This window comes from Cataglyphis hispanica, chromosome 1 (assembly GCF_021464435.1).
Source record: "Cataglyphis hispanica isolate Lineage 1 chromosome 1, ULB_Chis1_1.0, whole genome shotgun sequence".
Classification (NCBI taxonomy): domain Eukaryota; kingdom Metazoa; phylum Arthropoda; class Insecta; order Hymenoptera; family Formicidae; genus Cataglyphis; species Cataglyphis hispanica.
In genome coordinates this window covers 3,240,302-4,242,419 of record NC_065954.1, presented here as the reverse complement: position 1 = coordinate 4,242,419, position 1,002,118 = coordinate 3,240,302, and the positions used below count along the sequence as shown (strand labels likewise).

Genomic DNA, 1,002,118 nt, shown 5'->3' with positions numbered 1-1,002,118 from the left:
CTACTCTCGTCCGTCGCACATATCGACGGCGATGGAGTGTATCTCTGGGTACATGTATGTTACATTCACTCCCACTGTTCGCTAGCAATCACGGTATTGGAAGCTTCTCGTGCCGGGACACGTTGTCGTTACACTCGCAAAAATGTTACGCCGGTCGTACGTTGCAGTCCCATTTTCAAAATTGTCAGATCTGTTCGATTTCCACGACTATATGACATGAGGGAAATAAATACTGTTCTTTTACGGAAATATTCCATACGAAAAACAATGCGCATTGTAAATATAATTATGCGTGTTTTATAATTTTAAGTTTAATTATCGAAAGAAATATTTTTTTTTTTTGTGTTTTTCAGTTTTATGTTTTTCATCAAATATAGAATAATGGCGATTGCAAAGTATTGCGGTATCGTAAATGGTCCGTCGTAAATATTAAGGATGACATTTCACGCTCTCAAATATAGGATGTCATGCGGAAATCGTGGCCGAGTAAGATTCGGTACTCCATCGAATTCCCACGGGACGAATTAAGGCACGCGGCTCTCTCGCGCGTATTAACGGCGAAACTATGGCGTGCGCGTTAATGGACACTTAAATTATGCATTCGCGCTCTCTCGGCTCGCGTCAGCCGTCTAATTAGTTATTTATACATTCCAAGCGGGCGTGAGTTAGTGTCAATGATTAAGAAGGTACCGGGTGGAAGGCGGAAGTTTCGCGTCGAGTATTTAACTTTGAGCGGGAGTGAATTGTGTCGGGAGAGCGAACGACGAGGTGGAGGGAACAAGGAAGAAATCGGGAGTGCGCTAGAGCAACAAAAGAAGCAAAGTCCCGTCGCGATGTTGTACACGGGTATTCAGCGGGGGATAGTTTCCTCGCGTTTATGCGAATTTAAAGGATCCTCCCTTAAGACTGGCCTCCCGCGAGGATGGAAGTACGCAGTCTGGAAAATTCAACTCGGTCTCCCCCCGTCTCCGACGTCGACTCGAGACTTTATAATGTCGGTTTAATTGTATCTCGCTGACAGATTGTTGGATAATTAGTGTTCGTCGTTCGGCGACGGTGGACTCGTTAAAATGCGATTATCGCGCTTGCGTGACGCCGTGAAAGAAAGATTCGATCTTCGTACTTCGCGATGCTTCCAAGTGGTCGCGATGGATGTATGAAAAAATCGAAGGTACATAGAGTACTCCCCGTATCAGATGCGCAGCTGCAAAAGTGGAATTAAAGTTGCACGAATATCGAGCGTGTATGATCCCCCGCGTTACAAAAGTTCGTCAAACTAAAATTACATTTTACGACATATCGATATTGAGTTTCCCCCTCGCTGTAAACGATGACATTACAAGATTGATAAGGGCAACCATAAATAGAATGTACTATAGCAGAATAAGCGAATATTAAGATTTAAAGTTTGTATAATTCTACATAATGATTTCCTCAGAATGAAGACAAAGTGGAGGTATATGCTTTCATTTTTTTTCTCTTGATTCTGTATATTTTTCTTTTCTCGTGGAAGACGAAAGTGAAATATATGGCCAGACGTTGCCGATGTGACTCTTTTCAATGGAATAAGAAGTACATTTCAAGTGTGAGACAGATATCACCTGGCGCTGTTAAAAACTAAAGCGCATTCTTGGAGCGACCATCTATCATGGAAAAAAATTCTAAGAGAAGGATTCACAATGTTATTTTATAGTTGTATACACAGCAAAATATAATATATAAAATTAAATCATTTTATATAAAGCGTTTTTAATTTTCTCTTCGTATTTTTAAATTGCAAGATTATTAATCTTTTTCTTTAATATCTCTCCTTCACAATACAATTTTAAAATCGAATAATCCTCTAGAAAAGTTTATGTTAATGAATCCTCTTCAGCTGCTATATATGAAGTATCTGATCTATTGCTGCAATTCCATTTTACCAAAGGAAGAAAAAATACAACAAAAAAATAGGTACATGCATTACATGCGTAACCACAGTTCCGCCGAGATCATGGACGGCGAGCAGTGAGTCAGCATCATCATTAAAAGGCAAGATAACCGAAAAGGGGCCGAAGAAAAATAGAAGAGCGATACACCCTTTCGAGCACCTGTTTGGCATGCCTCTCGCGCTCTCGTCTACCCTACCTTATTTTTTTCCTATCCCTATTTTTTCTTTTCGTCTATCCTCGTATCCACTGTCAGAGCTCTCTCTCTTTCTCTCTTTATCGCCCCGCTTCGCCCCTTGCCTATCGTTCTACCTCGTTTTTCTCGTCGGATTCGCAAAGTGCGGTGTTCCGTCCTCGTAGTGGTTCTATCGCTCTTTCACATCCGGTCCGAGGGGTTGAAACCGACGAAATTAAGAAACCGCGTCACGCAGTAGCGCCCATTACCACGAGGTAAACATACGACTCACGTACACGCGCGGAATATCACACAGACGATTTAAAAAAAAAAATGGCAGTTATCGAAGGTGCCCGAAGGATAGGAACGGCTTTAATCTTCTGAACAGATTCTCTCGTTAATCGCATCTTTTTTTTCCACGTTCTTTAAGCATCGTGTCTTGATCAAATCCTTGAGTACAGTCAATAGGTTTTATAGTTGCATTTTCCAGCAAAAAAAAAAAAAAAAAAAAAAAAAAAAAAAAATAAAAAATGCAAAAAAAAAGAAAGAAGAAAATTATAAAATTAAAAAATAATATTTCCTTAATTTATATGTATTGTATATGGATGTATATGGGTGCGTATATAATTCTAAAAAATATTTAATTTTTTTGAAATTATATTAGAAATATATGTGAGTGAATGCAATGTGTTTAGCCTTGTATCAAAAATAAAAAAAAAAAGATAAAATATGTTTTTTCTAATATTTAATAATTGATAAAGCGATATTAATAAATGTTATTGCCTAATTAGAATATTAGTCATGTCTATTCAATCATTGTTGTATACTTTGCATAAACATGAAGCCGGACATTATGTGTACTCTATAATCTAAAATCTGAATAATGGATAGGTGCGTTAGTAATCTGATATTAATTAATTAATTAAGAGCTTATGTATTAGCAGCTTAAAATACAAGCTTTCAAATAGAAATGATTTATTCGTCTATATTTGAAAATTCGCAATAGTATTCTCTCAGCTAATTTGTTTCTTATAGACTTCTTATGCTAATAATAAACGATAAATATTAATTAAAGAGAAATGTTACTAAACAGAATTTTGCGTATTTAATCATGTGACTTTGAACAATAGTTGCAATATTCTTTATTATGACACATTAATAGTTTTTATAGATCAAACTTCTTCATTTCTTTACGAACAAGTATAAGTAGAATATCATCTCTGTAAAATGAGGTTTTCGAAAAGTTAAAATTCGTAGTATATATATAAATACTTATCTAATTTCTGCGCGCGCTCATTGCAAGCTGATCGTTAAATTCTTGTCGTAGAACTTTGTAATTACTTTAGAAAACTTTTTATCTGGATCGAGCATACTTTCCCCGAGATTCGCTGTTTTTAAAGACTTGCATTTTCAAAATCCTGGCTTCTTATAAAACTATATATATCCTCACAATATTATCTTTCTATCTTATCCTTTTTAAATCCTTTTGATAAATATTTTTTTTACGTAGAATTCTCATTGGTATCATTCTTTAGAACAATTACACACTTATGTGTTTATCAAAGCGTCGCTAACTTTTTATTTCATCCTTGCACATATTTCTCTTTTCATTCCCAAGTTGCCCACTTAAATATTCCGCTTCCGATATTACCGTCGCCGACCGAAAATGTCATCACTCTTGAGCGAAAGATTAACTGTAGCTCGTGTACCCGTGCTACTCATCTCATCTTTCCTCTCTCTTTCTCCCTTTCCCTGCTCCTCTCGCTCTTTATGTCATCAAATCTCAGAACGGTTGCATTAGTTTCACAAACATTTGCCGGCTGCGCCTCCCCCAAGAGGGTAGAAGAACGGAGCTCCGGACTGCGCGGGAAAGAGGAGTGAGGGGGGACGGAGACACGGGAAAGTGCAATATTGAATTCCCGCAAGGCCCGCGGGGTCACCGTTCTCCCTCCCGACAAATCTACGTCGCCAGGATCAGAGAGAGGTCCGTATCGTCTATATAAATTTAATAATACAAAATGCCGTGACCTTCGAGAGACCTCGACCCCTTCTTCGGCGCGTACCCAAGAACGCATCAATACTGCAAAGCGCTTGCATTCGCACCCTCGTCCGCGTGTCATTCGCGTAGCTCCCGCGAGCCCAAGATGCTGCTCGTAAAGCTGATTTTAAGATTCCACGATCGTCGAAAAAGATGAGAAAAAATTGACTCTCCGCGTGTTAATGGAAATAAATCACGCATCATAGTTTTAAAGAGATATCCGAATGTGCCTGATATGTGGGATGTACGGATCTTTTTTTTTTTTTTTGTTATGGAAAAGAAAGTTAATAAATGTTGTACGCTGTCGGCCTTTTTGCTAAAACGACGCATGCAAATGCTACACGTCTAAAAGGCGAGCCCTTCTCTCTCTCTCTCTCTCTCTCTCTTTTTTTCTCTCTCGATGGTGTTCGCGTGCGATGGCTAAAATCTGCCGCATGATATCATTTCGCACGCTCCGCGCCGATTGCTGGCTTTTAGCGTGACGGTTACGTATTTTTTTGTTAAAAGCTCGCACACATCTACAAAACTCGAGGCTTTCAAAAATGGTGCTTTTCCAACACGCGGTACTTTACAACACTATGTGTCGCGCGTTAAAGCTTCTCAGACCAGCAAACTGTACTTTGTTCTCTTTTTCTTTCTCTCTTTCTCTCTCTCTCTCTCTCTCTCTCCCCCTTCCCTTCCTCTTTCTTTTTCCGATCCTTTTAATAATTAGAAGAGTTATGGGTCGATTCCGCGACGACAATAGCGCGCAAAATAAGAAGTCGGCTCTGATTTCTTACCACCTGAATTCCGAGCGCGTTCCTTCGTTTGAAATCGATTTCCTATAATAAATACCTCCATTCGACCGACGCCCCCGGCTGAGTACTCGAGATCGTCCACGGTGCGGTGTAATTTCTCACTGGAGTCCGGTCGCTATGGATTATTTTATGCAAATGCGAAATTGCAAGTGGTGCTCTCGTGGTACTCCCCGTCCCTTCATGCCTTTCAGTCGAGTCCGGCCTTTATTAATTCTTCAGATAACGCGACCGAGCAGAAGAGAAGGAATTGATGAGTAAGTAGTAATCTAATTTAGCACGGTGGAATGTCCCGCGGTGCAATTGTATTCCAACACCGACATCTTTTTAATAAATTTACATATAAACAGCCAATATTATATAAAACGAATCCCTAAAGATTTCAATCACGATAACGCAGGTTACACATGCTGTTCCAAAATCATCTGTCGGTCGTAGATTCATTGATCAATTTGAAATAAATTTAATAAAGGACCATTGTTTGAGAGAAATTTTTAATATTATATGTACGGTACGTAACATATATCCCTCCATCGCGTCCCTTTGGCCCCATTATATTTATGATCCCGCCGAGATATACATTGCCATATGCGCATCGCAGCAGCATATTGAATTTGAGAGTGCGCGTCGTCGGATTGGATTCCGAAGTTCTAAAAGAGCGGCGCGGAAAAAGGGCGTGATGCAAATTTTATTTTCCTTTGCGATTTGCATACGCGCGAGCGACGATAAAATTTCATCCGTTTACATAATAGCGTGTCGTGTGGCCGCGTAAATATTGAAGCGACCCGTTCATCCGTGACTTATTCTCGAGATCGTTATTTCGTTGACCTTTTTTCTCTATGACGGTTACATTTTGATTGACGTGTAAAAAAAAGCAAACATATAAATTCTGAATGATCTCAAGATTCTATAATTCAAGCAGATAATTCGGTATCAGCTCATTGCAATATCACTTGATATTGATTCGTCATTCTTATGATTTACAAAAATAAGTAGCAACTGCTCTTTATAGTCAGACTGTTTTATCACATATTTAGTTTTTCTGCAAATCCTCAGGAGTATTCCCTCGTGAACAAATCTCGCCGTTAAGATTTCTTTCTCTCGTACTCTGTGACAGAGACATTGTCGTTTGCAGAAACAACAGGCGCCCGGTGACTTTACGCACGTGCGACGGTGTGGCTCTGGACAGGTTCTCTTCCGGAGCGCCGCGAGCAACGTAAGCGCAACGACTCCGACTGTCGGAGAACGAGAAGGGTGCAAAAGCAGGGAGGGAAGCAAAATAAGAAGAGCTAACGGAGTGGCACGTGGTTGCGTTCTTTTTCGAAACACGAGAACAAGCGGATGTAACATCGCGATAACATCGCACGTACACGAAACGACCGAGCGACATCACGCAGACGCGTCATCTAGGGAGATTGCCGGGCCAATAATGCATTTCTCGCCCGGAAAAATTCAGCAAAGAGTACGTACGGCCCAGAGATTTAGTCATTTAAAATGCATAGAGTTCATAACTTATTCCCGGCCGACTCTGCCGCACCGGCTCCTCCCCATCCTCCCTCCCTCTCATCGACGTGTTTACACGTGCTCGTGATTTTCGCGTTTCCTTCGTCATCGCGCGACTCCACTATACGCCGATCCGGCATCAGCGTGGCGAAAAATAAAATCGTGATGGAAAAATTCTGAAACGTTTTTGTAATCCCGACGACGTTTATAGTCGACGGAAAATCTCGTCAACAATACATCGCTCGTATCTTTGCTTACGAATTTTGAAAGTAATAGCGATTAACCGTTTTCATCGCGTCGAGTCGTCCCAAATTTTGCAGGATGAGTCGCGCAGCCGAGAGTATAGAATATTCCTTTTGTTCCCCGTTCTTTTTCCCCGTACCCTTCTCGCGCGAATCCCGAGGTCGCGTTGGTTGGTGTTTAACGACCGTGTTACAGCCAGTAAGGCAGTAACGACGAATGCAAAATCCCGAGCTGTAACGAGCCGCACGAGAGACGCGAGAAACTATAAAAACCAGTTAAAATGCCGAGGTAAACGAAACTCGACGCGAAAACGCCAGTGAATTATTGCACTCCGCTGAGATTTTATATTTCTGTTACTCTCCCGCGTTTCACGTCCCTCGCGCATAATGGTTTAATTGGACCTGCGCACACACGCCTAACAATTAACCACGTACTTGGGATGGGACGGAAGCTGCACGTTGTACGCTTATGTTCCCTTGTGGCCGCTGCCGCGCGGTTAAATGTCACCATAAAGTCGAATTATATTCAGATTAAACCGTTGTAAAAAATATATTTTTCCCCGCGAGAATAGTCTGTGTCTTTGCAACGCTCTCGTTCCACTGTGATTCGCCGTGATCGATGCGCTTTCGCGATGCATCCTCGCGATCGAAACGACATTTGACGCGTTTCGAGGAATCGATTTTGAATATCCGCGATACAAGTATGATTTTGGTCGTTCAAAATTTTCACATCGAGGCGACACGTTTCTATCTGCTGAAAAATTCTATGTAAATGTTTGCGTACGCTGCGTGAATGTACTTGCAACCACGATGCAGCTACAGTCAAATAATTTAATAAGTTAAGTTGGTCGTAACTCATATTTGCTCGCGTGTTGTAATTACAGCAATCTAAAACGTCAATTGGAAGGACCTTGTTGATTGATACATCGACATTTAATTAATCATCAACTTTTAATTACAGCGCGCAATGCATGATTCATTCTTTCGATCCTACTTTCAACAGCTATCGTAAAATAATGTTATATTAGTTGCAAAAGTTGTTAACTTTTAATAACGTTTTGGAGCAATTACTTTGCTTGGAACTTGTCAATGTTTTCGATCGAACTATGTACATAGCAGAAATGAAGCTTTCCAAAACACAATGTTGAATTAAAATTTTTCTCATATATATATATATATATATATAGATAAATTATATTTTAAAATTCTATCTCTTGCGATTTTTTCGCGTTTATTCAACACCAACATTTTTTTTATTGTAACATCAATCTTTTTTCTTTATTCATGATTATTTCATTATAATATTTATCAAATATTTTTCAATAATAATTAATCATTTTTAATGCAAATATACACAAAGAGAAATGTTTATTATTCTTGAAAAATAATTATTCGCATTCTATTTTCTGAAAATGTTTTATCACACAAAGATGAAATTTTCATCAAGACAAAGTCCATGATTATGCGAATTATTTCTTGGAGTCTCAATCCAATCTTCGGGAGACTATTACTACGTTATTCCGTTCTGCTTTTGCTCGCAATTGTTCCTATCCTTGTCCTTCAATCTTTTATATTAACGCGTCTCATTCTTCAATATACTTGTTTCATACAATGACATACAGCTGATCAATTGCTGATCGGCTGACAATCTACGACAACTAAACTACCTCAACTTTTTGCGCGTTTCAGCGCACCGTGCGATGAAATACAGAGAAAAAAAGAGAAAAAAAGAAAGAGAGAAGAGAGAGGATACAGATAGAATCAACGACTGCTTCGTGAACGTGTCACACTTAAGTGGTAAAGCCCGAAGCAAACGTGGACACGATGGCTACGCTCATAAACTCGAAGGGCGTAAAAGGATTGGATGAGGGTACTGCAAACAGGTGCATCTTCCAACCGGGCTGCTACAGGCGCATCCGAACGACAAATGAACGACCCTACCTGCGGAACGACTTCGTTGTTCGCTTCATCTTTACGCGGACAGTTCTGGGAGGATTTCAGTGTCCATAACTTTAAATAGAAAGCTATTCGACCGGCGCTTGTCCGAGAAAGAAAGTGGAAGAAGACGAGGAGGACGAGGCGGGGGAAAAGAAGAAGGGAAAAAGATGAAGAGAGTAAGACGGGAAAGAAACTACGGCAGCTGCGCTACTGAACGCTACACGCTTCAAACTGAGTTTCTTGGGCGCGTCGTGGCGATGCAGTTGGTAGCGTTCGAATCCGCTCGGATTAAGGAACTTTCACTATGGTAAGCAGTCGTGTAACCTCGGCGATGCTCGTGTGAATTATGGTAGATTTGCGTAATCGCGAGTTCTTCGGTCCCATTTGGCGCGGAGAAAGTTTATTGTTTATTCAGAGACTGTACCGCTAAAGTGAAAACTTTTGCAGTTACTTTTAAGTTTGACTTTATCTTTCGCGTATCTATCTTCCAAAGACCTGTTTATGATTCAATTTATGAAAACTTAATCAGGTCTTGTATGAAAAAATAGAATCTAATTTTTTTTTTTGCGTAAAAATAGACAATAATATCCTTCTGTATAAAAAAAGAAAAAAAAAAAAAACTGGTTTGTATAAATCATTCTAATTCCAGTCAAATCAAAGTAAATTTTGAAAATAATTTTAAAATCTGTTAAACAATAAATATTGAGAAAACTTTACGGAATATGTTGACACTTGTGGAACTTCCATGCACCAGCGCTCTTTAGCAAAGGCAACTTCTTTGAACTTGAGATCAAGTACCAGGGGAGGTATAGCGTGGCAGTGGTGGGATAGGAATTCTGTTGAAGGACCCTCTAAGAGAGGTGACTCCGTGTTTTCGCGGTGGTTACTCGCCGACGGGGATATCCAGGACGAGAACAGGACTCATGTCTTACAGCATCCAGTAGCGGCCTGTGTTTCATGGCGATTCCAGGAATGATTTAATAATACGCGGCGCATTAGCCCGGCCCGAGTAACGTAAGCACGGATAATCCTTTTAACCAGTTGTCTAGCAACCCCTTTAACCCCGGAACCCGGGCGACAACTAATTCCGTCAGATATTGCGGGGTGGCAGCTTACTCCGGTAGCGGAGAACCATCGTCGGTGGCTCTCTGCGCTGGGCACTCTCGCATACATACAAATCGCGCGAGCACGTCATACATACAACAAACGCGACAGATCTCTTTCTCTCTCTTTTTCTCCTCGGAAGGGGCGGCTTATTGCAAGACTTTCGAGTTTATTGCAGGGGGTAAGAGGACGACACGAGCGCGTAATTTTGGACTCTTTTGCTCCTTCGGGGAAGATGGAGAGTCGCCCCGCCAACCTCTTAATGGTAATTGGCCCATTTCTAACGAGCCTCTCGAGGACCGGCAGCGTGACATTGATTTAAATAATCCATAGGGTCGAACGGGAACGCCTTAATTAGCTGGGCTCGTTCGGTATGGCCGCGTACCCGCTGTCGTAATCCGGAAATACGACGTGGGGGAGAGGTTTCTAAGCCCGAGATGAAACAAATTGCGTTAATGCTTACTATTCGAAGTAATGCATTGCATTTGGATTTTGGCCATTTAGTTTATAGCCTTTATTCAAAATACTATTATAAAGACTACGAATAATATTGATGAGACATCAGTTGCTCTCAATTTTAATGCAATTTGTTAAATTTGCAGTTATATTGCGAACAGATGCAGCGAGTAATATTTGTTGGGATTTACGAGTGATATTCACGTTATAAACAATCATCTTTAGCGTAAATAGTCGATTTTAAGCCGTGCCAGAATGGTCGAAATCCTCTTAACAAACTTATCTACCATGCCGTCACGCGAAAATATTTAACTACAGATCCAATAATCCCGCATTGAGTTCAAAAACTTCTAACTGCTTTGCATCGAATGCGAATTCGCGCAAGTTCGATGAGACTGCTGATATACAACTGAATAAACGCCAAGGAATGATGACACTTTAGTGTTAGTGTTGATTTAGTGTTTGTCAATAGTATATATGACGCTGTCTATTTTTATTGAAATATTTTTAATAAAAATTTAATTTGCGAGAAACATTTAATAATTTTGAGAAGAGTCATCAGATATTTCGTTTAAGAAAAATAGTTCAAAGAATACTTCAATTCAGATTGTTCAAAGATTATAGCGTTAAAATTCGCGTTAGAAATTAAATACACAGAAATCATAATAGTTAAATAGTTTTGAAGAGAAAATTTAAAAATTAATTGTTTTATGTACTTTGCCTTTCAGAATCAACGTATCTCTCGTGTTTCATTCGATGGCACGGTGATGACACGAGCGCGTCTCAGCGAAGCACCGAAAGGACCGAAAATGTGCTGAATCGTCGAAGTCATCCCCTTTCGTCTCCCGTTGCGAATGTCGTTTGCTGTTTCACGACCATAAACCCCCGAAGCGGTATACGTAGCTCGGTGGAAAGTAATTTTCTTGCCGGTCGTAGAAGTTTCTCTCTCGCGAGGAAAAGTCACCAGTGAGGTGATTTCTTCCTTCGTCAAAGTCGTGATCGTCGATGTCGCTCAAAAGGAAGTTACGATTACTGATATCGTGTCCCGGATGACTATTTCAGGTCGCAAGCTCTGTAGAAAGGAGAGAATAATATCGTTAAACGCTTAAATAATCCTCACGAAACTGAGCTGCTGTATGACGTGTGTATGTGTGCGTATAAATTAGTACATATCTTACTGAATATAGAATCGTATCAATCTCTGTGTTTTAGATGTGTTATTTTTTAAAACATTCATCTTCAAGAGAATAACTGATCAATTTACTTCATCATCAATCATTTCTTTATCGTATCTATCGATAAAATGTTGAACGATAATAAAATCATATTTGCACATTCGTATCGGGCGTAAATAAAGTACGCGACGCGATGAATCGGAAAAGTGCTGCGATGCGGTGTTACTCTGTAAAATTTATGAAAACCAAAGTATAACATTCTTATATTAAGGTTTATCTCGGTTTATGGGCTCGTAAACTCGCCATACACCGTGCCGGATGCATAATACGTGCGCGCTTTGCTTCATCCGATATTGTACTGTCTTAAGTAACAACCGGAAATGCTCGGGTAACGTTGTCCTGTCGTAAGGATGACCGAGAATACCATCTTTTCAAGATTCTATAAAATCTGAAAACAAGAAGCAGTGGGAAGAAGAATTTTCGCGAAAAATCAGTACACAAATAATTGAACGAATGAATAAAAAAATAGAAACATATCGCATCTCTATCATATATTGTATAAAAATTGTATTGATACTTAAAAATTTAATGCTCTGTATGCAATATGTGATTTAATATTTCAACGTCACAAAAATCGACAAAAATCATAATAGTGAAAATATTTCGCGTTGAATTTATAATAACAGTAAAGCGCCATTGGGACACGATCTTTATCGGAATTTACTTGTTTCCGCCGGTCAAAATAATCAACAATAATTTAGCGAAAGGAGATCTCGCATCCGCTTCGGCGACTACGAACAAACCTCGCTCTCGTAATCACCGATACCAAGAGAGTTTACGGTCCACATGAACGTAAACGCGATCCAGCGCAATCTACCCGGAGGGATTATTTGCGTTGACAAATATTTATGGAGATATTCGTAAGATTAAACGAAATAATAGAGGATTTCTTGATCCGTTTCCATTACAACCGCTATAATCGTTGTCGCTGTAATCGTTGCCTATGCTTTATGATACGACTACTTCATCTAAGCTGCCGTGATAAGGCACTTTTTTATCCAACGCCATAAGCCAAACTCCCGGCTTTCATTTGCATTGAGTCATTCGTCGCGCCTTTTTTGAGATCAGCATGACTCCGTCACGCTCGTCTCAAGTGAAAAGAGATTGCGACCTATTCTAATTCGATATATATTCTAAAGCGTAATATATAAAAAATGTCAAAAATGAAAAAGATGTGTAATTTTACAATTATTCAAGTCGCTGTTGAAAGTTATAACCGTAAATTTTGCAAATGTGCAGTATTTTTAATATAACACAGACATCTGTGCTTGCCGATTTATTCAGTTTAAATATCTTTGTTTATTATTAGATTCTTCTAATAAGTAAAAACCAATCTTAATTAATTTTATTTATAAATATTTATATAAATTTTTTATCCTAATAATATTCTCGAATTATCAGTTTGTTATTTATAAAAAGAAATAAATATCCCCATTTTATCAAGAATTGTGCGATCAGAAGATTTATATATAAATTCATTAAAAATTTTATATATAAAATAATTAAATATTGATCAGAGAAATATTGTCATCACCAATTGCGCGATCTTTAAGTAAAATAATTAAATTTAAACTCGATACAAGAACGTTGCTTCTATGTTGGGAAAATGTAAATTGGAGCGTGCGCCGAACATTAAACCACATCTCTCGTGAAATATTAAAATGCATTAATATCATTACAAATTAATATGATTACATTTGGCACTGTATATCTGCTCTAGAGAGATTCTACCTCATTCTTGTTTAATTATTAATTGTCGGTAAATGTATATAATTATACATATAAATACAATTAAACACATAAATGCAATTCTAACTTGAAATATAAATTTAGAACTTTATAATAATTAAACGGCTTCTGTAAATATAGAGATTTTATAAAAAGAATATTTTTATTCAATTATTAAATTATCGATACATATGTATATAATATTGTAGTATCGGATATAACGGGAATTATTGTTATAAAATATTGATATAACGTATTATTTATTTAAATAAATAATAATAAATTTTAAGTTTTTGTGAAACTCTGTTAGAAGAAAAAAGAAAATCTATTATAAAATACAAATTAAAATCTATTCCGAATTTTCGTAGTTTGCGATATTCTCGGGATCAACTTGACGATTCGTGAGAAATTCTATATTTGTACATGTTAAACGGCTGCTCAGCGATGGCTGTTGATGACGACTCTATTTTAATTATGGAAGTATTGATTTTCTTTGTCTTTCATCTAGCCGATGCGATTATTATATGGTACGAGCAATCTATTGCAAGTTGCCTATAATAAGCTTAAAGCGAACTAAGCATAATGTTGCCGAAATCATATGTTTCCGCAAACAATGTTTTCTAAAAATTTTATAAAATTAATCTTATCGAGATATTTTATTCTCTTACGATCACATGCTCTTTCTCTTTTGTAAATATTGCGCGGCAGAATATAGGGCAGCATTATAAGTCTTTTACTTTCATAAAAAAGAATCGACTGATATTTGAAAGTCAAAAACTTAAGCAGAAATAAAATTGTGCGGGAAAGCGGAAACGGGATATGATGATGCGACCATGTGTAATACGCGTAATAATGGCGATGAAGGATGCAATAAAAAGAAGAGCTTCAATATTCACAACCACAGATACCTTTCGTTACTTCGAAAAGTTCGGTTGAACTGGCGGATCGCAGGCAAGCTCCATTAAATGGCAATCTTCCGAGCGTTTTAACGTATTACGGAATATAAAGGAATGACCGGCGCTTAATCTCCTTTTTTAATCTTTCACTCAGGAGACGCTGACCCACTTAACGCGAATAGCCTTATGAATCACTGCCGGATTACAGTGTCCTTTTACGAAGGTCTGCAGTGAATGCTTTTCAAACCATTGGCGAGATATTTTAACTAAAGGAGGTTAAAACGGATAATGAATCTTTTACAAAGATCAGAAGGTTTCTAAGACATTACGGAATAATAACTAAAATTTTCTTGTCCTTTCTAATTTATAATTAAATTATTTCTCATTCAACGTCTTGCTGGATATTACTAAGAAAATAATCATTTGTTACGAGACAGCTTAGACGCTATTAAACAAGAACAACGACTAGACAAATTCGAATTCGATGCAACCGGCGAATGTGAGATAGTCTCGTGACCACGACACCGTGAAGAGCAGGTTTTGATCATGGCATAGCAGAATTTGAGGTAATCGGTTCTCACTCACAGCCACGCAATACCCTACAGCCACATGGTCGAGTGCAGGGCGTTATTACCTCGGTGTCCTGACACCGCGTATCTATAGGCGATGCACTTAACGTTAACAGTGGCCCAAGTAATGGCTTGACGGCGCATCGATAAAGTGGGAAGGGTGGGAGGGAGGGGGCTAGTAAAGGTCCCTCTCGCCTCTCCTATGTCGTCCGTCATTTCCAACAAAGCGTCCCGTACGTCGCTGATTGGAATCAATCGCTAGCAGGAACGACCCGCGAGAGTGGCTACGGTCGAAATATCGAACCGTCACACTTTTACGACGTGGAGGCTGCTGTCGTTCGTTCCGCAGACAACACGAATCGCGGTCCACGATCTCTACGTTCGTATGGAAAATGGGGGTTTCCCTAAAGCACCCTTGCGGTCGCGTCTGTCGACGATCGCTTTGAATTTCCGTCAATGATTTTTTTCTCCTCCTCCCCCTCCCCTTCAAAGATCCTATATTTTTTGTATTCCAATTTCGCTCCGTTTCATATCCCTTTCATACGAGTGACACATTTGATGCAACCGAATTTCTATATCTCTATAGATTATTTTCTATACGCACGTGTGTATGTATGAAGTACCAGGAAGAAGTGCGGCGCAAGTAGTTATTAGCACTCGTAGCATTCTCTGACACCAGGGTGTGACAGGGAAATAATAGCGGCAAAAAAAGAATTTAAAAAATGGGATACACAGAAATCTCGCGAACAAACTCTACTGTATTATATGTATTATCAATTGTATGCAATTTTTATTGTTTTAATTGCATATATAATTTTACAAAATATACTTTTAATTTGTTTCATGAACACTTTGAAATTCGCATTACACATACAAAGTTACACTAAGCAAGTACCTTAGTATTCTTCAAGGCTGTAAATCTTTTGGCTAATTAGCACCAAGAAGCTTCTTTTTTTTACGTTTGAATAAAATCACGACGGCACAGAGTAAGAACGAATCATCCCATACATCTCCGAGAGTTGGTCTGAGAAGGAAGAAAGGTGGGGAAGCGGGATATGCGTTTAATAAACGTACAATGGCCTTCGGTACGGCGAGGCGCGCAAGTTCGGGCGTTAGCGTGCGTCTCTTATGACGGCGTGAAAATTCACGAGATTAAAAATTCAGAAATATACCGACTCGCGAGATATACGAGCGGAGGGCGAGAAGACTCTTTCCGTTCCCCGTTCTGCGGCGGGCGTAGCCGCCCCGCGATTTTTCTCCATCTCCGGGCTAACAATTACGCCTCTCGCGAATTACTGCACGGTCGCGAGAGAGAAAGGGAGAGAAATGCGTATCCTTCCACAGAGGGAAATTAAGGGGGAGGCTAAAGGTCGTATCGGGTTGGACCCGAATGTAATGAGGATTTACGAACACGATTTCACCCGCCTTTTGTCGCGTTATAAACAAATCTGTTAGCGCAGTGAATTATATGAGGTGGCTGTATCCCTGGTAAAGTTTGACTTTTAAGTATCGTCCATACAAGAATCAATATCGTTGTCGTGATATGTTTGACATTCAACAAAAAGTCTTTAGCACAATAATAATAAACCTTTACATAAATTATTCATATATAATAAAATCCAGAACCGCATTGAAATATAAATACAGCACAACATTATAATACAATGGCAGTTTTATGTGAACGGGACTTTATGTTTGGTGAACGTATTATGAAAATGAAAAATCTTTGCCACGTTAGACACATCCTAATGAACAGTAACTCCACCTACGACATATATCTCAGATCCCTTCGCAAAACTCGCATCCTACGCATCAGCAAACTCGCTATACTGTGATGGTCGACGCAATTAAACAAAAGCTTCGTTCTCGCAGAGGAAACTCGACGGCGCGACGATACCGAAATGACTGCGTCTACCCCTCTTGGTCAACCCTTTCCCCTCCCCCCATAATTCGCTCCCTTCTGTCGGTTTATTAATGCGCATTGTCGGCGTGCCAGCGTAACCAAAAATTTTCCATACCATTTAACGGATTTGTATTTCCGGAAATGAACAATAGAGGATATATAGACGGTGTTCACCGATAATTTATGGTCCTGGCTGTATGTAAGGTATGTAATTTTTTTAATTATATATTTTAATTGCTGATTACTTTTGTCTTTTTAATTATTTAAATATTACAAGTTATTTGAAATATACCTATGACAAGGGAAACAATAATGAAATTATATGCTTGCAATAAAACTCAAACATAGCAACTTTTCTACACATCGCTCAATAAGGATTAATTTTGTATAATATGTAGCGCGCGACGCGGACTCGAAGGAGCTGTTTGGCAGATTTACTAGATTGTACTTGGGTAATATCACTCTGGATACTCATTCGTTTAGATGAACTTAGTACGTTCCTCAAACTCGAATGAAACTTGGGAACGAGGTCAACTCGCTCTCTTAAACATGAAATATTGAAAATGAAGAATTATTATAAAAAACTTAACACATACCGTACGGAAGAGAAGTTCAGTCAAAATGTATACACATCGCGCGTTTCCAATTTTTGCCCGATGATTTGCACGCTATCGCGATTAGTTCACATTCGTCGAGGAGATCGTAAAGAAAGAAATAATTGTAAAACTTGAAAAGTTGTTTCTTTTCTAACGACTACGGAGTAACGACTACGTTTCCAAGAGAAAATTGCCTGTAACAATATTTATGATAAAATCGAGCGCGGATAACGGGGAAAGTTTCGCGAGTAATTAGCGATTGCGAAATAGCAGGAACGCGTAATTGACGATTTTCATCGAGTACTTTGCCAGCCGCGAGGTTTTAATGTTATTCTTGGCAATCGGTGGGAGTATGAACGACGATCGCATCATCGCTGAAATTCAATCATGAAGTGTATACTATATATCTGATTTGTCTAAAAAAATTAAAACTCTTATCTATTTCATCTGCAGCATATCAATGTTATGTAACAATAAATTATCTTCTCAAATAATATAAAATATATATTATAATTATATATATTATTATATTATATAATTATCTTATTCATATATGTTTTTCATATATATCATATATATGTACATATATATGATGGGGAAAGTATATTTATGAGAATTTTTGAAACGATATTAGGTAATGCGCGTTTTTATATCTCGCTCTCGTGCACACAGGCCTTAACACTTTCCCGGACGTGCTTGTACATATGTATATCTAGGAGAATGCAATTATCGTCGTGCCCCTACGAGACATGGAACCAGGTAGGCGCGGCATTTATCGTGGCAGTCCTGATGCACGCGTCCCCGATCTACGGGGATTCGAAGCGACAATAATGGCGAGAAATCGATGCCCCCTCGCGTGCTCGGGCGTTCGCGTCCGCGGTACGCGCGTAATAACGCGTAATAATGCGCGGCTACATACGTAGGAATATTATCCGGCACGTATTATCCGTGAGCGCGCACTCGCGGACGATGACTATAGGGGTCGGCCTCGAGTATGTGCGGGTTGCATGCGCTCTCTCTCGTCCGGTTCCCCTCCGCCACTGTGTATCGCCGTTCCCATTCCGCGATTAGCGCAATTATCGGCGCATCGATCAGCCTCCTGCAGCACCAGTTGGAGCACTAGAGGACGCGAGGGTTTAATCAATCGCTCTGTTAAGAATAGACGCGATTATTCGCGGACGAAGGGAGATTTACGAAAGATACAGAGATAGCAGCCGCTTTGATCAAGATAATATTTGGGGAACGCTTTGATTTTTAATCAAATCACATCGACCCATCGTTGACGCGACGACTTTCATTGCTTTTCCAATATGAATACAAGCAACAATCGACTAAACGACTGTCTGCAAAAAAAAAAAACCGATTTCCAAAGCCATTCGTTGCGCCGTTTCATTAATCAACAAATCGTGTAGGGTCGCTGAATCTCTCAATACGTCTGAAAAAAAAAAAGAATAATCACCAGTTTGCGACTGTATTTCTGTTGACGAAGTTTGCGAGGCATCTCGACTGCGAATTCCTCGATGTTACATCACGGCACCGGAGACCGGAATGAGATTACGACAGCAGTTAACGATATTCGGTACGGACGGTGGGACCGAACTAATCTGATAACTAGTAGGTCGCATCGGTCGTCCTTCCACCTGCCGGTTCTAGTCGCTCTCTTCGTCTCGCTCGATGGATGCGACGTCCGATCGTGGATGGTGCCGGATGACGTAGGATTACGGGCAGACCGAACGGTGCGATGTTCTGGTTTTCCATAATTAACGTCCGCATGAAGGATCCGCTCCTAAAATAACCGAACTAATGCGTATGCGGACTCGTGGCAGAAACGTGAAATAGCCGATTCCGCGCGAGTAATACGCCCTGGCTCCGCGCAATTCAATTTGAATAAACGAGTAGACGAGCACAAATTCAAGAGCTTATGAATAATTATCGTTATCAGTATCGATTTTTGCGAATGTCCAATTTCTATGTTCAAATCTCTCATTATATATTTAAGCGTATTATAATCTATTTTAACTTCTTTTGAAGAAACTTACTTAATCATTTTAAATGATTGTTAAATTGATTAGATATTATTTTTGAGATTAATTAACGGTCTATAAGTAACTGTACCAAAATATATTTTAAAATAATTAGCAAAACAAGAATAACATTGTTATTTTGGTTATTACGAAATCTCGGTCGATTGCATCAACCTTAATCCGACCCTCTGAAGCGATCCGACCAAAAGTCATCCGTAGTAGCTGGCTTTACTCTCGGCTCGATAAGTTAATCTCGGCTGTCTGCTCCTCCGCATGCTCGTGACACTCGTGACATTGCTCTTTGATTTATTAGAACGTCGGTCAAGCCCGCGCAATGGATCGTATCGAATTTCGAATGTCACTGTTTGCCTGCCTTTCAATGTTCCTGAAGTTTACCTACACAACGGCGATAGAAGAATAAAAAAAGACAAAACATATTCGACCACATTAGATTTATGTGTTTACCGAATAAATCGCTAACTTTTGTCACATCCTCGATATTTTCTGCTCCTCTGTTTAAATAGTTGTAGCAGAATGACGAAATTATAAATGGTTCCGGAAAATGGATTTAATAAATTAAATTGCAATCTTTTATTTATTGTTTTAATATTTCAACTTTTATATTTAAATCTTTAAATGTTTAATGTGGTTTTTTTTTTTGTAATTTTTCAGTTCTATAATATTCAGCTACATATGATATATATGCTATCTAATTTTTTATTGAAATAACAATTGCATAAAATGCAGAATCGGCAACCGAGTTTTCAAATTTTGTATACATATAAACTCTGCTGTCATTTATCAAAAAAAGCTGCATACAAAGATAATAAATGTTACAATATTTGAGAAGCGAGTAGACGAATCGGGATCGTAAATTAATATTTATATTAATAAGATTCTTTTCGCGGAATAAATATTTATGTGTTTATATTACATCCCTGTTATTACCCTCTCACAAAACTTTACAATTCAATAATTTGAATAATTTAATTGGTAATGTTTATAATATGTTTGTATAATATGTGCTTATAATTAAATTGAATATACTATTTATCCAAATTAAGCTCAATTTCAATGTACAATGTACGATTAAATGTGTATACACATTTTATCGAATAATGTATAACATTGTAATGATTTCGTGTTACTTTGTGTATAAAAATTTATTATATTTAATTTTTTAAGTTTTGCAAACGTGTTTCGTTCAGTCCAACAAATATACTGGATTTAGAATAATTTGCATATCCGCCGTATTCGAAATTAGTACGCATGCGCTGAAACGGTCCTTATGATAAATCTCGTTATCCGGGATCTATGCGATCTGTGCGTTAAGTTAACACGAGGTAGGAATAATTGCGCCCATGCCATCGATGAAGTTCCGACCGGGAATCCTCGAGGCGCAGCCATTCGAGAGGCAATAGGCGCCTCGAAAACTCATCGGGTATGTAGATATCAATAAAGGGGGTCTTTCTCTCTCTCTCTCTCTCTCTCTCTCTCTCTCTCTCTCTCTCTCTTGCCAAGCTGGATCGTAAGCATCCGACGTGCGCGATTCGATCGGCTCGTTCTCAGCAATTCGCGGCATGCTCAGAACCGAGCAGCAATACCAGCCGCACCGAAACCCGTAAGGGTTGGCGCTATGCCGACCCCACGGTTGAAGGGGGCAATAACATACCGTGAGTTGCCCCTGCAGCACTAGGAATAATGGAGCCTCTCGACTATCCATGATTAACGCGGCAATAACGATTATTTATAGTCCTAAAACAATGTTTCACGCTGTCCACCCTTGCTCGCACGTTGCCCTCTCTTTCATCCCCCACTTGTCTCTCTCTCTATCGCCACCTGAATCAAAACTCAGTACGTAGTTTCCCCCCCTAGTGTCCGTCCCTGAAACGGATTTATGCAAAAAATTTCGAAACTCGTCACCGTAGGGTCTCACTCCGCGCCTAATTAATCGAGCGGGACGGGGCGCAAAAGGGGTGCGCAGCTGCGATTGGAAAAGTGACGGCTTTAGCGCGAAAGGGGCTTTTATGAAAGTCGCGAAACAGATCCCTTTGTCCACACCGCGATCGTAGATCACCGCTGTCCTCGAGTACAGTAATGGAGGGATATACGGCAACGTAACCCGCGGCGGATGTAATATGGATGTTGATCAACGAGAAAAAAAACACACGAGAAAAAGAGAGAGAAGTAGCAGGGATTTACGTTTTTATCTGAAATTTCGATCAAAGTAGTGATTTTGCTATTAAGCGAGAGAAAAAGTATAATAGAATACACCTCGTGTTTAGTGAATTATGACCTGGATTATACTTATGGTCAACGGAGCGATTTTTCTCCATGTTAACTTTTTTGTTACATCCAGAATAATCCTCAAAGCAGAAATGTACTCACAAATGGAATTTGTTTTTTATAAATGGACAATATGAACAAGCTTCTCTTAATTACTTTCAAGCAGCTGAATATTTATCCAGTTAACCAACCCCGTTTGACACAAAATAATTTTTCAAACGTTTCCACTTATTATCCGTCTATTTAGTGGCATCTTAATGAAAAGTATATTACAAAGTATATTATAATTTTTACGAGTCCTTTAGCAAAAAATTCTTTCTATCGTAATAGTGCGTCATTCAACCAACGAGCTGCGCATGTCTCGCTTGAAATTCCACCGGCTCGACCAATCGACTTATGGCAGAATAGCAGACAGATAAAAAACCAGGCCAAATATTTTTCATCCTGTTTATCGTATAGGGATACTTTTCACGACGTCATTGTTTGCAAGGGTCAGCGGCGGCATAGTAATGTCTCATTCGCTCGATCTGAGGGCGGAATACGAGAACGAGGCGTTTGGTCAGAAGAAAACATCCATTTCCGCGGAGAAAAAGACGGAGGGGTCGGAGGGGTGAAAGGCTGTGGAAATAAGCAGCCGATGGAGAAAAGAGAGGACGCAAGTAAGGGTGAGAACTGGCTAGCCATCGACATCTCGCGTTCCCGTAATGACCGAACTACCGAAAAATTCCACATCACTTTTTCCTTCTTTTCCCGCATTCATCTCCTTCTCGCTTCCAAGGTCGATGCTCGATTGACGAATATTATTTGCGATAAGAATTTTTCGTATTTCGGTGCGGAGCAGACGGATCCAACTGGCCATTTCTATGCGACCGCCGCGCCGATTCTCGCCAATGGAGTTGGAAACGGCGAGCAATTTCGCGAAGAATCCGCAGAATTCAATGCATATCTATGATGGGCTTCCACGCGAGGGAATGAATTAGAGATCCGTGGCTGTACATTTTGCGTACAGATGTATTCGGACGTTAGCGATGATCGATCAAGACAAGATCCGAGCGCATTTCAACCAGAATCTTGTAATTTGAATAACATGCATATGATTTATCCTTCAATCTCAATATTCGAACAAAAGAATATAAAATTAATTTTATTTCATTAAAGAAAAAAACATTTGGTGAAAATTCGTAAATCTTATTGTTAGTTTAGAATAAATTAGTAGATAATGTTTTGTTTGGTCATTCCGATTTCCGTTTATTTTCGAGAAACACTAGATTAAAAGTTTCATCAGTGTAGCTACGTGTCATCGGATAAAGTAAGGAAAGACAAGCAACGGCATGGATGTGTGCAACGTCGGCGACAAACGAATGTAAACGAGACAGGGTGTGAAAACTCGACGTGCAACGAGAGTTTGATACTTGTTTACAGGCGTCTCTACAATTCCTGCTTGACTCGTTACTTAAGCACTTGTTCCTTTAGCATGCGAAGTATCTATTGTTATCTTGTCGCTATTCCGTCGCTATAAACGTTTCTCTTTGAACATTAGCTAACAACGCACAATTAAGAATACAAATGAAATTATAAGACCGGTACTTTTCTCAATGCTCTCTTCTCGAGATTCTTTGCGTTTTGTGTGATCTTTCAACATTAAATAATCAAGCTTCAAACAGTTCGGGGAATACTTTGTATAATGTTTACACTCCATAGGATATAAATGTTACAAATGGCTTTGTACTAATTTTCACATACATACACACACACACATTCATATTCCATTATTACGTTCGTTACTCGGATTGGGTAAAAATATCTTTGACATATTTCAAACCTGCTTTCAAAAATAATAAACGTTTTCATTGATTCGCGGGCAAACATGTGGAATGACTTTTGATATTTCAATAATGTGAAAAATTCCGTGAAATAGCGTGAGGGCGTGAGTATTTTCGGCCATGCGTGTTCTCATGCGTCGTGTACAAATCGATTGTCAGGAAGGCGGCATTTAGTCGGGGATACCCCGACTATTTTCCACGATTGCGTAAATTATTTCCATAATTTCTCTGGCCGTCCCGCGCGGAGATACTATATTTTTACGATAATGGCCTCCCATTATTCTTTGTCTGGGCAATGACACGCGGCCGCGTGTATAATAATCGATTTTAACGCACGCAGCATCACCGCCACGCGATCAATGCAAATATCTCGGCGCATCTGGCCAACCCTTTATGTGGTGTTTACGCATTATTTATATCGCAATTAAAGTCGTGTCTATCACCGCCCCATGTAAGGATATATTCGGGATACGCACGAGAACGTGTTTTCCTCTCCTCCGTACGCGACGTATCATTTTCAATGCAAACTAGTTTCAAGCGCAATCGATTTTTCGTTTTTTTTTTTATAAAGCTATTCTTGTAAATGTGTCAAACTTTTAAGAGAGAACCGAACAAAACGAATGTAATGAATGAAACGGTGTGTGGATTACGAAATTTGAAATAATTTACACGGAATTCGTCGAAAACAGAGTTCCGAGTATGACACACGGCCATTAACAAGATTCCGATGGCTGTCGATTCGCATCTCGCGCCTCACAAATGGCGGGATGTTAATTCGTTTTCACGGTAGACAGAGCGGTCGGGGTACAACAACGAGAAAATCGATAAAACCAATAAGCCCTGGCAATAACGTGCTAATATCCTGAAGACCATTCTCGCCTGCAGCGCATAACCCTCCCCCTTTGCTGCTCGTAAAGTGTGTGAACGAACGCGTTCAGATTCCTTCGTAATTGTTCCTGCATGACTTGCTCCTGTCAATAGACCAAACTGCGGCGCGTAATAGACGGCTGATATCGCGACACTCACTTGTTACATCGTGATTCTTACACAAAATAAAAATGCGATTATTATAATTATTTAGGATGCTTAATAGATAACTATCATTGCAATTATTGAACAAATATATTAATATTACTAGCATTTCAGCAAATGAAATCCAAGAATCTAAATTTTTTTTTGAAAAAAAAAGAAAAAAAATATTTAATATCATATAAGTTTATGAGAAATTTTAGTTTTTGACGCAGCTGCGTCAAAAACTAAATTTAAAAATTATTTCTGCCTATGTTTTTTTGGCTAGGTATTTCACTTTTAAACATTTATAACGGCTTACGATTCGTTGGATACGCGACGATACCCGGCGAGACTTTCATGGAACATAAAAATTTGCTGGATAGTCTATATATCATTCTAATGTCGACGACCAGCGCTGTCGTCATATGTAAGTTTTACTGAAGATACGTGTAAATTTCTCGCGACATATCTACTTTAACTATCTAAACGTGAAAGTTTCGCCTGTTAAATCGTGTATGAGTATACACGATATATTGTATTTTTTGCCTCGCAGAGTTATATATGGCATCGCTAGTCGATTGCTTTAAAAAAAAATTTATTACCTTATAAATTATTTTATTACCTTAAATTATTATCTTATATAGGTAATTATATATAAAAAAATAAAAAGTAAAAAAAAAAACATATATTACCTTATATAAGCCAAAACATTTATATATACAAATTTATAAAATAAAAACGCAAATTGTCCAAACACAATAATATTTTCATCAAAATTATCTTAAATCTGCAACATGATTACGATATATAGTTTACTGTCAAATTCTTCACTTGAAAGTAAAAGAAATTATACAACATATACTTTTGCTAAATTTATTGTAAAAAGCGTGAAAAATAGGAAAAACAATAATATGTATATAAAAATTTTAATAAAATCAAAGAAACATGAGTTAGTGTTTAAAGCAAGTACTTTTAAGTATCTTGCAAAATCAAGTTGTGTGTGTCGGAACATTTGCCTTTCTCGTATTTCCAATCTTTTTGCAAAGCAACCACGCGTTTCGTGTGTATCTTACCGCGTGTCTCTTTCTCTCTTTCTTATAAAAGTTTAAAAATTATTTTCTATCAGTATGCGGAATCTGGTGAGACGGCGCATTGCGAATTCAGGACGCGACGAGCGTTGCTTCCTCAGTCTCGGCGGCCTAACAAAGTTACATACTCGACCTGCACCCCTGTCAATAATGCCGCCGACCCGAAGGAACAACTACGCACTCCTCTTAGCGGGGGATCGAGCTGTATGTGTTCGCAAACTTCCCCCGGTTCGGATCCCCTCCCGCGTTCTCGAAGCGCCCGTATTTGAAATACGTCAGGTGCAAGAACGGGTCGATTTAATCCCCTAATTCCCTAGATCGACAATAATCTTGTACAAAACGGCATATCCCATTTATCTTTAATTGGTCCTTTGTGCTGGTTTCGCTGATAAGTCTAATTATTACGCGTCGTAGCATATAATATAATTCGTATTTTATTATTTTTGAAAGAGTTTTTAAAAGAGGCTTTTAAACTAAATTATTATTGGGATTTCAAGATTCGTTAGCTTTTTACCAATAAAAATTATTACATCAATATTTCATATCCATAAAACAGTAAATATGTGGATGGTTTTTGGCAATAACGAAAAAAGAACAAATGCAGGGATGACGACGGGAACGGAAATATCTCCGTACACGACAATGTCATTGTATACGGACGATTTTGAGTTAAATCGTCCCCTGTCACGCTTGCCGAATATTAGTCTGCATAAAAACCAACTGTTGCTCCTTGCGGTGGCACGGCCCAGATCGATTCGATGAATGTCGTCCACTTTCTAGCGAGACTTCTAGTCTGGACTAGGAAAAGAGGATATTCCGCGATAACTATTGATATTCTACGAGAATACGACATACTACAATTCTCACCATGTTCTGATATCGCGGGGATTTCCATTGCCGTTGTGATCTATACGCGATATTATCCTGCATCGCAAAATCTCTTCTTCTTCCCGATTGGCTTTATCCGTCGGTTACGTTTAAATGTATTCTCAAAATCTCTCGTGTAATTCCGAATGCAATTCGAATGACATCCATGTCCAACTTGGAAAGACTCTGCACGAGCAATTCAATAGGACGTGTGCCCTGTTTTCTCTTCAATAAGAATGTTCCAATACGAGACACGGCTTTATGTCTTGTTTCCTCGTCGAATATTTGCTCTAGATACGAGAAATCTTCGAATACGATAATTCCATGATAGTTTTATAATAGTTTCAATATTTATTCGATTGATCCTTATTGAAAAAAGCGTGTGATTCAAATAATGTCTAATTCATATTTTGCTGCTATGTAAACTGTTTTTTTTTTTTTTAAGAGGACTCATTTAATTTTGCTTTTATTGATATCGATAGGTCGCCTTAGTTCTTAATACAAATGCCGATATTCCTATATTTTATATGAGATAACGACAATTGCAATCTACATTGGAATATGTAGTTTCAACTTTTGAAGATAGTACTAGTTCACAATTTTATCGCCGCGGGATTAAGTCACATTGATTTCCAATAATCGCGGATACGAAAATTCGCATACCTTATATGAAGAAAGAAAGAAATGTGTATGCACACATACATGTACATATACAATGTATATATGTATGTATGTACATGTATTTATAATATAAAATGCATATGTGAATATGCAGAATACATATAGCTGACAATAAAAACAAATAATAGAAATAATAGTATAATATTAATAAAGAAATAACAGTATAAAATCGACCTCAATTTATTTCTTAAGAGCAATATATTGCAATTGCATCTCTTTTTTTAACGAATGTATATAATCAGACTGTAATATTTTAGCTTATTTTAATTCTCCGCAACTCTCGGTAAACTGTCGAGTCACGCATGATTTGTATTTTAAAATTAAATTATTTTACAAAATTCATAGTCGAGGCAAATATTCATGTGTGTATGTACGGAATTAATGAATATCATTGATTTAAATTTTTATTTTAAAAATATTTTTTAATTGTTTGTAAGTAAATAACGTTTAGAAAATATTCAAAAATTTGTAAGCAGTATTCAAAAATATTTAAAAATATAAATTTATTTAAGATTAGAGTTTAATTTATTCAATTTATTTTAGAATGTAAACGAAATAATTTTTACCATGACCCGAAGTCTGGTGTGCATCTCTACCCTTCGAGAATTAAGACAACTATGATGTATATTACATATCTTCATAATATTTTTTAATAATTATGTATATATATATATATATATATATATATATATATATATCGCATAAATCTAATCGCACTTTGTGATATCGACGGGGCGATAATGTCGCGTGGAATAAAGGCGACGGCGGTCATTTGTTTCGCGCTTCCGAGGACGATATACGCTTCGCGCTATCCGGACCACGAAAGGGACTCGATACAATTTTATGGGGACAATCTATTTCGTAGGACATTACTTTTATCGCGATAAGTGAAATGGACAAAATTGCGAACGAGTTTACGGTACGGTTCTCCTCGCGCCTCGCGTTTTCAAGAAATGTTCCGGACGCGAGAACGGATGAAATTTCCTCGAGATGGCCGGAAAGAGAGCGCGACCGGAATTCGAAAAATGAAAGACTTCTCGCTTCGTCGGACCACCGTCGTCGTCGCCGCGGATCGATTTTATCTCGCCTGACCTCTCATAAGTTATCAAACCTCCAGCACGCACGATGAATCAATGCTTGAATTCTTTTCAGAATCGCAATTGTTTTTTCTCTCTTTTTCCCTCCCTCTCATCTTTTCTCGAGAAAAAAATTTTATTCGTTTAACGAATAAAATTTAAAGAAATACAATGCACGTTTAGGAAGAGTAATCAATTTATAATGTTATTGACAAACTCCTTTGTTAACAGCAAATGATACGAATGACGTGTTTTGCAATTACAATGCTAAATAAAAGGGCTAACGTATTGTTCTAATAAAATTTTAATAAAAAATTTATTAATAAAGAATAATTAAATAGATCTACTGTTAAAAAAAAATTATTATATTTCTATAATTAAACGACATATCTCTTGAAAAGTCATTTAAATAATTCAGTCCTGCATTGTGGCGATACAAAAAGACCTTTAGCAACCTAATCTTTTTATTAGAAAGTTTCTATTAAAGAGTTTTGATTCTTATTCTTTTTTTATTGGAAAATCAAAGTTCTGATCTTTTTATTAGAAAGAGAGAAAGAGAGAAAAATAGTGGTGGCCGCGGATCGCTTTCGTGTCGCCTGGCCAGCCGCGCGTTATCAAGCGTCGGGCACGCGCAATGGATAAAGTGGCTGAACCCACCCTTACCACTTTCCCCCACCCCCGTTGCTCTCCTCGCCTGAGGAGCAATTTCGCGGTGAAATTTGAGCGAATGCCGTGTAAGTCTCGGAACCGCGGACAATTTCGTGGTAACGTTAACAAATACCGTTGCACGCTCGTGTCCCGTGCCACGGTTCCAGGATACGAGCTGGTGGTGAGCCTCGCGCAGTCGCCCTGTCCCGTTTTCGCGACCCCACTATCCCCTCTCCCTTTCCTCTTCTTCAGCCTCCCTCACGGCCGGAAATTAATATGAAATTGGTCTGTAATCCGGATAGTCTGCGCGCCGTAGACGCAAGAAAATGATCTTCGGGCACGTGGCATTGCGTGCCCGGACCACTCGTTTAAATACGACCGCGTGGATTATTCTCCCCCGTCACCCTCACTACCCCACCCCCTCCCCTTTCCCTCTCAACCTCACTCTCGTCTCCGCCCGATCGTGATCCCAATCCCGCTGGGTTGCCGTGCCACCATTCTCTTTCAGTCTATCCTATTCTTCGGTATAAACGTTTCTCTCTCTTCTACCCTTCCTTTCTCTCTCATCCTCTTTCGTGATTTAGAATTGCGGCGACTCGTGAAGCAAGGAAACGAATTTTGCTAATTCCTTTCCCCCCTCGTTTTCCTTCCACTATGTGTAATATGATTGTCGGGGGAAGAGAATTTGAATGAACATCGCTAGGTGATTATGCGCTTCCGTATAGAATATATTTTGCCGAACTTGTGGGAATTTTGCATTTGCGTGCAAAAAGTACAGTAAAGAGAAATACAATAAGTTAAATACGAAGAAATATTAAGCACAACACGTAAGACGAATACACACAAATCAGAATTGAAAAATTACAATGTAAAAAAGAAATAAAAGTTGCAATAAATCTTAATGATGAAATTTATTTTATTTCAAACATTCCTATCAATAACGTATTGTGCTGATAAAGGGACGCGTTTGCTATTAAAGCGAAATTCCAGTAATCAGATTTGACTTTATTATGAATTAATGCAATTGTACGCGTGAAACTACACGATATTAGATCGAGTCGTTTGCTAATATTTTACGGGGACAGTATTAGAGCTATTTTATGGTAATGTACCACTAATTTGCATGTTCATCTAATCCACAACGTATCAAACATTCAATGGTTCATTATCACCGCGAGAGCACAGCATTAAATAAATACCGCGATGCGCTTAACGCAAAATGATACGTCTCGCGTTCAAAAGAAAATTTGTCGCTTAGAAAAGCGACTCGTAATTTTTTCTGATTCTTTTAACTCATGCTTGGCGAATCTGCATTTTACGAAGGCGAAGAAAGTCTTAATAGAGACAGTTTTTACAGTTCTCGTAGAAACCCAATTTGTTCTTAATCAATTCCACCTGTTTCGCCGCAGTCTCGAGAAAGAATTACAAGCACTTTTACAGACTGAATCTTCCTTCATTTATTAAAAGAACTAACTTCTCAAGAGTCAAACAAAAATTCTGCCAAGAAAGAAAAACTTTTTCATTAAGGCCGTCAGATTATTGAGCAACGCAAACTTCCATCTTTTCGTACTTGTGAATTCTTTATCGTGAACAAAATATACTAAACATAACTAAAAAAGCTATTGATATATTTATCTTATCTCTCTCTCTCTCTCTCTCTCTCTCTCTCTCTCTTTCTTTTTTCGCGTGCGTATTTCTTCATATATTTTCACATAAATATTAATATTTCTTAATAACGACCAAACTCGATTCCATCGCCCTTCCATTTTACCTTTTGCTGTTGAATGTACTAAATCCGAACGGTAGGTTGGTCCGCGACGTGTCTAATCCAGTGGGAAAGTGCCGCGTCGGCATTTAATCCCGCCGATCCCACGGATAATCGAGGCGATGGTGTATACACGGAAGAAACATTCCGTTAATCTTGAAATATATCAGCGCAAAATGGATAAAAGAACGTGAACGCTTTGTCTGGAGCCAATTTCGATGGTCGAGTAATCTCGAAATTTCGCCGGTGAAATAAACGCGCGCGCTCGACACCTCAACTAAGACTTTTCGATCGTGAAACGACGAGCGTGAAATCACTAGATGTTCGGCGCATCATCTCGGAAACAGATTTCTATCCATCTTCATCCGGCTGACGTTGCATCATCTGTTGTATATACGGGGGTTGAGAACGGCGGAAGGCAAAAACACGAGATAATCGCGCGCATTGAGAATAGTGTGAGATATCGCGGAAACACCGTCTTACGTTCATTTCTTCCGGGAGCTAGAAATAATACGGAATGTATTTTAAAAATGCGCTACCGTAAAGAGAAAGAGAGAAATAACGACTACCTCTATCTACGCCATAATCGCGTTATCCGCCGGGGCTGTTGTTTCTCGCCTCACTATCGTGCCTGCAGTATGTGTACCTTATCGAAATGTGATGCTGCGTAAAATACAGGTATAGAATATTGTTACTGGAATGCACATACGCGCGCTTATATACGAGGTAAACACGACAACGTCTACGTAGACAGGTGGCACGCTCTTCTTAAGTAGAAAATGTTTGAAATTTCATTTCCTAGATGAAAAAGTTTGCTTATTCGAGGAACGATATATACAATGCAAATACGACGCTATTTTTTTCTCTCTCTCTCTCTCTCTCTCTTTCTGTGTGTGTGTGTTGCAAGACGCGATATTTTATTCTTCCTTATAAATTTTATTCCGTAACCTCTGCGATTCATGTTTGAGATAACGAAACGTTGAGTGTCAAAGTGAACAAAGTTTCAATCGAATACACATTCCATTGTCGACAGAGGACAAATATTTATCGTTACGGAAATCATGCGCGAGGAGACATGATTTATCGTCTGGCAGACGATGCCGTGGTGTGAGCGAAATGCTCCCAACATTCAACAATGATTTAAATATTTCGAAGCTAGGGGGCAAAACGTCACCCTCCTTTACATCACTGTCATTTTTTTTCTCTTCCTCTCTTTTCATAGAAGAATAAGATTTTCCGGCAGCCCGCGCCCTGTCACTCAACCCCTCCCCTTCACTACGACGTTTCGCGCTCGTTTTAAGGGGATATTATCTCCGAGACATCGAGGTCCTAATACCGCATTATGACAATAAATCATTGAAATCTTTCTGGTCCTCTTCACTCTCAGAAATTTCTTTAAATATCCCGTGACGTTAATTAAGCGCGAGCGGAACATCATTGTTTCTCATATCTGGTAATTGGACCTCGGCCATGACGTCATAAGAGAAAGAGAGAAAAATCATTGATCATTTGAGAACTTTTATTGCAAAAGAAACACAAAAGTATGAAAATATGAAAAATATTTACATGTATATTACATTTCCGATTTGCAATTCATCCAATTTAATGCAATTTATTATTATAACTTTTCACAATATTGTTACAAAGGAAATATGAAAATTACCATTTTTGAAAGAATAAAAACATCGATTTAAAATAAATCGGAAATAAATCGAAGAGATATAAAAGAGAAAAGAGGTCATGTTGCGACGGCTTCGAGTATTTGTATTCATATTCGATCGTCATACTATTCTTTTTCGAACCATAGAAAATATCCTTCTGCTTCGCTTTCAAGTCGAGAACATCGTTTAAATTGAAACAGCATCGCAACGAACGTGACGAGGTCGCGAAAAAAATACGCAATCCATGAAATGCACTGCAAAAACTGTCGGACGGTAACCGGGACGGGACACATTTTAACGCCGCCAATCCGTTATCGATAATCGATTGTCGGATGGCAAAAATCAACTTAGCCCGCGCATTGTCCGAATGACGAAAGAAAGAGAGAGAGAGAGAGAGACAGAAGGCGAGTTTTTCTCCATTTACGTCTGGTACAAGCCAACGGTACCTCGTGCGCGCCTCGACCCTTTTGATTCCCGAGGGGATCAGTGGCGGACAAAGGTCACTCATATGCAGGCTGCTCATAGATCATGGTTAGTCTCCGACCCCCACGGTTGTCTGCCGACTACCCATAAGACTCAGCCTTAGCGTCCTCAATTATCCATGGGGATAGCTACCGTCGTTTCCCCAAGGAGTGCACCCGCGATAGCGGTCGGCCGCAAAAGTTTCCCTTATAATTAAATCATTAATTTGACGATGGAGTTTCTTTGTTTCGTAGGCCTTGAGCCTCCCCCAACACAACGAATTATCTTTGTCGTTCTCTTCCGCGAATCGTAATATTTCCCTCATGTCTTTGTGAGAGAGATATCTTTGGAGTATTTTTATTCTACCTAAGCGCAGTATCCGTCGTCGATTTACTTAAGAGATTTGCATTGAACACTTTATGCTAAACTTGATACTAATCTTAAATCGTTAAACTGAAAACTTTGATTGTTTCGAAAAATGTATCTTTATTCGTTTCTTGTCGCAAGTATGTTTCTTTGCGCGTAAGTAAAAAAGTTGTATCTCTCTGAAAAAGCTAACAGCGGTTCCGTAGAACGAAAATTAGTTCTAGTCGAAAGCCCGAAGCAGATATAATCCGAAAGTTGCCAAACTTTTGTAAAAGGCATTTTAGGTAGCCTAGAACTCTAGTCCCAAACTCATTTTCAACTTTGTCCGGTACCGGCAACATAACTTAAATCTTGCTCATAATCTTGGATTTTTCAGTTCATTATAAATGTGATTTCTAGCGCTAGTTTTAATGGCAATCAAAAAGTTGAACAAAACGTTGAATATTTTGGTAATAGTTAAAAATTGATTAATTGCTCTATATTGATTGATATTAAAAAAAAAGGTAAAGCTAAAATAAATGCTCTTTGTTTTAATGTCGAAGTGTCAATCGCATCAGAAATATAACTGCAAAATTGAAATTATATCGCAACGAAATGAAGGATTTAAAGTCGAATTTTTATGACGATATTCTTAGAATTTATGATACTTTCATGATTTGGTACTCATATACGATTATGAAACATACATCAATGAGCTCTTGAAGGATTTAAACGTCGATCTATATATTTAATACATGTATGAATATACGTGTTACTTTTAGCAGTTATTCTTGAAAATAAATAACACACAGAATAGATCATACATGGTACAGAAATATATTTGAAAAGTTTGATAAGCTAAATTAATAAATGTTTTTCTTGTTCCTATGTACTATATGTTTTTCTATCATATATAATTATTGCTAAACCACAAATAAATTCTAAAAATTACGTATTAATTTTTCAAATAAATTATAAAAATTACGTATTAATTTTTCAAATAAATTATAAAAATTCCGTATTTTTTGTTTGGTTTTTAATTACTTTAGTAAAAGTATTTTTAATAAAAGTACAAAACATTTAATACAATTTTTAAGATGCTTTTTTGTGCTATAAAATTAATGTTCTTATGTCACAAAAATAAAAAGACGTAAAAAGAAATTTTCTCCAGCAAAAAGATCGTGTATCGAAATAATATAATAAACTTTCATGGCAATGTTCAATCTTGTGACCTAATAATAAGAGTAAACATACATACACACACACACACACGCACTCATATACACAACATGTACGGATCATAAATCGAACGTTTGCAAAGTCTCGAAAGCCCGAGGTAAACACAACGCACAAGTTTTTGATATTTCTACGCCTCGATAATCTTAACTTCGAAAACGGGTCACGAGAGCCGCGAACGAAGAATTATCCGTCGTTCCATATTTCGTCGTATTTATAGCTGCGAGTCTAATTCCACCGTCTCTTGACGGTGTTGTTTCTCGATTTCTCTCCTCCTTCCCTTCCTCCTTCCTTTTTTGCCGCGCTTTTTCATCGCGATACCTCTCCGCTCAAGTTTCTACCGGCACTTTGTGAGAGTTTGCTCGCAGATGTATACGTCGGCCATCCAGTTAGAATTCAGATTATAGAAGCGCACACGTTCGCGGCACGGATTAATTTGTGAAAGATACACCAACGGGATTTAAATCGAACAACTATGATCGACGATGTGTGTATCCCAGATTTCTTTTCCTCTCGCAATCTATCGTTCGATGAGAGCAACGATGAAAAATCCGAGTTACTCGGCATCTACTGAGTATATGAACTAGTCGATGTGAAATTTTTTCTCAGTTTTGCCAATGCTGAGCGGGAATGAAATATGTATCGATGAGTATAACGAATCTGTGATGTCGATTTTTGCAATCGAAATGTAGTAAAAGACATTCATGTCCGAATAATTGCAAAATTTTCTGTTCATCGATGTACACGTCAAATATTTCAGAAATATTTAACTATTTTGGAAATTATCGCTCTCTATAGTCATCACAAATTATTGTAATTGACGTAATTGACGTAATGTGTCATATGGATTTACTACGAGAATGACAGCAATAGTGTTACTTCTAATAGTATAATATGATCTATTCTTAGTATATGAATTCGCAAACTCGTCTGCAATTTGCGTTTAGATTTGGCGAAATACCTCTCGAGCTTGTCTGTTAACTTTCGCGATCATTTAATATTAACCCTCTCTGCAAATCGCTCCAAAGCCATTCTTCCTTCAGTTGACAGTTGATATTTAATATTATCCGAACAGAATTACAGACAGATAATTGGTAATTCGACAGTTTTCATGTAATAAATGCGTATTCGAGCGCGCAAGCTATTTATTCTAATTTACGTGAATGAATCTCGAAGATCGTTTAACGTTCGCTTTCTTATCAGATCGAGGACATAAGCGAGCGTTTTATTAGCAAAATGAGATCGGATGTTGCTCCGCATTACCGTTCCCGCATTAAAAGCGTCTCTCAAAACAAATTACAAAACTTTTAATTGGGGGAAAGCAATTAATTATTCCGCCAAATTAATTAAAATAAAATTCCAGCTAACGGATAAGCCGGTTCAAGGTAGCTAAGCAGTGTCTTCCTCTTCGATATTAATATCTCCCTTTGATATAACCACTGTCTTCTTTCACCGGCTTGCCTCGCAATTTATTATTGCTTCATGGAAAGCTGTAACGGTATCAGTTGGAGAGAATACTATGGTGATGATTTACTACGAGATTTATGATTGATTGTCTGATGCATCTACATCGTATACCGATTGTTCGTTGTAGCGTTTCGTCATTCTTTTTATTATGAATATTTCCCTGTACTTTATGGGTTTGATGCGGCAATTTATTGGAGCGCTCGTGGAAACGCTTGCTTACGCATAAACTCAGAGTAAGCATCGCATTTCGCGCACCTTTACAAATCGAAATCCGCTTAAAGCACCGTTTTAAGCCGTTTAATTCGCTCGTGACTGACATTTCTATGTACAAATATACGCTGCAATTTTACAACTGCCAACACGTTTTGCGTATCTCCGCGCGATTATGTTAATAAATAAAAGATGTTAAATATACATGCGCGTTTGCTTGCGCAGTCAAAAAGTATTAACGTCACGCATTTCTCCAATACAGCTGATTCACATTCCGCGTATAGATCAGCCGTATCCACAAATATTATAATTTTGTAAAGAGTTGTAATGGGCATATTTTTCATAGGAATGTTTATTGTGTTTTTATTTTTTTCTATTTTTCTGAGGTTTGTTTATAATAATTATTTTTTATAAATATATACATACAAAATTTATCTTACATCATACATTTATCGAACAATCTCTCTACCATCCGCGGCAATCCCGGAAGTATTGATAAAAGTGATCGATAGGATATCACGAAAGATCAAACAGTCCCAACATTTTCTACCCTAATTGCGACATTCGTGTTGTTAAAGTTTAACGCTGGCGGCAGCGCGGAGCAAACTTCCATGCGGTTTCCAGGGAGAGATTCCGCACGTCCCCGGCGGACGCGTTGCACCAAGCGCGCCGAGCGTTTTCGAGTACAGCGGCTCTAATTAAGTGTCAGACGCACCGGGTGGAGATGACACACAACCACGCGGACGATAAGGCGGTTAAGGGGTTAAGGCTGCGGTCGGCGGTCGTCGTGAAAAGAAGCCGGAAGAAAGAAGCTCGAGCGAAACACGCGCCACGGCGGAATTAAAAGCCCGGAGGGCAAGCCCCTCTTATCCACTCGACGAAACGCGATAATGGCTCAGCCACGCTGTAAATCTTACGGATTAATCCTCCGCACCTTCACCGCAAATCTTCCTTTCCAGCCGCTACGCGTACCACTTTACCATATTTCTTTATTTCGTTCCGCCCGCGTATCTCGCGTACTCTTAAACATCGTTTCGCGAGAATTCCAGAATTCTTTCCGCGAAAAGAAAAAAAAAAAGATTAAGTTACAAGCTTTCAATGATTGATTCTTTGATTAAAAAAATGGCCCGATTGTAATCATTACTTAATGTCAAAGGAGAATAATGTCCATTTTTTTTCTTCCGTGTTCTATCATTTGCATTATCTGAAATAATTCTCTTTATTTTTTGATTACAACATTCAGAAAACTGACTTTCATAAAATATGACTTTATTTTCTATCGAAGACGCATTTATTTACAGTTGACACGGAAAATCGCGCTTCAATCTTCGTTTGATCGAGACAGACGAGACAGACGAGGCCTTCTTTCGATTCTCCACTGAGTCGTCTATACGAATTTTCTTTATCTATCTCCCAAGACAATCCCGAAAGACGAGCTACGTCCGCGACAGGATGGAGTGAGTTCGCGTTAACCGGTAATTACCGCTAATGTCCTGCCTCATCGCCGTTCAAAGCTCACGTAGGTTCTTCCCACCATTCTGCGTCGGGTCGCTCAAACGGGGAGACTACTTAGCAGAATTGCCACCTCGAATGTCGCGGACGCTTCCATACAAGCGAAAGGCACAGTTCAATAGCAAGGTTGAAATAGCGCGTAAATAAAGATGCTTTAAAATAGCTTTTTTATTGTACTTCTCTTTTCATTAACAAGTAAGCGATTTATATGGACAAAAATTTTAATTAAAGTAAAATTGGATTTTAAAAAGTTTTAAATTATTATAAATGTAAGAAACTTTGAAAGTTATATATAACACGGAAGAAAAAAGAATTACTATACAAAATATATTTTATATAAATCTACTAAATCTACTTAAAGATTGCAATCAAGAAGCCTTTTGAATCAATGTGAAACAATACGATTCAATTTACTCAATGAAATATGAAAGAACTTTTAGTATAAGCGAATAAGAAGTATTTCAATGAGAAGATAAAATTTATGGCAGCAACGATGAAATTCATTTCTAATAGCACAAGCGTAGAGAGGCGGAATAGCGAAGAGGGACGCGAAGGAAAACCATGTTAAAATACAGTTAAAGTCAGAGCAGATACCACGGAGTGCTGTTTTTGATGAAATTCAGCTGCACCAGCAATTTACTGAGTACTTCCATAATGAATACCGCTGTAGTGATTGCAAGGACGCGGTGGACATGCGGAAGCAACCCTACACATACGTAAAAGCCGTTACTTTATTACATTTCTAGGCTCTCTTTTACGCTCCACGTAGTAAGAATTTACACAGCAAGATGAAAATTGTAAATTAGACATCCGCGTAACATAATTAACGCAGAATAAACAGTGCGGAACTAAGTCGCAAAGTTTGCCTTATCTCTCGCAGCTGCAACATTCTAGGATGTTCCGAGCTTCCGCGAGCGTTACCGCTGATCGTTTCGAAGGACACTTTGATATCGCGAGGATAACGATTGCGATTCGCAGGTGCGACTGCTGCTTGAGGAGCGACAAAGCAGGCTGTGTCCCTTAGAACGCGGCCGTGCGAGGAACGATGAGTCAATAATGCCGCTTTAAAATGGCTTAAAAGTTGCGAAACAATTCTCGAAGCCTCGGGAAACTGACAAATGCCATCAAAGTTTTAATACCAAAGTCATTTAAAACTTCAGCCGTCCCGTGGCCCGCGAATGGAACTTGTCGCTTTACCGTTCACCATCCTCCGCTCGATCTGTTCCTCCTTTCTATATTCTCCCTTACTCTTCTTTCTATTTGGTACAGTGTATTACAATATTATCAGTCTCGCGAATCATCTTTTTAATTATTATTATACACTGCATAATATTTATGACAGAACATATCAGATATTTCCTTTATTAAAAAGAATCTATATAATTTGATTAAAAAATATTTTTGTATTTTGTAAAATCTTTACTATAAATTATAAATAAATAAAAATTCTCATAAAAATATATTACATTTTCTAAACTTTTTGGATGTGAAAATTAATGTGTTGATCATACCGTCGATGCAGATTTTTATGCTACGAAAGGCAAAATCGAAACGGAATCACTGAATCAAACTAAGAATCACTTGTCGGAGGTCATTATTGTCGCGCACTGTACAAACTGCCTTGTCCTCTAATCCCGTTCCTATTCCTCCGCGTACATCCCGACCCCTCATCCCACGGGCTCGTGGAAACGCAATCTCGCAAATTTGCTTTGTCCCGGCGAAGCAGGCACGGAGGCGAAACGTAAACTTGCGAAGCGCGACGACGTCGGATCGAATCGGATTATTATTTAAATCACCCGACGGTGTTATATAGATCGCTGGCAAAATAAATTCTGCGCGATAAAGATACTCTCCCGGCCGTTTCCTCGCTCGTAGACAAATGAAAATGGATTAATGCGCGCGAGTAAATTGGCAGCGCCATGGACTGCGTAATACTGGGCTTGATCAAATTTATCGAGCCGGGGAGTAAAAGTGTTTCCATTCATAAAAAAGGGCACTTTATCGCTGCGCCTTTATAGCTCAATGCCGATTGACTTTCGTTGCAGATAGGCGGACTCTTACTCTTTTGAGAAAATACACGGGGATAACTGTTACAAAAGTGCAATTCACGTTGAATGGGAAAAGCGTCGCAAGATATATCGTTAGACAATGATGGCGCATCTATTTTCACGGTTACATCAGAGAAGTAAATTAAAGACGATTTCGTTCCCTGTCTGCCATTTACATTTAGCCGCGCGAACATTAATTCCGCCCCAATTAAACCACGGTACGCAGCGCTCTCAGTTGCTGCTTGCATTTTGTTGCGACGCGAGAACCGTGTCCTCCTTTACTCGAGAAAAAGTACCCCCTCGCTTCGAAGTCTCTAATTAAGTTCTACTTAAGCCACCATATATTCTGCAACGTAGCGGCAACTTATTCGCGAGTGAGGTCGTGCTAATTTCTCGTCTCGTATATATCCTTTCATAAGACCTAGCGTTTAACATCTTTTCGAGTTGCACGGTTCCAATGAGCGTACCTAATAGGAATCTTAATTATAAACTTGTTAATCGCCATGTTGATTAACGTATATTCGCCTTATGTAATTACATTGCAACAATACAATAAATCCTTAAGCTTTTCTAAAAAAATATTTCAATAATAAGATTATATCAAGTAATAAATATTCATAATTAATATGCCTTCTCCAATTTTATTGAAACTAATGTTATGGGCGATATAAAAAAATGATTCAAATGATTTCAAATTTTTAGGCAATCAACACACCAAAGCTTCTTTAATTAAAAAAATTGTTTATATATTTAATGAAATATTTCTCACATAAGAAATGATAAATTCGTGGTTGAGTTATTCCACAAAGGGAGGTTTATTATATTGCGATGCGACGACATGGTCGGAAGATACGTGAAGGAGCAGCGCGAGAGAATCACTTAAAGTCCCGCGGGTCCTTGAAATTGCTCGAGGATGTGAGCGTGCCGATGAAATCTCTGAATCGCGGGAAATCGGAGCAAAATCCCGGATTTTACGAAGCATACTGACAAAACTCGCTAAAAGACCCTACGTCCAGTATCTCCTCGATCCTAGGCGCCCCAGAGTCTTGCCCTTCACGTACTTTGGTTAAAGAACCCTATTGGAAAAGTTTTTACGATTGGATCGCTCGCAAGAGGTTGAGTTCGCATCGCCCTACCTAAATCTCTCCGAATAAAATGTACTCGATAGCGCGTCAACTATTTGATTCCTGCTGATATTTATACAAGTGTGTGAGAGAAAAAACATTCGCTATTATCATGTAACTAAAATTTGTGATTCTTAACAAATATATCACTTAAACGAATATTTTAAAAAGTATAATATTACATTAATATTATTAATGTATTTTATATATATATATATATATATATATATATATATATATAAAATATATATGTGTATTATATATATACACACACACATGTATAGACATACATACTGGATACATAAAATATGTTTTAAATTTTGTAATTTAAAATACTTACTCTATATATACATATATATATATATAGTAAGTTTGTCGGTTCGTCAGTTTAAGTCTTACCTTGACACAATGTCGAGTAAATAATAGCGCGGTGCTCCGTCTCACATTCTTTCGTGAGCCACAATCATATACTAATATAAGAAATATCTTTCTCTCTCTCCTTCTCCTCTCTCTTCCTACCTCTGAATTATCCCAGTAACGTGGCATTATTAACATATGTATAATAACATATATATTCGATCTTGGCGATGTAAACATTGACGCGCTATTATTTACGTACCTCAACTTTGACTTTGTTATCATTCGCGCGACGACACTCGAATAGGAAAGTTGTACATCTGACGCTCCGTCGAATTCCTTCTCTAAACGCGATCGCGATCAGTATCAAAAAATTATTAGCTATTATAATATAATTAATAATACAATTATATAATATAATTAATAATAATAATTAATAATAATAATATAATTAATAATAATAATTAATAATAATAATATAATTAATATAATTAATATTTAATTCACATTTGTGAATAATATATAACTATATATATATATATATATATATATATATATATATATATATATATATCGCGACGATAGATTTCATGTTATCGCATTCGCACGGCAATAATCGAGCAGTAAAGTAGTGGTGCGAGACTTTCAATCAAATTCCTTTTCTAAACGCGATCGCGCTAAGCATCGGGAAATAATTTGATATAATGAATATTAATTATCGTTTACATATCTTAAATAATATAATACATAATTATTTAAATACATAATTATTTAAATTATATCGTAACGATAAATTTTAAGACGTGTATTTCGCGTGATGTATGTACATAATAATTAAAAATCAAAATTATAAATTATTATTCTATCGCGATCTTTCTCTCTTTTTATAATCAATAATTATTTCTTAAAAAGTACTCAAACTTCAATTATATTTCGTCTAATGCTTTATTATTTGACTTTTCAACGATTTAAATATGATTTGAATTGAGAACGCGCAATAAAATAATCGAATCGAATGTTCGAGTAATTAACATAACGATAAGCTCCGTGATATATTAGTTTATTGAATAAATAATTTAAAACTTCAAATACTTGTATAATTTAATATTCCGTTTGTCCATAGTATATACGTCATATATTACGGCAGCAATTATCAATAACATGGTGTACGGCCTTGTCGACGTAAACATTAGCGCGCTATTGTTTATGTATTACGAATTGTTATCATTCGCACGGTAACATCCGAACAGTAAGGTAGTAAAGCGCGATACATTCCATATATACTCCATAAAATAAAGCATCAATTCCATCAATTAATTTCGTCTTCTTCCTTTGCTCGAAGTAATCGATGAATGATTTCCGACTTGTCGACTCGCAATATGATTCTCGTGAAACGGAGTTCGATCGTGCCGAAATTCGAAAGTGCGGGAGTGTCGTTCAAAGTATCGCGCGTACAAGTGCGGGAGTGCCGTTCAAAGTATCGCGCGTGCGAATCAACCTGAGAGGAGGAGGAGGCGGCCTAGGAGAGGCATCGGGCACCGGTGGAGCAACCTTATGGTAAGGAAATTGTCATTTGTATATTAATTGCATACGTGCAATTTAACGTAATTTAATTTTTTATTTATATGATTAAAATATAGAATTAGATGGAAAAAGATTTTTATATAAAAGCTATAATCTTGTAAAAGTTTCCATTTTTAAATTATAGCTTTTATATAAAATTATTAGTGTCCTTTTGTAAAATTTATAAAATTATTTTATTAATCTGTTTATTATTATATGCATGAAATATATAATTTAATGCGTACAATAAATTTTTTGAAATATTAATTATTTTAAGCTCTACTACAATTTGATTCTATTTGTGTTATAGATCAACCTAGCGCCTCTAATATCCTGAGAGGAGGAGGAGGCCTAGGAGAGGCATCCTGCATCAGCGGAGCAACCCAAGGGTGAGTATTATTATTTGTATATTAATTATTAAATCCCGCATTAATTCATACATGCATTAATTCGATTAGATCATTATTTGAATAGTTTAAACAAAAGAGACTTATAAGATACAAGCTTTTATTTAAAAAAATATAATCTTTTTTTAGAATCTATAAAATTATTCCATATTCATATACCTTATTATTATACGCATCAGATATAAAATTCGGTGCGTACAATAAGAATTTCTTGAAATGTTAATTATTTTAAGCGTTACTATAATTTGGATTTTATATTTGTGTGTTGCAGACAACGTAGCCTCAAGACCAACAACTCCGCTGTTGCGCATCAGTGCCGGTGAGTAACAAATTTTTATTTAATTTTAAGGTAACGGATTTATATATTGATGTAGATCATAGTTTGTAGATTGTAGATGAATCCATTACCTTAAAATTGATGGACTACAATAAATGATATAATGAATAAACAAGATCATAATTTTTGACATATTTTTTTAATACAAGCAATTTGCATTAAAAAATATTACAAATACAAATTAAAAGAAAGGAAGAAATATAGAAATAATAAATAAAAAATATAGAAAAAGATTTCAATTCTTTATCAATTCATTTTTTATCATTTTACAATCAATTATCTATCAATTATTTTATTTAATAAAGAACGTGCCACTAATTTTATTAATATTGGATATAATAATTTATTTTTAACGCACGCTGATTTTGTTTTAATATTTTGTAGTCCATTCATTTATGTAGTATAGCATATTGTAAAACTTTGTTTTGACTGATATAAAATTAAGTTATTGATTGATCAAATCACATAATGTTTAAAGAGATAAGTGAATAATATTATAAAATAAAAATATAAAGAGAAAAATGTATAAGTAAATGTTCAACTTATTTTATTATAAAAAAATTATAAATTTTATTATTAATAATATTATGTATTACAAAAATTTCAATCAATCACAATGTTTAGTTATTTTTCTTTAAATTTGACATTGTGTATCAGTTAAAGCAAAGTTATATGAACACAACGTTCAACGAACGGTCCTAACGACCGTCAACGAGCACAAAATTATATTCGTGCATCGGCGAAATTAATAAGAGCCGACAATGAAAGGAGTTTTTCTCCTTCTTCGATCTCTGATAAAGATCGAGAACTTACTCTATTTCTGGCTAAAAGTCAGATTGAAGTGACAAGGATCAACGAAAGGTAAGTCCAAACTTGTCTGAAGAAAGGATTACTAACTTACTACTCTAAGTAATCATTATTAGTCAAAAGATGTAAATAATACACATAAAAAATTAATGTGTTTTCGCGTTTTGGCATGGTACCAAAAAAAAAATCTATATAAAATAACAATTAAATCGTCATTTAACACATTTAAAGATATGTAGCTATTTCTGCAAGTATTTAATATTAGAAAATATTTGATATTTTTTCTCAATGAATGTGCCAAATTACAATTCGAGATCGGAATGTATGTTTCTTTTTTTACTCTGCATCGTTGGCATTCTCTGCATCTGCCAGTCCTTCTTACTTCTGCTACAGTTAGAATCCCGCGTAGTTCGCTATAATCTACTATAGCGTTCATTTAGTTTGACAGGTAGTCTACTAGACTGACACAAAGCTCGCCACCAAACATACCTGCCTGCTACATATATACGAAATGCCGCAGACTATTCGCGTGTAGAGAATCACGGCGAACTCCAGCGAAATCCGCGAGCACATTCACATTTGAATAATCTCCATTCAAAATTACGTCACGCGCGGCGAAATTGCCACGGTTATGCAACTTGAGAATTTCAGGGGGATTCACATCTCGCCGGACGCGCCGCGCCGATGCCGATTACTTCGGCAACCGCGACACCGATGGTTGTGCGTCGCGCCGCTCGCTATTTTTTTGACGAGAAACGTACCGTGAAATTGAGCTACGAAATTCAATGTCGAGCGGAACGAAGCGTTTTAACTGAATGTGTTGCCGCATCGGTTACCAATGCGGCAGCATTACTAATTTTACCATTTTTTATTGCACTTACGATTAAAATAAATAATTTTTGTCATTATCTCTCTTTTAGACAAGATTAAAAAAAAATAAAGAAAAAAAGAGATATAATATAGTGCTAAAAATAAATATGTTTAGTATATTTATACAATTTTATACAATATAATTTTTAAATCTTATTTGGTTGTTTTAATCGATTTATCAAATAATTAAAGTTAAAATATTTGAATAAAGTTAGAAAAATTAATGACGAAATTATGAGCATATATAGGATGAAAAAGTCTGTTTTCGAATTATTTGTTTCTACTACATAGCGGATATAGTTTAAGAGCCAAGTATTATATATATATATATATATCGGATTTTTTATTTATTAGCGCAGTTATGTTTCCGTGCAGCAAACACGCGATATTTTTACGGATCTCTTCTGGCATCACTTTGTCTTTAATAATACGAATTTTTTACAATAAACGCGGCACGATCATTGGTATAATTATCGGAGTAATCGCATCTATCAAAAGCCATTATCGCGAAATTATGTGCGGTGCAGCTCGCTTTCGAAAGTTGCTTCCTCAACGTTTCGCGTAGACAGAATTCGAAGGACAGGAAATCGACAGTTTCTTTCCAACGATTGTCTCCACCTTATACTACACTCTCTGTCTTCCCGTCCGTTTGCCATTCTTTTCGCAGAGAAGTTTCGAATCGCTCGTTTTTCTTCGATGAATAAAGGAATGTCGTCGGCAAGAGCAAAAGGGGAGATAAAAAAATAACAGCGTATCAAGTAGCGGAAGTAGCGATTTTGACAATTTTACGAACTGCTGCTTTGACTTGGTAGGCTTCGTTCTCAGGCTTCGTTCCCAATACGAACAACCGCTCCGCGATAAACGCCGCTTCATGAAACTTTTTCGTTTTATCTTCCTCTATCTACCGCCCGCGTATCCGTCTGTCGCGCATGCGGCACGGATTGATGGCGGATATCAATTTTACGTCCGAAGTTATTGCTAGACTGTGTTTGCGCTCATTCGAATATATCCGCGCGTAAATCGACGGTTGAATTCTACGAGAGAAGCTTTTATCTCATCTCTCCCGTAAGCATAGAAGATTTCCCAGCATCGTCTCCCACTCCTTGTCGCTCAAAAGGATTTATCGCACGTATTCTGCAATTGGTTGCCTTTATTGACAATGATGCGGTAGTTTTATCTCCGTCCATCAAAACAGTTCACTTTATTAAATCTCCGATAATTCGAATATTTCGATAAATTTTGTATTAATTAACTTGGATTATAAAGCTTTCATCATTTGCATTAATTTTTGAATAATAAATTGGTTAGTAAATTATCATGGCACAATGAGAGGGAGGTGGAAAAAGAAGGATAGCAAATAAATTAAAACTGAATATATTTCAATATCAATCTCTTTGGATGAAGCACGTTTTGCAATAAGAGAAACGAATGCTGGTTCGTACGGGATTTTTGCAACGAGGGGCCACGACTTGTCGTGCTAGAAATCTTCCAGTCGGCCGCGTTTACAGCAGCGCTCCTTAAATCGAGAGAGCCGTGTACTCGCTCCACTCGTGACTCGATTTCAGTCGTGACGGGACTGCGAGAAACTGGTTAAAGAGACGAGCGAGAGCAATTCGTTTCGTCAGCGAATATCAGGCGACCGATTCGCGAGCGTCGCCGCGGGCAAGGCGCCCGTATTGCCAGCAAAATCGAGCACGCGAAACCAACGCGACGCTGAGGTGCTTGTTGTATATTCGTTATTTGCGATGCTGCTTAAGCGGGCATTACCTGTATATACGTCTCATAATCCATTTCGAGAAATTGCTCGATATATTCCTCGATAATCCCCGATCGAGCCGTGTGTGTTTACACATTACGATCCCAAATTTTACAGTGGTATCTCTTTTAAAGCACGAAGCAACTTCTTTACAAAATCTCTCTCTTAGAAATATTACAGAGTCCAAATATTCCGTCCAGACTTTGAGATTTTATAGAGAATTTAATTCTGAATAAAAAATTTCCAATAAACATTAATCGAAAAAGGCTTCCTTAAAAAGTTAACGCCCATCTTGTTAAATATTCTTAAAATAATGTAAAATTTATTAAATAAAATATAACGTAAAACCATTCCTTAAAAATAAATCTAGAATATCCAAGAAAAAAGAATAAAGATTTTCAAGAAAGCTTCTAAGACGTGACTACTTTTATCTCCGTCTAAATATGAATATGAAAATTGTTTTTCTCATGATTCTATGTCTTTTTATAATTTGTGCCAATAATATTACTATGAAAATACTTTTGATTATTGCTACCAGAGATTTTAAATCGCGTCAGCGTCTTTACGTAATAATGGAGATTATAGTCGCTCGAGTCGCTTAATCTATTCTAGAGCTAATAGCTCGCGTCACCCTCAATGTCTCGCCGATGACTCAAAGGAAACTTTCTGCATCGTCTTTGGAGCACACACTGTGCGGGTAAGCAGAGCTCGGAGATGGCAGGGCGCTATTGGTAGCGATATATACTGAAGAGAAAATCGAGAGGGTGAGAAAGACGACTAAGAGGGGACGAGGGGGGAAAGGTCGGGGGAACCGGTATAACTTCAAACTTGGTTATGGAGTTGGTTGAATTATGTGTCACGTACCTAGTCTCAACGCGAATGCACGCCCGCCGTCTAAATAGGCCGATGCAACGGGATCGTGCGTATGTATGTGTGCGTGTGTGTATGTATCTATGTGTGTGTATAGCAGTGCCTGTATATCATCCATGCGCGTGCAATCGCTACTTTCACGCTTGTATCCAGGTTAAAGGACAGCCTGTGATGCGCACATCTTCTCATATGTGTATGTACGCCTTCCATGCAGATATCTCATATCAGTATGAGACGAACCGTGCGTGCATATATATTCGTGTCGTATATACTTACACCATATACTTACGAAGCACGTCCGAGGCGAACTATTGGTACGCGCGAACGGCTGAGGAAGTTGGCGAGCAATGCTTCTCTCCCGTGCACGGCATTATATGGGAATTGATAACTCGCCGAACTTGTGTGTTAATGCATTCTCGGATCAATGCGCCATTTATGGACCGTACGGGGAGCTAAGACCTCTAGCGCGTTCCTATCGCCATCCTTTCTTCGTTGGCGTACGAAATTGGAAGCGCGAGGCTGATCTCGTGCTACGGCGGAAGCGCGTAAGATGATTAATTCGTTCGAAAGTTCGTAAAGCCGAAGACACGACGCGCTCTTCGCGTCGTGTATGAATATAATAACGCGCCGCGAGACGGGAAAGAAGATGGGAGCGGATCGCAGAAGTTAGATGCGATCGTGAAAGGAACGCGATACTTGAATTGGAAATGCGTTCGACTCGAGACGAAGAACGCTATATCGCGTCCCGGCTCCGCGTTATTGATGCCATATATTGCTGAAGAAGGCATTGGCACGAGAGTTCCTTTAATTTTCACGACATGAGAATCTTGAGACTCGCGACTTATAAAGCACGCGTTCGCATGAAGTATCCGTTTCAATCAATGTCCGTTCTACGTAAGATATTCTAGCATCGATGTACGCGCGATAAATAACGATAGCGCTCGATGAATTTTATATGTATCCAAGTTGAGAAAATTATTTCGCGCATGATTTCACGCACCATCTTTCACGTAGCACGTGTGGAAATCCATCATTCCTTGTGCGCACAGCGAAAATGCGCGTTTGTTCCGAGAAACCGTTAAAGGGAATGCTTTTACCGGAGTTAATCTCGCACAAACTCCTCGAACGAGGAGCTTCTCGCGTCCTAATTATCACGGAGAAGGGAGTCGTCGAATTCGAATACGATCGGTGTAATCAACGCGCTGCGGATTAGAAATGCCAGGCCTTCCGGCACCGAAGAGTTCTCGATAGAGGCCGTTGAAAGGTGAGAATATCAGCACCGACCGACGACGACGATGAATTATACGCAGTCTGTCGACGTTTGCATTAGGAATTGTCGGTCTTAGCTGGCGATCGCGCGCGCTCCAACGATCCTCAATGCGATCTCATCGTCGCGTCCTAATTATTCTGGTAATTATTCTAGCCATTATCACGCCGGCGGCGGCCGATCGATAAGAGTCGCCCAGGATCGTGCACCCCCTCTTCGAACCCGAAAGGAGTGAGGAGGGGGTTTCGGGTGGTTGGGATGCGTCTTACAAAGTTACCCCTCTTCAACCGCCGCCCACCAATAAACCACCCTCTCCCTCCCCTACCTTCGTGATTCTCGAGGCCCCCTCGTAACGTCGTGAAGAGCCGCTCTTGGATTTCGGTGAGACGCGCGCTAGCCACTCTAACGAGAATCCAATAATCCCCAATTCTCCGGAACGATGCTCGGCAAATAGAAGTTTATTTGAAAGATACGCCGTTTCGTGTATATACACGTCCTTGCGCGCTAGTGTCTTATCTTCTCCCTCTCTGTATTTCTAACGCGAGAAGTAAGCCGTTTTCAAAATATTGTCGCAGATTAGGAGCAACTCTCATTTATGTAACATATACTTCCGTGCAGTTAATACATTAGGAATTAAATGACGTACGCTGCGTCATATCGTTGCAGCATAATATTTAAGAAATTAAATTTTTTTTATAAAAAGCTCTCGCGCTGATATTGACCCGGCCCGACTTGCCGCATGTTCGGTAGCGATATTATTCGTGACCCAAGCTCGGATTACAAAATTCAAGGCGTGCATCTTGTTTCTCCAATTCTGTTATATACGACAAAGGCATTTCGTGCTACGAACCATTGAATAAATATTATACTATACAATATTTCGTGCTCTACGATAAACGTCGTGTATTTTGTGCACCGACTTGGCGTAGTATAAATTTGCTAGTAAATTTTAGATTTGACCGCACGAATATTAATCGAGACTTTGGAATAAACTGAGCTACATGGCTTATTCATCGCGACCTAATTAACATTTGAGGAACGCTTCTAGTCCGACTATCCGACGGTACGTGTGCTTGATATCATTTCCGTATAATATAGAGCGTGCAAGTTTATCCATCGTGTTTTCCGACAAAATGTCGTCGCATCAGCGCGAAAGCGCGACGATGCTATAAGCGTTATTCGTATCGTCGCTGTTTGCGGATCACAAAACAAAAAAAGAAAAAAAAAAAAAACTGAACGAGGGCGAAAACAGTACAAACCCGAATCGATAACCGCGATAAATATCCGCGGAATCCGACGCGGCAAGCTCGCCTGGCAAATTACACAATTTATGATCTAACGATAACGTAGGGCGGTCGCAAATATGCGACGGAAAGTTTCCGCACCGAAATAAATTGCCGGGTTGCCGAAGTCGCAATTTCTCTTTGTCGCGTATGCCGTAATTGCTTATTGGTCCGCGTGCGAGATGGCCGTTCATTTCGTTTTCTTATTTAAGCCTCACTGCGTTTTCACTTCTAATACAATGTACATCCTGTCTTTCTCTCTCGTTCACCCTTCTTGGAACGCGATGCGATTTTACGATTAACTTTCAATGCCAGACGATGTTAGCTAGACTGTCAAATTCGGAGGATCATTTTATATTATGTCAACGACGAGGAAAATAAGGTAGAGATAGAGCCGGAAGCGAAGCGAGAAGGACAGAGGAGGATAAAGCGGTGCCCATCCAGCTTCACGGCGTCACTTCTTTCATCTTCGGATATTAATTTTACGGTAGAAGTAGACGAGCGGACGGAGGGAGAACGATCTTAAGTGAGGTCCGGAGGGGATGGAAACAGAGAAGGCCGTAATCCAATTTACCGGTGTCTCTCTCGAGCAAGGACCTCGTCTGGATATCTCCGTTCGTCCGTCTGTCCGCCTGCCTCTCGCTAACCATCTTGCTCTTCGACGAACCACTCCTGCCGTTGAATTCTTCTCGTGCACTCGAGAATTCGAAAAGGTATGACTCGAGATCGAGGCAACGCCGACGGTATGCGGCGTATCTTTGTGGCGGTTCAAGCAGGCGGCTCCCTGCTCTTTACCACGTTCTTAACTCTGTGATTTCTGCTCTTCGCTCGAGGATGATTCTCGATAACGTGTGTCTAAATATTATGACGCAAAATGTATAGACACGTCGAAAGTGTGAATAGTCATAAACGCCTTTCGGTAATGCCATGTTATTCAAATGGCACATGTTAATTGTACATGGAACACTTTTCGTTTCCGGTTAGTATTAGTGTTTCCACAACGTTTCTTCATACGACTCTATCACGTGACTCATAGGAGATGATAATAAGGCTTAGCCACGTCTAAGAAAATATTGTCTCTGACAGCCGGGGTCGCGCGTTTGAGGGACGGCGAAGCTTCTCCCTTACCGCCGATAATCAAATCGAATCGTCGCATGCGCCGGCATTTTCCCGGCAACGTTTACGCGCGAGATCCAGTTATCCTTACGACAGGCGGGGTCTTTCGCCTCCGCCAAAAAGTAACACCGTCAGAAATACTTTCCTAAAGAGATACCGGGAGCGTTCGGAAGAGTCGGAGACGACGAGGGAGTCTCTAAGTGCATACCGGCTAAGGTTACCACTATAGCCTGTAATATAACCCGCGCCTCCTCGTCGGAGGCCGAAGGAGAAACAGAGCGGGCGACGCGAGGGGGTTGCGAAAGACGCGGGGTTGGTTCTGGGTTCGGGTCGTAATGGTATTTCCAACACAAAGAGCTGTTACTACGGCTGCTTACCGTCAGTTGGGAGCTCTTGGCGATATCTGTAATATCGTAGGAATACGAAATGAAGAGAATGAAGCGAAAACCTCCGTTGTGTGAGATTACATTCTATACGTGCATTGAAATTCATAGACATTCGAAAAATAAAATACTCCGTTCATGATTTTCGGAGCATGACTTTTATTATATTGCAACTGCCGGGAGAGAGAGTACTGTTAAGTAATATTATTTTTTATCTAATGTAATTTTTAATTGTAATTATTTCTGTGCATTTATTTTGATCATAAATATTTATATGGAAGATCAGAATATTAGCGTTATTAATAAATAAAATCGGAGAGATAAAAATTATTTTGGAGCATGTTCCATATGTACCGTCGAGACAAATTAAAATAGCTGCTAAAAATAATTAATTCTCTGATAGAAAGCTGGAAATAGTGCGAGTTGTCGTTCGCGAAATGCCAAATTGAGGCTGCGCGTCGTCGTTTAAAGATATGACTTTGTTCGTAATAACGCAGAGGAGGCAGACAGAAAGAGGGGGAGGGATACGTCACTGACTAATTTAGTAGCGCGGGTAAATATTCATCGTAGATTAGAGACGCTATGCCAAGGAGGGCGGTGCGCCGCAAGGGATGATGAAGCGAGATCGCGGGTCAGATGAGATGGAAGAGGAGATGGAGGGAGCGGGAGAGAAAAGGGGCGGCGAGTAATTAAAAAGTTTACCAAGAGGGTTGTTAAGTGTAGGTCAGAAAGAGTATCTGCCGGATAATTAGATGGTTACGATGGCCGGGCGAGACCTCATCTCGCTGCGACTCCGCGCGCCTTCTTCAAATGAACGCCTTTCTTACGAAAACGCGCGTCCGCTTTTCTTCCCCCTCGCTTTATTTCGCCGGCGCTTTCTCTCTACCTCGGTTGGTTGACTATTATATAGCAGCATCGTGTCCCAGACATACGTAAATTACACCCCGCTAAAATACACATCACCCTCTTGTTCGTCGTCTTTTTCACCTCATTCTTTTCGACCGCATCGCTTCGTCTCCTCGCGCGTCTTCCCATGGATTTTTTCTCTCCCGAAATCTCTTCTTCTTTGTCCTGCGATTTTACTTTCATTCATTTCGATTCGCCGGATGCAGATTACCGTCATTAATGCGAGAACCACGAGGCGATCTCATGTACTGCCTTTTCTACATTTTTCCCCTTTCCCTGTATGATCGCCTTCAAAAAATCTGCTTTCAAGGTGATAACCTGCTGTTTGCGGGTGATAAATTTTCATCCCGCTGTAGCTTCCCTTTTTCGTACATTGTACACTAACGGGCGCGCGAGCGAGGGAAAGAACGGACGAAAACAAGGAGCACGAGAACCGGTAACGAGAACGACGAGTCGCAAATAATGGGGGTAAATAACGCGACGAGAGCTTGCATTGTACACGCCACGGTGGAGGTCGCTTCGCGCTCACAAATGGCGAACCATAGCAAAATCTAACGGCTACCAAATCACTTATAAAGTGGTTTGCGCGCGACCCGACATATTGACGTAAACGGTATGCGTCATATGTATGTATAGCGGCCAAAATTCGAGTAGAGTAATTATTACCCGCAGGCCTACGCGATATTAATTGCAAATTATCTATCTACCCGTTTCGCGTGTCTTTTCACCGTTCAACTTACAGTTAATTTCGATATAATATCGATATTAAATGATATTAATTATAAATTATGCTGCCCTGCTATTAATCTTACCACTCACTGATTGATATACAAATGGTTCTCTATCGAAATCAAGCTTGTATTGAGAACAAAACTGCATCCAACAAACTGAAACAATTATCTCTTACCAACGTATTAAATATAGCTAAAAAACGACATTTGCTTCTTAGCTTTAATTTTTAAGAATAAATAAACACTCAGATATAAAAAATTTATATCATATATTGTATTACATTATTACGTATGTATTATTATATATTTAAAAAAAAAATATATATATATATAAATTATATTTTATTAATTATATATTAGAGCTTGATTAAATATTGCGTTTCCTGACGCTGTCTCTGATTAACAGTAAGTGTGTGAAGCGGGAGATGAAGGAGATTTGGCTTAGAGCTAAGACGCGCAAACCGCGGTTTCTGGTGTGCGTGAGTACAACGCAATCCCGGCGCATCTTCTGAAACCACACATATGGGTGTGCATTCTCGCGTAATCGTTGAACATACACAGAATTGTTGCTTCTTGCGCCGAGAAGATATAATTTACGGTCGCGCGCACACAGTACTCGTAGAGAGAAACCGATTATATCAATTTTTGCGTACAAGTTACGCTCAGTATTTACATAGAAATTACGTCGTATGAAATAACAAGAAAAGAAGAAAGTATTGTGCGTCAGAAATTAATATCGTACAATTTTGTATAAGCCAAAAGAAAAAATTGGGTTAATTGGTTTATTTTCCGCACGCTTCGCAAATGACAGATCGGTGATCAGCTGTACGTGTAAGTATACGGACCACGATCGTGCATCATGTTTCCGAAACATTCTGCGTGCGGGGCACGCTCGACTGCACATCCGCGTTGCATATGTATTCGCGATGTACTGGGAAATGTAGCTGAATGGTGAGTGTTTCGGTAGGTGCCTTTGCCATCTCGCGCGTCAAATCTAACTCGCTATGTTCAAACATATACCGTGCCCTGGTCGAGAACGCGAGCGCGGATCGCTTCCTTTAACGGTACTGCAACTTATGAATAAAGGATACGTCCGCCAACAAATTATATTTCCATAAACGCCCGCATGGGACACATAGTCGGCGCCCCCGATATACCCCAGTGTATCTCTCGTTTGTAAGGACAGCGAAACTCGCGGGAAGATTTTCCCCCACCCTTCAACTGCGTTACCGTCTCTAGTTTATTTCTTCCGTTTCGAGAAATTGAAATCCTTGCTAGACGTACAAACAGGATGTTCTCCGTGAATTATACTCCTTTTTCTTTGTATGGCAATATATCTCTTATACAAAAGTTATACAATTAAGTTACACAAATTTCGTAATTTTTATATGTTATCGATTCTTCTTTTTCATACAAGTTGAAACGTCGCGACCACGTGGAAAGCAACAATTCTTCCATTAAACTTTTTATCGATCAATTTGTACGTAATAAGGTGGTAAACGCGTTTAATTAGCAGACTCTTTCCACGGAAGAAACTGAAAAGCGTTTCAGTGCACAAAGAGCACCGGTCGTCGCGCGCCAACGGAAGCAACCTCTCTTCCGTATCTCTCAAAAGCATTGTTCGCTTTGTACCGTAAAGTTCGTTCTGGTAAATTGCCTTAAACGTAGCGGTCTCGGCAAGTAAACGATCCATTGCGGCGTTAACCTTTCCTTGACCAAGCTATAACCTTTATCTGGCAACAAGCTCGATAATAATCTTGGACACAGAACTTTCGACTGCAACCTCTTTCACGTGTTTTAACATAAATACGTTACTCGTGAAGTGAGATTAAATTTACGCGCAATTCCCGCCAGTTGGTCATTAATTGGATCAATGAATCCAATTAATCGCGTCAGTGACTATTAATAGCTTCGTGTCAGTTAAGTAAGAGAATGGCTTTTTCTTTAGAGGAATAGTAGTTTTCTTCTCGAGAGGTGCTGTAAATATCAATTTGTTTTGAGCAGACACCGATGCGATCGTTACGGTAGATTTACGATCCACTTCAACGACCAAACTGGCGTGACATAACGTAAACATTAATGTTCATCAGGCGATTTCTCGACATGTAGGTCAGTGTGCCTTTATCCGAACGTGACTACTGAATTAAAAGTGATTTGAAAGTTTTATTTGCGATCTTAAATACAAAAGAAAAAGAGAGAGGAAAAGAATATATAAAGAACATATAAATTTGTAATAAATACTTTTTAATACTTAATAAATATATATACTTTTATTTAAATTTTTTGTTTAAAAATGGAAATTTAAATACTGCAAATTTAAAATAGCTGGTAATTATAGATGTAAGTTATAATTTTTTAACCGTTATTGAAATAACTGTTACTGAATATTTGTGTAATAAAAGTTATCTTTTAAATTTAAAATTAATCTTTCCTCTCAGGTCAATAAAAAAAAAAACCCACTTTCAAAATTATAATCCTATATTATACAGCTCTGTCTTGTTTCATCAACGTAGTGAATCTTTCATTTTTCTGAAAAAGCTATTTCACCGAGCATACGGAAATAATTTCTCATCCAATATCCGCGAGGCTTTCAAACCACAAAGAAGTTACAAAATCGAAGCCAATTGCGACTTTCAATCGTTTAAATCCACCATAAAATCGATTTCTCTGCCTCCACCTTTACCTTTAGAAAGCAACATTCAGAAGACTATTCGAACACTCGCAAACAATTGTGAAAAAAAAGTTAGCTTGAGCCGATACCGCCGATATTGCTTGACTCGTGTCGCGTATATAGTTACGAACGCCGATCGTCGCTGATCACGAGTGGTTCGACAACAGTTAGAGGGTGCTCGAAAAATAGCAACAGCGGCCGCTTTTCAACCCTCTTCCCCTCTCCATAGCTGAGCAATAATATTTTGTCTATCGTTCCTGTTTCGCGAGACTCTCGACGCCGTTCTCGCATCGCGATCGCATTATATTCTCGCGCCGTTGTCGCGTGCGCGCGCCTGTGTACTCACCTAAATATACTTTATGCACGCCGGCAATATGCTTGAGCATACACAGGCATTCCCGGGGGCGGTGAAAGAGGGTGGTATCTTGCGCGACAGTAGAGTTAGTGCGCCTCTTGTCTTCGATTTTCTCGAGGAGTGACTCGTAACACCTTGCAAGTGCAACATCACGTGTATAAACTTATATAAACTTGCATCACTATCGAATTACTAGGCCTAAAATACATGAGCTTTAATGAAAATGCATTTTTTTCTTTTTTACGTTAAGTTATTTTTTGTACATTTAAAACTGATTATCTCAATTTAATGTAGGAAATAAAGTATTTCGCGTAAAAATATAAATAATTCATAAAAAATTAAATATTTGTGTGGAAATAAAATAGTGTTGTAGAACGACAATATATCAATTAGTATACGATCTAAATGTTTGATTACGTTGATTGAGATGCTACTGTGTGGTATTGCTCGCAGTCATTATTTATGAACAATTAGCAAACAGCCCAAACAATTAATTAACTTCATGATTAAAGATTTATAAATGTATCAAGGCGATAGCTATATTTACTGAACTAAATATTTCGCTCTATTTATTCGTTTGATATAGAAATCGAAACAATAGAGGTTGAAAATTATTAATTACCATTTCATTGCAATATATTATAAACAATTATTTTTTTAACGATTCTCATGTACATTTCCTTTATTTCCTTTATGTAATATCGCATCGCGAGTAATAATTGATCAAGTGATTAATAATTAATTTGTAATGCATTGATCATTTCAAGAATTTGACATTGATATAATTTTGCAATGTATATTTTCTACAATTTATTTTTTAATTAAAAATTTTTTATTAAAAAGGTAAATTCGATACTTGATGCTTGTTTTTTTAGAAACATATTATATTTACATCTCATCTTTTTTAATTGAGGAAAAAGAGGGATATATGCTATATATATCTATATATATATAATTTTTGAATTATAATTACATTTTCTCTCTCTTTTTCCCAAGTAGTATATATTTTAAGCATTACAAAATATTATGCTGTAAAAATTATAAAAATTATAACAAAATAATGTAAAAAATATTTTGAGTGGAACATTTGTAAAAGCATAAAAGTGTGAGGATAAAAGATAGGCTCTGGGACGAACACGTGTTATCACGCATAATTGAGTATGTATAGTACGACGCCAATTAATTCATAAAAGCATAAAATGCGATGTACACTGTTCTAACTCGATCCTGTTGTACGCGAAGCTCGTGCTAAAAAAATATGTGTTCGGCCGAGTAAAAGTAACGACTATTCTGTTGTTTCTGCCAACGTTACGTCTGTCTATGCACGGACCGACACTACTGCGCGGTTACCGCGAGCGCGTGTAGATCGTAGAATCAGAGATAGTAAAAATGGGCGAAGGTATGTGCCAAGTTTTACGTCGAAGCATAAGTGAAATGTACATCCGCGGGCGAGCTCTCTGTTACATATGTAACGTGCAACGGGCTTGCGGCGCATCGTCGTGCGCCATCGAGTTGGGATTTACATGCTGCGGTAAAATCGGTAACTCTCGTTTGGGCATGTCAGTTCGATATCTCGCTGAAAGGCCGAAGATAGGTAGGTGGATGAGTACAATGTACGAGTGGCCCAGTTTGTGCAAGAAAAACTTTCCACATCTCGTCTCCTATTTTAGGAACGATGTTAAGGTGTTTTGTGGTCTCTTAAGTTTAAATATCTCGTGACAGATTACCGGATGTTTTTAATAAATCCACGAAGTCACTTATTTTATATATTCAGCAATGTAATATTAAACATATAGATTGCACAGATCCATTTAAAATCATTTTCTATTTCATATTTTTATTCACAGAATACAAATTAAAAAATAAAATCCCGAGATTTTGCTATCCGATTTCCGCGTACGTGCAAATCTTTGTTTGCTCGCTTGGCTGGGATAATATGGATTGCAGCATTGAAGAATATGCAGGCAGGTAATCGAGAGATAAATAGGCAAAGTGAAAGAAAGAGAAATGAAGAGGAAGAGAAAAAAGAAAGACAGAGAGAGAGAAACGTTTTTGCCGGTTGAAAAAAGTCGCTTTACTTCATAATCGCCCAGTTACACGGGGAATTACCGTCGTCGTGGGGCTTGCAACGTCGAGTACTGTGAACGTGGCATTAATCCAAGGAGAGAGGCGGACTGGCTGACGAGTGCCGAGAGTGCAAGATAGAGTGCGGGTGAGAGTGAGAAGCCAGGGAATAGAGAAGCTTAGAAAGACACGGGGAGACGAGACGGGGCGGGGCAGAGCGAGGCGAAAGCGTCGGGCGAGAGCCTTTCGTTCCTTCGACGTGCCGTCTCGGCATTAAATATGCATACCACCCGACTTGACTACGTCCTGCGGGAAATGGAGATTTTATTACTCCGGTACAACCTAATGTCTCGTGCAAGTTTGAATTACCGCCGCAGAGGACGACGACGGTTTGCGCGCTTAAGCGCATCGTAAGCGTTATAGCGCAAACTAGCGGCTAGATTTTCATAATGTAAAACACAAACCGGATCTCGGGCATTTGCGAAAAGGTTAAGAGAAAATTGCAAAAAAAAACAAAACAATCAGATATTATAAAATCTGTTCATTTAGAAAATTTACGTATTTACGACGATTTGCGCCCATAAAAGGGCCTGCGGAATATAATTTAAAGCATTGTATGCCATGTAAATGCGTACAATATCAACCTTGTTAATAATAATGGAAAATTGTGCACGCAACACTAGATATTGGCAGCCATTAAGTCATAATTGTTTTAAATTACATTGTTGTTTCGTAAATACAGAAAAATTAAAATCAGAATATTATATAATTTACGCCGCAATGCTATTTCAATTGAAATACACGTGACCCTATTACAGTTAATTGCAGCCGAGCAAACAAATTTGATCGTGATTAATTTTGCCAAAAATAATCTGCATCGTAGAAGTTTCCGCTTTTGGACGCGGACTAATATTTCCAAGCGCATTATTTAATGCAAATTTCAAGCGCAAATATTATATATGATTTTGTAAATTAATAGCAATATTATTTAAAAACATTGTTACAATATTATTTGTATGATAATATTATCGTAAAAATATAGAAAATTATGCTAAAATTAAATTGGTTTGTGTACAAAAATATGTATAATTAATTATTTTCGTGGAATTTTTTCAGTACATTTTTGGCATATTATCTCTATTTTGTAAAAACTTCAATAAAATTGTCGTTGTTTTGACAAATTGTAATCCGTCAAATTGCTCTTGCGCATCAAAAATTCTGGTTAACTTTCGCGTCTTTGAACATCGTGAATTCATTACTCTACGGTATACAATATCGCTGTTACCTCTATGTGTTATCGTTTGCGCGCATCGATAATGAGATCGCCGATCATTCAACCATTGCGTTATTAAGAGTTAGATTGCATAAAATTCGTGACAATGACATTGATTGTGATGATGCGTTCGTTATCCGTGATTCGAACGGATCGATAGCTTCTATCAGCGGTGCGCAGTGATAAATGTGGAGTCGAGATAGAGTTAATTCTGTGTTGTTGTCAAAATGCAATTTATGCGTGCGACGTTGGAAAGGATGGTGGATACGAATCACACACGACAAAGCGATATCATTTGATATCGACAATGAAAACGAAATATTGTTTTGCGAACCCTCTTTCCCATTATCGGTTTTTTAAATATCGTTAATGAAGTGGCAGTTTGATAAATGATAAATTAAAAAATTATCTCTATGTGGACAGTTATCGGACTGATAATATATCTTTATATCGTTATGTCGATTGCGCACAAAACAAATCATTATGCAACATAATTATTCGCTTTATAAAGTTTCTGTTACAATTCATATAAAGATGCCACGGAAATGTTGGTACACATATCAACAATATTAATAATATATTATTTTATAATTAATTAAAAATAAATATGTACAAAATAAACGAATTTGTAAAACATAATTAATAAATTATATCCAATATATTCATATTTGAACACATGCGTCGCCGTAAGGCTTGTCAGAGAGAAAATTCATGATATTTGGACTGTATTTTTTTTCTCTTTCTCTGATAATACAGCATTGTTGCATTTAATTTTTGTTCGTGCAGTCACAAATATTCGGTAGATTATTCCAATTCCCTCTTGCTCATGTCATTCCAAACGTCGGGTCCATTACACGCAAGGCCGCTTCAGTTTTATGGGAAACCCGTGGAATTTTCGTGATGGGGGGCTTCACGCAACTCGCTCGCGCGGTGTTACTTCTCGTCCCAGGGGAGGGACCCGACCCTCCCTGCCTGGGTTGACTTTAGCGCGAAGCGTCTGAAATATACACGAGCCGGCAAGTGCCATCGCTTTTTCATTTAATGAATGAATAATGACACGCGGCGGCAATCATCCATCGCGCAGAGACGGATACATCCCGAGCCGAGTCGCGCGTCCCAGCCTCCCTCCCCTCCTTTATTTCAAAACAGCTCGGGGGTAAAGCCCTCTCGTACGAATATTATATGAAAATCTTTCCGTCCTTAGCCATGGTCATGCGGAAATGAGACAGGTGACGTGACAGTGGCCGGGCGAGTGAACATTGCTCGGTGACATATTCAAATCCCGATAAGGTAGTCATATCGCGGTCGAAGCCAGAAACTCGTTTATCACGAACCCACAGCGATTGCGAGGGAGATACATATTTCCAAAACGTATCAGTCATTTGATAAAAAATGTGCTGATAATACGACTGGATAATTTCTATGAATATATGTATATGCAATATTTTTAGAATAGATCGTTCTGTTTCCGGTTAGCAAATAGTAGAAGAGTAACACGCAATCCGCTTGTACGCCTGTCTTCTCGGCCGAACAAAGGCTTTGATTTTCGATACATATCTTTTAAACAATTTATACAATTTTAGCGCATAACATGGAATAGCGGTAACGAAAATACACGCATAAAACGCGTGCGTTCGGGCGCAAAACGTAGGGTCTTGTCGTCATTAAATATTTTATGATCGATTTTACGGGCCTTCGGGACGGCCGTTTTTTTTTTTTTTTACAGGACGGTCAGTATATTCCGCACGAATAATACAAAATTCTTGTCACGATAGAGAAACGAAACCGCGCATAGCGAAAAAAAAACCTATGTTAACGTTATATGCAAACTTGAAAGTATAGAACTCATATAAAAAACGTCACGAAATTACGGGTTATTATCCTAGCTACTTCCAATAATCTTATTTGTTTCGCGATGATAAACTTCATTGAAGAAGACCAGGTTGTCACGCTACAATTATAATTGTAATGCTTCAGGGCAGCCTTGCGTTTTGCATTTTTGATAAGTTCAATTAGAGCTACTTTCGAACGCGAGTATACAGGTAATAATAGCAATAATAGTTTATTTTATTCTGGGAGAATACGCTCCCTTTTGTGTGTATGAGCGCAAAAGTACACACATAAAAAATGCACAAAGAAATCTGACAAAATAAAGATGTAACGTAAAAATATTTAAATGAGAAGATGTTGACCGTGTCAGAGATAGTGCCCTGTGATTTCGGGATGAGACAATGCAATTGCTCGAAAAGATTTCACGAGCGAATCGCAGCGCATCGAGAACTACGCGATTCGCTAGACGAAGTTGACTTCTTGTCGAAGCTCAAACGCATTGAAACTTCGCACGAGTCAGGACCGTTCCGTAAATGTCCTCTCGTATAACGGTCTCTTATTGTCGTATGCGATTTACGTCGTCAACATGACTTTCCGTCTCCTTTTCCAGTCTTTCGTCCACACGCTGCCTGCCGACGAGAGAAACTCTCTCCGACCGTAGTCTGGCCCGGCATCGACCTTTTCCCCTTCGATCCCGGAAAACGTCTCTTGTAAAGTTGCTCCGCGGGAGAGCGGGATATTGATTGCCAACCGCGGCACAATCGCGCGCGAACATAATGCCCGAATTTGTCGAACCATTCAGCGAGAAAGTTCGTTACACTAACGAGCGACGAATTATGTGCATTTGTCGCGAATGCGACTGGTGTTGTACACCGGGTGCGGTGCGGCGCATCACGTTGCCTGGTAACCGCCAACTCTGGACACAGAAATATTAATTGTGTCGCGCAAATACACGATGCCGCTTTCTGAATTACACGCATAAACTGGATATACAAGGAAAATTTGTCACATGCAGTTTATATGAACGTACGAAATGAAATATTTCTCGTAGCACGCTTCGCGTATCTCGATCTCGCCGCGTCCGATTTTTATCTCGCGGATTCTGTTCGAAAAATGTCATATAATTTCCCGAATATTTACGAAACTTATTAAGAGAACGAGACACACGGCGAAATATAAAAATAAAGAGAAAAGGACAATTGCAGCGAGTTAGCATCGGTAATAAGAGTGTAATGGGAAAAGAGGAACGACTTCACAGAACAAGTTGTGCAGTCGTGGAGGAAACGTGAGGTACGTACGTTGCGTGCTTCTTAGTTGTCGGTGTCAGCGTTTTTTAGCATACTGCCATTTCGGCGTTTTCCGAGCTGCGTGCGCGTTAAAGCCATATGCGTATAGGGCCGTCTGGTGCCATGGAACATACAACGTATGCAAAGTTTGATTTACTTTCAAAGAAACGAACGTAAACAAAATTGCACACTGTTATCACTATCTTGTACAATTATTTGCAAATAATTTTTGTATTACTAACAAGAGATGCACAAACATTAAGATAGAATTAGCTATTACATTTATTTTCCAACTGAAAATAATGCGAAAATATTTGCCAAACGGAGACTAATACACGTATATATGGACGTTATATACGGAACAGTCATGTAAATTTGGAGCTTATCGCCCACGAGACAAAGAGAAATAATATATATACCAGGCGCTCGTTCCTTCCTGTCGTAGTTCCTGTCGCGACGATTTAACGGCAGTGACATTATGAGCCTCAATGAGAATTTAAACACCTCCCGACCGAAACACACATCCGCGAGTTAGCGCGGCGCGCCGCGTCGGCTCCTGTCGCACCCCCGACGCGCCGCTCATGTGTGTGTGTGTGTGGGTGTGTGTGTGTGTGTGGTATATTGCGATATATATTTCAATAAAATATTGAGACAGGCAGGCACACCCCGTGGCGGCGCGGCGCCTGGCAATAATATATTGAATATTCCCCGTCGGATTTCGTGGGATATAAAAACGGGGCACACACAAAATAACCGTTAGAACCGTCCTGAATATTAATGCGTTTGCCCGGGGCGCGAAGGTACACCCCGTAAATATACATATATGCGTGCGCGCATTCTTGATTTCTCGTTGAATTATATACGTTAGAGATACGCGCTCTAATTAATAAAAAGATTATTTTATAGCTGACTGCCATCCATCATTCGTGGCTTTTCGCGCCGAAGCGATATTCAAGGTGCGCTCGTTCCACTCGATAAGAGAGAAATACACACATATATATATATATATATAGATTTATGGATTTATTTCAATGATATTTTTCTCTTTTTCTCGCCATCTACTACTCGCGGACTGATTGATTGATTGGTCGCAAGGAAAATTATGTGCATCTACTGCACGTGACTGGTAAGTTGCTTTACGAGTTTTTCACAGACGTATTAAACAGCTTTGAATGAATGAGATCGAGTAATTCCACGAGAGATGAGTTCGACGCTGTAACGATATATTCTTATCGTCGTAGTATTTTTATTTTTATCCTATCCGACAGAATGATAATCAAAAAAAACATTATAAATGATATTAATAATGTCAGTAATATAATGGATTTCGTCGTGAAAGTTTCGAAAGAGAAAGACAAACTGTATCGCCAATACGATTTGAGAATTAAGACTCCCATAGACGACTATAATACCACGGCTAAATTTGTGTCCATCAAGTGGGTTTAATGGGACAGGAAAAAAAAAATTGGATAATATTTTCCATTTCTCGCACACTTCTCCATCTATACTCACTTTGGCTTATCGCTTCTCGTTTTTGCTAAAATGGCATTAATACTCGGTAAAACCTTCAGGTTATGCAAACTCTTGGTTTCTTTAATAGTCTCCTCTCCCCGTCTAGGCTCCTTGTACATGGTTGATTAGCGCAGTATTAAAATTGAAAAAGAAACTGCTAATTATTGCTCTTATAATGTATATCGTAGGCTGGATCTGTCGGCATATAAACTGTCGCTCGGCACGCAGCGTGCGATAACGTAATAAAGATGGCATACTTCAGATAGAAAACGCAATAAACTATGGAAGCACGCTCGCCCGTTGGACCGAAAATAACCATATTTCTCTCGTCATTATCCGGTATAATGCGGCGTATCGTTCGGGGCGACGGTATACGTACGAACAATGGCCTTAGCATTATGGCGTGCATTAACCTGGAATTACTGGTTGAATTTAGCAAGATACTTAATTAATCAATTTTCGTTACAGACGAGTTTATGCAACCGTGGCAACTCTATATATGATCCAGCAAAGTTAAATTAAAATCAGATGCATTCATAAATCCATAATCATTCTTGACTTATACACATCAGCGAAAAGTGTATGATTAATTTTGAATGTGAAAAAATTACAATTTTTTGATTATAAATGAACGGAGAAATGAGAGTCAATTTGAAATCATTACGTAAATCTTTTTTGGGATACGTAAAAATAAATTAAATGACAGGATAAAATCATAGTATCAAATTCGCATGGAAGGAAGATTGAGGTCATTAGACGAGCTCTCGTTCCACGACGATCTTCATACTCTCGTCTAGTAGTCTTAGTCTTGCGCTCTCGTGAATATTCATACGCGGAAGGCAACTCGCCTTTCTTACATTATGATGGATGGTTCACGGAACGGGGAGTGAAGCAAATGAGACCTACTTCTTCGTTCCGCTGTCGGACAGACGAAGGCATCGTCATCTATCACATTTTCAGTTTTTAGCAACCGGCTATCCAAGGTCTCGTTTCGATCTGTATTCTAGCGGTTTTTTTCGCGAGGAAAAAATTGCGCTCGCTCTTTGGGAATAATTAGTGCTCGGTATCGCCGATTATCATCGACGTAATGTCGAGGAAGACACTCCTGCCTTTCAACAGATCACATTTAGATGCATCGAGGAGATTGTTGGGGAACTCAGCGCGCGGCCATAAGTTTAGCAGTTGACGGATCATTCAATTTGGTCCCCGCCGAGAGTTTGATAGTATGCAAATTAGTATGCAACAGTTCGAAATGTGTGCATTCGACTGTGCGCAGCGACGCGTGGCCATTTAATCCTTTCCCCTGGAAAGTTACGACGTAACGCGTAATATGCAGATTCGAGCGTTGTCGAAACTTTACATGTGCCACATTAATCAGCGCGGATGCGGATGCAGATCCGCCCTACGAGATATGCGCGTTATCTCGTGTTACAGCGCATATTTTAAACAACTCTTAATGTAAACATTCATGAACGGTGACCGCAAACTTTGCTTTTGCACACAGTATTAATCCGAGCTTATAATAGCGTCTGTTTGAAGTACGTAATAAATTTACATAATAAGCTAATAAAATTACTTTGTGTTTCATCATGCAAAACAAGAAAGTTTGAAAATTTACGCATGCGCGCGGATACGACATAATATAATAATTTAAAAGATCTATCAGCAAAAAGTGCGATGTGTCTAAAAAGCAAGCCCGCTAGCCGCACGGAAAAAGATACAAGTTACAGATTTAAAACAATCGCTTATATCAGCGCGAATATCACGTCCAAAAGCTACCACCGCGCTCGAGCTTTCCTCTTTCCGCCACGGTCGATTGTTATCGCGTTGCCGGTCACGTATCGCCTCATTAAAAAACAGAGAGGGAAAGAGAGAAACTAGGAGAGAAGAGTGGGCGAGCACTCGCGATGCTCGCGGGATCGCTCACGCGATTGTTTCGAACGAACGTTGTCGGTCGCGTCGGTTGATCGAAAGTGTTCATAAGTACGGCAATCTTGGCCGGCGTAATTTTGTGCAAATAGTAATATCGTGCAGACCGAGAGTGGCTGCTAAAAGCTCTTACTGCTACTGCTGCTGCGCGAGTGTATCGCGCGTTTGCGTGTCGACCTATCATTCTCATTATGCCCACCCAGTGACCCAACCACCCATAGTCAGATAAAACCAATTATAATCTATCCACTGCCTGTGTCCGACGTCGAGGTAAATGTTGTCAGAGCGTTTCTAAGACGGGACCGTTGGCCGAATGCAATTTTACTTGCAAACCAGTCATTTTACGTCATAAATATCTGCCGTCCGAGTGGTAGCGAGTCGCTTATATTGGCTGGAGCGATCGTTTTCCATGTGCGTGTTTGAGAAATCATTTTGGCGCCAACCATCCTGTCATATTTACCTGTAAAATATGAATTTTGCTATATGTTTGCGAGAAAAAGTATTTTAAAGTTTATTAGTTTCTCTATAATACTCAGAGAGCGCGATAATATCCTCGAGCGGATAGAAGCAATTTTAAAGCAAACAACTGAGCCAACTCCCGCGAACATGTCAATTCTAATGAAGGATCTAATTCGCCAAACCTATAGATAGAGATCTAAGCTCGTGTCGTGCCGAGGTCTGTATTTTCCCCGTCGGAAAAAAGGGGAGAAAGTGGCAGCGTGCGTTCGCGCATACGAGAGCACACAGATGCGCGTATCGCGCATCGGTCCGGGCAAAGGAAACACGGCTTTCGAACAACGGGGAGAATCGATCGCGATGTCTAAACGCTTCTAGGAACAGCCAAGTGTCGTGCCGAATGGAATTAAGTAACGGGGGAGTCGATATCACGCGGTCGGAAAGCTCTGTATTGTTATATAGCTGAGGGAAAAAAACTACGGTCGCACGAAAGAATTGCGCTGCGTGTTTCCGTCGCGCGGGAGCACGAGAAAATGAAAAGGGAGAAAATGAGGGAATATGCCGAAACGACGCGCTTCTGCGTCGCGTGTAACACGAGGGCGGTTTCGACGTTCTCGCATAAAGCATAAAACAATTCAGGCTCGCGGTATGCACGTGCGTTTAAACGAGCACATTTCTGTAATATTATCGCAATATAATTTCATCTCATTTGTCAAATACTAACGGCGGCCGCTAATTGTGATTTAGTTTTATGCGAAATTTACAATATCTAGCTGTTTAAGCAAAATGTCTCATATTTCACACGTGCAATATTACTGTCTCTTTTTAACGAGAGAGCGACATATACATTTATTGTGATCGATATGGATTGCCATTATTCCATAATTGTTTGCGATCGCGCGAATAACTGCCGTCTGTCTTAATGTCCATCTCCATTTCTCGGACGTGGAGGCCGAAACTTTGTCTTGCCGTACACGGACGAGACAAATCGTCTATGGCAATAACTGTCGGGGATCGCGCGCCATTCGAGGGAGACTAAAAGTAGCTGGACATTGACGGTGGAGCGGGGAAGGTGAAGGGATATAGTATATCTCGACGCGATAGGTCGGCACTCGGCGGCGAAAAAGAGCAACAAAATCAAAAGGAGAGCCAAAGATCGTCCGTTATATAGCCGCCATCTCCCCCGTGCCGCTCGTAATCCACTTGTCTTCCCGGCTCGCACAAACTCAGAGACCGGCCTCGACTGACCTATCACGTCAGACGACCGGCTTGCTTTCCGTCAGATTGCATTACAGGGCTAAGCTTTCATTAGCCTCGTACGTCAAGCGACAGCTTAACCTTTCTCCGCGCCATTCCCCGTCTCATCACAATCTAGTCGGGGGCTCAGTAGTAACTGATAATTCATTTCGAGCCCGCGCCGTCTCGGCGCGGTTTATGTCTCGCAAAAAGCCAGTACACATACGCACGCGCTCTACGCGGATAACACTTTTGTGATCTCTTCCTCGCTTCCCGCTAAATCCTATCCTCGTGTCGCCGTAATTGCGGGCCACGAGATTTTCCACATTTTACACGGAATCAAGAAAATTGCAGTTAATCGAATCGATTAACTGCGCTTTCTCCGTATTCTCCGCACTCATTCCGTAGTTATTCGCATAGAGAGGTAAATCGACCCGTAAGTATCTTACGTGCAAGTTTACGGTTAATTGATTTCGAAGAGAATAAATCAAGGCAATGCGGGAATACGCGCAATGCTTTTTGCACAGTTTGGCTCGTTATTAATGGCATCGATCACGGAAGCGGAGCGCGACATTTTTTCCCGCGTGCGAATCGCGTTTAACTTTTAAGCGCGGTTACGCTCAAAGGTTCTGCCCTCTGACACAGTGATATATATCTCTTGATTAATTGAAATAGGATATATCACTGTGATATATCAAGTTATCATATGAATTCATAAAAGATGCGCAGATAACTCGGTACACCGAGTTGCGATGTGTGATAAATATATATTTTCGTCACAATATTTCACCATTTTATAAATATAAATATTAATTAAATATTTCTGCAAGAGAAAAGCCTCAGATAAATTTGCTATCAGAATATATTTGCCCGTTTACAACGTCAACTTTCTTAATTAAATATTTATATTCGTGAATAAAAAGCCTTTAAAGCGCGGAGCGGTCAAACATGATTTACCTTGCCATTCAATCATCGTGGCACATTACAGGCATTAATATTCGAGTGCATTGCATACATTACATACGTGTAGAATGACGTATAACGCGTCAGGTGCATGCGACTTGTAGTTGTAAAATGCAGTTTCATAGCAGGAATTGAAATGTATATATTTGACAGGACGCCCGCGGCGTCGGATATACTTTGCGTAGACTTTGAAGCAAGCCTTGTACTCTGTAGATGTATTGCCACGAAATCCTTGAATATTGTCTATATCAAAGAATCTTTCCCCTTTAGAAAACTCGCTTCGATATACAATTCTCTCTTATGTAGCCCTTTAAAGGTACGATAGGAATGTTCTGGTTTCCTTTTCTTGTTTTTAAAATTGGTTAAATCGTATAAATGTATCGGAAAATATCATTTCTCTGAATGTGTAGATATTTCTGCAATTGTTATCGTTTAATTTTTTTTAATCAACATGTTTACTAGCACGAGATATAAAATAACCAGAGATGCTCTCGACGAAAGTGTTATTATATGTGCTGCAATAACTTGTAATATACTGTAAAAATATGAGGATATTGCCGCGAGAAAAGTTAAAGAAAATAGATTTCTACTGTTTATATCGGAGATGAGAATTTAATATATTTCTCGGAGTGAACACACGAGCAGGACACGGTATAGCTATGGGAGGCGCATCTCCGTAACTGAAATTGAAGCGTATATGTTTTTGGAACACGGCCCGCAGCGATGCGTTACATACGCGTAACCATTATCTGACAAAAGAATATTTCTATATCAGCAAAGCAGCTTGTACTTTCATTGCGCTTCGAATATATATCTGTATACACGCATATATATATATATATATATATATGCCTATATGTAATCTTGAATAATTTATTTTGCGCATAAAATCAAAAAATAAAATTGAATTGCAAATGCCAAAATAAATTCTTGCAATTTATTTTGTTTAAAGTAAGAATCAAAAAAAACAAAATAAGATTTTACTGTACTATACTATACTTTGCCACTACTTTACTCTTATTAATAATTTCTTATAAAAATTTGTGTCACTCAGTTACGTGAGAAATATTCATGTATGAAACGATCGCAATTTAGATTGTAAAATAAACAGTCGTTTGACGTGCTAGATTATTCGTTCGTTAAATTGATATGTAGGCATGTATATTCCTCGAGAACACTCGTATTCCATCAATTCAATAGCCCGAATACATGACTATCATCCTAACAAAGGAATATTTCTCCGCCAGAGCTTACCAGCTACATTCACTTTGAGGTAAATGCAGCTGAATATTCAAGGGAATTCAGTGGTTTGACGCGTTTCTCGGATTCCCATCTCGTCAAAAAGGATTACTATTACGGAAATTAAATTAAATTTCCGTTTTATCATAGTCGCGATTGAATAAATTCGCGCAAAAGAGATTAGTCATTCTATTCTCTCATAGCTAATCGATTAAGTTCTTCTTTAATCGGCAAATATTTATAAAACGACAGTTGAAGAATACAAATCACATCGCAGGTAATCATTAAGGTTTACATGTAACATATATATATAAGTTAAAAATATGATTAATTTTTAAAACGATCCTTGATATAGCCGATATTTTGCGATTCGTTGATGAAATTCCTGCCGCGTTTCGGGAGAAAGAAATCGCATCGCGCGCTTCTCGAAGCGATTACACTTTTTCAATCACGAGTACAGCGATACGCGCAATAGATTCTTGTCCTAGACAATCCGACAGTCCCGACGCACAAAGGAATACTTCTCCGGGACTGGAGATATTCCGCTCCGGCTGCATCCCACCCGTGGGAAATGCACCTGAACATCCGCGCGTATTCAGCCGCTTGATTTGTTTCGTAGCCCTCGGGGTAATCGAAAGAGGCGTTGCCCGATCTTGGCCCGTCTGTATATGTACGTGCCGTGCTTTTCGGAGCCAAACCTCGTTTGGAGGCCGTTTAAAACGTCGTGGCCGAGTGGCTATTTCACGAATGAGAAGGAGGGTCCATGTATTTGCCTGTGGGCGCGTCGACTCCGCGCACAAACGCACACACACACACACACACACATGCCGCAGAGATGGTAGAAATCCTAACAAATTCTTCGCCGGGATGCTTCCATGTGGTGTACCCTCCCAATAAAATTCTCTTTTCGTTTTCCGGCTCCCGTCGATCGAAGCCCCCTTGCCACGCCTTGGCCGAACACCCCTCGTTCGGAGAATTAAATCGTGGCACTTTGTTTCTGTTAGATACTTGGTATCTCGCTTGTTCGCTCTTCATCGATGTTTCCCAGAGTGGGAAAACTTTTGATGTGTCGACGATTAAGATCCGTGGCTGCGGAGTAGACTTGAACTCTTCGAACTCTCGTTGTTTAACGGAAGGATCTCGCATAACGATTGAGAAAGAATCGCGCGACTAAAAGATTAATCTCTCTTTCGGAGTAAATCAAGAGAGCACATCGATTCTTTCCCTTTACCTCTTCTCTCGTTCTCGCTCGTTCGTGATCCTACAAGGACTAGGATATCTCGACAATCACACTATTCTATTAAGGCAGTCTCGAAGACGACTCGTCGATATCTGAAAGGGAAAACTGGACCACTTCACTTTGTCAAGCTCGAAACATTTTCTGTCACACAGTTTGCCACTAAAGTACGGAAATGTAGATTAGTTTCCTTTGACAGTGTTACCGGGAACAGCCACGATTCAATCAATCGGCCGCTTTTCCAATTTAGCTCCCACAGGGGGCAGATCTTTCGAACAATGTTTCATCGAGTTAACGTCGATGCTCGTATTTTCAACAGTGCCTGAAACGGAATTTATGTGAAAGCCAGTACGTGGGAACATTAAAATTTCATTATGACTTTTTTCCCGTGCAAAACTTCTCAAAAATATAAATTGCAATTGAGGCGCGCAATCACCTCGGGCGTAACAATGTCATTCAAGAAACTATAAGAAATTTTGTAATTGGATCCAGAGATATCGAGTCGGAAAAAAAAACGAAAGCGCGTTGTATGTCACGAAAGCTTTTGTCAGAGACTAGAAGCGCGCTTCCAGACAATCATTGTCGTTTATTAGCACGATACCGATAGCGTTAAATCGAGCGCGGAACGATCCGTGAATGTCCCAATACGAGAACGCTCGAATGTCTCCTTGACTTTTTTTCCTCTTTTTTTTTCTGGAAGGCTAAGTGAAACCTCTCAAGCGACATCCAGCGTCTCGCGCCAATATTGCCTGGCATGTTTCCACCCCCGGCCCTTTGCACTTTCCATGAGAAAATATCGACACATCTGTCGAATAAATACCCGTAACATCTGCCGTAATATCTCCATCCGGTCAGGATTGTCTGACTGGCCTTTTATATAATTCGCGGAGAGAACTCTCTCATATTCAATAAGCTACGGTCTATATATATATATAAATCTAATGGGCGCAATTCGCTCCCGGTGCAATTGCGGCTAATGTATCGACTAATGATCTAGGGACATACGATTACACATTTTAGTACGGCCGCGTTCGTTTACACACGGGAACAATTTGGACAATACCCAGTACATTGCTGCTATTATACGCGTATTAGGCGACAAAATTACAGCAGGTTGCAAAATGATTTCCGTGCAACATACAATACATATACTCCCTTCTGCATATTTGTATAAATGCATATGAGACGTAAATCGCGCACATATATATTAATTAATTCATTTTATGTTAATATATATAGATTCATATTATAATGTTATAGATTTAACGTAATACATTACATTTAACGTAAAACAGATTCGATAGAATGTAAACTATTGATCTTTTCAGTTTAAACACGCGAATCTTTCTTCGTCTTTGTTAACAAAAACTAAATGTCAAAAAAATTATAAAAAGAGCTATATTTGATGCAATTAATTTTAAAAGGATAGACTAATGTCGAAAAAAAAGACAGACTCTTTCTGTGAGGAGAAGACTTTGTGATATGTATAATAAATGCAATAAAATTTGTATCGACTTTAGCTCTGTTGTTCTCTCGACGACGAGTATAAAATCTTACAATATGTAGAGGGAATTGCTAGCAGTCAACATTCTCACATCGTGAGCAGGTCAGGAGCGCACCGTGCAACATTTTTCCAAGATGGGAAATATTTTCGCAGAGGGGGGAAGATTGTCGGAGAACTGTGAGAAGCTTGAGAACGTAAGCTCGCTGTCTTCAGGAATTACTCCTTCCGTCGTGAACCATCCCATTTGCCGTTCTTCTCGCGCGCGTGGTGCCCATGATTTTCGTCCAACTTACATTCTCGACGCGGAACTCTCGTTTCGATCAATGATGCTATTCGGGACTTGTTTTAGTAGAAACTCCCACATGGCGCAGACGACTATACTATCTTCTTTTCCTTTTTCGTCGAAGTGATATCGAGGGTAAATTTGAAGGAAGATTCTTTTTTTTTTTTTTTATAAATGTACTATCACACCAACTCATCATTTTCCGAAGAGACTAAATTATTCGTGAACACAATATCATCATCAAAATTATCGCCGTTTGTCGATCAATTTTCATCGGTATTGTCTGGCGCGATGAAATACGCACGATTGATCGAGGAAAAATCATAGAATTACACAGCGCACACCCATAGGTGGACGCTTTCGCTTACATAGAATGTCAGGCACGCGACATCATCGCCACTACCCCTGTAAATCCACGAGGGCGGCAAATGAGTTTAATTTTAGTTGTATTTCAATGAAAAGGGCAATTCTCCGGTGGCCGTGCATCCATCATGGAAAATAACGCTAGCCGGCCGGTGGGATTAGCATGGATATGACTGAATTATACAGACTATGCGCCAGACTGTATGTACCATACGCCAGAGCGCATGGTCTCTCTTTCCACTGTCTCTGTCTTTCCGACTCTCGCGTCCAGGGGCCTCCGGAGAACCGTCATCTCTCGTAACCGACTGCTCGCGCGATGTTTAATACACCAGTAATGGAGTAGTTTTGGAAATGGAATAGTTTTATAGCATACATACGGGGCGAATCGGACGGGAATCCGGAGAACGTGTGGCCTTTGTGATTGAATTTACCTGTGCCAGCGCCTGATCTCGATCCGGCGAAAATCCGTAGCGCATGAAGATTTTGTTTGCAACGAACAAAGATGGTTATCATTGCTTCGCATAGCGATTGATGATAAATAATAAATGATATGAATGATTTTATGAGTTATCTGTGTGTAATTATCAAGCGCGTCAATTGTAATTTCATGATTCTTGAATTTCTTTCTTTCGAATGAAAACTGGAGAACCGGAGAAATGGAGAATTGCCTATTAAATTTTGCATTCAAAAACTTTGAATAAAATTTATTCATTTATTTATTTGTATCAAGCGATAACTTTCGTAAAGTACTTTTTCCATTAAAATTTATTTATCGTGAATATCACGATTTTATTTAAAATTTGTGATACTTTTTGAACAAAAGCGAGCGATGTGTTTTTTGTGTCCTGGAATTTTTGCGGTCCATTCGCGGCTTTATTTGTGTCGGGATAGAGGGATAGTGCTTTAAAAACTTTTGTCGATAGCGTTCTGCGCAACGAAAAGTTGTCTGTTCGGGTCAAGAGGATTCAGCATCAATGAATGGAGGTCACCCGTTGCGAGGGTGCTCCCGGAGCTGGGGTTTAGCCCTTATCGTAAAGCGAGTTTAGACGCAGACAAGCAGCACGGCTCTGTATTTCGCCGAAGCTCCGCAAAGTCCGTATAGGAAATCAAGTTAAATTTGTTGAGCCGATAAGGGCGCCAGGCAGCGGCGGCAGTGGCGAGGGTTGAAGGATGGGTGAAGTCGGCATAGGGCTACGAGGTCGGGCTCGATAACGGGCTCTCTTTATGTACCGCTATAGGTGGCACATAGCCACGTGTGCGCGTGTTTGCACCAGTAATATGAACGAATTTGCCGCGGAAAATCGCGGTCAAAGCGTGGAAAGCTTGATCTACGAACGATCGATTGAAATTTCATTGCGATGTTTAGCTTGCAAGAGAGAAGCGAAAGACTCGGCTATCATAAATATTGTTTAAAAATTTCGACATTGTATTTCTTTGTTCTTTGTCGATTGTTTTATTTCGATGCATTTTTTGACGTTAAAGCCAATTTATTCGTGACGATCGTGCACGATGGCGTGTCGGTAATTTCTCCGTGGTTAGAAGAGATTTTAAAATTGATGCGATAAAAGAATCGTATCGATCGTGTTCGCTCTTACATCGGCTCGCGTGTGTAATTTAATAATGCGATATGGTAATCGGCCATGCCGACGGCCACGTAATTCGCGACGATTACAGTATGTTTGCTTACGATAAAAATTTTTTATCTCGCCCGTGTACCTGCCTGCTTACCTATTCAACACGACTGCTTCTCTCGTGTATTATTATTTAACGAGGCGGACCTGTATTTAGTCGGCGGAGTTCTAATTTAAATTTCATTGGGTAATTTTAGTATTTGAAATTGTAAAGCGAATACACATAAAATCAATCTATACGTGCTGTTTATTGCATCGGCGTGAGTATATTTTCTGATACGACACACTCGAGATAATTGGGGAGAATATTAAATTAATTTTCATTTTACTTGGATAAAATAGCGATATAATGGGATATGAAAATTGAATTTTATATTAAAATGGGGTCAATTGCTCTGCAGCAATTGATCGAGCAGCGAACAGTTTCTGGCGTACGTTGAGCTATTTTCGCCGAGTGCATCGATATCTTTCGCAGCTTATTACAGTCCCGATTACCATAATGCTCTCGTAATGAACTCCACCGCGCTTCGATAAAAAGAGTATTCGCGAATTCTCAAGAGAGCAACCGACTCGTGGCCTACTTTCCGAGAATTATCATCGCTTGCGAATATTCAGTGATCAGTTAATTAAAAAACGCGATATATACATCGCGTGAGCAGGTGCTCGTAGTTATTGAAACATTGCCAAAAATTATATCTCGTAAAATCTATTGAGTTTACCATCGATACTACGTGTGTGTGTGTGTGTGTGTGTGTCAGAAGCATCATTTAAAGCGTGTGAATTTTCATTCGGAGTTTATGAGTTAAACACTGAAAGCAATCAGAATACGCAGTGCGCAGATGTTCGCATGGCTTAATAATAGGCGACAAGGCGAGTTGAGCGATATCGAGATATTCGAACTCCGTCATATTGACGTTTCCTCATATTCATTGAACGACAGATTTTGTAGCGCAAATAACAGGACCCAAACGTTCCGGCCAGACTTTGAGGTTTTATAGAAAATTTAATTATGAACAAAAAGTTGGTAATCCTGTTAGCTGCATGGTAATCATTTTGCATTGTTAATTATACTGGAACATAAATTCTGAAAATATCATATTAAGAGCAAATTCGACGATCTTTTCTCCACCTTATTTTTTCGAGCTTAACGATCCAATCGGCATAGTACGTAACGTACAGTAAAACAAAAATGCGAAAAAAAAAGTATCGTCGTTATACTGAAAGGGCTAGCCTAAGATTGCCGTATGCGGCAACTAGCCAGCAAAGCGGCGAAAAGGAACGTGAAAAATGGTCGGGGAGCTAAACCGACGGGGTAAACCGGCCACGCTCGCCAGGATATTTGCCCAACTTTAATTAGCATAATGAACTATGGACCAAAGTGCGGTTGCTAATTTCCCTTCGCCGTTTCACACACGGGTTACGCGCAATCCACAGACGTTTCGAGATGAAGCATCAAAACTCGGAATTACAAAATATATCTATAATCGCCCTGAAAAATCTGTAGACACATACACGCAGAACGTCCTGAAATCGCCGTAATATTTTATATCGCTCTATGCCAACAATTTTATTAATAATTTTAGGAATGCGCGCTCCGAGCGCGCTATCACGAGTACGCTACGTTACATTAATTTTTAATTAATTTGAAATAATCCTATTCACGCACACATACGATGATTATTGCATATAAAATTCTATTTGATGGCGAAAACTATGCGAAAAATTTTACTTACTTCGCGTTCTTCCGCTGCTATTTTTTTTTCCCACGATTCAATTAACGGAGTATATTACAATTATATGATTATATTTCACGATGAGCTTATGAAAAAGGAGCGCATCATCAATATGATTGACTCAAACGCGCGCCTCGAAAAACAGCCGCTCGGAGAATTGCCTTTCTCTCCTCTCCTGCGAGGCGGAAGCCGTCGCTGTCTGCTGCCGTGTACATTCGTCATACTTCAGAATCGCTTAGCTCCGCTTTCTTCGCCCCGTTACGTTCGAACTTTACGCTTTCATCGCGGATACTCTCCTCTTTATATCCTTGCGCTTCTTCCCCCGATCTTTTTGCCCATCGCTGCCTGGCTTGAAGCTCCTGAAAATCCGACGCATACATTATCGGTCCTAACTTTAGCGAGAGATCGGATCCTAGGGGTAATGCCGATCGAGAAAACGAAGGAAATCTCTTCCTGAAACTCGAATGACGAATATAGAGATTGTAACTTTCTCCTTATAATATATGACATGGTTTCGAGTTAATAATATAATACTTTTTTTCAATGATAACCACGGTCACATTGATGCATAATTAAGTCAAGGGGATGATACTCTTATACTTTAGAAATTTTCTAAACTCATTCTCTTGGACAGATATAATTTTTGGCGTTATTCTTTGCTTTACTGCAAAAGATAATATAAGAATAATTTATAAACCACATTTATTTAGAGTTACGTATTATAGATTTGCTTTTATTCATCGATCATATTACGACGCAGATAATCGTCTTTTCCTCCGTCGCGTTGTATAAATCGTAATATTCTCGATCAAAAGATATGACCAAACACGGAAACAAGTGTATCGCGGTGCCATATCTTCCGTCGTATCTATTGTTCTCCCGTCGTGGTTCGTGCACGCGTTACTGCCGGCTGGTCCTAAGTTACTGCCGCGACCACAGGCTATGGTCTATGGGCCGTGAAGCTGGAAACGCGGCAATACTGTAACCTTCTTACCGATCCCGGCCGTCCTTCCCATCGTCGTCGTCTATACAAGAATCACGGTCTCTCTGTGAGTACGCGTGAATCTACGAGGGGTGGTTTTACCGGTGCTAACGCCAGAACGGCGGCGGTTCGTGTCGGCGGTCGCGGCGGTTACGGCGGGTATCTGTCTGGTTAGTTTTGGTTCTTCTCCTCGGGTAGTTTAATAGCTAAATTGGCCCTGGTAGATTCAGTGAACTCATTCGATGTACGCATCTTGCGCGCGCGATTCACATCTCCAGGCGAGCTAGCTGACGAATGGTATTGCCGGTGCACGATCGACGAGGGTGCGCGAGAACGAGGTGATTTTACCGTAAGTCCTCGGAGACTTGTTAGAAATCTCGAGCCGAATACGTTACGAGTCATTTAACCTTTGGAATTTTCTTTTATGTTTAAAGAGGCGCGAAACGAGTAAAAAATTTTACAAAATGACGCGAAAAATTGAAAAGAGAGAGGAAAACGATACGAGATTCGGTTTATTTTGTGTTTGGGCATGCGTAAATTTAGCATGCGATAAATCGCGGACTAGCGAAACGTAGAGCTTCCTTTATCATCCGCGACTTATTCGTTATGGGTAATACACGAAATCCTCGAGTAATGGGAACCGGATCTTAGATCTCGCGACATATGAGATTTGTGTCTTCTCGGTCGATTGGGTAAAGGCGATTTTCCTACTCCTAACGTTGCCATTGGAATTCTTCCCGTTCCGCGTTGTTCGTGATAAGCACTGATTCCTGTAATGGGGCATGCGTCGCCATTCGTTCTAAAGCGAGATATGAGATTTACATTATAGCGCCTACGCTCTGCTGAGATTATTATTGTATCGATCTCAATGATGTTACAGAAGACACGAGTTTGATATTCTCTCCCTTTCTCTCTGTCCAAATAATTATATATACATATATAATTGCAAAGCGTGTAATAATAAGACAATGTATGCATTTCACCAACAAATTTACATGTATCCGCATTTTGTGTCATTTATATCGATAATTTAAACAATATTAAATTTCCGTATTGCTTTAAACGTTCTATAACTAAAAATGCTTGCGCTCGTAATTATCCGAAAATTAATTTTGCACACGCAAATTAATTAATTAACATTGCCCCTCTCGCCTTAATAACATGTCTGTACAACGCGGAATTTCCGAAGCAACTTGTACGCTGCGTTTTATTAACAGATATATTATCGCGTGCATATTTCATTTGCGTAACGCGGTTATATAATATATGTATCTTGCGCTTAATCCTTTCAGCTACCCGCGCTTCCTATAGTCTGCGGAAGTGGCGCAATCAATTTCTAAAGACATCCGGTAACATATTCGAGCGCTTGTCGGCGCGAGTGAAATATACATTTCGCAAAAGACTCATTTATTTATAACCGTCCAGACCAGAACGGTGAAATATCGCCGTTAAAAACTTATTCACCTTCTTTTATGAACAAACTGATCGCAGACGCCGCCGACGATGGGATGAGCCACGAGCTTCTTGAGAGAGGCTCAGCCGTGCGGCATAATTTTCAATTACAACAGATTATATCTCGGCGAGAGAGTTTAAAAGGGGAATGGAATTGCAACGCGCTCTCTTGCTTTGACAATCCTACCCCATCGGGCTGTTGATGATATTACGAGAAAACATGAGAATCCAGTGGCGCAACAAGACGCGCGACTCGACCTCGCTTTACAGACAACAAATAAATTCTAACGGAGGCTTCGAAATACCCGTCCGCGGTACGGAATTAGCATAAATGTAAGTCCGATTATCATATTCCTCCGCGAATCATTGTTAACTCCATTTATAACCACACTGGGGAGGATAAAATTATGTTGAGGAGTCGCGTTAGCATAAATGCGAGTATTATTACCATTGCCATGCGACTCGTTATTAAACTACGTGTAAAATAAATTAAAAAGAGAGAGAGAGGGGGGGATCGCATTTTCTCGCGAAAACGATCCGCGCGCGGCAACCAGCATCATTTTTCGAAGCACCGCACCGATGAGAATCGGCTTGCGTACGGAAATTGAGAGCGTGACCGGGTTTTAAACGGTCGGTTTATATAAACGCACAAAAATCACCGAAACTGCGCGCTATCTCGTTACATGCGGAATATTAATTAAACCGTCGGTATGAGCGGCAAAAACCGCTGCGCACCGAGAGGAGAGCAGCGCGTGCGTGAGAGCGCCGGGTCTTCATTACGAATGACGGCACGTTTTCCGCGCCCGCTTTGAATTACGAGCGCAAAGTGTGGAGCGATCGTAAAGTGCAAGCCAGCACGGGAGAATACAGTTAAATGAACCTCTCCGACACGACGAGGTTGTAGACGACGTCGTGGTCAATAAGAAAGTAAGAGTCGCCAAAGTGGAATTTTAATGGGATCGTTTTAGAGCAAACAGTCTCTCGCGCATCACGAACGATAGTTTGAATTATCGAATAATTGCAGTTTTGTGCCCCATTCTATAAGCTCAATTGGATTATATTTTTTTCAACATAAATTCTATAATATTAAATTTCTCGTTTATTCACTTAATTAATGATTGACTGTATACGAATATCATCGTCGGAGGAAAACAAACGGAAATGATACCATTAAACGTGCCATCGTGATGCATCTCCTACATACAGGACAACACGCGCTAATATCTCCCGCTAAGATCAATTTTGTATTCCGCACGTCACCTCGTAGACTAGAGTTAAGTACCAGCTTTTCGAAATTCCGGCCATTAACGCTCTCAAGCTTCCACTGCTTCCGTTGACGGTGTGCCCTGTTTTGCGTTTGCACTTACAGGCATTTTGTTCGACGTGCTCGAGAATTATCTTCGAGCAAACATAATACAGATTTGCGCATATTCAACACAGGGGGATCACGGAATTTTCAGGCATCCGCGATGTAGCGAACTCTTTATGTGACGATGAAAAGATGATCCTTGCATTGCCAATGAAATAATATTCAACGTATGCTCAACATATAGTCAGAATTCTAAGAGAGTTTCTAAGCTTCTGACGATTTCTTGATACGGGCGACGTGCCCGCACGAAGCCCGCAGCTTGCACTGTATGAAGTCCCATATTTTCATGCTAAGATGATATTTACTGTGATTCATGAAACGAAGATTTCGCGATGTCTGTAACGTGAATATCTTCTTATAATTTCATCGACGACTGTAAACAATAAATTATCATTCAAGTTCAAAAACACTAAAATATCACAACCAAAATATTATGGAATTTTAAGAGGCTTATATTGAAAATAATATTACTTATGTTTGTGGAAAGAAAAACATTGATTTTCAAATTTGAACCGAGAGAAAGTCATGTGCAAATTCATCAGAGAAGCAAAATCGCTGGAGTTTGGCGCAAACCTCGTGGAATAAGTTGCAGTTTGTAACGCCACGCATTCCGCAGCGTGAAATCGTGGCTGCGTTTCTCAGTCAGGGAGCGTACAGAACCGACTCGTTACGTTCGCTTAGAAATTCACGTGAAATTTCCGTGAAAGGAGCCATGCGCGTCGAGCAATTCCGGCGGTTTATCCGCGGCTGCAACGATACAAACGTCACGCGACGCGGGTTGAAGCGGGGTGACGAGATGAGACGCGAGAGCGAGAGAGAAGCCAGTTCCCCTTTCTCGGAAACTTCGGGCTGGCTTTGGCAGTTTAAAAGTTGCGAGAGAGGCGGAGGCGTCGTGACGCTGGGAGACTTTATCGCGCCGCGACGAGTTTGCTCGCGCGCCGGTATTATTTCCGCTAAATTTTAGACCGGAAGCGCATTTTGATCCGACGTAGGCGACAGGAAGTGCATAAATGTTAACGGCTGCCTTGGAAAAGATTCTGACTCGCTGGAGATGGAGCTTCCGCGAGCAAAATTGGCTCCCAGTCATTCCAGACTAATCTCAAACAGAGAGATATTATCGGAAGTCTCTATCTCTCGAAAGAAATTTACTGCATTTCCGCTCTTTGGCGCCGCGAATAGTCCATGGAGTTCTTTCTTATTCAGACTCAGCGAACGATTTCTATCAAATTTGCATACAGTGTCAGCTTGTATTCCGAACAGCTGCTTCTTTTCCGAGTATAGAAAATATCTTCATTTTGAAGATTTGAAATTTAGTTTATATACATTTTGTGATATTTTTGGAATAAGTTGATTCCGTGGTGTATTTTATAAAAAATTCGGAGCCGACCAATTTTTCTAACTATTATTCTATAAATAATCATGTAAACATGCATATAAGAAAAGATAAAAAAATTTACCATATTGCTTTTTATTCAGCTTCGAAAGAATTATAGAAAATACATTTATTTCATCAAATTAAATACAAATCTGCTTAAATAGCAGCTGATATACATATTTTAATAAAGATAAACCTTTTGGTTTTGAAAAAAAAATAATCTTGCGATATATTACTTTAATACAATATTAAATTATTTAAGTAACATATATGTTAAGTTTATTCTGACGTATAGAATCGCTGATAATTATGATACAAAAATACTCATTGTTTAATTAAGAGCTCGTAAGGCACAGACTGTTTAGTATAGCTACTTTACGAGTAGCAATCCGTATTAATAAAAGAACTTTTAACGGCGTAGTGCGTTTACGGACCGCATAAAAATAATAATTAATATACATGAGACCGTTCCGCTCTTAATCAACTTCTTTTAGACTACCCACAGGAAATTAAAATTGTTTATAGTTGATAATTAGCGTCAGTTAAATGGCGAAAAAAGCGCAGTTAATGGGCCAAGTCCGCATTTCCTAGTTTAATCAACTATTCTACGATATGCTTAAGCCAACTTTTGTTACATTTCCAAATACCATCGATACTGACATAACTTTCGTAATGTTTCTGTTCTGTTTATTGTGACATAAAATTTTTTGAGATATAAAATACGTTGATAATTGATATCGAGTTTCATTCAAAAGAATAAACTTTTTGTCTCCCTTTTTTGTAATAAAAAATGCAATAAAAAAAATTATTGCAAGATATTCCATACAAACGCGGATTATATAAAACAGAGAAAAGCTTTTAATATCAAGCCACAATGAATGACATCATTCATTTTTGTTATTTTCGTTTGATTAAATATTGATGATGTCGCTATCGAAAGATATCATAAATCTTGTTAATAAATTCAAACAAATATATCTGTAAATCTCAAATTTATTATTAGATAGGGATAAAGTTTATCAGGCGGGAAGAAATATAATTTCTACTTCTTACTTTATGTCATTTTATTTTATGGATAAGATCTGTACACACAGCTGTGGCAAATATTTTTTATATTTTTTTATTTTAAATTGTACATTCTGGAAATTGTAACAGCATGCGTGTAAGAACATACATTATTGCAACGCGAAAATATTCGATTTAAATAATTTATGTAAAGCGCTTTATTTTCCTTCATATTTAATTCTTCAACTTGCACACTGTATGTTATCGAATTGTCGGGAATCTAATCGATTTATACGGGCGACGAGAGTGCTGTTGAAAGTTTAATTGAAAAGTTGATCTTCCGAGACAAGTTAAAGCGAAACAAAGACGAAACAAAGTGACGCTTTCCGCACAACGTAATCTCCAGCGCTCAAATTATTTTTATCTCCGGGATTCAGGAGTTGCTTCGAAATTCATGAGAACAACAGCACGAATTCGCGGGCTTGTTTCGAAAGACATTCGGTCCTCGTTCCACGCTTCTCACGGCGACGGAAGGTTAACTCAATATTACGAATCCGGCAATCTGCTTGAGTAAATCCGTCTACTAGTAAGTTTTTGGGTGACTTGGCAAAGAGAGCGGCGTAATAAACGTATGGAGAACCATATCATCAATCCTAGCAAGTAGTTAAGAGAATAATTTTTGTTTACTTTGACTTCACTCAGCGAATCTTATATAATGTAGGTTGTTTGTTGATATTTCGCATGTTGGATCATAGCAGTATATAAAGTCGCAGATTTTACCAATGTGCGGTTTCGGACAGAATCCTTTTACAAATCATCGCGCCACCCAATCCGGGAAAATTTTGGCATTGTAAAATTTATTTTCCACATACACGTTCGCACGGAGAACTCGAGGCAATATTGCTGTATATGTCGACGATATTACTTTACGCGCATTTGAAAAATATTGCATTGAAAATATCACACAGAGATATTTGCAAGGAACATTCTCGGGATATTTCTCTGCCGTGCTATATAGTCGCGAATACTTTACGTACACTTGTAAAGGATATGATCTCGAACATGAGATATTTTTGACGCGGAAAATTCTATCTCTTCCACGCTGAATGTGTTGTGTATCCGGCAGAAAATCAACTTCAATTTTATCAGCGTCCACACGCTCGTTCAACAACATATCTTGACACAAGTTTGCCACTTGAAAAAAGAAACCAAGAAAACGAATTGATTTGGAATAGTGTCCTAGAATGTGACATTAACATTTAGATCATTTTTTTTTAAAAGATCGATCGTCGTGGAGACAGCCATAACAAAAATTGCGATCTTGCCGTTTCGACTTTTTGTTATCGGTACGGTACGTGATATCGTTCCGCGGAGGAAAGGCGAAAAGAGTACGTAAGGTACGAGCAGTATCGTGTTCACTTTTGCCGAGAGACAGCAGCGGAGAGCGCGCGGGTAGGGGGATGGTATTTCAGCCCTCTTGTAGAGAAGGCGCCGCGCTGATGCCGCGCCAAAAGGGAAGCCGAGCGTACATTGCGCCACGCGGTGTCGGATTGCAGGTCGCCCTTCTCGCTTTCGTCGAACGAATAACGTGGTGGAGCGCGACGTGGACGAGATGGCTCCAGAGCCCGCGGAAAGAAGGAAGGAAGGAAGGAAGGAAGGAAGGAAGGAAGGAAGGAAGGAAGAACGATGGGTAAGAGAGGAAGGGTGAGAAGGATAGGATTCGGAAAGAATTTGCAAGGCGCGCGTTACTCGAATACCGCGCGCGCTATACCTATACACACCCGGTGTTTACTCCTCGCCCATCCTGAAGGATCTCTCAGGAGCTTTCGAAACGCGAGCTCGCAGCGTCGAGAATCCGCCCAAGTATTTCGAGTCTGCCACGTAAAGGGTTGCGCAATGTGGGCTCCGCGACGTCGGATATACCGGCTATCGGTGAGAAAAGCGGATGTAACGGGTTATGTCTGCTGGACGATAGCGTGATCTATGCTCGTTTCGTTGTATTCTTATTGTTAGTCAAAAGATACGCCATTTTCATTTTTTTACTGTCTTATCGATTTTCTTTCACGACCACTTTCGCGGTAAGTTCCCGTTTTAGATAGCCGTCTCGACCACCTGGAAAAACCAATCCCACTGTGCCAAAAGGTTTGTCTTGCAAAAAGCGACCTGACTGCAGAACGGCAAAAAGCGGTTTGATTGCTCTCCGTGTCCATTTCGGGCATCCTGCAGGAAAACAGAATTTTGCGGTCAAGAAGATTGTTCATTTACACCGCAACCACGCGAGCTACGATGTAAACCGATTGCAGAAAAGAAAATTGGCAATATATCGTATATACATGTATATAATCACTTTCTTAAAGAAAGTAATAAAACTTTTTAGTTGCGCCATTATTATCAGCGTCTATATCGTACATAAAACGTTGTTATTTAACGATGCAAACCAAAGCTCAACCAGACAAGTAGTTTAGTCATTTGATGAGCCAGACAGTGTACGATATCCACATGTATAATGCAATATGCTTAATAATGCTATAAGCAATTAAATTAGAGGAGAAAGGTAAAACTGACATATATACATCTTCTAAATAAATATAGTTCTAAACAAAATATTTTACATATGTATGTATTAAAAAATTTCAATTTTAACAGATTAAAAATTATTTATTTTTATAAATATGTAAGAAAAAGTATAACTCTTCAATGCAAATGTCGGTTTTGTGAATTAATCTTTCTCAGATCTTAATTTTTGTGTTTGATTTTTTAAAGAAGACTACTTGCTCTAAACTTTAAAAATTATTAAAAAATTCGATACAATGTGGTTGAAAATTAATCTAATAAATATCTATAAATTTAAATCTTTATTTTGAATTTTTTAAATTTAAAGCATAAAATAATCTATTGGTTTTGGTACACCTATTTTCTACACTTACCTCTCAATATAGCGCCCTTTAAAAAAAATAGGTAAAGAGAAGAAAGAATTTCGAGTAGTAAAGAAATAATCGCATAATAGCGATATCTCAAACTACTGCGCGAACAATAAATAGCCAACAGTAATAAGGGATGACAATCGTGCTATCGTCAGACATAAAATTTCAATTTTATTACCCGACAGTAGTAAGACAATCGCGCATGTCGGACGAGTAATAAAATGACGCTTTGGATCAGGCAGTTTAGAATATTTGACGTATCGCGCAAATCGCGGCTGACATGAGTTTGCGTGAAAGCAACGACCGTAAACGTAACGGTAAACGGTGGACGGGACTGTGGAGGATAGCTGTGAAGCCAGAAGATAGTTTTCACGAAAAGGGACGGCGGGATATAGGTAGCGGGTGAACGGATAGGGCGGTTGTTCGGCAGAGTTATTTAGCCGAGGCGTTGTTCTGGCTCGCATGCTATGTAGGTCGCCGCCAGCTTAGTACCAGCGGGTAAGTCTCATGAAACATGAGTACCCACCGGGATGACACTACTAACTCCTTTATGGAGATGGAAGCTTATGCATGAATTGCGAGGATGCTTTCTTGGACAACGGGGCCCTTCGCTAGGTGGCCTCTCTTAAGTAACAGTCTGCCAGATGAAGGTGATTCCTGCCAGGAAAGCGATGGTCGGGGAAACCTGCCAACGGAGCGATACGTACACTGCATGCACGGGATGATATATGGACCGCTCGCTCGCCAAAGTGCGAAATGCGGCATCTTATCGTTTCACATACTGAAACTTTGTAATTCGTGGTAATTCGTTCTCCAAATTTTACAATACACGCTCGTTATACTGCTTTAAGAGACCGTATTCCATCAGTTCTTGTCGCAAAGAGACAATCTCTTAGAACGTATATCGATAAGAAAAACACTGATGTAGAATAGAGAGATAATTTAGGTAAAAGATTTTATATTTTCCCAAAACGTTTTTATTTAACTTGCATTTGCACCGCGAGAAAATAAATTCACCCGGTTGATAATGCATTGTTGTTAATGTAACGCGTTGTAAAGAAATTCCGACTGCTATTAAGTTTCATGAAGCACAAAGGAAGAGGGGGACAGAAAAGCCGAGCTCTCTTGTGGTCTAAAGCGAATTTCGTAAATGAGGGTTACTTTTAAACCCATTTAATATGCATTAAAACGCGTGAGTGGGTTAATCTCTTAGAGTCTCAGCGTCGTCTCATAATTTAACAGAGAGGTATGCACATCTCCGCAATCACTATGCGAATATTAAATTATTAAGACGCAGATATGAATTTTCCATTGACATTTTCAGATTTGTCGCATTTGACATTTTAATTGAATAATGACAAAAAAAAAATATAGTTAAAATAAGAATATTATCTTTGGCATTTTAAACTAATCACGCGAAAACGTGTAAAGATAAAAACGCAATTGCAAAAATACCTCGATCTGTAGAAAAGCAAAACAAAATAAAGATCTGCCGAAGCTATAAGTACCTTTGAAGTGGAAGAAGCAAGAACAGCGCCGTCTTAGCTTTCTCTTTGACGCTGCGCCGTCTAGTTTCAGCTTGTCTTTTCTTGTGTGCAACCGTTAATATGCTCCACACACAGCTCTATACAAATACTCGTCTCGTTACTCCGCCGTATCCAGCATCACGAAGAATCTGCTGTAGCTCACGGTCGTACTGACGCGAAACGCTCGGTTAGAATGTAATACGTAGAAGGAAGTAAGTCCCGTCGTACATTTCGCGATATCTGATGTCCCCATCTCGAGCCTTGGGGGTCGTTGAAAACTTAACTCCGCGCCTAAACCCTCTCCAAAGCCGTATGCTCGGAATCTACCCCGATATTTATACGACTTTTCGCTTAATTGCCCGCGCCAACTCACCCAACCATCTCCTTTTCCTTCTTGCGAAAGAAGTTAACGCCGTAATTATCACTATCATCTGCGGAAGATCGTCGCAGCTTCCAGCATGGCGTAATTTCGCTAAATAGTCACATTGATTTAAAGTTCGCGTTTTAATTACTGCAATAAATATGCGTGCTTTTTCGACGACTCATACCTTGAATTTTGAATAAATAGTATTAACTATTACAATATTATTTTACAAAGTAGAATTTCATAATTATTTTTGTATTTATCTTCTAAAATCTGATATGAAATTAACAATACATATAATTTCGATCTTAGCTTGCATTATTTGTTGCATTATATATGAAAAATTTCGATAGAAAAACGACACATTATTTCGTGCAAGAAACGAGATTTTAATATGCGAATCGGCTGTTAAAAATGGACCGAGCTAATCGGCAGTTTAAATCGAAATGCGTAATCCTCCGCGATCCTGTTCTTTCGCTCCAGAGCGGAAGGAGGATTTTCACATCGTCCTCTCGTAACACTACTCTTTCGTCTAAATAAAAATAAGCCATTACAAACACGTGTCCTTACCGATTAGCATAATGTCCGGACTTTTTGTACATGCGCGGGAGGACGCTGTCGCACAAAAAATGTTAATACAGGATACCGTCGCACACAGATTTAAAGCAAGTAGTTCCAGGTGCCGCGCATGTGCTCACGAAAGTCATTATACTTCTTCGTCACTAGTCGTCGAGAGACATTTTTTTTCTCCGCCTCTCGAACTCAGGCGCTCTGCATTCGCGATGTCGTGTAAAAATCGATAGGTCATTGTCGTTGCCCTACATTCGACGTTCCAACGCTTCTCATAATTAAAATTTCTTTCGACAAACCGATGTATAGAGCGCAGTTTTATCACGCGACTAAAGTTCGACATGAATAGGCGTTTCGGATGTTTTTATCATAATTAACATTCAGGCTAATATATAATCTGCTCTCTTGTCATCGACATTTTTTACAATTTTTACAACAGCAAGAATAGATAATTTTAGTAAGTAATTAAAGATATATATCCTTTATCATATATATCTTTTATCTTTATATGACGTTATTAATTTTTTTTTTTTTATATAATTATTATCTTTTATGTATATATACTGTACGTGCTAGTAGCGAATAAATTTTGAAATATAGAATGCGATATATTATTCAATTATCTTCTTTGTGAAAGAATTTCTAAGAGAAAGCGACATGAAACGGGAGAATTCTCGATATTCTTGATATGTCTCATGAAACGACGTAGATTAATAACACAATTCTCGCGGCAGATTTGAGGTCTCTTAGTTAGTTCATCCTTAGCAACCTAATGTTTTCTTAATTGTGCGGCATGCAGCAACGACCTAATTAAACATTAAACGTTGCATCCGTGCCGTTAGTAAACATCGCGCCGCTTACAACTACTTGGATGCTACTTCATCTAAATCAACTTTCGGCTAATATTACAGTCATAAAGGCATCTCGCGACGGCTTCAAATCAGACAAAATTGCACGAAAAACGAAGCCTCTGGCAAACAAGAGATGAAAATCTAATTTTAAACATACTTTGCGTAATTAACTCAATCACGAAATATAGAATAGAAATTCTGTTCTTGCCGAGCAGATAATTACCACACGAATTAATATTTGATAAAATATACATCTCCTATATTATTAAAATAATATAATATTTATTTTTCCGATAATTAAGGAAACGAGCGAGAGATTTCTATTATTTCCCTTCTGCAAACGGGACACGTATAAATAACATAGTTCTATTTGTTTATAATTAAAGCGATTTGGCGTTTGCGGGAAGACCGAAGGAGCAGCAGAGAGCAGAGTATGCATGTGATAAGAGAGAGGTGGAAAGAGAGGAAGGGAGGGGGGGGGGAGAAGCGAGAATAGGCAAATTTGGGCGGAAACAACGTTTAAAGTGGGGAACGCGGCAGTCGGTGTGACATCGTTAACAACTTTCCGGCATTGTTTTCCGTGCGAGCGACAAACTGGGCTAATTGCTTCAACTTCTGACCTATTCCGGTTAGCGGTGTGTAACTGGCTGCTTCTGCGGACGATTGTCCCCGGCCTTGCCCCGCAGCCGCTCGTGGTCGACAGCGTAGCTTCACGTAAAACTACCCGCCGCACGCTTTTCCCCCATGCGATTGTCGCCGCGGCTTATTAACCCAACGATAATTAGCCGTAATCGCAACGTCGCCGGCACCCGACATCGCTTTCGTCCGATCGACTTATCTCCTCCGGAAAGAGGTCTGGTCCGCCTCGCTGATTACGAAGGCTTAATCATTGGAAGTGTCGCGCGTCGCTCGCTGTTCTAACATGACTAAATGCTTCAGCGTAATCTCGAATAAGACGAACAGATATTAAGAATTGACGCAAGAAAAGTAAGAAAATCGCAAAAATAAATCGATCCATTCGTGCGAGTTGTATTTACGCTGCGATCTAATTATTAATGTAATTGCGATTTATTCTTATTTAAACGATTAAGCTCATAAAAGGATTGTATACAAAGAGAAGATTTTCTTATATAAATGCATCTTTTTATCCTTCCGACAATATAATATCTCGAGTTATTTTTATTTTTTATCTTACTGTTTATCATTATAATTTTAATTAAATGCAGGTTGTTTCGTTCCGCGCATATCACTCGGTGTATCGCAAGTTACGACGGCATTGTAAAGCTTCGCCTCTTTTTACAACGCCGACGTAAACTATAAACTATGCCGAATTAGCCTCGTTGCGGTATTCTTTGCGTCCGACCCCGGAAGATATCGCTTTACTTCTGGACGGAATAAAACTTGAGCAATTCTTCTTTTGTTCCGTGCACTCGTTTTTCTTATCCGCTCGCGAAATGAATATCCGGTTGTGGGTAGGTTGGTTTTATTGCTACACGGACGAGAAATCGCGTGCACGCGGGGGTGGACAGGGGATATCGACGACGTAGCTGTGTCACCTACATTCCCTTTAAAGGAGATCGTTCTCGAGGTAAGTGAACGATATCAGAGGCTGCAGGGAATTGTATTAAGTCCCGCGACCGGATATAAACGTTCGTCTGGAACGAACAGTTACGAAGGCCAGAGGAAGGAAGACGTGAATTACCGACATTACTTTCCGGTTACTGCGTAAAACCGTAGGACGCGATAGTATTTTATCATCTCAGACCCCGGGGTCGGCTTATCCTGTCCTTTGTTCTGAATTTCTTCGTTACTAGTTCATGCTACTTCCGTAAATATCCGTAACGCGAAATACTTGTGGATGTAAATTCGTGAAACTAGACGTAACGGTCGCGCGCAGCAGCTCGTACCTAATGCATGCATTTTACCTAATGTAAGCTTAAATAAAAAATTGCGCGGTCTACCATTTTTCTGCACGTTATTCTACAATTCTTACAAGGTTTGTCGTTTATACCTTTCGCAAAATGCGATATCTCATCTTAAGAGAAATTCTCTTGACACTGGAAATGTATGGTTTGTAAGCAAATTTTAAACAGAAAAACATTACATGAGAAAATTTCATTTGAGATGATTATGTACGATTATGAGATATAAAACTTGTACAAGAAAAATTGTAACGCATATTTTATAAATTATTTTGTCGATATTGCTGCATCGATGAAATTGCTGTCGTAAAAAAAAATTCTGACACGTAACAGATAACACGTCTCTCTAAGAGAGATTTGTGTTTTGACACACGTTCTCTGTGGGATAAGCGCGTTGAAGAGCGTTGCCGGGCTATCAATGCAGGCGTGCACTCGACGAGAGAGAACCTCGCGGGCACCTCATTTACGCGTATTTTGCATCCACTCAAGTTTCGTTTGAGCGCGGAAGATTACGCGAAATATTATTTCGCCGGTGGGCCGCAGGCGTGCGTGAACGGCGGAAGTATAAGTGACGTTTACGCGAGGTAGGGGGTCGCGGGGAGCTACTAACCCGCTTTGATATACGCGACGGTCGGTGAAGGGCACTTGGCTGAACCCTAGCAAAACTTGGAGCAGGGTGGAGATGGTAAAAGCGCGCATGCATCCACCTGCACGCGCTCCGTCGCGCACACCACTGTCGACTTTCCAACGCGTGTCTATAAGGTTTAGCACATGCACACTCTCACCTAACGTGACAGAGTGTTGAGAAGCAATGAGGAGGAGGGATAGAGAGGAAGGAGAAGAAAGAAGGAGAGAGTGAAAGGGTAGGAAACGATGCCTCGATAATGGCAGCTCGCTTCGCGCACGACACCCTCTCCGTGCCCTCCCTTATCATTCTATCCACCAGCCTTTATCTTCCCCGCACTTCGTCGACCGCCCTTGGATTTAATTAACTCGCTCTGAGCTTCATTGAGTTATGTTAAGTCACGTCCTTCGAGTAATCTTTGTATTATGCCACTCGAAACGTATTTCTGCGTAGACACTGTATGCGATAAGACCGCGGGACTCTCTTCTTTCTCTTTCCCTTACATCTCTTCATTCTCGTGAAAACCGTTGCTTCCTCTCTGCGTTGCTTTCGAGAAGGAAGGAGCTGAACTATTCCGGTAAGCGGTACTTGGCCTCGTACTACTACCACCTCAATCCTCCGGGGCATCGAAGATTTAAGTGGTTCTGGAGAAAGAGAATATCGAAGGCCGAATGGGATCACACAAAGGGATTTATGTTCACATGGAAAAGACTAACCACATATAGATTTAATAATTTAATGCATGTAATGATTTATTAATTTCTAATGGATAAAAAGATCAAAGACTCCCAAACAATATGACTGAAGCAATCGTTTATAAAATTAGATTTCTTTTTGTAATATTAGTTCGTGATGTAAATTATAAAACTGACAAGATATTAAATACACATCTCAGTTGAGCAAGAATATGGGAAATAAAAGAACGTTTCCGTTATTACTGTTTCACAGTTTACTCGTCCGCGGCATCTTACGTCCGCATTTCAACATCTTGGAGGATGCTCCGATTTTGAAAAACTTTCCTCTGTACCTTTAAAAGAGAGAGGTAAAACTTTGGAACACCTGCCGAGACTTGCTTATGGAGTCTATTACCGCTTCGATGGAGCTATCGAGAATCTTTATATCCTTCGACCTGGCAGTCGCGAATTAGCATTCGCCGCGAGTGTCCTTAAACTTTCTAATAATTTGACGGCGGAAGCGAGCGGACAGTATGTAAATTAAGAGTTTCAATATTCGAAGCCCATTTCCGCGTCCATTCCGCTAACCCATTTCGCGAAGTTCTCGCTCGCTTCGTGCCCGCAGCGTAGATCATACGTGTCGCTATTGGTACAACACAACGTTGCAGTGGCGTACGTAAATTTCGCGTCGAATGCGCGCTTTACACGTTAGTTAAATGTAGCATCTCTAGGGATGAATATGCGAAACATGAGTCGCCATGAAATGCACCAAGTAAATGTTAAAGTAGAAACATCATCGCGTAGCGCGGATCCTCTCTTCAATGCGGTCTCTCGTAAAAGCGACAATTTTTCTATTATTATTTTTATGATGAATCTTTGCTGAGATTTATCGCATTCTACTCTCACGCCATACCGAGTTATATAGTTATCGCAATGTTGTTCCGAACGATTAGCCACGCTCAGTTAAAAGCTTGGACAGTAATCGGAAAATTCCTCTGTGTCTGCTAGACAAGGGTGATAAACGAGATACGCGTGATAAACGAGAAGGGGGTTGAACGATGAGATAGAAAAATGCTCATCAGGTACGAAAAGTCAGTATGTAGTACTGAAAATTGGCCGACATTTTTCAAGTTTCAACAGTTTGGCGACCCTACCGGAAATTTGCAATTTGTCCGAATCCCTCATCAAACCCGAGCGAATAGCTAGACATGTCAAAGGTTTCAGCGAACATTAATGCGTTATCCTACGCTATGGTATTTTCAATTTCGTATAACTGTCATGTCATTCGTTTTGCTGATACAGAAGACAAAGAGAGAGAGAGAGAGAGAAAGAGAAGTTTAGATAAATTAAATAATTATACGACTGAAAAGATATAAATAAGCGCCATTCTAGCGCTCTTTCATCGCAAATTATGAGATATTAACGAATGCTGAGAAAGAAGGAACTCACTTTCAATGGCACGATATTTCGATGGAAACATATATTAATACTCCTTTTGGGCTTCTTTCAAACTAGTATCATATGAACAACGCTTTCAATTTAAGCGCCGCCGAAGTAATAGGATCTCATTCAAAATCCCTTCTTTCACGATGGCATTAACATCCTCAGCGCCATGCATCGCGCTACTCGCATTACAAGAGACATCAGGAATTTTGTGAAAGACTCTGCTTAGCGTTCCAGTTAACTAGCGCGTACTCCAGAAGCGAATGTAATACGGCCATAAACCGAGGTGTTCGTTTAAAAGCTTGTCGAAATTTTACGAATTTCGTCGATTTAGCAAGCGAGAAGCAACGTAATGCTGTCGGAATCATTACGGCATCTACTACCGTGTGCAATCGAATGGATTACAACGGAAAAGGAAAAAGTAGAGAGAGAAAGAAAAAGGACGAGACATCAACGATAAAGCGTAGAGAGAAGAGAAGATCGAGAATTTTGTTCGGCGTCACTGCCGTATTAATCGGATAAAGGAATCGAAACACGCTACCGTCATAGCTTTCCGATAATTCGGATTCAGTCCAAAACAAGTAAAGACAAAAGAGAACAGAGCGTCGTTGGTTCATGGAAGCACCTTTCGTCGCTAATTCGCTGCACGTGAAAGGAATTCTTCCGAGGCTGACATCGGAGATCAGTTTACACTGCCTTCTCAACATAAAATTCCAAATATATTTCACAAAATAAATTAGGGTAATATATTGTATTTAATATTTTTTTAAGAAACTATTTATTAGTATAGATATATCAATTTATCAATGATCTATGATTATATTCAAATCAATAATTACATGATGCACGGTAAAATAGGAGATTTTGGATGAAAACGAGAGTGCGCTTGATGTGAGATCGTCTATCAACGTTCCAAGATAATGTTATTATGAGCTCATCGATTGCCCATTTATTTGACCTGCATGGTTTCAAATGGCTCACACGTTCATAAATCATTTTCTCGAGCATAATTAAGTATGACGGACAATCGATTTTCATGTAACTCCGGAGCATAAATAAGCCAAATGCGTAACTACAAGTTACGTTCGCATGAATTGAAAATTTATTTCACTAGAAAAACATCCGTTATTGATTCCTAATAATTTCCGCTTTAATGTGAAAGCATTACAGAAAAATTTGTAACGGTAAATTTTCATCTATCATATTTTATCGTGAGTTACGAATATTAAAAGAATGCAAAACAGCTTTTAACAAAGTTGATTATTTGTATAAGAATGAAAATGCGTGTAGAGGGGAAAGAAAAATTCCTTGGAAGTATTTATAAGTTATTAGACAACTTGAATTATCAAAGTTGTAAAAACATAAATATTCCTCTGTTCATTTTAATACGCTCGTTTTTGATTACTTTTTATCGTTTTTTAAAAATATACTGATCAATATTTTACCGTATTAGCTGCGCTTCATATTTCATTGTTTTCGCAAAGACCGTATTTTAATTGTATCAGACGTTAAAGACGTTATAATCAAGTTTTCTGTCATATCGATTATATGGAGCTGCAAAGTTGGATCGCTAGTTTCATCGCTTGCGTGGCTTATCGTTAGAGAGTGACACGAATAGAATACATTAAATTGCAAATGGATCTTTTCCCGTAAGAACAAAAAAAATCTTTAACGTCCAATAATAATCACATGTCAATCTTTTTCAATTCAATTTTCTTACGGTTTCTTACTCTTGATATTCCTCCAAATGAATTTTCTCTGACAATGAAACGGTCTGGAAATTTAGGGGGATTCATTTATTTGTAGTTCAAATATACACGGTTAATCTCGTATACGCGGTGATGGCAAATTCGCTATTACCGGCTTCGTATGGGCTACTTCTGTGCCGGCGCGCCGAAACCAATTATCCTTCCGCATTCAATTCCGAGGCTTTGCTTGGGAGTACGGCGCGAGCTCTCGAATCGCCGTGTCAATCACTCGCCAATTAATCCCGGGAAATTATTGCTAGGATTGATTTACGCAGTCGGCGCGCACCTGACAAGCGGATCAAGCGCACGTAAAGTGCACTCGCCTCCGACTTCGAGTAGTGTACGACGACTATGGAATCCATTGATCTCTCATAATACAGAGCTAGTCGTATTCACGCGCTATTGCTTTGAAAATTCCTTTCAATATGTCTTCTCAAGAAAAACACACACACATACAGAGGAATAAAAAGAGAGATACTTGTAAAATATAATATATTCTTATAAAAATATTTTTATTATTTCTAAGAAAAAAGTTCTACTTATTTTATGAATGTTTGCTGTTATAAAATAAAATAATAATCATATTTGTATTATTAGAAGAGAGCAATATATACATATATATGCGTAATGAAATATGGTTGAGATAAATATATTGATAAAAGAATTCAACAATGATTAAATTGCATCAATAATTTGCTGATCTGAAAGTACAATCTATCAAAGTATAATCAAGAAATATTATATATTTACCTTTAATAGCTTTCCAGTTATAATCTAGAATATTACATCTCCCCTTGTATAAATATTTAACAGCCTACAACATATCTATTTGCATGCATATCGGATTAATAGTAGATTGTCTAGACAATATATATATATATATATATATATGCCATGTCGAGCAGTTATACGTATATAAACATTTCTCCATCTTTCACATATCTCGATAAAATCAATTATTGAATATTTCGATGTAAAATCCTTAATTATAAACAATTATAAATTCTTGGTGCTTCCATGAATCTATTCCTTATGTTATTTCTTTAAAAATATTAAAAATAAATAAATATATATATTGAATATATATAATATATACAAAACATATATATATATATATATATATATATATATATATATATATATATAATCTATTATATTCAAAGATATTCAAATATTTTTCCTAAGATGTATTATTCAGATTATGTTATACATAGTACTGCAAACTCTAAAAAAAATACACAAAGAAAACTGTCTTAATTTACTTGAGTCTTAATCGTATAAATGCCTTATTTCAAAAAAATAGTTCATAACATTTTACAATCTTATAATGATGTAGGACGTATAAAAAGCAAACAACACGCGAATATAGCTGAATAGAGTTTAATTTTTCGTTATAAATCCTTGCAGTAAATTGCATCTTATTTATCGCTTTAATTGGAACAAATCAGTCGCTCGAATAAATATGATATACGGTCTGCGCAGGGCGAAATTCCTATAGGAAAAGTATCCTCTCGCATAAACAATTAAAATCGTTAAACGCATCTGCTTTTCCGCGCGGGAATGCAATTATAACTGCGAAATAAAATTTTTTCTTTCCCGATGTTTGACGGGATCCGTCCGCGCTCGCCCGCGGCCGTAATTATCCGGAGTTCCCGTTGCGCGGTTCCGAAAATCGAGCGATTCGCGAAGCGTGGTCAAAGTTGATAACGATCTGCGGAAAGTTGAGAAGTCAAAAAAGTCGGGTACACGGACGTGCGAGTGTACGCAGCGTAGAACGAGCTGAACGGAGCGAGCGCGGCCGCGATAAAGTTTGCGCGATATTTCGCCCCCCGGGGTCGTCCAAGTGAAGTCGAAGGAGAAGAGAGGTCGAAGGTGGTGCAGGAATCGTGGCGTTCGCGGGATGAGTACGGCGTTGATGGGGGAGCGCGCGGCGATTGCTCCACCGTGCGCTGGGTTTTCTCGTGCCGGTTAAGTCGAATCAATTGGAAAAGTTCGATTTCCCCCTCGTTTAAAGGCGCCGCGGAATCGCTGCCGCGCACGGCTTTCCCTTTGGCTTAAAGTAGCGATAGATCAGAGACTGTGTTTCCGCACGGAAACCCGCGAAAGTTCGAAACTTTTGGCTGCGCGCAGCCTTCCGCTCTCCGTTCGCTTATCCGCGCTCTGATTTTCTTCCTGTATAATGCCTCGCGAAGAAAAAAGTCGCCGAGCGAAATTGACGTAACGTGTCTTGGCATACGCTCAAGATGTTAATAATTTTACAACGGTACTTTAACACTGCAAGATAAGAATATAATATTTACACTTTAAACTTGCTTAAAACATTCCTAAATTATGCAAACATTTGTTTGGCAAAATTTTTATTCAATTAAATTTCTTTCCGACGTAGCACAAGACGAGGAACGTTGACTTGTAGCTATGATTGAGACCAAACTATTCACTTGAAAGTGCAAAACTCGGGAAAAAAAAATTCTTTTATATCGCACTTTGTTTTATATCGCGGCGAGAGCAATTTCGTTATTACATTTTACCGCAATTGGTTAAAATTCGTTTACCGCTTCGCGCGAAATCGGCTTAAAACGGCTCGACCGATCGCACAGTATAGGACTGTAGCTGCGTGTTATTCCAGTGTAACGAGGTTCAGAATTGCTTTTAAATTTCAATGCAATTTGCTTTCAATTTTCTTGGTAAGTACTTCACGGTTTAAACGACATACCACTGTCATTCGGTTGGCCGCGTATTTAACTTTATCAAAGTAAAAACTTTTACTTAGATATCTATGCGATTGCTATTCAACCGAATAATAATTCGCTAATTAATCAGAAATGTATTCTGCAGTTATTGTTAGAAACAATATTTTTCTTTCTTGCATTATTGTATTGTTAACCGTGAATGGCATAACAAAAGTAGTTTGTTTAAAATTAAGCAACAATTTCCCTAGATATTATTTCTGTTAATGTTTGTGCTGAAATATTTCTTTGAAACAACGAGATTACGTCGCGTGCGTGTTTTCCAGCGAGCTTTTTATTACACGGGCGAGCGAGTAATATGCCGTTAATATGATTAAGTGGATATACGCGATATCCCTTTTAACAACGCGGCTCAGTGCAACGAATGCGTGAGAATTTCAATTTTCTATATCGATGCGGCATAATTTCATTATCCCGTATTATGAACGGCGAAATTTCAATTATCCACCGTGTGAGAGGATCTCGTTTAAAATGGTTTTATCCGTGCGGCTATGACAAAATGCTCGGATGCGACGTTGGATAGAGATTTGCTATCTACATTGATTAACGCCAAAACAATCATCGCTCGCGACCTTCTAATAATAAGAGGCGCCTATACAGTTTGACAGAAAAATACAAAACTCCGTATATATATAAGGCCGATGCAAGAATATGCAATGTTGTTTACAGAGATAATGTCGAAGAAAATATAAAAGAAAATAACGATGAAACGAGGAAAATAGTCAGTTGCGAATCAGCGAGTCGTACGAGTAATTTTTCGCTACATTTGGCTGCAACACTTTTATTAGGTCAAATGTGTTAATATTATACGATATTTACAGATAACATTTGCACTGATGTAGCGTGCTGCGAATTAATTCGCGTAACTAGGTACGTATTATCGCAAGCACAACACGCTGCTGCAGCAATCGCTATTATCATTGTGCGTTAGTTGCGAGAGGGAACTGTAATTTTCGCCCATTGATATCTGACGGTCTCCGCACCTCCGTTTCCGTATTTTCCCCGACCGCAACAACCTCTGCATCCGTTCGTCATCCCCTTCCTTCTCCCTCCCCCACCCTACACGAATAGCGGGAAAGTCCTCGAGAATGCCGTTCGCAGCGATTTCTGCGAAGCACATGGCGCGATCGTTCCACCCTCTTCTTCTACCATGCCTTCCCTGTCGCTGAGTGATTTGTGCCGTTCGATCCGCCATTTGACAAAACAAGTCGTTACTACGGGAACGGCTGACCCATGCATGTCACTATCTACTGGTCGCTCCGTCGTGGCTCGTAAAAGAGAGAGACGTTTATCTCGCCGGCACGGGATCGTGGTCGTCAAAAAGTTCCACTTGCATTTCTCTCTTATCCCGTGCACCACCCATCCAGTCGTTAAAACATTTTCTCGTGCGCACGCAAATACACACATAGCTCGACTTGTTCAGAAATCTCTCTTGTGTTTTCGTTCTAGTGCAAGAATTTTAGTTAAAAGTTTGGCTAAAACTGAATAAAAATTTGTACAAGCACGTAAACAAATAGAATTGTACTAACTAATATTTTTGTTGAATGTAATAAGAATCTTTAAAATTAAAGAGAGAGAGAGAGAAAGTATACCAGTTTATTAAAGAATTGCTAATAAATTTTCCTTATTAATTACACTTATTAATATTTTATGTAAATTTTCAAAAGAAAAATTGTATTTTTTCTCTTTTTTCTTAAAGCTTTATTGAGTAAAATAAAGATAAATTATCTATACATTGAATAAAAAGTTCTATCAACAACCAAAATGGTGCGAATTTAAGTTTTTTTCGAGTCTGATTCGAGTTGTTATAATGAAAATTATTTGACGCTACATATTACGTGATTAAATGATTCCTGCATTTAATCAAAAAATTTGAAGCATTGCTAAAAGACCTGATTTTCACAAACCATCTGCTCCGAGGTTTTTCTATAATGGATGGTATTATCGCTTCGTAGGGTATCGAAACATGTCTGTTGGTGACAGGATTAAATAGCGGTAACAAGTCCGAAATACAACAAGGGGTTTTGTTTGTAGTGTGTATCACTCGTGCGATGCTGCCGGAGCGTTAGTTCAAAATTTAAATATTCACAAAATAATGTAATGTGTACCTGACAGTTTTTGCACTGCTTAATTTGAAAATATAATAGTAGCGGGATTAATCATTCGGGTCTACCGATACGGAATCTCTCGCAATACTCTCAAACACGTTCGTTAATTAAGAGACAACCAAAAATGAAGCAATTTTACCCAGTAACTGGGCTCTCAAATGGAATTCGCGATGAGCGCTCCGAAGCGATTTTCCTCTGTTCGGTGAAAAATTCTCGGGTGTCGGTTCACGGTTCGTTTAACAGATTCCATGCCTATTTCGCGGCTCTCGATAAATTCAGAAATCAGTCGGAGGATTTTGATGCCAGACCCCTTGCAAACAGACGGAATCGCGGTGGATGACTGCGAGTATTCTTCTTTCATTAAATCCCGAACAATTCACGGCGATCGCTTTGTTTAAAGCACAATGAGACCATAGATGCGGCGCAGTCAGTGGGCGTGGTAACACGACACGGTCGAAGATCGAGTTGGCTTCGATCTTAAGAACTGGGAGATTCCTTTCGTCGCGCGTTGAAATCTTGGAAGCTACCGGAGAACAGCGATAAGGACGGAAGTCGGAGACAATGCCACCTTAAATCGAAAATCCGATCTCAAGAGCCACAAGAAACGTAGTCGCTGCCAGAAACTATGCTATAATTATCTTGCCACATCAATTTTTAATATGTATCGCGCTTTAGCAGCATCAATTAGCCATTATAGAAAAATATGATATCTTTTATTTAAGAAATAATTATGAATAAATAAAAATTAAATTTTTCTTTAACTCTCTACATTTCACTTAAACATTTTTTATGAGAAAAAAATTTTAATTTTACTAATTTTAAAATTATAATTTTGTGAGAGAATTATTCGATTCGTGTATAATCAGCTATTATTATTATATTAGTTGCTATTGAATATACCTCCTTGCTCACCTGCCTCGCATCAAAGGGATCTGCAAAGGATACTAAGGAGGTATTGTCCGCAGTAGGTCACAGTCCATGCTCTTGATAACTATATCATTCGCCATTGCTACCCTTGACGTCGCCAAGGTCTCCCTTTGAACCCTCCAAGTTTCCTCATGAATTCTCGAAGTAGTCTTGCTATGGCGAAGACCATCGAGAAGCGATATATCGTAACGTAGCAGTTCGCAGCACGCAGCTGAGCCTCTGGCCGCCACCGCCGCTCCGCAGAGCGGATAATACGCTTTTAACGAACTGTTTTCCATAATGCAAGTAAAGCATTATCAGGCCGTTGTGCAGTAGAGTCATATACCGTTGGATAGTGGAAGTTGTTAACCTTAACGCTCAGAGATCCTTGTATCCCGAGGGCGACTTTATAAATTTCGCTCTCCTATCTAACATAATAAAAAAAGACAAAAATAAATCAAAAAATGTGTGCGAAAAGTATGTCTGATGTAGTAAAAATTCAAAGAGAATAACGAAAAGGATGGCTAGCCTCATGAGTAGAGAATAATAAGTATAGAAAGTTGAAGATCAAAGTTAAACCAATCAACCTATTAATACATATAACATAAAAATGACCTATATTCTCTAAGATGCGCATTAAGTAGATATAAAGAATTAAAGTTTAATTTAGAAAAATGAAGAGCAAAAACGTGACGCTTGTGACTCTGCAACCACCCGATATTATTATTATTCCTTCATTTTTTATTCTTATTATTTCTCCGATATTGTATATATTCGTAGAATTTTAACAAGCAAGTAAAATGGTACGTGTAAATTTAAACAGCAGTTGCAGGCTTAAAATAGGAGGTTCCGATTTGGGAAAGCTAGTTGGAAAAATGGAAACAAACTCGATTGCTCTGAATACCAGATAAACGACGGTTAATACGGGAATGGCGATTAAATAAAATCGATAAGCGGCTATCGGTTTCGAATAGTGATTTTTTAATGTTATGCGCGCTGAAAATACGTATCGCTGCAAGTCGATATTTCGATAATGCATCAGCGGGACTAATCGATTTTCGTTAGTTACTTTGTCTGTCGATGGAAGAAGGTATGAAACATTGAGCACGATTAAAACGGCGGCGATTAATCATGAGTGGAACATGTCGGGAGATATGAGATGGCGCGGATTAATTGATCGCGGGTCGGATCATCGACTTTTGCTATTTCAATGCATCTTTAAAGTTAATTTAATTAAATATAAATTGATACCTTGATGTAGCATCAGCTACGCGAAAAAAGATACACTTTCGTTTCTAACATCTGAAATTGATCTATTATCTGCTTTATGGAAATAGCAAGAGCAAAAATATTTATTTCCAATATAAGTCAGTTTTTTTTCAAATGATGTACAGAAATAGATAAAAAATTTTTACATTCTTTAATAGTGCATTTGAATTGTTAAATGTAATATTATTAGCATATGAATACATAACAATATTTCTTGAACTAAATTACGATTTTTCTTCAGTATGTTATTATTCACAAATTTTTAATACAGAAATTAATAAATTATATATAATCATGTTGCATTGAAATGTTTTAATCTATTTACAAATTTGAATTAATCAAAAGCACTAATGCGTTCCATAATGTGAATGTTTCTCTAACAAAACGATATCGAATTTTACTTTCATATAAAATGTGTATATGCACCAAAAAGAATAAAGTGAATTAAATGATGTGTTCAGCTTTGCGGATAAACTCGATGCTCCCGGGTGCATCCAAAGCACAGATATGAAACAAATATAAACTAACGTATATATTATACGTGCGGATATTCGCGCCATGCACACAAAAGAATAAACTACTTGCCGCTCAATAATCCGAGACGCTCAAATAATTCATAATAATTAAATCGCATCAAGCAATTTCATTAAAACTTGAATAATTTCGTCAATTTTATACTATAGATAAACAGAAATATTCACAAAGGAGAATTCACGCGCGTAGAAACAGGACGATAAAGACGACTATAAATGCGCTATCCTGATGGCACTCGCGTTTTGCAGTTTACTTGCACGCTCAGATATCGCGCGTTATCATCGATACTGGCATCCTGCCAGTATCCCTTGCCCCTTCCAATCCTGTTCATCTCTCTCCAAATGTATTTATTCAATGGCGACAGCAAAGCACCGTTGATTGTAACCACTTATGGAACACGGGCAAGACATCATGCGATAGATCAAACTCTCCGAATCGACCCGATATGTATCTTTTATCGACGTTTGACATGGCTAGCAGAATTAAGATCAATGGGTCTCGCGTCGACTTAATACGATCTTACTGGAGAGCAGAAATTTCAAATTTCAAATTGCAACGTCTCGATATATCGGGTCTTATCAAGATTAAATTTTTAAATTGAATTTCGCGTGAGTGTTGGAATCTCGACCGAATCTAGGATACGAATCTAAGTCGAATCGATTTTTCCCACCACGCGTGTGCTTTCACAGTATATACTTTTTCCATTTGTAAGGATGTCGACGGAAACTAAACTTTTTTCCTACGCTGCACTATTGAATCTAACTCGACTTTCGCTGCAAGAAATATAACTAGCGCGCGCGTCTTACAGCCGATAGATTGCGTCAATCTCTCTGACGACACGACAATACTATCGTCATCGCGACTATACGTGATCTTTAAACGTGATCTTTAAATATTACGGACACCGTACACCGATGAGGCGTGTCAATTTCAGGGCAGCTTTACATCCAACCCTGTTTGAAAGAATATGCACATTCCCACGACCTTTCTAACAGCGGCCGACCGCGTAAAGTGCGGTAACATTACAAAGCGTACCTTTAAAGTCGAGCGATCCGCGTCACGGAGTTTCGAAGAAGCGTTCATCCAAGATCGAAAGAGAGAGAGAGAGAGAGAGAGAGAGAGAGAGAGAGAGAGAAAGCAATAGTATAGTTCCAATGACGTCACATTAGATCAAGAAACCCCTCGCAAGACAGCGCGTGACGTAAACGTTTATCCCTCCTCACGTCAAACACCTATGACGTCTGTCAGTCAGAGGTCTATAACCTGCCGCGGCTGCACATGAACTATAGAATCTGTAATAGCGCGTAATTATTCAAACGGAAGGTACACTGACATTAAGATTGCTGTATCGATCGCGTGATACTCGAACGAAATGGCTGAAGATTGCGATAACATCACTCCGGACGATGTACGATCCTTTTTCTCGTTATCCACTGATTAAGCATCACGAGTCGCGAATTTCGTGCCTCTCTCCGAAAATATCCGAAATAAATCGTTGTTTATCAGTTCGCGACATCGTTACTGAAATTTTGCACATCGATATTGGACTTACCTGGTTTTTGGAATCCTTTCCCCGTTCTATCAAACGCCACATCATTTGAAAAATTGATCAAACGAGGCCATTGATAATATATTTTTTGATGGAAAGAACTTTATCATCTCTCTTTGTATCTGAAAAGTTTTATACGTATTTGTGGGACTTGGAGGTTGTGGATTCAAATTAATAATATACGAATCAATCATTTATTAAAGCAAAACTTTATTATAGCAATAGTGAACAATGGATAACTATTAAAGATTTTTAACATGTTTTTTTTTGATAAAAATAGCGATTGGATGTTTAGGTAATAGGTGAATATCTAAAAGGGTCTCTTATATCGTACGAAATTCTTTGAACTAAAAATTATCTACGGTCGTGTTATTAACGATGATAATCGCACATACGTGTCGATAAGTCTGAATTTTTAGGCGGTGCGTACCGTGAATCGATCGATCGTATAATCGCGGAGTATATCTGTATGCAGATTAAAATTCGTTTCATTCTGAGATCCAATTATTACAAATATTTTCTTACAATAAACAATAAAACTAGATTTTTTTATATAAAAGTGAGAATAATTTCTCATGTATAAATCGCAGCTTTTCGAAAAATCACGCTTCGCGCATATAGCATAGAGAGAGAGAGAGAGAGAACTGTACCTTCGTTCGACAGGCGCAAGGTGTGGCGTATGCGTGGCCGAATTAATTTAATCGATAAACATATCGCCTGGCGCGAACAAACACAACGTTTGGCGGGGCGCTTTGAGGAAGATCGATATTCACGAGTACGTTCCATAAACAAAACTGCCGATGCGCCGATGCACGCCCCTGCGGGCGGCATTACCTCGAGCGATGCGGAGGGATCCGTTCCTTACCGCGCGGTACTTAAATTGAATTCCCGTAAGCGGCATATATCGGCTTCTACGAGCTTGAAAACGACTCACGGCGCGCTACCGCCCATCCCTAATTTCCACCCTTGATCGCTCTGCTGTCGACAGGAACGAGCAGAATGCAAAAAAGAAGCGAACCGAAAAGACGGAGAAAAATACGGCGATGATGAAGGATGAGTTTTCCACGATACGAATGGACTATTAACCTCGCGTGCGCGCGAGTTTGCTCCAATTTTCTGCTTTAAGGCAAGATATATCGTAAAAAAGGAGAGAGCAAAAAAAAAATATGGAAGAAAAACGACGCCGATGACACAAGAGCGGAAAGAAAGACCGGCGAAATTAAGAGGAAATCGATCAAACGGATCACATTTTCTCTCTTCCGCTAATCTTCGCGATAAAAAAAAAAAAAGTTAAGAGTACACAGCGAATCCTTCTCCATTCCATATTTCACTCCCTTCCGAGAAATAAGTCTACGTTTCCGAAATCATTCGCGAAACCTAAGACAGTCGTCGGCTAGTCCTAGTGATATATCTTAATAAATCGTTATCGGCTACCCTTCACTTCTTTCCTTCCCTCTGTATCGTAGTAGTATGTATCATCGTAACTAATTATTCACTTAGGGCGTCTCCTTTCCCGCCCCCAACACCTTCTTTTCCGTTCCCTTATACGAGTAACTATTATGTTGTGTTACTCAAAATCGTCTCGCATCGCATACATTAAACCGAGCTATAATCTATCTCGCCTTCGCGGTCGACGTTGCGGGATAATCGACTGGAATTTCGCAGACGCGATGTATCCGATATTCTCTTCTTTCTTTTTTTTCATTAAGATGCGTTTCAAGCTCGTGTCTCCACAAATTGTCTCCGACAAAATCCGCTCGCGATATCCCGCCGCATCAATCGCATCCACGCGCAACATACAGTAATCTTACAAATAATATATCTAACAACTTTAGATTCAACTTAGATTGCTTTCCGTGATCACTCCAACCCGAAGTGCGCCCTCGTGCACTCGCCCTCGGACACTTAGCTCTCTCGCGAGACGTAAAGGAGACTATTCCCATTCGAGGATCGATACGATTTCTCTCCTCGTGTTACCATAACACGCGGTTGACATGACGTGGCCAGTAAGGACTGCACGAGGGCGTTCTTAGCCAAAGTTCGTGTACTTTACTATTCTATCGTAATATTAAGTTTGCTTTTACTCTTTTTTTTATAACTTTCTTTAGATACACGATAGGTAAGTTACTATTCTTTACGTATCAATCCGTGACACATCGCGCAATCACATACGCATACATACACGCACACACTCACATACGTATCTAGCACTCTTTCGATCGCTCCTTTTCTCTATATCCAGGCGCGCTTATGATCCGGTACGATCCGGGACGTCGATTGATGGCTGGAGAAATTTGAGGATGATTTGTAGGTACGAGTAGACCGAGCGGATCGACGAGGAGCATTTCCCGTTAAAAACGCGGAGACCGCGCGCAAAAATTCGCGAGTGAGCCCCCCATCCATCCGCGCGACGTCGCGCGGTCGGCCGGTCTCTCGATTTTATCCTTAACGTGCGTTTAGCCTTAATTCTTACGTCGTAATACTAATCAATACTTGTTGAAGCTCATAATAAGTACATACTCGAGGATTAGATTACCGATTATTGTGTTACTCTTACATCTTTCCCAAGGTCTCGTTTAGGTGTGTACTCCGTTATTCTAATCTACGTTTCCTCTACGAGGATTTATCATTCGATCGGAGTCCCTCGCCGCGTATTTTCTCGCGTATATAGGTTGAGCCTTATAGGTACAAAAAGTATGTAAATCGTCGACTGCGACAATTTCTGTACACAAGTTAATAACAGTCTCTCGCGCGCATCCAGGCTCGATCGGGCATTTTCGCGCTACTGCATTATATATCGAGGATACGTAATTATTACGATAAAAAATATCTATATGTACAAACGCAAAGATAAGAGCAAAACTATCACCGGATGTCTCAAAGAACCGAAAATCTGTGTACAGAGAGAGGTGTCATGACCTCTCCTACAATTCTTTATATAGCCTACGTGTGTATGTATGATGATTATGGCTGGCTGGCTGGCTGGCTGGCTGGCTGGCTGGCTGAGTGCTCTCTCGATACGCCGATCGTTCGACAAATCGCGCCAAATGAGCACCGATAGATGTTTGTTGTCGCGTTGATTACAAAATGTATGTCGATCTCCGAGGAAAAGTCGGACGGACGCTAACACGAACGCTAATTCCACTACAATGTGTGTGTGAGTCTGCGTCATATTTTCATGGACGATTTACTAAACGAGGACGTATGCATATACGGTATTGAAATTAGCGGTGAAACGCGACAAAATTGAATTACTCTTCGGTTTCCCGCGTGTATCGAGATTCGAAAAATATTCGTTTGCCCGGAAACGGTTTTTTTGATGTTCGCGGTCACTCCAATTGATTGAGCGTGAATACTAATTAAAAACATGTTGTCACTTTTCACAATGAATCTTTCTCGACAAGATCTTTTTTTTTTTATAAAAATATAACATTATTATATCTATATACAGAGAATTACAAAGTCAAAAACACTCCCGGATCCGTATCCATTCGAAAAGTAACGCGAAAATCAACGATGATAAAAATGAGGTAAATCGAATAATATAATCGTATTAAAATCCCAAAACGAATCAAGTATAACGATAGACGTTAAAATTCCAGATTGATTTCGGGAAGCAAATTCGGACGCCACGCCACGAGTTCGATTCAATCGCAATCTATCTGTGTAGTGTTAAAGACACGTTAGAAATACAATGACGGATTGACAGCTCGCTCGTAATGTCGAGTCCGGAAGTCGCGTCGAAACGATCGCTCGCCTCAATGTGTGCCCCAGCATCGCGTTTACTTTTTGGGTGACGGTTGTTATGCCGCCGATATCGTTGCAGGATGCAACGAGAGATCCGTGGCCGTGTTGATCGAAAACTAATAAGCAAACATGTATATACTACGCTAATATTAGACTTACCTAAGGAAAGTGTGTACACGTGACTTTTGGAATTCGATATATTATGTACAGTGTACCGGCGCGTACACAACGATCGCTCGTTAAGTGCGTAACGCGTTTTTCGTACGCGCGCGCGTGTCGATCGGGGAAAAAGAATCGGATGAAAGAAAATGGGAGATGTATGAGTCCGGGACCCAGAGGACTTCCTGCAAAAAAGTTAGATCCGCGTAGCACCTTAGTTGAAGGAAAGGATTCTCGACGATGACGACGCGTGAGAGATACTCGAAACAATTCCTCGCAAACTGGAGCGCGACGATTTTGACGTTTCTGTCCGATATGATGACACGTGTGCCTTCATCGACACAATGTACGCGGGCGCGTATAAAAATGCGATGTCATCGCGCGGTCGTTTCGCCGTGTCTCTCAAGTGGATATGCGAAGAATAATGATGATGATCAGAATGGCGCACGAAAGTTCCGGCAAACAATAGATAATCAAAGGCCGGAACTCGCGCGATCGTCGAGATGCGATAGGAGGGGGAACCGAAGGATATGTAAGGAGAGGGTTGGTATATTGAGGGGTAGGTGTGCAAGAGTAGAAAATAGGCGTGTGCGCGCCGCAAAAGTGGCGAACGTGATATGGAAAGCTGACCAGCGTCGCGCGAGTACAGCGCAGCTCGCACGAAGGTCTCTAAAGTCGATAATAATCTCATATGTAACCTGCGTGACGTCGTAAACGTGCCGTTGGCCACGTTTCGTTTTTCCCTCTTGACGCGACGTTTCACCACCTTTCCTCGAACCATAACGACTGTTGTCCTATCGATATTCTCTCGTCGTCAGAGAACTATACCTTCCGTTTCTCTTTTCTATCACAGATGTGAAAAACCGCAGGAGAAAACGCACCTTTCATTCTTCGACACATCGCTTCCTTATAATCTCGACAGTTCCATTGACAATCGATATCTCATTACGGCGATATCGCGATCTACATGGCGTCTTTCGAGGCTCCGATATCATATGTACATAATTCCTCGTCGTCTCGCAAATCAATTAAAAATCTGAGGAAATGAAAGTGCGCGTTTTTCCGTACAGTTTCCACAGTCTATTGGGTTTTATCCGCGATGCACATCCGTTTACTCCGACAAAAACCATTTTTCCGCGCATGCAACATTCATATCAGAATTTACGAGATGAAAATCGCCTCACTTTTTAACGGCATTTCGTAGCATTACCGTCGTCATCGCCAAGAACACACTCGCTGCATTAATGTCGGATCTCTCTTTCGCGCGACTCGTGCGCAACACGTCTATTTACAGCATTAAGCGAGTACAAAAAAAACATACGTAAGAAAAAACGCGCGACCAGAACGAAACTGGAATATATGTGATATTTTCTACCGCCAATGAAATCATCGACGATCACTCGCGATCGGTAGCGCGACGAGAAGCAATCTCGGGCACAGTGGCACGTAAATAGTATCAACATGCACGATCGATCGCGCGTACGTTTTCGCACTCACCAGATTTCAAGTCCTTTTTACCACACAGTTCACGAAGCCGCGTATCGGTCTCAGTCGCTTTAGAGACCTCGGGTGACCAACGGGCCGAGCGCGGTGACGTGACCGGCCAGTAGGAAGGTCAGGCTCGTCCAGCCGGTCGTGGTCCAGCCGCGATTCTTCGGCGGGACGCTTATGCGTATCATGGCGTCATCGTGATCTCGGCTCGACGAGGGACCCAACGATCGGCTCCATCAGACGAGGGGCGTGCCGTACACCTCGTTCGTGTGTACATTCTGATTGCTGTCATTTTGCCTCGAGGCGCATTGCTGTAACAAAAAGCGCGCGCGATACTGTCAAGGGAAATGTTCGAATCTTCAGCGTGTGTAGTGAAAGTATCGCTTTGCTGAATATGCCACGTGTTCAAAATTACACGTCGACAATCTACACGCTAATCAGAGGATCGTAAAATAATTCTGATAAAAAAATTATTATTATGATGGATAAAATAAAAATGATCGTCTTAATATAAGAGTGCGCAGATATTTACAGAACAGATATAAAACGAGTTAGACAGGCTGATAATTTCGCTGTGAAAATTAAATTGATTTCGATAATGCGTAAAAGTTTTCATTGCATAATGCGTAAAACAGTATAAACGATTACAGAATAATTCCCATTTGCAGCTATCAACCGTGCAATTAAATTTATCGATTTATCGATATATACATTATCGATTTATGGATATACGCCCGTAGGGGTATTTTCCCACAATAAACTCTCTCTACCTTGCATCGCGCAATTTTGGTAATAAATATTTAATTTTCGCTCTCCCGTACTGATATAAAGATTACATATATATATATATATAGGAAGAGAGGGGAGATTCTCTGAATTGTCGTTTTGCAATGCAAATTTTGAATGGTCAAAAATGATTTGTGATAATTCTATATGAGACGGACAGTGATGGTCCGAGATATTTCGCTCGCAGTTAAAAATGTTTCCGGTTTCCAAAAAAACATATCGACATTATCCGAGACTAAGAAAAAAAAATGTGAATCGACTTACCGCCTGCTTTCTCTCCCAACTCTTCATCGCCGACTTGTACTTTTCGAATTCGTGACACCAGTCCGAATATATCTTCTGATAGTCGTTGGACTTGGCGGGGGCGGAACATCTGTGCGCGTCCACGGTGATGTTGTAGGAGCACAGGAGAGCACCGCCAAGCCAGCAATCGTATCTACCGGCATCCTGCTCGTTGACGCCGACAATCACCAGACCTTTCTCCGAGGTCTCGATGAACTTGTCGCCGCCGGCGCCGTACTTGTACGCGATCTGATATCTACCCTTCTCTTTACTATAATGGTACCACCGTACCTCTTGATTCGCCAGTACTTCCGGCATTTTTACGAAACATCCCAGATGCACCGACTGGCCCCACGTGACAACCAGCTTCCGTTTGCCGACGCTGCTGTCGCAAACATCGGCTGTGCTGTTCGATACATCCTGAAGAAGCCTACGCGAGAAAAGTCAAAAGTCACGTCACGCATGGCAATTTTGTCGCAAACATGTAATCTCAAATATTCATTTATACGGTTTTCCCGTAATTTTATTTTGAAATATTTCGCAAAATTGAATTTTGATTCGCCGGCTGCACAATTTCTTTTTTTTATTTTTATTTTTTTTCCGTAAAAGTATTTCGTTTCACCGAGGGAAATGAATTTGCGGTAACCGAAATACACGATGCGTATAAAACCGGCGCGAATATTTCTATTTCAAAGCTCGTATATCGTAAATTATAATTAAACGATTAAATTATCACGGAAATTAATATTCCATTCTTTATATTTTCATAATATGCATTATGCGTAAAATTATTAAGACAATAAATCGCTCTCGTGTGTTCACAATTTCCAAGTCAAGTCACGCTTACAGAAGAGTACAATCACACTTACCCAGGTTCGTAGGGTTTGCACGTATTTGTATCCTTATCCCATCCGCAGTACGGATCGTGGACGCATCGCAGGCAATTGTCGTATCGTCGGGTGCACATTACCAGATCGATCTGCTTTATCCGGTGATCCGATGCTACGTAGAGAGCCTTATGCTCCTTTGAAATCTCCATCGCTTGTATCGGTTCGCCCGGTGTGACATCGAAAACGTCCAGCAAGATCGACTGGGATTCACCGTTATTGTCGATCCATTGTACAACCTTGTGAACGCGACCGTCGCCTATAATACGCAACGAAGAACACGTGCATTTATACATTTTTATGTCGGTGGATAAAATAGATATATCAAATTGCGATATGTATTCACAACGAAACGTAATACGATGAATGCTTACTGGAACCAGCGTAGTAGACGGTGTAATCCAGATCGATGCCGACAAAATCGATGCGCAGCTTATCGACGACCAATCGCGTGAGCATGACGTCTCGCTTGTAGAAGACCGGCTTCTCGTTCTCGTGCGAGATCGCGGAATCCATCAGAGGATGGGACCTTATGAAATTCAAAACTGTGTCCGGCAACGTCTCTGTGTCGTTGACGCATTGGCCCGGACGCGGTTCTGGAACTTTGTTGGACAAGACTGGTAACCACGCGCTACTACTAGTTGCCTGCTCTTTGAACTTTCCGCGGAAAGCCTCCTGAATAGCGTCGATGTGAAAGGAACATATCGCGGATCCCATTAACCCGTTCGTCGATGTGGTGAAGGTCCCGTAGAAATGCGTGTCGTCACCTGGCACCTTGTAAATGCTCTCTGAATAGCGAAAATGTAGTATTGTTAAATTATAAACGCTATAACAGTCACAGATGTGTGTGTGTGTGTAAATATTAAATTAATTAAAAGTAACGTTTATTGATTTATTGATTAATTAAAAGTAATATTTATTGTACAATAAATTGTAATAATAACAGCTTTAAAAACAATATTAAATTCTAAACATGTGGCAAGAATATAAAAGTAAACATAAGTCATGTTCTATAATGGAAAATATTATACAAATATATAATACACACACAGCTGTGCAAAAATATGTTTCATGCAACGCACAATATATTCTGATACTCACGTATCTCGTTGAAGTAAAATGGAAACTCGCCAGGTATCGAGCAATTTAACCTGGCCTTGAGATACGTGGCCCAATTTTGGGCAAGTATATTTTTACCACCAGTATCCCTCTTGCAGACTCTCGCCACGCGGGAGTACACACTTTTACCGCAGTTGATGTATTCGACCGCGGTCTCGCGGAAAAAGAAGAACACGTGGCTGCCGATGTCGTACGAGCCTACGAAATTCGGTTCTGAAAAGATAAACGGAAAATATTACGCTTTATCTGCACTAAATTTTTAATTTTCTTTTTAAAAACATCGGGACTCGTTTCTCGACATGTATATTTTTTTTTTCCTCGCCGAGCAGCGATATTTCTTGATCGCGTATTCAACGGAATGTTCCAACGAGCTTATATACACTCGTGTATAATCTAGCATCCACTTCAGTCTCCACGCCAAAATAACTAAATCTAGAGCAGATAGTTCCCATGTAGGTAGATATCTATTCCGCAATAATCGCGCACAATAATAATCGCGAATCGAGTATTCGCCGCGGGCGGGGCGCGACGATATCCTTGCTCGTTCTATGCGTAAAAACTTTCATCGCCAGAACTGTGTTTAAACTCCGCTCCAGACGTGGGCAACAATCTCCCCGAATTCCGTTTAACCGCAGGCATTTCGTAGCGCAATGATATTATTTTGCAACTGCTTTAGCAGCAAATGGAAGTGCAAAAACGGGAAACACGTAGCCAGGATTAGATTGGAAACAATGCGCTTTAATTGTGTTCCTTGATAAAGACGATTTCAAGCAGAATTGGATTCAATGAAAGAATAACTTTGTTGCAAAATTATCTTATAATGAATCTCATACAAAATTCGTCTCGTTAAATGCGTATATACACAATACCGAAATTAAATCGCAATTTACCAATGACGTGCTGGGCGAGATAAAAAAAACTATACAGAGAGAAAAGAAAGCGAACAACATCGAGTCGGCTTTATCATTGCGTCTCGCGTAGTTGAGTTATAAGTTCGGTATCATCTTCAAATGAGATAAGTTGCGCGAGAAAGAGTCCGAAATAACTTTGCAACGATTTCTGAGTTCTTTCCCAACAGACGGCGAGAGACTCGAGCGGATTCGGGAAATATCACGCTGTTCACCTAGATCGAATTCGTTAGAAATAATTCATTACAAATTAATTAATTCAATTTGTCAACGAGCGAAATCTTAATTAATCGCATGCTAAATCGGCACAATATCGTATTTATTCGCGTTAGCCGCACCAAAAAATACAGCTCGATGCGGAAAATCACGAAACTTCCAATCCCAGCTCAGCACATTCGCGCCTCGTCTTTTAATCTTGGCATAATTATTTGTTGTGTTCGAGGAAACTGGTTTATCTCGCATCACAGTCACAGTTGGGGTTCGGTGACGCGAAAAAATGACGCAGGAAATCGAATTTTTCCGCGTTCGAATCTGCCACCAGTGTCGGGCTCTCTTGTCAATTTTACATTATGCAGCGGCGTTCGACTGGAGACCGTCGCAATATCTCTCACGGTTCAACGATTAAATCGATTGTCTGACGCTTTCGACAGCGGCAGTTTGATATATCGAGATGGTAATATAGACATGTGTAGAGAGACGAAGACAGGCTAAGAGATCGGCTGCAAAGCAGAAGAGGGGACGAACGAGGGGACAAGGAAAATCAGAATAGTCTAGAAACGATAAGCTTTGATCGTGCATATCATCATTGAAAAAAGTAACGTGTGATATATATTTGAGCTTTGAAAATACACTCCGTAGTATTTTAAGAAAAAGAGTGCTTCGTTGCAGAATATGCGGAAAATAAGAAATTTAAAGAGATTTAAAGTTAAATGTAGCAAGTTTGAGAAGATGGGTGCGTGATAATATTGATAATGACAAAGTGCCATCTCGCGCGCGCAGAATCCGCGAAAGTAGACGTTCGTCAGCTAGTTATTCAGAGCTTGTTAAGAAGTCCATTGCGTTCTACTCTCCATTTTTCTTCGTCTTCCTTTCCATTCGCGATTCACCTTCCCGAGCCGAGTTTTCCTTATCATTGCCACGAACCGCATCAGTCTTCATTGCGTTCGTTTTGTCGCCGAGCAGGGACACAAGAAAGAGAAACTGCGAGCGAAGAAGAAAGACGAAGAGTACGAAGGGTCGACGAGTCTCGAAAACTACGAGAAGCGTGCGCGGAGTTCATCCGTCTCTTCCGAGACTCTCGCCTCGAATTTAATCAACGCCTTTGTTAATAGACAAACTCGATGCGGAGAATGGTCCTTGATGGTGACGCGCTCGCGCTTGGTAGGGTCTGAACGAAGGTTCCGTTCCGGAGGCGGAGGAAGAGTAGGCAGCTAAGAGCAAAGATGAGAGAGAGAGAGAGAGAGAGAGAGAGAGAGAGAGAAAATGTGTAACGAAAGGGCTGCGCTCCGAGTTGAAATTAAACGACGAAACAAATGGCTAATCATGCATCCCGTGGGAGGGCGCGAGGGATACAAAGTAGGACAAAGTTATTCGTCTGCCCTACAGTTTTCGCCGCTCCGGTATCACGACCCTATTCGACGACGACGAAGAAGACGGTGAAAGAGCGAACTCGAGTGGCGGCACGCTTCGCTGGAGTGAGGAAAAGCGGAAGCGGCCCCTCTTGAGAAATACAAAGCAGCAGCCCACCGTCCCGCACCATTATTTCGCGTGTCGTGCGTAAATACTCGTCATGGAAAAGGATTGCGATGCGGCAAAGAAGGAGTTAAAATTAACTCTTTTAAAATCTGGGTAAGCTGCTTTCCTCCCTCGAGACAAAAAAAAAAATACGATTTTCGTTGAGATAATTAATAAATTAAAAGTTTTATGATTTAGAGAAATTTAAATATTTTTGATGTACAATAAATTAATAAATGATTAATGTTCAATACATAAATTATTGAATTAATATTCAATACAAAATACGTAAATTATTCGTGGAACCAAATTTTTTTCAACTGCGTCATTTTAAAATACAGTCGGTAGAAGGTTCCGAATAGAGCAGAATTTCGATATTAAACGGCCGTGTAACTAAATTTTCGACGTATTGCTCGTGTCCTGTCACGACTGACGAACCTAACGAATCGGATTCTATTTACACTTGATCATCGCAAATCAGTGCGCTCTGTCCCTACCGCCCGCGAGTTACGCTATTAAATTCCATGTCGGATTGTATGTCTATATTCGACGCACGTCCTAATCTACATTTTCCAATTTCCTTGCCAAGTCTCTCCCGCCTGCCGCGCCCCTCACGTTCGCGCGTTCCGATAACGAAAAATCGAGAGAATCGCAATAATCTCGGTCGACGAATCAGGGAGCCGGTAAAACTGATTAAAGCTCGGCCTGCGCGGAACTGGCGGCGAGAAGGAGAAAGGGGAGAAGGAGTTTCCGGCGGATGACGAGGAAACTTTAACTTCTTCGGTCGGCTCGCTTTCTCCCTCCTCGAAGAAGAGAAGGAGGGTACTTCTCGTCGAGAGCGCAGCATTTAGGACGAGGCAAGTCGCGTCAGGATGTTATTTTATTACCACTCTCGTGAAGCAAGGAGATAGAGAAAGAGAGAATCGGGCACCCTCTAGTCTGCTTCGGTACTTTCATCCCACCACGCGAATCCTTCGCGTCGTCGACGAGGCACAGGCAACGGTATCGTTGGAAAATAGGCGGGACAGTTTATTCGCATCCATTTGAACCCAAAGTGTGTTCCCCGGCTGATGTCCGGGGTCCTACTTCAAAGCCCTCTCCCTATTTCTATTTCCCAAACAGCATCCCCATCCCGCTCGGTTTCTTCGCGGAAAATCTATTTCGCTTTTTAGCCGATCTAAGCGCCTATCCCCTCTTCCCATTAATACTACACTCTCTAAGCCTAATGGAAATTTTATTGTTGATCTGACACGCCGTAATTATTGGGTTTTGAGTAAGGAGTCCTTTATGATGATGTGCGGAGATCTTAAGTATCTTTAATAGTAGACGTAGCGATCAATACCAGTGGGATGAAGATAAATTATGGAATATAATTTACAAATTTAAAAGATACTATTATAGATTAAATATTAAATAAAAAAATATGCCAAAATATTATATATTATCAAAAATCAAACATTATTATTAAACATTATTATTGTTTATAATAATTCGATGTAAAAGAGAGTATCGATATATAATAAGTTGAAGTACTTCTAGTAATGACATTGTTTAAAAAAGAATACTCACTATCGAGCCACTTGGAGTCGTACTTGAGCGTTCTTTTGAAACTGAACGCCTTGCGACCGGTAGTCAGATTGTAGAGATCCGTGCGGAAGATTACGGTATCGGCTTTGGTGAACTCGGCGTTCGTGCCGGAATAAAGAGCTGGCAAGTCCCCAGGATTGCCCTTCTCGACCCAAACCGCCGTAGAGTTGTCCGCAGGATCGTAAGGGCACTTCGCGATACCCATTCCCACTCCCGGAACAAACTCGTGACGCGGTAAGTGAGTCAGATTACTCTGGAAAAACATCATTTAGAAAACGAGGTCAGATTGGTCATTAGCAATAAAACATTACAAAGGCTAAAAAAAAGCGAATTATAGCGCAAAAGAATTTTTCTAATCTAAAATTATTAATCTAATTATTGTGAATTCGATCATTTCCATCCAAACTATCGAAGAATAATAAAGTTATATAATGAGAAAAAGTGTTGAAAAAAATTAATAAAAATAATATAGAAATATACATTAAAATCAATTAAAGTAGATAAGAAACTAGCGATAAGTAAATTTAAAGCGCAATTACACGTATACACAAATCCGATATATTGAAAAATATCATTAACAAATCTAATCAAATTTAATTAAAATATCAAGCGATGAAAATGTTTAAAACTTCAAGCCATTTCAACCAACTGTCCATTTTTATCAGATTTAATCCTTTATTATATTAAATTTACAACCATCTCATTCTCAATTTCGAATATCTTGAAATAGTCAATTTTATTTAGTAGCCATAATCTCGAGCAACAGCTTACATAAGCGGCTGGATATTATTATTATTATTATTATGTGAGATGTTACGATACACTCGAGGCTCATAACGATGAAGCGAAACTCGTGTATCGTTTCGTGTCATTTTATACGGGTATTTAAACGTAAGATTCTGTCATTTACTTTAATTATTTTGACATGCTCTGATACGCAAAATTTTGCAAATCATATCATGCGGATTTCTATTATTTTGTGATAATGCATTATAAATTTCTTTCTATTAATAATAGCATTATTCATTATAGCTTTAAATATTTCAACAGGAATTAAATTGGGAATGTATTATAGAGGAATGCGTGAGTGGCGGTAAAATTTATTCGTAACGCGAAAATTAATTAACGATATTATTTTCAGATGCCTTGTCGTGTTCTGTTATTAATTAATTAAATTAAGCGTAAAGTAGCATAAATCGGCATGCGTTGCGCACATCGCGCTGAATTCATAATACGTTTCAAGAGAAGTTGTGCATGCATTTAACATCGTTTTACATTTTCAATTTTCGATAAACAAATGACAGCGCATGTTTAAACGCATGTACGTATATTTTTTTCTGCCCTTTCCAATCCAGTCACAAACCATTGCGAATTACAAAATCAAATTTAACGAATTTGTTTAGTATGCATCGGAATTTATAAGACATAAAAGAATGGAATAATATGTATGAGAAACAATGCAATATTTGTTTCGATAGCCTGTCATTGGAAAGATAAAAATAATTGTTCATATATCAATTGAAAATTTTAATGACATATGTATATAACACATATTCGATGAAAAATCAAATAGAGTTATTCCTTATAAAAATATGTATTGTAATTTTTCGATAAAAAATAACATAAAAAACTTACATAAATCACCCAATCCTTGGGCGCGTGCGCGTTCGTGCCGCACATGTAGAGCCGATTTCCATCTCCCATTGGTTGTATCACTCTTATATGGTTCCGGCAGTCGAAATGCTGGAGGAAAAAAAAGATAGAGAGAAGAAAATTAAATTCGGCGATACGACGTACGTTTTGACGACGAGAAGATAGTCGTCGAGAGTAGGGATGACAATAAGGCTTCAATATGTCGCTCTGTCTGTCTTGTCTGTCTCTCTCTTCGGACTTTTCGGGAAAGCGGAAAAAGCGAAAGAGCGCGTCGCGATTCCGTCGCGGTCGATCACGTCGAGCGCGTATTTCGCAACGAATCGGGAAATGAATTGGCTTTGTCGTCACGTAGGGAATATTTGCGTGGACCTTACACCTCAACGACGACGCATACACGATGCATACGAATGAAGCCGTGATAAGCGTACGCGCGTCTATGAGGCGGAACGCAATCGTGCCCGCGTTTTATCACCGTAACCGCGCGGTGCGGGATTTCGAAGTACGAATAAAAATGAACACAGATTAAACGTTTTACAGTTAGTAGGCATTTTTGATCGAGATACAGCGCAAATGCAATAGCTGTGATTTGAAAAAATAATAAATCGTAAATTTTTTATCGTTGTTACGATATTTATGCCGCAATAATATTTATCTCTGATTAGACGATGATAATGAAACTTTTGGGAATATTTGTATGTTAATTCGGAAAGTATAACGTGGCGCTAAAAGCCATTGCAATTTATTCGCGAGAAATGAGAGATGTGGTAATATCTTTTTGCAATAAAGATACGAGTTCTTTCTCAGATTCGCGAATGTCACCGCAATGTCTATTAAAGAGCTTGCGCCTTTCGTTTCGTCTTTGCGCGCCGTCAAAGAAACTAGTGCTTTTATTTCAACACGTCAGCTCTGCTTGCGATTCTTTCTCTCCTCGACATTATGTTCGATGTCTTTTTCTGTAATCACAATTCTTTCTCGTTTCCTGACGCGCTCGGGCCAGTTTTGCCCTCCCGCCCCTCCTCCTAGTACTGGAATTAAAATTCTTTTCAAAGGCAGAGCGCAAAGTGTGAAACCAAACCGCATGAAAAAAAAAAAAATTTACCTCCGATTTGCCTTTGGACACGCAATTTGCCACGTTGCTGGGTTCCAGATTCAGGGCATCTCTCTGCAACAAAGAAAAAAACATGAAATTAGATTGTGTGAATAGATCCATTTGCAAATTCAGTGTTAAAAAAAAAATATTCACATATATATATATATATGATATTTTCCGCGATATGCTTCGAATATTTCACATTAAGAGAGAATAACGTTTCGAGGAGTACGTCATAATTATACGTCTTTCGGGGAAAGTGTGCCTCCTCTTGGCAAGTGCCCACTTCGCACTGCAGGCCGCTCGACCTTACGAGAGGCGTCAGAAGTGCACACTTTACATTTTGCAAGCTCAAATATGTTGCGCCGCGGCAGCTCCTCGTAACGCAGTCAGAAAAGCGCTACAAATGCGCCAAAATAAGGTCAACATTCAGATTTTGGAGAAAAGGGTATTCACGCGAGGGAAAATAACGAAACTCCTGTCTTTGCTTTAAAATGCGCTCACGGTTATTTCACGTATTACATCCGGCACGATATTTCCTACGTCAATCGTATATGAATGCAACGCGACACTCTTGCGTTGAGGAGAGAAACATTTAGCGAAAATTAGTTTCGCAAACGTGAACGTTCCCACGCGCGTGGATCATGTTATTGATCGTCCGCCTCGTTCAGTGCACTTTGTGCGTATGTTGATAGATACGGTCCGGTATGTTTGTATAGTCAATCGTCCGAAACGCGTCGAACTTAACGATCGATCTCCTGCGGATGAGTCGCGTGTCGCATCCCCGCGGATGTCACTGCCAGAAACGACGTCGATCTCCGACATTGTCCTGGGTTGGAATGTAAGGGCGAGCCGAAACAGCGTTCTCTCCGACGTTGATCTACGACCAATAAATTATCGAAAGAATCGCGGCGCGTTCTCTCTCTCTCTTTCTCTCTCTCTCTCTCTTTGAACGAGCCGTATCGAGAGCAGATTAAAAAGAGGACGTTAAATCATAGCGATTCCCGCGTGGTACAAACGCATTATATCTGGCGCGTTTTCAAAGCACTAATTCGAGAAATACTCTCGCGCGTGCAATCGTTCTAGCGAATCGTACGAACGTATCGATCGATGTGTGTAGCATCGTTTGTAAATTTACATTCCAAAGCGAATGAACCTGGCATACTCCGCGCTAACCGGTAAACTCCCCCGCATTGCGGAGCAGATAAATATACAATATTGTTTCTACGTACGATTCTAACCCGAGGTCGGAAAGTCACATCCCGTGCACAATTTGTCGGATGGAGAATGTAGATTGGCGGGAATCCAGGGGACGCGATTGAAGTGGATACGACGAACGAGCATGATTTGCCTCGGCGCATACACGGTATAACTACACACGCCCGCAATATTCAGAACACGGGTCTGGAGTGGCCCCCATTATAAACATAATCCACTTACAAACAGTGTACCGTCTACTTTACGCAAGTAGCGCGCTCGCAACTGCGATCGGTAACTTCGGCTCGGAGTTTTCCACGAGTGCGTATTATATGAGACATAACAATAGCAGACTATTCGCTTGTCCCGTCTGACTCGCGCCTGCATTATTCTCTTTAATTTAGCGAGCTACTGATCTGACTATTCGACAATTACCTTGTCGTCTGTCTACGATTATTATTCGCCAAATAAGGCGCGATTGATCCGCCGAAATTCCATCCTAAGAAAATTGTTAAAATTTAAGAATCCATTCCCCCTTGTTGTCCGCGCAGACATTATTGATAATAATGTATAACTCGTTAAGCACCGCAGTGCATTAAGAGCTCGGTGTACACAGCCGGCAGCTTGGTGGTAATTAAAAGCGAAGCAATTCCCGGTATCTGCGCTTACCGTAAGCTCCGGCGCGAATCTTCTCGTTATACTAATCATTACAATCCGGCCGTGAACCCGGAACGGAGATAGGAGGTCGAAGACGGTGAGAAAATAGTGAAAAGGGGGTGGTGGATAGAGAATCTTTGCGGAAGAGATGAAAGCAAGGAGAGACAGAGAGAGCTTTTCTACGCGAATCGCGCCGCTAATACGCGTTCCTCCTACATACACAAATACACCGATATTCAAACGTGTAATATCGTTTGCGCAAAACTGACGACAGAGACTGTAAAAGATTATGATTTGGATTTTAAGCGCTTTTAATTAAGTACAATTAATATACTCGCTCACATATTACTCGCTCACGTTCGGCAACGCGTGTCGTTAGCAAAATCGTAAAACATGATCCGAGCTATTAATTCTTATCCGGAGTTTCGACTAGATTTTGATTAAATTAATCGGTGATTAATTCAATTAGATGGCCTACAGTAAAATTTCTAATTATATCATTCATACCTTCTCTAATCTAATCTTTTTGTCTCAAATAATAAAAAGTTAATAATTCTATCCACACACAAATACTATAGATATTATTCAAAAGTTAATTGTAATTAACTCGAAGCGGTTCTCAATTAAATAAGCATTCACCGAGAAATTGTTCGGAAGAAGGAAAAAAAACATGTGTATGTTTTTCCGGGAGTCGAAGCGGATAGGTGCAGCTGTCGGCATAATATTATCATCGCCAAGCCGCGATGCATCATTTTATTGCGTTGCCTACGATGCCATTAACTTTATAGTACTAGCGTGTCTCACAGCATGCAAACGCGACTTCCATTACCGGCGTGATACGCCGACTATTAAATAAAAGTATCTCCCACATTTTCTTTCCTCATATTTTCGTTTATTATCTTAATCGGAGTTTATAAAAGGGTATAAATTTTCATATTTCTTCGATCAGAAAATTCATAAATTAGACAAAGTTTTAAAAACAATGTTTCAAGCAGATACGCTATCTAAATCATCTCTGCGTTCCATTTTAGCACTCAATTCTTCATGCTCGTCGCGCAGATCAATGGAAAAACATGTGTTTCTTTCATTCAAAAACTTACGAGTCGCACGTTCTGATTTGCACGTCGTTACGAGTCGTGTATGTACAGTTGATAGTTTGAAACTTTTAGTATTCGGACCCCGAGTTGATTAAGTTCGTGATCATAGTGATGATGCCACAAGAGGAAATGTTCAAAAGTTGTCATTGCTCGCGCGCAAACTCGCTCCTTCCCGCCCGTCCTTTTTCTTTATTCCGCTCCGGGTTTAATCATCACGACTTGTGCGCATTGAAAATTCCTGTGTACGAGTGTATGCATTTCTGCAGCACGCCAAAAGCGGCTTGCGGATGATTAGTTTCCTCAAAACGAAGATACACTGTACCATTCACGTCTCAGTCTTTGTCGTTGTCGTCACTGATTTATACTTTTTCAGCTTGCTGCTTTCAGTGATAGTTCGGCTGAATGATCATGAATGTAGCATTGCAGATGTGCAAGCGGATTGCAATATAAAAATGACCTATTTCGAGATTTGATGTGAATCATTAAACTAATCTCTTAACTTACTTTAACGAAAAAAAGAGTGCGTTTTTCGCTCTATAATGTATGAAAACGTGTGATTCTAAGGAAACTGCTTTCGCTATTTTAAATAATAAAAGAAAACACACCCCCGGTACATACATATTTAGAAATACCCTCTTTCCAAGAGCAAATAGAAAAACATTGACGCGGATCAACGTTCTTGCGAACGTCAGCGTGGTCTGAGGAAGGACAAGATGGAGAAAGTGGAAGATCAGTGTGTATGCAAGGAAAAGGTATAATTTACCGTGCTAAAATATTAAAGGTAGAAGACTACTGTGGCGTCCCCCTAGGGTATCGACACCCCCTAACCTCGGGAACTCGGGAAACGTAACGATACCTGCGAGGATCCTTTAAAAATTCACGAATCGAGGCCACCGCGGCGCTTTTTATCTCATCAAATAGTAATGCCGGGCATTGGACCGTTAAGAGACGAGATCCCCTCAGACTCTCCTGATCACGTGCCGTGTATACCGTCGTAGTGCCGGAGAAAAAGAAGCTAATATCTCCTATTACATTTCCAAATCAAATAATAAAAAAGAAAAAAAAAGAAAAAAAGAATCTTTGTTTTTTTTATATAAAATTTTTTGTTTTATCTAATCTTTTTTCTCCATTTAACTAATATGTTTCATGGAAAGATGGTAAAAAAAAAAATTTCTACAATACAATCACAACTTGAGTGAAATATATCAAGAGTGAATACTCTCGTGATAAATTCATGAGAAAAATGACATACGATATACAAATAATATCAACCAAACACACTGTCTCTTTTATCGCCGACCGATGCCTACATCCTTGATTCGCAGTCATGTCAGGTGGTAACCTTTGTTACGCATAAAATTTTCGCGAACTGGCTTGACATTTCAGCAGGACGAAAAGTGCCTTTCGTTGTCGATCGGCACCGTAAGTCACTTTTTCCTAATGGAAGCCGTCACTCGGCACCTTCTCGCTCTCTCGCGGCCTCGCACGACTGGAGACGTGCGGCTGGGGGAAGAGGGAAGGAGTGAGAGAGCCTGGGATTCAATCTGCATTCAATATTGATTCCAATCCGATATCGTGGATTTCCATTTTTGTGATTTACTTCTTACGCCGGCAGCACTGGCTGGTACTATCTGTACTACGAAAGAGGGTGTTTTTCGAGGGTCAACCCCAATGCATACCGATGTCGCGTCGTTATCGATCAAATTTCTCGAACGATAAATAACCTCGTCTCGGTGATGATACTCTCTCCGTGATTCTCGCAATGCGCATCGACGGTTGAGCGATCGATTTTCAACAGAAAGCTTTTCGGTTATTCGTATCAATTACAATAAGTCAATGAACTAGAAGGAATTTCTTAACGATCAAAGTTCGAACGCGACGAGAAGTTGGCGGAAGACGTAACTTCCATCCGGAGATAAGAAATTATCGATTTGTGATTTTCATCGCAAACCTTGGCGTAACATAATTTGTTAAATCGTTCAGAAGATAGCACAGTAACATAGATATAATCCGCTCTTTTATATTTTATCATTTTAGTACCTATTTATATCGCTGCACCACAAACAATTTCTGCGAGACCTCATTTACAACCTCGCGAGTAACATCCTCATTAGCTTAAAAGAGCATTCATCGTGAGAGCCGAGTCCAACGCAAAAACTCCTTTGAGCAATTTAGAATCGTTCGCGCGGTTCTCGTCGTTGTGCCGTAGAGTATATTTGAACACCGAGGTATTCGCGTCCTTTTTTTTTTATTTTCTACAGGCGTTTTAATGGCAGTCTGGGACTAAGTATTTTACACGACGACGACGATGACGACGGCGGACGGTCTGTATGGCTATTTAAACACTTTCACCATAAATTCGCAAAAGAGGATACTCCAGTCTCGCTCGCACCGCGCAACGCCTTTTCTCTCTCCTGTTCGCACGATTGTTCTCCTGTTCTACCTCTTTTTATTGCTAACCATGTGCGCATATCATACCTTTTCTTGCGCGGCTCGTGATTTGCGCAACAAAAAGAAATGATACGAATAAGTACACAAGGAATAGCAAGAGAAACAAAGCGATTAACATGGCAATTAAAAGCGATTAATTTCTAATATTTCATGATGAATAAAATACGATGAAAAAGTTGCGTTCAAATATACACAGGGAGATCGATGAAACGAGATTTTATTGATATAATTTTTATTTAATTCACTAAAATAAATTTCCGAAACATATCATACAAACAAATAAATTTTTAAGAAAAAATCCAATGATTAAACAAGAATAGATGGATTCTAAATAACAGAAAAAACGTAGATTGAACTTTGTGGGACAGTGGTAGTCGCGAAAATGGGCGACGAAGATCGAAAAGGAAATACTGTTGACAATTACTTTGTCGGGTAATAGGGCAGTTTCCTAGTCCGCAATTAACCAGCGTCGTCGAGGCGACACCATCTAGAGCGAGTTTGCTACTGAGCTCTCTTCGTCGAGAATCCCCTGTTTACAATTTCGATGTTCACTCGTCGACTAAAGAAGAAATTTTTCACCTCAGACGTAGACTATAAACAGAAACTTCCGGCATGTTTAATTCACGGAACGGAGTTACTCTAATTCCTTCATTTGTCTCGTTTCAGATCATGCGATCTTTGTCTCTGTGTAAAGATTTTTCTCGCAATTTTGGCAAATGTATCGATAAAAGATAGATGTATAAAAAAGAAATCGCAGACTTAAGGAACTATACGCTTTTGTGGTTTCTGTCTTTTTTTAATATACCAAAAATAGGCATTAGAAATAAAAGAGCCAATCGCACTCTAATGTATTGAACACGAAAAAACGCGAATTATTTGCGAAAGTTTCTCGCAACTTATATCTGATGAAAGGGTATTACAGAGAAGGAAGCTCCACCGCTGTGGCCCGAGGGCAAATTCATTTCTGTTACGCGCGAAGTCGGTGGTGTTGCAAGGCGGGTTGCAAGAAGAAAAATAGAAAAAGAAGAATCAAGAAAATAGGAAATGTGTATACGACGACGAGTTGGAAAATCGAGAAACAAGAGGTTCGAGTAAAGTTTGAAAATTTTTCATTTCATGCTCGCCATTGTCCTTCATTTCCACGAAGTAAGAGTGTACTTCCGCTTGATTACAGGAGAAACTGATTTATAAAGGGTTTGCGAGGCTCTCTCCGAGGAAACTGCGACGATTCGGTAACCCGTTTGCGAGTTTGCGAGCGAATAATATAACGACGGAGGGACATGTTGCACGCCTTGCAAGAAAGCCTTGTAATTAATTTCTCGTCGAAGCGATGCGAGAGCTTGGAAGACGATACTCGATAGTCGCGCGCTTAACACCACTTTCAATATAGCCTGTAAATATACCGGCGCATAATGCAATTTACCGGCTTGTCGATAATGTTACGATGTGTATACGCGCGCGCGCTATTTATATACTTTACAGGCACTGTTCGCGTACGTGATAATCGGGCTTTAGATGGCCCTAAAAGGTATGAAATATGACGCAATTCTCGCGTGTCTAGAGAGCATATAAAAATAATATAGGAATAATAAAAATACCGCGCAGAGAAAGAAAAAGAAAGAAAAATATATTTATATTAAATAAAATTGAAGATTCTCTCCAGGCATTTACGAGAATGTCACGAATAAAATTTTCTGTCTTGTCCCATATGCTGTCGTCGGTTTGTAATATTGGAAATTTCATTTTACAAATATCTTGCCCCACAGTTTTTTAATATCGTATTCGTATCATGACGTATCCGTATCGTGATAAGAAAAAAAGAGACTTTTACTTGTTTTTTATACTTTTAAACTTCACAAAGGCATTATCGATAATGTTATGCTCAAGACCTTGCGGACTTTAACAACTACATATTTGTTACAAGATGAAAAAAACTTATCATACTGAAATTTCGCTAGTCTTATATCGAATTCATTGTCGCAATAAATTCACCCGTGTCGTGGAAAATGCTAGTCCGTCCCTTGTTGAGAGAATGGATAAGAAAAGGCAGACGCGCGCGATAAGGGGAGTATTGAGGGAGTAGAAATTTTCCCTGTAAAAGACGAGGCTGAAAGTTACATGATACTGTGGCCCGGTGCTAAATGTATATTTAATATTATCATTCTAGGAAATAACGCAGGAGTGGCCGTTTATTTCAGATGTCGGTGGAATTGTTTGTTACCTTACGTGGGCCTTTCGCGCCCTTATATCCATCATATATTTACGTGTACGTGTGTGCGCATCGAAATGTCAAATGTCCCTTCGTCTCCACGCTCCCGGGTTTTTTCGATAGGAATCGTGCCGTATCTCGTCCGCGATTTTACAGTCGTATAAATCCAGCGGAAAATTTCTTAATACTTCAATGACGTGGAGTAAACGTAAAACCGCTCGACGTCCTGGACCAAACTGCCGAACGATTTTTAGTGCAACAGCTCTATAAATATTGAATATCGTTGCGTGTATATAGACGAAATCGTCGTAGGAACATCGGACGTCGAATCCCCGCTCCGTCTCAGATTGGACGTTGCTTTATTGGACGTAGCGATAGTTTATAGATTCCGATTTTCTCGACGAGATCCGCGCGCGTTTGGGTTTCGCTTCTTTTACCGTTCTTATTCGCGCGCCTTCCTCTCGCTTTCGCCTTCCATTCTATCGCTTCCTGCTCCCCGGCTGCCGCATGCTTTATTCACGGCGCGGCCGAGCTCGTCTCGGCTTGAGCATCCAACGTCGGAATTCGTTACGCCATCAACGATAGACGACTTCTTTTACGCGCACGCCGGCTCGATCGCTCGTCCTACTCCGGGATCGATCGCACGATTTCGTTTTATCGTATAACGCCGCTTTGCCGCGAGAAAGATTTGCCGCTGCTCTTCTCCTCCTTCGTATCGCGCAAACCCGAGTGCCTTGGCGAAGATGTAACGCGCAAAAAAATAGCCAAGTTGGAGCGAGTCTGATATTATCGTTCGATGCACGTTCTCGAAGACGATGATAAAGATCCTAAGATTGCACGAGCGCGTGTCCAAGTAAAATTACTTAGTTTCTCGGTTATAATTCGAAATCGCTGAGCAATCGGTGTTGCTGTACTTGTTTTTATCGAATATTACAATTTACTCGATTTAAAAAAGTTATTCTTTCATAATTGTTTTGCTCTAAAAAAATATTCATGCAATAATTAATATTTTTTTTTTATTTTCCAAATTTGTGTATCTGGATCATAGTCGAATAATCATCGGGTGCTTGATATTTTTCTATCACAAAATCTATAATACTAAACATTGATTGAATCCAATCCCAAATAAATTCAAAATAATAAATTTTATTTTTAGAAAACACGCTAACTATATCGATCCGTTTTGCTTGTTGCTTTTAAAATGCGTCAGGGGAAAGAACGTGCAACTCCCGTTTCGCGTGTATTCTTTGGCCATCACGCAGCAGCCGTCTCTTTGTAGGATACGCGGAGCTTAAAACCTCCCGGCCGTCTATTCTAGCCACGTACTATAACTCGCCTGGAACGCGTGCGGTCCCTCAGGGCGAACGCACGAACTCGTTTCTTCCCCTTATGAAATTGTAACGGAGGCAGGATTAGCATGGAACATTGTCTCCATGGCGAAGGGTAGACTTCACGTTGTAGCGAGATGCTATCGAAATTGACCCGACCGTCCAAACGTACCCGAATTTCCATTCTCACTTTCCTTCCCAAAAATACGTCATTTTAAATGTACATCTTTAATCTTGAGGAATGTGACTGTTGTGTCCGTATGTTTCTTATTCGTATATATCTATCTTCGAGTTATCGTCAAAATGGAAATTTATCAGCCAGAAATGAATAAAAATTTTCCGTTATCCTATTGTTTTCAAAATTTCCCAATCTTTATTCTACGATATATACATGTGTAATAAAAAACAAAAGTATAAACAAGAAACTAGAAAAATTTTCTAAAAAATCCAATCAATTTTCAATGGTACCAGAACTAATCATTACGACTATTGAAAAATTTTATATAAAAGTAGTAGTTATTTAAAATATTAATTATATAATCGCCACATTATCTTCCGTTCAAGATCTAAATAATCACTTGAACGTATTTTTCATTTTTATCACTTGGCTATGTTACCCGACTTACGGTATATATAACTAAGCTTTCCAGTCGATCCGGTCTCATTCGATATTGTATCCCTCCTCGCATCCACAACGATCCTTCCTACAGCCAGACGATCATCATGCATATATGTAAAATGCAAAATTGTATCATCCCACGTGTGGTATTCTTTCTTGCATCTCCTTCACATCTCGCGTCCACATATCTCGCTTTCCAGTTTACCCTACATCAGCATCCCCGGCAGCTCGAAATGCTCTAGGGACTTAGAGAGGGAACAAAAGAAGGGGAGAACGATTTCTGCGGCCTCGCGTTAACGTTTTACGGCCACATATCCGACTATGAGGAAAATCGAAATTCCATGCTCGTTCATTCTCAATGAAATCGAATTCTGCGGTGATGGTAACACAGCGATCTCGTAATGCGATTGTAATCGTAACTGAAGCATCCCGTTCGCATCCCGAAATAACGAAATCAGATAGCGAATGAAATTTGCTGAAAATAACACACTGACTCGTAATAATCAACCGCACGTGATTGTTTAACGTAATCGCACGAAGCAAGTTGTCTATTGTTGGTGAAACCAGCAGCTATTAAAATTATTTCATGTTGTTTTGCCAAACTTTGCAGCGGAAACGCTATCCTTGGCACATTTTCGAACAAGTTGTGCGCGCGGAAACCCAGCATGCGGAAGCTAAGTTACGTTCGTGCAAACTTTATATCACCGATGTGCGGTGAACTCGCCTAGAACGGTCCCCGTCCGTGCCGAATATAACTCGCGCGTGTACATCAATTCGCTCTGTGTACCTATTTAATGATCACGTGTAGCCTGCAGGCAAAGAGTAACTATCCACCGTACTTCGACGTTTTCGCGTCTCCGGTTTCTCTGTGTGACCGCGTTGTCGTCCACGTTAAAATTAGTTTCAGCGCCGTCACAATCGTCGCATCTGGCATAAAAGCCGAACGAGAAACGACGGGGTGACAGAACGAGGGCGAGCCCCGTTTCCTCTCCTCTGTTCGGGGCAGTTTTTCGTTCTCGCGACAGGTGGTGAACCCAACGATACGAATATAATTGCATTTTCGAATCGACGTTTCTCCCTATAGTGCAGCATCGGTTGGCCGTTTTTTATCGCCTACCGATTTGTACGAGAAATAATTTCTTTTTTCGTTAAATCTTTTTCCACGGAAATATAAACAGACATAATAATTTAATAAAAAAATTAATGCATTAAGAAAAGAGAGAGAGAGAGAGAGAGAGAGAGAAAATTGTACATACATACGATTATTTTTTTTTGCCATTATTATCTGTTTTAAGAAGAAATGTACTTGCCGTATAAAAGTACTCGAAATTAGAACGGTTTCTCTCTCGGAATAAAACGCTGTGTGTATATATTCGTTCTTGGATGTTTCGTTATATCATTCGAGCATTCTTCACCTCTTTCGCGAGAAAAGTCTATAGATAACGGTCTATTTTCTCAAACAGTAGAAACCGACTGCAAAATCGTGCCGCGCGATAACGCGTAGAAACTCCGAAGCTACTGTCGAAGTACTAGATACGAACTCTACTTGCCGGAAGCTGTAGGTCGAGAGCGGAGGTCGAGGCAGGTGGAAGAGCTCGTTGGGAAGAGCTGGGCGATTTTCCAATCGGGGCCGCGGGGCGTTGTCAGAACGTTCGTTGTTCTCTCGGAAAGGAACAAATCGACGAACAACGCCGACAATTGGATTTCATTCCGCTCGAAGTCGGTCGAACGAGACTACTGGTCTGTAGGTAGCCACCACCAGGTGGATGCGACTCCGGCGCACCTTGTCGCAACCGGAGAGGGTTAAAAAGCAATTTTCCTTCTCCGTTCAAGCTGAACGAGCGTCTACTGGCAACCGACTATCGTTCCTGATGTAGAAGGACATCAGGAAGGCGAGATAGCAATTTTGATTCAATTTCCGATTCACCGAGCACGTCGCGCCTTTACCAAAACTCTCTCCAAAAAATGTGTATTTGTGCGCGCAAAAAAAATGTTAAATATCACGATTCGAATGGAAATGTCAAGTTACGGATCATCGAAATTTGAGATGAATGATAAAAGACGCAAAAACATTTTATAATACAACTCGATAGCTTCGTAATCAAAAACCATCCGCGATTGTTTGTATCTCGGCTCGAATGCCACTCGGACGAGAATGCATATACGCGGATGCACTTTGCGAGTTTTTAAATGGAACGCATCACATGCATTTAAGCCGGACGAGGGAGCGCGTGGAAAAATCATCGTGCGACTCGTTCATCCACAATGGATCGCTTAGCCAATAGATACACGTCAGCTGTTCCAATGACGTCGGTGTCGTTTCGCTCGACTATGCATGATTGACACTTTTATGGGGACGAGCTTTCCAAGTTACGACCTGGACCTGGTTTCATCGCCCCCTAAAACGGTAGCCAAACATCACGTGACGTATTTGATGCTAATCAATACGAAAATAGTCGTAAAGAAAAAGAGCGTTGTTACAGTGAATTAAGTCCTTTCTGAGGTTTATTGGCAAATGAATATGAGAAATCTTACAATCCCAAGATAATACAAGTATCATTAAAGTTTCTTAAAATTCCAAGATGTAATTATACTAAATTATAATATTATCTCTACATTTCGCCCAACGTTTTAAAAAATATATTTAATATATTAAAAATAAACGTGTATATTATATCACATGTTATATAATTAAAAGTTACAAACTTTATTAAAAATTTTTCACAGTATTTCTAAAAGCCATATGATATTAAAATACATCAAGATCCACGTTTTCACTTTTAAAACTCAATGCGATTGTTTAATTTCGCCTATTAAATATTGAATTCAAAATTAACTTAGAATGACGCACGCCACCATGTTTAATACTAAACGTGCCAAAATGCAGATTTCAACAAAATAGCATAAGAGCCTGAAACTCACCTCGCAGTTGGAATGACTGATGTTGCTCAGATTTAGCCTGAAGATCTTGTCCCTGAAAGCAGAAGAGGAAAGTTTCGTGTTAGCGTAACGGCCGAATTAAGCGTGGTCGCGAGATAGACGAAAGGGTCGAGGGGTAAATTTTCATTCCCAACGTCTGCGAGATGCATTACTCTCCGTGACTCGACCCTACCTTATCTCGCCGCCGTTATATATGGTTGTGTAGCGCCGCGGCACTTTGCTTACGGCTTTCCTGCCACAGCGAACGCTCACAAACGGCACGGAATTTCTATGAGGGTAGAAAAGGAGAGACCGGAGGCTAAAATGCGATGTGAGTTGAACTCGCTCTCTGACCGAGTTTCGCGTTGTCTTTTCTTTGTTCGACGGTGATCCGAAGTCACGTCGTTTTCATATTGTCGTTCGCTTTTATTAGAATCTTATTTCTTGAGAGACCGTCTATTCGCGTTTGAGATTTACGGAGGATTATAATATCAAAGTTGAGATAATCGAAATAAACTATATAGATCGTGCAATGCTTTCCAAAAGTTTTTCTATTAAAGTTAATATAAGTACGCGAATAATAATTATTTCACATAAATTATTCGTGCAGTATTAATATGCAGCAAATTTTGAATTATATATTTCATACGTTTTGCTTAATGTATCAGATACTCGCTATCAGTTTGAAAACTGCGAAACAGTCCTATGTGTGAAAATACACAAGATTTTCATATAAATTTCCCCACGATCACCGCGCAGGCAATCTGAGATGCCGCGCGTTCGATCATACGTGAAAGGTATACGCGCCGCTGAGCGCCGCCGATCGTAAATCGAATTTACCCAGTTTTCAAATGTTTCGCAACATTAACGCCGGCGCGCCGCATAACTTTATCCCAATAGCCATTCATCATCGCCTTTCAATAGAAATACGCAGTCAGACGGAATGCGCGCGCGAAACGCGCTAAAAAAAGAAAGAGAAAGAACGAGGAAAAGGAAGACCTATCCCTCAGCGGCTCTCCTCTTTTTCATTCATTCTGTGCATTGCGCCGTGAAAAAGTAAATACCAACGTAGAAAAACAAATCCGTACTTTGGAATCTACCCGCGTCGAACTTTCGTCTCGGTGAACTTTTAGAGGGTTCGGCAGGTGGAAAGGAAATGTGAAGAAGGGGAGAAGGGGGAGAAGCGCGAAACGACGAAGATCGTCTACGTGCTGGCACGTCGCTCATGCTATCGAAAGAAAAAATTCGTAGAAAAGTAATTTGTAGGGGAAACCTGGCGTAAAAGGTGGGGTTGGGCTGCAAAGTCATCGCTCAGCCGCATTGAAATTCGATTGGTAAAGCGTGCGTAATCAAACTGAAAAATCACTTTGCCATTGAAAATCGCAGAAAAAAAATTTCATTAAGATGTCATTGACACGATTCCGTGACAAATTTTTTTTTTTTTCTTCTTCTTCTTCTTCTTAAATAAAAAAAAGTGTTACTCGCGAAAATCGGGAAAGAATTTGGTTCAATTTAACATTTTAACATCGCCTAAGGAGCTTCCGCGGGAAAGTTTAATTAAAATCTGTGGAGCAGTTTGCGCAGGTCGTACTGCAATTTCTTAAACTGAAGACGGCTGCGTATCGCGGAGGGGAAAATTTCAACAAATTTTATTGCTAATTCGCAAATAAGAACGAAAATTTAATTAAAGATCGATAGCGCGTTTGCAAAAGTCAGAGTAACGAGTATGGTCGCGCATATATCGCCCATGCGTTCAAAATGGATCGCAGCTTGAAATAACACTATAATACATACATACACCGCGCTTTTCTATTTAGTATATACACGTATGTAGAACTCTATATTGGAGCGCGCGTAATACGGACACTTTCACCGCGCGCGAAAAGGAGCCTGACGAATGCCGGGCGAAATCCGAAAAGCATCGTTGTCTGAATTTGTGGCTGAGCGTGACGGACAGCTCTGACCCGGGATACATTATCCAACGCGTCGAGATCTACTCTCCCTTCTTCACATCCGTCCTCCTTCGGAGATTCCGGTCTGGGGAAATACATGACAAGGGCCGGGAAAGTGGCGTTTGCAACAGCGCTATTTATCCCAACGCCTTCGGCAAAGAGATGTACATTCGTGGCAAGATGGGTTTAACATAATAGAAGGATTTTAATAATTCCCGGTATAAATCAGCGAGCACACACATACATGACAGAATATCGTTACGTCGGCATTTCAATAAACCGCAATGCAGCCCCGGACGTTATAAGACATTACTTTTCATAAAATAAATAGTGGAAAGTATGGAGTGACATAAAAGCGCGGATAAAATGCACGGATTTAGCACGATTTATAATCTAATTCCTCGATACAATTTCAACGGACTATGCCCGACGAGTAATCCACCGCTAAATCGATATACGACATACGAAGTGCTAACATCGACGAAAACGTCCGGAAGAGAAAGCTCAATTGCCACGGTTGGTTCTACAACGCCACAAGCCCGTGGCACCGTTTTCACCTAGCAAGCGTTCGCGACCGTAACTCACTTCTCTACGTTATCACACGTGTTTCTGCCGGTTGTTTCAACGCGCGTTAACGGAGGTGAAATCTCTCGCCGTAGCGTTTCCAGCAACGGTTACCGAGGACAATTAGGAGGAAAACCGATCGGCGACTGGATGCGACGTGTTAATCCCGTCGCAGTCGCTTTTTCGACCGGATTGTCGCGCGAGCACAATAGAAGCCTGGCGAGGAAAAGGACGAGGCACCGAACGAGATGAAAATATGATCGACGAATTTTTATCCCTTTTCGCTAGACGCACGGCAGACGAGTCGACGGATATAAGCGAGCTGTATTTTTTTAGTGTATAGCTTGCCCCTGCGCCGCCGGGTCTCCGGCTTGATAATTGGAAGCGTTCAATTAGCGTGCCTTAATTGCAGAGCGAACCGCAACGCGGGTACCGATTCTCAAACTACAATTAATGGCTATCACCTTTCTAATTAACGAGGAACGATGTTCGCGCGTGTATCGATCGTCGTGCGCGATAACAGAGGAAAAAAAAAGGAACTCGTGAAGAACGAGTACGGAAAGGATACAAGAAAAGAATCGCGATTTAGCACGAGATCACGCGAGACAATCTATATGCAAAAAAATCGAAACCCATAAAATCATTTAAAAATGACGTTTTGCGAGATTGTGAAGCTTAATCGGTTCTTACCATTCGAGATGTCGAAATGATTTCCTTTTACGAAATTCTTATCGGAATTCTATTCGATATTGTAGTTTTGTGAATAGATACGCGTGTATATATGTATATAACACGGAGCAAAACGATGCCAGTACATGGAACCAAGCCAGGAAACAGGAAACGTTAAAGTCGAAGTAGCCGCTTTCCTTGGGAAATGCAATTTATTGTAACTTTTCTTTTTGTCGTCCCATATGGTGAGCTCATCTCGTCGTAGAAACGTAAGAAAGAAAGAGAGAGAGAGAGAGAGAGAGAGAGAGAGAGAGAGAGAGAGAAAAGGATGAAAAGGTCGAGTTATCTCAAAAGCGGAAACTTTTATGCGCTTGTCATTTTTTACTTCCGTTGTGCAAAGTGATTTATATCTTATTTAATTTTTTTCTACTGTATTCAAATTACATTATTACCAATTTATCTTTTATCAATAGTAAAAAAAATTATATATTTTGGCGTATATATATGAAAATTATGGTTATTTATTAAGAAATATTATACATAGTATCTGTTCAAAGAAAATAAAAAGATATAACTACTATCGCTTGTATATATTGTAAATTATACTGTTAAGAATTTATCAAATCGCTCCGAAGCAACAAAGTCAATTGAATCTGGTCTCGTTGACGAAAGCCTACTTGTACGAATCAGAAATTGTGAGAGAACCTCGTAAGACGATCCGTCTCATCTCACAAAGGGATTAAACAAACGTTATTCCTCGTCTGCCTCGGGATTTCTCTGTATCCGCAAGCATTGGAGAACCATCCCCACTCCATTACCGGGGCTTCGTAGCATTTTGCTGGCATTTACCAAATTAAGAGAGGGAGGGAGGGAGGGATACGCACAAAAGAGAACGGAGAAGCTAGGAGGGCTAGGAACGTTAGCGGATGGTCCGCCAAGGGTGGCGGCGAGCAGGAGCGAGGCTGGAACCGAATCAAGAAATAATACTCCGCCTGGTAATGATGCGACGTCTCCCTCCCGCAATCTGTACCGACTCCAGGGAACAGCCGGCCCTTTAGCCTTTGCTCTCCCGCCGAGTCACCATCGAAGAAATAATAACCCGATATACTCGTACGAACGCAACGAAGAGCAGCCCCGATCGATTTAACGGGTTATTACGGCTACCTAGGGAACGGCAAGAAACTCTCTTCGTGCAACTTTTAATTACGGCTAAGTTCCATGAGAGAACTGAATAGAAGGAGAATTGGAGGAAATATTGAGAAATAGAGAGAGTTTGGCACAGTATATATATATATATATATAAAACAATCATAGAGCATTCGTAAATAAGAACTTTGATAGCAACGCCATTAATTTAAAACCAAGTATTTTCATTACCGTTTACGATACGTATATTAAATTGTGCGCTTTCGCTTACAATGCTTAAAATGTTTCAAGGATGAAATAGCAAATTCATTAATTTTGATCTCTGTTGACATGACGTTTTTCTCATTTCGTCGACAACCATAATTGCCGAGATCGTCAGTTTCGATTTATATTATATGTTTGCTCTCCTTGCCGTTTTCCTGCGTAACTCAAAGATCTCGAGTAAATTGCCTTTCTGTTAAGTGAAACATTTAGAGCGAGAAAATTCTGATCATCTTCTGTAAAATGAAACAAACGAATAAATAAGATAAAATAAATAAAAAATGTGCATATAATTTTTGCGAGTTAAAATAGTCGATGGTATATCGAATTAAAACATTTTAAATAACGTTTTCAATCTGCTTTCTTTGCAAAAAAATGATATCGACGCGCCGTTTCATATCGCCTATTCAATGATAATTATTATCCCGAAAAAGCCAATATCATATGTAACGAGTAATCCGTCAAAGTTCGGATTATATCCGATTATCCGGCGACATCGGAAAATTCGATCAAATAGCACGATCCCGCGCTTCATCACATACATTGTAAAATTTTAATCACAGCAATCGTAAAAATCCGCAGTGTAGCACGTACACAATACATACACAATCGCGCGACGCTGACGTAATACATCTGTCCTCAGGCTTTGACGAGGGAACGTGGCAACTTTTCCCGGGGATTTTCATGGCGTGACATTTTATTACGCAACTGAAAAAAAGTTCTACTTACATAGCTCCGACGTATAGGGCGTCTCTCTTACTGTCCAGATAGAGCGTCCTGTAGTACAGCATGCCGCAGCTGAATTCCCGCACGTGTTCTGAAAGCAAAAGTAAACAAGGGGATTAAACGCGACGTCGTGGCACGGCGAAATTCATTTTCCGCGGCGCGGAAACGCGGCGAAGCCGCCGCGTCGCGGCCATGCCGCGCGCTCGCTTCCCGGGATCGTTAGATTTTCATTATGACTTTTATAATAACGCTCGGATAGTAAGGGGCGCCAACTCCCCTCTCCCCCTCCCCCTCCTCCTCCTCCTCCTGTCGACCCCGCGCCGGGGTAATCCGGCTAAAGTCAACTCTGACTTATCTCTACCGTAAACTCGTCGAAATTACACAGCACGTAATGCGCGCTCGACATTTTCGTTCCATCGGCCGCGGCGCGGATTCCGGATGAAATCCGCGCCGCGGAAACATCAAAGATCAACGCGTGAATTGATATTAGCGACCTAACGAATCAAGCCGCGGGAAGAATTTTTACTATTGTCTCTGATGTAAATGTGAATTTATGATTCGGGACAAATACTCGAACGATAACATAAGCATTTATTTTTTTACAATTCTCGCAAAATTTTATTAGAAAATTTGAGATTATATTACATATGTATATTTTTGTCCACTTATCATTTTTCAAAGAAAGAAAAGACATATTGCGATAGCTACCCCGGTATTTAAGGGTATTGAGTCAAATCGATTATCATTTGCACGTCGAGAGTTAGACTGCATAAAATTCACGGACCAGCCGCTGGAACGTCAACGAGAAAGTACGGTCGCTGCGGTAGTAGCTCTTGCCATCCTCACTCCTCTTCTTCTCCTTTTATCTCATCGACACTGATCTGCTTAACATATGAAAGAAAGCCGCCCCTTTCTAAATATACTCGTTCCACTCTGAACTAACAGAGCGCGAACAATACTATATTTTATACGGTATCAAGAGGGGCTCTGACGTCGAATGAAAGGGGTTCCTATTCTAGAACAGAGCTACTCTTCCTCCGCATCTATCCCTTATTTCGCCCTTCTTTCCTCTCGCTTCTTCTCTGGCGTGTCTCTTTTCCACGCACGCTAACCAACGGTTTTCTCTCTCTCTCTCTCCGCCGCGAGAGCGGGGGATGCAAAAACGCGATCTCGTTTTATCTCTCATGGCGAAACGACCCACATTACGCCGTGCTCCCTCTAATGTCGGACTTATTCAAAACCAATGTGAGCCATAGCTCGTTAGATCGGCCCAGATAAACCACGCATCTAGACTGTGTGTCTCGAGAGATTTCAAAATTTATATTCACTCGCAAACACACGCGCGATCCCATCCACGTTTCTCTCCTTTTTCCATTGATTCTGCCTGAATGCGCTCGCAACTCGTTCGCCTCGAAACGTGTTTCAAGATCACGAGAATTATTTTGATCTTATAGTCGTAATAAAATTGTATCGCCCATGTAAGACGACACAGCCGCACCTGCCGCTCGTTGTATCTGAGTTAATATAACTGTTGCGACTCGTGTCGTTTGCGCGGGCGCTTCTATTTTTGACCCGCGATAAAACTGGCCGTGCCGCGGCGTAGCAATTGTTAATGAAATAAACGTCGTCAGGCGACGTAGATTCTATTTATACAGACAGAGAGCGAGGCTCGAGAGCCCCTTTGGTGCGCACGTTATTTATGTCATACGGCGAATACACTCCGCGTTGTAGTAATAATTTGTCTCATGTACTCACTTTTGTATGTTCATTCAGCAAAATCGCTTTGTAAGATCTACGTATCTAATGCTATCTGTCAACGGGGGGTGTAAGTAATATATATATGTACAAATATAACGAAGTATATATTTTGTTAACACACGACGTGACAATACAATTAAAACTTTTTACGGTTTTTTAATTTCCGTTTCATAATTATACGATAATTGTTACATTGTTTCCGACTGCATTGCATGCCAATATTTGCTTAATTAATTGTACGATACGCGCATAATATAAATAATTAATCGTTCAATATTGATGCGTTGGAGAAACATATGGCGCCACCGCGCTGGGTTCTCTGACAAATATTTACCTTCGTGTAATTTACCGCCATTAAAAGACGTCCATGCCATGTATGTATATTCGAGTGCGCACAAACACATCTACTTATCGTAAATTACTTGTAACGCACTCCCATAAGAACGCGCTCCAAACTTGGAGGGACGATACAATCGCTAATCGACATTGTTAACGGTGCGTGATAATGCCCTAACGACCCTAGTTGCGGAAACCATTCATTTGGATTCGATGATTCCGAGCACAACGGCTTAATACCTTTACAGTATTTCTTAATTAAACGCCCGCCGAGAGAGTATTAGCGATATCTAGAATCGTTACGAATCTTGCGGCCGTTATATCTCATAAAAAAAAAGAGAAGGGCTGCAAAAACGGAGGGTCGTGGAAGCGTAGAAACCATCGTCGTCACAAATATATATCGGCGCATAAACGTATAAATTGTACTTTATTTTGTTGATTCGAGAACCTAATGGTTATCCGGGTTATTATTTATAATTATACGGGCAATATTATATATATACATACATACATATATATTTGTAGGAAATGCGCTCGCGCGCATGTGGTTGCCTTCCGAAAATAAAAGTCGTTAATTAATAATTTGTTTATCAAAATAAATAAGATGGTATAAATTATTTTGAGAATTTAAGGATATAAATATTGTTTTAGATTCTTCTGTTAATCCCGTACATTTGAAATAGAGCTCATTTTTTGAGTCAAACGATCGTTAATATCGTATTTAAATCCCACGGATTTTAGAATCTCAATATGTAACGAGAGACGATTTCGCTCTTCAAATCTCCTCTCTCTGTGTACGTTCACGTCATGCTCCAATTCTTGCGTGCACGTTTTTGCATCTAAATGCATTTCCGCAAAAGCTTTTAATCGCCGTTTGCAGAGCAACCGATTTTGGTTTGAGCAATAAATATATAATCCGATTTTCTGAAAAACTTATTTGATATATCCTACAATGTTATTTTATCTCATCCATGGGCTTTAATTTTCTGCCAAGATATGATCAGAGAACAAATTCTATTAAATTTAATCAATTCTTTTCACATGTAAAATAAAATGGTTGTAATTATAATTTGGCATAAAACTGAAAGAAAACTTAATAATATTTCCGAAAAAACTTAATAATATTTTCGAAAATTTGTCTTTGACACTTTTTGCCAATCCAACATGTATAATTCATTTTCTTTTATCTAAAATTCGCTGCGTTCGGTGGGAACAAAAACTCGCATAAAGAAATGCGCTACATCGATAGTTGTATGTAGATGAAGCAGGCAATATAAAAGAGCGAGATTATTAATCGTGAAATAATATCGCATTAAATTGAATCGCCACGAAAAGGTGAACGAGAACGATGAGAATCAACGTAGTCGATGAGGAATTTTTAGGAAATTTATTGCTCTTACCGTGATGGCGTTTTAGAGATCGCGATCGAATCGATTTAAAATCGACTTTAGTCGAAAACCCAGCTTCGTGTTGGCACAATAAAACCGACCCATACCCGCGGATTATGCGATCGCGATGATATAAAATCGATAAGACAATGTTTTCTAGGACGATATCGTAAGATCGGTGGTTATTTTTGAAGAATTTGCGCCGCATACACACACACGTACAGAGATTTGAATTTCCATGCACGATTTCCGATGATAACGAGGTTGAATATGAAGTCGACACAATCATTTTTCATGTTCGCAACTGATCTTTATGGCAGATTTATGCAGAGCATCTTATTGGCAATCGAACGAATCTTGCGGCACGTGCAGAACGAATATTTGCGGTCTTTCTCTCTCTTTGTCGCGCGAATGCAAATGCGACATCATAAAGAGAGCCACGGTTGCAATTGAATAAAGTTAGGCCGGCCGGTGTACGGGGCCCCAACTCAGCCCGCACAATGGCAGATTAGGCGCGCGAGCATTTTTTACATTCGTCTGGCTTCGTTCCAGCTGACACTGGCATATGGCCGCCAAAGATTACGAGGGTACCACCGCCGCCGCTCTGCCGCCGCGACCGTGTCCAATTTCCAACGTTATTATTATTTTAATCCCTTGAGCCCGAGGCAAGGTGCCATGCCGTACTCGCGGCGGAAAGCGAAAATATTCTCCATCGCGGTAATTTCAATTGCAAAAGCACTCTTTTTAACTTTTCACAATCCATCTCGCTATGCGTACTGACTTTGAAAAATGAGATACGTTCCGCATGCAGTGCGTAACGGCGCAAGCGATCAAATGGATTTCACGATTAATGTGCAAAAAAATGTATTGTGTCAAGAACTCTTCTATTTGAGATCAACAAATTATCCAACAGTAAGACCACCATCGTGTGATATTCTCGCAATTCACATAAATCGTCATAAATCAAAACGTGTTATTTTTAACAAATATCTTTTTCGAATTATATAGAAGATATTTTTGTGCTGCGCAAAATATTATATTCACTTTTTGATCGCGTACGCAAACTAAATCGAACCTGTTTGTAATCGAAGGTGCAGATGATCCAGAACGAAATTCAGGACAAGGTAATACGATACAGGCGAGGAGAGAGAAAAGGGGAGGGGGATCGAATGTCTCTGGGGTCTCGATTCTCTATCGCTCCTCGGTCAAGGTACGATCATCGCGTGGGATAGAACCTGCTGACGCGTTTCGAGGACCTTTTATCCGGTGTGTGAAACGCGTCTTCTATCCTTGGTGTCTGTCAGGAGTTGGTTGAGTCGTGAGAAGGTATGGGGAGGGGTCAAGCGTATGTATGCGCACATACTCGACTACCTCGGTCGCGGCTCTTGACAGAATTGACATGTTTGAAACTCGTCTACCCCCGCTTGCGGATTCGCTGGACCTCGACACGACAATACACTCTTCTCGAAACCGAAAGTCCCGGCGCGAACGCCGTTGGGCATTGTGCAAACTTTCTATGGAGTATCGATCATAGCACGCGGCCAATACTTGCCGTTAATCGAATTCGACACGGAAACAGTGACGGATTTAGAGCTCGGGAACTTTAAATGGAATGACGTTTAAAGGGAACATCATGGCAGGCGAAACGGCCCTTTCGATCGGCATTCTCTGCAATATCGCCGACAAGTATTAAGAGTATCGAGGGTGCTGGGCTCCATTTTTCGAAGCACGCGTAGGAATCACAAGCCGCTTTGGCGTAACTATGACGACGATCGGAACGTTACGATTTCGTTTCACCCTCGCGATACCGAGTTCCGATCGAAGGTTGCCAGGTGCGTGCGAGTCCCTATTTTACCTCGGTTATAGATTCGACTGGTGCGGGAGAGAAGAGGGTGCGGGGATTAAATGTGGGAGGAGAGACGGAGGTAGTCAACCGGAGAAACAGTTCTCAGAACGGTTACCGCCGCCGTATCGCAAATGCAGGGGCGAGGGTTTCACGGCGTCGGTCTTGATAATAACCCGCCGCTCTTTCCGACCCGTTTGTCTAATAAACCGACAAACATGAATGAACGACTCGTGGAGAAGGTATTGGAAGGGAATCGTTTGCAACCGCGGAATCATAGGGAGAGAATGTCTGGGGGGGAAAGAAGCAGCGTTGCGGAACGTAATTGCGGAAAAGCGCGGTAATGTGAAAATTCGAGACAGAATAACGAAGGTTGAAATAGAAATATCAGCCGATCTAAGCGGAAGAGGAGCGAGGAGAACGGTTTCGTTGACAAAGTAAGTGTAACATAGGTATGACGAGGCAGAAGAGCGTGAGAGAAAAAAGAAGGGGAACAAAAAGAGAGTCAAAAAGAACGACGTAAGAGAGGGTGAAAGCGGAGATGAAATGGGGCAAAGCGTGGCTGGTGCGCGGCGCACCGCCACGTCACGCCCTTCTCATTAATCAACCCTCTTCCCAAGACACTTCTGTCTCTATTTCTCTCCTTTTCTATCCGTCTATTATCCTGTACGCTCTCACTGTCACACTTACACGATCCTTTACTTCGCGGAATTTGATTATCGCATATTTTAATCTAGATAATAGGCTTAAGCTTAAAAAAGCGTTTAGGATAATGGCTGTCATTTTGATCGGTCGATATACGCACATTTATCAATTTAAAATTATTTTCGAACATGCCTTTGCTAGTTTTTCACGTACGAGTTAAATATTGATGAAAATGTTGAAAATTCATCAATGAAAATACAAAATTTGACGGTTACAACGAGATAAAATAACTAAATTTCGTATACAATTCTATTAGCATTAGACAGTTCAATTTAGTTAAAGGCTCATTAGGTTAATGCATCGCCACCATATAGTTGTACCAGATTTGAATCAGGCTTACTGCGTGGGTCACGTATCAGAAGCACGAAGTGGAAACATCATTCTGACCTCCCTTCCATCGCCCTTCCATCATTCTTAGTTGGTATGAACATGAGCTCCTTGATAGTTTCTCACAGTAAACTATGAACTTGCTTAATTGGTAGCACGATATCCTCTTGCTATAATTGATCAAGTTGCACGGAGTCATAACGTGTTACTGAGAAAATCATTTCGAAAAAGAGATCAGATATCTAATACGCGGCTATTTTAATGAAGAAGTTAAAGACCCAATCATCTTTTTATGTTAAATACGAAAGATCGAGTACATATATCCTATTTTCAATCAATATCGGAAGACGTGTCATATTTTTTATATATAATAAATTAAAATTGAGAAATAATTCACAAAAGAGGTCAATGTATAAAACTGCACGTTCCACCACGAAATTTAAATATCATGTTTAAATATGCCATTGGAAATTGCTTGCAATAGCGAGGTAAAATACGATTAAAAATATTCTAACTCATCGGAGGAAAATATTGCAAAATATTTGCAGCGACGTTTGTTACAAGTAATATCAAAGTCAAGTTGCACAAAATGTTTGGCATTCGTAATGCCGGCATAGCGACAAATATAGCGGTACAAAATAGAGATCGGTCGAAAAGCGAATTACAGCGCGACCGCCGCCGCACGGGTTGACAGCTCTCAGTTCGATACTGCAACAGTCACAGTCGAACCTCGATAATAATAAGCGTCTCGATTGGTCCATTGCGTTAATGCTCGATTCGATTGTTTATTCGGGCATTTTCACGCACGAGAACTCCTCTGCATTTGACATATCGTATCGACGTTACCGATGCGATATAATAGAAGAGAAGCGTATATAGTTTACATCGATTTTTACTTAACATTAATTATACGAAAGAAAAAAAGAAAAGAGAGAGAGAGAGAGAGACAGAAGAAAAGATTATCTATTCCGTATTAATTCTGTAAAGACAATTTATTTCATATTCTTATGCAAAAAGATTATCGAAAAGAGATTATCCGCGATCGATTATGCCCGGTCACTCAAAGTGACTTCCAAGTCTATCGTCCGCGATAAAGTCTCATAAACAGCGTGCTGAACGCATATTAAAATATTCTCGTCGACAAGCGTATCGGCGTTAGAGACGGCGGCAGCGGTGCGGATAAAGAGCGAAGCGGGCGGTGGAAAAAAAGAGAAGGAGAGAGAGAGAGAGGGAGAAAAAAAAAGAAAACGCGGAGAATTTTTTCGCTGCTTTGCTCCGCGGCCGGACCCCGTACGGTTCGGCGCGGAACGAAAGAAGGGAATGAAAGAAGATGAATAAAGCCTGAAATAAATTGCGTTATCTTTTCGTTCCACGCGTACGGCTACCGTCACTACACTCAGCGCAACGTGCAGTACCACCGCCCCCCCTCCCTTCCAACGTCGACTCCCCTAATACCTTTTCCTTTTCTGCGCGCGCGAGGAAAGGGACGCAGTCATTTTTAGAGGGCTCTTCAGGGCTTTTCTATGGCGCATTCTCGACTTAGACTTGGACGGTATATAAAAGAATCCGCTTGAGAGAATATATATATATATATATATATATGCGTGTATGTATGTATATATGTATCTTTCCGCGACTAGTCCTCGAGGATTCTCCTTTCTTATTGACTCCTCCCGCTTGGCAACTCTTCTTTCGCCTGCGAATCCGCAATTCATTCCACTCCCGGATTTCCCTTCTTTTGCACTAGTCTCGTATATGCTCGGGGATCAAAATCTTTCATCGTTATTACTAAATCTCTTAAGGAGCGTGAGATCGAAGTATGAATCTCATTCAGATTTAGGCGTGTAACTCTCGCAAGCTAATATTATTTCAAAATAAAAGCTTCTCTCTCTCTCTCTCTTCGCTTCCATGAACTAAAATTGCGGTTTAATATTTCGAAGTAAAATTCAAGCGGGACAGAAATGTCACATTTTATCGCACACAATCATTTACGCAATATCCTCTATCGATGTCTCATAAATTCATAATAAATTCTTCACGTAAGTTTGACGCTATTGCGCTCTCGTTACAAATTTAATGCCAAATGTTGCATCGAATTTAGATTATCTCTCTTCACAATCTAATCGAATCATTTCGCCTCTTTTGCGCAATTCTATTGCAACGCAGATATTTATCAGAAAAAATTTTAGTAGAAAAAAACGTGAAAACAGAAATAGGCTAATCTATTATTTTTAGAATTTTTTAGATCGCTAACCACGTCGAAAAGTAAAAGAAGAAACTAGCGCGGGAGCATGTCAAAAGAGTCGGTTTACGGAGAATGATAGAGAAGAAACAAAGAGAGAGAGAGAGAGAGAGAACAAGCGCGGGAGAAGAGAGAGAAAAGAGTGAACGGGTTGGGCCCGCGATCGGATCTGCAGACTCGCGTTTATCATCGTCGGCGAATCTACTTCGGGGGCTGTAATCACCTCTCCCTCCACTGCTGCCGCTCCTCGCTAATAACGAGTTACAGCCCTTCCGCCGTCGGGGCAAGACCGACGGGGTGAAGGCAAAGAGGAGGCGAGTACGGCCGCCTCGATCTGAGTCTCGGGGGTGGGAGTAATTGCCAACGTAATCACACACGTTGCACAAACCGACCTCCCTCCCCGCCATCCTCCGTCTCAGCTCCCTCTCTTGCTCGATGTACTCCCTCACATAGAACTGACCCTCGCGGCGCACAAGCAAGAACGCGCATCCCCATGGCGGAGAGATCCGTTTTTGAGATCAGATAGATGACCTCCGTAAAATGTCCCGCGGCTACTAATCCTACGCCCCTTTTCGGCGACGCCGAGATGGAGGATGAGTAGATTTTTCGCACCACAGTGGCACAAAAAATATTCCTAACGCGGTAAATTTTCACTTATCTCGAAGGAAACAACGATAGGGCAAAATATATACCCTCATATAAAAAAAATATTGGATATGAAAAGTTAATATCGTTCCCTTTAGCTCACTTCCTGCAGCTTTAGGTTGATAAATTAATGGATGACGATGCGATAGTAATAATTATAGGAATTAAGAACGTAATTAATTTTCTTTCATAAAAATATATATCTATATAAATTATAACAGCAATTTTGATTTACATATCATTAGCGTATTAATAGATGCGGCTGACAATGAGAAAAATGATACCTTATTTATTGCTATGCGCAAAACGTTTCATGATATAATCAGCTGCAAAAGATCAATAAAGTCAATTCAACTATATTGATGCTATATATAATAGTTTACGTAATGTAGTCAGTTAACTAACTTGTGCCATTCACACAAAGGCAAATATGGTACAATTGTTATCTCTTTATAAAATGATTTCCGATCAGAAAATAAATGATTTCGTTTAATCGAATAAAAGTTGTTCGATCAAAAGAGTTGATCACACACAATATATACACATATACACACAAAATAATTAAATATACGAAAAATCAAATAAAATGCGACAAAATATATAATAAATAAAATAAAGAATATAAATAATTATCATACATAAACGGAATATTGATTGTTTATTTTTTTTGGTGATTTGAAAACTTTGCCCCCAAGTTTAGCCAGCGTAAACACGCGATTGTGCATGTAATTAAAGCGAGTCATGTTGTAAGCACAAAATCAATCGGCGAATAATGTTAATTCTCTTATGTAATTGCGGAGTGAACAAAGCGATAACGATCTTTCGAATGCAACGGAACCACCGATCCGTGGGGGAGCCGCAGGCGAAGAACTCAATTGCGAAGTTCAATAAAAGCAATCGAGAGTTGATGATATTCCAACAATCACTATCGAGCTAGATCAAAAACAAATATTGTGCTACTATGTCTTATTACCTGATACGCTAATTTATATTAAATTGGACGCATTATCGCAACTGCGATCAAATATTAACATGCACGATAGTGATATTTATTCAAATCAAACGAATTTCAGTTAACAGAAGCTGATTCGTACTCTGGATAGATACGGAAAAAAAATATATATATATGACAAAACAATGTTAATTTTTGCAAACGACATATACGAAATAATTATTTCAAGTATTTTTATTGCGACGCGCAATAAAATACATGGATCGCGTTAAATCGCTTTTTTTAACGCAGCTCTACGTTTTATTCTGCAAATTTGAAATCGTACATGGAAAGCCCGTGTTGTCGATGTAACAAATTTCACTTTTCTATATAAATAGTGAAAATGTACCCGAGCAATGGATTCTCTGACAATAAATGTGCCTATTAATTACTTTTTATCATGAAATTGCAAAGACAGATGTAAATTTCAAATAGATATTCTACGAAATAATTATGTGCTGATTATTTTAGTTTATATGAAAACTTATGATTTTACATTGTTTAGGTCTATGTCTTATAAACCATAAAACCATAAAAAATAAGATTACTATTTGAGAATGAGTACTTTGGATAATTGTAAAGTATGATAAATGTAATATAATGGGAGATATTATGTTATTATAATATCACTCGTGAGTTTCTGTTGTATATATCACTTGAATATGTAACGCAAGCAGATAGTAAGCTCGAAAAGATAATCAAACATCGAATAATATAATTGTAATCCCTTTATAAAACGATTCCAATAGTCGATTATTATTGCAGCAAACCCACTCTGTGCGCTATTTCAAAGAGCCACAATTCAAAGAGCTTTATTTAAATTTCAAAGTGTCGTGAAATATAAATATAGTAGATAGAGCAATCGGCCGGTTAACGTCGCCGCGCGCGCGCTCAGACGTAACACGATTGACATTTGCGGAAATGTGTACGGGATTTAGCCATTACAAGCGGAACAGAATCATGTCGGTGTCCATTCGCGACAACCGCAGCGTTCGACAATCGCCATGCCGATTGGCCAAACGTTTAAACCAGCTGTTCATCTCCGCGCGATCTCTCCGTTCGCCGACAGATATATCGATCTTAACGATACTCGCTAATCAACTCTTGCCGAAGGGTAATCAAACATTGCGTGATTTTAATCCCTTTGTAAAGCCAATGCGATTTGCGCCGCTTGACGAGCAGCACAGGCCCGATCGGTTTCTGCGCGCGGCAGCTGCGTCAAACACACACCTTGAAAATCCATCGGCGCTGCCGCGGATTAGGTAGATTCCAATTTCGGGGGCCGATGAGCCCGTGGCAAATTGCATCGCAACGAATTATACCACGGATCGCGCCGCAACTGGCGGCACGGCAACGGCGTTCGCGATCGTCCGGAATGGAAAGGCGAGCGGGATGTAACGCGCCCTAAGCAGATTGCAGTATCGCGGCTTAGGGAAGGGAGAGTTAATCAAACATCGGATAATTGTAATCCCCTTATAAAGCGATCCTAACGGCGACGCTAAGAGAGAGAGAGAGAGCCCGTTGCCGGCTTCTCCAACTGAGGAGCAGCCGCAGGGCGGAGCACTTGATTGACAGTACGAGAACGGCACATGAACAGTGGGCTAATGAAACATCAGTATGCACACACAATACCAACCTAGCCGGGGACCGCATGCTGCTCGCTATTACATCGACGTGTTTACACGTCGCCATCCAAGAACAGACCGGCTCCACGTGAGCGGGAGAGGCGGTGACAAATGTTGCGGGTGCAATCTGCATCGGACAGGTTGTCGGCCTTTACATGACCACGAGGGGGAGTTTGCTGGAAGGAACGAAAGATGTTGCCTCCCGTCTCTTTCGTGCGCGTCGCGCCGTTTCGTGGTGCTTCGTGCGCTTTACGCATTTTGCATACAAAACGCATACGGACGTTAAACCGGCGACTATCCGCTGACGCTGGATTATGTCTTGTGAGAGCGGTCGAGTCGGCGAACAACATTTCCAACAACGCAACGCGCGCACGACCATCGGACGAAGCACGGAGATTGCCTTTTGTTCGCGTGAGCGGAAGTGGTTTCGCTCGCTCGAAGGAATGCCTTTGCTTTCGCGGTTTGCTACGATGCGGCTTCGTACAATTACAGCTTCGCTAAAACTCAGAACTCACGATGATATTAACGGTGTACCGGTGTACTTTACGTCAATATTGGAATTGCTAGATTTTGATCCGATAGAGATAGAGATAGAATGACGTGGTAACTATCGTATAATCAACGGTAATGGAGCGAATTCTCATTATTGCTCAGGCCATCATCAATTATTGTTCGATGCTGACGCACGCGCCTCCTCCTTCCTCTCCCATCTCCGTTTCCAAATTATTTCTTCATTCTAAATATTAATCGCGTACTAATAACCTCAGATTGATAAATGATCTCGTAATTTACATTTTTCGAATAATCAATATTTTCTATTTTCTCTATGAATTTAAAAATCGTCAAACTTGTCCAACATTGACTCGTTTCGTGGCCAACACTTTTTTTTCCACCTTTCAAAACCGTTGCGATGGAATTTGAAGAATGGTCGATCGCGCAAAGCGCTCACTTCCGAAATTATTATCACCATTATCATATATATTGGCTCCGCGCCGTACAACCGCGCGCGGCGCTAACGCATTTGATTTAGCGCTAATAAATAACCATTATTGTACCGAGAGAACGCGGCGACCCACCACCGTGGTCCCGTATGCCGGTGGTACCGGGGATGGAGGAGGCAGTCGCCGGCGGCTCCCGAGGGAGAGAAAATAGAATCGACGACGTAGTTTCCATTATTGCGCCCGATAAGGGGACGGGCGCGGGCTGCATGGAAACGTGCGCACGTACGCGCGGATAGGGTTGATTGCGCCGCGATAATAACCCGCCAGGAGAGCGCACCAGATGGCCCGAGCCGCTCAAATCGTCTACAAAAGTTACCCCGATCGTGTTTGAATCGACGCGAGTATGAAATCACGCGCGAAAATGTAACGCGACTCTGCCTGTCGCTCGTGACGATAAAATCTTCGCGGCAGGCAATTTCGACTTTCGTAGCTAGCGCGAATCCATACAAATCAGTATGAGACAGAGAGAGAGAGAAAGAGAGAGAGAGAGAGAGAGAGAGAGAGAGAGCCAAAATTTGTTTCCACGAATTACGATTGGTACTCGGGATGATGGGCGATGATGATCGATAATTGGCGATTTAAATGTGCCTCATATCGTTTCGTAGCAATATGCGCGCGCGAATTATCAGTAAATTATTCGTCGACGATATTGCGCTTACGCTATTAAAATACTCATGATTTATTCATCCCTAGATTATCGTACAAACCACCAAAAATTTTGAAATCGCGCCCATAATCCTCCTCTATATATATTGTGCAGATAATATTTCAATCAACAGCGAAATAATTCCATTTGTTTCCCGCTTCGCCGTAAATGATCTGTTGTATTTCGTTTAAAATAGCCGTCTGAAATACGCAAATTATTATCGGAATAGAATGGCCAAGTGTGAAAACGCTTAACACATCGCGCGCGCTAATATTAGCACGAGTATCGCTCTTCGCATTTACGACGATATCCTGCTAATTTCGTCAACGGCACACGGAGAGCTGCACGATGGATGGCACGTCGACGGGATTTACAGATAGAATCGGAGATGCTCTACGATGACGGTGTACAGTCAATTATATTTAAGCAACCCGTAGCGTAGGTTGGTTTACGGACGATCAACGGCCGCAAACGTTGATAATCCTTGACCGAGAATTCCGATGTCCGTGGCAGCCCATCTCAAGCTTGTGTTAACCACGAACGTCAAGCGCGGCGATTCGTGTCGCTACGACGTCGCATGCGCGCGCGCGTCAGATCGTCAGATCGGTATGCGGTTTCCGACACACATTTCCAGTAATTCTACGACCGGGGAGAATCCGCCGATGAACGTTGCTGCGGCGATATATGGCGCATCTGTTACCTCGGCCGAATGTTTGCGGCGGGTACGAACGTCCGAGCCCGACCGAGACTTTGAATCCCGCCGCGTGCTTCGTCTCATCGTCCAACGAGGCCAGCCGCAAGATACAATTCACGTGCAGAGGATCGTTCGCTAGAATTAAATAGCAATCGCGAGATTGCATTAACAGACCGCGATAGAACCATCGATATGTATCTGCAGCTAGAAATTAGAACCGCAAAATACATCGTACAAAAAAAAAAACGGAAACATGACGTCTATCTCTTTCTACTTTCAAATCAAATATTGATTTTTGTTGCTTTAGTTTTGTAAGTAGCTCGAATAAAATGTATTCTCTTAATCCAATTAATATCCAACAAATAAATTTTTTTTTAAATAAATTGATGTTAAGTAAATATAACATATACGCGATATTGGATAAAATGACTCTCGTATAAAACTTGTAACTTGCGGTGAGAAAAAAAAAAACATATTTTCTCTTGGCTGGATCCACCGGTTTCTTCTCCCACAAGATCTCGGGAGCATTCGTAGTGGATGGGCAAAGATAGTAGTTCTTCCAGACACAGACGGTTGGCAATACCATCCATGGAAGCAATGGAGATGATTTAAGACAACGCCGGCCGCCGTTCGGCGGGCGACCGCGCGCGACGACGGTTGTTTTCTTCTTCCTGGCAATATCCTGGATCTTGTCCTACCCGAGTTTTCGACCTCATCCCTCGGGTATATGATTAGTGGCCAGTCTCTCTCTCTCTCTCTCTCTCTCTCTCTTTCCCTTCCCCCTTTCGAACTTTCCACCGACGCGATAGCCGAGGTCAAAACCCCTCCTGATGGCGGATAATTCAATCTCGGGTCGTTCCTGCGGGTCGAGAGACTCCGACGATGGCTAGCCCCATAATCCTGGTGTTCCTGTCGACGTGTCCCGACTTCCGTTCCCTCTCGTCCCTTTGTCTCTCTTTCCTCGTCTGTTATCCGAGAGACGACGCGCATACATACAGGACACAGGATGAGGTTATCGACAGTAACCAGGATCGTCGGATTTTACATCAGATATAATACCGTATAGGGTTATACTGTATGTGGTCGTACAATGTGAGCAGGTAATGGAGAGTACCCCCGCCCCGACACGAGTTTGTCTCCCGGGATACTGTTAGATAGAAGCTGTCGAGAGCACACGCGTTCGCGATGAGCGTGTGTTCGTGCACGCGGAAGATGTTAGGTCGAATCCGCCGATAGCCGTTCAAACAAACGCCGATTAATCGACTGGAGGTCAGAGATGCGAGTAAATCCACCGTCGAGTACACGAGGCTTTGATAAACCATCTATATTCGCTCAAGGCTATCGACAAATCTTAACTAGCGACGGACTAGCCTCAAGGCATGCCTCCGGTACTTTTGTCTCACGCCTTTCAAAACTCATCGTTAAGTACGCGCGCCGGTCTATTTGATCAATTGCGGTATCTCTTCCAAGCAATTAATTGGTAGCTTCCATGGATATATTGATATCAGCAAACATCAGCAAATATCGTCAATTTATATGTGTAAATATTGTACAATTTCGCCGTGCTTCTATAGCGTATCTTCATTTCATGTCTCAGTGTACTTTAATCAGACATGCGAATAACATGCAGGATGTGATTACATATTGCATGTTATACAAAATTACTGTCTTGCACGAAACGCCAGCAAACGCACGCACAGCGGCCAAAATTCCTTTGAATTAAACATGACTCCTAAGTAGTGATTCGAATTAGGATAGTCCCTGGCGAATCGTATCCATAACCATTCGGCATACTGGGTATGAACAGGAGGATCTTTGTGGCTCACGTAAAATAGGTATCGCGACTGAATTAAACATGACCGACAAGTTCGAATTAGAGTTCGGTCCCTCGCAAAATCAACTGCGCTTCCGGTTGGTCGGCGCCGCCCGGATCGATTATTAGCGAGCTAGCAGCAGCAACAGCGAAACCTGTCGATTCCAAATTCTATCGGATGTCCATTTGACGGCAGCCGCGAATATTCAATGCGAGGCGCGGTCGGATGCAAGGAATCGCGATTCGTTGGCAGGCGCGCCCGCTTTAGTTTACGTACAATTGGATTTACGGCGTCTGTGTCTCGCTTTCTCGATTCGGCGATCGTTTGATGCACCCAATCTGCGCACCCACGCGTGGAAAATAAATTGCGGAACGCGATCGCCAAAACGACAGAGTTTCTGTGGCGTGGCGTGGCGTGGCGCGGCGCGGCGCGGCGCGGTACCGACAAATTCAACGGGAAAAAGAGACGCTGTGGAGAATGCCGGTATAGAATGGAGGGTCGCGCAAAGGTTACTCGAGCCGTTACAAATGTGCAGAGAACGTTTTGGCCCGAACGAAAGTTTCCACGCATCCGTGGACGGAATTCGTGGCAGGTTACCAACGTGGTGCGCGCGGTTTCCCGTGTGAGCGCGCGCGGATTGCGTGACTGTGTACGAAAGAAACATACGCACGCACCATCCACCGTTCGAGCTTTTCGAATGATATATCGCGTCCTGAATTGAAATAAAAATCCACCGGTTGCTCTCTCGCTTTCTCAAAAGATTCGCGATATTCGCCGTGCTGGGTTTTTGATACGCCGCCGCACTCCGCTCTTTCACGCTTTCCCGCATCTTTTGCCATTTCCGTTTCGCGAGGAAAATACGACGCGCAGACCTACGAAAGACAAGACACAATTCAAGAAAATTCGGTATGCATTACCTCGGTCAACTTTATTTCCTTAGGAGACCCACCCACTCGCGTGCCACCCCTTCCTCCTCGCTCCACTTTCCGTTTGCTCACCTCGACATGCAGATATGTCGTGTACACGAGAGAATATGCACGCCGCGCCAGGATTCCAATGCATTTTTATAGGATTAGAGGTTCAAATTTATTAGAGTAGCGGATCCGCTGCTGCTGCTGCTGCCCCATGCGAGCTCGTCATCGCGCTGCAAGTTATCTGCGCGACGTTGCTGACGCCACTACCACCCGGTAATGTATTCGCGATACGAGACCGAAAAAAAGTGCGGACGAGAATATCAAAACGCGCATAAATTGCCGGCCTTAGCCACGGCTGTCCGGAACATATGATGAATGCGCGTGTATATGCGGGCTCGTCTCGTTGCCAACTCGGCGCGCATCCCGCAAACCACGGACAAATTCACGTACGAGTCGCGAATCGCTCGATATGAAATTCTCCCCGTCTCGCTCGCGCCAATCGACCACCTCTCATTTTTCCATGTTTCACTCGCGGAATACAAATATCGTTTCGAAGAGCAATATTTTTGAAAATTAAAAATTATTTATATAAAAATGCATGTGTTGATTTACGCGCGTTGCAAAATCTATATGTTTAGGTTTCGCGAATCCTATCGGTTATATGAGCGCCAGTTACGTAAGCCGGTTTAAATAATCCGAATTTTCTAACAATGTATTTCTCATGCATTCTCCTTTTTTTCGTATTGTTTTTCGTTTCATTGTGTACTCTCGTCTTGCTAATTATTTCTTATGCATTTTACATCATTTATATCAATTTTACTCCATGCTATTTTTTTATCGTTAATTGTTATATTATTTTGCTGTCTTCTTTGTGTGCTATATCTAACACACAGTATTATTTCTAACATTGAATTCGAGAATTGTCAAGTAACGAAAATTGCAGGAAAGAAAAGCGCATACGTTACACAACGGAACGAGAACGGACTCGCTCGCGAGAAAGAAGCATTATTCTTTTGAGAGCTTCTCATTCTTCAGATTGAAGGCTCTATACAGTGTAGCCGGATAACCCCCATTAAAGCGAATCGCGTTGAAAAAGACCGCCGTAAATATGGTGGAAACCGATTTATCCCTTGGGGCGCTTCTAACTCAGAATTGACCTCGTCCCTGGATTTTTGCAGAAAATGTCACTGCTTTACTAAAATAGCTCTCTTTCATTTTCCACAAATTTTTATTATTGTTTATGTTTGTAATGTATACCTTTTCAACATACTGGATTTTTTTATAGCGCTATATAATCCTTGAAACTTTTACTTTACACTTAACAGTCTACTTTTATTGTAGTCTAGACTTGGTTTCTATAATTTCTCTTTTTTCGTATTCCTGCTTCGTTATATATATTCTTGTCCTATTTAATTATGTATCCTTTTGCATTATTAATTTAACGTACTCTATGTTATCTTTCTATTATTTATTGTTACATTAATTATCCGTATTATTCTTTATGTATTAAATCTATATTTTTTAAAAAGAATTATATTTCCAGACTAAAATAAGCTATTATTATATTAAACTTTATCTTTTGTAAAAATCAACTTTTCAGCTTTCGTAAAAATATTTAAAAAAACAATGTTATCCGCCTTTAGCCAAACGGCTCGATATAACTTAAATCCGATCACGATTCATATCCGATGTAAATCGAGGGATGTTCCTCGAAAGACCACGTTCGCGTATCGATATTCGCGAGCGTGCCGCGTACGCGTTAGTTACGTCGACAATATCGATTTACATAAATCGCAAGAGCTTGTTCTGCTCCTCTTGTAGCGGAATATCGAAAAATAAATGGCGCCTTGTTCGAAGGCAAGTCTCGAAAACGATCCCGAATATTCGCCGTCTGGAGACGCTAATAAATCTATGTGGGAAAAAGAAGAGCAGACGACGATGGGCGGACGATTAATTAAGTACAGGCCCGTGCGCGGGTTATAGTATGCCGTCCCACTTTTCGTAATGCCGAGAATAATTCACGGGAACGGTTTGGGATTTAGCCGCGGCGCTTTGCGAATGGACGAGCGACCGGTCGCATCTCTCGCTCCATCTCTACCTGCCTCTATTTATTTACTCTTCAGTCCGCCGTGGATTGCCGCGATTGCGCGGATGCAGTCGTGCGACGGTATATATTTCAGCACAAGTCTCGAGCGGAAATAGGCACAGAGTCTCGTTGCCGTGCCACATCGTTGCCTGAGACACAAAGCGCGCGACCGAAATTGCATGCTAATATTTTGCGTCCCGTTTTCGCTTCTGTTTCCTCGCCCTTTTATTCGCTTGAATTCCCTAGTTCAAGTCAAAGTTTTTGAGAATTACTGTAAACGTGATGGAAATTGAAGAAAAGAACCAAAGAGATATTTATACGAAACAACATTGAAAATTGTCGGACTTAACTCGGCAAATTATTATTACTTATATAATTAAACATAAAATTATTTTTAAAAATAAAACGATGTGCGATATTTACTACTCAATAAAATTATGTAAAAGATTTGCAGAAAGAAATATATATCGCAAAAAGCATGGAAAAGCGTAACGATTTTCCGTATTGTAAGGAAAAGATATGTGTAAGAATCGACCCATGCGATTCGTAACGGGCTCCGTATCCTTGCCGGAATTTGTAACCGTACAATGGTTCCGATTCTACTTCCGACCCGAACTATTTTACCCTTGTTTAGATCGTGCTAGGAGTCGAAAGTTATCGTATAGCTTCGTAAAAGAAGCCATTGCATGTTCTGCGGGAGATCAGAACTAGAAAACCTTTCGAAACTTGGTGTTTGGTAACTGCGGCCTTCCAAGTCTTTTCCTCTATCGATAACTAAGCGAAATACGAACGCGAAGCGATTGTTTCGTTCTAAAAAAAAAAAAGTATCCAACTGTACAGAGCAGAGTCCGAAAGCCTAACTTGTTACATAATCATAAACCCTGTTGCTTTTAATGCGATCGCGCGCGAGATTGCCCGATTTTTTGCAACGCGCGTCCTTTACCGTCGTCTTGTAAGTGTGAAACGAATAAACAGTAATTTAACCCCCTATTAAATTCAAATCAGTCCCGCGCGCCAGTGGATCGGAAGACGGTGGAAAAGGTACGGTCGCCATGTAACCTCTTTTCCAGCACCGACGTGATCCATCAAACTCTGACAGGTTTACATCGCGCGTCAAGATTCCCCGCCGGCGCCTGCCAGCACCAATCTGATAATACGTAAGCGGCGCCCTGAATATGCATGTCTTTTTCGGCTTTTAATATCGCTAACCGATATATCACGAGATTACCCGTTACGTTATCTAACTCGGCCTCGAAATTTCCTATCGGCTCGTCGCGGCGTCCTGTCGAAAGATCATCGATCATCCACTCAATTCGCTCAATTCGCTCGATTCTATATTATGCGACTTTGAAATTATTGATGCTAATAACGCGAATAGGAATAGTGCATTTTATTTTGCTTCAATTAATTATTAGAGAGAAAAAACAAATAAATAAGATTTTTTTCTCTTTGCGCCATAATTTGCAGAATAAAGTTGCTTGATTAATTATATCACGTGACATGCAATTCTTATGATGAATGCATCGTAAACTGGAAATACAATGATTCGCGAGAATATGATATAATAATAATGGTGATCGTTAAGGATTTATTATGAAATAATTATCTTGATTTATTGCGAGCAAGGCAGGAAAGTATGATGTTAAATTTTTAGCAGTTTTCCCAAGCGTGTTATCGAATAAAGATAAAGTATTCACGATTGCGCATGTATTGAAGAATTGATTCTACAGTTAAGCCATCGCGACATTATAATCATTTGTGCTATTTTTATAAAAATGATGTACATCTATCTGTTTTTCAATAATATGTTATTGAGATGTAAAAGAAGTGTGTGTGTGTCACACGAGATTGGCATTGCGTTAGCGAAGGTCCGCGCGCTTGATGGATTATAGCTGACGGGGCACGCTAATTCCGCGCGATAAATCTGACATTAACTAGAGTAAGTATCGCGTTCTCGACGCGATGCAACAATAATAATTACAATCAACGAATAATAACGAAATTAATATCTCCACTTCAACATGCGCGAAAGTATCGGACTCTAACGAGATGCGTACTTGCAATAAACCAGAATAAATTTTCGTATGTCAAGCTTAATTGTAATATATAAATTAATAAATACATACCAAGAAAATATTATAATAAAATTACAATCGTATATATTCCAAAAAGAAGATGTAATTATTATTCAAATATTTTTTCATGTACGAAGAAATGCATAATCGTTAACAAACAATAAATCAAATTCATAATTAATAATTTTTATAATAATGTCTTAACATTGTTGTATAAATTTCAGCTTTATAATAAATATTGTAAAAAAAATGTATTTTTTTTCCATACAAAATTTTCTCCGTCCATTACAAATATTTCTATACATGCACACATACCAAGATATACACATATTACATGATATAAAAGTGGCAATAACGGAAAAATGATAGAAAAGAAAATTAGCCGCGAAGCAACAAAAATTTTCCAATCGCAATTTCGTGCGAGAACGAGCGAAGAACGCGCCCATAAAAAGGATAGATTACGAACACGTTTCGTCCATATCTTACAGATCGTATCAAATTATTTTCTTCCACCGCGCGATTTACATCTCATCGAGTCCGACGATGGAGAAGGCGGGTACAACACACCCTTACAGATCGTGCTTGTCTCTGTGCACGCGCGTTACCAGTGTATACATACCCTTTTCGAGCCCCACGAGAATACCTCCGCGGATGCTCTGCTGCAACCCCCTCGGCCATCTTTATTCCGGGACGGACAGGTCGAGAGGGTAGGCATCGGACCGTGGTAACTGGCAGCCCAAGAGGGAGCCGTTAAAGCTCGTCCCAGACCGGCGCATCTACCCCCATCTCTACCCACGTTCTCCATCTGATATACGGTCCTGCGCGGCTCGACTCGACCGGTCCGCTGATTTCGACGCGAACTTCGGCGTGGAGCAGCATGTTTCCCCCCTCCCCGTAAACGGGTGCAAAGTCCAATGAGAGACAAAGGTCGATGGTGAGCAGGAAGATCCGACGGCAGCGAGTATATGGCCATCGAGTGAAATACGTTCGGGAGGGTGCGAACAGCAGTTATGCCGGTACTTTACGTGTAAAAGAACCCGTTAGTATATCAGCGGAAAGAGAGGGATACGCGACGAGTTTTCGTAACAACATGAACTGAATTATGAATATCGATGATATTTTTAAAATGCTATAAAATGAGAAATAACGCGGCAAAAACAAAAAGGCGGTTGCGCGACAGTCTTATCGGTCAAGTCGAAACAATCTCGAATGTTGTTCGTAAGATGAAGAACTTTCTTCCTCTATCCACTTCGTCGATAACACCTCTCTCCCTCCTATTCTCTTCATCGTAGATACACTCTCGACTCACAATCGAGAAAATCGGACCCCTCGCGCGCGCGCGCGCGCAATATATCAAGACAGTTATCACTGGAATGAGATCATTTATTGCATTAAGACGGCGGAAACACCGTGGCCCTCCCCGAACCGGGAAACTGGGGTTGCTCTCTCGGTATATTGGAACTCGCAGATAAGAGGACCGCGTTTGTGTGTAGCTCCTCTCTCGTCCGATTCCCTCGCCCACTTTCTACGATTTTCTCCTCGTCGCTCCTTCTCGCTTTCGAGTGTCCCGCGAACGTTCGGCGCGAGCATAGACGCTCTTTGACGTTCTTTGCTTTCTTTGCTTTCTTGCTCATCCTCTCTACTCCATCTTACACCCCTCCCCCCATCCCCCGCCCTTCCCCCGCGCCTCTCCCATGTACTCTAAGCTTAATTGCCGGTATTTATCAAACGTCGAAATAAATAAGCCGCTTACGTTTCTTTGACGTTGAGGAGCGCGTTCGCCGCGCTTATTCAGCGAGGGTGATAAGTACATTAGACTTCCGTCATTAAATTAAAGGGAGCGATGGTAACCGACACGAGACGGCGAAAAGTGCTTTGATCCGGCACAGCATCCATCATCAAACGACGGCGACGCGACGCTTCCGATCGCTGGGCATTTGTCATTTGAATTCGTTCCCTGTCGCGGTTGCGATTATTGGTTCCTGGTGTAGCGCGTGAAAATTTATCGCTTAACTGTTCACGCGAACCGAAAATTTATTAAATTATATTAAAACCTCCACTGAAGGATATTTATTGACTCGTTTTATCTCTCATCGCTTATTTAACATCTTCGAAAGAGTAGGAATAGTCTGACAAGTCTGCCTCAATTTTATTCTCAATTCTTCACAATTTCCTGCGCAATTTCGTCAAGATTCGCTCCCATTCGATTTGTGGCTACTCTCTATCATCTGATGCCGTTTTAAATATATCGACGACTGTAATACGGTGGCAAATCGCATTAAGAGGACGTTAAGAATGAAACCGGCTATGGTCGTAAGAGTCGGCGTAAAATGGAAACGAAGCGATAATAAAAATTTCCAATTTTCCTGTCCCGTTTCCCCCGCGTTACAGTTTCTCTCTCCTCAATGCCTCTTTTTCTCGATCTCTTTCGCGCACCTCCGTCACTCCTCCTCCACCCGCAACAACATCGAAGAACATCGTTGGGACGCGACACGCCTCCGGGGGCAAACGGCATTGAATAGAACGGAGGCAAGGGAGCAAAAGCTGGCTGTTTCGGTCCAAGAGAGCAGACAGTTTAGCCAACTTTCAGATTTACACCCTTGCAGTTCGTTCACGGGCCGCCTGTTTCGCGGAGACCTCCACTACGTTTGGCTCTCACAGACGGAACGGAGGGGTGGGTGGGTAAGTCCGGGTGTTCTTGCACCGTACAATGTCCCGGCTCTCTATTCCGCATTGGGATGTAACGTAAGGATGTGTGAGCGCGTCCGTGAGAACAAACACCGGCTTGGACAGACCTGTTTTCATGCACGAACAGTTCGAAAATTCGATCGCGAGATTTGTCGTTCGTGTTGCCTTCTGCGGACACGGACAACTATCTCTATCTCTGGCTGCGCTCTGCATTTAAAAGAATGTATAATGAATATCATTTAGCATTAATTTCAGATTTCTAATTCCAATGAAAAGCTCTTGTGCTTTTTCTCTTTTTAAGAATGATACATTACAGATTATGTTATAATATTTCTCACGCTAAAAGCACGCTAGATAAAAATTAATATCCTCTCTCTCTCTCTCTCTCTCTCTCTCTCTCTTTCTCTCTCTGCCGTGCTCATCTGCAAAAAAAAAACGACAGGAAAATATTTTCTGCAAACGCGTTAATTCCCGAGGTAAATACCAACAGTTAAATCCGTGCGATTTGTCATCGCTGGAAGTCAGCGAGACAAGCTATAGCGTGCATCTCGATAATCTTTATTTCCAGCAAAATGTTAACAACGTTATCGATAGTGACCGAAAACGCGATCGGTTAAACGCGGTTTCTTAGAAACGCGCGCCCGGAAGTTCGAATTATCACGCCGCCGGCAGGTCTGCGAAGTTTAATTGTTCCTGCGACTCGAGACGCGAGAGTCACGTTACGTTCTGGTAATTATACTTTCGAGTGTGCACGTGCGCGTGGATCTAATACACGTGCCGAGAGCAACCGCGATCCCTTCGGATCCCCCTCCGATTAATTCGCTTGAATTTTGATTTTCAATAAGAGAGGATCGTGCGACGAAGGGACGAAGGAAGGTGAGAGCATTCTCGAACCAGATAGGAAGATAGGGAGAGTAAAAGAGAAAGGGGAGACGGGAACCATCCGGAGACGCACGTTGGGATTTAGCTTCCGCGGACAGCTGTACCATGCCGGAGCCTTGAATATGCATGATGCATGGGCATTAAAGCCCTCCGTCGCCTTCCACCGCGCCGCCTCCATTCTCCTATGCAAATAGCCGCCCACGACCAGTCCACCTATAGCGGGACTAGTTACGCAAGTCGGGGACTGATACCTGACTGGACGCGCTGGCTAAATTTCGCCACGGGACGTGTAAAATTTTTCGATGATAACGAGGCGCGTGCGCACTTTGCGAGGGTTGGTCACGAACGGATGCGAGAACGGCTGCGTCGTTCTTGCACGAGGATATTTTTTGCGCGCGAATATTCGCCCGTAAAATTTCGCCGTCCGAAATTTGCCTCGGCGAAGTGAAAGGGGGAATATAAAACGACGCCGCCGGTGACTATGTAAATTGCGTCGTGGCCCGGAGACTCGACGGATAAACGAGAAAACGCAAGAGTGGGGAATGGAGAGATCGTGGCTCGGTAACGATGCTCGATATTGCTTGTTTGCATTACGAAAATGTATAATTTCATGGATGTGTCCCATCGCTTATGCATAAAATATATTGAAAACGCGTTATCTGCAAAGATTAAACTTCTTATTAAAATATTTTACGCAGCATTTAATTATAGCGTCCCTCTGCGCATCATTGTAGCTTCAGTCCTTTCTCCCGCCATTTAATCTAAACTATATCGTAAATAGGTAATGTGTTTGAGCAAAAATCGTGTTAGCCGTCTACTAGGCAATACATTTTCCAGCGTTTCGCAACAAACGTTCGATTACAATCCAAACACGTCGCCGCGATTCAGAGTGGTTTTATCGCAATCTCGATGCACCACGCGTTAAGTCGAACAACACCGAGGCGAAGCCAATAATGGCCGCGCGCTACCTGTTCCCGTCTGGTTTAACGAATGGCGTGCGAAACGAGGCTGTTGGCCGATATAGACGATAAACCACGAACCCGTAGCCGGTAGCCGGGCCATAGCCGTAAATAATAGTCCGACTTGGAAGAAAACGAGGGAGACGCGATGGGTGTCGGCGCAGTCCGTGTCTGCCGAAACCGGCTCGCGATTTAAAGTTCATTTCGGCGAGGAAATAATTGGACGGAGAGGGAAGAGGGTCGCGTATTATAAAGGAACGATGCCGCGTAATTGTCGCCAATCACGCCAGCTCACGGAACTGAGAATCGCGAACGGCCGTTAGACGCAGGATACGAAAGGTACGGTCGTCGCGATTTACCGCCGTCGCCGGAAATCGGCGGCGCAGGAAGGGACGAACAGTCCCGGCCCGTCCCCTCGTGCAATTATCTCATTCCATCACGAGTATAATTGAATGGAAAAAAGAAACAGTACACGCTTCCGGAAATTAACTGTCGGGCATGTTTCTCGATGCATCATATCGTAATTAAACGCCGATTGTAATAACAAAGTATAACATATATGTTGTTAATTAGGGGATGAATTCACCGAAGCATTTCGCATTTCTCCTTTACGTCGTCCGCAGCGAAGGAATAGAATGCAAACACGCATTTGAACGATGATGGCCATCATTACATTAAAATGCGACTACAGCACTCACATAAATGTCTTTTAACTGATGCGATTTGCAGATTACGTTGCGCGTTATATCGTTAAACAATGACAATAAGTTAATTGGCTCGTTATCGATGCGAAACTATAGGAACCGCGGTACATTACCCAGTAATATGCGCGCCACGAAGTAATTTATTCCAAATATATGATGCGATACCATGTCGATAATCCGGGTGCAATTATTTTCGGCATCTGAAAATATGCGCGCGTAAAAATCAAAGTGTCGTTATCGAGAGACAATGATTTAAACAAGTTTTCGTAATAAAAGTCGATCCATTAAATAATTCATACGATTAATTTGAAGTAACGATGCTATACCATTAACAAAACGATGTCGCGGCGATCGATATCCGGCCATGGTGGCCGTAAAACGATTATCTAAATGTTGCCAGGGACTACCACGCGCGCGGGGAAAAGAAATCGGGGGCTGCGTTTAATGAAACGTAACCCCGGCTAGGATTTCAAAAACAAAGGCGGCTCGCGAACCACGCGCCTAAACGGAGGATATGAGTAATAGGAGAGGTGGGCGATTTTGTATTAGGATTTATTAGAGCCACTCACCCTCGCGCACAACACCGCGACATTACGAAGGGCGAGGGTAAAGGCCTTATGATTTCTCTTGGGGACTCGCATGTACGACTTGAACTAATGCACCTGCTATCTATTGTTGTCGGCGGTGCCTCCTTTTGCAAGCACACGGCCAAAAAAGAAGCGCGCAACGTCCTATACATTTATTATAGCGAGAATATACCGTTGATATATTTTTGGCGACGCGTCTTGATACTCGCAACACGATGATAACATGTATATTATTGTCACGTAAATGCGTCGTCACGCGTTCCTTTGTCATATCAGTCGCTTCATCTTCATGGTCTCAAGATGGCAATGTGTGAGAAACATAAAATAAAACACATATACAATAATAATGTGATGCAATGTATTTTCGTATCCAATAAATCACGCAAATTATTAATACGACCAATAACGATTTCGTTATATGTAGATGAAACGATGATTGAAAAGAGAGATATACAACTTAAAATTACCGGTGAAATCACAGTCTATTTCGAGATGACATGTTTATTTTTTGATATAAATGAGAAACATTAATTTAATAATTAAGTAAAATTAATTGACAATTGTCTTTACCGTCGATTATTAATTAAACATGACGGACAAACATACATTATACGTACGATATGACCGCATGAGCGAACTGGATCATCTGGTTTTGAGAGCTTACCTAAAACAAAGAAAAAAAAAATATTTACTAATCACTATAAAACATTCGATGTAAGGAGAGGGGCCGTTAACGTGAACGTGGATAAGGGCTTTCGTTTGCATTAGGATATAATATCGTAAACAGGCGCGTTTACATAGGGTTCGCTGGAAAGTGATACGTGACACGCATGCCAGTGAGGAGCCGCCGTTGAATTCACAAGCGGATTTAAATTTCCATTAGTTACGCGACAATGGCGCGTCGACTACTCGAGATGCATAATTCGGCCCGTTAACGTGCTCACTAGGATCCCTAAAATACGATAGTAATATCTCACGTACATGTATTCGCGTGTGTAACGCGCGTTAATCCTCTATCAATATTTCTTAATAGTTCGCGCGTAGAGTCGAGTCTCGTAGGTAGTTGAATTAAAAGAGATACTGTTTCGCCAAGTGTTGCAAAGTATTTTCAACGATTATTGTCGGCCTCTTCCAATTTCGCGCTCGCTCGCATGACTACGCGACAATCGCGAAAGAGTACGAAATCTAAAATTAAATCAAAAGTTCAATTATCGCGTTGCCTGTTCCGACGCTTCGCGATAAAAATAAAAAAGAGGGAAAAAAAGAATCGGCCATTCTCTCCCTTTCCCTGTCGGTACACATAAACGCGTTTTACATCTCGAGTCATATTGATGCATACCTCGGCGTGGATTCTAGCGAAAAAAAAAAAAAAGAGAACGATCTCGAAACGAGAGAGAGACTTGGATAGGCGCGAATAACGCGGCATTAATTTTAATTAAAAAGAGTGATGGCGATTAAAGTACGCGATGCAGGAACGTCGCGGCGTGTTTACGACGTGCTTACGACTTTCAGGTTTTATCGGCTAGAGCCGGGTCGAGCTTACCGAGAAGAGAGGATCAGCAACGTCGACGGTGTCGTCAACGATGCCGTGGCTGACGTTGACGACACCGTCGACACGTTGCTGACGTTTCGTTCTCGCGCAGATAGCAGTAATCTGCGATACAACGCTGCTACAGCCGCTCTTGTATATCGCGGTCCCGCGTTCGTATCGACCGAATAAACAGCGTGCACGAGGGCGCGAATGGATTTAGTTATCCACGCGAGCGTTAAACGTAATTAATCGTCAAAGAGTGTACCTGGAGGGATTAATTGGCTGAGGTAAATGGCGCGTGCAGAATGCTCGTTGACTCGTGGACGGGCCAAAGAGAGAAAATGGGCGAAATTACTATCGCTATCTATCCGGCAAATGATATTCATTTCGTATGTCCTAGTATGTATTTCGCGAAAATATAGTGCGCTTAAATCGACCATTCGGATACATCGGCTTAAACGTGACGCATGCATCGCAAGTCCGTGTAACAGCACGCACCAATTCTACAAAAGAAAGAGAGAGGAGAGAGAAAGAGAAATCTTCGTTCCAATATTCTGGCAAACAGAAAATCGGACTCGACACGTGCCGGGGCACGCAACGTTCAACGTAGGCCCGAAAGCACGTATCCCTCAGCACGAAGCTCGCTTTCGAGTGTGTACTCGCCCTCTTATGGTGCCACCACTCCCTCAACAAATCACCCCTCGTCGTCTATCTTCTACGCAGCAGGACAAAAAACGCAATAAAATAGAACTCGCTCCGCATGGTGACATAAGTACCTCGTACTCATCGTTTAGGCACGCGCGGCCGTTTAGCTATGCTGGAGATATGCTGAAAAAGAAACAGCGCGCTTTACATAACTTACGAATTGTAGAAATTACTCTGCATTAATCTTACAATGGCAAAGAAAACGGCATCAACCCAGATCTGTCGGAATAATTTTGCATAATAGAAGATCGAGAGGTTTTATTGCGTGTCGGGTAACATGAGAATTCAACTCTAACGATAGCGATGCGCATTGAAAAACGTAGAAAACAACAATACCGGAGTACAACGCGAAGCAATAATAAATAAATCCGTGCTACGATTTATACGATGTTGCGAGCAAAAGGAGGCTCTCTCGGCATTTGCCGCGGTAGAAATTATTTATCGATTTACGGACGAACGTGCCCCATTAGGAACGTATTACCGGCTAGAATCGCAATCGGAGAACGATCAGCTGACAGTTTCTTTTTAAATGTAGGTCGAGGAGGCTAGCAATAACCTTCGCAAATCGTATCGTGCAAAACTTTTACGCTCGCAACAATACCCGCCACGTGCTCGTACAAGCTTAATAAGAATTAGGATCGCGCTTTCTACAAGATTAATGAATATTCAATCGTTGCTTTCTACATTAGCGACAAAACCCCGACAAGCCGCGAGGAAATGTAAAATATGAAGAAAAAGATTTATGCCAAGTGCGAATATTATATATTGTATCAACGACGAAAACTGCATTTATGATAAACACAAAATTGCCAATCAAGAAACTTGCCAGAGAGCCGCAAGACTCTAGCGTGAGCGTATTCTCATATTTTCGTGCCTGGTTATGTGGAACTATTACGTGGGGCGTTGACAAGGGTCAAATGTGCGACACGGTTGTTTGCGTGGTGTCACTCTTATCTTGGTCGTTGCCCTAATTTTCACGGGTTTAAATAAAGGGACTGGATTGCATATATACACCCAGACCGTGTATCGCCCACGTGCTTCTTTCCCTGAATGCCCTCGCGTCACGTGATAGAACGTCAAATGTGCCGTACAAAGGAAAATGTCGATATCAACGTATGCGACTTTGACGTTAAACATTACGTGAATAACGCCAATTTGGTTTAATTCTATGGAGCTGGGCTCGATCGGATGTTGGAAACGACCGGATCGTGCGCGGCCATATATTTGAGAGTATATAATAAAACACGCGACTTGCGCGATTTGCCATATAACGATCAAATATAATAAATCGAAATATTATGAAAAATGTGTTTGCTCGCGTATCCCTCAATGGATTCGTTTAAGCGTGAGCAAATAATGAAACGCGCCGTATGTATATAAAATTCGCGATAACGATATACTTGAAAATTAATTGCAAAACGTTACTAGCATAGAAAATTATAATACAAAAATTAATACGTGCATAAAAAAAAAAAAATTTGTTTAACTTTGGTCAAAAATCATTTGAACGTTTTATTTATTTGTCACATATATGATTCAATGAAACTTTCGAGAGATTTTAGAGATCAGGATTTTTCGCCGTATTTCCGTTTTCCCTACGACGTTTCATGACGAGACGATTGAATCACGCATCACGATGAGCTGCCTTAAGTTGATAAAGAAACTTTAATAAGGGAACTTCTCTCTCGCATATAAGAGCTCGATCCAAGGAGGAAGCCACAGATCACGCAACATTACGGACGACTCGTCTACTGGATGGCCGACAGAATGGCGGCATCGCAAGTTTTATCGGAAAGTCAGCACGCAAGAAGCATCATCCAACCCCGCCTTCCTATCCAGTTATCACGTTGTAACCTTATCTGCAGTGAAGCATAATGCGTACATGTATGCGAGATACATCGCTATTTGAAACATCGTTATGCGAACAAAGAAGTTTTCGAATGACAAAGCTCATTTCGCATGTGTAAACAAAATTGCGTGCCTTGCGCAATCACGCGTTATATAGAGACACGCGGTTTCGCGAATAAAAATCGTTCGCTTTAATTGTATCGGCTCGATTCCAAAGAAATCCTATATAATCGGATCTTTTCTGTGAAAATCACAGATTCATATATGACACGCCCGCGCATAATTAAGAAACGCGTTCACAGATTACGGAAGCGTCGCGGATCGCATCATAATAAAGTACTTTTTTTGTTTAGACATAATTTAAGCGAAAAATGCGACCGGCTTTCACCGACCCGCGTGTTTCGCTCGCGCGTTTTCGCCGGATTTGCGTTTCTCGTTACGCGCCGTTTATACAAATGTCCGCGCCGAATCGACCGCAGTGTCGCAAAAATATTTTACCGTGATGAATGTAAACAACGCGGCTGATCGGCGCTGATGGGTCGTGCAAATTTTTTTTCAATACCCAACGTCGACGTCGAAATGTTCAATATCGTTCAGATGTAAATTTCATACTGACACGACCGTAATTTCCAACGGCGCCGAACGCGAGAAACGATGGCGACACGGCCGTTTACACGGACTCTGTAATTTCAGCGCGCCGCAGGTTTTTTTCGCACGTATATACGCTACTGCTTCGTGTATAAACTCGAAAAAAGTGACGGAACACTCCGACGATCGAAGGCAGCGCAAATATGACACACCGCCTGTGGTCGGCAAAACAAATAGAGAGACCGATAAATTCTTCGGTATAAAAAATGATACGCTGTTCTCGTCTCTGAAAAGAAAGAAATGCTTAATCAAAGAATTATCTCCGTTTGATAATAATTTAATACTCTTGGCGATTGATTATATCGAAGAATCTCGTTATACGGATGGCAGTCTATTTGCTATAACTGTGCAATTTTTTCAAGCGATAGATTAACGCAATCCTTATCGCTACGAGCTGCGGTAACCTTCAGAATTGATGGTGGTGATCGGTTGAGTTGATCGATGACCGCAAAAAATCGTATCGATTTGCAAACAGAGTACGGCCTGCCAAGAGCCGCGTAATTATCTGCCGCAGTTATGGACGTTGATGCTGCCAACAGTTTGGCGTACTTTGCTAACATTATATGTGAAGAAAATTGGCTCTTTTGTTAATTGCGTATATGTTGATCACGTACACGCAGTTTCAAATAATTAGGTCGTCTAATTGATATTGCCACTGATTCGATGGATATAATTATCTTTTATTTTCCGACAATAGATAAAAAGCCTGCGCCAAAATATTTCTCGAGCCCTCTCGCCGGCAGAACCGATATATAAACTCGCTCGTGTGAAAATTACACGCCTGCAATTTCCCAAACGACCGGGCTGGAAAATCGCGCAGTGAAAACTTCGAGAGTCAGGGCGGCCGGCGTCGCCGAGTCTCGCATTCAGGTCGCAACATCAGCGATCCTGTTTAAGAACAAGGGACGCAGCCCTCTCGAGCACGCAAATTCCGTCGGAAGTTATGCTAAGAGAGATGCCCCCTTTCCTCTTTCTTTTTTCTTTGCGAGCGAGGACTTCCTTCGGCGGCGCATTAGCATAAATCGACGAATATGAATCGGTCGTTTATGCGCCCGTCGCCTTGCGCCGGTCGAGAGAGTGTCTTTACGAAACGTTTAATTAAACGTCTCATAAATCACCGCCGACCGCGGAAGCGTGGGCGCGACGCAGGCGCGGGGACAAATTAATAAGATTAATTGGTGACAGTTTGGGAAACACTTTCGACCAAGCCGCTCTAGTCGTTCTCTCGTTCGCTTTGACGTTGGATGAATCGTTCCGTTGAGGGGAGCACGACACGGGAAAGAATATTAATTTTTCGCCCGAGGCGCCCTTGGAAAATATGTTTTCTTTGAACCTGGCTTCGATGGCTTATCTCGAACCCTCGAACCAAGGGATGAATGTTACCCGCAGGAGATATACCGTTAGATCGATGGTTTTTAATGACAACTGATGCGCTTTCCTTCGGATTTTATGACTCTATCCCTCTTAAGTATTTTTTAATAAATGAAGTTGAATAACTGAAAGAATACTCTCAAGTTTCGTGACCACGTGAGTGCCTTCCATAAATTTTGCATCTAATTGTTAAATGTATGTAAAGACTACCATAAATTTCTAACCAGATGCTCCATTATAACTTTATTCATCTCGATATTGATTCTATTACCTATCGTGTATTATGTTACACAGATCATATCGCGCAAGGGAATCAACGAAGTCTTATCGATCGACGACCTAAGTCTGACAAACAGCTGGGACTGTATTATCGCATATCCCCTCTTCGAGTAAAGCTGAATATTATGACGGCTGTCATTCTGAGCGTTAAATGAGTGGAACGATTAGTAATGCGAGATACGTTATAAGTCGATTCGCGTATATAAGGGCGGCATAATCGACAATATCGAGCAATCTATATTCTTTGCTAGACAATTCTATCGAATGTAACACACATGCGCCCACAATCGACGTTATCTGACGTGATATCCGACTAAATAAACTCTCTTACTCATCGATATTTTCATAGTGCACACACAAGATGCACATTCGATAGGCATACAAGGATCGCAAAATCGTACGAGTGTACACTTGTGATCGCGGTAAAAAGATATCCTTTTCGCCGGTGTGTACAAGCGTAGTCTGCCTTCGTATTTCCATTGTTTCGTGCGGTGCCCGCACGTTTTTGCCGTCCGTTGTACCTTTCTGACCTCGCAATGCTCAACGATGCAATTCGTTGAAACCGATACGATTCAAACAATCTATTTGCCAAGCATTGTAACCCAAGCCTCATTGTCTCTCGTGCACGCTGCCTTTCGCGCGTACAAACGTTCGTCATCAGAGAAAGGCTGGAAACGATACGGGTCATACGTTCGCATGGTGTCCGTTATGTATCGCGTGGAAAAAGCGCGATATTTCAAGTTTATTTTCCGTTTTAGTTCACGCCACTGTAAATCGCAACCATTCTCAGCTATAAAATATGATAAAACACACAAATCTCCGTTTCATATCGCGCATAATCCGCGTGTACATTCTGAATACGATTACAAAATCGTATATTTTTTTTTATACAGATCAATGATCTCGTAAAAAGAAAAAACTTTTGCAAAAGTGTTTCTTCTCTCTCTCTCTCTCTCTGTTGTTTTTGTTTAAACGTTAAGGATTATATGATAAAATGTGAATTTACATTACGCATAAATTTATATTATGTATTTTAAATCTCATGTAACATTTTATTCGTAGTGTCCAATGCTCCGGTTATCATCAAGTGCAGTGTAAAAAGTCTGACAAAAGTTCAATTAAATATAATATGCGTAAAGCTGTAGAGTTATTATTTGTTCGCATATAGCGTAGTTACTGTTTTTACATGAATTACATTAGCATTCGTGAAATAAAATTCATTTGAATATTATTTGTTTCGAAAAGCTTGAGTAGTACTAAAATGTTAAATTGTAAATTACATGTAAATGCCCATATATAAAAAAAGAAAAAAAAATATCAAAGAAATAATACTCTCTGTACTATTCAATTAGATGGAAAAAAAATATATGCGAAAAGGGATACTGTGATACTGTAAAAAGAAACGGATTTTATCGATAATGTATTATTAGAACCTTCCACAAACTTTTAATATGAAAATAATGAATACATCGGCAAATGAACGTCAAAAGATCGGTTAAAACAAGCATATAGAAATCTGATTTAATGTCATTTCAAAGAATTAAATCCATTACACTACCTTCCATCATATACATACAATAGCCGTCCGTTGATTTTATAACTAGCATGACACCTGACATCTAGAAATAAAGAGCAGCCATCTGTTTAATTTAGGTATCGTCGGGCTTTCGAATAATGCGAAAACGTTCCGATGATGGACAGCATGATACTACTTTAATATGCGCCTCCGATTTTCCTGTCAATTTCGTGACATCTGATATGCAACGAACGACCAGGTTGACGCGAAATTCGATCGGTAATTCGATTGCGGATACAATTAATCGTACCCCCGCTGGTTACTTGGTTCGCTTCATTAATATAATCGATAAACACAGTTTGACGGGTACGAGTATCATTCTCGACATTTTGCTCGAAACTTTCCAGGTTAAAGCTTTTATTTCTAGACGCGACTTCGATCGAGCGTATATCAGCGAATGTTCGCTGAGGTAGACCGCAAGTTCTAACAGACGTCATTCCCCGACGTACTGCAAGTTTCATCGGATCGATTGCCAAGTGACGTCATATAGGGTATTAACCATAGTTGAAGTAAATTATTAATATAGGTAACCACATACGCGCGACATAGCTGTCGCTAGTACGCAATTCTAATAGGATTTCCGTGCTTTGACCTATCGAGGTCTATTCAGTTGTGTTGTACATATATATATATATCTATTGATGTTTCGCCATCATCCGCGGAACCGACAGAAATAGGTGTTATATACGCACGTTTCGCAACGTCATCTTACATTCACTACGCCTTGATTCAAATTTTTTCTTATACGCAATAAACTTCTTCATATATATATATATATATTAAACGTGATCAAATCGCATGAATGACACATAATGACAGACGTACGATAATGTTAAATATTTTTTAAAATATCTTGGCCTCGTTTAAAATAAAATATCTTTGATCGAGAGCGTCTATAAAAAAGACTGGATCGATCAAATTCTAGAATTAAACGCGAAGCTGAGCGTTCCCGAGGATCGCCCAAGTCTAATTTGTTGTAAGCGATACACGAGATCTTGCTAACGACGCGATCGAGATCGTGGCACGATACCTATCCGTCGTGATATGACGTCGTCTATCTGCCTTTTATAGCGCATAAAACTTGGAATTGTTCCATCAAAGTTGTACGTCGCGGCGTCGAGGAAGCTCAAACTTTCCGACGCCGCGAGGATGTTCTTTAATGCAACGCATCAAATGACAAGACGTTCCGAAAGCGACATAAATGGCCCAAGGGATGCTACTCCAGCAAGAGATTAATTAATATGCGCAGTGTAATACAATATTGTGTTTCATTTGCATTGTCGACACATTATTTTCGTATTAGAATAAACTGCCGAATTTTATAAGCTGTATTACAAGTCGATGGATTATCGAGAGACTAATCGATATTAATAAAATAATTTATAAAGATTGATTATAAAAAGCATAACTATTCAAACAGAATGCGAATCAAAATGAAATAATTTCAATGAATAAAATACCTTCAATGCATGATGTATGCATGGACGAGCGGATGTAGTCGCGTTTAATATATCGCCTCGATATTGTTATCTCGTGGCAAAATGTATCGCAATTACATCTCACGAGTGTTTAATTATGAGCATAATTTGAATGCGCTTGTGTTTATGAATCTACTTTAACTCATTGATATATCTGCGTCCTGCTGTGTGCACGCGCATAAACCCATATTTTAAAACAAGAGAGAGCGTCATATCTTTACTTTATCGATTACGAATATTAATAAATAAAACTGAGAAACATGGATATTAATCAAACTGTCGTTAAACAGAAATTAAGATGTGAATAAACATTTCACATATATCAAATATTTCATTAATTTTATAGAGTAATTTTAATAGAATTAAATTGGTCCAATTATATTTATATATTTTTTAAATTTACGAAAAGTACTGAGATTAATGAAACTTATTCTTTTTTGTCAATCGTTCATCACAATATCTTTTTATATTTTCAGAATTTTTATCAAAATATGAAAGACTTTTTATATTTATCACATTCTCTCTTTCTGATGCTTTTAATGATAGTCCTTGAGAACGCAAAAAGGGGACGAAACTTTTTGGGATCGTGCTAGGACTAGCATAGATCATTAAGCTTTTATGAGATGATAAATATACGTCATAAACATCGACCGTAAAGACCGAGTAGTTACCGAAATAATCTGCGTTACGTATCGCTAGATATAATTTATTGTTAATGAATAACGTAAATATGTTAAGACTTTTTCTTCGTAAATCGCGTATATAAATTCAGAGTTACTGAAATGCAATTTCTGAGTTTAAATTTCAATGCTACAAACTGTAAAAATAACTTTTATTTTGATTTCGTAATAACTCAAACAAAAAAAATTTACAATTTTTTACATATTCGCAGTGTTGCATACGAAATTGGATACATCAAATTTTGTATTGTTGTACATTTAGAAAAAACAAATATAATTTATCGACATATAATATATTGTATATATATGTCATGCGATAGCGCATTAAATAATCTGTCGATGATATGAATATTAGTAATTTTCAAGGTGTAAGCACGATGCAAGTATTATTATACTAAATTTGCACGCGGTATTGCCTGCAAAATGTAAATATGATCTTTCACGCTGCGCAGTGAAATTGGAACATTCATTTTCCGCGCGTAATGATCCGCGTTTATTTACATTCCTTGTATATTCATAAACATGTCTACAAATACCTCGCAATGCATGTATACCGATCGGTACGTTTCGTCTCCCGTGTCAATTAGAAATAACGAGCGCATCGTTGACGAGATTGTTATTAAATATCCGCAGTTACAGCACTCGAGAAAATTTTAAGATCTCGCTTTATCGGCTTACGTGGAAAATCAGAATATTGTATCCGCGCGCGCATTTAAAAGTCAAATCTTAATCCCGCGCGCCGCATCGCGTGATCCCCAAATGCAAATTAGTTTATAGTCTATATATATATTAGCACAGTCCATCGAAGCGGTTGGAACAAATTAGCCCAAATTCGAGCTCGATCTAATCGACTCTAGCATGTCATAAAGCTGCGACGTCGTATTCGATATCAAAATTCATTACCGTTATTAGAATATCGTATCCGGTTAAATTTATTCCAAATGAAGATAAATGCGTCGCTCGATTTATATTAGTATCCATGAACATTGGTGATTGCGTTTAGAAATATCTATAATATATTTTGAAGAATGAGAGATATGAAACTTAACTGACATGAGAACATCGTGATTGATTTACAAAAAATTTGACGACCGAAAGTAGACTAGATTAGCGTAAAAGTGCATTTTCTCTTTTCAGCGACACAGAGCGATCTTTCTTTATCCGGCGCGCGGGTGCTTCACTCAAACGAAACAGAGAAAATCGGAATGAGCTGGCATTATTACGTCGCGTTATATAGACATGACTGGCTGCGTTCCTGTAACATTAAAATGCAGAAAAAAGATTCATTCCCTCCTCCGGCCACATGATTGGAAAACTCCCGAATCGTCGGGAGTGACTCTGAAGGGACTCGAGTAGCGTGGATGGAAAGATGGTTTGATATTTTCCACGTGTGTGCGGCGAAATATTTGAGCGGATATGCGAATTTCATCCTCTAGCTATCATTCTCCATCTCCCCCTCCCTCCCTCAATACTGCCGTTCACGTAGATCCACAGATTATATCTCGCTCTCTCTTTCCGCTGCGTCGTTGTGTTTTGTTGTCCTCGGATTAGCGTCGGTGTAGACCGAAATAATATCGCGACATACGGTATTAACATTCACGTGATCGCAAACAATGGAAAAAAAAAATTCACGAGGCGAAAGTAACGTGCGGGGCTACGCATCTCGAATGCGCGAGAAAGAAATTATTATTGAAATTCCACCGTAGAACCGATATTTCGCGTCCATTATTTCCCGCACGAATCGGCTCTGTCTGGCGTACTCTTTCGGAGTCTGCAATCGGGGGATGGGCGGGAGGGAGTCTCAAATTTCCCCGCGAGGATTAAATTTGAGCCCCATATATATACCAACGGAGTCGTACGATAAAAACTTTTTAATCTTATCGAATGCGAATCGCGCAAGCATCTTACGCGATGAATCTCAAATGGCTAAATTAGAAATTCATTAAATTTCATTACATCTGTCTATGTTATTACATTTATTGCCTTTACACTCTATGTGGACTAAAGTCCACAAAGTAGGAGTTTCACGGATCAGGTAATGTAAAAATAATTGTCTCCATTATGAATTCGTCGTACCGAGACGTACCGAGCTCCCATTCTTTCTCGCTTTGTTGGATTGATCGTCACGATATTATCGAATATCCGTTATAATACGCTTAAATGAGAAAATAATGGCTACCGTAAAACTGAGATATTTCAGCGGTGATTTTCGTGAAACTATGTGTTGAGAGAGCGTTAATATCGAACAGAGAAAATATGAAGAGCAGCATGAACAAAAAAAAAAAAGCAAGGGAACGCCATGTATTTTGTGTCTACAGTTATCCGACACGCGATACGCGCGAAACGCGCGTATATAGCGATTGGAATAAAAAAAAAATAAATAAAAAAATAAAAAAAAGATGTCATCATTGACCACTGTAAAAAAAAAAAAAAAACAAGCTAGTATGCATGTCGGAGCTGTTCATTGATCCATCCCCGGAATCCCACGAACGAAAAAACAGGCATCGATATACTTTTTGTCTCATTTCTTTTTTAAAGCGTGACACGTTTGTTCGGCCCTGGTGTAATTTTACGTAATTGTACGAAAAAGTCACAGCGAACCGCTATGCCGGAGATGATGCTCCGGCATAATTTCGATAACTGACAACCGAATCGCGATACCGCGTTGCGCATTTAGAGCGTGACGATTAACATAACATTTAAACGTAATACAGCGCTACATTAGCTCCGCGTCACATGTATACGTATATATATATCGAACAAACAAACGTAGAACGTGGAATAATATCCGCCGTACATATACGTATCTCTCCGCGAATGTGCATAACCAACGGCAACTGCATCTCGTCGCGCTGTAACAGTTGCGCACGTGGCGGATTCTAACGATTTTCCGAGATACCCGTGGAATTGGGTTAGGGGACAAGCTCGGTTTTATCGGCGTAATTGCACATATTAATGTCCAGGATGTAGTGGTTTCGGGGCATAAAGCAGTAAGCACTTTAGAAAGGCCAGGAGGGAGGGAGAAAAGCTGCATTATTCTCGAAGATAAGGGATACATAATAATATTTTGCAAAGCTGCAGGATTTAGGCCAACAGAAGTCATTGTATGCGTGTATACGCGATTATATTTTTATGTGATATCTGATGTAATATTTGTAAAATTTAATTTAGTAAATATCAATTTTATCGTTGGTATTTTTTAATGAGAGCTGCAGTTATGCAAATATGTATGTAGCGAAAAACATCTATTTTCAGAAAGAGACATTAAACATTATACTATCCTTGAGGATATAGACTGCGTGTGACGTAAGAGGCCTGCCGCGGATAATACCACTATTGTAAACTAGATCTATCCATCATTTTTATGACATCGCTTATTCTTTGGTCTGTAAAAAGAGTCAAGACCGGTTCACAAACGTGACGACGACTTTGCAGTATACGTATATAGAGGAAAGCTCTCCAACATAGTTAATGACACCCATGAAAGTCATGCGGAGATGTCATTTAACTCTGTTATGTACAGAGAAAAATACAACAAAAGGATAGAAGTTATAAAGCAGGAAAAATTTATATTTCAATACTTTGAAAGTGGATGATCAATCTCACTTTATAATTTAAAAGTAGAAAAAAAGGGACATGTTATACGTTAAAATACTGCAATGAGCGTCCATTAAATTTCCTCTCAAAATCTCAAAGTCTAATCAAAACGGTTTAGGCGCATCCTGTATAATAGATATACATATAATGCATGCATAAATATAATGTACAGGGCGAATAAAAAACGCGGCATATGCATTGAAAATATTACGGATTTCAAGATCAGAAAATGAAAATGAAGAAAAAAATTGCCACAGCGACTGTGTATGTTGTATATGCGAAAGTGTTATTTTGTTGTATTCAAACTTGCGTTTGTCAGGTAGATTGTATTAGTAAAGAGAGAAAGAGGGATAGAAAGAGAAAGAGGCATCTCATAATGTCGAGCATCGATGTTAACTTCGAAACTATGCGTATCGCTTGAAAAATTTGCAAATACTTATACGCGTTATTATCTCGAAAAAGAGCGTCATTCTTCGCACAGTCCTGTCATTTCTCTCGTTCACATTCTTCCGAAATCAAACATTGTGATACGCCTGCTTGTTTCGAAATTGGCATTGTTTCCTTTCTCGCAGGTATTTTCTCGAATTATTTTGCATACATTGAACAAGCCACTTGCATCTCAATTGAAGAATATTGATCGATCGATGAATGAAATTCTCGTCGTAGATACTTTATCGAACAATATGCGAAACAAATTATTCGACACGAAAGTTTTGTGTGTGATCATAATTGTAAAAAAACATTTAATCAAAACACAGATAAATTTTCTATTCTATTAAATTATTATAAATTACTATAAATTACTTTCTATTTTATTCTTAAATTATTATAAATTATTATTCTATGAAAATTCTCTTTTCACCACTTGAGTAGTTAATCGTGATATCTCTTTTATCGAGAAATGTATTAAGCTTAGAAAACGCTGCATGCGAGTACGAGATTGTATGTACGCGTAGACAAAGATATATATAATGTTGCATTTGTATGGATGCTTTAATTTCCGATATATCCACTAATGAAATGGACCGCATAGTGTCGATAGTTGAATTGTGTGTGGATTAAATAGCCGTACAATTGTACCTTTCGCCGCGAATGATTCGTTTACACTGCGCGGAATAGGTGCACGATATGCTAAGTGGGTTAAAGCTATAGAGACAGGCACATTGGGATTGCAGTCGATCGCTGTGTGAGTAGCGATGCGCCGCCGCAAATTCCACGCTTCTAGAATCATTATTCGATAATATCATTATTTCGATATGCGTATATAATACAGCGCTGATAAATGTATCAAAATGATATTCATTATCCACGATTCCGTAAAGTCTAATATTACATTGAATTATACGTTGTACGTTAAACTATTTTTACACAACTTTGTATATTGCTTTTTTAATAATTGCTGCAATTAATTTAAATTTTATCCAAAAATCAAAGTAAGGTATAAAAGCAAAACTTTTAGTCAAGTAATTGATTACTCTACATTTATGACTCTAAATAAATGTGAGTCTATGTGACATCTAATATTTTCTCGTACTTTCACTTAAGAAAAATATTCGAGTGAATAATATCAATGAAGATGCAGCTCGTAACGATACATAAAAGTAAGGTAATAGTAATTTATTGTCAGCCATGGTGTACGCTATTTTATCGATGTCTATGATACGCCATTTACTGACGATCCTGCCACACGGTTATATAGGTGTTCACAGGTGCCGGAAAATATGATACTAATAAAAATAATGGGAGACGATATTACGGTGAAGCGCGAAATAGTGAAATGGCTCTTCCAAGTCGCACGGATGCTTGCTACGTGAAACTAAACCGAGATAACGTACCGAGAAATTTTTATCGGACTAGCGTTTATTAAGATTAAAGAAAAACATATGAGTATCGCAATGCATCTCCCTCTTCCAATATTTTATTGACCTGATTCTTTAATATTAGAAACGTTAAATCATATCTAAAGATTCTCTCGACATACACAATTATCGATTTATAAATTTTTATATCGAGGTCCCTCATCAATCTTTCTATACTTATTTTCCGCTTTAAAAATAGTAACGTCAATACGGATTAAAAAATAACGTTGAAACGGAAGTCGGTATTATTTTAACGTTTTCAGATCTTGGAAATAAAAATTGATGTCTTTTTAAAGGCTTCCAAGAAGCGACCTTCATTCAATATCCAGCGTGACTTCGCAAGCAAACTTGTAATTTATGAATCATATCAGAATGAGATTCACGACACCTATTCACAGAATCTACGTGGGTTGTACTCTCTTCCTGTGTTATATTAATTATTATAGAGTTTCTAGTAACGCGAAATAGTTTTATAATTAGTTTAACGGATCTGAGTTAAGTCATCATATCTCGTTGACACCGTTGCAATATTCTTACAGCATGTCAGAAAAACGTGGGTTTTAATATTAAATTAAACTCGTCTGCTTCGGTTAATCCGAGAGATTGTAAATTTTGCGCAGATGCAAAATTGAGAAGATTTCCATATAAATGAACATCTCGCATTGAAATAGTACACATGCTGTTGTGCAAAGTAGCGAAAACTATAACCTCGCGTAAATCAAATTTCCTTTATCTGATTAAAATGCACACAAGAGAAGCGCATTCTCGACTCTGATTTTCTACACAATTGTGTCATTTTATAGCGCGATTTGTCGCACAAGAATACACGTACAACAGTCAAGTCAAGTACGAGATTCTCTCTTGTATAATGTGTAATCTATTTTCATCATTATCATAAAATATGTCGGATGAAAGCGCTTGCTGTCTTCCCTTTCTCACGACTATCACGCGGGATAGATAAACGACAAATAAACGATAACTTGAAAAAAATCGAATCTGCCAACGTAGTCATGGAGGAGGCGAGGCGCGCGGTTGCATCCGAGATTTCCGTGGATAGCCACGTTCGCCACGCAGCGGATACGATTACGCAACGCTCTAGGCGGCGCTTATGCGGATCCATCCGCGCATATATCAGGCATTGTGCATAGCTGCCCTCACCTCGGTTATCTTAATTACATCTGTAATGCATACCGCGGTGCCGTCGGCACGGAATACGTAGGCGCCTCCCCGCACATGCGCCGCGACGTATGCGTCGTATGTGTTAACTCACCGGCGAACGCTCACGCGTTCAGCGAACATACGACGCAGCCTATCCACCTATGCTATTTTACGTGTGCGTGTTTGCAGTCACAGAAGCGCGTCGACGCTCCCTACGCGCTGTTACCTATGTGTATCGGATCGAGTTTCGCGTGTGCAGGCACAATACAAAGACGCGCGACACGCATACAAGCATGCGAGATTGTCATAACATACGCTGCATCTCGTAATCGCATTGCATACAAGCGTCGTATCTCTGTGCTATCTCCTCCTTTCGATATAAATCACTAGGGCTATGGCTACAGTAACCCACATTGATGACGCGTAAGAATCTCGTGAAAGGATGCGCGTATTGATGAATGCATCGACGCGACGCGATGTCGATCAACAAAATGAAAAGAGACGAGTGTAGTGCCAAACGATTTTACGTCGCCTGTTGCAAATATCGGACGCGCGCTGTTTCTTTTTTCGTTTCCCTTTTTGTGACGTACGTTTTTTTTTTCCAACAGGCGCATATAACACGAGCAACATGCGTGACGTGACACATGAAATAGAGGAAACGAGAAAATCTCACTCGTTACTATTGTACTTTTGCCACGCACCTCGCGCGTTCCCTTGATTAAATTTGAAAAAAATTTCTCTCCGTCAAAAATGCGTCGATTCCACGATCGAATTGCAATCTCTGATAGTGGATGGAGCTTGGTTTTCCGTGATCTATAACATACTACGTGCTCGTTATTCTTACGACTGCAATATTTTCGAAGGATCAGATCGAGCAGAGACTCTTCTTCGAACAGTTGTTCGAAGCAAGCGAGCGATAATACGAGCACGATAATGCGCTTAATCACGATCAGGCGAATCACGTGGTTACCGCAGACATATTTTAGTAACATAAAGAGGGCTGTTATCCAAGAAATTGGATATTGCGCGATACGCGATACGCCTGGTAGACGGCAACATTAATAAACTAGTAAGGCAAAATATTCTCGCTTGCCTCAGAAAATGATATTTCGTATTACGTGGAGAGAACTAGCAGCAGAGCAACATAAAAAACAGTAGATCGAAATTTCTATATTTTAAACTAGACACAAAATTATTGAAATACAAGGGATGATCGACAATCGCGGTACGCGAAATTTCTCTTGGGGTGGCAGACACTTGGTACTTTTATCTACTAGATAATTTATACTTTCCAAAAGATAACAAAACTAATTATATGCGCAACAAGTATATTATTGCAGTGAGTTATATGATTGTTGAATAAAACGCAGATTTCCATGCCCGGCTGCAGGCGCTTTTTAACAATTTAAATGTGTTAAAAGAGCGAAACGAACTGAAAATTTTAATCAAAAGAAAGGCAGGTTATTATTTCCGCCGCAGCGTTTCTGTCGATCCTGCGAAAATTAACGTGAACACACATTTGGATAATTTGACGTCAATTTTATCCTGTTCTGTGTTTCGAAGAAAGGTATAATTGTTGCACGAGTTCAACCGCATGGAAAAAAGATATCCTCTGAACCCGCTTTTAGTCTTTTTTTTATTCATGTTATATTTCTCAGTTTTTTCCAGGTTTTTCACCAGCAGCTCATATAAAATATAATTACCGTAACTAGGTCAGCAATGCGAATATCATAGTCAATTATATGTATAATAGACTACGCGTGTTATATATTCATAAGCCATTTCATTGTTTTTTATGGAATTATGAAAAATTTTGTATTATCCTTTCCGCTTTTTCTCAACATAATTTATCTTCATAGAATGACATTTAAATTTCTTATCTTTTTATCCAATGCTGAATTGTTATCAATAATCCTCTCTGTAATTAGACATCCGTTTTCAACGTTTATAGCTAATATGCTCGTTATTTATTATCAGTATAAATGGTGAACTTTTAATATAATAAAGACTTTACAATGAATGAAATCCGCCATCAAATGGCGCATTAAGAAGAGATCAACGAATCGCTCCGGGCATGTGCCGAGATAATTAGCAATAGGGCCTCGTGTTTCTTATGCGGAGGGAGTCCACGCATCATGCGAGGGACACCCCTATATTTAAGGTACGATTAATTATTTACGTGGACGTCCCACAGTGGCGCAACAAATACGGATAATTCTCCCCTGCAAGCGCCTATGTATATGTTTATAATTACTTTCGTTTCCATCGGAGGGGCAGTTACAAAGCGAAAGCGAAAACAAAGTCTGCGCAATAAATATGTACGTAATCAGTTCGGTCATATTTTTATTTATGTCGCGCGATGCAAACGATCCACGCTTCACTTATTGAGGATAACACCAGCTACGGATTGTTAAACGCGAATTACGTTATCTGCCTGAAATTTTTCGTCATTAACTACTTGCGGTAATTCATTGTTATATTCAATATCGAGTATGCAAACGCGATCGCAATCGGGGGAAAAAAGTCCAAAGCGTGGAATTAAAAGATAATACAATCTCGTTTCGAGTTGCGAGACAAACGAAAAGCCGAAAATCATCATGGTCCGATGGGAAACGAAACTTCGAAATAGCCATCAAAAGTAAAATTTCATTGCAAATACAATTTTTATTTTTAATTTTGAATACATTGCGTTATGAAATTGCCATGAATCTATCCATCGTGAATAAATTAAAATAAATGTGAACAATATATGTGTGCGTATATGAATGCATGACGTGTACATTTACAACTCGTCGAGTCTTGCCTAAATCCCGTTAAAAACTTGTCTCGTGCAAACCTCAAAATAAACCGGCTCATATTTCATCGTAAGGTATTCAGCTCAATTCCATTCGCCCTTTCGTACTTTTCTTTGTGCCCGCTTCATTGTCTCACGGCGGTGAGCGAGGGGACGATCCAACATACGTAAAGTCGATTATAAATATCGCGTGACGCCTGTGTTTCAGGCGTGGTTAACTGAATACATAAATCATTTTGTAGCCGAATGCAAAGCACCCTATTGTAGTGGACGGTACGACGGAAGTAACAAAACTAATTCATCCGAAATTATCCGAAATATTGCGCGCCGACTGCCCTTGGAAAAGACGCGTGTCCTATGGAAAATTCACGCGGCATCGCAGTGATAGGTATAAGCCGTGTGCTCGCGTGACAGTCGGCGATGAGCAAATATAGCCACGTGAAGGACGCGCGCCTTTAATTATTCGGGAAATATTAATGTCGCGGCCAATATGTTCGGATATAACGGATAATACCCAAGACACGGATCGTTTATCGCACGTCAGAATTGTTAACTCGGCCGGGAAGGTCGATAGCCGCGCGAAACTCCGTTAGATAGTAAAAGCGCGGTGATGTTTGTCAAATCGATATAAAGACTTGTGTCTCGAAAGCTCTTCTATCTTTATAATTCATCATTTCTTCGCAAAACGTTAATCAACCTGACTTGTTACAACGGAAAAAACAAAGATAAGTCAGCCTTCTCCGAAAACGCACAATCAATCCCGGATCTTCGCGAATCATGCGAGCTTAATTTCCAATAAATCAAATAGCCGCTCGAGCACGTTCCTGAGAGCCGGTGCGCGCTCCGAGAGTCCTTTCTCCTCCTCGCTTAGTGAAGGAAGTTGGCGTGGCGCAAGCGGCTTCCTTTCACGCTCCCGAACAATATGTAGGCAAAGTTGGCGCAAACTTTCGCCGGTCCGTGGCGCAAGGTCGGGCTGTTCCGGCAGGCGAGCGGGCTGAAAGAGGACGGTTCTGTTCGGCCCGAGTTTCGGGTTCTTGCGGGTCCTGAGCCGAGGCGGTTTAAGCAAGGCGTTAAATAGCTCGCAAGTTTCTCCTCCCTCTTCTTCCCCTCCTCCCCCGTGCAACAATGTGGTTCGAGTGTGAACCTACCAGGCGCGCACCGTTGAAAGTCGTCTTTAAAGCCGAGGCCCGGAGACTCGGCGCACACAAGCGTTACCGTCTACACTATGCCTATCACGATCGTCTATGTCGGATCAGCGCGAACTATACACACTAACATGTACGTACGTACACGACATGCATACGGCGATACCGCCGGAGTTCGTCCCCCTCGAGGCTAGATCTCGCGTGTCTGTCGCTCTTTCTAACGTGACGTGCGCGCTGTGGCTGACGATCGATCGTCGCGGAAGATTTCTCGTGGAACATGAACACACGACAAAGAAAAACGATCCTCTCAAAGACTATTTTTCCCATCTTGGAAAAAAAAAACAGTTGAGTATGCATCGCGAAAATTGATATTATTCCGAATGACGTTTCGAAGATCAGCAAGCTGGCAAAAATGTTACACGCGCGTAGTAAACGAGAATATCCAGCGTTTCGTGTTTGAAATGCGTACGGAAATGCGGACCTCGATTTACAGTTACATGCTTCCGACCAAATATTCGACAGAAACGTGAAATGGATGCGTCGTATCAGCGTCGCCCTACGGGGGACATTCCTGCTAGCGACGTTACCCTCGTTAACCGGCACGACACCAAAGACGCAGAGGATTTACACGCACTCGGGCCGACGCGACTCGCGAATTAATTTGCATTCGCGTAACACCGATGGGATAGAGGACGCGGGATATCTCACGAGCGGTGGGGGGAGGGGCAAGCCGCACGATATTCGTGATCCGACAGGTATAAACGCATACGTTACGGACGCGTCGTCAAAGGGACATGAAAAGGGCGCGCACTTGGCGCATCCTTTACCGCGGGGCGCGAGCACTCTCCGCGGACGAAATTATGATCCCGTTCGGTTTGCGCTGTCGGCTGGCCGTGATTGCATAACAATGAGGGGGATTCCGGGAATTGCTTTTACGTGTCTGGAATTGCTCAGAGAGCCACAATAGGTTCGCGGTGCTGCATACCTGCAGCTAGCCGACGGGAGGAGCCGGAGGAAAGGGAGGGCAGAGGAGCAGAGGAGGGAAAGCAGGGGGCTCGGTGCGGCTTGGAGGGTTTGGAGTGAGCGCGGGCCGAGCATTATGCGTCATTGGGTAATCTGGCGAACGATTCAATCGAAGCGGCTGGCATGTCGAGCATGTGGACATAATGGAGCATCCGTCTCTGCACGATAAGCGTGTGTAACCAACGCGCTCGTAGAACCCTCCGGGATCCAAACCGCCACGTCCTCACACCGGGGCGCATATATCGCGAAACTGACAATGATTCCCCGGCCCCCTCGTCTCAGCCGAAACAGCAGTTAAGCAGCGACCGCCGAATCTCTATATCCCTCCGCGTTATATCCTTCGAGTTAGTGATCCCTCATGAACTCAAATACAATCTCAGGGCTGCTTAACCGAGCTGATCGATCGCATAGCTTGTGGTATTTAACAGTCAAATCGGAGTAAGCTTTACGTGCAGACGGGGCAAGTACGTGGTTTATACAACGAAAACAATGTTCCATTCCCTCGATCTCTCCGCCTTTAATTATTTCCCGACAGAATTTTATTTCGGTGTTTCAATCGCGACAATTTTTCGCGCGCAAGCCACGCTGAGGGGTTTTGAAAAATTTATCTCACCATGACAAGCCGTGGACGCGTAGTACTTAACGTAGAAAAAATTAAAGCGCGTGTATAAAAAAACGGGAGAGAAACGCAGTTTTTCAACTCTCACGAAATTAGCGGTGTAGCTCGTGTGTGCATAGAAAAAGCGAGTGCAGGAAATTGCATCGTCGCGGCAACGTAGCGGAAATACCGTTGAATACGAGCAGTGTCGGCTGGCGGAGATAAATATGACTGGCGGCGTTAGGACGAGTAATTGCCATTTTCTCTTGCAAAACTTTGCTTCCGACACCGTTAATTATTTCGATACACAATAACCGCATAATCGATATCCAATTTCATAACCGCCGATACGCAAGTAACAATCCCGTTACCTTATCATCGTCGTTATATCATATTTGTAACAGAGAGAGAGAGAGAGAGAGAGAGAGAGAGAGAGAGAGAGAGACAGCCCCGCGACTCGATATTCTCATTCTCGTCGGCGCGGCCTTTATGATGGTGAAAAACTTCATTTACCTTACGATTGATTTATCGAGGGATTTTGATTAATCGGGTCTCCACCAACCTGGACAATCTCTAGAATTGGGTTTTCGGACACCGGCCGAGGTAGTCGACGGACCGAAAGTTAAGGGTGGCAAGTTGCCCATGATTTTCTACGTGTGCGTGGGCTTGTGTATACGCGCCTGACTGCCGGTATGCGTGTTCAATTTCCGATAGTTACGACAGTAGCGCCAAAGGGTCGGTAAAGTTCAATTTCGACGGTGTAACTTCAGGCCACCTCGATTCGGCGAGGAAGTCGTCTCTTTGTCGGCAGTGGTGCGGTGAATTTCGTCAAGTTTTCCCAAAACGGAAACGTACGCGCGCGCGCGCGATACGTGTTCCAGACTGGAGGAAACGAATGAAACGTTACTGAAAAATCCTGTCGCCGCGTTGCGTGACAGCTCGAGTAACGCGCGAACGGAAGGGAAAATCTCATTTTCCTATTCCGACCCGGTGCGAACAAACGCCGCCAGTCTCGAATCCCGCTGACTGACTTTGTTTCATATTCACTCGCGAAATCTTCCATCGATCGAGTCGCAATCGCGCGTCTTGCGACGTTGACGGAACGTACATCAACCTCGTGCTTTCAACGATCCGAGAAAACGCGGAAAATAACTTTTCGCATCGACGTATTCGCCGAAAATAGATCGACTCGAAGTTATTTCGTCCTCGTAAATCCGTGAATCTTATTTCGCCGCATATTTATCACATATATAGCAAATCGTTTTTATTGCCCGAACAGCGTATACTTATTTTTATATATTCGTGAAAGTCAAAATAGATAGCTTCGAAAAAAATATGAATGTACCAATAACAAATCTTACTTTCTGCTGCGATCGTCGGAGAAGGAAGCTCAGAAATCACCGAGATTTCAATCAGAGGCCATTACGAAAGCCAGTTATGCCGTTGCGTCCGAGGGTTTCAGCTTTCCTCATGTTGGTTTACGTAAAGCATGGCTCGTGTCGTCGACAGTAACGGATAGGGAAAGGGTCGCGCGCCATATTGCCGTTGTTAATCATTGTACGGATATCTTGACGATCTCACAGCGCGAATATACTGCATTGTAATCCATAAAAGCAACTATTTTACCATGAAACGCTCGCAAACGTTTTACGAGACTATTAAAAAATGATACGACCTATAATCTGCTTTCTTATTCTCTGAAAAAAAAAAAATAATAATTTAAATGCCACGAGATTCATTACATATCCAGTCAATTCAATGGTAGAATAGTCAACTATAATAATGCATTGAAAGCCAGGCGATCTACGACAGCTGCTCAAGTGGTTCTAGGAATTTCCCTATAGAATACATCTTGAGACTCGTCGTAGACGGCTCTGAAGTATATACTTCGTGAAGCACAAATTGCTTGAGAAACACACGAGAAGCATGAATATATATTCTCAAAGCGTCGTAGATCTATTCGATATCGCATTATGCGTATATAAAGAGTGATATGTGTGTAAGAAAGATATAATAATTTTTTTTTTCAACTAAATCTCTTGTCGATTAAAGGAACGGATGTCGACACTTTGGCAATTTATAAAAGACGGACTATTGATCAATTAGCGCGAGAAAAGAAGGGGGCATTCTAGTAATCCCGATATGGATCCTTTCAAGAGCACGAAGGACAAAAATTCAAAGGGCAAGATTTCAAAAGGAAGGGATGTCTTTGTTAACGCGAATTCGGTTGACGTTTACAACGGTGTACCAACGTTCCAAGGCAATGAGCCACTGGCAGCAACGAAAGAATTCAATATGGCCTATGTCTGCGAACTCTCCTTCGCGAGGAATGGAATTACATTTCCATTGTGTCTCAGGCATTCGTATTCGAATCACACGGACAACTCCGCACCGTCATGTCGCGACCCTAAAGGTCCCTTCGCGTGTGGGTGCGTCGATGCTCACCCCTTGTCGTACGAACGGCCCATAAGAGAGCGCGCGGTCAAGAGGTTCCGCGAAGCGAAGAGAGAGTCCAGCTATAAGTCATCCGCCTTCGATATTAGCGATCGGACGCCCGACGACGACCCTTCGCCAACACACATCTTTTTCGCTCCCTTTTGATCCCCGTAGTCCAGTTTCCCATATTGATATCGACTAACCTTACGCGCGTATATAAAGTCGCATATGCGGGCTGTGTACGAATGCGTGAATGACCGATACGAACCGGGTATTAGTTGGTGTCTCGTCGGGATCCTCCCCCCTGGAGAGCCATTTGTTTAGCATTTACGAGAGACAACGTGAGAAAAGAACACACATGCAATTGACTTTTATGGATAAACTTGGTATTTGCGGCGTATAGAGAGAAAATTTTGCAGTACAAATTATATAAAAAATATATTTTCTTTTACATTTTATGTAATATGTAATGATAATAAGATATTTATTATAAAAATTGTAAATTTAATGATTATGCATAAAAAAAAAAAATTATAATGTCCTTTTGTAAAATTTAAAACGTGTATCATATAATATTATTAAATATAAAAAATGTGACTTCACTTATAAATTAATACAATCCACATTTATAAAAATTATTTTGTAATTTTTCCTATAATATGCTCTATACAGCGTTATATAGCGCGTGCATGCACACAGTCATTATATCTGACAAAAAAAGGATAGAAAAATATGTATTTTTCTTTGTTTACCGCCACGAGGTTTTCGGCTTCTGTTTCCATCCAGGCCAGAAAAGAAATGCGCAACAACCGTTCACTGGGGAACAATTCTTCCATTTGCAACCGACGCCCCGCGGTAATACGTACGACTACACCGCCATCCGCCGCGGCATTTACACGTCCCACTAGTAATATTGTCGCGAACTTTATTTTTATAAATGTCCCAGTTACACGGCGGAGCTCCTGTAAATATTCCAAATGAATCTAGCGCAAAGTTTGTATTTGCCGAGTGATAGACTAATGGAAAATAATGCATTTGTAACGGGAGAATTACCTTTAGGCATTTGTAAATGGAATATACGGATATATATATATTCTGCTTATTTTTATATATGACTAAATATGACAAAAGAACACTAGATTGCATTATGACGACCTATATTCCGCTCGCGAAAAATTGCTATCTTCCTTGAGAAAAGCGCCCAGAGGCGTGTTCTATATTTGCTAAAATCGTTCATTGTGTTACTTCTTTCTCTCATTCTCTCTTTCTTAATTTGAAACGATCGGTGAGTTACATTTATTCTTGGAATCGCATCGAAAAAGAGAGAAAGCCTCGAGTGTCCCAGCTAAACGCTATAATTAAAAGAGTAATTACGGGAATTTGTGTTAATGACTTTTCCAGCAGCTGGACGACGATACTGTTCGTCTTCGATGCTTTACGACGCGATTAAAAACTTCTTGTCCCGATAGCCCCCCTTCGCTCCAATTATCGGAGCATCGTCCGCGATTTTACAGTGGACTGATTCAATAATAAAAAGAGAGACGCGACATATTTCTAGAGAATTCAACGTAAAAGTTTCTATAAATGTAGACCGTTAGATAAATAGTTTGTGTCAACGAGATTTGAAAAACGTTGCAACTATAGACAAAGATCGATAGATTCCTGCAGATCTCCGTCGCGAAAATTGTGCGCTTCAGCGTAGTTCGCGTACGAACAACGCATCAAAGCCGAATTCCAGAGGAAAACTAGAGTATGCGCGACAGCATCCTTCCCTCCTACGCTCCGGGCTGCCGCAGAATGACGCGACTTCGCGTCGTTCTCACGATAGCGTAATAAACTGATGGATTAGGACGAGGCTTGGTTGGTACGTCGCGTCGCCGTGACAGCACTCGAACCCATTAATTCCACTTTACCTTAACTCCGAGACGTAACGTTCGATCCATATCGTCAGACAGCAATTATGGTATTCTCATAATAGCGCGGAATTACCGGTGATTACCCTCGACGCTGCTGACGGTGCTGACTAATCGATGTGGCGATTAATTGCAATCACAGTGAGATATGATTGTTTTTTGAAAACAAATGAAATTTGCGAAAAAAGTGCCGGATTATAAATTGCTAGATTTTACAAACATGCACAAAGAGTGAGAGTGAAAAAAGCTCGCGATATCGATGAATTTCGTGAACCTGCATTGAATTGTACAGAACTGTCCGGCGCGACCTTTAAAGGTTAATTAGATTGTTCGATTGCGATAATGGTGCTGCGGCCATTAACATTTCGTGCACCATTACTGGCATGATAGAAATGCATTCGAAATCCCGGAAACGATGCGACGAACGAATTAAAGCACATACTTGGTAACGCGCGAATAACGCGTACATAAATTAAACTACGAGATGGAAAATGAATAGATATGAGTTACGATTACTCTTCATCTTATCAAAATTTTATATCGTTAAAAAAAGTAGCTTTGATAATTTGAAAAGTTCGTGTATAAATTCGTCAAGTAGTCAATTTAGAAAGATTAACTCTTCCTACATTTCGATATTAATCCATCTTCGCTCGTGTATCATTCCTTCCGCTTCGACTGTTGGATGTCCACCTTAATTATCGCATCAGTTTGCCCGTATCCGTGGTAAAGCTCGTTCATCTCGCTCTTTTGTGGCCTCCTCCTAACTTCGCGCACTGAGACGAGTAGATGAAAACGGATTGCCTTTCGTCCGACTGTATTTCCACCTTACCAAAGTGATATTAATGGACCGCAAACGACGAGCGTCTCTGCGTGCCTCCTCCAATCGGCCGTTTCTACCGAAGCGAGACAAAGGTAATCGCGTAATCAACTGAGAGCGGACGGTGTTACATCGTTTACATTTGAAAGAAACGAACGCGAACACACAAATATAATATACTAGGAATGTGATTTGTCACTTCTCTTAATCCACGATCCTAGAATATCATGAAGCTTTCTATTTGTCTCTCGATGTTATTGTTCTATCAAAATGGCAAAATATAAGACTCGTGGCTAAGTAGCTTAACGCCGTAGCTGTGATTCAAATTAGCATGCGCCACTGCTTCTGTCGCGCAATGTCTCGAGCATAGTAAGTGGGACAAATTCTCGGAGGAGGTATTTCGCGAAGTAACGCGAGACTTGCCCCGTGTTGTGTTATTACGTTCGATAAACCTCGACTCCCACAAGGTGAAATATATTATATTATCTGTTTAAGCGAAAGTTAATCGGTTTCTCGACTGCATTTACATTGCAGTAGTTTACATCATATATTATTTATATATAGAATATTATTATATTTGTATTGTATATAACAAAAATATATTTTTACAAAGATGATATAATGCAGAAAAAAAATGAGATGAGATGAGCGCGAGTTTAATAAATAGCCGGTAAAAGTTAGTTAATCCAAGCGCTTATTTTTCATTAATTTGAGAAAAAAGAAAATGTTGCGCGATTATATATTGTTCATCATAATTAAATCTTTTTCTTTGCATTAGGTTTGCTAAAGTTATTATTTATGACACAATTAGTAATATTGTATTTCTCTCTGATCAAATAATTGAATCTTTCGTTGTAATTATTATTAGTCCACGCAAAAAAAAAAAAAAAAAATTAATTAAAATCAATATATTTATTCTCCGCTCGGCTCGCTTCGCACAATCTAACTATTGTAATGCTTCGACAGTCACGATAGAAAAGTCATCATCGATCCGCGTCAAAAGCCAGCCCGTCGTGCGTCGGCCGGACAGGCGAACGACAGACGGAGACAGACACAAAAGTGGGACAATATTGGCAAATGAGATGGTACATTTGCCGGGTATTGTCGAGAGGCGACGGGGGTTGACCGGGAGAGAGCGGACGGACGGCTGGAATGCATCGTAATTGCGCGCATTGTTTGATGCATGCCAGACGACTCGAATCGGCGGCCGCTCCAGCTCCGTGCCTTAATTCCGTTTCGAGCGCTTCGACGCGCCAGGAAGCGAGAGCGCGTCGATGATTTACCGGCTCTTCTCTCGTGATGCGCGTGCACAGTGTCCGCCGTTTCATCTCCCGCGACGGATGAGTCATTCGTCGTAATGGACCGTGAATGATTATTAGTAAGAGGCTATCCCTCTTTTCGGCATTCGCTTTCTCCTCATTCTCCTCTCGCCTTTCGCTCCTTTTTCTTACGTTTTTATCCCCTTGGTCGTCATACAATGCCGCTCGAGTAATAGTGATTCCCGAGGAGTCGAGAGAGAGACGGAGAGGATTAATCTCACTAGGATAAGGTCTGTCTTGGTCGAGAAAATCTTTCGTTTGCGAGAGAAAAGGTGGGAGGTGGCTGAAGATGTGGTTGAAGAAGTTTTTGAAAACTAAGATTGTCTAAACGTTGATTTAACGACGTTTGAAGAAGATAAACACTTTGACATTAAGGAGAAATTTTTTAGAGCGTTACTCTAATTCCTATTTCAAAGTAAAATCTATATTAAGCCACTCAAAAGTTTGTTAAATTTGACCGTCGAGCATTTTTTGATCGCGTGTTATCTTAATAAAATGTAAAAAAAATAATTGTTTCTTTAGATATCTTAAATTCCATTGAATTTTTTTTTTTTCTTTTGTAAAGTTTTTATTACATATCCAATGAGATATTTTTTCCAACGATGCATCCCGTTGACCATGAGTAATCCGCACTATTTCCACAGAAACCATCGAATCATTCCAATTATTCGCCATAATAAATGTCAATGGCATATAATGAAAATATTATCTCTAGAAATGGAATTCTACGATAATTTGCATAATTAAATCAAACGGATTTCAAAATTATAAGTCCTCTTGAGTTATATCCGCACGCTATTATCTACTTTGATTCATCAACTCTCTTATCTGTATCCATTTCCGTCTTAGCTAAATTTACATGAAAATTTTTATTCTCGACTTATATTATACTCTTGCATTTCGCCGATCACAGTGAAAATTTCAGCGTACATCCGACAAATAATTTTTAGTGAGAAATCATTATGTTCCAAGTGTGATATGTATATCAAAGAAGTTACAATCTATTTCTTACCGGATTTCATTTGTAGTTATCCGCAACTACAAAAATTCATTTAGAATGCAAAAGCAGCGAGTATCCCTTATACGGTAAACTAAAGTCAAACTTCTCTAAAGTCAGTGGCACGATCTTATCGACCTGGTCCATCTGTATTCACAGCATTTCTGACTTTATCTCGCAAATATCCTTTTCGCCTATACTACTCTCTCTCTCTCTCTCTCTCTCTCTCTGTCTTTCTCGTAGCCTCATCATTATCTTTAGCTTGTCTCCGTTGTACACGAGCAACTTATATCTTGTATGTTTGTCCTTAACTTGCCTTTCTACGTTTCTTCCACTCGTTTTCTCGAATGATGACTTGCCAGCTCGCCCAGTCGCTCGCTCACTCGTCCTGCCACTCCATCGCATCAGCATCTCTGTTTTCCACTCTATCGCCTCGGTTACATCTCCACTCTCTCGACGCGGCGTCTCTCCATCTCTTTCTCATGGTGTGCCATCGTGGCCTTTCTCCCGCTCCCGCATTCATCCGCTTCTACTCCGTTATCCCGGCCGCTCTCCAACGCGTACACGGGAAAAAGAATGGAGAGAAATGACCGTGGCTCGAGATGGAAAGTCCCGCTACCCATCCACGGCTAATCCCTCTTTTCTCTCGCAAGTCATCGGTTGCGCCGCGCAGTGAATCTCCCTTGGCGCACGTTACTCGGAGCGAACGCGGCTGGATTAAGCTCCGAGTTTCAACGAATGATCGGACAATCTCTCACTCGCTTATGTCTTTTTTCCACGGCTCTCCCGTTGTAGCACACGCCCGTGAAAGTACTCACAGCGGACGACGGTTTGACAAATATCACGGTACCACGGCGCATTTCTAATGCCGTGCATTCTCGTTCCCAGAGGTGTGACACCGTAACCGGAAGACAGATGATCCGGCACATAAGAGCGACCGCTGGAGTTTGTTTGTATTTATTGTCGGCTCCTTGAAACCGCGCGCGCGCGCGAAAAGATCAGCATATGTACACTCTGCGATATGGCAAAGTTTGTGCTAGCTACATGGGACGAACGCCACGCTGTCTCTCCGGGGACTTTCGGTCGAATCGCCGAGATCGTGAAACGATCCAAAGTGGATAGAATGGCGTTGCGAGTTATCGCGGCGGAAACTATTGCGGCAATTTCATACTCCACGAACTCTTTGTCAAGCCATCCACGGTGCTTCGAAACGGCTAGCACACTCCGGAGAATGTTCATCCCGGTAATTTCAGCGTCGTTCTTCTAGTTCCTATCCTACGGCGGTTTATATCGTGGAACTGGAGCATTGTCCTACTTTTTGATGAAAAGAGCTCTTAGAAGGTCACATTAAAACTTCTTCGTCAGAGAAATTTCGCTATTAGATCGTCGCGCTCTTAACCATAGATCAATCTCTCGGTGATGAATTTCGAATGCTCAAAGGAAATTCAACGAATGCAGAGAAAAATCGGCTGATTGTTCGCTTAACGCACGAATTTTCCCTGGATCTAATATAGACGCACAAGTTTGTTGACTTTTCGACGACGCTCGAGGCGCGAATCAGAGTTGAGAGCGTTCATCAAGAAAGATAGAACACCGATTTCTTTGTAAGTTACAGCGAGCGTTTACGAGAAAGAAAAAGAACAGAGGGAATAAAGGAGAGAGAGAGAGAGAGAAAATTTCTCGTATGTCGAGACCTCCCGTAAGCTGTATCTCAAGCCGGTCAAACCGGTATTCGATGATCGTTACCTGACGTACCTGCGAGCGATTCTCTCACGCATTCTCCGGTTCATTCGTGAGTTCACTCTCTAGGCAGCTTTCTTTGAGCGTGAGTCACGTAAAGTACCTTTCGAATATAAATAATATAAGCATGCGGTTTGATTTGTGTTTTTTGTTAAGAATATGCAATCAACACTTTCAAAATACGTGCAATAATTTTATTTGCTTTTATATTATTCGAAATGTGACGTACATAAAATATGTTTATCTCATGAATATAAACCACCGAATTATTATTTTATACTTGTATATTAATATATTTATGTTATGTAATTTTGTTATTTTATTTTATAGTTTCGCGCTCAATTTATTTTATACAGATTGATTATTTTATAATTTCCAATTTAATTTACGGTATCATACAAAGCGTGCTACGGACGTTATGCGCGTCGAGATATGAAACTGCAAAGTATTATATTAATTTAATAGATTCTTCGTGATACATCATCATAACGGCACGTGGAAACGCAAAGGATAAATTATTGCCGTCATAATAGTTCACGTATTACAATCTGAAACTGCAATTTTGCAAGATATGAAAAAAGCGTTACTTTGTCACTCTACGCTATGCTCGCACTCCGTACTTCATACGCCCATTTCACGCGATTGCAACCCGTGCGTACAAATCGCTGTCCATTCCGAAAACGGATTTAAGCGGGATTGAGTTATTAATTTAAAGTCGGCCACCAATTGCCGCCCATTCATAGAACGTGCAAGCGGGATAACCAGTTTTGTCTCAACCGATATATATGTTGTCTTGCCCGATCAGGCGACGCACCATTACCTTCGGGCTTCGATGAGAAGCCGGTCAATCCACATTTTGATGTCTTTATCCTGTCATTCACGTAATAATAACGGCGGCGCGTTAGGCTATAATCTACGACCATCACGGAATAAAAGTTAAGTCTATGCAGCTGTGCCTTGAACGGTTAATTATAAAATCATCATACTCGGCAGAGAGAGAAAAAAGAGAGAGAGAGAGAGAGAGAGAGAGAAAGCGTTCTCTTTCCCGCACATGTATAATATTTTAAAATAATTTCATAACTAAACTTGTAAAAACTTATAAATTAGTTTATAAACGTAAATAGCTACGTTAGTTTACTTAATAAGACAACACGATGAAGATATATTCAACAAACTAGTCATTGATGGATTAATCGATGACATTATGACGCAATGTATGTATATTGGTTAAAAACACATGTAATTACTCATACATATCATCCGCTTAGCAACATTAGATTAATTAATGAAATGCGCAGAATTTCAAATATCGTAAAATTAAATTCTCATGCTGCCGCATAGATTACTGTGTGTGTATATAAAATGCATTTATTAATATTAATGGATATTCTAATATATTCGCAAATATTATCTCGATATAACTTTCAATTATATAACTTATAGTTTAATAAATATCAACGTTCTGAAAATTCGACGAAAGCTGCATCAAAATAATAACAAATAGGTTGTCATCGTCGTATTAAGTAGCGAAGTGAATGACCCACTTTCGTGGTATTTAAATATAAAGTACGTTGCATATTCAGGTGCCAGACATAGACGGGTGCCGCGCTCGAAATATCGATTGACATAGTCCTCGTTTAGCGACGTCAATTCCATGGCATTCCATATAATGTATTTTCCAGGAAAAATCCGCGCTATTCGAAGTTAGCAAGAATGCATGCAGCGTTATAGAGGAGATTCGCTCCACGAAATAATTTCGCTAAATTCAAACTCTGACGAGAGAAGGCGGCACACTTCGCACGCAGCAATCTAGCAATTTCACCGCATATTCGTCGAATGAAGAAAGAAAAAAGATTGAATACGTACGTAATCTTTGCGATGCATCAATGAATCTCGTCGACGCCCGCGTGAATGGAACGGATTCTGCACGAACGATCGAAAATCCGCGAAAATTGCGATTCACTTCGAATGCGTAATAATACCACGGTAATATTACCTCCTCGAAGAGTGCACAGTCAGTCCTCTGTCAGTAGGTCAATCGCATGAAAGAACTTCGTTTCGTAGAGTGCGCGCATCCCTCCCTATTGGCCATATAAAGCGATTAACTCTTTATTCATTTTTTCGATTGTCAAATAATAAAACAGCTACAGATCATTTATCCTAATTATAATAATATAAATAGCGCGAGATAGCGGTCAATATTTCTGTAAACGCGCATTGCGAAAAATGTAGCAATTATGGCAAGTTCGATGGCTTCTTCTCCTCGTGCATAATACAGCTCATCATAATCGCTTATTTTGTCTCTCATTGCCGAGCCGACAGAATAGATTCGCACGATGAGAATCGGCAAAATAGAAGACACTGTCAGTTACATGAATCTATTATTCAAGAACTTCGTCGTCGATTCGTCGTCAGATCGGACTGCTTTTCAGGTTGCATAGGTTTCTGCACTGGTTTCAGGCTACTCGCGGATAAGCGGATAACCTGGTGGTTCTCGGGCGAGACGAAGGTTATACCTCGGAAGTGTGTGTGTGTGTGTGGAGGGGGAGGGGGGCAAGTGGTGAGAGCTCTCTCTCTCTCTCTCTCTCGTTTACTGACAACTGCGACAACGACAACATCGTCCTTCTTCGTTGACTCGATCGATAGTCGGAGAAAACGGTGGATACCGATAGTTTAGATCACGGTATCGCGCGTCCGAACGCGCATTGAAAATTCATGGCTCCCGATGGTAAACCCACCGAAGAGTAGAATCGATAGCCGCGAAACGAGTTGACGACAATTTCTCCGATCTAGCGTCGATCGATGTCAAAATCAATTTTAACGATAACGCTACCCCCGAGTGCTGCTCCGAATGCAACTCCGGCAACGGTCCTTTATCTACCGTGAGATTTTATAGCGACAAACTGCCGATATATCCCGCCGTTAACCGTACATGCATTCGGCACCAATATATATATATATATATATATATACGTCTACATTGTTCTATACAGTTTGATTCAACAACTCTCGTCAATAACTTATTCGATTTTATTCATAGAATTCGCATTACTATTTTAAGAAACAAAAAAGATGATCGATAACAGATACTATATTTTTAGAGTTTGTCGTTAGCCATTTTATCCTTATTGCGGGGTATAAAAATATCATCTCTAGCGCATACACCGTAGCGAAGATTGGTGTTCATCGAATCCAATAAGCATCGCGAAATGCTGCATGCATAACTAAGTGAGATTTGCGCGGATTGATATCCATTTGCGTTAGAGATCGTAGTGAGACTATGGGAAAGCTGTCGGTGCGCTAATGACCTCATTGATCCTTCCAACTGCGACGGAAACACGCGAGGAACGACGCGAACGAAATTACGACGGTAAAGCGGGTGAGGTAGGAACGTTGACGCGTATGGCAAGGCAGGCAATTTCGCCACGTAAGAACGCAATTACGAATTAGGTGGGAAACGAGGACGAAACGAGGGCGGCGTATTTCTCGCCCGATGCAGTCGCCACCATAAGCTGCTAGCTGACTGCTGTTGCTTGCCACTGCTATTCGCCGTTCCGCGTCGTTTCTCGTCGACGCGACGCGCGCTCGCGACCGACTGTCGTCGTTGCCGGCAACGGGAGGATTTAATTAAGGCGTTAATTGGAAAATGGCGAGGCTTAATCGCGGTCCCATTTCCTCCCCGTGAAAAGCTGCGACGATAACGACTAACTTTCCGCCGACGCCGACGACCCCTGACCTATGAGCGCGCGCGCTCGTTCGTTTCTGTCCGGACCGCCGTCGCTGCGATTACGGCTTTCCGTATGGCGCGGAATGAAGAGGAGTTGCATTCCCCGACGCCGGGCCAACGTTCCTCTCCAATGGTCCCTCGTTGGCTTTCTCTCGTCGGATTCTCGGTCGAAGCGCCCTTTAATCCCCCGACCCGACTCGCTTCCGCCTCCCCTCTTTCCTTGGCAGAATCGTAACCCTGCACGCGGCCCTTATCTATGTCGCCCCTTCGTTTCCGCCGTTCGCCGCATCGCCACCACCATTTTTCCGTACCTTCTTTTACGCGTCGATGCCTTCCACCCCCGTCGCTTGCAGATTTTTTTATCTCATTTCCCGCCACCGTATATAATCTCGTATACGATACGCCTAATATATATTCGCATGTACGCTCGTTGACGATTTGACTTTACCGCGTCAACATTTAGCCGTCCTTTTATCAGCACATGCGCGGGCTTTTAAAACGGAAGAAGAATATGAAAAATTTCTCCTACATTGCAGACGTGGCGAAAAAGTAATTTCCGGTTTCAAATGTCATAGTCGCCGCGCGCTATCAACGATTTAGACGTCCTTCCAAAACATGTCGCATTTGACAATTTTTTCCTTGATAATGTTTCTTGATAATTAATAAATAGACATCTATATGATGAGCATAATTTGATTGAAAAAAGTTATGGCAAATATATTGTTTCGATCCATTAAATTTCGCCGATAAAAGTCAGAGCCTCCATCGAACGGGAGTTAAGTTTTCTATAAACACGATATAAGGGGCACTTCACTTGCATAACGAGATAAAAACTGCGAGGGGAATCTTTGCAGACTACGGGGATGTCGTAGAGCACGTGACAACATTTTTTTTCCCCGCTATCGCGATTAGCGAGAGCGAGCCGGAGCGTATTCTATTTTGTCGTCCATAGGGGCGAGAGATCACCCTTTCTTATCACTAATCGACACAGATTTCGTCGACAAAAAGGTCGCGCGATACCGATATACTCTTCGCCGGAGGCTGTGCGGACATCGTAACGTCCGATAACGTCATGCTGTGATTGATACACGTGTGTTGAACACGTGGCGTGATTGATGTTACCAATCGACGTCAATATGCTGCGGAGTTATCTCTCTTTGGCATCTCGCGCCTGGGCGCTTACTTAGCTTTAAGCGATGCACCGTAATAATATCGCAATATCGGTTACATATCGAACGCGAAGAATAATGCAGCTTCATACCAAATGGATGTTATATATAATCAGCTAGCACGTTGCGAATATATAAAACTGTACAGAATTACCATCATATGTTTCTTTAATATTAGCATTTATATCTCCAAAAATATTGCACAAATTATATATTTAAATTTATGCAATAATAATGTTATGTATATCGAAAGAGAATTGTGCAATGACCTGAATTTAAGTAATGTTTCAGCAAGTTGTAAGAATATACACAGATTTGTATTTTTGTAAAGATAAATAGACTTAATATAGAGGCGAAAAAAACATATGTCAGTAAACTGAGTCATCACTTGTGAATAAAATATTATGCAGCAAAATCAGCTGTGCGTTACACATTTTATTCTACAATATCACGGATTAAAGAAATGTCCCTTGTATAGAGTTTTGAAATATGATGCAGATATGATGTAAATGTAAAATATGCAAGTAATATATATTATATTTGCTACATCAATTGTACGCAAATGTGCTTTTTCTCGTATATATTTTTATCACATATGTATAAATAAATGCGCGTGTTCCATTAAATATCAAATATCAAAATATTTGAAAATATGATTTCAACATCATCAAATGCGTGTTTGTTGATCAATGGTTTAATCAAAATTATTCCCGTTTTTATCTTATTTCTTTCATTAGTTTATAATTTATCCGTTAAAATTAAAGAAATCCCATCATTGCAAATATTTAATAAATAAATAATTGTTCCAGAAACCTGTAAGATTATTAAATATGTATACGTATATTTTTTTAATCACGGACATGCAATCATTTAATAATAATTCTTCCCTGGAAGCAATATAGATTTTTTCAAAATAGGAAAACCATGTAGCGCGTCGTTAATCTACTGCCATAAAATTATGCGATATGCCATTCTCGGCGCTGTGAGAGTGACCCAGGCGATATGCTCGCGTCCCGTCATACCTAATTGCCAATTATAATCCCTATTAATTAGAACAATCCCGAAATGGAAGTGCATGCCTATTAACGAGATCCTACGCACGATACCGCCGGTCTCTTGACCGTTTACGCGGATGGCTTACGTAATAAATCGAGCTTTCTTGTACCTGGATTATGGCGATGGTACGGCTATTTTCGCGATAAAGCTCATTTCGTTTGTAATTATTTCGATGCGAAAAACATCTGCGCTTTCCAATGAATAGTCGTCGTCTTTCGGCTCGAGCTTGCCATAAGCCAAGTACTTTTGACGAATGCTGCTTTAGAATTTTATTGTATTACAGAAACTTTGCGAGATTATTTCGCGAGAGCATTTTGCGGTGAAACATGATGCAGGCACGCTTACGAGATCGCGTTAATGCTCACATTTTTCGCGATCACTCGCGTAACTGTCCCATTAAAGTAATGAACGGGGAGAGAAAAGGCGCGTGCTTTATTAAACGCGGCGGGAGTGCGAATACGAGGACGCCGCAATGGATCGACACGCTGGCGTACAATCGACTGCATCGATGTACTTAGCTCATAGCAAATTGAATTTTCCGATAATGAAGTTCAAAGTTAGCAAGCCCGCGTATAAATTTTGCGCTTCTGCGTCTATTGTAGATATAATAAGAGTATTGTTATTCGCTCGCACGACGAATGGCCTACTTCCGTTCGACCTGCACCGATCGATCGATCGTCTTCCAATAAAGCGAATTAATCGTGAACGTTAATCATTCTGTTCGTTTGTCGGGACGAGTGAGCGATCAAAGGAATGGCGGCTTGAAAAAGAGCGGTCCTTCGCATTCTACATCCCCCCTCCTCGCTCCTCGCCACTCCGCCTCCCGCTTAAATCCTCTTAATATCGCTCTAAATTCCACTCAACAGTTCCGAACACGAGAGCCAATATAATATCCCTTTGATTCACCCTGCGCGTCGGAGAAGCGGAAGAATCTTTGCGCAATTTTTCACGAACGATTGGCTACGTGGATTTTTTATTACCTGATTTTCTCTTGTACACATCTTATCAAACAATCTACGGACATAAGACCATATTTTACGCTTTTATAATCTATTTATTTTCAAAGAACTTTGACGAAAGTGTATACTTCGTACATATATCGAGAGTTCGTCCATCGATAAATGTCACGATTTTCTCTCTCGTGTATTTCGGATAGACGAAGGATGCTTCTTCCCTTCAGCGGAAAAAGCATGCGAGGCAAGACGCATGCGGGTGCAGCCGATTTCTCTCTCAGAGTTACCATCGTGGCGGTTCCAAGTCGAGAGAGGAAGGATCGATACGTATACAAAGCGCGACTCGATGTGGAGGCCGCCAGCCGCGGCAAAAGAAAACCGAAAACACGATCGCGGACATGGAATATCGTATAACAGCCCGATCGCGCGTGCTTTTTCCACCACTTGGTTCGCCGAGTTTCGGTCCCACGAACGGCGGCAGGCGTCAAACGAGAACGAAAAGGAGCTTTTCTACTCCGTTAAATATAGACGCCGCAATCGAGCCGCCGCTTTTTTCCGCCGTTATGGAAGAAGCTTCGGGGAAAGGAGGTTAACAGACGACGTCGGAGCTGCGTTTTCGACAAACTTGTCTGTAAATAAATCTATGCGATGAAGACGCATAGAGCTTTCCTAAAGTTTTTCAAAAACGAATGCTGAGGTTTTTCGATACAATAATTCAATCCGAGTTTCGTGATAAAAGTCTATATTAAGATTAAGTGCTAGACAAAAAGATTAAATGAGAGAATGACGAACTCTAAAACAATAATTAATTTTATTTTAATCTCATAAACTAATTGAATAAACACAGATACGTAAGCAATTAGCTGTCGACAGTGCATTATAATACTTTTAATGAATTTAATTACGCTCGGAGAAATTGCTTCTTGACAAAATGAAAGTGCCAATTGATATTATTAATTTCGGATTAGATGGATAAAGCGCATTTTCGGTCTTCATTAACTCGTGAATTCCGGTGTGAAAAAAAAACTGTCAAGTATTCTTTATAAAGAGACGTTCAAATCAGCGTGAAAAACGGATCAATATATATCCATCACCGTATTTCGTAATAGGACAAAAAAGTCATTTTATCGGATAAAAGACAAAAAATAGCGCGATCTAAAAATATGCATAGATCTTCGACAACGAAACATATTCAGCGATACAAAATCGAACGTTATCAATTCATTTTTAGATGACACATGTGTGATTGCCGATACAATGATGATATAAATATTTAATTTCAACGATGTGTTATAACATATCATCATTTCATCAGTGGATCTTTCGCAGCATTTTCCCATCGGACATTTGCTCTCTCGCATCTTAAATCATGCTGATTATTATATTTTAAATATGTATTTTTCGTTTAAAGTATGGCATATTATTAAAGCCGCGATAACGACAATTATCGAAAAATTAAAACACTCAACTATTATCTCCGCATATACTTTCCTATCATCGATATCGTAGATTATCATAGATATCAAATAAATTTTTGCATACGATAATACATGTAACATGTCAATATACATTATTCATCTCAAATATGCCAAGCAATTTTGGTCAATTCCAAATGCAAACAAACTCTATTAAATTTTATAACATGAGATTATAAATTCGTCCTCTAAAATAGACGCGAGATAATTATCTGAATTTTGACAGATTTAATAAAATAAGAGCTACTTTTTGATTAAATTAGTAGAGGTTCTAAAATTATGCCTCTACTACTCGCATTTGCACCGAAAACGCGTTCAGAGATTATAATGAATTATCAGGATTTGATATATTGGTGAGAATCTTCCGCAAGTGGTAACTAATAGGTTGTTGCTCGCGTCGCGCTGAACGGAATCGGAATTAATGATTTAATAATGCCGTCCGATGTAATTATTTATATGAATGCACTTTGATGGAGTGCTTGTCAACCGAGGCTGAATAATTCGCGATTGAAATGTGGTCGAGCTGCATGGTCGCATAAATTGTCACGGAATCAACAATATATTCATCGCATTCTGTACAGCCGTACTGTTTGCACAATAACGTCAATATGTGCATGCCGGCGAGAGCCGCGTGCTTGCACGATGAAAAAAAAAAAAAAAAATCTATAAGTGGACGCGTTAAAATTTTACACACGAATGCTCGCCGGATATATATTACACGATGGTTAAATATTTAACCGGACGCTTCCCGCCGTTGCTCACTTCACTTTTTTTTTTTTGTCGCTTGCCGTCAAATTTGCGTAATATTCGCGTTCTCAATTATATAAAGAATCATTGGCTGCCCGCATTTCCCGAGAATCACGCGTATTGCCTAACTACTCTGATTAGGTCGAGCATTTTTCGCAATTAAGCGACGAGCGCGTTAATTTTTTGTCGGAGGACATTCTTATTACGAAGGAAGCTTTAACAAATCTACGGGTATTAAGCCCGTCATTGCAAACCGGAGACGAAGGAGTCTCGCCATTATTAATGGAATTAATGGCCGCAGCGTCGGCTGGGGGCGTATACAAGCACAGACACGGACTAATCTACTGTCGGATGCGAGGTGCGCTAATCTAGTACGTACCGGCACTTTCCAAAGTGCGGCGATAAGACGCACGACAAATAGTCTATCGATATTCTATTACTGAACACGGACCAATTGCATAGCGTCTTGCCTTCTCACTGCTACAGTCCCTCGAGATAATTATCGGCTAATCTCATTCGTTGGCGATATGTGAAAAGATGCAAATTTCTTATTCATCTTCTTATATTGCTCACTCCCGTCCAAGTGAAATACCGGTTTGACAAAGACCAAGCAAGCAGCGGACGGGCATCGGATAGACGAAGCCACGAGCCCGTAGTTCCGCAGTAACCTGGATTTGCGAAAAGATTGCACAGCCCAGTGGCCTGGAAAGAACAAACGGCGTTTGCTGAACCGTGTCTCATCCAGTTTTCCCCTTCCCCTTCCCCTACGTATCTTTTTTTCTCTCTCTATCTTTCTGTCGCATCGTATGCGCTGACTCTTCTCTCTGACTTTCCTTTAGACACTCTGATTTTCGCCTCACCTGCATCCTTCCGGATCGCAGAACCGTCCCCCCCTCCTTCGAGACTTTAACGCGAAACTGATTCACTTTCCTCGATTTTGAACTCCTGGCGAAGGAAGCAAGGCGATTATGATTGAAATATCGTTCGAAACCAAAGAATCTTCCCGTCCTGTAAATTTCAATTACATTTCTTTCTCGCAACGATCATCCCACCAAACTAGTCTCTTGTAAAATACAAGATAAATTGTTTCGATGCTAATTACATACTTCAATGTATGCTAATTATACAAAATACGTCTGTGAAATATTACACAAGGAAAAACTCCGGACATCCTATAAATCATATCGTGAGAATTCCGGCGAATTCATATCGCTACAATCACTCTTTCCGTTGGCAATCCATTACATTGCATTATACACGATAATACAAATCACTTTGTAAAATCCTTTTAACAAGCTCCGCGCTAATTTAACATATAACCTTTATGAACAATCTAACAATATAAATAACAAATTATATAATCCAACTATTAATTAAGTGTAGAAAGAATAATATATAAATTTAACGCACATGGCTTCGGCCGCCCATATAGTTTCAATTTATTCATCAAATGCGGCTGATATTAAACATTATATCTCCGATGCATAATTTATAGATGGCTATGCAATGCTAATGACTCGATCCAAAATTCGAGAGCGCGATTTCGATCGAAAGCGACAAAAAAATACGAAAACACACCAGAGACGGTAAGTCGCTTTTTTTTTCGAAGTGTAGCTCGGAGGTGAGAGGCAAAGTCATTGACGCTTTTTGTTTTGCTTCGAGGAACACGGAACATGGAAAGAATCTACGCGCGCGCGCGCGCGATCAGGATAGAGCCACCGCGGGTATCCTGTAATCGCGGCAAAGCGAACGAACATTCCCCTTGGGAGTCCTTCGTCAGGACTTTCCTCTTTCGTTGCTGAACTGAAGGAGTCTCCGCGCTCGATTCCCAGATCGCATTTCAGGGAGATTCGAACGGGCTAAGCGTAATCGATCGCCGTGCGAACCGACGGCCGCCCGTTCAGCTTCGTTCAGGAGCGAGAGAGGATCAGCTTACCGAGAAAGAATTAAAGGCCGCCGTGATGCTGCGGCGATCATTATAAAGAGACCGTGCTGCTGTCGACCTGTGATTAATCGGCACATCGTATTTTGTATGTATATATTGGATCACACTGCACGGTTAATAATTTGAATTTTAAATTTTATATTATCCAGCGAAGCTAAACGCAAATGTTTTTAAAATACATGAGATTATTAAACAGTCGCACGGGAGTTCTCTCTCTCTCTTGTTCCGTTTACATACAAAACTCTTCATTTAATATATTAATTATGTAATGTGTAATAATTATATGTATAATGATGTATCATTACGCTTTTTAATGTCATATAAATAATGCATCGGCTTGTTGATAAAATGTCTTATTATTATGCTTTTCTACTTGACACATTGAGTAAATGTTCGATGGCATATATATGATTATATTACTCAAGTCATGTTCCGAGACATGCTTGCAATGTTATTTACATATATCGATCACACAAAATGGCGTCATTCCCTACATACCATAACGTATTAAAATCATTACTTTTGCATAAAAATCTGTTTGCCTATTTTATAACATATGTAGGATCACATTTCTCGGCTTGGAAAATTTTTTTTAATTGAATACCATTTATATACACACACGTATGTGTGTGTGTGCGTATGAGCGCGCAAAAAAAAAGACTATATCATGAATAAACCAGAAATATAATATTTATAACAAAACCAATATAAAATAAAGCTGATATCATGGCCCGATTAATTTTAATTTAAACTGAATGTGGCCCAGTTTAATATCCAAGCTGTACACATCTCTGTTCTACATCAATTTTCAACGACATTGATAAATAGCGTGTAAAAATTTATAAAAAATTCTTTATACTAAATGGAGAGACTATAAAATACACATATCACAAATACATGTTATAAATATGTTGGTCATAATTGAATCAATTCATGGATTTACTGATATGACCAGAGGGCTCTCATCGGAAATAGATTAACCTTTATTTGACGTTCTTATACATTTTTTATAGATAGAAGCCGCAGCACGCGAACCATGTCTCTTCCGGTCGATTTTATCAGAATAATATTACAATGTGCCAGGTCACGAATTCTTATATAATTCATGTAACTTAAAAAGACGAGACTTGAAAAACAAAGATCAAAATACGAATACGATAATCTCGAAAACTGAGATGTAAAAACTTGCACATTTTTACTATCCTATTTAAAGCTACACGGTACTATCCCCGCCAAAAACTGCATACGATGAATATTAATTCGCGACGACGTTAGTAATTGGAAGTGCGCATAATATTTTACATGTGCGTATCTTCCGCCCTGAAAACGCAAAACACAACGGTAGAAGTTTATTCAAATCGAATGTATTCAAATCGGCGGCAGATCTGATCAGAGGGATCGGTGTACGCGCTCAGTCAATCCGAATATGAAATCGTTTTTATGCGCACGTTATATGCACGACTGGGCACTATATATTTATCAAGCTACAGATCGCGCGTGCTGGCTTTCCGGGATTTTTGGAAAATTCGCGGCAAAAACTATCGCTTGCGGATGGCACCGAGGATTGTTCAAACGCCCGCTGGCAATCTCGATAAATGGCGCTCGAACGATTCTCGACCTGCCGATTTGCTGCCGAGCACGATCGCGCCCTCCTATTCGCCGTGATAAAAAAGTTTTGCGATCAAACAAACAAACGTGGCGCGATTGACATGCATTTTACTACAAACTAAAATTTTTTTTATTCTAAACGATACTTCGCTCCGCTGACTGTAACCTCAATAAGCGACACGTAATCCCGCAAATCGCAAATGGCCATCCTACGCTAATATTTTTAATTTTTACGTGCAATTTCTCGGGAATAATAAAATAATAATTTAATATCGCATATTCCCTTACTTCATGGATGTTGTAATTCAAAATAAAAAAGATTTTTCACTGTATAAAATTCTAAATAAAAATAAAATTTGAAAGAGAAAGAAACAAAAACTAATCGATTAAATTTAAATCGTGATACTAAAAGTACAATATGAGTGCGCGTACGCGTATAGTGCAACAGAAAAAAAATATCTATATCGTTGTAAAGCAAGTAGACACAAGTAAGATATGTTACTTTTTAATCGATTAAAATTCTCCATTTTTTGCGATTTGTACAACAAGCGTTTTCTGGCAACGAATAAAAAAAAAGGTCACCGCGCACGCTCTGAGATCAATAGCACACTACTATCTTTACTCTGGTCAAGCTTCCTTTGAAAAGCAGAGGGAAGAGAGAAAATCGAATCCGAGATGCGTTCAACCGCGTGAATTCATCTTGTTGATTTAAAGAGAAATTCTTCGCGTCATCTGATTCAAAGCCAAAGCATTTCTAATCAATACTCGATGAGTCATTGCCTTTTATTTGAATCAAGATCAGTAGAAAAATATATTACAGAGATATATATATCTTGTTACATTTTAGCATTTTTAAACAGCTATAATAAAACATAATTCTTTTTTTATGTGCAAATTGGCAGAAGGATAATACATAGAGGCAATATTGTTAAATGTTGTTTAATAATTTGTGTTAAAACATAGAAAAATAATATTCTGTTTTTAAATTACTTTCTTTGCTCTCTTTCACATTATTTATCAGTTATTATTTAGAGATATATAGTAGAAAAACGTATACAATACTTGTTCGAATTAATGCATAATTAAAATAAAACAGAACATTCGCAAAAATTAATAAACATGGAATTGTAACTACATGTCTATTCTTTGTAAAAGTAATATGCTACAACGTTCCATATATGCTTGAAAATATCTCTTTTATGTGACACATTTTTTGCGCTCCTCTAAGTTTGATTACAGTTTGAACTAAATAAAACTGTAGTTTGGTTTCATGGAAAAGTTGCTTTCGCTAATAGACTTATTCTATACAGTTAATATTTTTCTTGTTAGCCTTTAAATTAAGTTAAACGTGAGCTAAGTTATTTAAACTTTCAGTCGATATGGACAACACGATTTTAAGACTGAGAGAATGTTGTTTTCGATACCGATAAAGCCGCTTCCAATTCGAAAAGAAGAGCTGGAAATCCTATTATCGCGTAGAGAGAACCCATCGTTAGCGGAACTCGTTAACGAGTTAAGGTAAATGGTATCTGAAAGCGAGTATCTGCGCGCACCCGGAAGCGTCGCGGGCTCGCGATATAGAAAGAATGAGCAAGATAGAAGCGCAGCGAATGTATCAAGAGAAAGAGACGAAGGCAAAGTAACGCCAGACAGGAACACTCACTTACACGGCAGGAGATTGCTGTAATCTACATCCATTATGATATCTAACACGAGCGGCCAGTAATCGTCAATGATATCTCGTTTCCCGGTCGAAATGAGTGTATTTGTTAATGCGCTCATACGCAATAGATGCCGACGTCAAAAGGACAAACTATATCAAAGATTCTTTTCGCACGCGGTATAAACATTTCAGTTAACATAACATCGATTACGCGAGTGGATCGTTTTAACATCTCTCTTTTTCCATCCACCATGATACGCAACCGGAAGAATCTGCGAGAATAGGCCAAAGCCATCGCGCAGTGACAGCAAATTCATAAATTTTCTCTTTCCCCTGCTTCCCCCTTCCTCGCTTTCCCCCTTGCATACTCGAGATTCTCCATCCTTCCTATTTACTCTTTCATCCGCTATTTCTGCTCATGGCAAAAACGAGTTTCTTCGAGGAGGGCGTTCGCGCAGGAGAACCGAGCGAGGTGAGGGAAGGAAAGGGAGGAAGGATGAACGGCGGGGTAGGAAGGCGAAAAGGAGAAAATGAGAAACCCGTAGAGACATGGGGCTGAAGCCGCGCTCTCCCGACCGACCGGGGCGGACGAGAGAGAGAGAGGGGACAAAGATAGGCAGCTTTTTATATAAACGCTCATCCGTTATTACGTCGCGAAGGTCTCCGTCCGACTTTGTTCCTCGCAATATACAATTATACAATAATTTAAAAGCAAAGGCCGGGCCCGAACCGTATTTCATTCTTACCTCTCGCCTCATCCCCCGCCATTTCTTCTACCCGCAGTTTTATCTCTTTCCTCGCGCTTCTTCTATACAAGGATCTATCCAGACCGGCGCCTTCCTATCCTCAAGTTGTACGGAATATTAGCTAACGAATCGCGAATCGCAGGACATATATCAAAAAGTATTCACTTATTATAATCGCGAGATACTGAGAGATATTTCCTTCTCTTTGAACATTCATTTATCCTAATCAAGAGATCTGTAATTTGCTTAAAAACTAATCATACACATTCTCGTGCGTATTATTTCATTGAACGTGATGTCAAGCTTGACAGTCTCGACATCGCTCCTCGAATCAATCCCTCCTGTATCGTTTATATCCTACTCAATGGGTTCCTTCGTTTGATGAAACCATCCCCGTTATCTGTCCCCATAGAAACAAATTAAGTATTTTCGATAAGAAGATATCAAGGGTAAAATATGAACGGGCACACGCAAACATCTACGATTTAACAGACTATGCAAGGCCTCAAGCATTAAAAGATAATAATCGGTAACCATGGTTTCTTCAAACGACATATACATAACATATGTATATACTTATACATAATTTATATTGCTTTCTATAAAATGAGTATATATGTAATAAACTCATACAATTATTCTTTTTAGGAAAGAAAGAAAAGTTCATTACTTTGAAGAATAACCATTTTCTTCGTCGACCACGGCAGGCACTGGCCATTAATCCGTACATTAGCAGAGCACACTCGAATTAAGTGTATATTTCTTAGCTACCGCAAGCTTTTCGAAAAACGAAGGAAGGATACCGCTGGGACTGATTTTAGCACGGCATATATGTACATATACATACACATATACACGATAACTGATAGGTTCCCCCAATCAAAGAAAAAATGCCTCATAGCTCGTCCTTTTATGCCGAAATGCGTGCAGCTTGAGAAATGACAGTAACCAGCTGACAATTAACGTTATTATTGTGTATCGTTCGGATAAAATGCACGATTCACTTTATCTAAATTCTACCATGGTAGAATTGATCAAATTGAATAAAGTATAATCTCCAGCAATCTTTTTGTCTATACAAAGAAAAAAAAATATGTATATAAAAATATGATTTATTTCAAGATTACTAAAATATGTGTGTTTCAAAGTAATCTTTTTATTTATTTAACCAACAATTTTAGGAATCCATTAGAAAGATAATTTCGTGATCCCTTGGTTCCTTTTGAGGAAACCGGCGAATTCATCGGTCGAGATTTCGAACCATTAGATCACGACGCGTTCGTGGCAGAATAGATGACTCTATCTGTCGCGCATTAATCTTCCCAATTGATCCACAGTATAGTCAAAGTTTCTCCTCGTAAATGTCGATTCAATAATGTGTCATCCGTGGTGACGAAGAATTTAAGTCGTTATTTCAATGAATCTCGCGTGGCGACTGAATATCATCCGAAAATATCCCGGGCTTACTTATGTCAGTTAAAAAAGAATAAGGACGTCGAATAGATTGAAACACGTGTTCGCATGTCAGATGAAGATACTCAGGCATTTTGAAGCGTACTCAAAGATATTCAAGATAGTCGAGAGCTAAATGAATTTAACGCGGAAAACGAACGGCATATGTACGAGAAGTCCTCAATAATTTAGAGCCTGCAAAGTTTTGTCGGTAAATTCTCTCATAAAAGACTGCATTACGACGAGTTGGTACGTAATTAAGAATTAATTGAAGTTTTCCGACGTGCAGCCCTCGTACGATGATCGTCGTCATATACGGAGAACGCTGGTAGTAATTGCAATGCTGATTGGTCGAAAAACTTCTAGCAAGTCCGTAATTATTCACGGGAATTGTTCGAGTCGTCATGTAGACGTTGGTGTGCAATCTCCTAACACATTTAGCCCGTAAATCAATCCAATGCGCTTTGCATATCTTCTTTCATCTTAGAAAATCGAGAAAGATATGAATTTATAATTTCAAGATGTTATCACTATCTCGCAAGAAAAAAAATAAAATAAAATAAAATAAACAACGAAGTAATTAAGCGTGCAATTCAAGACTACACAAACTCGTATTATCCACTTTCTTTCTCCGTAACCGACGCGAGAACGTTCCAAGACAGCGTATTCGTCTCTCCCGATCGCAATCAGCGTTTAATACATCTGTCGGGCGCGGTGCCGCCCGATGGAACATTATCGTATTTTGTTCGCGCAAATCGAAAGGAACGATTTTCTCCGTGCCGACCTTTAGTAGCCGAGCCGGTTACCGGGGAGGAGAGGGACGCCGATAAATAAGCGCTGCCTCCGATAAATTAACCACCGTCGGCGAATTGGCTGCCTCCGAGAGGCCGGATCGGCGGAAAACTCGGCAACAGGACGAAAATTTCGCCGCCGAGCCCGCCCTTCTCACTTTCTCGCGCCCCCTTTCACGTCCCGATTGCACGCAATATTTATAGCACGCGCGTAATCGAGCGTTCTCGCAGCACAGAACTATCCGGCTCCGCACGTGGGCTTATATTGCCGCCCGCTGATTTGTGACAGCGACGATTCTTTCCGGCCAATCTGAGGGACGCGGCTATATTGCACCATAACTCTTAAATCAGAGAAACTTTGAAAGTATTTCAAGCGCCCTTACTAATTATTTCGCTTCCGTCGCGGCTGTTCTAAACGATGTGTCCGCCATGATATTAAACGTTCGGAGTGTCGTGCCCTACGAGCCATTTCCTACCAACGAGGTCGTTCCGGTAATGCTTGTTATCGTTGTACACAAGAATTTAGTCGCAATAAGCAAGTTCAGAGTCTATGTATCCCTCTCCTATTTATGTTAACAGTCAAGCGTTAACAAAGCGTTTTAATTAATTATGAAAATTAATTGTAAATACTGATTGCAATAAAATGTACTAGTTTAATTATTTATGTGCATTCTCCGGTTGGGGAAGAAAATGTAATTAAATAGTCCTCCGTTTGAATTAAAGTCACTCGCAAATATTTCTGGAAGGTCTTCAAATACGCGGGACTAATTAAAAGACACGTATATCTCAACAATGAGCTGTCCGCTCTCTAAATTTGCAGCGTATTTAGAAGGGTCTTTCGCAAAAAATGCCGAATGACTTGTTTTTTTTCTCAAGCCGATTCATTTGCAGGCCGATCTCGTCGCACTTTGATTCCCCTCTCCTCTCTCATCTTACCCTTATACACAGCAGTTATCGTCAAGAATACCAAGGTCCTCTCCTTAATACTCTTTTAAGAGACGGCGCCGTGAAAAATGGAAATTGCCCGTCTGCCGGACGACGTGCATCTGTCCGCATACATTTATTCCACAAACCTTCTAAGAAATTCGAATTACCACCAAGTAGATTGTAGTCATTTGTTATTAATAGCAAACTAGCAACTATCATTTCTTCATTAAAATTGCATGACTCATACAAAAATTTCGCCAAATATGCGCATTTTGTATCGCGACGTGATTTTTATTGCGAAACCGAGTTTTATTGTCAGCTCTTGTTATTAATCTCTCGATCGAGGACGACTTTCTTAGCAATTTTAGAAACTTCAAAAGAATTTCATATCGAATAGTGAATCTAGGAGAAGCAACCCTTTATTTTTGTCGTATCACGATTCGAGAGACTCACACAAACGGTGACTTAAAAACGGTTCATTGATTTTTATAGAGTCATAGAAAGATCGCAGATCTGCTTCGCTTGACTCTTTGAATGACGTTCCTCGTCTCACTAGAAAATTTAGATTTAACGATTTTCTAAAAATTACTTTTTATATAAAACAGATCTTAAAGATTTCTAAATAATTCTATGACATAAAATGTCATTAATTATTTAAAATATGAACAATTATTTAAAAAATATACACATACGATATATGAAACGCAGCAGCACGTGCCGGCAGTTGAGGGGAAAACTTGCAAGTGTTAATTATTAATAAAAAAGAAGGACTGTGAAACGCGAGAGGAACACGAGATGCGCATGTTGAGCTCCGTAATCGTTCCTTTTCCTTTTTTTCTCTTTCTCTCGTAAAAATGCGAGAGAGGAACCATGCAGGAACTAAAGAAACCATGGTGAATAAGCTATGTACACAAGGCACGTAGGTGTACATATGTACATCGTTGCCTACGTGAGATCGATGGGATGTGGGATGAAAGGGTATCCTCTCGTTACAGAAAAAAACCCTCGTATATACCCTTTGCCGGAAAATTCGGCGAGCCTGCAGGGGTGTTGGCTACTAATTATGCGCGCGTTGGATATGCTCTGTTTACTCACCGTGAATACGAGAATGCGCAGTACAGGCGTGTAAGATACTTTTAAGAGTGTATGAAGCTTACCTGGAACAAAAAAAAACACTATTATCAAAATTGCTCAATTAGTGGCATTCACGATATGTGACAATCATTTTCAACAGACGGAACTGTTTAATTTATAAACTTTTCTAACGCGCTATTTATATATAATCTATTATTTTTATAATAAAAAATATATATATATATAATTATTAACAGTATAAAATGCATCCCGACATATAATTGTGTAAATCCACTCGTCATCAATATTACTGATCCGCTGCTTAACGCGCGCACTTGATTATCGTGATGTAAATTTTCAATCGACGATACTACATCGAATCAATGGTCCGCATCGGTTAACAGGAATAAATTTTGGGAAACGCAGAAATAAAACGCGTAAATTGCGTAACGAGGAAATATTCGAAATTAGTAAATGGAATGTTATATCGATCTTTCAGTTTTCGAAATAGCTCTTGTATCTTTCTTGCGTTCATTCCTATCTCTTTGTTTCCCTTTGCCTTTCCAAAGTAATTGCGATCCTATATATATACCATATATGTAAAACGTTCAATCCCGCTGCATTGAATACAAACGACATTAAGTCATATTCCATTGTGGATATGAAGGAGCGACGGCAAAAAAAATGGTTAAATAATTTCTTACATTTCTTTTAAAATGGAAAAAAATCGAATTTGAAAGTGAAGCGAATGAGAACAGCAGAGATATATTAGGTCAAACGATCGAACCGCAGCAAAATCGGACAATTTTTTTTTTTGTTCACCTCTTCGTCAGGTATTAGTTAGTTCTGTAAAAAGAGACACACAGGCCTGCATCTGCTTTCGACAGAATGCATTCATTTTAATTTCTTTTTCTCGAGCGCCCGAATCGTCCCGACACGAGTCGTTTAATCGTAAAATCCTATTTAGATCTCGTCTTACATTTGTTAGCGATAAAATATCTTAAGTTCTTATAACTGTGTGATTTTCATAATGTAATTAATCGTTTAATTAGCGTGTCGTTTAGTTTTGCTAGACTCGTTCGCTTGTAATAGTTTCAAAATTTGTTGTTTGAATGCCTTGGCTTGGATGGTTTCTATGTATCCTGTGTTAAATATAACAAAGATTATTGTTATTATTATCATCCCCGCTCGGGTTACCAAGCAAGAGCAACTAACGATGTTATAATACTATCTAATTATATCGATGTCTAAATAGAAACATAACGAGGCAGCGAAAGTTATCATTATTATCCTAACGTAATGCATCGTTGAATGCGGTCATTTCACATTTTGCGCCGACTAGTTTCAAAAACAGCTTCGTTTTCGTTAATAATTGCAGTCAAAGTTTGATGCGCATACACAATCAGATATAATTACTTTTGAACTAAGGAACATGTATACGCCTTGTTACTTGTATCCGTAAACAATGGGAAGCTGGCTGCTGGTAGCGCAGCAAACTTTGACAACGAATAATAAAATAAACATAGCGCTTGTCGAGAAAAAGCTATTCTTGTGCATCAACTTATTCCGAGGGATCGTCCGTTTGCAGCCGCCAATTATCAAGTGCCCCGCGTAAACAAAATATTTCCACAATGTTGTAGCAGAGCACAGTTAATTCACTTCATCAAACTCGGCTGATCCATTTTCATTTTACTGCGAATGCACCGGCAGCTATGAATGTGCAAGAATTATGGCTACGTACAAGCCGAATAATTGCGAGAGAGTGATCCAAAGTGCTAATTGGCAGTCCCTATCTATCGTACATCTTTGTATGAACTATCGGGTGAACTCTCGCATTCACGGTAGCTCACGCTGAAAGCACGACCGGGGAAACGAGGGCGGAATATTAAAGCGCGCAACGCCGGATTATACTGATCATGAATAAATGAGGTGGACGAAATATGCGACCGAGTTTTACATCCGGAGGCAACCACTAATCCACCATCGAGTTTTCTACGATGGGATATTAATTTAAGATGCTAGGCGTGAGCAAGCGGAATTTACTATGCTCAGAGCGTGTAACGATACTACAATGTAGATTGAAAGTTAATAAACTAAAATGAGAAAATAATTACATTCTTGATAATTTTAACAATATATATTTTAAAAATAATAAATATGCTAATCAAAATTCATCTAATTGTCAAAATTGGGAATATCATTCCTAATAAAATAAATGATGAAATATAAAGATTAAGAGGAATCCTTATTGATTATCGATTCGAGAATGTCAAACTCGGAATAATCGAAAATAGAGTTCTATTATGGAGTTAATGCTCTCATAAGCTACCTCTCATGTGCATAACTATCTAACCTAACGTACATCAATTTTACTCCTCAGTCTATCTCAGAATTCTCAGCATCCGCTACAGCAACGTACGATCGATACGTGTTGCTTATAAGCTGCGGCCTACAATCTATGTCACTGTTTCGAAACTGGTAGAGAACTAGTTAGCGCACGGCAAGCCCGCGTTGCGCATAAACATAAACCCTAGTTAGCGCCCGAGTATAAGCTCTAGTTAAGCCACGAGTTAATCGTTTGTTTAGCCGTGAGCGCTCTATATTTAACGCTTCACTCTCTCACCGCACCATCCTTGCATAAACAGCATGACATAATCAAAATGTGTGGAGATCTTCCTACATCTCTCTTTCATGCACCCACACCTCCTCCCACCCTCTATAAAGTCAATTTAACCGAACATTCAAGAAATAGGCCACAGATGCAAATACAATAGTACATACATGTAATAATATATATATAGGTGACAATATCGCACGCTCCTCCAAGTTCATTTCCTTTCTCGTCGACGCGCACGGCACCCACATGCTTAGACTGCTTGCGAGAGCCAAGTGGTTACCGGCATTAGGAGAATGACGACACTCTGACCGCAAGGGACCAAAGTTAGCCACGTTGCCGCTAATGAACTTCCTTGAGCACAAAGAAAACACCATGCTATACTAACGAAGGAAACTCAACAAAGTATCCGGCATCACCCGAAGAAAAGAAGAAGTTTCGCAAGACATAACAACGACGAGGTCTTTAACGCCCGCGTTTAGCGCCAGAAGGTTCGGCCAACTTTGCACTGCCGCCGACAATTCGCGCGGCATAAGAAATGATTAATAGCCCCGTAAAGCCGCCCGCCCGCCGGGAAATATTATCAATGCGTGCTGATACCGGTAAAAAACATCATCGCCGTCGGGCCGGCTTTTATTACGACCTCTCGGACGTGATTAAGTGCCGCTATTAGACGGCACAGAGTAATGTTTCCGTACGGAACCGCAGTTCAACACGCCTTAATTTTCAGGCTGCTGAAGGCACAAATAATTCTTCGGGACAGGGCGAGCGTTACGTAACGTCGCGCGGCTGTTGTTATCGATGCGCATAATTTAATGATTTACAAACAAATTGGATTTCGCAAGAAAATCGTAAACTGGGCCAAAAACTGCTAATTGAATCAGCATCGTGGAGAAAATCAATTAGAAGAAAGTTTCGTCGCTCTTTCCTCTAATAAAATTATACAGAATAGTTGCTCGAAGAATACAGGCTTGAAAATTACCATTCGTTCTCGCCACGAAATTCGTACAAAAGAACGTTGTTTTATTCCGAGTACCGAAGACTTATCGATCTCCACGCGTGGTTCAACGGAAACGTGGCATCGCAAATCGACACTCGATATTGCTAGATGGCCCGTGAGACATCATCGTATATACATATCTACGCATATACGTGCAAGTGTCTACTATCGCTTTGCTCCAGCTACTCTCCTCCTCCCCCCCCCTCCCTCCCTCGCTCTCTCTCTTCCGACGCTGCACGAGACTCCACCATAAATATCGTGTTAAACGGTCTCGGTTTACTATCCAATAATGGTCGAATATCGGCGTCTGCGTGCCGGTTGATAGTCACGTTATTATACAAGCCTGAAGTGGACCAGGCGCAACCGTGGCATAAGAAGGGCCTCATTGTATCACGTAGATAGCGCATCGACGTCGCGCACATATTTTACGAGCGCGTAGATACGCGCGGCAGGAGAGACAGGAAATGCGAAGCGTCTATCGTTTCGTACCGGAAATTGATCGTGCATTTGTGACAGGCGTCAATACTTGCGAATAATAATTGTCCTTCCGATACGCGCGACGTTTTCTCTTTACAACTCGTCATTTTTGCAGGCTCTCAGCTCAAAAAAAAAAAGAAAAAGAAAAAAAGTAGAATTATATATTTCGTGTTTCGCTCAAAATTTAGTTAATTTCTGGAAATATTTAGGCAACGTGTGTACGCCGAGAATCTCATAAATAAAATTTTTACAAAGATGCGTGATAAACTTGATAAGCAGCGTAGAGTCCTCAATTTAATCGTAAATACGAATATATTATACGAGTTTTCGTAAAAATCTTACATCTCGACGTCAGACCATCAACCAAATAATAACGTTGCTGTTTCATTGCCCATATGGCTTCCAAAATCCTATTCAGACCGCACGAATCACCTGGTTGTGTGTGAGTCAGGTAGCGCGCAACATCCGCTTAACGACCAGCGGTTGGAGATATATTATAGTTGTCGGCCTCTCTTTGAGATCGCCGACGGCCGCAAATAAACCCGCGTGACGCATCCCAGACGACGAAGGCTCGCGGAGGGATCCAAGCAAATAAGACATCAAATAATTTAGAGCGGATCTAAGGTGCGGATAGCCGACGACAACGGGCTGCAAGGAGAGACCGCAGCGCGGTTGACAAAGTTGACAAGGTTGACGAGGTTGTGGACCGAAGGTGGATGAGAAGGCGAGAGGTTCGAGAAAGGGTAAGATGAAAGCTACGAGGAGAGAAGTGGGAAGAGAGGAGAATATATACGAAGGAGAAAGGGAGTCCCCCTCCCCCTCCCCCAAAGCCACCGCGGCTCGCCCTGTTTTCCAAGAAGACAACAACTTCATTAGGCCGATCCTCTCTGCCCGTTTCGACTCTATCTAGCTTCATGAATATGTATGCCGGGCCGCTATGTCTCGATATATGGCGGTCTTACGTTGTGCGAAAAGCCCGTGGATACCGGTTGCGAGATGATCGCCGATTTAAAGTCGTGAATCATACGGTATTAAGAAGAGGCGGGTGTGTGGGTTGAACACAGAGAAACCAACTCCGCGAACAACGGCGAGATCATAGGAAACGAGAAACGATTGCGTATTTAGCAGTACACTCTATTATACTATTGTAATAAATATCAATAGTTTTAATATTATAATTATCGATTCTTACTAATCGCGTTCTCTTCAATGCGCAATAATAATCGCACATCATAAAATATAAAATCATCCATTAATATTTTGCGATAATTAATAATTAAACTGGAAAAGCTTCACACATTCTCGTAACACGGGTAGATCTCTGCGTGAAATTCCAGTATTCAAAATGAATAACATGATTCACATATGCGCTTCTGCCTATTACTAGTTAATGTTTCGTTATTGGATTTTCATAACCGTTAGATTTGATCATATCATTCGAAATCACTAGTAATCCTCTTTTTCCATCTCGAATACGATTAGGTTTATTTGCGCCGAAATTTATTCAATACTCCGCATAGCCAACGATTCTCGCGAAGCGATGTGTAATATCACGCGATATCCTCGCATGTCTCACGTTAAATTCCCGTGTAGCTTCTTCACGCGGAACGATTCCTTCCTTCTGATTGTTCTCGCGATACCGCATCAACGAGTGCGATTAATGGGATTTATGAGCGGCCGCAAATGACGCGTAAGAAGCGAGCGAAGCGTAGAAAGCTGATTTCCTCGCCATAAATAACGGATAAAGAGTTTTTTCTCGCGCGACTTGCCACATAAAAATTCCATGCTTCATAGACGCGCGTGTTCTAAATTCAAGAGTACGATTCTTGTTCTAAGCGAGTTCACCACGGATTTATAATTCGCGGATAGATCCGAGCAAGTCCGAAATGTAATTCGCCTCGCAATCAGCATCCCACGGGAGACGGTCAAAGTTCCGCTCGACTCGCTTCAATAGAGTCCACGCCTAATCACGCCTCGATCCATTCGTATCGCTCCGCTCGCCGTGTAATCTCCTCAGAGTGATAAGACATTCCGATAAGGAGTTCGAAACGAAATCTATCACGGCTGTCGACACAGCTTTCGATCGACCTACATTAAGCGTGAGGAACGGAAGCGTAATAAATTCTAGATTGTTATCATTTCCTCAGGATACATGCAAATATTGTATGGACATTTTGACGTGGCCTCCGATCGCGCGACCCTAAAATTATTTCATTTTCACGCGCAAAAATATCATACTCATTCACGATATTTTAGCGGGATGAAATCGATATAAATTTTCATCGTGTTACATCTGAGAATTATAAACTGTGTCCATTACAAACTAGGCTATAAAGTTTGAAACGGTGTATGTACGCCCAATATTTATTCTCGCAATGCCGTGCTGCGACATCTAACCTAACACACACATATATATATATATATATATATATCTTTCTCTTTCTTTTTTCTATGTTGAATATCGAATTTTTTCGACTGACCGCGGTCAGCGGTTTTGTATCCGGCTGCTCCGTGAACGCTCGTACCAGAAATCCATAATTCAGAACCGAGCCGGGGCGGGAAACCGGCAGTTTATCTTGTCCGCGGAGAAGATTGTACATTCTCGGGCGCGATGCATTACAATATTAGCCGGTAAATATACATACCGCGACACGCGCTAAATAAACGTGACAATGGGAATTCATTTGCGGTAGAATTTAACGGGTCATCATCTTTTTCAAAACTATGTGTTTAATATGCTTAATTTTACTGCAGTCAAATTATTTTGCAAGACTTGTGGTTTCCTTATTTTTGCACAAACAATTGATGCTTCAATCGATGCGATCAATAATTTATACCAATCTCGATTTACGGACTGTTGACAAAAATCACCTCGTCGCCAAAGAGTGGATTTATTAAAAGATCTCTACTACTATCTCGTCTTCGCACTCGATTATTTCTGTAGGTAGGGAGTATATCCCATCCATTCCCTTTCCATTATCCTTCTCAACACGCACGACGTGCGGGAGCAACATATGGCGTTAGATATCACCTTAGAACCAGATGGAACACGCGTCACATTTAGACTTAACATGCGGAGAGATCAAACGAACGAACGGTAAAGATATACGTATTACGAATAACGTCATCAATTTCAGAAATCCATTATTTCGATTTAATACTTACTTGATCTAATAATTTTATGCATTGATCAAAAATTGTTTCAATTATATTATGCGTGATTCTAGCTGCTAGCCAGTCTCATATCCTTTATTTCATCTTGCAAATTAAAAAAAAAAGTTTACAATAATTTAAACGATTCCCGTAAGAAATGAATAGAATTATTTTGAAGAAAACAATAAATAGCGATGCAAACCACGAGCGAAGTGGTTAAAATAATGAGAACAGACGAAAATTTCTGTCGCGCGAGCAGAGAGAAAAAAATAAGAAAGAAGGAGAGAGAAAACTTTTGTGGTACAGAGGTGCACGCTGTGACGCGCACAAATATCTCCCCCTGCATCCCGTTTGCGATAGCAGTGGCAGTGTTAAGTACGTCTATTTAATGGAATTTTAATGTCGGTTTTTAAAGAGCCGACGACGCACAAAACACCGGCCCTCGACGTTACGCACGTACGACGGCCGAGTGGTCGACGCGCGTGTTACGCGCCCAGCATCCGGGCTGAAGCTCGCGGCGACGCTGCTCCAAAAAACATTTTAATTGCTGCTGGCGCGGAGCGGCAAATTCCTGTACATACATTTCCCACATCCGGCCAGAGAGTACCATTGTTATTTTTAATTAATGCGCGCTATCGGTCCTGTATTTTCGTGGCTCGTCCGTAAAAATAATGTCGCCAACGAGCGCGACAGGAAATGTATTCATTCACATGTCTTCATTAATTCGCATCAGCATTTCCGCGTCTTCATCGTATTTTAAATATGCTGAAAGCTTACTGGAATGTAAACAAGACAACGTGATTCAGATTTAGCTTTGCTTAAGCTCTCCGATCCGCTTTGCTTTTATATATATAAGAGAAAAAAAATAAATTTTTTGTTTAAACTATCATATCTCTCTCTCTCTCTCTCTCTCTCTCTGTATCTCAAATTATTTTTAATCACCATCTCTTGTGTGGTGTATAAATTTTTGTTGTAAAACTGATATTACACAATAGTATCCTTTATAAAGATTGCATAATTTATATTTTCACAAGATAACTTTAATCCAAGAGGAAATAAACCCAAATATAAAATATAATAAAACATAAATATAAAAATTTTCTGTTGCAACTTTTCGTTATAAACTTTTTATATTCTAATAAAATCCAGGTAACTATATATTTATTGCTTCATTATACCATTATTTTAATACCAAATTATATGTATATATAAAGTTCGAATAGAAATATAAAAACAATAAAAGTAATGAAAATAGTTTCATTATGTGACACGCCAGTTAGAATATATGACTATATTTATCTCTTTCCAAAAAATAGTATTTAAATATCCCACATTTTTCCAATTTTATATTATTTAAAATTAAAATTTATTATTTAAAGTATAGAGAGACTAATATTTGGATAAAAATATTTATAAACGTATATTTAGCGTAAATTTTTATAAGCGTATATTTATAAGTTTTTATTTTAATAAAAGCTTTGCTGTTTCTCTGTGGATCGTTTTTAATCCATTTCGCCATCCTGCGTCGAATTGTCAATGTGATGTGAAACCGTAGAGATCCACGGAATCACATTGAATTACCAGTATCAACGACGCCATTTATTCCGTTACTTTTTGCGGGGATTCCTCGTCTCGCGCGCTCGTAAATCCGACATCGTGGCGCACGTCGACGATTTCGCACTTCGTACGACACGGCGCGCCCCCGTTACAACTGCGCGTCTACGCGAACGACGTAACCATCGTGCCTAGACGAGATAGCGAGTTTATGTGCCGGCGAAATGTTCGCCGTGGGATCGTGCGTAATTCACCGGTCGCGGAGGAGCGAGCCCGAAACAGAGCGTGAGATCGTTCGTCATGTTGAAGTCTACGGGTCGTTCTACCCGCTCGCCTTCTCGGATGCGCCGCCGTTAGCCGTTCGAATGTAACTGTCAAATTCATACGTTTCGGTGACATACTTTTAGATATTCGCGCAGCGTCGATTTACTTGAATTTGTGATGCTCGAATACCACAATTTTGGCGAGAAATATTTACTTCCTTCGATAACAAATTTATAATTTCCATTTTTTCCCTCTTAGACATTCGTGTGTTTCCTCGACATTTTGCAATATACATAGTTTATGTGACACTTGCTAGTTTAATTAAAACATTTTCTTTAAATGTAAATAAATGTATAAATTTGAGAAACTGAAATAATTAAACAGATTAAGAATCTCGAATATAATTAATTAAAAATATTGCTATTATTGAAATATATTTATTCATAGTATTTTAGGTATAATTCGCATAAGTTTTCATAAAAAATCGTTTAAAAAAAGTATTTTGTCGAGTTATTTAAACTCGGTGAATTGTCCGGTAACACGCAATATTAAGCTATTAAAAAACCGTTAGCGATTTGATACTGAATGAAATTACATCACGCCGAAATCGATTAAGACGAGGAGCAGTAGTATTGGAAGTATTGGAAAAGAGAGCATCGAAGGTAATCGTTAAAATAATCGAATAACTCGATACTCGCCTTTAGTGGAGCTCGATAATCATCGACGTTCAAAGAAAGTTAGGTATTCGGGTAGTAAGGTGAAAGTTTAACGAGCACCTGCTCGTTCCGTGTTCACGCCCAAGGATCAGAAAGATTATTCCAAAGTTTCACATACCAATAAAATAATTCCAACGCCTCTACCGATAATTATTTCTTATATTTTAACAGCGTGTGTAATCAGTAATGCATATACATATAAATGCATTACAGACTTCCTATCATCCAATATTCAAATATTATTTTAGCGAGTGTAATGATTGAAAATTCACCGCACGGATTTTCCATCGGCATTCTCTATCGTTCCGGATACACTCGCGCGACATGAAAGTCTGTAGGAAAACTTCCGACGGTGTCCTAATCAATTTTTAATTTCAACTGCCCGTCATTTTGTACGGCACTTCCGTCACATTCTCAACTTTGAACGAACAAATAGTGCGAAATATGACAATCGCTTAAATGCTCCCGATTAAATTGTTCAGGACTTGTTTTTAACGAGAAAAACCTGCGCACACAAAATACAAACGATCCGAACGTTGGAAAAAACTGCTGCGGTACTGATAGTTCATAACATGACTTTGAATCAAAACAAAAACAAGCCGTACCTCGTCAGCAACAATTGGGCATAAAAACACAATTGTTGACACGTTTTTTAATTCGAAAATAAACTTCTTTTAGCAATCAAGAATAAAATAATATAAATCTTACACTTTTGTGTATTGTAAATAAAATGATGGAGAATTTTTCTTTTTTAGACACGCGAGACTATCTTTATACTTTAGATTCTTTAGAACTTAAACAAAAGTTCTAAAAAAATACAATAAATGTTAAACGTCTGATTTTTGAACAAATGTAATAAATTGCATTTAAAAATTGCAATAAAATGCCATTAGCTAAGTCATTTGATTTCTCCTGTAATAAGTTTCTGTCTTTTTCGGGACTCGATATAATTATTTTGTTTTAATTTTTACAGAAGCTGCTGTGTTCGATGTATGTATATTCACTTGCACATTTCATATGTATGTTTCTCAATAATGTTCAATTAATATTATATTGTAAATTACATATACAGTTATAATCATATTGAAATATACTGTAATCTTTGTGTCCTTCGCGCAAAAAGATAAACATTTATTATAAGATAAAAAAAAAACGTCCAACCAGTCAATCTCTTCAACGTAATGAGATGAGATTTTGAGAAATAATTTAAAATTTAATTAAAACTGCTATTTATCCGGCGGATCAACCAAGGTAGACAGTACGAATGATGGGAATGGGAAATAATACGAGGGAAAAACTTTTTTGCCTCGCCAAGAGTCTCCAAGAAAAATAGGCTGTATGATAACTGGTAAACAACCTGGAAAGAATTATTAAGTAATTTGCCAGCAAGGAAAGCCAGTGAACGACTCGATTTGCCAGTTATTCCAATTTATCATTCGTAATTTTTGATGTCCTCTATTCCAAAAAATGTACATTTGGTTTCTTCCAGAATTATGTGCTGCAATTTATTAAACTTAATGTAATCCCTAAAAGATTTTAATGACTTTTCCGTAAAGTGCGGCACTGTTACTAAAATAATATACGAGTTCTAAATAACGACCGAATGAGCATTAATAGGTACTCGTGCGAGAAAGAGGGAGAAAGAGAAAGAGAAACACGATGTTCCATTAGCGTTTCACGCGCCTTTTCCGAAGATTTACCGAACTTGCGCCAGCTAGACTGCGTTTTCCCGGCACGATGCAAGAGTTCTCGGAGCGCGGCGTCGCCGCGTAAGAGTTGAACGACGTGCACACGAGAAGGAGCGAAACGGTTGGAACGGCTACGATTCTCATAGATATCCCGACGGCTTACAATTAAACGCCGACTTCACGGTTGCTTACGGCCAAAATTTATTTCCATCGCGAGACACGGCCGACGGTTGCCTGCTAATTATCCGCATCGCTGTTTAACCGTCTAGTGGCACGTAAGGAAGCGAGATAGACGAGCGCCAAAAGACGAGAGTTGGAGAGAGAGAGACGTCGGCATCGCCGGGAAAACTTATTAGCAACGGCATTTATAATTTTCGCCTCTATATTCTTAACAATGTCTTCTCTCCCCTCCCCCTCCCCCTCCCCCTCACCGTTGCAGCGCGGCACGATCCTTACAGTCAATGGGTTGGTTCTAATTCAGCTTCCGTGCAACCTTTGTCTCTGCCGTGCAATTTCGTTAATACGCAGTTACGATATCGCGATTCCGCAATTGCATGCCAAATGTGTAATTCTCATGATTTTCACGTCGAGATTATTACGAGAACAAACACTGAGCTACGTATTCGCAGCGCGAAATTTCGATAATTCGAGTTTTATCCTGCGAGATCATCTTTCCGAAAATGCTGTCGCGTTAGATTACAAGTCACCTGGCAGCCAGCGCGTTATAAATAATTATTGCCATCAATGTACGGAGGGCTTATCATAATTTCGCTATCTGTATTCCAGTTGATGGTAATCAACACGTGTCCCTGTGCCGTGTCCCCGGCATGTATCGTCTTAATACTTGAGCTCGTTTCACGCTCGCCGGAACACCACCCGCGAATTTATAAGGGCGGCCGATCGAAATAACCGCTTTAGCGTCGTTGCGAGGAACGTACGCCGTCGGCTGCACGGGGTCGGAATCATTCCCACGAGCATCCTCCGCATCGACGATAATGGATAATCAAGCACGTTGGAGGGGAAGGAGGGATGGCGCACTCCCACCGATGAAACGAGAAACGTGTCGCTTTCGACCACGAAAGCTCTGCTAGCAGCGTATAAGAGAATGTAAGCGGATGCGCGCGCGCCAAAAAGGACTCGTGCACGCGTGTATAATCTCCGAGAGCGCCTCGCAAGGAATATTCCTGTGATGGGCTTTCGAGAGGTCGGGGATGCGTGATACCGTTACCGGCGACGTATTGCGTGCTTTTAATGCTACATTATTATACATCGCTTAAAGATAAAGCTGCACGTAAACTATACTCGATATACGAGTAAACTAAGAGATTACATAATAATAAGATACATAATATGCCACGAATAATTTATGTTTGGAGAAAAGCGCTCCAAAAAGATTCAATAATTAAACAATTTATATCTGTAGTTTTTTTTTTTCACAATCAAAAGTTTTAAATAAACTTTACAAAGAGATTATAATTACTTTCTACCAAAATTATATCGATATATCGAAATATATCGTAAGACGATATTTTAACAATTATCACGAAAGAGCCCCTGCAGCGATCGATCGCGCTTCAAAGTTCCGAAGAAGAGGATTGGGAAGCTGCGAAATGCAGCTGCAGCTGCAAGCCCAGTGCCACATTAAGGACATACCGCAGCGAGAGAGAGAGCCCGGCGGTATTACTCGACTAATCACTTTGTAACATGGTCGAGCTTGGCTCCTTCGAGGTTGAGCAAGACGAACAAGAAGAACGGGGCGTGGTGATGGTGGCTGTTTCTTGGGAGTGGGTCGAGAACGCTGGAAAGAGGTGAGACGGGCCAACAAATCGTGCCAAGTGCCAACTTCTCTTGTTAGAGAACAATTAAGAAATGCAGTGTTGCAAGTACGAGTCTCAAAAAGATAAGAGAAAGAAGCTCGGATATTTTCACACGTGTAGCACGTATAATATGCTAGCTAGCAACTTTGCAAAACACAAAACCGGTCTTCTCTTGTTTTCTCTTTCCATCTTTACGTTTCATAAATAAATTAAAATCTTTATATCATCTTCAAAAAAAAAAAAAAAATTAAAGCAAAATATAAATAATAAAAAAATGAGGATGTTAGCAAGAAATAAGCAATTAGTTGCCAATTATATAATGTGGCTGATGATATTAATGTTATAGAAGTTGCATGCATGGACGCATCGCAATGTCCATATTATGTAATTTGCAGGAGTTTATTGTTTTCATTAAACTTACTAATTTCTGCCAATTTTAAACCCGCTTATATATACATGCAGATTTATATATCTACTTTAATTATAACACTGTCATCGTAGGCGTTTCTGCTATATTTCAACTACGCGCAAATGATCAGAATTTTAATTAGAATAATTTATTAATAATCATTTATCCGTACATTGCGAAACAATTAATTTGCATCAAAATGGATCATCTCTAATTCGGTTACGTTGCGTTTTAATTAAGCGCGCAAAATATTCTCGATTCTATATTTGCCACGTCAATAATTGCGATCGTATCGTTTTCCACTGCCGTACACTCTCTATTAATAATCATACACACTTCTTTCTTTCATATGAGAATTGAATACCGGGCCGACATTAATTTGCAAACAACAATGTGAATCTCTCTACCAATTTTATTTAAACCACACGAGACTGCCAGAGTGACCAAACGATTTAAACGTTCGATTTATGCAATACTCATTTAACCACATAAACTGCATTGTAACTTTAAGATAGAAGAAGAATCACAGCGTTATAAAGCTCAATCAGAAAAATCATATTGCGTTTGCCGATTACGTTTAACCTTGAACTGGAAATGATTCTCACCGTTGCGAGATTCGCGCAAAATCCAGAAGAAATTGTCACAAAATCGTACGTAATTTTTACATCGTGCTTATACGAAGAGGATCTCTCTGGCGCGACAACGCGTTTCTGGTATTGCACACACCGGTATCAGATTTGATGGTGCGGTCGTGTTACGCGCCCCCGTACAGGTCGTTAGGAGAGGCGATTCTCGGACCTTTCGGTCAGCCATTACGGAGTATTAACTGATCCTGTCGACTATTACCCTCGCGGCAACACAGTTGTAATACTTTTTTCGTTGTACAAAGCCAGTCCAATTTCCCTTTGTTGCTGACTGTGAATTTCATCACTCTCGCCCACGGGATCGCATGTTTCCGAAACTTCGCCCCGTCTTCGATCGACACGTGGTAACGACGAGGCACGAGAAACTGCGTAAAAAATGCCGCGTATCGTTAAAAAAACACGGAAAGACCTAATAATTATCACGAAACTTTTACAAACAGAATGTACGTGTGTATTAGTTTATATATAATTTCCCACACATCTCCGGTCCCCGGTTTGGAAATTGCAAACTCGCGCAATGCACGAGCCACTATTGTTGACAAAGACAGAACGCGCTGCTAGCGCAAACATTTGGCACATTTGGTTGGAGATCGTAATGCGTACCTGCGAACGCGCCTGTAAAGTAATTAGCTCGGCTGGACGGACATTCGTGCCTTGAAGGCCAGACTGGTGGTGCCTCCTACGATTTTATGCCGTCTGGTCGTCTCGAAGTAATAATAAACTTTGAAGTAATTAAGATATATCGGGCTCCAATTAAACGGCCAGCTCCAAGAGAGGGGCGCGATATCCCTTTTCGCACTTTTCGTAAGATATATACTTTACGATTGTCGGCGCCGACTTTTCAACGACTTCGATCAAAGTCGCTACGATTAATTTCGCGCTGAATAAATTAGCGAGCTCGGGCTGTTAAGTAATCTGAAATCGAGCAATGTCAATATTCATTAAATGAAATAAATGGCATTTTTCAATTCCGTAAAAGGAAAAAAGTAGAGAGTTAGCATGATAATATATTAAAATATCCAAAAGATTAAAAAAATTAAAGTAAATATAACTTATATATGTATACTAGAGTGTATATATATATATATAAAGCTCATTACGGTCAAAAGCTTCTAAATTTATGCAGCATGGTATAATTATTGCTTTTTCGTTCGTATTCTTGAATGCAATCTCTTAGATCTAATACAAGATTAAAATGAATACATAATCGATGCACTAAATGCGTGATAAATGGGAGAAATACGCGGACCATTATATTCACAATGGTTTATGCGTACATTACATCATCTATGAGGATAAACTTTCGCTTGCAAAAGACCAAAGTACCTTACAGTATACGTACCTGACCTGATCGAGATCGCGGTAATTGCGTGCGAATTCCGCGACGTCGGCGCGTCGGTTGCTTTTTATTGCCGGTCGTTAGTGTAATTAGTTCCTTGCTGTTCACGAACGAGAGCCGCGGACTGGATGTAATCGTGAATTTACACGTGCAACGAAAAAAGACGGCCAGACACGCGGCGCGAATCAAAACGGCTGTCTTTATATCTGTCTTATTTTCTCCCGCGGGGAAAAAAGTTCATATCTTTCTTAAAAAAGACATCTTAAAAACTCATTAATGCACACATATATATCCTTAAAAAAAGCAAAAGTTTAATAAACTCTATTTCCTGAGATAATGATTGTTACGTGTAATAATAGAGAGAAACATTATAAAGATTTACTTTGTCGATACAATAAATATGTTCCTGCATCAATTCGCAGATTAGAGAAAAATAAGAGCCTTTTCCTCAAGGGGAGAAAAAAGTAGCCTAACGTGTCGATCCGAGAATGACACAAGAGGTGGCAACAACTATTACAAGAGTTTTTTATATTGCGGATATGTTGATATCGATCGTAACAATTTATGCGGTCGACGGAGAACACGAGGGTGCGCGCGGTTGCTGTCGATGCGGAGTCTTGTCATCTTTTTTTCTTTTCTTTTTTTTCTTCTTTTCAATATCGCCGTTCGAGATAAAGCGAGATTCAATTTCCTGTTCCTCTCTTTCTTTCATATTCTCTTCGTCTCTCTTTCTCAAGCTACGATCTGCGAACGATGAAGAGAGCGTAGTCTGAAATTCCTGTGACGAACAGATATCGTTCCCGGGAGAGGGTGGAGTTGAGATAACTTCGAACACGTGGAAAGATGAGGGTTCATGGAATACTGCGCGACTTATATCAGGGATTTGGTATGTACGTGCGTGCATGTGCGCGCATCGCGAGAGGAAGGGAGGAGCCGGACGATTAGGTGACTAACCCTCTGTTTGCACGGCCAAGTATTCCGATAACAGGGGGCTCTCCCTGTCAACGATATCTCTGCGCTTCGTTTATTGATACAGGACAATTAGCCGTCTGCCATCGATGCGTAATGGACGTCTTATTGAAGCTCGCTTGGGATTATTGTAGCGCAGCAAAGTTATGATAACTTCGGCTTTCTCATTCAATTATCAAAGAGTATACGTTAGGCAAACAGTTTCACAACATATTCCACTCCATTTCGCTATCCATTTTATAGAACGCTTTTAAAATTGTTTATTTTAATCACATTTCTATTCATCCGTAAGTAAAATACATATATAGTACATACATATATACATATAAAGTAAAATATAAATATTTTATTTTTATTTTCAAGCAAATTATTAAAACATTTGGAAATTCGTTAATATAGACTCTATAACGTATAATATTTCAGATTAATAATATTTCTACTACAAGGATAAAGTTGATATGTCACGCTACTTTTCTCTTTTCAGATTTGATTTTTGAAAAATTGTGAAATATTTAAGGTAAAGTGATTTTAAAATAATAATATATTATAATATATTTTAATTTATTATTTAGCATTTATTCTTTTGTATCAAGATCTCATTTTTAAAAATGCGTCCCCAATAGAATAAAGAGAGGTCGATAGCTAGTCTACTAGTCTACGACGACGAAAAGAAATGATAGCTGAAAGTTATTATTTCCATTGTTATCGTAAGATTGCGCATTTTCCCAAAGTTTTTTCCTTCTTACATTTGCATCTGTAACTTTCCCAAAGTACCTGTCGTTAAGAGCCGTGTACCACGGTGGCCAGACCATCGTATTCAACTCAAAAAGCTGTGTAAATGTATTTGATTGCGCGTGCACAAGTTCCGATTGGATGGCAACACAACTACGTATATGGGTGTGTCTCGGCCGAAGGTAGTCTCGATGTAGAATCTCGTTAAGCCACGCAAAAAAACTTACAAGCGCCATTCAAATTCGCGAGCCTCGTAATACTCGAGAACACAATATCTCCGTGTGTAGTTTAACGCGCGACGCGTTCAAAATGACCGGCTAGTAAACCTTAAAATAAGAGATGGGATGTGCAAGACTTGTGTGCTGCCTTAGGCAGTAAAATAATATATCTCGTCACAAGTAATATTATTTTTACTAGAGGTAGCAGGATGTCCTCCGCGTGCAATAAACTTACTGGATGGTTATTATCGGCTCTAATCATACACACTTCGACGGACGTAATTATCAGTACGTCATCGTGTCCGGTAATCCTTCCCGAATCACATAAATGATGAGGGAAGTCTCATTTCTCGTCTAACGTCCGCCTAAACGACTTAAGTATGTATTGCACGGAAAACGAGCATTTCGCGACTTTTTTATCTTTTAATCAATATACATAAAGATAGGAAAACGATAGAGATAGTTTTTAGCGCGATCATGCAATCTTTTTTTTATTTTCTCACAGTTCGCATCATTGCAAAGTTTTATAAATGTCCACATAAAGCAACGTTTAAATGTCCGAGGCCGCATTATATCCTCATTATTCCCTTTTATCCGCGAAAAGATATTCGTAGCGACGAAATCGTCTCATCTCACGAGCACGGATATTTTCGCGCGTTTACACCGCCGAGTACAAAGTGTTTTCTGTAGATAAGAGAGTGAGAAAGAAGAATAAGTAAGGAAAAAGGCGAGAGATTTACTCTTTCTCTTGTCTCTCTTCTTGCTATTTCCTTCTTCACAGTGCACGTAATCCTGTCGTTGGAATATCCAACCATCCCTCGACGCGCTCGCCGTCTTTCTCGCGCTTCGCGTATCTTTTGTTTCGCGTTTCGTGAAAGTCCTTGTGTAGGGCGCCCCGTTCTAGCCAGAGCTTACATCGCGGACGGATTTCGACCGAAATAAAGAAAAGATGAAAGCTAATGCCGCTAAAGCTGCTCCTTTCGGACGACAACGTGTAAGCCGTCAAACGTACACGTGTGCGGGCGCGAAAAAAAAAACGAAAGAGAATGTCTATTTAATTTAATTCGCGTCTGTGTGTAAAATTCTTTGTACACGGATTGGGAATTAAAGTTTGCACGAGTTCCTCAAATCCGATTAAAGCGACGATTAAAGAGTAAAGCTCACACGCGACGGGTTTAGGTTAAACGACCGAAAACTCATTCGCTCTTCGTTTTCTACCCATCCGTAATACCCGGTCAAGCCGTTATGTGTTCGAAAACGCTACGCGATTACATGAAAAAGCGATGAAGAAGTTACAAACTATCCCATCGCAAACGTTGTCCGCGTGTCTCGCGATTCGATAGAAGGCAGTTGTCTTTCTCGTTTGGCCACCGATTTGCGCTAACACTTCGCTCGTGGTTCTTGGAATTTCGCAACAAAGTTCTCACTTTTGTGCGCGCGTCTACAACGCGATTACGTGACAAACTTGGATCGTGTCTTTGCGCGCCACGCATCTTCTCAAACCCTTCGCCGCGCCCTTTATCCCGTCGTTCTCCATCCCCAAGTCCCGCGAACGAGTTGATGCGAGTCTCGCGCGCGCTTTTTACCCCCCAGACGAGAGAACTTCCCAGAGCATCGACTGGCGCAAGAAAGAAAAAAAAAAGTAACTGGAAGAGCAGCGTGAGTAACGCAGAGTGGAAATTAATCGATTCTTCCCTCGGCGCTTTTTTGCCGCAACGTCGCGTCGCCGGGTGTCGCCTTCGCGAGTACCACTCGTCAAAAGTCACCCCTTTTATCTCTGTATGCGCCGGCAAATGAGAAGGAAAAGTTCGGAAATAATTTCCAAGAGTCCAGCGAAAGGGTTATACGCCCGCTCTTTCGCTCGGGATGTACGCGCGAGCCTTTTCAAAGGGAAATAATTCAACCGCCGCGTACGAAAGCTCCCGCTGATTCCGATGGTCTAACTTCGCAAGGCTCCCCAAAGGCAATGTCTCGGCATTCATGCTGACCCCCGGGACCGCAGGAATGCGCGGCCTCGAATACCGTGCGCTGGATGAGTCTTAGCTGCGGTCGCTCATTACATAGCCTTAGCGGAAGCGATAGCGGTCGCAAAAGACAGAGAAACCGAGAGAGAGAGAGAGAGAGAGAGAAAGAGGCTGCGAGGCCATAACGCGGAATCGGACGACCGGTAGTAGACGATGTAGTCGACTCTCTCGTGAAGCTTTTAATCTCGAAAATCTTTGAGACCTTGGTGCGACCAAAGGAAAACTTTCGTAATCCTTCCGGCATTCATGACTGACCGAACTATCGCGCTTCGTCCTACCTACCGTGCTTTTCCCTTTTCTCTTTATCTAGCTACTTCTGCAAATATATACACACACACACACACACATATACATACACATCACTGATAAATCTCTATGTAGTGCAAAGAGAGTAATGCTCAAACTCCTCGAATTTAGTGGCGAATTAAGAATCTATATGAATAGTCTGTCGAGAAAAAGTCGGTTGTGCGCGGATGACGAAGAAAAACAAATCGGAAGAAAGAATAAAGTACCGTTATGTTAAAAAAAATATACTTAATTTCATCCGTGTTATTTCAGAAAATAGTTTAAATACAGCCATCGATACCATCATGATTGAAAACACTTGCTTATCTTGTTAGATAAAGACTATCTTGAGACGCATTAATCTTTAATATAACAGGACATAGTCGTACATAATTTCACGCAACTTCATTACATGCGAATGTATATGGAGAATTACACGTCAAATGCGCGTGTAAATTGGATCAACAGATCGGTTTGAGAAGCCTGTCGAAATTAATATCCGTTCCGTTAGTTAACAGAGATCCGATACGAAGGGCTTAGAATTCATGATCGCTTGGTAGCGTAGATACCTGCCCGCAAGTACAGATTAGATCAATGCGGTATGATGTTCTCGAATATAGTAGGCACTGGATATATGCATAGAGGCTTCTCCTTTTTAGACAAGAGAGCATATTATGAAGAGTATACTGGATTTGCGTTAATCAATCAAGACACTGCTCACTGCATCTTAAATAAGATTCAATGTCTCTCATATATCGGTCATTGATATTTCTATAACAAAGATCGTTTGAGAAATCCGAGTATTTTATCGTGAGTCTCAAATAACGATTACGCGTCAGAGATGGGAAGTCTTATCTATACAATGTCCGCTTGCATACCGGAAATCATGTCACACGCTCCAAGTACATCGTCGCGCAAAGTAAGATTAGACGTTTGCCCAGCAACTCGCAACAACAGTCAGTTGGTCCTTCAGCGTTCACGGAATGCTACACGACGAAATTAGTCGGCGATAACTTCGGAAACAAGTATCGCGCACATAGTGTTATCCGGTGGCGAGACGTTCCTTCGAAACTTTCTCGCCGAATATTCGCGCGAAAACCGACATTCCGCGGAAGCAAAACATGCGCGCACGCATTCCGCGTTGAAAGAATGGGGAGCATTAGAAGGATAATAATCGCACCGTCGTAATGAAAATTCCGCCAATGGTGCGACAGGAAAACAGACCGGCCGCAAATCCCCCAAAAAGTTTTCCCTTCCGGAAAATGCTACGCTCGTAGAAAACGCTCCGGAACGCGTAAGTTCTTCGAGTGTGTACGCGTACGTGTATGAGCGTACGGCGCGTTCGCAAGCATCGCGTCTCCCCAGCATGCGGTCTCTTGCTTTATACACGCGAGAGAGAACCGCCACGCACCGGCGATGCTCTCTCCACACTCCTGACTTCCACACACGAACCGAGAGCCAACCAACCGACCATTCCACATTCCATTCGACTCCGGTTCTCTCTCTCCCTCGGTAGTACCATAATGAAGTCAGCCCGGCGTTCTAAGCCCCGGTAATATCGCGTGGCAAGGCCTTCCCCGAGATAATATTGGTGATGTATGCTAACGGGCATTTCGTTGCCCGGGATACGTTCGTTTTTACATTCTGCACTCGTTCGTTCTTTTAAACGATTTACCGGAAAGAAAGAAGGAGGTCAGCATCCCGTGAGAAAAATTCCGCCAAGATTTCCTGAAAAATTCCCAGTGTATATCCCAGTGTATGATGAGTATTTTTTCGTATAACAAACGACAACCACAAATTATTAACAGTTTTGTCGATTCTTATCCAACGAGAATTACGTCTTAAATTAATTATATAGCTTAAATTAATATATAATCATTGCTTGATGTTAATGCCAAACTGATGATTTTTAATAAAAAAAGAATGCCTCTCCTGTGACTAATTTCGCATTAAATTCGTGTACCAGCATCCAATGTTAATTGCGATTGAGTTTACTTGTCTGTATAATTTGTATTGTAAATGGCCTCGTTGGTCCAACGAAACGATCCCGAAAGTCACATTATTTAATTTGAACGATATACTTGGAAATTAATAACGATCGATATCCTGATATAAAATTTGCGCCGCCATCGCCCATCGATCATCGATGAACCACATTATATTATCGTTATTATGAAGAAAAAAGTAGACAGCAGAAGCACGAAAAAATGACGTTGTATGCTTCGTCGTTAGATAATTTTTAATATCATATAATAGCGAGACATTTATTATTATCTTGTATATTAAAATATAGCAGCATGTAAAACTGCTTTTATTTTCTCTATGTATCTCTCGCAGCTAGATATCGATAATATTACGTAATTTATCTCAGCGCGAATTACGAATTTCGTATCGTACAGAATTTCCTGTATATGATTGATTATCCACGAACATGTGTAAACATAAATAGGGTGCGAAACGTATATGCGTAGCCTTTGTCATCATCGCGAACAATGACATTCGACGAATGAGAATGAAAAACCACGATACCACGTGGCTTCGCTATCGCCTCGCTCGTCCGTTTCCGCTTCCGCTCGCGTGTCACGAGCCTGCCCTACCGCAATCAAGATAGACTGAGCTTGGTTGAAATATTCCCATGGAAATATCGCCATAAAATGCTCATACTTTATTGACAGTAGATATCTGTCAATAATCATACCAATAAAATAATCCCCGCGATCATCGAGACGTCCCGATATTTTCAACGTGCATATTTCGTTTTCGCCAATCGTCTCACGAATAGCATTCGTTAGAAGTAACTGACCTTTGTGATGCCTGAGATGGGAACGTCCACAGCACGGTTGCTCGAAGTAAGCGTGTCCCGGGTGAGCGCCGGCGGGTCTGCTGGCCGTGCTGGGGCCCACGAGTTGTCCCAGGACAGCTGCGAGAACAGCTGCTCTAACTATAGTCATGGCGTCTGGTAATAGCCTCTGCCTCAACATGATCACGAGGAAATCAAACACAATCTCACTTTCTCTCTCTCTCTCTCTCTCGATATTCGCCGTGAAACGATTCTCGCGATTCTATCTCTCCTAATCCCCGAGCATTACGCGCACAAACGATTTTACTTTACTTCACTCGCGATAGTCCAATTACAAAGAATCGCGACGTGGGTCTCGATGCTCTGACCTTGAACAGGAAAAGGAGAGTTTCTGCCGTAGCGCGTGGTTTGTTGCCCTTTGCTGCTGGCAACGACAACGAGACGGCCGTTCACCGGCGTATAAAGCGTCTCTCACTCTCTCTCGTTTAATCGCGCCGTCCTTGTCGCGCTCACGCGGCAGGTATACTCTGAGAAACTCGACCGCGTGCTGCTTCGTTTGGCTGCCTCTTTCCCCCTCTCCACGGTTCGTCGTCCACCTCCTTCCGCGCCGTCTCGGAGGACAAAGGAATTCTCTTCCTCTTTTACTTCTCGTGCACGGCCCGGTGCCCTTAAGCCGTAGATAAGTTCTTAGAACGGCGGACGACGAGCAGCAATTCACGTCGATCGTGGACGCAGATTCTAAGAACTTCTTATTTCCTTCTCAACGTCTCCACGATGTTATCTTTCACTTGATCGCTGGTACGATTACTTAAACGTTTCTTATCTGCCGTCAGTAGAATTAGAAGCACACATTTATCGTTGTTATTCGTTACGACGCTTTTCGAGGAGCGTGGAAACAACGTGGAGATTAGAATCGAAGTATTTTACCAACTGAGAAAATCTTGATTAACTAAATATAAAGAACGAGACGCGCACGATGGTCACATCTGTTGCTCGAGTCGAGATGGACGCGATTACGGAGTCGACGAGCTGCTTGTTTTCCTATCGCGCGTGCATCATTGCGATAACGGGGTGATCGCAAGCGCGACGTATCGGCGGCACACGAGGAGCGCATCTGTCACAACATGATCGAATCGCGGTGAAGGATCGTCGTTGTATTTATCGACGTTTAAGTCACGATGCTACGGACCGAACCGAACTTGCAGTGACTGCTAACACGGACGACAAACCTCTCTCGTCGGAGGCCGCGGCACGACTGTTACCCTCTGACGCGCGTTGCCGCGTTCAGTCGCGCTCGGCGCCGCTCGGCCGTTCTCGGCTCCACTCGGCCGCGACCGCCACGGAGAGCGCACGACTCTACTATAGTATACGACGGACGGTCCCCAGTCGCTGCGGCTGTTCTCGCAATCCGAGATACTCGTTCTGATCGCCACGAAAAGGCGAATATAAGCGTCAGCCCTCGATATTTCTCGTAACCCTAGCGCGCGCTTTTTTATGGAGGTTATGAAAAATTTTAGGCAGCGCGATAGCACAAAGGGGAGGAAATCGAATAGATGCTTCAAATCGGACTTTCACGGTATTGTCAAAGACGTTTGAATTATGAACAAGTTCCGCGTTTTTTTCAGAACGTCGTATGAAATGCATCTTTACTCTTATCATCTCTGGCAAAGCCGATAAAGCTTCCTCGAGCAAATCTTTCGACGGATTTCTCTTTCATGCGATTATCGAGATCCTCGTTCTATTGATACTTATTGAAGAGCATTCGCGAAATGCTGATGAAAAATATGTCAGATTTGTAACATTCGAATACAAAGAGATTTAATATTTAAATTGATATAATATATATATTAAAAAAAAAATTGCTATATTATATGTATAATAAAATCTCAAGATAAGTCCTTTTTTTAAATTAATTCTCGATATTTTCTACTACTTATTGAAATATTTTTTTATATATATTTTTAACTTTTCTCAATCCTGTATAAATCATATTATAGTCGAATCTAATTTTCTATGAAATTATTGAATTCTAAAGAAATTAGGAAAGATTAGATGTGAAATCAATTTATGTAACGAGAAGAAATTCCACAGAGTGAGTTGAATTATTTGAAAGGGAAGAAGGCTAATAATTGTGAGCCTTTATATATAAGCATAATGCAACGTTTCAATTTGATAGTTGACGCAAACGAACGCTAATTGAAGTAAAACGGTTAACACAATTATTCCGACTAAATCATTCAGTTAGCGAAAATTCAGTTAGTGGTCTAGTGAGTGCGTGTAAATGTAATTACAATACAAGCGAAATCTTGTTATTCTAGATGACTATTCATATTATTTATATATGAATTAATCAGGACAAAGAACAATAGACACGATTATGCAAAACAAAAATTATTTTTTTTATCGCGTACTATTCATGTTCAATATCGAGTTTTCCTTGTGAAATGTATACCAGACGATTAACAAATAATTGATTATATAATTGTTCTTTGTCAATGTCTCTCAACATAAATTAACAAAATTGAATAATACAACCGCATTATCAAAATTCTCTTTACGAATTGCATCATTGCGGCGTCCGTCTTTCAGAAGGTAAATTCATGCTGACGTATATATGTATAATGAAATAAATTTTATAGGATTGAGATATATACGTTCGACACTGCAGCATCCGCTACATCATGCGATACAGCCCGAAGGATACCGCGAGAACGAAGTCAAGCGAGGTGTATGAATAAGTCGATATGCTAATACGAAAATCCTCCAAGTTAGCTGAACCAGCCAGAGGCTGGTTGAGAAAGTTGCGCGGCATCCAGGCCACGGTACAAAGTGTCTCTCTTGGTAACGCGGAAGGGGAGACAATTCTGTACCCCGATAGAGACTGTAGCGCGGTAGTACATACCGGGTATTACGACCGTAGCGAGGCTACAAACCACTTCCTTTGTTGCTCGCGGTGAAGATGCAGTCGACAGGGGTAAGGGAAGTCGTAAGAATTTTAGAACAAAGGGAAAACTAGTGGAGAAGCCGGTGTAAAAGCGTGGCTTTTCTTAGCTCTCTCTCTCTCTCTCTCTCTCTCTCTCTCTCTCTCTCTCTCTTCAATCTCTTTCTCTCGTGCTGTGCTCGCGCTCGCGCAGAAAGACGATGGGTGCTACGACCAACAAATCCACTGGTCGCTCTATCCCATTTCATTGAAATAGTTTAGAATTGCATGAGGCCATTCGGTCGGGCCTTCTCCCGTCGTCGCGACGCTTCTTACGACTGCCCCTATACCTCGGCGCGGTCCGAGGTGCCGTCTTTTTGGGAGAGCGCGTACAGCAAGAGCGGGGCAAATCACCGGAAAAACCGTAAACTGCATCCCACCGGTATCGTCGCGTTCAACATTTGAAATATAAAGCGTCGGTGTGCACGACACGAGCGGGATGTGTCTGCAAAAATCGTGCCTGTTGTGGAACACTCGAAGGTAAGAACTCCTCTCCACGATAAATGCGTTGAAGAAATTGCAAAATGTCTGATGCATTTCTATAGAAAATTTTATAAAGTCGTGTCTATTTATTTATTATATAGAGATTGTACATTTTTTTATTCGTTTCTGTCATATATCTAATATAGAAAGAAGAAGAGTAATAAGAATACAAGTAAAAGACATTTCATAGAAAATGATGTTTTCTATATCGGAAAGCGATCAGTTATATGCAACATGATGTTCGCTTCGCGAAGCATGATTCTTCTAGTTAGTTCCATTTCAATACTAGCAAGCGTCTGAATCATCGCGCGTGATAAAGTGCGAGTGAGAGAGAGAAAGAGATGAGACGCTTCGTGCGATATTAAATATTCAAAGACGTCAAATCGAGTCTACATTATCCTCTTATTCCGCGGAAGTGCTTCGCGCGCCTTTGAAGCTTCCACACCTCGTTGCATCTGAGTCGCGAATCGACGGATCTTTTTTTCGTACGAACGAATCGAAAATATTTGTCGTCGCGCGGATCAACAAAATCCGTGTCCTCGTATAGTGGAGCGTTATCCGCGTGTTTCGCAATTTTATACAGACTTCTGCCTTTTCATAGTCATCCCTTTATCCTCACTCGTTTTCACAACACGGCACAATATATAAACTGAAAGTATTGTCGCGATACATAAAATAATAAACAAAAGTATGAAAAATTGATAAATTACGTTGAACTCAAAAAAGATGCAATCTTATGTACGGTAAATTTAAAATATTTTGATGGAAAGAGATAAAATATAATATATTATAATTATAATTTCACGCTTACGGAATATTCGCCACAATTACCGTTTAATATACGTTGGCGAAAGGCATTGTCCATCCATATTACACGCAAAGCCCTAAACAGCGTTATAATTGCCTAGCTGTCTCGTTGTTTATTATTTAGTATTTCCTTGCGTTGAGAGACACGACAGAGTGGTTGTGTAGCCACTCGTGGTATAATCGAAACTCGCACACACCTGTGCGTGTTTCTTATAACGCAATATCGTTTTTTCCTTCTTCGGGATCTTCTTCTTCCTCCTTTTTCGTCCGGTCAATCCACTAAATTATACTTAATATCTATGCGATACGGCTCTCACTTATCTCTCATCCGAAACACATGGTAAGCATCGAGATCTCATTATCTCTTAAGAAGGGGAAACGAAACGTGTAGCCTTCTCCATATGGGATCGAGCAACATCTCACTTAGCCGTAAGAATTCGCGTGCACGCGTATATTCTTTTGTTCCGTTAAATCCGCTTAACTGCGGCTTTATATCCCATATAAAACAGCAAGGGAAAACGTTGAATTTTTTTTTTACAAAAACTACGCTACGCATGCACGGTTTCGCTGATTCCGATCCGAAAGGAGGCATTAAACTTCGATGTAACATAAATGGGTTTTCAAGCCGTATATATATATATATATATATATATGATTTAAAAGAGTATTGAATAAAGGTTAATGTGAATAGAAGTTTCAAGCTGATTTAAGAAACAAGAATAGATTTCACAGAGAGAGAGAGATGCGAAAAATATTTTTCTATAGCGGGAATAGAATTTAATAATCGTTTCTAAATTATTTAAAAGCGATGCTGTAAAATAGCACTATGCTTGATAATATTTTTTAAGATTTGTTATTTGATTAAATAATTCGACTTTGAATCTTGTATTCAATCTTGTGTTCAATTTTAGCCGATTCCTTAATCAATTATAAAGCTCGATGCAGTTCTCGCATTCTCGCTCAATTATTCGCGCATCTTAGATTGTCATGTTTGATTCTAATTCATGGAATATTTAATCGATTAAAATGTTTTAATTTAAATAAACGGTTACAGTGCAATAACATTCATTGCGCAAGAAGCAAAACTCAGAAATATGTATAAATAGCACGATGTCGACATCGTATAAACAAATTTTTTTTCAGCACCGTTACTGCATATTGCAATTAATTTAAAATTCGTAATTTTGAAATGGGCGTAATATTATATCGCTCTCTCTCTCTCTCTCTCTCTCTCTCTCTCTCTCTCTCTCTCTCCTAGCTTTCTCAAAAACTAATATTTCGACGAGATAATATTTGAAGAATTAATAAAACAGAAAAAAATATTGCGCAATTTATTTAGTATGCATCATCATGGGCTCGAATTAATTGATATACGCGTAACTTGTCGATAGTGGATCCACTGTGTTTCCAGCAGATTCTTTGCTAATGGCGCTGCAGGAAACAAGGCATCGTTCATGCCCGCTAATTTTAGTACGGAGCGTACTAATGTCCGTCTGCGGTCGATTAGAACGCACTGCTGCGTCGGCCAGCTGAAGCCCGAGTAAAACGCGTCTCGCACAATCCGCATTCCGTTCTGATTCACAGAATATACTCTAGTGAGGTAAAGCGTCTTTGATAAAGTACCTCCCTGGTACGATGGATGTTGTGTGGAAGGTGAAGAAGAGCGAAGGAGTAGAAGAGATTACGTGAATGCGCGAGAGAAAGAGAAGGTAGACGAAGAACGGGATTCTGTATGGGGTATGATCATCAAAGTGACCCGTACCCCGTTAAACGGCTCATGTCTCGATCACAGACAAGCCCGAGCAATACCGCCGAGTGATACCAAGGGCTGCGTCGGCCGAGGGTGTCACGGTGGATTTAATTAATGCAATTTAGCATCCATCCATCATCTCTCGCGTTTTTGCCTTAACGAGGGCTGCCACCGTCGGCGTTGCTGTTGCTGTTGTGCCACCGTCGCCTCGGTGCTATACGCCGGAGGTCTACGTGGCACTTTGATGACGAGCAAGCCTCTCGATTATATCGACACCTGGACCGCTACCCATCCCCTCACGGAACCCTTCTTCCCGACCTCCGTCTCGCATCGTGGAACCGGGGCTTTACGGTCACCCAGCCGTATTAAACTACGCCGTACAAGCATCGCGTTAAGCTCGGCGCGTCTGTATATGGTACGTTCATTAGTATGTGGTTATGCATGGTAGTGTGCGAGTCAGCTGCGACCGATACATCGATATCGGGGCAATAGACACCGGCGCGGTGGGTAATAATAGTGCAAAAAGAGTAGAACGTGGGGCGCACAAAGGCGTTGGCGCCTTTGGTTTTCGTATAGTCCACTCTCACGTCTTGTTAGCAACCGCTGCAACAAACAGGCGCCTGTCGTGTCCCGCTATCCGAGCGACATCGTGCGCCGCATTTAAGTGAGATGTATCACGCGTCCACGGCACAAAGCCGTTCATTTTATAGCTGCTCTTGTGTCCGCCCTTCGTGGCCTCAGCTTAACTAATTTGCTTGACATCCGTAAAAAGAATTGAATCGCATGAAGAGCGAGACAAATTAATATCAACTTTTCGTCACTTGAATTATAAATATTGTTACATCCAGCGATCGATGTCTTTGTTAAATCTTTGCGGTACTTTGGACTGTTTCGTATCATTGTAACAATCTACGAATAAATTACAATTATCGACAAAGTCGCAATATACGTTTAATAAGTTGAGATGGTTTTGTCACGATATCGAAGGCATGAACACGTAGCGAAGACCGATCAAACCAGGTTTGAAAATGCCAGAAACAGATTCTATAACGTGCCGCTCGTTCCTACAGAATTGGAAGAGAGAAATAGAAGCACGGACGCGCGAGCGTCGTATCTGCTCGACTAAAATAGCTTTCGATAAGAACATTCGAGAAAATCTTCTCTCGCGATTTCAGGTGGTGATCTCAGCGTTAAGCGACTGCTCAAATATCGCTGCAAGAAACCGCGATACGCCTGGAGCTCTACGGCGAACCCGTTTTGCGGTTGCCAGCGCGAGAAATAATATTGAGAATATAGAGAGAACACATGATACATATATGATAACATTAATAAAACTTTTCGTGTAATGGATGACGCTCGTCCATAGACTCCTCCGGGTCTCATCATTCACCATAAATTCTTAATCGGAAACATTATCCATGATATTTTATCAATATTATCCTTCTCATTCTTATATAATGCATTATGTAATGAATGTTATATTAAAATGATAATATAATACGAATTTAATAATATTTTAAATAATTGATATATTACATAATATTAATTAATTTGTAATAGATAGTAAATAGATAATAGTTTATTTAATAATATGCTTACAATAGATTAAATATCGTAAATGTTGCAAAAATATAATAGAAATTGCAGAGAGCAAGATCATAATGATCAAAAACTTTAGATAGAATCGAACTTAGCGACTGCGCGTATAAGATTACATAGCACAAAATGGTTTTAGTTCTGAAATGGCAGCAGTAACGTTATTTCGAATTTAATGATGGCATACGAAACAAAACTTTTACACGACCAAGCAGATTATTATATCCGTATAGAGCGCAAAGATATACATCCGGTATCCGTATTTGTATCGTTTAAGATTGCTCTTCTCGGAAGATACTTAAGAGATACAAGTCATGATCGTTCCAAGGTAATTCTCACGTATCGATTTTAATTCACAGAATCCGTTCGATCGCGACCAATCGTGTCGTAATAGATCCGCCAAGTCTTCGGCACATACATGAGATTCGTCGATGCGATTGTGCGACAGTTAAACGATTCTGTGTATCTAGGCGTATCGGGAAAAAAAAAAAAAAACCCGAAAACGCCTCGTATTTCGCGAGCGAATTGTTACGCGGGTCACGCGCGTGATAGTAACTTCGATCGACATTGAAATATTAGCCGCGTTAGTTCTATATAAATGCATCTCGCCCAGGAAGCGCCTGTCACGACAATATGTCGCGGCGATGTGAAATCCTCATATCGACGTTTATCTTCTGCCAGGTGAGAATAATGCATATGTAGAGCAGCGAGAGTTTCGAATTAACCGTATGGCTACGAGCGATATTCGATAGCGCGTCCGATCCGCCCGCATTTAGGTATTAATAATGATTATCGTGGTGAATGCACGGTCTGTCGCTCATGATCGACGTATACGTACTGTGCGCGATATGCGAAACGTTTTTTTTTTTTCCCCACAGGGTTGCAACACAGATTCTGATGATCAGCGAAATAGTCGAACGCATAATTACGTTAACGAGCGTCGCTTGCGCCGCACATTAACTCGCGCTTACCATTCGCAGACTTTTCGCAGGAGCAGACGCTCGCGCAACCCGGCAGTCGCGTCCGATGAATGCGGCTTAATTGGTGGGCGAGGCCTCTAATTATATAGCTGATTGTCAATGCCGTCCATCGGCGAGCCGCCATCTGCATTACCAGTGATTACCGCGGTGTGACGTTCGCTCGAAACGATCGTACATCCCCGCCGTCAGCTCTCTGCTCGCACTCTCCTGCTCCCGATCTCTCTCTCTCTCTCTTTCGCCCCGACCAATTCGGCCTGATTATACATTCCGTTTTCGGGGTATTCGGGCAGTAGTGCATTTTTCACGAGCAGTTAACTGAAGTAATTAGTCATTGGACAGCAAGCAGCCGGAATAAACGGTCCATCCTGGAGAGCATTTTGCGGCGCGCGGACGCGATCGATATGTGTCCCGCCGGTGCGGAACTTTGGGGCTTTAGAACTGTCAATTGAATGCCGGAATACAGGCCGGAGTATCGAATAGTCGACAAGAAAGATCGATGCGTCTGTAATCCCAGTAAGCTTAAAACATATCAATAAAATAGTGATTGCTCTTATTGGGAGACTCGTGAGAAAACTTTCGAAAAGCGCGTCGCGCTTTTAAACTTGGCAATAATACTTTGCGCTTTCTATTCTTGCGCTCCTGTCGATCAGTCACCGAGTTTTACATCCACAAGATGGTTCAAAGCGTATTTCTTAGTATTCGATATATTGAATCTTTAACGACATAGGGGCGTGGAAATAAAATAAAATGTTTATGGCCGGACGCTTTCGACCGCACACACTATGTGCGCAGTAATATCGTCCCTATTGGCATTTAGACCGCGGCGTTGCGAACGGTTACCAAAAGCCGCGAACCAGCAGGCACATTCGATATCGTGTACTAGTAGCGTTATTAATTCCCAGTGGTTCCATCGTATATGGTGCTCGGCACGATTGCCGTTAATCGTGTCTGCGGGCCGGTTAATCGCTCAGATCGAGATGCTTGATTAAAGTGAAGGGGCGAATAGGCGGTGATAATTATCAAGTGTTCAGTGGAACGTTTCTTGTAAATCATCGTTCTAACGATTTACACACGACATATTGTCTTATCAAATATATTCTTCCTTATAAATACCTGTGTGAATGAACGCATGCCTTATAATCGCGAGAATTGAAAGATAATTTTGCTTCGAATATCTCTTCGCTCGCCAAATCTCTCGCTGATCTCTCGAACTGGAATAATGCGCTCCCTTTCCGATGTTTCGATTCCGGAACAATAACTCGACATTATACAAATCAAACGAGCGTTGATATTCATGAACCCGAAACCGGAGGGTGAAGGTATAATTGCATTACGCGTACACCCTAAAATACGACAGCGGGGAGATCCATTCCGTGTCCCTACATTGGTAGAGCTTAGCTCCCATCGAATTTTCTCTCGTATAATCATTCGTGTTTCACGCATTTCCACCTCAAACTAGATAGAAGTGTGTTAACTGAAAAACGACAATACGAAAATTTGCCGCGCGTCTCTCGAGCTTCGGCTGACTTTTTAAAAATATATATATTGTTTTGTTATTCCCGAGATATTTAGCTGCCGTGCATCGCAAAAATATATACATTATCGAAATTTTTGCAAAATTTACATGTAAATTCTCAAATATTATTACTGTTTAATTTCAACGTTTCCTCCGTTATTCGCGGTTGACCGTAGCGTTCTCAAACGCACATGCGATTACTCAACCACAGGCTCGATTGCATTCCACATGATTATGGTCAACAATAATGTTGTGGATGTCCGTAATAACGATATGCGTCATGTGTAGGTGGACGATGCGTTTACGCGAAATGGCAGAAACACGCGAGCGATAGCGATAACGAATTTGGAGAAGGAAGAAACGAACGGCGAGTAAAACAAGAAGATCCATGAGCGAACAGAATAGATGACAGGTACGTACGCCTTTCAGTTTTGTGCGGCGAGGGGAAATTGAAACAGCTAACCGCGTTGGCGTTGACGAGGGTGAAGGGAGAGAAGAGGCCGTGCGCACATAGCGAAAAGAGGCGACTATCGGGGTAGTGCGAATGGTAGGGAGGGTGCGAACGAGAGAGAAGAAGAGCGAGTGGAGGGAGAGATGAAGAGAACGAGAGAGAGCGCTCGTACCACGCGGGAGAGATTCAATCAAACGAACGCATATAAATGAGTCGTTTCAGGGTAAAACTGAATTATACGCCGGCGCGCTTCTATATCCACACGCGTGCGTCGCGCATGTACGTATACGATGCACACGCGCGGATCACAGTTCGCTGTCGCGAACGAACCATGGAGAGCAGTTGTATATACTGGCGAATATCCGGGAATGTACTCTCGCCGGCGGACCCTTATTCGAAAAGATTCGTTTGGATAACGCAACGATTCAACGGCTCAATCGGCAAAGGTCGAAGCGATCGTAAAGTTGAATAAAAACAAGCAATGTGTGGGTCGATGATGAGAAAAACTGGCATCAGTTGGTTGAAAAAAATTTGAATATATGTATGATATTAACGCTACCTGATCTCTATATACATGCTGAGTGTATATTATAGTTATATGTATGTACACTCTGAGATTTTTCTAAACGGATTTCCTACCCGCTGTTCTACTCAATCATTGTAACGTTGAAAAGAAGACCAAGCTATTCAACTGCAGGAACAAAGAATTACATACGCAGGAATATTTTCAGAGCTAGAGATGAATACGTAGTATAGCGGAGTCTGCTGTATCTGTCTTTCGCAAAAATCACGCGCGACAAATCTTTTCTTTTGAAAAGTTATTTCGCAATAAAGAGCTCGACAAGAAATAACGGTCGTCCGTCGTGGAGAAGTGGATGGTTTCGTATAGCATGAGTGACAGCAAAACGAGAGGGATGTGGAGAGAATAACGGAGAGTGAGAGCAGCCCTGAGAGATATAAAAGAAGGAAGGAAGGAAGAGGGAGAGAGAACTCTGGCGGACCGCGGTAGGAAATTAAATAACCAAACTTTTCCACAAGGATCCCGGGGGTTACTTTGGAAGCCAACGCCGGGCAGAGCAATGGCAATGGCGGTGAAGTGACTGGAAAGAATCAAAAGAACAAACGGTAGCTAGGAGGTGAGCAGGAGAAGCGGAAAAAGGGGGGAGGTGGCGGTCGCAGTGGGATACAGGGTGGTAGGGAACGAGCGAGCGGCGAAGGCCGCAAGAAGTGCAAGATAAACGTGCCTCGGTCCGCCATTCCGTGTCCCCCTCTTTGTCCTATCGTCAACCCTGGCGTCGCTTCAACGAATTCTCCAACTTTTCGTCGTCCTCGTCCGTCGTCGTCGTCCCGTTATTCTTGTCGGTCTTACTGGCCTGCATCGCGCGCGTCGTCACGCGACGAGGAAAACTTCACCCGAAACTTCTTTCTCCACGTTCCTCTTTCCGTCAAAGACCCCGCGCCAAGTTTCTTCATTATGCCAATGTGTACCCGTTGTGTCGCATCACGTAGAAAAGTACGGCACAAAACGCAGACTATATCCCGTTGGCCCGTTGACCCGTTCACTATAACGATTATTATAAATTCGCTCGCTGGTTAACCATTTAACTCTGCTCGCGTATCGATTTTTTTCTTTATCTTTGAATGGGTACGGATAAACGAAAGTTTTAATATAATTCCATTAATAATTAAAAAATTATGTTTGACATATATTTCGATATACATTTGATTACAATGAACTTACCACGTAACGATAATTTTATACATTATGCTGTATTTATCATTATATGATTGCAAAAGATTAAATGCTTTTCGTTTATTGATTTCCTAAGATCGATACACTTATATGGACAATGTGATGATGACAATTCTTTTATGATATATCGAGAGAAAAGAGGTTATTATTTTAAGGATAAATAAATCGTATTTAAACATTCGACATAATCGAAAATATGATTACTGAGACAAATCCAGCCACCAACCTTAATAGCGTATCGTCGATGATCGGTTAACATAATAAAGGTACACGAGCTGCTTTGCAATCTCATAGACACTGATAATTGGATCAGGCTTTCACAACACGAATTTTAGTTCAATCCTCTATCTCTCCTACCTTTTCTAATCTGGAGACCGGGGTGTCGAGAATAGTTCGAAGTAATGAGACAATCTATAAGAAACGCAATTTTGCTTAACGATGAGAATGACTTCCAATCACTTGTCTTATATATAACAACAAAATTAGATGATTAAATCTCATCGGAAAGTTCTAGTTATGTTTTAGGAAATCACAATAATTAATTTGTCCTCGTTACAAAATTGTAATTTCATGTCACTGCGAAATACTGAACCTTAACATGTTAAGAATAAAATATTATTTTAAATTTCTTATTATATCAATATAAAATGCAATTATCAATCGCAATATTATGGCATATAATTCGAATCATTCATATCGATCATATTTCTTTCTTAAATCAATGGAATTTCACGAGCACGTTATCTTTTTTTAGATATAAATATACTTTTATACACAAAAGCACTTATATCATTTGAGAGCAAGCAAACAAAATGTGGATCGCAAATAACATGAAATTGAGTCGTCGACATGTGAAAATGTACATGGTAAAACGGTATCGGACTAGACCCGTCTCACCGACGACGTCACCCCTTCATCGATGCTGAAAGGAGCCGCCGTGACCGTGTGAAGTCAGAGGATGAAGACCTCAACAAATGCCGAGATTTGGTTGCCTCGGATGATGGATGTGATCTGGCCCAAAGGGGAAAACAGCTTCAGCGAGCGAAAAGAACGAAGCGACGGTATAAGAAAAAGAGAGGAAGAGAGAGTGAAGAGAGTAACGAGAAGACGACACAGACGATAGGAATCGACATAGAAAGTACATGCACAGAAGATTGATAAAAAATAAGAGAAAAAGATTGACGCTCTGTCGCTAGAGATTGCACGAAATTGCGAAAGACGGAGAATCTCTGCGAAAAAAGACATTCCGTCGCGTCTCACGTCATCAGAAAGAGGTGCACGCTACGCTGTCGACGGATGAATGCAATTTTTCAAAGGATGCTATGGATGCCGGAAGACTGCCGGAAGCCGGAAGCAGGATCGGCGAAACGCGCGCGAGAAGAACAAAGCTTCGGCCGGACGTGCGTGTATTCGCGCGAGCGAAAAAAGCGCGGCCTTATCTCGCTCACGACGGGAAAGATTAATGCCGTTTGATGTATCGCGATGTCACTTCTCGCTGTCGCATATAATCGTGGCTATTCTTCATTCTTCATACGAGTAATATTTCTGCTATTTCTGCTATTTCTGCACACATAAAACGTATTAAATAGTCCGATTTTGTCACGATGATCAAACCGATAATGCATCGATCATTCGATGCAATTGTGTTATCGATTTATCTATCTAAAAAATAAGACAGCAAGAAATTCATCTTTAAATATAATATTTATCTCTTCTCTCGCGTCTATTTCTTCTTGTGACACAAATAAAATTTTAACAAGATTTAAACCTTCTCAAAAGAAAGCGTGTTACTAGAGAGAAAAAAAGAGAAGAAAAAAAAATATATATCACATAGAAGAAATATATAGTAATATATACGATGACACGGTCAGCAGGAAGACGACAGATAAATACACCGGACCGACAAAGAAAATATAGAAGTAGAATAGGGAAAGAATAGGCGCAGTGACGTAGGTATTACATCAAAGGCTACATCGTCGGAAGCGGAAGTGAGGTGGTGATGCTTATTCAGTCGGAAGTTGCAATGCGCCTTACTGAATCTCACAGAGAGTAAAAAGATGGAGAAAGAGAAATGAAAGAACGAGGTAGTCCGCTATGTTCGTGAGCAGAAAATAAGAGAAAGAAGGAGAAGAAGAGGATCTATCGGCCGGAAGGCGTAGATACACTATCTATGCTACCTACTGTGACCGCGATAGATAACTCTCTAGAAAACTCGGTAAAACTGCTTTAGAGCTTGCGCGTTGGTCACTTATAATGCGAGAACCCGCAATTTATCTCTTCGATCGATTTCACCGAAAGCCCTTAATTATCATCGTTGCATCGGTGCGGATAAACTCTTTAAAAGCTATGCAATTGATTACTTTAACGTGCTATTTCCTATGCAAGAATAAAATGTAGAAATTGATATTGATATCTAATGTCTAATACTGTTATATCAAAAATTGCTTTTCATCCAAAATTTATATAGTTTTAACACAAGTTGAAAAGAGGTCGAAAAAAGCGCAAATGAAATGTTGCTGTAAAAATACTAAATGAATAAACAAAAGAAAGTCGCGAATACAGTTGCATTAAACGCGGTATGAATCATTATTGTGTCGCGCGAGCATCCGCAAACACAATAGATGCAATTAAATATTGAAGAAAGCGTTGCTCGAACAAATTAAAAAATCGGAATTTCCAATAGCTCGTTTAACCGCCAATAATCGACATCCGAGAGATGAAAGACGAGGGCGGACTGACTTGGTTGTTCGCTCGCGATGTGGCGAGGCGTGATTAATACCGAAATACCAATGACTTTATTCATGAGGGATCCACGCCTTGTTATGCAGATCGAATTTACGGCTAAATCATACGCGGTGCTCTCGCGGTGTCCCGCGATCGTCAACGTTACTCTCCTCTCGCATCTCGCTCGCGGCAATGGCGCGAAATCGGGATAACGAGGCGGACGTGGAGGCGAAAGAGAACAACGCACAGACAGGTGGCTATGAATACGCCTTAAAGTAGCTTTTCGCTCTGCAACCAGCTCATTCTCCACGCCTCATTCTCCGCTGCTGTTCTCTTCCGTCTCTGTGTTTCATTGTTTTTCTCTCTTCGCCCCTTTCCCGTTTGTTCCCTCGATCCCTATCTCTTTTGTCACTCCGTCTCTCTCCGATACTCTTCTATCCTCGTTTTCGTCTCTGCCGAGGCGGCACCGTCCTCTATCCACCTCACCCCGTCACGACTGCCCATTCTCGGACCAGTAGTGAGATAGACGTTTATCTCTCGTTTCTACAAACTGTGCTCGCTCGTGTTGCGAGGCAGGAAATTCAAGCGATCGATAGGATACCGCATCAGAATCACTCACAGACGAGCGCTCATTTCTCTTGCATTCTTGCCGCTGACTGTAATGTTGCAGCAAGACGATTGCCGTTTCTCACATGTTGCGTTATGTATTTTGCTATGTTTTTTTTTTGACTAATACTATTTGTGAATGTCATTCATTCTTACGTATCACAGTTTCTTAGCTTTATAGAGAGAGTTTATAAGTTTATAGTTTATAAAGTTCTAAATAATATAAAGTTTTAAATATATATTACATATTAAAATTATCTACACATATTATCTACATGAATAAATTATCTAATAAATTGGAATTTTTATCTATCGATAATATTGTGCAATTATTTCGTTTAAAATTATTCTCTCTTTTTCTCTATTGCTAAAATATTCAATAATTAATATTCTTTTCACTTTTTAAATCATATTAAGCGTTAATAAATACCAATCATTTATCAAGAAGCTCAGTATGCCCTGTCGGGAAATATATAATTACGAAAAACCAGTCACGCCCCTTCAACTGGTTATTAAACGCTAACGAGCCTTCAAAGGTGGAATATCCAATACATTAAATTGAAATTTATCATCAACAGTACCGCGCTGTCAGTATCGTCGCATTAAACGAGCGTGGCGATATAACGACGTTTTTCATTATATTCGCGATATACCCAATTGAAGGGACAATAATCTTTACGATGCTAAATGATCGAATTTCTTTAGGTCCCATTTTTCTTTTAATACAGGATGAAATTAAAGGAGAAGAATATTTATTTATAGAAATTAAGAGTGTTGCCGCAGAAAATTTTAGCGAGTACTCACCTTCGTGTAGCTTCTCCAGGGTTCCCTCGGCCAAGACTCCAGCAAGAAAGAAGACGAACCAAAGCAAGCTCACCATTCTTTTAACTCTTGATATATCCATTCTGTTAGCACTTAGATACTGCAACAAAAACATAAGACATTAATACAAGTTGCACGGCATTTCAATTGATTAATTAAAAAATTTTTATCATTTGTAATTTAGAATCACAAATTTATCATTTGTATTATGGAATACACATGCGCGAAAGTTTCGACATTTCGCAAAAAAAGAACAGCTTCCTAAATCTTGTTGCGAAGATTAAACTTTCGGGCGAAGGCAAAGCTCGGTCGTGTCTTAAAATACAGAGCAACGATTAACTGGATTATAAATATATACCGACGTCTGCCTAGCGAGAGAAACGGTTGAGAGAAAGATGGTTGGCGACTGGCCAAGATTCTTCGCAAAGTACTGGCGCGTACGAGCAATTATGGGAACATTTCATGAATCGCGTGTGTCCGATTCGTACGTAACACGTCGGGTTTTCGAACGTTGCGCGTAATGACACACGTGGCAATAATGATAAACGTGGAGAAGAAGGGCGGCGGAGGTTGTTAACATCGAAAGCTCGGGCAAATATGTTTTTATCGCCATGCTTCTCTCGAGCACGACGAGCACTCCGGCGGGGCGGGGCGGGCGGAGGAAAGTTCCGGGAAAGTTCGTGCACTGCAGTATCAATAACCAGTTTTCTGAGACGAAAAACTATCCGAGTCTCTTGGAACCGCCGGCGGATATCCTTCCAGAGGGTACTCCGCCTCCTTCTGGCGCGAGAGCTGCGCGGAGCTTTCTCCTCCTCTCACAACCTTTTTCTTATACGGCCGCCCGCACACACGAAGACCGGAGAGGAAACAAAATAACGAATGGTACTAATAGAGCGCGTTCTTGGTCTCCAGAAAACTTTTCTACTGTGCCGTTGCAGCAACGCGATCCGGGTATTGGTCGGGCAGTGCATCGTAAATCAAAAGTTTCTCACCTAGAGAGAAGGCGAATATGTATATAACTGCGCGCAATATCTGTATTTTCCGAGCACTTTTTTGCTAGCTTGCAACAAAGATTCAAGCAAACCGTATTAAATTAAAAAGTTTCCTATGACTGATGACAATGCCATATAATTACTGTAAAATAACTGACATAATTATTGCAAACAAAACGTCGTATAATAAAATTATAAATTTTTGATATGCACATAAATATGTGTCATGTCAACGATACTGTAAATACCGATTATGTGACAACAGATCGGCGATCACCAATAATGCAGAAGCTTCTCGTGAGTCCGCTTATCTTCTCGAGCTGTCCCATAAATCACGCTGACGAGAGCGAGACCGAATAGAAAGCAAGAGAGATAAATTATCATCAAAGAATTTGGAAGTCTCTTATGTAGACTCCTTCCTTCTATAGTAATTCGCAAATGTGTCTTCTCATCTTATAATAAAAACTTATATTTATATATTTATTTTATTTTTTAAAAGTAACTTTAATGAATTAATGAAATTTTTGTAGTTAAAATGACATCAAACACGACATTCAAATAATTTTTAATTTTATATATATATTATATACATAATCGAAAATTATCCATTATGAAAATAATATAACATGTTTAATCGTAATAACATATTTAATGATTTTAACCGTAAAACATTAATAATTAAAATTACTTTCACAAAAAAAATAAAAATATTTTTATTTTTGTTATATATAACACATATAACTCATTTATGAATTACTGAATTACTCTATATCGCTGTATGCAGATAAATGAACTCTATCAAATAAATATAACAATAAACAGCGGACCTTGATGTTTCCATGTTTGTTCGAAAAACAGAAAAATCATATGGGAACATTTTTGTTATGTAAAAGATAAAAACTTTTTCATATCAATAATAGATAATATACAAATATAAAATCAATTCAAGTAAATGATCTTTGTAACAGTATTTTATAATAAATAACCCTACTTGTTGCTTAAAATTCAATATGCGCGAAAGGTAAAATAATAAAATGTAAAAATTAAAGCGACGGTGAATTTACTCTATAATTATAATGCATCTGCTTATATAACGAGACGATAAAGACGGAATCGAACGGAATCAAATGAAGAGAAAATCGAAGTACCATCTTCAGGATTTCCCACCGGTATCTCCGCGATTCAACGTTCTCGGTTCCTCGGGTCTTGAGTGCGCTTTCGAGAAGCGATGCACTCATGGCATACTAAAACGCTTCACTTAATCAGACTTCGACTGTACGCAAAGCGGCATTTCTAGGACGCTCGTCCTTGGATCTGTAATTTGTGCGATACCCTTCAAAGCCACCGAGCTCAGCTGTCTCTGTCTACTTTAACGACTACAAGTAACTGGGCATTCCTTTGGTCGCTTACGGCCTGTGTGAGACATCGACGAACGCGTTACGCTCGAGTACACGCACAGTATAGAACACGTGTAACTATGTATACGCTGTATCGGAAAACAATTTCTAAGAGCGATCCTTTATATTATCCGTGATATAGACAAGCACGTGGATTACCTACTAATAGATATTTAAAATTAATGGCATTGTTATGATTGCTAATTAATATTTAAATATCTAAAAATATAATTTTATCGTGTAAAATTCGCGGAAAAATATTTAGTAAGAGATCGTAAGAGTAATTATAAATTATATTTAAAAATTGTGAGATTTTCTGAAACGGTGAAAAGTCATTTTCAAGTTACATATTTAATTATTTTCGGGTACCTTAGCGATTTTGCTGATAAATTTATAACTCGTGTTAATTGATTAATGGAATCGCGACTTTGACGGTAGTAAAGTAATTGGGAAAGGATCGCAGGCCTCAGGGCCAAAACGCCCAAAGCAGCAATAGCCACTTAGCCACATTGCAACAGGCATTAGCGGTAACGAAGTTAACGAGAGCTCGGTTAAACCGGTTTAGAAGCCACGAAGACGTGCCAGGAGGACGGAAAGCCTAAAACCCGACGGCGGTCTTCGGCTAAGTCCTTCGACCTTGTTGGAATTAGCAACTTCTAGGGCGACCTTCGTCTTTATTTTCTTTTCGTATTCAGCGTTTTCCAATTAAAAAAACTTTACATTTCCCTGTAATATTTAAATCTATTAAAGATATCATATCATCCTGATCATCTGACTATATCATATGATTCTAAGAAAAATACATTATATAAAATTCATATTTTTAATTACCTTTAATATTTTATAAAATTACATAATCTAATATTGTTCGTACATGTTTCGATTTAACAGTTAGTCTCCTACTTTGACTGTGTATTTGTTATTGATCACAATTCTCGTTGAATTTCTGTATTCATGTAGACACACGATTCGTTGAAACTAGAGAGCCCAAGTTTTTAATTTGCTCGTGCGACTCTGATTCTTCTTCTAGTGGAATGTATACGAGGAACCTCTCCGATTTCAATTTCGCTATGAAGAATCCCCCTCAACTCAACCTCGGTATGCCGGACAAGAGGGAATTCTCGAGTGCACTCGAGACTGAAGGACGCTCAGGATCAATATTTATAATCTAGATTCTAGACGGTCAGGTCCATGTCTAAAAGCGCCAAACAAAATCTATGCCACGTTCAATTTTCTAGATTATTCCACAAATACAAGTATATTTATATGTGCGATAACACTCAAAAAAGTGACATGAAATTTTTGGATATCTTTATAAGTATCAAATTTATCTATTCATTTATCCAACTATATACATTCATATTCGTTTAATTTCCTTCAAGAGAGATGCTATTTCTGTCGTTAGATTTAACCATTTAAAACAGTCGTCGACGGCGAATGATCAGCTGTGTTCTGAGAATACGCAGGTCCCATTAATGGGACCTCACAGAGGCATCGGCCCAGAATGGCTTGCACGCCGCGCACTCGCGATCACTGTGCTGCTAGCATGCCTTCAAACGAGCTTGCTCGAGATCTTTTTATTTCATAGGAAACGGAGGAAGAAAAGGGGGCTCTAGCTCGTTAGCGCGATTACAGTGGGAACTACGGCGGGAACATCACACAGCTATCTGCCGTCTGTGGATAGACATGATGGCAGCCTTTGTGGAGTTCACGAGTGGCCGATAGTTGACTAAGACATTCCACCTACCGACAATTTCATCCGGACGCGATCAGACACTCGGTGGTTCGACGATCTCGCCGGTGATCGTGTACGTTTATCAGAAGACGGCGAACGGGCGGCTCGAATCCTTTGAAGTTTCTAAAAGCTATCTCGTCACACCCGATGTAATAACCTTCGTGGTTCAAGTAGTGAAGTAGATATAAAAGTCGATATAAAAGAAGACTGCTTAAAACGTGTAAGGCGAGATGAAAGGTTGTAAATACAATTACATCGATCTGTGTATATTATAACTGCTTTCCATTGAATTTCATTAAGATTGAGTAATTTGCAGATAAGAGAGATAGTATCCTTTCATTCGGATATATAACAATGTAATTTTACCTCTTGTATTTATAATGCTTTTCAAGATTATTAATAAAATTTTATCGAATGTGCCATCGCGGAATGTATATACGAGTAAAGTATTTCAAATCTTATACAATTTGATTATGATAATGAAGACGGATTAAATATATAAGATATTCAAATATTCGCAAAATTTTTATTTCAGAAGCAATTATTTTCTCGATACTTTTTTCATTTATTTTTCACATGATTTAACCTCTTGTATAAGATATATTACAGGATAGGTCAACATAAGGTTCTGTGATTTAAGCAAACAGAAACTTTATTGTGGGGATTTTGAAGCATACGACATCGTTATACGGTCCTGCGTCCCCAACAGAGGGTTGTCTTCCTTCAAATCAGGGTAGACTGGCTTTTTCACTAATGAATCGGGAGTGTGAGAAATGTTTCGAAAGGGCAAGTCTTCTTTTTTTGAACTTATTTAAAGAACGAACGTGACTTAGATTCCGATTTTTTCACAAAAACATCTTATTGAATGGTACAAAAAAAAAAAACAATATGACAAATATAAATTTTTTTTCTCCTAAGAATTATTTATTACAAAATAAATATTTAAAAATAATAATTGTAATTGATATAATATTTGTTAGCAAAATAAACAGAAACATTGTCATTTAAATCAATTAAAAGCTATAATATTTCCAATCATAGCGTCATAGGCGTGCTTTCGTGAACCTTAGTTCATTCCCGAGTGTTGACTTTATTCATTCTTCGCGTTGGAACTTTTTTAATTTCCGCTCGCGAAGGCTGAAAAAATGTTCGTGCAAAAATCCCTGCAATATTTACTCACATTTCCCTCTTTCTCGTTTTGTTCGCAAATTTCGTAACTCAATCTGCCGCATACGTTCGAATTTCTCCTTCCCCTCTTCTTCCTACAGGCCAACTGTGAAAGCCTAAATCAATACCGATAATCCTTCCGGGCTGCACTCTTTCCATTTTCTTCGCTTGCAGCGATTATTTCGATCTAAATGACACGGACGCGCGAGCATTTTGATTTTTCGGCATGGCGTTCACTGCTATTTTAGTAAGTCGCGCTTAAAACCGACGGGCTCTTAACGCTGTCAAAGGTCCGTAACGTTGCCAGTTTTAAGCCACCCACGACGACGTGATAATCGAGTGTGCTACGCTTTTAGCTATAATGGGCAAGTACACGCGTCGCTAGGAGTACGCCAAAGAGAAGCAAGCGGAAAGGGAGTAGCGCAGGGCGCAACGCAAAAGGGGGCGGCGAACGAGAGGCAGAGCGCGCGTACCACGATGAACAACTGCGTGGTAACTGAATTACTTGGTACATCGCGCTTACTGGTTCGATGATGCGATTTTACGACAATCCAGCGCGGCGAACGACAATGACGACGGCGGCAACGACGGGAACGAAGCGAAGCAGTGAATTTTCATCGCTGTTAAAAGCGAAGACACTTAATTAATGCATCGAACATCTATAATATTAAAGTAATTATATTATGCGTTTGTCCCTTTTAAATAAATGAAAATTCATGATTATACGAATATTGAACAGTTCAGGGCGCACTATTCGTTCATTTATTATAAATTTGAAAATTTTAATTCTAAATTAATCCAAATTTAAACTGAATAACAAATTTTAACTTTATCTTTTATCTGTAATGATTCCGCCGGTTTCGAATCCTCGCGTAATTTTGTATGTAATATTTAATTTCGCTCTGATGGGTTGTTAATTTTCGCTCACTCTAGAAGAGAGAGAAATTTTGTTCGAAGCGCCATTTGTCTCGGAACATCTGTTGTACTTTTCGAGAGAAAAGTTACTCTCTCGATCAAACATTTACACGAAACAACCGCGATGCGCATAACGCGCGTCGGTTAGAGTTTCTGTCCTGAAAATAAATTTACAATTTAAGCTATTAATCTTCCTGACTCGTACGCTATTTATCTTGATCATTACACACATGTTGCTGTTGACATGTGTATTACATGTGTATATGTTTTATGTTATTTTTCTTTCGATGACTTTTATTTATCCGTCCATGCATCTTTCGTTAGGCGCGAATGATAAAAAGCGACGGCGAGTAGAGATAAACCGATACTACATCTTTTTGCCGGATAGTTTAAACGGAGAAAAATTCAAGAGTGTATCGCGAAAGAAAAATAATTACAGTTTCAATCTTCCAGCTCTCCGGAGAATTATTACGCGCGGTCGGCGGAACGAATTGACCGCGGGTAGAATAGCGCGGGAGTGAAAACTGGAAGTGAAATTTATTTGCGACCATGTGGTAAACTTTAATTGTAAATTCGTTCTGCTACTAACAGATAGAACTGAAGAATGTATAAGAAAATTAATCGATCGGAAGAACCAAACCAAAACATGAATGTATCTGGAGATTCTAATTTATTATACAATACTATAAGAACAAATAAACAAAAATTAATTATTATTGGATTAACAGTAAAAATATTGAGAAATAAAAGGTACAATAAAAATCTATAGCATTTAAAATACAGAACTTGCACCGTTCGCGAAAGCTACGACGATATTGCGAGTTCGACGGATTTATAAATGTCGCATATCATATATAGTTGACTTGTTTGTGCCTTTTCGTTTCTCGCTTCTATATGTTGACGCCTCTTTCTCTCTTTTTCGAAAGCTGATTGCGCTGGAAATATAATTTGATTGCTTCGGTGCCCGGTCTCAATAGACGCGGTAATCCTAGCTCGCGGCTTAATGAAAAAGTATTATTGGCTATTCTTCTTCTAGCGACTCCGTTAATCCCGCGAAGTCCGAAATTGTACTTCCACGTTATACGACACGAAAAAAAGACATTAAAGATACGATGAGGAATAGCGCACTCACTGAATACAGTGGTCCCATTGCGTATTGCTTCGCCTATTTTGAAAGAGCCTGTATATAACGCTATCAAGCTTCTCTTGGCGTTATATAAAAAACAATAAAGTATGAATTGAATTTTCAGAATAGTGGCAATATTACTCTTCTTGCGTTTATAATTATTCTAAATGAAGATTGGTGGCAGATGGTTGATTAATCTTCCTACGTTATTTATCATCTTGTCAGATGGTCATTAAGTAAATGAATAATTCTGTTCATTATATATTTCTTTATGCTATTTTCACGCTCAATGTAATTACGTCGCTAATCTTAAAACATTTTCACAATGATTATCGTATTAAGTGTTTATCGTACATTTTTATATCGGTATCTAATATTTTACAATCTTAAAGCAAATTTGCGAGATGAAAAATTGAAAAAAATTACAAAATTCGAAGAATATTTTTGAATGATTATATAAAAAATTAAGACCTCTCTGAAAGCAATCTGTGGAACAATAGGCTAACACAATAAAAGAGGAAGCTGATCATTGTTGAAACAATGAGTTTGTATCAGCCAAATACATCTCATTAGACTGTAAATTAATCCAATTAATTTATGCCATATATAAATCTGCCTTTGTTTCTGCTCCTCGACTCAATAGCCTCAACTTTCGTTAGTCTGCGCGCACTTCGTTTCTTTTCTTCTTCAAATTTTTGTCGATCTTTGTTGAGACTTTCTCCGCTGGAGCATCTTATTTCGCTTCTCGATCTATCGCTCTGCGATGCCACTTCGTTAGTGAAAAGATTCTTTTACCAAAGGATTTCAATGTACTTTAAAGATATTAAAACGTACACTCCCTCTCCAAGCGATATATATTTGTCCTTTGTTACGTTCCGGTAAGCAGCTCTCAAGAGCTACCTTCTTGAAAACAAGATGTGGATGAATATTTTTCATCGGATTCATGAGATGAAAAAAAAATTGTTATTGTGCGCTCGACCGTTCATAATTATATAAAACATAAATAAGTACGCGTGATATATGCTTTCCGTACTACTTTTCTAAAAAAAGATAAAATAATAGAAGCGCGAAGATATTTACATGAAAGTAAAGTTATAATAAATTATATAAATTTGATTCCCAAAGGTAATTTAAATCTACACAAATATTTTCCCTGATTATATGACTTCAACTCGGATCACGACAACCTCTCTTGTTGCTGCTATCGTCTGTTGAAAAATAACCATTTCTTCGAATACATAAAAAACGCAATATCACACATGAGAGAAACGAGAATACGGTTGGAATTGTCAGTCTAATATCTTATATAGCGATCAAGCGCTGAAAAGGCCGTCGAAATAGCCATGAAAAATTACGGTCACTTTGCGCGATAGCAAAAGTAGTAGCTCGCAGATTTGCCCGCAGAGCTGGGAACAAGAAAATGGAATATCTGACCTGACGAGCTCAACCAATATATCATCGTCAAGTATTGCTGCAATGGCGTCTTCGGCGTCGTTACAGAAAGAACCTCGAAATTCCTCGCAATCTTAAACGGCGAGATAACAGCCCAAGCACCGTGAAAGAAGCAGCGAGGCATTTACGTCTCGTTCGTCTCTCGTGGCGTCTCTATTGCGGAAGTGAGTCGGAAAAGAGCGCGCAGTCAACAGGACCATAAACTTATCGGTGACGCGTCGAACTACAAGAAGCAGTCGTCTTGTATATTTCTCAGTGTCGTGTTTCGCTCATACCGTGCTGAATATCATAAATCTCTTTATAACAGCCCGGTTTATCTCGACTTTATCGTTGTCTCGTATAATTCGTTAATGATGCTGTAAACGTGGCCTGTATAATAGGCGTCCGCTCATAATAGGCACTCGCTCCTGTTTATCACTGACAATGAACAGAAAAGCTCGATACGATTGCGGCTTATATACTGTGTCACAGATTGACTGATATCTCATTTTTGACTCGTTCCCGAATGAGAGATTCATTGTGAATCTTTGCAATGTCGAACTAGTTTTTTTTTTCGATCTCGACGACATCGATATCGATAATCGGGCCAGCTAATATTTATTTAACTTACCTTCAACTTCTTGGCCAAAATAACGCGATATGCAAGCACACTTATTCGTTAATAATCTTTTTCTTATATGAAAAATATTTAATTAATGTGTAATCATGTAAATGTGTAAGTTTTATAATTTTAAGATGATGGTTTTCTCGTATATTAAAACTGTGTATAAAAATTTAGAATATAAAAAATTTAAAATATATGTGCTTATTATTTCGTTTGAATGATAGCCAAGTAACACTGTATTTTTCGAGAAAGCCATTTAGGTAGGAATCGTAACACAAGCGGAACGCCTCTCATGGGTCCGAAATATCCCGACTACCCTCCTCACGTGCCCAAGGGCAGTCAGCTCGAGTATGATTCATCCCCCGATTTGTTATTTTCGCATTAACCAACTTCCTCTCCTCACCCTCGTGGGGATTCTTTTCTGACTCGCGCCGATACGACGAATGTGGTCGATAGATGGAACGCCATTATCCAGCTGTTGGCGCGCTAACGTCTTATTTATGAAGGAGCTAGTCATTGGCGCGCATCTATCAATTTACTCCTAACAGAAATGTAATACGTCGTGGTGTATTCTTGACTTTTGCTACATCTATGTATACTTTGAGAGATATCATGTGGCTCGCACGAAGATTGATCATTTTCTCGAATGGCATCATAATTGAATTCTTTCTTGATTTTAATGCTTTGCTCCTTATTAACGCGATATGAAGCAACGAACTACGATTAAGGCAGAAAAAATTTCTAAATCACATAGCGCACTTACTCTCTCTACATTTGCCTGATAGCATACGATATTCACTAATGGATTCTCTTCGTTCTTCAGCTAACGTAAATGTAATTAATCGTTACATTTCTACCGTACGGAAAAAGCTGCAGTCAAATCATTTCCACTGCATAATCGCTAATAGCCTACCTGCTTGACAGCATCCAAGTCGTAAAATAAGAGGAATGAGATAACATTCCTCGTCTGCCATGAAATTCAAAGAGAACGAAACGCCACGCGCACGTTTAATATGCGTAATCTTATTCGCAATAAGCATCCCCTTCGTTCGCATAAGTAGTTCAAAAGATAAGTATAATTGTGACTTTTGTTTCCTTTTACTTTCAAGAACTCATTTAATATTCTCATTTGTATATTCAATGAAACGCGTTTTCGTATTAACAATTAAACAGCCGTTTGGTATTTTCTTTAGCCACATACTATCAGTGATCAGAGACAATTTTACGTTGTTCGTCGTTTTATATTATTTCCAAAGTCTTTGAAAAGTTTAAAAAAAAATACTCCACGACAGCTTCTTCTTCAGGATAATTTATCACGCGTATGAGCGCTTTGTTCCGGATATCCCTTAAGGTTACGATGCCCTACGGTGCATGCACCAACATTTAATGCTCGACGTTGCTATAAAAGCGAAGGTTGCACGTCAAGTCGGCTGACGACCAGCATGTTAAATCGTAATGGGCGTAAAATTGTAAGTCTCATTGCAAAACAAAGGCAAAAAACAAACGAGTCAGCATTTTCTCCTAGTAATGTAAGGACACTGGTTCCTAGAGGATAAGAAATTCATTGACCGTAGGAATAAATTTTCCGCTCGGTAAAAATACCATATGAAAAAAATATATGGCAGAAATATATCGCAAATATTCCGAGCTAGTCTCATACGCGTATGATTTCGCGATAAATGTGCAATAAATATGATTACAGCGCTTGGCGTATAATCTTAATGAGATCCTCGTGTCGCATATCGCGCGACGATGCTTATAACGGCGCATGTATTGAGTTCAGAATCAACGAATCCAGTATCCTTATTGTCAGTCACGTGACTATATGAGATTCCTCGGATCGCAATCTCGCCTTATTTCCGTGGGAGAGAGGCGCGGGATAGTAGATGGAATGTACATACATACATACATACATACATACATATATATATATATATATATATATATATATACATACATACACACACACACACACACACACACACACACACACACACACACACACACACACACACACACACACACACACAACACGTAAGGCGGATCGCGCCGAATACATAGAGGGAAAAGCTCACGAGCGTACTATGATCGCGTGTGACGCAATAAAGTTGCACATATATCTTCCGCGCATATGTATGTCTTACGGCGTGTAATTTAAAATAATTGAAATACACGCGCGTAATTTGGATTAGCTCGGATCCGATTCAACAATTGTTTCAAAGCAATGATCGCTTTGCGATCGAAGCAACAATTGCTTCAAAGCAATTCGATCGCTTTGCGCGATCGAAGTATCCAAGTATCGCTTTTATCGATGCACCTTTGGAAAACAACCAGTTAACGTGGATGCTGTTAATCAAACAACGCTACTACTCCGATTTGCGATGCCTCTCTTGCGTGTACTTACGCTTGTAATTTCTCATTAACTCGCGGAATCTCACGCGTCGTATGTTTTATCGCCCGCGTAATCGCTATCGATATAAAGTGAGACGAAATCACTCGCGTAACATTGCGTATCGCAAAATTTATCGATACGATATTACACGAGTCATAACCCATGCATTTCGATAACTATGCTATATAAACGATACATTACAAATCGAACAGGATGAAGGTAATTAGATCGCGATTCTGCCATAATTACCAAATATTAACTACAAAGTAAAGACTCCAGAAACATAGCAATTTCCAGTGAGAATAATGCGATTTATCACACCGATCTCTATACTATATAACACCAAGGTTACGTAATTCTCCTCGCAATCACGGTCGAGATTGTAATCGTGTCGTTACACGCGGTAAGGCCATCCTTTTCACGGTACCGAGCTCCGAGAAAAAGTCTTCGGGCGATAGCGCGGCTAATCAGAATCCGGAGACGCGGTAAGTGAAGAGAACCGGCCGCTTAGACACGCTTCTGAAGTCCCAGCGAAGCGTAAAGTAATCCAGCGCTGTACGCGGGTTCCCAAGGTATCACCTCGAATCGTTTCTACGACGCCGAGGCGGCAGATTATTAATTGTAATTAAATTCAGAGAGCCGGATAAGAGAAGACCGGTGCGGTTTAAGCGGCTAATATTCGCAGCCCATCGCGCTGCTATACTCTTAGAGACCCTCGTATTTTACGCCTCTAAAAAAATTATCCTTAGCCACGGTGCTACAGTGTAACGGATTTAGCGAACCGCCGCGGGTCTTTGAAACTTTTAACAAAACGAGACTTAATAAGGTGCGGTTTAACAACTATTTTATCAAAGGTTACATGTGTGCTGTGCGAGAGCTTTTCTCTCGGCTTTTCTAGCAGCTGCGCCTTGAAGCAGAGAAGAAAACTGTTCTGCCCGTTTAAAAGAACGCGCAACATCGTGTAAATTCGTTTACCGTTTACCTCTTGAACAAATTTCATTCAAGATGCATTCATGATGGCAGAATTTTAAAAATTTCAATTGCGATAAAGAAATTTAACCAAGCCAGTCATCCGCGCTTCCTCGTAACGTGAAATTTTTCTCTCGATCCTCTGTCTGCCGCAATTTTATTATAACCATGTGATACATGGGTGAGGTAGGCCCATCAAAAACAAGCGACAATCACGACTGCGGTTAATAATTCGGTGCCGCAAAACCATGTGCGAGAGGACGCGATAGGCGAAACATCGAGGTACTGCGGTCACGACGTAAAACCACGGGTCCGATAAAATCCGACGCCGCCGCCGCAGCCGAAATATCGTTCGGGTTCTCCGCGCTGTGTCGTTGACGTGAAAGTAAGTTCCGACGAATTAATCCTATACCGACCGTATATTGGACACAAATATACATATAGCCATAACGGAGAAAGTTATTCAATTCAAATGTTGCAATACGCGTAAATATTAAAAGCTACTAATGCATTAGAATATTCAATTAAACACAAAGTTGACTCTTTCTGATAAATATAAATTATCAAATTGGTAAAGAAGAAAGATACAAAATACAAATGTATAATAATATATACATATGATTTGAATTGGATTAAATATGTTTCGAGTAAAACAAATATTTTCCAAGCGATTCTAAAACCTAAAAACTTTATATCACTTTGGTAAATCTTTCAAAATCATTATATCCATAATAGTAACCGCATATTATCGTGTCACAACACGTTATGCCGTGGAAATTCAATATTTATATATTGTGATTCAGAATCGCGGAACGTACGCTTGAAGAAAGTTCGACGACTCTCTCGACGGTGGTGGAACAATCTCGAATTTTCATAAAGCGTCCGTGTGCATCCAGTGCATTACTTACGATAATCCCGAGCCACGGTTGCTCGAGCTGTAGAGAATGAAACCGCAGACCGAGACGAGAGTAAGTGCAGCGGATGTGCTCCGCGTTGGTTGCGCAAACTTATCGTTCAAGTTTTAATTCGAGCTGTTATTAATAAGCGTCAGGTGTATGTGTGCATTATCGTGTGCCAACTCATAGCTGCTAACGCCGAAAAGCGACTGCATTTTCCCGACATCCACGCTTCGAACCGCTTCGTTGAATCCCCATTCAACGTTGCATTTTAGTCTGATTTTACCTATATGATGAATTATGCATAACTCGCGATGGTAGGTTCACGCAATGAATGAACTCATTTGTAACAACACTTTCGAAAAATGATTTGTTTATTTTCCGTTGCGTGCTGCATTCCGATCTTTTGAATCTTTCGTAATCATTAAATATTATCGCATTTTTAGTGACATATATAATACGGAAACATTGCAATAAATAATCTTTACGTGCGAACGAGAGTTTGAAGTACACGGAAAGCAATACTAATAATTATTCTTTCGACGCATTCATTCAAAAAATATAACCTAGTTTTTATGATTAATAGAATAAGTACCCGCTTGTTCTCGCGCATAATAATAATTTTAATAAATCTTTATTTAGTTTTATAAAGTTATATCGTATATTTTCTCTTTGTCTCACGCATTCTCCCTCTCTTTCTATCACATCTACTCTTCGACTCTCGCTGCCTCTCTGTGGGGTGGTAGAAAGGTTAATGCAGTTACTCGGTTCCCCCTCGACCCCACACCTCACGCCCCTTGCTTTCGCACGGAGAGAGTGTTAGGGCGGCTCTTCCCCGTCGTCGAGACAGGCGTTGGAGACGAGCATTTTAGTAAAATGGCCTGAAAATGCAATTATCGGCTATAGGTGCGCAGTAATGAATTGACGTTATCTATATAGATAATGTCGCTTTTGAGCGACATCACGCCGGCCAGCGGTACAGATTCGTCAATTTTACGTCAAAATGTCCGTCTTTATTCGTCTTGAAAGCGAAGCTCGAAAAATCAAAAGATGATAAAACGTGGCTGATACTAGCGACAATTCGACTTACCGAGTGAGATTACGAGGGTCCCGGCCAAGGCCTCGGGCAAACACTAAGGACGCCATCGTTCAAGGGAATTAAATTATGGATTAATAAGGAACCCCTCTCGGGACCTAATATATTTATGCTGGTAATTCGCGTACCACCTGGTTCGCAGGCTCGTAAGGCTCGCAAACTCTCCGCTCTGGTTACATATGTAGAGCCTCGTAAAGCTGCATCTACACTAACGAATAATTTAAACTTACTGTAGCTACGCGAAATATACATTTAACGTAATTCGTACTAATAAATCAACATGCAAATGGCAATTTAGAGCTAGCGCTGATTGTGAAACACTTAATTTTACATTACTTGGGGATTTGTCATCAATCGAAACTCGCGCTAATCGCTCGCGATTTAGTTTCGATTATGACATATGCCTAAGTAATTTAAAATAAAATATGCCTCATAACCAGAGTTGGCTCTAAACTGCCATTTGCATGTTGATTTATTAGTATTGATCTTGACAATTCAATTTTGATTATGACAAATGTCTAAGTAATTTAAAATAAAGTATGCGCCTCGTAACCAGCGCTACCTCTAAATTGCCATTCGTTGTTGATTTATTAATAGCGATCTTGAGAGTCTGTACTTCTCATAAATAATAATTCGTAATAAATATCGATAATGTGAGTAAATTCTGAATACGTGTACAACAAATCAGGCATTGTAAAGACAAACCATTTTCAATTTTCGATAAACTGTAATTAATCTCGCATGCTAGGAAAGCATAGAGTGCTTACGGCGAGTTATCTGAGAGCTTTGATTGTATCCGAGCTAACCGGTACGGTGGCAATGTTTGGCGGACAATAGTGCACGGAAGTGACGGTAAGTAACACTGGAACGACGTTAACGGAATCAGGTCAACGGTACTCGAGATCGTCCGATTCTCAATAGCTGCGGCGGCAGAGTTAGCGGGGGTGGCTGATACCGAGAGATGTAGAGGAGGAGAAGGAGAAGGTGGCAATGGCGGAGTACTCGAAGGTAGATTCGCATAGTGCTTACCGGTTTAGTTCACAGCCCGTGGTTTCCATCAGAGAGGATCTCGGGTATCGGCGGAGTGAGCCCGTCGAAAGCGCATCCGCTCTCGTTGACTGAGCGTGTAAATAGGGCGCCTTGTGTATAGTTTGACATTGAATAATCATTCATCAAGCGAAGCCTTAACGAACCAAACGGACAAAGGATAGCGGATCGGGACGAGAAGTCGACCTCGTTTTCCTGAACTCTCGACACTCCACTCGAACATCTCATATGTAAATTATGCCTCGGTATAAAAAAAAACCACGAGTGGCCAAGGAATGATCAAGAAAGATTAAATGTCGCTCGTGATATGTTGCAGATTTCATAATCCAAGCAAATATAAACATGTATTTCCTCTCACTAAACTAATAAGAATAATAAATGATAAATAAATAAATTTTTCATTGATAATAATAATATTAATATATATAATTCTGCGTTTAACAGTATATTATTATCACTCAAAAAGCACAAGCAAAAATTAAATTGTGCTTGTATCAAGAAGCATATCAGAGAAAACGAAAAATTCAACATCAATTTTCCAAACATACGTTCCCGCAATAGAAGTTAATATCTTTGAAGTTTAGTTAAGCTATATCACGCGTAAAAATACAGAAAAGAATGGAAAGACGAGGACCTCCTCAGCCTCTTCGCAACATACTTGTCTTTTTCGCATCATCATCTTTTCAACCTCCCGCAGCTTAATCTATGTAATTTCGGGGATAGAGACATGTCGTTACGGGAAATTGCGTATGACCAAAGTATCATCTTATCTCATTTACTCTTACTACCGATAATGTCACCATAAGTTCTTGAAGCATTTCGTCACTCTCTTGACTCATAACCTGTCCATGAGATCAATATTGACAGAAGGCGTCCCTTAATTAAACGTGTATAAAAATTTCATCGATTTCATTTCGTCATCTCTCAGTTTTTTTCTTGTAACGCAAACAACTTTTTTCATCGACTTATTATTACTACGATAAACTTTTTTGGTGATCTTTATATGACGAAGAAAATTCCAGATGACTCACATATATGACTCGTAGCTTTAGATATAAAAATTAATAAACGATACCATGTATGTCAAGATATTTTATTCGCAAGCTAAAGACTAACGAATCATTGCAAATTAATCATGCAAGAAATTCATTGCTATTATTCATAATGATCCTTCTTTAATTGGTAAAATAGATAGATAAGATGTATTAATATTTTATTCAACTTATATATAGCAGATGAAAATGCAGTTGCAATTTCAAGCAAAATTTCTATATAAAGCGGGCTGCGTATACGCAATAACGTAATTAGATCGCTCGTAATATTGATAGATTTACAAGATAAACTAAATAGAGCAATTAGTCTTTATTAGCATCGATGACAATTTCAATGTCAGTCATTTCGTAATCGACATTCCATCTGCCTCGCTGTGTTTTATGTTATTCGTGACTACTATCGATGAAGCTATCAAAATTCCGTTTTAATTCGATAAAGATGTAAAAAAAAAACAAGAAACTTTAGAATACGAAAATATATAGAGGAAATATTTAAATATAAATTCAGATGGATTTACTATAACTATTTGATTTTCATGAAGCAAAATATTTTGAATATTTACGTGCGACCCTAATAATATATAATATGTATATTATAATGTAAATTGAAATATGCTTTTACGTCATATAGAGGCTACTACATGACCGAGTTACGACAAATAAGCTGAGATTAAAATAGAGTAATGTGTCCACCGAAAACCGTCACTATGACCCACCTGTATATGTCGTTCGTTGCTGGAAAATGTAATAAAAGTGGAAATACGTAGAAGATATCACCGATGCACGAGGACGCTGCGGAAATCGTGCTTTCCGCTGCAGCGAACAGGTTACAATTCCGCATAAATGCCACCGCAAACGTTTTTCAGTGCGTCGATAAAATGATGTGCACTGTACAATAACACGCGTGCGTTCGCAGACTCATAATCCTTTCTATCGGAACAATATTTGTAATATATACAGTAACATTGATTATTTCATGGTGCAACGATTAATACTGTAATTGAATTCAACAAACATTAAAAAAAAAAAAAATTCAACAAATTTATCAATGGAACTTCTGCGATGATGGAAAAAAATTCCACCGTGAAAAACTAATTTTCTTGTACGTCAATAAGTAAAGTCAATTGCGAATCTGGCTCGATACCGCAGACGTTGTGACCGAATGGTGGACTTCCCTTCGAGTTGCGGTGAGGCAAAGACCGACACCAGAAACGGCTCCGGACAGCCGTAGAGAGGTGCTTGATTCATGGCCGCAAAGGCCTCCATCTCTGTCCACGCCGACATCTCTCTCTCTCTCTCTCTCTCTCTCTCTCTCTCTCTTGCACGCGCGTATAAATACGTTTTCTTTGTCCCTCTCCTTCACATTCGCGCGGTCGAAGCCGGCCTACGGTGGTGAAGGCGTGCAGACCGTTCTCGGGGTCCGGGTTCAGCCCCGTATCTGTAGATGGCTCGATACGAGTCGGAGGATGGTAGGAGGTCCGGCAGTACATTTTGCTGCGGTCAAGCCGGTCGTCCACTCATTTGCACCCCCTTGTTCTCCCTCACCCCGGCCCTTTCTCTTTCCCCTATCTCTGTTTCTCTCGTCCTAATCCGATGCTCTGTCTGCCTCGTCCTCTGCACCGGTCGGACGTGAGTGGCTATAGGCAGCGTTTCCGTTCTCCTTTTTCGACCGTCCCGCGGTCGCGCAAACCACGCTCACTGATGATGTCGGCGGACGGCGGCGTGTGGTGCCGCTGCCTGGTACTGAAGTGACATAACGAAGTACCGTAATAAAATAGGTATTATATGAGGTATTATATAGGGCCCAGCGCGGACGAAGCGCCAATGCCGGACCTCCATGCTATCGGTGCACGAAAATATCTCGGCAATCCTATTTATGGTGCGTCTATTCTGGTATTACCGATGATGATAGCGCGCGCGATATTATTATATGCTGATCGTGATACTTTGACAAAGCTCGAAAATATGATGATGTGCTATTCTTATCGCTGTATTAAATTTCTAGTTCTCTTAATTTTTTATTACAAATCCGCAAAATAAATAATATTCACTCGCATTATAAAGCGCATCATTATTGTAGGATTAAATAATATATTTCAATTTGCAATATACCGTTGCAATCTGCGTAGTTTTATATTTAGATGGCAATATTTGCCTTTCTCATTGAGAGAGAATAAAAATGCGTAATCTCGTGGGATGTATGCGGAATGACGATTGCGGAACGCTGCGTTCGCGCTTACTCGATTTTCTCTTTCGCCATAAAGTTAGTGCGAGATCTCGCCGTTGCAGAACTCCTCGAGATTCCTTCGAGATCTCTTTACCCATCTCTTTCACCTTTTGTCTTAAACGGAAGTCCGCGCAAGACGCCCGCCACGTTTGTCCTTTTGGAAAATTCTCCCTGATGGGAGAGAACATTTCACTGTCGGGAATTGTTAGAGAGAACGAGCGCTCCCTCCGATGCACTTCCCTCGAATACAAAAGCGCGCTCGTTACCCAGTTCTAGGATCGCGCAAAAGTGGGGTTAATAGGATTTCGCTATTTCACTATTACCAAAATTGATCGCGATCGTTGTCAGTTTGAATCGCGCAGAAGCTCATTCGCGTTTCGTCAGTTGTTAGATGCATAGATGCGACCAATTTCAAAGCCGGAACAACGAGCAAACTTTTTCCATTTCGCTTCGTCCACACATTTACAAAGCAGCAACAAATTATTTAACTTAACCAACATTGTAGCGCGAATAAAAAAAGTATTATAAAGGCAATATATTCCCAATATTGTACCACCATTCATCTAACGGAAATGCACGTTATGAATTTTGTGTGAGAAACAATTCGCTTATGTAACAAGTTCATCGTTGCGCATATTAATTGGCAACATCTACACATTACATCACGACCGCCACAGCTCGATGTTAATGTTGCGAGTTCTCAAACGGGAATATTCACGTTGAATAACATGCTCCAGTTACTATGTACGAACGACAGCAGCGAGATAAAAATAAAATCGTGGAAGCGCCGATGTAATACCAATTTTCAAATACAGGGAAATATTTGCAACACAAAAAACAATGGCTTAAAATTTCGCTTAACCGTCGATTTTAGTCAATCAAGAGCTGTAATTTTCCACTAAATTGTTAAAAATTGATTTCGCTCAGCAAATTCCAACAAGGAAAAACGTACAATATATTTTTAAATGTTCTTTTAACATTAAAAAAAATATATATGTTACAAATTAAAAATTTTATATATCTTATAAATTGAATAAAAAGTGATCGGTGCGTGGGTCGAATGTAATCGGCGTAAAGACGAATATAAATGTTGTATATATTATTATTCGTATCTTGAGCGTGTACAAAAGTAACTTGATATTGAATTCCACGACGATGACTTACGCGAGAGTTGCCTCCTAGTGTACAACCATAACCGAGTTACGAGACGCGCCGGAATAAAGTGCCTTCGCGAAGTTAGTAATACTAGTTATAGAGGGAATTGTCTCGAGAGAAGAGTATGTTACCGCCAAGTATGGCGGTGTAATGGGCGGCACGTGGGAAATGCCGGCGCACTATGGCATTAACATAAGTGCCGTAACGCCTAACATGCGGCAAAGAGAAATTCCAATGATCTAGCATCACTGTGGCGTCAAATGCAATAAACAGTTTACGAGAAAGGGAGAGACAGTTTATAATTTAACAGAAACTCCCCGTATGTAGAGTGACTAGTCCGAGTAGATTTAATCGTTCGTTGCATACATTAAGGATGACCTGATGCGCAATCGTTTGAGTGCGGGACCGTTACATTTCTCGTTGAGCACGCGAAACGGTATTATCTTGATACGCATTATCCGGCTAAATCCTCGACCCATTATTGGACGTATTTATCTGCTTTCCAGCTTTGCTGAAACGTGCAGAATGATAAATCAACCGCTCACCTTTTCCAGCATTCCGCCGCTCATTCTCAATATTGCATAAAGGTGAGTTTGCATCAAGTAGCGCGATGATAAGAGATTTATTCACGGATTTATTCGGAGTGGTATTAAATAAATTATTACATACAGGAAAATGTCGTTATTAACCCGCCATCGCAGTCGTTTGCTTCATTTATTCGTTTCGCAAATATATATAAAATAATTTTCTTTAGCGAGATAACATTTTTTTGAATGTACACAGCATCAAAATATTATTTTGATAATAAAAAAATTTTCAAGATGGGTTTGTCATGAATAGTATGTAATGCGTAAATAAAAATATTAACGAGTAAATTTTGAGATAGTATGTGTACTGGGTATATAGTGACTGCCAAATGAAGGCAAGGCAAATGGCGAATGCATTTTCACACGGAAATGTCGAACGAGAAAAATTCGGGCAAACTCATCGAATCAAGAGAGCTGTGCAGCGAGAGATGCGCCATGTACACGTCCGTAGTTCGTCGTCGTTTTCTCGTTTAATGCTACAACGTTCCCTTGGGAGCGAGACAACTCAGGCGTGTTTACCTTCCTCCGTACTTGACTCGGCGATGTCCTGTTCAGGCCGGTGGAAAACTGGGGCAATAACGGGTGATTGGCAACTTTCAAAATAGCAGCCCGCGGAAACGCTGCCGGGATGACGCGCCTGCATCGGAAAGTCGATGAAGAGTTCAAGCAACGCGTCAAGGTGTATGTCACCGGGGACGAAAGCGCGCGTGGATGCGCCGGAAGTTTCAGAAAGTCAATATGTTGTCGTCGGTGTAACGGCACTCGGAGAGTTTTTCCTCACGAAAGCGAACAGGTATTTCTCCGATCCAGCGGAATTATTTCGAAGAAGTCGACCGCGATAAAAATGAAGCACAAGCTGCAACTTTCGCCGGCGAAACCGATATTCGTTTACGCGCAACTACTCGCAATTTTAATAAAACTTTGGAGAACCGGACCACAACCATTCCACGCGAGGACGCAATAAAAATATCCCGCGGCAGAATTTTGACAGTTTTCGACCTGTACGCTCTAATATTGCGTCACTTTCGTAACACCGTGTCTCTATCGCAATGTTTACAGAATAATTTTCAGAATTTTTCTCAAAATATGTCCGCGTTTGTTAGTTTTTGTATTTCCGCGAGAAAAAATAGAAGATTAATTGTAAACTCTGATAGAAATCAACATCTTTCGTAAACAAACGAGACTTGCAAACGGTGCGTTAATCTCGGTTTTGATTTCTGCTACTCCGCTGAAGCGAAGCAAGAATCGCGTAGATGTGTACGAATGTGCCGAAATTCACTTGGAGGCCATAATACCCAGAATTTCGGAATTAGCACGGCTGCCGGCGCTGCCACTACCGCACAATGGAATACATTAAACGGCCCGCACATTCCGAAAGCTAATAAAGTCTGTTACCGCTTATTACACCTCCGTGGATATGCAAGTGGATCAATACACGCGCTATACGTGTCACTTGCCATACGTCGAAAACATCTATGTGCTTATATATATATATATATATATATATCAGAGAAAGAGTTTTTTATTTTTAAATTATTCCGATAAAACGCTTTATGTGAAATAGATCTTTGATATCTCCAAAATCTTGAAAATAATACCGTCTCAAAGAAAGTCTTTCGAAAAATAGAATTTGGAAAAAAATTTTGGAATATCATACAAAAAGAATGTGAAAGCATTGTGTTCAGCACATTATTAAGTGCAGGTGCGGCAACAAAATGCATTCGTATAACTTTATCGCGATGGCAGGATGCCGGACGATACGATTTACTGTAACCACTTGGTTGATAATCAGTGCCCTAATGCGATATTGAGAACCTTTTGCTTGCATCGACATCTTACACATCGTGCTCATGCTACACCACGAAAAAGTTCCCGATAAAGCTTTTCCCCTCTTTCCGTTCCCTTAACTCTCATCGTGTATACGTACGCGTGTCTCGAGTCTCGAGTGCAAGAAGAAAAAGATAGATAGGTGCAGATAAGGAGGATACGACGACGAGAGCGGCGTCGTCGCGCTAGAAGAAAACGGCGACGGCCCGGAGGGGTCGCCGGGATGAAAGTGGATAGTGGAGGGAGAAGGATCCGTGTGAGAGCAAATCTTTGTCGTAGGAAATCGACCGTCACGCTCGACTGGAAGCTTTCGAGAGCCGAGCACGTCCCGGTGTCGATTCTCGACCGATCGTGTCAAACAATAAACGCGAGTTTATTCCGTGCGATTCAAAAATAGGAACTCGTGGATTTGCCGTCGACGTAGCAGCGTAAATAGCACAATGATTTTATCACACGCGTATATTTGTTTTTCAATTTACAAATAGCATCTATTTCGTCGTTCATTTGTTAAAGAGAGAGAGAGAGAGAGAGGAAAAGTGAAAAAAAGTGTTTAAAGAAAGAAAGTAGATTGAGTTAACCACAATTAAGTGAAATTATTCTGAGTGTGCATCGCGACGCGAATGCGACACACCGTTTACGTACGACGATGCGCAGCATCCGCCATCCAGGAATTAACGCAACGAGTGCTTTTCCAAATCCCGACAAAGAGAGGGCTGTGGTAACAATAAGCCGCGGGGTAAGTGCTTACAAACACCGAAGGGAGTCGAGCACGCGCGCCTGCTGCCTGTCCTCCTCAACGTCTCCACCATTCCCGTAACTCCCCGTCTACCTCTAAACGGACGAAATCTCCTTGTCAGCATTTAACAGTGCATTCGCGCACGCCCTTATACTGCTTATACCGCTATGCGAACCTTTCACGTGTGACGCGAGTGCGCTCTGCGCGTGTCATGCGAAACTATGCAGCATTAATATGTAAAAAAGAAAATATTGTTGCACAATTTTTTCGGCAGAAATATTGTTATATAAATGGATAGTTACTTTATATGTAATTTGAAATATAATAATCAAAAAAATTCACTGCGTACTGTGTGTGAAAAATAAATTACAAGACACGTGTATTGACAATTACGATATCAATTGCCGTACATTTACCTATAGCACTTAATGTCACCTTACATCTGTCTGACATGTACTGACGGTATTCTATCAATTGACAGAAATGTCAACCCGACATATGTTAAAGCCACTAGTACCGCATTTTTTATTCCCACGAATGTCTCCCGCGTATAGATGATTGTCGTTAAATTTTAATATACCATGAACCGTACATTTTCTTGCGAGAAAATGATTTCTCATTCGTTATATTTTAATATCGGAGAATGATCAATGTCATTCTCTGATCTCGTGCGATGTGCCGCTATTGTATCATGCGTGAACGCATATAATATTCGCTTATAGGACCTAGTTGCATCGATATCCGGTGGACGAGATGCGTTATCCCCGGGGAAACAATATAGGGGCCTAAAACAAAAGGATACGGTGTATTCGTCCGCGAGAGAATGCGGTCTCGGCAGATAAGTAGTATCTAATGCAGAAACGTTTAACGGAGGCACCGACACATTGACAGGTAGAGATCGCCGAAAGGAAATTTATGCTTCGCCACGCCGGTAAATAAGAGATTTACACGAGAGAGCATCCTCTTCTCTCTTCTTTCGAGTCTCCCTCTTCCGGTATATAACCTACGCCGTATTCTCCTTCTTGTCTCGTCTCTTTCGTCTTTTATCGTCCCTTCTCCCTGCCCCTTCTCACTCGCCATGCGCCGTCAGCGTGGTGCTGAGTTACATGGTGATTTGTACTTTTGATTACAAAACTTCGGGGGAGACACAGCACAATAGTTATGTCGAGTCGACGAGAAGAGAGAGTGGAATGAACGTCGGCAACTCCGGATATCGCGGAAAATAAAGGGACAGTATCTTCACGCGGCAAACACGCGTGAGTGTCTGCGTCGAACTTCGATCTTTTCTCGCCTGCTACGCGACATACAACTTTATTTTTCCTCGCTTCGCGGCAAAATGTCAGTCGACAGGAGTCGATTTTCTCCTCACCATCGCGTCGCACGATTTACTGCCGTATTTCTCTCTCTGACGTCCATGAGTTGTTATTGTCGTCATCAATGTCGCACGAGCGTCGCATTTCTAATGCAAGAGAAATATAGCATGTACATTGTACGTGTTATACAAAACGTACTCATCGTTTTCTCCCGCGTGTATATAAAGGGGGGTTGACAGGGATTCCAGTCCACTTTCCACGATTCTCGCCTCTCACGGGAGCGATTCAACGCGAAATTAATTTAGCGCGAATTAACAGGGCAAAAAGGTGTGCCTGCCCCGGCGTAGTTTGAGTAACGCGAGCAACTTGGAAGAGACGAGACAGGAATATGCACTCCGTACGAGCACTCTGCCGGGTGGCCGCCATCCGCATTATGAATTCCCGTATGCATTACAGAGTAACCCAATTTCTCGGAATTATCGCTGTGTATGTCGTTCTCAGACGGTCGCTTGACATTCAAATGCATGGAGAAGAATAGTCAAAGTTGTGTAAAAACGACAACAAAATTTTTCAAAAAAAAATAATTAAATTCAAAATTCATAAAATAAAATTGCTCAGTTTTTTTGTTATACTTACAAATATATATATATATATATAAAATTTCTATTTCAATCAAATGCATTAATCATTGCGCGTTATATTTTCATTAATTTTTTGTCAGTTATTAATATCTTAGAACTTTTAAAAATTGTTATTAATTATTAATTATTGTCATATATATATATATATATATATATATATATATAATAGGATTAGTACAATGTAAAATTTTTATTTCGATTAGCTTCCTTGCACCTCAAATGCATAATTCTCAAGTTTTTTTTTCCTTTCTTTGATCACGTCTGAACTGAAAAACAACTCTTTGGCAATTGTATGATCTTCATTTTTTCTTCGTTAAAGATGCGTCAAGCTTGTTTCTCGCCGCATTCCACACTCTCGTTTCGATTAATGATCATCATTATTATTATAGTTACACTGCAGAATAATTAACCGCCGATATAACTCAGCTAAGTGTCAAAATCCTAGTGGCAATTGCCTTTCCAGCACGATCGGATGTGACTATAGTTCATCAGTGATGGTTAGTCCAGCGAGGGACCGGAAACGAAATGACGCCGCCAAATTGCTCGCACTTAACACCGATCGTCAATTTTTTTTTTTTTTGCGGAAGAGATCGGACACAATGCATTGCACCTGTTGGTTAACTTGACTGTGAATTTCGACGATCAAGTTAATTAGTCGGCGTGTCAGTCGAGTGTATTCAAGCACGAGAATACTCTCGATTATCCCCATTAAATTAAACAAATTCTGCGAGTAGTCATTTTTCTGGGGCGGATGGAAAAAGAATAATCGTGCATGTTCGCGTGAATGAATGCTGTACTATTTTAAAAGTTACTCTGAAAAATTATGTAGCAATAAAAATTAAATAAATAGTATTTTCATATTACCTACGTTCTTTTTTTGTCGGCGCGTGTTAAAACTGTCTCTTTGAATGATAAAAACGTCTCGAACGGATAGAAAAATTAATTTTATAATGAAACGTATATATTCTATTTATGTTGTAAGCGTCGTATCCATTCACTTATCAAATAATGCTTAGCAAAAAAAGAAGTATTCACATAAAGTGCTGTCTTATCGCGATGCTATCTGCTCGTGCGGATTAGCACGTTAAAAGCGTGTGTATTATTACAATGATCTTTCGTGACAAATTTTATGGTTGATAATATTGGCAAGTGCAGTCTTTGAAAATAGGTTAAAACGAAAATAGTTATACTACATTTCGTTGCACGAATATTTTATTATTTGAACATACATTGTAAAAAAATATGTTCTGCTCATATTCGATTTGAAAAAAAGTCGACGAAAAAATTTGATAGATGTTGCCGGTGAGAATATGTTGCAAGATGTTGCAGATATAAATATCCGTGGAATTAAGAAAATTCAACCGAAAAAGCTCTGCAATAAAAATCTGTATTTATCCCATTCAGCGCTTTTAACGATATCATCTTCGCAAAAATGTTTTAGAAGAAAAATGTTTTTGAATAAAATATGAACTGTAAATTGATAAATCCACATATTGTAAGATATAAGATCTAAAATTTTGTCCTGAAAACTAATACATCTTGTATACACGCGATCGATTTGCCGTACTGTAAAGTTTGCCTTCTACGAGTGAATTACCGTACGACCGTTATCGTCATTCCCGTCTGCTATTCGGTTAATTAGACGGCAGTCGGCGACGCACCTAAACTAGAAAAGAGTAAAGTCAATTGTGAACGATGGATCGATTTCCAGGAAGCGTCGTGTCCACACGCAAACTCAGCTATACGTCGCGTGACGACGACAGGGAGGGAGGGAGGGAGGGTACCGGGAGATGATCGAGCCTCGTACGGCACTGCCGACAATCAGACGGGGTTAAAGTAACACAGGCAGAAATGTACGTCTTTCCCCCGTCATTTGGCCGGGGACTTCGATCAAAAATTCCAGGCTCGTAACGGCTTTTATGGATAATAAAAACTGAATAGTCGGCGAATAAAGTCACGCGATTGTTTGATTATTCCGCAGGCTGTTTCTGTCTCTGACTGTCTAGCGATGAAAGAACGAAGAGTATGCGAGCAAAGTGAATGAAAATTTATTGCCTGCGCTTGACGGAAAATTTTTCACTAGGTGTAAATATTACATTCTCGAGAAAACTGCGTATAAAAAAAAAAAAAAAATGCGGGAAAATGCGTTAAACGTACGTGTTTGAAATTTAATGCAAACTTTACAAGGTACATTGTATAATTTCTCTAGCGTGCAAATTTTCAACACGAGTCTCATATCTTAAATTCCAACGACCTTTCAAAACGCGACGTTTTAAAAATTATTAGCTCCGCACAACTTGTGTTTCTCTTATCCAATATAAGTTTTCTGCATTTATCGCTATATATAGTCAGAGCAGCATTCGCTACACACATATTTCTATGCGTGTTCCTAAGTCGCTTTTATCTTTGGTATAAAAATACTCAAGCCCCTATCTATATATTGTGATATACTAAAATGTAGACAGATTTATGCACATCGATTGGCACGAGCACTCCACGACGGGACAATACAAAGTAGCAATAAATTATGAGACACGAGCAAGAAGTAGAGCTTGTGGCAAATCGACTGCATATTATCGTTTGTGATTCTATGGAAAAAATCATTTATTGCAGATTCAATGAATGCGTGCAAATAATAGTAAAAAGCGCTATTTGTGACAAAACCTAAAGTTAATTGAAAATTGTAGCACAAAATAATTATATGACGAACAATATAAATCTATTCATAACTCCATCGCTAAAGAAATTATTCAAATTCCAGTCATAATCAAGCTCTGTAACGTCAAGACTAATATTCAATTATTTGGAATTACCTACTGAAGCAATGCGCAAAAGCCTTCCCATAGGACCGGCAAAGCAACGTCATAACAGAGGTACACGACACAAGCGCGCTTCTATCGAGGCTCAGATAGCGGTTGGATATCCTAGATCGATATGAATCGGAGCCCACCCGGGACGTAAGGACGCCATTTAATTTCCGAGGGCGCGCATGCACCGCCGGGAATTAATATAGATGGATATGAGTTATCTGCGATGCGCGTGCAGTGCCGCGCCAGGCATGCCGCTGACATGTATGACTCTTCCGTGATGGGCATCACAAAGTCCTGGCAGGACATTCGACCATGTAGAGCGATAGATATCAACCTGTTTTAACGTAACTGTCGAGCGAACGCTTTCAGATCTCTGAAACTGACACTGATGGCTTATCTCTCTCGTCGAAGCGCTGTGACGCGTCACCGCTGAAATTCGTGGCCGATAAAGTCGACAGGTCCTCGACTAAGAGATCACGAGACAGCAGCCAATTTGCTTGCGATTATCGATATTTTTTTCTTCAGCGGTTTTTCGACACGTCAGCTTAAAGTATTCAATAATTTCTATAGGTAAAACGACAGATCGATAGTGATTTCCGCTTGCCAGTTTTTTCAAAAATAATCTCGATAAATAGTGGAAAGAATTTAAAAATTATGAGAGAGATTCCAATAGAATTCGAGTAAATTGAATCCAAAATATTCGTGTTTGAGTAATAAATATTCATTCTGTTGTTTAGAGCACTCCGTTGAAATTTCAATTATTACTCCCGCCAAATAAAAATTCGAAACTGTTTACAAATAGTCATAATCAATTTCTCTTTTACGATCAACTAACTAAAGTAACTAAAATAATATTTGCAAAAAAAAACAAAAACGATACGTATAACTTTTTTCATTAAAATATTTAATCTCTTGTAAATATATTTGACCATGTTCATATTCATTCACCAGTATGTTGATGTTGTCGATAACTCGGGCAAAACTGAATAGTATGTATCTCAAACTGCAATAATCTCATATATAGATATTCGTACGATCGTCTACCGACTTAGATTTGCTTGCTTCGCATCTTCTTTGAGCCCGTCGAAGTACACAGATCGCAATATTGCCGAGGTCAATCTGCGGATCGCCGGCAAACGGAAAGCAAATCAAATTCCCGGCAAAGCATGCGCGTGCCAATTAGAGTATCTTGATGTGTGTGAATCCCGCTTTGATCAATGCACCGGGCACCTGAGTAATCTGGACCGTAATCGATCGCACTCTGAGAGATTATTATCGAGAAATACGCGCCGCGCATGTGCCGCCGTGCTCGCGAAGTAATAAATCTCTTATTGGACATAAATTATTACACCCGGAAGCGATACATTTGAGATTTTATAAAACAAAGTTACGGTAGTAAATTTCGTGCAAACTGTAAAAAAAATCGTAAACTTTCCACGATTTGTCAAATGTTCATTTTCGCGAGCTTAATTCAGTTAGAAAATATTGCTCGACTCTAATTGAATACGCCGGAAGATATAGGGGCGAAAAGTTCACAAGAAATTGTCGTTATTGACGACGCAAAGATCAATTCTCTCCACATGTCGACCTCGTTTCCCGGGGGAAAGACGAAATGAAAATTTCTCTTGCTTAATTTAGTTCTTGATTAACCGACCAATTTACCTTCGGCACTGATTTCCGAGCATAAAGCTGCGAGCGCAGCTCTAATTTATCTCGCGGAATGTCTATACTCACCGAACATCGCGTCGGGATGTTATCGAGAGCATATACCATTCTTGTCTACTCACCACCTGCAACAAAGGAAATGCAAACATGAATAAATAGCAGCAGGGACAAAGAGATATCAGATTCGCTGTGAGTATATAACATGTTGCATATTACATGCTATACAATCGCGTGCTCGATGATACGCAACAGTGCCTCTCAGAGAGAAATGGCGTTCACACTATTGGACGGATCACTTGTCTGGAAGACTATGCGTGCGCTCTGCTAGTCACGATCTCCGCCAATCGATCGTCAAATGGACAAAGCAAGCAGGGATTATCGTGTATCGTTCGTGTACCCCGATTCAATCTCCAGGTGTGCTCAAAAGAGAGAGTACCAGGCCAGACTCAGTTTCGTTCATCCGAAGAGGAGAGCACACGAAGCTCTTCCGCTATTGCTTGCACTCGAGGAGAGTCGAAAGTACCATGGCGATGAATCGCACGAAGCTACGTGGGACGAGAAAAAGATACGATCCCCTCCAGGGTCGAAATACTCATACCGTAGGCTGTCTACTCTACAGGAGAATCCTTTCAGGTTTTAGGGTAGCAGAGCGCAAACATTTCTCCTCATTACCGCCGCCACCGTCTCGCCGTCGTGCTTCTCGCTTGATCTCGCGCCGAAAAGCTCCTTGTTTCCAAAATTAAACCGCGACGATGGCGGTACGTGGGCTCTTAGCCGACGGACGTTTCGCCGACACTTTAGCTTACATAGTAAACTTTTGTCGTTCAAAGCAATGTCACACCGGTCTTACCGTAATGACAAAGACGGATTAACTTGATCGTTCGCTAACTTACGCTGTTATATAACGTGCGATGTACTCAACCATCTTGCGAAAACCGATGGAATGCATGCATATATTAACATATGGATCGAGTACTTTCTAATGTACGATACGTTATGCAAGTCATGGAAATAATATGAAATATTTATGTATTGTAGCCAGGAAAATAAATTGCTTCTCGACCTTTTATTCTTTAAAGATTTTCTTTCGACAAACTCTTTCAATCTCATCGAAGAACAGTGCAATAATTTTTTTTTAAGTCCAAATGCTTTTATCGTTATTACGCTGCTCTATGGCCACAATGTCGTGAGAATATTGACTGTTAAGAGGGAAAAAGCAACGCCGGGCCAAGTAGTAGGAGCAGGAAGCAGAATGGGGAAGAGACGAGTGCATTCAGGTTGAATATGGAGTATAGCCGGATATGTGTGTGCGTGTACGTATATATATATATATATATATATATATGTAAGTTCGAGAAAGATGGAGTCCTTTTCGCAGTTTATTCTTCGCGAGGGCCGAGAAGAAGAACGGCAGGGTCGCGAGTCAATAGAAAACCCCGTCATTATTCCTCGTCCAGAGTATGCCCTGGGAAGGAGGGCGCGGCATAAAGGCAACGATGAATAATCATCGCGAGTGCTTGAAAGTAAAACAAACAGTTAACCGCGCTTGACTTGACGGCTAAGTGGCGTATTTAACAAACAAACAAAGCGAACGGTCGGGTACAGTGACTGCGTGTAGATTGACGATTCGGCCTCGCGACGAGGGAAAACTCTCGCGTGTACTCACCTGATTAAGGTTGCGGTCCGTAGGGACCGCGGGGCAATACAGTTCACTGTGGTTTTATAAGTCAAGCATTATTCACGAAACGAATATGGCAAACAAAGAGTGATCGCACGACGGTTGAATATCTCCGCGCGGAAACTTTTTAAATAACTCAATAGTGAGAGGCAATTAAATTAAATCGTGCGCGAAATCGTTTGAACGTACATATTTGATAATTTAATTCGCGCCTGTTAACTGTGTCATTTTATAAAAACAAGTATTAATTAAAATATTTCATAAAATTAAATCGCAAGTGTAGTCTTTATGATAATCTAGTTATATTCTCTTCATTAATTTTTCGCAGTTAAATTAAACGGAGAAAATGGAAATATAGGGAAAGTACAGGTAGAGTCGACGCTGGCAAACGGAAGAAGAAACGAAAGGGGGCCAGAGAGAGAAGAGATGTGGAATGGTTTTATAGTTATAAAATTTTACGGGACACCTACATCGCACCTCCATTAGCGCGATGCCGTCTCGACTCACACATCTTGCCGCCCTCCTCCTAATGCACACGAGTACCGAGACGCCACACATTTCCTCCTTCGACTCCTGTAATCGACAGAGCACAACGAGAGAGGACAAAAGGTCGAGGCGAAGAGAAACGGAGAATTTATGTAGAAAAGAGAGCTAGTGGAGAAACAAGACCGTATCGACGTTCTCACCCTTAAATGTAAGGGCATCGCGGTGGGGCATTAGAGCGGCAGAAGAAGCGCGGATAGAGTGCGGAATAATACTCGCAGAGGGACCTATCCGCGAGTTTGAAGCGCTGCTCCTCTTCGCCTCGTACCGTTCGATAGAGCGAGAGGGAAAAGGCAAAGGTCGCGTGGAATGGGAGAGGGGCAGACGGAATAAAGAGCGAAGCGAAAGGAGATAGAAAGAGGCTGGTGGATGCTACGGGCTACGACCCGATCCGACTCCAAATGCGGCGCGGTTCCCCTTTGACATCATTTAGATAAAATACGGAGTCTCTTCTCGGTCCCCGATTACCCTCCCTCCCCTTTACACTGCGAACATCCCCCGTCTGTCTGGCGCTTCCCTCTGTAAAATGTCACATAAGCCGCGTCAGAATATCTTCACTTGAACTCTTATCCCGGATATATTTACGAAGTTTTTTTATGGTTGAGTGATCTCTATGTGCGTAGAGTGATCGTAAATAAATCTTGTCGAACGGACAAACGCGATCCATGTCTAATAATACTGCGAGATACGAGATACTCTATGTGACGGAGGATAAGTTTTTAAAATGCGTATAGTTTTTTTCTGTAAAATGAAAATCGAATGCACTCAAATCTGACACTCGCAAATGAGGTTTCAATTTTCAAACAAACTCGAATGCGGATCGTATATTCTTCGAACAGAGCGATTGTAAAATTAATTTCTGCTGACGGGAGCAAATCCCAGCCAGACAGCACGGCGCTGCCGCACGGAACCACCGAAAAGCAGTACCCGAGATTTCACGTGAAAGCGTTAGCGGATTGTAAGGGCAGGGGCGCAAGAAGGACGACGCGATACCGGAGGAGGGTTCGAGAGAAGTAAAGTTAGCGACACGTCCAAACTTATCTCCCCCTCTGTTTAATTTAACGTAGCTTCGAGTTAGCCGTTAACGCGCCGGCGACGAAACTCGGCCGACAAGCGTTCGTAATTCTACGATCCTGGATTTCCACCACCCTTTTCATTCTGATGTGCTTCTTCTCCTTTTTTTTCTTCTTCTTCTTCTGTGCCCTCGAGACGGCGATGATGGCGATGGCAGCGGCCATGCCAACGATACGACCGTGCCCGGAGTAGAATCGCGTCGCCGGTAATGCGATACATCGCTTGCAATATCCTCCCAAGTACTGCAACGAACCGTTTCGCGCCATTTAGCACCTAATTTGTAGCTCGAGAGACGTTCACGCCGTCGCCACCGCGATCCCGCTCGTAGTTTCGCATAAAGGAGGATCGCGTTTCGGATTCGAAATACAAATGGGTGCAAATGGACGTCACGTCGTGCGACTATCGTTTCTCGTGAGTGAAATTTTAATAAGTTATAATGAGATCAAGAAAATATATATACGGATTTACTATGGCTAATGGGAGAAGAAATATAACTCTATGAAATAACGCGAATATAATATCAACGGCAGTATTGAACTAAAAAATAATTTAAAAACTGACAGTAAAACAGATTATAAAATTGAAATCTCTGAACTAAATATAATAATAAAAACAAAATATAATACTGTAACCGATATCGCACGGGAGGGGAGGGGGAGAGATCTATATCTGTAAACATTTTTTTTTTCGTATAAACCGTTGACCGAGTATGAACACGGGAAAATGCAAACGGCTAAAGCGTATCCGCCATTCCATTGGTTTCATCGCGGTGTACGGAAACGTGCCTACTCGATGTGCTACAACTGTTTCCACTTCAACGACATTGAAGTATCGCATCTATAGATTGTTTCATCGACGATTTTACGAAAAACATGTAAGCCAAAATCGTTCGATTAAAAAAAAAAGTACCCGTGCCTAGTCCGCGATATTGCACAATACCGAGAGTAGGCTCGATAAATGTGTTCTCCCTTTTATTTTCGGTTCGAACGAATGTCAAACTACTAGATTTGGAACGTGTACGGTGACTTTTGTTTCGATATCGTGAAACATTTCACGATTTGTTTCGTGAGAGAGAATTTCATTGACATTATTGATTTATTTACTGAATTCTTTGAAATAAATCTTGAAACTGTAACCGGTGTGCATGCGGATATCTAAATTAAATTTATGATATCTAAAATTTAAAAAAAAAATCTTTTAATCGCGTTAAAATAAGCTTTTCACAAATATTTGCAAACAATTGAATATTTGATTTATTTCAACTATAGAAATATCAATTTTTATAATATGCTGAATGATAATAATCTTAAATTGTATTAGAAACTTTATAAATAAATTATAAGAGGACATAGTTAGAAGAAATATTGTAAACCGTTATGTTGAATTTTGAGATTTTCTCGCTAGACTCTACAGCAAGAATACACTCTTCTTCGTAAAAGCTGATGCCAAGGGTGAGTGAATCGGGCTGAGCAAAAAGGAGCGGAGACGAACAGAAGTACGGTCTTAAGAAAACTCGCAATATTTACCCAACAGAGAAATCAGGCACGATGTAAAAATACAAATCGTCCTAATCATTATTTACTTTACTTTAGCGAGCGTCGCGCGTCCCTCCAACGTCTGAAAAGACTCCCCCGACGTGTACCGGAAAGCGGGAAAGAACTTTTCGGCTTCGGTGCACTCCAAACGTCGATCCGCCGGAAAACCGACGAGAGTCGAAGAGGATGGGCCGAAGGGATTACTGATTAAAGGCCTGTATCGATCGCGGCCAGGTAGACGAGCGTTAATTTCATTAGTGCATCCGGCTCCCTATCCGGTCTCCGCGAAGAAATCTTAATCAATTAGCGTTTCACAGTGAGAGTAATCCATTTGAGACGAAAATACCGATGATGGCTGTGTATGTAAAACTAGCATATCATTTCATAAAAACCCATAAATATAATTAAGAGTTCTAGCTTTATTTTCAATAATTTAAACAAATAGTTTGGGCCGTTAAATTAAAGAGAATGACAAAGTGAGATAATACGTGAATTTTGCATCTCAGTTGTCCTTGTACAGTTTTCTTTGATGTAACGGCCAGAATTATTTGTTTAAATTATCAAAAACTAGAACTATTAAAAATAAAGTCAGAATTCTTAATTATTTATGAATTTCCACAAAATTACATGTCAGCATCACACACATATAGTGGTTCGCCATTTTAAAACTATATTCTACATGCATAAATCATGAATAGAAATTTTCTTTTTAGCGATATAAATATGTATTCTTAAACTGACGTCGGACGTGTATATGCGATCTGTTTATTATTTAAAATAGTATGGATGGAAGAATAGTCACATTCGACGAAACAGATTTCTTTATACTTATTCACAAATCGTGAATAAATACAGCCTGCACTTTATCACGTGACTTTTTCTATTTCAACACGAAATACTTTATAGTCATGAAAAATAAATATTTTTATAAAAGAAAAAAGATTTATTTAAGATTATAGTCAGTATATCTGACAACTCTCCATCGACCAGGGATTTCGAAAGCTCTCTACTTTAAGAAAATCGTAGAGAGGGAAATCACGTCGGTAATCGGGCCCGAGTATTAAGGCAGAAAGTTCGATAAAGACGAGAAACAGCGGCCGTAAGAAGGGGATCGCAGAAACGAAAGGAGAAACAAAGACGGTGGGGAAAAACGAAGGGTACTGTTCGTCCGGAGAAAGAATGAAAAATAAGCTGCCAGGGGTTGGGGACAAAACGGCTCATTGGCCACGCATTCGCCTAACTACGTTACTCGTGGCGAGACCATTTCTTCTCGCTTCGGGCCAGCCCGGCCACTTGTGTTTCGAGAGAGAGAGAAAGATAAAGAAAGAAAGAGAGAAGGAGAAAGATTGCGAGCAGCAATCACAAGGCTATGGAGAGAAGAACGAGGATGGCGAAACAGAAAAAAGGAAAAAAATATCCAAACGTTTCTTAACCACGGGCCCGGGAAATTGAATAGTACCTGCGAAATTGAAAGAGGAAATTCGACGCGTTTCGAGTCGCCGCTTTGCCGCTTCGCGGCGCCGAATTTTCTCTCAACCCCTCCAGCATCATGCTCTAGCGACGTCGACGTCGCCTTTGTACGACGTGAAGCCGACATTCGACAAAAAAAATCGACCGCGATCCGGTAAATAATGGCGGCACTTGGAATGACGTATCGTCGCGTTATTGGCTTGCCTCGCGAAAAAAAAAGAATCGTGAAATAAATCGCGCAGCGATTGAAACGTATAAAAGCTGTCACTATAGCAATGACATCATGATTGTATATCTCTTAGATGGGCGATTCAAGACTCATTTCTAAATTATTATTTTTTATTATCTTTGACTTTATTTAATAAAATAAAATTAAGGCACTTGGGTGAAATTCGTTTGTGATAAAATTATAATATCTTATCTTATAATCACGCATCTATAAATATTGATGAATCCGTCGAATAAAGAGCAGTTTACGTTAATTTTCTGAAAAAGTTTATACGATCGACCGATTGAGAAAAATTCGTATTACTCGGTGAATCTATGTACTTTCAACTCATATATATATATATATATATGTATATATATACATTGTCCGCAATGGATCGAGATAATCTAACGGGGAAACGGTCCCGTTACCGATCTTTATCGGACATTAAGCAGAAATCCACCCGGGGAAATATACGCGGCTGACTTGAGAAACACGCAAACGCAGCCCGGTAAGGAGGACAACGGTCATTTCGACTGGAAAATGACAATAAAAAAAGATATATCGTTCACGTAATCGTAAGAAACGGAGGTAATTAACCATGGACCTGCTGAGGCAGCGTGGCTCGTACCCGGACGATGGTCCCCGACCACCGAAGGAAGCTGCGGCTTCCATTCTGAATAAGATCATTCCGTAGTTCTGATTACGTAGCTTCGAAATCTCCTTCGGGAAGCTTCACTCTCTTGACCTAATCGCAATTACCTGTAGCCCGCGAGAATTATCGTGCATGATGTTGGCGAGATACCTCCAGGCGAAACCTTCGCTTACCGAATTCCGTAACAATGCAATTTATACAATCGCCTCGAAATTCACTTCGCCGCGCATATAACTCTCGTATCGATCCGCCGACGTTCCAATTCGCGAGAAAAATGATTAATCTCGCGAGCCGCGTACTTAAATGGCCGATACGGCAGATTGATTTATCTCTCCAATGATATTATGAATGCTCACGTTATCGGGACAAAATGATATTAAAAACAAATAAAAAATCAAATTGTCCCGCATATTTTTATATATTTTATTATATGTAATATAATAATATATATTGTATTATGTTTCGCCGTTCCATATTCCGTGTATAGCATAATAATGATCCTAATTACCGGTAAATAAATTGTCGATGTCTAGCGTTATGGAGAATTGATTGGTAACCGAATATCTATCTTAACTGCACGTAGAAACGTTCAAATGTCCGGCACTCGTATTTTATCCGAATGGGAGTATAATTAGTTGGAATAACGGAAAATGTAGCGGCGCCATTACGTAAACGGTGCAATAAATGTAAATCAGGCGGCCACGAGAGCGGCAATAACTCGCGCCTAAAAACACTGGCGCGTCATCCGACTACATTATCATCCGTTGAGGTCGATGAGAGAACAAGCGGGAAAAGAAACGGCTCGAAGGAGAAACAAATTCATTTAAAAGAGTTCGCGGCCGTGGTTTGGAGAGAAAGAGAGAAAGAGCGCTCGTTTAAAATCTGTTTTCCCAAAGGGATCGAGCGAAAAAAAATTTATGAGGCTTTTGCTTCATTATCGTTTTATGTGTTGGATGGCCATAATTAAGTTGCAAGAGATCTTCGATCCAAATATTTTTGCAACACTACTACTTTGAGTAGGAAGATAATTAGCGAATCACGAGGAGAAAATTTGAAAGCGTGTTCACAAAAAACCTTTAATAGAGATGAAGCTTGTAACAGAGACACAGAGACGCTTGTAGACGGATACTACCGTAGGAAACGGATGACACTCAGCAGGCAGCAGCTCATTCGACTAGAAGAGGGGCGTGCCACCGTGTCGCAATCATAACTATCAAAACCAGAACGTGCTCCTATCCTCTGCCCCTAACCGGATGTCCTTCGACCTATTTCCGTTATCCCGCTCATTTCGTCGTTTCAAAGCGGTAGCAAGTTCTGGAGCACCAATCTATCGGGTATAGAAAGGCCGAAAGTAATAACGCTCGCTTCCGTAACGTTGTCGCGTTTGCATTCTTCATCGAAAAACTTTTTCAACGTTGAATTCAATTATTATCCGTTTTCACAAAGTTTTCACATTTATTAAAGAAAAAAGAGGGAAGAAAGATTTGCAACTAAGTATTCGAAACGAAAGTCACGAAACGAATAAATGTCTTAAATTTGTCATATAATCTTTAAAAAGACATTTAACGTATTTAGGTACTTTTTGTATCGCTAATCATATTCTGCGATAAGACCTCTTGACGTTTCCCATCGTTATCCGCTTGCCGTGATACTTTTTTTTCTACCAATATCGTCGACATAGATATCGTCTGATCTCATAAAGAAAACGACTAGCGATGCGTATTTCTATGAAGAAATTGTACGCGATCGATTTAATACTGGATTACGCGCGCAAAATCTAGGAACAGAAGATGGATGAATACATTCCGAGAACATACTTCACATAAGATGATATAATTTTAAAATCGTAGTTTTTTACAATATGTTTCGAGCCAAGCATTGCGAATCAGAATTATATAGCAAACGTCAATTAAATCAATTTACAGAGACAATCGCCTTTCGTCTGATTTTGAAGCTCAGCGTCCAGCAGCTTTAAATTTAAAGAGATCACTGTGTTATAAAATAATTATCACAATAAGAATTGCTCAATTTCCTTCCACAAACACATCCCAGATTTTCTTCATACCGGAGAAGAATGGACGTATTCGCATCGACGTATTTAAAAAGCTAGCGGTTACATTCGTTTCTTTTATCGCGCAGTGCATTATGAAGCGAAGAAAGAAAGAAAGCCGCGAGGCAGAAAAACATATGAGAAGATGTAAAAAAGAGCGTCTAAAAGGGAAAAAAGATGAGAGGCGAAACGCTCGCGAGTTTCTGGCCTCTGCGCCAAGACCGATTTCCGAGAGTTCAGTCCGAGTCTACTACCCAGGGTGCGCTTTACATGAAGCACAATGCAATGGGCGTCGTTATGGCCGAGTAGCGTCATAAAGACTGGCGTCTCACTCGCCACACAAAGCGCGCTATTTTGCCACCCTTGCCAACCTCCTGGCAGGCACCCCCTGGCTACCTCCTATCCACTTTTTCCGCCCGTCCCTTCGTATGTTCCGTTCGCGGATCCTCTCAGTTTGTGCCGCGGTAACGGCGTCCTTTACACGCTCGCTCTCTTTCTCCTCTTCCTTTGCTTTGTCGGCAGCGTCGCTTGCGCCGTCGCCAACGCACTTCTTCGGGGTCTAGATTTCCCCTTTTTCTGGTTTACTTCGAATTGCTTTCATGCTTCGTTTTACCGTCTCATTCTATCTCTTCTCACATAAACAAAAGTGCGAAATTTATTTAAACCTTTTTCCATCGTCTTTCCTATTTAGTTGTCGACTTTACATATTCAGTTTTAAATCCTCACTGCAGATCATTCTTTGCATCTCGATAGAATATAACGAACAATTCTGTGTTAAATGAAAATATTTCATTTATTTTATTTTTTTTTTTTTTACTTTATTAAGTTTTTAGCTTTTTTTCCTGCAGAGAGAATCGACAAGAAAATTGTAATATCAAATTTAAAAATAATTTAAGAAAATATAAATTATTTTATCGATTTAGATTGAAGAAGAATGCATTTTTTTCTTTTATTCGCGATAAATATCTGACAGTAAATGAATCAGAGTCTCGTAAAAACGATGTCGTGAATGCTTGGAACGATCGATCTTCTGTAAATCTTCCGCACGCGACAAATCACTACTCCGTTAGCAAGTGGAGATCCATTAATCGCATTCCCGTTTGCTCTACTGCCGGTAAAAGCTTCGCTTCGCCGACTACTGGAAGCACAGGACGAGAGGGAAAGCAAGAGATGGGAGAGATGCGGCAATCGCCGCCATATACACTCTCCGGCTCGCTGCTTTTATGAGTCTAATATGAAGAAAGAACCACGCTCAACTATCCACCAACACAGCTAGACAACGTTTCATGAACTTGTCGTGCGTATAACATGACATAATCTCTTTTCGTATAATCTTCGTATAATATTTTCCTTGAAGATATTCGCCAATCTTGTCTCAATCGTTTCTCTCTCTCTCTCTCTCTCACACATTGTCGAATCGTTACATTCTCTCTTACGATCCCTTTCGCGATTCATTCTATTTCCGATTATTTCAGCTCTCGTTACATTCTCATCTCGTTGTACATCCAAAAATTAATTTAACGTTGCAAATTAACCCAATATTATTATTCACGCAAAAATAGAAACGGATCTTGCATTTCTCACATTTACATCCATATTATTTACTGTTGCTGAATTTATCACGCACGTGCCAGATCTGCGTTTTTCGCATCACGCTATCGTACCATGTACTTCGTGTACCGTTCTTACGCCTCTCTTTTACAAGACTTCCTTTCACGTTTATTTCGTGCGAATGAGGCCAATTCTATTATGCATGATACTCGCAGCATGGAACATCTTGCTTGCGTTGTTTTTTCTTGAAGGTGCGCATACAATGTGAAATTTATGAGAGAGATTTTTTTTCATCATCGCCATACTCTTATTTTCCATTTTCATATTTAAAACATTTTCTCCGCAAGATTAAACATTACACATAGTAAATTACGAGTAATACAATTACATTGTAATTATGATAATTGCGAACCGTCGCGTCGACTAATTGCGTAATTCTCGCCCGATGCGACGCGCGAATGACAGAGCGAGCAATTTTCCATCTTCTCGCACCCTCATTTTACCTTCGAAACTCTTTGGTGTTGCGAGCGCGAAATTCAGAATATAGCGCTTCTGACAAACGAGAGCATTGCAGGTGCGCCACGTTCCAATCAACACCCTTTCACGCACGAGACAGCAGCCGCGCGAACTTGTGAAATATGATATTCGAGTTTCTATATATAAAGCCCTGCCGCGATATAAAATTTTGTCTAAAAGTAGACAAATATAAATCTTAATCGCTTTCCTTTATAAATATCCTAGTCCTCCAATTCTCCGTTTAATCGATTCGATGATATCATCGGCGGACTAAGTGAATGAAGAGAAGCTATTTTTATTCATTCAGTAAAGAGTATTTAAAATTGTCAGCCTTGAAGGAAGAAAATAACGCTAAGAAACCGTCGAGTGACGTCTAAGGCGTCGTCTGGCGCGCCGCACAATGCATAGAGATCCTAACGCATGCAATCGCGGGTACATATGCATGCATTTATGCCGACAGGGTTGGAAGTTTTTGAGCGTTGCGGATGCAGACACCCTTACTAGACAGAAGAACGTCTAGTGTCAAGTGGCAACGTGGAATGAAGGGATTCGGCGGGGAATGCGACGGCGACGAGAAGAAGAAGAGTGGGCCGAGCAGAGGACCGAGGGTGGTGATTGTCGTCGGAAGGATGGCAGAGCCCTGCGAAAGGGTAGCTTAGGTGACGAAGGTGAGAGAGGAGTAAGAGGAGGAGGAGGGAAGAGTAGGACGGAAGTGCCGAAGGGAGGAGTAACGACGCCTTGTCGCATGCAAAATCGCGGCTCGATAATCGTGATAGAACGGCGCCATTATCACGGCGTGCAAAATGTCGTCGTCGTCATTCGAATATTTCCTTCCGCGTTCACCTCTTCGCTTTCGCGTCTCTCTTTCTCTCCCATTTCTTTTCTCCTCTTTTAACGACACATTGAAATCACTTTGAGACGTCGACCGACTTCGCGACGTGTTCCGCGAGCGCCCTTCCCTGCCCTTTTAACGCCACTCCCGGGCCGGAAGTGACAACCTCGATGACGGGTTTATGGCAACGCTCGACTCGACCGAGAGAGCCCCGGCCACGGACCGCTTTTAAAGCGTCGATCTTAATAAATGACAGAGGCGCGCGAGGAAAATCAAAGTGGAAGTTACGGGACGACCCGTGGACTTTTACCGGCGATTTTTCTTCGTTGCGGCGGATTGACGTACCAGGTGATGCGCCAACTTGGACAGTCTCTATAGTCTTTCTATAATCATTACGATATTGATGAGCAATAAAATTGCTGACTCGTCGGGACATCGTTCCGATGTTTTGCGGTGAAAATAAGTATGGACAAAATTATACAAACGGTCACGTAAGAGAGCTGACTTATTCTCAATTTTCATTCGTCTCACCATGAACATACAATTATCGATGAATATCGAGACCAGTGAGAGAAATCCCTTTTCCGACGATCTGCTAAAGAGATTGAGGTGAAGGGACACATGACTCTCTCAACGTAAAAGCGTAGCCCCCCTCCGCGCATTTGCCAACGTCTCTCCTTCACGTTAATAGTATGCATTTATTCGGAGACGCGGAATTAGAGCAGGGATTGCGTTCGCAGGCGGAAGTGGGCGCGCTCGCCGTTTGAAAATCGCTGGGCAAGACGCTTTTGAATTATTCAATTTCGCGGCGATGGAAAAGCGTCACCTTCCGTCCCGGTCCTCTCCTACGGTTGTGCCGCCTCAACGGTTCTCCTCTCGTGGAAACGATAAACCTAATATTCCCGAGCCTAGGCTTCGCCACAGCTGGCACTCCTTTAACCTTCAATCTCCTTCTACGATCACTTCATGGTGAACCAAAATTTGCCGACATTATTTCCACTTTCTTTGTGTTCCAAATATCGCTGAGATTATCAGTAGTTACGAGTGCACAATTTAACAATGAGATGGTAATGTATGCGATAAATGATATACATTCCGTAGCTTATAATTTCGGCTGATCGAAAAAACACAATGTATATATATATATATATGCATGATATATATGTATGCATGATAATTGTACATCAAGAGATATAATCGGTTCCTTAAAATTAAAAAAAAAATTTTAATTTGTAAAATATAAATATTAAACATAAAATTATATGCCGAGAAACCGCTTAAACGTGTATTATATTACATTCCCAAGCGATATCGCGATTGTGAATTTATATATTGACGCTGCGTCACCCTTCGTGCGAGAATAATCGACGCGATATCGCGTAGCGCGGCAAATGGAACTCCTCCCGGATTCTCTCCATAATTTCCGCGCTAATGCTTCCACATGTGGGAACGGAACTGCAGCACGCAAGTAACCACGAACTGCAGCGTGCATCTACATGGTCAAAAGCCGGTCAGATTCAATTACGAGGCAGTTTAATAATTCGCCGCAAGCCGAGTCACGTACCGTGCCGAGACAAGAGAGTGTCGCCCCTACCTCCGATTCGCCAAAGTTGCGAACTTGTTTTTGAGCTTGCCACTCGCATCGCTGCTACGATTTCGTGTCCCCCTTTCTCCGTTCACGTTGCGGCCGATGCGCCGCGGCGTTTGCAGAAATTCAAGGCGAAATCTCCTGTTTTTACAGACTCTACAGACCCCGTATGATTGCTGAGCCAAAAGTGTGCGTAAAAAAGTTTATTTCTCCCTGCAGTTTAAACTCGCATTTTTAAGCTATCTAAAAATAAAAAATTAAACCACGTATAATATTACTATATTTTAATCTTCTTTTATTACTACTTTTCTTCTTCTTTTATATGCTATATTCTGACAAGTATGCTAATAAACTCTCTACTCAGTTTAATTCGATTCAGTTGAACTCGACTCTGATATCGACAATAGATTAACTGTCGCGTGCTTCAATTATTCGGACGGAACGCGAATGCAGTTTGAACATGTATTTCCAGCGTCGATAGAAATTTCGTACGAAAATGGATCGTTTTCAGAAGCCTGTCGAATTGAATGCGCTCGCGACGATGATAACGTCGCGAGTACATCACGTACGTATCCTTTGCATGTCGCTCGCGCGTGGATCCTGCAAAACTCGCGAGCACCATCGTCCTTATCCGGACGAATATCTCGTCGTTGAAATCGGTGTATTTACGTACTTCCCCCTCGGCCAGCGAATGAACGAATTCAACTCCAATGGAATATCGAACGTAAATCCTCGGCCATTGCGAGATGCGCGATGAAAAGTTGCGAGTCGGCAAGCCGATAACATTGATACGTTAGCGAGTCGGCGCTTACGATTTTTTGCGGATCACCAAAGCGCGTATCTGTAACGGCAGATTTTCATTCCCCCTTTCTCTCTGTGTTTTTCTCTTTATCCCTCTCACCGTTCCCTTCTCATCGTATAATAATGCAGTTGTCGAGTTTTTTGCTGCGCCGGTCGTCTCCGGAAAATGCACGACGCCCGTGTCGCTGTGTGAGTACGTCGTGCACGGCAAAGGGAATATCAACGGATCCCATCTATGCGTGAAAAATGACAGCGATATATCAAAGGCGCGGTCATTAATCATCGGCTTCGCATTCGCGAGCCGTCGATGTCGTCGCGACGCCGAGGAGGTCTTTCGTCGACTGCCTAACCGGGCGAAATCCGTTTCAACGGGCGCGCCAGGGGTTTCGAAACCTATCGTTCCGCAACACTTGACGGAATAGAGAGAGAGAGAGAGAGAGAGGGGGGGGAGAGGAGGGCACGATTGAAGCACTACTTTAACTTCTCTGGAAGCGCTGATGGCGAGCGAAATAGAGAGATAGCCATACAAATAGATGGAGACGTTTATTTAGAGCTTCGAGATTTATGATGATTTTATTCAGTTTCTGATGTAATAAATTGCTAAACAATGCACTTTGCGCGCGCGGTATCATCCAATAATCTATCCGGTTTTTCAATGCAATTTGGACTCTCATCGCAATAATATTATAATAGTTAATTGGCGTATTTCATCGCAGAAATTTAAATACACAGCGATTAAAATAATGCTTTAAATACTGGTCACTTCATCGATACAGAAGTGAAATCTCTCGCCGTGATAAATTAAATAAAATACCATAAACAGCGCGCGCCGTTTAGCGCGAGTTTGTTCAGTTTAATTAATCCCGAAGGTACGCGAAACAGTCCCGCCACAATACCGGCAGTACTTTATTGCCATCGCTGTTTACAGTTGTGTCAACAGGATTCATATCTGAGCACATTACGATTCATCGTACGTCGGATTATGGACGTTGTCTTTTTTTTATATCGAATAACGATGCAAACGCGACTGAAAGAGAACAATACGCGATACATTGCAACATTGCAGCGATGATACATTTAGATATCCGTGCGAAAAAAAAAAGGATATATGTGCGAGAATGACAGAAGAAGAGAGAGAGAGAGAGAGAGAGAGCGAGAGAGAGCATATGACAACGAAGCGGGAGAAAAAAATGGAGGATTGCATCGGTGGCTTTGTTCTATTGTGTCGTTACCTCGTTAATGACATCGTTTTTGTACGCCATGTCGACGTTCGAGATCTCTCTCCTTCTCTCTCCTCTTTCTCGCACGCGCGCACGTGTACGTACTACGCTTGAAAATCGCGGCGGTTCCACGCACCGCACGCACGCGAGTACATACACGCGCATCGATGACATTGCGCATTCACGCGTGCGCGCGTTGATATCATTATAAACGAGCGAGCGAGCGAGTGGATCTGCACTCAATTTGTTTGATATCCTCGCCACGTATAATCGACGAACTCTTCCGTATACCGTCCCTCGCCCGTTTCACCTATATTCACCAGCACGACACGCCACTTTGTCATCGTAATACGTCCTACTGGGACCCTCCGAGTGCCTCCGAGAAAAGCGGTTCTGTAAAAAGTGCGCGTCCTCGGCGTGGGAGTTTGTCGACGGGGGATCTATCGAGGATGTACTCGGCACGGGAATCTCGCTTCGTGTGAACGAGGCTTAAGCGCCCATCAGAGGGTAACGATCGTCACTTAAATATCATGATTTGCCGTTTTTTCACCCTACCCGTATGTAAGTGTGATCTCTTCCTCATTTCTGTGTCATCATTTAACAACATTATTGCAAATAATGCTTGAAACTGCATATAAGTACCTGGATATTCATTGAAAAGTGAGATTGAGTCGCGCTTGATTTTCCAAAAGTTGTTTAATCGGCGAAAAAGGATTTCGCACATACACTTTGTAATTTTTCCATATTTAGGCGTATAATTATTTTAAAATATTAATAATATGTTTAATATTATTATAAAAAAAAGTTACTGTGCTATATATTTTTTCAAAACGTTGCAACTTTTATTGCACTCTGATTAATTATTACACGATTGCGTGTATATAAAGATTACGATAACAAAGTATATGATGGATACATAAGAACTCATAAAATTCCAAAATATAGTCTCGAACATCTTGGAATTTCGAGGAGATAGCGGCGATAACAGTCCTCCGAGTGACATTGTGTCTCGCGCAATCCCGCTTCAATGTCCTGACAAACATACAGAAGGTATATGGTGGGGACGCGAGGGGACATGCGGAGTCGTAAAGGGAGTAAATAAGGGGTATCCCACTGTGCCCGGGGCTCGACTTATCAGATGCCGGTCATGTAAACCGATTCTGGTGAGATAAAAGCCCGGCGTCCACCAGCCCGGCGTCGTTGCGGCGCTCGCGTGGACTCACGCACACCCGCGTGCGCGGGCCTGCAGGTGCACAACACCGAAACAGCACGTCGACGTCGCTTGTAACACGAAATGAATGATGATTCATGCCGCACGCGAGCGATTTCACGTCGTGTTCCCGTATTCTTTACCGACGTAACGGGGGGTAAGTGGGGAATAATATGCCGTCATTTGGTCTTCGTGCAACAGGGAGCTAACTCCGCGGTTCCAATCGATACAGGTCGTCGTACGTCGCGTGTTTTGCAAGTTTTTTCTCCTTTTTCCACAAAGCCTGCCGCTTGCGCTTCTTCAATATGCGTGCCTCTTCATTTCCCGAGCAACATATCGATTGCTTGGAGAAACAATGACATTATTGTATGACAAAAAGATTTCATTGTTTTTCGCAGTGAGTCAAGATTACTTATGAATTATGCGAGGGAAAATTATCTCACTTCCGACGTTATAATCCAATAAAGCCGCCACATAGTCCGCTACAGCCCTTAATAAATAATTGCCCGCGAAAATGCATGCCAGTTAACGTTCGCATTTAAATTTGGCTGGCATTTTAATGCACATAGAGCACAGCGTCTGCCGTCGCGGCGACCGTCGCGACAATGCGTCATTAAGTACTGGCAAATTAGCATGCCAAGAGAATAACGTTTCCGCAGCGCACTTTTAAAAACTATCGCATCGTAGTGCACGTCGCATTAACATAGCTGTCAAACGTAATGTAAACAAAATTATTAGATTACGATGCACCATCCGAGCGCTTTCCGCTTCTAACGCACGCGTCCGTGCAATGCTCTAGGCAAAATATTATGCTACAACTGATTATATAATTGTCGAGAAATATAACACTTTGAAATATCGATCTTAATTTTTACGTGCATGTAAAGTGCACAACTAACATGACATTGAGAAGAAGGTAAGATATTTGCGTTTACCCTCGACTAACCTAATGCTACGATCCCAAGAGCTTCATTACAAATAGACGATGCACTCCTCGCGATTACAAAGGCAGACAAAGTGTGTGTGTGTGTGTGTGTGTGTGTGTGAGAGGGAGGGGGCGGAAGGGAGGATGAATGTACCGCAGGAGAAGAGATCGCAGAGCAAGGGATCAGATGATTCTACTTACTTGATCTTCATCTCTTAGAGAGATTCTGTTCCGAGAGATTAGGCAGACCCGCAATTTTGCGAGCAAAAAGCCGTAAATATTTAATGTCATTCGCGAAACCACAAACCGACGACCGCGTTTTTAACGGAGCCTTTTATTTCATCGCACATACGAGTGTGTCCTCATTCGTGTATATACTCAAGGACGCGACAATTAATCGCTAGTGTATCACGACCACAAGCCAATTAACATAAGCACGAGAAGGATTAAAATGCGACGATGGATATCGTGAAAAATCTGTGCGTCATAAAACCCAAGTAAGATGGGTTGAAGGATACTCTAAAATTAAAAATGATGAAAATCATTTTAAATAGTTGAATAAAGTCTTCGCATCTGTATAATTATGCAATTATTTTAATTTTCAAAAGTTTAATACTTAAAAAATAATCGCAATTTCTTTTTCTCATGATGTGTATTTTTCTTTTATGTAGATTATTTCTCCTAGAATATGTCATGTATGTGACAAAATGCGATTATAATGAGAAAATCGATTAAATTAAAGGTAAGTGACTATTATAAAAGTGAAGATTAAAAACGCACCTGACTTTTTGCTGCTATTACCAGAAAGATGATCAAAAGAATACTCCGCCAACGTATGAGCTATCCTTAACAAACTTTCAAAATAATTACCTGCCGAGGATTAATTATGTTCATTTTAATGAAGAGTATATCAATTTTATCTGAGAATTCTTCATGCCAAAGGCCCGCGAAAAGTTTCAGCATCAAATAAAATTACGCTTTAATTGCATCAAGAAGACCGGTCTGTCTTTTCCGGAACTCGTCGCCAGATATTCCGTTCCGACGGCAAAGATTTCCATCTCGACAGCCGAAAGATATAAATCGGGACTGTTGAAAGTACTTTCTTTCGCGGCACGTCCCAGAAGATCTCCGCGAACACCCAAAGTGTCCTCTCCAACTTCGGGCGTAAGGGTGGAGCACAAGGTGCGCCGGTTAAATAATAATTGGCCCGCTGTCAGTCGGCTCACGTGCAAAACTTTATTGGAATTGGATCCGTAATCTCGGCACATTTCCCCAGATGCAGAGACTCACGAGTCCCAGCCGCTATCCCTTCGCCCGCCGTCAAGCTCTGCGATCTTCTTCGCGCTGAACTACACGCTTCTCACCGAGGGACAAATGGGAATTGGGGAATGGATCGTAATCTGACGGCCTACCTAACTCCGATACCTTCGCGTTTCTGAGGAGCAGTTACTATCCCAGCACCGTAAGAGATATACGGCCCGCACGATTTCGACTTAGCGTCACGTTACCTATCGTATTAGTCTCCTGTGCAAAAGTATTTCGTGGAAACTCAACCCCCTCCTTTCTCCCATCTTCGTTCAATAAACCAGCTGCTGCTCGATTGGATAGAAGGATAATGTACATTTCCCACCAAGAATTTCTGACACTTGATGTATTACATTAACAAAAAATTATATTGTAAAAAAGCAATTTTTAAATATAAAAATTTTCCCATATTAACCGGAATTATTCATAGTCGAATGTTGATTATAATTGTGAGCAAATTTCCCGATTTTCAAATTATATTCTCTCATATCTTTTTCTCGCTTTTATAAAAATGTTTACTTTTTATTTCCGAGAGAGAATATTATATAATCGATCTTTAAAAATATCACATTTTACAATGCAACTTTTTATCAACAAATCGAAAATAAAACCTGCACGTGATATAGTGTCAATAATACGATCAAGTTCTTCTCATGGTTTGGCCGAAATAACGCTCGCATCGATTTCGTGCAGGCAAATTCATCTTACGCACGGAGACGTGTCTCATGCAGGCTGCGCGAAGGAACACATTTATCCACTTGGTTCGTCGGCGCGGTTAATGCGGATTCGTCCCGGTAAATTGCTAGTAGCAATTACCGAATGCTCGCTCGGATAATCCCTTCTTAGTGCGCCTCAAGCTGACCCCTCGTACGATTTGGACGGTGCTACTTAGTTTACGAGGAAAATCACCCTCCTTGATCGCGCCCCTTACGTGTCACGTGCACGGAGCTGAGTGACGCGCGTGTTGGTTCGCGCAGATTCCTATTGTTAAAAAATCTTCCCCGAACGACTGAGAACTGGAGACGGTTGAGAGCCGAATAAAAAACCGTGTGGTAATGAAAAAATATATAATAGAATTGGAAAGAGAACAAAGAACCGTGAGAGGACAAAGAAATGTAGTAGAATGTAGACACACGTGACATTCGCCGCGAATATTCTTTTAGAGGAAGCATCGAATAAATCGTATCGCGGGAACAACGCAACTATTAAATATTATTTCGGCATGCTCGAAAAAGTTACCGCAATATATGACTGTTAAAAGGATTGAGCGATGAAATTACATGATACGATACTTAGTCGAGACAGATTAAGCAAAATGACAAAAACACACGAAAAGCACGGCGGAGAAACGGCAGAGAGGTAAGAGAGGGGAACTTGACATCTCCGGAAATAAGGCCTCAAAATTCGCCCCAGGGCGAATTCGCTATCTGTCTAAACAGTAAACCGGGGTTCTTTCCCGCCCCGATATTTTGTAAATGCTTGATCGCGCCGGGGCAATGACTTTCGATTTTCGGAAAGACTGCCGACGCGTACATAAGTAGACGCAGACACGGGTGGCAACATACGCGGCGAAATCATCGCGGGGACCTACTCGCGCAAGCAAGCTCAAAGCAAACGACCGTCATCCCGTACCCGATGTATTTTCCGAGCTGTGCAAAGCCCCCACGGAGAAGCAGGTAATAAACGATGCGCTGTGCACAGCTTAAGCGGAGCTTTATGAAATCCCAGCCATGATTAATAATTTCCCCTCCCCGCTCTCGACTGCGGCCCTCCCATCCACGTGCTCATCCTCCCGGTTCTGTAGCTCGTTAGGCACACATACCCTCCCTACCCTCCCCCCGCCGCCTCTCATCATCTCCTTTAGAATCCGCGAACTAGTTAGATAACGCTCTGAAGACTTTCACATAATAATGTTCTTTCGCCGCAAGGTCTCTTTGCCAATCTGCATATTTGTCTTATGTTATATATCGCCCGTGTCTTCGCTTATCCTTTGCTCTTACTTCGACATACGTTTATTGTTTCGCGATATTCATGCATTTCAGTAAGGTTTCTCTTTGAATAAAGGAAAGCATAATAACGGAGAAACGGTATTATCTACGCAAGAAATTATGCAATACACATAGATAATGCAATAAAACATATTTTATGCATAGCAATGCGCAATTTGTATTACAACTAAAGCATTCCACGATATTGTTGTAAATAGATCTTGTAAATATTTCCATTGTGCGTAGAGAAAATTCTTTACAAGTCACAAAAAAAACCCGTCAATAAAATTCACATTTCTAGAAGCAGGAATAATCCTATTGTAACTCGAGTACTGCTTTAAAAACATACACGCGGGAGATAGGAAGATGTGCAAGAGTGCCTGATTAGTATGACAAAGGACGGTACCCCTCATTAGTGAGGTCCTCCGTGCGTAAAACGAGATTATCTTCGTTTGTTCGCGCATAAAGAGCGTGTTCGACGACTATCGTGCATTAGAAAGACGATACGAGCCGCGCATGTATTGGTGCAGCAATAATACAGCAAAGAGTATCGACACACTCACACACACACAGGCGTGCAGGTCACTGCATATGCGTGTGAGTGTACGCCGCCTTTCAAACCGTGGACGGGGCTTTACTATGGTCGCACAGGGCAATATTTCCTTCCACAGTCCATTATAATCCAAATCGATAACGCTAACTATTATAAAAACGAACGTGTCTATCCATTCGAGTTTCAACGTGTTCGTTGTATTAACGTACGTGTTATGTCAGCTGTCGCTCGCAATGTCGCCGTCAATTAACATCTTTTTCACAGTCATAAATTGTACTTATTTCAATAATGTATCCACGTGATGTAGTACAAGCCATTTTTTATCGTTTTAATAATTTAAATATTCCAAGCATATCTGTCTAATACTTTAATCTGGCTTGTTTAGTGAAAAAATTCATTATTTACAGAAACCACTTGTATTATACGTGTAACGTTACATAAAGTAACACTCAATATTTACATTGCTTTCCATAAAATACGTTGTTACTTTGGGTTTTAAGAAGATTAAAAAAATTTATTGGCTGTGCTCGATATATACATACATACATACATACATACATACATACATACATACATACATACATACATACATATATATATATATATATACATGAGATTCAAAAACTCCTGCACTCCTTTAGGAGGCATCGAAACTTTCCCCATATCCCTCGGTTCCCGCCTACTAATTTTCAACTCACTCGGACGCGTGCAACAAAACATCGGCCGACTCGTATCGGAGGCTGATCCACATCTGCATCTGACTGCTACAAAAAAAAAAAAGAGACTCTACCAACTGACGCTCGCATGGCAGGTCTGACACCGAACTTTTGGGCGAATGCGACACGACCACCTCGTTGTTTCTCTCTTCCCGTTCTGTTTGTTGTTGAGGTCAACGTTACGCGTGAGCTTGTGTGGCATGAGTCTGTCCGTGACGGCAGACGGCGGTGTCGCAGCATTGATGATGACAGCGACAACAACAAGCGCTAGTGTTTAGTCGATTATATTATGTGTTATTAAGCGAGATATACGCTCTTGCAATATGGCAGGTTAATATTTTAAAATAACTATGCGCGACCGCTCAAGCATCATGTAGTTATTGTCATATTGTAATTCTAAAAGATATTTTATATACACAATAATAATTCTAAAAATATGTTACATATTTATTTACTTTATATTAATTATGATACATCCATTTTAAAGAACCTTCGGATAATCTCGAAAAGATATTTCATTGCATATATTTTTTACAAATTTTTAAAGTTTTAATAGGTTTTTTTTTTTTTTTTTAATAGGTTTATATTTTTCGGATTTTTCATGATTGTTGTCAAATTCGAGATCGAACCACGTGGGTAAGAATGTTAAGAGGTCTCTTATTATCAACATAATTTCTCGAAACAGTCTTACATTAGTTTGAAAGCTTCCGACTTCAAGATGTGAAACGCGAAAATTGAAACAGAATTCGTAGGGCGACGATGAAATATGCGAATCCTCGCGGCTTCTGCCAAATGGAACCTCGTAACTTTCTCGACTGCCAGCTGAAATCGGAGCGAGGAGTAACTGGCAATAAGGATCGGTCCCGAAGACCAGCGTAGCGTCGTCGGGAACATCGTTCTTCCTTATCCCCGATGTCGCTGCGCTGGAAGAGACGCAATCGCCGAAGATATATAGACGAGGAAATGGGAAACACAGAGGAAAAGGAGCGCGAGGAAGCGCGGCGGGATCTCGTAAAGAAGACGCACAGTGGATGAAACTGATTTCAAAGGACGAAGTGATTTCAACGTAGTTTAAACTCGAGTTTTTTTTTGCTGCATTCGCTACATTGTAAGACGCAAGAATTTTAATTTTATAAAGACAGACTGCGTAGGAGGGAAGAGAAAAAAGCCAGAATATCGAGATAAATTACTTGACAAGATGGATCGTGAAAAATCTCGCTAGAGATATCAGACGCATGATTGCATTTTAATTAAAACAAGGATCATGATGGTGGGCGCAAGATATTTATTTCACACTTCATTGCTTCTCTGCGCTTAAATCCAATGAAACGTGTCGGTGATTTCTGCCTAGAGGTAACCCCTCCCCCCTCTGTTTCTCTCTCTTCCCTTTATCCGCTCGTTTTTTTCGCTCTTTCGTCTTTCCATCTTGTCTTTCATACCATTTCCGGCCTTCATCCGCGAGGATTCAGTCCTTTACAACCTGATTCTTCAATCTCGCGCGGTAGTAAAAGCTACAGATTTTACGAGCCGCCCCGAGACGGGCATATATACGTTGCACGTGCACACATAGAGACACGAGCAAACGAAAGTATGTCGACTCCGCGATCACCGTTACTCCTCTGACGGCGCTTTATCCGAACGGAAAATTTCCCTTTCGTGCAAAGAAGCCGACGAGAAGTCGCGCGGCAAGATTGCTCCCACTTCTTGTATGCGCACATTGGAAGACGCCGTGGCAGTTGAGCGCATATCTTGAACGTATACAAATTCAAGCGAATTCACAGAGTAACAATCTTGCAAAATTCCTAGAGCCAGATAGAAAGATAGAGACTTGAGATGGAAAATATATTCTCTTTTTTTTCTCTTTCTTTCTTTCTTTAGTAGCAACATATAAGCTCGACAACATCCGTCGGACTACGTAGAAAGTTTCGAGTATCGGTCCAATGAAGCAAAGACTTCTTTCAACAGGTATCCCCGACATCGCACGATCTTGCAAAGTTAGCTGGCCGGCGATGTAGAGAACCGCGCGATACGGTGTATATCCCAGTCTCCTACTGAATTCTCGACGGAGCACACTTTCCAATCTGGCGTGACGTACGGAGGAAGTACGGAATATCAGAGGCAGAGAAAGACGGCCGTGAAGGAGTCCCTGTATAACCCGGCCAGATTGAAGGAAACGGCGGTATGGGTGGACGAGAGCGCAATGCGGGGGAATACGATTGTCGGGGCCAGCGTTCCGGAAGAAAAGTACCTTACAAAAGAAGAGCGCCGGAAGAGAGGTGGGAGGGCCCTAGCTTCCGAGCCCGTAAGCCGCGCTAGCGTGACCGTCTCGAGAAGAGAAGGAGAGTGTGTTCTCTCGTCTCAAACGGGATATAGCCGATGCGACGCCGAAGAAAAGGCCTCATCGATGATCGAGGGAGTAAAGAAGAGTCCTGACTCTCGAGCGGCGAGTGGACCGAGAGGATCGCGAACGAATGGAAAACACATGTAGATACCTCGCACTGATCACACCCTCGTACCGATACTCCCTCGGCGAACAAATACGTTTTTCTCTCTCGCTTTCTCTCTCTCTATCCTACACTCTGTCGTTCTCCCTCGGGCTCCTCTATTCCGTCCACCTACGGCTCTCGACCCTCTCGAACGGGTGCGTCGGCCCCTTTTGTATTCGCGACACATATCACTTAAGGGTCAGGCGCCCCCCTAAAATAGATCCGTTTCACGAAATAACACACGCTGCCACGGACATCCGTCAACGGGTGCGCATACCAACGTGATGGGCACGCTTAAACGATCAGAAGCCGTCAATACAAGCGGGAAACTTGGCTAATACTTTTTTTTTTCTTTGGGATCCGACGAATTGAGAACTCGACAAAATTCGGCGCAGATAAAGGCTTTATTTCTTTTTTCTAACTTTACGACAAATCGAGATCGAAAGCAATACCTTTTTTTTATTGAAATCTTTTCAATTTATCCTGTTCCCAATAATCAATGACTTAAAACTTTATAAAATTTAATAGAGAGAGATAATTATGACAATGATGCAAATTCGCTAAAACAAGTCCGTGGAAAGAACAGAACAAACTACAACGAGACTATATAGATACTCCGCAACATAAAGTCGGTTAAAACCGCATACCATAATTAATTAAAACAAATATTTACGGCATACAAGAATAACGCATAAAGAATGCAGTGAGAAATAATAAACGAGCGCAATTTGGCGACATAAATAGAGATACAACTGACGTGGCAAACGCGGGTAGCGAAAACTCTTCGAGTGGCGTTGATAGAGACAGACGACAGTAGATATAGTCAGCGACGAGTCAGGCCGGCGGAGCGCTAATCCGACGCAAAGTCCGCGGGGGATAAAAAGGCGGACGGGGCGCGCGCTCATGACAAATAAGCTCTGATTTAATTTTCACTCGACCAGGTTTCGCGCGAGCGAGCGAGCGAGCGGATGGCGCCCGGTGTGCTTGGGACCGTCGGTGCAGATTAGCCTTAATGTCGCTGCGGTGACTGCGGCGGAGGAAAAGAGAAGGTGAGAGATAACAGAGGGAATGGGCGGGCGAGAGAAAGAGAGAAAGAGGGAGACAATAAGACGAAGGAAATGGAGGAGTAGGGTGGGGAAGAGACGGGAAGGGTATAGTTATTAATTAATCCCAACCCTCCTCCTTCGCCTCCTCTGGTCGCCGACAGAAGAGGCAGCCGCAAAATAAAGCTCCCAGCATAAAGAGCTTTACTTCCTGCGGGCATGAAACAATTATCGCCATCCACCCGCGGGCACAAAGAAGAGGCAGAAGAAGAGGAAGGGACGAAGCTGGGAGGAAAGAGTGAGAGGCGGCCGTGATTATACGCGGGGTCCAGTTTCGCGACGATCAAAGGGATCTGTCAGTGTGATCGTCGCTAATCGCGAGCCTTTATGTAATGGCTGTTACACCATCACAGACAAGCGACCCTCCTCGATCGGTTTCAACCTCCATTCTCGAGGAAGATGAGTTTGAGCAAAATTAAAAACGAACTATAGTAATCGTGTAATGGACGAACTGTGTATTAATTTAAGGAGCATATATTACGGATACGATCTATACAAACGCGCGATGCACATGCAAATCGTATGAGTTGGCAAAGTTAATGTTACTCGAGATTCGCGCGTAATGCAGTTACAGAACTTCCGCGTGTCTTGATCGTAACTTGAGTCCGCCTTGGCGTCCCGACTAAGCGTCGTAAATTATTGCAATTATATCTGATAATAAGATGTTGGACTAATATATATTTTGATATCACGATATGGATCATACATTATATTATTTTGTTTTGGCAGAAATTATTTTCCCCCAAAGATGGTATTCCAATCATTAATATGTTTAATATTTTTAATAGTTTTAATATTTTTAAAGTGTCAAGAAAAAGCGTTTAATTTAGAAAATATTTTTAAAAATATAAAATCATTTATATGAATCTATGATATAAAAAAATCGCTGGGCATATCTTGGCGCCATCTAAACTGAGAGAGTTGTATTCTTCTGTGCAACCCCTTAATCGATTAAACCACCCCGCTGTAGATGGCGCTGTTAAAATACACGTTGATGGCGCCGGTTTGCAGGGTAAACTGCTGTGAAAAGTAACCGACGGAAAACCATGTTACCGACAAACTACGATTTTGCGAAACGCATGACAATCTTTCTGATTTTCTATTTTAATATTTTTCATAAAATTTCAATCGCAGAAAAGTTAATTATATTATTTTCCTAACTATATTTTCAATATCTTATACTTTATATTTATATATGTATATACTGTTTATTTTCCAAAGATTTATCTGGATTCTTTTAATCTTTTGTTTTACAATATATATATATATATATATATATATATATATATATATATATATATATGTTAAAAAACTTATCAATATAATTTCTACATATATTCTATTAAAATATTCTGATAAATCTCCATTTAAAATAATGATAACGAAAATTCTCTCTTAAACAAAATCAAAATGCGATAAATCCGCTCATAAATCCTAGAAAGCCAGTCATCAAATAAATCCAATATATAGCCAGCCATACCTTAGCGTGATAGCAGTAGCACGGGAACAACGTTAATCAGACCGGGTAAACACCTGCCGCTGATTGTGCTACGTACATGAGAAATACATACACATAGCGTGCAACGCATCAGAAATCCACGATGGCGAGGGCATCGATCGTCGCAAAACTGGCATTATCCAATGAAAATGAGCGCGCGCAAAACCGCAAATGAGAGAGATCTCGAAAACATCATTTATCATTTGTCATAGTGCAAAGAAGCATTCAAAATTCGTCAAAATTTTAAACAGCTGTTTTCATTTTTTCTTATCAACTCGCATTTATAAATTCGTCGATTTCAAAATGGTTTGATTCGAAAAGTAACTTCGCGCTTATAATCCATTTGTGCCATCTGCGAAAAATCTCGTCGTGTCTATCGAACATTTCAGTTTCCGCGGTAGCACATGGCAGACGCATCGGCGGAACTAGAGGAAAGCGGCACGTCCAGATTCGGTTGTTTTTCAGTTTCGCATTTCCATATTGTCTGCAGGAAACCTCTATGGAAATTCGTCGCGACGGGCACGCCTTCCGCGTACCAATATTGAGTTCGAACGAATACTGATGGGCGCATGCATTATCCTTCCCGCGTGCAGACAGACGGGCTACGAGCAGCGGGAATGCGTCAACTTTAAGCGACGTGTACTATGTGTCCATATGTCTATCGCGAGAATTCGTTGCGAATCTATTATTGCGGTCGTTCGTTGCGCGAAATAATCTTATATTTTAGAGAGATTCAATGATGATTAATTGGATCAAACTATTAGAAACTTGTTATCGCGATAAGCGCTTGAAATATTTCTTTTTCGAAATAATTCCGAAACGTATTAAATTAATATATATTAAAATTAATATATATTAAATTAATGTAATATTATTTTTTTCAAATCGTCATTCAAACTATTATTGATTTCAATAATTTGTTAAGATGTGAATAAACATATATGTATACTAGCGCATTACATCATCAACTGATAATGAGTAACTATTTTCCTTTATTATTTGACGTATACTGTGCTACGATTCATAGATCATGACTTCGGTTACCAATAAAATATGACCTAGCACATTTGTGAACTTGCTGCTCTCCTCGTTGGTTGCACTAAACTGTGGGTAATAGATAGATGTGTGTATGTGTGTACGGCACTGTACATGAATAGAACGAATGTAATATACTCGGCAGGTATTTTCCTTCTACGGTCGCCTCAGTAAATCATGATGTAAACCGTTCATAAATTCACAAAGTTTACGTGCCGGACGTACATAAACCAACGTTCGTTAATCGAGATCCTGCATAACTGTCATCGAAGTAGAAGGTGATTCGCAGCGCTGAATTTCAATTACTTTAGCGAGGAACCGCGACGTTTAATGAGAGTTCGTTGTTAGAAAATCGCGCCAAAAGTAACGTTATATATTAAATGACGTAACTGTTCTATATATTTACTATTCGTCAAATCGATAATCAAGTTGCACCATCAAATCGTAATTCAGGTCAAAAGCGAAGATTGTTAAAAAAATTATATTTCCCGCAGCTCAACGGAATTTACGCATAAATTTTTAATAAATGCGAAACTCTATACAAATCTAAGTATAACATATATAAGCAATCGACAAACTCTCATGAAATGGACAATTTCAATACTGCTATTTATAAATTAAATGTATTTTCGCACGTTTCGTAAAATGAGCAAAAAAACAGATTAGAGCATGAAATAAGTTTGTCCGGAAATGGATAGTTTCGGGAGAGGTAATAAACACGGTGTAAACAACAAAACATGTTGGAAAACTGACGATATTACGTTTCGAGAATGTTTTAGAAATATCTCTAAATTACAGTACAGAATATTAACTTCCAATTAGACGACGAGAAAACATCGCACGATTCATCGAATACTCTGCGCACTCCTCAATGTTCTGAGCTTTCTATCGAGAGGAAGAGAGACAATGACGGTGTTTAGTAACAAGATCTCCATAATACCCGTACACGAGAGAAAATGTAATAACCAATGTATCGTATATCGCGCGCTAACAATAAGCACCGCTGGCATCCGTACTCTCTCGTCGTGTCCCTAATCCTCCAGGGATGCCTGCGGTCCATGAAATTAAAGCGATTCGTTAGTGCGCGTCACGGCAAAAGGACGAGGATTTCGCACAATGATGGCGAAACTGCGCAGTACGCCGATACACAGAGAAAGATGCATCACGATTCGGATGGACCGATTTGAACTGTCCATTCAAGAGAATTCGACAAAACGCTCGAACAAAATTGAAAAAAAACACGAAAAAACAAAATAAAGTATGACCACTTCATTCGTTCGCTACTTTCATTTAGCCCTTTCTACGACTCTCCTTTATACACAGCAATGTTACGCGCGAAAAGCCATTTCGCACGAGGGTTTATTTGAAAACGATGAAAATGCTACGTAAATGCGGAAAAAAATTGAAAAGGCAACGCGCGGGATGAAGGAGCGAGAAGGCTGAATGGATATCTTTCGCGTGTGCAAGAGACGATCACTACAACTAGCTTTTCGAAGGCAAACATGACAGGGACGTAAATGCAAATGGGCGCATTTCCTGTTAGGCTTTTAATTAACTTCTTTGCAATTATTATAATGGCGCGTTCTTACGAATGCCTAAGACTCATTTCTTGTGAAAAAGCGCTGATCAAGAATTCAGCACAAAATCAGTTTTCTCCTTTCCGAGCAATCTCTTTACAACACACATGTACATTTCATATAAATATATCCATTAATCATGAGAATATTATCCAAGTTAACGTTGGATTTTACGCAAATGTATCTATTATGTATATACATAATAATATATATAATATATACATAATGTTTCTGTGAGCTTAACATAATTAGTATGCACTACTGCGCCCATCATTATTAGCATATTACTTATTATTTAAATGATGTAAACAATCTGCAAAAGCATGTGTTTCGATAAATGCTTATTCGATAAATACTGAAGTTTTCGAAATCCCGCATATGTGTAGATTGAATTGAGGTACATAAACCATGTTTATTCATTCAATAGTGGCAATGTGTAGTATGTATTGTATTAACGCAGATGCATCAAGGCCTTGACATGTTGATTTGGGTTCGCGATATACATATGCATACACATGCATCTATAATGACGAGGATTTCGCTTACATGTATATATGCAAGTGTAAATTTAGCTCATTACTACCCGGCGTGTCACTAATTCCGATTAATGTTAACGCCGCACAATTATCATCTCGCCGTTTTAACTAAAACCATACATACATTGATGAAGGGAAGGGCATTCAAATTCGCCATTTTCAATCGCCAAATTCCATTGTCTTTCACATCCGTATCATAATACATGATCTTTGTAAATCAGATGATTTTATTAATCATCGTTAGTAAAAAGAGCCTTCTAAATAAAGAAATATTTCATGTATAATATATATGAGATTGTACATTTGTTACCGTCTCTTGATGCATATTTCTTTATTCGCAATGTTACATTATTTCCAATTCTATGTATATACACATTTCGTTGCGCTCGATAAAATTATTATTATTATTTTGCACTGATAATTCTCTCTAACCCCTCTCTAATCCCGGAATTTAAGATCTAATTTAGAACGATGCAAAATGTACCGTCGGTCATCTATCAAAAGAGCGGATAGCACGTCACGAGCATAAATCCCGCAGAATCAGAACGCGGTCTACGGATCTACGGGCAAGATCCCGCTCGCGTGCGCGTACATAAACGCTGACCGGTGTCAGGTTGCATGCGTGCCCAGGTGCAGCATCGGCGCGACGACGTACGTCGACACACGGCCGTGGCTGCAACGCACGGCTCGCACGCAATACAAGCGGGCAGATTAATGGATCACACACATACCGGCGTCCAATTGGTTACAATGCGTGTCGGGCGGTCGTGTTCCTGCGAGAATAACGACGCGTAACATAATATCGATGGATTGGCATCTCGCGTTCGCCTCATTAACCACGACGGCCACGAATTTCAAATTCCATGACTTGTGTCGTAAAGCTCTTTGAAAGGACACGTGTCACGAGGCGACCTGCGAGGCTTCCGCTTTTGTGTCATATAGAGATTCTACTCTCCACCTACATATTATACTTAATTTACCGAAACACGATTCGTTCTATATATCAACCGCGTTCTTCGCCGCGTCGTAAATTTAATTCAACGAGAATAAAATTATATACCGACGCTTGTCAATTTTTGTCATTTCATAAACAATAAAAGTTTGTATTTCAAGCATTTTATAATTGTTAACGCTTCAATATTTGTTCTGCCAATCTGCTTTACATTCGCATTCTCAAGTACATCGGATTCGGTCATTCGCGTGCCGTCGTATGTGTTTTTGCAAGCAACGAATGTAATAAAATGCGCTTGCATTTCAAAAGAAGATGGAATATGAACGTCTGTATCCGCGTACTCGCGTGTCTGCACCTATATATATACGTCTTGTTCCAGAGGAATTTATAAAGTATGAAATATGTGAGGGAAAACACGGCAATGCATGCAATATACGATGCGAAATTTACATCCCGAACGTCTGTTTACTGTGCGCCTTTTAAAGGTTTTCGCATACAACATTCCTACGGCGTTCAACACGGCAACTTTGTGCGTCGTCGTTTAAATTGCATCGATATTACATTTCCGACGCGTCCGTTGCTTGCAATATTCGGCAATAGTCTACTTACAAGTACAAAACAGAGAGTCGCGTCTATTGATTATCGTTTCCTCTCACATCTAGTTTGAATGCAACGCGCGAATCGTACCTGCAAACCCGATGCAACGACCATAGTTGCAGGCTAACTCAACGGATATTCTCATACACAAACATGATACCATCACGTATTTCAATTTTACGCGAGCGGTACGTATAAACGCACAGTTATATTAAATTATAAAGGCTCCCTGATAGGAATGTTCGCGCAATAACGTGGACATTTATGGCGGTATAACCAATTCTCGTTATCGTATCGCTCCTCTAAATGCATAGCTCGATGGAGAAAAATACCAATAATATATCAAAATCATGCACATAACTCTCCTCAATTATCAATCTTCATGTAAGAGAGAGAGAGAGAGGCAAGTTCGCGAAAAATCTTTCAAAAATGCGACACCTATGCGATTCGCTAGAAACGCTTCCAGTAACTTCTTCTTGTCTCTTTGCACAGGGGTTCACTCAACCGCGATAATAATTCAAAGCGAAAACTCTAAAGTTCTTGCGCGAAAATTCGATATTCGGGCCGCGATTCTACGAAAAGTTTGTAAAACTTTTCAGGTATTATCGTCGGAATAACGCAGGGTCTTTTCCCTAGAATCTTAGAGTAGGCAAAGTCGTGCTGCGCTAAAATAATAATTCGGCCAGCGTCCTCGAATAATAAAGCCTCATTAATACCGCGACGATAATGAAGAAGCACGATAGTAGACAATGTCCTCATCGTGAGATTGTCAGAGTCAAAAAATATACATTCAAAGTATGAATATTTATATTTTTTCAATTGACATTAATATATTTCGCGCAAGATATAATAAAAAAACTTAAATAAACCGATGCAATTATTTAATTGTTTTATTTAGTTGGTAATATTATGATCATATACTGGATAAATATATTTGTAGAGCAGTTTACATCCAAGATTAATTCGGCTGTTAAATCTAGCTGCACTAAATCAATTACATTGTGCACTTGGCCAGGGCGACTGGTTTACAACGCGCATTAACTAAATGAAAACTCAAAGCCAGGCTACATGAAATTTAATTCTTCCCGTTCTTTATTCCGTCCAACTGTAATAATACGAACAAACGATGCTCTATCGATGTTCGAAGGGGAAAGACTCGTAAATCGTTAAATAATTGATCATTCGCGTTTTAATATCGACGTGATTTAATGGCTCGTGATGTGCTCTCACGACAAAGCCATAGATATATGTTAAAACAACTAATTGAATTAAATGACAAAAAATGGCCGATACTGTCGCTAATATTGTTCGCAAAGGGATTTCTATTATTAATTTATGATTCGAGGTCTCGCGAGATTATCCAGTATATTCCTTCGTGAAAGCCATCGACATCGAAACAAATGGGAAAAAATGTGCGATGCGTTTTATTACTAATAATGATTATTTTATTGATATATCACTAGTATCATAATAAAAATATACTAACGGACTTTGTGATAAAACAACTTCTATATACTCTGCAAAAATAATAAAACAGATTTTTCCTATAATAAATAATGATACATTATTAAAATTCTAGACAATAAGCAAAATTCTTGACAGTATATATGACTCGATCTCCGTTTTCTTATGAGCGAGTCACATCGAGCGGAAAATGTAAGAAAGACGGTGGAATCAGGCCTGACAACGACAAATATTTGAATTAATTTGTATGACAATCTCGAATGCGGTCGACCCTCGCAAAACCTTACGTACCCATCAGCCCTAGTATTCAGTCACGTCGGAAGTTTATGGCGGAGTTCACCGTCGAGCATACAGAGTTCATTTGCAAAAGCAGATAGCGCTTTTCTGTCGAACGTCTACTGATACGGACAATTTCTACGGCGGCATGTTTATAATCCTGCGCAGTCTCGCGCTACGAGCTCGTAAAATATTGATCGTCTTCCTAGCAAAAACGAGATATATAACTTTAGCTGTTATTTAGTCGTAAAAAGGAAAAAAAAAAAGAACAATTTATGTGTGGACACGCGCGCGAGCAATTTTATTACGTTAGACTATAAATTAGCGGACTTGAGCCCGCTGAAATCAGAACGAATGCGTATAATATATACAAACATCGCTCTACAGAAATGCCTTAATTAATTTACAGCTTCTCTCCGCGCTCCAAAAATAACCATGAGCGTGCAACATGCGACATTCTTATGCAAACATTGGAAACACCAATGCACCGAACGTTATTGCACGTCAAATATTTCCCGAGTTGTGAAAATATTCGGCCAAATGCGTCACGCAGTTTGAAAAAATAAAAGAGCATTCTCGCGCGCGCACGTTTACATCCCGGCGTAAAATTGCGCAAAGCGATGCTCACTTGAATTCAAGCGGTACGCGGCGAGTGCGACTCATGTCGCCGACACGACGATTTCGACGTGGATTGTATTGACGCGTGATGTGCCTTTAGGAAAAGCATTTTATCGCTCAAATGCGACTCGGCGCTCTATGGAGAAAAAAATGCGGCACAAAAGCCGCGAGCCGTTTAGCCCGTCGAAACTGTTGTTGTACGCGAGTTCGTCGTGATGCCATTCGTAAAAAAATCTGACATTAGTCGACGAAAAAAGGGAGAAGCACAGAGTGGAAGATAATAACTCCGAGCACGATCGTCTCGTTCTCGCGCGGATTTTCCTCACGCGTTTCCCTCGCGAAAAAAAAAAAAGTAATGCTCATGTTAATCGTCGTTCCTTCTTATTGAAATAGATCTCCGGATCTCTCTTATTAAAAGATAATCCTCCAGAAGCTTAATTCATGCGGACGTGAATTACCGCAGTTCCTTTGTTAAATACACGTGCAAAGAATTCGGTAATTAATATGACCGCGAGCCACAGGATAATCTCAAAGACATGGGCAAATTATATCAAGCGAAAAATATTGTGCTCGTGGGAACACAGACACATAATTTATACGAGTGTGACAAAAGGATTTAGCGTACGTTTTAAGTACTTTTTCCATAAAATAAAAATATTCGTTATTCTTATAGTATCCCTGGTAATCGCTAATATTGCTTTATTCGCCGTATCATTCATGACGATGTATCATTCTCGATTTTTCTACATTTATCGCAATGTATTTCGACACACAGTGTGAATATAAACGATTGTATTTATCACGAAAATTACGGTAGAAATGAACTACGAGACAAAAAAGAATTTAGAAAAATAAAAATAAGTTTAATTAAAAATTCTAAAAAAGATTATACATATATTTTCTACATATTACATATATATATATATATATATATATATATATATATATATATGTATATATATACAGCGCATTTCATTTATTTAATAGTCTTTGAAGTAAATATAAAATATAAAATAAATTTTCCTGAAGCATACATGTCTATATATGTACTTATGTCACACGAAGAGCTGTATAACTTGACAGAATTTCATGACGATTTAAAGTGTCGATAAAAGGGAATGCAAATGTATGTGGACACATAAAAAAACGATTTGAAATAGCAAAGGCAGAGTAGTGTAAGCCACAAATGTTCCTTTGATGTGCACACCTCGTGTAAACTATGATTGAAATTTAAATAACAAATTCAAATATTAAAGCATTGCTATTACATATATAAAATAATTCAAGTACGTTTCTTGTAAAGCTATTTATATTAGTGATATGTAATATTTTATAAAAGCTCGTTATATGCATCTATATAAATCGTTGATAAGTATACGATATATAATATTTATAAAGGATTAGTAAACAGAATCTTTCATAAAACAATAAAATTATTGCGAATTTTCTGATTTATTGTGAATCCACATCACATCGCAAACAAAATTTAGATCGTATAAGAGATTTGTCAGAAATTCTCTGCACGTCGCAATATACCGGCGTATTTGCTCCGATCGTGGACTAATAAGCCCAGTTTCATAAAGAGAACCCTTAGCTAAATACTCGGCAGGTCCCTTCATCCTGTCGCAACTTGGTGGCTTCCTCCGAGAGAGTTTAATCATCGTCGACCTTGACATAAAAGCTCTTGGCTTGTAATCATCGATCATATAATGCGAATCGTCTATTGTATCGTAAGCTCTTCTAAAAGCGAATAAAGATATATTAAGATGTTCGATCGTTTTTAACACGTAAATAATATGTTCTACACAAAATGATAATATTAAAAATGCAAATTTAAGATATTCTCTCTTCAGGAAAATTTCATAAAAATATTCTTGCCAAACAATATTTTCTATATCCCTCATACATTACGCAGCAATCTACTATAGCATGAGTCACTACAGCTTCCAATCTCTTGGTCAGAACACATCAATGCACTTTCACGCAGCCGGTTTCATGTTTCCCTCTCCCCTCATCCAGATAAAATCCCCTAAAATTCGTCACGCCGCCAGACGAACGCGCTCGCCCATAGAATGCACACCTCATAATGTTCATCATGGATTACGCGAATAACCATCACGGTGGTGGGAATTCCTAAACGTATATTAAGCGCGTTCGCGGCGCACGTAAAAGATTAACTCATTAAAGTTTTACGAGGGCGTTAAGGCGTAACGGAGATCATCCTCCTCGCGAGCATCTCGCGGGAGAATCTACGGAGGTCGATGAAAACCGTTCTAACCGATCCCTTATGCAATATGCAACCTGGACCACCTGCCGCGGGTTTTGCATGCTCCCTCGTTAATCGATCTCTTCATGGACGAGAGAAGGAAAGCGCACGGAGCGAGCGAGATAGACGAGAGGTGAATCAACAAACAAGAGAGTCCGTAACGAGATAGCGCCAATTTTGACGCAAACTTTCTCCTCTACTATGTTAATCCTGTTAATCCTGTTAATCCGGCCCAATCTGGAATGGGTATTGCTTCGATAAGGAACTCAGAGTTTCCTTAGCATGCCATATTGGATGCAATCGCGTCAGATCAATTGTTTGGCGGCGAGTTTCAACGCTAACTTCAATCAGTGGTACTTTATTGATCTATCTACAACGAGTTTGACTTTTCATACTATGTGTGCGTGTGTGTGTGTTTATTTAAAAGTAGATTTTTATTTTTATTAAAATATTGGAATATATTAAACATCAAAAAATCTTGTCTCATTAAAAAAAAAAAATAAGATTAAAAGAATTTATAATTGTTGATTTTCTAAAAAAAAAAAAAAAAAAACAAAAACTAAGATTACTTTTCAAATATATGTCTGTTCGCATTTTTCTATAAATTTTCTAAAAATCCTTAAAAATGCTGTTTTTATTTTCATACATATATATTTAGTAGAACTTAACACACATACACACAGAGAAACAGCTGTTTTTCAAAACTAAATATTTTAAATTTTATCTACGAAATCAAATCCACGCACATATAAGCACACCTTTTTCGCCTTACGTCGACACCCTTTAAAATCGATCGCCTGAAAAACTCTTCTCTTCCTCCGGTTGCAACCCGCTTTCTGTAGACCGCTGTGCTCGGTTTTCCAATGGTATTCGCGTATCGGGAATCAGAGATTCCCGCGAAAATTAAACGGCGGAGCGCGGCGGGGTGCGAGGAACGAGCGTCTGGCTCTGGCTGGATATTCGTAATCGAAGATTATTTTTCCGAGCCGATAATAAGGGAACGGGCGGACAAGGGTGGCTGGGAAGGGATTTAAGCGTAGGTGGCAGTGAGGCGTGATATTGATACTCCTCCATCTCTCGAAGGGTGACGATTCTTCCGTTCTTCCCCATCATACTTCTATCCCACACCGAACAGCTCGCTTCCACCCTCTATTCCTGCTGCTTGCCAACCACGCATTTCTCTCTCTCTCTTTTTCTCTTTTAAAGCTGGCAGCACAACAGTGAGCGAGCAGGATTTTTGCGATAACCGATTAAAGGATTTCAATTCGACTGGCGCGCGAAGAACAAATCCAAAAACGTATTTTCCAAAGTTGCTTCATAGTATATTTTATTTCCTTCGTAACAACGTCATTTCCGAAAAACTCTTGACTCACAGTACGAGCAATCTTTCACTCGAGTTATCGATCGTAAAATATTATGCGAGAGTTCTATACGTGTCTTGAAAAATACTTGCATATAAATTTCTTCAATATCATAAATGACGAAGATAACGAAAATATTATGCAATATTCAGAATATAAGCAAGTTCTTTGTTTTCTAACATTTCAAGACATCATCATCAAGCTGCTCTTTATAATTAAATCATATCAAAATTTGATTATCTTCTATGGTCTTAAATGTAATGGAAGCATGAAATACATTTATACATATAACGTAAAAGTAAAAGTTCGTACAACTAAAATTGCATATAATAACCTGCGCTTATCTTACAAACCATTTATTTAACTCCATTCACAGGTAGAAGCAAACGATCGATCCTACGGATAATTACGGCCTTCATCAAAAGTTTCAGTTGATGAACAAGGGAAAAGGACACGTGGCGCGGCAGCTTTTAAGAGAAAACTTCACTAATCGCCGATGTGATCGCGTACCTATTTCATCATGCCAAAAGTTTTCAACATACTTCCGGGGTTACGTGGAGGTCGGTCGACTGGAAAGAGTAGAATGGGTCGTTCGATAACGCGGCTATAGAGACCAGTAGATTTTCGGTTACGTACCAATGTAGGTCGACGACCGCGACCGCTGAATGCACCGCGGAAGCATCTCTCGTACCTACATACATATATATATATTTTTTTTTCACCGCCGAATCGCGCGCTTCGACAGTCGATGCATCGGAATGCAATTCTATTTCACGCGATAGTCTATCGCGCGAACAGAGAGCGCGTTTACGTATGCAGCACCGCAGTAACGCGAGCATCGTATGCACACACCTTGCACTGATATACGACGGGAAAACATAGCTCTGAAAGTTATTTACGACTTCCTCTCCACCCGCGTAACCCGCGGGTCCGCCGTGTATGTACACACACGGCCGTGCGTACACGCGTACGTGCATGTACATACATAAAAGCCATCTGCGATAAGTTAATTTAAAAGAGCTCGTTACCGGGACTTGATTGCGCGTACGTTTAAAGTGCGCCATTTCATTTCCACGAGAAAAGAAACAGAACGCACCGGCTATTGTTGCGTCTGACATTTTATTGCCGAAAGTACGCGAGAAGAAGAAAAAGAAGCATAAAATGATTGTATCTTTAATTTTAACAATGCAATATAATGCGCAATTGTTCGTACTATCAGAGAACTGATTTTTTTAAATACACAATATTCTAACGTGAAATTTAATATGCGTTTAATGAATATACGCATACGTCGAAAAGATGCACTCACCGCACTGTACATTTCTCGAATATTTCGCGGAAGATTCGAATTTCCGAAAAGTCTCGTATTGCTGCCGGTACGATCCCTTTCCTCTCTTTATCTCATTCTCGTTCGCTTCCCTGCGGTAACATTTCGAAATTCTCGGATTTTCAAAGGTGCCAGATATGAGTTTCCGGGAAATCGGCATGACATCAAAGCCGGCGCACTGCCGTTTCTGTAATTTCGACCAATCCTTTTTGCTACCTCAGATAATTTTGCACGGAATATCGGATGAAGAGACAAGCATCTCTCTCTCTCCATCGCGTATCCGAATCGACTAATGTCGCGCGCGTGATTCAAACGAAAATAGTAGATAATTCAATATGTAACGAATACTCGTAAGTATATTATCGGGCGCATTACGATAACGAGGTGCGAATCTAAAATCGCGACTCGGTGCGCTGGCAGCGCGAGCATTTTCTCGTTGGTCGACTCAGTAAACCGGCTTTGGAAATACGCGCGAACCGGGGGTTTGGGGTTGTATTGATCGGGGGGTTGCTGGCTGCGCGGCGTGTTGGTGACTGAGGCACACAGCGGGTGCCTCTAGTCGCCTCATGTAACAAACGAAATTCGAACGAAAAGCGGCCTTGACCAACTGACGGTTTCACACCGACCATACTTTTCTCTATCTGTTGTAAATGATAAAAAAAAAAACTGATGTACGTGAGGCGCTCACGCAAGCGCGCAAAAGCTGCGTAATCTCTTCGCGAATCGTGCCCGCGGCCACGTACACGTTGCTATTATTAACGATAAACCGACCAGCGTTAACATAGAGCACCGCTAAGAATTTAAGCGAACGATTTAAGCCGCGGTAAAGCCAGAAAAAGCGGCGCCCGGCACGTAAACGATACGCACACCTGCGTAACGATTAAACTACCTGATTAACTAGTTTACGAATAATTTCAGTTTATGACCGTTATCTCTGTGGATCTATATGAGCGCGTATGTAAGAAAATTAAAAAATGAAACATATATGCGGGAGACACATGAACGATCGATCGTGCGACGAAAGATTACGTATCCCCCCGAATGACGAAGGGTGGAAATACGTCAGTGGTGGTGTGATAACCTTCGATTACCGGACACGAAAGAAAACAGAAGAGTAGGGTCGATAGCCATGGTTTTGCCCAATTAATTCCCGGATTTCGTGCAAGAATCTTCTCATTAGTTAAGTAATACCAAAAGAAAAAAAAAAAGAAAAAAAAAAAAAAACGGTTTCGTCTAATTCGATTTCTGAAATTGAGAGAATGACAAAAATATTAATCTCGTTCGATTGTATACGATAAAAGAGGGGACTCGAAATACTCTCATGCAACTATATAAAAATCAGAGAATTCTGAGCCGGAAATTACAAATGAATCTGAAACCCATTTCCGTGGATTCGCGAGGATTTTGCATATCGTCGATCGACACCCGGTGAAAGAGACAAATCAAGACAGATGGAAAACGAGATAGTACAAAAAGTGTGAGAAAGAAGTGCGAGAGCGTATCCAGCGGAGAAGGGAGTCGGTTCGGCAAGCTTCCGGCAAGCTTGCAGCATCGTCTGCACTGCAGATAGCGAGTTTCCCTTCCCGCGGGAGCGCCGCGTCGATGTTACTTCGCGTCTTCTCGTGGCCATGTAACTGTTGCGAAGTAACACAAACCGAGGAACAACACGAAATAAGAATGATAATTTGGCGCAACTCGAGATCGCTCCGCCCGCTAATCCTAAAGCGCGCGAATTCATAGTTTGGATTCACGCAATCTCCAAAACTATCTTAATAACTTAACACCTTTTGTCTTACCTTCTCTTTACGTTCTTTTGTTCTCTTTAGACTTAACGTACTTCTCCATGCAATTACCGGTATCGTAACTATCGTGACAATATATTCGATCATCGCGTTAATAATTAAAAGAGTGAAGGCGAATTAATTTTCATAACTGAAAGAATCGATAGTCAGTAATAATATATACTTTTCCTTCCAGTCAAACTATAAAGTTGAAATACGCGTGCTTATGAAATGAGAAATTTATGTACACCAATAAGTACGCTTTCTTTAATTAATTAATTAATTTCGCATCAATATCAAGATCCCGAGTTTAAATTTGACGTAAATTCCGGGCGCTTTAATATATTTCAGTAGCATATTTAACACAATGCTCTCTCGCTTATCGATGAAGGATTCGAATTACAAACGCCCGAAGCGAACGCTTACAATGTAGCAGTTATTTTTATAGCCACGGGCAATGCACGGTTGATCGCAGTGAAAGGGGAAAGGGAAAATAGGGAGGAGTACACGAGCGATATAAAAGAACCTAGATATGGTACGGTGGTGTATATTTCGATTCGACGAAAGAGGAAACGATCGGCGCGAACTATCGGCTCGGCAATGTTATCGGCTCCTCATACAACCACATCGAAATAATGGTTTGTTTGAAACGCGGTTTTTCGCTCCCGTTAACAGACGCTACGTGTCAATGGATCGTCGCGCGCGCGCCTTTCCATCGCACTGTACGCTTGAAACCTGCTCGCTGTGAACCATGGAGTCGTTCGCGACAACTTGCAGTATGTGTACGATCGTAATGTCCGACGTTATCAAAAGGTCGTAAAGACGAGACAGATTCGATATTCTATAACTCGAACTGTAGCGGGAAGAAATCGAAAACCTAGTCTCTTTTACACACATTTGTTTCTAAGATATTTGTAAAGATTATGGAGACGGGTTACTCATAAACAAAGAGAATGGAGGTTAAAAACGCAACAGTTTTTGGAGCAATGAGAATTACACGATAAATCAAACTGACTCATTGTTAAATCAATAAATGCTGCTGAATATTACGTTATATGATGTTTCTTTCGACATTTAATATTATATTTTGCGAGCAATTATAGTTATCGGTCGCAATTAACACGGTATTAACTATCCTCATTTACAGTACGCAAATTCTATTTAACAAGTTAGTGTCAATGAAATTAATTATGTATTAATTTGATCAATACATGCATCCGACATTACGCTAATACGTTAGCTATGCAAACGCCATGATTATCAAATATTGATTATCTAAAACAATACTTGTACGAGAAAAAGATTCGTATAAACGGTCAGGAAATATTTCTATAGTAGCTAAGAAAGAGAACATTCAACGCCATTAAAAAAAAATTAGAGTTTGTTTTTCATTTAAAAAAATATAAATGCTTTCGTCTTATACCAGATGTTTCTTCTCGCGCACGAATAAATATTAAATCTGGAGAGAGTGTTTACATCGAGTTAATATTCGTTTTCCACTTCTGCAGTTCTGAGGCAATCAAGAAAAACGTTTCTGAAAAAGCAGGACACTGTTTAGAACAATGTAGAACATTAAGCTCGGCAAGCAGAGAAGACCTTTTACATGGGTGGAATATTTAAAGCAAAATCTTCAGTTACGCGACTCGCAAAGAAAGCACGTCGCAAAAATACACGGGATTCTGGGGCCACTGTCATGTGCGCGACGCTCATCCTAAATGGATACACGTGCGTCGTTCGAGGACCATTCACGTACTTTCGCTTTCGCCTAATCGACTAAGTTCCAAGTCTAGAAAAACTTGCACGCGTTGGCGAAGTTCGCATAGTGTAACACACGCGGCATTATCGTCTCAGGTTGCGATCGACAGCGTTTCACTCCCCTTCCGAGTTCGAATTTCCAACGATTGATATACGTAAGGCCATTTTCCAACATGTGCAAAACTTGTGCGAGGGGCGCGACAAAAATTATCGTAAGCCCTCACACGGATATTTTCACATTTTTCTTCATCTCGCCATACTTTTTTTTTCTTATCTCCCAGAAAATTCTCGCGCGCCTACGCGAAAGAAGAAATATCAGCAAAAAAGATATGAGAAAGCTTTGTATGATTTAACGCGTACGTTTTGCTCTTCTTGTTACAGAAAAACGGAATATACGATTTTCAATTGACGTTATCTCGACGAAGCTGCTGGTGCGACAAATGTCGGAAGCACGGGAATAAATTGTCTTCTCGTACGTACAAAGATAAAATTAATTGTTACGATTTAATTTCTACTCTCTTTTCTCTTCGGATACCTCTATCGCCGACAATACATTCGCCGCATTGTACGCGAACATAGATCGAATGTGTGTTAACCAAACGGCAATTTCAACGGACGCCAATTCGTCATTATGCAAAGCTATATACATAGAAAGCACTTGGAAAGAGTCGTTTTAATTAATTAAAACAACGCAACGAATTCACATGTCTGCCGCTGACAGTTTCAATTTAAAATCGGATTATTCGAAATGTAGATATCGACAGCCGGAGATTTGCATCTCAAATTCGAATACTTTAAATGTTACCCCATTAAGTTAGCCTCCGCCAATGTCAAATTAATTCTAACTTATTTTAAAATTAAGTATTGAAGGTACAAATTAAGTTTTTAAGTCCGAAATTAAATACTCAAATCGTTTAGCAGAAAATTAAATTTATATTAAATTTTTTTTTTAATTTATTTTTTTATTAAAATATAATTTTTTAATACCACTTTATTTATGTCACGTGGTCCACGCTGACAACTGACGTTTAAGCATAAAATCCTAAACGCAAATGTATACTTAATTCAAGGACAAGATATCTTAATATAATATTAATACACGAGTATTTTAGAATCAATAACTTTCGAGTATCTAATTTTTTAATAACACTTTACGCTTGTACGGCGATTGTATAACAACATCATACAAGAGTATATCAAAATTTAGATGCTCGAAAAATTATAAATGTCAAAATTTTTCGCTTGAAAAAGTTTTTTATTCAAATATGTTTTTTATTGATTTTCCTCGTCGTTGGAAAGGCTATATAGATAAAAGATGCTTGTTGTGCGCTATCGGAGTTAAACTTGAGGAATTCGCATCAGACGGCGGCTCCGCCGGCCTGACATTACCGATCATTTCGCTGGAATTAATGCAAGGCTGTCGTTTCCCGTAATAACGGTAATAAGAGCGTTTTACATCCCTGATGCGGTATTCACGGAAGCATGGAAAAGCTAGACGGCAATTGCGCTTCGCCAAACGTAAAACGGTATGCCGATTACATTAGAAATACGTTCCATTTTCTGAACACGCGTTTACAGACTACCGGAAGGTCGCGCATGTGCGTTCGTTGCTCCACAAGGAAATTGCACATGCAAATCGGGCTTTTTTCTTGCGCGATGTCGTAACTATCCCGTCTCCGAAGCAAACCTCACTCATAATATATGACAGCGTTTCAGCATTTGAATAGAAGCGCAATGTGCTACCAAATAGGCGATTTAATCTGCGATTAAGACCACGAAGAAATTGCGTCAAACTGTGAGTAAAATCGGTCATTTATATCTGTATTCACGCGTATTTCCGCACGAAAGAAAAAATACAAGGGACGATAATTATATATAGCTAAAATATATGCTTGCGAGAAAGTAACGTCAAACGCTGTTAAAACATTTTCTGCCGTTTACAAATGGAACCGTGCGACTTTCAGGAAAGAAGGAGAGATAACATTTTTCTGACCGAGATCTTCGCAGCGGAATTCAAAGAGATACGAAACGAAACAGTGAATCGAGAAAGTGAATAAGCAAGTCGAGGAAAAATAAAGAAGCAAGTGCTCCATGCATGGTTGCAAATGAGGCCACAGATGTGCCAGGCGATAAGAGATGATGGAAAGTGGCTCGTGAAAAGAGCCATCGCGGTAGCTCTTCGTGGAGACAAGTGAGAGGAACCGTTGCAGCTGCAACGCGCGGTACAGCTGCGAGACGTTTCTGCCACACGACCGCTGTGAATAAACATCTCGTTCGTGTAACGAGAAAGTGCGGCGCGTGTACGATGCGGAAGCACCGTGAGCACTCTGCTTTATGCGATCGCGCGCTCAAATCGTCCTAACGAAGTGGCCGACTTCCGCAATTTACTGTCAAACGATCCTCGCTTCAACTGCTCGACCATACTGAATGTAAATCGCGGCAAGAATGGCACTGCGAATGAGAGAAATTGGAACGAACGCCAGCAAGAGAGTCGAGAGAGAATCTCCGTTGAGGAAAGAAATCTCGCTTTTTTTATCATCTCTTTTTTTACCTAGTACCGAAATTTATACAAACGATCATTGTATTTAATGTCTATGAGATAGATAAAACATCGCGCGGTTAAGATAAAAAAAAAAAGATTTCACAACTGCGTATATATAGGGATAGATTCACCTTGAAACCCGATAGGCATTTAATCGACAGTCTTGAAAAGACGAAGAGGGGGAACCTTCAAGATTTGCCATTCTGGTAATTGAAACCTGGCGTGAGCCTCGAGGCGGGGAACATTTAATAGCCAAAGTTAGTCGCGTTTCTATGCAAATTAAATGCTTACAGCCATCGAGAGGTGAGCTACGTGGGGTGGCAATGGCGGTGGTCCTTTTCCCCTCGCTGTTTATCTACCGGGAGGTTCTTGGACGACTCGCAACGTAAATAGTTAGTGCCTGTGGGCTGCGACGAACGGCCAACGTGTGCGGAATAACGATAAGCCTGAAACACTGCTGAACAAGAGGCTATATTTATGTGTCTCGCATGTTCCACGTTTTTCTTCGTTCACCAACCGCTGCTAAAAGCGTTCCAAAGTTTCGGCGCGTACCCAGCACGCGCATTAACGTCGCAAAACATCGCGTAAACTCGCTCGGGAAAGCGAAACAACTAGGACTGAGTACTTGGTTACGTTACTATACATTTTCTTTCTCTTCGCAAGCGTAGAAAAAAATTCATGCAGGTGCTCGCGATATTCTAATCGATATTTCACATAGTAACAAATTTCTAGGAGATAACGGTAATCTTACGTCTCGAGAGAAAAATCTTTCATCCGCACATATAATCTTGCACTCAACGCTACACATGTAGCGCTTTGGATGAAAGAAACGAAAGAAATGTGTGATCTCATCCTCGACTTGGAGAAAAAAAGAGAGAAAGAGAGAAAGACTCCTATTTACACTTAGCTTTATTGCTTTCCGGACAAATGCGTGCGGGCTGAGTCAGCCTGACATTAAAAGCCCTTTCGTGAGGCGTGGTTATCAGTTGGCGTCGATCAATCTGGTTACGAATGAGGCAAATGAGAACGTGAAAAAAAGGATACCGGCAACGGAAGACAGCCGATTACCTCATCAACAATGTTTTAATATTCTCTTTGCCTCTCCCTCACTCTCTCTCTCTCTCTCTCTCTCTCCCCCTAGAAGTCTCCTATTTTGAATGCAGTCTGAGCCTCACGCGACATATGTTTAGCTTGCGTTTAAGAATCAAACCTTTAAACTTTATAAACTGCGCGAACACATGCGGACGAGTAGTATTCGTCACTCTACAGGCAGGGTCGAGTAGGAAGGGACAACGATAAGTATCTCTAGTCGGCAGAGGTGCCGTTCTCACCCATTCGATCGATATTATACGGCCGACCGCCGTCCGACATCAGCGGGGTAATAACGAAAGTACGGTAACGGGGGCAACGCGGCCCTTTCTGGTGTATCTCACGTACCAACAGCACGAGAGAGTCGGGCATTTCGGGAATCGCATAAATTTTGCAAACCAGAGGGTGTACCGTTTCCACGAGGGGGTTAATAGATATTCGTCTTTGAATCGCGGGGGCTATCGCTAAAGCAATATTTTACGTATTTCTCTGAGCTAAACATACGACATTATTCGAATCATAAAGTATCATAAGAATCATAATGTGCTCTTTTCAAGAGACAAATCATTAAAAATGCTCTGTATATAGATTTAAAAAGATATCTTTTTATGAAAAGAGAATGAATGTGGCTGGAACAAATAATACGATAATTTTCTTTGTTAAATTTCAAGCAGATTTTTCTTTGTGTGCAATAACGACTAGTTAGTTATAAGGAAGATAATTGATTCTATAAAAAGATCGTTGATTGATATCTTTTGCAGGCCAATTAAATTCTGATCTCAAATTGAAAGCTTGTTATAATTATTTTTCTTTTTTTCGATCTCGCGTTTGATTTATCAAACAATTAACCGATTGTATGTACCTTATAAAAATAAAACCCAAAGCACATTAATATATTTTTTAATATTTTCATATTCATTATTAATTTTCATTTGTATTGTTACTGCTTTTTTACTGCTTTTTCACTGAAACATATGATATAAGTGCGGAAATATTGTATTATAATCGCAGCGGATATAATCAATAAATGGATTTTCCATAATCGCATAAACATAATGCAAGCAGAGAAACTAAAGATAATCCAAAGATTTATATTAGCACAATTGCGTGCTCCATCAATCCAATGATTTGAGTTCGCCCATTCATTATTACAAACGTGCGAATACGCCGCTGTAAATGACTCCATAGTAGCCATAGATGCACGAGGGCAAATCTCGCGTTCGATATACGGTTCCATTATTATGATTATTAACATTGCAAAAAGATGTTATGATAATTTTGCATACTATCATACTATTTTTCGTACGTTTCTATCGATTCTCCTTTTCTTCCTCATGTTATCGTAATCTGCTCGCGATAACATAATTTCCAGTATAACAATGATAACTCGAAGATGCTTTCCGATTAAGATTTTCGAAATATAAAAAAAAAAAAAAAATGTATACGCGATTCTCAATAAATCTTTCGATATTATACCACCGCTTTAAATGTCTATCAATTAATTCGATAAAATAAATCACGTTTCGAGCAAAATCCATTGGCAATCACTCGACTTTGTGTAAGGCATAATGAAAAATTCTTTAACGATAGGGGAAAAAAAAGAGACCCCCGTGTCGTGTCGAACTACAATCTCTTGTTCTCGCAACGCGAATTTCCCGGAAAATTTAGATGTTTCCTTTACCTTCGTGTCTTTACTTTGCTCGCGCTCCTTTTTTCCCGCCTTCATTTCCTCCTATCATTTGCAGTCCCAGTATTTGAAGTATAGCTAAGTACACTTTAGTTTGACCAGCATTTTCCATTCTTAATTTCTCCGCTCCCTCCGTATTCGCGCCTTACGGCAACTTATTAGTATGCAGACCTCCCTCGCGATTCCGCGCGGGCTTGCGCATGCAAATTTTTTATAACGTGGCTACGCGATACAACCCGTCGTAGTCGAATAAATACCCTTCCTTCTCCGCATCGTCCCAAGCGAACAGGCGATTTTACAAAACCATGAATTGCTTCTTCTGTGAAACACGACCGTGTTATAACCGTTGATTTTGTACATCATCACTCGTCATCATGCTCATTTCCTACAACAATCGCAAAAAACCGAGTACGGCTGTTGTTGCATTAAATATTTCAAATATAAAAAAAATTGCTTTATTCTAATGTTTTTATGCGATTGTAAAAAAAAAAAACTTATTTCAGAATCTAATTTAAAATATATTCTATTTATGAAGTGTGAAAATTATACTGCAGGGAGGGCTAGTCGATCATCGAATAAATGGCAGTTTAATCGATAAAATTTTGCTCTACAGTGTGAATAACACTGTTGTCACATATACAATATGTAACTCGGTGAATATATTTAGCAAGGAAACTTTGCCAATATCGATAAGTGAGTTGGTAACGAAACTCATACAAATAATCGTGACGCTTTTCATTATTTCAGAAGAAATAAAATAAATCAGCAAAAATTTTCGTAATTATAATAGGGGAGGCAAAAAGAGGGACGGGATCAAAAAAAAGGAGTGTATACAAGATATTTTTAAAACTGAAAAACGAAAGGTTAAAGAGAGGATAAAGTAGAAACTCATTTAAACTTTTTTTTTTAACGACGTTCGGTTAAACGGCGCGATCGTTTCGGATCGTTCGACCGAACGAAATCGGGTATTTCGTTGAAACTTTCAACAGCATTGGTTGCACCAAATATCTCCCATCCCGCTATCTTTTATTTTTCAATCTCCACCATCAGACGATTGAATTCGAATCAATCCTGTTACGTAATTCAAACGATCGCTGCATTGTAATCTCATCGCCATGATGGATATATTTAACGTTGATTGATTAAACACAACTATTGACCGAGTCAGTTTTAACGATTGTTCTTTGTAAGAGATAAAAAGAAGTCATTTGTTGCAACATGTTGGACTCACACAATAATAGATTTAATCAATCCTACGCATGTATTCGTTCGTATTACATAGAATGTCATTATAACGATTCTGCTCATAATATTGCAAAAGAATGCAAGGATAAATAATAAAAGACTCTCGCAATGGCATTACCGGCTTTCCATCGTTCGCGCAAAGAACAGCGTAATATTACGCTCGCGAATTCGTTCTGCCATTAAGACATTATCTTAAAACTCGTTTTTCCGAGAGAGTCTCAGTTCTTAGTTTAACGCTACGGTGCGCAGGTGAAAGGGACTATAACATCTTATTCTATTTAAGCATTCGTAATAAAAGAAACGGCGCGGGCTCTTCAACGGGAAAACTCTTCAAACAATCGTTGCGACGGATTTAATAACAAACAGTACTACAATTCAAAGAAATGCCTTTTACATAGTCAACACACATATAGTTAATGCTTGCGAAAAATATATACAATGTCCAATCCGATTGCGAATCCTTTTCTTTCTCTCTTGTTTCTTGATTCATTTTCTAAGCACAGCATTTCTTTTTAAGTACATCATTGAAAATCTGAATTTAATTTAGTATACGATAAAATCATTATTTTTTTTTTTTTTTAATAACTGGTTCAAGTTAATGTTAGCAGCAGACTTTCTTTTTCTGTTCAAAATCCCAGAAAAGAAGAGACTCTAAAACTCGCGATTATATTAATATTTAACTACGGAAATCCAATATATTTTTTTGTTGCTTTAAAAGATTTATAATTTATTTTCTAAACATAAAACACATTCGCCCAAACAAGATATCAAATAGTTATTTGCTATCATAATAATGATAAAAATGTTAACTTTATTTCATATAGTTTCATTTAACTCTTTCGCGTCTTAATTCTCAATCCTTATCGGTATATAAGATTTACGTACAAATAGAATCACAAATTCCTGAACATTCATTTAAGAGAACAGTCTTATAAATACAAGTCATTTTCTCGAAATGTACAAACCAACGGGAGTCCAAGGCACTTAAATAAGATTGGATTCAGCTTATCTGCTTTACGAGCGACATAAAACTGCGGGTATTCGCGTCGACGCATTTAGGATTGCGAAGACTGATATCAATTAAGATCGATTACGTTCCATCCTAAAAATCATGATGCGGACCCTGTTCTCGTGGTTGCCATTGATAGGCCGAAACGGTCGTAAAATAGAAGATTTGGCCAAAAGAGAGTGCCATGAATGCCATGGCATCTCCTTCGAGGGTTACTTCGTTCCATCGTAACCGCCCGGTAGGATCCACTACCAGGATGATGGGCACACACTCGAGTTGTGATACCGCAGGGGCGGATCGGCCCAACGCTCAACTTGAATACTGATTCTCGACCGACGCATATATTACCACCGTGAATAAAAGACATTTGCATTTTGATGGACTGCGCCGAGTGCATTTGACGTTTCGTATGCATTTCGCTGGGCGCACACATCTTAGCGCACTGCCGCGCGCGCGCGCGCGCGCGCGCGTGTGTGTGTGTGTGTGTGTGTGTGTGTGAAAAATTCAGTCTTACCTATATTTATCACCCAATGTTGCACGCCCATGCATACAGCACGTTTGTATTTATCTCGCGCCGCGCGAACTCTGAAGATATTTTGACGATCAACTTGTCATTATGAATCGCGTATAAAATCGAGCGTTGCAGATACATCGTCGAACATTGCATCTCACGATTTTATGCATGTGCATACATAGGTAAAAAAAAAATTTGAAATAAAAAAGTTTTAAAAAATTGCTGAAAACTCAGAGAGAAAGAAAAGCGAAAAATAGAAAATATTTTGTATATGTTCCCGAATACAACTTATAGCAACGTGAAATAATAAACTAGAAAGTGTACTTATACAAATAGTTTTTCATCTACCATGGATATTTTATATTCCGCTGGCTTGGCTATCGATATCAGAAGCGCGATACTAGTCATGTATCACTAATTCATGCTTGAATATTTTGGGTGTAAATTCGCATTCACCGCGCTGCGCCAAAAGCCTCCCGAACAGCTCGGAAAAATCAATTGCCGAAACTTCGATATCGGGTTCGAGCGCGAAAGCGCGGTACGACCAGCCGGGGGATTGCACGGACAATAGTGCGAAAGAAGTGGCAAATTGAAAAACCGCCCCACAACCGAGAACAAAATCTGGGAGAACGGGAGAGAGAGTTGTACGGGTCCGCGCGAGGGACAGGGTCCGTACAAAAGCCATAATATCTGCGGAATATCCTTCGGTTCGACCGTCGACGATCCCGTCCATGGCGGAAAACCCGCCAGGTAATAACCGGTAATTCACATTTAAACGCGTTCGACCGCCGAGTTCGCTCAACGGAAAATAATAACTCGTCGGCAAAACGTCGGTCGAAATAACACAGAAACTCGTTGAAACGACAAACTCACCATTATCCTCGAGCGCTTCTCCCTCTCGCCGGCAATGTGTAACGCACGATCCCTCGCGCTTGCACTGTCACAGCTGCACACGTTCTTCTTTAAAACAATCGTTCCATCGTATGTAATCCGATGGTCGTCACACTGCGCACTTGCGCCGACATAGCGGCATTCTTATTCCAGCAAACCAGCAACGTTCGAATGTGTGCAACATGTCTGAAAAACAGAATTGTTATGATTGAAAATGCAATATGAACTCATGAATTAATCAAATTAAATAACTCCTTATTGTTTTAAATTAAATAATTTTTTTTAATAATCTATATTATTAAATAATTACATTATTCAATAATTACATTAAATTTAAATAATTTCTCATTTAAGCGTAATCATATTTTTTATATTTTTTTAAATATAAATAAACATGATTTTTAATAAATTGTAAAATGTATTTTTTTAAATCAATTTTTCAAGTGTTTCAAAAATTGCAAAATAAAAATATTCAAAACTTTCCAAGACTAGATTTATTATCACGACTCTGTATGTAGGTACGACCATAGCTTTATAGCAAATGTATAAGAATTTGTTCAAAACTCAAAACTTCCCTTCAAACCATCTAAATATGGCATACACGATCCATCAAGTAGAAGGTATGTCGAAATATACGCGCGGTATGTAGAGGGTTTACGAGAGCGCGTGGGGTTCTTCCCCAATACCAATTCATATCCCATAGCTATAACGTGCAACCTTAGGTTCTCCCATGGTGGAGCTAGAGTGAGCATTATCTCCTGGTTACAGGTAAATAACCAAGAGAAACTTGAAGCACGAAATAGGAAAATTACTCCTTTGACACGTTGCAGGTTATCGTAGAGAAAAAAATGCTGCGTGGCGGAAGTGCGGTGAGGGACGAAGGAAACGGGTAAGACTTCCCGGAGAACGGAGGACTTCCCGGAAAACTTGCGAACCCGAGGGAACGCTTGAGAAGCTTTATAACTTCGACAACCTTAAATCGGCAAAACTGCCGTGTCTCTGGTAATCGTAGAAGACGCGTCTAAGACGGAATGAGGAAAGCAGGAGTAAGGAAGATAAAATTGACGGGAAGGATGGCGGGGATAGTCGAGCCAGTCCAGGGAATGAAGGGAATAAAGAGCGCGAGAAGAAAATAGTTGCACGTACTTCACTTTGAACGAGGATAGCGGAATGACTATGATTCTCCGCCATTGTCCGTTTTCTTTGATGAGACGGCTTGCTCTGCAGAACTCGCTCGTCCGAGTTCTTCGGCTACGACGAATTGCTATATCGAATGACACAGTAGCCACATTTTCAAATTATATCTTTTACTTTTTATAAAATAGCACAATTAAATACATTTGTTGATAAGCTTAAAAATCTTAATAAATAGAATCGTTTTACAACTTTATATACAAGAAATATATTTTATTAATAAAATATTTTTTATTGATCATATCTATATATAAAATTATTGCATTCGTATAATTACGGAATAATCAAGGAACTGTGTGATTCAACGAAAAAAAAATTAACGTGCTCTTTTTTTCGAAATACGACTACACTAATTTGCCTCTCTTGCATACGGTACAACGGACTGTGTGTAATGTAAGTTAATTACATGTTATGATGATGCATAGCGCCGCTAGAATAAAACAAATAAAAGCTGCGCAGCATGTAAAGTAAACAATATCTCTCTTCGTAATTCCTTGCGCTATGCATATGCAATAAATCATATTTTAATCACAGTTTTCTAACAATGATTCATGTCAAGAATTACATCGTCGAAAGATCTGTCTTATTAAAAAGTAATTCCGAAAATATCATCTATTATATTTTTGCTTTTAATACAAATAAGAAAAAACAGACTGTTACTCTTTGTGTTACTCTCTGTATCTCGAACAACATTCGCGACCCCATACGACAATTAAAAGTAGAAAGACACCGTAACGCTGGTAGAACGATGCAAGTTCGCGGTCTGTCGGGGGTGTCGGAAAGTACCTGCGCACCCCTTGTAGTCTACGCGACCAAGAGTCGCGTCGGGGGTCGGCATCGTCGGCCGAGTCACCCCCAGGCGACTCACCTCTTCTTCCTCCCCTCTGTTCCGTCATCCCACGGAAAAAAAACTCAGGCTTGCATTTCAGTAAAGAGCCAACCCATCCGCGTGCACGGACAATGGGACCAGACGCCAAGCCAGACGCTCTCTCCTCTCTCCCCCCCCCCCCTCTCATCGTCGACAACGCCCTTTCTTTCGCAGCCACGCGTATCTGCCTGTCTGCATGCGTGCGTGCACGTCACTGCCGGCGAACTTCCCCGCGTCTCATCCTCCTTCTCGACGACGACGACGAAGATGGTGTCTGGCTGCTTTTTCCGCGACGATGCTCGTTCGCCCTTCGCGTCAGACATATATACATCCCCGGTACAACGACGCGGAAAACAATTATCTTTCCCACCGGATGCAAGGTTGCACTTCCCTGTAGACTTTCGACGCCCCGCTCGTAAATCCGGATTAAAAGCGACGTAAATCGTCGCGCGATCGAACGTCTCCCATGTAGACACGCGTAACGTAATTAACTTTTTCCACCTTTTTCAGAAAAGCCGAATTTCATTAAAGATTCTGAGCTCTTGATTAAAAAATAAGTGATTTATTTTATTCTACGCAAACATTGCCTCGAATGCATTAAATGAAAACATGAAAAGATCAAATTTCAATATATATTATTTGTCCCTAAATGTTCCATGTATATCGAGAATGTGAGACGAAATATATCGCAACGATCGAAGATATTTCGCTTCGAGATCGCGTGGGTAACTCTATTCATACACGTACATGGCTGCAACTCCATCAGAGAGCATTTATCGAAGAACCGGTATTTTCACACCCTCGGCAAACGACGTACGGAAAGTACGAAACTAGAAGCCGACGGATCTCTTTGTCTTCGGCAGCGTTCTCTCTCTCTCTCTCCCTCTTCCTTCCTTCGATAGCTATGGTTATTGTCATAGTCGATGACTATGTGCACTCGTTCAGACCGAAATGGTTCCCTCGTTTTGTATTTTATTCTTGTATCTTCATAGCGCTTGTCATCACACATGTCGTTCAAAAGTAACATGTGACATCGTTTAATAATAATATTATATCTACATATGTACAGCCGCGGATTTCCGTCATTCGTAAACGAGCCTAGACCACGAGGGTGGCTGCCAGCCAAATATCGTATCAACCATGAAGAGTTTCGCGCCGGGTTGTGCATGTTTTTCTCCTGTCGCGAAACAAAAATCCGCTTTACCGCGGTTCATCTCCGCCATCGCGTTTCTGTCAACGTCGTCGTTTTTTCCGACTCGTTGATAAGAACTCGCAGTCTCGATGTATGTAGTTAAAATAATTACTTTCTTTTTTCTCCAGCCAGATATCTCATATATCTCAGATATTTGATTTAATTATAGTAATTCGAAAATAAAAAGATATTCAAACATTTCGTAAAAGTACAATATTTTACTTCATCGATCAGATATAATTCTGATATTTTGTTATGTAAATGATTTTATTGATATAATTGCGTCAGACGACGCAATTAAATCAATAAAATTATTTACATTAAAAAGGAAGAGCAAACATTATAATTATGCATATATAAACTTAAAAATTTGTATTTCAAAGCTTGAACATGATCGGATCTGTATTAATGTGAAAGTATTCAATGCTTCTCTTTATCGTCTCTCGTGAATTTATCGAATGTAATAATGATTCCGCAGCATCACGTCCCATCATGTCGCGGGATCTATCACCGGGGATTTGGCGGTACGCTGTCAGAGAATCTCTATAATACCCAAGTTACAGCACCCTTGCGCTTACCTCTGACTGTCTCCCCTTAACAACAGTTCAATTAGTTCCGGCTTAACGGCTCTCAGTTCCGGTGACTCGTGACCGGAATCTCGGACAATTATTCCGTAGACAGAAATGGAGCAGTGCAAATTTCTGCTTCTCTCCCTTCCTCCTTCTGTCGCCGGCGTCGTAAGTTGTGCAAATCTTTTGATTGAACAAATTTGATTGAACAAATCTTTTTATGCACGAAAGTGAGAACAGTTGTTTATTAGAGTATGTGACGTAAATTATTCCAATCTCTTTTTAAAAAATTGTTTTTCGTGGAAACAGATCGTAATAAGTTTTCGATAATTAAATTTATATTTTTTGACTCAAAGACATCAAAGAATATATTTTTACGATTTGTTTACGATGTATGTATAAGTGGTGCTTATCACTTATAGATCTTCTGTGTATCGATATTTAAAAATTGAAATTTACAGAATCGCTAAATTATACACTTAATATATGTCAAAAAATTAATTAATTTTTTTTCTTTTCTAGGAATAAAAATTAAAAAATATGTTTGAAAAATTGATTCAACTTTAAACGCTGATTTATAAAGCAAATTATTAAGTCACCCGAAAGATAATGTGTTTGCAAAAGGTTCAATCAAGCAAAGTTAAATTCGAAGAAGAAAAGTGGATCGAAGATCAGAAGGAAAGGAAGAAAAGGAACATGGAGATGGTAAAATCAAGTATCCTGAAAGAACTACTCAGGAGAACTGGAGCAATATAATCAAACGTGCCTTAATGTGTTTGCCCGCGAAAGTGCCTATCCGGAAACGTCTAGGAAATGAAATAGCGTTGCGTACGTAAACGAGCTGTCAGAGCACTGGCGAGTAAATAACTAACTTTCTTCGCCGAGCCGTCGTACCGCCTTAAGCCGTTACGGAGAGCTCATTACGAGCACGACATGCCCCGCGTTTTCGTGAAGTTTCTACGATAAGAAAGACAGCGTCGTAATTACGCTACGTCTGCGCTTCGCAGATCGCTGAATAAACCGAAATCTTTGCGAAATATTTACGGCGATAAATCCAGTAAGTGCTAATTTCTGAGAATCATATGATTGAATTAAAAGTATCAGTATTTTATCCAATGGATGCCGTTGAATTATTACGCGTAAATATTAGAGCAAATTATTTCGATGATATTTTATTCGTATAATACGATTTTGCACAACCAAAGAAAAAAAATCATATGATGACGGAAAGGAAAGATGAAAGAAGTCGGAGGAAATTGCCGCCAATCAGATTTTCTCAGGCTCAAGAAAGACAAAGATTTATGAAAGGAGCGTGAACTCATTCTACTCAAATCCAGCGAAATTGTCCTCAACTTAGGAAAAGTATAGAGATAAATACCTTATACAGAAATATAATCAGACGAAATTAGATATTATGTCAGACTAAAATTAATTATCTTATAAAAATAAAATGTGTGTAAAAAAACAAATTTTTTATAATTTGATAAGATTGATGCAATTTTCAAAAATATTCTAGAAATTGTCAAACATACACACACACACACACACACACGCGCATACAGATATTCTGGAAATCTTTATTCTGCAGATATATGTATAAAAAAATAACTAATTTAATAAAACAAACTCGCTGGATATGAATCGATTTTGCGATAACACTGGAAAGCTATTATTTTTAAACAGGAATAAAATCCATGTGCATGTATATGTGTGCGAATATAAAATTTTTACGCAGTGACTGTGCATACTAACATTGAGAAAAATAATCTTTTACTATGTAAATGCATATTTTCGGATGATATTTTTTCATACGTTGATGCATATTCATTAAAGCATTGACTTCGTCGTTAGATTCAATATCCTATTTCCATAGAATATGCTATCGATAAAAAGTGTAGATACTCTACATGTTTTTCCATCAGAAACAAAGTGCATTAATGAACTCCATCTGTAAATACATTCGATCGAGCCTGAAAAAATTCGATAACAGTGCAGCATCAATACGAAAAATAAATGCTATATCCTGAGAAAAAATGAGAGAAATAGCGGTTATTGATTAATACGTATAAAAATAAAAGAGAGTAATTATTAAAAGTTTAATTCGACATTCTGAATTGGAAAATAATGATCGTCATTCGATAATTGCTAAGAGATACGAGTAATAGCGAGTGATTACGTGTGTTTCCGTCTCGTTTTTAATTAATTAACAAAAACTTATATTCACTTCATATTCAACATTTCATATGACGAATAATTAATTAATTAAGAGAAACACGAAGGTACATTACCTAATGATACCCGTGATAACGTCAAAATTCGTAAAAATGCATTTCCAATTTATATATACATGTGACGAATATATGACATATTATATCAAAAGAGACATATTTGTTTCGATGTAAACGGCGGATGTGTGATATCAGATGAAATGAAACGTGCCCGATGTGCGAGTTTTCTCAGCTGGGAAGCTGGAGACAGAATTCAAAATAGTCAACTCTGTGCAGGCGCCGGTCCGAAGAGAGGGTGAAAGACGAAGATGGTATTATGGATGGATCAAAACGGGGGAGGATGGCTTATGGATTCCCTCTTTCCCCTCTCTCAAACTTTCGCACGGGTAACCCTTCGTATAAAAGGTTGGGTTAGTGTCAGGACAGTTAGGTCGTCGACGTGACCCGAGAGTTCGCCTGGAACAACCTCCATTTGTACGGGGAATTACGTTCGCGAAGGAAGAAAAAATATTTCAATGCCCGCCGTCCCCACTCGTCAAAAGCGGAAGCTTCAACATTCGAAAATAACAAAAATCGTAATGTTTACGTGATATTGCAAAAAATGAACAATAATGTCAAATGTTTCTATAATGTTTGCTTATATCCATTATTAATGTTGTAATTGAACGACTACAGATTGGACAGGTATTTGCTGCAACTTTCTCTCTTTATCGGCCGTAAAAGTATTGTGAAATAAAACGTTAAGGATGATTGATCGCAGTCAATAGTGATATTAAAAGTCATGTGTACGGTAAAAATAAACGCGCATCAAGAGAAATAAGAGCGATATCCTGATATGAGCCATCTTATTGTCGTTAACTGCAACACATGTCTCGCGGCAACGCGGTGAAAAATGATTACAATATCGAAGTGAAGAGTCATAGAAACGACTGTCACGGACAATCAGTCGTCACCGATGCATATCGCCGACCATAATAGCATAATGTATTGGCCGAGAAGAAAACGATTTCCCATTTCTCCATCGGTGGCGAGCAAAAATGTAGTTCTATTGCATACGTTGAATGATGACGCGCGTTTGTCGGCAAAGAAGATAATGCAATTCTAGTTGTCGTGTACATGCATCGATTCTTCATTTGCATGTAATCTACTTCCTTCATATTATACTCCGTTTTCACGGTACTGATCACATCCGTTACATCGTTATTCAACAAGATTTATTTTATAAATAACTGTTTTCGTTTTCCTCTCTTTAATAAAAACTATTAATCACACGTGCATTGATCCGCAAGTAAAATGATATGATTGGACTAGTTCAAGAAAAAAATTGTTCCATAATTTCTTATTGCCTAATATAAATTTTTATTTTATTTTTTTTTTTTTCATATCTAATTTTAATGATTTCCTTATCAGAGAGATACGCGCATTCATAATAATATATTTGTCGAAAAAAATCTAAGAAAGTAACTGTTTAAAGATCAAGCCTGAAAAGTATTGATCGTCAATCGTCTCCATCTGGCAAACGCCGCCTCGCAATATATTTGGATTACCCGCATATTGCATCGACGTAACAGCCTGCATTCGTAGAAGGCATTACGTCCTTTTATCCACAATGTCCCATAACCACGCGATGTGCGGGAATTAAGGCTGATCGACGACTGCAGGGATTTCAAGGTATTCGTACACGCGTGCGATCGAAAGACCGATTTAAGCCGTCGGGACACCGCTGTATCTTCTGTCGCGCCGTAACCCTCTTGGGGGTCCTCACAACCCCTGTCTCACGGCACCCCCGGCGCGATTTTTAATGACCGATGTGAAGATCATATTGTTCGCGGTGAAAGTAGGTTCAAGGTAAATGTCCACGTGGAATATGATTTATGAATGAGAGAGAAAAGTACGACGGCACGCTAGCTATTGCAAGCAAAAAAGAGCGCACGATTTATCACATTACGCCAAATGTAAGCTTTATGTATATTTATTCGCGGACAATACGCGCTAAACACAAACGAAGGCTTGAGCACGCACGTTATCGCACGAAATAACTGTCTGTCATACTTGACAACATTATTAAGTTATTCGCCCTTTTCGGCAGTTTCTTTCTCCTATATCAAAGAAAAATAAGTTCCAATAAAAAGAAAAAAATAATATCCTATCACAGCGGTAATCGACCGGAACAACTTTGCATATTTCAAGTTATAAATAAAAAAAAACACATACACGTGTGTGTGTGTGTGTGTGTGTGCGCGCGCGCATGTACACACTACACAGAAATTTTCCGAAAGTGATAAAGAATAAGACTGATTCGCAACCGTATCGTGATCCCTCATTTGTCTTGAAATTCTGATAATTAGATCATTTCCCGACTGACCGGACCTCGAAGTTATACGCGTATATGATGTATGAACTCTATGTCACCGACATCGATATTAATCGCCCGTCCCTTCTTATATCACGGTGGTCAAAAGAAATATCGCCAAGCATGCGGATAAATGGCGTGTTTCGGCTGGTGTACATATACCGGCGGCTGCTTTTTTCCCGCACCCTTACATCTGTAAATCCTTGTTCGAAGGTGAAGGAGCGCGCGATCGAGATTAACCCCAACGCGGCCGTCAGGTCAAAAGAACGCCAACAACGCCCTGCATCTCGTCGCTCGTGGGACACGCCATATTTTATAGTATCAATCATAGCGCGCAATAAACGAACCCGCGTGGGCGGCGGGGGGAAGGGGGAGGGGGAGAAAGATTGGGTTGCTAAGATACAGAACCGGCTAATGGGACTATTACGTCTAGACCGACTATCGTGGGGGGCCAAGGAAGCCGGCAGGGGTAGAGCAAGCAAGATGAAATACACTCTCTCTGATGTAGGTAGGTAGGGGATGATGTCGTCGCAACGTGCTACCAGCTGTGACTTATGACGTATCACGGCGCACGAGCAACGCCGACGTGGCCCCGTGGGTGAGCTTCAAAACTGAGCAACGCGTTCAATAAGTCATGATTTATCGGAAAGCACGCCAGTGCCAGGCCTTAAATTGTTTTTGTCGTCATAATAACGTCAGTTTATCGGCGTATAGTGTAAAGAAACGTGTGACATTTTAAGAGAGTTCGCTCATACAGCGATGACTATTAACTTTCCGATATCAATTGATAAGTACATGTAAATTTTAACGCGCTCGAAGAAATATACGAGTAATCAGGAATATATTAAATTAAATACGGCCACTATTTTAATTTACGCAGTAAAAAAAAAAAAGTTTACGGTTACTCTTTAATTCATCAAAAGTCACATGTGCGTATGACACGAGTCATAAAAGATAACAATTGTTTTCGAAATTTTAGTTTTAACCGGGGATAGGTCGCGTGTCGAAAACCACGACCGAAAAACAAAAAGAAAAATTTAATCCACCAACGGTAAAAAATCTATTTCGTTTTACTCGTATATACGGTGATCTTTGTGAGCGGATTAAATCTGCTCGGAAAATCTGTACACGCGCGGTTGGCAATCGCTACCGCTGCCGTTGAAACGCAGAGAGATGAGAAATAAAAACGGTAACGATGCCAGGAATATTATCGACAGATTAAACCGCCGTTCATTTGCACGTCTGCTGTTTGAAAAGTAATTACCTTGTTGTCATCGACAGACCGCCATCGAACCACGCGGTGACTCAACAGCTGCGAGGGCGAACCTCTTCATTATTTTCCAATACCTCTGCACTCGGTACGATATCTATGGGAATAGCAGTGCCGGTTTCATATGTATGAGCGAGTTTACGAGTGGAATGCAACGACAATCCGGAAACTGGTGCGACAATTGTACTTTGTACTACTATTAAATAAACTTTCTCGTCGATTCTCTCTCTCTCTCTCTCTCTCTCTCTCTCTCTCTCTCTCTCTCTCTCTCTCTCTCTCTCTTTGTTTCACCTATTCTAGCCAAACTTTTCGTATTAGTATTTAAAGACACCGATGGGAGAAGCACAAATGTATGTATAATTCAGATTTTATTTGTTTATTCCAAAATTTAATATAATTGTCCAAAATAACACATTCTAATTCGAGAATTGCAGTTAGAAAAAAAATTAAAGAAATTATTTACAGCTAAATTAATTAACGAATAATATTTAACAAAATAAACAACATTACAAGCAAGATTTTTAAGATGTAAATAATAGACGAAACGCGCAAATATAGTTTTATAATACTAATCTTTGTGATATTGTTCTATCTAAAATTGTAAAGTCCGGATATGTGTGTATATAATGCATTAAACTATTAAATGTTTAAACATACACTTTCTATATGCTAGTAATAAAATATATCAAGATTACGATTATACCTAAATCTTTTTTACGTTCATTAAAAAGAAGCTGCATGAATCAGCTACGTCGAAAGTTAATAAATCTAATATATATTGAGATTCATGAATTGCGCGCACACACAAAGCATTTTTAGCCTTTAATAATATAAAAATAATAACTTATTTATAAATTAAAATAAAAATCTGCGTTGCTGAATTAAAATTTGTATTTTTATGAATTTGTATGTATAATTAGTATGAAATTTTCCTGGTACAGCTACTATAAAAAAATATAATTTAATATAAAATAATATTTACGATTTTGAGATTAAATTATATTCTACAGAGCAAATATTTACTTTAAAATTAATTATTAATTTTATATTTCAAAAGACTAAAAGTGCTTTTTGCGCAATGCCAAATTCATGCTAATTTCGAAATGTAGATTAGATTTATTAACTTTTAACATAGCTGATCTCCCCGCGCAATTCCTTCTTAAATACTTTTTCGTCCTCATATTTTTTTCTACATTTCTCCTGCTCTTTCTTTCTCTTCTCGTCTGTCCCCCTCTCCCTTCCTTGTCACCCTCTCGCTTTCACGCTCGTGAGTAAACATTTCAAGCGACTTTGAAGTCGTTCACTGGTTAAATAGCCCCGCAACCAAAGCAATTCCGTGTTGGAGTGTTTCGAATCAAAATACCCTCGAACTGTATTTAGAAGTGATTGTCTGTTTGAGCTTTGGAGATTGCCGGCTTTCCGATTGTTATTGACGCACAAAAACACGCTAGTCAAAAACGTTATTGATTATGAAACACGTACTTTGATCGGAATGCTATCATACCAATGAATACAAAACGTGTGTGTGTGTGTGTGTGTGTGTGTGTGTATGTATGTATAACAATACTGAGATACTAAATTTTTCTCTTTCTGTATATTCTGAATATATTTTTAACGCATGAATATATTCTCTCTGCAATTTTATCAATAAGGTGTTTTGATCGATCTAATAATTAAGTTAATGGGCTACTTCACCGCAATTTCTATACAAGATATGAAAATAAAGTCGATATCATTGAGTGCAAGGAATCACGATTTGATCCTTGAGAAAAGATGCTTAACGAGCTTGCGACTGGAATTCGTAATTGTGGCACGAGTTTACAATTCGCGACCGAATGTCGCATCAAATTCCCGATAAGACTTCAAGATGCGTTAATTCCAAAAGAGTAAAACACATTCGTGGATAGAATTTTGCGACCCGATTTGTCTTTCAAAAAAAAACCAAAAGCAATTCGAACAGAAATCGAAGCCCAGCCTTGATTACCAGCGTGACTAACGAGACTTCGTTCTTCCTCGGGAACGAGAAGAGCCGTTCATTCGGACCTATCTACCGAGAATCGATTTAGCAACAGTGGCGTGGTCATCGCCGATTCCCCAACAATGAAAGATCGATTTAACATTTATAATCAGGCGAGCGCGCCGCCGTGTCAACCTCTATTCCCTCTAGTCCTCCCTATTAGCTCTTTAAAAAAAGGTCGCTAAAATAGCGATACGGAGACTGAAACGGAGAATCAAGACCATTGTATCTCGCACATAATTGCTGAAGTGGGAAGTCTGGTCGGAAAGCGAATTGAAAGAAAGAGACGAAGGAAAAAGAGATCGACGAGTGCACGTGCAATAAAATTTATTGCGAGTATTAAAAAAAAAAATCAAGTGCGAGAATAAATGCACTTATGAACTTAATTGCTATAATTGAGTTTAATTGATGTAATGAATGTAATTTTGAAAATATTTATGAAAACCCAAATATACCGAGTCATCATGTTTCAAAAATGATAAAAATATTCTCATAATAATAATTATTCTCCAAATTATTTTGTCTGTATTTTAATTGTTTTTTATTATTCGCTATAAGAAAAAAAAAATACGCGTTTATACGTTGAGGGAGAGAATACTTATTGAAGTAAGATTATATGCATTTTCCAGGATATATAGAACATGATATTGCATATAACGCGGCATAACTATATGTTCTTCATTGATTCAAAATATAGTTAGTTATATGCGTGCACACAGATTACGCATGCGAGAATGTTGGGAAGGATAAGCATGGGCAGGGAACACGAGAACAAATATTTGTCGTGATATATTAGATCGCTATATATCGCTATATATCGTGAGTAGGTCATTTCGCTACGATACAGCGTCGCGCACATACACATACGCTGGTGTATAAACGCACACTGTTATTGAAGAATAGAAGCTTCATATGTAACTTGATACTCTCCGTACACGCTGTCTCTTGCACGTGTAAGATAACGTCGTGAGATGCGCTGTTAAAAGTCAATGTTCACGTCTCACATTCCGTAAAACTTCTCCGGCATACACTAAATCCGGTATATGCAAGAAAAGTTTCAATGCAACGCTAAAGATGGACTATTTAATACGTATACTATGTGTGCAACCAATAGAATAAATATATAAAAAACAAAAAAAAAAAAAAATATCACATGTTTCTCTCGTATTCGAAATACATTTTCTCGCATCATGTGAGTCGAAAATATTATTTGAAGAGACACGATATATGAACGATAGATCAACAACGGAAATTTATATTGTATTTATACATATATATTGTGAAATATCATCACAACAGCTTTCATGTAAACATTTAATCAGAATCGGCTATTGGCGCAACGGGAAAATAAATTAATAGAAATTATTTAAAACCATGTAGCGATTGTTTTACTTCGCTCTCTCTGTCTCTCTCTCTCTCTGTTTGTGGTATATATTCGTAGGTGTAAAATAATAAATACCAATAAACATGCATACATATATGTATACAAAAGATAATATAAACATTGGTCAAAATATCATTGTATTAAAGTATGAATATCAATCTATACCCGTAAACGTAATGCGACATTTCGTAAATAAAGTTAACAAGAAATCATCAGAAATTCGATTGTTAAATAAGAAGATAACGCGCATATTAGGATAATTCTTTTCATTTTTTTATGGAATTGCAATTCCATTATGGAAAATATCTAAATTGCTATGCAAAGATTGCAAAAATATTCTCACGTATTGATATTTTATTTTATTATTCACAATTTTGCAGCATCGTGTCGAATAAAAATTAAATTTTGCCGACTATATAGTATAACAATTTTCAATTTCATTATAACTTTGCATCATAAAAAAAGTAATTTATTATATTAAGAACGTTCAACTTTAAAACAAAAAGACATAGAACTACCTCATTGATCGCAAAAGTGGCAGTAATTGCTATCATTTAATTTTTACTCGATAAAAACAATTTTCATCCATCAAATATCACATGAATAAATGATTTTTGATGATTTTTATTATATAAATAAGGTCCTGTGTCGACCTTGAAGTACTCACTTCGATCAATCTCGCGTTCCCGCGTCCCAGGCCGCTGTCCTGAGTCCTGACGTCGGCCTGACGAGCTGTCAAGTGTTCCTACTTGCCTTGCCGTTCAATCGCGCACTCACTGGCAATGTGACGAATTAATCGCGCGAGAGTAGAAGCACGGCAATGCTGACACACGGAAAATGCTGACGCGATCGGCTCGCGTTTCTTCGAATCTGCCGCCACTCGCGGACGCGTGCGAATCGCTTAATTCTGGGAATCTTTATACCGTCACGTGAACACAACCGCGCGCGAGAACGTGTCGGTAATCGGCCGATATCTTCTCGCGAAAGATATTTCGACGGAATCGAGGCACGCGTGTCTCGCGAAAAATTGTTAGCTGCTTTACGCCGACTGACAATCGTCATCGATCGTGCATTGCCGGCTTCGTCTCGTCTCTGATGCACTCCGTATTTTCTTCATTAGGCTCTCGTCGCACAACTCGATGCAATATCTACACGCACAAGTTTACTCGAATCGCGAATTGCGGAGCGATGACGCCGGCACGACGAGAGCGATCAACTTCAGTGCGTCTCTCTCCCGCGGCGCTTACGCCGCTCCACGTTCACATGTGACCGCACGAAACTGGGGCATATTCGCGCGCACGTCTCTACCCCTTCTCCCGCTGTCTTTCTTTCACCTCGAAAAACGGAACGATAGCATGACGCGACGCACAGCGACGTTTACACCCAGCGATACAACGAAACAACTGTAAATGACGCCGCAAAGCTCTCACGACGACCGAGAGCGTCGTGGAGCGAAAAAGCGCGAAGTCACTACACTCGCGAATCGGCCCGGTAACTGAGTCGAGCGGCGTACACGGGTAGTAGTGCGGGTGGGGGGGCATACGAGGCCGACCGCGAGAAGGGGAAAGCCGAAGATACACCCATGCCAGGCGCATGCGTCGTTCCGTCTCGTTGCTCTCCGTCACTCTCTCCATCTGTGTCTCTTTCTTTCTCTTTCTCTCTCTCTCTCTCTCTCTCTCTCTCTCGCATTCTTTTCTTATCTATCATTTTTCGCATCTGTCTGCTTCTGACTAAATCCATTCGCGCTACTTTCCCTCTCCTTCGCATTCTTTCATTTACCGTAGCTTTTCCCGTTGCTTCGCGTTTCTCTTGAGTTTTTTTCCATACCAAGTTTTCTCATTTCTTTTTTACGTCGTGTCGGTCTCTTCGTTATTTTTTTCTCTCGTCTTCTTTGCCTTCTCTATTTTCTTCTCTCTTTCTTTTATTCTCTTATTTTATATATACACTTGGTGCTACTCACATGTCACGCTTGAAGATAGTTACTTCCAGGTCAAATACATTGCGTTTAAAAGAAAAAGACAGAGCATACGAACATATTAACTATCTTCATGAGTATATTCGTTACGCGCCGAGTGTGTGTATCTTTCGTATCTATTTTTCTTTCCTTCAAAAAATCACTGTACTATCTTTCCATCTCCTAACATTTGTTCTCAATATTCTTTTTCCATCCTGTTTCTATTATATCCTTGCTCAACGGATTTCCTCGCACAGCGGCTTCCTTAAGGTACTTTTTATGATAGGTTATTTCCTCGAAATAATGTTAACCGTAATAACGTAAAATAATAAATTAATTTATTCGTATAGCAGCTGTAGCAAGCAATTCCATGGTTCATGGCGTTTCTGTTATGAGTTTGCTGTTACGGCGAAAAGCATATTGAGATATTCATTATAGTGCATTGGAGTGAAGCAGAAAGGGTAAGTGAATCAACTTGTTATATCGTTACCGGGGAAAGATTGCTACAAACATGTTTTCCTATTTTTGTGTTTTTCAGAATAAATAAATAATTGATTGCCGATAAATAATTGATTGCCGATATTATATAATATTGCCGATATATATAGCGCACTTAAAATATATATTATTATATATTATACTATAAATATATAATTATAAATATCAATAGATAGATTTACTATAAATATTATACAGTTATAAAAGGTCTTTGACACACTTATATGAACGTAAAATTAAAAACTTGGCATAATATTGTATGCAGTAATATATAAGTGTTGATATCATGTAATAATAGTACGTGTTACTCAAATACATAACTACTTTTCATTCGTGTAAACATAGGAGCAGTCCAATGAATACTTTTTACAATATTCATTGGAATATTTTATGAGAACGATATTAAAAATATTTCAATTCCGTGTATAAAATCTAATTTATATTTTATGTACTGTGTTAAATAATATCTGAGGGAGGGAGAAATGTATCTACACGCGCAGAGACGTGGAGAAAAACATTTTGTAGCTTTGATCTCGGTTACAAACGACGACTTTCGTAAATGGAATTTTAATACGCTCTCTGTACGTTGAAGATAAAACGTTTACGTGACTATATGAGACCTTCGGTGATGCTCCAGCACAACGTTCTCATGTTACATCATATCGTTATATTTATATTTTATAGCATGTATCTTACACAACAGAGTAGTAATATATATCTGAAGAAGCAAAGTATTACTGGACCGGCATTGAAAGAAATGTTCTATCGCTTTGATCTCACGGTTATGGACAACACAGATGGAATTGTAATATCTGTTAAAATATATACAACATTTAGTTACTTGTTATTCATATTCTCACGTCCTCGGGCAATAATTGCACTGAACCCATCGGTTCTAATTTACTAAACATTTACAGAATTCGTTTAGTTTCTAGTTTCTCTCAAGTTTATTTCAATTTTGCAACTTATTTCATTATTGACTTGCGATTAATTATTCAGTCTATTCTTATCGTTAACCTTTAATATTATTCTTCGAGAAATATACGGAAGTTTCTCTGGTTCCTTCATGTATATTGCACCAAATTGAAATAGGGATTCTAACGTTATATAATGTCCTGAGCATGGAATCGATTAACGCCACTCTCTAGTATATTCCAGCAAAACTGTGTTCCCGACATTTATTACAAAAAAAATCGATGCATTGAGCATTTCGAATGGGAGAACATGCATTTGCATTTTCTTCGACAACGAGATATCGCTGAATATAAGCTCGAAGTAACGAAATATTAAGAAAACACATCTTTTTTTCTTTATTATTTTTTAACAATTAATTCTTTTTTAATATAATTTTTTTTAATAATAATTTAATTGATTCACATCAAATCTCAGTATCAAAAATGTATCAATGATTTTCTCAAAAGTTTTTTTATATAAACAAAGATGATAATATCATAATATTGATAATTCAATAAATGAAAGATAGAATGATAATTGTAATATTTACTTTCACTTGTTAATAAAAGAAATTAATTACGTTTCCGCGTGAATCTTTATTTCGACATCTAACTAAACGCGAAATTCGTTCGGACTGATTGATTTTCCATAGACATTCAAGTGAATGGAGAACAAAGTTAGTTTGATCGTATCGCTTGATCCGTTCTCTCCAACTGTATGGGCAAACTCGTATCTTAACTAAACGCGACGACCGAATGCGACGCATGTATACGATATATATGTATGCACCAGAACATATATATATATATATATATATATATATATATATATATGTACGCGACAACATGAGTTATAACAATGATCAGCTCGTTACCAACATGTCGGACCAAGAACCACAATAGGGCCCCGACTGGTATCGGCAACGGCGCGTTGTCGCGTGGCTGTTGTATATATCGTGTATATGAGCACGATAATCACGATACAAGCGCTGGAACACTGAACGTATAACAGCGACAGGTTCGAGCGTTAGTCGCGGGCGGGGGGATATCGTACATTCACATTGACAATGACCTGTGATCAATAATACGTCGCGATGTGGCGGGACCAAATTTTTGACCGCGCTCGATCGCGGCTCGTTAATTCCCTATAATGAGAATCGCTATTTGGCCCGCTAATATTTTTTGTGCTCTCTTCTTGTTGTTGTTGTGTCAACGCTGATGCTGTAATAGCGGCAAATATATGACGGGCTCTTTATTCACCGTAAAACTCTTATCGCTATTGGCGCTCTGACGCATTTTAATCTAATAAAAAAAAAAGAGAAAGAGAAATTCAATACGATGCGTTTTAACGTCATGATCTACGTGACATTAAAATGCCGCTTAAGTATTAAAATTTTCGCCGCAGCCGCAGTTTGATATCGAAAAAATTCCGACGAGACCTCCCGATAACGATGGTGCCGTATCTCACCGCGGAAGAAGGGGAGAATCCGTGAGTAAAGTTATAACGAAATCGTATACCTCGTGTGAGAAGCGTAATTTGAAGTTACTCTCCTTCGGATGCCATAAAATATCCACCAGGCTATCGAGGCCCTATGGGAATCGAGCGGCCGGTCGATCCAATCGCGTAATCTTCACAGAAATGGAAGAAATTTCCGTCGTTGTCAATCCGTGGCGCGAAATGCCGCTGTCACCGTCGTGCGACAGTGACATTTCCCGCTCTTGCCTCGTCATTCAATATTTTTCTCTCCATTATGCGCTATCGTTACATTCCCGACTATTTCTCCCCGACAGAAACGATCAGTATACCACTTACTCACGCTGCCGTCTGTCACGAATAAAAGTGTCTCACGATTCCTCAATGAAGGACATCACACGTATAACGCGTTACATGTACATGTGGGGCTAACGCGAGAACGCTTAGAGAAATTCGACTTTTAATTAAAAGCAATTCAATTATAGTATTCTGCCGTCTGTACATCCTGTTGCCGGTTTATGTTTTATAACACGGGGCATCATCCATCGTTCCACTGCGAAATAATGCAGCTTCCATTTCCGCTCTATGTATTTTAGAAGTGCACGGGAATATATAGAGAAGTGTAAAAGAGTGAGATCGTGCTGATCACTCTGTAAACACGATAAAATTCAAAGGACAAAATTATACGATAATCTGCCGATTAGATATTTCATCCTCGACACAGAATCATCGGCAAACATTTTGCGTTTTAAAGTTTAAGACAAATTTATTTCTTAATAGAAAGATCGTATCTCTGTGCATACTCTTACTCGTTACCATCGCGAAAACGGTAAGTAATTTAAATGAGACAAGATCAAGCGAACATAATTAGCTGGTCGTATTCGTATATGTCCATGTATGCATGTATATATGTATATGTGTGTGTATGTGCGTGTGTGTCGACAACGTTTCTCATGAAACTCCATTTTTCGTACAAAAAGCACTCGGATGGAGAAAGAATTGCGCGCTCGACCTCACTCTTCTCCTCGACCGCCTTCAACATCTTTCTTCCTCGTCTCGACCCTTGCACGTCCGGCTATTTCTTTCGCGCACATCTCCTTCTCGCACTCTCTCCGTGCTCTCTTTCTTGTGTAGCGTTATTCCCATTTCTTTTTCGTTTCCACCTTCTCTCTGGCTGGTCTTCGGTGTCGGTATTTATAGCATAGAGAAACCGCAGAGTCCCGGGGAAAACTGCTCAGCAGGATGGAAACTAGCGACCGAACCCATGAACCGTTTCTTCCAACGGCGTTTAGAGGGGAAGCTTTTCCTACACGCATTGCGGAGAAGAAGCACGTGAAACCGGCATTCCAGCTAAAAGCCTTAATCGCCGTTTTTACTGCTTTTCTTTTTTTGAAGAAAGGAATTACTGCTCCTGCGCTCCGTTACTTCATGGGCCACGCTTGCGGTTTCAACGCGGCAACTTCTTACTTCATCGTGCTCTTTAACTGCCTCGCTTCTTTACCGCGAGTAGATTCCGGCATCGTGCTTTGCGTTGTTCTCGCTCCGTGTTCTTCGTGAAGATTTCTCGTGGTAGTTTCTCAGCACCTCAACCATGTTGAAAGTTTTATCAGTGGCGATCGATGGATTTTGTAGTGAGCAAGGAATATGTCCTGCCAGCTATTTAGCGGACCGTACTTATACAAAGAGGTATCCTCAGACGTGTACCTTACCTGAGATTTTTGAGATTGTTCAAATGAACGATATCTCTTGCGCGTTTCGAAACTCGTCGGACGTGGTTTACTCGAGCCGGAATTACTTTACCTCCCGGAACGAGTTGTGAAATTCTTGTTTCCTTTTTTATTTGCGCAAAATGGAATTTTATCGATACTTGGATATGTGGTCCCCGGTTGCCCGTTCGCGGAAAAATCGTTTTCTCTATCGTCAGCACCGCGACCATTTCCTTTCCATTATTTCCAGCAGCATTCCAACAGTTAATATTGGAATCTCTCCAAGTATTTCACAATTCAGATGGCATCTTTGCTTCGTGTCATTCACTTTCCATGGCTGATGGAAACGGTATTTTGCATATCTCTAATTGCGATTTCATTATACGCGGAAATTGCGGAATGCTTTAATGAATTGGGCCATTATAACACGGCGTTATAGTTCAAGTATCAATGATACAGAGAAATTGAAAACAAGGACTCTTTCATTTTCAAACATGCCATTTTAATATAGCCAAGAATTTTTTAATCTCCAAATTTCTTCTTGTGAAAGTAAGCATGATAAAAAAAAAAAAAAAATACGAAACATCTGATACATTTTGCACTATTAGATAATTTCAAAAATATATTAAAGATTTGAAATTTTTGATATTTTATAAGCATACGGTATTCTTTAATAGCTAACAATAAGATACGACGATGCGATACGCGACGGATTATTGTGCCTTAATAAACATTCTACGGACGGACACGCATGTATATATATACACATGACTGTAATACTGTAGTATTCTTGTACATATCTTGTACGTATCTGGTATATACATGACCGTGTACCGGTATTATATAGACTGACAGACCCTCGGCTATTATTCGAGCCACTCGAGACGACCGTTAGCATGTTGACCCAAGTACCTACAAGAATTAACAAGCCGACCGCTTTTTGTCTGACTTATCTTTTACATTATTGCGAACTGAATGAAAAAAGAAACGTTTACGCGCGAATTCTTTCTTTCCGATTTTGATTAAATGTAGCAGGTTGAGCTAACATTAATAATTTTAGTCTCGTAAAGAGTGTATCTCTTTGAAATATTTTTACATCGCGATTGTTTGACAATATTGCGTCGCGCAAGAACTGTTTTCTTGGGGATTTTCAGGCTCGATGCACAAAAACGCAACTCGAGCATACGGCGCCTACGCGCCGGAGACATAAAAGATAGAAGTAGATGGCCTGTCAGTTTACCGATGTTCCCTCTGGGACACGTCAAACGTACGAAACGATGGCAAACCTGCTTTTCTACAGCCTCGGATGCCTCTACGTATCCTGGCCCCTAGGGCCAGTGATAAAAACCAGGACCAGTCAGCATTCGACAATGAAGGCGCCTTTACCTTTCTTCCTTTTCGACAAAAGGTCCCCGTTCGCCTAAGGTGACATTCCGACTAGGCGACAACTCGTAAACTTCAGTCAATCGTTATCGATTTGTAAAACAAGGAAAATCGAAAGTGGAAAACTGGTCATTTGTGCAAAAATTGCTGATACTAAACTTAAGAAAGTAAACTAGTAGCGTGTAAAAAAGTGGCTATTTCGTTGGTTTTTTTTAAATTTCAGAATAAACATTTATTTTGCGGTCTGCTTAATTTTAATTAATTAAACAATATCGTATATTTTTATTTAATTAATATATAATTTTGTTGAGAGCATCAAAAAACTTTTATGTGTCTTTTAATTTCTTTTTGAATTAATATGTTAATCTTTCCTTAATATAATTTTTTTTCTTTATTCAGAGTTGTTTAAAACTTTCACAGAAATATTTCTCCTTTCCTTAATCTGTATCTCATTGAGATAATTAAACACAAATCACGATCCTGGCTTTGGCGGAATCTAATGAAGAGGAGCATTAAATCGTTCGTAAGTTATTGTTACTCGAGGTGACATTCTCAATTCTCAAGTAACGTAACTTTCCCATTAAGGTCTATTTAATTAAGTTTGCATCAACATATTAACCGTCCTTGTTTCGCGGAAACTAAAGGATATTATAGCACAACACAAGCATAAAATATTAATTAACGATACATTGATATTTCGTTGATTTTGTCATTATCTTGGTATTGTTAAATTTTCGTCGACAAAGCTAACGAGCACTTTTTTAATATCCAATATCATCTTTTCCACACCGACCCTCCTCAACGTACGTTACATCAATATGTAATAGCTTGTAACTACAAAAAAATTGCTTCCAACTCAATTCCAGCAGCTCTACTAGTATAGAAATCCACCTGCCTGGTTTGCTTGGCAATCTTGTTATCTGAGTTTGTCCGCGCAGGCTATTAATATTGCGAAACTTCTCAATTTAGCGACGAACGAGCGAGGAAAAGAATAAAATATATGTAGATAAATGGATGAGGAAGAGACTGGTTAGAGATGGATGAATACACGAAAGAAAATCGATAAAAAAAAAAGTAGCACGAGGCGAGTGTAATTTAAACGTGGTGAAGTCAAATATTAATAAGTATTGCCATATAACTATATACTGAATTAATATTTGAACATGATAAATTGGACGTATTACGCGTTATGAACACACCGCATACTAGTGAGCGGAAAATTTTGTATTTATATCATGTGCGGTCAACCATGTCACGAATCGAATAAACTTGTTTGGCAACGCTTATTCGGAGTGATGGTCGAAAATTTACATTATCATAAGATGTCATGACATATTTTACTGACAATGATATTTTCTCAGATATTTTCTGATAAAATACTATCAATTTGATTTATAGTTATAAATTAATAGAACACTATATTATGTAAAAGTATTTAAAAATATAACAATCATCATTGTTTCGAATAATTTTGTTAGAAAGTAAATGAATTGAAGAATTTATATTTGTTAAATTAAACGTTAGTCTAAAGAAAAACGTTAGTGAAAACTAACAATAGTACTTTCCAGATTATAAGGATGACAAGAACGATCTATTAGGTTACATCGACATCAAGATTCATGAGTGCCTTCATCATTCCGCTCAATGATGCGTCAAACGCAATCAGAGTCGAGATTACCTCGACGAAGCCAGGAGCCTCTCGCACTTCCCATAACCATATCCTACCGATAATCTAACCAATTATTGTAGTTCTCGTACTGGGACGAACGCAAATGATGTAGGATAGGCGATGTCTAAAACATTATTTCTGCTTTGTTGACCGCATCTCTCGCGTACTGTTCTTATTTACTATATTTAATACAGAATTGCATTACTTATACACATACATACACAACACACACGCAAATATTATATTCTATAGAAAAAAAAAAACTGTTGACTCTTGTTTCCTTGTTTGTTAAAACAACTTTTTTTTTTAAGGATGATCTTTTTTAATTTTCGAATTTATAAACTCGTTCGTAATTATCGTCAAAACGTTCTCCGAAAATCAATCACAGAAGCAAAAAAAAACAAACAGAAAGGATCATTTGCAATTGTTCTTCGTTTTCCAGTCGCCGATACGTATCGCAAATTAGGTTTGTTCATGCGGTTGCCTGAGTGTTTTGTCGGAACGTTTTCAATCCCGTAAAAGCGACGTAACTAAGTTAGCCAAACTGATTTCTCTTACTCTAGCCTAATTGGCCAAGCCTCCGGTTGGATGTCCGTTTCTCTCTCGTATATATACACACATACGTACATATATATATATATATATACACACACACAGACATACACATTACGCGTGTATTGCTACACACTCTTCTCTCGTACTAGCTGGTTTCTAACTTGCCGGTACATCCACCTCTAATTAAATCTTTACTCGGAACATCTGATTCCGTGGAAAAGCAAATATTTTCTCTGTCTATTTAAGAAAAGATTAAAATTATAGTGTTGCGTACACTATTTCTTCTTTCACCTAAATCTTAATCTTGTCTTGGAATATCAATCTATTTATATTATATTTTCAAGTAACATCTGAGTATGTCTTTATAAATGTATATTAAAAATTAACGGGAATCCTTCTGTAAGCTATCGCAAGGATATACATTGATAAACAGAACGAATCGCGGTATTTCGAGATATTCGACGATTTGTGTAAAAGAAGTTTTAAAGTTCACTCGCTGTAACATCCAGTCCGACTTCCAGTTGAGAAATTCGATTCAATCTAACGCTAGATTCAAACGAGTAATAACGTTACGGAGTTGAAATTGCGTTAACGATCGAGCTCGTTGTCCTTGTCAGCAGGGGGGAAAGGAGTAACGGCCGGATTGGGTAGACCGAGTCGAATCGATCGACAAGATCTTCTAATTAAATTGGACTTTCCTCCGCCGGATCTCCTTCGTCCACGCTCGTCCTCTATTCCCGTAATTAAAAGGAACCTTCTATAAGACCGCTCCTCCACTATTGTTATTCACGTCCTATCATCATTTCGCAGCTGGGCTGAAACAGTTTTGTTTGCCCGACGTATTTGTAAGCGGAATGCTACGAAACTATCGGGCAGCTTCGATGAGCAGTAGTTGTGTGTCAGAGACGCACCGCGCGTAGAATATCGTATTTACATACTACAGTTTCGTTCGAGTGCGCGCATCGGTGCACCGCAAAACCCTGTGCATAACGGCGTAGAGTCTGCGGAGCGTCTTCAGCTTCAAGGCGTATCTTCCTCCGACGCTCGCGAAAGCTGATTACGCCACGTGAATATATCGGATAAAATTTCAACGTCGTCGTAGAATTTAACTACCTCGTATTATATGCATTTCCTGGCTGGTTTCTTTTAAGAGAATCTTCAAACGCACAATTGTGAGAAATGATTTTGCAAACTGTACGAAAAATTTATAATACTGATATCATGTAAAGCAGTAATTTATTGGAAAATTCAATATCAGAAAATATACTCAATCTTGAACGCGCGTTGCGTGTTTAATTTTTCGATGCGAGTTTAATGTTAACTTTACGATATTAAAGACATAATAATGGGTCTTCGGCAAATATTCGACATAGACTAATATTATCCCCCGCACCGTCTGTTCATCCGACCCCATTTGCTCAGCGGTGCGGGTCTGAAAAATCGATATATCGGCGTATATTCGCGTAAACCCGTTATAATATCGCTGCTGCCGAACCGTCAGCGCATCTCGCTCGCTAAGCAGATTTTCCCGTCTGATCCGCGGGCGCACGTTGTCGCGTTATGGAAGCCATAGTCATCTCTATCCTTACGAATACGACTGGACATTCGATATTGCCGCAACTTAAAGCATACCTATATAAGTGATCTTATGCGATTTAACATATTTCGTGATTCCGATAACTTTTTGTTTTGTTGAAAAACATCGACTGTTCAAAAAAATTTAAACGCCGAGAAAAAGTTTGATTTCGTTCTGTTCTTTTGTTCGCTTTTCTTTCTCATGCGAGATATTTTCCATCACAAATACGATCGTACCATCGCATAATCATGAGCAATCGTTCGACTGTGAAGTCTGTGCACAAGCCACCGCCCTTGCGGTGTACGTCGCTCGTCACATGGAAATCCCGATAGGCATAAACTCCGAGACGGCGCTACCGCGAGAGCGCAGCTTAATTTCCGAGCTACTCTCGTGCGATATTAAATTATCAATCGGGCACGTTCCGGCTTGCTCCCAGAACGCAAACCCAGAATACGAACACACGCAGTTCAGACAGACACATCGAAATGCAAAGTCTTCTCCATGCACTTTCTCCCCCACGCGGGTTTTATCCGACGACTGAATTTATTTGACTGAATCTCTCCATGATTTTAAAGTACAATACGGAGAGAATTGTACGAGTCGGATTAAAGAGTTGCAGATAGAGAGCGAGAGAGAGAGAAAGAGGATGGTAGATGCCTCGCGAATGCTTTCAGGAAGAAGTGCACGAAAGTATGGAACGTGCAACGTTACGATAAGTTGAATCTCGTTAAAAGTTTTCTTTTAACGCTCGCAGTAGAAGATCTTATCTACCACAGCGACGCAACGCGCCGCGCCAAAAATAAGTTGCTCTACTTGCGCAGGATCTCGTTTTCATGATACCGTAATATTTTCCGTTCCGGACATTTCGCGATAATCAGATTGCCGACCGGCTAATCCGTGTTTTCAACCGAGAATAGGAGAATTTACGTTTGCCATATCTGCCGAACTAACCGACTTCCGAAGCAGCCATTATTGCTATCCCGAGCATAATCGCGCAGTCAAACCGCCGAAGCGCAAACTCCCGATGACTTTGATTGTGCGCCTGTATGCATTTCCGCGCGTGCACGTACATACACACGGATTACATTTTACACCTGACGTATAGCAACCGCGGGATTAACTTCGTGCAGGATACGTATCGCTACCCGCGCGGCTTTGCGGGATTGGACTTAACCAATTTTGCGTCTAATTAGCGCGGTGATACATCATGCGCGGATAACAGCAACACCATAATGCCGTTAAGCATATACTTGTAGCATCAATTAAGATGACGGAAATTTAATCTCGTTCACAATGGTGGAGCCGTTACTTACGCGTGCATTTCTAAACCGAATGATTATGCCGAGTAAATGGTTTGCGAGTAATTTATTTAAACTCTCGATGAAACATTGTGTTTAATTGTTAACGAAGGCAGTTATTCAAACATTAATATTATATAATTTTTTCTATATTGTTTCTATATAGATACGTTATTATTGAAATTACATGTCACTATATTGATCGGATAATAAGTTGCCAGATAGATATACTTTGCGAGGCGAATTAATTACCTGGCTACGCACTACTGATTCTGCTAAGGAAATTTAACTACTATGAAATGGTAAGCGAATATATATATATATATAGGAGGAGACTCCGACAAGCAACTAGGGATTCCAAATCTAGTTATGTCCATACGTGTACCTATGTCGGTAAGCTTCCATTTCTCTCTCTCTCTCTCTCTCTCTCTCTCTCTCTATTCCATGTTGTGTTTCCGCGATTCCTAATTCTATTTACTACAGTTGCTAACTAAAATATTACGTGCAAATAGCTCGATGCATTTATATTTCCCAACATGTTCAAAATTCTGTCAAATTTAATTAGTTATATACATTTACGTTATATATTCGTTAAATAAATTAAAACTTATATATATAAGATCGTGTAAAAAAAAAAATCGTATTAAATATTAAATCCCTTTTTGTCATAGTAGCATCAATTTTCATTATAAATTTAATGTAATAATATCGCATAAAACTTATTGCAGAAACAATAGTAATAATATTAAATTGAAACATTCAGATCTTATATTTTAATGCGAAATATTTAACGGATATATATGTACAAGCGATTAAGATAAGCGAAGCGAAGATAGTATGTTTTCGACATTATATATAGCGACTTCATCCCAATTGCGATGAAATTACAATAATTCCAACATAATTTCGTTCTCGCAAGTAAACGCCGACAAGAGCGCTGGTGATTTAAGCAGCACTCGGAAGGATACGAGATCGTTCTATCTGCGGAGTGCATCGTTGAAACGTGCAGGTACGTACGAATAATCTGGGCGGGAGAAGATATTCGATGGATGTCGAGCCCAGTCCAAATAACATAGCAATGGAAAACGTAGACCACTTAACAGACTGGCGCAAGGCCAGCTGCAATCCCTACACAGGCACGTTAAGCTGCCCGCATTCTCAGTATACCTGGACGGTTTTTCCGACGATTAATATATTATTCAACGAGCGTACGCGTCTTAGTTTCTGCGGAGTCACATTATCCCTAACGTTTTTTTCATAATTCGTTCGGAATGGTTTTGTAAATTTAAGATTTCGCTTTCTTGCGAAATCAAGTATCTCGAAATATTCGGCGTTTCATGCATTCTGTATATATGATTTTGTATTTTCAAAAGATTCATTCCTACGTCGGCTTTACGTCCATTATAAAGGCTGTGTAAAGAGGAGAGAGCTTTTTTAAATTCTTAGCGAGCCAGAACACACAACGCTTAAATTTGTGGTCTCGTAACGTGTATATATATACAGCTTTCCTACTGGGTTTTCAGTGATGTCCATTAAAAAATTGTGTGGCACCTCACCTGTTGCATCAGAACAGGAACCGTCCAACATTTTACTTAATCCAATGGGCTAAAGTGCCCGATGGAAGACCTTGATGTTGAGGCACGCGAATCGTTTAATAACATGCCGTCATCGCGACGCGATATTTCATGCAGGCGAATCTCGCCAATCTCATTTATAGAATTTATTGTCTCCGTCCGAAGCGCAAAGAGACGTTATCTTAATGACGTGCATCTACGCGGCTTATTATTTAATGCCATCTATCATTCGCATCGACGCGGGAGATCATTAACTTATGCCGGTCTCGTGTACCGGGCGGCGATAAATTTCTCCGACATTTCGCCTTCATAATTTTCCCTTTATAGGCGCCGTACTTAATCTCGGAGTTTAATCCAGCATCAACGGAATTTTAGTACTTCACTTTCGAGTAATTGATGAGAAGCTTTAACGACGCTCAGTCGAAACGAAATTCAATCCGCGCGCTAATTTGGAACTTTGTATAATCTTACTTACGCATTAAAGAATTTAATGTCGTAGATTATTATAATATTTTATTATAAAATAATATATAAAATTAATTTTGTTATTTTTTAAAATTATATTTTATTAAATGTGCGCAAAAGAAAAAGTTTAGCCGAGTTTAAATCACGTTTTTACTTTATTTATGTCTATTTTCACTCATAATCTTTCGTTTTATCGAAACGTAAAATCAAAGGCGAAAATGTTTTGCTATAGGTTTGCTCTTGCTGTATTTCTCATTCTATACGGCCTTACGCTTCTCTTTCGAGTTAACTAAGGTCTAGGCGGATTCAGTCTCCCTTCAATCAGCCTCTTCCATATTTATATGCAGAGAGGGAGGGGGGAAGGGGGTACGACCCTCGGAAAATTTTCCGCGAAGTTCAGGACGGACTACATTATCATAATCTGCCGGAAGGTACGACATACCGCTTCAAAGGAGAAAGGCGCGGCGAGGCTTTAATATAATTATATATTAATCATAATTCGCGAAGGAGAGAGCGAAATTTGACAGACTGTTCCGGTGGTTTTGTGCAAAGAATTTTTTTTTTTTGTGTTATCACGTTTGTAATTAATATAACGCTAATATAAAACGCGATATATAAGACGCATACGATTAATAAAACTGCTCTATTCTGTTTCTTCTTGACTCCATTGCTTATCTCTCCCCTTAAATCATTATTTAGCTTGTTATGCTATTTTCTTTAGATGTTTTTCAATTTCTTTTGAAAAAAATGTCGGTAACTATAGCGCACATTTAAAACAAGTACTAACCGAAATAGTTTCTACTACAGGAAAATGCACATTCTCGCTTTACGGTTATATCGTACCACATAACGGTGCGTGAATAAACATGCAAGGAGCTTGCGATGAACAATTTTGTTTGTTGGAAAACATGCCCTACGAAATTGCATGCGATTGTAAAGTCTGCTAATGTTGCAATGATGGCGTAATCCATAACTTCTACTAGGTAATTTGAACAAATGGTTTGATCTATTCTCAAGAGGCAAAATATATGTCTTTTTCACATAGAAAGAAAAAGAATATATTACTTTCGCACATTCAAAAAATAGGCGGTTTGATATAAGAAAGAATGAGACAGCGCTCTTCATAGCAACGAGAAACGCTCGTCTTATGCAATTAATATTTCGATTAAAACACGCGCGACGGAAACGCGATGACGACTTCGCCAGCAATTTTGCCGCAAATCCGCAGACGTAAAGTTCGTCAAATGAATTATTATCGGATCCGCGCGAAATTCCGGGTGGAAGGGAGATGAGTACTCATGTACCTATCTAGTAAGCACTGAGAGAAGATTACGCTGGTGCTCTGCCGTTGAGCTAATAATGCAACGGCGCCGGCGCGGCGGCAACCGATGTGCCTCGTCGCGGCGCAAGCAACCCTTTCTCATTGTTATTATCTTAATACGATAGTGTAAGGTCTAGTACCGTCTGACCCGCTCTCAGTTTAACGAGATTAGCATAATACCACGAAGCCCTTCTCAGAAGTCTGGCCTCATACCTGTTACCCCTCGACCACCTTCCCGCCTACACCTCGCATCTGACAGGGACTCATCGTTGGAGTTGCGCATCTATTCACCTGTCGGCGAGGGTTACGTGGCTGGCTGGTTCAAGTGAAAAGCGGATGTGTTTGATGCGGGAAATAACGTATTTTGTAAATTAAAATAGGATATTAACGTTAGTAATTAAAATCGTCATTAAATGAGCATTAATTTTATATCTGTGTGTATATATGTGTCTCTCTTTCTCTCTCTCTCTCTCTCTCTCTCTGTCTCATTATATTAATGATGATTTATCACGGAAGAGCACGTGACAAAAATATTATTATCCTTCCGTTGTTGTTATTTGCAAATGCTGGCCGCAGTTTAATATGAAAAAAGTTCTGTGTATTAACGGCGGAACGGTGGCTGCAAGATGAATGAGTCTGCTGCTGCATTGCCCGCATGAAATATATCCTCGGAGTACTGGGTCGTAGCATTGCTTAAATTATTCATGGGTTGCGGGACACTTTGCTGAAATTAGCAGGCCGGTCATAATGTTAATGAATTTTTCAGAGCGAAGCGAAAGACAGCTTCAAAGTATACGCAAAATATGATCACGGACACGTAATTGGATCTCTTCGGTACTCAGAAACTGGTACTGACAAACTTTTTTGTATCAAAAATCATTTTCCTTTTTTTTTTTACCTGTCAAAGAAACTCATACATTGATAAAGATGATACTTTGTGTCGCTTTAATTTTTGAAATTTTCCAACTTTTTTTTATATCTTTTTTTATTTAAAAATTATAGAGGGAGAGAGAGAGAAAGAAGATCAGATATCCATTTGAATATAAATGCTTTTTCAAAGTAAACAGAAAATAAAAGGAAAACTTTATACTTGTTACTTTCATTTAACAGATGTCAGACTAACGATACACAGTAGATATCTCATTTATACTGGCGACCAAAATAAAACCACTTTTTCTTTTTTTACGAAAAGTATATTTAAGCAGAATATATGATAATTTCTAGCTAGTAATAAACATTGCGTTACGAAAACTCATTAAAACGTGACGATAGCTAAGTCCGTCGTATTAAAAGTAAAGTTCGCAAGCATTATTCGCTACAGAAATGATATTTTGCTAAAAACATTACAGAATAAGCTCGTGTGAAAAATATTGTAATATATTTTGCAATTAATCTGTTTATTCATATAAATGCATAAATGCAAGATACATATTATCATGTATTTACGAATAATGAATTTATTGCACGCGAAGCTTGTCAAGCATTTTAAGATAAAAAAAAAAGCAACAATGTTTTTCCTTCCCGTAATCTACTCAACCGAATTTGCGTAACCACGTAAATGCTGTCCATCGCGTGGAGAATCAAATGCCAATTTATTACGACGTGCTTGCGCCAACGTCCCTTAACGCAAGGAGGTTGTTGCAATTTTAATAAGTTCATAATAACGGTTTTAATAATGACACGGTAAATGTGCGAACCTCAGGGCAACTTGTTACAAGAAAGGAGCGTAGTTTTCAAAGTTATAATGACGGTGATTTAAAAATGCATTTATAAAAGCACTGTCGCGCATTGAAGTTTCCTTGTGCAACAAATAATGTAAAACGATATATGTGTTGAATAATTTTTGCGCATTTCTCTAAATATATAAATTTCCTGTCAATTTATACTTTTTGCCGTATTGTCTCTATTTTCTATTTCTGTCTTGGATTACATAATTTTTTTCAGCTCAATCGATTAACAAAATTCTTACGTTGGTTCATTAGAGTGTTAAATAGGATAGCTGCATTCACTTCTTTTCACAGGAACTATTAAAGAAGCCGTTCCGAAATCGTCTCTCGTTTTCAGCGAGATTAAATTTCCGGAGTTAATCGTTTCGACGGAATCTTAATTTGCCGACTTGGTTCGCAAGCTTCTTGAGAACATGAAAAGTATCTCTCGGTTCTTGAATCGTACTGGCGCGTAAATAATTATGTACATATAAATCTTGCTATGGTGAATCGCCATAGTCGAACTGTAAGGATGAAACAGGATATTCAGAAATTGTTATCCTCCGGAAATTCTTTGGCTACATCGTGCGATTTAATTTCGACATTTTATATTTTATTAAACTCATACTTTGAAGTATCCTCTATCATAATTCTCCTTTTTTGGCATTATTACATTTTGTCTATTTTAATAAAAAGGAGAAACGCGATCATTGATTTTTATCTCCTCGTCAATCAATAATTGAAAACTTCATTTCCTTATATTGTTAACATTTTATGTTCAGGAAGTAGAAAATTGATGGGATATGCTTTGTGTAAATGGACGATGACGATGATTTTTATCTACATTTGGGAGACTTCTTGAAGATAAGAAGCTTGAATGTACATTTACAATCTTATCTTTCCCTTTCAAATTTAACACATCATTTCGCACACGATTCCCGCGAATAAAGATTGGCGAGGGCCCTCCTTTTCTTTGACAGTGACAGTCGATTTAAGGATTTGCCCCGACTAGATGTCGGGAATAAAGGAAAAAAGTTATCGGAGGAGAAACAGATACTTTGAAGAGCGAAGGAGACCGGGGTGAAAAAGAGAGAAAGAGAGAGAGAAGAGCTTTTCTTCCCGCCTATAGGAGGAAAAGAGTATACTCGACTTCAAGTACTTTTCAGACCTACGAAAAGCTGCTTAACACAAAGTTGTCTAAACAAAACTCCGTGGAACGTACTCGTAGGACATAATATATGATGAGGTTTCGACTGATAAATAAAAAATTTTAATAAAAAAACGTGCATAACATAGCAACGTTGATGTTTGACGATCATCTATTTTTCGCAAATCGTTTTGTGGAACATGTAACTTGCAATGTGCATCGAACACATTAGTGCAATCAAATTCTACAATGGAGTGGCTGTACACTGCAGTTTCGAGTAGCGTACAATATTGTACGGCATCGCAACTAGATGATCAGCGACAATACTTGGTCAAGGAAGAGTACCATCGAATGTTCAGCGTCACGCGACATCGACTCCTACTTCCGTTCATCGATTATTTACCATCCCAGGACGGTTCTCGTATGAAAAGTTTATAAATACCGCGTATAATCGTCATACATCTGGCAAGCATTTCATTATGTGTCAAAGTATTGCGTTATATAGTATGAAAATATTGTTATAATGCTCGATATTATCTTTCTTATTTTTTATTTTATTCATATTTAATTATGAAAAAACTAGAACATAAGTTCTTATATTATGCAGAAGTCACACATTGGGATACGTAGGTATATGTTCTAATTTTTGAAATATTAAAAATATAAGAAATTTTGAAATATTAAGATTTTGAAATATAAATATTAAAAATTAAAATATAATCACATGATTATAAAAGAATTTTTATCAATGATTTTAAAACACTACTTTATGCAAACTCGTGTTGTACGCTTAATAAATTTTTATATTCTTTATTTTTATATTTATTATTTTTATATTTTTTATATATTTATTCATTGATCTATACATCTATATGCTCTCAATCACAGATTCAGAGATCTTTATAAAGTACGCGCGATAATTATCCGTCTGGTGAAATCACCTTTTTTTTAGGAAAGAGATATTATTCCCTCTTAATTCTCCGGCAAGCGAAAGTGAAAATCGATCCGGCGGACGCGTCTGCGTGTTCATTGGCCCACTTTTCTTTTTCCCCTTCAAAGTGTTTTTCCAGACCTCGGAGAAAGGCGGTCGCCGTGGGCAAAGTGGTTGATGTATTGCGTATCCTTGATGATCGACAAGGTGCCACTCGAGGCGAGAAGCTGCGGGTATCCCGCGGCGAACTGTCTCGGGGACTGTAAACGGTAGAGATCTCGGTACGAAAACAGGCGACTGATTTCCGCGGCACTTTGCGAGGCCTCCGTCGGCCTCGAGAGAGATAGGCAAACGAGATTTAGCCCCGAGGTGGTTCCTCTTTATAACGAAGACCGATGATAGTTGGGGCTTGGCCCGGAACCTGGGCGAAATGGCAAGGGCGTCGAGAAGGAGAGAAAGAGAGATAGAGGGAAGTGGAAAATGAAGGGGGATGGGTGGGAATGGCCGTAAGTTGTCGGTTAGGATACCCGGCGCGGCTACTGGGTGAGGCCATTCATTCTGATTAGATGCGGTCTCCCGTGGGGACAGGCAGGGAATCTCTCGCTCGACATACCGGAGTTACTCTCAGAATGCTGAAAAAAGGCACGAGTCGCTCGCAAGCTGCTCTCGATTGTCATAAACATGAACACGGGCAAGCGATCCCCACTGATTTGCTCGTCATGATTCGCGGACGCAAACTTTGTACTAACATGTGTTGTATAAGTGCAATTACGCGAATAGTACAGTTAATCGCACGCGGATGCTAACATTTTAGTAAATTATTTATGTAATTAATTTTACCGAATTATTCAAGCAAAATATTTTCTGCAATTTTAAGCGACGCATTTATTCATTAAGTTTCATTTCAAATTGTCACGAAAATTAAAAAAAACTCGGATTTCTTTTCTAATATCTTAAATATTCTTTATAATAATTACATAACAATGCAAGGTCATATTTGAAGATCGAAGACGCTCATCCTAGCTCCTCAAAAACGACGGCGTCGTTGAACTTCGGAACAGGTGCGCAAGTGAGATGTCACCGTCGTCTGCATATCTTGAGACTTCCTCCTCACCATTCCCACTTTCGCGGTTGTGCGCTTAGCACGGCGCGATGGTAGCTCTTGAAAAACAATAACGTATCGTTGACTTTGAATTTTCCACGATAAAGCGGCTCGACGTTATTTCGCTCCCGCGAGTGTTATGGGGCTGAGTTTTCGAGCGTATTATTTCCCCTGCGGCACGTTGCGCCGTTCCTCCCCCTTTCATCCCCACGTGGCAAGTGAGAGAAAGGGACGGAAAAGAAAAGGAGCGAAGGCTGTTGCCAGGGTGAAGTTCCAGCCGCGACTTTCTTGCCTGTTTCCCGGGATACGAGCGAGACGAAGCGATTGGAGCGAAAATACAAGAACCAAACCGAGCGGGAGACGTTAACTTTTTGGCACTTTCAAGTTTGATGGGATTTTCCTCTCTCTTTTCCTTCTTCAGGGGTGAAGTTTTTCCGTATTCTTTAGCTTCTTAAGATGCCTATCTTTCATCGCGATATAGAACGAAGCATCGCAGTCATATTTGCGAACTTGCAAGTTTACAATTCGAAATGATATACTTTGATAAGGTCGTTATTCTGTTTACGGAATCCTATAATTATCGAGTAGTGCAATCTCCATTTTGTAATCAACACGTTACAAAGAGAGAGAGACAGAGAGAGAGAGAGAGAGAGAGAGAGAGAAAGGGATGTTTTATGTAATATAAACGTGATGATACTAATTTATCGTATCTCCTGATATGTACTCATTAGCACATAGCTCGTGGAAATCTCTCTCATGAATTCTAATGAAAAATGCACGCGATATATACGTTGCATAAGCGCGTCCTATGCGCTTAATCCGGCATAAACGAATTGCGACAGCGCTCGTGCAAGCCGATACAGTGCTGATTTGCATAGAGAAATTTGTTATGCTGATTACCGCGGAGCGATCGTTTTAACCGAAGAATTGCCATGCTGAAACACCGTTTGTTTAATCGCCAATGAATTATCACGATTTTTTGCGCATGTTGCATACAGATGATATCCCAAAAATATCAAATTTCTGGCGTCCTTACGCGGGCGTAATCGGCATATCGATTAATATATGTGTATATAAATTAATTGGATCATATCAGTAACATTTATTATAAAATTTATTATAAAAATATAACAGTATAGTAATAAGTTCATCATTACTCGCGCCTTAACTTTTATATTTACTAGTCTTCTCATTTAATTAATTGGACAATCCAAATCGTAGTAATAAATTACTTTATTATTATATCACTCAAATATTACCACCAAAAAAAAATGGTATTTTTTTTTGAAAATTTATAAATATATTTTCCAAAAATTTCTTATTAAAAATGTTCTATAAAAAACATAATGTATATAATATTTACGAATACTTTTTTAACTTTCATCTTTTTATTATAAAAACAATTTAATATTTTATCTGAGTTTTTAATTTGAACAGATATACGCATACACACAATTATATATTGTGTATAAGCTTAGCAATATGCCATTAATTAATCTAATTAAAAATAATTAAAACACATACGAATAATGCCTTATGTCTCATAGTTTAAAAGTTTAAGCTCTAATTTCACATAACCAGCGGTCCATTTTTCCCGAAATTTTAATTTTAATGTATGTCAACTTTTTCAACGTCAATATAAATTCTTTTATGAAAATCGTGCTCTCTCGATGATACAGTTATTTAATTCGAGAACAGTATCTATACACCAGCAAAAATATATGGAGAAATTACGAAATCGCTCTTTTTCTCTTCTTTTCTTTCTTTTGTATATCATTGTGCGTTGAAAAACTTGCGTGAACTACCGGTTCAGCATATACAGAAACCGTAAAAATTCCATTGCACCGTTATCGCAATTTTCATTTATATCGTCCATCTCTTGCGCATAACGTTCGGAAAATGGCGTATACAATGGTGCGAAAACACGTTAGCAAAAAATGCCACAAAACACAGTGAAAATCGCGCAGGCGTGGTCGTACGATAAACAATACACGTTTTTAGATAAATCCTCACACCCACGCGTACACTTTTATGTTTTATTCTGGACCCGCGTTCCGACAGAAAATTTAATATCCTGGCTGCTGCAAACGATGTGCATCGCTATTTCGATTATTTGCACGAAATCCTTCCGGACTGCATATCATTGGTAGATCAACCGCAGCGCGATCAGATTGCAACTGCAAAATCGTCGCGAACGGCAATTACGTTTTCTTTCTCATCTTCCACGTGTTTGTTCATCTCGTGTCAGCAACTTCTCGTCCACCCTAAATCCGATTTAGAAACTTGCCGCGTTTGATCGTCGAAGCGACTTTCATTATTAAATAAAAGCTTGCAGGATCTTTCGCGACTCATTTTATCTTTCATCTATTTTTTTCAGTAAGCATAATTTTATAAATATATGCTTTTTTTTAAATATTGAAGATTTTTTACTTATAAATATCACAAAATGAAACAAACTCTCTAACACATTTATCTAATGGACGAAACATGATTTGTTCATTATATGTTTGTGAATTATTATCTTAGAAAACGGACATGTTGGTTCAGTCTAAAGTTACTTAAACGTTTGCTTTTGTTGTCGTTTAGAACGATCAAAGGGCTAAAAGAAAATTACTCACAATACATACTAAATGCATATTTTTATATTGAAAAAACTTGTCGGTAGAGATCTAGAGAAACAATAATCTATTGCGCAAATATGTAGTTTTAAATATCGCTTACGTATGAAATGAGCTATCGAATTCTCTCTGCAATAAAAGCTGTTTTATTTCAGTAAAGAGTGAAAATAATTTCGGACAATTTCAATCCCGGATTTAAATTCCATAGTCACTTTCGTTACGCGCATTATAACTGTTGACACCAGCGCTTCGCGTCATCATCCCCCTTGTATCCTCGAAACGAATTTTGTCGCCATTAGGGCAACATTTCGCGTCGCGCAACGTAACTTCGTTTTTACGGAATAATGAGATTCGGTTGAAATTCAACGTATGCTGATCGTCAATTTGCCGACGCGTAACCGTCGCACCGTCCCTAGTCGCACTCAGCGACTGCCCCGCCGCATTTTATCCCGAGATTCAATGTTTCCCTCTCTCGATTTATATTTCTTTTTTTTTCCTTTTCAGCATTTTTTCACACAAACGCACGCATAATACGTGTGCGCGAGCGATGAACAAAAGCGCTTTTTAAAAAAAAATTTATTGCTACGCGTCAGGGACCGCGAACACGTCGCTTACTGACATGCAGTCGCCCCCATCCCCATGTCTCTGCATAGAAATTCTGCCAGACCCCTCGTTGCCTTGTCTAAATGCATCATAGCACCCTTTCAGTCTAGCCTGTGAACATTTATGTGTATTTCGTTGCATTTTTAAACTTGTTTCTCCCGCATCATAGGAACCTTAAATCTATGACGATCAATATACGAGTATAATTAAAAAAAAATATATTCGTATATATATATATATATATATATATATATATATATATATATATATATTACTTTGATTGCCTTTTTTTCGATGAATAATATATACAAATTTTTAGCAAGATTTTTCTTTTTTAATGAGCATAAATAACTTCTCTTGTGGAAACACCATATTCATTATATATCACAGTAATGCTTGTTACGCTTAACAAAATATTCAATTGATAGATATCATTAATTAGCTTCTATAATAATACGCGATTGTGCTTACGATAAAATATATAATAAATTTATGGATTATTTGGTGTTAAATGTGATTACCGTTATTATCCTCTGCCTCTCCTTCCGCGGACGCGAAATACAGATGTAAATTACAATAGTTGAAACTAGATATAATTATTGTCACTATTAACATTACAAACATATACAAAGATTTAAGATTACAAATCATTGATGATTGAGGATTCGGTCTTTTCACGAATTAAAGAATAATATAGAAAAAAAAAGATTAATATAGATAGATTTAAATTTGACTTTGTAATTAACGAAGTGGATAATCGAGTATGCTTCGGATTTTAAACGAATATTTTCCGTCGGATTTTTATTCCCAGTTTTTTACCGACCAACGTGAATATTCGCCTCATAGTTGACAGAGAGCGATTATAATCCACATGATGCTCCACCACATGTTTGACGTGTGGATAAAATCCTGTTGTTAAAAAATACGTAAAATCGCTCACCAGGAATGCTCTAACCGTATATATATTTCAGAGAGTATTTGCGATAACCAACATTTCTCTACATGTTTCAAAATATTATGTATATTTTATTATATCGATAAAGTTTTAATAATAATATTTTTTTTTCCTTTTTTGGAGATTGCCCTTTTCCATTATTATTTTTATTTTGCTCAATTTTTTTTTTCATTCTATGCTATGCCAATAATATCTTTTAAAAATACAGATTCGCAATAATTCAATTATTTTGGTGAATATAAAAGATTTATATACTCTTGGTTGTTTTATATTCAATAACATGCTACTGTTATTAATCAACTAATGAACAATGAACCAGTTTGTTGAATTTGATATCATCTTATATGAATTTTCATTACCCGATTATTTAATTAAATATATAAAAATAGCCAGCGGAATTGTAAATCCATTTGTGTGCAGGTTTATGCATTTAATATTTTATTACAGCATTATTAAATAAAAAATGATATAAAATACTTTATAATGCTATGATATCTGACGATTATCTATAATTTTTAGGATTTATAAATTTTAAGAGAAAATTTTCTTAACCCAGCATTAGAAATTAAAGCTTTGATACAGATTGTCAATATTAAATATCCAAAAAGATGATGAAAAGATGATGCTGTATAGGAGCGATGTAATGCAATGAATCTTCATGAATTACTGGCACTATGTATTTTATGAATAATTTGAACTAAAATCTCTCTTTAGACTATATTTGTCAAGGAAATGAAAGATGAAGATAAATAGAAAAATGTTTGACCTATTTTGTATATAGCGAATGAAATTCGCTAGAAAATGACAGATATGTAAGATTTTTTTTTTTATTTTTTAATTTTAATTATTTTGTGTGTATAACGACATTCCTTTGTACGTATATTCACACACATAAATAATTAAACTAAATAAATGTCTAAATTTGTATTAAAAAGGATAAATATGATTATATTATAATAAAGTATATGATGTAATATTAATGGCGGGTGGGCTGCCTATAAACTGTCAACGAGGCGAGATATATGAAATGTAGAATAAAGTTACAGGGTTCTCTGTATAATATCTTGAAGGCACCTGCTACATTACAATTCAACAACCGCTGACCCGCAAAGCTAATTTTCTCAAATTCATCAACGCATTATATTATTTTTTTATTTTATCCTCGCCGGGTGAAAAAAGCGGATTACACATCTCTCACACAGGATATTTTCCTTTTTCTGTCTGTACCGTGTCGGGAACGTGAGAATTAGAACGTGCACGTACCGCGGGTGGAAAAGCTGATGAGTGGAATAAAACGTAAGTAGCGGGTGAAGAATCGCGCGGAAGGTAGAATTTCTTTCTTCCTTGTCATGTACGTGGCATGAATATACCATTGCAAACTCTTCATTACTCGCCTTCCGGAGAAATCGCGTAAATTTTAAAAAGGAAGACGTTCGCGTTCATTCGGCAACGTTAATCAGAGTTGCGCATTTTAAGCATTACATCTGGATTATGACAGCTGTATATGCAGCGGTATTTTATAAAGAACAAATTGTATCATTGCGTCAAATATTAATAAATAATAATAAATATATTTTTGATAGAAAAACGATTGTTGTAATTAGATAATATAATTAAAAGGGAAGAGAGAAAATATGCGTGAAAACGCCGGGTGTATTTTATCACGGAAATAAGTTTTAATCCCTTTTCTATCTATCTCGTTTTGCTCATCTGGAATCCTGGAGGACGAAAGAATTGGGGCGTGAAGATGCCGCGTGCCTTGAAGGGTGCAGAAACGTGTACGTCCTGTGACAACTTTGTAAGAGAACATCTCGGACGGCGAGGTAATCCATGTAGTTCCGGCACGTCCAATAAGAAGTATCGGAATTCCAAGAGACTGTTTAATCAAAAGGAACGTTTCGCAAATTGCACGTTTCTGCACGTAATCGTGATCATCGGATCTACATGCGATGAATACGCGGCGAGTTATTTTCAGTTAGTTCGAGCTGTAGATATACGTTGAAACGCGAAAATAGCGCTGTCAAGAGTGATATCCCGATCCTCTATCGAGGATCGTGGAACCCAATCGCGGAGCTCAGAAAAGGAATATCGGTCGTGGACATATCGAGCGAACGAAGGCGGAAAATGCGCGACGGAAAATAAGGCGGAGTTCACACGAAATGAAAAAGAAGGAAGACGAATTCTCGCCGGGTACGTGCTCCGCGTCCATCCATCACAAGCTGACAACTGGTGTAGCCCAGGCTGCCGCCACTCCATCGTCCCGCGTTTAGATTATCTGTACGTCGTTGTTCCTCGCTCGTTGTGCACGAACGACCGCCGCCGTCGCTGCTTCATCTCGTTATATTTTCCGTCTTAATTCCAGGCCGAGCGACGAGAGATACGCGAGATAACGCGTAGGCGGACTATCCGCGGCTTGGAAATTATTACGTAGGATAATCTGCGGCATAAGAGGAAGAGAGAGAGAGAGAGAGAATGAAAATTCTTTTTTACTATATACATTGAAATAAACCTGAGCTTTCATCAAGTGGCCAAAACGATCTCGCGATAAAGTTTGGTCAAGTGTTTCTATTCAAACTCCATTTTCAGATGTATTACTTATTCGTGCGCGAAACTCGCGTTCTGATTTTCTTCTTGAAAATATTTGCCGTGTTGTCCAGTGAGATTTTCCGAATGCGCGCTTATGGTGAAGTGCTTGGCACGAATGAATTTTTGTAAAATTTTTACATGAATAAACGTTAAATTTTATGAATTCACAAATTGTGAATTTCGGATATATCATTGATATATATTTATAGCTGATGATATAGCAATTGTGTGATTTATTAGCGCTTCGCTGAAGCGTTCCAATGATAAATTGTTAGCAGAAACAAAATATTTCTGGGATGCGATTTATCTCTTTTGTAAATTATTCTCGGTAGATGAACGCGTGCGCGCGCGCGCGCGCATTTTATTTCATTTAAATTATATTAATAATGAACGCGTATTTATAAAATGTCTACTGCAGAGATATTTATGTTTAACAAATGAAAACGTTCGGTCTATCCGCAATGATACGTGTATATGACAAAACGCTCTCACGCACTTTGCGTTTATGTCCCCTATCACGTTTATTTATTTATATTAACATGCAAAAACCTTTTCCGGCTTAAAAGCAACGGTGAAAGCCATCAGCCGCGGGTAATAGCTTTGCACGCTGGGTTTTCGAGAAGGCCTGTCGATTACAGTATATCTGCGCTTACAGTGTATCTGATAACCCCTCCCCCCCGCCTTCCCCTTCTCTGGTTATTTTATCTATAATAAATTGAATTTGTAATGTATTGACATTTCATGTAAATAGCTTTATTATACATGATGCAGAATTTATATAAAGAAGTCTGATTACTATTTCGATGATTGCGTTACACTTTTACGTTTTTATTTTGCGCGAGAAATTAAAGATTATAAGAGGGCCGAGTCAACAAGTCCATCAGCAAATCGCGCGTATGCTTTCATATTGCAAAGAAACAACCGTCGAGGATTTTTCCGCATTCTGATTTAGTCCGGCCGCGGAGCGTAATGAGCGTTGCTTCAATTCATTTGCCGAGTAAAGCGGGTGCATTCTGGGTAAATGAATTACATTACCCCGGGATTATGTAGTGAAATATACCGCGTAAGAAAATTATGAAAAGACGCCCAGGGCACCGGCGCAGATGCGCAAGTAAATCGGAATACGCCGCCGTTGCGGGATAAAATTGTGTGTTAAATTTATAGTCTTGAATTGATAGCGAAACAAAGGCGTCCCTTCGAAGGATTCGCCGCGATATGCACGGCCGCGCTTGGCCAGGATCTCTATGCTTAAAACTGGGAAGGAACATCGCCCGTAAATATGGCTTACGGGCTCAAAATGTGAAATAATGAAATGTTCTTGTTAATATTTATAAGAGAACATATGCGGCCCCCCGATTTTTGCGAGTAAATAAGCGTAAAACTACACGCTCGCTTGATTTTAAAAAGTTACGTATCAAAAAAAAAAAGAAGGTCTCGTCCGCAAAAAACGATGAACAAGATCCATTATGAAATTTTTTATATAATTCTGTGCACATCTACCTGTTTAGCTTTATTTATTAAAATGATTTCATTCAATCTTGTTATGTCGAAATACTGTCCAGCGACGCTAAGTTTTGCTTTTATATATAAATTCATTTATACGAGCAACGTCATATCAGTGCAGCAAGTGAATTTTTCAAAATTAGGTTACCACAGATGCTTTCTTCGTTGATTTAATTAAAAAGCACCGTTATTATTTACGAAGCTTTCCGTAATCGTACTCCCTCCAGCTATATACATTTATCATGTGCGCTCGCATGTGAGGCTCGACTTGAATTTAATCCCAAAGTGACTTACTAGTAGTCTCCAGACTACATTATTTTAACATCCTTCGAAAATAATCATTTTCTGGATTCGCCAATTTTATAGTGTGCAGTTCTATATATAATATTTTTTTCATAATATTTTTAATCATTTAAATACTCTGTTAAATGAGTATTATTTAATCAATTTTGTTGTTTGAATTCACAAAACAATACTATTTCAATCTGAAATCCACATACAGAAAAAAATAATAGGCGAATCGCAAATCCATCGCGCTTGAGCGATTCCGCATGAGCGAGGCGTGTCCGCCGTACAAATAGGGCGGAATGATGGATATGATAAGCTGTCCAGATAGCGGACGAAGGTTATTTTCAATACATCAACCCTGGTTAACCTCGGGCAGGTGCATAGGCGTGTGTTCCGCACCCGAGCGCAAACGGAGAGCGTACGTGGCCGGATGACAAAGGATGCGCCCGCCTTTCGCAGGTCACCTGGCGAATAGCTCGATTAATTAACGCTCGTTGATTGGAGAACTCTGCGGCGAACACGACACGAGAGTTGGTCGTAATTACGAGAACATGGCCGTCCGCCTTTATTTGTCGCATTTTCTGTTTGAATAGAGTCGGTTGTATCTTTTTTTATTCCTTTTTATGCCGGCGAGAGCGCGTAACCCGATACGCATACAATCGGAAAATAAAATTTGCGGACGCAATATCGCGGACAAGTTACTAGGACGCGACACTTGTGCACCAATCCACAGAAAGTAGGTACATGGCGCAGGAACGTGATCGAAATTCGATAATTCTCGCGCTTCTTTGCCATCCGCCGCGTCATGCTTACAACAGAATACAGTTAGAAAGAGAGATATCCACAAACGCGCGAATCACGTTACTTTAATCCGCTTTTTCGTGATTTAATATTTATTTGCAATTTTTTTTTTAATTTTCCTAATTATAATTTTTTTTTTTTTTGAGCGATGAGCAAAAAAAATTTCTAAATAATTTATTTTGTAAATATGGCACGCTGAACAAAAAATCTAATGGACGTGCATCAAGAATGTCTCTATTGAGCAATCGGTCACTGTCCTCTATTGTAGATTATTAATTACAGTAGTGTCGATTCTCTCGCCTCGCATCTGATTCGTATGATCGATCGGTCGGCTGCGTCGCGAGAATGCGTCTAACTACTGGAATATTGTAACCATAACATCGCCATCGGCGCATATATCGTATACTGAGTTCTTGGAGAACTCTTCAGACACGTAATGCATATGTTGATTCGAGCCGGTGGTCGTGGACGTGTATGCGCGCGTGTGTGTGTGTACACCGCAAGAGATAAGCAAAGACAATGTATCGCATCAGCCGTCCGTAAGATATTTCCAGCAGTCGCTCCTTTTTCACATTCTCCACTACTGCTACCTGCTATTCCAGCATCCCGGAAGATCCGCCGGAGAAAGACGGATACGTCAAGAAGTAAAGTCAGAATCTTATTTCCCGGGACGCTTCTTTCTCGTGTCTTTTCTTCTCGATCCCCCGCCGTCTAGGCCATCCTCTATTTTTTCCCTTTCTTTTGCTTTTTCCCTTCGCTGTCTCCCCCGCTCTACCCTCCCTATCCGCGAAGAGACGGAATCACGCGTCAAAACTGTAGGATGCAGACGTGCAAATCCCAGAGTTGACAGTCTCCGCGAGTATAGCATCACGGCACACACTAAAATGTCTGTCAAGTCGGACGCGAGCTCATTTCCAAAACGGAAACATGATATTTTTCTCGCACAAAGATATTTATCTTTTCCCGCAGAACCCATTACGATGATTAAAATAAAATTCTGAAAGCAGGTTGAGAACTTTCGCTACGCGAATTTAGCTTTTTATTTCAATCATTCTATATTTCTATATTTCAGTGATGATCTTGAGAAATTATAATTAATGTCTCGATCCTTAACAGCGTTATGACAATTATTTAGTCACGATAACTTTACTTAAGATGAGATGGTCCCTTGGTGCTCGTGAATTAATATTCGAAGATGCGGTAGCGAGATATTCTTGGTCGACTGTGCGATATACCGCTACTATTTTCGGTGAACGTAAATACGTAGTATTTGCCCGCAGTATCGATTCGCGCGCGATGGTAATTTTAGTCATCCGGTGGATGTATAAAAACGACAATTAAGCGGCCTTTGCGTTGCGAATAATAGCCCGGTCCTTGCGAGAGCGGACGCGTCCTCTCCGCGAGAGAAAGGGTCCCCCATGGGCGTTTTTTCAGAAACCCTTTTACCCTCTCGCTTTAAGGTTTTAATGTCTCCTGCCGAGCAGGAAGGGCTAATGGGGGGTTTAATGAAAAACGAGGTCATTCTTTACAATTACGTCTCTCCAGGAGCGACGTGCGATAATTTCGAGCGCGTCCGATACGCGCGTCGACGACGGACGTGTTGCCCCGAAAGAATGTCTACCGTGGAGTGGAAAGGGTTCCCATGTCATTCGTCAACGTGATTAGCGCGCATTAATAAAAGTCTTGTAACTTTTACGCAATGCTTTCGCAAAATCGAAATCCATTTGCGCATCCGCGTCCACGGCAGCGTCCAGTCTCGGGATCTGATATAATGGAATGCCATTTTCCGCAAATAGAATGGCGCTCGATCACTCAAATAAATCGCCGGCTTGTAATCGATGCGGCTACCGATCCACCGTACACCGATGATAGCTCAAACGTTCCCGGTCCCGATGGCAAACAGGTGCGTCGTATCTGATCGCGCATTAATCCGGCGAGAATCCGTGAGCGTGGGAGCAATTCGGTGACTTAATTAAACCAATTAATTCTGTGTGGTGTAACGACCACCGTGAAACTTCCAATATCTGAGAACGAGCGGCGGTAACCCGGATCCACGGCGGTCGTAGTCGATTTCCAGGCGGTTCCGGAATCGCTTTGACCTCGTTACTATTACCAGATAAAGAGTAAGAGAGAGAGAGAGAGAGAGAGAGAGAGAGAGAATGAGAGAGAACTCATAGAAACGAGGAAAGTATCGATTTCGAAAGTGTCGAACTTTTGTACAAGCAAATTGCAAGCTCATGCCGGCAATTTTACCATAGATTCTTTATTGTAAAGGAATTAAAAGCATGTTTGTCTGGATTGAAAAATCTATTTTTGTCGCGCAATATAGGAACATGGAGCAATAACACGATTAAAGAACGAGAATCAAGTTACGGAGATAAATTAAAGCGCGAATAAGCGCTTAATACGCATAGCGAATTAATTGCCGACACCGCGAGCAACTTTGAAAACAATCGATTAACAAATATCCCCGTGTAATTAATTCAATCGCAATCAGAGCTCGTTCACGTACGTTAATAAATTTTCGTTGCTGCTCGCGCGCATGTCGATTTTGAATCGCGGATATCGCTCCGCCATTGCAATTCCATCTCCGCCTTACACGATTTACAACTTACAACCTTCGATGGCATATTAATGTATTTCTTTATCTGGATAGAGGTAAAATTATATAAGCTTGGCCAGAGGGGCGAAATTACTTTATAGAGCAGCCACACGGGTAATCGCGCCAACATATAACTTAGGGAAGGTGCTTCGCGTGGAGAAACGCCGCGACCGGGGCCCAGATAGGTGAGGGTCTATGACCCACCCTTATAATTTGATGTTGCGTGTTATTAAAGGGCCATTAAAACTCTCCGTGCATCTACTAATTGCGGTGCACGTAGACTCTGCGCGCGCCACCGTTTAATCGATATTCGGCTTTGTTGTTTCCACTACGCAACTCGCCTGCCATTCAAAGCGCTGACATAGTACCTATCAATAGCAACATTCAATCGAGTGTAAATGATATTTGTCGATATCTGTGGTTATCAGAAAATCTCAGTCAGATAATGTCGATAGCAAATCCATTAGATCTATACGTTTCGGATAATCAATTTTTTTTTTTTTAATATATAAATAATTTTAAATCTGATAATTATTATTACAGACATTTATTTATTTATTTTATTTACAGTGTAGAAATATATAGAAACATTCGAAGAAATGTTTGGTACCAAAAGTTTTCACGTATAAATCGTAAATTATTATTATGTCCTCTCTGTAATTTTTGCTTAAAAATTGCGCGCCTGCAATTTTTAAACAAAATTTCTCTCTCTTCGTTTGATTTTGTTTCACAAAGGCATTGCATCACAGTCGATAGCGACCCAGTTTTATACAATATAGCAGCTTCTCGTTACTTTCACGCTAGCAACACGATCACGGCGGGACTTAACTCATTTTCACGCCATTATTTGACGCGTTCGTCGTGCACGCTAAAGTTTTATGAATCCAGCGACGTAAGCGATAATGTCGCGCAGAAATTACCAAGTCGTTACTACGCGAATCGAAGCTGCCGACGAGTTAGGAACTTTAAGTGTCGTTAAACGGTGAAAAAGGAAGTAGAACGTCGCAATCGGAGATGTAATGAATCGAGAGACGGAAAAGGGGCATGAAACGGTAGCACGGTAGCATCGAGATAAATTAATTCGGAAGTAGTGAGTGTTCTCGCGATCAAAATCGATGAGACTTAAGGGTCTTGAGTATTTCCACGAGTAACAAATCGCTTAGCGGACATTGCTGTTCTCCGTCGTTCTTCACTGTGTTTATTTTTTTTATAATTTTTATTTATTTTAAAGTGTGTTATTATGTTTATTTTATGCGAACGGTGGTCTCTCTTTCCCTTAAATATGGAAATTTCGTTGCTCATGATATTATAACGAATGCAAATGCGATGCGCATATATTATTTTTTGTTAATAAGAATTGGAGTATATGCATAAAACCGTAAAAGTAATAAACATCGCGTAGTATATTTTCCATTTATTGCTCGGCATGTGTGCATAAAAATTTCAGAAGCTACTGAAAGTTATCGAAGTAAATTCCAATTACGTTTTTAGAAAGCGCTGTTTGTACTGTGCGAAATTTTTTTATACAATATTAAAATTAAAAGTGCAAATTGTAAGACGTATACGTTTCTGCAATCTATTGCGAAGCGTTAAAATTTGAATGCGTGAAGGCATGTTGTTTTTCGTTGATGCCTGAAGTACTATTTGCTCTACAGAATATTGAAACAGTCAGTACTTCGTGCCGAATAAAATTTCGCGTAAATCTATTTTATACACACGGACAGCAATATTGATTGTGCTTAATGAACATTTTACTTCAGAGCTACCAGCACGATGCAATAAAAATATCTCTCACCATAGAGGCAATTGAAGCGGTAACATGCATAGCAATATTCTCATTTAGTCGTATAAACGACTGTTGAAAGTTATACAGAATGATGCGTAAATAAACTCGACAAACGCGCAGAGCTGTTTTCATTCAATCGCGCTCGACCTAACAGATCGGAATCTGAAGCGTGAGAGAGAGAGAGAGAGAAAGTAAGAGAGAGAGAAAGAAAGAGGCTAACCGGGAATGCTAAATTACTCCGAGTAAAGAAAATTTAAATAAATTCACTACCAAGAACTCGCGAAAACTTTCCGAACCGGTGGACGTAATTGCAACGGCTCGCATCAAACGAACGAAAATATCGCTTGGCCTATATACGCGGAATCCTCATTAATCGCCAGATACGTCAAGATATCTACGATCTCCCGAAGATCTCGCCGGCTCGTTAGGGGCCAGCACTTCTAGAGGAAGAGAAAAGAGAATCGTTATCTTTGCGCGCAATTTCCATATATCTCGGCGCGATAAATGCGGTGCTTTCTCGGAAGAAACGATTCGCCGACAAATAAGCTTCGAGCTTTTTTTATCTGGGCCAATGAAAGCGAGGGCGAATGCTTCGGAAGCGAGTCGATAGTTCGATAAGTTCCACGACAACGAGCGCACCTTACGGAACCTCAGCACGCAATCGCGAGATTCTGCACGGAATGGAACTTTTACGAGGTAAAACCTCGGTCGAATCCTGCATCACGTTGTTCTTAAGCTAGTATCTCTCGCGGAAGGATATCGATACTCTGTTAAGGAAATATATTCATAAAATACATGATTCAGAGTACTCTCAATCAAATCAGCCATTATTGATAATAACATTATTCCGCATCTTCCGCTTCGCTCTATTATTTGCTGAAAAAGAACGCATTAAATGTTCATCGGCATAAATCGTTCATCGAGCTCTTAAAAATACGAGTTGTTTCGCACCAAAGACACATCTCTTCTGGGAATACATTTGAATGTGCTCAAAGAGGAAAAAGCCAAGCATCTATTTCATTCAAACGCGTTTATGCTAATACATTTCGGCCAGTTATCGTCAAAACGAAATCAGATGAGAAAAAGAGCCGGGCAAAATGCGATCGTAATTTTAAAAAATTGCGTCGTACAAAAAATCCATTGTACACCGTATCACTAAACTGTTTGCGTGTAAAGCACGAGCGTAGTAAATCGATTCCGAGACCTGCGCGCCCGAGTTATATATTTTGCGATGATGATAAAACTGTCTTGACCCAAGTTACAGATAAGTTTTATACATATTCGGAAAGTCTGTCATAAAAATATTTTCAATTAAAAAATTTTTTTTTGTATTTTACGGAAGAATAATATGCAGATTCATTATTATGCCGAGAATTTATTATGGTGCGTAATTAAGACTCACGGCTGCGTCTTAAAGTACGCATTTTAATTTTAACCGGAAGAAATAAAAACTTGCAAAAATTATTTATTTATGTTTGTTAGGAATTACACGAGGAAGAAAGCAAGTCGTATGACAAATATATTTTATGCTAAATATATGTGTGTAACTCGGCAGAGCGTCAATAAATTATTTGTAAATCAACGCTTACGCCATCACGTGAATACCGCGCGTATGCAATAACGAGGAGAAATAACCGGCAGTTTGCGCTCCGCGAAATGGATTGCCGCTTCGGGACGAGATATGAATATTTAAAGTTGCTGCCCGGTTTAAAAAATTCACGTTGCAATTAAAAAAAAGTTATATCTCCCGATATAACCCGTAGAGATAAAAGAAACGTTCGCTTTATTACGTGTACATTTGTTTGCGATAGATTGTGGCGCGTTTAACCACGAGAGAACACTAAGATTGAACACGCGTGATTGAACTAAAAATAGCATGCGCGACGCATGAAACAAATAGATTTGTTGCTCACCGATCACGACAACCGCGAATGAATTATATCGCCGTCCGAAACGAACGAGCTATCTAGATCCAAAGAGAAGAGAGAAGAAAAAGTGAAACGGCAAAAAACGCTAAAGATCAGCTGTTAATTCCCATTTTTTTTTATCGGATTTTTTGACGTGTGTTTCTCTTAAGTGAATTTTTCAAATTTTTTTTTTTTTTTTTTAATAAATTATGCTCTTTAATTGATCGTTCAAATTTCTATAAGATATTCTTACTAGCATAAGTACCTCTATATAAATTTAACTTTTAGAGAAAATTGTGACGATGAGACAAGTCACCGAAGCTCTTTCTAGCAAGTCGGACATAAATTATCGCATCGGTGTAGGTATGTTCTCTGATTAACATCTTTTTAAAGATCATTGAAAGCCATCGCGTGCGCCGTGCTATCCCGAAAGTCAAAAGAACCTGAAATTTTTATCGGCGAGAAATGAAGGTAATGTTAGTGGTTGATATCATTCGGCGGTGGTCGCATTGATGGTACCAACCAGTGTCGGAATTTTCCTGGCGCCCACCATCGTAGCTGGAAAGCGAATAGCAAAAGCAAACAGAGGTAGAACGCCGGCGAACCCTATCGCACGACCACCACCACCACCATCACTCTGCGCGTTTTAACCTCCGGCTTGAACGAGAAGAGAGAGCTTCGGTGGTTCCCTGGCTTGCCTCCGCCATTTTCCATCCCCGGCAGATCGGAATCTGTGCCAATGGATGCTGCCACCTCTCGCTGATCTTATTCGCCGGGAGCTGGCGGAAAATGTGAAAAATTCCTATTAAGGGATTCCAATAAGGCTCTCCGCGCGCGGGTGTCGGGGACATAAAACATAATATTATTTCCGGAAAGCGGCGGCGCGAGAATTCAATTTAGCCCTCGTGGCACATAATATAATGCCTCTTCCAACCGCTTCCGTTCTTCTCTGTCACCTTTGGCCGAGCGACTTCCTATCTGCGGCCCTCTAGCGCTTTCACTAGTTTTGCCGAGTTCATTTCAGAATAAAATTACCAACACGACAAAATACGCTAATTTTTGAGAACGTTCGCGATTAAGCTCGCAAAGATTTAAAATAAACAATTGATCTGTGGCATTTTGACCATGCTATGCTCGCACCTAAAATTGCCGAAGAATATAACGAATTCTCTCATTCTTATAAATTGTTAAATCCATATACATATATTCAATGATATAATCCGTTTACGTTTAACAATTAACGCAATGGAAAAAAAATGTATTTGTTAAAACGACGAAATGTAACTGCAATTCATCGAGGCTTTACGGAGTTTTATCAACTCGCATTGTTCAATTTTATCTCGAAATAACAATTCCACTGGAATACAATACAGAATATGAGTAGCAGTTTATTTCGAATCGCAAATATGTTGTACTCCGGCCGAGCAAAAGCGGGATTAATTCTTCCAGGATTCAGTTGGCTGGAAGGCAAATGCGATCAATAAATAAACGTAATGCCGGCTCGAGCTTCTGTCGATTCCTCTCCTTTTTACGCAGTTCGCTTACAGTACCCTTTCCCTTCCTTCCGATATCGAAAATTTTGCGCTCTTGACTGTCAGGCGATTTTGAGCCGGAAAAGCAAATTCAATGCAGGAAAATTGCACTACCCGAAAATTTCATATCCATTGCAGAGCTTCTTGGCGCGATGGAACCTCATATATAATATAACTAACATGTTGTTACCGATACTCGCTGAGTATCAAACAACTATTCGTCGTTATGGCGCCATGTAAAACATAGAATTTGAGCGTACGATTTTTTGATAACGCGCGCGATCCTATATTTTCTCTGCATTGAAATCTTTTGCGTTTATAACGATTTCCTTTAAATGAAAAACAAAACAAAACTGCATATATATATATATATATATATATATATATATATATATATACACAACATATATTGGTTCATAGTTCGATTCTATAATTATATACTCAGAGTTAACAGTCGATAAGATATCGTTAACTCTAAGGATTTGGCGGGCATACAACTGGGAATCGAAGCCATTAACCTCAGTCTGGAGGCAACCCTGGAGCGGCTTACGCATCACTAAATAATTCCAGGACGCTTCTAAGAAGCTCGAAGATCGGTGCGGGGCTTATCGAGACGAGAATCCTTGAAATGTTCCTTAACAGTCGATCTTCCTTAACGGGATATCTCTACCACTCTCCCTGCTAATCTTTAATTCCACAATTCCATTTATTCACTCCATTTGCACCGGTGTTGGGGAATGAGTGTTAAGCCACCGAGGCTTTAAGGAATATAGATAACTTATACATTAGATCATATGAAACAAAATTTGTATTATCAATCTCTTCTCGCGATTTGTTTTTTTTTATTAATTAATTTCTTTGTGTATAAGATTTTAAAAAATATATTATATTCTGGAGCATAAATTGCGCTATTTTATATATGTATATATGAGAATGAAAAGTAATCAGTAACTATAACGACAAATTTCAATTATCGACTTCATAACGCAGACTTCAGCGCGCCAATAAAATCATAGTGATTTTCGGATACGTGTTCTCACAAAAGCGTAATGAATTTTGTTAACTATGTGTGTAGCAGCTAGTTAATCTAGCTTTAATGAATTGCGAACACATGGAAAAGTATCGAACGTTATTGCTCGAAGCAAATATAATAGAACTATAAAAACATTTTCAACACGATGTATTTATTTCCAGTATACAATAAAAAGAAGGCATAAATTGTAATACACATTTTTCGATTTTTTGCAACATTTTGTATCGTAGGTATTACGATATAAAGTGTATCATTAGTGTGTTGATAGATATTCAGATACTCATCGATATTGAAATGTTTATTTATGCATAATGGTAACTTTATATTGTGAACATAGATAATTAAAGAGAGAGAGTACCGTTCGACATCACGATAAGTTCAGCGACTGGAAGAAATTTTCTGGAAATAATGTAGCTTATGAGAAAAGCTTTGAGAGAACTCCGCGGTTTCTCGTAGATGAAAGCTGATGGTTTCCATTTTTCGCGATATTTATGGATACTTTTAACAACATACATATATCGGGGATAAGTAAACGATTTCCGGATAACGGCACTTCAAAGAAACCGCAGAGCGAGTCGGTATTAGCAGCAACAACGAGCAAGGAATATGATATTTTCCCCGAAGGTCATCCGGTAGCGCGTCTATCTAACCTACCCCGGAGCCAGATTTTACCGAAGAAAGAAGATCCACGAGAGCCATCAAAGTAGCCTTTCCCAGGACGAAAGCGAATATCGAATTCCGATAAAAGGAAGTAACGCTTTGAGAATCTTTCGCTTTAACGTAAGCAATTCGAAGCTGAAATGGTGACTCTTTCGGAAAAACACCGTATTTATTGAAGTTTCCGGGTCATCTGCTGTGTTTTTGTTATTTCGTAATTTCTCTTTTTCTCATAGATGTACAAAAACAAGTAACGAGAAAAATATTTAGAAGAGACTGTAGAAAAATAATGATTTTAACAAGTGAAATATAATTCATATCGTGAAGCATACTCTAGTCAATCTTACAATATTCTGGCCCCGCCTATGCTCTTTCGTGTTTTACAATTATGGCAGTTTTATGAGTTTCAGACTCACGAGCTCGCGGCGGACTTCTGCCGACTTGTGATTGCGCAAGTTTCTGGTTTACGAGTGCGGACTGCCGGGACTATCTGTCTACTATACTTCTTTCTTTACTGCCATGCTACCGTATTTACGCGAACATTAACGCGCGGATCGCGCGAGCGAATATGCTAATTTGACTCTATAGATTGCTTTTTCTTCGCAACACACGTACATCTTTTTTCACCTTCTTTTTCGATATCAACCATCATCAATCGCACGCTAATGCAAACAGGCATTGTATAATTAAGTTTTAAATTAGTCGACGCGACGCGCCATTCGCGAATGCCGATCGTCGCGGATTCGCCCTTTGTTCGTTGACGCTAACGAAGCGCTGGCATAATGAGGTGCGATACGAAGGTGACTGGTGGTCGTTTGGGAGGGCCTGAAGGACTGCTTCAGACACCCCTGCACGTTGCATAAGCGTCTGGTATCAGGGCTCACAGATTCTCTCCCTACGGTACGAGGCGCGAACGACTCCGAAAATACTCGCGCGCGGTAAATATACGTCCGTGTGTGCGTATACGTGATCGCGCACACGTGTGCGACACACGTGATGTAGACTGTCGCAGGGAGAAGCCTCGAGGGTGTCGAACAAGCATGGACTCAATACAAGCCGGCTGGATTACAGACTCGCTGTGCGTAGCGATACCTTTCGATAGCATCGATTCGCCACTAGAGGTTGTGACAAGCAGCACTCGCCTCGCCCCTTTCGCAAGGGATGGTGGATTGTTCTCGTTGATAAAAGCGCCGTAACCCGATCGATCGATCGATCGTTCACGATCGTGAAAATCATCAGAATGCCTTTGTAGAGAACACGAACGTTCGCCCAATGTTTTCGATAGTGTTATATTATGTCATGTTAGATATATCACATAAATCTCTGCATTAATATATTTACTCTCGTACTAATGGCTTAAAAATGCAAGTAATTTACGCGATTATAAATGCAAGGAAAGAACAGTTCTGAGAGGTTGCTATAGCGATTGCCATCCGACAAATTGAGTCGAACAAGGAACTCAACCTTCTACTGTCCTAGGACTACGAACGTTTTCTCACCGTGCGAAATTATCGTGCCTCTCTGCAACTCTTCGATTTGCGTTTCTCGGCGAAGCTCCAAGCACCTGAGACAAGAGGCGAGACGAGAAAATGCAAAATCGCCCCTCGACCTGCTCGCCGTGCTTGTGCGACGACCTTAGCAAAACCCGATTTTAATGTTTGTCTGCTCTACCTCGCGATATGAACGAATAGCGGGGACAAAAGCGCCGTGCATTTCAAGAATATTGGATGGATCCGGAAAATCTAAGAAAAGGAATCATGCCATTCATATAAACAATGTGCAAATATCTTCAATCTGCACGATATTAAAAAACATTATATTTTTGACATAGGAAAATAGCAAATTCTTCGCAAACCTATTCATCTCTGATAATAACGTTCGTCCTGAGAATTTTTTTCCACTATCTATATCATTACTTTGTTATAAACTTTAATTAATTTATAAATTCCGATCGCTCCAATAATTCGTAATATTATATTTGCCGCCAAAAAATTTAACGTGTATTTTAATTAGGGGCATATGCTAACTACGAAGCATATCGATTTCATTGTTATCCGATTGCCATTGTTACCGTTCCGAGTTCTGGCGAGACATTTGTAGGTCGTTGATTTATTTCATCATGATTTGTTACGTTAAATAGAGGAGTAAGGCTGACGGAGATTGCGAAAGGCAAGACCGTTAATGAGAAGCTTTAATTAACACACCTTTATTCATCGAAGCGGGCATTCGTATCCCCCTCTTTCACTAAAAAAGTCGATAACTTTTGATCTTTGGGTCTGTGTGTGAACGTCGACTTCTCACTTCTTCATTTTATTTCATCTGGGATTGGAATTATTTTTTATCGAATAATCCATCATAAAAACCGCACATATTATCTTGCGTCAAATTATTTCGAGATTATAATATAAAAAATAGTTTAACACTCACCGATGCGATGTTCAACAGAGATGTTGTAGGATACAATATGTTGTGACCTGTAAAATACAAACAATTCCTAATTGTATTAATTGTATCTATATAAAGCAGAGTATGCACATAATTAAAATTTTAAAAAAGATTTGACATAATCAAATCTTTTAAACATTTTTCTTTGTCACAATAAATTTAGAGCATCTTTTTTATTAGCATTGTGTTATATGTATAATAAAGTAAAACGGATTTCATTACCGAAAAGATGAACAAAAGCACTTAATTTTACAAATAATAAAATAAAATTATAAATTGTTTTCTGCATGATTATTCCGTTGTCATTCGATGCTTTTTTTGAGCTTCCTTTTTTCTCTTATTTACACTTTGCTACTTTTTCAAGGCGTCCACTTGCGGAAATACAGTTAATTACGATTGCGCACATTGATTAGTAAAATATATATAACGATGCGCGACGCGCACTTCATTATATTATAATGAAGGAACAACGTAAAAATTATACGTTTGCTACGATCTGCTCAGAATCGCAGATCAAATTTGTGCGCTATTCGCCGCGATAATATTATTTCCCTATCGCTAACAAATAATATATAGGATTGCGGTATGATATAAATGAATAATTATACATGTTAAAATTAAATTAGATAAATATTTGTAAAATATATCCATCAATTTGTCGATTAAAACTCGCGCAATAAAGAGAGAGAGAGAGAGAGAGAGAGAGAGAGAGAACAAATAAATTATATATAATAGATTATCTGTTTTAATATATATTACCGATACGGGATAATATACGTAGCAAAATCATGCCGCTGTCTACCAGTTCAAGTTCTGCTGCGTGAATGACAAGGCTATGCTGTCATATGTAAACAAGACATGTGATGATACACAGTGTCTTACGACGCATAACATACCATTGATGTGTGTGTGTGTGTGTGTGTTTACATACTGTGGCCTTATTATTAGTCGTAGACTTGAACGGGCAGAGAGAAGACTCGATATCTGAATATCATCACATTATCCTATTACAATCGTGATAAGTGAAAGTAAATGCAATTACATTCTCTACTATTACTTGTTTACAATTAGTGATTTTTTTAGTACCGAGCATTTGCAGTGAATATAATTTTCATATTGTTTTTCCGTCACAATAAAATATCATATGATTAATGTCAGGAATATCGTGCAAAGTATCGGGCAATCATAATTAATCATAATTATTGCGAGTGAGTGTTGCGAATGAGTGCTATAAAGGAACAGGAAGGAATATGAGAAGGTTAAGAAAATATCGAACGAAGGCGAAGCAACCATAAAGTGAGCATAATTTATAATTTATTTAATTTATCATTTGTTATTTATAAAATTAGTTTATCTTTGCAGTGATAATTTATTTTACATCACATATTATTATGTAATGTCATAATTAATATTATATAGATTAATTAATGTATTATATACATATATTAATATTATAAATATATATGTATATATACTATTAATTTGTCCAGGCAATCTCAGGAAATCCGATAATTTAAATATTTTAATTAGATGAATTATATAGAGGTACATGATCCGTCTTATTGTTTGCTCTAATATATATATATATATATATATATATATATATATATATATACATACATTTATTAATTAGTATTTATATTAGTAAATATTTTATTATATTACGTTAGTAAATATTTCAATATTTGTATTTAATGTACAAAATTGTATCACAATATTATCATAATGACATAATAACACGTATGTATCGATTAAACAATGATAACATTTTAACGTATGATTGCTACTGATGATTGGACGGTCGATTTTCCGTGAATTATGTTCCAAAGTTGCTCATAAAGCGTACAAATTGGAAACGCCAACGTATCTCTCCATCCTCGCAGATTCTCGTTATCCAGCAACCGATGAAAACAGCTGATTCCGATAACACTATCTAATGCTTCGTCCCTAACTTCAAATTAGTAGGACATAATTAGCAGTTGCATCATGCAGTAGTTATGTTAGGAGCATATTAAATTACAAACTACTTACGAAGTAAATTTAATGTATTCTGTTTGATGATTATCAACTAAATACCATATCAACTAAAAATTGAAATGGAATCTGCAATCTGGAATCTGCTTTTTTATCTCATCTCGCCGCTGATTGGCGAGATACCTAAATTTATTATTAGGATGCTAATAATCACATTAAAGTTGAAAAGTGATAATTGTATTATCATTTTTATAACAATATTAAAAATTATTATGACACGCATATCTTTACTATAAATTATGAGGAAGAAGATTATACTTGTATCTGCCGGATGTAAAATGTATTTATTCAAAAATGTTTGCAAAATCGATCTTTAAGAAATTTCTAAGTTTTTATCAACATTTATCAACATGCTTTAGATGAAAGTTTAAAACCGAGAGATTGTTCCGCTCACTGATATAAGTATCGAAAAAAAAGTCCATTGCAATTATTTCGAGTCATCATGCTTGTAGAGAAATTTTTTCGCCCCCACGGTGATGACATATTCTTGATTATAATAACATTTATTTAAAACTAGAGTTTAGGATGCAAGGGTAGAATATTATCAAAGTGCAGATGGAATAATTTGCCAATTACAGAAGAATCGATAAGATCCCGTGGCTGCAATCCAAAAATTTCATTTTCGCTGTCAACGAATTGTATTAAACAGCACAGTTCTCAGTGAAAGAAAATAGAGATAATATTCTCTCGTGTCCGCTGATAATCTTACATCGTAGATCATTAAACTTTGTTGATTCTCGATAAGTTCATGAAGCAGTTCTGTTCAAAGTATAGTTAGTTATACACAGTACGCATATCAAACTTTACTGCTACATTATCATCACACATATAGATCACATACATATATCTATTTCTACCGTATAAATGATGAAAAGACGCGGCTCGGTATAATGGCGAAATATACGTGCTGTGTACATTAAATATATATATATATATATATATATATATATATATATATATATATATATATAGTGAAATTAAGAGCAGCCATTTATGCCTAAGTACATTGTACGGATATATAAATTGTGATCTAGTCAGAAAGCAATGCAATATCCGTAACGATAAAGACGATATTGATGCGATGTATCCACAAAATGTCTTCGAGGTTTATCGAAGCTACGTTTCGATCTCCCGCGGAGTTAGTTACAACGATCGAACGATCAGTTCACCTTTAACGACCTCTTTTATTCTTTCTGCTATTCCACTCCCGATTCTCTTCCTTCGCCGTTTCACGCCGCGCCTTCCTAGACGAGCCCTCTTTCTCTCTCTCTCTCTCTCTCTCTCTCTCTCTCCGCCTTCTCCTCCCTCGCTGCAGGCAGGAATGATAGCCACGGCGGATCCAGGTCGCGCGTAAATTTCCGGAATCTTAGCTGATTTATCACCGCTTGAAATATAGGTTGCTCCGCCGGAAGGATGAAAGACTGGCGCGTTCACAGGTCATGGCACAGTTTGCCTTCTACCTCATTCCAGTGACTGCGCTCGCCGTTTACCATCGTGGCTCAAATGTTGCTGCCGACATTTTCGTTGCTGGTATTACTCGACGTTGGCCCGTACAGATACGCATGTAGACGCGATTCCGACCCAAGGTGAACTCGTGTTTTTACAAGGGGTTGATTCAGGTTGAGCGAGGGTCGGCCGCGACCTGGCGGATTGGATGAGATGCGGCGGGCAGACGTGGCTAAGGATTTGCTAGGCAAACACCATCGCGGTGTTACGATAACAAATCACTGCGAGCCGGCTTTCGCCACCGACGAGGCGCCGAATCCGCCACCCAAGTCTCGTGTTCCATCGCGCTGCGTCGGTGGCGATGGAGAATATCCGGTTTCCGAACAGTACGCGTGTAAGAGCGCTGGTTAACCATTCTCTGCTTTTGTGTGTCTATTACAATGGATGTATCCCGATACATTTTTTGTTTAAACCTGCGTTAATGTAAACGCGTTAGTTAAGTATCAAGCAATTTCATATTTTTTTTACATTTAACGTAAAATTAAAACGAAACATGTTAATAGCTTTTTTGATTAAATTATCTATATTAAATCTAATATTGCGAGCAAAAATATTTTCGAATTTCTTTGAATTAAATAAATATTGAACAGGTTTATTCTTCCGAAAGAATTCCGAAAGAATTTACCGAAATTGCCGAGTGTTCGTAAAAACGCGAATTCCACGGAAGCGAAGGCATGGGCGCAGTCCATGCACGTATTCCATCAAGAGTATAGCCCGGAAGCTGGCGGAAGGGTCGAAAGAGGGTCGTCGAACCATACTTTACAACGGCGTGCCACGGTGGGGCCAAGATAAATGTACTCCGAATCGAATGCGTTTTCGTTCGAGATTGGCGTTCGAGGAGAAGGCCAATGTTATTAAGGCCGCCTTTATCGGTCACATTTGGTGCGATTTAGATCGACGTTTCGCGATAAGTTTCAGAGGGCTTTATACGAGGCGTATTGCACAAAACGATTGTGGAAGTAGTTAAGAAGGGGAAGAATGATGCAAATATATCGAAGCGGGATTTTATTTCTTTACGGTAACATATCGGTACTCAGAATGCCATAAAACGCATGATATTATATGTATAAATAAATACGAGCTCAATCAATCATTTATTAATTTAAATTCTTTTTGCCTCAATATTTTGTATTGCCCATCTTTCGAGATAGAAATTGAGTTTAAAGATTTATCGCAAAATCGCTTTTGTACATAAAGAAAGCAGTTTACACAAGAAGCTCCGATAGCGACGTAAAGACAGGACGTTGATCGTGACATATTTAACCACTTTTCCATATCAGCGAGAACAAATAAAACGCCGCTAGTCTCGAGGTAAAGAGACCTTCCAATTGACCTTTGACTTTGATCGATCATCTTTCGTCAACGTCATTATCAACGTATCTATCATATACAAGTCATCGTGCTAATTGAGAGTTGTATTTTTAATAAGAATAACCCACGTGTGTAATTAAACGGTTGATTATCGACATCAAAATATTACATTAATTTAAATAAATTTATTTTATTTCTGCTTTATCTCTCTCTAATTTTCTTTATTTCTTCTAACTAATAAAATCAACTCAAAAGAAAGAAAAGAGATACTGCTTTATACACGATAGCAACTCGTAATCTCGAATTATAACGCGCTGCGCATATAAAATACTGCTCACGGACTGCGATGACAAATCATAGCCATCTTCCACCCCGATCGAGTGCACCGATTCTCCGCATATTTTCTTCGTCACGCTGGCAATGCCACATTGTTCTCCACGACGGGAAAGAAATCGCCGTTGCTACAGTTGCCCATTTCCGTTATTCACCCGGCAACACGACATTTCTCACGCGATACTGCATGCGAGTGTATGACTTCTGCCATCAGATAGTCAATGGAGAATAATATGTCGCTTTTTGGGAATATCCTATGAAAATATCTACCTTATATAATCTCTATAATATTAAAATGATCCTTCATCAAATTGATATTATAAGCTTAAGTTTACGATGAAGATAATATTATTTGCAATGCAAAAATCGATTGCAAATATCGAAAAAAAAAAAAAACGACACGGGCCCCTCCCGAGAATTTCGCCGAACGTAGCTGAAGGATTCATACGCTGTCGTCGCCGGCGTCATTCCTGTCATTCCGATTAAGATTGAGGCGTTTGTCTTGCATCTGACGTTGCGCCTTACCCGCAATGAGATAGGGGGAGAAGCTGGCGAGTAGCTCTCGAGTGCGGAGGTTTGCCGGGTCGACGCTGCATGTGACGTCTAACGTAACGCCAATAACTCACCTACTACACGGAAGCCCTTTCCGGAAGGGGAAAAAGGGGAGGGGGGAGGGAAAGGAGGCGCAGGAGAGGGCGCGCAAGCCTGCTCCTTCGCACCGAATAAGACCATCCACCCTCTCCGTTACATCCCTTTCTACGCATCTCTCTTTATACTTCACCTTCGTCTCCTCCACATCCTCCCCGCCATCACCTTGAGACTCTCTTGGAATAACCCTAGGCACCGCCAAGTTTGCGAAGGGATGAACGAGAAATTACAGGGAGGTTTGGCTAAATTCCTTCTTCGCCTGCCACGCCCGACACCACCCTCTCGTAGGATCCGCTCCCGACGGGATCGGTAATTACTCGCCGAACACGAGGCCCAAACTGATCATTAATTTACCTCTAATTTCAAACGGTTATGCTTTACCGCAGTAGCTACGGTCGATGCACAGGTATTATTTTGGCGAGAATCGACAATGATTATCACTCGTCGTGAGGAAATAAAGAGTTAAATGTGGGTCAATCTCGAAGCGAGTTCTTCGTACGTGTTTGTCCGGACGCGTCTCTTTTTTTACAACGCACATGCACCACGACCGTTCCATTTCTTTATTCAAACGGTGAATCGCGTATGCAACGATGCGACCCGGCTTTAACCGGTATTCGCCATTGTCGGCGAGATATACCACGGCGAAGTCTCGCGAATGAAAAATTCAAACTAGGTGGATAGTTATATCGGTGCCCTCTCTCTTGGTATATGGAAAAAAATTTTTTTTTTTTCGTAATGCATTTATATACATATTGCGATTATCTATTCTCGCGGCGAACTACTCAATATACTATATATATAGTATATACTTGTATATACTATATATATATATATATATATATATATATATATATATTCACTGTATTACACATCACGGTATATTGCACATATCAACGTTGAAATTGACAATATATAGAGAAATAAGAAAGTTATATCTTTTATAAAAGAGAATGCGTTTTTCCCCGAAAATTATCAATTTTATTTAAAATATGAATGATAAAAAAGTTCTCTGTATTTTCATCTATAATTTTATTTAAACTGTATCCGCAAAGTAGGAAACGTTACCCGAATATGCATCTCTCCCTTTATAATACATGGCATTTAAACTGAGTAGAATAAATGACTTGTTTAACAGCAGAGGAATATGATTTGTTACGAGATTGAAAATCTAAATTACGGTTGGCGGAATTTTTCCTTTGATATTGCGCCGTTACCGCGCATGAATGTGTATTCCTCGGCAAGAAAAATCGCCTCAATGCGGCGGACAACGTCTACAAAATTACCCATGGAATATCCGATAACAAGTGTTGCATGGCAGCGCCTCTATTCTTTACACTGTATACAAATTGACTCTTTACGATACAACAATAATTTATTGAGCCACCGTTTGATCGCTTGTTATTTCACGAGCTTTTATTTGACTACAGTCGACATGGATGGGAAAATGACAGAGACTATACATTTGAGAGAGAACGAGACTTTCTGTATAAAATAATACTTTAAGAATTTCTGTTGTGCGAATTTTTCCTTTAGATAGAGATTGCTGGCAACTGTTGATTATATGTTAAATAATTTATAAGATTCTATACACGTATAAACTCTCTTTCTCTCTCACCGCATGATTACGCAGTTCAGGAAATTTAATGATGCCAAAAGTTATACGATTTCGAGCAGCCTCGGCAAACATGACATTAATGCACTGATGAAAATTATATATTTATACTCGCGGATTACCTTGTTTTCACGAGCCCACGCGATTAGTCGCACGCAAGCGTGAAGCATCGCGGCCGAAAATACTGCGGGCTCGCTTTATTTTAACCATGACTGTGTCGCGTATCGAGCTAATCTCATCACTCTGAAATCGCCTCTGCGAAGAACAAAAGGAGAGGTAAAATAGATGCGCACAATGCAGCAATGCGAATGGACGCCGGACGTGGAGATAGTCGCTACCATTTTACGACGTTGAATGTAATTCAGCGCGAGCGTACAGAACCGTAAATTTGAGAATTCTATGCAAGATTGACGCCACGAGGTACTTTGACAGTACGAGCAACGTGAGTAGCGAGAACCAGACGGAAAAAAGGTTGGTCGATAAAACGGACAGGAGAGGGTGCGAAGCTTTAAATTCTTCTTTTCATTGTCAATCAAATCGTTTTTTGCATTTAAATAGAATTTTAAGGACGAAAAATCACATTAATTCCTAAATTATAGATAGATATTTATTACAACAGAAAAATTTTGCATAAATATAATTATATACATATAGATATATTATATATATATGATGTATCTGTATGTGTAAAAAAATATCTAAAAATAATAGAAAAAAATCGGAATATATATTGCGTCTTTGCAAGGATTTTTTGTGTCGAGCAAAGAATTTATTTCTTATATTTTGTGCGTCTCACGAACAATGAGCGAGAAGCCCTTCGTCATAAAGGATTTGTTCCTGGATATTTTGACGAGCTAGTCGCGCAAACTCAAGAGCTGAGACCAATTATCTCGAAACAAGATCTGCCTCTTTCTTTTTATCTTCTCGATTGATTCCCCGTATCAGAACGCTAATTGTTGCGCTTTTTTCTCCTCGTTTTGCTCGCCGGTTATATCGATTTAGCGAACTAACTGCGAGTTGTTAACGACAAGAGAATCATGTTCTAGAGATCTGGCACGATGCCTGCATCAAATTATGCATTAATTTCGATTTTACGAAGCATCGAAGCGCGTCCGTTCTTTTATAACAATCTTAAATAAATTCTGAGCTATTCCATGTTTCTAGTGAAATGTCACTTGTTTTTCCAATTTAAAAATTGGAAAAAAAATTATTTGATAAAAGCGTGCGTATAAATTAATTTTATTTTTTTCATTTCTGAGTACTTCTAAACATTTTTAATATTTATTTTAACGATGTCCAATTTAGTACAGTAAAATATTATTAAAAGGAAATATTAATAAAAACAAAATATTACCAAAAGGGAAAATATGTTTGATCCATTTTTCGCTCATGCAATTCAGCTTCAAAAATGTCGTGCTTTTTGAAGACAAATTTGTTACAGACTATCCGACTCCCTTTTATGTTATTCGATAGCCCTAATTTTTTCCCGATAAAGAATTGAAATTTGCCCCATAAAGTCGGATTTATGGTCACCTTCAAAGTCAGTAGTGCCCTTTGATCAGACCTATGGACCATTGACCGCTGTCCCTTGCAGCGCTATCTATCACGTCCGGAAGGCAGGCGGAGTCCGCGTAACAGCAGTTAGAGGATTACAGATAAGAAGAATCTTGATATAAAAAATAGGGGAATTCTGTCGACCAAGGGGACGTTCCATCGACTTTATTCCATTTTAATCCATAGTTACGTCGCTCTGAACAATTCAAGTGTCCATTCAAAACGATGGAAACGAGAGGAAAAACTTGTACACGAAGATACAGATTGAAAGGACGGTGATCGATAAAAATCGAAGTCGAGTCACGGAAGGGATCATGGCTGAGTGGAAGAAGAGCGGGGCAATGGACGGATAGATGAAGGGAAGCAGACGGGAAGAGACAGATCAGTGGAGATATACCCGCAGGCTGACCATGGGGATTCCTCCGTAATTCACCATGGTGAGATACGATAACATCTTAACTACGGTGACTGTACTACATTCGAGCCCCTTGAATCCCACCTGTGGGTCGGTCGAGCCTGTCAAGAGGGGTTTAGCGCGTCGTCCTTGACGTAAGGCAACCCTATCTCGTTAGGACTTCCGGTGGCAGTTTCGCGAAATAAGGAAGGTATATATAAGGAAGCACGTTTGAAAACGGACAAGACTATCACATCTTGCAGCGGCACGCTATCCAACGGAAATGACAAGAGAGGAGATACGAAGCGAAAGAGAAAAATATACAAGAAAATACACGCACACATTTTGCACGCAATGTTTCTACTATCGTTCCTTCAATCATTCTTTGCGCGACAAGGCGCCGCCGCGAGAAACTCGGCTCATTCGTTTCTGTATTGGTAGCCACGTTTTTGTCGGTAATATTCAGGAAAAGAACAACATAGATGTACCATATGACGCATTATTTTCGGAAGTGATATTGTAAAGAAACCTGTCAGATTGAACACGATAGTTGGCGGCGCAGTTGACTTTCTTGGCAACGATTCTAAAACAACTGTTTCTTATCTTAGAATAGACTGTTAATCTAAAAATTTATTCAGGCCTTTCACATTGAAAGAATTAAGCAAAACAATCTAGACATTTATTTAAGCAGTAGCATTTTTAATAATAGCAGAGTCTTGGCAAATATTTAAGTTGTTTAATTAAAGAAATTAACATCTATAATTCAAAGTGATAATTCTAATAAAATAATAAAGAGAAAAATTTTTACTATAAAAAAAATTACATTTATCATGCCCGACGAATAATAAACGCGTTTATACAGAAACGAAGTAGAATCGGAAAGAAATAAGATTGACATCAAAGAAAAACGATGGCTTGATGGTGTATGTTTCATTATACCTCATTAAACGAGAAAAAGTTCTCACTTATCCCTTTGCTTTCTCACAGAGCAGAATTCAGAACTTCTTAGGAGTTTGTCGAACGAAGAAAAATTCTGGACAAGATTCATCGAACGGAAGTGTACGAGGCTGATGAGACGTTCGCTTCCATTAAATGTCAGGAAAGAAAATGGAATTAGCGAACGTCTCTTATGAACAAAGTGCAAAGGGAAGTATTCCGTCGTCGCGGTTGTTTCTTTCTCGGGGAAAAAGTTCCAGCCTCGCTTCCTTGCTTAGAAGTTATCGCGCGGAGCTGTGACAACTTCTCGAGACTTCTGCTAAGAATTTCGCAAAATAAAGGAGAGCTGCTCTTGGTCGGAACGGTTACTTGAGGAAAAAAAAAAAAAAAGAAAAAAGTACAAACGACTTGACGTTATACGGTACAGCGAGAGAGACTGTGCCTTGTGAATATAAGCGAGAAAGTAAAAAGGGAAAAATCGAGCTAAGATTCGAGCGCGTATTGTACCAAATACAAAGAAGTTTTAAAATCTACAGATGTCAAAAAAAATATCATTTCGTAAAAATATACGATAAATCTTCTTGTCTGCATAAAGAACGCTTATTATAAAATCACCCATGCAAACGCCACAACAATGTGTTATTGATTGTTTATTCAAAGCTTTACATTTTCAGTGTGAAATTTCTGAATGAAATGAATGAAGAGAGATTCGTTGAACCAAAGAGATGAAAACATCGTGTCGCGTAATTGGTTGCTATAAATGCGCGTGCTTCTTTTTCAAGGGATCGAGATTGAGGAAAGAAACGAGCAAGGAAACTAGAGCTATATACGTGTTTCGTAAGTCGTTACCGCAGTAAGCATCACTTGTGACTTTTGCCCAAAGAAGAATTACTCGATGGTTATCATCGCGGTAAGAAATGTTAGCGTTGAGAAGAAAAGAAAAATAAATAATGATCGTAAAAAAGAACGTTGACGTGCGTAAACCATATTCACCGAGGCAGAAGTTTTCCGACGTCTCGGCACTAACCATTGAAAATAAAAAAGATCTACGTTGCAAAATTGTCGCTAAAAAAATCTTCAGGATGTCACGTAGCTTGCCACAGCGGAAGTTCAAATGGAATTACATGGCAAGCCCGAGCAAGTAATAATGACGTTCGAAAATAAAAAGGAATCACCGCGAGCTTGGATCGATAAAGTCGAAACTGCAACGAAAAAAAAAAGACAAAGTAGAGAAATAGTAAAGCGAGGAAAAGCTGCGAAAGAGGCATTGCACGAGTAAGAATAACGTTCGAAATGAATCGTCAATCATAAATAAAAAAAATTAAATTTACATGTAAATCTAACAACAATGACTAACAATTCTTTGTCTCGAAAGAGACATCGAGAAAGGAAAGAACAGAAAGTAGAGATAAAAAAAGAGAACAAGTAACTAAATAATTCAAGCAAAGACAAACACCGGAGAAAAATCGAAAGAGAAACGAATGGCGCGACCCGCGTAGAAAATCAAATAAAAGGCAGGAGATGGGAAAGTGGAAAGCCGTGAAAATCGGATATTCGCACGTTCTCTATCTCTGTGAAGTCGCGAGTGATTGTAGGACTTTTGGAACTTGCCCGGAGGACACATCGCAGGTGAAAGGAAGGGCACGTGGGTAATACCTCGATCACGGGGATGGCACCGCCAGCATCATCACGTTGAGCTCCACATCGCGGAAACGCACACACGAGCGCCGTTTCCGCCGGAAGCGAGACGAGGAGGAGGAAAAAAAATTGATACGGCGAGTGGAAGAAGAAAGAGGAGGGATGAACGCATTCCGCACGCAACATCCCTCCATCGCCGCCATCGTCGCCGCCACCGCCGTAGTCGCAGCTTCTGAAAATTTCATGAGCCTCTCGCCTCTCGATCGGGGGAAGCTTTTTATTCGCACGGGACGCTTTGCATTTTTACGACGAAACTAAGGCGGCGGGGCCGTTCGACCAGACCTTTGAGATCTTCGCACGTGGTATACGGATCCGAATGAGAGGATCCGTCGCAAGCTCGAGGTCGACATCCTTCGGATATGGTAGCCAGTGAACATATTTGATATAATCGGGGAACGTCGATCCCATAAACGACTGTTCATCTGCATCGGAATGATTGCTGATCGCACGTGTTCCGATATAATAAGGTTTATGTGTCATTTCATTACTCTCAGCTTTTACAATTGCATTAAATATTAACTATTTCTTAATCGCTTACATTTTGATAATGAACTTATTTCATCTGATTGAATTATGTACTTTTGCGTAAGATCTTGCACAAAATCATACGCGCATATCTCGTCGCGTCTTGAAACTTCATTCCTTTTCGCCGCAAACTTGTCGATCTTCCTCGTAACATCGAGATAAGTCTATTTCTCATCCTTAAAAGCGAGCGTGCCTTTGAGAATCGCCGAACTCATTCTTATTCAGGAAATCCGTATTCTATGAGACTCGCTGTTTTCTTCGCCCAACTCGTTCGTTCCTTTCTATGCGTTCCGCCGTCCATTTTCAGCCTTTCCGGTGTGGGAAGGTTGAAACTTACAATAAGTCGATCGGTCAGGTACGATCCGAAAAGAAAGCTTTCAATGGGTACATCTCGCTCTCGAGAACTAGCAGATTCAATGACGATACCGAATCGGCAAAGTTTCGCATTACCCAACCATCTCTCTCTTCCCTTTCACACTTCGACTCTGTCAAATTTATTTTCTCCATTACAAGCATACGGAACGCGTAAAAATGTAAAAAATAGTGTAAAGTTGAACGTCATTTTTGTGAAAAAAAAAAAAAATGATTAGCGATGCTGCTTGGACATGCTGCGCGTCATAGAAATGAGATTTCTAATCAGGATTTTCACTAAACGTATTAAATTTACGGTAATTAGAACTCTTTTTTAAAATAATCTTTAATGCGTGGCCAACAATGTAACACGTCGAGCGATATGCGGCACATTATTATTAAAAGCGTCGACGCAGGCGTTAAAAGGACGAAAGTACTGTGAGAACTGCATTTATTTTACATTTATACCCGGAAGCCGAGCGTTTTCTAATGAGGATGCAGTATACCTGAAATATTATGCCGCATCGCTTAGGACGCAGCTGGAACGCGGCGAGGCGCAGGGCGACTTTAAAAAATCGCCGACCGTGCATTTTAATGTCGACTCGCAAACAGGAAGTGATGCAGCCTCTTACATTATGATGTTTATCCCGCTACACGCTAAGCAACTCCGCTAGTATATCACGTTACATAAAAATGTGTTTCAACTACGGCTAACGCTCGCCGCCCTGCTCGGAATATACAAATATTGTCTTTAACAAGCGACGGCGAAAAAACGATCGCAACGTCCTAGATATTGCGACACCGAATATAAACGTCAGTTTATAATTGTCTACACGCTACCGCAAGTTATATTCGTTTTTTTAATTAACAAAAAATGCGCATCTTTTTCTCTATATTAATTACCAGCTTAAAATCCGACAGATTACTACAAATATATCGATTGGAATAACAGTCGACGATTTCATCGGACACGCAGATTTTTATTTACCAAATATGACAATTACACGCATCTATGTGTTTATTTCTTTCTAGAATTCCTCGATGAGGAATTTATTTTCTCCAAATGTGTACCGAGCCGTAAAAAATCCATCTCGCCATAATCTCTCACGCCCGAATTCTCCGTTCGTATTTACCTTCCTCATATCCGCTGACAAATTTCTACATCGGTGACCGTATAAGAATCCATCGCTAACATTTGGGAGCGCGGTGTATCGAGGATCCGGATAACGCGACGGTGCTTGAAGCTAGAAAAATCACAGGCACAGCTGTTTCCGGTAGTGACCGTAAAAAAAGAAGGAAGAGAACAAACCGAGCGCGAACGAAGGAGCTGCTCAATAAAACATAAGAGGGCGATCAAATAAAACCGCTGGCGTATTGGGGAGTGCGAACGGCGAAAGATCGACGCGGGAAAAAAACGCTCCGCGCGACAGAGACGGACGGGGTTGAAAAGCGTCGGGGAGAAAGAGGAGCTACAGAAGTAGGAGAGACAATGCATATCGATTCGCAGTCGCGGGAGCACCGCACATTCGTTCGTCGTTCTCCTCGCCGCGAGCGAACGAACGAACGAACGGACGAGAGAACGAGCGAACGAACGACTATTCTTCCTTTTTCGCAACGAATCGCGCATACCGTTGGCGCGAAGAATCGTAAAATTCTGAAAAATTTATCGCTCGCTGCCTCACCGCGCAACACGATATCGTCAATGATGATATCTTCCACCCTGCGGAATTCCGGACGGAGTTTCGGGCGCGAAAAACGAGGAACGGTGAGAAGCGAGGGTGCGAGACGGTCGATGCTACATATTTAAGCGCTCGATCATCTCGCCGGTCCGATGAATTCTGACAGACTGATCCCGAAAAAAAAAAGAAAAAAGAAAGATGAGAAAAGAGAGAGCGGGGAAAAAAACAGGAAGAAAAAAAGAGGTAAAGAGAGAGAGAGAGAGAGGGGTGGGGCGGAGAGAGAGAGAGAGACACTCATGGTGAATTTTTGAATGGCTGGAAAAAGGGCTTCGCGCGTAGTCTGTAAAAATGATAAATGAACAGCGCTACGTGCGAAGCGATCGATTGGCGTATAAGCGGGGTAATTTTCGAATACGTTGTTAATCTAAAACGATTGCATGAAACGCGGATATGTAGCACGCAATGGTTCGAGTATCCCAGTTGATGTTTTACGAATGTGTAATTACAGGTTTCGATGAAACTGGAATTTTTTTTAGTAAAGCAAAATGGAATACTCAGTGTCGGCGCGCATATCAGCGTACGCGGACATATTGTCGGGCTCAACGCGGAATCATTTTTTCGAATAATTGAAACTTCGGGAATGATGCATAGTTATCGATTGCAATCGGTTATACAATCAAATTGTGCGCAATTGTTGAAATAATGCCTTATAATATTGATATATTATTTATTCACTTCTTTATCGTTTATAAATGTCGAGTTCCTCTTTTACGAACTAAATCGTGTCGTGAACAGACTGACTAACTTTAATTTATTTCGCAAATCGAGAAACCGATTGCCGATTTGTAAGTCTCGTCAGATATGTTGGTCGGAATTTAATCGTGTCTTCTATCTTTCAGACTCATCATATCGTTCCGCCGGAAAATATGAGAAAATAAACTAACAATATTCTTTTTCGTGCTTTATCGATGCAGATATTCGACGATTTGGACTTTATCAAGATCAGCATTTATATAAGAAGAGAGAGAACCAAAAAAGAAAAAAAGATAGAGAAGTAGCTTTATACATGTATATACAATATTCAATATACATACGTACATTCAAATTTCTTCATGCAGCAAGTCAAATAGTCTTTCTTTTAATTAATGTCAGAAACATATAAATCCACATTGAACATACATATTGACATAATTTAGGAAGATAAATATTATTCTCATTTTTATTATCCCATTGATTAAAATATCTCGATCTCTGATATTTCGCTTCGAGCGGCTAAGCTATTCCTCTCGCATTTGAACACGACTCACGCACGGAGGGATGATATCACAGCAACGTGGTAAACAATAAAGACGTCACGTAGAGTGTGTGCAATGAGACCGCCGCTTGTAATTCCGATAACGCGATAATGTTGATCACCGTATCAACCGAAACGATTTATAAATCCCTATCTCTGACGGGTCATTTTAAATTATGTAGCTCTTTATTACGGTGAAAGACGATCGTCCGGCTGAAAGCACGCTTGCGACCACCTATGGTGTTCTAGTTCCGCTTACGTACACAAGAACAAAATAACGTAAACCCGTAAGCGTACACGCGCTCGCACAGCTATTAATAATGTGGTCATCATTAAACGCAAACGCGAGTCGCTGAGCGAACCTAAATATATTATATTAGATAAAAGCGCGCACGGTCGAGTGATTCTGACTTTCAATGACTAAAGGATGAGATATAATAAAGTCTAAGAATAAAAGGAGCAGAAAAACTTATATATTTATATGATGTTATATTTTTTCCTTCTCAGCGTCTTTCCCGGCCAAAACGTTGCGACTGCGAGACAAGATTATATGTATAACGCGAATCTCGGATGTACAGCATCGCCATTAATGCGATCTTACGCTCCATATATTTCCTCTGTCTTGTCGTTATCATACACTATATACATATACGACAAGATATAAATTTTGTTATCTATTAATGTTTGCGCGCACACGCCTAGGGTAGATAGTATATTAACGACGATGTGCTAACGAGGCTTGCAAGACCTTCGCGATATCGAGCCCTCAAGGAAAGACCTTGTTCGTCTAATGGTCAATTAGTCCCGTCTAACCGGCGTCCAATCAATGTCAATGAATATCCATTACCGCTAAAACCAATTGCTAACGATATTCGCAGGGTGACGCAGCGTCGCCCAGTTGGATTATCGTTGCCCGCCAGCCGATATTTGATAAAGATATCACGATGCCCGGCATTTGTTGAGATAATCGTAACGAATCGTGTGAAAATGAATTTCCACCAAGTGATTCCGACAAAAACATATTTTTCGCTTCGGGAAGCGATAAATGGTGCCGTTTATCGCCACACCCATTATCTGAATTTCAATTAATCTATACTATTGCGATATGCAGAATGGATACAAGATATATGCGGTGTATGCGTTGAAATACGGCAGAAGATAACGCATCCTACGTTCAAGATTGTAAAAAAAAAAAAAAAATTTCACTACAAAAATGTTGTCGTTATTTTACGGATTATTACGAGAAAACGGATTATGTCGAGACGCGAGCACCAAGTTTTTTCTCACTTTCATACACGATAAATGCGATTTGTTCGCTAAGGATGTTATTAAGGACCAGATTATCCTGGTAAAGAGCTCGCGGTAAGATTTTAACGCGAGTTTTTTTTTTTTTTTTAAGGTCATATGTAATAGAGGAAGATAAGTCGCTAAGTACTTGTATTACATCTACCAACTTTATCTACCCGACGTTTACATACGTTAAGCCGTTGAGTAAAATCAATTATATAGTGCTACTGCCATAATTTAATACGATCACATATCGTCGATATCTCTGTGAAACTTACAAAGTATCTTATGCGTGAAATATATACAAGCATTCGTGGTATTTTCTGATAACAAAATTAAATGATTTGAACGTATTTAACATGCGGTGCAAAACACACGATATTTTAGATATGCTTACGATGCGCAGAGTTGTCGCCAATCCGCGTAATCCTTGTTTCACGGCTGAAACTTTGGTTGCTCATTCACGATAGTTTCATAAATACACCGTACTATAACATGTATACAAGTTAAAGTCTTGATAGCTCGGAAATTCTTGTCACACTTGCAATTAGTATGTATAATCTGCTCAAATAAAAAAAGATGAATGTTTTTCTTGTAATATTTTTTCACGGGTTTCACACCAATATATATTTCAGTATCTTATTACTAATTAATTTTAGATAAACATAGATACATTATCTACAGCGAGTAATTGCATCTTCTCTTACATTTTGATCATTCGATATCGATTTGTTCTCAAAATGAAGACTCGCTTCTACTTATGATCAATTCTTTCGGATTTGTCACGTTTCGCGCAAAAGACGGCGAGAATGAGAATTTTTTAAGAACACTATTACAAAACACGTAAACAAACCTGCGTACTCAATATTACAAGTCACTGACGCTAATTTTGAATTGCATTCGATTGTCCGAGGCCGCTGCATCAACTTCGAAATTCCGTACAACAGTCACATTATTTTATCGTTATGCAGTTATATCTCGAAGTTTGGAAAAACTCGGTAAGCAAATTTAATCAATTTTTCTAAGCGCGAATGACAGAAACGAAAAATCTTCACCTCCACTGATAAGAAAACCCGGCGACCGAGCGACAAGCGATGCAAAACATCCGCACGCTTCCCGGCGACTGGAAGGGTGGACGAGAGTCCGCTCTCGGGGGCGGATTGTGCGCATGCGACATAAACAAACCGTAAAGAAAAACCCGGTATACCGGGTGGGAGACTCTGGTAGTCTCTGGCGTATTCAAGTAGACGATATTATAATACACAATAGCGTAGTCCCTTGCTCCTGTAAGTGCAACGTACTTTGACACTCCGGATATCCGGGATATCGCGCGAAACCGATAAAGGAAACTCGAAAACCAGAATGAGATATCGGGATTTCCGCGAGATGCAAATCAATTCAACAAATTGAAAAATTCGTATTATGCGGCAAATTTGTCCTCTTCGATGCATTTTTTTAGTTTCTTTTTCTATTATCACTCACAATTTAATTTATCGAATTGCTTAATAAAAATTACTATAATTGTTATTATTATTGAAAGCAAGGCCATTAAATTGACGCTACGATTTGATTCATTGTCAGCGAAATAAAAAAAAAGTGCACGAGTAGCACTTTGTTTTATTTGTTTAAAAGTAATTAATCGCTAAATTACAATCGCTTTTCTATAATGTGATAAATCGTTACACAATAGCATATACATGATTTCAATGTCACTTAGCGGTAAAGCGATATGTACATGATGTTCCGCTCTCTTCTGACATATTACCTGTTCTATCACTGACAAGCCCATAGTCGACACTACTTGCGATCCGAGTACAACGCATTCCGCATTACTTCGTAGGCTTACCGTCCGTTTAATTGAAATCTAATGAACTATACATTCTCACTTTCTCCGTGAATTGCGGTCTTATTGTTAGACTAGATATCTTAAACGATGACATTTGTAACACAACATAAATACATTAATCTTTTTGCAGTTACATATAACGTTTCATTAACAATTACCACACATGATATCAATATCAGAATTGAAATTTATCAAAATTATTAATTTTTGAATAATAAAAAAATATAATGAGAAAATCTAATAATATTGTAATGTATTTATAAATTATATAAAATATTTTTTTATAACGTATTATTATTATTTATCATAATTTAATATAGTATTTATATTATTTAAAAAATTTTAATTTATTTTTCTAAGATCTATCACATATAGAATTGATAAAATTAAAACAAAAATTTAAAAAAATTAAAAATGCTTGATAAATGTTAATCATATACATATATTTTTAAAAGTATTACAATACACACATTATAAATTGAACAAATATGGAGGATTATATATATCTAATTTTATTTTATATTATATTGATAATATTATATATGTACGTATATTATCATTTAAAAAAAAAAATAACGCTTACACAATATAAATACACTTTAAATTATCTGTTGCTAAAACGAAATCATCGATATACATTTACAAACAAGATACATTTTTACTATATTTTCTTTGCGCAACGCTGAAAACAGTATTCATTACAAATGCTTTTTATTATTAGATATATTGAAAAATATGATATTATTAATTAAGAAAATTATTTTCTCTTCCTGAATATCGCGCGAAAACAAGCATTTTAAAAGTTATTATACAACAATTTATATTTTTTATGAAAATATGTATAAAGAGATAAGATCATATCGTGCCAAATTTCGGATTTAATTATGATTATATATAATAGCAAAAGTTAAGTTTTCTTAGATAAATTTGATACATCTAACATATTTTTAAATATTTTTAACTTTAAAAAAAAATTAATTGCTAAAAACTTAAGAATATTTAATATGCAAAATTATTTGACATTGATTTTATATAATCTGGATTTGGATAATCTTCAACTTTAAAAGACACTTTTTGGCAATTCAAATTTTCATTCTTGATCTTATATAATAACTTGGGATATTTTATCACTAGATCTTGAAAAGGTATTATTTTTGCGAAATCATCTATGTGTAATTTGATAAATCTTATGGCATATTTCTCTAGAAATTGTGCATTGTTTAAATACGCAATCTCTAAATCATCAATAGCGTTTAATTTATACATGGTTTTTATTAAAAACTTTTCACATAATAATAAAAGATCTTGTACGTTATATTTATTAGCTACCACAATGAGATCATGTAACATTTGTCGAAATTTTACGTAATTGGAATCAAGTCTTGAGCGATAATATTCTAGCTTAGTATAAAGTGTTATATCATTTAGCCCTAAGCTACCTAGACTATCTTTTAAACTACCAGTTTCTAAATAGGATATAAAATGTTTGAAAACATCATATGTTACGTCGTATATTTCTATTTTCTTGACCTTTTTTTCATTGTCAAGTAAAAAGTTTTCAAAGAATTTGCTTTTTGAACATAATATATCTCTGTCTATAGATAAAGATTTCTTGTCTATTACAAATGAAACTTTTAATCCCGATTTTTGTTCTAAAATAGAATTATTTATCGTATATTCTTCTGATTCGTTTATGGTTTCCTGCATAATATGATGCAATATATTTTCGATTATTTCAAAATAAAAGTGTACTCTAAGTATATTATTGTCTAAACAATTCTGTCTCTTAAGTTCATCAACAGATAATTTATATATCATCTTGTTATGTGTTAAATAAGTGTCATATACCCGATAATCTTTATACAGTGCACCTAGACTATGTTCTACATAACACAAATAGTTAACTTTAATTTTTTGATGGTTAGCCATAAGCAAAGAATAAAAGGACATTGTAAAATTTTCTTTTCTGTCAAAAGTCGCACAGAGAGAAAAATTTTGACTATCAGTAATTCCACTAGCTAAAATAGTACTGAATGCTGTGGATAACTTTGAAAAGTTAAGAAAAGTCCATTGAAATATGAATTCGTTAAAATTCATATTTGTTCGACAATGACAAATGGTTGTTTTTTTTATTACGCTTTTTGATTTTTCTGAGGATGGTTTCTCCACTATTGAAGTCATTATTAATTCTGCAAACAAATGATGTGCAATAATATTTTTAATAATATATTTTTCCTTCCAAGAATTAGATACAATAATTATATTTATCTAGAAATATTTTATACATATAATATTTAATATATATATATACATATATAAACATTATTAAATATATATTTTATATGTATATACTATTTCAAAAATATATATTTAATAATGTTTATATAAAATTATATTTTTCCAGTCTAGCACTATTGCGAAAAAATAATATACATTTTTATTCAATTTTATATTGCATATGTTGTTTTACTACGATATATTTTTATTATTATATTATATTTTATTTATTTCTTAATATAAAATTATAATCATATTTTTAAAAGATCCTTACAGATAAGATTAATTACACTTTTTGCAAAAGAATAGATTTTAGATTATAGTAATATTTATATGCAATATTCTTATTAAATATAATAAATAAAAAAAATATAATATATAATCTTATTTTTTAATTGCAAATACAATTGGACACAGTGAAAGACGTATTTTATATATGTGTCTCCACATATTGTCATATGCTAAAGTAATTAAATTTTGCTTTCCATTATATTTTACCTGTATATCTTCACACACTCACGCGTATTCTATTTTCTTTGTTGTAATTTTATATTGCGATCTTGATTATTAATGTCAAGGAGTTAATCTGTAATATATTTGTAATTAAATTTTAACTGATAAAGATATCAGCTTTACACAATTGTCTTCTGTTAATATATAACATCTAATATTTAATAGTATAACGCTTTTCTTAAAATGAGTGTTGAACTGTGACTGTTTCGGTTCGACAACATCGACAATCGACTTTCTAGATAAGCATCTTATTTATGTTCTGTGTGTACTGTGTTACATGTATTTATATTGTATACATTTCTTATATTGTGTACCTCGAATGTTTATTATCCTTAGGCGAAATCAAATTTAAATTAAAATTTTAAAATAGTAATATAGTTTTAAAATAATCTTAAAATAGGGAGAGTATTAAGATCGCTATCATAAAGTAATGAAACATAACTAAACAAAACATTCGACAATTTTTTTATAATCAATGAAATAATAAGATAGCGATAAAGAGCATCGCTCCTTCTTGATTGTAAAAACTGGCTTTAATGGATCTTTCCCATTTCGCATCATATCTTGCTCAAATTACACGCGGTGCTAAATGGCATGTACACAAAAAACATAGAATCAGTTCTAACGGTGACTTTTTTGCTGAAAAAATCGAAGATCAAAGATTGTGGAAATCACGTTGGAACCACAAGAACGCGCTTGTCTTCATTCGTAAACCGCCAATGAGAGCGCATCTCCTGGTTTTTATTTGAAAAACATTTTTGTTTTATTATCATTCTCTATCGAATTTATTGAAGTGAGTTGCGTGAGGCTGATACAAATCAGGCTGGTTCTCAGGCGTGAACAAATGTCACTTTTGCGGAGATTTCTATATCCGAATGATAATGGTACGAAAAATTCAACTCATGCAATAAACATAAAACAAAATTGGGATGAAATTTTTATTGACAATACAAAAGTGACAACAATGTTATCAAAGTCAGTTAAAATTTACGTTTAAAATTAAAAGAATATACTCTAAACATATTTACATCTAAATTCAATTTTATAAAATGTAGAAGAATAATTTATTTTTGCAGTTTCTTTATTCATAAATTCAAGTTAATAGTCTTATAATTATAATTATTATTTGATGCAAATTTATAATAATGAGTTTATATAGTACTTGCGTAGACATTCTGGACATCCGGGATATCGCGTGAAATCAATTCTATGCTTACAATGTAATATACTAAATTACTAAAATAAAAATTACTATTATTATTATGATTATTGAGAGCAAGGCCGTTATGGAAATGTGATTGGACTCAGTGAAATGAAAAACCCACATGCCAAAAGCATTTTACTTGGTTTAAAAAATAATTAATCGTTAAATTATAATCGCTTCTTCATACAATGAATCATCATTAGACAACAGCGTATACATGATTTTAACGTCACTTAACGCGGTGGAGCGATATATACATGGTGTTCCGCGCTCTTCTGACATATTACCTGCTTTATCACTGACAAGCCCATAGTCGACACTGCTCGCGATCTGACAATGAGTACAACGCTCACTCCGTAGGCTTACAATTTGTTTAACTACTGCAGCCTGATGTGTTATACATTTTAACTTTCTCCGTGAATTGCGATCTTAGATGTCTCCAATGATGACATTTGCAATACAGCATAAACTTGCATCTCGCATTAATTCTTTTGCAGTTACAGGTTAGCATTAATATTTGATTAATGATTTACCTCGTGTGATAACGATGGTTGAAAAAATAATTATTAAAATTTTAATATAAATTAATATAATAAAAAATATAATGAGAAAATCTGACAATATTATGATTTACTTATGAATTATATAAAATATTTCTTTAAAATATTTACGTTATATAAAAATTTATAATTTATTTTTCTTAGATTTATCACATTTAGAATTGAAAAAATTAAAACAAAAATTTAAAAAGATTAAAAATAGTTGATAAATGGTAATCACACATATATTTTTAAGTATTACATACGCAGATTAAATTGAACAAATATGGAGAAATACATAATTAATTTTATTTTATATGATATTGATAATATTATATATGCACGTACATTGTCATTTTTAGAGAAAAAAGTAACGTTTACATAATATAGATATACTTTAAATTATCTGTTGTAATAGAATGAACGAAACAAATAAAATCATTGATACAAAATACATTTTTACTAAATCTTTTTTGCGCAAAGTTAAAAACAGTATTCACTACAGAAAACTTTTATTATTATTAACTTTTATTATGTATATTGAGAAATATGATATGATTAAATAAAAAAGTTATATAGTTTTCTCTTTCTATATCTTTCTATATCGCGCAAAAACAGGCGTTTTAAAAGCTATTAAATATACAGTTTATATTTTTTATGAAAATATGTAAAAAAAAATGTAAAATTATGTAAAATTATATAGTGTCAAATTGAAGATTTTAATATGATTATATATAATAACAAAAGTTTATTTTTTTGGATAAATTCGAAACATTTAACATATATTTTAATATTTTTAACTTGTTTTATTAAAAATAATCTAATTGCTAAAAACTTGAGATTGTTCAACTTTTAACATTGAATGTATCTGGATCATATTCTTCAGTTATAAAAGACATTTTGTGGCAGTTGAAATTTTCTTTAACGAGTTTTCTATATAATTCCTTATTTTGATCTGCAAAGTAGCTCATATTATAGCAGTGTAATTTTAGTAATTTTATGGTATATTTTTCTACTGTTTCTGAATCGAGATTTTGCCCAAATGACAGATCTGATAGCACGTCCACTCTGTGCATGGTTTTTATTAAAAAATTTTCACATAATAATACAAGACCTTTTAGATCATTAGCCTTAGCTAGCTTAAGAAGATTGCATAATGTTTCGCGGATTTTGTCATACTTCCCAGGAAAGAATAATCGGATTTCCATACGCTCATATACATCACATATATTAGCATTCTCTCTTACAATTAGTTTATCTAAACTGCTAGTTTCTAAGTAATATACAAAATATTCAAAAACATCTGGTAAGCGATATATTCTAATTGTATCGATGCTCCTTCCTGACGGATCATAAAAAATATTTTTAAAGTTATCGCTTTTTGAATATAATAAACCTTTATCTATAGAATAACATTTCTTGTTTGCCAAAAAATTAACTTTTACTCCCGATCTCTTATCTAAAGCAAATTTATCTATTGCAGATTCTTCTGATTCGTCTATAATTGTTTGAAAAAAATGGTTTGATACACTTTCGATTATATCGAAACAGACGTATACTGTAAGACTATCACATGTAGGATCAACTGATACATCTTCTTCAATTTTGTTAAGAGATATTTCATATACGCGCATGTTTTGCGTTAAATAAATGCCATTTACCTCACACGGATACAATATTTTCCCTTTAATAACTGTATAAATATAATAGTTAACTCTAAACTTTTTCTTTTCAGCCATAAACCAAGTATGAAAATATATCATATTCTTGGCCACATTAAAAGACATATTAACAGTAAGAGCCTGGTAATAATGAGTAATTCCAGTTGCTTTGAAAGTAATGGAAGATTTAGATGGTTTCGAAAAATTTTCAAGAGTCCATTCAAATTTTAATTCGGTACTAACCATTGTTGTTCGACAATGACAAATGGTTGTCTTTTTCATTTTTTCTAATTTTTTTGAGAATAGGTTCTCTATTTCTAAAGCCATTATAAATCCTGCAAACAAATAATGTACTTATAAATATTTAAATCCTTCATACAAATAATGCATTTAAAAATACATTTTCCTTCATAAAAATTAGATAAAATAGTTATATTTTCTGGAAATATTTTATATATGTATGGAGAATTTTATTTATGTGTATGTTATTATAAAATTGTACTCAAATATAATATATTAAAATATATATTATATAAAGCGTATATATTATGAAACATATATATATATATATATATATATATATATATATATATATATATATACATATTTATACTATCTCAAAAATGTATATTTAATAATCTTTACATAAAAATTATTTTTTTTTAATTAAACCAATATAAATTGATAAATAAGTTCCAAAATAACAATTAAAAGTGCAATTAGAATAGACAATTAGGAACCAGTGTAATAATATTTACATGGTGTTAAACAAAAATCAATAATAAAATTGGAAATAAACTTAATAAATAAAAAATAATAAAACTATTATCATTATAAAGACAAAAACAGCCATTTAATACCATGATATTTATTAATTTTGTTTGCATTGAGAATAGTCTAAAAGGAAAAAAAATGAAACGTTTGCGATTATTACTATATGTATTTTACTATATATTTTATATTCTCTAATAAAATTTATTATGCTCTACATACTGTGCTGATTCTTAATTGACTATTATAATTGCGACTACTTAATTGTTATATTAAAGCTTAGCACAATTACGAAAAAAATATACATTTTTTATTCAATTTTTAAGATATGTTGCACATGTTGTTTTATGATATATTTTTATTATTATACTATATTTAATTAATTATTTTTTGACTAATATAAAATGACATGGAAAATTATAACCATGTTTTTAAAAGATACTTTACAGATAAGATTAAGTACATTTTTTGCAAAAAAGTATAGATTTTATATTGTAGTAATATTTATATGCGACACTTTTATTATGCACTAAATAAAAAATATAATATATAATCTCATTTTAAGATTTATTTTATATATGTCTCTATATCTCTTATCTATGTATGTATTAGTTAAAGTTATTCAATTTTGCTTTTCATTATTTTACCTGTATATCTCCACACACTCGTGCGTATATTATTTTCTTTGTTATTTTATATTGCAATCTTAATCACCAATTTTATGAGAATGTTATGAGTATCAAATATAATTATATTTAAATTCTAACTGATAAAGATACACACAATTGTCTTCGATGTCTAATATATAACGTCTGATATTTTATAACGCTTATCTTAAAATGAGTGTTAAACTATGACTGTTTCGAGTCGACAACATCGCGACAATCGACTTTCTCGATAAACATCATTTCTTATGTATACATTCTGTATGTATTTTTATTGTATACCTTTCTTATATTGTATACATTTTTTATATTGTGTGTTTATTATTCTTGGGCAAAATCATCAAATTTAAATTTTGAAATAGTAGTATGTGTAATGAAGATTGCTATCATAAAATAATGAAGCGTAGCTAAACAAAGTATTCGAAAAGTTTTTTGTCGTCAATGAAATAATGAGATCACGGATCGATAAAGGACTTTCTTAAAATCATAAAAACTAACTTCAATGAATCTTTCCCATTTCGCGAAGCATATCTTGCTCGGCCGACACTGACTATAATAGATTGAACACGCGATTGAAATTATACGCGGTGCTAGATGTATGTATGCACAAAAGGCAAGTCAATTCTCGCGTGGTGACTTTCTTGTTGGAAGAATCGAAGATCAAAGCTTGTGAAAATTACATTGACGGAACGACAAAAACAAAGCATTTCTACAAGGACACGCTCGTCTTCTTAACCATCATCGAGCGTGTATTTTCTAGCTTTTTTAAAAACATTTTCGTTTTACTATCATCCTATCTTGAATTTATCGAAGTGAGTTGCACGGGGCTGATAGAGATCAGACTGATTCTCGTGCGGACAAATATCGCCTTTGCGGAGATTTTTATCCGAATGATAAAGATACGAAGAATTCAACTTGTTCAATAGATACAAAACGATGTTGGGATGAAATTTTTATTGACAATTGAAAAGTGACAATAATATTATCAAAATCAGCTAAAAATTACGGTTAAAATTGAAAGGATATACTTTAAATATATTTACATTTAAATTCAATTTTATAATTTTGCAAAAAGCAGAAAAATAATTTATTTTCGCAATTTTTTTATTGATATAACCAAGTTAATAGTCGAAACTACAATTAATATTTGGTGCAAATTTAAATAACAATAAAGTATACTTTGAATTTATAATCTTTTATCAATTGAGTTATTAGAAGCATTTTTTAAAAATAGAAAGTACTGAAATATAATTTCAGTGCACGGAATTAATTTACAAGAAAAAACTTATTTTTTGGCCGCGTGTTGCGCGACGATATCGCCTCTGAAATATCGCAACGCGCGAGAATTCATTTATAACTTCTGAGCTTGCGAAAGGAAAAATACGCGGGGCATTCATTTCTCGAAGATAGCCGATGGAGCCATCGGCCGCGTATGCGCGGCGAAGTATCACGCGTTATCTAAATTTATTTATTAGGTGCTATTATAATTCTTGCAATTGCTTATCGCTCGCGGAGCTTCTGTTACCGATGGTGGAAGACATAATTCAATTCGACTATCTCGCTTCTCCGTGCGCGCCGTACGGCAATGTTTTCCCTCCGCCAACCGTTTAACATTAAATGGAATTCCGTCGGTACGCCATAGCGAGACTATGCCAAGTGAACTAGCGAGAAATGAGCTTTATCGTGCCGTAGAGAAGTTATAATACGAGCATAGCGTGATAGATGAATCATCACAATCGTTACCTTGTTTTTAGAGCGCTGGTAGGCGAGCGCGCGATACGAGGCGTGGGAAATTCGACTTGGACGCGTCGATGAGACTATCGATCAAGCGTTTTGAGGGGGTGCAAACTGAAAACTTTGCTTACGACTATGATAACTATATCGTGCATTACATAAATTTACATTTAAATATAAAATTGCAGAAAGAAACATTAAATTATTTATTTATTTATTTATTCAATTTTTTAATGTTTAATTTTCTTCATTTCTGTTCTGTCGTCCAACGATTTAATCATTCGCAGAGATTCATCAACAATTGTTTCTCTTCAAACACGATTTTACAAATTACAACAATAATTTCGTATATAAATAATCGTTTCAACCTCATGGATCGTTACGTTCGCAATTTACAGCGTTGAAAATGTACGTTGTTCTTCGAGGCCATTAGACAAGGAGATTCGCGTTCATCCGAGCGGCAATGCCGTGGCAGCAGAACAATTTCCAGCATAGTTTCCAAGTGCCTAACATTACTAGCTGAAAATTTTCGTCACGCACGGAAGGTGCACACGCACACGCGCCCGCGCTCGCGCCGGAGATTGATCGTGTGTGCGTTGTTAAAGTCGTTAGCAGCGCGAGTTAACCGAGTCACAGCGTTACAACCGGCGGCGCTCTCCTGTCTTTATTGAATTACAACTTAGACACAACCGGGCGCAAAGTACACGGTACATGCCGGGTTTACGCCGCGCGGATTAGCATGCAAATTCGCCGCATTGAATTTCATAGTTTCGACAGCTGTAACAACCGAATAGATTCGTCGTGACGCGGCGCGGACCGGCACCGACGACGTCTATCAAACCCCCTCCACCCCCAATTGCCATCTACTGATAAGCGAATTGTTTCGGGAATATAACTGAGCGCGATATAACTCGATCCATCGGCTGCGTCACTATCAGCGAAATTAATACGCGCGACTTAAATTCTAATAAAAACGGGAATTAAGTCAAGATAAGGACGCGACAGCAAATGGCATATTCCAATTGCAATTTCAAAGCGAAACAGTATATTAAATGTAAATTGAAGAAGAATTGAATTTCCCATGTACGTTAATCATTTATTCACGCAAAATATTGCCGAGTAATGAACAAGCGAAATAATATTTATTGCTTTGGACGTAGATTCAATATCAAAAGTCGTTAAAATGCATATTCTCCCTCCCTCGATCGAAACTCATTTCGATGACAATATTGTCGGAAACTGGCGGTTGTACTCCCGTCACTCGACTCATAGTCGAACAGCGACAAATGTCATGGAAAATATTAATTCAAATGTATCATAAAGTTCAATTTATCGTTTTTACAATGTAATAACTGGTTTGTCAGAGGACGCAAATAATATAATACTTTTTTTTTTTGTAATTTATCATGAAAATTTATTTTGCTATTGAATTAAATAATTCAAATTCCAATTTAATTATTTGACAAACTTGGGACAGAAATCCTCCTGCAAAAGCAAAAATTAATTTAAATTTAAATTTTTCACATATTTAATATCAAACATTTTTTAATTAAATTTAAAAAATTTTATTAAGATATTCTTTATTTTTATATCTGGAGTCCGCGTTCCAGTTTTTATGACACTTGTTTAACTATGCCAAATTTTTTTATTATCATATATATTTAATTTAAGCATTTTTTTATCGTTCGATTACAGTGCCATACACATTCTCGTATCGGTCTCCCAAGTCGTTGGCATAATCGTTTCTGAGCGGGCATTATCGCGGCTATGACGGCGTTAGTATGTCGTATTTTTTTCTTTCTCAGCGGCTTAACGTTCCTGCTTTACACGCGCGGGGTCTTTTATCGCTTTCATGGATCTTCACCTCATTCTAGTTACATAGTTGCAATAAGACTTATCCTATCGTCGAGGAATAGAACGCTGCTAATCGATAGAACTCCATCAGAGAAATTAGATCCGATTTTAGGCGAATTGTTTGTCATTACCGACTGCTGCGAAATCGAGGAAATGATGCGCGCGACGCAACGAGGTAAATTAATATTTTAACGATCAACTTACAATATTTCGCGCAGTACGCAGATTTAATTACGCAAACATGAGAGGGCTGACTAGCTGAGCGCGATATCCCCCGCGTATTCCAATAACTCGTCATTGGCCCGATCAAATTTACTGCCACGCGTGTTTATCGATACCGCCGCGAAACCGCGAACGTATGTTGCTACGAGCAAAATTCAATAGACCGAATCTGGCTGGGAGAGCCGCTTGGCGAACTTGTATTTATCGTGTCGTCCTGAACCGTCTTGTGCTTTGCTTTGCTTTGCCTCGCAGATGCAACGTGGTAAGCGGCTTGCTAACGCGATTCTCGCTCGCATACGGGTTAAGGCATGCGGATACGCGGCTCGACTTTCCCGTAAAAGCAAAACGCCCTTACGGGCTTGCGGCACGAGCGCGCGGCTCCGCTTCATAGTATATGCTCTTAGCATGCAAGCGCGAATATGGGCGAGATCATGCACGAGTCGCTCGTACATTTCGCTTCTCCTGCTACATTATCGTATTCGTGTACGTTTCTGGCCGCTAAAGTATGTCGAAGTAATAATGTATAGGCTATGAGGAAAAGATATCTTTGCTATCACTCTTTCGAATATCTCTTCTTCTGCTGTAATTTCCCTTCGCTCTGTATAATTCTTTCGATATAGTTACTGTAAAGATGCCTTCTAATCGCGATTTACTAGAATTGTTACAGATCGCAGGTGACAATTCATTTTTACAATTTATGTATTATAATTTTTACGATTAAAAATAGATAGTATTGAAGAATAAAATAAATTCTATAATTAATATGTGAAAAATATTGAATTTGTTGTTGCAATTTTCGCGTGTTAAACTCTTTTCTGTGCAACAATGAAAGTCGATACAAATACAAACAAGTTTTATGTAATAAAAATTCGTGCTTTCTATATTATTTAATTTCCAGTTGTCTTTTATTCTTTTCATCCGACGCATTTTTGCAAATTTTTTTTTTTTGACAATCTTATTCATGTCACAGCAGCCTCTTTTTCCGTTTCATTATTCTTACACGTGTAACGCTATCGGAATTTTAACAAAGTGATACATGCTGCAACGAGAACCTTTGTAGGACAAGTAAATAAAAGAAGCTTTCACGAACGTCTGCACATCGATCTTGAAGCATTTAAAGCAGCAGCGATATAGGAAGACGGTAAAAATACGTCCATTGCGTTACTGTGAAAAATTCAATGGTGTTGGATTGCAAGCGACGTATAATAAAAATATTGAATCGCAAATATTTGCAAACATCAAATAATGATATATTGACTTTAAAATCTCACAATGATTAAGTAACGAATACAGGAGAACAGAATCGCTTTAGAGAGAGGATATATTTACTTCGACTAATATTTCCCTTAGAATTTGTTGCAAAATAACATATCATGTTGGTTTTGGGAATTTTTATACATGGACTGTGGTAATGATTAAGCAAAATCTATCTGCACGATAGGAGTCAGATTTCATTAAAAATTGTAACAAAAAAGATATATTTTTTATTTCCACGGAACATCGCTTTTAATCGTCGAACCATCGAAAAAAACCGATACGACGAGAACTATCATTTGATATCGAGCAATCGAAGAGAAACTCCGGATATAACACAAGAGTAGAAAATAGACCGAGTAATTTTGTTCGAGATATTGCGATCAGAGAGATTGCATCGGGAATAATACTGCTCGCAACGTCGATTGTGTGATTGCTAAACGCAAGCTTGTACGACCATCGGATAGATAAGCCGCGAGTCGCGTCGAAGGCATACGGAATATCAATGTGAAGAGAATCTGCTTGCGATTTTCCTGACCCGCCAATATCTCGAATAAGAACGTCGAACGTCGCGTCAGGAAACGTTCTTCATCGCCGTTGAAACTGAAAGTTTCTAAGGAGATCGCAGAGATGAGAGGAGGACGATCAAAGTCACGTCTGTTAAGTTTCGAAAAGGAGTCAATTAAAAGTTCTAGGAACTTGGCTGCTCTGTGCCGTGCATACGAATCTTCCTCGACGGCGTAGCATTCTGGAATTTTTCACTTTACCTGGTTATTACGGTGCGGCGAATTCTTGATTCCTCGAATCCGCTGGCGAATCGAATATAATGCACCATAGTCGGCTTTTCACTCCCTCGGGATGCGCCTTGCTTTCAACGTTTCTACAGAATCGAATTTTGCGGAAAGAAAGTGACTAAACTCAAGCAAAAAAATATGAGCGGAATTTGAATCTCTTTGCACTATCTTGTCGCAGATTATTCGAAAAAGTATCCTGATTTTCCAAATTCAGCGTGAATTTTATATTATGATATAGAGGACGATGGTATCTAAAAAAACGATATAAAGAAGCATTTTTACTCATGTGTCTTCACTTAGTCTTTAGATAACCGCCGACATCCTCGAAGAACTTTTAAATAGCTCGTGACTTTATTTTTGAACTATTTCTCCAATATTGGATTTAAAACTGCTTCGAGAAAAAGTATCTGGTAAATATCTTTTCTCTGAAAAAAAGCACGGTTGCGGAAAACAAAAATAGGCAAAGAGGAACATAGGTATCCAACTTATTATTATAGTCAAGGTCGATGTTAAAAAGATATTGCCTGAAAGATATTTTTTAATTGTATAAAATTAAAAATCTTTATCGATCATATAAACATTTATTTCTTATATAATAAAAGAGAGAAAATATATAAAAATATATAAAAAAATAACACACACGCAATTAGAAAACTCTTTTTTATTTTTACGATGTCTTCCAAACATTTATGCTGACTTGAGAAAAAACACTTTGTTCATCATCCATCTTCGACTCTCGGTGGAGGGGTGCGAAAATGAGAGATATTCGTAGGAATTCAATATTTTTCGTATTTGCGATACCGATATTAGCCACGTAGCGACGACATTCGTCACCGCGCACAATTCTCTCGTCGCACGGCAGCGAAACGAGCGTCATACGTGCAAATTGGAACGCGCCCCGCCAGTCTTCATTAAGTCGCTCGCAATCAGGCAATGCGAGCGCGGGACAGCCACTGTTGCGGCAAACACGCCCGACGTGCATTTGTCACCGCATTCCAATGTGCACGCACTTTTTAAGGCTGAATAACGCGCAGATACGCACTTTCGCGTGTATGTACTCTCGCGACGCTTTTACACAGTTTGGTCGTTTCGCGACTCGGTAGCGACACGAGTAGCCTTTTTTTTTTTTTTACACGAGAAAGACCGACTTTGATACCGAGAACACGTGCGACGGAATCACCGGATGTATCAAGGGCAGCGATCTCATTATTCGCTTCTCGTATCCGCGCCCTCGCATCATACGGGACATAATTAAGCGAAGAGTCGACTCATTAAAATTGTCGCTATATGATTAACATTGCTCAGTTCTCGGCGAGTGCCCGGCTCGTGGTTCTCGAAGGTAAAAAGAGGCGTTGCTTTTTCATCTCTAATAAACATAATGGCCCAATTACACTCTTATTTTTATCCACATCTAAGCGCGAGTCGTGATATTAGTACTTTATTCAAATTAGATTTTTCTCCGAATATGAAATGTTAATATTTGAGAAAGTTATAATAAATGTTCCGTAAACATCGCATCAGGATATACGAAATCTCGAATTTGTATCAAACGCTGAACTGTATAGGGGGCAAATATTGCGTTCCGCCTTCATTTAATCAACTCGTTTTCGAGAATCCGCAACCAGGGCAAGAGTCCCCTCGACCACGCGATCCAAATGACTCATCACGCACATAGAGAAAACCTTTAATTAGTCCCTTTCCCAGTTTGCAAAATCACTCAAGAACCAAATTAGTTCCGCGACACACCCGCCAACCTTAAAATGAGTCTCCACGACGGGCGTGCCGGTTGTTTTTGCGTGTGCCTTCTAAGCAGAAGCCCTAAATAAAACCGTAGATATCTGTATGCGGGGTGCATTTCTGTCGCGGGTCGTGCTGATTGCCGTGTCCTGCTGGCCTCCAGATTGCGAGGGCGGAAAACGAGAGAAAGAGTATGGTGCTGCAGGGTCGTAGTCGGTCGGAGCAAGCGAGCGTGAGGGAGAGAATTGCTCGTATTCGTATCCGGGGGATGGTTTGTATGTTTCTCCTCGGCCGTTCGCGGGGGGTGGCTTGCAAACAAACCGCGTTCCGTTATTTGATTTTGTCCGTTCGCGCAGCGCGTCGTTCGGTGCGCCGATCCCACGCGTACCTTTTCAAGCCGGATATATCGGTCGCGACTAACACGCCGATATTCGCAATTGCGGAATATTCTGTATTAAACTTTAACTGTCACTGCGTAAATAAAACGAGAAATGTAAATTTGGCTCGATCATATTTTTTTTTTTTTCTTTATAACCTACGGATTATGAAATGCATTATGATTATTTTTTCAGAATATTAAGGAAAGCTTGGGATTGCGAGAATGTTAAATCGAGATAAAAACGTATGCGGAATCTGCATCAGCAAAGCAACCTTTTGTAATTTAGTTCAAGCCAGTGCGATACGTATATTTAATTACAAAAGTTCTTTTTTTTAATTACGAAGCTATGCTGTTTAATTATAAAAGTTTATTGTTTCTTTGAACGCGCGTAGAGCTTCGTCCATGAATTGACGAGCTATATAGAAACTATCGTAACACAGTTTCTGCATTCTGCAATCAACAATCAATGTCTATAGACATGAAGTGTAAACAGTTACACTGATGGAGATACATTTATAGATGTGTGATCAGCGCAAACCAGCCTGATTAATTAAGGTACAAGTATAGTGCATAGTATACCGGTGCAACCGTTTCGTAACGTTAATTACATCATTTATTTGCTTAATTTGTTGTCATTAATTAGATGGAAGCCCGACAAGCTATATTCTATTCATAAAACATGTGTGACAAGCCTCATCCAGCGAATTTGATCGAAACTATTGAATATATAATGCATCTATACATGTGTATGACAATAACAATATGCAAACAATCAATCAAATAATAAAGGCATCGAAATAAAATGTCTCATCCAATGTATAAACCTAATGTAAATATATATGAGTGACACAATTACGTAGCCTATGAAATAATAATTAATTTTTCATTAGGTTCTGCCCGGCGCGTGAATTACCAACGACATAATTAACGAGAATCGATCAGTGAATGTTAATTTGAAATAATATCAATGTGTTCTCAAAGCCATAATACATGCCTGTATGCTATATCGCTTTACGGAAAATTTACGTCGAGAATCCACGCGCATGAAAAGCACAGAATCTGATCTCCTCGCGGCCGTCACAATGGAATCCACGGTTTTGCTCTCGATAACACTGCGAGCTCTGTACCTGGTGGCAAGTCAGCCGCGATCTCATTTATCTTCAGACGGTGTGCGGATGCGCCTAAGGCTAATAAGGTGTTATTAATGTCGTCACGCCATAGCTATCTAACTGCATCCTAACTTTGCAAACTATTCACCGCCGGTGGCTCACTGTCATTCCCGCGCATCCCTGCTTCATTAGCTGACAGTCTCCGGGCGCAACCCCGTCTGTCTATCTGTCTCTTTGAGTCTGATAGGCGCTGTCATTCCCATCGAAATATATACTTTTGAAAAACGACATTGCGTAATTATTGCGATTACACAACGCACCATTAAGAGAGATGTCTAAAGTGTCACGCGAGAGAGAGAGACATTGTTTCATTTGCCAGAGAACGTTTAGCAAAATCATTTAACGTGTGTATCTGATGCATTCAGATTTACATAATCTTCTGCATTTAGCGAGGGATTATATCTTCTAACTGTTATTTAATAGACATTAGCCGCGTGTACGTCTGACACATCCGCGAAAGTATCCTTTCTCAATACAGATTTAATTAAGATCCCGGAGAAGTTTTCCGCGCCAAGAATTGTAACACAAGGATGCGCGGATGAATGAAGGGGAAATCGACGTCTGAAGTAAACCGAAGGTTTCTTCCCCGATCTTCGCGTATAGGCGCGCACCTGAGAACGCAAACGAAGTAAGTATATACGCGAAACTTTGCGCTTCTCAAGCGCCATACCTCACTTTGACGTAACTGCGCGGAGCTTATCGCGGTACGTTTACCAGACGGGAGCCGCTTTAAGTAACTCGATAACAGGTTGCACTTGACAGGTGAGGAGACTCCCTCGACGCGCCCGCCCGCTCCCGCTTCATTACACCCTCAAAGGCAAACTTCGACTTCAAGAATGAGAAACTTTCGAAATGCCACTTTGGCTCGTTTTTCTCTTTTTCCCTTGTGCTCCGTACCCCTTTCGGATCACTCTGACGATGTAAATATTCTGTTCACCGAGTATCGCTGAAGAAGAATCCTACCAACTAAATTACATCCGATTCTTCCGTTATTGTCATTGGCCGCGTTCAACAAAGAAAACGATCGAGATCGAAACTTGAACAATTAATGAAAATTAGATATCTGATTGCGTAAAATCAGATTTATTTGCTAAAATCTCTTACTATAAAAATCAAAGTCGTTAATTCCGAAAAATATAGTTATCTTAGCTTACAAACACATACATCGCTCGCGCGCGCCGATGCGAAGGAGTCTGCGGTAGAAGAGCGCCGACCTGTTTTGCGACGCGAAACTTTTTTAATTAGAAAAGTATCACATACACTTTCCTAATTAGAAAAGCTGCATTGCAAAATTTAAGGCGAGGCTGTGCCACGAATGTTCTTTTAATTAAAGACTTTGAGTAGCGACATACTAACCGCACATCTTCGAGATGTTACTTACCATCGTTTTTATTGATCATGACGTACGTCGATACATTTCTTTTTACGACATCGCCATCGATCTTGCTGGATTATCAAAGAAGACGTTCTATTCGCGAGCTCGATAATTTGCACAGTTTTTTTCAGCTTTGTTCAAAATACTATTTCGTTGACAGATGGATTTCTATCCTCGAGAGGAAAAGATTTCTATCAAATAAGAATAATCTTTTGATTCTTTTTGAATTAATTTTTTTATTAAATAAAATTTAAAATTTTGTCAGGTGTGTTAATTAGCAAGTACGATTAACATGAAATTTAAATAAAATGCACAAATATTTTCTCTCAATGTCGCGATGTATCACTCTCGCAAACATTATGGAAGCAATTGTCACTTTGCAATGGTACGTCTCGGCGCATGTACTAATAGACTTGCTAATTCCCGCAGACGGTTGCGCTTATGGTGATTACCGCCCTTGCTGCAGCCCCATAATTTCAATCGACAGTCAGATGCCATGCGCGTTGTCGGCAACCGACAACCCTTGCAATCGGAAGTTGCTATCACTGTCTTCGCTTGTCGTCGCGCATCGCTGTACTCGCAGAGTCTATTGCGAGGGTTCGGTCGCATTGATTAAAGGACAAGCCAATAAAGCTTCGGATTCAAGCGACACCCTCCACGAGAGCACTGAATTCAAGTAATTATAGCAGGGACGCAGTCGAATGCACCGGCTGCATCGTAACACGACTCACGAAACCAAGTTACCTCGGTTTTATGGTGACGATAACCTTTTCACTTCGACGCCATATATATATATATATATATATATGCTGTCGTTGCGACGAGTAACTATAACTTTTTAGCGAGAGAAACCCGAGGACAGGACAATAAGCAGCTAATTACGCGGTCCACGAAGAATAGCGAGCGCAAAAGCAAGGAGCGAGAAAAAATCTTGACGGCTGACAAAACGCGATTAACTGTAATTTGACAGTATATGTTTGCAGCGATAAGATTCATATATTTCCCAGATTCAAATAACAAAATGTTGTTGGAATAATACCGGATATATATCGAGATATCACCGCGGGCAGTACGTATGTCTCGCACAACATTCCTTCCACAAAAGAGAAGAGGCTCTTTGAGTCGACATGACCGAAATCCCGTGCGTAATCCTCCGGTGACCGAAAAGCGACAACCAATTAAATATACGGGATGCCGAAAGGACCAAGCACCTCTATCCAACTGAAAATGGACTTCGAGAGAAACATGAGTGTATATAGAGTGTCCCACAACTAACAGCATCTCGATTATAAATTATTAGAGGACAAGCTAAAGAAAATTGATGATTGTTTCGATGAAGAGATATCAATGATTATTGACGATAATCAATTAAGTACGCGAAAAATCTTGATTTAATCTTATCTAATCAAAACTTAAATTTGAAATTTATTTGAGATATTTAGCTTCGTGCGATATTTATGTTACATTTTGTTAACTATATGCAAAACTTGTGAAAAAAAATTTATTTTATTATTTAAATCTTCGGATTTTCCGAAATTAATTAAATTTTTAATAATACAATTTTAATTATAATTTGACACAACATTTATCCGTGCACAATAATCAATATTTTTCAAGTTCTACATTTATGGATTACATCGTTTGTCGATTTTAATTTTTCTCATAATAATCGTGCCGGACTGTGATCGTTAATTAGAGTTAACGCATATTTGCAATTTTTATCAAGGAAAAATCGATTGCAAGCTTATCTTATCTCAATCTCCGTCTCAGGGATTTTACATCGCTCTGGTAATACCGACGCACCCTATATATACAGTATAACCGACCATAAAATACATCTCTCTTGCGTGCGCGTTCGTCGGTGGGAATCCAAATGGCGCATTTGCGCAATGGGACGTGCAACCAATGCACGAGAGGAGTCGTACCCGCCGTATACCATACCCAGCCGGCGCTGGGTCACGCTGGTCGCGATCAGAATCCTGGGCAGAACTGCGCGAGCCCGGAATCCACCGGAGGTGATATGGACCCGGCTGGATGGCCGCGGTGCGCCGCGCTCTCCGCTCTCCATTTATAGGATTGCATGAAAAATTCCGCACGCATATCCCGCGATGTTCCGTTTCCTTTGCCGCCGCGGCCTCGTTATCGTCGGCCGACCGTCTCTAAAGCGATTGGTCGTGCGCGCTCGTCCGTGTACGCACGTGTATCCGGGCGTGTGCATCCCTCGTATGTACCCCCTTCCCCCCCCCTTCCCCCTCTCGTACATAGGTACACCGCGTACATATATGGGAGGGAGCGGCGCGATCGCTATATTAAACGAGATTCGAGAGACGACGGCGCTTCCGCTTCGTGGGACGAAGAGTTTTAGCCCGAATGTCCTCGTTTCTCTTATCCTATCGCCTCGGTCGTTCGCGCGAATGAGTTTGGTCGCGCGATGCCGGATTAAGGGCTTTTTAGCTCGACCGTAATTAATGTTCGCTGTCGGATTTAACTGCGTGCAGAATGTAGCCCGCGCCGGGAAATTAATATTGGTTGGACGATATATAAAATGCTTTCTTCTTTTCTTTTCGTTTCTTTTTCAATTCTCTTCGCGTAGAAAAGACTTAGCTAGAAACGCTGTATGCTTAAAAAGGTTTGCTTTATTAATTATAATTCCAAGATCCAACATCTTATATGAATCTTTAAAAGCGGAGGAAAGATATTAAGAGAAAGACCTTTAAATAGACAAAAGATAATTGTATCGGAATATTTGTCGAGCGGGGCTAAGATACGTCTTCAGCCATGTCGGGGCGCGCTGCGCAAGTCAATTATTAATATCTTTATGAATGCCTCAATCTTCGTGCGAAGTTTCCTTGAGGGTAACGTGCAATTTCATAGATGCACGACGGTAATAACAGAAAACTCAACTTCTACGAGCGCCCAACTCCACAGGAGAATTTCCCTCTTCTCTCTCACTGAGGGTGGCTTGTACGAACGAGCACCTCGCTCCTCTCGACATCCCTTTTAGCAACGCCCAACCAATTTAGTCATACAAATAGTGCTCGTTCGCGGAGTGACGACGTCGCGAGCCTTTGATATTAAAGGCGTCATTAAATTAGATAATGAAGCTAACTCTGTATCTCTCAAAAATGATAATTTCGTCCGTATAAACTGTATTAAGTCTAAAATATACGTCTAAAAATATGTGTATAATTTTCTCTTTGCGTTTTCATTCTGCTTTTGAAAGAATATTAATTGTGGCACATATATATTTTAATATAAGAGGTATTAATTTTTCTATACGAGAGATATTAATTATACAAAAGAAGGAATATATTTTGCAGATGACAAATTTTTTATATAGTAGCTTGTAAGTGTGTGTGCGTGATCGCATAAATAAATTTATTCCAACCTAATAACCATTTTCAACGATAAATTCTGAGGCAAATTCTTCGTGATATATCGTGGGCTTACTTTATAACCTGAGGACGCTGGCCGTATTAAAAAACCCAGCAGTATTATCGTGGCTTATAATTAAGATTTAAGAGGATCTTTTAGCAACGTAAGCCCAAGACGAAATTGGCTCGCGAGGAATATTACAGCCGAAAATACTGTTTCAGGTGCCTAAAATGCCTTATTACGTCGCAGACGCCGTTATTAAAAGGAACACACCCTCGTATATACAAGTATACGCTTTTATATATACATATATATATATATATATATATATATATATATATATATATTCTCGGCCGCACTTGAGTACATTCTTCCCCCTTTTAATTTTTGCCCCCGCGAAAGTAAAATATATCGGCTAAAGCAGAAAGGAACGCGGGTCAGTCATAATGGTCGCCGCAGGAAGCGGCATTAAAATTTCTCGCAAAGAACACTTTTTTATCATATATCCGCGGTCAACCCGTAAATCACTAGCCGGATGAATATTTATAGCGATTATTAATGGGGTTACGCTGTTGCGAGGATTATTTGTAAGGCACAGTGGAAGGGAGAGAGCCAAGGGTACAATAAGGGCGCATAATGCACTATGCAATCCCTCTTCTTCCCTCCGCTTTCACCCTTTACCGACATACATATGTATACATATGTATATACGTCGGTGCCATTAAAGGGAAACACGAGAGAGAGAAAGTGAGAGAGAGAGAGAGAGAGAGAGAGAGACAGGGAGATCTCCTTTTCACTATTTACAACCTTGTTACTGATTACTGCTCGCGGATTATCACGTTGTTTCTGTCGTGTACGGATTACAGTGACATCCTGCAACGAGCACTCAAGCGTATTGTCGGGAATTTAATTCGCTGAATTTCTCTAGTAAAACATTACTCGATCGTTCCAAGAGAAATGTAATCGTATCTGTGTAATTTACAGAGAACGTTAGAAAGCAAAAAAAAAATTCGAAAAACATTTGATACTGGCTGGAGATTGTGATACTGCGGAGAAAGAATTGTGGTTGTCGCGCAGAACGCTAGATTTTTTTTTTTTTCCATTGGCGATTCGCGTCGTTTTTCAAATTCGTTAGCCGAACAAAACCGAGTTGACGAGTTTCCCCAGCCCTTCACAAATGCTATCTATCCGCTCTTATACGAACGTCGGTAAACAGTGAACTGGGCACATTGTAACGCGAGCACGGTCTAGCGATCGTTTCGCCAGTCGAAATCGACGGTGTGAAATCGAAATGACGCTTTTGAACGTGCTGTCGCACTACATCGCGCGCAGAATAGCGCGATAGGAACGACCCCATTTGTACCCGACCCATCGATAAATCGTGGACAAAGCGAGTCGCGGTTTGTCCGATCTGCGAAGGGCTTGTGCAAAACTGATTCCCCTGACCTTTTTCCCTTTCCCCCTTTTCCCCGTTTTTCGCCATTTCCCCCATGCACCCTTAGAGCAATCAAGAATGTTGTTATTGATGTTATTCAAATTAACATATTCGTTAGTGATGTAAATAACCATAATTAGTGTTCGCTAAATTGGACACAAGGTAGCAAGTCATAGGGCTATCAACTATACAGATTTGATGAAAATTTGCTCGATTTCCCGAGAAAAATTAGCGTTTAAATAATTAATATTAAAAATAAAGCCGTTGTTTCTAACAATATTAAATATTTTTACACATTACTTATATTGATTACAGGTCATTATCAATCAGCTTCAATTTCTATCATGCGAATTGTTGCGTCTAACTTTGATCGTTAATTAGGGCTAGCGCATATTTGCAAAACGGGACGAAGCATTTTGTTTATTCCGGGATTAATTAGAAATGTTGTCCGATCAACGATGTGTCTGTCTGTGATAGTAATGAATTCGACACTAAATCAATTCAGACGATATTCACGCATGACACTCGAACGCACAAACATTCGCATATACAGAATGTTCAAAGTGATCATTTATTGTAATTATCTCAAAGAATTGCTCTGGATCACTCGGTAATTATATATATTATTAATTAATAAATTTAAAAATTTTTACAGCTTAATAAAATTATATTTTAGAATAGTTAAAATTATTTCATCTCTTGATCGCCAATTTTCTCTTAACTTGTTAAAATTTATTAATAATTTTAGATGATAAAAAATAATTAAAATATTAGCATAACAATAATGCAAATACAACACATCACACATACATATTCCTGCACACACAAAGGAGAAATTATATGTTATCATAAAACTATGAAAATAATTTTCTAAATGTCTTTTGAATGTCTGAAAATTCTGTATTCTGTTTTAAATATTGAACGGAACAAAATGATAATCAAAAGATATTACATTCGAGCAATAGAAATTATCCGATTTAATATCAGCGATAAAGCGCATATTAACGAGTTTTGCCGGTACAAATTTAATTGCAGATCGAACCTCTGGATTCGTCATGGGATTGCTCTGATTTATATTTAGCCAGATATGTGCGCTTATACCTTCAATTGAAAGTAAAGCTGTCGCTTATTCAATATGCTGTGAAACTAAATTGATATTCACCGAATATCGGAATTAATTAAATTAAATACTCTTTCCCTCTCTCCGTCGTATATTAACAAATGGCTAACATTTCAAATTGCCTACACACGAGAATAACATCATTTTTTTTTTAATATTAACAAAACAGACAACTCACTGTGTAATGATGTGATCCAAAATTATAATTTATTTTCTATGATAAATGAACTAAACTTTGTTAATAAATGCTGTAAACGTTTACAATTTACACGAAACTGATATATTATCGTTATCTTATCGCGCGTAACATTATGCTTACGCATGAACGTATATATATTAAAAGAGCATTGCACTCTCCGTTCGGAAGGGATGATGAAGGCGAGTTAAAAATGATGGGTATAAGGCGGATCAGAAAGGAGTCCATAACTCGAAATATCTGGATAGGCGCATAACGGAAATTTAAAGCCACTTCGCAGCGGCGGCGCGCAATGGTGTCGTCGTATATTTTAAATTTTATCGCGGCCGCACTCGGAATATACGAGCTCCTCGCGTCGGACCGAGAAAAATTGTTCCGGCTTTGACAGCGGCTCGACGTCGCGCGTGGGCTGGCGGTAAAAAATTCAGCGAAACTAGCAGTTAATTTTTAGAGTTGCCGATTTACGAATTTATTATATAAAACTGATATATATATATATATATATATTTTTTTTCAGATTATATATATCCGTACTTTGACACATACATCCATATTCACACTTATATTTTCATATATATATATTAGTACACGTTGAAATGTTTATTGGACAAAAACACGTGATCTCATATAAGAGAGAAATAGGACTAGGATTTACGCATTTTCAGAAATAATGCTAATATCTAGAACATATAACAACAACGTGATGTTAACGTAATGGAAGATAGATAATCTGTGGCGCCCTTCGTTAACCTTCCGCGCCGGTAATGGTATACTTTGGGTAATGAGAGCCTAAGTACTGTTATTCGATAGTTCAGACGAGCATCATTAATTTCGCGCCGTGGTCGTTAGCGCATCCCGTCGTCTCGTTACGGTATTGTATTTGGATAGATCTCTGAGATCGCCGCGCGGCGGTGCCCGTCGATCTCGTACCGATGAGGATGATAACGAGTCCGTCGGTTATCACGGACATGTGACACGTGACGTAACACGCGCTCGGGGATATCACAATTTCGAATTTGCTCGGCCATTATATCCCGGCCTAGCGAACCGCGTCGATATCGAACGTCCGCTGGAAATTTCTCCGAGGGGAGTTTGATGTATAACGCGTATCGCTGGACGAAATTCCGCAAAATGTACCATAACATTCGGCAAAGTGGTCGCGCATAAAGTCTGATTTTGCAATTTATTATCGAACGTTTGTATCTAACGGCAAAATGTTGTTTCTAACGGCTCCAAATCACGATTATTTGGTATATCAAGTTTGATCACATTTAAATAACATTAAATTACAATGTATATACACAGGGTGGGCCCAAAGTTTTGGCTAGGCTTTGAAATTTTATAGAAAATTTGATTTTGAACAAAAAGTTTCCTATAAACATTGATCAAAAAATGAGAAAAAGAAACGATTCAACATTAATTCTACACATGCGACATCGAGATGATCTGGCCAGATTAATTATCAAGCTTTAGATAATAATTTTTTACAATATCATGCAATCGAAAGAGAGAGGAGAGAAAGAGTGAGCGAATGATAAGGCGGGAAACAGGCGGCGGACAGGGAGTGCCAATTTGACGCAGAAAAACGCGGGGAGATTCATCCTTTCTTCTCTTTTCCTTTGGAGACGGTACATAGGACAAGATTCTTTTCACGGCGACCCTAACAGGTGATTTCGCCGAAGGATTCAATTTCTTTCAGAGCCGCGTGCTTCCTCCGTCGAGCGTGCAAATGCTCATTTCCGACGACGCCCTCTCACCGCGCCCCGTCGCCATCCTCACGATAGACTATCAGTCCGCTTTTTGTTTCTTTCCCAAGGACGCCATCGTTGCTTTTATTAATTATATAAATATACGCTCATCAGAGGCGACGAAACAATGCCGGCACACAGAGCACCATTATCCGCGTCCGCGGTAAATATTTAATGACGGGGTCTGATCTTAAGGAGATTAAGCCGGTATATAGTCGACCTCCTACAATTTCTCATTAATATTAGATACAGCCGAAAGTACCGCGGCTTACGCGGATAATGCGAAGGGATTCTCAACGATTAGCGGAGCAGCTTCGGACGTTGGTTAGTTGGTTGGTTGATTGGATGGCTCGAAGACGACCGCCGGCGTTGCGGTTGATTCGCCAGAAAACTAATCAGCATGTAGTAGTATAAGTTGGAGAGAAAGCTTTAATGAAATTTACCAATTCTCGAATGTCGGAAGCGCATCTATGACGACGCGACGGGTTAGTTGGTCGGGGTCGATCGATTCTTCGGTCTTTAAATTCGGACCGAGAAGATTTATGGTCTTTAAATTCGGCTGTCCACTTGTAAATTCTTCGTCTGCTCTTACTTGCTTATAATTACGTTAATATATTTCAAGTACAGGATAATTCGTAACTTATGCCAGCAAATAGCGTTTAGGTAGCGAATATTTAATAAAGGGAGATGGAATTTGTGAAATAAATTTTAAGTCGACAGATTCGTGATTATTCGAAGAGAATTTCAAAGGATTTTTCCTTTAGAAATTGCATTGACGATAACTCAAATATGATTACGTGATGTTTCTCGTTTGCACCAGTCGCGAGCAATCTACGACACGTGAGTTGGCTAAAGTCAACGATGACGGTTCTCCTCAGACGAGGCTTAAGAAAAATTGCACACACGAAAGAGAACCGGGAGAGAAAAAGAGGTTGTCGTGGCGTGGCGGTTAGAAAAGAAGACGCACGATGCACTTAATGAGGGTGTGAATGAGTATGTCTCAAGTGGCTCTAGTCGTCGTGCTATCACCACTCCATGGGCAAAAATTAATCCCGCATGCGTGTGGTAACGTGAGTGTGCGAGTTTCAGACATACGAGGCTTACACATATCGTTGATGCTGAGTCTCGTACTGAGTCATGTATCACACACGATGCATATTTTAATAATAAAATAAAAGACATTAAATTCGAAATGGAAAATAATAAATTTATACATCTTTTACGTGATTAAATGATTCGTTGCATAAAAAGTTTTCTTTCTTTGAATATTGCATGAAAAATTCCATTATCTTTTCTCTTAACATTTACAAATCGTAAGGTTTTTTGGTCACGTTCTAACGTTACGATATGCAATTCTGTGAGACACGACGTAATTGTACCTTACGCGGCGCACCGAAGCATCATTAAGTAGTAAAACCTTATGATTTACAAGCCGGTGGCCGGATCCGTCGTCCCATTACACGGTATGACTCTCATTGTCCTCGCGATGCAAACGGACGGACGTGTATACGCTAAAATAGCCGTACGGGATGTGAAATTGATTAACTGGTTAGACAACCATACATTGTGCGCCGCTAAAGCGTATGTTAACGCAGACCTAACTGCCGCCGTTGTTAGATATTAACATCTATCATCGCTCAACGGCCTAGTTATTATCCCGCAGTTTTTAAATGTCAAATAATATGACGCTGTTCTTATTTGGATATAGGATAAATTTGTCTCTATATCGTCGAAAATAGAAAAATTTGTAATTTTTCTATTTTGATATAAGAATCGCACAAATGCGATGCTTCTAGAAAATACAGGACACAGACGTTTGCAGAGATTCGAAAATTCCGAGATGGGAACGCTCGCTAATGCAAATACTCGCTTTCTTAGAATCTGGATAACGCGCGCGCAGACTGGAAGCGAACATCTGTCGGCTGTCGTGCCTCGTATGGGGAAACGTTTAGATGGAAAAATAAGTTTCTTTAGAAACTCCGGCCAACGTTCGACGTTCCATCGGCGCATTTCAGCGGCACGCAATCGACTTTTACGCGACTGGCAATACGCCTTCGTTCCATCGACGAAGATTGTTCGGCGGCGTGTGGGCGTACATTGCCGGGGAGCGTCGTAAACGTGAGGTAAACGGGGCCAAAAAGACGATGTCAACACGGTCCCGAAAGGCAAGGCGTCGGCTTCTGTTGATTTAGGACGAAAAGTCGATAAACCTGGGGAATGTAGGCTAACCCTTACGAGACACGCGTTACAAGATCAATATTTTTTATTCCCCCATCTTCTAAATTTTCCCCCGACAGGCTGCGTGCAAGAATCGTAACTCCAAGACAAGACACGCCGACGACGATACAAGCCGATCAAGATACCCTCGAAAAAGATAGGAAAAAATAATAAAATAATTTTTATTAAAAGTGGTGATAAAAATTGAAAAAAAAAAATAAAAAAATGAAGATATAATTTGTCTCAAATAACAGAGATTCAGCGCTTTCATCTCGCGCTATTTTCGAAAAGACGATTCCAAATCATCAAAGTTGGAAATGGAATAATAACAGAACATGTCGAGCCGCTTTACACTTTTCAATTTCCATCCGACTGCCTGCTTTATCGCCTACGACTATGGGAAACCTTTTTTATGGGGACAATCGCCGAGAAACATCTGTGGCCCGAGCTGATACACACGGGGAGATTCTAAGGATTTATATAGGCATCCAATTTAATTCATCCCATAGTTTAAATAGTACGCGAAAATGGATGTCACTTGCGCCGATTCGATATAAGGTACCGGCTTTGTCGACCGATAATAGGATTTCGCCAAATCTACGCTTGAATTTAAATGTGGATGAATCGATACAATTGCAATTTCAAGCGCGATGGCTGAAATTCATATAATCGAGAGACGCAGATCAAAAAGTAGATCGTGTTCCACGTATTCCGAAACATTTGAAAGGAAAAAGGGAAATCGATGGATTTATATCCCGCATTGTAAGTTAACGATAACTCGATCTCGATCGCAATTATTTCGCAATCTTTTCCACCGTCTAATTAATTTACTCGTTCACGACACAATAAATCCCATTACTGTGGAATAATTGCGGTGTCATATGCCTAATGCAGATTTTGCGAACGGGTCGCCGAGTGCGTTAAACAGTTTGATTACAACGCGGGTTCTGAAGAGTCGCGAGACGAATTGCTGGAGGACCCTTTTGGGCCGACAAGGCATTTGCGACGAAAGACGCCGAGCGCTCTCTCGCGCGCAGGCAGACGGCTGTCAAAATTTCGTACAAGGAGGGTACAAAAGGGGCGGCCAGAGTTACGAGGGAGGGTGGCACACTCGTGGCCGGAGCCTCTCGCTCCGGCGGGCCTGCTGCGAAATCTTTACACCCCGGTACAAAAGGGCTCGACGGTTTCTCGGAGGTTTAAACCTGCTTCTGGCATTTAATGGCGTCTGTAAGTTATACTCGAAGAAGGGCAAGATACACGAGAGAGATTTTACGCAAGGGGAGCGACAAGAAAGCGTAGAAAGAAGGATCGAGTAGGACGCGAAAAGAAGAGTAGGGAGCGCAGGCTGTGCAACAAGGAATTGAGAAAAGAGCGAGGAAGTTGGAAGGAAAACGACACACACCAACAACTCCCACACAAATTACCCAAGATAGTATTTTTTCCCCGTCTCTTGAAGAATCACTTAGAATTCAATTCTCAATCCCTTGACCGCTTGGACTGCTTTTTCCCTCGTTCTACGAAGATCTATCGAAGCGATGGATAAATATCGATAAATTTGGCGGCTCAAATATTCTTCAAAAAATTGACGTTATTTTTAAAGACATGAATTACACGACAATTGTCCGTTGAAAATCTCTACATAAAATTATAGACGATCATATCATAATACGTCTGAGTTTTATCGAAAGAATATTGCGAAGTTTTCTGAATCCTTAAAGTGTGCTCTCATACAAGCCCTTATTCAAGTCCTGAGATCCTTCCCTTCGAGAAGAGATCACAGGGATAAAGGGCATCGAGGTAAACAGGATGAGAGGCTACCGTCGAAAGAAGCACGTCGGCTACGGCACGAAATCGCGGAGATAACTGATTTTATTCCGGCGTAATGCCAACGAATACAAGTGTTCGCATTCCCAGGGAATGGACGAGCGTGAATTTCGGCTCGCTCGCTCGTCGTGCCTCGTAAATTCATGACGAATACCTGGGGGCGCCGTATCGCGTCCCCGTTAGATCCTCGTAAAGTTCCGGGAGCGTTACGCGATACGCGCGCGCGTCCGCACAACAACGAGAGACTCGTCCTCGATCAGGCGCTCCCGGCATGGCACGATAAACTCGCAACTCAACAACGGTCGACGCCGCCCGGAGCGAGCAATGCGACGATAGCACACTTGGAACACGACCGAATGGCATTAACGTTTGGGAACGAACGGATAAACCCGAAACGCGAATGATATCCTGGTAAAAGTAATCGAACCGGTTGATAATGGAAAATTGGGAAGCGTCGGAGGTCGGACGTGGTTTATCGATCGAAACCTAATTGCCAGTGAATTATTTGTGAGGAACTTTGACACGTACTGTAAAGTTTGATATCATAATATGACATGATTTAACAAGTATGTATATATAAATAATTTAATGGATATTTATCTTATTTAGAATTAATAAGAAATGAAATAGAGAGAGAAACATTTTTTTCATCTATGGATTTTGATCAGATTTATATAATATAGATTTAACGTTTTTTTTAGTAATAAAATCAAGAGATTAATTATTTTTAAATTATAAGAAATAAAGATAAATTGAATTGTGACTACAAAAGTACTTAATATAATTAAAATAATTGTCAACTCTATCAATATTTTTACTAATAAAAAATTATTTGAAATAATCAAAGAACTCTCTGTATATGTGACTCGCTAAGCCTGTGTGTGGAGCGGAAAAAGACACGCTATAATATTTTTAAAGTTTTGTTGCTTCCAATCCGAGCTTTTGATTAATATCCAATTTCTATAATGCACATAAAAATCCTCGCGATCGCATTGATGAAGAATGCAACGAGTCGCATTCGTAAAATCCTATCAACGTCTCCGCTGACCGCGCGATTTAACGGTCGCACGTTTCGCTCTTCGTAACTTTGTTACGCATGGAAGGGATCAGAGTATCGGCAAAGTGACTTATACTCGACCTGACATGGGGCGTCGAACGCGTTCAGTCACATCCGTTCCGAAAGTGGCCCCGTTTTCGTGCGGGTCTGCGGGTCTTGATTACATTAGACCGACGAGGGGCGGAAAATTCGAGAAGAGCTCGCGAAAAGAAAGACGACTCGTAAAGTGTTTCCGAACCGCAAAATCCACTTCGGCTTATTACCAAAAAAAGAATGTCCTCTCCGTTATCTTTGGTAGCACTCTTTCAGCTATTCCTTCTTTAATACTCCGCAAATGGACCACGAAGTAATACGAGATTTCTTGTACACTTTGTAAGTAGTTTTATGCAGTTGAAAGAAAGAGAAAGAATAAGAGAAAAGAGAGAAAATCTTTTGCTTGTAATCATATATATATATATATATATATATATATATATATATATATATATATATAACATCTTTAAAAATATCCAATATTATAGACAGAGAAAATAGAAAGAGAATACAGAATCTGTAAAGAAAAATATTTTATTATTTAATTCTCTCTTATAAGTTTTCCAAATCCATTCACGTTTATCAATTTTAAACAAATTTGTTGTGGACATTTTCTCAGAGTAAAAATTCAGATCACACACCAACTGATCGAGTGAATCGTTTGCAATTCACTTTTCGAAGCTTCCTAAATCTCTCCCATATCATTTACTTTTATCACTATCGTAGTTTGAGTTCATCTAGTAAGTGCTACCACATACGCGTAAGATGTCAAAAATGTCGATTGAGAGATGTTATGTCTTCCGATCGCCTAATCGGGTTTTATTTACAATTTTATTTACGACAGAAAGGATACGAGCGGCGTGGATAGAAACAAAAACTTCTGTTTTTTTTTGTTTTTAATTCCGTGCAGCATCGTCTCTCTCTCACGACTGGCAGAGACCTTTGTTCCTAAATTCCCTGATTTTTCAGATTCACCCTCGGAGCGAATCCTGAGAAAATGGATCATTGAATGCTCATCGAAAAAAGCGATGTATTTCTGCGTGATATTTCAAGTTGAGAGCGTAATTTTCATTATATTTTCTTTCGAAATATGTCTGATTTAAAACGATTTGCCGCATAAAATTTATCGCATTTAAATACAAAGCGAGTGCTTCAATTGCAACGATAATTTCGTGAATTAGTGAAATCCGGATTTTTCGCGATTTACACACTGTATGATTGACGCGAAAATGGAAAATGCCCGTAATATCGGCACGTCTGCAACGGAGGCATGTAATAGCGAACGCTTTAATCGCTTCCAGTACATTATAACGGGCAAACAGAAGCGATGATATAAAACCATGTAGTGAGATTAAAAGAATTACAAAACTTTTAATAGCGCGCAACCGCCATTAAAATAAATCTCGTTGAAAATCGTCGAGAGCGTCTTTTTGACAAGTCGCACAAAAGCTACGAAGTTAATTGCTTCATAATTATTTCTATTACATCACTTTGAAATCGCTGATATAAAATTACAAGGAGATGGATATAATTAAATTAGTACAAGAATACTAAGTCTCCTTATATATGTCAAGTAAGCAAATACATCTTTTCTTACCTTTTTCAAGCGCGAGCAAAGAGTAAGATTGGTAGCCGGTATAATTAGGACAGCGAAAAAAGACGTGGTCATTAGCACGCGCTAAGCGCGGGGAGGAAAGAAGTAAGCTCTGTTGAAGAGAGACAGAGGGGAAGGGGGAGAAGGCAGGTGTAAGGAGAGTTTCTCCGCGTTATTCAGAGTAATGAAGCAGATATGCAAAACTACTTAGACCGTCTCGTTCGGTCTGCTTCTTCATCTCTTTCTCGTTCTCTCTTTTCCCTTCGCCGTCCTCTAGTCTCTCGCCTTTCGTTCCTTTCTCGGTCGGTCTCTTCATCATCCTCCCCTTTTCCCCCTCGTCCATCTCTTCCGCCTGCGTCGCTTTCGTCGCTACCCGCGCCTTCTTCTCACCATCTCTTCCTTCATCTGCAAGAAGCACCATCCGGGCATCTCTTCTCGCTCGACCGGAGTAGAATAAAAGAGACGTAATGCCCCGCCATTTGCATATTAAATTTGCCCCTTCATCCGTACGGCTCTATTCAAATGATTATTCTTTATCGTTCGTTTTGGTACGCGGATGAGCTCGCGGCAGCGGCGGCGGAAGCTACACGAGATGCTCTCGTGTCGGTGCAGCATCGCCGAAACTGTTTCTCTCCGCCGACACGCTCAACGTGGCTTGCGTAATTACGGGCTCGAGGAAAATAAAAAAGGCAATCGCGCGGAAAAGCAAAATTGCAGAGTCGAATTGCACGTGGAAGTGGAATCCAAGGCTGTTACTCTCTTCTCTCTGAAAATCGTTCCTTCATATCGGAAAACGGACAAGGACGCCGAGCATCAAGTGAACTGATCGATTATAAACTTATTATTCGCTCGCGCACACAGCTATGGCCACATAATGTTTTTACGATTTTATTTTCTACAATAAAAGTTCAAGCTTTGAAAAAAAAATTTTTTTAACATTTTTTGCTCATAAATATATGATTACACGAAATATATAAAATATGCTCCTTGCGTTAACTAGCTTGACAATCTGAATCAATCAATCTTTTCTAGCAAATATTTTATTTAAATATTATTGTTTATTTGTAATTTCTATAACTATAATAATTACATCAGAATTGATTATCGCGATTATTTCGATTAATTTGTGTGATATTGATAAATAAAATCAATCATCCTATTCACACACTATAAAGTCAACAAAAAAGCGTGCATGCCATTGTATTACGCAAAAAGATCGCACTAAAATTATATTTTTTTCTTTCATTAGCATCACATCCGCGTCGATTCATTGACGAAAATCTTTTATTTTTCAACAGTACCGAAAAAACTAAGAAAGATAGGGATGATGGCGTATTCAGCGCGATGTAGTCACCATGGCGACCAACTAGGAGAGTCAAGGACCGGTGCTATAATGAAATCCTGGAAATCCCGCGGATGTGGAAGAACGGGCGAGTAGGTGGATACGTACTCTATCGGGTCCACGAATCCCGATTTCCTTCGAGTAGAAAGCTTTCAGAAACCCGATCGGGAGCTGGCTCTCCCAGCGTCCGTCGCGAAATCCCGAAGAGAGTTCCTTTTTTCTTTTCTTTCATTCGCGGCGGAGTTGAATCGTCTCCTCAAAAGATCGCGTAGATAGATCGGGACGACGCGGCGACGCACGCGGCGACAGTTTTATGAAATCCCTCCGGGAGATATTCGGTCATTATCGCGAAATTTAATTAGAGATAGTTTAAACGGTTCAAGATCGCAATTAAATGACCGATCAGAGATCGTTGGCGCTCCATCGCTGCGTAAATCCTGCGGGGAGAATTTATTAGTTTTGAAGCATTCGCGAAGATTCTTTGGCATATATACGAATGAATTACACTTTGAATAAATTACGCCTATTTGCTCGCTCGCTCGCTCCAAAAGAATAAATTAATAAGCTTATTTATAAACAAAAGAGCACCATGCGCCTCGGTACTTTATTACTGGAAAGTTTTTGCGGATTGAAACAACTGAAGTCTCCATACACGCCAACACACGTCGCAAGAAGCATCGGTATAAATTTCTGGTCAGGCGAGTGCAACGGCCACGTCCTCGTAATCCTGTTGTACAATCCTAGCAATAGCTTCTCCTTAACAGGGACAAGAAAACTTGCTGGGACGTATGACCGGGCCGCCGCAGTGCGATCTATGAAATGTAATAGCGTCACACAAGCGGTATTAAATTTCAGGGGGATTTCATTTGTCACCAGGGGTTGGCGACAAAACAGGTGGCCGAGGGCGATGAACTAGGTCAGGTCACGGTATCCTTCCGTCAATAACTCGGCAAACTTTTTCACCGCAATTTCGACGATAATCTATCTCGCTTAATCGCACCCTTGGAAGCGCTATTTATGCTTAATACAAGAATTCGCATCTGGCTCTCGATGGAACGGAATAATTGTTCGACTTGATTCACACGATTTAAAATCAGTTGCACAAAAATGAGACTCTCGCACGAAATGGGCCCCCCGTGGAAAATTGAATTTTATTTAACGTCCGCGCGCACAGGGTGGATCGCGCGGATTGCAATTGGAAAACTGCCAGATTGCATCTCCGTGAATGACTCGCCCTCAGGAATCGGTACAAACGCCATTGCGCCCCGAATGCCACATATACCGAATCCCGAGCCGCAAACCGATTGAATAAATATATTTAATCTCCGCTATGCATCAAACGTTCCATGGATTGAAAAACATCGAACGCGTTCGTGCAAATGACCGACAAATAATAACGAAAGATTTTTAGTGGGACAAAAGCAGCAAGCGAACGTTCCAGTTTTTGACGATAGCAACTTAGATTTGTTCGTATCTTGCAACGGAAATAATATTTCTTAGCTATCCCGAAAGAGTACGAGAAAGAGAGAGAGAGAGAGAGAGAGAGAGAGAGAGAAAGAAAAAGAAGAATATTTAGTAATAATTTTCCAGAGAAACTGTGTACTTATTAAACGTACATCTCGTTAAAAATAAAAGCACAAAAAAATCTTTAATAATATAATTTTTTTAAATAACATTTGCTCTCAAACATTACGAGTCGTATGAGATATATGTTATATACATGTGTGTATATATACGACAAATCTTAATCATTATTAACGTATTCTATCTCAAAGTCTAGCCTCGAATATAAAATCAATAAAGAAATATATGTTCTGATCTATTCTAGTCTCTTCTATTCTCGTCTTTTCTCTTCTCTTCCTCACAAAACCTGACTGCTCCCGGCCGGTTTTCCAGTAGTCTGAACCCATCGATCACATCGTGCACGTCTAATAGCAGCACGTGTTGGTGATTACGCTCGGGGGGGACTGTGGCCAGATCGGGTCTAGGTAATTGGCCGAGCACCAGTCAACCCGTACCAGTTCCACCCCTTGAACCCAGCGCTCCCCTTTCGGTCTTCCGATGCGTTCGCGTCGAGCCCTCCGGATCCTCGCACGCGACGCACAGTCGATGCTGCCAGTCCTGGTACCAACACGATTGATTGGTTAACATGTCTGGTTCACCTCCGCAGTTCGGCCTTGATTATCTATTCTCTCAATCCTGTCTCCGCAGCTTATCGGATCTCGCAAATCGTTTTCTCCTTCCGCTTCGCTTGTCCTTCGCTATGCATCGTATCATTCGAATTGCAGTATTAAACCTTTTTCTTTTATTTCGTGCATTCTATCCCTCTTGCTAGTGTGCCGTATCAAGACAAAAAATCATGTATTTTACATTTGCTCATGTAATTGAATTGCCCTTTCCCATCGCTTACAAAACATCTTGATGGTCATCTCTCCTTTACATCTATTGGTAGTCTAAGTCTTGAATTCTTTTTTTTAGGATAATTTATCAAATTTCTGGATCTCTTCAATGCTCCAGAAATATTGCTTTTAATCTGTTTTAACTCGTGCTCGCGATCAAAGTTTTTTATTTGGATAGCGCATTAATAACGCTATTTTGCTGTCTCGTGGAAAAAAAAAGTATATTTGAACAGTGCATTTTTCTAACAAAGCTGAGCAATTCTATTTTTACGACAGGTATATTAATCACAAAACATAATAAACGAGTTTGTTGGATACACAAGTTTAAATTATTTTTTTACTCGATTTTTTACGTTATAGAGTGTCATCATATAAAATTTTTATATATTCTATAAAAAATATGATAATGAAAACTTTGTAATTTATAAATTATAAATTATAAGTCAATTGCCTGTTTATATATTAAGACACAAACATAAATGAACTCTCGATCAGTTTAATCTTTTCTTGCCGACTGTGTTTCACAGAACCTCGGCAGGGACGTTGAGAGACATGGATTTATTTCCCAAGAGGAATACGGATTTTTTTTTTTGCAGTTTTCCGATTGCCGCTATTACCCCAACATAAGGGCGGTGTCCTCTTCAATACCCTAAAATTTCAAGATCGCAAACTTTTACCGTAAACTTTGATGGTATATATATCGACGAAAAACAAAACGTATTTCGCACAATCGTAAAGCAATTCTTGCGTAACATTTTTTCAAACTTTAAAACGGAATTTACTTGCACATTACAATATTATAGCAAATCTTTGCAATGCTTTATATATATTTTAGTAGAATATATTTTTTTTTGTACGCGCGACAAACTGAGAGAGAAACGGAAACATATTTTTAATAATGTACCGAAAATGTCACGTCGCATTTTTTGTGAATTTTGCTGATTGAAAGTAAAAAATTTTAAAAAATACTCACAGTGAGATTTTGCTTTTATGGACTTAGGTTGACTTTGTTTATAACCGCCTCACGAATATTCTTGGCATAGGATACCCGATATACAATCTTGCCGCGAAGAAAAGCTTCTTTGTCACTTGACAGGTAGAAACACTTTCCAAGCTACTCTCTGAAGTGCTGCGGAAAATGATACACCAGGTCGTGTCGATGTCTCGTCGAAAGAGAGCGAACGTCTCGATTCTCCCCCTACGAGTCGCGCTTTAGGTGGTGTCGAAGAAGAGCAGCTTTGCACACCGGTTAATAGCGTATATGCTATATGCATGAACGACTATTGAAACGCACGAGAGAGATATAATACTCGCCACTTAGGCGGAGTTGTCTTGTGACCAGACCGTCAGAGGGTTGTCTGGTGTCTCAAGAGCTCCTCTCAGGTTGCATCGCATATACGGTGCGGATGCACCCTCGCGCTATTTGCCGAAAAAAAAAGGAAAACTCATCCATATGCATATGTGTGCATCGTAGCACTCGCTACCGGGGGAGTACATGTTACGATATGAAAGAAACCACTGCAAACCACAAAACTCATATATAGCGATGATATTTTGTACGTAAAATTTTCAGAAATATGATCATTTTGTATTATTGGATATTTTCCCGAGTTCATGTTGCGCTCTCGGTAAATGCTTAAAGTTAAATTTGAAACACAATCGATAGACACCGCCATCGAAAGTCTCACATGCGTACAACATATTTCATTATAAAAGAGACGCAAAACGTAAAGGAATACTTGTGGCCAAGATAGTACGTATTTCATGGTGTATCCTCTCGTAAAACCCTTGAAAACTAATTTGAAAAGTGTTTCGGGCTTTTTCAATGTTTCAATTTTTACGCGGCCCGTTTAAATATGTAATAAAGGCACGTATGTACTTTCACTTTAGCGACCCCTTCGAGCTGTAAATCCATAACGATCGTTATGCATCGCCCATCGCCGAAAGTATATCATCCTTAAATAGAGGGTTGGCTGAGTTCGATCCACCGTATGGCGGCTCCTACCTCGAGGCGATGTCATTGGCGAAACGGGGATACATACTCGAGACGTCTCATTTCGAGCCTGGAAAGAGCGGGTGGATTACCTTTACAAAATACGCGAGAACCCTGCGAGTCGCACTGATCCCCTTCTAGGACGTAGATATAATTTTATATCCCCCTCTTTCTAGAAAAATAGGCTATCATCCAACAAGAAAAAAAGAGTACCTTGAGCTTTGATTCCAGCAATTCTAATTTCTCTTCTAAGCTGTAGATTAGTCTATCCCCAAGATGCAAGATACTATAAGATAGATTTAAAAATACATACAAGAGTGGAAAGGAATAACGCTCACGAACGTTGAAAAGCCGATGAAGGGTGGGCCAAAATGGGAATTTTTAGAGGAGGCATCTTACGACCCTCGAAAGTTCGCCAGTATTATATTTTTCAGTCAGCGCGATATGAAAAAGCGAGAGGAAAAGGCCGAGAGAAAGAGAGAATGAGGAACCGGCTGGAAATAGCGACATCGAGGTGGAGAGGACGGAATTTCGCGAAATTTAAGCCTGCCGAACATCCATCACTGCGCGCGACAGTCCTCCCGTCGCTTCAACGTCAACCCACGCGTCGCTCTTTTCGGCTTTGCCAGAGCGCACGAGTCGGTATATGCATGCATACGTGAAGCCGCAATAGCTGTAACGCGACGTAAAATCCAGCCGCTCGTCGCGCAGCCGGAAAATCGTTGCGAGAAATGACGGCGACAATGTCATTCGATCTTACACGATAAACGATATGTATGGCTGACGCCATACATTATTGTCTCGAATTTGCATCATACAAACTGTCTGTATCCAAAAATTTTGCATCTTGGATTATTATATCACTTTGAAATTATCATCGCCCTCTTCATATTTCTTGTATCGGATCACCTAACAATTTCTATACATCAACGAAAATTATCTCTATTGCTTTAAATAATTGAGGAAAGCGCGATAGCGCTATATACTGCGTTGTACATATAGTTTTGTGGAAAAAAGATACTCTCCATAAAGCCTATTACGTTCTTTTGCAAATATAACTACTGCGGGCAGAACGATTGCAACTGACAGTCAAATTACAAAAGCGCGTATTATATTTTACGCTGGCTTTCAACCTGATGCGCGCCGTCGGATTATACCGACGTAAATAATGGAAAATTGCAACACTCGGAGAAAAAACGTATTTTGTTGCATGCCAGAGTCACACATGTGCGAAAGAGCTCGAAACGCAGATACTCGGTATTTTTTTTCTCTTGCGTAAATATATATTTTTGTTATAAATATTTCGGATTTCGCGCGCGGATTTAGTGCCGCGTCAATTACAGACAAATCATATTATCGCAGAATTCAACGAAAATTTAAGAGAATTTGAAATATTAATATATGTATATATAAAGTATATATTAATTTTAATGCGAAATTGTTTCGAAAATAATTTCGTCGCGTTTTAAATCGTACATAATATGCGTATAATATTGTAAAATTGGAAAAGAATCATCAGGATGATGTCCTCAAAATGGAAAAGTCGAGGAAATACGAGCATTGTATATCAACAGGAATAATGCTCGCATTGTGTATGAACCGGAGTTGATTTCAACACTCCGTTGTTTCCGAGTGCCATGCCAAAGTAACCAAACTTTCGGCATCAGAGCCGCACGACCGCGGCAATTAACCTCGCGACATTCAAAATTTACCAGTGCACATTCCAATCCGGTCAATTTGCATTTCAATGTCGCACTCGAGATTCGATTCACCGCGGCAACGTAAGAGGGAACGATATAATTTCACGGTGTAATGCAACGGTAATGTATATAACAGTGTGCACACAATAGCGGGCGTGCATGATAATTACTGTTTTAAAGCATGGGGGGTAAAGAGGAGGGGGGGGAGAGGGGGGGTTACTCCGTCGTAACGCTATTCTGCGATTTCGCACTTCCGTTCCTTCGTTACGATTCGCCGGTTTAAGAGTCATTACTCATCCGCGCGATGTTTTTATCCACTCCGTGATACGGAGATTTTGCAGATAATTGTCGCCGTGTAATCGTCCAACCGTCTGATTATCGCACAGCGATTCGAGATAAACGTATGTATTAATAATCCGCTTGTGTGTCGATTTTGCAGCCGCTATGTCGAGCAATTTATTCGATCGGAAACCTCGATGGCTGAGCTAGTGGAGATAGTAGAGATGCCGCAAGGTGGAAACGAAAATCGCGGATACGAAAGTAGCCCGTTTTTGTATCCCGACGCGGCATTCATATTTTCGCAACAGAGCGAAATCGAGTTACTGAATAAAAGTTATGGAGACGGTTCTTCGAATGAAATATGCGCCATTGAATTGGATCAAGGGAAGATTGATGAGTTGGCGAACGATTACCGTGCTGAAACGTGCGTATCTTACAGCAATGCGGTACGAAACGAATCTTGCAAGGAAACAGTCAAGAATGATAGTACTTTATTAAGAAACGAAGATGAATCTCGATGCAAATCGAATCGTAAGAGAAAAACGCGTCGCAAAATGCCCAAAGGAGTTATCATAAATCTTAGCAAGGATATTTACGATACTTCTCATAATGGCGTTACAATCAACTTTATCTCCACGCATAATCTAGTCTCTAAAACAAAGTTGATTACAGTATCAAAGTATGAATTTTTTCTCAAATGCAACAAAAAGAAAGGTGTATAAAAAAATTCCTTGATTCTTTCAAAATCTTATAAATCCCAATTTTTTCTTTCAGGAGATATCTGCGATCTTTAATGCGGAATCGCAATTTGAGAAAGAAAACGATGAATAAAATAATTGACAGTTCTGTGCTGGCCGTATTTTGTATCGAGAAAAAAAGTGGTAAGATAAAAAGAGCTGGGAAATCGGCAAAACGTAGTAAATGCCAGAATCGTAAAAGCAAATTAACGGATAACAAATCACGTCCAGATGTCTATACGACTACTAATATACCGAATCAACTGAAAAATAAATTTAGCGAAAAAGAATTATATATAAAAGATAATTTAGTAGAATTGTCCCGTATGCCCGACGAGATTCTTGATTTAACGAAATACCGCTATGATAATGGCATTGCGCCGATTGATATTAATAACGCACGATATCCGGAATTGAATATGGGACAAACGTATGTCAGTGCGAGGAAATATACCGCGAATCACTGCTGTTCAATTTTTAATGACAAACGTCAAGAATATCATATCTGTGATCGAGAGCATTACAACGCGGACAGTTCCGATTTCAATTCGGAGATGCGAGCTGATTGGAGCGCCGAATGCTTTCATCCCGAATGTATACACGCGGGGGGATGTCGATGTTTCCATGACTCGAGCGAGTACTATCTCGACATAAATATGCAACACGACTGTTGCCCTCTGGCGCCGATGCGAATGGCAAGAGTGTTCAAAAATTCCGCTCTTCCGAAGAGGCATCAAAGGGAAGAGGCCGAGCGATACGAATCGACGGATATCACGCCTGAATTCTCAACGAATGGATATTCTCCAGGTCGCGAGGATCGGTGCGCGAATTGCGATGGAGGAAGAGGAAGCTCGACGAATGTGATCCGGAAATGCTTTCTTTCATCAAGGACGAGCATGTTCGTGGAACCTAGCGAAAGCGTTGATCTTCGCAATTCGCGCACCGCTAGTGCACTGTCGCGATGCGAGATTGATGCGCGTCTTGGGAAATGCGGGCAGCGAACGATAGCGACGACGACGACGACGCTGGTATCGAGGGACGATGAACGTCCGAATAAATCCGATTCGTTGAAAACCGTCGATACGTGGGACGCGAGGAGAGATGACCGTATGGGACGACACCGCGAAAGTCGTCGTAGCGTCGCCGCGGAATCGTCGCGTTCCCACCGATCTCGCGAAAAGGAAAGAGGATTCGCTCGCGGAATGGATTCAGGGTGGAAACAAGGCTCCGTTGAAACTGACGTGAAACAACAATTGGATTACAAATGGAAGAGAGGAATCGCGATCGTAGATTGCGAAGAAAAATGTGATTCCAGGTGAGAGTCGATTTGAATGAGATATAGCCGCGCGATAAATGGATTGTATTGCTTTTTTCTCTCTTTTTTTTTTCCTTATCTAACACCGACTACATCTAACAGATATAAATTGGATGAGGCAATTCGTGTCCAATTGCGCGAAAGCGAGGAGATAAGGAAACGCGAGAGCCTGCAAATGGGCGAAGCAACGTTAGTCCCGGCCTGGTTTTGGCACTGCAGCGCACATCTATTCCCGATAAAGAGAATCGAAATCTTCCTATCTCTCATTTCTCTCCCTCACATTGTTTTGTGAAAGCTACTTTCACATATATACATATATAAGATATATCATTCTATCCTATTTCTATTTTTTACATAGTATTTTTTATATTTCAATATTTTTTCATACCAAACATTTTCCCGTAATTTAATAAAATATGTTCTAATTTGTTCTGCATTAAACCAACACGCCATAACATATTAAAATATCTTCCAAGCTTTAAGAGCAATCTTCCTCCCCGTTATAAATTTTGCGCTATACAAACTGTGGCAGATTTGTCGCATTTCTCTCTTTGATGGATTTACTGGGCGATTTAGAATTGACTTTTCTTTTAAGAGAAAGACGCATGTTGGATCTGCGACACTCTGTATAATGCAAAACGCGAGAGACACTTTACATAGTAAAGTTTCGCAAATGTTTCGCAGGTCACAAACGAGGAGTGACAATACAAACGTCGACGGCAAACGTCGCAAGACGCGCGATTACTCTCTTTGGACGAGTTTACAGATGGGCAAGATTTGGTTGCAAGTGCAAGACGCCTGCAAGAACGTCGCAAAGCTCGCGACGAGCGTTAGCCGTGTAGTGAGAGACGCATCTAAATCAGAACACTCGCAGAGAAATCTCGTCCAAGTGACTGACGCGAGTCTTGTCAAAAGTTCGTCTTTGTGCGCCGACAATATATGCAAAGAAACGTATGATAAAAATTTAAGCACGAGGAAGGAAAGAGAATTGGTAGTGCGTCGAGAACGCGAAATCGAAGACTCGAATGATGCGGAAGCATCGATGCGACAAAATTCACGACTCGTTACAACAGCCTCTCGTCACGAAATGCGCGAGCAAGAGCATCAAAATGCCAAAAAAGAGAAGAATGAAAAATCTTGTGTATTTTACACAGGTATGATTAATAGTGATCAATCCGCATATATCTACCTGTTGCACTGAGCCATCGAAATTCATAGCTCATATTTAACGGTATTTTAATATTCCGCTTTTCACTTACAAAATATATGTAATATTTTTTTAAGAACGTGTTGCTTTTTTTATAGAGATGATGCAACAGCGGTGCACTCTTTTTTTTTCAAACATATCGCTTTTCAATTTTCGGGTTATTGATTTTCCTTTCATACCTGCGGTCGTGAATATATAGGTTATAAATATTGCCCAAAAGCAAAAATATATTTTTTTAATTTTGAAATGTTGGGGCAAAAATCGAGAGAAAAATTCTTAATTTTACAAATAAATTAAAATATTTGCAGAATAACGTCGTATGTTTGCGCATAATAAATTAACATATTTTATTTTATTATGTACAATTTTTTGAGTAATCTTTTTTTGAAAATTTCCAAATTTACATATTGAAGAGAGGGAGAGAGATAAAGAGAATATTATTTATATTCAAATTTTACATTAGCCGTTGCACACGAAAATTTGCATTTAGATACGAATGTAATATTCAATGCCTGTGTAATATTGAATGTCATAAAATATTCCCACCTTTCTGATATATATATATATATATTTGTCGGATATACAAATTCCTCGTTTTTAATACAGAAATAATAATAATAATTGCTCATCTAGAATGTGACAGATATCCGGACATCGTAGCATTCCTACCACAAACTGAGACGTACGACCACGATAAGAATATACATCCTCAATCTCATTTGAGTGGATCCTTTAAATATCTAGAGAACTCTGTATACCTAGAAGTTCGCAATAGGGGTGGTAGCGATGACGGCCGAGATTCTATGAAGAGCACTGAAGATAAGCAGAAATCCGCTCGCCATAAAGAATCGAGATCAATTAGACATCATCGAAATTGCACCTCGAAGAAATGCACATGTTGCAGCAGGATCCGAGGCTCGCGCGAACGTCACGTTGAAAATCAAAATTTGCAACACACGGCTCTCTGTCACGAATTTGCAACTGCTCATCATCAAACGATTCGCGCAGACTCGGATGTCTTTCGTAATAATCCGCCACATGGTGAACACCACTCGAGTGTAGCCATTCCTAAAGATAACGAACAAAGAAAAATGTCCGAGCAAATAAGATTTTGCAAGAAAATCGAAGTGGACGAGAGTTCCGAGTGTACGGGCGACGCGGAAACTGCGGAGATCGAGCACGCGACGCGAGTACTTTCGACGAATCCCACGATTCATTCCTCACAAAACAATCCGCATGAACCGATAGCGTCGACTTCCAAATATGAGACGCCGCTTGTATCATCCGGAAAATCACAAAACAATCATCCCGGTTCGAAATCGGCATTTTACAAGACGGCGATGAAATTCTCGAAGAAGCGCCGGCCGATTACCAATAATAAAATTATCGCGTTATTTAAACGGAGTGGGAGGAACATCAGAAGGAAAGAGCCATCGAATGTTACTAATCACGATAATGAAATGAAGATTACGCAAGTAAAACCGTCTACTGTGCAAATCACTCGAGAAGGTAATAAAAAGCGGATCAACATAAACGTTCGACAGCAAACACTCGACGCGATTGTTGCGAGGATTTTATCGGAATTCCTCGGTGAGACGAAGAAAAATGTGTTGATGAGCATAACGTTAGACTCGGAATCGGATAATGACGTTTTAGATAGAAAAGAGATGGAAACACAAACACTGTTGAATGACAATACTCTCGCGGGGACAGATGAGTTTAACTATTCGAACAGATACCCTCAAGCTATGATCGCGCCCATGACAAAGAAGGTGCAATGTTTCGTTTGCGAGAAACAAGATTGTTACGAAATAATACAATCAAATAACTCGATCACTTTGGAGGATGCATTAGTTGCCGAATATCCAGAAACGTCTGAATATAACGATCATTTTGCGGAACAAAAAACAAATGTCATTTCATGATTTATGCCTGAAGAATTTTCTCAACAGATCATCTCTTGTAAATGAATATATCTATAATCGTAAAATAAACAATTTTTTTCAAATAGCATTCGCGATATATTAAAACTTGCGTTTATCAGATTTTTAATATAAATCGAATTCAAGAAATTTCAGATATCGATAAAAAAATTTGCAACTTCAGATATTTCAAATTCTAGTATAACCTCGTTTTTTTCCACGTGTGCTCATATTTTTCATGTATCTGTCCTTGGCTACGTGTAGCGCCGAAAATGTATTCAATATAATATGTGTGTAGATGCGCACATGTTATCAAAATTGCTATGTAAATTGAAATTTTAATTATTAATAGCAACGCAAACAAATAAGTTAATTATGAATAACCTCACCTGAAAATTATGAAGCTCAAATTCACATCCAAAATAATGTCCTTATTTGGCTTAAAGGAAAATTGAAATATAACGTATCCAATATTAACTATTGACATATTCAATTGAATATAATTAACGTTAACAATATTAACAAAATTGCTATATATTATATCATTATTATTATTGTACAAATCGAATAAATATATTGAACATCGCAAAGATGGCAAGTAATCAAAATGAAATCGCTGAAAGAGATATTAAACAAGCAGATTTTCTTTATTACAATAGCCCAATTGACCAAAACTTGTCAACAATATTGAATCAGTCAGAAAATCAAAGGCTCTTTTACAAGACATTGGACGATTTATTATATTCCACACAACAAATGGTAAAGAACAACAAACGAGTGGATTTTATTATAAGAGATTTAAATATCAATTCGTCTTATAAACCTGAAGAAAAGCTTTCATCGTCATCGATTATCAATAACGCAATTATATGTGACCCAAAAGTCGTTGATAGAATCAAGCAAAGAATAATAGACACAATCGTGTCTACGAGCGAAGACTTCGAGAAAGCGTGGCATGAAAATCTTCCAAGCATCGTGAAGGACTTCGTTCACGATGTATCTCTTCGACATGCGGACTATGTAAATAACATCCTTCCAAAGCCTACAATATGCAACCCGCAATGTGTTAGTACCAGGAATTTTCTCCATAAAATTACAAGATTCTTTGACGCTTTGATATCAGCTAAACGCGAAAAAACGAAAGATTCTAGTTCGCATGTAACATTGGCGGAGGATAAGATAGAAGAGGAAATATTCGAGAAATCGAAATCGATTATCTATACGGAAGAGAAACCAAGCACTATAATGATGGAGGCCGTTCAATCGGCTACGATCATAATACAGCGAAAGACCTTCGTGGATTCTCAGGTATCAGTATCTTCGATTCACTTTGTCCAGGAATCGCAATATCCTTTAACAAGCTTAGATGTGACAGGTGAATTGCGCAAAACTGTAAGAATTCAAGTAAGTTCATTAATAAAAGAACCGAGTAGAGATGAAATCGCGTATAAAGTATCAAGCATAAACTTAAAACCAGAGAAATGTGATTTCCAAGATGCTGCAGTTATAACTGGTTTAGCAGCTATTGCTGTTAAAAGAGAGACAGTGGAAGAAGAAGAAAGGAGAAAAGACAGTACAATTTTTTTCCGATCAATATTAGATACAGTTACTTTTGCTGTTTTTCAACATATTGCAATTATAAGCACTAAAGATGCTAAAGTTGTTAAAGATAAGAAAGATGAGGAAAAAAAAGATGTTCAAGTTGTTAAAGTTCCCAAAGTTGCTAAAATTGATAAAAAGAAAAAAGAAGAGACAGATGTTAAATTTGCTATAAATGATGAAAAAGAAGAGAAAGAAAAATATATTAAAGTAGCTAAAGATCATATAAAAGAAGAGGAAGAGAAATATATTGAAGCTGCTAAAGTTTATTTAAAAGAAGAGGAAGAGGAATATATTAAAGTTGCTAAAGATGATATAAAAGAAGAGGAAGAGGAACATATTAAAGTTGCTAAAGATGATATAAAAGAAGAGAAAAAGAAATATATTAAAGTTGCTAAAGATCATATAAAAGAAGAGGAAGAGAAATATATTGAAGCTGCTAAAGTTTATTTAAAAGAAGAGGAAGAGGAATATATTGAAGCTGCTAAAAATAATATAAGAGAAGAGGAAGAGGAACATATTAAAGTTGCTAAAGATGATATAAAAGAAGAGAAAAAGAAATATATTAAAGTTGCTAAAGATCATATAAAAGAAGAGGAAGAGAAATATATTGAAGCTGCTAAAGATAATATAAAAGAAGAGAAAAAGAAATATATTAAAGTTGCTAAAGATGATATAAAAGAAGAGGAAGAGAAATATATTGGAGTTGCTAAAAATGATATAAAAGAAAAGAAAAATGCTTATGTTGTTTTTGATGATACGACAATTGAGACCACTGTAGATGATTCAATTATAGATACTATACATAAAAGGAAAAAATATAATAATAAAATTGTATCTTATAAAAAGCCGAAATATCGCAGCATCGATTCACTAGATTTCAATCGATATGATGATATTTCAGAGACTCTCATTAAAAATGATTATTTTATCACAAAGAAAGAAAAAATGCCATTATATAAGAAAATACAACATCTCAGCGTCTCGACATTCTTCTCATGCACATCATTTGAACCAATAAGAAAATTCTGTTGTGAAATACTAGAGACGAAAATATGTCTGGAAGATCGAAGCAGTTTACTGAGAATTCTACAGCCAATAAGTTGTTTAATCCCAAGTAACATCTATCTCCGGAAATATTCTGATATTCCGATCACCTCGTTTGACCCGCAGATTGCAGCGACACAAGAAACTACTTTAAGTAACATTCTTCATCCTTCCCCGCAAAATTCGCGCACAATCGGATACCATGTCAGCGGTATTGAGTTGACTAACAATAAGAACGCTTTTTTAAGACATAATAACATCAACTGCTGCAGAAAACATAGAGCAATACACGAAAATTCATCATATGCGCCATACGATACGCATTGCAAGTTTGGCGTGAAATATTGTTGTCCGCATTTAAATAATATCGGCAACATTCAAACGGGCTATTATCATTGCAACAATAATTATTCAATACGGAACACTCGACACTGCGAAAGGAATCAATTACATTATTGGTCGAGGGAAAATTTATATTTTATACATCCATGCACATCGAGACATTCGTTGCGATATTACTGATATTGATAATATTGACATATATGACATTTAACTTGACTAAATAATCCGAGATCAATCGCATCGGCAATATAAAATTAACGTACTGCAGCATCGACCGCTTCACCATTATAATTTACACCCATATAATTTTTTACTGCGATCAGGCTTACGATGTAAGGTAGGTCGGATATTATGATGAAGGCTATGAAAAATTGAAATGGGTAAATGCACACGATGTAATCTGTATCGTATTAGTATGACGCGCGTCAATTCTAATTATATATACTACGTACTAATTTTAGTTATTAACCCGCTCGCATATGGCAAATAGAGTTTTGCGCCCTGTCGGACGTATATGTGCGCATGCATATTAATAATTAAAATTAATAACGCGCTAAATATAGTTACGATATACGAGACACTCGACACATTGATGTCGGACGACAAGACAATGTATCGTACGATATATATTAACGCGGACAGAGAATGATTATGCGAGTTTGCACAGGAGCTTGTATTATGCATTATGACAACTAATTTATAATATAGTTTACTAATAATGACAAATTGCTTGTGGAGCTACAGTTGGAAAAATAGCCAAATATTGGAGAAATATATGCGGGTCACAAGAAAACGCCTAACGCAAATAGTAGTGGCCAGTCGCAGAAGGCGATGAGAGTCGAATAAAGTGGCAAAGATTGCTCAATAGTTTTTTTTGTCCGTTGGCAAATTTACTTTGCTACAATTTGGAAAGAGTTTGTGAGAAGAAATTGGCGTGTGTGCGCGAAAAACCGTTCTACAAAAAATACCAAACAGTGGCGAAAAGAACTCGCGGGCAGTCGGAGAACTTTGTATCGTGACGAGAACGTTATTGTATTCTAAAACGGTCATCGCGGTTGGCGATTGCGGTGGAAGAAGCCTCACGGAAGTTCGCCAAGTTCCTCACCTGTCGGATGCACTACCGACGAGCTCCGAAAATCGACGAGAAATGGAGAAATGGAAGCTATGTGTTTCCCTCACTGGATACTATATACTATTCGTTTACGTAGTAAGTGCTAATAGAATAATTTTCTAATTTATTACAATAAAAGAAAGTGAGAGTACGGTAAAATTTGTAATTTTCTTAAAAGTTTATAAACACATTACGCTGTTTGATTATTTTTACGATTCTTATTCTCAAACAGATGCGTGATACGATCAACAATCGAAGGCTGCATGTGCGAAAGCTTACCTCGGGAGAATCTCACGTCTTAAGCAGCCTTTGTGCTCGGAGAGTCCATCGAGACGAAAACTTTGTCGAAGTTCGTGGCAATCTGCTTGGCGAACTTCCCGGGTGACCGAAATAAGAGCAGGGGGTCCAAACTAGTCTCTTCCCGACAACCAAGTACATCGTGAACCACACAGGCAACATTAAGCGCATGTCTACCGCTGAAATAAGCGTCCCGGTCGTATAACGGGTAGCTTTATGTAATGGCAAGACTCAACGTCATTCTAGCGGATATATCAGACAGGCGACGTCAAGCGACGGAAGATTTACTATTCAACTTCGACGTCTCGCACAGCACGGAACTTCCTGCGGAGGCAAAGGAAGCGCGATAAACGGCTCGACGAAACGGCGCATTGCCAGATGGCACGTTCCGCGTTAAGTATTCGGGAATGCTGATGTCGGCAACAACGCCGAAAAGGGTTGTAGGAGAACAGAGTTGCTTCGTGGACGATGATAATGACAATGTGCAAGCTGAGGAACGCGATCGTACTGGATCGCGCAAAGTAACAGCGAAGAAACTTGATAGCGTCACTTTTCGCAAAGATATATTCGATAAAAGATTATAACAAAAAAAAATGATCAAGAAGAGTGCGAAAGATCCTACGTAATGCTCCTCGACGTTTCTATCCGTCATCTTATCATGCTAAGTCGATTAAACACGGGTGACAACACGCTGTTTCTCCCTCCCTTCCTCTCCTTTACCCTCTCACGCCGAGCGTCGTGTATATCGTGGCTCATCGTCCAACGACGTGCAACACGGCCGTGTATCCACCGCTGTCTGACCCACCTCCGTGCAATCTGCCGACGTGTAATCCGCCAGCGTGTAAACTACCCTTGTGTAAACTGTCCCTGTGTAAATCACTGCCGTGTCCAGTGCCATCGGTCCGCCGCCATCGTCCTGCGACACGTCTCACGTCGTGTTCAACGTCTTCGGACCGTTCAATTCCGACCAAGAACCGGTCTCTTGTCGAGAAACTGTATTCGATAGCCTCATGAAACACGTGCGATGAGAAGCGGGTCAATAGCGGTGAAAGGACTACTCGTTAATTTGATCAAGATTGAATTAAATACCGATTGTGTGAAGTTAAGAAGAGATCCTTCTTGTAAGTAAATGATGCATAAGAGATGTATGCATAATTTATATAATTTTTACACGCTCATCTTGATTCTTTAATCATTATAATGTTATATCTGAAGTTATATTTTGCTTTCTTTCTTTTATATCTCATTGATTTTAATATATTTTTAATTATGATAACTTATATTAAATTGTACGGCATAATTGTTCTGCTCTCGCTTTATTGTCTCACAATCAGAAGAGAGAATAAATTTCTTAACTTGTTCACTTATTTATCTCTGTGTAACGTTGCGGAAATAATGTAGAATGCCACGTGTATCTTTGAATCTTGTTAAATATAGATGACCTACAAAAGTCTTCCTTCTTGCGGAGGATGCCGCGGTCAATCGCGCGGAAAAATATATAGTCGCGCGAGCACCAATACGGAAACATGCTGCTCACCATTGGGAAGCAGTCCGGAATACTGTGGCGTTGGAAATCCAAGCTGCGGAGGATGCTGCTAATGATTCACCGCTTTAAGGATGCCCACGCCCGCTGCACGCTCAAGAAATTAATAAATAAAGCAGTTTCCACAAGACGTAACTGGCAGATTTATTACTTCCGAAAACATGCAATTTGCTTTGTTAGACATAATAAACATCTTGTAACGTTTATAAACACTTTAATTTTTTTTGTTTATCAACTGCAAACCAACAATGGCGTCTTAAAAACAATGACAATTAACCTTATCTATTAACGTAACCTGAATTAATATGAATTAACGTTAAGTATTGACGTGCTAAAGAATTATATCGCGTGCCAGCGAAACATAAAAAATGAAATTATCCAGTTGTTACGTGCGTTGGCCACAACGCGTGCTCGGGGTCTCGAAAATATCCGCTTTCGAATTTTATAAGGCCCAATTCCCTGATCTATCGCATAATCAGCTGATGGATCGGTTGAAAAAGCAAAACGAAAATCTCGACGAGATTATTACGGAGTATCATCGGCAGCTTACCTGCGAGAGAGATCTTGCGCGGATTTTACGTAGGCTCAACATCGGCTGTCGCATTATAAAAAGGTAACATTCCCTGCAAAGTTACATTGTGAATTAACAACACTGTTTTTATCATAAAGCCTTTTCTTTTCTCAAAGCGAAAACTTGCAGCATAACTCCATAACATGCACCATTTTTGAAATTTTGACAAAATAATGGTAGATAAAATTATCAAGTAATTAAATTAAAGATTTTTATCTATGATTAAACAGAACAGGCGACGCGAACAAATGCATAGATTGGGCCGATTTGGTAGTGGCAATCGGTGGAGATGGCACTTTCCTCTTAGCCTCGAAGCTGATAACGAACAACATGACGCCAATATTTGGCATCAATCCTCATCTCGAAACTTGCACTACTTTTACGCTACCATTAAAAAGCAGATCAAACATCGTGCACATATTCGAGAAATTGCGCACGGGAGATTACACTCTGCTGATGAGAAGTCGCATACGTACAACTATGACAGGAGAAGGACTTTATCAGCGACCTTTTCATATACACGAGAAGAGCCGTACACGAGGCGAAAGAAGAATCGAGTGAGCGGATTTAGTTTTTTCTTTCTTTGGTAGATAAACGGATTACGTAACGCTCCAGTCAACAGGGTTTATATCTTACTTATCATTGAAAATAACGGCCTCTTAAAGAAATATCCCATATTGTGCGATTATTTATCTTGTCTGTTTTTCACGACGCCATTGTACTCTATGTTTTACCTGCAAAATTTTCAAGTATTCCTTTATAAAGCCCAACTCGGAAAACTATTCATCTCGAAAATACAGCCTTCGTTTGAGTCGCGAGAGCGAGTTAGAGCTCGTTATGGAATAATAGTGTTAATAAATCTAGCACCCCAAAGCGAACAGAGTACCAAGGACGAAAAGGGACTTACGAAGCACGACAAACGTCTCCTTTATTCGCGAACGCTCGAAAAAAAAGTAAATGTCTTGGAGGCGACATTAACGTAACGTACCGTTCGCAGAAAGGTAAGGGCTTGAACGCTTCTTGATAGTCAGGGAATGGCTTTGCAAGCGCGGCTGCATAGCGAAACGAGGAGTAATAAGGTTGACAAGGGAGAGACGCACGCGCGCGTAACCGGACGAGAGAAATGTCCCGTATAATTCCGTTAGTCCTTCCCTTCCTCTCCGTAAAAGCCCGTCCGCGCTAGATGGAGAAACATTAAAGCACCGTCGAGAGAATGGTATTTCGCCTCCATTCTCTAAACTTTTATTTACCAGCTACTCCCACGCGATGCGCGGTTCAAGTTTGAAATAAGCGGCGAGGGTATCGCCGCCGATTCCACGTCTTCGCGAGGACCATCGTAATGCGTCTTCATTGCGTTGCGAAATGTAGCCCACGCGTGTTCTAACTTCGACAGATTACAACTTGTAAATTATAAAGGTCGCGTAACTGTAATTCGCACGCCCAAGAAGGTCGTAATTTTTAAATTTGTGCGCCAAGCGATTTTTACATAACGTGATGATAAAATATATCGATTAATTGAAAAACTTATTTAATAATCCGGCGATTAATTTAATTTAATTTAATTTGACATTCTTGACGGAAAACAATACAATTGTCGTGCATTTGATATTCCATTGCGTCTGCGAGTAATCTCTTTCTACCGTTATGTCGCTCTCGCGTCTCATTAATTCCTTTGCGCGACGTTTCTCCAAAGGCGCGCTAAACAAATGAAATCTTTGCAGCGCACTTATGAGATCCACTCAGAGGAAAATAGCGGATGCCCTGCAGCCCCGTCGGAGAATTCTGCCTTGGCTAGCATTAAACGAGGTTCTGAAACGTTAAGGCGTTTCTATGCCGGTGCGTAGATACCGCTTGATATCATTTGTCGCTTTTAGGTATTCATGGCCGAGTTTTATGCATCGAGACCGATCGCTCTGACAGTCCAGATCGATGACAGCGAGATCAACTCGACCCACTCATCGGGTATCTGCGTTTGCACGGGTTCAGGCTCTCGTTCCTGGTTCAAAACGATGAATATGCAATCCTCTGAAACCATTCAAATGCTTGCCGCTATGGCAACTGGCAAGCAACTGGATAAGACAAAGTCTGAAAAAATGTTATTCAAGTATCACAACAACCTTCACTTTCCCCCAGGTAATCCAATTCTACGTCCAATCGACAAATCTTTCGAATCTTTAATAACGTTCTTCTAATTAGTCATTGAAGATTAATAGACCAGCATGATATAGAACAGCAAGCTGTTCCATAGCAAAAATATTACATTGCAAACACGTATTTGTATTACAGAAGATTTAAAAATGGCATATATGATATATGAGTGGTTCCACGGTGCGCGCTGCTCAGCAAAGTCCTTCCGAGAAAGGCAAATGTGTAGCAAGGTCAAGATTAAATCGGGAGGTTTCGACGCCGGTCTCGTTCTTGATGGATGTGTGTCTTTACCCTTCAACGACGGCAGCACTGCAACTTTCGAAATTCAACCTGAATTTGCATTGAAAAATATTATTTTGTCATAAATTTCATATAATAATTATATTACAATTCTCATATATTAATAATTACAACTCTCTATCCCGTTGCATAATAAAATAACTACCTTTTAATAACTTGCTGACGATAACTTAATTTATATGAACTTAATTTAATATTTAATCTAATACTTTATTTATATGACTAATTTATTTCAGTTTTAAAAAAAAAAAAAAAGCAAAAGTGTAATTTCTTTTAGCACATCGTGTTAAATCTAGAATGACATAAGACGAACATGAACTAAAAGACCCTCAAGCCTACGGATTTATCGCGCTCGGCGACGACGGACGGCTTAGTACATTTTGTTTTCAGCGGCGAGAGAAATGGGACCACCTTTTTCCCGGAGCGATCCACAAAACCGAGACCCTTCGCGATTCTCCGCGCATTTCTTTCCCCGTTCGGGAACGCGCTCGAACAACCCTCGTCCGGACTTCCATTAACTCCGTAATTTCGGTTTTCGCCGAACCGCAGACACTCCTCGCGCACCTTGTCGCGCGAATTGTATCTCTGGGTTTCACAAGCGAGCGCGCACCTATCGTCTAAGTGCACTGTTCCACTCGGAGCAAAAGTTGCGGGCGCTCGAAACGCGAGATATAGCGCAAAACTATCCTCAGGTAGGTAGGTGAGCGCGGACGTATTCGGGCACACAGCGCCGCGTAAAGTAACCGTAAAAGAGTTGCACGAGAACGTAAAAGCCTCGTGTTCCAACGTCCGATCCGTTGCCGGAAACTTTAGTTTCATTGAAACCGAGGGCGAAAGAACGAGCGTCTTTCGCCAATTGCGCTTCGGAAGAATTTCCCAGCACCAGTATTTCTCAATCGTTTTTGTATCACTCGTATAAATAGCAGTTTGCGCGGCTGAACGAGAAACTAATCCTCTTAAACTTGGTCTACTTATTGGAAGGAAGGAAAGAGCTGAGTTTTTTGCAATTATATTCCTACGTCGACAATTTTAAAATTCTCAACGCAAATAAACATATTAATTTATTAAACGTTGATTATTCTGTACACATTTTTGTACTTACATTTATTAACTGTGGTATTTTTTTTTTTTTTTAATTTCTTTTAACGACGATTGTCACACGAGCACGTGCTACGGTGAGAAAAGAATACGGTATTAATCGATCCGAGTGGGCTTCCCAATCGGATTTCAGTGAACGGCCGAACCATTCTCATTAATCCTCGCGAAAGCCCCAATCTGTAAGAACAATGGTGATCCATCCCAGACAGTCTCATGGAGGACAAACAAATGTACGGGCAACCGGGAATAACGGGCGATGTCGACCGACCCTTTGTACTTCGTAATTGAACGTCGTCGTCTTCTAAAGTTTCCAACGGCCGACATTTCGACGAAGATCCAGTTTAGATGAAACCGGAGAGAAATAGCCACGAATTTTATAATATTCTCGGCTATCGTTGAATTTCCGTATCATAACACACGCGTCTTTTTTATTTTGAAAAACAACGGCTGCTTGTTTTGGCGATAACGCGAGCAACAAATATCCTTTTGGTATCAGCTCGTTATCGGTATCACGCGACGTAATTAATTAATAATCCTCCCGATAAACTGCGTAATAATGATTTAAAACAAACGAACACAATAGAATGCTTTAACAACCAATGATGCGTCATTATAAACTTATTAATGAAGCAAAGCGTTAAAACGCGGGATTACCGCTCGAGGCACCAAGCGACGCGGAATGCACGCGCGCTCGGTTACGCGAACGATACGCGCGTAAATATATGTATACGCGCGAGTTTATAAAATAAATAATACTCCTTTCGCGATATATATATATATGTATGTATGTATATATGTATATTTATACGCACTACATATTCGCGCGTACATATAGGCAAACTCGCTGCGTTGTGTAATCGCAAAAATCAATATTATCACTGCGGATTGGGCCGCGCCTCACCTCCGCCACCCAATACCAAAATTGTACGTTTTTTTTTTTACTCTCTTTCTCTCTTTTTACTCTTTCGAGCCGTATAAATTCGTCAACCGATGACCGGTCGCGGCCATTTACCCTTATCCGAAGATTTAGCTTCCTTCGAACGAACCGGCAGTGGTAATGGCGGTTCGCGAGATTTATTAGCGGATTCATGGGCAGAACGTTAATTCGTGCCGAAGAGACCGAGAGGAGAATCGTTTGCGGAAAATGGCGAACGAAAAAGAAGAACGGGAAGACAGAATAGAAGAGCGGTAACCTCGATGTAAGTACGATGAAAACTACGAAATGGTTAGCGCAGAGAACGAAAGAGAAAGAGAGAAAGATCACTGAATAGAGCGGATGAGAGGCGAATTTGCGGGTATACCTTTTTGCATGGCAACGCAAACGCGCTATCTCCTTTTTTTTTCTCTCTCTGGCTTTAATTCCCGCGCCACGCTAGTTGTAATTTGATCCGCCTTTGTAACGACCCGTGTGCCCTGTGTGCATCGTCCGCTTCCGCTTTGCGTGCGGGGAAACATCGCGCCCGCGGTGACCGCCGCAAAGCATAGGCGGAATAATGACAGTTAATGAAAATATGAAAGGCTAACGCACGCGGATACGGCTGTGCGTCGGATCGCAACGCGACGTAAAGTGGCGGGAAAGAGCGGGAAATAACGGCGGCGATTAATCGCCGCGTCTAATGCGCTTTGATCGATCCACTTTGTCATCCACTCTCCCCGCGTTTCGTTTGAACCGCGTAAAAATGGCTGCATCGTTCAGCTAGTAGACAGCCATTTGCACTATCGCTTTGTCGATATCGCGAGGATGACAATATATAACTTTCCATTATTACGCTGAAAAATAAATTGGATAATGATACGCGATGGGAGATTTTTTTTTAAGAGGACTCTGTCCTTCAACCAGCATCTCTATTTAATTCTCGATATTACGCCCTCGCCGAGTCGATATGACGGGACATTCCGGAAATTCAAGTGAAACGACGCTTTCCCGCACATAAACCGGACCGCCGTCAAATTTGCTTAGCATATCAAGAACCGCCCATGCGCACACTCGACTGCAGTCTCCATTCTCAAGCGGGGCTCGTATCCCGCGGAGATTTTTCAACTATGAGAAATGACCGTAACGTGCCCTTTATAGTCACGTGCAAACGCTGTGGCCTTCATAATTAGGCGATAATTTATCGGGGAGAAGAATTTTATTTCGGCGCGTCGCGACACTCCGTCGACGGAAGCGGAAAGGAGAAAGGAACAAGGCAGGGAAAGGACTAGTGACTATATAAACCGGCTATAAACTGAAAGAGAGCGAGTCTCATTTCCCGTCAGTCGTGCTCGATGAGTTTCGACGGCAAATTGTCGTAGCGACGATTTCGAATTTTCCTTCCGGTCGCGAAGAAACGTCGATAGAATCAATTGATCGACCCTCTTCCAGATATTTTGTATGAATGAAGCGATCGTCATTCTAGACAATATTCATTACATTCACATTTTGCTCTGCTTTAAAATCACAGCGAACAATTTTCTTCTTCTTTTCTCTATAAATGCGCACCAATTATCGCATCACGCTCTTGTCCCATTTCTCTCTGCCGGCGAGACGACTTTCTGATTTTATTGATAACCGGTGAAAAGGAGAAAGGGTAAGTTGTGTGCGCATGAGCTGAGTGAAGCGAAAGGAACCGGAGATTGTCGCGCAAATGAATTTGAAGTATTGTCATTCTACGTCTCTTCACCTGTCTCCGGTGGCTCGACGCTCTTCCCGATTTTCCATTATCTTACCTTTCGTTCGTGCTTTCGCTCGCGGAACACTCGAACCAGAACCGGTACGGTCTTTTTCCTTTCTCGTAGTCTTCTTTTTATCATCGTCGCGGTCTCGTTTCCGCTCATTTCTCTTCCGCCGAAAGTCGCTTTCTCGTGCGGCCGGCTGGATCGATGAGCCCAGCCGCATATTCGAGCTCAGCGACCGTACGAATTCGCCTGGTACAACGACGATAAATCGGAGTGAATAGAGAATCACAATAAGATTATCGATAGTAACGTTATCCTCTATGGATGATCGGACGATTTGTTTCGTCTCGCAAAACTGACTATAAAACCGAGATATAACAGTTGTAGTTCTAACATAATTGAATCCATGTTACAGTTCTCGCGCAATTGCAATTTCAATGATGGAACTCACTTTTAAAAATATCGCAACAAAACTAGTTGAAAAGCACATTGAGATCTAATTACCTTCAGCTGATTAATTTCCAGATGTTCGTCGCCGTTAGAAGAGTTATCCTTTCTCGAAACAGCTCTCATTTCTCTTATGTAGCAAGAATCTTTACCAAGTTTCAGGCCAAGTACAATAATATTATCACTGTTTTAAGTCATCTCGCAGTCGTCGCAAAGAATTCCCATTAAAGGATTTCAAAGGATAAGTCCATGAAGAAATATTCCCGGCTCGGAACTCGGGTTAAATTATCGCGGAGTGTATTTGTTCCATTTTCTGCACTGGTACCGTTAAGCTGAAAAGAGCGCAGCCTTTTGACTTGAATACCGGAAGAGAGCCGTTTTAGCTGCATATAATGTCGCTAAATAAGGGTACTAAATGGTTTACCCCATCACGTCGCGATTAAGCGGCGACAAGATGCGATTTATCGGATTATCGGAAACTGGGATATATTGTCGCGTTACATAGGAAATTTCATTCGGCAAAAGCCGAGGAAATGTGAAGAGGAAGAAGACGAATAAAATATGAAAGTACATTTATAAGTTAAAACAGAATTTTCCGGCTCACAACCGCTGGAGACTTTCGTCGTTATTACGATTGGTCGGCCAATAAAACTAATCACACTCTTTAATTATCGTAATCCCAGGCATTATTCCACGCTGTTAAGCTCGGCACTAATCATCCAACGTAGAGCGATTTCGCTTAGTCGCTATGAGCAGAGCACGTACGCTCTCTCGCAGTAGTTCGAGTCAAGCGAATGGCCAGTCATCGGTGGATGATCAGGTCGGTCATTTCTGCGGTTATATAAAATAATTTTCTCCTTTCTTTTTATCAATAAAGACATGTATGTGGTGACACTATTAGTTTTTAATTAATATGCTATGTATATGCCATTCAATTATTTCAATTATTTTAGTTATTTTTTAATTATACTAAATTATTATAAAACGCACGCGCCATTATTTTCTTTATGAAAATCTGGTATAAATGAAAAAAAAAAAAAAAACATTTATAACAAAATGATATTTTGTGTAATAATTTTTCTTATTGTATAAGAAAAAGATTTGTATTATCTTAATATTTTTTTTTTTAATTTTAATCATCTTTACGAGTGCATCTACCGGTATTTAATGGCCTTCGATTTCTTTCACACCGAAGTCCGCGGTTTCGTAGTATTCTGCAATACCGTAAATCGTGGAGGGCATCTAGTTGTCAGAGACCAGAGAAGGAGAGGGCGAAAGAATTAAAGTTAAGGGCAAACAGAGTGCGAACGGTAGGAAGCGAGCTCGAGCCAGAACCTCCCTTTTAAAACGCTCCCCGTGGTGAAATAAATTGGCGCCGGCGTGTTTACACGTTAGGGCGAAATTAAAATTCCTAAAGTGTTGCGAGGTAACGCCCGGTAGGAAGAGGCGGATAGGAAGAGCAGTACCGGGAGAGCAATGCAGGGATAGTCGCGAGAGAACGGGGATGGTGAACGTTGAAGTGCAAAAGGTGAACAGGAGGACAAGCGCGCGCACTCCGGATGTTGACGGCGGGTACCCGAAGGAGAAAGAGATGTGTTTAATTAATGACCGGACTAATTAAAAGCCCAAAGAAAAATACACTCGCGCGCGATCCGGGGACGGGATATAACGGACCGCGCTAAAACGCTCGTCCGGTGTTAATGCACAAAAGCGTCGCACTGACGATGGTGACGACGATGGAGGAAATGGAAACGAGTCGTCCTAATAAGTTCGCTCTGTTTCAATTACCTCCGACACGTCCCGTCGTCCCTTGGCCACGTCTGTATAACGTATTCTACAAAGTGAGTTCAAAGAAGCGTCGAAAAATTTACAGGAGATATTACACTTCAGTAAGTTAAAAGATTTTATTAATAAAGATTTTATTAATATGGCCGCCAGAAAAAGAGAAGAAAAATTATCGAAGTACGAATTGCTTTCTAGAATAAAATTCATAATAATTTTGTGTGAATACTTCGTGATTATAATATTTCGAAGTTTGTTTGTATCAGATGCGGCGTGCATTTTGCAAGTATACGAAAACTGCTTATTGTTTAAACTAGATTTCCGAGATATCGATTGACCTTATCAAGCTAGTTTGCGTGTACACGTTCTATTATCCGCCTCTACCTTTAGTATAATGATCATACCACAGTTTACCGATGAACAAACAAACACATCCTGTTAATGTATGAATCTTGCAGGGAGGAAACGCGAGTTCCCAGATACAAACACATGTATATGCGTGCATATCTGACGCCACTGCATACATCCGAGTATATATTAGGCGCACGCTAAGATAGCTCTAATTAAATAATTAATCGCTAATGAGAATTTGCTACGTTTTCGTATTACGAAACTCGAAAGATATATGTACGCGCTTCCTTACTGGAATTATCGCACATATTGTATATATAAGCGCGTACAATATCGTATATATATGTACATATTGCATATATGTTAGATTCTGAAATATTAAAGTATCCATTTACATAAAATTATTGTTTCAACAATAAACGTTGCGGAGTATTAATTATTTAGCGAATGGTGCGCATAACCATCGTGGAAACACGATCTCGTTGAATTCGTGGGAAATATGAAGCTCGAATAGCTCTCTGGCTTGGACCGATACATCATCAAACTCCGGAACTCAATTTATCGAGGAGACAGTAAGCTCGCAAAACAAAGTCTATGTGGGTATCGATGCCATTTGAAGATAATCTTGATACAATGGGAAATTCCTGCGGCACACTGAAATAACAAAAAAAGGAAATCCACGACGACGCGGGGTTTTGCTTTACGAATGACACGTCGCTACTGTAAATAAAACGGTACGTTACTAATTTAGATTTCTGTCAGATAAAATCGTCCTGCAGAACATTCATCACAACACTCGTCATTCGATTGCGTTTCGATACAGCTCGGTCCACCTTTGATTGCAATAATAATAAAATATATAACGCATGTTGGAATGTATGAAAGCGATCGACACTGCCATTACACGGCTATAGAATTGTAACTTATGTGGAAACAATGTCGCTTTCAGAGGGATTTTATACACAAAAATTTTTATTTATGTTTACTAAAAATAATTACACAAGAAAAGTATAATTCCCATGTTTATTTTTTTATTATTTTTATTGACATATGTCATAATTATATAATTAAAGTTATTTATTACAAAATGTCGTAAATCGGAGAAATTTTAAACTTTTATAAATTATATTCAGATAGCTTTCATACAATATATTGTTTATATAAAAATTAGTTACATTTTGCAAATCTTTAAACTTTTTCTTCCAATTTTGCAACATTTTAAATATAGATATTAACATTTTGAAAAAAAAAATATACAATTACTAATTATCGCAATATATATTCTTATTAATATGTTATATATCACAACTAGAGTCTGACAAACTTGTCTTCAATAAAATACGCACACACAAATTTACTGTTTAAGTAACCGGCATTAAATTTATCAGAGATGAGAAATCCTCGAAAAATTTATAGACACCGTGAACAAATAGTAATAGTATAATACGAATGGCATTGCAATTTCCTGCAAATTTCTGTTGTATTCTCCATTATAATGTCTTTAATTTAGCCAATCATCTAAAAATTTTTGTTTAATTTTTTGGTGCTCTTTAAATATATAAAACAAATTGTTTTATAATTACATTTCAACAGAATTAAATAATTCGTTTATCAATCTGGAATTGTATGCATATGAATGTATGATAATATAAATATAATAATATAGTATGTACACAGCCAAAGTTTAGTTCAAAACTATTAATGTAGTCAACAACTATTAGTTTCTCGAATAAACATTTGGTCGATTACAAAGCGCCCACGCAATTAATCAAACTGCGCTAAAATGGCCAGTTAATCGATTGATACTTGGTTACTGTTCCCTTGCCAATTTGTTCAACTTGCAACCGCTCTCGTACTGGTTATCCCAGTAAATGCAAACAAACTTTATTAAAGTAATCAATTGTAAATGTATCTCTAGCTTTAACAAAGCTAAGCCAAAATTCCTTATGAATCCTTTACTAATTATTTGAGCACAGTTTTATGTATAGTTTGCATAATATAAAATTATATTATTGCTACTTGCTTTATACTCCATTCACCTGACATAACAGCTTATTGATGGAGGTAATATATTCCTTCGGCAATTCATGTTCCTCGAAATATTTATGCATTTACGTAAACTTGGCAAATCCATTTATAAGAATTACTGATATAATATAAATTGTTCGCATTAATCAAATAATAAAAAGATTACACACATATTTGCAGTCAAAATTTGATGAAATTTTATATTTAAAATATAACTTATTAACATTGCATTTTTTTAATATGAGTATAAATGTTTATTCTTATATTGTATAAAATTTTATCTATGTATTCATTCGATAATATAATATTTAAAACTAAAATTAATAAACTATCATTACAAATAATCAAAAAATTATCTATAGATTTATAGAAATATGTGCAAATGTCTTATAATTTGAGCGCACCAATTTTTTTTTTTTTTATTTTTACTTTACTTTTATTTTAAGTCTGTTCTGTGCAGAATTTAAAATTAATATAAAATAATAAATATTACAAATACAAATCAAAGAAATATTAAATTGTTTAATTTTGATTAAAATTTGATCCATAATCCAATACATATTTTACGACAGCATCTATTTTGTATCTTTTTTTTTTTTTTTTAAAGAGAGAAAGCAAAAGAGAGAGATAGAGAGAGAAAGTTGATATAATGGCACGTAACATATATTTTATTTTTTCAATTTTTTATTGTACATATATAGATATCTTTATGTATTTGATGTATTTTTTATTTATAAAAGGATTTTCTTTTATGAAAACACTGTGTTTAACTTTTTTCATAAAATATCAAATTTTTGAAAATGTACAGTTATCATTTTTCTGCAATATTTTATTATCTTATTACGTATATGTATATCTGATATCAATTAAGAACATATGCCGGCAACATATTCCTTACAAATCACGAAACGATTGATATAAGCCTGGCAAATCCAACTACGGGACTTACTGACGGAGGTAAATCTAACGTATAGTTATAATCACAACTACATATCGTTCCTGACTGGCTTTACGCCCAATCTTATCATGTAAGTTCTTAAAACTGTAATTTTTTCGTATTTTTTTTTAACCAATATTAAAATTTTTTAATCAAATTAAAATTTTAAAAAAGAATATTATTATTTATTAGTATAATATTTTCTTATTATTATTTTGTATATTACACCTAACTTATCTAACATTATTATTAAATGCGATAATGTCGGCATTTCATGCATTCGACAACTCACTGTTCTCAAAAAAAAATCTTGTTACTCATTAATATAAGCTTCGCGAATCCAATCACGGAAGCGACTGACATAGGTAAATCCAACATACGAATTGTAATCGCAAGTACCTCTTTTCGAGGGACTTACGCTGACGACACCACGAAGATACCAAATACCATTCTTTTGAAAGCATAAGCCACCACCGCTATCTCCTTCGCAAACACTCGAACCTGACAATTGCATAATTATGTTTATTATATATAATTATGAAAGCAAATGAAAAAATATACATATATCTCTTTCTCGTAACGAAAAGTTGTTATCAAAAATTATTTCAACAAATTGAAACAATGCGATAATTTTTTTTTTTAAATACATATATAACTAACATGAATAAATCTCACAATTATTTTCATATACACGAACTCACCGTTCAAATGGCCAGCACAGAATTTGTCGGACGTGAGATATCCTCGGAAATCTAGAGGCACTGCGGACAAACACTGTTGATACGGCACGAACGGCATGTCAATTTCCTGTAAGGTCCTGGTGGATTCACCTCTAATATCTTTGCCCCAGCCGACCACCTGAAATCACAAAGTGAGCTCACGAGTCCGTTCTATTTTCTCTTTACGTTTGATTCTCCCTCGTTCCCTGAACAGTGAAACGAGCTGTTTTTTAAACTTATACTCCACAAAAATTAAATAGTTTATTCGATAGTACGTATACCTATCGAAAATGTGCGCATATAGTCAATACAAACATGATAAAACGATGTCGCAACTAAAGTTCAATATTAAGTCGTTAAGCTCAACTATTAAATCGTTAATTAATAGCTACTAGTTTCCCGAATATACAGAGTGGGCCAAACATTTCGGCCAGACTATGAGATTTTATAAAAAATTTAATTTTGAACGATTAATTAATACGATCAATTAGTTTTCATGACTAATATTAGACCAGCGTTACCTTGCCATTTTGTCCTAACTGCAGCTGTTCCCTCTCATATTCGTTGTCCCAATCCATACAAACTGGCTTCACTAAAGTAGTCAGCTCAAAGGCTGTCCTTAGTTTTAATAAGGCTATGTCATCGGCGAAATTACCTCTTGCCCCCATGTATCTACCGCCTAATTGAATATTCTCTACCAATGATTTCTGAGAGTATTTCTCTCTCGCGTTCCAATCACGGTACTTTTTGCCGGCGCCAACAGCATAATTGTGGGGGCTACTAACTTTATTGTAGACTTCATCGTAAACACAGTGAGCCGCTGCGAAACGCAAAAAGAAATAAACAATAAAAGTTTGATTATCTCTACACACGATAATTTACCTGTTACGACGAGATTGCTACTAATGAGAGTGCCACCGCATATCTGTTCGTATTCTTGATCCGAATTCTTAGCGTAAATCCCAACGTGCCAGGGAAAGTTTCCTATTTCAGCTTCGAATCCGTTTACAATTAAAGTGTTACCGCGTGCAGTGGCTGTTCCGCATTCTAATTGTGAGCAAAAAAATTATATTTTTATATCTTTTGTTAAAAAAAATATTTCTTATATATTTTTTAATATTTTTGTTTTTTATATATTTTTTTTTTTGATAACGCGATGACGTAAGCCACCGGATTACAAGTTGAAAAAAAATCTCGAAATTATAATCTTGTAATGTATATGTAAAAACGTTAATTAGTGATACAAAAAATTGTATTATATATATTTACTTTTTTTAATATCTGCATGCAAAGAGAATATTTAATTCGTCAACACTTTTTCTTCTTTTATTAGAAATATGCGAGTGACAAATACCGGGTAGACAGCGAAAAAGGCGACGATCCCATAAACCATCGTCAAGACACGTGAGCTCTCTGTAAGCCGGATCGTTCGTTAAAGGTAATTTATAAGATGATTTACAGGCGAGCGTAGCCCGTGTACCAGGTCGTATACGCTCGCTGCAGGACACTGTTTCTTCCTTGTAACTGCAGGAAATGTCTACGCTTGTGCTGTTTAACGGTGGACAGACTTCTACGGAGATAATAAATGAAGAGAAGGTAAAAATAATAATTTTTAAATCATACAACACATTTTTAGATTTCTTTCTTATTAAATAAATAAATGCTACTTTTATTATATAAACTTTACTTGACATATTTAAAAATAAATATGATCATGAAATAAACTTACTGTAACACGAAGGTGGTTCGGACCATTCGTTGTCGACGCAAACGGAAATGGTGTTTCCGCTCAGTAAATAATTGCTTTTACAACTGTAAGTGAGGATGCTTTTTAAGGGAACTGCATCGCCAGGACGTTTAGTGCAACCATTGCAACCATCCAATTGGTATTGTCCATTTTCCGGTTGTTCAGGCAAGATGCAGCCATTTTCACTAAATCTGTTCCTATAATTCCGCAAATGTGCATTTAATTATAAATGTAAGTCTTAGATTTATATTACAAAATGAAAAAGTGAAAAAGGCGATTAGAAAAGGAAGAACAAAGTTCAAATCAAGTCCTGTTATTATCGGATTTTTATACGTATGTTTATCAGATAGATGCATGCAAATTAAAGACGCACACGCAATTAAAGAAATATTTAACTTACGTAACACAAAACGCTTCGTCGCTAGCATCGCGACAATCAATGTTTTGATTGCATCTAACGCTTTGCGGTAGGCACTCGTTACTCTTGCAACGAAATTCGTTGTCTCTGTTTAACAGTAATAATTAAAATCGTTCCATCACATATTTGAATTTATAATAATTTAGCAGGAATAAGGGACATTTATTTTTCCATTTATATTAGTACGAAATAGAATATTTTCAATTGAAACGAACCTGCATTGATTTTGCACGTTTCCGTTTGGATCATCTGGACCACGAGGACGAGTTCTTTCATCAGGACGAGGTCCATAAGTATTCTCTTCTTCGGACAGTCTTTCGTTATTTACTCCGTTCCAGCCCGGAGGATGTTTATTTAATCCTGGAGGACTGCCGCCCGCTAATCCGGGAGGACCGCGACCACCTGGTGGTCCTCTGCCACCACCTTTCCATTTATTATGACCCGGCGGTCCGGAAGAACCCCCGCCCCGCTTATTATGACCAGGTGGGCCATTCGCGGTTGCCACGTATTGATCAGGGGAATTGTATACAACTTCATAATCGCGACCGTCATATTGAGTGAATGCTAAAAGTTAAGTATAATTTCTGCGTAAAATGTTTCTACTCATTCTCGGAAGATACTTCATTGTACGTATATGAAAAAAATTTTAATAATGCCATATTAAAATTCTTATTTTCATATTATATACATTAAATGCATAAAAAATATACGTTTCGGCGTATTGGTTTTGACCATCCTTAATCAAAAATATAACGCACATAATATCACATTTTAGATGTAAAGACAAAAATAATATGAATTTATGTTTAATGCGTCATATATGGTCAATTAAATAAAAATGTGAACCTGATCTTTCCGAGAACAAGTCTCTGTTAAATAATGCGTAAATCAAGAATAAAACTGGTTTATTAGCGTTCGATATATAAAAGATTAAAAACATATGCTTTTTACGTATTTAATATATTAACATATGAATTTAACATGAAGATTGTATGTCTTTTTACCTTATTATATTTATCTTTTATTTAAAATTATTTATTTTAAATAAAAGAGTTTGATTATAAATAATTTATTATTTTTTAATTTTGTCAAAAATAGTTAGATAATTAGTCGAGTAGAAAACTAATTGATAATCTAATTGATTGTATTTTTCGTGAGAAAGGAGATATATGTATACAGACTGAAGAGAGAGTGACTTTTACACATGATTCAAGGTTTACTAATGCATGAATTCATTATGTATACGATTGCTTCGAATCTTGATTATAATCTCTCAATGTAAGCTAGTACGAGTATTTATGACCCCGCTCTAGTTTATAAATATTCAATCGCCATTTAACATAGATAGAAATCGTGTTTCTTGGTTTCTTTCACATGTTACAAATTTATTATGTATGATTTTAAATTCGAACAAATTATTTAAAAACATCTCGATGTTAAATATTTTGATCGCACATTGTACGCGCGATATATTTGATTATAAATAATTATTCGATTTAGATTTTATGACACAAGATCATTTTCATTTATATAAATTCCATAACTTGCTCAATTATTTGACGATACAACGATGCAATTGAATAAAAATATTAACTTAAAATAATCTTTTAATTAAATCATGTCACTATGCAAAATCACAAGCAACAGCAGCCGTTTTTCGCACAACTTTCCATGGTACACGATCGTGTCAGGGACGACAGCAGGACTTCACATGAAAACGTTATGTAAGTTACTCACACGACGGCAGTAAAGCCGACAACGATAGAATCACCGAGAATACAACGCGTACGTTCATATCTGCAGATGCGCCGTCGACATGATACGATCATAGTAGTCAACAAGGAACTGATCTTGGTGGGATCCAAGCCGGGCCCAATCGACACTCGGAATGCCCCACGATAATCTACATATTATTTCGATGAGTGGTAACAGCAGAGAGAAAGGAATGACATCGTTATATTGATAGTGACGACATTCATCGAAATAAATATAAATATTATCGATGTTTTATGAAATAATGATAATATAATCTCGTTTGTAAAATTCTGATCTTTTTAACGCTAATAAAGAATATGATAGCGATTAATCTGACTGTTTTTTCTTTGTGTTTACATTTTTGTTATTTTTATGTCAATATGTTTCTAATGGCTTACGTTGCCTGATTTCGCTTGTATAGCTCATCATCATCAAAGAGCATGTGCTCGTTATCATCAAAAGTTAGCAGCTCTCGCACATCGTATTATTTGCGATAAAAGCGAGAGTTGATAAATTCAAGCAACTCGGTTGAAGCAATAATCACGAGAATGAACGTTTTACTCCAAAAACATGGAGCTAAACATATATACAAAGTCCCGGAAGGATTGCGCGAACTATGCACCGACATCGCACGCGAGGTTTGAACTACGAAACTGTTATTTGACTTCTTACTGCTGTCTTGTCAAAGGACGATTAAATTATTATTTGATCCGTAAAGGTTCTACGCTTGCAACCGAGGAACATTTATTGCTTCGTTGCCGATTATATAGAAGCACTTCTAATTACGCGGGAAAATACAAAAAGTGAATCCCCTGTTGTTTATAACAATTTTACAATGTCAGATTTTTTTAACGTCACTCAATTGCAACTAGATACTATAGCGTTACGTCAATTAACTAGTAATATTTACATCTACGTATATATGAAGTGATTTATTATATAATTTATTACGTAAATTTAAAAAGACTGCAGAAAATGATTACCATAATTGTTTACGTATGACAGTCATAAATAATATAATTGCTATAATTATGTATTGCGGATTACGTTCTACAATTCGTATAATTGTGGTTCTAGTTGCGGTGAAAGTCATAAACAATATTTTACTGCGAAGCCAAGCCATCGTGAACATACTTCATCGCAGCGGCTTGAGTTTAGAGCAGATCGCCTGCGCTGCGCCCAGAATTCAGGTATAGAATTTACTGTCGCGTGCCAGATAGGGATCCTAGCAGTTAAATAATATTTCTCGGTTGTTCTCTCCTTCCTTTTCGCCTTCAGAGGGCATTCCGCACGTACTTGGACGCGGTAGACATGCGAGCGTACCAGGTGTGCGACGGTAATTACACGGTGAATTATGTAGAAAAACAATTCTGCGGCTGGTAGACGCGGAATTGTGTATGTTATAAAGTACACGGTATAAACAAAACGCAACGAGAGAAATTCCTCTCTTTCGACCTTTCGCAGACGACACTTGCGACGAAACGTCCAAGATATCTCTGCAGAATATCCTGCAAGCGACGGGAACATCGCTGGAACAGGCGGAGAAGTCTGCCGTAATAATACAGGTACGTATCAATATCACATAAGTTCTTAATGAGTCTTCGTAATCGCTACCGCAGCCTCTCGAATCATTTTCGCTGCCATTAATCAGGCCGCTTTCCGCGGTCATTACGAGAGAATGTTGTTAAACGAGTCCCAAGGCATAACTCAATGGCAACGAGCGGCAATGAGGACCCTGGAGATTCTAAGAAAAGCCGGAGCTTCGCAAGCGGAGGCGTCGAACGCCGCTGTTCTGATACAGGCTACTTACCGTGGATACTATACGAGAAGAAATTTAAAAATGAAAAATAGTAAAAAAATTGCTCACCTGACATATCTGCACTTCGACTGACATATTAAAAATATATTTTTGAAATTGTTTGTTGAAATTGTTTGCAGTGGCTACACAAGAGGAAAATGAAGACGACGTAGACATGATAAAACCTAAAGACACTATTCAAGCATTAGCCTGGTTAGATATGATATCTGAGGAATCAGGATTGACGCAAACGAGAGCTAATGAAGCTGCCACTATTATTCAAGTAAATAAGTTAAAATACAATAAGTTAAAACATTATTTTATATATGTATATAGTATATTAAATAAAATTATATTAGTTATTTTATGTCAAATACATGTAGAATTATATGGCAATAATCATACATCTCATGTAGAGAGCTTACAGACGGTATCGTCAAAGAAAGAATAATTATCTACATAATAATCCGCGAATAGAATCTACAAGATCAATGGTGGCAAAAGCTATTGTTAAAAGTTTGCATCAGAAAGTTTTTGACGAAATTATGAACCGCGAAAACATTCCCACGGAATTTGGTAGTCGAAAAGACTTGGCAAAGGCTAGCGAAGAACTTCAGCGGACTCTTAAAGACCGGTTAATGGATGCTCGCATGAAGGAGGAAGGTGATCATTGTCTTTATAAAATAATATCAATTCTATATTTAATATTATACAACGAGACTGTATGTTACAAAATTCAAAAACAATTGATTTTCTATTCATTATATGTCCGGATATGTAAATAGAAAACAACGAACAAGAGTTTGTTCGCACAGAAGTATCCGAATCGAAATTAAAAAACGACGATACGTATTCGAACGGCGTGGAAGATCAGGAAGAAGCTGAAGAGATAGAAACGGAACGTGAAGGAACGTACGTGCAAGACTAGCATCAGCGAGAAACCTTCTTGAGAAAAAGGGAGACAAAAAAAAAGAGGAAAATTCCGCAGAATCCTTTTCAAAAGTGCCGGCGGATGAGCCAATTAACATGGACGACGAACGGTGCGAGGGAAGAAACGAGACAACGAGCACAAAGAACGCGACTAGCGAAAAGCTGCCACCGGAGGCCGTCCAATAAATGCCGGAGACACTGCGGCATTTAATGCCCGCATTCGGCATGCTTACGTTCGATAATTTCGTTAACGTGCCGCGCTTCCGTAGCGAGCTTTAAAATTCCCACGGACAGAAAATGCTCCCGCTACATGTATTACAAGTAAAACGAATTAAAAACTGTCCTGCCTGCGTAACGTTAATTTAATTCGACTGATACGAGTTAAAGCGTTTCATGGGGGCTCATTCAAATTTGATTTACATAATTTTTATTCTTGACGTTTAGCGTTTTAATACTCCGCTATACATTATTTTGCATTAGTACGGCGAGTAAAAGTATCATGAAAAAAATTCAATGGTTTAAATGTGTGTGAGAAACACGGTATAAGTAAAGCGATTCCGATTCGAATTTTTTGCATACACTACTATGGTATTTCTCGCTCTAATAAAAATGTAGATAGAAAAGGAAAAATTGAAATAAATTTTAACTTATTTTTAATTCCAATGTTTCTTCCTCTATCTTTCTCTCTCTCTCTTTCTCTCATGCGAAAGAAATATTTGTAACGCTAAAAATAACTAGAAAAAGAGAAAATTGATGTAAAAATACGTAAACATGTTTGTATACAAAACGAAATTGAATTAGAAGGCACGTCTACAAGGTGCTCGACTTGAACAGCGGTGAGTAGCAGACGTTTCGTTCAAAGGGGACTTGAATCGGTCGAATTCACCCTCCGGCGGCGCGTGTCGACCACATCCATGACTACACGAGTTTCTCGCGATCTTTGCAGCGGTCCCACAGCACTCGCAATGTGCTCGGCAAATGTGTTTTACGCTCGGTCTATCGTGCGGAACAGCGTTTTCGAGCGGCGATTCCGGCTGATCGATGATTTTCGTAGTCAACGATTTGTTACACTCGTCCCTCTCTCGCCCCGTCCTGTCGTCCGATCGCACCTTATCCTCGCACCTTCTGCCGCGACACTTTCTGCCGACTCTATATTTTTCAGCGAGGATGCACATGGAGTCCTTGTGATTGATAACGCCCACGTTACCGTCCTCGTCGTTGTCGTCGTTGTCGTCATTTTCGTCGTTTTCGTTCCCGTTCTTCTCCCAACGTTTTTCATCGCTTCGCTCACGAGAAGTTGATATTATTCCAGGATACTCCTTCGAGCAGCACTGCTCCGCATACAATCGACTATTCTCGCCTTGCATCTGATCATGCCAGCTTTTATGCTGAGCTTTTCCGCCGGGGACGCCGCGTCCGCACACCTCGCATCTGCAATATAAATAATGCCAAGAGAATGAATTAAACAGAGATTATCACCGTGGCATCTTTTCATTTCCTCTCAGTCACGTATTTTTTCATTCTCTATTTCTCTTTTCTAAAATGTATATTATAATAAATCTCTTTTGTTAACCCTTTTGCATTCGTAGAGACTGAATTATCGTGCTGTCGACAACAGCAATGCCGAAAGCAATCGCAACGATGAACGCAACGATGGCACCCGTCGCAGCAATGATCACACGACGACTTCAACAAATCCAAAACGGATTCTTTGCGCGGATGATACTCGCATCGGCATCGGCAAGCCAATTCCATGATTTTCCGATGGGGCACTGAGTTATGCAGCTTCATCCACGCGTCTTCTATATCAGACCCTCGACGATCCTGAGCGTCGCTCATGACGACACCATCTTCCGCGTCGCCGTCAAGATCGATGGACGTCTCGTGACAACTCGTCGATGCGAAATCCTTACCCCTATCCTTTGAAAAATCGCCGCACGCGACCTTGTCCTTCCTCTCATTGGGTCCTAAATTGTACAGGAGATTTACAGGATCTGAGTTTGAGTACGATACAGCTGATGGACAGCGCGCTTTGCGATGATGATAGAATGTTGAACGTGCAGATTGTGGAATCCATTCTGTTCTTTTAGCAGCCTCATCATCCATCGTTCTTGCCGTTGCATCGCATCTGTATTCGTGAAGAAAGTTGTTGAAGAATTTGTAATTAAAATCATACCTTTCTTGGAACTAAAGAAGATTAAGTCTAAAAGACTGTCTTATTTGTAATGCGATCATAACTTTTGAAATCTAATGACTAAATAATGCATATGAGTGATTAATTGTGACAAACAATATCTTTATTGTTAATTAATTTGATGAAAATAAACGCACTATAAAAAGCTTGAAGTTATAAATGAATAAACAGAGAAAACTGAGAAACTGAGAAATCGCAAATACAAACAAACCTGTCTCGTTCAGCCGCTTTTACAGATTCATTTTTCTGATCGGCATCCGAAGCTACGAATTCCTCGCATTCTCTAGTTGGCACTGTATCGATTGCATCACCGCCGCTGCACTCGTCCTGCAACCCCGAAATGTCCTCACCGTTGTTTCTTGCCCGACAGCAACTACAGCTGATCGAATTCTCCTTGCTGTAGGAATGATCGTAATCGCGACCACTTCGCACTCTCGCCGGACAAACATGATCGGATCTCGAGTTGCACGTACGTCTCACTAATGTAGAACTCGATTTTGCTTGATTAATGGACCCTTCGCAGCTTGTCGCGGTTTCCGCCTGGAAAAGGAGCATCCGAAGCGCATTAATAAATCTCACTCTCGATACAGTTGACATAAAACCGAAATAGTAAAGAGTTTAATCTATGATTCAAGCATAAGAATTAGGAAATTTTAAATTGAACAATGTAAATTCGATGCCATTATATGTTCATTAATTAAACTTCCCTTACATACTTTTATTTAAAAAAAGATTATAAATAGCTGGGGCTATACCTTTGTATTTCCAGATGTATGTTCGACCGTGCTTTCGAGGCCAAAGTCCTTCGGAAATTTACGACGAGCACGTCGAAAAGCGATTGCCGCTGCGACAAGCTGATGAGACGACGACGGACAAAGCGACATTACTAAAAAGCGATTATGGTCGCTGCAAACATCCCTGTGATGTGGTACTCGATTCAGGAGATGACCCCAATTACGTCGATCGATTCTGGAAATTCGGGTAGTCGGAATACGGTTTCCGTCGACTCTTGTTTAACGGAACACAAAATACTTCCCATGTAGAAAAAGGTTATCGATCGATAACGCAATCGACGCGTGTAATTTGTCAATCCATGCACGGGTTACAATCGCCCGCATGCGTTGTATATATGTACCTACATGTTTTCGTCCTTGACAGCGTCCTATAGCGACATTTATCGATCGATTCTTATAATCGTGTCGATATTTCTACGATGGGATATTCCACAAGCATATATTTAACAAAGCATATATTTTTTTATAAAAATTTTTTTATAAAATCTTCAAATAATTATATTAACACATATTTCAAGAGTTATATATTGAAAAATATATAGGATGGAATACGTCGCTAAGTTTAAAATTGACATCTTATGAATGTAAAACGCTTCAAAAATTAATACAACGGCAAATATGTATTCTCGACTTTTTGCATTCGGAAAAAGAATTCGCGCCACGATGACGGTTCTATGCGCTCCGATAAATTTCAGCTTTTTCCAAGAATCACTAACGTGATCAGGGAACTCAACGAGTACTGCGAATTTTCTAACATAACAGCTAGGAAACTACCAGATACGGGTAACGAATCCTGAGGACCGCCGATGGCTTTATTGAATTGGTATCGAGCGAAGTTTCGCTCCCTCCCGCGTAACCGCTCGTCCTGAAACACGGATGCTTTGGTCAGGGATTTGATCATCGCTGCTGTTACTCTGATGGTGAATCCTCCTCTCGCTTACCCGATGGCGTTTAACGGGGCTAATTGCGACGATTGCTCGCTACAAATGGAAATGGTGCGGTTTTACCGCTGTTTACAGGATCGCATCGATGTGGAAAATGGCAGTCCGTTCTCGAGAGCGATGAGTGCATCGATATTAAACCTACTTAATTGACAATAATAATTTATTATGGATTTTTTTTTATATAAAGAATCGCATGCGAACAATCGTTATATATATGTACATGTTGCATATCTATGTAAAGAGGTAAATGAAAAAGTTATATATATATTGTACATAATTATAAGAGCTAAGAATTATTATATAAATAATAAATTATTAAATTACAATTATTATAAAAAATAATCAAAATGCAAATAAAATGACATATGTTATATTCTAAAATATTTACATTTACTAAAATTATATTTATTAAAATTTCACATTTCTTCAGATTGTTGTGACTTAATCGTCATTCTGATAACAAGGTCATGTTTGATAAATCAAATGTCTTCGTCCAAATGCAATTATGCGGGCAACATTAGCATAATCAAAAAGAGGTCAAGATAACATAAATATTAATCTATAAAATTATGACTACGAGTGCTAAAAGATAATACCAAATAATATTATCTCCCTATCCCGATGATAAGATACACGAAGTATTAATAGTGAAAAAGCAATAAATTATCAAATCTAGGCACCCGTATCTTTTATGACATATTTGTTTATTGTTTTATTGTCCTATTAGCTATTATCCTACTGTTATTATTTACCATCGTACAATATTTAATTGCATATATAATATAATTACAATTTTGACATATACATATGCATATATATATATATATATATATATATATATATATATATATATGTATATGTATATATATACGTAAATACAAAATTCAAAAAAAGTGGGCGCTATTTTTGTTGTATCACTGTTGTAGCACATGCCAGAGGCTAGAAAACATTTTCGAATCGAATCTCGAGCAGAGCGATTCGTATGTTATATGTATATATCACGTATGGTTTGCTGGTCACTGCTACCGATTCCGCTTTCAGGCTTCTTTCTGAGAGAAGAAAACCAATGCAATAAATAAAGACAAATTTAAATACGATAATTCAATAATCTAAACATGATGACTATACAGAGATTCCTTCTAGAAAAATTGAAATATTGCTCTATCAGAAGTTTTGATTATGCATCGCTATCAAAGTTGAGAAGAGCTACGTTACGAGAAAGAAAGAAAAAAGGGTAGTCATTTTTTACAAAAGTGAATGATCGAAGGTTATCGATGAAAAATCCTCTACTATTACATTTACATAATAATAAATTGTTTATAAATAATTATATATATATATATATATATATATATATATATATATGTATATATATATATATATAGTACTTACCTACATACTGTTTCGTTCCACAGACATTGCGAGAAATACTTATAAAACAGTACAAATATAAGTTCTTAAATTTAGACTATAACATCCCATATTTTTAAACTTTTGATGATATTTTATATACGCAAATACTTGTGCATACATGAGCACTTCTTATATTATAGATTATATTATAGATAACACATAAATATTTGCATCATAATACTTCATCAATTATTTCATAATTCTCGCGATGTCTTTCTAAATTGACGCAAATCTTTCATTGAAATATATGAAATAATAAATAAATTATTTTGTTATTCCGATTTTTAATTAATTAAACTATCAGTCGTGTTTTTTTTTCCTCAATGTATATGTGTGTTAAAAAAATCTGGGACAGAAATTACTTTCATAAAGAGATTTAAAGTTAATAAATTTAATGTTTCGATCTCAAGTCGAGATAACGCGCCTTTGGCGCGATACATTTTTTTATAAATCTTCCAAATTTCATCACGATTGTTTTATATATAATGTTCTTTTTTGCATAAAAAATCACACACACATTACTATTATACATGTTGTATCAATCTAAATGGAGAAATGATATATATCGCTGAAAGGGAAGATATATATATAATTATTACTCGAGTGCGATACAAAACAAGTGGTCTTCGCGAAATAATAAAATTATTTGACCAAAGTAGTAACGCTGTTATCTCTTTTTCTCTAAATGTATACTATATCTATACAAGTCACGCTTCGTGCATATCAAGAGCTCTGCAATTAATAAGTAACTATCTCTCTTTCTCATCAACATGGCATTATTTTCATTACACAATCTTATATTGTGTATTCTCTCTCTCTACCTTTCTTTTATCTCTAAATGTACAGGATTTAAATTGTGTATATAGGATTTTAATTGTATAAATAATCTGTAACATGTACATATATATTTTTATATGCTTTTCAGTAACGTCCTTCCTTGAAATAGATAGTTAAATTATAACAGCTACGAGTACAAGAATTATTATACAAATAGATTATTAAATTACAATATTATTATAAGGAACAATCGAAGTGCAAAAATAACATGTTGCACTTCAAAATATTCACATTTACATCAGATCGTTGTGGCTTAATCGTCGCTCTATTATGACAACGTCATGTTTAATAAGTCAAATTCATCATTCATTGTCAAAATATTAAAACAAGAAAGTTCGACAACTTTCAATTCATCCATGGTGGACAGGATGTCGGCGGCTGATATGTCTGAGAGATTGGCACCTGATAATGCTGCATTGCTTGAGGAGGATGCTGTAGCCGCGGTTGTTGGTGATGGGGCGGTGGTGGTGGTGGCGGATTGCAGATTGACTGCATCAATGGATGCGCATTGTAAGGAGGTGGCTTCGTCGTGTAGGGTGGCATCTGATTATACTCAATGTTTAATGGTTGTTCTAATGCGGCGCTTTGAGTAGGAGAACGATTACCGTCAGCGAGACCTGAGGACAGCAGCACCACGTCCTTGAAGATTTTTAAATAGATATCACATATCACATGTACAAGAATTAATTAATGTCGGATCTTCGATACGAAAAAAATTGATATTGAATTTTGCAAAAAAACATATAAACAGCGTTTAAAATTTAAGGCATTAGATGAAAATAGTTATACGATTCGCGCGATAATAAATCAAATTGTTTCTACCTCTTGGCCTAATCTGGGGTGGAGGCATGTTAATAGGAGGTAATCCGGGGCATGTGGATGGTTCTCCTTCTCTCGAAATCGGTGGTGGTCTACCCCAAGGAACTCTCATGTGATGATTTTGCCATGGCGCCTGTGGTGATGGCGGAGGCGGTAGAGGTGGACCGTTTCCGACAAGAATATTTCCAGATTCCGTCATTACATTCTGCTCACTCCCTGTTTGCAACATATATCATGCACACTGAAATTACATCATAAACATAAAATCTCTTACATGATACGATACCCGACATACCTGTAGCTAAACCTGCGGGCTTTTGATCCAAGTTCCGTTTCTCACCTAAACGTTTAAAATGGATGATATGAAAAGAAAGATACGACATATTCTTAAATAATTATATATATATATATATATATATATATATATATATATAGATATACACACAACATAATGTTGTATAATATGTGGTAAATTATGCGATGAAATATTGTAAAATAATAAAACTTGCTATTTTCAACATAATTAATTTTGATAATTTCAATATCTATTCATCAATCACAAACGTAAATTATAAAAGCAAATATTTTTCTAAATTTGGATGCAATCTAATAGCAAAATATAATCTAATAACAAGATCATATCTATATTATAAGAAGACTGCTGCCAGTTTTCTCATCTTCTTGAGAGACTGTAGCATTAGAAAGAGAGTTTAATTTTCTAAATTCCCAAATCTAATCTTATAGAATTAAATTAGATATTTGCACAATATTTCACGCCATTAACCATTGCCAAATTTGCATAGCGATTTATAATCAGTATTAGAGTCTGAAAGCAAGCAATGCAATTTTTACATTCTTATATATATTAGATGGTTACCGTTTAATAAATATGATCAGTTCCACTAAAAATCTGAAGTCATACAGTTATATATATGTATATTTGCCATCTGTAAAGTAAATTTATTTATTAAAACTACATTTTTCAAATTTTTTTCACTTTTTTATGATCATTCAGGCCACTGTAACAAGAATGATATAAAGAATATTATATCTATAAATTAATCATTTTCTCTAATTATATATACATTGCGCATATTAATATTATATAATCTATATCAAAATAAGACATATTTGTTCGAATGCAATATAGATCGTCTTTATTCCTCCTGGATGGGTATAATCGGGTGCAGACCGCGTTTAACCTAAGAAGTATAAAGTCCAAGATATTGAACTTAAAATAGTAATTTCAAAAATATATATGTAACATATATATTTCTTAACAGAATCCTAATAAAGTGTAAGCATAGTTAATATTGGATAAACAAATACTGAAGTGAGAAATCACAGGTAACACTTGCACATCTGAAAATGCAGATTTATTAAAAAAGATATTATAAAAAAAGCATTGAAATCAATATACGTGAAGCACTTTTATGATTGTATAATATGTGCTTTTTTGTCTAATCTAAAATAATGATAATAAATAAATTTAAAGATAATTATATACCCCCCCAAAGCACATTCTATGTAGTGTCAGATTGTAATAATCCATTTTATTTCCGGATCTCCGTCTCGGCAGGTATCCTCAACAAATGCATAAAAAAGCAGTTTGCTAAGACGAAAATTAAAAGATCAAAGAAAGTTGATATAATATGCGCTTAACACAAGTTATTATTTATATTAATAATACACTACAATCTAAGAGTATTAAGAAAACAACGCTAGATACCTAAAATATATTTTACTTCTAAAATAAATGATTATTGCATATTGTTTCCAAATTGCATCCACCTGAATGCACCATAATCATGTACATGATAAAAAATATCATTACCAACAACAAAGTTGTATTCAAGAAGAAATCTGGAATCTGATTAAGACGATTAAAAAATTAAATGTTCTTCAAGAATACAATCTTCGTGCTGGTTTATATTTTTTTAATATTTTATATATTGCATTTTTCATAATTTCCAAAAGATATCCAGCATTTTTTCAAACTAAATACTCTTAGTTACAGACCTGGATGTGGAGGTGGCATTAGCATCTTGTTTCGATCTCCATGTTGCAGACCCGCAGGTATGGGTGATGGACCATGTAAGACTTGCTGTTGTCGATCACCTTCTCTGCTTAAACAATGCAGGTGCGAATTATTAATTCAAAATTAACGATTGTACAGAAACATTTCAAGCATTTAAGACAAAAATCACCTGATGCACACCCTTGGATACTTCTGAAATATGGAAAATACCTGGTTTTACCAGATCACAGTTAATCATCAAAACTTACGTTAGAATGTTCTTAGGAACATAATTGTAATGTCACAAGACGTTACAACATACATTTAGATAATCTGTCAATTATTTTAGCTGCTGTACTTTTTTCTGCAAAATAGCAACTATTGTTGCATTCCATCTCTTTTGGCTTACTACTTACACTAAGAGAACATATAATAATTAGTGATTCTGGCAAAAGCTGTATTTAATGATTCCAATGTTATAGAATCATGGATAACATGAGGAAAATGCAAGATAGTTTATTATTATCTGTGCACTTTATTTCTGCAAAGATAATAAAATTGTTCTATAAAAAAGAAAAATTTATATAATTATTCAAAATTTAAAAAAAGAAATAATATTTTGTGGAAGAGCAAGATCCATATATCCATAATTATAAAATTGCCAAACGTTTATAACTAAAACAAAAAGTTTAAAATACAAGTTTCTGCTTTGAGGTAAACTATCATTAAGAACTGCAATATAATTTATCAATGAGGATATATCTGGATCTTACCAAACCAATGAGTCTTGCCTATAGTTATCTAAATTATAAAATTTTGCGGAAAAATATAACATTATCTATCTACAAATATATCAGTCAAATATAAAAAATATCTATTACAAAAACTTTATAAATTTGATTATATTTTTATTTTCCGCTCTTTTACTATTGCAATACTTCATTAGATAATGCAAGAAGCAGATTTCTGTAAGAATACAGCACATAGTTTATACAGTACACGACACATAGCTTACATTTTCTTCATGTCAAATTTTACAATTATTTATAAACATTTACTATAAATGAAGCATAAGCAGTCTGAAGCAAATGTTTCTTCATTTTTATTTTTTCTATCAATAAGATCAATTTCGTTCACTTTTTTTTCTTTTTTTCTCTTTTTTTTTTTAAGTGTTTTAATCCTCGATTAAATTTAATGCATATTTACACTAGTATTCTATATACTGAACATTTTCAATTTTTTTTAATAGTATTGATTTATTTACTCTTGGTAAATCTGCTTTATTCAAGCATACCAAACTGTTTTCTCTACCAAGAGATACACAACTAAACATATTAAATTATTACTAAAACATAAAAAATTATTACTAAGTTACACATATTAAATTATATACTCCTTATATTATATACAGATAGATAGAGACTATATGATTTACATGTATACAAGGAGTATATAATATAACTTTATTAAGTTATATTAATTTATACATTGTAATATCTCACTTTTTTTTCTTTCTCTTTCTCTCTCTCTCTCTCTCTCTCTCTCTCTCTCTCTCTCTCTTTCTCTTTCTTTCTTTCTGTATGAATAAGAATAATTATATTCTCTTCAACTTACCCTGTGCCATGACGTTGCGCAGGTAGTGGAGCACATTGGTATGACGGTGATAGATCCTGCATATATTCAAGAGAATTTATCATGTAAATATAACAATTATTGTTCATATAATCATGTATTATAATGTAATATATATTTGTGGCAAACGATATTTTACCTGTCCTCCCTCAATATCTGAAAACCTTCTCTTTATTCCATGAGATTTTTGCTGTTCCGGCGAATCAGGTTTCTGCTCAAATTGCTGATGTGGTGGTTGCATCGTATAATGTACTTGCGCTGGTATATGACCATTCTGATATTGTATGTGTTGATGGTGATATTGTATTTGAGTTTGTACTTGTGGTGGAGGTACGTTATGAAAAGGTATATTCTGTGGCGGCATTTGCATCTATAATTGGAGAAAAAAAAAAAAAAAAAATATATATATATATATATATATATATATATATCATTTATATATTCTTCTTTTCACATATGAACCTCTTAGAAACCAAATTGATCAACTCCATTTTTTATAAATTATTTAATTTTAATAATCATGTACAATGAACAGTAAAGATATGAAAAGAAATATCTAACCTGCAATTGTCCTTGTGGTTGAGGCATTTGTTGCGGCTGCTGAGCTTGATAGAGCCAGGGAGCGTTCTGCGGTGGAGGCGGTTGCGTCGGCGGCGGTACGCTGGTAAGAATATTCATGGAATTTGGCATCTGGCTGATTGACGGCGGCGGTACTATTTGTGGAGGTGGTACCGGCTGTGGTAACGGTCCCTGCTCCACCGGACCTTCTTGCTGATGCTGAATCTCGCCGGCGGGAGGAAGAGGAGGTTGCGAATGATGTTGAGGCGATTGGACGTTCGGAACTAGAAAAGTTTGCGCGGACGGCGGAGGAGGTACTTGTAAGTGAAACGGTGGCGCATGACCTTCGAATTGCGGAGGTATTATGTGTTGGGCGACAGCTTGAGACTGCTCGTGATTCTGTTGCAGCTGAGGCGGGACAATATGCTCGCCGGGTTGCAAAACAAACTGGGTTTGCGACTGTGACACAGGTGCCTGTACCTGTTGATACTGTATCTGATAGGTTTGTGGTACTGGAGGCGGTGGTTGATTCGGCGGAAAATTTGGAGGAGGAAAGTGAAGGTGCAACAACGGCGGTGGCGGTTGCTGCGTTATATTGAGCGCTGTAGGAGGTGGCTGTTGCAAATTGACATTAACAGTTTCGATAATTCCTTGGGACGGCGTGGCAGGCCTTTGCATGTTCGGTTGCGTGCACACATACGATACTGCTCCGCTCACCGGTGCGTTACTCGTTATGAAGTTTTGCTGCGCAGGATTTTGCGGTGGCGGTTGACTCATGACGTACATTTGAGCCATAGGCTGTGGTGAGGACTGCGATCCTGGTTGAATTCCCTGGATTTGTAATGATTGACCAGGATGTATCTGATACTGAACTTGACTTACTGTCGATGGAGGACCGATTAACTGTACTTGTCCAACATGTGGTGGTGGTGGCATAAAAGTCTGTATTTCCTTCAATCAGAACATTCATTTATATTATAAAATATATTTTCTTCAAGCAATTTTATGTAATAACAAAATATTTAATTCAAATTTAATCATGCATACCTGAGCTTGTGAAGATGGAACTAATGGTCCAGTATGAGATGGTATATGAACTCCTGGAGGAGGAACTGACACACCAGGTCCTGGGGTACCAGCTACAGTAGCCGTAAGAATTGTTGCAGGCAATGTTACAACACTACTTTGTGGATGTTGTATAATATCTGCCAAATAAGATTCTAATTAATTTAAAAAAATATATATACTTTTTGTAAAAGGGTACTAATAATATATCTATAATTCATATATCTTACCTTGATGTTGTATTGCAACCACATTTGGTTGGCCTAAGGTACCAATGTTCATAGTTTGGAATTGTGCTATATAAACAGAAAAAATATTATTACATAATATTTGTAGATCATTATTATAATCTTGAAAATTGAGGCAATGAAATATATACTTTGCGGTATTTGTGATTGTTCTATAATTTGCTGAGGTTGTACTGGTGGTGGCTGTTGTTGAATATAGGTTTGTAATTCAGACTGTATTGTCTGTATTAAATTAATAGCCAATTGTTTTGCATTTTGCAATGCTTCCGGCTTTGGATGTCTAAACAAGAATATCTTATTAATAGCTTATCTTTATTTAATTATTAAATTGCTTAAAATCTCAGGAATTCTTACTCTATATACAAGTGAAGAGGTTCTGGAGATTCTACTCCCACAACTGGATCAATAAACTGGGATCCTCTACCTCTTAAAGTTACATTTGCTCCAGTTTCACCCCTAATATAAAGTAAATTTGCATCACCAGCACCTAGTATTCGCCCACGTAAATCAAAACCTTGCGGTGCATTCTCAATACCAATGCATATTTTTTCCTAATAATTTGTAAATGTCAATTAATATTGCTACATAAAAATAAAATTGTAATGGTAAATAAAATGTGGAATGTAAATATTATTTACCACAGTTGTAATTCCAGAATGTAAACTCATAAGAGGTGGTGGAGCATTTGTAAATCTGCTTGGTCTATTTAAAGAACTTTGATGTTCTGTTTTAATAATTTCATTAATCTTTTGGATCGCCACTGTTATATAAAATATTTATTATAATAATAAATCTTCAATAAATTAAAAAAAATAATAATATATAATACATACAGTCAACATTATGTCTTGTATGCCCCTGTATATATAGATACAATGGTCTCTCATTCGGACAACGCAGCTTTTCTTGTTCTGTCATAAAACGACCACGTGTTGATACAGTTGCTCCTAAATTAACATAATAAAAAATTAATAGATTTATAAAAGATTTATATAAAGGATATATAATATAATGTAACAATATTATGTATATATGTCAACATAAAATAAAATACCTGAATACGAATTAATTTCATCCTGTGTGTAACCCTTAGTAAGCAAAGTTCTAGCACTAGGCGGTGTTTCGTTAATCTCAAATTCCCATGTATATGTCTCTCCATTTTTAAATGTTGCATTTGATGCCACTATCTAATTGCAAAAGTTATTACATATATTAATTAAGAAAAGATACATCTAATACAACAAAAGACACATATGTATTAGTGCACATAATATACATGTACCTTATTGTTAGAGTCAGAACCTTTTATTTTTCCCTTAGCCATAGAGATAAAATGTATACTACTGTATGCAATATGGCAATTCTCATGATCCCATCTTCACAAGCTGTAAATTTAAATCAGAAATAAGCATATGGGATAATAATATCAGGTAAAAAGAGATGTATAACAATTTCTATCAACATACGCGCCACAAAGTTTCACCGAACATCATATAGCACAAAAATCTTTGGAATGGGTTATTTCAGTATAAAGAAGATTGACACAGAATCTCACACGCGCTCTTTTTATAAAATGGATAATTTTTTACTTTTATGTGTTTAAGTTACATTAAAGATGGCAGTCGCATTTTTCTTAATCATTTACTGATAATTAAACGTTTTTTTTAACAAATACAAATTCACTCTCTCTCAATTTTGCAAACCACTCGATCGTAACTAATACACCATTGAACAAAATAAATTGACATATACACTATCAAGGCTATCACTCGGCACTGCAATGCAACCGCCACTACAATTGCTGCGTACGACGATATAAAGCTTAGTCACCAAGCGACGACAAAATGTACTATGATAAAACCAACTGTAGGTAAATTCTCGTATTTATTGAATAAATTTTTTAAATATTATCTTGCGAATGACACGAGATAAACGATGCATATCTCATTCACTTTAAAGAATATCAATATTTTTTAAAAATACAATATATATAATTTTGTAAAAAAAATGAAGATTAGGATGATGTTATGAAATAATGTTTTGTATATGTGGAATAAATCTATTTAATTATTTAACATTTTATGTATGTTACATTTTATGTATACTATCTAAATTTATAATTAAATATAATCACAAATTAGATCTTGTATATGCGCTATTTCACGAAAAACAGTATCAAGTTGACACGCTTATCTCTAAAAATGCTAAAGATAACAAATAACAATGTTATCTCATATTAGCTAGCACCATTCATTATTAACAAAAATCAAATCTAAATATATTTTCTTGAATCATGACACAAATAAAATTGAAATAAACTATTGAATAAGTAATATTATTTTGTCAGAGAATTATAGCGTATGATTTAAAGTAGAGTTTTATATTACTTTTGTTCGATTATTCTTCAGTTAATTGTAACAATCAGATTCTCTTGGAGTCTACGTTGTTTTTGTAATTACCAAAATACTAACTTGTACTAAAAAATATTCCATATACTTTAGGCTTTATTGCATTAATTAATTTTGCATTGAAGTGCTATGTATATTTTGCTTGATATAATTGTAAATTGTATATGTTGATGTACATATTCCAAACAAGAAATATTTAGGCAAAAAAGTATGCACATGTCCCCCTCTTATACTTAATCATGATTTTTTTTAACATTGTTATGTAATATTGTTATACTATATTTTTGGTTTCTGCACAGATCTCAATTAAAACAATAAAAACATAAATTTTGTACATTTTCAATTCTAAACATCCTATTTGTTTAATTAATTAATAATATATCAATTCTAACAGCCATCACATTCAAATCATTTTAATGTTTAAATTTTGGAAAAAAATATATATAATATTCTGTATATATATTTGCTGAAAAATTAAATGCATATAATTTCATTGATATTATAAATTACCATAAAATTTGCATATTTTTCAAAATGTTGTATTTATTAATCATAGCAATCAGTAAAATCAAGAAGATTATTTATAAAATTATGAAAAAATCTTGGGTTAACTCCTTTGGCATGCCTGTGTGTGGCTCACTTAAATCAAAGTACTTTAAATGATCACAAGATATATAATTGACAAAACCCGGCATATATAATTTATCTCCAATGGCCAATTAAACAAACATGAAGAATGTCAATATTATATATGCAAAAGATATTACGTGTAAAAGATAAGCTCGGGTATTTGACCTTCATCAGTGGATGTACCATTGTTATCTCCCAACTCGCTACTGAATTCGAATTTCACTTTTGTATTTCCTGAATCACAATCCACTAATACTGTTCTTAATCCTTTTGTGCCATAATATGAGTATGGCCCCTGAAATAAATATACATTGTATTTTTTATAAAAAATATGTATAACGATATATATAACAATAATTAAATAAATAGCAAGTTTGTGATATAAAAACCTTGAAGGTTGCTGATGCTGTATAAATTGTATTTGGTAAGATCTCCGCTAACTCTTTAAACATTAGACGGTATGTGTACTTTGATCCATCACAGCTAAAACTTGTTGCATTTGTAGCTATCACTTTTCCCGATGCAGTATGAATTAATTCCACTGATACTTCATATATCGCTGGTTCTTGCGTGCTGCCATAAACTCCATAGCCAATAAGGAAAATACGCCTATCCACACTAAACCTACAAAAATTTAAATATTTTATATCGGGCAATTGTATATGAGTATTGCTAACTATGTGCTATGATAGACTTCAAACTTAATTACCGAATACGATCACTAGTTCCAAAATATCCCCATCTACTATTGGTATGCTGAAATCTGCACACAGTCTGTTCCTTGCCTGTCATACAACATCGTGGCATTGTTTGAAATCCCACTGAAGGTTTAGGATTCAGTATAAAATATGAGAATAAAGATAAAACCTATAAGATATTAGTTTATTAAATATCACATACACACAATATAGCTTTTCTAAAATTTATAAATTTTTTTTTAAAAATGTAATGAGAAAATTTATAAAAAAAATATGTACTTAAGAAGTATTGTAATACTAGCCTCTGAATAATTTAATAAACCAGATTGTGCCGGACCTGCTGTAAATTCTTCTTTTGACATAAGTGGAAAACGAACCAATGACAGAGCATTACCTAGAACCAGACGTTGATTTTCTGGAGTGACTGGTAATTGTTGTCTTATACATTCAGCCTCTGACCACCTACAAAAATTTAAAAAATATATATAATTAAAAAAAACATTCTACAGTTGCAGCATACCTTAAAACAGCCTGAAATAGCTTAGATTCCCTAACACGAAGTGTATCTCTTTCCAAGACTATCATTAATGTGTCGATATCAATATCTGTGAATCCATCTGCATTGAGGGCCTGAGTTGTAAATCTATCTATTGTATCCAAACATACTGAGGCTAATTGCGGTTCATCAAACAGACGAGCTTGCGTTAAGAGCAAGAAAGCATTATCACTGGTCAAATTATTTTTTAAAAAGTCAACGCAATGCTTTTCTAAAGCGGATACTGCATATTTCTTAGCGGTATACAGTGTTGTCATCACAGTTTCAGGATCTATCTGTATCTCATCAGTATATAGAAAAAGTAGCACTGCCAAAAATGCAGCAGGCTCTACATCAGGTACTTCTATTTCTGAAGAAGCTGTAGCAAGTGTTCCATTAAACATTGCATCAAATACAGCACTTCCAGAAGATAGGACTAGTTTGTGAGCTGGTATACGTTGTTGTTGCGCTCCTCCTCTTCCCACCAGGAAAGTCACATCTGACAGTATTTCATTATTAAAGAGAAATACAATCCTTTCGCGCATCGTCGCTTTTGTACCTTGCCAATTATATGTAACTGCAGGTTGATTTTGTGTAGAAGAGTTTTCTAAGGCGATAGTATTTTGTGGTCGCCCTTCCAAATATGACGTATTCGCCGCATTAATAGGTGGTCGGCTGAAAAATTTAAGATTATGACAATTAGAGTATCAAACGATGAATATCATAGAGCGATGAATATCAACAATAATATAAATTTAAAACATTTTTTTATATAAACAATCATTTATCTCACTTTATGTAAAACTGACGTTTGACGTGAAATTGTCGCGGTGTTACTTACTTATCGCCGTTCGAGTACGAGGCCTCGCTTCGCGCCACGGACGAGCTCGTCGTCGGTTGATCCTCGTCGCCGACAAAATTGAGCGCTCGCCGTGCTCGATAGAGAGTGATGTTCCGCAGCGGTTCCCGCAACGACGAGGACCCATTGCCTCCGGTGGCCGTCGAACTGCTAGCCGTAGCGTTCTCCGTCACGTCACTTTCGTCCTCGCCATGCGTCGCCAGCCGCAGGCTCTGCAGCCTCGACGCAACGTTGGGCACGTCATTCAGGGTGGTCTCCGTAGACATAGCGTTCCCACACGAAAGAGAGACGTAGTACTTGCCGAAGTACTGCCCCGTCTCATTTAATCGCGTCGCTTCACGCAATCGGCGGCCCTGCGTTTGCCGAGCGCGATTCTTTTCCCCGACTTGTCTCGCGATCGCGATCCTCTTCGGGACACGAAGAGCAAATTTTCGCTCAACGTGAAGGCACCGAGGAACGACGATGCACTACAACGACATCTTACTGAATTCCTATCCTCGCCCTCGCTCCTCGCTGCAATCCGTTTATTCCCCAAGACCACGCGTGAAGGGATTTTGGAAGGGATAGGATTCTCGTGTGTCGGCACGAGCGGCATCGACGATGAAATGTACCCGCACAAAATCCGTATACCGCGAAATTAACCGCTTCGATTATACCTTTCATAATTCGCGCTTTTATATATTTTGTTCATTTCAAATATTTAAAACTGAGCTACATTCAATTCTTGAAGATTTTAATTTTTTGCACTTTCCGTACTTATTTTCTCTGTTTTTTCTCGCGTTTCAAAAATATGCTCACATTTCATATTATTGAGTGCAGAGAGTGCAACAGCAGTGAACAATGAACAGACGAGCCGAAGTTGCGAGTAATCGAGCGTTTCGATACTTCGAGAATCGTTTTCAAATTGCCGCCATTCCCGAATCGCGCCGCGAGCCGTGAAGACGTACCTCGAGTCGCTCCGTATTTTTCGGGATGTATCTGAAAGTGAATCTCGCACGCGATAAGTTATTTAAAGTATTTTATTGTAACGTACACATTGTGCACAATTATTAATATCACGATTTCGATGTTGGCGATCAGAATTTATGTGCCTGATATCCATCATAAAGATCACCGCTATGTGTTTCCCGGCAAAGTGCATCGTGCGACCATTATCAAGTATGTATGTATCATGTATGTATCATACATTGTTTTCTAATTAACTACTTCAATATATTTTCTGTAATTTGTTATTTCAACTATTTTTAACATCTATTGAAATATAATCGAGAGAGAGAGGGGGAGGGGATAGGAAGAGGGAGAACTGTATATACTTTTTCTCTATATATATTATAATTAGAGAAAGAGAGAGAGAGAGAGAGAGAGAGAGAGAGAGGAAATTTATTACCTTGATATTTTACTATTTCAATATCATAAATTCACATATTAAATGAATTACTGCGTGTATATAAATATGTGTGCGCATTCTTATTTATTACGTTATTTTTAACATACAAAAAACGGTTGTCTCTCTCTCTCTCTCTCTCTCTTCCTCTTGATAATATTGTGGGTAGAATAAAAAACAAGCTAAAATAGTAACAGAAAACTTCTAATTCCCTTGCGAAACATGAAAATTTATCTACGATAACGGATCTTTTCAACAAAACAATTTACTAAAAATTTATGTTTCTCTTGTGTTCAACCGTTTACTTAAACAAAATCATATATTATAGGAAGGAAGATAAATGATTAAATCAAATTTTATAAACAAATGTACTAATTATGTTTATGTACAATGTTTACAATACTATGATGATATAGAAAATATGTCCGTATATTTATGGTGTTACATATAATACAACAAATTATCAACTCGAAATCATTCAAACTATTAATATACGGCAGTTATGATGAGAATGAATATGTGTGTCGAGAATAATTAAAAAATCATTAATACTATAAAACATACATAAATATTGTGATATAAAACAGCAAACTGCTTATGTCTCACAAAAATATGTACATTAAAAATTTCTCAGATGATTAATAATATAGGGTTATTTTGCCAATACATATAAATTAAAAATACAGATCTCTGCAAATATAGCTACACATTGTGCATCACAATAATGCATAGTGATCAAAACTCAAAACTATCAATGTACTGTACAAGAAATGTACAGGAGGGAGATAAGGCAAATTCTTTATCCATTTTTTTTTATCCATCGACTGTAATTCAATTTCTTTTATTTATATGCATTATATCGATGTACAATGGAAATTTGCAGAAGGTAAAAGAACTTAATACCTTTACAAATATTTTTTCGCATCTCTTACAATAATCAGATTTATCAATAATTGTCATGGTTAAGTGTTGGCACGTTTTACTCATTCTAGTCACTCACTTTCTATAAATCCTATTAGTTAAATGTGTATGTATGTGCATGTACTTTGCACCAGATTAAGTTAATTAAATAAATTTTAATAGACTATGATTCACACATTATTTTGATGCAATAACGTGCATTACAGATCTATACATCTATACATAGATGTAGTAAGTTAAATATTAATCAAATTATTATATATTCTATTACAACTATATCGTATGTATTACTGAGTGCATACAAATTTATAATATACAGAGAAGTAAAAATACAGAATGGAAACTGGCCGCCGGTAAAATGAAAAATAGATTTAGTAGCTAAAATATTAAATTAAGTGAAACGCACCGAGACACATGCTTATTGTATTAAAAATTAATGATGAAATTATTCTGATACTCTGAAATATTTCGCTTATACCATCAATTTTCGCTCACCACATCAATCAACTGCTATATTCGTTATGTCTTGATTTATGTTCGATAATGATTAATTTATTGCTATATCGCTTTAAAATTAACAAGTGATTTGATATATATAAAGATTGCACTTACATTTAATTCGCAAAAATTTTTCTATTAAAATAATTATAATAATAAATAGGAAATTATAAACGTTTTAATACATTTTAAGAAAAGTTTTCGTAAACGAAGTATCAAAAAGTATAAATCTATTAATTGATGGCAAATGCATTTACTAAACGACGCGTTTCACGCGGTAATATCTAATAAATTAATAATGTAGTTAATTGTCATTAGAAAATCGATAATACGATCGTTGGTAACGTTTTCATTGCGCCCTACTATCTGACGAATGTTGGTACTCTTCATTCTTGTTCTGTATTGTTGTTCTATAGTCTCGCATTCGCCCAACATTCTTCCAAGTCAGTCGCAAGTCAATAACACAATTACACGTACAATGTACTATCATTAAGATACAAATCGATACTTTCACGTCTCCACTTCTAGGTTTCTTGATTGACGGTGTTTGCTCTTCGCTCTTCTTGCCTTGGCCGCCGCGATTTTCTTCTTTTTCGGCTTCGGCATGATCTGGCAGCTACAGCCGCTTCGCACCATGATATAATCTAACGTCCATCCGGACCCGCTCACGCTGTAACTGGGTAACGCGGGATTGCGTTCCTTGCGATGATGCCTTTTGTGCTCCTCCATTCCAATCTATATGAATTAGAGAATTATCACATTAATTATATTAATATCTCCTAATTCCGCTTGATCATATATTATTAACATTTATAGTTATATATAGTTTTGAATAGATTGATAATGGCAAAAGATATCCGTGAAAATATTAATATATCTCATTTTTTTATATAATAAAAAACTTTCTTAAAGATAAAATTATGATAGAGAATTTTTCGATGATTCGCGATCTCACTTTCAGGTTTTCATGGTTCTCGACGATAGCGTACGAATACGCGTACTTTTGCACGCATCTGGACTGATTCCTGAACTTCCGGTCGATGAACCTGCACGGCTTATCGAGAACGTCTGGTCTGCAAGAAAGCTCGAAGAACCTCTGGCGGTTGTTGCCGTCTCGATAGAGCTCAACGTACATATTTTGTTGATTTTGACCGCCGACCGGTTCCGACATCTCTTTTATCGTAGGACAACAATCGACAGGGGAGCCTTCCTCGCCTCCTTCTATGTGTAGAATTTTATGCATATCTCGTACTGTCATCTCCTTGTTTGTCGGTTCCTCCAGTGGCTCCTCTGTCCTACAATAGCAGAAATTTCTCCTGTTTAATCGATTCTTATTTTTAATTAATTCTTTCGTAATCAAGCATTTCTTTTCATTTTATTATTTTTTTTTCGAAAGTGCAGACGGAAGGCATATGTTATTTTGATCGAATTTTTCTCCGATCAAATTCTAATCGTTACCGAAAAACACATACGATCGTCGTGTTAACAAGCGAGTTAATGGAAAATATATGCAAAAAAAAAATTAAAAAATAAAATTATGCTTCGTGCTATGCCGCACTGAGTTCCCGTTGAATTTAAATCGGATTTAGCTCGCCATCGAAGGAAACGATATTCCTTCCATGTTGACCGCGCCCGTATCTAAATTACGCGGTAGAATGTTGTAGCGATTTAAAAAAATTCCGCGAAACATAATATTTTACTTCGTTTCGAATATATTATTAGCATTTTATGCACAGCAATGATAATAATTAAGAGCCTTTTCGTACTGAATAAAAAAACGGCAAAATAATAAACGAGATACATCGCATTTCTACATGTTTGCAATCAATCAATTTTTCGCAATTATTATTGAATAAAACCTAACCATGATACAAAAATATTACTCAAAAAAAGAAGACATATTTTAATTGAAAATTATTATCCAAAAATCTTTACTTACCAGCGAGAAATGTGTCCTCTGAAAGGCTGTTCCCTGGGCCTTCGAGAGGAGAAGGGCTTATTGTTGACGGCAGTAAGCGGCGCGCACAGGACTGCGGTCAGCCAAACCACCTGCAACGAGAATCATGAGAATGCATAAATTATTTGTTCACATGTTTGACATTTGTGATCTTTCTCTCTCTCTCTTTCTTTACAATTTAAAAACATAAATATATTAATAATTATGCAAACTTTTATCATCTACCTTTAATTAAGTACTAATTATATACAAATTTTCATCTAAATCTATAATTCGATAATAATATAATCGATAACTATATAATCTTTATTATAGCATTTATTAAAGTAAATATACTTCCATTCAAGTCTCGCAACAAAATCAAGTAAATATACTTCTATAACAGGTACAGGTGTCTTAATGTCAATATTGATTATTTGACGTGACACGATGCGAACGAATCTATCATGCCTGTCGCTCACTGGCAAAAACGCATGATTTTACAATGAATATTTTGTGTATTGTCAATTTAGAATTGCCTTGATAATAATATCGCGCGAAGGATCACGCGTGAGAAAATACCGGACGAAGCATCGGAGACTGGTACGCGAGAGAACGCGCGAATGAAACACGGCGTTAGTCACGCATCTCGCCCGAATCCGCGCGCCGCGGCACACATGAACGGACACGGTATGTATATGTGAGCTTACGTGAAGGTGAAAACATTAATTCGGCTTATAATTTTTATGCAAAACAGGCCTTACGGCGCCGCGGTCGCCGCTCGCTGCTCGTTAATACGTAAGCGTATCTCTTTCTCGCGCGGTACACCACACTTTCGATTTAATTGCGCCGTATAACTCGTCATCGCAGGAAACACGCGGAACCGGCCTGCTTCATTCACCGGATTGCATCTCTTTTTCTTTTCTTTATCACTTCGCAAGAAGATTCTCTCTCAACATTCGCGTAAAGTGTAATATTTACAGCTATAAAAAAGAACGATATCAACAAATAATTATGGAAAATATATGCGCGCGATACAGGAAAAAAAAACATAAATATTTCACAAATGGATATTCCCTCTATTAATTTTGAACAAAAAATATTCAACAGAGATTTCTGTTCAATTATAGTAATATATAATAAACTGCGTTATTATCAAGTATCCCGATAACACTTTTCATTTATATTTATATTAATACATTAGAAATCTGTCAAAAGATAGAACGAAAGCTTCTCGGCGAGATTATAAACGAGACAACGCGATATAAAGCTGACATCGCCGACGTTTAATTAAGCCATCGTTTCTTCGGATGAACAGTTAACTAAGTCGGCGGTGCCTCCCATACGAGGAACTCGCATTGGACAGAACTGCGCGTTCGGATTAAATGGATGTTTAATCACACATTGGGACCACACATCGCATACCCCGCGATTCTTATCGAATTCTTGCATCATCTGAGAAAGGAATTTTCTCTTTCTTGCAGTAGTGCGATTTTAATCATATGAAGATATATCGGGTACGCGATGGCGGATATTACAACACTATTTGACGATACTTCGCGTTAATTGCTCGCTAAATCAAGATAATGATTATTATCACAATGCGATCAAATTATCTGATCATGTACACGAGTACAAGGAAAAGATCAGATTATTAACATTTATATATTAAAATCGGATAAGTATATAATCGGCGCAGGTTAATAAACTATACTACTTATGTGAACTTAACAGCATATTTAATATATTATATTTTCAAAAAAAGTAATATTTTGTTTATAGCTGTTTGTAGGGACAATAATTTCATTCGTCATCAAATATATTTTATAAAAAGATTAACATTTTGAGAAAATGATTATTATATCTAACTTTAAGAAAAAAAAAATAATAGTAATCTTGATTCAAAATTATTTGTAACCATTTCCCTTTTGTTAGTTGCGCTGTTTAAAAGTATATATGTAATATTAAGAACAGTTCATATATAAATAACTATATCAATCTGCAATGAAGATTACCTCTTGTGCGCGAAATCACGGCCGCAAGATTTCACGATGATGCTCCTAAAGATACAAAGTTAAGCCGTTACCTCCATGTCATGCTCGGGCAAAAAAAAGATGTTAATTAGCGCCGTAAATTCTTTTCTCCCTTTTCCCGCATTCTTTATGATAATGAAACGGATGCTTGCTGCAAAAGTTGAAATTAGCCGGTCGTTTGTCGAGCCGAAAAGTATGAGGAGATAATCCCGTATACATTTTTCTGGCCAAACGCGCTCTCGTAATCGAATTTCAATCGCCAAGCATTATTATCCATCTTTGCAATTTTATCTAATGACAAATTCGCAACTATCCCCATCCCCATCATTTTCAATCGTCGGCGAATAAAGATTTATCGTCAAAGATTTATCGTCACGACGCGTCCGCACGACGCAAAAATTGTTTGAGCTACAGCTACGCGGGTTGCAAACTCGTTCCGCCTTTACGAGAGTACGCTGTATATATTTCCATACAGAGGAAATTCATACGTTGATTACCGAACGAAAATACGAACCGGTCCACTATACGCCTTCACGCAACGTGAAATTAACCGGACATGACGTTTTTATTGCTTCTTTATATTCCAAACACTTTCCTTTTCCCTATAAGTAATTTATGTACACTCTGATTTCGAATCTCAGCCATACGTATCTCTTATCTGAAAACGTTTACCGATCACTCTGTATCGATCAGTAACAATTATCAATGCTACCCTATCTTCCCGCCATTTGTCTAATTGTTAGAATATCTAATAAATCCCAAGGAAGATTAATCGTTAGAGACAGAGATACTTTCATGTGATCGTATCGCTAGCATAATTAATCACAATCGCATTGACCTGATAATACACGATCACACTAATGACACTTAATTCCAAAAGTTACTTAAGTTATTCAAGGTGGCGATAAAGCAATATTTGCCTCTCTCTCTCTTAATCCAGTTGTCTTGGTGTATCAAACAAAGATGGAAATATCGTCCCTCCCACGTGGAAGCGGCGGAAATAATTTGTGACGCAATTAGAGTCCCATAACGCATTGACGATGACGGCGAAGCCGGCGGTCGGTCCGGCGGCGGGGCCCGAGGCTAGCCCCCCAACTCTTCGTATCTCATGCGGAATGCATTCCGGGTCCGAGAGAGTTGCGATATACGTACAGCTGCGATATACTCAGGGTATACCGATAATCCGTTCGGGGAATCGTGGAGACCGGTATCCGGATGAGGACGCTGCTTATCGGCCGACCGTGTTTATGTCGCCACGTGGGTGCCCGCCCGAGTCTCGTTCTTTCTCTCTCCCTCTCTCTCTTTCTTCCCATTGTAAGCTGTCGATCCGAAAAATCGGTCACGATCGATCTCGTATTCACACATTTATATATATAGAAAGTCATCGGCAAGTATATCTCAGCGATTACCGACGACTTTAAGTCATCTCTCGAAGTATATTTAGAAATAAAACTATCAAAAAAAAAGAATCAAATTTCAATCAAACTGCCGATGAAGAGGTGAGATCTGAGAGAGAATATTTCGTATTATACGTCATTGTTATAAATATATATAAAGAAATGGCAACTTTCTCCAATAATGCATCGATTCATAAGCAGGATTATTAATCTTTGCTTCGAGAAACGCGAGTAAACAGTTAATTAAAATCTCGGTATTTTTCAAATCTCACTAGCGTATACATATAATCGGCGCGCGTTATTTATCGCTATCGGCGGTAAGATTTATAGGATACATCGTGCTAATCTAAGCAAAAGTGTTATTATATATTTAAAAGGCACCAGAAATGCTAGAGAGTTTATCGATCGTAAAATATACATGGGTTTGCGGAACAAGAGAATGATATCGCGCGAACGCAAATTCCATTTCAATGTAACGATACGCACGCAGTTCGCGTAAAAAAATTGCGACGGTTAAATCGCGAGGAAAATCCGCGATCTTTCTACTATGACCGGAGGCGGCATTTAACGCGCGTGCAAACCATAATCCAGCGGGCATTCTCTTTCGCGCCATTGGCCGCGACTTTTTCACCTACGGTTATCGCGGGTGCCGCGATTGGAGAAACGCGTGCCGATAATTTATGAGCCTGCTCCGAGTGTAGCCGATGCGGTTTCCCGTTCACAGAAACTATACCCTTTACATTGTGCGCCTGTCGCCGCCTGCGTCCGAGATGTCCGCTACGTCGTAAATAATGAGATATTGTCGTGTCTCGCCCGTTAATAAGCTATCGATTTGAATATAAATTCCGAGTGACGAAAGATCTCTTTGAATGCGCGCGGAAAAACGCGACACGTCCCACTTGATTCGATCATCGTGGCTCGATTATGCGAGATACCGCGATAAGGCGTAATACAAATATGCATGGAGAATTGTCTTTATTACAGTGAAAAAATATCAGCGATTAATTAAACGCCTTGAAAAACACATCGCACGTTTATAGAGCGTAGGCTCCTGAGTTACATGAACTTTGAATTACGGGAAGTCTATCCACTCTGTAAAGAACATATTCAAGTTGAGTCTACGTACATAATTGATTCGTCACGGAAGAATGTAATCTTCCGCGACTTTTACTGCTCCATTCATTTAAATTAGTGTATATTTGAAGAAGAGCAAGCACACTTTGGCACACAACGTACTTTCGGCTTTTACGCGCCTATAACGACCCACGAATCGCATTCCGGCAAGATTTTACGACATGTTCGACTATAACACAGATTAGACATCGTAGATAGTGTACTTACATCAAGCGAAAGTTGAAGTAGTTGAATACATATACAACTTCGATAAACACTTCAACATTTATTACTTCGCATTCTTATCTCCTTTCTTAAAAAAAAAAAAAAAAATGTTGAAGTATTTCTTGCAGAAAAAGTTAAGTACCTTCATTAATTTGATTATAGTCGCGAGTAATCTGTCATTCCCGTCGAGAGGTGACAGATCATCACTAATGATTCTTTGGAGGATCTCTACGCGTTGATGACCATTCGATAATTATCAGTACTTCCGGATAATTGAAATGATCGTATAGCAACAATGACAAATTAAGCTCGAGCTGCTAAAATAGCGGAGCGTTGAAACGGCCGGTTAGCCTTTGCTGGCAATCTCATTAAAGGTAGTTTACACGATAAACTCGCGACAAGACTCGAAGCAGCGGCCCGTGTTTACCCAACCGTCAATGCAACGCTCGTATCATTAGCATAGTCTTTGTGCATTTATAAAGACAAGAGGTACTCCTGGCTTATTGCAAAGTGCCAAAGGTGATTTCAACACCAGCGTTTCGCCATCTATTAAACATTTCGTGAGAGTCATTCGATTTTCATCCGTGCCCACCATTTTTAGCGATTTTATTGCACGATCCGACCTGCAATCCTTCATATTTTTCGATGTTTGCGTCACTTAACATCTGAATATATGAATTAGATTCTGCATCCTGATTTTTTATATATTTTTTTTTCGAATTGCTCGAGAGCCACTTTGTCATCCGCAAGAAGAATATCGGTAGTGATTTAAGTCCTTAGTCATATACATCGTTCGCGTTTAATTTCGTTCGTTCAAGGAAACGAAAGAGACAAGTAACATAGAGACGAGTCCACAATATATATTGCGCATCGACGTGTGACAACGCGACGCACGGCGCGAGTTAAGTGAGCGCAATGTGATTTTTTTTCATCGTGGAAAGGTAAACATCGTGGAGCGCATGACAAACGGCAACTATCGAGTGCCTGTTAGAGATAGGTAAGGAGCAATGAAAGGTCCTCCAACGTGCGGCCGGCACAATAAACGGCCAACAGCGAAGTGGCTCGCACGGGAGGGCACAACCCCGCGGGCTGTTTAGACAGCGAATGCTTCGCCGCGTGTTATGATTGACGTGTATAAATATTTGGTTAGTCGCCTTGCCATCTCGTGCGTGTGATGCGCACGGTGCGTAAATCGTGCGTACAGTTACGCGCGCGCGTCTGTTTCCGTGAGACATCGCAGGACTCTCGTCTCCTCTATACTCTCGTTGACGACGGCAAATTAAATGACGATCCGCTCGTCACGTGAGATTTCACAAGTGTTCGCGAATGTTGGTCGATCGGAGAATCTGACAGATTGCGGAATCGGTCTGGAGGGATAGATGCCATATAAATTCTTTTTTACGTTCAACTATATAGGAAGCTGAAGAACGCAATGATGTATTTCCGTAAAATGAGTATCTAACAGAATATTCCGTCACGATGATATTTGTCCTCGGCAGGGTAGCCGCGATATCGCGTTTGTTCGATATGATGTCGAGACGAATGAAATGTTAATTGGAAAAACGAGGAAGCACGACTGCCTATGTTTTTTATATTATAATTCGGTTCAGAGTCGAAGAGAGAAAGAATGTTAATCTCCATTTGCGATGTAGGCACCCGTCTACCTCACATTGAGATATACAAAGAGTCCAAATGTTTCGGCCAGATTTTGAGATTTTATAGAAAATTTAATTTGGGACAAAAAGTTTCCCTAAACATGAGTCGAAAAATGCTTGCTAAAAAAGTTAGCGCCCAAAAACCTTTGAAATCACTCTAAAATTAAAAAACTTTTTTTTTTTTGTACATTTGAAACTGGTTATCTCAAAACTTATGGAACGCACTACAATCATTTCGATCTTATTTAAAAGATAATTTAATTCTCTACAACTTTTATTTCGATACTTTTTATTAAAAAACGCATACCTTGATATTTGTAAAAATGTATGATAAAATAAACATGATTTCAGAGACTTTTAGGCGCTAACTTTCTAAGGAAGCATTTTTCGATCCATGTTTATGGGAAACTTTTTGTTCCGAATAAAATTTCCTATAAAATCTCAAAGTCTAGCCAAAACTTTTGGACCTACCCTGTATACTTATCTCTTCTCTACCAATCGAGTATATTCGAGTTAGAACATGCGAAAAAAAAAAGGAACTATTGGAAGGGTCGACGTCCCGGCGGCAAATACACCCACGACAACTCTCACTAAATCATTTGCGCAAAAAGCACGAGGCTGAACCATCTGCGCGCAGCTCTGTAGAGATCCACCCTCTTTTATATTATATTACGCCTAACTACGATTCGTAATATATTATTTCCAAATTGTTTTAAATTACAGGCTACACGACTACGACGGGCCCATGCGATAATAGAAGAAGGCGTTCATCCGACAAAAATCTTATTGCGAGGCACTCACAGACCCCTGGAGCGTTATGAAAAAAATGGTTGAATAGCTAATGTAAGTAATGTATACTCAAACATTGTAGGTTTCTTTTTTTTTGCCATTGCGCTATTCCTCAAAAGAATAAAAAAAATTTGACAAGAGTAAACATAATTTTTTAATGAAAGATAATTAAGCATTATAAGTTTTTATTATATGAACGATTAGAAAAGAAATGTTTGTTTCGACAAGTTTTATAATTTATATCAAAATACGAGATTGAGAGTCATCATACGAATTATATAAGATTTATACAACACATTTGTCTCTAATAAATTTGAAAGTTTACGAGTCCATTTAATGCATTCTATGAATCAATCTGTTGCATTAGCATTTGCATAAAAGCCAAGACAGCGAAGTCACGCCTTGTTTCTGGTTGGTCTGCTGCCAATCATCAGTTTTAGCTCTTCCCACATATTATCTGCGACAAGGCGTGAAATTCGCCTTACTGTCATTGATCGCTAACGATACACGTAGGTGGATCATTCAACAGGAGTAAGAATTGGTAGATGATTTTGAAACTGATACCTGAAACCGTAGTGGGCATTCGATTTCCGATAAAATCCAACCAGTAAATGTACATCGATCTAACAAACCGGAAACTGTTTTTATAGATTCGTTTCTCAGTCATTCGCGATGACTGCTGTTTCGAAAACTGACACGTTGCTAAAAAATATATCCGCTTTTTCGATTAAAATCTCCTATAACAACTGAAAATCAAAGGCACAGAGATCTTTTACGCTCTTAAAATAAATTGGGATGTAATGAGCGACGCACTTTTGCATAAATTTAAACGCTCTTAAAATTTCACCGTGCTCCGCACAGATGACATGTTGGACGACGCGCCGACGGCGTGATATTCACGGTAATCCGAGGCAATTGCGAATACATCGAAGCTCTCGAAAAATGCCGACGGTATCTTCATCGCGCGCCAGCCGACATCCGGCATTCGCGCAAAACGGGGGACTCGTCGCCTCGTTCTTTTCCGCGCAGCGACACATATCCGTTTAAGAGGATTATTTATTGAAGGCACATCGGCGCCGATGCCGGGGACCGATTAGCATAGTAATGCCGCGCCGTGAGGCCCCGACGACCCCGATGCTGCGTACACTGCGATTTACACGCATGTGCGTGCGCGCCGCTAATCTACCATTATTAAATTATCGGTGCAACGCGCGCGCGCGCGCGCGGGCTGCACCGACGATTATCATTTATCAATATCACGGACGCGTAACTTGCCGCCGATCGACCGGGCGTTTGTACGTCGTCGGCGCATAATGTTATGTATGTAAGATAACGCTGGAATATGCGCGATGAACGATCGATGATAGGGATATTGCTTTTTCTTCGCGAAACTGTCATCTAATCCGTGGCTGCTAATTGCGATCTCGATGCATATGATGAATAAATTTTCATAATTCAATTTATCGTACTAGCTGAATAGATTCAATTCTTCAAAACAAAATATTATTTCCAAATTAATCGATTGATTCTACGCTCATAAATTTGTAGTTGAAAATTAGATAATTACTATTAATAATTACTACTAAAAATTTATATCCATAGATATATCTGACAGATTTAATCTTGATAACGTTCGAAAATATTTTGAATATTATTAGAGATTCTGTCGCCCCGCGACTTGGGCTCGTCTAACAAGCGAGAGACGAGAATGATATCGAAAGACAGCTGTGGGAAAACGCGACGAGGCGCGGACGAAGGGAAGATGAAAGGAATGAAAGCGCATGATCCGCGCCATAATTTTAGGAGTTTATCGATGCGCCTCCGTGACAGGCGGTGGCTTAGGAGAGAAAAACACACATCGTTCACCGCTCTATCGGCCGTCCATAGTCGGCGCGATTGTGTACGCGGGCACAACCCTGCTATCTCGATAATATGCTAATAACACACGCGGCGGGCGGTACTTTACGATCGTTGCATCGATGCTGGATATATCGTAATTATTGTTTCGCTACGTCCGGCACAATGCGATGCCACGGACGTCGATTGTTGCGTCAATCGTACTGGGAATGCACAATTGTAATTATCAGTGAGCTCATACACACTCAACTACACAACAGACACATGAGTAAGAATTTTATTAACGTGTATCTCGCTACTGTTAACCTTGAACACCTTAAATTTTAGTTCCAAGTTTTTCAATTATAATTATCTTTTTTGCATAAACATATCATTTTCTAAACACGTTAGAAGAGATTTTGAAAATATTTTAAACGCATAAATCGCAATTCATCCAATATTTGTCTTGTACTTACCGCGACGAGGAAGGTGCAGAAAGCTTCAATTCGCATAGTAGCTGGCCAGGCCAGCAAGGAGGCCGGAGGTTGCGAGCTAGTGGATCGTCTGCTCGTACCGATCCTTGAATTACCGATCTCTCGGCTATCGGTTTTTTTACTCAGCGGCTCTAAGTATGCTGGGCCGACGACGATGACTTTCTCTCGGTTCCACATTGATTTTTCGTGATGATCCGCCGTGCCGAAACGGCGATGATATACCGCGCCGCCAATCTGTCGACAGATAAACGTGCATACATATATTAAATCTCCTATATATTAACAATGCCGCATTAATCGCAACGAGATAATAATCAACAAATCATCGCCTTGTTTAAATCATAATCGATGCCGGCGATCGATTACTTTCATTTCACTATCACGATGCACGCTATCGTTCGTGTATATTTATTACAGAGACTCGGCCTCTGAATTATTCAAATAGATTTCGTACTATATTATCGATATTTAAAAACTAATCCAGTTCGGTAACTTTCGTCTAATAGATAAGATTATTATTCGACGATATTACGAAGTAAAGCTCATTATATTGTATTTTTGTATATTAATTGCGAATGTGAAACATATGATATTTTAATTTGCGATATGTCTTTTTTTTACTTTATCGTGATCTCGTAATCTACATATTCTCACCTTTCATTGGAAAAATTATTTAATCAAACTTGTGTATTAAAATAACTTGTCACTTCAAACTTGTTTGAGGTTTTGACCGTTTTTTTTTTTTTAACACTCAAAGTCCTATATGTCGCGATCGAAATTTCAAGACGATTCTTCGGTAAATCATTCGCGAAAACCGCGAGTTAATTATGCAAATGACACTAGACTTTCAAGTACATAAATTGTTCGAGAAGACAACGCGTTTGTCGCGACATGTCAGGACGGACTGTGGATCTAACTTTCAAGATTTGCCGATAAAGTCTATGGCAAAACACGTTTCATACGAAAGAGGTGCGGGCGTCATTTACGTTTCGTCACTCAATCGATGCTGCGAATCGATATCTTATCTTACGCCTCGCTTGTTCCCGTCGATTACGTCGCGCAACGACGTGTTACTGACCTACCGGAGAGAAACGTTGTTTTCTCATGGGAGGCCCGACGAATGTTACTTGCACGAAAAACCTTTTCCTTTTTTTTCTTTCACAGTATTTAATTAATTTTTTTTTATCATGTATTCACTTACGCCATATCCATCAGGTTTCAGCTATCGCGTTTATTGATCAATACACGATAAAACGGCAATGTGAACGATAATTCCTACTCATTGTCCATATCCTGATAATTCCGCGTATAAATTCCGATTGATAAAAGAAGAAAATACAGGCGCCATACGTAGCAGTATGGCGGTGCCGACGATTTCCTGGCATCATTCGTTATGTGAGTTAATGACTCTCGAGAAATCATCGATTGGTCCCCGTCTGGAAGCCGCGACGCCTCTCACACCGTGGAAACACGCCTTCTCACCGTGTTGTAATGGACGGGACTTCACGCGTGCATGCGTTCGCTGTTCAATCAGCAAACGAAATACCGGAGCTGTTTCGATAACGGGCGAGAGATGCGAAAGAAAGCCCGCATTGACACTGTGTGGGGTCCCATCCAAGTCCCTGAAATATCAGGTAAATTGACGCGGCTAAGATGAGATCTGTCTACGATCGCGTGTTTCCTCGATCATTCTGAATTAATCCCAGATAAAATGCCGAGATTGGACTATTGTTGTGCGAAGAAAAGGGAGTTGAAAAAAGACAATGTTCTTTAATCTTTGCTTAATTATACAATTCCATCATAAACAAAGCTGCAAATAGTCCTTAGCTAAACAGAGTTTCGCACTAATGTTGCTCGAGTTATTAAACATAACCAGGAATTAATTATATCATATATATTTGTAGTATTTTATAATAAATATCCCAGATTGCTTATATAATTACAGTTGATTATTAATTATACGATAACATTATTTTTTTATTTTTTTAAATCTAAATCGATGAATTTCTATTACGAGCGACACAATCAAATACGTTCATCAAAGCTGGAATATAAATAATTATGTGACGACTCCATGACATACATATTCTACGACGAGGTGAGCGGTCTGTACGTTCGAGCTATCGTAAGTGCGTCCATCGTTATGAATCATCGACTTCCTCCTTCCGTTAATAATCGAAATTCCGTTTATAATTATCCATCATTTCGATCACTTGCAAAGAACGACCAATGAAAACGGCCGGTGCGTAATCATGAGCGCGCGCGCGCGCGGATTAAAGTTATAATTTCGAATTATCGCGCCGACACAGCGTGGCAGAGATGTGTAATACACACCATATGATATATCATTGCCAGTGAGTCATGGCGCGTGGAATTTATTTGATAAGACACATACACCGGTTGGCGAAACGTGTCGCCGTTTCTTATCGTACGGTGTTTCCTCGACATAATCGATGATAAGAAAAGGGTAAGGATCTGACACGAACGGGGATATTCTCGTTTCGTCATCGAATGCATTATCGCGGATATTATCGGCGCGATACGTGGAATTCGGTCAGAGTCCTGCATTCCTTCGCGATTCGTGCATCGTATATGTACCTGCGTATCGCATACTGAATGGCGTGCTGGAACACGCGCGACATGATCGATTCTACGCCGATTGACGATAACCGGAGGGACTTTAGCGCGCTCTTATCGCGTATTATAAAATAAGGCATTCAAGAAACACGAGCGTTTGCCAGATTTACAGTCAATCGCTGTCACACGCTATCGGCGAACACGAACCGTTCTTCGTGAATATTTTAAATAAATTACAAATCTTTTCAAAGCTGTAAAAATAAATAAAAGCATTTATGAATATTTTATAGGGCAAATAAAATTTCTAAGGAGTATAAATATTAATAATAGGTACATGTGCAATTGACAATACGATGTTATTTAGGCGAGATTAAAATAAAGAGAAAAATAAAAGAGCTTGAATAAGGAAAAATAAAAGAGAAAGAGAATTAGATATGTAATATTGCAGATTTATTAGTGAAATGCTCTAGTCAATGGCTGACAGATAACTTTGGCATAAATAAATAGCATCAGATCTAAAACGGATACAGCTAAAATTTCACACACATAAACGAGATCGGTATTAAAAAAAAACTACACAATCTTTGAAGGGAAATGATTATAATAATCCGAATCTTCGTAATAAATCATGTCAACACAAATCCGTCATAATACCGGTACTAGGATAACGACGGCACAATAATCGCGCAGTCGCGACAATCCGTTTGATTATGGAACGAAATTTCTCTACCGGAAAGCTGTGGCTTAATAACCCTGAAGATTAACGTCGCATGGCGACGAACGGTAATCGTCGCTGGTAGCAGCAGCGGTAAGTGAATTTTTAACAGAAAGCGTAACCAATCCGGGTACTGTATCGCCGATACTGTGTTGTCCACCCACGTAAAACTACCGACTTTCCCTTCTCCCCCTCCTCCTGGATTCTTTCCTTTATTTCCTCGAGTAAACGTACGAATATGATCCGTCAGATAAACCTCCGTCAAGCTAGATTACATTGCGCGATCTCCATCGATCGCGATGTATTAATGATCCCGATGCTGCAGAGATAAACGATCGATCGGCCTGCTCTTGAAGCAAGAACAGGGGACAAGGATCTGAAGGTTTAATTACTGCATCGTTTACGAGACGCATAATTCTTGCACGATGACTTGCAATCTTGGTAATTTGGCCCGCATGAGTATTCCCAATGGTATGTTATTACTCATTATCGCGAGACTATCGCGGTACAGATCTTTGTTAAACATTAATCCTATCGAGCCGAACAAATCGCGATATTGTATTCCAATCGATAGTTAAACGCCAATGAACCTGTATAATAGATGCAATTTTTTTTCAATCGATTATAACGAAGATAAGTGATACGAGTGGGTAAAAGCTGTTATTTCGACAGATGACGTTACAATTGGACTTGGGTAACTGATGCAAGATAAGCGTTACATTTTTAATTCAAATTTTTGCGAGAATTTCGCTCGAATGGGCAGATATGACGTGCGATCGGGAGTTCGTATCGCAAAATCGCCGCGTAATATATCGATAAGTACAAAATATATAGAAGCTCATTGGCATTTCGCAGCCGTCGCCGGGCTTTGCGTTGAGTCACTTATCGACGGCGGCGCCTGGCTACATCATGATAAAAACATCGCGCCTGAGAATGCGTCTTGAGCCTGGTCAGCCGGCACCTTCTATCTCGCCGTACGCTGTCATTAGTTTATTACCATTAACTTTCGCAGTAATTTACTTATACATGCGTTAAAACCCTTGGCGACAAGAATGTCGAGCGCGAGCGGTCAAACGGATCGAAAGAGGCTGGCATTCGGAAAAATTATCCGTATTCTTAATTATTCATGTAGTCGACACGGCTGTGTGTTTTGTAATTGCGTGATCGAACTAAATCCATTGAATAATTAAACGAATTAAATCCTGGGAAACTAAATCCCTCTAACGAGAATCTAACGAGAACCACTAACGCCGTTTGCAGTGCGACAGTTTGCGACACGTTCTCATCGCACGTCGCAATATATTCTGTTTATGAGTCTCTTGACGTTACCATTCTTTCCGCCTACGCGACAAATGCACCTTAACGAATCCGCGATTTCTAATTTAGCTGGCAATTGCGTTCCGAGAATAAATAAGGAAACCGCACTCGTTAAAGTCATGCACGCATATAAGAGCGCGCATTAACTTCGCACTTTTTTCATGTAGAAAAATTTTGTCGCACGCAATTCTTAATCTCCTTGCGGTTGTCTCGTTCTTAACGCCTAAATGAGATAAAGCTATCTGTCGCGTCTTTTTTATGCGTTAATTTTCATTGTTATATATTACGTAATTCTTCTGTCAAAGAATTTTTTTCTCATCACCTTGTTGCGTGATAAATAAAGATTATGATATAATAGACATCCGAATATAAAACTCGTCTAATTTATTAAATTCTAATTTATTTCATTCGAGTAGTCATACAGATTTGATGATACATATAATGATTAACGTTTTTGTAAAATCCCTTACAATATTATCTTTTTGTGGATGACAAAAAGGAAGAAATATTATTAACGTTTTTTTAAATTACATCTTGTAACAACTTGACATGGCTAGAAGGAATCATCCCGTTACTGACAATTTCTTTTATCGCATCCTTCGAGTCGATGACGCGCGAAATAGATATACATGTCCCGTGGTTTTACTATTCCACCTCTATCTTTACCGTGCTTCTCTCTTGTAACGTATTGTCTGTTCAATTAAAAAAATTCATCGCCAAGATCGCGTGGGCATAAGTTACATCCATTCAGATACTAATAAGACACGAATCATCGACGTTCGCTCGTCGATCGATGATTCGTGTCGCGTCTGAATACAGTTTATCTGTGAACGGCAACGCGGTGATATTGTTTAATGTATTCCGAGATCTTTAGCGCGAATCATCCGGATCAATGCTGGGTTGATAGGCGAACATCTGTTCGCTCGCATTTGCTCTTGAGAAAATCTCTGGGAAAAATCCGGTGAATGAAAGGAGGGGAATTGCACGAGTTATCTAATATACATACGTATATGATAGCTATGAAACCGAGATCGGCTCGCGATACGACTCGCATTACCGTGCCGATGTGATAAAATATCGCGATATCCCGCACGGATCGGTTTTATTATCGGTTCATGTTTTCCGCCGTTTAAATACAGGAATATATTAAAAACCTAAGCGAATTATAGGCAGATTTGCGGGCGCGAAATCTATTACTTCTAACGTAGAAAGATCGCGGAAAACATTTATCGAACGATTCTCCGATATTATTATACGTAAAGGAACGAATATACACGATAAAAACTTTTATTTTTATATATAAAATTTTTGTGCAAAATATAAAATTTCAAAAAAAATATTTATCTGTATCGCGAAAAAATAAAAAATAAAATCTTTGAGGATTTCGTCCCAATTCAAGTGACAGTTTAAACGACAGAGATCAAGTGTCCAAATTTAATCGACCGTGATGGATTTGACAACTATAAACAGCCACCCGAGAGAGCTGTAAAACGCAGCCGGAACTTATCGTCAAATGCGTTATGCTTTTATCACGCTTGACTTATCATTCTCTTACTATTCAAGCGTGTCTCCTGAGATAGTTTTCTCGACCGTGGCTAATCGCAAATTTATAAATATATCAGAGACATGCATCGCGTAAATCCACACTGGTTCTGCATAATTATGTTTTCATATATTTATATGTAAAACAGCGACCATCTTGCGCGAGCGAAACTCGAAATTTATCTTTCGATATTATATACCATTAAATTTGGATGACATAATAACTGTTGCGTAGCGTATAAAGATATTCTGCTAATAAACAACTTTATATTTCGGGCTGATGGTAAATAATTAGTGACGATACGAATAAATCCTGTTTAAAAGTCGCTTAAAAGTCGAAGTTCATTTTCGAATAGACCGACCTTCGAAACCGGCTTTACGATATTAAATGATGAATTGGATATTCCGCGAGTCGAGATATTCGCCGAGATGATTTTATTCAGAACGAATCAAGCTCATTCATGGTATCATTTGTGAATGGCCCTGAGGGTCCCGGCGAAAAAGACTGGTTCCCGAACCAGTCGCCAATTAATGCGACACCGACAAAGCCGATGCTCCGTATTTATTACGTATTAAGCAATTGTAGATTTTTTTCAATGAAAACTTGAAATTCGTGTTCCTGTGACAACGAGTCGATCTTGGTGATCGTCATATGATGGTAAAGATAAATATATTTTGCCGCATGTCTAACATATAGATTTGCCTCTCCATTAATTCAAAGAGTTGGCATCTGTTATATTTGTGACAGCAAGAGTTACAAAAGAAGATATGATTTTGAAAGAATGTAATGTTACATATATCTATCATTCCAATGATGATGGTTCAAACATTCTCCAGATACAAATTCACAGTAAACATTACAACGAATCTGAAACTTAATCCGCGGATGGATTCATGCCGCGTAAAAGAGGCGCCTACGTTCACTGTCGCTTTAATATCTTACTCCCACGAGAACGACACGGTGAATAAGCAAATGGATTACCTTCATTATCGCGATATGCGGCGCCGCCCGCGGTGGCGAAAATCTAGGTAGAGACCGAAGAATGAGATTCAATAAGTAAATGCAATAATAGAGACGCTATCGGCGATAATAAGCGATGGAACAATGGCGGGTTCGTAAATTGAATTGTACATTGGATAACATTATATAATATGCCGTAACGCAGTAATATCGCGATCCGACTCTTCCCTCTAACATTGATGATCAAACGGCGTTTATTTTATCGCATATATATCCAGCGATTTGATCATCCTTATGAAATTTACATTTTTTTTTTTTAACGATATCGATGCATCGTGGCGTTTAGATAAGATGATATTCGGTATGCGGTGAGAAAAATCGCGTTAAAACCGCGAGATATGCTTATGCGCGGCGGCAGACGGGCTTATCGTCATTCCACCAATGAGCACGCGGCAGAACCAGAAACGAATTGAGTCAGACGCATCTAAACTACATGAATTTATTGCACTTTTATTGCGAGATTCGCAACGGTGCGGTGCGACAGATTCTTGTTAAGACGATTCTCATCACATCGAAACCACAAAGATCGGGAAATAAAGCTCGTCAATCGCAACAAATGAGATGCGGTTAATTGCCATGGCCTCGGGGTCGTAAAGTTTTTTTTTTTTTTTTTTTATTTCACCGTCTTGCGGTAAGGTTCGCACGTTAACTCTCACGTTTAATTGCCATCTGCGATCGGCGAGTAACATCCGCGTTTCATGACGGCTCTTTCGCGCTGCTCCACTGCTTTTGAATAAATCAATTTTTAGAGTTCACGCTCCTCCGATCTTTTACTGCTGCGTCTGAAATATATTTTGGAGCTCGCTCTTAAACGCGTCTTTAAGATCGTAAATAAAGAGAACCGCGAACAACCAGCGGTAAAATTATACAGATTCTCTTGCACAATACATATTTCCATAATAATCTTACGTACTCCCCGCTTTCTTGTCATTTATAATCCACTTGATAACCCAGCATGAAATCACTGTTTGAAAGAATATATTTAACACGCTCAAATATTTTTAAAGAGAAATAAGTCAAGATATTTTCATACAAGTCATAAAATCATGTGAATAGAAAATGTGACTGCAATATGAAAGGAAATAAATGATAATTGCCTAGTGATATCGTGCAATATTGAAGATCTCGCGAGCAGAAAAAGCGATCTCTATTGAGCAATCAACATTATTGTTTCATCGCGATTATGATGATTCATTCACACTTCCATAACGCCGAGAGCACATTATATCCGATCCCTTAACCACGCTACCTCGTCAAGAATGTTTTCTTTTTTTCTCTTTCTTTCTCTTCCTTCCTCTCCTTGATTTAGCGCCGGCTGTATAAATCTTTGAACCACGAGCGAGAACGGTCTCGCAGGCGACCGCAGAACGACATATTTACAGTCGTGTAAATGCTTTTTTCCCTCGACATTTTACGCGGACGGCGCGAGTCTGAGTTTAATAGCGCGTGACGTGCGAAATCGACTTTTTTCACTTTTGGGAGGTCGATGATTTTCCGTGAGATATCGTAATCGCGAGCGCTCATGTTTTATTAATTCGATCCAGACAACGATGATTGAATAAGTATCGAAACATTAATGACACGATCGAAAATATTTTACCAAATTCCGTGGTGTTGTGACAGCTTTTTCGCGATTATTAGTGTGATCTAGATTAATTTCTGAGTAAGGAAATCCAATTTTGCTCGGCATTGAAAAAACCGTGATCGAATTTACATAATGCTATCCCTCTCGCTAACAAATAGCATACATTTATATGGACTTTATACAAAGTGGGTTCCGACCAGATTTTGAGATTTTATAGAAAATTTAATTTTCCTAAGGAAGCATTTCTCGACCTATGTTAAGAAACTTTTTGTTCAAAATTGAATTTCCTATAAACCTCAAGAATGATCTGACAGGAATGTTTCGGCCCACCCTATATAATAATTTTATATGTATAATATATATAATATATCTTATTACAACTTATATGTTAATTGCAATGATCATAGAGAATGACCGTTTAATCATCGCAATCGTACTTCGATAGATAATATCGACGATATACACAGTTCACATCATTATCTTGTCTCGTCGCAAGAATGACAACAAGACGACCGTGTGTAAACAATAGCGTTTTATAAACAAAGTTCGGCGCTATTGTTTATAGTGCGTAGGTAATGGTACGGATATACATATATCATTATATCTCTCGAAGTACGTAGTCGCTTTATCATTCTTACGACGACACCGACGCGGCGTGGTTACAGTGCGAGCTGTTCTGTTGTATTATCTCTCAAAGTACGATTGCGATTATACGATCATTCTTTATGATTATTACAATTAACTCTTATTATAAGTTATAATAAGAGATAGTATACATATTATATAAATAAAATTAACGTTTTATAGACACCTTAGATTTACAATAATAATTTTCAGAAATTTTGTATTTTTTTTTAAATATGTGTTTAAAGGGACAAATAAAAAGTTGCAATAATTATTTTTCGATATATTAATTACTTTAGACAATATTTTGTATATACTTTAAATATATTTGTATTTTACAGATCAACGTTGTGTTCTACGCTCTGCCGTTGTGCACATCGTATCGGTGAGTGTTAAATTACATTCCATTTTAATCTTGTTAATAACATTATATCAGAAATATCGATACTTAAAAATTTAAATTTGCAATGATAAAACAATAAATTTGTTTGCATTATTTATTCTTATAAATTATTTGAAAGATATACTTATACAAAGGAAAAAAATAAGATACATATTTTAAAATCCACAAACTGAAATATTATAAAAAAAAGTTCTCGAAATATTAAATTGTAAAAATATTTGAAATCTTTTTGTTTTAAATAACAGTTTTTGAGATATAATAAGTTTAAAACTCCTTCACACTATACGTTTAAATAGTCAACGATAGACTTAGTTATTTCACACTTTGAAACCTCCAATAACTTGACATCCGCATTCTGGATTAGATCAGCAAATTACCAACAAATTAGCAATAAATTAGCTCCTAATTATGCGATATATCCAAATTTGATTTCTTCTAATGGAGGAGGGAAAGATTAAGGAAATAATTTTTTCGATAAATGTAGATACATAGCTGTCACATTACTAATAACCGGATTTCACATATCATCAATCTTGAATACGGTCACGTTTATGCTAATGCTGATCCGAAAAAGGCACACATGAGAAGACGAATCCATCAGAATGCGATATACACGCTTCTTTATTCCACCGCGAATGGATGATCAAAGATTAACATATTAATTTGCTATGAAAGCTCAGTAAGAAAAATTGAGATTAGTGATTCTCATAATATTTTTGAACAAAGATGCAGATTTTTTAAATCTTTTTTTTTTCCCAAGCTTCGTGATTTTTTTTTTTAATTTAGATTCGCAAAAACGCGTCGTTGTACATACATACGGATACACAACTACATACACATACATACATATATATATGTAGTTAATCACAAAAACCGCGTATTGGAAGAGCGTAATAATAAAAGTTACCAGACTCGCCACAAATATTAAAACTCACAAAGTGTTTAGAATACCGGAACTGTCGTAAAAATATCATTAGCATTAATACGTTACGGCTTCTTGCATTTTCATAGTGGACATTATTATTTTTGTTCAGGAAATGTTTATAAATAAAGTGAATAAAGTGAGATAATATTTTATCTCGTTTCTAATAATATTTTGCTAACAATAATCTTATGAACATTCTATCTTATTGATACCGTCAAAATCTTTTTGCTTATACATAGAATATTATATAATATTTATAAGAAAATATTATATAATTTTTAAGCTCGAGTGGTGTTTCTTTCTATTCTTAAATACTTCAAAAAAGGGATAAAACTTCCACAGGAGCCGGAAAAAAAATCTCATTTGCATGACTATAGTCGCAGCGATGTCAACGTCTCGGTAAACTTCAAAGGCAAACATAAGCCGTCGATTGTATGCATCGTTTTATTTTATTTTATTTTTCGTCAAAAAAATCCAGTTCTCTCTCTAGATCTATCTTTCACTTCTCATGGCGTTATTATCGATATACCGGGCGTTGCGTTTGTACAATCGATTATAATAAAATTCGATTTCGATTTAAATGACGATCGATATCAACCAAGTAACATTTGTAACGACATTTGAAATTGTAATTTCACTAAGACGAGTCATTACCTGACCATTATCGATGGTCTGTTTCTCAAATTGCTGGGATTTTATGGCCATATCGCGCGGTTAGCATCGTAATCTACTGTTCGCTGTTGTACGTATCGGAATGTAAGAAAGGGAACGTGACTAATGTTTATGCAAATTTCACTCGACGTTCTGTGGGTGAAATGGCGAACCAGCTTCCCATTATCATCGTGTCGAATCTCGCGAGGGGAAATATAGATCGAGCGAGATCTCGGTGTCAGCGGAGTGACAGCCGCCGGCGAACTCGAAGGAAGATAGATCGCGCGCAGAAAGGTGAGAGAAAGAGGTGAACATGAGTCGAGAAAAGGACATGCGATCGTGCGGAATGATGAATCTCCGTGCGATCCTTGGCAGACAGCATTTTAAATGTTTATCTCGCAAGAATAGTATGCCCATGAGAAATCGACACAAATTAAATAAATTATGATCTATAATACATATATATATATATATATATATATAACCGCTATCGAGAAAGACTGCGTTGACAGTGTCAATTTTATCGTTGCTATCTCTCGTTTGCGTAACTCAGATTTGGGAAAGTATGTCTTTCCCAAATCTAAATCGTCAGCTGTGAAGGAAATTTATTTCACATTCTCACATATTTGGTCGCATGCTGCTTTTATTAATTCAACTAGAGAGATTTGATATTATCATTCGAATATTTAAAAGAAGATGAGACTTTCGATATTTTAATGAGCATAGAAAACTGTTCACATCCGATACTCAAGATTTACAAGCTAGTTCACAAACGCTTAAAGTTCGATTATGTAAATTCGTCTGTAATCGAGTTATATACCTCTCGAAGGTGTATACGCTTGCGCAATAAATAACATAAATATTTTACATATGCAACTTTTTGCGAGGAGTCGTAAAAGCGGGCGAGGTGCAAACGCAGCCTCTTAATTGATCTTTACGAGCAAAATGATAATTCGCTGCGATAATTAATTCATTCGGAGCTCGGTGACCTGGCGAGTTTATATCAACGCTCTAATTGATCGTAGAAAAAAAGATGTGCATATTAATATTTCCCAATGAGATATTGCATGTTCTTCGAAGAAATACAAGAAAATACTATTTAAATTGAAATCGTGTCGATGTCGATTCTCTCGTGTGATTCGACTCATTAACGCGGCAAATCGCAACATTGTTCGAACGCAACGCGGCCACACGCAGTGTGGCGTAATTAAGTGACCATGTTTCGTACATTGTTTGCTTAAACATCGATCGAATATTAGAATAGGAATGCGCTCATGCATAATTAACGAACAACGCCTCGACATGCAAAAATTTATCGCGCGAGCGATAAGTCGGCGAGTCTTCGGGAGATTTTTAATTTCGGATGCAAATTCCGCGACCGACCGAACGGCAGTTGCTGCCACGGAGACGACTCGCAGGAGAAGCAATTAAATTACAATTTCATGGCCTAACGCCCCGTAAAGCGACGCGCGAAGCGACTCTCGGAGACGCGACTCTGTTTCATTTATCACTCTCCGCTGCGCGCGATCCGCCTCGGACTTCTCGCAGCCAGCTGATTGCATCACCGCGCGCGCGCGATGCCCTTAATCCCATTACGAATAATAAAGTGGGAAAGAGAGGCTCATACGCGTCATTGGACGAGCGTAAAAATGTTGTGTCAGATCTCATCTTGCCGCTTGTCGTTCGCGTAATTTACCGTGCGTCGAGCGTGAGACCGCGCTGCCTTTACGCCTAATTCGACCCGTGTCTAATCACAGCTTCCGAAAGAGCATTTCGATCCTTCGACCGATCATTATATTTTTACAAAAGAAACAAGAAAGATCGACGACCTTCGATAGATCAAAAACCAATCTCCTCATTTATCGTAATTACATTGGATATATACGACGCCATTGATTTTATGAATGAAAATAAGTGTCATTAACGCGATGTCTTGTCCTCCCATGTATCATTGTAATTACTGTAATTATCGAGTATTAAAAATCCTTAAATTATAGTTAATTTTTCACGAATTGCGAACACATTCACCGATTCCAGGGTCGCGCATTATTCTAATCTTTGCGTCAGCAATGTCTCGCGATAACGCTGCCAAGGCGTCTCAGCTGGTTTTCGCGTAGCATTTCACTTACGTTTCTTTTTGTAATTTTTATGCAATCTTCTGTGTTTGTGGGATTAGATATCAAATAGAGGAAGAGAATGAAGGTACCTTAAGGTCCTTGAAGATTATCTCGCGTAAAAATATGATACGACTTTTTCGAGTCGTTATATTTTCGTACGAAATCGCTCAAGGCTGTCGATCGTGATCAAAAAAATTTTTTGCGTGGCCTCGAGTAAATAACTTATGATGATCCGGATGATTCATGCCAGGAGACATTCTTCAGTGAGCGAATTCATGCCAGGGATACGTTTCGACGGCGGTCGTGGTCAACAACGTCATGAGTAACAGCCGTTAGGTGTTTCGCGAGACGATTAAACCGGCATCATCGGCCGCCCTCTCATTATCCCTTACCTGCCCGGTTCCTCAGATGCGTCTCTCACCTCCGCCTCCTCTCGTTCTCTTTTTTTTTCGCTTCCCCCCCCCTCCCCCTCCACCGCCGTCTCTCCTTCCCCTCGTGAATAAATGCATAAAGCAGGGTGAAAACACGAGACTGCCGTAACGTCATTACGCAGTAAAGAGACTGCAAATTTGCGAGAAGCCGCTTCGATGGCATACCAAACCGCACGGACGCCGCAAAAGCTCCCGTTTACAGATTTATCGTAAAGATTTACGTAAAGTAATTTCTTTCTCGATAACGGTGCGTAGAGAAAAGAGAAAACGCATACGCACAAATAGGTACATATAATATTACTCGGGTCATCCAGTTATCATTAGAAGATTTATAAATTATACATTATTTCAGTTATCATATAGAAGATTTATAAATTAAGAAAATTCCATGTTCAAGTATTAGGCATTATTATTTACGATTTGTGAATATTTACGATTACATAGGGTATGACCCGTTGTTTCATAGGGATATAACTGTCAGAAAATTTACAACTTAAAGATGTAGATAGTTTTGATATTTTATGGCATTTTGCGCGCATCCAGATGAAATATGACGAGTTCAAAGCAGGACAGTGAAGAGTTAATATCTTCGTGTAAGTTATAACTGCGTGCGTTGGGCGTTCTGTTGATAGTATATCTAGCGAAATACTTGTAACGGGAGGTACCAAGTCGATGAATATTATAAAGCGATTAAGTGCAGCTATACACCAGTCGTGATTTAAGCCATCAGATAAAATTTTAGCAGTAAATTTCTTTAGTACGCGCATGAGTCGCACGACATACGATCGGAGTAATTGAATCTCGACTCGGAATATCTGCTCTAATAGAAGCAATTGATTAACGTAAATGTTTCGAAATCGATTAAAATCTGCTTTTAAATTTTTCCTCAAGATTATCCTACACGCAATCCACCATGTTTACTTTATTTATGTTATCAAGTTATCTAACAGCAAGCTGAAAAATTTAATTCTTATCGAAGAGATATTATTACGCAAAAAAAAAAAAAGAATTGAAAATATATTCGATTTTTAATTCGCGTACTTAATAGTAACGCGCCACGTATCCTCGTTTCCTCGGTTATTATAAACGAGAGCAAAAAATTGCGCGTAATTCTTTCGAGCAAGAACAGTGTCTGGCATAGCGGCACGAGCTGTGCAGGATTAAGACGGACGGAGAGGCACCTCTTTGATATACGATCTGCGCTTTTATGCACTCTCGTGCGTGTCATTCTGATGGTCGCATTAGCGCAAAGTCGAGATGCCATCGCCACCAGCATCGACCAGCCGCCGCGATTTCACGCGACAAAGTTAGTCAAAGCTCGCGCGCGTTGTCAGCCATCGGTTGACAAATCGGCGGTCGACCGACTTGACAGCTAACACCCATCGGACCGTTTCATAGTGATAAATCGCGTCGGTACATCAGGACCTCTACGAACTCTCTGCGCGTGCATTAGCACTCCGGCACTCGCGTTACTTCTTTGCGTGTCTCCAATTGATTTCATGCCTTTTTATCGCGGTCCATTTATTATTTCGGTTTAATGGGACGTCCCGTGAAAATGCCATGGGCCTGATTTTACCCGAGGATTATTGACATTTCTCCTGTAATTGGACGAGCGCTCTCTTGTCAAATAGATGTAAAGGAGAATGGCTTATCGAAATTAAATACCACTAGCAGGAGATGAAAATAGGTTTCAAGTAGAAATGAAGATTATGTTCAAGGCTAATGTGAAGAAAAAGATCACGTCAAACGTATGCAAATATCACTCTAACGAAGAACGATAATGCGCAACGCGCGCGGCGCCACATCTCTTTCACTTTTCCTTCAATTATTATAATGCCTATCTGTCCTGACATTATTTTTGCCGTTCAACGGAGACCTTTCAATCGATAGACACGGATAGTTAAGGAGTTCGCGGGGTCATATGCGACATAGGATGGTAGGAACTTTAATCTATCGCGATTTCGCAAAGATCGCTATCTCAGCAATCTTATCGAGTGGACTATCGTTAAGCTTTTACCGTATCATTACGTGCGCGTCTGTTGGTCGCGCGTTACGAAGAAAATCGTTTATATACTACGTTTATATACTACGTAATATTAACTCGCCACCGTATTATTTATTATTATTCGCAATTATCGTAAGTGAAACGCCGTGAACCTGTTTTATGATACCACAACGAGAATTTCTTTAGTGAGTAATCGCGCACGAGAGGACACGAGCGATATATAATTAAAATAAATATTAATTATAGCTGAATATGGGCTTCGCCGAATAGTGACGAAACTATTAACGAAGAAATACACCGCGTATAAAATGTGCATTCGTACATACATATTTTGTCAAAATAGCAGCACTCGAATAAATGCCGTTGCGTTATTTTTCTCTCTTTTTTGTTATAATCGGTTCGTGTAAGATGACATTATATAACATTGTGAAACCGTTCTGCTGTGCCTTCAAGCTTGCGATAATCCGACAAGTGATTAATTTCACCGTATTTTTTTTTCGACTGTTGATTATTTCTTGCTTTACATCGCATAGATGTAAACGCATCATAACGTAAATTAAATCGGCGAGAAAAAAAGTATAATTTTCAATAAATATGCCTTGGCAATCCAATTTCATCATGCGTTGAGGCTTAATCAAGGGATTAAAGCGGCTACAATGATAAATACCAAGTGGGTTTCGATGTAAAGAGGCCGCTCCTTCTGAATATTTTTCACGTCGTTTATTCTCATTCGCCTTCTCGTCACCTCGACTGATGGCATTATTGTTTCTCTTACTGCAAGTTATGCTTGAAAATTCTAATTAATAACCACCCACGCACTAAGATATTCATTTTTGCATAAATTTTACATATCTAATAAAAATTTTATAAAATAATTTTATATAATTATATAATATATTTATATAATTATATATTTATAAATTATAATTATTAGATATAATATTATATATAATAAATTATAATTTTATTATAATTTATAAAATAATATTAAAAAAGAGAGAGAGAGAGAGAGAAAGAGAAGTAAGAGAGAAATGTAAAATCGTATATCGTCAAAAATTATATTTTACGTGATTTTAAAAATGATAAATTCGATAAGTAAATTTGCGTCTTTTATCAATAACTCAAAATATTCTATCTTTTCTCTATGGAAACAATTCGGTAACGGTAATTATTTTACCGTTCAAATATCTTCGGAAATAAACGTCGGTCTAGCAATGCTTATTCGCAAAATCGGCCGGTTCTCTAAGTGCATGTCGCTGCCACAAGAACGGCCCACGAATTGACTCGTAGATTGTATCTGACTACGGCCTACCATCATGGAGAAATGGTTGTGGGCGGGCACCCGGGAACCCGTATTGAATTGCGACGCACAAATCGCAACTTGTTGGCAGCAGTTGCAACTGTTGCCGTTAAGGAACATCAATTCTCTTTCTCTCTGTCAATGATGCGTAATTCTGTTAGCACGACTACCAATTTCGAATATTTCGCCTTTTGACCTTTTTAGAAAAAAGAAAGAAAGAGAGAGGGAGAGAGAAAACACATTGCAGATAGATCTTATAATCGAAGGTTATTACATAATCTGTCTCTATCAATCTGTGCATTTTGTCTTGCACAATGCATTCGTCTAAACTCACATTTTTCACATAAACAATACATCGGAATCTTGTCTTGGTACAGGTTTTACGGTTGTTACATGTCTCATGTATGATTGAAAGCGTTTAGCAATGCTTGTACTTGCATTCATTTTACGAGTGTTACAATAGTATGTCATGCCTTGAATATTAGAGCATCCGTAAGTCGTTTATGAGTCCTGGTTCGCGCTGCTGCTTTATCAGCTCCGGTGGCACCGAGAAAGCGCATCGAATGGTGAATTAATACGAGGCACGGCGAGTGTAAACCGGCTCTAATTGAATATGCCACATGTCACCCGGTATATTTGCATCCACGCCGATAATACCGGCGTGATGCATTACCCTGGCGGCTTGTCTCGCGCTGACAGTCCAAGTAAATCAATGCACGAGCGGTTAATAATAAGTATCGTCGTCGTTAACGGTGTTTTGTTGCCACCCGTGACGTGACATCATCGGACAATAAAGCTTGAGGGCGGCCGGCGCCTTCATACATTCATGTAGGTGAGTCTTTTTTCCCTTTTTTTTTTATTTTTTTTATTAGCGCAGAGCGCAAATAGGCGTGAAGAAACGTATAAGCGCATGTCTGTGAAGCGAATTTTGCTGTGGAAAAATCACGAGATGAGATACGACATTAATGCCAAATGTGTTATATATCCATATTAATATTCAAGGAGATCAAGAATATATCAATGTTTGAAATAGCGTTTCATTTTTAAAACTTTGATCGAATTAGTAAATATAAAAATAATTCAAGTCAAATCTTATGTCGTTCATATTTCCTAATGCGATATCTATATTAGAAACTTCCATACAAATATTGTATACAGGATGGTTGTATACATTTCCCTGATATTTAAAAAAAATGTAAGTGACCCACCCTGTATAATTTCCAATTACCATCACCGTTATAAATTGAGTTTGATTTTTGAAAAATGATAAATATTCAAAATAATATATTTAATTATAGAATATAAAGAAGTATAAATATAGAGAAAATATTGAAAAATATTGAAAAATATTTCACAATAATCTTTCTAAGAAAGGAATGCATAGAGCAATCGGCTTGCGATTCTACTTTATTTAACTCTTGATGTAACACGGGCGCTTATTCCCACGAAAAGAGCAGAGAGCAAGTCTTCCATAAAGATATTGGTCATGAAATATCCCGCTGACTTCAGAGATGACTCGAGTGACGGTTTTACGAGACGCGACTTTGCTACGACGTTTAAATTTATCTGACGTTTTCCATCGTTGATTCTATAGATTACGGTTTTACGTTTACATAGATCGGCGTTAACCATAGACTCATCTTAAGTTATCGCTCGACTCGCGAAGTTTCCAAACGTTTTTGCGGCCCAGTCAATGACAAACCCAATCATTTGGAAGAAGGATCATGCGCGATAAAAAATCAATCACAGCTTTCGACGATCTATCAAATGAATGTACAATTCAATTCCCTTCCAAACGTGTACAAAGCGAAGCGATAAAAAGCATGAGACGAGCTTGCGGACTTAATCCCGACATTATAGGAAAGAAAGCGTTGGCGAACCAAAACGTCCCTAATATATTATACGTGCGTTCCCACTCGATGTTTCATTTATGAGTAGCAAATAGAAATGCATCTAGGTTCATTCGTGGAAGCAAAATTCCTGTCTATAGACCCACGTTAAATTGAGACAAACAACAGGCGGGCGGGAATCGCCGGGCTTAATTCCTCCTATGGCCTCCCGATTATTTACCATTCACATGTTCCTCAATATTTGACCATACCGCCCCGTATGCGACGCGCTGTAACACAAGGAAGAGTTATATTCCGTTCACACACAAATGCACCGAGAGCGCGTTAGTAATGCCCGATGCAACGGCAGAGTAGACGCCGAGAGGCTCCCGTTCCGAGTGCCTCCACTCCAACGGGAGGGAAGACGGCAATCCTCCACTCGCGCCCGCGAGAGACAAGATACAGAAACAAAAGAGATCGACCACCACCTAAACAAACGCATATCCCTTTGAGGGGCTCGGCTCTCGAATTTTTCTCTCTTCCCCTTTCTCACCAGGGCCTCGCGCGGTGGCTCTCTCGGTTCTCACAGTAATTATGTGGATTTTAGACAACCGCGCGCGAGATAGAACAAACACTTTCGTCACACAGATAGGAAAGAGGCACCTTCGCCTCGTGTTTGTTCTCGGGATCTCACGATCCCTCGTCGCGACGTGACGCCGGCGATGTCTTGGATTAGCACGAGCTACGGGAATCTCGTGCCGAAAATTCCGTCGGACGCAACTTATCCGCTTTCAAAGCGTATTCTCCGTCGAGGAAACCGTCCGTTGTCATGACGCTTTCAAATATCTCGAGATCTAGCCACTTCACACGATCGCGCATATTTCGTGGAATTCGATACTTTCACCCTCTCTTCTCGCGAGCGACTGTTTGCGGTGAATTAGCGAAGACGGTTCATCAGAAGTTGTTTCCTTGTTTACGCGACCTGTTGTATCGCGCGAACGGAGAAATTTGAGCTGAAACAATTCGTTTCACTGTATTTTTTTGACAAATAACTTTGATATAATATTAAAACGTGAAAACGAAAAGGGTCGTTGTTAGGAATTAAGCATCAAGCGTCCTCGTCTTATGGGATAACTTTGTGAACGAATGATTAAAATGATGATTACCGGGCGAGACCGTTTATTAAAAAAACCGGGAGAGGAACGCGCTGTCAGATAGCATCGAGAGTGGATCGAAAACTGGCGCGAAGGCGAGTTTAGGGCAGTTAATAAAACTGGCTACATCAAATCCAGCATTAAACGAGCCATTTCGTGATACCGAACAATTACGTGACTGTTGCGGTGAATCTGATGAAATCGGACCTCCTCATTTGCGGTATTACGGAGCCCGAAGTGGCGCGATAAAAGCCGAAAAGATACAGCCGCGGAATATTCGCCTTACGAAGACCGATACGCAATTAAAGATTATTGTACGCCTCTTGAAAAATATCCGGCAACGGTATACATAAACGCGCGACACAATGTTGTGACTTGATTACCGTAGAAATGGAAGGGTTATATCTCTGAATCGTGCATTTTATAATGGAAGAGATAACGCAAGATGAAGCCAATGAATCTCGAATGTCTTAATCTGGAATCATTTGCCGTGCCTTTTTCATAATAACATCTAGAGGCCGTAAAAAAGTGTTTAAATTACGATTTCGGCTCCTCTGATAAAGTGTTTCGATTAACAATAAGAATAATGTACGGAAAAAATTGAAGATATTTTTTTTATAATCATTTCGTATATATAGTCTTGTGTAATTTATAAATATAATAATGTTGAATATATATATATATATATATATATATATATATATATATATATATATATATTCTTTTAACTTCGCTAAATATGCAATCTTAATTCTGATGGTGTGACTCAGAAAAGAAGAATTAAAACTGTACGGTTTTCTATGACTGACGGCGACAGTTTGCGCCGGCGAATGCTTTATCTCGTTAACGAACCACCGGATCTCGACCTGTAATTCGTCTAAAGTCTAAATGCATAGCGACGTGTGTCGCGCAAGGACTGCATAAACTGTGATTGGATCTGAATACGGATTAAATGAACAACGCCTTCTCGTGTTGTCACACGCAGTATTACTGTTGCCACAGTTTCACATATAATCGCGTAGAATATATAAATATTTCCTAGTTGTCATATATAAATATTTAAAAGTCTTAAATTAAATCATCTTAAATAATAAAATAAATGTGATTTGGAAATTATTTTGCACAAATTTCTTTAATTAAAATAAATCGAGAACTAAATAATAAAAATTCCTAGTATAGTGCTGGGCCATTCTATGTAAAATTGCTCAATGAAATTGTAAAACGGCGTGAAAGAAAGTCGGCGAAATGGTCGCTTGCGAGAAGAAGAGCGAACACGACGACGACGACGACGACGGAAATATGAAATGCCCAGAGAGTAAAAGGAACAACGCGATTCCTCTTGCGAAACACTGACAGTTCTGACAGTCGACGGGATTGTGGGCGGCAAGGTCGTGAGTTCCTTCTGGCGGGCTGGCGATCGCCGTGAAACAAAAAGACTTCGTATGCACTGGGGAGCCCCTTTAGTTCCTCGTGCTTTGTCGCGCCGACCACAGAAGAAGCATTCCTAATCGATCTCGAGTCACGCTGCAAATATTTGGTACACGCTGTGCATTGGAGCGCCCGCACATCTCGTTTGATGATTGAATCGATTGCACTTTGCTCCATAATTCGTAATTTTCATGATTTTTTGATCAAATAATATATTCAATTTTTAGAAATTAAAATTTATTATAATTATAATAATATGACGAATAAAAATGCGTTTAAATATGTCTCTACACTTCGGCTTACTATGTTCTCATAAATCAATACGTCTTACGATACGGGTTATTCACACGGATTATCGCGATCTCTAAGATGCGAACGAAAGTTCATGCATATAGTGACGGCGGTTTGGCGCCTTTCGTACATCACGTCGCGACGTCGTGCCAAGAGTTTCTCGGAATCACAGAGGAAACTAGCTTTGATCGCAGATCAGGAAGATGTTTTGATTTCGGGCGCGGGCCGAAGACTTGCTTTGACGCACGCGAAGAAATTGCGGATATTAATACGTGCTAATGTCTCTATATCGACTTTGACGTGTGTAGACTTGAGATGCAAAAATAAAGATGTGTATGTGTGTGACATTATAAGATTGTTACACAGTTGAAAAATTTGTGTTAAATTTAATATATATCGCATGTCCCAAACGATACATATATTTAACACGAAAATTTTAATCGGCATATTTGTAAACAAGAAAACATAAATTCTTCAACTGTGTATTAAACTCGAAATTCTATTAGAAGCAATGTTATAGGAAAACGAAAACTTTGACCGTTTTGATCGCAAGAGTTTCACACAATTAGTGTATATTAGAATCTAAAAAATAGTTTTCCGTGGAAAGAACTCTCGTAGTTTCCCATTCGAGATTCGACGCGTGATAAAGATCGAATGAAAAAAATCCAGCGGCCACCTGTGGTTGCTCGTATCAACGAGCTCCGTTAAGAATACTTATAGATTGAAGATATAGAAAAAAAAAGGAAAAAACGAAAATTTAATTTATGAAAATATATGTTAAATATTATATCTACCGTCACACGACTGTATATTCACACACGCGTGTTTGAAATAACGCACAGTATTGCCTTTTCGCTTTGTGGGTTCCGAAAAAGAGATTCCGATAGTTCACTAATTTCCGTCTTAGCTCTCTCGATTAATTAAAATGCGCTGAGCATGCGATCCGCCAATGCATCTCGTAGCTCGATAAAGTATACATCGTTCCATTACTAAAAATCTTGAGCTTAATTTATATTAATTTATATTAATGAAAATAAAAAAATAAGGAAAAAAGATTATTAACCAAAATGTACTTCAGCTGTGTAAAGAATATTTTATTGCGAGAGAAAATATTTTTTCTCCTAGTGAAAGTTTCACCAGATGACACACGCGATTAACCCTTTACTATCATGTAATCTCCCAGCCCTTTCTTTGATGAAATTAACGGCAAGAAGCACCACGTGTCTATTCTTGAAGCTCGACATAAATATGAAGCTTACATGGATTACAAAACAGGGTGTCCCCGTCGTGTAAATCAGTCGGCGTGCACATGGAAAGAAAAAAGTACGAATGCAGGATTTGTTTTACGATCCGACATACCTACAAACTGTATCTTTGAAAGTTTTTAAATGTTCCTTAAATAAACTAACACATGTTTACATACCCATGAAAAGGATCTTAGCAAGGGTAAAAAACAAGGATATAAAATCATGTCACATCACTTTCGAAACGCAGAAATTTAATAATAGCGCGACACATTCGTATTACATGCTCGATAAAATTTGATTTATGAGTTCGCGTATATTGATTGAGGCTTTGGTTGTTTATTGGTATATCGAACAACTGAGCTCGGTATTTTTACGGTTCCTTTTTTTTAAACTTCGCTTTTCTTGCGAACGTCGCGATGCAGATCAAATTACGAGAGAGGCCAATTCGTTTACCTGCTTAGAATTTGTAACTAAAATTCGAATATATTATATAAATTTCACGTTATTCAATTTTATTTAAATTTATATAATAATTATATGCTTGTGTGAAAAACACATGAACTCTCTCATAAAAGTCGTGTCTCTTACATCGTTTCAAGAATTTATTTTGTCTTCATTTTGGATTTCGAAGTCTTGCTGCTCAGAAATGGAAATTCCTCGTGTGCGATCTCCTGTCTTTTCTATTTGCCCGGGATATAACATGCGTGCGTACACATATATACATGTGCGCGAATAGGAGGGTGCTGACCCGTCGCCACAGGGTTGCACAGCGGGGCGCCGTTACTTTACATCTTAACCTCCGGATCTACCCGATCGGAGAGAGAAGGAGAGCGAGAGAGAGAGAGAGAGAGAGAAAGAATCGGGTTTCTCCTAGGACATATTCTAGGCGAACGATGGGTCGTACGAGGTCGCGCGTCAACGGTACGTCGCGTCAGCTCTTTGAGTCGCACCCCGCTCGACGATAAATCTGTTCGACTCTGCTGATTCGCAACACTGTGACAAACAATCCGTGAGTTAGCCTGCCGAATGACAGAGCACTTCGTGGAAAGAAATGTTCCAACTACAACGCGTGTGTGAAAAACGATGCATCTTTACGAATCTAAATGTCAACGAAGAAATGCTAATAACAATACAGAGGTCTTGTGTAATTTAATATAATTATTAGACGCCGAGAAAATTCTCGTCTCGAGTGTAATAAATGATGCCTCTGTCTCGAGTGTAATAAATGATGCAGATCGTCAATTAAAAATATCTCATTATCGACTTGTTGATTCGATCGGTCATCGTAGCCAATTATCAGAAGATCGATAGACCGATTAGAATGTCCTCGTCAAACGTCGACTCTAATACATTCTCTCCGAAGAATGATTTCGCAACAGAGTTCACTGTTTGTGGCCGCGTTTCCTCGAAATTTTAATCTGGCAGCGTGTTGCTCGATATAAAGCCGTCGATTGACGCGGATAACGAAAAAGTGGGTTAATGATGTTGTAGAACAACAACAATATCGCGCGACACCATCGCCGTTTGACGGGCCCGGCTTTCACGCTTGTCGCGACGTACGCACCTTTATCAATCACCTCGTCATTCGTGCAGGCGCCATTCAAGAGCGATCAATAAATCAATGCGAGATCAGTTGGAGTTCGCGAGATCAATGCGCATGGTGTAATGAAATCGGCGCTCTGGCGCCGTTAAATGACAGGTATGTTCAACGGCGATAGGTTTGCGTGCGTGATTAACGACATTCCGCGCAAAGGTGTGAACGAGCACGAATAGCCAATACGAATTTCCGGAACCGATGCAAATAAAACGTATGCGTATGATAGATTCGTCGATCTCTCGCCGAAAAATTTCAAGGCGTCTCTGTACCGCAGAGAAAAATTCCGATCGTCGCAGGTACATTGCTCTTTCTCGAATCGAGTGAATTGCGTGACGCGCGTTAAACGAACGCTATTAATAAACGGGACGAGCGATTATGCAAATGGTTATGGCGAACGGCAATCGATATAAAAACCGATAGACATAAACGCCCATCGACTTCCTTAAGCCGGCGATAAAGCGCGTTGTACGAGACAAGAAATATCGTTAAAGAACGAGTATCGATGCCGGTGAGCCGTATTTTCAATTGCAGAATACAAAATGTGAATTACAAAACGCGATCGCGCAGGCTGTAATAGATTTGCAGATACAAACCGCAAACGCATACGTTGGGTCAGATTAAAATCTCAATAAATGCTTGGCACGTGGAAGAATTGAAATTCAGAGCAAGTATCGCTATAGTACCGTAAGCTCGCAACATATTCGTCTATAAAAATGAATTTCTCGATTATTAGTTTACCCGCTTCTTTAGTATCTTCTATCTTTATCTCGCGATCTCTCTTTCTCTCTTCAGAATTCAACCAACGCGCGTCTAGTTACGCGCTGGCATGTTTTAAAAAGAAATGTATAAACCAGTTCTATCTGGACTAGTCCTTTGATTAGACAAGCGATATCATCACGTATGGTCAGATAATAGTAATGAATGGCGCGAACGAGACAGATTCAAATCGACGCAATCGTTCCCCGTGCGACAGTGACAGTTCCCCGTATTCCATCTGGACAGAAGAAGATGTCGTCGATAATTGCCTGCGGTAACGTTGCTATGCAACTCGCATGGCTTGTCGTACGAGAGAAAGAAAAAAAGGACACCGTAATGTTCGAACGTCGTTAAATCGTGCGACGATCAATGATCCTCTCCCGGCTCTATCGCGCTCGCATTGATCTCTCGGTCCTCATCCTCGCTCCCTGGGTACCGGTTCAAGAAAAAGCGCCGTATCGAAGAGAATTTCGCGTTACCATTGTAATAAGTCGCCGCGTAAGGTTAAACGGTAAATTTAATTAATGACGCTATTATTTTTCTCTCTTTCTGCATTGTGTTTTTTCTTCTTTTCAGCCTTTAACAAATTTTATTAATTTGTGTTTGAAAAGTGTCTCCTCGAAATATATTCTCCTTTGCTTATCTCATATTACTAGTTAGTTGTTTAATCTATTTCTCACTTGTATGTTATTAAATGTTTTATTATCTTAATTTTTTTTTTCACTCGAAGTATTCTTATATCGCGCGCTGTAATCTCTTCGCTTTAATCTTTTTATTACATTTAAATTACGCTCTTTTAAAATTAGATATTGTTTATATAATAATGCTAAATAAATTGATAATTTAGACTGAATTTGTAAGTAAATACGATAATTTTTCTTGAATCGCAACATGTTGTACATACAAATCCGAACGACATTTTCCAACTTTCTCGGAATCTCGTCTCGACGTTCGGCGCTCGAGGATGCCCCCGTATGTACTAGAAGGATATCCTTTTTCTTTAGATATGCGGTAAAGTGCCCGGTAACTACCTGCGAGAAGCGACCAGCCTTAAAGAAACGCGAGAGTGTGACCGTTTCGCGCGGTATTTCCGGCGCCATTAAACCGTCGGTCTAGTCAATAGCCACTTGGCTGGCCGTTTGTTTACTCACCAAGTTAGCGAAATTCCTTACATGAAACCGCGTCCTGGCCGCGTCTAGATGTTTCGCGTTTCTACATATGACCGAGTGACAAATCGTTTGACTTATTTCTCATCGTTGATTTATGCATGACAAGTGATAAGTTTAATTCTGGAAGATTTTCACACTTATGTTGTCTAGATAATTATCGACCATTTATAGCTTATCGATCATTAATTTCCATGATATTACTGTAAAAATTTTTCTTGCTTATCCCGCGCTAAAGAAAAACCAATAAGTACTTTTATGCTTTTTCCTCGTGTGCTTATGCATACTCGACTGTGAAACGGGACTTAACATTGTTTCCTTTCAAATGGCGTGGCTCGTCGCTTATCCGCTTGCTAAGATTTTCTTCCCTGACGAGGATGTAGTCTGAGTGGATAATAAGGATTCACGTACCTCGGTAGCTGTATCGCTTAAACGCGCTTGGCAAGTAGCCCCCTTCTGCGATTGCAAAGCGTTTAAGTGCATGAATGGGGCGATTGCTTTGGGAATACCTGCCGTACGTGTGTAAGGTGCGTATGTGAATATGTTAATCTGTTGCCGCTGAAATGTAGAAAAATCTCGTTTGAAAAATCTCGCGAGTTCTCTATGTTTCTATGCGTTTTCTTTAAGCGTGCATAACGAGCTCCACAACACATGGCATTACTACTCACAATTAGTCGACCGAATATATGTGCTCGCCTCCTTTGAGATTTATGTATAATGTGTTCAAAAATTTTTCGAAAAGAACGAAGCGGGAAAAGAAATTGAAAAAATTATTGAAATAAATCATTACAGAACGATCGTTCGATGGTCACATGTTTCTGAGTTTTTTGTAAAATAATTTTGGAAAGTAATAGTTTTGACACTTTCAACGAAAAGCTCGCGATAATTTACAAGCGTCAACATGTCACAGAAGTTCTCCGACCTCTAAGTGCTCATCAGGAATAAACCAGCTATTGGCCACAGAATTTCAACGTAATATTTGTACAACACATACGCGGAATATTTGGAGTAAAAGATACGATGATACTGAGAGCAAGACACATTTATCGAGCGGGATCAAGCATTGATATTAATACCCAAACAACAGACTTGAAACGTCGACGGATTCTTCGGTGGACGCCTTTCATCCGCCGTGGCGGCTCTTATCGCGGCGTCACATAATAACATGGGAAGTTTATTGGTACTTGACGCGCGGAGCTTGTGGCTTTGATTTTCCTAGGTAAGAGCGTGTAAAGAAGGCGTATCATATTCCGATACAGTGATCTTCCTCCATCGAGCCGAAGTAAATTCAATTTGTCAGATGACCCAACTGACGGTGAACGAACAGCAAGATCGCTGCATTCTTTATAATTCCTTTACGCCTGTCTCGACAAATTAGAATTGTTTTTTCTACCATTTCTTTCAAATATAATCTAAGTTTAGAAATTTTATATATATATATATATATAGAAATATACGCGAGTGTCCCTTGTCAAAAACATTTTACAAGAAAGTCTTGTCACGTGATTAAAAAATTTCTCCTGAATTAATTGATCCGCATTAAAAATCACTTAAAAATTTTTGCGACTCTTCAAGGGTCCAAGTAACAAGTACGTGCCATATACAGGTCGATCGATTCGGTCGTTATTTCTTTAGGAAAGAGAAACACTTGTGTGTGTCCGATTACACTCGCTCGAGTTGTAAAGGAAGTGACACCACCGGTAACGAGAAACGATCCGTACGAGATCCGAAAACTTTATCTCTCGTCATCGTATTCGGCCGGTCGAGCGTTATCAGAACGCGCCAACCGCCAAATGCGGCGACGGGACGAGCGTAAACTTAGCAAACGGAAATGTTTCGACGTGTTGTCGACGACGAGATGTAGGGATTCGTGTATCCGGAATAATTCACCTGTCGGATTAGTGCTTATCGGAATCGCGTCTCAATTAACTGCCACTGTCAGCCGAGCGACGGTGCGTTAGAAGGACCGTAGTGCGGCTTCCAATTCTGTCACGGTAATATACCATTTCTCGCGACACTCTCAACCGCGATATATTGTCATGTTTACGATTTCGTAATCCGCATATAATTCATCTTTATGCTTCGGAAATAAATAGCCGGCTATTGACACAGGATTGCGGACATATACGCTGTCAAATAATATACCGTATTTATATACCGTACTTCGCGAGTTCTCATGTTTCCATAGAAATTGCAAGTTTACGATCTTTTCATTACGCAAAGTATTGTTGTACGCATGTCGCCTGTTCTCGCTTATAGCGTGAAATTAAATATAACGTGCTATAAATACGCTGATATACAATTTATAAAGTATTTCTCATAGTCGAATATATTACGCGATGTATAGATGCCGACATGACTCGCAAATAGGGGAGATGGGGGGGGGGACCACAAGGTACATAAATACGCACTTATGTATACTCATGCTCAGTGATTTACGCATTATGCGGCACGACCGTTTACATAACCGAGAGTGCCGTAGACAAAATAATAAGAATAAACGGATGATGCCTCGGAAGCCATTGTTCGAGGAGGAAAGCCCGAGTTTGATAACGAACGTGCCTAACGGAAAATCGTTAGAATTCTCCGCGTTCAAAATTATTTTTAGGGATGCATTTCACAATCGAAAATTCCTAAAGAATATACGGGTGCGTGATATTCAATATTGACCGGTGTATGGGTGTCCGCAATATACCGCGGGCTCATTAAAATCGGGGAGTGACTTGTGCGGCGATAACGAGAGCGGGGCGTATCGGACACCGTTCATTCTCGGAAGGAGGCCGAACGCATTTCGTCGTGGCCTTTATGAAGATACCGCCGACAACTGATACCGACACTCGTTTCACCGGACACTCGTCGAATAATACATGCTACCCGGTAGCGGGTATCGGGATTAACAGCGCGAAAATTTAACGCAGCCGAGAGAAAGCACGAGCGTTAATTTGCGCGAAAGGGCGACCCCGTCAATTCTTATATGCACGATTGGATAAAAACAGCTGTCGCGGTGATGAAAAAAGAAACGAGTAGACTGGGGAGTGTACGTCGTGACGAAAATACGGATGAAAATCACGGAGTACTTTCGACGATAATCCACGAGGCTTTGCAGCCATCGTACTTCATTGATTTCGTGCAGAAAAATATCGACAGATGTAAGATTAAACAAGCTCGCGCATTGACTAATACTTGTGTCTCGTATCATATTGATATCACGCTGTACTACTCGGAGCGTATAAGTGATCGCGAAGTAACGCGATAGCTCACCGACGACAGATGGACAGTCGATAGATACTCGCAGTCGCGCCAATTGGCGCCGATGAAAAAAAAAATTTAATCGCTGGTACCTGTTTTTGCGCTCGCGCGAGCGAGCGTGCGTTTGTATAGTGTAACCGTGACTCGTGTCGGCACATATATTATATCTGTACTGCAAATTATCGGCCTGCAGCGGGGGAGGGGGAGGGCGAGGGGGGAATTCGAAAGCGATCCCGTGTGTTTGCACCCGAGTCTGCGAGCGGATAATTATTATTCCGCGCGACACGCGCCACGATAGCTTTGTTATCGGCGAGCGCCGATACTCGCGGGGCGATGCTTTAAGCACTTCGCGAATTCTCTCAGAACGCCCGATGCAATTAAAGCGAGGCAACAAATTAAGCTTTTTTGCCGCCACCGTTATCCTATATCCGCTGAATTTAATTTCGCCTCGCCTCCCCCCCCGCCCCATCGTTTTTTGTGTTTACCCGAGGGGACTTAATATCGTCGGTCAATTAAAACGCGGTAGCAAATTACAGTGGCTGTCCGCCGACCGTATGGCGATTTCAGTTTCACTTAAATGCACGTTCAATAACCGATAGTCGATTAATAACCCCGTTAATACGCCGGCGTGCTAGATTAATCTTCTGACGTGAATTTCAGATTTGTATCGCGGACGACGACGCGCTGTAGACGAGCGGAACACGTTGTGGCGAAATACGTCGTGTTTCATTAATTTCATACCTCGCGTACTCTCGTTAATGGCATCAATAATTTGTCTAAGGTAATTGATACTTTCGATAAACGGATTATTTTATCTCAGATAGTAGGATCTTGGCAAACCTCGGCAAAGCACTCATGATGGTTAATTAAAATTCAATTAATACAAGGGCAGATAATTAATGTAAAGACAAAAGTGAGACATCGCAGAAAGCAACGATAAATTATAATCGAAAATACCAATCGAATGTAATAGGAAAATATCACTTGTAACAGATGAAATCAAATTTTTTTACAATCAACTTTATTATGAACATAATAATTTTAATAAAATTAAAGGAGAACAATAATGTATAAGCTACATTATTTCCAAGATAAATTTGAAGGATCAATTATTCGCTGCGAATTCGCGCATCAAAAGAAACTCTTATGTAAAGTGAGCATTCTACTTTTAATAAATTAAGTTTTCAAAACAAAAATGATAGAGTAATATTTGTCCAAATGAAATTATTATTATTACAAACAATTACTGTCATTTTGGAAGCTTAGTTTATCAAAAATAGGGTGAAAAAATTCATATAGACGAAAAAGAGGCGCGCCAAATAAAATCGATACGTATGGAACGTGCAACGACCGTTCGTCGGAGTGGCGAGAGAACCTCAATATAATCTCTAACAGGAGCTCCTTTGAGAAGAATCTTTCTCGCGTCTCTACAATCGATCGTATCCTTGGCAAGGACTACGAGACTGAATTCACACGCCAGATCACGCGCAGGAACAACGAACCGCGTTGTTCACAGACCACTAGCCACTAATCGCGTCAAAACACGCGTTAAGAATCATTCGACCCAGACACATCGGCAGGCAGCAAGACGGTCGAACGTACGGTCGGACGACGGTCGGATGAACGGATGAAGGAACGAAACCGGATAGACGCAGCACATGCGGCCGCGCAGAGAAACCACCTTGATGCCTGCTGGCTTTGGATCAGGTTGAGTGAGTTGTTCCGAGTTGTTTCTCTCCTTACCATGACCCGTCTACGTCTCTACTCATGCAACATAATGTCGACTACTCCGGATATCCTCGCGACGACTTGCTCCCTCGACATAACGTCGATTATGTGAGAGGAGAGTCAGCGACCTCGTTCGATCGAAATCTCGGTTTTATTAATGATTCAAACGCGCTTGACCTCTTTATTTTCTTTCTATAGGAATTAAATATCTCGATTTTATTATTAATTAATGTTGATAAATTATTCTTTCATTATTATTATGATTTTTACGCATATAAGACAACCTTACGCAGATAAGATCGAAAGATGAAGCAAATTAAGCCATTGACAGTCTAGAAAATAGCTTTACGTGTTTGCACACCCAAGGGTTGATCAAAGGTCTCTTTTTATGAGACGTTCGCTCATAATAAGCTACTTGCATAGGATAACACAAACGGCATGTCATTTTAGTGGCGCTTTGAAGTCGCGGTAACAATTACTTTTCTCGGAATATGCTGAGAAAATTATATAGGCTCTAGAGCCAGCCATAAAACTCAGAAATATCAGCCGAACATTCCTGAGTAAGTCACAATAATAATAATTTGTGCAAAATAATAGACAGGTATCTGATAAACCTAGCATTTTATGCAACAGCGAAAAATTCGATAAACGCTTTATCGCGGCACTTTTGACGTACATCTCACACTGCTGTCAAATAAATTTCGATTTACAATTAGTACTGACAATGAGACTTTGTACCAGACATTTAATTTGCGTCTCTGACTATCCATTAGAAAAAATATTATACTTGTAATTATTTAGATTTTCGAACGTTTTCGAGATACAATCGCATAACGAGATTTAGTAGTAATATAACACGAATATATACACGCAATTGCATGCGGAAACATGGGAAGCGAACACCTGAATTCTAATTGGACCAATTTGCCAGCGCGATGATTTCCATAAGTGGCGTGGCTCGTCCGATAATTCTTCCGCGAGATGAGCCGCATGGTCTCGTTGACCGAAAGATTTATGAGTACACACGGAGGAAGGATGAGAGAGGGGGAGGAGGAGGAGGAAGGGAGAGGAACTCGAACCAGAAAACTCTGCCACTGCTTCTGTGATACGCCTCCGTGATCGCCAACTGAGCGGAAATAAACGTCTCATAAACCTGCTCGAAAAAGAGAGAGCCGAGAGACTTCGGCTACCCTTTTTTCTCCCTTTCGGCGAAGTCTCACTCATGGGACGCTTAGAAACCGGGAAAACACCGGAGAGAGAACCTGCTTTCCGTAGGTTCTATCGACGACGAAGGACGATAAAATATCCTCGCATGATAAAACTCTTGTGCTAGTCACACGTCATTATCATAAAGAAATCTTGATTGAAATTTTTTAGTTCAGTATATTTCTTGTCTCTCTCTCTCTCTCTTTCTCGTGCGCGCGCGCGAGCTAAGACACTGAATCTTAAGGACGTTATAACTTCTTTCGTGCGTCAAAAGATTAATGAATGTGAGACTAGAATATAATCTACGAGCGAATCCACTCGAAATCGTTCGGCACGTTTCATTTTTTTGAACTGTCATTTATCAGTTTGAATCGATGAGGCTCGATCCCTGTCCTTGATCGTAGGAAATATCGTCGCGATGTATTTCAGTTTGAAGTCCGATATCCCCGAAGACACATGTTCGCGTCCTACTGAGATCGTCAACCATGCGGCTCGGTATCTTTCGAGGCGGTTGTCGGCAAATTACTTGGCTACTCGTCCTAGGACAACTAACCAGAGTATCTCGAGTGCCTGTAACTCAGATAGCACAGATAGCTATCTGGATAGTGACGTATCAATCGGTATATATATCGAGTCGCCGGCGCTTGAGGCGACGACGATGTTACCCGTAGATACCGATGACTCGTTAGAATCGGCCCCCAAGCAATATACATTTTACACTACATAATCAAAGTTTTATCTAAATCATAATTGCGAGGAATAAAAAATTCATTTGGAGAACTTGTGTCGAATTTCGACTTTTTCGACAAATTGACATTTTAAATTTCGTTGGTTTTCCTTTTTTACGATTTTTCTATAAAGCATTTTTATTCATTCTTTAATGTAATCTTTTATTGATTATTTTATACTAATTTGTAACGAGAAAAATAATTGTAGAGTAAGATTTGAAATGCATAAAAATAAAACAATTTGAAATGCAAAAATAAATAAAAATAAAAAAATTTGAAATGCATAAAAAATAAAACATCTTGTCACGCACGACAGCTTGTTGATTACGAACGGATTAAGCGCTTTTAAATACGCGTTTACACGAGCGAGATACTATCGGAACGATCTTTATATAACAATTCCGGTTTGCGTCGCGAAGTTCGGATGCTTGAAGTGACGCAGCTTAACAGAGGCGACTTTTAACATGCTTCTTTTGAGTAGCGCATGTCGTTTTCGATCGCGCACGACAGTCACGATGACACTTTGTAACACTTTGAACAGCTTCACGTGATGATTTATCAAAATAGCAAATAACATTGCCGTTTTACAAGGTCGAGCCTCGATCGAAGATACATTTATGTCAAGTTATTGGATAGAAATAATTCGCTATTAATAGAAATAATTCTTTAAAATTTATTCTCGTAAAATTATTTTCACTTTTCAATTTCTTGAAGACAAGAAGATACTAAACGCTCAATTTTTTTTTTAAATAATAAATGTCAAAATATAAATTCAGTTTAAAGTTAATCAATCATTATAAAGTTAGTCAATTATTCAACGCACACTCTGTTTAGCGAGCGATTTCGCTTTAATCCTTTACTATGAATAGTCAAATTGCATTCCACAATTCTCAAGCCTTTGTTATTCCTCTATTTCATTATTGTCTCGCAGCAATGTGCGGCAGTAATGAGTGTCAAATTGTACTATGAAACGTTCGCCTATACTTTAAACAAGGCAAAGGCGGTCGGACACATAGGTGATTGTTTAGCGATTGTCTCTGGCATGTTTACGGTTTGTTCTTTAACGAGAATCACATTCCTCTCGCGCCGGTTCCATTCGCGTTCCGAACATAATCATCAATCACACTCTCATCCGTAGAATTTTTTCCCATGAATGTTTGCGTTGGACGTTTCTTCATGTGGAATGCACATCAAGCGATATTCGAAGAAGGCGCTTGCACGAGCACGAAGCGAGAGGAAAATGATGAGAGAGGCAGATGAAGGCTTTAATGGGGCGGTAGATAATGATTACCCTAAAAATTTCACACTTCGAAGTGATCGTCGTAAACTGATCGTCGCCCTTGATGTCAATAAACGCTCAATAAAGAAGATTAAAGACTCCACCTTTCACTCACATAACCGAGAACAATAAATTACCCGATAGGGATGATAAATAATTTAGCAACGGTATGTAAGTATAGAGAATAAATAAATTAATCGGATATAAGAACAAGCGTTTTTTATCAACCAGGGAATTTTAACAGACTATAAATTGATACTACAAATAACAATATTGCTTTAGTCGAGCCTTCAAATGTTGACATATTTAGATTATGAGGTTTCATTGTCGATTGTTCTAAAGATCATCGTCGTCTAGTGATACAACTTTACATTCAGTTCGAGCGCAGAGATCATAATTGACTAGATAAACCTCTCGGTATCGATAGGATACACGCGATGGACATTTTCCCACAGCTCGGACCGATAATTGTACTAATGCGCTTTGTTTGCCGAGCTCGCTCTCCGAGGACATTAAGGGGAGAACAACTTTGAGGGAGCTCCTACGCTCGGGAATAAAGGGCTACGTCCTAAAAGACTAAAAAGGAGAAGGGAGACTATAAAAGATAACGCGGTATGTGCAGCCATTTAATGATATTCCTTGCTCGATTAGATTGACTAATATCGAAAAAACATGCTGAAAAAAGTTAGGACAATTTTTATCATCATGTTTTTACCCTCGAGAAAAACCTTCGCATTTTAAAACTTATAAAACTCCAATAATCGTAAAATGATAAATGGCGAATATCTTACGCAAGTTTAATTGATTAATGGATTGTTGGGCCGTAACTAATCGAAACATCGTGTTCGCCAATATTGCACGGTATGCACTTTAAACATGTAACAATTGGAAAACCATAATGACGCAGCAGGTAAACACACGAGAAATGATTAACGTTCCGTTATCCCGACGGTGAGAAAATCAGTTGAAATTGCGACTGATAATCTACTGCGATATCCATCGATTTCTCCGGTTTAATGCCGTTCCGATCATGATCGCGATTGGCAACACCATGAATTTACTTCCGTGCGTTATCGTGCGTGTCTCGAGAAAGAAAAAATAAATACTGGGCTCGGATAGATCGACAAAGTTAAATTCGTTCGTTCTAGTTACATATCGTAGAGATAAACACACTTTAAGAGCGAATAACCAATTCAAAATTGATCTAAACAGATTGAGTGGAAACAAATTTATCGCTTTGATGTAAGAAATTATTATTATTTTATTTTTTTTTAAAGATTAACTAACTTGATTTAGCTAAAGGCAATTAATTTAAGAAAATTTAAATAACAAAATAATGCGTTGATTAATTACAAAAATAAAGATTATTATGCATAATTTCGATTTATCTTCTTTATTTAGTTAATATAAAAATAATAAACTCGATTGTTTAATGTAACAAATTCTACGCGATTTTAAATAATTTTTATACATAAAAATAAAATTTTTTTCGGGGCGTAATTAAATGAAGTAATTTGTGTACATATATAATGTTCTATCAATAATTGTCTTGGATACAAACGACGCGATGTTATCGAATCCAAGAAACTCGTCGCATCTAGAAACTCACTTTATCGAATAAAAGTATCTAAATCAGACTGAAGTGTTATTATATGACCAAAGCTTTTAGGCGAGCGATTAGTCTGATATAGAGGCGAAACAATCGATTCGTTCAATTAGTAATCTGACATACTAGCTTAACGATAATTCAAACGACGTTTCTTTAGAAAATGATGGTTTACGCAACAGACTTTTATTTCGTCATCTACCTTGTCGTATTAATCAAATCGATGACTCTCAATTTTAATACCGTATGGCGCGACTTCCTCAAAGCTATCGATATCTTGCAATTTCTAATAATAAAAAGAGCAAGATTCCTATAATAATAAATTAATAAAAATTAGCGCAAATAAATAATATTTCTTATTATCTTAAAATTATCCTGCAGTCTAACTTGATTAATATCGAAAGATCGAAAATTATTTTGACTGTCTTTCTGCGGTCCGGCGCCAATGCAAAAATGCACGTTAGCTTACGTGCAATTTTACGCGTTAATGAATCCGACACCTTGATCAACATCACGGCACAAAATGCGACCGCATTTATACGCAATGCAAAACGACACCCTCGTATCGATCACGTCGTCGCGCATTATTTCAGATGGCTAATGCGGTAAATACGTATATCATATGTGCGTGAAATTAGTGGACTAAACGGAATGCGAGCGACGCTGAGTTTCGTGATAATTAAACGAACGAAAATGTGAATATCGCGCGAATGTAATAACCGAGCGAGACGGCGCTTTAATATCAGAGTGCGATTTTTGCGAGAACTCGTTCGATTTCTAGGAACTCACGTCTAATCGCAGAATCACTTGTGTGTGCGCTTTGTATGGCTGTGCGCAATCTTCGCTAACGGACGGCATCGATATCGTTTCGAAACACAAATATAACTGACGTGCGAGAGCTTTTTTTTCACATCGTCTATATGTGGAACAAGATAAACCTCGCATATTTTACGACGGCGAATACTTCGCAATCAACCCTGTATATAAAGCGAGTTTCACGTTCTACAATAGATAACCTGTTTAATCGACTCACAACGAGTAAGGTTTATTATTCGCCTTTACGATCACATTTTCGTGCGTGTTTCGTGAGAGTGAGTCGAGTCGATGTATTATCAGATGATAAAAAAATACATATGCCGAGCAGGTTTCGATGCTGTGCATTCTATCCGAAATTTTTCGTAGAGAGAACATACACATACACATTTAGAACAGAAGGATACGCTCCAATGCATGATTAATAATTGGCTACATAATCGACAACTGACATTGTCGCGAAAAAGTAGAGTTTTACAATCAAAATTATATGTGTTGTTCACATGACGTTTTTCTTTTAATTAATAGTCAGCAAAGCGCGGAATATTTTGACAAAATCTTTTTTTCCGTCTGAGAATTTATTGAATTTATATGAATTCTTATCATCGTATCTTTAATAAATTAATTTAACTAAGTAATACAGGAAATGATAGTGTTTAGTCTGTTGTTTCTTATTACAGATAATAAAAAAAATTATAAGATATTATTAGGATATATCAACGATTTTATCTTAAAATTGAATGATATAATTATTTTGTCTTTTATGACTTTTTTTCAACTACAAAACAAAATTAGTGTTACTGCAAACAAAATACAGTTGTATTGAAAACTTAATAATTAGGAGTACAATGCTTATAGATATTTATCAAGATTTTCTTCTCAATCCTAAATCTAAATCGCCAATAATGACGCGTTGAAACATCGTATAAATCGTCCTCGTCCCTTTTCTATGTCTATCCGCTCGACTCGATCCGACTTCGTTCGCGTAAAGCTGAGATTACGAAGAGAAATCGGTGGCTTCCGTGTATCGTGATGTGAGAAATGTTCATCGGCTTAAAAACACTAATCGGTGATTTTCAAATTAAACGATTGCGAAATCTCTCTCGCAACATCGCCTCTCGTCTTATCTCGGAGAAATAACTTTTTTTAATTGCGTCGCTCTCAGCTTCTCTCACGTTACGTTAAGTTTAATGTCTGTCGTGATATTAATCAACAGCTTTCGACTGCGATCATTATTTATTTGCATATACTGTTCCAATGCATTCCTGGAAAATGATGTTGATTTTTCATCATGATGCAGTTATTTGATAGAGATTTAGTCTGGCGATTGTGTTGATTAATTCTTTCCGCGATTATTAAATATTTATGACGATTATTACTTTCCGCACTCGCGACGTATCACATATCTGAATATATATCGACAGTAGACTCTGCTTCTCGAGGGAGGACTTTATAGTTGATGGTAGATAACTCGTGAAATAAGCAACTGATATCTAATTTAAATGTAATTATTTGTTATACTTATATAACATGAGTGGATTAAAAATTCGAAGATAAAACAACGTTAACAACAAGTGGAATTTTTACTATTTTATTTTGTCCATCTCAAAATAAAAAAAAAAAAATATAAAATGGAAAAATCCATTTTATATTTGGAGGCCAAGTTAAACGTAATATTGAAGGACAAAGAAAGGGGAAACATCTATTCGCTGGATTTTCGTGGCTCGAGCTAAATAGCTTAACCTCGAGTGTCATGTAAATTCGGCAGGTGCATCCATGAAATCGAATTCTCTCGTGCTGTAGACCCGATCCCCTGCGGCTGAAAGTCTGCGGATTTCGCCATTATTCTTTCGCGAGGGCCAAAATTATGGACAGTGTGAATGAAACGAGCCGGTAATGCCGGAACGCACATAGCCGCCAGCTATGGCATTCGGTGACTTATTGCGGGATGTTAATCGACGTTCGATGTGTGTAGGTGGTCCCATGTTGTGAAAAAATGAACGTGCAGCAACATAGGTAAAAGAAAATCTACATGAAAAATTTCTCGACCAAAAACAACGCATATTTTTACAAAATAGGTACTCATTACATATCTAAGAGTATTTTAAAATAACAAAAAAAATACGAAAAAGTAACAGAGACGTTTTTGTAAACTTTATTATAGCGTTTACAAGTGAAACAAATTGTTCTGAGAGTGATTAAATCCAATTTCCAGGAATATATATTTGATCGAAAATAGATTTTGAAGGATATATGAGTTCTGATTAATATAAATAATATAAAATAAATAATAATAATATAAAATTTTGACGTTATTTTGGTTTTAAAGCATAAGATTCTTTGCCCTGATTAATCAATCAAACTTACTTGAAGTTCATTGTTTAATCTATTAATCCAAGTATCCTTAGTAACCTAAAGCGGGATTTATGATGTCGTTAATTATGACGTCTCAAAGAGAATAAACTTGCTTTATTCAAAAACGCTATAAACAACCGAGAAATGCTGATTTCTAACTTAAAAATAATTGGAAGCATTTCACGTGATATTGATAATCGGAAAAAAAAAACAGATTCGTACTAGGTTGCTACGTCAATTAATTATAATGAATAGCGTATAAATCCGCAGTTTCGAACGTAAACTGTCATATCGGCTACGCGCGAAGATGGGAAGCGCGTAATTTAGCATCGGATTAGTACAGGGATCGGAATCAGCGATTGGTATTCACTAATTACATGTCTATCAAGTCTCATATGTTCTCGCGATCTTCTGCAATTGATGCAGATACGGAATATGCGTTAATAAAGCGCGCAGTTCCGTCAATTACAAAAAACGACAGTGACGCATGCCCGGCTAATGAGCTTAGTCATTCGCGTGAGGGTTGATTATCGCATGGATTTTGCGAAGATAATCGCGATGATAATAAATTAGGTTCATCATACGTAGGGTGATGCTCATTGATCTCCTCTATGCTCGACGCTAATCAAACGGTACTCGCCGCGCGCGCGATTAGCGCCGATTAATGCCGACCATTCTAGTCGGATTGTTGCCCGGTAATCAGAATTTTTTTCGAGGAAATGGAACGCGCATGATCGTGCACCCACCGTAAGAATCTTTCCGCGCGCAGATAACGATCGTGCGCCGGTAATTAGAATTTTTGTCGAACTCGGATAAGAATCGTGCCCGGGCGATCGGAATTTTTACGAAGATCGCGCAGCAATCGTGCGCGTCGGATTAAATCCGCCGTGTAAATCAGCGACCGAGTAACACAAATTTGATCTGTAGTCCGTTGTCGTTTCAATATATCTGTGGAAATCTAACTGCATATAGAGGAAATAAAGGATATCCTCTTGGCTGCAAGATTTCGAGATAAATCAAGCTTATATGAAACTTCAACGCGATAAAATTTTTTATCCTGCGAATTTTTCATCCTGCAAATTATTTCCGGATTCTCTCTTTCTCTCTCTCTCTCTCTCTCTTTATTTAGATCCCTATTATTTATTTATCCATGACTGGCAATAAATCGCAGCGATTGATTCTTCGGGCGTCTAGGCCCGCCCGGGCTATTGTTCTCTCGTCGCTACGAGCACACACACGAATATATATATATACGGGGGTAATGGAAGTTTAAATGTCAGCGTAAATATTCATCGACCGGCTGCTGCAAAACGGTCGCGCATTGGATTTCCGTTATTTATGCTGTTACGGCAGTCGCTTTGCGGTGAGGCCTGTATTCTCAAATATCCGTACGGGTTCGCGTCTCTATCGCGGTTGGTGGACGGTAGTGCTTTTATGCCCCGCGCGTTAAAATTTTATTGCTTTTCCGACCCGCGCGGACAATCTTGGCCCGCCGGCCCGTATATCATAAATGTGGGCGTAAAGTGACATCGCGTTACTTATGAAATCGATTGTCATTCGCGGAAAGCGTTGTCGCGAATGCGCCCTCTCCCATTGGATTGTTAAGTGGACTTTGTAAGAGATAATGGCCTTCATAAAGGAGGGTTACATGTGTGAACATGCCGGCTGGGCACAACGCCAATCGTCAGAGAGCGAATGGCGTACAAAGGGAAATTATATGTCGCGTCGTATAAAATCAGCTGTTTCGCTCTTCCTACCCTGCCCTATCCTATGATTTATCGCCGTTATTATCTTACATTTTGCATTCCGTTCCATGTAATTCTTAACGTTTTAGATGTAATTCTTAGAGTCGCGTGCATCGCATTTACAATTGAAAAAAAAAAAATATAATTGCAGTTTTATGTCAAACGTAACTTCGATTGATATGTATTGATGTATTGTCTATATGTGGCAGTTTTGCACGCAATCGCAATTTGTTTTATTGGCATTGAGAATCGCGAGAGCTCTCAACGAGGCGTGGCGAAATACTGTATTGTGCCGCGCGAACCGCAGCATTCAATCGCATTTACGACGCCACTTATCATAAGTGCCGTATAAACGGCAGTAAGGCCAACTCCCGATTGCGTTACGGCTACCAACTAATTTCGCGCCGTTTATGATTTTGATAAGCGTCCCGTGTCCCGATGATGTTTTTTTTTTTTCGCAATGACCCGTCCATCAATTTATTAATACGCGATGCGGTAATTTAAAACAAACACGCCGATGATGGAGATATAATATAAGGTGCCAAGTAAAGACTCTTTGAGGATCGTTAATTAAATTATCAAATTATTTCGCCGGATATTTTCACGAAACGGTGAAATCAGTTATAAAATAAAAAGTTAACAATCACGTTTACTCTAGCATCCGTTTTAATCAAGTCGAAACAATCATTGTCTCAAAAAGATGCACAGTCGTTGCGGTAAAAGCACTTCTTGTTGAATTTAATCCACTATTTACAGCGTAAAATATCGACACGCTAACAATGTGCCTGGAAAATGTCAAGTGGCACTTTTTGTAAGGCCACGTCATAAAAAGTGTCTCTTTATTAGTTCGTTTTACAGATGAATATAAATAAGCGTGTACGCTAAACAAACATAAAGCTATTCCGAGAAATAAATTTCGAGGGGAGCGATGGAGAAAAAGATCATAAAGCGTGCACTACGTGGGTACAATTATATCAAGAAGCAATCAAAATTCATCCAAATTTAAGAATTACAAACAATAAAAAACGCGTATATTTTTATGTCAGATATAATGATGTCTTGGCAAGAATATAATCGGAAGCCTCATATTTTTAGTCTAACTCAATCTTTCGTATATTTGCTCCTTGTGTGAAATGTCTATTAATAATGCTTGCTGACATATATATGCATCGAGAATAGCCAATAAGAAATATCTTTCGATTATGTCGTTCAGCTATATAAATTCAGGATATTATGTTCAAAAATTACATAAGCTTCATAATATTACATCATTGCTACACAAAATAAAATAATGTGCAAAATTATATATGTCAATTATTATTTTATTCTCATAAAAAATTTAACTGCTAATGCAACCGCAGCTAGTAATATCGTAAAATCGATAGATGATATAATGCGATATCGCAAGCGGAGAACCTGCAGCTTTTTTCCTCAAAATCTCGTTAAGGATATCCCCTGCCTCCTCAACAAACTCCGGGATGCCGTTATGCCAGAAGGTAACGAGTGTCGACGCGTAAAATGGCAGTCCCTCGCATGAAACTCGTAAACTTACCGTGAAAACGTCTCTATAATAATCAGTTTGCAGGCGGTAGCCCGTCGCGGTTTCACTCGCTAATCGTCGTTTAATTTGCGCCTCCAGCAACGATCCTCGCCGCCGGCAAAAAACCGCGTGAAAACCGCAAACGGTCCTCGCGAAGAGACGTGTCGTATTTCGGACAAGATGAAAAATATGCCAAGGTTATATACATATACGCATGCATCCGAACGGTAATGCAAATTGCCCTAGCGGCTCGTGGCTGCCCAACATGCGCGTATTCACCGTAACCGAAATACGATAATTGCGAAAATTCCTCGTTAACGATCCTCCTCCTCCCATATCATTATGAATTATTACTCGCGTGACATTAAATCCTGAACGATCATATGGCTTGCGTATCGAGTGACCACAATTTTCATGCATTATGTACATTATAACTTGCTATATAATGTCTTAGTTATAAATTATAGAAATGCATAATACATTTCGATGTCTCATATCAGGTACATAACAGTGACATATTTATATTTATTTTACAATCGCGTACACGTACATTTTGTTGAACGACTGGTCTTTTGCGGCGGTGATCCACCTTCGACATTTCGCGGGACACTTTCAACGACAGACTAGAAATTCAAATTTGTCCCATTTGGTGTCTTTGCGATTGGCAAAGAAACGCGTGAACGGCGATAATATTGTCGCAACGATGAGTGCGATTCGCGTCTATTTAATATAAACGGTGAATCACACAATCACGAGAGAGAGAGAGAGAGACACGGTTTCCGTTTCCGCATTAGAGTTGCCGACCTATAATGAACGCTAATAATATCCTCGAGCGATCGCATCGTCTCGTTGTGTCCAATTAGCCGCGCTAAGTTATGATAACGTCTACAATTCTTAAACGCAAAAGTATCCGGCGCGTCGTAAGTCACGCCTACGAGAGTCGCCGTTTCGAGACATATCGAGAACAGACATCGTCAATCGGAACTGCTTAAGAGCCTCGATACACGCGTTATCTTGAAAGCAGAAAACTCTTACTGTAAGATAAATACACACGTTTGAAGAGAGAGAAAAAAAATCTATAACACATCGTATACGATCATATACATCTATAGCATTACATATCAAAACATAAGATTATCAAAACAAAATTATTCTAGAGTCTCTAGTTTTGTTTACATTCATCTGACAAACGTCACGATAATGTCAATATTCGAAAGATATTAGTATCTTGTAAAAAAAGAATGTAAGATTGCATGAACAATAATTAATGCTAATCGAACGATAGATCATATTATGCCGGATATAACGTTAAATTATGTGAGAATTAGCGTCATAAATGTCTCTGTAACTCGCGTTTGATTTTGACACAGAATCCATCTCTAGCGCAGCGTCTTTGAAGTCCTCCAAATTCCCGGAGCGGAAATTCTCGTCGGATGGGACACACGAATCGTGTGAAGAGAAAGTGTTCACAAACGGGGAATTATAATGCTCGCGGCAGTCACCTCGTCCTCTCGCATCGAGTACTCGGTACTTAAATTTGAATACACGCTGGCGTGTCATCGAAGTGCTTCGCCGTCGCTCGGAGCTAAGCGCGCGCTTCTCCAACACACGGTATTTCACTGTTGTACTTGTAGCATCAACGTCGTCGCGAATACTCTTCACCGGTTTATTTATCATCCGAATATTTTCGTTCTCGAAAGGGTGAGGATGCGCGTGGCTCGTATCTTTTGTCGAGTCAAGTGGCACCCCGTTTCGTTCCGGCATCTCGACATCTCGAAACACTTAGCGGCTCATTCCCAATTACATCGTTCGACGTGTCAAACGCTAATTGTCATGGAACGCGAAAGTATCCTTCTCTTTCTTGACTCTGGTATATTTTTGAAGCATTGAAATATTCCAACACTCGCGCATATTCTACATCTAATTGCTCGCTGATGATGAAGAATGTTTTCGCGAAGTAATAATAAATGCAATTAAATAATTACAAAAATAATATCATAACATTATAAAATAATAAATGAAATAAAAGTGAACATTCGGATCAATTAATAAAATCGTCAAAAGCTCTGAGTTTGACGTGTGAATTTTCGTATGTGTGTATACTATAATTTGTCTCAATGTTGAGATTGGACATCGTTGACGAGTAAATCATAGAAAAGACGGCGTGACATAACATATCATTCCCCTTGAAATAATAAAACATCAAAAGCATTCAACGCGCAAGCGTTCACCGATATGCCTTTGCGTATGAAAATAAAGCTTCAAAATAAGACAAACATATCAAAGATATGATTATAAACTTATATGATATACTATCATTCATATACTATCATTGAACACATACATAAGAAAAATCTCGATCTCGAAAACAATCGGATTAAGCTCCAGATTATCCAATCGAAGATAGCTTTTCAGAGAAGGCAATTTTTCCCCGCAACATATCGAATAGTTTCTAATGAAATACGTCTAAACTCAATTCGTTCACGCATTCACTCGCCATGATTTATTCTCGGGATGATCATTGAGGGTGAAGTGTGCAAATTCGCCGCATGTCTCGCATAACGGACGCACGCTTGTCGGCTTAAAGCGTTAAGGCGGATAAGCAGCCGCGACGAAAACGCGACGGGATTTCACGCGAAACGGAGAGACGGGACAGGTCCGTCTGACTGTCACGTCCGGCACGCGGCATGACTAATTAATCCTGAGCCCTACAAAGGGCTATTTCGGTCGAATCAACCGGCAATCGACTTAGCGACTACTCTGACAATTATCGCGGCGACGGTCGGCGGGAAAAGCCGGTCGGCGCGGCAGCGCGATTCCGATCTTTTGCGTGGCCGGTCGATCCACCTCGCGGATAAATTTATCCTCGTTTAATTGCGTCGCGATCGACCAATCGACGGGCCCGTGCCGCGCCATTGGTCCAGCGGCGTGTGCCAGTAACGGTAGGTGAACGGTACCGTAAGACCGATCTAGCCGGTTCACCAGCGATATCGATAATCGTCTTCGATGAAGCTCTTCGATGACCACCGTTTGCGATTTCATCAAGGACGAGTTGACATTTGCGCTTTCGTAACTTTCACTCCTTCACTACAAACAATATCAGATCTAGGCACATGGCGCGATTTCTCATTAGAATATACATATTATAATATCAAAAAAAAAAAATATTAAAAATATGTGTGAGACGGAATTATAAATTTATTTTTTTTTTCTTTTTGTTTATCGGACGCAATTGAAACTGAATTCTTCGTTTTCCGATTGATGTAATAGTTTATCGCGCTAAGGAAAATACCGGCATCAACACAATCACATGTCTTGAAGAAGATTACTAACCACATGATAATACGTTATCAAAAATCACGAGACCTTATAGATACGCTATGCTAAAAATCGTCAACTGATATCTCCCAGCGATCAACAGAGGATCATCTCCAGCATTCTTTCCGATAATGCAAACATATTGTATATCTTCGAGGAGTATAAAGAGAGAAAGAGAGAAAAAGACAAAAGAAAAAGAACTTTTCTTATAATGTCGCGTCCGTCTTCGCGGAATTCCAAGAAGCATTATCGGACAAATCGTTATCAAACACATTCCGCAGATAAGAGACGGTCATTCTCCTTCTCTCCTGACTCTCTTCTTCGTTCCGACAGGACACGGCACCCACGTGGGCGTCGCGAAAGAATTACAGGTGCGATCACGGACGTCTCTATTGAAAGCATCTCTATCATAGACTTTGTGTAGAAACAGTATCCTTCGAGGGAAGAAGCAATGAGAGAAGGTGTGCGAACACATTAACGGCGATGTGGGCTTGACATATGTTGTCTTCATCGACGCGTTGCTTTGTCATCGCGTCCACGAGATCAATGTTTTTCGCACGCGACGAAAGAATTAACGACATGCCGCGAATAATGACACGTGAATGAGCTGATAACGAGAATTTCCATCAATGTTTCTCTCTCTCTCTGGATACTCTCGATAGATATCGTCGAGGTTTATAAATGTTGTGCGCAATACAAACATGCACAAACAGTGTCGCTGAAAGTAGTCATTATTTGTACGACGACAGTCCTTTTCCCATTTTTCCCTCTACGTCTCGTTTCACTGTCTAACTAATCCTTAGGTACAGCGACGGATCTGCTACATTTCAAATGTTCCGACAGTATCTCCGACCGCATCCGCGCGTCTATAAACACGAACGGAAATATACTCTACGCTCTCCTCGCTCCTGGCGGTTGCCCATTCGGAGAAGACAGCGCGTAGAGTGGTTAATTTCATTCACAGTTCACACCCCCATCCCCGCGATCGTTTAATACGCGTGCATGTTTACGGGGCGTGCGTGGACGGACGTAACTAAACAAACCGTCCTGTACTTAGATTTGTCAGAGTTCTATTGCGGGGACGACGGTGGCAAATTTACGCTTTGGATAAAGATGAAAATTCATCGCTTCTTCGAGGTGAAAAATGTCGCGCAATCGGCGCGATTATCATTGCATCAAGTTACACGGCAAGAAAAATGACACTCCCTGACTTGCAAAGATAAAATTATTACTTAAAAAAATTTAAAAAAAAAGTACGACGTGCCGATTAACTTCACTGACCGATTATAACGCGGCTCGATCGAGTGGAGATTGCGTTGATTTTCTCGGATGACTTTGTTATCTCCACACTTGTAATGATATTTACAAACATATAATGCTACTCATTCTCTCACCTATCGGAACATTTTTCTTCTAAAGCATCTTTAAACGGAACTCAAGCGATATATATTTCTAGAATTTCTTCGGAAAACCCCGGCATTTTTCTCGCGTTAAATGTGATTATTCTTTCACGCTGATATCAAAGACAATCTTCGTATTAACGATCATAATGATAAATTAACAAGAAAGCGAAAGAGAGAGAATTGGTTCTTTAAATTAAAAAATTCAGTCGCTTTATTCGATTGATTTCAGCATACATTGTACTTTTATAGGTAATAACTATTTTATATAAGGATTAATTCTCTCTCTCTCTCTCTCTCTCTTTCCCTTTCTGATTTACAGAGCGAGTGTCGTTGCTCGCGCGAGCAGGTAAAAATCCCTCAAAGCCGCTATTGAAACGTGGTGCGTAACATGCGACGTGCGAAAAATGCGTCGGTCATCGCGATTCTTGCCATGATGCTCACTGGAGTCGACATCCAGACGCGCGCGCATGTCGGATGTGCGCTTCATTGCAGCTTCATTGCGGCCGTCTCGCGGGCATCGCGTACAGACGTACGCGAGAGAAGTAATCGAGGTGCATGCAACACGCGTGGCACGCATATATATATATATAGAAAGAGACAGAGATGGAAATCTGCTAAAACCAATATAGTAAAATATAACTTGATAAATAGCCGTCATTTGTATCGAGAACGATTAATAAAGCGATGCCGCAAAACGCAGAAGCAGCTAACACGTCACCTTAATAGGAATTAAAAACGAATTCGGAAAGATCAAAGAATTCGTCTCATGTGAAATATCACAACGTCTGATGACGACAGAAATGTAGCAAGTGACGCGTATTAACTTAACTGTATTTTCCGCGAGAGAGAATGTAAAAGTATGTTATCCTGAGTTAAAAGATGTTACCCTTACTCCGTGAGATTGATGTAGGCGCGAGTGAGAGGAGAGCGGTGCGCTCAGGGGGTTAATAAATCGACGGTCACGCGCCGTACAATCAAATCCGCCGCGAATCGATCTCTGCAATCTGAGCGTACGCGTACGTGAAATCGGGAAGAGGAGGTAAGGGGAGGTGGGGGACCGGGAAGCTGCCGAAATTACAGCTATTATCGCGATAGAGGTGAGAACCGGCCGATGTTTGCTTAACCCGATCGAAAATCGATGAGAGGTCGAGTACGCGATTCCCTTCCCGCCCCTCGATGTACCAATTCTGAAGTGGAGGAGAATGAGAAGGAGAGAGAGAGAGAGAGAGAGCGTTGTCGTTCACCCCAAAAAATGGGGGGGGGGGTGGCGGGCTGTAATCGCTTAACTCGCGAGTTAACGGGGCGTATCCCGCGAAACGGTGCAACCTCGATTTACGACCTCACGTTCCGTCAGTACAGGGTGACCGCGCTCGATCGTACTCTCTTCTTTAATGCTGGATGGATATTTTATTCATAATTAGAAAAGACAAAATATTTGAAAAAAAAAAATGATCCGAGTTAGGTTTGATGTATAACAAGGATTATCTACTATTCGTATAAAAAGTGTCTATTATCGAAAAGAAACGAAGAATTGCACCGAGTCACCCTGTATATCCCTCTGTGTCCTTCTCTCTCTTGCTGCTTTCGCGGCTTTCCCTCTCGGTTTCCCGCTGCTTTCATCTTCGTTCTCGGCGTGCGCGCGGATTTATTATTTCTCGCAATGGTATTATACGATGATCGTCTTCGAAAGGCAGCAACGTGCACGCGTTAAGGTTGAACGTCTCCCTCAAATTGTTTGCATTGCAGACGCCGGATGACGTCGAGATAAAGTCTCTCGTCGCGTGTACCGCATACGCGACTCTGGCACGCTGCACGCACGCATGCGTCCACGAAGGATATGTCGCGTTCGCATTTCCCGCGTTTTTTCTCATCTCTTTTTTTAAATCTACTTAAGGCTCGTTAGCCTTTGGGGTCTCGTTTCTAGCTCGTATTATGTTAATTTCGATACAGTGGCGAGGAAAAATTTACGGCGCAAAAGCTGCGGTGACTGCGGCGACGCAGTCAATCAACAAATCATCCTGTCAACAATCCTACAAACGGCAGGCGACGAATAATTATCGCGATCGAATATTTTTCCTTTGGTCGTGTGAGAACAGATCTAAATCGATCGTTACGCCGTTCTTAATTTATCCAATAATTACGACCTCATTAAGTGAAATATTTATTACAGTCTCTTGGATACACGCATTAGACATATGTCACGTATTCAAATATTCTCAGTCGGATTAAATCCGCAAACGTTTTCGACGTTTTACGATAGATATATTATATCTCACGTAACATATTAATTAAGAACACTCACCAGACGAATGCAACAAGACGATCTCGCCGTGGCTCGAAATCTGCCAGCTCGAAGTGCTTCCTCTAGATTTACTTCCGCAGCGACTCTGACGTTAAATTCTCTCGAATGTCGAGTGAATCTTTACGGCAATTGACGGTTTTTCAGGTCTTCAGTCGAAGATCTTGATCATGAAGTTTCGATTGGATGCGGCGATATATATTTGCGAACGCTAAGTGAAATAAAATGGAAAAAAAATCAATTGTCGCACGGATTACATGACATTACGCGCCAAGAAATGTCATTGAATTTTCTTGCGCGACAAGAAATGCCAGAAAAATTGATCGAGAAATTAATCGTTCATCTTGAATAGCACGATCACACTCTCGACGCAAGTCTTTCTGAAAGACGTTTTCACGTTACATCGACGCGATACTGTTTGTCGGAATGTGATCTGATTATCGGCGTGACCGTTTCTCTGCCGAGCTTCCGAGAAAATCACAGATGCGCGAGCTTCCTCGAATCGCACGAAAGATCACGAAGAGATCGGGACAAATTTCAAAGAAGCGACGCGGCCGCATTGATTACAACGCACGTGAGAATGTCAATGACGAATGTGCGTCCTCGCGAATAGATACATCAACGTACACAGTCGCACACACTCGCCCCCGGAGGATGATTCGTCGTGTCGAAGTCAGTTGGCACTCGTTTCTCACCGCGGTAACGAGAGGCGGGAAGAAGATCGTAGGTGAAGGAAAGCGCAACAGGCGGATTATCTCCTCTTCTCGTCCGTTCCTCTTGCCTCTAGTCGTCGTGCGTTCCTCGGTGCGGAGAGAGAAGCGCGAGACGCATAATTTGCGCGCATTACCGTCGAGATATACGACGGTGGAGCGGGAGGCGCCGATCGCGAGGAGAGCAGCACTATACGTTACTTCCTTCCGATCGCGTTTTGTTGCCCTCCGGCTTCGTGTCGGACGAAGGAAGGAGGCCGTGTACACGTGTATGAGTTCTCTCGTAATTATTCTCCTCTTTGCCGGAGGAACGGGACGAATCAAAGAGCGCCGTCGCACTATGCACTATCTCAGCGATAAAATAACGATCACGTCAAGTTCGGCGTATTGTCGACGCAACGTTGCAACGCCGAGAAGAGCTCGATAGCGTTAGATTGCGCGACGAGACGCTCGCTGTCATCGTCGATCGAAACACGCTGATGTCAATCGGCCGTCGGCGCTTGGCATTCGTGCTCGCCGACGGGCTTCTCGCGTCAAGAGCCTTTCCACGATATACTTTCTCGAGGTAATCGATCGCGAACCCGTTCGGAGAAATTCTTGCGACGATGGATGGCAGAAACGGGAAGAGATTTTTTCGAACAAAATTGCCGATAACGATGTGTGCTTTCTCTCTTTTTTCCTCGATTGTCCTCCTGTTCTGTTCACTTCCTTCCGCGAGAAAACCACCTCTCTTCGGTCGATCAGGCGCGTGGTGAGCGCCCGTTTACGTAACCATGCCAAAGAGTACTTGGAGTATTGTTGAGCGTTTCTCTGCGTCACTCTGTTGTGCCACACTCTTTTTGCAGTCTTTTTCCGCAATCGAAACGTCAAGCTGATACCGCGAACATACGGATAAATATGACGCGAGGTAAACGCATTAAACTCCGTTGCAATCAGATTTTTAAAGACGAGAATTCCACTGTCCCTTTGATTATCATCGGCACACTGCTACGATTCGCGACACTCTCGCGGAATCTTTCAGATTGCAGTGGAAAATCACTGGGATTCTTGCGAAGCAACGAGATAATCGTCGATCCAATTTCGCATTCGCGTCCTCTGACGAACTGGCGAGAATGGCGAGTTCTCGCTCGCGCGGAAATCCGAGCACTGACTCGCTGCGGCCGAAGCGGCGCGGCAATAGGCGAGACACCGCTCTCGGTTCTCCCGCTGCGTACTGCGCGCCGTAGCCGGCTGACTCCACGGGGTGAGTGTCGCCGAACGGACAACGTCGACACAGGTTGAAAGTCGCTCGGATAGATTCACTAATGCTCTTGCAATGTACGATATGTCATTCGTTTCGCGTAGACTTGACAGAGAGATCTGACACGTGCGATACTTTTTCTATCAACTTTGCCTTCGCGTAATTTTCTTCGCGTTTTTTCGAGCGATCGCTCGCTAAGCGGGAGTGCGTCCCCGGTCTCGCGGGGGTGGCGCGACTCGCCGATCGACGATGAGGAGTACTCGTGACTAAGTCGGTGGAATAACGCATAAACCATACGGTGAGACTGTGACGAGCACCGACGACGACCGTCGTTGACTGAGAGACGTCGTAGCTTGCGCGACTTGCAAGTGCGATGTGTGATCGTGCTCTGTGCTCCTCTCTCGCCGGCTCGTCGAGCGCATCACAGAATCAGTCGGCTCCTCACCACTACCATCACCCATCACCATCACCACCACCACCACCACCACCACCACCGTCGTCGTCGTCGCACCAGACAAAACCCCGAAGCACGACACGCTCCCACTCTTCCCGCACGCGGGCACGCTTCCCCACCATCGCGTCGGGATGCCAGCATCCCCGATGACGGGATCTCGCGCCGGCACGCGAATAACAGGCGAGTTTTTAAGAGGCCGGTTCCCGCGATAGGCTACCCTCTCGATCTCGAAACAGCCTTCTCTGAAACGCGATGCGACGTGGTTAATATTTCGTAAATTTTCAAATATAAATTCACCAGATAATTCAGAGAATATATGTGGATAACTTTTAATTAAAACATTGGTGGTAGTTAAATTCGATTGTCTATACAATGACGAAATTTTATTGTAAAATGTAGACAATTTCTGCTACCAAATAATAATCCGACAAACAATGGCAATTAACGATATTAAATTTATTTCCTCTTATCTGCACTAGAATACTTACATGCAAATGATAATCAGAATATTTTATCTATAATTAAACGTCATTATAAGTAGAATTAGATCGATATGTTTATATAAAATTATATTTTCATTCAAAATGACTAGCATTTATGCAAAATAATACATTAATTAATGCGTTAAATGTACGTGTATATTTCGGTCATCTTGCGCAGGTGATTGAATTTTGTCGATTACTCGCACGTATTGTCATTACTTTTACACAAGAAGACTACTACCTGCCACAGTCATGAGCAGTCCTCCTCGAAAATCGAACACTTTTAAAGATCCCAAGCAGAAATTTATTTCTACGCGTGAACCAACTTGATTTTTGCATCGCCACTGAATTTGTTTGGGAACTCCGCCGTTATCGAAGCCGACAAGATATTACGTCACGCGTATACGCGACACTTTTACAATTTTGCGATTTCATGTCTTTCCGGCGCGGAACCAGACCACAGGTTTGACGTGCTCCGACCGAGCAGCACGTCGGGATGCACCTGCGGATTCACGGATGCATAACACACTCGGGGCCCCGTGCATAAAATACTCCTCCCTCACCACTTCTCGCTCGTGGTGGTGAACGACGTCAGAGACCAATCTCCGGCCACGCGAACTGTCTTAAACTACTTATTTCTCCGCAAGAGAGACGCTTATCTCGATCCTGGAGCCGCGCGAGGTTCGTCGTCGCTCGCGTTAAAAACGCCGTGAAAGATTGCTACGTAAAAGCATGCAAATTACCGGCTTGCGCTTAATTGCGGCGAAATTACGTGGGATTTAATTTTCGTTAAACTCGATCCGCGTTTAGTCTCAAGAGCTGATAAACATCAAAGGATGTATCTAGTTATAAGAGATGGATCAATAATTAATCAATCAATAACGAGTTAAAGAAGAGATACGTGAGATATATAATTCAAATGTTTCGCACATATTTATCTTTATTTTATGAGAGAATTGTTTCAGTAATGACAGAAAAATATTAAAGTTGACAGAATCTAATACTAATCTAATAATCTCTCAATAATGAACAGAACTCGAAAATTCTTACAAAGATGTCGAAGATATTAAAATGATTAACAGGCGAATTTGTTCGTCTGGCTGTTCTTCCTCTCTATAAAACTGCCATAGGAGATTGGCGTATCTTTACCGACGCATCTATAAAATTATTCGCAACGCTCAGCGCATTAAACTCTCGTTGAAAACGCACATCAACGAGCTGATTTACTTCCGGCTTTTAACGCGAGCGAATAAAAAAGATTATATCGGGCGATGTTCAACGATCGCGAATGCGCCAAGTTTATCCGTTCGAGTTTTAATATCGCGAAGGCGCGAGAAAGGACATAACAAAATGAGTCGTAAAATATGACACAGCTCGGAGCGCTTCTCGCCTTTATACGTGTTTTGCGCGCGCACAATCGATCTTGCCCGGTATTACGGGGGTCCTTATCTCATCTTTTGGGAACTCGTTTAAGACCCGTTTTGGCACCTCAGTTCTCCCGATTGCGTCCGCTTCAATTACGGACGCTCTTGTTCCAAGAATGGATTCCACGTCCATCGTGGAATTTACGGGACCTGCCAATTTTATTCCTGTGCTTTTGCCAAATGGCAAACGGAGCCTCGAAAACGTATAACAACGTCTGCATCATATTTTATTAACGTCATTTCATTCTATAAAAAAATGGAACAGAGCGCAATAATACTCACAAAAATTATATATAATTTCACGGAAAAATTAATTCTTAAAGCAAACATGTATATATTTGGAGACGTGAAATGTTACACTATAGCTTTCGCAATTTAATCCGTAGATATCTCACGACGCCAACTATCGAAGGATTCATCATTTCTACATCGTGCGAAAGAGCGGTTCGAGGATCGAGAACGAGACTAGCCACGGATTCGTGACTTTTGCGTGTTAATTTGGCAGGGGTTTGCGTGCCGCCTGTATATACTCAGCCGCGTAGAGAAATAGGCATGCACTTAACACCTGTGAGTCCGCGATAAGTATACGCTAGCCTGTCCGCTCGCACGAATGGCAGGTAGTAAGATCGGCGGGTATCCTCACTTGTGCGAGAGAAAGAGGCGTATATATTCATTCCGGCGGAAAAGGACGGCTCCCTCGGATTCGGGATCGGGTGTTAAGTTCACGAGGTACATCAAAGTACCGGATGTTTCGCGATGCATGCACGACCGTAGGTAGCTCGATTGCCGCTGCAGCCAGTTGCGAACTTTAAAGTGTTGACGCGACTCGAAATCTTGGAAATGCAAGTGACGTGAATTTGATCGGTATTGACTCAAAGTCTCCTCTCAGATTTCGCTTTCGAAGCCTTGGCACTCATATCACACACTTGTACTTTAACGAGTTATATTTTTAATCAAAATAAAATAAAATAAGTACAAGATTGTATAAATAATAATATAAAATAGTATAAAATTTGATTACAATTTATCAACTTATCTAAATAATTAAGCTTGACGCTTCGTGAATTATAAAAATAAAATGAGATGATATGCGAGATATATAATATTGAGCATTTTAATATATGAAAAAGTCTAAATTTAATAGTCGATACACATCGATACACTTATCAGCAGCCAATCTTGTAAATTTGAAGAGAATGCGGGAAATTTTTTCCTTGCACATTTATATGCGTCGCAATCGCGTTCCGACTGTTGCATGTTGACGAAAACTCGTGATCGTGCGTAGAAATTTTCGTTTCTCGGTCTCCGCCGCTTTTGCTTACGAAAGTATTGAAACATGAATATTCACGAAACGCCCATAATAATCTCATATAACATCCGTGCATCGCATACAAAGCGCATCGTTTCGACACTCTGATGATGTCTGTGATGCTATTCGAGTACAGATATTTTTGGCGAGACGTTAAATATATAGTATACAAAAAAATATATCGGTATACTTTATTAGATGAAAGCGTATCTCTGTCCGCCCAATACTTCTCCTTCACGCGCTCTCTTTCTCCGGCGCGATAAAATCTGATAGAGACTCAGGCGCAATAGATCGATAAATTATCCGAGATTGCGCGAGGATAAAAATCTACGTAAATAAAACCACGGACATGCTGGTGAAATAATCGGTCGATCGATATGTCGGCACGCATCCCACATCATTGTTTATGAATTGATTATTAAATATCTCGCGCGTGCGTGTAACTTTAAACGGCTGGTTGTATTTATCAAGTTTTTTATACGATAAGTGCATGTTTAAAACGCGAGAATGTCATTGAATGTCATGTGAATTGTTCATCGAATGTCAATCAGATGTCTTCCTTTTTTCTTCCATCGAATTGTATAAACAGAATGATTGATTGAGCGAATATTCGTCTTAATTGAATCCTGCACTGCGTTTTTTTAGCAATGAAAAACAAGGATTATTTTTCGCATTTATAGAGAGGCTTCATTAATTACAGCTGATCGAACTGAGAATTCTACGTTGTTTGTTGCATATTAATCTGTCAGGAATACAATCATATATGCGACTTAAATACGTGATCCCTTACCTGCTTCTAGCCCGTGCAAGACGTAAATTAAAATCAGAGATGATCATTTTGATATGCCAATGAAAGATTACGCTTACAACGTGAAATCTGATCGTCCGCGGCGAAACATGCCGGTTGCATATTTCAGACGTCATAATTAAAGATTTTAACTTCAGCCACGACGGCTGAAATGTCATCAGCTTCTCTTAGAGAGATTTTTTTCAACAAAAATTAATATTAAATAATATGACACGTGTAATTTCGTTTACTTCATCAATTTAAATCACCAATTAATAATTATCATAATTTAGATTAATTTATAATGACGTAAATAATGCATGAATCGAAAAATGTAGCGGTCATGCAGCTTTGATATTAATTCCTTTTTTTCGTGTTTTAAATTCGATCGCCACGCACGATTACATAGTCTCCTCTATCACGACGGCGCCTCTCTATTCCGGCTGCAATCTTGTGGTCGGTATTCTATGCGTTGCGGCGACTTATTATTGCCTCTGGTGCGTCGAGCGATTTTCTCGGCCTTCTGACAGACCGACCGATGGAAGCGACTGATGAGAGCACCGAAGCTAATTCGCGAAACGGTGTCGGATGCATCATAGAGCTCTCTTTCTCTCCCTTTCTCTTTCTCTTTTTCTCAAACTCACGGAGCAAGAGTCACGCCCTCCTCGTTACCCCGAAGGGGCTCTGCCTCTCGCCCGCTCTCTTCACCCTCCTATATTTCCTCCTGGCGATAATATCTCGGCAAATACCGACTCGGGGAACCCTTTAGCATCGGCCAGGCTGCCGCCTGTGCGCGTAATGCCCTAAAATTAAACAGCCCACGGCGCCGAGGGCGACCTGCCCGTCACCCATCGTCGTACCCGGTTCTCCTTGCCGCGTTGACTGGTCCTTGTATGATAAATAAAATCTGAATGTCGATGACGGAGAAAACGCCGCGCGGATGATCCCGGGATTCTTCATTTTAATCCGAATGAATGAGAAACTGAGAACTTGACGTAATTATATAAATCTCATTTTTTCATTGTTGAAAATTTTATTATATATATATTTCCCTTTTTTTTTTTTTAAACAAAGCTATACGACATATTCTCAGGTTAGCATCTTATCTACAATTTCTGTCTCATGAGAGATTCGCGACATTTTTCGACTTCTTTAATTAAACGCGGCGTCAAGAGTGATCCTTTATTTTTCTCATCTTCTCGGACCGCTCAAGAGATAGGATCCAAAGGAACCGCGTTAATAACACCGAGCTGCAATCGCAGATGACGAACCTCAGCTGCGACGTATCGCTGGTAAACGAGGATGGAATTCAGCTGGCGGTTCGCGTGACTCTTCTTTCCGCGGCGCCGGCGTCATCATGGAAAGAAGATGCCACGAATTTAGCGGCGTGGAGACAAATGACGATAATCGCCATAGCGTGAATTCACTTTGTCTCGAGCGTTTTTCCATGCATTCTAATAGTCTTTTTTTCATCTCTTTGTATTGTAGACAAGTGCGTTCGTATTGCAAACGGTACAGTCGAGTTTATAAAACACGCTACTTGAAAATACACATTAGGATTTGATAGTAACTTGCATTTTCTATCGACTAATTGCAATTTATCTTGAGATTTGTAAAGATTTATATTTTAAAATTCGAACGCTGATTATGCAACATATGATTCTCGCATCAAGACAACGTCAAACGCAATCTACATATTAGACAAAAGTAAATCAAAATCAATCTCTGATATGTTAGAATGCCGAGTACACGATGAATTAGCAGTCGTAAGCTTTTCTTCTCGGCGCAATAATACAGTGGAAAAAATAGCGAAGACCTTCTCACTATAAACGCCCACTTAATGGCATGTCGATGAAGAGCGGCAGTGACAGATTATTAGCCGGAGCATCTGCTAATGCAGATCTTCGTCGCTGTTAGAACGAGAATCTGGGACCACCGTTCAGCTTCGGCTGAAGATTTACGCCTGAACCTTTCAGATAGCATCTCCGACGCATTGTCGCCTGTTCGATATCCGATACGAGATCGCTTGTCGTGGGATCGTATGCCCGAATTTATAGCGAGACTCTGCTATCCAATTGGAAAACTTTCACAAGATTGGAAGGAAAGCCATTAATAAAAGTGAATACATTCACACGTGTGTGTTGCAACTGTAAAATATTTTAAACATTTATCGTCGAGATTAACATTCTTGTTATCGTACCGCAAAGAGTTTTCTACGCATACAATTATAATTATTTTATAATATATTATTATTATTTTCAATAATTACAATATCGTAATGCATAGAAAATATTTATATTTTTATATGCAAGTGTTGTTTGATTTTTTTTTATTTGTTAAATGGAAGATTTCAACTCGTGAACGATGCTCGCGATTTTCCTTCCGCATTGTGGGGTCTCGGCAATAGTTCAGGTGTGCGCTTTACGAGGCTCACCGAAACGGACCGGCGTCGATAAATCAGAATCATTAGGGAATTGGCCGCGCCTTTCACGATTCTCAAATCGCTTCTTGCGGCCGTCATCGAGATTTACGCCTCATAAAAATCTGTATCGCCGTGCGCGGTTACCCGTTTCTTCTTTCTCGCCGCTCTCTCTCTCTCTCTCTCTCTCTCTCTCTCTCTCTTTTCTCCTTATCTTTCTCTCCGCCCGATCAACTCGTCTTTCTCTTAAGCCATGCGGATCGTGAATTACGAAGAGCAATCGAAGAGAAACGTCTTCTTCTCCACCTTTGGTGACCCGTCGACGAAAGCGAGCTACCTCGCCTCGCCGACGACGCAGGTTAACGGTAGTTCTTAATTTTACGATCCGGTCGATTAGTGAACCATCCATGCGGACAGGCTTCTCCCTATATGTACGTCGCATTGTATTGAAATATGTCCCTCCGTTTTATCAGCTCGTAAATCGCGTAATTCAACCGTCGCGAGGGTGCGCCGGCGTACTGGAGCGGAATATCCGTCTGCGAAATAAACGTGTGACGCCTTGCTGAGTGCGTTTTAGGCCTCGTCGCGGAAAGATCTAATTTTCGGCAATAAAATTAGGGATGCAAGAGTAATTCGGGTAATGCGCGCTACAATTACGGCTTTCAACATTTCGTCGAAACCATTCACCGTGACGGACGGTCGCGCGAAAGCGATTATCTACGGACTCTAAATTCGATTAATCTTCAAAATAGATTCTCGAGAGAGATTTCCCTCTTATTGTGATGTATATTAACTTCCTCATTTTATTCTCCTGGCGAAGGACATTACCATCGCGCGATATCCGAGTGGAGGATTCGTTCGAACATTGTCAGGTGAAAAAAACGCATAATGGCGAACGATAACCGATACTGCGAGAGATTTCCATATGGCGCAACGCGTTACGCATAACTTCATCGCGCAAGCAATCGCGCTCAAAGTCCGTGCTGAATTGAAATCGACTTACTATTCAAGCTCGCCTCTCGGCTCGATATTCGCCAAGTACGGCTGAACATCACGGATCACTGGATGCTGTCGGAAAGACGAGAAAACTATGCAAATACTAACGATGAGAGAAAAAAAAAAAACTGCAGTTTCCTGCAGTTTTTTACGTACGTGCGACGACGAAAGACATTGCTGTCGAGGACAATAGGCGCCAGTCGATCGAGCAACGTCGATTTTTTTCCTCGACGTTACTTCGAACGATGAAGTTGATGCAAATCGAAAAGCAAACGAGCAAGAAACTTCATTATCGTTTCATTTTTTAGAAACCTTGAAAAAGTTTTACATACCGCAGCCGCAAAGAGTTAAAGCTGGAATGGAACAAAGTCCCTCTTTGAAACAATTTTGTAGAATATATTTTTCTATGCTTCGGCGATTATCCATCCTTTTTTGAAGCATCAATAAATTGAGGCCGGACGGCGGTATGTTTCCACGTTCTATTCGCTTTCGAAGTACGAGCATAAATTAGTAGTACGCGGCACGCGTGTAACGGAGAATTCTCGTATCTTCCGATCGGGGGAGATTAGAGGGATTATTAGACGACGAGAGACTTGCCGCCGCGTCGCGGCCGATTTTCTCTTTCGATGTAGGAATCGTATGATCGTCTGTCTCCATAGTATATCTTTCTACGTATCCGCGGCCACTACTGAGATTTTTTTTTAAATTAATTATTTTATGGTCAATCAGTGTACTATCACTGAAAAACAGTGAGTAATTATTATTATAGATTGTCTAAGTTATAAGTATAGCATTAATGAATTTTATTGAAAGAATCAGTGATAGTGTAGCTCTGTGCGTGTTTCAATCAATGATATTTTTAATAAATACATCTTTTATGATATCATATATGAAAAAATAAGTAATCTAAAAAAAATAAGTTATTCAAAATAAATGGAAAAAAACTATATTTTGCAAATATGTACAATTATTATTAATTTTTTACTTTTTTATTTTTTTTTTAAATATCACTGCCATAATTAATCGGATATAAGATGGAGGAATAAAAGCGTTTCCATTGAAGATCATTGAAATTCACTGATCTTCGGTGTCATTTTGTGTCGCTCATTCAGTTTAAGAGAGCGCGAGATCTTGAACAAATTCAATGTTTCTCTTCCGCTGACTCGCGTCGGGAATCTTGATGCGCGCGGATCTCCGCAATAAATAACCCTCTATAATGTCGCATTCGCACCACGTATCTCGACTATCGCGTTCGCGTGTGTCCATACGATCTACGTGGATGTCGTGCTAACGATACGTAAATGGTAACGTTCCGTCATCTGTCACCTGGGACCTTTTTGACGAACGTCGAAACACACGACGTTCACACTTTTTGTGTGAAGCCGATTATATGTCATTTTTTTTTTTTTCGATTGTGTATCAATTGACTGAAGTTTTCTTTTTTCTTATTTTGACAAACCGTACGCTCGCGATAGCCCGTAAACTTTTCTTGGGCGATGAACTGTGCGCGATAAATATTTATAGTTATTAAGAGCGAAGCCGAGCACGCTTACTCCAAACACTTCCTGGTCTAAACGAGAATTAGACCGGAAATTAGACACCAACGCCGAATGACTCAAGTATTTTGGTGGATGCGGACCAATGGGGAAACAGAGAAGCGAGTCGGACCTCCGAATGAGTAATTGTTTACACAAGTAATAGTAACAATTTTAGAATACTGGGCGTGTTCTGTGCAATGTATCCATCACGTCTACTCATTTGTATCTCCCGAGACGAAACTGTAGCCGCTCAGTCTCGTGCACCGAGATGGCCGACAGTTCTGTTCTCGGGGTTCTGTACTTACGAGAATATTGGGTATACAAAGTATATTGAGCTGACAGCCGGATGTTCCTTCGGGCACAGATTCTGAAGGCCGATTTAAATGAAATCCAGCGGTTATGTATTTTAACAGCCTTCGAGAAAAGAGAGCATCGAATAATAAATAAATTTTATAGCGCGACTTAAGAATCTAGTACATAGGTCATTATATAAAAATATCCTGCATACCTTATAATAGAAATATGTGTTTAAAATTAAAGTCTATACTTAAAACAAAAATTCTCTCCGACGACTGTGATGACGCGATGTTTTTAACACGCTCGTGGTGCTCGTGTTTTACTTTCAAAAACGAACCATTCGATGAAATAGTGCGCATAGCACTGCGATGATTCAGAGTATCGCGGAAAATAACGTCTGGGTGGGTGTGGAGGTGCGATTACAATTAACCAGATGATGGAAAGGACATTTTTAATCCTCGCCGAGAGAAAGCATCCCTCGACTTACTGCTTCTGCAAGAGATTGTCATTGAGATGATATAATATAATACAGGATGAGATCAAATGTTGAATATAAAATTTCAAAGTCTGACCGAAACATTTCGGCCCACCTTATATATGTAATTATACCACTCACTCTCGGAAAAATGTCTATTCGCGCGACTAATAAGACAGACGAGATATCTGTAATCACGATACATTTATAACATGCATAATATATTATTTCAAATAGAAATTATTGTCAGATAGATTACTGTATTATTAGATCTAATAGAAATTTCTTTTTCCCCGGACTTTTTAAATTACACCGCGCGTTTACACCTATGTTAAAACCTGTCTCCTATCATATCAGACAATGTGTTTACGAAGCGCGAATAGCTATCTACGGAGGGAATCCAGAAAGAAAAGAGGAGCGAAAAAAGGTTCGGGAGATGCGTAAAGCCTTTCGATATATCCCGCTCCATAGGCGTTATAAACCACAGCGTGCGTTCACAATAAGATGCCGGATAAGAGGCCGTGAAGTGGCCGCGTGAACGTATAATTTGCCGGCGTTTGTTTGTCCCGGTAATTAATGGTACACGGTACCCCCCCATAACATATCAGATTGTAAAAATGCCTCTTCTCTCTCTCTCTCGGTAGAAACGACTCGCGTTTTGACAAAGTGGATTTCCACGAGGTGGTATCCTCTTCCCGAGAAAGGCAAGGGACACACAAAGGTGCAAAGGAGTCGTGAGAGCTACCAAAATCCCCGGGCTTCCGTGGGAAGAGTGTCCGGCGCGGTAAGTACATGTGTGCACGTCGTGTGTACGTGCGGCTACATAAGTTTACATAATTCCAGGGCGACGGTGGCTGCCGCCATAAACTTCGCCGCTCTCGCATTAGTATATCATCAGCCGTATCCCGATCGTAAAAGCGTAATAAGAGAGGAAAAAGGGGAAAGAAAAAAAGAAGAATAATCGTTCGTCGATAGGAACTTTGTAAGCTCTCTCTTTCTGACTTTTATTACGATATATTACCGAATATACATCGCTTTAATCGACAATTTAAAATTTAGCCGTTCCTAGAGATTACTCTAATTTGACGCGATTGAAAATGAGATAGACGAACATGAAAAAAAAAAAGGAAAATGTAAAACGCTCCGTCATTTTAACTGCGCGGTTTTCGATTTTCTGTAACTCCGACGTTTCTACGCGCATCTCTTCAATTCTTAATCCGAAATTTTACGGTAAATACCGACGTATGCTTTTCTTTCGTAATTCATCCATCGATCGCCACGTGGTCTCATCGCGTGTCTCTGGCTACTTGTCAGAATGGAACGAATGTACAAAATACAACCGTGTAATATTGTGTTGAGACGTCGCTCGTCGTCGTGCTCGATGGAGGAAAAGGTGACGTACGTACGGCGTACGTCTCGACTTCAACGTGATCGAGAGCTCCTCACGTTGACGTCCATCGCGATGCTCGGCGAGAATATTGCTAGCGTTAACAGTTGGTTCATAGCAAAGTCCTGTGTGCCTGACAACAATCTATTATTATCTAACGAGAGAGGAGATGGAGGGACAGGGCGAAGGCTAAGATTCTTCTCCGACAACCTTTCGATTTATTCGGATAAATGAAAAAATTATGTTCTCTCTCATGAAATGGATAAAGCCTCCTTCGCGCAAAGTTGACGGGTTTTCTACCGCTGTCTTTTTATTTTCATAATAAAAGCACGTGTATATATATTTTATATTTGACACAATTAGTAGTAATCGTATGAGATCGTATCTACATTTAACGATCGCTTTAGATATACGTTTATTTCTGTGTTTACATAAAATAAAATAATAAAATATGTGTGTGTACATACGCATGATTTTCTTTAATTAAGTCGCCGGTCGTCAAACTTTTCACGTACCTAGGCATAGAAAAAAAGATGTTTTCTCCTTTATATTATACCATAAATTGATCCGTTCGACGATAATCAAGTCGAAGACTTGGCTAATTACTTTTACATTTTTCCTCGATTTTAATCTCGATTTGCATTAATTACATGTAATGAAAATTTACGATAACCGCGATCAAACAGTACCGTCCGCCATCTTTCGTATTAAACACGGTTAACGATTGACTTATTGCGTTAACATTATATATCATGTTTATGTCATACATAAAATCAAACATAAAAATTATTTGAATATAAAAATGTTGTAAAGTGTTATAAATATTACAAAAGTGTTGTAAATGTTCAGGAATTGTAAACATAAAGTGCATTCGAATAATTTATTAAAAAATAAAATTATCTTATATACTCTGATAATCTGTAGCTGAACACAATGTAATACTAGCCTATGTAAGGGTATCCGTTATGACATCGTCAAAAAATTCATCGAAATAATATTCGTCAATGTACTGGGAAATTTTATCATTTGACAGAAAGTTAGCCCCGATGTACCGATATTATATCCGAGAACCGAAGCGACAGATTGTTCGTGATAACTCACGCATAAAGACGCCAATTCACCGAAATGCAAGCGCTTTTTTACGTCGAAGCAAGCGCTTCTTCCCCTTCGGCTTTACGTTCTCAAAACAATGTTTCATGTTTAATGTATCAACGCGCCGCCGAATCGGACGTAACATTGAATCGAGGGTTCGGTAGACGAGATTATTTCAGATCGGTAGTACTGAATTGTAAAGCTATTAGCAGTTAGTTTAAAACGTGGAAATTAAATGCGAAAAGCAATTCGTCGAACATTTAAAGAAAACACGTTTAAAGACGTAAAATAAAAATGTTTCCGAGCATCCTTTTACTTGCGGTTGATCGCCTCTAATGTAGAGACGGGAATCTCGAATGGAAACAGGCGAATCCGTTGCGGCACGATCTTTATGTTCGTCAACCGCGGATGATGCCGACTTGTTCGGGGAAATTCAATCGTTTCATGGGCGATCCCATCTAATCCGTTTAAACAGTGTCGGCGCGACAACGTTTGGGTACAATCGTATTTAAAGACGACGCACCGATGCGTCGTTTTGATCTTAAGAAGAGACGCACATGCGCTAGAATGCGCCCATTATATGTTCGCCTCCTGCAATATCATTTCTCGTAACAAAGGAAAAATAAACTATTATAAAAAATATATTTTAAATAAAAATATATTTTTTAATATTTTATAATATATAAAAAAATATATATTTTATGCATGCATTCACATTTTATATTATAAAAAATATATGACAGATCATAATAGAAATAAATATTGAAATTTCGTTTTTGAGAAAAAAATTATGAATAAAATAAAAATTTAAAATAATATTCAAAAAATATTCAAATAATATTCAAAATATATTCGAAAAATAAAATTTAAGACTCTACTATAATTAATTATAATATAAAAAGATATATAATTTTTTTCTCCATTCTTGCGACTTTTTCAATTAAATTGTGCTCCAGCCAATTATCTAGCTTCCCCCTTCATACTTTGATCCGCCGTCTGTCGTCTAGTAACAGAGGCTACGTCGAGAATGTCAAACATTCACCTGTAGGTCTTCGGTAGGTCGTATCCTCTTCTGTGGGTATGCTACTTTCGGAAACGATGTTTCCCCCCCCCCCGCCTCCTCCCTCTCCCTTTACCTCCCTCGTTCGTTATCGGTGAGCGGCCGGGTGATCGCGCTGCCGCTATCTGACCGATCGGACCGAGTGATCTCGAAGTAGGTGATGTCTGTCTAACTTCGGAGCTCAAATTAAGAGAAACGGACGAGCTGCTTACCTTATAGATAACAGTCGGCGGTGACACAGGCCACTGCCTTGTCGCAAATCACGATTGTATCGCCGAGATCAAGCTAATTGTGGACTTCTTGATCTTTCCTGCTGTGGACTTCTGAATCGAATCTTTCATCTTGAAAATCGAATGGTTTAATGTAAAGGAAGTTGAATTCTGTGTTTTACGATAAAGTTGTGGCGAAATGAATAATATTACCAAGCAGAAAGATGTTTATATTAGCATATATATATATATATATATATATATATATATATATATATATATATATATAAAGATTACAAAATATTCACACACTATACATGAATATTTAATTTTAAAAGAGCGTTAATCCCTAAAACGTGATATTTCAAAGTTATTCATATCTAATGTCTCTTGAGTTTAATGGTGTTGGCTATATTTTTATTATTTCTACGTAATGTATTACGTAGCGATAAAGAGAATCCCAAAGCGATGCGAAGAACAGTGAAAGCGGCATGGATTAGGTCTTTATCTGAGTGCCGGTAGATATTCGTTCCATTTTGAATCCCATTGTGATAAGAGGCAACATCGAAATTTAATTAAACGCGCCTTGCCGTCAGAATCTAGTGCCTTTTAACCATGATGTTTACGAGCTCGAACCGTTATAGCTTTCCACGCGACCAAACTCGAGAAAATGAAGCTACACCCGCGTTAAGAAAACACACGGAGAAAGATTAATGATCCCGGACGATTTGGTCGCAATGTAATTCGTTGGAAAAACAATCGTGCGATTCGCGCCAGATTTGACTGGCCGATGAAATCATTTTATGTACAAAAAAATTCAGCATTTTGTGTACGAACTCTATGATTAGAACGAGTCCAAATCTTCTGGCCAGACTTTGAGATTTTATAGGAAATTTAATTTTGAATAAAAAATTTTTTATAAACATGGGTCGAAAAATGCTTCCTAAAATTCCGATTTAAATTTCCTATAAAATATTAAAATCTGTGCGGAACGTTTGGGTTTAACTACCCTATATATTAGCGTTTCTTAATCCTGAAAATACATGTACTATCTCGAGTATTAATTAAGTATCATATGCATATACATACGTACAATATCATCGAATCGCACTCGGAATCGATATGATCTAAAGGAATTTTCAAGACGGTTCGTCGCCATAAAATAATATTGTCCAACGAAATGCCGGACCTCCAGAACTCTCGACAAACTATATTTCTCGAATCGCCTTATTTATTTATCCTGCATACTCGTGATTTTGGTAGAAGATGTTATTACAAGGACCTTCCTACGATACACGTCGACCATTACGTAAACGTCGGCAGGAGCCCGATAATGCTGGGTTTTGTCAACGCGGCTTCGACGCTCCTTTTGTGCCTCTCCTTGTCCGGAGCCGCGTGGGCGATGCCAAAGGCAGAGCGACGAAAAAGAGAGTCGCCAAATAGACAATAAAGAGTACACGAATATACATTGATCGACCACTGACAGTTACTGGTGTGCGATGAGAAAGGAATTATTGCGAAAATGCAAAAGAAGAATACTTGTAGACATATTTCACGCCATTCGAAGAATACTTGCTGGAAATTATTCTTCATAATAATGATGACATTGTACCGTTAATAAATCAACGAGAGGGTACGAGTTCTTCTTCAAAAAAAAAACAACAATATTTCTCGCAATGTAAAATCATCGTTTCTAAAACATTGCTATAGCTTCGACACAAAAACGGCTCCATCATTCTCGTCGGATATATGTATTATTCGCGAGGAGGTCCATTGATCGATCGATCGTACATATAAAACACGCGTACATACAACTTTTTCTCGACCGCACACGAGCTATTGTATTACGATTCGTAACATGCGTATCTCGTATTCCGTCCCACTGTGTTGTCTGTTTCTTTAGCAAACACTGGGCGCACCTTCGCGTGTGTGGCCGAAAGCATTTCTTTTGCTCGCGAATTTCAGGACGAAATCTTCGCGAATCTTTTTGAAGGATCCTCGCGAGATGCTCTCGTGCACGCATTTAATTTTTGCGCCCATTTATATGAAACATGCATACGTTATAAAAAATTGCAAATCCTCTTTCTTTCAATATCTCGCGCTAAGAAATTAATTTTTAATCCTCTATTAATTGCAATATCCAATAGATACACGCTACATAAAAAGCTTTGTCTATTCTAAAAATTTCTAATAAACTTTTTATTATACATATATTTTGAACATTTTCGTGTAATTCCGTAATAAATTATTTTGTATTAAATATCAGATTAAATTTTCTAAAAGGCGAAAGATTTATGCGTAATTTAAAGGGAAACCAGAGTAGATTATATTTGGTATTATATTTTGTATATTAAATTTATTTTGCATATCATATTTATCATTTTGTTTATATTAGAATAAAATAAATATATAATAAAATATATAAAAAATATATAATAAAATAAATATTTATTCTGAGAAATGAAAAAGAGGAAAAAGCCTATTGTCACACATTTTACCTCTTCGATGATATCTCTCCATCTTAACGAAGGCATTTGTCGGATGAGGAGATTCGAGTACTCTAATGAACCTGAGAGCTATGCCGGCAGTAACGTAGCATTTTCAAGTAAAGCAGGTTTGATTGCTTTGAAAACGCTATTATTACCAGTAGCTAATATCATCTATGCCGGACAGACTGAAGGGGAAGAGTCAGACCAAGAGAGATATCGTAATTATTATATTAATATTTCGAAATAAAATGGAAGCGAAAGAGACAATAATCGAAACAAAAGAGAGAAAAAGGGACTTCAAAATATTTTCGTATTTTCTTCGGGACGTAGAAATATCTTGATATGTGATACGAAAAATCAATTTCTGAGAAACTAAAGTCTATTATAATTTTTCTATAGTTTTGTAATCTTTTACTTTTTGCAGAGTTTTAATCATTAGCAGCATTATTTAATTTTTTACATTCATATGATCGCCCGGTAATAGGTATACTGTCAAATTTTCGCAAAATATTATGTAAAAGAACGTTGGAGCGTAAAATTAAGAGTTTTACATTTTGTGCAGAATTCTAATTAAAAAATCGGAAATGCTAAAAAATTTACTTATTCTAATACTTATATATTTTCACATTTTTATCCCTTCTCGATCTAAAGCAACAACACTTTGTTTATAAGTCCAATCGATTCCGAACCGATTGACATTACGTTATTAGTTGATTTTAGTCTCGGAACGATGCCGACGTCGGCGTAGCTCAAAGATCGATTCGTCGAAAAGATCGGTCGCGGTGTGTGTTCGTTCACGAAAAATCTGCAAGCTCACGCCCGTGAAAATATTTTTTGTACGCGTAACACAAGTGTGTCCCATCCGAACTCGTCGGTGTTCTCTTTAGCGCGTATTCCTACAAAGCATTTCGTCTCGTGTGCAAACATCGCGCCGTGGTTTGCCTGGTAATTGCTGGAAACACCTCGCGAGTGTTTACAGTGTCATCGACAAGCCCGGTCACACCTCGCCCGTGCGGGTTCTATGAAAGCTCATGTCCTGTCACAAAGAAGTGCTGCACGGTCTAAAGTATATAATCTGAGAAATTTTGTATATGAGACTCTATTAAACGACATTTCTTAAAAGCTTGATTAATTTATTTGGATTATATAATTTAAATACGCATACATTTGTGAGTGAATTAAATGTATGTGTCATGAATCGTATAATAAAATTTTTTTTTATGTGAATTAAATTTCATATTTTTTTTCTCACACAATAAAAGAAAACAGTGTATTAATATACACAATAAATCTTGCGTATATTATCCGAGTTATTTGAAATCAAACATGTATTATTAATCCTATAAATAAATACATATTTAACACGCAGTAAAACTTGAAAAAAGATATACGCACAATGCAAGCGATTGTCAGGGATGCTGCAATCTATTGCACAATTATAATATAATGGAAGAACATTATTTATTTTTATTATACCGATTTTTATTATTGCCAATAATGAGAATATTATACACGACCGGTATATCTTTTGTAAAATGTATGGACATTTATAATGTGTGAATATTTATAGGCATCATACAAAGCTGAGATGAACAGAATAAATTTCAATCTCCATAAATCGTTCCTTATGGCTCCATCTGTAGAAACTTCTTAGAAAGAACGACTTCAGATGATAAACCAAAGAAAATTAAAAATATGTGACAATATGTCCATAAAAAATCACAATATTGAATCTGAAAACACAATATTTCCTCCTTTCTACGTGTTACATAAATAAAAAATAGATATTAGAATTTTTTGTTTTACTATGTAGTGTAAATTATATACATATATAATTATAAATATATAAATTATATATCTACAAATATTAAAAATAAATTATTATATCCAATTTTATTTATGTAATAAACGCAATGATTTACTCTTCGAAATTTCTGAGAGGTTAAAAAAAAATTAGTTATATCAACTTATAATTTATTTTATATACTAGAAATAATTTGTGAAGTACAGAATAAAATAATATACAAAAATGTATAATTAGTTTGCTTCCATTTCCTCAGCTTCTAATTCATTATTAGATTCTTCATCTATATACATTTGTTCTTCCTCTTCAGCTGCTTCTTGCTTCTTCCTTTCTTTGAGGCCAGCAGCTGGCGAGCGAATAAGAGATAAGTTACGTTTCACTTCCTTAATATCTTTTTCCTCTTCCAATTCTCTTCCCTTATGTAATCGCTGCATAATGTGTAAATTCTGCCGCTTCTGCCTAATAGTCTCTACCTTCTTCATTGCTTCCACAGACTTAGTCCATAATTCTCTATTATATTTCAGAGGTATATTTCTTCTTTTTTCAAACTCAAACGATGGATCTACCGTCAATTCTTTGCCAACAGTTTTTCTGTATGCTTTGGTCCATTTGACCTTTCTGGGATTCTTCTTTTTCTTAAATGCAGCATGACATTTTGAACGACAAAATTTGAATATCTGTAACATTTGCAAAATACAATATTATTGATAATTGAAGATCTCATCAAAGATAGTTATAAGTTATAACCGCGATTATTAAGAAAATAAATGAAAACAATGATGTTTTTCAAAGGGATTTAGTTTCTATTCTTGAAAACAAATAAAATATGTGAAAAAAAATGACGAGCATTCTTATAATTAATATTTATTAGAATGTTTACAAGACGTATAACCTCATTTCGATACTAATGCACGTAACTGTTATTCTCTCCAAATTTATATCCTACAATTTATATAATATTCAATTAAGCATGACTCTTTCTTACCTTACAATCATTCCTCACGAATTGAATCCCGTGTCCCGGATATATCCGGGACGAACAAAAATAACATGTTTCTATACGCATGTTGTAAAAGGTTCTGAAAAGTCGAGCACATGCAAACACATGGTCTGCTGCTAGTGTTCTAAATGGTTTCTAGATGAAATAACAGATGGCGAGAGAGAGGCATCTCGATACCCATCAACTATTGTGTCGAATTATCTGATGTATCAAAAAAGAATTTCAGATGGTACGAAACGTATTTCACACATTTTATATTATTTTTTTTAATAAAATGTGAATAAATTTTTAGCATATAATGGCAGACTGTAATAAACAATTGACACATTTTAGAAAACTATTTTGATAGGCATGGATTTTTATTTTTAGAATAAAACAAGATGTATCTTTATAATTTTTAACAAAAATGAAAAATATCTATAGTTCTTTTTTAAATTTTTAAATGGAAATTTTCCAAGTTTTTGTGAATTAATGTTTTCTTTTCTAGGCGTCTTTAGCATTTTTAAGAGATCTCATTAACGCTTCAAGAATTATGTCGGAAAATATTATTACTCAAATGGATCATAATAAAAAAATTATTAGTATTTTTTTTATAACAAAATTCTGTAACAAAAATGTGCAGTTTGTACAACAAAAATACCTACAAATATTGTTCTTTCACTAATTTTACTAAAAAAACTTTCTCTCTTATATATGTATTAGGAATCACAAAACTTTTTATAAGAAGAGAAACAACAAAATTTTCAAAATAATATATATTTATGTAAAAAATTTATTATTATTATTGAACAAATTTTGTTTTTCTTAAAGAATCAAAGAAAGTAAACGGAAACAGATACATCAATAATGAAAAGTTAAGAAAATCGTCAATAAATAGTTTAAAATAGAATAAATATATTGATGCAAATACGCTTCTTTCTAATAGACAGTACTATTGCATGTAAAAATAGTATGGCTCTCGTTTATCTTATATACAGAACATTGCTTGGCACACAGAGAGTGATCGAACAGTTTACTTAAAGTCTAATAAAATGCTACTTGAACAGATTTACCCTATAAGATTATTAAAAATTAAAATATAAATCTCATATATATTTGTAATGTGTAAACAAGTATATGCATGCATGTGTGTCAGTATAATGTGTGATAGTTTCCGACGTAATAATTACATATACCCGCGACGCTATTGTCTTGGACGTTGGTACGATGCTTCGAAGCTGCTCGACTTATAGACAAATATCGATTACAAACGGAGAGCTACTAATTTAATATCAGGATCGAACGCCGCAGCCGTTATAGTTCCGCGTTCGTCTCGCGCGTTGTCTCAGTGATACCGGGTGACGACCGTCGATCGGACGTGTTCTTTTCCGGAGCGTGTTTTTGGTGAGGAGAAGATATGTGGGGTCACATATTGATCTCGATCATTATCCTGCTAACGTCGTTGCTCTATCATTATCACTTCAGCGAGCCAGCCAGCTTTATCGATTATCCCGAGACACATTATGATTACATCGTCGGTGAGTTCGCGGTTGTCGATTTACGCTTCTCGACATTCTTGTCTCTTTCGCGATTCCAGCGCTCTATTTTTTTTTTCCTTTTTCCGGTGTCTCGCCAGATACATGCATCAATTTTTAATCAAAGTAGATTTGCGCACGTCCCGCAATGACAAATTATATTACGTTAGATTGAAACATCCTAGATACTCTTTAAAATGAATAGAAAATATTAATAACAAATCATTCCCACTTCTTTCATAAAGATAAAACTGATTGCCTTCATTGGATTGTGCCAGTTACAAATACATAAATTTAAAGATTATTAATGAGGAAGAAACCTTAATTTAACAAATTTCTATAGGCACATTATTTTGTAATGATGGTAACATTTTGTCCATGTAATGATGAAGTAAAACAGCTACCGAACTTTACAAATAATTTACGATAAAAATTATTATCGGATTATTTAAGTCGGCGCTGGTACGTCCGGTTGCGTGATTGCATCACGACTCTCGGAAATGTCAAACGTGACCGTTCTGCTCGTGGAAGCCGGCGGATATTTCGGATGGACATCGATTATACCGCTCTTAGCGCCGATGATGCAAGGCACCGAAGTCGATTGGGCCTATAAAACGGAGCCGCAAGTCTTCTCGTCTCGAGGGTTCAACGGCTATGTAATTAAAACTCTATCTTCCGATAACTCCCCTTTCGTGTGAAAGAACATGAGAACGTTTCCGTAACCATCTTTTGCTACACAATGTAATTCGCAAAGCACCAAGATACAGCTGCATTCTGTCGAGTAATAATATTCCTATCGATCTCTCAAAAAAAAAAAGAATTATGTCACATTATAAATTATTATTTTATGCCAAGTGTAGATAAAACATTTTATTAACAAATTCGAATTCTCGCATTTTGTACGAGTATTTTCGGATTTCTTCATCGGTCACGTTTGTTTAGAAACAAAACTGGCCGAGAGGAAAGGGATTGGGTGGGAGCGGGCAGCTTAATTACCTCGTCCATTCCTTTGGGAGGCCCGAGGATTACAAGAGATGGCCCAAGGGCTGGTCGCACGCTGATTTGCTCCCCTACTTTCAAAAAGTGTCCGATATTATGAACGTTGTCCCGATGCCGGAGGAAGAGTATCTAACAAAGGCCTTCGTTCTGGCCGAAGAATCCTTGAAGCTGGATAACGTATCCTTGCGAAAGGCGATGTACACCGCGAAGAAAGGCACTAGGTGGAGTACATATCACGCTTACTTACAGAAGGCTTGGAACCGCAAGAACTTACATATCCTCACGAATATGCTCGTTACAAAGGTATAGTCTCTACAATTTTGAAGTTGTGTTTCATGTTATCACACTATATAATCTTTGATAAAATGCACTTTACTTACTAATCTCATCATACGTAATAATTATTATCAAAAATAATTATTCATATTTTAGCTTTTTAATTTTGTTTATATATTTGCGCATCTCTTTGATTCGATTTGTTACTTCTCAGATACTTTTCAAGAATAATAAAATCGATGGCATTAAAGTGATGTATAAAAACGGTTCAATCGGGAAGATTAGCGTGAGAAAGGAAGTGATCCTTTGCGCAGGCACTGTCAACACTCCGCAGTTACTTCTGATCTCCGGTGTAGGACCAATCGGAGAATTGGAGAAGCATAAAGTAATAAAATTAAAATATCGTTAAATAAATAAATCGTTAAATTTTTCAATCTCGCATATAAAACGGCAATGATTCGATTCGCAGATATCTGTGGTACGAGATCTTCCGGAGGTAGGCCGAAATCTGTTCGATCATCTGAACGTGCCCGTTTACGTGAATCTGCGAGAGCGCGTCAGTATCACGCTCATAAAATTGCAAACTGTGCCAGAGGTGTTCAATTATTTCACCTTCGGAACCGGTAATATGGAATAACGCGCTAATGATCGGCGCGATCGTTTATCCGCGATATGCCTATTGACGCCGATTCGTGCGATCGATGTTGTAATCTCGCCATATACCTTTTTTCCCCGTTGCATGTCAAAGGATGGTTGGCTACTAACGGCGTAATGGGATTGGGGCGTGCTAATAACAGTGGCCTCCTTCTCTTCGGAGTGGCGTCCACGGAGGAAAAATTGCTGAAGGCCATCTCAAATTTTGAGACCGAGGTGAGTGAACCAGCCAACAGCTACATATTTAAATTTCAACTAAGATTCGTGGTTTCTGTTTTTGGGGGAAAAAATTACAAGTTGTGTAGCTCGATTGAAACATTTTATTCGTAACGATTATATTATTTGTATTTTTATCAAAGCTATATATGTCGATTCAAAAAGATTAACAATCGATTATCAGACGTATAGATCGCTATTTCCATCGTATAACGATAGCATGCATGAGGGATTCATTTATCTCGTGTCGTGCCTGCAACCCAAGAGTCGCGGAAGCGTAACATTAAGATCTAGCGACATCCACGATCCGCCAAGAATCGATCCAGCGTATCTCCAAGACTCTAATGACGTCACGTGCACCTACCGAGGTAAATGATCTCTCAAAAAATTTTATTATCGCTGAAAGAGTCGCGGAAGTTTCCTTAACATCGATTTGTTTAAATTAATGACAATCAATCTCTTGACGATTTTCCGGTAAGCTCTAAACTTTGCGCTGGAGACTCTTAATACGAGACTCTTTCGCGAGTACGGTGCAAAGGTGCACATGCCCGATTTCGAGGAATGTCGTCATTTACGACCGGATTATCGGGACTTTGATTATTCGGAGTGCGTCATGAGAATCGCAGGGCTCACGTCTTATCATCCATGCGGCACATGCAGAATTGGCGCGGTTGTGGACGAGGAATTAAGGTGAAAGACAGAGAGCGTTTACTATTGTAGGATTTACATTGTGTGAGACGAAGTCAAAGCGGATTAATTGTAATAAAAATATAATCTCATTCATCAGGGTGAAAGGCGTGAGTGGATTAAGGATAATGGACGCCAGCGTAGTGCCGTCTCCAATTTCCGGCATGCCGAATTCAGTTCTCGTCGCGATGGCCGAACGCGCATCCGACGTCATTCTGGATCGAACGTTTAATTGAGAACCGAGATATTCATTATGTGTAATATGTATATATACGATTTGTATTAATAAAAAGAAAAAAAATAACGTACGCAGTTCAGGCGTTGCAGTTGTGATTAACCGTCGATGATCGATTGTAGTCTAGGAAAAACAGGATTTAACAGGAAGACGAATTCAGGAATGAACAATATCCATGGTGCTCCAAGTTTTTTGTAATTTATAATTAATGGTAAAGTTTTTCTTTTGTTTTACAGTAATCGAACAGTTATTAATAGTCTCTAATTAAATTTCGATTAATTTTTATACAAACAAAAAGGGTGAGTTACACTCAACGGCATAGCCACGAATCCCTGCCACCCCGCCCGCGCTCGGAGTATAAAGAAAAAAAAAAAAGAAACTTATATTTTTTTTACACGCTCCCTCCGTTGAAGAGGATTTCTTTCACTCCAATTCCCGTCCGGGCTCGTTTGCGATGTGTGGCAGAGTTTCGACGTTCTTCCTATCCGACTTTCGCATCTTGCCTCTCTCTCTCTCTCTTTCTCTCTCTCTCATGCATATCCATACGCAAATACATACGTTCTTTTCTCGTCTTTCCTATTTCGCTTTCTACAAGTTTTCACTTCTTTCATGAGAATCGTATTGGTATTTCTCTTCGCATCGATCGTCACTCTCTTCTCTCTCTACACACTACACATCACACACACACACACACACACACACACACACACACACACACACACGTACATATTCATGCGTACCTTTCGTCGCCTCTTATAAATAAAATAGTTCGTAATATATATATCTATATATATAACACGAAATGTCGTTTCGTATTTTATCGAAAACACAACTATGCCCGTGCGTGCTTCGCTCATACCGCAGATAAACGAGTCCTCTCGGCGTCTCGCATCTGTTGTCTCTCCCCCCTTTTTTTTTAGCTTCTTTCTCTTCCACCCCATATATATAGTAATAATTCGTAACGTAAACTTAATCTCTCAACTTAAAACAAAATTGGTAACCACGTATTTTGCGGCGCACGCCGCGAGTCTCGCGTCCACGCCGGAAAAACCTTCATTCAACCGCGAGTGGATGAAAAATGATATGAATAAAAACAACGTGGTACGCGAACGAAAAAATCGAACAAAAAAAAAAAAGGGACTCGTAGACCGGACGATTCCCCGAATCGTGTTATCGGCGACGAAACGATTTCGTTCGTTGACAAATCCGATACTTTACGAATCGTATCGTGCCGACGCGACCCAGAAATACCGAAAAATCGAAGTGATTCGCGCTGATCCGACACGCGTAAGTTGATTTGATGGCAAATCCGATTACGCGCTTGCGACACAATGCCAGAATTCGTATATTCCTCAGAGAGGGACTACATAGGATATAAGATAATTACGCAAGACTCAGATCAGCGAGAAACACGCGAGACTTTTCGGGGAAAAAAAAAAAAAGCATTCGCCGTGTGATTTTGGACCTCGCGGTATTTTCGGCGCGCTAGAACAAGCTCGCCGGACGTGCACCGCGCCACCGGATGCATAAACGCCATATTTCTCTTTTTTTTTTTTATTTTACTATAGATAGAGTTTTTTCTTGCTTTAGCTTTCGTAGAGAATGCAGTCGCATCGCGGGACCACGACGACGGGGATCACTTAAGATCTAAACAAATACTCCTTAATATTAGATATATAACTATCTATTTTTATATGTATATATATATATATATATATATATACTTTTTTTATATATATTTATATTGAAAAATGAGTGTACTCTCTCTCTCTCTCTCTCTCTCTCTCTCTCTCGTTATCAATATAGGGATAGATTATCAATTAATTTGCAATTGCGTGTAACATAGACGCGTCCAGCGCATAGAAACATAAATAAATAAATATAAACGGATGTATTTACATTATACTCAGGTAGAAGAGGGGGAAGGGTATGTGATATCGTGGAAGGTTTGATGGGATATATATATTTATATATATTCCCTTCTCTATTTATCTTCTCTGTCCCTATCTTTTTATAAATATATATGTATGTATATAACGTATAAATCTCATTAGTGTGTTGTCTATTGTGCGGTGCTGGCATATCTACGATTTTATCTCGGTATAAATATGCGGCAATGATAAAGAAAACAAAGAACAAAAATAATACTTCGTGAAAACAGAGGAACCGGAGAGGAACCGTAGATAGCTATATATATAATATGCGCGTAACTATCGGTATACATATATATAAATATAGATACGGAGTTCTGAGGTAGAAGCGGTTTCGTATACTTATCAATATGTTGTATCATTATTGTATGTGTATAAGTATTGGTGAGAGGTCTGCATGACTATCGGTATTCTCCGAGTACCAGGTAATAAACAACTTGCGTCCAATAAAAAAAGAAAAACTCGCATATCTTCGCCACCGACATGGCGTTGCAAAAAAAGAAAATGGGAGGAAAAACGAAAATTAAACGGCAATCTGATAAATAGATCGAATAAATCTGACAATTGTTCATTGATCAGAGAAGGAGAGGATTATATTGGCATCGACGGTGATCCTCGTGTCCACCGAAACAAAACGAAAAAAGTGAAGTCTTAATTTGTACAAAATTCATTTTTCAAATAACTACGCGTATGCACTACGTATAAATTAAAGAAAAATTATTAAACTCGGTGGGGGATGTAAAAAAGACGGCCGGCCAAACAGATACCGGCAAACGGAAGAATTGATCGGCGACGAGCCGCTCGAAAGGAAATGGTAAGAAGCTGGAACCGAAGTGAAAGAAGTCAACGAAGAATAAATATATATAGCAACGAGAACATACGCACACATTTAACGTTTGCGAAAAAAGGATTCGCGTTGAGTCGCGTAAAGAAACTCGAAAGAAGCGCGTGGACTCGCTATATATATATATGTATGTATACGTGTATAATTTGTATGTAAATAACCGTCGAGACGCGATTACTATTTTCCGGACGACGCAAGCCCGACGTCAAGCGGGAAAATTGCGGGAGAAAACAATAAAAATCCGGCGGTAATTTCCGTGGCGAGTGATCGAAACGGATTCGCGACGGTCGTTAAACTCACGGCAATGTAAGAAAATTAATAAACAAAAAAAAAAAACGAACACACCTACACAGTCCCTACTATACACCCGACTATTGCATCTCTTGATTCATTGATTTATGTTTATTTAAGAACCTTATCGACTATTATACTTTGTAGTTTGTACTTGGTTTTCATATTCCTGAGAGAAGGGCTTGCGACGAGTCGCGCGCCGTCGACGTTCTCGGGAAAATCTCTACCCTATCATTGACAACTTCTCTCCGTGTCTTTCCTACTTTTCTCGATTCCTGCACCATTTCCCGAGACGAGACCGGCAACGGCAGCGCGACGCGTCGATCCGATCTTGCAAACTATCGCTTTACTGTGTTATATACAGTGATCTTTCGTAAGCTTCATTCTGTGTGCACCCTGTAAGTCGTATGTGTGAGGTAGCATTTGTACTAGTATCTGGCGAAGTATTGTGATCCGTTATTGCGGCGGCCGCGGCCGTTTTGGACGCGTCGACGAAGCGGCTCTCGCGGAGGCCCCCACCGGTCTCCCCGCCCGGCCTCTGTGGCAGTGGTTCTTGCATATTTTACGTCAACGCGAGAGATCAGTCTTATTATTGAGATAAGAGATAATAAGGAACGGATACGAAGTAGATGCGCGCGACGTCTCGTTATCGTGCCTCTCGAGTTTGACGCGAACGTCGGTTCATTCTCGGCCTTATCCTCGAGCGTACGATCGCGAGACCTCGATCGGATCTTTATATCGATGAGAGGTGATATACAATTGTCATCGTGATCGCGTTGGAATCCGTGAGCGAGGACCGATCATGGTGGTACGGACCTCGACGACGAGCTCGTATCCCCGACACGTCCGGCCGCAAGGCGCATTTGGTCTCTTCTTTTTTTTTTTTATCATGTTTACCTATAATTTACAGCGTGTATAGTAAGTTCACAAAATCCACTCCCGTCTGTCTCGTTTGTTAACTCTTAACATTACGTTTACTTTGTACTATAAGTCGCGGCCGGGAAACGAGCCGCTCGTTCCCCGGACGTTCGAGGTCCCGCTCTGCGACATCGCTACACTATGCGTTTGTCTATTTGTTTGTTTGTTTGTTTGTTTGTTTCTTCTTTTTCCTTCACCACTTTTTGTCCTCCTCTTCTGCATTTTTCTTCTTTTTGCTTTTTTTGCTTTTTCATTTTTTTTTTTTTTGCTTCGTCGATTTTAAATAATGCTTATGCGCGTGCGTGATACATGTACTATGTAATCATTAATCCAACTACGGTATAGTACTATTATATACTATACGAGCAAACGGTACAGTAGTTGCCAGTGCACTCTCTGCGCGCGGTGTAGGTGCAGTGATGACATTCAATTTTGCTCCCTCATTCACGTCACGCGGCCAGCTGTGCTTTTTTCTTCATCTTTCATGAAGCTCACTGCCCGTGCGACGCAAATGATAACGAAGGTTCCCCGTTGTGCGGAAAGCCCGTTCACACCGTGACAATCGATAAATCTCGACGTGCTCGAACGCGCGTAGTTTTCAAGCAAAATTGGATCGAATTGTGTAACTATAATATTGTTAATGCGATTCGATGATCTTCCTGAATCAACGCAATCGCCTCTTTAATGACGTTCGAATCGTATGCAGAAAAAGTGGATCGAAAAGAAGAAGTGTAAGACTTCCTCTTGGTCGAATATATCTACTCGTCACATCTCATACTTATATTAATTTAGAAAATATTACTTAACAAATAATTGCAGCCAAATTTGTGGAATCAAGTTTCGCGACAAATTTTCCATTTCGATTATTTGGATAAGCTTTTACGTTACGATTTTTTTTTTTCGCATACGCTTCTCGAAAGCGCGCGCGCACGAGCGAGTCACAGTGTGAAATCTCCCTCGCATCTCTTGTCAAGCCTTGTGTCACACACGACATCTATAAAGGATTCTCAATCCGTAAAACACATATTATAGAAACAACATGCAACATTTTATCCTACGCCGTGATACAATAATGGTACATACATACGCGTACGTTTGCGCGCCTGCTACGCGTACACGCATCGCGCGGGTGTCGTGTACATGTGTAATGTGTAATTGTGTATGTGTGTACGCTTGTTTTCTCTCGGCGTGTACATATATATACATATAGACCAAGTATAATCTTTACACCGGATATAACCGGATCCGAGGATCTTGAAAATTTTGAAGAAGGAAGCGCGCGCGTCTCGCACTTTCGACTTGCGGCCGCGGATCCGATCCCTTATATACGCGTACCTCGACGAAAATTGACCGTAACGGCGAAATCTAATATATTATTCTCTGGAGAGCCCTGGAGACTCTCGGGGCTGACGCGAACGAAATCAGAGAAAGAATCGAGAGAAAAAAAGAAATAAAAAAAATTTTTTTAAATAAAAATAAAAATTTCGCTCGCATGCGAGCGATATGCCGATATGATATTTCGACAAAATTCATTTTGAGCAAAGCGATACGACGAAGTCGACAAGAATTTAGAAGGTCGAGTTAAACGCGGATTTTCCGAGAGACAAGAGACAACCACCAATGAAGCAAAGTTTATCGCGAAAGATATATGTAATTTCGGAAGAAAAGTCGGTCCAAGATTTCTGGCCGTTGCAAATACATTTACGCGCGTAACCGATGTCGCGATAATATAATAATGTGACTAATTCTAAATTCATTTTAACTCTACGTTGATTATCTTTTAGGTACGTGTTTTTTTTTTTTTTTTGTAATTTCCTCGATTGAGACATTACCCTCTGTTCTTTCAGTGTGTACTGCAATGTGTGTACGTGTGTGTGTAAGTGTTGAGTAAGTGGAATACTTTTACTACGTATGCACTCTCCTATAATCCTTACGTATGACAAAACAATATTAAACCCTGGGTTTAACCGCCTCTTCCCGTCTGAAATTCCGCGCCTGACGTTATTATCCTAACTTTCAAATTTCGCTCTTTGCCGATATAACCGGATCCTTCTACTTCTTAAACTTAACGCTAATTCATTGTACCACTTAAAGGTATTCATTCTTCCTCCCGTTTTTGTCGTATGCCTCTGCTTAGCAGAACAGCCGAAAACAATAGATATATTTATATATATTTCGTATATATATTAAGTAAAAGATTTTCATTATAACTTGGCATACGCGATACCATATCTATTTACACAGAGCATGTATTCTGCGTGCTGTCCACGCATGTGTACGTGCCTCTCTCATCCATTACCTCTCTCTTTCTTTCTATCCATCCCCCTCCCAACCCCTGCGTATGCGTATGTGTGTACGTGTTGCGCGTGTGTGTATGTTCCTATCTTCATCACATACGTAAACGACACATAATATCTTTGAATATCCTTCCCGCAGCTTCTCCCCGTGGAATTAACTTCCCTATGACTATGTAATCTTCGTCGTCCAGCATCATCAATCCCATCCATCCCCGGTTAATTTCGTGCGCCCTCGAGATAATCGGTGTCACCTTCGTCGGAATATAAATTTCGCTTTTCCTCTATCGCTATTTCTTGTCGCTCATCAGTACATCGCCGACTTTCGGCAATTAACGCTCTTTCTTTCCGCGTACTCGCTCGCTCTCTCGCCACCAGGCAAGCAGACGAACGCGTCGCAATTTTGACAACGGATTTCGCAAATTTGGCTCTTCCTCTTTTCTTCCGAACCATCTCGCACGCGAAAACATCTTCGCGAAAAACCGCGCACGCATTTATTCGCACGGCTATTCACGCATGTACGTTCTCTCTCACTCACTCCTCTCGCTAAGACTTATCGTCGTACGTACGTACACTTGTGTTATTTTATAACGCGCCCTCGCAATAAAAATGGAAAGAAAACAAACGGATCTATTATACGTATAATAGATAGACATCATCGTATGATCCGAGGATCTCGGAACTTTTCTCGAATTTCCCGGAGCTTTTGACGAATTCTGTTGGCGGGATGAAACTAATCGCGGCAGAGAATAAATGTATATAATTGACTAGCATTGGGTAAATTCGTTCTGATTTACGATGCGAAAATAAATCGGAATTGGTTTGATCGTGATTAACAAGCTCCGAGATCCACGATCTTGCGTTACCCTACGCCAGGGTAGCAATGGCAGGCAAACTGCTCCGACATTAACTGGACAAGTAGTAGTAATGGCTGTACGGAATGTACAGATTTTTATCATACATAGTGTAATCATATAGCTATTGTGTTCCCTGTGTGTGTGTAATGCATTGCAAAACAATGAGGTAGTACTGTCATACTTTTTTGGCAGAGTATATGCGCGCGTGCGCGACGAGTACTCGCGTACATATTTCACGTATATTGAATGATATAAAAAGAAAAGAAGAACAAAAGGGAAAAGAAAAAAGAAAAACGGAAAGAAAAATAAAACTGAAACTCTCTTTATCTATCTATCTATCTATCTATTTCTTCGGCTTCTATCTCATGTACTATTGTATCCCCAGCTCGCGCACGACGCGCTTTAAATACTAAATAATTCTCTATATATCGTCTATTGTCTCTGATAAACTTACGGTATAGGCGGTATCGTTGTGAGAATAAACTTTCTGCATAAAACAAAAGGGAGAACAAATACAACGGGAAAAAAAAAAATAAGAGAGAATAATCTGTATAAAGTGTAAATACTGTAACAAGTAATATCGTGGGTGCCATCCTGACTAGGAGTATATATCTCTATATATCTATACATATAGGTAATGTGTAATATAAATCTATTGCATTGATCACATCTCTTATACAACCGGGATAGCAACTATTTCGCGCGCAATCGCGCGCACTATTTTCCTTTACGTGATCGATGGCTCTATACGCTATATTCACGGTACGCGACTATTGCTCTGCGGACAAAAATCCGCATCTTTTTAAACATTGTAAACAGGTAACAAAGTGGTAGTGATTGTTTCGCCGCGGGATTTAGCCAGCGCTGCGAGAGAAACTTCCGTGGCGAATGCGACTGGACGCGTTTCTAATTATTTTAGAAAAATCAATGTGTCGACGTAATGATGTATCAACGTGAGATTATATTGCTCGTCTCTCTCGCGTCTCTTCGATGAGCGTTCGCCAAAAAGTATTCATCGACAGTCGTGCGTTATCCCGCGGCTAATCGCACGATATACATCCGTCCTAGTAAATGTCATATAAAATCGTATCTGTATAAAAGGTCTGCGTGTCGTCGGGTGTCATCTCGGCGCGATATGTATTATTATTATATAGCAATTAAATGTGTATGTCACGCGTGTGTACGAACGGGCGAAAACTGATATAGAGTATAAAAGCGTCTGATTTGGCACTGTGCGCGCGTAACGTCTAAACGTCTCCTTCAATATATATCGCTCAAGTATCACGATCCCATAGGCTCGATTCACCAACAACGATATAGTAGCGGAAATAAGTAAATGGTTAACGATGAAATATACCACGGCGAATTTAATTCTCCGATATCTATGGTAATGATGAATAATCTGAAAAACACTATGCTTTTCGCGCTGTGATTAGTTTACCTGAGTTTGCGTTGTTCTCTCATCGCAGTCGTCTGCGTCGTGCTAACAATAAATGCTAACAATAAATGTCTTCGTGTGTGAGTGTATATTTATGCTCTGTTCGCTCCGCTTTTTACCTTCATATCTCTCGCCCGTTTAAGAAGTTTCTAGCGTTCAATAATTTTTACTTGACCGTTGCACTTTCATTGACTAGTTTTGTGATTCGCAGTGTTTTCGCGAGCATATCCGTGCGCATTCTGCACGTTTCGTGCTCTTCCGTGTGTCTCTTCCTCCGTGAAACGAAATCTTCATGGTCGTTTTTCTCATTAACGCGTCTCGACGGATTTTTAAGGAGCGCACGAGGAGGAGAAAATTGTCCTCGCGACGAGGAAACGGGACGGCGTTCGCTGACGACGACGAAGGGAAAACGAAGGTACCTACTCTGCAGCCTCTCCTCTATTCCGCACCTCTATCCGCGGTCCGGTTTCGCCGTCAACTCTAACGGGGTGGTCACCGGGATCGTTGCTTCCGGTACCACTGCGCGTGCGCGCAAACCGCGACCTCGACGACCGCGGTGGCGACGGCGAGGACGACAGCGACGCCGAAGACTTTGTTACTGGGGCACGGTGTCCGAGACCGAATGATTGGATTGCTGGAACGTCTTCATGTCGAGCTCCTCCTTGTGCTCCCGCGCGATGTGCCGTCTCACCGTGTTGTTCCTGGTGAACGTCCGCGTGCAAAACGGACACGGCACCCTGATACCCTGATGACGTTGCCGTACATGGGCGCGTAAATTCGTCTCGTAACCGTACAATCTCTCGCAGAAGGGACACTTCAATTTTTTACCTGCAAAGATAAAAATATGCGTTTATGAAGATCAATTATTTACACATTCACGATTTTGCGGAGCTATTATTATTAGTGCAAATTGTCTGCATTTTTTTTTGTTTTATTCATATATAAATAAATTTTATATAAATGACAAATTAAATAAATACTTGTCGCAACTGCCGTAAAAAAATACAGGTTGTACGTGACATAGTGATTAAAATATTAATAAATACAGAAAAATATTTAATAGAATTATCTCAAACGCATAATGTACCATAAATCAAATTTTAATTAAAAAAAATATCGGTATCTTTTTTTTTTTTGGGGGGGGAGAGAGGTAAATTTTGAATTTTTTCACGATAGCTCCGATATTCTGTCTGCTAATCATAATGCTCTACGCATATACGCGCGTGTAACGCCACAGCGAAACCTTCGTGGAAAGAAGCGTGGATGCAGATTGCGCAACCCAGCCTCTCTCTTTCTCTCGCAAGTTTTTTTCTGCCTGTGCCTCGCCATTAGTCCACCCAGCGGCGAGAAGAAAATAAAATTCGGGCCCAGGCGTACGATTCATGATGGAACATTAGGCCAATGCCTCCGAGATTGTTGGCGCGTGCAAGGCCATCTTCTAATACACTTCCCATCTCGGCCCGATTAACTTGCGTCCGAAGTACCATTTACGGCGATCGGTGGTCCAGCCTCTTCGTGAGGGCGCGCAACCAATCACGACTGATATAAATACGTTTTCGTGTATGTAACGTCTTCAAAAAGAAAAAAAAAAGATATGCCTTCTGCATGTTTTTTCATGTTAAATTCCAATACTTAATCAGATTCTCCCGAATACATTCCTATTATTTTCGTGCCTTACAATGTATAATATTATATTAATTCGTTTAATTAAATTTGTATTCATTTTCAAGAAAATATAATGTTTTTATATGTTTGAAAAAGTTAAATCAGTTTATTAATGGGTCGGCAAGTGAAATTCAACGCGTAGAAACCATACGCTGGCTGACATTACCGCTAGACATTCAAGAGAGATATATATTCCCCGAGAGAAATATATAGCAGATAATTAAATGCTGCCACATTGTAGGTAAGCTGACTCTATATGTTATAGAGATACAATCTTATGAGATTGTAATAGCGCGTTGTTCAAAAACCTTCATAGAAAGGCGACACAAAAAAGCCAAAAATAACTAAACATCTGAATTGAACTTAAAAAATACTGTTAGGTTTGCACAATACACCTATGACAAAAAAATCAAAGCATCTCTTTTGTCCAATGCCATTAGCGTTAGACAGGCTAACGTTACGCGACCATGACTCGATGACTCGACCCCTCTAACCCAAATCTCATTGTAGCGCCTAAAAACTGCGCACTCCGCATCTTCGAGGGAAATACACGTGAAGTCTCGTTAATCCGTTCTTTTTCTCTCGAATTAGAAAGAAAATGTGGCGATTCTCCAATGTGATCTCATCGTGCGACAACTGTCCGGTGACGTCATTGCACGTGCGCGCATTTATACAATAATGACAACTCGTGAAGTAAATTCTACGCTAAATCACAATCGATGAATTGGCCGAAATCGTGTTTGCGTTTTACGACCGTAGCCGAGAACGGGGCCATTCACCAGCTGCGTGACACACCGTGTCATTATTGAAATTATATAGATTAATCGGGAACTCGACTCAGCGGAGAACCAAAAAAAAAAAGAAGGAAAGGAAAGAAGTCGCCCATCGTTGAATGGCCGTGTCCTCTAAACAAAAGGATTATTCGCTCATCGCAATGTTCAGATGTCACAAACAGCAAGAAAGATGCGAGTGATGAGAAAATATGTATCGTGCACGAACAGACCAGTCGCACGCTAAACCGTCGTAAAAAATTGTTACGGCCACATGCAACGCATAAATAATCGTGGGCGTGAGTGGCGCACGAATATATGTGAAGTCGGACGTAATCAGCGGATAAAATTTCGTTCAAAGAAACTGATGTTTGTAAAATTTTTTTCGAAACAGAAATTCACAAACTTTCGAAATTCACGAATTACAAAATATTTTTAATCCTTCAATTTATAATTCATTTTATAATTTTTCAAATCATTCTTGACCAAAATCGAACGGATATTCTTTGACAGTTATCATGTATTATTTCTGTCATTTATGCAACGCCGCATAAAATTGCGCGCGAATTTATTAAGATTTATTTGTCTGATGCGAAAGTTGTATTCGATATCGACACGTGGAACAAACGAGCACATTTATCGTTTAACGTGTGCTGAAAATACAATCGAATGATGATATAGTCGCGGCGAAAACATGGGCGCGCGCGCGTATCTTACGTGCGGCCTCTCGGCGGCGGATAGCGCCTAAAAATAGAGGGCCATGGGCATCCTAAAAAAATGTAAACGGGGCAGCTCTCCGGCGGGTCTCGTGCAGCTGACTACGAAATTCACAAAGGACCCGCGCGCCGGAACAAAGGCGCACGTATGCGCGAAGACGCCGCAAGCCGGAAGAGAGAGGAGTAGCAGCCGGCCGGCACCGAAGGAGAGACAGAGTGCGAGAGGAAGCGGGTTTTGCGAAGACGATCATCGGCAGGAGAAAGGACGGGCGGGGGACGGAGCTACGAGGGATAGGTACGCCTCTGAAACATGCAGAAACGCAAAATGCCGATGCCGGCCAGGAAGCGGGACGAGCGCGCTTCTGGGAAAGGCATCGCGCCATCTGCGCCGTCCAAGAAATCGCCGATCCGCTCGGATCTTTCGTGTATTTATCGATGATTACACACAGACACACATAGCTCTAGTTCCCGAGTATATTAGGGTACGGGCGGCATCGCGAATTCCGTTCGATATCTTTGACGCACGTGAAAATTGATCGTGAAGTGTCGCAATGTGACGCTCCGAATATTGCGACACGAAATCTCATCCTTCCCTTCGCACGGGCGCGTTATTATAGTAATAAATCGTTATATTACGAAGAGTTCGAACGAACGACTCCTCGGAAAATAATTAAGCGATCCAATTAGCCGGCCGGGACTTTCGCTCGAGTCTCGAATTATCGTCACGTCCTGAGAAATCCCGAGGATCATGAGTCGATGATCTGGAAGAAGGCGAGGAGAGATACGGCACGGGCTTCCGATTCTCGGAGGAATCGTGCGTGTTTGGGCAAAAGGGCTCGAGAAAAGAGCGAAGAAAAAGAAGGCCTCGAAAGAGGGCCCGAGGGAGGGACGGGCGTTTCGGAGGCGGCAAAATGGAAAGGTTAAGTTACGAAACGCAGCGGCGGCTTCCAAGGTCTCCCCCGCTCCCAGCTTCTTTCTGCTCACCGGCCGCCGCGATGACGACCTGACCCTTTTTCCCCCTTTCGGCTGAATGGATCGAACAAACGTGTAACACGCGAGGAGTGTGACTCTCGATACACGCAGCCCTACCGCAACGCGCGCCGCCTTCGCTCCAATCGATCGCGGCCACGCTATTGTCAGAGCGTGTTATCGTTGTATCAGAGTGCGGTCCGTCCTCAGCCCTCCGCTTCATTTTCGTCCCTCCCGGATGCGTAACGCACCGTTGATATCTCACACGGTGAGGCGTGCGTGAGCAAATTGGGAAGATGGAGGGCGGAGGGATCCAGATGCGAGATGATATCGCGTCTGTTTCGGAGAGAACGCGAAATGGAGAAGAGAGAGCATGATAATGATTATCTACTTCGAGACGGAGTAAAGAGAGAAGTAAAGACGAGAAATATAAGTCCTGATTCCGGATTTTGTTATAAGATTCCATTACGTAGAAATGGAGCTCTTAAGCCGTGTGTCCACCCTGCGGAAGGTTGAAAATATGACGGACACGCGAAGAGAATACGAGATCGTGCGTGTGCGTATAGCGTGTGTGACGCTGTGGATCTCGGCGGGCCTTGACACATTTCGTTCGGTGGCGCCAAATTGGTCACCGCTCAGACGAGCCTTCGCTCCGAAGAGGAATGAAGAGGAAGATGAGAAAAGAGGGAGTAGGAGGGATAAAGGGACGGGCGAATCGAAAGGATAAAACGCGGGGCGCGATAAAGCGATGGGGGCTCCAAACAGAGAGAGAAAGAGAGAAAGGGAGGATGAGGGAGAGGTGGAGGAAAATCAATGTCAGGCAGCGTGCGTTGCAACCCGAAATCAAGGGAGGCCCAGGCCTCCCCCACTGTTCCTATGCCAGCTTAGCATTCGCCGGTCGATTCTGCAAGGGATGGTGGTTTATGGTGCGCACCCTCTCCCTTTTTTAACCCCTCGGAGACCAGAGTAAACCATAACCTGCACAACGGTCCACTTCCCGGGCCTCCCTGAATCGCGACGTCCTTACGATTGCAGGTACGGTAAGAGCTTCGCTCCTATATCGGTATCGACAGCAATTTCTTTAGAATTTTGACGAGAATACAGATTCATGGACGCATCAATATAGATAACTCTCACACAACAACATTAATAGCGACACCATTAAGTCGTGGCAGAAGAGCCTACCATAATTCAATCTTGTCACCATTAATGTTGCTAAAAGTAAAGAGTACACCCTCCTGATGGAAGGATGATCGTCTTCGCTTAAGTCGTCCTACAATACCACTTTTCCTTTCCAAAATATACGCGTTGCCGAGAAAGCGGGGCTGCCTCGACAAGGAGTGACGAAGGTCTTCCTGACCTCCTCAGGGCCATGAACATCGAGTTGCCTCGTTGAAATTCTGGAATACTTGGCCATGAAGTCGACAAAATCCAGTTTGCTAGGGCTCGGAGATAGTTAAGAAACGAAGGGAATTCGAACAAAGGTCTTGATTATGCACCTCTGCTTATTATACATGACTAAGCGAGGTATATATGTATAAAAAAAAAAGGAATTGCAAAACACGTCGATTAAAGCATCTCAGAAATTTGGAGAAAATTAAGGCGGACTAAAATAATAAATTACAGTAAATAAATTTTTAATATGCATCTCGTTCAAAAAATAACGCACTCATCTCTTCGCAAGAAATTCGGCTGACCACAAATTCCGTTTCCACTGCGCGCGGAATAATTTGGAGAATGAATCTTTCCTGGAATCGCGCAACATGTAAGGAAATGACATAACGATTATACCAAAGTACAAGATGCGACATTTCGTTGCTCCTGCTGTGTAGGCAGTCAATTTTTAATGGACAAATTCAATTCTTCGAGAGAGAGAATTTTAATTGTCAAATCAATGCGCCGCAATTGTTATATAGTAATTTCCGAATGCGTTATCATGATATGTAATTGTTATCTCATCGCGAACACGCGAATTCGCGCAATGAATTCACGTCGATCCTCGTGAATTATATCCGCCCACTTCCACGAAAGCTCGCCACTTCCTCGCTTCGACGCGCGCGAGCGTGCGTTCTGAAAAAGCTGAGCGTTCCCGAAACGTCTGCGTGCGTGTGTCGCGATGAAAATAATGTAGACGTAATGTTCCAGCGAGACATGCGATTTTACTTCGATCGAGCGCGAGAATCCCGGGTTGCGTCATCTTACGCGTACGCACGTTTCCTCGCGTGTGCGTAAACCCAACACGTCTGGCTTATGTGTACGAAGTACACGAAATTTTGGCGGCACGTGCACCTACACATCGACGTGGTGCGTGTCGCGCTCGGTCGCGCACACACGCAGCCTCGTGCACGCATGCATTCGTTATTGATTGGTACGCACCGCGAAGTAGGCTCGGCGCGAGAAACACACGGCGCCCTACGCTTAACGTAGCAAAAAAAAAAAAGGAAAAAATAGAAAAACCTGCATTCCGAAAATGCAGACATCTTCGTAGATATTTGCCTTTTTTATTATACTCCTATACATATATATGTATAAGATAATTGCTACCATATTTCTGCACTACTAATCCTAATAAGTTATTATATTAATTACATCGAAAGAGAATGTCATATAATATTTAAAAATAATCAATTAATTATTTTATCATTCTGCAATCAAACATCGCAGTTAATTTTGTGGAAAAAAACCACATTAAAATAATAATAATAATATATTAATACACTAATTAACTTTTTTAATAAAAAAAAAAAAAAAAACTGGCAATAATATATATATATTACGCTGATAAAAAAATTAATTAATTTTTAAATCACGTCCAATAGGCGAAATTAATATTATTCGTTCGTATGCTTTTTTCGTAAGGGCACACAACACATGCGATATAAGAATGTTTAATAATATTAATGCTATTGGACACGATTGAAATCAGAGTTAACAATAGGAACGGCAAGGCCTTGGTCACGTGTAGTGGAGGATAGTAGCGTAAAGAACATCGCGCAGTCAGATACGACGAATTCGCCGGGCGAATTCGCGAGATGGTGATGGATGCAGTAAATTTGCACCCACGCCCGACCGCCCGCCCAATTTAGCCCGATCCATCCCCACCTTCTCGCCACGAAAATATACGCGCCTGGGCGTCCGAGCAGCTGGCGCTATCCCGCGTGTGCGTCGCAAACCTCACGCAATGACGCAGAGCACGCAAGAGACGCGTGAGCGGGCTTTATTTCTATGCCTGTGCATCAAGAGAGAACCCGTTAATGCGTTGCATAAATTTCGGCATGAAATTTTTACGAAACCTTCGATTAAAAAGAGTTCTCCCTATATCGTTTATACGCAATGCAATTTTTTGACGAACGTATCATATATATATTTATCGTATATATTCGTATAAATATTTATCAAAATGTTATCTTACGAATGACAGGTTTATCTATACTGAATAAAAATTAATTGCGAAAAAAGGGAGAAGAAATTTTATATATATATATTCAAGATAGATATTATACACAAACGTTCTCGTTTATATTATACTTTAAGGAATACATGACACGCCTCGTGCTTACACGCGTGAGATCTGACCCACTACCTTCATCGGTAGTAGAGCGGCCGTGGTTCTCTCTTCTCACGCATGATGCAGCAACGATAGGAAAGAGAGAGAAAGAGAGACGGAAGAGCGTGTCGCTCGCTCGCTCGCTCGCGTCCTTTGTGTAGGAAAACCTGGACCGGGGATGGCGCGGCGAGGAAGCGGAGGATACCCGGCAAAGATAGGGTTACGCACATTGTGCGTGGGCGGAGGGTTTTCAGCATGGTGTGGGCCCGTTGTTTTATTCGAACTTGCCGGTGCGAGGAGTATGGTAATAAAGCTCGCGAAAAAGAGGGGGGGGGGACCTCTCGGTAAAAGGGAACCACCATATAGTCTGGCTATTTTGTCCTCGCGCGCGGAGAAAGCGTGGAAAAAATGCGTCGCGCGCGAACCCGCGACGGTAAAAAATTCGACCCTCCGAGGGTCGGCGGTGGCTAATGAAAATGAATGAAAAATTTATGGCCGCGAGTATCGACGGGGTTTGGGCTTCCGTGAGTTTCACTCGAATTCGAGCTCGTATAATATATATTATAACGAAATAAAGAAAAATATCGAGATAAAGATAATCGCTAAGAAAGCTCGATTAAATTGAAAATCATAAAAAAAAAAAAAAATAAAAAAGCCAATATATAAATAGCTGCAATTTTTTTTTCATTATTACAATTCACGGATCTCTTTATACAAGATAACTTTATTTCATTGATGAGAATATATAAAATAATCTGACATATTACGTAGAGAATGGTAACAATATTTTCGTTTCTTTCATTACTGGCATGTAGTAATTAAAATCGATAAACTATACGAACGTGCTACGAGCATAACATTATGTAAATTAACCATTGTTATATCGCGCGAAAGCGCAGGAGAGCGAATAAATTAGCTTTAACTAAAAACAACCTTCGCGGTGCAAAGTGCGTTTTTCTCACGGCCTTTACGGCGATATTTTTAGCAAGACATTAATGTCTTGAATCGTTCGTTAATTATTTGGAAGAGAAAAATCGTACTGAATTATTTCTACACTCAGTTTCTTTTCAGAAAAGACCTTCAAAAATTGACATTTATTGTTTATTAATTAATTATACTTATACTATACTACATACATATTAATTATACATATATATATATATATATATATATATATATACATATATATTTAAATGTTTTAACTTTATCGAATCGATCATAAACACATTGGCTCGGTCCTATCACGTATATAAATAATCACCGTCCACGGCGTGTCGATATTTATCAATGATTCCACGTCTATCAAATACACCGATGATGGTCATTATTCTGATCAATAATGCATATCCATACGCACGCACACATTTGTGGTGCGCGGTATCGTCGCTATCATGACGAAAAACAACGAGACCTTCACGAGAAAGCGAGCGCGTTCCTTCTTTTTGCTTTTCGGTTGCGTTTCATGCTTCATTTATCAGTTCGCTCGTATGAGCGGGTGCTCCAATGGCCTTATCATGAATTATTTCGTGACCCGAATTCGGCATTGTACATAGAAGAGAGCCCGCGGACTCTCTATCCCTCTCTCTTTCTCTATCCATATCCGGTGGTCTAACGGTTAACAGCGAGTTACGCACGCATTTACGTGCGCGTGCGCGCGTGACGAAACAATACGTGCATTCGTGGTTTTTTTTGTTGTCGGCACGAAAACGTGAAACGCTCGTTGTATACTATGCGTGTGGGTGACATCAAGATTGGGCGTTATCACGGACCAACCAAATGATCGTATCTCGGTTCACCCTTCCCCCTTCCTCTCCCCTCCGATCCCCCATCACTTCTCCCTTCTCCTCTTTTGCGCTTCGACCTACTGAGAGCGCTTACGTGCAATCGTTGCAATCGTTACGACACCGATGATAAGACCGTTTTCGCGTGGCATAACTCAATTCGATTTCCTGATTAGCTGTAATGCGCCGTTATCCACGGGCTGTATGTGTGTATGTATGTGTGAGAGGTATCACATATATATTTTTTTTAAATGACGCAACCATGAATTAACTGTAATATCGTAAATTTCGTTAATGCCGAGAGATATAATAATATTTTTATACGTTTCACGAAGTTAAATACATATCAAATTTCACCGAAAGCAGTCTAATCCGCGCACTTCACGAAGTCTGATATTATGTTCTTCAATTGTAATCGATCTACCTGATCTAGCTCAAGATTACCGATTCGATATATGTAAGTCGCTCTGCCCTCGATAACTAAACGATAGTGCGACATTATTCTCGTGTAGAGAGTGAGATACGGCTTATTTGTCGAATAAAACTGACCGCCGCTCCGAAGGGCAGATAATAATTTCGTGCAATCTATCAGAGTAATCGAACAATTTTAGGCGGACACAAGAGCGACCTCTAATTCGGGTTACTGCGATTCTCTACCGCATACCACCGCCCCCGTTTCGATCAATACGAACCGTGGGGATGTCTATCATACCGTTTTCTGGCTCCTATTATCAAACATTACACTGGTTATTCGTGAACTCATAGATTTTAAACGCACAGTTAATTTTTTTCGCCTTTACATACTTATTAGATTTTTACAATAATTGTAAAATTCACACAACATATCGTTCGCAATGGCTACTTTTTCGTGACTTTGGAGAGATCGTGACGATCAAGAAGCCCGATGGGAAACGTTCACGCGTGAAACAGACTTTTTTTTTTCTCCGAAGACAATTTGCAGCGTCGTTTCATGCTCTTCTAACGCTCTTTCTAAAACACCACGCCTGGCCATGACACACATAGCAGCTAGCCTTTCGCATCCTCTCTCGAAAACGTCTAAACAGCCTAAACCCATAACTCATGAGGGATCTGCTGCTTCGTCTTCAGAGGGAACCCGCTATTTTCTCACGTCTCAAAAATAGCTACTTTTATCGGTAGCGTCATGCACAAAGGATTGATCGATTCGATGTCAATTTGCATCGAATAAAAATACGAAATCAAACCGTTAATTAAGTCGAAAATATTAAACAAATCAAGTAGAATTACTCCGCTATATCTTTCACCGATTTGATCGAATTGATTAATTCGAGTTGCGAATGCGGACGTAAAAATAGAACGTGCATTTAATTTTACTCTGTCCCAAGACCATGATGTAACGGAGTCAATGCATAATCGACGTGGCCACATGGTAGGAAGGAAAGCTAGCACGGTTGCATGACTTTCGACGCATTGCCGCAATAGGCGAAGGCCTCGCATTCCTCTTGTGCAACAATTTTCGGCGGTGGAAGGTCTCGTGACGACGACAGTAGAATGCCGCGGCAAGGCTGAATTACATCTAATCGTTTCTAAGAAGCCGCCAGCCGAATGAACGGCCTTCTTTTTAAATGGCATGTAATGGAAAGTTGCGTGCATTTTATACATGCAAAACGAGAAAAAGTCGAAAAAATTTTTTTCAATAATTATAGTAATAACGTTCTATGTATACGCGTGTCTAATCATTTTAAAAAATTTCAAATCATTTCAAATTTTAAAAATAATAAATATTTATAAGAAAATTCTTTGTGTGTATAAATATTCTTTTGAAAGAAATAATTGAATATATTGTCATTATCATAGTTACACTTAATAGCAAATTCTTTTAAAACTAATTCTTTTTTACAAAAATTATCGATAGAAAAACAGAGATTATCATTTTTGCATATCTTAATAACACACTATACAATTTTAAATCCAAATTCTGCAATATATAATTGAAAATAATTGAAGAATATCATTTTGTTATTTGCATTTCTAAAACATAGTTTATGAAAAGATCCGTATTTTATTTCAATTATTAACCATTTAAAAAGTATTAGTGTCTAGACATTTTCAAAAGTAATAGAAAAAGAATCAATTCCAAGTTGGTCAAAGAATATGCCATAGAACCTTAATACAAAAATATAATGTGAAATATTCTATAATATTACAAAAATATATATTCTTGCTTCGTATTTTACGATTTAACAAATCGTAGCCGTGAAAATCTGCATTTCTAGAATTAACTACATGTAGCCCAAAAATAAATTACCTAATCGATAAGAAAGATACCTAAGAACACCCTCCAGCTATGTTGACGATAGCGATTCCTATAATTTCTATAAGTCCCCTCGCAATCGTTGACAATATTTACCTCCGCCAAGCGATCCTTCGTGATACCCTCGGCGACACGAAACCGTCATATAACCGTATGTCGCCGCGATGGTGCACGTAAAATTAATACTCGGAAATGACGGATTAATGATTTAAGCGAGTCGCCATTTGTGCTGCACGAAGTTCTCTCTCTTTTTCGTCTCGCCAAAGTTCGTCGCCTGGCTGAAACTTTTACGAGGTATATATGCGAAATTGCAGAAGGGTTGCACGAGAGTCCATGAAGAAAATTAGAAAAAGAAAGAGAGAAAGAGGGAGACAATAGAAGAAATAACCGGCCAAGGGAAGATAGACTGACAAATATATCTGTCTATATATATATATATATATAAATATGTGTGTGTGTGTGTGTGTACAAATACGTACATGTCCGATGCAACTGCACCGTCTCTGTCCTCCCATGCATGGAATTTTATTTAATAATTTAATAAGACGGGGAAGTGAACGCAAATTCTGCCATTCTCGCATGTGTCATCGTCTTAGAAATATATTATTTATCCACTGTGGAGGTGCATAGATAGCGAGCGAGAGAGAAAGAGAGAGCGATTAAATAACATTAAGCATTTTCCGCTTCGAAAGAACGGACTGAGCGAGACATAGTTTAGCCCTCTCGGGAGCCCTCTCACTTTCTTCACGTCATTTCATACTTCGTCCGGCTACCCTGCCACTTTTTCTACTGTTCCAATGGAGTTAGACTCAACCGCGAGTGGTTGTCGGGCTCTCCTCGTAATTGATACGCGATAACTGCATAAATAATGAATTCGGCAAATGGAGAACATAAATAATGTGCAAACGTCGCGGAACGATCGAAGGTTGGAAAATGAAATAATATTGAATTTTCTTGCAAGTGAGACAAACACGCTTTATTGAATGACGTTATATCGTCGTATATATCTTGCATTGAGAAATTGATGATTTATTTCAATATTAAAATTTACGACAATTTTAATAAAGAAATTTCTTTAATTTAAAAACTCAATTTTTTAAATCTATTTTCTACATTTTAAGCTCTACCGTGAAATGATTATGCAAGTAATATTAATCAGTTCATCAAGAACATGAAACTTCGTTCGTAATAGAAAGTCAACAGCATTCTCGAGATGAAGAGAAAGTATTATATACAGATGTTCGAAACAAGAAACGTTAGAAGAAAAATGAACTATATACAATCCTGAGACGCTTTCGAAGTGTTTGCTTGTGATTTCACTTCGGCTCTGATTTTATAACTCATCTATCGGTATGCTCGTTCTTTAACGAATGCAATCAGCGGCAAGATCAAACGGTACGGTTCACAAAAGGAATATGAAGTTCTATATCTTTTTCAAACAATCGAAGCACACACTATTTCGAAAGATAGCTCTTCCTGAGGTTTTTAACCTCGACACTCGAATGTTTTTTATGCCCAATTATTAATTTGTACATTTCTAAGCATCTAGCTATAGCACGTACGAGAAACTTAAGAATATCGTTCTTAACCGTTAAGCGTATCACTTTGCGGACAGAGAGTAATAAAGAGTAACTCTCCAATTCGCGATGTTGCTTGTATGAGAAGCATAAAATTCAAATCTATGGAGACACGATGGAGGCAACGTGTGATTTGTGTGGCTGTGGCCCTTTCTCGCCAAATAGCTTGCGCAATAACGTCGCATAAATTCCACGCCGAGATGATGATCGGGCCGGCCAAGCCGGCGCGACTTCTAACGATTCTCGCGGAGGATCTAACAAAAAGTAACGACGATCCCTCGGTAAGCATAACTGTACTTCGATAGAATAACTCAACAATGCGACGGTCACGATTTTTCTCACCGCGCGTTCTCGCCGCATTCCTCCTCACACGCGATTCAAAGAGCTCCGGCTTACACTTGCGCCACGGTCACACCTACATTAAGCGCAACAGAACAGGGAAACGTCTCTCCGCTGTCATTCTACTTTTTTTTTTATAACGTGCCTTTTCAGAGATTCATGTTTGTCTCTGTGTCTTTGTCCGTACGACTTTTGAATAATTTAAGAGCGGTAACGAGATTTTTTTGTTTTAATGTCACAATCTCGTATTCGGTTACTTCACGGTGTGACGGTAACATTAATTTTTTTTTTTTTTTAACGACGCTATTAGAGAATATCTTTGAAGATTGCAGAGAGTAAAGTGTGGTTGAAAATGCAAAGAAGAACTCCCTTGAGATGAACGCATGGACGCGCTCCGAACTTTGGTACATTTAATAAATAGCTGCTCGGTCTATCAGCGACTTCTTTCACTCTTCTCTGAGCACGTTTAACGTGCACAGAATTATCTTCCCGTTGCCCCGGGTTTCCCGTTTCTTTGCTCTTTCTCCTCTGCGGGCCTAATGTCAATAACCGTTGCATTAGTTGACGCTTCGTTACTTTCTTTGCGGCGGGCGAGCGGACGATTAAAAATGGCCGGGACGTCGTCCGCGGTGGCAACACGAGTCGCCGTCGCGACGTCCAGTGCCGATGCCGTGGGTCGCGTTGGTGTTGGTAGCCCATCGGCATGCCCGTGTTTCACGTGGCGTCGTCGTAACGTCACGCTCGGTGATTTGCTCGCCGGAGCAAAAGATGTTCCCAGTGGCTGCACCGTCGCCTGCATCCTCTTTGTACACTTTGTTCACACCGTGAAGGCAAGTCGTAAGGCATACCATGGATCCCGGACGGGGGCACGGACGGAAGGCCCCGTAAAATCCACGGCGTCGTCGCTCTCTCTTTCTGCACGTTAGAGCGTCGCCGAAGCGGAGACTGACGTACACGTGGACGAAAAAAAATCTACACGAAAGTATTCCAAAAACCGTCAATTATCCTTCAGCTACTTTGATTCTTTGATCATTCTGGAATTGATTTTCTCTCTTTTTTGCGAAAATTAAGAAATTGAATGAAAAAAAGCGTAAATTTTCGTAAACTCTAAATTCGTCGAAAAATTTCTAAGAGAACGTAAGATGAAAACTCTAGACGGCGCTTAAACGCGCAGCAGGCTTCTTTTTACGATGCATCGTTTTATCTCTCGCCGCGGAGAGGAGAACGAGCATGAGAAACGGTAGAAGAGGAATGCGGCAGTTGCAACATCTAGTTAGGCCCCACGTGCAGTAATGATGCAACTGCTTGTGCATTTTGTAACTCTGGAGCCAGTGCGCGCCTCCTACTCGGCGCATCGTACCAGATAAAGTCTATCGAAATCATTTCGAGAGAAACTGCTTCGCGTCCGAGAGAATTGGGTGGTATCCAAATATTATATTGCCTGCTAGCCGACGCATGGAGGACTGCCGCGAGATTGGTCTTATATAATCTCTCAAAATGATCGTAACGCATGCAAAGAGATTTACTATTCGCGCTCACATTGTATATTTTGGCGACGAATCCAAAATACACGTAGTACAGAAACGCACGCGCGCGAGGTTCAACAAACCTGCAAAGTTCGCCCATGCGTTCATTCGCTACATCATGATTTCACGTGTCAATAGACTCAGCTGCGTTCTTATCTCTCAACCGCGAGCGTTTGCGATCTAATAGTAACCATTGACACGTAACGTGCTTCCGACATCAACTTTACGAACGAGAGATCGTAATAAAAAATATCGCGAATTAAAAGGAGTAATTTTACGCAAAATTACGCTTTGAGTCTCACATTCGGATCTCCGCTCGCAAAGTACAAAATAAATACGCCGATCTCTCGTGATGACGCAAAGACAATGGATGGCACTCACCACCGTCGATAGTGGAGACAGTGCTGGCCTTGTTGATCTTCGTGTTCCACATAGCGGGCGTGGCGGGTTTTTGATCGGGTGTCGGCGGATGAGCCGGTGGCATCGGCACCATCGCCGGACCCAGCTGCGCCCCGTGCGGCAGATGATCCGAGTTTGGGCCGTACGAGCTCGCGTCCAACCCCCGTCCGGGATAAACCTCGCCGGACAATCTCTCCGCCAGCTTCTCCGCCCTTTCCCGATCGGTCAACGCTACTGGCTCTTGTTTTATTCGAAGATCTGCGACAGGACACAAGTTTTCCGTTAGAGAAAATCCGTTTCGTTTTTCTCGATTTTACGTTGATCTCTCAGAGGAGAGATGTTCGTCTCCCTCTCTTTCTCACCTTCGGCAACGCTCTCCTTGACATCACAGTTGCTGCGTTCCTCGGATCGCGCTCGTTCCAATTGCTGTTCCAGTTCCGTGGGCGTATGAGGCGCGGTGTGAGGATGCAAGGGAGTCTCAGAGGGATGGGTGAACGGTTGATAGAAGTGATTCTCCAGTAGGAGCGGATGCGGGGCAGACGCTGGCCGGAAGGCAGCGCCGTCGCGCAATACGCTCGCTCTTCCCAACGTGTCGACGTCGCTCGGCGATCTAAAAATACGCGGTCGCAACTCAAAGAATCTCACGCGAGCGTAATCAGCTAGAACATATAGCGCGGCGCGGATATTTGGTAAACATGCGTATTACGAGCAAGGTGGAAGTCGGAGATCCCGGAAATTGACGCAGCGCGAATGAAAGAATACGAAAGAAAGAAAAAGACATTCTCTTCAGGATGAAGATTACGTCGCTTTCTCGCACAACACCAGAGAATTTGAACTCAACAAAATGCTAATTTCGATGGAGACAAAATTTTTTAGCGAGTCAATTCCAAAATCGCTTTGCTTCCCCGTCTGCGATTTATCACACATACGTCATTTAAAATCTTTAGAACGTAAGAAGGATATTCTCGCCCGTGGTTGTCCCGTACCAAAACATCGCAGATCCTTCAGGCGCTGAAAGATATTATTCTTACCTCATCAGCCTCTTCGGTAGGCTCTCGTAGTAGTGAGAGCTCGAGTACATGTTGGGTACAGGGTACGCCGGGACGGGCGACGGTACCGGTGTGGGGGTTCTCTTCATGGTGTTCCTGAGCATGGTGGCCTCGCCGGCCTCGCTCATGTCGTTCACATCGCCGACGCCACCCCCATTGCCGACGATACCAGCCACGCTACCGTTACCCCCGATGGTACCGTTACTGCCGCCCCCGCTTCCACTACTACCTTCAACATCCGCGGAGGTATTGCTGCTCTCCGCGGCGTGCCTCTGCGCCACAGCCAGTTTCTCATGCTCGATGATCGACAGACCCTTAACCTAGGGTTTATGGAGAAGGGATAAATATATATCATATAAAAATATAGGGTATAAAAATAATGAATTATTTTTTAACACGTTCGTTATAAATATCATCGATTATGCTAATAAATATCACGGATAGCGTCCTTTGAACTGCTTTATATGTATTTAAAAAATACTGAAACATGCAATTCTCAATTCAAGCGACAATTTCGAAAAGAATTTGACAAATGATGATTAACTTTCGAGAGCTTCTCCCCGCAGTACAAATGACACATAGAAATATAGCTAAATAGATTTTAGGGTCGTCGAAATATTTGGAGACGCCGCGCCACGTGTACAATTATATCCGGAGAACATTATTTAAGGTCATTATTTTTCGAAAAAAGACAGGCACATACTTGAAGGCATTCAGCCGCCTTGAGGAAGGAGCTGAGGGATTCCTGGGACACGTGTACCTCTCCACGGTACATGAATTCGAGGAGGGACGCCATATTGTGGGCACTCGTCCCATCGAGAATAACGATCAGTCCCGCGGGAGAAGGCGGCATTCCTTCGAAGAGCTCCTGAAAGTGCTTGCTGCATGCTGCGAGAATTAACCTGTGCGCTTTGAACGTAACTCCTGAAATATAAATCGTATACACGATCTTAAAAATATAGATAGTCATTTATTATCGAAGAGAAATGACTCAACGAGTCATAAATAAATATCATTACATGAATTTTAATTATTTATATGTAAATAAATTAGAATTATATTAACGGGATTCGCCTGAATATTACGAGTGTTACTATTAATTTAATTTAGTATACACTTAAAGCGCGCTTGGTATATACGGTAATTACGGGAATTAATAACGCGTAGGATACTCGCGAGATTAGCATAGAAATTTTCGATGCACGTACAAAACGGATCTCGGTCTCTTTCTCACGGCTTTCTCACAATGTAATGCGAATGAGCGCGGGAATTTTGGCGTGCAAAGGAAGCCGGTGACCGACGAACCCTTTTTTTTTCAACGGGCCCACCATTTCCCTCTCCGCGAGGCGACATAAAGGAACCCGGGGGCTAGCTCGACTGACGTCGATGCCGTTTCTCGCAGCCCGCTGCGTATGTAGGTCATCTTCGGACACGATCTTCCGTAATTCATAATTCACGCGCACCGCTACTATAATGCACGTTCGCCAAGCGCGCGGGCGTGTAATACGACACGGGCGACCGTTGCATGTAGGGCGTCCGAGATATTCAGGAATGGTTGTGCGTGAAAAAAAAAAAGAGCCGCACAACTGATCGTTCGAAGCCTCTCTCTGCGTCGCGTGTTTCGGAAAAAGTTGTTTAAAAAATCCTTTTTTTTGTCACATGTCACATACATACATATTTATTTAAAATTTAATCTAAAGAGATAATATATAATTCTCTTTGCTATTTCATTCAAGTTTCTTGAAACTTATTTAATTTTCGTAAATCTAAATCTACATATAGACTACATATACATATTTCGTTATTAAAAGTTATTTGTTCCTTTGATTTCGTGTTTTTTTTTTTTTTTTTACTCTCGCCCTCATACACGTGTAAGTTTATTTAAATGTTAATTTAGAGAGAAGAAGAGAGATACTGTGTCTCTCTTTGTCTTAATTTCATTCATGTTTCTTGAAACTTGTTCCATTTCAGCATGTATATTATTAAATATACATATCTCGTTATCAAGAGTTATTTGCTCGCCGTGTTTTACTTTTCTTCTACTTCTCTGCTTCGTTTATTTCATGCGAATCAAGAGAATGAAACATCTCGTGAAAGTGTCTCATTAAACATAAGCGTGCGTTTTTAAACGGATATATAGGAAGAAGTCTCATCGTGATAGCATCCTCTCCGAATAAGGAAATCAAGTGCGAGAGGAGAAAAAAGAAAGGTGACGAGGGCAGGACCAGGTGGCTCAAAGCACCTGTCTTTCCGAGTGGCTCCCGAGTAGGACACAAAGTGTATCCAACTCTTTGAGCTTCCTTTGGCGCGGGATCAAATTTCCGTGCACTCCCCGTTGCGCCCAATTTCAAGTCTCTTATACGACGAATATTGAATTTACCGCATATCCGAGAAGAAGAGCATACCGCGGTTTCATGATAGCTCTCTCGGTTCTTCTCCCGCCGAGCTCACCGAAATACATCGCATCGTATAAATTTGTCTTATATTAAATTAATATTTAATTTAACGTCTGTAACGTCTCCTAACGAGAGTAAAATATCCGCGATAGCGAATTTCGAATTGCAAATAATTTTTGTATCATTTTCTAACAGACGAGTAATAATAATCTCACTTGTCTAATATAGGATCGCATATATACAGGTGTTCGGGCCAAATATACGCTTTGCTCATTACGTGCTGTGCAAGGGCCAACGGCCGAGCCGCGTGTGCGTGCGTGGGCGTTTCGCGACTATGCCATCGCTTATGTCAACGCAAAATCCGGAGATACACGCTGTTACTGCGTCGCATGAGCTAGAGAATAATAGAACGAAGTAGAGATTCGCCGAATTAAAAGCAACAAGATTTTTCATTTCGCCAGAGAGAGGAAAGTTTCATTCGACGATTGTCGATCGCACAAAAGGAAAAATATACCTACATCTGCGAACCGCGTGCGCGGAAACATGAAGCGGCAGCGCAGTTTGCCGCGGCACACTTGTGGAAATAATGAAATATGCAGAGATCATCAGCGAGTGTAGAGAGCGTGAGAGAGAGAGAGAGAAAGTCCCGGAATTATTAATAAATCTTGTAATATGTGTGAGTGTGTCGGGTAGCGCAGCAAACTCTCAAGATGTGCTTCTCGCGCGCATATGGCAGGCGCGATTGTTGTTCCCGTTATCAGTGCGCATGCAAAATATATGTTGCAAAGAATTTCAGAAACAGGTGTTGCGTAACGCGAGCGCGTGGAGACCTCGAAAGCGTGTTTATGACATCCCGCAACACCGTCATCGACTCATCGAGGCGAACGACAGCACGGCTATTACTGAATGAGCGAATAGAGATAACACGCGGGCATTCTCGGCGCGATTGCGCGCGTGTGAGCGCACATACCTATTTAGATATTGTTTATAGTGGAGGACTATATTTATAATGCGAGAGAGAGAGAGAGAGAGAGAGGGAGAGAGAGAGAGGGAGAAAGAGCTTCGAGCGAGCGAGGCCATCGTGAACGATGATGTTCGATTATAGATAAGGATTACGATAGAATCAACGGTGCCACGACAAGAGTGTAAAATAGCTATCGATTAAAATATTTTTTTACTTATATAATGTATAATACGTGAAGTAATATACTCTGCAAAAATAATAATAACAAATAATAATAACAAAAATTGCAACATTATTAAACCGTTATATAAAGTGTTAATTAAATGTTATGTTAGCAATGCGTTATTTAAAGCAATCATCATTCTACGATACTCTATTTGTATCACTTGTCTACGAATTCTAATTATATTAGGGAGAGAAATATTTTTCGAATATATACCGCGCGGGATTACGGACAGACTTAATAACGAGAAGCGAGATTGCCAGCAGCTTGTTGACTGCCGAAATTTGCAAATAAAACGCGCGTAGTTACGCAACAGTGCAATGCACTCTTCGCGAGCAATCTATTCATATTCCAAGGCCAACCGGTAGAGCTCTTTGGGAGTTAAGGTTTTCGACGAAGCGTTTTACAACGGTCATCGGTCCTTCTACTACGCGCAATAATAATTCGGGGCCTACGTGTATGTGCACCGAATGCGTGTAATAAACGCCGCGGGTAAAACCAACAATTACGGCTTATAAGTCAATGTCAATTGCGTCCCAATGTCAGCGACCGATACATCGTAGAGCCGCGATTTTTATCAGCTCCAAAAATATTAATCGAATATATTACAGAAGGAATCTCTTAACCTTGCATCGCAAAAATAAAATAATAACGTTATAGGAGAGAAGAATCTTTAATCTCTCAAAACATAAAATTGAAAAATCTTTTTCGCATCGATCGACACATAAACTTCCCAAATTATCATAAAAAATATCCCGGACAATATTTTACACGTGTTTAAAGAACCCGAAGAAGGAACCGGAAAAATCACGTGGAGCGACCTTCGCCGCTCATCCTCGTAATATGCGCGGAGCAGTGACACGCACTGCGGTATCAAAAGCTTCGCGAATAGATAAGACTGGTCGCCGATTTGATTAAAGCAAAGTCAAAACTCTAATACGGAGGAACGCGGCTAAGGGAAGGGAACAACGGTCAATGCCCCGTCAAGGTCGATGATGCAGAGTGGGCTAGGCGAGCGAATGTATATGAGCCTGGTGTATCGACTTGGCTCGGCTCGGTTCAGCTTCGTCCGTCAAACTTTCGTCGACGAGCCAATCGCCGATCGTGCTTCCTTTGGGCCCGGCCAATGGCCGCGTGGGACCAAGGTCGTTTTCTTCGCACGTAACCGAAGTTCGTTGCACAGCGCGGCGGAAAGCAGTGTCGAAGGCGAAAAAAAAAAAGAAAAAAAAACAGAGTGGATGGTGAACCAAGGAGTCCGAGCGGGGAACAAGAGAGAAAGAGAGAGAGCGCACCACACACGCATCGCGATACGCGCAAGAAACAACACGTGGAGAGGCGATCGTGAATCTCGAGGTTACCCTCGCGATAAAGCGGCGAATGCGTGTGTATGTAAAAGCGTGTACGCATACATACGCATCCGAGCGTAGGAAGGGTGCTGGGATGCGGAAAATAGACGCGGTTCTTTGTCCGCGAATGTTAATCGTCTCTTTCTCGCTCTCTCTCTTTCTCTCCCTCGCAATTCGGAGCTTTGGATCGCGGATGCTGCGTGCGCAATTTTTTTTTCGCGGAAATTCATCGGGGATCCGATTTCGTGAGACCATAGTTACTCATGAAAAAGCCAATATAATTCATTCGAAAGAAAGAATATGAAATCTGTGTGATTGCTAATTAATATATAAATATGGCAATCAATTTTTTTTTTGCAAGAGATAGAGAGAGAGAGAGAGAGAGAGAGAGAGACAAAGGGAATTAACGTAATATTTTGTGGACTAAATTCTTCAAATATATTTATTGATAATTAATCCCCCTTTTTCTTCCCACAAATTTATTATTAACGTTAAATATGCATCGCGCGCAACGTTGCGCGGGACATGCGACCGATATCAAGCGTGAATACAAAGCGCTTCTAATTCCGGCCATTCATCTAATTCACGGTCGTGAACTTGCTCACGCATTGCGCAACGTACATCCGTCGTTGCGCGGACGTGTAAAATGCACGATCGGGGCTCAAGTTATTAGCATCCATTACGTAATTCGCGCCATGTCATTGACCCATATTCGATTACCGATATCGAGTTATTCGGAGAATTTTATCAGAACTCGCGCGCCCCCGGCTCACGTAATGATTGCATTCGTTTTCTTCTCGTGTCTCGACTCTGTTATTGCAGCCGTTCCCAAAGAGAGCGAACGACGTTAACTAACTTTTAACGTTAACTAACCCCTCTCGCCTACAGGCACATCTGATCCTTCATCGCAAAGGTTAACATGATCGTTTCTTCTAATGATCTGATAACGGCCGCGCCGATGCTGCTGTTAGAGGTGTCGCACTTTCGTAACTCTTTGGCCGTTCGCCTTGTAATACTAACTAACTAGGCCTTGAAGCTTCACCTCCGCACATGTCTAACGTTGGCTTTTTTTCCGACAGCCAGTCCGTGGCTTGATTAGAATCTGACGAAATTCAGATACGGAATTGATAGAAGAATACGCGGCGCGCGCATGTATATTGCATCTTAATAGAGATTACAGCAACACCGAGGCCGCGTTCTAAAATCGAACGTGGTATATTTAGAAACCGATTTTAAGCTGCGCTAATATTTCGCGGAGAATGAAGAAAACCATGCTATCAAAGAATATCGTTTTTTTTTTGTTTTTTTTTCTTTAAATTCACTTGATAATAGAATATCATAATGTGTCTCGGTCGAGCGATTCTTTCTCGCAACTTCTTTCTATCTTTGTGCCGCAACAAAGCCGCGGATGAATCGCCACGCAGTTCCGCGTTAGCGACCGGCCGGATTATATGTTTGTAATAGAAATAGCAGCGGAGAAGGCCACGCACACATGCTTCGGTTGAGAAGATCACCGACCACCCGGCTGGAAGGCCAGAGCGCGCACGCGAAAAGAGGATGTATGTATATCAGTGAATGCCCGATCGGCAACAGTCACTAACTACTACGCCTAAGTTTATACATCATACGTATATATTTTTTTCTATCATTGTCTATCATTCTCCTCTTCTATCATTTTCTATCATTATAATTAATTTATTAATTTAAATATTGTGAACAGAGTTTTCGCTAAATCACCAGTCAAAGTTTAAGTACTTATATTATATAACCGATCGTTAAAATGTTTACGACAACGTTTTCGGTGTCTCTTAAGCTGGCCATTCACTTGGTGCATTCACCCAAAATGCCGAGGGGGATAAACTTTCGCATAACGACGCAGGAACGCGCGAGGAACGAGGGGAGGACGACCCTAGGTAGAGAGGCAAAGTCAATGGCCGGCATCCTGTTGCATCAGAGCGCGGGCTCTAGTTAGCCTTGACTCCAGGAAGTGTACTTTTGCCATGAGCGGAGTTTGCGAGCGGCGTAACGCTGCGCGTTCGTTCACTCGCCGTGCGCGGTTTCTCTTCCTTTGTTCTCTTTCTCTCTCTCTCTGCGAGTTATCCCCCTCGAGGTCCCGGTCACGCATCGAGACTCTCGAATTACGATACACTATATCGCCTTGCATTCAGCCGACATGCTGTGACACGCGTACGCAAGAATAATACGTTAGCTCACACGATAGATAGTGCTCGGGATCGCCTCGGTTGAGATAGTGCTCTCGATAGGTCCCGCGATATTAATTCGATTATCGCAAAATTCCTAGAATTTGTGGTGAAATATATCGCGGATCTCTCTTTCATCTCTCAGCTAATTGCTTTTTATATCTTTATGTTTTTCGAATTTTTGCAATCAATCGCTGATGGCAAGATTTTGTCCTTGAATGAATGCATGAGTTCTCTTTTTTTTTTGTTCGGAGCAATTTTATTTGCGAGGGCGGCGACAAATTCTATGAAAAAAAAAAAAAAATTTGAATTTCACACACGGCACGTGATTTGGCCGAGAGATTCACTTTCGAAGAGACGATGATACAATCTCACAATAACATTCGCCCGATCCATTTCCTATCGCCGAAGTATATCGACATTCTTGCGCTGATATTTCACCAAAGTTCATTGCTCAATGCGGCATGTTTCATTCATGCGGAAGTATAGAAAATTTGTGCGAAGAGAGGCCCGCAATTGGCCCGTCAAAATTCAATGCTGGAACGCGCTGTCAATACGACCACGTGAATCTTTAATTCTAGAAATAACGCAGACTTTTACGATCTCACTGTTATTTATATACCATGTAAATTTCTTGGAAATCTCGAGATCTCTGTTACAAATTACCGGAGATATCAAAGATTTCTTTATATTACAAATTTGATTTTTCAATCTCGTCTATTTTTGAAAAGTTTTCTTTCTAGTTTGTATATATCAACGTATATCTTGCATCGCTCTTCCGGTATTTATTATAAACTGTAAAATTAAAACGATGAATTTCGGCAGGCGTATCCGTCATCTGACCGCAAACAGTATCCGCCGCAAACGGATGCAATATTAAGTATCTCGCGATATCATACCGGAAGTACATGGTTTGAAATATAAATTTCTCTCTTTCTCTCTCTCTCTCTCTCTCCCTTTCTCAAGATATTGCACTGCATCGTCCAATCGTTCACGAAACACTTAACTGCATAATGCATGCGGATGTACCTGTAAGAGACATTGGACATGCACTAATGTGTGCCGGCTTTCCGTTCGAGTTGCAACATTCGGCGAAGCACATGATGACCCAATTTCCTATCGAGAGCAGATCTTTTTTGTTCAACCAGATAACACATTACTCGAAAAAATGAGGCCGCTACCTTATCGCGCTGCACCGAGTCTACTGACCCAGAAACCCGCTGATCTAAATCGCTTCGAGTGGATGGCTGAAACAATCGTAACTCTTGCGCGTCACATATTATTTTATTTTAGAATCATTTAATGGCGCAATGTATTCGAAAAACGCTTGAAAGATATTTAAAAATGTCTTATATATTAAAAATCTTTTTAGACAAATTCAGAAAAAATATTTTCAAATATACAGTGAATGTGTTATAAATTTGTTCGTTTTCATTTTCATTAAAGAAATCTTACATATTTCTTAATAAAATTTCTCGAAAATTTTATTTCCTATTTCATTATGTTTTTTTTTTTTTCAATGTTGATTCGTTTGGTTGCGCAAATAAATAATTGCCGAATAATTAAAAGTTCATTGTACTGCAATAAATTATGATAAACCAATAAACATCATTTTTTTGATATCCCGAGATTTCGTGGAGGGATCTTGATTTATATTTTTATTTAGACACACGGCGCATGAGATGTGTTATATTCAAGGTAAACCGTGACACGCGCGTTTAATAATGTTTCACAGCGGAGCGACTGTGAACACTTCTCCCACCTACGATAATTCTATAATCCTAGAAGATAGAGCCGTGTGCTCAATACACACACATAGGCATACAATTACGAAGAGAGGGTCAGCAGAACGGTACATGTGTGTCGTTTCTAACGCACGCCATGTCGTCTTGCAGCGTGGATACCATAACGGTTGCGTATGCGCGACACGCATAATAGACAAAATGAGCGCAACGTGAGCCGGTGTCTCGCGGAAGAGTATGCAACGGAATTCTAATGAAAATCGACGATAAATTGTACTGATCATAAAAATATGATAAAAATTCTAAGCTATTTGCGAAACACCATGCACGCGCGCCTTTATGACTCTACGTAAAGAACGTCACTGACACGCGCGCATCTCAGAGCGCTTTGTCAGATAATAAATGAAAACAAAAAGATATGGTTTCCTAATCCTAGATTCGACGTGCTGGTTGTAAAGTTCGTCAAATATCGCAGCGAGTCGCGGATACCACGCACGCATGCACGCATTGCGTGCCGATTCGAATAGTACCGATAGCATTACCGGCGCCTGTCCGCGCGTTTCGATCGATATCCGGTATTCGAGGGAGAGGGAGCGGTTACCTTGGAGCAGCTTTTGTGGTTTCGCGGTAATACTCTATCTCGGATCGATAAAGTACGGGATAATCACACGGGGTGACATCGATTTACGAGGAGATTGACGTTAATGAGCGCGCGCGCGCGGGCGATTGCGCGCTCTCTTCGCAAACAGCGTGCTATATACTTCTGATTTTTGTGCTTTCTCTTAGCGCTTCAATTTGAAGCATCGCGTGCTAATACTCGGCAAACAGTACCGCGTACTCGCTCCGTGTTTTCATTTTGATAAAATTGTTGACGCGGAGCCACTATACACACATAGTTGCCCCCATTATAGAATTTTATTTTGATATTTTATTACGTTTTTGCTATATGATTACCTCATTCAACTCACGAAATTAATTAATATAATTTTCTTCAAAATGTCACGCTATTATCACTATTTCAAATGTACGAATAGGAAAATAAAAGTTGAGAACATTCATCTATATACAACCGTAGAAGAACATAAGTTATATATAAAAATTGCAGGTTGACATAAAGATCAAATAAAGATGAATCGATGGAATTTATTTACTATCTCATTTTCTTGATTGCGAACGAGCTCGTCACGGCTTCCATATCGCGGCCCCCGACTTGCATATGTCGAGAAGAATACGAAGAGAGAAGGACGGTTAGATCTAACTGTATAACCGAGGCCTACTTTCCGGGCTTCCTAAAGCTGGATACGTACACGCACATTGTTGATGCACGCACTTTAGACGCATGCGCACGTCCATGAACTCTCGATAGTTGCTCAACGCGCTTCTTCTTAGCGTTACGATTTGGCGCTCCTTTCCCCGAGTCTCGTCCTTGAACCCTTCCCACTTGTCGAGCTTCCTCTGCCCTTTTCAGAAGAATTTTATGACTTCTTATCTTATGATTTCTCAGCGTGATACTCAAGGACAGATTCGAACATGTAGGCGCCAATACTTTTCAAAACGGGCATATAAGATACATGTATGTGCGTCTTTCGATCCATTAGTATAGGGATACTATAAGGGAAGGGATTCGAAGAGATTGTTCAAAATCGTTGGAAGAAATTAGGAACCGCTTGTTTTCCTTCAATCGGTGAAACTTCTTATTGGTTTCTCTCCACGCGCGCTCACAGCTATCGGCATTGCAGCAGAGACAAGGTTTTCGTAAATCAGGACACGCGCGAGGTGAAAGCGTTAGACATCAGGAGGATTGAATGACGGGTTGTCTTTAAGCGGGGATAGCACACGCCACGGGACCTGGTTGCACGCACGGTGGAATTAATATCGATGTTGATAAAAACATGAGGAGAGTGCTCGGAAGTGCCAGCCCGAAGAGCAGAGGGCGAGGGTTATCGCGAATCGATATCAATGAACTTTAACTTCGATTTCGTCAGGCTGATCGTTTCCGCCCATCCGGGAAAAGTCTTGCGAGGAAAGCGAATATTGCAATCTCGTTTTTCTCGAATATTAGTTATTAGCATATTCAAAATTTTTTTCAACAAACATTTGCAAAGAAAATTGTAACAATTATACATACTATTTAATTGGCCTCTCCAAGTTCGTATATTTGTGGCATAACTGCAAAAGATAATCCCTCACTATCGCTTCTATGCGGTATATTTATCCGGTTTGTATGTCGAATAGATTTTATCGGACCAGTGCCATGATAAATTAAGTGTTTACTCGACGCGATGTTTAATTCGCTTGATGTTTTGCCGATAATGTACTGCACGTGCACATTTAAACTGTTTATCCTTATCAATTAAGACGAATAAAATCTAATGATGGCATGTAAATAAAGAACGATATTGTGACAAACCAAAAACATTTCTTAACATAATCTCGTTATTCTTTTAGCGCATAATCTCGGGAAATAGTAGTACTCTGAAGGCTTATGCGAAGCATAAGTCCAAAAGTATTTTCGTAACTAAAAATGTCACTTATACATTTCAAAGTTTTTATTATACTTCAATTCTCTTGTGTGTGATGCAAATAGAGCATAGTCATTTTAATTGCATTGAAAGATTCGAGGATAATGGGAGCTTCGGCAAGTCGGCGGCGCTACTCCATCAATCTAAATAATCACGAGGACCGTAATAGAAAAAAATGACTCGTGTGGCAAGTGGCGAGACAACCAGTCAATTAACTTGACCAATTCTCTGATATTCATTGTTGATCGATCTCGCCTTCATACGCTGCATTCTTAACATTTTTAAATAAATAAATAGTATCTGCTTTATCATCTTACATTAATTGGTCACACATGTCGAAAAGCGGAGTAGGAGCATTGCCGAAAGTTGCACATTCTTGTTTATTCACCGCGAACGATAAAGAAGTAAATATCTAGTTTCACAGACTGGTGGCATCGTTATCACTACTACTGATAAAACCTTGCGAATTTTATTGACGTCGGAACTCCGGATATTTGCTAATAGATACATAAAAATCAATATATACGCGTAATGCACTTATCACGCACATAGATTACAATGCATGTTTACTCTTTGTTTTCGAACTGACGACACTTTGGCGTCACAATTCCCATACCATCCTCTATTCATCAGATTTTTTCGCGCTAAAATTTTTACACTTACTCTTCGAACGCACAAAAAATCGATCGCGCTCGCCCGACGAATTATTCGCACGATCGAAATTCTTCTAGAACGAGCGCGTTGCACCGCTGCTCGATGCGAACTGCGGTTTCGCGCTGACGATCCGCAAGAGTCGGCCGCTGCATTCGTCGCGTCGGTGGGGAAGGCATCACACAAGGAAATTTCCGTATGTGTACGAGTGTGCATGTGCACGTATGCTTGTGTGTGTGTGTGTTTGTACGCTGCATTTGGACACCGTGCCGCGCCGAGATTCGCGCCGTGCATACCGGCTGATACTCGATTGGCCGACCACCGGGGGTAGGGGGCCGTTCAATCATCCACCCCGTGCACTTCTCTTCCTATGCAATCGCCAACTCGTACCACTCGCCGACAAAGTAGTAGAGTGCGAATGCAACGCGGCTAGGCCGGCCCTTTCGCGCAAGGAGTCATGGCTCGCGTCTGGTCGGACGCGATTTGTAAAGCGCGAAATTAATTAAACGAGATTTTTAATCGATTTTTTTGTCGCTCTGTCTCAATCACTTTAATGTGTACTTTATTTTTGCGCTATATATATGAGAATAATATTTACCGGCTTATTTTTCACGTGGATTTACTTTTCGGTAAATCATATCGTTATCATATCTCTCGCAATCTTACTTCTTACATTTTATTTTTACCGACGCGTTCTTCATATTTTTTCATTATAATTATTTACTATACAAAATATTACACGAAATATGATAAATTTATTAAATTTGTAATTAAAATTCCATTAAAAAAAGAAGAGAAAGAGAGGTAGGGAGAAAGAGCAAAAAATCGTTCAATAATTGCTATGATAGCCCGTTAGAAAAACAAGTCAAGAGTGTCGTCTGACTCTCAAGCATAAGAGAAGTCAATTTGCGATATTATGACGCAAGAATTCTTCGTCGCATTTGATCGTCGTTTGTGTAACGCGCGGCATTTACATTGAAAAATAAATGAGCATCGAGTTAATTTATACACATCGCGTCAAATCGATGGCCGTCGATTACGTGTCCGGTGCCGTATTAATTGCAACGCGTCAACACGGTCGATCACGAGCGTAACTGAAAGCTGTTCGAACGAATAACGGTGAAGAGCCATCAGGTGATCGGAGCCGGCATTTGAAACGTTATCTTGGATGATGTCGAAAAAGTGAAAGTCTCCGAGAACCACGTCTTTTTCTATGTCTATGCATGTAGAACTCTCGTTCAAAGATTTGATATTGATATCGATAAATGCAACGCGTGCGACATCTTCGGAATATTACGAGCGCACGAAGTGCGTCAATAGAGACGCGCTTCTTTCTTTTTTTCTTTTTGTGCGTTCAAGCATCCGCGACCTTCTGCCTGCATAAGTGAGACCAAAGAGTCAAGGCTTTCGAATAACCAACCAAAACCAACCAAATTCTTTGAATTTGATTTTTATTTCAATTATCGCGTCACGCTTAAATTTAATTATTTTCTTTGAAATATTCGACGATTATCGACTATAAAATGCGTTTTCAACTCATATTTCAAAGGATTATTTCGATGAAAAGTCCGTTCGCGTAATGTCGCAAGGAGATACGAGTAGATCCTACGTATAAAGAGAAGGATATATGTTATGGTATTTAAGAAACTTACCCTCGCAGAAGAGGGTGACATCGGTGAGACTCTCGCTTTTGAATAAGTTCGAGAACGTCGTTGCTAGGTTGCTGCCGAAACTGTTCCACTTGAGGCAGAATTGCTGCTGATGAGAGTCCATGATGCCACCCTTAGACTCAACTCCGTGACCTTCACCGTCCCTCTCGCAGCTACCTTCCAATGGGTATTTACCTTCTTGATCGCGCTCGTGCCCAATTGCTCGTCCAGCTACGCAGAAAGCAGTCTCGATTATCGACCGATCTCTCTTTCTCTCTCGTCATAGAGAATATCTACATGGTTGTTGAAGGATGTCAATTAAAGAGCATATTGCGGAAGAAATATAACTGTTGGAATAAAAGTCGCAAAAGTATCGTTAAAAGAGTTTCGTAAATTAATAAACATGAAGGAAATGTCTCGCATCGAAAAGTTCATATCTCTGCGAAAGGACTTTTCCGATAGATAAAGCATTATTTGACGTTGTACGCATTGTCAAGTTAGTAGTACTATATCGAGATTGGTCCCCGTGAATGAACGACGAAATATCAGATCGCACTACTGTCACTCCAGCCTGAAATGTTGAATGTTGATAACCTCGAGATACGGAGATACCTCGTAAACACGACATACCTCTTTCGATTCACCGGCTCCGTGAGTGCGTAATACTCGTTTCGTTTATCGTGACAGAGGAACTATAGGACGCGCACGGTCGCCGATTTCGCGCGCCAATTCGAGTGTCCGAGAAATCGGGGATGATAAATAACTCCAATAAGTCCAAAGTCTCGACAAGTTTCGACTGTGTACTCGTGACACAGTTACGAACCGCGAGCACACGATGCCGGCTGCGCCATGTCAAAATTCCACCGCATTTCCGCGACGCCTGCGATAAAGCGCCGAGTGAGAGAAGAGGAGAGGAGATCTTACCGATGTCAGGGGCGTGTCAAGCGCGAGTGATACCGTGACTTCATTCACCGATCTCGACGATCTTTAACAACAACCGGTGTTTACGCTACACTTCGAAAGACGCACTTGCGTCTCTCTGTTTCGCGTTCCGTGAAAGCCACCAGCACTGTGTCAGGGCAGAAGAGCGAGAAGGAGAGTTACAAAGTTCGACACCGCGCGCACGTGTCCCATGCGCGGCGCATGTTCCGCGCAATTGTGTACGTCCACACTGCGCGTGTAGTATCACCGAAAGAAATATCCGATCGCAACTCGGGACCGAGCTCGGTATCATCAAACGTGCTCCGTTAGAACGCGCGAGAAAGTAGAATTTTCGGTTATTCCGGCCGTGAAACGCACCGATACGCACGAGCACTGGCTAGACGACTGACTGAGACTATGCGTACACGCCGGCTAAAATCGAATCACCACCGGCTTGCATCGCGCATTGGCACATGAACGAATCGCGCGTGACTGTCGTCGTTTGCGGTGCCGACGGGCCCGGGTCCGCGGGCGGGAGGGTCCGCCGCGAGAGCCTAAAAATCGCGCGGGCGCGAGCGAGAGGGAACGAGGAGGTAGCGCGGCACCGCGCGAGACGGCAGGGGGGAAAGGAAACGGACCGCTCGAGAGGGAGAAAGGGTGAGCGGAGGGGCGGGGGAGGGCAAGGATTGAGGGACCGCCGTCATCGTCGTCGCTAGTGTATCGCCGAGAAATATGGGTCATCGATGGGCGATGCAAATGCGGTTACGCGGAACAGCATGTGTGTGTGTGTGTGTGTGTGCGCGCGTATGTGTGGGTGGGCAGGGGGGGGAAGGAGAATTTCAGCGTTCCCGGTGGTGGCGGTAATTCGGAATCACCGGGAGAAGGGGACTCGGGTGGGTGGCCGGGGGCAGGGGATCGACGATTCGGCGGCTTCTCTTTCTTCGGAGGGGCAGGGATTGCTTGAGGCTAGAAGTTTCGGCTCCGCAGCGCTTCCCTCTCCTATGTTGTTTTTTTTTTTCGCCTCTCCGGACTGGAGAACTCTTTCGCTCTTGCGCGCGCTACGACGTTCTCTCTGGTCCCGTCTCAATTTCGAGTATAATCCCCCCTTACCCTCCTCGTTCACCTAACGCCTCTATGGTTACGCTACTCGTGGCGATCGCAATGCTTGCGAGTATCAACTGTCTTTGTTTAATTTTCAATGATGAACAACAAGGATGAAGTGATTTCAGCATTGCTATCGCCAACTTGAGTGTAGATTAAAGTATCGTTTAAGGTATCACTTACCCAATATCACGGTCGCATCGCGAGCATGATGCGTTTTGTAAGAAAGCACCGAACGCGTAACAGAAAAAGAAAATCCTTGAACGTGCTGCGTGGCAACCTTGATAAACATGTAAATGCCGGGGTTCGACAAAATTCGGTATGTCCATCTTGTCGCGAAATTATCTGTTTTTTGGATAGTCAGGAATAGGCCCGATATATACATCGCGTGCTCGAATTCGGATAAAAAAAAATCAACGGCAACGATGCGATCGATGCCCATCGCTAGGAACCGCCGCGCGGCACGAAAAGCAAAGTCGGAGGGGAATTTAGGCGTTGGAGGCGCCTCGAGTTGCGTGGCCCGGAACCGCGCGAAAGAGAGACAGAGCGGTGATACGAGGAGGGGGAGGAAGCGGGGCAGGGAAAGAAGAAGGGAGATGTACGCATCGCGGCGAAGGGGTGGGGATCGCGGGCATTGCGTGGTGGCAAAACGCACGCTGGTCGTTGGAGGGGCCAGGAGGTCCGAGAGGGAGGCTCAAGGTCGCCATGGGGGCCGCACGCGCGCACGCAACACGCGTATTCCGCGTACGCACACGGTATACATACGGCGCTGCACAAAACGGGCGTGTGCACAGACGCGTTGGAAGCGCACGCGCGCGCTGCAGCGTAGCTCGCGGACATCATGTGTGTATATGTGTGTGTGTGTGTTTGTGTGTGTGTGTGTGTGTGTGTGTGTGTGTGTGTATATGTGTGTGTGTGTGTTTGTGTGTGTGTGGGCAAACGCGCGCGTCCGCCAGCGTCGTAATTCGGCGCTCTTATGGCGGCGGTATTATGTCATCGCGTTTGTGCGTCGGAAAAACAGAGTCTCCTCTCTCTCTCTCTCTCTCAATCGGATTTCTCGAAAATATGCGGGAAGGGATGTGATATTATCGGCGTATCTTTTGTGTTTTGACTCTATTCCGAGAGCCATTTCATTACAGGAGAGCACGCATCTCGTCTCTGACGCCACGTTTCTGCGCTCACGTGCGTAGAATGTATATACCAGTGTGAAAGTTTTCGCAGATAGATGTAAGAAAAATATCGACACAACATAACAGACGAAAATAGACGGGACTTCGATCCTACACGCGGAATGAGGAGCCTGAGCTCTCTTCCGTGATCGTGCAAACTCGATATGTATTCCGATATGGATACGGCTTATATGCGGTCGGGCAATAAAAAGCGATCTCCAGTCTTCGCGATTTCGCGGAAAGAAAAATTGGCCGACTCAACGAAATGAAAAAGAAGAGAAAGAGAGAGAGAGCGATGCGGTCTTTGAGGAACGTCGTTCGCCTTTATCATGGAGTGGTATGGAGGTGGTTGAATATGGGCGACGGTATTGCCTGGCGAGGGCGAGTAACGGCGAATATATGGAAAAGGATAGTCGTCGAGATGTCGAGAGTTAACGCAACCGAAAGGGGAACAGAGGAGGAGAGCGGAAGGGAAACTATCTAAATGAAAAGCGCGTGTGTCGTGGCTCGACGAAAACAGAAAAACAAGAACGGCGCCGTTGGCACGGCGATGCCGTTTTTCATGAGACACCTTTTAACAATAAGCGCGATCGTTGTCTTTGACGCGTTGATATCAGGAGAGAATGCCGTCATCGAAGGAAACCGTATTAATGCGTTACGAATAACGGGCTTAGATTCGATTCGACAGGCCGTTCACAAGCAGTGCCGCTTTTGATACGCTCAATATCCTTTAAGAACGCACTAGCGCTTTTATGGAAAGCACCATTATCGTGAATAAATTGAAATATGGAAAAAAATAGTGATAATGTAATTGTAAAGATTAGATAAGAGTTTCTAGTTTTAATTGCTGCGGAATGATTGCGTTTGGAACGTTAAATTGCAACTGCATATGCGTTTCGCTTATCTGATTAATCAACCGAAATTGATGATAAATATGGCTCGCATATCGAGAAATGTAAATAAGAGGAAGACATCTCGCGCGCAGTCTAAAAATGACTCGAAAACGACCGAAGCAAAATTATGGAAAATATGAACTCCACGAAGGAACTGTGCTTCGAGAAAATAATCTCCATTCGTCTCTCGTAGGATCAACACAATATCTTGCCTACGAGCAAAGAGATAGACTAGGAAAAAGGGAGCGATATCTGTACGAATCCAGACAATAATTATCCGGAGGGTGGAATCAAAGGGTTAATTGTACTGATGAAAATGCCAAGGAGAGAGGCGCGAATATGTTTGACAACGAATGTTCACGATTCGGAGAAAAAGAAGAGAGAGAGAGAGAAAGAGATGTATTTTCTATTCCAAGAGTAAAAGATAGCTCGCGCAGATTATCAAGACAATCCGTTCTCATTTCATTTCATTACGTATTTCTAAAATAAAAAGAATACGTTGAAAGGATTTTTTATTGAAGATTGCTGTAAGAAAAAAAAATGATAAATCGTGTACTTTTTTCCATTATTATTCATTTCTGAAATATTTAAATTTCTAACATTATCGAGGAAATTAGAAATGCATTTGTACGAAAAATCACGAGTTCTCGAAATCTACATATGTATGTGTATGTATAAAGTAGATAGATAATAATGTCACATCGCTAATCTGAGCCGATGCGTGGCGGAAACTAATTTGGAGGTCAATGTCTCCGAGACTAGTTTCAGATAACAGGTTGCCGCACAAATATGTTTTAAAACGAAAAATCCGGCTGCGGAAGAGAAAAAGCTTATCCATGCGCTTTCACAGATGAAAGTAAAGCGACGCGATGTTCTTCTCATGTAATCGTCGCCATTGTGAATCTATTTCAATCAGGCGCGATGATGTAAGCGCGTTTTTGCCGGTGACGAATAATCGAGCATCGAGCGACAGTGTTGACAGAGTTTCGAGGGACAATCTGCGTGCAATTTTGTAATTTTTTTATCTCTTGAAACGTCATTCGCGCCATGAAACGTCAACAATTGCGTGTTTACGTTAAAAGTCACGTTACATTAAATATTCAGACATTCGATAGTTTACTCGCGAATAATCGAATGGAATTGTATTCGATGCAAAGGAGAAAAAAAAACCTCACCGTAATTCTCATAAATCCTCGATGCAATATATGTCCAAGGAGGTTCTATTCGCGACAATTATACTAGCGGTACCCTTCGAGAAGAGAAATCGCACATCGAAACGATCACCGTGACTCACTCGCGGTGCGGTTGACAGATAGAACGGAGGAGTGCAACAACCGCAATTACTCTGGTTACGACAATCAACGCGGAGATCACGCCGCGGATGTGCAATCATCAATGTCAATCATCTCGGGGGACAATATTGCCCTTTGTCACTTCGCAGTGATACGGAGCGCGAGTGCGTGAATGACGCCGAAAAACGCCCAGCGCGAAGCACGATCCGAATTGGACTGTTCTACGGGTTATGCCCGGCTCGTTCGACTTCCCCTCTCTCACTCTTTCTTTCGCGGGTTCCTTCCTCCTCCCCTGCCGCACCAGCGGCCCTACGTTTTGGGCCGGCACTTAATAGTGTGCTCCTACTAGAGGACTTTGTCGTCACGAGCGAGCGACCGCGGTGTCCGCCTCCGATGCACGTCGTTCCTCGATCCGGAGGTAAAAACGAGCTTCCGATCCATTCTCTTTTCAGGATCTTCGTCGTTTGCTAATTAAATGCACGCATCGCTCTCGATCGTTACGCTTGTAATGTATAACAAAATTAGAGCAAAATAACAACAAACTCGAAGAATTTATATTTCAAGATTCTTTTTCCACAAAGAATCATGGTCTAACGTATTTCAATATCAAGATAGTTTTATTCAATAAGATTCGAGCATTGAACGGAGCAAACGATCTCGAAAATTGCCGCGGAAGTCGCATTTGGCTTTTTCGTGTCCGGAGCGATGAAGGAGTAGTTTTTCTGACCGCTGTAAAGCGAATGCGCGACGCAATAAATTTCCCGAATGGCGGTCGTTAGCGGGAGGGAGGTTTCGCCCCACGGGAGCCGGGAATCCGGCGGGAACGTTGCGTTTTTTTCGAAGCCGCAGAGCGACATCGGGGAGGGAAATTAGGTGGAAGAGAGAGAGATATGACTTGTACAATCCGTTTTACGACGGCGCGAAATAAGTAACGACTTCCGTGTCAAAGTACCGCTACGGGCGCATGATGCACGTGCTGTCGCTGCACGTGCACGTACTTCGCGGAGGTCGAAACAAAGGAAGCGTAAAATCACGGAATATGCATGTAATAATGGCCGGCATGCGAGGATTAACATAACCGTAATCTCGAGGTCAAATCGGAACTGCAATGATATACAGAGAGCGATGCTATCAACGGTAATAAAATTAAATTAACTAGTCCCCAAAATTGTATATTGTTTAATTGGAATAAATTCCCAAAATAGAGCTTGCATGTAAAGTATGAGCTTTATATATTTTCATAACATACATACGAGAAACAAATATAGACATTGGAATTATATGGTTTATATAGCGATTATATCATTGTTTTGACGTCATCGAATATAAAGTGGTCATTATGCAGTTATCACATACGTCAAATTTCATACAAGTTCAACATCAAGTACTGACAAGGTTATAGCTGTTTTGTTAACTATATGACGCAATATAAAATGTCAAATAAAAATATTTAGGCTCTACTCTTGAACAGAATTTTTTACTCCTTAAAAGAATCACAAAAAAAAAAAAAAAATGAAATCAACAAAGCGAGGAAAATGTTCCGAGTTCAAAACATCGCGGTTTTCTTTTTCACTGACGCGTTAAAACGGGACCATCACGATAGTTCCGTCAGTCGCAAGATGCTAATCCGAAATTCACTATTTCACATCACGTGATACGTAATCGCTTTCGCGGGCACGTCTCTCTTCCTCCTTCTTCGCAGCGCAACCGCGAGTTTCAAGTTCGAAACCGCCCCTCGCATCTCTCGCCCTCCTGCGCATCCTTCGATCCCCGAGATATCCGTGATCAAAACAAACAAGTCCCCGAATGAAGGGGATCGGCATCGTGATGTCGATATCGATAACGAATGCGTGACAGATCGAAGACGGACACGGCACAGCAACGATAACAACAATAACAACAACAACTCGTCGTGTCGGTCGTACCTGGCGGATGAAGCCACCATGGATTGACCAGGGATGGTCGTTGGTTGCTGGGGCCCTCGCCAACAGGGGCATACATCCTCCTCCGACTACGTCACGCCCGTCACTGCCGACCCGGTGCGCGGCTGCACCCCCGACTGCCTTCGCAAGCCCGTGACCGACCGCCACCCCTCCGACCGCGGGATTCCAGTCTCCCTTCCTCGCCGCGCGTACGCAAGAGGGTTGCAAGGTTACCATCAGCGAACTCTCTCTTCCTCCGCACTCTCCTCCGCACGCTATCGTATCGCCGTCCTTCCTGCCGTCCTCCGGAGTCGACCTCCCTCGCGATCAAACCAACCCCCCTCCGTCAACGACGACTCTGTTACCCCACCAGAAGCTGAGAACTTACGGAGCATCACCGCCGCCCCCGTGCGTTCTCCCTTTCCTACGCAGCCACGGCCATCACTTTCGCTGGAAAGTCCTCGGGGGCCGTTAGAGTGCCAGGGCTGACGCTGCAAGGGGCGGTGCGCGGCTACGGTGAATCTCCCTTCCCCCTTATTCCACTATTTTTTTTCTTCTTTTTTTTACTTTCTCTTTCGTTCGCGGGAGTGGAGAGATTCTTTCGCGCAAATCGATAAGATAATTTAACTACCGACTACCGGATAACGAACGGAAGCACCGGACGCAGCGGCGCCGGAGAAATCGACAAAATAAGCTCGTTGCTACGTCTAGAAATACGATAGAAATCGCGACAAACTAGAATAGAACGCTGAATTCGCAAACAATTCGTTCACTATTGACAAAGCAGCGCAAATAAACAGAGTCATATATTCGCGGAAAAATTTTAAAAAGCACACAAAGGAATTAGGAAATTAGCGATTCAGTTAGTATGTATGAAACATCGCTATTATTTTAATCGATATAAATGTTGGACAAAGCAATTTATTTTATAATTCAAATTTGTAAATATAAATTTCACTTAAGAGGCATGAAAATTACGGAGATGGTTTTCTCGTTAAACTCTGAACTCTGTATCGCATAAAATATGATAATTTGGAATTATTTTATTATATACAGTATATATACAGTCCAAACATGAATTTTCATAAACGCGTGCGCGCGATGGCTTTGGCTGAATTATTTATACGCAATGATGGTTACCGCCGACCTTAACAACGGAGAGCTGTGCACCTGCATTCGAAATTAACGTACACGAGCTGAGCTTTACGAAATCTTTCTCATACCCTTGAGGAAAGAGCATATCTCAACAGCCACGCTCTAATCATTAAGATTGGAGGTCGGTGTATATATGGCGGCACTTGTCCCCTGCATAAAATTTGTTAGTCAGATTAGGCAGGTGAATCTGAATGCGTCCTCTCCTTCTCTCTCGAACGCGAAGATGCCGCCAATTTCGGGATCGATATAAGAGACTCGCTGCTACATTGCAATGCGCATCTTTCGTCGATGATAAGGCAAAGCCATTTTATTGTATTAAATATAATATTTTTCACTATATATATATATATATATATATATATAATTAATGTATAATATTTATATCTAAACGATAATCTATGTAATTTAATTATATTTATATTATGTGCATAAGTAATTATAATGCTAAGAACGACAAAAACAAAAATACGTAATTCTTGCAAAAACATTGTCAAGTTTCAATTTAATTTCAATGTAACATTCTAATGTAAGAAGAAAAATATATGTAATACTTGTACAACGATAGGTTTATCGAAATAAATTTAAAGAAAAAGTGTCGTATAAAAAACAAGCTGTTGCCGGGTAAATATTTTTTCCCAAGCTATATTCGAAAAAATCTCAATCACCGATAAGATTCCTGCCGAAATAGAAACTTTCTGAAACAGTGTTTATGCTCCGCGGCCCCATAAATAATCGACACGTTCCTGGGAGCAACCTGGGATGGAAGGGAGAACAACCTTGCAAGCTTCGTCGTGCGTGCGTAGCTTCGGTAGCTTGGTGGCGGGGTTTGAATTTTTGGAGGTAGAATGGCCGAGAAAGCACGAGGAGGGTTGAAGCGAGCGATAAAGAGAGCGAGCGAGAGGGTGAAAACATCCCTGAGCAAGAGGGGAAGCGCGGAATGGCGGCGGCAGGAAGCGAGAGGAGGAGAAGAAGGGAGGAGGACGATGAGGGGGAGGAAAAGGAGGAAAGGGCGAGCGAGGGGAAAAGCCGAGCAACCTGCACCCGGCAACAGCCCCCGACCTCGGAAGAACTAATCATTAACCTCCTTTCACCCTCCCCGAATGCTGCCGTTCCGACTCGACCACCTTCGCTTCACTTTCACCTGCGCTTCTCACTCTCGTCCGCCACCCTCTCCCACCTCATCTCCTCGGCCCGCCCTCTTCACTCTCACTCGTCCTTTCTCCCTTGCTACCTTTCCCTTTCTTCTCGATCTCACTCTACCTCCCCCTCTTCTCTCTGCTTCTCCTCTCATCCTCCCTCTTTCATCATCCTCTCCTCTCCTCCACCCACGTTGCGCCGTAGTGTGTTTACGATTACGATTACTCGCACTCTCGCTTTTCGCCGCTTTCCCTTCGCGGTCTCGCCTTCGATTTCCGCCCCCGTCCTATCGACCTCCAAACCTTGTCGCTACTTTCGGTCTACCTAACGCACGCGGGATGCGACGCCCAACGTCACGATGCTTAAAGTCGAGGATCTCTTTTTGGCCAACGATGATGATGCACGGCCGCAGAAGGAAAGGAAGGGTAAGGCCGTTTATTTGCGGTGCTATTATTTCTTCGAGGGATATCGCGCTCGATGTTGCGTAATATCCAGGAACAGATATCCGCGACAGCCGCACTTTTTCTCATCGTAAAGCAGGATTCGATCTTTATCGTTAGAAACGAAAAAATGGCAAAAAATAAAAATTTTAAGAACACAATCTCAATTTTTATTCGAAATATGATGAATAATTAATTCACTCTCTCGTACTTTATTTTGATATAAAAATGTAAAACTATCATGGCCATTATTTATAATGTACAATAAACGAAAGCGCGAATCGTCGAAAGTATCTTTTGGAAAAAAAACTTCGTCACGAATTATCATCGCTCTTTTAGTAAACTTGAAAAGAATATACATCGTATATTCCTAATTTAACCCTTCCTAATCACATACGTATAACGCGAGGCGAGAAAGGTGCGCTTTCTCAGCGACAATCGTCGATGTAAATAATTCAGTAGCTGGCCGAAAGGGGCGACTGATATTCACGCAGGTATCTCTGTGGGCAATCGATGTCGCGGCAAGTTCGACGTCGAAAGTACGAGCCGGGCGCACATACCAAATTACATCATTTTCTAGGACTACGTGGCAATTGGCCTTTATCCGACATCATATCTTGATTTATGCGCCAAGTTCCTAGACGATAGGATCGAGCGCGCGGCAAGGGTGGCAATATGGCGTACGGCAAACGCACGAAAACGGCGCGAACCGTGTGTATATGTATGTATAAAATTTAAGAAACGATTATTGGAACGTGCGTTTTTCGAAATGTAGCGAAAGAATACGTGAAAATAAATGTATCATCATAAATTATCCCTAAGAAATAAATGTAACTGCTCATGAACCATTCACGAATAACGCTGCTTATTATATAGATTTATTAACGAAAAAAGATTTTCTGATATATTCTCTTTTATTCTTTTTTTTTTCTTTTATAAATAAGAGACAAATACCTAATCTTTTATACAACGTATAAAGAATTTCAATATGCTCCATATCAAGTTCATACATGGCGTAAATAAAAGTGCATCGCGCTTAGTTCGATTTTTCTCGATTATATCGATCAATCTGATTTTTTCTCGATAATCTCGAATTTCATAAAAATTGATGGCGTTCAAGTATGGATCGCCTGCGCGATCCTCATAAATCGTGCGCGGCTCGCCAAGTACACGGAGACGCGCCCGCGTGCGAAGGTCGGAGTTAGTAGCAGAAGGGTGGCAGCCCAAAACGCGTAAAGAGGGGGATTGCGGGGGGGACGAGGAGGGGCAAGATGCAACGCACATCTATTGATTCTCCTCCAGCGTGAAGGCCCGCGTGTGGTGCGGCGGGGTTTCGTCCTCTCTCTCTCTCTTTCTCTCTCTCTCTCTCTCTCTCACTGTCTCTCACTCTTTCTCTTGTTGCGGCACACGCAATTTCGCGTGCGCGCACGCACATGAGAGAGCGCACTCGCTCTCGATGGATGCAGGGCACAAAGCAGCACAGAGAGACTCTCGTCCTGCGCTGTCGGAGGTGAGCAATAGAGAAAGAAAGAGAGAGAGAGAGAGAGAAAGAAGGCGAAAAAGGGAACTGGATCCTGCGAGAGGAGACAACAGCTCCCTTCTTCTATGCGCGCGCGCGCGCGCTTTCACGCCGCACTCTCGGCCGCGTTTTCTCGCTCGCTGACGCATAAGAATTAGAATGCCGGGGCTTGACGGCATTTGCATCGCAACTCGCGTCCGCTCGCAGCCTTTGCACTTGCAACTTTCTTGTAGATACTCACTGCCGGGGTTGAGTAACGATCGTCTTTGCGAACAACGGGTACAGTCCCGGCCAGAACAAAGTTGCAAAGGGGCAAGCCGAAAAGGGCGAGGAAAGAGATCTCCGAAGGAGAACACATCGAGGACGCAATTGATCGATGGGGGGAAAAAATGTTACATTATTGTGAATGCGGCACGCGTCGGCACTTTCGTCACATCTCTCATCTTCACGCGATAATGTAATTAATTACGATATAATATAATTAATTAAAATATATAATTTCACGTGTTCGCGCTCTTTCTTAATTTTTCCGAGATATTTCAAGATAAGTATGTATGTAAATATATTTTATGCGAGACGAATTGTGTCCTCCATGAAGTAGTGAACCGATATCGATACGATGTAAACAGATTTTTAATTCTCTTTATCGCCAACATTGTTCCTCGTTCTATCATGTAGAAACTTTACGATCCTAATTATAACGTGTCAAAGTTGATCAAGGTCTAGATTGATCGAAGCCTGACTGTTTCATGGACGATATCGAACAAATAACAATGTCATTGTTATTTACATAATTTGTTATATGTTACATAATGTAATTTACATAATTTATGTAAATTGGAAAAGAGAGATCAGCAGCCGCGAGGATTTGCTGCTAACAATGAGAGAACGATGACGCGGTGGTTGCTCTTACTAGAACCGTTACCGGGATGCAAAATACGAATCGAGTATATGGAAATCGTCGGAATGACCCCGACGTGCAGATATACAAACACATGCCGATGTGTGCTTTGTGCCGATATCTGTGTTATCAAACAAGGACTAGCATACGAAGAATGATATAATCGCGAAACTTATTGGACGGTTATCGTCGACCGGGACATTATGTACTAAACATATGATGTACAATCGATTAAAACGATTGCTACTCTGGAATGTTGAAGTTCTTACAATTAGCTGGACGTACAAACTTTTGATGACTTTTGGCACAAAAAAAATTATGAAGCAATTTTACTTGAAAAAAAAAAACACGCTAAAAAATGTTATACGTTCTGTACATAATGGAATAAATAAAATTATCGACGAAACTGTACAAACTATAATAATAATAAACTATTACGAAAAAAAAGGAAGAAAGCGAGAGGGAAAACAATGTTCTGTCATCAAATGTACTTGCCGCGATTATTGTTATTGTCATCGACGCAGCAACGACTGTGTATCAACTCTCGGAACACGTATGAAATTCCATGAAGAAGAATGCGATATCAACACCGCGAGACAGTATAAGTGAGGTTCTCTGGCCTTGCAAAAAAAGGCATTCACTCGGACGAACTGAAAAGTTTATTTCAACATCGCGAAAACTTGCAAAAACTAGAGCAACCGCCTGGCGCGCGCAGAGGATGCCGCGTTAAATTGAATTAGAAATGTGAGATATGTATGAGCAAGAGTAGAAAACTTATTACGAGAAAAAAAAATTCAGTGCGAGAAATATTCGCGTCTGAAAGAAATGCATGTAAAACGCTCTCATTTCATGAGCGAGATATTTGAGAAATAAATGCGATATTACATGTCAATATTAAAGACGATAAATTTTGTGATATAATTATATAATTTATCCCTCGATAAACGGCAACGCGTATCTAAAAATTTATTTTGCAAGTCTGTACCTTTCAAATCATTATTCTGTACCTGTCAAAAGCTCGTAAATACAATTCGCAATTGCCCGAATATTTAAAATCATGTGAAAGAAACGATTCTTCTCATCGCGCAGAGATTCTGCTTTCTCTGTTTGGCAGAAAAAAAAAACTAGTCGCTTGAATTTCGGTAAACAATAGCGGGGGAAGAAAACTCGCAAAAGGATATATTAGTATGTACTCACCGGCAATCGGCGTGCACTTCCTTCCGTTACTGCTACCTCGCGATGACGATCCTTATGTTTCTCAACCCTTTCGACGGAGCGAGGCTCGCTGATGGCGCGCGGCGACCGGGCAATACATCGTCGACGATGCGTCGTCGTCGGCGATGGTTCCAAGTGTCAGTTCCGGGTGAAGAGAGACGATAGAGAAGAGAGACGGAGAGTGGGAGAGTCAGCTGGTCGGCGAGGGGGTTAAGGCGCGCGCGTATGTAATATGTTAACTTGCCGCGAGAAATGGAGAGAAGGAGATAGATAATGAGACGCCGCGACCGCGCGCATCAGCCGGTAAAACACGCGGCGACGATTAAACACGGCCGAGTATTATACGAATACTAATCACGCCACGCGAGGATCTCTCTCGTCCGTACGCTGCCAGCAGCGACGAGAGGGCGATTGAAGAGAACCGGCAGCGATCGCCCGGCGATTGCGAGATGACGATTGTCGGTCGCTCGTGGCCCCTCGTAGAAAATTTCGGCCCCGCCGCCGATCGCTGGCGCCTCCTCGCGGAAGCGATGACATCTCCGCAACCCCTGCCAGTTGCCAGTGAACCTACGAGTTGCGCTGCGATTGCCGGTAACTGCGACGTGAGGAGAGGAGGGGAAGGCGAATGCGTAGGATTCATGCAGGGCTTCCAAACAGGGATGGATCTAGTAAATCCCGTGCCTGCGATCGTGCATCATCGGCCAATTTTCCAAAAAAATTGTGCTTTTATATCGTAAATATTTTGTATTCTGTGCGCGAGCTGTAAGAGAGATGTAAATCAAGTTAGTTGGATTGATATAAAAAAGTAAACACTTGAACAATTCGCGTCCGAATACTTCAAGTACATATGCTAAAAGATATTTATATATAGGTAAAAATAAATAATGCGTTACATGAACATTTATACTTAACATTTATTCTAAATCCGATACAGCAGCCTCGCTATACCCATGATGTAAGGTTTGAACAACATCTCGAGAAATATACAAAACACATTTTTCCGATTCTTCTCGCGTTGATGACAAGTCTTACGCGCGTTTGCATCCATCATAAATAATTTATTTGACTACATAATCGGAATAGTAATTAACCGACAACGAGTACATTGTCCTCCATGAAGTCGTATGGTGGTACTTCGAGGTTTAGCGGGGCTGGTCCCTTTCTAATTCTACCACTGGCGTCGTAGTGAGAACCATGACACGGGCAATAGTAACCGCCGAAATCTCCCGCGTTTGCAATGGGCACGCATCCCAAATGCGTGCAAACGCCTATAACGACGAGCCACTTAGGATCCTTCACGCGAGCGCTATCCTCCTCCGGATCGCGGAGACTCGCGACGTCCACCTTATTTTCGGTCGCGATTTCTGAATCACTTCTGTAAATTTTCGCGAGACGCGCAAGAGGCGAGATAAACGCGTTTGTTATGCAAAATCGCTAAGTATAATAAAAGATATCTTCATAATATGATACGTACCTATGTCGCACGAACAGAGGCTTTCCGCGCCATTTGAAGACAACACTCTTACCCTCAGGAATAGTGTCGAGCTTTATTTCGACTTTTGACATAGCAAGTACATCAGCTGAGGCGCTTAACACTCCGACCAGATCCTGTACTATTGTTTTTGCGCCATAGACAGCTGCTACAGAAGATCCTGGATACAAATTGGAGGTAAATTATAAATTACATCATTATTTGAAGTTTAAATAAATCGTATGAGATATTATTTATATACTTGCCAGCTGCTATAACATAAGAGACAGATTTTCGAGATGATGCACTCTCCTTTGACTTTGCATGTGGATCTTTTACTTCATCTCTACGATAATCTGTAAAATCTGGCCATTGTATGTCAGTATGCGCCAAACGCCGCTGATGTATTTGCGTGCTAACTGTAACGACACAATACAAATCATGTGATCGCTGTTACACTCCAAGGCTTAGAAGCTTTATCAGGATCTTCTATAGTATACAGTAATAAAACTATACCGATTTAATATATCGTTAATAGACTATTTGGAAGTAACATTACATATATAAGCTCAACGTGACGAGTAACAATCTGCAAAGTACGCATATTGATTATATAATCGCGAATCGTCTCAATTTCTCGGGAAATAATACAGATTCTCGTAGAATACTCGCAGAAGGGATCGTTGATACGAACGCACCTGCGACTCCCGAGCTTATGCATGTAGGTCCGGAAAGAAGATCCTGATAGAGAGTTTGTCCGAGGACCCGTTTGACGGGAGATGGAACGGTAACCTTCGGCTTGTGAACTTTACCGGTCGCCGCTACGGGCACTCCTCCGTTCGAGACGACCGTCGCCGCCGCCCGCAGAAACGGCGAGATAGTCGTTGATTTGGCGATCACGTTCATTTTTACGGGAATCACACGTAAGAATGAACGAAACGACAGATCTCGCAGACACGAAATGTTTCTACACTACGCCACTAAGCACTAAATTTTCAAAACAGCAACGCCATCACGTCCACTTCTAGAAGCTGGATCAAACCTCGATCACTTTCAAATGTCGGTAATGTCAATCGTGGCTAAATAATTTCAGTTGTCAAGAAATGAATGTGATGGCGCTCGTTGTGCGGGAGATTTAATATATGATTATTTTGTCTTTGATTTTTGAATTGAATTTATTTCCGAGAAATAGTATCTATTTTCAAAAATTTATTGTATTCCGTCTAAATTTTGAGAAAAAAAGTTATCTTAAAAACGCCGGCATGGCCGCTCTTCGAGACTCTCTGTGCGTATCTAGCTATGTAACATGTAACGTGATGATCTTGGCCGAATGATGTCCGCGGCATCGCGGAGATGACCGTCTCGATCGCCGGTGAGTGACGTCCAGTGTCAAGATGTGATTGACACTCGCGCGGTTTCGAAGCAGTCGCGACGAGCCTGTATCTTATTCCTTCTTCCATCTCTGAGCGTCGAGCGTGCGGAGAGGTGTCCGGCGATAAGCCGCACGAAAGCCCGGGATCAATGGCGGTCGCGGCGAATTCCTTCGACGCCTGGCTCAGCAAGAAATTGCAGGCCCTCAATACGGACGAGGGTGTCTTTGGTACATACATCAAGGGCATTCTCGAAAGCGACGAGCCCGAGGACGAGAAAACCGAGGCTCTCGAGAGCATACTCGCGGGCATAACGGTAAGTGGATATTATGCCCGACGATTTTGAGGTTAGAATGTGCGCGGTCGCATCGTCAGCCGGTCGAAAATAGACGCGAGGTCATCCCGAAAGTACGGATTTTTGCCTTGTACGCACAACTCTCCACCAATCTTGATACGCGCGCGCGTATTTCGCGATTATTCATCTCGCCATGTAATTGTCCTTTATTAGAAAGATACTCATCAGAGAAAGAGATTCTAATAAAAATAAAGATTGAGAAGATTGATACACAATACATGGATTTTCAATAAAATTTTATACCTTATTCTATGTAACTTTCAAACTTGAGGGTTCTTTTTCTCTTTTAGATATTTAAAAATGTATTGTCGCTTTTACATTAGATTGTGCAATGTCTTTTGCAATATAAAGCCTTTGTTTACAGGAGGATAATATCAGCAAACATGTAGCAGAAATCTTAAGCGCATGGGCAGAGTGGTTGCCAGCTAAAGATTTAACTACGGCATCTGCACCAACGGAAGATGTCGATGTCAGATTAGCTAAGATGTTGGAATCACAGAGTCTACCTACAACAACACAGAAGAGCTATACAGAGGAAGAGAGACGAATACGGGAAGCTATACTAGCACAATATAGTCAAATGTCTGATGAAGATAATAGTGAAGGAGATGGGGAAGAAGAAGGGGCTGGTGGTGGAGACTGTGGAATCGAAAAGAATTTAAACGCAGCAACTATTGTACAACAAGAAAGAGAAAAAAGAGAAAAGGCCAAACTTGAAAGCCAAAAAAAGAAAGAAAAAGATAAAGAAGACAGGTAAGATAATGATTACAGCATTGGTTTTAGTAAATGCATATATCTATTATATATATCAATAAAATTATAAAATTTAAAAATATTTTTTTTTATTTTTCAGAGAAAAGCAAAAACAATTGAAAGAAGAAAAAAAAGAGAAAAGAAAAACTCAAAAAGGAGAGAGACGAAGGTAGCATCGAAACAAAAGCAATGCAAAATTTACCTCAAAATTACTGAATACATATATGCTGCTGTATTCGTATACATCTATCCTTATTGTCGTGCATGCAACGATCTCCGACAGTTATTTAAACCAGTCATCTTATATTTTCATTAGAAGAATATATGTGTAGTACCCATGTCGTTAGAAGACGAATTTGTAGACTCAATATGAATGCATTCATCACAAATGATATCTTCTACGATTCCTTCTTACTGTTGGATCATCCTGTGCCTTCTGTCTAAAACATCACTCCCTTCCTCGAGAGGTTAGTTATTTATACTCATCCTTTTTTATCCTTTTAACATAATTTTATAATTTGTATTCAGAACTTTTCTCTATATTATGTGTATAATATTGTTTGCTATTAAAATGTAATAATTATTAATACTATTAATTATTAAATATACTATTAATTTAAAAGCAAAACAATCCATGTTTACTCGACAATAGTTCTGAGTATAGATGTAATTTTCATCTCTTGATATGCTTAGAGTATTGCGTTCTATTTTATTATACGAATATGTTAAATAAACTATTTAAATCGCCGATGATATTTGATATTGAATACTCTATAGAACATGTATCTAATACTATTCAAGTTTTCAATACTATATATGAGAGGGAATATGAAAATCTTTAAGGAATATAATCTCGAGGATATTTGCGAAACGTGCTCGTTGCGTTTGTGTATATATTTTTTTTATTAGTATATATGTACACACAAGATGATATACCGAGTCGAAACTGAGTCATCTTGGTATTGCATTAATAATGAAAGACAAACGCAGTAAGATAAAAACAAACAAACAAATGATACAAAAGATGATAATGCTTCAGTATCGTATCATTACATACATATACTATAATGTCAATTATAATAATCATTTATTATTTAGCAATTCTTTCGTTTGCTAAAGTTAAGTGTGGACAAAAATTGACGAACTCGCACTTATTACGTTTATAACAAAACATCCGCAGTTGAACGCCAAATTACAAATCACTATGAATCCCGCGCTCCCATTTATCAGAGTAGTTTCTTCTCTCCCTCCCCCCTTCCTTCAGATAATTCTATTTCCGCGCGGATCCGCGTACCGTGATCTTTTCCGACTGTACGGGTGGAAACGCAACTTTCGTCGCGTGCCGGCGTTTAATAAAATCTAAACGATTCTTCGTCACACGATTTCCATCTTGGAATCGTCTCACGCATCGACGAGAACTTTACGAACGCTCTCGTTCGTACGATCTAGCTCGCGCATCTATCATCTAATGAAAACTTACTAACGTGTAAATCTAACGTAAATTCGTAACTCTATGATTGTCCTACTGGAGGATGATCTACGAGGCCGTCGCGACGATGACTTTCCACGATGAACATCATTCGGGATCCTCTTGTCGGACGTGTTATCCATTATCCGGGAAGAGAAAAAGAGTTATGCACGCACGCATTATACTAATTTAATTCGATAGCATCTAATTGCGTCGTTAAAACTCGTTAATTAATTACACACTGACCTAACAGATATACGCCGCGTGGAGCATCCCTTTACTGAAATCAGAGAGAATGTTTTATCTTTCTCTCACATAATTCTCTCTTTCTTTCCATCATGTTCAAGCGAAATGTGTGAAAACGTTTGGAGCACGTTCGTTACATCCTGGACTAGAAAAAGCGATTGCCTCTCTTTTCCGTCCGCGCCACTGTGGAAAAATCATCCCGAAATATGATAATATTATTCCTTTGCGAATATTGACCAAGTGCAAAGTGGAGTAACTTTCAGTTTTCGACGAACACGAATTTTCGAGGATCGCCCGATTCGCTGTTTTTCGGATGGTATTGACACATGTTTATGTTTTGCCTTTTTCTTTTTTTTCTTTTTTTTTTTTAATTATTTTTTGCTCTAATCCGATTTCGCCGACGTCGGTTAACTTCAATTGCAGCTTATATTGACTTTGTGTCTCTTCCGGGAGACAAAGACTTGGTTGTGTCCAAGTTGATCGGCATTGGACAAAACATAAGAACATTAGCGCGTTTTTCATTACACGAATATACTTCTCTTATGTTTCTTTAGATGCGACACATGCGCGCCGAGTATGTGGGTCAGTATGTGTAATGATACAATTACGCAGATTACACAACGTCTCTTTTATACACATACATATAATTTGATCCCTCTGTATACAATAGTGAACACAACTAAAAAGACTTAAGACTGTACAATTGAACAGTGTTTTGGGGGGAGACTCTAGATGACAAATTCGCGTGCGTTTTCTTCGGTCGCGTCTAATTATATCCTTTATGTATCTTAGACTTAACTTGTTTCGCTTTTGTATGATTTTTTTTCTTCACGTGCAATGGTATATATTTATATAATAGATATATGCATAATTGCGTATGTGTCACACTCTCTCTCCCTCTCCGACATTCGTTCCTGTTAATTTCGGAGACGAGTCTCCAACGTAGACACGCACGCATGCACGCATCATCATTACATCTTTATTTTATACCCAATTTGTTACATATCTCGTATTCTATAGAAATCGCCGCCTCATAGACGCTTGTCAATGCTTCTTTTCTTTCTTTTTCTTTTTGCCTGGAGTAATCGAACGAAATGCTCGCCCGAGATTTCATGATGATCGATACGCTCACTCGAGAGCGACTACTATGAACCCGCACACAAATCGTGAGAATCATGTGTGTGAGAATACGTAATATTATATATAATATATATGTATATATGCGCTATATATATATACTACTTCGTCAGTCGTTCGTTCGGGCAGATTCGCCATACGAATTATATTTATATATGTAATTCTTAATGTAATCTCCGCTCATCTTTATTGGCTGTGTTCGCCGATGATGTCGCGCGATACCACTATGATTGATACGATATTAGTTTTCGGGCTAAATGGATTTTGCGTGACAAGTCTGATTTATTCGTTTTGATTTATTAGCGTGAGACGTTCAAAAACTTACCGCGAATCAAACGCTTCAGAAAAGGAACTGAACTAGTTCGCTAAAATGAAATAAAGATGAATCGGTATAGATTTGCGGAACGAATTATTAGGAACAATTTCGCTTTTTGTCTGTTAGCAATATAAAATAATGATTCGTTTCAGTCTGTTACACGTGATCGTAATTTACAAGTATCGATGCATTCATGTATCTTTGCTTTTATATATACAACCATTTTTGGCCATAGTAATATATAAAACACGTGACAATTTAATAGACTTTTCAACGCTATCATATAATACAATGAAACCTTTAAGTCGAGAAAAGCATAAAAAAAATCAAGATATATCGTTCCGAGATGAAAGCTTAAAAGTAGCAAATGGTGGAGTGACGCGTCTCACATTTTTAATCAGAATGATATTATTATTATGAATTTGAGAATCTTGCATTCACTTTACGAAACTTTAGAATGGATACGGGCACATCGAACAATTACCACGTCTAAAAGTAGCCTAATATTATGATATACTTCTATACAATATAATTTTTCGTCAAATCCTCTGCATATCGCAAAACGCTCGCGACTTCGAAATGGCGCGTTAAATCACAAATCGCTAATCAAATGCCAGAAAGCTACGAGTAATATGTAAATAAGTAGTAAAGCGCGAAGGCGGAGAGGCGTCTCGCGGGATGCGTTAATCGATTTAATAGATTCCGATATAATAAAGTGCGTGTTACAATATCGTACAGACGATTAATAACAACAGAAGAGCGGTTTAATAGCGCTGTAGGAAATTGAAAAATTCTCGGCCTTTTTTTATCAAATATATGTATTTTATAAAGCGAACTAGCTACACATGCTGTTCCTGGGATTTAAAAGACGCGTAATTAAAATCTGTACATGCCTACGCGTATGTAAGTAATGTTAACTCTGCCATTATCGACGATAACCTCATTATTCATATGCAGCTATATCTTTACGATAATAGTGACGATATAGCGATTATTACAGATATAATAAGAAAATAATGATTAATAGTAAATTGAAATTATTATATTAGCGATCGTTACTTCTTAATATCAGAGAGATCTAAGTAAGACAGTGGTAGTTTAATATCACAATAAGACTACTCAGGCCTCGTTAAACTGGGGCATGCTTCACGTATTAATGTTACTCCTCGCCTTGACGCTTCGTTATTAATCGCGACCCTGTGTTGACGACACAGGTCGACTCACAGATCTTCGGCGCGACCGTAATTCGATGGTGATCTCGACGTTTTTATTGCAACGTCGGACGAATCGTTGTGTCGACATTTGTTTCGCTTCTCTACGTATCGTCGCGACGATACATATGTATATCGATGATATATATGCATCGTATCGCGTCGCTTACATTCGTATAATTATTTATTTAAAGTATATTACGCTAATAATAATATACCTTGCCTTTACTCGCGCGAGTTTTTTTTTACTAGCGACGTCTAGCAAATTTTTTGCGAGCTCGTCAACAGTAAGGCAAACTACGCATCCTGCCAATATTCTTTGTAATTTTTTTATATCTATGGCCGAGATTTTTTATCACCCGATACACCCGTCGTGCACTTTATACGTTCGCGCGAAATAAACATCCGAATCAGCTAAATATGATGGTCCGTGTTGAAACGCAACCGATATACATTAACAATTGCCAGTATTCTCGCTGTGAGCAGCAAAATTTATGTTGTTCGCAAGTAACTATGATAATGCGCGCGTGAATTTGTTACGTTTACCTGAGTGACATCGAGTGTCCCCGAAAACGCGCGAATCGATCGCTCGTCAATCGGCATGCCCGCGCGCTCTACTTCCATCGTCAGATCGTCATTTTGGCCTCATAGCTCGATACATGCCGAGACTAGCGACTCTACGTGTCTAGCCCGTTTGGCATCGGGGAACGCTAATGTCAGAAATCGACCAACCAGTTCTACACGCGCCGTTTGTTTAATCACGTTTGCTCTTGACATATGTCAAACAACATCTACATGTCATCTACACATCTGCAAGAGCGAGGCTGCTAATCGCATCAGTGCGCGAATAGCGCGCTTAGAAGTGGCTGGCACAAACCCGACTTCACAATATCGGCGGCAGGAACGTGCCTGAGTCATCGAGATTCGGATCCAGACTCGCGACGATATCACCGGTCGATGCGTGCCTCGATGTCGCCGTCTGTGTGCTGCTTGCCAGGGCGTGACTGCTCGCGCTGCCGTTCAACTTGCTCTTTACCATTAGGCCACCACTGTTATCGGTGCCATCGGTGCCGGTCGAGACCTTCTGAACATACTTACGACCTTTGTAAAGCCGGTACATTGTGTACGGTGGATCTTCCATTGTCGTTGCTCGTTGCCGCGGCGCGCTTACGGTCACGCTCACTGTCTGCGGCGCATGCGCGGACTCCCGCGACGTCTCGACGGTTGTCGTCGTCGTGTTCCCGCTCGCATTTACCGTCGACGAGGCTATCGCCGAGGAGGAGGAGCTCACATGCGAAGAAGACGACGAAGTTAGCCACTCGTGACGCATCGCCTCGTCGGGGGTCATGCGTTTCTTTGGATCCCACCTGATAATAAAATGGTATCGTTTAGAATAACGTCGGAGAATAGAAAATTCGTAAAATTTCGGATAAAAAAATTTTTATCATTTCCATGAAATGATTGATCATAACCAAGAATTTTAGAGATTTCAAAATCTCAATCATTTTAATTCTAAATTCAATTTTATCAGTGTATAAAAATTCTGCTATAAATGTCCGCGCGGAAACACTGCATATTGCAGTAAACTTACTCGAGGCATCTGCTAACGAAGTTCACGAACAGCATGTCGGAGCACCGAAGGGCCATTGAGAGGTTCTTGCTACCTGCCCATCTCTTTTTACCTTTGCTATTTGTCACGCATCGCGGACTCCCTTTCTGATCTGTAATGATTTTAAAGTCGATTCTTTGAATTCGTTACGCCGCACGCGCTCACTTTTATCTTTAAGAGCGCTTCGAGTCCCGACATTGTACGTTAGCATTGTGAGTATAACTTACCGAAGAAGAGCCTGCGACGAGTTGCGTGACTGATAATGTGCTCTGGCGGCAGACCGAGAACCTCCATGATACAGGCGAGCTGCTCTATCTCGTCCTCGCCCGGAAACAGCGGGTATCCTGTGTACAGCTCAGCCAAGATACAGCCCAGGCTCCACATATCGATTGGCGTGCCGTAGGGAAGACCAAGAATCACTTCTGGACTTCTGTAAAACCTCGACTGTATGTACGTGTAGACGCGTTGATGACTATAACACGAGGAACCGAAATCGATGACTTTGATTGAGCTGCTACCTCGTTGTTTCAGCAATACATTCTCCTGTAACAACAGACATCATATATGAGAGACGAAACTCAGGATGATTAAACATGTGACGTGTATATAGTACGCGTGTACCTACCGGTTTCAAATCGCAGTGAATAATGTTCTCTCGGTAGAGCAGTCTCAGACAACTAATTAGCGAGTTGGCAAAACGGCGGATTAGACTCAGGCTGAATCCTTGATAATTATTTTTTTTGATTAACTCGTACAGATTCAAGCTGTAACGAAGAAAAACGATGGTTTTATTTTATGCATCCGGTTTTAATAAACTCGTGCAAGACTCGACTCCGCGTTATTGCGCTTACGACACCACTCACCTCATTAATTCGAAACTGATGCACAGGTGATTCCTGAAGTAAAAATATTCTAGCATATGTATCACATTGTGTTGCGAGTTCGCCTCCAGATCCTTCTTCCTAAGATGTTCCAAGATTCTTACTTCGATGAGAGCCTGATGATGGAACCTCTTTTTGTTCCTGCAAGGACAGTGAAAGTCGCACGCTGTTTAATAAAGAAACGACGCGGCATCGAAAGCGAACGGAAAATGCCGGATGTACGCTCGTTCATTACGCGGAATTGTTCTCGAATCATAGCTCGAAGTGAGTCATAACTCGCGAGATGACTGTACTTGCATTTCCACGTACCTGATAATCTTGATAGCGATGTGTTGTCCCGTTTTATGATCCAACGCTCGAATCACCTGACCGAAGCTTCCTTTGCCGATTACCTCCAAAATCTCGTATCTAAGAAGAATGCACATATAAGCTTCCAATAATTTACGCACGTGAGGAAACGTAGCAATAAAGTATAAAATGCAAAAGATAAAAAGAAAGAAAAACATTTAATACAAGCATATATGACGCAAATATTATGTGCATCTACTATTTTGAGCGAGAAAAGTAATCGTTGCGTGAACGTTTCTATTTTTCCCGCGTTTAATACAATCCATCACATATATTTCTGTGCGAATTCGCATCACTAGGCGTAGTTCTCAACCGCAATTTCTCCGCGAGAATAACGGAATTATAAGAATGCGAGCAATTGCGAGATTGCGATCCAGATTCGACTAGCGAGATCTCGCCAAGGAAGAAAAATCGAACGCTGAAACTCGATGAAAGAGGATAAAGCCTCACCTGTAGGAGATATGATCGTGCAGGATCTTGTTATAACTGCCGTTCTCGTCGTCGTAGCCTCCGTTCTGGGAGGAGACCTCTTCGCCGTGAATTTTGTTGGCCGATAAGCCCAAATACCAAATCTCAGAATACTTCTCGATCTCGGCGCGCTCGAATTCTGTCAGTCTAGAGCCGTAATACTTCACCGCTTCCTGGGGTGTCATTGGCAGCCTCCCGGCTATTTTTTTCCAAAACAGAAACATATATCAAATGATTACATCTTCAGGTGTTCGCGAGAGTGTTATGTAAGTTTTTTACAGCAGCAGTTTGCAAACTTTTCTGTGAATACGAACTTTTAGAACGACACCGTTCTTGCGTTTTCCTTAATTAATCTCAAATACAGAAAACTTTTAAAATCTTAATAAAAAATTATGTATTTTTCTTAAACTTCGTTTGGGGAATATGAATTGAGAACCAGTTTTTCTTTGGAGAATATAAATATTCTTTAATTAATATTGATTCTACGGAAAAAATTTTTATTAAAATTTGTTATTATTTTTATGAATCTGTATGAGAGAAAGGGAGAAATATTTTTATTAATTCACAGAATACGAATTGAGAATCGTCTTTTCTTCGAAGAATATGAGTAATAATTCTCTTCGTACAAGTCATAATTACTTACATTACGTGTAATTCGCGTCACCGTTATAGTACTTTGCATTTTCAAATATTCGCGTCTTAAATATTCGATCAACAACGCGAATTTAACTGACAACGCGTTTCCCACTTGTGCCATATAAGGTTCTCGCGATTCTCGTGTAATCATAGCGTTCTCACGTACCGTATACTTCGGGACAAGTAGCGCTGATGGGTTCATGCAGCGGCATACTATGAATGTTGTTGCTCGTGTTATTGGAGTTGTTAGCATTGTTGTTGTCCGATTTATCCACTCGCGTCGGCTTGGTATTGAAGAAAGACGGCAATTTCTGAAACAAATAGAAATTTTTTTTTTTTTTTTTACGTAAAAGCCTGTCCAAATAAACACATGTTATGAAAATTTGTAAGGGCGACCTGAGCTCGTAAAACTCGCAGATTTATCTACGCATGTTTCGTCGCGGCAATATTTTACAATCAACGAATTTTCTCAAGGGAATAAAGGACCAACATTATACGCCGTAATTCTAGTATGAAATGTTAACGTTAAGAGCCAGATGGATCGTTAATCTCGCGATTTCGCTCTAAAGCCGAAACGTAAAATTGATTAAGTTACATCCTTGCAATGACGTTTAACATTGGAATTTCAAACGATAGAAGTTTTTACCTAACAAAAGAGCCATCTCCAAACGAGAAAGTCTGCCAACATCCGCTTTATTACAATATATCAATGTACAGACCATAATTTCTCAAAGTATCTTCCGTTCGTTTCTCCGCACCGCAATTTTATGAGAAAATAACACCGCAATTATCCGCGTTCAATTTTCGCGTTAAAATTGCCCGAATCGCTTTTGTGGTGGCGACGATCGAAGCTTTTTTCTCGATGTGAAAGTGGTGCGACGCGGTATAATCTCTTAAAGAAAGTAGAACAAGACGCACACAGAGAGTACGAGCGTGCATATCGGCGTGTGCGAGCGTGTATACTGACCCCCCGATTTAACAAGTTTAATGACACCGAAGAAGAGTGACCCGGGACAATTATTTCTTCGCCGCGAGAAAGAGCCCGTTGAAACGTCGGCGAAGAGACGCCTTTCCGTACCAAGGGCAGTCACACCGGTCGCGAATGCATCTCGAATGACAATCAGCCTTCGCCGTTGTTCCCGGGTCTTGTGCCAGGGTCTCCGGTCGTTCATTGGATTTCCACGCGCGTCTTTCCGCCGATGTTAAATATTTATATACGACTGAACGCCGTCAATTGATCGCGGATGCCTGTTGCCGGTAGCGAGCACATCCGGCGCCAGGAAATATATTTACGGGAAATATCTTGGTATATAAGTTTATGGAGAAGAACGTAAACCTTATAATAGCGAAGCGATAAATTATCGCGATATATACGTGACGTCTTTTCGTGCAGACAAACAGATCAAATATGCCAGAGGATCATATGTTTTATCGGATGTTTTATTCCATTCTTTTTTAGATATTAATCTATTTATGCGTAATAATAAAAAAAAAAATAAAAATATTGAGTTGGTGAATTTTTATTTATCTATAAATAAAAGATAATAATATATATACGTGTGTGTGGAAATTTCCGTAGCGTTTAAATGTCTTGCAGGAGCCAGACACTTTGCGACGTGGATATCACGCTCACCTCGCCCCAGATGTAATATACTGTTAGTAATATTTATGCGCGACATTATGAGAAAGTATCGAAATAATGATTGCACTCCGTATGAATACTCAATTACTCTGCACAAGATTCCGCGCGTCGCGTTTACCTTCGCGAATGTATAATTTTCGTATGACCACGTATGAAATATATTGAAATATAAAAGCGCACGTTAACACGAATACTCTATCTCAATTAAACTCGATCACTCTAGATAGATCTCTTCGCAAAAGCATTTGATTTATGTGAAGGCGCGAGTAGCGACAAGAAACAATGCGATTTGGCGTCAATTGATCAGGCCTGACGGCAATTAAGGCCAGACGAATGTTGGCATAAATCCTCATTAAAGGGTCGCCAGACAGTTCACGAATGCTCTCACGCGTCCTTGTTGTCTTCTAGTCCTATATCGCTTTGTATCTACGCAATCGTATTGACCGTTGATTCGATCCTAAATTGTCGTGTAGAAGTATGTTATTACATGACTTTTACGACACCCGATCTAATGTTACGTATGTTACGTTATATGCGATAAATGTGGTTTGCGTTTCGTAAACAGGATTTCTCTACTCAAAGCTTGTAATAAGATTCTTTTTCTTCTTGAAAATTTCTTGATCTTTCAGATATTTTTGTTCAGATTCAGAAAAAATTTCAGATAGAGAAAATATTTTAAAGATATTTTTATTCAACTTCATAAAATAAATTTTTTTATTACATGTGTTTTCTAATGTTTTTCACTCATACAATGGAAAAACACGAGGCTCTTTAAATTTCAAATACTAGATATGTAAATGTACTGAAAAAACTGAATAACTTTCGTAAGATAAACATTTTTCACTTGCATATAATATTTACATTTTTTACCAAAAATGAAAATTGTAATAAAAAATATTATTGCATATTCAATATTTTATTAAGATAATAAATATATAATAGATATATATTTATAATATATTTCAAAAGCATAATTCACTTGGCTTGCCGACTGTTTACAAAAATGAAAGCAAAATTATCAAAGAGAGAATTTTTTTTTAACTCCATCCACTAATAAAATTCCATAAAAATTCCTTGATTTTTCCACGTACAAAAATAATTCTTGAAAATTCCAGGTTTTTCCAGGAAGCAGACACTCTGATAAATTTTGCGCGCAGTAAAAAAAACTTTGGCATTAAAAATTCAGAACTGAAAATGAATCGACGGCCGCGGCTCTCTCCTCTGACCTGGCGTAATGAAAAATTATTATCGGCCATCCGCTGCATAGCTCGGACCGGCGATACGCGGATGAGTTTCATGCGGAGCGAGGGAGATCGCGGCATAAATAAAAAGTCGCGAATGAATAACCGTGCAGTCCGGAGGCCGCTCGTATAAATTGTAATCTTACATTTATCTCTTCGCCCGTTTCTCTCTCTCTCTCTCTCTCTCTCTCTCTCTCTCTCTCTCTCTCTTTCTGTGCCTGATCGATCACAGCCTCTGAGAGGCTACTTCGTCGACCGACCGGAGGCTTCTCGCTGCCAAGCCTCGACGCAGTGTCGGACGCGCTTAACGTACGCATAAATAACACGCACGAATCGTGCCGCCAAGATTCACGTAATGAATCCGCTGTTCGACCCTCGGAGATACGCCAACGTCGAGAGCGCAGGCAGAGGAGAAACCTTGCCTTGCACAATAATGTAACATTGTTCCGCGGCGCGGCTTGAAAATAGATGGCCGCGTCTCGCTTTACAGTTTTCAGGAGAGCGGGACCAGTTAAATTGTGCGGTAAAGGGGAGAGAAATTTATCCAAGGACGCGAGAGCGAGCGCGGCCAATAACCGTGTATTTCTATCTACCGATCGCAGATAGGCATCACAATAATTCCCCACATCTCTCCCTGTTATGTATGCGGTTTACCTTGTGACATCTCCCGGTCTCGCGGCCGCCTTTCTAATGCTACGCGCTCGCCAACGCGAAACTGCAGCTGCTCCCTGCGATTGCATATAAAATACACGCGGTACTTAGATACGTGGGTCTCGCGGAGAGCCACGTGGGCGGTTGGTATCTCGGTATATATACATATATCGGAAGCACGACGGTGGAAACGTCATTCGGCCACGTGCGTGGTGTACAACGCACAAGAGAGGAGAGCTCATTAACCCGCGTACAACTGGAGCGCGGGGCTCATGTGTTTGTTAAGCGAACGCTTTGAAAGCAACTTATGCACGGCGGATACTCAAACGACGGCGCAGCAACGCGTTTTCACCGCACACTCAGACTTTAATTGTGCTTGCGATGCATCGTACAACATGCGTGAGTCGTACCGCACTTTCTCCGTGAGATTTCTTACGGATTTTCCAAATTTTTTTCGAGAGGAATGTCCCACGAGATATTTATATAAAATTAGAGATTCGCGAATAAAATTTTAGAAATAACTTTAGATGAATAATTTTAGATGAACGGATAATAGATTCTTGTATCTTTGGTTACGCCAAATATGGATTTTAACCGAATCCTACACAATACACATACCGTGTGTAATATACATAGTGGCAAGTTAGATAAACAGGAATTTCGGAAACTGTTATGGATACGCGTATCAGCATATCTCGTCGACCTACGAATCACGCGTTTGTAAAAGCGTCAGCTGTGTACTTTGTTCCATTCAGCAAATAACTCACGGGCAAATACTCATGACAGGTAAAAGCGATGCGATTCGAAATCATTTGCGTACGAGAGAAATTCTGTTAAATTTGTTTGGTATTCGCGTTGGAATGTAATAGTTCGACGAAACGCACACAATACAAAATAACTCTCATTCAATTATTATTTCCAAAGAGGCTCGGCACGTGCCACGAACAAAACTGTGCTTTCTCTCTTTCCCTTTTTCGCACTTACTGAAAGAGGTTTATTAAAACTTTCGGACATCAAATGTTTTGCTCAAACGAGTCAACGTCCAGTTGACGCCGCGTATTCGTAATCCCTAATATGAGGCAAATTCGTATCAATTAATTCCAATTACGCAAAGTCAAGACTGATCAACTGACAGCCAAAGAGATTGACACGTCACCGTTTGCGTTTTCACCATCGGAAGTGTCATGTATGATCTGAAATAATTTTAAAAAAATTTTTATATGTAACTTCTATCTATGCTCTATAAATATTATATTTTTTAAATTTCATAAATATATATTCTATAAATTCTGATAACTTTATAGAAAATTTCTTTCTAAATTAAAAAAATATAAATTATGAAAAAATATTTTTACTTTTTTCCAAAAAGAGATGAAAGAGAATGTATATATACACACACACGCATATAAAATAAATAACAAATTTCGATTGCAGTTTAATGCAAATTTATTTTCAAGCAGAAAGAAAAGAGGTTTTTTTTTTACTCTCTGATGCAAAATCTAATCGATAATCAAAATTGGAGTGAGTGCAATATTTATAAACGATTAAAAGTTTCTTTCCATTGTCGAGATTAGCTCTGCAAGCAACTGTTCGAGCTATTCCTTAGTCGTAAATTAGAAAGTGTTTTTGTTACAAATATGTACACGGTTTTGTAGAGCGAGGGAAGTGAAACCGCTGCCAGTAAACATTATAAATCACCGACTAATCTTACATTAACGACTTAATTTCGCGTGGCTATTAATAGGATCCCAAAATATGCCTAACTTCCTCACTAGAGAATCCACTATGGGCAGCTATTTGAACAGGTGCGACTCGTAGCTACGCGATTTGGCGCAACACCCAGTTGGTAAGATTTATCGTTCACAAAAATCTTACACTCTGTCTCGGAGTAATATTGGCGAACGATTATAAAATCAAGACACGAGAGTTAGCATTATTTAAACATTCTAATATTTAGATAGCGATCACTCCATTTGAGTTGCCAAGGCAAATCGAGCATTCCGTAAACACCGTTAAAAATATCCCGGGATTAAATCAAGTTTTCGCGTTTCGGTGCATTAATGTATATTTATTAAGAGAAACTATTTGCGCAAACGATATAAAATTCTCGTTTTTTTTTCGGCATAAAAAAAATCTAAAATAACGGTTCTCTATATTTGATGTGGAATATAATCCAGGCAACAAACAAAAAAAAATTATTTTCTTTGAATAGTTAATGCGCACTTCCGCGTTCACGATTAAACTAAAGTCGGATATGGTAAAGCAAAATCTGCGGATTTACCGTTAGTACTTTAATTAACGAAATTCGTCATATATATATATATATGCGTTATTTCTAATAAGCTTAATACATCGACCTCCCTCGGCGCGATTACACGGAGGATTTATTAACCATTGCGTATCGCTGCCGGTTCTATTAAAATAGGAAAAAAAAGGACCGCACTGTACGTATCCTCCTCGTTAGATAGGTCAGATATCTGAACTTTTGGAAATATTATCCTGGTTTGATCTCTTCTACGCTACGTGTATCCGCATACCTTCTTATACCTTTAATCTATTTAATCTACCTCGATTTAACGTTGAAATATGATTAAATCGCTAATCACGGTTAAATCACATGGTTAAACCGCACTAATTGCCATTTTGCGCCGAGTATTATACACGCGATTCCGTCGAATCAGCGAAAGCGAATACAATTCCGAAGTTCGTTTAAAAATGCCATTCATGCTTTTCTCTCTCTGCAATTTCTCTTCTTCGCTCGATCACGCACGGTTCCGGTTTAAAAACGTTCACAGCCCGAGGGACGATATCTTCCGAATGATATCCTCGAACGCTATCATTGACATGCTTACTAAACCGACTCACAGACTCGATTTGTCGTCACGTCTCGCGAACTCGACTTCGATCGAAAGTTACAACGCACCTACGCACATGCGTGTTACAGGTTGCACATCCTGGCCGTCATTGCGTAAGAGTTACACATAGCCGATCGCTTCCTTTTCGCGGAGCAAAAGGAGCGCAAACGCGACTAACCGGTATTTTCATCAACCGATCGCGCGTATATGTGCGTGTGTTCTAGGTAAATTTCATAATTATGTAACGGAGCCGACGCGATAAAAGCGCTCGTCGTGTAGGATGCGGATTTCTCTCCAGGATTACATAGAGATTACACGGCCGTTCGATCGTTTCAGCCGAGATTGATTGTGGTATTAACGTGATACCGTAGCTGCTAATAATCAACGATTCGTGAAACGAGAGTCTTGTAATTCGACGTTTTTTCAAAATCCCATTTCGTATTGGAAATGATTTGCAGGTGAATTACTACGTAGGTGCGCTATCGTATCGTTGCATAACGCTCCTGGATCTCGAATGTAATACTTCGATGAAGACGGATTTCTAGGAAAATCTTTTATCTCTCTTTTGTCTCTCTCGTGTCCAATTCTATCTTCAATATAAATTGTTCATTTAGGTAGAAAAATATCTATCAACGGCAGTCGATAAGATCCCCAATTATTATCATTATGATGACATTCAATGCGTTCGGAGATTATCAAAAGCACGGTGTAACGATTTGTTTAAGATTTATAGACTGCTGATTAGAAAAGACAAAACTGCGCATATGAAGTGTATGGAATAAATGTCAAACGTCCAAATAATGCATGTGACGCGAGCGATACACATTAAATAGTTATAAACCGAGAGCGACGCCGGATGACAGTTATGTTCCAAATAAGGTGACTTAATAAAAGCCCGCTTTATATTTAGACCATAATTATAGATCCATATTAGCGTCATATTATGTTAATTTATACGCGTTTCATGAAATATTCCATAGGTTTTGAGATAATCAATTTCAAAGGTATAACAATATATTTTTTTTTCGGTCATCGACGTTAGAGCTTTTTATCTCTTATTTTAAAACTTATGGAACCACAATCACTTCGATCCCATTTGAAAGATAATTTAATTTTCTACAACTTTTGTTTCGGTATTTTTACTTTTTATTAAAAACGCATACTTTCTCTGATATTTGTAAAAATAAAATAATCGTGATTTCAGAGATTTTTGGGCGCTAACTCTTTAAGAAACCATTTTTCGATTCATGTTCATCGAAAATTTTTTGTTCAATATTAAATTTCCTATAAAATCTCAAAGTCTAGCCGGAACGTTTGGGCCCACCTTGTATATAACCGAGCTGAGGGAATACAGTGGCACGGGGCGTCGTTGTGTGGCTTTCAAGTGGCAGAATGATTGCCAGAGAGGGAGATCCTGAGATCGAGTCTCATCCCCGTTATTTTCCCTCTGCTCGGTCAGGCTTACAATATGATTTATTCACGGAGAACTGTCGGGACGTATTTACGCGAATCAGGACAAAAGCTTCAAAAAGTGCGCGGGAGATAAAGAAAGAACGAGCTGCTTGTCGAGAAACAGAAAGAAAAGATAGCCTCACAACAGACGCACAATATATATTATTTACGCGGTTTATAAACTTATTTATTTATACGACTCTGCATTTCAAGCGATTCCGGGGACGAGGCGAGATATCAGATTCCGAGCAGGCCGAGATTACGCGTTTATGGATGAAGACCGGCAATTTCTCCGGGAAACTAACAATGGGGAAATCTATGATCGATCCTAACTGATCGACGCGTAGTATATCTTTCTCTCGCGAAACTGACCTCAAATAAAGCCTGCTAGAAAACATCTCCCGCTTCTTTTTACGCGCGCTCTCGGCGCGGTTTCGAATAATAAACTGGTTTTGGAATTCCGGCTCTCCGTCTTTCTTCATCCAGTCGATGAGTGCGGAGGATCGCGCGAGAGCGCCTTAATATGGCAACGAAACCTTTGCGTACGTACATGGGAACGACTAGACGAAGCGGTCGTCTCCATTTCCCATTAAATAGCCATCCCACCTTGATTATTTATAAATTTATAGGACATATAAAAAAATCTTTAGATCATGCAAACATTAAAACTGATATAATCTCGATATTGTAAGTTATACTTTTATTTCTGAGTTTATTGAGAAATAATTTTAAAAAGTTTTTATTCAATATTTTAAAAAATATATAATTTTATGTATAAGATATTTTTTCTTAACTAAATATTTTGAGTTTTCTCCCGTGTACTTCAATTTCATTTTAAAGATTTATAGCCATGCACGAACGATTCGCTGACGAGGAACAACGGGTCCAGCGATCGGAATGCTCGCGGAACTCGTGATGGAGGTCTTTATTACGATTTTTCCCGTGCGCTTCAACCCGCGGACAATGGAAACTGGAAAGACAATCGTGCGTCAAGCCCGTAGAAGCCTTTCATTGCTTAACAACTTCTGCGTATTGAAATTCAATCGCGCTTCGTGCAGCATCGGGGCTGCCTTTGTCGTTCGCGTCGTAGGCCGTGGCGACACAATTTCCGTCTCGGAGCAGGAATTCCATCGAATGTTGAATTCCCATTCCCTCGTCTTGGCCATCTTCGACGGTACAAAACGACCGGGGAGCAATTATTTCGTTGGGATTTATCGGTTGTCGTCGTTCTGACACGGAAATTTACCTCGTAAAATTGCGCTCTCTCAAGCTCGTCGCTTGTTTCTTGTTCAGTGTTTTCTTATTTGTAATAAAAAAATAATGCTTTTTCTCTTAGAAAATAAAATGATCTTTGGTTGGTAAAAATAACGATAATTAATAAATATAACAAAATGATGACAAAAAAACACGATACTTGATCATATTATTATAAAAATGTCATAGATAATAATTGACGCAGTAAAAAGTGCATTACACGTCGAAAAATAAATGCACTTCTCGTAGACTATGTATTCTTTAGATGACTGAGTTTTTTTTTTTTTCAAATCGACCTCGAAAAACTTGGGTGCAACCGGATGCGGCTGCGATCTCGCCCAAGGAAAAGTCGCACACGGCCTTCTTGTACACGTGTTCTCGGGGCGCACACGTGGTGCGTGTCGCCAAAGTGTCACATCAATGGTGTTGACATGTTATCGAACACGCGTATATACGTGCCTATGCACACGGCTATTGGTGTGCACGACGTAGTCCGAGCTCTCTTATCGTTCTCTCGGCGCCCCTCTGGATCACCGCGATGGTGTGCAGGGCGTGTGGTTTATGTGAGAGCACGAGCCACCGTGTGGCACAGCTGCCGAGAAATTGGTCGGAGAAGTTTCACCAACAGCCAGCGCCCAAAATTCTGACCGCGAAAAAGAAACGAGGATACGAGCTATCAGTTTCCATCACGCGCTGGCGTCTCTCGAATGTTTTCTTGTTCTCTAAAACACCTGCTATTTACGGCCTTTTACGTTCTTACGGAGGTTCTTCCTCCGGAGAATTTCTCTACGTTGGCAAGCAATATCCAATTGGCAAAGTGTTGATTTACGAGAGAATAGGGATTCTTGTGTGGATATTCAATTTTCATTTACATCTTTACAGCGTAAGCTATTATTGTTAAAGGTGATTTGTTTTATGAATATTTTCAATTTTTACAGAAGATAATCGTTCTTTAAAGAACGATTGCGTTTATAAAATCAATACTTTTTCAATTTAATATTAATCTCGCGTAGATTATGACAATTATCTCCAAGGCTCATCTCGACCGTTCTGTACGATATTGGCTGCGCATTAATAAGTCCCGGCTAATTAAATTCAATTAGTCAAAAGTAAAAGATTGATTTACGATCGCGCGATGATACATTTACGTAACGCGATCGCAAACAATGACTCGCCCATATCTGTGAGAAATATAGAGCCAAGGCTGGTCGCCTTGACACACAACGGAACGCTCACCTCAGAAACCGGAAAACGCTATTTGCCCGGTCTTAACGATGCGTTTTGCAACGGCATCTTGAAGAACAACGGCAACTATTGCGACAATTATTTTATTCATTAAACGTAACAGATAACAGCACAATGTACACGTTAGGGAAACACATTAATGAACAGTCAGTTAATTTCAGAGAAAAAACAACTTTACCTATTTCTCATTCTAAGAAACAATGATAATTGTCGCGCAGCGACAAAGTTTCATCGTTAGGTGCCGATAAGATGATTCGAATCAGCTCTTGGACAAGTAACAAAAAATCGAAAATAATTTCACGCGAATATCCTTGGACATATACAGATAAAGAAAAAATGGAGAATAATCTTGCGTAACGCATTATTATGACGCGAGTGAAAAATCACGTGTCAAGGTACATCGTAAAAAGTCTCGAATTCCACAGGTGTGTCAGGTGCAGTAATGGATACACCTCTGTCACATGTAATTCTCGCACGCGTCGTGCGTTAGAGACATATAAACCACGCCGCGATATAAAAAGACGACAGGTCGCGAGCTTTTAATGACGCGCGTTCTCGCGAGTCTTCGAATTCCAAGCGACCAGCTGTTCCATAACGATCGCCCGCGGACGTTTTCAAAAGACATTTGACGTATTCCGGATATGCTTGGAAGGGGAGAGACGCGAGTCTCTCTCGCGTGCGCATCGTGAGTAATAAACGTTCGTTTCAAGGAGAAACATATCCAAGGAAGGATAATGTTGCGTTATTGTTGGATACACAACTCGTAAATCTATAAATTGATAAGTCATTCTCGCAAAGTGGGATCTCTTGAAAGGATACGTGTATCGAGCATGGAAAGAATTAAGCAAGGCATTTAATGACGAGTATTACAAAGACTGCGATCGATCAATTATTCCCATCCAATGTTATCGATTGACGACGCATTCTCGAGGGACCGCAATTTCCGTCGCAAAGATGTGTGTCACGTAAATAAGACTACATAATACGGCTGGTGTGCTTTCAAGCGTAACTAACCGGTATTTAAACCCGTCTTTATCGCGCGATTTATTATAGGTTTCTCTCGTTACCGAGTTAGATTGCCGTAGATGAGTTATTAACCAAAAACTTCATCGTTAGTAGCCGTACCCGGTATTAGCCTCATCAGTTTCGCCGTTCTAAAATAAAGGCGTAATGTTTATTAAGAATCTTATCAGATAAGCGTAAGGAGTAAAGCAAAAATTTTAGCCAATCAATACTTAGCGATAGTGTCTTAAATCGTGCAGGGTCATTTCGAATCGTAAAGTGCATCGAGAGATTTATTTCTGCTTTACAAGTCTCCATTTTCACGATATATAACGGTAACATAGGTATTTTTCTTCTCGGATGTGAGCGCGTTCCTTATATCGGCAACGAAATTCGTATGTCTACTTCAAATACAATCGATTAATAAGAATGGATTAATAACGCTGTGTATTTATGCATTATGAAGGAAGAGGCATGCGAGAAGACCTCGGGATTCCAAGCGTGTTACCTCGCGACTTATACACGCGTGTCTCCTCAAGGTTCGCCCGCCTCTGTGTTTATATCGGTCTCCGATTGAAGCCCGACTCTATCTCGATATACAGAGATGCGTACGCACGATCCGACGGAAGTCACGTGACGCGCGCTCGCACGGCCCACCGGAAGCGACATGGATCGACAGACGAACGTCCCGCAGTCCCATTATGTAAGAGAAAGAAACGCGCCGGCCTCCACGGGCAGTTTAATGGCGACCCTGACTACTTATTATCGGTCTTTAACGATCAGCAATCAGCGGCGAATCATCAGAACGGTTCCATTAACCCTCTGTGATCCCTCGACACTAACGGGACACGCGTGATACGCGAGCGTTTCTTCAGTATAAGGAACGATATTAATCCTGGCCAGCGGCTACTCCTCTCGCCTTTCTTGCAATGTTTTTCTTGTTCTCCGATACCGAGAATAGGCACGATAGTGCCTATCGCACATGTGCTGCACTCGTGATAAGCGGTAATTATACTCCGAAGACGTGAGACAGAAGTTATTGTTTTTTCAAAGTACGCTCGGTCGATAGGTAGTTTCAATAAATTTGTAAAATTGCAGTTTTAATCTTATAGATTAATCAAAACCTCGTATTAATTTTATTGCGGCGCAATAAAAAAAAACAGTCCAGAAAATAAAAGCCTTTAGTGGAACAGTGCGTTAACGTAATCAATTGTGGAAAATCACATACGCAGTTTACGTGCACGCAATCGCAATTTCCGAGAGCGCGAAAAGAAATCGCGTCGCTTGTCATTTTTCCATGAGAAACATCTCACGGTGTCTAGAAAATTTTCGGAAAAATGACAAAGAGAAAATATTATGATATCTAATGAATATACAAAAGTGCCAATTTCTTTTTTACTATATAATTTTATATCTTACTTAAAAATAATAATCCTCAAAAGTAACGTTCTCTTTTATCAAAAAATAATAAAATAAAAGAATAAAAAAAAATTTAATCGAAACATTAAAACAATTTTATAATAGAAAAAAATTGACTTTTCCGGTTTAAAACTATGCGCGTTCTTTTCAGCTCTCAAATACAGTGTATACGTATGTAAGCGTGGGTGCGTAGTCAGTATTTTGGATTCATTTCGTACCAGGTACAGAATTTCGCTGATAGACAAAACCGGTTATTTTGTCGCGACTAGGAACGAAGCTACTGGTATAGTTCATCGTCCTTTTGTCGCCAACTCGAATGCCCTCGTCGGCAACCTTACCGAGGCGAGCGAGCGCGATGCGTGTTTAGCGTCTACACATCGGCGCACCGATAACGCATCGCCGCCTGGTATCCTCCTCCTGTCGGTGGTCTTATAATTGAACCGGCTAATGAATATTTATACCTTAGCCCGATTATACGGCCTCATGTGGAAGCGTGTTCGCACGTTGCTGATAGTTGCGCGTGTTGATCGTGGATCATTAGAAATTTAAACGTCGTGAATTAGCCACGGCCTGTCTTCGTTGTACGCGAACTGGATATCGTAGCTCGAAGCGATGAAGAGAGAATGAGAGAAGGCAATTACAAAGATGGGCTCTGTCTTGTGTGAATTACAGGAAAGCTCTTCCTCAGTTGTTTGACACATCCTACTTTATGTGTGTTTGCTTACTTCAAACATTTTTTTTTTTTTTTTATGAATATATTTTTATGAACATAAATATCTTAAGTTTAGTATTTCTTTTTTTCCTCTTTTATCTTATATGTGTCATATTATTAATTCAACTTTCGTACTTTATCCTTACTTTAGGATTTACAATTGTTTTCTTAATACATGCTTTACGCGTTGACACTTTATATTTCGAATTACTAAACTTAGTAAAGTAAGTAAGTCCAACTTATTCCAACTCGAAATTCACTTGGAAATTGAACCAATAGTAACGTCAAAGTTGTAATTCTAGGTCGAAGTCGATATAAATCAATGTTTCATTAACATCGCTTTTCCGAATCGAACAATAGCCGTTAATAGTGTTGGCGATATACAGTTTCTCATTGTCATCTTCACTCACACTGATTTACCGATTCGTGTTCGCGTACACGCGCGATCACGAAACGCACAACGGCAAGCTTATAATCGAACGGATATCTCCATTAGCATAGTCGTAACCACCCGAGACCCACATATGCATGGAGTCAAAGTGCGTATGGAGATAACGGTACATCAGCTATGCGCGTGTGTTGTTTGCGCGTGTGCACGCCGAGAGGAGAAACGCCTGTGTGAGCTATGCGTTTCCGCATGGCCGATGATGAGATCCGACGAAGCAACCGATACTGCGGCTAATCAGACAGCCGTTTGTACAGCCGCGTTTTAGTCCCGCTGGCAAGCGTGAGATTTTACTTCGCGCGCAACTCGACGTTCCATCGACAGAAAGTCTCGTGTAGCAAACACTGCGCGAGCGACTATATGTAGTATCAAATACAAGTACATCGATTTTAGAATTAAGTTAAAATACTAAAAACTATATTGAGGAGGGAAATATCAAGAATTAAAATAATAAATATATCCTAAAAAAATTGAGTAATTTTGAAATAGAATAGAATAATCTTAAGAGAGAGAGTAAATGGCTGCGGCATATCTCTGGAAATCTTGATACGTCCTTCTCGCTTAACGTGACAATTGAATATATTTTCCATCGCGGCGAATCGTTTCGTAGAAAGCAAAGATATACTTCATGCCCGCTGGCTACGCGCGAGAAGATCGCAAGTGAGTTATAATGAACACTGACGGCGGCCGCCGATTGTTTGCGGTGTCATGAAGGCGTCGCATTGTCTCTTGCTTAACAAGCGCGAGTACGATTATTAAATACGGCATCGTGTCTCAATTCTTGCTTGATTGCGAATCTTTATATTTATTTCGTCGACGGTCATTCATCGCGTGTGAGAAAATTGTAGGACGAAGATGAAAATATTATATTAACAATAGGATACATGCATTACGTAACGTAAGTGTGTATCCTATTATGTAATGGTTTAGAGATAAGATAAAAAAGACGTGCAGTTTCTCTCGAAGAATACGCGACACACGGCTATCTCATTTAAGTCACATTTAAGAAGGAACTGGATAAATCAGCTGATTTAAAAGTTAATAAATCTAATACACTTCGAAATTCATGAACTTGACATTGCGCAAAGCCACTTTTTAACCTTTTAAAATATAAAGTTAATAATTAATGTGTGAATTAAAAGATTTATTCTGTAGAGTATTTAATTTCAAAATCATCAAATGTTATCTTATATCGAATTAACTTTTTTATAGTCACTATACCATAAAAAATTTATAGTATATGAAAATTCATGAAAATAAAAATTTTGATTCTACCGGGTAAATTAATAATTCAACTCATAAATTAATCATTAATTTTATATTTTGAAAGATCCTTTAAAAGTGTTTTGCACAATGTCAAATCCATGAATCTCAAAATATATCAGATTTATTAACTTTTGACGTCCTGTCTTTATTAAAGCATGCAATTCCATTAAGAAATATATATATATATATATATATATATATATATATATATATATATATCATCGTTTAATAAAATTGTTTCAAGTATTAAAACGCAATAATAGGCATAAAATGAAATAATTAATAATCAGTCGAGTAAGAGAACCTATTGTGTCATATCCTTGAACGTCAATATTGACGCCCTTACGTCTCAACAGAATTACGGAGACGCGGTAACTTGGGAGAAATGTTGCGTTTCTCTTCCGTAAGACTAGGCGGAAAAACGCCGGTGTGCATTTGTTAGCTCGATTGCTAATCTCGGCGTTGTGTTACTTTTGTCACCAGGATCGTTAGCCCGTGGGGGTAGCTGGCAGGTAGCGTATTTATGTTATCGCGAAATCCGAGATACAATGCGAGGCGATCAGGTTACAGCGCCTTGTGCGCAACGATTATACTGAAGGCTTCTTATGGTCGCGTGACGTTCTCGTGCGTACTTTGGCGGCGCGTTATTGTGTTACAAACGCAACCGTGACAACTTTATTAAAATACGCACTGAATCCTTGATGCCGCATTCGATCGCAGACAAATTGCGAACAATCGACCGTCGTCTCCTACGTCAGAGAGAGAGAGCGCGCGTCGCCTAATGTACTTGGCGGATTTAATTAGCGGGTGGAGCAGCCACCTGTATTTCCAATTACTGGAGCTCCGGTGTCCGAAATCCCACAAATACCTCGTTAGCTTAAAATGCAATTTTGCAATTTGCACGCGAAACAATTAAGCGTTACAATAAAACAAAATAAAATAAAAAATACATCAACAATTAATTATCACTCATTACGCAAAAACGATATAAAGTTAATAATAAAAATATGCAAAATGCAAGAGATAGAAAATTCTCTCTCGGAATTAAATAATTCATGAAATTGAGTAATTTTATTGCTGGTCACATGAAGCGCAGCAGGAAAAACTCATCTCATCAATATTCAGCTACGATTCGGCGTTCGAGCTTTGATTATTCGAATCGTAATGAATATAAGAGCGAATTGGCGCACGACGCGACGAAATTTATTTTCATATATATTATTGCGAGAACAAAGATAGACATAACAGAGCCATATGTAACCAGACACTGTAATTTTGATTAGAGCAATCGGTGGTGCAACGATACATGTCGACCATATATACAGATGCATGTCAACGAGGAATCCATAACAATTATTGGTATACAAACTTTGTCCTGGGATAGATCGCGTACAATTACATAATATATAATACGAACATTTCTTTGCATTTCTATACACGCTCTCTCGTTCGAGGATTTTAAAAAGTGCACATATACACATACATATATGCAAAACATATGAGTTAGCACATTCGAATTAAATTGTTCATGCGCATAAATAATTAAATTCGTTTAAATTAAATTTTCCATTGATTAATATTTCATATTTCTTTCTCACACAAACTGCGTCATCAATCAAGTAGAATGATTTATATGTTCGATTGCTTCGAATGATTAAGATGACGGTATGTCTCGCATAAAATCTCCCGAGGCGTGTAAATCTATCCAACGAGTTACGTATAAATTATCATAGCATTCTTATATAAGTCCCTATATTGCAAGATATTTGATATTAATTAGATTACACATTGTATACATATTCGATATTGATTGCATGATTGTTTTCTGTAATGCCAAACGTGAAGATTGCGAAAAATAATTTTGCAAAAAACAGAGTTAAATGAGTATTATATATATATACAAGTAGAAATTAGATTTAAAAAATAATTGAAGATTATTGAAATTAAATTAAAAAATTATAAGTTTAAAAATTTTCATCTCATTGTAAAATTAGAGATAAATCACCTTCTTTCCGATCAGCTGGTCTTTGTAACATTCAGAATATACATTGTGAGTAGCACGCCTGTATCTTTGTTACGCCATGCCGACGATGTCTCGAAGAGACGTGAGTCACGTCTCGTTCCGGAAAGGGCACCGGTCTCTGTACGAACCATTTATGCCGAAGACATCCCCCGGGTTCGTCTAAAGAAGAGCTTATAATCATAATCGACCTATCCTTGTAAAGACCCCAACGATCAATATCTATTATATGTCAAATATCCGGGCACCGTTGTTACTATTGAATGTGGATATTAATATTATTATTATTCAACTTACATTACATTCATTATAATAAAGGCTACATCGTCAAATAAAAAACATTGACATAAATCAAAATAATTTTTTAATATATCCTGACTAAGAAAAGATCATTAGAGAAAATTAGAGAAAATCAATAAAGGCAAAAACTGCATAATAATTATTCTCTCGTAAGTAAGTGCAATGGAGGAGCACGTAAATCGGTGCCTCGGGCTTAAGCTGACTAATGCTTTCGTTTTACAAAATGACAGCAATCGAAGGAGTCGAGCGTTGGCTTTTGCGCCCGTCACGGTTGCACAAACGCTGTACAACAATTAGCCACAAATCTCGCGCCGGACTTTCTAAATTCACGTATGAATTAGTGCGAGAGCTCGATAAATCACGACGTAATATACTCGTATCGAGTAAGAGTAACGGTGAATCACGCCTGTAACATGCATATGTCTGTCTCTTCGAGAAATGCAGGTAGACACAAAGCGCGCTACGATTGTAAACCGCGAAGTAAAGAGTTCTTTCGTCGCACATACATATGTATGTATTTGTACGCGGGTTGACTCTTTTGTATGTTGTGTATGCGCAAACTATTCTTCAAAACCGCGACGCGCATAGAGGGATCGCGGTCGCATATAATTGCGTAACGCGCGAGCGCAACGAAATCCGATCGTCTCGGTAATGTAATGGAGAGACGCGAAAAAAAAAGGGGAGAAAAAACGCGGAAAGGCATTAAAGAGACAAACGACGATGACGTGGCGATTCCGTGTCACAGAGGTGCAAGAAATGATACAGCGGCGGAATCGAGGTCGCGACGGGTCGTAATGACAGTTCGGAACGAACAAATTAACCGCGGTGACGGCATCGGCCGCGGGCCACTAGAAAGGTACCTCTTTGTATCTCTTAACGAGTATGTTTGGCGCGGGATGATTAATTTTCTGCTTCGACCGGCAAACTGCAGACACGCCGACGATATCGCCCAAGGTTGCGATATTAATAAGCGCAGGTTTTAACATATAAAAAGGAACATAATTTATAAATTAAACTGAATTAATGAAAAGGAGAAGCGTTGCGGTGCTGCATCGTGGAGAAAAAAATTAATTCCTGATTTTTTATTCATTTATGATCGATTTTTATAATTTGTTCTAAGTTAGACATAATACTTTTAATTGCATCCACCGTCGTGCACGAGATATATAACATAATACGGAAACAGCGATTGCGATCTTATTGTGGCCATTTCGCGCCCCAAAGGACGACGAAATCGAGCGCAAGAAATTGAATGCCGTTTCATGACGTTTCAGCGACGGATTTGGCCGAAACCGCAACGGGGAACAAGACGATTGTCCGTGCACGTTCAGGGACACAATTTATCGCGACCTAACAGGTAACTGAGGGCAACAATTTTCAATTAGTTCCGTTTGAGTAACGTCGCGGGCGAGTCCGCATTCTCTCTCTCTCTCTCTTTTTCTCTCTCGCTTCGTAAATTCCAGACAAAACCGTTAAGAAAAATTGCGGCGGGTTTCGTCGCGATCGAAGCCATCGATACGAACGCTACTTCTACTCTATAAATTTATGCGGACACTCGATAAACGCATGCGCAAGCGCGTAATTTTCCTCGTTAACACAATGGTCAATAAAATCCTACGTGCGCGGCCCGCGTACACATTGTGACCCCCCCTAACTATGATAAGTCTCGACGCGCGTGCAAACGATCTCCGATCCCCGATCGCGTCATCGACGAGAGGTCTCCTTTATCCCGCTCCTTTCATGTCACGCAGCAAGCTTTCGAATAAAGACATAAAGTAGAATAGTAAAATCTCATTCGCTGCTTCTCCGCAATTAATCTCTAAATAAATACTAAACTTTTGTCGCAAAGTATATCAGGGATGATAAAAATATCGAATCACGCTTTCTCGCGGTTACGTTTTTTTATTGTGCGAAAGTTGCGGGTTCAGCTCTCCTTTTATGCGGCATGAGAGAGAGCGAGAGAGAGAGAGAGAGCGAGAGAGAGAGAGAGAGAGAGAGAGAGAGACAGAAAAGTAGAACTAAACTCTAAACGGTACTTTATACTGCATCCAATAAGTCATGCACTGAATAATGTCATGTGCCTGTGTACGAACACCCAAAGAGAAGTACAGGCGTATAGATATCGCGAAGCGGAAGGGACAAGCCGATTCCTTCAGCACGCACGCCCGGTGGATGCGAACGGATTAATGGGCAATAAATTCAAGCGCAGGACCGGTTAATTATCGCAGTCATCTGCGAGGCCCGAGATGACGTATCGCACGGCTGTGATCAATATAAGCGTGCATCTCGTCCCTTCCACAGTCGCGTTGGTTGGTATAGCTTACCTCGTGAGATACGGGGTTGTTTTTGTTACGGCCGGTGTTGGATGCGTTATTAATGGACGAGAGCGTGGTGAGGGTCGCCGTGCCGACGCCACCGACCGTTTTCTCGCTGACCTTCGTACCTGCGCCGCCGACATCTTTGTGCAACGTTCCAGGACTCTGTAATCAGAAAGAACGGATGCTCGTTATAGCGAAATGGGATACGGAGATCGTTAAGTAATAATTATATTTATGGTTATATAATAAAAGGAGTATAATTATAGTCACTTCAATGTTAATAATTGAAATATTAATCTCTGATATTTCAATAAGCAGTTTGATAAGTGAAAATGCTTATAAAATAGTTATATGACTATTCTTTTACCATCATTTCTATTGTATTAAAAAAAAAAAATATGAGAAACGTGTTTCCCGTCACAAAAAAAAAAATGACGTTACGATCGCGCTTGAAGAAACAATTAATAATTAACGGACCCGCAACCTCGTTCTTGTATTAAGGCCATCGCAAGAAAAAGATAAAAATAAAAACTAATTTATTATCTTCACCCAGCAAAGTTTCGTCGCGCATCGTCGCGCAATTATTTCGATATTCTAGCGAATAACGCAGTCTCTTTTCGATTCGCCTATTTTCGCCTACCACAATTTATCTCTGCATTCTCTTATCTTCTTTCGCTCTTCTCTCTCTCTCTCTCTTTCTCCCGCAGACTAAACGCACGATTTAGTAATCAGAGACAAAGCATTAACGTGGGTGGCTTCTTGGACCGCGAGTCGAGCACAGAGCGTCGGTATCGGCGGGAACACGTGTGCGGATGCGCATCGTTGCACGTGTGCGTGCCGCGAGCGTCCGCGATAAGCAAACCGATAAGCGCGCCGAAGAAATGACGCCTCGGGCGATTACGATTCTGACGCTTTGCTCTCGTTTATATCGCGCGATCCTCTACGATGTACGCACGAATGTCGATCCCTGTATTTAATTTCACAGTAGAATGACAGATGTATAAATTTTCACTTTTTTCTGATTATCATTCTTTTCGAAATTCGCGAATATTTTTTTATATTCAAAGAGAATGAATACACGTGTCATAAACTCTTCGTAAGTTTTTACTCTTTTATATAAGCAGCCGTTTTATAAAAATTCGGCGCTAATAAATATTTAATAATATAATTTATCGAGATCGTTGTATAATCGATTTTGCATGCATTTTTTTTACGGATCAAACAGAATCAGGCCAGCGGAAGAAGCGGAAGAGATCGACACGTCCGTCTCCTTTTTTCGCGCATGAATAACATCGCACGCTTGATATATTTAGAAAATTGATGACTGCCACGTGGACACGTCAGAAAATAATCGGACGTCTTTGCAAAACAATGTGAAAATAACTGTAAGCTCGTTTCATTAGTGTCGGACAATGGAACGCGATAGATTCACCTCGCTGTAAATGTAGAACGATGCGCATGCAAATGCGATACATCCGTCATTAGATCCGACCAGATTGATGGACCCGGCTTCGTAATAAAAATTCGTAAAAGAATCGATCGATCGAAACGCGAGTGTATCCGGAAAAATTGTTAGACGGGTATGATTTCGCAAAGTGTTTAATCGGAAGTGCAGATTGCACAAGAGAGCCTCTTCCTCTCTCAACTTACAAAAAGGATATCGCCACTAGTCACGAAGAGAATTAACTGTAAGCCTGTAACGGTTTATAAAAGCGGGCGTGCACTCATTACGGACGATTTATAATTTGCCATCAGGATCCACGAGACGTTTATAAACGGCGCAGTGACCCCGTGTCTAATGTACAATGACAGAAATCGATGTATTCTTAGGCCGGCGAGTCCGCCCCTAATTATACGTAAGCCTGTAATTACATATCGATGTCTAATTGGAGGGCGACCCTGGATCCCAAAAAAGAGACGACCGTTGCATAAAGAACTCGGTCAAGAACCTACGCGATCGCATCAAACGCATTGATGGAGAGATCGTCGCAGTCCCCTCGTCTCGGCTCCATTCACAACAATGGAAAATAGATCTAACAAGATTGTAAGAGCCCGTGGGATTTTTATCTAGGCGAACACCGAGTCTCCGAGATTCGTGTCATTAAATAACGTTCCAATTAGCGGTTTTTTCTTAACATCGAAACGAGTCAATGTTGTAAACAAATTGCACGTTTACGTAACGTGACCAAATTTTGTCATTTCAAAAAAAGTGTACGCTCTAAATTCATTAATAATTTATATAAATGCTGTGAATTATATAAATTCGCAATTAAATTTAAAAAAAAAAAAAATGATAAGAGAAACGTACACGATATTATGCCGCTGCTTGACTTTATTTTTAATTGCCAAGCCATTTTTGTACTAAATTTTTATACTACGGTCGGCGAAATCTATAACAGGCACGACAGGAAGTTACGGGACCATGCAGTAGGTTCGTTAGATCTGCCTGTTCATGCCATTGTCAATGTCACATCGGACAACCTTGCGGTGGGTTACCCGGATGGTAGGTCAACGCACGTATCTACGCAACGGAGCGCTCTCTCTCTCTTTGAGTGCAAGATCGATATCAGTACACGTCGAAAACGTATCAATATTACACGATAATATTCATTTTCATCTCGCTTTTTTTACAGAAGAATGTAATAAGATGGCACGAAGAACTCAAAATATTGAGAAAAAATTCGAACCAAAAAAAAACATTGTAAACGTCTTTAATAATCATCGATCGATATTCTCGTTCTTATTCGAAGAGCCTTTACGATCCATTGTACGATCTTCTTGGAACGTGCTCACGGTTTTCCGTTAATTAAAAGCGCTCCCTCGCGACTCCACTCCTCTTGTAATTATTAAAGACAAGCAACTTTAACGAATCGTGCGCAATATAATGTTATTGTCCAACATATATTGCAATATTAGTGTATTAATGTACAGATTTTTTTAATCAGCGATTTATCCGCGCAATTAATTTCGCTCAACAGATGGCCGAGTTTTTTGTCTGTTTAATTTCGGGAAATGGCTGATACCTGAGGTGAATTCTCTTTGCCTTTAATGTATAAAGAGGGATCGAGCAGTGTGAATGGAGCAGGTTCGCTTCTCTCGATGGAAGGTCCCGAATGGAATATGGAAGCAGAAAAAAAAAACGTAAGGAAATTGCGTGCAGAGAAGAAAAGAAGAAGAGAAAAGTATATTGTATATAAGAAGGTTGAATATCAGTAACTGAATGATGTGTGTGAAAAGCACCAGGACTCGCTAGTTCTATTTAGATTATCAATATAATGTATTATTGATAGAGACATGGCATGAGAGACGAGGACACAAAACTCGATACCTCGTTGAGGATTCCTTTGTGACGAATAAAAAGCACACAAATAAGCGAGAGGGGATAAATTTAGAATCCCGCGTTGTATCGTAGCGCCTGGGAAATGCGAGATGTCCTATTTTAGATACACGTGAGAGATGAATAACAGCGAATACAAAAGCCGGATAAAAATTTATAATAGCCGTCTCTCGGATGAATAAAAGAATTATATTTTACTGAGAAACCTACCTTTTTAAGATGCATGCTTCGACTAAAAAAAAAAAAAGAACTGTCGCAAGCAGGATATTTCTATGATCAAAAGGAACTGATTATTAGCAGTTGGCCATGATTTTCGAAACCGAACATGGGCAGGACACGGTCGCGAGGCGAGCAGCAAAATTCGTTCGCACAAATACAGCATCGAGAGCGACGGCGACGGGAAAGGGCGAAGGAAAAGAGAAAGAAAGAGATACGATAAAGTTGGACACTCTCATCCAAGTGGAGAGAGCGGTACCCTATCATTATGCTCGCTCGGCGGGCAAACCTTAATAATCTCGGACCTCGAACCCCGCTTCGTGGCTTTCGATTTTTCTCGAGACACCTGGCTGTACGCAGACCAAACCCGGGGCACACACCTAGCGATATGGTGCAGCAGGTGAACAGATTTGCTTCCCAAAACTTGCATACTTGCTGGTCGATCAGTCGCACACACCGGCTCGTCGACATTTCATCGACCTGGCGCGCCCGATTCAGCACAGGTAGGAATCGCCATATACCTACATACACATACATGCGCGCGAACATGTGCAGGTTAGCAGATGTATCTCGTATCTGACACCTGCCAACCTGCAGCAGCACAAAGATTAGACTCAGCTGCAGCTGCCCGCGCTGTTCTCGCGCAGAAAAATAAAATTTTCGTGTTCCATCCTATCTTTACGTTAATTTTAACTTGGTGAATATTGTATAGATAAATAAAGATACTTAGCGACGCTTGTGTATATAATACTTTGTAATAAAAAAATCGTAATAATCGACAATGATATTTATCCTGATAGAATTTGTAATATAACATTGGATTCTTCCGCAAGGTACTCTTGGAATAATCTCGATAATAGTTCTCTCGCAATTGAGATGACGAACACAAGGCCAGAAATGCATTATCCGCGAGTTCTTGAGCTGCGACATTTAACGGAATGGAATTTCCATCGCTTTTTCACATCGCCGGGCAATTTCGCTGCGGAATCTTTAAAATCTTCACAATCCTGAATAATGCCGGGGTCATATCGAACTCGATAACTCATCCGTCCACAAGGTGAATGCCATAAGTGACCGAGATACGTGCGCAAAAATAAATTTCATCAATCTGCAGCGTGTCGAAAACGTTCCGAAAAGTATGACACGCGAAAATTGCAGCTTCATGGGAAATTACATTTTAAAATCGTTGAAATTATACTGGCATATTTTCATTCTCTTTTCACATTGGCATACCTATAATTAAAAAAAAAGAAAAGAAAAAAAAAAAAAAAAGCAATATAATTTTATAGCAACACAATGTTAGCGAAACAGTAATTTTAAGTAACTTTCCACAAGCAGCTTTCCAATTATGAGGCGTTGTCAGCTCGCTTTTATCCGCGAGAAAGGCGCGAGGTTCAATTCAACCATGGATGTCAGTTTATTGTCAGCCGGAGAATTTTTCACACGCGCACAAAACAATCGCGCTCGAATGACGTTCGCGCCGTGATATCGATCGCGGGCAAAAATCGCGAGGTCAAGGACGCTCGAACCGAGTGTAGTGAATCTTACAGCACAAAGATAAATCGATCGATTAAAGCGATTACTTTCGATCTGGAACACCGATCCCTCGTGGAAACGTTCGCTTCTTTAAAACGGGAATCTGCGAAAGTTACGTTGCACATTCGTGTGAAAAAAACGAGCGTAAGCAATCGCAACTTTTCAGATGTAGGCCAACTGCCAATTGTTTCGCTGCGCGGCGAACACACTCGATGTCAATCGCAATGTATGCTTCTTAATTATGTTAAGAGGCACACATTGCGCATACTATCACAATGCGCATAGTCGCGTAACTTATTTCGTGAAAGCGAGCGCGTCCAAGAAATTCCGTAATTAATATCATTCGCGTCAAACAAACGTTATTGTACAATAAATATCAAGTCTACATCTCGAATATTAATGTTAGCCCTTCGCGAATGCGATTAATATTTCGCGAATCGGAAAGATCGTGTTCGTCTTAACGAAGCAAATCGAGAGATTCGAAATTCGAGATTCAAGAGTTACGGCGCAAAGTTACGGGGAATCGATTTCCGTACCGGGACTCTCGCAAGCGTTAATTCAATTCCTCAAGAGCGAGGAAAAGTTACTTCTGCGCGTTTGCATCCACTTGCACGACCGGGACGTTTGCCAATCGTCGTACGTGCGCGACCGCGGCTGGGACGTTTTCACAAGCGCCAATTAGTTGCTGATCATCGATCGGAGAAACCGCTCTCGGCATTAGCGACGTACAATTAATCGTTGACCTATTTACGAAACTATTCGCGCTATCCGGTTCGGAGCCGGAAGAAGAAAAAAAAAACTGAAGACTCTGCTGATGAATGAAACGTGATAAACGATGATTGACTCGTGACAATCGATGGAACGATGATATATACAGAGGTACGGATATTACGCATATTTCTTTTCGTCAACATTAAAATTGCGTAAAATTGGTGTAAGAAAACGTTCAGGATGTTGTATTATTAAAATCTCGATATATTCGTGAATATAGAAAGTGAAAAGATTATCTTGTACAGTAGAAAAAAGCACGCGAAAGATAATCGACGCGCGTTTGCATTAAAGGTGCGAGGTACGACTGTGCCGAGGCATTAATTTACGCGAACAAAAAAAAATCATCATTCCGCGGCTCTCACGCACTTTCAACGTGTGACGAATCAGCTGATCGCGAGCCGAGTACGAGTTCACGAGCACGCGATTATTAAAAATCGCGAGATATGACGTAGAAAGTTGAGTAGGAATTTTTATCCATCACCGGGGCTCGTTTATCGATATCTTTAGAAATCATCAAGGAGTTTCATGCGTGACTTATTAACCTTCTCTATCCGAGATCAGATACAGCTTCCGGCTAACGGTGAATATGTTCGCGAATCGTATTCTATATTAAACTACGGCGTTATTATATTTATGTTTGGAACGTCACGTGCGGGCTCTCTCTCTCTCTCTCTCGTTGCATAAAATATTTACTACTCTCGCATCAAGTATATTGGGCATCGATCTTTTGCACATCTTGGAATTACATTTTTTCCTTTTACCATGGTCAAAGAATAAACTCGGTTATAATCTCGAAGGTAAATTCTGCGAATCGTGCTACGTAATACTCGCCACAACACTATAATAATGTTAGTGCTCTCGAGAGCGAGATGGCGAGCGTCAGCCATGCAATCATTTTTCTGCAATTTACTCGTGAGTCAATCATTCCTCGATTGTGCATAAGGCAATATAATGACGCTTCTCTGCTCCTAGAAACTCCTCTCACCGTGGATCGATCAACAATGGGGTCCAGCTCGCGTCGTTAGCCTCAAAGACGAGGGAGTGGAGGAGGAGTGTATCCTGAAAGGGCTGCAAAAACACGCGAGAAGTGGAGAGGGAGAGAGAGAGAGAGAGACAGAAAGAGAGCTAATACAAAAAAAAAACTCGTGGAGTATGAAGCAAGATGACGACGTGCACGCACTAGATTAGAAAAAGGGGTCGTGCTCAAGAGACGTCTGTTGTGCGAGCTTGAGTCAAATGTTTATTGACAAATTATTTTATACAATAAAAAAGGAAGATGGAGATTATTTCGACGAGATCGTTGAATCACCAATATTGTAATGAGCTCAGTGCATACAAACTCGAGTTGTGCATCTCGTGTTGTATACAATTTCTGATGATCGTATTGTAACGATATATATATATATTTTAATGTCATTCGTGAAGCGCGCTTGGCTAACTTTGCCTATGCATCATAATGCACCGTGATGTAATAAAGGCGATACTCGATTTGCTCACTCGCTCAGATAACGAGACCACATTCGCGCCATAAAAAAAAAAATACTCGTCATCGCTTTCGAAAATTTCTCCCTTTTCTCGAGCGGGACCCCATGGATGATCGGGAGGGGGAGGTGAGGTTGTCATCGGAAAGACGCTTGCGCGTCTCTCTCCGTGATACCCGTACCCGAGTGAAACAGAGAAACTTTCACGGCCACGGGCCCGACCTGGTCACTCGGTACCGCGCACATATAAGATCGGGTGGTGGAAAAAAAAAAAGATAAATGAGACCAACCGATGCCGGCACGGAGAAGCAGCCGTAAGAGCGGAATCGACGCATAAAAAGGAAACAGGTTATCGAATTAAAGCGATACTCCGGATGGCTCCGAGGCATGTAATTTCTATCCCGAGGCGAATCATCTCGGCGGGGATATATATTCGGAAGCAACGGTATTATATTCTGGCGACGCGTGGTCCGAAAATGTTTGTATCGCGCAAGAAACTTTAATCTGCGTTTCTCGCAATAGAAAGTTGCTGTGTGTAACATCAATACCTTGATAACATTATTTCTACAATATTTAATACGTATAAAGTATCATGATTTTGACGATATACATATATAATTTGAGCTCTCTATATCACTCCGTTATTTAATTCCGTTCTTACTTATCTCGGAGATGATTTTAAGTAACAAGATTTGTCACGCATAGAACGCATCTTTTCATTTTCTCGAAGCAAGGAGATATCGCGGTAAAAGACGAAAAATAACAGATGTGTAACTTTACCGCCAATTTCGCGCAATAATCCATTCGAAATCAATTGTTATCGTGATAAGATCGCCGATAATCGCGTATCACGAACGCGACGACGTTATCCAAGAGATAACACGACGATATCGCGACACCCGATTTTTCTTGCCGGACAATTTATTTATCTATTCCCTTTTTTTTTATCCGGAAATGAGGTCGGAGACACTCGACACCACGCATACAGCATCTCCAATGCCCACCCATTAAAAAACACGTGCACGCACGTGTGCCCCGACCCTTTCGGCGCTGGTGAGAAGTTTTGGTTAACTGTACTCTCACCGCTTTAAATGTAGATCCTATCTCACGTTATCTCTTTGCCTCATCGAAAAATTAATCTGAAGTGAATTTAATTGAACTGCTTCTGGTAAGTCGCGGGATATATCGACAAGCGCATGCAAATATTTATCTTTCATGTATCAACATCGCGATTTGCTAAACAAATTCTAAGAAAGTGTTGCGCGTCCTCTCTCTCTCTCTATCTCTGTCTCTTATTCTAGAATTTATTTTAATCTTTAGATTATCGTGTTGGCTCTTCTTGTTATCTCGGAAAAGTTTGACATTTGCGCAACTTTACATCTTCCGTAATAAAAGCATTAAGATATCCGACTTGACAAGTCTTGGCGTCGAATTCTGGAAAATCAAGCCGGATGTTATCGATCGATTTCAGACGTGATTCTACTGCCTTTGTCTATTCGAAGGGTATGCATGTTTGACTTTTCGATCTTCTCGGAGTCTCTGTGAATGCTCTTGTCACAGTTGCTTCGCCCTCCTGCCGTATTCGAAAGGTCCCATCTTTTTATATTTAGAATATAAACGACACGAGAAGAGCGAACGTTAAGCTTCGCCGCATCCGAGCAGTCACGTTGCTCTTTCTATCTCTCTATCTGTCTCTCTTTCTCTCTCTCTCTCTATCTCTCGCTCGCTATCAATCACATCTAACGAATAATACATTGTCACAGATTAATTCGCAACCGCTTCACGTTAGATACGATAAAGATGATACACTATCTAAGTGCGTCGACAAAAGTACAGAGGAATTTTTGTGAGGACATTTTGTGTTTCAAACAAGATTATCGTTAGCTGTATCGTCGAGATATAATTTATAACTTTATTTTAATTTCCACGAGTAAAGTATGCGTGTATTCAGTAACGAATGTTATACGCAGTGTCGCACAGAATATAACAGATTGCGTGTATTATATTTTGCGATTTTATGTTATATATGTATATAAATATTATATATACATGTCTATCATCGTTCAGTAAATGCTCGTCGATAATTGGAGCGATAACCTTGAATGATTTGAATATGAATATGAAACGTAATAGTATCTCGAAACGAATTTTCTGACTATTACGCTCGTTACTGACAGCTTTCGCGCTTTCCGCATATTGTATCTTGTAGCTTTGACGAGCACAATATGCTCGGGTGCATTTTTCCCCGTCTCGCAACGCGAGCCCATTGTCCAGTTTGTCAATACGAGATACACGGCACGACGAGCGGCGTTGTGATTAGCCCGTTGCGCTCACGTTGCACTCCCTGCTGGTGCAGCAATGCAGTAGTGGCACGTTTATACATATTGAAGGCTACACCACAGTATTATAAAAAGAGGTTCTCACAACAAGAGTCTCTCTTAAGGAAGAAAGAAACAATCCAAAGTTGTTTTGCTGACTATTCTATTTTCTTGTCTCAAAATATTTTCTCGCAAGAAGCTCGATTGTATCGTAAAAAAAAAAATGTTACGCTTCGATAATTCAATTCTTTTTCTCGCAATTTAGTAAATCAGGAAAATCGTCCGTGAACTCGCGTACACGCGAGAGGAGCCGAACGTGAGACTACTGGATGAACCCGACGACTGGCTCTGCTGCCTTGTAAATGCATCTGCATTCGCGTCGAATGAGGTTAACGTTAATGAGGCGCAAACATCTCCAGACACGTCAAACCTTCCCTTTTATTCACCCCTTTTATTTCACCCGCCGATACCCTCGGGGCCGCCGCAGACGCGTACGTGCGTGCATCTTTTTTTTTTTTTTCTCTTCGACTGACCGCCCGTCCGATCGTCTCGTGAAGACGCGCACGCGCGTGATTATGGAAAATGAAATACCACCGTCGTTTCTGGGAAGTTTTGCGAGATTCGTAATATGATAAAGCGTTTCGAATGTGTAAGATGGATCGTTTGGAAGTTTCTGCCCGCATTTACCTTGTGTATTTAGAATCATGTGAACAACGAGTGAATAAAAATCCACGTAAACCGAACAGAGGTCGAGAGAGCTTCGATGTTTACGTTCGATCGACTTTTAGTCGGCACAGACAAAAGAAGTCGGCCAGCGGAACTGTGTTTTAACATACGGACAATGACATCCGGAGCTAGTCATTAGAATTAGAGAGAATAAAATATATCTCTCCCGAGCACTAATATCAAATCTATCCTCATTCATTATCATCCTTTATTATCCTTCAATCAATTAGACCGAATATAAATCGATCGTGATTTATCTTTTCAGAATGAAGCGACGAGTGTTTGTTTACAACGCTCTTTCTATGAGATTTAATAACAAAGATCTCTGTACACGAGAGAGAGACGCAATTTCGACGCACACCATCTTTCTCACGGTGGCATCGCAAGATCAACCAGAAACGACGACATCGTCGTGACGTCTACCGTTACACCCCCCTGGGCTGTCTGTCGAACGCATACAGACACGCGGGCGCGCACATACACACGTACTTACTACATAGAGAGACTTGAGCTTCACGTGGTTGAGCGCGGGCACATCCACCATAGAGCACTTGAGCAGAATCGTGGTCGTCTGACTCGGCATCTTCGCTACTGCTGTTTTTCTCACTTGTCACGCGAAATATATTACTATCGATCACCGCACTACTGATACGCGGGAGCCGACCGATACGTTCATTAGAACACAGATCGCGAGCGCAGATGTCGTCGTCAATGCCGCGACAAAATGAAATTTCACGAGGCGAGATTATATATATTTTTTACTTACGCGAGGAAACGATTAATCGGACACGAAATTGATCCGGCGGTGTGTAAAGGGCAGTGTGTGAAGGGCAGTGTGTGAAGGGCAGTGATAGTGAAGTTTATAAATGCACGAGGAAGATCTGCACCCATTCGAGATCTTCGTGTCTTTTTTTTTTTCCTCGAATATAAAGAGCGAACCCGCAAACGAGACTGCTACAGCGGCGTGTCCGACCCGCCGCTTCACCGAGTGACTGACTGACTGACTGGTTTTCACTCACTCACACAACACACACGATACCCCGTGTGCGAGAATTGTGGTCGTCCCCACCCGCGCGCCTTTCCTTATCCCCACCGTCCGGCTGTCGCCAATCGCCAACCGTCGAGAGCGCACGCACACGCGTGTCGGTGGACTATGCGTATGAAACAGCTGCTACGCGTGTCTCGTATGTGTGAGTGTCCGCGCGCGCCGCTGTATGCGCGTGTAGGCGCAAGAGAAAATTGAATCGATGAATGGGAAAGGGTGTAACTGCCAGGATAATGAGGCTTTTTTCAAAGGAAATTGTGCATTGTGTACGGGAATAGACATCGGCGCCGTTTCGTGTAATTCTCTGTAAAAACGAGTGATAACGATAGGTATAATGAATCACATCTCACAAACCGTAATATAATGTAAAGTAGTCGACGTGAGTTACGACACTTGGGACAACAGACGACGGCGCTTAACACGTCAAAATAAAGACGGACTATCACAGGCGCGCTATAAATATTGAGGGTCATAAATCATCCGATCGAACGAAATGTAAATATAAAAAGCGCATCGATATCATCGGCGATTGCGCGAAAGGCTTTTTAGCGTTCCTATATATATGTGTGCGTATATTTATGTATACCGTGTGCCCTCTCCACGTGATTTATAACTATCGAGAAAAAGGGATATCCTCTCTTTATGCATTGCGTTAATTAGCTTGATGCGCGAAAAGTACACGGTGCAATAAAGTATATAAATCGTCCGGTTGCATCGCGAGCAAAAAGCCATTTGCTTTACTTTCACTCTTATCTGCCGTTACTCCCTGCAAAGTGACGAGTGAAAATTGCGGATTTGCGCGGCGACTCACTTCCGTTCAATTTGTAGCTTATTATGAGGAAAAACACTCGTAAATACTCGCGAGATGGTTTTTTTCGCAAAGCGCTTTTGTTCTATTCCGAAAGAAATAAAAATGTTTTGAAAAAATGCAATAGTAATAATTATAATAAAATTTATTGAATCTAAATATATAAAGATTAAGATATTTACAAAAAAATATTTATGAAAATTAAAAAAAAGAAGAAAAGATAGAGGAAGAAGTTGCAGATGAAATATATAGATGAAACCAAATGCGAGAAATCCGAGACACTTTATGTACAACTAAATCGCAATCTTACTGCTGATGCTGCGGTCAGAATCAACTTATCAAAGTAATGTCCGCGTCTAAGATCCTCCGGGACGGTCGCACGGAACGAAAACCGCAGACTTCCTGATCGCGTGAGGACGCGGATCATCGTTACGTGTCGCCGCCGCGCAGTAGCAGGTGAGTAAAAGTTTTTCGACCGCATGTCTCGCGATTCTTATCTCGGTTTCGTGCTCCATTTATGTTTCACGACTGCCGGTTACGCGAGTAGGTGCGTTGCCTCGGCCTTTAACCCTCGAGGTCAAGAGCCAGTAAATTGACACCTCAGTTAGCGTCTTTCGGGATTCCCAATTAGACATCCGTTGATAATTAAAGCAGTTCGTAAATTCTCGCTACTTGAGTTTGCTACGCAATGTAGTTTTAATTCTCGGTTGTTGCATCACGTTGTTTTTATGCATAATTTATAATATATTTATCGTAATATATATTTATATATATATATATTTGTTTATCAATTTTATTTTCTTCCGACAATTATATTTTATCACAATTTACTCATTTTGTCTGATCATATCATATACAGGGTGAGTCCAAACATTCCGATAAGATTTTGAAATTTTATAAGAAATTTAATTGTGACAAAAAAATTCGTATAAATATGGGTCGAAAAATTCCTTAAGAAGTTAACGTCTAAAAATTTCTAATGGTTATTATGGTTATTTTATACATTTTTACAAATCTCAGCGAAAGTATGTGTTTTTTAACAAAACAGCTGTTTATTACCTCGCCTTTTGACACAAATACATTTCTATCGTATAATTATTTCCAATTTTTCATCTATACTGATACATTCAAATAAGTTATTATCATTACTATTTCATAAGTGCTAGAATAATATTTAAATTAAGCGTTAATGTCACGTAATCATTTTTTGAAAAACGCGGAAAACACGTGCAGGCGGTACGTGTCGAGGTGAATAATAACAGCGACGTCGAAGTCGACAAGACGAGTATCCAATACGTTTGCCCGGTCACGTAATGGCAACGGTTCATAACGGGGCCCGTCTAGAATCCTGAGGCATCATGGCAAAATCGACTGCCGCCATCGTCAGCGTAAATCGCATATAAATTCGCCGCATATAAATGCAGCTAGTTGTCCGGTCTTAATGCGATATTGGGCCCCAATCCCCTGTCTTACCATACGCGACTTCCTCCAGTACCTTCCTCCCGTGTCAGTCCGTCTCCACCTCCATCCGCAACGGCCGAGACTTTAACCGTAAGTGGACAATAGAAGTCCGCGGGCCCCTATTATGTCGGCGCAAACGGTGCATTTACGAGGGTGTGCGCTCGCGTGGGTGTCTGGCGTGTGCACGTGATCGCGGGGCCTTTGTCATGCCGTCGTAAAGAAGAAACGAGAGGAGGAAGAGATAGCTGAAGTGTACGCGATAACTGTCTGACCCGATTTTACGAAAGGGCCTGTAAAACCGCGGTGGGCGTGCGTTTTTGCGACGCAATCGACATCGTCGTCGTTGTCGAAACAAAGTGAAACGTTGCACGTGAATGAATCTCTATAGAGATTAGACAAAGTGGCAGCGATTTCACCTGCGCAATTATCGATGTGACAGGCTCACCGGTGATTCATTAGCAGAAATTTGAATGAGTGTGCTCGCCTTTCGCGAACTTCTATAATCCTGTTTCGCGATTTTCTTTATCTCGATATGCTCGAATTACAAATCGATGATAAATGCGTCATTTATTTCTTTAGGTCTAATATCATATTTTATATAATATTCTTTCTCTCTTTTTATCATAAGTATATTTTTCATTCTCTTGAGCAATATTCCCAAAATATAATAGAAAGTAAAATTCTAACTAAAAATTACAGCGAACTTCGGTTCGCGGAATAAATTCTGCGTCGAGATAAATCCAACTCACGCACTAAATAATTAATTCGCCACAGACGGACGGCAATGCAAATGTGTCGAGAGGCACGCAACAGGAGTCGCGTCTCCTAGAGTAATGTAGAGAGAAAAAAAAAAGCGCGCGTTGTGATTCATCGCCAATTATACCGCATCACGAAAACGAGAGGGACAGTCGTGCTGACTCAATAACGTTAGTCCCGGTGTGTGTGTGTGTTTATTCGGAAACACTAAATCCTTCACCGTGTCGAATGCAGGTATAAAGCATACCTGCTTGCTCGCGTCTCGGTCGACCGATTACGTTTCCGTATTTCGTTTCTATCTTTCCGGAATTCAGATAATCGAATCCTTCGAGGAAGCTCGTCGTTATCATAATCGATAGCGGCAATAAAGCGTCAGCAGGAATTTCCTGGCATCCCTCCCTTCCCCCTCCGCGGATTATCTCTGTTTCGAATCATAACGCATAATGATGATAATAATATACAGAGTAAGCCAAATGTTCCGGCCAGACTTTGAGATTTTATAGGAAATTTAATTCTGAACAAAAAGTTTCATAAACACGGGTCGAAAAATGATTGTTTAAAAAGGTAGCGTCCAAAAACTTATAAAATCACGGTTGTTTTATACATTTTTATAAATATGAGGAAAAATATGCGTTTTTTAATAAAAAGTACAAAAACAAAAGTTGAGAAAGTTAAATTATCTTTTAAATGAGATCGAAATGATTGTAGTTTGGGCCCACTCTGTATATCCGCAAACGTTTTCAAAAATGATTCGTAATTTTATATGTAAAGAGAATTCATTTTTTTAAAATATTTTTTTAACGAGGAAAATATAGCTGCGTATTTTTCCATGCGCGCTAGTCATTAAAAAAGAAATAAACAAACCGACAGAGAAGCTTAGAACGGCGCAAATCATAAATCGTATATTTAAATCTGTCATATCAAGCATGAAACGAATGCATTCATCCGGAAATGATGATTCGTGCATATCATTTTCATCTCTCCGTCGAGATCCGTTTATCAAGCATAGTCGACGATTAGAAGGAAAAAAAAAAAAGAGAACTGGCGCATTCTACTCGCTTTCCGACGATTTCAGCTGCGTTCCAGAAGAGGAAAGGAGCCGCTTTCTCTCCTGATTTATTTATATCTCATGTATTGCTTCTTTCTGACATCGCATTATCATGCATTATGACAGGACGGACATCTATCGTTGTCTATTTACTCGCGCGTCGAAACACTTTAGAAACATGCAACCAACCGAAAATTGATATGAAGTTGAGTCGCGTTTAATTTTCTCAGAAGATTCGCTCAGAAGATACTCGGGATACCAAGGAGTTATATTTCGCTCACGTGAGCTTGGTAATTCCGCGGGAAAGAGAGAGATATATTCTTAAGAACGGTAATATTCTCTCTCTCTCTCTCTCTCTCTCGATATCTCTCTCTACGTGCGTTTTGTTTAATAATAGCGGATAGCGTATTCCATAATAATCGCGACGGTAAACGGGCAAACGTGCCATGTCGAGAGGTTCGTAAAAATCGAGATTGCACTGTAAATGTAGTTGGAGGACGTTGCAGAGTATACACGTACTTGCGTGACAGTCGTTCTCAGAAAACAATATCATATACCATTTTACATTGTCGATCCCCCCTCCCGCCCCCCGCCCCCCGCATGCATGTCTTGTATTCCATCTCGTAAAATATTCTTCTCACGCTTTATAATACATTTTTATAGATTTATATAAACGTAAGTATACACGTAAGTAATACATTCGTCCTTCAGTTTCGAGTCGTGAAATGCTTGCTTGTGTCGGCGGAGTTGCCGTAATATCACCTCAAGAAAAGTGTCACCTGTGTGTTACTCTCGTCGCAAGTGCCAATTTTCCGCTCGGCTCGGAGATGTTGCGTCAATTCCGCGGGAAAAGAAATGACGCAAAATTCTTTTCTCATCGTCGAAAAAAATCGGACAAAAATGGAAAATTCTGCATTGTTGTTATTGTTATTGAAAAATGCATTTCCGCAGGCGAAATGCTCGGCGCGAGGCACACTACATGCTTCCGCGAGTTCGTAGGAAAACAGATAATGACTGGAATTTCGTTATTATTGCCGCAACGGGCGCAACGCTTGCGGGCCCATTCTGTCACCCGACCCTTCTTTCCAGCCCACCATTTCATGTTGCGTTCGTTCTCCGTGTAGAAAACGTAAGGCTGAAACGGCCTCATGTTCGAGAGCTGTCAGTTGTAATCTATAAGGTAGCTTCTTTGTAAATTTTCACGTGATATGATTGATGCTTTTTTTATTCTCTCGATTGAAGCATAAAGCAGGTAACTTTGGTGAAACAATTATCTGGATTGTTATAGAAAGAATAATAAGAAAAATATTTTTCTTTTTCACGAGAACAGAGAGCTTATTATTTACACCTGTTACGTTTGTAATGATTATTCATCTAATATTACTCACGCATTCTGCATGCAACTCCAATCGTATGCATGATATTTGAAGGAAAGAACAGATTACTTTAAAATATTCTTTAAACGAAGTCGCAAAACGTGAATGCATAAAAATGCAGATTGTTCATCAACATTCTCGCGTTCCTTCCTGCTTTATTAACAATCCGTACGAGACTCGCGATGCTGCATTCCTTTGGCGTTGATAATTAAACTGTGGAAAAACCGCGAGCGTTTTATCAAAAGCTAAATACTGATAAATGTTTCTACGTTTCCTTTTCAAATGATTTAAATTACAACAAAAAAGCGACAAAATTACCGAGACATTTCAAAAGCTAATATCTTCACATTACAAATGAAAGAAGGAAATATTTCTCATAAATATCAGATGTTCAAAAAAAAAAAAAAAAGACTAATGGAAATTGTAACGTGAAAAAAAAGTTGTAGCGACGCGAATAAACATACGTCGGAATCGCTGAGCGGGGACACGAATTGTTGCAAGGAAAAGTACTCGGTCATTTGCCTTTAATCGGTTGCCTGGTAAGATAAGCGCGCGATCGTAGCCGGAGTGAAAAGACAAGGACCCGGACTCGGACGTCATTAGGATACGTACGAAGAAAGAAAACCGCAGATACCGCGAGCCGATTACTAAGAGCTTGTAGCATGAGTGGTCCGTTGCTCAGCGCGTAATCGTGCGTTAGGTGCCGTCGATTCTATCCAGTCAGCGAGGAAAATGACTCATGCGACTCAATGTAGGTCGAGTATTTAAGAAAGCCTGTCTGAATATCGGAATTTTAATTTCCCCTTTAAAAGCCTACCTGTCGCGTTACATTTTGTCGCGCGAGCCTTCGCACTTTTCTTTAAACAGGATTTTATTCTTTTTTTTTTCAATCTCGCGAATTTCATTTCTCTCTGACTGCCAGATCCCGTCACTCCGTCCATCCGTCTCGCCATTACGTCAAAATTATCTCCGTAGCGTGCGAGATAACGGTAAGAGCATTCATAAGATACGTCTGGAGAGAGAGAGAGAGAGAAAGTTTAAAACTTTTCCAACCTTTCGTCTAACTTTTCGTTATCAAGGGACGTATAGGTGACAGGCCGCTGTGCGCGTGTTAATTTCATACCGCCCTATATTTGAACGACAATTCCGAGATACTTGCCTGAAAGTACCTCTCTCGCGCCTTTCCCACACCTAGCCAAGTCTCAGCGCGCTCTTGCCACTCGTGCAACTTCATTTCACTCCTTATCGTTCAAGCTCAGCATCCCACTGATATCGCGCGTCTCGATACACACTCGGCGAAAGTACTCGTGCGATTGCGACGGCGATGAATGATCGACTGACTACTACCTGTCGCGGATGACTCACGTGCGTAAAGATCTCCGGTGCGCGTAAGACGCGACGTATATGAATGAAAATAATACGCGTTGCTACGGCAACGAGGTGAGAGACAGAAAGAGAGAGAGAGAAAAAGAGAGAGGCGTGGGTGTTCGAGGAAGCATGCTTTTATGAATGAATCGACGACAATATCACGCGGATAACGCGTCTCAAAACGGTATATACTTAGTTTATAAACGCACCGAGCGTTCCCAGAAAGGATTTAACACCTTGTTGGTCATAAAGGGATTGATCAAAGCGACGTCCCTCGCAGTCTGTATCGACCACAACAAAGGCCGCCGATGCCGACGTGAATCCGCGCCCACATTAATCGCATGATGTAAAAATAGCCGCGTTCAACGGCTCGTCTTATCCTTGAAAAGCCTAATTTTGTCGGAAGCAGCCGAATAAATTTATGGTACGATCTCGTCGTGTGTGAAAATAAAAATAATTTATCATCATCGCGCATCGAATGAACGAGAGAAAAGTCGATTGATTGCGAAACATACGCAGATTGACCATGATTATTTTTTATGTGCTTAGCGAGAAGACTTCTCTGCGACCTCTTATCGTAACGATTATTATTATTAAATCCACGTCGCGTGTAAAAGCACTATCATTATTGCCCGACATGCGTGTGTGTGTGCGCGTGCATCGTTGCGCGCGTTTAGCGCGACAAATACGCGAGATATACTCCGATATTTTTTGCGCGCGTGGTAAAAGTTGCGTAGTCGAAGGTCTCGTCTGCGAAAAAATTCTCGCGGTGGAAAAACGCCGCGGAAGTGTGACGACCTGCTGCTTACAAATGCATGCGTACATATACGCGTCGAGTGAGCTTAAACATGTAAGTAAGCATGTTTAGCGATCGTTCGAGAGATTTGCGAAGGTTCTCAAAACGAGACAAGCCGCGCAAGACCACCGGAGAAGAAAGAATCCAGAGTCATTCTCCCCGCGAATTCGATAACGCTACTGTGATTATTCTGTATATACATAGATAAACAGACACACATACATGCGCAGCCAATAACCGGGGATCGCGTCGATTCTCAAAGGTTCTCTCTTTCTTATCAACATGTTTCAACGACTTTGTGTAAATTCACTTTAAAATCAGCTTGGGCGAAGATGAATGTTAATTAGCATCGCGGTGAAATCCATCATACGCGATGAGAAGGAAAAATAATTCTCTCATTTATTTGATTTATTTAAGGGATTAAATCACAAAAGCGATCCATGCCATGCACGCGCGCGCTAAACAGACAGACGGACAAACGAGGAGCGTTGTCGAAGCGCACGAGCGGAACTCTGTTTAATTCGATGAATATGATTGTAACCAAACGCGAGCCGCTTTCATTTGCGAACGATTAATTTTGCATCCGCATGCGCACGCCCACGTGTATCGAATTCGCGAATCATTGCGCTACGCCCACGTTCATCATCATCAGCGTCGCGTATATATTAGTGGTAATGCAACGAGATTTGCGGACTTCGTCCTATTATGTGCGAAAGCAGTTCGTAATTCATCGTCGATACGTTCCAACATAACGGCCTTGTTATCAACCTACACTTTTAAGCCGTTAACCCCATGCCGAGGGTTTATCTCGCTCGTTCTCAGAGTAATTGGCTAATCTTTTTTTTTTTTTCTCTTATTCTTTCTGCTTCAACGATTCGCGCGGAAAACACGCACTACATTATTACATGTCGTAAAAATGAACGAGGCAAGAAAATGCGATTCATCATCGACCTTGGATTCGTCGCAGCGTGAATGCTCTCTCTCTCTCTCTCTCTCTCTCTTCTTTCTTTTGCGCGAAAACATGTGGAAAATAATCGAGAAACCATAGAATAGCGACAATAAACAAAGCCAGGCATGTAAAGTCGGTGCATCGCGCGTCAGTCTCAGCTTGTAAATTCCATTACACGTCAAGGTATTCTACATAATCTCATTGGACGCATACATACATCTGTCTAATCAACGTAAATTCGCAGTTAGAGGATTTATACGAGCGAATGCGGCGAGTGCGCGCGCGGCCTGCTATTCAGTATGCGGCTTATGTTAGTTGTAAAACGCACCACGCTCTCGTTAAGTCGTTGACGAGCGTGCGCGAACGTGAGGAAAAATCGCAACGAAATCCCGGAAGGGAGGCAATCAAACCAGAATAAAATTTCCAACAATGTTTTTTTTTTTTTGCAATTTTTATACGAGTTTTAAATAATAAAATCATATATTTCCAAGCTACATTTTTATTTTTGTCCGATTGATCGATGAAATATTAGTTTCCGGCAATTTATCTATTTCAAACATTGATCGAAATCTATATTAATCTATATTAATAAAAGTTCAATATTATACTCACCTCCAACATTCTGGGAAATTTCTAGCCGAGTCTCAAAATATTCCCGTTAATTGTCTGCTCTCGCACCTCACGAGTTCTCGTGAGACACAACAATTATACTCCCTTTCAGCTTAAGTCGGACTCTTTGTCTGCCCGAGTAATTAATTTACATTCGCGAGATTAACAAAATCGCGACATTATTCCCGGCGACCTGTTTCCATACTCCAGGTGTAAGTGCCTGGGGATCACGGCGCCATTAACTCTCATTAATTAACGATGTTAAGATAACGCGATGAGTACTGCTTATTCTCGTATATTCCACTCACGTTGCATACGTTCACTGACACGTTCCATTTTCGAAATATTTAACAGCGTCGCGCAATTAACTCGACATATTAATATGTGGGACAAAAAAATAGCTCTAATGACCGCGCATTTTAAGAATGATAGTAACGTATATTTTTCATATTATCTCTCTTTATTCTAATTCCAAATCACCTCATTTAGCCTACATCTACGAAAGTGGCACGCGTCGTATTTTAAAACGAAATCAACGACACACGCACGATTACCTGCGTAATTGAATAGATTTGACCGCACATCGTTGTTCGACGGTCGCGACAATTAGAGATGGAGAAAGTAAGGAAGCGAGTGTGCGCTGATGAGTCATCGCCGCGGCCTCTAACGAGACACCTTCGGCGAAATGGTTTTAATGAGACGCTCGCTAGCCGCTATCTCGGCGCTTAAGCGCAACTGAATAAACACGGCTTCCAAGAATATTTACGGACTTGTCGATCGGTGCTCTTGGAAAATTTCGAGACATCTGAATGCTCGCGGTCAAGATTAACGTTTCATCTTCCCTCATATACGGAGAAAGTCCGTCTCGTGATTTAATAGCACGCCGGAATTCACATTCGCGTCCGCGCGGGAGATTTTCGCGGAAATTCTGTGCGATTGCAAACTATACGATCGGCTGGTTGCTTTGCCGATTCTGCGAGAGGCTCGATGAAATTAACATGCGATGTTTTTTTTTCGTCGAAGGAATGCTAATAATAAGTGCAACGGCGTTAAAACTGTTGGTATACAATCCGCCTGACAAAATTGACCGTGCATTTTTCTGACCTACTTACTTACATAATTGATAGAGGCGAGTCTCTTTTGATACACCAGCTCCGAACACACGCCCTAAGGACACGGCTTTTTGCACTTTCGCTTGATAAATTTTAATGCATCGTGGGGATCGCGTTTCTCGATCGAGCATTCCCCGCCCTCATTTCTATCTCGCGACTGTCTGTCGTATTTCGTATTCTTTAACATTATAGATATTTTCACGAATTTGCATATAACCGTTATAATTTTCTATATATTTTATCTAGACAATATTTTGCGTTTCGATCATAATTTCTCACTCGCTATTAGATTTCTATAACCTTATTTGTATTGAAAATTGAAGTTTGATTACTTTAGCGAGTTTAACTTCCCCGTCCCCGCAGAGTAAGAAGTTTTATGGTCGTTGAACATTTAGAAAAGTAATCAATGTGCAAAAGGAACGAGCGACGGAGCGCGAAAGTAAAACTCGTTGATTATTTTCTCGGGAGAAAAGAAAGAGGGATACTGTATAATTTCAAAACCGCTTCTTACTCTATAACCCCACGACAGTGATCTCCAAGGGGACTGAAGAATTCTCGAAGGATGCTTATCAATAAAAGCGCACATACTTTAGAACGAGCGATTTCTCTCTCGCGCAATAAATCCCGATAATACAACGAGATTTATATGGAGATTTATATTTCATCAAATTATAACGTATATGCATCAGTATCGACAATCGGTTTCTCCTCGTACATATTTAAGCGCCGCCAGCAACGTTATATTTCACCTCGTCGGTCTCCGACGTCAAATTAAAGAAAGTAAAAAAAACAAAAAAATACATCGCACAGAAATATCCGAGATACGCGTTTCTGGATATTCGATACATGGCGGACGCGAGTTGTCCTCCACTGCGTTATTAAATGGCCCTTCCTGTTCGACGTAACATGCGACTTGCATGTTAATCGAACAGATCTATTAACGTCGTCTCGATCGATTAGTCTTACCACGTGGGTGAAACACGACTTTGCGGCTGTCAATGTGGATTTCTTCCGCTCAACTCTACAAGATTTCTAACAACAACGTAAATTAACTCACCCTTCCCTTATCTTGTGTCTCGTGTTCTTTGGACCGCCTACTCACCTGCAAGAATAAACGGGGATTAGAATTACATTATGTGAATTTTTTACACATGCACTATTGTAAGAAATATCTGTCTTTCAAATGGCATTAGAATTAAAATTAAAGCAGCGGAATAAAATGGAAAATTTGAATTCCGCGAACAGAGAGTTTCTCATCTTGATTGACATGTGAGTTTTATGTCAAGCAGGTATGCGCACGATTTAAGATCGCTTTCGGAGGCACCGGACGAGCGATTCTAACGAAGGATCGCGCTAATAAAGACGCCAATAAAGTGCAACGACTGATAAATTGCATCAATATGTCAGTGCACTCTGTGGCGTGCTGATAAAGTCTATTAAGCTTTTGTGACTATCCGTCGCTCTTTGTCGCCCTGTTACGGGGAATTAGTCACCACACCAACTTCGCGGTACGAAAGCAATACCGGGTGAAACCAAAAGAACCTCAGCGATCAATATTTATCTGCTCCTCGAGAGAACAATAAGAGCTCTACTCCACGAGGGATATTCTTTCCTCTTTTTCTCTTTCTTTATGTCCCTTTTCAAACTGCATTTTTTTTTGCAAGCAATTAACCAGATAAATTGGAAAGAAGGTGCTAATTATAAGCGTATTTCTACTATGCTTTAAACACACGTACTTTCACCAAACGTCCTACTATGCGAAGACATTAATATCCAGGTAATTATCAAACTCTGCTTTTAACACATGTATTAAATTTTATCTCTAAAACGAGCTGTGTAAAGAAGGCATATTACAGATCAGATTAATTAAATATATGCGAGTCATGTCCACTTTTAATTAGCGATAAAACTCAGTGTCCACTAAAAATGTTTATGTTGGTGAAAACGATGGGTCAAAGCAGACGCTGTGTGAAACTTTCAAGAACTCTCTGTGCAAGAGTTCGCCTGCGAAATTCGTCGAAAAACTCGTATCGGTCTTGCGAAATCGATAGGGAAACCATTCGACCCACTAACTATCTGATGAATCGTCTTGTTGAAATTTTAGCGATTTGCGAATGTGACAACAGTGTCACATGACACAATCGAGTTACACACGGAAACGTCAGCAAACAGCAGCATTAAATCGCGCTACTGACACCGATAATATCGCCGACTAATACACTTCCCGAATGCATTTCTTACTCAACGGAAGAGCACACGCGTGACGTCGGCGGGCAATCTTGGTACCTTATCGGTAAAATTTGCGGTTTTTCGAAACGATCAGCAAATTCGATAATATGTAAATACATAGAATCATTTCCATGTATCATGCCCACGATAACACGAATGATAATATTCGAAGCTTTAAGTGGAAGTGGAGATGTTGCTTTCAACATTTAATATAAAACAAAAATAAATAAAATTTCAATACTCTTATTTTCTCATTTATTTTATTCGCCCAAAGCTCAGAAACATCAGACACGCGCGGTTCTTTACCTCGGGCGTATCCTTGAAGAATGACAGATCACAAATGTTTCTCCTTGAAGGAGAAACATCGAGTGGATCCCGAGATCCCGATAACGTCGGCGAAAAAATTACCAAATTTTTTTAGCGATACCGCGCGCCGCTAAACATTTCAGAGAAATCCAATTCATAATGAATGCAATAAAAAAAAAAGAGAAAACAAAACGAGTGATAAATGACACGATAACGCGCGACCGCCACTGCAGATGTATCGTTCTTGTGGCTGCTGCGAACCGCGGAATCCGCATAATGCCATTCTTTCATGCGCGATATCTGAAAGGTCGTCGCATTTCGCGAACGGTCCATTATCGGACGCGCGATAAGGATGCATGCTCGCGTGCAATTATCGATAGATGAGGAGGCTTGCATCCCCCATAATTCAAATCCAAGGCGAAGCGTTATGTTTTCTACTTTCCCTGATTACAATAAAGCTTCCGGAGATCGAGAATCAGAAGGAATTCCGGAATATACGCGCATTTCATAGAACAAAAAATCATGCACAGTTATCTGTCAGTTGATACAATCTTAAACTCCCGTCTCGCGATACGCTTAAAATTCACGCCCATACTGAACGTCCCAACAATAAAACATCGTGCTTTAAGATCTCACCGTGGAGAACTTGATGTTCAGGAAGTCGTAGTACTTGACCAGGAACTTCATTATACTTCAACAATCAGCTAGAAGAGATCCTCTCTTAACTTATACAGCAATATCGTGGCGATTATCGTCTACAGCTCTGCGAATATATTGAGAATCGATAATACAAGCCGTAAACGTACGAACGACCGGCGCGTGTGAGAAAACGTATTGCACTAAACCGCCGAGAGACGTAAAAGTGTCGGGGGACCTCACGATAAACTCACTATCACGCTGTCTATTATCAATATAACGAGAGAAAGACTCATCGACCAGCCTCGTTCTCGCAAGCCGTAAATTACAACGATCAAATTATTCGCCATGTTTCCGCAAAGAGATGCACAAATCAATTTTTCTTTTTTTTATTTTTATTTTTTTTTTTTTTTATCTAACGGGAGAGAAACGCGATTCATTGTTGATTGCACCGGTAATCCGAGATTAATTAAGCGTTCCAATGATGCAAATAGATCTTCTGCTGTTGATTAATCGTTCTCGATTTTTGAAAACGAGATCGTGACGTACGATGTAGACTTAATTGCGGGATTTTCCCATGGTTCAGAAGAAATATTGAATATAACTCTCGTGAACGAAAAAACGCGTAACGTTACGCAATCGCGTTAACGATAATTGGGTCGACGCGCGTTTACGCGCCTCGACTAACGAGAGGAACTGACGCTACATCGCATACACGCATCGGAAACGAACGTACACGTGTTACTGCTGCCCGTTTCGAACCGTCACTTTCTAATACACCGTGAAATGCAGTGCGCGGACTGCATTTGCAGGAATGCGCAGCATGTTGTTAATATGTTTTGTAGCCAGAGGGACGAGATATCGTGTGAGATTTTTTTTTGTCATCGCGCGAGTTATGAAATTTTTTCAGCGGAAAAAAAAAACAACGTGCGAAGAATCACGAAAGCTCCGCAAAGTTTATTTGACGTGCCTCGTAACGCAATTACTATTTTTTATTAGCAATTTAATCTGTTTTATCATCCGAGTGAATTAATTTACACGGTACACAACGCTTTATATGTTTATCTCCATCGTTAACGATATCGCATCAACTGCGATCTCGAAAAAAAGCGCTATCGGAAAAAAGAAACTAGAACGACAATGCGCCCTCGATTGTTCGATAATTCGCAACGTGTGCAAAGATCGACCCATTTTTTTCCCGAGATGACGGTACGATCGATCGAGCCCTCGGGAATGCGTATTTATTCACGCAATATCAATTAGTATCGAGATCGTCGCGCCGGCGTGGATTACCGTAACGATGACCCGGTTTATCAAGGGTCAAATCGATCTGCCGATTAATTATCCGGGACTGGCGTCTCGCGGAATAACTATCTCTCTCTCTCTCTCTCTCTCTCTCTCTCATTGGTCGATCAGCTGATTGATCTCGCGTCGCGCGTTTCGCGTTACGCAATCTGGTCTTCGTCGTATTTGAAGTTCGCATAAAACGGGAAATGTGCGCACGCACGCACGCATTCCGGTGCGTGTTTACGCAATCGCAGTCGCGGTCTTCTTCTTTCTATTGACGCGGCGTGATCAGCCGCGTTTATTTGCGGCAAATCGCGATTATGTGCACTTTTTCCTTTCGTCAACCGATAAAAGCGAACTCTTTCTGCCTTCCTCCAAATTAAAATAGAAAGACTCAACTAACACGGAGTTTTCAGTAATAATTGCTTCTCAATCGCAATGATATTTATTTAGAGTCGAAAAAAATATCAAGAAATGTAATAAACGTTACAGAGAATTCACACGTGATTTATCAATAATTTATATTAGATATTTCAGAATGATTTTTCCTGATCTAAAAGTAACAGATAAAATTAATGTTGACAAAGTTTATAAAATTATTTCTCATTTAAATATTAGTATCTGAGAAAATATCGTGTGGAGAAAAGATTACGAAAGTGTCGCAAATTACACCGACTTATTTTTATTCGCTAAAAAAAAACCACGGAACTCTCGCTATATAATAAACTATTTTTTTCCCATAGACACATTACCAGTTTCTCTAGTAAGCCACGGGCCAATTCAAGAATGTAGTACACCAACAATATCAAAAATTTACTCGACCGGTCACCGGTAATCATGATATTCGCTGGCGCGTCATCTTAGAAATGATTTCGCAGATCAAATCAACACAAAGAAAAAATGATAAAAGAGAATATTTAGACGGGAACAAACGAGCCTTAAAGTATTGATGTTTGTGCGATAAAATATTTAAAGCGCACCACTACCCGTAATAAGTCAAATTTTGCTGTCAGCAACGAAATTAGTTTCGATTTTCACTCGGATCCTCCTTATTGTTGTTAGTCCACCATTGATTTAGTAAAATTATTTTTATTTTTATTTATTTATTTTTTTTTTTAAATTGTATTATTACAGATAATAGTATATTTTAATAGAGTATATTTTATCGCACGAACTTCAGTACTTTAAAATTCGTACCACGCCTAGCAAGCTCGCGAACACTCATTCAATCGGGAATTACGCCGAACAACGTCAACGCGAAATTTAACACACCGGTAGAGAAAAACGCGCGCGTAAAATCGCCGTATTTGCGACTTCCGCGTGTGAAAGGCGCGATCTTAGAAACGACCTGATCGCAGAAACCACCTAACAAGCGTGGTCGCACGCGACTAAGGGCGACGGAGATTACATAACGTGTGCAAATGCGCAAGCCAAGCGAGGCCCATTCCGTGTCGCGATGTAGGCCTCAGCGACGTGCCAGAAACGAAAATACTCTCGGCGAAGAAGCAAACGAACGGCGAGAAATCGCGGGCGTTCCTCTTCGGCCGTTGCCGAAAACGGGGCTGCCGTCGACGATGTCGGTTCAGGTCGATGCCGTAAACGGCCGAGAGAAACGATCCCGACCCCGGATGTCGCGCGACCTCGTCGCAAGTTAGGCCAAATTCGTGGGCGCTGCTGGCCTCGAGACGACAATGAGGATGTTTAAATTTACGAGATCGACATTTACGATTATCGACATATTCGTTCGCGTTATCGAGTACGGATATTGCTCGATATTTCTTGCGAGATTAAGATACGTGACGTAAAGGCTCATATCTTCGTACAATTTCAATAAATATATATATTGTATCGTATAATTAGAATTTCGTTAATCTTCTATTTTATGGCAGTGCGTTTCTTCGATTGACGCTAAATAAATGCATGGACTTTACACTAGTCGTCAACATGCTTAATGAAATTGACCTCGTCTAGTCTCTTGGGAGGGGGAAGGGGAGGAGGCGTCTCTCACCCTATGTTCAGCTAACTGACACGGATCTAATAATTTCAACCGCGTACGATTTCGTAAACGAGTATGCGTGACGTGCGCGCAACTGTACGCTTCACGGAAGCGTTTTCTATGCAAGGGAGAACACAGTTGAGAGTAAAAGGTCGAGGGGCATTGTTAAAAATAATTTTTTTTTCGAGAGCAATATCGGCGTATGCATTTTGAAAAGTTCTCGAACTTTTCGTCGGGATTAATGTTTTTATTGAAAATATCTCGACGCCGAGCGTCGAAATGTCAGTGCATCCTTACTTTGCGAAAACGTACCTATGTATGTACATGTATTTTTAAAGTGTAAAAAATCAAATGTGAAATATCGAAAAAAAATATGGAGATGGACGATATCATGTTTCCAAATGACCTATCTCCCGTTTCTGTTTGCCTTCCTTCCGCATGTTAGTATTGTTACAATAACAAGAAAATGTAAAACGTATGGATTAAAATGTAAATTTATATCGCATGTGCTAGTACAAATTTTTCGTTAACATTTTATATTAAATGACCTGTAGTATTTTAGTGAAGCATAAAATCATAATGTGCCTTAAACAAATTTAAAGATTAATTATAGCGAGTTAATAGATTGCGATTATATAATATATACACGGTAACAAAAAGCGAATTTTCATCAAACAGCAAGAATAATAAAATTTTCCAATTGCATAAAAACATCAAAACAATTATGCGAACAATTTATTGCCGAATAACAATGCTATTTTGTTTTCACCGTTGACGGAGACAAAAAGTCCAATTAACTATTTTTGCGATATTGTGCGATCAGTTATACATGACATAACGCGTGTTCGTGAATTTAATAGCAGTTGCTATCGAATGCGTTCCCTTTTTATGCATCTCCCACCCAATGCCGAGTGGGGCGAAGTTCTATCCGTAATGCTCCTTTTAGCTTCTTTTCTCGCGAAACCAGTGTAACCGGTTGAGCGTAAGGCCGGTAGGTAACAAGCGCGCGTTCGTAAGTTCAATACGGCCCCTTGTGCTTTTCTTTCGTTCGCGGAATTTCATTAAATGTTAACATCAATTACCTGGAACTTCGGAACGGCGAACAATGAGAACGACGCACGTATTCTCAAATATGTATACGCTTTGATAAATTCTCATGAATTAAATCAATTATTTCGATAAAAGAGAGGAACCGATATAATAAAATTTTTCGAAAATTTGTAGAAACCCTTAGAGATAAGAAAATTATTTTTAGCAGAATATGATGTTTCATAATTTTTTATTTCTGAAGTAAAGACACATTTCAGAAAGAAACTATATTTAATGTATTCTTTTTCGAAATGACAGTTAATTAAAGTGCTTGGCTTTGCTGCACAACGAATATTCATGATAAATATATAGCAAAGTCGTGACGTATTCGTTCAATTATCGGAACAAGAGACATTTTACGGAAATTATATGCGAAACGGAGAGAAAGATAATCCGTGCATCAATATTGATGAAAAAAAAAGAATAAAAAACATCGGTTTATTGCGGATCGCATTTAATTACTTTAGAAATATCAGAGTTACTTGCTACAAGCAATCGTGTTAATAAATCTTTTAAGCGACCACCAGCAATATCAGAAAAAAATTGGAGATATTTACCAAAATGTCTTGTAGAGAGACCGGCATCACAGAGCAGGTTGACATATCCACCGGACAAGAATGCTCTCCGTTTTGACACCCGATGCCCGGTCTCTGTGCCCGTCACGTGTTAGATAGAGCGGATGTTGATTTACGATATCAACGTTCAAAGCCAGCCTCAGAAAGAATACTCGGCGTGGAAAAGGACACACTCCGGTACATATATCGACGCGAATTTCATTCGGTCGGAGCAATTTCTCGCCCGACGAAGCAATTTCTCGCGCGAGCGATTAATCTCCTCGGGGAACCTTTTCAGCGAGGAAAAATCGCCGTCGGTAAAACACGGCACGGTTATAAATCGAGAAACCGATATGATATATTCTGTTACACCGTATCAGCGGAATCGAGCCGCGCGAATTAGAAAAATGCAGTTATAACAAACGAGCGAAATCTCCGCTCATTGTCGGTACGGAGAGCCGCGATACCGTCAAGGAGATTAAAAGTCAGCTGCGAAACTCTCTGCTTTTCATCGATGAGCGGATTTTCCAGCGCCGTACATCGAGACGAAAAAGAAACTTTGAGTTTTTCGCACGTTTTCTTTTAAACTCCGCGTCCGAGAATCCCAGCGAACTGAATCTTTCGCGTTTTGATAAGAAAAAAAAAAAAAAAGAGAACCATGAAAAACGAGAAAGTGACGGATCACAGTTGGACTTACGAACGGCGATGGTAGACAGCGCCTGCAGTACTCAATGAATGAGAACAAAACCTCAGGCATGGAAGGAAGCCGGCCGTTGCGAGCGGATTTTAATTAGAGGACCGACCGGACCCTTCGGCTTTTCTCTCGGCGCGCGACAACACGAATCGAGGATGCGTGTGTGGTCTCTTCGCAAGGCCTCCTCTCTATCGCGAGTATAGAAGGAGGAGAAGAACCGGACTCACCTCGCCATCGCAGGAAGGTCGACTCGGTACTGATGCGTCTGGATTTCGCCGAAGACTCTCCCCCGACACGTATATTAAATTAAAAGCGCGAGGCATTGTGTGTAGTCTTCTCTCTTTCTCTCTCTCTTTTTTCCTTCTCTCTCTCTCTCTCTTTCTGTCACCAGCCCCCACCGGTAATCCAATATCGCGGCGTCAGGTATAATCCCCTACGTGAACGATACACGGAGAAAATGAAACGAGCGTATATCACGTGCGATGTGATGAGATATCCTTATCTCCGGCCAGTGACTATTTTTCGAGCACGTATGCCGATGCGTTTTAATTTTCCTTCCGGTATTTTCCATCGGAAAAAACCGTTAAAAATCAAGGCTTGTTCACGCGAATAATATGCTTTTTTTGGATGACGCGTTTTTAAATCTTCTTCGAATTTTTTGTGATACAAAACGTGACGCACACGTGAGCGTTCTATAATTAATTAAAATTATTATAGTCTCAATGGAATGTATATTAAGAAATATGCTGGATATAATTTTAACTTGAGAAAAGAGGAAGTGAAGAAAGATAAAGAATGAGAACGGAAAATAGGAGTAGAACATTTTTGACGATTTTTCATCCCGTGGTATCTCGCCCGAGAACATTATAATTCTCCGCCTAGGTACGTCGTCTTTGGTTATAAAATATAGGTGGTCTATTTTCTACATGCAGCGCGGATAAAAATAGGGGAAATGCCGCTTCATGCGACGTAACCAGTTTCAAATTAGAAACCGCTGTCGGAATCTTTTTCCCGCAGTTATGCCGTTCAGCTATGCCGAAGGAGAACGAGAAATACTCGTCGCGGTATCGAAGCTGGCGGCGATTCTGGCCCGATGCCAGGATAAAACGGACGAGGAGCGAAATCGCGGCGAATCCTGCGGCAAATGGCGAGGAAAAACTATTCAGATTGGGAAAGGACAAGGGGCGCGCGCGTAGAAGCCGCTTATTCGAAAATATCATGGCCATTCTCACCTTCTTGAAGCCGTGAAACGAGAATGCACCTACGTTCATCCGCATTTTATGATCTTCCTCTTTCGCTCCGAACAATGTCCGATTTTTCGCGAATAACGATCACGTTCTCCAGATACTTCGTATAAATGTCAAGAGCTTCCAATTATTAGCGATACTTGTGCCCGATGATTTTGAATTCCGCAATTCCTGACTGCAAATCATCTCGTTAGAGAGAAGAATCAACTAGATCAATATTTCCCAGTAAAATTTGATCATATCAGATAGTAATTATCAGATAGATTCTTTCAAATCTAATTGACAATTATGACAATTATGTACACCTTTTATTATTAAATTATAATTCTATTCTTTTTTTTGTCAATTAAAAAATTACAAATACATTATTTAATACCTTAAGAAACTGATCTTGAACAGATAAAAAGATCTATTAAATTTAATATCAAGATAAAATGAACAAAGATAATAATCGATATATGGGACTCTTTTTTCTCACGGAGCCCTTAATCTCACCGTACAGGGATCACTAAATTTCTATTTGTAGCACTGTCTGGGAAACACTGAAGACGATAATCCACGCGAAACGAGCAACCGAAAGTGGTCGACCGGTTCCTCGGCATCCGGTGGATGTGGAGGGAAGAGCCCCGCCGATCGATTTTCGTGGAGCGTCTCGCCGAAGGTCTCTCGAGACGTCTTTCGGGCAGGATGGTCGGCCGTCCACTGATCGAGATGCGTGCAGGTCTGAATAGCAGCGTGTACGGGCGACGATTGTGACGCGTGAGCGTGTGCGAGCGGGCGCGTGCGAGCGGGTGCGTGCCGAAACATTCGCGCTCTCATCCGGCGAGCGCGCATATTGTAATTTCTGATTAATATCGTCGCTGGAATGTCATTGTCCGTCGTCGTGATTTCCGACGTTTTTTATTACATGTGTTCTCAACGCGCAAGGACTCTCTTCTAATCCTCTTTAATCCGCTTCAATTTTAATGCTCGTACTCGCGTTAGATAAAAAATTTTCCAACAATACGATGTTCTTTTATATTGGATTTTATAAATTAGATTTTTTAAGTGAATTTTTTTTGCTATGTTATGTATAATAATATGCGTTTCTTTTCAAAGTTCAAAGGTTCAGTTCTGCTGAAGGAGAAAATCGCTGTTACTACGACAAATAAGATAATAGTGTTTGCACAGAAAAGAGTATGTAATGTACGTGTTTAAACATGGTAATAATGAATTTAAATGGAAGTTAACAAAGAACGTCCGAAACTGCCGCGTACTGCAGCCGCATGATATATCTTCCATCTACAATAAAGCGCTCGGGAAGAACATCGTTCAAGAACGCCCGCGCAATGATAATATGCACCGTTTCCGCCGCATTGGACTTTAGCTTTTGTACAAAGAAGCGACGTTGCTCAAAATGCCAGATTACTCTCTCAAGCCACATTTGACATCAAACACGATTTTCTTTGAAAATTCTACTTTAAAGACTGAAAAATTTACAGAGGCGATCGAGTAGAATGATTAGATGATAAACTGTGAATTTTTCGTTAATATAAGATAAATAGGATTTGCGCTGTTGTTAATTCTTAGGATATCAAGCTGTTATTATTCTCAGAAAATTATTATACAATTGTATAATAAAATAGATAATATATCTAAAATATCGTAATATTGTAAAAATAATTAAATTTTATTAAGTCAGAAACATGTTTTATTTTTTATAAGTAATTAAATTTTCACAGATCATAAAAATCTAATTTTCAATAATTAAATTAGAATTATTCAGAAATGAAATATTAAAGAATTCAATGAGAAACGCAATATATAATGTTATGACTAAGATTGACATAAAAAAAAAAAGTTTTCTTTTTTAAATTTACCATTCTAGCGTGTAATTGATATCCTGTATCAGAAGCATATATCCTTGCTCTTCTATCGATAACGTCGCCGATATGGTAAACTTTATTATTAGATTCTCCCGTATGAATGTACTCGTCAGGGCGCGTACAACAATGGAGAGGAGATTATCGCTCTTTACACGTGTGCGGGATAAAAGTGGCTCGTTAGCACGTGTTCTTTAATCCTCGGAATAAGGGGAGATCATCGAGCGTCCACCAGGCAATTATCATTTTTATTGTACTTGCAGTCGTAGATCGATATATTCGCACGATCTTTTTTGCAACAGAAATAAATTCTGTACTGCGTGATAAATGCATTTTTGGAAATAATATCCGACGCTAAACCGCAACACGTGTCCCAGCGTCGGCTTCGTAAAATCTTGTTTGTTTAATCTCCCTTCGATGATTCGTGTCGGAGACACGTGACGACGACTCGTCTTCCGCTAAAGATATATATCTCTATGTGAGATATGATTTAGTTCTTTCTGATCGACAACGGCACCGCGTCGTCACGTACTGCGTGATATATTTTATACCGTAAATCATACCGCGCAGTAACTGATGATCCACGAATCTATTAGGAGCATTACTCGGGAGAATCATTTTTCGTAGTTTATCTTACTGAGAAAATTTATCGCGACGTATATGAAAATTAATTAGATTCGAAATCCCGATAATCCACATAGAATCGCTACAATCTGGCTTTTCGACTATCTTCCACGTCTACGAGAACTTTCATCCGCAAAAGTGGATGTCATTTGTCTTCCCATAATTTATATACGTTGATTAATTCGCATCTCCCGCGCGCGAGCAGCGATTTCTCCGTGCAAGTATTAGCGTCAGAATAAATCGCGGCCGCCGCCGTATCTAATCCATCACCGTCTTCAACTGCGAACCGCGTTCGCACGTGATGCGAAATGAACGGCACCGTTACATAGCCGGTGCGCGGCTTTTGCGAAGCCGCTGCCGACCATCGCAATTTCGTGAGAATCTTCGGGGCATCTCTCCTTAGATCATCAAACCTGGATCGCGATTATCGTCGTTGTTCTCATCCGCCGCCGTGGATCGAGCGTCGCGCTCGCGAATGACTCTCCGCTACAATTAATATTCATTAAGATCTATCTTAATAAGGACTTGATATGTGATCCGCGCGCGCGCGCGCGCTTCGCCAATACGCCGGAAAGTTACGAGACACTTGAAATTAATGGAAGTTGCTCTCTACGAAGAGGCGCGCATCGGCTTATATCGCCTTTGCTTCTCTTGCAACATATTGAGAAACCACCGTATAAACGCACACGCACAACACCACGACCGGATAAATATAACCGAGAGGCGAACTTTCGGGCCAAGGTCACAGTGCGGTTCCGACTTATCCAGGGATAAATATATACTTATACCGTGAACAAAAAACTGACGCCGTTCAATGTACGTTACAATAATTGTATCAATCAGCAAAGTGATACTTTTCAAAAGTGTTTTTTGTGGATACGTATAAATTTAAAGTTAACGCGTCGATCGATTCGGGCGATCAACGATCGCAATTGTCATCGTTTCTTATCGGAATTACCGCGCGAAATTGCGTTTCTTTATGCGTCTGTCTCATTTTTGTTGGGTCACGCGAGGCCATCGTCACGCACATCCTGCAAAACGGCGGATGTAAATATTTTTACGGGCGGCTCCTGGAGGAGACGACGAGGGACCCGACTAATTGGATGTTCCGAGGCGCGGAGCAACGTTAGTATAGTGTGCCGACTAATTTATTGGAAACTGGAATATTGGCTCTGTGAGTCGCGGCGAAAAGATATCTATCGTAAGTGTAGTGTCCCGCGGCGAGAAACGACCGAAAAAAAAGAAAAAGCCGGGTAGAATGACGGTTCGGGAGAGAACTCGGGGAACTCGATTGCTCCCGTGAAAAAAGTAAAAAGGATTTTCCTCGGAAAAGTGAACCTCTCACATTATTACCTGTTTACTCTAGCGTACGCCATAACGCATATTTTTCTAACGCGAACGAGTTTAATAAGGTCGACTAATGAAACAGACGAGTGGTCCACGTGTGATACCTTGCATCGCGCTATCGTGAAATCGATCATTGAAATCGATAAGCTTGCAATGTTACAGTGCGCTATAATTAAATTCGTTGTGTCTTCCTGTCGCCTCGTTCATTAATTCTCTTGCATTCGAAAGGTCGTCGCTGCCGTCGAAATTAAAAATCATTTTTTATTCGATTCCACGCGATTTACGCGGTTACGCACATAATTACAATGAGATGAGCTTAAATATTTTTGTCGCGAATCTCATTACCGGTTTCGATATGTCGAATCATCACAGCCTCGATATCGAGTTCGAGCGAAATCTCTCAATCCGTTTGTCCGTTTTCATGAGACGCGAGATATGCAAATTGACCGATACACGTCACGTTTGAATATCAGTGCGGTCAAAATAGAAGCCCGAGTCAGCATGTTCATCCCTTCGAGCAACCGAGGTGGACGATCCGGCTTAAGTCTTCGACCTGCGTGTATAAGCACGTGTTGTACTCGTTCCATCCGCGCGCCGATTCTTTTAAGCCTCGTTAAGACCCGACTTAAGCTTTAATTGAAAGTCTGACCCTGGTGGCGGTCGGCGGTCCTTTTTTTCTGCCGCAAACAGAGAGAAGACACTTCGTGATCGAACAGAACCTGCTCAAGTAGATGCGATAAAGATATAATTTAGAAAGAAAATTAACGCATAAAGATACACAAAATACGTCAGAATTCACGAATACGAGATCTTAACGCTAATAATCTCGAAACAATGCTGCATGATTTAACACGCATGATTTAATACGTTGCATAATATCAAGCAACAATTGCAATTCCGTCCGTTATACAAAGGATAACGATAAATCTAACCGTTTATTCTTATCTACGACAAAATTTATAGCTATTTCGTACATATTGTGGTGTGAGCGGAAAAAAATAAAATCGCTGTGAATATATCGCTGCGCGCGAGAGAGAAAGGGAGAGGTGCAAAGCGCGACGGAGACCGCCGTCCTAGTTACGTGGACCATATTATCGATCTGCTCACCCGGTACATGCCGAACCCTTCGCAGAACCCCCCAATATGTATAATTCCGGGGAATATGTGTCCGCTACGTATATATATATATATATATACACATATATATATATATATATATATACACATATATGTGTGTGTGTGTGTGTACACACGCGACAACGTGCCTCCCATACGTGCATATGTACACACGCGAGATGTGCTCTCTGCGAGCGCATCTCTCCTCCTCCTACTCGAGAATTCAATACCGAGCCGGCGAGTCGCGTGATGGCGGATACCCGGTCGATTATGTTTCGAGAAGGAAAAGTCTCGCGCTCTCCTACGAAGGGTAGCTCTCCGGCTTACTCGTTCACGATTCACATGCGTAATCGATGGGAAACGAACGTGTATCGTTAATGCGCGGCGGCGCGTCGTCTGCGAATAGTATGGGAGCCATACGGCGATATTGAATACGTGCGCGAAACACGCGTTTATTTATTTAGCAGTTTAAGAGATCAAATATTTTTTTCTTCGCCAATTTATTCAAGCACTAGCTTCTCTGAAATAAGTCTCGCAAAGAAATAAGCTGGTCCATCGCTTCGCGAAATCCGTCACGAGCGAGGCCGATATTATTATTTAAACTTGACGAGTGGCAATTACCTAAAATGAGACGCGGCGATAAATTACAACGCACGCATTCGCCTCTTCATTTACGGAACCATTTTCGTCACTTCGTAGTTCCACAAATGCGTCTATTATCATCGATCCTTGCGGCCGCGAGCGACACTCTGACGGCGAAGTAGACAAGTGGTTCGCGATAGGCCTATTATGTCTTGCTTAAGTGCAGCTGCAAACGCGCCAAGGTGTGTATACACACACACACACACACACACACACTCGAAACACGCGCCCACACACATGGTCTGTTCGCGCGAGACGTCGATTCCACCTCCGATCCTCTCCACGGAGGTACAATTCAAGTATCCTTCATCGTGAAAACGCAAACAATTCGGAATTATTCTCTTCGTAGTAAATATCATCTCAACGCAATTAAATTTTTAGTAAAAAAAAAAAGAGAAAAAAAAATCGTAAAAAATTTCGTAAAAATTCACGCGAGGATTATAAATAAAGAATATAATTTAGATTAATAGCCCTCGTTATTTTAAGGCTACAAACGCGAAACACTCTCATTTTGAATGCATATCTTTTTTCCGAGCCGTCGAGTCCTGAGAAAGAGTATTACTCCCGCGCGTGGGCGCAGGTCAGCAAAGCCCCGTTAAAAAATTAACATGCTAATCTACTGTTTGCGGGTATACGAGAGAGATAGAGATAGAGAGAGAGAGAGAGAGAGAGAGGGGGGGTTAACGTGCGGCTGATTGCACCTGCGAGCTCGTTAATTACTTCTCTGCAAAATTACCGCTAGGAAAATTAAGCGCGGCGAGTGCGAGCTTCTTATGTACATTCGACCAGACATTCGGTGCATACATGTCGTACGTATTCTTCGTCACGGAACTCGCATTATGCTCGCGGATACGGTGTGGCTTCGCGTGCGCGCGAAACGAACAGAACAGCCAGCCAGAGCGTGTCGCATTGTCCGCTGACTCGGTGATACACATTCGTCACTGCGAAGAACCGTTGCGCGAGAAAAATTCATGGAAGAAACTCCGCTGCACGAGCGAGGAATATACACACACACACACACACACAACGAATACATGTTCGGATATAGAGAATGTCCGCGCGATACGACACGAACGAACGATACGGGCGCAGGCGTTTAATTACGCACCAGTGCGGGAAATGATGTTAATATTAAACTCGAAAATATATATATATATATATATATATATATATATATATATATATATGTACATCGTGGTGGTTGAAATATTAATTTTGATATATGCGCGCATTTTTAAGCGGTTTAAAGTTACAGATATTAATCTCGCGCGCAAAATAAATATACACATTTAATTTTCAATCTTTCAAAAATTTATATATGTGCAGTATCATTTTTAATAAAACTGAATTTGATATTTTCACTCATTAAAATATTCAAAGTATGGACAAATAATATAATTTGCGGTGTATGTATGAATGTGTGTGTGTGATAAAGACTATAATAATATTGTTGATTAATATCATTTTTAATTATATATATATATATATATATATATATATATAAAATTGCAGATTGATAAAATAAAAAATTAAAATTATTTCAAAGGGATAAATCAATTCGATCTTTTTATTGCACGTGTGGCTGGTTTTATCTGCTCATTTACGCGCTTTGTCAAATTCCTGCATTATTTATTCTTATCATATATGTATAGAAAAATACAAAACATGATATCTTTTCGATATGTACTCGTTCTTTAGCGAAAATACGGTTAAACGAAATGCATTATACAAATACTCGCCGTAAATTAAGTTTCTCGAGAGACAACGGAAATACGAGTTACCACGACGCTCCCATCTCTTGTTGAATCCTGTAAAGAGGTTTCGAACGAGTTCTGAATTGCGTAGAGTACATCCTTTGTAACGACCGTTTCGTTAGCATAAATTTGTCACAGGAAGAATTGAATTCGTTATTAAAGGCGAATGTTGAATTTCTTTCCCACGTACAGCAGCCATTTTATAATTTTTTTTATCTAATATTGATGAGATAATTCGATCAAAAATTCTTTGACAGATCAGCGAGCTAATTTTTAATACGTCAAAATTACGAAATAATTTTCAAGTCGAACATGTGAAATAACTAAACAACCTTCAAAGTGTACACAATAACTCGGAGAATTTCCTGACAGGCAACTGACGACGATAACAACGACGATGACTTTGTCGTCGTCATTGCCTTTTTGTTAGCGTTACTCAAGACAGCTTACCACATGAGCTCTGTGATGCTGATGGTGCATAGTGTGATGATGATGGTGCCTCTTCTCCTTGGCGTGATGCTTGGCGTGGTGCTTGCTGCCACGATGCGGCGGGTAAGTATGGTAAATCATGTTGACGCCGTAGCAGGGCGGCTGGCGTCACCTGACCTCGGCGATGCTACACTTGGAGACACCCATCTGCTGGCCGCTGCCCTGATGATGATGACTCGCCGTCAAGCCGCCCATACAGTTGCCCGGTGTCTTTCGCGACACCGACGTCGCCGTTTCGACCGGGGACTTTTCGACGTCGTCCTTCAGCGCCGAATCTTCCAAAGTCAAGTCGCCCTCGTCGTCAATGTTGACGGTAAAGGCGACGCGATGATGTGGCACTAGCTTCATGGTGGTGCTGATGGGCGTCACCGTGGTGGCCGGGTCGAGCTTTACCAAGGCAGCTTGCAGCTCAAGGGCGTCCATCTTCGCGAGAGCACCTCTCCCGATCTCGCCGGATTGAAGTTATACAAGATTGTCTTCTGTTCGTTCAATCGTCTACTATGGTAGTCTCGATGACGAGTTCACTAAGGTGACATATCCTCGGTTTTTCCAGATTTCATAGAGCAAACCGAAAGCTCCATCTAGAGAAATATTTGATCCAACGATTATATTTATTTCCCCATCGAGATCTCGCGTCTACTTGAGAGAGTCAGAATTCTTGCTTCAAAGTTTGACTCGAGGATTCTTCGTAAATGATTTCGATCTGTCGAGATTTTTCAGTGTCGTATTGAATCATCACACTTGAACGTTCGTCGTCTTGGCGCGGTAAAGAAAATCGTCGATCGAATCTATATGCACTCAGAGATGTTTTGAACGATGGTAATGGTGATTTATGGAAATTTCTGTAGTTTTCTCACGAATTATTCGTATATTTTGGCTTCTTTTAAGATTTCATTATTATTCACAGACTTTATGCAGAGTATCTCAGAATCACGGGATATTCAAAGACACTCTGTTAAGATTCATGAATGAAATACCTATATCGAATCGCCGAAGAATTTTATAAAAAATACACGCCATATTAAGAAACAGAGTCAATCGATTTCGAGGACATTTCACAAGGAAAACGCACGATTCAGTCGTGTATCGATCCCGCACGCACGTCTTTACGTGCAACTAATTTTCGCACAATTACCGACCTGAATGTACCTGCAAATTTCTTTTTGCGACAAGAATTTTGATAACGACGGTCTGCAAGAGAAATTGAAACGATGTTACGATCATACATCGATGGAGAGCATATTATACTGACTTCGTCACAGTCATTATCCGCGAACTACGACGAAGAGGTCGCGTGACCATCTTCGTTACGTGCTGATAAACGGCAGCTCATTCCGTTGCGTCTACTGTTGCGAACTACTGTTTATTTTTTATTGTGCCATCCGACGCCAATCGCCGCGAAGGATGGCCGCGAATGCAAATTGGCTGGTACGCCATCAGGCATTTTAAAGTACATTGGAGAGAGACACATAAGTTATTATAAGTTATTTACAGGCAGATTTAGATTTAGAGGGAATAGCAACTAAGTCTCTCTAAGTATATATAAAAGTACATATAAAAGATATACTACAAGAAAATTGGTCCTCATAATTGCACTTTTAGTGAATCTAAGCATTTCCTCAGGATGAGGAGCTCCAATAATATTTATAAGAAAAAATATATTACATTTATATTTTACATATATATTATATATGTATCTGTAAAAGTAGATATGTCGATCTGTCCGTGCGCTTTCCAATGTAAATACCTCGCGGGCGAGTTCCTGAACTGTTGCACGAAATGAAGGTAAAACGCGAGTTTAAGACTCCTCGGTACTCCGGACTTGGTCATCTCCGAAAGAGTGACGTCAGTGTCGCCATTAGAATGGGAAAATATGTACTTGTCCGTTTCGTTTATCGTCGTCTCCATACGATATACACACTTCTTAACCGCATTACCAAGATATTCAAAGTCTGAGATTATATATTTTTTTCCCGTATTTATGAAAGTTTCAAATACATTAAAAGAATTAATAATGCGCGCGCATAAAAGGTCGATGCGCTCTTTTTTCATGTCATTGAAATTATTAATTAAAATTCCCCGACAACACCGATATTAGTTCCCACGTTTCGCAAGCCTGGAGGCTTTCTTCGCGCGCGTGGGACGCGGCCAATCGATGGAAAAAAAAAAACAGAAGGGCGGGATAAGACGAACGGCATCGGGCTTTGTTTGAATCTGCACGATCGCGCACGGGGACGGATTTCCTGTTATAAGGCAGCGGCCTCTCATCGCAGCATGATTCATATTCCCGACGTCTGGCGGTGTGCCGGCTAGGAGGCAGGAAAATTTGCATACAACATCTAGAAGGTAGACGTTCGTATATCCGTGTGGCGTTGTTCCTTTTGGAAAAGAATCGTCTGAAACTCGAGACTCTCTAAGAATCGCGCGTATCAGTGTGTGGACGCGGAGGCTATCTATACATATACATATATATGTTGGGAGAGGACCACACGAGGTGCGTAGTGTCTAAGTTACAACGAGATCTGGTACAAAGCCGGGCTTACGGATCCCGAGGTGTAAAATGGTAAAAAATCAAATGCCTATTTTGATGTAAATTTGAACAAAAAAAATTTCGTTTTCAGAAACGTGTCTTTATAAAACTTTTGCCTTCTGTCTTTGATTTGACGACGGGTTTACAGTCTAGAAAGTCAAAGAAAAAGGAAACAAGATTCTTCGAAAAATAAGATCCCTTTTCGAATTCGACATGGCAGTTTCGTGAGATAGAGCATGTTCTCTGTGACCAGGTAAGCGAACGAGACTGAGAGGATGAACGGCCGGTTAAAGACCCAAGAGAGGAAAGAAAAAGAGAGAAATCCATCTGATCACATTCGCGCGTTAAAACCGTTCCGTAAAACCGCTTAAAAATTCACGCGAGTCTAAGTCTGCGAAGGGAATTACGAACGCGCGCGCGTAAAATACGCCGCATGTGGCTGCGTCGTATCGCGGAGGAAGAAAGAAACGTTTTCACGCCCAAGTTTTATAGAGAGCTTTATCTTACTTTATGCTCGCGCGCGGCCGAAAGCTGCGACCGCAGGTATTCGCGGCAGGAATTTCAAGGGCACGCGCGGGTTCGCCGTCGAGTCAGTCTGGGTCTCTCCTCTCGAAAGGACGGTCAGTGCACCGTCGAGATCCTTTGTGCAAATCGGCGGCCAGCGGTGCGCATCTAAATCACGTTGGCGTGGCATTAAAAGCTATTAGGAACCACCCACGAGCCGCCGGTCCTTCAACGAGAAAGATCGCGTGACGTGGCCACCTGTCGCCGTTGTTTCAACAACGATGCTTTACCGTGCTCTACTATACGGTTTCCACACACGATAAGTAACATATTATTGTGGCACTTAGTTATACGATAGAGATAGAAGAGAAACAGCGAGAAGCGGTCAGTCCGGCTATCCGGCTCATAAAGTCGCAGCAATTCGCAAGGACTCCAGTGGCGAACAAAGCATCCGTATGTTGTAGACTCCTTGCCGGCTCCCGACAAGCTTACTTAAAGCAGGCACTTAATGCCACTTTACGGCTAGGATCTCAGTGAGACGACGCTTTTATTGCCACTCTAATAAAGTAATGGGTCTAGCTGAAGTCGCGATATAGACTTGTCCAATCTCACCGGGGGAAACTGACGGACTGACTTTCCGAGCATAAAGAAACACAATCGCGCGAAACTCGAGATTGATAGAGAGAACTTGAAGGAGCGATGACGGGGACATCGGTGCGTTTCGCAAAACGGATCTTGAACCGAACGGACAATGGGGACTCGCAGTTTAAAACGTCACGATCTCTGAGAGACGAAAGAGCTGCGAGAGTCACTATAAGAAGAAAAGGAAGAGATGAGTAAAAAGAAGAAGGCAATGAAGAAACAAGCACGGTAGTCTCGTTCGCAGTCATAATGACAACGTTCCTATTCACCTCGGCGTCAAGCTGTGTAATAATTAAAGGGCGTGGAGAGACTATAAGTAGAGATGTACGCGCAAAAATACCGGAAGTAACTCCCGGTCCGAGCATCGGCTAGATTGTAATCGAGTCGTAGCGGAATATCTTGAGTTTAATAAGTGGGAAACTGTTTACCGATACTGCTTAGATTCGATCTTATGCCGTCATTAATCTCCGGGGAATGCGAAGACTCATGGTTGCGAGAATGCGATCCTCCCAGTTGAACGTAATCGAAAAAAAAAAAATAATAATAAAACGCTCGTTCTTTCCACCGCATATATCCGGATTAAAAATTCCCGGGTGATACTGAAAGTTTAATTACCATTTTGAATTTTATCCTGTATAACAAATTGCAATCGGAACTGCATCTCATTCACCATATATTTTTCTTTCGTGATTTTGTGTTCAAATTATTTTATTTGCGCAGTGCGAAAAGAAAAGAACTACACGCAAGACATAGAGCTATAAGCAGAAACAACCTTGAAAGCGCGAGATTACATCGTAGATTTAATTAACGCGCTTTCCATTCGTTTTTTCAAGTCGCACTAAGCTAGACTATCATCCCCCGGAGAGAACGCCCGTTATACCCCCCCGTTTCATGTATACAGAACCGTCTCGTAATTTCTCATTAATCAATTAAGCGCAGCGGTATAAGTTTATTCATCAATAAAGGGCCAGGCTATTTAAGTTGGTATGCAACCCCGCCATATCTCGGAACTCGTGTACCGCTAACTCGCGCTTGTTCGAGCAATTATGTGCAGTGATAATCAAAGTTATGATATCTCCACGCTTCCGTATCCTTAATATGTTTTTTGCGTAGTTCACACTAGCTGTAACCGTTCCCATATTGTCCAAACGCCAAAGGTGAAACATTAAAAAACACAAAAATTACGATTCAGAAATTTATACTTTTAAAAGATCTCTTATAAGCGTATCATCAAAGGTAAAATCCGTTGCATATTTAAGAAACTTAATCATAAGTTTCGAATTAACTCATCGCGCCCGAATCGAGACAACCGATGCTTTATTCGCGATTCACTGCGAAATTACAATATTGAATGAGACACAATTCCGCCTTTCCATCCTGGAGGAGGAACCCCTTAAAAAGAGGTGCGCGGATCGAAGTCGCGTGATAGGAGAATCAAAGAGGCTTCTCTCAGCCACCGGCTATGATCCTTGAACCTAACCGAAGCGTAGCTCGATTAATGTCGGCAACGCACGAAACGTCGATATTAATAAAGGGGGTGTGCACACGGAGAGAGCGGCGGCAGCGTATATTTTCTATTAGCCCCGCGGTGTGTTCACGGTTAAACATGAGTTCGACGAAGAAGAAAGAAAAGAAAGGGGGAAGGGAGGAGGGGGTTCACTGTCCGTTATACTATGTGGATACCATCCGGTAACGATGGGTGGAGATCGAGGCATTTTCTTCATTTTTCCCCTCTTTCCCCCCCCTCTCCCCTCCCCCTTTCTTTCTCTCTCGCATCTCCTTCCCCGGGCGCGGCGCGGGAAGGAACTTGGCTCTTAAGTGGGGTTACGTGATGAGGGTCGCTCGTTATTGCACACATAATACCAGCCCCGCGTCACGTAAGTGCTAAGTGCAAAAGCTGTTGCTGTCGCTGTTGCTGCCGCCGCGGTTGCCGGGGTTGTTGCTGCCGCGGCGAGATTAGCCGTGGTAACAAGTAGGCGATAATCGGCGATAATAACGAATTTCGCGAAGCCCCCAACCTATTTCTCCTCTTATCCGCCGGCTATCTATAAACTCTCGCGATTCCGTACTTTTATCTCTGCGAGCGAATCTCAGGCGCATCGTTTTAGATGGCAAGTATCTTAGCAACTATCGGCAACCTTCGGCGCGTCCATCAATCCTTTCGACACCGTGTCTATTTTTGCCGAAGGATCTGGCCTATTTTCTCAAGATTTTCTGTTCTCCGCGAATGCCACGCGTATCGCAGGAAAATCTCTCGCAACGTCGATTTACTTCAAAATAATTATGGCGAAATAAATATAGTGAAAAAATATGTTTATTAGGTATTAGATTAAATAATAAATTAAATAGAGTCTCGAAAGCGATCGATAAAAATAAACGCATCTAAATTACTAGATAAGCGATTAGTAAAGGAAGCGATAAAGTTATCTATCCGATAGTCTCATACATGTTTGGAAAGAAGTCAACAATTGAGAAATAAGTTGCATGCAAGCGTTGCTTTGAAGATAAGCGTGGACACAATTGATAACACAAGTGATATTATAAAGAATCGAATAAATGGGCAACTTGAAAACTGAACGGAAGAAATCAGTGGTTACATAAACGAAGAAATAAAACGTAGAGATACTAGATAGAATCAAAAAGGTGATTGGAAAAATTATAAACTATATTCGCAGAGTTCAATTCAATCCTCGATTTACGGATAATAAACTATGTATAAATTGATTCTTATTCAATATATTGCGTCTTCGATAGAATACAATATTCGATTTACGCGATAGATATTGGATTCGATGACGGCAAAATGATGTCGAATAAGTTAAAGATAACGAGTTATCAAATAGAAAAGTATAATAAATAAATAAAAACGGCAAAAATATGTAGCGTCCTCATTGTGCCGGCATAATGCGGCAAAACGCCATAATTCTATAATAAGATTTGAGAAATATGTGCTCGCCGCGTCCCAGAAAGACTTATTTCCGCGTGCCCCTTTTCTAAGGTTTCGAGCTGGCAAATTGTAAACACACTGCAGTTTATATCGAGATGACCGTTTCGTAACCATCGGCGAACATTTACTCGCATTAATTGCCGCATCGGGATTGTACGAGATGATTTATCGATTCCGAAGCGAAGCGCTCGCGCGATTCGAAATGAGATACGAAATAACTTCGCGGCCTCGAAAGTATCTTTCGTTTTTTTTTTTTTCTGACGTTCTTTTTTTCCCATAATTGGCGAAATAAATTGCCAGAAAATTTTCTCTTATTTTCGCGGTCTTGCTCCTTCTCTTTTTTCATTAATTAATATAGTCGAAAGGCCTCGATATATATATATATATATATATATAAAATGTGTGTGTGTGTGTTATATATATGTATATGTATATATGTGTGTGTGTGTATATATATGTATATGTATATGTATATGTATACTTGGAAGCTATATAAAGACAATACTGCTCGCGAAACGGAATATGCAAGAGAAGAACGAAACGGCGAAGACAAACTGCGCCCATTTGCGGCACGTGAAGGGATTATGGTGGATCCTGTATAAAAGCCCGGCGAATTGCGCATGCTGGAAATTTCCGGAATGCATTTTTCACGAGAACTGGGACTTTTCGCGTTTGATAGGATTAAATATTCTAGCTTCTGTGCTAATCTACCTAAAATACATACAAGTCGAAATAAAGGAGAAATTAAAAAAATAATGTACGCATGAATAGATAAAAGACACTAGTACAGTTCCAGTTCAATTCACACCGCGGGAAATGTCTATTCCCAGATGCAAACACTGTTTTGCGAAAAGTACAAACAGTATAACATTAAGAAGACTATCGTGTACGCTTTATAACGTATAGATGCGCGTGTCAAGGGAAAATAGAGATAGCACCCGCGACCGTGGCAATTTTACTTCGTACTGTACATAGAATCTACTTCGATAGTGGACGGGTTGCTCGGCCTAATTTACATAGCGTAACCTGTGGAGCTTGAACGAAAATGGAACCATCCATCTCACCAAACCGTGAGAAATCGATGTCGCACATAAGGCACATTCGTCGCAAACAATTCTTTTTTTTCTTCATTTTCTCTTTTCTTATCTCTAAGATCTCGACGACAAAGCGTTATTTTCTAAACAAAATATTCCGCGTAAAATTCAAATCCAAGATTGCAATATAAAAAATATGTGAAGCAAAAATGTTTCTTTAATTTCGCGATATTTTCCCGCATATATATTTTACACACGCCATATATATATATATTGCGCTTTTTTGTTTTTTTTCCCTCGAAACCGTTTACGCCTATATCGACCTCGCGCCAAATTCCATTCCTTCGAGCTTCCATATCGAGGGTCCGCCTGTTGCACCCGATTCGCGAAAGATCGATCGCCAGTCGATCGATCGACATTAGTGCCAGACGATAAATCAAAACTACCAGCCGGTATTTACTTGAGCATGACCAATTAATACGCCCGGTTAATGATTTATCACGACGGTATGTCCAACGCGCATATGATTGTTCTCACGATCGGTATATTCAGAAATTAATCTTCACGATCTCTTTTTCTTTCTCTGATTTTTTTTTTTTTTTTTATTTATAGTTCATCAAGACAGTTTTAAATTTTATTAATGTACCTGAAATACGATAATAAAATTAATTAAAAGTAACATTTTTTTTTTCGACAAAATAAAGCTTTGTGAAAATTCTAATTAAAAGGAAAATTTTAGTAACAAGAATTGTTGAAAAATTTTCTTTTTCGTGTTTTGTTCTCGCAAAGATGCTTGTTAAATGTAACTCAAATATAACTCTCCAGAAACGCTACTTTTTAAACAATAAACGCTCAATTTTATGCGGCAAATAATTGTTTCAAATTTTAATCATATAGTATTTAATCATATACTTCTCTACTAATTTTCTCACGGACTTACTTAATAATTTATATTAAACGAATCTTAATTACACGAATGGATCCAAAGCGCCTGTTTCAAACATGATAATATGGGCACTGTTGATTCACTTTACGCGAGGCAAGGGTTAATGCTTTAATTGTCTCTTCGAGACCTTCATTGAAAGAAACGTTCCAAGAGAGACCTTATTACATATCCTTTCTCCCATATTCCTTTTACTGCCGGATTTATATAGCTGAGCCGTTTTAAAATTTTCATCCACTTTGCTCGTGCTTTTAGAAGCCGATCAGACATCAGGTCGCAATTAAATATTAAAATGGAGAGTGGATACATTATTCTTCTCAGATCTGAGTAGAACATTCTCGTAGGCGTTTGTAATACTCGTAGATCCTAGACAATGCGCTCTGAATAGATAAAACGGCATCTGCGGCGCGAACGTATCGTAAATGGATCCGCTTGAGTCACGCTCGGATATTTGTATATATTTTCGCGCTCGCCACCTGGCTTCATATCGCGAGCCTTGCCGATGGCTGCCATATTTTACACACCTCGGACCTGTGTTTACGAGCGAGTCTGAATCTACACGCGCGCGGAACAAGATTCCGGCTTTGTTGCGAGAGCGAGATGCTGACGACGTCGACGACCGTGCAGGTCGCGAGGGCGAAACCTCCGATATGTCTCCCATGTCGATTCCCAGCTACGTTCCTACGGGAAAGTTCTGTTTCGGTTTCTATGGCAGACCTCGAAAAATACCGACAGGGAATAACAAATCGTATCGAAAATTCTCAAGAGTTAGGTTCTGCTCGCTGTTGGAATTTATCGGGGATTCCGTACAATAAAAGTAAAAAATTTATGCTGCTAGACGTTAGATAGAGAGTATTTCAACCAATGCATATTTCATTTAATATTCAATTATCACAGAGAGAAGTCGAAAAGTCTCGTCAATTCAATCGATGAGAGATAAAATTTCGATTATGTTTTTTAATATTTTATTACGATGTGTATGATCTGCCAATGTAATAATATATACAATTACTACTAATTTTATTGATTATGGCAAGGTTTAACCTGTAATAAACGAACAGAGATATGAATCCGAGATAATTTTAATTAAAGAAGCATAAACCGTCTATAATTAAATGCGGAATTAAACGAACTATACGCGCGGTATTTAATCGGTTTAATTGTTAAAATAGAATTTATTAGCGCGTTATAAATTGTCAGTGCCGCGTACGACGATAAAAATGCGGGATTTGCACAAACAATTTATCCGCGGCAGTAAATACAGCGATTATAACGCAACGGTGACAGGCTTTATGTCGGTTGCAGAGTATATTTTGCAAAACGAAGAGCGTCGTTTGGAGTATTATACCATATTATAGCTCATTAAATCCGACAGATGGTAATCCCCTGTTTATATCGCATCCAACTTACTTTCTGCTATACGTCAACGCTCGTGCCAACTTTCCCAAAGTGTTCAAAATACATCCCGGCACCTTTCTTATCCCCTAATCATTGAAATTTAACTTGCATCTACACATCTCTGATGCCGAATAAAAAAAATAACTTAAGTAAAATGTATTCCGATCCAAAAGCATATTCAAACATGTTTGTATCGATTTTTTTCTGACCGTCAAACGAGGCCACGTAGCTTATACCGAGCATCTTGTCACATCGGTCACGGCTACGACGTGATCGCTATAGACGCGCGCGCGATCGTTAGTATAATAAATCCACGCAAGTATCTCGCACGCGATCGCACGACGATGCAATCGAGTCGACGCATGCATAAAAAAGTAAAAGATGCACGAGACGAAAAATTATTCGGGATAGCAACGTGATCGCAATAAATGTTTACGGTAGACAGTAGCAGCTGAAAAGTTGCAAGTGCAATTTTCGGTTGAATTAGACGAATCATTTCAACGTGATTGCTTGATTACTGACAAGTCAATTTTAGAGTCGTTTTAAAAGCCCGTTTGTTGTCTAAGGTTGTTTCTCAATAACGGGTATAGTTTCAGAACTAATTTGCAACTCTCTGTGTCTCCCATTCTCAAGAGACTCATGCCGCTTGAATACGAAATGACATACCCTCTTGGACAATTTAATTAGTCGAACACAATTTCAAACCAATACGATTTCATACATAAATTATAAACATAATTTACGTACGTACATAATTAATTTTTAATATTCATGATAAAGTATATAGAATATATATTAGTCTTTCACAATATTTTATAACTAAAATTTATATATTATTTTTTCTTTGCCTTTTAAACATAATTTTATAAGCATAAGCCTCACATTAGGAAATTAAATTAAATCTAATCGATTCAGAGGTATTCATGAATCGGATTGGCAAACTTCATTTCGCATGTTCATCAGTTTCTTCCTCAACTTCGTCTTCTCGTAAAGTGGTAGTAAAACGGACGTATACAATCGCGAAACAAAAAAATCGCGAAGCACAGGGAGCCTCGTAAATGCTTTCGCGCTTATACACTTTCCTCCTGCTGGCGATGACCTCTCGCGAGGTCGTGTCGGTTGATCTCGATCGTAAATCTATACAGCAAAGTTGGGGTCAGTCCCGATCGATGAAATTTGCTCGGCAATCTCCTCTCCTCTTTTTCTTTATGCCATAATCTTACAGAGATGTATTACGGAAAGAAAGGAAAATCTCATTAACCACGGTGAAGGACGATGCAGTAACCGGCCCGTACAAGCGCGGTGTTGAAACAACGGTGTCGTCGACCGACACTCGTACATCCGTGCACTTTTGCCGCTTTGACTTTTTCAAGATTCCTCACGTTCGGAACTTTTTCGAAACTTCTTCATCACACACACACACACATACACAAGCGCACGCGCCGCGAACACGTCCCGTCGGCTGTTTCGAACGGATGGGAGCGGCACGCCGTTGTGAAGGCGGAAAAACGGGCCGACTTCCTCGATAACGAGAGCACGACACCACAACACACAATGACGACAACGACAACGACGCCGACGACAATGACGACGACGACGACGACGACGACGACGACGGCAGTGACGCAACGAGACGTTTGCGAATCCCGATCAGAGAGCACGACGACTCCCGCGCGCTCGCTGGACCATCCTCGTCGGAGCGCCCACGATTCTGCGACTCTCCCTTCTGCGTTTCTCGCTCACTCACCCGGTCCGGCGTTATATGCCGACGAACCACCCTTACTGGATCTCCCTCCTGCCGTGTCTCCACCTCTCTACCTAGAAAACGAGGGAGTTCGCTGGGGTGGGATCAATATGAGGTTGGACGAACGCGGGAAATTCGCGCGCAGGTCCTTCTCCACCCTCGACGCGCGATGGATACACCACCCCCGTTGCCCTTCTCCCTCCCTCCCCCTCCCTCCCTCCCTCCCGGTTTCCACCGACATCGTTGTGTGTCCTCTACACCCGCGACCTCCCCGCCGTCTATCCTACCATCTATATATCGGCGCCCAACCCCACTGTTCGTTTCTTTTTTCTTGCTCCCCTCTTTGCTTTCCTCCGGTTCTCTCCTGGTGTTCGTGACCCGACTCGCATTGCCAACGCGAGAAGTCGAGACCTCGCTCGGTCGCCCCGTTTCCTTCCACGACCCTCACCTGATCACATCCACGCACCTTCGTCTACTTACTCGCGTTAGCCCTGACTCACATACGCCATTCTCGTCCGCTGGTAAAGGATACGACTACAGAGCTAGGGCTAAGTGAATTTCTCTGCTGTCAGGTGCTCCTTGAAAGTACCGATTTCTGTCTCGATATCGAAAACGCAGAATGCTACACAATTGCTCTTAATTATTTGAATTGTATTTTGAAATAGAATCTTCAATTCGATTCATCAATTGAATTTAATAAGGTTTTTATTTTTATGATAAAAGCATTTTTCGAAATATCTATCTTTCTTTTTTTCAATATCACATTTTTGAGGAACACGAAAAATATGAATGTACAAATAATAGAGTAGTAGTATTTACTTGCCACAGCTTGCGTTATAATATGTAAACATATTTTTATTAAATTATATTATGTTTCTTATTTTGAAGAAAAATTTTTACAACCGCACATTTGCGTAATTTTTCTATATTCTTTCTTTTCTTGCTTCTGATTTTAATTACAGCTGTTTTCTTCTCTGGCATTTCTGTTTTCTCATTAAAACGTATTACTTTTTTATTGTTTTATTGTATTTTCTATGTATATCTGTTCTCAAAGAAACGTATATTGCCACTCAGCACAAAATAAACTTACTAATTATATACCATCATATTATAATTTTGATACAACCTGCAAATTTTAACACTTTTTTCGACTTCCGAGATTTGAAGGCGGAAAACTCGATCTTGAGAAGACGCCGAAATTCAAGGATAACTATTAACGTCGTAGCGTTTGGCAAAAGATCTCGTAGTGCCTCGCGCGACAAAGTCCCTCTTTACGAGCGAATCGAGAGTCATGCGAAACCATCACGCTCGCTATACGAAAGCCGTCTTCCGAGTCGGCAGAAAAAATTTTAATGAACTATAAACCGTGCACATGAGCATACCTTATCATACGGCCAATGTAAGAGAGAAGTTATAGACCGTAAACTCGCGACGCGTTACGCAGCTCGTAGCGCTCGCGGAGTCGTTCCGCTTTTAATCGGCACCGTCATCCGTTCCTAGAAACGGGCCAGCTTTTATTTCATCCACGGGAACAGGTTTCTGCAAGAAGCTTTTTTCGCGAAATCCCGTGGGAACGTCTTGGCAAATGCCACACGATTAGCGCCACACTGCATCAACAAAATCGATAACTCGCGCGTACGAATTCCTGCAAGATGGATTTTCCAATTCGCGCCCCATTTTTGACAATACGACACGCGTAGATTTAAGGATTAAATCACAGTCTAATATAAAAGATAATAAATGTAATAATAATAATGATAATGCTTATAATGAAATGTAATTCAAAATTTTAGCATCTCGATGAATTTAACGTTTCTATAAACATTTAAAAGCCATCCCTTTAAGTTTATTTGTGCGTTTCGTCTAATTCGTTTCGTCGAATCAACTTGCTCGTTAGTCTCACAAGTTTCAATGATGACTGAATTTTTCCATGAATTTTTATGAGCACATCCCCGACGATGTATGTATTGCGTCTTGGCCGATGTCATCGATATCCGACTTTCTAGCCGCGTTATACATACGGAGATCGATATAAGCGATACGTACACTCACGTTGTGCAGTCTCCGCCGTTATTTCTTCCGCCTTTTTTCCTCCACCCTGCTCTCTCGCGGCGGAAGTAATCGATTAAAAGCACTTTCATGCAAACAAACGGGATTCAACACAAAACAAACGCAAAGATAAGCGTCTGATTTTCCGATTACGGTAAATTAGAATCGCCTTTTCCATCGACGTAGTTGCGGGAGTGAGATATGAACCTTTGCTCTATTTGTTGAGAAAGTGCTAATTAATGCTGTCATATCCGCGAGAATTTCCGCGATGAATTATAAACTCTCGCTTCAAAGCGCCATTCGAGAGTTCCAGCAATTTACGAAGAATGTATGCGATAATATTATTTGATAATATGATCTCCACTGCATTCGATTTAATAAAATATTATACGTATAAATATATGAATAATTGAAAGCCAGTATTATGAAATCATTATCAAATCACATCAAAATATCATTGTCACTATTCATTTATCATAGAAAAAATTACAGAGTCGCGCCGCATGTGCTCAACTTCAAAGAACTGTCAAACGTTATTTCTAAACACTCATTCCCGTTCGGAAAAATGTCGAGTTTCTCTCTCTCTCTCTGGATCTTATATTATCGTTAGATATCGCGAATCTCAATCATTAAATAATAGATCCACGGAAAAAACTAACGTTACATGAAAAGGGTCGATCCAGTCATCGCTACTGTCATGTCATGTCATTATCTGATTGTATACTGGCGTATTGAGCGTCGCCCACTCGCAATCTCTAAAAAATCCCATATATTATAGTGTCGAAATGTATAGATGACACGACTTGGCGTGGCGCGTCAGATTATTGATGCAATCGTGTACGTATCAAACGCATACTATGTCGTAGATACAAAGAATCGCTTCATCGTTGCATCGGCGTCGAATTACATCTCGTACGATCGCACTTCCGCTTCTTGTCACATAATTATTTCAAGCCCGCAGTGTGTGGCTTGCTGATGCAAAGATACAATACGAACTTATAAACGTACGAGTCGAGTATGAGACATAATTGAAGTGTCGAATCGTGTAACGCGAGAGAGACAAGATGATTCGAAAATAGTTCTAAAGCCGCAGATCAGAGTGGAATTTCATTTTACAATTATTTTCTTTTATTGTCCGTTCTTTAAATGATCTCTAAATGATTCAAAAATTTTGGAAAACTAGAGCTATAACAACACAATTTTTGTTTACAAACATTTCTGAATTTAGTCAACAAAGTTACTTCTGCTGGATACGATGAACAGCTACTACTAGACGACGTCGTGTTCCTTGAAATAGTTCAAACTCGGAGTCTTATCAAATTGCCGCGTATTAGCCCACATTATGTCGTTACGGCCTACTCCATGAATCAAGTTTGCTCGAATTGAAGCACCCGTACTTACAACGTAGTAAAAGCGGAAACTGAAACGCCAAGCGCCTCCGATGAGCTGCTAAAGCGACAGTGCTCGTATATATTATTCACAAGATCATTGATTACTAGAAGTTCATTCCGATGAGTCAGACCTACTCTGAAAACTCATTCGTGTATATATTGTGATAATTATATTGATATTATGCAAAATATTATTCACACATGTAAATTTAACAAATAAATATATCTCGTGAGTAATCATATTAAAAAAAAAAAAAAATTATTTTCGTCACATTATGCATAACATCTAGCAGCACATATTAAAATTGATTCCTCTCGCAAATTACTGACTTTCTAATCTCCTAATCTCAAACATCAAAGAGACCGCAAATATTAAATAAATAAATATAAATATATAATAAATATACATAAATTATTTGCAATATATACATAAATATTAATTATATGAATTAATTATATGAATATACATTTATATGAACAAACGTATAAGTATAGCATAATTATATATTTATAGAATACGCGTGAATTAATTCGCTCGTGATTGCAAGAAGAAGAACGTATGCCAAATGCTAACTTACGCTGCGCCAGGGCTTTTTAGATGCACGACGGAATCTACATTACAGTTAAATCGCCCGTAGCCGCGGAGAGTATTTAGCATGGCAACACAGAGAATGAGAGATACACGATGGCCAATTCTACCGGGAATCTAAATCTCGTCGAACGGCGACGGCGCCCACATGAACTTGCCTGAGAATCGTATACCCGCATTCCCGGATGCGAGTGGACAGATTGACAGCCTGATTGAGTGTCAAGTCTCACCCGCGGTCACGTGTGCGTGCATGCAGTGACATTTCTAGACGAATTTTGTGTAGTAACATTCATCGCGGATAAATATTTATGTAACGTTAATCACATTATTTTTGCATAATCTAGACATAACGATGCGCCATTCTCCCGTTTTTATTCTTCCATTAACTATTTTAATATGTATATATATGAGTATTATTTTATTTTATATTATGTGCGGATTGCAATAAAGATTATATTATATCCGGGCAAATAATAATTCGTACCAAATATCTTCGTAAAATTCCTACCGCTAATATAAATTAGACAATGTTATCACATTGCACGTGGAAAAAAAAATATTGGTGCTGTCATCTTCACGGTATCGTCTCTCGACTGAATCATCGTGACTGCCCGCAATATCGGCAAAGCAGGATTTTGACTAGTCGATAATAAACCGCACGTTGCAGGGATCTACCACATCCGCGATCGTAAAAGATTCGTGCTTTAGAACATTATCTTGTGTATACGATGTATATAGCAGACAATAAAAGAGAAACCATTTTTTTAACTTTGCTGAAAAAAAATTGAGCGCATTTAAAAATTTAGAATAAAAAAAAATAATTTTTTAGACAGCAAACAACTTTAAAAGTAGACGATAAGAATTAGATTTTGGAATATTGTAAAACGTAATTCTTATTATTTAAGTAAAAATTTTTATTACCTTTAACACTTGATTTTGGTAAAAAAAAGTCCCATAAGTAATACCCCATTTTAATTAAATTTTGATTTGGAAAAGCGCTTATTTTTAAGATTTGACCAAAGCGCCAAAGAAAGCGCCAGAAAAGTTTCTTCTTTTAGCGTGCTGAATTCATCCCTTCATGCAAATACGCGGATACCCTGTATATTTTCTCGTACGTGCACACGTGCAGTTTAAGATCCTTTAAATCATTCAATTTTTATGGAACAGGATCATAAATGCATGCTGTATACTTTCGATGTGAATAGGCTTTTAGATCAGGCGGATACGTTTAATGTTAAATACGAGCTTTTGTCTTCCGCGCCGGAGCGGTTTTGCGGTTTAACAACCGGAACTCGGAGTAATCTCGTTTGTCAGTTAATTAGTGCGTTAGCTGCGCTTCGAAAAGTCCTCGAGGAATCGTTCGCACGGAATACTGTGTGTCGCTCTCACATTGTAGTCGTAATAATTTTATTTGATAGCTCGCATAGAAACTGGCAAAAAATATGTGAAATATACTATATTGTCCGCACAGCAATTTTCGATTGGGTCGCCCGAGGATGTCACGAACATCTCTTCTCGGAGATGCTGTATGGAAAGACCGTTAAATACGGATATGCTACATATAGTTCGTTAGAGATATATTTCTCTTTGCGTCATAAGTATATATATATATATATATTTTTTTTCTCTCATATTTCAACACGGGAATAATTAACTTTTAATAAAATTCAGAATAACAGAATTTGAACAGAACTTTAGACCGCAGTTAACTACCATAGAGCACTGCAAACCGGAATCCGCTTGTTTGTTCATGGCGTTATCTTCCAGACGAAAGAGTAATGCCAGATTGTCCAGATCCGGTTTGTACCGAAGTGCATTCGACCACCATCTGTGTTGACAAAAAGAAATTTCATTTCGGGGAACGAGACGCACGTGGAAGCGCACAGCCGAGAGAATTCCGGAGCTGCAGATCTCCTAGTCTCTATGCGTGGCATATATATATATATATATACATATGACATCGTTCTAATCTATTTCATCGCTTTTATATCTTTCAGCCGCGACGATAAACGATTCCGCTGTTCGTAGAACCGCGCCGGGACGTAAAAGGCACCGTTACAATTAGCGTTCGCAACGAACAATTTCAAGAAGCGCCCGCAGGACAGAGAAAACCGGTGCTTATCGCAAGCTTCGATCGGCAAGCAGCGACTCCGCGGACAAGGCGAAGATGAAGGCAGATAAATTTCGCTTAATGAAATATCATTAAATCATGACCCGGGCCATCGTTAAGCGCTATCTCAAAAACTTTTTTACGGGGCAGGCACGAATAAACGCAAAAGTTGTCGAGGAAAATAAAAAATTTATAGCGATATACGTTCGAGGATACTTTCGAGTTTTTACGTTTGTCGCAACATCGTATGGCGCACGCAAGAAAAAAGATAGGCTGTCGCGCAAATTTATTTAACTCGTTTCGAAGCGATATTACCTCTCGCGAGATGACATCGACGATACCCGCCGATACTGAAAGTGAAATACTTTACGAAATATCTTACCAAAAATAGCCTTTGATTCTCCCTGCGTCACGTCATAAATCTAAAACACTGCTCCCATGACGCAATAATTTTGTTTTTTAAGAGATAAAGACATATGTGAGTGTTTCGTAAATTTTTATCCTCTTAACTTTTTTCATTAAATACATAATAAATAAATTTGAACAAATTTTTATTAAATATATACCCTTCGTAATTATTTTCTAATATAGCGATCTTAAATTATTCTATGCTAGAAGGAAAGGACGATATTTTTCAGTCCTCAATTAAACGCAGAACTATTTCTTTCTCACTTATCTTGTTTCATTAAATGTTAGTAATTGTCGGATAATTTTGTCAAATTTCCTGTCTTCCTAAAACCATAATTTGGGAACGGAAAATTTTATCTCACTTTTATCGAATAATCTTCTGCTGATTTGAATAACTTTCGAGCGGAAAGCAAATGTGTCGGGGCACAAAAGGGACTTCTGTCCGGCAGAAGAAACGTCACATGTCGCAGGCGAGAGTAGAGAGTAGGCTACGGTGGTTCAAATGGTCCGTATTTCAATAATGATAAATCACCTTGGTTCGACGCAACGACAGCCACGGCCGAGCTTGAAGAGATCGCCGTGAGATATCACCGTCAGGGGTCTTTCTATCTCGTGACTTCTATCTTATAGATAGTCAAGTCCTCTGCCTGCGAGGCCCTACAGGATGATTCAAGACAAAGTGTCTTTTACTGCCATTTAAATATGTACTCTCCTCACAGAAACTATATTTTTTTTATTATTATTATCGAGGTGTTCTTTTTATTCGTCACAAATTAAAATTCATAATATGATAAAAATATATTAAAGAATATAGTTCTATGACATTAAGAATTTTTAAAAGCATCCCTGTGAATTTATATTCTTTTTATCCGCATACTTCTTGCAATATCATTTGTAACAATTTTCCTATCACTATTCGCGCTCGAAGACTCATTAATTCTATCGGCTTGCCCTAACGTGCTTCCAACGTTGCGGTCGTGCCCAGATGCGTGGCACGTAAAGAAATCACCCAAAGATAATTCCTACACGGAGATGTTATGTTGTGATATAAGTTCGAGTGCCGAAGTATTACTCGCCGCGAACGACGAGCGATCGAGTGCGTGTACATGTGTGACATGTCTGGGCGTGGACATGTGTGTGTTCACGGTTGCCGCACGAAAGCAATGAATACGGGATGCGGGATCAATTCAAACGACAGATTAAATGCCCTCGAGATCGGGGTCGTTCGAAGAAGGAAGGGAAGGCTTCGATGCATCGGCAGGGCTCTCACTGCGCGCGATCGGGAAGCCGATCCCAAGACGTGCATCGAATACTCGAAGATTTTTCGTCATTTCCATACTAGAATCTTAAAAATCTCGTTTTTCGTGAACATAAGAAAAAACCGCGAAAATCATACAAATAAGAAAATTATTTATATTCTCGCCATAAAATCGAGAACTATATAGTTTTTCAATAAAATGTTGATGTTAGCGTGAAAAAAAAAACAAATGCAACGACTCTTGGGACGTCTATGTGCGAGCATAATGAACTCGTATTCTCTCTTTTTAAGAGATTATTTGTTCAGCGACCGGTTCGTTCTATTTCCTACGCGATGTTACACGGTTATTTTTTTCCCTGCATCTTGCATCGGACGAATGAAATTTCCGACATACGGCAGCCGCATATCACGATGATGCGCTATTTTCTGCCGTCGCGCTCGCAGTCATCTCCACTTCTGTCGCCGGGCCTTTCGCGCATCATCGTGAATCGCCTAATTGTATCAGTTCTACGTCTCACGTACGCGATACGTAATTTACCGGTCGACGAAATTGCGTGAGGAAATCGTGGAAATTGTATAGAATTTTTTTTTGAGCAAGCGCCATGTATATTATACAATAATAGTTATAAAAAATTTCTCGATCTTTCGTTTCTATTATCTTACTTCGAATCAGCTGATGTCTCTTGCGATTTGACGCTTCGATTATTTGCCATGTACCTCGACATTCGGGCACTTACACAAGTCGAAAGACGAGTATCGGCCGTTTATTCCCCTCTTTCTACGGAATGTCGGCGTGTCATTACGCCACACAGTTTATATAATTCTATGAAATCCCTTCACGGTCGCGTCCACGCGCGGGTCGCTCATTTCGCCGATTTGCACGAAATTATATAAATTTAACGTCATATTCTCCAGCCGTATATAAACATCACTAGTAATTTTCCGTGCGCAGACGACGACGGTAATCTGCATGCCTTTCAACGCCGGCGAAAATGCGTACTGTCTGCGCCGGATGCGTAGGTTACGCGTCCCTGACCTAGGAATCTCGATTTTGTAAAGCTAAAAAAAGAAAGAAAATGTGGCGAGCATCTCTCGAGAAAAATATTAAAATATTCTCAATGAGAAGATCTTCCGTAATAAATCTTTTTTTTTTTTTCGATTAATGAGATTAAAGTTTTTCTTTTCGAAGATAAAAAGCAAGACAACTACCGAGGGAAATTTGTGCGATAACGTCTTCGCGTAATCCGGAGTGTCACTGCAGACGCATCCGACCCGCGGGAATTATATTCAGCCTTCCGATGCAATTAATCCGTCGCTTCGATAATCCGCGTTCATCGATATTCAGAAACATTGCGGCGATGCTGGCGGGCGGGTTACATATTCAAGCGTAATGCATGGATAAGTTGAAACAGCACGAACAGACGCACGGCCACGGATCTCAACCGCCGTGTTTACATCATCGGATGAAACTATTGGACGGGCGGGAATGCTGCTGCGCATTTTCAAAAACGTAAGATATAACAAGAGGGAAACAACGAGAGATACGAGAAAAGCTGCCTTAGATACATGTTGACGTTTAAAAATGAACGGAAATCCAGTATCCACGTATCCACTAATAATAGAGAACATAGCAGAAGGCTAGAAATACATATGACTTCCTTCCTTCGACGTGCCGTGCTCTAAAAATAACATGGACGTTCGACACATCGGAGGGGAAAAAGGCTGTCTAATTCTCTTCAAACAGTAGATATCGCGCGACCCGCACGTGCTTCCACTTATCCACGGTCATAAATCAGCTGATTTGTGCGCGTATGCGTGTGGATCGCGACCCGGTAAGCGTGTGAACTTGTAACCCAAGTCGAAACGCGCCGCTGACTTGGTCTCGCGCGATCGATTCGCTTGTCCGGCTGAAAATTCAGTCTAATACACCGGAATCTCGTGTTTAATTTATGGTGCATATATTTAAGAGTGCATTTTCAAGGAAGAATTATAAGAAGCTTACACTTGGATCATATATCTCTCTCGTTTAATTTACATAACAAGTTTATCGTTAAACTATTTTCTATCTTGCCACAGGCTATTTAAATTGCGTTATTTAACCGTGCAATTTTTCTCATTTATTTACTTTTCTATAGCAAAATTTGTGTAGTTTTATCGTATATTTATTTGCATTCGATCAAACGTGGTTTTTTTTTTTTTATTCGAGCAGGTCAAAAGGTCGATACTAAAACTGTAGGACTACAGACGATCCGTATTATGTTTCATTTGTAGAAGTTACTTCACTATTAATTACCATACATATAAAAGTACAGAAGTGTGCGGAAGACGATATACAGGGTGAGTTCAAATGATCCGGCCAGACTTTGAGATTTTATAAAAAATTTAAGTCTGAACAAAAAATTTCCTATAAACATGAGTCGATAAATGTTTCCTTAAAAAATTAGTGTCCAAAAATCTCTGAAATCACGGTTATTTTATATATTTTTAAAAATATCAGGAAAAGTATGTGTTTTTTAACAAAAAATACTAAACAAAAATTGTAAAGAATTAAATTATCTTTCAAATGAGATCAGAATGATTGTAATACGTTCCACAGGTTTTGAGATAACCAGTTTTAATTGTACAAAAAAGTGTTTTTTCGACTATCGACCTTTATATCTCTTATCTCAAAACCTACGCTTTTTATCTCTTATCTCAAAACCTACGAATACTACAATCATTTTAATCTCATTTGAAAGATAAGTTAGTCCTCTACAATTTTTGTTTCCGTACTTTTTCTTAAAAAACACATACTTTCTCTGATATTTATAAAATAACCGTGATTTTAAAGGTTTTTGATCGCTAACTTCTTAAAGAAGCATTTTTCGACCCCGGTTTAAAGAAAACTTTTTGTTCAAAATTAAATTTCTTATAAAATTTCAAAGTCTGACCGGCACGTTTGAGCCCACCCTGTATATATAAGCTAAACTGAATATATGACGTCGCATGTTTCAGGACAGCATACTCCCATTTTGCACTATCGAGCTCAATTAAACTAGAAACGTAACAGAAGTACGACCTCGTAGAATTGCGGTAATATATATTACACAGCGATCTAGTTCGTAGCGCTATGATTTTAATTCCGTACTCTATTTTTTGCCGTATGACGTGTATTAAGTTCGAAACGCTCCCGATTATTCGCATTAATCACATGTGATCATATCGAGTATAAAGGCGAGCGTTTCTACATTCATCTATTCCACCTGTCACCGCGTAATATGCGCGATGCGGATTCTTATTCAACGATCGTTGATCAATGTAATCAATGTGATCGCCTTTCGCGCAAGATAAGAGCTCGATCAACTAGTCGTTTATCGTACGATATCGCAATTTTGGATTTCGTAAATTTCTTTACTTCCATTCTGTCTCGATCGAGATTTTAATATCTGTAATAAGCGCGCACATTAAATAAGAAAAAATGTATTTAAAAAAAAATCTCAAAAAATCTGTAGCTAATAGATAAAACATTCGTAGTGTAATAAATTACATATGTCAGAATGGAAACTATGTTATGAATCTTGTTTTGAAGACATGGAAATTAATTTACACAAGACAGATAAGACGCTATTTTACGAACCCACAAGTCGATATTAGAACCTCTTTGTGTTGTTCGTCTTTTTCCAATCGACTCTGGTAATCGTGGCGAGTTCCACAAAGGCGATAATCCATCGTCGACGTCGTTATCTCTATCAAATCGCGCCCTACCGATCGCACAAACGACCGTAAAGTGGAATCTTAACAAAAGCATTAGGATCGTTCGTTTCGACATTTCGACGCGGAACGGTTTAAAAGCGAGTTAATAGCGAAACGAGTCGTCGTGAAGAAATGTCCACAGGTCAACCGGACAGTCGACGAGATAGTCGATCCTTCTCTTTCTCTCTATCCAATTTTTCCGGCGATTCGCCGCGATTTTTTTGCGGCGTCTATCTTGTCGCGATCACGGAATCGTGGCGCACGCCGGGGTGAAAGTTGCTTACCGCGGAATAAACATCGCGAATGACGATTACAATAAAACCACGAGCCAACCAATAATTCCATTCGTACGAATTGCCCTGACTTTATTCGATTTCTTTCGGCAGTATCGGTTTCTTTCAGATGTACTCGAATTAAATCTTTTCTTCTACTTTCATAGAATTTTCAACTTAGCATCTATTTTGATAGTTTAAAAATCACTCTTTTTTTAAATTATTTAATCTATATTTTTGATGAAAGCTCCTCTTTAATTCTTTAAATGAAAAATTAGTCATTTACTACCTATTTGAGATATCAAATAAGAGCTTAATTCTTATATCAATTAAATCTATAGAAATTATTTAAAATTCAAATATCATAATTTTTAGCACTATATATCTTAATAATTTGTCATAAATTTTAATTCTATTAACGCAAGTAATTTCCTACATTGCAGCATTTTTGTTAGAAAAAATTAATTTTAAACAAATAATTCATGTAAATAAAATTTTTCAGATACATTATATATATAATATATATATATATACACGAGATTGTGTTGGAAGACACTTTGTATGTCTGTATATATGAATTGACCAGGCGGGAACGGCGACCCCGTCCAGCGCGCGACTCTTTGTCAAAGTCCCTTAATCATAGCGTCATTTCTCAAGCGGAATCTCCCGCGGATCTCCGTGTATGGAGTACGCGGTGTGACGAACGACTCAATTATTGTCCGGTGCACCCCTCAGGGGGAGAGGAGAACTCACTTACCTCTTCTACGAGAGATCTCTGCATATTGGTCCAGCACAGTTTGCACGGGCACACATCCTTACTGGTATCCTTCGGATTGTCATTCCGTTCGCGGTCGTTCCGCGCGTTGTTGCCAGCGGCGGCCTGCGGTGGCGGCGGCGGCACCGGTGGTGGCAGCGGACTCGCGGCCACTTCGAGGCTGTCTGAACTCGAGTTGTGACGTCGCGGCGGCGTGATGTTGCTGGCGACGTTTGTCTGCTGGCAGGTCGCCTGTCTGACCTCGCACAATCTGCCGTGCTCGATGCCGCACGACATTTGTTGGCCACATTTAATGGCCAATGATGGAGATACGTATACATTCGTCGTGCACTTGTTGCTCGGCTGCTGCGGCTGCGGTAGCAGAAAATCTTCCAGCAGATAAAAGCTCTGCGCGCGATTCGATCTGTTGGTGGAAGTCATAGTGCGAGTCTCCACGGTACTCTTTTCCGCGGCTCTGCAGAAATCGCGACCGTCTCGATTGTTCCTGCATTGTTCGGGATCATCCAGTTGATGACGGCTACGTGGCACGACGTGTCTCTCGTCCAGATCTCGATCGATTGCCGGCTCGTTGTCTTGATACAATCTCCGGCTGACCTTCGACCTGCCAACGGCCTGGCCAAACTCTCCGTTCTCTCGATAAACGTCTCTACTGACTCGGGAGACTCGCGCCGAGTAGGAAGTCGGCTGATGATAGCGCCCCTTGCAACTCGAACCGCGTGATTCCTCGCGAAAGTGCTCACCCTCAATCATGGACACGCTCATATTGTGCGACAAGGAGTTCTGGCTAGTGTGGGAACTACCGCCGCCAATGTTGGCGGGAGTCTTCAAAAGTGCGCCGAGAGATCGCCACTTCCGGTCCTGTTGATTCGTCGATGTAGACGAGACCGAGGATCTGTTCCACTTCCTCTCGTTCGACGGTGATGTAAGCAGACTGTTACTTGCGGACCATTTCCGCTCGTTCGTGGGCGACGTCATTGAGGACGGCCACTTTCTCTCGTTCGAGGGCGACGCCATCGAGATATTGGACCAGTGGCGCACCGACGAAGTGCCAACAGCGATAGGACCGCTGCTAGTGGTTTTCTCCCGTTCTCCCGCAAATTGTTCCTCTCGTTGTCGGGCCTTCCACCAAGATGATGTCGAAGTGAAGAGAATTAACGCGCCCCTAAGAGGATTCTGATTCTTGGCCGTTCCCTTCGGTGAAAGGTCGCGGTCTTTGACCTTCAGTGAGCAGTCCCTGAAATTGGAATCGCATTCGCGATCGCTGAACGCGGCAGCATCGCGCTGTTCTCTCAGAGCGTTCTTCGCGGCCGCCACCTCCTCTTCGTGATACAAGGTCGCATTCGTGCTACGCAGCCGCGGTCGGATCTTTACAAAGCCATAATCATTACCGTCTTGAACGACGGGATCGAATGGTTCGCGGGACTGCCGATGATGCTGCAGCAGGGAAGAATGCGTTGCCGCCACCGCCGTCTGACCACCGTATTGATGATGAACGTTGCTCAGCTGTAGACTCGGTTGTTGCAGCAGCGTCGAGGTCCTCGTGCGATGACCTTCGCTGGCGGTGCCGCGTTGCAAGCACGAGAAGCTCGCCGAGTGCCGTAAGCTCGAGGGCGTATTGCCCGGCTGACTCACGCCCAACATATCGCCACCTTTTATTTTCAGTCTTCGATCTCACGTAAGAGGCGGATTGTGTATTGATATTAATGTGAACGTGTGTACGATGTGGGTAGGGCTTATACAAAGGGGCAAGGCAGGTGGAGAGGCAGTTAGCGAGAAGTGAGAGCTAAAATCGACGAAGGAGAAAACGGTACAGCGGACGGAGCAGCGATTTCAGCTCGACATTACTCCTGGCAGTGTTTTTATCAGTCTCGGCGATAACATCCGGAAGAGAGGATCTCTCTTCTTCCCTCCTTTTCTTCTAGGCTAACCTGCTCTTGCCGCGCTCGATTCCTCTTCCCTGTATCGCGCGCGTCATCATCGCCCTGACTCGAGACTCGTGTGATTCTCTCTCTCTCTCTTTCTCTATCTCCTTCTGTCGTCGAAAAGCCACCCTGCCACGGGCTACATCCTCATCGTGTACAAAGTGTCTGTCTTTCTTTCTCTCTCTTTCTCTCTTTCATGCACCGTATGCGACGTCTATGGATCGTACGAGATCTGTAACAGAAAGTAGGAACAGGGTAGGGAACAGCAAACTCAAAATAAAAATGCCTGCGATGAAACGAAACGACAGCAGTGGCGCGTCCGTGAAAAAATCAAAGTGCCTAATGAAGTGAACGGGGAGGGCAACGTTACAGGGGGGGAAAGGGGGGGGGAGGGGCACAAGAGAGGAACGGTAATTTCATCGTGAGACACGTGTGATAAATGCGACGATTCTCGAGATTAGGTATCGAAACTCTGCGGATGATCTCGCGAGCTGTGATTCACAGGAGGAGATTGGTGAAGGATGAAGGTCGTTCTGCGGCCAACGAGACAAGCTATATCAGCATGTCTACCTTCTCCGCTCAAAGTATTTTCCATGAAAGTTTGCCGTGTTTGTACAATGAACAAGCGACGTGGTGAAACGCGCGGGTTCGTTAAATTTTTCTCTCGTAAATATGAGAGTGGAGTTCTGAGCAAAAAATAATTCTTTCCTGAGAATAAACATTCTTCTTATGCAATTAATGTTAATATAAGGAGAGTGTTAAAATCAAATATAAAGCTTACAAATAAACTTCCAATTTAAAATTTAAATAATCAAAATATTGTTAGAGTATTTAAATAAACAGATATAAAAATATGTAAATATTTTTTTTATCAAAAGCTTGCTTTTAATCTACTTAACTCGGAATTTACAAATATTACGTTCCATTCAATCTTGCAAGTGTAAGTATATTATAATACAAACACACATACGGTGATTAAAATATAATGTTACGAAATTAAATGCAAATGAAAATGAATAAAAGTACAGAATTGGAGCGTATCGTTCGGATGTAAATACAATGCTTGAATGTTGTTATTTGATTACACAGTTTGCAAAGCCGAATTGTACGCTGTTGAAATTGTGACACAACGAAATGAATATAACAGAATTTTCGCGGAAACATCATCAGTAAAAATGTCGCTAATGAAATGTAAAAATGATTAATGGGACACGACTGTAATTTTTTTGATGCAATGAAAATAAAAGCCGATGATGTATCGACATGCTCTTCGATAATACATAATCAATGCAACGTATTAAAAAGAAGCTCTGGGGAAACAGAAGCCGAGAGAATTACGGAATTACTTCGTCGACGAGGATAAAGGAAAAAGGAGGATTTATTTCAAAATTTAGGACACGACGGCATCTCTCTTCTCTTTTAAGTCTACAATATTGGCGTAATTATTTCCTAATTAGCATAGTTTCGTGATTAATATTCGCAAGAAACGCATCCAGTAGTTAATTAAAAAGATCCGTTGTGTACTTGACAAAGTGGCAAACCGTGCCGTTCCTAAAAAGGTTCTCTCTAAAAAGAAGAAATACATATAGTACGAAACTTTTGTACTTTGTCAAGTCGACAGCTTTCCGAAGGTGAAGTTACCGAAGAATGCTAGGAAGACGCGAGGTGGAGGATTGCACTTTATCATGACACTTTAGTCAATCGCAAGTGTTAATTAAGGCTCTTTTCCCTTTTCTTTTCTTTGTCTCGCAAACAAAACTGCATCAGCTTTGTTGATAATATATGCAACGCCGTGTCGTCACATAGAGATATCTCAAGAGAACGCTCGACTCGCTCGTGTCAGTTTTAAGCAATCCGTGTAATTATCCGCGTGTCGTAAGACATCCGGTGATTCCGCGACACCCCGTAGATACGAGACGCGATCGGAACGGAGGAATTCGCTCGCTCGCGCTAACATAGGCTCCGATACAAAACGAGTTACACCGCTCCCCAGCGGATTTCTCTGACTTTATAGCAACGGCACGCGGCCCGTCGTCTACTGCGCGTCTGTATGTACATGTGTACGTAGGTGCGCAAAACGGGTGAAAGGTTTTTCAAGGCGGGAAAGCAAGTGACACCCACACGGCGAACCACGTAGCGCGTAAGCGACGCACGGCGATGCGAAAAGGCAAGGCCGCGTTCGCGCGAATAAAAGTTCGCGGCGCGCTCTTGCGAAATCCCCGCTCTTGCGAGCGGGCGCAAACGCCTGTCGTAACAATAATAACACGTAATGGAATATAGCCGCGAATCGCGCGCAATTAGATATCGGAGATATTTGCCCCGGCCGATCGATCGCTTTTCCAATTACGCTCGCTCTTTTTCTAGCACATATCCTTTGGCCTCGACGATGCGATCTCTCTTTGATTCTCGAGACCGTCATTTCGTGGGTATCTCACCTCACAGTTCGCATCGCGGGAATTTTCTCGAGAGCACGTACCGTAATTTAGTTGAAATTTCAATTAATGTGTATGTATGCGTGTATGTACAATTGCCATGTAATAAACTTTCGTCTTTATTCTGGTAAGTAAGCCTCGATTCCTCGCGCAGGAATGTACGCATATATTTAAATGCTGTTGCATTCTTGGATACTTGAACATGTATATTTCACGTATCATGTATCGCATGTATATTTTGTTTACATGACGCATCAAATAAGAGCGTGAGTTTAAGCTAAACCGAATTTTACGGCCAACGCGCGCCTTCGCGGATGCAAAACGGTTCGCGCTCTCGTTGCGAGCACGAAAGCATTAGTCAATTAGCTCGACGATTTGACCATGTCGTTTTTAAACGGACAATACGTATCATCCTAGAAAATCGCGAACCGCATAGCATTCAGGGCATAAAGTCGACAGTCATTGCGCGCGGGATGAATCCAATCAGAATAAGAGTGATGAATGTATCTACGCGTACATCTACATAAATCTCTCTGTTGTATATATAAATGTAATCGAATTATAATTTAAAATTATTACTTTGTAGAAATTTTTTATTCCTTGTCCAGATATTTAATATTAAAAATATTATAATATTATAATATTAAAAAATTGCCGATCCTCGAGCCAAAATTTTCTCCTATTTTAAAAATTTCAAGTGTCAGTCTAATATCTATTTTGATTTTAAATAAATTTTGATATTTTAAATTATCCTTTTTAAAACTATTTAATTTATAGTTTCCGAAAGTTCCTTTTTTGAATTTCTAAGTAATAAGTGAGAAACTGTTGAGATAAAATAGAAGAACTCAATTCTTATAAATTAAATCTATCAAAAATTTTATCAAATTTTTTTAGAATCTAAATGTGAGGAAATTGAAGTTAAAAATAAAAATAAAATTTCGACTCAGATCTCTCCTTTGAAAGACGATATCATTTCATCAATTTCAGCTGAGAAAGATCCGAATCCGCCAAGGAAATCTACGATTGAAGTCTTTCTCGTTCGGGGACGTTGCTGGAACACCGCGTGCATATGTATCAGCTGATCGCCGGCAAACTCTCACCTCGCATGGTTCGCGCGCACGCGTCGAACGTCATGAATTCGCGCGTAACGCGATGCCGCGAGAGAATGCAGTATGTATAAAAATAATCCGTCGCGCGCATTTGCGCTCTGGATATCGCGACATAATTGGCCGGAATCTTCGGCCGTAACTAATTACGGGCCCGGTATATAATAAGGGCGCTCGGGCGGCGCCGCGGCACTCTTACGCCAAGAGATTTATTGCGAAAGAAATTTGAAAGCTCTTCCTCCTCCCGGCGCGTCGTCCCCGAGAGGCTCCGATTAATTTTGAAAGGCGGTGGAGTTGCGCGATCGCGACAGGAAAACGCAACGTACGGTTTCGCTGGAAATCTACGACGGTTTTTGTTGCTTAATTCCGCTTTCACGGGCGAATCGCCGACGTAAAATAAGAACGCAGTGTATAAGACAAATTCAGTTAGACAGAGAAGCATAAATTAAATAAATAGTTATTTATCTCAATCGTGAACAATTAATCTGATATTTTAGAATATTCCTCCAGTGGAGAAAGGATTATAAGACTGCAAGTGCTTAGTCATGATGTAACAATGCGCTGTTAAAATGTTCATTCCGTTATTTTTTTAACGCATAATTAAGACAGGATAATTTATCGATGAGTCAATAGCTTCTAGTGACTGGATGAGAGAAAGGGAGAGAGTGGGAATTTCCCGGCTATGCAATAACATGCTCGAATTCAATCTCCGATCGAATCTGAGGGGTTTCTGACTTACGACAGGTTTGACACCGTCATCGACGTCCGCGCTTGCATTGTGGCCGCCCAGAATTGCGCAGTGGAATAATTTCGTAGTGCGATTTATTAACCGGAAGAGATTTCCGCGCCGAAGCAAGCTGCAATCGCAAGATTACACACGTGTGCACGTAAACGTGCTAAAATCGCGTCTGGCAATTCCAAATGCTGTGTTATGACATGTCGATTTCGCGCGCGCGCGCGCGCGAAAATTGTTTCCCCGCGTGCCGATACATAATCGAGATACACGCTTGACTCATTTCTTTTCGTTACACAATATTCGATTTCGTCATACTTCTGTACTTTTTATAACAATCGCACCAGTTCCCCGCTATCTGTCAAGGAAATAAGTTCGCGATAATTTTCTAAAGTTACGATAAATATTAAATACTAAAGGAAAAAAATTTCGTCAGAGATGTAGTCGGTCTTGGCATGTAAATCTATTCGGAAACGTGGCTTCTCCACTATCCGTAATGATTTTCAATCTCCCGTTGATTAATTAGAAACATAAAAATGTCTTGGTATTCAATTTAATGCAAATTAAGAATAACGTAAAAACATCGTATATATTTCAACTATCTTCCAGACGATACACGCGAGGTTCTCGTTTATAGCAATGATATTGAAAAGGAGGCTCCATTTCGACGAGCCATCGAACGATCGTTAAGAAATACGTAACCGCGTCCCGTCGAAAGATACTGACAGGCATATAAAATATGGCAATAAATGTCCGCCCGAATATGGGCTCGATAAGCGGAAGCGCGTCGGCGAAATTCGAAGGGCGGATGAAGGGAAGATGAAGAAGGTCAAATATATTGTATCGAAGCTTGCCTCGATCTTCAAGCCATAGAATCTGACAAAGTCGATCATTCCTTTCATCTATCAAGTTTTTTCAGTATAAATTTATCATCTTTCAAGTGCGATCTTTGGCGCATTCAGGAAGATGAACATGTAAACTTAATTCTAAAATTTTGCTGTAGCGTGCCTCGAAATATGATGACTCGCGGTTTGAATATCTTGTTGCGTCCGTTATTTATTCTCAAATTTTGTTCTCTATATGTCCTTATCATTTATTTATCGACCAAAGCTTGTTACTTATCAGACATGTAAAAGCATCTGAGAACTTAAAAGGCGAATTGAAAATTCCCAGAGAGCGAATAATAATTGCATCGGTACACCAAGATAATTAATAACAATAAAAAGAAATGGAAAGTTAAAATAAGCAGTCGTTGGCGGCAAGTAGAATGCAACGACTGACAACAATACCAACGACGATGACGGGAAAGCAATATCATATAAAATCGGCAAATTTAATGGAATATGTCTACAAGAAATCTAAATGCGGGAACATCTCTCATCGTTGGGATAATAATCGTTACTTAAGTCATGCCATGCGAACGGAATTTTCGTGACGCGAGCCTTCGCTATGTCGGGAGCTCGTCGGGAGCTCATCGGGAACGGGAGACACTTTCAACGAACAATACGCTATTCAGCCAATGGCTGCGTCGAGATAATGATGGGCGGCATAATAGACCTGCAAGAGGTTGGTGTTGCTCTCTGGATTATCAAGAGAGGGAAGAAAAATCAATAACAGTGTTGTTTAATTAAAGCGTTATATATGATTTGTCATTAAAAGTAAATTAATTTTTGAAATTAATTAAAAAAATTAAATAAAAAGCTTAAGATGAGAGATTAATATGAAAGAATAAGATAAATGATTAATACAAATGACTAATACAAGATTTAAGATGAAATAAGAGAAAATACATATTATGTAATTCAATATAAAATAAATGTAAATTTTTAAAAAAAGGCTGCTTTTTGCGATTTTGCAGTTGCTCGAAAGATGTATGCTCTTCCTAGGTACAGCTATACAATTTCGTAATAACAGTGTGGGAAAGAGATTCTCGCTCGTGAGGCTGAGTATACAGAGCGGGATGAGTTGGCACACGTTTACCCTACTAAACTTAATGTAAGCTGGAGAACCGCGCGGCGTCAAGCTAATTACGTACGGCGAAGCGTACGTTAACTTTTAATTCCGGAATTACATATGTGGCCGACACCCAATTAGGAGAGCGCCCGTATACCGGGGCCACCGGGGGAAGCGCATAATCGCTATTAAAGTTGCAGTAGCAACGGCATCACTCGCAACACCTGGGATAACATTAGGCAAGACGTCGCGCTTGGATGATAGTTTCGCTGTGTGAAAAGTCGAACCTGATTTTCTCAAGAATTTAATTTTCTCGGTCCTGCCTTCTCCCTCCCCCCCCCTCCCCTCCTCCCTCTCCTCACGATCTTCTCATTCGAATCTCGATCGTCGGGATAATTGTGCTGGACATTAATGAACGCAAAAAAGAATTTAAAAAGACGCTAAAAGATAATAAGTTGTAAAGTACAATTAAGATATTCCCTACACTCTGGCAATTATCGGCTGTAATAATTAATTAACGGTCATCGCACTCGCGCGATCGATAAGCAGCACGTACTTCTTCGCTTTGTGGCAAATTATTCATTCAATCGCGAATATAATGATTATCTTCCGAATACGAAATTAGAAAAAGGAAAGAAGTTGCTAATATTTGGAGTAAATATTCCCTTAATTAGTCACTTCTCTTAATTGGTTACTAACCACCCCATTAATAATGCGGACATGTCGCACCCGTAATTACATATCGCTATATAAACATGGTGTATATAAACATGATGTATATATGTATATACACATTTTGCGCGCATCATACGTATTAGTCTACATTCGAATTATACCAATGTAATGCACGGTTTCAAGTGACAGATGCCAATTACGATAATCTATAACATTTCGCCGACATCTGTCGATAAGCTCAATTGAATGTCATTTGTATAAAGCGAGCGAGCAACATAACTTTATACAGATATAATTTTATTACAGATAATCGAAAAATTGTCATCAACTGTATGACTATGTCATCGGATTAAAGAACAAATTTCTTCGAGCACACAAACATTTCCCCTCACAATGACTCTAAATATTCGTTCGTGCAAATAATGAACACACGTCACCGTCAGTGGATTAACCATACAAATCACCGGGCGTTGCAAGAGCTCTATATTCAGTCGTCCGGGAAGGAAGAGCATTAACGCAATTAAGCGGTAATCACGCGATTCGCGCACGGTGTACACATACTTTTACAATACCGCGAGTTTAATGGATTTTATGTCGCCGTACTTTGACCTCGTCGGCCAGCGGCCCCGCTCCCGTCGTCCGCAGCCCCTGTCGTCCCGAGGACCACCCCCGGCGGCCGGGAGGCAGACGGAGCAGGAGGAAAATAATTGGTGCTCGCGAAATCGATACCGCACGTGCACCGTCACACCGTATGTACATACATCATGTGTGTATATAGATGTATATACATATATATGTACATTATATATATATATATATGTATATCATCACGTTTACGCGCTCGCCCCTAGAGATTCGGCCGAGCGAGTCACGGTGTAACGTAATGTTACATTGCAATGTCAAATGACAATTCGATGTAAATTGCACGGATCGATGTGATGAACGTAATGCTCTGCGAAATTTTCAATTGCAAATAACTGGGAATAATAAAAAAAGACAAAAAAAATATAATATCTCAGATTAATTTCTGCAAATGGCATTCTATTAACGAAAACAATGATTAAAAGTTACGCTGTATAATTATATTATATTTCCTATCAAGGAAACATTACGGTTCAAAATTATAACGAGATGCGCAATGTTCGTCGACCCTCCATATAAGGATGTTAATTTCATGCTCGTAATTTTCTATGAAAACGCCAATGTAAAACGTCACATCTATTATGATAAGACGTTAATGGCATGCCAAACAAAAATGCAAAAGCCCTAATTCGCCAATGACTTTTCGCGCTCATTTTGCAGATGTACGCATCCCAAGACACACGCTTTCTCTCATGAATTGGATAAAATAAAAAAGAAAGAATATACCGGATTGTTAATACGACGTAGCCATTAAGGCCGCCGGCGAGCGGCAGGCCGTGAATGTTAGAAATCTTCTGTAAGCAGAGCGTATACGCCACCCGTTATAGACCGAGCACAAAAAAAAAAAAAATCTATAGCGGCATATGTTTCGTGAACGCGATCGCGGAAATCCTGAGATTCCTCCAAGGGATTAACGAGAAAGTCTAACGATAGCGATTTCTGCGCAGTGAAAACATTCTTAATTATACGATCATAATGATGTAGAAACATCGAATTCATCGAAAGAGATATTACTGAAAGCTAATTTAACACTGGATCGAAATATTACGCACACTTGGGCGCGCAGAATTTAGATAATTTATTCTGACGGTTGTAAAAAAAAATTTCTTTCTCGATATAAAATTTTTTCAATTCGCCAAGCATCGATAGCAGCAACGCATGATTTACGCATTTTTATGTATTACCCATGCTATTGCGCGAAAAGCGAGAGGGACGCGAACTTGTATACGGCTTACGATAATGTAATGTCGCTTTCTCGGACGTAAGAAGAGCAACGGAACGAAAGCAGCGAGTCGGAGCCGATGGCACACCCCGCCTTTTGACACGCCACAAGCGCATGCATTGTTCCCGCACTTACGCGAGCGTGGAGTTACGCGACGCGCAAGTGGCTTTTTCTCGCCACTGCGAACCAGACTCCGGATACTTTTATTCCTACAACAGGAGACTGCAATAGGTTCATATGATAGCGAATACTCCAAGGCAGATAAATAAATTTCTCCGTTTCGACATTTATTAGAGAGTCTAAAGAGGCTTCTGGAGGTTTCATATTTGAAATATCGAGAGATTGGAATAAGAAAAACGTCACATCCAATTTGTACTTGTTATATACATCAAGCAATCTCGCGCCAAATATAATAATGTGCAATAAATAAATTTCTTGCAGAAAGTGCGCCAATAATAACGAATGGAAAAAAAAACTCGCGCGAAAACGCAAATTGTTGTGGTGCAAATTCTTCCGTTGCGGAACAGCACGGTGATAGATACGAAATCTCCCTTTCGCTCTGATAATGACGCATCGCGATAATATCCCGCTTGGTACTACCAAAGGAGCGCGCACGCAACCGTGGCCGAATATGATACTCGACGGGGCTAATTATGCGTGCAACTTGGAGCGAATGATACGGGCGGCAGGAATGAAATATGAAAGAAGCGAACAAGAGAATGGCAGAGAAGGAAGGAAGTAGAAAAAAAGGATAGAGAAAAGACAAGACGACGGAGGAGGAGAGAAGGGACACGTGCCGCGAGCGAGGAAAGCGTGAACTTTTACATAATTAGCGGCTGTACATGCCGGACTCATTAATTGTCGACGATCGTTAAAGCGACGTGCATGCGCACGCCAATCCTTTGTTACTGATTGGCGTGTTAATTATATCGCTGCCGATTTAAACTTGCACGTTGCCCCTCACGTGAGGGTCGCGATTGATGTGATATGGAACGTGGATGAAAACTGTGTTATCAACGCTTCGAAATGAGCATAAAACAATTGCATATGTCGTCCCTATGTATTTTGTGTGTCAAATATTAATATAATACATTTTTAACAAATTCAAAATAAATTTTTTCAAAAATATTATTGTGTAACATAATTACACTAATCAAAAATTCTAATAAAAAAGAAAAATTAATTTGCGATATTTATCGTATTCCATATCAAAACCATCGCGTTAAATCATCGCGGAAAAAAACATTTCCAACAAAAATTGCACGAACACTCCGAGATATGAATTATTGTTATCATGCTTGCGTGCTGAAGCGCGATGAAAGGCGCAGAGAAAGACGGGCCCCTTTCGAATAAACGCGAGAAATTCGGGAAATGATATAAAACATCCACGGAATCATCCGCTGTTGCTATTCGAGCATCTCGTAGCAATTTCTTAAATTAATTAATATACCTACATATATTAATTAATTAATATATGTAGGGGAAAAGAAAGAAGAGCTTTGCGCGCAACGGAAACTCGTCAGATATACTTATGCTGTAACATTATGACATAATGCAGATACATGCGTATAAACTGGTGTGGGTAGATTAGAGATTTCTGTCTTTTCCGTTCAGCGATCAGGCGCGCGCGCGTGTATATTCCTTGTAATAATAAAAAAAAAAAATTACGATTACGCGCGCGTATCATAAAAATTCACGAGCATCGCCCACTTTTCATCCGCTCTCTTCCGCGTAGATTTTTTTTCCCGTCCTTTTTCATATAGGATTTAAGGATATATTGCTACGTGACACGCGATAAGATCGAATCGATATTCGAGGTTGTAAAGTAACAGTTATGGCGAATAAAATTGACAGTCACAATAGCGGATCGTGTTCCGGCATACGGTACGTGATCTTGACGCAATTTCATTCGAGAAGATAGAGGCATTCGCACGGCGCGCGCTGAGAATCATAGCAAATCGAAAATAATTTACAATGACGTAAGTCAAGTCATTTGCAATGTATATTTACGTAATGATCTCGTCGCTTTTAAATCACGCTAACCGGCTTCCATCCGCATCCTTCCGAAACGCGACCTTCTCAACCCACGATCCTTCGAAGAGATCCGCTTACGTCACGCTTAAATTCGGCAACGATTAACGTCACGCAAGTGTAAACGATCTCGTTCGATAGCCGCGAGCGGGTCGCGCGATACGCACTTTATTTGCGCGAATTTTCGCATCGCGCGACTGAGCGACAATAACGAGCCGACAATCTGCCATTGTTCGCCGGATTGAGAAAGAGAGACAGAGAGAAAGAGAAATCACGCCTACGCTCCCTAAACGACGACAAGTGCGATTATTTATCACAACGATGACACTCGGCAACGGGTAGTCCATTAAGTGAGGGTTGAAGATTTCAACGATCCCGGTCGCGAATTACTCACTTGATCGTTCGCGGTCGCGCGCGAATTTTGATCGATCAATTTCAATCTACGTCGCCCGAGTATGTGGATCGGGATCGTTTACGATGCATTAAAGCGTCCCGAGAGCTTGTCGTCGTCTTCGTGATACAAGAAACATTTTTATCTCCGACGTGATCTCGACGTGTATCGCTTCACGTCTCGTTACCTTCGAAACCGCAGCGGCGATAAGTCCCCCTAAGTCCCTCGATATCGATCATCGTCCACGTGCAATTGCGACGATTTTCCCCTACGGGAAAGAGAAGTGGCGCAAGGACGCCGATGAATGAAAGCGAGTAGGCCGCGCTCGAATAGGCTCGCTTCGAAGCCGAAACGAAGTGGGCCCCGCGACATTTACGACCGTTTTTAATAGCACGATTGATATTTAATAGTCCTGAATATCAATGTGACACATAAATTCAACCGCGTAAAATTTTCTCATCATTATATATCGAACGTATAGAAAAAACATATCAAAAGACGCTTGTGTCAAATATAGCCGGATGAGCCACATGTGTATACATATATGTATTTTCCGGAACAAAATAGCATTTTCAAAAATGGCTTATTGTTAGATTAAAAATAAAGATGAAAAATATATATCTAATTTTATAAGCTGGAAGAGAGAAAGCGATTTAAATTGCCATAGTATTTCAACATTATGCCGGTCAAAAACCTTCGCTAACAATGCGTTGCAATGCTACTTTCTAATTAGTCTCTTAATTCATCGAAAACTACCGGTCAAGCGATTTCTCCCAGAAACCGATGCACGAAATAAAATTCCCGGTAATTAGAAATTAAGAGTGACGATAAATTCATTATCGGATAAGCACGTGATATTCATATATAAACCGCCTGATTAAAGATCGCGCTTTTTCAACTGAGTAATTATAAGCAGACTGTATGTACGTAAAAAAGAAAACCTATACGACGGACATTTCGGCAGAGCCGCTATTATCTAGTCATATGATCTGTCACAGTAGATTATTATCTGAGCTATAAATCGAGATAGGTATCTGCTTGACCCGGCGACCCGAAGGCGTAACGGTTTATTTAGCCGGTTCTTTAGGAAAACTACCGCCACCGCAGTTGTACAACGGTCGTCTTCATTAAATTGTAATTCCTAAAGCGACGCAGAACAAGAATCGCCGCCCCCGGCAATCGCGATTACCACGCGAAGCATCGATTTATGCCCTTGCCTTTTTATCATTGACAAGCTGCCTATATGAAAACGTTTTCATTTCTTTGCACTTTGTTTGAAATGTGCATTATGCTGGTAATGTATTACACAAAAATAAATACATAATAAATTCAAGAAGAAAATTTTAAGATTTAGAAATATTTTATTTTGAAAATAAAAATATAGAGAGAGGATTAGAGCGAGTTCTGCGCGAAAAGCGGAAGTTTCTAGCTACGTCGTTGTAGAAAAATTTTAAGAGTAATCGAACTGTCGATGAACCTGCAGCGATGCAGGAATACAATTTCGTGCTACTAATGGAACACTTACTCAAGAGTAATTCGCTCACTCTTTTTCTTTCTCTTTCTCTAAAAGGTTGATTTTATATGAATCAACTTAATCGTTCTCGCGCAGGCCAATAAATACGTAACATCAACGGTAAACTTCAATCGAGCGCCGACTCGTCTCTTCCGACTCTCGAGTGACCTTCGGCAAAGTTATTCTTTCATCGATAATCAATACAAGCCACTAACTGAAGACGTATCCGTAGACATACTCGTCGACAAACAAAACGCACACTGAAAAGTCTTTATAGAAAGAACGCGTGACCGCAAATTAACATGACAGCTTAATAGAACTCAATTTTAAAAAGTACGTATCCTAAACGCGGTGCGATTATAACTTTGCGATGTACATGATATTCCCGGCAGTTATTCCAGTGAGTAATCGATATGATGGACACCTAATCTGTACTCGATGGACCTAGCAATAAAATGCCGTCACTTCAAAAATTCATATCAATTGACAGGGGAAGATATTTTTCTCAAATAGATATAAAAAATTCTCCATTTTTCAAAATTAAAAATATTTATTAAAATTATGTCTTGTAATAGAATGAGGGAGATGTCTTGAATATAAAAATTAAGTAGTAATTAAGTATATAAAAAATAATGCAAAATAATTAAATAGAAAATTAAATTAAAAAAAAAAGAAGTTAATATATTCTTTCATTTATAAAAATTTTTAAATTATTCTTTCTTTCTCTTCTTCCTCTAAATGTATCTTATTATATAAATATATATATGAGAACGTGTTTTTTTTTTTTATTTCGGAGCAGAGATGAACAGAAAGACTACGTAAGCGATCCTTACAAAATTAATGTAACCCCGCTCTACGAGTTCATCACAGATAATTCTTGAAATTATTTCGCATCACTACCATCCGACTGTACCTTCTAATCGAACATAATTCGAAGAAGGCGAAAAAAGATGAAAGAAACGCAAGGCCGCTGCTGGATCATTGCCGTCGTCCTCGCTCTCGCGATTCGTTTCCGTGCAGTATGCGTGTGTATATATCTATCAGATGGTTATTACTTACAGAGTTCTCTACCTATGTCATTGTCTACCAGGTATACTATTGACTCGCGGTTATTGGAATCTTTTGCAAAGCGATTTCCTACCTAGCCAGGGCTGCGTTAACGACTGGAACGATTATAAACCCTGGGGTAATTAAACCTGAGATGATTAGACCGCGCCGGTTGTAATGAATGTTTTTAACGAGTGTTGTCTTTGATCGTATGGTATTAATAGATTCACCCGTTACATCGATTTCATCACGATGGATCTTAATTAACCGAAGATGCGGAAAGGACGATTGCGGATATATATGCAAGAACGATCCGAGTTTTTTGACGATCCTACATTTCTTGGCAAACAGCGGATCTTGAAAGTTTCTTATGAAAAGGAAGAGATCAATGGCCTGTTGCCGATTATACTTGGATAATGATTGTACATCATTTCGCGGAGATCACTTAACACGAAATCAAATGCATGAAAACGGAAACACTCGAAAATTTACTCCGCAGGAGATAACGAATTTTTAAAAAATCCGAACACGCAAGTTCCAAGACCATGAAGAAAAGAGATGGAGAGAAGGAACAGGATAATGTTACTGCATAAGGATCGGCGACTATGTCGCGTGGGTGTTGCTCGGGCCCTGTACCGGCTCTAAATGCGGGTATCCGTACATGAAATAGCGCCTTACTAGCGTTATCTCCTTGGTAGGTGCGATATGCTGCGTGGAGCCGAACTTGTCGCCATATTGTCGCGTAGGAGTGTTGCTCGACGGGATGCATTCTTTTACATTTTTCTTCCGCTTTTAAATTTTTCTCCTTTCTCTTTCTACTTTGCATATAGCGATCCCTCTCGCAAATTTGAGCGACGATTTTAATAGGACATTGATGCTGACATTCATTTAAATGTTATCAAGATGAGTATTAATCGATAGCATTGAGATAAATAAAAATAGTCTGCATTGATAAATTAATTAAAAATCGTATTAATTAATCCTCATATATTGCAAAAGCAAATAAACGATAAGCTAGGATTATACATTACTTTATAATTTTTACAATTATTTAGCATAAAAAAAAATATTCTAGCAAAAAATGAATTCGTTTAAAAGTTATATGCCAGCTCATCAATATATCCTCCACATTCGCGAAATTTCGATATCGGCGGGGCTTTGCCGGGTTGTGGTGCTCTATACTTTGCGTCAATTTGCGAACGTCCGTGCCGTTTGCTCTAACCAAGGGGGGAAACAAGGACCGGGGATAGTCCAGAAATAAAGGGCGCAAACTGATTTCGCGAATGCACGTGCGCGCGAGCGAGCGTAATTTAATCGCGCGGTCTGCCTAGCCCGCGGGGCTAAGGCTTTAGCCATGCTCGTCGATCAAAACTTCTTTTACAGATAGCCCCTGATGATACGTCCCGGGGGCTACACCTGCTCGTGATACGCCACTTTGGCGTAACCTGTCCCGCGCGAGAGCGAACGAACGCGTCTATGTGTTATATAATACGAGATCGCGCGGCGTCCAGAGATACCGCGGACTAACATCGATACCGGTGGTCATGATGGTTATACTGGTTACAGAGGTTTGTCTGGGCATGGAAGAGTGAGTGCTGGCTGTAATACGGGTACAGTCTCTCAGCTAAGCATTCGCGAACGCAGCTATTCGATGCTACGTTGACTCTCATGCGACCGTTATTTGAGGTAGAGAAATCTGAAGATATTTAGTTCGATATTTACCTCGATAAAAAAAAATACTGCAGGTTCAAAAATCAGGAATTCAAATCAATATCATATTTCTGATTCAATTCGGAGGATAGAAAAAATATGTTACAAAATTTTAGTTCTCGATTCCAGAGAGAGAATATGGAAAAATATCAAGATTTCGAATTCCAAAATATAAGTCATAATTGAATTGTAAATGATTCAAGTATAATTCAGAGCTCTCTCTCTCTCTCTCTCTTTCTCGAATAAGAAAAATATATTTTATGAAATTTCAATATTATGCAGATTTTCTCGCTGAAAAAAAATGCATATTTCGCGCGGGACGGAATTTGCATATTTTATTTTGAAAATATATATTTTTTTTTTCGCTCAATAAAATTGTAATATCTCTGGAATTTATATTTTTTCATGATTAATTCTATTTATTTTCAGATGTCTGTCCAGAATTCAAGGACAGCTAAATTAGATAGTGCAGGAAACAATTTTCGTAAAAAAATTATCTCGAGATTTATCAGAAGAGAAATATGAGAATTAAATAAAATTAACTTAAACTTCTCAGAAATTGATATCATCTGGAAATAATGATATCTAGCGGTTAAAATGCAGCCAGTTAAAATGCAAAGTGTTGAAAACTCGACACGGACACAATTGAGAGAAACGTGAAGGTTTGCATTCCGAAATGCAACCACGATCAAAGATGCGTAGATATGGCCGTAGTGAGATACCGGAGTTTATCGTACGTACGATTAAGATTCACTTGTCTGCTCGTTCGCATTACGTATCGAATTACGCATGATTACGGCGTACGTGTATTAAAACAAGGAACGATCAATTTAGCCGCGATCTTTGCGGAATCGGCGAACCGATGACGATGACGCCTCGTACGCGACGAAGCTAATATTACTCGTAATAACCGCGCACGGGAGAACCATTAGATGGCACGAAAAATGTGTTTTCCATTATCCGCAGGAACACGCTGGGCGTGAGGAATCTCCTCGCTAAGAAGCGAAGACTTGCACACGGCCGTGACACGCGGATTACAGCAAGTGCGTGCGGCGTAAATTGTGACGTAAAAGACTCGTTGCACTGACCTCGGTCAGCGGTAACAAAAATTGAATCAAATTTATGGAAAATTTAATTCTGAACAAAAAGCTTGCGATAAACATAAGTCGAAAAATGCTTCCTTAAAAAGGTAGCGCCCAAAAACTTCTAAAATCACGATTATTTTATATATATTTTTACAAATATTAGGGAAAGTATGTGATTTTTAACAAAAAGTACCGAGACAAAAGTTGTAGAGAATTAAATTATCTTTCAAATGAGGTCAAAGTGGTTATAGTACATTCTATTAGATTTTGAAATAACCAGTTTCAATAAAATATACAAAAAAGTATTTTTTTGATTATCGACATTAGAGCTTTTTATCTCTTATCTCAAGACCTATATCGAGTATCTAACTACATTCATATTGATCTCATTTGAAAGATAATTTAATTCCCTACAACTTTTGTTTCGGTACTTTTTAAAAAAAACGCATATTTTTCTTGTTATTTGTAAAAATGTATAAAATAACCGTGATTTCAGAGGTCTTTGGGCTTTAACTTTTTAAGAAAACATTTTTCGAATCATGTTTATAGGAAATTTTTTGTTCAGAATTAAATTTCCTATAAAATCCCAAAGTCCGACCAGAACATTTGGACCCATCCTGTATAACAATGTAAACTTAAAAAGAAAAGTTGAAATTTCAATTAAACCATTTGGCTGGAAATTTTCGTGTATTGCGCAGAGACTTCAGTTTTTATTTTAAGAAATCTTGGACAGCGTCGATGTCTCAGCGTACTGTACTCTACGCGTGTGTCGAGGCGAAATCACGAGGAGGAGACACGCACATTGCGTATGCCGCATCTAATGAGTGCGGCTTAAATGCGAATCTAATATCAAATCTTTCCCCATCGTCGACCGAACATCCCCCGTCTTTCCCGACTTTTCCAAGCGGTTTGCCGATTACGTGAGTCGAATCGAAATGAATCTGCGAGTTTACCGGATGGTCTCCCTTTACGGAAAGCATTAACGACTTTCGCTTAACGAGTCAGTAGGAAATAAAAAAAAAAAAAATTGACATATAACGATTTAAATTTTACGACTCTATTCTAACAAAGATTGTATCAATATTGACATAGAAGAGATGTAGAAATGCAAATGCGATTGAAGGATACGGCGGTGAAGTATGAAAAACGATTAAGAGGAATACAAACGTGAGACACTGGGAGAGATGATATAGTAAGATGATCTCAGACGAGAGTCTCTCATAATAAAGAAGATTAAACACACGTGCCGTGGGAGACGGGTATCGCGCGCGAGGATCGTTTCCTTACGACAAGTCGTAACTTTCTACGTATGTCCTTTTTAATGCCGATCCTCACGCACTTAATCGTTCTCGCGCGGTTGCATGAAATTCGTATTCGCGATATCTACATCGCGGAACAAATCGCGGAAGATGAAGGAAGCTGCACGTGGCGAATCTACGCAACTTCCGCTTTCCGAAGAATTATTCATATTTCTTCGAGAAATTATCGACACGATATGAACGCTTTCGTTTACTACCGTGTATATCTTCGTCATTTTTGATTGATCGCAGACAGCGTGTATGTTCGCGCGCGCGTATACGTGTGGCGTGCCAACAATCCTTAACATAAGTACATAATTGCGAGTTCAACGACTGTAAACAAGAGTCTCGCCGGTGGCACTTTTCCTAGGAGCTCGCTCGGCACGACGAGAATCTATTCGCGGTAACGTGGAATCTATTTCTGCGCACGGCCTTGTGAAAAACGAGAGCGCGGTGTGCGATTGATATTGACTCGTTATCATTAGTTGCCCCGATAACTACGCCGTAATTACGGGTGGCTGGGACTAGGAGTCTCGAGAAAGAACGAACGAAAAGTGATCATTACGTATCGCAACACGGGTAATTTCAAACTAGTTTGACTAACAGACAACGTGTTTTCACCTCAAGGACGCTCGAGCGGAAAATCTGGTCGTCGCGGTTATTAACAAATAAAGTCTTTCGAGCTTCGGCTTTTCGCGAAAAGATCCCTATATCTCCGGGCGATGTAACGATCTACGATCGCGATCTATACGAGAAATATCGCGTGCTATGGGCGATTCTACGGTCGGTATGCGTTTTTGCCGTGATTATAGTTATAATTGGCTCTAACCGCACGGTGTGCGGAGTCGAAGCAGCTACTGGTCTATGAGAAAAATTCTCAGCCACTGCAACGCGTCAATTATTTTGCAGCGAGATGGAAGCGTACAGTCGTCAGTGGTGCGCGTTTCGAACCAACAATTTTTGCGAATATCGATATCAGTTATTGGATATCATCGATAAAAATAATGTATCGCGGAAAAAAATATATATTAAAAGTCTGTTTATATATTTTATATATATATATACATTAGAATAATTTCAACATCCAACATAAAGAAAGATATACTAACAATAAGAAGAAAAAATTCGTGTCATTAAAAATTCGCGGTCAAAGCTCCGCGTTGTAATTTGTTACCATGCTCAAGAGTATGACTCTGAAAATTGGAATAGCGGATGATTCACAAAGCTGTCCTCTCCCTCCCTCCCTCTCTCTCTCTCTCTCTCTCCTTCTCTTTTACAAAGGAGTCGAAAATGGAAATGTCCGGGTACAATGCGAAGCGGACTTCTCATCAAGAATTCGCGATGACGAACCGTGTTTTTGCGTCGCGGAGGAGTTTTTCGCGGGAATTTTCCATGATAAAAAATATGAATTCTACATACTCCCTAAAGAAAAAAAAAAAAAAGAAAAAAAAGAAAAAAAAAATTCCAAGGTTCCCGTACTTGACGTACCTTTGTATCACTGAACTTCCTGCTATTTCTTTCCCGCGTAGACGCGAGCTCCCTTCGAGAAGTCTTACGCCCGTACACCGGCGTTCGGATTCGTGACTGGGAAGTGAGATGCACTGACCCATGACTGACCAACGAGCGGATAGGATAGTCATAGACCCGCGTGCAAGGAGGAGGCGACGCCCGTTCTCTCCGGCCAACTCCCACGTCCCATAGAGCAGCGTCTCCCGGACAGAGAGGTTAAGCCGTGCCAGGCCGAGAATTACTATATCAACCGGCAGCGCCGTGAGAGAAAGAAAGGCACTGACGATATTAATGAAACAACGTTAGTCACGTCCGCGCGTTTCATACTCGGCATCACTCGAAAGAATGTTGCGAAATGCTATTACGGTATCATCGTAGCACCGAGAGAGAGAGAGTCCGAGGGAGACTCATTATGTACGCCACACCAAAAATTATCGCGAGAAACATAACAGCATGTGCTATTGCGTCGAGATATGGCGGTTCACTGTAGAACACGAATCAAACAAACAAGGCAAAAAATCAACACGGAAATCTATAAGTTTAATAACAATAACAAATCTTTACAATATGTATGAATTTACATCAAACTAAATGTTTTTGAGAGAAAGAGAGAGGGGAAGAGAGAGAGAGAGAGAGAGAGAGAGAGAGAGAGAGAGAGAGAGAGAAGATATGAATATATAATGAACAATACATGGGGCAATAAAATTAGAAATTAAAATCAGTATAAGATACAGTTTGTCCGAACGAAAAAAGATGTAACGCATAATCTGAATAAATCTGCTATCGAATTAATATCGAACTGATTAAAACAGAAATAATCGTCTGTCATTAGAATTTATGTTCTGCATTAGCATTTCTATTTTACGTCGCATTTAGCGCTAAAGGGGACACTCAGAATTCGAGGCGAAGAGCGCATCGCGTTTGAAGTTTTAATTTTTCTATTCTAAGCGCTAATAGATTCGCCGTCGAATGTTCCATCCCGCTTTCGGTCGTTACTCCCATTACATGTCCCATTGTACTCACGACGAAAGACGACGTCGACGACGCGAGAGATGTTCGAGCGGCTATAAATAACAAAATTTCGTAAAAGCGCAGCCTAGCATTCCTCGCACGGCGATGAGTCAAAAAAGGTTGGAGGAAAGAGCGGCACCAGAAAGTACCAGGACAGCATAGGCGAGGAACGAGAACGCGTCACTTCTCATTTTTCCTGCCTCTACATCACTGTCGCGTTGCGTTAATGCGGTACTATCCCATTTGCTGTCGCGTCATCGTTCATGAGACCCCGATTAGGAGATACGTTCAAAATCTCTATGCACGTATTCTACTATCGCTAATCTACGACTGTGTCCCTCCCTTTTGATCTCACGATATAGGCTCAAATCAGCTCGTTATTGTGTTGAAGGAATTGAGCCGCATGCGAGTCATGAATTCCTAAATGAGCTCAGATAAATGAAAGGTAGAGAAAAGAGACATAAAGAGAGAGAGAGAGAGAGAGAGAGAAGAGAAAAATTATTTATCACACGGGCATGACAAATTTTATTTTCGTAAATCTGTAATTTATCGGTAATTTATAATAAAGTATTAATTGAATCTAATTTGTTGCGTTAATTTATTACTCAATTGAAGAAAAGTTAGGCTCTAATATAATAAATAATCAAAATCAGGAAAAAAGGCAAATGAGAGCTAAAGCGAAGTAAATGAGATGCAATCAAATTCTTAAAATTCGGAATTTTAAAAATTTGACTGCGCCTCATTTACTACATTTTGGTCTTTTTTTTTTCTTTTTTTTTTTCTTGGTTTCGATAATGTAATTTATTACTAATAAACTTCCGAATCTGATTAATTTAGACCGGACAAATTGATGAAGAGAGAAAAAAATATAAAAAGTACTACTAATAGTGCGCACATAAAATAATTCAATTTGTAATAATGATAAAAACATTCGAAGTACAACGTTCTCGAACGGTAAATTAAGGTCTAGTTAGTTGACACTAAAATGGCCACTTTGATGCAGGATAATAGAACGCGCGATCTCTCGCGCGACAAAGCGTAAAAATAATTTCCTTAACTGTGCGGATGTGCGTTGTCCGGTGCGTTACCGCGGGGTAATGGAAAGCCTCCTTCGCGAGATAAAACGCGGCGCGTAAATAAGCGGTCGCGTTAAGGAAGGGGAGTTTACGAGGCGCGTCATCCTCTCGCGCTTCCACCGCCCCGGCAAATTGACCGGCGCGAATATATCGCGTTACGCATCGTCGTCGTCATCCCGGCAGGATCCCCTTCTCCCTTTCCCGTGCAAAACCGCAGTCATTACTTTCACTCGGGAATCCGAAATATCGTTGTCGGAAAAAGCGGCCTGTTAGAGAGGGAACCGAGCAAAAGAACTCGGACACGCATACCACACACGCACACCACACACGCACACATTCTCTCCGCTCGCTCATACTTATGCATGAGTCCCCGCGTGCACGCACATATGGGCGCGTACCTAATACATCGCCGATGAATGATTTATGGAGCGATATCCGCTTTTTATCGGGAGCCCCTCCGATTCAGGTTGTCGTGCTCGGGGCATTGGTCGTGCCGCCGAGATTGCTCTCGCCGGAGGATGCCAGAGGCTCTCCTGCCCGAGCTGTAATTGCACTCCATCGGCGAAGATAGAGTGGGAGGAGGGAAGAATCGTAGGGAGAATCGGTTTAACGAAATCTGTTGTTAGGCGCGATCGAGGGGAGCTTCGCCGTTTATCACCCGGGGATTTAATTCCCGCGACTCGCGCGTAAGAAATTACGCGCGCAAGGTAGTACAACGATCATCGCGCTCCGCTATACCGGAGAAAGAGAAAGAGAGAGGAAAAAAAAAGAGAAAAGAGATTTATTCCTTCCGGTCTCGGATTCTCCGAGAACTCGATCCAGGCTTTTCGATCTTCGATTTATCATCGCGAAACAAACTATCGGTACGGTTATAAATTACATTACGGCCGGTATCTGTATGCTAAAAGCTTATACGGGATCGAGACTTCGTTACCTAATTCTGTCGAGGGTGCCAATGTTCCCGTAATCTCATTACGAAATCCGAAGGCCCGCCAGAATCAGATCGCGGCTCGAATATGTCGAATTATTGACAAGCTTAGAGCGCGCACGCACAAGCGCGTTCCTCGCAAGTCGCGCATCCGCGCGCGAGATTGACTTAAATAAGGATAGATTGCGAAAGATTTCAACCGCAAATATACATCACCTGCTTCCATTCGTCTGTACTATAATTGAACAGTATCTGATTTAAAAGCGTACCGAAAGATCGTTCTACCGACATCGTTCCTTTGAGGGAGAGAACTCGGTCGATGACCGCGTTTAGGTAACATAGATTGTACATAGCAACTACTACGAATAACCGACCCTCGTGCAACGCTGATCGATTGTATCGCTTAGACGTGGCGTTTCACTCGCCGAGTAATAACAATGCTAATCGAACGTCATTATGGCTCCGCGTCCGTATTTATAATCCATCACGACAAGTCCACCCGCATTAAAACTCTCGGCAATATATAATTAATTTTATAATCTATGTGTAAAAAAAAAAGAGAGAAAATATCTCGCACATTATGCCGTTTCCGTTCGTTAATCCTGACATTACCGATGATGAGCACGAAGATTTCTCGTGTATGCAATTACATGTATATTATTATTAAGTATTATTATTATTATAATATTAAAATTTCATTGTCTTAATATAAAAATGAACATATAACGTAATTATGCGCGTGAGTGTAAGAAAAAAAGTTCGACGCTCGCAAGATTAACTTCTTAAAAATCTTTTACTGCGCGCAAATGACGTTTCGATAGGTAACAATTCTGAAACGTGTACGAGAAGCCCGGTTAAGTACGGTCATTAAATTTATCACGAGCGGGCAGTTAATCTTCCGACGCGCGCCCGTCGGTTTACCAGCACTTTTCGAAAACTCCGACAAGCCGACTACGGTGATTTTAACTTGCATCCGCGCGTGTGCACGAGCGATGTGCAATATGCGAAATATATACGCATAATGTGGCGATATTTCTCCTGGTCGCCGCGCCGACAGTGTAGGAAGCTCGAAACGCATTCCATTAGCATAGCTTAACATTAAGCGCTCACACGTCCCGGCTCCGTGAATTACAGGCATTGAATCTTGAATGATTGCACAATTCAAAGGGCGTACATCAACAATGTCAGCCGGAACGCAGGCTCACCTGTTTCCGACTACTGCGCGAAATTTAACGAGAGCCGCGCGCTTATTAATTCCCGATGAACATTATGTAGGCTGCAATGAGGATTTGCCGCCAATTCATATTCGAGTCTCTCATGAAGTATTAAAAACATAACTGATATTAATCTTCCAAGATTACGATCCATTAACTTAATAATTGTGTGTACGTGTCATATAATTCTTGTTTTATTTGATAAATAATAATTATTATTTGATAAATATTAATCGATCATCTATTATCTTGTAAGAAAGCCTTTGTATTCTTAGATCGCTGAGTTCACGGAAATTTCAGCCGGGATGTGACGTGCCGCGGCTACTACTCAAGGTGTCACAACATCGGTACGTTACTCGTTCAGGGTTAACGAAACCGCGCGATTCTCCGAGATCGACGAACTCCAGTTGTTTTCTCACAGTTTGTCAGCATCCAAGGTTGGCCGTTCGCCGCGTTCACGGATTCGTCACACTTCGATGTCAATGACCTTCGCTACGTTTTTATTTTTAAACAACCGATCATTAGGGAAGCCACTTTAAGGCTTATCTCGGCTCACTTTGCGTAGCACAAAGGCATAATGACAATTATAGTCCTGATGCAACAATATCGAAATTTCGAAGAGTAATGAACTTACGCGGATGATATGAAATAAAAATGATTGCTGGAGTAAAAAAAAAAAAAATTCCATGCATTCTACAATTCTATACAAATCTATGTAGATTTCATGAGAAAAACCAAATTTTTTTAAATTTATTAAAATTTAAATATCATGTTTGCTGCTTTCTTTTATATTTATAATTAATTTTATATGTAATTTGCAAATCTCTTTCTATATTTAATAAAAAAAAGCTTTATGAAAGATCGGTTTTCTTTGAATTGTGAAAATGAAACGAGTGAGAAAACAAATTAGTATCGTTATCGGTGAGCTTTAAGTACGTCTTTATTCTTTGTGTCCATTCTGGTCACGCGGAACGTCAAGCACTCATAAGTAATATTTGCTCAACAAGCGCGTCGTTGGCCATTTCAAGCTAGTGTGTCAATGGCTGGTGAAAGGTATCAATGACTTTTTTCTCACTGACCCACGACAAGAAACTCTCGATCTCTAATATCATCGTGTTTACTTACATAATCACGTTCGTGCGCAGAATCGACGATGCGTGTCACCAATCTCATGCGACTGCCTTGTTAGATTAGAATAACCTACTATGATAAGTAAATATTTTTTTTAATTTTTTATAAAAATCCGTCAATTATTTTAAATTATATAAAAGATATAATAAAATATCGCGCGTTTTTATTAAAAAATAAATAAATTTCGAATAATTATTCCTTTAAAAATCTCATCAATTTTTCTCTAACATCTATACGCGCGCGTAAAAATACATATCACTGATTTAAGATACATGCCCGCAACGCTCATTAATCAATACCGATTACACAAGCGGTATACCAAACAAGACAGAGGATCGCGCCAACACGATCGACTGGTTAATATGCTTATTTAATACCCCTGAGTGACAAGGTTGCTACATCGGCAGCGACAAGAACTCTGGAGCCGACGTGCCGAAAGTATCCGCGCGTTACAATGAGAATGACGTGCCGATTTATCCCCGAGAGGGGGATAGAAGAGAGATACATCCTCGAAGCGCGTCGCGTCTCAATACGACGATGGCGATTTGCGACATCCGGCAAACGTGTCGATCAAAAATACATAACGTATCCTCGAAATGTAATCGTCCGAAGTCACGCAGACGATATATGGACCTCGAACGGCGGCATGCATCCGCCGCTCTTGTACGTTTTAATATGTTCGATATTCGTTCCTTCATCCGTAAGCGTGACCGCAGATACCTGTGCAAGCAGACGAAAACAGGTTACGTCGGGTTGCCCACAACAGGAGCCGGCCTTCGTCGCACGCCGTGTTAGTATTAGTGTAGCTCTTTTACTTTCCTTTCCGATGTGCTTCCTCGTCCCAGCAACGCTTGATTATGGATGGATCATCGACGTATCCGGCAACCGCGTGGACGTAGACAATGGACGTGGATAAACGAGCAGAGTAGTAGTTCTGACCGGTCTTGGCCCTGGGTCGGACATTAATTGGAATTGAACGGGTGTACAAAGCCGACTCCCGAACGCCGATAAAAATTGTTATGCGATGGATGAAACGGAAAAACCGAGGTACTCCTCATTCCTCCCCCGCTTACGTAATTATTGAAACCCATGATGCCGTAAGGACAAAGGAGCCTCATCGAGGAGGAGGAAGCTCGAAAAAGGGAGCCGTGTAAAATATTTGCATAATTATGCACACGTAATAAGGTTTGAATAAGAAGAATGCGCAATTAGCTGCCCCGAGTGTCCCCCACGATTTATGGACGGATAATTAACCCTGTCAATCCCGGAGCCTCCTCTTTCAGGGAACGCCGCACGCTCGCGTTCTTTGTCGAGTCCCGAAGCGACGCAGATAAACATACGTGTGTTAAGAGCCGGTTCCAGATACGTTCATTCGCCGGATACTCGTCAAGTCGAGACAAGCACGGATGATGCAACACACGCGTCACAATATATTCAGCGATATATGCATCGCAATAAAATCTGTCACGTGAATTCGTATTTGACAGATAAACGCGTCGTGTATTGTTATAAACGGAAACGATTTTTTGTATCTATATATCCTAATTTTTTTGCGCCGATTAGTTTGTCACGCGATTATTCCACCTGATCCCCGATCGGAGAATCTAAAACCGAATCGATTCTCTCCGTGTGTGAGACGGCCTTTAAGACGACGGTCGGTCGTTCGGCGGGGAATAAAGCACGGTCAGAAGAACCCAGCCAGGAGCCTTTGTGCCGGTCGTTCGTGGCCGAGTGTGATCGCCGCGCACGCCCGGAGGTAGAGAAGAAGCCGAGCTCGAGCTCGCTTACCGGCTCGAACGCTTTAACCACCTGCTTCTGAAATTTGAGAGCCGCGCGTCTTTCGTGTACACTTTCGTCTTTGGTCCTGCGCCTTTCGTCGGCGCGAAGCCGCGACACGAGAGAGATGCCGTGTAATCAAAGACGACGCTGCTGTTCGTCATGAGAGCTAATATTTGTCGAAGGTTTATATTATTGAACGCTTGCGCGCTTTTTCACCCAACTTGCCTCATAGCACGTTAGACGCTATTTAATATTAACATTCCTCGAATCGGTGTCTTTGATATGCATATGCATAATTCTCGCACCTTATATTTCACAATAAAACGATTTAAAAGGAAGCGCCACAAAAATTTAGCTTTTACGCATTCGACTAAAATGCGTTATATTAAAGAAATATTTTTATAGTCGTATGATATATTTAGTAACAAAATCGATCTACCATAGTCGCTTTACATGGTCGAGTTCGTAAACGCGAACTACGTGTCCGTACAAAGAACCGAGCTATTTCGCCCAGCGGCAATCGGCTTTGTGCTCTTACAATCGATCGGCAGCGGGATATGAAATGCGGCAAAACGCGAGAAAAGTATCGTCGCTGCGACGAAGTATCCCACCCTATACATATTTCCAACAATCCGGTTTAAATTGTTATCAATCAATATTACAGCGAAGCTTTTTACGACTTCAGCTGCGAACAAGAGTTGCATAATAAAACTTTTGCGTTGTCATAAATTTAAGAACGCGTGAAGTCAACAGCTTATTCTTTATCAAGAAACGTCAATTTCCCATAAAATGTTGTAACTATTGATAACGGATACTCGCTCTATTTGTAGAGCTGGCTCTCCCCGGAAGTCGTAATCACGAGATATTATAAGGCACATCGAGCTTTAAAAAAGGTTTCCTTTTACGTATTTATTCAACAAGAATTTCATACTTGAAAAAACTAAACGCGATGGTTAGCAAAAGAACGGTTTTCCATGATCGTGAAGCAAAACGACGACGCGTCGGTTTTTCTCATGGGAAATAAATCGCGTGAAAGATGTCTTTTTCGTGAAACGCTGGAAGAGCCAATGGGGTTCTTTATACTATTTTCACATGGAGCATCCGACCACTCGTTTGCGGATTATCACGACCGTGAAGAGTCAACGGGGCATTGCACAAACGGACAGCTAAAGTCTCTTCTATGTGAAAGTAACGCGTTGAAAATAGCGAAAAGAAAGGGACGCGGCCGCAACTCGGACGGGTTTTATCTGACTCTGCTGTCATGCAGTTATTAGTGGTGAATTAAACGAGCAAATCGTGTCACGGAAAGCAGTTAAAAACTCCTGCAAATCGACGAAATCATAATAAGTTGACCATTAGGGAAGCTTGTACAGCTGAGACGAACGATCATAAATTCTTTCAAGAATGTCTAATTATATATCTTTCGTGTTTTTAAGTTCAAAATTAAATTAAATATGTCAATTATACTATTTAATTAAATCGTTTTATATAAAGAAAAATTTATACAATTATGTTCGATGCAAGAAAAAAGATACAAAATAATTAATCATTGTCGCATTATTTTTGTAAATAATAATTAATAAATAGAGTCATAAATATAGAGAGAAAAAAAGGTGCGAATAATAATGTACCAAAAAATTCAACTATAATCTCTTCAGTAGATATGAAGATGTATGCAAGTATCACATTCTTATCCCACGCGCACCTTTCCCGCACGCACGAGCGCGCGAATGCAATCTTTATTTCACGCCAATAATCCTCCGACAGGAAGTCAGTTGCATGCATGTACACATTGACACGGTCATGAGAACTACTCTGAAACTTCTGACCGCCACTTCTCTTTCTACAGAATTTCTCTCGCCATATAGACAACGTTTTTCTTTGCAAATATTCCATCAAATCAGAATTTTAGATTTCTAACGATTTTCTCAAAAGATTAGAAAGAGCATTCCATATTTTTTTCATTCATTCTCGTATTAATACATTTTTCTTTAATCTTAAATAAATAACATTTAAAATTCATATAAAAAAAAACAATTCTCTCTCTTATGAGTTTTTAAGCTTTTAATAAAAAATCTATATACATTTAACTATGTTATTCAAATGTATTCTTACTCGAGATTTATAAATTTATAACACATGACGAATGACAATGTATTAAAAGGGATAAATAAATAATCTGCACGAAATTTACGATATATCACGCAAAATCGCGTTCGCAGAAAAATCGATCATACATACGCCAAGAAAAATATATATAATGGAAAGATGAGACGACCATTTATGTACACGACCGCGTGCATGTGCTCCAACGTGTTCGTGCGTGTCGGCGCACGCATTTCTGTAGATGCGAATATAGAAGACTCGAACAAAGGCAAAAAAAAACATCCTCTCCCCGGCGGAGGGATACGTCTGGCAACAGTGTTGGGACTGGACCAGCTGATCGAGCCGCACCAGGGCCGTCTTCATCTTTTCAAGATAAAGTTCATAATTTGAAGAAAGCGAGCTAGTTAATTGGCAGTTGTATGAACTGCTTTTTTAAAGCGATAAGTTTGCTGTAAAATAATATTTTTTGAAATTCTTTTATATTCCGAAATAAAAATATAACATTTTCCAATAAAAAAATACTGATGTTTTCTAAAGAAAATATTTAATAGATATAAATTTCAAGATTATCTTATCGAGAGCATTTCTATTTATTCAAGTCATCTGGTGGCCGCTTTGGCGATAGTGTACAGATTGACGTTCTTCGAATTTCATGTCAACGCGATGATCTGTAGTAAAATGCATTCATCTAGGACAAAAATTTGCCATCGGTCTGGTTAACAATGCGTGCAGCGGCACATTCGACGATTCAATAACCCTCTCTCTCTCTCTCTCTTTCTTTCTCGGTGACGAGGAAAGACGCCAAACCGGTTTCGTAATTTCCAAATGAACGATCGTCTCGTTCCACGAGAAATCCTTCCGCGGAAGCTTTGTTATCTTGCCCTTTGCTTTTTCATAAGAATCAGAATTCAAACGCAAATTTTTTTAAATTAAAATCGATATTGATTTCTAAAGATTTTTCTATCAGCCTAATGTCTGGATATAAAAATATATCAAGAATTTATTATATCAAGCATTCTTCGAGTAAAAATAATTCCTCGGAAAAGTATGAAATATTGTACATTAAACGTTGAAAAAAAATATAGAGAGAAAGTTGTTCATTTACTTGTTCATGTATGTTAGAATTCACATAAAAACTATGCAACTTTCGCGCTCAAAATTTTTTTTTATTCGACAATTCGTGAGGGAAACGTCAGTAGTAAAAATCTCTGAAATCTGGCGTTAGTCGCGAGATTAAAAAGATCACAGCCGTGATCTTTCGATAGCTTGCAACGCGCGCGCGATCTGCCTTCTCGAAGAATCTTTCCCCAATGGACCAGTTCCGGCAGCGCTCCAGCGGCGAATAGGAATAGACTTCGTCGACGACGAACAGAAGGCAGCGCAGAAAAGACGAAACCGGAGCAAGGGTTGGAAGAGGAGAAAGGACGGAGATAAGCAAGAGAGAGTCTCCGCGCGGAAATAAGAATAACAAGAACGGCAGCTCGGCGCGGAGATGCGAAGTGAGACGCGAGGCGAGAGGAGAAAGGAGGCATCCAGGACTGGCAGGAGGTGACTAGACGTGACTAACTTTGCCGAGGGAAGAAAGGGGAAAAAAGAGAGAAAGAGAGTGTGAGCTGGGGAAGAAGACTTGAAAAATGATCGCCTGTAAATCTCGAAAAGCTCGACCGCGCGCGCGAGCACGTCACCGAATGCATGGAATCCTAAAAAGAGTCTTCTAGAAAATGAGAGCGGAATTAGAATTTAACCGGTATGTATGTTTGACACGTGACTCATATTTCGTTGCGATGTCATTAGCATCGCTATCGCCGGGATATTGCGTATTCAAAATTTATACTTCTCAGAGATTATAGTATTTCGAAAAACAAACCATTTATCATTCGGAGAGTGTTTCTAAAAAAGAAGCTATTAAAGGATGAAAGAATTATAATCTACTTTCGCTCGCTTCGAGGATGAATCATCCGTCGTTATCCTTGTCGCTCTCTCATCATCTCTCGGTTACGTGCCGCCCCGTCAAAATTACATTCGCGACGTTCCCATAATTTTCATACTAAACAAAATTATCGTCTCGCTGTAGGCGTCTTTCCAACCGCATCCTCAGTGTTTACCTCGATTTATCTCATCACGTTTACCTCGGGACATTTCCATGCCCTCATTCTACTTTCTTTCGTCGTTCATTGTGTGGCGTCAATTAAATCTCGCATTTAATGATTTCTATTGTACAAACATCGACAGACTTTAAGTATAGATAAGAGTTTAGCACCTCTAACAAAATCAATTGATTGAATAATTGCGCACTTATTCGAAGAAGCTTTGTTGAGCGCGCATCTCTACGATGTAAAATCTCAATTTAAACTTCTCGGTACTTCGATTTCGCCGAACACAATGCCGTTTTCAATTTGAACGGAATTTCCCATTTGTTCGCGCGAGGCAGTGTCGTGAAAAGTACAAAGTACACCCGGATACGACAATATAAATCATCGCCACGCCGGGCCGCCTGAAAAGGAACTCATATCATACATTCATACGTGAGCGCGTTTAATCTTTAATTCGGCGAGCGTAACACGTACAACTCACAAACTATAAAGTTGATAAAGTAGAAAGAATGATAAATTGAGAGAGAAAAAAAAGACGCACAAAAAATAAAGGATTCTTTTTTTAACTTAATAATACGGTATTAAATATCAATTCTTCATAATCTCAAAGTACAGCTATCGATGGTCGCGTATAGTCTCGGACGGATCAAGGTGAGCAGAGAGGAGGATTCTTAAGGTAGTCCGAAGTAAGTTTAAAGAAGCGAGGAGGATGGGAGCATCCTCGCGCGCGAGCGCGAACAGCGAACATCAGCCAGCCGGTTAGCCTGCCGAGGCTATAATCGTCCTCGCGTGTAATGTACGATCGGTAGGAGGACAAGACCCCGGGTGGTGGTGGATAGGTAGATAGATTGGTTGGTTGGTTGGTTGGTTGGTTGGCTGGCTGGCTGGCTGGTTGACTGGTTGACTGGCTGGCTGGCTGGCTGGTTGCGTGAGTGAGCGCGTCGTGGAAACTGGTGTGCGCCGCCGATGTCAATGACACTGCGGCGCTGCAGCTGTTGCACACATAAGTCAAGCCCGACCGACACCGGCGCAGAACACGTGCGACCCAGGCAGGCAGGCAGGTACGCGAACGTGAATACGTGCGTGCGGGAGAGAGTGCGTGTCTTTCTCTCTGTGCGTGTATACCTGCGCGCGAGGGCAAGAGTCAAATATTTCCATCCCGTCCGGACACGGACCCCCTCCTAAGGCTAAGGCGAGGTGTCCACTCGTGGACTCATGGAGAGTTTTATCATCGAGTGCCGCGCGCGCTCGATGAGCAAAACCCTTCCTTCGATTCCGAAGGTCCATTGAGAGACACACTTTGTATTTACCGGAGGATTTACTGTTGTTATTCAAAGTCTCATTATCGAAGAGTAAAACTCATAAATACTCGAAGAATGTATGTTCTTATCATTCGAAATAATATTCAAGCTATATTTAGAGAATTTTTTATCGTTACTCCCGTGAATAAAACTAATTAATATTTTAATAAAGAAGGAAAGGAAAGAATGTGCATCTGTGAAAGTGATCGTACAATCTGTTTCGCGCCTTCTTCGCGGACCTCGTTTCGGCGGCATGCACGTGCTGGCCGCTTGCCCGACCGACCGACGCACGTGCCACGACGCCGAGTGTGCACGCACGCATGCGCGATCGTAATTACTACCTGACGCGAGCTTTTGACGATGAATTAAAGATAATGATTTGCGGGCACAGACCGAGGGACCCATGGCAACTGATAGCTTGGCACGATACATTGAATATCTGTGGCGATCTCTTTTCAAAGTAATTGTTCTCTGGGAAATCTCGTGCGAGATTTCAATTATGGTAAAGGGATAACGAACAAAATTATGCAAATGTAAAATACCTTCACAATAGCTCGTGTCATTTTTTTTTTCTTAATAGTCAGAAAAGAATATTTCTACCGAGAAAGCAGCTGTCTTTGTGTAAACCGAAAGGAAATTATATCTTTTTTCCTCGTGCTAAATTGGGTTAACTAGAGCGGCATGTGTCGGAACACAGAGCAAAGAGATACAAAGAGAGACCGAAACAAAGAAAGGCCAACGTTTACAAATGCACAAAATTTCGTGAGAACGTTTTTAGCGGTAATAAAACGCGCCGCTGAGAATCGAAATAATGTCAACGCGAGTCAAATGATTCTTCCCGAGATAAGAGAGACCTTAATTTCACGCTTCCTTATTCCAAGTACTTAGCGCTTCTTGAAATGCCACGCGTCTTTTTCCGCATAAAATTATATGCAATTCAAACAATGCAATGGACAAACTTTTTAAGCTAGCATTGATATAAATCTCTTGCAAAATTATTTTTTAAAAAAATCTACGCAAATATTTTTTTTCGATAATATATTTTATCATTCGCCCGTGCAACTTTCGTTTTGCTCGCTTCTGCTCTTTCTCGCTCATCCGGGGACGATCGCGCGTAAAAAGCAGGCGAGATGAGAGGAACACGGCAAAAGTTCGTAATGAATGGCGGGGCATTAATCTCCGGCGTTTCGCGTTACGTTGGTCCACGCACGTGGCGCGAGACGATCGTTCTGTCCCCGACCGTATCCCGCTCGCTCCTATGTGCGGCGCTTTTTTCTTGCGTGCTTGTAATTATTATAAATCCGTGTCCGCGCTCGCGACGGCCGCTTATAAATCCCGGAACGGGCTAAAAAGAGGAGCGACGGCCGATTCCGAAAGAGCCGCCGCAAAATTGTTTTTCCGCGGCTTGCCCTTAAGAATCCCGTACTTTACGACGATGGTAAGAGCATAAGTCCGGTGGAAGGATCGTGCGCAGCCAAGTCGAAAACAACCGAAAGTTATTGCGTACGCTGATGAAATTATAAAAGGATGTGCACGCCTCTACACACCGGGGATAAATATAAATTTCTTTTGCTTTCTCTTTTTATCTTTTTAAGCCAAAATTTACTACGCGCGTAAAATCATTCTTGTCGCAATTTTTATACAAAAATTTCCACGTAAATATGCTTCTTTGTCTCGCCACTTTTCCCATGTTACTGCGTATAATTATCGCACCGGTTCGGTCAAACAACTGCGCGGTATATTTATTATTTTTACATTAATACATTATGCGTTACGTTTCGTTTCTCTTTGTTCCGCACGCGATGCCTACAGGAATGATCCCGCATGCGTTCTTTGGCTTTAGACTTTAAAGCGATATTACATAGGGTAGCCGAGCAAAGCGAAGCACACTTCGTGCGACAACTGTCGAGTAATTTACTCAAGACGGGTCACAAATGCCGCCGCGTACTTTATGAAGATACAGACAGGGCCGCAGCTATATACTTCTAGAATACTAAGCGATAGTATTCAAAGAAGCATTGAAAATTTTTTCCGATAAAAAGCAACAAAGGAGAAAAGTTATTAATTAATTATAAAATTTAAAAAGTTAATCGCATTTCGTAATACATATTTTTTTCTATTTTTGCTCGATCAATCTTGGAAAACTTCGCGCATAGTGAATCCATAGTCAATCCATTCACTTTACGGAGCCAAGCCTGAAGGGAACGCTTTCCGGACGTCATCTATACTTTTGTTCCGTGCACCGCTGGTTGTCAGCTGTATCTCACCTCACGAGAGTGCGAATTTGTAGCGTAATTTCCTCTCGTTCGCGCCCGTCAGGCCTGATGCACGACGTCGCGTCTCGAGTAATGTCCCCTTGTCAAGCGCGTTCTTCGCGCGCGAGCGAGCGAGCGATTTTTTATAAGGACGCCTGATTGTCGGCGATCCTTATAATAGCTCATCAGCGCGAGGCGACACGTACTCAATTACCTCTATAAGCGTCACGTCCCACGCAATTTATTCCTCTCGTATGTATCAGCGCCACTCGGCGATGACCACGAAGAAAGATTAAGCGAGCACAATGCGCGCGCCTATGTTAAAAGTTGCATGCCTCAAGTCTTTCGCAATACTGAACAGATCGGATTTTACCGAAACATTACGATCCTGTTGAACGATAAAGTTTAATTCTGCGCAATTAAATTTTTAAGAGAATTTTACTCTCTATATATAAAAGAAAGATGGAAATTTAAGGAAACGTTTAAACGAAATATAATGTAAGATAAAAATGACATTAAAATACATTTTCAGCAACAAGATAGCCTTCCTGCCGACTAGTGGCACCGTTACTTTATGTTAGTAATTGCAGTACATTCCCTATCTCGTTTGTCAGTATTCAAGAAAGCGACTTAATACGCGACGTAAGAAAAGGGTTAAACTGGCCTCGAATTTGCGCGGGACAAGAAGAGAGCCAATTTTACTAGATGTGTCTGAGTATCTCTCTGAATAGAACGAGCCGGTAATTGAGGAGACGTTTTATATGCTCTCGCGTTTCATAACTTCTTACGCCACTACGAGCGAGACGTTTGACTAATGTTAAAATATGAAGGCAGTGCGAAATTTTGCAACCGATATTAAAGAAAAGAAATTTCACTATAGCTTGCGAATATATAACGATCGGTATATTGTATCGTATATACAATGTATCGAAAACCTTTGATCATTTATATAAATCGTTATTTTACGATATTTTCGGATTACCAGAGACACATTTGAACGTGCGCCCTTCGCATTTTCTTTAAAATCGTCAAGCTGAAAAAAGACTCAGGCATGTAAACAGACAACGGGGCTGCCGAGTCGCTGACGGAAATAACGAGCGCGGTAAAAAGGCGTGTTCTCACGTGCTCGCGGATTCAACGTCGTCGTGCTAAGAGTTAACGGTAACTCACCGCGGCGAAACGCCGCGATGACTCACGCCGATGTTGCCAGAAATGCAATATTCTCTATAACATATGTGAATATTCTTTTCCACTCAATAATTATTCACATTAAATAAAAAAGCAAAATTAAAATACTTTAATTTTTATTACAATTTTATTATATTACATTTTTGTCATTAATCATCTCTGCTTTAAACAGAAAACATTTATTGAAAGCAACAATATAGCAATCTTTAAATATATATTATGTGAGATGATAATATATATATATATTTTATAATAAAAGAAATATTGTGTTGTACTTTGTATTGTTGTACATATTATAATATAAACTTGAAAAATATGGAAACTTTTTGATAGATTTTCTGCAAAATTTTAATTAAATTGTTCTGGCAACATTGCGGTTGGACCGTTTCTCGTATGCACACAGACTCACATTCGTCTTCGAGGGAGATATCATCTGCCGAAACCCACGACAGTTCGCGACGCGCCGCGCGGAATATCATTTCGAGGATTTTCTTAGGCAAACGAGAAAACGACCGCCAAGTTGAACCTGACGAATGGAATCGAGTTCAACACTCGAGTTCGCTTCGACCTCACGCCGAAGAAAGAGGCCCCGACCGCTTACTGGCCTCGCAATGCGCCGCCTCCGCCTTTTCAGTCGGGCGTGTTTAGAGACACTGTCGGGGCCGTTAGGATCGGACCCAGTCGTGGGAAGTGAACGATAGCCGTCGAGGAATCGAGCCGATCTCGAGATTGCGATCTTTAATCAGCGGACGGCAATCAGAACGACGCATTCTTTACGAACCGTTTCATCTCCCTTCTTCACGAATCTTTTTTTCTTTTTATTCCTCGTATAAATTTCTTGCCATATATTTTTTTACTCTCTTATTTTATATCGCGCTCCGTACCCTATTCTTCTCGTTTGCATAACTGCATTCCGCGAGTACGCATACCATGGCGATCGCTATAATTAGCGGTGGTTATACGAAATCTATGAGAAAAAAAGAAACAGACAATAACTGCACAATACGAGTGATAGTCATAGGTAGTTATGCATATCGCGCTTAATCACGCGTGTGAATTGCAATTTGGAAGGTTACGAGGATGTCCCCCTCTTTTTTTTTTACGGTTGTGTATGATTAAGGGATGATTGCATCATACAACGTATAATTTCCAATATCTGCGTCTTCATATTGGTATGGATTAATGACAGACTAATAACGCGGTATGACATAACGGCACGAAAACTCGATAAATAATGGCTGTTGCAAAGCCATCGCCGTGAAAAGATGACTTTGCAATATCGTGTCGCCGCTATCTAGGATCTTTTTATAATCTTAAACCATCTGGTTGTCAATCATATCACATAATCGATTTATTCAATTTGATAATGTCATAAACAAATAAATAGATCGCCTTAATACCGTAATATTTCCGTTATCCTTAATATTCTTACATATCCTTATCTCTTTTCTCTCTTTTTTTTTTGTATTTTATATACTGACAACAAAACCGTATTTCAAATATTTAATTTCAATTTCTTACTACATTTACATATATATCGCAATAAAAATTTTTTATAAAACGGGTGTGCGCGCTCGTAATCTTATTATTAACTTTATTGCGCCTGTTACGTGGCGCTATCAAAATTTCTACTCGAGTCTGTCGTCGAGGTCGTAACTTTCTCAAAGCAAACCTTGGCTCGGATTGCCACGACCGGCTATCTGCGCGAACAATCCCGTAAAGCGATACCCGTGATAAACAGAAGCCTTTAAAGAAACATCGGTGCTATCGGAGGTCGATAGAGGAAGTCACTCTCATCAGCCATCGGAAATCTACCGCATAGATATGTACATAAACGCACGGCGTAACTCTTTCAACCGTTTGAAATATTGTCAACACAAATAAAAATTTATTTCACCCGTCATATTCCATCTATTTCTATAGAAGCTATTTGTAAAGCAAATATACCCGTAATTTTGCTTGTTTGAAATTTTAAATTTTTCGAACGGTCTGTTTTTCATCACCACTGACGCGCATACTTCAAATATTTACGAGCTATTACATACTTTATATTACACATACCAAGCATTGAATATATATTGTAAGTGTTAAAATATTGTAACACGATATAGAATGATTGTATAACAGCTGGATTTAACTTAATCGACGCGTGTTCCGTTGTTAACTGTCGGCAATGTGAACGCCGCCGTAACTCACGCGTTACGCAAACGACTTGCACTTTCGTACTCCTTTTTTTTTTCTTCCCACATTGTACAGGCACCCACGAACGGACCGCACACTTCCCACTTATATACGCGCCGTGGTATTTTTTCGCAGACGCATCGGCATTTCGCTCGCCGAAAATTGCGGTCGTATTTTATAAAAAGTGCAAAGTGAAAAACGTTCGCTTATATTACATACAGTATAACAGTATGACGTATAATTATATAGATGATGTGTATATACAGGGTGGGCCCAAGCGTTCCGACCAGATTTTGAGATTTTATAAGAAATTTAATTCTGAACAAAAAATTTTTTATAAAAATGGAAAAATGCTTCTTTAAAAGATTAATCAAAAACTTCTGAAAACACAGTTATTTTATACATTTTTACAAATATCAGGAAAAATATGCGTTTTATAATAAAAAGTACCGAAACAAAAGTTGTAGAGAATTAAATTATCTTTCAAATAAGATCAAAATGATTATAATACGTTCCATTAGATTTTAAGATAACCAATTTCAAATATACAATAAAGATAATCTCTACAACTTTTATTTTGGTACATTGTGTTCAAAAACACATAGTTTCCTTGATATTTATAAAAATGTATAAAATAACCGTAATTTTAGCGGTTTTCGGGCGCTAAAAACATTTTTCAATCCATATTTATAGAAAACTTTTTGTTCGGAATTAAATTTTCGATAAAATCTCAAATTCAGGCCGGAACGTGTGAGCTCACCCTGTATATAATTACAAATTATACGATTATATAATTCTTTGTACAGTTCTCTTTTGACAGATAATTCCTGGCACATAATATTTCAAATTATTTTCGACGGTATTTATATATGAAGTTAATGAGAGTATATTTGTGCACTGAGAAAAAAAAGTTGTTGATTTGACTAAATGTGTTCAACTGATTATTATTTCTTTAATTGAAATATTGAAATATTTAAATTAAATACGACATATTAACATGACGTATTTGACTTAAATACTTAAATATTTCAATTAAGAAAATAATAATCAGTTGAACATATTTAGTGAAATCAACAACTTTTTTTTCTCAGTGTGCAAAATTCTACACATGTTGCTTCGAAAAATTTCATTTTATACGATTATCAAAATGGCTTGCTTTTACTTGACAGGATGCACGATTTTATGATTTATGATTCAGCTGTACACGCCTCCCGTAATTGAAATCAGGCGAGAAATAAATCGGGATTACACGCGAGGATAGCATCATGCGTCGACGAACGAAAGCTGTGCTCGTCAGCTCCAATTTAACGACTATTATTCGTTTGGTCCGCTATCCGCTCTATCCGCCGTGAGTGTAGTTTAGTTTATTATCGTAGTGCGAAAATATCGCGCATAATTTCCGGCTCGAATATTTTCATCTGTCTTTATACGCTGCTACGTACAATCACCGCTTTTTCATCTGCATTAATCACGAGAACATTTTAATTAAATGAATTTTCAAAACAATCGACAATTCGCCGTTCGGTGCTTAATTTTCCATCAACAAACATATTATTAAATTATCGAGGATCCTATTTATCTAAATTAATCAGATCGTTATTCATTACGGTGCACTGAATAATCACGTTAAATTGCATCCCCTGAACCGTAAAATATGCAATGCACACAAATCTGGCAAATGTCGATTATACGCGACACGATCAATTTCATATTTAAATATTAAATCAAAACTATATATACGTATATACATACACGTACATCCGAGATTTCTATCGTGACTCGGCGATAAGCGATCTATCTATTTAATCCGTGAATCATAAAATTTACAAACGGCCGTCTCTACGACGGTTTGGCGTAACTAATTTTGGAAACTTTGCTGCTCCTATCACCATTCGTCATCGGGGCGACCCTCGCTCAGCTCTCGGCTGGAGAGTGCTGCACTCGGAATCTGACTTAGCAGAAACGGACCGCTCGAAAGGAATGAGGATAGAAGGAGGTACGGTTAGGCCAGGCTAGATATATTTAACCTCCTCGCTGCGCACTCGGCGCGCAAAGAGCAACACTTGCCTCTCTTCGCGATTTAAATAAATGCACGCTCCGAATACCGTTCATTGTTCCGACGCGGTATCCGCCACGGATTTTACGCACATGTAAGGCTTTCTCGCAACGAGAGACTTTCTCGAAGACAAAGATGAAAATGAAAACAAGATTGTCATTGCGAGAAAACTCGGCTCAGATTCTAGACTTTCCTATGATCGATAAAGAATCGGGTAGCTACCGACTAGGTATTAATTAGCAATAATCCTAATTAATAAATCTTATTTTTTATGTATGACATAAATGGGAAATTTTGCACTACGAAAGGAAACAGCGAGAAAAACTTTACCTTCCGTAGCTTTCCCGCCGATATCGATATTTTTTCAATATTTAAAAAACCTCTAATATCGAATATTATTAATATATTGCGAGATATATGGACGTTATAAGTTTATACGTTCTAAACCAATATCATGGTCATATTTTTAATATCTACGCCCACATTCATACTTTTGAATAGTTCTTGCGGTAATTTTGTGTAACCAATTGTGGATTATATATCGATACCGATTCGAATACCTTGAACGAGGTCTTTCTTTGTCAACCTACACAAAGTAATCTAATTTTGGAATAGAAAAGGATATACAGCTTATCTCGTCATTGACATAGAAATCAAAATGTAGGCATCATGTGAGTCATGAATCGCGACAACTGTCTCCCATATATTCCGATTCAGCAATTGACACCGCCGTCTGTTGCAATTCTGCGAACGCGGAGTGGGTTGCACTTCCGTCGCTTAGACTTTCGAAATAAGTAATACTTGGAGGCACTTGTCGCGTCTCTAAATTCTTTGTATAATTCTCCGACAGATATTAAATCGCAAAAGAGCAGCAAGCAAGCGCGAGTTTATATTCTTTGCGATTTCTCGCTAATGAAATTCTTGAATCGCGGAAACGCAAATAATCTCAACATTTGACAAATGCATACTAGTATCTAAAATACGGAAATCGCAAGAATATATTTGAAACCATCGAAAGCAAAAAGATGTCGCATACCCCGCTTATAAAAACAGCAACGTCGCGAGGATCCTTTCGCCACTACAAGTGCGTAAGTAGCATCGAGTGGTTGATCACTATAGTCAGCCCAAAGTGTACACACATACATACGAAACATATTCTTGCTCACTATTTCGATACGAAAAAAAAAAAGAGCTACAACGTATCAGCGAAACCGTGGAGAAGGTTCTTCCTGAAGAGAAAAAAAAAAGAAAGAAAAAAAGGAGAGTATATTGGCCGATATGCTCTCGTAACGTAATTGCGTAAGTATCGCCACATGCTGGAAGGCGCGCGAACGCGCTCATGACTATTTCGGGTCCGTTCAATTCTCATGCCCGATATATCGCCGCGCGGAGCGGACTCCTCTTCGAAGAGAGACGGACTCGCGCGAGCGGCACGAGTCGTGTCCCGAACTTTCACTCTGATCTCGCACGCCTCGACAATATATGCAGCCCCCTCCCGCGCCGCGATCCTGATCCGACTTCTGCGTCCTGGGCACGAAGGTGCAAAAGAGATGTGGAAATGCGTCACGATGGAAACGAGTCGTGCGCGAATCGATTGGTTGTACAAAAAATATGACAACGCGATGTATGAATAAGTATAAAATATTATATCGTTTTATTATTGTTCAAGGTTTGTTACTATCATATAATAATATTATTCTCGTTTAACTGCGGCAGAAAGACTTCTTTAAAATAACAACAAAGAAAATAGAAATGTGCCGCGATCGCGATAGCAACTGCGATAGGTTATCTCGATTTATTATTTCCATGTTAATCAGTACGAAGTAATTGACGTTGTTAATTGACGATGAGAGACCTTAATCGCGCTCTTAAAATTTCATTTGCTTTTACTGGAAATCAGTCTCAATTCTTGCTGGTCATATATACTAAGTGGTTAATATTACGCGGCGGAGCTCGATAACAGAAAATATATACAATGATGCGTTGCACAATCTCATTTGCTATTTCGCCGCAACGCGTCATCGATCCACTAGACATATTAATCATCTACCAGACAACCGATCACGCTCGACATTTTATTGCAAATGCACGCCTTCGAACTCGAGCCATAATTGGTTTTTTGTCGGTTCTTTTACCTCCTGCTCGAACCTGTTTCCTTTTGCTTTTGGATTACAAACAGCGGAGCCCTTCGGATCCGATCCGAGGGAAGATATGTCACGGCGATCTCTTTCTCTTTCTCTCTCTCATTGTCAGGAGTAGCGCTCAGGTACACGATTCATGGCGACAATGATATCGGAAAAAAACAAAAAAGGAAAGCAAACGATCGATTCAGGGAACGGAAAAGTTTATCGCTGCGAGCGAATGATTAGATACCGAAGCTAAAAATATGAGCAATTAACAGCCCACGTGCGTGCGCGGTTGCTCGCATAACGAAACATTTAAGGCCGCCACGACAAATTCGAGAAAAGATGCGTCTATCACGACTCTTCTCTCCTCTGTCCTCTCTTTCGTAAATATGATATATCCCGACTTGTGCTGACGAGCTGACGTTTTAAAAGGTTTATTCGGCTAAAGTACTTTCGGGAGAGAAGAAAGAGGAAGAGAAGGGGGTCTTAAATGTCCTGAAAACGACAGTGTCGATCGTAAGCCGATGTTACGAGCGGAATAGCTCTACTGTATACGAGATAATGGAAACAGAATGGATGTATTAGTATTGTAATGTCGCCTAATGTGAATCGGGATGTCTGTAGTCATCGCCTTAAACGTTTTTAAGTGATATATATATCGAAGAGAAAGCGTCCTTATAAATAGTTTTTTTCTTATATGGTAAAGATAATCGATTTGATAGAAGACATTAATAAGAATTTCCAATAGAACGATATTCGGAAAAAATATTTACAATAATTTAAATAATGTATTTACGGAAAAATTACGATATTTAAATAATGTATTACGGAAAAAATATTTACAATAATTTAAATAATGTATTATAAAAAATAAAATTATGAAATAATCGTTAGAAAAAAGAATTCTATATAAATAATAATACATATTTTCTAAGACTTGAAAATTATTCTCGTAAAAATATTGAAATTAAAATAAATTGTAAATTTGTTATAAACCGTGTGAGGTGGGTTTTACCGCAACTCTGACAACAACCGAGATATTTTCAAAAGCAATAGCGGCGACTTTATAATTTACGACAGCAGCATTGGCTTTTTCAAGTCAGAGCTCGAATTTGTACGTGCCACGACAAAGAAGAAGAAGAAGAAGAAAAAAAAGAATAGTGCTAAAAACGAGAATTATTACTTCCTCGTCGCAAGAAAAAAGATCGCGTTTGTCACGGCAAAGTGCCGGGGTAATAGAACCTGAGATCTGCCATATGGTTTTAAGGGTCAATCGATAAGTCGCGCAAATATTGACGTCGCCTTTTATCGGCGTGCACAAATCTTGAGTCAATGCACGTGATATTTCGCTTATTAGCCGATAATATACGCACGAAAACCTGTTTTTTAGATGCATCAAAAGACGGCCCGATGCCCATTCTATCTTGACATTTACCACGATATTCGTATTAAAAAAAAAATTAGGCAGAGTTTTGAAATAATATAATAATATTTTGAAATAAAATAGATACCTAAATGTGGCTAGAGATGTGAAATCAAATAAAATAATGCGAAAATATGCCGTAAATGTCCACGCTCGAATGTGATCGTTGGAGCAAATAACTGCCCTTTTACTGCATCTCGAATACGTATCCGTGATATGTAATCGCGTGCGTGCGTAAATGAAAGTTGCCGCGAATAAAGTGAGATAAATCCGTTAGATACGATAACCTTAAAGGACGTTATTTTTTATCGTGATTGTTCCTATACATGTGCGCTGCACTTTTTTACATAAGATTAAGCCCATTATTATTTCGCGATGTGGCATCATTCTTGAGATATGATTAATTGTCTGTTAATCGCGATCTGATTATAGCTCACAATAATAATTAGAGAGATTTATATACAATAAAATATACACATTCTCATATCAAATAAATATATAATGAAAATAAAAATTTAATATAATCATAAAGATTTAATATAATCATATAAATAAAATTTAATATTGTTATATGAATCTTAAAAAATCTACATTTTATATTATATTTTTTCGTCACTTTTTTTATATTTTAACTTATGACTTTTAATTTGTGATAGACATTTGTTCGATATTTTGAAAATTGTGAAATAAACACGGAGTTGAATTTTCGGAGCGGAAACCTGCCGTAGTCGAGCACGCGTCCAGTACAGTGGGTTGGCCGGAAAGATCGATTGTCATACTGCGACACTAATGTTGGAGTTGGCATAACTTGGCGGTTTGCGCTCTCGAGCGACCCTGCAATCGAACTGCGAATCGCGAAAGTCCCCTCCTGATATTTCTCAATGGCAATACCGTTACGATTAAACGTAATTCTCTTCACAGGTCGCATTCAATTTACGAACAATTATCGTGAGCATTAATTTGGATGGAAATGTTAGCATTACAGTAGTAAACTGCGATTATCGATAATTGATGTTGTTAACACTTAAGAGCGTGGAAACGTAGCCTTGCATTTAATTAGGAGCTAAAGTACGGACAGTAGCTTTCCCCCTCGATGGGAATATTGTTGTAATTACGGCAATTATGCTGAACTGCGGTTATTGATGACTTATGTTATTAAGATTGTTTAAACGGAAGGAAAACGTTGCGAGGAATTTATTGAAAGTCTTTAAATGTAGCTACATTTGCTTATTAAATGTATTCACTATTTTTTATCGTTAATTATGATTAAAATACTATCTTATAAAAATATTTAAAAAAATCGATTGTATAGCATAAAATGTTACGTGGTACAAAAACATGATACACATATATGTATAAAAAAATAGACATAATACGTGAGAGAGGAAAGAGAAAGAAGTTGAAAATGTCGGAGTCAACGTACGCCAGGTGAGCCCTACTTCCTGAAGATACGTCAAGGGCTCGATGAAGACTCCGTACGCGTATGAAGACATACTTCGAGCAGCCTATAATTTGCCCTTTTTCATTGTATTTCGTCCGGAGGAAGTAACAAGATACAAGGGAGGGGAGGGAAAGGAGAGAGAAGTCCCGTCATATGGTAAAATGCGACGTGTACATATAGCCGCGCGCGTGACACACGATCGTAGGGTATTATAGCCTAGTTCGGTATAATGTTAATTCTATTCTTAGTGTATTGTACTTATGATTATATGTGATGCGAGATATGCGCACAATTTTGTGCACTCGGGAACGAGAGAAAATGTGCGTCATTGTTATTCAACACGCGACTGTGTCGCTTCTACGTTTACAGGCGAGATACACACGAGATACACACTCGATACGCTGTCTGGGAGACAACGTCGAAAAATATCGGATAAACCGCCATCGAGGGAGAATCTGGTCATCGCGAGAAAAGCGGAAAGCTTGAAAATGTCACGTTACGTCACATGCGAGACCGTCGATCATCGGTACACGATGCGCTTTCTCGGGATAATCGATATGCGGAAACACTACTTATCTAACATCGCGACCGCCGGTGATGACAGTATTATTAGCACGATAATTACACGTTGTCGGAGTTTTTATATCCCGATTATTGATGCACTCATATGAGTCTGCTTAAATCCGCGCGCTTGAAAAGCTCAAGATATTATATTTTACTATATACATTTCACGAGGTTTCATATTAATTACATACAGTTCATTTTCTAATAGCTTTTGTAGCGAGCGCATTGCTAGATATAAAAATAAAGATTCTAAAATAGGTTGCGATGCATCATATTGCAACCAAAGTCATACCTCGACACAACTCGAGGATCGCATGCAAGCGCGACTTCCCGGAATCAAAAATCCTATTCTATCCCGCGAGGATCTTTCTCTCCGTTGCGTCACTTTTGCACGTGTTGCCGTACACGTGTGAAAACCCGGCGAGCGCGGCCCGTTTCTTTTCTTTGCGGCGTGCTCATTAGCGAACCGCTCCGCGAGCTTTTACAACAAGTAGTAATACATACGCGGTCTTCCAAAATCCTATCTAATGCTTTTTTCCTCTATAAATTCTTTGACTCTTTTCAAAATGATTTTCTCTAAGGAAAATGTTGGATTTAAGAATAATAAACGAGAGAAAATGTAAAGTTTTTCATAAGTTAAATTTCCGACTAAACATGAAACATTTCTCACTTTATTTTGATTAATCTTTAATTAAATTTCATATCAAAATCGAGTTACATAAAAAAATCGCGTTAAATTTCTTCTTCAAATGGATCGAGGAATCTTTAACGAAAAATAGAGGATATTCGATTTTGATGCAGTCTTCGCGGTAGCAAAAAGGATGAGAGATTTCTGCAGAAGGAGAAAAAAAGCTGATCGCTCTTCGAGATTAAACCCGGTCGATGACGGCTCGAAGCCGAACGCGTTAATCCGAAATTTAACGCTGAAAGAGTTTAACAACTCAGCTAGGACGAACATCCTCCAAAATATCGCTCGCAGTGTGATTTTATTTATGGCTCGCAATTAATTATTTCATTTATGCAAAATTATTTTGCGCACGACAAATTGCATTCTTGATTTCTCGGAAATTATAGAATACACATGTTTAACAATATCGGAAGCGTAATATAATTTAATCTATCTTATTCGCGTCAAATAACGTTCTGTTAGATTTTATTCGATTGATTTTCTTAAGTCGAATATGAAGGATACTTTTACATCAATACATAAATTTTATTTGTTACTATGTTTATGTTTATGTTATTTGTTATTGTATGTTATAATGTTTTCGTCTTTGATATAATAATGTTATAATAAATTCGTCTTTGATATAATAAAACGGTAACAGAGAATGGAAGTTTTTAGACAAACTTTATGATTAGGGAAGCATAACCTGCTTATTTTATAACCTGCTTATTTAAAAGAAATGCTTGAATTATAATAACCGCACCAGTATTGAAAATCATATCGTGTCACGATAAACGCAAAAAGCCGGTGCAAATGCGATAGTTTATATAATACTGCAAATTTGAATGTTCTTCGGTTATAGGAGATGCGATCTTTTGCAAAAACATTTCGTATATACGTACGTACACCTCACATCAAAAATCTCGCTTGTCAACAAACTTCACGGTTACGATAATCGAAGGCGCCACTTGAAAAAATTCAAACTGAAGAGACAAGTTTATGATGGCAATTATCTCGTATTTAAAACATGTCGAGAATAAAAATAACTGTATTCTCCTTTATTCCTGAACTGAAACGTTAGTATATTTACTATCTAATTTCTTTCGAAAGAATAACACAAGTCCTTCTCATCCACTTGTCTCTTCAAATCTGCTGCATAAATCATCAACCGGCGAGCAAGCTACCGGTCAATGTGGAATAATTCGAAGTGTACTTACCATGCAGAAGAGATTCGCGTCGTCGTCGCGGCCACTTTCGAAGGATACGATCTGTTACAGCAGAGAATCCACCGGAAATCCGAGAGGTAGTCTCGTACTTCCCTGGCGACGTCTCGGAAGCCGTGGTGACCGCTGCGCTTTCTCCCCGGATGAAACACTTCCGAACGAACGAACGAACGAACGGACGGACGGACGGACAGCCGGTCGGTCGTCTTCGCGGAGAGAGAACAAAAAAAAGACGTGCAAATCTCACTGTGTACGCATCAGCCCGATGGCAGCGAGATACGAGAGTCGGAGAGAGCGAGAGGGCAAAGGGAAGACGCGAAGAGCTCTGCAACGAACGAAGCCGCGTACGCGAGGCGAATGAATAAAACGGACGGACGATCGAGCGCGGTAAACGCACACGTACCAACCATGCGGCGCGCGGGTTCAGCGGCCGACTGAGAGGATGCATGCAGTTCGCTCGCCGAACCTCTGGTGGCCCCTCGTGGTTCTGAGCGCCTCCCCCACCGCCGCGCCACCGCTCGGCGAGAGAGACAAAGCGGCTGCGCGCGCAGCCTCGCATTTTTTGAGCCTCCGTCTCGCGGCCCCGTCCTCCCTGCGGCCGCCGATCCCCCACTTCTCACCTCCCTTAGGTTCGATTCACCGCGCGACGGCATGTATATATATATATATATATATATATATATATATATATATATATATACCGTTTGCGACGATGTAAACGTATATATGTATATGTATATATGCCCGTACACAATGTAACTGGCGAATGTGTATGCGAGCGCGAGCGCGCAGAATCCTTAGCTGCGATCAAGTCTCCGCTTCGATGGACCGGAGAAGGGATTGTTGTAAGCACTGTTTGCACCCCGCGATAGAAAGATTGGCGAATTTAATAGAGAACGCGTACAATTGCTTAAAGCCATGGTCGACCATGGTCAGCAAACCGATGCGAAGCGACTTTCCGGGTGAAATACAATTTCTACTTGTAAGATCTGCTCTTTATTGTAGCTGCACTTACGCTTCCGCACTGAAGGTTCATAATTAAATTGGAGAGAAAAAGAGGGAAAATGAACAGTGCAGAAAATACAACTGCAAAGAACAAATTTTTTATAAAGTTGGTAGAATCGAAATTCAGATGACGTGATTAGATTTTGGTTTGCGCGAAAAATGAATAAGAGAAAAATTAAATAAAAATAATAATTAAATTGTGAAATTTTTAAAATTAAAAGCGTTGTTCTTTACTTCAATATAGATACCAAAAAATGTACACATACAAATAAATAATATTAATTATTACATTCTAAATATTTTATGTTCCCTTAAAAAAAATTTGCTTAAAAAGTAACATATATTTACAGTTTTGTCTTTTAAAAAATTAGAAGAACTTAAATTCTTTCCGGATAATATTTCAATAATAAAAAAAAATATATATATATTATAAAAAAATTAAATTCAATACATCTTATATCTTTTGTATCTCATTAAATTTTTTTCTTTTTGGAATTGCATATAAATATCAATATATAAATTTCAATGATTTGCAATGGAAGTAACTTAATCTTTGTTTATTTCCTTTCTTTCTAATAGCACTCTTTAAATGTAGACGCTAATCGTATTTCTGCACGATACGCTTTATCCATTTTTCCGTTAATAAGAGAAAGTCTCTTCTCTTTTTAATGAAGAAATAATGCACCGACGAAATGAACTTTTCTATAGTGCCCTGTGCCTTCACGTGCGATATCGTTCCGTTATTACAACGCATTTTGCTTCTGTTCTGAGAGATTCATCGTCTCGACAACAGTTATCAAAATAAATACAGTTTTTTTTAAAGATAAAAGTCATCTTGATATTCTATGTGTAACTCTTATTGATCAAATGTAATCTAATTTATTCTATTAAATAAATCACTAATAATTAATTCCGGATTGTATGTTTCAATATGACATGTATAAAAAATCGAATATGAGTATACGTGCTGACTTTGATTAGATATAGATCTTTTCATCGCGAATCGAATAACCGTCATCAATTTCGAAACATGTGTAATTAAACGAAAGCGCGTTTTTCCCGTGGAAAGATTTCGCGATAGCAAATATATCGTCGGAACTCTCTCGTCCCTAGGAATTAATAATGGCGGTCACGCTAAGAGTAACACAGACAGATGGTCTTTATTATTTATTTTTTTTTCTACACGTATCTAACGGGAGGGAAGAAGGAGTACAGAACCGAAGAAAATAAAATATATTTTCCGCTATTGCGCGCGCTTTAATTGGCCATTATTAAGTCTCCCTCTCGATGCAATTACCTCGGCCCTTTCGCGCTGTTATATGCGGTAATTATTATACCTTGTTTACTAATAGCCGTGCCGCCGGATATCATAGTTGATAGCGGTTACGCGATATAGGAGCAGCGTCATAGGGTAGCTCGATGCGAATTACGCATTGTCGTAGGCCATGCATAAAGCGCGGGCAAATTTGCATAAATACTGAGGTTCTGTCAACTAACATGATGTCTAATACATGGAGTTTACCTGATAGCGATGGGATTGTGATAGGCGTTTCATCATCTCCGACACGCTTCCGTGCCACTTCTATTCCATTTTAATGCGTGCTGCGCGCGTGCTTCTTTATAAAAAAAATATGCCTTTATTACTTGATGAGAGACTTTAATAATTGTTTCCTTGTTAATGGCAACTACGTATTTACTTATCACAGTAATTGTGTTGATTGTATTGTTTAGAGTTGTATCGATTTTGTAAGCATCGTGCCTCTCGCTGCGATTATGAAATCTAGCGGATCTTAGTCTCTAATAAGTGAGCCCATTAACCTCATTTTAAATGATACAGCAAGGATTTTTAAGCAGTGAAATATTTCGATCTGCAACAAAAATTATAATTTATCATTATTTAATAAAATTGCTATTTGCAGATTACGTTAGAGAAATATTTACGAATATTTTTAAGAACAGAAAAAATTTTTGTAGTATTTTTTGTGTGTACAATTTAAGAAATTTTCATAAAAACTACTGTAAAGATTGTTAAAAGAATAAGAATAGTTTAAGAAAAAGATTAAGAATAGATAAGAATAATCTTAAAAGAATAGATTTACAAAGCATGATATTTAGTCATGAGATTTATTCCAGCAATTTATGAAAATAAAACACGTACATATGCGAAAGGAATAAATATGAGAAATATATGATATAGATTATAGATCGAGTGCGGCGATAAATGTACCAAAGTTTACAGGTAAAGAAGCGACATCTGCTGTTCGCGATACGTAACTTATAAGAAATAAAGGTCCATTCGAGTTCTTATTATTTTCATGCCATATAAAAACACGATTTTATGATCTATCTATCTTATTATTATTTGAGGCTGAGAAAATTAACGCAAATAAATAATTTATTACAGAAATATAAATAAACAGAACTCAAAATCGAGTAGGCGTCATTCTTATGATCAGCTGATGCTCTCAATTTTACAAATGTCGCCAGTACTTTAAATATAATTTTACACTCTTTACGTAATATGTTTATAAAAGCGATTTCGACGACTATAAGTTTAATCTGCGACTAATCGCACAATTAAACAGTTGCATTATTGTCTATACAAGTGCAAGAGCCAATATTAGACAACAGTAATATTCGCCGACAATGTTATGTACTATACTATGAAGGCAATATTTGTTATTGCGACATTGGTACGATAAGGTTATAATTCTATACTGTGCGGCTAAAGTGTTCGAGAAATCCTTTCGAAAACATTAGCTTTGTAGAGCTTTCGCACACACATAAGGAGAATTGTCTGTTTTCAGATAACCTGTGTATTAGCATTAGAAGAGGAATTATTGCACTATGTTAGTGACGATGTACCCGGTGGTTCCTACAAATATTACAGCTTGACATACGACGGTTATATTAAAATACGGTTGACATCACTGTGAGTAGGAGTTAATTGTATCACAATTGTTAATATTTCTTGCATTCTTGTCCAACATTTTTAATTATCTTATTCATCAAACGAAAATTTTTATTTTTCCTCTATTAATTTATATATGTTGTATATTTTATATTTTTTAGAACAGGTGATGCAGATTTATATGCATCACAAACTACAACTAAACCAACGTATGAACCAGATCATTATTGTTTGCAATCGACAACTTGTGGGGAAGATATTATTTTTATTCCCAAAAGGTATATTATATTCTTACAAATTTACTTTTAGCATTTTATAATATATTGTGCCTCTTCAGCTTTAAACGACCTGTGAGTATTGGTGTTTATGGCCATCCATCACATGAAATTAGTAAATATACTCTTTTGGTATCGGAGTTAATTATTGAAGACGACACCGTACCATACGATCAAGCATCAAGGAATAGTTATAAAAATCGAGATAAAGTAAGCGATCACATAGATTATTTCTCTTATATTTTTATATTATATAGAGATATATATTTTAATTATTTTTCCTAACATCTTATTTTAGAGGGTCCACATCTCATTTTTTGCTAATTTAATATGGTATTTCATGGATTTCTTGTTTCAATTAATGTTTTGATCATTAAAACAAATAAGGAATTTAATGATTGAATTGGAATTTATCAAGAAACATGTTGGAATATGAAAATCAAATCTTCCTTGAAATCATCCAAGAGGATGGATTAGTTATTACAGCTAAGTAAGTATATTTTGCTCTTGCTGTCATATATCAAATAACTTGTATAATCATTTAATGGAAAAATTCTAGGGGTCTTGGTATAGAAACTGTTTTTGCTAATGTAATAAAAGCTTATTTGGATCCAGGCAACTTAGTTATAATCCTAGGAACCACTGATCATGATGAGCGTTACTTTATTGATCTGCTTAAAAATTATGGTACTAATACTTTGCCACATGTTATCAATGCTGAATGTACTTCTAATGAAAGGTATATTAAAAAAATATTTTATTTTTTATTTTTTGTTTTATATATGCATATTTTGATAAAATCTCTTATCAAACTTGATAGGGAAATAATGTATTTGGAGGGTGGAGTGCTGTTTATATCAGGTCGTATTTTGGTGGTAGACTTATTAAAGAACAGAGTTCCATTGCACTTAGTCACTGGTATTCTTGTGTACAGAGCGCACAATATTCTTAATGCATATCAAGAAGCATTTGCGCTGCGTTTGTACAGACAAAATAATAAGACTGGATTTATCAAAGCGTTTACAAATTCATCATTGGCTTTTACAGTTGGATATTCACAAGTAGAACGAGTTATGAAAGCCTTATTTGTAAAAAAATTATATTTATGGCCGCGCTTTCATACAATTGTTAATAATTGTTTGTCTCAACATGAACCTGATGTTATCGAATTACATGTACAAATCACACCAAAAATGCAAAACATCCAAACAGCTTTGCTTGATGTTATGAATTATATTGTAAAAGAATTGAAGAGACTTAATAAATATCTAGATTTAGAAGAATTAACTGTGGAGAATGCAATAGCAAAGAAGTTTCACAAACAATTACATTTGCAATTAGATCCGATCTGGCATCAACTTAGTACAACAACCAAACAATTGTTTTCTGATTTAAAAACCTTGCGATCTCTTATTATATCTTTAACATATGAAGATTCAGTTTCATTCTATGCTATGTTGAATCGTTTACGGACTATGGAATATGCCGTGAAAGCCAGTGGCTGGATAATGTTGGATGAAGTTGAAAATTTATTTAAGTATGCCAGAAGCAGAGTTTATACAGATAAAGACGAACTAAAGCCAGAACCAAATCCAAAATGGTTAGCTTTGTCAGAAGTTTTATCTGAGATTCAAGAACAAAAATATAAAAAGAAAGACAGTGAAAATATTAATAAAGTTCTTATCTTAGTTCATGATAACAATATATGCAAACAATTAAAGAATTATTTAACTATGGGTGCAAATAAATATTTATTTTATGAAGCCTTAAAAAAATTGTCACATAATAAAGAACAAAAACCAAATGGCAATAATGGTAAAAACATCAAAGAAGAGCAACAATCAACATCTGAAAATAATACAGATGAAGATACACAAAATGATCAAGACATTTATGTACTCACTTTGACACAAAAATGCATAGAAGAAACTGAACCAAGTACTTCCACAGAAGATATAAAACATCAGACATTATTTGAGGAATGCTCACAAGTAATTTAAATATATATATTATAGTAAATATATATGTGTGTGTATGCATATATTTACCGAAAATACTATTCTACATAAATTTTTCTATGATTTTAAAGTTGGCAGATTTAGATGTAACCAATTGCGCGACATCCGCACCCATTGTTTTCATACAAGCTATAAAGAAAGGAGGAGATTCGATGGCTTTACAGCGAGCGTTAACTGAGCATACGCCGAACAATGTTATTTTATACGTAGCCGATATCGGTACTGTGAGACAATTAGAAGTTTATCAAAATAATAATCCGTCATTAAATTTGAAAGTATATTTTTTAATTTATGGCGGATCCGTCGAGGAACAAGAATATCTTACTTCTTTACGCCGGGAAAAAGAAGCATTTCACTCTTTGATTAATACGAAAAGTGTAAGAGTTAAATTATTCAATAATTAAAATAGAATACTGAGCAATTACATTATTTATTGTGTTCTTAGACCATGGTTGTGCCAGAAGATCAAGATGGAAAATCGGAAGATTGTCTGGCTCTTGCAGTTCAATCAAATAACACAAATGAAGAAAATACACGTAAAGGCGGAATACAATCCGAAACAAAAATAATTCAAAAAGTTATTGTTGACATGAGAGAATTCAGAAGTGAATTACCTGCTATTTTGTATACACGCGGTCTAAAAGTTGAGCCAGTAACATTAGTGGTGAGTGACATATAGTGAGAAGTTTATTAATACAGATTGATGATTGTTATTTCTAATTATATGATTTTTAATGTTATTACAGGTGGGTGACTATATTCTTACACCAGAAATATGTATAGAAAGGAAAAGTATATCTGATTTGATTGGTTCCTTGTTTTCTGGAAGATTATATAATCAAGCAGTTGCTATGACAAGGCATTATGCCAAACCCATGCTCCTCATAGAATTTGATCAGAATAAACCATTCTGTTTTCAGGTATATATATATTACAATCAAAAAGGAAAATCAATCATGAGTAGTCGCTCAGTGAGCAGTTGTGCTACTAGATTGATAACATAAAAGCACACTATTTTCTTCTTTCTACATAATAATTATATATACCTATTGTTCTAGGGAAATTATTATGTTAGCAGAGACCTTAAAAATACTGAAATAACAGCAAAGTTGCAATTACTAACACTTCATTTTCCTAAACTAAAACTTATTTGGTCTCCTAGTCCACACGCTACAGCACAATTATTTGAAGAATTAAAGGTAATGTGCAAATTTAAAATAAAATTATTAATCTTGATGATTGATAAATTAATTTATATATTTGTAGCAAGGACGAGATCAACCTGATCCAAATATAGCTGCTAAAATTGGAGCAGATGAAAATACAGAAAATAAACAATTAATGGTAGAAAAATATAACTCTAATATCCAAGATTTTATGGCTAAATTACCTGGTGTGCATTCAAAAAATCTGCGTATTCTATTAAATAAAGGACAATCATTAAGTCATCTTATAAAGTTTACACAAGTAAGTGAATAATAATTAAGACTTATGTTTCTTCAATAATATAATTATATTTCTGCAATAATATAATACTATTTGTAAGTATTCAGAAAAATATTCAAAAATGTATATATGTAATTAGGAAGAACTAAAAGAAATACTTGGAAATACAAATGATGCTGAAATGTTATACAAAGCTCTGCACGAAAAATGTTCATCAACAGATGAAAAATCATTAACTAACAAGGGTGCTTCTAAAGTGCGTGGTAAGAAACTTTTCTCCAAAATAAAAAAATGATGTGGATAATATGTTCGTGATAAATATTTGTTAGAGGAAGATTTTTCAAGTATTGATATATGAAATGAAAATATGTTATTATGTCAGTGATAATTGTATACATGTTTTGATTTCATAAATATATGTGTTTTGATAAAACAAAATATGCTATATATTGTCTCCTTAACATAATTAAAAAATAGTACATTATAAAAAGATAATATAAATAAATTTATTATGTAATAATAGCTCAAGAATATATAAAGATTTTTTAGTATATATTTTTAGTGTATACATATATATTGTATATATATTGTAAATATATATATACAATATATATATATATATATATATATATATATATATATATATACATATATATACATATATAAAATATATATATATATATATACGCACACATATATGTAACAATACTTCTCACAAAGTGCAATGATTATTCATTAATTAGTAGAATTTCAAATTATATCTCATCAGTAGAAAAACATTATTTATAAATTAGACCTGAAATTTTTTGAATATGCTTTTCTTATTTGCTTCATTCATTTTTAATATATATCAAGAAAATTTGTATTTAAATATTACTTACATTACTTCAGTAAGATTCTCAATGTCACTTTCTTCATCGCTATTACTAGTTTCATCAAGATTGTATAAAAATGAGTCATTTTCTGACATAGGAAAATAATATCTGTATAGAATAAAACATATTTTTAATATAATTTATCTTTCTTATATAAATTAGATAAATTAATTCTACACGATTTTAATCATTCTTACTCTGGTTGATTCCAGACTTTCTGTGCAGGAATTTTACAATGTTGTTGATTCTTCATGTGCTCTAAAACATTATCTGATTTTGCTTCACAAAAAATACATTGTTGTAATTGAATTTGTCTCTTTATATAATTGACTACTTTCACCTATAATAACAATAACACATTATAGAAAAGTACATCATTTAAAACATAAAATTGATTACGATATAATCACCTTTTGATAAAAAGTCAAGTCTTTGACTGTTTCTTCAAAGTCGAAATTATGAGCTTCTTTCATATGTCTCAAGATACAGGTAAATTCATTATTGCTATAATTACATAATAGACATATTATTTCAATAGATTCGTCATTCCAATCAGACCATGAATTTTCCTCATCTTCATTTTCACTACTACCACCTCCTAGATCTAGTTTTTCTGAATTTGGCTATAAACATTTAAAAAAATTACATTTTTAAAAACTTAGATCTTTCTACTTTTTAAATCTTCATTATTACCTGTCCTTGCTTCCAAACTGTTCCCGATTCTAAATAATTATTTATATAAAATTTATCGTACATTTTATTATAAGGATTTATACATTTGTGAAATTTTTTTCGCATATGTTCCTTTAACACTGTACGATCTTTAAATACTTTCTCACAATAAATACATATTAAGCTAAAAAATTAATATAAGTGATGTATAACATTGTGCATTTTTGTAAACATCCTATATAACACTAAAATAACATAGATTGTAATCTTGAATGTAATACTTTTCAATATTATTTTGAATTTTGTCCAAAAGCTCATCAACAAATACTAAGTTTTCTGGCTTGCCAAGATGAAGATTATGCTTTTGAAAAAGATGTTTTATATACATAGTACGCGATCCACAGAATTCTGTACGGCAAAACATGCAACCACGCTTAAAACTTTTATCCGTACGCTCAGCTTCTTGTTGTGCTAATGCCCATTCCTTAAAATAATTATGTATCTTCATTAAATTATCAGACATAACATTATATATTATAATATAATATAATTTTTCCATTGATATACATACTAATTTAGCCTGATGTATTTCACTTCTCAAAGTCTTATCTTCTGATAGACAGTCAGAAAGCAAAAAGTAATGTTCATTTTTACTTGGCTGACCATCTGGTGTACAATCCATTAATATTGTTGTACAATAAGTCATCAATGGCTCCTCTTTAAACTTTATGCTCCAGTAATGTATATAACTAAAATTATATCAAAATTATGTTATATTTGATTGTTGAACATAAGATTGATAGACATAAGTAACATTAAATATAAAAATCATCATACCTTCTCAAACTAGCTATTTTTGTAACATCCGCTATAACGAGACGATGCGCCTTGAATAAATGTGTAAGGAAGTCCGTTTCATTTGTTGGAAGAATAAATGTGCAATCACATAATAGGCATTTTGTATCGCACGGTTTATCATCGAGACCAATAAATTGAGATTTATACATTGCATATAATATATATCTTAAATCTGAATTTAATACAAGTCTTTGTATTACAATTGTACTTTATTTTATTAAAATCTTTGAAGACACTATTATTTTGCCGCAAAAATATCTTGCTGACAACGAATTATTTTCAAACTATATCAACAGTAAATTTCATTTTCTAATGTCGAGAAATATGTGCATTTTGCATAGATTTGAGGTTATATATGAAATTTTAATAAATTTATATATTTTGTGCAATAGATCTCATATAACATAGTATATATATATATATATATATATATATATATATATATATATATATATATAATCACAATATGTAATAAAACACACAAAGCTTTATCTCACTACGTTTATTTTACGAAGCAGTTATCTATGATATATATATATATAAGTTAAATCAGCTGATCGCTTTAAGTATTATGATGCGCATTAAGTATTAGCGCACAAAATTCTCTCTGATTTTGATCAAATCAAAAAATAGTATTTTTATAGCTTTTACTTCATCTTATATATTTTTCTCTCGACATTTCAAACATTATTGACAGTTGTATTTATAATTTTTGGTATTCACCAAATGTGACATTGTGACAATAACATATGATAATTTAAATTACACGATGGACACGTTCAGAAAACTCAACCTCGTTGGATAGCAATCGAATGTAATTGGTTCTTACTTCTAGAACCAGCAAATCGACGTCGAGTGTTAACAAGACGTGCTCAACGGTGTTGTGCAACAGTTGTATTTCCTGAACGCACCCAATATATACTAATGTCAAGGACAAGCATGTAGTAGCATCTGGCTGTTTGGTCTCATCAGTTGTGGCGTTTTGCATTTGTATGTCTTGTCATTTCTGATCTCTTCGTTCGCGTGCAGAATGAATATCCTTTGCATTATATGTCATGACTTTTTGCAACCATCCGAGAAAATCGTTTTCACTCATTGTGGACATGTGTTTCATTTAAGCTGCTTGTCACGATGGCTTGAAAGGTAAACACGTTTGATGGTTATGTTTTCATACAATGAATGTACAATTAGTTCTATTTTAATTGCACTTCCTACACTTTGTATCTTTTCTCTTTCTCTTTTCAAAGCTTAAATATATTTTTTATTTCATTTTAAATGCAACACAAGTGCAGGTAAAAATGATCATTGTTATGAAATTTTAATTTCTTTGATCTTTTATTGTCTTTTGAATTCCATCTCTAAAAAGAGATAGAAAACCAATTCATGATATAAACTATTTTTAATTAATTTTTATTTATGCTTCAGATCGAAAACTTGTCCACAATGTCGTGAAAAAGTGACAGAAAATAATATCTATAAAGTTTATTTCACGTTTCCGAACAGTGAAACAATCTCAGATAATGCAGACAGTTCGTCTTTTCAAGGAAGAATCGATAGTCTGCAATTTCAAATTTTACTAAAGGATAAAAATATCAAATATCATGCCTCAAAGAATGTGACTCTAGAAAAACAAAATGCTGGCCTTAGACAGGAAGTACGCAAAGTAGAAAGTGAAATTAATCGGAAAAATTGTGCTATTCATGCTTTAAAGGAACAAATAACATATTTTAAGGAAAAGTATGGGAAATATAAAGTTCTAGCACAGAAATTTTCTCAAAAAGAAAAAGAATTGGAACAATTCCAACAGTATGTCTGTTAATCATTTGTAATAGTTCTCAATCAAATGTTACAGTTTACTGCTTAAACTGATCTTTATTATATCTTTTTTCAGCATACGTGATACATTTTCAAAGGGCTCATTAGAAGATATTAGTAGAGTGATTGAGAAAACAAAAGATCATGATACTTTAATTACTTGCATTTCTGTTATGAGAAAGTATGTCTTTTGTTTATATTTTTGATTTTAATATTACACTTATTTGATTTTTATTTTAAATTACTATCAAAATCAGATAAAATCAATATTCTCCAAGATTAGTTTATAGTGAAGCATAATTTCTTTGTTGAAAAGCTATCTAAGAGAATATATGTATTTTCAGTTATAAGATCTAATTTCTTATATTGTTATTGAACAAAGAAATCATGCTGTATTGTAAGTTCTACGTTTAGAGATTTCTGAACTGTTATATATAATAATCAGATTTTATAACATAGAATCTATAATATTTATATTCATTTTTTTGTTCAGGGAATTTGAAGAACGTTTAGAATTATGCAAAAGTGAAAATTTATCCCTACGACATCAAGTTAGTAAACTAGAAAACTTTAACACTCAATCAAGACAAAGCCATGTTAAACAATCTGGCAATCAAAAAGATGAAAATTCTTTCAATATTATACAAAAAATAGATGTTTATGGCCAGGTAATTAATATAATTATAAAATCTATTATAATGAAAATTAGTTCTATTTATTTTAATATAACATATTATTTTCAAAAATTAATATTTTGGAAATAAAGTTTCTCTAAATTTTATGAGAAGAGAAAGAAAGAGAGAGAAAATATATTTTGACATAATAATAGACATTATTTGTATATATAAAATATATTTGATATATAAAATTCTTTTTTTATTTATATGATAATAATTTAGGGGGATTGGAAGGAAATTATTTTTTTTTAATTTTCTATACATATTGAATGTACATTATATTTCTAGGATGATTACACATATATATTAGGATGATTACACACATGTTATTTCTTTTTTTACAAAACTTTTTCAATTCTACATGTATAATAAACAATTTTATATATTTTAATTTTAATTTTATTAATTTTATAATTTTTTAATCGTTATTAGACAAACACAAAACGGAAAACAGAAAATCCAAATACTTCATTATCTCTAAGGATAAAAACTGACATTAAGATGAACCAGAAAGGCTTAAGCACTACATCTGAATGTCCAATAAATATAAAACGAGCGAAGCTGCGTTTGCAACCAGGTAATAGTAGCGATAAAACAAATTGTGCGATTACTGATGCGGAGAAGAAAAATGTTACAGAGATAAGTACATCATCAAATAACAGAAAATTGTTAAATGTAGAAAATCTTTAGTAATATTATTATTAAGTTTAAATTAAGCTTAAATTATGCTTAAATTAAGCGTTTGTATAGAAATCAATTCTGTTAAAATTTATTTATAGTATTGACATATAACATCATGTGCTACATTTGTCTAAAATAATATAAATTCTTTTCATAATAATTAACTATATACTTTTTTATTTTGTTAAAATCTATATTTATATGATAAACGTTGTGGAGTTTCAATAAATAACTTTAAAATCTTGTATCTTTGATAAAATAATAAAGACATATATAATGTCATGCAAGTGCTACTTTTTCAAAAATATATAATATATTAAAATTTGTGTTAAAAAAGAATAATATACAAATTTTTTTTTGCATTGTTAACTTTATGTATCAATAAGTTGTATTATAACAAAGTAATGCTATATGAAAAGCAATTTTTTTAATACAGAGCATATTTAACATTTGCATCTGTAGATATCTACCTCAAGAAAAAATCAAAGCTACATGTGGTTTTTGACATAGCAATTTAAAATCGCTTGCAACTTTGCCCAATTAGATATCAATGCATTCATCTTTTTATTAATTCACTTAGCTCGTTATGTGCCAAATATAGATATAAATAATAATAAAATAAAAATAGATAATAATATAAAATTATGTAAAATATAGAAGAGAGCAAATTTATTAGAGTAACAGAGAGCTTATTATCTAATTTTCCTGTAAAAACATTAAGAAACAATTATTTCAGTGTATATCTATATAAATTTTATTCAGTATCATGTAGGCGCTACATCATTTTCGTATGTGAAGACAAAGGAAGAATTCTGAAATCCATACACACACACACACACACACACACACACACACACACACACAGAGGATATTTCGGACACAACATGTTTATTTAAATGTTACAAAATGCATTGATTCTTATTAATAGCAGTCATCAATTTAACAACTGAATTGTTAATTGGAATGCTCTCTCATTCTAAAAACTGAAAATAAGTACTTTGTATATAAGACTAGTTTTGTTCCTCTACTCTTTCGTATTCTATAACTGCAAATGCTATCAATTCAAAATCGTTATTTAAAGCGTCATCTAATGCGTCGATACTTTTGTATATATATTCGTTTACATATTATTAAATTTTTATTTATTTAATAACATATTGTATCTTAAGCGTTCATACGAATGTACAAAAACACATTTGGCTCTTTAACTAAGCTAAACTTGTAATATATTAAAAAATTGATTTTTTTAATTGCAATCATCTTATACTATTATAGTTAACTAGTTCAGGTTTGGTCAATGGTACGGTAACTGCAACATTTCTTGCATAATCTATAATATAAACATCTGAGTGAATAGTATTGCGAGATGATAAAATTGATTTTTGACATAATAGATATTTCAGATATAATTGTTTCAAATATGTACAGACGTATACTCTCTTAAAATTAAATTAACTTTTAAGCGATGGAGTTACAAGATAGATAAAATACTATTGCATATTTCATTTAATTCTCTTAATAATAATTACACAAGTATAACAATAATAACAATAAATAAAAAGATATGATAAAAAACGGAGATACTTATTTTTTAATCGTATCTTTATATATGGATGTATATTTAACAAACTATAAAAGTTGTATTACATGTTGCAAATTGCAGATAAGTAAAGTAGTAAAATCATTGCATGTTCTTGCGATACAAATATTATTCTAAGAATAATTATAGTACTTGTTTTGTATGAGAAAAATCTTCATGAGATTTGTATAATGATTCTTCGACTTCATCACATCATCTTTTATGATTGCAAATACATACCATCTTATAAATGCATAGTTTTCTGAAATCGCATTACATTCAATTCTTTATTAAAGATTACATTGTATACTAATATCTCAAAGTATACATCCATATCGCGCGTCTGTGTATTTAATTCGATTGTTGCTGCGATTTGCATGTTTTCTTCAAATTTCTCAAACTGTATCTTCAAATATCTAATGCCTAATATATTTTGTTCTAGATTAGTTTATCGATTGACCCATCTCTTCACCGCTTCCGCCCAATTGGACTCATTTTCGTCTTCCTTCTCTCCATCTGCCTCCTCACGTTCACCTCTCTCCTGTTCCTGTTCGCTGGACAACGCGGCCGATGGTGTTTGCGGTATGTTTGCGTTACGAGCTCGTAATTCCGCCAAAAAATCGTTTTCCTGTTGATAACGCCGTTGCAATTCCTCGCGCCAAGAATTTCCACCGCCGCTACTGTCATCCCCGTCCTCGCCAGCTTCAAAATCTATAAGTAGACAGGCATTATTTAAAAATTTATTTGTACATGAATGCGTAAATTTTTTATTACAGTTGTCTCTCTCTTTCTCTTTGTGTATTTTAAACAGTTTATACGATACAGATAAAATAGCATATGTATATATATATATATATATATATATATATATATATATATATATATATATATATTTATATTTGCTGAATTTAATTCTATCTCCAACAAAAGGTTGGAGATTCTATCTCAATTTCGAACAAGGTTTATGATTAATCATATGTAAGAAAATATTATCTAATATTTGTGCACATTTAAACTTATAATTATAGATGAATAAAAAAGTACTCATTTATTAAAGTATTCGATTATATAGGAGGGATTCGTATATTGTATGTAAGATAACTTATATCTTAATATTATCGTCAGAAATATACATCGCGCATAGTGCCTGATGCTATGACGATGAAAGAAATGTAAGATACGAATATGAAGATATGTACAATTTGATTTGCGAAATTAATAAGATGAAAGTACTAAGAAAAATTAAATGATACCGAAATATCAATGCATGAAATATCAACGCATTAGGTAATCGACGTTTGAAAAGTTTTGGAATTATTTCGATTAAAAAAGAGCGACATTGCCGAATATCTAAATGCAAACAAAAATAATGAAAATAATGAAAATCTTCAAATCAATGGAAATACTTACCTAATGGTTTTCTGATGTTCATTAGCCCAGAATTGTGAGAAAGGTCCTCCTGGTCTGAGTCTGCAAGGCACCAGGACACATTCACAGGGGGTGCATCACACACATTCCACAACACGTCTAAAGTGTCATTTGTCAATTGTCTTTATGGTGTATATTGGACTATCTATTTGTCGGCGATGGATTCAATTATAAAAGAAAATATTTTAGTTATCATAGGTTTGTATATTTACTTTTAATTTTTTATCTTCCTATTCGTTCTATAATTTGCTTTCTTTGGATAAGATTCTGGTAAATAGCAATTCTAATTTCTAATCTTTTATTTTTTTTTTTTAAGAATTTGTCCCAGATTATGAAGAATTCGTTTGTCTAAAAACTGATAATTCAATGTCGAAATACCTTTTAAAAAGTAATTAATTTTGGAAATCTGGCGTGTAGTGTAGTCCGTGTGCTATTCACTAGGCTAATATTGACTAATTCTATTCTAGAAAGAAAATTAATGAAAACGAATAAAAATGGCAAACAGGCAAATATACAGATTATTTTTAAATCATTCGGCCTAACTTTAGCACTTGATCTCATTGACAGAAATAATGAGAAAGACTCTTATACACGATTTGCATCTGAAAACAATATTGTTATGATACTTATTCATATAAATCTTTCTCGTTATTTCCATTAGTAGAATCCGGCCAAGTTATACGGAATATTTTAGAAACAAACTATATAGAAGAAATATACAATATCCCAGAACTATATATATCGTATTTTCTCTCTCTTTCTCGATCATTAAATATTAAAATTCGAATTAAGAAAAGAAGCGTTTTTTATTAAAGACGAAGACTGAATCAACAATTTCTGAAATATATAATTAAAATTAAATTTTAAATATGCAAATAGATAATAAAATATATGATAATTGATGTAATGATTTTCATTCTTACAAAAAATAAAAAAAGAATAGATAAAAATAGGAGAAAATTAGATATATTTTGTCAAACAACATTTATTTAGTTGAGAGAAAATGTAAAATAGTTTTGAGAGAGACTGTATAGATTTTGTATTTACATATATATGTATTTACATATTCAGAAATATATAAAAGAGATCTATATGTTTTTTATGTATGTGATATAATTATTATTGAATTATTTTGATTGAATTAAAAAGTTTTGTCAAAAAATAATTGTGTATAATACAAGAGACACTGCGAAACTGAGCTCGGAAAGAAGTGACTTATTTTACTATAAAAAAAAATTTATAGTAATTGGAGCGAAATAACAAATTTTCGTGTCGATCGCTGTTTATCTTCCTATGATGTTGTTATACTTACGCGACACTCTCCTCAAATATGAACATATGTACATAAATAAATAAGTGCATTCAAGTTTTCTTCAATTCAAGATGGAATGTCTTACGTATAGATAAATATCTGTGCGGATGATTCAGAGATCGTTTACGAATAGCGAGACTAGAAATGTATAGATAGAGTAGCATTTTTCATGCTATATGATATGATTCCGACGAGATGAGAAAAATATAAATATATAAATAAACGCGCGACGTAGCATGCCTGTTTGTCACATTCAATTCTGCGGTCAAAAATATATTAACGATAGATATTAACAGCAGATGGATAAAGAATTCTGCATCATGTCATTTTTTGCAATTTTAAATCGAGTCAAAAGTAGTAAAAAGTACATGTATCATACATACTGTGCAAGAAGTTTGCATCTCGGTTTAAAAATTATATTCGCTTTTGGACAAGTTTAAAATAACTATGTGGAAAAAAATTTCTTTAAAAATGGCATGTATAGAAAAAAATGCAATAATTAATATATACATCTATAATGTGATAATAGTAAGAGTAGTAATAAAAGTAGCAGGAATAAAAAATAATAGCAATAATAGTAGATATGATTTTGTTATAAAATGCTATGCACGATAATACAGTGAATGCAAATCAGTTTATCTATTGCTCACCTCGCTTCTGATTGAACAATTGAAATCGACATAATTACGGCTCTCCCTTGACGAAATCGCTCATTATCCGTATTACTAACATGCTACCAGCTAAAACACGGCGATAGATGCTAACAGATACTTCGTTAGCTAAGCTTGCAGTATTAAACTGATCTGTTTAATTCACGAGGCATAAACTCTATATTGCCTCTTAAAAATTACCTTCTGTCTGAGATAATGTAAAACCTATATTTCTGCGCTATTAATATGTCAATTAAGGATTTATAATGTGACGTAAAATAATAGATTCAGTAGTATTGCATATAATTATACCGTTTTAAACTATAAGTACAATTGGACGTAGTTTTATCAATCATACAGAATTATTGTCGATGAAGCAAAATTAAATAAATAAGTATATTTCTATTTAAATTATTATTAAATATTATTTAAATAGCATATAAATTGAATAAAATTTTAGAAATAATTGAAATTTTGAATACATACATTATTTAACTGTACAATATACAATTTTTTCATTAATATTTTCATTAATATAACTACAATCGAGAAATATTTTTAACTGACAATGAATTGAAATCTGCTTATCTACGTCCAATTTATTAATAGTTTCTGACACTAATAGATTTTATAGCGCATTATTATTTGACATACCTGAATTTAATTCCCTCACAAGCGTCGACATGGCATTAGTAACGCTGTCGGCAGCTACCAGTAAGTCGTTTCTTAAGGATCGGCCCAAGCTATTATTGGCACTGCTGGAACCGCTCCCTGGTAAGCTGTTTGTCCTGAACGCAGACCTGACATCGAAAATCTCTATTTTCTTGGCGCGAAGCAATTTTCAAATGAAAATTATTTTTTAAACAGAAATTGCAGCATGCAACTTTTATTGCGCAAGCATTATCATTCCACTTAATCATAATTCTTACACATACAATTCACTACTGGTTACTCGCAATATCAAGACATACAAGCGGCATCTACAAAGTTTTAAATTAAAATTTTCGATTATAATACATGCACGATATTTTTCGGGAAGCTATATTTATTAGATTCTCTAATGTAATGAGATGCTAATAAAAATATATCAATATGGCGAAGTTGTACAGGTATCGCAAATGCTTTGTTTCCAGTTTAAGTATTTGCCGCGTTTGGTTGTTATACATTGCAAGACGGTATATTTACATATCGCAAAACGCATGATAAATACAAAATAACAATGTTTAAAAGATAAATGGTGTTTTACACAAGCTTAGCAGAAAAAAAAGGACTGGATAGGTAACTCATACGCGTCAAACTTATATCCAACGCATCAATAGTTTTTTTTACAGGATAGCTGCTTTTGTACTGTACATAAATGATACATTTAAGATGACTAACAATGACAGCAGAAAAACTAAAAGATATATATCCAGATAATATAAAAAAACTTACATCAAACCTAATATATAACTTAAAAGAAATTATTAAAATAGAATATTAAAAGCGACATGATATGATGTACAAATATCTCTACTATACTTATAGGTCGATATATATAGATCTGACGATTTAAGTAACATCTCACAAGGTACTCATTACCTCATACTTATTTCGCGCTAGTACCATATTGTTCTTAATACTAGCTTAATCAGAGAAATATCTCATCGCTCATAATTGCATGCAGGAGAGAATTTAGGACTTTTTCAACTAATTGTGAAAGAATTGTATACAGTGTGCAATAATGTCTCTATATCGATCGCTACAGTAATATTGAGAGAAATTAATCTTTTCGTAAACAAAATTGGAAGGGGGGAATATATATTTCACATACAAGTGATGAATCTGATTTTCGAGCTGATTTTTGACTTTTGCAAGTTGATTTTATCTTATAGTATATACAACCATTCGTTTACTTAACCGATAATAATTTAGAGAGATTAAAACCAACAAGACGCGTATAATGTACAATTACTGTCTTTAATGTCTATTTTGAATATCGATAGTTAATATTGATTTAGTTTCGTTATTTAACTATACCTGTGTTAGAATATATTTTTAATGCACATGGAATGTATATAGATTTCTAAAGTACCGTTTAGAAATCTATCTAAATGGATGAAAATTTTTGACTGCGTAGTATAATCGTATCAATGTATGAATCGCGTGTATAATCATGTATCATACGTAATTTGCAATATTTCGTTCAAAATGTTCTTTGCTGTTTTTGCGTTGTAGAAGATTTTTATCCCTTTTTGTAATGTATTCTCTCTTTGTACATGCTTGCCTACCTTACATCGCCGCCAACGCACGACAGGCTATCCGGAATAGGATTTTGTATCGTGCCAAGGATAGCATTGCCTTGTACGTTAGCCACTGTCGTTGTCGGAACGGGACTTTGATAGCTCTGGGACATTTGTTGCGACGTTTGTTGTTGCTGCTGTTGTTGTTGCTGCTGTTGCTGCTGTTGTTGAGGCGTTGTAGACAACGGGCCGCCGGGAGTCGGTGGTGCCGATCTACTGCTCGGAATAACACCAGGTGGCAAAGGCGGCGACTTTGTACTTCGCGGTGAACTGTTTGGTGTTGATCGTGGAGATGCTTGATGATTCTATTGAGACAGATTGTGTTAGATTATTGATCGCGTTCGATTATCATGAAAATGAAAATAATGGCTTTACCGTGTTATAAATTTTTATAATATCTATAACATTTTTTCTATAACATTATTCTATAACATTTTTATAATATTTATAACATCTAATTGATTTTTTTTTCAATTTCTTTAGAGAAGTGAATTGAAAATTAGATTTAATTTTTAACTAACATTTACAGAAATTACGAGAGATTGATTGTATTATAATTGTAATGAAAATACCTTCAACATTTTCATTAATCCCTCCAGCTGTACCATCAATTGCCTTCTGGAATCTTGCAACGTTGCTAGATGCGTCTCCAATTCATCTTTTCTCTGTCGCAAAGCTCGCAATTCAGACATCAACGCTGGATTTTCTAGACCGGCGGCTTCTATCTCTTGTTGCCTTCTATTGTGAAAATAAAATTTTTTAAGAAATCTTCCGATGTGATATCAGAAACATCAGGAAGTGAAATATATTATATCTCACATTAACACATAATAATATTCCACTCCACTGACTCTTTTTATCTTAAGCGATGTGATGTGTAGTTGATGTAGTATGTTAGTATATGAATCTAATGAGTATATATTAATCCACGCGAGAGAAATAAACGATAAGATGTAATCAATATTAACAATTTTTTTTTTTCTAAATGTGAATAATTTTTTTATCAATGTCAGCTGGCAATGTGTGTTGTTTCTCTTTGTTTCAGCACAAGCTATGCAACCAAAGTGACACAAAGCGAAACAGAACGTTTTGAACATGCGTGATCCTAGGATGGGTCAACAGGATGAAATCGAGGTTTAGGCTTGATATAAAGGAATATAAACGACACAGGTATACCTTAACCTTGCTATCTCGCGCATTATCTCTTTGTTCTTCGCCTCTAACTGCGATATAAGTTCACGCTGTGCCCGCGATGCATCTAAAGATGCCAAATTCGCATCCGACGGCGCTCTTCCCTGTAACCAGAAATTATCACGCGTGAAACGATTTACAGCACGAAATTGTCAGTGATACTTTGAACGATGGCATACTTACTGTTTGATCTGCCTGGGACATTCTGGATGCAGTACGAGGCTGTTAACGAGGCAGTTATGAAATTAATATTAGTGCTGGCCATGAGTTGCGAAATGGCATAACGCACATTTTAATTGGCTTTCGCAAATTTAACGGATTAAGATAATAAGAGCAATTTACTCGCGTTTTAATGTTTAAGCAAAATTACAACGCGTGGCTGTGTAAAACAGTAAGCGTAAAATGAATATAAAATGTATATAAATGTTAAAGGACTTACCATGGTCCTAGCTTCTTGTGCCAACCTTTGTGCATATCGTGCTATTAATTTATGTTCATCGTCCAGTCTTGAACTGTCCATACTGGACGATACACAAAAGAATAAGTAAAGCATGGCGTTTGGCACACTATTGGCAAAGGCAAATAAATTGTGCATAAATGAAAAGCTCGTTCAAGCTTACCTCCTTAAGGTTGAACGACTGTCCACCGAGCCTGAATCAAAAGGAGCCATAAATCCTGGATCTGGAAAACCGTTGTGAGATGGTAAAGGTGACGGTGGGCTGAAATGTAATAAATTTATGTAAATTGTAAAATCACACTCAGAAAAATAATAATTGCGGAATTATGGAATGATAAAGATACTAACACTATGTGCGACAGATCCAATGTCTTCTCGGGTTGTTCTGGAAACCGCGGTAAACTGTTCTTTCCCTTTTCGGGGACGCATCTAAAGCTCTTTCGCAAAGAATGGCCAATCTGTTTGCTCGGTGATTTCTATCAATGAAAATTAAAAATCATCGAAGATTAAAAACAATGCAAGTTTAAAAGTTTTAGAAAAAAATAAGAATAATCAATTATACATACAAAACTACTATACTCTCTTGTTTCGTGATCATTGTTATGCGTTCCCGAAACTTTACCACGCCAGAAACAGTCTTGACACAGCTGATACGAATGACACTTCTGACATCTATATCGGAACCCAGTGAAATTTTCTTTGTGACATGCGTCACACATGATAGGATGGACCACTGAAAATACATAGGATTAAAATTTCCTTTATCATGTTCAACCTTAATCTTATTGCGATCCTACTCAGTTACCTGTTTCCACGGCTGCCATTCTGTGATACAACGGTAACCAGATTAAACAGTGCGGACCAGGATCCGACATGAGCGTATCCAGAAAGTCGTTTACGGTAACTTTGGAGTTCTGCCACATACAATACATTATCCATTTCGTTATTTTATCGATGTATTAAAGCGATTCACATACAATATTGCGTACATACCGCGGGAAAAATGGAGTTAGCGAGACCATCCGAATATCCGAACGATGGGGATTCATAGACTGCCGCAGTTAGAGCTAGAACTTCTTTTAGATAATCGGCGAACCTCCAATGTATCATGTGTCCGTTACTGTCGGATATTTGCGAATATATATCTATTCAAAAAGATAAATTTTGTTAATAAATTTGCTCAGCGATTAGGGAAATTACTTGCGACTTACATCGAAATTTATCCATGAGTTTTCCCGCGCATAATGTGGCCAGAGCTACTTTCACCGAGAAAACGGATATTTTATTATTTTCTCTGAAAAAAAAAAAAAGAACATGACTTAATCAGGCATCAAACAATAATCAGAAGAGAAATAAATAATGTAAATATTTCTTTTTTAATATAATGAAAAAGATTAATTTATTTAATTATTATTAAATAAATTTTTACATAAAAAATTCATATAATTTCTCGCTTTGTTCTATATGACCGCAATTAATGACCAGGAGTCTTCGTAAAAATTGATAAGAATTGATAAGAAAATAACTCATCTTCGTAAGCATACCCGCTAGTATAAGCAGCTAATAGCCAGTTCATTAGCAACGCCGTAGTTGCGTCGACTTTAGATTGCTGTGACACCGGGACCCTCTTGTTCAACGCGTGAAACAGGGAAGACAGTAGTGTTTCGAGTCTGGATACCCCTAACGTGCTCGATGGTTCTAACGTGTTTAGACCATTCTCTCGAAATGCCTCGATTACGTTCCATATGTCGACGTTGTGCACTGCGTACAATTATACATCAATCATTACAAAGGTATATCTATCATCAGGTATATTATCCGAACATCTATTTTTTAATATTTTTGACAAGACTGATTACCATAAGTACAAATGCTTTTGGTTTAAAATCTAATATTACGCTAACATGAAAAAACTTCTAATTAGGCGCATTAGTATAGTTGCATAGAGTGTGAGGAAATTAGCATTCTAGAGGTAATAATTCTGAAGTATGCATGTGTGATAAATAGATTAATATTCATAGAAATATAATAATAAAAATATATATTTTTAAAATATTGGAAAGCCTATATAAATATACGATATATATTGAATTGAAGTATATACTTACAATGAACTTTTTTCTGTATAAATCTTAGCTTGCAGGCAGTACGATATGACGCAAATCGAATAGTATCAAAGTTCTGCTGTCGCATCTCTTGTAGAAGCTGCAAACGACTCGTTTCGCCGCTACTCCCGTTTCCCGATCCACCCGCGCCTTCTTCTGCCATTTTTACTACGAAAAATGAACGAATAATGTATTTATGTATTAATTAATGTATTTCTACGTTAAATCTTCTTCCTGAATATTCTTTCATTCATAACAAATGTTGTTTCGTAATATAATCTTGTACACACTTGAGATTGATTACGTATATTTCTTTTTAAAGGAGTAGTAAATACGTCGCATAAAGATAAGCAAGCACGTACGTCGAAGGTCAAACAATAAATAATAGGTGATGTCAATAGTAGATGACGATCAATTATCTTGCGCGTTGTTTTTTCTTTTTCAACGAGTGTTATGTGAAGCGCGAACAATTTCGTGTTAACATTTTAAATGAGATAAACAAAACGGGACGTTATTGCGTGCCACGTGCTAGAATAACAACTTCCATCTGCTAAAATTAATCGCATTTTTTAGCAGCAGTCATGATCAAATATAAACACGACACGGTAGAAAATCATAATATCACTTAAATTTGCTTCATTTTCTCGTTTTAACTTCAAATTTGAAACGACGTATTTCATCTTAATTTGATGGAGCACTCTGTATAATATATGTAGACGTGCAATTAACGAAGCTGTGTTCTTAATTCGTAAAAGACGTTACGCGATGCATGGTGATTGCGAGAATGAAACTCTTTGTCATCAACTAAAGAGAGAACTAATTAGTAATGATTAGAGTGTACATGTAATATATCTTAAGAAAGCAACCACGATCTAATGTGATGTTATTAACAACTGGAGATTTTCCGGACTTTGTTTATACGTACGAATCTACATAGCAGAACTGACTAAAATATCATTAAAATATTTTTAAAATACAAGAGATATATCTATACATATAAAGTTTTTATAACAAATATTTGTTTACACGTATTTATTAAGTAGTATTTAATTATTATTTCACTTTCTCTATCCATTATCTAACTTTCTCTATTTTCCTCGGTCCAGTTATAAATTGATAATAAATATTTTTCATATAATAATAAGATGATTAAATATATTAATATTATAAAACAATGACTTTTTTTTAGATATCATTTCCTTGCAACGTTTAAGAAGCAAGTAACTGATATCTTTTTTCCTTAAAACGATATTTGAGAACTAATATTTAAAACGAAATGTATCTCTAATGGATTACTAGATATACGTGATTATTTATTTTATGTGATTTTAATGTTCATAATATTTTTTGTCATCAGTTGCTGAATATTATCCTTTTCTATTACAATTCTTTCATCATAGATTTTTTACGTGAAAATTATACTTTGGGAAAAAAGTTAATTCAAGATCGTTCAACTGTAACAATGTAATCTGCTACGTACACGATTGACCTAGTTAGTAAACGTCGATATCCGAAGTAATTGATTTAAAACCGACTATTCATCACTCGGGAGTACAAGGTTTATTTTTTCGGTCTCCAATTTTTTATTCTTTCTTATATCGTTTGTAATCGACATTCTAAATTAGATAAATATATGAATCTCAGAAACTATTCGGAATAATTCGATTATTTTACGATCCGGTAATATTAATAGAAGTTAATTTTTGGACAAAATAATATTTTATTATACATGAAATAATTTTAATAAAAAAATAATTGTTTTTAAAATTTTCAATATCTAAAATCTCTGAATGTTTTAAATCTTTTTCCGAAAAGTAATTGTGTGTTTATGTATCATTTAAATATTTTCAATTAGGATGAAAGAAACTGAAGTACCAAAAATATACTCCATTTTCTCGAAATAAAATATCGAGTATCGCATCGTTTAAACGTTCTTAATAATTGATCGAAATTGTAGCGGAATAGACCGGAATAGACTGATCAGGAAGCAATGAGGTAATATCGGCGATAGGTTCAACGGAATGAGGGAACTAAACGCGGATGCCTAAGTTTGAATCAATACGATAAGTGGGCCAGGTGGGGGAACGTAAGATCGGTCAAAGAAACGGTGGGAACGGTCGGGAAAGGAACACCAGGTGCGTTTGAAGGAACGCGGGAAATGGAGCGACTAAAAGGCGCGGCCAATTTCATCTCGTTGAGAAATCTTAATACGACTGATCTGCGAATCGAAGTTCAACGCCCGCAGCAAACGAGACCAATACAACATCGACGATGATACGTAATGTATATTGATGTACTTTTATATAAACTTATGTTTACTATATATTTAATAGATTTCATAAAACTTTTAACGATCCTTAAAACTCCGTATATCATAACAATCTCTCATCTCTTCTTTCTAACCATAATTTTCGCCATTTTCCATTTCGTTCCCGCTCTCCAAATCTCTGTCTAACATGTACTTATTTTATTTTTTATAGATGCAGGAAGTATAATATCATAGAAAAAATGAAGCTGAGGAAGATTTCCATCTACGATTTGCGCGGGACAATTTTATAAAGTACGCGCGTGCGCAATTTAAAAGAGAAACATACTTTGAGATTTCTTTTAATACAACATCTTCCCAGTTAATGAATCTTCTCACCGATTAATTACGGCACACATTGCAAACTTATAAAGATATTACAAGCGCACTTGTTACAAGCACACTTTGCGAATCAAGATTCAGTATTAAATAGGTATCACTATGACATTATCAGTAAATATCATATTTTTGTTTCTCGTATCATTGCATTTAATAAAGAATCAATCTTTTAATTTAATTCATTTAATTTGACTTTCTATTTTTATTAGACACAAATACGCTTAATTTTTCCAATCGATTTTAAAGTTGCACCGCATCAATAAATTGATATATATTGCGATTAATCATTAATAATTCAATATTCATGAAATAGTTATTTAATTTTCGTCCTAAATTTAACAATTTAAGCGTATATGCATTTACATGAATTTTATAATAATAGAAAGGCAATAAAAGTAAAAATGTTTAATTCAAATTATATTTAATAAAATGTTTTATCCAAATTATATTTTAATTATCAACTTATTTTCAATAAACTTTTTTATATTTTGGATCAATAATACAATGACAAATATTTGAAATATAGATTTAATAGGTCAAAATAGCGTCTAAAAATCTTGACAAATTTTAATGGACATTAATTATAACTTATATTATTAATTACACTACTTTTATCAATTTATTATCGCACTTTTTTTTCATTTATTATAACTCTATTACATTAACAATATTTTCTCCAGTTGGATTTCCTTCAAGTTCTCTCTCTTAGTCGCATTATATTTTCTTTACAAGAAAAAAATTAATAAATATATGCTCAAATATCTATGAAAAAAAATTGCGATAAAGCTACATAAAAATGTTAACGATAAAAGAACAGATTTACAATAATATAGAATAGTTTTATGAAGGTATACATCAGCCACCTAACCTGTTCTACCAGTCAGTTCACTATCTACCTCTACCTCTACCTACCTGGGGCGCTCGCGCTGCGCGCGTGTCTTCAGCGAGAAAAAAAGGGTACCAACGGGGGCGTGGAATCGTCGTCCTCGTCAAAGGTCTCCCTTGTATCTTCTTATCGTTCCCACCACGTCATCGTATCGCGAGACGAGTCCTGATAATAGTCGTTATTCGAGCGATTAATTTCACGGTACACGGTTAGCACGAAGAGGGCTCGTGCGAAACTGTTTGCGGCTACAGGAGCAGTTTTCGTCGAGCGTAAAACGTACGTCGGTACGTTTCGCTTGCCGGGGAGGTCGATACACGCTCGTGACACGCGCGCGAATGATCCTCTGTACAAGCGGTGTCCAGATTCTCAGATGTACGTGACCGAGATCTATGCCGGGACGACGTCACGATAAACAAGCCCGTCCGTCGAAGCTCGAGCTGACACACGTCGCGAATTCCGCGGCCATCATTGGCCATCGCTGGCTGATTCCCGACGACCCGTCGGTGGCGCACCGTGAACGTGAACGGGAGAACGGAGAATCGGACCGCGGCGACGCGCGCGACGGTTTCGAAATTTTGGAACGAATCATCAATCAAGGTAAACTGTGCGTATCAAAAATAAGTTTTATTGAATAATACATTGAACTCGATGCTTTAATCACATTATTTTGTCGCAATTAAAAGAAACGATTTGTATACATGGCAGTGATTTATAAGGAATCTCTGCAGAGATTTACACAGATTAGGATGACTATTAAATTATAAATATTTATATTAGAAAATACATTGAATTATCTTTACTATCCATTTTTTCTGCGGCATAAAAATTTTTTTAAGTTTCTATAATATTGTTGATCAAGGACCTTTTTCATTACCGCGATTGTATTGCAAGTAATTGCTGCTAGGATAATTACAGAATTCGCAAAATCCCGGTGGTCCTTGCGCTCCTGGCGCTCCTACAACACCGGGAACACCTGTAAATCAGGTGGAATTCATTAATTATTAATAATACATTATAATTAATTAAATAATATTATTGTATATCTAAAGTGATTACATACATAAACATATTGAAAACATCACTAATAAAAATTTTAATTATTCTATAAGTTAATTTAAAAAAAATTTTATTCTAAGCTTATTCTAATTCTTTTACCTGATCTGCCTTGCTCGCCTTTATCACCCTGTCTTCCAGGTAAACCAACACCGTCGTTACCAGGAGGTCCTGCCATAAAATGCAGTAGGATTATTTATTATATAGCCTCTAAATAGCATTCTAAATAAATTATTACTTATATAATAATTATTAATTATATAATAATCTTTTATTGCTAATGATAATGTTGTTTTACCAGGGGGACCTATTGGACCAGGTGGACCTTCTGAACCGATTCCCTCGAGACCTCTATCCCCTTTTTCTCCGCGTTCTCCAGGTGGCCCTTGTGGCCCGATGAGGCCTTGCGGACCCGGTAAGCCGACGAATCCACGTTCTCCTGGTAAACCTGGTGAACCTGGATCACCTAAATACGATTGAAAATAGAATTAATTAAAATCAATAGATTTTGAAAAGCGTTTAAGATATTCAAAGAATACGTCACGCATTAATTTTTATTTGTAGGATATTCAGGCATCTTTTTTTAAAGCAGTTTAATAAAATTGTTTTTATTTATTATTATTATTTATTAAATTATAATAAAATTGAAAACCAAATTGAAAAACCAAAAATGGAAGAACGAGATAAAATTAAAATAAAAAAGAAATTTACTGATAATCCATAAAACATGTTCTGCTTTAAAAAATAAACTTGTTTTACGTTGTTAAAAGCATTATATTTGTTATGAGATGTTAGTAAAATTACTTGAATTCTTCACATGCGCACGACGAAAGTTTCCGTTATTTCAAATGGACTATTTTCCAGACGTTCCAGAGAGATGCGTTATTTTGAGCAGTAGATACCTGGAATGCCTTGTTTTCCGGCTCGACCGGGACGACCGTGTCGAGCCGGCCCCGGTAGCCCGGGTAGCCCTCGTAGACCTTCTGTTAATTCTTTCAGCCTCTCTGTGACACATGCCAGGATATCATTATTTTTATAGGCGTAATGACGACAACAGGATATTAATCCGTCAATATCGTATCATCGATATTGTTAAGTGCATCATGATGAATTGCACCATTCGCATGTGCTATAGTTCTATGTGAAGACGATAATGATTATGATACTTCAAGCTTTTTTTAAATGGTGATGCTACTATGACAGTGATGCTCTTTGTTGCTTGCCAAACGTTCCTTCTCGAGTTAAAATCCTAGCGTCCCGCTCACTATGTCCAAGATTTATCTATAAACTAACAAAAAAAATCTACGTAGTAGCTGATTTTTAATGCGATTAATATTGTGCCATAGGCTAGTGAAAAGCGCAAAGGTTTGGTAACCCTGACTCGATGATGTACCTGGACGACCTTGGGGACCAAGCGATCCAGGACGGCCCGGACGACTTCGACCGGGCGGACCAGGTGGGCCCTGCATGAGTGCTGCCATCTCAGTCATCTGTTCTGTATGTATATAGATGATAATATAAGAAAAACTATCACAATCTAATTCGTATTTATTCCTCTGTGTATGTGATGCCAGTGCACGTTTTTCATTTGCGCTTAAAATACAAATACCTGAGATGATTGAAAGAGAATCATCGTTAAATCTCAATTAAAGTTAACTGAAGTTTAAAATATTCTAATTCTAAAGAAAAAAAATGACAATAGAAGGATTTAAACTTCAGTGAACTTTCATTAATATTTACGACAACTACAGACAATAATTTTTAATGACAATTAAAATTACCTCTTAGTACGCTGGCGCAAATATCACGAATTTCTGCTTCGTTGATATTGTGTCCCGGCAGGCCTTGAAGTCCTGGTAATCCCGTTTGACCTCTATTTCCGGGTAATCCTTGCAATCCAGGTGCTCCGTCCTTGCCGGGTATTCCAGGCGGTCCTATTTGACCCTCTGGTCCTCGTTCTCCAGGAGCTCCTCTTTCACCTGGCTAATTATTTATTCTGATTTAAGTTTCATCTTTAATTAATCAAATCTGTAGAACTCGATCCGAAATAATATACTTACTATTCCTGGAGAACCTGTTGGGCCTCTGGGTCCCTCAAGACCGAGACTACCAATGCTATCGAAGTTACCATTTGAAAAGCCAGGAGATCCTGGAGGTCCTGGCGGACCTGGCGGACCTGGCAGTCCTGGTGATCCAGATAGACCAGGTCTTCCTTCCAATCCTGGTACGCCTGGTGCACCCGGCGGGCCCGTTGAACCCTAAAAATATATAAAAATTAATTTTTATGTTATGAAATTTCGTAATTACCTGAGCCATCATTCAGTAAATATAATGAAAATTGGCGAAACGGAATTAAAATTATTAATCTCCACTATTGAGTTTATTCATTTGCGTTTTTATCAGGTTATCAAAAATCATCTAAAATGCTATGCGATAATGGCAAAAGATACTTGTTAAATAATCAGACAAAGATACATTTTGCTCATTCTTACCGAATTTCCTGGTAGCCCACGAGGTCCGACAGGACCTTGTTCGCCTTCTTGTCCTTTATTGCCCTTTTGACCTGATTTTCCATCGAGCCCTGGCGGCCCCGGTTTTCCTGCGATCCCTTCTAAACCTCGCGATCCTGGAGAACCCGGTTCCCCGCGTAAGCCTGGAGGTCCCTTATCGCAGACGAATATTGATGAAAGAGTGTATTATTCTACGTATAAAAAATTATAATAACATATAATCCAAAGTACTAAAATACCTGCGGTCCCGGTAATCCTGGAAGTCCATCTTTTCCTATTTCTCCGGGTGATCCTGGAGGACCTATTGGTCCGACTTCTCCTTTCTCACCGGGAAGACCATCTTCGCCAGGAGGACCGATAGGTCCTTCAGGACCAGGTGACCCCGGTATTACGTTATTATTCGTCAGCCCCGGTATGCCTTGAAAAATAAAAATAAATATTTTAAGTTATATATTTATAAAATGAAAAAAAGAATTTTATTATTCATGTATTAAATAATTCTCTTATTCAACTTCCAATAAATCAATTGCAAACCATCTTGACCACGTTCTCCGGTATCACCCTTCGGACCTCTTTGGCCTGGCGGACCAGGAGGCCCTGATAATCCTGGTAATCCTGGAGGACCTGGTGGCCCCGGCAGTCCTGTTACGCCAGGAGGACCTGGTGGTCCTGGAATGCCAGGAGCATCCGTAAATACGACATTTCCTGCAGGTCCAGGGGAACCGGGAAGTCCCGGAGGACCCAGAGGACCGGGGGCACCAGGTATGCCATCATGACCGCGAGTTCCGTCTAATCCCCTGTCTCCTCGTTCGCCTAAAATATTTTTGAATTTTGACAATTAATGAGATGATGTTTTTTTGAATATTTTCACTTAAGTCAATCGTATATATGTTAATGTTAAATACTAAATATATTTCGTAAATGTATATATATTATAAAAGCTATTTTAGTAATGAAACTTTCTTTTCTATTGTGCTCAATTAATTTTGATTTTTAAGTTATGTATTGTAGAATCATACAATGGACATTGCCATTGTAATAAATTGATTTACAATGACTGCGAATGAACATATCTGGGTCAACATCATAAAATATAATGTGTCGCCTGAATCGTTTAATAGTCGCTATTAGAATCGCGACTTTTTACAATTTGCGCGGTGCATATACAATTTACTCTTAAAAATATTAATAAAAAAGCCATAAACACATAAGCAGCTGTTAGCGCGAATCAATATCGACGAAAAAAGTTGCCGTTATTTTATTATTTATTATCTTAAAAATTTTGATTGAACAGATTTTGATTGATTATGTATTACGCTTTAAAAATAAATTATGATTATGATTAAATACATAGAAGCGAAATGTAAAGTTATAACATTGATATAATTCAGTTTTAATATAATCCAGATTAGATAGCTGATTTAGATATTGCAACATAATATTAAATGCATATGTTTTAATCTGATTTGTTTTGTAATATTTTTATGGTTTATTATTCATCTTCAGAATCACGCAATTAAATACATCGCGCTGCGATTTCTAATGAGATCGGATTATATCGTTCAGTGATGTATACATTTATCTATTTTAATTGTATGCTAATATGATTGTTCTCTTTCTAAGCAATAACATGTCATACCTTTTTCACCCGGTTGTCCTTGAGCACCGTCGTCTCCCCGTTCACCTTTAGCTCCTTTCTCGCCCGGAGGACCCATCAAGCGTGACGAGTTGCTATTCCCTGGTGGGCCTGGAAATCCTCGAGGACCTTGATCTCCTTTCAATCCCGGAAATCCCATATCACCCTATAAAAAATTTCACTTTTCTATCCCTCTATTTTTGTTATAAAGAATTTTTTTTATTACATTTTTCTTCTCTCCTCCCCTTTCTATATTATATAAAATTTTAAAAATACTAACCCTTTCACCGCGATCACCTTTTTGTCCCGGTAAACCTGGTAACCCCGGTGGCCCCGCAGGTCCGATCGATCCTTTGGGACCCTGTAATCCTGGAAAACCTCTGGCGCCAGTATTACCAGGGGCACCCTGAAGACGTGCATCTCTTATATAATCCGTTTACGTACATACATAATCGTCTATATTTCACAAATATAAACATTATTTAATAATTTCCAAATTAAATAATAATGATATACTGTTTTTCCTTGTTCTCCTGGCGGTCCACGTTGTCCTGGAAATCCAGGTAAACCTGGTACACCAATTGGTCTTGGTAATCCGGGCGGACCGCGTAAACTGAGGGATTCCTGATACAATTTCTTTTTCATTCATCAACGATTTCAAATATATTACTCAAGAAAGTATCATTTTTACGTTACATGTAATATTAGTTCCGAAAGATGAGCACTCTTCGCAATAATATATAATAGCAATACAATTTGTGGATGATAGATATATGTACATGCAAAGCAATCTTTAAATCACAGTGACTGTAATTTAAAATTTATTAAAACATCTTTACCGTTAATCTAATTGAAGAAGTGATATTGTATGTTAAACTCAGTTTTTATTATTGATTTTATAAGTATTCTAATTTTATTAATGTTTTATTTTCGATACTATGAAACCAAGTTTCTTTTCGCGATTTGATATATAAATATTTATAATAAATATTTTATAAATATTTAATAAATTTGGAGAAGAAACTTACATGTGTACTGTTGACTCGTTGCAGGCAGACTTTTTCACAAGCAGGTTTCATTTGAAGCGAGGCGGCTGGACTTTTCTAAAAATACTCATATTATATGGTCATAATCATCTTGCAAATTATAAAATTTTGTCAAAATATATCGATACCTACAGGTAGCTCCTCGCATGTTTCTCTCTCTAGTCTCGTAGGATCGCAGTTTAAGCTCATCCATTGTATATCGATCTAACGATAGTACGGATAGATATTCAATTTTGGAATGTTATATCTGATGTTTTATTAATTTTCCGATTATAACTTTATAAAATATTGCACAAAGGAGATTATTACATTGTATCTTTTTTCTTTTCCTTTTACATTTTTTATATACGAACGGTGATATCTTTATTTGTTAAGACGCTAACATCATTATGTGTGCGTTCTCGATGTGGGCTACAGAGTCTAATATTAAATTTAGTTCTTGTCCTACTGACAGTTTTAGCCTCGCTCTGCGTAAAGCTGTTATTAATTAAGTAACAGGCTGCATAATTGTGACGATATGTAGCGTTAGCTCTGAAAGGTTGACATTTTTCGCAATGACATAATAGTGATGCAATTCATGAATGTTAGATATATGTATATACATGCAAGTCGAGCTTTCACAATAGTTGTGTCGAAATTTATTAAAACATCTTTAAGTTCTTTAGTTATCTTCAGTTAAGAAACAGGATATATTAAATAGCGTGATAATCAAGCTTCAACTGCACATTCCTTAGATGTCAATAAAACTTACCGGTACAGTGATTTTACTGTTGTTCATTTTGGCTATCGACATGTCTCCATCGATTTTACTTGATCTGCGCGGTCTTAATTCTTTCGTACCAATGTATTCGCAATCAATTTTAAGCACTAATTTGTCCTTGAACACTCCGAAAATTATTTTGTGCCAACCCTTATCGAATATCTATTTTATAAAAAAAAAATATACCTTTTTTTAATGTTATTATCCAATATGTAAATTATAATATAAATTATAATTCGGTTTTCGCTTGAAGCTATCTTAGAAAATATTTTATGGTCTAGAAAGAAATAAAGAGTTTTAATCTTAAATAAGGTCTCGAAATTTCATATTTATCGCATAAATGCACGCTATTTCAAAACGCTAGTTAAGTGCCTGCAATATAGCGATCCTCATCGAGCAAAAGACTCTGAGCGCATCATGATAATCTTACCACTGATTCATCGATTGTATAATGCAGTCCTAGTTTTTCTGTCACTTGCGTGATAGAATTTCTGACGTTACGAATTTCTCGAATGATATTTTACGTAAGAAACGATTAACGCAATTTATGTCCATTACATCTGCTGCATATGGCATAACGATATAATTCACGCATTCACTTTTATGAAGTCTATCACGTATCTTGACGTATCTCATGCAATGTGTGCGATTATCATCGAAAATATTTGTCATTGTCAAACGATTTTTTATAAAGATTTTTTTCTTTATTGTTCCTTACTTAGCAAGATAATTTATTTTTAATTTTAAGAATATGAAATCGTTACACATACAACATTGCGCGACAACGAGCTGTCCTAGAACAATGATAGACGTGATTAATGACACTCACGTGATCATTCGGGAAAGAGACCGTCTGCAATTTTTCTTCATGATCAATCAATGAAAAATCCAGCGTCTGTTTCCTGGGATTCATCGTGATGAGAAATTGAACATTATCTCTTGCATCCATGATCTTAATAATATGCCAAGCGTATTTCGGTGACTTTCTAGCTCTCAGCGTATACACCAACGAGAATTCCTCTGGAAGCCCAGTCGGTATAATATTCCTGAAAAAAAAAACTCAAATATGAAAGATATATCGTTTGATATTTTGCTAATCAATGTCTTTAACGAAATATTATAGAGGATGATAATAAAGAATTTTTTTATCAGATAATCAATTGTAATCATCAACCATGATTTGGCGGGAATCTATAATAGTGATCGTCAAGTTAGAATAGATTATTTGGATTAATTTTAAATATTGGAATCATCAATAAGTAGCCTTTCGCATAAATAAGAAGATTACGTCGCTGTTGCTACGCGAGTTAATTTGAATACTTTGTCGGAAGGGTGACGTCAGTGTCTTTCTCTAGCCGATATGCCGTCTGCATACGATTGCTGCCTCGGACTTTCGTCATGCTGCTGTAACGCGCATTCAGCAGATCCAATTGCAACTTGCTGATGAAGTCGAAGGTCTGTAGATCATCTTCGCCAGGCTTGTAACCGTTGCATAGACCACGTTTGATAATGCTTTCTCTCGCAACGTGTTCTATCAAAAATATAATATTTTGAGGTTCAGGCAAGTGATCCATATCGATTTAATTTTGCATCAATGCAATGATACTTACGGGCATGGATTATGTGCGCTACCATAAATATCCATGTTTGCAAATACATTTGTCGCGATTGAATAAATCTGAAACGATGGTAATAATAATATTTGACAGGATAAGCAATTGAACAAATAAAATATAATAAAAAAATATAATATATATATATATGTATAATGTTAGATATTTATAGATTTTATGTATATATAAAATTAAAAAAATTATAATTCTATACTATAAATATTTATTATAAACACCGTTTATGATGTAATAATTATGCTAAAGTAGATAGGATCTGATATAATTCTGATACAATGAGTAACATATCTGACTACTAATCTGAAATCTGAAGATTCTAATCTAGATTCGAATCATGAAAAAATGGAATTAAATAATAAATTAAACAGGATATTTTGACTGTACAATAATAGCAAAAAAACTAAAAATTAAAAAAACACATTTATATGTTTATATTGTTTGAAAAATCAAAAAAATAAATCTGGATTAAAAAAAGAACTAAAGTATCACAAAATAATATGGTTTTTGACATCTTTGTAAAAGAAAATAGTTGTAATTAATATTTTTCCTAATTTTATGACAAAGATTTTTGATCATGAATACCTTCTGTAATCAACTGTAAAAAACAAAGAAAAACGAGTAATTTGCAGAAAGAGAGAAAGAGACATAATATTAAATAATATTATATTTTAAAACAATTTTTAGTATATAATAACTTTTACACGAGTAAGAAATGAAATAAATTTAAATTAAGTTTTGCATAAATATTTATTAGTTTTCTTAACATATGTGAAAATTTTTATTTCATTGGTAATGTTTTTTCCCTGTCAAATTTGTCGATAAATATTACAATATGCGATTTTTCATAAGAATCGATAATAATTTTAAACTTAAATAATTTCTAAGCCGTTAGAGAAATTGAAGAAGAAAATTGTACTCAAGTTTTGCACAGATATTCAGAAGAAATAATAAAACAATTTAAGAAATTTTAATGCTTTTGTTTCGACAATTATGTGACACATATATCGTTAACAATAAAATGTCAAAATCATACTTTTCTCACAGTTTGTTGTGTTAAGAATAAATATTTATTTTGTTTGAAATAATATAATGTTTAGATTGTTTATTTCAGTTAAGGTGAATGTGCGTTTCGGGATGTAGTAAACTAATTTTTTGTAAAACCAAAAGTTGGAAGGACGAAGGAAGCGAACTGACAACACTGGAACAGCGAGCGGCAGCCGACTTTAAACAAGCGACGTTGCCGGGATAGGATCTCTTCTTTCTTCTTTGCCGGTACCGGAGAATTACGCAGAGTTGAAAGACGATCCCATGGTGTTGATTTGTAGATGATCAAAAGATTATTGTGAAAGTCTTCGAAAACAACGAGGTATGAAGATCATTGGTCAGAGCCTTGCATTAACATAATTTCTATGGAAATATTTAGTCTATTTTCTTTAATTTGTATATCATCGAATATGAAGACGTAAAAACTGAAGCAGACAATACTTAAAGAGTTCCTTCGAATGTCGAAGCTTCGTTCAAAGATATATTCACGTAATAAGTTGTATGTAATCGAATATTATTATTTTATATAGAAATTTTATAATTATTTTCACTTATTGGTTATAATTCTATAATTAAGCAATTAAGTAAATCTAATCCTATCCTATAATTACATGTCTGTAATCAAGTTTGTAACAAAAATCGTTTACATATAACTTGTAACAAAAGTTATATGTTGTGAATTATCGAATTTTAGTTAATATCGGAGAGACTGTCTTTAAATCTTATACCTGATGTTTACATAGTGTTTGTCACATGTTTAAGGTCACATACTTAATATAAACTGTGCAGAAGAAAAACAAATCGCATTTCTCATTTTTTCTTTCAATAACATAAGAAAAAATGTTATTAGGAATGTATTAAATAGAGAGAAAGAGAAAGGAAGAGATGGAGAGAGAGAGAGAGAGAGAGAGAGATGATATAATATAATCAGATTTCTGATTTAATACTGATTTAATACTGATTTAATACTGATTTAGTACAAAATTGTTCACAATCAGTATTATTGATTAGATGATCTTGAAATATGTCAAAATAATATTATTTATCAAAAATACATTTATAATATTTCATACAATATTATAACCATAAAATACACACCACAACTGTATCTATAACAACACACACGTATACTATTTAAAAAAGTATATTTAATATCATGTTTGTTTAATATAAGCGTACTTTGGCATATTCGACATACAGGTTTATTACTTATTTAATCTTATATCAATTGTATAATCTGTACTTTTTATGTGTAACATCTTTTTCGTTGACACGTCAGCTGGCAATCTGTATCAGCTAAAAATGATACGTAGTCACGATTGTTGTTCTTGTATAAAAAAAAATAATTGAATAATTCGCCAAATGTTGTAGATAAATTAATTAATCTAACATTCAACGAATCATAATTTGTCGATCTTTTACGTTATTTCCGAAATATATATATCTACAATATATATGATGAAATATACCTCGAACAAAAGACAAATTGACCGTTGCGCAAATAACATACACAATACACGATCAAAATGACAATTGTCTTTTGTCTCGGCGTCAGGTCGCATCATAGGGATCTGCACACGAGGTGGCGCCACATCAGAGCCAAAACGAAGAAGTCCTATCGCTGGCAGACGAAGTTTATAAGTGACGAGTCAGCACGAGGGTGACTACACTGTGCGACCGCAACGACTTTTTAAGAGAAAGTCAATGCGCGATGAAGAGCGGTGGAAGAACAATCAAAGAATACTCATCTTAGGATTCGTCGAATTTGGATGAAATGCGGGCATTCAACGACACACAATTAAATAAAAGAAGCTTCCGTGTTTCCGCTGGTGTGACTTTGCGAGAGTGCAGTGTCGTCATTATCGGAAGTACATGCAAAATATGCGGTAGAAACTTTAAATGCGAAAGCGATGTTTCTCTGCACTCACAATGGCGACATGGAACTATAGGATCGTTAATCATGCAGGATACTCTACATCACGAGATTTATCTCGAAAGCATCGGTCAGAAATGCGATATATGCGATGTACAATTTCACACTATCTCAGACTTGAAGATTCACAAACGATTGATACACAAGCATGGTACAAGATCTAAATACAGAAAGAGACCAGGAAAAGAAACAGTACGCGTAAAATTCAAACTAAACGGAATGACAACAATGGATGTGAATTTGAATCGAAAGTATTTAAAAATGGAAAACTGTCTCAGATATTTCGTTGACGCCGGTACGCAAACTACGGACTCGCTCGAAATTGAGAAACATCCAGATAACTGCGGTGCTGATATTGATTTGTTTCTCTCAGACTATGTTGTGAATAACAGTTATATGCAACATGTACGGCCCCACAAAGCCGCAAATCGATACATTGTAGGTAAATTCACATCTACTAAAGGCGATGCAACAGTGCGTTTTGCTGTAGGGGGAAGAAGTCTTTTAGAGATCTCGAATACTTCGAATAGAGACGTAATCCCTGATAACCGCGGTTCATATAAAGAATATGAAAATCATCGCAGTTTCACTTTTCAAGAAAATACAGCGGATACATGGATCAGAAGTTTCTTCAATAATTTAGACATTTATAATAAAGAAAACTCGCAAGGAAAGCTAAACGAGCCAGAAAGAAAAAACGCATATTGTCAAGTCGAATCTTTATCGAACGATAACAAAGGTCTCATCTATCAGCGAGATAAGTTTGACAAAACAACATCAGTAATGTCTAAACAACTCTCGACCAAAGAAATCCGTTACGATCCTATGAAACAGCCTTACGAAGCTACAGGCGATAAAAGAAGTGCTAAAAGAAATGCTAAATTAACAAAGTCTTTAGCAGATTTTGAAGAAATAATTATTGATAATGAAAATAATAAAATCGATGAAACGGTAACAAAACATTCGCACGCTTCCTTAATTCAAAATTCCTTTAACAAAAAAAATGAATTGATAAAAGATAATTTAAATGATGATGATATACAGGAAGTGTTACGAATAACGAGAAAAAATATTCAAAGCGATATCAATCACGAATCACCTAATCGTTTCGAAAGAGAGATATTGGTACAAAATACTGGCAATGAAACGCTTAGGTTTCCCACACGGCAGGAACCGACCGTTTGCCCAGAAAAATGCAATGCTAGATTTGCAGCAAATTTCAAACCGTCAAGTTATTCAGCATTTAGGACCGTGACTGAAAGTAGTTATCAATTTTTGGCAAACGCGTTCGACAAAAGACTGGGTATTTATTTGGAAGATATGCATCATTATGGAATCAATTATTACAACGAACAAGCGGAAATTAACAACAACAACATAGAAGAGTACGCGATATATGCTCATCAAGGATTTTTTGAACCGCGGATGCAAATAGAAGAGCCATAATAAACTAATGGATTGAAAGATTGAATGAAGTAGCTGTACTAGATTGAGCGTATGTTGGCAAAAATTCATTGTTATATGTTGAATGACACAATGTAAATCATAATCTTTTTAAGGCTAAAACAGCAAATGTGCCAATATGTTTCTTTATTGTTCCGTTTTTTAAAATTTTAGAAAAAAGATAGATTAGTTATTAGTATTATATATATATATATATATATATATATATATATATATATATATATATATACAGTCAATTTATGCAAAATCAACAAAACAAGCTTTTTGTTATATTTATATTATGTATTGTTTTTTTTATTACTACTGTCTTTCCTTATCGTAAAAGTTATAAAATTATGCTACATTAGAATATATAATATATAAGTATAATGATATAGTAGTTAGTACATATCAATCAAATATATATCAATTTCAATTTTGACAAAAGAACTTCCTCTCCTCTTTTTCTCTCACTTTCTTATTTTCTTTTTCATCATATAATCAGTTACAATCTGAGATATATAAAAATATTTCATAATATTTTTGATGATTGCAAAGTTGCAAAAATTAGTAAAACTTATCAAAATGTTGGTAAGATTTTTCTAAATATTGATAATTAAAAACATTTAAAGAAAGGAGGAAAGAAGGGAGAATTACTAGTGCAGTTCTAAATATTACATATATAATACTTGCATTTTTTTTGTTTTAACTTTTGAATGTATTGTCATTATATATATATATATATATATATATATATATATATATATATATATATAATCGATTAACAGCTATTTTATAAATAATATAATTATATTAATTCGTTTGCACTAAAATGGACGATTATAGTCGTTTAATTCTGTGCATTAAATATATATATATATATATATATATATATATATATATATATATATATAAATTTTAATAGTACATATATATATATATATATATATACATGCACTATTAAAATTTTTTTATTTATTATATAAAATTGCGAATATTAAAAAAAATGTGGAAGCTTTCATGTAATAGAAAACTTCCGAAAATTAAGCGTTTTCGGAACACGACTTCTCTTTTGTTTTTGTTTTGTTTATGATATTGCTCTATTTGTGTTTGACAGTTTTTCTCTAAGTCCAATATTTCTGCCAAAATGTCGTTTTCCCTAGCACTAAGGTATATTAGTGATACCTTATTTTTTTGAGATAAAGATATGTAAAACATAATATTTAAAACTTTTTTAAATATATCTTTTCTACATGTTTATATATGTTTTCTACATGTTGTAATAAATATTTGTTGAAAATCTCAAACTTTCTGTTTTTTTTTTTCGTACTGTTATTTGCTGTATAAGCTGTTATAAAAATAAGTTTATACGCAATAATAATGAGATAAGCCAAATGACATTACAAAAAAAAAATAATTTAATTAAGATTAAAATTATACTAAAATTTGATCGTGCACTATAAAGCATAATTAAAAATTTCGCACATGATAATAAAAACATCCACTTATTACCGTGTTGTTGCGTGATATCGTATTGCGGATATCCTGTGTTTGATACACGAGTTGTGATTGCGGTGAACCCTTGGAAAGGAGATAAGAACTTCCACTCATATATCGCCCTGCTGATTTCAATATATATTCAACATCATATTCACATTCAACAACATTCAACGCGACTCTTCGTTTTCTTTCCAAACGTGACACGACGCGTTACTTTCGCCACGTGGTCTCACAAAGCTGATTTACACTCGGGATGCAGGATATGACATGTAACGCGATGCATGCAACAGTCATGTACTAACTGATAAGCTCGCTGGACTGGACCCCTCCACGCGGAAAGGCCCTCTCAAGTAGGAGAGCCCAATCCTATGAGTCACAAAGAGAGAGAAGAGACAGTTACACAATTATCGAGCCGATGTCTCAAAGCCGCATAAAATATATGGTGCAAGGGAGACAATTGTGTCGAACAAAAAAGAAAACTTCCCTAGAAGGGAAAGTGCTAATAATTCTGGCGTTGTAATACGAGAACGGTTTTTGAGGAAAATTTTAATGTCGAAAACACGAAAGAAAATCGCTGCCATAAGTAAATTGTTTTGCAATTATATTGAAAAGCGAAATAAAATTCAAATTGTTCCTAAAATAAGCCATTCTGTAATTAAATTCATTTTAATTAATAAATCCATCTGAATAATAAATAAATTCATCTTAATAAATTTTAATTAAAAAATAGATATTATTATATATTTAACTTTTTCAAAAAAAGGGATTATTTTTCATACATTAAAAATTAGGCTATTTTCAAATCACTGAAAGTCGAAAAATTATCGTAAGCAAAGAATGAAAAAAACATTTTGAAACTTTTCAACGCTCTATCAATCGTTTAAAATTTCTTTGACTTGTTCTGTGCTTTAAAAAAGAAAACAATAATTTTGCTTCTTAAAATTATTTTTGATACTCTACAGCTCGATAAAAAAAATTTCTCGCGAAAAATCAAGTTTCATATTAAAACTTTTTGAAAGTTACTTAGGGCCCCGACCTTGACAATACATATCAAGACCATTGAAATCTATGAAATCGCCTCTAATAATATTTACATAATTACCGCAAAAATTATTCGAATCGTGCCAAGGATAGTTCATGAGAGCAAAAAAAAAGAATATCGTCTAACATAAAAAATTGAGAGAGAATATTGTTTATTACACTGTAATATTATAATACATTCACGAATTTTTCGCCGGCTATCGCGATGCATTTCGCATCGCATTTGGACATCACAGAAACGATAGACAAGCGAAGGGACGTTTTCACAAAATTAACGATTAATCATCTTCTTGTTTTGCACGCATCTTGGCTCGTTTTAATTCCTCGTAACGTACAACGTATTCGTTCACCATCGCATGCAAGTCTCCACTGTTTTCCATTGTGAGTTCGAGAGAGGAGAACAGACTCTCCAATATATGACTCGGCCACTCGTCGGTCGATCGAACGATTGTTTCGACCAAGTCCTCCATTTGCGAGTTGAAAAGCTTTTCGGCGCTGGAACGAGACGAAGATGTACCGGACGTTAGCTTCTGCCGTTTCAATGGTGGACCCTCACCAGACGCGTTGTTTTCTCTCTTGATGTTCGTTCCTGGTAAGCAAATTTATAAAACTATAAATCGTGGTTGTAATTTATAATTAATATATTCAATAAATTCCAAGAAATTGTTTATTGTAAATATAAGTTGGATTTAGAAAATTATCAATCAGTAATTACTCGATCTGGAAAACGTCGAGGATCGTACAGTTCCGAGTTTATTTCGCGCTTTCGATTCCGTTTTAATCTTTCTGGTCGTGCGTGCCGCGCTTATTTCTTATGAAATCATTGCACGTATGTATATTAACCTGTATGCGAAATCTGTGCTATTAAACATACCTAATAATCCGTTAGAATCACTAGAATATACGTAGCTCCGCAGCTTTCTGTTATTTTCTCCCTTGAGCTTCTTCGGGCTCAGGATTTGCACTAGATCCGTTACGTTTGTCAGAAACCGATTTATCGTTAACGCAATAACCGTGCGATGTACGATTATTTTAGACGGATAATCACCTTGTGAAGAGCAATCGGAAAGACTGTCGGGTCCACTGAGAAATAATTGCTTGAAGAAGGATTGCCGCTTTTGTGGCGAAGGCGATTTTACTTCGTATACTTCGCCGCGATTATCATCATATAATTCTGCAATCTATAATAAGATATCAATAATTGTGTGTTTTATTATTTATTTTTATTTATGTATGAATAATGATGTATGAATATTTCAATATTTCTGTAATATCTTTAATAAAGAAATTTCAACATTGTCAAAAATTTCTAAAAATTTCATGATTCTGTCAATCTTTCACTTTTATATAGACTTGTAATGAAATGTATTATGTTTGACTATATAAAAAAATCACATTAGAGCATAGATATGGCTATGAATAATTAAAATACGAATAAAAATTAAATAAGATAATACGTCGAGAAAAAAATGTCAACCTCTGATGGCAGATCAGCGTGTCGACAGTGGACGGTCATTAACACGAGCATGTGCACTGATCGATCGAGACCGCGCATTAAGGAAGTAAAAACCACTCTCGCTGTCTCATTCACCAATTCCCACCAGGCCAAGACATCAGGAACATACAGCAATGCTGGTAAAGTGTGACGTGCGGTCTTGATTTTCTGTATCACGATAAAACGATTATCATTTGACATTTATCTAGGAATAAAGGAAGAGAATAATCTTTTTCTACTTGTATTATAGCTTCCTCGGCCGCTTTGCCTGTTTCCTCGAACAGCGTCGTGACATCCAGAATGTGACAAGGTAGATGTTCCAGAGTGTGTAGCAATGCCGGTCCTAAGTGACGAGTGTGGGAATCATCATCACCGCATAGCATGATTCGCGGACAGCCGCTCGATTTGGACATGGCTTTGCCTGTTCTATATTCGGATTAATATTTAATTTTGATTTTTGATTCCTGGATATTCATCTCGCGACGCTTACATGTCGTCAGAAGTTAGCATGCCAGTTGGACAAAGTGTTTGTAAACGCGATAGGATTTCCGTCAGATCCTCCTGTAACAACGGTTGAATCTTGGAGGGTAAATTCTTGATCGGCGCAACGATAACGCGATGGGATGCGGGAACGATATTCTGACGTGCCTTCAGAAAATCTTCCTTTTCCACCTTGATGAAAAATCGAGTTGTTTAACTTTTTACAAAAACGTTTTTATATATAAAAACTATGTATTTTTCTTGTAAAATAATTTCTCTTGTTTAATTTTTTAAACAGATTCAATCGATATTTATATTGTAAATAATGTAAATATCAAATGATGTATGTCTTACTTTGAGATGGCGTTCGTTGATGTAATACTTGGATTTCGAATTATAGATTTGCGGATAATTTCTGCGAACCGAACACATAACTGCTTCAGCGCAAAGTGCCTGCAGATCGCTGCCGCAGAATCCCAATGTTTTCGATGCCAAGTATGCTAAAAATTTTTGTGCCGGTTTCTGTTTCCAACTTTTAATGTGTACCTGTCACCACGTTATAAAAATCTTAACATTTCTCCATCAATTTCTATATTTCTTCTCTGTCAAATTTTTTTATCAGTTTTTTTCCTCAATTTCTTACATTTTTATTATGAAAACAATACCGAAAGTATCTCTTTTCGGGCACTGTAGCAAGGCAAAGGGAAATATAGTTCTTTGTCGAATCTACCGGGTCTCCTCAAAGCGGGATCTATCGCGTCGATTCTGTTAGTCGCCCCTATCACAATAATCTCGGAATTATTGTCTAAGCCATCCATTAAAGCCAAGAGAGTTGAGACCACGCTAGCATGGACGAAATCTTGCCGACTTGACCTTACAGGCGCGAGACCATCAACTTCGTCGAAAAAAATTATGCACGGTTTCGTCTGTTGTGCCTGAGGAAAATAATAATCATTTTTTTTTTTTAATTGAGAATGTTCTCTTGGATTTACACGTAAGATTTTTTCTTTGTGACACAATTTGCATAAAACATCTGAATTTCAAAAAAGAAAAGAAAATTCGTTAATTATTGTAATAAATATATAAAATTAAAAAAAAAAATATAAGAATTATATAATGATCGAAATTCATTCACCAACGAGAAGATCTTTTCGAGCTTCTTCTCGCTTTCTCCAACCCATTTGCTGAGACAATCGGAACCCTTACGCGAGATGAAGGAAACCTTGCGTTCGGAATTGCTGCATTCAGTTGCTAGAGCGCTGGCTACGAGGGTCTTTCCCGTTCCTAATAAAGAATAAAGACAAGAGAGATCTACAATAAAGCTCTCTCATTTCATAAATGAAGTATTACCTGGAGGACCGTAGAACAGTAAACCACGAGGCGGTCTGAGATTAAACTTAGCATACACGTCCCCATACATCAGCGGGAACAGAACCATCTCCTTCACGATTCTAATGTGCTTCTCTAGTCCTCCAATGCACGAGAAATCTTTTGCGACAGACATTTTTTTCTCTTCTTCTCCAAAAACTTTCAAAAGAAACCGCCGATCTATTTTTAGTTCTGTTCGCTTCTCTATTGCATATAATTAACGCGAAAATGACATTTTTATTATTGTCGACATCTCGTACAAATCTCTTGATTTATTCGTGCATTCTGGATGATTTTACGATCGAGTTATTGTCACTGGAATTTTCATGCAGATGTTATTTAAAAAGTTACAAGAGTTTACTACTCAATTTCATTATTTTTGACGTATCGCCGGCTAACAGAAGGTCATACAAATCGATTACCGTATCAGTACGATAGCGTTCGTATGTTTTCGCATGTTTAGAAATAAGCATGCAAAATGATAATTTCACAATGAAACAAATAGGGATATAGTTTGGAAGAAACGAGAGAATAACTGCAAATAAATTGATTACATTACGAAACTTTATTTCACTATATGTATGACTATAAAATGTGTGTTACTTATATATATATATATATATATATATATATATATATATATATATATATATATATATATATATATATATATATTTATATATTTATATTTATATGATAAAATAAATAAGGCAGTGGATGCATCGTCGCTTTTCGTCCGTATCTTTTCCAACTTGTGTGTATGTATGTGTGGCTTCTCTTAAGGCTACCATCTACTGTTAAAAAAAAATTATCAGATTTGATATGCTACATCTCAAACGCGTTGACCTCATTGTTCGTAGAGAGTAGTCTTAAGGGATATTATTATTGAGAAACACAGAAAACGGGAGAGATAAATGTGATGGCGCTCGTTTTCATAATCGGCAGTGTTACGAGATAATTTCTCGATCTGTTTCGCATATACATTCATTATATATATGTACATACATATATACGGATTCACGCGCGTGTGTAATGAAATGACAGCATATTCGAAAAATAGCACCAAGAATAAAATTGCGTTTTTTTCGGATCGTTATTTCGAAGCGGAATGTAAATTGTAATCGCTAGAAGAAAAATCACACATCCGCTCAACGGTTTTTCTTTGCGATTTAAACGCTTAATGCTTTACAATAATTATAATTATATGCGAGAAGAGAATTCTGCTAGAGCATTATCTGTCGTTACTTCTTTGGCAAATATTTATACAATTTCCACTGATGAGAATCTTCCATCATCGCGCGTGTAAGAGAATCGATGATAATTCGTATGATACTATAGCGATTTTTTTCTCATATTCTTCCTTTTCTAATCGAATTTTGAAGGCGCGTGCCTCATACAAACTTCGTACGAACGCTAAAAAGCGAGCATTTTTTTTTTCTTCTTCTAAATCTCAGTCTTTTCGACTCTCTAGTCACTAGAAAATTTCACAAGTAATACAATCGAATTTCGACGAATGATCCAATCGCCGAACAAAACAAGTTTTTACGCTAACTACAAAATTTCATTGCTATGAAAAGAATTTCATCGCTATCACCTGATGCGAAAAACGGATATGCTACTAACAAAATCTGTTAGATTATCTTCCAATCGCGCGATTCATCACATCTTAACAATAACATATCCCTAAGAAAGATATTATTCGTGGATCACATAAGTTTTATTGATAGAGTTTATTCCTTATAGCTCTTCTATATTCGATTGTATCGTTTAAACGGTAAAAGATGGATTGCGCCCTGTATTTGTATATGTACAATTCGACATACGTATTGTTTGAATGGTTATATCGAAGAGAATCGGTTTTTTAGACTGTTTGAAACAGCTCAGATAAAAACGAGTCATTTTCATTTCGTCGCACAACTTTATCTGATCTATCTGGTTTATATCTGGTAACTAATCTTTCACGATTATAGCAAATCACAACCAATACACGAATCTGGAAGGCGTTATATACTCTATAAGTATTTACTAATATTTATACATACATACATATATACATACATACATAATATATATATGCATATATATATATATAAAACTAAGTCTCCCAGAATCGTCACACAATTTCTTCTCGAGTGCAGATATTCTCTGATTAATAAGAATGGCAGTTGTTTCAAGTCGAGAGACATCTCTCAATATAGCTTTGGAGTTATAAACAATTAAATATGAGATAATCTATTTACAGTTAGTTTCGATGAAATATAACAAATGAGAAAATCAGAAAAGAATAGAAGAAAATAAAATCGAAGAAAGTGCGAGAATCCCGGAACACTTTGTAAAGCGACAGCCAGATATTCAAAAGTGCTTATTAGGACCAATCGGAAATAAACAATTTGCTGTCACTTTAAATGATTTAAATTTTAAAAAGTAATTATTTATTTTCTTTTAAAAATTTAGTAAACTGGAGTCATTCTTCCTTTGTTCCGATTTCTTTAATCCTAATTTAAATATTTAATATTAATTACTCTAATTAATTTTTTGAGATCTCGCTATGTAAACGATAAATTTCGCAATTATAAAGGCCACTCACTCTTTCATGAAGCCTCAAAATTGATTTAAACTAGCCACCATGTATAACGCATTTTTTTATCGAGGTATTTCATATTTATGTATTTTATAATTGCATGTACGTGTGTGCGCATGTGTGTGTTAAGTTTCCATGTTCATCTTATCTTTTTTTTACAACTTTGGTCTATTTAAATTGCAGATTACTAATCGCATTTCGAATATGCCTTAAGTTATTTTGTATAAAGTGAACTGCACTAATGCAAGATAGATCAAAAGCTGCTATCGCGAGAAAAGGATCATTTAACCAGATCAGAAACAATATCGATTGTTCTCTCGATTGTTTGATTAAAAATCTTAACAGGATTCTGATAAAACAGTACTATTAGAAAAAGTATATGTTTACATAGTAAATTTTTTTTTAAATATGTTATTAATTTTGAATACTTCCTGATTCTTTTGTTAAACTAAATTCAAATACTTTTATGGATTTTTTTCTCGCGATAATAAGCTTCGATTTATCCTATATAACTCTATATACGCCAAGTAATATTATCTTATATTTTAATAAGAATTTGATACATTTTGTTTCGCGAGGTATATTGATACACAAGGAGAACTATAATTTTAACACATATAAAATACGTTTATATTTTAGCTCTCCTTACATGTTTGTAAATTTTTATTCGGATCCAAGGACGAATATTTGAAATAGTCCCTTATCATAATATAATAAAATGCTGAATTTTTGTGTCTTGTGTTTAAAATAACGATGTAATAGAATTGGGGATGCATTATATCATGTAGCGTATTTATTTAACTATTCAAAGAATATTTGAATGGAAATAGTTAAGTACATAATGTACTAATTCTTGTGTTTTTGTTATTTCTTATATTAATTATTCACTATGTACTTTAAAATTTATCAATGTAATTTCAAACAAAATTAAAAAAAAAAGGAATTTTGTATCTGATTTTTTCCTCAAGCAAAAATCTATAATTATTCTTAAAAAAAATTATGCAAAAAATGTTTAACAATTTATTACTTTTACCTTCTTGTTTACTAAGGTGATGAAAGTAACATAATCTCAATCATAATTGAAGAATAATAAAAAGTTATAAACGCAATAAAGATAATAATAATACTAATAATTATAATAGCAATTATAATTATAATGGTGATGATAATATATGATAAAACTTATAAAATTTTTTTCTTTGACGAATATAAATCAAATTTATTTTCTAAAAAAGTATGTAAGCATATTGCAAGCAATAAGACGATGACGTGATTCATTCTTATTACTTCAATCTGACTTCAATGTGATTGAGAATCACAATACTATCTTATCATGTCAAATATCAAATAATCACTTGTTTGGACATTTACAGCACTTTTACAATATGTACAAAATTTAATTGGATTATGTGTACATACCTGGAATTTAATGTTTAATTAAAACTAATTTCCTGCTGCATCTTAAACAACAAATGCGATTGTTTTGCAGATGTGTGCTATTATTTACCTAAGGACTGGCAGTATAATAACTAAAAAATATATCATTCCAAAGTTTTGTTTGATACAATGATAATATTCGGCTTTGTAATTTCAGTATAAATATATAAAAGAAACCATCTTTGATTTTTTTAAAGATTAATGTTGTTAAAAATATTGTGATGGCGTAATGTATAACACGTTTGTCTCGTTAGCAACATGCTGCATTTTCTTTCATATGCCATACCTACTTGTATTGTGTGTATTCTAATGACACTGTCGCTTGTACTCCGTAAACTTTTCCACTTCCTTGAGCAAGTCCTGTACACAATTCAAGTAACAATATATATATATATATATATAAATGCATATGTTCTATTTTTTTATAATAAATAGAAATATATATGTAGTAGAAGTATATGTATAAATAGAAGTATATATATTTACCTTTGGCAGTGATTTTCTATCGTATTTATGAGCATATTTCCCAACGCATCTGCTTAGTTGCACATAGATATCGCACAATACCTCAACGGGAAAATCCTTCGTTATTTCAACAGTATAATGCCATGCGTTTTCGAGTTCACTTTTATCAACTAAAACCTTCTCATTTTCTTCAATTTTATCTCGACTAGAATCACTTTCGATGGCGAACGACAATTCATCCATGCTTTCACGTCGAGACGATGAACTCGAATCACCGTTCCCAATATGTTTATCTTCTTCTATGAAACATAATTCCATTTGGTCGAGATTATCAATTCGTTGATCTGTAATAGTGCCGTTTTGGCTTTCCTTTGAATTTTCATTCTGCGAATCATTCTCTGAATCTGTATTATCGAACAATCCTACATGGCCGTTTAAAACACTATTCGCTTCAGTTTCGAATTCTTGGAATTTTTCTAGATCAATACTAGTAGTAGTTTCATTGTTTAGCGATTTACTTGCGACTACCTCGGTAACACTTTCATCGATCTTTTTCTTCTTATGAACTTTCTTCACATAACCTCTCGCCCATGCAGGGATTTTACGTTTTCGTGAACTACCGAATTTCTTTCCGTTCACGATGAGGGAATGACTAGAATTTACAGACTCCTTCTTTTCTATTCGTTCATTCGTGGAAATAGAATCTGACTTTGTATTTTTGCTTTCTTCCGCGTTATTACAATTGCTTTCTAAAATTCGGCGATTCTTAGAAATTTCACGACACTTATCCTCGAAATCGGAGTCCAGTTCGGCTTTTATTAAAGCATAAGCATTATCCCGCAAGGAACACGCCCGATGTCTTATCAATTTATCAGCAGGATCTCTGTGGAAAGAGTGGGAAACATATTAATCGCATATACACAACTTTTACGAAATCTTTCAGCATTCCATTAACAGAAAGCGTGAGGACTAATGGGAGTGGCCTTCAATGATGCATAGTGATTTAGTTATAATGGCGTCTAATAAAACAACGATTATGGTGCGCTCTAAATTGAAAACCACTATTATCTACGGAGCGATAACAGCATTACGGGTAAACAGCAAAAAGCTCAACTACCTCTTTAATATTCCAAGGGAGGGCCTATCACGTAAGCTGACATGAAAACACACAATATGAATGTCAGTATATAAAAAGATAGTATCGCTAAAGAATTACCTTAAGTTATAATAAAATATCGATATTATAAGCTGCGTTTCTGTAACGGAGATACTTTCGCACAAAACTCATGTGCGACGCTTTTTCTTGATTCGCATAATGAATTTTAGAAAGATCGTCCTTCTCAATTACTAACCTGTCCGGATTGTACTCCAGAGCATTTCTGCAAATGAGATCAATATCGTCGAGAAATTCGCGTGCGCATAGATAACAATTCATATCGATTTTAGTCATCATTGTTTCCAGATCCATAGGCTGTTTTATTATCAAGTTATAATCTGGCACTTCCTCCGTATCCACTGGTTTCGTAAACATGAAAAATCTGAAACACCATATTTGTAAATATCTCTGTCACTATATATATATATATATATATATATATATATATATATATATATATATATGTATATTTTTGTTTTTCCAAATATATATATATATATATATATATATTTGGAAAAACAAAAAAAAAAAAAAAAATCAAACCAAGAAAACAATTTATGAGATGTGCTTACTGTCGATTTCTCGCTAGTTTAGCACAGATTTCTCGCAGGAAAATCCGTAATTCTCTCAAAGATACTTCGTCTTTCTCGTACATAATCCGCTTCTCTGCTTCAGTTAGTTTCTTTGGCAATGGATCTGGTGCTAATGGCAGTGTTTCTAAAACTTCTACTTTGTTGCTTTTGATCTGAGGCAATCTTAGACTCTGAACCATAAAAATATGTCGGAAAAATTTCATTCTTTGCTCGGTAGTAGGAGTTTTCATGGAATACACTTCTCCCCGTAATTCGCTGAATAAGTTTTTCAATTGATCAGGGAGATCTTGATACGTCGCGTCGCTTGTCGCAAGAATTAAAATTGGTAATGAAGGATCCAGTGCTGCGATTCGACATAGAAAAACTGCTTTCACTGTTTCTGGTACAAGAGGCCACCATTTATCAATTGATCGAATGTAAATTATGGACGGTACGTTCCTAGCAGCTTCATTAATTACCTATTAATATTACAGACACCATTAAAATAAAATTCTCTTTTTTGACAGAAAATTATAAATTATATTAATTTGAGAGAATTATATAATATAAAATAAATAAAATACTTATACTCTCCACAATATTTTCAATTATTATAAAACTTCAAAAATTTTAGATAAATGTTATAATATTAAATATATATATTATATAACCTGCACACAAGTTTCTTCTGGGGATCGAGCGCTTTCTGCAAATAATATACTAACATCCAAAATTTGGACTGGCAAATGTTCCATACAATATAATAATGCTTGAGCTAAATGAGGTCCCTGACCTTCAGATAGACTACCACCCGAGATTAATAATCTTGGACGATAGATACCCTTAGCATTCTTTACTCTGTAGAAAAATATATAAATAAAAATATGAAAAAATACAAATATTTTTATCATTGTTATAATATCATGCATATGAAAAATAATTAAATATATGTAAAAAATTAATTACTTTGCCATAGCAGGATTTACACCATGAGGAAATATTCCTTTTACCAAATTAATTAATTCTTCCAAGGGAGGTCCCAACAATGGTACCATAAAAAGTTGTAATTTTCTTCCTGCACATGGAGCTACTCTATGTGATGATGGGACGAGCATAGAGCTTGCTTGCATAAAGTCACGTTTTTTTACCTATAAATTAATGGTATATTATTAATAATTCCTAAATTAAAATTTTTGTTATACATATATTGATTGCATAATTTTTCTTATTACAGAACGTACTTCGACTCTATCTGGATCTAGCAACAGTCTGTCATTTGTCATATAAATTTGTGGATAAGTTCTCCTTAATCCTTGTAGCACTGCTTCGGTACACAAAGCTCTCAAGTCCGAGCCGCAATATCCAGTTGCTTTCTCTGCCAATATTTCCAATAATTGTTCAGATGGTGGATTTTTCCACTTACTGACATGAATCTTTAAAATTTCTAATCTTTCTTTCATGGCAGGTAATGGAAAAAAAAGTTCGCGATCGAAACGACCGGGTCTTCGTAGTGCCGGATCGATTGCGTCGATTCTGTTTGTTGCACCAATGACTATAACCTTTTAATAAGCAATAAAAGAAAAACTGTAAAGAAAGATGTAACACAAAAATATTTTTTCTATTCACTTTTATTACCTCTCCCCTGTCACTAAGACCATCCATGAGTGCTAAGAGTGTAGATACAATGCTGGCATGAATTTGATCTTGCTTGGTACTTCTGACAGGTGCCAAACCATCTATTTCATCAAAAAATATTATGGACGGTTTCATCTGTTGAGCTTGTTCGAATAACAATCTCAATTGTCGTTCTGATTCCCCAACCCACTTTGACAGACAATCTGCTCCTTTTCTCATAAAGAAAGTCATTTTCTTGTTACCTTGACTGCATTCATTGGCTAATGCTCTGGCTATCAATGTCTTACCAGTTCCTAAATAGATTTTCAAATTATAAAACTTCAAAATAAACTTTGATTTCATTATTGTTTTATGAGATAATAGATTTAATTACCTGGTGGACCATGAAACAAGACACCCTTTGGTGCAGTAGTATTATATCTCTCAAAAACATCTGGATACAACATAGGAAAAACGACCATTTCTTTAAGGCAGTGAATGTGAGATGCCAAACCACCGACATCGCTAAATCTAATATTAGTGTCTAAAGTAATAGGATTTATGTCAGCTTTTCGATCTGGTGGGCCGCCTTGCGGTATCGCCGATTGTCTGCGAAAATATCATTCAATATTCATAATATTTATTGATGAAATTATTTTCATTGTTCAATGAAAGCTTTCTAGTGATATGTATAAATACCTCGCTTTTTTGCCTTTCTTCTTGTCGTAACGTTGAGGTTCAGAGTCACTAGAGTCACTAGAACTCGTGCTTTTACTTCTATGCTTTCTTCTTCTCATTGAATTACTGAGAACGCTTCTTAGAGCTCTAATAGATCGTCTAACTGGCTCTACATTAGCTTGAAACCTATCTACAGTAGGTTTTTTTTGACGTAAACTATACTTCCTAGGCCCGGGAGAATCCGAGGATTCGGATAGATCACTGTCCACTACTGTATGCATAAATAAATCAAGATATATTTTATTTTATTTTTACAAGAAAAAAATATGCGTTAGCACTAGTGAAAATGAACTTTCTCCTTACCTCTAGGCAGTTGCCGTTGAGCCGTGCGCCTTGTTCTCTTAATTCGGGTATACATATCCTCATATCCCTAAAACAATGCATATGTGGAAAAAAAATATAAATTTATAAATTACTATTTGAGATAACAAAAGGAATTATACAAGTTTACTCACATCTTCATTTTCAGAATTATCATTATTATCTGGCTTTTCACTTTCTCGCAAACTATCTTCATCTGCCTCATCTTGTTCTGCTTTGGGCTTCTCATTTTTCTCTATACTTCCACACAATCTGGTTACAGGACCTTCTCTAAATCTGCTTGGACTATCAGACTTTCTCGTCCTAAAAAGCAATTTAATTTCAATTATATTAAATTTTATCAAGTATAACATAAATGTTTCGTCAACTACATGCCTGGTAGTATCTTTCTCTTCGTTTGCTGGTCTGGTTTGTTCACTAATATCTTTTTCTGGTTCTGGCCTTTCTTTAAGATCACGATCAGATCTACCTCTAAGTTCCCTATTATTTTGCCGATCATGTTCTGTTCTATCCCTAAGATGTCTTGTTGGAGTTTTATTAGGTGGATGATTCTCGCGAGATCTCAAGGGCATACGATCTCGAAGATCACGTTTTCTACCAGGTACATCATCTACCATCTCTTTATCCGAGGAAGAAGCATGTTGTTGAAACATAGGATATCCTTTTAAAGTTTGTGTTCCTGTTAATTTTGATGAACATTTAGAAACAATTGCAATTGCCAATGAATAAATCAAAATAATTACAATTATAATACTTTAGATGTTGATTATTTTTATATTTTCAATTTTATATTGTAAATTAGATATTGTGAACTTGCCCATATTTTAGATGAATGTATATATGCATTCATATATATATTTATGTTGATACAAATACAGAATTTTTTATTTTATTTATATTAGAAGAGAAGTTTATATAAGTAGAGTGTTTGCATAAGTAGAGAAATAAATATTTCATTACTTCATTATCAAATAGCACATTCTTTAGATTTATATATATAATGTATATAACTGATACCTAAAATCCAGCTAGTATTAAGGTTGTCATAAGTCTGCATTCTATTACGTGTACTACGTCGTACACTTAAATTGTTATTAATTATATGTGAATTAGAGTGCGACCTCAGCTTGCGTAAACTCTTAGGTCGTCTAACATTTGATTCCAAGCTGCGGTTGCGAGAAGCAAATATCTCTTCCTCGGTATCCATTGAATCCAAAGCAGCATCATCATCTGACATTATCTATAAAATATTGATTAATCATTTTACTGTATTAACATAATTAAAAAATATGTGTATATATGTTGAACATGAAAATTTATGTATAAAAAATATTTATTCAAATAGTGAACAGATGACACAAAATACTTTACAAAAGTTAAAAACAGCAAAAGATGTAATTCTTGTCTTGTAATTTATTTCTTAATTATTAATCCCAATTTTTATGTTTATAAATGAACAAAGCATACAATTACAATAATTATTGTTGTATTAAAATATTTGATAAGTGTCTTCTCATACTATAAATAAAAATAAACATAATCGAAAAATTATACTTACATTTAAAATGTTATAAAATTTTTAAGAAAAATCTTAACATTTTCGATATCGCGCGATTAAAATTTATGCAATTAAATCGCAATGTGATATGCCTAAAAAAAAAAAATAAGCGAAAAATATCCTAAATATAAACAACAAATGGAGAACGGCGTGCACGTAATCCGTGTGTTTCTCGAACTTTAACACCTTTAACCTTTGCGTAAATTTCTTTGCCTGCATAATATCGCTCTATGCTTAATTGGTGATTACCTTCATCTGGCTAGTTCTCGTTGCCGATGCGCGATTAAAACGTTAAAATTGTTAACGTCCGTCATATGCGTGGGATAGAGTATGCCAGAACTGTATTCACGATCTCGAAGACGACTGTTCTGTCCTTCCTTTCCAGTGCGTGTGCGCTGATCGAATCACTAGCAATCGAGAATCGTTCAATCGAATTTCCTTTCCGTTAGCGTAAAATAGAGCCACATAATCGTAAGTTATCGTGCACCGAACGGCATTAAAAAGCGATACATTCTGGATTTACCGCAGTTACGTGCAGTTGCAAAATCCGTCTCGTCTATACACTATACATAACACATGCACACGCCACACACATACAAAACACACCACTTCCTCTAATCGCTAACTGTTTTGTATATTATGCTCATTGCTCTCTGAAGTTGGTCGCGTGTTGAGCAGACTCGACCAATGAAGATTGAGAAATATTCCTCTCTCCTACATCATTCGTAGATTTGTTCATTTTTAATGCGTCTGCTTGCCGTTCGTAATGCTCGCGAGTATCACATCATTTGCCTTTGTTCAACCTTCGGTGAACAACGAGGATGAGATAATTCCACGAGCTTTTTAAGTAAAAGGTGTATCATTTTGTTGTCCTTAAAAATTTTTAAACTTGACACGAGACAAATATGTGTACATTCGCGCGTTGAAGAGAAAAAAACAGAGATGAATCCGAGTGCAGAAAGTGCAAACGGAATGAACAGATCTACATCTCACAGTTCCGGTTTATGTTCGAGACGACATATGTCAAGTCTAGATATTCATGCATCATGACTTAAAATTGTGTCCATTTATCTCATATCTTCGAGTATTCGACACATATTTATGTAAAATATGAAATATATAAGATCAAACACAAATAATAGATTGTACTACAGTCAATTCATGAAATAATTCATGAAAAAGATATTTATATAAGATTTGGATTTTTTAATCGATGGTCATGATGCATGAATTGACTTAGATATTATTACGTTCGAATCGGTAATGTTCATTGATTTCTTCTATTATAAAATCATCTATTCTAAGTTTTCCCTCTATTAAAAATCAGTTGTTTTCCTCAGAACTAAGATTTCTTTTTGCGTTGTTTTTTGTTTGCCTCATATTGAATCAAGATTGCACTCGGAATGTATTACAAAAATTATTATATATCGAATCATTTAATAATTGAACGATAGAGATAAAATATTCTTTGGATCGATTGATCAATCAAATGAAGTAAAAGCATCTTGAGAAAACGAACGAAAGACAAAATGCATGGTGTTTTTATTCCACGCATGTCTTGGAAAACAGAAAAGAAATGAGATGAATGTGTTCGGTCATGATGGATTCAAATAATGATCTCGATGATATTAGGATATGTAGAGAATTGTATTTTCTTGCCGCGTATACAGGAGCCATAAAAATATATCTAAAAAAAATAAGGTATTAGGATTGCAACATTGATGCTAACTTCAGACTAGAGCAGACTGAAGACATCAGCTGATTATTCCTTTTCTCATGATCTCAACTTAATATTGGACTAATAATCATTGTATGTTATATATGTGAGAGAAATGATTTTAAGTAGTTACGAAATATTTTAGAAAGTATTTTTTTTATTCAAGTATCGCTATTATTATATAATACCGCAATTATTTCATATATGTATATATTAAACAGTGCATATTTCTATAGTCAAAGATACTTCTATAGTCAAAGTAGTATATGCTGTAACTGTACTATTATGCTATTGATAATATATTGACAGACTGCTACTGCATATTATAACATGACAGTGCACTTGACAGTTATACGCATTTAGCGTCTTTCCGATCGGTTATTTCAGAGTTGATTCATCAATATATATATATAATAAATATTACATAAAAAATAATAATTAAAGAAATAATAATTTGATACAATGATGCGATATAAACATGTGTTATAAAAACAAAATTGACACATATCACTTTATTAAATGACTCAATAGAATTTAAATTGACGATTATTAATACTTAATATATGCGATAATAATGTACTTAATCGAACGCATAGTAATTAATTTCGCAGGAAATGATTTTAGAATATAAATGAAAATGCTAAACATGCTGAATGTGTATATACAAGGTCATAAAATCGTCAGTCTGTTAGCAACAGTGAATACGTAGGATGCTTTCTGCAAAGATATTACACTCAATCATTTTATTAATTAATCTTTGTCTTAGATATTTCTTTTCTTATATATAAATCTAAATATGTTTTCCATTGCATACAATGTATGGCCCATATTAGAAGAGACTATAGGTAAAAACATTGCATTTATATAAGCCTTTTTTTATGGCTATCGCTATTAAATACACAGTCATTTTAATATTTATTTTATTTTTATAATAATATATTTGTAACTTGCTTAGGTATATTTATATATGTGATATATTTGTAATTTTTATATTGAAGAAAAATTTTGTGTAAGATTTCTTATTTAAAAATATTTAATGTGCATTTTTATAATCTTCATTTTCTAAAAATTTTTAAACATTTGGCATTATTTTTTTAGTTGAATATATCGACGTGGATTTTACATTGTGGCTGTCATGGCTCTTAATGCCACTTCTCATAACATTTCTGCTCCCGCTTGTGATTGTGCTACTATTGTATTCAACTTCCATAATATTATATATCTACAAGTTACACAGGTTTAAAGATACAATAGCTTATTAGCTGTACATATGCTACTTATATAACATAATTAATTAGCATTTACATATAACAAATTTTGAATTTATCAATCTATTAATCACACTAATAATATTGTGATTTATTTTTTTTTAAACAAGAACGGTAGTTTCTTGTTGCATCAATCTGCAAAATGTTTTTTAATAAAATTCTTTATTTAAAACATTTTCTTATTTTATATAAAACAAAATATTTTATTTTTTACAGAGTTAGACTAAGAAATGCTTATGGCACTGCATGGCAAAATGCAGCACGTTATATGGTTGCAGCTCTCTGGGATGCACATGGTTGGATTTGGCATGGTATATATTTTACTTTGATAAAGTACAACATTTAGACAAGATATGTTCTATTTTATTTCTACTTAAATAAATTGATACAAATTTCTTTACTACAAAATTTGTTTATTAATAAGGAATGTAATTTTTAAACAGGATATGAAATTGTGGGCTTAGAAAATATCCCACAAGATAAACCAGTATTGTTTATATATTACCATGGAGCTATTCCAATCGATTTGTATTATTTCACATCCAAAGTGTTTTTATTTAATTCAAAACTAGTCCATACAGTAGCAGATCGATTTCTTTTTAAATTTCCTGGATGGTCGATCATTTCTGATGTTCTAAAAGTGATACCTGGTACAATTCAAACATGTTCTGCTATCTTAAAAGAGGGTAACATGCTCTCTATCTCTCCGGGTGGAGTATATGAAGCTCAGTTTGGGGATTCTTATTATGAACTTATGTGGAAAAAAAGAACAGGTTTTGCAAAGGTTGCCTTAGATGCAAAAGTGGTATGTATTCATAAAATTTTATATTATTTTATGAAGATTGTATTGGGTAATACTTATTTGTCATCAGAGTATAATTCCTTTCTTTACGAGAAATATCAGAGAAGCATTTAGAACAGTAAGTTGGGGAAGAAGAATGTGGTTGAGGATATATACTTGGACAAAATTTCCTTTTGCACCGGTCTATGGTGGCTTTCCAGTAAAATTGGTAACATATGTGGGTAAGCCTATTCCATACGATGGAAATCTTACACCTGAAGAGTTGCAGCTAAAGGTGATATGAAATATACATATTATATAATTCTCTAATCATATGGTATATCTGAAAATATTTGAATATACTTTCAGGTTGCTAATGCTCTTAGAAATTTAATAAAAGAACATCAAATAATACCTGGTAACATAACACGGGCTTTAATAGAAAGAATACGTAATAGATAGAAAGATTAATAATCTCTCTTCTTTCATGTACTTAACAATTAATGAAGTACAATTCTCAGTATTTTTTAGAATTTATTTTAATTTAATTGATTATTTTTTTTTTAGATGTTGACATTAAAAGATAAATGTAGTAAATTTAAAAAATGGAGGAATACATTTGATACAAGTTTTTTCTACATTTATATTTGATTTTATATTTGTATTTGAATACATAGTTGTTTATTATAATTTATAATAATATAGTTATAATTTTTATATATGTATACATGCGCGAGGAAACAGGAATGCCTTAATACAAATTTAAGCACATATTTCCATGTATATTTCACGATATGCCTAAATTCATGTATTAAGATATTTGTTTCTATATAATTTAATATACATACAATGTAAAATAATTCCCTGTGTATTGTGTTAAATATGAAAGCAAATGTGATTATTTACTATTTATGCGTATATATATTTCCTATCTTTTGTTACCTTATACACACTATAATCTACTTATTTTATTAAAATAATTATTATTTTTACATGAGAAAATTCTATATAATATAAATAATAAATCTATTAATAAAAAAAAAATTTTTTACTTTCTAAATTTAGGAACATAATGTGGATGTATATATTGAGTATATATGTATAATATGTATATATTTTTTGTTTTAATTAAAAATCTGAACAAAATTATGAAAATTTGTATTGTGTTGTTTAAAAATTTAAACATCTAATCTATTATAGTTTAAATCTTGTCAATTTTCATGTACGTTTCTGGTTCCTGTCTTTCTCTAGTCATTTCAAACACACGTTTTCCACAAATTCTCATTTTACTAACAATAAGAGTTAAAACCTTTACATACTCTGGCCCATTTTGCATCCCAAATATCTGATCCTAATTGTTCAATAATTCCAGCAAAAATGCCTGCCAAAGATAACATTTCTTTTGGAGAATAATATCTGATATCCACTATTTATGATTCGAGCCCAATTGATTGAAGCCATATTGAGGGCTTTCTTTATCTTGGAATGTTCTGAAGAAATCCTCAATTAAATTCCAATAACACTCTATTACATTCCATGAAAAATGTTTTTTTACGTAATTCTGTCAAATCAAGTCGTATCGCAATGAAAATCGCAAGTGGAGATCCTAAGGGATTAGGATAGAAAATAGGAAAATAAAGTGTATGTATGTATGGATAGGTAGAAGAATAGGTATACGTAAGGATTAGAATAAGTTAAGCATAACATGCTAGCAATAAATGTTCATTCATTTAAACAAATATATGATTGATGTAATATATTTATACAAGTTTATACAAATACATGATTGATATACACTCAGTTATCTGCTATAAACTATACAGAATAATTCTAATACTATAATTCTGATTCTTCATAGTGATGGTAGCTCACTCTATATATAAATAGTGGCACAGATATTGGCAACTGTACCAATTCATTAGCATCAACCTTTATGAACTTACGATGGAACTTTTTCCATCTCTTTTGATAAACTTCAAATGCATTAGTCCTCAAATAATATGTCTAGCAGGTTCTGAATTCAATTTCTTCATGTCTTTTAAAACATTAAAAGACTGAGAATTTATGAAAAAGAATATTTAAAATTAAAAAAACGAAATTGCAGGAAAAATTCAAGAAACAAGATTATAAAGAAGAATTACAAAACATAACTTATACTTCAGTAAGCACAATATAAAAAAAAAGAGGAATAGAAGAAAAGAATTTAAAAAAATTAATATTGCATTCAGTAAAAAAATGGAAATTTTATAAGAAATAAGGTAAAAAAGATTTTTAAATTTGCTATTCAAATTCAAAGAGATTATTTAAAGAAATATAATATCTCACCTGGTTTCTTCAGACTTGACCTCATTTGTTAGCATATCTCACATACATGCCAATTCCACTTCCAATCCAGCCAATCTTTCTGCAAAACGAGCACGTTCGTTTTCTTGTGACAAATCGCTGAAAGACACATTTATATTATTTTTATACTTATTTATCTACAGAAATATATAATGCTTTATATTTATTTTTGAAAAATAATATTAATTATATGTACAATCAAATTATAAAACATTAAACATTTTTCATAAGATTGTTAAATTGCATTTTTTTCTACATTAATTACTCTCTTCTTTTGCTTATTTTAGATAAGATAAGATATATGATGTATTTAAAGAAATAATATTTAACTATTAATACAAAGGCTCATTTTAATAAAAAAATTTTATTTAAAAACTTACATGATTTGTGCAGTTATAAGAGCATAGCAGACTTCTCTCATTGATTTTTGAATTTTTTCAATTCTAGAGTGTCAATTCTTCAATTGCTTTGCCTCCACTACTCTTTACTTGAGTAGTCTGTCTTTCTATTTTGTTTGGTGTATCGTGTCTTTCGTGCAAAGGATTCACCATATATTTTGAAGTGTCGATCAATTTTACTAATCTACCAAATCTTTGTTTTGCTTCTTTCAGATATTTATTTTGTTTCTCCAATCTAAAAAGCATATGTTAAAAACATACATAATGAAAATTTTAGAGAATTATACGCATTAAATCACAAACATATATCATTTATTTCCATTAGTAAAATAACTATTTTTGATATAAATATAATTAAAATTCTAAACATTTTAATTTTTAACTTTCAACATTTTGAAAACATTTGTTAAGATTTTTGCGAATTTTTAGATCAGTGTAGAAAATCGTGATATATGCATGATTTTATAAATAGCTTGATTATGGCAGCATTAGAAAACAACCGTGTACACACAAGCGTCGTTCTATCCTTAAAGCAGGGAGCACATACTTTTGCATAAGCGCATAACCATAAACATAAAGAAATTGAATGGTCCACAAATGTATACATAAGAAAATGAACCAATCAATTTCCTTATGTTTATTGTTATGCGCTTATGCAAAAGTGTGTGCTCCCCGCTTATCCTTACCTTTAACTTTCAGTAATGGCAAATGTAGCAGGTTTAATCGCTCTGAGAGCGATTAAGGGGATCCTTAAGGTCTGTTTTACCGATCAAAACGCGAATATTAAGTTAAAGTGCATAATCTTTTTGTTTATTATAAATATCGATAAATCCTTTTCCATAATTAAAATATATATAATAACGTACTCGGGTAGATATGATTTCATAAAAAAAGTGAAAAAAAATTACAAAATTACAGTTTAGTTATCGGCTTCTGCCGTCAACATTTATTTAATACAAAAAATTTGTAATCTGCACGTGCCTAATCAGTAACAATCCGACTTGGCATTTCATCAAAGAGTATCAGTGAACTTAGAGAAATGAGTTTAGAAGCTTTATAAAAAAGTTAATGCAATCTAAAATTTTTGTGCATATGTGTGTGTGCGAGATCGAGGCTGAAGAGTAAAACAGAGCAGTAGATTAGTTGCGTGATGTCGCGATAGACAGAGCTGCAATCTTACATGACAAAGACAGATATATTCGTACTATCTTCGTCTCTTTCATGTGTGTAGAGCAAAATACATGTTTGCAGAGTATGTATACACTAACATTACTCCAGTTTCTTTATCTTTCTTTTTCAATCATACACTTTGTCTCTTTCTAATCGCTCGCTCACTACGTATCATTTCAAGCTTCTCGCATATTTACTTATACGCTCACTTGAGTTTCTCTCTCTCTCTCTCTCTCTCTCTCTCTCTCTTTCTCTGCTTGTTCTTTACTGTATTCATTTATACTCATTATTATATTCTTTTATTTGTTTGATTTTTATTCTTTTTCTTTTTGTTTTTCTACAAGATAATAAATTAATTATTCTTTATTTTATAGAGTATAAATGAAATATTGTGTATTTTTAAATAAAAAAGTATTATATGTATGTATGTGTGTTTTTGTGTATATTATATATACAAAAGCAGACCTAATCGTACTATCTTCGTCTCTTTTATGTGTGTAGAGCAAAATTCATATATGTAGAGTACGCATACATTAACATTATTGCAGTTTCTCTATCTTTCTTTTTCAATCATACTCTGTCTCTTTCTAATCGCTCGCTCACTATGTACGTATCGTTTTATGCTTCTCGCATATTCACTTATACGTTCACTTACGCTCTCTCTCTCTCTCTCTCTCTCTCTCTCTTCTTTTGTTCATTTATTATTCTTTCATTCCCATTATTATACTTTTATATTTGTTCAACATTTATTCTTCTATTTTATTCTTATTTTTCTACACGTAAATAAATAAATAAATTTATGTATTTTTATTTTATACAACATAAATGAGATATACAATACAAGTTATTTTCTTTTTTATTTTATTATAGTTAAGTTATAGTTATTTAGTTATTATTATAGTTATAGTTATTATTATAGTTGTTATATATAGTTATTATAGTTTTTATTTTATTATCAATTATTAGATGCACGAATCACAAGCGATCATATAAATCGTAAGTTATAAAGTAAAAGCTATTAAATTTTAGAAAATACTGCTAAAAAAATTGATAAAAATTTTTATTATTTAATATTTCCAGAATTATTCCTTTGCAAAATATATTAAAAATTATACGATTTATATCGTAAGTTAAATACAACAAATGTTTATACAAAAACACACACATGTATAATACTTTTATTTATACAAATATACAATGTTTCATTTATACTCTATAAAATAAAGATGAATAAATTAATTTATTATTATGTAGGAAAACAAAAATACAACCAATAAAAATAAAACAAATAAAAGAATATAATAATGGCAATGAATACAAGAAAGAATAAGCAGAGAAAAAGAGAGAAAGAGAGAAAAAGAAAAAGAGAAAGAAAAAGAACAAAGAGAGAGACAGAGAGAGAGAGAGAGAGAGAGAGAAAGCAGTATGACTAACATATAAACAAATAATCGAAAAGTGATATATAATTTTGGTGACAATATTATAAAATAAGGATAAGAATGTTAGGATGAAAATAAGGAATTAAGAAAAATTATAATTAAAATAGAGATATTTCAAAAAAAACTAATTTATTTCTATTTCATTATATGTGTGTGCATGTGCTTGAGCGTGTGCGTGTTTGGATACATATGCTAGACGATAAATAAAGCAGTAAAAATATATTGTAATATTCTCATTTGAATATATGGAACACAATGCAAAAATTGCATCTTCTATTATGCATGTTTAAATTAATTGAATACTATCGATAATAGCGGAACTACAAATGCCGGTATTATCGGCAATTTTAGTTACGTTTAGATGAGGGCGCTAACGCATCGGAGTTCGCCAGTCACTTAAGGATCCCCTTAATAACATCATTTTATTGTCTGTCAATAAAAATTTGAATACCTAGTATATATAAATAGTAAATATAAATATAATAATTAATTGATCCGGGTTAGATTAATCGTTCATTCGAAAACGCCATAAAAAAAAAAACAAAAAAAAAAAACGTGCTTGTGTGCACATGAATGTTTTTGTGAAAATTACAAAAGTGAATAGATTTTATTAGATTTCGATAAATGAAATTGTAGATATTCTAATAAATTTTTGTAATTTTCACTTCATTTTAAAAACCGTAATAGACCCTCTTTACGATATGTACGTATGACCGCATGCGTGATTTTATGAAAATTGAAAATTTAAGATCAGACCCATTGATTTAAAGTGAGATTAAATCAATTACTCTATTTTCTAATCTGTTACGAGAAATGCGAATAAAATATTTTGGATTCTAGCAAGCGATAAAAAAGATCACGTTTAAGCGCAAAACGGAATGAAAATTGCTACATCGAGTTGCTTCTAGAAATTACTTTTCAGAAACATTCTTTAAGGGCCACTTTCGCCTCCTTCGGTTAAGTTAAACAACGGTTGAATCAGTAGGTGTCAATAGAAAATAGAGATGAAGGAAAACCATTTTCCTTCATCTCTATTTTCTATTGGCACCCTGCTGATTTTAACCGTTTAAGGGCCACTTTCGCCTCCTTCGGTTAAGTTAAACAACGGTTAAAATCAGCAGAGTGCCAATAGAAAATAGAGATGAAGGAAAATGGTTTTCCTTCATCTCTATTTTCTATTGGCACTCTGCTGATTTTAATCGTTAGAAAGTTATTTCCTTCGGTAAGTTAACACGAATAGTCAGCAGTGCCAATAGAAAATAGAGATGAAGGAAAATGGTTTTCCTTCATCTCTATTTTCTATTGGCACCCTGCTGATTTTAACCATTGTTTAACTTAACCGAAGGAGGCGAAAGTGGCCCTTAAAGAACGTTTCTGGAAAGAAATTTCTAGAAGAAACTCGATGTAGCAAATTTCATTCCGTTTTGCGCTTAAACGTGATCTTTTTTATCGCTTGCTAGAATTCAAAATATTTTATTCGCATTTCTCGTAACAGATTAGAAAATAGAGTAATTGATTAACTTAACCGAAGATGATAAAATTGGCGGACAATGATACTCAAAATGACTGCGTTTAGCAGAAAAAGCAGCTTTGCAACCATTGTAAAATTCTTTAATATGTATGATTCATCGAGTTACGATGTGTCGTACAATTGCGCAATATCCGTTAATTCTAATTAATACCCTTTGATTTTTCCACCTATTTTGCGAGTAAAAAAACAATGTATTGAAAAGTATTATAGAGAGCACGTTCCACTTAACGCTCGCAAAATACTTACGGTATCATTTCATCTTTATTGTTCATCGAAAGTTAAACAAAGACAAATGATACTTGCGAGCGTTGCAGACGTACAATGGAATATGTGCACAGTACTTACTCGTTTTTGAGATTTTTGTTAGCATCCCGTAAATATTTGTTGTCGATATCGAGGTTTTCGCATTTTATCTCCAGCTGATCGAACTTCACCTTGTTGACTGACATATCGAACATGGTACTGAAGTTAGATATCTCCCTGATGGTTTCCTGGCTAGTTTGTACCTCCTCCTTCAGAAGAGAGTTTTCCATGTTGAGATACCGTGCCAACTTCTTGTAAGATGACAAACGATCGTTGAGATATTGAATTTCTACCTTCAGCTGCATTTCTTGCTTCTGCCGAATTTCTTCATTCTGGTTCCTTCGTGAGTAAGGAGTACGTCTAGCAGGTCACGGATGAACGGCGTTGATATGATGGGCGGCGATTGGATGCTACCCCACGATAAATCGGCGGAAGGCGAGTCGGCGGTTCTCGTGGAAGACGAGTCGGCGGTTCTCGTGTAAGGCGAGTCGGCGGTTCTCGTGTAAGGCGAGTCGGCGGTTCTCGTGTAAGGCGAGTCGGCGGTTCTCGTGGAAGGCGAGTCGGCGATTCTCGCGAAAGGCGAGTCGGTGATTCTCGCGGAAGGCGAGTCGGTGATTCTCGCGGAAGGCGAGTCGGTGATTCTCGCGGAAGGCGAGTCGGTGATACTCGCGGAAGGCGAGTCGGTCACAGGCTCTGTCTTCACGCTATATGCGATCGTTATTGAACCGTCGGACGTGGGTATATGCCACATATTGTATGATCTTTCTCTCGTGCTTATTTCCTAATTACGTACCACGAACAAGATCCTTCCAAGATCCTTCCAAGATCCTTTTGAAACCTCGTGGTCAGGAAGAGACGGAGGAATACAAGGTACGTTTACACTGATGAGCTGCTAATACGAAAGTGGAGCGGGAGCAGGTAGCACAGGTGCCGGTTTCCGTTTTGTGCCCTCTACCCACACAAATGTGAACCGTGAACATGTAATGCGCAAAGCGTTCTGCGCATCACGCTTGTGTAGGGGGCACAAAACTGACATCTCTGGCCGGAAGCCGGAAGCACGTAGTACTGAGGTACCATTCCCGAGAATGTATTGGTTCAAAATAACGGCTAATTAGAGATTTATTCCCAAATTATGAAAAGCAACATGGCGACTTCCCTGACAACAGGTTAGGTTAGGAGAAAAAGAATTTCGCCAACGGATTTAAAAATTCTCGTTTCTTCTGGAGAAGATCGAAATACGTTGTATACTGTTTTGACAAATTTTAATTTTGTTTGTATTGTTATTAGATTTTCACAAATACTGCATTTGAATCTCGGACAACTTTTAAGACAAAAATTTGATTGACTATTCCAAATTCTTGGTATATTTTATATTATGTATATAGTTTGTATGAGCTATGTATACATAACTTGAAAAATTGAAAAGGAAGTTAGTTTAATAAAAGTCAAATCCTTATCTCTAATATCTGTTATATATTTTCGAGTGTGCGGGAGGTTTTTAGCTGTGATATGTTACATCTATGCGTAATTACAATAAATATCCAAAATGTCCAATATTTGATTGACCAATCCAGAATAAGGAAATCTTTGCAACTTATGTCGATTGGTTAAATCAAGTGACTCATTTTTAACGCCAAGTAAAATGCACAATAATCGCCGCATCAGACCATGCATTGAAAAAAAGATGGAAATTGAAAATTAAAGAGTGAAATTTGACCAATCAAAAAAAAAATTTTAATTTTTAATTTTCAATGCATAATCTCCGATACATGGCTTTATGTTTTCCGGCGCATTCTGTTTGGGGGGAGGGGGGGAATAAGTCGCATGGCAAAAGGCAGAAGTGAGTTTTCGCTACTAAAACGACCGTGCTTCCAATGACTGACGCTTGCGCCGTGCCGTTCTTTTCCCGTGAAAGTACGTTTCTTTCACTCTCTCGTAAACCTCCCATAAACTTTTTCCCTCCTGGCAAATATCGCCGTGCGCATCAGAATAGTATCGTTTTCGTGTTTACGAATCTTCCGTGTCTCTTATCTACGTGCTAGTCTTCGTACGACAAAGCGAGTCGTGTCGGACACCGGTGACGATTTTGGATATAGGCAAGACCACACGTACGCACACACACACACGCGTACACACAGTGTAATTAATCCATTATCGTCCTACAACTTCATGCACCAGCATGAGTGACTATTCAGCGGTTGCTCCGCCTCAAAACTTTAGCCAAAGCACCGCGTTTGCGGCGGCATTGCAACGCGCCAAACAGGTAATTATAATTTTTTGAAAGTGACACGTCGATGCTAATCATTAGGCCAGGATGCTTCATGATGAATAAACGTTTGCGCGCCAAGATCGCATCTGCCAGCTTCCAGCTTGGAAAAGCGTTATGTCGTTTCTAGCGCATGATTACAAACGCATTATTTTATTATGTTATCTTTGTCTAAATTTTATATTGCTGCATCTTGCAGTATAGTAAATTATGGAAAATATAAAAACTTTTTATATACATATTACATTACGTGAAAAAAAATTATTGTTTAGGATTTATATTAAATTAATCTTCTCAGATTGCCGCAAAAATAAATCCAGCTGGTGCAAATAATCAAGATTCCAAGTTAAAACGTCCTTTAGAAGATAGTTCAGGTAATATATATATTTGTTGTGTATATATATATATATATATATATATATATATATATATATATATATATATATAAAATTCTCTTTTCTTAATTTTATTACAGTAATTTATAGCTAATGATTCATTTATCATATTACATTCTATTAATATTGTGTTAAATTTTGTATTTTTAGAACCAGAAGCAAAGAAAATGGCATCGTTAGTATCAGATCCTTTAATAGGCATTCGTGGAGGACCTACAAGCAGTTCTATCAGCGATTCAGGTAGTCAAGGATCTAGACCAGTTTCTTCCAGTGTAGGTGGTATATGTAACGAAGATATCAGAGTTCCAGACAAAATGGTTGGTTTAAGTAAGTAGAAAACAATAGTAAATTGCTCTATATTCTTTGTATGAATATATCTTGTAATATTCTACAATATGTTGTATATATATAATATAACAGTTTAAGAATTTTCTATGTTGTAATATCCTTATTTGATTATTCATTATATAATAGTGTTTAAATATGTGATAGTTTAAGCATTATTATCATTACATTAATTTATATGATTGTTTATTATATTGTTTCTCAGAATGGTATGTTATTAATATAATTTTTTTATATTAATTATTTCTCATATTTGAAATACAATAGTAGGAGCATTTTATATATCATAAATATATAATTGCTTTTACGTAATAGTAATATATTTACAGTAATTGGCAGAGGTGGAGAACAGATAACAAGATTGCAAAGCGAAACAGGATGTAAGATACAAATGGCACCAGAAAGCGGTGGACTGCCTGAGCGTGTTTGTACGCTAACTGGTTCGAGAGAAGCTGTCAAGTAACTTGTTTTTCCCTTCTTATTTTGTTAATTTTAACTATTTTGTATGCAATGCAATATATATATCACAATTTTATATATACACGATGAATGATTAGAATTTGTTATCATCTCTTAATCTTGAATGTATTTATTTTACTATTGAACTGAAATATGGTTGTTGGTTCTATATTTATAGACTGGGTCTTGTTAAAAATACTTTCCTGCCAAAGTTATATATAAATCAGCCAAGCAAATCTGCTATCCTCCTTAAAAATTTTTATACAGGGATTCTTTATATTCTAATTTATTTAAGTGCATATCTTGTCACCACATTCCCATCTTCTTATTCCTTGAATCACAACTGAATCATTTTTATATCAAAACCGTGATGTTACCATAATACATGAATATTGCACATTGCTTTATGACTCTAGTTATTAGAACATGTGATTGGGATATAGTTAATTCTGATAACATAGCTTGTATTTTATGTACTACAATTTTATCTTAACATGTGTGTGTGTGTTTTACAAATATAGGACATATGCTTTTGCATATTGAAATTATGAAGTGTTTTACAGAATCTTTATTTAGCTCCTGGATGCCAATAGAGCGGGTTCAAACTTTCTGTACGCTTCAGAATTTCTGGTCATTGAAAATTGATCAATGAGTTGATCTTTTGATTTAATAATTTTGTATTTACTAATAGTTTTTTGCTTTTAATAGGGTATGGAGAAAAAGAGAGAGAGAGAGAGAGAGAGAGAGAGAGAGAGAAAGAGAAGGAAGAAAGGAGGATAGGATATGCATGGGAAGGTGTTAATCTCACAACATCAAGAAAAAAATTTTATTTACATTTTTGATACTATTTATAAAATTAAACCTATAGCATTTTAATACAAAACCTTTGAAACCGCAAAATCTTTTATTACATTATTTGAAAAATGTTATTGGTTATTAAAAGAAAAGAAAGATGTTACAAATGTATGATATATAACATTTTGGCCCACAATAGATATTATTGCATATTTATGTGTTGCAAACAAATTTTATTGTTGTATAATGATTAAATCTCTTCACATGTGAAACATGTTTTGATTGAAAAAAAAATTGCACACTTGCATTGTGTCTGTTTCAGCCGAGCAAAGGAGCTTGTATTGTCAATAGTAAATCAAAGAAGCAGAAGCGAGGGAATTGGTGATATGAATATGAGCAGCGCCAGTAGCGGTGGTAGTAGTGGAGGAATGATGGGACATCCAGGATTTGTTGAGATAATGATTCCAGGTCCTAAAGTTGGTTTGATAATTGGCAAAGGAGGAGAAACCATAAAGCAACTTCAAGAGAAGTCTGGAGCTAAAATGGTTGTTATTCAGGAAGGGCCATCTCAGGAACAAGAAAAACCATTGAGGTAAAACACAAAAATCTTTTTTCTGTGTAAGAATAATTGTTCCTCCTAATTTTATCTATTAAAACAATATTGCATAATTATTTAAAGTTGATATTTCTTTCTTTGTATAGAATAACAGGAGACCCTCAAAAGGTTGAATATGCAAAACAATTAGTTTATGAGTTAATAGCTGAAAAAGAAATGCAAATGTTTCATAGAGGAGGAAGAAGTACAGGAGAAAGAACAGGAAATTATTCTAATGATAGCAGCTTTAATCACGGTCCTGCAAATAGTGATGGAGTAGAGGTTAATAATCTTATTAAAATTAATAAAATTTTATTATATTAGGATTTAACTATAAATAGAGAATTTTATATTTTTAAAATTTACAAAATATATTAACAAAATATATATTTTAATGTAGGTACTTGTTCCAAGAGCAGCAGTTGGTGTTGTTATTGGTAAAGGCGGAGATATGATAAAAAAAATTCAAGCAGAAAGTGGAGCTAAAGTTCAATTTCAACAAGGAAGAGAAGATGGGCCCGGTGATAGAAAATGTTTACTATCAGGAAAGCATCAAGCTGTTGAACAAGCTCGTCAACGAATTCAAGAGCTAATTGACAGTGTCATGGTACATATATTGTATTAAAATTACATGAATTCATGTATTTAAAATATATATATATATATATTTTTTTTTTCTTTTAAATAACACTTAATAACGAGCTAATTACTATTATTTATTTATTAATTTTTAAAATGCTATTAAATTTGATTTGTTTTTGTATTTTTAGAGGAGAGATGATGGTAGAAACAATATGGGAAGCAGAAGTGGTTTGAGAGGTAATGGTTTTGGTGGCAATCGCAATCCAAATGAATATGGAAGTTGGGATAGGCGACAAGGTGGTCCTATGCAAGATAAAATTGAGACAACATATACTGTTCCATCTTCTAAATGCGGAATTATAATTGGCAAAGGTTTCATCTTTTACTTGTTGTTTTATTATATTTAATTGATTGGACAGATTTGTATGCATTGATAAAGCTTTTAGTCTTTTGGAAATTTTTACTTTTATAAAATGCTTAATACATTTAATAAATAATAATGTTATATCCTCTTGACTTTTAATATAATACCTTGGATTAAAACTTATTTTGTTATCATTTATTTTAACTTTAGGTGGTGAAACTATCAAACAAATCAATCAACAGACAGGAGCGCATTGCGAATTAGATAGAAGAAATCAAAGTAACGAAAATGAAAAAATTTTCATTATTCGAGGAAATCCTGAACAAGTTGAACACGCAAAAAGAATATTTAGCGAAAAATTGGGCATGGTATGTTTTTGATATATATATAAAATTATTCCTATGTATAATTATTTTTTATATAAATAAAATAAACAATTTTTCTATTCATCATTTAAAGGGTCCAGCTGGTTCTTCATATGCTGGAGCACAAGGAGCAGTTGGATATAATCCAAATTGGAATACAGGGTATCAAGCATGGCCAAGCCAACCACAATCCAATGACGGAAGTATGATTTTATGTGTTCTATCTAACATTTAAGGCGATATTTGTAAGTTCCATATTTCTTGTACAAATAAATTGTTTTTGCAGGCAATGCTAATCAAGCTCCAGTACAAGTTAATCCGCAGACTGGTCAACCAGACTACAGCGCTCAATGGGCCGAATATTACCGATCATTAGGTATGCATAGAGAAGCGGATATGATAGAGCAACAAGCAAAACAAGGAAAGCAAGATCATAATCAACCAGCAGGTAAAAATCTTTATAATTTTACATTATGAGGAATGCTAGAAGGATGAACAAAAATATATTTTTATAATTAATTTCTGTAAAATTATTAGATTGGATAAATTCTTTTTTAGGCAATTCACAAAATCAATCTAATCCAGCGACAACGAATTCTGCTGGACCAAGTCAGCAACAACAACAGCAACAAACTCAACAACAACAGCAGGCGGGCGCCGCGCAAAATGGAGGACAAGCCGATTATAGCGTCCAGTGGGCGGAATATTACAGAAGCATCGGTAAAATTAAGGAAGCCGAAGCGATAGAAGCTCAAATGAAGGCGGGCAAGGTATTTTCTTTGAAATATCATTCTTTGTTGTTTGTTATTTATTTTAATATTATATGATATTCTGTAGCTCGGAATGCAAGGAAACCAAATGGCTCAACAACAAATGCAGACTCTGCAGGGACAGTCCGCTGGCCCACCGGGTACCACGCCCAACGCATTTCCTCAAACTTATGGAAGTTATCCAACAATGAATGCCGGTTCAGCACCAGGCGGTTATTATGCAGCGAATGCTGGATCTAATTCTCAATCACAAACGGGACAACAAAATCCTTCTTTTCCAACAGGGTATCAGAATTACCCTTACTCACAGTCCACTTCTGAGAATTAAGCTTCCATTTGAGAGAAAGACAAGCTGTAAGTATAATCTTAGTATTTAATATATATATATATATATTTAATATGTAAGCGTACATACAAAAAATTGTATAAAACATATAATATTTTAATGTGACATATTAGATCAAAATGATTAATAAGTTTATATACCTTGGCACATAATTAGGCGTAAAAACTTTAATTTTAATGGATAGCAATTCAATAATATATTTAATAATGCTGTTCAAAATTAATTTTTGATTGTAAAAATTTGTACAATTTTTTAACGCTGCAATTATACTTATAAGCCAATATGAAGTACTTTTACACATATATCAATACAAGGAGCAATTATAATTTTCAGATTTGTTGTGTTTATATATACTGCTATCTATTTAAATTTCTCAACTATATTTAATAATTGATCTATCTTCATAATTTGTACAATATGATAATATCTTTATATTGGCTTGATATTTCAACATGCTATAAGTCAATGGTGTAAGAATAAGGATATGTTATCCCCTGATATTCATTGGATCTCTTTCAGGGAATTTGAACTAAACTTTGCAAAATATAAAATTCTATGATAATCTATGATAATCTATGATATCTATGATAATCGTGATTTTTCTCTCATGTCATAATTTGAATAATTCTACACCTTTGAAATAAAATCTGTTTCTTGTATACACTGATCATCTTTTTTATCATAATTATTTGTTTATTTCAGATAGTTTTCAGATAGCTTTCCATCGGGATACGGTTAATTCCTGCTATATCTCCATATAACTTTTATCATAAATAGTTGACTGCTTCATAATCTTCATATATCTTTGAAAATGTCATTGAAAATCGATTATATTCTGTTACTATAATATGTTTCATGTGTTTTTTATATATATACATATACATATATAGTAGGATATCCATCGTTCTAAGTTTAAGTAACAAAAAGTATCAAACAACAAGTTTGTTTGAAAAGAATTAATATTATAATATAGTATCAATAATGATATATGTGTTCTACTTATACTTATTGTATGTATTTTTGTTCCATAATATGTATTATTGTAATATAAGTTGAAGCTGGCAGGTGTGAAGCAGCGGATCAGAAAGTGGAACGAGGGATCGACATCTGTACCCATTTTATTGCATCCTCTCTCTCTCTCTCTCTCTCTTATTAAACTTGTTAAATTATATCCTTATAAATGCATTGTTATAAACGATACTAGTATATTTTGTAGCATTATATAACTCATTATTTATGTCTTGATAAGATATTCATTTACTTGAAATACTGTGTTTCATTATGACTGCAAATATTTACTATACTACATGCTGTAATCTATACAGCTACTATATATGTTTTTTCACTACCATGAACATTATTTTATCCACGTTATGTAGAAAAAGATACACGATATGATTATTTATATATGCATATGTCTTATTGCACTGGTGTTAAATACAATTTTACTTTGCTTTTTTTTTGCTTTCTCTCGTGAAATACCAATACTATTTTTAGATATTTGGAGCAGCCAGTTAGAGAGAAGTTTACCTGTCCTACAATAATCGATGTGGGGATCTACAATTTAAAATGTTTCATTCAGCACTAATCTACATATACACACTTGGAGGAATCAGGACCCTGCAAACTGGAGATTAATTGGATGGGATATATGTAACGCATAATGTAGAATATAGTTTACCAGCATCGTATTCTAAATCTTACTTAACCAGTATTACGTGTGATTTTACATGACATACTATAATGAAATATTGAATTTTTATTTTTCTGAATAATTCAGTTTTGGAAGACTTAACTAGTCATTTGTAAAATAGCTCAAATTTTTGTACATTTCTATTATTATATATATATATATATATATATATATATATATATATATATATATATATATATATATATCAAGTTCTTTTAAAATACTTTAAATGAATGGATATAGAATATGTGAAAGGTTGAATATAGGATGTATCAAAGAGATGGACTATTTTTCGTTTTGATTACAAATTTTTTGTGGTAAAATTAGATTCAATTTGCAAAAAATTGTGGATGACACATTATCTCTTCGCACAAGTTTTATATATTTTTAATATTAAATATCTTGCATCAAACGAATTAAGATTGTGTTGAAGTAAAATTTATTTGATTTATTTATTTATTAGAGAAAAAGATGTTATCTGTTTGCATCTTATTCATTAAAACTCTACTAATATACTTTTTAATTTTATCTCTAATATCTCTTTCATTTGTGGTAAATACATAACTTCTAAAAAACTTGTGCGAAATATAGTTCTAATATTTTATGTCTCTCTAAATATATCCTATCCATAGATAATAATATATTCATAGATTTTTGTATGTACATGTGTCTTCATCCTTTGTGAAAAAGGAATTGCGTAAAACGTAATAATCGCTTTGTATTTTTTTACAATATATATATATATATATATATATATTTCTATTTCATTTTTACGCGGTAAAATGTAAAATAATGAATTATACAATATGCCACTTAATATAATATTTGAAGTTACAAAGCTAAAAGAGCCAATTATAGTTTCCATTAATTAAAGTTCAGTTATATATTAGAATAAGATTATATCGCGCGTTCTTTATATATAAAATTTATATATATATATATATATATATATATATATATATATATATATATAATATTATGCTTATATATTTATGAAATTCTATTCTCAAAAGATCACAACATGAAAAGTTTTAAACGATATCTAAAGAATTCAATGGTGTAACAAAGATGTTTCAATAACGACGAAAAAGAAATTATTTCTTTTCTAATAAAAATTTTTGTTTGGCTTTGTTACTTATATGTTTTTAATGTAACATAAAAAATATATATTTCAAACATGTAAAAATATTTTCCTTTATATTATTATTTATACATTTTCAATGCAATTAAATTGCATTAATATTTGTTATTAATAAAACAATTTAAAGTTTTCATTTAAAATTATGTGGAATTATATTTCGAATACATATTTAGCTCATTATCCAATTGAAAAATATTTGTAATAAATTTTTATCATATTGCTTGAGAAATATTTGAGATAAGATATTAAATAAAATTTACTTGTGTATGTGCTACTTTTTATATTGAAATATGCAAAAAACTTTATTTTTTCTTTATTATTTGAGCTAATAAAAATAGCAATAATGTAATGGCTGTGATTATGTTATTACTATTTTTACATTATCTTGAATTATAGAGAAAGAATAAAGTTTGTGTATATATAAACTCTATTTCTCTCTTTTGTTTTATTATAAAACAAGATTTTTCCTTCTTTTTAAGTATATGAAGGCACATTCAATCTTATTTATCAATTGAAATATTTTTGGTAATTTGTACTTTTTATGCATGTAATTAATTGACATTGGCGAATGTTTCAGGAACAGGTGCAACAGAAAGTTTTCCAGTTTCTCTAATCAAGAGAAGCAAATAGTAAATACGTATGAAAGATTTTCACATATAAATAAATTCTATAAGGTATTATATTTAGGCAGAGTGTATTATATATAGATACAGGGCATATTTAATGCAAGATTTGTAAAATACATAAATATTCAAATTTTATAATAAAAAATAACAACAAAAGTATAAATAGAATATAATAACAATCATTGTTTAAATATGAAACAATTTAAAAAATCTATATTCCGTTTTATTGTTATATAGAATATTGTATGTATAAATTATTAAAATAAGAGTATATACATCTTGAATGATGCAAAACAGCGTTTAACGTAAACGAAATCCTATATTTTTGTGCTTGAAAAATTAATGTTTATCGTTTTCCATTTTTGAGCGTAGTTAGCATTAATTCATAATACTTAAATGTTCTCGTACCAAATGATAAACATTTGAGTAAGATTGCATTTTCGCCCATTTATAAATATTATTCGCCAATAATACGCGAATCAACAAATATTGGCGTTTAAAATTTTATTTCCTAAGCTTTCTCTAAAGAGAGCATAATTTAATAATTGTATAACATTTTACATTTCTGGAGGTGGACCGTACATAGGATTTAATTGTTGCGTACAGCGTATAAATGTCGCTCGTCGCGGTAATTCGCGCAAACGCTCTGCTCCTGTGTAAGTGCAAGCAGATCTTAAGCCACCTAATATATCCAGCACAGTATTCTCGACTAAACCTTTATAAGGCACTTCGACAGTTTTTCCTTCCGAAGATCTACATGTATAAGAGAGCGTGTAAATAACTTTCTATTTATTATCTTAGCACATTGTACTTATAGCGCTGTAATAATAATTCTTACCTATAGTCCGAAACACCACCAGAATGCTTCTTCATGGCTGTATTGGAGGACATTCCATAAAAAAGTTTTAATTTCTTTCCATTCTTTTCTATAACTTCGCCCCCACATTCGTCATGACCTGCAAACATTCCACCTGCCATGACGAAGTCCGCGCCAGCACCAAATGCTTTCGCCAAGTCTCCAGGGCAAGTACATCCACCATCCTGCAATAAGCATTAATATATACATAAAAGTAAGAAATCTGTACAATTACGTTCATTTCAATTTATAGAATATAATATTTACAGCAATAATGTGTCCCTTTAAGCCATGTGCCGCATCTGCACACTCAATTACAGCACTTAATTGGGGATAGCCCACACCAGTCTTCATCCGCGTTGTGCATACAGAACCTGGACCAATTCCTACTTTAATTATATCTGCTCCAGAAAGTATTAATTCTTCCACCATTTCTCCTGTTACAACATTTCCTGCCTGTAGCGGCAGCAATTAATCTTTATATTTAAATATAAAGTATAGATTAGTATTCAACTAGCCACTAAATATTCAAATAAATCACTAAATGTATATTTCTAGGTAAAGCTGATGACAAACAATCGGTTACTTACAATTATAGTGTGATTCGGATATCGCGCCCTTACTTTTCTTACATATTCAATAAAATGTTGTGAATATCCATTTGCAACGTCCAAGCATATAAATGATAATTCTGGCACGGCTTCTAGGATGCTTGAAAGTCGTTCATAATCTTCATTTCCTGTTCCTGAACTGGCTGCTACATTCTTTATGCAGTCGGGATTTAAGGTGGAAAAGCTTTTCCATTCATCTGCGGTATAATATTTATGGATCGTAGTAAAAAGACCATGCTAAAAAAAAAATATAATAAGTATGATGTTGCATTATATCATACTATGATTTGATATAATCATATCTCAATATGTTAATAATATTTGACATATGTATTTGAATATATGTGTGACAGAATCTAGACTTGTTAAAAATAAACATTAACAAGAACTCAATATATATATATTTCACATATAATATAAAATTATTAAACTTTTCTATACTTTTGATAAAGCTTTTGCCATTTCAAATGTTCCAACTGTATCCATATTAGATGCCATTACAGGAATCCCTCTGTATGTTTGTTTAGAATTACGAAATGTAATTTCTCTAAAAAGATCGACCTAAAAAATATAAATTATTAAAATTATTAAAATTATTATGTGTGTATGTGTACATATACAGAGTGTCTCAGATTTACATGTCCACTGAAGGGAAGAATTTAGCATGCTAAAACAAGAAACTTTTCTATTTGGCACTTTGGTCAAATCTTAAATTAAAAATAGCACTTTCCTAAATTAAAATTTAACAAAAATTTTATATTGCTATTTGTACTAAATTCATTGCAGGTATTAAAGGCATAAGAATTATTACTCAAACAATAAAAGAATTATATGTTTTATAATGTCCAAAAAAAATTTTATTGTTTGAATAATAATTTTTATGGTTTTAATACTTGAATTTGGTAAAAATAGTAATACTTCATTTTTATTAAATTTTAATTAGGGAAAACGCTATTTTGAGATTTGACCAAAGTATTAAATAGAAAAGTTTATATATATATATATATATATATATATATATATATATATATATACATATAAATTTTCTCATGTAAAATCCTGCAAGATATGAAATTTTTTATATCAATATAAAATTCGCATATAACAAAATTCCTATTAACAGAAAGTGATATAATAATTAAAATTAAATTAATGAGGAGATATATTAAAAATTGAAAAATTTGATAACTTTATGAAAATAATTGTTTTCTACAGGACACAAATATTAATGAAGAAAATTATAATTCTATATATATGCATATGTATTTAAATGATAAATTTAAATAAAAAAATCATAAAAATATTCTCAGATACACTTTGATGTATCTCGAGTTATCTCATAAAAGATAACGCACTTCTAATCGCTGAATTTTTTTCGTCTGACAAAAACGGATGTACAGACAATGGAACAAAAGCAGCAATGAACGTATATCATTCTAATTTGCGCCAATTATATAAATACTCACATCAGATCTGCTTCTCAACGTGCTCCGTTTTGGGCGCAGCAGCACGTCCTTAAAGTCCAGTTTTATGTCATTTATTATGTTGGGCATTTCGGTGAGCGCGGATATTTCCTGTTTTTTTTTAAAAGCTCAGTGTCTTTCTAGCAGACGACTCTGTTCTCTTGCACTGTAGATCCAGTCAAACTCGCGAGGTCGTTCTTTCAACGTTCTTGCCTACACTGGATGGTACATCCAGACACCCAACACCCGACACCCAGACGTTCGGCGTTCGGTATAGGATATATATCTTATCTGATACGCTAGTCGCGACGGAGAGAGGGCTATTTTTATCTTTCTCTCTCTCTTCCTCTCACCCTTTCTTCCTATTGAACCAGGACGGTGTTATCGGCGGGTGCTTTGGAATATATATATGTATCGCTCCGATGAAATAAAGGGAATGATCTAGGATAATTATTTCTCGAGAACATTTGATTCTCAAAGCAAAACACATGTATTAGTTATATAATATATTATAGTTTTGTTACAAAAAAAGAGAAAGAACATTTTTTTCAGTTTTCGCGACTCGCTAAAGAATACTTTGCCAAGTGTTATAAATATATAAGCATATAATACACACAATATTAAATAACATGTATAACATTTCCAGTACTTTAAGGGCCGTTTTTTTTTCTTTCTTCTTCGTTTCTTATTACATTTCTATCGAATTATCTCTATGCAAAATTACACTTAATTATCTACTCGTTCGAATAAGATTTTATTCCACGTTTTATCGTTCTGGATAAATGCCAGTTTCCCTCGGCATGTTAGCAATCGATGCATTGCGAAAAATCCCTATTTTAGACACGATTTGGACATTATAAAAGCCATCCCTGCATCGAATATATGTGTATCCTATTAAATTCACAGATAACGTTATCAAATACATTTCCAGACGTGATAACTGAAAAAGTTCATTTTTTAAATATTTACTTTTTTCAATTTATTTTAAATTGAAAAAAAAGTTATGAAAGATTGGATAAAATTTTTTTACAATTAGTTTTCAAGCATTTTTTTACAATTATAACAATTTATTTTTATTTATATAATGTTACTTGAAGATATGATTAAAAAATTGAATTTTTGTACGCGATGTATAATCTTTTTTTATTTTATGACAGACACCATAGAAGACATGGTATATCATATCAAATAAAAATTCTTGCTTCTAACAAACAAATTTATGCTGACTCATTCAGAAAGTTTCTTAGTTTATGGATTAAAAATTATAGGAAGATACGGAAATTAAAAGAGATTGTAATGATAAAATAATGATGTTGAATTTTTGACATGTTGTATGTTTTTTATATATTTGGTTTCGCAATGTTTTTTTTTAAATTCTATTAAATCATGCATAGTTTGTGAATTAGCATAGACAATATATGTATGCAAAAAATGTACATTATTAATAAATTTTCATTTCCACTTGTGATATGCACATATAATCAATGCTGTATATATATATATGTATTTTTTTTTTATTAATATTGGATATTCTTTTTAACTTACACAAAATACATAATTATAATTCCAGACGCATTTTTATTCACTGGGATAGTTTGTATATCATATGAATGTACTCATTCATTTAAATTCATATTAATTCCTCTTTAGATGTCATTACAGTGTGCATAATGCTAATTAATATACTAAAGTAAGTTTAAGAACAATGGCATCATACCATGGAATGCCATATTTTGAAATATGATGCGTTCATAATTGGAATACAATAGATACAGACATGATCATGTCTTGAAATTGTATTCTATTAAGATGGTTTTTTAAAGAAATATTCTATTCTCTACTCATTCCATGAAAGAATGAGAATGTGGTCTTAAAAATTTTTTGCATATAATTCATGTACATGAATAAAAGAACATAAAATTCATGATCCATGTACATCATATATGATAAAGATATTTAAAAATTTGGCAAGGTCTCAATATATATGTCAAACACATGTATTTAACACATATATAGTTAAATTTTTTTAAAAGCTGATAGTATTTAAAATTACATCAAAAATAAATTTAACGAGATATCAGTTCACTGGCAGTTACACAAGGCAGTATAAAGAAAGAAAGAAAAAAAAAAGGCCATTGTTTACATGTTTTTGAATTCACCGGAACCATTAGCGTTGAGCATAAGTATGTTGGGATTTTCCTTTTCAAAGGCAGTTGCATCTCTACCTCCGGGTCTTTCTTCCTGTCCCCATTCTCCTAGAGCCCCATGCATCACATCTGGTTGTTCCTTCAGTTTTTGCTCCTCCTTCTATGACATTACTCATGGTTTATGATCAAACACAAACACAAGTTTATTTTCAAGATTTATTGACTTAAATTAATTAATCTTTATATCATTCATGATATTTATAACAAATGCATTTTCTACAGTATATTGTTTGTCTTAAAATATTAAAACATGAATCGCCATCAATATCCAACTGTATATTGCAGATGTGATAGTTTTAAATAATTAAAAATATAACAATAACTTTATGACCAGCAGCAATTGATACAAAATTCCAGTACAAGAAAAGATCATGTTGATTAGAAGTGATTATTCATCATTATTGTTTTTCACAAACCTGTTTATCCTCTTGCGCAAACTTATCAAACATGTTCGCATAAAGTTTCTTCTCTTTAGCTAACTGCTTCTTAATAAGATAATTACAAACTGAAATTTGTTTAGACGCGGCTGTATTTTTTGGCTGTACTTTTAGAACCTGCTGGAAATCTATGATAGCATCTTCAGGTGATGCAAGCTTAAGATGTGCTTGTCCTCTTCTGAACAAGGCTTTTTCATTCTTAGGGTCCAATTCTAAAGCTTTAGTACATTGTTCTTTTGCCAAAATGTTCTCGTCGATTTTTAGATAGCATAAAGCAAGATTTAAGTGAGTCGTTAATACCAGGTTATCCCTCTCTTTCATGAGATCATCTTCGAAATCTGATTTACTATCTAAATACTTGAAAACTTTCTGGTAAACTTTAATAGCTAAATTGATTTTATCAGATGTTAAATATTTCGTTCCTTTTTCTTTCTGTATCTTTGCTTGTTCTATCTTTTCTGCTGGCTTCATTGACCATATGCCTGTTTCCTGTAACAAATGACATACGATTAGTTAAAAAAATTATAAAGTCACTAAAAAGATACTTATATTATCTAGTAATAATAATTACCTTTTCAAAGTTCTTTAATTCTACTTCATATTCCACATCTGCATTCGGCGGAATATTAAATTCAGGATTTCCTTTTTCCTTGAATGCATATTTACTCTTAATTAAAAGTCTAGATTTCTCTCCACTTAAAAAACGTTGCAGTGCTATTTCTACACCCTCCACAATTCCCTCAATTTCACCTTCTCCAAGAGTAAATTCTACATCTCTCTCTTCAAATATTTGTCCATTATACTTCCCAACCAAATGTACTAAAAATATGTAATAAAATGTAATAAAAATTGTTATATAGAAATAAGAATATATATATTTAACAAATTTAAGCTTACTAATTTATGATACTAACTGTTCACTTGGGCACCATCTTCAGGATTAGCATAAGGCTTTCCAGCAACAATCTGGAATCTTTCAATGCTTTTATCCTTGTTTGGACTTAGATCTTCTCCATACCAATCAAGTAGCTCAACCTAAAGAGATATATTAGAATCGTGACTTATATAAACAGTTGTTTATTAATTATTAATCATATACTAAAATGTTCTTATGACATATATGTAGATAACAAATTCTTTTTACATATTATATACAGAAGTCCTTAAAAACTGGCGTTATTTTCAGCTATAATTTGACAGTAATTAACACAATTAATATTTATATATACTTACTTCAAATTTCAGAGTAGCATCAGGTGGGATTAATGGTGGGCTACCACTCTTGCCATAGGCATATTCGGGTGCACACGTCAATATAGCAACTTCACCCTTTTTCATACTAGCTACACCAATGTCCCATGCTTTAATAACGCTGCCTCGTCCAAGATCAAATTTAAATGGTTTGTCCCTGTCTTTACTGGAATCGAATTTTGTTCCATCCAGCAAGGTACCAGTATAATGGACTTTTACTTTGCAACCAGTTGTAGGAGTTGCATCTCCTTCTCCTTCCTTGATAATTTCCTTCAATACACCTTTATCCTTTGCAGGTGATAGATCTATCTCGGCCATTCTGCAGATAAAAGACAGAATTATTGAATGAAAGAAAAAGCTTTTTTTTTCTCTCCGCGGTACAAAATCGTAATAATAATTTTTATGTTCGAGTTCTCGGCTTCTCGGGCTTGATATTATAGAACATTCTCGATGCGTAAAGCGCGCGAATGCAGGCAGGAAATGATTCCGCAAGAATAGAGGAAATTATGCAAAGAAATTATGTATGAAAATATATAAAATGCATCAACAAAAATACTTACGTCTTAGAAAATAAAATACGTTCGAGCACTAGTTATGTGTTATTCTACCTGAAACGCAATCGCTTGCACGCGTGCCGGCGGATTCGAGACTAGTTTTGTGTAATCATGCTTCAAAGCACAAATCGATTTCATGGAATTTGCTAGAAAATATTCGTTTTCGTAGATACCGACAACCGATTTGATCACATTCGAGATTTGATATCTTCATCAAATCATCTAGATACCAACGATCAGTAATGTCGATAAATTCCAGTTCCTGTGTAACCGACATAAAAACTTATTTTCGATTGCGGCGTCTTTGATGATGATCGAATGAGAACTCGTCTTTAATTCAGTCGGAGCTTAGCCAATAGAAGAACGACTATTCCCGTGCGTACGGTATCGTATATACGTATGTACATACATACACCAACGCAGTATTCAGATAAGAAGTAAGAGATAATAGAGTTTAGCGCCAACGGATTCACACAACACATATCGGGTGCGCCATATTTTGATTCCTTTGCGTGCTTTGCCTAGCATTGTAATGGCGGATGCATCCCGCCGTTGTCGCGAGTGCATCCGATCGTTGCGGAGAAGCGGGAAGTGAGTTTGAACGATACGGCAACTGCGATCGTCATTCGGAAAATTGTAACGTCGCGTCGATTTCATCCTTGCCGCTGCATCGGCTCGGCTCGTATCAGAATCACGTGAAATCTTAAGGTTACTGATAGTGATGTGCGGGAACCCGCCGCGAATTAATTCGCCACGTACTTTGGACCGCCTCTGAACATCCCGGATTATTTTGACTCTCTCGCGATACGATGTCAAGAAAATCGAATATGGCCGAGCGCTGTCGCATCTGCTTAGCTGATCGCGGTTGCATGACCGATATTCACGACGACAGTGTGGAATCCAAGCTCAAGGATCTGGCCAAATGCACTTCTATCGATGTAGGTTTTTTTGAGGATATGTTTACTTCGATATTCCTCTTTAGAGAGCTTATTCCGTTTTTGTTTAATATAGGTCAAACATGAAGAAAATTTACCCAGTGTCATTTGCCATGTATGCTTGTATAAGCTGGATATGTGGAGCGAGTTCAAGGAACAATTTATACGGTCCAATAAGGTTCTTTTGGAACAGTTAGAAATATCGGAAACATCTGATATTTCTAATTCTGTATGTAAATTTTTATATCTTTTTATGCTATATTTTATTAGTTTAATATAATTATCATATATTTATCTCTTGTTTTTATCTTAGATTAAGGATTCTCAAAAGGATGAAAGTTGTGTGATGGAAAATATGAAAAGGAAACATTTGAATAGAAGTGAAGATAGCATTTCTGATAATGATAAGGTGTTTTTATCTTAAATTTGCACATTACTTAGTTGTATTTCATAATAATGTTATGTTTATATTAATAATAAGCTATTATACAACATTTAATTGAATGCTTGACAGAATTATTGAACTGATATATCTAAGAGTTACTTTGCCAAACATAAAACACAACTGACTGTTTTTGTTATTTCAGAAAAAGTCTAAAGCAGATGCATCTTCATCAGAGCTTACAAATATTGATCATGATACTGGCCAGATTATATTGGATGTAATAAGCATATCGTCGGATGATGAGAATGATAGACCAACTTCATCCAAAGATTCCTCTCGCAAAGTGCTTGATGATCCTGATAATAGTAAGAAGGCTGCAGAAAATGGCAGCGGAGAGCATATGGAAAGTAAAGCAACTTCAGGACCGATGAGAACTAAATTGTTACCTGCGAGACGCGGCAGAAATATCGAACGAAGGAAAGCATCCACAAAGCGTTATATAGAGAGGAAAAAGGCGCTCTTGGCCGCAACAGGAGAGAATGTGTCTGATACAGATTCCATAATTTCCGATGACGCGCAATTATCACCTGTGCAAAAGGCACGAGCGAAAAATAACGCGGATAAAGAAGCGGAAAGGCAAAAGAGGATTGCCAAAGTGTTAAAAAATTTAGAAATGAATCTCACAGAAAAATATTCTGTAATTCATGACAAAGACACAGATTCTGACACACGCAGAACAAGATTGAGTAATTTACATTCGAGTACTTTGCAGCCAAATAAGAAAAATTCACTATTAAACCCAACTGATAAGAAAAACAATGCCGAGAAAAATATATCCTCTTTAGAGAGTTCAATGGAACGAGAAAATTCTTCAGTTTCGTTAGTGGAAAATAACGTTACGGCAGACGTTAACGTAAAAAAACCCGAATCACAAGTTGATGATGAAACGTTTACGCCGTACACGTTGAAATCCGAGCTTGTGATCGGGGACGTTACTTATGCCGTAACATCAACGTTGATTCTTGCGGATAAAGAAAATTCAAATAATGTAACAAAGGATTCTAAGAGTTCTAATGTTGATGAAAGCAGTCGGGAAAAAAATACTGATATTATCGACGCGGTTCAGTTACGTAGAATAAATAATCCTGTGACGCCTGATGCAAATAGCAACCCAGTTAATACCAAATCTGTCGAAAGATGTTTAAATATCGAGGTAGAAGGTAACGAATTATCGGTTTTGAAACGTGTACAAGTCGAATTGGCAGATTTTGTCCAAAAGGAAATGAGGCATAGAATATTCGGTACAAACGATAGCGTCGCAAAAACATTATTTCCCGAGAAATTGGACGACGTCAGTGCGATTTCTCGTAAAAAACTTGATGAAAAGTTGAAAGGTATAATAGAGAGAGCTATAAAGAAGAATATCGAGTCCTCCATCATTAGACACGCAGATGATACATATGGATTTGCGAGGGTTTCGCCGGCGGTTGCGAAGGCGGCTATGAATTTACCCGAATATCAACCGAAGGTCGTAATTAAACGTTTAGATATATCAAAAGAGAGTAAGCTCTATAACATCAATAACCTTCACATTTTGAAACAGGCCGCATCAAGAGGAAGCAGTCATGGCGGATCCATCAACGTAACTTCTCGTAAACGCCGAATTGTACCGCCGATAAAGTATAACGACTACAACACCTCTGCGTTGGATTCTGATTCCGACAAATCGGACGATATGATTTCTTCCAAAGAAGCATCCAAAACTTCATCAGAACATGCAATAACACACGGCAGTTCAGCGAAAAAATCACCGGGGATGAACAAACAGATTGCTGCTTCTGTCAAACATATGGAAAATAGTTCGATCGTCAAAGTTATGGATAATGGCGCTAAATGGACGCCTCTTTTCGTCGAGAAAAATTCAACGAACGAACAGAAGGCCGATTACGAAGACTCAATCAGAATAGAGGGTGCCATAACCGAAAATCATATATGCGGAGTATGCGCACTCACATTTAGCAGTCGAAAGGATGTAGAGGCGCACGTTCGTACTCACAAAATGATATCAAGCGCTAATGTTACACACATCACACTGTCACAAAATGAGATTGCAGTACCGACACCGCCGCGACAAAGTAAGCAGAAAATGATGCGTTGCAAGAGATGTCACGAAATAGTCGAAGCTCGTTTCGTAAAGTCACATGTCTGTAAAACAGCTACAGAGATTCACAAGTGTTATGTTTGCAATTCCATGTTCCGAACGGAGAAGCTTCTTGTGCGGCATTTGGAAAGTCATGATCAGTCAGAATTCAACATAGTAAATGCAATCGGGAACAAAAAATCCAACACTATCGATATGTCACAGAAAACGCAATCTACAACACCACAAGAAGATCAAAGAATTGAAACGAAAGTGCAAAATGTGTTAACTGAGAAGAACGATCAATCTGATATCCAGTCGGACAAGATAACCAGTACAGGCGTAAAACTCGATAACGGGGAAACTATCGGAGAAAAGTTTAAGGAAACATATACCTGTTTCCTATGCGATAAAATATTCACGGATGAGGAAGTGTTGAAAGATCACTTGCAAAAACATTGCGATGATCTGAGCGAAGGGGAACAGAGCAATAGCAAAGAACAATATCAATGTGCTATCTGCGGTGATACTCTAGAATCAGATCAAGCATTAGAAGAGCACGTCGGTAAACACTTGTTTGATGACGAAGACGACAATCCCAATTTGATTAGCATAAATCAGGATAATAAGAGCAATAATGAAACGAAAGAAATAGAAATCTATTATTGCGGTCAGTGCTCAGAATCGTTTGATTCGGAGATGTCGTTGGAGATGCATATGCAGGAACACGAAGAAGAAGTTGCGATAGCGGAATGGGAGAAGCAAGGAATGAAAGTCATCAATCAGTATCAGTGTATGCTTTGTGACGAATTGTTTGATGCAGAAGAAGATCTGGCAGAACATTTGGACATACACAATGGAAATGCTCATGTATGTCAGTTATGTGACAAGCCGTTTCGCATATTGGAGGATTTGCAAGAACATGTCGCAACCCATTGATATGTCTATAAATTTCACTCCATATATATACAGTATATACATATAATGAGAATATTCTAAAATATTCTTCGGATGATAAAAATCATAGCAACTAAGATTGCAATTATATTTATATTTAAAACATTTATACAATTTACATAATTGTCACAAAACCTGCCAATAATGTACATGTAAATTGTGTTTTTTTTTGGAAAAGTGCAGCCGTATGTTTAACCGAAAAATGTGGCAATTTTAGTTTGTCATTATTTATATAATGATATCTAAGAACATTAAATAATTTATAAGTTACATGAAGTTTGTACATGTAATATAAATTTTTTTTTTCTTTTTGTTTATAAAAGATAAATTTGATTAGATATTGTTATGATTCAAATAAGATAAGAAATTTACATTTACTTTATTATTTCAAAATATCTTATTAAAATATGTTATTTTAAATAAAAGTACTATTATAAGACATAAACTCTCATGGAAAATTTATATTTTAGAAAGAAAGAGAGAGAGAGAGAGAGAAATGTACATATTATTATAAATTTTGGAAAAATTATATTGTTTTAAAAAAGAGAGGAGAATATAGTTTTTATGTAATATATATTAGTTATAAAACTAAAACTTATAAGAATAATGTATATAATTAAAATCTAAAATGTATATGTAATTAAAATTTATTGAAATTTATCATAGAGAGATGCAGAATAAAAATGTATTTTAATTTTCCATAAAATATGATAACTTAGATAATTTACATTCTATATGACATTTACATCAATATGCATCATTGGTTATAAGAATATTTTATAAAAATTATTCTATGCTCATATAATCAAAGTATTGTATATATTTATCTTAAAAGGTAATTTCTTTGTATTTTTCTTCTTGTTTTTCTTTTTTTAATAGAATATATACTAGAAAGTATTGTAAAAAATACAATTTTCCTTTTCTTTAATATAATACATTATATATTTTGAATATTAAATTTTCTATGCCATAACACATTCTTTTTTCTCTCTTTCTTCCTTTCTCTTTTATGGCAAATATTTATATTTTCTTACAAAATTGTTCTTATGATTAATGATGCATGTAGATAGTAAATCTATCTCATAGAATATAAGTTGTCTAAGTTATATTTTATGAAATGTCTAAGTTAATTTTATCGTATATTTCTGGCTATTATAAATATCAATACATTTTAATTCTATAATTCTATAAGATTTTTTTTTTCAAAACTTATTTAAAAAATTATATTTTGTTGTAACTGCGAACATCATTAAATAATAAATTGGATAAATATTTTTTCAAATTTTACACAATCAATAGAAAATTGAAAATCATAAATTTGTTTTATTGAAAGATTAGTAACATTTATTTTACTTTTGTGAATGCTTCCTTTTATGACAGCAATCATTTGGAAAAATAATTTTTTCCTTTAAAGAAAAAATTCTGTAAAACATTTAATATATATAATAATTATATTGATAGTGAAAAGTGTTTAATTTTTTAAAATAAATCACTTAAAGTGTACCTCTATAAAATAATAAATTGTATATGAATTAAATATACTGTGTATACTTGATACCATATTAAAATTTTGTTAAATACTAGTAATACTAGTAATAATAGTATTAATTATATGATTTTAAATGCATGTATATAAATATATTACAATATAATTTGTTTGTGGAGTATCATGCTTTTTGAATTAATAAATTTGCTGTTTCAGGTGATGATTAACTGACATTTGATCCTGTTTGAAAAAAATTTATTTTTTTATTTTCCCTTTTTTTCTTTTTGCACACCCCAGGTTCTTGATAGACATTATACGTCCATTCTTCATCAGTCTATAATTCAAATTGTATTATAACACATTTTTTTCTTATATCCTCTTTTGTACTATTTGTTATATAATTCGCTAGATGATGATTATGCCGATGTTTTAAAAATAATTTATCCTCTAGAAGCTAAATAAGAAAATAATAATAAAATTAATGCTATTATAGTTTAGAATGATAAACATGTATAAATCAGAAAAAGGTAATGTTTCCTGTAAAATAAGTAATTTACATTAAAACATTCTAAGAATTTCTAAGGATTTTAAGTTTAATAATGTAACTATAATTTGATATAAAAGCTAGTTTTTATTTATATAATTTGATTTTGATGATTTAATACGTTAGTGCAATATAAAACTTAGATACTATGAATTGAGTTATAAATAATTACACTTTTACTTATAATAAAAGAAATTTTCATCCCAAATTTCATCTATGTATGTATAATGATATATTACTACTCTGATAAATATAATGTGATAAATGGACAGAATATTTTGTATAAGTCATTTATTAAATATACATAAATTTTATACACAAGTCAAGGGTCTATGTAACAACTGTAAGTTGCAAACCCTTCACAAAGTAATTTAGAGGGCTGATAAATGAATGATTATAAAAAAATCAGACTAAAAAAGAATTGAAAAAGAAAAGATTTCACTATATTCTATGATATTTACATAAATATTGTGTACATAGACACAATGTATTCACAATGAATATTTAGTTTCTTCGTCTTACAATAATCATAAATCAAATATCCCTCTGACTCTGTAGCTAACACATTAAATAATTCATTGTTAAAGAAACATTTTTACGAAAAATATTGCGATATTCAGAAGTAAAGTGTTAGCTACACATTGCTTTTATATGATTTATGTAGAGTAACTTCCTGGAATTTTATGTATTTAGTTTCAGAAAAATTAATTCCATATTTTTTTTATACATGTATGGGGTATTTGATAGATGTTATTACATTTATTAAATCAATAATGGTTAATATGAGACATTTCTATATACTTTTTAGTATACGATGTGTTACAGTTAATTCTCTGTGCGAAATATACACGAGTGAATCATATTTTTTTTTAAATAATAACAAACTATCTAAATTTTTCTCATGTAAACTTTTCTAATATTATTGGATTTATATAGAAATAAGTTATGTACATACAACATATTTTAGACAAAAATATTCTTCTTGATTCAACATAACATTAATAATTTATTAATATATTTGTTTTGCCAAATTATTATATATTAATTATAAAATATAATTAATAAAGAAAATAATAATCGATTTCTGGGTCCCGCGAATACTTTTTACATACTGCATATTAATATAATATTCATTTAAAGTAATGTTCTGTATATTTTATATGTTCACATATTTTAAATATCGTAACGTTATATATATATATATATATATATATATATATATATATATATATAAAATGGTAATAATAACTTCACGTATTGCTATACTCTTATGTCTATTATGTACAATGACACCATTTAGATAGACATTAGATTTTAATAGTATTTTTTTAATAACAATAAATTAAATAGAACTCTTGTCGCATTAACCAAAAAATTGTGAGTAGCAACAATGAGCCGTAAAATGATTGTACAATATTCCAATATCTAAACTTGCTATACGCGCCGCATGCGTGTAATCAATGTTTATCCATTGAAATTAATTAATAAAGGATTTTGATTTTAACTTAGCTATCTAAAAACAAATTTCATTCATAAAGAGTGAGGAGCTATCTTTTTGCATAAGAAGTTATTCATTTAAATTGACTCCGCTATAGTTACCTCTGATGCGGAGATAGATCTCGAAACAAAATCACTTCTCACTATTTATACAATTCGTAAATGCAGACAATTTAGGTTCAAGTTTTGAACTTTAAAATGTTGTAACTCAGTTTTTTTTATTTTATATTCATTCATCATTAATTTCTCTTTTAATGCGCCGCGAAATTGGCGTTCCACGAATTACAATTTGCGCAGACAACAGCGAAGAGAAACGAAATTTTGTTCTTCGCGCAAAGGTTACATATTTAAGTAACTAACGAACTTGTGGATTTGGCTTTATATAGTGAATCTATTGCGACACCAAGTCTACATAGTTCGCCGGATAAAGACCCACCTTACCGTCCTTCCTTCCTTTACACCATCCTTGTTCATCTTCGTCTTCTAACTTCTCGAATACATCTCCTGAGAAAAATTGTAAAAATTCGATTTATATATATATATATATATATATATATATATATATATATATATATATATACATATATATAACATTATCGGTTACTTTTTAAATTATATTAATCGTGAGAAATAACAAGACAAGTATATTTCTATTTTTAGCTCTAGATATAGAAAATGATATCTTATCAATTAATTATGCATATAAATCAAGTTGAATCGATTGACTTCAAAATTTTGCGAAAAACACGTTTATATTGATATACCTTGCTTAAAACTAAGTTCGTCCGCTTCAGCTCCTTCGTAGTCGTATAACGCTCGCACAGGAACCCCTGGTTCCCCATTGTCAACCAGTGGTTCACCACCGTCCTCGTCCCATTCCTCCTCTTCGAATGGGTTTGACTCTTGCTTGGCGTTAGTACCGTTACTGCAATCATCATACATTTCATATGCGGTTCTTACTGGTTACTAGATAAAGAGCTTTATGCAAGCCACTTTCAACAAACTTACGTAATAGTTGCAGTCCTATTGACGTTATCGCTCTCGTTGTTCTTCTCCGAAGACTGTTTGCTCGAACTTATTGTGTCGGTTTTGCTATCTCCGTGATTGTTGTCCGCTGATATTACACGGCCGGTGGACTTCGATTTTGATTTGTTGTTGACCGGTGGAAATTCCTGTTTGAAATGTGTGGAAGTATATTAGAGTAAGTATATATCTCGACGAATTCAACATAGTGCATAATCGCGATAAAGATGCACGAATTTCGCTCGACGAAAATGTTATGCGTGCAACCAAATGTTTCATATGATTCGAGAGCCGTTTGCTATGAATATTTAATCAGCATGCCAACGATGCATGTGCGATTTCTTTAAAGCCTTTGCTATTTCACTATGCCTATCTTCTCAATAATCTTGCATATGTCAAAGAAAAATTGATTGATTTAATATACTATGTTCTCTCGTAGTAAGCACTGTTCACTTGACAATGTAAGAAATTTAGATATTTTTATAGAGAAGATAGACTATTATCATACATCTGTATTTTCATTATAATTTATAAATTTAAAAAGTGCATATTTACAAAGCACAATAAGGCTTGAAATTGTGGTTTTTTTTTAGATAAATCCTAACAATTAACATGACAAAAACTTTATATGACAGATTATATGAATTATGAGTAGTTGAAGTAATGTTATTTTGATTCTTAGTCACAAATATGTCATTATTGATAAAAGAAACATTTTAAATGAGATATTTTTAAACAATATAATTCAGCTCTTGATGATTATATACAAAATTTCATATTATACCATGCAAAAAAAAATTAACGTAGAATAACTATCGCATTTTCTTTGAAATTTTCTTCTCTCTTTCATAAATATCATTAAATGTCTATATAAGTTTGTAATTTCCATTAAATACCCCTTTCGATCATTATACATTAAATTAAAATACTATTACAATATAATTTACGCATATTTGAAAAATTTGTGTCTGAAAGAAAGTACGACAGTCTTGGTACACTTTTATAATTCTTCTATTCGTGAATTTAATTCTATATTATATTTTCGTTGTTTAACTCCATATATAATACGACACTTTCATAGTAATATAATATTTTTAAGCATGGGAAACATGCAGATATGTCGCATGTGATTTTTAACAATCGGTTGCAGGCATATGATTTATTGTTAAGCTCGATGTGATTTATATTTATTGTAATAATATAATTATCCATACCGTATACCATGAACAGGATTATAAGCATCTTGAAAGGAGTCAATTTACAAACTTTTGAAGATCGCAAAATTTTTTTATTTAAATCTAGTCAAAAGAACGATTATTAAAGTACAATGTGTTCATTTATTATTTTTGTTATAATAATGACACAATTTTTTCATCTTATAAAATATATCATTCAAATAAAAATTGTTTGCTTAGATTTCGGCTTTATGGTATATTTATCTGTATAATATTTTCTTTTGTCTAATAACATAGTACAAATATCATTAATTTGTATTACAAAAAGATACGTATGTTTAGAAAATAATTTAAAAAACATAATCTCTTCTTGAACAGTGTAATTTTGCAATCTTTTATAACTTATATTTCCTGCCTTTGTATATTGTCTCAATAGTTTGTAAATTCATTCCTTTTATATCTGCCACCCAGGAAGGAGGCTGTCCATGTTCACCTTTAGGCAGAGATCCGTGCGATTACGTGCGAGCGCAAGCGCGGAGCGGATTTACGGTTAATTCGGTTAAGCCGGCTAAGAGCTAGAAGCTGAGAAAGGAAATCCATCTTGGATGACTTCGCGACCAGCTGTGACATCCGCGTTAAAAGCTAACACGTGCTTGTCTAACCGGTGATGAATGACCTCTCGATCGTTTCAACGTGATCGAGATGAATCTTAGTCGAAGCAGACCGCACCGGATTTTGGATGTATTCAACAATTATAAAATGAGATTGCGGGCGGTGCGTGATGTGTGTGTAACGTGTAAACAAAACTTTACATGCAGATCCTCGCCGACCGGGCGTTGATTGATGAGTGTGATGGAGCCTGCTGGGAGCGCCTCCTTCGACTTCGAGCCCTTCGTGATCTCGCGGAACTCCTCTGTGTAGTCCTGCATAATAGCAACGTCCCAAAACAATCACATGCATGCATTCCGGAAAATTGTCATGGGTTTCTCCTCTCTCCCTCTCTATCTCTCTTGTAATTTTATATTTTCTTTTTTTTAATATTAAAAATATATTGCATAATATTTATATCATTATATGGGAATTCTCGATATTGTTTAAGGTATTTTCGGATAAAAAGAAAAAGGCGAGGCGAGAGGTGACGTTATGGGGTTGGGCGTTATTCTGGCAACGAGTTTAACCATTGACACAGTGCGCGCTGACGGGAGACAAAGGCACATATAACATCATTTAAACAAAAGATGCAATTGATTGTAATAACGAAATACTTTTTGGGGGGCGTTTTTTTATATAAGTTAATTAAACTGAAAAATGTTAATAAAAAAGAAAATAAAAACGCAATGCATGTAATCCGTGATTCAGTATAAAATGACGATCGATGAGTTCGCGTTATATACGATTGTATAAATTTTCTATGTATTGATAAGATATTACTCTTTTTTAAGAGAAGTTGCGCTCCCAAATATAAGTAAGATAAATATAAGATTATGAGTTAGAAGCTTAAAATCTCAAGAAGACAAAACATTATCGTAAGCGGAGTATCTTCTCGGAAGCGCGACTGTACAAAAGCGTAATCTTTAATGTTATACGATACAATTTGACGACATAACAAGTTATGAGGGAGTTAAAAACGCTGATTAAGAGTACGTCCGTTCGCCTCCCTTCAAGTGCGTAAGATCTTATATTCGTTACTTTAGTGCAAATAGGGTATCATTTTCATATACATATATATTGTCTATTATAAAAAAATCAGTATTTTATTTATTATTATTTTGATATGGAAAATTTACTTTTCTCTTAACAAAGCTTTATTTCCTCTAAAAATAGATATATTTATATTCCATGTTAAATATTTCAAATATTTAATGGCAAACATTATTATTGTTGTATTCTTTGTTGGACCAAGTGTGCCAGAAATAAAAGAATATATGACAAGGCGAACATAACGAGTAACGGTAAAATTATTGTAAAATAAAAGGAAGAACTATAGAGTAATATTCATTCCACGCTACAGCTAAATGTTGTCTAACAATAGATCTTCAACCACGAGCAGGGCTTTTTCATGCGACAGTATAGAGTTTTTGTAGTGCGTAGAGAGACAAGCATAAGCAAACTTACCTCGAACTGCGGCCAATTCATAGCCATATTTACACCATGATTATTAGACCACCACTTGAGATCTTTCTCGTGATCGGCGTTATTTATCGTATGATAAAATTCCTCGTATATCTGTGGAAGCCTGAAAATTATAATACAACCCATAAAATAATAACAATAATGTGATACGCGAAGGTTTCTCATATTCATCAAATGGCAGAGACAAAAAAACACAGATTTCAATTTTGCCAGTTTTATTATTTAATTTAAATTATTGTAAACTGAATTGACACTGAGAGTCATTAATTAATATTGATTATGATAGACGATCGTATCACATTTATGCAATAACATATAATTAATTTTGTAAAAAATATATTCTTGATTTTTTTTTAAATTTGTTTTTTTCAATTTTGTCATGCAATGGGCCGTACAATTGTATAATAATGGAAAAAGTCTTACACTGGATCTTGCGATATGTTCAGACATTTGTGAATGCCGAAGAGGACGTCTTTGAAAAATTGTAGTCGCTGCGCCTCCATTTCCTGGCACTTCTCAAACACTTGCGTCATGTCTTCCATGTACTTTGGATTATATTGATTGATTTCTTGAAGCGCCGCTTCGTACTTCTCCTTTGCCTTTTGCACTTCCTCTTTCGTTTTTTGCACTCTGTCCTGCATTTTCTTTACCTGTCAAAAGAGACGAGGAAAATATTTAGAAATCTTACAGAGCATTCTTCTTTAATGTTGGCTTAAAGGTAAAGACTTTGGTTGGCATCGCGAGATATAGTCTGATAGTTTGAAGCTTTTAAAGCAGCTTTAAACTTTATGATGGTAAAAGCTTATAAAAGTACGCTCCGTATATATATTAAACTAAAACTTTTTCATTTTTCACGCAATTTGCATTTTTAATCTTCAATATAATGATTATCACGCGACATTCTAAACTGATTATTTCGTTAATTTACAAAGTTCAAAATCTACAAATGTTAATTAAAAAGGATAACTTTTAAAGGATAATCCCAATTCTTTACCTTCAGTTCTAGTACATCGCCAAAAAGCACGGAACATACTTTTTTGCGATATTAAGCATGAATGCCACATTAAGGAAGAAGACAAGAAATATATATGTATATATAACGATTTTTTGTATGTCAAAAAAATGTGCAAATATATATATATAAATTCTATTTACTATATCAACCTACGTATTTTTTAATCCACTTATAGTGTTTATCTCGTCATGCAACTATATGTAAATAACGTACAAACTAATAGCCGTTCTCAATCACAATAATTATTTAATATGTATTGTAAAGAAATTTTCATATTAATATTGAAATACATCGTTACATTTCTCAAATAATTTAAAAATATTTATTTCTTGTCAAAATGCAATATAAAAATTATTTTACATACAAACTTTTGATATAAAAATTTTGAGTTTTTTTTAGAGTTTCGAGTCTTGGTTAAGTCTAGTTAAGACTAGAAAATAATAGTAAAACTTACACAAAAATTTTATGGAACTTTAAAATATTTTTATATAGTAATTTTACATAATTAAATAATTGCAATGCTTAATAATTACTTTCCGACCACGCGGAGTCGCTTTACGGTAAAGACGCAAGATCGAGGATTGTCCGAGAAATAAATGTTATCCGATTTTACAAAAAAACATTGTACGCGTGCACGAACATCACCTGTGCCGCGAGTGTTCTAAGAATTTAATGCAAAGAGATTTTATGTATATCGACTCATGAATTATCCATATTTCATGCACGTGCGCTGCGTTTCTAATGTTTATACCAGTTTTGAATTAACCAAATTACGATAATACACGTTGAAATGTGTACTCTTGTAATTACGAATAACGCTTAATCAATCAGCAGTGCAAATTATATCAATCACATTCCTCTATGTGGCAGTCCTCTAAATTTATACGCCAAATAATTATTTTAAGCAATAATAGTATATCTAATATGAGCGAGCAAAGCATGCTACATTTAAATTTAAGAGGTAGGTCAACATTATAAAAATTGATAAGAGACTTGAAAAATGAAAAAAAAGAAAGCATGTAAAGGAACATGTGCTGATTGCATTCTAATTTCGATTCATTCGATCTATCAATTCGAGCAGATACTTCTCGTGCGTTAATCGAAAAAACTCAAATCAGAGGTTTGCTTACCAGCAGAGCCTTCTGTAATAAGAGAAAGGGGGAAAGACACATAAGTCAAGTAACATGCGACATGCAACATCATATACATACAAACTGAACGTCGCCTATTTTATTATTCCTAAGGATTTTTGGTACTCTGAGCCTCCATGCATCACATCCACAATCTGTCATCTAAAAACGTCGTTAGCTGTCTTTCAGAGATGTCTACCTCCGACATCGAGATCATTAGTGTGCCGATTATGCGTGCGCGTGAATTTTGACGATGATTTATATGCTTCAGAATTAAATAGAAATCTAAAAAAACGCGGAATTTTCAGAAAATTTTCTTTTCTTTTTCTAAACTTACATTAATCTCTGCTCCAGTATCCCTAACAATATTTTGAACAATTACGAAATAATAAAACTCAGAAATACAGAAAGATGCAATATAATGTTTCTTTTACATATGTTTCTTGCAAGTTTGTTTCGCTATTTAGGTTTAGTTCCTGCCGTAGTTTAATTACTACCGTGCAAAAAATAAAGAATAAAACATATATTAGTCCGTGACTATTACAAAGTATCCTTTCCGTACCGAATGAGAAATGTTGGACAAAAAACACAGAGTGTACAAACTGAGAATTCTGCGAGCAGAAGCGAACGAATCGGGTATCGTTAGCTCACTGCGAAACGTTCGAGAGAAGCAAAAATGGAAAAAAGAAAGAGAGAATAGCGCATGCAAGAATTCTTAGGAACATACAAGGTGTAAAACGTACGTTTTCAGAGCCTCGGGCCATCTGTAAATAATACTCACTAAAGAACAACTGTATCTACCGTACGTAGAACCGCGTGTAATACGCGTGATCGAGATGCCAAGAGACTAACGTGAACATATGATGTCAAATGTATACATTGTGCATATCTATATAATTCGATTGTCTCATTGTTTTGAAAAGGATACTGTTAAAAATGCGAAAAAGTGTATTGCCGTGAGATTATTTTAATTCGTGGATGTTAATCTAAAATACGCATTGTTGTTAATTGAAATAACAAATGTATGCAGTATATATGTATATATTTATGCTCACGAATATTCGTATAGCAACATTTAATTTGTTACCATTATAATTATCGTTTTAAATATTATCGCATTTCTATTTATATCTCTTCGAGAATTGTTATCAAACTAAAGAATACCTAAAAAACATTTCATAAAATATCGAAAAATATTACGGTTTCCACGAGAATTTTAAAATACTCGAAAGTTGTAAATAATTATTTTATTAGACACAAATTTGCGCAATCTTCGTGTATCATATTTATAAGATATTGAATTGATTTTAATTTGACGATCTTTTAAAAGCGAACATGATGACGGAGCGACTTTTATTATAGTAATACATGGTACTACTGGTTGTGCCGCGATCGTTAGTAAAACGTTACGAATGACAAGTGATGTAATATGTGTGCGCGAGATATGCGGGATGTACAATGGATTGTGACGTGCTCACCTGATCCGGCGAGAGAGAACTGTCCGCCGAGGCGTTCCTCTCCATGTTCGCCGCGGTACGTTCAGTCTTACAGCTGTTGTGATATTCCGATTTTGCCTTCTCGACCTTCTGTAGGAGTTTTGCCCATGGCTTTTGCGCCTTCTTGAACGCATCTTCCATTTCCTTGCGCTCCTTCAGGGTCATCATCGACTACAATCATATAACCAAACCCGTGCAATATCAGTTAATATTACTATTGCAAGTACTATTATAAAAATTAATATAAGAGAAATCACTGAGAGAGTAGTAGACGTCAAGTCTTCCATTTATAAAAGTATATTGGACAAAGAGAATGTAATAAAATAAATTTTTATAATATAATTTAAAAATAAATTTTAATTGCATACTTCAAAAAAATGCATTAGTATAAAATACAAAAATGTCAAATATTTTAAGAATTGAAGTTGATTGAATTTGTTGTATCAATTACTATTTTATCATTTAAAGAAATGTCAGCGTTTGAAATATTTTTTAAAAGGATAATAGAAATCTTGTACACGACTTCAAATTTTTCTGTCTGTTGGAAGGGAAATTAGTTTAACTGTTCGTACCTTGTGGTACGTGTCCTTCTGCCACGTTTTGACTTGCTGAACGATGTCATTGCAGAGATTCTCTTTGACCCTGAGGTGAAGATCGCAAAGTCTGTCGGATTCTACCAGGACGCCCTTCCACGCCGCCTCGGTCGTACCGTATTCAGGTCCTTTCTCGATCTTGTCGTTCCAATTCTTGGACCAGTTCTTGAGCGCCTTGGCGTAGCTCTTTTCAATCTCCGCCCTTTCCTGGACCAACGCTATCAAACTGTCGCAGAGCTTATGACCGTCCTCGATCCTCTTCGTCGTTCGCTTGTAGTTGCCCGGCTCCCAGAAGGAATCTGATGTTGCTATCAGCATGTTGTCGTCGCTGTGATGTGACATCTTAGCCTAAGTCGAGAAATTCTCTTCACCTGAAAATGAAAAAAGAATAAACGATCAGGAAGATAGCAACAAAAAGAAAAAATTTTATTGCTTTTTGTAGCATAGAATTTTATATTCGTATTAAAATTTTTAGATTCTCTCCTCTCTCTTTTTTATACTAACAGTTTTTAAATTCATGAAATTAAAGGTTCTTTCTGGCAAGTTATCACTTTTCTGTATACAAGCGGCATTAGGCCGGCACATTTATTATGTAGGGATTATTTGATAAATAAAAGACAAAGTTTTTAAAAAATTCATTTGGAGATTAATGCATTATTAAAAAGCTCATACATTAAAAAGTCACATGCGTGATATTACTGATTACGTAATATCGCGTAGCGTGTGATTTTTTAGCATTTGTGACTTGCCTGATTATTTATTTAAGCAATATCTCTTAGATCAGGGAAACATACAGGGAATTCATTGCAAATTTATATATATAGAGTGGGCTCAAACGTTCCAGCTTTTGAGATTTTATAGGAAATTTAATTTTGAATAAAAAATCTCCAATAAAAAGTTAGCGCCCAAAAATTTCTAAAATCACGGTTATTTTATATATTTTTACAAAAATCAGGAAATGTGTTTTATAACAAGAAGTACCGAAACAAAAGTTGAAGAGAATTAAATTATCTTTCAAACGAGATCAAAATAATTATAAGATAACCAGTACATATTTTAAGACAATTAATTCATCTCCATGATTTCTTTACTATATATTTTATGCTATACATTTCTCGTATCGTTACATATAGTTACTTATTTTTCTCAATCTGTTTTATATTCTAAGAAATTGCATTCTTTCCGATTTCTCAACGAAGGAATTTACAAGCTGCAACAGACATGGTAGGCGTCCCTATGCAGGAATGTTGAATATTTGCTAGAACGGGTATAGTAGAGTTATTGGATTATGTCTCGATTTGGATCATCGATTGGCCCAATTTGCGAAGCCATCACAAATCTGCGCGGTGAGACATGTGCTGACATATCGCGATACAAGTATGCATAATATGTTCGAATTCCTTTCTTAAAAATAACTTTAAGACACTTTCGCGCGCGTGTGCGAATGGTTTTATATAAATTTTTCTATTAATAAAATATGTATTCATTATATTGACATATTTATTTTCCATAGTATCAATTTTTTTAGTATCTTATTTTCAATTAAAAATTAAATTAAAATAATAAAATAGAATTTTAAGATAAAATGATATATAATATTAAAAAAATTAAGATAAACTCTAAAATTTTCTTATTTCTCGAACAACGAGTCTTAAATAAAACTCTATGTATTGAGAGAGAATTATTCTCGTCAAGTACCTCAAGACTCTTAAAGCGCGATTTTATTGCAAGATGGCACGCAACAGTCGAGAGAATGAAAATCGTGTCTGTGCGATGCTGCGCGTGCGGCGATTCTTGATTCGGTCAAGCGGACTAACAATTAGATATTAAATGCGATCGTCAAGACTCGGTACTCATTCGTATGCAAATGCAGTGCATCTAATCTGCATTCTCCGACTCTAGTCATCAACGGTTGCGGAATTGCTTGATGGAGTTTTACAGCCAACAATATTGGCATCGCTTGTTACATCCTAATAGTATGAATTACAAAGGAAAATAGTTTCAGTTCAGAGAGAAACAGTTGGAAAAACGTGTAAAAATCTAATCAGTATTATATATTGTCGAGAGTTCTGTATACTCTATGTATTTCTATGTAACTTTAATTTAATAAATTAAATTTATAATTCACTTTCTATTTTTTCTTAAGTTTTATTTTTCCAATATTTTTGTTCTTCATATCTCAACTTTTATATAAATTATATAATTTATAAAAAGATATTAAACTGTTAAAAACTGTTAATATAAGATACAAGAAATATTGATGCAGCAATCAAGATTTTTATTCTCAAACATCTTCTCATGTTAAAACGTGAAATTCTCACAAATGTGTTAAATTGTCCTCTTTGGAAAACACAAGAACAATGCCACTTGTGGGATCACATGTAAATGAATGGATAAGGAAACAAATAGCGGCGTTAATAACAAGATAATAGTCGTTCGTGGATACGGAAGTGTTCGTGGATTATACGTCAAGAAACGTCCTTGCTGACCCAAAGTCTCCGGTGAAAGTTGATGAGAATGAAATCTAGGAACGCAAGATCCGTAGATTATGAGATACATTTTTGTAGAGAAAAGAAAAATAAGATTAAAACCCGTTGTGTTTTCTTGAAATTATCCTCTTGTACTTTATTTGGTACTAACATATAGAAATAAATCAGAGTATTGAATCGATCATTGAATAGATCAAGAATCAACCAATCAATCTTGAATTGGATCGCACAATAAATATCAGTCTTTATTTCTTAGATTTCTGTTCGTCACAAATATTGAAATCAACTGGTACAATTTGTATCCAATTAATTTCATTCTAAATAGCAAGTTTATGTATTTGTTTAACTAATGTCTGTGACTAATTAGATATTACTTGTTGCTTGGCTAAAATATAATAGTATATTAATTTATTTATAATAATATAATATAATATAAATCGCCATGTCTTTTGAAAATTATCTATTCTAGAGTTCTTTACTTACTAATGAATATATACAAGGAAATTAACGGGGAATTATGCGCATTGCGCAAGAAATAATGGACTAGGAGGTCCTCCGGACTAATTTGCATGTTTTAATGCAAACACTTGTGAGAATGATATATTCTTCAATTGCCCCGAAATATACACATAATTACATGCATAAATTTGCACTTGTGTTTCTCAAGTCTACAAATTATATCTTAAAAATCATAAATCTTTATGAGTATTTTCAAATATTATCATCAAATATTATAGAATAAAAAAAATTGCATGTTCTTTTAAATTTATATCAAATCAAATATTCCTTATGCAAAAACCAGATGTTAAAAATCCTAAATAAAGGATTATATATATATATATATATATATATATATATATATATATATATATATGCAATGTATTTTAGTATTTGAGATATTTTTAAATATTAATTAATATAATAGAGTTCATATAAATAATGTGTAAGCTATACGAACTATTAGAATGCTATAGAAAGAGAGAGAGAGAAAGAAAAAGAGAGATCACACGAAGATGACGAAGGAGAGTAAAGAGGCGTGGGTCGAGGAATGCTGCTAGGCCGGCCTACGGGATTGATCGACCAGCTCGAAAAATCGAGCGGAAGGTCGTATCAAGGCCTCAGAGCGGACGTCGATTTTCGGCATTGTCTGGGACAGCTGAAACGAGGATAGCTGTTGCTTCATCTCTCTCGTGTACGAAATAGCTCTGCGTGAAACCTTTCCTCGGCGAGCCCTTTCTTTCGCTCCAATGGGCACGGTCGCTCTGGATCGTGGAATGTTGCTCTACAGCTAGATCAAGCAATCGGGAAGGCGCCACGAACATGAGCGATTACGCTCTTTTTTTCGTGTAAAACTGCAAGATTTACCGACGCATTGTTAAGAGACTGACGAGGGTATTGTTTATGCCGGGTATCGTGTGCGAGACACGATTGATGAGTTCCTTGATTCATGTAACGATCTTCTAATATCGATTAGAAGACATGCCTCAAGATACGCATTAGAAGATTGGAGTATTTAAAGAAATGAAATAAATATATGATGTAATTGAAGATATCGAGATGAAGAGATAATTAATTCTCGTATATGTGAGTGATCTTTTCTCATTTATATATTTTGTATATCAAAAATTATACAAAAATTAGATTAAATATTTCGCATTTAATTCGATTAACTTATGCGTTTGTTAACAAGTCATCAATATCAATATTAAATTTTTATAATTAATTATAACGTGAAATATTCACATACATAATTTTTGCTAAATATTATAGAATCAGCTTTAATATTTGAAAAAAATATGCTGAATTGTGTATGCGATATTGTGATAACGTGTGCAAGATTTCAAAAGCATACTAGTGTTGAAAAATGCCACGTATACAAATACCATAAAATAAGCTGCTTATATTTTTGTAAATAACAAGATTGTAGCCACTTATATTTTTGTATATCTTTCTTTCTTTAATTTTAAATTTAATAATTACAATCATACATTATCGTTAAAATCATGTGCATCGATCATTAAAAAATCAAGAAAATTTTTTGAAAATTTTTCAAATCAAATACTTTTTGTCCAAACATAAATAAAATTTTCAATAATTTTATATAAAATTTTATTGTTATGTATTTTTGGCGATGTTGATAATTTGTTTTGTATGTCTACACTTGTATTGAATTTCGCAACTTTTCGTATTAGATAGTGAAAATGTTGAGTTAACAAGAATTGTGTGATAGACGATGATGCAACGATTTGCTTTTGCGCTGACGACGCGTATAAAAGAGAAGTATGAACGATATGCTGAATCATTCGTTTTATTACGTCATCATTATCGGTTGCAAGGGTGTCTGGTGTATCTTACGCGTGCTTTATAACATCTTCTCTCGAGCGTGTACGCGCGTCCTTGTTGAAAAAAGTTGCATCGCTTTCATATATGCACTATTACGGGGATGCAAAGCTGCACTGTGCATCATACAGCGCTTAAGATACAACCATTATTTCTTCCCATTACATACTTTTTTATTAATATTCGTAATTCTATTCTTTAATTCCCTTTTCTAAATTAATTCCATTCCTTATTCTTTAAAAATTTGATTTTCTTAAAATAATTTTTTTTTAAATAATTAAGAAAATATGATAAAAATATAAAATATAAATATGAAAAAAAGAAGATGTAATTAACTAGTTCTAAAAAAATAAATAAAAGTATACAATTATTCTTAAAGAGCTACAGTAAATGGTATCCAAAATTTTAAAATATATAAAAATCTATTATTGTATAATTCAATAACATTTTTTTTTAAAAGATCTTAAAAATTATGTTTATATTTATTTCAAATTATTTTCAGAGTATGTTATATATATTTGTTATAAAATGATTCGAAAAAAATTGGATAATTGGATAAATATATAGCAAAATATCTAAAATTTAGCTGACATAAATCGCAGATCGGAAGAAGAGCGAAGAATTTCTATGGATATCGCGTAATTTCAAACATTCGGCAAATGAATTTTGCGCTGTGATTGCATTTTTTGAAACGCTCAAGTTGTAGATGACATCATCTCTGTGCCCTGGATAAATTGTCAGTGTATCTGGTACCCGACCGCACAGAGAAAAAAAGGAAAAATAATCTCGATAAGATAAAGGATGTGTCGTAAATAAATCGTGAGTAACCGTGTAATCGCGTATAGCGATGAGAGGACGTAAATGCACTTTGCACCTCTAAATAGCACGGATATATATGGCGCGATTTTATATAGAAATTATTTATACGCATCCTTCCTTTATATTTATCGATATATAAATAACAATAAAGCCTATATATGTAACATCAATGAACAATTACGTCATGGCTTTCCGGCAATCGTCGAACGTGATTTAAACACCAAACAATTTATTCTCGGCAAGCGATATTATAACAATAACGCTTATCGTAAAGATCGAATTAATTACTTCCGATTCTCCATTAATTAAATTTTTGGCCGCTCTAGTTTAGAAGTAGAACAAGGTACAGTAAAATCTCGTTATGATAATTTTAATTAATGTTACATGTATGTTTCATGTATATAGGATTCATTATATTTTATCGGCTTATTTTGTAACTATTATAAAATGCAACGGAGTTACTTGATAAGTATATCTAATGTGCATTATAATAATATTTTTATCCTCATCCAATGCTCGATGTGTAAAAAGATATATTATATAAAAAAAAAAATTAATCACAGAAATAGGTATATATTTATATATTAACATTGCATTACTTTCAAAAACAGAGATATTTTGTTAAATTGAGAGATTACTTGGAAATATCGCTTATCATATATATCTTTGCTCGATCTGATTATTGTTGATTTTAGTTGATAGCAAAAAATTTTACGCGTCTTCAACTTGTATTCATTTTATTGCTCTTTGTTGATGCACTCATAGCGATAGCACGCATAGAGATTCGCCAGATTGCAATTATTAATGCATATCAATGTGACATTCGAGTATCGTTTAAAGATTAAATTCCCATGTATAATCAACATAATTATTATATTGATCCGATGTAATAATAGGATGTCAGAATGGTTTTATAAATAACTATGTGCTACGGACGCATTGTAATAACAATGATATTCTTGCGCCATGTATAAGAGATCATCGATGCATCCGGGCAAATGACACGTTCCTCGATGTGGTCACGCTTGAGTCATCGCGTTGCAGTTATCGTTTCGACTGAGTTTCCTTAATAACGAGTATATCCACATTCATTTCGAAATTACTGATAATAGAAATCGCATCATCGTCTCTATACGATAAAAAAATGTCAAAATATTACTTCCTCAAAATTTTGTCGATATTTGCGTCTACTAATGAAAGATTCAACACATTTTATATAAAGAATTATTTTCATACAGATTAATTAAAATTTCAAACGTTCTGACATTTCTCTAGACGATATTGACAACATCTGTTTGTATATTACATATTAGTTGAAAGATGATTGTGCAAGTCCAGAAATAATTAAGTATAAGTACTCGTCAATTCGCATTTACTTAAGAAAATTAAAATATAAACGTTCGTTTAACGATCGAAAGCCGAGAGGCCAACAGAAACTACGGAATAGGAATTTGTGCCACGGCACGCTTCGGGGACAATGCCGAGGAGATGGCAGTTAAGGAAATATAGATGGCCTTATATATATAAAACATCGCGCCACGTTAGGCAAGGAAAACGTCATTTACGGCGGATTGTGGCGAAATATATAGACAGAGTTATACGCGCGAAGTTTCTTCGGGAATGAGATTGTATCGTCTTTGCTACATGAATTAAATTTATTTTGATCTCTGTCATTCTGCCATAATCGCCGAGTTTGTCTTATTATTTTTATAAAAAAGATCTCGTTATTATTCTCTTAACAATAATTATATATAATTTTCCAGAGAATTTTATCACATTAAAGAAGTTTAATTTTATTTAGCCAACCAATATTCGACGTCAAAAATAATTTCCATTCTAGAAGCTTTAAACTGCACTTGAAGTTATAAAGAAAAAAAAAAAAAATTACGATTAGGGAATTCCTTTCATCAAAATTCTTTGATATAAAAATTATTTTCACACTAATATCTTTCACGTCTCGCGTCTTGTCCAAATCAGATTGACAATTTCAACGATTTGCGAATCGGTTTGTAAGCTTTGAGAAGCGCAGTTTTCTATCGTCATTTCCATCGTGAATAAGTTTATCGGTCAAAGCCTCTGACTTTTGGAAGCCAGCCGAGACTGGCTGAGTGTTTTAGGGCGCTTTGAAAAGAGACGCGATTATATGTACAGAGAAATAAAGCTCCCTTCGCGATGGCGATTCATGTTCGCGAGATATGCTGTTCAGAGTACACTGTATATTACGTGTGGTCTGCGTCTCTTCCTGTAGCTATGATGGTGTCTTTGAACCGAGCATACTGCCGGTCAACAGTCGCGAATGAAGATATTATGCGTTTTTTTTTCTCCCGTTTTATAAGATCTTGCTGCTGCGGCATAAATAATATATACAGCAAAGTCGATTCTTTGGATATCGAAGGTGATTGGATGTTTGACTGATCAAACCGTTATAAATTCGTGATTAGTGTCTCTAGCGATTATAGTCATTTGTCTAGAAATAGCAATATAAGGTGACGTCAGACAGGGACGGATAGCTAGTCATCAGGCAGATAGAAAGTAATCAGTTTCGCATTGAGCGTCGAAAATGAAGATATTCTACATCTTTTTTCACTTGCTTCATTGGATTGATTCAACATGTTGATTTATTAGCTTCTTAAGTCGCAATCGTAAAATGCATTTCGTGTTTGCGTAATCAAATCATCGTAAAGTGGCAAATATATAGTGCTTAGTCATACTATTCTAAAATTAGCACTATATCGGAATGGGACTGTACTTATCGTAGCGAATGAAATAATTCATGTTTTTATATCGTCTCAATAGCGTAAAGCGGAACGTTCGTTCATATATTCGCGAGATACAGTCCCGTTTATTTTCAGTTTTAGTAATTAAAAGTTCCATATCTCTTTTTAGTTTTAACCTATATATTTAATTGACCGTTATAACGAGGTAATGAATTAAATAATTCTATTTCTAATCTTTTTTATCAAGACGCTTTGCATTTCAAAATTAATTTCTACAGAAATGTAAAACCACCGCGATCTCGTTATAAAGTCTAATTAAACAGTTTTGCTTCGGTGTACGCCCAATATTATATTTTCCAATAATCGCGAACGCGAAACAATCGCGATATTCTGCGGAGATAACGATCCGGCATACGTGCTTTCAGGACGATGGAGGACGTCTGCATCCGACAGTGAATCATGGCGACGACGAGCCTGCCGTTTACAGAACGAAGATAGCTTGATCAACGATACCTAATATTACACTTTACACAATTACATTCGCAAATTCACGTCCAAAATCTGGGTTAATGTGAGTCCTATTAATCAAATTTACGGTTATTTTGAGTAGCATTATATTGCCATCACAAATGTTTCAATGGACAACTTGAATTAATAAATATAAAATCAATAAGGATCGATCTTTCAATTATGTGGACATTTTCCTGATATATTTTAATCATGCACGTCAGAGGACACTTCAACAAATCTGACAATTGTTTCAATGTTGAAATAACTATAATTTCGAACTTACAATATATATGGCAGAGATTAAAGATTAAAGTATTAACTAAGTCAAAACTACGTCAAAAGTTGCGATCTTGATTCTTAATGTGACGCGTCTTCTATTTAATCGATAACACTATTTTTATACCTATGGTAGCAAACATACGTATTTGTTATTTTGAACTTGAAAATCCAGTCCCAAATGTAGGTCATAGCGCCATGTTCTGATGCTTTATCATTGTATTAGAAATGTCGGGGTCATTTCGCGCTTCGGTAGAGACGAACTGTTGCAAATGTCACAAACATCCCTTTATATGCTATATCATTGTCAACACAAGCTTTTCTACAATCACATTTTTACTTCTCCGGAAAACTTGGAAAATATATATTCCTCTATTATGAATTATTGATATAATATTTTTTTTAAATAATAATTAGGAGTATACACACATTTTAATAACATGATTATAATCGATACAATATACATATATATATACATACATACATATATATATATATATATATATATATATATATATTGTTGTTTTTTTTACTATATTTTTTATTGTTAATAATTTATGAAATTGTCTATACGCCACGGTAAAATGAATTATTCAGACAAATAGTCAAACCTGTCGGTGTTGTTTGTAGGTATTTTATGCGTCTTTCAGCGAAACGTTGCGATGCATTGTTCTATCCGCACGATCGATCGCGAACGCGGACGCGGCGAAGATTAAAAATTTGTTGGCGCATTGCCAATACTCGGGAAGCTCGAAAATAATTCACGAAGCATACAATGGATATTTTCGCGTGCGTCTGATGATAATTTTTGTAATTGGAATGCGACTCGTGCTAACCGTCGACAAAGTTGCGGTTGGATCGGAATAAATGGACGAGGTATTTCCTCGCAGCATAGATATTAAGAATAAAGCAAAAGGAGAAAGGGCTGAACATATAGATACGAATGCATTTTAAACGCGCATTTTCCTATATTGTGCCCAGCACTGCGTCATTTATGTTATGAAGCAAGGTGCCGCCTGTGCTGAACGATCTCTCGATTGTATGTTCGATAATACTTTTTTCGAAACATTTCCTCGCATTAATAAATTCACATTTATTTTCTTAAGATTAAATAAATTAATTTTATGTACTATATATAAATATATTTCTTTTTTTTTTTCATGTTCGCAGTTTTTTAATTAACCATTTTTAATAACAATTTTCTTTTCCCGTTAAATACATTGGCATTATTGAAAAAAAATAAAGTTATAATTTTTAAATGTATTTTATTTTATAGACATTTAAATCGAATGAGAGTATTTATTTGTGGATATTCGTTGATGAATCTATTCGATTTATCATTTTAAATTGCTGCCGTATATATCCGCAGGATATATACAATGTATATGCAGCGATGAGACCGGTTGATTAATATCAGGTCGTTTACGAACATGTGGTAATGAAAAAGCGTGAACTTGACGTTTCAGCTAAACTTTCTACGCATTTATCAACATTCCTCGTAATGCGCATTTTCTTATAAACCACCGCGGACACCCTGTATTTTACTGTTATCGGACCTGGTATCTGCCCCGGCCGGTTTAACAAGAAGCACAAGAAGGTCGTGTAACGCGGCAACATTACTTCAACGTGGTACGTTACGGCTGTCAAAAAGAACGTAACAACGGATAAATTATGAATAAATTATGAACTCTCATTACGGACGCGGGATAAAGTAGAGTCATGTCAGTAACCTCTAATTCCGCGCGAACGCGTTGACGGTCGGCGATAAATTTGCATCATTAAAGATTGCCGGCTGTCTGCCGTTACGTAAAATAAATAATCGATTTTAAGCGTCCAGGCGTCGATAAGGACCACGTATACTACGCGTCATTTGATCAACTGTTGAACGCATGATATGCCGTATTAATTGCAAAGATATTATTCTGCGAAAGTAATATTTCATTTTTAGAATCTTTCAGATGTAATGCAGTCTAGTAACCGGCTCTCCCAAAATTCTGATGTTACTTTTTAAAAAATATTAAAAATATTAAAAATATTTAATTAAAAAATATACGATTGAAGATAGATATCGTCTAAAGACATGAGATGCCAAGTTGATGTTTACATTATAAAAAAAAAAACAGCCAATACATTTTTAATTTTATTAAGATTGATTTTTAGCCTTAATAAAACTTCGATTTTTAAGACGTTATTTAACTTCAAGAAAAACTCAGAAAAAAAAATTTTTAATCTTGCAAATTTTTTCTTGAAAAATTTCAACGATCAAATATTTTACATTTATAATTATAATTATTAAAGAATCGATACCATTGAAAATTGTGCACGTAAATAATCAGCAACTAAAAACAGCACACAAGTTAAACAAACCGCGTACGCCTGTAGCGTCTTTTAAAGATACTATAAAGAACCCGTGCAGCCCTTATAATAGTTATGCTATGTGTTTCGCACTTTAACGAGCCGATCTTCCATTAGATGAGATATTGGAGGCGCTTTTCTTCGTCGGTAGAGTGCAGAAATTCATGCAGGATGATCCTGAAGGTACAATTAGTTGCTGCTCTTCTATTGGCCTTGAAGCGAGGCCTGTTAATCCACTTGTACGATCCTTAAAGTCCCCTTCAGATCGAGATTATTCACTTCGAGGGGGATGAAAGGCTCGAATCTGGGATCAACTTCGCAAATCCGAAACTCAAACATTTCAATGGAGATATGATAGAAAAATTCAAGAGAGTCTGCTTTCCTTTAATCTCAGTAGATTTTGAGTAGAAAAGAGTTAATAAATTGGCAATAAAATAATAAATAATAAATATAATTTTTTATCAAATATATAGATTAAACAATTTTGTAAAAAATGTTTACGTGCACTATATTCGATAGTTCTTTAATAATCATGTAAAAAGAATTATGATTTGATTTTTAAGATCTTCCCAGTTTTTATAATTTTAGCAACCTCTTTTAAAAACGTGACATTTTTTTAAAAATTCCAAAAATACATTTTTAAACATTTTTAAAATTCTTCAAAAAAAAAAAAATCAAAAAGATATAACGTATATTGATTACTATATGAACTATATACATAGTTTAGTCTACTTCAGTTCTGGTAAAAGTACGTTAAATAAGAGCAGTGATGCGTATATACATGCGTAGAAAATGACAAGATGTGGCACAATTGCGTGCAATTTCTTTTCAGTTTCGAAAGATTGATTTTACGAATACAAAAGACAGTCTTGCGAAGAGAAGGACTTCGTTATCGATCAGATGAAACCACCTACTTTCTCTCGCTCGACACACAATCCCGCTATGTGACACGCGATCGGGAAGCTATCGCATCAGTATCTTTCTCAGGATTTAAGTATATTATATTGCACGTCATAGATCCGTGCTGTATCAGGTGCTGCGCATCTTTTCGTGAAAAAATATTACTGCCATTGCGATATCTACGATCATAATAAGACGTTATGGAGATATAAATTCATTATATTTTCTCACGATACGTTCTAGATGCGTTCTATATTTTTAACGTTATACTACACAGTTTAATTTATTTACAACAAGTGTATATAAGTATGGGAAATAATGGAAAGTTTAGCGTCGCAACAATTTCGCCACGATCCTTCATGTTAATTTGTCATATGAATTATTGAGTAAATTTAGCAGAAGGTAAGTTAGATGGTGTGCAATATCTAACGTTAAGTGCTTCATATTTTTCTTTACAAAGTATCTCGGCTAGGACATCGAGAAAGACGGGAAAATGGATAAGAGCAAGTGGGGTGACAGAAGAAAGGGTTTTGAAATATGTGGAGCGGAAAGAGGCCGACAAATTTCAGTGTCTACTCGCAATGGATCGTGAGATATAGATAACGACTGTGTCGTCGTTACTAAATTATATTACCGAATATTGTTAGTACAATGCGATACAAAATTATCTCTATAAAAAAAAGAACCAAATAGATTATAACCATATTTAATCCCTTTGATTCTAATAACTCAATAATTTCATCTACAAGAACAAAATTATGTAGTGCATTAATTATTATTAATTATTATTTATTGATGCAAGAAATTTTCATTCCAAATATTAATTAGGTTTGCAATAAAAGAGAATCTCGTGCCGAGAAGAAAGAGATCATGGTTACCTCGCTACCCAACTTTAATTAGAATCAGTGCAATAATTAGACGTAATGAAAGTAAATTGTTAAATTATTTCGTAAAATTCTCTCATTCTCGGCAACTAAGAGAAAAGATACTTGTTAAAATTCTTGTGCGTGGATGTTGTTGATTACGTTCCCCCATGCGATAAGCATGTATTCGAACCCTCGCTAATGCAATTCCACGAGCCATGATCGAATTAGTTTCTGAACGAGGCGAGCCAAGGTTAATAATGGCCAAGTACGGGATGTAACGTGACATCGATTAAATCGTGCGACCTAATTTGCGCTGAAAATATCTGCTCGATGAATAATCCTCGAATACATTTTAAAATGAGCACGTATGTGTAATAGTTCAATGGAAAATAATCTTTATATGCTTATATCTTTATAAAAATATTTATATCTATCTTTATCATTGTTAGAATAACATCTATATAACACTCTCTTATCTAAATTATTAAACTAATAATAATAATATTGAAAATAAGTTTTTGTCCGAGTAAATTATTTAACCAATTAAAAATGTTAGTTTCATTAAGTTAAAAAAATAATTAATTAATATATATAAAAATACTCTATTTAAAAATAAGCATGTATTAAGAATTAAGGAAAAAAAAAACATTAAAAATTATAGCATTTGTAAATTTTTCATTGTCCATTTTTCATTAACGCCTGATATACATATAAGTATAGTAGCTTCTAGTAGCGCTAAATTTCAAATCATGTCAAATTATGTCACATAATTCCTTTAAAATAAGATCTAGATTTATCGAATGTGATATGAAAACAAATCCGCGCATGTATCGCACGATAACGACGCACACAAATCCACAGGATGTCGCCCGCAGCGAAGCGTGTCTATGACTGACTCTCGCACTGATAGATGCGTGCAGGGGAACTCCACCATGTTTAGCGTTTCTTAAGGTCAGTCAATTTAATGTTCGTACACGTCACACTTAGGGCATTTCCATTTACAAGGAGAATTAATGCGCGAGTAAAGGTGTCACGATCGTGAAAAATTAAAATCTAATGTATTTATGCGAATATGGCAATGATAATGATACAGTTTCGATGTTTTTTTACGGAGTATGAATACTGTCAAAAGCGATTTGATCATTAAATCAAATTTAATGAGTTCTCCATATGATTCATTCCCCATTAATTATTCAAGGAATTGTCCGATGGAAAAGACGACGCAAGAGCTACGTGACCTTGGGGAAGTATTCCTCAGTATTGCACTTAACACATCAGACACTCTTAAGCTACGACACGCGCTAATGAGTTGCACTTATTATATCGTTTGCGCTTTATAGATGATCTTTTTACGCTCCTGATTTTCCATCTACGTCGAACATCATATATAATTCGAAATTTACACTGTGCTTTAAAGTTAAATAATCTTGAGAACAGCAATAAGAATACACCAATTGAATATCTCGTAGATCAACCGTAGACTAATTACCAATCAGCAACTTCAAAGTTCAGACTTAAGATCTGAAACTTGAAATTTTGGAGAATTAACGCAGTCGACCAAGATCAAGATTATAACTTCGAACGGATGAGAAGTGCAAACTTCGTTATTTCCGCTAGGATCGGAGCTCTGGATGTCGTATTGGAATTAGAATAGAAAGCTGACGCATATCGACAAACGTTCCATCGATTTTTGAGCTTTTATAAGCTGTCTAAGCTGCCTAGAAAGCTTCAACCACGCGAGCTTCACTGAAATAAGCTTCCCTAATAAAAAAAGAAAAAAAAAAAAATAGTCAACAACGCGAACCAGACTAACGATGCAGACTCCCTACCTCGGTAACGCATGGTTGAACGATGCAGCTCGTTCAACAGGATGCTTTTTCCGATTTCACTGACACACAGGCACAATCACAATTACGCACCGACGTGACACGCGCACCACTTCGATAAAAGCAGCTGGGAGAAAACCCGGATGCCACGTTCCGTACGGATTTATAAATAAATCGTGGCTATCTGCACGTAAAACGGACGTGCGATCCACGCGACACGATGGTCGAACACGGACTGACGTAGAAGAAGGCTCGTGACGCTCGTGGCTCGTAGCTTCAGAACGCAGCTGAATGATCGTGAGAAAAAAAATACCTGTTATTACGCGTCACGCCACTATAACAGGTAGCGCTCTGCTCCGAGAAACTCTGTTAATTCTTCCATCACAAACGGGGATAATCAAATTATTCCGGAGCAGTTTTTCACCATCAACAGTTTAATCATAAGATTACTGTGGATTTTTATTTGCACGACACTCAGGTAGTTCCAATTTTTTAACATTTTCCATTATTTACATTGTTATGTTAAATAATCGTTTTTAGAAAAAATTTTTGAGTTTTTCAGAAAGTAAATTCTCTATCACATTATATAAAAAATTATTTTAAATGACAGGTGATAAATTATATTAATATATAATATTAGATATGTTAGATTATATTATATATAATATGTGTGATTATTCGAAATGCCAATTAAATGAATATAAGTATAACACGGCCGACTATAAGATTATTAACTTGTTATAGTAATTAAGTTAAAATATTAAATAGAATAAATATTATACTAAAAATAAGTGAATAAAGTACGTATTAGAAAAAATAGCATAATGAATTATGAAACAAAAATATTTTGACATATGTTTTCCTCGAAAAGAAAATATTATTTCACTTTTATCACCATTATAAGCACCATTACTAATTGATTATACGGAGCCATTCTATAGTCAATAAGCTATTCGTATTGATGATTCCTAGTAAAAAATAGGAATGACAAATCAATATACTTTCACGAAGATGGTCGCTGCCGAAGGTCGACATAGTAAAATGAAGAGAAGGCTTACATAAGAATTCATTCGTCACAAGAACTTATTTACATATAGTGCTAATTATGCCTCTGTCGAGGCGCGTAGCTACTGAAAGCGCATACATATTTGTACATCGACTTCAGTCAAGGCAGACAATTCTCGAGAATATCTCATGTTTTAAAGATCGCGGCTAGAGAATGTTATTCTAATTGAAAGTGGCATTTAATCTTTCAATGATCAAATCTTGTTTCAGTTTTGTCACAAATAGAAAGCGGAGACTGTAAACTTTATGTTTATCTGTACCTTTTAATTATTCGTTTATAAATATTTAAGAACTTATGACACTTAGAATACATATCTCAAAACGATCCAAGATTCTCTCTCGATCATATATATTTTCTTTCACGATTACTCAGGATATTATTTTAAAAAACAGATATGATATTGCCTTCATATATATAAGGCTAAATGTTCCGGTCAGATTTCGACATTTTATAGAAAATTTAATTTTGAATAAAAAGTTTCCTATAAAGATGGATCGAGAAATACTTCCTTAAAAAGTTAATGTCAAAAATCTCTGAAATCACTTATTTTATACATTATTATTTTATACATTTTTACAAATTCTGGCCGGAATATTTGGATCCATACTGTATAAATATATATGTGCACGCAAATACGTATGTAAGTAAGAAAGAGAGAGAGAGAGAGAGAGAGAGAGAGAGAGAGAGAGAGAGAGCAAGCGAAAGGGACAGAAGAGGATAATGAACTCGACCGATTAATGTAAGTAACAAGCACGACGCGATAATATCGCTTAATTGTACATTCTTATTAATGTTTTTATGCAAGATGTCGTCTTACATCGTTGCAGAACTGCTGGTATTCATCAGACTATAACCAAGGTCAATACTCACGCGTATTATCTAACGGTAATTTGAATCTGCGACACGTTTAAAAAAGCGATGAAAATGAAAGTGGACATACATAGCAGTCTATCTATTTATTTTAGATTTTAATCTTTCCTGTTTGCAATTTCTTTACATCTATTATTATGTATTTTTGTTTAGTAAAAAATTTTATTACTCAAATTTATAATATACATATATTTTCTCAATAATTTTTCAAATTTGATGTAGATCCTTTGTTTATATCTTTTTTTTTTTTTCTACCAGAAATCATCATTAGAAAACAATTTATAATAAAGTAGAATGTTAATGACTAATTATATTCGCGTTTTACTCTCACAGAGAAAGAAGAGATCATTTATAACAGAAAAAAAATTTCCTTCTTAGAAAATTTATAATTTTTTTATTATTAAGTTGAAAAAAAAATCTTGGTGTAAGTTAAAAGATCTCTCGACAACATATTCATGTCACCATTTTATTCGTGTTTATTTAGAAATCCACGAGAAAACGGCAAACAAGCGATTGAAAGGCGTGCCACGCGCTTCTTGTCTCTATTGATTAGGCTACCGATTGTAGAATATAAAGGGATTGGCTTCCTAGTCGAGTATACAACCTGATGGATCGAGAGGCCGTATTTGTGTTCAATCCTATTATAAATCCGCTGGTGATTATACCGCACGGAAATGCGTTGTTCTTTGAGTATCGCGAAATAATGAAAACGTGGGCGAAACTTGACCAAATATCGAGTGCCGTTTACAGATATTTCATTCTCTGCCTGTTATGCATAAAGCATTAAAATATTAAAGTTCAGGTAACCTTGGATGCAAATTTAATTGAGAATGAGATACAAATTAATCCTAGGATGACCTGGTATAAATATCTTTATTTGAAAAGCAAAAAAATATGACGCAAAGTAAAAATGTAATAAACAAATTTGTAGCATGATCTGTTCTATATAGAAAATGGAAACACGATAATATTCGCTCTATTTAAAGTTGATATGTTATTCATTCTTGGCGTTATTATTTCACGGAAACGCTATAGCGTACTGATTGGCTATTGAGGAACTCGTAAACGTCGCGCACCACCTCCTCTTAACTCGAATGTCCCGTAATGTTCATACGGATAATGCATGCAAACTTGCTCTGATTGGCTTAATGAGGATGTACCTGCATCTGAATAGCAAGTGCAAATTATACGCGCGTGGTCTTGGTACCTACATTGTGTGTTATTTTCACTTTATCGATGGAAGTTATAATATGTAAGACGGAGTTATCATAAATGATAATCGTGATAAGTGTCTGAATTAAGAAAATAAATTCACACTTAGCAATGACTGATATAATATACAAAACTAAAACTTTTGTACTCTCTATTATTTTTCTTTCCGTTCCAGTATTCATAATGCAATACATCATTATTTGACATATATGTTCTCTCTTTCTCTTTTTAGTTTTTTTTTTATATTTTTATAAATATCTTTTTCTAATAAAAAAAAAAAAAATATTTAAAAAAATTTATATTTCTCGCTATTACTCGTGGTAAAAAATATTGGATGAAAAGAAGGTGCGACAATATTGTAATAATTGAGTCTGTTAAAATAAATTCATGTATTATAATGCCTCTATCTATTTTTTGCGACGCTGCGATAATTTTCTTTATAGCGGACCTAAAATAAATAAATTAATTAATTAACAGCGTTCAATATTCATACGACGTTCATCAATGCTGAGATTAAGATAGGTGTAACGCAAATGAATGCAATCCTGCCTGGCGGCTATGCACGATGGAACTTCACTTTAGGAATTACGGCGCGTTCCGGCATTTTTCCTCTCCTGCTCGCTCATTTTCTGTTCTTCGTACATACACCGCGGTACACCGCACTGCGTCGCATACGCGTTGCACAATTAATTGCAATCAGCGTAGCGTTTCTCGTTACTCTCCTGACGTTTGCTCGTCGGGAGGAACCCGGGTATAATAGCCTAGTTCCCCCTCGCGTGAAGTGGAAATTTAAAGATGCGTCGTGTTCCAGTGTCGTGCTTATAGCCTCGGGAACCTGAGACTCCGCATTTACAAGAAACTCGTTATATTAATTAGCTAAATTAGAAAATTATCTGATTTATATCATTACAAAAATTACTACGCGAATATGTTCTAAAATAATAAAGATTAATAAATAATCTCTGCGAGATAAAGACAAGATATATAATAAGTAACGACACAAGAAATGTTTGAATACAACAGTTTACAATAGATTAATCCTCGGAGCGAATAGCCATGAAACCATTTCAGACAAGTGTGTAAGATAAAGGTAAAAGATATAAATTATAAGCGACACATTTTTTACATTTGTCATAAATAACACTCAATAAATGTCAATATTATCGCCATAATGCAAATAATGGTGTCAAGGGTTCTTCAAAATGTAAATATAACTTTGATACAGCAGCGATAAAAGTACAAACGTAACTCTACGTCTTTCCCAATAAAACTGTCAAATTTGATTCGCAAATCATTGTCAACTAAATAGATAAAATTAATAAATTTCCGTGTATATAGTGTTCAATTTTTCAGATAATTTTTAAGAATATTGTTTTCTTAATTCTATTTTGCGGCTGAATATTACGTAAATTCAGTTCGCGGCTTTCGTAAATTAAATTCCAATTCATTTCACGTTGCGCGATTTTGTATTACTTAATTGTAATCGTTATATTTAATTATGTGCGCGAATCTGTTTCACTCTTGCACGCGTTTACTCGTATTGCAACGAAAGCAATTTATGGGAGATCGCATAACGCGGTCGCTAAATGAATTGTTAGCCAGCTGTATCATACAAAGTTACGTGCATTCTGAATGAGAATTGTGAAATATCCGATTCAAGCTTGCAGCGGTTAATTAAATAATCATCATAGCAAAGCTTGAGAAAAGTTCCTTGCTATAAAATTTAATTATTCTTGGCGTCTTCAAGTTTTTTCAAGAATCAAAAATTTTATTTTTGCGACTACATTAAAAGTAGAATTATTTTAATTGACTTAAAATTTCCAGCTCGCGTGCGAAACTTATGCGAATGTTGCGTAATCTTGTCTGAACATCGTAAAATGAATCGTTAATAATTTTGCGACCGACCTTGAAGATATCTATCATCATGCAACAAGGTGTCAGATTGTGAAGACACTTGCAGCGAGGCCGTTCGATCGTCGACAAGACACAACGAAGAACTTCACAAGGAGGGCACAGAGCATCTCTCTGACTGTAACGGGAAGTCGCACGAATTTATTTCGTGGGAACCGAAGAAAGAGAATCGTTATTTGTTTCGCGTACGTCGGATACCATCGGAGTCTAGAAAATGGCGTAATTATGTAAAATAGATTTTTTGATTGCGGAAATAGAACGATGAGATATTTCAGAGATTTCTACAACATAAAACACATCCTACATATAAAAAAAAAAAAAAGAATCGTAGACAGCGTAGATAGCAACGTCAATTGCATCCTCACAAACACAAAAGCTAAAATTATCGACACAAACACGGCTGAAAAAACTGTTCCTGCAATAATGCATTGTTGATTTTACGTTTTGTTTTATGTTGGATGTTTTGCAAGAGTTTAATATTTTTTAAAAATAATTTTAAAAAATGCTTGGATATTTTATAACTATTACAAAAATATCATACTGACTAGGAAAAGTTGTGACTAATAACAAGTCTCGTGCCTTTCGCAAGCTGCTGAATAGCGAACGATAAGGAAAGTTCAATGTAAAGCAGCCTTACGCGTTGAGTATGAGTCACCGACGAATTATGTAAAAGACATTCGCCAGTTATTCGCATATAATAACATTCGCGATAAGCTACAATGCCAAACGTATACACGTACAAAAATATCGGATATTATGGTAAACTGATAAATTATATTCGCCTTGCTACTTCAAATATCGATCCAGTTTTTCAATGTGCAGAAATAAAAGAAGTTCTTTTTCTGCCTGATGTTGATATTTTTAAAGAAAGCTTTGCACTTAAATAAAAAAAGCTTAAGGAAACGCGGCCCGAGAGAAAAAGTAGAAAATTAATATAGAATGATATGTACGTGTTATACAAATTAATATAGATAGATCTCTAGATAAACCCAGATGTTAAATCTAAAATCAGGTCAATCGTTCATTGTCATTAAAGATTTCAACGGTTGCAAAAAACAGGTTCGAGGACCTCAATAAGCCGGTAATAGATACCTAAACCTGACTATTACCAAGTTTGATCGTGCAACAGATAGCGGATAATCGATGGATGAATGTTCCGGTTGTTGGCCACCGATAATTCTTCGACACAAAGATTACAAGGACGATTCTGGAGGCTGATGCATGCTATTCTCATTTTACGTAATAAGATATCCTTGTCTATCGCAGATGTATGTTTGGAATGATTATCGCGGCAGTATCTGACAGAAGTAGGAAGTGTATCGACAATATTTTTGAGGTTTTATCGCAGCATTACACTCGTGTGTTGTCTCGATATGATCATTTTTTAATTTACAAAGATAATTTATGTATCGCGTGAACAATAGATAAACACACGTATAGCGTGACTCACAAACTAACAATATTATACAATTATAAATATATTTCAAAGAGTTATAAATTTCCTAAAAAAAAAATTTTTTTTAATCTATAAATCGAAAAATATTAATTAAAAGATCAAACAATTTTAAAAATATAAAAATAGGAATTAATAAATATATATTTCACGGATGCATATGAAAATATTCTAGATGAATTGCACACAGTTATGTAACTCAACAAAGTCATAATAACCCAGCCCAATAATTTTCTTTCAAATGTGAAAATACAAACAACCTTGATCTCTCTTAACTTAAGAAAAAGATATTGGTTAAGTCCGATTGTCAGTAAAAGGGTTAAGACGCGTCGAGAGGATGACGCAAGCATCGTCTGGCGTCTTAATTGCATTCATAAACGATTCCGACGAAGCCGTTGATACTGTCGGGCCGGGAATCAACTTCGGGCAACATTATCTTCTTCACGCGCGAGATCTCTTCGTAAGAATACGGACTATTGTGAATCCCTCCGACTTCACCCACGATTTTTTCTCCGACCGACATTCTGCCGAGAATAGCAGCCAGCATCGCGCAACGAAATACGACTACGGGTTCTCTCGCGGCTTAGTTAGTTGATGATGCAAACACAACGTGTATCATGTCATTGCTCGGCATTTTTACGTCGTCGTATCCTTTTTATTGCGCGTACTTTTGCGAATTTATTAACGACCGGTCTCCTCTAACTTGTTTTCATTTCAGGATGAGATTTTAAGCGTAAATTATATATTTATAAAAAACTTTTTGTTCAAAATTAAATTTTCTATAAAATCTTAAAATCTGATCGGAACGTTTGGGCCCACCCTGTATACATTTGCACCATTATTTTATTTTTAAATACATCTATCCATACACTTATCATTCCAATATCTTGCCACAATAAAAATTGTAAAAAATAGGCAGTAATAATGATCTTGATAAATTTAATTAGATATAAATTCAAATATCCTAAAATTTGTGCAAATAATAAAACACACATAAATTCATTCATTCATTCATCAAAAATAAAAAGGTAATATAAAGGAATATATAAATTTCAAGATATATTTAAAATACAATTAAAGGAGATTATATTTCATTGAAGTTGTTGTCGAAGTAGTTTTGACCTCATTGTGATATGTTTGGAAGAGAAGTCGATCATCGATTTGAGATTGGAATTCCAAAATCGAGGTCAACTTTGGCTGATATCTCTGCTAGTAGTTCATAATTATGCTGCATGCATTGATCATCTATGCACCATAATAGCATTTCTTTAGGACATTATCGCAAATTTTGACAATTATCTACGATTTAATATTATTATTAAATTTTATCACGCAATTGAATTTATGTTTTTATTCTAAAAAATAAAAAAATCTTTAATCAATATGCAATTAAAAACTGCAATTAGGAATATTTGCGAAAGTTAGAAAATTTTTCGTAGAATATAACAAAGGTCTAGAATTTTTATATAATTGCATATTTTCTTGATAACAAGTTCACTAATTAAGTAGATGAATAATATGGTACATAAATGTGTAATATTTATATTCTTTTATAAAATATGTATTCTAGAGAACATAGAGAAAGCGGCTATGCACAGTAAGACAGCAAATGCACTATTTTAACGCTGCATCTAATCGACAGACAAATTGATTGGCACGAAGCGAAAATTATAATCTCGATAAGTAGAATGTGTCTACAGAAACTTATGTAGCTAGTCATAGCAAAGCGTAACAACGTGCACTTTTGACTATGAGATTATAAGTTGTTCTTCGCATTGATTCATCAACTTTAATGATCCGCACGATTTGTTTTCTCTTAGCGTTGTTTCACTTCTAAGACCTAGTATTTGGAGCACGAAAGGACTTGTATAATGGAAACGTACCGAGAACACGCTACACGAAGCATTGTCAACGCACCACCACCTGTCGCTACAAGTGCGATTGATCTACGCCCAGCTGATATAGACATGAATATGCTGACGTCAGGAGCATAATACATTAAATCCGAATAGATCAAATTTCTCGATCCCACCAAAATGCGCGTTAATTTTAAATAAATACTGTTCATTGCTAGTCTATGTTACTATTTACAATAAGGAAATAAATGAAATTTTAAAGAAGTAAATGTATAAAAATAAGATTAAAAAAAAATTAAAGATAAAATCTAATAAAATTTCCAAGAATGGCCTCTTTGCTTTATAATTTTACAATTATTACGATAGCAAATTCAAATATTTTTCTTATATTGTTATATTTCTTGTTCGAAATCTCGATATTCAATGAAATATGGATCAAATTCTTTTCTGTTATATATTAATTTTTATTTTGCAAAATATAATAACAATCCATATAAACCAGAAAATCGAGATCCATCAAGGATTATGTGAAAAACAGACTTTGTTTTTATTTTGAACAGCGAATTCCCATATTCCTAACAGCACTCTATTTTCACGGGTGATAAATTGCGAAAGTAGCTGGGGACTCTTTTAGGACAAGTCGAGCAAACAAATACATAAATCTTACCAAAATCGCTTTTTCTTTCCGCCACATGAAATTAAAGCAAAAATAAAATATCAATGTGAATAACTTCGCGATTGTGATATTTTTAAGCACACCATTTTATATTTTTAAGAAAATCCGATTTACATTTTTTCAAAAACTATTACATCTATATTATCTAGTATGAACTTAATATATATAATCATCATCATCATCATCATCATCAAGGATGCGTGAATTTCAATGTCACTGTATTAATTTAATACCAAGTGAGTTTATCGGAAATCATTAATGGTCACGCTTTTGTGTAGTGTAGTTTCAAAAATTAAAAATTAATTGACCGTATTTAAAAAAAAAAAAAAAAAATATTTTATCCAATATCGAGTTTTACAGTATATCAATTAAAATTTATATATTTATTATTATTATATGTTATAATTAAAAATTTTATTTTTTGATGAAATTTTATTTTAAAATTCAATCTTGCGTAATAATAATGAAATGTGAATTTCACAGTTATCTTACTTTTTTTCTTTTAATAAAGTCTATGCAATCAGTTTTTATAAAATGTGGGCAATATCTTGTAATTAGCTTTTTACGTCAAATAACATGTTCGCTATTAAAAACCTGTCAGCATATGGGGTTGCGTTGTGAACAAGATTAACGGTAAGGAAGAGAGAGAGATGACCCAGCAGAAAAAGAAAGTATAGCAGCCATTTCTCCTGCAGATTTCTCGACGAAAGCAAGAGAGTGCACTTATATTCTAAAGTGTGATGCGTGATACCAATGGAAACTTAATTTGTAATCGAGTCGATTATCACCCGGACTTTTGCTATGAAAGCTCTTGTTACAAAAAAGCTCGATGAATGATACTTTTAATTTAGACCCAATTAAATTCTAATTATTGCACTAAAAATTTGGAATTTTTTGGAATCTTTAAAAGTCATGAAAAGATATAATAAAAGCATTAAAAAAAATTATATTTATAATAAAATACATTTTTTATGCGTATACATCACATTTTTAAAGTTAAATAATTTAATGAATTATATACTTTCGTTTATCTCTATTTATTAACATTTCTTAACTTCCGGGAAACATTTATCCGCAATCACTAAACTTGCTTTAGTTCGAGAATTTTTTACTTTACTCCAATTTATTTCCCGACCTTGCTCTGTTGTTCTTATAAACATGGCTACTTGTATCGAAAAAAACTCGACTTGAAAGTTGATTTGGCTGGAAATTGATTTCTATTAGCAATAAGCGCGTTTATAAAAAAAAAATTGATTCGTTAAAGAAGTAGTACACTTAATTGCCAATTTCCAATGGTATTAACCCAAATCGAGACACATTCGTGGCAAACACGCGATATACACGTTAATTATTCCTAGCCGACTGATTACACGATTTATACTTGATTGCATGACTGTAAAAATATAATCGAAACTTTTAATTCAAACTTAGAAGCATAAATTTTAGATGTTTTAGACCGATGATTATATAAAATTTTATAGTTCTTTTAGTCATTTAAATATTCTCTGACTGACCTACTTATGTTTATGTGATATGTATATTACATAGCGTATACAGAGAGTAAATACTATATATATATATAAAATTTATTCGTTTGATTATCTTATAAAAGAGCCTTTAGATTTGAAATAAACACGGAAAAGAAAGAAAAAAGATATATATTCGCTTTGTATAAGTTAACAAAAGATCAACAATGCTGGAAAGACCAGGAAGGATGTTTGCTATCTCGAAAACACTTTTTTACACTGATTCAACGAAAGACAATTGTGAGAGCAAGTTACAAGAGCAAGTTACAAGAGCCAGTGGAAAAAGGGAAAAAGGGAAGACAAAGAAAGAAAAAAGAAAAACAGAGAAACAGCGAATTCGACGATCCTTTTTCTGTTAGCGCGCAGAGAAATCATTCGCGGACGAAAGTTTCGCGATTTAAATCGGGTCGCGCGACGAGTTCACTTTCGAGAGAGTTTACGGCAAAAACTGCGCGAGCGAGAATATGTACGATGCGTGCATACATCGTCTGGACGTTCGTCATTATGCATGCGACGTTCATCAATATCTTCTCTGCCAGCGTTGGCAGTCATTCAATGACTCAGACGCGGCGTATCACGCCGCGCATTCTGACTTCGATGGGGAAACTATCGATTATGGAAGGTACATGGAGAATCATTTCGATTTTTCGATGGCTAGAAATAAAGAGATATTTAAAATTTTTAAAAATTTTGATATTTTTATACTACAAAAATAATTTTTTATGTCAAACTTGTCTCTATTAATGCTTTTTATGCGTGATATTATAATTAATATTAGATTCTTTGACAATAAGCAATAAAAAATACTTGGTTTTTTTATTAAAAAATCATTTAAATATATATATTTATTATAAATTTAAAAAAAATATTTATACAATATTTACATATACAAATAAAAAAATACTGTGTATAAAAATATATGATTTAAGAAAATAATATATACATTAAAAAGATGTTTGAATATTTCATTTAAATACGACTATACAGATCTAAAAATTAGGTCTCCAAAAAATTGCTACATTTATGAAACATTTGGATTTTTTTTTTAATAAAAATGCGTAATATTGAAAGAAATAGAAATAAAAATATCTGTAACTTAAGACATTGCCTGAAAAAAGTGTATAAGACATCAAAAATGGATCACATCTTATTGTAAATTCACATCACAGACGTGATCAGAAAATCGATCGATTTACGTGCGTATAATATTTATAGGAAGCGAATTCTTCACTTCACGTTCTACTTGCTGAACCATTTGTGATCGCCGCTTTCCTATATTATCGGAAAGACAGGATCAGAAAAGTAATAGCATTCAAAAACATCTATGTCTTTTTTTATTGATCGAATTTTATTGCATAAAGCTATCATTAAGAATAAAATTATAATACTTGGTATATAATTGACGTTTTCACGTATTAATAGTCACATATCACAAATCGCGCGAATATCCTTTGCAAGTCACTAAAAAAACTTTATTTTTTTTCTCTAAAATTAAAATTATCGATCTATTTAGTTGCAGAAATTTAAGAAACTTCAGCCTAAGAGTCAAATACTGTTATTAATAATAATGTAAAATTAAAATTTTGCTAAAAATCAAACTTGAAACTGAAAGAAAATTATGCGAATGTTGATATACTTAACATACTATTATAAACAATTTTTAAAACATTAAGTAGTTAATGATTCTAACTAACATTTCTTTCTCTCTTATATGCTATTCTCTCATATAATAATATATGTAATAAAATCTTCATTACAACATACCAACGACGCTATAAATATAAATTTATCGCTTATCTAATCGGAATCATGAAAGATTCATATGTACGATGCCGGTGAAACTGGATTTCTCGTCCGTTCTTTTACACGTCGCACACATAAATGTAAGCTCGCAGCATGAGTTTCTATATAGTTTTTTATACAGAATATTCTAGATAATATGTATTAATATTATTAACATTTAATAATATTTTTAAGTCGCAATTTCGTCAAAGTAAATTTTATTCAAAATTAAATTATGAAATTTTTATGGAATTATTAAAATTAAATATAGAATTTTTCATATATATTTATATTCTTATTTTTAATTTAATTTTAAGGCAAAAACCTAATTTTATATCACTTATATAATTATTTGGGAAAATTATACCTGTTAAGAAAAGTTAATCAAAGAATTTATACTAGACAGAAAGTACGCTTCGATTAATACATAATATCTGATATTTGAGAGCTTGTACATATATGTATATCGAAGCGAGCCTATTGTTAGTAGAGATCTGTACAGAGAAGTATATTCTCAAACAAGAACCAGAATAGGAAGAATTAAATAGGGTGGTGCGCTGGGCCTCTCCCAGTGGTTGATTGTTACGTATTCACCTTGTGCCCTACAAAAGTCTAAAGCGATGCTTGATATCGATTTCTCCTTCCCAAGGTTATCCCTTGAAATATCTTTTTCAGGTAAGAGTGCTGATCGTTTATATCCCGATAAAAGAACGCATTTCTAGACATTGCGACGTGTCCGGATTCTCGAAAAGATCGTTGGTATCAGGCAAAAAATTTATTTTATATTAAATATTTCATATGATATTATTTTCATACGCGATAAAATTTTCAACTGTATAATTTTGGAATTATTCAGACATCGGATTAGAAATATTGAATTAATTTTTTACGGGTTGTATGGCTTTTGCAAATTAGATTTAGTGACAAAAAAAATATAAGAATTAAATAAATTTATTAAATCCAAAAAAGCTATTAAATCATTAAATACATTAAATTAATATTCAATTAATCTAAAAATATGATAAAAAATGAATAATATTGGAAGAGAAAGAATGTCGCCGTCTGAAGAAAAGCTTACAATAATGTTTCTAGTGTCATCTCTGCTATAAGTATCTTGATCTGATAGATGTTCGTACGTAGTAAAAAGTATGTTTCGGTATTTCATTGTCGAATGAGACATTTCATTTCCTCGGTATATCTCAAGCCGCAATGGTGAAAACCGTATTCCCGAGATGCAAGTACTTTTAGGGTTTGATATCGACCGCTATAGTAATAATGCCGTCAGAGGATATACCTCGTACTGATAATAATGGACGTGTAATGGTCACAATCTAGGTCGTTTAAATCACGATAACATTATTCCTCGTGTTGCGGCAAGTGCCAGACGAAACTGTACGAATAACGTGAAGGTCAATCGTACATAGTTGCAACAAAAAAAAAAAAAAAAATTTTTTTAATCTCGAATTTTATGTAAAAATTGTTAGAAGTACGAAGAAGTTGTTCTACGATACATCTTTCATAATAAATATCGTCGAAGGATACGAGATTTTGGTTAAAGCCCTATATGATATACGTTGCTCAATAAAAAGAAATGGATGGAGTGAAAAGCAATTGGCAAATGTAGGTCATCGGAGAAACAATATATCCTTATATATTATATATATATGTATCTATATACAAAATGCGCGTACTTAATTTTATGTCATGCTAAGACGTTCGAATTATCGAACATGCGCTCACGACGTTCTCGATCATGCGTCAATTATCTTTACGAGAAGAAAATGAAATTAAATACTAAATATTATATATTAAATATGAAATTTCTAAACCTTTTGTAAAAAATTGCTGTGAAAGTTATTCGTGAAAGTGTTTTTATAGAAAAATAATATTTTGCAATTCGATTAATTCAATAAAACGATGTAATATTCATGTGCGAAAAAATTACGATCTTTCATCGAATTATATATTTAATTTTGTACATTATAAAACTAATCATATGTTAAGGATCTTATTTTCGATGCTTTCAGTGAGTCTCACGCAGAAGTTGCATCCATATCATTCGATTTCGTGCTTTGCAAGTCATTGACTCGTCGACGAATTCGAGGATGAACGAACGTACGTCTGAGGAAGGTCGCGTACAGAAATGAAACGGCAATTAATTAAGTTTTGCGAAGAGGGCGGCGAGGGAAAACGTGACTGGCAAGCTGTGAGGAATTTAGGACAAGTTCAATGGGAGCGCCTAAGTGAATCGTAGGAAAGGTGCCGAAGGCGTTCGAAGGTCGAAGGTGACTGAGAGAACCCGTTAAGCTACAAAAGCCTTATATACCCTCTGTGAAATCTTTCTCTGGTTTTGTTGTTTTACAATAAAGATTAAACAGATATAACTTTCGTGTAATCCTTTATCATGCAATGGTGACTTCATTTTTTTCAGTATTATAAAAAATGTTGCGACTCTACATCGCGCAGAAGAAACTATTTTTTTTTACCGCTGGAACGATGACATTTAATGAAAATGTCAAGCGATAACAAAAATAATTTTTTTTATTTCATCAATAATAATTGCCATATAATATTGCCGTCATAAAATGACAAATAGATTCTCGTTTGATTCTTTGTTTTCAATAATACAAATTTCTGCATCTACTCAAAAGAACGACAATATTTCAACGTAACGTTATTTTTCGAAAACTCAGAAATATTTCGTGTACAAAATTGCGCACTAATGACAAGTGATGTACGTTTCAGAAAATCTTGCCATATTATTATATGTATGTACTACAGTATTTACTTATATATGCTCTGATCTGATTTCTATCAATTTATTCAAAGTATGTAATTTCTTTTCATGATACCGCAGAACTTAATAAAAATATTATTTAAAGGGATCGTTAAAGAGATTTATATAATTGTAGGTAAATAGTCGAATAAAAGACCACAAATTGAGATCCTTTTATAAAACCAATGCTCACTTTGATCGAATATCTTCTTTTTCTTACGGTATCTTCTCTCTTTTTAACCGCGAGACATGCTCCCATTCATTTCAGACTAGTTACGCTTCGTTGCACTCGATGGATCTTCCATCTACTTCTATGCATACAGTTACATATTATATACTTGGTGATGCATTCCCTTCAGGATTTCCGCCTTGAAGTTTCATGAAAAAATTACATAATTACGATATCATTGCATTACTATCGATAAAATAACCCGTTCTGATAAGACTCAGAAATCTGCAGCAATTAAAAGACAAATTCACACACACACACACATTATCAACAATAATCCATGACAGAACTAGTTGTGTAAAAATTTTTTCTTGTAATTGTTTTGAAGTTATGATTATGAAAAGCATCGCAATTTAATTGGAGTGGCTGAGCATCTTAAATGAATTTCTAATTTGCAAAGCAAACGAGAAATTGCATTACTGTTCAGAGGAAGAACTTTCTCTGCGATTAAAGGAGTAAATCTTGGGGAATTGAATTAAAATTGGCAGCATTTCGAACCGGACCGAAATGCTTACAATACACGATTTAAGGAGACGTTTTGAAGGAAAATTGTGTTTCTTATTTATTTTTCTTTTTTTTTTGTAGTTTGACTTTTCATAAATAATATTTTTTAATATTTTCATTTTCATATTAAGTAATCACTATAAGTTATAAATAACTTTAACTTAGCCAATTCCTCGTGTTGTATAAACACGTCTGTTGTATGTTTGAATAAATAAAATTCATGTGTTTTAAATAAATAAAAATTAAATAAATACACTTTAAAAATCTGTAGAGATATATAAGAACATTCTCTTATCCATGAATAAAACAATCGCGACAACCGCAGCTAGAAATGCACTTGAAAATTATTGTAATTTCGTTGATCCTACCAAGAGATACAAAGGCCTGGGCTTTCGCCCCGTACTTTTGTATCGTAATCATGGAAGAGAACTCAGGATGCCGATGCACGGCGGCGGTCACGCAAAAGCGGAAATGACGAATAGCATTTGTGCGTCACGTCCGAAGGTTGCGATGTAAAAGTGTGAGCCAAGGAATCCTTTCACTCGGCCTGCACGATGTAACTTCTTATGTTCGTTACGGCGGTGGTTTCGCGTTAACACGTGCCGCCGTGTCTTATTTTCCGTGTGCCGAGAATCTCGCGTCGTGTGCACTTCTTCCCGACAATTTTATACCATACCTGGAATAACTAACTTCTTCGACATCGTTGTGTACGATATCGTGTGTATCACTGATCATGTACATTGCACCCAGACGCCTTCAAGATTAAATCGTGAGTGTTATCACTAACGCGTGTTTAATATAATAATTGTCACGTCTCAAAGATGTTATTTCATACTGTTGTGAGTGCCTTGGTTTCCTTAACTGCGAACTATCATTATTCTCTTATGTGCGATAAGGGAATAATCAATGTATCGCACGAGTATGTCGCTTTAAGTGGGCAACGTGGGACCTAATTTCTTGAGCAATCTAACAGAGATCTTTCTTATACGTTACAATTTTGTAATTTTTTAGTAATAATATATAATTTTATATATCAGTTTTTAAATTATAATATTTCATAATTTTTAAAATGTACATCAATTTAATATATTTTAAAATGTACATCAATTTAATATATTTTGATGATAAAAAAGATATATAAAATTAAGGATTGTATGCATAGCTGGCTCTCGAGTATATTTATATTTTACATTATATGTGTAATCTGGAAAATTAATTGATGTTCTCGAAAAAGCATGCTTTATTGTGAGATTAAATTCGAATTTCCGCGTTAAAATGTCACATTAATACGATACATGCCAGTATTTTATAATATATAATTAACTTCCAATATTGCTTCAGAAACTTTCTACTCGTAAATTATGACGAACCATCTCAAGAATGTGTTATTAGATAAACGAAAATAACTGCAAGAGTCTTTATAACGCTAGGATATGCATTATGAAGAAAGAGAAAAATAGAGAGAGAAGAAAATTAGGAAATATTTTGCGAATAGAGATGAACGCGATAATTTTAGCATTTAGCAATTTAAATAATTAATTAATTAAGGTATGTCCATGATAATACTAGGTTTTCGATTCTTGTAATATGATTTACGTACGTAATTAATTATTTCCCAGATTCGTATCATGTATTAAGACGGTGCACGTTTTATAGAGAGAGAGTGTAATGAATTAGCAGAAGCGACCGGTAGAGAAAATCGAATACTTATATATCGCTTGCCGTTCCATTCCATTCGGATAACCCACTTTCGACCATCGTTGCAGACTTAAAGGCATGCACATAGAATCCCCAAACGTTGTGTCATCGTAATTCTCTGGCTATTGCGTTTTATACGCGCCTTTGCATTATTCCGCATTAGAGAAATCATTACGTAATAGTTATCCAAAATTCATTCAAGAGTCTTCATTTCGTACCTTTATCACATAAAAAATTATATTTCTTTTCCTTTCTCCTACATTTCATAATAAAAATGTATATCTTAATATTAAAAAATATATATATTTGTAGAGTTCGAAGTTTTAAGATACTGTTTCAAACACGTGTATACATTTCGCGTATACTTTACGAGGGGCCTCGCTTATGTCATATGTAAATCGGAGCACATTAGCGATATTATTGCATTCTAATTTGTCGAAGCGCCGCGATCAAGTGCCCTGTAAGTTATTAAACGGGAACATGATCGGGCACATGTACAGATAGTAGGCTGATGATTCGCGCGTAGGTGCCGAGCTCGCCGAGTTTCGCACATCAATGACCGAAGAGAACGATAACGGCACGGTGCAGTACGAGAGAGTAAGGAACGAGATGCCAAGGCATCGGAAAATTGCGGCACCGTTGGAGGTGGCAGTTAACCGGCGACACGGCCATTCACTCTGGAGGCTGCGTATAACCTCGTTACAGGCTACCACACATCGTGTACCACCTGTAATCTGCGCGGGCAAGCACACACCAACACACACGAAAACTTCTAAAACTTCCCATTTTACATATATTTGCATCAAAAACAATCTAAATCTCTTCTATCTCTTCTTTAAAAAATCGCGTCTGGGATAATTTAAATAATTTAATAATTTAAGAAACTTCCTCTATTCCTGCGACAATTGCATTTGTGTTATCATATAAATTATAATGCTATGTTTATAAAATAAAAGCGATCTAAAGTCTCCTTAGATAATTTCGATTTCCGATGCACCATATCGAATTATATTTCTCTCAATAATTAATTAAACAATTTCAAGAGTCCGACTGCTCGATATACTCTCGATATCATTACAAATTATCTGAGTTATCGGACTCGTTACCGTCACCACTATCTCTGGCATCATTATACTCGGCTTTATCTGATTGCAGAGTGATATAATACGCGGATAATTCGCACCTAGGGAAAGGCCACAATAAGTCCTCATTGGTCTTATTGCGCAATATCCGAATGGCCCCTCCGTCTCTTTTTGCTGAAAGGAAAAATGGGTTACCGGTAATTGTGTACAGTATGTGGGAAGGAAGTTTTACGATATTAGAGTGCGCCGTTACACGGCGCATATTTAATCAATGCGACTTCTCGAGTTGCAGACGTGCCCGGTTTGCGAGATATTTAATAGCTTTATAGGTGCAAAATGTTCCGCGTTCTTGATGTCGCATTTACGTGCACATGTGCGCCTTATTACGCAAGCGAAAAACGAGTGACGATATTCCGCTTTTTTTCTTCGTAGCGATATACACGAGAAGTATCCCGAAGGATATAGCTGATCTCCATTCAGAATGATTTCTAAATCTGTTGCGTCGCCAGGAAATTATTTGCTCGTGTATGCGAGCTGTCATGATGTGATTGCTTCCCGTCATTGCTCTCAAACGATTAAGATTCCGCGTATATTAATGCTACTTCTTTTTTTATTCTCTGCAAAAGGAGATTCCTAGCAATCTGCTTAAAGTCAACTGCCTTCGTTAAATGCATAGTGAGAATGCTGAATTATTATAACGCGTGTCGTTGGATACGCTAGAGATCATCCGTTATAAATCCGTAACCCAATGAATTACGAGAGCGATACGGAAACGGCGGCAAACATGTGGATAAACGTTGTTTGACGATGACTGCATGAGGCGAGGAAAATTTACGAGCGAATTTTTCCGCGTGATTTCACTTTGCCTGTCGCGTCGCGATCGCGACGTCGCTTTTGCGTTGCGAAATTGAATTTCAAGCGCATCGATCATCGATCACCGAGCATCGATCATCGAACGTCGAGAAAACAATGTTCAAATGTGCAAAACCGAAATATATAACAAACTGCGAATACGACTTTGTGCATGAAAATTTTTTACATTAATAGTTTTCGAATAAAACGGACAAGAGATATTAAAAATATTTAAGTAAATAGACAAAATCATAATTAATAATTGTTGCAAATTTGATATGTCATTTTCTCTTTTGAATTTCTAATATTTCTATATTTTGAGATAATAAAGTCTCAAGAATTATACATATAAAATTCTATTAAAATAAACTAGACATGATAAATCAAATTTTGTTATCACTTTCATTTCAATCTTTAATTCGCACATTAATATTATTCATGTTTAATCTCTTGTAATTTGTAAAACCAAAGATTAATGACGTTTCATCGTCATACATATAATTAAATCGAGATCTTATCTCGGAGAGAAAACAAAGACGAACCGCATACACATTCAGATTATATTGGTATGCGAATTACGTGTAAAAATAGATTACGTAGTTCACAGGTAGGCCGTGATGTTTATGCCCAACAACCGGTTACATTCTATTCATTGTCGCGCTCCACATTGCCTACGCAACGTCCTTTCAGAGATTTAATGTCCGTTACGCGACGTAGGCAGGTGCAACGAGAGAAAGAGAGAGAGAGAGAGAGAGAACAAGAGAGATGGCCAGAGAAATAACGCGCGATATACGCGTCAGTCAACGGAATTTGCAATGTGACTTTTCTCTCCTTCGACGCCCATCGAAGACGAAAGATCCTGGCGAAACGCGCGCGTTATTTTTAATTTCCATTACGATATTTATGAGAAGCGCCGTGCGCGCAGGAATGCGCGCATCACTTGTGAAAACCTTGGCATCCCATCCGGTGCAACTGTCTACATCGTGCACGTAATGGCGAAAGTTATCTTTAACGTGAATCCCGAAAGATGGACGATAAAATGTTTAAAAGATAAACAGGAAAGATATGGAAAAAGTTTAGAAAATTTTTAAAATGTATCTAAAATAAATTAAAATTAATAACAGAGATAAATTAGAATATTGTGAATGAAAAAAAAAAGGAAAAAATTAGATATCTTAGTATTAACATTTTCTAGAGTTGTCGCGCGCTAAAATTTTAGTAAGCTTTAAGCTTTTTCTTTTAAATACAGTATATATGCTTACAAATTTGAGTGCCGTGTGTGCTTGACGTTATGGCAACATAGAGTCACGTTGCAATAATATTTACAAAATATTGCAAAATCGCGATAGCAGAGATTATCACACTTATCAATTCCGATTCGTAAGAATTAACATTTTTCCTCAAACGATGATAAACGCAGAATTCATCCTCGCCATTGAATAATCACTATCCTTGGCCTTAACCGTCCACTAACATAAGTTTGCAGGCGATATACCTTTTACGAAGCACTATGCAATTATGAGAAACGTCAGTGATTACAGACGTCATTGAAGCAATGAAATAGTGCCATATACGTCGCGACCTTTTTAATCCTGCACACGAGATGAATGCATTCTGTATATATTATATATAATTACGTTAATATATTTGAGTTTTTAATTTAAACTTTCTTGTCTTTAGAGGACGATTAGATGCGTCTTTACGCGACAATCGACTGTGACGTTTTTTTTTTTTTTATCGAGATAACATCGTTACAAAACCTACCAGAGGTAGCTGAATCATTTGTACAAGCTAGAGCTTGTTATCATGATCACGCGGTTATGCGATCTGCAATTCTATTATCAACCTGTTTGATAAGATCGCTACGAATGAGTTATCATAGCTGCTCTCGACTGATATAAGCGTTTTTTATTATGTCATAATTTCAGAATTTTACAATGATTTATGGCATCATAGCGTCTTTACAAACCTATTTTTTGTTTTTGCGTTGGCTGATAAAGTCATTGATTTCAATTCTCGTCAGAGCTATAAATCTCAGGAGAATATATCGCAAAAACAAACAGCGTCTCGTTTTCAATTAGATTCTTTATGTTCGTCCAAAGAACACTTGATAAAAAGAACGAACAGGTTCTGATTTGACTAATGGTCCAATAATAGGAGAATAATATTCTCAATAAAATTACGCTTGCGTATGTATGTGCGCGTATATGTTGTTTCTTGCTCAATATATGTCAAGTGAAATATCCATCAAAATTAATCGGAAAACTAGCTTTTATTTCCATTCATATTTATGGCAATTATTTTCTATGCGCAACATCGAATTTTTCCGTTTGTCATTAAAAATATATCATAAATTATCGCATATAAAAAGAAAAAAAGGGAAAAAAACATTTTATTCGACATTTATTTCTCAAAATTTGCAGTATAATGCTGTCCACATATTTACATAGTATGATATCGTCGTGTGTCAATACCAGGATTTCGAATGAACACATGTGGCGCTAAGATATTGCTCGTGGCGGAAGCGAATCATACACACACACACATACATGCATTAAATTCACGCGGATGCTGACGAGAGGAATGCGATATTCGCGGGCGAGAGCGCGGAAATCTGGAGGTCTGCCAATTTGTACAACGACGAGTGGAGGGCTTTGCTCTTTCGAGGAGTTCCATGACTTTACATCCCTTCCGCGCGTTTACCGATAAAACCGCATTACCGAATCGCGATGCAAAATGTAAATCACGAAGAAAACTGTAGAGAGGATTAATAATAATTAATAGTTTTTGTAATCATCAAGAGCATAACTTGATCGGAATATATTCTCGGGAGAAATCTTTTCGAGCAGAATCATCTGTCAAAGTGCCATTGGAAATTTCGAGTTCACCAAACTCTTCAAATTTCTCGCTACTTTTATCTCGTGATGAAGATCGCGTATCTGAGTCTGAGAATCGAGCGGTTGCAATTAGCGTTAAATGTGCGCGAATGGGGAGGCCTAAATTTTATTACCTGCCGCCTTAGATCGCCCTCCGGGCGATATTTCTCACGATTAACGCAAACGAGATCGGCGAAGGAGGCGGAGAACGCGGCATTGTTGAATTATCATAATTAATGAGCGGGACGGAGCGATAAATTAGCGTGGCGTGATAAATCTCAACGGCGCGTCGAGCGAGATGCATTTTATCGCGGATATTGCACCGGCATCGATTCGGGGATACAAAAATAAGGGGACGCAACAGATATAAATGCGATCTTCGATTCGATCGCCGGCCTAGAGAAACTGTTGACCTTCTACCGTCATGTTTTCCGCATTCCGCGACACGTCCTTTCAGGGTCAGTAATCGCGACAAAACCTTTCCCGTCGATTTCTATATATATATATATATATATATATATATATATATATATATGAGAGAGAGAGAGAGAGAGAGAGAGAGTTGAAAGCTATTATCTGTGAAAATGCGACTTGAAGAAAAAAAAAAGCCTCTTCTCGTGCAACAACGTATCACGTTTTCGACCCAATTTAAATTATGTATGCTTCTACTGAAAGAAATGGATAACGCAACACAAATAGAAAGGCTGACCGGTAACTGACCTCTAATCACACTGCTTAAGGCAATCGCACGGAGTCCTTGAAAACATCGCAAATAGGATCGAGAATGGACGCTAAGAATGGAATCTAACTAATTATCGTAGGAGACAATGTCGTGAGAACGAACATTCTGCGACTGTTCCAAAACGCGACAGCGGCTGTTGCGAAGATTGACATGTATGTACAGAGATATATAGAAAATTATATATCGCAAAGATAAGGAAATTAGAAGAATTTTAACTGATCGCTGCGTATTTATCGTCCGGAATCACGCTCGATTCACGCGTCCTGTTTTTTCCTCCAACTATTTTTTGCGGCTGGGCGCGGGGGAGGGTGAGGGGGAAGGTATATATCATCGCGTGAAAATAATATTTTGCTAGTGTATGTGCCAAAGGCGTGGAACTATCGGCGAGGATGCCGGTTACGCGATGCCAGTATGATTGCCAGCCGGAATTTCGCGAAATCCCGCGAACGACGAGCCGTCGCACGTCGTTCGCGAGACATCTCACCGTGTGAATATAGACATATAGAGTAATGTTCTACGTCACACACTCACCGAAAGCAATTCCTCGGCGTTGCGGCGAGCGATGCGATGGGATCGACGACGGCTGGCGATAATCCTTCCGTGAATCCGGCGAACTAACCCCAAGAATCCGTGTATCCACGTGTGTGTGTGTGTGCGCGCGCGCGCGTATGCGTGACTGGGTGGGGGAACGGTAATCAGACACGACACTGTTTAACACACTCGCGAAGAACACGCGAACGTCGCGCGACACGTACGGCACGCGATTTCACGACGATGGAATTTTGTCACGTCGCGGCGTTTTCTCAACGAACGGTACCACAGACGCTCATATTGCTGGCTCCGCGGAGTGAATTACCATTCCAAGCTCCTTCCCTCTCTGCACGCTCGTAGCGCTCTGGGCGTGGTTTAACGCCGTAGAGATCCGAGCGTTGACGAGAGCGCACGGGGGAGCGGGTCCGCATGCGCGCGCAGCTTTACCTGAAATTCCACGCGCGCACAATTTGAACTTACTATTCAATCAAAATAACGTTCTTTTAAATTGAATATATTATGGGTCTGGTTATTCTTTACAGCTGAACTGGCTATACTAGTTTAGAGCTTATCTTTCTTTTTTCAATGTAGAGAGAAAACGATAATTTCTGAATTAGTGCAGCGAGTTCAGTTATAAAAAACAGACGCTGCGTGTATTATATGTGCTATACAATAATAATAATTTAATGCAAATTTCTTTGTAATCAGTAAGAGAGAAAGAGAAAGAGAGAGAGAGAGAGAGAGAGAGAGAGGGAAAGAGAAGAAAAGCGAGAGAAAGAAAGAGAAATTATATTTTGTATCACAAGATGATAATGTTAAAATATATTAAAAATAATATATACATATAATTACATTAATAAGATTATTTTGATATATATTACTTGCAATTAATATAAAAGAAATGATAACGCAAATGATCATGCGAATATTATGATAATAATTTAAAACAGACTATAATGTGATTATATTAATGTGATTGTATAATGATTTTTTGTATCGTTCTACGTACGTCATAACAATGTTATTAAAAAAAATATTACTTAATCGCCATAACATTTTTAAGATTTTTCTAAAAAAGTACTGTCGTTATTGGCATGTACGACCGACGAAATATTATTAAATTATATACAATCAGCAAAGAGGAGTTAGTCGCCGATTTTCCTAACAATAAGATGTTTTTGTAGCTAGTATAGTAGCGCCAACTGAATCCATTTTAGAGCCGGCGGAACTACATGACCAGATTCACTTTTCGATGCCACGGTAAAAACGGTTGACGTTATTTTTCATTCATAAAAATTTTTATTAATTGAGTAAAATTATGATCAAAAATATAAAAATATATAAATTTTAAAAAGCTTTATATATTCAATAGATGCATCCTCTGACACTTCTAGATACGAAGAATCTTGTTCTTCGAGCGAAAATATAAATTAAGCGGAGTTTTTGATATTTTTGTTCCAAGAATAAAAAAAAGTGAAGGCAATTTATTGTTTAAATATCTTCTATACATTATATTTAAAAATTAGGAAAAAATGATTAAGAAAATTAATTTAAGGACATTTATTTTATTTTACATATAACATTGTGCATATAAATAAAAATATTTCAATAATAATTTATCGCTGTCCGTAGTACATGCTAGAAAACATCATGCGAAGTTAAAAAAAAAACATTAATAATTTTGATCCTTAATTATGGATCTAACACTTTAATTTAAATAATTGTTTTAATTTTTCTTTCAGTTATAAGTTAAAGTTGTGTATCTAATTTTCATAAATTAGTGATTTAAAATTAATTCAAAATTTAAAAGTTAGCGTTTCTTGTGCGAATCATATGTAATTAATTTTTCTTACGACGGCGAAGATCATTATTGGACCGATATGGTTTGCGTATATACGCCTACAAATGTACATACAATAAACATATATGTGTGCATATAACACATTATTATGTATGCGATTCTATATGCATACATATAAATCAAGGAGCTCATTGTAAATCTTGTTGAATAGCAAGAATATACATTACACAATGATTAAGTGTGTTTATCGAGACACGCGCGATTGTGCAATATATTCTCTTTAGTCAAAAATTTTTTAATGAAAATAATGTTGTTAAATGAGTTTTACTTTATTTGCTTAATATAATTTTTAAAATATATTATTACATATGATTATTTTCAACATGTTAAACATTTTTACGATTTCCTACTTTTTGTCCTTTTTTTAAATGACAGAGAAAATGGAGTTTGTTAAATGCTAATTGAACATTAATGCATCTGAATATTAAATCATTTATTTTTTGTATCAAGTAAAATAGTCTATGCATTAAAATTTACTTGAAATTAATCAGAGATTACAATTTCTTTTTTTGAAACTGAAATTCTCGCTGGAAGAATTTTTGTCGCAATTCATCGATGACAGCGTTCCTTGTGACGTAATTATGAACTATTTTACAATTTACTGTTTAGTTACGAATATTCTCTTCTGTATATTCTGTCTTCCTTGCTTTAAATTAAATACATAACCTCTGAAAATCGTATCGCATGATCACTGATCACACGTATAGAAGCGATAACTAGCCAGCGTCCGCGATATCGTAATAATATTTTCGGCGCGAAATATCAAAAGCCATTTGTCTGTTTGGCGACACTATATTTAAAAAAATGCACGAAAAGACAATTAAAAGCGCGAAATTTTGACAAAATATACAAAATATGTATTGAGCTTCTAATTATTTCTTAAAACTCTTGTTCAGTCGTATATAATAATGCTGATAAGAAAAAAGTGCCGGTCATTCAAATTAAATATATAAAACTTCTAACGGCGTTTTAAGATGAGTATGCAACGTATCGGTCGTCTCGTGTCAGTTAATTAACTTACATTTTTCTACGTGTTAATGGGATATAACATTCGTGATGGACATACACGATATACATCAAATGCCAAATAAGGTAGGTAGATAATTTTACGTAATAGTTTGACAATATATTAAAGTAACGTGTGTGTCCTCGGAAACATAACCTTTCACATTACGTCGTTCATTAGAATTAGGTTGACGTGCAATAATATTGTTTGATAGACATTACTTTTGTTTGTATAAATATTTGTTATTGATAACAATTGTTTATTGTTAAGAGAGATTTTTTCCTTTGAATCACGTGTGTTATTGATTAGAGTTTCAATTTAAGTTTTAATTTTAATTTAATGTTTCTTGTTTTTAGAGCAACGAAGAATTAACTCCAGAAGAAAAATGGAGGTGAGTTACAAATTTGTAGTATTATAGCATAATATTATATATTTCTCTCTTTCCTTATGATTCTAAACTTAAAATGTAGAAGTAGAAAATAACTTAGAGATCCAGAGAAAAATTCACGAGTACGAAATCCAAAACTTTATTTAGCACAAACTTACATGCCAGTAGTCAGTATGTCCTCCTCCAGTCTTTCTTGCAGCCTTTAATCTTTTGAGAACAAATTTTGAAACAAATGTTGAAATTAATGTTGAATTCTATATCATTTAATACTTCTTGATTTAAACATGACAGAACATTTTGCATCAGTTCTGAAGGACTCAAGATTCTCATTATTCTAAAAAAGCTGGGAACAGATGTATAAGCAACTTTGCTTGCATATTTTCAAGAACTTCAAACGATATGGAATTTCAGCATTTTATATCAGAATTGAACATTTTTTATTAAACTTTTTAGAGTGGAGCATATAAAGATGCACGAACAGCATATGGGTCACGAATCTATGCACGCAGAGATGCTGATTATATTATTGGTAACATTAATAATAACACAGATTGCATTAGTTGAATGGAAGAAGAGGCATTTTAAATCATATCAGGTAGAGAGAGTAAAATACTTATTATCTCTAACATAAATATTTTAATTATATATAAATAAAGTTTCTTTTATAACACTAGTTTATAACAATGATAGCCATGTGGATTATTCCATTTGGAATAAGCTTAAAGAATCACTGGTGGAGATTTATATTTTTGTGGCTTTTATCTTCGTGTATAACAGGTCTAGTGGTAAGAAAAGCTATTCAAAGACCAATATTAGGTACAACACCTAGGTAATGTAGAATAATTATTGCTACATAAAAAGAATAATTATAAAATATTAATAAAAATTCTTATCTTTTTTCAGACTAGTGTACAAATGGTTTTATTTCATTTATAAGCTCAGTTATGCACTGGGCATAATTGGCTACATTTTGGTATTATTTACATTTGTTGGTTTAAATATCATATTAGATGTTAAGCCTCATGTTTGGATGGACTGGGGCATATTATTTCTATTTTATGGTCTTTATTTTGGAGTATTAGGAAGGGATGTCGCTGAAATATGTGCTGACACTATGGCATCACATATTGGTGTATGTATTATTTGATGTTCAAACATTGCATTACACATATAACTTCATAATATTTAATATACTTTATACAGTATTACGCTCCAGGCAGTATGCCAACTAGAACTTTGGAACCAAATGTTTGCGCAGTATGCGGAAACAAGCTCTTAGTTTCTGAGCATGAAGAAGGTGTAATCGAAAATACGTACAAGCTTACTTGCGAACATGTTTTCCATGAATTTTGCATTAGGGGTTGGTGTATTGTAGGAAAAAAACAGACATGTCCTTATTGCAAAGAAAAAGTCGATTTAAAGAAAATGTTTCGCAATCCGTATCCTTTTCCATAAGAAATATATTAATCATGATATTTTAATGTCAATTTATTTATTTTGTATATACCTTAATGAATTGTGCAGATGGCAACGACCACATGTCTTATTTGGTCAGTTATTGGATTGGTTAAGGTGGCTAGTAGCTTGGCAACCTTTAATTTTGTTCCTAGTTCATGGTATAAATTGGGCTCTGGGCCTTGAGTAAGTAACATTGTTGGTGAAAACCGACTCACATATACCATTGTTGTGTCTTTGCTAAAGAGAATGATTAACTTATTTCTTCAATCGATACTGTATTTGTATTTTTGTACATGTTATTACTTTTTTGTGTGATAAAAAATATTTTATTAAATTAAAAATGAGAGAGAGAGTGTAATGCCAAGAGAAACTAAATAATCCTTCATGTTTGAACATTAGGAATAATACTATGTTTTTTCTAACTTGAATTAATTTTTATCATTAATTTTTGTTGTACTTCTCGCAATATAACTTCTGCTAATAGCTTCCTACTAATGATAATACATTCCATCATTCTTAAGTCCATAACAAATGCTGCTTCCAGAGTATTTGCTTTATCCAATAATATACAGTCGCAAGGAAATTAGTGCGTATTGTATGACTAGGCTCACAAGGTGTTCACAAGGTGTTCACATTATGATCTATGCAGATATGTAAAAAGGATATTAAATTAAATCAAATAGTTGGCACAAAATGTACATAATATTTTCTTTTAAATATGCTTTTTAAAATTTCAATAATGTTTTATAATATAAAATGCAAATTGAAAAAGTACTTAACAAAATATAAATTACTTATGATAATTAGAAAAGTATTTATCTACCGGTTAAAATATTTTGATTAGAAAATAGACACAGATAGTTTCAGCAAAAAAATTTAATTATAGAAGTATTTTAATAACTTTCCATTAACTTATATTTCCTATAATAAAATTTTTTTGTATGTAAACATTTTTCTAATAAAAACGCGTTATGCGTTAATGCAAGTAGATCTTGTTGCATTTAAATAAATAAAAATCAAATTATTTATATATTGTGCATACGTAAATCACAAGAATTGTAATATAGTTGAACTTAACTTTATTGTTAATTGTTTTAATAATGTGAAAGAGAATGTGGGATTTTTCAATTGTAATAGTTATTACTTGTAACACTTCATTTCTTAAAATTATTTCAAGAAATAAGAATATCTGATATATGTTATATTCTCAGCAATCCAGTTGTAACATTTGATTTGGTTTCTAATCGAGCATATGTGCAAAATTCGTCGGAATATTGTATTATTCGATAATAACAGAACTGAAGAGAATGTAAAAGAATGTATTTCTTTCCTCTTGTCTGTAGACTATAATTATCATGTGTAACACATCTTTGTAAAGGACAAAATCACTGTCAAGAACACTTGTTTTGCAATAAAAATATACAAAACAATATTCTTAGCTGTGGTATTTAATTCCTCTGTAATGTGTTTTCGTTGATTTATTAGTTTCTTTTTTTCATAAGAAGAAATAGTTCTTTTTTTTTTTAAGAAAGTATATAATGATAATTTCAATTTAGCTAGTACAACTACAAAGCATGTATTTTTTTTATTCTCTTTAACCACTATTGATTCTCTCCAGTTAAAATTAATTAATACTGAAGATAAATCCATCTTTTGTCTTTTATTAGGAATAGATTCAAGATATAATTAAAGATATTAATAAATTTCCGAGGAGATATTTAAAAATTGCAATATATTAATTTTAACATAAATAAAAAGAAGTTTAAAAACCGTGCTGATTAGTCTTAGCAGGGGATTAATGTGTCTTTATCTTTCATAGATATAAATGGCATAGTAATATTTTTCCGAGTATAAGCAATAACTTATAATTTAAAAGCATTAATATATAATTATCTTTTCTTTCATATTCTCATAATTTTTACAGAGAAACGGAGGATCAACATGAAGTGATTGGCGAGACAGAATAGCGATTGTCATATTGTCGTATAGTTTCTCTACTAAAGCACTGACAGATAAGTTCCTATTACGCATTCGCAATTCGAGGCTGAGCAGATAGTAGGTGTAAATGAAAAAAAATGATCTTGTTTGATGCGCATATTGAATCCAACATGCTATGTGTATTTGTGTGTATGGGCATAGTAAGAGAGAGAAAGAGAGAGAGAGAGAGAGTAATGATAACACCTTACTAGTGATATTACTAAAAGATTTTAATTATCTTTCTCGTTATTATTGATAGAAAAACAACTTTCATCACATCACGTATTCATAGGTACTTGTCAGACCACGTCGGACCCGTCGCGAGAATATCGTGCATATATTATAAATATATATATATGTATTTATACTTATATACATATATTTATCTGTATATCTACAGTCTAAAGTCTTTCGCGAACATTCGTGAGGTGTGAAATTACGTCAAGGCGCGCAAAGATGGGAAAGGGGAGGAATAGTGTGCGAAAGGAGATAACAGAGGGTGAAAGAGGAAACACATTTAACGGTAGTCCCCTCAACGAGTCCGATAAACAGAGGTGTCGACGTTATTTGAGATAGTTTTTTTTGATGGGATGGTTTACAGACGCCACGATACGACAGGATAATCAGGATGGGTTCAGGGGTAGACATTCACACAAACACGGGGAGATTTTATAGATATATTTATTGAGTACTTAGCGTGTAAGAGTATAGAATATATGTTACCTTACTGTTAAATATATCATTACATGGTAAATATATTTTTATATATATATAATGATGTAAATCTTTTTAAAATAAACCTTGCGCGGGCACGCGCACGTACGTGTGTGTGTTCATTCAGAGTATTTACATAATGATCGCAATTAATATGTACAAGTTTACGAAAAACGAAAAGAAAAATATAGACGAACGGGCGAGCGTGTATTTCGGCCGTGTCGGTGATCACTCACCGACACACCAAACGTCGAGAGTAAATGCCAGGAAGGAGTCTCAGTTTTTTATACTTTTTGTCACTTTTCTTTTCTCCATCTAATATAAATTGACCGTCGTCTCTTTATATGAAAGTATAAAGGTCGCTACGGTGACACGATTCTCCTTTCCTTATTTGCGGGCACAGGTATACGAAACTACCATCACTACAGATAATTGTAGCCCTAATTAACAACATCAATGTCGCGTACGATTGTGACTTTTTTTTTTCTTTTCTCCTTACGTGGCAGCTCTCTTTCTGTTCCATCCACGAACGATAACGGAGACACATGTGTTTACCACATTTTACGATAAATATCAAAGCGAACAATGTAAATGTCACAGAGTCCAAGATAAAAATTCTTATAACACATACGTTCGCATCTGATATAGAGCATTTTTATCTGGATCTTTTATATTAGCGTGTTTTATGGTAATGTGTCAAATCACGTATGTGTATATAGAGATGTGCAATTATATACACATACGATATGCGTTCAAGATAAAAATTGTGCATGACAATTCATAGTTACTTTCCAGTGACCGTAGACGTTTAGCGTTTATCGCTTACTTAGAGGCTTGCTTTGGAATAAAACTCCATGATATCGATCGCGGAGAGATCTCGAGAGGCGCGCCCTGTGTCATCGCGTGACGTTAATATCATTTTCGGTCGTATGTTATACAATATGTACAAAAGGAAAGGTCACGCGCGACCACCGCAATTTCTCTGGCTTACGAGAAAGAAGCGCGAGAGATGTACGTACTGTGTCTCGGCTCGCCAGTATATATATAAAAAAAAGCGCACGACTTCCTTCCTTTCCCCTCGCAGTAACTATCTGTTAACGCAACTCTCGCATATATATATATATATATATATATATATATATATATATATATATTAATCTATGTATATATAATGTCTCTCTTTCGCTTTTTAGTTTCTCACACACCCTTCCTTTCACACTCTCTTCACTTTTTGACATATTTATCATCGTCTCTCTCGCGTTTTATCGCCGGCCTTTTAACAGCATTCAGAGACATACACGATAGTTACGAAGTATTGCTTTTTCTTAATCGCGTATCGATCGCGCATGCCGATCGCGATCCGGCATAACAATAATAAATTTTGCACCTTCCTGCGATGAGCCGCGTCGAAAATCCCGTACTCCTATTTTTTTTTTCAATTTTTAAACCATTTAGGTTTGCATTTATTTAGATATTGTAAATCGAAGAATACTAAGATTATAATGGATACTCTGTATTTTTGATATAAAATCTCTCATAAAATTATGTATATTAAAATAATTATTCTCTCTAAAAATGATGTTTTAATTTCATATTTTTATGATTTTTTTTTTGTTTTACAGTTGCATTTGTGGCAGATCAAGAAATTGCAGAAATTGCAATTCTTATCTTGCATAAAAAATATTTTTGTTAAGCCACTTAATGAGACTATATTAAAAATTACATAAAAAAAGAGATTAGCAGGCGGAATTCACCCGCGGCTCTCTTGCGCTCGAAGGAAACATGCGCTAAGCGTAAAGTTAACTCGAGTACTTTTTAACGTCGTATCGTTTTTTTTTTCTTTTTCTCTCTCCCGTTTTTACGTATCGTTTTGCGAGTAGACGAGTACACATAGAAAAACGTTTGCAACGGAAAATCGTTCGCCTGGATTACTCTCGTTCGAGGCGTTGACGAAATGCTGCCGCACATGCGGAGCGTTTCTACTACAAACTATACAATAATGCGCGCGTGTCGGATAACGGCGTATTAATAGACAATTCAGTAACAAGCGCTGCTACGGGGAGAGATTTTATCCCCTCATGCTCCCAGAGAGCCGAGGAGATAATTAAGAACGTAGAATCGAGGGGATGCGGGTTACCCGAGGCGATAATCGGAAACATCACCGAAAAGGCAATTTTGCCTCGTTATTAAATTCGATTAGTTTAATGTTAATCACACACGTCCGTTTTACAACTTGACAAGAATGATGGTCTACTTCAATAATGCGAGATTTTTAAATTGTCTAATTTTTCACAGCAAAATATATACATAAAATAATATTAATGAGTCGGTCGTAGTCTAGTTCTCTGATCGTTTGCACGTCGAATGGAATAAAATTTAATTTTTTACCAAGTTATCTCGATATTTTTCCCCATTACATTTTAATCTTGAGATAATTTTTATAATTTATTTTTAAATATTATTCTAACGTATACATTTCAATATGTGAAATTATAAATGAAAATTATTCGCTGGAGATTACAATAATATGAAGAAATAATTTTACTAGAAAATCGAGCCCGAGGTTTCGATGACTGAGCAATTTTTCGCGTTAAGGTATTAAGTTTTCGATCTATTGCTTGTTTTACTTATATAAAAAAGAATAAAATTTAGCCGCTACATCGCACGATACGAGATCAATCACAGACCGATATGCCTCGTCCAACCTCGGGCTTCCCTCCGAAAAAAAGCGATTAACGAAAAAAATCTTTCTTTAGACGGAATATTTAACGAAGAGCATAAGAATTTTAGCGACATGTTATTTTACAATTATAAAAAATATGTTACAACGTAAAATACATATACGAATTCCATCAATTTCTTTCTCTTTTTCAATTAATTTTTTTTTTTTTTACAAACATCTGATTCAAAAAATGATGTAGAAGATTTTAGAGATATGACAGTTACGGGACTTGATTTAAATATTACAAAATCAATGTTATCTCGCCGCTAAAATTCTTTGGTGGAAATTTTTTTCTATGCGAGGATGTGAAGACTACTTTCGCGAGACAGTAGGCTATACACAACAGATATGTACAGCGATGTTATCTGTAAGATTCACTAGCATATTCCCTTAACCGTTCGCTAAACCTCACGTTAATTCGTCAACTAATACGTACGTTTGCAGTTATGATTATGTATCTTTTTTTTTTATTATATATCGCCTACGTAGAACACAACGTGGTAGAGCTGCGTGGGCTCACACGTTGGCTCACCGTGTACCCCCTATATATTATGCATTATATTTGTTTTTTTTTTGTGTCTTTACTTTCTATTTAGTCGGTTACTTTATTCGACCCGAACCACAGACTTCGATCTACCTTTTTTTCTTATTTACCCAATATTGATAAACACCGACAAATTCAGCTATATCAGTTATAGAAAGGAGAGGTCAAGGTTGTACCCTGAAAAAATAGACGAATTAAAAGAATCCCGAGAGAGAGAGAGAGAGAGAGAGAGAGAGAGAGAGAGAGAGAAATTCAATTTAATTCAATTTAGTGAATTAAATATCTGATCTTTGAGATCGAAATTAAGTTTAAAAATTTTTGCGGAATTAAAGTAAATTAAATGCTGATGTCGAATTTAATTTTGACTAATTTATTTTTAGTTATTGAAAATTTTTTGATTATTTCTGATGAAAATAAAAATAATTTTATATAAATGAGAAAAAATTATAAAAGAGAATTTAATCATCGCAAATCTCTGATGCCCTATTTGATGAAATTTAAAACTTAAAATAAATCTCTGCATCGATTCTTGCTAAATCCTATTTTTTGCCGGGTACTCTCTTCGGTGGAGCGCGGGGTGAGGGTCTCTTCATAGGGCGATCCCACATATATACGGTTACATAGGACTCTTCTCTCGACGACACAATTCAAAAAATAATTTTTCATTTTTAGTAGAAAGATAGGCGGGGCATTTCTCGTACACAATGGTAATATTATCGTATTCCATTATTATTATTATTATTATTTAATTATTATTATTATTAATATTATTACTCTATATTTATTATTATTTTTATTACTTATCGCGTTATCATATTATCATTATTATTATTATTCTGGACATTATTACTTCGACACATCCCATCATGACTGTCGTTCGTCTCGTAACGTCTGTTACGCGAGGATGTTACGTAACAATAGTAGTTCTTACTTGTTTATGTGATGCCTATTTACAAGTGTCTACGTTGTCTACGACGAATCGATAGATTCGCTTATACCTCAGGCACCCTCTTTTTCCATATCTTTTTCCATCGAAATATTCGTCAAGTTTAAAATCTATAAAGTTTATGCTCATATGAGACAATTGAGCGGATAAATGGGGACAGTGCGACAGATTTGCGATAAAATTAATAACTATCATTTTCTTAATCATTTTTTCTAATGCCTACATATATAGTTTAATACTTTAATACTTTAATTCACATTGATTATTAATTTTATTCTTGAAAAATCAAGGTGTTGTTCCATTTATCTAACGTCTCGAAGACTCCATTTGAACTTACGTTATTTTAAGTATGAAATTATATTTCATCTCTCTAAAATAAACTCTATGGCTCTTAGACTTGACTTGATTTCGATTCTAGATGCCGCATTTACACTTGGCTCCAATTATGCATTTGTACGTGCCGGCGAAATTGATGAGACGACATTGTCGATCGTACGATACGTATGCTGATTTAAAGCGATAGTGTAGTTACATCTATGTATGTGTGTATGTAGGTGTGTCAATTGTGTGCGTAGGCCTGGGTTGAGATTAACGTGAACCATCCGTTTGACGTTGTTCTCTCCTAACAAAATTTCCTACGTTTTCCACATTTTTATCAAAACAAAAAAAGAATCGCGACGCGTCCGATAATTTCACGACTTTCCCCATATTACTTCTCTCGCTCGCGTATATTTTGGGGACGTAAATTTCTATCATATCTTTATGCACGTGTTGACTCATGTGTATTCTTTGTATACATATAAAAAAGCGGTATCGACAGTTCCACTTGTGTTTATGACCGTTCTCGCGCGTATTTCTTTTACACATTACGATACTTTATCTACATTTACTATTAAGTTCGAGTGTAGCTATATATACAATTGCTCGTCTCGCACCTAGTACACCAATTTGCGCCATGTTAAAAATATCTGTTGCATATATCTATTCCCCACGTTTGTCTCTTTCTCTCTATCTCCCTTTTCTTTCTCTCTTCCTCTTTCTCTCTCTCACTCTCAATTGTCCATTCTCGGATGAATGTGTCCCGACTAGAGATGCGAGGTGAGAACATTTTAAATAGAGAGAATTAACGTTCTCTTACCCCGCAAAAACTTCCAAATTTCTTTCATATTGAAAATTATCTTCTCTCTCGCCTCGCATCTTCTAACTTTGATGCACTGATCTCGTCTCACGCTCCTATCTCGTGTGTGCGTGCGTATATACGCGTGTCTTGTAGACCCTGTTGCGTGAATTAACACCAGCTCGATTTTTAGCAATGATCTATGACGAAAGTCCAAGACACGTACATTTTCCTCTCACTCTCTTTTTCGCAAAAAACACTATCAATTTCGTCGCGGACGGCACCTTAAAAGTCTACGCACGCACTTTTATTCTTGCATTTCTATATGCGTCTATATTAGCCATCTCCTTTTCTCTTTCTCTCTCTCTCGTCTGTCCCTTTCTCTCTTTTTTTTTTCTCTATAAACTACTCACCATATAACAAAGCTTTATATTCTTCATTTCGTTAATAATGCGACTAGGTTAATTTTGACACTTCGCCATCTGTTCTCACACCCGTTGTCTTTACACACATCAATTGATCCAGAATTTAAGATCGTTCGCGATTGCATACAGACGCGCTTATGGCACATCGACAGACTGCATTACTGGACACGAGATATATCGTTCGTCGTCGCTTGTGATAGATCTTCGCGTCCCTCTCGACGACGAGTACGAGAGAGAGAAAGAGGCTGAGAGGAGAATCGAGGAGAGAAGGGAGCGACGATGCTGGCCGCTCGCACAAATTGCGATTTACGCAAATCACATTACGGCGACAAAACCGTCCTACCGTTTCCTCCGAGATGCACTGGCTCTTTCTCTTTCTCTTCCGTCCCTTCGCTTCACGCGCGAATCAAGTCCCAAGCGATACTTTGAACTCGCGTCGTGGCGTCCTCGAATCACGAGTCATGCCTATGAGTCCTGTTGCGCCTGTTGCCGCTCTTCCGTCTCTTCCTCTTGGTGTCGCGGGTGAACGCAACGTTACCAGGGTCATCAGCGAGCTGAGGGTACCTGTGCACGCTGTGGATATCGACGCCCTCGTAGCCGTCGACAGTGCCGCGACTAATGAGTTCGTCCTTCTCCTCCTTAGACCAGTCTCCCCGACCCTGGAAACCTGCCATCACTAATTGCTTCTCAATCTCCCATGCGCGTTCGACGGCACGCTTGTGTGCGTGTTTCAAAATCCGATGCCGCTCCTGCTCCGGATCGGCTCCGTACTTGATCACCACTGCCGCGTCAGGATTGTGCAGTCTCAACTCTTTCCACGTGCCGGCACCATGCTCCGTCGTCTCGTGCGTGGACACGTTAAACATGCCGCCGAGACGATGAAGTTCCTCCATGTCGTCGCGGATTTTTAGCGCGTTATCCTTGACGAAATAAAAGACATCCTGGTCGTGCACACTAAAGTGTAGCGGCAGGAAATACGAATTGTTGAATACGGACGTGACCACGTCCTGCACCACACTATTCACTCCATCCACTACGCTTACTAAAGCCCGACCGCCGACGCGCGACACCAAAATACCCTCGCCGAAGACCGCCCGACGGTGGGCTACTCGCGGCAACAAGTTTCGCGTCTTCGGCTCCAGTTTCAACAATGGCTTGGGCACAAAACCAAGGTCGGAGAACTTCTCCTGCACGCGATTTACGATGCATTGCAGACCAGACATCACGCCAAAGTCCGGAGTCAATTGCGGCGATGTGACGGTAGCGCTTGGTTGATACACCATCTGCTTTGTATATTCAGAACCGAGCATTGTTGAAATGTCATAACCGTAAAGTTTCAGCCAACTCGCTAGATCCGTCATATACTCGACATTTTGCTTAAAATTGACGGGATCGTTGTTGCGGAAGCGATAGATGAATATGTCGGTCGGTGTGGTGAGTTCGTTGGCCATTTGCTCCCAAGCAGGCGTCATCCATTGACCGACGGTCGGATCGTAGAGCCTCTTGTTCAAATAAATCAACTTGGTATTAGGATCGAAGAGACCACCATGGAAATCGATGGGCAAGTAAAAGTCTGGATTCGTATCCTTGATGATCTTGCCAAATGGCGTGCGTTGCATCTCTTTGATGAGATTGCCATTGGTATCGAAAAGAGCGAGAGGTGAACCGTTTTGATCCGTTGCGACGTAGAACCGTTGCTCGGAAGTCTCCACAGTCATCAAAAAGTCGCGCGAATCATAGAGGAACCGGAATGTCTTGGACAACTTCGGGAAATGCACATGCGTTATTAGATCCGGAGTTTTCGGATTCGCGTAGAAAAACTGAGTGATGTTTTCTCGATCATCGTTCATCGATACCAATCGGCCGCGATCGTCATAGAAGTACCAAATTTGGAATTTCTTATGCTCTGATGCATGAATAAGCTGACCGCGCGAGTTGTATCTGAAGAAAAAAAAAATTATATAGTAATATATAATGTGATGTACATCTATTATAGTGTAGTATTTTTAGATCAATATTCTTCGACAGAAAATTTTTTTGATAAATTTGCTGGAAAAAAATAGATTTTCCATATACATATACAAAATTTTAATATTTTAATAAAGTTTAATTATATTTTACAGATATCTCTTTCTAATTTTCAAAAGAATAAAAAACACTTACCTGTATTTGTGTTCGCCACGAATCACGACGAAGCCACGTCCATCGTATGAGTTGAACTCGACGTCACCATACTGGACTACTCGATCGCCACTATCGTAGCCCAAAACGATCTTCTCATTATGCTCAGTCACACCGATCACGTTACCGTTTTCATCGTACGCGTATTGCCAATTATTCTCGGTGTCCGCTACTTCGAGCACATGACCGTCTGCATTATATGTGATCTTCTCCATTCTGGACCATTCCTTCTTCTCCATTGACTCCTTTCCGATCGTGAGCTTCCTCATCTTAATGCGATTGCGATTGTCGTACTCAAGCTCCATACGGAATACGTCGAATGATCGGATGTTCATCAGCACCGTTTTGACGCGACCGTGTTCGTCGTAGTCCGTGACTGTGAAGAACTGTTTGCTGCTGTCCTGCATAACTGATCGGTTGAAGACATTTCTGTATATCCTGAGATCACCGACGCCTTCCAGTACACCAAGATTCTGGTTGTATTTGAGACGTAGCTGAGGCAGCTGTTTGCCGTTGATATCGACCTCGATGCCGGATATGCGCGCGTTTCCATCGTATTGATAACGATAATGAGCATTATCCATACCGCTCTTGCTACCGAACTTGATCTTTTCGTCCTTCACGATGCCGGCGTGATATTTGTATTCGATACGCATTTCGAAGTTTGGTTCATTGATGTCGATGCTGCGCACTAGACTGGTCGTTTCTTGATAGGTGTAATGTATTGAGGACAATCCTATACACACACAAAACATTTGCAATCTTTAACTAACAAATTGTGTCTCTAATAATTTCATGATGTTTATAAATCTACAATATTTTTTTCTTAATCATAATTAGCAAAATTCAATAAGGAAGTAAAAAAGGAAATAAAAATATATTATTTTAGCAAAATTATATGTACTACTTACCGGCAAGCGTGGTTTCGAGTTTTCCAGCGTGATCATAGACGTAAGCGACTTTTCCGCTTTGATGAGGATATACTTTAGCAAGAATTTGACCGTCATCATTGTATAGAATCTCATATGGATGTCTATTCATCGGCGAGTAATATTGATATTTGTAGAACCCGAGAGACGTTTGAAGAGAGAATGTATGGATGTGTCCCCTCGGTGTAGTCAGCGACTGCAATGCTCCTGCCTCGTCGTATTGGAGAAGATAATCGCTTCCACGCGGCGTAGTGACTTTCAGTGGCAAACTGCTAAACATGTCTTTGAAGGCGTACACCATCGATGTACCATCGCTGTATTTGATCTCGTACAATCGACCCGCTCTGTCAAAGCCATATGTTTCGCTAATGTCACCCCATGTCCAGCTAGTCAGTCTGCTGAATCGATCGTATTCCAGTTCAACGCCGGCAAAGATACCGTTCCTCGGTCCCCATTTAACAGGTCTAGCGGTTCTGTCGTATGTGACATTCAACAGTTCCACCCGATCATCCATAAACACAGCTACGGTATTTGTTTCTCTGTCGTATTCGAGAGACAGCAGGATCTCGCCATTGACTCGAAGCTTCCTGCCAACTTGAGCAATCGCTTTCGAGTTCCCGCGATTCTTATTTCCTTGAATCTTTCGGAGGAAGTATCGCCATTCGAAGCGATTAGCCAGATCACCAGCGATCTCTGTCCTCTGTTTAGCCGGCACGGGATAGCTTTCGCCTAACAGAGGCTCGATCTCAGCCAGGATCGAGTATGGCATACTATCAGTACTGACGGTGTGAGCCCATGGTGTTACTCTTCCAACTGAGCCATCGGCGAGAACCGTTGTCCTCTGCTCAGCTTCTCCAACCTTCGTGACAACGGATGATCCTTTGATCAGCATCGAAATGGGCTTCCTATTGTTCTGTCCAACTTTGACTATGGCACCCTTCAGACTAAGATCAAATGTCAAGCTGATCACCTTGCCGGTTGGTGTCACTGCACTAGTCAGCCTGCCAAATTCATCATAATTGTAAACGTAGCTACGGCCGGTACTATCAAGCTTCGTCTTTAGCAGGCCGGTGGGCCCGTGATAATCGAAAGTAACGTTGTAATTGTCGGGTGTGCTCAGCTCGTGTAGCATCTTCATCCTGGACATTCTTAGTCTACATTTTTGTCCCTTTGTATTCTCGATTGAGTTCACTTGACTGCTGTAGTCTCTCAACAAAAAGACTTTATTACCAGCTGCGTCTGTCACAGTGCTGAGCTTGCCATTGCTGGTATTGACATTATATGTGAAAAGATATACTGTCTCGCCTGTCAGAATGTTTTTCGTGGCAATGTGCTGACCAAACCGATTGAATACATAGATTTCTTGTGTATCGGGTGCGTAGATTTCGTATTCTCGCGCGCCGCTTGCGTCAGGAATGCTCGCCGTCACCGAGCGAATACGATAGTTGGCTTGGTCGCCGATGTGCACTACGCCATCAGGTGAAACTGCCACGGCAGATATAGTATTAAACTTGGATGTGGACGCTAGATAGTGATCGGCCTCGAAGCAATCGCAACCACGCTCAAGGCAATTGCACTTGGATTCAGCACCGGCGTATGGCGATATTTTGCCGTCGGTACCGATTACGCGAACGCGATTTATTCTCTGAGAATCGCTCTCGGCGATGTAAAGATCGCCTGATGGACCAAATGCGATGCTCTGCGGCATCACGAGAGTAGCGTGAGTCGCGAGTTCTGTGTCAAACGAGGCTGATGGAGAGGCGCAATGGAGCGGGCGACCAGCGACGACCTTGACGCGACCGTCCGGTGCCAGCTGAAGAACCATGTGATCATCGATCATGTGCAACGAATTGTCTAGGGGATTGATCGCCAATTCAGTCGGCCAGCGTAAATGAACCTCTTCGACATTCAATGTTCCTTCACAAGGTATAGGTTTCCAGTGCGACTTGTGCATATGATTGCCGATCACCGTAGTGATGATACCGTCTCGGTCGACCATTCGTATATTCGTACCATCGGCAAAGTACAAGACATTATCGGCGGAGACGGCAACGCCCTTGGGATAAGCGAGTTTAGCATCTCGTGCGAGCGCACCATCGCCGCAGTGAGCTTCGTCGCCGGGAAGACAACGTTCCCCAGAACCTACTACAGTCTCCCAATTATGATCGGGATCCGTATAATCGTTGGTGTCGCGTACGCGAATGATCTGGTGAGATTCTGGATCTGATATGTAGAGAACGCCGTCCAGCGGGCTCAGAGCGATGTGATAACGATATGATACCCTAGTTGCGCTGAAAGAATAAAAATATAAAGTTAAAAAAATAATTGTAGAGCCTAAAGATCTTAGAGGAATCTAAAGAATTATAAGAAACTATCGCGTAAAATTATTCAATATCATAATTACGTACTTTAGTCTGACTACAGTTCTGACTGTTCCATCGACGAGAATTTTCCTGACTAGATTGAAATCACCGACAAAGATGGAGCCGTCTGCTGCTGTAGCAAGAGCAACGGGCGCTAAGAGACGCTGCTTGGAAGCTTGCCCGTCGCAATCGTAACAATCCAACGGCCTCTGATGACCGTCTCCCATCGTGGTGAGAATAACTCTTGGCTTATGCTTCAAATAAATATTTGAGCCGTCTCCTTTTTGCAAGATACCCTCGTGGAAGTTGTATCTATGATGAATATCCAAATTCCAGCCGCCGACTTCTGAGATGGACATGTCATGACCACTCAATTTCGTCGTTTGCACATCCCAGATAATGTCCTTGCAATCGCTATATTCATAGCCAACCTTTACCATAGCAGTTGTAACACCATAAACGCGTTGGCGATAGACGTTCAAGCGGTTCCATGCGTAGGTGAACTTGATCACTGGATCAGCCTCGAAGGTCTTCTCGAAAAGTATACCCTCGATCGTGATTCTCAAATGTATCAAATTTAAAGTCGCTGGTATGACTTCCGGAGTTAGCTGCAGTTGTATGGTGGAGAGATAACCTGCCGCTCGCGAACTGTGATATACTAGATTCAACCCCGTTCCGGGTATTTGCAAGCTCTCTTGTATAACTTGAGACTCCGCCAAAATGGCGCTCTTATCCGGACAAGCTCCTTGGAAGCCGTGCTTCCAGGTCGCCAAGACGACCGGCTTCATAAGATCGTAATCGTGAGCGGCGCATGCATGTGGAACATGGACGGGCGGTTTCTCCTCGGCGGTACTCATAACAATCTTGTCGATTATGACGACCTGAAAGGAAACAGATATGCATTTTAAAAGCTGCTGGGACAATAAACTTAATCATGCATTTTAAGAAAGATATTATTAAGTCATTCATTTTACATCGCAAAATTTCGTTAAAAAGTTTCGTCAATTTTGGCTGATTCAGACTAAATCTCCAGTTTAAAATCTGAATATAGTACAGTGATTAATTCAAATTCACGCCTACCTCATTCCAAGGCACGAAGACGATATGACTCTGCGGTTTGAAGGGCGATCTGCCAAATTGTAGAGTTACGGCACCGCCGCCGTTCACCAGGAGATCGAACCAGCCGTCGTCTCTTGTGAGTGTGAAACCTTCCAGCGGGGTGCTGGTACTGACCCGCACTCCCATCAGTCCCGTGCCGAGATGAGTAACGACGCGACCGCGTATGACGGCCGATCGGCTGTTAGATAACAATCGTGTTAATCACAGAAAAGTTTATTAACGAATCGGATAAGATCACTTCTTTGTGTGCTTTGTCGTACACTACCAACGAAGCAACCGCTATTCTCTAGACTAATCTCAATCTACTACGTTTTACTGTTTACGCTCTTTTGAAATTTTCTTTAAAGTAAATATATACACCGACGAAAAGAGATACTGTCACTTGATAATATCTAATGAAAAGTTTGAGACATTCTTATAAATCTTCATTAAATATGTCTAATGCTAAAGACATGTCTATACAGTTCATGTTTCTAAAGTCTTATAAATAAAAAATAGAGACAAAATCAATATATTATAAATATAATACAATTTTAATAACATTTTTAATATGTTGTGGATTATATGATATAAAAATTAAATTCACTAAAATAACATGATAACAAAATAAAAATATGGAAGACCTAGTATAATATTGCATTTTTGGTTTGGATGCAAGTGCTTTAAAAATATATTCTGGAATTATCGACAAACCATTGTCCATAATGGAAAGAATCGTTATATAATTATACGCAAAGTGCCGTCTTCCCGGGCGTTTAAAAAGACAGAAGCAATCTAAGTAAATTTGCATCTCGGGGGATAATGCCCGCCCATTTACATGTGACAGCATTCTTTCGCCGGTTAATAAGTATCTCAATACCGAGCATCGATCGCCAATCGCGTATGCAAATACGTGATGAATATTCAGCGCGACGTACTTTCGTAAATTCTGCTTCTCAGTGCTAAAGAGGGACCACTCTTTTGTTTGTCGCTACACGAGTAACGGCCAACGTAATCGTTGCATTATTTTCATCGCGATGTTTCAGATGATCTCTCTGTCACTATAGATGTTGTGTCGCTCTTCTTGAACGAGCAACGGAATACGATAATCGAACCTTCATAATCGTGCCTCTTTGGCACTGGAGCGTTTTATGGTCGAGGACAAATCACTACTTATATACAGTCAATATATATATATATATATATATATATATATATATATATATATATATATATATATATATATGTACACGAATAACACAAAGTTGGAAGCTCAACGTAAGAGGCACGAAACACAACGTAGGAATCAAAAGGTAACTGAACCATGCAACACGAGAATGTGTTCAACAATAATGGAGGACAAAGTGCGAGCTCGAACGATCGTGGAATGTGTTCCAACTGTCCACATAGGCTCTTAGATCATGTATATCGTATGAACCACGCATCATTTTATAGTTCATTACTCTCAAGTGTTGATAAAAAACATTTACATGTCATCGGTATTAGTAGTGAGAGTAAGAAATGTTTCTTTCTCACGCTCATAAATATCGATTTTGCCTTCATCATCATCTTGGGAACAACTGAAAATATAAATGCGAGGTGCAAAAATACATGATCGGAAGAGAGAGAGAGAGAGAGAGAGAGAAAGAGAGACCTGTCGAGATTCAATCAAATCGAATGAGGTCAAACTTCTCAAGCGCAGTCGGACGCACACACACACGGCTCGTCGTGATCAGGATGCAGGATGTATTTACACATACGTGAGAGAGATACCAAATGCACGAAAATATTATCAAACAGCAGCAGGTTCTTATTACTGCTACGACGGATCTTATTATGGATCCTCGTTCATTTAGTCGAGCTTTATCGACGTCTGATTTTTCTTACCTTGTGTTGAAGTGATTCCAGAACATACTGACCGGGCAGCACGGATAAAACAGAGCCGAGTTAAAATGATGCGATTAAAGGCGAAAATAGAAGGAGGACGCAGGATCGAGGACAAGTACGGAGGTCGAAAGAAAAAAAGAGAGAGAGAAAGAGAGAAAAAAAGTAGCGAAGGATTTCCAAAGGTGGGAATAAAAATATAGAGGAGTCTGAGGAAAACTTTCCGCTTTTACGAAGAATTTCGATACGTCGCGTCTCGGATTACTAGAATTTGCCGGTCCCTTCCGATGGATATGACGCGTCGGGGAGAAAAAAAAACTGTCCGGTTATTGTATGTAACCCCCTTCCCTCCCTTTTTTAGTCAGCATGATGAGCGAAAAGCTCGAGGCTTAAACATGGACTCACACATTCACGCAAGCTCCACTCGGACGGACATGAGAAAGAGAAAAAGAGAAAGATTCGAAAGAACGGGGCTTGGATTGATGTATCGATAGAGATAGATCGTAAGGGATTGCGATAAAGACTTTGGGGTAGAAAAGGAATGAAGAAGAGAGAGAAAAAAAGAGATATGCATGGATATAAATGTGATGGGTAGGAGAGGAAGAAAGGAAGGGGCGGGGGGGAGAGGGTTAGTGCAGGGCACACGCTCGCGCACACGTACGTACAAAACATATGTAGAAAACTGTTGGGATGTGATTTCACACGGGTCACAACAACGCAGATATAATATATTGAAATCTATATATATATGCATCCTCGTGTCTGTATTCTGTCTTTACGGTAATACACGTGTACTGCGAGAGAAAGAAAGATAGAGATATACAGGGGTATGCGTGTATCTTGTAATAAATGTGCGCAAAGGCAGCTATAAAGATTACTGGGATCCCTGCGAGGAGAGCTGGGACCTTCCTATGTGTGCGCGTTTCTTCCCGCTTTAGTTAAAAATAGAGATCGATCGGCTTTGTTCGACTAATCTTTCAACCGATTCGGTTCCCGGCTCGAGTCAAAGGGACTCTATACTCGTATTATTAATAACCTTTAGCGTCCCATCGAGCATGCAACTTTCTCGACCTTCGCGATTCACGCTCTACACAGGCTTTCGCAGGTTCTCCATGCATTTCCTTTGTCACATAGGTATCCTTTGCCTATTAATTTAGAATATAGATGTGATCTCAATGAAATACGAATGTGTTGAGGCATCGCAGTAAAGTTTCTAATTTATGAAATATTAAACATCTCAGATGTTGAATATTAAGTCAACCAAATTTTTATGTAAATCTCAATAAAAAATTATAGAAAACTAGCGGTTAATAAAATCTTTTGGCAGGAAAAAAAATTTATTCTATATTGTTTAAAAAATCCGTATGTAAAGGGAACATATGATGAACACAAGTAATATCGCGCATAGCACCAACGGCTAGTGTGTTTCTATTTAATGCTGCCACTTTTTCCTGATCGCGCATGTGTGTTGAGTTTTCTACTTTATTTCTTTACTCAGAGACACGCAGACTGTAGACGCAACATCGACATCGGGACGGACAATTTTCGCTAACGATTTCAACGCGGAGACGACGAGGATCATGACGACGACATTGGTCGCAAGGACGAGAGGGGAAAATCTCGCGACGATCGACGACGAACTTACCTCTCGTTGAAGGTCTCCTGACGAGCGTAGTTCTGCAGACTGCCCTCGTCGATTAGGAACTTCATTCTCTCGAAGAAGGAAGCGGTAATGGCGGGTGGCTGTTTCCGTAGCAATATATCGATTGGCTTGGGCGCTGAGACGCACAGCTGGCTGCTGCGGCATATGTGATTGGAACAACATTCCGGATCGGCGCAATCAATGAGACCATCTGAAAGTCCCATTATTCTCCATTAAGATCGCAAAAAAGGAACACACTTACATTGATAAATATTTTGTTTAGTAATTAATTTCGAACAAATATTCCGTATAAATAGTATACAATTGTCTAAAATTCTAATTTACACTTTATTTTTATTCTCTAATATTTCAACATCTTAATTTTAAAATAAAGTGTGTAGATTATATATAATATTTAAAAAATATTATACATATAATATTATACATATACGAGTACCTTTATCGTTGTCTCGTCCATCGTTGCAATTCTGTTCTAAAAGTACGCTGCAATCCTTGCCATCCCAGCCGTCATAGCACTGACATTCCCATTGCGCGTCGTTTGACACCCTGCACTGTCCATGACCGGAACAAGAATTTGGACAGCCCTCCATCGTGCAGTGTTTTCCATTCCATCCGGTGACGCATAGACATGTGCCATTCTTACATTGTCCATGCTCGTTGCAACGAGGATCGCATTGCTTCAGATTGCAGAGTTCGCCGGACCAGCCTGGTAAGCAATCGCAGGCGTTGTCTACGCAATGTCCGTGAGGACCGCAATCGAGATCGCACAATTCTGAAACAAAGCGGAACGGGAAGTTGTGAAAGCAGCTGATTCATCTGAAAGTACGCGAATGTATTAGTCTCGAAGCGACACTCAGAAGCCGGGAGCAAAGCAACAATCGTCCGACAAATGAATGAAGCTATGAGAAGAAAGGATAGTTAATCAACAGAATGTGAAAATTTTACTTCGTAAGTTTTGTTGCCACTTTTGACACCTGAAAACACAAGAATCATCAGTATTCGAAACGATTATATGAGCAATCGATACCTTTAAATCAATTTTATATCGCGTTACACGATCCAGTTAACAATATTTCTGATTTCTAAATTAACATTGTAAATATTGATACGGACATATTTGTCGGTATTCTGAGATACGTATTTTTTATAATTATTTTAAAAATATACAAATCTATTCTCTAGAAAGAGAATAAATGTAAAATATAATCATCGAAAATATTTGAAAAAAAATATATGAAAAAGATGAAATTTTGATTTGTAAAATAAAATCAATAATAATAATTATTTTCTGTAATGCCCGTTTAAAATAAAAATTTTTGTTTTTTACTGATATGAGCAAGTATTATTTTTTGCACGCTCGATATATTTCTGATCATAAAATATAATTACGTTCGTTAATTTGTCATCTCACCTTTCGAGCAATCATCACCGGACCACATGGGCTCGCAGAGACAGGTCTGCGTCTCGAGATCGAAGTTTCCGTGACCGCTACAGTCTGGTAGGCATTGCAATGCCTCCTTGTCCATTTGACTGCAGTCGGCTCCTTTCCAACCCTTTTTACAAATGCACGTGCCCTCGGCGCAGAAACCGTGGCCTGAGCAAGTCGGATGCGGACAGTCAACTTCCTCGCAATACTTCCCCTTGTAGCCGCGTACACAGTTACATTTGCCATTGGTGCAGTGACCGTGGCCGTTGCAATCGGGTACTTCGCACTCGTCGTGTCGCAGAGAGCACTCCTTGCCCTTCCAGCCAGGATTGCATTGGCATTCGCCGTTTATGTATTCGCCTAAATCGACACGATGCGATTATTTGACGTGGAATTATTTACGCGCGTGTGCGAGATTCGCAAAGTTGTTTTTGAATGGAAACTTTTAACAATTGAAATTCGACGACGATGTAGCAAACGCAGGTGAGAAATCTTGTCTATACGCAGGATATTCGCAATTCAATTTCATTCCGAAGTGATGAAATTGCATTGAATTATTGTTGTATTCTATTTCTAATTCTACTTAATTTTACTTTATTTCATAAATGTAGACACATATGCTATTAGAAAATATCCTACTAGAGAAAAAACTAGTGCGTTAAGCATCAAAAAATTAGCATGTATCGCGACTGTTTGCAAAAATGCAATATCGAAACAAGTGAAACGTATAATCGGCTTTGATTTCTATTTAAAAGAAATCAATATACAAAACCGTAACCAGGCGCTCAGTTTTTTTTTTTAAATCGGTTAAAAAACTTTCCAATCATTATTTCTTTCTGTTTCAATAGGATTTTAATCAAACTCGTAACCAATAACCGATTTTTGAAGTTTATTAAAATTCCAATACGGATTTTTCAATTTAATATTATATCAACGACTAAATCCTATTATCGTTTCTCAATATTTATAATTGCATATATAATATGATACATAAATAAATATAAAAAAATATAGAAAAAAAAATATTTTTACAAGGAGCCGGTTATTGATTAACTTTTGATCGAGATATTTTTCGGGGATAAAACAAACTCACCTCTTTGGCTGCAGAGAACAGGACAAACACTCTCGCTGCAATCTTCGCCACCGAAACCAGGATTGCACTGACAATGCCCTAAGAGACACTCGCCCTTGCCGCTGCAACCATTCGGGCAGTTATGTGTCATATCCTCGGCGATCACAGCAATAAACGAGACTTCATGGGGATCTCCGTCATCGTTGTAAAGCGACAAGAACCAGTGTCCCGGCTCCATGTACTGAGTTACCTCCTTCTTAATCGAGGGCTGTAAAAAGCGCGTGAATTTATTATCTGACCAGGCCACGCGCCTACACGTTTGATCGTTGTTCAACTAGGGGGCGAGTAAAAAAATGAAAAAAAAATAGTCTATCAGAGACTATCGTCTTTGTATAAAAGAGTGAAATAAAAATAGGGCAGCAGCACATACAATAACACTAACATGGGACGCCCTGGTGGTCCGAGCCTTGAAGCCGCTGAGAACCTCCAGAAGATCGTACTGCGTGTGCGTGGGCAGTGCGTTTCTTCTCGCGTACACGCCGATGCTGGCACCACGCGGAATGCTGTAGTCGAAACGCACGTAGGCGGCCTCCGATTGATAAAACTGCATGTTCCAGTAGCCGTACGGCGGTATCTCCTTGCTGAGCTTCTGTCCTAAACCGACCTGAGCGAAGGTCGTCCCGTCAGGCGGGAAAGACCGCGCCGGGAAAGTTCGCGCACCTGCAGATCCATACGTCGTGATCAGAAAAACGCACAATCGAACTCGATTTTTTGCCGGGTAATGTAAGTCCGGATTGCCGTTAATGATTTTAGTACAATTAATTTAATTACTTATCCATGGTCAATGAGTGATTTTTGTTGATCAAATTCCGACAGAGTGTATCAAACAGCTAATTTCTTAAAAAAAAAAATTGACATTAATTTATATTAACGAGGCATCAAGATTACGTTACCCGACGAAAGTTAAAATGTTTTCAGATTTAATGGATGGATGCTTATGCGTGTTAGCATTTTATGAGCATTACATCTTTTTCTCTCATTATTATGACGTATTATTTAATTCATATTTTTAGTTAATTCTCACAATACATTCAGTTATTTCTCACAATACATTGGATCAACAACGATTAATTTTCTTCTTAAAATAATACTAATTACCGATTATTCTTGTGAAACATTACCGGTATAATAATCGCTAACGGCTATTTAATTGTGACATTTCGTGCACTGAAATGGACTTAAAATTATGTGTCTACAGCAATCAACGCTATCTAAATAATAACGCTACCCACTACCCCAAGCACATTACAATTACTACAACACTAAAATACAACTAACCACTACAAATCAACGTAAACTCGCATTTGACAAATCCACGAGTAAACAACAAGCAAAGAGATGACGAAAGAGAGAAAGTAGACGTGTATGAAAAGAAATGATTTGAAAAAATAAGATAGAAAGAAAAAAAAGATAAAGAGAAAGAGAGAGAGAGATAATTGTAAACGTGGCCTCACCTTCAAGGATCAGTATAGTAGGCTCGGGGGGGAGCGCAGTGCTCCCCGAACAAGTCAAGTCGGTGCTTACTTCTGGCTCGTAAGACGAAGTAGAAGTCCCATCGATTGATTCGCTATTGTTGGCGACCATCGATGAGGGATAATAATTTTCGGTGGTGGGAATCGTCGCATTGGTCTCCGCTGAATCTTTCGCCGCTGATTCCGCATCTTGCTTCCTCTCATCTATCGATTCTAGAAATTCATCGTCTGACAGAGTGGCATTAACGCTCTCGAGCTCTTGCTCCAGATTGTCATCAATCGCTGAAAAATCCCATTCGTCAGAGGACGAACCCATGCACGGACAGGAGCACTCGCATTCGCCACCGGCCCAGATGGGCGCCGGGGGCGAGGCAGGTGGTTGCGGCGGTGGTGGTAATCGCGTATCGACTGTGTTTATCGATTCGGCGTCCTTAGCAGGGATTTTTTTCATGCTCGCTGCAGGCGGCACCTGCGCTTGATCGATGTTAATCCCGGACGAATAGCCGTCCTCTGTCGGCACCGACACCGAGAGGACATATAGCGGCCTCGAAGAAGCGGCAGATGGATTGTCGGCGGCGATCGTTACGTTTATGAGCACTCGATGCGGTGATGATGACGATGAAGACGATGATGGGACGGAATGAGTGTCGCGATACACGGGCACCTCTACGATCTGTATTCGTTGGGTCATCGGTGAGTTTGACAGATGGTCTGTATTAGAGGGGAACCTGGGTGACGCGTTGTCCGATGAATCATGCACCGTTTCATGCAAAATATTCGCTGGAGGTAAATTGTAATTAGTTCTAATCAACGAGGGATTTTCAACGGGTTCGTTATCTTCGACAGCCACTTCATGGAACTTCTCTTCAAACTTCCGAAGCAGCTCGTCGTCGCTTTCTTCTCTCATGATGATTCGTAGATCATCTTTATCTCCATGCTTCTTTCGAGAATAGACACTCATTTTTGCGTTCTTATCAAGATTTTCAGATGATTTAGTTTTTGCAATCGATTGTTTCTTATGATGAAGATCGACAATCTCTACCTCGTCTTGTCCATAGCTGTAGATCGGTACGGGATAGTCTCTCTGAAGTTCCTCGGACTGTTCAGCAGCATTAACGACATTGAATGAGGCTTCGGACTCGGACGACGAACTTTCCCGAGAAAGCTCCCGTGTTTCTTTCACAATGTCCGGCGTCTGGGATTTTATCGATTTCGTGGCCATACTTATTGTCTTTGAAATATTTTCCGTAAAGGCGGCTGATTTATTGTTTTTATCTGAGCTAATTTTTTCTTTAGATTTATCGGAGTAATTATCTTTAATCTTGATTATACCTTTCTCAGATTCTTCAGTTTTCTCGTCGGTATTTAACAATACATTAAATGCCATTTCATCACCTATGTTTATACTAGATGAAATCGTGCTAGCGTCTACTTCGTTTCGATTCATTTCTACAGAAACTAACTGTTCGCTCGAATTACTTACGTTCGATCCGTGATCCTCCGTTAGTTCAATCGAGTGCACTTCTGTTACAGCTTCTACAGTGCTATCGGCAGCATCTACAGTATTACTGTTATAATCGACGGGGGAAACGTTTCTGTCATTTTCTGTAGTTCCGCCAACTACTCGGTCGTAATCGCTGCTATCCGCGCCAAGTTTCGCGTACTCCGCGTCGGATGCAGACGTCGTAGCCTCGATATCGTCTCCGTTTTCGCCAATGTCCGAACTTTCGGACGTGCCAATGTTATCGATATTGCGGTTGAAATCTGCGAAATTATCGTGGACAAGTTTCGCGATTGGGGCTTTCATGGCAACGTCTTCTTCAGGCGTCGCCGATTTTTCGAGCACATCAACAGTGTCTTCGTCGATGACCGTAAAAATTTCGGTTAAAAGCTCCGAGGACGTCGTGCTGGGCACTTCGTCATCGGGCGATTCGCGATTGAATTCGGAAGTTGACGCGGAAGAATGACCAGAGCCGACAGAGACAGAGGACGAAGAGATGAGATGATCGACAGCGATAGTGATATGATCGTGCGAGTAATTAGTAGTATTGGCGGAGACATTCACGACAAGCGACTTCTCGGCGACCTCGACAGCTTCGATCGAACGGTCGACAACTTCCTTCGCCGGATCTGGATCGTCCGCATGCTCCGGATCATGCACAACCTTACCGGGGAACTTCTCATGCAACGGGACTGATCGCTGCCCGGACCCCGAGGCCTCGAGGACGGTCGGTATCAAGGACGGCTCCTCGGGGTCACGAGGGGATGGCGGTGCGACAGTTTGGTGCAAGGCATGCTCGTTAAACGTGTCCCTACGCTTGCGACTGTTTACGACACCATCTAGCAACATGCTATTCGACGTGCTAATACTACCTCCTGACGATGATGGCTGTCGCGTCCTGCCGCCCGATTGCGATGAAGTTGAAGTGGACGACGTGGATGTCTTGTTCGCTTCGCTCGACGACGGCTTCGCCTCCGTGTTCTCGCCCACCAGGACCGTGCACGCCTTCGTGCCTTGGTACGACCAGTTCACTACATTGGACGCTTAATGAGAAATCAATTAGGATTGGATAAGGTGTTAGTTTATCGGAAATTATTTTGTTATTAGATTTCATTTCGCATTATTTCAAAATTTCTTCATAGACAATAAAAAAATCGAAAAATAAGTTAGATATACGTTTGAGACATTTTCATGATATCCGTATTGTTAATTAAATATGACATGTATTTTTTAAATAGAAGTCTTAAATATTATAATTTTATACGAATTTAGAATTATACCTGATAAAATATATATAAGAGAGATGGAACGAAGAAAGGTACTATTGCATGGAATGCAATATGCGAATAATTACCTGCAACGTAGGTTAATGCCGCGGTCAAGCAGAGCGAGAGCATAATTACTACTATGGCAATTAGTTTCCAGCTGCACCAATCGATTCCCTTGCGGAAATGACAGCGGATGCTTTGTCTCCTCATCGGGATCATCGACGGGGCGTGCCCGTAAGGTAAAGGTACCCTGAAAATCGATGAAGGTCGATTTGTAGCGACGATCGCGCATTTAAATTTTCGCTTTTCTCCCTCCTCTTTCTTCCCTTCGCCGGTAGCAGATTCGTCTAAAACGCGTCGTCATTAACGATCATCCGCCCGCTCATTAGCGGTCAGAGATTAATCTTTATCCCGCTGTTTTATCCGAAAAGTTAGATAGCGGTCCGAGTCGAATCGCTACACGATGTTACATAATTTCTCGATGCGCCGCCGTTGTAATTAGAGAAACACCGTCGAGGAATTCGGTACTTCAGTCCAATTTTCAAGCACATTCGGTCGAAACTCTCGGAGTTTCGCTATAATATAGAGAGTTGCAGCTCTCTCTTCCCTCTCTTCCCTCTCTCTCTCTCTCTCTCTCTCTCTTTCCTTCGTGGCGTTCGAGAAACTCGCGCAATGTATTCTCGCTCGTTACATACCCCCAAAGAAAAGCAGCAGCCCTCGAGTGTATTTGTAGTGAACAGTTGCCGCCGCCGCTTTCCAAGTAACTCACAAATGTCTAACCAAAATATTTAAACGCAACCGTCGGATTCTGAAGCGCGAACGGAAAGCGCGTTTGCTTTCGTTGCACCGCGTGATAATGAAAAAAACGAGAATCAGCCGGCGTCTACCGTCCTCTCCAGGCGTCCTCGCTTCCGCTGTTGATTCTACGCGGATTGGACCGCGCGCAGTTTTTTTTTCTTTTTTTTTTTTTTTTCCCCTATCGCGCAAACAAAATAAAAGCGGACGATTTAGAGTTCTCCGAGTGAAACTTCCAGGTCTCTGAATTCTCTATTTTACAGCCCGATGTCGAAATGTTTAACCAAGTGTTTGACTTATTCGTTACAAAGTTTCAATATTGAAATATCCGACGTTTTTTGAACGTTAACTCTTTGGTTTTGCGACATTTACATTTTCACCATATCTCGTTGTTTTGATTTTTAATAAAGATAAGTGAAAACGTATTGTATGTGTGTGATTTTTTACGAATCAAAAAAATTTTCAATCTTGAATGATTTTATTTTATATTCATAAATATCCACAAGTTTTAACATGGAATGACGAATTTTTCATAATATTCTTTTCTACTGACAATTAATAATAAATAGAAAAATATATTGAGCGTAATTAAATGTCAGATCGACTACTAATCAGCATTACTCCATTATCAAATTATCTCTTCTATCTCGTATTAAATCAATATCGTTTCATTCAATTTCTGGAAAATAATTCGTCCAACATTCGAGCGCGCGTTAATGTCATTTGGTAAATTTGCATAGCGCGAAAGTCCGGAGAGACTCGAATCCGTTCGCTCGGATATCACAACTCCGTTGTACGTCCCCGTCCGAAAGAAGTTCGTTTTACGGGTTCGGTAAATACGCAGCGACCGTTTTGCGAGTCTCTCAACGAGAGCGTTCCTCGAGGATCTGTGGCGAATGCCATCGTAAGGACCCAAAGGACCGACGATTTTTCACGGTGAGCAGTCACGCGCGAACCAGGGACGTCTTTTCCTTGAGGGATGACAATCCACGCTCGAACATTAACTCATTGTGCGTGTCGGCTGAATAGATGATTCATGAGGATCTGTCGAGTGGCGCGAAGAAAGAAGCCGGGTTCAGAAGAACGCAGAAGTCGATCGCCACCGTTCCTCCTCGGTCCGTCTGACGAGGTTTTCGAAACACGCGTTTTCTCGGCTCGCACCTCGATTCAATTCATTCACGAACGACACAATTCGCCATTCGAGAGAGAGAGAGAGAGAGAGAGAGAGAGAGAAAGAGAAAGAAAATATTACGCGGTAAACGCGCGGCACGTACGACTCTTACCTGTCCATGTTGTTCTGCAGCTCCACCTTTATTGGACTGTTCCCCGTAGACTGATTCTTGTTGTTGTATTCATTCTTCGGTATCTCTGCAAGAAGGTAGAAGAAACGAAAGATGAGACGATGAAGATAGTTTGTTACATTCGCGTCTGACAGATCGGCGAAATTTCTCGTGGGAAACGGCGCCTTCTCCTTCCCCCCTTCATGCTGTCAAGTTTTTCCGCTGCCAAAAATGTAAATGCAATTCAATGCCATATAGCTTTTACATTTTACGTAATGCATACGAAATCGCATTATAAGCATTGTAATACGCGAAAGTTAATATATGCGAGATAGCTTATATTAGACGAGTTTTCGCGAGAGATACGATTATTTCTCAATCTTTGAAAGCTCCACGTTCAGGATTAGTTGCTCCATCAAGCTAACTGATTGCCGGAGGTAAACGATATCGTTAGAGCTCCTAATAGACAGCACGCAATAGACAGTACGCAATTTTGACGTGGACACTCTATCAGTCGAATGTAGTTAAAAATGTTCGCCGTCGCAATTCGACAAGATAATGACATCCCTCGCTTACATTTATCCTCCGCACGCAGTATTTCCGATTATCGGGGAACGTATAATTAGACGCGGTGGTCGATGAGCGCGAGGCGTGGTCGACCGTTAAATAAATTACGATACGTGTCGATTCTTCATTTTCAGCGCGAGACTTTTACCGGTGAACGACCAGACATTCTTTGTGATGCCAGACGCGAACGAGCGTCTTTCCGTCCGTTCTACGTCGCATATGCGTGAAGAAGGAAGAAGCGAGACTGTGGTCGCGGCTCTCCTGTTGAATCGATAAGTATATGATTCATCGCGGTTTCGGCTTGAATTTCAAGCAAGCAGAATGCGAGTCGCGTGAAGGGAGAACTGTCTGCGTTTAGAAAACCACCAAAAAGGATCTTAAAGGTAGGGAAAGAAAATAAGAAGTCTTTATTATTATTTTTTTTTTAAAACAAAGCTAATTTAGTCGAATAATGTATTTTATAGCAAAATTCTTTTCTCTTTTTATTCAAATTCGTCTCTTTTTATTTTCATCTTCTTTAAAATGTTTCTTGATTTTGGCAGTTATGAGACGCAATGTCATATACAAGATACATTAGGCAGATTGTCGCGACGACAGTACTGATGATTAGTGGTGGATGATGGTGGTTTGAGAGATCACATTCGCAACAATATGCACGAGTTATAGTATTAACGCGTTGATCCTCAACCGGAGGAACCTTTAATACAAGTTTCCAACGTGGAATGGCGGAATCGCACAAATTGTATTATGTCTCTCTCTCGCGTGATATAGTACTAAAATATGTGAGATATCTCTATTGAAGAGAGACGATAAAATATAAAGTCTTTTCGAGCGGGTATATAAAACGCTCGTTTAAATTTATTTTCGGCCGCAAAAATTGATGAAATACGTATATTTATAATCAGCTGAAAATATCGCGTGAAAAAAAAAAAAGAAATCTGAATTGAATATTCAGATACCGAATATGCATATAATGATCGATAAAATAGAAATAAACACGACTGAAATGTATTTACACGTTTGTAATGAAGCCCCGAATTAATTTTAGATGTTTAATCCCCGGCCATTCGTGCGGCGAGATATCGTGCGCGATGCGCAATTTAAAATGCTGCGCTCCGCAGCAACGTTTTGAATATTAATGAGCCACTTTGCACGTTTACGCGCGCAGGCGACATTCGAGTTCGAGCTTTGTTGTTCTTGACACTTAGCCCCTTTCGAGACTGCTTCACGAAACCCATTTTCGAGAAGCTCGATAAAGAAGAGCGGGAAGCAAAAAGAGAGAGAGGGAGAGAGAGAGAGATAAAGAGAGAGAGAGAGAAAAAGAGAGAGAGAGAGAGCTTGTTCTTCAGCGCGTCTTTCGTTTCTTGTTATACTGCGGAAAGAACTCGCTCTTTTCCCGTACCTTTACACATACCAAGGCGATATCGGTAAAACGCGGGCGTGGGAAGAAAAGGGCCCAGGCCGTAGCCGCTGACCCCCCCGAAGCCGCCGCTAATTGCAGGTGTTGGCGCTCTGGCCCCGCCGAAATCCGGTGATTATGTCATTTAGGCAGATATCCGTGATTACGGTAATTTCGGGGGTTACTCCGTTCTCTATCCTGAGGGTGCCTTTCGCTTTTATTTTTTTCCTCCGGAACGCTTAGGCGCACGAGACGTCGACCCCCATCGCCCGGAATCGAATTAGAGGGGAATATCTGCTAATCGGCGGTTCGCCGGCGAGAAATCACTCTAATTGGCGACCTGCCACGTGATTTACCGTAGATGATGCGCTCGCGAGAGGCGTCCCCGCGCGAAGGATAGCCCGGCAAAGGGTTGAATGTGAATATGCATAGGATTGAGATTTCGGTTGGCCGCGTTAAATCATCTGAGCGACTAAATTTTCCGTAGCACTATCATTTTCAGCTATATATGTATACTTTAACTGAAAAAGCTGCGAAATAAATTTCCTCGAGTGACGTGAACATATGCGACACATCGAAAATGTTATAGAGAATAAAATATAAATATTTTGAGAAAGCTTTGATAATTAATTTCTATTGTCTATAATATAGAAAAAATATTAATGTAATAAAGAAACCAAAAAAATAAAATAAAACTTTAATATAGATAATAATAGTTAAATATTATAAAAATAAGTAATAATAAATAAAATTTAAAAGTAGTAGTATTTTTAAGTATAAATAGAAAAATAAATATAGAATACACATTATACATTTTTCCCTCTTCAATACTGTAAATACTTAAATATAAATGAATAAATGGTTATCAATGTCACACAAAAATATACAAAATTGCAAAGGTTTAACAAAATTCGAACGTTACTTTATGTGAATACATACATATATAGCTCGTCACAAAAGATGTGCAGAATAAAAGTACATATCAATGTACTTTAAGTAACACAGTCCCTTTATTTTCGTAAAAAGAAACCCTTTTTCAATTTATACATTATATAATTTACAACCGTAACAAGCATGGGTCCACGTTTAGAGACATATATCCAGAAAACGAAAATGAGTAAGCAAGGTGATCCCCTAGAAAAGAGAAATCTCGATTATAAATGGAGCTAAGCATTATGCAGACAGTCATAAGCGTCAGGCAATGCCGTAACCAGGCAGTCAATATGTCGAAGGATCGTAAATCACCGGTCGAGCTATCTCATGGCTTTCAAGAGGACCTTTAAGACGGTTTAGCGTTTGCTTTAGAAAAGTGATGCAAGGGGTATACACACACACACACACACACACATAGACGCATCGGCGAAAAGTCAACCCTCGGCGCCTGACCGTGGAATTTGAAAAATCTTTACGACGAGCTAAACAAGAGGAAGGAGACTGGGTGCGCGGGCGACTCTTGTGTGCCGGACACTCTTTCCAAGCGGATCCAGGGACACTTTATACATGGAAACGGTTAGGTTTCGCCGTTGTTTTCTCTCCGTAGTCGATACCATGCGCACCACTCGTTGGAGTGCTTCGGAAAATGTCGCCGCAAGACGCCCTTTTCTTTCCTCGAGTGCGCTCGGTGGTACGACGAAGGACAAGGTGAAACCGTCAAGCGACCGTCCTTCGTCGCACAGTACGGGGTACAGTGAATTCTAGTATCGTTGAACTCAATACGAAAATCGCCTATTTATCTTTATCTTGAATTAACTTGAAGTTTTGGACTTTCTAAAGAAAGTGCATTTTCTAAAGAATCGAGAGAGATTTATAAAATGCAAAATTGCAGCACGAATAATCGTATTCAACAATTTGCGATACATCAACTCCAATATTTGTGGTCTCTATTGCTTTTTTCATTTCACGTCTTTTAAACGTCGAATAAATCACGCATTTTTTTTTTAATTTCATTGAAAAGTTGCCTGGTATGCAATGTTATTCCAATACTTTAAATTAAATTTGTAATTAATTTGCCTATACGAGCGCAAGTTTGAAGACTATTCGTGGAAAGCTAAGTTGGCGAGCCAAACCAGACCGATCCAATCCGGCGACTAAATTTTGAGAATCGTTCGAGGCTTGTTAGAGTCAAGTTAACTACTCCAACAAGCCCCAGGGGCTTTTATTCCCAACTTTTATTTCACGTGAAGAGAACCGCGTTTTCTCACGCGAAACTCGCGAGCATCTCTCGCCGGGCGCTATCACGTGCCTTGCTTTCCCAAGATAAAGCGAAAGAATACTGTCGGGATACCTTCGGCAAACAGAGGCGCACGAAAAGTTCGTAAAAAAAGGAACATTTCAGGTATCTCAGCGTGGCTTCCGAGGGGCCTTTGAAAAACTCGAAGACGATAAGATACGTCGAGCTCCCGCGCGAGAGGATCTGGAAATTATCGACGCCGCCCCCTCCCCCCCTCTGGCTGACCCCCTCATTGGTTACCGCTGATTACGACGTATACCCTCGTCAAAAGATGTCACTCGCCGTCGTCCCACGCTTAAGCCTTCTTTCAACGAGCTAGCGCAAACATCGACGACATTATCGGAGGACACACCCTGCCAGGGCACTCGCGTTCGTCTCCTCGTCCGCCAAATATTGATGCGTGTTGATATTTCTCTGTTGGGATACTTTAGCAATCGCGCCGCATTATTAAGAGAGTCGGGAAGTTTTATGTTTATGTTTGCACAAATCGATCAGGGAGATACAAGAAAATCAGGACAGCTACAAAAATAGTCTCTTTCATTTCGTAACGGAACTACCTGATCAGGTAAGAGAGAGAAAGAAGTTTTCTCGAATCGATATCCCCTTAATTACGGTAATGGAGAACGGAGCGTCTGACCGAGAGATGAAAGGGGAAAATGTACGGGGTATTACCTGAAATATCGCCTACGAATTCTTTGACCAACACATTCTTTGCATTTGATAATTTTCATAATAAAGATGTAAAAATCTCGACATTTCTCGAACAATTAAAAATAATAAAAATTTGTAAAAAGTTTTAGGTTTTAATATTCTTAGAAATATTCTCTAAATGTTTATAATTTTACTGTGATAATTTATGAATGAAACTCTGAGAAAAAGGTGTAACTCGAGTTTCCGTTTCACAAAAATCAATTTCGGATTTGCCGAGGTATTCATGGACAGAGGGAAAAAAAGGGGAAAAGCGTCGTTTCCCACGTATATATTCCGCTCACTCTTCGTTTCCACTAAATCAGACTTAATGATCCCTACTTGCGCACTCACTTGGTATATTGTAGAAGTTACCGGATGGGGTGCGTACGAGGCAGGATGGCTCGAGATCAGGATCGCGTTCGTGATCACTCGCTGCGTGACTTCCTGGCAGTCTTCCGTTGAGCCGGCTCATTGCGGGATTACGGGGTGGCACATCAGGCGGGCCCCGCGGTGCCGAACTGTCCAACAAACACCCTGCAACAACAATGAAAAATAGTTTTTAATTTAAAAAGGTTGAGACAAGGTATCTTTCTCCTTTAACTGCTCGGCACGCTGACAATAGAGTTATATATTTCGACGTTTATAAAGTGTGAACATGTTTTAAAAGGGATTTTTTTCCAAAGCTTTCAATAGAAGAGAATTGTTTAGCCTTAAAATTGTTTCCTTAGAAAGGCAAGCTTTTATTGCATTGTGTAATTTGTCTTCAGTCACCAATGTAATAAAATCTAAAATCGAAATCGTCATAAAAAGGAAGAGTTCAGGTATTCGTTTTTATTAAAACAAAATTATTTTCGATAGTTAACTGGCGACTGAAAATACAAGATCTCTTGAAAACTGAATCACCTTAGAATAGAAAATCGGTACAGGCCGTTTGGTAAGAAAAGCGCCAGATCGACACGTTGGCGCGAGGATTCGTCCCAGAATCTAGGGCGGCTGGCGATCTCGAGGCTTATAATGTTCACAAGTAATCCAGGCAGGTGGCCTGGGTTTTCATCTGGCAAAGGGTTGAACTGATCTCACGATTAGGCACGCGGTTCACACGCGTCGACCGTTATCACGGCCGTCGGGGGTGGATAGATGCCAGATGGAAAACCGCTAGGCACATATAATCCTATCCGCGAGCAATCTGGGATTTTTTTTTTTTTAAACTAAATCCGACAAAAGTTCACTTTTGAGCACAAATACACGAGGCAACGACACGGATTGCAGATGTGTCACGCGGATTGGAAAGATCATTGAAAGATATTAAAAATGGAAAGCCGCGATTCGCGGAGGTTCGTAACGCATAAAAGGCTGTTATGCTATTTATTTCAGCATATCTTCGACGAAAGCGTTAGCAGATTATATATTGTTAGACGCGAAATGCAATATTCAGAAAGAGCTTTACGTATAAATGTATACTGGGGTAAGCACGAGCGGTTGCGAAGTTAAATTTCGGTCAGAGAAGGATAGTTCAAGCAACAGTTTGTATTCACATGTCTGCGTTAGAGAATAATTTGCTTATAATTTACTATTTAACTTGATATATCTCCTTAATATTACAGTAAAATATCATTTTTTTATTATTCTTGCTTATTAAAACATTTTCATAACAATTTAGATAAACTTTTTAGATATCAATTCATTTATATAAATGTGTATAATAATTAATGAATAATAATTAATGATTGGCATACTGTAAATGCAGACTATTCCAAACAATCACATTTAAGTAGCTCTGTTTAAATAAAATATTATTTAAAAATTTATTTTCCCTGAAGATAATAGATAAAAATATATAAGAAATATTTATTTCAAATACAATATTTAAATTAATAATTAAAATAATTAAAAAATATATATGTATAAAAGAGATATTTTGACATAATATTTGAAATGTTGGAACTTGCATTGTGTGATCAAAATTATATTCTGCATTATTTTAAAAAAGAAAATATCTAGCTTATTTAATGCCAATTCAAAAACGTTATTTAATAAAACGTGAACAAAGCTAGATTCATAAAAGAGAAATAAATAAAATAAATATAATGTGTGAAAAAATAGTATTCAGTATCAAGTATTTTATATTAATATATTATTGTCCATATGTAATAAAAGAAATAATTATTTTAATTGATTAATTAGAGTTTCACTAACAAAATAAAATAATGCATATCTAAAATATTTATTTTTCCTCCGTAAAATTAACTAAATTTTTAAAAATTGTATTTTAAATTAATATACAAATTTCCATTTCAAATATTATTTTGCCTATCTTTGATAATAATTGATTAACTATACCATTCAATTGCCAATATCATTCGAATATCCGAACTCCAATATTGTATCTACGAGTTCGAATAACTCAAAAAGGGTCCAAAGGGAGTCGACATGAAATTCGAGTCATTTTTTCTGCGTCGAGTGCCAGCCAATGAGGTGGACTCGTTCGTACTTTTTTCTGCTGATCGTAACGAATATTGTCTGATATCTCATAGGACGATAAAGGACGCAACAGGAGGCGATGTGAGCAGAAAAAGACAGAGAGAAAGGTAAAGTGTAGTCGGGCGAATGAAAGATGAAGAAAGAGAGAGCGAGATGCGGTAAGAAAAAAAGAAAGTTTTATCCCATACGACGACAAAGGACTTTCTCAATCTTGTCTAATCGTGTGCTCGTCTCCCTTTCGTCCTTCCTCCTACCCGTTTATCGTAGCTACCAACTTCGATTCGTGCTTTGCTTATGCGACCTTTCCACTCTTCTCTCCGTCACTCTTTCTTCCGTCCCTTGATTTGGTTCACCCAAGAGCACTCGACCCTTTTACGACCGAACTTTCCCAGTTTCGATATTTCGTTCTCACCGATATTTCGTTCCTTTTAAATTTTCTCTTCTCCTCTTCTCTCTTCTCTTAGAAAAGCATCATTTGATATTATTACTAATGTGCATCAGTTCATTGATATAAAGATGCGTAATAAACTACTGACATAACGTCTCAGGGGCACGGCTTTCAAAAGTTAAAAGATACTTTGAAAAAAATTTTCTTTTTTTTTTCATTTGTCTAGAATACAGGCGAACAAAATGGGCCATGAATATAAAAGCTATGATTATTGCATTTTATAATTTGCGAGCAAAATTAATATATATTGTTGCAATTAGTAATAATTACATTTCGTAATATCAAATGTGAAATTCTTTTATTATTCCTCCGATGCATTCGCCGATTAAATATATGAATCCTTATATTAATAATTCCCGACGGTGGCTATTTAAATTTTAATTAATACAACAATGCTGCACAAACTGCAAAATCGGCGCGTGATATTAAATATACGATATATATGGCTTTTTACATTAACATTTTCAGTCAAATCATGTAGTTGCGACATTTCCTTTATCTTGTCGCAGAATGCAAAATGTTTGAGAGAGCCGCGATAATTTCCGCCGATAGAGATTTCAATGAAGAAGACACTGAAATTGACAGTATGTCCACTCGACTATTTCTACCTGAACGCTGAAACTTGTTAACGCCCTGAATCCGCTCGTTACGTATGAAGCGTTGGCGCAATTCGAGAGAAAGAGAAAGAGAGAAAGAGAGAGAGAGAGAGAAAGAGAGAGAGAGAGAGCTTCAGTCTATTCATCCTTGCAGAGCCATCGAGGCAGAAGAGTCTGTGGCACGTCGTTATTCTTGCTAATAGATCGGCGGGAGTAGGTATTGTCCCGACAGTTACTTGAAGGATCTCACTCCGTCGTTGTCGTTCCTTCTCCCGTTTTAGCAGCTCAAGCGAGCGATTTCATCGTCGTTCGCTCTCAAGGAGAATAAATAAAAACAGACCGAAAGAGAGAGCGTAAGAGAGAGAGAGAGAGAGAGAGAGAGAGAGAGAGAGAGAGAAAGTGGGAGCACTGACAAAAGGCAGGATCTTGCGTGCCGCTATCCGGGATGAGCATCGCGCGACAAAGGACGCGCGCGCGGGTAGAGAAAGAAGCGAGGCATTCGTGAATCGAATTATGCTCGCCTGGTTTGCGCGGATTGGGTCCTCGTCGGTGAAGGGATCCCAAGATCGGTGGTAGGGCCACCAAAGGACCGTGTCCCGGTTGCTTGAATGAATTCTGACCTCGAAGGAGACCGGTGTCGCACACCGGGCCCGCGCGTAATGGATGCGCGCCCATTGAGAGCGCACGTCAAAACGCGTAACATAATATCGGGGCCCTTACGCGCAAGAGCCCATGCCTAATGGAATTTATTAGAGGAGGTACTTCTCCCTCCCCTCTCCCTTTTTTTTTCGGGATCCCAGGTACGGAAATCGGGAACGGAGCGTTCGCTCGTGGAATCAAGAGGCTCTCCACCAAGATCGTCAGATTGTCTTCTCGGATCATTGGATGTGTTCTTTCGACACGGAAAGACTAACTAGGACGACCGTATGAGGAAAGAAAGCTAAATCTCGATACCAACTGATCGCGCATCATGTCGTGACGCAATCCGATCCCAAGTCAAGTGCTCTTTCATAGTTTTAATCGAATCCCGAAATGGATAATCTTTAAATGGATTTATTTAAATTGATCACCAATAATATTAATCAATTTGATTTCTGTCAGCTTTTTATTAGTTTGATTATAAGTATAATTCGATAACACAACAGTGATTATTTTAATTAAACAAGTATACGATTATAATTTTATACAACAATAATAATCAATAATTTTCTAGTGTAAATATAAAATTAAAAAAAAAGAGCAAAACAGAGGTAAGGTATTAAATAAAATGAACCGCGGTGCACTGTGGATCGTTGCTTAAGTTTTGAATATCCGTTTCCGATAAAAGATATAAATTGTGTTCACGCCACTTTTTTTTTTTTCGCTGAAAAAATACGACTCGTGTGAAAACGTTCCGGGATAAAATGCCGTATAAAGCAACATCGTAGTAATATCCACAGAGATTTAGGAGGGGAAAAGTGAACAAACGATTCGGGAGCCTGGTCACGTATCAAAGAGCAGAGTGGACGAATTTTGGGGTGCAGGACGAAGAAAATGAACAAGGGTTAGTCTCGTGTCTGGATTAGCTTTCAGAGCGAAACGAATTAATACTATATCGCGCGCCGGATAAAGCTCCGCATATTTCCACGTGCCAGTGGTAGTCGTGTGAGAACCACAATCTTCGTATATAGAGATTGTAGTTTCATAAATCTAGTAATTAAAAAAACTTGCTTATCTACGGTTCGTGCTCCTATACATTTATTTCATTTTTCGTAATTATATTAAATATATAGAGTTTTTCATAATTATATTAAACATATGTGATTATATGCATATAGAGTTTTCTGCAAAAATATATATGTAAATTATTAAGCATAGAATACATCTGATTTTTTCGTATAACAAAAAATTTATGTGAGATGAGATTATTTTTTTATTTTAAACATATTTGTAGGCTACTAATTTCCTTTTAAGAGGAAGAGACATATAATCTTAAATATTGAAAAGAACGACTATTTTTGTCGCAAATATCGATACACAATTTTGCCGAAAATACGAATAACTTGCATGTATATATAAAATATTACTCGCAAATTTAATCAATCAAAGTGAGAGATTGTTTAAGCTTATAACGAGGAAGATTACTGAATCTTCGTGAAGTTAAAAATTACTATTACATCTTAGATCGTATTCACTTTCGAATGAAGTGATTCCTGATAAATTGCTTAAATTACAGGCGCAAGAAAACGAGAAAGAATGTTATAAAAAACAGATATGCACACACGCTATTTTGGATCTTTCATCAATTGCATCGCACACAATATTGAATATGCGCTGGAGATCCTCCAGTTTTCCCAGTGAATCCTAAAGCGGTTGAATTATCTTAAGTTCACGTATATACGCTGTCCACCCATCTCCCTCAGCTACCTTAGAACTTATGTATGGAAGCCATGCTAGAATTTGTGGAACAACCACTTTACTTAAGAGAATCACTACGTCGTTCTAATATCGGGTAGCGTTCACAATTTATCGCGATATCCGAAAGTTCTCGCGAAAATTTTCCGCCATACATTCGCGATGCATCCATCTCTCGAGTGCGTGTGCACCTGTATTAATTTACTATAATTTAATTAAGATATATAAAATTACGGGCACGATTAATCTCATTAAAAATGTTGTAAAAATAAAGTATCGCGTTTCCAACGTATAAAAGATTTTTCCTGGATACGTTATTTCCTGGATCCGTTTCTTGAAATCGCAATCTATCGCGCTTGTTCGTTTAGTTTCGCGATGCAATCTATTTTATCATCTTCGCATTATTAATTTGATATATACATATATCTCTTATATATTCTCTCTCTATTCTCACTATATCTTTCATATTTCTATTGAAATTGTATTTTATTAAAATAAATAAATTTATTTATCTCTTTCATATTTTATTTAAATTTTAATTAAAATTTCTATTTAAATAAATTATTCTCCTTTATAAAAACAGAATCTTATTTCCAAAATAGTATCGTCCTATATCCAATTATAAAGAGACTTGTACTTTATTAGTTCAGTGATCGCGACTGGCTTCTGACATTTGCCTACCGATAATCATCACTAATCTTCGCGTATTCATTCTTCAGAAGCGAATCAAGTCGAACCTCTTGTTTTATTGACGGGTTGGGTACGCGCGACATCGTCGCATTACGTCTCGTTAGGAGATTTTCGTCGTTGAGTGACCCGAAAGCGAAAGAAAAGCCCTCTCGAGACCCTTTTTCTCGCTTCCTTCTAGCATCAGAGAAAAATCTTGAAAAATGAAGAGGCGAACTGACTGCGCCGGGGAGAAAAGAGGGGAAAAGGCACAGGGTAGGGCGAAACAGTTTTAATTGGAAGTCGGAGGAGACGCGAGGGAGAGAGATGGAATGGACGGGCGGACGATGGTGGGTCGGAAAGGGTAGAGGGGGGGATGGATGGCAGGGCCGATAGCACGGCGGTTCTTTACCCTCGCTCGTTCTACACCCTATGTGTGAGAGCACCACGTCCCTTATCCTTTTGTTACATATATTTTCGCGCGTACGTAGATATATCGTGTCCGGGCAGGGCCGGCTGGAGATTTTGCGAGGACCTCGAATATATATCGAATTATGTGACGATCAAATGTAGGAATATTTTCAATGTACATATATGTTATTGATATTTATATTTCGCTGTATTCCCATTTCCTGTATGTTTACATTTTTTTATTTTGATCTCTCATAATTATTTTTTTATTATTATGATGTATATATGTGTATTATTTCTTTTTACATAATAGTAAAAAAAAAAAGAATAATTTATTTAAATAAAACTTTTAAATAAAATTTAAATAAATAATTTATATGGCGCACACATACACACACCATGATCACACATATACAAAAACTTTAAGATCTATTATTTTTCATTAGTAATGCTGTGAAATAATTTTCTATGCCGGCCCTGCACGTCCGTATAAGTTCGAATGCACCAACATCTGTACCATGAAGTCGAGCATCGCATCTCTCGGCGGCCTTAAACCGCGCGGAATGGCGTGGCGGCGGCGCCTCGTTTTTCCTACGGACAAAGTGGAAACTCTACGAAAAGGAAGAATTGGAAAAAGAAAAATAAAGAGAGAGAGAGAGAGAGAGAGAGAGAGAGAAAGAGGGGAAAAGAGAGAAAAAAAAGACTTAATTCGTTTCCTATTAGAATTTACGTGGCTCGAAAATAAAGGCAGCAGGATAGACCGAAAACGAAGTCGGAGAGCAGCGAGAATTCGTGGAACGTTTTCCCGCCGCCAGCTCGACCATTGGATTTTTCACGGCACGCCGGTGTCCTGGAAAATCGAAATTAGCTTTTCCACGACGGCCGAGTCCGCGAAAGTTAACAGGGACGGCAGTCGAAATAAATGGTAGTTGATAAAGAAAAAAAAGAAGAGATGCTTCTCTCTTTGAAACGTAGAAGCTCCGGTGCGTGCGCCCCGTTCCGAAGAAAAAAATCGCGATGAAAACGCGGAAAATCTACAAACGAAATACGGCTCGCTACAAAGAGCGCGCGTATATACATATGTACATAAACTAATAACGCAACGTGCTTGTCGCGCGTATATTTGCAGCTGCGAATTAGGAAAACTGAAATTAGGAAAGCTCGTTAGCAGCACGCGGCAAAACTATGGCATTCTCTCTAATGAAATTATATATACATGTATCTATTTTAATCTCGCGTGAATTTAAATCGAGTTATAATACGTTCTCTCATCGGACTGTAATAACTACGCCGACGCATTCAGCGCGGCAGGTCTCTAAAACGTATAATTCACTCCGACCAAACACACTATCGTATTTAAGCCTTGGATGACACATGGTCCGGAAAATTTCCCGTGTGCCTCGGCGGAAACTATTACGCACGTACGTATAATATGTGCGCAGTTGCATTAAGTGCGATATATCTGAGCGGATCTCTTTTCGCCGGTGCGAGAGTTACGCTGAAAACTTTTCACGTTCGGCGAGAATAAGAGAGGGGGGGCTCGGGCGAGAAAATGGGGCGGCTTAATTCGTTTCCCATTAGAATTTATGTGCCGTGCACGCGCCGCGCGCGTACACGGTGGTGGAAAAGCCGCCGCTGCGCGATGGAATGGCCAGTTCGCGCTCCTTCTTTCTCTTTACGACCCGGCGTGTCTGGTATGTCGAGTGGACCCTCCGCGAAGCGCGCGCGCATCTCGATACGACACCCTCTCGGCGATTCTTTCTTCTTCGGACCGATTTGGAAAGGTTGAGAGCCGAACGTCGAGAGGTGAGGCATTTTCCAGACGGGAAACGGAGGTTGAAATCAAAGCGTCTGATCGTGCGAACTCGAGCGAGCGCACGATCCTTAACTCTCTCTCTCTCTCTCTCTCTCTCTCTCTACTTTTCGCTTTCATGTCAGTTTTCGCAGGATATATCCCTGACATCCCGCATAAAAATTGTTATTAGTCAAATGGCGCAGTCCTTACTTTCATCTTTCTCTCTCCTCCAAATCAATTCTAATATTTTATCTTTGATATAATTTTTCTTTTATATGCAATAGAAACAATTAAGTTTTAAAACGTAAATTTCGTGTATACAATAGTCAAAAATTTAACAAAGACTTAATAAAATTTCTCATATAAATAAATTCTCATATAAAAACGTACGTAGTAATTTACCGCAATTAATGATAATATCTTTCATATTTGTTCACGTGAAAGGTCTCTTATTCTCATGGGAAAGTATCTATCGAGAACATCGATCGGACATGAAGTGTTCGCCAAAAAAATGCGGAATGTCAGAAATTGGGGCCGATATAATTGGTACCCTGTTTTCGGCGGACTACATTGGTGAGCCGAAACGTGCGAAAAACATTGTTATTCGGCGTTCACGCGAGCGATCATCGAACAGGTCGTGTATCGTACGAAAGGTTTCACATGCCCTCACGCCAATTAAGGAGATACACGTGCGTTGAAACTTCGAATTTTTCGAATGCCCGTTTCCCGATAATTTCCGAATGTACACACACACACACATTTCTCGTTACGTATATCTATCCAAACACGCCTTTAAATTCGAGACGAAATTCGTTCTTCCAATGAAAAATTGACATTATATACAATTTATTTAGAGCAATTTCAGCTTTCTTTTTCTACTTATTTTTTTTTAGTGTTTTTGATGATTTTAATCATTTTTAACAATGATAAATGTTTCCGGTCGCGAAAGCGCAACGGCAATTGCAATTTCAAAGTTCCAAATACATCGGCCGGCAAGGAAAATCGCTTGTAAAATTGCTGTAATTTGGCGGCGAAAAGAAACGCATCGGAGCGAAACAACCGCTAACACCCCGGAGTCGCCGAGTAAGCCGTTCCCATCGGCAAACTTTTGCGGTTGAGAGTCGGCGAGTTTGCGCTTGTACCTCGCCCACGTGTCCGCGTTGCCCCGGCCATTATCGCCGATCGATGATCGTAATATCGACGATCCCTTGTGGGCGATTCTCTCGTCGAGCCGTAGACGTCATAATACGCCGCCGAGCGATCCGATAGCGAGCGACGATTCTCTCTTTATGGAGTTCGCGCCAGGTTACACCGACACCGCGGATAAATTATCCGCCTCCCCCTCCCCGCTCCCCTCAAAGAAAAGGGGAATTCAAGGGACCTTGCCGGTCTGACGCGCGTGGGTAGCTTACGGACCGCAATCATCGCGGATCGGTGCCCTTCGTCGTCATGCGAGTCGCATTATTGTTTCACGAGATGAGTGGTCGGCTCGAAACCACGGGGCTAAACATCATCGATACACCGGCTCGATTCCCGTCTCGAGAGAATTGTCGCATCAGCTGGTAATACGAGAGGACTATATTACGGGTTTACTGCTTTGATCCGAGATACTCGCTTGCTTTTATTCGCAGATACGAGTAATAAGAATAAGTGAAATATAGGTTTATGTTTTTATTACATTCCAAATTTATATATGTCAAATAATGTGTACGTTTGTGCTTGCGCTCGTAAAATAAAGTTCGCCAACCTACACGTATGCGAATTGTACAAATGTAGACTGATATAAAATGTAATGAAAAGTAGCCATCAAATATAATTTTATCTCTCATCCCAACAATCTATAAATATAAGATATAACGCGTAATATCTCACCGTCAATATTTGCACTCATCATTACTCTCCAAACATTATAAAAATTCATCGTGAAATTATAATCTTTTCTTTTGTTGTCAATATTTAATATCGTAATTGATTATCTGATTCAATGAATGCGAGCAGATAATCTTTGAAATTAATTCATATAAACAATCGGGTGCAAACCTGATATCTCGGTAGTAGCTTCCAGACATTTCACACTATCATTGAATCTGCAGGCTGAACAGTAGAGACACGACTCTTAATAGTTACGTCGAGAGTTTTGCGTAATCAGGAGCTCCGGGAGATCGGCTTTCGAGAAGGGAAATCGTTCGCGCGCGCCGGCGCTGCAACGACTATTTATCAAACGGCAGTTTAATAGAGCTTCAGTGTTTTATCGTTTATCGTAATAGCGTCGACCGTAAAGCGCGGCTAACGATTACCCATGTATTCGCGCAGATCCGACGAGCGTATGTATCCCCCCCCTCCCCGTTACATTATCCCGGCTGTTTACGATCGACACGGGCAATTGGAAATCTACGATCTGGTATACACGGATTAGCGGACCTTACCTGTGTCTTATTGCGCGCGAGAGAGAGAGAGAGAGAGAGACGGAGAAGAAGCGTGGAATTAATTAATAGCAACGAACGGATGCGCGCGGGCGTCTACCGGCTTTTTGACATCGGTATCCGTTAATCGGCGCAATTAACAGTCGATAGAAATCGTCCTTCCAGGCGATCACGTTTCTCGTTCGATCGCTCTTGTCCAATGGCATGCGAGACTATCTATATCGGCCCCTACGATCTACGATCCTACGAACCTAATACGATCTATCTACAGCTATCTAGCGCGCTCGCGCTAGTTCCCTTTACGGTGATATAGGATCCGGGGAACGCGGTCCCGACTATTAATTACAGACTGCGGAGGAGGCGAAGTCGTTAGTGCACCTACGTAAAGAAAGGAGTGATTTAGAACGCGCCGATTCTCCCTCCCCTCTCGACATGCCCCTTTTACCTCGTTGGAAACTTTCGAATCCTCGGATTTCTCGCGGCGCACGTACCTAATGAATAAGGCTGGCGTTTATAGCAGGCGTCGATAGGTCGATAGATCTCGCCGGAACTCGCCTGGTATATTCTGCCAACGACGTCCGCAACGCGATCATCCGTTATGTCCGACGTGGATTTACTTCTACGCCAAATTGCGTTACGAAATCACACGGGGTCGCCTTTCTTCGTTCTACGGAATTATAAGTAGAGGAAAAAAATTCTTTCTAATATTTCTAGACGCAAAAAAGATTTTTTTTATATATAAAAGTATTTATAATAAACATCAATTCTCGACCGTTGTCATTATGTAAAACTTGAATCGTGAATTTGAATTTTCGATATTACGTCGAATCCTTTCACACAATCTTCGAGATTATTCGTTTTTTTATGAAGCAGCGAACATGATCGTAAATGTTTATCGGATTCTCATCTCGAATTTCGCGGAGCAGAGGCTCGAGATCGTCGCGATAACGGTGTTGCGCGAACGCGTGAAATTTAATGTCAATATACATGACGTTTGTAATACTGATACTTTTACAATCTCCCACGTCGCGATTTTTTCCTTACGTTCGTAATCGCGCGAAAGGAAATAATTTCTTTAGAGAAATACGCTTGAAATACTATACACGGTTCTTTCTCTGTCTCTCGGATCGGTCGAGGCACACGGGGCGCCGAAATAAATCCGCAAAGCCGTGATTAAAATCGATGCCGCGCGGTCGTTTGGCGAGGATAGAACGAGGCGAGGTAGATGGGTTGCCGTCTGAGAGGAAGAGAGAAGAAGGAAGGAAACTGGCAAGGGGAGAAGGATACAAGAAGTAGAGCGGCAGGGTAGGTAGGTAGATAGAAAGGGTAAGGAGATCTGGGAAGAGGATGCGGGCGAGGGGAGGAAGGAGAGAGAGTGAGGAGGAGAGAGAGAGAGAGAAAGAAAGGGGGATTCTGCGTTTGGCAGCTCGTGGATATTGGAAGGAGGCCCGCCGCGACGAGAGGAGGTCGTAGAAGACGATCCTGGGGATCGTTCGTCTCCAGGACCAGTCGTCCTTATGCCACTGAGATTCCCCGCCCGCTCCGCTGAACTTTTGCTCGAGCAATCACATTTCCCGAAGCGACTCTCGCGAGCAAACGGATAACCGATACTCGTAGCCATGCGCTATTAATAAGAGTCGAGATTTTGTTAAATCGACAGGAAGCGTTCTCTCTCTCTCTCTCTCTCTCTCTCTCTCTCTCTCTCTTTTCGCTGTACCGTGCACAAGCTGTCGAAGGAAGCTTTAATGCGCTTCGCCAGACAGATACATTTTTTATCCTTGAAATAATCGATATAACAACATTCTCTTTTCATTTCAGCATTGAGATTTAATGTGCACAACTTTTTTGTGTATTTTTAATTTGTCTATATATATTTTTTTAGAATAAAAATAAAAAAATGTAACTGATTTTCTAATTATTAATTAATAATTAATTAAATTTTTTAATGTCGAATGTAAATTTGCTCGTGTTTAAAATACGCGAACAAGATAATTATGATAAACTATTTTAATAAGACTGTAAACAAGATTCTATCCGGCAACGATGCCCACGAACCAATGGGATACCAATTTCACGACCAAAAGTGTCGAGTTCGTCTCGTACTAAGGAAACCACTAAATTAGTTGGCCAGTGGTCGAGGCACTCTAGGAATACCAAAGTTGCAAGTTTGCGATGCAGGATAGCTTCATGGGGTGCAAGATTGCTCAATTTCGAGTGCGGCATCCGCCGAGGCGTATGTATTAAAGTTTGGCCGGGTACGGTACGATGCGTTTTACGGTTCAGTCGAAATGACTTCCTCCACTACCCGAGGAAAATGGCAGTTTCGTCGATCCCGAGAAACAAGATGCGGAGTAAGCAAACAAACTCTGTAAGGTTGCGCTAAGAAACGGATATATTGTGTACATTATGTACATTATGTTGTGTACACGCGTTATATATCGCTTATTATTTAGATATGATTTTATATATACGTATATATTAAAGCAAAATTAATTTTGTAGAAAATCGTTATTTCCATTATCGATGTATACTTTGTAAAATAACGCACGATCTCCGGAATGGAATGCTAAATTGTAATTTTTTTTTTTTTTTTTTCGAAATAGAATGGCTCGTATGAATTCCACAAAGTTTTTCATTTTCATAAATTGAGAAAATAGATATCAGCTCAGCTCGTATAAATTCCATGAAGTTTTCCATTTTCATAAATTGGGATTTTCCAGTGGCTTCCAGCATATTTCTAAGCGCGGAACAGAACAAGTTAACTTTTACTGATGATATAATAATGATGTTCTAATAATGTTCTTCATAATCATCATTCCAACCAGTTCTATTAAAGAGAAAGATTATTTATCCGACCTCTTTCTCCACAAGAATTATTATTTTATAATCCAAAATAATATGATATTATATACACTTGCAATATATAGAATAAACAAAATATTTTTTTTTTTATTACTTTGCTTAGATTTTTCAGAGAATACGAGCCAATATTAATTTTTTTTTAATTTTTAGATAATCTTGTTTTCACACGAAAGTTAAAGTGTTAAACTTAATTCGAATATTCAACATTTTAAATGTAAATATATTTATGTATTTTTAATGTGCACATTAATATTATATTTTCACTGTTCTTAATCATCTCGTTGTAGACGGAAAAAATGCAAAAGCGCGATTTCATCGATCCGTGGCACGCTCGCTCGAGCATATCCAATCCTTAGAAATCTGGTAGACGACATCAGAGTCTCGATCATGCTGAAGAGTTCAAGTTCGCGGTGTCGTACGATAGGACGAGACCGCGAGATTATTCAATTTCGCATCCGCATCGCGCAGCATCAAAGTTTTGCGGCGGTCTCACTCGATGAAGCACCGAGGAGAGAGAAGGGGAGGAAGTGAGACGGCAGACAAAAGAGGGAGAACGCAGTTCCTCTTCGTCCACCTAACGATAATGATACCCGCGGCAGATCGACTCTATCGATCCGAGGGACGGTAATTGCTTGTCGGCTCTCGTCCTTCTCTACCAAGGTCCTCGGATCTCTCGCCCCGCGCGTATACAGAGGAAGGGCGCGCCTTTATCCCGACGTGAACTTTGCCAGCAATTAGACTGCGTAGCGGCGAACCGGACCGTCTTGTAGAGACCTTGGTAGACGAGTAACCGATAACCACGCACGTGCCTCTAACGAGGAATCGAAGCTGCCGCCTTGCCGTTGTCGGGAGAGCGGCTGCTCGACCGTGGATCGTCGCCTCGGATATCGTTTCTTCCCCTCGGCCCGAGGAAAAGAGAAGGGAAGAGGAGGGACGAGGAGGGCAAACCCCGTGTGCACCACCTTACACCATCGCCGCTCTCGCGCGCTTGTTATTACGAGACGTTAATCTCGACGAAGCAGCCTGCCGCGTAATTCAAGAAGGCCGGCTCCGTCATATAGGTATTTTAGCGCTCGAGGCGGTAATAGGCGCGCGCTCGCTCTCTGGGAAGGTTATTACAAAGGCTCTCTCTCTCTCTCTCTCTTTCTCTCCCTCGTACGTCGGTAATTCTGGACATCGTGTTCAACGACTTAATACACGTCGGAAGATCTCAGCGCGATTATAATATAATATTACGGCTAGACGCGTGAGAAGAGAGTTCTGTCGTTAATGGGGAGTTTATTATATGTGCGTCTCGCGTGCGCGGGTGAAACACAATGCGTGTATTCGGGGGTGGTTGTTAATTCATTTTAATTGAATACATTCTGTATATTCGTTAAAAATGTAGCTGGATTCCATGTTTTCAAAAATTGTTTTTTTACGATTTTATCTTTCTATGACCTATTCTAAAGTTGGATCGAGTTTGTATATAAACGTTGATAAAACCATCGTACTTTTCAAAATTATTCTGTCAAAAAGATATGCACAGTTTTCATTGAGAGTTAAAGTAAAATTAACCCGAGAATCACACATATTGTGTATGTGTGTAATGCATCATTTAATGTGCTGTCTCTATTATTCAGATAAGTTTTATTTATTTTCAATATTTATAATTCGACTTTTATTATCACGATAAGATTAAAACGAATTCATTTATAATTTTTTGGGTTACACATTTTAATATATGTGCATTTTATTTCTTCAAATGTTTTCTACACGACATATCAAATTATATAAATAAAATTCTGTTCTCCAAATTTTGTTACGAATTATAAGTCATTTAAAAAAAAATGATTTTTAATGTGTATAAAATGTACAGTTATACGGAGAACAACCGAAAACATTACTTATTTCCATTGCAAAATAACTATGTTATGTTCAGGATACATAAGTTTATTGAAAAAAGATTATGATAATTAAAAGTTTAAATGTACTAGATAACTACAGTTTAAATTTGAATTCACACTGAACAAAAAAAAAAAAGAAATATCTCGCATCTGCCAGTTGAATCGCGTTGCACTCACCCGTTTAAAATTCCGTCGAAATCGACGATCATAAATTTAGGCTCGTCTTATTTCCGTCGAAGTAACAAAAGTTTGCGATAGCGGAATACACCGCGAAATCCGCGCAGTGCGCCGGAAACCGGAAGCAACGTGAGCACGAAAGGGTTGGAGGCGCCCCTTGGTCGCCGTTTCGAAGGATCGTTACCAATGCATTCAGGAATGCAGCGCGGACTGGTACACGTGGCGGAGGGGAAGCTCAGCTGCGAAACTTGAAAATAGTTAAAGTGAATAACTTTAATGTGCATCGCGCGAGCAGGAGGGCGCCGAGGGGGGCGATCGGTCACGTTCGCAGGAACGCGACGCATGGCGGATAACTGTCATAGATTTAACGGGCACAGATTCTGGGACTGCTCGAGAGCAATTAATTCCGCAGCTTCTCTTTGCGACATCGTTAGATTCGTTCTCGACAGTTTTCGAAAGTGTCTCAATTTTTTCCTCAGTTCTGAATTAAAATCGCTACGGAAAAATCACTTCTGCTTCAAGTGCCACGTGGCACAAGTTGACATTTGGAATAATAGTCAATTACTTTAGTGTCTTTAATCACGAAGATACACACCTTGTGGATACAGAGACTCAGGAAATCAAAAAAGATTATTTTCTACGTTATCACGAAGCCTTATCTATCAAATGCTCGTAAAGAAGATTAATTTTCCTCCGAACAAAAGATGTGTACGATAATCACGCCCTGTTTTTCTCAAACTATCTACAAAATGTACTCAAAATCTACTCTTTGCTTTCATTAATCTGACAGCAAACACAGTAATTTTTTTTTTTTTTAATACACTTTTTTTTATCGATCGAAGTTACATATGATAATAGAGAATCTGTCTCTTCCCGTTTCATCGAGAAGAGAATATATATCAAAGATAAGTTTTACCAATCTTCTGAAAATGTTCGACAAGTGAAGTTGAAAATAGCGCGAAAGAAGAATCTATGACTTCGCATTTCGACGTCATAGATTTCAAGCATGCACCTGACGGAATCGATCAGCCTCGAGAGATCAGGGGAATCTGCGCAGCAGCGCGGGATGAGAAACGCTCGAGATTCGACACTTTTGTTGACACCTATCTCGTTCTATCTAGGTCTCCACCGAGGCGCTAACTAAACCCGTTTCATTCAATTACCAGCGAATCGAAGCAGCTGCGCCACGAGTAGCAAGCGCCTTGGACAACGACAACGACGTTGACAACGATGATGACGATGCGCTCTCGATTCGACCACCGTGCAACGTCTTATTATATAAATTTAATGATGTCGCCGACGCGATGCATGCGCTCTCGTGCCCTCTCACGACCGCGTCGTTGGGTTCGTGCGAAGGTACCTTAAGGTTTCTACCGGGGGAACACCTGATAAACCGCGCGACATTTGGAAATGTCAGAGTGATAAATACGGCTCCTGCGTGGTGGTAATGCAACCGCTCCCTCGCTCTCTCGTCGACCCCTTTGCCAACCTCGTATGTCTCACGCGCGTTGTCGTTCTTCCGCGGCTTTCTTCCCTGAGTAACCCAACCCTCCCCTTCCCACCGCGCCTTCGCCCCATGCTCTCACCCAGTGAAAGTGTTGCGCCCGCGGGCGATCGATTCGCGCCGGGGATGAAGGTTTTATCGCAACTCGAATGTTATCGCGAAGTCGAAACGAGTCTGTGGAACGGATTCTCATTGCGGAGTTTTCCATCGCGAAGAATAGAGATACTACGTCAAAGTCTGGTACATTCAGTCTTGCCAGTCATTTTTATTTCAGCAGATGCGCGTAGAAGTTAATGATATTTAAACTTTAGCATCATTACTCCGAAAGATATTTCTTTAAATTTTTATATTGCTTAAATTAATAAAAAAGAATGTTTCTATTAACTTTTGTTTATATCCGTCAATTATTTTTGCACAAGACATTATCGTTGAGATCGTCAGAGTAGAAAATTATATGTTGACAGATAATTGTACAATAATTTATTGATTCAACAATTTAAAAATGAATAAATTATAACTTATCGCGTTTATTATTATTGGTATCAATAACAGCTACGAAAACATAAACATAATAGGTTACTTTGAGCGAGACTCTAATTCGAGAGATTTTGAAGAATAATTATTTCACGTGCAGAGAAATTCGAAGTATCGAGTGCACAGAACGGTAGCAAGAAGCAATGTCACGGTGCAACGCCCCGTTTTTCAGCAACGATAATTATGCTCGTTTTTCTGTTCACTTCGTCGGAAAATCTTAATGGAAATGTCGTGCTTGCGTAATAGAGTTTAAAATGGAATTTCGCTTGACGACTGCAGCGTGCCTCGGTAAAATGAAACAAGTTTCTGTTTTCGACAACGGATGTTGTCTAGAATTTTCCCACGTAAAATATAAGTCGTAAGATATAAGTTAGAAAGATGTTAGAAGACCATGTGAAAGAGAAAGAGACGTGTGACTATGAAGATTTAAAGAAGTAAAAAAATCACTTGCAATAAAAATCATATTTTATATAAGAAAATTAATTAATTATAAAAAAGCACACAAATGTTTTAGCACACAAAAAATAAAGTTTCTTTTTTGTTAAATATTCTTTCTCCGTCATAATTTTAGAAAAAATAGCGATTACTTAATTCGTAATAAATTCCTTAATATTCAAAATGGATAAAATTAAGAATTATTGTTAATCTTTCATCGATCAATTTTTTTTGACATCATATCGTAAATATGTAACGATGACAAGCGATCCGATGGTGGCTAACGATACTATATAAAATACTCTCTGTCTGACGTTTCCTCGTTTCTTTTTTTTCCCCATTCAACTCGCGATTTTCATCGTCGAGGAGTTAAGAAATGCATATATAATGAAAAATTCCATTTACATACACTATCAAGTAGTTTTACATGCGAAAAAGTTTCTCCGAGTCACGCCTTGGATACGTCGACTTGACAAATAGGGCCCGCGTGATAATGCAATCGCGTGACGATCCCCCTGCTCCACGGGGATGTTTTCGTCTTGCTGCTTTTTTTCCATTCACCGCGGGGAAGCGTTGCCTCGGGACAATCGATTCGCGCCGAAAATAGAAGCTTCATCACGAGTATTTACATCGCGCGGATTCTTAATTATTATTCGCTAATTGTATCAATTCGATAATTGAGGTATTATCCGGCATTAAAGTACGGTTCAGCTTTCACGGAAAATTACCACGCCAGTAGCATTTTTTTTTTTTTTATATTTATATTTTTATAGACAGCGTGCGATTACGTATCTCCTTCAAATCAGTATTCAACGAAACAAAGCTCGGTAATCTGAAATAGTACGGGATGACGTCGCACAAATGAAAATAAATAAACGTCAATTTTAATAAAAACATTAGTCACTGTGTTTTTCTGTAGAGAAGCCGAGTTATCGGGAACAGCACTCTATCAACGCCACTCCATTTTGCATTGTTAAATATTTAACTACACTCCGATTCCCTTTGATTGATTGGCTATATATTCTCTCTTATATTCATGCAAGAGCTGCCTTTCATTTTTAAATTTCCCTCAGAACACAGAAGCGATATCGTCGTTGCACGCATCAGGATCACTCGCGATTCCGCGAAGCTAAACGAGAGGTGAACCACGGATCCGAAATTTATAAGCACTTGTAATTACTGCAATATCCGAATATTGGATATAATATTTCTCATCAAATATAGCACATACATTATTAAATTATTAATAAATCATAAATTCATCATAATTTGTATAGCTTGCCAGATAAATTGACTATATATATATATATAATATGACAGATGTAATATTACCTAAATGTGTAAAAAATTGATCTAATTTAGATAATCGCGATATGTAATATTATTTAGACGAACATGAATTAAACGCTAATTATTATTAATCGCTAAAATCATCGATCAGTACAAAACTATGACAATTTGTTCCCGGATTTACGGTATTTGTGGTTCACGGACTGATTCGAGAAGCGCGTAAAGAACCCATCGGATCATATAATCAAGACGCGAACGACAGAAAATCTCGTTTGTTGCGCGGTCGAGCCGCGAGCTCGTGGTTCCCGGTGGTCGTGGCGTCCCAGGGGTGGGGGAGGGAGGGGAAGGGACAGAACACTGGGGGTAAGAAATGCCACCCACCTCGACCACCGCCGTAGCAGTACGTGTACTCGTTATAATCCATGGACGGCCTCTTGAGTAATCCCTCGCCCGGCACTAGATCCAGCAACGCGGTGGGGTCGCACATTGAGGAGAGAACGTTCGCTTCTCTTTGTCATCGACAGCGACAGAGACGAAGGAGAAGACGTTGGGAAGAGTCGGCGATCCACGCAGCGCGCGGATGAGGGGATAAACGATCACAGAGGCGCGATCACACGTGTACAACACGTCGTCGTCGTCGTCGTTTGGTCTCGAATCCACCCAAGACGAGACAAACACACGAGCTTATTCGTATAAACGATCCTTCCGGTTTGGACTTCAAAGGGAAAACCCGCGACGTCGATGGATGGCGCGCGACCGACCGCGTTACGACAAAGCGCGCGAAACGTACCCCACGGTAACGTATCCCGAATTAAACTTCGCGGCGAGCGCGTTGAAATACGACGAGACGGCGAGAAACCCTCTGTCTGTTTCTCTCTCTCTCGGCGGCACCTGTCCCTCTATACACTTCGCCAAAAAGGGCGGCGGTGAAGAGGAGAGGGGGAGGGGGAGGAAAAAAAAATAGGCTCGTTGTTATTGGAGTCGCGCGATCCAGCCTGTCTATCGTCCGTCGCGAACGGAGACTTCGGGCATTCCTCGCTTTGCGGTCGCGGCCGTTTCAATCCGCGCCGACAATCGTATTTCCTTCATTCACTGCACTTTGTGCGGCGCACGCAAAAATCTCACAGACACTCTCGCACCTTTGAATTTCAAAATCGACGCATTCAACATGCGTCGTTTCACATACGCGTAAATCGAAGCGGCTGTTGAGAAAGGGAGAGAAACAGAGGCAGAGAGAATAAGTCGGAGTACCCTCTGTCAAAATTGCACATTTAATGTGCGATACACCAACGAGTACTCATCATTTCGTCATGCGAAATAGCTGCCGAGCGATTCTTTCTCTCTTGTCACGATGAAGATTAATAATAACCCGCTCGCTCTCGTGATAGTCCGTGACCAATTGAAAGCGGGGCACAGCGTGGGACTTGGTCGAGTTGCCCCGAAAATTACGGAGCGTGGATCTTCCGCGGATGATCGGACGACGAGGGTCGGCGATTCGCCTCACCGTAGGAGTCGCACGAGTTTCTCGATCGATCAATAAGAGCGACCATCAACAATCTTTTTCCCATTCGACGTTGTCGGGGAAAGCTCGCTCGCGGAAACCGCAAGTATCGCGAGTCACGTCACTTCGCCGAAGGAGAGGCCCGCGCGCCTCGATCGACGTCCTGTCGTGCAGATGGTGTCAGCGGAGGACGCGGATTACGAAAATGTATTCCGGGAAAATTTCAGCTGACCCCGCGCGCGCTCGCGACGCTTGATACACGCGATCGGGGGTTCACGCGATTTTCAACAATTTCCTCGATGCTGATCTGTCACTTGGCACACACCCGGCAACGAATATCGGATAATTCATCGGACATTTAAGAAATCACAGTTGTAATACTCCATTTGATCTTACCGAGCGGAATTAGCGTAATCGCCATCGACTTGCGTAGATCCATTCGCGACGCGGATCATCAATGAAAACGTGTTATCGTTCCCGTGGTTCACGTTTCGAAGTGGAACCGCACGCTTGCGCGGTCGGTTGCAGACTGAGGATAGAACGCCAGCCGATGACTCCCGACACCGCGAAGGATGGTGGGATGCGTAGTGGGGGTAGGTAAGCGAGTGGAGAGGGAAAGCGGAGAGATCCTTGGGCGGCGGGGAGGTTTGCGTAAGAGGCATTTTGGAGCAAGGGTGGAAGAGGTCTGGTTTGAGATGAGGCCGATGTTGAAGCGAAGGGAAGGGAAGGGGGAAGGAAGGAGGAGGACAACAGCCGGTCCTCGACGATCACAGCACCCACTATTCCACTGATGCTGCAGCGGATCCCGTCGAGAAAGAAGACCCGCTCTCCCTTTCTCGCATTGCCGCCGCCGCCGCCGCTGGGCCAACTCTACTTTAGGTTCTCACACCTCTTCTTCCTGCCATCTCCACCAGCCAGGGGCGGATCTGTGTTGGAAACTAAAGTTTCATTACTTTCAAGAATACCTCGCGAAATAATATCGCTTAAGATTCTTCTCATTGAAAATTAGATAAAATAAACTCTCGAGTTTAACCGATTTCCGATTGCGTGTGTTTCTAGCTTCCTTCCTAATAATAATTTCTTTTTTTCTAATCTAAGAAGAGACGAGAGTTATTTAAGTCTCAGTTAACTTTGATGAATTTATGGTTTCAGAAATACAATTGTCAATAATTTAAAACAATCGATTAAATACATTAAAAAGCCAAGAATTTAAAAAATAATTAGCTACAGATTTTGACAGAACACCGTCCGTCCCCCTGACACCGTTCGAAGCGATCAGTTTCTGACGGCTGATGAACGATTAAAGCGTATCGCGAATATTAAACGCAGAAAGAAAAGGGGAATTGGACGGGATAACGAGATGCTGCGCCATTTGTACTTTCGATCTTCACCCACGATCTTCGATTATTATTGGGCCGATGTGGAAGCGGACGCGACAGACAGAAGTTGATTAGCGTGGGCACGGCTTTGCAAATTGGAAATCGAAGGATTTCTCTGATGTACCATGTTCGCGGGCGATTGGAATGCAACAGAGGAGAAAAGGTGATTACGAGAATCGTAATCATGGCTATTGAGGCAATATGTCACTACACACACATATATATATACATATATGCATGTATAATCGCATTTTTTTTCTTTGCAAGAATGTAAAGCGTAGTTCTAAAACATAAATAACACACGGTATGCAAAAATTCTGTGAACGCAAAAGCTATTCCTGAGGCTTTCATTCCTTTTTCTTTTACAATATCGTAAAAAATCAGAAACCATGATTACATCGGGGATAAATTAAAATATGTTGAACGCGTTCATCTAACTGTTATATCAAATTGGCAATTAAAAGGTTACATTATGCCATCGCGTTATTACATATTATATAAACACGCGGCAAAAATTATTCGCGACACTCGGACGTTTATTAATGATACAAAAAATATCTGAAATATGTGTTGCTGGGACAGCAATAATAATTAATGTTATTACCGGGTAACTTTAGAACGATATTTCTCTTGTGGCATAACTTGGCGATACGTGATGATGTACACGGGAGTTTTAATAATTCTCTTCTAACTAAAATTGTGGAAAAACGAAGTAAAATATCGTTTCACGAAACGTTATTATTATAATCGTAATGTTCCCTTTTCCATAACGTAAAATGTCTAATATAGCGTGATGTAAGCATTGGTTTCGCGCGGCATTTCATGTAATTTCAAGAAAAGCGCAAAATATATTTCTGTTTCATTATATTTTTGTTTCAAAGTATATTCGAGTTGTTAAAACTTCATTGTTGATAAACTTTGCAATAACACCATTTGTTTACACTTGTTTATCTGAGTTGTTTTCAAATCATCTCCCCCTCCCAATTTGTGTCCGCATTTTAAACAATATATGCAGATTACAATTACAGAATCCAGTAGGCATCGCAACTGCAAAGAGATGCGTTGTACGATGTATTTCTAGATGTGCTTATTCAATAATAAAGAAATTAAATGACGTTTGTTCAAAGATAATATCGCGAAATAATCTGTTATTAATACAAAAATTTAAATTCTGTAGCTAATCATAAATCGGGAAAAAGAAGGTTTGCATCTAATCTCTTTTTGCGAGTAAAACTTTAAACTCGAGAATGTATATAATATGTACATGTGTGTATGCATGTCTCGAGAGATTCTCCTGCATATGACAAACTCCGAGTGATAATATTTATCGGGATAACAGGTTTTTCGCGCGTATCAGGGCGAATTAATTGCGATTGTGTTTCCGCAAAATAAAGGAAAATAATTGTTTAACGTCAATATAGAGATCGCTGATAAAAAAGTGCATCTGCGCGAAAAAAAAATTTTGTCTCCTGTATCGTTTTTTGCTGAAAATTCGTTGCGGGTATCCGCGATCCTTTTCAGCTCACACGCGTGCGTGTGTTCGATAATACATTTGGCTCGCGGTTTTTATTTCATCCCGCGGCAAATTAATGCTCGAGAGAGTGCGAGTAAGCAAGGCCACGCGAATAGCTTAACGAGACTTAAGTGATCCAGGATACGCGACAGATGCTGCCGCGGCATCGCGGCAAATTATTGGCACGACGCGAAACGTCGAGCGATATTGCGATATCGTACGCGGAAACAGGACGAACAGGATAGAATATATAGGGGTGGATGCGAGGACATCGTGCTATCTCGCGTTCAAATGTTTGCCGAGGGGTTTGAGAGATCGTCGACGACGACGTCGCGACAGCGATTGGTCGAAGGAGACGATATCGGCTTCGATTGTCGTCGGCCGGATATCGTCGGACTCGGCGCGATACCTGTTTTCTATTATACGAAGTTTACCTCTTTCTCTGCTTCCTGTTATTTTTATTTAAAAATTACTTTTTTTTCTCTACATAAAGTTTTATTAAAAATCTCCCTTGAATATAATATATCGTTTTGTCAATTTTCCCGAGACACGTAACTTTATGAATTCGAAAAGGAATTGGAAAGAAGTAAAGGTAGATGGCAACGATAAAAGTAGAGGGTAAAGTTCAGATTAAGGGATCAAGGGTACACTCGCAATTTACAATTCCTTATTCGCGTTCTCGTAACTTGTTCTCAGTGAGCGAGCTATTTCTTCGTAGGCAATATATTATGTAATTTATAGAAGACTTGTGCATAATATTTCGGAGGAAACATAAAGAGAGAAAGAGAGGGAGCGAGTAGATATATCTTCAATATACACAAACACAAAGGAAATTTTGTTTGATATATTTATAAAATTATCCGCGCGCGAACCATGTTGAAAACTTAGACAATAGCCGTAGATTTTAACAACAGCTTTATATCAAGAGAGAAAGAGAGAGAAGGGATAATTTAAACTGCATTATCTAAATTCCCCCAGAGCATCCATTTAAATTCTCACGGTGCGGAATTGTTTTTCGCGGGAGATTTCATACAGCTGGGTTGTTATAAAAAATTCATTTAGCGGTCCGACGCAGAGAATCCGCTTCTCTCGCTGCTTTCTCTCCCTCACGTGACTGTTCTGAATAATGCGCGTGCCTCGGAGAGTTTCCGGGCTTTCGGCTATCGTTTTACCAGGTCACCCGGATTCTCCGAGTTCGCTCGAAACAACGAAATAAGCACTGACCTAATAGGTAGACGCTTCCCTTGTTTTTCCCTCCCTTCACGACATCGGGCTTCCTCATCCGCTGCCGTCTCCGCTCGTGCTTTATCCGGTCGGACAGTTTTCGCGCTACGGTCCGACGTGCGATTAAGTTATACCTACAACGGTCGGAGTGAGACGCGAACGCGGGCAGATAAAAACCTTTCCGGCTCTCGCGTTCGTGCTTAACGGACTCGGGATAATAAGAAGTCGAGTCGTGTGGTAAATTATGACGTTTCGAAGAGGGCTACCTGGATTATTAAAAGCAGAACGCTTGGCGAAGACTACCCTAATTTGCGTACGGTATAAGAGTCTGTAATTGTGTTATAATTGAAGGCAAAAGGGTACAAGAATATTTATTTTTATATATAAAAATTATACATTCTTTTTCTCCTCTATTAAGATTACTATCTCATATGAGATGTACATATTTTATCATAAGATGCTTTCGCTCTGTGTGTAAAATAATTTCTTAAGTATTGAATAAAATAATTAATTAATAATTGTTGTTTATTATGAGCATTGTAGTCACGGGAAAACTTTTTATTAAAATAAATGCTAATCAAAGTGTGTGGATCGATTTTCCGAGACTTGATATTCATTCGGACAACTCAATTCCATCTTTTCTTCGTTATTTTGCTCCACTGCGATATTGAAATCCCAGAAAAGCTTTCGACCGTAAATGATACTCGACATTCGCGAAAGATGGGGGCTTTTCGTGATCCAAGTGTTGGAAGTACTGCAGCAACCTTGTTTGCGGTTGAGAGAATGGTCCGTGATATTTTCTATGGTACGCGACAAAACGATCCGATTTCATATGTATTGAAGTATTATTGGGATATCTATCGCACTTTAACGCAGAGGTTTAAACTTGCTAAAAAAACACAATGCGAATAATCAATCACGCTCTTAGGACAAATGCAATTTTTTTTTTAATATAAAAGATAATTAAAAAATAGCATAAATTATATCGATGGCAATTTGATAAAAAAATTATGAAATAATTTAATTTTTTTTAAAAAACTCATTCATGAAATACTGAATATATTTTTCAGAATTTTTATTTTTCAATATTAAGAAAAAGCTGTGAAAAATTAGATTCTAATTTATGTTGTGAGTCTATTAATGTTTCTCTAATAACTCCATTGTTATATCGCGAGAAATATCGCGCGCAAATAAATTGCTATTGATGATTTTTAATAGCAGCATACCTTAATTTCATCTCTTTGTCTCAAGAGAGTTTACTCGCTCAAGCAAGACTAACAATGCGCGTTCGAGTAACCCGACACTCTTCGGCAACCCATGCCATCGGTGAATTTTCTCAAGGTGAATGAGAACGAACGCGAGAGATCGGTTCGCAAATGCGGACGGCGCGTTCGGCGTAAATCGACGATTTTTATATCGGCGTTTCACGCGGGACACTCGAAGCCGCCGTCGAGCGGCCGTCGTGCTCGTTGGAAGAAGAGTAATCCTCGTATCTTACCGACTTTATGTCTCTATATCAAGGGCTATATCACCCGTTCCCCATACGGACGACTACGTTTAATCCCTTTAATCCACTATCGGTTGTAAAATAGTAAGGTAAGCCAATAAAAGCGCGAGCGCGCGGGAGGTCCGTATGTGCGACGACAAAGTCCCCTCCCCCCCATCCCCCTCCTTTCTTCCCCTTCTTTCTTCGCCCGAGTGAGCGGGGGATTAGAAGAAAGGAGAAAAGGATAGAGAAAGAGAGAGAGAGAAAGACAGGGCATCTCTCACGACCGCGGCATCTGCATACAAGGATGATGGCTTCGTAAATTACGGCGCTCATGGCGATTCTCTGCACTCCAACGCATGTCGCTCTCGGTCACGACCGGTGCGCTGGCTGGTTATGCCATGAAACTTCTTCCTCTTCCTCCTCCTCGCGTGTACCGGCACCGGCGAATAAACACGCATATACATACGGCGAGTTTCGTGTAAGGACAGGCGCCTTACGGTCGCGCGGCGGTCTTTACACGTCAGGTGCGCGATGCGCGGAGCGCATTTTTTCGACTCGATAATGTGCGGCCTTCGCAATCATTTGCATTGGAACGTGGACGTGACTCTCGTATGCGAGACGCCAAAAGCTGACAGCAAATCAGAAATAATGGCGCGAGTAACGTGGATTTAATATTAGAGGTATAATTTTTTTTTTCTAGATTGGAACACGACACACTTTGCGCTTGAAAAAAATCAGCGATCAAAATATGTATTCTGATATAATATTTTATAAGGAATTGCGTGATTAAAGGAGACTTTCCAAAAGGCGCAAAGTTGGAATTTCCGTAATAATGGCATTTCCAATCCGGGAAATAAAAATATAGGTAGTTTTCTTCGAAGGTACAAGCGCCCTTTATTTCTTTAAACTTTACGCATCGCCCACCATCATGATGCACTCATATGGGCAACTAAGTCACGAGGAGAAGTTCGCCAAACGAACGTCGGAACTTCGCTCGCACGTCGCCGCCATGCTTCATCGTTGTTAGTTTGGTTAAATATGCATTTGTCACGCGTTTTCCCGCACTAAAGAACGGAATAAGTTGCAGTCCCGAGCGTGAAATTTGTATGGAACGGCAGATTTTATGGACGGTGGTGCGAAGTTTCGTTTGGCATTAGTGTCAGAAACTTCAAATCGCGTTTATGCTCCCTACGAAACGATTCAATCCGATTAATTTATTATTTTCTTATTAATTTTTATTTAATCAAAAAATTATTTTTTAATTTCTATTAAAATCATCAGAGACTTTAATATCGATAATATAATTTTATTCTCTCTCTTCTTTGAATTATATATTGTGTATAAAGTAAAAAAAAGAGAAAAAAAAATTATATAGTCTATAATTTCAAAATATTAATTTTCTCTCAGGATTGCGCGACATGGTAGTTCGAATGATGTTACAGCGTAAATATGTATTACATGAAACCATCGGTTCGGTTCGGACATCTGGCTCAGGAGGATGAATCTAAAGATTACCTTGTCCATCAGACTGCTGGACCCTTCACGGTGCTACTTGCAAAGTCACGTTGGACCTGTTCACTGAAATCTGTTTCCCCACAGGATACACATATAATAGAGCGAGAACGCGTTCGATGACACGTATAAAAATTATAAATTGATGCGCGGGTGCCTTCACCGATCGAAAAGAGAAAATATATGAAGCGTAAGGATAGGTTGAATGATATGCTTTCGAATACTATTAACGTTTCTGCGTGTGATTGAGTATCGTGTATTAAGCGGAGTGTAAATGGCAAATCTTAAAGGCTCAGAATATGCTTTGAAAGCGATATTCTGTTTATCCATAAACGGGATTTACACCCGGCATTTATATCCTGCTTAAGTATTGGCAGAATATTAAATCCCGCTTTTCTCTGGCCTGAACCTTTTAAAGATGCATTAGCTTATTTCCATTACAATCCACTTTTAGAACTGTATCATTAATCGCGAATGTTTCCAACTTCACCACGAAAGACTCATCTCGCATAAACGCGAAAGAGAAATGTTGCACGCGATCGGATCTTCATTTTGCAAGAGGTTTCACATGGAATTTTCGGGACCGTCGTGCCATTCCGCATAAAATAGAAGGCCCGTATACGAAGCACCAAAGCGAAAAGAGAACGAAAAAAAAAAAGAGAGAGAAGAAAGAAGGTCGAAAAGAAGTATTGACCGGACGGGATGAAAGGGTGTCGTCCCTTCCTTTTTTCGAAATTCGAGCGGCGCATCCAACGACCTGTTCGTGCTCCTATCGCATCCCATATCTCTCTCCGACGAGCAACAATTACTATACAACACTATCACCATCGCTCGTGGACCGATCACCACGCACGCACGTAACATACGTTCACGTGAAAGAGGAAGAGAAGGAGGAGGAAGAAGAGAAGGTGTTACATGCACAAACATAGCTGGCTTTGCCAGAGAGAGAACCGCCTGCCATCTGCTCGCGATACGCAATCCGCCTTAGTATTTTTTTTTTTTTTTTCGTAATCCCAGACGTTTTCCAATCTCGGACGAGTTACTCGGGCGGGTCCTCATCCTGGGACCAGCAGGTCGGGGTTCCATTCAGCGAGCATCGCCGAAAATCGAATTCGGGATTCCGGGATTTCAACCTTCACCCCCTTCGCGCGAATCTGCCCGGGGATGTGTCAACCCATACGGAGTTGATTCCGATCCCGCGCGAAGTTTTGTACGATGGATTTGTCCGATTTCGGCCTTTCAATTCGGAAAATCTCTTTTTCCTATGTGAATTCGTAACGTTATACGAGAGAAGCCGGATTCCATTTGCGATAATACTTTGTGAACCTCTCCGTTTGATGTTAAAATAATTATTAAAATAGACTGAAGGGAATACGTTCATTCAGTATTCAAAATTAAAATGTACATTTAATAGTAAAAATTTATTTTATCAAATTAATTTTTCCTTTCTCTCTCGATTAATATTATTAGATATTTCTGAAACTCTGTTTATTCTTTCGATATTCCTATAATAGAATAAATTTATGATAGAAGAGTATTTAAATATTTCCAACATCTAATTATTAATCGTATTATCGTATTTGATTTATAAAATAATTCGGTATGAGATAATTAGCATAAATTGATGACACACATAAATAAATTATCACTAAAATTTCTGCTCTGAAATTATTATGTCAATTAAAAGCTTTCCTCAAGACCTTTGCGCTCAATTCCGAGATGTTGAAAAACATTCAACTTCCTGTGAGAAATTTTCCGCAAGACGTAATCCACTTACAATATCTGCAACGCCAACTACTACTTGAACCGATCGTAATACAGTGTCGAGTTAGCAGTCACAGTGGGAATACTCGCTTCCTTAATGCACTTCCTGTTCTTACGACAGACTAAAGATCTTATCGAATAGGTTCGACCGTATCTCACGGCTGCTTCCCCTCGTACTTCGTGACCCTTACTCGCGAGTACCTTCGGGCTAGTTCCGGCCATCCCTCCGTGTCCACGGGAGAGACCCGCGGGGGGTATCCTTAGGAGGTAGCGAAAGCTTGGGGGAGAAGTTCTTGTTAAGGTTTCCTGCGGGCATCTTCGACTAGCCGCGAGTGGGGTGCATATCCGATTGTTGAAATCGCGGCGCGATCGATGATAACGCGCTAACTTTAGTTCTAGTCCGAGTAGATCCGTGCAAATTAGTGATGGTTAAACGCCGGTTGTCCCGGTTATGTTACATAAAACCTTATAAAATGTAAAGCCTAAATAACGAGCAAACTGAATAATAATCAGATAATATTGTTTTTATTTTTCTTTTCTCATTTTTTATTACAGTTTATTTTCTTGAAAATATATTTATTCAATATAAGATGTGCTAAATATTTTAAAATAATAATATAAAAATAAGATAATATTTAAAATAATAATATATTCCACGAATTTACTAATTCGTGCCGTAAATCGAATATCGTATGGATATGACTTTAGGTTAACGATAATCGATAACAGTTTTCTCGTCTATATCTTTTATAAATAAAAATGTAAGTACGAAATTGGAAGTTCCATTATCAAATCATACGTCACTAATTTATTTTGAAACGCGGTAATGTAAGCAGTATTCTTTCTTTGATTAAATGTACGTCACATTGTAACTAACATTATGCAGTCCTTATGACGATGTAAGAATATTTAGATCACGCTACTAAATTAGGTTTCAATCAATTTATCCTCAAATAAGTGTATAACTACGTATTTCGTAGAGCTACGTCATATCACAAACGTCATCATCAAGTTCATTAAAATTTATCCGGAAAAGTTTATTCCATTTTTAGATCAGAATGCAAAGAAGCACAAAAGATATATTTTTTTAGTTTTTCGCGTAAATCATGTCATTGACGTAAATGTGATATCGAAATAAAATCGTTATAATGTCAGATGTAAGGCGCAACAAATAACTCTTTTGACGTAGATAACATGAAAACAAAAATACTCTATTTATATATCTCTCGCGAGCAATATAAAATTTTATATATACAAAATCGTAAGATAACTTTATATAGAGATTAAAAAATTAAAATTATTTTACTTGTTATGTTTAAATGACAAGAGCGAAAAGTTTACATCTCTAAAGACATTTCGCGTCGAGAATCGTTACTTTACGACGAGCCGTTACTTTAGGGCGAGCCGTATAAAGCCTCCCAAAGCGGCGGTCCTTGATATCCTCGATCTGACAAGTGCTTTGAGCACGCCGTACTAATGATAAGCAACGAGCGTCTCCGAACAAAGGATTGGAATAAATTTTCGACAGTGCGCGGGAGGAGCCGCTTATTTTCTGGCGTTTACGGTCGCCGATGCTAATCTCGGAGGCCCTACGGGAGACCTCCGAGTGCCGGTTTCTTCATAGGCTCGCCATCTGACACCGGAGCCTCTTCAGGAAGGAATTTGGTCTGTGCGTTTCGACCCGAATTATGCTAATACTCCCCCATTCGAGATTCACGTCGCCCTCTTTGCTGCCATACGAATTGAAAGAGAGGCTAAAGTGGTCCCGTGGCGTCTCGCTGAAAATCTACTTAGCGTCGACAATTCTTATTTTGAAAGCAAGTGGCAATACGAATTAAATATTATTTATTGTATATATATACAATATATAAAAATTGCTGTTTAATAAAATAAATTTTTATTGTATTTGTTTAACAATAATATCGTAATAATTTTATGTAGTAAATAACTGTTATTAAAATTTTATAAATGATACAAGTATTTTTTTAAATAAATAATAATATCACTTCTTATTTAAATGTAGAAATTATAATAACGTAACGTTGTAAAATTAATTTGGCAATAATCCAATTTTACTATTTTCGCGTTATTAATATGTAAAATATACCCTTCCATGAGCATAAGGAAGTACACTTCACGCACCATATAGTTCATCTTTAGTTTTGCAAAACGTATAATATACAGCCTTTAGAGAACGCTTGTGTGAGATACATTGTGTACATTGTATACATTGAAGAAAGGAGTGTGTAGCGAGCAGCCGCTGTCGGCGAGTCTAACTGCAAACGTCGCGTTCCATTTTGTGTGTGTGTGACGTACGATCGGATGCGTAGGCACGCACGAAAAAACACGAAACGTGCGACTCCGCCGAGACGGACAGTATATTGATATCGGGGGACTCCCCTCTTCCTTTTCTCCCAATTCCGCACGTGAGCCATGTCTTTTTTTTGATATTATGTCATCTGCAGGCGAGAAAAGCGAATGCAACGTGCACTCGCGGGTCCTTACAATGTCCAGTGGCTCTCATAATCTCCCGTCACAAGAAAAGAACGCAACTGACTATATGAGAATTTATGTATGCAATTTTTTTATATGATGGTGATAAAAATTTTTAGTTTTTTTTTTTTTTTTTTCGTGATCTCAAATGTGTATTACGCTATAATGGATTGAAGATAAATGATAACAAGCTGAAAGATTCGTGTTTTATCAATAGACTATTTAAGATTTTGAGGAGGGATATCTGTGTACATAGGTCCAAGTAAAAAAAAAAAATGGATAATCAAAAAATGTTCACGCCACAGTTCACGGAAATGCATTTTCGTTAGTGGCATGTTATGTCCCGAGAGAACGTTCAACGTATCGCCGCTCCAATGAAGACGTTTTCCGTTATTAAAAGTTCGTCCTCAGAGCGTTTTAATGCATGACTAAATTACTTATTATTCAAAGACGCAATTAAATTGCGGATTTACATATCTATTACGGCACGGGTCGTCGAGATTGCCCTACTTGCGTCTATACATAAATGCAGGAACATGATGGATGATACGAAATAAAGTGCGGAGTCGCCCTCAAGACAGGAGTAATTCAATTTTACTCGCGCACAGAGAGCAATATAATTTCTATATTAACTCGATTAAAATGGGGCGTTTAACTCGAGAGGGAAGTGACGTTTTTCGCCAAGATCGTTAGATTAGGAAATTCCACCTCGACCTTTCGCACAGTTACTACTCGTCGAACTTCATCTTCTTCTTCGAGGACACAAAAAGCGAAAAATCACGTTGTAACGCGCGCATAAAGCAGTAAGCAGCTTTTTCTATCGATCCCGCTTTCAATCTGCGGAGAATGCATCAATAAGGATGAGGTATGCCGCGAGCAAAGATAACTTCGCGGAACTTCGCATGCTGGCCCGTTCAATCTTCCCTCCGTACCCGGCGATATCGGCACTGATATTGCAACGCACCCACAAACGCGCACCCGTACATACATACATACATACATACATACATACATACACTTGCCGCGTAGCTCTTTAAATATACAGAGGCAGAATTCAGCGTTCAATTCATCGTACAAGATCCTCACGTAATAAGAAGTTAGCGGTCACAAAAGCCGAAGTACTCTTTTTTTTCCCCCCATGAGACGATAACGCTTCGATATCGACGACTGCCGTTTATTGAAAGCAAAATTGTCAACCATCCAAGATTTTCATCGGTCACAAAAGATCAGCGGGCTTGTGAGCGCCAGCCGGGGAAAAAAAGGACCGCCTTATCCGCAATCCAATCTCCATTAGGCCGACTGTTACTACAATTCTCGCGAACCATTCGGCATTCGAGTGTAGCGGTCGATCGAGCGGCATGAAAGAACTGCATCCCGACGCGACGTGGGGATGTACAACATTAATGTGCTCGTTGACATTGTGTTTGCACTCCGGCGTGTACACGGACAAGCAAAGGGAGAGAAGAGAGGGAGAGAGGACAAGAGTGGTGGAACGATACCGGCTTTGCAGAGATAATAGAAACAGGCAGTCGCTCGGCATGTCAATAATGGGCAACATAAAATTTATTTTAAATTGCATTTTCATTTAAATACGAGATTTAATGTATACTTTCCATTTTATAGCAGCTATTTATAATTATTAGTATTATTTTATGCATTTTAATCACAAATTAAATAAAATAATGATTTATAATATTAGTCTCTCTCTCTCTCTCTCTCTCTCTCTCTCTCTCTCTCAAGATGGCTTTCGTTTTATACAACAGTTATATATTTATATAATTATAATTATGAATATTATTTTGTATATTAAGAAATTAAATAGTAAATTCATATATAATATTTTATAATATAATATTTTCTAAAGTGAGAAAAATGTTGACTCTTTTGATTGTAGGACTGAATTAACATTTAAATTTGTAACTATTTTCTCTACTTTATATAAAAAATTTATACAATGTAAAAATTTCAAAGTGTGATGAGTCAAGATTCGCGATGAAACGATATCGCACAATGTAGCAGACATAACTAAAGCTAATGTCGATGTGGAATAATCGAGGGGAGGAGAGCGCAGGTCCCGGTTCGGTCCGGTAAACGCGAAGAAGGGGGCAACGTCCCTCTCCCACGGATGATGGATGTCGGAGGGGCCTTTCAAGTCCACGGTGCACGACCCCCCATCTCCCCCCCCTCCCTCTCCCCTCCCTGTCCTGTGATTATCTAATACGACAACGCCGAAAGGGGACCCGCACAACGTTTCGTCGTGTGCGGGACGAGAGGGATGGACTTCGATGGTACAAACCATAAATGCAACTGTATCGAGTCGACGCTACCGGGTTTCCTCGTGGCTTGGCCGAGTTACATTCTGAAAACTCGTTCGTGGCCCCTCGCTCGCGTAGTGGGATCCTGTCGAACGACATACGGCTGCTACGGAGACCTACACCGTTCACCATTAATGGCGGGGACCGGTAGGTAAGAAAAAAAAAAATGCACGCACACACACACACACACACCGACGTAACCCCTTTAATCTGTCACTGCGCGCTGCTACTCGCGCCGACTCGTGCAAGGAGAGAAAGGATACGCCCGGGATCGCCTTTTCCGGTGGGGCTTCTACGGGCAACGAAATTATCGGGCTGCCACTCAAATTGGCCCGACGGCGAACAATCAGGCCTATTACGTGGCATTTGTCAGCACGGCGCTGCTGTCACCAGTGCAGCAAAGGCCCTTCTCGCGTTACATTTTCCTTTCGCGAAAGGGGTTGGCGGGCGAGAGACGAGACGAGGGGACCCGCGCGGGGATCCCGCGGTGTGTTTAGGCAGGCAACAATGTGGCGTTCTTGCCACGGTTCGACGAAAAACAGGCACGATCGCCACCTGTCGCGACGCATGCATGACAACGCAGCGGTAGCAGCTTTGTAGCTACGAAGAGAAGGTAGATCGAGAATGTTGCGTAAATTAAAGCAGGCGCACGTGTTGTAGATTGATTAATGATTGACGTGGGAATTGAGGGATCGCGAGGGCAGAGAGTAATAAATGA

The 1,002,118-nt window shown here is 38.5% G+C and overlaps 35 protein-coding genes and 2 long non-coding RNA genes across 89 annotated transcripts in view; 15 read left to right on the top strand and 22 right to left on the bottom strand.

The window, feature by feature from the left end:
* Positions 1–104,780: 104,780 nt before the first annotated feature.
* Positions 104,781–437,473, bottom strand: LOC126852868 (semaphorin-2A). Of its 5 annotated transcripts, none has more exons than XM_050598149.1 (13): positions 350,335–351,152; positions 336,564–336,778; positions 254,747–254,856; positions 137,842–137,929; positions 132,524–132,575; positions 120,053–120,115; positions 118,936–119,043; positions 117,283–117,553; positions 113,054–113,284; positions 112,327–112,740; positions 111,935–112,211; positions 111,048–111,495; positions 104,781–110,308 (listed from the first exon to the last, which is right to left on the bottom strand). In XM_050598149.1, exons 2-13 carry the CDS (start codon positions 336,575–336,577, stop codon positions 110,234–110,236), a joined length of 2,151 nt encoding a protein of 716 aa, XP_050454106.1. In that variant the 5' UTR covers positions 336,578–336,778; positions 350,335–351,152; the 3' UTR covers positions 104,781–110,233. The 5 variants fall into 5 exon arrangements, with proteins under 5 accessions (XP_050454106.1, XP_050454116.1, XP_050454123.1 ...); XM_050598159.1 differs by having other exon boundaries at positions 254,747–254,864; positions 336,575–336,778; XM_050598166.1 differs by lacking the exons at positions 336,564–336,778; positions 350,335–351,152 and adding an exon at positions 437,470–437,473 and having other exon boundaries at positions 254,747–254,865.
* LOC126852930 (uncharacterized) lies at positions 393,251–457,085 on the top strand. Of its 3 annotated transcripts, none has more exons than XM_050598236.1 (4): positions 393,251–393,323; positions 393,454–393,591; positions 454,500–454,969; positions 455,656–457,085. In XM_050598236.1, exons 3-4 carry the CDS (start codon positions 454,582–454,584, stop codon positions 456,945–456,947), a joined length of 1,680 nt encoding a protein of 559 aa, XP_050454193.1. In that variant the 5' UTR covers positions 393,251–393,323; positions 393,454–393,591; positions 454,500–454,581; the 3' UTR covers positions 456,948–457,085. The 3 variants fall into 3 exon arrangements, with proteins under 3 accessions (XP_050454193.1, XP_050454187.1, XP_050454200.1); XM_050598243.1 differs by lacking the exons at positions 393,251–393,323; positions 393,454–393,591 and adding exons at positions 453,720–453,815; positions 453,918–454,004; XM_050598230.1 differs by having other exon boundaries at positions 393,257–393,591.
* LOC126853103 (uncharacterized) lies at positions 411,919–414,287 on the bottom strand. The gene is made up of 2 exons (XM_050598562.1): positions 414,079–414,287; positions 411,919–413,492 (listed from the first exon to the last, which is right to left on the bottom strand). The coding sequence occupies exon 2, from the start codon at positions 413,482–413,484 to the stop codon at positions 412,303–412,305; it is 1,182 nt and encodes a 393-aa protein (XP_050454519.1). The 5' UTR covers positions 413,485–413,492; positions 414,079–414,287; the 3' UTR covers positions 411,919–412,302.
* LOC126853111 (uncharacterized) lies at positions 416,407–419,136 on the bottom strand. Its single transcript, XM_050598575.1, has 2 exons — positions 418,916–419,136; positions 416,407–417,832 (listed from the first exon to the last, which is right to left on the bottom strand). Exon 2 carries the CDS (start codon positions 417,822–417,824, stop codon positions 416,682–416,684), a length of 1,143 nt encoding a protein of 380 aa, XP_050454532.1. The 5' UTR covers positions 417,825–417,832; positions 418,916–419,136; the 3' UTR covers positions 416,407–416,681.
* A 553-nt stretch (positions 457,086–457,638) lies between the features above and the next one.
* On the top strand, positions 457,639–463,055 carry LOC126852820 (uncharacterized). The gene is made up of 3 exons (XM_050598024.1): positions 457,639–461,139; positions 461,276–462,461; positions 462,778–463,055. The coding sequence occupies exon 1, from the start codon at positions 457,701–457,703 to the stop codon at positions 460,110–460,112; it is 2,412 nt and encodes an 803-aa protein (XP_050453981.1). The 5' UTR covers positions 457,639–457,700; the 3' UTR covers positions 460,113–461,139; positions 461,276–462,461; positions 462,778–463,055.
* An 855-nt stretch (positions 463,056–463,910) lies between these two features.
* Positions 463,911–466,208, top strand: LOC126853574 (NAD kinase 2, mitochondrial-like). The gene is made up of 5 exons (XM_050599426.1): positions 463,911–464,011; positions 465,176–465,260; positions 465,329–465,587; positions 465,741–465,960; positions 466,199–466,208. The coding sequence occupies exons 1-5, from the start codon at positions 463,911–463,913 to the stop codon at positions 466,206–466,208; spliced, it is 675 nt and encodes a 224-aa protein (XP_050455383.1).
* An 8,705-nt stretch (positions 466,209–474,913) lies between these two features.
* On the bottom strand, positions 474,914–479,989 carry LOC126852916 (modular serine protease-like). Its single transcript, XM_050598206.1, has 9 exons — positions 479,825–479,989; positions 478,303–478,651; positions 478,070–478,174; positions 477,652–477,866; positions 477,277–477,492; positions 476,805–476,969; positions 476,444–476,742; positions 475,905–476,061; positions 474,914–475,704 (listed from the first exon to the last, which is right to left on the bottom strand). The coding sequence occupies exons 1-9, from the start codon at positions 479,880–479,882 to the stop codon at positions 475,517–475,519; spliced, it is 1,752 nt and encodes a 583-aa protein (XP_050454163.1). The 5' UTR covers positions 479,883–479,989; the 3' UTR covers positions 474,914–475,516.
* Positions 479,990–480,677: 688 nt separating this feature from the next.
* On the top strand, positions 480,678–483,137 carry LOC126853565 (uncharacterized). Its single transcript, XM_050599415.1, has 8 exons — positions 480,678–480,741; positions 480,920–481,032; positions 481,121–481,178; positions 481,307–481,407; positions 481,494–481,692; positions 481,781–481,923; positions 482,057–482,303; positions 482,426–483,137. The coding sequence occupies exons 1-8, from the start codon at positions 480,678–480,680 to the stop codon at positions 482,566–482,568; spliced, it is 1,068 nt and encodes a 355-aa protein (XP_050455372.1). The 3' UTR covers positions 482,569–483,137.
* Positions 483,138–483,232: 95 nt separating this feature from the next.
* LOC126852969 (uncharacterized) lies at positions 483,233–485,885 on the bottom strand. Its single transcript, XM_050598288.1, has 4 exons — positions 485,520–485,885; positions 484,976–485,304; positions 484,144–484,698; positions 483,233–484,001 (listed from the first exon to the last, which is right to left on the bottom strand). Exons 1-4 carry the CDS (start codon positions 485,646–485,648, stop codon positions 483,368–483,370), a joined length of 1,647 nt encoding a protein of 548 aa, XP_050454245.1. The 5' UTR covers positions 485,649–485,885; the 3' UTR covers positions 483,233–483,367.
* A 2,405-nt stretch (positions 485,886–488,290) lies between these two features.
* Positions 488,291–496,876, bottom strand: LOC126852730 (uncharacterized). Of its 2 annotated transcripts, none has more exons than XM_050597837.1 (16): positions 496,558–496,876; positions 496,374–496,476; positions 496,146–496,278; positions 495,925–496,038; positions 495,730–495,851; positions 495,446–495,642; positions 495,223–495,371; positions 495,074–495,139; positions 494,826–494,983; positions 493,782–494,729; positions 493,360–493,590; positions 493,203–493,258; positions 491,591–491,694; positions 489,867–489,911; positions 489,575–489,787; positions 488,291–489,369 (listed from the first exon to the last, which is right to left on the bottom strand). In XM_050597837.1, the coding sequence occupies exons 2-16, from the start codon at positions 496,413–496,415 to the stop codon at positions 489,098–489,100; spliced, it is 2,850 nt and encodes a 949-aa protein (XP_050453794.1). In that variant the 5' UTR covers positions 496,416–496,476; positions 496,558–496,876; the 3' UTR covers positions 488,291–489,097. The 2 variants fall into 2 exon arrangements, with proteins under 2 accessions (XP_050453794.1, XP_050453804.1); XM_050597847.1 differs by having other exon boundaries at positions 489,227–489,391.
* A 1,140-nt stretch (positions 496,877–498,016) lies between these two features.
* LOC126852921 (BTB/POZ domain-containing protein 1-like) lies at positions 498,017–501,012 on the bottom strand. The gene is made up of 6 exons (XM_050598219.1): positions 500,204–501,012; positions 499,348–500,037; positions 499,130–499,289; positions 498,839–498,996; positions 498,519–498,753; positions 498,017–498,424 (listed from the first exon to the last, which is right to left on the bottom strand). The coding sequence occupies exons 1-6, from the start codon at positions 500,485–500,487 to the stop codon at positions 498,263–498,265; spliced, it is 1,689 nt and encodes a 562-aa protein (XP_050454176.1). The 5' UTR covers positions 500,488–501,012; the 3' UTR covers positions 498,017–498,262.
* A 947-nt stretch (positions 501,013–501,959) lies between these two features.
* On the bottom strand, positions 501,960–566,803 carry LOC126853166 (uncharacterized). Its single transcript, XM_050598710.1, has 5 exons — positions 564,456–566,803; positions 514,485–514,736; positions 504,964–505,073; positions 503,980–504,319; positions 501,960–503,759 (listed from the first exon to the last, which is right to left on the bottom strand). The coding sequence occupies exons 2-5, from the start codon at positions 514,677–514,679 to the stop codon at positions 503,535–503,537; spliced, it is 870 nt and encodes a 289-aa protein (XP_050454667.1). The 5' UTR covers positions 514,680–514,736; positions 564,456–566,803; the 3' UTR covers positions 501,960–503,534.
* On the top strand, positions 512,129–578,262 carry LOC126853297 (uncharacterized). 2 transcript variants are annotated; one of them, XR_007687934.1, is made up of 4 exons: positions 512,129–512,226; positions 524,225–524,268; positions 577,228–577,367; positions 577,427–578,262. It is a non-coding gene; the product is annotated as an uncharacterized LOC126853297 (long non-coding RNA). The 2 variants fall into 2 exon arrangements; XR_007687935.1 differs by lacking the exon at positions 512,129–512,226 and adding an exon at positions 523,906–523,955.
* A 6,515-nt stretch (positions 578,263–584,777) lies between these two features.
* Positions 584,778–585,733, bottom strand: LOC126853218 (probable ribosome biogenesis protein RLP24). Its single transcript, XM_050598814.1, has 2 exons — positions 585,610–585,733; positions 584,778–585,301 (listed from the first exon to the last, which is right to left on the bottom strand). The coding sequence occupies exons 1-2, from the start codon at positions 585,688–585,690 to the stop codon at positions 584,858–584,860; spliced, it is 525 nt and encodes a 174-aa protein (XP_050454771.1). The 5' UTR covers positions 585,691–585,733; the 3' UTR covers positions 584,778–584,857.
* Positions 585,734–586,664: 931 nt separating this feature from the next.
* Positions 586,665–590,872, top strand: LOC126852952 (neither inactivation nor afterpotential protein G). 2 transcript variants are annotated; one of them, XM_050598261.1, is made up of 9 exons: positions 586,665–587,007; positions 587,592–587,794; positions 588,081–588,440; positions 588,628–588,798; positions 588,883–589,036; positions 589,162–589,283; positions 589,468–589,651; positions 589,763–589,973; positions 590,071–590,872. In XM_050598261.1, the coding sequence occupies exons 2-9, from the start codon at positions 587,639–587,641 to the stop codon at positions 590,204–590,206; spliced, it is 1,494 nt and encodes a 497-aa protein (XP_050454218.1). In that variant the 5' UTR covers positions 586,665–587,007; positions 587,592–587,638; the 3' UTR covers positions 590,207–590,872. The 2 variants fall into 2 exon arrangements, with proteins under 2 accessions (XP_050454218.1, XP_050454211.1); XM_050598254.1 differs by having other exon boundaries at positions 586,665–587,141.
* Positions 590,873–594,410: 3,538 nt separating this feature from the next.
* Positions 594,411–643,229, bottom strand: LOC126852974 (zinc finger protein chinmo). Of its 4 annotated transcripts, none has more exons than XM_050598313.1 (7): positions 642,751–643,229; positions 629,107–629,334; positions 616,113–616,333; positions 615,392–615,729; positions 614,723–614,970; positions 614,343–614,618; positions 594,411–599,606 (listed from the first exon to the last, which is right to left on the bottom strand). In XM_050598313.1, the coding sequence occupies exons 2-7, from the start codon at positions 629,225–629,227 to the stop codon at positions 599,374–599,376; spliced, it is 1,437 nt and encodes a 478-aa protein (XP_050454270.1). In that variant the 5' UTR covers positions 629,228–629,334; positions 642,751–643,229; the 3' UTR covers positions 594,411–599,373. The 4 variants fall into 4 exon arrangements, with proteins under 4 accessions (XP_050454270.1, XP_050454259.1, XP_050454290.1 ...); XM_050598302.1 differs by lacking the exon at positions 642,751–643,229 and adding an exon at positions 636,405–636,520; XM_050598333.1 differs by lacking the exon at positions 642,751–643,229 and adding an exon at positions 634,363–634,664.
* Positions 643,230–643,664: 435 nt separating this feature from the next.
* Positions 643,665–645,252, bottom strand: LOC126853175 (cytochrome b-c1 complex subunit Rieske, mitochondrial-like). 2 transcript variants are annotated; one of them, XM_050598721.1, is made up of 4 exons: positions 644,938–645,252; positions 644,506–644,658; positions 644,243–644,420; positions 643,665–644,143 (listed from the first exon to the last, which is right to left on the bottom strand). In XM_050598721.1, the coding sequence occupies exons 1-4, from the start codon at positions 645,143–645,145 to the stop codon at positions 643,855–643,857; spliced, it is 828 nt and encodes a 275-aa protein (XP_050454678.1). In that variant the 5' UTR covers positions 645,146–645,252; the 3' UTR covers positions 643,665–643,854. The 2 variants fall into 2 exon arrangements, with proteins under 2 accessions (XP_050454678.1, XP_050454687.1); XM_050598730.1 differs by having other exon boundaries at positions 645,052–645,252.
* Positions 645,253–645,475: 223 nt separating this feature from the next.
* Positions 645,476–647,106, top strand: LOC126853211 (coiled-coil domain-containing protein 43). The gene is made up of 3 exons (XM_050598802.1): positions 645,476–645,925; positions 646,329–646,717; positions 646,818–647,106. Exons 1-3 carry the CDS (start codon positions 645,761–645,763, stop codon positions 646,888–646,890), a joined length of 627 nt encoding a protein of 208 aa, XP_050454759.1. The 5' UTR covers positions 645,476–645,760; the 3' UTR covers positions 646,891–647,106.
* Positions 647,107–647,601: 495 nt separating this feature from the next.
* LOC126852706 (probable serine/threonine-protein kinase dyrk2) lies at positions 647,602–790,554 on the bottom strand. 5 transcript variants are annotated; one of them, XM_050597770.1, is made up of 14 exons: positions 790,506–790,554; positions 790,331–790,424; positions 787,798–788,009; positions 738,753–740,924; positions 697,630–697,674; positions 674,866–675,021; positions 655,204–655,348; positions 654,384–654,600; positions 653,895–653,993; positions 653,568–653,726; positions 653,330–653,468; positions 652,932–653,247; positions 652,687–652,816; positions 647,602–652,462 (listed from the first exon to the last, which is right to left on the bottom strand). In XM_050597770.1, the coding sequence occupies exons 4-14, from the start codon at positions 740,409–740,411 to the stop codon at positions 651,979–651,981; spliced, it is 3,549 nt and encodes a 1,182-aa protein (XP_050453727.1). In that variant the 5' UTR covers positions 740,412–740,924; positions 787,798–788,009; positions 790,331–790,424; positions 790,506–790,554; the 3' UTR covers positions 647,602–651,978. The 5 variants fall into 5 exon arrangements, with proteins under 5 accessions (XP_050453727.1, XP_050453736.1, XP_050453718.1 ...); XM_050597779.1 differs by lacking the exons at positions 790,331–790,424; positions 790,506–790,554 and adding an exon at positions 788,708–788,798; XM_050597761.1 differs by lacking the exons at positions 790,331–790,424; positions 790,506–790,554 and having other exon boundaries at positions 787,798–788,240.
* Positions 714,413–725,820, bottom strand: LOC126853246 (uncharacterized). 3 transcript variants are annotated; one of them, XM_050598850.1, is made up of 2 exons: positions 725,704–725,788; positions 714,413–715,025 (listed from the first exon to the last, which is right to left on the bottom strand). In XM_050598850.1, exon 2 carries the CDS (start codon positions 714,865–714,867, stop codon positions 714,553–714,555), a length of 315 nt encoding a protein of 104 aa, XP_050454807.1. In that variant the 5' UTR covers positions 714,868–715,025; positions 725,704–725,788; the 3' UTR covers positions 714,413–714,552. The 3 variants fall into 3 exon arrangements, 1 of the variants encoding a protein (XP_050454807.1); XR_007687928.1 differs by lacking the exon at positions 714,413–715,025 and adding an exon at positions 715,050–715,232 and having other exon boundaries at positions 725,704–725,820; XR_007687929.1 differs by lacking the exon at positions 714,413–715,025 and adding an exon at positions 715,050–715,324 and having other exon boundaries at positions 725,704–725,796.
* Positions 790,555–798,279, bottom strand: LOC126853095 (zinc finger protein 277). Of its 2 annotated transcripts, none has more exons than XM_050598539.1 (8): positions 797,843–798,279; positions 797,577–797,754; positions 797,287–797,489; positions 797,027–797,189; positions 796,744–796,956; positions 796,531–796,673; positions 796,340–796,441; positions 790,555–790,676 (listed from the first exon to the last, which is right to left on the bottom strand). In XM_050598539.1, exons 1-8 carry the CDS (start codon positions 798,010–798,012, stop codon positions 790,655–790,657), a joined length of 1,194 nt encoding a protein of 397 aa, XP_050454496.1. In that variant the 5' UTR covers positions 798,013–798,279; the 3' UTR covers positions 790,555–790,654. The 2 variants fall into 2 exon arrangements, with proteins under 2 accessions (XP_050454496.1, XP_050454506.1); XM_050598549.1 differs by lacking the exon at positions 790,555–790,676 and adding an exon at positions 796,141–796,254.
* LOC126852776 (DNA repair endonuclease XPF) lies at positions 791,154–795,896 on the top strand. 2 transcript variants are annotated; one of them, XM_050597940.1, is made up of 13 exons: positions 791,154–791,501; positions 791,616–791,740; positions 791,881–791,997; positions 792,057–792,168; positions 792,396–792,484; positions 792,554–792,733; positions 792,815–793,985; positions 794,084–794,389; positions 794,458–794,676; positions 794,759–794,932; positions 795,071–795,211; positions 795,279–795,479; positions 795,598–795,896. In XM_050597940.1, exons 1-13 carry the CDS (start codon positions 791,460–791,462, stop codon positions 795,751–795,753), a joined length of 3,033 nt encoding a protein of 1,010 aa, XP_050453897.1. In that variant the 5' UTR covers positions 791,154–791,459; the 3' UTR covers positions 795,754–795,896. The 2 variants fall into 2 exon arrangements, with proteins under 2 accessions (XP_050453897.1, XP_050453888.1); XM_050597931.1 differs by lacking the exons at positions 791,154–791,501; positions 791,616–791,740; positions 791,881–791,997 and having other exon boundaries at positions 792,057–792,204; positions 792,293–792,484.
* A 128-nt stretch (positions 798,280–798,407) lies between the features above and the next one.
* Positions 798,408–804,241, top strand: LOC126853115 (E3 ubiquitin-protein ligase TRAIP-like). Of its 2 annotated transcripts, XR_007687910.1 has the most exons (7): positions 798,410–799,006; positions 799,289–799,669; positions 799,755–799,859; positions 800,172–800,346; positions 800,788–800,932; positions 803,058–803,197; positions 804,051–804,241. XR_007687910.1 is itself a non-coding variant. In XM_050598589.1 (6 exons), exons 1-6 carry the CDS (start codon positions 798,894–798,896, stop codon positions 804,215–804,217), a joined length of 1,086 nt encoding a protein of 361 aa, XP_050454546.1. In that variant the 5' UTR covers positions 798,408–798,893; the 3' UTR covers positions 804,218–804,241. The 2 variants fall into 2 exon arrangements, 1 of the variants encoding a protein (XP_050454546.1); XM_050598589.1 differs by lacking the exon at positions 803,058–803,197 and having other exon boundaries at positions 798,408–799,006.
* LOC126852833 (dystrobrevin beta) lies at positions 803,064–816,034 on the bottom strand. 4 transcript variants are annotated; one of them, XM_050598059.1, is made up of 17 exons: positions 815,597–816,034; positions 812,044–812,208; positions 811,480–811,696; positions 811,147–811,229; positions 810,929–811,080; positions 810,741–810,849; positions 810,502–810,668; positions 810,284–810,411; positions 810,099–810,197; positions 809,918–809,999; positions 809,662–809,700; positions 809,470–809,582; positions 808,860–809,025; positions 808,276–808,592; positions 806,660–806,805; positions 804,026–804,085; positions 803,064–803,326 (listed from the first exon to the last, which is right to left on the bottom strand). In XM_050598059.1, the coding sequence occupies exons 2-17, from the start codon at positions 812,201–812,203 to the stop codon at positions 803,064–803,066; spliced, it is 2,301 nt and encodes a 766-aa protein (XP_050454016.1). In that variant the 5' UTR covers positions 812,204–812,208; positions 815,597–816,034. The 4 variants fall into 4 exon arrangements, with proteins under 4 accessions (XP_050454016.1, XP_050454008.1, XP_050454025.1 ...); XM_050598051.1 differs by having other exon boundaries at positions 809,464–809,582; positions 815,597–816,032; XM_050598068.1 differs by lacking the exon at positions 804,026–804,085 and having other exon boundaries at positions 809,464–809,582; positions 815,597–816,032.
* Positions 811,581–812,270, top strand: LOC126853290 (uncharacterized). The gene is made up of 2 exons (XR_007687933.1): positions 811,581–811,728; positions 812,072–812,270. It is a non-coding gene; the product is annotated as an uncharacterized LOC126853290 (long non-coding RNA).
* Positions 816,035–816,179: 145 nt separating the features above from the next.
* LOC126852742 (collagen alpha-1(IX) chain-like) lies at positions 816,180–830,693 on the bottom strand. Of its 8 annotated transcripts, none has more exons than XM_050597876.1 (19): positions 830,139–830,693; positions 824,186–824,253; positions 823,896–824,106; positions 823,405–823,621; positions 822,567–822,737; positions 821,948–822,019; positions 821,798–821,872; positions 821,286–821,393; positions 821,050–821,175; positions 820,773–820,935; positions 819,668–819,946; positions 819,373–819,551; positions 819,116–819,286; positions 818,684–818,881; positions 818,405–818,606; positions 818,017–818,118; positions 816,922–817,089; positions 816,726–816,794; positions 816,180–816,543 (listed from the first exon to the last, which is right to left on the bottom strand). In XM_050597876.1, the coding sequence occupies exons 2-19, from the start codon at positions 824,232–824,234 to the stop codon at positions 816,425–816,427; spliced, it is 2,679 nt and encodes an 892-aa protein (XP_050453833.1). In that variant the 5' UTR covers positions 824,235–824,253; positions 830,139–830,693; the 3' UTR covers positions 816,180–816,424. The 8 variants fall into 8 exon arrangements, 5 of the variants coding, with proteins under 5 accessions (XP_050453833.1, XP_050453843.1, XP_050453852.1 ...); XM_050597886.1 differs by lacking the exon at positions 818,017–818,118 and adding an exon at positions 817,526–817,627; XM_050597895.1 differs by lacking the exon at positions 818,017–818,118.
* LOC126852988 (uncharacterized) lies at positions 817,982–828,801 on the top strand. The gene is made up of 3 exons (XM_050598345.1): positions 817,982–818,120; positions 825,374–825,572; positions 826,806–828,801. The coding sequence occupies exon 3, from the start codon at positions 827,025–827,027 to the stop codon at positions 828,627–828,629; it is 1,605 nt and encodes a 534-aa protein (XP_050454302.1). The 5' UTR covers positions 817,982–818,120; positions 825,374–825,572; positions 826,806–827,024; the 3' UTR covers positions 828,630–828,801.
* Positions 830,694–831,302: 609 nt separating the features above from the next.
* Positions 831,303–834,949, bottom strand: LOC126853273 (ATPase family AAA domain-containing protein 2-like). Its single transcript, XM_050598876.1, has 9 exons — positions 834,493–834,949; positions 834,278–834,426; positions 833,808–834,077; positions 833,497–833,688; positions 833,153–833,334; positions 832,902–833,088; positions 832,645–832,830; positions 832,042–832,348; positions 831,303–831,756 (listed from the first exon to the last, which is right to left on the bottom strand). The coding sequence occupies exons 1-9, from the start codon at positions 834,644–834,646 to the stop codon at positions 831,446–831,448; spliced, it is 1,938 nt and encodes a 645-aa protein (XP_050454833.1). The 5' UTR covers positions 834,647–834,949; the 3' UTR covers positions 831,303–831,445.
* Positions 834,950–835,052: 103 nt separating this feature from the next.
* On the bottom strand, positions 835,053–845,591 carry LOC126852690 (ATPase family AAA domain-containing protein 2-like). 3 transcript variants are annotated; one of them, XM_050597739.1, is made up of 17 exons: positions 845,202–845,591; positions 844,412–844,634; positions 843,770–844,073; positions 843,529–843,697; positions 843,377–843,443; positions 843,035–843,284; positions 842,730–842,944; positions 842,357–842,649; positions 841,963–842,280; positions 841,688–841,869; positions 841,393–841,579; positions 840,722–841,200; positions 840,346–840,531; positions 840,111–840,146; positions 839,015–839,876; positions 838,819–838,888; positions 835,053–838,620 (listed from the first exon to the last, which is right to left on the bottom strand). In XM_050597739.1, exons 1-16 carry the CDS (start codon positions 845,205–845,207, stop codon positions 838,835–838,837), a joined length of 3,831 nt encoding a protein of 1,276 aa, XP_050453696.1. In that variant the 5' UTR covers positions 845,208–845,591; the 3' UTR covers positions 835,053–838,620; positions 838,819–838,834. The 3 variants fall into 3 exon arrangements, with proteins under 3 accessions (XP_050453696.1, XP_050453686.1, XP_050453704.1); XM_050597729.1 differs by having other exon boundaries at positions 835,053–838,888; XM_050597747.1 differs by lacking the exon at positions 840,111–840,146 and having other exon boundaries at positions 835,053–838,888.
* A 1,053-nt stretch (positions 845,592–846,644) lies between these two features.
* Positions 846,645–849,626, top strand: LOC126853154 (transmembrane protein 68). 3 transcript variants are annotated; one of them, XM_050598685.1, is made up of 7 exons: positions 846,789–847,514; positions 847,768–847,906; positions 848,154–848,248; positions 848,381–848,742; positions 848,810–849,013; positions 849,088–849,207; positions 849,286–849,626. In XM_050598685.1, exons 1-6 carry the CDS (start codon positions 847,466–847,468, stop codon positions 849,178–849,180), a joined length of 942 nt encoding a protein of 313 aa, XP_050454642.1. In that variant the 5' UTR covers positions 846,789–847,465; the 3' UTR covers positions 849,181–849,207; positions 849,286–849,626. The 3 variants fall into 3 exon arrangements, with proteins under 3 accessions (XP_050454651.1, XP_050454642.1, XP_050454633.1); XM_050598694.1 differs by lacking the exon at positions 846,789–847,514 and adding an exon at positions 846,645–846,762 and having other exon boundaries at positions 849,088–849,626; XM_050598676.1 differs by having other exon boundaries at positions 846,790–847,514; positions 849,088–849,626.
* Positions 849,627–857,723: 8,097 nt separating this feature from the next.
* Positions 857,724–868,187, top strand: LOC126852849 (far upstream element-binding protein 3). 4 transcript variants are annotated; one of them, XM_050598118.1, is made up of 14 exons: positions 857,724–858,165; positions 858,467–858,542; positions 858,714–858,890; positions 859,238–859,367; positions 860,485–860,754; positions 860,865–861,039; positions 861,158–861,364; positions 861,528–861,711; positions 861,914–862,071; positions 862,163–862,271; positions 862,355–862,516; positions 862,627–862,838; positions 862,906–863,192; positions 868,059–868,187. In XM_050598118.1, the coding sequence occupies exons 1-13, from the start codon at positions 858,082–858,084 to the stop codon at positions 863,164–863,166; spliced, it is 2,205 nt and encodes a 734-aa protein (XP_050454075.1). In that variant the 5' UTR covers positions 857,724–858,081; the 3' UTR covers positions 863,167–863,192; positions 868,059–868,187. The 4 variants fall into 4 exon arrangements, with proteins under 4 accessions (XP_050454075.1, XP_050454067.1, XP_050454058.1 ...); XM_050598110.1 differs by lacking the exon at positions 868,059–868,187 and adding an exon at positions 863,891–864,670; XM_050598101.1 differs by lacking the exon at positions 868,059–868,187 and adding an exon at positions 864,682–865,042 and having other exon boundaries at positions 857,725–858,165.
* Positions 867,134–869,910, bottom strand: LOC126853124 (GMP reductase 1). Its single transcript, XM_050598605.1, has 6 exons — positions 869,578–869,910; positions 868,553–868,672; positions 868,091–868,348; positions 867,768–867,956; positions 867,483–867,685; positions 867,134–867,397 (listed from the first exon to the last, which is right to left on the bottom strand). The coding sequence occupies exons 1-6, from the start codon at positions 869,662–869,664 to the stop codon at positions 867,202–867,204; spliced, it is 1,053 nt and encodes a 350-aa protein (XP_050454562.1). The 5' UTR covers positions 869,665–869,910; the 3' UTR covers positions 867,134–867,201.
* A 1,160-nt stretch (positions 869,911–871,070) lies between these two features.
* Positions 871,071–1,002,118, bottom strand: part of LOC126853044 (FK506-binding protein 59-like) — a 406,809-nt gene continuing 275,761 nt past the window's right edge. Inside the window, exons 1-7 of one of the 3 annotated variants that reach the window (XM_050598443.1) lie at positions 895,962–895,971; positions 874,030–874,106; positions 873,452–873,788; positions 873,133–873,253; positions 872,790–873,037; positions 872,198–872,707; positions 871,071–871,881 (exon numbers count right to left, since the gene is read on the bottom strand). In XM_050598443.1, coding sequence (XP_050454400.1) covers positions 871,714–871,881; positions 872,198–872,707; positions 872,790–873,037; positions 873,133–873,253; positions 873,452–873,787 — 1,383 coding nt within the window. In that variant the 5' untranslated portion in view covers position 873,788; positions 874,030–874,106; positions 895,962–895,971 and the 3' untranslated portion in view covers positions 871,071–871,713. Of the gene's footprint in view, positions 871,882–872,197; positions 872,708–872,789; positions 873,038–873,132; positions 873,254–873,451; positions 873,789–874,029; positions 874,170–895,961; positions 895,972–1,002,118 lie in introns of those variants that run through there. The other 2 variants (XM_050598433.1, XM_050598450.1) reach the window with 2 other exon arrangements.
* On the top strand, positions 874,450–878,705 carry LOC126852721 (uncharacterized). 2 transcript variants are annotated; one of them, XM_050597823.1, is made up of 5 exons: positions 874,450–874,961; positions 875,035–875,187; positions 875,272–875,367; positions 875,546–876,871; positions 876,947–878,705. In XM_050597823.1, the coding sequence occupies exons 1-5, from the start codon at positions 874,833–874,835 to the stop codon at positions 878,420–878,422; spliced, it is 3,180 nt and encodes a 1,059-aa protein (XP_050453780.1). In that variant the 5' UTR covers positions 874,450–874,832; the 3' UTR covers positions 878,423–878,705. The 2 variants fall into 2 exon arrangements, with proteins under 2 accessions (XP_050453780.1, XP_050453770.1); XM_050597813.1 differs by having other exon boundaries at positions 874,451–874,961; positions 875,546–878,703.
* LOC126853004 (protein kinase C and casein kinase substrate in neurons protein 1) lies at positions 881,696–929,624 on the bottom strand. 4 transcript variants are annotated; one of them, XM_050598379.1, is made up of 10 exons: positions 929,273–929,624; positions 890,512–890,903; positions 889,922–890,110; positions 889,187–889,207; positions 886,722–886,948; positions 886,281–886,401; positions 884,978–885,088; positions 882,976–883,139; positions 882,732–882,892; positions 881,696–882,471 (listed from the first exon to the last, which is right to left on the bottom strand). In XM_050598379.1, the coding sequence occupies exons 2-10, from the start codon at positions 890,872–890,874 to the stop codon at positions 882,359–882,361; spliced, it is 1,470 nt and encodes a 489-aa protein (XP_050454336.1). In that variant the 5' UTR covers positions 890,875–890,903; positions 929,273–929,624; the 3' UTR covers positions 881,696–882,358. The 4 variants fall into 4 exon arrangements, with proteins under 4 accessions (XP_050454336.1, XP_050454344.1, XP_050454355.1 ...); XM_050598387.1 differs by lacking the exon at positions 929,273–929,624 and adding an exon at positions 905,634–905,877; XM_050598398.1 differs by lacking the exon at positions 884,978–885,088.
* On the top strand, positions 931,819–941,560 carry LOC126853141 (RING finger protein 121-like). Of its 2 annotated transcripts, XM_050598628.1 has the most exons (8): positions 931,819–932,225; positions 932,496–932,530; positions 932,981–933,122; positions 933,202–933,356; positions 933,431–933,659; positions 933,731–933,966; positions 934,052–934,168; positions 935,910–941,560. In XM_050598628.1, exons 1-8 carry the CDS (start codon positions 932,190–932,192, stop codon positions 935,950–935,952), a joined length of 993 nt encoding a protein of 330 aa, XP_050454585.1. In that variant the 5' UTR covers positions 931,819–932,189; the 3' UTR covers positions 935,953–941,560. The 2 variants fall into 2 exon arrangements, with proteins under 2 accessions (XP_050454585.1, XP_050454595.1); XM_050598638.1 differs by lacking the exon at positions 935,910–941,560 and having other exon boundaries at positions 934,052–935,415.
* LOC126852625 (teneurin-m) overlaps positions 936,626–1,002,118 on the bottom strand; it is a 214,842-nt gene continuing 149,349 nt past the window's right edge. For 2 of the 7 annotated variants that reach the window (XM_050597637.1, XM_050597608.1), the window contains exons 2-16: positions 966,660–966,842; positions 961,426–961,510; positions 959,434–959,597; positions 958,952–959,122; positions 955,477–955,766; positions 955,068–955,314; positions 953,960–954,334; positions 952,985–953,320; positions 952,531–952,738; positions 950,889–950,915; positions 948,984–949,200; positions 947,949–948,784; positions 945,523–947,831; positions 944,594–945,347; positions 936,626–944,371 (exon numbers count right to left, since the gene is read on the bottom strand). In XM_050597637.1, coding sequence (XP_050453594.1) covers positions 942,883–944,371; positions 944,594–945,347; positions 945,523–947,831; positions 947,949–948,784; positions 948,984–949,200; positions 950,889–950,915; positions 952,531–952,738; positions 952,985–953,320; positions 953,960–954,334; positions 955,068–955,314; positions 955,477–955,766; positions 958,952–959,122; positions 959,434–959,597; positions 961,426–961,510; positions 966,660–966,780 — 7,629 coding nt within the window. In that variant the 5' untranslated portion in view covers positions 966,781–966,842 and the 3' untranslated portion in view covers positions 936,626–942,882. Of the gene's footprint in view, positions 944,372–944,593; positions 945,348–945,522; positions 947,832–947,948; positions 948,785–948,983; positions 949,201–950,888; positions 950,916–952,530; positions 952,739–952,984; positions 953,321–953,959; positions 954,335–955,067; positions 955,315–955,476; positions 955,767–956,560; positions 959,123–959,433; positions 959,598–961,425; positions 961,511–966,659; positions 966,843–1,002,118 lie in introns of those variants that run through there. The other 5 variants (XM_050597590.1, XM_050597619.1, XM_050597629.1 and 2 more) reach the window with 5 other exon arrangements.

Excerpts from the sequence above, each read along its gene's own strand:
- LOC126852868 (XM_050598130.1), bottom strand. The coding sequence starts at position 238,477 with ATGTTGAGGCAGAGGCTATTACCAGACGCCATGACTATAGTTAGAGCA. Across the intron at positions 117,554-118,935 it reads CCAAGGATTGGGTGATTTAT|AGTAATCTGACTCACTTACC; the intron begins GTAAGTTTTTTA and ends ATGTTTTTCCAG. Across the intron at positions 110,309-111,047 it reads GTTGGGAGAGAAAGCAGGCG|CAATGCGCCTCGAGGCAAAA; the intron begins GTAAGTCGATTC and ends TTTTTGTTACAG.
- LOC126853103 (XM_050598562.1), bottom strand. The coding sequence starts at position 413,484 with ATGACTTCAATAGTGGAGAAACCATCCTCAGAAAAATCAAAAAGCGTA.
- LOC126853111 (XM_050598575.1), bottom strand. The coding sequence starts at position 417,824 with ATGGCTTTAGAAATAGAGAACCTATTCTCAAAAAAATTAGAAAAAATG.
- LOC126852930 (XM_050598243.1), top strand. Across the intron at positions 454,970-455,655 it reads ATCTTGTGTATTTTACACAG|AATGTGACAGATATCCGGAC; the intron begins GTATGATTAATA and ends TTGCTCATCTAG.
- LOC126852820 (XM_050598024.1), top strand. The coding sequence starts at position 457,701 with ATGGTAAAGAACAACAAACGAGTGGATTTTATTATAAGAGATTTAAAT.
- LOC126853574 (XM_050599426.1), top strand. The coding sequence starts at position 463,911 with ATGAGAAGTCGCATACGTACAACTATGACAGGAGAAGGACTTTATCAG. Across the intron at positions 464,012-465,175 it reads CGAGGCGAAAGAAGAATCGA|CGCACTTATGAGATCCACTC; the intron begins GTGAGCGGATTT and ends AAATCTTTGCAG. Across the intron at positions 465,261-465,328 it reads CTTGGCTAGCATTAAACGAG|GTATTCATGGCCGAGTTTTA; the intron begins GTTCTGAAACGT and ends TGTCGCTTTTAG.
- LOC126852916 (XM_050598206.1), bottom strand. The coding sequence starts at position 479,882 with ATGAACGTACGCGTTGTATTCTCGGTGATTCTATCGTTGTCGGCTTTA. Across the intron at positions 477,867-478,069 it reads GACGAAGCGTTTTGTGTTAC|GAACAGATTTAGTGAAAATG; the intron begins GTAAGTTAAATA and ends GCGGAATTATAG. Across the intron at positions 476,062-476,443 it reads AGTTAGGACAAAATGGCAAG|GTGGTCGGCTGGGGCAAAGA; the intron begins GTAACGCTGGTC and ends TTGTGATTTCAG.
- LOC126853565 (XM_050599415.1), top strand. The coding sequence starts at position 480,678 with ATGTCAGATTTTTTTAACGTCACTCAATTGCAACTAGATACTATAGCG. Across the intron at positions 481,924-482,056 it reads AAGCTGCCACTATTATTCAA|AGAGCTTACAGACGGTATCG; the intron begins GTAAATAAGTTA and ends CATCTCATGTAG. Across the intron at positions 482,304-482,425 it reads TGCTCGCATGAAGGAGGAAG|AAAACAACGAACAAGAGTTT; the intron begins GTGATCATTGTC and ends ATATGTAAATAG.
- LOC126852969 (XM_050598288.1), bottom strand. The coding sequence starts at position 485,648 with ATGTCGCTTTGTCCGTCGTCGTCTCATCAGCTTGTCGCAGCGGCAATC. Across the intron at positions 485,305-485,519 it reads ATACATCTGGAAATACAAAG|GCGGAAACCGCGACAAGCTG; the intron begins GTATAGCCCCAG and ends CTCCTTTTCCAG. Across the intron at positions 484,699-484,975 it reads AAAGCGGCTGAACGAGACAG|ATGCGATGCAACGGCAAGAA; the intron begins GTTTGTTTGTAT and ends TCACGAATACAG.
- LOC126852730 (XM_050597837.1), bottom strand. The coding sequence starts at position 496,415 with ATGGCTAAGGGAAAAATAAAAGGTTCTGACTCTAACAATAAG. Across the intron at positions 494,730-494,825 it reads TTCCATCTTCACAAGCTCAG|GAAATACAGACTTTTATGCC; the intron begins GTATGCATGATT and ends TTCTGATTGAAG. Across the intron at positions 493,591-493,781 it reads AACCACAAGGACAATTGCAG|ATGCAAATGCCGCCACAGAA; the intron begins GTTAGATATTTC and ends CTCCAATTATAG.
- LOC126852921 (XM_050598219.1), bottom strand. The coding sequence starts at position 500,487 with ATGTCTACGGAGACCACCCTGAATGACGTGCCCAACGTTGCGTCGAGG. Across the intron at positions 500,038-500,203 it reads TCGTACTCGAACGGCGATAA|CCGACCACCTATTAATGCGG; the intron begins GTAAGTAACACC and ends TAAATTTTTCAG. Across the intron at positions 498,754-498,838 it reads GGAACTAGTGATCGTATTCG|GTTTAGTGTGGATAGGCGTA; the intron begins GTAATTAAGTTT and ends AAATTTTTGTAG.
- LOC126853166 (XM_050598710.1), bottom strand. The coding sequence starts at position 514,679 with ATGTGGAACCGAGAGAAAGTCATCGTCGTCGGCCCAGCATACTTAGAG. Across the intron at positions 505,074-514,484 it reads TCTGCACCTTCCTCGTCGCG|GTGGTTTGGCTGACCGCAGT; the intron begins GTAAGTACAAGA and ends TTCTCGTTGCAG. Across the intron at positions 504,320-504,963 it reads AGAGGACACATTTCTCGCTG|GACAGAGGAGCCACTGGAGG; the intron begins GTAAGTAAAGAT and ends CTGCTATTGTAG.
- LOC126853218 (XM_050598814.1), bottom strand. The coding sequence starts at position 585,690 with ATGCGTATAGAAACATGTTATTTTTGTTCGTCCCGGATATATCCGGGA. Across the intron at positions 585,302-585,609 it reads TCGTGAGGAATGATTGTAAG|ATATTCAAATTTTGTCGTTC; the intron begins GTAAGAAAGAGT and ends CAAATGTTACAG.
- LOC126852952 (XM_050598254.1), top strand. The coding sequence starts at position 587,021 with ATGTGGGGTCACATATTGATCTCGATCATTATCCTGCTAACGTCGTTG. Across the intron at positions 588,441-588,627 it reads CGAATATGCTCGTTACAAAG|ATACTTTTCAAGAATAATAA; the intron begins GTATAGTCTCTA and ends GTTACTTCTCAG. Across the intron at positions 589,037-589,161 it reads TTATTTCACCTTCGGAACCG|GATGGTTGGCTACTAACGGC; the intron begins GTAATATGGAAT and ends TGCATGTCAAAG.
- LOC126852974 (XM_050598302.1), bottom strand. The coding sequence starts at position 636,480 with ATGTATGCCCCTGTTGGCGAGGGCCCCAGCAACCAACGACCATCCCTG. Across the intron at positions 614,971-615,391 it reads CTACCGAAGAGGCTGATGAG|ATCGCCGAGCGACGTCGACA; the intron begins GTAAGAATAATA and ends GCGTATTTTTAG. Across the intron at positions 614,619-614,722 it reads CAAGGAGAGCGTTGCCGAAG|ATCTTCGAATAAAACAAGAG; the intron begins GTGAGAAAGAGA and ends GTCCTGTCGCAG.
- LOC126853175 (XM_050598721.1), bottom strand. The coding sequence starts at position 645,145 with ATGAACGTGATCGCCAAATCAACGACTATCTCGCCGTTTCTGCGGGCG. Across the intron at positions 644,421-644,505 it reads CTCTTATGTTATAGCAGCTG|GATCTTCTGTAGCAGCTGTC; the intron begins GCAAGTATATAA and ends ATTTGTATCCAG. Across the intron at positions 644,144-644,242 it reads CCTCTGTTCGTGCGACATAG|AAGTGATTCAGAAATCGCGA; the intron begins GTACGTATCATA and ends GAAAATTTACAG.
- LOC126853211 (XM_050598802.1), top strand. The coding sequence starts at position 645,761 with ATGGCGGTCGCGGCGAATTCCTTCGACGCCTGGCTCAGCAAGAAATTG. Across the intron at positions 645,926-646,328 it reads GCATACTCGCGGGCATAACG|GAGGATAATATCAGCAAACA; the intron begins GTAAGTGGATAT and ends CTTTGTTTACAG. Across the intron at positions 646,718-646,817 it reads GAAAAAGATAAAGAAGACAG|AGAAAAGCAAAAACAATTGA; the intron begins GTAAGATAATGA and ends TTTATTTTTCAG.
- LOC126853246 (XM_050598850.1), bottom strand. The coding sequence starts at position 714,867 with ATGGACGCCCTTGAGCTGCAAGCTGCCTTGGTAAAGCTCGACCCGGCC.
- LOC126852706 (XM_050597770.1), bottom strand. The coding sequence starts at position 740,411 with ATGTTGGGCGTGAGTCAGCCGGGCAATACGCCCTCGAGCTTACGGCAC. Across the intron at positions 653,994-654,383 it reads CACGATCATATCTCCTACAG|ATACGAGATTTTGGAGGTAA; the intron begins GTGAGGCTTTAT and ends CATTCTTCTTAG. Across the intron at positions 652,817-652,931 it reads TCGTCGCAGGCTCTTCTTCG|ATCAGAAAGGGAGTCCGCGA; the intron begins GTAAGTTATACT and ends AAATCATTACAG.
- LOC126852776 (XM_050597940.1), top strand. The coding sequence starts at position 791,460 with ATGTACTATACTATGAAGGCAATATTTGTTATTGCGACATTG. Across the intron at positions 793,986-794,083 it reads TATTTGAGGAATGCTCACAA|TTGGCAGATTTAGATGTAAC; the intron begins GTAATTTAAATA and ends ATGATTTTAAAG. Across the intron at positions 794,677-794,758 it reads TTGAGCCAGTAACATTAGTG|GTGGGTGACTATATTCTTAC; the intron begins GTGAGTGACATA and ends ATGTTATTACAG.
- LOC126853095 (XM_050598539.1), bottom strand. The coding sequence starts at position 798,012 with ATGTATAAATCTCAATTTATTGGTCTCGATGATAAACCGTGCGATACA. Across the intron at positions 796,674-796,743 it reads ACTTGACTTTTTATCAAAAG|GTGAAAGTAGTCAATTATAT; the intron begins GTGATTATATCG and ends TTGTTATTATAG. Across the intron at positions 790,677-796,339 it reads GAGAATCTTACTGAAGTAAT|ATCGAAATATTTCACTGCTT; the intron begins GTAAGTAATATT and ends TTTTTGTTGCAG.
- LOC126853115 (XM_050598589.1), top strand. The coding sequence starts at position 798,894 with ATGAATATCCTTTGCATTATATGTCATGACTTTTTGCAACCATCCGAG. Across the intron at positions 799,007-799,288 it reads TTGTCACGATGGCTTGAAAG|ATCGAAAACTTGTCCACAAT; the intron begins GTAAACACGTTT and ends TTTATGCTTCAG. Across the intron at positions 800,347-800,787 it reads AAATAGATGTTTATGGCCAG|ACAAACACAAAACGGAAAAC; the intron begins GTAATTAATATA and ends AATCGTTATTAG.
- LOC126852833 (XM_050598051.1), bottom strand. The coding sequence starts at position 812,203 with ATGGCAGAAGAAGGCGCGGGTGGATCGGGAAACGGGAGTAGCGGCGAA. Across the intron at positions 809,701-809,917 it reads CACAAGAAGCTAGGACCATG|CCTCGTACTGCATCCAGAAT; the intron begins GTAAGTCCTTTA and ends CCTCGTTAACAG. Across the intron at positions 809,026-809,463 it reads CGCGAGATAGCAAGGTTAAG|AAGGCAACAAGAGATAGAAG; the intron begins GTATACCTGTGT and ends TTTTCACAATAG.
- LOC126852742 (XM_050597876.1), bottom strand. The coding sequence starts at position 824,234 with ATGTATTTGCAAACATGGATATTTATGGTAGCGCACATAATCCATGCC. Across the intron at positions 821,873-821,947 it reads AAACATGCGAGGAGCTACCT|AAAAGTCCAGCCGCCTCGCT; the intron begins GTAGGTATCGAT and ends GAGTATTTTTAG. Across the intron at positions 816,544-816,725 it reads AGGCGAGCAAGGCAGATCAG|GTGTTCCCGGTGTTGTAGGA; the intron begins GTAAAAGAATTA and ends CCTGATTTACAG.
- LOC126852988 (XM_050598345.1), top strand. The coding sequence starts at position 827,025 with ATGCGGGCATTCAACGACACACAATTAAATAAAAGAAGCTTCCGTGTT.
- LOC126853273 (XM_050598876.1), bottom strand. The coding sequence starts at position 834,646 with ATGTCTGTCGCAAAAGATTTCTCGTGCATTGGAGGACTAGAGAAGCAC. Across the intron at positions 833,089-833,152 it reads ATGCTAACTTCTGACGACAT|AACAGGCAAAGCCATGTCCA; the intron begins GTAAGCGTCGCG and ends ATCCGAATATAG. Across the intron at positions 831,757-832,041 it reads TGATTCTAACGGATTATTAG|GAACGAACATCAAGAGAGAA; the intron begins GTATGTTTAATA and ends TTTGCTTACCAG.
- LOC126852690 (XM_050597729.1), bottom strand. Across the intron at positions 843,444-843,528 it reads ATAATTCTGAAAATGAAGAT|GGATATGAGGATATGTATAC; the intron begins GTGAGTAAACTT and ends GCATTGTTTTAG. Across the intron at positions 839,877-840,110 it reads TCCCTTGGAATATTAAAGAG|AGATCCTGCTGATAAATTGA; the intron begins GTAGTTGAGCTT and ends CTCTTTCCACAG.
- LOC126853154 (XM_050598685.1), top strand. The coding sequence starts at position 847,466 with ATGTTTTCCATTGCATACAATGTATGGCCCATATTAGAAGAGACTATA. Across the intron at positions 847,907-848,153 it reads TATATCTACAAGTTACACAG|AGTTAGACTAAGAAATGCTT; the intron begins GTTTAAAGATAC and ends TATTTTTTACAG. Across the intron at positions 848,249-848,380 it reads ACATGGTTGGATTTGGCATG|GATATGAAATTGTGGGCTTA; the intron begins GTATATATTTTA and ends ATTTTTAAACAG.
- LOC126852849 (XM_050598118.1), top strand. The coding sequence starts at position 858,082 with ATGAGTGACTATTCAGCGGTTGCTCCGCCTCAAAACTTTAGCCAAAGC. Across the intron at positions 858,166-858,466 it reads CATTGCAACGCGCCAAACAG|ATTGCCGCAAAAATAAATCC; the intron begins GTAATTATAATT and ends TAATCTTCTCAG. Across the intron at positions 861,365-861,527 it reads AGCTAATTGACAGTGTCATG|AGGAGAGATGATGGTAGAAA; the intron begins GTACATATATTG and ends TTGTATTTTTAG.
- LOC126853124 (XM_050598605.1), bottom strand. The coding sequence starts at position 869,664 with ATGCCCAACATAATAAATGACATAAAACTGGACTTTAAGGACGTGCTG. Across the intron at positions 868,349-868,552 it reads TGGCAAAAGCTTTATCAAAA|CATGGTCTTTTTACTACGAT; the intron begins GTATAGAAAAGT and ends TTTTTTTTTTAG. Across the intron at positions 867,957-868,090 it reads ATCCGAATCACACTATAATT|GCAGGAAATGTTGTAACAGG; the intron begins GTAAGTAACCGA and ends CTGCCGCTACAG.
- LOC126852721 (XM_050597813.1), top strand. The coding sequence starts at position 874,833 with ATGTCAAGAAAATCGAATATGGCCGAGCGCTGTCGCATCTGCTTAGCT. Across the intron at positions 875,188-875,271 it reads CATCTGATATTTCTAATTCT|ATTAAGGATTCTCAAAAGGA; the intron begins GTATGTAAATTT and ends TTTTTATCTTAG. Across the intron at positions 875,368-875,545 it reads GCATTTCTGATAATGATAAG|AAAAAGTCTAAAGCAGATGC; the intron begins GTGTTTTTATCT and ends TTGTTATTTCAG.
- LOC126853004 (XM_050598379.1), bottom strand. The coding sequence starts at position 890,874 with ATGTCACATCACAGCGACGACAACATGCTGATAGCAACATCAGATTCC. Across the intron at positions 882,893-882,975 it reads AATAGGACTGCAACTATTAC|TAACGGTACTAACGCCAAGC; the intron begins GTAAGTTTGTTG and ends TGATGATTGCAG. Across the intron at positions 882,472-882,731 it reads CGAACTTAGTTTTAAGCAAG|GAGATGTATTCGAGAAGTTA; the intron begins GTATATCAATAT and ends AATTTTTCTCAG.
- LOC126853141 (XM_050598628.1), top strand. The coding sequence starts at position 932,190 with ATGGACATACACGATATACATCAAATGCCAAATAAG. Across the intron at positions 932,226-932,495 it reads TACATCAAATGCCAAATAAG|AGCAACGAAGAATTAACTCC; the intron begins GTAGGTAGATAA and ends TCTTGTTTTTAG. Across the intron at positions 934,169-935,909 it reads AATTGGGCTCTGGGCCTTGA|AGAAACGGAGGATCAACATG; the intron begins GTAAGTAACATT and ends TAATTTTTACAG.